The following is a 1104392-nucleotide window of genomic DNA, read 5'->3' on the forward strand; positions in this document are numbered from 1 at the left end:
TGGTGTTAATGAGACTAAGGCAATTTGATAAGAGGGAAATAATATTATGCATGACTTTTTAGTTGTTCATTTAATTGGAAATTCATACTTATGTTCCAAGGAGGACAAATAGAGAACACTTAAACTCTTATAAATGTTAAAATTGAGCTTCAAGATGAGGCTGACATAGGATGTATGGATGAGAGAATACAAACCAGAGGTCCATCAGTACCACTGATCCAGCACAACTATAATAATCCATATAATACAATAATCAACAGTATCCTCTGGATAGTCTCTGATAGCTTTTATGGCTATCTCTGTTAGATCTTATTTGGATGCATATTGTGAATTTTAAAACTATTCCACCCTAATCAGACCATACTTTAGAAGATCTGATTTAGCTATTTCCTGATAAGTAACAATGGAGATACTTGGACTAACAGAATGAGGTCTTGGGAACCCTGAATTTCTCCACCCTCCTTAGTTTAATAAGATTAGGAAGGTCTGAACCAAACTCAAGATTTAATTATCTGAGGAAATGGCCTTCAACAGACATATGCAGAAAAAGTGGACAGACCCCTGGGCTGTCCTAAGTCAAGTTAAGCTATCATTGGTACAGATTAGACACAGTGATGTAAAACCATCTATATAAGGCACATCACTTCCTCTCTCTAGCACTTTCTCTGGAGAGGCGACTCTGGCTTGGCAGCATGTTAGGCGGTCCAACATCTTGGAGTGGTGGCAGTTTTTTGTCTGGGTTTGACAGTGAGTTTTGCTCTTGAGCTGATTCAGGTTTGGGCATCTTAGCTGAGCCCCTTTGGAGGTCAGGCTGATTCTTTCCTCCTTCACACTCAAAACCTTACTTTCTAGATCTCCTAATCTTTCTGCCTGGTTCTAGCCCTTTCCTTACTTCTTCTTAATCTCCTCCACTATATCAATTAAATCACCATAAGATTTTTCCAGATGACTTGGGTGTATCATTAGGATTTTATAAATAAAATCCTTGGCGACCAAAATAATTATTATGTTCAGTATCAACCATAATTTTAACCTTTACAATATCCAAAGATTAACCAGGAGTTCCCTCATTAAATTCCCTCATTAATCTTGTTCAAGGATACATTACTGAGTATTACCATCTATCATCACCTTTTCCCTACCACTTAATTAGATGATTTCTTTCCTGAAAGTTATTGTAGTTCTGTTCTTTATCTTTGTATGACAAGCAGATTTGTACTTCTAGAGGATCCAGTTCTCTCTCTTCTCAAGGAAGAACAAAATTGGTCTTTAAACCATAATTGAATATGCCCCTTCCCTTCCCTTGGTGTAAAAGTCTACCACACTCCATTATTTTGAAAAGACCCAAGTCTCTGTTCTTTCGTCTCATATCCTCATTTTCTCCATTGAAAATCTAAGATGGTAGATTTCCCATTTCCTAATGATAAAGATTTACAACCTTATTTTTGAAAACCACTAGTGATTATTTCAAAACTAAGTTCTTGGTCATTTTTTTAAACTAAAAATTATTACCTTTTAATGACTTGAAAAAGTCACTCAAATTCTTCCTTTATCTCAATAATACCACAGAAAGAGCCACACTGACCTTCCCTTCAACCTTGTACCAATCTTTCCTTCCCAGTCCTACCCATCCATCTACTCTACAAATCTGTGAATTCATTAAATGGTGGATTTACCACATTTTATCATGCTTGAGTCTAATTTTGCAAGCTCTGTTTCCTAATCCTCCTTTGATCTTCCTTAATCTTTCTTAATCCTTTTTAACCACCTTTAATTGTCCTAGATTTGTTCCCTTTGTCACTTGGAAATTGGATCTGGGTCTGAAGATTGCTCTTTAGATTTCCCAGATCTTGCCAATTTTTCCTTCCCAAATTCAACCTCTGATCTTCATTAGTCCAGAATCATTTAAGTCACATAATGTGGTTTTTATTTCAATATTTTACTTAAATATATTTTTCTTCTCCAACTTTTCCTTAGTCTTTCTCTTTCCTTGGGAGTGTCAAATTTATCCCCATTTCATTCTCTGTGATGATTAAAATGGATTATTCTAGGGGCTTAATGGATAAAGCACCAGTTCTGGAGATGGGAATTCCTGGATCCAAATCTGGAATTAGCTAGTAACATAATGGACAGAGCAGTTGACCTGAAGTTGGGAGGTTCAAATATGGCATAAGACACTGCCTAACTGTGAGACTCTGGGTAAGTCATGTAATTGCAGTTGCCTAGCTCTTACTGTTCTTCTCTCTTAGAGAAGATACTTAATATCAGTTCTTTGGAAGGCAAAGGTTTTTAAAAAAATCAAGCACAGAACACTTGACCAGTATCTCAATCCAGAAAGCTATGATGTTGTAATATATTTTATTGTATTTGAGAGTTATTCAGAGTCACAATCAGAATTTTGTGCCTTAAGGCAAGTAGCAGAAAACATTCCCAGAGCGAATTGCCCAAAAAAGTACTTCCCTCATTTTGAAAATGTAAGCACAGCCTGGTGTAGGGAAGTGAATAGACAGATATTATTCCCCCCCAAGACTTTAGCACACATGCCAGACAGCCTGTTGCAGAGATGAGGATAGGGGTGGGTCAGGGAAGATACTTGCAACATGGCTTATAGCTTCTGATCATAACTAATTATTCTTGCTAACTAGGTGCTGTTGTTCCTAGGGAATGGCAAATGTTGCCAGCACTCTCTAAATTTAGTATCCTTTAAATTCAGCACCTGAGGCAAAGTCCTAATTACTCAGCTCTAAAACCAGCTTTGAATGTACTTGTCTTCACACCACCTTGTCTCCTCCATCCTGGCCTGCTGACATCAAACAGATCAGTCATGCTTTTGTGCCCAAGACTTGGGTAGTCTTCCATTTAGACCAGTTAAGATTTGCTGCCCACTAGGGGCTGCTGGTCATTTGTTTCTGTTCAGCCACATGCTACCATTACTTGACCCCCCTGGTAGGGCTTAGACTAGCTTTGTTGGGATTGATTCCTGCCAGCTGGGACTCATAGACAAGTCCAGAAGCAAAGGCAGGGAAGTCTTTGATGACTGATTGGGTTTTTTGCCATGGGTGGGAGCTACTGTACTTCTGCTGTCTGTTGTTTGGTCCCTTCACTTCCTACTGACTCTTCTTCAAATGACGCTTTTGATGCTTACTGCCTAGGTGACCTTGTGACTTTCAGCAAGTTATTTTCTCACTTTGGAACTCAAATTCCTCAGTGGTAAAATGAAGGTGAGCGGACTAGATGGTCCCTGATGTCTCTTACCTCGAAGATCTACGATCCTCCTAGAATCTCTTGGTTTGGATAACCTTAGATCATTTCCCTATAGAATTCTACTGACATGGTTTCATCATAAAGTTGGGATCAGCATTAATATCTATGTTGGGGTGTCTGAATGTGTGTGTGTATGTGTTCTGGCCTGACATTTTATAAATGCAGGGAACTGCTATACTAAAAGAAAGATAGAGAAATGGAAACACAGATAAAGATCATATAGGCCATTTATTGAGTGGTTACTATTTGCCAGTCACTGCTAATAATAATAGTTAGCACTTTGTATTAACTCGTTTTATCCTCACAGTAGTCTTGCAAGCTGGGCATCTGCATTCCCTTTTACAAGTGAGGAAAACAGAGGAAAAAAATTGAAGTGCCTTAATCAAGGTCACATAATTAGTACATATCTGAAGTGGGATTGGAACTCAAGTCTTCTTGATATTAGGTCTAGTTCTTTAATCCACATTATGACTTTCCTTCTGTGCCTTTCAAATAAATGCTAAGTACTAGGATTGGGGGTGGAGGGAACACCAAGTAAGGTAGCCCCTTGTTGTCAAGGAATTTATGTGCTAATCTAAGCATGTCACAAAACTTTGTGTACAGATTTTCAAACTTGGAAGGTAGAATTTAGACTATATTTTCCAGTCAATATTTATTAAACACCTACCAGGTGCCAGGTGGAGAGAACTAGAATTAGGAGGGATTGGGAAAGGCTTCTTGTAGAAGATGGAATTTTTGTTGGAACCTAAAGGAAGCTGAGCCAGTAGGTGGAGATGAGCAGAGAGAGGGGCAGCCAGAGAAAATGCTAAGAGCTGAGAAATGGAGCAGCTGGTTCTTAGAGGAGGCAGGAGGTCAGTACCTCTGGATGAAAGAATGTGTTCTGGGGAGGAAGGTGTAATAAAAGGTAAAAGTTAGGAGGCGATAGCTTAGGAAGGTCTTTGAATGCTAAACAGAAGGGTTTGTCTTTGATTTTAGAGCTGATACAGGCCCCCAGGATTTTATTGAAAAGGATGGGAGAGGGGAGTTGCATGACCATACCTGCATGTTGGGATAATGAATGGATGTAGGATGGAATGTAGTGTAGAGAGACTTAAAGCAGGCTGATCCACTAGCATATTGCATTATTCTGGGCACAAGGTGATGGTGGCCTACACTAGAGGGATGGCAGTGTCTAAGTTGAGAAAAGTGGGTATTGCAAAGGTGAAATCAATGGACCTTGGCAATAGATTGAATATGGAGGGATATGATGGTGAGGCATTAAGGGTAACAACTAAACTCAGAGCTTGAGGATCTGGGACCATTGTATAGTAAAAGGGAAGGTCAAGGAGGGGTAGTGTTTAGGGGAAAATAATGTGCTTTGTTTGTATATTGTGAGTTACTGGACATCAGGCTCAGAATGTCTGAAAGGCAGTTGGAGAAGTGAGATTGGAGAGCCGCAGAGAAAATAGCACAGGATAAGTAGAGTTGAGATCCATCAGCATCAATATGGTAATTAAATCCATAGGAGCTAATGAGTGAAGTAGTATGGCGGGAGAAGATAATAACAGATATACTCACTGATACATAGTGCTAGTCATCTCTGCATTGTAGGGCTCCACTACCTTTTATAGTCAATACTTCCAGGAAGTTACAAAATCTTTTCACTAGGGTTTAATCAGACATTCTTTTGGAGGAAGTTCTCCAGCTACATTCCTTTAATGTGGTCTTTTTAATGCTGCATTATCATTCATCATATGCACAGACTGTAGACATTTCCATGGTTTTCTATTTTATTCCAATCCTACTTTTCCAGGAAGAGAATATATGATTCATGCCAATTTTATGAGCTCTCTGCAAAGGATCTCAAAAGACAAACCTTTAGTGAACCACATTGTGATTGAACTATCTTAAGTATTCAATATATAGATGAATGAATAACTATTTCTTTCTAGGGTCTGAGCAGAATGAATTTAAGAGGTAGATTGGTTGGCCAATTAATAGTGATGGACCAAATTCCAGATTCCTACTAGCTGCCTTAGACACATGAGCTTTTCTTGCTTCAGTTTCCTCATCTGTAAAAAACTGGATAATAATGTGTACTTCACAAGATTATTATGGAGATAAGACATGGCAATATTTATGAAACACATTGCAAACCCCAAGGTGTTATATAAATGCTACCTATATTGTTATTATTACTTTATAATATAATTTATTTATTGGTTATTAATACATGATTTCTGAGTCTCTGAGTTTGAAGGGATCTCAACAGCCATCTAGTCCAATTTTTATTTGAGGAAGATTTTCCATTAAAACATTACAAATAGGAAGTGAAAGGAAAACCCAAAGGCTAGGGTGGGCACAGATTACTCTAGGTATTATAAGATTTTTTTTGAGTTCTATCTAGGTGTTTCGAAAGGGATTTTCCTAGGTGAACTAAAATGAAGACAGGCAGACAAAAAGAATTCAGCTCCATTCTGAACCATTCCATGAACAGCTTGCAGCTGTGACTTGAAGGATGAATGTGAACAGAGGGCAGTGGAAGTGAAGACTGAAACTTGACCAGATGTGAGCAAAGCGCAGCTGGATTGAGCCCAGAACCAAATAATTGAGAATAGATTAGTACAAACAGCAAGCATGAACTCTTTGAAATGCCCAAATCCAAACCATGGAAGTGTTTTCCTTCTCTTCCAGATTGGAAGTGATGGGTCAGATCCAAATACTGATCAGTCTGGAAACTTTAACTTGTTCCATTTTCCTGACCTGGATGGGTTCCTCCTACCTTTGTCAGCTTGGTGTCCTCTGCTCTTGAAGGCTCCATCTATTAGTGACAAAATAATATGCCCACCCAATCAGCTCTAGCCCTGAATGTTTAATTTTCCAGTCTCTGAATTCAATTTCTTGCCTCCCTCAATAGCAGGAATTACACATGTCCTACTGAGTGCTTTGGGCTCTTTAAGATATCTAGTTCCATATAAATTACTTATCTCCATGGGAGGAAGAAAATTCCACACTGTGAACTCTCCACATGGCTAAGATCACAGGTTAACCACCCTCAAAATTTAAATACATTATAATGACCAAGAAGTACATCTCAAGAGACAAGATGATTTCATATTTATATTAACTGCATGAGTTGGAGTTTCAACAAACTGATAATCAAGAGATTTTTCATAATTCACATTTCTCTCTTTGAAATTGATAATACAGAAAACACTCTGTCTTAAGACTCATAGTACTTAATCCACTAGATCCTATACATTTTAAGTCTTTTCAAGATACCAACTAATCGATAAGGGCATGGGTGTAAGTAAAAGAGCATTTTTATAGTAGGAATCCCCTTAATTTCTGTTTCACCCTAAAATGGTTCTGCTATTAGCCCAAAGGATAGCATGTTGAAAGTTAGCTCCTCTCACAAAGTGAAAAGATAATAACCAATTGTACTTCAAGAGTGTGTATGCTTTGGTGCCATGGTGGCCCAAAATCTTCTGAGAGACCTTGTGATAAGTGTGTGTGTTTGTGTTATCTGGGGGACTTCCCCCTTCTTCTGAAGGCAAATAGCCCCTAAAATAGGGGCCTGGGTCTTTGGCCTTTTTAGACATTCTTTCCAGTTTGAGGTACAGTGATGTAGGATAAAGAACAGAAATCTGAAAGTTGACTTTGTAGCTGAGGCAACCCTAAGAATTGGGGCCAACTCTGCATCCCAGTCCAATAATGGGATCACAAGTATCCCTTGTGATCCTCTTTTCATTCTATGACCACAGCTGTATATAAATTTGCAGTCATTTGGTCCAATGCTGCATTTAGATACAAGTTTAGTGGGACCATTGAAATAAAGAAAGGTAATTGGGTTTTGAAGCTATTACCCCAGAAATGGAGCAGGTATTGAGAAGTATGTCAGGGTATGCCCTTGTGGTGCTGAGGGAAATATTGTACATTTGTTCTTGTTATATCTGTGAAATAATCTGATATTGAGTGGTCAAATGTGACCAGGGTATTAGTCACTGGTCCCCTAAAGTGGGGAATGGAACAAATAGACAGAAAATGTTCTTGACCCTCTTAAGGTACTCTAGAACCCTGAGGGTCAAAGCTAGCCAGCCTAGCAGAGAAAAAGGAAGACAGAGATGGAAAGGGAGAGAGAAAGCACACTCATAACAAATGGCATTTAGGATTTCTAGTTTCTTTGTATCTCTTTCTGAATTCTTCCATTTTTTTATTCCTGTTCAGTTTCTATAGGATTTGGATATCCCTCCTTTTGAGAAAGTTAACTTGGTAGTGGCTGGAGTAGTGAATTTTGTTTTTAAAAGAGACAGGTTCAAAGTCCACCTCAGATAATATTGGGTTATGTCTTCCAAGGAAAATTGAGTAACTGCTTTAAATCACAATTGCCTTTAATCTGTAAAATGAGGACAGGAAGATGCGTAGCACTTGCCTCAAGGGATTTTTGTAGGTCAAAAGTGATATAACATATGTAATGTCCTTGAAAACCTTTGAGCTCTACCTAAACACCATTTTTGGAATCAAAATAATGATTAATTTCAAGTAAATTCCTATCAGCTCAACTTTTAACACACATTTATAGACTGTTTACCAGGTTCAAGATACAAACCTTCAAAAGAAATGCTCCCCCATCCAACACCAACCATATCCTCAGTAATTTTCATCCTACTAATAATTTTAAATGTCACAGAAATGTATAATTGTCACTAGTTAAATGTCCTCACCAAGGATTAGCACTTTTACTGGATGAGGTTTCTCACATAACTCCTGAATCATCACAGTTCAAATTTATTCTGCTGCCATTTATGGATCTTGGCTTGGCATTCTACTGCTCAGCTCTTGAAACAGGCCTGTGCTTCTTGCAATAAGTTATTCCTTTTTAAAGAAATGATAATGAGATTGGAAAGCGACTGCTAATTAAGTTAAACACTTTATGTTGAGAAATTCTCCCAGGAAGAGACACATTGGCTATGATGCATACTACCATGGGGATCCACCTCCAACAGTCTGGAATTTGGTTGACAGTTAAATCAAACAAAAAATTCGTATTTTACTTTAAAGGGTGGCCACTCCTCCAATTTGACATCTATTTGAAATCTTCTTCCTTTGGAAGATGGGTCAGTTTCTAAAATTAATAAATGCACTCTATATGCTTCAGCCAAATTAACTTTTCTGTTCCTCACATAAATCAAGACATTAGCAATCCCATTTCTGTGCCTTTGCACTGGCCATCCCACATTCTTGGATTATGTTCACTCCTTAAGTCCACCTCTTAGCATCCTTACTGTTTTCAAAGGTCAGCATAATTACCAACTTCTACATGAAGTCTTCCACCACAAAAAGTTATGTTGCCTTTATTTTGAATCTTTATCAGTATCCATTCTGTTTGTATCATAGAAGGTAAATTCTTTGAGGGTAGAGACTATTCCATTTTTGTTTTCATGTCCGTAGCACAGAGAGTGGAACATAAGAGGTGATTAATAAGTGCTTGTTGGATGCTTGGTTGTTCTCCTGAAATCCTACTATGGTCACTCATCATAGCCCCAGAGCCAATATTTGGTTCTTGCAGAATAGGCCAACCCAGGCATTAACTCTGGAAAGTCCCAATTAGCTGCGAAAGTTCAGATGGGTCCAGAGAAAGGACTTGAGCCTGTGAGCTGAGGACTCGCATGGTTTAGTTCCTGGAGGCTTATCATTATGGCTCCCATTGGGCAATTAGTTTCTCAGCCTTAGCACTTCTTGGAGATCATCTGTGAAACTCTGCAGAAGTTGAGACCTCCACCTCTGCCAGGTGAACTGTTTTATTCACATTCTGAATTTGGCAAGTCAACTTAGCTTGTTGTCTTTCTTTACATAATATGGAGGTTAAATCTTCTACTTCTAATACATCATCATTCTCTCATTGTTTCAGATGTGTATCTCATCTTCCAGATTTGATAAGAGAAAATGGCTTTCATTTCATGTCTCCCAGACATCTTATGGCACATTGTGTACTTAGAAACTGGCAGAAATGAGAGGAGACATAGCATAATGAATAGAGGACTGGATCAAGATTCAGCTAGTTTGGATTTAAATCCTATATTTATTGTGTGTTGACTGTGACTTTTGGTATGACCATTAATCTCAGTCTACTAGCATCCAAGAAGATATATGTCTCACAGAGAAGGTGCCAATATGCGTTGGTAGAGGGAGTTCTTATTTGAAGTTATCTATATCAGCAAAATTACAGGAACAATAAAAAAGTTGTAAAAGAAAAAGAAATGATTAAAAATGGGAATAGAGTCTATAATATGCCATATAAAATGATCTCTAAATACTGAACAGTTAATGATCTCTAATACTATTTAATAAATTGTCAAAAAACCTGAATAAGGAGATCTATATGAGGTAAAATGAGGGCTGTGCTTTGAAAAGATTTTTTTGCCTAAAAAAAATGTGAGGCTAAGTAAAATTATTCCTTGATACTATTAAGTTTTCTTGAAAAATAATTACTGTTACGCTAAAAGGGCTTTAGATTGGGGATATATTTTCCATTTTTATATCTCATTTTAAAGAGGCATCAGGAAAGAACTGGATAACCCACTACTTTCCTGTGTTAGATACTTACAGATTATAAACACCATTCTTTTAATAGGAGTAAACTGAGTTGACTCTAAAGTTAGATTCAGAGAAATTGTCCAATTCATTAATTTTGGGGTAACAAAGATATCCTCTTCAAAATCAGAAGATCTGGATTCTAGTCCCAGTTTGCTATGTGCCCTTGGGCAAGTGTTTTCCTATCACCGTGTTCCAATTCACACATTTAAAAGATAAAAGATTGGATTAGATGATCTCTGATTGATCTTTGCATTAGTCAGGGCTTTTTCTGTGAATTAGTTAGCAGTTTTCTAACATTTAGGTACCTATAGATGAACATTGGCCTTTCAGGCTATGAAGACAACAATTAATATGTCCCTGCTGTGAGTTATCAAATGATCTTTCCTCTTATGAAAATCATAATGCCTTTTGAAATTCATTTTGAGGAAATCTTGTATTTAGGAATTGTTACTTTTATCAAAAGGTAATACCTCTATTCTCATGATCACTAAAATGCCCACGTTGAATTCTTTATTGGTAGGTTCTGGCTAAATTTTAAGTGCAACTATTTTTCTTTTAGTCCTTGCTTATCATAGGCTATAATTACCTTATTATCAAGATCTGGTTGGTTCAATTTTTCTGTTTCTCATTTCTCATTTCATTGAGAAGCATTATGGCATAATGGATAGGGTTTCTGCTTTTGTGTCTTCCTTAATCAAAGTCTTCTTGACTTTGGTTCAAGTTATACTCTCTCTATATATATTAGTTGTGTGACACTTACCTTCTTAGAGCTCGAGGCAACACTCTTAAGACTAGCTAAAACTGAATTTTAAATCAATCTACATCACTGGAGGGTATTAATGATAACTTCCTAAACCAATGATCATAAAATCATAACTCTAGAGTCAGAAGAGATCCCAGAGAGAAAACTGAGAGGGTTTTGCTTAATATACATTAACATCAGGACTTGAACTCATGCTTATAATTTAATGCATTAAATATAAAGATTTATGAATTCCTTTATAAAATATGGGTGTTTTAGAGCAGCAATCATTGGTGATGACACTGGATAATATATATATATGTGTGTGTGTTTGTGTCAATAATATATATTATATATAGTTTATATATAAATATGTACTATATATGCATATATATGTATATGAATTTTATTTATGCGTATATATAAATAATATATATATTATATATATAATATATATATATATATAATATAATATATAATATATATATATATAACCTAGGATTTAAATCCTTAAAAAGTGATGTGAGGAGGAGCCAGGATCTAAAGTAGACAACTCAGGTTTAATACAAAGCCACATAGCAGCCTCACAGGTTTCATCTTTTTTCAATGAAAACATACACCTTGTTCTTTCAGATATTTCAGGTTACATGAGCTAAGTGCCACTAAGTTCTAAGCAGTGAGGGCTGTGGCTAAGTAGTCAAGAGCACCAGATCTGAACCCAGGAAGACCTGAGTCCAGATCTAGCCTCAATTCCTGGCTCTGTGATCTTAGGAATGACACGTAATTTCTGATTTCCTGACGAAAGGATTCACTAGGGAAGAAAATGCCAAACTTTCTATTATCCTTGTAAAAAATAAAACAATCCCCCCCACACCCAACCTATGGATAGCTATGGTCCATGGAGAGTCAGATACAGCTAAACAACATAATAACCAAAGTGGAGAATTAAACAGAAAAAGGTGCTCAGAGTGAGGGATGTTTGAGTTCAAATTCTGAGTCAGCCATTTACTGAGTGGCTCTGGGTGATTTGCTGAATCCTTTCATTGACTTCACAGTTCTTTTTCAACCTTAAAGCACTATGAAAATGTTAACTATTATTAAAATGTAGCAACTGGATCATTTCAGGAATAATCTAGCCTCCTCAGTTTGTATTTCATCTAAAACATGAACATGAACTAAATGTATATTTGTGTCAGAGCCCAGCAGTAGATGAGACATGTGCCACTGAAACTTCTTTTGATATCCTGCCCAGGATGGAGTTGGTTTCAATGCTATCAACTCTTAAAAACTTTAGTAGTCACATCTCCATTGAAGAAACCCCAGGAAATCACTGTAATAGAAGCTTACAAATTTTAATTAATGCTTCAGTTAAGATTTAGGTTTTCAGATAGAATTTTGTGCATGACTGAATTAATAAATGATGTCTTTCTTAATGTCCAGAGAGTTTTACAGAAATCAATCCAAATGGTTTATGAATACTTAAACTTAATGGAAAGTAAAACATTAAATATGACTAACCTTTGCAGTGTTATTTACTTGAAACTCAACATAAATCAGACTTATTGCCTAAAATACAAAATCATTCGCACCTTTTTTGAAGCTGTGGTTAAAATTCAATTACTTCCATTGTGGCAACTAATCAAATGGAAACCTTGACTATAGCAAAAATATCAGCAGCAGGGTTATTCTTGGAGGCTTCTGATTTTTTTTTTTCAGGGACAATATAGCATAGCAAGGGCTATAGGGTAGTATTCCACTCATATCTTTATCATCAGTTGTTTGATGGTGGCTCATCAGTTTATCTCTCCTTCCCAATATTTTAGCTTCCTCATCTTTAAAATGCCCTGCTTATCTAATGGGGTCATTGTGAAGATTGAATAAGGTAATGATATATATATATATATATATATATAAAATTTATTGAGTTATAGTTTTAGGAAAGTCAGTATGGTGCACCACTTAGGAAGCTAGTATTGGAACCAGGAAGACCCGAGTTCAAACCCTACCTCCATTACACATTGGTTTGTTTGACCAAGGGCAAAGTAATCTGATCTCTCAGTGCCTTTGGGCAACCTTCTCAAATCATGTCTGTATTCTGATTTAATGAACTCTGTAATGGAGTTGTGGATAGATTTCAGGAGTTTTCTGTGATTTTGGTTTTTAAAATATTTTGTTAATTATTTCAATATTATTGGTTTCCTTCACAATCCTATTTAAATTATTTTAGGTATTTAAAATATTTTTGTGAAGGGGTCCACAAGCTTTACCATAATGTCACTGGGGTCCATGATGCACAATATATCTTACAGAGTACTGTTTATCTTTCTGTGCAGAGGGAATTTCCATATCCAGAGTTCCCCATAGTAGTTAAATCACAGTCCAAAATAGGGAAGAACAACAACAAAAAAGAGTTCCAGATTGTGTATTTTTGTCTTGATGCCTTCATTTATGTACCACTGTTTTGTTGATTATGGGGTCTGTTTGTAGTTGTTCCAAATTTCTTCAGGTTCAGTGGTTAAAGAATTGTATAGGACAAAAGGTAGGCAAGGAGAGTTGTAAGCGGCTTTATTAGGGGGAACACCTGCATTAAGGAGACTGTAGATCATTTGGCTAATGAAGTGTAACTGTCTTTTATGGGGAATCTCCTGTTCATAACTTAAAAGTTTTTGGTCTTTCTGCTACTTCAGTCTTCTCCACCCACATCATCCATCTCCATGTGGATTGACTAGACTAGAGCCTATATGTGTTCAATGAGTTTTGGAGTGTTTTAAAAACCCAATACTTATGACAAAGACATACTGTTCAAGACTCTATACAAACATACATAGTTATACTAATACATCTGACAAGAACTAAGGATGCATTGTATGGGACAAAATTCACACCAGGAAGCTTTATTAGTAGAATCTAGACTCTAGCTCCAGAAATAAAGGGGGGGGTGAGTTTTTCTCATGTCAATACACAAAATAAACCAAAAACACAGCCAAGTTTACCATGAGATCATTTCAATGTGTTTTCAAATGACCTGATAGGGGAGAGAGGTGATTTACAACACGGGAGACTTTTTTTTTTTTAAACATAGACTTATATGTGTTGGACTGCAAGTCACCTAGACTAGGTTAGCAAGAATGAGCATAGTGGTAGGTCCCAAAAGGCAGCTCCCAAATATCTTCATTTGATGGAGCCTTTGGTAATTGTCTGTGGTATAAAACATCCAACTTCATCATTTTGAATGATCGCTGTGTCCCTTGTATTCTTCACCCTGATGAGTCCATGCTATATTCTTCAATTATTGTGAAGACATTCTAAATCCACAGAACAGCAGACACTTCCATTCTGTAAAACAAAGAGACAAGTTTTATCCTTGCCAGGCACTTAGTACATGTTAGTCCCCTGGAATACTCATATACACGTGTGTATATATATGTGTGTGTGTGTGAATATGTATCTCTAAAATGGCAACTGACAATTTTGAAACCAACTAAATGGGAAGTAATGATTGGACTGGGTCATTTCCTTTACAAAAAGGAAACTTATTTTTAGTACTTTTAGAGGTTATTAATACAAATAAGTGCTGGCCCCTTAAAGGTGGTTTCATTTATTCTAATGTCATTGACACTATTCAGAACATAGGATTTAGAGTTGGAAAAATCTTTAGATATCTTCTAGCCTAGGGCCCTAAAACATTTCCCAAAAAGGAACTCTGAAGCACTGGAATATTAGTTTGGAAGAGGTAGTAATCATTTGGATGTCCCAGTTCTGTTAGTTTTATTTAAAATCAGTTATACTTTATACCATCTTTATTAATAGTTTTAATCTCTGACCTCATAAGTAAATAATAGTTTTTTAGACAGAGTTTGGTCCCTGTATCTGAATCTTAGTAAACTCTGATGTCGAAGGTGCCCCTGGATGTCCATTTTAATACAGAAATTTTAACATATACCATCAATATTAGAGGTTTGGATATAGACCCCTCTATTCTGTTCAGATCTAAAATTAAATATAGAAAAATATGTCATTGGACTTTTTTTCAGATCTAAAGGGATGCTGTTGGAATAATTCCCATGAGACCTGGATCAGAAATAGAATCTGCTATAGCCAAATGTAGGCAGCATGTTAATTTAACCATGGGGAGCTAAAACAAAGTCTTTGCTGCAAAGTGTCTCACCCTGATAATGTAGTTGAGGCTAATTGTTGTCTCATGTGGCTACTAACATTGGTTTTAAAATTCCACTATCACAATCAGTAATCTAAAAACCAGTTAAAAATTATGTAGTATATTTCCCAAAATATGAAGAGAAACTACATAGGATTTGATTAGAGGATGGAGAATAAGAAGTCAATATAAAAAATACATGGAGATGCCTAAAGGGAATAATAGGAAAAGGAATATGAAAAGTAATCAGTGAATTAGAGCCTATGAGCAATGATCATAGATCTCTTGAAATGAAGGTGAAGCAAAGTACCCACTTTATACAGCATTTTATATAATTTTGGCAGTTTCTTGAAGTGCTTTCAAAACTTCGCATGATCAAAGGACACACTTTTTTCTATGCAGGTCAAAGAAGCACAAATAAACATAAGTAAAATTAACATAGATTTTTATAATCCTCTACTTCAAGATAGGAGCATATTCAGTCACTATATCATACTTTACCAGTATACCAATTTTATATTCATTCATTATAACTTTGCTCTGTGTGTGTGTGACAGAGAGAGAGAGATAGTGGAGGAAGAGAAAGAGACACAGACAGAGATTCAAGTGTCCTGTTTAAGCCAATAATCTATACCATGTCTCATGAAGTCATACAGGAACTTTTGGATATGGTCCAGTGGAAATATTTTCCATAGAAAATTGCCTATGACATGGAGATTTATTTCCATGAGTATGCATTAATTAGTTACCTTGCATTTACAGGTCGTGCATGGAGATGCAGCCATGGTCCAGATAGCACCACTAAGTCGTGTCACACCATAGCTATCTAGACAGGTTTTTCTGATGTCATAGGCGATGTTATCTGCCAGGCAGGGGTCACTGACACAACGTGGGCAGCATTCACCTTCAGAGATTGCAGTGTACTCACAGCTCAGGCTGGGGCAAGTGAGTGGCCAACAGTCCACCTCTCCTTCCTGTAGAAGGAGAAATAAAATCCTTGAGACTACCTCATTTTTTTATAATAAAAGCTGGAAAGGGAAGAGAAATACCATTTTTGACTAGTATTATTGAAGACAAGTAAAATAATCATATTTAACATGTATGTAACTAGGTAACATATTTAACACTTTAATGTTGAAGATCACTCTAAAATACATTTATGTGTGCATATATATGATTTCATATATACATATATACATATATATATATATATATATATATATGAAATCTCTTTTGACCTTTAAAACAATGCTATAAGGCAGGCTATTAATGTTATCCGTGTTGTATAGATGTAGTATCTGAGATTTAGGGAGAAGTGATGAATTTAGGGAATCATGGGAAGATTCATAACTGATAGAGAGTGAGATAAGTAGAAACAGGAAAAAATATGCCCATTAAGTGTAACAATGTAAATGGAAAGAAAATAACAGTGAATAAACACTATATAATTAAAGTGACCATGTTTGGTTCTGGTTCCAGGGGGGATTAGAAACGAATTCCTTCCCTTCTTTGTAGAGATAAAGAGCTATGGGTATTACATATTTTTTCATTCTTGGTTGGTAAAGTTCCTACTTCCCTCTCTGTTCCACATTTATTTATTTTTGGTAAAAGATTATGGTGCTCTGAGTAGGGAAATAAGAGGACATTCTAAAAGTCTTACTGTAGTTCTAAGTTCTAAAGATTTTAAACTCTTGTGTATTTGGAAATGAAAGTGATGAAAAAAAATAAAGAATTTCAATAAAAAGTAAACACAAAAAATCCTCAGTGACAGTATCCTTCCCTATTACTACACAATAAGAAAAATTCTTCACATGTATATGGTGTTTTACATGTTTCAGAGCACTTTCATAATAATGGTGGAAAGATTCACATGCCACTTTTTTGAATCTGGAACTATAAACTACAAATATAAAACTATAAATATGAATATATTTATTGTCATTAACATAAAACTCTGAGGTAGGAAGGTTCTATTTTTTTCTTTAAAAATCTGAATTTTTTAAAAGTCTGCAGTGGAAATTAGCATATGTTTAGGAGGGTTTTGAGGTTGGTTTTAATGAAGCTGGAAAGTTGCTATTACTCAGATTCTCACTAGTCTTTGATTTCACCAGTCTGTTATTAAAGACAAACTCTTTCTGACCCTCAAGAAAGGTATTATGTTCCAGCTTTTAGCAAAAATAATTCTGGGAAAACTGGAGGCCAAGGAAAATATGACAATTTGGAAAAAGGAATTGGGAGGTTTACCTTAAATATTATTCATTATTTTACTCAGTAATTTCATGAATTCAAGAATTAAGATGGCTGATCTATTTCTTTAAGTTATAAAGTAAAATGGTATTTATCAAAATCAATTTCCTAAAAATGTATTGTTTATTCTACTTTCCAAGTCCAGTATCATCTGATGAGCATCTATTAAGCACTTGTAATGGGCAAGATACTGTACTATGTGATAGACATAAAATCAACATGAAAAATAGCCCCTGGCCACAAGAACCTCATATATTCCTAAAATGAATTATGTGACTTGAATGAAATTTCAGGCCAAAATTAATAGAATTTTTTAAAGGTTCTACCAAAGTCTTATTTCTCTGATGTCTTATTAGAGTAAAGAGGTGACTCCAACTTCTCAAAGGTTATGTTAGTGAAAATCAAGCTCTGTCAGGACCTAACAAAATTGAATGGCTGCAGTTATGAACCAGGAGAAACAACCTTCTAACTTTAGTCTCATTTCTTATTACTGGAAGGGAAATGATCCTCTTATTTTTCATCATTATTATTGAAAATTTACTCCTAAGTAAGGTGAATATTTCAGGATTGACTTCTTTTAAGGAATGGGTAGATTACATTGATAAAGGAAGGCAGAGAAAGACAATGATTTTTTCCAAGCTGTGTTGTCTGAGAATCAGGAGAGTTAAATTTGTGGAGGCTCATCATTCAAATGGCCTACATAGTGATAAATATATGTTATAGTTACTCTGGAAAACCTTCTCCTTTGGGATCTAATCAACCACATGAGGGATATAATCTATTTAACTGAAGGTATTCATCAGTGTCTTTCAAGTCATAGGTTCAGAATTAAGAATTAAATAAGAATTAAAGGATTGTGCTTAGGAAATGGTTAACAGTTGTGAAAAAACTAATACCAAAAAGGTACATTAATTAATAAAAGCCTGGTGTACATGTCCTCCTATCCTCTATTGATCCCCAAGATTGTTATGCTATACATCATATATTCTTTTACATTCAAATATTAAGTTGCCCAGATGATAAGCCTTTTTTTCTGATTTTGCTGACTGATGATATCATGCATGCCTTTTGTATTATCTTTATGTGTATGTGTGTTATCTTTAAAGCATTTGATTTCCATGAATGATTTTCCTATTCCTCACTCCCCTTTAGAATCAACTCTGATACTAACCTGGCTTAATATCAGAATTGTAACATCATTATAGAAAATGAAAGTCTCTTACAATAAATCCCAGAGAGGAAGTGATTTTTGCTCCCTATAAATTATATTGAGTCTTATAAGCTATTGAAATCTTTCCCTTGCTCTGGGATTTGATTTAGATATGCATTGTCTATAAAAGGCTTTCTCACTGTATAGAAACATGAACTGTCAATTTCCATACCAGGCAACGGCACTGTTGACAGCTATATGTCCAGTTGTCTCCACTTCGATAGAGTTTGTGACCATTTTGGTCTAAACACTGGCTGGTGACTCTAGTGTCACATTCTGGACAGCAGAAGAGGTCAACACTTGGATTCTGACAATCACAAGCGGTCCGTCGGCAGAATATTTTTCCATCCTATTCAGAAGAGAATTTTAGGGTTTCCAACATTAGTGCTAGGATGACAAAAAACAATGTGGATTTTCACAAAATTTTGTAAATGACTTGAGATACCTTCAAGAAAGAAACTGTCTTGACTTAATGCTATGAACCCTCATATCCACCTTATCCTGTTCGTTCTACCTTTGTTGTCTCTTGCCTATAGAAAACTGAAGTAGTTAAAATCTAAAAAAAATGTTTTTCCCCTTCAAACTACTTCTTTATATTTGGATTGTAATTAAGTTATATGGATCTTTTGTTTTTAATTTTTTAATCTCATTGACTGAGTGGTTTTGAGGTAAAGAAAACTTGGGTTTAATTCTTCTCCTCAACATATTTATCATGTAAATCATTTAACCACTTAGGATTTTAGGCTACTATCTTAGACTTAAGACACTGATAAGGTGTCAGTATGCCTTAGACAACAAAGATCTTCATTAGGAGCACCATATACTGATTAAAAGACATATCTAGGGGCAACAATAGCAACACAATAATAATAATAATGGCAGAAAGTTGATGTATACTTCATAAGGAAACTTGGAGTCAGCAACTAAAGCTCTCCAAGTTGGATGGTGCTGGCCATGGTGCTGACACAGTCAGCATTCATTTAAGAAAACTGAACTTCCCTTGTATCTACTGCAACTAATGGCAGGAACTTTATCTTTTGGCAGTAGAAGGTGTGCTATTTAAAACAAAACAAAAAGCAACAGTCAAGGAACTATATTTCTTTTTATTTTCCAAGAGCAGTGCCATTCTTTCCACACACTCTTATTCACCATAAGCCAGTCAGTTCTCAAATATTGTCATTTTTGCTTTCATAAAATTTCTTGTATTGGACTCCATGAATAGTCAAAACTCTATTCCAAGTCTTCATCATCTCTTCTCTGGATTGTAGTAATCATTTCTTAATTATTCTCTCTGTTACAAGTTAATTTCCATTCCAGTCTTTTTCTGTACACAAATGTCAGAGTGGCATTCCTAAAGGTCTGACTATATCATCTCAAAATCCAATGATTCCAGGTTGGTTTTGAAGACATTATATCATGATGGGTTGGCTGATTAACTTTCTGTCGTTATTTCTTAGCCCCATCAACTATGTAGCCGAGAGAGAGAGGGAAAACCCCTGAGTATTATCATTAGATGTAAAGAATTGAGCTTCTTAGAAAATTGGGTCTATATCACAAATACCACAATCTACGTCATGGTTATCTAAATTATAATCAGACAATATTATCTCACCAGCTCTCTCTATCAATATATTATATCTTTTATACATTTTATTGGGTCCATGAGCATCCTAGACCTAACTCATCATTACTTGGTATTCTAGTGATACATCTCTCTAAATGTACACAAGCTGATCTCAAGATAATCTTGAGTCCACAAGTTAACCTTGGTAGCACCTACCAAACATCATATACCTAGGAGAAAATAACTTACAGAGTATTATACTCATAAATCCAGATTATAAAGGGATAGAGAAAGTCCAATAAGCATTATGTTGGGCTTACTTTTACTATCTGTTGAGTGTTTTATGGTTGTTGTTCTCATCATCTATTTCTCACAATCACCTGGTGATATGAGCAGCAACTTCCCCACATTTGCAAACTTTGAGTCAGGCTGGGATGATCAACCACCAAGATTGTTTTAGTTTTACTCTGGCAGCTTTTCAAGACTCCCTATAATTCCAGTTGCTTATGAAACATCCAAACTATGTTCTCATGTACTAGAAGGTTCATCTTGCCTGCTTTCATATCTAACTAAGCAGAAAGTGAATCAAAGGCCTTTTCTCTTCAGTCATAGGAGATATCCAGTTCTTATTGTCAGATTGCATTATTATAGGAAACTCCTACTGAGAAAATTCCTTCTAGTAATGCAGATTAGAACTTATTCTTTAGGGACTTCCAGGTAAACATGGCTGCAATCTAGACGCCACACGCTTCCGCTCCCCGGCACCGAATGAAAGACTACATCAAAGGAGCATAAAAATCACCTTTGGAGGAACAGAAGGACTCCCCAGTACCCCACAGAGAGAGTATGTGGGGTTTGAACATTTCCACACTATAATAAGGAGGAGGGAAAGCTTGCACAGAAATGTGAACTGAGCCGCCCTTCCCCCCCCCCCCCCCAAACAAGAGTGAGCTACTGGAGCACTCACTGGGACAGCGAGTGAGTGGGGAAGGTCTCTGTCTGGGGGGGCACTCCAGGGTCCTTGGGATCTGGGGACTGCCAGGAAACAACATCTCAGGGCAGTTTCACAGGAGAATCCTGCACGGAGTTGTACTCTGGGCGGTTGCACTGAGCATCTGGGCGGAGCTAAACACCAGGGGCAGACCACGCGCTGATTATCTGGGCAGAGCTGATCACCTGGGCTGTTTGGCTGTGATCAGGGGCCCCACAATCTAAGAAACCTTGGAGGCTGGGAAGTACTAGTCTGAGGCAACCTAAATTCACAGAAAACCCACCCATATCACCCAGACGCTAGACCAAAAAGGAAAGGGGGATAAAACCACCACAGGGATGGCTCACATGGCCCAAAATCAAGCCTCCAGGAAGAAAGGGAAAAAGGTGACTATTGAAAACTTTTATGGTGGGAGTACCCAAGGAAAAGAAGAGAATGAGGATGAAATCCAAAAAAAAAAAAATCAGAACATGCCTCCCAAAATGGAAACTATCAACAAGCTCTGGAAGATCTCAAACTGGCGCTTACCAAAAAGATGGAAACCTTCTGGAAAGAAAAATGGGAGAAAGAGATCAGCAGTCTGATAGATAAGACTGCTCAATTGGAGAAAGAGCTGGAAACATCCAATAGAAGGGCAGACAAAGCTGAAAAGCAAAACCAGTCCCTAACGACCAGAATTAAGCAGCTCAAAGAAAGTGAGATCATAAAACAACAAGAATCAAAGCAAACCCAAAAAATTAATGAATTAGAAGAAAACACAAAATATCTCACTGTAAAGGTCACAGACTTGGAAAACAGAGGAAGAAGAGACAACCTCCGAATTATCAGTCTCCCAGAAAAACCAGAGATAAACAATAATCTCGATGTTATTCCACAGGAGATTATAGAAGAAAATTGCCCACACATTCTGGAGCAAGGGGGCAAAATAGAAATAGAAAGGGTTCATAGAACACCCTCTATACTAAATCCCCAAAAGACAACCCCCAGGAATGTAATTGGGAATTGCCAAATTCAAGAGCTTCCAAGAAAAGGAGAAAATCCTACAAGAAGTCAAGAAGAGGAGCTTCAGATATAGGGGGGCTCCCATAAGGTTCACACATGACTTAGCGGCTAATACACTAAGAGACCGCTAAGCATGGAACATGATATTTAGAAAGGCAAGAGAGCTGGGTCTCCAACCAAGAATCAACTAACCAGAAAAACTGACTATATACTTCCAGGGGAAAGTATGGGCATTCAACAAAATAGAAGATTTCCAAGCATTTGCTAAGAAAAGACCAGAACTTAGTGGAAATTTTGATATCCAAGCACAGAAAGCAAGAGAAACATGAAAAGGTAAATATGAAAGAAAAGGAAAAGGAGATAAATCTTACTTTTTCTTTAAGTCAAACTCTCTTCTATAAGGACTACATTTACATCAAATTATATATATCAACACATGGGGAAAATGTTTTATGTAACTCTCAAAAATTGTATGCATCATAAGAGTAGTTAGAAGAAACATGCATAGGGAAAGATTGGGGCATTAAGAAGATTTGGTGAAAGTGCGGGCAAAGAAAGGAAAAGGGAGGGGGGAAACCATTGATAATACTAAGATTTACTTCAAGAAATAGGGGGGACTTAATAGAATAATCTTTCCCATATAAAGATACACATGGGAAGGGGAGGGGAAGAACTCTCATAAGGAGAGAAAGAGAGCATGAAGTAGAATTACTTAAAACTTACTCTCAGTGTAATTAAATCTGAGAGGGAAGAACATCTAGATCCAGTGGGATCCTGAATTCTATCTTATCCAACAGGGCAAGAAAGAAAGCGAAATTAAGGAGGGGGTGGGGAGAGGGAGTATAAAAAGGGAGGGAAGGAGAGGGGGGAGGGGAAGGGAGCATAAAAAGGAGGGGCTAGAAAGGGAAGCATCTCAAGGGAGGGGAATAGGGGGACTGACCCAAAGTAAATCACTGGTTCAAAAGGATATAGCTAAAGAAGAAAGGTCAGAACTAGGGGAAGAGATCAAAATGCCAGCGAATCCACAAGTGACAATCATAACTTTGAATGTGAATGGGATGAACTCACCCATAAAACGTAGACAAATAGCAGATTGGATTAGAACCCCAAACCCTATCATTTGTTATCTTCAAGAAACACATATGAGGTGGGTCAATACTAAGAAGGTTAGAATTAAAGGTTGGAGTAAGACCTTTTGGGCTTCAACTGATAGAAAGAAGGAAGGAGTTGCAATCATGATATCTGACAAAGCCAAAGCAAAAATAGACCTGATCAAAAGGGATAGGGAAGGTAAATATATTCTGTTAAAAGGGAGTATAGACAATGAGGAAATATCACTAATCAACATGTATGCACCAAATAGCATAGCATCCAAATTTTTAATGGAGAAACTAGGAGAATTGAAGGAGGAAATATACAGTAAAACCATATTAGTGGGAGACTTGAACCAACCACTATCAAATTTAGATAAATCAAACCAAAAAATAAACAAGAAAGAGGTAAAAGAGGTGAATGAAATCTTAGAAAAATTAGAGTAAATAGACATATGGAAAAAAAATAAACAGGGACAAAAAGGAATACACCTTCTTTTCAGCACCACATGGCACATTCACGAAAATAGATCATACACTAGGTCACAGAACCAGGGCACTAAAATGCAGAAAAGCAAAAATAATGAATGCAGCCTTTTCAGATTACAAGGCAATAAAAATATTGATCAGTAAGGGTACATGGAGAGCCAAATCAAAAATTAATTGGAAATTAAATAATATTATACTCCAAAATCAGTTAGTTAGAGAAGAAATCATAGAAACAATAATTTTGTTGAGGAAAATGACAACTGCGAGACATCCTTTCAAACCTTATGGGATGCAGCCAAGGCAGTACTTAGAGGAAAATTCATAGCCCTGAGTGCATATATTAACAAATTAGGGAGGACAGAGATCAAGGAATTGGAAATGCAAATCAAAAAACTTGAGAAAGAACAAATTAAAAACTCCCAGAAGAAAACCAAACTAGAGATCCTAAAAATTAAGGGAGAAATTAATAAAATTGAAAGTGATAGAACTATTGAGCTAATAAACAAGACTAGAAGCTGGTACTTTGAAAAAAACAGACAAAATAGACAAAGTACTGGTCAATCTAATTAAAAAAGGAAAGAAGAAAGGCAAATTAACAGCATCAAGGATGAAAAGGGGGATCTCACCTCCAATGAAAAGGAAATTAAGGCAATCATTAAAAACTACTTTGCCCAACTATATGGCAATAAATATACCAACCTAGGTGATATGGATGAATACTTACAAAAATATAAATTGCCTAGACTAACAGAAGAAGAAATAGATTTCTTAAATAATCCCATATCAGAAAAAGAAATCCAACAGGCCATCAAAGAACTTCCTAAGAAAAAATCCCCAGGGCCTGATGGATTCACCAGTGAATTCTATCAAACATTCAAAGAACAGCTAACTCCAATACTATACAAACTACTTGACATAATAAGCAAAGAGGTAGTTCTACCAAATTCCTTTTATGACACAAAAATGGTCCTAATTCCAAAGCCAGGCAGGCCAAAAACAGAGAAAGAAAATTATAGACCAATCTCCCTAATGAATATAGATGCAAAAATCTTAAATAGGATACTAGCATAAAGACTCCAGCAAGTGATCAGAAGAATCATTCACCATTATCAAGTAGGATTCATACTAGGGATGCAGGGCTGGTTCAATATTAGGAAAACCATCCACATAATTGACCACATCAACAAGCAAACCAACAAAAATCACATGATTAATTCAATAGATGCAGAAAAAGCTTTTGATAAAATACAACACCCATTCCTATTAGAAACACTGGAAAGCATAGGAATAGAAGGGCCTTTCATAAAAATAATAAACAATATATATCTAAAACCATCAACTAATATCATCTACAATGGGGATAAACTAAATCCATTCCCATTAAGATCAGGAGTGAAACAAGGATGCGCATTATCACCTCTATTATTTGACATTGTATTAGAAACACTAGCAGTAGCAATTAGAGAAAAAAAAGAAATTGAAGGCATTAAAATAGGCAAGGAGGAGACCAAGTTATCACTCTTTGTGGATGACATGATGGTCTACTTAAAGAATCCTAGAGACTCAACCAAAAAGCTAATTGAAATAATCAACAACTTTAGCAAAGTTGCAGGATACAAAATAAACCCACATAAGTCATCAACATTTCTATATAATTCCAAAACAGCTCAGCAGCAAGAACTAGAAAGAGAAATCCCATTCAAAATTACCTTAGACAAAATAAACTTAGGAATCTATCTCCAGAGACAAACACAGGATCTATATGAACACAACTACAAAACACTCTCCACACAACTAAAACTAGACTTGAACAATTGGAAAAACATTAACTGCTCATAGGTAGGACGAGTCAATATAATAAAAATGACCATCCTACCCAAACTCATCTATTTAGTGCCATACCAATGGAACTTGCAAAAAAAAATTTTACTGACTTAGAAAAAACCATAACAAAGTTCATTGGGAAGAACAAAAGATCAAGGATATCCAGGGAAATAATGAAAAAAAATACAAAGGAAGGGGGCCTTGCAGTCCCAGATCTCAGACTATATTATAAAGAAGCAGTCACCAAAACAATTTGGTACTGGCTAAGAGACAGAAAGGAGGATCAGTGGAATAGACTCGGGATAAGTGACCTCAGCAAGACAGTATATGATAAACCCAAAGATCCCAGCTTTTGGGACAAAAATCCACTATTTCTTAAAAACTGCTGGGAAAATTGGAGGACAGTGTGGGAAAGATTAGGTTTAGAACAACACCTCACACTCTACACCAAGATGAATTCAAATGGGTGAATGACTTGAACATAAAGAAGGAAACTATAAGAAAATTAGGCAAACACAGAATAGTATACATGTCAGACCTTTGGGAAGGGAAAGATTTCAAAACCAAGCAAGACTTAGAAAGATTTACAAAATGCAAAATAAATAATCTGGAGTACATCAAATTAAAAAGTTTTGTACAAACAAAACCAATGTAACTAAAATCAGAAGGGAAGCAACGAATTGGGAAGCAATCTTCATAAAAACCTCTGACAAAGGTTTAATTACTCAAATGTACAAAGAACTAAATCAATTGTACAAAAAATCAAGCCATTCTCCAATTGATAAATGGGCAAGGGACATGAACAGGTAATTCTTAGCCAAAGAAATCAAAACTATTAATAAGCACATGAAAAGGTGTTCTAAATCTCTTATAATCAGAGAGATGCAAATCAAAACAACTCTGAGGTATCACCTCACACCTAGCAGATTGGCTAACATGACAGCTATGGAAAGTAATGAATGCTGGAGGGGATGTGGCAAAGTAGGGACACTAATTCATTGCTGGTGGAGTTGTGAATCGATCCAACCATTCTGGAGGGCAATTTGGAACTATGCCCAAAGGGTGATAAAAGACTGTCTGCCCTTTGATCCAGCTATAGCACTGTTGGGTTTGTACCCCAAAGAGATAATAAGGAAAAAGACTTGTACAAAAATATTCATAGCTGCACTCTTTGTGGTGGCCAAAAATTGGAAAATGCGGTGATGCCCATCAATTGGGGAATGGCTGAACAAATTGTGGTATATGTTGGTGATGGAATACTATTGTGCTAAAAGGAATAATAAAGTATAGGAATTTCATGGAGACTGGAACAATCTCCAAGAAGTGATGCAGACCAAAAGGAACAGAACCAGAAAATCGTTATACACAGAGACTGATACACTGTGGTACAATCGAAGGTAATGGACTTCTCCATTAGTGTCAATGCAATGTCCCTGAACAATCTGAAGGGATCTAAAAAACACTATCCACAAGCAGAGGATAAACTGTGGGAGTAAAAACAACGAGGAAAAGCAACTGCCTGACTATAGGGATGGAGGTAATAGGACTGAGGAGAGATTCTAAATGACATTCTAATATGCAAATACCAACAACATGGAAATGGGTTAGAAACAGGAACAGATGTGATAACCAGTGGAATTGTGTGTCAGCTATGGGAGAGGGAAAGGTGGTGGGATGGGGGGGGGAACAAAATGAACTTTGTTTCCAGTGAATAATGTTTGGAAATGACCAAATAAATAATGTAAAAAAAAAGAACTTATTCTTTAATTTATAGTCTCAGAAATTTGTCTGTGGTTAAATTCTTTGCCTAGTATGACTAGAAAAAGTAAATAGTTTGTCACAGGAGTAAGGGAAGACAGTATGAATCAGTCTGTATCCACAAATGAGTATTTTTTTTTCTTGCCAAACCTCTTTTACTTTTTTTTTAATAACATTTTATTTGATCGTTTTCAAGCATTATTCATTAGGGACAAAGATAATTTTCTTCCCCACCCCCATAGCCGATGCGTGATTCCATTGGGTATCACATGTGTTCTTGATGAGAACCCATTGCCATGTTGTTAGTATTTGCATTAGAGTGTTAGTTTAGAGTCTCTTCTCTGACATGCCCCATCAACCGTTGTCGTCAGGCAGTTGCTTTTCCTCGGTATGTCTACTCCCACAGTTTGTCCTCTGCTTATGGATAGTGTTTTTCTCCTAGATCCCTTTAGATTGTTCAGGGACATTACCTATCCATGTCCATTACCCATTTATCAATTGGAGAATGGCTTGATTATTTGTACAATTGATTTAGCTCTTTATAAATTTGAGTAATTAAACCTTTGTCAGAGGTTTCTATGAAGATTTTTTTTCCCAATTTGTTGTTTCCCTTCTGATTTTAGTTACATTGGTTTTGTTTGTACAAAAGCTTTTTAATTTGATGTAGTCAAAATTATTTATTTTACATTTTGTGATTTTTTCTATGTCTTGCTTGGTTTTAAAGCCTTTCCCCTCCCAAAGGTCTGACATGTATACTATTCTGTGTTTACCCAATTTACTTATGGTTTCCTTCTTTATGTTTAAGTCATTCACCCATTTTGAATTTATCTTGGTGTAGGGTGTGAGGTGTTGATCAATTCCTAATCTCTCCCACACTGTCTTCCAATTTTCCCAGCAGTTTTTATTGAATAGTGGATTTTTGTCCCAAAAGCTGGGATCTTTGTGTTTATCGTATTCTGTCTTGCTGAGGTCGCTTGCCCCCAGTGTATTCCACTGATCCTCCTTTCTGTCTCTTAGCCAGTACCACACAAATGAGTATTATAAGGAGGAAAAGAAGACTTTCACAACTTTTTTAGAACCACTATGGGGAATTTACTCAAGGTTATGGGAAATAGGAGTTTATGGAGTGCACAGGGAGGGGTAGTATCTCTGGTATGGAGGGCTTGTCATGCCCTCCTAGGGCAGCTCTCCAGCCTCTGACCCCCACCTGACACCCAGCTCTCACTTGTGGCTCCTAGTAGCTGCTAGCATGCGGCAGCGGCCACACCCCGGTCAATAGCTTCGACAGGCCGGCTAAACCTTGTGAGGGTAGCCATCGGGTCATTGACCCCTGGGGAACCAGGGCTTTGCTCACCCAGCATGTGAAGACTGCTTCGGCAGAACATGTGGAAGAAACCAATAAGAAGGTTCAACGGCTGAGAGGGCGATGCAGCAAAGCACTGTGGAGTGCTTAGGGCAGTTGGAGCACAAAAGACAACACAGCCATCCAATGCAGCTGAGGAAGTCTCCAGGTGTAACAACTTTTCATGCCACTGGACCCAGGCTTCCAATGCCAAGAGAGTGGGACTGTGTCTGTGCATCAACTTTTCCACTTAAATCTCATTCATGCACAAGTGTCTTTGTGCACACTCATCTATCCTAACCTTGTCCACCTTCTTCAAGACCTACGGCGATGGGGGAGTGGCGACGCAACAGGTGGAGGTGACCACTGACAGTTGTAGTCACGATCCTGTACATAGGCGGCCCACAGACCAGTGGTCGCTCGGCCCTGTAGGGCAGCAGGGACGTTCAGCAGCATCCTGGGCGACTGAGTAGCCCTCTCTAGGACAGCACTGCTCACCCTAATCAAGGGAGGGGACTAGAAAAGGTGTCCCAATCATTGCCTGCCCTACTAATACCTGGTCAGCACACCACAGCTAGAGGGTCATCCCTTTAAGTGGTCGAAATCAAAAGAAACACAATACAAAGAAACTCCTACTAGGAGCATGGAACATCAGGACATTACTTGATAGAGAGAATACCCCAAGACCTGAGAGAAGAACAGCTCTAATCGGTAAAGAACTGGCGCGATATAACATCGGCATCACAGCCTTAAGCGAAACATGTTTACCAGAAGAGGGATCACTCAGCGAACCCACCACTGGATACACCTTCTTCTGGAAAGGTAGAGCCTCAAATGAAGACAGAATCCACGGCGTTGGCCTGGCTATCAAGACCAGTTTGCTCAAACAGCTGCCAGACTTGCCTGTGAGCATCAGCGAGAGGCTCATGAAGATCCGTTTGACTCTCAGCAAAGACCAGTATGCCACAGTCATCAGCGCATATGCCCCAACACTGACCAGCACAGAGGAGACCATCGAGCAGTTCTACTCTGACCTGAGTGCCGTCCTGCACTCAGTGCCCACAAATGACAAGCTGATACTACTGGGAGACTTCAACGCTTGTGTTGGCCAGGACCAGGAGTGCTCGGCAAACACGGCGTGGGCAAAATGAACAACAATGGCCTACTGCTACTCAGCCAATGCTCAGAGTTCCAACTCACCATCACGAATACTGTGTTCAGAATGGCTAACAAATATAAAGCAACATGGATGCACTCACGATCAAAACAGTGACTACATCATTGTACGCCGGCGAGACATCCAGGATGTACAGATCACCAGAGCCATGTGAGGAGCTGAATGCTGGACAGAACACTGATTGGTTAGAGTGACTCTTCAAATGCGCATTGCACCTCGACATCCAAAACCGTGCCCAGACAGTTTGCGCATTTTACAAAGTGAGTCATCTTAGATCCATCTTATTTGCAAACATTCCAGTCCTGCCTGGATGACAAGCTGTCTGCCAAGGGACCACTCACTGGAAGCTCAACTGAGAAATGGAACCAATTCAGAGATGCAGTGAAGGAAACATCAAAGGCAGTCCTAGGCCCAAAACAACGCAACCACCAGGACTGGTTCGACGAGAACAACACCACTATTGAAGGCCTATTGAGCAAAAAGAACAAAGCCTTTATGGAGTGGCAAAATAACCCAAACTCTGCTCCTAAAAAGGACAGATTCAAGTCTCTCCAAACCACGGTGCAGTGGGAGATTAGGAAGATGCAAGACTGATGGTGGGGAAAAAAAGGCAGAAGAAATCCAGGGTTTTGCTGATATGAAAAATTACAAACAATTTTTCAGTGCCCTCAAGACTGTCTATGGGCCATTAAAACTCACCACCACTCCCTTGCTATCCTCTGATGGTGACATTCTCATAAAAGATAAAAAAGGCATCAGCAACAGGTGGAAAGAACACTTCAGTCAGCTTCTCAACCGACCCTCTTCAGTCGACCAAAGAGCCCTTGACCAGATTCCCCAAAACCACACCATTGAACAACTTGACATCCCCTCCTTCAATAGAGGAAGTTCAAAAAGCCATTAAACAAATGAGTGCAGGCAAGGCACCCGGTAAATACAGGATCCCAACCGAGGTGTACAAGGCCTTAAATGGACAGGTGCTCCAGGCATTCCACATAGTGCTGACCAGCATATGGGAAGAGGAAGACGTGCTCCCAGAACTCAGAGATGCCTCCATCGTAGCCCTATATAAGAACAAAGGCTCACGAGCAGCCTGTGACAACTACAGAGGCTTCTCACTACTCTCCACTGCTGGAAAGATCCTCGCCCGTGTTATACTCAACAGACTCCTGTCATCTGTTTCAGAGCAGAACCTGCCTGAATCATAATGCGGCTTCCGACCAGATCGCAGCACCATCAACATGGTGTTCACGGTGAGACAAATGCAGGAAAAATGCCTTGAGCGGAACTTGAGTCTCTACATTGTCTTCATAGACCTGACAAAGGCGTTTGACACAGTGAACAGGGACGCATTGTGGGTGATCCTCAGCAAGCTCAGTTGCCCAGCAAAATTCGTCAAACTGATCCAGTTCTTTCATGTTGACATGACAGGGGAAGTCCTATCTGGTGGAGAGACTTCTGATCGCTTCAACATCTCCAATGGCATGAAACAAGGCTGTGTCCTTGCTCTGGTACTATTCAACCTATCCTTCACCCAAGTATTACGACATGCTGTGATGGATCTAGACCTGGGCGTCTACATCAAATACCTGCTGGATGGCTCACTATTTGACCTTCGCCGCCTGACTGCAAAAACAAAGACAACAGAGAGACTCATCCTGGAAGCTCTCTTTGCAGATGACTGTGCTCTCATGGCCCACCAAGAAAATCACCTTCAAACCATTGTGGACAGGTTCTCCACCGCAACAAAACTGTTTGGCCTGACTATCAGCCTCAGCAAAACAGAGGTGCTATTCCAGCCTGCACCAGGGAGCCCAACGAACCAGCTGTGCATTACAATCGATGGCACACAGCTTTCTAACGTCAACACTTTCAAGTACCTGGGCAGCACCATCACCAGAGATGGGTCCCTAGACCACGAGATTAATGCCAGGATCTAAAAGGCCAGCCAGGCACCCAGGCGGCTGCGCTGCAAAGTCCTCCAACCCAGAGGTGTAAGCACTGCTACGAAGCTCAAAGTGTACAACGCAGTGGTCCTCAGCTCGTTCCTGTACGGTTGCGAGGCATGGACACTGTACTGGAAGCACATGAAGCAGCTGGAGCAATCCCACCAACGCTCCCTCCAGTCAATCATGAGGATCCGATGGCAGGACCAAATCACCAACCAGGAAGTCCTCGACAGAGCCAACTCCACCAGCATCGAAGTCCTGGTCCTCAAAACCCAGCTACAATGGTCTGGACACGTCATCCACATGGACCCACAGCGAATCCCAAGACAGGTATTCTATGGTGAACTGTCAGCTGGACTCAGGAAACAAGGCCGACCAAAGAAAAGATTCAAGGATCAGCTAAAGTCAAACTTGAAGTGGGCTGGCCTTATACCAAAGGAACTAGAACTCGCTGCCTCTGACAGAAGCAGCTGGCAAGCCCACATTATCCATGCCGCCACCCCCTTTGAAGATGAACGACGTCGATGTCTTGCCGTTGCGCATGAACGCAGACACCCGGCCACAACACACCTCCCGTAACAACTGGCGTCCCAGGCCCCATGTGCCACAAACTGTGCGCCTCAGCCTCAAAGCCACATGAGGGTACATCAATAGATGATAATGCACAAAGACAATTGTCATTCTCTGTCACTGAGAGACTACCACTACTACATGGGAAATATCATCCAAGTTATGAAGGAACAGATACTTTCTGTTTCTGCAAGGTGCTTTGTAGAGAAAGTTCCGATATTAATGAGTATACTAAAGCATCAAGTGTAACTACCTATAGGATCAGAGGAAAGCAATTATTCAAATGTTCATGGATGAATAAATCATCTCCATAAGGAAATGGACCATACTTCTTCAACTCATGGAGCCACATAAATTATTAGTATTAAAGTTCTTTGATGATGGCCTATGAGAATTGTTGCTAACTGCATTACAAAAATATAGACCCTTCCAAAGTAGTATCTATCTTCCCATCATCCAGATTTAAAATAAACAAACTGCTAGCCTCCAGGGTTAGTGCAAAATAAAGCTATTTCACATTTCATCAATTATGTGAAAATAAAAAAGTCACCCCCTCTTTTTCTTACATATTTCAAGTAACATTTTTGTCCATATCTTTTGAATTATAGATTAACTGTTAAGAAAACAATTTTTATTAATGGGAACCATGCAGGAGCCTAAAAAAAATAAAATTATAGTGCCTTAGTCATCTAGCAAACCATTAAAAATTGCAAAAGTTTACTCATGCTTGCTTCTCTTCTCTCTCACATTAATTTATTTTTGACCCTGATCTAGATCTTGACCTATTCTCTGGAGCCAGTGAAAACTATATAATCATATCATCTCTATTTCATATACCAAGGATGTACCTGAGCTGGCCTTCTGTTATAACTCTTAAATGTTTATTTAGAGTTTCATGTGGAAAGTTCAACTATAAACTATTAATCAGACTTTCAATATCCAAATTGCTTATGAATTTTTAAAAAGTGAGGACATGAACTTCCCAGAAAAAATATATTTTATTATGCCACTAAAAATTAGAGGTTTTGCTTATAAATTACCCTTTTTATTACTGAATCACCAAGACAATATATACTCCAGACTGCTTAACATCATATTTTATACTGAAGAGTTTAAAAGTTTTTAATCACCGCAAGTAACTTGAATGGAGATGGTTTATGGTATATTGGGAAAATAAGATAAACCATAAAAAATAGGAATTGGTTGCTCAAGACCCATTTTCTTTCTTCCTTGCATCTAAATTCAGGCAGGTCTGTTGAATCATTTATCAAGCTAGAAGAATATTTTAATTGCCTATGTCAAATTATCATTTACAACTTCTATCTGACATGGAACTCCTGAGTAAAGGTATAGATTGGTACTGAAACTTGGAGAAGCCTAGAAAGAAGAAAAAGAAAGATTAAAGTAGAGATGAGAAATCAGAGTTTCTGTCATGGAGAACAGGGTCGCAGCACAAGTTAAAGCAGGGGGAAGAAAAAAGGTTTCTCATATACTTGCAGTTCTAAAGTTCTGTAAAAGACCCTTCTTGCCTTCAGTCAAGGACTGAGTGTTCCTCAACCCTACTCTATTGAATTCCTTTATCTCATAAAGTGAATGTCACAGTATTGTATTGATGAACTTTTCCACAAGATTCTGTTTTTGCTTATCTAGTAATTTCATTTGTGTAACCCAGTTTGGTAATTCCCTCAGCTAATGCAAATCATCAACTTGACTGAAATTTAGAGATTATAGAGTTGTCTGGGACAGTAACAAAAGACCAAAACATTGGTCACATACCTACTGGGTCAGATGCAGGACTTGAACTTCAGGCTACCTGACTTTATGGCTAGAATTCTAGCCCACCACACCATGCTGTTTCTCATGTACTAATAAGCAATAAAAATGATTTTTTAAAAATTTTGGATAAATATATGAATCAGCCAGCCACAGGTGATTTCTTGATAAGAAAGACTATATCAAACTTTTGAAATTGGTGTCAGGGAGGAAAACTGGTACTTTCTCAGTTTCTGTTATTCCCAGAATGCTAATCTCCATGGTCGCTGGGTCCAGTCTAGCCTAAAAATTCCTGTGTTTCCTTAAGACTTTTAACTTCTAGAATCAAATTCTCCAGTTCCTAAGGAACTTAATTAACTTAGCTTTAGTACTGTTGCCCTAGCGATCAACTATCTGGATTGATTGGTGAGTGAGTGTACATTCACCTAACCAATTATATTTTGCCATTCCTAGAAAACAAACATGATTCTCGTCCTATTGAAAAGCCTACCCTGGCTGCCTTACCATCAACCTTACCACCACATTTATTACAATTTCCTGCAATTTCCTTTTGCAGTGTGTACATTAATCAGTTCAATACTCCTGGAAGGGGCATGTCAATAAATCTGTTGGAGCAGCTACTTTCTCAATGGGCTACCACTCTCCTATAATTACTTATTTTGTCCATTGTGTGTAAACTTATTTAGGGACAGAGATTTTTTGTATTTGTATCTCTAGGATTTCATAGTACCTGCTGAATAGCAAGTGTTTAATAAATGTTTTCTTATCCTCATTCTTTTATGTCCTAAAGGCAATCTAAGCCAACCTTAATGAACAAACATATGTTGCCTATATATAATCTAACTTTATAACTAAAGTGCCAGTCAACCTCTGGTTGTACTACTGTCCTTATTCCCTTCTTCCAACTGAGTCATGACAACAGTGCCAAACACAGTAGGAAAAACAAGCCATGAAGTATCTTTTCTGTAAATGAAAAGTATCTTTCATTTTGTTTATATTGATATTAGACATTAACACTGTGATAACTGATATACCTATGGCATTGCCAAGTTATTTCCCCTAACTTTGAATATTACCATCCTAGCCTCATTATTCCAGAGAAAATATTTCTATTCATCACCCCTCCTATCATGTCTCAATTTCAAAATTTTTATCCATAATTGAAAATATGATTTACAAATGGATGTTATGAAAGTGAAAATGGGGAAATCAAAGGATGTATTTCTATCCTGGGAGGATGACCTAAAGAATTGGACCCAAGGCTTCCTTCTGTGTCTAAATTAAGTCATTTTAAAAGCTAGATTAAAAACTGTGTAATAAGAAGCATTTATATGATGGACTGATTTATTAAAAGTCTACTCATCTCTCATATTAATGAGGAGGTTGTCATCTTAACAAAATAATATTTCAAGAAATACTTATCTCCTCAGGCATCCTTAAAATAATTCTCTTAAGACTTTGGGGACACTCTACAAATGATAGCTGAGTAAATCAACTCAGGCTACTTGGGTAATTAATGTAGTCAATTAATAAAGCTCTGGGAATTTTTAATGATTGAGAAGTTCCCTGGCCTTTTCATTGGCTCAAAGAATAATAAAATAAAGGAAAATGTTATTTAGTGCCATTTACTTCTTTAGTAGAGCAAACTCTTAATTTCTGGTCTCCGTAACTTAGAAAGATTTGGATAACTTGAGAAGGGTCTCTGGGTTCAGCAGCTAATATTTTTATCATATTTTTCCAGATTACATGTTGTTATAATTTTTTAAATAATCATTTTCTGACATTTTGCCCATCTATGTTCTAGCAGTAAATATTTTTAAAGAGCTATTAACCAGGGTCTTTTGGGAGATTGATTATAAAAGACTTAGCATATTTTTCTTGCTTTTTTGTGATCTAATCCTTCCATTTGCTTTGAGGATAATTCAAGTGCTACTTTATTTGATTCTATCTTGATTAGATCAGAGAATCAAATATTTGAAAGGGAATATATCAATATTCTGTTCTAGTCCCTTTAATTTACATATTAAGATACTAGATCTAGATCAAGCTTTCTTTCATTTTTTCATGTGACAACACTCCCCAATCCCTTGGCCTAGCTGCTGAAGCTTATAGATTCCTTTTAGAATATTTTAAAATATGTAAAATAAAATATATGGTATTAAAAGAAAGTAATAATTTTGAAAATAAAGATGTAATTAAAAAAAACCAGGTTTGTAGGGCAGCTAGGTGAAAGGATTCAAACTTGGCCTCAGACACTTCCTTGCTAAGTGTCTCTGGACAAATCACTGAATGCCAGTTGCCTAGCTCTTGCACTTCTGTTCTAGAGATGTAACAAGGACAGAAGGAAAGGATTAAGAAAACAAACAAAAAAGTGAGTGTTTTTGAGGCCATGGGTTTCAGGTTAAGAGACCTTGATCTAGAGGAATAAAATAATTTACCCACTGTCTCACAGATAGTAGCATAGCTGGAATTTGAATTAAGGCTATTTGACATGATAGCCAGGGCTCTTTGCATTATACTCTGATGCTCTTCACTTATAACTTCTTAAATTGATAAGTAAAAAAAAAGTTATGTTTTTAAACACTTCCTGCATACTGTCATACAGACTTGGGATATAAATAGAAACAAGAAAAATAGTGTGTACCCTCAAGGAACTTCCAATAGAGACATGAAGAATAAAAAGACGAGATGGAAAAAGAAGTGAGTTGGGAAATAGTTTGAGTTATTCTGGGGAAGACCAAGTAAAAGTCCTTATCATGGTCCAGAGTCCATGGGGCAAGAGGCTGACTTTCTAGGGGACTGAAAGGATGGCTAGCATTGCCTATGGCTTGGAAATGGCTGGACATTTTCTTTGAATTCTTCTTTTATTGATATTTGGTGCTATATCATTTGGTACTTTTTCCTGTAAAAAATACTTTAAAAAATTCTCAATCCTCTTCCCCTTGAAAGTAAGGTTATTATCTTGTGTCCTTTTTAGCTAGGTTTCCATAATGCCTATTTCTAGACTAGATATGGTTCAAGTGGTCCTCTTCTAAGATTGATTGACTTAAAAAAACATAGCCAGTTATTCTTTAGAAGACTATGATTTTCTTCCCATCTTCTTGATCAGTGGTGTGATTCTCCTCATAATCTTTATATCTTGAGGTGTCCCAAACACACACTTCATTTTATTCCTCACCCAGTTTCTGTTCTACCTTTCCATCAGCGTAGGTCTCCATTATCCTCTACATGTTTGAGTTACTCTTTCTGTTTTCTTTTCTTCTATTAATATATAAGTTCTTTGAAAGTAGGCAGCATCTTGTTTTCTTCTTTTTTTGCATTCACAACACATAGTACTGTTTCTGACATAGATTGAGCACTTCATAACTGGTCTATCTATGTCATCTTTAATGATAACAAGAAAGAAGGAATTTAAGTTATAGCACATGAGACTAGGATTGAATATTGAAAAATTGCTCCTTCATACTATGAAAATACATATGCTTAAATACAGAATTTCAGGGTCAGAATGCACTTAGCAGATTATCCATTTCATCCTATGCTTTAATGAATCTGACAATTAATAATTTAGTTTTTGGTTGAAAACCTCTGATTTTGGGGGATATCCACTACCCCAGATGAAATCTATTTGACTTTTGGATTATAATTGTTAACATTTATCCTGAAATTAAGCCCAAAGTGTTGTCTTTTTCTACTTTAATTCTTCTGTGTTCTGCTCTGCATAGCTAAACAGGAAGATAGCTGACATCACTCTTCAAGAGTCTTCTGCTGGTTAAATATTTCCAGATTCTCCCTGAAATAATGTTAAATCTATGATAGTCTGAAAAATTTAAAAACAGGAGAGACTCTCTCTCTCTCTCTGGTGAGTACTAAATATGGCTTGAATGAAGATGAGAGGGAAAGCTTAATGACATCTGTCTCTTTTGACCCCCTTTATCTATGAGGAGAGCAGAAGTCTGCATTCTAGAAGGAAGACCTGAAACACTTTTTTGAAGCAAGTGTCTTTTCCCCCCATGTTAAATGCTCTTATGTCCATAAAGCAGATGGACCCAGCACATATTTAAATATGAATCCAGAGCTGTAGTAACATAAAAGCAAATGGAAATAAATAGGGAAAATGAACAAAAAAATAAAGCAATGCTGAGAAATAAAACACTTTAATAGGCCCATTTTCCAAAACATAAAGCAAAACCAGATGATGACACTATTTATTTTCATAAGCATTAAACTCAATTCAAAGAATTTAGAATAAGAAATAGCCATGTACTGAGAATAATAAATAAGACATCAGTTACCCAGCTACCTAAAAAAATAATATTAATCACTCTTATAAAATGGAAGACCATATGTTTCTAAATACAACAACTCTGAGCTTTAGATTTCAGAATATTTCTTACTAAGTAAATTAGTTTTTTAAAGTAAAATTTTTAAAGCAAAAAGTCATTTTAGTCAGACTGTGGAAGTGTGGAATGAAATCGCATTATTATTTTCATCTAAACACCCTTAACTAATCCTAAAGTTACTCAACAGTAAGAACATTTGCTTTCTCCACCCAGAGCTTATCATTCCCTTTCCAAGAAAACACTTCAGCTTTCACTAAGAGATGAATAGATTCAAAACAGATTTTTCTGTAGCTGAGCACTATCATTAACTTCAGTGCAGTCTAAAATGATACAAGCTTTTTAGAGAATTATGGGAAAGCCACTGAGTCAAGAACATGGGGCATTTAGCAATTTTAATAAAAAACAAACCATAATGATTATATTTAGCTGAACTATGTCTATACTCACCTTGCAGGAGCACACTGAACACCGGTCTTCTTTCAGTGTCCACACTTGTCCATTTCTCTTCAGGCCACCTTCATGGGGACAGTCCCCAGAGCAGGATGGTCCCAAAGGACAAAGGCAGTCAAAACCACCAGCCAGGTTAATGCAGGCAGAATCATTCCAACAGCTGTGAGTCCTTAAGGCACATTCATCGATGTCTACAAGAAAGAGGATACATAACACATCAATATTAAAGTACCACCAAAGGCTCTGATAGGGCTTTTGAGAGAATCAGGACCAGGGACAGCACCTTCATTTTCTATTAACAATTGCGTCTTGAATTAACTCTCTTTTAAATTCACATGTTGGTTGATTAATGCAAAATGTGAGGCTACATTGCCAGGAGAGCTTTATCTCTTGGATATTAATGGATTGCCCACTGCTCAGGAAGAAGTGAACATTTAGAGTGACTATAACTCCATTAAAGTGTACTTGGTTTGTAGCATTAGGATGTAAGAGGAAGATATCATATTCCATATACTCATGACTTGATCAAAGTTTCCTCATGCTAATAATAGTCATCAGCTTCTTCCCATCCTTGTGAACCAAGAAGACTCTAAGTGGAAATTGTTCAGCAGTGTAGTGTATTATTAAATAAACTCTATACAGAGAAACACAAAATTATCAATATAAAGATGCAGTTTTTCCCATAGGTGAGTATGGATACTGTTCCTAAATACAATTAAAAGTTTCCCTTTTCAGTCTCTTTTTAATGAAAGGATCAAATTAAATTTAAATCAATGTGCTTAAATATATATGAAGTATTTCTGGACCTGCAAGAATTTCCAAGGCAAAGGAAAGGCACATGGTATGCATAAGCAAATAGACCATAGCATATTAGTAATGGTGGTATGCAATGAAAAAAATAGCAAAAGCTATTGACCTTCTGATTATTACTGATATTAGTATTGATGAAAAAAGAGGAAGACTAGCGATGCATTGAAAGGATGAGAGATGAACAGATTTTATGGCACAAAGCCACACATGAATTGTGAAAGCACAAATAGAAAGGCCATAAGCAAATTCAGTATAAAATTATCAAGGGTTTGTGGGAAAGTCCAGACAAGAATCATACAATATGAATATGTATGGATACATTCTGATACTACTGAAGAGAGGAAATGGTAGTAATTGAAGTAACAATAATAGTTGTAAGTAAAGTAATATTTATCATTTGTAGAGCATTCCAATGTTTGAAAAGAATTTTACATTTATGATTTCATTTGTTACCACTAATTTTATATATCCTTGTCCATCCTTAGCCATTTAAATATACATATTTTCTTGATGCCTTTCTTAGACTGGTATCATTTCCTACCCTCTTATTATTACTACCTTTTCTTGTATAAATAAGCAGAGTTTTGAAAAAATACATGAATTTGGCTTCATCATTATACATTTTTTCTTTGAATGTGTTTACTTTGATTTGCATCAGTTCATACAAGTATCTCTTAATTTTTTATGTTCATCATTTCTGATGGTACAATAAATGCTACTGCATGATTTTTTCAACAGCTCACCACTTAACAAGTACTCATTTAACTTCCAGATCTTTGCTAGTATGAAAAAAATTCCTTAGAGGTATTGGTGGTGGCAGGAGGTGGTAGGGACTGCAGAGCCAATGGACTATGGTGACTGAGTTAGGAAATATAGGAAAGATCAGGCCAATATAGCAGAGTAAGAAACACTGGAAGCCAACCAAACATTCTCCAAATGACTTCAGAAAAATAAAAACACTTCAGAACAAATATTGGGGTGACAGAACCAACAGAAGAAGGGGTGAAATGACGCTTTGGCCCAGAACAAAATATAGAAACAGTAAGTAGGACTTGTTTCATTGGGGTACAAGGAGAGATGAATGAGTAAGTCTCAGTAGAATTTGGATGTAATATAGTGTAAGTGGCAAGGGAAAGAGTAAAGCTGGCTTGGTCCAGCCTCAGCAGGATAAGAGCAGAAACCAATATAATACAGAAAAGAAAGCACACAACCCTTCAAAGGCAGCAATGGGAGGAACTCAGACCAACAAGATCCACCCCTTGTGGGATTAGACAGAAACCAATTTGAATCAACTGAACATAACAACTTAAAACCTCCACAAAACGGATGACCTAGGCTACCTCTTCAGAGTGCTCAATCTGAGACCAAGACAGCTAAACCCAGGCACAGTGCAAGCTCAGGAGAGTACTCCTTCCATCCCAGGAATAGCAGAGCTAAGCTTCAGCATATTGACAAAATCAAGGGGAAAAATAAACCCCAAATGAGCAAAAGATAGGGTAAAAGTCTGATACAGAAAAAATATTTCAACAAGAGATGATCAAAATTAGAAGCTTAGAAGAGGATAGCAATATAAAAATGAAAATGGATGAAGCCTCAAAGGAAAATATGAAAGGATGTCAAGTTCAAAATGAACCCAAAGAAGAACTCGAAAAAGATAGAAAAGCAAATAAGAAATTTGGAAGAAAAAATAAACTGATAGAAAAAATCAGTTAGTTACAAAAAAATAACTTAAAATATTTCTCTAAAAGGAAATACAGTACCTCAAACAGAAAAATACCTCCCTGAAAAAGGAAGTACAGAGCTTTAAAGAAGAAAATGGCTTCTTAAAAATTAGAATTGGACAAATGGAAACAACAATTTCATGAGATAGCAGGAAACAAAAAACAAAATAAAAAGAATTAAAACTAAATTTATAATCTTTTATTGGAAAAACAACTGACCCAGAAATAGATCCAGGAGAGATAATATAAGAAGTATTGGATGGCCTGAAAAACCATGATCTAAAAAATAACCTGGATACTATATAGAAAGAAATTATCAGGGAAAAATTCCCTGATGTTCTTCAACAAGAAGGGGAAATCAAAATTGAAAGAATTCATTAATCAGTACCTGAAAAAAACTCAAATTTAAAAATACATATGATAGCAAAATTCTAGAATTTCTAAGCCAAGAAGAAAATACTATAAACAACCAGGAAAAATGCAAATATTGTGGACCACAATCAGGATTATATAGGACTTAGAACCTTCTACATTAAAAGATCAAAAGGAGGAATGGAATATGATATTCCATAAGGCAAAGGATCCAGGCATATAAACAAAATTCTACTACTACACAAAACTGATCACAATATGTCAGAGGAAGAAATGGACATTTAATGAAAAAAAGGAACTCCAGGCATTACCAGACAAAACAGCTGAAAAAAAAAATCATTGATCAAATTTAACATTCAAAAGAAGGATAAAAATGTAAACAGAAAAAAAAAACTCGAGGAAATCAGTGAGGCTAAAGTTATCCCTGCATGGTGCTTAATGTTCTTAAAAAATCAAGGGAAAAAAGTATTAAGCTGATTATATTACTAATAAGAACGTGATAGTCAAGGCGTGTAAGATATCTCTGATATTTGAAGAACCTACGATACCAAAAGTACGTAGAATACTTAAAATTCTGAAGATACTTAAGAATTGTGTCAGTGTTTAGGAGCTTTTATACACAGAGCAAGAAGTAAACTGAATATGATGGGATGATAGTGAAAAAATCAAGGGATAAGAAAGGAATATACTGGGAAAAGAGAAAAAGACAAAGTTGGGGTAAATTATTTCATGTGAGGAGGAAGGTCAGAATTAATAGAGAGGAAGGGAAGATGAGTGGGGGCAAGGCAATGCTTAAACTCTACTCTTATTGGAATTGGCACATTCAGGGAATAAGATTCACACTCAATTAGGTATAGAAAGCTATCTTATAACAAACTGTGAAAAATCTTCCTGGCATATTTCTCTGGCAAAGGCTTCATTTCTCAAATGAATAGAGATCAAAGTTGAATTTATAAAAATATAAAGCATTTCTCAAATAAGGAATACTGAAAGGATATGAACATGCAATTCTCAGTTGAAGGAATTAAGACTATTTTTTTATCATATAAAAAATGCTCCAAATCACTATTAGAGAAATGTAAATTAAAACAACTCTTAGCCATCACCTCACACCTATCATACTAACATAATAAAGAAGGAAAATGAAATATTTTGGAGGGGACGTGAAAAAATTGGGACACTAAACTGTCCATACCCTTTGACCCAGCAATACTACAGGTATCCCAGAGAGATTAGAGATAGGGGGAAGAACCTGCCTTTACAGTGATATAGCAGGTCTCTTTGTGATGGCAAAGAGCTGGAAACTGAAGGAATTTCAACAAATTCGGGAATGATTGAAAAAAAATTGTGGTATATGCTTCTGATTGAATATTGTTTGCCATAAGAAATTGCAAACAATATCAAACACACAAACACCCTGGAAAGACTTATATGAAGTGATGCAAAGTGAAAATAGGACCAGTCATGGTATTTCTGGCTAAAATGTAACAGTTTGTTAAAAAATACTTCCAAATTATTTTTTTTCAGACTAGTTGGACCTATAGATATCCACACCAATATTTGTATATACATATAGACACATGCGTATAGTCAGCCTTTACAAAAAATTATTTTCTTTTATTTTTTTTCTTTGCCAATCTTATGGCAGTGGCCCATTTTTTGAGGCTAGGAAAACTATATGTAGTAGCACAACAGTGGGAGTTTTAATCCAATTTTTAATTGCAATCTTAATAATCCTAAGAGATATGAAACAAATATGAAGTGAAAATTTGGGTAGGACTTTTGAATAACTATTAAAATTCAGAAGGTTACAATCACCAGTGAAGGAAAATCTCAATTAAATATCCCCAAAACATCCGGGTATGAATGCAGATTTGCCTGGAAGAAAGCTATTAAATACCAAGAAAACACAATCAGGATCATACATACTTATTATAGAACTATGAATGACAAATAACACAAGAAAACTTGAAATGAATTTTCACAATGCAAAACTGAATAAAATCCCAGGATTCTATCTCCCTCCTTCTAGGCACTCACCCACTCATCCATTAAGAAGGAAAGCAATATACCATAAATTATACATATAAAGCTTATTTTAAAATATTATCAGGCATGTTGTATAATATGAAAACCCAAAAGAATAGAAAAAGAAGGTGAAAAGAAAATGCCTCAGGGTTCATGGGTCTCTTTCTGGAGGGAGATAGCATTTTTCATCAAATTTCCTTTGGAATATTCTTGGATTGTATTGATTTATCTCTTAAGTCTTTCACAGTTGAACATCATTATATCATTTTTACTATGTACAATGTTCTCTTATTTTTGCTAATTTCCCAGGCTTATCTAAAACCATCCTGATCATTATTTCTTACATCAGAATAATATTTTATCATCATGCCGCAACTTATTCAGCTATACTGAATTTAGGGGGATCCCCTCAATTTCCAATTCTTGGCCACCACAAAAAAGAGTTGAAATTAATTAACTAATTTGGGTTGTGCTCATTTTTCCTTGATCTCTTTGGGCCCTAGACCTAGTAGTAATCGTTAGTCAAAGGATATATAAAAGTTTTATAACTCTTTGGACATAATTCCAACCTATTCTCTAGAATGGTGAGAATTGGTGAGAATGGTTCACAACTCCATCAACAATGTACTTGGGTTCCTTCTTTCCTATATCGCCCATAGCATCTTTCATTTTCCCTTTCAGTCACGTTATCAAATATGATAGGTTTGGGCTGACACCTCAGAGTGCACTTAACTTAATGTATATTTCTCTAAATAGTGACATCTAGCATATTCTTACATCTGATTAGTTATACCTTTGATTTCTTCTTCTGAAAATTGCAAGTTAATATCCTTTGACTATCAATTAGGGAATGAGTCTTTTATAAATGTGGCTCAGTTTCTTATTTTCCACTTACTTTTGGCTAAATTTGGTTGTGTTTATGCAAAATCTGTTTTAATATAATCAAAATTATTGACTTAACTCCCCATGATCTCTCTTATTTAGTAATAAATTCTTCCCTCATTCATAAATCAAATAGGTGAACTTTTCTGTACTCTCCCAATTAGCTTAGGATATCACTGTTTATGTCTAAAACATGCATCCATTTGAATTTATCTTGACCTATGGACATATTGGTCTCCATGTCTAGTTTCTGTCAAACTGCTTTCTGATTTTCCCAGTAATTTTGTGTTATGAGTTCTTACCCCCAAAACTTGAATATTTATGTTTATCAAACACTGAATCCCTGTGGTCATTTACTACTGTGTATTGTATACCTAATCTATTCAACTAAATCACCACCATGTTGTTTGATGATTATGATTTGTTAGATATTTTGCAATCTGGGACAGTTAGGTTACCTTTTTTCACACTTTATTTTATTGATTTCTGGGATATTCTTCACCTGGGTAACAGTGGTGATAATGGACATCCTTACTTTATGACTAATGTTACTGGGAAAACTTCTAGTTGATCTTCTTTGGAGATGATGCTTACTCTTGATTTTTTTAATATTTTAGAAGTCTGGTTATTCTTAAACTTTCTATTTTTAAATTTTTTATTAATATATTTAATTCATTAATATATTATTAAGTATTTTAATAACACTAGGACATTGTATTTTTAAAAAGCCTTTTCTGAAAGATCAATTCATGCAGCTTCTAATAATTGAGCCAGTCATTTTTAGAATTCTTTCATTGGCTTTTTAAAAATAATGCCACCATGCCCATAATTAAATTCAGTTCAAGTTCTCCATTTTTACATACTTCCACCTGACTCTTCTATGTTATTAATATAGTTCATGGGTTTGGTCTTTATTTTCCAGAACTTTCTCAAGCATTTTACATTTTCTAAATTTCTGTAGAAGTTATATAGAAAGTCATCCACCTGAGGCAAACCTGACCTCTTGTTTGCTAAGCAAATAGAATGTAATTGTAAAGAAAGATGGTGCTGTTATTAGGCTTGCATGTCAAAATGTATATACCAAGGTCAGGTCTGTCAATAAAACAAAAAAATATATATTTTTTAAAAAATTATGTCTATTGATATAATTATGTAATTTTTGTTTTGTTATTGCTATTGTAAATTATATTTATATTATATATATATATATTAATACTGAGCCAGTCCTGTATTCTTTATATAAATCCCACATGGTCATAGTGTATGATCTTTGTGATTCCCTCCCCTCCCCTGCATTTGTTCCTTCTATGGCAGTGGATATCCTTTTTCATCATGAATCCCTTGAAGTTGTCCTGGATCATTGCCTAGTTAATAATTCACAGTTGATCATCATACATTATTGTTGCTACTGTGTATAACATTCTCCTGGTTTTTCATCCTTCAATTTACATTACTTCATATAAGTCTTTTCAGATATTTTTGTGATCATTTTGAGATTTCTTATGCCACAGAATATCATATTCCAAACCCTATGATCTCTTAATGTGGAAGTTAATAAATTTTTGTGAATGACTGTGACCCCATGAAATTTGAATGGATTTTTTTTCTGGCTGCTTGAAATATTTTGTCTTTGACCTTCAATTCCTGAAATTTGGCTATAATGTCCTTGGGAGTTTTCATTTTGGCATGTCTTTCAGGTGGCAAGTGGTTTATTCTTTCAATTTCAGTTTAACTATCTAGTTCTAGCATATGTGGGAAGTTTTACTAGTTCATTTCTTGAAATGTGATCTGTATGAAGTCTTTTTCTTTGATCATAGCTTTCAGTTAGTTCAGCAATTCTTAAATTATCTCTCCTTTATCTATTTGCCAGAACAGATATTTTTCAGGTTAGATAGTTAACATTTTTTCTATTTTATTTTCATCTTCTGATGTTGTTTTATTGTTTATTGATGCTACATTAAATCATTACCTTCTATCCTAGAAGCAATACTGTGTATTGGTTCCAAGGTAAGAGAACAGTGAGGCTTAGGACAGGGGGTTAAATAACTTGCCCAGGATCACATTGCTAAGAAACATCTCTATGCCTGGCTCTCACTCCATGAAATGCCCCATGTTTAATATATTTTCATGTGTGTTGGGACCTCTGCCTCAGTCATGAAATATTGATGTAATGAGATGCCCATTTCTAAATTTATATGTGTATGTGTATATGTAAATAATAGGAAAATATATAAAAATATAGTAGAATAAACCTGTGTGACTAAAAATTCTGACTCTGAGACAACATAGTGTAGTAGAGTCAGAGTACCTAGGCTACCTTCTATCTTTAAATTCAAAATTTTATGTAATTAAATTCACCATAACACAAAGCCTCTAATTCATTGGAATAAGTAATACCTGGGTTCTATACCTGTCTCATACATTTCCTATTTGTGTTACCCTGAACAAGTGATTTCAATTCTCCAAGCTTAGTTTCCTCATAGTAAAAATGGAGGTAACAATAGGGTCCAGAAATAATGTAAGTGTTAAATACAATAATACCTTATATGAGCCCCTCAACATTGTGCATAGTTTAGTTACTATTATTTTAATATCATCATTATCATTAACCAAATGTCCGTTCTATTTAAAAATATATTATTTAGATATCTATTTGGAAAAGACAATTCAGTGGGAATCATACATACTTCAATGAAAAATTCATTGGAAAAAGAAAGTAAAAGTTTTGTTTAATTTTTATGACATGGTGAAGGACCAAAGGAAGGAAAGACCAATTTATTGGCCAAGAGTTCCAGAAATTTCTAATTTAAGTAGATTCACTTGAATACCTACATGCAGTTGTAGAAAGTACTAATCTTTCTTGATGATGGGCTTTTTTCCTTCCATAAACTGAGGTTTCCTTTGCATTTCCCTCCTTTTGCTAGTTGATTTTACATTGATTGAGATTGAGAATATATTGTCAATATTTCCCTTATCAGATCTACACACTTAGTGGACAGAACAACACTAGTGTCCATCAGAGGAATTGCCACTATGGTCCAAGACTAAAAGAATTTCACAGTGGAATCTAGAGCCATATTGCCTCCAGACTTCCATGTAATTGCTTTACTTATGACATAGAAATCTAATTCTGCTTCTATGCAATTTAACAGATTTATAGAAAGCCAGATGTTAGCAATTATGGAAACTGACATTATTCATATTCTCAGTAATACAGACCTGTTTGCTCTGCACAAAGCCAACTTAATCTATTATGCATATCCCAAGGCCTCTGAAGGGAAGAGGCACCCTATTTACATATTGCAACTGTTGTTCTATGCTGAGCAAACAGAAAGACAGTCACCCAGGAGAGTTCCCCAAATGATCAAACAGGCAGCTGATGACAAAAAGGCAATGAAACAACCAGCAAGCCTTGTATTTTGTACACAAATCCATAACCATTAGTATGTACCCATTTTTTCTTATTATAAATAATATTTTCCAGTGATTTCTTTGCATTTCTTCTTCTGTATTCATTATTTAAATGCTCCATTTAATGATGAGGATTTCTTCAATAAAATTCCTTTGCTTAGCTTGCATTATATCTAATTTTTTCAGATTGGCATTTTCACTGTTTGTGAAGGCGGCTAGTACCACTTTTTTCTGTTTTCTTTTTCCCTTTGAGAAGCAAATGCCTGGCTTGTAATTGGGAAATCTGCTTTTTCTTTTGATTCAAGGTCCTTGGGTTATTTTAGCCTCGAAGAACATATAATTCATAAATGTTTATTTCTGTAGCCATCAGACTCAATCCCATCTTGCCTGAAACTTGTTCTTTTTTTCTGGTTTCTGTGAAAAATTACTGTGCTAAAGTTTTAATAGCATAACAGCACTTTAATACCTGCCTTAGGAGTTTAGGAGTCAACAAGCTCATTTCAGAGAGCAAGGAAAACATTTTCTTGGAAGGCTGGTGTGGGGTAGGACAAAGGAGTCAAGTCTTGTAGTGCCCCATATTTTCCCATCTAAAAATTTTTCCATGGCATATCTAAGTTTCACTTCCCAACATGATCTGGTGATATGTTAGTAAATTTAACCTGAATCTTGCAAAATCCAACTTGGAAATCAATACCAACCATAAGAAACTCTAGAATAAAAACCTGGGTATTTTATTTAGAATAGACTCAATATAGTGCAGATGACTCTTCTGTACTGGTCTTACATTAAGAGATGATAAGTCACTGAGAAAAAAATTGATAACTTAGAATATTTCTTCTTTGAATATCAGCAAACCAAATATCAATCACTATGTATTTATTATGTGCCAATCACTTTACAAAGGGCAAAGGAAAACAGACCCAAACCTAAAAGAATAGTAACAAAACTTACATTTAAATGGGGGGGGGAGAAAAAGTATATAAAGTTTTCATGATATCTAGAGTAGATAGAATGTAAAATGAGGAGATGGGTTTGAAGTGGGACTGAAAGAATCTCTGCCAATGATAGACAATCTAAGGAAGTGAGAAGAAAGACCCCTTAGGATATTTGGAGATATTTCAAAGGCACCAAGAGGTGCTGGAGGTGTTACATTCAGAACTTCAGGCAGGTCAGGGCAGCTGAATCATAGATGTTGTAGGTGCCAACAAAGTGTCAGATGTCAAGCAATGCAAAGCTTCAAATACCACTTATGGTGGCACATGGGGCTAGTACCAAGATTCCTCATGATAGTCCACTGAACCCTGTATAGATAATAATAGTCCAAACCCACCTTAGGTAATATCTATGCAGGGTTATGATATTATAGCAATTCAGTTTTCTTGGACATAGATCCTTGGATCATAAATGACTGAGAAAGCTTTAATTAATCACTGAATATATGGGAAATGCTGCACACACAAATCTAGATCAATAATCATCTCAATACTAGATCTGAAACTAGAATGTTCCTCAAAGACCAACTTGTCCAACAGCTTTTCACAGATAAGGAAACAGAGGTTCATTAATTAATTAAAATTAAATGATTTATCCAAAGACACAGGATTAGTAAAAGCTAAAAGACAAATTTGAACCTAGCCATTCTAACTCTATTTCCAGCTTACCATTTTGTCTTCATATATGGAATTCCTGCTATAGGTAAAACTAGTCCACAGAGCAAAGTATAGTATATAAAGATATATCATAGTACAATTTAAATTGTCGGTCCAACATCACATTTAGGAGAAAGGTTGAGATAATGGGTATTCATTGTGTGAAGTGAGCAGGGAGAATGTAATCTACTGGCTTAGCATTGTGAATAGCACCTATACTGTGTAAAACCATGAAATAATCATTAAGGGATAGTCTTGAACTTGGAGTCAAAAAGAGTTGGAGTTAGTCAGATACCAGACAAGACTGAAAACTAAGTGCACACATCAAATACAGGGTGCCTCCTGGCTATTTCATTCCGGGGGTTCAAATGGGTCTAGGAGCAAGCTTTCTCTCTTAGTCCAACCTCATCCCAGATACTTCCCTGGTATATGAGAGAGAAGAACAAAGACAAAAACAAAAACTGGTACTTTGTTCAATTATGCAAGACCTTTGTGGGTCAGAGCACCAGTCAACTGGCAGTTTATTGTGAATCCCTCTGCATCCATCACCTTCATTCTTTCCTCTTTTGTACCTGTATCAAGGATGGACGGTCCTTTTCCTTGAACTCTCTTCCCCTAGTAGCCCAAACATCATCATTTTCTTCCTTTCTCTCTCTTCTGTTGTACATATCTTTTGGTCTCTCCCTCTTTCTATATTTCTCTTTATCTTCTTTTTCTTTGTTTCTTTTATCTCATCTGCTTTTTCTCTTTTTATCATCTATTTCCTTTTCTGATGCATTCACCCATGCCCAGGTCTCCCCATATTAAAAAAAAGCAAAATCAAAACCAAAAATAGGCCTTCATTGATCTTCATATTCCTCAAACCATATTCCTTTATTTCTTCCCTCTTTGGGAGCCAAATTTCTAGAAAAATCACTTAGTATACTATAAAACTTTTTTACTTAAAAAAGAAATCCCTTCTCTGTATAGATTATGAATATTTGTATGTGTATGCTTACAAATGAAGATAATATACACATTATCTTATCTTAGTTCTTAGAATCTTGTATAAATGGAGATTTTGAACTTTTAGACTTCATCCCCAAGAAGTCCCTTAGTATTTCCCAAAACACCTTTTAATCTCTCCACCATGTAGTATGGTCATATTTGTATAAGTTCTGAGGTGCCGCCTCCCAGTTGCTCTCTTTGACCTATAACCAGGCTGAGTTCAGGCAGCTCTTTTGCCTTAGTTATTATTAATAAAACTTTTAAAATAGGCAGCACTTTTGTCTTAGTTATTATTAATAAAACTTTTAAAATATAAAACTTTAGTTATTGTATATTAATTTTAATCTTTGCAATCTATAGTGGGAAGGAACATTAAAAATTATCTAGTCAAATTCCAGAAAATATAGGTGAGGAAGGTGAGACCCAGAGAAATAAAGTAATTTATCCAGTCATAAATGAAACAGGGAGGTACAGTGAAATTCAAATTTGAATCACATGACTCCGAAGCTAATGGTCACTCAACTACAACAAATTCGCTGTCCCCTGGAGGTATTCACATAACTTCAGAAAGCATAAAGTACTATATAAATAGGAAAATATCTTGTTGAATCAGTGTTCCAAATCTACCACCACAGTCATTATAATTATAGTCATCATAGACCTTGGGTGTGAAAAACTATTTTTATGCATATTATCTCACTATCAGAAAAGGAAGTAGGTAAATAATATGGTTAATAGTATGTCTCCTGAGGATTCGAGGAAAAAAGCCTGAGTATTAGACTGGTAAAAACTAAATATTAAAATAAATAAAACTGATCTATAACAGAAGTTCTTAACCTATGGCCCATTAATTGTTATATTTCAGGGACAGATGTGTATCTTCTTACCTCAAGTATTTCAACATACTTTGACTATTTATGATTGGAAATGGGCCTGTTATGTATTATAAAAGAGTAATATTCCAAATCATTCAAGAGAAGTGAGGTTAGCCAGGGTAGACTCCAGTTACTGAAAGAAGAGAATAAACCTCTAGCGACTAAGGATAGAAGATCTAACACAGCATTAGTAGTAGGTATTATAAATGCTTGCTGAATTTTGTGGGATGGCACCTACATGGGAAAATAACTCCCCACTATCATGAAAAATGAGCCTGGGATTACAGAAGAATAACATTATGTGTCACCCTGATCCCTTTCAGTTAGATACGGACAAATCAATCATGGACTGTGGATATACTCACTTATGCTTCGTAGAATTTATAAACAAACAAAAAAAAGAAATGTCCCCACCTCAATCTCACTTTAAATAAAACAAAACAAAACTAACTTTACCTCCAGAGAATGCCCTTACAACAGGATAAGATCATTGAGGTTATCATTATAAGAGAAATGGAACCAGTTAAGAGACACAGTGAAGGAAACATCAAAGGCAGTCCTAGGCCTGAAACAAAGCAACCACTAGGACTGGTTTGACGAGAACAACACTGCTATTGAAGACCTATTGAGCAAAAAGAACAAAGCCTTTATGGAGTGGCAAAATAACCCAAACTCTGCTCCTAAAAAGGACAGATTCAAGTCTCTCCAAACCACGGTGCAGCGTGAGATCAGGAAGATGCAAGACCGATGGTGGGAAAAAAAGGCAGAGGAAATCCAGCGTTTTGCTGATACGAAAAACTACAAACAATTTTTCAGTGCCATCAAGACTGTCTATGGGCCATTAAAACCCACCACCACTCCCTTGCTATCCTCTGACAGTGACACTCTCATAAAAGATAAAAAAAGGCATCAGCAACAGGTGGAAAGAACACTTCAGTCAGCTTCTCAACGGACCCTCTTCAGTCAACCAAAGTGCCCTTGACCAGATCCCCCAAAACTGCACCATTGAACAACTTGACGTCCCTCCTTCAATAGAGGAAGTTCAAAAAGCCATTAAACAAATGAGTGCAGGGAAAGCACCCGGTAAAGATGGGATCCCACCCAAGGCCTTAAATGGAAAGGCGCTCCAGGCATTCCACATAGTGCTGACCAGCATATGGGAAGAGGAAGACGTGCTCCCAGAACTCAGAGATGCCTCCATTGTAGCCCTATACAAGAACAAAGGTTCACGAGCAGCCTGTGACAACTACAGAGGCTTCTCACTACTTTCCACTGCTGGAAAGATCCTCGCCCGTGTTATACTCAACAGACTCCTGTCATCTGTTTCAGAGCAGAACCTGCCTGAATCACAATGTGGCTTCTGACCAGATCGCAGCACCATTGACATGGTCTTCACGGTGAGGCAAACGCAGGAAAAATGCCTTGAGCAGAACCTGAGTCTCTACATTGTCTTCATAGACCTGACAAAGGCGTTCAACACAGTGAACAGGGACTCATTGTGGGTGATCCTCAGCAAGCTCGGTTGCCCAGCAAAATTCGTCAAACTGATCCAGCTCTTTCATGTTGACATGACAGGGGAAGTCCTATCTGGTGGAGAGAATTCTGATCGCTTCAACATCTCCAATGGCATGAAACAAGGCTGGGTCCTCGCTCTGGTACTATTCAACCTATCCTTCACCCAAGTATTACAACATTCTGTGATGGATCTAGACCTGGGCGTCTACATCAAATACCTGCTGGATGGCTCACTATTTGACCTTCGCCTCCTGACCACAAAAACAAAGACAACAGAGAGACTCATCCTGGAAGCTCTCGTTGCAGATGACTGTGCTCTCATGGCCCACCAAGAAAATCACCTTCAAACCATTGTGGACAGGTTCTCCACCGCAACAAAACTGTTTGGCCTGACTATCAGCCTCAGCAAAACAGAGGTGCTGTTCCAGCCTGCACCAGGGAGGCCAACGAACCAGCCGTGCATTACAATCGACGGCACACAGCTTTCTAACATCAACACTTTCAAGTACCTGGGCAGCACCATCACCAGAGATGGGTCCCTAGACCATGAGATGAATGCCAGGATCCAAAAGGCCAGCCAGACACACGGGCGGCTGAGCTCCAAAGTCCTCCAACACAGAGGTGTAAGCACTGCGACGAAGCTCAAAGTGTATAACGCAGTGGTCCTCAGCTCGCTCCTGTAAGGTTGTGAGACATGGACACTGTACTGGAAGCACATGAAACAGCTGGAGCAATTCCACCAATGCTCCCTCCAGTCAATCATGAGGATCCAATGGCAGGACCAAATCACCAACCAGGAAGTTCTCGACAGAGCCAACTCCACCAGCATCGAAGTCCTGGTCCTCCAAACCCAGCTATGATGGTCTGGACACGTCATCCGCATGGACCCACAGCGAATACCAAGACAGGTATTCTATGGTGAACTGTCAGCTGGACTCAGGAAACAAGGCCGACCAAAGAAAAGATTCAAGGATCAGCTAAAGTCAAACTTGAAGTGGGTTGGCATCACACCAAAGCAACTAGAACGCGCTGCCTCTGACAGAAGCAGCTGGCGAACCCACATTAACCATGCTGCCACCACCTTTGAAGATGAACTATGTCGACGTCTTGCTGCTGTGCGTGAACGCTGACACCAGGCCACAACCGCACCTCCCGTGACACCTGGAGTTCCATGCCCCATGTGCCCCAAACTGTGTGCCTCAGCCTTTGGACTTCAAAGCCACATGAGGGTGAACCGTAGATGAAACTGCACAAAGACAATAGTCATTCTTGGTCACCAAGAGACTACCACTATACTATACCTTTCTAGGAATTACAAATAACTCACTCTTGCTCCCACAACTTCTGTTATTGACCTGGGTGTCTATGCCAGTGACATTAGTTCTGTTAGACTCAGTCTCCTCGACTGTACCACAAAGGAATTCAAGTAGATTAGAAATTTTTCACATTAAAAAAATAATGGACTTTTTTGGACATCTGGTACAGCCTAAGGATACCTTCTCAGAATAATGTTTGTTGCTTCTATTCATAATTAAAGGTAATGGTAAGTTAAAGTTTTGTGGAAATAAAGTGGTTGCTTTTCTCTCCTCCAATCTAAGTTGATGGACATTGTAAACCTTAAAATTTCTTAGACTTATAAATGTTGGAAATTTCACCATTGGGAAATTTCATACTTGAAAAATTTCCTACTCATAGTCTATTGGAATGTCTAATGGATAATGGAATAGTCTAATGGAATAGTCTAATGGATAGTCCCTTGGCATGGGAGGGTCTTTCTCCCCCCTACTTAAGATTACTTTAGGACAGAAACCTTTTGCTAAACAATGGAAAGGGCTTTGACCTATGTTTAAGCATAGAACAGGAAGTTCTTTGAGTCATGATTGATTTTAGAATTGATACAATCTCCACCCTACTCAGTCCTAACAGGATTTAGGAAGGGCTGCATCATGGATCAAAATTTAATTATTTGAGAAAATGACCTTCAACAGACATGTGCAAAGCCGCAGACTTCTGGGTGGTCCTGGGTTAAGCTAGAGCCACCATTGGCACAGGGAAGACATGGACAGTGATTGGTAGATGTGAGAACTGAGGGGAGGTAACTTGGATGGTTTCCTTAAAGATAGTGGGATCTGAGGACTAGGTTGGTTGGAGAGGTTTTGCTCTGAGAGGCTGTGCTCTGAGAAGCTTGCTCTGAAGGAAGCTGGAGGTGGAAGCCCATGAGACTGTTTCTCCATTTTGGTCACGTGAGTGATAGGGACTGATCTCTTTTCTTTGCCTCAGCTATCTAAGGGCTTGGGCCTTTTGGCCCAGCCTAAACAGAGCGGGTATATAAGCCCTATTCCCTTCTCTCTCTCTCTCTAGTACCTTTCTTCCTCCTGTTTGTAATTAAACTCCATAAAAGGTTGACTGCTGACTTGAGTTTTCATTAAGGAATTACATAGCTGAATTCCTTGGTGACCTTAAATTAATATATATCAGTCTTTTAAGTGATTTCCATGTCACAACTTACTGAAATCTCTCATTGAGTTCCTGGTTCACAATACCTGGACTAGATGTCTCTAAAGTCCATTCCAATTTGAAGTTTGCATCTTTCTCTTTCACCTAACTGGATTTTTGACTGTGCAGGTCTACTATTTGAATAATCATGGTGAAAGGTGAAGAACTGCACAGAACAGGGAGGCTGGGAATGGGCAAAGGTATGGTCAGGGCCCCAGAAGAATATATTGATTTCCTGGAATGAAGTAGTTGTCAGAGCCATTCAATATTTATTTGAACATGTTGTCTTTTATAATAATCATTTGCAATCTAGTGCTATTGGGATCTAGTCTTACTTCTGATGTCAGCTTGGGATTGCACCTTCCAATGTTTCTGTTTAATGTTGTAGAAGAGAATCTTCTCTAACAAATATGTTTTGGGCTTCCAGCCAATCCAGTGTCCCTATTTTGACAAATCATTTGCCCCATAAAGTTGTTGGATGAAAAGTAATTTCCTATCTCCTTACTAAAAAAAAAGGAGGGGGGGTTCAGGAATAAATTATTTACAATGAGATTTCTCTTTACACAAGGAATATCTAAACAATCTCCCTAGGAAGTAGAGTACAATGGGACATTTGTCAGAGCTGTGTTCTCCAAATCACATCCATTCCAGTAGCCACAGAATTTAGGTTTTCTCCAATGCTTCTTTGCCAAAACCTTCAAAAATATTTTTTCATATGTTCTTTAATTTTATTCCCCGGTATCCATATGGGAGAGAGATCGCCTCTTTTATATAAAGGTTACCCTATGCCTAGGAAAGATTTTGGTAAACAACACAGTCATGCTAACAGGCTACATTTTTACAATTGACATGACCGTGCCTTATTTAATTGTTAACTGATTAATTATGTTACATTGGGAGTTGAAAAAAAAAAGTTTTACAAGTAGTAGTTGTGGTGCAACAGCTTCCTGGGAAATGTTGGGTAACTCTAGAACTTCACTAGTTCCTACTCTTAAGGGGAAGAATGTATTAAAAAAACCCATTTATCCAGAATTTCTGCTTCTCATTATTATAGTAATAACGGTCTGGTATTGTGGAAAATCTGGAATGGGAGCCAGAGCACATGAGCTGAGCTCTCGGCCCTCCCATCCCTACCCATGTAACACCCTTCCCTCTGAAACTTAATTTCCCTATCTGAAAAAAAAATGATCTTAGACCAGAGGACTTCTGGATTATCTTCCATCTTTCACATCCTATGATTCTACTCTTACTGCAAAGTTGGGCACAGGACTGCATTTGAAGACTGAAGACTGGGACTAAATTCCCAGATTCACCATTTCTCCTGACTTCAGTCTCCTAATATGTAAATAATATCCATTTGGATTAGACAGCCACTATCTTCTGATAAATTTCTAATTTTGCAATTGAGTCCTTGAATCTGCTAGTTCAGTTACCTTCAGTTAACAGCAGATATTTGCTCTTATCTATGGTTCCATCCATTCATGGTAGGTCTTGGAACTTATCCCCCATAGACACAGAGACCCCAATGTACAATTCCATGCCATAGTTAGAGATAGAAGAAATCCTAGAGGTTGTCTAGTTCAACACGCTCATTGTGATCACTGAAAGTAAGACATCAAGTGATTTTCCCAAAGGCACAGAAATAGAATGTAACATAGCTAAAATTTGAGCCTAGGTTTTCTGACTCCAAATTTATTGTTTTTTTCTTCTGCAAAAGATAAGATACATTGAATTTATTAAACTATGAGGGTGGAAAGTATCTCAGGAGTCAGGCAATAGAGTTCAGTAGAAAAAGTATCAACTTCTATCTTCTATGACTACTTTTTATTAGTGTGATCTTAACTCTACACCTTTGTTTCATCATCTTTAAAATGATAGTGTTGGGCTTGTAATATATAACCTCAAGGTTCCTTCTAGCACTAAATCAATAAATAAGCTAACAATTATTTAGATCCTTCCTATTAAGCAAAGTTCGAAGTCACTCTATCATCACAGGTATTTCTTAGATGACAATAACTGACTTGGATCTTCCACCCAGCTCACTTATAAAACTCCCAGATGGCCAAGTCAAGTGGTGGCTCTGTCCAACTCTTCCTCAGCAAAACATATTTCCATTATATAATTCCAACCATATGGAAGGCATACACAGGGTGCCATGTAATTGAAGGAAGGTATTTGGCAACAGGACAGTGTACTGGAGCTACCATCTTTTAAAACTCATCTTAAAAACCATCCTTGATTTCTCCTCATGGTCTTTCCCCTACTAGCATTTCCAGAGCTTTTGTCTTGCATTTCCCTTATGCATTTACTTTATGGATCTGTAATTTTGTAGTATGTGTTCATAACTCTTTTACAACTATGAAGAAGGGCTTTGAAAGTAAGTATGGGCTTCTGAGCTCACAAACGAGACTAAAATGTTATGATCTCTTCTTATCCAACTTGGTTTATCATTTTCTGAATTTATCTGTATTGGTTCTTAGATAACACATTAGGAGTTCCTCGCAGGAATTTACTACTTGAGGATTTCTTAGTTGTCAAGACCTATCATGAGGTAATTTTTTAGATTATCATTACTTTTATGACATAAAAAAGCCTTAGAAGAAGATCCCAACCTGAATTCTTCAATCCTAAATTGAATTCCTCCATACATTATTTTTTTTCAGGTGGAATGTTACATGTTCTTTTTTCAATTTTTTTCTTTTTCTTTTTTTTTCTTTTTTCTTTTTTTACTTCCAAATTTTATAAAACAAAACAAAACAGGCATTACCAGATACAATGAAAAAAGATGATAGTACACAAGTGAAATCATAAATCTCCTATAGATTTAGCTTACTTTTCTTCACTTGTACATACTAAATACCATTAGCAAATGTCCCACCTTCTTCCCAAACTGCCGTCATCATGAGAGATATATCAAGGAAGCCAACATGTACATATAAATTAAGTCTTTGATATTTCATCTTTATACTCACTTTCTGGAGGTAATATTCACAGCTTATTCTTGCAGCATTAGTTCTGTGGCTGTGAGTAAAATTCTCCTGTTTCTACTTATTTCACTGTTTATTCTCTCATATAGTTCTTTCCAAATTTTAAAAAAATCAGTATGTTCATTTTTAATGTCATAGTTGTATTCCATCACAATCATATATCATAATCTCTTCACTTATTCCCTAATTGATGGGCATCTCCTCATATTTCCAATACTTTGCTACCACAAAGAGAGATGCTATAGATATTTTGGAACATATGGATTCTCTCTCTCTAATCTCCTTAGGAAACAGACCAAATAATAGTATTGCCTGCATTATTTCAGATTGGTTATTCCATCTTTATGTCATTATTTCCAAGGTTAGTCAATTTCCATGAGTGGGTAAGGAGAGAAACATTTATAGGATGCCTGTTATGTGCTAGGTATTCTACTAAATATTTTCATAAATAGTTTCTCATTTGAAGATAGAATTGTGCTTTATGTCTCACCTTTGTTTCTTTACCCATCTATGCATGCAATAGGCACTTAATAATCACTCTTTTAACTTGATAGAGAGTTCTCTGTTAGTTTCAGGAAGAAATCTGTGGAGTCTACTAGCCAGGCAATTTCTGTGTTCAAAGAAATGCTCTTACAACTATTTCTTCTGCAATGTTTATCTCATTTCTGGGGAAAGAATAATGGGTTACTCCACCAGAACCTAATCATCCTGGTTCACAGGCCTTTATTGTCCACATATAATACACCTAATCAAGAAACACTAAATTTGAGAGGAAAATTAAACTTTCCTCAAATGAATGCATTTTCATAATGCAAACTTTTTAAGGGTGGCATTTTAAAATGGGAATTTTATGCTGACAGTGTTTTCAAGAGTTCTAAGTATTATAGCTTACATTCTAACCTAGATATTCATAGTTGATTATTTATTACTACTAAAACAATTCCATATCAATTTTAAAGAGGCTTTAGAAGCCAATCTATGAGCTCTGATGTGGATATGATCTTTGCATTCTATGTATTCTTTAAAAAAGTTTCTATAATAAATTGACTCTTCATTGCTAAGCCTCAAGAGGTAGGAAGTGGGCCTCAGTGTGTTCTCAAATACAGAAATCCCTTTGAGACTAAGAAAATAATCTGACAAAGAAAGCTTTCTTTTGAGATGGATGGATAATAGCATCACCAGGGAGTAACCTATAGGGAGGGTAAAGTTAAATTGAGCGATTGTAAACACAAAATTTATAGCCTGGAATTCAAGGTAACAACTCACATATCCAGAAGATAGTAATAATAATAATAATAAACAGTAATAGTGATAAAAACAACTGACATTTATTTTTAAAAAAAAAAAGCTTTAAGAAATAGATGAGAGAACAGTGGATTTGCATTAGGCAAATCTCCATTCAGATCCTGACTGATCATTTGGAGCCTGTGAAGCTGGAGAACTTGCCACACCCTTTTGGACAAGTATTGTTTTATATGGTAAGTCACAGAGGGTTTTCCTTCCACAATGATAAACTTCTCACACTGGCAACCTCCCTTCCCCCTTTGCTGAAGTCGATGATCCTTAGGATTTTCACATATGTGATTTATACTTTAAAATTCTCAATGCGTTTTAAATGCATTATCTCATCTGAGTCTCATAACAACTGTGTTCTAAGGATTATTATTTTCTTTTTATAGGTGAGAGAACCGAGACTCAGACTTACTTATAACCACATATCATTGTCTGACTTCTAACTTAGTATATTATTCACTGGACTGTGTTTATTAACCTGGTTATCTCAATTATTGGGATATATAATCAGAAAATGTACAAAAAAGTCCAAAAAGATCATCTCAGAGAACAAAAGAAAATGTTATTGAGTCTGTGCTAGAAATAGCTCTTAGAAGAGACATAATTCTCTATTTGACAAAGCACAAAGAAGCTTATTATCTAACATTATCCTACCTCATATTAAAAGCACAAACCAGAAGCAAACTAGAGAAACTGACAGGGGTAAAGAGAGATGGTTGAAAGGTTGACAGTGAGAAAAGAGAGAGGGGGAGAAAAAATAAAAGCTTTGCTAGCCTCATGAAAATATCAATGTCTTGTAATCCCATGTCCATAATGATGAACTTCAGTCATCAACAAAAGGCTTATTTATGCCCAGTCTTTTGTTTTAAATGTCAAGAAGTTATCACAATAGTCCAGGCAGACTCATTCATCCCCAAGCCTCCCAGACCCTCATAATAAAGTTATTGCTTGCCTATGGTGCAAATGTGAATGGCCTCGGAAATTTGTGCATGTGGGTAATGGAGAGAAAGCAGTTGGGGAAAATTATTGCCCTGCTGCTCAGTAACAACTGAAGCTTGCTTTGGGGTTCACGCCTAGAGTTGCTGGTACTAAATAGCAATGCATGTTTTTTTCTTGACCTTCTGTCCCATCGGTTATCCAACAATATTTGCCTTTACTTCTTCTTGCATCACAGATTTTCGTCAACAGTGATTTTATTCAAAGCCATGTAGGTCTCAAGACTCTGTCATGAACTTGAGAATAAGGCAATCATAAATTCACAAATTATAGTTCTGGATAGAACTTTAGAGGTCACCAAGTCTGATGCCATATTTTACAGATGTGGAAATGAACATCCCCAAAAATAGACCTGCTTGAAGTCACATTTCTAATAAGTAACTGAGTCAGGGTTTGAATACAGGACTTTTTCTCACTCAAAGACCCTATGATATCTAAAGGAAGAAAGATCCAAGTTCCCATATGGTGGCTGTTTCTATGAATATGGCATTTGTGATACCCACCAATGACTTAAAACAGCACAAAAATATAGATAATGATGATTTACTATGTCTTATAGAGATAAAAGTAGGAATATATTGATAAGATAAAGAATTTTAGAAAGTTGTCTCAGAGGCTCAAAAGTGTGTATCATTATTACAGTCTTGACATCTTATAAATATTAACATAGAAAAAGCTGCACACAACCCCTTTAAACAAAGCTGAGCCAATTTGGTTATGAACAAACCCCAGGAAAGCATCCCCAGTACTGGATAAGCCTGTTTTTCTCTAGAGCCACTACAAATCGAACTGAAAATCAATCTTTAACTCCAAAGTTATGTCTACACACAAAATGAAGTGGATAACTAGGGCAATTATCTCTGAATGCTCTGATAAAGTAAAAACAACCTAAAACACTCAAGCTCAAAACGACTAGTTTTAAATCAATCCATTATTTTCACCTCCCATTTAAAATTGGCAATAGGATCTCACAAGATTCAGTTCCACTCAATTTAACAATCATTGATTAGGATCTACTTTGTCAAGGCAAGAAAAAATTGAAATGCCTTTTTCTGAAGAGACAATGCAGTCAATTTAATCCATTTCTATTCTAATCCAATCAACTCCAATCCAATAAGCAATCATTAAACTACAATTATGTATGAAGCATTGTGCTGGGAAATGGGGAAGGAGGGAAAGGAAGGGAAGATGAAAAATCATGCCCTTTCAGAGATAATTTATATTGAAGATTCTTTGATTTTTTTTTTCAGTGTGGATACTCCTTCCACCAAACTCAAATCCAAAGCCCTTTATACTTCAAGAGTTGCTGTGGCTGAAGTCAAAATTGTGGTGAGTTTCTTTCATCTGACTTGGGCTTGTTTTTAAAAGCAAGGCATATGATCCATCCCTGAGCATATCTCCAACACAGTTCCATTTTTTCAGGGTCTGCAAACACTCATTTATTTCCTCTAGATCTGTCATGGAATACAAAGTCTCTGAAGAGAACATGTTGTGGCTTAATGTCATTCTCCATAGAAATGTTCAAAATTAAAGAGGAGGCTTTTTTATCCTTGCAAAATTGGTATCTTTCCTTTTTCACTTTTGATTCATAGTATTGATAATATTGATTCTAAGGCAGAAGGTCTGTAAGGGCTAGGCAATTGAGATGAAGTTACTTGCCCAGATCCATATAGCTACAAAGTATGTAAGGCCATATTTGAACCTAGGACCTCTCATCTCCAGCTGTGGCTCTCTACAGAGCCACCTGGCTGCCCCTAAATTTAGCATCATTGAAAAATGGCCTTTGGGGGACAATATCATCCCCTATCATTTTTGGAGGAATATAATATTGAATAGCAAAAATTAGACTAGATTTTCCAGGAAGACATAAACTAGTGCCTGGGAAATCATAGTGACCAAATGACCCTCAGCAAGTCAATAAAACACAAAAGAAGCTCAAGTTCACACACCTCTGTAAAATGGAGATAACAATACTAGCATGATCTCACTCAAAGCACCATTGTATAGAAAGCACTTTGTAAACCTTTAAGTACTCTATATTTATTGGTGAAGAAAGTGAATAAGACAAGAAAAAGGAAGGGGAAAGTAAAAGGATGTATGCCAAGTTTAATGACACTGTAGGATATAATTGCACATTGTTTTATTAATGTTTCATCACTTCACAGTTCCAACAATAGTGCATTGGTGTACCTGTACTTACATATCCCTTCCAACAATTACTGTTCTACCCTTCTATCATATATGCCAATGTTATTGATATGAGATGGGAACTAAGAATTGTTTTAATTTTAGTTTTTTATCAATAATGATTTAAGGATTTTTTTAAATTGTTGGTCATTATTTTCACCTCTTTAAATATGAAAGAATCACTCTTTTTCTTATGTATATATACCACCTTTTTGTTTTGTTTTAAGCCTTTACCTTCCATCTAAGGATCAATACTGTGTATTGGTTCCAAGACAGAAGAGCAGCAAGGGTTAGGCAACAGGGGTTAAGAAACTTGCTAGGAAGTGTCTAAGGTCATATTTGAACCCAGGATGGCCCATCTTGAGGTCTGCCTCTCAATCCAATAAGCTACCTACCTACTTTCCTATTTATATTGCATCTTTAAAAGTCCTAGCTAGCAGGTATTTGTCAGAGAAATTTGTAAAGCATATTTTTTCCATTTAATTCCAACTGAATTCATTTAAACAAATAGGGTGGGTTCAGAGAAATGTGGGAATTTGGGTTTTCCCCACAGGCTCTAGAATATATTCAATCTTTCCATTCCTTCTGGTCTTTCCCTCTTATACCCTCCTGATATCATACCGAACTGATCAGTTTTCCTTAAGAATGTCCAAATTGATATTGCCTTGGATGCTTACATTGGGGTGAGTGGCTTGCTCAGAGTCCCACAGCTAGTAATTGCCCAAGACTGGATTTGAAGTGACTCCATGTCCAAGATTTGGTCTCTTTTACCCCAAATGCAAAAAGAAAGGATAATAGAGTAGATTTTGAGAAGGAAAGAGAAGAGGATGTTATTATTTAATCAATAAAGTTACCTTCCAATATGGAAACTCCCTCCATCGATGTAGATTCCCTGATTTTTATAGTTTTAGAGATTTGCCTGGGGCAAAAAGAAATGAATTGACATGTTTATGATCACAGTTCCTACCTAGCAGAGGCATGTCTTCCTGATTGCAAGGCAGCCCTCTATCTACTACATCAAGCTCATAATATTCCAAATATTGACAGTTCTTCAAGGTCTAGCTCAAATTATTCATCATTTATGAAATCTTCATTCATGAAATACTCCATTTCTCATGTGTTTCTCTCCTCTGATCTAAAATATTTATGGTCTGTCTCACATAATTAAGCACTTAATTATATTCTGTCTTTCATTGTTTGCTGTTGCTTCGTGTGTATTAATCACATATCCCCAACTAGGGTTCATGCTTCTCCATTGCAGTGACCACAACTGCCATCTTTATCAACCCCACACACAGTGCAGCAGAATTTTAAGAACATAAGGACTTTTATTCTTTTTAAAAATAGCAAAATTGTTTAGCTGTTTGAGGCTTTTTAGAGTTTTCATCTCTACAGCAATCTTCATCATTAGGCAGGATTCCTATTATTATCTCTGGCTTCCAAATGAGGAAACATGGACAAAGGGAGAAGAAAGTCCAGGCTTTTGTAGAAAGAAAACTCTTATAGAGCTCACTCTCTATCTAAAAAATATTCCTGTGTGGCAGTGGACATAACATCTCTGGGGCACTGTTTCCTTATCTTAATTTTTTTCATAGAAAATTATTTTTATTTCAAACATTACTAGGGAGAGAAAACAGAACAAAATCTGCCCATTTTGACTTTTGAAGTCACTTTGAAACATCTGTTGAAATCAAGCAGTACAAAGAGAGTTTCCTTATCTTTAAATTTGTTTCTATCCCTAAATTTGTTTCTAGTCCTAAATTCCTTTCTGAATGGATACATAGAGGGTTAGTGAGGAGAGTCAGATTAAAGCTAAAATCTCTTGGACCTTAATCCACCCCTAAGCCTCTTTATTCCAATAAATGACTAAATTATTTGTCCCAGAACTATCCACCTGTGATTTCTGATCTTAACAGGTATGACTATTTTCCCCAAAAAGTTGACTGAAAGAAAAGAGATCAACGAGAAAATAGGAAATGCAGGGAGGTATATTTTTATAACACCTTTGTGTTTGCCTTTCCATGACTCTCAGAGAGACTTCCATTCCCTCCTCCCATGCTGCCAAAAAGGGGCAGCCACCAGCAGCAGCTAGTGCTGTCTCTGGGCCCTGGTCTGACTGCATTCAGGACTGATTGCATTAAAGGACAGGTGAAGACAGATCCTAAATAGCCAGAATGACCAGGGAACAAGATAGGACCAGAAGGGTGGAACAGGCATCCAGGAAGCATCTTGACTGTCAGTTACCATGAAATCTCAGTCAATCAGCCAGTTCATGTTTACTCAGCACCTACTATATGCCAGGCACCATACTAAGCCATGCAAATAAAAAAGAAATATAAGAGCCAGACCCTGCTCTCAGTCTAAATGGGGAGACAATATGCAACCAACAATATACAAAATAAATGTGAAATAATGAACAGAGAGAAGGCATTAATTGCAAAATAAGTCACAGTAGGTTCCAAAAGCCAAACTCCTTTCACTAATCATTATACCACCTGGGGGAAATGAGAAGGAGATGAGAAAGCAAAAAAAAAAATGTCTTAGCAGATTACTCCTCTATAGAGTTTGCTGTATTTTTTAAATAGACCATGTAGTCCCAGGAAAGTCTGTCATATGAGTCTTTTGAGTGAGAGTGGCCAATGAAGATTAGGCTATTTTTTCCTAGGAATTGAGTAAAGGGTGAGTAGCAAATTGAAATTTCTATAAACTTAATATTTCAGAGTAATATTCCATATCACTTTTTCATATTACTAGGTCAGTTCTGAATTGGAGACCAGTAGTACCATTGGGTGAGCTATAGAATCTCATGTCATTGGGAAGGAAAATAGTCTAAGAACCTTTAAGCTGAGTGCCCTAAGGTGAGCAGGGAGAATACTACTGCTTTTGAGAAAGCTAACACATATGCACTAATTATACTCTGATGAAGCAGTTTGGCTGGTGGCTCGAGAGTACCATTTGGGATCAAATTATCTATCAGCACCTATTAACAGCCCTCCCCCTCCAAATAGTTCCCACATTAAAAAAAATAATTATGTAGTCAAGCAATACATAGCATCATGATTCAGTGGAAAGAAAAATGTGTCTGAGTCAAAAGACCAGAATTCTAATCTTGTTGGTGATGTTTACTACCTCTATAAACTCAGGCAACTTAATCTAACATTGCTTAACTTTCATCATCTTTTTAAAATGCAGATTTTGGACACCCAATAGCCACTGCACAGGAATCTACAAATGCATCAATCTCATTGTTAAATATTTTACTTATATCACTTTTCTGGCAATGATTCAAAAACAGAGGTATGAAGAAGACACACTATTTCCAAATTTAACAGAAATTTGGTGTCTCAAATCATCATCAAGAGGCAGAATGAATAATATATCCTAGTGTCATAGGTCATGGCTATCATCATTTGTTAATATCAAACATTCATTTTCACTGATAGCATTTTCCTACCAGAAAGGGAAGTGCAAGGATATCAGTCTGATTTACAGTCTGGTTTAAAAACGGGAAAACCTATATATTTTGTTTTCAAGGAAGAAAGGAATTGAATCTTTATCTTTTAGTTGCTTCAGAGTAAAGCCTTTATTAATCATGACATAATTAACTAAAGCCATCATCTAATCAGATTGTGCTATTGTTTTAAAATGAAAAAAATCAGTGTCAAAATGTAATCAAATAGAAAATATGTTTTTGGAAAGCTTTATGGTTTACAAAAAGACTTTTACCCATGGTATAAACATTTTATCTTCACAACTCTGAGAAAGAGGTACACTATATTGTTTTGTTAACCATTTCTTAGTAATGGAGAAACTGAAACACAACTAAAAGAACTAAATTGAACTGGCTAAATTCATGCAGAAAATTGGTGCCAGTACTTAGAAATGAACCTATTTATTCTGCCTTTTAGTATAAATTTGGTAAAAATAAAAACATTCCAGGTTTTGTGTTGAATTCTCTCCTGGAATCCTAAAATCTTAAGCCTTCCCTGGTGATCCTATGTACAGCTAGAAATCTAGAGACCATAAGTCATTAAAAAAATTTATGTTCAGCATTATACCGGTGCAGAAGCAGAAGGTTGAAATAACACATTTAGACCTGATTCAATAATATTTTTGAATTAACTATTTTGATTAATCTGACTGTTCTATTAACTTGCCCATGATGACACAGCTAATGATTCAGTTGAGTCAGGATGGGAACACCCAGGACTCTCCTTAGTTAGTCAGAGACAATGTGGCATATTGCATGGCTTTTTGGACTTGGATTCAGGAAGACCTGGGTTCAATATGTTATTCTGACAGTAGCTAGCTTTGTGACATTAGACAAAACTAAGTCTATATTTGCTTTAAGCAACTTTCTAGGATTTACCTCCCAAGTTACAAAGGGGTTACAGCTCCATTATTAAATAGATCCTACTTCCTCTGCCCCATGCCCTACTCATTTCAAAAACTTAAGAAATGTTTATTACACATGTGAATGGTGTGATTAACAAATGAACCAAAATAATAATTAAAAACCTGATTTTCACACAACTGTGAAAGACAGCATGGCATGCCTAGCTGGAGGGAGCAGCCTTTGGTCTGTTTTTGTTCAATATTGAAAGGATTCATAAATCCATATTGTTTTTCTGCGTAGGGAGTAGGGCGAGAAACATGATGATTAAAGGAAGCAATTAACATTATTAATGCAGTTAAGACTATCTCAAACTCTTGATATTTGTCTGTATCATTATTGGATCACAAGTTGTACTCATGGGTCATGAAATAACTTTCAATCAAGGTTTTCATTAAACTAATTTTTTTGAAAAGTAGTTTGGGGTTCATATAAATTTTGACTTGGGTTACATGGTCAATAAAATGAAAAAAATGACAGTGCTGATGATATTGTATTGAACCTGCCTATATATCTCTTCAAATGAGAAAGTGTTCTTTTGTGGTTTTCTCTGAGACAACCTTTTGTTCTACCCACCTTCCTTATTTTCAGTCTAATAAAGAATATTCCACAGCCCCTAAATTCTATGACCATCTGATGATGATTATAACAGCTCACATAATGTTTTAAGGTCTGCAAAAACTTTCCCTTTAAAAACCCTATTATCTAGACCATATAGACATTATTCTCATGCTAGAGATAAGAGAGCATGGTGGAGTGCCTAGAGTTTAGAGCAAGGAGTCTGAAAAAAAAAAAACTAGATTAAATTCCTGGCTCTAAGACTTAATATAGGGTAAATCTGGGCAAGTCACTTTAGCTTCTGTGTTATGTCTTTAGTCAATTCCTTAGAATCCTAGGACCAGGAATTTAGAACCAAAAGAGAATTTAGAACTCCAACTTTTTCAAATTACAAATGAAAAGAATGACCCCCAAGAGGTTAAGTTGGTTTCCAAAAGCCACACATGATAATTTGCATTTATATTCACATGTAGTTCCTCTGAACCTCCCAGATCCAACATTCTTTCCATTGCACCATGGCTAACTCTAATAGACATATAGTACCAATTATCATTAGCCACTTTTCACCTGAGACTCTAAACTGGGAAGTAATTTGCCCTTGAACACCTAACCAATAAGAGTCTGAGGAAAAGCTTGAACTCAGGTTTCCTGACTCCATATCCAGGGATCCATAGTAAAATGTTTCCTATTATGTAAGTAAATTAAACTTAAGAAATCATGGGCTTATAGATTTAGAATTGTAAGGGATATCAGATATCATTTAGTCCAACCTGCTCATTTCACAGTAGAGGAAATTGAGTTTCAGGGAAGGTAAATGACTTGCCCACATTCACATAGCTGGAAAGCTTCAGAGATGGGATTTGAACCTCCATCCTCTGGCTCAGGCCAGTGCTTTATCTACTTTATTGCTCCATCTCTTTCATAGCTGATTATACTGCAACGTTTTCATTAAATATAGTAGCAGAATCTGATCTGATCTAGGTAAAGAGAAAAAATCCTTGGAGGAAAGGTGCTTACCAATACAGGATTCTCCGGAAAGTGAATAGGTTCCATTGTCATGGAAACCACTTCTGCACTCACAGTGGTACCACCCTGGCAGGTTAACACAGCGGGAATGGTTGTGGCACTCAATGATTCCCTCTGTACATTCATCAATATCTGCCTCAGAGAAAAAAAAAAAACAACCCAGCAAGGGAATTAATTTCCTTTGACACTTAACGTTTCAGCTAATGCTTAAAAAAATTTCTCACATCAGATTATCAATGAAAATGACTTAAGTTGAAAGATATATAAGTACTGTAGGTTCCCATTTACACAAAATCTGGATAAATGGAAGAACAATGTTTTTCATAACTCTGTTCAAAGATAATTAATGTTCATATGGCTCAATTCAATTTTTTTCTCCAAAAAGCCTTTCTTTTGAGAACCCTGCTGCTTTCATACCTCCCAGAAGTGTTTTCTCACTCATGTAATTTAATTGTATTTGTACTCCATTATCTTTATAATCTAACCTGTGAGGTTTTTCAATTTGTTTTTAGTTTGCTTTGGTTTATTTTTTTCTCAGAGTTAGTAATGAAATGTAGATAGGGACTAGTTTTAGAAGCCAGGAATATCTGGGTTCAATCCCTGCTTCTTGACACATTTTTACGCTATGCTCCTGGATGAGGCACTTACCCTAGAAGAACTCCAGGGACACCCATAACCCATCTAACCCAATTGCCTCATTTTAGAGTTAGAGAAGCTAAGATTAAGATAGCATCTCCCAGAGAAGACTTTGATCTGCATTGGTTACTCATAGAGGTTTCCTCAGTTAGGAATTTCATACCTGAATGATTTCACAGATATGGCCATTATAATTGTAAAAATGTGTATTTGTTTTATTTCTCCCACTGGATCTTAACCAACTTAATGAATGGATTGGGTTTTATTCATCTTGTTTCCTTGAGCACAATGTTCTATATTTAATAGGCATACAAGCAGTGAATGAGCTAATGACAATAATAATGAGAATCTATAAGGCTTTTAAGTGATTTATGAGTCAAAAGAAAATCTACTTATATTTGAGGCATTTTTAATAATAGAATATTTGTGGGATTTCATTGGTATAGAAGGCCCCTTTTTTGATATAGATCAACAACTCATATGTAACTTCTAGTCACAGAGAGCTACCTGAACCAATCAGAATTTAAGTATCTTGTATAAAGTCACACAATTAATTTGTACCCAGATAAGCTTTGGTCTTCTTGATGCCAAGGATAGCCCTATGATTTAGGTGCTGTTATTATCCTCATTTTCTAGATAAAAAAACTAAGATAGACAAATGTTAGCAAACAGGAGGTGGCCAAGATTGGATTTGAACTAAGATCTTGATTCCAAAGCCAGCACTCTATCCATTTCTCTAAATAATTATAGACTAGAAAATTAATATGGAATCATGGGAAAAATCCATGAATCAATTTATCCAGAGTTGAATATTTAGAAAACTTTATTCATTAAACATTTTGAAAGAGTGAGAGCATAATACAGATGAGTTTCCAGTAGTTTCCATTTGATGTGCATGTATATTTTTATATATAAACAATTATATTTCATTTTATGCAATTAAAATATTATATGCATGCATATTTATGTCTTATTAGAGGTCAAGATATCAAAAGAGATCATTCTCCTTCCTCTAAATTGATCTATGTTCAAATTCTCTCAAAACGCAAGATCTATTCTTGAATATCTCTAAAGAGGAAACTCTCAGAGCTTCATTTAATAAAGTATGATGAAGACTCAATTATCCCTTTGTAATCTAAAGAGTTAAAAATCAAAATGGAGACAACTAGAAGCATCAAGTGGCAAGAACACCTAACTCAAACTGTCAAGCTTACATTTTTAATCTATTTCAGCCACTAATTATGTCCATTTGAGCATCATTTATTTTTTTAAATGTCCTTTTCCTAATTCTAATAATTTCTTTATCCTATTTATTCCTAAATAATTGATTTGCACTAAATTATTGTTGAGGTTCCTTCTAGTTCAGTGACTCTATTCTCTGTTCTAGGAATGGTTTAAGCACCCTTGAGGCTCGAACATTCTATGCTCTGTTTTAACATTTCATGTTCCAAGACCCCTTTAGGCTTTGACAGTCTATGTTGGAATGTAAGAAATATTAGATAGAGGTTGTCTGGGAGCAAGAATGGGTACCTCCCCTCCACACAATTGTAATTCCCTTTTATATCTATTTCTAAATGGGTCAGGCAATAGAAGGGATAATTAAATTCTTATGTGAAATAAGGAAACAACAGAATTGAGCTGACTATGACAGAAAGGAGACAGAAACAGACTCAATTTTTTTCCCCCCATATTCACATATTCACTGAGAAAAATAGAGGGACAAAGATGAGCACCTTTGTCACTATATAACTGTATGAATGAGAAAAGCAATTTATCCTTCCCCTCTCTATATTTGGCATTCTGAAGAGGAGCTTTTAAATTTCCTGAACATCCCACTTAGCATCTAGGATGACCTTGGCTGATTCCTCCTTGGCACCTGGCTGTTGATTGACTCTGTGGACTCATGCTTTATTTGTGAGTACAATAATTAAAAGTTGGCAAATTAATTTTATGGGTAAGCTTGTTGTGATTAAGAAGGTGCTATATTTTTCATGATATTAATTAAAAAGAGATAGCTACTTCTGTTAGCCCTGTTGACCTGAGAAAGCAACAAGCAACATCAAAACAAAGGAAATATCAACAGCTTCCAGCAGTACTCAAGGATCACTTCAAAATGATAACCAAAGACCTTTTCTTCACCTAAGATAGGTTGTTTTTGTCCTTTTTGGATTCATCCCACGCACTCAGCTGTTTTATAAGAAAGGCAAGGAGAGGAAGGCACAGTGGAAAGAGCAATTATTAGACCTGGTTCAAATCCTGCCTACCTATGTGATTCTGGACAAGTCATCTTCCCTGAGTCTCAGTTTCTTCATCTTTAAAATGAGGGGATTACCTTAGATGGCCTCTGAGACCCCTTCTAAGTCTACAACTATCATTCTGTAACTGACTATACCTTATCTAGCTGCCTCTGTGTTAGTATGTTATGGAGTGGAGATTTCTAAATGAGGATTATCCTCATAATTACACTGACCTTACCTAAGGTTAGTTAAAAAAGGACCTCGAATATAGAAAGTTAGAATATTGAACATAAGATCCTAGAGTAGTTAAGGCCTTAAGAACACAGAATATTTGACCTGGAAAGAAAACAGACCAAATAACATTAGAGCTACAATTCTTTGAGATGTAGTCTGAGCTGTGGCACAGGGGGAGGAAGTAATTTGGCCAAATTCCCAGTGTGTGGTCAAACTAGAATGAAAACTTAAGTCTTTTCACTGCTCATTCTGCTCTAGCTCACTCTTCCTGGCAATAAATTCTAAAGTTTTCTTTAAGAAAAGAGTTGTCTCTTCTTTTTCTTCAGTTATATTGTCATTTAAACTTCTTTTTAAATAATGCAAGGGAACAACCTTAAACCTAGAAACAGAAACCTGAGTTTGCACTCTCTTTAAGTCGAACAATTAGTCTCAGAGGGTAGATAACATCAGGGTTTATTTCAATCTTTATTTATTATTTGTCTCCCAAAGCACACTCAATGGTTATTGCTTTAAACATTGCTTCCCCCATCATTCCTTCTTTCCCTTAGAGTTTTTAAAGAAGTCAATTTCCACATCAAAATGGCACACTAATTGTAGCTGTTGTCAAGAGACCATTTCAACCTACTACTCATGCTCTTCCATTCATTAAAGCAAATGGAATTTTTAATTGTGATTTTTTTTCACATGTCCTGTCTGATGGAACAAACTTAATCTTGTCTTTGAAAGTATGTGATTGCTTCTATAAGCCAGTTGGATGGGGGACTTATCTCAAAGTTTCTTTTTCTTTCTCAGAAACCTAGGCTTGCTTCCTCATTGTCTACACATAAAATTCCGAACCCCTAAACCCAGTTTTCATATTGGTGATTGAAACCATTTTTTTGCCACTTTCCATTCTGCATTTCTAAACTTTTCTTGTAACCCATTCCCCAGCCAGCTCAGATTTCTTGCAACCTATTCTTGCTGCCAACTTCCTTTAACAAGACTATTGTTTTTTGTTTTTTTCAATCACTCTGCCTTGAATCCTGCTCTACTTCCTCCTGGAATGCTCTTTTCCCACAATTTCTGCATGACAAAATCAGACTCTCCTTCATCCAGATCCCATGCCATTTTTTATTCAGTGAAACCATTATGGAAACAGCATTCTTGACTTGACTGTTGCACTTCTACAGTGAGATATTACTACAAAATGCTTTGGTACACTGAAGGACTCTCAGAAATTGTCTTTCCCCTAGTAAATTTTGTTATCTCCATATAAAACATTGGACAACAAGTATTCAAATTCCTGTGTCAAATCCCTATAATGTTATTTTTCTTTGAAATGTTCCAGCTAACCCTTCTACATCTTTACTTGTCTTTTAATTGGTGAGCAAACCCTCACTTGTTTTTTTGCCAACCAAAACTGGTGTGGAAGACCATTATATCTATCTATCTATCCATCTATCCATCTACCCATCTACCCATCTACATATATCTATATCTATCTACCCATCTATTTATCTATTCATCTATCTCTATCTATTCATATCTATTCTTCTATCTATCCATCTATCCATCTACCCATATATCTATCTATCTATCTATTCATCTATCTATCTACCCATCTACCTATCTATTCATCTATCTCTATCTATCTATCTATATCTTCATTGAGCTCAGTCAGACTCAGGTATGGCACTTTCTAATGTGTCAATACTTGAATAATTCCCTGAGAATGCTAACTTATCAATGGCATTGACCTTTGCTTTTTGCTATTTACACAATACCCTACCCCCAACCACCTCACTGCCTTGAACATCTTAGGTTACAATGGTCAATTCAGTGTTGAATTGAATTAGATCTAGAGATTTACTTCTTTTACTTGATCTCCTTCCACACTACATTTTACCTGTCTTTAAACTTTCAGAAACTCAATAGTCTTTCCAAAATATTCTTCAAGCTGAATCTTTTTTCAGAAAACCTGATAGAAGTCAATGGAGATGAATCAGAACTAGCTGACATGCTTTTTTTCTAAATAGCTACTATTGTTTGGTAGTAAACATCAAGCTTTCACTCAAAGATGTTTTTAACAGACAAGTCAAGTGGCTTAACGTGTAGGAGGAAAAATGAGAAATTTATACTATCGACTTATTCAAAGAACATGGGAACTAGAAAGGAAATTCATGACCATCCATTCCAAATTCTGTACTTAACTAAGAAATAATACTAAAGAGGAGAAACTGAATGTTCTAAGTCACAGAGATAACAGAACTCATTTAATCCAGTGTGTTCCCTCCTCCCACATTATAATTTTCACTGAAACTGTTTCTCTTACATCAGTATATCAAGGACATGTGCTTTTGTGGGTGTGGGAAGCCCATTTACATCACAGATTATAACAAGACTATAATTCACTTACTTGATACTATTAGACTTTTAAAATAATATATTATAATTATATTAATTATAACACTATTTACTGGCTCTAATTTTAGTTACTTGAGGTTCCCTATATAGGTTAAGGGGTATGCCTAGAGTTATATAGCTAATAAGTGTAAGAGGCAAGATTTGAACTGGTATCAATCTCACTCCAGTTTCACAGCACATTGTCCTCTATATGCTGCACTGCTTGGTAATCATAGCAATTTATGTTCATTTTAAAAATTAGTTGAATTGAAACCCAATGGCATTGAAAAGTATTAGTCACATTTTAGTGGCTCTGTCTCTGGATAAATCATACCATGTCAGAAGAGAAAAATGATATCCCAAATAAACCAAGTCAGCTTATTGAGTGTCTCAATGTAGGGCAGAGAGCTAGTTTCTGTGGAATAGGAGGAAGAGGAGGAAAATAATTTAGGCAATTATAAGACACTTAAGCAGATCTGATTAATTTTTATCTATTTTTACAAGCTAAGGTTTAGATAATATATCACTGTTGGCAGATTTAGTACAATATAAATAGATTCAATCTGCAATTATATGAACACAATAATGCCTTCTTGATTCTTGAAACTGGTAAAAAACTCATGAAAGATGTTTATATGGATTTTGTAACAATTGCATTATAATAGCATCAGAACTGTCATAGTTTAGTCTGAGTTATAAGGCCATGAGAGCCTTTTTGGGTTCTTCAAACACAGGCTTTTGCATTCCAAGAAGTCAGCTTAGAAGGAGATAATGTTGTGTTTACATTAAGGAAAGCCTTTCTCTTTTTTTTTAAATATTTTGTTCAATGCCAAGAATGCATAAGATGTAAAAAAAAAAAAGCCAGGTATGTTAAAAAGGCTAATGAGGACCCTGGAGCCTTGCCCACACTCAGGCAAAATCCTGATCAGGTTCCACAAAGCTATCTTCTAATCAGCCACCTGCCTGTGAATCCATTAAGTATCTTAATCTTCTTCCTATATGACATTCTGCTTCTGTTATATATTTTGAATATTTATTTTGTAATGACAGAAAATTTGAATAAGGAAAGCACAGTAATAATTAAGTAGATCTGGGAAGGCCTTTCCTAGAAGATGACACATTAACTCAGTTTTAAAACTCAGTTTTTTTAAAGCAAGCTTCATTTACAAAAGCCAATAGGCAATGGATTCCTGGCACAGAGAATATTCTGTGAAAAGATGGAAAAATGGGAGATGTAATTCTGAGTTCACAGAATAACCAGCAGATCAGTTTGACTGGAGTGCAGAATTCTATCTGAAGGGGGGTAATGTTCAGTGAACCTGGAAAGATAACTAAAACCCAACTTAAAGACTTATAAATGTCAATCCAAGAATTTTGTGTTTTACAGTCTGGACAATTGGGATCCAAAGACATTTTTAGAGCAGAATAGTAACATAGTCAACCCTCAGCATGAAGTACTCAAAGACACTGATCAGGATCTCTGTAGTGAAGATGTTTTCTTATTTATTGCTTGAATTATGATTTTAGGAAATTCCTTTTAAAAATGTTCTGGAATCCATGTACAGTTTCTATGGTGCCTAGTTAAATTTCATGACTCCTTTCCTCGTGTTTGGCCACATAAGTTCTGGTGCATTTGTTAAATAGTCAGTTTTATTACATGTGGTAATGTCAGACCTCATAATCTTTACTCTGTTGGCTTTGAGGAAAGCATCATCTCATTCAAAATAAAAGCTCTGTGTAATGCCATTTCCAGAGTTACTGAGGGATAGGAGATAGCCTTTGTTTCACCTTATTCCATTATTTAATTTTAATTGGTCCAGAGTTGTTCATGGATTTAAGAAGCCACTCTCATGGCAGATTTGAAGCAACTACATATTTTTTTGTTCCTTTTGTAAAAGGAATGGGCATGAACTAGTTTTGAATTAGGTACTAAAGAATTCTGAACCTGTCTTTTGTGGACAGGTCTCCACTTTTTCTTGAAGCATCCCTCTTTACTACATTATTCACTGAAGAGAGATATTTGTGAAGACATGAAAAATAGGATAATTTACTTCCAAATAAAAGAAAGATCTCATAACACAGTGAAAAATAGAGAAACTAAGTATATCAATCCTTTAAACTGCTCCTTATATTTCTGTCATTGTGGGAGAACATTCAGAGAAAACGTCCTTTGATGTTAGGTAATAGCAGGTGATCCCAGGTCTTAATGAGACAGAAAACTTTACAGAAACAAAAGCTCTTGCTCATCAAATTCAGAGTATTAAGTTCACATTTTTAAAAGAACCGGAAAAAAAGTGATTTCCTTCTTTTTTAGCAAGTAGTAAGAAATAAGAAGAAAATCAAACATTGTCTTAAAGAGATAGAACCGTGTTGATCTCAAACTGTCAAATGGCATTTGTTTGGTGTGCCTGGATGACGCCAGAGGTACAGCTAGGATCTATTTTGTAAAAGCTAGCTGAGGATGATGCTTCTGATAGATCAGTCTGATAGATTCATCAAGCATACAAAAAAAGTGAATGAAGGAACTGATATTAGAATGGGCTGCTACCATGAAGATCTGAGCCAAGACAAATGAATGACTTGAAACAAAAAGGTAGGATGACCTCCTCCGTAAATGAACTCCTACAGAGATGACATGAGCCATCAGGACCAACTTCTATGTTTTATAGATAATAAAACAGAGTCCAAACATCAGATAATAAGTATTAGAGGTAGGATTTGAACCCAAGAGTTCAGAAATGCCCTCAGAAATATATAATGATTAAGAATCTTAATCTTAAACCTAAATAAGAATTCAGTGACATCTGATCTAATTCTTTTTTCTTTAAATTTTAGTCAATTTAGAACATTATTCCTTGGTTACAAGAAACATATTTCTTTCCCTCCCCTGCCTTCCCCCCCCCCATCCTAACCAGTAGCAGATGTGCAATTACACTGGATTTTACATGTGTCCTTGATCAGAGCCTATTTCCATATTGTTGATATTTACACTAGGATGTTCATTTACAGTCTACATACCCAACCATAATTCCTCGACCCATATAATCAAGCAGTTGTTTTTCTTTGGTGGTTTTACTCCCACAGTTTTTCCTCTGGATTTGGATAGTATTCTCTCTCATAAATCCCTCCAAGTTGTTCAGGATCACTGCATTGCCACTAATGGAGAAAACCATTACATTTGATTGTACCACAGTGTATACGTCTCTGTGTACAATGTTCTCCTGGTTCTGCTCCTTTCGCTCTGCATCACTTCCTGGAGGTTGTTCCAGTTCACTTGGAATTCCTCCAGTTCATTATTCCTTTGAGCACAATAGTATTCCATCACCAACATATACCACAATTTGTTCAGCCATTCCCCAATTGATGGGCATCCCCTCATTTTCCAATTTTTGGCCACCACAAAGAATGCAACTATAAATATTTTTGTACAAGTCTTTTTCCTTATTATCTCTTTGGGGTACAAACCCAGCAGTGCTATGGCTGGATCAAAGGGCAGACAATCTTTTAGCGCCCTTTGGTCATACTTCCAAATTGCCCTCCAGAATGGTTGGATCAATTCACAACCCCACCAGCAATGAATTAATGTCCCCACTTTGCCACATCCCCTCCAGCATTCATTACTTTCCTTTGCTGTCATGTTAGCCAATCAGCTAAGTGATACCTGTGAAGATTGGATTTGGCTCTCCCCTGATTGTAACAATGAAGATACTTAGCTCTTCCTTTCTTTATTGGGAAGATTGAATTGTAATTCCCCTATTTTAAGATTTTAATCCCCAAATGTGTTAACTCAGTATTTGAAGTAGATCTACTCATTTTCACTACAAAAAGGTGCAATATAACTACTAATGGTGCAAACTAAATACTAAAGGTGTGAACAAACTACAAAAGGTGTGATCTAACCAAAAAAGTGTGAACACCCATTTCATTTATTGAGTGGGTAGTCCTGGAGAGGAGCATCTGTTGTGATTGGTAGATGTGAAATTTAGGGGAGGTGACACAAAAGAAAAAGATCTTTAAATAGAGGGCCACAGAGGCCAGAGAGAGATTAAAGAACTCTGACTTGGAGGTGGACTGCAGGATCAGTCTATCAAGCTTGGAGTGAAGAAGAGTCACTCTAAGGAGAGATTGGAAGACAGACACTAAGACATGGCTGTGGAAGTCGACCCTGGAGGAGCTCCTGCAAGAGACCTCAGACTGCTTTTCCCTTTAGATGTTCACTATTTTGATTTTAAAGGATGATTTAGTTTCCCTGCCTTTCTGGAGGTATGAACATTTCAGAAAGGCCCATCATCTTGAAACTCTTTTCCCTAATTAGGGCCTTAGAATTTCTACCTAGCTCAGAGGAAGCCAGTGTTTTCTCTCTTTATCTGATTGCTTAATATCTTCCCTCTATTGTAAGTAAACTGCCAATAATTCCATATACATGATTAATATTTTGGGATTTAGAAATTAAATCCCTGATGACCACCAATTAAATAATATTCAATCCAACCATATAATAAATGTAACATGCCTCCGATTTGTTTTAATTGGCATCTCTCGGATTATAAGAGATTTAGAACATTTTTTCATGTGATTATTAATAATTTTGATTTCTTTAACTGAAAATTGCCTATTCATGTCCCTTGCCCATTTATCAGTTAGAGAATGGCTTGAGTTTTTGTACAATTGATTTAGCTCTTTATAAATTTGAGTAGTCATTTGTCAGAGGTTTTTGTTATAAAGATTGATTCCCAATTTGTTTCTTCCCTTCTAATTTTGGATGCATTGGTGTTGTTTCTACAAAAACTTTTTAATATGATATAATCAAAATTATTTATTTTACATTTTGTGTTTTTATAACTCTTGCTTGGTTTTAAAATCTTTCCTTTCCCAAAGATCTAACATGTATACTATTCTGTGTTCACCTAATTTACTTATACTTTCCTTTTTATTCAAGTCATTCACTCATTCTGAATTTATCTTGGTGTAGTGTATGAGATGTTGATCCAAACCTAATCTATTCCATACTGTCTTCCAATTTTCCCAACAGTTTTTTATCAAATAGTGGATTTTGGTTCCAAAAACTGGGGTCTTTGGACTTATCATAAACAGTTTGCTGAGGTCACTTACCTCAAGTCTATTCCACTGACTGAATGATTTCTTCTTACCAGCTTGTAATATTTTCCCCTTGGTCTGGTAGTTCTTGAATTTGGCTATAACATTCCTGAGTGTTGTCAGTTGGGGATTAAGTACAGGAGGTGATCTGTGGATTCTATCAATCTCTACTTTTCCTTCTTGTTCTACAATGTTGGGACAGTTTTCTTTGATAATTTTCTGTAGGATGATGTCCAGGTTTTTTCTTTTGTCATGGTCTTCTGGTAGAGCAATGATTCTTAAGTTATCTCTCCTGGAATGATTTTCTAAATCTTTTGTTTTGTTGTGTGAATGAGATTTTTCATATTTTCCTCAATTTTTTCATTCTTTTGATTTTGTTTTATAGTTCCCTGCTACCTTGGGAAGTCTCTTTCTTCTAATTATTGTATTCTGCTTTTTAAAGACTGAATTTCATCCCTGGCTTTTTGGTCATCCTCCTTCTGGTCTGATTTTCTTTGGATGTCATCTTTCATTTTCTTTGCCTCATCTTTCATCTCCTTTGCTTCATTTTCAAGCTGATTAATTTTGGCTTTCAAGACACCATTTTCTTGTTTTAGTTCAAGCACTTCTGTTTCCAGATGACTTATCTTGCTTTTAAGTTCCTTTCCCAGTTGTCTTCAGTCTCTCTTAATTGTGCTTTGAATTGTATTTTGACTTCTTCCAAAGCCTATGTCCAATTTGCGGTAGTTTCTGTGTTTTTGCTTGGTGTTCCTTGATCTTCCTTTGTTACATTTGGTTTTTGTTCATTGCCTGTATCAAAGCTGTTGATTGTAATTTCTATTTTCTTTTTCTGTTGTTTGCTCATATTTCCCCTTTCTTTTCTCCCTGTAGTTGCCTGTAGTCTTGCTCCTCTCATTATGTGTTGGATCTGTGGGTTTGGGCTTTTCTGTCAACCTTCACTCTTGGAGCTTAGCAAGGCTCTCAGAGCAGTCTTGGGAGGGGGGTGTTGGAGCCTGAGCTTCCCTGCCCTCTTAAGTCTTGATAAGATTGAGCCCAGCAGGAGTTGAACTTGCAGAGAAGAATGTGCTCTGAGGCCAAAACCTCTAGAAAGGGGGGGAGGGAGGAAATATGGAGTGTCTCAGCTTCTATTGGGCTCCTTTCTTTGAGGTTTTCTTCCAGCTGCCTCCTCACAGTCTGTGATCAGGGCCCTGAGCCTGACTCAGTTTTGCCCTCAAGGTACTCTCTCTAGACTAACACCCTTGCCTGCCCAGAGATTCTAGACACTGCTGGAGGCTCAGTACTGTAGGTGGGGAGGGGTCCTGGGATCTTCCTTCTTCCTTCCTCTTAATCCTGAGTATTCTTGAATTCAGGGTTTTTTGGGGGTGTAACTTTTAAGTTGAGTCCAGCAGGAGTATCCCTTAGCTCTGTCCTGCTGTTAGATTTGGTTTTCAATTCCCTAGAAGCATTTGTTTTTTAATTGGTGAGGAAGGGTTTTTAGGGCTCTGAACTTTCACTGCCTCTATGGAGTCATCTTGACCATGCCTCCCTGGTCCAATTCTTAACTGAAGCATAAATTCCATAAACAAGATTGTATGCAAGTGAAATTTCCCATCAGCTCTTCACAATGGTTTAATCTCTGACCAACTCCATCTTGACAACAGACATGGCACCCCACTCCTCTCCATTGACTCAGAGAGGTGAGATTTTGGTCTTATCTTGCCAGTGTGCACTCTATCCTCTATCCAAATTCCTACCTCTGGGTCACATCATTGCCGTCCCCACTTACACATTTTCCAATTCCCCTTTATAGGTTAACTTCCTCCATTACAATTTACATCCTTCTTGAGAGCAGGGACTGTCTGATTTGCTTATAGTTGCACCTTTAGTGTTTAATGCAATGCCAGACACATAAGTGCTTAATAAATCATGTACATATCTTTCTATATACCTACCCAGATTTCTATATAAATAATTCCAGAGATGGGCAACTCAATAACTTCCCTGATAGTCCAAGACAATAGACAATTGAAAGAGTGGGTTGCCTCAGGTATCATATAAACATTAGATGAAGAGATAATGGGTTTCAATTTATTTCACATTCTTTATTCCTTTCTAGGTATTCAAGTAGAATAACAAATTTATTTGATTATATGTGATGAAAATGGAGGGTCTACGCATGAATAATCTTTTTTTTTTCATTTTTGTCTTTGTATTCCTGGTTTGTAGAATAATTTCATGCATATGATAGGTACCTATTTTTTAATATTGCATTAAAATGAAGAATGACCAAATGCTGCAGGTTTCAATGGCATACATCTGTATACCTATTCTTTCATGATTGTTGGTTACCATACAGTTGAAATGTTCAGTATATATTAAGGTTGTCCTTGGTTATGGCTTCAATTTCCTAATTTTAAAAATTGGGGGGGACCTGGTGACCCACAAGTTATATTCTTGTTCTAAATATATTATCTTAATCTCTGATTATATATGGAAGAATAGTACAATAATACCTCTTTACTGAATCAGGTTAAGCTTCCTGAGGAAAGTAGGGTTTAGAACAATATGACAACATTCTCAGCATAATATCTCCACATGCTCATCCTCTTCCTTATGCTCATGCCAATCTGAAAGGGTTTTCTTGGACCAGTGTTGAATTGGGGTAATGCTTATGAAGATGTCTATTTCCTTCTTTGCCAGAAGCAAGGAAACTCAGGAACACTATGATTTGCCAAATGGCATCCCCACCTTCCACCCACATACCCTCATTCAGACTACTTGCATGAATTGCTTTTGTGCATTAGCCATGGAAACCAGTGTAACTGTAGAAGTTTTAAAAATCAGACATGGTGACTTTAAAGAAGTTGGTTCTTACAGGCAAATTAAAAGATCTCCATGGTGTTTTTCTATGACAAAAATGTGTGGCATATACATTTTGGGATGGAATACCAGATGATGAAGATAAGGTTGATGAGAGGAACAGATTTGGTAACAAAGATGGTAGTGGATGATGGGAATAACTATGACAATGGTCATGTACCTCAAGAGGTAGTAGGAAATAGACAGAATCAATGACCACCATAGGGATTTAAACTGAAGGTTTGATTCCATTTGGTGAAGTTTTACCAAGTTCTTCCCCCAATTCTCAATCCACGTCCACACACTAATACACTATTTTACATGCCTCACTCTTTTATCTCTTCTCATTTTGTTATTTTAAGAAACTTCTCTGTCCTCACTATCTCAACTCTCCATCCATTCCTTTCCTAGATTTTACCAAAGACTAAAAGTATTTCATTAGCCTGAAAGTGTCTGGTAACTGCAGATGCTTTTTATAGCTCATCTGATTTCCATAGGAAAGCTCAGCTCTTAAAACAAAACAAAATAAAACAAAACAACAAAAAAACCCCACTATCAATAAATCTATGATCTCAACTATCAAACCTGTCAATAGCACCTACTGGCAAACCATCTATTTCTTTTTATTTTTAAAATGTATCCTTAAAAATAATAAAAAAAATACATTGGTTTCCAAGCAAAGACTTCTGAGACTGAGTACTGTCCATCAGGGCTGGCATTCAGTAAAACCAGTTTCACTTCTTTGTCTCTAAGTAGAAAGCTCTTACTGTTACTCTTACTATTAAAAGCATTCATATTTACAAACCAGTAACCAGTTTTATCACCAAGTAAGTAGATAAGGTGGATAACTTCTCATTGATAAAACATAATTCATGCTGACTGATTAAAATAGAGCATGTCCTTTTCAATGTGCTCTTAAGAAAATCTTACTTTCCTACTATGAAGACTCTGCCTACTCATCAATGTTCTGTGTTTCAGCATTGGCATGGGTACTTTCCTGATAAATGGTCTTCTCTAATAGAACATTATTTGAACCTTGAGTATGCTTTATTCTAATGATCAAGTATTATTTTCTAATTCATGAGTTGCTGTATCAGTATCTTCACCCTTTTCTCCTCCCCCTGATTCATCACCTTGTGGAGATTCATTTTGGCAATGAGCCACTCTGTAATTAGTTAGATTGGTCTTAGACAAAAACTACATAGTCTGATACCAGATCTTTATTCTACTATGCCAATAAAGTTTGATGGGAGGCACCAGAGCTTGAGTTCCAGTGGCATAACTTTCAAGAGCTCAAGGGCATGGAAATTGTCTTAAGGGACCTCAGAGGTCATATAGCTTGTTTCTCCTGAAAAAATTCCTTCTAGTTATTAGCCTTAGAAAGTCCTCACTTAGCTTTTGCCTTAAGATAACAGATCAGAGAAGAAGCCTTTGCCTCCTAAGGCTGCCCATTTCACATCTGGGTACATTTAATTTTAAAGAGATCATGGCTTATACCAAGCCTAAATAAGCCTCTTCCTACTTTTGTCCTCTGAGATAAACTTAACTAGTTCTTCATGCACATGGCATCCCTTAGAAAATTTGGAAGTTTTTATGTCCACCTTCTTAAGTTTTAAATTTTTTTTTCCTTTGTATCTGCAGTATCTGACACATAGCAGACACTTAATAAATGTTTATTGATTGACTGAGTCTGTATGGCAAACATGTCCAATTCAGGAAATTTATTTTATGTGTCTTCCTAATGTTCTTAGTCTCCCCAAATTTCTTCCTTTGGTTGAGCTTTAGCTTCTCATTCTTATTCCTGAAATGCAGTACCTGAGCTGCAAACTCTGCTCCAGATGTTCTTCATACCATGAGATGTCTAAGAGTAATAACCATGTTTCATGCTTCACAAAACCGTGGTTTTGTGAAAATTGGAACTAAAAACTTCATAGGATAAGAAGGGAATTTCAGAGCACTAGGAGCAGAGTTATCCAGAGCAATAATATTAAGATTAAAAGAACTTTGGCCTCATTTCTTTGATCAAAAAAATGGTGTCAGATGGTCCTAATGACTGAACATCTTGGCACTCTTATGTTTTCAAAGCACCAATTTTGCATACTGATTTCTCTTTCATTTTTTCAATAATACAGCAACAATAATGGCAACAGCATCACAACACCTTTGTATTTAGGGATGGTTGGAGGAAATGCCTTATCACCACCACAGCCAAAGCCATTCAAAATGGCAAAGGGATCTTTTTACATTTTTTTTACATTTCAAGCATCATTAAAAACATGCACACAGTCATACACACAAAACCTCCATTTTGACTTGTTGATGCACATGAGCCTCTTTTAACATATTTTACAAAAGTTTCCCTGGTCCATCAGAAAGAGAGAATGAGCAGTTGGTGCTTTTTCCTCATGACTCAAGCATTATTTCCTGTGCATTAATTTCTCCTGTGGTGTTAAATATAATCTTTTGACAAAAATAGAGCTGCAGGGTACAGAATTACAAAATGGAACAAAACATAACAGCAGGACTGGGCTGACTGGTGTTGGTGAACACGTCTTCTGTAAAAGCATCATCTGGGGCCAGCCTGTGCTCACAGATGCCAGATGATGGTATGCAGGCTTGCTGGATGTGAGACAATTTGTGAGTCCATTCAAGTCAAGGCTGGCTTCATTCAGCTGGACAAAGGTAACCCAGTGTGATAGTGCAACCCAAGTGGATCATTTCAGCTCAAGAGTTCTGAGCTGTATGAGTAAGGCTAAATCCAGTAAGGTGTCTGGAACCAACACGGTGAGATCCTGGGTTGTGGGGCCACCAGGATGCCCCAAAAGGGGAGAAGAGAGCAAGTTAGGTGCTTCTAACCTGAGCAGGTGTCTCTTCCCAAATAAAAAAAAAGCATAGATAAGGGAACAAAAATATAGTTTCCTATTTACTAAATGCTAAAGTTACCAGGGCCTTTTTGTCAATTATTTTTGAGGATGGATTCAGTATTTATGTGCCACTTTCAGCAGCCCCATCAAAGAAATGGTGCTGACAAATGTTATTTCTTTTTTTAAATGAAAATGAATTAATAGTGTCCTTCAATACTTCAAAGAATTGTAGCTTCATCACTTTTATTTCATCTTATACTACAGACTGAGAGAAATGTTGTGGCTGAACTATTTATTATCCTTCAGGGAATATATTGAGAAACTTATCTTAGGTGAAGTTGGGGATCCTTGGACAGCAACCATCCAAGTCATCACAATCAGGGGTCATGCTTAAAGCCTTGGGGTAGAGCCTGCTGGAGTTGGCATCATCTAAAAATGTAACAATGATAATAATAGTAACAATAACAACAATAATAATAAGGATACTGGGGAAATTTAGTGAAAGGATATGCTATGGATATTACTTTTATACTAATGAAAAAAAATATCCATTTGTACTTTTAGGCCCTCAATTCATACTTTCTCATTTAGCTATTTTCTAACGATTGGTCTTTTCTGCCCAGACTGTGGTTATGCTCTGATTTTTGGTCTGTTTGCCCAGATGTCTCTTCCCATTCAAGTATATCCTCCATTGGGTCATCAAAGTGATTTTCTCAGATATGCAAAGGCATTAATTATAACATAGAGGTCCTGGAAGCGACCTAAGGAGCTGCCTTCCTCAACTATCTTATTATTATATTATAGAAGAGGAAAATGAGGCTTATACAAATTAATTGAATGCCCCAGGTCACATGTAGTAAATGAACAAGGCATGATTTGAACCCAGGTGCTGGGACTCTAATGTGTTCTTTTCATCATACCCAGATACCTGGCATTAATGACAATTAGTTTAAAATATTATCCCTGAAATATTTTTTAAAATAATTAATTAATTTAGAATATTTTCCCATGATTCATATTTTTCCTTCCCCTCTTTCTCCCCCCTCCTGCAGTTGATTAGCAATTCCACGTGGTTATACAAGTATCCCCTGGGCTATACAAATATACAAGTATGTTCAAAACTTTTTTTCCATGTCATTCATTTTTGCAATTGAGTGATCTTTTAATGCTAAAACCAAATCATATCCCTATCGAACCACATGATTGATGATATGTTTTTCTTCTGCATTTCTTCTCCCATAGTTCTTTCTCTGGATATAGATATATTCTTTCTCATAAGTTCCTCTGGATTGTCCTGGATCATTGCATTACTGCTGGTAGCAAAGTCAGTTACGTTTGATCATCCCACAGTGTATCAATCTCTGTGTACAATGTTCTCCTGGTTCTACTCCTTTCTCTCTGCATTAATTCCTAGAGATCATTCCAGTTCACATGGAATTCCTCCAGTTAATCATTTCTTTCAGCATAATAGTATTCCATCACCATCAGATACCACAATTTGTTCAGCTATTCCCCAATTGAGGGACACCTCCTTTTCTAATTTTTTGCCACTATAAAAAGCACAGCTATAAATATTTTTGTTCAATTCTCTTCCCTTATCTCTTTGGGGTACAAACCTAGCAGTGTTATAGTTGGATCAAAGGACAGTCTTTTAAAGCCCTTTGGGCATAGCCTTCCAGAATGGTTGGGCTAATTCACAATTCCACCAGCAATGCATTAGTGTCCCAATTTTGCCACATCCCCTCCAACATTTATCACTTTCCTTTGCTGTCAAATTGGTCAGTCTGCTAATTTACCTCCTCTTTACTCCCTGCAGTTGTCTTTGCTCTTGCTCCTCTCATTTTTTTTTTTGGTATTGGGCTTTTCTGTCAGTCTTCCCTCTTGGAGTTTTGTCAGCAAATCTCTCAGTGCAGTCTGTAGGAGGGGTATTGGAACTTGAGCTTCCCTGCCCTCAGAAGACTTTTGATGGGATTAAGTCCATCTGGGTTGGGCTGGATGTGCCCTGAGGTCAAAATCTCCTGGAAGGGGGGAGCAATATGGAGGGTCTCCACTGCTGCAACTAGGCTGCTTGCTCTGCTCTCCTTCTCTAACTCCTTCCCCACCACCTGTGTTCAATGCTCTGAGTCTGGCACAGCTTTGCCCACAAGGTACTCCCTCTAGACCAGTGCCTTTGCCTACCCAGAGGCTCAAGCTGCTGCTGGAAGCTTATTGCTCTAGGTGGGGGAGGGGTCCTGGGACCTTCTTTCTCCCTACCCCTTAAGCTGGAGTGTTCTCGAATTCTGGCTTTTGGGGGACGTACCTTTTAAATTGAGTCCAGTAGGAGGGTTCCTTGGCTCTGGTTTGTTGTTAGGTTTGATTTTCAGTCCCCTAGGAACATTTAGTTTGCAATTGGTCAGGAAGGGTTTTCAGAGGTCTGAATGTTTGCTGCCTCTACATTGCTTCCATGAACTATTTTAAAGTATGATGGTTAGAAAAGTACTTTTTGAAAGAAAGTGTTTTATCATTCGCTAAATTTTGAAGAGTTTCTGCATCTAATTTATATGAAGTAGGTGGTTTTCTGCTCTCTTTGTGGTAACTATTCTTATTAAGGGCTTTATATTTAACCTAAAAGAAACCTGCATTTAAAATTCTGAAAGGAGAAAATTAAACAGTAATGAAGCACCTACTATGTGTCTGATACTGTACTAACTGACTGCTTTACAAATATTATTTGACTTCATATCCTCTCAACAAGCCTGGAAGGTATGTACAGTTTTGAGGACATTGAGGCATAGAGATTAATTGATTTGTCCAGAGTCACATATAATCAAATTGACTTAATCAGAATTTAAGCCTAAATCGCCTTGACTTAAGGCTCAGTCCTTTATCCACTGTGCTACCAGCAGCCACTTGAAAAATTAAAACAAAATACTATTGCATAAATCCTCTCTTCAATATAGTTTAAGTTAAAGGGTTAATGGGGAAATGTGCCAAATCTTAGTTGAAGAAATTCCATTATACCTTTCAAGAGTGTGTGTAGAGCTTCATTGGAATTCCTGTTTTAGGCACCGATGTAGTTATTTATGGTGTTTATCAAATGCAGCTGCTGTTTCCTTGCCTCCCCAAGCATTTACAAATATGATTTTTAAAATGCATCCATTATGGCATATGCTCCATAATTGAAAACAAGATGTGGTCACTCATGCGCTTATGAACATTTCCGATTCTAGTAAAGATTTCTTGCCACAGTCTGAGAGGACTGTGGAGGTTTTGAAATTTAACACCAATATAAAAGGAACTTATTATTATCATTAGATTCCAAAGGATTCTGAATGAGATTTTAAAATTACTTGAGTTCCTTATTGTGCCATATGTGTATTCATCATTACTCCTCAAAGATGAAACTGAGATTAAAAATATCATCTAAGGGATAATTCTCAGCAGTTTGATCTCTGTGACCACCCTTATCTTTGCAGCATTTTGTGTTATCCATGCCCACTCTTGCCAACCCTTCTGAGCGATATGCCTATCATGCACAAAAATGATCATTGAAATTAAATTGAATTAATGTTACAGTTGCTATAACAATCAAATTAAAACCAGATGATACTCTTTAAATGAAGAGAGATGTCTTATTCTTTTGAACAAGCAAGTTTGTGAATCAATGGATGAAAGATTAAGAATTAGAATGAGTATTTCATAGATAAATAAGCATTGTCAGCAACACAAAATGCATAACAAACATGGTTTTGATAATCGAGAATGTTTCCAGACATAGTTACAGTATTAATTTAATTTGTTTGAGTATATTAAGATATGAGGGATAGAGTAATGAATGAGAAAGAGAAGAAGTCTTAATGCCAGGAAATCCTGGATTCAAATCCCACATTTGAAAACACAGTTAGTCCTGGTGGTGGTGACTGAGGATGGAGATGATAACAGACACTGTGTAGCATTTTTCACATAAGAAAAGCTCTTTGGAAAACTCTTATCTCTTTGGAACCTCACAAAATTGGCAACTTTGTAAATAACTCCAATAGAGAGAGAGTCTCAGGGAGTACAGAATTCTCCATCCTAAGAGCCCTGGAGTAAGAGTCTACTGAAGTCATGATCATTTTTCACTTCTGGGTACAAGAAATCAAACTGCCAGGAAGTGCTACAATACTTGGGTGCAATGAAACTTGATTCATGTTTTTAAGGTGCTCTGAGATCTTTAGACAGTGATGGTTATTAAAGAGAACAGAGTTCCTAGGTTATGGATGCCAGAGCCTTTGAGGACCTTTAAGGAGAAATCATAAAAATATCAATGACTCTGCTACAAAAATGATTAAGGCCAGGTGATGGTTGGCTCCTTAGGATCCATGAGAGCCTGTGGGTAGATCCAGATTTCTATTGCAATGTGCCAGCAGCTGCACTGTGATTCTGCCATTGTCGACTGTCATTATCACAATGCTACAGGGTTTTAAATACATCAGATGAAATTATAAATCCATCCAGAGGGAAGACTAATTGGCAGTGCTTTTAGGATAACAACATAGCCTATACTCTTAAAGAATACATTATTTATTAATAGAGAACAGATAATAGGCCAAGGAATACATATGATGGAATGGTCTTGTTCTGGAGTCAAGGAGTCTGGATTCAAATTATGTTGGTGATTTCTATGTGACCTAGGGCTTTATCTCCTTGGGCCTTAGTTTCTTCATCTAACTAATAAAGGAATTTGACTTCCTGGTCTAGTTCTATGATCCCATGATGACCTTTTTATTATACAGTCCACCATGCTGTTATGATGTTCTTATCACTTTAGAGCAGGGGTTGACAAACTACAATGACAGGCCAAATGCCATTTTTGTACTGTCTAGGTCGTTATGCCTATTTTTGCATAGCCTGCAAGCTAAGAATGACTTTTACATTTGTAAATACTTAAACCTTAATTTCCAAATGTTAAAACCATTCTCAGCTCAGTGTAAAAAAAACAAAAACAAAAACAAACAACCAACAAACAAACAAAAAAAAAAAAACAGCTGGATTTGGCCCTCAGGCCACAATTTGCCAATTCTTGCTTTAAAGGATGTCTCATCCCATTAATATATCTCAGTGAAAAATCCCTAGCAAATAAGTGAGTTGAAACCAGACAGATTTTAGGATTATTTGATTTAGAGCTGGTAGGGACCTTATAGAGCTTTTCTGTGGAAATCAGCAGATATCCTCTCCAGTAGATTTCTAAATCATCAGATCCTCCTTCTTCTCTTAGCAAAGCTGTTTGGGTTAATAATAGAGGACTATGGCTGGGCAGGGTAGTACAATAGAATGGTGTTGGACCTGGTTATCTTTGGTTTCATTCATTCTTATCAATCTTACCATTATCACTTATTATCAGTTTGACCTTGAGCAAATCACTTAACTTTTGGGGTGCTCATTTTCCTCGCTTGTAAAATGGTTTTGGGAGGTAGACAGTGTTGGAAGGAAGTCTCTAGGGTCCCTTCTAAATTTCAGTCTATAATATTAGTGTTCCCTTGTCTCCCTGTCTTTGAGAGACCCTTTAACCTCAGCTATAACACCATATTATGTCTGTTGAAATTCCATGCCTTTGAATCAGTTTCCCTTCATGGGTTTTTCACCCTCCACATTTGTCCCAAATGGAGTCTTTGCTGGAGCTCTTATGACACTATATAAAACCCATGTTTCTCCAGTATGGACAGATCTGTTCCAGAGATCCCTGCAACATTGTTTGATCACCCAGTCTGTCTACAGCCTGCAGTATCTCTCATGGGTCTCTCATGTACTTTGTGCCTCATTGCAAATTGTTCAGGTTTTCTTTTTTGCATCTCCCCTTAAATCCCACACCCAAAAGGCTGGGAAAAAAGTATTCACATCTTCATAAGTTTAAATTGGATGAAGCCCAAGCTCATGGGACTAAAACAATCTTCATATGTCACAGTAGAGACCTAAGTGCCTTGAGAATTCAAGGGAGGGGTGTGGAAAGAGCATGAGTGGGTTTCTTAAAAAGCCAGACTTCCCAAAGGCCCTTGGAGCTAAATTCTGGTGAGTCTCCTACTTTATTAAGAGAGCGATTAGAAAGGCATGCTGAGAGTTGATTCAATTATGCTTTTAAAATGGAGTCATAGAGAACATACAACTCTGCTTTAAAAAAATAAAATAAAGTAAAATTCCCAAATGAGAGAAATAACAGAGCAAAATCACTGGGGGTAATCTAAGCTTTGAAAAGAAAAGGCTTTAAATGTTTACTAATCTCTGGGGTGTTTTGCAAATGAGATAAAGACATATTTTTGAGAAGTCAGTAGAAGTTAACTAAGAAAGTCCCTGATAAAACTCAAAATAAGAGCAAAAGAAGAGAGTCTCGACCAGACTTTGAATTAGCATGTCAAGGCTTGCTTGGTTTCATCATTTTGCCCCTGCCACACTAGTAATTGGCATAAGTCCTTAAGCCACCTTCCACTTGTCTTCAGGCTACTTCTATAGGAGAATAAGAATATTAAGCTCTTTGTTTGTTTGTTTTTTATTGTTTGGACCAAACCTATGATTTCTTCACTTTGAAGAAAATTTTCTCAATCATAAGAACATATGAGTGGTTTACAGTATAGAGCACCAGGCCTGCAGTCGGGAAGACTCCTCTTCCTAAGGCCAAATGTAACCTCAGACACTTAGTTGCTGTGTGACCCTGGGCCAATCACTTAACCCTGCTTGCCTCAGTTTCCTTGACTGTCAAATGAGCTGGAGAAGGAACTGGAAAACTGCTCCAGTTTCTTTACCAAGAAAACCCTAATTAGGGTCACAAAGAGGCAGACATAACTTGCTGGAGGTCTGGGAGGGAGAGAGAGAGAGAGAGAGAGAGAGAGAGAGAGAGAGAGAGAGAGAGAGAGAGAGAGAGAGAGAGAGAGAGAGAGAGAGAGAGAGAGAATATCAGAGCTAGGATTTGAACCAAGGTTTTTCTCACTCTGAGGTCAGCTCACAGACACACAGGGTGATAGCACTGTGCCATATTGATTACTGGATAGGAAACTGTCCCAGAATCCAACAGGACCTTGGTTCAGACCCAGACTCTGACACATACTGACTGTGACCCAGTGGGAGTGGGGGTGGGAAAGGCTCTTAAGTAATTCCCTGACACCCTAGACAAATTATAAATTGCAGAGAAGTACCAATCTGCATTGGCAGAAAGACTTGCTATACCTGGAACTTTCCAAGGACCAGCGCAATCATAGATCCAGGTCATATCCCTTCTTTTTCTCAGTCTTTCTCTGTTTTTCTTTCTTTGTCTCTCTATCCATCTCTCCTCATTACAAGACAATCATTCAAAATATGTACCAGAGGCAGAAGAATGGCATATTGGATAGAGGTTAAGTAATTTACTAGAATGATATCATTATCCCATTTGATCCTTACTTATAGCAGCAACCCTGTGAAATAGGTTCTATATTCTCATTTGAAGCTACAACAGAAGTGAGTGAGAAAGTTTAGATATTGGGGGCTTAGGCATTTTGTCCGAGGTGCCCAGCTCATGATGGTAAGAGACAAGATTCAAATCAAAGTCCTCTTGACTCCCAAGTCCAGTAGACATTCTTCCACCACACTTGCCTACAGGTCATCCATTACAGAGTCTCATTATGCTCCTCAGGGCTCTGTTTGTCTGGGCTTAATTTGGAGCCTGTGTTCTGACTATGGCTTTATTAAATACATTTCAGAAATTCATATATTATTAGAGCCTGAAGAGACTTTATAGAGATCATTTATTCTAACATCTTTATTTTATAGATGAGGAAACTAAGCCTCAAACTGAGTTCTTAGACTAGCATTCTTCTTACTATCCTTTGCTTCCTTATCACATCTGTGATTCTGAACTCATCTCTAGAAATTCAGGTTTTCTGTCCTGATCAACAAGTCCATTTGCAAAAGTTCTTACAGAGTCTACATTTCAAATTGACTTCAGATTTCCTGGCCTTTGGGATCTAGTTCCTGCTTTTACTAAGTAATTTATAGTATCATTCAACATAAATCTGGGAAAGATGAACTCTTTTGTGTTACAGAGAGAATAGGCTTCATTGTAGGTCCTTTTGGCTATTAACCTATACTTTCTAGAACATAAAACAGGAAAAAAACCCATGGGCTTAAAAATAGCAACAAAATAAAACCAAAAAACTTAACCCAGCTGTTCTCATGGGGTTTGACCAAATGGCAAAATTAATGGATTTTGCTTTACTTCTTCCTTACCTGTCAAAAATGTGGCTGAGCAGTTATTTGCAAAGCCATCAGGGATATGGGATTCTTTGAACAAATCCTATATCAGAAGTGAGTGAAGGCAAGTCAGTGACAAATGGAGAGAAAAGAAGCCCAAAAGGCACACATGATATTCAAGGTACAATTTTACTCAGTTTCAAGTTAGAAATAGTCACACATTCTGATGAATCAGAAAGACAAAGGCAGAAACAACTCCAACGCATCACTTCCCGAGGGCTATGTGCTAAATTTTGATCATCATCAGCTACATGAATCACAAAAGGACCAAAATGGAGGCAAGGACAAGCCTGAGCCAATAGTCCAACCAAAGGACCATGTGCCAGCCTTTTGTATAATGCTCAGGAGGCTGTGTGTTGTGGATGGGTTTAGAGACAGAGAACATGATCTAAAATCTTGGTACTACTTCTAAAAGTATCATAGAATCATGGGTTTAAGAATTACAAGACACTTCTTAGGTTATAGTCTAATTCTTTCATTTATAAACAAGGAAACTGATGGTCCAAAGAAATGACTTGCCTAAGATCATAAAGAAGTGGAGAATAGCTGGATCTCCATATCCACTTCTTCTATGTAGAAACATGCTTCTACAACATTCCTCATTCTTAGAGGAATCATTTACTTCTCCAAATATCAGTAATTCCACATATAAATAAAACTTTTGGAATGGATATTTGTCTGGACTTTTGCAATGGCTTCTTATCTGGCATTCCCAAGGCAGGTCTCTTCTCCTCTAATCCATCCTTCCCACAGCTGCTACACTGATTTACCTAAAGCCCAGATGTGAAGATGGGATTAACTCTTCCCTGCCTACTTTTAGATTCAATCATCAGAAGCATGCATACTCCATTTATTCTTAAGTATGGGTCAGTCTGTGATCCACATGTGCTATAGTGAGTGATGGATCAGCATCGAATGACTGCCACTGAGGTAGCCCTAAACAAAGCTATTGCAGCAATTGGTTCACGTAAAGTAGAAGAAAGGCACAGGAAGTGACAAAAGGAAGGGTCTTTAAAATTGGCAAGAACTTCCTGTGACCAGGTCTTTCACCTTGGAACTTGGCCTTGAAGGAGCTCTGGCTTGGGACTTCAGACTGCTATTTGATTTTCACTTAGAACAACCTTGTGGGTGAGTGAAAAAGGATGACTCCCTTCCAGAGAAGTCCCTCATCTTGGAGGAGGCCTCCTGGATAGAACTCTTGTTTAATTTACCTCTGGGCCTCTTTTGCTGGGGCCTCTAAAGTCCTGCCTGGTTTGTACCAGGCAGGAATAATTATCTACTCTCTCTCATTTCTTTACTTTCATTCTTTCCCTCTATTTTATAAATTGTTATAGTCACTCTGACTTGAGTAATAATTTCCGCAACTACATTTTTTATACATTTAGAACAATCCTTAATTTTTAACACTTACACAGGTGTCTCTATTTCACTCTTCTATTCAACAAACTCAACTGGGTCCTTTGTTATTTCTAGGATCAAATATGGAATACTCAAATTGGTATTCAAAATTCTTCATGTTGCTTCACGAAGCTTCTTAAGAACAGGTTTTTTTTTTAAATTTTTTCTTCCTATCTCCAGTGCAATAGCATAGTGCCTGCTACATATACTACTAAATACTTAATGCATGTTTATTTATTCAATGCTAGGGAATGTCAAGGGGAGGCACTGCCAGAAGGCACAAATTATCTTTCCATTGAAAGACTCTGTGGACTCTTTCCCCTGATAATGAGTGAGAAATGCCAGAATCTTTGTACTTCAGATATGGAGGTGATCTAGAACAGAGTCCAACAGATTTTAAATAGAAATACCCTCTAAAAGTCCCCAGCAAGTGGTCATCCTTCCTTTTTTTGGAAATATTCATAGCAAAAAGTCACAATGTCTAGAGAGAATCCATTCCCCTTAGGTGCAGATCCCATAGAGGAAGATTTTCCTTTCAAGGGGATGATATTCACTTTATGCAAACTTCCTGAGACTCCTGCATCTCCTTTAGAAAAAAAGAAATAGAAGATATGGGGCCCAGGCCAAACACAGTAGAACTATTGCTGATGAGGGCCGTGCCAAAGGGGACTGGTTTATCTCTAATCATAATGACTTTTCTCTCTATGAATATTTCAAGAAGAGGCCAGATGACTACCTACTGAGGATATTTTATGGGTATTTCTTTTTAGAATGAGTTGGATTCAGAGTTCTCTTAGGTCTTCTCCAAATCTGAAGTTGAGGAATTTCTTGGATTTTTTACCAGCACAGAATAATGAGAACCAGAGTAAAAGTCTACAGAGATTTTGAATGTAAGATAAATTTGTGCATTCCAGAATGATGCTATTTCTGGCTAGAATTGTTTAAAAAAGGATTAATAATCTGAGGCTCTTTTTCTAAAACTGTATCATAGGACTCTAACAATTAGAGCATAGAAAAGGAACCAATCCTATCCTCAGTAATTTACCCATTATTACCCTAGAGTTTATTATGCAGTTCCTTGTCCTGTTCATTTTTAATGACTCAAATAATGGGGTTTCCTACCACTTCATTTGGTTCACATACTAATCATCCTCACTGAGAGGGAAACATGCAGATGACACAAAAAGAATACTTATCAAAATGGCCTCAATAGTAATAAGAGGCAGCAAGTGAAAAAACTGAGAATGAGAAATGCTAATGTTAAAAACTTTCACATAGATTTGGAATTGTGCGATTCATACACTTGTAAATAAATTTAAGGTTAAAACAGAAACCTGCCATTTTCTAAAAGAAACTTTCCCATGGGTACAAAAACAAGATTCCTCAGATGAAAAATAAAAATGTAAAATGAAATAATTTTTATGGCTTCATTGCACCAAAAGCTTTATAATTTACTTGATCCAGAAAGAAAAGAAATAAAGCCACTGTGAAGTGGTTTGCTGTTGTTCAGTTGTTTCAGCTGGGTCTTTGTGACCCCATTTAGGATTTTCTTGGCAAAGATACTAGCGATTTTCTATTTCCTTCTCCAGCTCATTTTATAGATGATGAAACAGAGGCAAACAGGGTTAAATGAATTATCCAGTGTCACACAAGTGGTAAGTGTCTGAAGCCATATTTACAGACTTGGCACTCGACCCACTGCAGCATCATAATAAGTAGCTGCCCTACTTTTGTGAAGTCCTGAGTACTAGTATAATTAGACTCATTTTACAGATGAGGATTAGATACATTAATTGATTTGCCAATATTATTTAATGAGAAAATCAAGAGTAGGTATAGGTCTCACTTTTAGTCTAGTGCTCTTTCCACTAATACTCGTCCTTTCAAAAGAAATACTATTGTATCTGAAACTTTGGCAAAGATTTTTTTCCCCCATAACTAAATTGAAGAAGGGATAAGGAATGGTGAAGGTCACAGAAGAAAAGAGATTTAGGGGTCCTTTTCAAGATGACTATAATTGGAAAGCTTTACTGGTTTGGGAAAACTTATAGCTTTTTCATTCAGAACATTAGGCAATGATGTTCTCAAGCAAACTCTAATATGTTTTTTAAGTATATATTATATTGTTATATTATATTAATGTTATATTATGTTATGTTATTATTTTATAGCATGTTATATCATGCCATATATCATATTACAATCTATTATAATACAAATGCAATATATAACTAGTAGACTCTGAGAAGCTGTCCATTGAGGAGCTTTGGAAAACATAATTCTTATTTCACTTCAACCCCAATGATTTTAGTGGGGGGGGAGGAGCCAGAAAAGTAAAGGCTAATGAGCTTTGTTCCCATTCCTGGCAAAATTCTAGGCTGTTAATTAAAAGAATGGTTAGGGAACATCCAGAAAAAGCAATAATCAGAGAGATGTGATGATCAGGGCAGCCTAAACTCATTTCCTTTTTAGACAGGATTGTTACATTAATAATAATTAGAGTAGTAACAATAATAACAACAAACTATTACTTTTATAGTACTGTGATATGCAAAATGCTTTAATAGATGATTTCTTTTGGAGTGGTAGATAAAGAGATATTGAAATATTTACCTAGATTATAATGACTCATAGTCAAAATATCTCATTATTTTTGTAGACAAGATAAAGCAATGTGGTTTAAGTAAAAGGCCATAAATGGCAAGACCTAAGAAGTCATTGTTGAAGAATCAGCATGAGCTTGGAAGAAAACCTTTAGAGTATATAGGTCTGGGGGAAAGGAGAAGAGAACAGATATGATACTATGTTCCAGGCACTATGCTAATCACTTTTATGAATATTACTCTTTTTATATTTCCAAACCAATCCTGCAGAGTAAATTCTATTATTTTTTCCATTTTGCATTTAATGAAACCAAAGTGAATGGAATTTTAATGACTTGCTCTGGGTCCAGTATCTATGTAGTATCTGTGGTCATACTTGAACTCAGTTCTTTCTATATCCCTGCTATAAGAATTAAATTTTAATGATTTGACTAAAATATATGAAGGTTATAAATAATAGTGGTGGTTGCTGATTCAAAGTAATATTGCACAAAATCAAAATGACTTTAATAGCTTTCATTTTAAAGAGAGGTAGAAAGGGTGAAACAGGGAAATACAAAAAGGTAGAGAAAACATTAGCCTATAAAACAAAATAATGCTATTATATGCTAGACTCAGCCAGGACTTGACCTTCAACCAGAATTTAACTTTCTCCAGAAGACAGGAAGAGAAAGCCAGCTATCCACTAACCTAAGTTCCCTCCAAGAGGCAGGTCAAGACAATGACTCAATCTGAAGGTAACCACTGAGGCTGACTTTCTTCTTTGAGGCGACCTTCTTCAAGTGGACTTCCTTCTTGGAATCTACATTTTTAGCCTTAGAAATTCAGGGCCTTTTATAGTGTCTTATTGTCCCTTCCCCTTTTCACAAGGGCCAATCACAGCATCCAAATTGACCAGCACTGTCTATGAGGCAGTTTTTGGGGGAACCACTTCTCACCTTCTGGGGATGTGAATACTCATCTAAAGAGTTCAAAGATTCCTGGCTGACTGATGTGCGAGTTCTCATTTCCTGGCTTATTGAGTTAAAAGGGTGTAGAGCTCCTCTACCTAGTGCTAAGTAGGGTGTTCAAGTTTGTATTGATTCAATTAAAAAATAGACAAAGGAGAGTTAATCCTGTCTTCACAATCTAGTGAGATAATAAGTAGAGGAATTTAAGTTATTGCTAATCAAGTGTTAACTCAAAATAGAAAAAAGGGAATAAGGGATTCCCTTTTACAAGTGTAAACTCAAGGAGATCAAAGAACTTTCTTTTCACACTGCCTAGCCCTAATGCACCCAGATACCAGCTGACCCTTTCCATTTTAGAATTTTAATTAAGCCATGTAAAGCACACTTATCATCTATTTTCAGATGTACTACCTAATAAGAACTTAGAGCATCATATGGAATCTGCTTTTCCGTTTTTTGTATTTTGAAATGTTTGCTAATTTAATAATAAAAATGATATTCAAAAAATGAAGATCACCCAAAGCTATCACATTTTATGACATATTTAGGAACCAAAAACATTTCAAGAGGCTATAAAGTGAAACCAGATATAAGAAGATAAAATTTAATGAGGAAAAATGACATGTCTTACACTTGAGTTTAAGAAATAAATTTCAGAAATAGAAGATGATGAAGATTATCTATATAGCAAAAGAGAGCCAAAGGTTTTAATGGTGGACTCCAAGTTTCATATAAACTAAAAGTGTGCTTTGGCAGCCAAAACAAACAAACACTAATGAAAACTGCGGCTCCCTTAAAAGAAGTAGTATAATGTCTATAGCAAAAGAGTGCTGGATTTCAGTGTATTTGATAACCAACCATTCTTGTGCACAAGATTAAATCTGTATTCCTGACATATTCCTTCATCAGATATCATCTGGAATGTGTTTTCAATTTTGGGTGCTATACTTTATGAATAACATACATATGCTAAAAAGCATATGGAGGAGGGCATGAAACATAGTGGAGGATCTTAAAATAAAGCCACTAGAGGGACTTGGGAATGTTTAATCATGTCACTAAGGGGATTTTTAATTAGTGTCATTTGATTCATCTACATGTTTTCCTTACTATTAAAGTGATTCTTCAGTAAATGTCCTCAGTAATGTATTTTAATTTAAAATCCAAGATTTTTGATTTTTTGTTTGAGATTGTATTTTTATAGAAATCCAAACTTTTGATTTTGTTCGAGAAAAGATCTTCAAGGAAAAAGCTTGATAACTCCTAAATCCAGAGAATGGCCTATTGCAGAAAGATGCCAGAAAACCCACACTACATCAAGAAGATCCAGAATGAACTTTGGATATGGTTGATTGAACTGAAGTTTGATTGAACATTTATTGTAAATGTACACATTTATGCCAAAAGGGACTGACTGCCCCTAATTTGGCTTTCTGTCATTGTGCCTAGCAAAACATTGGTTTAACTTTCTTTCTTTTCTATTCCTCCCTCACTACTGTAATTTCCTCTTAGAAAATTGAATATTGTATGCATGCATAGTTAGAAGTGCATTTAGTACTACAAGATGATGATGTTAAATGATCAATGGGGAGACTAGTCTCCCAATGATTGTCAGGGGGGATTGTGAATCTTAAAATTTCTCAGACTGTACCTTGGAACATTATCTTAAGGTTAATGGTTAAAGCTATTCCCCATTTAAAAAATGAAGGTACTTGGTCAGGAACATATTGGGAACTTTAAAATTACTCCACACATACTTTAGGGGAAGATAAAGTGTAAAACTCCTTAGTGAACAATGAAGGTACTTAACTCATACCTATAGTGAGGCCCAAAGTCCTTAAGTTAGGTCTATTTTTAGATCTAATACAAAAGGGTGCTAAGTACCTATGAAGGTCAAATTAATCACTAAAAGGTCAGGCAACTTGAAAGGGGCAAAGAGGTGTGAAGGTACTCAGAAGATATAATCTACCCAGAGAAGGTGAGAACTAAAAACTAAGAATGGTCAGTCCTTTGGAAAACATCTATTGTGATTTGTAGATGTGAAAATCTAGGGGAGGTGACATAGGAGAAAATTCTCTTTAAAAGGAGGTCAGAGGCCTCTAGACTGGGTTCAGCTTAGGAAACTGAATTGGAGTCTCTCGGTGGCTAAACTTAGTTGAGCTCAGGATCTGAACAGGAGGGTCTCTCTGAACACTAGAGTTTTGCTTGGAAAAGATCTTGTGAGTAATTAAAGACTGACTTAGTTTTCTCTCTTAAAAGAAAGGCCCTAACCTTCCTATTATTTCCTCTTACTCTGTCTCTCTCCCTTTCTTTAATTCCTTCATTTGTATTAACTAAAATCTTCATAAAACCCAGCTGACTTGGGTATTTCATATTTGGGAATTTTTCCCATGGCGACCACTTATTTTGGATTTAAACCCATATTTTCACAGTTACAGTTTATGGCAACCACTCTTATGTCTGTAGCAGTAACTACAAATCTCTAAGAAAATACTTAGAAGGGGGATTTATAAACCATCTTCACATTTGGGAAGGACTTTCATATAAAGGAGAAATGGGTCTTTCTCTTCTTGACTTCAGGGCTTAGAACTAAAACCAATGCCAGGCTACTGCAAAGAATTAGACTTGGCTCCCTATAAATAAAATAGACTCATGCTAAGTAGAGATATATAAAAGGAGGATTGGCTGCCTTGAAAGTTAATAAATTCTTTTCCACTGGAATTGTTCAAGAAGAAAACATAACAACCTGTCACGTGTTTTAGAGGGGATTAATCATTACATTTGAACTAAATTATGTGACCATTGATGTCCTTTTCAATTGTGAAAAATGTATGATTTCATTTTTGTCATACTCGGTTTTCTTGCCACCAAGATGAGGATGAAGTTGGACAAGATGATTTCTAATGTCCCTTCTGTCTCTAGAATTCTATTTTTTCCCTCCCTTTTTTATTTTTCCATGGTTATTTTTCCATAGTTACATGATTCATGATCTCCCTTCCATTCTTTCTTCTCCCCTTCCAAAGTTGACAAGCAGTTCCACTGTATTATTATTCAAAACATATTTCCATGTTATTCATATTTGCAGTAGAGTGATCTTTTAACATCAGAACCCTAATCATATCCCTGTCGAACCACGTAATCAATCATATGTTTTTCTTCCGCATTAGAATTCTATTTTTTAAACCTTAGTCCATGAGTGTTGTTCTTGGTCTGAGAATAGAAAAGAACACTACCAAAGTTCCCCTGGCTCCATAGATTGGAACACCTTTGTCAGAAGAAGAGCAGAGAGGTAAGTGGTGTTTTTATAAAGTTGTTAGGAAAGGATTATTAAATAGCTATCTGGGGTAACAATCTTTGTCTGGTTTGTTAAATCAGATCAAATCATGTTGGTACTAGGTTTAGTCAGCTACATTTATTGCCTGAACTTTATGGGGGAAAAGTTTTATTTTGACCATATTAAATAGTCTTAAATTTAGTGGAACGACTATCAAATTTACTTTAGGTGTTCAAAGGCTACTTTAACTTACCCACAAATAGTCAGGTATATTCATATGATAATATTTAAAATTCACTTGAGACTATTTTGAAAAGAAAGGAAATAATGAACTATTAAATCATGTAAGTATCAAAGAATTTCTACCCCCAAAATTCTGGGATCTCTAAGAGAGGCCATTGACTGCCCAGCAATCCTCAATTTAAACTGACTTATATAGTCTTCAGCTCTAGACTTTTCTTAGAATCTCAGGATCAAATATTATAACTAGAAGGGAAGCTTAGAAAGCATTTAATTTAATCTAATCATTGAAATAGAGGGTACATATTAAGGTCTAATCAGGGAAAGGGACTTAAGCAAGCTACAAGCTCTTCCACTGATTTGTGCTAACTTAAAATGGAATTTCTCTACTGATCTGGAAGCTGATTATTCAACTCTTACTGAATTCAAATCATATTCACCACAGTGACTGTTCAAGACTTTCTGTTTGCCTATAAAGTATACAATCTCATACTCAACCCACCTTTCTCAGCAAATTATCTTGTGCCCTACTTCTCTGTAAAGATTGAGGCCATCAGTGTTAAGCTCCCTGAAATACTTCTGATAGTGCTATATAAATAACTTTGCATTATCCTTCATCTTCTCTTCCTTCCCTTTGGTCCCAGATCCTTGCAAATGTCAATTTCATCACTTATATACTTGATTCTCAGCTTCTCGATAAACCAAGATCTTGTTCCTTCAACAATAGTTCTCAATTGGCCCCATCTCTTTATAACCATTTTCAAAGTAGACAAAAACACAATCACTTCATTCTGAATTCCTTTAAATTTTCCCACAAAGACAGGTCAAGATGGTGGCATAGAGGCAGCAAATATTCAGACCTCAGAAAACCCTTCTTTACCAATTACAAACTAAATGCTCCTAGGGGAATGAAAATCAAACCTAACAACAAGACAGAGCCAAGGAAACCTCCTGCTGGACTCAACTTAAAAGGTATGCCTCCCAAAAGCTGGAGTTCAAGAACACTTGGGCTTAGGGGGAAGGGAGAAGGAAGGTCCTAGGACCCCACCCACCCACACAAACACCTAGAGTGCTAAGCCTTGTGAATTTTAAAACTATTCCACCCTAATCACACCATTCCTTAGAAGATGTGATTTAGCTATTTCCTGATCAGTAACAATGGAAATACTTGGAATAACAGATTCAGGTCTTGGAAACTCTGCATTCTCCACCCTACTCAGTTTAACAAGATTAGAAGGTCTGTATCAAACTCAAGATTTAATTATCTGAGAAAATGGCCTTCAACAGACATGTGCAAAAAAAGGACAGACATCTGGACTGTCCTAAGTCAAGCTTGAGACACTATTGGCACATGTGAGATGCAGGAAGTGAGGCAGAGAACAGCCTCAGGAGTTCTCGTGACTTCCTGGAGAGAGGGCTAGAGTTCAGTTTGATCCTGGAGCTCGAGATTGGAGGAGCCCCACAGACAGCTTTCCTTCTGATCAGTCAAGTGAGTGATAAGGACTGACTCCCTTCTCTGCCTTGGCTCTCCAGGGCCTTAAACTCCCACTTTGGCTCAGCCTGAGCTGAGTTAAACTCCTTTCCTTCTCTCCCTCTAATATTTTCTTCCTCCTGTTGTAATTAGATCACTATAAAATTTCCAGCTGTGTTTGGGTGTTCCATTAGGATTTAAAAAATAAATTCCTTGGCGACCAAATATAATTATTACATTCAGTCTCAACCATAATTTTAACCCTTACAGCCTCCAGCAACAGCTGGAACCTCTGGGCGGGCAAAGACGCTGGTCTGGAGGGCGTACATTGCGGACAAAGCTTGTCAGGCTCAGGGAGTTGAACACAGGTGGTAGGGAAGGAGTTAGAGAAGGAGCACAGAGCTGGTAGCCTGGACAGAGCTATGAAGACCCTCCATATCATTCCTCACTTCCAGGAGGTTTTGGCCTCAGGGTACATCCAGCCCGAACTAGCTGGACTTAATCCTATCAACAGGCTTCAGAGGGCAGGGAAGCACAAGCTCCAACACCACTCCCCCATAGACTACTGGACTCTAATTCAATCAAAGCCTCTAGAGGGCAAGGAAGCAAAAGCTCCAATACCCCTCCCCAAAGACTGCACTGAGTGAATTGCTGAAAATAATCCAAGTGGGAAGACTGACAGAAAAGACCCCCCCCCCCAAAAAAAAAAAGACGAGAGGAACAAGAGCACAGAAAACTGCAGGGAATAAAGAATGGGTAAATATGAGTGAACAACAGAAAAAGAAAAAAGAAATTACAATAAACAGCTTCTATACAGGCAATGAACAAAGAACAAATGGAACAGAGGGGGATGGAATTCCAAGCAATAAAACAGAAAACCCATCAAATTGGACACAGGTTTTGGAAGAACTCAAAATAGAATTTGAACCACAATTAAGAGAGGCTGAAGACAATTGGTAAAAGAACTTAAAAACTAACATAAGTCATCTGGAAACAGAGGCACTTGAACTAAAGAGAGAAAAATAGTGTCTAGAAAGCCAAAATCAACCAGCTTGAAAATGAGGCAAAGGAGATGAAAGATGAGATAAAGAGGATGAAAGATGACCTCCAAAGAAAATCAGACCAGAAGGAGGATGATGACCAAAAGAATTAAGTGACCTCCCAATGCAGCAGGACACTATAAAACAAAACCAAAAGAATGAAAAAATTGGGGAAAATATGAAGCATCTCATCCACAAAACAGAAGATTTAGAAAATCATTCAAGGAGAGACAATTTAAGAATCATCGGTCTACCAGAAGACCATGACAAAAGAAAAAGCATGGACATCATTAAAGCAGGAAGGCCAACCTGCAGCCTTCCCATGAAAGGAAAGATAGAAAGCTGACTTTGGGGAAGGACTACAGTCAAGGAGATGGACAAGAAGCAGACAGATACACATGTAATATCTGACACTGGAGCTCCACAGAAAAGCCCCCACTACTTAGCTATCACGAGGACATGATACTGCTAAACAGTCCTAAATTAGCAACACGTGGAAATAGGAGTATAGAGATTAGCTGAGAGTAAAAGCCATGATCCCTTGCAGCCTGGGCTGTAGGTATGGATCAGTCCGGCTTGAGGAGAGGAGATCAAGAAAGAAATCACTGGTTCCTTAGAACTGGTACTCTAAGTACGAACCACTTGAGGATAAGAGATTGAGGAGGAAAGGTTTTTCAGGAAGAGAGAGAGAGAGAGAGAGTGAGGAAGTTAAAAATGGCCAAGCTCAAGGAAAGACAGACATAGGTGAGAGGTGATATGGCAAGAGGCCTGGCCTTCTGTGGAGCTCCTATTTATTGCCACTGAGATGCAAATGTGCACAATAAATAGGGATGAGTGCATAGTGTATTATCATTGGTTAACGACAAGGTAGAGGTGTGGTTTGTCTCAGCCAGGTGAGCACAAAGAAACCTGATTTCGCGCCTAATCTGGGGGACACTGGGATCAAGGGTTAAAGGCTTTACTAGCTATGCGCAAGACTGAGCATGCTCTCTTCACATTCTAACTGTTTCCCTTGTCCATAGATAGGTGTGGACTGCTAAAATCACCCCACAGGAAATTATCCAAGAAAATTGCCCTGATATTTTAGAATAAGAGGAAAAAGTGGAGATTGAAAGAATCCACAGATCACCTCCTGTACTTAATCCCCAACTGACAAAACCCAGAAATGTTATAGCAAAATTCAAGAACTATCAGACCAAGGAAAAAAACTATTATAAGCTGCTAAAAAGAAGTCATTCAGACAACATGGAACCACAGTGCAGATAACACATGATCTGGCTGCATCTACCCTAAAGGACTGAAAGGCATGGAATATGATATTCTGGAAAGCAAGGGGACTAGGTCTACAACCAAGAATCAACTACCCAGAAAAACTGACTATATTCTTACGGGAGAAAGTATAGTCATTTAACAAAATAGAAGAATTCCAAACATTTATAAAGAAAAGGCCAGAACTGAACAAAAATTTGATGCCCAAGCACAGAATTCAAGAGAATCATCAAAAGGTAGTTAAAAAAGAGGGAAAAAAGAAAAAAAAGCAAAACAAACCTTTTTTAAAGAGACCCAATAAGTTTAAATGATATGTATCCCTATTAGAAAAGAGGTCATTGGTAACTTTTAAAAATTGTTATTATCACCTGGGCAGCTAGAAGAAGTACACTTCGAGGGAACAGAGACAAACTGTATAGGATGAAATGACAAGACAAAAATATGTATATAGATATATATGTGTATGTGTGTATATATATATACATACAACTAGAGCTAAAAAAGAGGTTAATACTAAAAGAAATGGGAATAGAAAAGGAAGGGGGTAAACTTATATGTCAGAAAGAAGCATATGGTGGGGAAAACATCAATACACTAGAAGGATAAAGAGATTGGAGATAGGAAATAGTCAACTTGTACATGCATTGAAATTGACCCAATGAGGGAAGAACAATCCAATACATTAGGGCAGAGAATTGATTTTTGCCCTATAGGGAAGTAGAAGGATAACAAATGGCTTGGAAAGGAGGTAAGCAGTACAAGGGAGGGAGAAGGTGGGGGGTAGTTTAAAAGGACTGTAAAGAAAATAAGGGGGGAATAAGAAGGGTGGGAGGGTACAAAGGGATGTAAAATAAGGGTGGGAATTAGGGGAACTAATTAAAAAACAAAACATTGGTGTAGAAGGAAATAGTGAAAGAAGAAAAGACATGACCAGGAGTAGGAATAAAAATGCTGGGAAATACACAGCTAATAATCATAACTCTGAATGTGAATGGAATGAACTCACCCATAAAATGCAAGCAAATAGCAGAGTGGATTAGAAACCAAAACCCTACCATATGCTGTCTACAAGAAACACACACGAGAAAGGTAGATATGAATAGGGTGAAAGTAAGAGGATGGAGCCAAATCTATTGGGCATCAACTGATCAAAAGAAGGCAGGAGTTGCAATCATGATATCTGACAAAGCCAAAATAAAAATAAATCTAGTTAAAAGAGATAGGGAAGGTAATTACATCCTGATAAAAGGCAGCATAGACAATGAGGAAATATCAGTACTCAACATGTATGCACCAAATGGCATAGCATCCAAATTTCTAAAGGAGAAACTAGTGGAGCTCAAGGATGAAATATATAGAAAAACTATACTAGTGGGAGACCTGAACCTTCCTCTATCTGACCTAGATAAATCAAATCAAAAAATAAATGAAACATAAGAGAAATAAATGAAATCTTGGAAAAATGAGAGTTAATAGATATGTGGAGAAAAATAAATAGGGACAAAAAGGAATACACCTTCTTTTCAGCAGCACATAGTACATTCACAAAAATTGACCATGTATTAGGGCATAAAAACATTGCACATAAATGCAAAAGAGCAGAAATAACAAATGCAATCTTCTCAGATTACAATGCAAAGGAAATAATAATTAGTAATGGTACATGGAGAGGTAAATCAAAAAGTAATTGGAAAATAAACAGTATGATTCTCCAAAATCAATTAGTTAAAGAAGAAATCGTAGAAATAATACTTTCATTGAAGAAAATGACAATAAAGAGACATCCTTTCAAAACCTATGAGATGCAGCCAAAGAAGTACTCAGGGGGAAATTTATATCCATGAGTTCACATATTAAACTAGATAGGGATGAGGTCAATGAATTGGGCATGCAAATAAAAAAAAAAACTATAATGTGAACAAATTAAAAACCCTCAGATGAAGACTAAATTAGAGATACTAAAAATCAAAGGAGAAATTAATACAATTAAAAGTCAAAGAACTATTGATTTAATAAATAAGACTAGAAGCTGGCACTTTGAAAAAACAAATAAAATAGACAAATACTGGTCAATCTAATTTAAAAAAAGGAAAGAAGGAAACCAAATTGACAGTAACCATGATGAAAAGGGAGACCTCACCTCTAATGAAGAGGAATTTAAGGCAATCATTAAAAACTACTATGCCCAATTATATGGCAATCTAGGTGATATGGATGAATACTTACAAAAATATAAATTGCCTAGACTAAGAGAGGAAGAAATAGATTACCTAAACATACCCATCTCAGAAAAAGTAATTAAACTAGCCATCAATGAACTCCCTAAAAAAATCCCCAGGTCCAGATGGATTCACAAATAAATTCTAACAAACATTCAAAGAACAACTAATCCCAATATTATTCAAACTATTTGACAGAATAAACAAAGAAGGAGTTCTACCAAATTTCATTTTATGACACAAATATGGTACTGATTCCAAAGCCAAGTAGGTCAAAAACAGAGAAAGAAAACTATAGACCAATCTCCATAATGAATATAGATGTAAAATCTTAAATAGGATACTAGCAAAAAGACTCCAGCAAGTGATCATGAGGGTTATTCACTATGACCAGGTAGGATTCATACCAGGAATGCAAGGATGGTTCAATATTAGGAAAACCATCCACATAATTGACCATATTAATAAGCAAACTGACAAAAATCAAATGATTACCTCAATAGATTCGGAAAAAAAAGCCTTTGACAAAATACAGCACCCATTCCTATTGAAAACACTAGAAAACATAGGAATAGAAGGGCCATTCCTACAAATAATAAACCGTATATATCTAAATACATCAACAAACATCATCTGCAATGGGGATAAACTAGAAGCCTTCCCAATAAATCAGGAGTGAAACAAGGATGTCCATTATCACCTATATTATTTAACATTGTACTAGCAGTAGCAATTAGAGATGAAAAAGAAATTGAAGGTATTAAAATTGGCAATGAGGAGACCAAGCTATCACTCTTTGCAGATCATATGATGATCAACTTAAAGAGTCCTAGAGAATCAACCAAAAGCTAGTTGAAATAATCAACAACTTTAGTAAAGTTACAGGATACAAAATAAACCCACATAAGTCATCAGCATTTCTATATATTCCAACCCATTGCAGCAGCAAGGATTAGAAAGAGAAATTCCATTTAAAATCACCCTAAATAATATAAAATACATAGGAATCTATCTGCTGAGACAAACACAGGAACTTTATGAACACAATTATAAAACATTCTCCACACAATTAAAATTAGATCTAAACAACTGGAAAAACATTGATTGCTCATGGGTAGGATGAGCTGACATAATAAAAATGACAATCCTGCCCAAATTAATATACTTATTTAGTGACATACCCATTGAACTACCAAAAAACTTTTTTTTACTTAATTAGAAAAAACCATAACAAAGTTCATTTGGAAGAACAATAGATCAAGGATATCCAGGGAAATAATGAAAAAAAATGGGAAGGAAGAATTGAAGTCCCAGATCTCAAACTATACTATAAAGCAGTGGTCATCAAAACAATTTGGTATTTGTTAAGAGGCAGAGAGGAGGACCAGTGGAATAAACTTGGGGAAAGTGACCTCATCAAGACAGTCTATGATAAACCCAATGATCCCATCTTTTGGGACCAAAATCCAGTATTTGATAAAAACTGCTGGGAAAATTGGAAGACAGTATGGGAGAGAAAAAGTTTGGATCAACATCTCACACCCTACACCAAGATAAACTCAGAATGGGTGAATCACCTGAATATAAAGAAGGATACTATAAGCTAATTGGGTGATCACAGAATAGTATACATGTCAGATCTTTGGGAAAGGAAAGACTTTAAAACCAAGCAAGAGCTAGAAAAAAATCACAAAATGTAAAATAAATAATTTTGATTACATCAGATTAAAAATTTTTTGTACAAAAAAAAAAACAATGCAACCAAAATTAGAAGGGAAGCAACCAATTGGGAAATAATCTTAATGACAAAAACTTCTGAAAATGCTCTACTAACATTTATAAAGACTTAAACCAATTGTACAAAAAATCAAGCTATTCTCCAATTGAAAAATGGGCAAGGGACATGAATAGACAATTTTCAGTTAAAGAAATCAAAACTATTAATAACCACATGAAAAAGTGTTCTAAATCTCTTATAATCAGAGAACTACAAATCAAAACAACTCTGAGGTATTATCTCACACCTAGCAGATAGGCTAACATGACAGCAACAGAAAGTAATGAATGCTGGAGGGCATATGGCAAAGTCAGGACATTAATAAACTGCTGGTGGAGTTGTGAATTGATCCAACCATTCTGGAGGGCAATATGGAACTATGCCCAAAGGACACTAAAAGACTGTCTACCCTTTGACCAGCCATAGCACTGCTGGGTTTGTATCCCAAAGAGATAATAAGGAAAAAGACTTGTACAAGAATATTCATAGCTGCACTCTTTGTGGTGGCCAAACATTGGAAAATGAGGGGATGCCCTTCAATTGGGGAATGGCTGAACAAATTGTGGTATATGTTGGTGATGGAATACTATTTTGCTCAAAGGAATAATAAAGTGGAAGAATTCCATGGGAACTGGACCAACCTCCAGGAATTGATGCAGAGTGAAAGGAGCAGAACAAGGAGAATTTAAACAGAGACCGATACACTGTAGTACAATTGAATGTAATGGACTTCTCCATTAGTGACAATGCAGTGATCTGAACAACTTGGAGTGATTTACGAGAAAAAAACACTATCCACATTCAGAAAAAAAAAAAACTGTGAGAGTAGAAACACAGAAGTAAAACAACTGTTAGATTACATGGGTCAATGGGATATGGTTGGGGATGTAGACTCTAAATGAACATTCTAATGCAAACACCAACAACATGGAAATAGGTTTTGATCAAGGACACATGTAATACCCAATGAAATTGCACATTGGCTGTGGAAGTATGGGGTGAGAGGAGGGAAGGAAATAATATAATTCTTGTAACCAAGGAATAATGTTCTAAATTGACTAAATAGATTAATTTAAATTAGCAAAAAAAAGAAAAGAAAAAAATTTCCCACCAAAATCTTCAAATCTCTTTGGACAAGTTCTAGAAAGAATAATTTATATATATTTTTTACTTTATTTCCTTACAATCTACTCATCTCCCAACTTCTTTCAGTATGACTTCCATTTCTACTATTCTATTAAAATAACCTTCTCTAAGGTTATCAATCCTACCAGCTTTACATGGCTACATGTCTTTTTCAATAATGATCCTTCTCGACTTTCTGCTATATTTGACAACCTTGGCCATTTCCTATTTTCTTGACTTCCATAATATTGGTCTCCCTCTTTTTTATCTTCCCATAGATTTTGCCTGAAGCTACTATTATTGTTCCATTGTGCTGTTTTCTTTTTCTTCTCTATCATGTTAGATGTTGAAGGTATTCTCTTTAGCCATCTTCTCTCTTCCAACGTTCTCTCATTTAAAAGGATCATCTACTCCACATTATTCTCTCCTTTATTCACATCACTTCTAAATTTATATCTCCTGCTCTAAACACTCCTCTGACCTCTAATTCTACATTTTCACCTTGCCTGAAGGATACCTCTGTGTATATCTCTTGTTAATACCTAAAATTCACCGTGTTCAAAATTGAGCTTTCCATTCCTTCTTAGGAACTAGTGGCATTTGAGAGGAAAATATGTTTGCCCCACTTTTTATTAGCAGTAACAAGTCACGTATAAATAATGACCAACTGCTTGCAAGTGAATATCTGGTGCTTCAGAACAGAACTACTTTCTTCACAGCACTAAGTAAGGCACACTTCAGAGAAGTGCATTATCAGGAGTCATAATCATGACACTGTCAATGATTAAACTCAACTTGTCCAAAATTGAACTCATCATATTTCCTTCCAAGCCTATGCCTCTTCCTCATAGTTTATTCATCACTATTGTGATGACATCATCATTTTTCCCATCACCCTGCTTGTAGTCAATACTGAATCTCCCAAAATCCTCATTATAATGGAAACTTAAGTGAATATGGAATCAGAGAACACAACTTGCTGCCAATGCAACTTTGGACACATCATATAAACCTTTGGGACTCATTTTCCTTATATATTAAATGTAGAAGATTGTACTAAATAAAGGTTCTCAAAAACCTCTTACTTTCGGTCACTATGTTATAATTTCCTATTTTCCATCAGTGGACACATCCTGGTGAGACTATCTCTGAAATATTGTGAGCATCTCTCTTTCTACTTTTTCTCCCATCAGCTAAATTCTTTTTATCTCTCTATTATAACATCTTTCACCTCCCTTTTTATTGTCTTCACTTTCCAACCCATCACTTTTTTCATATAGCTGATTAATTTGTTTTCTTAATGGCAGAAGTTATTCCCCTACTCAGAGGATGGTTGTCTTCCACTGCCTACAGGACAAAATATAAGCAATTTTACTTTGTCACTCAAGGCTACACAGAATTTGGCTCCCATTTCTTCATGCACTGCATTATCCAGTCAGAGTTACTCAATATTTTCCAAACATCTCTGTTGGCTTGAAAGTGCTCCTTTCCATGCCTAGAATTAGCTCTATCTTTTCTACTCTATATACCATCAATCTCCATCATTTGAATGCTCATCCTAGATGTCACCTCTTTCATAAAGTCTTCTTTGATTCCTCTAAGTACATTAACATACTTGAACAGTGAATTTTGGCTTCTTTTATATATGTAATCTTTTAACTTGTATAATTGATGTTTGTATAACTGTGTCTTTTCCTTATGATGACTCAAGAGGAGGAAATGCTTTATCTTATTTTTATTACAGCATCCTCACTACTGAGAATAAAATATTGCTCTAAGCCAGCTAAGCTATTTGTTTTACCTTAAATATGATCCTTGCTTTTTTCACTCCTTCACACACACTGTCTTCACACTTGAAAATGTCTCTTTCCCTTCTTTCTTGCCAAATGTTTATATTCTAATATCCTTTGTAGGGTCAGCTCAAATGCTACCTCTTTTAAAAAGCTTTTACTATCCCCTCCCATACCCCTGAATGTGATCCCTCTAATTTGTAGTTATTGTTTTTTATGTTTGCCTTGATACATTAATAGACATGATTTCTTGAATATGAGTATTTCCTCCATGGAAACATGAATAATTCCTCTTGAGCTTCTCATATTGAGCAGTTCTTGCACATTTCCCCCATTAATTTTTCACAAAAGAGTTACTCAATGTGTTTTAAGGATATTTTTTGTTTCCATGGTACCAGTATACCCACAGTATTTTAGAATTTTAGAGTGAAAAGGGACTTCAGTGGCTATGGATTTCAACCTTTACATAAAATAATGTCTACTATAATATAGTCCAAAGGTGGACATCCAGACTTTGCTTAAAGATCTCTGAAGAGAGTAAAGTTGCTGCTAATCAAGGAGCCCCAATTCACTTTAAGAATATTCTACTTTTTAGCAAGTTGGTTTTTTTCTTGTCATCAAGCCAACATTTGCCTCTTTAAGACTTTCACACAATGTTCCCTGTTTGGCCCTCTGGAGCGAAACAAGAAAAGCTGAATCCCTCTAATGCAGGATAGCCTTTTAGATGCTTAAAAATAACTCTCATGTCTCCTTTCAGTCTATTTTTCTTCAGGCTAAATATGCACGTACTTCAACTAGCCTTCATAGTGAAAGGTCTTGAGTTCTTGTCAAATCTTCTGGAAAGTGTCTAACCTATCAATGCTTATAATAAACTATGACATACAGAATTGAACAGGATCTTGTGGATTAAGAACACAGAACACTGGGACTCTCATTTCTGTTTTATCATGTTTAACTCTGAATGAATCTCAAGATTGCATTTTTGGGCTCCCATATTGTTGTCTCATATTGAATTGCAGTCCACTTTTTTCCTAGAACATCTGCTCTCTGTCCATGCCTTTCCCATCTTCTACTTGAGAAGATGATGGTGTTTGTTTTATTTTGTTTTATTTTATATTCAAATGAATAGGGTTTTTTTTTTATTTCATCCATATTGCATATCACCTCCTTATTTTCAGCCTAGTCAATACCCTAGTTTTCCATGGTTCTTTTGGATCTTAACTCTGTTAACCATTGTGTTTGCTATCCCTTCTAGCTTGCCATTTTCTAATTTTATGGACATGACACTTAGGGTTTTATCCAAAGGAGTGATAAAACTGCTATATAACCTAAGGCTAACCCCAAAGCCCTGTGGTATTCCACTGGAAAAGGGCCACATTGGCAGTGAAGCACCAACTACTTTTGCGTCCAAAAATCCAAACTGTGAATTCAGCAATTAAAAAAATGTTTAACCCATAACTCTCTATTTTCCCTACAACATAAATATTTTTATATTAATAATATATAATAATAATAATAATAAATATAATAATAATATATAATATTATAAATAATATTATATATAATATAATAATAAATAATAATAATAAAATAATAATATAAATAATATAATTATAAATAAAATATTATAATAATATATAATATAATAATAAATATAATAAAAATATAATAATAATAATAATAAATATTTTATCAAATTTTTAAAAATAAAATACAAGTAAATTGCCCTTGATCCACCATCTTTTACTCATTATTTTCCCATTATGACTTTCCTTTTTCTAATTCATTTTTTTACTCTATCAATGAATAATATTGACTTGTAGTGAAAATATCTGGTCCAGAGTCCTAGAAACTGCTACTTACTACCTCCCTTCCAGCATCATGGCATAATTTGGGTAATTAAATTTTTATCTAGATTGTTTTTCAAATATGAGTAACTGTACGAATACCCCCTGAGTAGGATATAAGCTTCTTGAAGGTAAGAATTTTAAATTTAGCATCTTTACATTCCTTCCTCTTATCCAGTACTGTGTACAGAAGTAAAGACTTAAAAATATGTTGAATTAAAGTGAGTCCAGGGGCAGCTAGATGGCATAAGGGATAGAAAGGCAGGCATAGATAAAGGAGGTTCTGAGTTCAAATATGGCCCACGAAACTTTCTAGCTGTGTAGCCCTTGAAAAGCCATTTAATCCCAATTGCTTAACCTTACCACTATTCTGCTTTGGAAGCAATACTTAGTATTGATTATAAGACAGAAGGTAAGGATTTAAAATTAAAGTGAATCTCTTTCACAGTATTAGAGCTTGCACTGAAGAGGTTCCACATCATGTGTGTGCTGGATGCAGTACTTATCCAAATAATTGTTAAATTTTCAGAAATTGTTAAAAGCTTTGTCTAATCATGATTCATTATTTTTATTTAATTGTTTATACTTAATAAAATGATAGAGAAAATATTAATTATAATGTAGCTTAAATTTCAGAATATATTGAGCATAATTTAAAAAATTCCCTGAGTCAGATGTTAGAGTTAATAGCACACTCCTGTAATGAATAATTATCACAATGCTACCAGCACATAGGGACTAAACTATACATTATGTCGAACATTTTCTAGGACCCCAATCAATACTGGTGGCAAGCCTGGATCTCCCTTTTGAATATTTTTTCTACTATCAGTACTATGGAGTCTACTGTTCAACCCTTCCTTTATCATTATAGAACTTGGAGGAAGAGAAGGAAATGAGTGATCATCTAGTTCAACTCCCATATGTTACAGAGAAATAAGGAAGCCTTAGGGGGGAAAATGATTTTCAATAATTTTAACCATACTTTCTGCTCTGTCATGGAGCAATTCTTATTGACACCAGTAGAAGGCACCAGTAGTCAGAAGGATAAAATTATGGATCTCTTGAGGCATATAAGTTAGCATAAACCTCTTTAACTGTCCAATCTGGTAACACAGATTGACCTAGATATGAATTGCTTTTTTAAAAGCATAAATCTTTTATAATGTTCAGAGAATATGCTGGCAGAACAGCTGCTTCCATTGTTCTCTAAGAAAGGTGAAGAATGCATGACAATCACTCCCCCAAAGTGGAGAAATCATTGAAGCAGCCCAGCATATGACAAGAACAGATTTCCCTCTATTTTCCTGAAAAATCAATATACGTTTACGACATACACGATAGTAATATATATAATCCATAATATAATAATATCAAGATTAAAATAATATATGGCATATACAATACATAACAATAATTAAAAGCATGTAATATGTACATGCACATAAATGTATGAGCACATAAAATGAAATAATATAAAATAAAATTGGCAAGATATATATTAAATATAATTCATATTATACACACTCGCATTCATTGGCAAGATGGTATACAGATTGGAGAGCTAGAATTAAGATTTTCTAGGTTTAGATCCCTCTTCTGATATATATATATTCTGTGACCCTGGCAAAGGCACTTAACTGTTGATTGTTTCAGCTTTCTAAGAATGTAGGTTGCAGAAAAAGTCATCAATATGCATCAGCAGAGGAAGCTTTCTCACTGGGAGCTCTCTACAAAAGAGAAATCCCAGGTCTGGACCAAAGAAATAAAACAAAAACTCAACTATCTGTATCTGCTTACTTATCTGTGATGAATACCATCTACTTCCCCCCAAATGAAATTCATCCCTTTATTAGAAGGGACTGTGAAAATTTTGTTTTTAGTTTCCTTGCATCTATCATAGTGCCAATTGTTTAGTAGGTGCTTAATAAATGGTCTTTAATGGGTTAATGATTTCCAGATAAGAAATCTGGATTTGGAAGTGTAATTCTCCATAGACTTTCTCTTCCTAAGAACTTAAGCCAAAGGAAGAATGAATGAATGGGAAAGTAATTGATTAGTGCTTCTCCTGTGCCAGGCATACTAAGGGATAAGAAGAGAAATACAAAAGAGATAAAATCTCTCTCATGGAACTTGCATTCTAATAGGAAGAAATAACATATATATAGGGGAATGATGTAAAGGGAAAGGGGATTTTTGTCTTGGAAGTCAAAAGAATGGTGAGTGAAACATGAATCACTTCAGGATAATCACTCAACTACCATTTATTAAGTACTTACTATTGATCAAACTCATGTTACTTCCAAGATTAGAAGGGAAACAACAAACTGGGGGAAACATTTTATACCAAGTGAATCTGACAAAGGCCTCATTTCTCAAATACATAGAGAAATGAATAAAAGGTATAAGATTACAAAGCATTCCCCAAATATCAAGTAGTCAAAGGATATATAAAGACAATTAATGGATGAATAATTTAAAATTATCTTACATCAAATGTAAAGATACTATAAATCACTATTAATTATAGAAATGCAAATTAAAACATCCTTGAGGCACAATCTGACACAGATAAAATGATAAAAAAAAAGGAAATTGATAAAGGTGGGAGGGGATGTAGAACAAAATGGGACACTAGTATACTTCTGGTGGAACTGTAAACTGATATAACCATTCTGGAGGGCATTTTGAAAAGGGCCATAAAACTACACATACTTTTTGACCCAACAGTACCACTACTAGGTCTGTATGCCAAAGAGATCAAAGATAGGGGAAAAGGACCTACTTGTTAAAAAATATTTATAGTGAGTTTTTATGGTGATGAAGAACTGTAAAATGCTGATATCCATCAATTGGAGGATGATTGAGCAAGCTATATTATTTTATGATTATGTTATTGTATTTGTGATATAAATGAAATACTCTTGAGCCATATCAAATGACAAACAAGATGATCATAAGAAAAAAAAACCTGGGAAGAAATATATACAAAGTGATACAAAATGAAGTAAGCAGAACCAGAAGAACATTATACACAGTAACAGCAATAAGTATCATGATCAACTGCAAATGATTTAACTATTATCAACAGTGTAAAGATGGATGCAGGAATATTCCCAAGAATTTATGACTGAAAAGGCTAGCTTGCCTCAAGAAGGAACTAGCAAAAGTTCATTGAATGCATATTAAAACATGCTATTCTTCACTTTATTTCTTCCATGATTTTTTTCTAGTGTAAACAATATGTCTTCTTTCATAACATCATGAATGCAGAAATATGTATTGTATAATAAACCATGTACCACCCAGATTAGTACCTGCCATCCTGAGTAAGAGGAGGGTTGGGAGGGATGGAAAGAACATAGATTGAAACATGTCAGAAAACAATTATTAGAATTGTACCGACGTAATCTGTGAAAAAGCTAAAAAAGCTTAAAAAAAAGAAACACATCATAGAAGCTTATACTATATAAAAAATAACATCCCCTCAAACAAGTATAGAGAAACTATGATCATATTTAATTAAGGGGTTTATAATTGAATGTTAAACAATATAACAATTTTCCCTTCATGGTTTATTTTCAAAGAAGTGCTCTTGCCTATGTAACGTCTTCTGATCCCTCAGTTTTATTTACATTAAATCCAAGAAGAGCTATGACTGAAAAAGTGAGATTATCTTTATGTTAAGGTAGTTCAAAGATGTCCCTAATGCCTCGTTAATATCCTGAAAGCAAAGGTTTTGTTAGTCTAGTTTGCAATGCATTCTGGAAGAAAAGTATTCTGTAATTACAAGATAGCAATATCTTATATCTAAGCTACACCTCAGCTTGAGGAATTTATGAGTAAAAAAATGTGAAAGCTTTTTGCTTGGTTTGATGAAGAAAGCCACAAACAAAGAATAAGAAAAAAATTGCTGTCAAATATATTGACACTACAAGAGGGAATTATTTGAAATAATCTGAGGAGTTATTACTTTCAGATATTTTGGGAGATGTTATCTCCCAACATAAATTATATTTCAAAATGGATTTCAATAGATATACTATCCCCTTCTCAAGTAAATTACATTTCAGTGAATTTTGAGTCTGCTGGGCAGCTAGATATCATAGTAAATAGAGCACCAGGCCTGGAGTCAGAAAGACCAGAGTAAAATCTGGCTTCAGACACTAGCTGTGTTAACTTGGGCAAATCACTTAACCTTATTTGCCTCAGTTTATCCATCTGTAAAATGATATGGGGAGAAAAAAATGGCAAACAACTCCTTTATAAAAAAAACCACAAATAGAGCCCCAAAGGACTAGACGTTCTTTATATGTAATTATCCACATAAATATTAGCCAATAGAATATAAGCTCCTTGAGTTCAAGAACTCTTTTGGCTTTATTAGCTATAATAAACACTATTTGTTGACCCAAATTGAATGCTCTTTGTCATAGAATCTAGCCATCAGCATTTCTTTGGTGATTTTGAGTTTTACTTCTCTGGTCTGAATTTAAAGGCATTTCAATTTGTGCTCTGTTCCAGAGGGATACAACTGGTCACTGGAGAACAGAAAGGTCATCCTTTCCCATGAGTATAAACCTTCATTTAGGGTTTCCTTTACCACCATCTATCATCTCCTAATGGTAATACAGACCTTCACACACTTGAAGAGCATTATTAAGTCATCCTGCAATCTCCACTTTTCCAGTCTAAATAATCCTTTAACCTTTCTTTGAGAAATGATCCTTCTGGTCCTTTAATCATTTTCATTGCTTTTCTTCTGAGCCCTTTTTGGAGCCCAGTAATTCTCATTAACTCTTGAGCAGAGAGAAAAAGAGTAAAACCAAGAACGACTGTTTTATTGAACTCCTATTGGCTTTGCCTTATGCGGGTGAATTGTGTTATGGCTGAACTTTCCAGTTTGATGTTATGTTGGAATGACATGATTTGATTCATGGTATTTATGTGAATCTATATGGAGTAAGCTATGGTCTAATAGTTCCTATGACTTTAGTAGAATGGTGTTTTAACTCCACACTCTCAAACTATAGGAGATGAATATCACCGATAATAGCATCATTACCTTTTATCCCCTGCCATGTCTCAAATCCAGTTCTTTCCCTAAAAGTCAAAAAAGCTTTCCCCAAGATTCGATTGGCTGAGGTGGCTAAGACTTAAGCAGTAGGATTGGTTATCTACCTCAAAGGCTATGCAAGGCTTTCTTATCATTGAGTAACATAAAAATACCTACTGTTGGGGAGTCTAAGACCTTCATGCTTGGTGGTTACCTCAAAACCAGATTAATTACCACTGCTTGCCCTTGTTGAGCTGACATTGTTTTTATAGAAAGATGGAAAGCACTTCTGTTCACCCCGTTGAATGCTATAGCCTAGCTGAAGGATTTTTTCCTATGCCTGTTACTAAAATTTTATTTGGTTGACTATTTGATTCCAGCTTTGTAATTAAACTAACAAGGGAGCAGCCTGAATTAAGTCTTCACTATTCCATGACCCTCTTTTATTTTGAATTTTTAAAAAATAGAATCACAATCCTCTCTACAATTCCAGTGTTAGAGGAGGAGGAATTATATGAAAGCCAAATGAACAAAATTAACAGGGAACATAAGAGCAGGACAACATTTTCAGGGATGCAAAGCCTCCTTTGTTTTTTTTTTCAGGTCACACAGTATATCTGTCCACATGCCACAGTTTCATCCTTGGATCCTGACCAAACTTTCTCCTTCAAGTTGCTTACAGTCTCAGAAAACCTCTAATAAAGTATCCTTTCACATACAGTAATAGCCCCGTTAAGCTACAGGCATCCAGAAAGGTGTAAACGCCTATTTTAGCTAGAAGAGATCCCTAACTGGTGTTTATATCAGAGCATTGTGCCAATTTAGTACATCAGTGACTGTCATTCCTGACTCCCAAAATGGGAGTTTACCATCATGGCAGTCCTGTATACAGAAAAACCTGTTAGGTTGTCTGCCAGCTCATGCAAGTGGAGGTAGCCCAATTGTTCTCTCCTCTGGCTGACCTAGACCACACTAGACCTAGGTCACACTGCTACAATTCCTCACTAAATTGATCTACATTTCTGACTTATGGCTTCCCAAAAGCAATGAAAAGGATAGATAAAGTGATACCTTTTGTTTCATAGTTCTCAAAGACATGATAAAAAAAAAAATTTTAAGTAGCATGATCATAGGGAAGGAAGCTAAAAGGCAGAAAAGTTTCACAGCAATTCTTCAAACTTGCCCAAGAAAAGATCTGAAATGATACCAGAAAGGGAATCAGTCTATGAAGTAATTATTACATTATGTTTTAAAGCTTACATCTCTAGCAACACTTCATGTTGTGGTTGCTTTTTGGTGGGGTGAGGTGCAATAATAATAAGCCATAATGATAAAAGACATTATATAGCTTTATATATTGAAGAAATTTATATCTATTATTAGCTCATTTGATCCTCACAACACCACCATGAAATAAGCATTACTATTCTCATTTTACGTGATGGAGAAACTGAGGGTGAGAAATGTTATTTCACTTGCAGTTAATGTGTCAAAAGCAGATTTAAACACAACTCCTCCTTTCTCCAAGTATTGCAAGTTTATGAATTAGGAAATATTGTTTGTTTGCATCACATAGAATAGTCTTTCAGAAAATGGGCAGGCAGAATGCCATCCATTTAATCTAGTGAGGATGTTTTAATATAAACACATCAGCTCATAGAGTTAGAAATCAAATTTTCACCCTCCATCGCCTTTCCTTTTCCACCCCAAAATATAATAAAACAGCAACCTGAAAAGACTCACTCAGTTGATGGAGCAACCTCTTAAAAGTCTGCCCAAAACTGTTTGCCTCTCTCCTGCCTGGATTCCAGGAGCCCAGGGTCTAGTCTCTGGCCAGGTTCTAGAAATTGATTATTAGATGACTGCTCAGAGGAGAACTCATATGCAGACACAAACCCCAACATCAAGATTCAAAATTCTATCCTACAATCTGGGGAAAGTAGAATCTACAGTATTGATTTATGTTTTTCTGCAGACAGAATCATGTCCCCATAGTCTAATTCCTATCGTACTGAGTCTCTAATCCTACTTAAACATATACAAGCAGTGTGTTCTCAGTATTGTCTTCCAAATCCTCACTGCTATTCTAGTCATGTTATTTTTCAATTGTTTCAATAGTGTCCAACTCCTCATGACTTCATTTTGGATTTTCTTGGCAAAAATATTTGGATAGTTTGCCATTTCCTTTTTGAGCTCATTTTATAGCTGAGGAAACAAAGGCAAACAGGGTAAATTGACTTACTCAGAGTTATCTAGCTTTTAATTATCTGAGATCAAATTTGAACTCATGAAGTCTTCCTGGCTCCAAGCCCAGCACTCTATCTACTGCACAACCTATTTGTCCTTTCTAGTTATATCATCCCTCTTAAAGTATCCCATTCTCTAGAGTAATTTGCATATCATGCATAACATTTGGCTGGACCTTTTCGAAATAATTTTTTTTGTCAACAAACTCCTACGATATTCTGAAAATTTTCAACCCTCAATACTTTCTTCATTTGAATAAAACTTGGTTCTTCTCTAAATTCATCATACCTTTGCATCTTTCTTCCCCAGACATCAATTTTGCCCTTCTTCCCCCAAATTTACAAGGAAAAGAATATCTTTTGTCATTTTAACCTAGACATTTACCACAATGCCTCAGTGTTCTTTACTATTTTGAAGTAGCTAGATTGTACAGTGGACTGAAGGCTAGACTTAGAATTGGGAAGACCTGAGTTGAAATCCTCATCAGCATGAGTGACCCTAGGCAAGTCACTTTATCACTTACTTTCTTCATCTGTATAATGCGGATGATAATAGTGTCAAAACACCAGGATTGTTATTAGAAGAAAAACAGACAAATGTTTGTAAAACAATTTGCAAACATGAAAGCACTATAAAATTAGCTATTAATGTTATTTTGACGTACATAAAAGCAGTTTCCACATCATTCCAATTAATTTGCAAGTAAATTTTAATTATCCTATATTTTTTACTTCATCAGAAATTCTCCAATTCTCCCAATATCCATCCTTCTTTCTCTTTGTCCAGGAGAACTGTCTCATTTAACAACCATTTTTTTTAAATAAAAAGGGGGGAATGGCAAAATTGATCAATATATCAAAAACTCTGAAAATATATGCAATGTGCTATACTCATGGGCCTCCATCCTCTGCAAAGGATCAAGGCTGTAAGTATTTTTAATATCTACTTTTGGGAGACACGTTTGTACATTGTAATTTTGAAGCATTCATGTTTGACTGCTTTGAAATTTCCCCCCTTTTACATTATTTCATTATTCTCTCTCTCTCTCTCTCTCTCTCTCTCTCTCTCTCTCTCTCTCTCTCTCTCTCTCTGTCTCATGGCCATATATATTACATATATAATGCCATTTTCATCACTCATTATTAGATCATATAATTCTTTTCAAGCTTTAATGCATTCATTATTACATAATTTCTAACAACACAGTACTTACATTACCCTAATAATAGCTAAAATTTATCTGGCACTTATGTGACAAGCACGGTGCTAAATACTTTACAATTATTATCTCATTTCATCCCCACATCAACCCTGGAAGGTAGCTGCTATTATCCTCATTTAACAGATGAGGCAAAAGGAGGTTAAGTTACTTGTTCAGGGTCACACAACTCTAACTGACTGAGGTCAGAGTTGAACTCAAGTCTTCCTGACCACAGACCCAGCATTTTATCCACCGCCTCATTAAATCATTCTCCAATTTACTTTGTTTCCAATTCTTTGCCACCTCAAAAAAGAGCTTCTATATTTTAATATCTATAGGGATTCTCTCCTTGTCCATGAGGTTGAGTGGAATTTCATAGTCATGGGCAAGGAGATAAATCCTATTACTTTACAGTTTTTTATAGAACAATTAATTCAGAGACTTTGACCATTTTGTTGAAGGATAGTTTTTCTTATGTTTCTATTTTTATAAATTTAATTCATATACACATATACATATGCATATGCAGAATTGCATACACAGAGATGTCTTTGATAGTTGTCTATATTTTATGAATAAAAACCTTTATTTGAAAAATTTGATACAATATTTTTTATTCAGTTACTTCTTGTCCTAAATGCATTAATTTTGTTAGTGTAGAAATTTTTCAATTTCATATAATCTGTTATCTATTTTTAATAGTCTCTATACCTTACTTAGTAAAGAATATATCTCCTACCCAAAGCTATGTACAATATATTGTCTGTCCCTTTTCTTGTCCTTTTTAACGATAGGATCTTGAATATTAAGGTTAATCATCCATTTTTACTTTATTGCGAAACATGGGATAAATTGTTAGTTTAAGTCTACATTCTGTCATATTGCTTTTCAGTTTCCCTAACAGTTTTTATTAAATAGGACATCATTCCATTTATTTTTTTATGGTTTCATTGTGCTATTCAATTCTGTTAACCAACTTCCTTTAAAAACTAATTCCAAAGACAGTGTGGGAAAGATTAGCAATTGATCAACACCTCACACCCTACACCAAGATAAATTCAAAATGGGTGAATGACTTAAACATAAAGAAGGAAACCATAAGTAAATTGGGTAAACACAGAATAGTATACATGTCAGACCTGTGGGAGGGGAAAGACTTTAAAACCAAGCAAGACATAGAAAGAATCACAAAATGTAAAATAAATAATTTCGACTACATCAAATTAAAAAGCTTTTGTACAAGCAAAACTAATATAACTAAAATCAGAAGGAAAACAACAAATTGGGAAAAAATCTTCATAAAAACCTCTGACAAAGGTTTATTTACTCAAATTTATAAAGAGCTAAATCAATTGTACAAAAAATCAAGCCATTCTCCAATTGATAAATGGGCAAGGGACATGGATAGGTAGTTTTCAGATAAAGAAATCAAAACTATTAATAAGCACATGAAGAAGTGTTCTAAATCTCTTATAATCAGAGAGATGCAAATCAAAACAACTCTGAGCTATCACCTCTTACCTAGCAGATTGGCTAACATGACAGCAAAGGAAAGTAATGAATGCTGGAGGAGATGTGGCAAAGTAGGGACATTAATTCATTGCTGGTGGAGCTGTGAACTGATCCAACCATTCTGGAGGGCAATTTGGAACTATGCACAAAGGGTAATAAAAGAATGTCTACCCTTTGATCCAGCCATAGCACTGCTGGGTCTGTACCCCAAAGAGATAATTGACAAAAAGACTTGTACAAAAATATTCATAGCTGCACTCTTTGTGGTGGCAAAAAACTGGAAAACGAGGGGATGCCCATCAATTGGGGAATGGCTGAACAAACTGTGGTATATGTTGGTGATGGAATACTATTGTGCTAAAAGGAATAATAAAGTGGAGGAGTTCCATGTTGACTGGAACAACCTCCAGGAAGTGATGCAGAGCGAGAGGAGCAGAACCAGGAGAACATTGTACACAGAGACTAATACACTGTGGTATAATCGAATGTAATGGACTTCTCCATTAGTGGTGGTGTAATATCCCTGAACAATCTGCAGGGATCAAGGAGAAAAAACATTATCCATAAGCAGAGGACAAACTGTGGGAGTAGAAACACCGAGGAAAAGCAACTGCCTGACTACAGGGGTTGAGGGGACATGACAGAGGAGAGACTCTAAACAAACACTCTAATGGAAATATTAACAACATGGCAATGGGTTTGAATCAAGAACACATGTGATACCCAGTGGAATCACACATCGGCTACGGGGGGTTGGGGGAGGAAAAGAAAATAATCTTTGTCTTTAATGAATAATGCAATTTAATGAATAATGGAAATGATCAAATAAAATACTATAAAATTAAAAAAAAGTAATTCCAAATGATTTTGATGGCTGTTGCTTTTTGATATAGTTTGCATCTAGTAGTACAATTCCTTATTTGTCTTCTCTACCCTTAAAAAAGTATTTCTTCTGAAAGTCTATCTAGAACTATAGTTTCTCCAAGTTAATTTTGTTATAATTTTATTGAGTCCTATAAAGAGTCATTTTGATAGTCTGATTGATATAGCCTTAAAAATATAAATTAGCTATGGCAATACAATTGTTTTGATTATACATACAACCCACCAAGAAGCAATGAATATCATTAAAGTTCTATAGATCGTTCCTTAAAATAGCACTTTGTATTTGAATTATTGCAAGTATTTTGTGTACTTTTATAGATTTATCTACAAATATATTATGTGTTTTACAGTTATTTGGAATAATATTTCCATTTCTATTATCACAGTTTGGTTTTTTATTACATAACATTGCTGCTGATTTGGGGAGATTTACATTTTAGCCTTAGAATGCTAAAGTTATTGTTTCAAAAAGTATATTTGGTGATAAACTAGGATTTTCTGAAATAAAACAACCAACCAATCATATTATTAGCAAATGGGGATAGCTTTATCTCCTCTTGACTTATCTTTATATCTTCAACTATTTTTTCACTTCTGTAATTGTTATTGATAGCATTTCAAGAATTATATAAATTAATAGTTGTTAGACTGGGCATCTTTGCTTTAATCCTGTATTTATTGGGAAAGTTTCTAGTTTATGTCAGTAGTACATGATGGCTGCTATTTATTTTACATAAATACACATAATATTAAAACTACCCACACTTGCTTTGGTAGAGTTTTTTATCATAAATGAGTGTCATGCTTTATTAAAAGCTTATTCTGCATCTATTGAGATAATGTGATTTTAGATTAAGAAATTAATTTTCTTGATTATTTTCCTAATAATGAATCATCCTACAAACCTGGTATAAATCTATCTTGGTTATAAATACCCTTTACTTTATTAGGAACCCAGAAAATGGTTTCCACATCCCTAAATTACTATAAGATCCTTCATATTGTCTTCTCCATCTTTACTTTCTTCTTAATTCTTCCTTTTCATTATGAGTTTATTTTCATAGATAGATAATGTCAGTTCACTTGTCTGTCTTTAAATCTTCAGTGTTTTTAGTGGCCTGCCAAATAAAATACAGATATCACATTCTGACATTCAAAGTTCTACTCAATGTAGGGCCAATTCTCCTTTGAGACACTATCATATATTATCTTCCTTCACCTAGTTAGTAAGATTGTCTCTTTCTTACTGAACACACCAAGAGAATTCTCACATTTCTCTTCTTTAGATCATGAAAGTCCCTTTGTCTAAATCACCTTTCTTCTCCCATTTTGACTGCTGAATTTTTACCCATTCTTCAGAGTTCAATTTAAATGCCTCATTTTCTAGGAAGCATTTAATGATCATTTTGACCTTTCCCCTCAGATCACATATAGAATTAAGTTTCATAACCCCTTGGTGTTATTATCTTGTAATATAGCCATTTTTCTCATTATCCTTTTCCTTTACTAGACTGGAAACCATTAAAAGAAGAAGTCTCTTAGTGAGTATAGCCTTTATACCAATACATTCCTTTGTACATGATAGGCACTTAATATAAGTTTGTGAGTTTTTGTTTGTTTGTTTTCTTAAAACCATTCTAGTAGAGATATTGAACAGAATAGAACCATCCAAAGGTGCTATTTACTTCAGTCATTATTATTTCCCATTTAACTAGTACTTGGATGCAACTTCATAATTTTTCCACCTAATTAATGATCATATATATAGCTGATTTCAAAGGAATCTGGACAAATTAATTAAATGAAAATTTAATTCAGTAAATATTTACTATGTTAACTATATGCAAGTTGCATTTTGCTGCTTGGGATACAAAAACAGAAATGAAATGTTTGTTCTTTCAAGAAACATGCACATACATAGAAGTATAACATACTACAATCTAATTTCAAGAGGGAGAGAAGACTCTGGAATGACGATGAAAGCTGTCATATAAAAGATCTGTTTTAGCAGAAGGTAGGAGTTCTGAGCAAGAGATATGGGGAGTTTGTGTATTCCAGATGTAAAAGAGCCTATACAGATATATGGCAGTACACAACTAAGAGGAATTAAAAATAATATGAAGAATCATGGTATGATAATTGAAAAATGAAATCTAAAAACTTAACATACTACAAGGAAAAAATTTAAAATATTAGGATAAATATTATTTTCCCCTCACATGTTTAATGTTAAGCTGTTTTGTGTGTTGCTAAAGGCATGGTCTTGGACTCAATACCTGGGTTTAATAGCTTCTGTCCAGAGACGTGTTTGGCATTCAACTATTCTACTCCTGTTTTTTTTTTTTTTGTTTATCTAATTTGCACCTTTTATATCTCATAAGTATATTGCATGAAACAATGATATAATAGATGTGGGGTTCTCTCATGGTAGAAATTTTTAAACTAAGGTTCCTGAATAGATTTCACTAAGTCAGGGAACCTGGATCAGAAAAACTCATCTTTATTACATTTACTAACGTAAATTAACCATTTCCTTCATATATACATATATATTCTCTCTATAATATAAATACATATATTTTCTATATATATATGCACATTTCTATACACATATTTACGTATATATATTACATATATATATTTATGCAATGTATGTGTGTTTGTGTGTGTGTGTGTATGTGTGTGTGTACACGCTAGATTTTGAGTAGTCTATGGCCAGTGATTCTCAGGCAAATCTACTTTTAGTCCCTCCTCTATTAGCAGACAGAAAAGAAAATGAGGGAGAGAAGTCCACTGTCAAACCTGTAGGCAAACTGATCTCTTTCAAACGATGGGCTAATCCTTCTTCAACCCTAATTATAATGAAAGATGCATCATGTAGGCAATGGCTTCATTTTCCATAAGGCATCTTGAAACATGATATCAACAGTTGCATTCAAGACCAGCTGTGGGTAAAGGGCAGAGAGTGATTTATGATACAATAACAATGAATGAGTAATGTGCTTAGTGGCACAAGTTAAAATAATGTTGTAAGACTGGGGATCTTTAAAGTTCAGCAATCAAGGTTAGAGGAAAGGCAGTTGTACTTTATAAGCAGCCTGGATCTAAGCTACCTATGAATACAATCTAAGCAATGATTAACTGAGATGGGAGTAAATGCCTAGCAGTGACAGTAGGCGGGCTGCTGATCAGTGAAGATAGGACACTGAATTTTCCCAGAGATTGCATTATCTGAACCAGGAGGCATTGCTGTGAAGGGAGATTAAAAAAAAAATGCACCAAACCTTCCTTATGACTTTGCTTCTGGGAAGTTTCTATAACTCAAAAACTGCCAAGGGAAAACAAATGCCAGTTCTGTACTCTATGGAAGCCAACACAAAAGGGAGCCAAGGAATTGAACTCAGTTAAATGTGATGGTCTCTAGGAATCAACTAAAAATAACTACTAAACATTGCTTCTTATAATGATTGGTGACTTGGGAGACCATAGTTAAAGCTTTGTTTTAATAGGAGATAAGAAATCTTGATTTTTGTCATCTATTATACTTGCTCTATATGTACTATACAATATTTCGCACATTGTCATTTTATTAAATGTTTGATTTTACTGATTTTTGAATATTTTTTCCTTATATGCATGTCTATAATCAGTAAATTTATATGAAATGCCTATATGTACATTGTGTCAAGGCATTTTGATATATAATATTCATAGATGTCTATATACTTGGAAATATCTGTATGTAGGAACCAGCTAATTGGCTAAGTGGATAGAGCACTGGGTCTGGAATCAGAAAGATCTGAATTCAAATGTGACCATAGATACTTACTAGTTGTGTAACCCTTGGCAATCCACTTTTCTCAACCACTGGAGAAGAAAATGAATGGCAAATTGCTCCATTATCTTTGCCATGAAAACCCCTCTGGATAGTGTGGTCCACAGGATCAAGAAGAGTTGGACAAGATCGAATGACTGATCAACAAATGCATGCGTATATATCACTATATCTATTTAATATATGTGTATATATATATATATATTTACACACATATAAAAATGAACAAAAATTTCACAAAATGAAACGCAATATTTTTTGGCTAAGTGGTGATGGTAGTGGTGTGGAGGGGATGGGAGAAAGGGACAATATTGCTTTTATTAAATTCATTTTCTCACATTTCCAGTTCATCAACTAACAAAGATGAGATTCCAGATGCTGAAGATCAGAGCATGCACACAATGTGAGAAAATGGGGATAATAACTATTTCCATCTGAGTTAAACAATGATCATGTATAACACTAGGAAAAAGTCACAGAAATGAAAAATTTGTCTTCAGTTCAATTTAAATTCATATTTTTACATCTCTTTTCCTGTAACCTAGCACAGCCATTTTCTCTCCTGCGGTCTTTCTCTTCCACACTGATAAATAGACATTTGAAGAAGTCAGAAACAAAGGGAATAGAGTTCAGTAGGAACAATAAGCAGATTTGGGCACAAAAACAAAGTGCACAGCTAGTCTCCAGAATAAAGGCTTGACCAATATAGGCATGAGAGATTGAGCTATGAAAGATGGGAAAATATCTAAGGAAGTTTGGGGACTTTTAGTTGGGGGTAAAGGATGGGTTATTTTAGACTTGGGGGCCCTCCTTTTAGGATGGACATGAATAAGTTGTAGGGCATTCAAGGGAGAGTGACCAAGTTGGTGAAGGACTCCCAAATCATGCCATACAACAATCAATTAGGGAATTGGGCACATTTAACCTAGAAATAAAACTTAGCAGGATATACAGCTGTTATCAAGAGTATGAAGGATTAGGTTGTGGAAGAAATGTTGGACCTCATCTTGTTTGAAAAGAGCATAAAAACACATAATAAGGGAGAAAAAAGATACATAAGCATGATGACCCAAAAACTTTTTATAATTCAAACAAATCCTAAGTGAAACAGACTGCTTTGGGGTCAAATCAAGCCAACAAACATTTATTAAATGACTTATATGCTGGGTTCTGTGTTAATACCTACCCCCAAGGTGTGGATGAGGGGGTGCTTAGATAATGTAAAGAGAGTGCTGGGGCCTGGAAACAGGAAGACTTATCTTATTAATGCATTCAAATTCTTGGCCTTAGACACTTAGTAGCTGTGTGACCCTGGGCAGTTACAACCCCATTTGCCTCAGTTTCCTTATCTGTAGCACAAGATGGAGAAGCAAATGAAAAAAAACTTCAGTATCTTTGTCAAGAAAATCCTAAATGGAGTCATGGAGTATCAGATACAACTGAAATGATTCAACAACAAGTCAGCCCTTCATGAGTAGTGGAAAGGATAAAATAAAAGGAAGGCATCCAGTGCAGGGGCATGAGGAAGAAGTCCAGAAGAGTCCATCGTGGTGGGAAATAAAGAATGGGTTCCCTGGGTTCCCTCTTTAAAAGGAATTTTTGGAAGAAGCTCCCCACTGTACCCTCTATTCAGTGAAGTCACAGGAACAGACAATCTTGTATGTTGATAAAGTAAAGTTGTTTTTAAAGTTGTTAAAGAAAAGCTAAAGTAATAGGAGACATGTGATTAATTTGAATTGTGAGTTTAATGTCAAATACTATTAAAAACCAAGATTTTTTTAATCTTTATCTTGTTTTCTGGTTTGATTTGTGCCTCTATTTCATTATCATTATTTCATCATATAATCTGAAGACAGAAATTCAGTAGCCACCAAGTTAAAACCTTTCATTTTAGAGATGAGTAAAGTGGAGAGGGAAGTGGCTTGGTTGATTAAGATCATTCTACCTGTAATTCTTTAGTTTAATTCTGTAATTCAAGTATTGTTATTCAAAGCTCAGGGCACAATACAGCAGTCATTGTTTAGTACCTACTGTGTGGGGGAATATTCACTGATTTCATAGGTTTTAGTCTTATAATAAGCCTAAAATTCACATGGCAGTGTAATTCTAGAAATGTTGCCAAATAGATGCTCATGGAATAACAGGATTTAGTTGAAAACGATTCCCAGTGGTAAGATCTTCTGGCTGTGGACGCAGACCAACATTACTTCACCTACCTCTGGCTTTAGTCACTCACCTGGTCAGAACTTTTTTTATTATCCTATTTTAATTATAGATCCCTATGCTCTTTTCTCTGCCAATTAGTGTGAGGCATGAATACCCAGCATGCCTGAGGTGCTGGTTGAACCTTTGCTTTCCCCATTTACTTGGAGACCCTCTGTGTGTGTGTGTGTGCCTGTTAATTTACAATATTGCTATCTTTAGCAAGATAGGTTGTGGATTTTTTTTCTCATTGGTTTTATCTATTTGAATGCTAGATGAGTAATTCTCACCACCACCACCCCCCTTAGTTACAATAGAAGCATATGTATGGACGTGTTTTTATCTCTTTGTCTCTCTGGGTGAGCACATTACTATCGCTCCTAATTACATGCTCAGAGAGAGACTCAAGAGACTTGCTGGGCAGAGTGGACCTGGAGAAAGCAGCTAAGATACCTTTCTTCCTTCTTTTTCCTCTAAGGACTGTGCAGTTTTGTGATTAATGAAAATGGCAGATTCACCTGCTTGCACTTACCCTTATATTCACTTCAATTAAAAAACAAAAACATTAATAAACTACCTACTATGTGCAAGACATTTTTTTGTCAGTGACAAGAATATAAAGGCAGAATCCAAATGAAACTGGCCTCTCTTGCACAGTGATGGGGTCTTCTGCAGCCCCCTCTGTTGGGGTTCATGAGCTAAGAGGAAAGAATTAACTTGCAATTGATAATATACATAATGGAGTAGAAAGAGTAATCAAGAAGGGAATAAGAGAGCTTGGCTTTTGTTCACAATACTGTCACCAGTAAGCTGTCAATCCTCCTAGGATATCATACTTTAAGAAACTCAGACTATCAAAGTTGCCATGTCATCTCACCAGGCAAAAAGGTTTTTGAATATTAGAAAATTCACTTGCAATCTGTATCCTTAATTAAATTGTACTGGTTTATTTTATTCAGAGAACCAAGTTCCTGATGCTATTTGGTTCACCTACTTAGTGTTATTTTCTTCAACACATCCCTCTTCCCTTTTATCTCGTATGTCATGGGCTGGTATTCCTGTCATGCTCTTATCTTGTTATTTTGATTCAAGACTTCTTCCCTCCATTTCTTCCTTCTCATCTAGATTCCTCATAAAGATATATATATATATATGTACATATATATGTTTCTCTTTGCTTATTATTTTGAAGAAGACCTCCCCTTTTAAGTGAGAAAATATTAGTAGGTACTCACACCCAGAGAAAGCCAAAGGCTTGTTCTATCAACTCAGTTTTTAGCCACTCCTGCACTTTATCTCTGAGGCATGGAAAGCTACCTGACTTTGGGGAACTATTTTCCCTCCCTTGACTAATTTTCATCTGAGAAATGCAAAGAAGGGATCCTTAAGACCCCTTCTTGGCTCTATGAGAACGTATTCTAGAGGAACATGATTCTGTGAGCTTAATGGTCTCCCAAACTTAGTAGGTTAAAAGAATATCATGATGATATAAGCAAGATCAACTTCTCAGTCAACTGAAGAGAAGCAATACAGATAATTTCCTTAGGCAACTAGCATTTCTTATATATGAGGAAACTACCAGGGAAGTTTTGACCTCTTTCAAGTATATGTCAGCAGGATATTCAAGGGATGGAGGAAAAGATATGAACAATAGCTGTGATAACAATGCTAGAAGGAAGATACATTTTCAATGAATGTTTTGCCTAGATTTTATTGCTAACATCTATGTGTCTCCCCCTCTGCATTTTTAAAAAAAATATAAAGTTTGTGAGAATTCTCAAGACAAACTGAGGCTGAATATCTCATTTTAAAGAAGAGAACAGTGTAATATGAGAGAAATTGGACAGCAGTGACTAATATATTAAATGTTTCTTGGAAGAAAATGAAAATGTCAATAAGTTAATGTTAAAAATAAAGCTTTCTCTTGTATTTAATATTCAGTGTATGCCTGACTTGGCCAATGAGGCACAATTAGAGGTAGCACAGATAATTCATATCTATTAAAAATGTTCAGCTTCACATTGTAATGAGACCTTGGGAAGAACTGATCTGACTGAGATTTAGAAAATGGTAACTCAGACACATTGCTGGTCAGGTCCCCAGAGTCCACTAACCTCCTCTGCTTTGACTAGGGAATCACCAACTCTCCCCCTCCCTCAAACCTCCAACTCTTGCTCAGGTACTGATAATCAAATCAGTATTTTCTTTGCTCTTTTGGAGATCAAAATAATCTATCGCCCTATGACTTTAGAATCCACCTGATTCTGAATCACATTCTGCCTAATATGAAGCTCCTTTTACTGACGACTTGCCCTCTTCTCCTTGTAACCATCTATATTAGTCCAATCTCCCATATACATTCTAATCTGACACTGCTTTTTGGCGTAACAATTCTAGTATTAACTATTTCATGCTGTATCTGTGCTTTGCCCCAGAAATTACTTTGCATATATTTTGCATTTAATGTTCTATGCATATACTGTTTCCCTTCAAAAGAATGCAAGCTTCTTTAGGGCAGTATTTGTTCATATTTTGTTGTTCTATCTCCATTGTGTAGGTTTTTAACAAATTCTGGGTTACTTGAATTGAAATTATTCCAAGCTTCTCTCTCCTCCTACCAAAACCCATCCCTACCTGCTGACTTTAAGCAAGCAATTTGTAAGAACTATGAAGCTATAAAATAGAACAATTTAAGCTTAGCTTCACTTATTTTCATATCCTTCTGGAATAACTGTCTTTGAGCCACAAAATGGATGAAAAGTAGGCAGTTGTGGGAAAGTAGAGAAGCATAGAATATAAATATTTTACTAACTGTGTAACGAATTCCTTGAATAATCAAGAATTTGCCTGATCATGTTGGATCATAGAATCCTAGCATTTAATCTGGAAAGTACCTTAGAGAGTAAGTAATCTATACCTCTCATTTTGTAGATTTAGAAAACAGAGTTTAGAGCAGTGAATAGACTTGCTAATAAAATAGACTTATAATTACTACAGAGGCACCTCTGGAATTCAAATCCAAATCTCCTGATTCCAGATCCAGTGTTCCTTCTGCTATACCAAAATTCCATAATAAGCAAATGAAGAAACAGTATGTGACATTTTAGCAGTTGAGATGGGCTACATTCATAAGTACTCAAAGCTTCTACATTATTTCTTTTCATATAGTGTTCTATGTTTACAAATTCAGAAGAACTAGAGCCTAGAAATGATAAATCCAAGTTATGACCTTTGGAAAGAACTGAAAACCCATTGGTTTTGAAATCCACATCCAATGCTGCAACATTTTCAAATAAAGACAATACTCATTTACCCACTGCCTGCTTATAGAACAAAATAGAATAAAAAATAATGCCATTAGTTAGCCTTTTGTCAGTGTTAAAAAGAGGTCCTCAGACATTTTGGTAATAAGCTCCAGTAATTCTAACTATAGGTTGGAGACTGCAAAAGAGGATGGGAGGATATATGCCCTAAAAACTGTGGAATACCACCAACAAGCCTGTCCTCCTTGTACCATGCCATTTGAAATGCCAGCTCCTTTGATGGGATTAGTTCAATGTCATTTTACATATGGAGCCCAGTAGTTTTCCAAGGCTAACCACTTTGAATGATAGTAAGTGATAAATAGCAGAAATGCTAATGCTTACGAATTTACAACTAATTTGGTTGCATTTAAAAACTGACAATGACAAATCAATTATAGTCAACATGTTGGGACTTTAGGAACTTTCTGTAACTAATGTGTTTCACCATACATAGCAGAATTTATCCACCTAAGTAATCACTTTCACTCAAAATAGACACATTAGGTGGTAGATATTCTAATAGTTTTATTATTGACCAAAAGATTTCTAAAGTCTCTCTTCAAGAATGGTTTTCAGAGACCATTTCACATTTTCTAAAATATTTTCAACATTATTAAATCTTTAACCTTTATAGAATGGTCTTGGTTTTAGGGAAACATTATAATTCACATGTAATTAATTCTGATTGAGTAAAATTGGTGATAAAATTATGTAATACATTTTTGAGTCAAAAATGGTATAACTTTATAAAGAATCTGATTTTCATGTGTCACTCATAACCTGGACCTGAAGATCATTGTTAAATAGAAATGAAAAAGCATTTTGATTACAGCTCTGTTTCATTAAATAATCTTCTCAGGGTCTTGAGTGTGAAAGACAATGTTCATTTTGTATTGGGTGGAATATGCCAGTTCTGGTATATTTCTTTTAAAATTGGTCTCTGAAATAGATGCTCAACAGAGGAAATATAGCATTAATGAACATGACTATCATTCAAACAGTCAATTCAGTTCTCTGGGATGAATATCAAGTACAATACAGGTTCAGGATATCTTGGTTAACAGTATCCTAGGGAGGTATCCTATTATGAAGATAAACCTGGTTTGAAGACTCAGGATTATATTAATTCGTACTCTTAAGCATTTTAATAGAATTCATCTGAAAATATTTTGAGCAGTGGGTAATATGATTTGGTGGTCCCTCAATGATATTCCTAAATTATAATAAGGATGGTAGTTTAGATATATGCTCAAGTCAACTGTTTAAAAAGAATAGATGATCATGATTCAAAATCCTGACAATGTGCCCTAACTGATAAAATGAAGTCCTGAAGAAAAGTTTCCTTTACCAAAATTTAAAATATCATAGCTTCATATCAACCATCAAAGCCCAGGATAACATTCTTCAAATCTGATTTAGATGGTGGTCATGAGCCTGAATTGACTAAATGCAGTTGTTTGGGTGATTGTATTCTTCCAGTGAATAAAACACTGAGGAACAATGCTGTGGAATGCATGTGAAATAACATTTGCAAAGACCTGAAACATTACATACAGTGCCTGAAACATTAAAAATAATATTTCCTCCCCTCCCTCAAGTGATGTTTCACTTCTCTCTCTGCAGGTAGCAGCTTTAACTGTCATCACATAGTTATGCATAGTTACTGCAATTGTTTTCTTCTTCCTCTCTGTCTTTCCTCACCTCTCCTCCTTTGCCTTCTTCTTCTCCTCTCTTGTATTATTATCCCTTCCTCTCTTTCCCTCTTTTCCTTTCTCTCTCTCTTTACCTTTTCCTTTTCCATTATTTCCTTTCTATTTCTTTTCTCATTCTCTTTGTTCCTCCTTGCTGAGAGTTTGTCTTAGAAGACCTCTAAGATGCATAATTGTGAAGACAGTCTTGAAGGATCTGATAGCTCCTAATTTTTTATTGTTGAAGTTGAGTACATAAAGTCTTTTTTTTTCCTTTTTCCAATACATTAAGAATTCCCTAACAGAACTGATGGTTTGTGTAGATGAGTAAGGGATGAGAATTGATAGGAAACAAGCCCTTCTGTGGAACTAATAGACACATTGGTGTCATTAATCTGATCTCAGTTATTCCTTAAATAACTCTGAATTAAAATATTTTTGGATTATACTTTCAGCCATGAGTAGAAAGAATAAAATGGAGGAGAGACATCTGTCATCACCATTGGAATCTATATGGCTACAAAATGTCAAAAAAAAAGCAGAACTTTTGGGAGCAAATCATTCCATAGCCTGCATGTAAATGCGCATGAAAGGACTTTCTGAAACTATATTTCTGCCTAAATTCAGTGAATCATTGTCAAACTTCAATCATTTTTGCCAGCTCATATGCTTTTCAGATTCCAAATAGGCTTAGGCAACTCTCCAAAACCTTAGAGATAATTTTTGGTCTTAAAATAAAATCCATCCATGTTATTCATACTCCTTCTTGTTAAATAAAAAAAGTTGTAAAAAATATTGCTGAAATATACTTTTACACATAGCTGACTCAATGTTGAGCCAAAGGGAAATCTCTGGACATCTGGAGCTATCAGTATTCAGTTAATTGTTGCTCTTAAATGAATTTTTTTCATTTTAAGACAGTGTACCATTTTCTACATCCATTGTGCCTCTTAGGTCCAACCAATCTTCCTTCACATTTGGGATGGTGGTAAAATAGTATATATGTTTTCTGTAAATTTAATTCTTATACTAGGAGCATTTGCATGAGTGATGACATCAGGGCTAAATTTTGCTTAGAGTGCAGTAGTTATCTCCTAAATGATCTTTCTGATTCTCCTCATGTGCAATGCACTGAGAGTATAGCTGTCAAAATAATTTTCTAAAAGAAAGCACATATCTAATCATGTTATTTCCTGGCTCGTTGACTTTCAGAAGTTACCTATTTCCTATGGGACTTGATTTAAAAACATCCTTAAGATGGAATTTAAGAATCTATACAAGCTATCTCCTGCTTGCCTTTTTAGATTTACTTAATATCATACCCTTCAAACATTAGTCAAACTGACATAATAGTCACCTCAACATTCCATCTCCTCCACACATTCATAGAAATTATTCCATAAGCCTTGAGTTCACTCAGTCTTTATCTTTGTCTCCAACAATCTTTGCTTTTCTCAGAAACTCAGTTCATGTATCATATCCTTTATAGAGCCATTCTTCTTTTCCCCAGTTTTGGTGCTCATCTACATATCAATGATTTTCATAAAGTACATGCATACTATATACTGCCATCTAATCTCATAACAAAATAAAATGTCAACCCCTTCAAGTAAAGACTACTAGGTTTTGAGCTTTATGTCTGCAGTTCAGAATCTGTGAGAATTTATTTTTTCATGTACTGTATTAATTTTCTTTTAAGTAGAAAGGCCAAAACCTGTTTCTGTATATATTAGAGAAAATATTCTGTGGACCTCAGGCACCATCCAGTCCAGTGATTTTTACAATCTCTTTGTCCTTAGGAATGTGTTCCTTTCATATATTCAGGCTAACAGGAAAGTTTTACAATGATTCTTTTCTAGCATACATTTCAAACCTTCACTTTTCCACCTTTTGGTGTGGGGAAAGGCTTAGGTTTTGATGGACCATCTCCTAATTATCTATTTACCAAATTGGAGATGTCTTGGGATGTTCAAGGGAGGAGCTGCATAATGAGCTCCTAAAAGTGAATATAGGTATCAGGTCCAGGAATGTCTGGGATCTTTGGAAAATTCTAGAGATTATTAGGATGTCTTGAAAGGTCACTTAAATTATTTTAAAATTAAGAAATATTGCCTTGGGAATTTTAATAATTACACTTCACAGAGTAGATACTTTAAAATACTTGTTAAAATGAGCTAATATTCTCAGTTTGGAAACATCAATCCAAAGATATTTCCTCTATCATCATCATTATAAACAAATGTATAAATATAAATATGTGCCTATATATCTATTTATTCACATATATTCCACACATATTTTTCAAATACATGCATATATTACACACATTAAATAAATACAATTACACTAGAATATTAGCTCCCTGAGTCCACATATTCTTTCCCTTTTGTCTTTTTATCCTCAAAGCCTATCTGAATCAAAGTAGGAACTAAATATTTGTTGGTTGCTTAATAAAGTTCTTTGGGAATTTTGTAATAGAATATTAGTCTTAACAATGGGATGATGAAGATGGTGGTGATGATGATGATAATGATGATGAATGATTAATATTATAAAGGAGATATCATAGAATATTGAATATAAAGATAACTTGTTAGTCAGGAACACAGGTTCAAACATTGCCTTTAACATACATTGATTGAAAATCTAGGTTTAATTTCTTTTTCAGCCTAGCTCAATGATCCTCAGCAAATCATTTAGCCTTTTAGTGCTCTTAGTCTAGATTCAAAAGTAGATCAGACCAGAATTTGCAGAATAGTGGCCAGTCTATGTTGCTAGGAAAAACATTTCCTATACCAATAACATTAAAAGTTTAGACCACTACCTCCTCCTAATATGCTTCAAAAGCTTCCTAAAAAGTTTCCCTTTGTCAAAACAGTCTCCCAGTACAAGAGTAAGATTTGTTGCTTAAGACGTTAAAATACCTCAGAAAGAACAGACAAGCAAATTAAAACAATGAAAACTGCAGGTAACAAAACCTAGAAAAGAGTATAAAGCAGTCTAACTCAGGTAAGGCACAAATGGAATGGAAAGTTCCCAGAGGCTCTCTAATTGAGTGCCCTGGTTCACCCTGCCAAAGAGAGATTCCAAAGTTGAGGGCCATGATATGACTCTATATATAGCTCTTACTCTTCAACATAGGCTTAGGGAAGTCATATGAAGAAATCCATTAGCTGACCTAATCAATCCTAAATGGGATCAGGTAGTGGATATTGGAGATGGATTCACCAAGAGACTGCATTGTCTATATATTTCAAAGGGCTTAGTTCCCAAATTATATTTAGTGACTAAATACTAGTTATCTGTTTAGAAAGGGCAACTACCAACTGCATAATTAGCAATAATGTTAGTCTCTAAATATCCATTTTGTAAACTTTAAAAATGTCAAAAAAAGTCTCCCTTGGAAAGTTTCACATATATTTTTATTGAAATGCTCAAAATATATTCAGTAAGTAATCTGAATATTAACTTCAAATTTCTCTACAAGTCAATAAACCTCCCTTTAAACATTTTTTTCTCATGACTAAAAGGAGAGACTGTTGTAAATGATTATCTCTTAGAGCAACAGTACATATAATCTACCCATTTATTCCAAAGAGAATATTGTATTCTCACATGCATTTTAGGAGTCAACAAGATAAGGAAGACTATAGATGATTAGGATGGCAAGATTAGTCACATGTATCAACAATGCTAATTATAATGACAGAAATACATCACACACTACTGATTTAATTAACATTAAATAATAATTTAATAATTCTACTTTTCTTAATAAACAAAAGTGAAAGCTACATAGTTATGGTGAAATCAAGAAGTGTTGAAAACAATAGAATAAATAAATTGATAGTTAAAAAATGATATTGCAGAGGCTTGTAAAAGAAAGAACTTAGAGAAAAATAGAACCCTTAGAGGAAGAAGATTTGGAAAATATTTAATCATTTATTTTTTAATTCAACAAAATTATAAATTGAATAAAACTATAGTACAAAGTTTGTATCCTATTTTTTATAATAATGGGAGAATGGTTACATTATTTAGGTAACAAACTTTAGAGTTTCTGCAAAATAAGAAAGTAGCAGAGTTGGGTAAGATCCATAATTACAGGATCAAATCATACACAGTGGAACAGTAACTATTAAGAACATTCTATTACCAGCTTATTCAATGATGCTTTGAAGACTTAAACCATCTTTCCTAATGGGACACCACAGACTTGCCATGAATGAAAATACTAATGACCACTCAAAATATAAACCAATTATGAATTAATTTAATTAATTCAAATTACTCAACACTTATATTGCTCAAAAAGTTAATAAGTACTTAGAAATAATACACTAGCTGAACAGCTAAAGTGATGACACAAAAGCCCAGAAGTATAAAGGAAAACTCATCATCAATTTAGTAATTATTTAATAAACTACCCGAAATTATCTTGAGATCACAAAGTTTTTGATGTAGGTCCACACATGAGAGTTATAAAATCTAGATCCAATGATATTAAGAATAGTACAGTATTTGGTGTCCACTTGGGAAACTCTTCTCTGTTTAAAACATGTCTAACATACCAAGACAACAACATAAAAAAGAGGACTTTTTAGGTCCTACCATGCTTTAAAATCAGCATCTACAGTGGTGAATAGAACTGAATGTAGTTTTCTTTAATAGCGAGAGTTGAACCAAATCTGGATAGTAATTACTTGATGTTCATGGATGACAACAAATTATATGCTTTAAGTGAAAAAGACATTAAACATCTACATCATTTGGAAACTTTCTCCAATTATGGGAGATTATCATTTGGATCTGATAAGTGTAAAATTCTTAATGTGAAGGAAGAAAAAAATAGAAATTGAAGGATTTGTGCTTGAATACAAAGATCAAACTGAAATGATGGAGAGAGGCTACACCTACAAACACTTTAGTCTTCTCCAACTAAGGGATTTCAAGAAGAAGGCTTTAAAGGCAAAAAATATGCCTGTCTATGATAAGAGACTAGTTGGAATTCTAAAGTCAAAGAAATGACACATTAAAAGCAATTAACATCTAAGCAATGCAAAATAAAATAGATTTTAGAATACTCACATGGAAAATAACATGTCTCAACGCTACCCAAACAAAAGCCTATGAAATGTTAATAAAATACCAGTCATTTATAGAAAGATGAACATTTCCTGATTAGAAAAAAGTAGAGGAAAAGAATCATATATAGAACATATATGTTTTTAGAGTGATAAACATATTAAAAATGACAAAGGTATCTTTGGAATGAATAGGTCTAATTTCACAAAGTGATTGGTAGAGACTGACAATAGATAAGTAATCATTAGATTTATTGAATATAACCGATCTTCTTTATCTCAGGTGACACCTGCTTCATACCATCTATCCAAGAGAGAATTTTTAAAGGAATTCTATGAGAAACACCCACATAAAGTCAAACAAAAATATGTTGAGAAATGCCAAATAACTGAGTTGCATAGATATGCATGTAGAAACAGGGTTTTTTATTTAGTATCAGGTCATGTCCATGAGAAATTAAGAAGGGTTATGCTTAAAGCAACTATATTGAATAACTAATGCAGATTATTCAAAGGAATGGTTGAAAATGTATAAATACCACTACAGTTTACAAAAATAAATTATTGTCTGAAAGGATAACTTTAAAGATATGATTGGGAGCTAGAATTATACACCAGAAGTTTGGTATGCTTTATAAACTAACAAGATGAGTCAGTTATTGCACTAAAAATGCAAATTTCAAAATATCATTGAGAATGCAGTAGGTAAATTGTAAAATGCCTGGAGAAAAGCACAGATGACTACTGATAACACATGAACAAATACAATATTAATCCATAAAAATATAAGAATATTACTCATATCAAATGCTTGTCATATTAATGTTGAAAAAATTCAAAATAGAGAAATAGAAGAAATTTATAATGTTTGGGGATAAATGAAGATGGTGCTATCCTACTGAACCTCTCTGCTCTTAGAGGTATTCCAAAGATTTTCCTTTTGAACCTACAGATGATGTGCTTATATTTTAATACTTACTAAATTATTTTAACAAGAACACATTCTATGCCATATTGTGTATTTGTCCACAGACTATTATATTGGTGTCAGGATACTGATTTTTCTATCTGAACAGTAGGAAAAAGATGAGAGGAATAAATTGATAAGAAGAGAATATGAGATAACCACCACCAATTTCTCAATTACCAGCAACATATGATCTGTTGTCTAGAATTAAACTGTTATCCAAAATTGCCCTGGATTGATCCCCTCAGAGATAATTAACTACAATTTCCCCAAATTAATAACAACAAAATGTCAGATGCTGCCATGCCAGATACTAATAACCTAATAGCTTATAAAAATTGAAATCCTTTAAAAAATATAGAGCCCTAATAGAAGAAGTTAAAACAATTTGAGAGCAGGATAAGTTACAAATCATTCCTGTCATCTTCTCTCATTCTAGAGGAGTTACTTTGATATTCTCAGTTAACACAGAGAAAATGAGCTTACAAGACAATAATTTTACAGAATTATAAGGGCAATTATTTGATTCACCTGTGTGTAATAGTACCGAGAATATTAAATATTAACGAATAATACAGTAGCTTCTTGTGCCAAGCCCATTCATCTCCTGACTCCAATGAAAAGATAAGACCAATATGAATAATAACCAAACAGAAAACTCTCACACTATAGAGGCCTCTTTACACCCCAGAGAATTCAACAAATTATTGAACTTGGTACAATTGTAATAGGCAAAACCGTGATCCACATCTTCCCATATAACATTGATTCATGAAACAGAAACTAAGGGCATTGTTTTTAATACATATCACCATACTGCTATTTAGTATCAGATCATGTAATATATGGAAATTTAAAAAATGGAAAAGCCTGCAACAGAGATGCAATAGCTAAGAATGCTGACCTGTCATTCAATCAAGAACATTCTGTTTGGAATCTGACCAGGAGAAATGGTTGGAAGAAAAGATCAGACCAACTGAAGTCTGGTTTGGGACTTGGAAGACAGGAAAAAGTCAGGACTCTCTTGGCTTTTGGAGAGTGAAACCTCAAGGTAGTTTCTATGTTCTTGGAGACTGAATCCTGAAGATGGTCTCTTGGTTTTGAAGACAGAAGAAAGAAGAACAAAAGTCCAGCTCTCTCTGACTTGCTCTGTTGTGATACAGTGACTGAACTTCCAAACCTGTCAGCCCATTTTCTCAAATTGAACTATATCCTACCATCCTCCAATCTAAGACTTATTCTAGTATTAGGGAAACCCCAAACCCTCTTTCCATCCATTTCTTATCTTTCCTTTCTTGCCCAATAAAACCCCTTACTTAATTAAGAGGAGAATTTTACTTGAGACATCATAAAACTCACCCTGAGTTGATTTAAAGAAACCAATAGAAGAATCATCAGGAAGGGGGAGGGAAGAAGGGAGGGTGAAGGGAGGAAAGAATGGAGGAAGGGGGAGGAAGAAGGGAGGAAGGGAGGAAGGAAGAAGATTAACAGCCCTGTTTTTTAGTTATCATTTACCATTCAAATAGCCTCTTATTACAATTTGGCACACAGACTGACTGAATTCACAATCCTAAAGACAAAGATGTTTAAGCAAGTAATCTGTGCGGTGGTAGTGATGGAAGCTATTGCAGGATATTGGATTTACAATATCCTGTATAGGACAATGAAAAATATGATTGTTGATTCTGTGGAATATATAACTAACACCATGATGTTCATACTAAATATACCATTTCAAAAAGAGGCAAGACTGGCAAATACTGATACAGATCAACATCATTTCAATGGCTGCAATACAAACTATGACCTACCTTAAAATATTTATAAATGTGTAATCCCTAAAACTACAGCACAGATATGGTAGTGGATACCAATTTGGAGACACTAGTTAAAAACATGTTTGAGGAATTCTTAGAGGCAAAAGGACTAGATCAGATAAAGGATAAGGGAAATAGTCAGGCAGACAATGCACCTGAGGATAAAGAAAGGCCAAGAAAACAAAGTCCAGTGCACAGGGCAATGACAATGACAAGGACACCAAGGCAAATAATGAGGCTGAGAAAATCTTTCCACTTAAGGACATTACCAAGATATCTAATAGAGTTGGTATATTGAACTCAAAGGTCCATAGGCAATTTCCTACTCAGGAATTAGATTCCATGAAGAAAAGGTTTCCAAAATTTATCAATGAGCCCCATAGAACACATAAGGAGCTAAAAAGTGCTTTTTAAATTTTTGAAACCAATTTTGAATATGTGGAATTTCTCCTGGCAGAACTTTTTAGCCATCATGAGCACCACCAGTTCACTGATAATACAAGATCAGAAAGTGCCCTGAAAAGTTGGTTTACAGAGGAGCAAAGAGAGGACTTTGATTTCTCTAATCACACCAGACCGGTTAGCACTGCCCATGGGGCTACTGAATCAGTGGCAAAGGCTCCTGGAGTTCTCAAGCAAAGTCAGAGAGGGGGAATGGATAAGTGCTTAGAGGGAAATTACAGAGGCCCCTTTTCTGGCTCTGGGTGCGAGATTATCATATTGCTCTTACACTGAGTTGTTACAAACCTGAGTGTTGGTCCAAGGGTGAGGAAGAACACTAGCACACACCAGCACTTGTAGCTGTAAGCTATATGGGTATCAGAGGACACTGGTAAAAGTTTGCTATGGAAAAGAGTGCTTGTGGTTGCTCACAAACCAGAACAATATTAAATACACCTCTCCTTAGACCACCGTTTTGGAAGGACTGAAAAGTTATAGATTCCCCAGAGTCAGCTCTAAAGGAAGCTACACAAAGAACTTGGAGCTTGGAAGAGTGTTCTCTTCACCACATTTACAGAACCCAACTTTAAAAGTTAAAAGTTAAGAAAAGTAAAAGTTAAAAGTTAAGTTAAAAGATGAGAGAGAAAAAAAAACAACTGGCAAATAAGCAAAGAGCAAAAAAAATATAAAGAAACCCCACAAAAAAGTTATTTTGGTGACAGAGAAAACCAAAATACTAACTCAGAAGAAAACAATGAAGTCAATATTCCTGCAGCCAAAGCCTTCAAGAAAAATCTGAATTGCTTAAATTGGGAAAAGAAACGAGAATGGAAATCATGGGTGGGGGGGAGCAACACTTTGGTGTAAAGGTGGCACAAAAAATCCAAAGAAAATAATACCTCAAAAAAAGAATAGGTCAGTTGGCAAAAGAGGCATAAAAATCCACTGAAGAAGATAACTTACTAAAAATGCAGAATTGGTTAAACAGAAAAAAAGGTACAAAATTCACTCAAGAGAAAAATTCTTAAAAATCAGAATTGGCCATATGGAAAAGGAGATAAAAAAGCTCACTGAAAAAAATCTTTAAACATTAGAACTGGGCAAATGAAAGGTCATGAATGTGCAAAATATTAAGAAAAAAGAAAGTTAAAAGAATGAAAAAATAGAAGAAAATGTGAAATATCTCATTGTAAAAATGCATGACCTGCAAAATAAATCCAAAGGAGAAAAATCTAAAAAAAAAATAATGACACTAATGCACTGTAGGGGAAGTTGTGAACTAATTTAATCATTCAGGGAAATTATTTGAATCTATCCCTGAAGGGCAATAAAAGAGATTGTACCCTTTGAGCTAGCAATACTATTATTAACTTTGTATCCCAAGGAGATGAAAAACAAAAGAAACAAAACCATTTAACATAGTTCTTTTGGAGGTCACAAAGAATTGTAAAGTGAGGGGATGCTCATCAACTGGGAAATGGGTGAGTAAATTATAGTATATGATTGTAATGGAACACTTTTGTGCTATAAGAAATGAGGAGCTCAGACCTGGAAAGACACAAAGTGATAGAGCAAAGTAGATAAAACCAGGAGAATATTGTATACAGTGACAACAGTATTGTATGATGAATACTTACAAATAACTTAGCTATTCATAGCAATAAAGTATTAAAAATAATCCCATAGGACTCATGATTTTTAAAAATTCCATCTGTTTCCAGAGAAAGAACTGATGGAATCTGAATCCAGAGTAAAGCAAACATTTTTCATTTTTTTTGGTTTTGTTTTCAGTTTAATTTCCCCAAAAGATTACTATAGAAAAATATAATATATATATATACATATATATCTTAACATTTTTATATATACTATCAGACTGCTTACCATCTTAGTGAGGTAGGGTAGCGAGGAAGATAATTTGAGACAATTTTTTTTAACAATCATGTTAAAATTGTTTTTATATGTAATTAGGGTAAAACTAAATATGAAACAAAAATTGTAAAGAATTCCATATGCATTATCTCATTTGAATCTCATAATAACCCTTTGAATTAGATTTTATTAATCCTATTGTATAGATAGGAAAACTGAGACTCAAAGAATTTAATTTATATGCATAAGGCCACATAATCAAGTATATTGGGCAAAAATTAAATTCCAAATTCAGTTCTCTATCTATATCGCCTCTTTGTAAGATGAAAATAGAGGCTATACCATCAAAATTTATTTCTCTTAATATTGATGATTTCAAATCTTAAAGATAATGAACCATATTTATGATATAGTTACTAATTTCTAATAATTCCTTTTCTAAATTAGCCACATATAAATATTCATGTCTAAGCATTGACATTCACTTTCTATTCGCCATCAGTGATATCTAAAATTCCATTTAGTTTAATGTTTTCCAGTCAGTGTGGTTATAGCACTCAGAAATATTCTTTCCCCTGGCCCAGAATTATTGCTGAGAGCTTACTATACACTGTGCTTTCTGCTATTTTAGTATAACAATAGAATGTATATGCCTTAAAAACCTTGCAAGATCTGGAATTTGAAGGCATTTCAATTTTATTTCTGTATCCCCAGCAACAAATTGGAAACATAGTAGGCACTTATTTTTTGATTCATTGGTACCCTGAATTCTCTGGGGGTTTACTCTCCAATATTTACTTTCAATTTACAATTAATTTGGGATTTCTATGACATAGGTATCTCCTTAAAAGTTGTAGATTGTAATTCAACCATTTATTAACATCTTAAGAAATTCCATTTCTTTCTATAAGTTCCCCAGAAGGGATCCATTCATTGTTAAGATTTTCTTTGTGTTTTCTTGACACATTATAAGAATTCCTAAGGAAAACATGAGTGCAGCATGGTATAGTGGAAGGCATAATAGTTTTGGAGACAGAGGACTTGATATTACCACGTACCTCTGAATATGTCCCAGAAAATTTGGGTAAATAATTTACCTCCAATTAGACTTCGTTGTTATCACCTGCAAAATGACTATGCAATGCAAAATAACTAATAGCCTTTGAGGACCTTTTCTTGCACCTTGGACTGGTCCCTCCACATTGCTCTCATGATAGGAAGGAATTTTAGTAATAATACTTTTAGATGAAAAAATTACAATCCTAGTTTATGAAATGAAGTAATATTTTAATGTTATTATCTGATATTTTCCCTTTGTGGATAGCTCAGAAAAAAGTGGATGTCTTTCATTTTTGACAAATTCCAAGTCTTAATGCATCTGAATGTAATTTGTAAAGTATGTGCCCATTCTAGGACTTCAGGAGAATCAATGTATTCATCTAACTTACTTTTTTCTGTAATAAGCAAAGCACTGGATAGTCAAATGGACAAGTTACAGCCTATGGAATTATAATAGTTCAACATTTCATAGAGCACCTGTATGTAGAACAATTTTTGCCTAAGGCTGTATTGAAGAGAGATCCTGTTTCCTGGGGCTGAACAAAACTTTTCATGCTAGAGTGGAATAGAATTGTAGGCTAACAGTGACAGCAACTAAAATTCCAAATTCAAGAAATATTTGGAAATGCACCCACAATTCCCTCTTAAGTTCCTTGCTATACACTCTGGAGTAGCTTTTTCCCTCTTTGGATCTCTCATACCAGATACTGTAGCACTAGACCAATACTTGCTTCTAACTCATGGATTAGGGTAAAAAAATCTTAGATTTAGGGTTATAACAATCTTTAAGAGGTCATTTAATCCAATCTCCACCAATTTATTCATGAGGAAATTAGTGACTAGAGAAATTAAATAACTTGTCCAAAATTGAAAAGGTAGTCAGTGATAAAATTAGTATTTTTGATTAGTATTATTATTCTGCCTTCAAAATTATATTTCATTCCACTATATTACACTACTTCTCGGGATCATGAGGCCATCTATTTAGAACAAGCAGAAAAGGACTTCAGAGAACATCTAATGGTCAGACTAGTTGTCTAAGTCTCCATGTTTTGAATAGAAATTTATTTATTTTCTAAATAAGATCTTTTCATTTCCTCATTTCAAGTGAATTCAGGTGAAGGGGCCAGTTGCTCTGAAAATTGTTTGTTCATTCCATTGTCTAGTCCCTCCCTTCCTCTTTCAATCTGCCTTTCTATCAAAGTTTTTCATTTACTTAAGTACTAATAAGAACTGTAATAATTGATAACCCAGTGGAAGTGCTTTTTGGATTCGGGAGTAGGGAGAATTGAGAGGAGCAAATGAAAATGAAATATGTAAACACGGAAAAAATATTTTTAAATTAAAATGAAAAAAATAATTCTCTTGATGATTATAAACAGCATATATTTTACCCTACAAATTCTTTCCTAAATTTTAAAATATTGGCATAAAACTAGGAACTCAGGAGGCGGAGTCATGATGGCCACATAGAAGGAGCAGAAGTTCAGAACTCTGAAACCGTTCCTTACCGATCACAAACTGAATGCTCCTAGGGGACTGAAAATCAAACCTAACAAGAAGACACTATGAAGCAAAACCAAAAGAATGAAAAAATTGAGGAGAATATAAAGCATCTCATTCACAAAACAGAGGATTTAGAAAATCGTTTGAGGAGAGACAATTTAAGAATCATTAGTCTACCAGAAGACCATGACAAAAGAAAAAGCCTGGACATAATACTACAGGAAATTATTCAAGAAAACTGCCCCAATATTCTGGAACAAGAGGGAAAAGTAGGGATTGAAAGAATGCACAGATCACCTCTTGTTCTTAATCCACAACTGACAACACCCAGAAATGTTATAGCAAAACTCAAGAACTATCAGATCATAGAAAAGATATTACAAGCTCTCAAGAAGAAGTCATTCAGATACCATGGAACCACAGTGAGGATAACATAGGATCTGGCTGCATCCACACTGAAGGATCAAAAGACATGGAATATGATATTCCAGAAATCAAGGGGCCTAGGTCTACAACCAAGAATCAACTACCCAGCAAAAGTGACTATATTCCTACAGTTGAAAGAATGCTCATTCAACAAAATAGAATTTGTAAAGAAAATACCAGACCTGAACAGAAAATTCAATGCCCAAGCAAAGAACTCAAGAGAATCATAAAAAGGTAATTAAAAAAAGAGAGGAAAAATAAAAACAAAACAAAACAAAATGAACAAAAAAACCCCACCTTTTTTTTCTTTTTTAAAGAGATTCAATGAGTTAAATGTTATGTATCCCTATGAGAAAAGATGTCATTGGTAACTCTTAAAAACTGTCATCATCACTTGGGTAGCTAGAAGAATTACACTTAGAGGGAACAGTGACAAACTGTATAGGATGAAAGGACAAGTCATAAATAGGTATATAGATATATGCGTGCATAAATTAATATATATATATATATATATACACACACACAACTAGAGCTAAAAAGGAGGTTAATAATAAAAGAAATGAGAAGAGAAACAAATGGGGGTAATTTATATGTCACAAAGAAGCTCATGGCGTGAGGGGGGAGAACATCAATACATTGGAAGGGTAAAGAGGTCAGAGATAGGTAATATTCAACTCTTACATGTATTGAAATTGACCCAAAGAGGGAAGAACAAGCCAATCCACTGGGGCAGAGAATAGATTTGTGCTTTATAGGGAAGTAGAAGGGTAACAAATGGACTTGTGGGGAGGGAAGCAGTATAAGGGAGGGAGAGGGTGGGAAGGTAGTTTTAAAAAGACTATAGGAATAATAAGGAGGAAATAAGAAGGGAGGGGTATAGAAAGGGAAGTAAAATGATGGTGGGAACTAGGGGGACTGAATAAAAACAAACATTGGTGTAGAAGAAAATAGTGAAAGAAGAAAAGACAGGACTAGGAGTAGAAATTAAATACTGGGAAATACACAGCTGGTAATCATAACTCTGAATGTGAATGGAATGGATTCACCCATAAAAAGCAAGTGGATATCAGAGTGGATTAGAATCCAAATCCCTACCATATACTGTCTGCACAAAACACACATGTGAAATGTAAATATCCATAGGGTGAAAGTAAGAGGATGGAGCCAAATCTATTGTGCATCAACTGATCAAAAGAAGGCAGGAGTAGCAATCATGGTAACTGACAAAGCCAAAGTAAAAATTAATCTAGTTAAAAGAGATAGGGAAGGGAATTGCATCCTGATAAAAGGCTGTATAGACAATGAGGGAATATCAGTACTCAACATGTATGTGCCAAATGACATAGCATCCAAATTTCTAAAGGAAAAACTAGTAGAGCTCAAGGATGCAATAGATAGAAAAACTATACTAGTGGGAGACCAGAACCTCCCTCTATCCAAACTAGATAAATTAAACCAAAAAATAAATAAGAGGTAAGAGAAGTAAATGAAATCTTAGAAAAATTAGAGTTAATAAACATGTGGAGAACAATAAATAGGGACAGAAAAGAATATACCTTTTCAGCAGCACAAGGTACATTCACAATAATTGACCATGTATTAGGGCATAAAAACATTGCAAACAATTGCAAAAGAGAAGAAATAATAAATGCAACCTTCTCAGATTACAATGAAATGAAAATAATAATTAGTAATGGTACATGGAGAGGTAAATCAAAAACTGAATGGAAATTAAACAATATGATTCTCCCAAACTGGCTAGTTAAAGAAGAAATCGTAGAAATAATTAATAATTTCATTGAAGAAAATGACAAGAAAGAGACATCCTTTCAAAACCTATGAGATGCAGCCAAAGCAGTACTCAGGGGGAAATATATATCCTTGAATTAATATATTAACAAATTAAGAAGGGCAGAGGTTAATGAATTGGGCATACAAATTAAAAAAAAAACTAGAAAGTGAACAAATTAAAAATTCTCAGATGAAGACTAAATTAGAGATCCTAAAAATCAAAGGAGAAATTAATACAATTGAAAGTCAAAGAACTATTGATTTAATAAATAAGACTAGAAGGTGTTACTTTGAAAGAACAAATAAGATAGACAAAGTACTGGTCAGTCTAATTACAAAAAGAAAAGAAGAAAATCAAATTGACAGAAAAAAATGCAAAGGAAGGAGGACATGCAGTCCCAGATCTCAAAGCAGTGGTTATCAAAATATTTTGGTATTAGCTAAGAGACAGAAAGGAGAATCAGTGGAATAGACTTTGGGTAAATGACCTCAGCAAGACAGTCTATGATAAGCCCAAAGATCCCAGTTTGTGGGACCGAAACCCACTATTTGATAAAAACTGCTAGAAAAATTGGAAGACAGTATGGGAGAGATTAGGATTAGATCAACATCTCACACCCTAGACCAAGATAAACTAAGAATGGGTGAATGACCTGAATATAAAGAAGGAAACTATAGGCAAATGAAGGTGAATATAGAATAGTATACTTAGATCTTTGGGAAAGGAAAGACTTTAGAATCAAGCAAGAGCTAGAAAAAAACACAACATGTAAAATCAATAATTTTGATTATATCAAATTAAAAAGTTTCTGTACAAACAAAACTAATACATCCAAAATTAGAAGGGAAGCAACAAATTGAGAAACAACCTTCATTACAAAAACCTCTGACAAAGGTCTAATTACTCAAATTTACAAAGAGCTAAACCAATTGTACAAAAAAATCAAGCCATTCTCCAATTGATAAATGAGCAAGGGACATGAATAGACAATTTTCAGTTAAAGAAATCAAAACTATTAATAAGCACATGAAAAACTGTTCTAAATCTCTTATAATCAGAGAGGTGCAAATCAAAACAACTCTAAGGTATCACCTCACACCTAGCAGATTGGATAACATGATAGCAAAGGAAAGTAATGAATGCTGGAGGGGATGTGGCAAAGCGGGGACATTAATTCATTGCTGGTGGAATTGTGAATTGATCTAACCATTCTGGAGGGCAATTTGGAACTACGCCCAAAGGGTGATAAAAGACTGTCTGCCCTTTGTTCCAGCCATAGCACTGCTGGAAAGAGATAATAAGGAAAAAGACTTGTGCAAAAATATTCATAGCTGTGCTCTTTGTGGTGGCCAAACATTGGAAAATGAGGGGATGCCCTTCAATTGGGGAATGGCTGAACAAATTGTGGTATATGTTGGTGATGAAATACTATTGTGTTCAAAGGAATAATAAAGTGGAGGAATTCCATGGGGACTGGAACAACATCCAGGAATTGATGCAGAGTGAGAAGAGCAGAACCAGGAGAAAATTGTACACAGAGACTGATACACTGTGGTACAATTGAATGTAATGAAATTCTCCATTAGTGGCAATGCAATGACCCTGAACAACTTGGAGGAATCTGTGAGAAAAAACACTATCCACATCCATAGGAAACATTGTGGGAGTAAAAACATCGAAGAAAAACAATTGCTTGAATACATAGATCGAAGGGATATGGCTGGGGATGTAGACTCTGAATGAACATCCTAGTGCAAACATCAACAACATGGAAATAGGTTCTGATCAAGGAAACAAATAATACCCAATGAAATTGCGCATTGGATGTGGGAAGAGTGGGTGAAGGGGAGGGAGGGAAATAATGTGATTATACTAACCAAGGAATAATGTTCTAAATTGACTAAATAATCTAATTCAAATGGGAATAAAAAAATAGGAACTCAATTTTCAAGGGGATTTCATCTCTCTATCTTAAAGTCTACGAAATAAAATTTCTTCCAGTTATTTCCATTATCATTTTCCTGTTCTAAATGTGAATAAGTATCAAAAATACCCCCTTAAAACTTGTCCTATATAACTTCAATATATTTAATTTGGTTTTTCTTCCATTTCTCACTTGCAATATCATTTTACTTCAGTTATATTCACTATTTTCCCTTTAATAATACATTATCTCTGTAATTTCATAGATATACAAATTCCTTCCATCTATTTATTCAACTGTTCATACCTTTATTGGCAATCTCTAAGATCTGTTGTGCTCCCAAAATTCATTATCTGATGATTAAACCAGAATGCAGTGATCCAATTCATTACCTTTAGCAAGGCTGGTCAATAAATAACAGATGCTTAATCTCTATTGTTGTTCAGTCATTTCAGTCATCATGACAGAATTTGAGATTTTCTTTGCAAAGATACTGGAGTGGTTTGCCATTTCCTTCTCCAGGTCAATTTCAGATGAAGAAACTGAGACAAAAAAAGTTAAATAATTTTGGCAGGGTCACACAACCAGTAAGGGGCTTAGGCCAGGTTTCAACTCAGGAATATGAGCTTTCCTGACTCCCAGCCAAGCTCTCTATCTACTCTGCCAACTAGTTGCCTCTCATAATCTGTAAACTAAACTCATCTTTTGAGTTTCCTAACTTGGTGGCATCAACTGAAGTTTTTGAATTATTGGCATTGTTTTTCATAATCCAAGGTCAGTTCACATCAATTTAAAACATTTCAATCAGAATTTCATAGCCTTGTGTATGTAGAGCAAGAAGTGACCTTAGAGGTCATCTCATTTTATAGGTAATGAAACTGAGTCCCAGAGAGGTGAAGTTACTTGTTCTGGATCATAAAAGCAGCTAAGTGACAGTGGAAAGGTTTGAACCCAAGTCCTCTGATTCCAAAGACAATGTTACTTTTATTTTACACCACGACCTTTAATTTTAAGTGGAGATTATTTTTCAGTGAGGTTAAAACATACTTATAGTGGTCAATTCTCAAAGGATAATTCTACCACTTTTAATTTCAAAATTTTAACTATTATATCAATAATAATTCACACTATTGGAGTGAATATATAACATTTATGCCAACTAGTGGTCTTATTCAGTAGACATAACTACATTTACAAAATGTCTTAACATTTAAGCATGAATAGATTTTCTGGAAAGAGTCAATATTGTCAGAGTCATATTTTCTTCTTTCATTAAAATTTTACTTTTGAATACTCTGTAGTAAGTTCTTTGAGAATCCTACAGATCAATCCCTAGTTGATCAAATGGAATTATAATAAAAAAAGGAAAGGCAAAGATAAGTGCAGTGCTTTTTTTTTTAGCTGAGCTAACACAACATTAAAGATTAATATTTAATGACCAATATTTTAAAATTGTACTCTCAGGTAACTCAACAACAATCATAATATTCACTGGGGTTCCTTTGTTCTCTAAACTGAATTTTATGGGTGTATCATTGTATGGTATAAAGAAAACTAGACTTGCTGCCAAAAGACTTGGCTTCGAGTCCTAGTTGATACTTATAAGACTATAAAAATATTAATGAAAATTTCATTTTATTAATTCATAAAAAGGTTAGAGAAATATATGAAGTAACTACAAAGAATTGCACTCAGAAAAGTTGTGTGAACTATGATTTCTTCATTGGAGCTATAGATAATGGCCTTTTATCGTTTTGACAGATCTATGATCTCATTTATGTGGGTAAGCCTTCCAATAGTGTTGTTCACAATTTATTCATGCATTCTCATAATATTTAAGTTCTATCCATTTTTTTCATGTTTTTTTTTTCACAAGTAGTCCGGCTTAACCAATGTGTTGGGGGATTTTCATTAGATTTCTTGACATTTTGTGGATTACTAATAGAGCACATTGATTAGCCATCACACTTCAATTGCTGTGCTATCATCATTTTTTTCTGGTATAGCCTGTTGATACCAACCAGAAAATAATCTCCATTTCCTATTCAGGGACCTCAAACTTCAAATATTCAGAGACTTGAAACAGTGTTCCTTGCATCACCACAATATAGAATCAATAGTAACATATTAATACATAAAGTTTGAATTAGGGAGATGACAACATGTATTTAGGACCATCAATTATGAAACTGTCATATAGGGTGAAGCAAATGAATGGTGAAGAAATCTTGGAAAAGTGTGGTAGCCAGATGAAAGAAGGCAAGAGATGTGAAAAATGCTATAAATGAGGAATAGACTTGAATTGGTGATGGAGTAAATGTAGGAGTTAAGGGAGAAGGTAAAGGGCAAAGATAACTCTGATGTTTGAAATTTGAATTATTTAGTAAATTGGAAGGGTGGAGTTCTTATCAATAGAAATAGGGCAGTTGGCAAAAAAGGAGGGTTTGAGGTGAAAATGATGAATTTGAGGTACCAGTGGAAGATGAAATATGGAGTCTAATAGTCAAATAAGGATGGAGGACTAGAGTTTGCTAGAGAGACTAAGACTAGATTTATTACACTCATAAATAATAGGTGTCCATTTAGTTTTTGTGGACCTTGTTGATGCTGGAGTGGGAGACAGGATAGAGATGGAGAAAAGAAGATGGAGATCTATTCTTCTGAATCGAAATAATAATTGAATGCAAAGGAGCAGATGAGGTCAATGAGAAGGGAGGGAAAGAAAGGCCTGAATGTCCCATGAAAAAAGGCACTCTTAAGGGAGTAGAAAGGGCAGCTAGATGGCACACTGAATAGAACACTGGACTTGGAGTCAGGAAGACCTGAGTGCAAATGTGACTCCAGACACTAGCTGTGTGTTCCTGAACAAATCACTTAAGTTTATTTACCTTAGTTTCCTCATTTATAAAATGATCTGGAAAAGGAAATGGCAAACCTTTCAGTATTTTTGTTTAGAATGCCCCGAATGGGGTCACAAAGACTCTGACATAACTGAAACACCTGAAAAATAAAGCATAGAGATTAGGAGGAAGACTAGTAAAAGAGAAAGAGAAGTAATGTTCAGAAATTGTATCAGAATAAGGAGGGAATATTTTGATGGAAACCAACAGAGGAGAGAATATACAGTAGAAAAAGGGTAATTGATAAGTAGAATGGCTGAAGAAATTGGAAACTGAGAAAAGGTCAATGAATTTAGAAATTAAAAGATCTTTGGAGAGCTCTGAGTGAATAGATTCAATTTAGTAGAAAGTTGGATGGATAAAGAATGAATTGATGTGTGACAGAGGCTGGCACAGGAGCCAGTGCTAAAGTTCTATGTTTAGTAGTTTGGATGTGAAAGGACTGAAATATATAGAATTAATGGCATAGAGGGCTTATGAGGACCAAAGGATTTTTTTAAGAATAAGGGAAATCTGATTATATTCAGGGAATAGGGCAAAGGTTAAGATAGAAGAAAAGGGATGGAAAATGAGAACGAAAGATGGAAGAATAGGTAGAGCAGATGGTTGGAAGAAGTGAGAGTTTAGTTGAGGACTGAATTAAAAGGTTAGCCTGGGCAAAAAGAACATCATCCTCTAATTTAGAGAAGAGGATGGCTAAAAATGGGCAGGTTTTACTCCTGGAGAAAGTAATAAAAATAGTGATGGGGCAGGATCCATTACCTTTATTATATGTGTATGTATACACATAACACATAGACAGATGATGTTTGTGTTTTTGTGTATGTTAGATCTTCCTATAATGGCTGTTTTTCCTTCATACTCATATATAATTGAAGTGATATCATGATGTACAGTGTGTGTAATTAAAACTGATCAGCCCATATGAGCTTAGATGGCGCTACAACAGGTTGGGCACATCTTCCTAAAATACCGTGAAAGAGGATACAGCTGCTCTCCATCCTGTGTATTCAACTGAAAATGTGAGAGCAAAATCCTGTTCAGGCTAGAGGACCATGTAGTCCTATCAGAATTACAATGTCATCACTAGCATAAGCTTCATTCTCTGCCCACCTAGAGTTGCTTTCCTATCCTCTTCTGTTTAGTTCTCTTTTGATGAGTTCCATTTAAACAATATTTTTCTTATATCTATCCTCTAGTCATTAATTCCTGTAATTAAAAAAGTCAACATAGATAGTAAATATGTAGCTAATTCTATCTATATTCTTCTGATAAAACTTACATTAGCAATGTTCTCATCAATTCTGATTCTCAGCTTATTTTAGCATTCTTTCAAAGGTACTGTAGGTTTTTATTTAAAGTGACTAAAGTGAGCACAGAAAAATAATATGATTAGCTAGAATACCTGAGGAAAGAGTGTATGAACTCTTTTGATTAACTTAATTTAGTTAACTGATGGCCAATTCTAGAATCATATTTTATAACCCAAATAATATTCATTTTTCATAATATTTTAAAAGCACATTATCCCATTGAGCCTTACTTTATTCTCATAGGATAAATAATAACTCCCCATTTTAGAGATGTGAAAACTGAGGATCAGAGAATTTAAGCAAAGTAGATATAGACTTTCAAATTAGATCTTCTCCCTGCTTTTCCCCTTGGACCATGATGCCTCAAACATTTATTGTTATTACAAATATGAATAAAAGGACATGAAGTAAAATTAAGTCTTTTATGACTTATGGCCTTGCAGGGCCTCATGGTTAAGTAATATGATGACTAAGTCTCTTTTATATATTTATATCCTAATTATTTAGCACAGTGCTTGGAAGGTAGTAAAACCTTAATATATTTATAATTTAATTTATTATCAATACAATATAATATATTAATAAATATAAATATATACATACATATATTTGAATGTATTTCAAAACTAGCTTCCTTTGCTTGGCTTCTAAGGCCTGATATAATCTAGTTAAAACAACCTATGTATCCATTATTATTTTGTATTATTCATAAAGACAGGGGCTCTTAACCTGGGATATGTGAACATGTTCTATTTTTTAATATTTTACTAATTATAGTTAAATATAATTTACATTCTTTATAATCTTATTTTTAAATTGTATTCAGTTACATCATCCCAAGAAGGAATCTATAGTTTTACTAGACTTAAATGTTTCTATGACAAAAAAGTTAAGAATTCTTGATCTAAATACTAAAAAGCACTTGCAAAATTACATCGGATCTCTTTGGAGGATTTACAAAAAGGCATCAATGAAAGATGCATTATTTAAGAAGATAAGGATGGGTTGTAATTTATAGCATTAATGGGATTGCCCACATTATTGGAATTCATTAAAATATGGAAGTCCTTTTGAAACAAGATAACTAAGGACAAGGAGAAGCCTTTGGCCAGGGTCACAGCCAAGCTAGAGTATTAAAGAGGGTACAACAGGCAAACAAAAGTCATGACTCCAGTTACCTAGCACCTTCCTGAATAAAGAAGGTAAAAGAAATATAGTATTTATCTCAAATGCCAGAGAAGCTTCTTTGGCTTCATTGCAACTTAAATAGCAACATTAGATGGAAGAGCAAAATGTAAAACTCCCCATTCAATGTGATAGTAAGAGCTCGCAAGTAAACAGTCTTACTGGACCTAAAGACATGCTATTCTTGTCTCATTGAATCATGAATCACCTGTCCTTCCTTTAGTGGCCTTCCATTTGCTGTATAAATATAAACCTAAATGGGAAAGGTTAAAAGTGGAGTAGACAATATAGAGGCAGCCTCATGCATGGCTAATGAGCCACAGCCAGAAAGAACAAGATGCTGGACTTCAGGAGTGAAGGCGCTAGGGGAAGAACAAAGTTACCTCTCTCATTATGCTTAATTAGATGGGAAATAGGTAAAAGGGAGAAAAAGAGGAACTCATCTAGAGCAGAGATGGAGCAATAAGACAAGACTGAGGGAGAATTTTTTAAGACTTGCAGTTGAATAAAGGCACTGATGAGAAGTCACATATCACCTAGATTCATTAAAAATAACATAAAATGAAAATAAAAAGAGGAGTGCTCCAATCTGTCTCAAGCTTTGTTCTTTCATTACCTGTAATTGAAAAGGTCTGGCTTCCTTTGAATGGCTATGTGATGTAGTTCTCTTTAAAACATGAAGAAGAATAAATGCCAAATCTTTGGAAGAAACATAGAATTGGCTTCTAGTCATAGCTCTGATGTTTTCGAGAAGTTTGTCCTTACCCAAGTCCTCAGTCTCCCCGTGTCCTAGATTCCAAATATTTAATATAGGAAAGGCTAAAAAAATACTTCTACTTCTCCAGCCATGTGGTTGCTTTGTGTTTGAAAAGAATGAATACTATGAATAATTCTGAGTCAGGGACTAGTAAAAATGAAACATTATCCAAACATTACCTATGTCTCTGTGGAAAAATTGGGAGTCAGGGCAGCTAGGTAGCTTAGTAGATTGAGAGCCAGACCTAAAGATGGGTGGTCTTGGGTTCAAATTTGTCCTCTGATGCTTCCTAGCTATGTGGTTCTGTGAGAGCTACATCACATCTCAGAAGAGAAAGGGATTTTGTGGATGATAAATTTAGACCCAAAAGAGATATTAAAGAAATCTTGTTTAATCCCTGCCACATAAATGGTGACTTTTCCATTAGCTTGTAAGCTCCTTAAGGGTAGAGATTTTGTTTTTCATTTACTTTTCTTTATATCACCACAATGTATTCAGAAGCCTTTTTCACAGTAAATATTTACTGACTGATTTACAGATGAAAAGATTAAGACACAGAGAGGGACAAGAGTTTGTGGATTATGCACTAGAATTGATTGTTACTTTAGAAATATCTAGTGAGTCTGTTTCTCCCCTATTCCTTTTGATAGTTAGAAAACTGATGCCCAGAGTGACTTGCTTATGGTCATTCAGAGAATAAGTGACTTGGACAATATTCAAAGCCAGGTCCTCTGACTGATCAGACTTTTTCATGGCAAACCACTGTCTCCTAAGCACAAACCAAAGATGAAATTCCGTTTTGCTAAGTGCGAGTTGTGGAGAGATGGAAAACACTTGGAGTTCCCTTAAGACAACTTTGAAAAAGTGTTGAAACATTTCTTAAAGCTTCCCTATCCTGGAATGAAAATTTGAGGCATTATTCTGTGTCATTATTCATTCGTTGGGAACAGATTGGGAATGCAGAGGCAAGCAGAGAATGCAGAGCTGGTAGAAAAAGAAGATGAAAACATGGTTCCTTAAGGACTCTTTTTTTAAAGACTCTATAGGTATAAAATGTCTAAAGGATATTCACAGACCATGGCAGCAACATCCAGATTAGAAAGAGGAGTAAGAAAATGACATTCTCATTAGACCTCTTTCTCCCTTGAAAAATAAGAAAAATTGATTCATGCACAATATAATATTAGTGGAGGGGGAAACATGTTAAATCTAAATATTTTAAGAGATCTGATTCTGAAAGTCAGGTAAGTATGATGACCAGTTTCCAAAGTGGAGTTTATGATACATTCAGGCTATCTGGTCAACAAGAATGTATTAAGTCCTTACTCTTTGACATGTTTATGATTATGAATAATCATTTTAGTGTTCTAGCCTTTCATTCATTCATTCACATATTTCTGGGCTGTCTCTTGGATCCTTGCCTCATTCATACATAACTATTTCCCATGAGGAACAAATATCACTGAGAGAAGGAGAGCAAGGAGAGAAGGGCTCAAGAAAATGTATGGCTCATTGACTGTGCTGAGTCAAATTGTACATATCCACTCACATCTATTTGGAAATTCCTCTTTTCTTTCCTGATTTTTGGATTGGTTCCTACTCAGCCCATGATAATGCCTTTCTGGAAACCTCTCCTGCTTCAGGATCCTAATAGTTTTGTTTCTCTTGATCACTGACATTTTTATACCCAAAATACCACTTCCTATGCCTCTCATAAAATTACATGACCTGAACGTATCACTAAATCCACTTTGGATATCCATGGATGTCAAGGCACGTAGCCCCACCATCACATTAAACTAGAAGGGTGAAGACATGGAGGAAATAAAAGAAATAGAAAACCTAATTTGGGGGCATGGAGTTGGAAGGATTAAATGTAGAATTCATTCATTTATATCTCTGGAAACCAAGTACAAAATTAATTACTCCAAGTACAATACCAAGAATAAGAGAATGGAGTAAACTTTTTCCTTTACTTTGCAACAAATACGACTCTATCAAGTGGCAAGTCAATAGAAGGCTATTAATTCCCAACCACTGTTGTAGAATATAATGTCCTTAAGCATATGGACTATTTCCTTTTCGGTTTCATATATCTGATACCTACTACATTTTCTTACACAATAGTAAATAATATTTAATATATATTCTTTTATTACTATATCAAATGATTCACTTTTTCAATACAATAAAATTGAAGTACCCCAAAAGATGTGTGAATTTTTTAAACCCTTACCTTCTGACTTAGAATTGGTACTCAGTATCAGTTCCACGTCAGAAGACGAGTAAGAGCTAGCCAGTGGTAGTTAAGTGACTTGCCCAAGGTCAGATTGTCTGAGGCCAAGACATGCATGGGAAAATTGGTAAATGAAAAAAAGAAACACAATTCTTCAACTCTTATTATTTATATAGAGCAAAAATTCTTTAATATTCCTTGCAACTGAATTTAACAGCATTAATATTTTAGCTCAGGCATTTATATCACCTCCTGCCTCCAATTTTCCTTCCAGCTGCTAGTATATTTATTATGCTTTTGAATTATTCTTAATTCTCCCGAAAGGAGAATTTCTTGCAGCATTTTCACAAATTCACTCTCTCCCTTCTATAACAATGGCCTTTATAACTTAGGACAGTCTCTGTTCTCAATGCTTTGTTCATTTTCTATTAAAAGAATAAGGAAAGATGACTTACAGACCTGGCCAAAGCCACTGTTTATTTAACAATGCATATCTGGAGGTGGTCAGAATATGACACTGCTGGGTTTCATCACTAGCAAATAGCCAGAAGAATACTAAAGGACCAAAATTCTGAGCTGTTTTCATGTGACATTCAATTTCATTTATCTTTCAGGAACTCACTCTAGGGAAATCTTGAAAATATTTACTTTCACATATGAATAGCTAAGGGCAATATAGGCAGGCTTTCAATTAGGTGAAGAATCAGTTGATAATAATAGAAAATACCATGCCTAAAAGACCATCAAACTGTGCATACCCTTTGACCCAGCAATACCATTACCTTGTCTGTATCCCAAAGAAATTAAAGATAGGGAAAAAGGACCAACCTGTACAAAAATATTTATAGTGGATCTTTTTTTTAGATGTGGCAAAGAACTGAAAATTGAAGGAGACTTTATCAATCTGGGCTCTACAAGTTGTGGCATATGCTTGTAATGGAATGCCATTGTGCCATAAGAAATACCAACAAGATGATCACAGAAAAACCTGGAAAGACTTACATGAAGTGATGTAAAGTGAATTGAGCAGAATCAGGAAGCTGTTGTACACAGTAATAAAAATTATATTTGGTGATTGACTGTGAATGACTTTATTATTATCAACAAGGCAAGGATTTGCCAAGGGAGTCATTACAGAAAGGGACGTCCACTTCCATAGAAGGATCCAGCTGAGTCTGAATGCAAATTGAAACTTACCATTCTTTTATGAATGTTTTTCTAGTAAGCAATATGTGTCTTCTTTCATAACTTGATGAATGTGGAAATATGTATTACATGACAATTTATGTACAACCTACATTATATTGCTTAGCTTCTTGGGAAGAGGAGAAGAGGTGAAAGAGGGACAGAAAATAGTTGAAAAATGTCATAAAATGGATATTTGAAATCATATTGACATGTTAAAATTAATAATAATAATAACAAACATACTTATCTGCAAATAGATTTGTTTTTCTACTTAATGCTTCCAAAATCTCCGTGCAGTTTTAAGTTATTAATTTGTGTGTATATAAACTATTGATATGTTCTAATCGACATACATATATTCAAAAATATCATGTCACAAAAACTCAGCAGAGTTTTAAACTACAAACAGGTTAATTATTTAAAAATGTGTAGAAAAACCCCATCTTCTTGAGAGAACTAAGGTAATAACAGCTTAAAACAGCACTAAGATTTTTGGGATGTGCTTTTATGCATAAGTATGTATATGTGTATACATATATTGGAAGGAATATTTTAACAGGACTCAGATGACATGAGTTTGAAGCTTGGCTTTCTGAGACTTTCTAATGAAGGAGGCTGGACAAGATAACACCCTTAGGTACCATTCAACTATAAAATCTAGTCTTGAGAGAAGAAGAAGAGAGAGAGAGCAAGAGATTAAGAGACAGAGAGAGAAGAAAGGAAGAGAGAAAGAAAGAGGTAAAGAAAGACAGAGAGACAAGAGTCAAAGACAAAACCAGAGAGAGACTGACAGACAGACAGAGAGCCAGAGTGAGAGCGTGAAAAACAGAGACAGAGAGAGAGAATGAGTGTTGGACTGGTTTTGAGAGTTTCATTTCTGATGGGAATTTCTGTTGAGGGTATTTCCTCCCTTGACATAGATTGACATTACTTTCCAAGTTCCTGTTATAAAGAATAGGAGCATTAAAAGATTTGTTTGTAGTTACTTAGCAAGTATGTTTCCAAGGCAGGACTCGAACCTAGGGCTGGGATTCCTTATTTTCCAAAACAGCAGGGATAGTATTGTACAGTGATTAGAAGCTGACGTTTAGAATATGGAATATATCACTTCAAAGACTGCTTTTGATAGCTCCTATGGGTAAGACCCTAGTCCAATAACTTAACTAATCTCTCTGGGCTTCATTTTCCTCCTTGGTAAAATAATATCTGAAGATTCTAACTCAGAGTTGTGAATTTAAAATGAAAAAAATATATTTACAACACTCAACATCTTTAAACTTTTATGTCAATAAGAATTATTATAACAAAACAAGGAAGAAAAGCTTAGAGATTGTTTTGAGCTATTGAGGGCAAACAGTGATCTAACTCTATGTTCACCATATTACATACAGTATGCTGCCTCTCATATTAATAAGAAAGTTCCTTGAATGGATGGTGGACCATTAAGCATATATGATGTTCTAAACACTGGATAAAAATGTAAAAGGAAAGACAGTCTGTACCCTCATAGAGTTTACATTCTATTAGGGTAATGGTGGCCAGGGAAGGGCTCTTCATTCCTGAACGTTAAAGGGAAGGTGAATACATCCATAAGAGTAGATTTTCACATTCCTTCCAGGATCAGTGGCAGAATGGCTTTGACCATATTTCCAGAACCGCAGAGAAGTGAGCTGCGGTCAGCAATGTACGTTCCTGTCTATGGTCCTAATGGCAAAGCCCCTGTCAGGAAGACTGGGTAGTAAAATTGAGATATGTCTAAAATGTGCAGCTGGGTGGTACAGTGGATAGATTTAGAATCCAGCCTCAGACACCTAATAGCTCTGTGACTCTGGGCAAGTCACTTGGGACAACCCTGTTTGCCTAAATTTCCTCATCTATAAAATGAACTGGAGAAGGAAAATACCTAAAATACTGAGCCAGGTAAAGCAACAAGCAAGACAAGAAGTTTTGCTTGTCTACTTTTCAGATGTCGTCTTTGTCACTCAGAATGGTAGTTCAAGGGCTATTTGCTGCCCCAATCCCACTACTAGTGATTCTGGAGTGCTTTAACCTGTTCCATTTCAACCTGGGCTAGTTCACCCCTCCTCAAGGCAACTGATGGACCCCACCATATTGAGTGCAAACACCTGATTGGCAGAGCACTCTGAATATGACCCTTGAATTAAAGAGATATGCCAGCTTCATCCTCCCCAGGAACTGGGATTACATGTGAGTAATACAACACTGGGGGAGCTTCCTTTGTTTTATAAACCACTTCCCTGATAAAAGTCATATTAAGCAACAGAATAGTATTATCTCCATCTTTTTGATGAGAAACTCAGTTTAAAGAGCCCAAATTATTTTTCCAGAGCCAGAATAAATTATTTCCTGATTCTAAGTCCATTTAATGTCTTTCCAGTATTCTTTTTTTTATATAACACTTTTAGAAATGTAATCACTGAAAAAAAAAACAACCTTATTTTTTCCAACTGTGCCAAAGCCTTAATTAACTCGAATAGTGGTGTTTTGATGAAAATGATGTTCTAGTTAATTGAAGGGTACCCTAAAACACTTATCCTTTCAAGTTGTTGTTGAAAATCTTTTTAAAATGTCTGTGTTCTCCTTTCTTTCTTAATAAAGTGCAGGCTCCTAAACACAAGAAATCTTCCATGGCTAATTAGGAAGCATATAGGGATTCAAGGTTATCATTATAAGCCTCATTTCTTTTTTTCAGTTGAATGCCTACAGATGTCAAAAGTGAGGGGCTTGGCTGAATATGTATTGACACTAGAATATTCTCTGGATGTTGGGTGGGAGTTGTAGTTGTTCAGTCATTTCAGTTGTGTCCATATCTTTGTGACCACAATTAGAGTCTTTTCTTGCAAAGACACTGGAATGGTTTACAATTTTATAGACAAAGAAATTTAGGCAAACAGATTTAAATGACTTGTACAGGGTGTGGAAAGGAAACAAGACCGACCTTTGGGGAAGGGGCAACTAGGAATGGCAGTTGGGTCTTGTGACTAGCACTTCCTTCCTGCCAGGTTTGGGACTTCTTTTCTAGTGTTGGAGGAGAGAGGAGCTTGTTCAGCCCAATCTGGTGTGGTGTGCCTTTTCTTGGTTCAGCCAGAAGACTCAGGCCCAATCACTTGTGAAGGTCAGACCTGTTCTTGTTTGCTTCCTGCCTACTGCTAAGATTCTGAATTAGACAAAGAGAGGATTGATATAGAGTACATGGTAGTGGGAGAAACTCTCTGCCAGCCTTTGGGCCTGGCCTCAACTCTGAAGCTAAGGAAAAAACTCCAATCCCAACTGGTTATTAAACTTTGTATTATTTGAATTCATAGTCAGATAAGTGGACTATCTTTTCTGGTCATAGAGGGAGCTGAACTTCAGTTCAGTCATTTCAAGACAAACAGATCTTATCAGACCCCTGCTGATTCCTCTTAGCAGGAGGCATCTCCTTTGCTTCACCAAGCAATATTTCCTCTCTCCCTTCAACTCCTCCATACCCACATACAAACCTCCCATTTCCCCCCATTTCTCCAATCCTTTATATCCTTTCCCAATAAATATTACAAGGCTCATACAGTTATTAAATATCTGAGAGAAGATTTGAACTCAAGCAGATGATCTCAGCATTCTTATCCTCTTTGCTACCTACTTCTTAGGAGAAGAAGGGAGTTAATTACTAAATCCCCCACATTATTTTTTTGTTTTCTTATCATTTTCTTCATTTTCCTGAACACTGGAATGATAATATAAATATACATCATTCAAGGTCCATGTTATAATATTTCAAGTTTGTAGGCATTTTACTCTATTCTAAGTTGACTTTTGACCCATCTCTGGGAAAATTTTATATCCTCCAATACAGGGAACCATTTTGGATTAGAGTTGTGGGAAGACATTCCAACCAAACAAGGAGATCCAACTGAGTTCTTGTTCTATTTCTGTTGCTTCCTCAGTGACCTACTTTCTCTTAGTCACAATTTCCTCATATTTAATGTGTGGGCTGGGACAGATGGTCTTTTTCAACTGGAACATTCTGATGTTCAAAGTTGTTATATCCAGGGCAGTAACACAGAAGATTGTGTAAGGATATAGATCATATTAGGGTTGAGGAAGTAGATGTTGAAGACTTGCCTACCTTGAAAAGTATGATGCTTCAAGGATCTTCCCTTGGTGAATTATTTGACTTTTGGCTAATGAAGTTATTATACTGTGTTAATATCCATATAATACACAGGAAGCTTATTCTATCAATCTTACAGAAAAGTGACTATCCTACAGGCTGTCTTTTTTTTTGCCCTGCCATATACAAATGGCTTTTTCATCCTGTCAGAAGAGAATAAGAAAAGATTTTACCTTATATTTTACTCCTTAAAAATGATTTCCAAATGATTGGAAATTTGAAATTCAAAGATGATGCAATTTGGAGCTTTGAGGTAGTCCCTGCATGGAATAGCAAGCCATTATAGTCAGAGTATTAACAACCAAGAGAGAATAAAATCTCAGGATTCTTGAGACATCTCTGCTCTATCCTACCTACTATCCTAGCCTAAGGATTTGTTTATTACAAAGCCAGAAATCATCTTGTTATCAACGGTGTAACATATATGTGTCAGGAGTCTAAAGCATTGGCTCTTTTTTCCAAAGAACAAAAGTCTTTGGGGGCAAAAGAATACATTGGCAAGTTTTTTTTTCCCCAGCAGACTATGGGAAATACCATAGGGAAAGCAGGAGATAAAGATGAGTAAGTATTACAGATTTGGGGAGAGTTTCTTTTTATGCCTTATTGTGACTACAAACCTAACAAAAATACTTATTCTGCCTGAAGAGGCAGCTGTAATGAAGCAGAAGAAATCCCAGAAACTCAACTAATCTAGCCATAAGTAGAACAAAAAAGCAAAGGAGAAAAGTTTAATGTTCCTAACATAATTAATGCAACAAATGAGAAGAACTGTACTCACCTGACATGGAGTGTGTACGTAAATCAAATCCACTTTCTCCATGTGTCCAGTCCCCATATCAAGAATGAGAATTTTCTACTTTTTTTACCCTGGAATGGGAGCCACCAGGAGGGAGGTTTCATAGCAATAGGACATAGAATGAGCTAGGACATTTCCCTTTTCAGATATACATTTGTCTCTGCTTATTTGTCTTTACCTTAATTCAATTAAACAGTTTACTAAAAAAAATGATCCTCTTTGCAAAGGTCATTGATTGACAGCTATGAAAGGAATAAAATGCATGACCAATGCATCTAGGCATGTGCTAAATGATATGATTATTAGACACACACACACACACACACACACACACACACACTCGTGAGACCTAGACTGACTATCCTGCTAAACCTCTTAGAGAGCAGAATCAGTAGATGTGTGATAACTGGATGCCTTGAAAATCTCAGATGAAAGGAACAGGAAGCTTTGCAAATACACACAGAGCTCCCTTGAGGCTAAATTTGTAAAGTATGGAAGATCCAGTATTTAGTCCCTTTACCTGAAAATGAGTCACAAAGGAAAAGAAGCTTAAACACTTTTTTTCTCTCCCTCCTCGGAAAAAAAAAAATCAACATTATAGGCTCCTTTAAATAGAACAAGAAGAACTTTGAAATATGTTTGTCTCATTTCAATTTTATCTATAGGAACTTAAGGTACATATGAAAATAGTCAGTGAACAGAGCAGTCACACTAAAAAAACAAAACAGTATTTTTTTTTAATTAAGCCAAAAGAGACGTTGTGGAAACCTGAATATGAAACTCACATTAAGAAACCAGAACCTGCAAAATGCTATTTTAAAAGATGACATTATAGAACTGTCACATTTTAAAAGAACTTTGTAAATTGCACCCCTCCCCCTTTGTAACCCACAATCAGAAAAATATGTAATTTTTCACACTGAAAATTTTGAATGGCAGAGAAAAAAAGAGTTGCTGGTCTAAGACCTTGAATGTCAAGTGAATTTCATATCTGAGTAACAGAGCTGAGAAAATGGAGGCATCTAATGGAAAGAGCTCTGAGACCTGTAGCTATTGTCACACAGAATTACAACATTAGTGGATTTGCAGAGCAAAGGTCTCTCAGTGGAATAGAGTTGATCTGAAGACTGATAGGGTTAAGAAGCTCACGTGATCTTTCTGTCTTTCATACCTCTCAGGGGTCCAAGGTCAGCTGATGGAATCAGTGCCTAGTCTGCCTTTAGGCTATATTTTAATCACTTGAAAATTGAACATATTTTTCTTTTTTCTTTCTTTCTTTTTTCCTGGGTACATTTCCTTCATAGATTACCCAGACTCTTATAAATGGTGACAGATCACCTGTGAAGGGGAGTCATGATGGCTCTTTCAAGAATGTAAAAGGCTTATAACTCATAAGCCCTATAAAAATGAATGCTTTATAGAAGGTTTTTCTTTGGAGCATAGTCTGCTAATCACTACTTTTCACTTGTGAAGAATTCTTTCAGAAACATATTTACATTAAAGGAGGGCTGTCTTACTGAAATTACCATTCATGGACAGGAGCTGGAGAGTTCCTTTTTCCAGCATGGGACCTAAAACACCAAAACAAAACCCAAACGCATATGGCATTTTGTGAATTTACAGTAGGGGCTCAGGTGACTGGAATGTGTAGGGAAGTCTATGTAGTGATTAATTGAATTAATCTGATTCATTTTGGATTTAAAGATCAAACTGGAGAGTGCCTAAAAAAGAGATAATCCAAAGCTTAAAGGTCCTCAAGTCCATAGGAGGATCTTTTAGATTGAATCAGGATTATTTAGAATAAGAGGAGCAGAACTAAGATGGTGAGAATACATAGAACTATCTGATCTTTACCAAGTTACACATCAAACAACTATGATATAATGCCTCCAGACATATTCTGGAGCAGCCTACGCACAACACATACACAAAAAAAGAGTGATATAATTTTTCAGTCCAAAAATAACTTAGAAGGCCAGCAGAAAAGATTTATTGCCTTGGCGAAGAAGTAAGCACAAAGCAGCATGTCAAGAAATGCCCAAGGAGGCAATAGGCCTTGAGGAAAACTGAATGAGCAGCAAAACTTTCAGAGCTCTCAGACATAGAGGTAGAGGTAGTGGTAAGACATCTGTTCAGAAGAAGATTGTAGGCATCCTTTCGCTGGCTTGGGTACAAGACTATTATCACATTGACCATATACAGATGCAGGTCGCATTCCTGTTTTGGGTCTCAGGGTGGGTAAGAGCACTAGCACATACCAGCACTTGTGGCTGCAGAAGAATTGGGGCCCATGTTGACATTTTCAAGGTGGAAAAGAATTAGAGCAAAGGCCAGGAGAGTATTAAATCACTCCTTAATTAAGCATTAAATTTTAATTGTTTTTAAAATTATTTTATAATATAATTATTTTATTAGTAATTATAATAAGTAAATATTATTATTAAGTAAGTATCTCATTAGAATATGCCACATTGGAAAAACTGACAACTTATAGATCTCCAGAGGTAGCTTACACAAAGAACCTGAAGCTTGGAACAGTGCTCTTTCACTACAATTACAGACCCAAATTTGAACATTATTTCAAGTTAAAAGACAAAAAAGGCTGAAAAATGATCAAACAATAAAAATAATTCAGCAAAGAAAGTTATTTTAGTAATAGGGAAAATCAAAACACAAATTCAGAAGACAACAAAGTCAATAACATGGCATTTTATTCAAGAACAATATGAATTTATATCAAACTCAAAATGAATTAATAGAGGAGACCAAAAAGAATTTTAAAAAATCAAATATGGGAGGTAGAAGAAAAATTGGAAAAAAGAAATGAGAATGGAAAATCATGTAAAAAGAATCAACAGTTTGATGTAAAGTAGGCACAAAAATACTGAAGAAAATAGTACCTTAAAAAAAAAGAATAGGCCGTAAAGAAGAGGAACAAAAATCCACTGAAGATAACTCCTTAAAAGATAGAATTGGCCATATGGAAAAGAATGTACCAGAAATCAATGATGAAAATAATTATTTAAAAAGTAAAATTGGTCAAATGGAAAAGGAGGTGCAAAATCTTACTAAACAAAATAATTTCTTAAAAATAGGATTGGGCATGTGAAAGCTAATGATTCTATTAGGCATTAAGAAACAACAAAATAAAGTAAATAAAAATAGAAGAAAATGTGAAGTATCTCATTGGAAAAAACAAATGACCTAGAAAATAGGCGCAGAGCAAACAATCTAAAAATTATTAGGCCACCTGAAAGCCAGGGTCAAAAAAAAAGCACTTAGACATTATATTTCAAAAAATTATCAGGGGAAAATGGCCTTTTCATACCAGAATATGAGGGTAGAATAGAAACTGAATGAATCTACTGACCACTTCCTGAAACATTTCCTATAAGAATAAATCACAGGAATATAAGCCAATTTCCAGAACTCTGAAGCAAAAAGAAAATATTGCAAATATCCAAAATGAAACAATTAAATATTATAGTCATAGTAAGAATAATGCATTATTATATCAGCTTATACCTAAAATGATCAAAGGGCATGAAATATGACATTCCAGAGGGCAAAGGAGCTAAGACTTCTGGCAAGAATCACCTTCATAGCAAAACTAAGTCTAATCCTTCAGGGGAAAAATGGGTATTTCAGTGAAATATAGAATGTTCATACATTCCTGATGAAAAGACAAGAGCTGAATTGAAAATTTGCCTCTCAAATACAAGATTCAGGAGAGACATAAAAAAGGTAAACAGGAAAGATAAACTTTTAAAAATCCAATAAGGTTAAACTATACTATATGTATAGAAATAAACATAGGCAGTAGGCAAGAATGTGAATTGAATATGATAGGATGATAAATAATTAACCAAATTAAAGTGTGAGAAGGAGAAATACGTTGAGAAGGGGTTGGATAGATATAGAAAGGGGTAAATTATCTCACACAAAAGTGGCATGAAAGATCTTTTAGAGTAGAGGAGAAGATGGTGGTCATGACTGTAGTAAGGGATTTCTAGTAGGTCATAAGACAAGCTGACAGCATGGGATGCTGCAAATCAAGATTCCACAGAGCTAGGACTTGGTCAACATTCTAAGCACTGGGCAGCTGAGGGGACAGTTGGAAACTGGGAGGGCCTCTCTGGAAGAAGACAGAAAAAGGTGTGGAGGTGTCTCTTTCTGAAGGAAAACGACTTTGGAGCTGCCAGTGAACTGGACCATCTTCAAGGAGGGGTTGAGTGAGTGATTACTCCACTCTGGCTGTTTGGCCCAAAGGAGGACTATGGTGTCATGAGAATCTTGGACCCTATTGAATTTACAAATCAAAATCCATCTTTATCTTTAATTACTCCATTAATTAGTTAGGTTGAGACAATTTAGAAAGTTTAAGGTTTTAATATCTGGGTGGGGTTAGAAGAAAGTTACTCCCTGATTCCCTTCCCTTCATTTCTCTCTTTAGTTAAATAAACTTTTATTTTATATTTATATATAGTTTGAACCCTTCCTTTAGCCCTCCCCATAACAGTGGGAAAGGAGCCTTTATAACTTATTTTCATCAGAATTGGCTTAAAGAGGGAAGAATATACACAATCAATTGGATATAGAATTCTATCTTTAGTAAACCAGGAGGAGAAGAAGATTAAAGAAGATTGTGGCACTAATAGAAGAGAGGGCAAATTGGGGGATGCAGGGTACAGAAGAGAGGGCAAAATGGTCAGAATCTAAACATTTTTGAGGATGGACTGAATGAAAGGACAGGGAAAAGATAAATAATAGGGAAAAAATAATGTTTCCCTAAGAAAAACCTCATTTATCAAATACATAGAGAAATGAGTTTAATGTATAAAAATACAAGTCATTCCACAGTTGATAAATGGTCAAAGGGTATGAACAGGCAGAGCTCAAAGTAATTAAAGTTCTCTATTGTCATGAAAAATGTTCTATAACTATCAATTATAGAAATGCAAATTAAAAAAAAAACTCTGAGGTATCAGCCCAAACCTAATAAATTGGCTATTGTGATAGAAAATGAATATGACAAAACTTGGAAAGAATGTGGGAAAACTAAGCTATTGTTGGGGGAATTGTGAACTAATTCAAATATTCTTGAGAGAAATTTGGATCTGTGCCCAAAGGGCTAGAAAATAGTATGTATTGTTACTAATTTGGTATCCCAAAGAAATAGAGGAATACTAAAAGAACATTTTTATGGCAAAGAATTGGAAAGTAAGAGGATGCCCATTAATTGGAGAGTGAATTGGTAAGTTATGCTAAATGATTTTAATTGAGCTATGAGAAATTATTAGCCGAAGGAGATCAGAAAAACCTGTAAAGACTTACATAAACTGAAGCAGAGTTAAGTAAGATGAACCAGAACATGGTACAGTGACACCAATACCCTACAATGAACAATTGTGAATAACTTAGCTATTCTCAGCAACAGGATGATCCAAAGCAATCCCAAAGGAGTAATGATTAATTGCCTTCTTTCAGAGAAAGAACTGATGGATTTTGACTCTAGACCAAAGGAAACTTTCACTTTATTAAATTTTTGTTGGAGTCTCTTTTCACAAAAGAATTAACATAGAAGAATGTTTTACCTGATTGTATATGTAAAATCTACATCATATTACTTACCATTCCACTTGGAGGTAGGAGAGGGAAATGGGAGGTAGAGAATATGAAACTCAAAATTATTTTTTTAAATGTTGAAAACCATTTTTGCATGTAAATTGGGAAAATAAAGTAATTAAAAAATAGACAATTGGAGATTTGATAGCTATCATCTGTTGCTTGAAAAGTTGTGACATGGCCCCATAAGAGGCAATAGGGGATGATAATGAAGAATGACAAATCTAGGTTTGACTTAAGAACATTTTCCCTTAATACTTGGGCTATTTTAAAATGGAATGAGAAGCCTTAGAGATAGTGTGATCCCTCTAATTGAAGGTATTCAATCAAAGGCCAACAGACCAGCTGCCAAGAGTGTAGTTGTGGAGATTATTATTATTATTATTATCATTATTCTATGTTTTATCTATGCTGGTGACAGATTTCCTGCAAATCTTAAATTTTAAGCTGGAAATGACCTCACCAGTGATATAGTACAACATGTTTAAATTGTAAATGAAGAAATTAAGGCCCATGGGAGAAAAAATGATTTGTACAATTTAACAGAGGTGGTAAGTGGCAAAACCAATATTTCAACCAAGATACAAGTGTAGCAGGATTTCTGCTGAACTATCATGGCCTCTTGGGAACTCTCAGGAGACTTAAAATCAGCCCATATTATTTAAAAACTTTTATTAAATAAAATGTCTATTATATTCTACCTAATAAAAATTGGATAAAGTTAGTGATTTAAAATCACGTCAGCCTGCAGATTCTTCCTTATCACCATTAACATTATTTTGCAAATGATATGTAAGAAGCAGGCACTTTGGTTCAGTGTTGAGTAACAGTAGACTCTCATAATAATGCCTCATGTTGAGATATAGCACTTGACCTTGCAGAGTATGCTTATAGGGATAGCCATATGATCCTGAGGAATTAAAACTTATAGTTCTGAAGTTCATGCATTATTTTCCCAGTTTGTAGATGAGACTCAGGAAAATCATTTGACTTGGCTAAGGTCATACAAATAGTGTCAGAGCTGGGATGATCATCCAAGTATAAGATCATGGATCATAGATCTGGAGATGGAAGAGGATCTTAGAGACCATTTAAGCCAGCCTCCCTTTTTAAAAAAATAAGGAATCTTCAGGCCAGAGAAGTATGGTTTCTCAGGTCATATAGATATAGATAGCAAAGGAAGGATTTGAGTCTAGGTCTTTTTAAACTATAGGATAATATCAGAATGTACCATAAAAATTGCCCCCTCCTCAATTAATCAGACCACATCTATTATTACTATTAGATAGATAGAAAGACTTACAGATGGACAGATGGATGGATAGATGAATATAGATAGATAGATACAGACAGACAGACAGACAAATTAGGGTGGGGAAGGGTGGATCAGTTGACATTTTGGTAGAAGTTTTTTCACCAACCCTTATGGGGTGGAAATGCCCAAATCCCATGTACCTTCAATGCTGCGCCCTACTGTAGAGTCCCATTCATTCATATGAGTTTGGGTTCTTTCTGTATCAGTAGGTGATAAGGAGAGGAAGAGTCCTGTGCCTAGACTGTCACCATGTTTACCCAGAAGTCCACACTATTATAGTCTTTATACTTAACACAGAACTTTAATAGAGCATTTAATTTAACTCAAAATAATATTGTGAAACAAATATATTTTATATATGTATTTCATTTTATAGCTAAAGTCTGTTGTTTCCGTTGTCTATTTTGTATTAAAAAATAGAACAAAAATCCTGCTTATATATATTTTGCTTTATCATATTTTGATGTATCAGTTCAATTATATTTGAGGGCTATAAATAATTTTGATTATTAAAAGTATTTTAAAATCCTAGATTACCTGTCAATATAATTAATAATTATTCTCTGGCATTTTGCATTCTATTTTCTCTCACTCTTCCTCTCCCCTTATTAAAATATTTTTACAGAAATGAATTAAATATTCTAGACTGTCAAGTTGGAGTGGAAGTATGTGATTTCAAGTTCTGCCTTTGCTACTTACTATAGAATCTGCATGACCTAAATCACTTGAAATCCATAGCAAATGTTGGAAGTTTGGACTGGATAACTACTAAGGTCTCTTCCAGATGTAAATCTGTCAAAGTTCTTGACAATGACATTCAGATTCTGCTGTAACACTTTGGGATTCTTCTCTAGAGGATAGGTACTGATATAACAAGATTAGTTGCTTTAGGTCCGTGTTTGACAAAATTAAAAAAAAAAAGAAATCATGCCCTAGCATAGAGCGGTAAAAGAAACAGGTCTATCTGCTCACTAATTCCTTAAAGCCATGAATGATATTAAAAAGAGGAAACACCAGGCCTTTTCAACTTGGAAATATAATGCAAACTGCTATTCATCAAAGTGGGAAGAATACTTAAATAAAAGGCCAGGTATCCAGATGCCTAGTAAACCATTACATTGCCATGCATTACATAAAACTACATCAAAATCACTCATTATCTAAATGTTTTAATGAACTAGAAGAAGCATAATTATTCCAGACAGTTTAACTCCTTGATAGCTAATGACACCTTAGAAATGGCCTTGTGAATTATAACAAAATTGAACCTGCCCAGCTATGCCACATAATGCTACATTTTATATAAGCCTGCTGAGATTATCACAAAGTAACACAGAGCTTATTTGAAAGGTAATTATTATTGAAAAGAAATAGTCTCATCTTATTTGACAGAATTATTACTATCATTATCATAATCATTATTGCAATGCATTTATATAATTTGTATAGGTTTGTCAAATATACTTCATTTTATGTGCTAAAACAATTTCCTAAAGTTTGTTCCATAGAAGCATTTTCTAATAGAATACATAAAGATATTAAATTTGAAAAATTCAACTATAATGACAATTTCCAGTATATTTATATTAAATTATGTACATAATAAAAATGAAAGGGATTTCAAGTCTATGGATTGTCCAGATGTCTGAGAATCTTTCCACTGACATAAAAAAAAAAAGCTGACTCTGAACATGGGCAATTCATGTAAACTTTCAAAGACTTCAGGCATCTCTGCTTCTATAGGTTACAGAGTAGTTGCCTATCTGCAATAGGAGTGGGGGGAATTCCTCACTGGGAGTTCCCTAGACCAATGAAATCCCAAGTCTTGAGTATCCCTCAAGATAGCAAGTATTAATATACAATAATATTTTGATAAATATAATCTTAAATTCTCCTATTCTGCTACAATATTTCCTTTCCTCTTTTCTCCAAACAGTATTTCATATCCCTGGGCCACATATATGGGTTCTAATAAAATATTTGAAACTAACCTTGTTCTATAGCTAAATTCTTTTGGATAATCCTGTGCCAATATAGTTATGTAAATAATAGAATGATTTGATATAGTGGGAAGGATCTTTGCTAAATAAGAAAAATAGCTAAGCTAAATGATTAGTCAAGCATTATGGACAAACAATGTCCATCAATTAATTTTCAAGCAAAGCTTTCATAATCTGCATCCACTCTGCTTTCAGAAATTGTAAAAAATAAGTAATAAAAAAGAAATATCCATTGAGGACTGACTGGACATTGGAGTCCACTTAGTTCAATCCACCCAAGAACAAGGATTCCGTCTCCCTAAAGTATACTAGCAAAATCTCTGAGACCCTTTTTTATGTTATCAGGTCTCACAAATGGTGATAAATAATATATCTGTATAGTACTGGCAACTCTACGATGAGCTTTGGAATCTGTCATCTATTTTATCTTCACAATGATGCTATGAGGCATATATTATTATCTTTTACAGTTGGAAAAGGACTCAGTGAGTTTGTGTCTCGCATTAGATCAAAGATTTAGTGATAGAACAGAGAAAAATGTAATTATTATTATAATCCAATTCCATGTAATCTCCACTAATGTTAACATCAGTAGCAGGGGAGCTGTTCATTTCTATACTGATGAAATAAATTACTTAGAATCATACATTTATTCTTAGAGATGACTTTGAATGTCTTTGAGTTCAACTCCATAATATTAAAGATGAAGAAACTGAGACCAAGAGAGAAATTAGTGACTTACACAGAATCAAAAAGGAAATAAGCATTTGAGAAAAAAAGATTCAGAACTGGTATTTCCTAATCTGAATTCAGAACTCGATTCATTCCACTGTTCTATTTCTCATTTTTCAGTTGTCTTATTTTGTTTAGGGTAAGGAAGTTTCACCATTATTTTAAGAGGCAGCATGGACTCATGGATAAAGTTACTGGAAATATAATTAGGATCTTGAGTTCAATTATGATGTATGTGACCTTGAACAAGATGCTATCCTCTCAATGACTATTTTCTCATGTGAAAAAAACTCCTACACTTTCTCCCTCAGAGGAGGTTTTTTTTTTAAAGAGAGAACTTTGTAAATTTTATATCATAATATAATTATCAGATTTTAAGATGACTAGATTCCCAAACTCATCATTGATGATCCTCAGACTACATGTTTATTTTCAGGATCAGCTTTATGAATGTGGACACAGAACTGTTCATTAGAGATGAATGGAAAATTAGGCATCACTCTAGAGATCACCCTTACTTTTAAAAATAAATTTTAGTTAATATGCTTTGTTTTTCCATTGTCTAAACTTCCCCTTTTATTCTTCTCCACCCCCAGAGAGTCACTCCTAGAACCAAAAGTGCAATAAAAAATAATAAAGGGGAAAAATAAGAAAACCTAACATACAGATGTTTGAAATTTACAATATATAATTTCCTATGCCTTGATCCTAGCCCTAGCAAAGGAGCAGAATGAGGTATATATTCATAAAACTTTCCTGGGAGATAAAACAGTTTTTATAATTTCTTTTGTTGCATATTTTTATCATAAAACATTTTATTTTTCCCAGATTACATGCCAATATGATTTTTTAAATATTCCTTTTCTGATGTTTTCTAATCTGTGTTCTCTCCCTCCAATCAAGCTTTTTAAAATAATTTCAATAAATTTTGCTTCAGAATTTTAGTGATAGTCCTTATTTCTATTTCCTCATTCCCCTCCTGGGCTTGCTTCTGAAATTGTGGGCTTCAAAACTGACTGACTCCCTTGCTCTCCCATCCTAGAACTTCCCTTATTGCCTGGAGTCTACTCACTCTGAACATTCAACTATCTCTCCATCCTTAACCTCAATTATCTTTCTGCCCACATGACCTCTTTCTCCCATTAGTGAGTTCTTCCTATGGTCTCCATTTTTGCTGAAGGTTCCAGGCTGCCCAGCCTCTATTTTTCTTACATTTCTTTTCTGACTTCTAGACTCTGAATCTATTTCCCTTCCAATTTGGATATTTTTATTATCTCCCTCTTCTCTCAAATTTATAGCTCCCCTTTTGTGAAACATCTGTCTTTATTAGAATATAAGCTATTTGAGGTCAAAAATTATTTTTCTTTTATCTTATTTTCATAGCCCCAGTATTTATCACAGTGTCTGGCACATAGTAGATTCTTATTAAATTATTGCTTCCTTTTTTCTTTCCCTTTACATGATTATAATTGGGTTTATTATTTTCTTAGCTCTGCTTCATTTTTCATTGGGTCATGTAAATCTTTCCATGATTCTTTATAGTAATGATATTCATTATTTCTTATGGTGTAGTAACCTTCTATTACTTTAATGTTCCACAATTTATTTAACCATTCTCCAATCTATGTTCTTTACTACCATAATCCATTTCTTTACTACCACAAAAATATATATTTTGGCATACATGGGACCTTTTTAACTCCAATAAATTCTTTGGGAGTATATGCCTAGCAATAAAATCAGAGCCAAAGAGTATGGTATGGACATTTTGGTCACTTCATTTGTATAATTTCAATTAGTGAAAATTCACAGGTCCATCAAAAATGTATCCTGGGTCTGTCTTTCTACAACCCATCAGCATTCTCTCTTCTTGTTTTTTGTCATCTTTGTCAATTTTCTTGATTTTGGATAAAGGTTTTTCCAGTTGACCACTTTCCTCATCATTGATTTTATTTTATTTTTTAATTTTAATTTTATTTATATTTATTATTATTATTATTATTATTATTAATTTTGTAAAAGGTTACCAGATACATTTAATACAATGTATCTATTTCATTATGTCCTCTCTATTTTGTGTTTGGTTAAGAAATCCATCATCTGCATACAATAGTGAAGAGTATTTGATCTCTTCTAATTCTCCTAAAGATCCTCTTGTTACCACTTATTGAAAAACTGAAATTCCCCCAAAAAAGGTATTTTTCTATAGCCAGTCTTCTCTCCTCATTCATATACATAATCAATGCAATAGATTCTAGTAGCTTCTTATCAAATCATTGTTTCCTTTTTTCTTTCCATTTATAATATTTGAGTTTATTATATTCTTATCTCTACTTCCTTCTCCATACCTCAGTTTCAGGTAAATTGAATTGATGCCTCAACCATAATGATACAAAAGCTCATCTATATATAAAAAAGAAAATAATATAAAATTTGGGTAGAGGACTAAGAGGCTGACTAAATTTTAGGAACCTTCCTAATAGTAGGCTCTGAGGTATTAGAATCCTATGCCTAAATTTTCCTTTAATATAAAGAATATTACAGCAGAAAAGGGAACAATGAGGATGTGAGGAAATATATTACTTCTAGGCTAAAATAATTACAATAGTTTTTTTTAAAGGTCTATCTGGTTAAGTCTTAAGATTAAAAAAAAAAGATGATAGAGAGAAGAGAGAAATAATGGATATTAGCCTGCCAACTGCATCCTCCACAATAACACCTACAATCACTTATGGTATGTAGCCATGGAGATAGGGCTTGTACAAAGACACAGTAATGGAAGACAGAATGTTATATAATGGGCAGTTAAGTAGCACAGTCCTATAGTGCTGGATCTAGCATCAAGAAGCATGATTTTTCTGAATTCAAATACCAGCTATGTGACCCTAGATAAATTACTTAACCTTGTTTGCCTCAGTTTCTTCCTCTGTAAAGTGGCAAACTACTCCAATGTCATGAAGAGTTGGACATGACCTGAATACTATCTCAACAACAATAAATAAGTAGAAGTAATATGGCTGAAAGACAGTGTGCCATGGAGTAGAATAACAAAATCACTCTAGATAGTCTGAAGCAATATTGTGATGGACAACCTTCCAAGTTGAAGAGTTTCTATTTTTATTCTAGAGGCATTAGGGATACACCAAAACTTCCTGAGCTGGGAAATAGAACAGTTGCAACCTTTGAATCAAATTTTGTTATTCAAGCTCAAATAAATTTTTTACTACTTCTCTTTGGAAGAAATACTTCTATACACCATCATGTACGTGTTCATCAATAGAAGTTTTGGATATAGGAAGCCATATCACACAATGGGCAGAATTCCAGACAGAGTAAAAACAAAAAAAAAAAACTGGTTCAGGTTATGCTGTTAGGAATTATTAATTGTGTACAATTTCGGGGAACTCATTAAACATCCTTATGATTAGGATAATAACATTTGTAGGATTTACTTCAGTTTTATTGTGAGAACACAAGGAAGAAAAATATTTTTTAAGTAGTTTTAAGATCTTAAAGGACTGTATAAGTAACTGCAATCATGACATGTTTGTAAATGAGTGATGAGAATAATGGCATTGGAAAGGATTTCAAAGGATTAATGGCTGAAGGAAATATTCCAAAGCATCTTGATCAACACTCATTTTACAGATTATGAAACTGAGACCTTAGTGCAGTGAAATAGATTTATGAGCTGAAAGTAGGAATCTACTGCTGTAGGCAACCAAAATCATTTCTCTCCCTAAGATAGCAGCTCCTCTCTCTCTTTTGAAACCCAACTTAATTGTCTCCTCATTATATAAAAAAAGTGATGGTTGCCTTGACGACTTATGGTCAAACCAGCCAATAGGATTTATTCAATTAAATTCAGCAGCTGCAGGCTTTCCAGAACTGCCTCAGATTAGAATCATTTGGTACTTTGTCATCACTGAAATACATTTCTCTAATCAATACTCTCATTTATGTTTTCATTAAAGTCTTCTCTGACTTATCTGCTTCTCATGTATGTTTCAGGGAAGTGTGAATGGCTCTATCCTTGGTTACTGTAAGAATAGGTAAGACATGACAGGGAAGGTGAGTAAGTAAAAGAAGTGCTATAGCCTATTCAAATGGTACTCCCAAAGGACTAGCACTAATATATGAGCCACTAAACAATCTATAATCAAGGATTTTTGACTTTTTTCTTTCATGGTCCCTTTTGGAATTTTGGTGAAACCAGTCAAAATAGTTATTATTTTAATTGAAATGTATTTATTTTTAAATAATAATATTTTATTTTCTACCTGTCACATTAAAAAACAATTTTTAACATTCATTTTTAAAGTTTTGTGTTCCAAATTCTCTCCCTTATTGTGATCCACCTTCCTGCCCTCTCTCCTTCCTGAGATGCTAAGCAATCTGATGCTGATTTACATATGTAATCATGTAAAACAGTTTTCCATATTCATCATAAAATAGTTTATAAATGCATAAAATGTATATGACTATGAAAGAAATTCTATTCAAATACATGTCATTTTTTAATCCCAGTTTGTGAACCCCAGTTTAACAATTGCAATGGTAAATCAATGCCATTGGATTGGGAATAGATGCCATTGATATGTTTTATGAGAGGTGCCTGTTCTCTACTCTTATTCTCTCCTTTGAGGAAAAAACAATACAAATTTGCAGTTCCTAGGTAAAGAACCCATTCAAAAATATCAATAAATAAATGAGATTAGGCTTTAACCAATAATTTAATTTTAAAAAATAAGAAATTCTAGATCCTATAACAAATACAAGTTAATGAGTAGGTCTTTTATAAAGCCTTGTTGAATGGAAAAGATATATTACTTCTTCTACTCCAAAGAGATTCCTTAGTCCTGTCCCTTCTTCTAAGAAGAGAATACAGTTCATATAAACATACCCAACAAATTCACTTTATATGGCCACTGATTGATTTAAAATACATATATCCAACTCCACCTCCAATTGGTTGGGTCACTTGAACTTTGCAAGAAAGGAGTGTAAGTAAGATAACATCCCTGGTCTAGAAGATTCTTTGTTTTGTTCTTTTTATCTGGGTAACCTATAAATAGGCTGAATTGAGATAGAATATTTCTGAATCCCCCTTCTGGAGAAATCATGTGGAATACCTGACCTCTTTTCTTATCAAGGTTCCTCATATATTTTCAAGTGTCCCAAAAGAAATTCTCCCTTTAACTGAACTTCATGATAAAAGTTCTTGACTGCTGACATTAGACCTTGTTAAAAACTTTATGATATCATGAATTCTTAAGGTAGGAGTGACTAAATTACATCAATCTCTTTGCTACTGAAGTTAAAAAAAAAGTTTATCAATATCCTGTTTTAACAAAGATTACAATCTATTTGGGAAATAAACTCCAAAAATGGATGTTCTGAGAATTCCCAGAAAGGAGAACAGAATATAAATTCCCATTGTAAAGGTTTGTGGAGGTTGTGGGACTTAGGCTGTACCCTAAATATTAGAGAGAATTTGAATTAGAGAGAATTAGAATTAGATAATTTGAGAGGCTCTGTAGAGAGGGAAAAGTTCACCTAGGGAGATCCTCGTGAGCAAAGTCACAGAAAGGGGCACAGCAGTATGTATTCATAAAAAAGAAGTGTGCCCTGACAGGAGCAGGGGAAATAGGGGGCAGATTTTGGAAGGTCTTGCTATTTTTAGTGCCATTTAAACCACAGTAACAAGGATATGGAAAGCTAAGCATCATAGAAGAAAGTTTCAAGGCTAAAGTCAAGGGACTCAATCTTCCTAAAATACAATCTGGCTTCAGACACTTATAACCCTGGGTAAGTTACTTAACCCTGTCTGCCTCAGTTTCCTCATCTGTAAAATTTAACTGGAGAAGGAAATGGCAAACCATTCCAGAGTTTTTACTGTGTGACCCTGGGCAAATCACTTAACCATATTTGTCTCAGTTTCCTCATCTGTAAAATGAGCTAGAGAAGGAAATGACAAACCATTTTTCTGTGTGACCCTGGGCAAGTCACTTAACCATGTTTGCCTCAGTTTCCTCATCTATAAAATGGGCTGGAGAAGGATCTGGCAAAACACTGTGTTATCTCTGCAAAAGAGGTCACAAAGAGTTGGACATGACTGAAAAACTAATGAACAACAACAGCAACAGGGTTGGGAGAATGTGTATGACACAAAAGATTCTATCAATGGGAGATAACTCAGTGGATAGAGATCCAGGTTTGTAGATGGGAGGTCCTGAGTTCAAATGTGACATCAGATACTTCTTAGTGTCTTAATTCCACTTAATCAAATTACCTAGATCTTATCACTCTTCTACCTTAGAACCAATACTTAGAATTGATTCTAAGACAGAAGGTAAGTGCTTTAAAAACAAGATTCAATCATTATTATATGTTACCCTTTGTTCTTATTAATCTTAAGAGGAAAATTATTCAAGATAACACTTTCACTGCCTTCTGCTTTAAATATGAAGGACATATGCCTTCTTCCTATATTCAGAAAAAATAAGAGTTTTATTTCTGTTTCAGACTTTCTTAGTAAAATTATGGAAGTATTAACTGAAGTTTAGAAACATTTTTGATCTATTCAGGCTCATTCATCCCTTTTCAATCATTTGCTCTTGCAGATCACTATTTACTGTTATCAAAGGATACCAGTAGCCCCTGCCATGCCTAGGATTCATATAGTGGGAAAAATCTAGCTGTGAAATTCTGTGCATGCTAGAAGTGCCAAGCTCACACATAAGGAACATTAATCATTCCAGTTCCTTTCCCTCTGACACATGTGCCATTCTGCCCCAATCATACTTTCTCTGCCCACTCCTGCACCTGAGCAAAGCATCTAAGCAAGCCCTAAAGATGGGCAAAAAACAAATAAAACAAACTCAGACTGTAATCTCTTTTTGCCCAAGGATCACAGACACCTTATTCTGGGCTTGATTCTCTCTCTAAAGGAAGGTATTTGCTTTCCACAGTATTTGAGCAGCCAGGACTCCTCAGAGACCAAAACAATGAGTAAGTAGCACAACACCCAAAGGAGCTTAAGTTCCCTCTTAGACACTCAACATCAGGAGATGCCATACAAAGCTGACTGCTCCCTGCACTCTCCCTTCCTCTCCCTTCCCCACCTTGGAGGTGTCTGAGTTAGAACTCATTGAATGTTAAGGAGCACAGAATACAAGCTCCTAGAGGAGCTGGCCCAATTAGTAACTACTGGAGTGGATCCAGCAAGTCCTGATCCCAAAGACACCAGCCTCTGGCACCTACCTCTTGTTTCAAGTGTCAGCATCTGCAAAAGCATGGAAAAGTCACCCAAGTCCATTCCTATTTCTCTACTTCCTCCACCCCCTTTCTTTAGTTAGCCAAAGGGAAGTCAAAGCACCAAGGGATTGATTTAAAAAAAAATAGAATGATTAAGGGCACAGGCATAATAAGCCCCAGGATAGGAGACAGTTTGACTATCTCATACCCTTTGCTTCAAATCACACTCTTATCTCTCAAGTGAAAAAGGGGGAGGAAAATAAAAGAACAAAATCAGAACAAACCCAAGGAGGATAGATCAATAGATGTAGCATTTTTAATCTGGACCCATACTGACTGAGAAGTAGAGAAAGTTGTCAATCAAAGTCCTTAAAACCATACTGCTCAGTGTTATCAGTTACATACTGGGAAATTCAGTTCCTCTTCTTGTCTAGAAAAAAATGGCTGTTTCCTCTCCCTGCCCTGGCTAAATTATTCTTTTTACCCCACAGCAACAGTCTTTAGCTGGGAAAAAAAATAAGACTGCAGATTGTGTTCTCTTGAGCATTGCTGATGAGCTCAAGTGAGTTCTCCTCTTCTCATCTAATGGCTAGAAACTTTTTTTCCATCATCTTGAAGATCAAGGACAATGGGACAGTGGGGTTGGTGGGGGGGGGGTACTGGGTGGGAAGATTCTCAACTTGAACATTCAGGTAGAAAAGCTTCTCAGATGTTAGATTACTCAATTACTCTAACTCAGATGGATCTCAAAATGACTTTATTAAACTCTTGATTTGTGTATCCATAACAGGTTTCTATTATAGGAAAATTAAGGAAATGATCCCAGAAACTTAATTGTTTATTATCTGTTTGGAAGTACTATGCAAATTAATAATAGTATTTGTCCTTGGGGACAGCTAGATTACACAGGGGAGAGAGCACTGAGTCTGGAGTTAGAAAGACCTGAGAACAAATTCCGTTTCAGACACATAATAGTTGAGTGAATTGAGGCAAGTCACTCAACCTATAGAAAACTCAATTTTATCAACCTTAAAAAAGATGAAAGCTCCTTCTCTATAAGCCCATTGTGAAGACAAGACAGTACAACATGTCAAGTGTTTTGTAAATCTTAAAATGCTATAGAAATATTGAAATAATTTTATCATCATCTTTCTGTTGTCTATCAATCTACTTTTTATGAACAGGCATCTCATTTTTATGGGGAAGAGAAAGGAATGGAAAGGAGAAAGGGGAAAGGGAAGGAGGAAATGGTCAGAAAATATCTGATGTGTTGCCTGAAAAAGTTTTGGTGTATTGCTAAAATCACAAAATCACAACAATCAGGACAAAATTTTTAAAGTGTCTCATATGCATTTTTAAAAAAAATTGAACTTCACAATGATGTGGGGAGGTGGTTACTTCAATTATTATTGTCCATATTTTTCAGAAAACAGAATTCAGACACTCAGAAAGGTAAAATTGAATTTGATCTTGCTGACCAAACCACTCCCTATGTAGCATATAACATTAATCATTCCATATCTCTTTTCTTCCTTTTCCTTAATGGCATCCAGAAAATATCTGCTGATATCTCCTAACAAAGTTCAAGTCCAGGATATTATAGACAAAACTTGCACTATACTTCCTCTTTTGAGGAGATAAAGATAAAAAGAAGAGAAAGATCACCCCATCCACAAGAAAAGGTCATATATACAACAGGTCATGTCAAAACATTTAAATATTTCCATTTTCACCTAAATGTTCTTTCCAAAATCAAAGTGTTGTAGATTTCCAGGTAAACATGGCTGCAGTTTAGACACAGGAATCTACCGCTTTTCATTGCCTGCCAATATAGGCTACCTCAAAAGGCCAAAAAGACCAAATTCATATGAATGAAGGGACTCCACAGTAGGGTGCAGCATTGAAGGTATGTGAGATTTGGGCATTTCCACACTATGAGGGGGTAAAATAGCTTCCACCAAAATGCGAGATGATCTACCCTTTCCTACCCCACGGAACCAGTGTGCTAGACTCAGAGTCCATGCCGGCTAGAATCACTGAATGACAAGGGGCAACCCTAGGTCCTTGGAAGCTGACTGACCACCAAAGACCCACCCCTAATAGCAGCTATAATTGAGACCTTAAAAGGCGGAAAAGCACAGACTTGGGCACAGCAATAGCCCAGAGAAGGGTTGCAAACAGTAGAAGCTCCAGAGACTGGAAAGATGGTGTCAGGCAAAAACCTTGCTACTTAGCTTCATACACAGAGAGCCTGCCTTCCTCACTCAGACTTTTGACTGGAAAGGGAAGGAAAAATGGACATAGTGATGGCAAACAATACCCAGGAAAAATACCTTCCCAACACCAAGAAGAACAAGAAGAAGACTTTGACCCTGGATAATTTTTATGGAGGAAAAATCCAGACTACAGAAGACATAGCAGAAGAGGACAAACAAATAAAGGCATCCAAACCTTCCCCCCAAAATGGAAATTGGCCACAAGCTCTTGAAGAATTTAAATCAGAATTTATGAAAAATATGGAAGAATATTGGCAAGAAAAGTGGGAAATAGTTCAAAAAGAAAATAACAGTTTAAATGACAGGAACTCCCAATTGGAGATAGAAGCCCAGAAATCAAATGAAATTATAAACAAACTAGTGACCAAAATTAAAAATCTGGAAGACATTAAAAGCAGGATAGACCAAACTGAAAAGGAAAATCAAAAGATTATAAAGGAAAACCATTCTTTAAAGACCAGGATTGGGTAATTAGAAGCCAATGATCTTACAAAACAATAAGAATCAATAAAGCAAAATCAAAAGATTGACAAAATGGAAGGAAACATGAAATATCTCACTGATATGAGTCACCAAGAAAACAGATCTAAAAGAGAAAATTTGAGAATCAGTGGTCTACCTGAAAACCCAGAAACAAACAGAAACCCTGACATCATTACAAGAATTTATCTAAGAAAACTGCCCTGATGCTCTTTAACAAGAGGAAAAAATAGTCATTAAAAGAGTTTAGAGAACACTCTCTACACTAAATCCTAAAAAAGACAACCCCAAGGAATTTAATTGGCAAATTTAAGAGCTTCCAAGCTAAGGAAAATTTTTTTACAAGAAGCCGAAAAGAGACAATTCAGATATCAAGGAGCACCTATCAGGATCACACAAGATCTGGCAGTTTCCACACTAAAGGACTCCAAGGCTTGGAATATGATATTCAAAAAGGCAAGACAATTGGGTCTTCAACCAAGGATCACCTACCCATCAAAACTGACTATAAACTTCCAGGTGAAATTATGGGCATTCAACAAAATAGAAGATTTTCAAGTATTTGTAAGGAAAAAAACCAGAACTAAGTGGAAAGCTTGATATATAAAAACAAAAATGAAGAGAAACCTGAAAAAGTAAATAAGAATGAGAGAGGAAAGAGGGAGAAGTGTTTTTAATTTAAATTCTCTTCTTTAAGGGCTTCAATAATATCAAATTATTTATATTAATATATGGAAAATGTTATTTGTAACTCTCAAAAATTATATTCACTATTATAGTAATTAGAAGGACCATTCCTAGGTAAAGCCTAGGGAAATAAGTGGTCTGAGATGATATGCAAAAAAAGAAAAAAGGAGGAGAGAATAGAAGATGGCACCAAGAGAAATTTGAAGGAATAAGATAAGTAGGATAATTGATATCAGACAAAGAGGCAAATGGGAAGGGGAGGGAAAGAAAACTATCATAAGGAGAGGAAGAGAGCGCTAATAGGAAATACTTATACCTTACTCTCAGTGAAATGAATTCTGAAAGGGAAGATCATCTAGATTCACTGGGGTATAGAATTTTATCTTACTATATAGGGAAAGTGAGAAGGGAAAAACTAAGGGAGGTAGTGGGGGGGAGTACAAAAAAGAGGGAAAGAAGGGGGGAAGGAACTTAATAGACCCTAAAAAAATTAAGAAGAAAACAAATATGGAGGGGGTAGAAAGGGAAGTATAATAAGCATGGGGATTAGGGGGACTGATTAAAAGCAAACCAATGGTTTAAAAAGATATAGTGAAAGAAGAAAGCACTGAACTAGGAGAGGATATCAAAATGGTGGGAAATGCGGAGGCCATTATCATAACTCTGAATGTAAATGGAATGAACTCATCCATAAAACAAAATCAAAAAGAAGATTGGATTAGAAACCAAAGTCCTACCATATGTTGTCCATAAGAAATACACCTGAGGCAGGTAGACACTCATGGAATAAAGATCAAAGGCTGGAGGAAAATCTTTTGGGCCTCAACTAAGAAAAAGAAGGCAGGCGGTGCAATCATGATATCTGACAAAGCCAAAGTAAAAATACATCTCATTAAAGAGATAGGGAAGGTAATTAATTTCAGATAAAAGGCATTATAGACAGTGAGCAAATCTCAGTAATCAACATTTCTGCACCAAATGGTATAGCATCCAAATTTCTAAAGGAGAAACTAGTGGAGGTGAAGGAGGAAATAGATAGAAATCTATACTAGTGGGAGACCTGAAACTTCCTCTATGAGATCTAGATAAATCAAACCAAAAAAATAAATAAGAAAGAGGTAAGAGATGTGAATAAAATCTTAGAAAAATTAGAGTTAATAGATATGTGAAGAAAAATAAATAGGGACAAAAAAGAATACACCTTCTTTTCAATAGCGCATTGTACATTCACAAAGACTGAACATGTACTAGTGTATGAAAAAATGCCAAACAAGTGCAAAAAAAGCAGAAATAATAAATGCAAACTTTTCAGATCACAATGAAATAAAAATAATAATTAGTAAGGGTACATGGAGAGTCAAATAAAAAATTAATTGGAAATTAAATAACATGATTCTCTAAAACTGGTTAAATAACAAATCAGAGAAACAATAATTTCATTGAAGAAAATGACAATGATGAGACATCCTTTCAAAATCTATGAGATGCAGCCAAAGCAGAACTCAGGGGAAAAAATATATCCTTAAGTTCATATATAACAAATTAGGGAGGGAAGGGGTCAAAGAATTGGACATGTAAATTAAAAAAAAAACTTGAAAAGGAACAAATTTTAAATCCTCAGTTGTAAACTAAATTATAGATCCTAAAAATCAAAGAAGAAATTAATAAAATCTAAGTAAAAGAACTATTGAATTAATAAATAAGATTAGAAGCTGGTGTTTTGAGAAAAAAACAAACAAACTAGAACAAGTACTGGTCAATTTAATGAAAAAGGGAAGAAGAAAACCAAATTAACAGTATCAAAGATGAAAAGGGAGACTTTATCTCTAATGAAGAGAAAATTAAGGCAATCATTAAAAATTATTTTGCCCAATTATATGGCAATAAATATGACAATCTAGGTGATAAGGATGAATATTTACAAAATGTAAATTGCCTCAATTAACAGAAGAAGAAATAGAATGCTTAAATAATCCCATATCAGAAAAAGAAATTGAATAAGCCATCAAAGAACTTCCTAAGAAAAAATGTCCAGAACCTGATGGACTCAAAAGAGAATTCTATCAAAAATTCAAAGAACAAGTAATCCCAAGCCTATACAAACTATTTGACATAATTTGCAAATAGGGAGCTCCACCAAATTCCTTTTATGACACAAATAGGGTACTGATTCCAAAGTCAGGCAGGTCAAAAACAGAGAAAGAAAACTATCAACAAATCTCCTTAATAAACATAGATGCAAAATTTTTAAATATAATACTAGTAAAAAGCCTCCAGCAAGTGATCATGAGAGTCATTCATTATGAGTAGGTGGGATTTATACCAGGAATGCAAGTATGGTTTAATATTAGTAAGACAAGCCACATAATTGACCATATCAACAAGCTAACCAACAAAAATCACATGATTATCTCAATAGATGCAGAAAAAGCCTTTGACAAAATACAGCACTCATTCCTATTGAAAACACTAGAAAGTATAGGAATAGAAGGGCCATTCCTAAGAATAATAAAAAGTATACATCTAAAACCATTGCAAGTATCATCTGCAATGGTGATGAATTAGAAGTATTCCCAATAAGATCAGGAATGAAACAAGGATGCCCATTATCACCTCTATTATTTAACATTGTACTAGACACACTAGCAGTATCAATTAGAGAAGAAAAAATAAATTGAAGGTATTAAAAGAGGTAATGAGGAGACCAAGCTATCACTTTTTGAAGGTGATTTAATGGTCTGCTTAAGGAATCCTAAAGAATCCACCAAAAAGCTTGTGGAAATATTAAACAACTTTAGCAAGGTTACAACAAAAAGATCTGTGGGACTAGAAACACAGAAGAAAGACAACTGCTTGATCACATGGGTCAATTGGGGATATGATTGGGGCTATAAACACTAAATGATCTCCCTAGTGCAAATAGATCTTTAACAATGACACATGTAAAACCTAGTGGAATTGTGTGTCGGCTATGGGATTGGGCTGGGGGGAGGGAGGGAAAGAACATGATTTTTGTAATCCTGGAAAATACTCTAAATTAATCAATTAAATAACATTTTAAAAATCATTGTATATATAGGTAGGTCAATGATGAATGGACGTGATAGTTACAAGGAGAATGGCAATGAGAGCTAGAGGATACAGTTAGAATATAGTTAATCCAAACCCACTAGTAGCATTTATTGGCTATGTGTCTTGGTGATCCTGAATTTCTTCAGGAAACTCTTTCTTTTTACTTTTACCATTTTATTTCTCATTAATCCCCTCCATACACATAGCCTTATTAACATTCTTGATTTCCCTAAAATATAGAAGATCCATAGCAATTCATATGGTAGGCACTTTCAGCTCTACTAATTTGTATTGACTGTTCATTTACCTGAAAATCCCCAGGAAACTCTTGAAGGATACAAATTATAAGCAAGTTTCTCTCTATGAACCTGCATGACTTGAAGGACTTTTCCTTCTGGGAGTTCCATATATCAAATGAAATCCTAAGCTTGAACCACATCATATATATATATATATATATATATATATATATATATATATATTCTTTTCCAAGGTATTCTTATAGATATTGGGGATACAAAAATAGGTGTGACCCAGATCATGCTCATAAGAAGCTATTTAATTATGCATGGAAGAAACATGAACAATAAATATTCATAATGCAAGGACAGTGTTTTAAAAACAAGACAAAATATCAATCTATAAATTCACTAACTGTCAAAAAGAAGGACATTGTAGACACTGTAACTAGAAAAGCCCCATTTTCATGGAGGGTAAGGAGCATATCTGCTGTCCTTAGGAGACAAAGACTTCTAATGAAATGATGAGTTTGCTAGCAGAACCAGGTAAATATTCCAGTGGATTTTATGGCTACAAATGAAAAATATTCAGGCTCAGACTTTTACTTTCACAGGTCTTTGTGTCATTCTAGACTTGGTTCATTTTACTCTCTTCTCTTCCTAAAAAGAGAGAGAGCAATTCAAAGGATCTTTTATTGTTGTTTGTTTCTCAAAGACTGCTTCAAAAACCAAATGACTGGTCTTTCTTCCATTGTCTAATCTCCTTCAAATCTAAGAAGCATGAATCACCTCCTCTATGTTTTCCCATCCTAGGCTGACTTTGTGATGAAGCTTGATCTATTGCTAAGTAGAGAGTTATAAAATTTTTACCACCTTCATGAGTAATACAACATGACTTGATCTTCCTCTTAGGGGAAGCATAAACCAAATTGTTGTTTGCATTCCTCATGAGAACCCCCCCCCCCCCATTGCTTGACAATTGAGATAAATCCCTTCCTTTTCACCTTAGGAGGCTTGAATTCAAAACATGAGAGGTCACAGGAGAAAATGAATGCTACAGCTTTTTTTTTTCTGAATCTCAAAGGAACTTTTCCTCCTTCACACTGACTGTTTCAACATTCAGCTTAATGACTAATAAGTGAAGCTTTTAGACTAAAATGTCACTAGGCAGTGTGAGGTATTTTAGTAAAATAAACAGAAAACTGATATAAATGAAAGGACAGTAAAGGCCAGTTTGATATTCTTTCAACTGTAATTCTGGATAAATGTACCCTTTAAATGCTGCTCATCAGGATGACCTTGGTTTGTTAAAGTTTGTTCTGAATAACCAATGAATTAATTCATTTTTTTCCATCTTGAGTGCTTAGTGTTCCTTATTGTATTCTCATGCTGAGGTAATTGGCAGATCATATATGGAAGAGATTTTTGAATTTTTATTAACAGAGGCATCAAATTAACCCCAGTATCTCATTCCCCTACTATGCCAGACCTGTATTTCCTATCATATTCACTAAGACAGGCCCATATATGGACCACCATGATTCTGTGTTCTAGATGACAGGGATGAGGAAATAGTGGATTCTACATATGAGTCCAGGTAGTATTTTCTAGTTTTCCCATAGTCAAGAGGGGATAGGCAATAAACACAGTCAAAGTGTTACAGAGAACAGTCTCGATATTAAATTTTAAAGTATTAAGTATCTGTGATAAAGAGGCAAAATATCAAGAATGGTCCTTGTAAGTACAGAGGTGGTCATTTCAATGGCTATGGTAATGTTGCTTTGCCTCCTGTTTCTGATTTTAAAGTTTCTTATTTTGTAGGCAGAAAAAGCCTAGTTAGTGTCTAGTATTTGATAAGCCTTTATCTTATTATTATTATAATATGCTGTTCCCCATTTGATAAGGACAACCTTATACTTGATTTTGTATCTTTTAAATGACAATGCCATTTCTTTACCATTATGCCATTGGGGTATTGGTGGAGAAGGATAGCAAAGTTGGAATATTCTGTTTCTTTTTTCTTTTTTTTTTTTTAATTTAATCTTGAGTAGTTAGAGAAAGAGGATAGCAAAATTGGAATATTCTGTTTCTTTTTTTCTTTTGTTTAATTTAAGCTTGAGTTGTTAACAGGAAGTAGGGAGCAGAGATTACTGTTTTGATTTGCTTTTGTTGCATTATCATTCCTTAGGTTCATGAGGAATCAATATAATGGTAGGACTGGGGAGGCTAGAGAAAGATGTTGAGTCAAAGGACCTGGGTTCATGTTTCAGTTTTGTATGACTTCATGGAAGTGTCATAACTTTTCTGTATCTTAGTTTCCTCAGAATGAAAATGAAGGGCTGAAATAGAAGGCCATTTAGCTTGCTGTCTATGATCTGATGATCTTTCTCCAGATACAGAAATGGAGCTGAATCTAAATTAATCTTTAGAAGGCTGCTAATTGGATTGAGAGCCAAACCTAGAGATGGGAGGTCCTCAGAAATGTCATAGCTGTTTGATCCTGGGCAAGTCACTTAAGCTCCATATCCTAGCCCTTATGACTGTTCTGTCTTGGAACCAATACACAGTATTGATTCAAAGATGGAAGGTAAGGGTTTAAAAAACAGAAAGTAATATCTAACTACAAAATAACTTCAAAAATTCCAAAACAAAAACAACTGTGGAATTTTTGAATCTTAGGAAAGATTCAGAAACTTATTAAAAACTATGTAATATACAGAGCAAATATGTTGCTGGGCAAGTAATCTTTCCAATAATTATAACATTTATGAATATGCTATAAGAACAGAGAATGTAATGGATAATAGTTTCTTTTGATGTTTTCTTGAAAACTCTAGGACACACAAATTCAGCTATAAGTAGTTATCACTCACTGCCTTCCACATTATATAGACAAAATCCCAAGATGGAAAAAAAGAGGATGTTGTCTCATTTCTTGTCATTTTAGTGAAAATAAATGAAAATAAAACAACTGGATGGGAAAGCTTCAGGTTCAAAATATAGTCATAGTTATGAATAAAGTTATGTTATATTTTACCTTCAATAGAAATCCTCTAGCTAATACTCAAAATTGAGAAGTGGCATAATAGAGTAGATAGAATTATGTATGGCCTCAACATCAGAAGGACTTCCATCTAAAGTCTAGCTCTGAGTATATGACCTTTGGAAAGCCCCTTAACCTTTTAGTGTTCTAGTAACCTACAATTATATATTGCAGAAGATTACTGCTGATTTGCATTGGTAAATGGAGTTTCCCTAAAGGCAGATCTGTTCCAAAACTGAAACATAAGAAAAGCAAATTCCCACCACAGTTGTTCGAGAATGTTAGAAAATAAATGGGATTTTTACCAAAATGGCAGGTGCTATTGATCATATAGTTGTATGCAAAGAAGTTCATAGTGAATTTGACATGGAGACCAAAAGAGATACCCCAAATAGATAACCTAAAATTATTAGATTATTTCTCCTACAAGAGAGATATACTGAGCAAATATATCTAAAAAATCATCAGGAACACATTGCCACAATGATATACAGTCATTGCCTGAATTAAAGAATTCTCAAGTCACATATGACAAAAGCAAAATCTATAAATGTCAGGAGCAGATATTAAAAACAAAACAAATACAATTGGGAAAAATAATAAAAACAAATAGAATAAAATGAAAATAGAATAAGAGGACATTGATCTATTAGATGAAAGAGAAAAAAACACTTTTCTTGATATTCTATTTTCCATGAATATGACCATAGGGTTCAGGATTCATCCATAAAAACAAAGAAATAAAAGAAATTCTGGGCTTAAAGCAAGCTAATTCCTTTCCCAACTCAATTGCTGTTTATCAACCACTGAGCATCAAGTCCCTAATCCCACAGAAACAACAAACACCATATGCCTTAGCAATTCCACTCCATATAGTGTATGCACCTCGTCAGGCACACTATACCGAGGGGATTTTCTAGTATGCAACCTTGTAGCAAATGTTCTCTCCACTGAGATAAAGAAGACGCAAATCATGTTTGTGATCAAACAGCATGAAACTTTTAAATAGGTAGAGATTACATATTACATCTTATTGTGAGAAATCTCAATAAAGGCTCCATAAACAGAGATCCACACATGTAACAAATCATACTGAACTGTGACCAAGGTTTGATTTATGCTATGTTATAAATTATTGAATGATGTGAATGATTCCTGGAACAGGGCCCAGGATTAGAAATGTTAAAAAGCAAAAAAAAAAAAAATAATTTAATAAATAAAAAAATTTGAGAGAGAGAAGAAATGGTAATTTGTGATTTTTTTTAAAGCAAAATCTGATGGAGCCTGAAATGCATCTTTAGAATTTACTCAAAATATGTTCTCTCGGCTGGCAATGCACTTTTTGTGACAACCAAGGTTTCTCAGTTTATAGTAAAATGAAAATAAAATGAATGATAGAAATCATGAATGCTCCATGAGCTCTCCACATTAATAATGCTGTTCTCCCAAACAGGTGTGTTTATTTGCATCTATATCATGGAACACAGAAAAATGGAGAGCAACTGACATTTCTGCTATATTGGGAATGGGGTGGAAGAAATTTCACATGAGACACAATGATAAAAGGGCTCCCCAAATGGAAATTATCTGAATATTCACTACTCTTGAATTTTTTTCCATTAAAATGATTTGAAAGGGTATGTAACAACTTCTAAAAAAGCTTTTACCACAAATAAAACTCAAGGAAAATATTATTTGTTACTTAATTTTAAAAGAAAAGAAAAAGGATGATTTTTAATGGGAAGTCAACAGAATGCTCCTTTTCAGATATCACAATAGATAGTAGAATACACTGAGGTATAGCAGAAATAACGTTTTCTCAAGGAGATCTTATTTCCCATCCTGTCTTTGATTCTTAGTGCCCTAAAAACACCAAGGAAAGTCATTTAACCTCCACAGACCTCAGTTTCTTCCATTTTAAAATTAGGGAACTGAACTAGATTTCCTCTGAGCTTTTCCCTAGTTCTAGAGCTATGATTCTCTGGTGACAGTCTGGCTACATTTAGTTGATATGGAAAGATCTGCAAAACTTTTTTTTTTTTCTGAAATGAAATGAAGAAGTCATCTCCATCTCTGAGCATTTTTGAAGACTTCTGACTTTTGGTTTAACACCAAAAAACACTTTAGGAGGCATCTATTGTTCAAATTGCTGTTATTAAAATACATCTTCAATGTCTTTTTTTCCTCCCAATGAATAAATATCAGGGCTTTTGAAAAGTCAAAGTTTCTGTTCTAAGTTAAGCTATAAGCTAATTACAAGGAGACTGAAGGACAAACATCAAGATCCTTGAATTTTCAGCATATAATGTAAGTTGATTTGAGGTTGCATTTGGGGGAGAGAATATTTGTTTCTTTGTTTATCTGTATGCTTGACCCAAGCTCTTTTTTCTGTCCAAGAAAAAATATTCTAACATGAATTAAAATGGTTTTCTAAAATGGTTTGAACAAGAACCATAATAATAACTTTAATTTGGTAAGGCAGGACTGAACATGCAAACCTGAACCAGAGGACTTCAAGAAAATAGAAACAACCAGCATTGTCCTTTCTTGGCCACTCTAAGACTGGCTCCAGAAGCCTTGCATTGCTGATTCTCTTCTCTGAACCCTTGTGGCTGTCCTAGAGCTCTAAGGAGATCTAATTTCTCATATTCCAGCCCAATAGAGCCTTTGTTTTAGCCCATTTGAGCTGCCTTCATCCTGGTGCCCTACTCAGATTCCAGTTCTAATCTCCATTTCTTGATTCCTAGATGAAAGAGGAACTTGCCACTTCCTTTTTTAACTTAACCCCTTGTGATTGAGATAACTGACCGTAATGGTAGAGTTCATGGCCAATTACTTTAAATGTTATGATATATCATAAAACCATTATATGATGGCATAGCAAATGAATAATTCCTCTTCTTTTTTTTGCTATCTTTTCTTACTGAATTGAATCTGATTTTGTATTACCTGCAGTGCCAACATTGCTCTTGACCTCAATCTCCTTGGGGCAGGGACATTTTCTCATGTGAGTGCTCTATGCAATTATAACTCTCAATAAATAATGAATGTAACAGACATAGAAAATTACAATCCTCTTTCTTTTTACAATAAAATCAAAACAAGTGAAGGGACTAATAAAATCTAAGGCATTTTTAAGTTCATGAAGAAATTAATGAGCTGAGCCAAGCCTTTATTTTTTAAATCACTGAGTTTCTAGTAAAATCCCTAACAACATTTTTTTGGAAATGGCAGAGATCAATTATTGGATAAATGGATGGAATTGTGGAATTACGATGCAAGTTGGGGGTTGAGGGGAAAAGCATAGGAATAAAATCAGTGGAGCATCTTAGTAAGATAAGATCTTTAGATCTAGAATGAGTTGATCTATTTCAGCTTCACTTGTAGTTCAGTTACTTTGTACATATATAGATTTAGACAAATTTCGTGATCATTTAAGTCATTTTTCTTATCTGAAAAAATAACTGATAGTACTTAAGTACTACCATACATGATTGTTGTGAGAATCAAATGAGCTAATGAATATAAGCCTTTTTTATAAATCATGAAGTACAACAAATAAACATTTACTTTGTCAAAGAAAGTACTAGGTACTGGGGATTAAAAGACAAATATAAAACAGGCTCTGCCCTTGAGAAGCTTCCAATCTAGCTTCAATAAATAATGGGCACATATATAAGTATTTAGGGAAAAAATAAAGAAAAAATAATTGAGAGGAAAGGAAAGCACAGTACTTGATTAAATCAGGAGAGGTTTCCTACAGATGGAGCAAATGTTGGAGGAAATAATAAATTCTGAAAGTGAGGGTTGAATGCTTTGGAACCATGGAGGACAATCAGTGCAAAGATATAGAGATCAGAGGAATAATAAAATGAATAAGGAAGAGTGAAAGCTTAGTTGACTGAACCAGTTTGCAAGAAGTAGGGTAATGTGTAATAAGAGCTAGAGATGTATGTTTGGGTCAGGTTGTGAAGGACCAAGTAGAAGAGTTTTTTAGAAGAGTTTTGTCTATATTAAAGGCAATAAGAGAATCACTGGAATTGCCTGAGTAAAAGAGTGACCAGGTCAGACTTATATTTTAGGACAATTACTCTGGGCAGTTAAATATAGGATAGTCTAGAGTGGGGAGAGATTTAAGTCAAACAAACAAAGTAGGAAGCCTTGGCAATAGCCCAAGAAGGAGTTAATAGTAGCCCGGATGAAAATGGTGAATGATTAAATAGAGAGGACCCTGAAGGCTATAAATCTTAAAATTTCTCAGACTTGTGAATCTTTAAAATTCTCAGACTATATTTCAGAAGATTTGATTAAGCTAAATCCATTTTAAACAATGAAGGTACTCGATCAGGAATGTGGAGACTTCTAACATTACTCCACCCATACTTTAGCATACTTTAGGGGAAGATAAAGTTGTAAAACTCCTTACTGAACAATGAAAGGTACCCAGCCCATACTTAAAGTAAAGTTAAAACCCTTAAGCTGGGTCTATTTTAGATCTAATACAAAAAGGTGTTAAGTACCTATGAAGGTCAAATTAATCACTAAAAGTTCAAGCAAACTTAGCAAGAGGTGTGAGGTTTTAGTCTACCCAGAGAAGGTGATAACAAGATGTGAATTAAGAATGGTCAGTCCTGTGAAAATGTCTACTGTGATTGGTAGATGTGAAAACTTAGGGGAGGCGACATAGGAGAAAATTTTCTTTAAAAGGAAGGAGCTGGAGGGCTCTGGACTTAGTTCAGCTTGCCAAAGCTGAATTGGAAGTCAGCTCAGGAGCAGAGAGCTGGGGTCTCTCTCGGTGGCTGAACTGAGTTCAGCTTCCTACACTAAGCTGGAGGGTCTCTCTGAACACTAGAGTCTTGCTTGGAAGAATCTTGTGGTGAGTGATTAAAGACTGACTTAGTTTCTCTCTTAAAGAGAAAGGCCTAGGCCCTAGCCTTCTTATTATTTCCTCTTACTCTGTCTCTTTCTCTTTTCCTTAATTCCTTAATTTGCATTAATTAAAATCTCCATAAAACCCAATTGACTTGGGTATTTCATATTTGGGAATTTTTCCCATGGCGACCACTTATTTTTTTTAAACTCTTACCTTCCATCTTGGAGTCAATACTGTGTAATGGCTCCAAGGCAAAAGAGTGGTAAGGGCTAGGCAATGGGGGTCAAGTGACTTGCCCAGGGTCAAACAGCTGGGAAGTGTCTGAGGCCAGATTTGAAACTAGGACCTCCCGTCTCTAGGCCTGGCTCTCAATCTACTGAGCCACCCAGCTGCCCCCTGCGACCACTTATTTTTGATATAAAATCAAGACACTAAAAATTATCTTTACAGTTTTGGCAATTCACAGTCTTGAACCCATATTTTTTTCTGTCACAGTTTATGGAAAACACTCTTTTGTCGGTCACAGTTTATGGCAATCCCTCTTTTATCGCTAACAAGGCAGAGATGTTGTAGAGCTAGAAATGACATGATTTGGCTTAGGTATACACAGTAGAGGAGAAAGAGAAGATTTACACCTATTATCAAACTGAGAGGTGGGAAGGATATTGGCATCCTCAAAGAATGTAAGGACATTTGGAAGAGGTATGATTTAGGAAGAATGAGTATGCATTCTATTTTGGGAGTGCTGATTTTTAGATGCTTATGGGATATTGGTTTTGAAATATCCAAATTGCAATTCACACTGTGGGACAGGAAGAAGATACTAGATCATGGAACAAACTAAGAAAACCCATCACTCTCTTACTATTGCATATGGATCTACACACATAAAAACACACAAATAGTTTTTTCATATATATATATATATATACATTTAGATGTATTATATATTCATATGTACTCATATCTATAGCAATATATGTGCACACATACATATTTGTGTATAATGAGAATTTTTAAAAATGTATTAATTCCTATATAAGGACCAGTGAGAATTTCTATGTATTCCTGTGTGCTAAGATTACATTTAATTCTCTCCTGATAATAACTGAAAATATTTAATTCTCCCTGATTGTGAAGATTAAATTATAACTCCTGATTATTTTTAGATTTAACTCCCATAAGTGTAAACTCCCTACTTAAAGTTAAGTATGGAGATCTGCCCATTTTTAGATCTAATCACCAAAAGTGCAAACATCTCACTTAATCATGGGTGGGAAAGGTCTCTAACCTACATGTGTGATAGTGGATGACAAATCAGAATTGACTGACTGCCTTCTGGGCAGGCCTAGAATGGGGCTTCAACTGTGATTGGTAGATGTAGAATTAGGGGAAGACACAGAAAGTGAAGCAAGAGAAAATGTCTTTAAAAAGAGCTATTACTTCCTGTGAGAATTCAATTATTCATGTTTTTGAGTTGAGGCTGGTGAAGAGGGATGGAAAGATCTCCTGACTGGATCTGAGACCCTGTGTTTTCCTGGTGAGGCTGATAAAGATTGTGCTGACTGGACTGACACATAGTGAGTGAAAGGCTGACTCTTAGCTGCTGGTTTTTCTCTGAAGAGACCTGCCTCAGGAAAGACCTACTCTTGAGAGACACTTCCTGGGTCCTCGGCTTTGCTGAGGCCAGCTGAAACTAATTCTCCCTGCCCAGAGGGGCTGGGAGTATATTACTTAGTGTTCAGGCTAGATATCTTACCTTATCCTCTCTCTGATTTCTTGCTTCACTCTTTCTACATTTTTTAAATAAATTGTAAATAAAATCTCTTTGGAATTAATTAAATCCCTGGCAACCACACTCTTAAATAATCAAGTCTAACTCTTTAAAATTAACCTCATTTCCCCTTTACATGTGTATGTGTCTGGGTCTTCTGGGTCTTTGAATTCTGGGTCAGTGAATCCATTCAGTCTACTGCCTTTTGCATTTTTTTGTCCTTAGGAAACCCCCCAAAATAATTTTTTAAACAAAATTTGGTTAATAAAGACACCATGGGAATGGAGAGAGGTAGATAGCTTGATCTACCACTTTCCCATTAGCTATTTACCAGTTAGGGCTGTCTCCGGATATTCAAGGGAAGAACTGAATAATGAGCACCTAATGTGTATGCAGGTCCCTGATTCAAGTCCATTGAAATCTTTGGTCATAGAGAGGGCCAAGGTCCTATGTCAATTTATTGGTTCAGATACTAACCTAATGAATAAACTGGTATTCTTATCCAAAAATCAATCTCTTGAAATAATTTTAATCATAACAATATATTCATAACAATATATTCTCCTTCCTAAATTCATATGGGGTTATCATTCCTATCCTGATGATTCCTAGATTTGTATTAGCATATACACATATCAATATTTTAGTTATATGCACTCATACATGGACACACAAATAGAAGAGCTGCAGAACTGGGGGCTTGCAGCACATGAAAATAATAACTCCATGTGAATTGTTGAGAGAATAGAAACACTATAGAGAATAAGTTTGCTCTGGGCAAACACTGAGGATTAAAGGGTCTAAAATGAATGATGACCCAGAAAATGAGACTGAGAAAAAGCTGTCAGAAATATTAAAGCAGAAAAAAGGAGAACAGGAATCATGAAAATCTAGGTAACATTTATAAGGATATGCTGGTCAACAGGGCTCATACAGATCAAAAAATGAGGACTGGGAAAAGACCATCTGATTTGGCAATTAAATGAGCAATGCCAACTTTGGAGATAGCAGTTAAAGGTAAAAAATCTGGGAAGAAGAGGACTCTAAATGATCCTAGAGTGAGAGGTGAAAAACTGGAGACAATGAGTACAAATGGTTTTCTTATAAGTTTTTATGAAATGGAAAAAGTGATATGGAACAACTTGAGGGAAGGATAGGGTTTAGTAAGGAGTTTCATGAGGTGGACTTCAAGATTGAGGATATCAGGACAGGTTATCAGTAGACATGGAAGACAAAGAGAAATTGAAACATAGGGAGAGAAACGAGATAAGTGAGGAGGCAATCTGCCAGAGTGGAATATCAATGATTCTTGGTGAACAAAAGAACCATCTTTTCATCAGAGATTATAGTAAATTGGGAGAAAATGGTGGATATCAAGGAGCTAGGAGTTATAAAAATTGTTGAGAGGGAGCTTATAGTGAATGGCCTCGATTTTTTAAGTAAAGTATGATGTCAGGTTCTCACTTGTAAAAGAAGTGGGATGAGGAGATATGACAGGTTTGGGAAGAGAAATAGTTTGAAATCATTGAGGTGGGGAATAATGGGATAGAAAATCATTTATGGGGCAAAAGGATTGCTTTGTTTTGTTGGAAGCTTAGCACAGGTTAGATACCACATGTAGAGTAGATCCATTTGGTACAATTGTGTGATTTCTCAAGCTCTGTTTCAGCTGCAGAGGGGGAGAAACAGAGGAATCCATGATGAGAATAATTCAGGGTTAAGGCTTGGTAAGGTAGGAGTGGTGGAACAGGGGGTTCAAGGGTTCAAGATCAGAGGACTGTATTAAACTAAACTGGCAAATAAACAGTCATATGGGGAAGGGAGCAAAGTGAGGAAGGAGTAGAGGTGGTACCCTGATTAGATGGAAGGATTAGAAGTCCTTGGGAAGCCAGATAATATGAATAGGAGTCATAAGGCAAAGGGGAAAGTGAAAATTTATAATTGATAAAGGAATTTCAGAGCTTATTACAGATATAGAATAATTGGAAGTGATGTAAAGATTAGGAATATGACTAGCCCTGTGTATTAGCTGAGATGGAGATGGAGGGATGGTCATGGGATTTGAAACAACAGAGAATACACACACACACACACACACACACACACATATAAGATCCTCGAGTAAAAAGGCAGAAGATGTGAAAAGGAAAACTGTGAACCAGGTCCAGGTAATAGACTACTGTAAAAATAGACTCGAACTCTGGACTTCAATTCCCAGAAGCCCTTGCTCCACTTCCCCAGAATGCTTTGAATTCTCATGTATGCCGAGATCCAGAAGGGATTTAAGCTGATTGCAAAGGCTTTTGGCTTTCTTTTTGGGACTTCCGTTTTGGAGCAGAGGTGTCTCTTCCGTGATGTGAGATTATCTTGTCTAGGCCTCTCTGGCCTGGGCACGTTTTTCTTATCCTGTATTTTCTTTAATCCTTAACTTTTAATAAACCTCTAAAATATAATACTCCTTGCAGTGAGAAACTAATTTCTACCTGCCTCAGTCTCCCCTAAATTTTAATCTTTACACTACTTTAGAAAGGAGGGAAAAAAAAAACATGAGAGCCACTAAATAATAGGTACCAGACCTGAGAGGGGTGATAAATTTGAAAAGAGTGAACCTCAAATAAGGAAAGGTTGCTGAATGGTTTTGTCAGAGGGAGAGGCATGACAATGGGGAAGAAGGACTATTCCAACCATGTCAGCTGTTGCTAATAATGAAGTTAGTAATACATGTCACCAGATACAAGCACCGAAATCTGAAGTCAGGAAGATTCACCTTCCTGATTTAAAATCTGTCTTCAGACACAGTTATGTGACCCTGGATGAGTCACTTAACCATTTTTTGCCTCAGTTTCCTTATCTGTAAGAGTCAGAGGAAGAAATAATAAGCTATTCCAGTAGTTTTGTCAATTAAAACTTAATTGAGGTCATGAAGAGTCAGACACGACTGAAAAACAACTGAACAGCAAGGAGGTATTTGCCAGGATTTCTGGTGAGTATAAAATGAAATAATTAGTGTAAGGAACTTAATAAATCCTAATTTTTAGAATAAATATTACATTAAGTACACAATAGTATTAAGCTTTCCTTCCTGAGTATTCTACAGTGTGCTGTCAAATAAGGCCCCACAATATTGAGGTCCTTGGAGGAAGCTTTAGGACATCAGGATGCTGAAGGACTTGGTCCAAGATACTAGATTTCTAGAAGAGTAGATGATCAGAAATAAACAAAAGGAAGGTTAATTCCATCCATTACCACACATTTATTAATTATTTACTATTCTAAGTATTTACTTATTAATATTTAATTACAATACTTAATACAATAATAATAAACTTGCTTATTAATACTTAATTAATGATAGTATTAATGCTATTGTAAGTATTTACTATTCTAAGCCATTAGGGATAGAAAGGCAAAAAAATGTTCTAACCCTTAAGGAACTTACTGAAAAAAATATTTTTTAGTTATCAGGTTTTTTTCCTCATTACCATTCCCCTGGATGTACAGAAAGAGGCAAAACACTTAACAAGTAAGCACAGTTAAGTAGTTCACATATTGGCCTTGTTAAAAAAAATAAGTATTTGATTTTTTCATTCCCTCCTCATTCAATCATTCTGCATTATCAAATTTGGTCTTATAGTTGATCATTGCATTGATCAATTAAGCCTTTCAAAATTAACAATGTTTTGACATAATATAAAAATAATTTATATAATTTAACTTAATAATTTATGAAATTTAAATAATGGGAAAGGAGCTAACCCAATAATGGTCAATATAACATGCTGTATTTAAGTTTATATAGCAGATATACAGAGTTATTGTGGTCAGCATGGCCTAATAGAGTTATTCTTGTAGTGAGGAATTTCCAAGTTCAAATTCTGCCTCTGACATATAACTTCCTTTGTGACCCACAAAAAGTCATTTATATCTTTATGCTCTTTTTGGTCTACTTTCTAATACTATAAGGTACAGAAAAGATTGTGATGCATTGAAAGAAAGAGTTTCCTTATTCAGAAGTTATCTACAATAAAAACATAAGTCCAGTTTTTATCACAATTAAAATAAATACAACGTGGATTTTTTGGAGGGAAGAGACAGTTGGGAACAGAAAGACTTCAGGTGCATGTTAAGAGCTTGTTAGTAAGTTTGGAAGAAACCAAGAACCATAAACAGTAAATATGAAGGGGGTGAAGGGATTGCTTTCTTCATGCTCTCTAAGTTTTTTCCCCTTTTATGAATTGGAGGATTTCTATCTTATCTACCACCTAAGTACAGGAGTTTTACACGTATTGTATATGGGGTCAAAGAATGAATTATTTCAGAGGCAGCTATGTGGAGTGGTGGTTGGGGTTCTGAAATTATAGTTTGGAAGGCAAGAGTTCTGTTACTGCCTCAGTCCCTTTACTAGCTATATTACTCTATAAACTCATTTAACATTTCTTTTTCTTTAATTTTCTTATCTGTAAAATGGAAATAATAATAGAATCTATATCTGATTTCTTGTGAAAGTCAATTCAGATACTATATGTAAAGCTCTTTGCAGACTCTAAAATGTGATATGAGTAGAGAATATTATTAATTATACCATTCTATTGTTAAAATAAATATTTTTATTTACATGACTTTTAAATGATATATAAAGTATTAAATAGGATAAAATCTTAAACCATGATTTTCTAAGTAATTTCTCAAGAAAATAGCATTAAACTTTTTCAGTGAGAAGGGATTCGAGATCCATAATTCTAAGAGTATTCAGGAGCACTCTGTTGCTTGTCATATCTGTACCCTCATCCACTCATTGACAATAAGTTTAAATAAAATTTATTTTTGAATTATTTAGTCTTCCTTTCTATGCTCTGTGAAATGTACTAAACAGTAACTGATAGAAGTATACCAGAAATTAAGTGGAATCAATCAAGTAATCAAAAAGACCTTTCTGAAAGTTTACAGTGTGTCTAGCAAAAAAAAAACCAACCAACCAACCAACCAACCAACCAAACAAACAAACAAAAAACAATGCAAGCAATAGTGCCCTACATAGGAGGTCAACTTCTTTGTTTCTGCTCCCATCAACATTCTTTCATTTCATGACAATAGAGACACTACTCATTTCTTTAATCATTGGCTACAACAGCTTTCTGAATGCACTGCTCTATTTTGTAAAGGTATCCCTTAGAGAAAAGCCACTCTGGTGGTCCCATCTGCCAGAGATCAGTTTAATTTAGGGGATAAAAGAAATAGGTTTAAAAAGCCCATTGGGTTGCAATAACAGTTAACAAGTTCAACAAACATTTACTTGGTTCTGAATCCATGTAAGTTATGATGGATCCTGTTGCCATATTCATAGAGAGTGAGCTTTAAATCAGAATAATCTCAATCTACATCCTAAATCTATCATATTAGCTAACTCACTGTGGACAAATCATTTAAAGTAATCCAGGAACCCATCTAAGACTCTGAGTTGCAAAGAAATTCCTGAATTTCTTTGGTGGAATGATCCACATTAGGAGTTCTTGAAGTCGATGAAATAACAAATTCAGACAGTAACATATATAATGTCCAAGATGGAATTATTCTAGGCAAGAACATTCCTTGCCTACAGGAGGCTTTTATCCTATCATTTGAGGGATGGGAAGTGGGAAGGCTACCACTTTTTCTCAAAAAATTCAAAGAATATATAGAACTTTACAAACTAATTTCAAGAGGAAGAGATAACTAAAATGGAGGGAGATGACATTGCTGGAAAGTTAATAGGTTTTGGATGTAATAGGAGGACAGTAAAAATTATATTCCTCTGCTCTGGATGACCTTGAAGAGCCACCGGTTGAATGGTATTGGATTATAGATTGAAGGTTAGGTGCAGTTTTTTTACCAAAAGACCTCCTCCCTGGAAGGATAGAGAAGATAGTTTCAGGAGTACAAGCTGTGGGAGGTTTATAAAAAGGAAGCTTTTTCTACTTTCCCTTCTTATTCCTATTTCTTTGACTTAACTAAGAAACTAAGAGGGGGTAGATATAAGAGAAGATTTGCATATAGATAAAGTAATGCATTTTGTATTTCTTATTTAAGCAGTACAAGAAAAAGAAACTTTTTTCATACTGATGTTTCAAATTCTACCATTTGAGAATAATCTAAATTGCTAGTATTTTGATAATGAAGGATTATTTTTAGATTTTTTACCCAAAAGAAGGAATGAGGCAGAGTGAGATGACTGCATACCTGGGATGTGGGGACAGGATACTGAAAGGAGGAAAGAGATTCCAGGAAAAGAGGGTAAGAGAAATGGAAGACAAACCACAATTATCTTGAGATGTTAACATAAGTTACCCCATTTTTTCCTACTCAGAGTTGTCAATAATAATTCAAGTTAAAGAAGGAAGTATTTGAATGACCAAAGTCTTTGACTATGGCTTGGTATATGGATCTACAGGGTCACTCCAGAGGACAAAAATAAATAAATAAATATATCTCTATCTCTATCTCTATCTCTATCTATCTATCTACCTATCTATCAATCAATCAATCAATCATTCTATCTGACTGTCCTCTCTCGGTTTAAAACCTATTTTTTTACTTATACCTAGTATTTGAATATTTAAGGGTAAATATAGTTTCCAAGAGCCCTTTGGGGATTTCAGATATGTTTTCAATTTCAAAGTTTCTTTCCTCTAAATTCAGATTTGCTTTCTAATAATTTAATATCTAATATCAAATTAGATAATCCTATTTGTTTTAAATGTATTTCATAGATACTAAAATCAAGAGACCTAAGTGGTATAACATGACCTTTATTTTCCATCATCAATAAATTAGTTGCCCAAATTCTTTTTCATTGATTTCAACAAAGGACTAATATATCAACTGAAGGTGGCACAGCAGGCCAGTGGTATGATTCTAAAGTTTCTTTCACTACATAATCTCAGAGTTGAAAAAAGATCACAGAGGCTACTTGGTGCAAGCCATACCTATTGAAGAACCTTCATTATACTATCTCCATTTAATTTATCACCAGGTGATGTAGAACTTGTTACCTTTTGAAGATGTCCATTCCACTTTTGGACAGCTATAATTCTGAATGACAACATTTCTTTTTTCATCATTCTAGCACTTACAAATATTTTTTCTAGATTACTATGAACTTTATGGATATTAAACAACACAGGCTATCTGAAAGGGAAAAAAAAAAGAGTTTTGATTCAAAATGCTGATGCAAGTAGACTTCAACATTAGATGCACCCAACCTAATCTGAAAACTCTTGTGCCAAATGGCTTGCTTTATGCTATATTTTGCCAGGTAAGTAATTTACTATTTGGCTATGTAGAGAGAAGTTATTATTTTTTATCCTATCGAGTTAAAAGGTATTTGTTTTGCGTTGTGAATTATATCTTTATTGCACTATTCGACAGATAGCTTCTCTATTTCCTCCTGACTTAAGTTGCCTAGAATACAAAAGTTTCTTGCCAAAAAAACTTTGGCTCAATATTTTCTCTTTTCCAATCGAAAGCCAATAAAATATTTTTACGTTTTCAAAGAGAAGACATTTTGTATGTTCTATTAAGAATCATTTTATGGTATGTGGTATTTCAGCCTTAATAGTCAATGTGGAGCTGGCACCAAGAGAGTCATATAATTTAAAGATGGAAGGAAAGAAAAGAAGACTAAAGAGAGTTTTGCTTTGTCATTTCTTTCTATATCTTTCTGACATTCAAAAGCAAACTGAATTTACTATGACTGTCACAAAAGCTTTGTAAATGGTCTGTCCCTTTCACAGACACAAAGGCACTCTGATGCCCTCTAAGTTTTGTTTTTCTAATTGTATTGTCAAACAGCTTCTGCCCTTTAAATCTGGTGGTGAGCTATGTAGCTGGCTGGCATTGCAGAGTAGAGAAGGAATGAAATTCCACTATGAAATTCAGGAACATTTACCAAGGGGATATTTCCTTAAAGAATGGAATATATCTGCTTTGATGAAAGAGGAAACATTATTAATACTGGGAAACTCAATCTATTCATCAGAAATACAAACCACAAAAAACAAAAGACAGATTTCTTATGAACCTGATGTCTTTTGTGTTGAGGGAAGTGGAGAAAGCTGGAAAACTTTTAGATAAAGTTGATTAATAATAATAATAAAGGAAAAAAAGAAAAGTCTCGACATGACTCTTCGAGGTTCTTTTCCAGGTCTAATATTCTTATAAAAATATTAAATACATTTAACATAAAAAAGAAATGCAAATCATGAAAAAAACATGCACAGTAGGAAAGCAGGCTTTGTTTTAATTCCATCTTATGGACTCTCTTCTTCCCAAGGATGAAACCAGAGAATGTGAAAGTTTTCTAAAACACTAAATTAGATATACATTCTGTTTCTCACTAAACTAACTTTTTTGCCCATCAGCCAAAATAATTTTTGAGAGTTTGTTGGAGAAATCAAAAATTCATTGAAAGAGACTAAAACATATTTGTGGTTCTATTTGGGGGTTTTGGTTACATATGAGTTTGGTCTGATGACTATGACAAATATGTATTGTTTGCATGACAATAAAAATAAAATAAAAAAATAAAGAATCTAGGAAAAGAAATAAAAACTTAAGGCCAATTTATAGAACTTTGGTATCCAATAAACCTTTATATATTTTATATGTGCTTTCATTTAAATAGATTTCAAATACTCTGATCCAGATATCATCTACCCATAAGATAGAGAGTAAGAGATTTTCCCACAGTCCTCCTGGTTCTGTTCACTTCATATCACTTCATATAAGTCTTTTCAGGATTTTTGTTTTTTGTGGTCATATTATTTTTCATTTCTTATGGCACAATAGTATTTCATTATTGTCATAAACCAAAACTTGTTTAGTCATTTCCCAATTGATAGACATTCTTTCAGTTTTCAGTTCTTTGCTAACTACCAGGATTCCTATTTTTGCTTAAGGTGATCAAAAACACATTTGTAACTAATGTATTCATTCCCTTATAATTCCTTCTGAAGGATTTCATGATCATGAATGAATTCAGTTATATTAAAGGTTCAGGCAAAGGAAAGCATTCTTCTACTAAGGAAACTACCATCCAGATTGTATCACTACCAGGTTGCTCTTATATGGATTTTAAAATGCACCTGAGCATGGTTCTGGGTCAGTATGTAAACAGGGAGTGGGAAGAGACAGAAGAAAATACAATTCAAGAACTGTCTCCAATAGGTAATGGTTGTGTAGTCCTGGGCATGTATCTTAACTTTGAAGTCCTCCAGGAATTTTCAAAGACCAGAAGTTGCAAAAAAGATACCAATAAACAAAAGGCAAAAGATTTTCCTCTTGGGCTATGAAATCACAGCTCTGATTCATTTCCCACTCATCCCCATAAAAGGGTTCCTTGTTCTTTCTACCAATGGTCAAAATGCATCAACTTACTGAAGGGATTTGGGTACCTCCCAGACTAAGATCAAATGAGAACTTTGTTTGTTTGTTTGTTTTTTAAACCCTTATTTTCTGTTTTAGAGTCAAGAGTAAGTATTGGTTCCAAGTCAAATAGTAAGGGCTAGGATATTGGGATTAAGTGCTTTGCCCAGGGTCACAAGGCTAGTGTTAGAGGCCACATTGGAACCCAAAACTTCTATCTCTGGATCTGGATATGATCCACTGAACCAGCTACCTGCTCCTCAAATGAAATAACATCTTTGAAAACTGGACACTGGACAATATTACTGTCTTGCCAGCTAAGAATGAACTTCAGGAGTTTTTTTTTTTTTTCAAATCAGTAATTGTTTAGCTGTTGTCCCAAATTAAATTTAACTGCATTTAATCAGTACCAAGTTGATCAATGGTCCTCAGTTCCTTCCTCCCTCACCTGTTTTTTCCAATTTTCCCTTCTAAGGTTTCTTCTAACCCTTAAATCCATGATCATATGAGCTGGAATTCTTTGGACTAAGGCAAATGCTAATTTACCTGACATCTTCAAGAAGGTTTTTTTTTAACTGATCAGTACTGTTCTTTGAAGAAAATGTCTCAAAAATATATTCAATTTTTTAAGTAAATACATCATTAGAGAATTTGAAATATTACTAGCTAATGAGATAATTTTGAAGGAGAGGACAAATTAATAGGCAGGAATTCTCTAATTCCATCTCTTAGGTTGGAGAAGAGTTTCAGTACTGATGAAATCACAAGTCCTGTGGCATTAACTGTTGAACTAAATCATTGCATTATTGACTCACTCATGAGAGATTTAGGGATGTTTTTTACATGATGAATGGGAACTCATACCTGGATACTTTCATATGCTAACTGCCTCTTCCAGGAAATGAAAGAGCATTTTTAAAAAGATTTATTTTGGGGGGGGGGTTGAGAGGAAGACAATTTAGTACTTTTCTAGTTGATCCAATTTAGTGACTTGAATTCAGACTTTCCATTCTTTGAGGCCTACTCTCTACTATTGCCACACTGCTTTGCATGCAAGTTATTTGACATTTCAGTGGGTATTTGTCTTCCAGATGTTACCTATCTACAATATTCATTTCCTGCTTCTAAGATATTGAATAGCTTCTCTCATTTATGAAAAGTTCTCCCTACTCATCTTTGATTCTAAAATTCTAAACCTTTTTCAAAGCACTGCTAAGCTATTACCTCCTAAAACCAATTTTTGTTCATAATTGTTGTATACTCTTGCTCTTTAAATTAATTTTCCTAGTCTAGAGAGGGAAGGGAACCCAGAGGTTATTTATTCCAACTCACTCATTTCAGAGAAGAAGAAATTGGGTTCCAGAAAGGTTAAGTAAATTGATCAAGGACTTAGAGGTAGTAAACAGCAAAGCCACCATTTAAACTCTATTCTCATGACCAAATTACATGCTCTCCCCACTAAATTCTGACTCTTATCTACTTTGCATTTACTAAACTCTAAGTATTATTTTCACCTCAAATGAAAGAACCTCAATATCATGACTGTTCCCTTTTTATCTTTAGTTCATATCATAGAAACCTACACAAATGCTTAAAAGTATTTGCTGAAATAAAGTCAAAGTAGTTTAAATTTTGGAGTTCTATTGAATTTTTCTCCCTTTATCTTCCTTGTGATTTTTATTCAGATGCTGATTGCAAAGAGTCCAATAGAATTCCAACTACTGTCAAAAAGCATAATTACATCCTTAATATTGCATGGTTTTCAGGCTTCATGCACCATGTGAGACTACATATCTACTAATATTTCTGCATAATACTGAATAACGAAAAAATAACGGGAAAATAATAGCAAGAATTTTTCATAAAGGAGAAAATTCTCCTTCAAAATATCTCATTAACATGTTGTCTTTCAGATTTAATAATGATGGATTTACTTTTAAAAGACCTTAAATATACTTTTTTATTGGGTTATGAAACATTTTCTTCAGAGGAACACAGACCATATTTGCAAAAAGCTCTTCTTGAAGGTTTTATATGAATTAGTATTCTCTGTAGTTCAGAGTTTCAGATCATATGATCATAAAAAGAAACTCTAAAAGATAATACTGGATATATGAGGTCAGAGAGGAAAAAACTAATAATTAAACCATTGTTACAAACTGTGGTGACTAGAAAGATGGTGATGTCCTCATGAGGATAGTTTAGAAGAAGGAAAGATTTTGACAAAAGGGATAAGAAATTCTCCTTGGGGCACGTTGAGTTTGAAATGCCTATAGGACTTCCAGGTCCAAATATCTATTAGATCGCTGATAATATAAGATACTTCTCAAGAGAATAACAACAAGGGCTGAGTATTTGAAATATCATCTCCAGAAATTTTTGTCAAAACCATGGGACCTGGTAAATCTCCAAATGAACAAGTATAAAAAAAAGAGAAATAAGTCTAGGAATGAGTCCTAGGAAATATAGACAGTGGGGGATGAGGAGAAGGTATAAGGGAATGATAATCCAATAGATAAGACAATGACAGAGGAGTGAGATAAAAGGAGGAGAACCTAAGAAAGCAGTGTCACAAACCTAGGTCAAGTAATTATCCAACAAAAGAGGGTGACTTCATATCCAATATGTATGTACACATGCTCATGTCTATGTACATACATACAATGAAACACTTCCATTTAGTTATAGTTTCTTTTTGTCTTTTGGTTTTATTTAGGGTGAGAATGTCAAAACTTATGGTACTTGTTTCCTCTAGTAGTACATCCACCTTTCAATCATTGAACAAAGATCTCACTTTTTAAATGCCAACAGCAAAGTTAATATTTATAGCCAACATAATAGATAAATAATTAGCAATCCCTATATTTCATTTGTAACTATACATTATCAAGAGAATAATAGAATGGCTTGAGTATAATTTCTAGAACTCCAGGCTTGTATTCTGGGAATGAAATCAACAATAATTATGAGCTCAAGGGACAAGATGGATAGATAAACATGGATAAAAAGAACTCATATTAATGAGATTATAGATCTAAAGCAGTGTCTCTTCCATCATAGTGTATGGTATATATAAAAATATATATGTCCTTGAAAAAAAAGCCTCATCTAAACCATTATCTTTCATCAGAGGCAGACACAAATACTGTCTAAATTAGTTGGATTTTCTCCCACATTAAACATTTGGGATTTTACTTGTTTTATTAGCACAAGTGTTAGATTGTAATTATCCTTACTAAATTTAAGTGTGCTGCTTTCTGCCCTTAGCTCACAAAGTTTTTGACCTCTGGGTCTTTCTATATTATTGTTTAGTTCTCACTGGTATATGCAATAGCAACTCAGGAGCATCTGTAGATTTAATTAACTTGTTGAATCCCTTTTCTTCCAAGTCATTAATGAAATTGTTAAATAAGCCCCAGCCCAGGGCTCATCTCCATGGCATCTCAATGACTGCTCAACTCCAATTATATGTTATATTTTCCTTTCATTATTTATATTGCTTATCCTTACCATTTTTAAAGTGGCAAATCTCTTATAACCTACTGGCTGTCATTACCCCAATAAATTTTATGTGACATGACTACTTAATGTCAGAAACCTCTCTGACATAGTCTCATGGAAGTAAGGATTTCCTGTTTTACCTTCTCAAACCATCTTGGAATTAATGTTACTTATTGTTGTTCATTTATTTTTCAGTCATTTATGATTCTCCATAATTTCATTTGTGATTTTCTGAAAAAAGATTAAAGATGAGTTTTCTATTTTCTTCTCTGGCTCCTTTTATAGATGAGAAAACTGAGGCCAAAAGGGTAAAGGGACTTGTCCAGGATCACACAGCTAATAAATATCTGAGACCACATTTGAACTCCAGCATTCCATCCACTGTACTACCTACATGCCCATTATTGGATTGAAAAGCCATAAAATAGTAGTCTCCAAGGAAATGAGGTTAAATATTACCCATTGGGGAATGGGAGTAGGCTTAATGGGTAACAGAGGCATGCAAGATCACAAAAAGGTAATTATTTAGAAGTTGTAAAAAAGAACACTATCTTTCAAAAACAAAGAAGAAAAGTTCTTCTGAGAATAAGAAATAACCAATAGGGCTCAAAAATGTTTCACTGGTAATCATCTGATGGAAAAAAGAAAAGATTTAGATCACTGGATATGCACACTGTGGTGAATTTATCAAAGGATAAGGATAGGAGTTACATGGGATGGGCAGATGTGGATAGGTCTGATATAAATATAGATACACACACACACATATATATATATATGCATAACATGTATATATGGAAAGAAGAATTACATCGAGATCACAGTTACATTGACAGATTATTCAAAAAGTTTTAATGATCTTATAAAACAAACACTTCAATTCAGTGAGTTAAGAATAACTATATATTCAGCACTATTATTCTAATTAAATTTCAAAGCCTCCAGTAACATTTCTCACTATTTTCAACTCAATGAACAAATCCCACAGGCATTTAAACTATACGTATTAAAACCTACATATCCTATACCTAATATTAAGCATTGATTCTTTGTGATATAATCCCCTCTGCCAGAGGATCTAGGGTTATGAGAGATAGGCAAAACAAAAATTTTGCCATCATTGAGTTTGCAATCTCTGTTGTACCCCTTTGCTTTTTTGTATTAATGTTCTACTCAAATTTTCTCCAGGATACCCATTAGTTATTAAACATAATGAATCTGATCAGTTTCCTTCAAGAGTTTTACTTTGTAAATTCACCAAATGTGAATCAGTGTCATTTTTAGAAATCAACCAATGCCAAGAAAATTGGAGCTGACTATTAATTTTGCTGTGACATCAGGATTCACTGCGCTGATATTTCTAGCAAACATAAGAGAGATAATATCCTCAACTCCAAACATATTATCAGTTCTAATAAGCTCCATTTGTAAATCCCTTTAATCATCTACTGGCCTGGCTACTGATTAAGTCTTAAAACCAATCCAAATTGTTCCACTTATATATTCTTGAAAACTCTGATGGCCTTCTTGTCCTTTGTCCTGCCTTTTCCCATTTTCCCATTAAGACCTTCATTTTCCTTATTATCGCTCTAGTTACTCTATCTTCCCTATTTTCCTCAATCATTGCTTCAACTGTGGTACAGCTCCAAATACCATTTTTTACATGCACTAAAAGTTATATTTACATGGCCAAAAGCTTCCTTTGCTTTGTACAATGAAAAATTTACTCTAATTTTCAATGTTTGTGGAAAGAATGTTTAAAATGGAATAAAAAGAGACCTGGATTAAAATCTTATTTCCAATACTTCCTAGTTGTGTGACTACAGTCATCAAATTTTGACTCTGAATCTCAATTTACTCATTTGAAAAATGAAGGTATTTGACTAGGTGCTATCTAAGATACCTTCAAATTCTATTACTATGACTTTTTATTTTGTTCTACTGTTTCTTTCATTCACTCTTATGAACATTGACTTTTCTTCTACCCAAAAGTCTTTTAAAGCTTGTTACTAAATTCAACCTCAAATCCTATATCTTTCCAATACCAAGGAAATTTCTGGAATAAACTTGTAGAAATAAATATTTCTACAAGATATTGGATAGTAGGTACAACAAGGTAGAGTGGGAAGATCCAAACAGAATTATAGAAGTATATTCATATGTTTGAATTTTGAAAACTTTCATTGCCTGACCCCTTCTTTTTTTTTGTTTTTTTTAATAGTATTTTATTTGATCATTTCCATGCATTTTTCATTAAAGACAAAGATCATTTTCTTTTCCTCCCTCCCACCCCCCGTGGGCGACGTGTGATTCCACTGGTATCATATGTGTTCTTGACTTGAACCCATTGCCATGTTGTTAGTATTTGCATCAGAGTGTTCTCTCCGAGTCTTTCCTCTGTCATGTCCCCTCAGCCATTGTAGTCAGGCAGTTGCTTTTCCTTGGTGTTTCTATTCCCTCAGTTTGTCCTCTGCTTTTGGATAGTGTTTTTTTCTCCTTGATCCCTGCAGATTGTGCAGGGACATTACACCACCACTAATGGAGAAGTCCATTACGTTCGATGATACCACAGTGTGTTTGTCTCTGTGTACAATGTTCTCCTGGTTCTGCTCCTCTCGCTCTGCATCACTTCCTGGAGGTTGTTCCAGTTCACATGGAAATCCTCCACTTTATTATTCCTTTGAGCACAATAGTATTCCATCACCAACATATACCACAATTTGTTCAGCCATTCCCCAATTGATGGGCATCCCCTCATTTTCCAATTTTTGGCCACCACAAAGAGCGCAGCTATGAATATTTTTGTACAAGTCTTTTTGTCCATTATCTCTTTGGGGTACAGACCCAGCAGTGCTATGGCTGGATCAAAGGGTAGACATTCTTTTATCGCCCTTTGTGCATAGTTCCAAATTGCCCTCCAGAATGGCTGGATCAGTTCACAACTCCACCAGCAATGAATTAATGTCCCTACTTTGCCACATCCCCTCCAGCATTCATTACTTTCCTTTGCTGTTATGTTAGCCAATCTGCTAGGTGTGAGGTGATACCTCAGAGTTGTTTTGATTTGCATCTCTCTGATTATAAGAGATGTGGAGCACTTCTTCATGTGCTTATTAATAGTTTTGATTTCTTTATCTGAAAACTGTCTATCCATGTCCCTTGCCCATTTATCAATTGGGGAATGGCTTGATTTTTTGTACAACTGATTTAGCTCTTTATAAATTTGAGTAATTAAACCTTTGTCAGAGGTTTTTATGAAGATTTTTTCCCAACTTGTTGTTTTCCTTCTGATTTTAGTTACATTGCTTTTGTTTGTACAAAAGCCTTTTAATTTGATGTAGTCGAAATTATTTATTTTACATTTTGTGATTCTCTCTATGTCTTGCTTGGTTTTAAAGTCTTTCCCTTCCCAAAGGTCTGACATGTATACTATTCCTGACCCCTTCTTAAGTGAAAAAAATGTGAAAAAAATGATTTTACACTTTATCCTTCTAGACATATTCTATATTCTAATGACATTGTCATAAGACACTCCATTTCCCTGTGACATTTTCATTGGCTGTCTCCCATTCCTGGTATTTTCTCCATATTCATCTTTATTTTCTGGCTTTTCTAGATTCCTTAAATTCTTAGCCAAAATACTATATCCTAAAAGTGATATTTCCAGGACTTCTTTTATGCTAATGCCTTCCCATTTTACCTTGAATTCATCTTGTAGATATCTGGTTTGCTCAAAGTTGCTTACATGTTGTCTCTACCATTAGATTGTTAGTTCCTTGAATACAAAGCCTGATTTTGTTCTTTTTAACAAAAATATTAATCATTTATCATAATGCCTAGAATATAGTAGGTCCTTAATAAGTACTTTCTGCCTTGACTTGACCCAGAGGTTTTATCATTCTTCTCTGCATATTATGGAACTTTACACACACTAGAAACTAGACTCAATAAATAAGTGTTTATGGAATAAAATTATCTAGGCCTTTAATTTTTTTCCTCTTTATATTATTTCTGGGCTAATTTACTGTTTATTAACATCTCTAGGAAGAAAGAGAAAAAAGCTGAAACTATTATCCTCTCATGAGTTAATTCTGCTACTAGTAGTGAATAGTTCTTCCAAAGGCTGTAGTTGTGGAGAGAGAGGGCAGAGTTTTAAATAAAATGAATTATCTTTCTTCAGAAATACCTTCAGCAGCCGCCCCTTGTCCCCATCAGCCATTTAAACTAATGGAGCACTAAGAAACACAAGGAAGTGCTTTCAGCCCTGATACCTAATATATGGAGGCGTTAGCTATTGTTATCTAACAAAGAGTTCCCCTTTACCAGAACAAAAAACTTCTCTTGAGATGAAAATTGTGTAGGGAACAACTTGGATATGGGGGGAGTGTTCCAAAGTCAAGCACAGATTTGCTTCCAAAGCAGTTCCAATTTACTGGCATAATCCGTATTTGGAAAGACCCGTTCTCGATTATTACTTCATTTTGACATTTCAAATCTAATTTCTCTTGGGATATGCTACCTGCTCTTACATTTGTTTTCCCCTTAAGGCAATGTATAATCATTAATCTCCACAGAAGTAATATAACTATAGAGAAATTCATATTCCTATTTTGTTACAGTCAAGCTGTGACAAAACACTTTGCTCTAGAACCATGATACAAGTCTACCTTATAATAGCATGAGACATCAGAAACAAATGTCCTTGGATATGGTCTAAGATGGATCTATTTTATGTCTGACTCCATTCACAATTAAGTATATCACACTATCACTCAGAAGCTTTAGGTGGCTCCCTATTGTCTTCAAGTTGCACTATGAATTCCCAAGCCTTATACTTAAGATCCTCCCAAAGCCTGGTCTGAATCTCTTTTTCTAGGCTCATTTCATATCCCTTTTTCTGACACTCCACATTCCAGTCATATTGGACTCCTATCTCCTTCTCATCTTTAGCTATCAGCTCTACCACTGCCACCATCACCTCCCCTACCTCCCTGGCAAGAATAGATCATTTTTATTGTTCAGTCTTTCAGTCATGTCCAACTCTTCATGGTCTCATGAACTAACTGTTAATGGGGTTTTCTTGACAAAGAGACTGCAATGGTTTCCCATTTCCTTCTCTAGAGGATCACTTTTTGTCAGTACTCTCTACCATGCCCTGTCTGTCTTAGGTAACCCTTCCACTAATAGTTTCGTTGAGCTATGCAAGTTTCTCAAGGCAGTGATCCAGGAAAAAACAGACAGTACTTATCCTTGAATGACAAGAAGAATGCAGTTCATGAGATGAGGCTTAGACCTGGGACTATTCAAACTAGAATAGCACATATAGACAGATGGATGCATAGACAGACAGGTCGATAAACAGGGACATAATAAAAAAGCATATATGGCATTTAAATTGGAAAAACAGGTGTATGAATGAGTAGTTATCCTTCTCTGAATGCACATTTTAGCAAATGTTATCTCCTCCTCCCTAATCCTTTAAATTGTTATCAATATTTACAACCTCAAATACTTCATATTTGCTTTTATGTTTCTGTGTTTTATTCCCCTTGACTTTACACCTTATCCCTAGTAGAAAAGTAAACTCTTCCTCATACCCAGCACAGTGGCATAAACAAAGTAGGTCTTTAATAAATGTCGGGTAAGTTGCATTGAATTATGTTATAACATTTGGTTATAAATAGAACAAAAGACAACAATTACATGTTTCTTATATGATTTAAATATTCTCCATGTTTTCAACTGTTTCAATTTTAAAATGAAGAAACTGAAGCTGAAGAAAGTAAATGACTTGCCCAAGGTTATGTATTAGAGGGTTTGGTTTGGGTGTTATAGATGAAGGGAGAAAGAATGGAGTCTTCCCCCTTTCAAGTTTAGGACAAGGGATGGAAGGAGTGATGATATATGCCCAGAAGGTAGAAGGAGGGTGAGATGGATTAATCCCCTTTCAGTCCTCTTCAGATATGTCTCCTCACTAAAACTGCCCCTTTCTCCCCTCTATAAACTGGTCATGTAGATGAACTTCTTTCCTTGAGGAAAGAGAAATCAGCTCTCTCCCTCTTCCACTGTGACTATTTTCTTCACTCACAAGGAATTCATATGAGGATGAATGACAATCTTTATTCTAACAACTGTTGTCAGGGGTAAAACAGGGAGATGTCTGAAAGCTTAGGGTCTAGAGGAAAGAGGGGAAAGGAGATCCCTGTCTGTCTAAACTTTCCTTCCCTCCCTCCAAAGTTGAGTGACCCAGGCTTAATAGCCTGGCCTCTGAGAGGCTCAGGTTTGGTGGACCCTGGTCTTTAGTTACAGCAGAGCAATGTGCAGACCCAGGGTGTCAAGGATTCTGTGAGGGACCTTTGAGGTGGAATGGTGGTCAGGTTCAAAGAGAGATTTAGTCTAGTGCTCAGGATCCATTCTCAGACAAGACTTTCCACTCTGCTGGGGATGGGGGGGGGGGGAAGGAGAAGGGCAGGGAGAGGGAGAGGAAGAGGAGAGGAGAGAGAGACAGAGACAGACAGACAGACACACACACACAGAAAGAAAGAGAGAGAGAGAGAGAGGGATGGATTCCACCCTTAGAATGTACTCCTTCCTCCAGTTTTTAATCCTCTTGAGACACTCGTCCATTGTCCATTGTGGATGAGAAGCCTCTACAGCTTTTCAGACTGTCATTCAAGTCCTTAGATTAGACCTCTATCACAGTTATATATGTAGTAAGCAGAAGATCCAGCATTAGACAGTGGAAAGAATGGTTACTATAAAGTCAGATATCAGTTCAAATCCTTTTTTCTAACACTTACTATCTCTATGGCCAAGGGGAAGTCACTAAACCTCCTTTGGCCTCAATTTTTCCATTTGTAAAATTATTTATAAATTACTTTCCTGCTTTGAATAAATTGCCCACAGTCTCTTCTAAGGTTTAATTTCCTGATCTAGTTGGGACTAGATTAGCCTCAAAGGTATCTTCTTTTCTAGATCTATTATCCTGGGATGTTCATTGGTTCCTAAGGTTCTATGGCTTGAAATAAGGTCCTTGACATCCAATATTTGTGCTTTCTAACTTATCAGGAGACATTTATATTTTCATTATCCATACAATACCTTTTGGAATTCATTTTATTGTTTCTGCTCCATAAATTGTTTTTGTTTTCCTCCCGCCCTTCCTTTCTTCCTTCCTTCTTTCCAACTGTCTATTTAGTTCTTCCAGATTGAAGAGTCCAGTCTAGTATCCTACCACAATTCTTTATCATTCAAGCATAGGAATTATCCATTGTTGGCAAGAAGTCTATTCTGCCTGTCTTCTCCTCAAGTGAATTATTTTTGTACTGAAAATTATCCAGATGATGCAATAACTCTTGAACCTCAGGGAAATACTTGCATGGAATAATAAATTCTGATTTTAAAATCATAAGCTTTGGGGTACATATAACCCAGTTACAAAAATTTTGCTTTGTTAGCAACAGTTACAATCACTTCCAAAGATAGTCACTTTATCAGCAATGGTTCACTGATTAGAAAAGTAAGTTCATAAAAACTTTAATAGGTACTATTAAACAATTTTTTCAGATATAATTTAAGTCTCTGGTAACATTCCTTTTTTAGGAATTTTTTTTGTTTGGTTCATATTGTTTGCTAAATCTACTAGACTTAAAATTCTGCCTATTTTCAATGAACTTGAAGTTGATTTTCTACAAATCATGCTTAACTATATTATTAAAAGACATTATTTAGTCCATTTAACAAGATTGCTTTTAAGACAAAAAAAATTAAAATATATTAATTAAAGTTATTGATTAAAAATAATTTTTGTTAAATAGATCATATCCTAGTCCTTAGTGAGCAGTTTAGAGCTACTTTCTTTCTTAACCAGTGGACTCACTGAGATGGGAATGACACTAAAAGTGGAAGCTATGCCCCCCAAATAAGGTTATTTACTTAAATTAGTACTTCTCAGTCCAGTGAAATTGTTACATATATTCCTGGGCAAAAGTCTGGCTTTATGATTGGTTACTAAATCAGGTTCCTAATTCCTATGCTCTCATATTGCTCATATTTAAATAAAACTGGCATCAGTTCTTGCTTAGTTATTTTACAACATTACATTAATTCATGCCTTGCTCTGTTTACCCAAGCTTTTTGGAAAATTTTGCTAGCTAAGCTTCAGCTCTAGAAAGTCTTACTAGTGGATAGAATGTTGATTTACATCCTGTGCACACTTTCTAGATGTATCATCCTGGGCAAGTGACAGCTTATGTGGGTTTCATTTTTCTCATCTACAAAATGAAAGGGTTAGATCTGATCCCAAGGTGCCTTTCAGCTCTATACAAATAAAACTATGAAGTCAAATGGGCTTTGAGGGATGAACTGCCTTGTCTCTGTCATCTCAGAATCAGAGCAGTTAAGTTCAAAGAGACTCATAGCTAGAATGACCATCAACCAATGACTTCTTTTGAGTTTCAAAAACTCAGACTGCTAAGACCATTTGCCAAGATACTGGGGGGTTTGGAATCTATACTGCTACAAATAATCACTTCATGAGTAGACAGCTAAGGGGTACAGTGTATAGGTCACTGAACTTAGAGTCAGAAAAACCTGAGTTTTAATTCTGCCTCAAGCATTGACCCAATTTGGAATCCTGGGCAAATCATTTAAGCTCTATCAATTTCAGTTTTATCATCTATAAAATGGATATGATAGTTGATAATAACAAATAATTCCCCAGATTGTTGTATCACATCATAATGGATGTAAAGCACTTAAAGCACTTTTTGAATGGCTTTACTATTCTTGTAATTATGATTAACACTAAATAAAGGTATTAGTGATGATATTAGTATATTGTTTTTCATTTTTTAACTTAGTGACACTATTATGAATTATTATTTTCTAAAGAGCAATTGGGGGTTTCACAAACTCTGCAATTTTTTAGAGCTCATGCAGAGAGAGCATGGATATAAGAGCATGCACAATTTCATTACCAAGCCATATTTACCTCAATTCCAGGCATAACCCCAAAAGTCTGGTTTTAAGTCTTAAAGACACACCAAATTCATCTATTCTAGTAGTGCTTATCTTAAAATGAATACTCCTTACTCTCTTCAGGTCTCTCCCTATAGAATTCCTTTGCTAAGGAAAAATCCCAAATCAATGAAGCTTGCAAGTGAATTGTTCTCCCAAGGAGGGGCATTTGACTTCATCTTAAGTGAAATGCATGTATGTACAATTAGGTCCTGATTAGTTCAAATAATAAATCCCATTAAGTGGTTGCATTATTTCAATTCTGACTGCATATATTCCTTGATGTGGAACCAATTATCCTGTTTTATGTAGCTATAACTTCCTATAGAGCCCATTCAAATACATGAAACCACTACATGGGATTCATTATCTATACTGTTGTGACCTAGGTGTATATCAATCAAATAGCAGGAGTCCCAATGAAATATGTAGTGAGCTACAGTAGATGTTGCCTTCTAAGAACATTCTATAAGTGATTAGAATAAAATCTATAAAACAGACATTTAAGGGCTTACCTTCCCTTTAAGGGATTAATAACAAGCTAAAGAAGTTTTGAAGATGGCAGTTCCAAAAGTGGAAGAACTACAGATTATACCCTATGAGAAGTCATTGAAAGAACTCAGGATGCCTAACCTGGAGGGAGGGGGAAAAATGCTTAGGTAGGAAAGAATAGCTGCCATTAGATATTTGAAAGTTGTCATATGATAATAAGGATTACATTTATTCTGCTTGTCTCTAAAGAGCAATATTAGGAAGGGATACAATTTGGAGGGAGTCAGAGTTTGAACTGACATAATAAAAAGTGCCCTCATCATTAGTCGTCCAAAAATAAAATGGGCTGCCTTAGGTGATAGTTGTCTGAATCTAGGGCGGTGGTGTACAACTCTGATAGAAAGAGGGGATACTAAACTATTTATAAGAATCCCTGCAGTTGCATATTGACTTAGTTTTAAAATGTAATATTATCTATTTTATTGTATTATATTTATTTTGCTAAATATTGTCCAGATATGTTTTAGTCTCTTTGGAACCACACTTTGGAGGCAATGGTTTGGGCTACATGCAGCCAGTGAGCCATGTGTTGGACACCTGTTCTCTAAAGGTCCTCATTCAGAGGCTGGATATTAACTCACTAACACAGCAGACAGAGCATTTCCCCCATATTGGTCTTATGATCTGTATAGAATACATATTATTTATCCCTATTTTACAGGAAAAGAAACCAAGAATCAACTAAGTTGCTAGCCCATTATTTTATAAAACATGTTGGATTCCAGATTGAATCTAGTTCTCCTGATTCCAATTCTACCATATTTTTCTACTGATTCTCTTTAGATGATCATCTGTTTGGGATCTTACAGAGAAAATCAGACAAGAGTGGGACTTAAAGGACCTTAAAATCTATTTTAACTCTTAGAATTCACTATTGTATAGATATAAATCTTTGGAGCTTATGCCTCTTCTGTTCAAGCAACTATAAATGTTACTGACAACTTTAAAGAAATGTAAGATAATAGGATCATAGATTTGTAGTTAAAAGGGACTTAGATTGTATTACAGTCAACAGAAGCCTGGAAACGTTATTCAACATCATTCAAAATTCAAACTCAGGTCTTCAGATTCCTCTTTCACTGGTATTTCCACAGAGAATTGGCTTTTTATAGTGTCATGGTGTGGACTTTCCTGGTTGATCACAAGAGCTATTTGTCACAAAGACATCAAACATTCAAGAATACATTACCATATGACTAAATATAGCTGGTATTTCCTAATGCCTCATTAGTTTAATGCATGGTGTCAGATTCTTTAGAAGATTTATTCTCCTTCATAAAAAAGTGGCTATAACTTTATTTCTGTATGAGGACATGGTTGCAAAGCTGCTAAACGAACACATATATCCACCTAATGTTTAAATTAATGTCAGATTTACCTGCTTTCTCCACTCAAAAAAAATTACAACATAGAATTTAATTTGGAGCCCTCAAAAATAAGAGGACTAAGTGTTTCTGGAATAAAATAATAGCATTATTTCATACCTTCAAATGTTTAATTGGCTTCTCAATTCACAAAATCAAGATGCAGGAAGGGTTTCCAAATGGGTCCATATTGAAAAAAAGATAATGTTATTTAATTCCATGATATAATTTAGTGGAGAGAATATTGGATTTGGAATCAAAGGATTTGGTTTTGAATCCTGTTTCTCTAATTATTATCTGTACCTTTAGGCAAGTCACTCTATGTCCCTAGCCCTCAATTTCTTTAGTAAGATGAGTTTAGTCAGACAAGTCAATGTATAAAATATCCTATTCAACTCTAAATCTATAATTCTTTGAATAAAATAATTCATGTTTCAGGAACATTGAATGATTTACAAAATGTTTTTTTTCACAAGAAACCTGTGAGGTAGATGATATTAGAGTTGTATTTCCCATTTTAAGGATTCAACCAATGAGCAAAATGGTATAGAAGAATGAGAGATTGGGAATTCAGTGACCTGGGCAAATTCTAGTTCTACCACTGTGACCACCTTTGGCAGCTGATTTCACCTCTATGGAACAGAGATCACTTATCCACCAAATGAGTGTTCCAGGATTATTGTGTATTACTTCTTTTCAATGTCTCTGTGTTTTAGACATTGAAATAACCAAATAATCTTCTGTTCAATTAAGTAATCACGGTGTGCCAAAAACTGTGTGCAATTAAAAAGTTTGGGAGCATGAATTCCTGAGTTGTAAATTTGATACAGTTGCTCCCTAGTTGTATAATTCCAGGCAAGTCATTTTACCTTTCCATGCCTCTATTTACTTACCAATAAACATAATTCTTGCCTTTATGGAGTTTAATTTCAGTGTTCCATATCTTGACTAAAAGTCTTTGAGGGTACCCTCCTCCCTTCAAAAAATTCACACTTGCATTATTTTTATCTCTTGGAATCAGTAGGTTATTTCAAGTTTTAGCTCACATGCTACCTTGTATGGATGGGAAGTTTTCTATGATTCCTCATATTATCATCTATATATTTATCTTATAGATTCTTAGCTGGAGTAGAATAGATCTCAGATACAGTTTATTATAACCTCCCCATTTTAGAGATGTTGAAACCAAGACCCATTAATTCAAAAGTAATTTTCCCAAGGTGTCAGAGATAAAATTTGAATCCAAGGATATGGATTTTAATCACTGCTCTTCCCTTGTATATCACTGTCTTCCTATATAGTATACTGTATCATTCAACAGAATGCTAGTTCTGTTGGTTTATCTATTTATTTATCCATATCCATTGGATTAGATGAGATAAATTTTGACTAGATAATCTCTGAAGGTTTTTCTAATTCTAAATTCCATTATCAGAAGTGGTTAAGAGAGATTAAGTGAGTTTCCCATTGACATACATCTTATAAATGGCAGAACCAGAATGTGGCCCATGTCTCAACTCTAGGTCCAGTTCTCTACCCACTTCGTCATAGCACCTCTTAATAATAAACCAGATTTATTTAGAAGTTAAAGGTTCACAAAATTTATTCCTCTCCATAATCTTGTGAACTAGGTAGGCAAAAGTATTGCTATCCTCATTTTGTACAAGAGAGAACATAGATCAAAAGAGATATGAACAACGAATCTGAGAGCTAGAAGCATCCTTAGTGGTCCTCCTGCATGATAGAATCAGCAATTTTGTTGGCTCAGCATCTCTGAATTCCCTCACTTTCTCTTCCAGACACTAACTGACCCCAGCTTCCTTAATATAGCTTCCAGGCCTGCGGAGTATGAAGAGACTAGTAGATGCTTCATAGACTTTGTGGTAGCCTAAGTTCATGCAAGTCATGTCCTAATGACTGGCCAGATGCACTTCCAAATAGAGAGAAGAGGGCTGCATCTGCTACATTCAGAGAAACTAGCAGTGTATCCTTGTTGTGTGTATATATGAATATATAAAAATATTTATTTATATATTATTAATATATTATTCATTACAAATCATACTTATCATTAATTTAATTTAAAATAAATAATTAAAATATTTAATATATATTTAAAAAAATAAAACTTCTTTGGAAAAACAAGTTGCAAACTACTCCATGATCTTTGCCAAGAAAAGCCCCCAAAAGGGGTCATGAAAAGTCAGAATGACAGAAAAAGACTAAACAAACACCAAAAAACCTCCTTTGTTCAATATTTCATTATTCTCCATGTCACCCCAACATTAAATTTAAACCATCAGGGTGCTGGAAACATAACACACACATTGACAAATTTCCTTATTTTACATATCAGGAAACTTAAGTTCTGAAGGGCTAAATGACTGTCTTGGTTTTATATAGCTAGTAAGCAAAGTGAGAGTTAGAATTTCAGATCTCTATTGTAATTAATGCAATTACATTAATCCTACAGACATATCTAAACTATGATTCCTAACATCTTGGTTTTCAAACACATCAATATAACCAACTAAAACTTCAGAAATTAAATCCAGGAATTTGGTATTTTGCCTTAATAATCCCAAATAATCAGCCCATCTGACTTTTTTTCTACCATGAAATTAAATGGTTATATTGAACTTGATTTATTTGAGAGTAAATTTCCTTTATTCATTAATTATATGTCATTAAAATATATTGCTAATAAAAAGATAGTTTGATTATGTAGTGGGAGAAGTTTCAGGAGAGAATTTGTTAAGCTTTATAAAATGCCCTTCATAACCCAAGAAGTCCCAAATGATAAAATATTCCAGGAATATGACTTGACATAAATGTTAAATAATAATTGAATCTAAGGAAAACAAGTGGTACTTGGAATTATTCTGTTGTTTTTCTCTGAAAGTATGATTATTTATTAAAAATAATAGTATAAAGACTAAATTTTTATATTTATTTTGTCAATAAAAGAAAATGCCTGTTGATACAAAATACAAATAAATACCACAATGAAATGTAGATTGGTGCCTGCTGGCCAATCCTTATCAGTTATTACTTCATTAAATCCTAGCTACAAACTAGTACAACCTTACTTGAATGAGTTAGTTGTTCACCCTACTACATGGCAGGCAGCAGTAATTCTGAGGCTGGTGTGACTCCTGCTTCAACAGTAAATATCCCAGGGATGGTGGCAGGTGCTTTGTAATGACTTTATTGAACTTCTATGAGTAGGGCATCCCTTTTGTCTGATTCTCCTAAAACTCCTTAATAGCCCAGCTTCCTAGCATCTATTTCTGCTCCAAAGCGGGGGGCAAGGGGCAATGCTCCTGTTGCTTAATTCTCTGTCACTCCTTCCATCTCTGAGCAGGGTTTTTTTTTGGGGGGGGTGTCCTATACCTAAAATAATCACGTGACTTTACCCCCCTTCATATTTATTTTCCACTGAGAAGTTTGACCAAGAGACTGATTAGATCCTTGGATCTTATATAGGAATGCATAACGATCTCTATAAAGATGAAATATGGAGCACAGTCATTAATAATATCTCCTTTCCTAAATTATTACCTTAGCCTACAAGTTCATTTTGAGGAAAATAAAGAATAAATCATTATATAGTATTAGTAACAATAGTCCTTTATAAACTATTATGAGTTCAATTCTAGAATGCCAAGAAGTCACTAAAAAAGAAGTCACCCGAATTTTAAACAGAAAATAAGTCAAAGAACAAAATATTTCAGTGGTAATAGCCATTATGTAAATCCTCTGAGCTAATATTAGTCATGGAAGGCAACGTCTTACCCAATAATGCTCTCTTTTGTCAAAAATTCACAATATAACTATTTAGTCATATAGGAAATCTCTAACAATAGTAGAGAGGCTGAATGTGTTCTATATGGCAATTCACTTTGGAAAAATGCACCCTATCTCTCATCAATGTTAGGACCAATCATCTTAGAGACCATGATTTCCACAATTATAGGTTCACTCAACAAGTCAAGCAGCAATAGCCCGTAGTAAACTAGAGGCATTAGCAGTGAGGAATGAAGAAATCTGTTTATTTTCCCCTTTGCTGTAAGAATTGTGCATCCATGCATTTATTGGCATCAGAAGCAAATGAAGATTTGCACAGAAGCTTTATAATTTTCCAGAAAATGATGGAGCTGAAAGGCACCAAATATTAGCAAATGCAAACCTCTCATTTGCTGCAAGTAGAAAGGTGCTCCGGGTGGCGCAGAATGAATTCAAACCAATACTAATTGGCTGACATTATCAGTCCCATGAATGATAATGTCCCTAACAAACTAATATTGGAATAAAGTCGCAAGAAGGCCAATAAAAGTGTCAGTGGTGTTATTTAATGTGCATTTTTAGCAAAGAGCAAGGGCAGCTCATTGGGATTCAGTTGACACAGCAGATTGTTATAATACCAAACAGTCACTTGTGTTGCTACCCAATAGACAATAAGAGGAGCAGGTCAGTTCATCTAGTTTTATCTCTAATTAGTGCTGAAGATGTAAACTGAAAACAGTGGAGGAAGCAGCCTTGACCTTGTTAAATGAGCCACATTTGATAAAGGGCAAAGGGAGTGATATTTTCGAGACAGGAAAGCCCATCTGTGATGTAATCATCCAAAGTTATGCATCTAATGGATACAATCTATATCCCAACAGGGAGGACCCCAAAGTGTCCCTTACAACAAGTGCCAAACACTCTGCCAGGTTCACATGTGGGCTACAACTCTCCTGAGTGGGTCTGAATCTGATTAAATTGTAACAGGTAAATGAAATAAATAACAAAACGAATAAAACATAGATAATGTCAAAATGGGATTTCCTAAGTCAATATGTGCCCTTGGGGATCCTTATGTACCGTTTGCTGGTCCCCGTTTCTATTTGAATTTGACACCACTACATCATAGCACACTCTACAATTCCCATAACCTTCCTCTCTCATGAGCACACACAAATAATTTTCAAAACAGACTTCTCTTACCTTTTTCGCAGTGACTTCCTGTGAATCCAGATGGACAGAGGCATTTGTTAGGGGCCACACATGTCCCTCCATACCGGCATCCTTCTTCACAGAAGGCTTTGGCATCAAACAAACAAACAAACAAACAAAAAAACAATTAAAAATTAGTGAACATCTTTCTTAAAAACTGCCATATAAAAGCATGAAATATCAACTAAACCATTAAATGCAATTTTATTTTTCAAAAATTGCTTTTGTAGTTATAAAAATTTTATAACTTATCATAAGAAAATGAAAGTAAGTGAAGCAGGCTAGTGTAACGTGAAGAGTCCAGACTTGCACTCAGGAAAATCCTTAGTTTAATGAATACACCTAACCTAAAATAGCTGTATGACCATAGGTAAGAAGTTTAGCCTCTCTGAGACTCAGTTTCCTTATTTGTAAAAGTAGTGTAATAATATATAACATATTGACACATAGTAATCCTATGTTACTACTATGTAATATTATAATATATTTCACAAGGTTGTTGTGAGGCTCAAAGGAAATGTTTATTTATATACAAACAGCAATTTGTAAATCTTAAGATACAATTTAATTATTTCATTATTCTTTGTGCTAAGTTTATGTTATAGGGGAAACTCCCCAGAAGGATACTGGAGATTATTGGATCTGTAACATGGGGTTTTAGAGTTGCAGGGGTCTCAAGCAGCCAAATTGCCTGTCCACAGTTACACAAACAGTTTTTTGCACAGGTCGGATTAAAATCTGAGTCTTCTTGACCTCAAGGAAGATTTCTTATCCACTACAACATATTTCACTATATAACAAAATAAGAACTAGAAGGTATCTTGGAAGCTACTTAATCCAACAACTATGTTGGTTCATATACAAGGGAAAAAGTTCTAAAGACGTGAAATGATTATTCAAAGTTATATAAATGATAATATGATATATGAGCCAGGGACCATCTCTCTTGTATAGACAAAACTGGAATGTTATCAACATTTTATAGATATAAAAACTGATGCACATGAAATAAGAAGGTTTGCTTTAGGTTACAGGATGTTGTTTAGCTACTAATTCATGATTCCTAATCCATTTTATTTCATATCACTTTTCTCTTTACTAACTTTCCAGGGAAGGTCATGATTCTATTAATATCTTTGATTATAGATTATAAAAACTGACTAGATAATAAAGTCTAATAACTTATTTAAACTGCCATATTCTCAATTAAAACTTTTTTATTAGTGAGAATGCACACACACACACACACACACACACACACACACACACACACACATCTGCCAACCTCAGTGTGTCGCTCCAAAATGTTTATTGGTTTATACATGGATAAAAAATATAAAAATGGCATATGCCATAAGCTGTGTTATGTGGCATTCTTAGCCAGACTGTTCTATTCCCTGGCATTTTACAGTTCTATTAAACAAAATATTCACAGTAGTTTTTGAAGACCATGTTAAAATCTCATAAAGTTTTAATTGAACAGAAGTTGAAAGAAATGTAAAGAATATCAAGTCTAGCTCTGTCTTGAATCATCTTAACAAGAAACCATCTATATCCCATTTTTTATTTTTCTTTTAAAATATTTTTCTATATTTCCATATTTCATTTTCTTTCCCTCCTCCCTCCCCCCCAGATCCAATAACACCTTCACTGGGTTACACAAATGTTTCTACATTCTATTTGACCATTCCTATGACAAGGAATCTACCAAAGCAATCCATTTGATGATTTGAAAGTTTTACATTTCTACAGAGCTGGCCTCTTTCCATTTGTATCTTAACACATCAAATACTGGGAAAGAGAAATTATGTCTCTACTTAAAAATCATTTACCACCAGTCTAAAGATTTCCAATTCTAATATTAATATATTTTAAGTACCCCTACCATCTTTGTTCCCCATCCTATAGTCTGATTGTAAATGGATAGAATATTCTCCAGTTTTGTTCTAACTGGGGAAGAAAACCAAGATTTTACCTTAATCATTTTAGCTTTCAAACTTGTGTTAATAAGTGTATAATGATACTAGCTTTTTAGACTTCTATAGCACACTGTTGAGTCAGTTTAAACTTGTAGTCAACTGAAACATTCAATATTTTTTCACATAATATTCTATCAATTAAGTGATCAGCAAGGTTTTGCAAAGATCCTATTATGTGCAAGGCATTCTGCCAAAGTGGACATATGGAGGAAAAAAACAAAATGTATAACACATAAACACAGGATATTTTATAGAGGAGAAGTACTAGCAGATGGGTGGATTAAGCAATATTTCAAGTAAACCATCGTGTTTGGAGTAAGCTTTGAGGGGAATTGACGTTTCTGATAGAGAGAAAAAAAGAAACTTTTCTTTTTGTATGGCAGGTAACTAGTACAAAAAGGTATCAGTCCTAACTTTATAGATACATGCCCCCCCACCCATGATGTATTTGGAAGATGATATTTTACATATATGTATATATATGTAGACTTTTGCTCATTACCGTTATCATTTAATTTTTTTCTGTCCTCTTATCCCAGTCTGTTGAAAACTAAAAATCATAATTTTGCTACTTGATATGTTTTCTTTCCCTCTAAATGTTGTGCCACTAAAAATATAATAGATACATATATGTGCGTGTGTGTGTGTGTGTCTGGTTTCATCCATGTCATTGTTAAATGTATTAAGCAGCAAAGGATAGAGAACTGTAGCACCTCACTAAATTACATCCATCCAGTTTCACATCCATCAATATTCTTTAGTTAATCAATATTCTTCGGTATTGATTATTCAAGCAATTCACCTATCCATACTATTAATTTGCCTAACCATCCTCAGATCTCTTTTCTCCCCTTTCCTGTCCACAGTGATTTCATGAAGTGTTTCTAGAAATATGACCTACAGTATTGACACCAAGCTTACTACCATATACTGTGATAATCATGAAAAATGGGATGTCTTTGATTTTTTGTCACTTTTCCTGGTCTTAGAAAGACCTCAAAGTTTACAGAAAGTAGCTGAGCTATCACTTTTCCAATATATTTCTACAAATAGGCAGCAGCCCATAGAGAGTAAATAGTGAACTCATTTAGGATAGGCATATAATTAACAGGGCAGCTAGGTGTTGTAGAAGACAGAGTACTGGCCTGGAAACAGGAAGACCTGAGTTCAAATACAGCTTCAGATACTAGTTGTGTGACCCTGGGCAGATCACTCAGTCTTGTTTGCCTCAGTTTCCTCATTTTTCAACTAAGCTGGAGAAAGAAATGGCAAGCTACTCTAGTGTCTTTGCCAAGAAAACTTCATATGGGGTCACAAAAAGTCAGGTATGACTGAATAACAACAAAAATGTAATTAACAGATTATACAATTACCATCTCAACAATATAATTATCAATAATATAGTATAAATTATTTTAATCATGTTATCTAATTTTGTAAGCAATTATATAATACTAAAAATTTATGTTGAGTTTTAATTCTAATTCATCTATTTTCTGTGTTCTGTCTAAAATTGTTTTGACAAAGAAAACAGTTAAAATAGAAGCGAATCAGGTCTTATTTCTCTATATCATTTTTTATCATCTAATAAAACAGAATCTTATTAACTACTGGGTTGAAGTCATCCTAGGAATGTTCATTGACAAAAATCATAGCAATTCAGATAATAAGCTTTAAAGAAAGATAAACAAAAACAACGAAAAATCATACCTTCTGTTTTGGAATCAATACTGTGTATTGCTTCCAAGCAGAAGTGTCCTAAAGAGTAGGCAATTAGGACTTAGTGACTTTGAACCCACGTCCTCTTGGCTCCAGTTTTGACACTCTATCCACTGAGGCACCTAGCTGCCCCTGAATAAACATTTATTAAGCACCAAAATGTTTCTAAATGTTTAACATTTTAATGCCTTCTTCCTCTGGACTCTAGCCTTCAATGCCCAACTTGTTTGATCATTTATTTATTTATTTTGAAGATTTTTATTTAATTAACTTAGAATATTTTTTCATGGTTCCATGATTCATGTTCTTTCCCTCCCCTCTCCCCAACCTCTCCCATAGCTGATGCACAATTCCACTTTATTTATTTATTTTGAAATTTTTATTTTATTAATTGATTTAGAATATTAACATTTCATTATTAAGAACCTCTAGGAACTCACTATTTTGGTGAAGGATCAAGTCATCCTTTATGATATTTCCTGGCTGCCAGAATCAGAAAACATAATCTGAACACTTACTCATGAATGAAAATCCTTCTACTTTTGATTTGTGAGTAGCTCCCAGGGACCATTATTCCATGCCAGGCAGAAACCAAGTTTTATTGGTTGATTATTTTCTAACTAGATGCCTTGCCACTTTACGTTTTCCCTTTTCCCACTCATAAATCGAGAACCAAACGGAATGAGAATTAAAAACAACAACAACAAACAAACCACATACTGCCATTATTCCTGAAAAGAGTGTCACTAGCCACCAAACATGAAACCAAAATACTCTTTCCTGGCGAGCATGCCCATATGTATCAGAATGTCACCTCCCTAAGGCCAAGAACTATATTCACTTTTGTCTTTGTTTTCCAATTTTTTTGCACTGTGTTTACCCATGGTATGTTCTTGGGTAATATTTTTCCACTTATTCATTCATTCTGTCCTTCATTCCATCCAGTTAAGCAGTAGGCACATATCCTGTGTCCTTTTTCCAAAATATGTGTTGGTATATACCCACAATGAGACATACGGCATACAACAACACTTATAGATATTCATACACATGTGTATATATATATATATATATATATATGTATATATATATATATATATCCATACACACACACACACACATAATTTTTTTTCATTTTTAGCAAAAAGAAGTTGAAACAGTGATAGAAGAAAGAAGTTCTCCAGTGGAGGGGTAATGATGGAGAATTCCAAAGAAGTTCCAAAATAGTGCAACTGATGGCTAATATTGAGAAAAGTTTTGTGGAACCACCTCCTTAAATAGAGACAATGGAGCTCATGGCCCATTTCTCTAGTCAGAGGGTCCAATCAGTGAGGAGAAGGTACCAATGCATAATAGGCTGATTCAGTCTTGAAAAATAATAAAATTTCCCAATGATGAAATTCCTGGGTTGGGAAGGCATGTCACAGAACTCCAAAAAAGTCCAAAAATTAATCCCAAAATAGAACAATGGCAAATATGGTTGCAACAAGATATCTATTAATAGGTGAAACTTTAATGGAATACTTGAGCTTCATGGAGTGATGAAGTGTTTAGCATTTTATTTTTTATTATATCTAAGAAATCTCCATTATAAACAAATGGAATAGAAAACCATAGATAAAAGAGCTGGAAGGGATATTAGCAGTCATCAGTCTCACCCTCTCATTTTGCAGAAAAAAGAATAGGGATCATAGATTTTGTATGATGTGCTCATAAGTAGCAAGTGAATAGTCTGAATTTGAATTCAGGTCCCTTGATTTCACACTGAGCCCACCAGGATCAGAAGCCTACCAAACTGGCTCCATGCAAAGAATGTATTTTATTCTCACCAAGCACCATATGAAGCAAACTGATTCTGGATGTCTTACAGCTATGGCTTCAAAAGTAGCAATACTTATAGAAAGTAGGTGAAAAAATTGTCTCACCTAAGCCTAAGAATATTCTTACATGATTGCCAATTTCTAAATCATTTAGTACCGCTGGACGAGTCAGTATTCTACATTTTCCTCAGCTAATGGAAAGCATCTTTGATCTAAATAGAGGACAGTTTATATTCTAGTATTCAAAATTCATTTCCTATTCTGAGCACCTCAACACTGATGGCCTGTGTAAAAGCCATGCCACAACAGCTGGGTTTTTCAAAAGCAACTGTAACCAAAGTCATAATGTAGACTGTATTCATAAGGATGACTGTTCAGCTTCTATAAGATACATGCTGTTGTTCTTAAGGTACCCAGTGGGCAGCTGTGAGTGAAGTTTGATAAATATTTAAAGAATGTGCTGTGCTGAAGTTAATAACTGAATTACAAAGTGTTTCTGTGAGTTGGAATCATAGATAGTATATTGGCAGAGGGAAGTATCAAACAATAGGAACAGGATCCTGGGGCATTTGAGCAGAAGAAACAATTTAGGCTTATTTTACAAAAGCCGAATCAAGACCAGAAATTGTTTGGGAGTCATCCCAGGGGTGTAGTCCATTTAACAAGTATAATGACCTCATTCAAAAAGACAGAAAACCTCTCAGGGACCCCATCTTATTATTTCTGACACAATAACTAATGAACAGTTTTTAGTCCAGTTCTGAAATGGGCATCAGAGAGCTTATTCTGTTCTAAAATAACAGTGAATATTTGAAGAGTAAAAAATCTAAAAATGAATTAAGAAAGGAACTATGCAGGACTTCAGGCAAGATGGTATTCTGAATTAGAAGCAGATCAACCAGCTCCCACAGACTTACTCTAGCAAAAGCATGAAGTTTCCACCAGATTGAATAATGACACAGAAGTCCAATGAGAAATCACAGTGAGTGACTTTTTCCATTATAGAATTGTGTCAAAATCCAAGATCAATAGGAAAATCCTTTACCGCCATTTCCTAACAGAAGCAGCATAGGGAAATACCCACCTTTACTTGGGTCTTTCAAGAAAATGTGTGCCCTGTAGAGCAAGAGTGGAGGGCACCATGAATAATCTCCAGGGTAATTTGAAAGCTTCTGTCCCCTGTGACAAAGGAACTGGAAGAGAACAGTGATGGCAAAAAACAAAACAAAAAAATACTGTGATAAAACTCAGGCAAGGGCATTCTGAACCTAAGAACTGAAAGATTCCCTAGCATCCTAACCTGAGATAGTGTATGTCTAGCTCTCTGAACATTAAAGATGTAAGTAGATTTGACCCCAGGAGGTAGAATGCCAAGACAAGGACCCAAGAGGAGGCCAAGTGGGGAAGAATACCTTGACCAAAAGTACAACAGGGTAACTGGATCTGATCAATGGTCCTAATTTAAGAACTAAATATGGAGAACACCTTGACAATGGATGTGTATGTGTGTAATAAACACACATATATAGGGCAGTGGGATAGCACAGTGGATGTATCAGTGGGTCTAGAGTCTGGAGGACCTGTTTTCAAATCTGATATCAGACATTTCATAGTTGTGTGATCTTGGGTAAGTCATTTAACTTTGATTGCCTAGCCCTTGATGCTCTTCTGGCCAAGACCTGATACTGAGAAGATAAGGATTTAGAAATAAACACACACATACACAAACAGATAACTAGTTAGGTTTATTAGATCTAAAGATTCCTCAAAAAGGAGACAATAAGCTCTACAAAAATTACAAGAAGAGACTCAATGGCAAGGTAAATTTTCAATGAACTACATGAATGACTAAAAGAAATGAAGCATGAATTTTAAAGATCAAATCAAATAACTCGAAGAAAGAGAAAAATATTAGAAGAGGAAGTAGTGAACATTACCTAAGTAGTTGAGATTATGAAAACTTAAATATATCAAGTAGAAATCAATAACTCCAAGAGACAGCAAAAAGTATTAGAAATCATCAGATAAAGAAAACTCAATTATCTGACGTTAATACAACTGAACTGGAAAACAGATCAAGGAAATATAAATTTAAGGATCATTTCAGACCCTGGAAAATATGATGATTTTAAATACTATTTGAAGAAAGCTGAATTAAAAACTGCTTAAATATAGAAGGGAAATATAGTAAAATAAAGATAGAACCCACCCCCCCCAAAAAAAAAGTTCTAAGGGAAAATTCCCAGCAATGTCATACCCGAAATCCTAAGTTTGGTCAAAGAAAACATAATGCAAAGATCTGGAAAGAAAAAGTATAAGTACTGAGGGATTATAGTCAGAATCACACTAGATCTGGCAGCTTCTAGCAAAGTGAAGAGATTTTAGAATTGGGACACAAATGCATTAACAGTAGAGTTGTGAACTAATCCAGACATTCTGGAGAGCAATTTGGAACTATGCCCAAAGGGCTATAACATTTTGCATTAAATTCACAACTCTACTGATGATGCATTTGAGTCCCAGTTTTGTCACATCCTATGCAACATTTATCACTTTTCTTTATTGTCATATTGGCCAATCTGATAGGTGTGAGGTGGAGCCACAGAGTTGTTTCAGTTGAATTTCTCTAAACAAGAATGATTTAGAACATTTTTCAATCCAATTATTGATAGCTTTGATTTCTTTATCTGAAAACTACTTGCTCATATACTTGGACTATTTGTCAAATGAGGAATGATTTGTAGTCCTATAAATTTGACTGAATTCTCTATTATTTGATAAATCAGACCTTTATCAGAGAGATCAGAGAGTTGCTATACATTTTTCACAGTTTATTTCTGCCTGTCTCTCACTCTCTTTTTCTTTCCTTCCTTCCTTCTTTCCTTTGTTCCTTTTCATTTCCATCCTTCCTTCCTTCAATAGGAAATCAGGAATCTTATATCATTGCTAATCATCATGGAAGCTTTGATTTATTCATTTCTGTACTGTCTTACCCAGCTTCCAGGAACTCACTATATTGGGATTGGATTTAGTATAGCTACCTTAAGTAGGCTTTATCTCTATTACAGACCAGAATGGAGATCTAATCCTGGATATATTATTTTTGTTTGTATAAAAACTTTTAAAATTTAGTATAACCAAAAGTATTCATTTTACATCTTACAATGTTCTTTATCTTTTGTTTGGTTGCTGATCTATATTGATCTATACTTAGTTTCTGCCATTCTGTTTTCCAATTTTCCTTGCAGTTTTTGTCAAATAGTGAGTTCTTAATGCCAGTAATAGCTGGGATCTTTGGGTTGATAAAACACTAGACTTCTAAGGTCATTTGCCCCCATATTTTGTCTGTCTAATCTATTCTGTTGATCCACAATTATATTTCTTAGCCAGTACCATTTTGTTTTCATGATTTATATTACAGTTTGAGATCTGGTAAAGTTAAGTCATCTTTCTTCACAAGATTTTTCCACCAATTCCCTTGATGATCTTGATCTTCTGTTCTTCCAGATGAACTTTGTCATTATTTTTTCTAATTCTCTAAAATTATTTTTAGTAGTTTGATTGGTATGGCACTAAGCAAATTAATTTTGGTAGAAATGATTTTTTGTATTTTGTATTTAGCTTAGCCTACCTCTGAATAATTAATACTACTAATAGTTTTAGACAGAAACTACTCATCATTTTAAGAAATGGTCCATTTTTTCTTATGCTTTCTATTATTTTTAATGAGAATGGGTGTTTTGTTTTCTCTCAACCTTTTTTTTGTATCTATTGAAATAATCATGTGATTTATGTAAGTTAATGACATGGTATAATTTCCTTCCTCTGTTTTTAGATTTCCTGGCTTGGGTATCAGCACTATAGTTGTGTCATAAAAATAATTTTGTAGGATCCTCTATTTACCTGAACAGTTAATACAGTCTTGGGATTAATTTTTCTTCATGTGTTTGATAGAATTTACTTATGAATCCACTTGGCCAGGGATATTTTCCTAAGGAGTTGATTGATGGGATTTCTGAGATGGGATTATTTAAGTATTCTATTTTATCCTTTGTTAATCTAGACAGTTTATATTTTTGTAAATATTCATTTCATTTAGATGATCAGATTTGACTCATGAATGGGCAAAATAGTTCCTAATGATTGTCTTAATTTCTTATTCATTGGTAGTGAATTCACCATTTTCATTTTTGAAACTGGTAATTTGATTTTCTTATTTCCTTTTTAAAATCTAATTAGCCAATAGACTATTTTATTTGTTTTTTTCCCATGAATCAACTGGTATTCTTATTTATTAGTTCAATGGTTTTCTTACTTTCAATTTTGTCAATTTCTCCTTTGATTTTTAAGATTTCCAACAGAGTCTCTAATTAAGGATTTTTAATTTGTTTTTCCCTAGATTGTTAATTGCTTATTCAATTAATTGATCAGTTTTTTCTCTGTTTTATTGATGTAAGCATTTAGAGATAAATTTTCTCCAAAGTACTGCTTTCCCTACTTCCCATAAATTTTGATATGATGTTTTCTCATTGTTATTCCCTTTAATGAAAATATTTCTTATTTTGAAATTTTTATTTAATTAATTTAGAATATTATTCCATGGTTAAAAGATTCATGTTCTTTCCTTCCCTCCCCCCAGCCCCATCCCATAGCTGATGAACAATTCCATTGAGTTTTACATGTGTCACTTAATGAAAAATATTGATTTTTTCTATAAATTGTTCTTTGATCCACCTCTTTTTTAGAGATCAACAATACTTAAAAGAAAAATAACTTTTCAAGAATTAAAAACTCTGTCTCTACAGGACATTGGATGAAGCATGTTCTTTACCTCCTGATAGAAAGGTGAAAGGAATACAGTAAAGAAAAACCCCCCAAACCATATATGTATGAATGCATGTATATACATATATCCATTTTTGTTGTTTGTTTGTTCAGTTGTGTCAAACTCTTTGTGACAACACTTGGGGTTTGTGAATTTTTGACTTACTCCACCCTGCTTAGTCTTTAGAATTCTAGCAACCAGGAATGTATACACCCCCACTTAAGGATTGACTGTGGGAGAGGATGGTCTATGACTGACATGTGTTAGCAAGTGACAAATAAGAAACAACTGACTGACACCCTGGGCTGTCCTAAGCCAAGCTTAAGCTACCATTGGTACATGTGAGATGCAGGAAGTGATATAAAGAACTGTCTATACAATTCACATCACTTCCTCTCCTCTCTCTCTCTCTCTCTGGGTGGCACCTTGACATGCTTGTGGCATTTTTGCTCTGTAGTGCGATTTAGGTGAGGAGTCTTCCCTGAGCGACCTTGGTGAGTGGTTAGACTGATTCCTCCTTTTCCTTAACCTCCTAATGCACTATCCTACAACTAAGACCCCTCATCTCAGTGAAGATCTCATGGCTGGAAGCCAAGCTAGATTTGATCTTTTGAGAAGGTCCCTTGGCTGAGGCCTCTGAACTTCCCTTGGCTTAGGCTAGGCAGGAGAAATCTTATACCCTTTCCTCTCTCTCTTCTCCTTAATTTATTCCCACTTTAGTAATTAAAACACCATAAAAATACCAAACTGACGAGCATTTCATTGGGATTGAATTTAAACCTCTGGCGACCACTAAAATAATATATTCAGTCAAGAACCCTAATTTTTCCCTTAAAAGGTTTTCTTGGTGTAAAAAATAGACTCGAATACAGGACTACAATCCCCATGAGCCTTTGCTCCACTTCCCCAGAATGCCTTGTAATCTCACCTGGGCCGAGATCGAGAAGATATTTAAGCAAAGGCTTTTGAAGGTCTGGGCGCTTTTTGGACTTGCGTTTTGGAGCAGAGGCATCTCTTCCATGATGTGAGGTTATTTTGTCTAGGCCTCTGGCCTAGGCACATGTTTCTTACTTGTATATTCTTAATCTTTAACCTTTAATAAACCTCTAAAAAATATAGTACTCCTTGCAGAGAGAAACTAATTTCTACCTGCCTCAGTCTCCCCATCTCCCCTAAATTTTAATCTTTACAGTTTTGGCTAACCACTACGGGAAAAAGAACTTTCAATCTTCTGATTTCTTTTCTGATCTTAAATTCAGTTTTAATAGCTAGTACCTAGAAATTTTTTTTTGAGCCATATGTTTCTGGCCAAGGTTTTCTACCCTCACAAAGCTGCTACAGGCTCTAGACCTGTTGCCCACCCCACCTGGCTCGGCCCCGCCGCTTCCTGCCTGCAGCCTGCAGCCCTGATCATCCTCACCTGGTACCTGGTCCCGGCCTTGACCACCCCCGCAGCCGCTCCTGCTCCTGGCCTCTCACCGGCCCGCTGCCTGCCCATTTCTGCGCCCCAGACCCACAAGTGTGACCCCAGCCGGCTCATCACCCAGATCCTTGGAGCAGATCGCTCAGGACTCATTGCGACCAGCTGGTAACAGTATTGGCCACGTGGGCGGAGGGGAGAGACCAGAGGGAAAGGAGACCGGGCAATTTTCCCTTAGGCTAAGCCTCCACGTAGCTGGGGATATTGGCCACTGCGGGATCAGAGAGGGGAAAGAGAGAAAAGACTAGAGAGAAGAAACAGACTTTTCAAACAGAAACCTAAAAAGCAATGGGCTGTTTAAAAGGATTTTTGACTCTTCTGGCAGTTTCATTGATTTTACCTGCCTGTCTGGGAGCAGACTCAGCCCAAAGATTCAACTTTAACTTTGGGGAGGAAAATGGGTGGCCCAGCGAACTGGAAGCCAGGCCCAGAGACGTGAGGTCTCTAGTTAAAATCTGGCCTCCGATGCTTCCCAGCTGTGGGGCCCTGGACGGATCCCTTGAACCCCATAGCCTAGCCTTTACTACTCTACCTTCGGACAATAGACATTTAAATGGATAATTAAAAACAAACAAACAAAAAAAAAAAAACAAAAAAAACCCCAAGGAACTTTGAAGAGACTAAAGGCTACATTCTAAGGCATTTCAGACTCCAATGGTTTATAAAAAAAAAAATCTCTGTATTCTATTGCATTGTTTTGTTTAAGGTTTAACTTTGTGATTTTAAGTTCATATATTATTGGATTGAATATTATTCTGTGAACTGAAGGTTGATTGAATTTATTTTGAATGTACTGAGTTTTAAAATTCTGTTGTTTTCCCCCTATAACTGTGTTGAAAAAATATTATTGTGAATAAGCCCATATATGAAAAAAACAGCTTTTTTCTATTTTGCTGAGGATAGATGGACTCCAGAACTGGTTATAATTGTATTAACAACCTTTGGAATTTTAATGTGCTAAATACCTCAAATGATTTGATTTTAAGGGTTTTTTAAATATGATTTTTGTAATTTTTTAACAATCTGGATATTTTTGCCTGCCCCTACCACGAGGTAAGGCCCATTACAGTAGCTGAAGTGAAATGTATTTTATAACCCCCAACCTTCCCACATGTGAATGGAAGTTGGGCAGTTAATCTCAGGGCATTTGTATCCCTATAAGCCTCCAAGAAAAAGGAGCATCCCTTTATTTATACTCTTCAACTCACTACTTTACTTGCACCAGAATGATATATAGATTTCTTGATTATGTTCTTAACCCTAGATGAGTTTTACTTTGTTTAAAAAAAAATATATGTTTATTACCAAGGTTGAAAGATTGCTCTGTTTGTAAAAATTGTGACAAATGTCCATCAATTCATAGGTTTTAAAAATGTCATACAGCAACTTATGTGAAATATGAAAGTGTGTTTGTTTGCTATTGTAATTAATTGGGCTATTGAGAATTTTGGGGATTTTGATATCTACATATTTGTACTACTGTATTTTTAAAGATGAAAAAATTGTTAACCTTGTTCAATTCATTTGCCTTCTACTCACAGTGATCATGGCCAGATACAAAGAGGAAATGGATCTCATTTTTTGGTGAGAAAGCCTTGTATTTTATATTTTCTTAACTGACACAGAGTATCAATGATTATAAGCTATATTTTTGAATTTTTTAAAACTCTTTTATTATATTTTTCTTGCATGTGCAATATACTTTTTCAGTTTTTTTTATTTTTTCTCTCCTTTTTATATTTGAAGCACATGTCACCAGTATTAAGATTTTCTTTAACCTTTTGATTTTTAAGTTTAAGATACATTTGCTAATACATGCCCTAAAAAGCTTGTGACTATAAAAATGATGCCACTAATTATTTAAATAAATTATGGGACTTTGCTTGATGATTCTGTCTGATTCCAGGACAAGAGATACACACAAGAGCCATTTCATAGGGCCAAAGAAAGGCCAATCTAGGATGGATTGATGCACTTCTAAGCCAATACAAAGGTCTTGAACCTAGTGTGAAGAATCAAGGTTACTATGTTTAACATGTGTTAAGACATAGGCTTTCCTTGTATCTACACTCACTCTGAAGATACTCACAGATGAGTATCCCCAAAACCTTGGCTCCTACTTGACTTCTATAATCTGGTCCCTTTCTTTTCTGCCTCTCATAGTGTGGTACCTTTCTGTAGTCCTGGCAATGACTGGGTAAATGCATCATTACTTAGATCATTTTGATTGGGCCCTGATTGAAGGACCTGTTATAGGTTTATTTTTCTTCTACTTGGAATTTTTACACATAAGACTTTGATAGTCTATATTTTCATCCAGAAATTTTTCTTTTGGATTTTCTGATGTCTTTTTAATATCTCTTGCCAATTGATTCATATACCTCATACCTTAGCCATGCATCCCTAACTGATTCTGAATCTTTCAATCACCCACAACACGGGGGAATATAAAAAAAAATCATTATTTAAATTGCAAGTTTAAATTCCTTTTGAGAAGAATTTTAGGTAAAGAAGATGCTACTTCCCTGAATTCAGAAACTGAACTGTTGGAGAAGCCATTATGAAGAAGCCTTCAGACCACGAACTGCACAAAATGAACTTTGGGTGTGGTTAATGAACATTTATTTGCATGCATACTTTCATGCCAAAGGGGACTGCCCCCTAACTGGCTTTCTGTCAATGCGTTCAGAAATTATTGGTTTTATTCTTTTTTCTCTTATCCTCACACTATTGTAATCTTTTAAGTTTATTATGTTTTTATGATCCTTTTGGGGAAAAATTAATTTTTCCACAAATGATCACACGGGGGGATGTAAAAAATAGACTCGAATACAGGACTACAATCCCCATGAGCCTTTGCTCCACTTCCCCAGAATGCCTTGTAATCTCACCTGGGCCGAGATCGAGAAGATATTTAAGCAAAGGCTTTTGAAGGTCTGGGCGCTTTTTGGACTTGCGTTTTGGAGCAGAGGCGTCTCTTCCATGATGTGAGGTTATTTTGTCTAGGCCTCTGGCCTAGGCACATGTTTCTTACTTGTATATTCTTAATCTTTAACCTTTAATAAACCTCTAAAAAATATAGTACTCCTTGCAGAGAGAAACTAATTTCTACCTGCCTCAGTCTCCCCATCTCCCCTAAATTTTAATCTTTACATTGGCAAAGATACTGGAGTGGTTTGTCATTTCCTTCTCCAGCTCATTTTATAGATAAGGAAACTAAGGCAAACAGAGTTAAGTGACTTGTCCATGGTCACACACCTAGAAGGTATCAGCCAGCACTTTATCCACTTAACTGCCTAACTACCTTAAAATATATAAGTTCATATACATATATATGTTTATATATAGATATATTTTTATTATATACATATATATTTTATATAGAGAGATTTCATATTGACTCCATAAAGTCCATATCATTTATATATATATATATATACACATATATTTATGAACACACACCTATATTAATACAGACATAAACAGGGCACATGTGTGTACATGAAGTACAAAATGCTGCTCTAAATATTATATATAAAATAAATTTAATATATAATAAATCAAAATATTTATTGTAGCTTTGTTTTTGTTGGCAAGTTACTAGAATCAAAGTCAAGATGTATCCATCAGGGAATGAAAGAATAGCATTTTAGTTTATGAACACAACAGAATATTATTGTACTATAAGATAGGACAGATATGAGGATTTTAGGGAAATGTATACAAACTCATTTGCACTGACACAGAGTGCAGTAAATGGAACCAGGAGACTATACAAAATAAACATGACAACATAAATGAATGCACTAAAAGACATCAAACTCAGTCCAATTCAATAATTATTTGTATATCCAAAGGACTGAGCATGAAATATATCTCACTTGCACTTGGTAGGTACCAATAAACATTTATTGATTGATTTTTAGAAAGGGGGTGTACTACAATGACTGTAGGTAGTATATGCTGCTAGGAATGAATGATTAGTGAATTTCATTTAATTGATTTGTTTTAGTTAAAAGGCAGATGAAAATCTGTTTTATGCTTGAAATTATTTTGTGTTTAACAACAGGCTTTCTGAAATGCACAATTTTAAACAATTTACATTAAAATAATTTTTACCCAAGACTTTCTTAAATCTAGGCAATTATAAAAAAAATGATTCTTAAAATATTTTCCCATTTCTGATACATAAATTGTCACTCTGAAAAGGTAATGATGTGCTTTCATACTCTAAGTTAAACGATCTCTATAACATCCTTGTATTTGAAATGTATTGGGGAAAGATATCTATTTTTTTCAAGCAACAGTAAAACATTTGTTTCCTAAAATAAATGAGAAATTTCAATTTGATCCAATTTTAATTCATTCATTCAATTCCAAAAGGCATCCAGCCCTAATGTAACAATTCAAGTTTTACACACTCAAGACTTAGTCAAGTTTCCTCTCCTGCCTAGCCTTTCTCACCACAGTCTGTGTAATTTTTATGAAGACATTTAACTGTGGCAATTACTCACATCAACTCCCTCACTCTCAACCAAATTTCTCTCATTTCCTATCCTCATGGCTCACTTAAAAAAAAAAGAAGAAATCTAATCTCATGTATTCAAAATAATTCTGACTTTTTCCTAGGGATGGGAAGTTAAAAGTTAAGAGGAAGTGAATAAATGTATTTAGAAATTACATTCTCTGAGTAATGGAAACAGAATGAAAAGCATATGAAGGAGAGCAATTTAGTAAATGAACCTAGGAAGACCAAGGGAGTGGCAAATGGACACTGCATTAGCTTTGAGAACCTAAAAATCAATGCGACATCATTTGAGGCTCCCAGGCACTCCTTGGAAGTTGCCTGCTTCTGTGATTAAATTTTTTAATAAGTCCACCAGCCTGTGGTTTTCTAGGTGGCTGCTGTGTGTGTGGCCCTTCAGAAGCACAGCGTGTCATGAAATAATGGAGTGCCACAGCTCTCTTCTAAAATATCGAAGTTCCCCTAGCAAGCAGCCATCCACTAATCCCAGACATTTAACAGAAACATGATGAATCTGAATGAGCCTTTCCCAGCTGGAGCTGGAACCTGGAGCCACTTTGAAGAGGTGTGGTTTCTGAAACTGTAAAAAGGTATTGACATCAAATATTGGACATGTGCACGTCTAGATGCTTGTACCTGCTGTCTAGAATTCAGTGGTCCAGTGTTCCATGATGGGCTCAAGATAACACAAAAGACAAGTGGCTCCATCTTGATGACAGAAAAAAGTCACTTCTGATGTTTGATACATCGGAGCGAGCCTGGGATTTAGCAACCCTGGATCCTGGTTCAAATTCAGACTTCAACATTTATTAGCCATGCCTGTAACCTTGGACCAGTTACTGAAGCTTTCTACACTTTGGTTGACTCATCCGTAAAATGAGAGAATTGGACCACAGGACCTCAAAGGACCCTACACTCTAAACTTATTGTCTTGAAAACTATTCAATCTAACAAGAATTAAACAAGCATCTAATATAAGCAAAATATTTTTCTAGAAATTGGGGATTCACAGGTAATTTAAAAGGAGAAGTATCAGAGTGCAGTGGGTAAAAAACAGGTCTTACAGTTGGGAAAGCCTGAGCTGAAAATTTGCCTCCATGGCTTCTTAGCGATGTGACCTTAGGATATTCAGTTAACTTTTCTGTGTCATAATTTTTTCCTCTGTCTAATGAGAGGATTAGATTTGATGGCCTTTACAATACCTTCTATCCCTAAATATAATTCAACTGGAAAAGAAAAACAGCCCCAGTCTTCTACGGTTTTACATTCTATTGGGAGCAGGGGTAAAATTGAGCATATAAATCAATAAGTACATTTTAAAGATAATTATCAAGCTATCCATCTGTATACACAGAATATATGAATGTACACCCAAATATATAAAGGCACACACAAATGGATATAGTCACATTATTGTTGTTCAGACATTTTAATCACATCCAACTCTTTATGATACAATTTGAGGCTTTTTTGGCAAAAATTCTGGAGTGGTTTGCCATTTCCTTTTTCAGCTAATTTTATAGATGAGGAAATGGAGGCAAACATGGTTAGGTGACTTGCCCAGGGTCACACACATTAGGAAGTATCTGAAGCCAGATTTAGGACACGTATGCATATAAACATATGGACCTATGTCTATGGTGTATCCTCAAAAAATTCAGCTGTTTTACTCTATGAAAGCTCAATAACATATGCATGTAAACATACATGTACAACTATTTTCAATTTCATTAGATTCTCTAAATACACATAAATATGTATACACATATGTATTCACATAAATACATTATACATTTCTATATATCCACATACACAGAAAACATTAGTAGTTGCTATAACTCCATCAGGCTCTATCCAATTCTGAAGAACACCACTAAGCCAGAGAGTAGCAGTTCTACTTGGGGAACACAACTAGAAAAAGAAGCACTCAATACACAACAAATCTTGTTGAAGATTCAGCTTAGAGATGCAAATCTTTTCATAGGTGATATTTTTTAGACTGTCTTTCTGGGCACAGAAAATATAAGATGGTAATTTTAATCTTAAGCAAAATCTTTATCTAAATCTCAATGCTATTGATTTCAACTGAATTATCTTCTCTTCAACACTAGAGTAGGTTATCTGAGCTTCAGCATCTTCCTAATCTTTAGTGTTTTCTACTGCTTCATACATTTTAAAGCACTTTTTCATTCATTATCTCAGTTGAGCTTCCCAATAATTTTGTGAATTAGTCAATTATCCTTATTTTATAGATGGTAAATATAAGACGGAGAAGTTAAAGCTTAGCCACGGTTACACAACAATCAATGAGACACCTAAGACTAATACTTGTGTGTCCTGACTGGTATTGCAGTCGTCTTTCAAATGATTATAGATTATAGAATAAAATTGCTGACTTTCCATAGCCTTGAAAATTTTTAGGTAAACAATCAAGCTAAGCATTGGTGATTTAGAGGCAAAAATGAAAGTTCTTGTCCTCAAGAGGCTTATATTACACATAACTAAGTTGTTTATTTTTCTTTTTAAACCCTTACCTTCTTTCTTAGAATCAATACTTAGTATCTGTTCCAAGACAGAAGGGTGGTAACGGTCAGGCAATTGGGGTTAAGTGACTTTCTCAGGGTCACCCAGCTAGGAGACAAATTTAAACCCAGTCTCTAAGCTTGGTTCTCTGTCCACTGAGCCACCTACCTGCCCCAATTAGATAATTTTCACATATAAGCTCATTGACTTTCATAGTAGCATGATGAGATAAGCAAGCCAGAAATTTTGTTCATTTTATAGATGAGAAAACCAAGAAAGTAGAGGTATGTATTTTTTTTAATCTGGTTCGTTTGAAGGAGAGGAGCAAGAATATCATACTTTCATTTATACTGGACTAAGACCTTAATACTTTTACTCTTAAAGGTACATTAAAGCAAACATTTTTTTTCCATTTTAGTTAGTGTTTAATTGATTTAGAAAGGTTCAAAGAAGACTACTAGCCAAAAAGATACAAAAAAAAAATACACAGTTGACCTTTCCTTGCCTACATTCAAAGTCAAAATGTATGATCCTCTTTTGTTGGCATGTCTGATTAATGACTGCTTTCCTTCCAGCATATACCCGCTGGGCTTCTGGTTTCCAATACTTGCCTGTTATCTATCTTTCTGTATTTTTAGCTATATCTCATCTACAACATTGCCTCTCACATTCTTGTGCTAATGTTAGTTTTCAAAGCTATAGGCTCCAATCCCTCAAAAATATGAGCACTTATACCCTTGGAAGCAGTGGCCACAGCATGATGCTTATTTGACAGAAGGAACTTATCTAAGGGGGTTAAACTGGGGACTGGCAGTCAGGAGACCTGGATTGGAGTATTGGTTCAATTCATCTCTTCTCCAGATCTCAATTTCCTTGCCAAACCTGGACACAAAATAAAAGGAGAGAAAATGGAAAACAGCCTGTACCATCAGAAGTCCTAGAAGAATAGAATGATCTAATGCTGACCAAGGGATTTACAAAGCTTCATGAGCCATATATATGACAAATTTAAAGGACAGATGACCTACCTGGACTCAATAAGGCTTGAATTTTGGTTCCAATTCTGAAACCTAATAACTATAACATTTTATATCAAAATCAGCAATGGCCGCATTTGCCCATTGTGTGGCATATTTTATCCACCACCCTCACTTGTTAATTTTTATCTTTATTTTTAATACAGGATTAAGTGAGAGGCAGTATCATATTATGGATAGAGAGGGAGTCGAGAAGTCTATGCAATCATTCCTTTGACATATATTTAATTCCACACCCCTTTCCCTAAGCAATAGTCTAACACCATTATGGACAAATTGCTGAACTGTATTAGATTAAGGAAAGCAAAGAATTTTCATATATATGTAAGGTGGGGTTCTTAAACTGATAAAACCATACACCAGAATCTGTCTCTCTCCCATAATGAAATATTAATAGAATTTGAGAAACCTGATAAATGTCATACAGTGACAACTCAAGGAACATACACCAAATTCTACATCTGTCATTAACCTCCATCAAGATCACCATCCTAAACTGTCAACTCCTTTGATTATACTCTGCTCTTCATTTATTAAATCTTTCCCATCCTTTAGGACCCAGCTCTAAGTTTCACCTTCTCTGAAGCAATTTCTACAAGTATTCTGACCAACACTGATCCCTTTTCCAACTTCAGCCTCCCCTAGTATCCCACATATTTGACATCTTTAGGATAAATCCCATTCTATCCTAGTGGGTAATGACATAAGATTTCAGGAGGGACATTCCATTGGGAAACAATATAGTATCACCTATATTATTCAGAGGTCAGACATTGAGCAACAAACATCACCAAATGTAAAAGGAAATACAAGAAGAGAAATGATTCTTGCAGCGACAAGGTTGCCTCAGATGAGCTTGAACAAAAATACAAATAACCAAGGAAAGCAAAAGATACAAAATTATGAACAATGATCTGATTATCTGATTACTGGATCTTTAATGCTATTGCTATCACTAGCCAACAATAATTTCATCTGAAATCCAAAAAGCCAAGAGAAAATGAATGTTAGATTAAGGTAGTAAGCAATACAATAATAGGGAATAAAAAAGGGTAGAGAAGGAATTATATTAAATGACCAGGGGGATGATATTAATAAAATTATAACCAGTATTTATTTTTTAATTTATTTAAAATTTTTCCATTGTTATATGATTCATGGTTTCTCCCTTCCGTCATCCCTCCCCCATCCCAGAGTTGACAAGCAATCCCACTGGATTATACATAAATATTTTATCGCTCAAAGCTATTTCCATTTCATTCATTTTTATAAAAGATCAAGCTTTTAAAACCAAAACTTCAAATCAGATACTCAAATAAACAAGTGATAAATCATATGTTTTCTTCTGGATTTCTACTCCCACAGTTCATTCTCTAGATATGGATTGAATTCTTTCTCATAAGTCTCTGAGAATTGTCCTGGATCATTGCATTGCTATTAGTAGCAAAGTCTAATACATTTGATTGTCCCACAATGTTACAGTCTCTGTGCATAGTGTTATCCTTATAATCAGTATTTATACAGCTATTTATGGTTTGTAAAACTCTTTACAAATATTTTCTTATTTTATTCTCATCACCACCTAGTGATGGAAGGGCTATTATGTGGAGATGAGGAAAATGAGACTGAAAGTTGTTTAATGACTTCCCTAGGATCACATATCTAGTAAGCATCTAAGATCATATATTAACTCAGATCTAATTGACTATAAATTCAGCATTCTATTTACTATGCCACCTAGCAAAAGACACAATAATAGTGGGAGAGTGGTTAGAAATGTGATCTGAGGGGAAAAAATAAGCCTTCTCTGAACTGTTGAGCAGCAAATATGAGTATGTTTATTCGTTCAAAATCCTTCAGTATTTCCCTCTTAACTTTTAACTCCAAAGGCAGAAAATGGTGTAGTGGATAGAGGATTGGTCTTGGAGTCAGGCACACCCAAGTTCAAATCCAGCCTCAGTTATGTGACATTGGACAAGTCATTTAAAATCTGGTTGCCTCAGTTTTGTTCACTATGAAATGAAGGTAATTATCACATATATCTTGCAAGGTTATTGTGAGGAAGAAATGAGATGTTTGCAAAAATGCTTAGACAGTTCTGCACACATATTAGGCATTATATAAATGTTTAATCTCCTTTAGGATTATAAAACATCCAATCTCCTTTATTTAAACCTTCTGTTACTTGCTTACTATCTATCTTTCCAAACATGTTTCATGTCACTCTTCTTCATATACTATGTACTAGGCAAAGTGAATTTTTGAATTTCCTATTTCGTAATTGTGTTTCTTCTAACTCTGTGGATTTGTCCAAGTTGTCTCCCTTGCTTGAATACATTCTCTCATCATTGCTGCTCTTCAGAGGAGTCATCACTTAGGCAAAAAATGCTCTCATTCTATCGGGTATAATCTTCTATGCTCCATCAAATCATTGTGTACATATTTATCTTTTGTATATGTTGTATTCCCACAGTATAATATAAACTACCTGAGATCTGGACCTGTTTTATTTTATATTTATATCTATAGTACATGCAAAAAGATAAGTATTAGTCAAATTGAATTAGTATGCCAAACTACATGTGAGTCAGTTATAGTTGAGATATACATTAGCAGGTCCAATTAAAGTAACCAAAACAAATTGTAGAATATGATTGTGATGGGATACTACTGTACCATGAGAAATTACAAATTGGTTAATTTATAAAAATAAACATGGAAAGTCCTACATGAATGTATGAAGAGTGGAATGAGCAGAATGAAGAGTATTATACATAACAATGCAAATGAACAATGGAAATTTTCTATGAAGAATGACTGTGTAGAGAAAGAATGGATAAACAGAAATGAGTAAGACACAGTTTTATTAATACACATATCTTTTAGTCAAATCATTTCTTCTTGAATGGAGGAGGGAGGAAGTTAGCTGGATATTTAAATATAACAAATAAATGAATCAAAATTTTTAAACAATTTATTTATTTAAGAACCTTCTCAAAAGTCACGAATAGTCATCCTATCCCAGTGGTCTTTATAGTCTGCATACAAGCAACGCTATTGAAAGGGATATCTCATGTTAGGAAATCTAAAATCTTTCTAGTGCAAGGGTTCTGAAGCTAGATCTATTGACAAATCTACCTATGGACAGATTACAGAGAATCCCTGAATCTGAATGGGAAAAACACATATAGTTTATTTTCACCAACTTCTAAATCAAAGTAATCATTTCCCTCAATTATTTAAAAGCAACAAACTGAGCAATGGTCCATAAATTTCATTAGTCTGCCAGAAGGGGTCCATAGTAACCCAAAATGTAATAATTCCTACAGTAGTGAAACATTTTCAGGCTTTTCCTTTCCTTTACTCTCTACTAATTAAAAAAGAACCAATTTGAAACTGTCTAATCTATGCATATCTTTAGAAGATCTGCTTTGGTGTTTCCCAGCAAGGTAGAGCATAAGATATAAGATAAGTATTTCTTCTCTTCTTCCTACCCCCTGGCAATCTAATTCCAAAACAGAAGCCCAGAGGGAGGCATAACTAGAAGTCAGATAAATAATCCTAGGAAAAAATGTTTGATGTTCATGCCTTTCTTTAATAAATATGCTCTACTGGTACAAAATGTATGGGGTGGGGGCTGGGGATGAAGGTTGCTACTGGCAACCAGGACACAAGCTCCAGTGTCAGTCTCACATGATGAAACTCCTGTCAGCATAGGAGTTCCATGGCAAGGTCCACATTCACAGAAGTGCTAGCCTCTATATTTACCTTTCCTCCCTCTCACCTAGCAAGCCATTTCTGAACACAAAACTCAAACAGCTTTTTATTTACTTTTGATAAAATATCACCTCACACCCAAGTTTTCCTCTCTGAAAACCCCACTGCTCCCTATCTTGCTGCACATGGAATATACTGTCATGGGGCCATGCTCATAATACCAAGCTAGGCTTCAGCTTTTAAAGTACTTTGTAAAATTATCATTTCTTGCTCTCCTGATTATCTATGACTGAAAAATTTGTAAATTAGGAGGAAATTTTCCCAGATTAGGCAATGTTGTCTTCCGGTTTTTCTCTCAGAGCCACACATTTAATTCCCAAACCTGTTCTGCTAAAGAAGAAAGTACCCTACCTCTTCTCATGTGCCAAAAGAAGAATAACCAGGACATGGCATAATTTAGGAGGTAATGTATAGATCTTGGTATCAAAAAGACATGGATAAGATATCATCTTTGGGTATGCAAACAACATAACCATGTGCAATTCACTTAAGCTCCCTAGGTCTTGGGTTCTTCATCTACAAAATGGGGATAGATCTATAGTACCTAGTGCAACACTTTTGTAAAACTCAAAGGAAAACAAAAATATTCTATAAACTTTCAAGTGCCATAAAAATCCAGAAATCATTATTATACTAACTCCCTACCACTGCCAACCTCTTCCACACACACATTGACTATTTTGAGTACCTCTCTTCTGATGTAAAAAAAAAAAAAAAGTTTTTTAAATTATGTGAGCATTTCTATCAAACATTCCAGGTTCTTCTGTAGGTGCCTTCTAATTATTAATGGGCTTTTTTCACTCAGATCCTATTTAAAGATCTCAATCAAGAGCTCCCTCTAACACTCTCACATGGTTAGATGCTGCCAATATTTGTTCATGAAATATTTAGCAAGTACCATAAGTTCTATCACAAACAAACATAGACACTTTAACACCCTGTGACTTATGGAGGATAACCAAATACTATTCAAAGCAAATTTTCCATTCTCCAGGAAAGGGCTTTCCTTTTCTAAGGGCACTACCCAATCAAGTATAGTCATTCTAAACTTCCAAATCATAAAGTCTTTCAATAGATGATCAGTTCACATAATGTGATACTACATGCTAGAGACCAGATAATAATTCCTACAGGAAAAAAGGGATCTCCTTTCACCACTCCTGAAAAAAACAAGAATGAAGGGATATTATATGATGACTGAATTCTTGCAAGCAACTCTTATTAAGGAAGTGTTATCTCCATGGGGAGATCTTAATGAGGCAAAAGGATCACTTAACTTCTACATCACTGACTTTGTTTCCTAAAGGAAAACATCAAAGTGTATATTGTGGGCATTAGTTCCTTATTTAATAATCCTCATATTATCTGGCCACATTTAGAATATACTTGTATTTCAAATATTACTCCTATGTGACAAAACTTCGCTTCCATGCCCTCAAAATGATATTTACTTGAACGTTGGCTAATTCTTGGCATACTGAATTGAAGCAGGTAGGCAGTATATGAGATAGAGCACTTGAGCTGTAGTCAGGAAAACCCAAGTTAAAATGTGACCTCAGATTTAAATATCTGCGCATCTGTGTATGTATGTATTATCCAGCAGATTCCCTTTGAGTAAGCAAATGTTATATATCTATATTATTTGATGTATTGAATTATATTCTAGGAATCCAAAGGAAAAATTACCCTTCCCTTAAAAGCTTTATATTTCATAGGAATGATATAACATGCATTCATAAAACTGATATTTTACTGATGACTGGAGGAAAAGAGAGAAAATACTAGTAATTAGAGGAAATAAAAAAGGTTTTACCCCAAAACAGACTTATTAACTAATCCAGAAGTTGGGAATTCATAGAAGCCAGGAAGTGAGAAACAAATTCATTCCTACCAAAGGAGCAAAGGGGATGGAGATAGGTAATGAAATAATGAATGTATAGAACATTGAAGATGTTAGTCTGGCTAAAACCTAGAACAGATGAAGGGGAAAGGCATTGTCACAGTGTTAATTTCATATGACTAAACACTGTCATAAAAATTAAACCTCTGGTTCTTAGAGAATCTCACTAACTTAGAACTTTCAAAGGTGCCAAACATTTACTTGTTTTCTCAAAGTTAATTTATACAGGGATTTACATTCTCCTTACTTGTATTTATTCTATTTAATAATGAAAGATAATTTTCTAAAATTATGTTAGAATCATGAGAATAACAAACCTATTCTAATGATAAATTAACTGTAGAGATCACTTTAATAAAGCAGGGATATTTTTTGTGGAATGTTGGTCACTTCTCAGACTCTTATTCTTACCTTAATAATTGATTATATATATTGAGGTGTTATTTTGAAAAGGCAAGGCTATTATAGAAGAGATTTTATGGGGAAACCAACATTCCATGCAACAAAATGCCTCACTTTTAATTTCAATATAACATGAAAAGATGCCATGCTTAATGTTATCAACATCTCCAATTCTATTGAATTCTTTAAATTCAACTCATTTCAACCATCATCTATTCAGAACCGTTTGATCATTGGGAAAGTATTGAATATATCCAAAGTACTGAGCTAGATCACAGTTATATAAAGACAAAATGTGATTGAGAGATTGGAGAAAAACTTAGCTTACTAACACCATTTTTTATTCTGTTGATTAAGGATTTGTTGGTCTTCAACAAATTCTATCCATCAAAGGACCTCACAGATATATTTGAAAGTGTGAGAGATGTTCTTTCAAAACCTACCAACAATTTAGCACAATGGAGATTGGAAGCAAGCTGTCAAGGTCATCTTGGTCTGTGGTCCATTGTGTTTAACAGATATAGAAATCTTTACACAAGAGTTTGGAGAAGTCAATAGACACTGAATGCACCACTGAAGCTAATGTGCTACAGCATGAGGAAATTCCCAGAAACATGGCTCTTCATCTTTCAGACTGAAAGCTTATACTGCATAAAGTCAGCCATACTACATGATTTCTGAGGTAATATAGCTAAACAAGAAAATCAATTCAGTCCACAGATCTTAGCATAAGCTGGAGTTCTGCTAGTAGATAGCTAAGTGGCCTTGGGCATGATCATTTCACCTGTTTTGGCCTCCATTTCTTCAAATATAATATGAAAAGAATGGCTAAAAGCTTCTCTAAAACTGAATTCTGCATCTGTATTTCTGTGTTTTAGGAAAATTGTAAATTACTAAAAAGCAGGTTTAGCAGTGATTTTTTCCTTGATTTTAAAAAAATAAAGTAATTCCAGGATATCTTGATTTCAGGGTCTCTTTTACCTTATGTCCTAGAGGGAGACACTGAGTAAAGAGTGGTGTTTTTGGAGTCACAGGAAAAGGGTTCAGATTTCTTCTTTGATGTTACTCTTCTGATGTTCTACTTTGATGTATATCTGTAATCAAATCACTTAATCTCCCTGGGTCTCTGTTTTCTCACCTGTAAAATGAGAGTGTTGTACTAGACCATACTGAGGCACCTTCCTCCTTGAGGGATATAATTTTTTGATCCCCTACAAAATTTTCTAATGCCATAACCAATGTACAAGTGATAATACTGAGATATCAGGAATATTAAGTCACATTTTGTGTACTTTGTTTAGGAAGGCAGGATATCTTCATGAAAAAATTCAATTGAAACCATTAAAATAAAGGCGGTTTTGTCACATGTTAAAATTCATTTATCTGCAAATTCACTTACCTGAAAAAATCCATACTTTATTCTCAGAGATACTAAATAATTAACACACTTGTTAGTGTATTTTTACATTGCGTACAATCCAACAGCAAATTAATTTACATAAGAATGTGCTTAGAAAGTTTTAAAAGATATAAAAATGCCAGTTACCATTACCATCATCATTAGTTTTTAGAAGCAGTCAAGTGGATTGCAATAGCACTGGGCTTAGGGGCAAAAAGATGTAGGTTCAAATCCTCTGTTGTACATATTAACTAAGAACTTGGGCAATTTATTTATTTTCTTTGTGTTTGATGGAACTACGTAGAATTTATCTAAGTCACAGGCAGACTACAATCAGATATCAAAAGAGGGAGTTTCCAAATGAGATGCTCACCTTGAAGACAAAATCCCAGAATCCTTATGTATTCAAGGACTATTAGCATAGATCAAAGCAAAAGTTGAGTTGTCGCATAGGGCAGCTGAGAAAATTAGCTAGGTGACTGAAGGTCCCACTAGTCAAGAAAAGTAGATCCTAAAATATGGCTTAGCTTAGTTCTGTCATTCTTATTGACCCAGATGAGGTACACATCTTGGATACAGGCTTAGAAATAGTTACTTAAAAAAGTGAAAGTGGTATCTCTTACCTAAGTGTAGCTGATGAAAAGCAGAAGTTGAGGATGAACTGAATATAAAATTTTAAAAGCAAGATTATTGGAGGGGAAGGTTGCTTAAGGAAATCCCAAGGATATTCCTTTATCCTACCCTAAAAGGGAGTTGGAAAGGAACAAACATTTATTAAATGTCTACTTTAAGCCAAGTTCTGTCCTAGGCTCTTTACAAGTATTCTCTTGTGGAACTTCAAAAAAACACTATAAGACAGATAATATTATTAGCTAGTCGAAAAAACTGAGCCAGGCAGAGGTCAATTGACTTGGTAAGGGTCATATAGCGAGTAAATATCTAAGGTGGGATTTGAATTTCAGTGTTCCTGAGTTCAGGACAAGTGCTTTATCCATTGAGCCACCCAATTATGTCAATAATGAGAAGGAATGCAGAAGACAAGTTGGGTGAAACCAAAACAAAACATAAGAATGTCTCTCTGTGGGAACTATTTTACCAATAATGACCACCATGATATCTCTTGGTGAGCAATTAAACTAAAACACTGTGGGACTGGTGAAACCCACTTAAGTAGGAAAAAGGAAGAGAACAACAGCATGGTCAGATATAAATACTAAAGAGAATGAATATTTAATTTGTAGCCAATGGAAATGGGTTCAAATCCCACAAATTCAGTTATAAACCACTCATATGACTCAATGCAATCAACATAGTCTGTGTCTCTGAGAGGGTGAAATTAAATGAACTCTAAGGTCTCTTTTATCTCTAGATCTATGTTTCAAGCTTCTAAAAAAATATACTATGTCCAATCTGGAACCCACAAAAAAGCCTTAAAAAAAACTCCAAACATAACTTGAAAATGGACAATTTTTTTTCTCATATCAGTGAACAGTGACTGTAGTAAGAGTGTTAATTTCCACAGGATCCTGGTTGACAAAGTTATGATAGAATCTTTTTTTTTTTTTGCTATTTTACCCAAGATCATTGAACCAAATCACTAATCTTTGAATCTGGGAAATCTACCTAGAAAAAATAAATCTGAAATGACTTCTCCCCTGCCAGAGCTGTGTTCAAGAGATAAGTTGCTCTGTCTGATGCCAAGCATTTCATGAGATGTACCTCCCAGAGCAGGCATAGGTTATAAACAGCCACTGTAGAGGGACTAAGACTGCCTTTCTTGGCTCAGCATTTTACACAGTGTTGTGTGCAATAATTATTCAATAAGTGGTATTTAATGAGAAGGAGGATTTGGTCTGGGGGGGTACTTTCAGTTACTGACCATGAGGACTTGGCTGGAAAAATGCTCTTTCATTACCATGTGGCATCCAGTCACTCCAATGACTAAAATACATCACTGTTACTCTAGACTCCCACAGTCATAAACACTAATTACTTGTCTGAATTACCACCATGGGACCATGATTACAAATGCTTAAGTGACCCATTTGGAATAGTCTGCACAAACCTATTTGAAAAGATCCAAAAATACACACTAAGTACAGTAGCAATGAATATAGTGTAGCTACTTCAGGAGATTGGTGAAGCTTCAGAGATAAAATATACCCCTTTAAGTGTTCATAGAATATTCTGCTATTATTCTAGAAGCACAATTTGCCTCCCTTGACTCTGAATTCTGGTAACATTGATTCCCTTATTTCTTGCACAACAATATTAATAGTAGCTCATATGTATATGGTGGCTTGGATTTGTTGAGTGCCTTTTTTTTTTACAATAACTCGTTTTTATCTTTAAAACATCAACACAAGGTAGGTATCATTATTATCTTTTATAAAAAATTCGTAATATGGTGAATTTGAATCCTTAAGAGATTCCATGATGTACCAGAGGCAGGATTTAAACCTGAATCTGTGGGCACTTCTGTATTAACTGTAGCATGCAACCTATCTTGGGACTCTATACAATCTAGAGCCTAATTATATACTGTGGTGCTTAGCAACTTTGTATCTTGGTCTCATCCAACCAAGGACTGGACTTCTCAATCTTTTATTTTATTTTATTCCTGTTCTTCTTTCCACCCCCCAAATAAATTATTTATTTTTTACATTTGTTTTTTTTTAATTCTGAGTTCCAAACTCTCTCTTTCTCTTGCCCCTCTTCCATCCAATAAGAAGTCAAGAAATGTGATTTCAAGTATACATTTGAAATCATGAAAATTTTTTTTCATATATGCCATTTTTTAAAAATGCAAAAAAAAAGAAAGTGAAAAATTATGCTTCAATCCATACTCAGATTTCACCAATTTTCTCTCTGGAGGTAAATAGCATTTTTCATCATAGGTACTATAGAGTTGTTTTGGATCACTGTATTGTCATTCAAAGTTAATCATTGTACAATTTTGCTCTTGCTGTGTATTATATCTCCTGGTTCTGTTCACTTTATTTTGCATATAAGTCATTCCAGCTTTTTATATTTTTTAAATTTAATTTCCCCCCAAATGCACGTGAAAACAGTTTTCTACATTTTTAAAAGAATATATCGAATCTAGAATTTTTTCCTAACCTCCCTCTTTACCAATCCCTTACCCCCTTTGAGATAATAAGCAATCCCATACAGATTTTGCATGAGCAATCACATAAAACGTCTTTCCTTATTAATCCTTTTGTGGAAGGAAACTCAAATAGGGAAAAAAAAACAAGAAAGTGAAAATAATTTTCAGTCTGAGTTCAGACTCAGTTCTTTTTCTCTGAAAGCAGATAGTATTTTTTTTAACATGAGTCCTTTGTGATAGTTTTGGATCACCAGATAGCTGAAAATATCTGTTATTCATAATTGTTCATTATAAATTATTCCTGACATGTACAATGTTCTCCTGGTTCTGCTTATTTCACTCTGCTTCAGTTTATCTAAGTCATCCAAGGCTTTTTTAAATTCTGCTTGTCATTTATTACAACACAATAATATTCCATAATAATCATATACTATAATTTACTCAGCCATTCCCCAATTGATAGGTATCCCCTCACTTTTCAAATATTTGTCCCCCTAAAAAGAGTTCTATAAATATTTTTTAATATATGGTCCACCCTTTCCCTTTTGTAAAAATCTCTTTGAGATACAAACCTAGGATTGGTATTTCTGGATAAAAGGGTATGTATTGTTTTATAGCCCTTTGGGCATAGGTCCAAATTGCTCTCTTGAATGATTGAATCAGTTCACAACTTCACCAACAGTATATTCATGTCCCAGCCTTCCCATATCCCCTCCAACCTTTGTCATTTTTCTTTTCTTTGGATTTTTATGCCATTTTTACCAATAGGCCTATTCTGTTTTTAAGGTATTACTTTCTTCAGTATTTTATGCTTCCTTTACCATGCTTTTCCTACATCACTCTCATTTTGTTTTCCGGGTTTTCTTCTACCTCTCTTATTTAATTTTTAAAATCCTTTGTGAGCTCCTCCATTAATTATTTTTGGGCTTAAGAACAATTCGCATTTTTTTTTTCTTGGAGGTTTTGGATGCAGCATTGTTGACTTTGTTGTCATCACCTTTCTATGGTGAGGTTTTCTTTTTTATGCTTGTTTTATTTGCTCACTGTCCTGCTTTTTTCTTTTGTTTTAGTTTTAAAAAAACTGCTAAAATTGGTTTTTGTAACTGGCAAAGAGAACACACTTCCAAGTTTAAGGCTATTTCTGCAGCTGCCTTCAGAGATGGCACTGGGGATCTATCTGCTTTCTGTTTTTCCAAAGTGGTACAAAGTAAGGAGATGTATGTTTACTATTTCCCCACCCTATGTTCTGGTCTGGGAGAAACTGCAAATACTCTTTTATTCCTTGAAACTGTGATCAGGGTCCCCTGCTCCCCTGTAGCTGCAAGTGCTGGTGTATGCTGGTGCTTCTTTCACTCTGGGACTATGCTCCAGGACTATGATATATTCTGAGTATAGAAAATGATTTGAGAGTTTTCCACCCAGAGACATCAAAGTGGCCCCTGTAATCTCCTTTTGAGTAGCTGTCCACCTCCCAACCTCCCCTTTACTACCTAAGGCTGAAATTCTCGAAGCTTTGGCTTCTGCTTCAGTTGAACCCAAGGTCTGCCTTGCTGTCATGCATTCCACTTCTGTGCTGGCATTCTAAGTTGTTTTGGGTTGAGAAATTATTTCAGCTGGTCTTTTGTGGGTTAGGCTGCTCCAGAATTCATTTGAGGTGCTATATCATAATTTTTGGTCAATCATTTGGAAGAAATCAAATGAGTCCCTGCACCTTCTCCTTGGCTCTGCTCCTTCTCAGCTCTTTTCTAAAACCATCTAGCTCACCAATTCTTATATTTAGCACAATAGCATCTCATTACAATCTTTTATCATGGCTTGTGCAGCTTTTTCCCAATTGATAGGTATCCCCTCTATTGCCACCAGAAAAAGTAGTGCTACACATTTTTTTAAAGAAACATATTTTTTTCCTTTCCTTTGATCTCTTTTGGATATATATATGATCTAGTATTAATACTATTGAATCAAAGGCTATGCATAATTTTGTAGCTCTTTGGGCATAGTTCCAATGGTTCGCCAGAATAGATGGATCAATTCACAACTCCTCCAGCAATGTATGTATCTCAATTTTTTCTACATCTCCTTCAACATTTGCAATTTTCTTTTTCTGTTGCCTAAGACAATCTGGAGAGTATGAAGTGGTAATCATTTGCATTACACTAATCAGAACTGACTTAGAACATTGATTAATGTAAATATAATAGCTTTGATATTTTTAATTGATTGTTGGGCAGTTAGTCGTAAAAATGGGTGGAATGCTGAACTAGGAGTTAGGAATGCTTGACTTCAAATACTGTGTCAAGTGTTTAGTAGTTGAGTGAACCAGGGCAAATCATTTAAACTGTTTACCTCAGTTTCCTCATTTGTAGAAATAGAGATATTGCTAGCATCACTGTCTCTCTGTCTGAGTTGTTGAAAGAATCAAGTGAGATAATAACTGTAAAGCATTTTGTAAACTTAAAGCACTGTATAAATGCTTACTATTAGAATCATTATTGTCTTTATCATTAATGTTATTACATTGATCACAGGCTAAAATGAGAAAAAAAGACAGAGAAACTTAAGCTCATTTTCCTGAAATTGTAGTCCTCAGGGGCAGCTGGCTTGCTCAGTGGATTGAGCCAGACCTAGAGACAGGAGGTCCTAGGTTCAAATCTGACCCCAGGTGCTTCCTAGCTATGGGACCCTGAGCAAGTCACTTAACCTCCATTGCCTTGCCTATGCCTTGCAACCAATACAGAGTATTGATTCTGAGATGGAAGGAAAGGGTTTTAGAAAAAAAAAACTGAAAGAAATTGTAGTCCTCCAAATCTTCCATTTTTATCTTTCATTCAGAAACAAACTTTCTATTAAAAAGCCATATCATATACCTTGAAATTTGTAGCTGTGTTTAAAGTATCCTTACCAGCTATCATCTCTCTACCTATAGGAAGCCAGGTAGAAATGGAAATATTGGAAATACTGGAAATATTAGGACAATATTGCCTAATAATAACATTGCAAGTTTACATAGTCATGCATTATTTAACAGAATAAGATACTAAATCAAGTTGCTCTTGAAAAATTGGCCTGAAATTTCAAACGAGCATCTCTTCATGTGGCCAAACCTTACCTACCATCTCAACATCTACATGGAGATTTCTAAATGGGCTTCTTTTATTTCCAATGATCTGGAATTTAACATGTTGTTCTCATAGGAAAATTTTAGTAAAATAACTTCATCACAACTAAACTCAAAGGTAATATTATTTGTGGAGTTGCTACAGTTCAGCAGTGAATTCAGAAAATTAAATCAAAAGCAGGAGTTCAATTATTTCTGATTATACATCATTTTATTCTAATTTTTATGTAACTGTCCTCTCTGAAATCACCAACGATTTCTTAATTCACAAATGTGATGATCTTTTCTCATGTTCATCCTCATTGACTTAATTGCACCATGTGACACTCTTGACAATATCATCCTCCTATTTGTTCCATATTCTAAGTATTCCTGTTACATTATTCTCTCCTGTTTCTCCTCTTATTTGTCCTTCTACCTTTCTCTTCCTCTCCTTCCTTTTCTCTATCCTTTCCTTTCCCTCTTTTCTTTTATTTTTTCCCTTATATTTTGTTCCCTCCTAATTCTCCTTTCTCTACCACTTGCTTTCAAGTGAAATGCATTAAAACAGAGATACATGCGAATGTAAGGTTATAAGGGATGCTCCAGCATACAATTCAAATGATAGATAATATATAATGTAGAACAAACTTCTCATAGTATCTAATTAAGAGGTGAATGCCAGAGTTCAAATGGACATTTCTGCACACTATGGATAATACCATATTATGTATCCTGACGCATACAGAACTAGAAAGATATCTTTAGCTCAGTATTTTAAGAAAAAACAGTTTCACGGCTAAGGAGTAGTGTCAGAGGCTCTGTGGTCCCAAGAGATTTTTGGATCAAAGGATCTGTAGAACAAGAAAACTGAGGACATTTTCTTAGAGATCCTTCAGAGGCAGATGGAGACTCAAATCGCATATACTTATAGGACAACCATGATATAAACCATGATGAAGCCATTGGCTAGGTGGAGTGACAAAAATTAATGGAAAATTTGATGACTGTGAGAGAGAGTAACTCACCAGGGGTTTGGCTACAGGCAGGAAAAAAAAGCAAATCAACTGATGACTTCCTATTTTCACTAAGTATTTTTGTTAACTGGGTGTTAAGCTCACATTTTCTTCTTCTTGGAGTATAGGCAGTCAGTGCCTTCTAAATCTGGGCAATCTGGGGCAAAGCTTCAAATGACCCTACCTACTTAGAGTTTTTTGTTGTTTTTGTTTTATTGTTGTTTGGCTTAGATAAATTAATCTTCTTCATTCCTAAAATAGAAATGAAGAGAACTTCATCAGAAATAGCACATATTATTCCTTTATCAACTACAGTCAAGTTGTCTAGTTTATAGCAAGCTATCCTTTTTTAAATTAATTTAGCCAATTTAGAATATAATACTCACATTATTTGGATACAATAATCACATTATTTCCCTCCCTCCCTTCCATCCACCCTTCCTGCAGTTGACACGCAATTTCATTGGGTATTACTTGTGTCCTTGATCAGAACCTATTTCCATGTTGTTGTTTGCACTAGGATGTTCATTTAGAGTCTACATCCCCAACCATATCCCTTCGACCCATGTAGTCAAGCAGTTGCTTTTCATCGGTGTTTTTACTCCCACAGTTTATCCTCTGCTTGTGGATAGTGTTTTTTAGATCCCTGCAGATTGTTCAGGGACATTGCATTGACACTAATGGAGAAGTCCATTACCTTCGATTGTACCACAGTGTATCAGTCTCTGTGTATGATGTTCTCCTGGTTCTGCTCCTTTCACTCTGCATCACTTCCTGGAGGTTGTTCAAGATTCCATGGAATTCCTCCACTTTATTATTCCTTTGAGCACAATAGTATTCCATCACCAACATATACCACAATTTGTTCAGCCATTTCCCAATCAAAGTGTATCCCCTCATTTTCCAATTTTTGCCACCACAAAGAGCGCAGTATAGCAAGCTATTCTTGAAACTCTGAAAACCAAGATTCAGCACTCTAACCTGGATAACTTTTAGTCTCCAAGTGGCAGGAAAGATACAGTCCTGAATGAGGAGAAAGAGATTTCTCAAAAGAAATCACAGGTCCAATATCTCTCCCTATCCTTTTCCACCATCCAGGTGATATAGGACATTAGTCTATTATTAAACATTAACCCAAGGTTGTATCTGGGCTTAATAAAACAAACATGTTCTCTATCAATATTCTGCTATAAGTAACTAGTCCCAGTTCAGCCCCAAATCTGCCCAATGATGGTCAGTTTTATTCAACAAGTAACTGGTAGAGAGTTTATTCAATTTATTCTACTGCTTTCAGGCTAACTTGATCTAATTCATCCAGACAACCTTCAGGATCTCTTGGACAGGCAATTCTATAATCTTTACTGACAGGTAACAAGTCCAAGAGTGGATTTTTCACATCCAGATGAAGGGCTATATTTAATCCAAAGGGACTTCTGGCTTGAGTCATCTGACTATTATGGCATTGTACCCAATCACAGATCTGCTTCCCTTCTAAGGAAATTAGAGTTAAGAAAAAGTTGTTCCACTAAGAGGGTTATTTTTTAAAAAGCAAACATAAAAGAAATATTTTATGAAGCAAACTTGACAACTTTTAGATTTTTCTCTGTTTCACCTTTTGATTTGTCAACAAGTCTTTTTTTTTTATTTACAAAGAAGATTTTATTTCTAAATACTGAAGGTATTTTAGTAATTCAGAGGACAGAACTTTGGGAAGTTTGGGGAGCACATTAAGAAAGTTCTAAGATCATTTTAATTATTTTAAAAGGTGATAAACCTTGGAAGGGGCGCTGGTTTATTATTTTTTTCCCTACAAATGGTATGAATGTGGCCTCTTGATATCATCCAAGGGACAGACTTCATGAATGGGGACTTGCCTGAGATGAATTTTTTTCACTTTGGGGGTACTAGTTTTGTATCCGAAGCACACAGCTTCTCATAGACTCATCCTAAAGAATGTTTTCTCCCCAAAATACATGTAGAAAAACTAATTAGCCATTTTTAGGTTCTTTTTTAAACATCTTCTCGAAGCACCTTTCTCTGTTTGGCTATTTCCCTCAACTTTAATATAATTCCACTATGAGTAAAATGATTTTTAAAAACCCTTTTTAATATTGTTGGTATGCCAAATTACCTGAAAACTGCATGAAATCTAAAAAATATGTATTTTAAAATAAAGAGACCTAGTGAGATAAATCTAAACTATTTGAGTATAGGATAAATTCCTTGTCATTCTGCCTGTTACCATACTCATGCCAATGATCCTTTCTCTGAGCCCCGAAATGACCTTACACTCCAATACATGTATTCAACCTGGAAAAGCAATCACTGTATCCATCTGCACTAGTAAACTTGAAAATCAAAGAACTATAGGTTAATGACTTATTCCTGAACAATATCTATAAGTTCTCCATTGAATTAAAGAGAAGAAAAAGAACAGCAAATAAAACCAGCATATCACACTCTAAAGTTTGCAAATCATCTAATATACTTTCTTTCATTGAAGTCCCAAGACAACTCTGCAAATGTTAGTCCACCCTCAATACTATCACCACCCTGCCATTCTATTGTTAAAGAAAAAAAGACTCAAAAGAGATTAAAGGACTTTTTTATAGTCAAAAAGCTAGTGTCAAAGGTGGGGTTCAAAAGCAGTCAAGTCTTTTCTGATTCCAAATCCACCTACTTTTGGTTCTGTTAATAATATGGTGCTGACTTATTTTTTTTTAACCTTGAAAAACTGGGAATGATTAAAACACAATATTTTTGCTAGTACTGCTTTTAGACTTAGCTGTGTGCTTTAGCTGTCATTCTTAAGGTTTATATTCTATCCACCTCTCTCTCTCTCTCTCTCTCTCTCTCTCTCTCTATATATATATATATATATATATATATATATATATATATATATATATATATATATAAAGTGATAGAGATAGATAGATAGATAGATAGATAGATAGATAGATAGATAGATAGATAGATAGATGGAGAGAGAGATATGTCTGTATAAACATAAATATCCATTTTCTATCTCTCTCTTCCCCTCTCTTTCCCTAGATAGATTGATAGATAGATGGAGAGAGAGAGAGATGTATGTATAAATATACACATCCATCTTCTATCTATCTCTCCCTCTTTATATAGAGGGAAAGATAGAGAAATAGATATAGATAGATATGTGTGTATAAATATAAATATCCATTTTTTATCAATCTCTCACTCTTTCTTTAAATATATAGAGATAGAGATTAGAGAGATAGAGATAGATATGTGTGTATAAATATACACATCCATCTTTCATCTGTCCTTCCCCCCCCCTCTCTCTCTCTCTCTCTCTCTCTCTCTCTATATATATATATATATATATATATATATGTTCAGTCTTCACCACTCACCAGCATGACTATCCAAGTGACAAGTGGAATTAATTAAATGGTTCAATCCCCTACAAAAGCAATATTACTCAGAAGAGACAAGTGTATAGTCTAATTAAAATGTCAAAACCTTTGTAGGCATAAATGGAAACACATATTCCAGAATTAAAAAGACAGCAATATGTTCATTGCTAAAGTCTGAAAGGATTTATCAATGTATGTCCCCAAAGTCTTAGAATATTTTTCAGCTATTATTAAATTTTAACAATATTGTATATCTGTATCTACATGTTGGTATTATATATATATATGTCTGTATGTGTATAGATGTATATTTATGTATATTATGTATATTTATATACATTTTAGAATGTATATTTATATACATTCTATATACATACAATATGCATATTTATGTATATTATGTATATTTATATACATTTTAGAATGTATATTTATATACATTCTATATACATTTATACTAATATATATATATAAATATACATCTATATGTATATTTATATATATTAGTTAGCAGAGGGTGACTGAATACAATTCCTCAGCCAAGAAGCCTTCACTGAGTCCACTATGTTCCATGCATTGTGCAGATCACTGAGGCTATAACAACAAAACTTGAAACAATCTCTACTCTGAAAGAACTGACCTCCTGGGGGAGGGAGCATGCACAGGTATAATCACACACAAAATAAAATAAGGGAAAGTTCAAGAGAAGCCTCTAGCAATTTTGGAGAATTAGGACAGGCTCCTGCAGAAGGTGCTATTTGAGCTGTCTATCCAGGGCAAAAGGATTCTATGAGATTCATGTAAGGAAAGAATGAATTTCAGATCTGTGGCATGGAGAGTGCCAAGACATACATGGAAGGAAAAGATGAATGGGTAGCACACATGAGGAACAGAGGGCCAGTTTGGTGGGAACTTAGCATGTGGGGAGGGGAGTACTGAATAATGCGGCTGTGAGATAGGTTGGACGTATATATGGCGAATTGTTTTAAAAGCCAAACTGAAGAGAATCTATTTTATTCTGGAGTTAAAAATAATCACTAGCTTTTACTAAGTAGGTGTCTTGAATCTGCAGGTAGGTCCAAGAATATAGACTATTGGGAAGAACTGTTTTGCCATTGGGACTCATTAATAATGGTGAGACAGCATAATGGGTTGACATTACTAGCTGAAGCTTCTTCCCCAAATCCTGATGGATGGTACTATACAATGGAATAAAATTGGCTTTGTAGTCAGGGATTCAAATCCTGCCTTCGGTACTTACTATTGGTTGCTAGCTATTTGTTTGACCTCAAAAAAAAAATCCCTCTGGACTCCCTAATATGTGAGTTTAGACCAGATGATCATTGAGTTCCCTTCCAGCTCAGGACTTAAAAATGTATTACATGTTTACATTCCTTAGAATGGCTACTAGATGGTACAGTGGATTGAGGGTCAAGGTTGAAGTCAGGAAGATGAGTGTTACTGAGTTCAAATCAGACTTCAGACACTTAATAGCTGTGTGACCCTAGGCAAGTCACTTAATCGTGTTTGCCTCCATTTTTTATCTGTTAAATGAGCTGGAGAAATAAATGGCAAAGCCATTATGATTGTCTCTGTAACAACGTCCAAAGTGTGGTTATGAAGAGTCAATCATAAGTAAAATGACTAAATAATTCTTCACAGTAGAAAAGAAGGTTTTTTTGAGAGCTAGGATGAATGGTTTTAAAAAACAAGCAATAATAAAAACAATCCCTATATTCCTGCCACCTAGTAAAATGCCTTATAACTAGGAGGTATTTAATTACTATGTATTGAATTGAATTGTTGTAAGAGGTTTTCAGCTCACACAAGTGTGGCATTTTATTTTTGTTAAAAAATAAAGTCATATAAAGAGTTGGAATTTATATATCAAATTTAACACCTATTTCATAATTTTGTTGTTAGATCTCAAATGTGAAAATGGTTCTAGACTCAGAAGCAACATGGTTTTAAATTCTGCCTCAGATACTACCTTTGTGACAAAGAACTTCAGGTCTGTTTAGTCATTTGTGAAATGGGAAAAAAATAATTATTAAATATCTCCTTAACAAAATGGTTCTTAAGAACAAGGCAGGTATGTATGACCATGGGCAAGTCATTTTTCCTTGTCTCCCTAGCCCTTGCCCTTTTGTCTTAGAGTTGTTACTAAGACTGATTAAAACAAACAAATAAACAAAAAGATCAAAACAGATAAGAATTAAAATAGTATTTTTAAACATTAAAGAGACACATTACTGTCAAAAGAGAGTCTAGCACAGAGTGGTAGTCAATATGTCAGTTCCCTAGCTCATTTCTGATTCCTCCCAGATGGGCAACCATGGGCAAGTCAATTATTGTCCAATTTATTCTATTTCTAGATCTCAGGGTAGTTGAGAAGATCAAGTGAAACAAGGCACACAAACTACTTTGCAAACAGCAAAAATGTGATAGGGTTGTCAGCTGTTATTTCCATCTTTTTCTGTAACAAAATGCAAGCTTATAAATAAAAAAAATTGGTGGGAAAAGCTACTAAATAGCATGACAGGTTGCCTCTGTCTTTTAACCACAGAGGAAATAATTATAGAATCCTCAAGATTTAAGATGTATGCAAAGTTGAGCTCATCCTAGAAGCCTACACTTAAGCTCTCCAGGCCTCAGTATACAAATCTGTTAAATTACCATCCTAATAGCCCCAATCAAATAAAAGGCTCTATAATAAAGTAATTTCAGACACTGCAAGAAATTGCAGCACACCTCCACAAAATAGACAAAAGAGGGTTATTATTTTTTTTTCAGTTAACCTCTATACATTATAGAATTGTTCTCTGTCTAGTTTACAGCTGAGTCAAGGAGTTTTCCTTCTGGATGGATCACTTTAGGCTAATCACTTCTTTATATACCCACAATGGGGAGCTTCTCCCCTAATGGGAGTAGTTTTTGAGCCTTTTGTCAGACTACAGACTGTCTCAGGGCACAAGAGACAGAGAGCAGAAAGCAGGGGAGGGAAATGGACTCACTCTTGGGAAGGAAATAGAAATTTCTCTTATTGGACTGTTGGGTAAGTTTTGATTCTTTCATGACCAACAGGGAAAAGGGACTAATGGGAAAACCCTCAAGTAGTCAGAGACTTTTAAAACCTCCTTAGCTGGCCTGAAAGTCATCCTAGACTGCAAAGATGACTCATTTCATATATAAAATGTACAGGCTTGACAAAGGCACATATTCAAAGGTACGATCTTAAATCAATGCCACAAATATACCATTTAAATGACCAAGGAGAAGAATGCTAGCTTTTTGGTCTGAAAACCTACCCATTGAATTGATCACTCCAAATCTACATTTCTAGAACTTCATCTAGGTCACATTCACTAATAATGGCTGCCCCTACACACACATACTTATTCTTTTTCTCCCATTATATTATCTCACTTGGTGTTATTATTTCCTATTGTTTTAATTTTATAAATCTCTCTTTTTCTGATTCCTAGATCTACATATCCAGCTGGGATCTTCTTCCCTAGCTCTAATCTTATATCAGCAACTCTCTTTTGTATATAATTAATTGGATTTCCTGTAGGCATCTCAAACTCAATTTTGCCAAAAAAGGACTTGCATTACTCCTAAAATCTTACTCTCTTTGCAAATGTCCCATTATTCTCACAACTGCCCTCATCCTCTAATCACTCTCAATCCCATTTTTCTACAAGAAGAGAGGTCTTTTTGTTCACCCTCCTTCTACTTTTTCCTTCCCTATGAGATGACCATGTATTTACTCTGCAAATGTCTTGAACATACTAGATTACTTGTCCTTTCCATGGGGATGAGTCCTTCTCTTTGGGAGGAACCATGTTTCTATCTTTTTGATGTCATTTGAACTTAGTAAAATGTCCAAAACATAGTAAGTACTTAATAAATAATCATTTGACTCTCTTGTCATATTTTTCCAGCACCTCATGCTTTTAGGACACAACACTCATACACTCCTGCTAGGATTCTGAGCTCTTACAAGTGAGCTTTCCCATTTTTTCTTGCTTAGAATTGGTTTTCCACATCATTTCTTTACTTCTTCAAAATTGTGTCATTTCTTTCATACCTTTACTTCTAGAGAGGGAGCTAGATGGCAAGGTGGATAAGGCACCAGACCTAGAGTTAAGGAAAATTTAAATTCAAATCCTATCTTTGATGATTACTAATTCTCATTCTCAGCAAGTCACTTCACTTCTGCCTTCAGTTTAATCAATTATTAAATATTGATAATAATATCATCTACATCCCAGAGCTGTTTGTGAGAATAAAATAAGATAATATCTATAAAGCATTCAGCATAGTACCTGGCATAATAAGTACTTAATACATAGTTACTTCAATTCTTCCTTTTAGTTCCCATTTATGTTTTGTCTTCCTCCATTAGTACAGTTCTGGGAGGGGGGCCAGGGATTGCCTGGCTTACTTGTATTGGTATCCTCATAGCATAGCACAATGTTTGGCATGTAGTCATCTCAATAAATTCTTTATCATTTATCATTTATTATAAATATAAGCTTTGGTATCTGCTGGTTGATGGTTAGGTTTCTATCCATCAAGACCCATTCTACTCTTCAGCGTTCAATAATTATGGATTCACATAGAGTTAGAAAGGACCTCATGGACCATCTAGTCCAACCTCTACCTAAACAGAAATTTCATTCAATAGATAGCCAACAACTGATCATTCAGGCTTACCTAGAAGACTTCTTGCAAGATGATTGATTTTGGACAGCTCTAATCCTAAACTAATTATCTCTTACTCAAATCACAGATCTACACCTCTATAACTTCTCCCCATTGCTTCTTGTTCCTCCCCCTGGGGCCAAGCAGAACCAGTTCTGCTCATTGTTGCATATGACAGCCCTTCATAGCACTGAAGTCTTAAGCTTCACTCTATCATACCCTTAAGGCCATCTGTTAGTTCACTTACCCTCCACAGAATTAATGTTCTAGCCTGAGATTGATGACTGCATGTGGTGTGTAAAATTAAGCTCTAAAATGAGCACCTGTCAGATCAGAGTAATTAAAAATCTCCTGAGAGATCACATGCCATTGCTCAGCATATCAAACTGATATTTTATTTTCATGTCCAAGAAATTTTAATCTTGAGAATACATTGTCAGATTTTCACTAAACTAATTTTTCTATGAAATGTTGTTGGATTTGAAATGGATTTGTCAGAACTCATAAAAGCCCATCATTCTGGTTGGGGCTGATAGTGAAGGGGAACATATGGTGGACAAAAGGGGGAGGTCACTTTGGAAAGAAGAGGTTAATAGTAGGAGGCAAAGGAGAGGAGGGATGATGGGAAATAAACAGAAGGGATCTTCGTGGAAAGGTCCTAGGACAATATTTCCATTCTTAAGGTATTATAAGTACTTTGCTCCAAAAAACATGTCAGATATATTATTTTGCTGATTATAATTTAATTCAATAAGGAATTATTTATCATTTCTATATGAAAACACTACACTAAATCTAGGGATATAGAGACAAAAATTAAAATTAGAGTAGCTGAGCTCAAGGACGTTAAATGCTATCCTAAAATCTCTTATTTCCATAGCCATTTAAGGCTTTTAAAGTGTGTCTTACATATTTAAGCTGATTTTCACATAACAGTAAGACAGTGAAGTAGCTGCTATTTTTGTTGCATTCTACAAAGGAGGAAACCATCAAAAGAAATGTGATCCCACATCCACTGTCATAAGCAGGATCAGATCTCAGGACCTTCCTGATTCCAAGAAGTCTACCTCACTACAACATGGCTTCTCTCACCTTTATGCCAGAGGCCTAAAGCAAATCCACTATGTACAAAGCACTGAGGTAAGAATGGAGCTAGAAGGGACAGTTTAGGTGGATGGTAATACAGAAATAAATAAAATATAATCTGCACCTTCAAGAAGTTTACAGCTAAGTAGGGAATACAAGACAAATAAACATATCAAATAACCAACAAAAATCTGACTGGCAAATACATGATAGATACAAACAAAAGGCTAATGAGATCCAAGCAAGGAAAACTAGTGGGGAAATGAATGGAAAAGCTAAGTGGTTGCAAGAGAAAGAGTACTGAATGGAGTCAAAGAATCTACTTCAAACACTAGCTTCCACCACTTAACTTAGGAGACAGCAGGCAAATAAATTCTTTAATTTCTCTAGTAATCAGATTCCTCATTTGTAAACTATAAAATAGATATTATCTCCAAGGTCCCTTTCTCTCTCTTAATCAATCCTGCAACTGAATGCATAAAGATCTTGAACAGAAAAAGCCTACTATTCATCAAAAGCTGTTTTATTACTTATCCCAATATTTTATCACCATCTGGGAGAATCAGTTAGTTCTTCTTGGGAAAAATGATATGAGAGCGACATGGTGTATATATATTATTTAATTTTTTTTCTTCTTCAGTATCTGAGTTTCCTGAAGGGCACACTTTTAGATTTCAAAATGATAAATATTTATTATTACGAATAACTTCAAACATATGAACTAATTTTCAACTGACTGTCTTCATCATAATCCTGAAAATATTCATCAATTTTGCCTGTTTCTTTAAAAAAATTATATCAACAAGTCTGCTGGTATGGAAGGAAACTTAAAAAGCTAGGAGAGAAGATAAGAAGGTGATTCCTCAAAGCTTAGCATTGAAGCTCTTGCTCACTCTTAGTACTTCTAAGGACAGAAGCAATACTGAAAGTCTAGTTGTAGGGCTCTGCCTGGGCAGGCAGATTAAGTCCCTGACTGCCCAAGGATCTAAATTTACCTGCTTCCCTTGATATGGTTATTCAGTCATTTTCAGTCATGTCTGGCTTTTTGTGACCTCATTGAGAATAATCTGTCATTTCCTTCTCCATCTCACTTGACAGATGAGGAAACTGAGGCAAACAGGGTAAGTGACATGCCCAGGGTCACACAGGCAGGTAGTATCTGAGACTAGATATAAACTCAGGAAAACTCATTTTCCTGAGTCAGGGTCAGCTCTCTTTCTACTTTGCCAACTAGCTGCCTGCTAGTTGTCCTATTCCTCATCAAAACTTCCATGTCCTGTATTCTATTAATAATTGTTCATAATTTTAAAGATCCTTGTCGGCTACTTGACTTGCCCAGGGTCACACAATAATATATACTAGAGATTCAATTTTAATATAGGCTTTATTGAGCCCTGCATTCTATTCATGACACCATTCTACCTATATGGATATTTTTCATGTGGAACCATCCAATTCTTTTGCCCAAAAATTAATATTTAGTTCTTATAAGTCTTCTAATCTAACCTTTTCATTTTGCAGGTGTGAAAAATTGAAGCCTGGGGAGGTATACATGACTCTCCTAATGTCAAGGCACCAAACACTGGCCAACCCTCTTCTATTGCCCTAATGCAGCAATACCTTGATGAACATTGGTGAAACTGTAAACAGTTTACAAGCCTATAGTAGTGATATCTGAATTCAGGGTTTCAGGAAATGTCATTGGCCACATGCCATCTTTATTCAGTCTTGCTCCTGCCTAGAAATGCAAAATCCTTGGCTAAATTTGTATATCCCCATCTCACCTCAAATACCTATTTCTGACTGCTCCATTTACAGGTACTAATCTCATGAGTTAATTTATAATTCTACAGGAAACTCTCCTGATAATACACAATGAAGAAAAGGAAACATGGCAGCAATTATTCAAGGACAGAGGAAACAGATATATGTGTGTAGGCTCCAGGGAAAATTTACTTTTTTGTACACTATTGATCAGGGAAAACTGCAATGATTCTTCCAGAGACATTGGTATCTACTAGCAATGAAAGATTTAATTTACCCAAATTTAGAACCCAATTCTAAATCACGGATCTTCATTTCAGAGTTTAAAGTAGCAGATGGATTTTATGTACCAAATAACTGAGGTTTATTTTTTCCCCATTGACTTGACTTATATAAGCATGAAAATATAGGGAAGGAGAGTTCAGAGGGATATTTGAAAGCATTCATTCTAGACTCCTTATTTTGTAAATATACATAAAATGAATCTTGAGTATGGTCACCATTGAAAGAACACATTGAATGAGCACATACAATAGATAAGGCTAGAAAACCTATTAGTATGATTCCTAACCTCAAGGATTTTATAGTCTAGTATTTTCCATGGCAATCGTAGAGCATAAGTATCAGAGCAAAGATGGAGTAGGCTAGAAAATCACTTCACAAAAGAGATAATGTGATATTATTGTTAGAACAGGGGATTAGAAGCCAGGAGATATGGAATCCATTATTCATTATTCATCAATCCATTGGTTCTAACATTAATTGGGATATTGGCATGATGTTGGTCCTGCTATTCAATCTTTCTTGGCTTCTACATCCTGAATTGCCAAATTAGCAGTCTGATCTCTATAAATTATTCCTGCAATGAAATGCTATGATTCAATAACCAAAAATGGCACTAAGAATCAATGGGTTTAAAAGAAAATAAAAAATCTAGATAATAAAATCAAAAGAATTAAGGCTATAGAAGAAACAAAGTTAATGACAGCTGACATGCAGAAACCTCCAACTAAACTCAAGAACACCTGGCCCAAAGCGAAATGATGTAATAATTATATAGTTTATTCTTATATAGCATCATATGCATATTTTCTCATATGATTCTCAAAAAAAATAATCGGGATGTTATTATTTCCATTTGTAGATATAGATAAGATGATTAAAGTTGAGGAGGTAACTGATTTATTCAAAGTCATCCAGTTGATAAGTTTCTGAGGGAATATTTGAATCCACACCTTCCTAATTCAATAACCATTCTCTATCCAATAAGCCACTTCACCTTTCTTATTCCTAAACATTAGTCACAAATAGACTATGAGAAATCAGTAGAGAATAATTGAAAAAAATACAACAATAAAATAAAAATAAAGTCTGAAAGTGACAACATACAACTTAAGAAACAGCTGTAAAAAGCCTATCATCCAAGTAAAACAAAAGTTTAATATTAGACTTTAGATCCTAGAGGACAGACATATCCATCTCACTCTCATGGCCTCTCCATGGCTTTAAAAGAGGTGACTTGGAAGGCATAGAAGGTGCAGTAGAAGGAAGCAGGGAAATTATCATTCATGAACAAACTCCTAAAAAGAAATTCAGAGAAAAGCACCACTACAGTAAGGTAGGTGGCCCAGTGGATTAAGAGCCAGACCTAGAGAAGGGAAATTCTGGGTTCAATCCAGCCATAGCTATTTCCCAGCTGTGAGTCCTTAGAAAAGTCACATAACTCCTTTATACAGTATTGATTCCAAGACAGAAGGCAAGGGCTTAAAAAAAAAAAAGAAAGCACTAGACTCCATTCTAATGGGGAAAATGAGAAAAAGTCACTGAGTCATTTCTCCAACTCAGGTCTGCATAGGGAGAGAGACAGGGAGATCTGTGGACAGTGGACACAGTGTTAGGGCAGGAGAGGAAAAGTATGTCCCAGATCCATTGGTCTGAAGGCACATGTTGATACAGTGATGGTTGTGAATTGGAAGCTTTGTCACCCATGACCAAGTTTCAGATCAAAGAAACCAGGAAGGTACGGAGACCATAAAAAAGGAGATTCACTTATAATCAGAGAAATGCAAATCAAAACAACTCTGAGGTATCACCTCACACCTAGCATATTGGCTAACATGACAGCAAAGAAAAGTAATGAATTCTGGAAGGGATGTGACAAAGTCAGAACATTAATGCATTGCTGGTGGAGTTGTTAATTGACCCAACCATTCTGGAGGGCAATTTGGCCCAAAGGGCAATAAAAGACTGTTTGCCCTTTAATCTAGTCATAGCACTCCTGAGTTTGTACCCCAAAGAGATAATAAGGAAAAAGACTTGTACAAAAATATTTATTGCTGTGCTCTTTGTGGTGGCAAAAATTGGAAAATGAAGGAATGCCCTTCATTTGGGGAATGGCTGAACAAATTGTGGTATATGTTGGTGGTGGAATACTATTGTGCTCAAAGGAATAATGAACTGGAAGAACTTCATGAGAACTGGAATGACCTTCAGTAATTGATGCAACATAAAGGAACAGAACCAGGAGAATATTGTACACAGAGACATATACTGATACAATAGAATATAATGGACTTCTCTTCTAGCAACAATACAATGATCCAGGACAGTTCTGAGGGACTTATGAGAAAGAATGCTATCTACATCCAAAGAAAGAACTGTGGGAGTAGAAACACAGAAGAAAAGCAACTGCTTGATCAGATAGTTTAATGGGGATAGGATTGGGGATATAGACACTAAATGATCACCCTAGTGCAATTATTAATAATGAGGAAATAGGTCTTGATCAATGACACAAGTAAAACCCAGTGGAATTGCTCATTGGCTACAAGAGGTGGGTGGGAGGAGGGGAAGGAAAGAACATGAATGATTGAACCATGGGGAAAATATTCAAATTAATTGTTTTTTAAAAAAACATTTTATTTGGTCATTTTCAAACATTATTCATTTGAAACAAAGATCATTTTCTTTTTCTCCCCCCGCCCCTCCCATGACCCCTCATAATGGCGATGCATGATTCCTCTGGGTTTCACATGTGTCCTCAGTCCGAACTCTTTTCCATGTTGTTGGTATTTTCATTAAGGTGTTCATTTAGAGTCTCTCCTCAACCATATCCCCTCCACCCCTGTAGTCAAGCTGTTGCCTTTCCTCGGTGTTTTTACTCCCCCTGTTTGTCCTCTGCTTCAGGGTAGTGTTTTTTTTTTCTCCTTGATCCCAGCAGATTGTTCAGGGACATTGCATTGCCACTAATGGAGAAGTCCATTACGCTTGATTGTACCACAATGTATCAGTCTCTGTGTACAATGTTCTCCTGGCTCTGCTCCTTTCACTCTGTATCACTTCCTGGAGGTTGTTCCAGTCTCCATGGAATTCCTCCACTTTATTATTCCTTTAAGCAAAATAGTATTCCATTACCAAAATGTACCACAATTTATTCAGCCATTCCCCAATTGAAGGGCATCCCCTCATTTTCCAATTTTTTGCCACCACAAGGAGTGCTGCTATGAATATTCTTGTACAAGTCTTTTTTCCTTATTATCTCCTTGAGGTAAAAATCCAGCAGTGCTATGACTGGATCAAAGGGAATACAGTCTTTTAGCGCCCTTTGGGCATAGTTCCAAATTGCCCTACAGAATAGTTGGATCAAATCACAATTCCACCAGCAATGAATTAATGTCCCAACTTTGCCATATCCCCTCCAAAATCATTACTTTCCTTTGCTGTCAAGTTAGCCAATCTGCTAGGTATGAGGTGATACCTCAGAGTTGTTTTGATTTGAATCTCTGTGATTATAAGAGATTTAAAGCACTTTTTCATGTGCTTATTAATAGCTTTGATTTCGTTGGCTGAAAACTGCCTATTCATGTCCCTTGCCCATTTATCAATTGGTGAATGGCTTGATTTTTTGTACAATTAATTTAGCTCTTTATAAATTTGAGTAATTAGACCTTTGTCAGAGGTTTTTGTTATGATTGTTTCCCAATTTGTTTCTTCTCTTCTAATTTTGGTTACATTGGTTTTGTTTTTACAAATACTTTTCAATTTGATGTAATCAAAATTGTTTATTTTAGATTTTGGACTCTTTCTATGTCTTGCTTGGTTTTAAAGTCTTTCCCTTCCTACAGGTCTGACATGTATACTATTCTGTGTTCACCTAATTTTCTTATAGTTTCCTTCTTTATGTTCAAGTCATTCACCCATTCTGAGTTTATCTTGGTGTAGGGTGTGAGGTGCTGATCCAAGCCTAATCTCTCCCATACTGTCTACCAGTTTTACCAGTAGTTTTTGTCAAATAGTGGATTTTTGTCCCAAAAGCTGGGGCCTTTGGATTTGTCAAGGACTGTCTTGCTGAGGTCACTTATCCCGAGTATATTCCACTGATCCTCCTTTCTGTCTCTTAGCCAGTACCAGATTGTTTTGGTGACAGCTGCTTTATAATATAGTCTGAGATCTGGGACTGCAAGGCCCCCTTCCTTTGTATTTTTTTCCATTATTTCCCTGGATATCCTTGATCCTTTGTTCTTCCAAATGAACTTTGTTATGTTTTTTTCTAATTCAGTAAAAAAAAAAAATTTGAAGTTCAATGGGTATAGCACTAAATAGATAGATAAGTTTCGGTAGGATGGTCATTTTTATTATATTGGCTAGTCCTACCCATGAGCAGTTAATGTTTTTCCAATTGCTCAAGTCTAGTTTTAGTTGTGTGGAGAGTTTGTAATTGTGTTCATATAGTTCCTGTGTTTGTTTCAGGATACAGATTCCTAAGTATTTTATTTTGTTTAAGGAGATTTCTTGAATGGGATTGAATAGGATTTCTCTTTCTAACTCGTGCTGCTGAGTTGTGTTGGAAATATATAGAAATGCTGATGACTTTTGCAGGTTTATTTTATGTCCTGCAACTTTGCTAAAGACTAGCTTTTTGGTTGATTCTCTAGGATTCTTTAAGTAGACCATCATATCATCCGCAAAGAGTGATAACTTGGTCTCCTCATTGTCTATTTTGATATCTTCAATTTCTTTTTCTTCTCTAATTGCTACTGTTAGTGTTTCTAGTACAATGTTAAATAATAGAGGTAATAATGGGCATCTTTGTTTCACTCCTGATCTTATTGGGAATTCATCTAGTTTATCCCCATTATAGATGATGTTAGCTGACGGTTTTAGATACATACTGTTTATTATTTTTAGGAAAGACCCTTTTATTCCTATGCTTTCTAGTGTTTTTAATAGGAATGGGTGTTATATTTTATCAAAGGCTTTTTCTGCATCTGTTGAGATAATCATGGGATTTTTGTTGGTTTGCTTGTTGATATGGTGAATTATGTGGATGGTTTTCTTAATATTAAACCAGCCCTGAATTCCTAGTATAAATCCTACTTGATCATAGTGAATGACCCTCCTGATCACTTGCTGAAGTCTTTTTGCTAGTATCCTGTTAAAGATTTTTACATCTGTGTTCATTAGGGAGATTGGTTTATAGTTTTCTTTCTCCATTTTTGACCTGCCTGTCTTTGGAATCAGTACCATATTTGTGTCATAAAAGGAATTTGGTAGAACTCCCTCTTTGCTTATTATGCTAAATAGTTTGTATAGTATTGGGTTTATCTGCTCTTTGAATGTTTGATAGAATTCACTTGTGAATCCATCAGGCCCTAGGGATTTTTTCTTAGGGAGTTCTTTGATGGCCTGATGGATTTATTTTTCTGATATGGAATTATTTAAGAATTCTATTTCTTTTTCTGTTAGTCTAGGCAATTTGTATTTTTGTAACTATTCATCAATATCACCTAGATTGGCATATTGATTTCCATATAATCATGCAAAGAAGTTTTTAGTGATTGCCTTAATTTCTTCTTCATTGGAGGTAAGATTCCCCTTTTCATCCATGATACTATTAATTTGCTTTTCTTCTCTCCTTTTTTTAATTAAATTGACCAGTACTTTGTCTATTTTGATTGTTTTTTCAAAGTACCAGCTTCTTGTCTTATGTATTAGTTCAATAGTTTGTCTTATGTATTAGTTCAATAGTTATACCACTTTCAATTTTATTAATTTCTCCCTTAATCTTTAGGATTTCTAATTTGGTTTTCTTCTGGAGGTTTTTAATTTGTTTGCTTTCAAGTTTTCTGATTTGCATGTCCAATTCATTGATCTCTGCCCTCCCTAATTTGTTAATATATGCACTCAAGGATATGAATTTTCCTCTGAGTACTGCTTTGGCTGCATCCCATAAGGTTTGAAAGGATGTCTTGCTATTGTCATTTTCTTCAATGAAATTATTAATTGTTTTTATGATTTGTTCTCTACCCAATTTTGGAGCATCATATTATTTATTTTCCAATTGATTTTTTATTTTGCTCTCCATGTACCCTTACTGATCATTATTTTTATTGCCTTATGATCTGAAAAGGTTGCATTAATTATTTCTGCTTTTCTCCATTTGTATGCCATGATTTTATGACCTAGTGTATGGTCAATCTTTGTGAATGTGCCATGTGGTGCTGAGAAGAAAGTGTATTCCTTTTTGTCCCTATTCATTTTTCTCCATATATCTATTAACTCTAATTTTTTGTAGGATTTCATTCACCTCTTTTACCTCTATTTTAATCTATTTTTTATTTGATTGGTCTAAATTTAATAGTGGTTCATTCAGATTTCCCACTAGTATAGTTTTATTATCTATTTCCTCCTTCAATTCTCCTAGTTTCTCCATTAGAAATTTGAGTGCTATACAATTTTGTGCATACATGTTGATTAGTGATATTTCCTTGTTATCTATACTCCCTTTTACCAGGATGTATTTACCTTCCCTATCCCTTTTAATTCAGTCTATTTTTGCTTTGCCTTTGTCAGATATCATGATTGGTAATTCTGCCTTCTTTCTGTCAGTTGAGGCCCAATAGGTCTTACTCAAACCTTTGATTCTGACCTTGTGAGTATCTATCCACCTCATGTGGGTTGAAGACAACATATGGTATGGCTTTGGCTTCTAATCCACTCTGCTATTCGTCTACATTTTATGGTTGAGTTCATCCCATTCACTTTCAATGTTATGATTGTCATTTTTGAATTCCCCAGCATTTTGATAACCTCCCCTAATTCTGACATTTCTTTTTTTGATATAGCCTTTTAAACCAATAGTTTACTTTAAATCAATCCCTCTAGTCCCCTCACTTGTTATGCTTCCCTTTCTGGCCCCTCCTTTTAGTTCCCTTCCCCTCCCCCCTCTCCTTCCCTCCCTTTTTGTGTTCCCTCCCCCCAAATCCCCTTAGTTTTCCCTTCTCCCTTACCCTGTTGGATAAGATAGAATTCACAATCCCAATGGATCTAGATATTCTTCCCTCTGAGAGTTGATTTCACTTAACACTCTTTTCCTCTCCTTCTAATAAGAGAATTCTTCCCCTCCCCTTCCAGTGTTTATCTTTGTGTGATAAAGATTATTCTATTTAATGTATTTCTATTTCTTCAAGTATATCTTAGTACCATCATTTATCCCCCCTCCCATTTTCTTTATTTTTGTTTTTTCCCCTCCAAATCATGTTAATGGCCCGATCTTTCCCTATGAGTGATTCTTCTGATTACTGTATTAATGCATGCCATTTTTGAAAGTTACATATAACATTTCCCACATATGTTAGTATATATGTTTGATCTCATTGTAGCCCTTATAGAAGAGTGTTTGAATAAAAGAAAAAAAAACACTTTTCTCCTTTTCCCTTTCTTTCATATTTACCTTTTCACGTTTCTCTTGCCCTTTGTGTTTGGATGTCAAACTTTCCACTGAGTTCTGGTCATTTCTTTACAAATACTTGGAAATCTTCTATTTTGTTGAATGCTCATACTTTCCCCTGGAAGTATATAGTCAGTTTAGATGGGTAGCTGATTCTTGGTTGAAGACTCAGTTCTCTTGCCTTTCTGAATATCATGTTCCAGGCTTTGCAATCTCTTAGTGTGTTCACTGCTACGTCTTGTGTGACCATTATGGGGGCTTCTCTGTATCTGAAGTTTCTCTTCTTAGCTTCTTGTAAGATTTTCTCCTTAGCTTGGAAGCTCTTTTATTTGGCTATTACATTCCTGGGGGTTGTTTTTTGGGGATTTAGTATAGAGCTTGTTCTATGAACCCTTTCTCTTTCTATTTTGCCCCCTTGCTTGAGAACATCAGGGCAATTTTCTTCAATGATTTCTTGTAGTATGGCATCGATATTTTTGTTTATCTCTGGTGTTTCAGGTAGACCAATGATTCTCAATTTGTCTCTCCTTCCTCTGTTTTCCTCGTCTGTCACCTTGTCAGGGAGATATTATATGTTTTCTTCTAATTCATTAATTTTTTACTTTGATTTATCAATTCTTGCTGAATTGCAAGATCAATATCTTCCAGTTGCTTAATTCTGATTTTTAAGGACTGGTTTTGCTTTTCAGTTTGGTCTGTCCTTCTGTTTGAGGCTTCCAGCTCTCTCTCCAAATTTGAGTTCTTGTCTGTCAGGCTGTTGTCCTCTTTCAGAGTTATTTTCCCATTTTTTTTTGTTTTTGCCAGAAGGTTTCCATCTTTTGGATGAGTTCCATTTTGAGTTCTTCCAGAGTTTGTGGATAATTTCCATTTTGGGGGGCATGTTTTGATTTTGTTTGAATTTCATCCTCTTTTTCCTCTGTAGCTTGGGTTTTCCCTCCATAAAAGTTTTCAATAGTCACTCTTTTCCCTTTCTTCTCGGAGGGTTGGTCTTGGGCACTATTAGCAATGCCTTTGGTGGTTTTCCCTTTCCTTTTTGATCAGGGGTCTGGGTGTTAATGGGCAGGTTTTCTGTGGATTTAAGTGGGGATGTTTTTTATCTCAGGCTGGTTCTTCCCGGACTCCAGTTTGTTAGTGTGCTGGCCAGCCCCCATGCTCTGTGGTCTCTTCTCTCCTGTGCACAGGAGTCTCATGTAATACTGCTCTGATGGGTAGTTCCCTGGTAGCCTCTGTCAGTTTCCAAGGACCCTGGTGTGCCCCCCCCCTTACTACAGCTAGGAGCAGAGCTTTGGCATCAGGCAGTTTCTATAGTTTCTAGGGTCTCCACAGTGTTTGTAGTTTGCAAGGTCCCCCGCAGTCTGTGTGTTCTCCAGTGTGCAGGGTTCTCCAGTGAAACTGCCCTGAGGGGTAGTTCCCTGGCAGTCCTCCCTAGATCCCAAAGACCCTGGTGTGCCCTCCCCCCAGATAGAGACACTCCTCACTCACTCTCTGTCTCTGGTGAGCGCACTGGCCCCTACTCTGGTTCCATGGGAGAGGTGGGGGAGGGCAGCTCAGTTCACATTTTTTTGCACGCTTTTTTGCACGCTTTTTTTTTTTCCTTCTTATAGTGTGGAAATGTTCAAACCCCACATACCTTCATTGCTGTGGCCTTCTGGAGAGTCCCTCCATTCTTTCAAGGATGTTTTTTATGCTCTTTTGAGGTAATCTATTTCACTCGGTGCTGGTGGAGAGGAAGCAATTCCCATCTAGATTGCAGCCATGTTTACCTGGAAGTCCGCCTCAAATTAATTAATTAAATAAATAAATTTAATTTTAAAAGGGGAGATATTCAGAAGCAAACAGAAGTAAGGGATTTGTTCAGATCATAGATTCAATGAAGTGTTTTTGTTTGTAGGAATGAGTCCTAACTACAGGAGAATAATCATGGTAGATATCTCAAACCAAAGAGGACCCAACTCTTCTCTTTCTCTCAAACAAAAGAGGTTTCTAACTAGCAAAGAGTGACTCAGTCCAGCAGAAGTGTATTATTACACAGACTCAAACTCAGAATAGAATTAATAAAGCTGAAACCAGGGGTACAGAAATGAAATTTTGACATTTATCAGGCCACTTTCCCTGGGATCTTGGAACAACAAACACAATATTCAATATTCTAAGAAAGTAGGAATAAAACTGACCCAGACCTAAGCTCCAGAAGTGCAGCAGATCCCAGCTGGAATATTAAGCCTACAGTTAGGAACTACGCTGAGAGAATTGGGAAACAAACACAAATAACCATACCATAGTTAACTAATATGGTATCAGAGGCACTCACAACACAAATAAGGAAAAGGAAGTAATGACTCCAAAATATCTATAATCAATGCCTTGAAGAAAATTACAGTTTAAACATAAACTCAAATAGAATTCCTGGAATAGAAGTAATAATTTTAAAAAGGGTTTTAAGTGTATTTCAAAAAGAGGTGCACATTTTTTAATATATAGAGAGTTTTTGAAGAAATGATTTGAAAAAAAATGAAAGTTATGGAAGAAAAAATGTAAAAGAATATATCCTCTGGCAAAAAGGTACAAAAGATTATCTAAAGAAAGAATTCCTTAAAGGTTAAAATAGATCAAATGGAAAACAGTGACTTCATGAGGCAAGAAGTAACATGAAAACAAAATTTTTAAAAAGCTAGAAACAAAATATAAGGTTTCTCATAGCAAAACATATATTTAGAAAACAAATTAAGGAGAAAAATTGAAAATTAATAGAACATCCGAATTTAAAAAGAGAGTCTATATATCATATTTCAAGCAATTTTTAAAGAAAAACTGCTTAGGTCTTTTAGAAGCAGTGGGCAAAATAGAAAGAATGGGAATTCACCTATTATTTCCTGAAAGAAACCACAAAAGGAAAACTCCCAGGAATATCATAGTGAAAATCGAGAATATTCAGGCCAAAGGAAAAAAAAATAACATAAATAGCCAGAAAGACAGGATTCTAGTATTGAGTAGTCACAGTTACAATCAGTAGCAATTTAGCAGTAACCACTCAGCTTATTGCAAAACAGACATAACGAACTAGAGAAAACCATCGGACCACATACATATTATCTAAGTAACATCCATCATGAATAGAAAGTATAAGTGATGAATATATTTAAGGGATTAGATCTGGATGAGTGCATGTCTAAAGAACAATGGTCAGAATTTTGAAATACTAAACAGGAGAAAGCAATAAAACTTTTTCAAAGAGAAAGAAGCAATAAAGCATAATGACTATCTGATGAGGCTTTACAACTATCTAAGGAAAAGTAGAAGGCTAGGGGAAAGGAAAATGGGAAAGATACAAGCAAATGAAAGCAAAGAAATAGAAGAAAACAATAGAATGGAAAATACAAGAAAATTAGAAAAATCAAGAAAATTAGAGATATAAAATGAATGTGTCATTCATGGGCATAGACTTTTAATGTAATATGTAAGTTCCTGGAATTTTTTCAAGACAAAAGTTTTGGAAAATATTTGAAGTTTAAACACAGAAATGAAGAAAAATATCAAAAGGGAAAACATGAATGTATAATAATAAATGGCTAAACAAGATTAACTAGTTTAAAGTTGTTTTCGGGGAGCTGATATATGTGTCCCCTTTGAACTCCTTTCACCAGGTCCACAGGAGTCTAATTAGACTAAGCTTGAGAATGATCCTGTTATGATGTTAAGGAAAGAACAGAAAGAGAAGAGAAGAAAAAAACACTGGTGGTGGAGAAGGAAAAGAAAAAATAAAATAAAGTATCTCACATAATTAGGGTGAGCAAATAGATATCTACAAACAAGGAGAGGTCTGGGGGAATGGCCAACTCTTAAATCTCATCTTCAACTGAACAAATCTAATTTTTATAAAAAGGAAGAAAATGAAGAATCAGCCCACATAGAATATTGAGACTGGAAATGTATTTCACTCAATAGGGAAATAGGAGGTAAAGGGGAGAATAGGAAAAGGAAAAAAATTGAGGGAGGATAGATTAAGAAAGGGTTTAGTTTTAAGAAAAACAAATTTTAAGGTTTACAAAAATATAGATCTTTTTTTTAGGAGGCAAATAATGAGAATCTGAGTGGGTGCCCACAAATTTGTGAAACAACAAAGTATAGTATATAAAACAAAATTTTGCTGAATTCTTAATGACAAATTAATATTCCAGAGGACTAATAATGAAACATGTTATCCACCTCCTGATAGAGAGGTGAAAGATTCAGAGTCCAGAGTGAAACAAACTCTATTGAATATGGCTAATATGAAAATGTGTTTTGATTGACTATACATGTTTGTAGTCATTTTTGCTTTTCTTGATTTCTTAATTAGAGGGAAAGGGTTACAGTGGGAGGATGAAAAGGCAGACCTTGGCTATTTAAAACAAAGAAAATATATTTTTAAAGGATAAATATTAACCAGAAATGTTGTTATCCATTAAAGATAACCAAGCATACAAACATTTTATTGAAACATGGTATAATGAGTAAGATCTGTATAAATGCCTACTCTCTTCCCTTCTCTTCCTTTTTGCCTCAATACATCAAGAATGTTTGGACAGAGGAAAACGAATACACTGTGTGGCAAGAAGGAAAGGAAGGATAGGAAGATTATCTCATAATCAGGATGGATAAATAGACATCTACACAAACAAGGATGGAGGGATGGGGACAGAGTGGTATATGAAGAGCTCAATGCTGAATCTATGAAGAACTATGTTGCAAAAGAAAACAAACCAATAAGAACATAGAGGAGTTACAAAAAATGACTAAAGGAATAAAGTCTAGGTATGTGAGAAAAACAACAAAATTCAATAAGAAGAGACTAAAGAGTAAGCTCATTAAGGCTATGTCCCTTCTCATTCTATACAAAGAAACACCCTTCTATCAGTAGGTAGACAACATGCTCCATCATAAATCCTATTGTATCTTGCCCTAGTGCTTTCCAAAAATGAGGATTCAGAGCCCAAGAGCACACTTCCATTTTACAACTTCCCAAATCGAAGTGAAGATTTTACTAGGATTACTCTAAGCAAAAATGTCAGCAGCAATATAGCCAAACAAACAGGGTAACACCAAGGTGATCTAGCCACCATTTCTTCCTAATCTGATTTGATATTAAAGCAACTGCTACATAGAAGAATGGGCTGAAGGAATTGTTTGTACTATTGAAAGGTGGGAAAAGGGACAAAGGAGAATGACTGAAAGCTACATAAATGCCTGCTCACTCCATAACCAGGCCAACAGGAACACTGCTGACAAACAAAATATTTGGCTGGGTGCTTGTTTATATAAAGATAATCCAAATGGAATTGTTTTTGAGAATTAGAAGGTGTTAGAGTCTTGATGTGAGACAACTTTACAATATGAACTATTACATAATGAGCCAAATCATTAATGGATTTTGTTAAATCTCCATTTTTAGACATGGAATTTAATAATGGTCAAAAACCATCTGCTCAGGATGGTCCCCATCTGTACCAAGGGAGGATGCAAAATACAGATGTTCATCCCACCTCATTCTCTTTCATGGATTCTACCTTCTAGCTAAATTTGCCTCTATGATGTTTCATGACATCCCAGCTCTCACCACAAGCCTGAAATTCAGTCCCTTTTCTCCTCTGCCTTTTAGGATCCATCACTATCTTCAAATATCAATATGAGTGACATTGTCATCATCACCACAACAAAATTATGGTGATATCTTTTATGATATTCTAAGGTTTGCAAAACACTTAATAGATGCTATCTCATTTAATTCTCACAATTCAGTGAGATAGGTGCTATTATCATAACCATTTTACTAATAAACAAAGGAGTTAAGTCACCTGCCTATGATCACACATTTAGTGTCTGAGGCATCATTTCAATTTAGGATCCCTGAATCTATCCACCATGCTACCTAACACTCTGGAGGAAGTTTATCCTGGTTTCGTCAATTGCTATTGCCCTTCTTTTAGAAAATATCTTGCACATAGTCTGAATATAATTTATATTTTTGCATATATGTGGTTTGTATTCAACAGAAAGAAAGCTTCTTGAAGGTGAAAATTATTTCTATTTGGTATCTGATGGACTTAGTTATGTTATGTAACATTTAGTTGGTGCTCAATTAACGCTTTACAAATAGAATTAAGCTGGAATGACTATAAACTTTGTCCTATGAGATTGTAATTCATCCATAAAGGTTATGTACACATATTTTAATACTTTAATGATCCAAGATTTTGTTAGATGAGTATTGCCTCTATGGAATTCAGTTCAAAAACCCTTCTACAACTAATAAGATGGTCTTTAAATGTTGCTGTCACTCAAAATTCATCATCTTATAATCAACTTTCCATCATCCTTTCCAAAATTACCTAGGCTAACCCATAGACTAAGCCTTTTAAGCTTGGAAGAAGCTATGAAAATTTGCACTCTAATGGCAGACAGAACTTTTGAGTACCCAGGATCAAGTTCACAACACATTAAGGCAAGAGAGGAAAATCATTATGAAAATCATGTATCATGTACAACTTTCCTCCATTTAAAAATGGAAAAAGATGACTCCTTTGATTTGATGCTATATCCTAAAATTCATTCTCACAATAGATCCCTCCTAACAAGTTCTTTTCCTATGGGTATATTCCTTTAAAAAAGTCAGTCCAACCACAAATTTCATTCCAACACTTGTGTAAAAAGTAATTAATAGGATCCTATCAATACATGTCGACTGAATAAACTTCTCAGAGTAATCTATTTCCTATGGATTTATGCTGTCTCTTTGCACCAATATAATTTTATGGCAATTTAGTTTGCAAAAATTGACTAAAGAATTACTTAGTCTATTGCTTTGCAATGCAACATTTAATTTTATGGCATAGATAATGCATTTCTTTTTACAAAATGTATCAGTTTTCAGATAACATCAATAAGCTCCTTTGGAGTCATTAGGCACCATAGGGAAAACTAGAATAGCTACCACTTTTGTTACTGAAACATACAGATTAATTTTCAGCTTATAAAATTATGAAGGTTACTTGTCCAGGTCATCCAGTCTCTCTCTCTCACCCCACCCACACAAACACACCATTATAATGAATGTTCAGTCATTCCTAATAGTGGATCCTTTATGTCGAAATCAGTAGATAAAAACGATGACCTGTTGATGTAGATATATTAAGCACCCAAGAAAGGAACAGTATGTGTGGTATTAACTTAGGATTTTAGTGGCCCGGAGCTTTTTAGGATAGAAAGGAAGAAGAGAGAATTAGGAAGGATTCAAGGTATGGAAGTTATGTCTATTTTCTTCAAATTCCATTCTCTCACCCTCTCCTCTTTTGGCAAAATTAAAATAGGTTTGGAAGATGGTGAACACTATTGGGGAAAGAAGGGATCAACACTCTTACTGCCAGAGGGATCTCAGTGGTGGATTCACATAGAGGACAAGGTAACAGACTTCTCCCTACCATCTTGCTCCAGATAGAGAATGAAGGCAAGCTTCTCCCAGAGTCTCATATATAGCCTTGCAAAGTCTGAAATGCATGGAATTCAAGGGTGCCTCCATTCCACAATGCTGGGGGAAGTGGTTAGCTCCTATATATAACTATTAGTATTATAATGTTATTATCCAATCTAATTGGCATTTATTAAGTGTCCACTAGGTAGAGATATCATACAGTGGAGTGAATATGGCACCAAACTCAAAGTAAGGAAGATCTGATGTTCAATCCTGCTTCAGACACTACTTAGATGACTCTAGGTAAGTCACTTCTATAACTCGCTTTGCCATAGTTTTCATTTCCTATTCGATTGCATCCTTTTTACTTTATTATACTTCCATGCAGAATCTGGGTACCCATCCCACTTATTTTAAAAACTCTTGTCTCCCATCTGATGAAGTAATACTATTTATTGATTCTAAGACAAAAGAGAGGTAAGAACTAGGCAATGGGGGTTAAGTGATTTGCCAAGGGTCAAAAGGCTAGGAAGTGTCTAAGGTCAGATTGGAAACTAAGACCTCCCATGTCTGTGCCTGGGACTCTATCCACTGAGCTCCATTGCTGCCCCCACCAACCCATTTTTATAGCTTCTTTTATCGGGCTGTCTTCTCCCATTAGATTTTTAAGCTCCTCGAAGACCTATGCCTTTTTTTTTCTACCACTGTTCTTTATATTATTTAAGGACTGACTCCTCAATCTGTGCTTCAGTTTTTGCTTAAGAAAAATGAGGGCAGTAAACTCGGTGACTTCTAAGGTTCTTTTCAGTTATAAACCTATGAATCTATTCTAATGACAATCCAAGTTACTAAGGATACAGAGAAAAAAATGAAACCACTTCTTTGCTGTTTAGGAACTTATATCTTTGGTGTAGGGTATAAAATGTAAACAGATAAGCATCTGCATGTTGCTATGAGGAAGAAAAAAACTTAAAAAATTACTCCAATAAGAATTGGTACTCATTTAACAAAACAAATGAAAAGATATTTAAAAAACTAGTATCATACAATAAAAATTGTAAGCTAAAGTTATATATGAAGTAGAATATTTTGGCTCCCTTCTTTAAGTCAGTATTTTGTTCCCATGTTCATTTTGCTTAACCTACTTCAATCTAGGCAATCCTATTCCCAAAAGCTCTCCAGTTCTCTTCAGTTTACCATTTCTGTTTGGCTGTCCATTTCCTATATTCAGGATTGCAGAATTCTTTTTGTCCTTTCACTATTTTCTTATTTTTCATCTTTTCCCACTTTCTTTTTGTTTCCTTCAGTTTTGATTTAATAAAAACATAGCCTTCTCTATTCCAACTCTTAAAATGTGTTAGTTTTTTTGACTATTTTTTGCTTTATTTTTTAAAACTCTTACCTTCTGTCTCACATATAATAGCCCAGTCTACTTAATTATTCTTATTCTTATTTGAGAACCCTCATCTTCCATGTTAGAATCAGTACTATATGTATTGGTTTCAAGGCATAAGAGTGGTAAGAACTAGGCAATGGGGGTCAAGTGACTTGCCCAAGGTCACACATCTAGGATGTGTCTGAGGCCAGATTTGAACATATGACCTACCATCTCTATGCCTGGCTCTCACTCCACTGGGCTACCCAACTTCCCCCAACTATTTTTTCTAAGAAAAAAGAAATCTTGACCCTGCTTTCATTAGTAGTTCTTTCATGTGTCTATTCAACATTACTATTCTTTGATTTATGCTCTTCTTCCCTCTTTAGAGTTCCTGTGTTTGTCATGGAATAAAAAGCTTTTAAAGTAGCAAGTGTGAATTTCCTCTTCTAACCAATTTTTCTCGTATGGCCTTATCCTTATACTTGCCACCTTTCCCTTTTTTTCTGTCATACCTCATTCTTAGAACTGCCCTGGATTCAAACTCTAGGTACCACACTACCTGGGTCTCTATCTCTATCTACTAAGTTATAAATGTCATCTATACTGCTGCATATTAATTTCTACTTGTTTTCATTCTTGTAATAATGGTCATTTTGTCTTGCAACTTCTGGATACAATGCTTTAGATCACAGGAGCAAAACTGCTAAAGTTATATAAGGCAAATAAGTGAAGGAGACATTTTGGAAGTCGGAGGTGTTTTAGTGAAGCTATATTCAAAGTTTCCTATTCTTTATGACCTACTTGTGGGTTACCCCAAAATGAAGAGTTAGTTTAATTTCCCAGTATTTTATAGCTTGCTTGCTCCATCACTCGTCCATTTTTAAATGAAATTCCTATAATGTAATATCAGCCACATGGGAAGATCAAAGGAAACATGCTTGGCACACTGTGTATAAAAGGTTCCAAAAAGAAATTAAACCACTTACTGCGTGTATAATTAGAAATAATGTCAGTGGCTTAGAATGCTATCACAAGATAATGTCAAAAGATAATGGGCTCCTACTGTGAGATAAACTTCAAGGTAAAGTTGAAGAATTGGAAGAAAAATATTGGTGGAAGAAAAGAATGGATCATGAGAGAGAATTCTTTGCATGGTTGTTGCATCTCTAGGAGTAATTCTGGAGATGAAACTACTTTCGCAGGGCACTGAGGACACATAAAAAATTAATCTAAAACAAGAGAAAATTATATTTATTTTTTCCTTTGAGAGATAGTGTTGATTGTACACACCATATTTTCTCAGCCAAATGTCCCACTCGGCCTCCATTTTAACTAGAGAACACATTAAAAAATCTTTCTTTTATCCTTTCTACCTATTCAGAAAAATACTATTATTAATACCAACAAACCTGAACTGAAGGTGAGAAAGACCAGGAGGTCAGAATGCCACAGTACAATTTCTTGCTCTATGGTATATGAAGCTAGCAAAATGTATTCATTTCTCTTATTGACTAAAAGAAATTAAGATCCAGTTTCAATTTGACCACTTGACCTTTTCTGTTTGCTTAATTATAGTATTGGCTTTATGAGGGGCAGCACAATATAGAAGGAAGAGAAACAGATTCACTGTCAGAAATACCTGGCTTTGACTATGCCCTGAATATTATTAACCTGTGCAAACCCTTTGACTAAGCAATACCACTACCAGGTTTATACATGAAAGAGGTTCAAAAAAGGGGGAAAAAAAAGAAATATGTGTTAAAACTACTTCTAGCTGTCTTTATATAGTGAAAAAAAATTGGAAACTAAGGTGGTGCCCATCAATTGAAGATTAACTAAACAAAACAGAGTATACGATATGGAATGTAAACTATTGTGCCTTAACACCAAAAAGGACTGTTTAAGAGACTTTTTTTACCAAGACTTGCATAGACGTACAGACAGATAGGAGATTGACTCAATGCAGAAAGAGACAATACATAAATACATACACACATACATGTATGCATATATATAAATGTACTGAGATATGATAAATGCCCAAACTGTTCTGTTTGAATGTATATATGTATACACACGTATATTATTTAAAAAGGTTTTTATTTTCTCTTTTTCAATGATAAGGAAAGAAAATATATTTTGTCAAAAAATTTAAAAATTCCATTTTTAGAAAGATTTAGATTCAGCCCAGGTTCTGCTCAATGTTTCCTTTGTAACTCTGGATCAATCAGATGATTTGGCTCATATGTGAGGGGAATTCTTTTTTTTTCTGACTTTCTTCTTTTTGTTAAAAAAAGACACTAATGCATTGCAATTCTGCCCCAAAGAGATCATTTTAAAGGGTTGTTCAAAAATATTCACAACTCTGCTCTTTGTGGTGGTAAAAAAAAAAATTGAAAATGAGGGGATGTCCCACGATTGAGGAATGGCTAAACAAATTGTGGTACATGATATTGATGGAATACTATTGTGCTATAAGGAATGATGAACTGCTTGATTTCTATATGAACTGGAAGACCCTCCATGAACTGATGTAGTGTGAAATGAGAAGAACCAGGAGAACATTATACAAAGAAACTGAAACATTGTGGAAGGATATATAATCAACTTTGCTACTAGTAGCAGTGCAATGATAAAAGACAATCTTGCAGGATTTATGGGAAAGATTGCTATCCATATCAAGAGAAAGAACTGTGGAAATAGAAACACAGAAGAAAAACTTATGATTTTTCATTTGTTTGTATGGGTATAAGATCTGGAATTTTGGTTTTAAGATTCCCTTATTAAAAAAATGAATAATGTGTAAACAGATATCAAGTGATAGTATGTGTATAACCCAGTGGAATTGCTTGTCAGATCTGGAAGGGTGAGGGAAGATGGGAGGGAAAGAACATGAATCATATAACTATGGAAAATATTTTAAAATAAATACATTTAATTTTTAAAAGAAAGTTGTAATGGGGCACAGGTACATTTATAAGAAAATGACTGTTGTAAAAATGAAAAAGGTATAAAAATTTTCAAAAATAAAATTTAAATACATTCACTTTGTTTTAGAATGATATGATCAAAGAAAATATGTTCAGGTTCAAAAAAAATTAAGCCACCTCTTAGTTACAAATTAGAATTTAGAAATTCATTAGAAATTAATGCCAGTTATTTCTGTCATTTATTGACATTTAACCTCTTAGTTCCTTAGGCAACTTTCTAAAATTTTCTGAAAAGTTACTTTTATACTTTGGTCAATGGAGTTTCCTCATACTATAGTTCCTTGAACCAATTAAATCAGCAGTGCACATTATAACACCCTAAAACAAAATATTGCTAAACATAAAATTTAGTTCCTGCCTTTTTTTCCTTTACAAGAGTCATTTCATAAGTATGTCTCCCCCAATGAACTCTTCTGTTAAGAAGAAGCCATACAAAATGTTCCTGCATACACCTCACACACATGTATACATACTCATTCACATGGCATATATATCATTCTGTTTACATAGCACCTCTCTCCAAAAAGCAAATAACAAAAATTTGCATTCATTAAGAATCAGTTTTCTGAGACATGAACTCAGTACAATGAATCCCAGGCTTCCTATTATTTCCATTACTGCATTCTTTGAATAAATTATTTTCCTGGCTTTATTTTAGTTTGCATCAGTTCATGGTAATCTTCCAATGTCTCTCTACCTCATATAAAATGTAGTATTCTATTCAATTCAACTGCCACAATTTGTTCAGTCATTCTCAAATTCATTTGCAACCTAATTTGTGGAAAGGAAACTAACTATTGTGGAAAGGAAAACTGAATCAAGCTTTGAGCCTTTCTGCCACTCAGGTGGAACAGACAGCAGTTGGAATGTTGGAGTGAAGCTATTTACAACAATGACAGGGGGAGTGGTGACTTGAGAGCAACAGTTGCTCTGTAGGACTCTCTTTCCTGGCCCTCCAACTGGAAGGAGCACTCTCTCCCTGACTCTAGATAAAAGTTCCTCTATTCCTGGATTTTTTGCAAACTGTGTGCTCTACCTGGATTCCTATGATTGTGCCATTGAACAAAAGGATTTAAGGGGAGCAATTTGAACTGTAAGGCTGGTCTTTAGGGGCATGAGCCCAAAGAGAAAGGCCCAACCAGCTCTGAAAGTTAGAACTTTGTCTTCCTTTTGCTGTCTACTGCTAAGACTTTGAAGTTAAGAAAACTAGCATAGATTAGCATAGACAGGAATAAAAGAAACCCTACACCAGCCTGCAAGGCCTGGCCTCAGCTGAAAAGCTGAGAGAGACTCAAACCCAATCTGAGAAAAAGTATAGGGAAATCCCTCTTCCTTCTACCCTGATACCGTCTGGTTCCAAACTTATTATTAAATTCATCTTTATTTAAATAACTCACAGTCAAATGAGGACTATCATTTCAGAGGGACATAGAAGGAGTAGAACCCAAGGACAGCCATTCAATCATAAATAATCCTTGTTGGATCCCTGTTTACCTGCCCTGGGGTATGTTCAACAGTAATCAATAGAGAAGACAACCCCTCAGGCTATCAGAGCTGGCCTATTTCTCAGGAACCCCATTTTTAAAGAACTTCCTTGTTATATCCCTCCATTCCCTATTACAAAACCTTCCTTATCCACTTTACCTCTTCAGTCCTCTACAGTTCCTTTAACTATTACACTATGTGACATTGAACAAATTGCTTACCCTCTCTGGCTCTCATTTTATTCCTGTCTAAAATGACGTGATTGGAATGGTGACTTGTAAGGCCCATAACAATTCTAAATCTCTCATCTCATGATTCTATCATTATATAATGAGTAGATTAATAAGAAGAGAGTTTGGATGAGGAGAGAGAATGAATTTCTTAAATATCCTAAAAGGTACATTAATGTCATAATAAAGCAGACTTGAAAAAATATTCATATTTGAATTCATGTAAACTTGTTCCATCAAGAATAACAATGACTAATTCAATTTTGGCATGAATTTCAAAAATAAAACAAGTCTTTAGTTTTTTGTTTTTTTTTTTAAGACCCTGGACAGTGTCTTTTTATTTACACACAATATGAATGTTATTCTTGTCTAGAAATTAATGCTTTGTGTCTCTGTTCATTTCATGCTATGCTATGTGGCAATTTTCTGTTTTAGAGTATAAACTGTTCAAGCTCAGGGCTTGAGTCTAATTTAAATGTAAAGAATGTAATAGAACCAAAGGCAAAAAAAAAAGAATAGACAAAATATCAAGTCAAATCAGAACCTTTATATTGATCATTACTACCTATCAGATTTTAATAGATATGGCCCAAGACCAGGTACTCAAGAGTCCTAGAAATAACAAGGTATTCAAACCAGTGACTTCTTTCATCCAAGCACCAATAACTATCATGTAAAGAAGCAACATTTTGGAGATGCACCATGGTACCGTAATTGCAGTTTCTACAGCCCCTCATTCTTCTGTAGTCAGAGCTTCTGAAGAACAATAAAAGAAACTTCCTAACACCAAGATCTTTACAACTGTGTAAGGAATCATGAACAGAAACAGATATAGTTTCTTGATTGCTAAAATATTTGGATAACTAGCTTGTTAATTTATCTTTTCAAGATTTATTTACAATTTTCTTTGTTCTGATAAAATCATGAACAATTACAGAGTGCCTGCCCTCAATGACCATATAATATTGTACGGATATAGGTTGTATACATATATAATTGCATTTTAAGATCCGATGCATGCATTGGATTGATCAGAGAGGCAGGTAAGATTCAGGGGTCTAAGTGTCAAATCAATAGAAGGGAATTAGAAAAGGTCTCGAGAAGAAGCCAAAACCTGAGTGAAGACTTGAAAGAATTCCCTCCCAAAGTACCTTTTATTTAACTACTCTGTTTATATTTGGATTTATTGTATTTGTATTTTCACATATATTCATGTACATTTAACATATATTTATAATATATATCCTCATATATTTATATACGTATTCTATCAGAATAGAAGATATCATATATATATATATATATATATATATATATATATCCACTATTTGCCTGTTGAAGCTTTATCATCTCCTTGCCATATGTTGCCCATCATATATGCTTTGGATTTAATTAATCAATTATTCAAATAATTAATATATATTAAGTGCTTACTCTATACCAGTCACTCTGATAGGTTCTGCAGATACAGGAGACATATACACATATATGGATGTCTCAACATATAGGTGTAGACATATAAATATACGTCTCTATATACACACATAATAACAGATATTTTAAGAGCTAGAAGTAACTTTAGAGTTCATCTTGTCCATTTCTTCATTTGATGGATGAGGAAAATGAGACCCCAGAGAGTTAAATGACTTTTTCATATAATTATTGTCAGAGTAGGAATTAGAACTTAGGTCTTTTCTTGACTCCAAATTCATCACTCTACCCATTGTATACTGAGATATTCTCTGATACCTTAGAAAGGATTAGAAAAGGAGTTATCAGAAAGAGAAATCAAATAAGGACTTTTTTTTCTTTTTTGTTAGAATGATTAAGGTTTAAAATAAGGTGGAGTCAGCAAAAATAAAGGCCAAGGAACAAGTACTATGTAGTTTTAATGAACAGAATTTAGCAATTAGTTAAAGGGGTAAAAAAAGATGACAATAAAATTAATTTCAAGATTTCATGTCTGACAGAAATTATATTTCGTTAGCAAAACTAGAGAAATTAAGATGAAAGAATAGATAAATTCATAGTGATGAATTCTTACGAATATAGGGTCAAAGATTTCAAGATGAAAAATACCTTATAGGATTCTAAATTCAATCTCCTCATTCAATGATGATGAAACTGAGCCTAAATCAAGATAAAAGACATTTCCAGAGACACAAAATTGTTAAATATCTGTTTCAGAATTTGAAATTTTATTTTTCTATTTCCAAATCTAAAATTCATAATATGCTGAGTTTGAGATACTAGTGAGACACCAAGAGGATATTTGTAGCAGGGTAACAGAAATGTGAGTCTGAAGCTTGGGGCTGAAGGTCTGCTTTTAGGTGTGTTCATAAATTTAAACAGCATTCATTAAGTACCTAATGTGTATAAAATATCCTGCTAAGTTTGGAGATGCAAAGACAAAAGTGAAACAGCTCTTGTCTTTAAGGACCATAAAAAGAGCAAGAATTAGGTCAAATCCGCATAACCACAATTTCATAACATGGATTAGAAGTCCCTGGGACATATCTAGATGAGCAATTATATGTCTCTTATTAGGTAAGGGGTGTGTTATGAACTGTTTAGTGATCAAATCTACATTTCTTTCTGATTTAGAGATGTTTATTTTTAAAATGATTTTTTCATTTATTTTTAAATTTATTAGTGACCCTTAAGATGTCTGCATGTGCAATGTTAAAAGGGAGTTATTGAGTAAGCAAATCTAGAGTGCTGGAGTTGGAAGGAACAACAGACACTGGTCAAGTCAATCAGTACTTGAAGGGGGAATGCCTGATACAAAATCTTTCATAAGTAGTTTTATACCAGTCATGATGCATTTGTTGGTGAAATGGATTGAGTTCTGGGTCTGGAGTGAGGAAGACCTGAATTCAAGTTCAACCTCAGACATTTACTAGTTGTATGACATTAAGTAACTTAACCTCTGTTTTCTTCAATTTCCTCAGTTCTACATTGAGGATAATAGTACCAACTTCATAGGGTTGTTGTAAGGCTCAAATGAGATCATGTTTGTAAAAAGCTTAGCATTTACACTGCCATGTAATCAGTGGAATATGATGTGTATGCCATTCCTTTCTATTTGAAGTGGTTACCTGGTATCCATTTGACATGCTTAGGAAATAGAGAATTTATGAAGAGTAGGATTGACAGAGTATTCTTCAAATTACTGATGTCTAGACTCTAAGAAAATGAACTTAAGCTGTAGTTCCATTCAACTTAGATTAACTTACTGTGTAACTGAAAAATCCAAATAGAAGGATAGTCAAGTAATAAATGTTGTTCTGAAAGTAATCTTAAGGGAAGTAGAGTTAAACCACTTTATTTCTTCTCAGTCCAAAGAAATGAAGAAACTCCAAAATTAAAAGACTTACTGTCTCTCTTAGAAAATAAGTGGAAAAGTTGGAATTTGAACAGAGGTCCTCTACCTCTAAACCCAAAACTTTTCTCAGAGCATCCTAATTTAAAGGTAAAATGCCTTTCCAAAATGTTTTTTCCCTCTAGAAATCATTACTAATTAAATTATAAATTCAGACATGAAAGAGCCATGACCAGACTTTCATTTGTGATCCTACATTGACTTGATAGTTTATTTTATTCCATATCTCAGATTAAGGTAATCCATGGTGATGATGTACAGCCTATTCATATCTAAAATAAACACATTTCCATTGTCCTTTGAAAAAATCTTATTGTAGTTTAGAACAATGTTGAAAATCCTTTAAATTCTTTTTCTATTAAGTATAAAGACTTTAGCATAGGATAGCTTCAAATCATATCCCTCCTTGTGTTTCTCACAAGTGTGGTATGGTGGAGAAAATAGTTGGAAATCTATTCATGTAAAAAAAAAAACACCTTGCTATTTCAGTAGAAATCAGCTTAGTAGAAGTCAACAATATGACATGTAGTCTCCTCAAAAAATAGCTAATTAATTTTAGGCTTCAATTAAAAAAAAAACCACAACATAATATCAAGAATAAAGAAGTTGATGACCCAGTGGTATTCTCATTTGGTTATACAATATAAATAATTGGGATGAAATAGTAAATATAGGATAATATAAAGAGAGTATCCAAGAAAGAAGAGCTAAAACAGTGAATGGAATAGAATACCATGTCAAGGAGGAACACTTAGAGGATTTTTACCATAGAAATGAAAGTATGTGAGAGTGTGTGTTATTGGGGAAGGGTCATTACTGCCAGCTTAAATATTTGTCAGAGAAAAGAATGACTTATGTTGCCAGGTTAAAGAGCAAGGAATAATAGATAGAAGTTACAAATTCAGAATTCAGATTGATAAGAAGAAAACTAAAAGCACTTGTACTGAGCTAAATTCTGGGGTTACAAAAAAAAAAGGGCATTTCCTTCCCTAATGTATATTATACTCTAACTTGGAGACACAATATATGTTGGGAGGTTGACTGATAAAGACATTAAGATGTCTAGAGTCGGGGGCAGCTGGGTAGCTCAGTGGATTGAGAACCAAGCCTAGAGACGGGAGGTCCTAGGTTCAAATCTGGCCTCAGCCACTTCCTAGCTGTGTGACCCTGGGCAAGTCACTTGACCCCCATTGCCTAGCCCTTACCACTCTTCTGCCTTGGAGCCAATACACAGTATTGACTCCAAGATGGAAGGTAAGGGTTTAAAAAAAAAAAAGATGTCTAGAGTCACAAGGTAAAAAACAAAACATCATTTCCTTTCCAAAATAATCTTGGTGTTGATTGGATTATTTTCCACTTCTGAATACAGAAGGGGAACATGTTCCCACACTGCCATGTAAGAGTATTGGTGCAGTATGGTTGGATGATTGGGCTTAGTCATAGTGAGCTATCTGTCATCAATCAGGGCAGAATATCTTAGGACAAGAATTGGAAATTCACTAGCTAATCAAGAGTATTATGTAATCTCATGGAAGGTAGTCTTTTTTTCCCCCATCATTGGAGTCTTCAATAAAGGCTCAGATATTTGAAGATTATATGTTGGGATTGTTATGGCCAGAATTTTCAGTTAGATGTGGATTTTCAAGATGACCATACATATTTAAAATCTGATTACTCCTACAGTGAAATAATTCCCACAAAAGACTATTGCCAAACGATTCTATGAATAAATTGTTGTTATATTTTTGTGTTAATGCTTATGTCTAGTTGCTTCCAACTATCTTTTAGAAACCTCTTCATGGCATACAGGCAATGAGGACTCAAGTAATGTATAATTTTGACTTCTTTTATTTCTTAATTCTAAAACATACTGTGCAATTTATTTGACTCTTCCTCCATGGTAGCAACTTTGTGCTAAATTCACTCTCCCCAAAAATTATTTGTGGGATTTGGTCATTTTTTCTACTTTTCCATTCTCAGCAACATATGGTTGTGATAAGCTTCATGTTGTTTTGCTTAAACTTAGACTATCAGAAACTAATATGTCCTCTAAAATTATTTTGCTTTCTTTGCGTACAAGTGAACCCCTATAAGTCCATTCTTAGTCTCAATGATGATGTTTTGTGAACAATCCTTTATTAGGCATATTTTTAGGTCTTAAAGATTAATTTTAAAGAAGGTGCTTAGGTACTATTCTTTGGCATCATTGAGAATATGGGATATATCTTCTATGAAAACATTCTAATTCATAATGATTTTAGTGTTAGTATTGGGATACAAGTAACAAGAGGAATTAACACCTCAAGATGAATGTTAAGATTATTTTGGGGAGCCTATACATCTTGTCTACGGAATATTGTCCAATAATAAGCATGTATATAACTTTAAGTTGTTTCATGCAATATCTCAATTAAATGAAAGAAGTAATAATAGTGTTCTTTAATGGAAAATCTGCACCTGGAACCTCTTGGTATTTTATGTAATATAGTTTGAAAAACTAAGTACTAATATTTTCAAAGAAAGTCTTGAAATAAAAATAGGAATAATAGATTTTTTATTGTTAACAACAATTAACTCAAATATTTGTGCTTCAAGTATTTTTGTTCAGTAATCAACAAATTAATTCACTACTCTAATAATAAGCAAACCATAACTATAATAATAGTCTTGCTACAAATCAAAAGGGAGTGGTTATTTAATGAAAGAGCAAGAACTTGAATGTCAATAATTCTGATTTGAAGTTTAGGATTTTTTCACCTACATTGGACTGATTCTTCTAAGAAAACAGCATAGTTAGTACAATAACTAATCTTGGCGCTGGAAGAGAAATGATAAAGTGGCCTTTTCTCTTTTCATTGGAGAATCTAAGAATTAATGGTATGAAATGTAGTAATACTTTTTGATGTGATAACTGTGTCATTTGGTTTTGTTTAATTGCTGTTATAACAAAGGAAGTCTCACTGACTTAGTGGGAAAAAGTTTAGGAAAAATTCTATAAAACAATGACTTTTATAAAAACTGAATTTCTAACAATACCAGAGAATTCAATTGAACATTGACTAGAACATGATACTTGCTGAAGGCTGCTAAAAAATGTTATTAAACAAATAGGCAATATGATATTTGTGTTAAGGAGCTATTCTTCAAGATTACCAAACTTGACCCTTATGTTAGAATGACTGGAGAAATCCAGGTACCTAAGACAGAAACGTGTTGCTTAATTTGGAGCTTAACATTTTTCACTCAGTCTTCATAGAAAGATAATTCAAGGACCAAAGTTGATGACCCTATTTACCATGATACTCAATATAATAAGACCAAATAATACATTCCTCTTTGAATTTAGATCTTGAAAGAAAAGATGTCTTGGGGATGAATTTATAGGTTTACTTTTTGTCAGAAAAAAACCCAACATTGTATAGCACATATGCAACACATGGTATTTCTTCCCTTAACTGACAAGTTACTTAGAGACGCATTTTGCTTAGAAATGTAATAGTTGATCAATTTGGGTGTCTTGACAAATCTGCTATATGTAATTCTTTTAGCTATCCTATGTTTTACATTCTAATTGTTCTGCTTTATATTATGAAATTTTTGTAAGGAAATTGAGAACCATGGGCACAAAATGTGACCCTAGAGATTTTAAGGATCATGCTACCATTTGGAGTATTTGACTGTTATTAAACCATCAAGAAAATGTGTTCAAAGGAAGTTAGGTGCCAGAATGTGTAGCAAAGTACAGAAAAGAACTGAAGACAGCCTGACCCGTTGGCATCAGTTATTACCACTTACTAATAAAAAAGATTACTGCAATTCTTTATCTCTTAATATTTCTAAAGTATAGTGTCCCGGAGATATTCCAGGTTTAAAAGAAATTCAAAAAATGAGGGAATCTTCGCTATTTTTACATCACAAAATTAAAAAGATAGTATCATTATTTAATATCATTTTATAATTTAATATGACAAACTGACTTTAATGTATTTTTAAAACCATTACCTTCTATCTTAGAATCAATACTGTGTATTGGTTCCAAGACAAAAATGAGGTAAGGGCTAGGCAAAAAGGATTAAGTGATTTGCCCAGGGTCACATAGCTAGAAAGTATGAGACCCCAGATTTGAAACCAGGGCTTCCTGTCTCTAGGACTGCCTCTCAATCCACTGAGCCACCCAGCTGCCCTCAACCAACTGCCATTTTTAAGGAAGACTTTGTGGAGAAAGAGAAAACTTTAGCTTTCTACCTATGGCAGAAGGAATGATGTAAACAAAGACATGGTATAGAAAATTCTATGGTATGTGTGAAGTACAGCAAAGGAACTGAACTAATATGAATAGAAGATTTATAATGGTAATTGGTCTGTGTTTGAATGTCAAAGAGAAGTGTGGATTTGATGCAAAATGGAAGCCATTGTGACTCTTGAGGCATCATGGTGTAGTACATATGGAGTCTTGGGGACTAGGTCCTAATCATCTCAATGATACTATCTATAACACAATGAAAAGCACTTCAGCTCCTGTGCCTCATTCTCCACAAATATAAGGTAAGGTGGTTGGAACAAAATGGCTTTGAGATCCCTTCTACCTCCAATGTATGATCCCATGACATTGGCCAATCCACTCCAACTCTCTGGATTTGTTTCCTTATTATAAAGTAAAGGGCGTGAATAAGTTTATCTCTATTATTTTCAACTGTCATATCATCTATGATCATTATTTTTTCCTATTCTAAGTGTTGCTCTTTAACAATTACATGTGTACACATACAGACATGCACTCACATAACAAAATTAAGGTAGGATAAAAATGACAAGGCAACGGGGGAAGAGAAGAATTTTCCACCAAACTGGGCTGAGACTGCCCCTTCTCTGCTACTTTACTCCATTAATCTAATCTAAATTCATTCCTCTTGTTTCACTTATTCTACAGAGTTGGACTCAAGTTCTGTATTAATATCAGTTTCACTAATTGATCCAAATAGAGAAAGAGTAAATTAATGGGACTAGAAATGTAGGAAAAATTAAACACAGATTTCTTAATAAAGCTGAAAATAGCTTAATAAAACTGAAAATAGGTTCCTGGCAACCTCGGGCGTGTTTATTTCTGTTTAAATAGATGTCTTCCTCTAGACTGTTATCAGCTCAGCAGGAATCCTCTGAGAGAAGCATTTTCCTCCTCCTGTGCATTTTAAGCTCTCTTTCCATGAAGTTCCATCTGAGCCTATAAAAAGCTTCTGCCAATCTGGATAAAAACTATAACTGCGGTCAAGTGATGCTAATATTCTGAGATGCATTGTAGTGAAGTACTCCAAATACAATTCAAATAGCCTCCCATTGGAAAAAAAACCCACAGGAATTTGACAATCTTTTAGACAGAAAGGTGGCTTTTCAGAAAATAGGATAAAAGTGCCATGTGCAATCAGAAAGACATCAATCCTCATTAGAAATGTTATTTTCTTTCTTTTTTTTCGGAAGAAAAAGAGCTTAGGGAAGCTTCTGGCTATTAGGGGGGTCAAGGAAACTATGTTTTCCTACTCTCATTTGAATAATGTAAGTTTCTGAGCAGAATCTTGCCTATCAGGGAATCCTAAAAGCAATCTTAGAAGAGGACAATGCAGGGAGGACCGAAGAGGAGCATGATTGATGTGAATGATGGCTCTAATTGCAATGTGAAAAACAAAACTATTTTAGGAAGGAGTGAGAGATCAAGATGGCGTCAGAGATGCTGGGCACTCAGTCAAGAGTTCTGTACTGGGGAAGAGAAGTTGTGATTTATTTAGCTATTAAAGAGGTTTTGTGAGAGGGATGAAGGAAAGGGGAGGAGAAAAAGGAATCAAGTACTGAAAATGTCTGGCAAAGAAATTGACAGGCAGGGAGAAAAATGAAAAGCAACTGAGTGGTTTAGGGCAGATACTGATAGGATTGATGAGCAGTTGCAGGAAAAGGAATAAATCCATCAAATGACTGGCAAAATAAAATCAGTACAATTAGATAAATCAACACAGTTTAGAATTTTAAACAGATATACATAATTTAGAGATTATTAAAAGGATGTAAATAGGACAGAAGTAGAATATTTGGAACCCCAACTCAAATGGAGATAAAAGTAGATAGATTCTCCTTCAAGTTAAATGTATCCTGAATCAGTCATATGACACATGATGGAAGAAAAATAAGGAAATACTAAGAAATGTCTAAGAATGGACAGGCTGTTTCACTGACAACTGTCTACTGGAATAGCTTCCTATTAAGAAATGGACATAATTGGATTAAATCATTTTAATTCCATCAGCAGTAACTTCAAAATGGGTCATCCCAGAGCCCTTTCTCTTCTGGAGGGAGCAGGTCTCAATTTTTAGATTTGTTCTTACAGCTTCTCTCTTTGAAGCTGGGCGCCCTGTTGTTTGCCATGACATAACTTTCTACAGAAATTACATCCTTAGCAATGTTCTGAAATGAAAATTTGATAAAATACCCTAGGATGTTGGCTGGTCAGGCCTTTAAGTAGCTTTAATATCTTTCCTTTTTTAAAATTTCTATCACATTTCTTTCCATTCTTGCTATAACCAAACCCTGAAATCTTGTTTGCTTATTCTACAGCAGCTGACAAGAGGGAAAGGGTGTTGCAGATTCCTGAACAATAACTCTCAAATCTCCTTTCTTGTCACTTTCTCATAGCACATTCCATTTAGGAGATATTTTCTCTCTCTCCTCAGATGCAACCTTCATTCATTTACATCTATTTTGCATGAACTAAATTTGGCATTAACTGAAGCAGACCAGATGCTAACATGATCTGAGCTCAGACTGTGGTACTCAGTGGTAGTTACCATTCTAATTTGTGCAGTATTGATTTCTAAACATTTGCAAGTTTGATAACCTAAAACCCTAATAATTTTTCTTCATGGACTTTTCTCTCTACTAATAATTGTAGGTTTTTCAATCAACCTCATTCAAACAATGTGCATATCCCCTCTCAACCTAAAGATTTTTAGTAGAATTCTTCATTTTTTATGCTTTCTCATCATCAAACAACTAGCAAATTGGATGCTCATTCATTAAAGCCATTTCCAATGTTTCATTCAAATCAATAGTCATTGATGAATAATGTTTTCAGCGCAAATTGGTTGCTAAAAACACACACACATTGTCTATATCCTTTTAATGACTGCAACTTTATGGTCCTGGTTAAGATCAACTATAGAATTAAGAAGTGGACAACAGCAAAATAGACAGTTGAAAGTAACATGATTCTCAGTTCCTGAAAATGGAAATTAAAGTTTAATATGAGAGAGAGATAGAAAAATCAAGAGGATAAATGAGGTAAAGAGAATTTATCACTCAGACTGGTTAAACTTTGTCTATATATATTTTCCCAACTCCATGAGTTAAAATGAGTCAAATTTACCATTACTCAAAGGATCTACCATTGATATAGTACCAAAATTATTGGTCTTCCAAAGTTTTATTTTACAGCAGATCCACAGACCTAAGCACTATACTGTAAGGTTTCCAGAATCCCTGATTCCTGAGACTTTGGCCAATGATTAGCACTGTTGAAAATATAAGTTGAATTAAGTGGAAATTATTTTATTATCTATATACCTTTGACAGAATGGCCCCTGGGGGAACTACACAAGCCCAAACTGTGCATTTCCTATAAGTCTCCTATGTTTCGAGTGATATCATATAGTGATTGAGGACAACTAAATGGTAGGGGATGAAGAAAAGCCTGCCTTTTAGGAGACTGTGTATAAGCTATGTACGAAAAAGTTTAGAGATTCTAAAACAATAGTATATTTCAAACATGGGGTCTAGGAGCATTCTGCTATCCAAAAGCATAGAAATGGAGGATCATTTCCTCAATATACATATTTAGCTTTCCACTTTTCTTCCAATAAAAATGTATTCAAATTTGTTCCAACAATGCTTTGGTCCAATTTTTTTTTACTTTTTTTTGTAACTCATTATTTCTTACAAGTGGGATTTTGTGATCTTTCTGTGATCTCTTGGTTAATATCCATTATCTGCTCTGATCTACTCAACTTTTATATTTAAAATGAGGTAATTTTTTCCAGATAGTCTGAAGTTCTTGATCTGGCTGAGAAACAGTACAGTGATTCAAAATAGTAGGATATGGAATCAAATGACTACGATTACTTAAGAGTAGGCACTGGGCAAACTATGACCTGAAGGTCATATCTAGTCATAGACATAAAGGAGCTAAGAATATATTTTTACATCATAAAATACAATAAACCTTATGAAAAATGTAAAAGCAGCCCAAGCTTATGAGCCCACATGAACAGGTTTGGGGGGATTTGATCCACAGTCCACAATTCACTAAACCCTGATAGAATAAGTCCATCACTTCCCTTTCCTTGGACTTTTATTCTCTCATTTTTATAATATTGAAGGTCTGACTCAATCAACTCCAAAGGCACTTCAATCTCTAACTCTATGATCTTATGATCTAGGTAATGATTAATTCTGTTCTATTATATCCACCAGCTATTTAGACATTTAAGAATATATGAGATATTTTCCCCTTTCCTGGTTTTGTCTTCTGAATATGATACTTAAGCCTTGGAAAATTTCACTATTGCTAAAGCCACTGCCATTATGTTGGGAAAAATGGAAGCCAAAAGGAGAAGGGGATGATTGAGGATGAGATAGATGAAAATAAACCATGAACTTGGAGAGACTTCAAGAATTATGAAGTTTAGAAAGACTGGAGGGCTATGGCCCATAGGGTCATGAAAAGTCAGATACAACTGAATAAATGAAGAACAAAATAATTTTTTTATCAACTGAAGTTGCTTCTTACATCCAACAAAAACCCTCTTCTCATATTTTTCATCTGATACCTACCCAAGTACTGGCATCCAGTGATTACAGTATAAATCTATTGGTCTATGTTGTTGTCCCTTCTCTTCTTTGATAATCAATAAATATCCAAGATGAATGAACAGAACCTTATACAAGCACAAAGAATACCCAAATCTAAGTCATCCACTCTCAGCAAGCTTTATTATTCTGGTATCAGCAGTGTGTGGTACTGCCAAGATGTTTTACTTGCTTTTGAGGAGAGAATACAGTGCTTTCTTGTCTATAAAAAGCTAGTAAGAGTGGTTTTGAAGATCTAAACTGCACTGTTGTCAAAAGGAAACATGACCAGTTCAGGGATGTAAGAAATAAGTAAAGCTGGAAAGTAGCCTTTAGCCCCGAACAGGAAAAGTTTGTGTAAATGTTTCAAGAAGTAAAGCCAGAAGAAGGGGATCAAAATTAGAGTATGTGTGTAAAACTGTTGCAGGTTTTCAAAATAGTATTAGTCACCTTGAGTTCTAATTGGTGAGCAATGCTTTATTTTGCCAGCCTCAGAATCACCCATTCTCCATACACCTGCAAAAATTTACCGATTCTATCTTTGAAAATAGTAATCAAATAAACATTATCATTTACCTCAAATGCTTGGTATGTGGATAAAATGAGAATTTTGTAAATATTTTTGCATATTTACTGGAAGATGTATCTTCCTGATTCTAAGGTCAGTTCCCTATCTATCTTGCAATAATGCCTCTTAGTGATGCCCACAAAACTCTCTAAGTTTAATGAGTGAAAAAATAATATAGTTCTATGTTTCTATAGGAAGTTTCCTTACTGGGTTTTCCTTATGCCAATAAGGTCATATCAAATATATTCATTAATTTATGAGGTTATTCATATGGGCATATATTCTACTGAATACCTTTTTATATATGATTCATATATATCTATCTGTCTATCTATTTATCTATCTATCTATCTATCTACCTATCTATCTATTTTCCCTTTCATTATTTTGGAAACCCTGCCCCCTTTGAACTATTTTTAAAATCCCTCAATTATACCCAGACAGTTATAAAACCATGTACACCCTTTGATTCAGTAATACCATGACTAGATCTATATTCCAAAGGGATTTAAAACAAAAAAGAATTCGAAAAGCAAAGGATGGTTATCAATTACCTAAGAGCAGGACAAGTTTTAGTATAAGATTGTAATGGGAAATTATTTTGCGATTAGAACTGATGAGTCAGATTATTTCAAGAAAAACTAGAAAGACTTACATGAACTGATGCAAAGTGAAGTGAAAAAAATCAGAAAAACATCGTACATAGTAACATTCAAAGATTCAATGGTAAATTACTTACCTATTCTCAGCAATGGAATGATCTAAGACAGTTCTGAAGTACTTATGATGAAAAATGCTATCCACCTCCAGAGAAAGAACTGATAGATTCTGGATACAAATTGAAGCATACTATTTTTCACTTTTTTTTTCATTTTTTGTTGTCATTGTTATGTGTCTTTTTCCAAATATGATCAATATGGAATATGTTTTGAAAATATCACATGTATAATCCTTATCAAATTGATTAACATCTCAGGAGGGAGAAAAGGAAAGAGGGAAAGATATAATTTAAACCTTAAAAATTTTAGAAAACATGTTAAAAATTATTTTACACGTAAATAAGAAAAACAAAATATTGAAAGATTAAAAAAGAAAACCCTTGCTCTCTTTACAATTATATTGCATTTTCATTAGTTTCAGTTTCTTCTTTTAGAATTTTTCCCATCCTCCAAATACTATTCATGTGTATTATCATGAGAAGGGAAAGAACCTTATTAGCCAAAGGGCATATATTTATACCAACAGAGCACTGAGGAAAACTAGATCTTACCTCTTCACCATCAATTACAACTTACTTCATATGCAAATACAATGCACTTATTAGCAACTATGAATAAAAATGCTAATCTACCACCAGCAAAAATGCTTCTTTCTAAAAAGCACAAAAGGAGTTAAAAAATAGTTTTAGGTGGTTTACAAGTCATTTCTATTCTCTGAAAAGTATCCAAAGCTTCCATTCATATGTGATATTTTGCCCAAATTCAAATCTAGATTTAACATTAAGTATACATATGCACATGAGAACACAAATGTGCATGCTCATATACATACATGCACACACATATATCTTAGTTTCTCCTTTGCAGAAAAAGAATAGTAATGTAGATGTGGTATGATATTAAAAGACCTTACTTTGAGTACTATTTCTACTATTCACCTGTTAATGGACCTGATAAAGTGAAAGTCCTATCACAAAATCATAAATTGGGAGCTAAAAGGGACCACACAGGTTAACTAATTCAACTTGTTCATTTTGCATGTGAAGAAATGGAAGTTCTAAAGACTGAGTAAACTTGTACAAATATACAGGTAATGAATGATCAAGTATTTAAATTCTAGCACCTTGAATCGAATTTCAATAGTTTCCACTACACCATACAGCCTCAGTTCCTCCATCTAAAAAGTAATAGAAGCAACTATCATACTATATAAAAGGTCAAATTTGGAGTTAGAATGACCTGAGTTCAAGTCCTCCTTATTACAATACTGGTTGTACAACAATGAGAAAAGTCATTTAATTTTATCTTGGGTCTCATATATAAAAAAGATTCAGACTCACATGTATGTCAATAAACAAGCATTCAAGTTTTTATTATGTTCCAGGCACTGTGCTAAGTGTTAAGAATACAAATACAATTTAAAAAAGAAAAGTAGTGCCCTCCTGCAAAGAATGTAAATTCTATTGGGGAAGATGGCACCTTCCTTAAAAGGAGGTTCTATCAGGAGACCAGAGGATAACAGATTATTTTTGGTGCGTGAGCTCCAGGGTTGAAGTAATCTTCTAGGATGAAGACAGCATGATGCAGAATTCTGGATAAGTAGATAAGATGGTCTCTGCAGTTTCTTCCAGCTAGATATCTGTTATCCTTTTATCCTAACTTCTCAGTGCCCTTAGGCAACTCTCTAAGGCTATATTTTATAGAGAGATTCCAAATATAACCATTAGAGGAGGGACATCTCAGCCAGGAAGTTTCTCATATTTATAAATCACAGGTCCAGACTAAAGGAAGAAAAATATATTATACATACACTATCAACAGCACACGTGAAATTTAAACATAAGTTGATATTCCATTCCTTTGTTCTTATCCAGGAATGAAAGTCATATCCTTGTTTCATTATTATCCTGCTCTACTGGGACTTAAAAGATTATAAGAACCATGCTCACCTACCTCAGGAAGAAGATGGAAATAAATGCACTCTCTTGGGCTCTTGGATTGATGCCAAGAGAACTATTCAAATAACCATCAAGGGAAGCACTCCCTGTCCCCAACAGCTAAAGCTGTCATCAGAACCATAAGAATTCTTTCCTCAAAGGACTAGCACTACACTGTATCATAGAGAAGTAAAACTAAGAAGTCACAAGACTATGTGATCAGAGTGGCTTCTGAAATGCATGGCATCATGCCTCAAGAATCATGAAATTCATTTGGGGTTAAGTTCAGTGGTCAGTGCTGAAGCTGCTACAAAGAAAACATGAGTTATATCCTTTCTCATAGGAAGCTGATGATAAGCAATTAAGGTAATAAAAGTATAATTAAATGACTAATGGAAAGTGATACAATATTAGTGCTTAAGCCAGGAGTAAGGAAGAATAGAAGGTATCTGACTGGAAACATCATTAGTAACTTGGAAGAGAAGTCATTTGAGCTGAATCTTATGAACCAAGAAGGCTCCATACAAGGCATAGATTATTCTTCCAACATTGGAAAGAAATACTAGATTTAAAGTAAGAAGATATAGGTATGATCAGCCTTCTTTATAGCAATGTTCTCTCACTTAACCTTTTCAGGTTCAAGTTTCATTGCCTGTAAAAAAAAAAAGGTTTTGGACTCAATGAGATCAAATCTACATCAATGATCCCTAAAGAATGGGTAGCATTTTATAAATCAAGTGAAAGAGGGACATCTCAAAGGTCATAAACTCCAACCAGTGGTGTGTAATGATCCACTTTGCAGCACATACAATGAGTAACCATGCAACTTTTCTTTTTCTTTTTCTTTTCTTTATTTAATATTTAATTATAGAGGTATGGTATATGACTATTGGGAAACTAATATTCTCCAGTTTATTCAGCAAATAACAATTTATTATAGGTGTTTACATAAAATAACTAATCAGGAAGAATTTATAATTCAGTGAATCAGTAAGAAAATATTTAAACATGCTGCTAGACTGCTATTCAGTTTAGGATAATATTCCATATAGTAGACTGGATGATGATGTCGGGTGAAGAGATCAATATTCTAAATTGTGTTTTATACATAGATGCACACACACACATAATCTCACTTGATCTATACATCAGCTCTATGTGATCTTTACAATGACCTTTCCAGAAAGATACAATATTCTCATTGTATGACTCAAAGTGGTTAAATAGTTCCTTTCTCTTTTTTTCACTTAATTTTAATTTTATTCATCAATTTAGAGCATTATTCCTTGGTTACAAGAATCATATTCTATTCCTCCCTCCTCTCCTGCCACCTCTCCCACAGCCGACACACAATTTCATTGGGTATTACTTGTGTCCTAGATCAGAACCTATTTCTATGTTGTTGTTTATATTAGGATGTTCATTTAGAGTCTACATTCCCAACCATTTCCTCCTCTACCCATGTAATCAAGCAGTTGTTTTTCTTTGGTGTTTTTACTGTCACATTTTTTTTCCTTTGAATGTGGATAGTGGTCTTTCTTGTAGATCCCTCCTGGTCATTCAGGATCACAGCATTGCCACTAATGGAGAAGTCCATTACATTCAACTCTACCACAATGTATTAGTCTCTGGGTACAATGTTCTCCTGGTTCTGCTCCTTTTGCTCTGCATCACTCTCTGGTGATAGTTCCATTTCCCATGGAATTCCTCCACTTTATTATTCCTTTGAGTACAATAGTATTCCATCACCAACATATACCACAATTTGTTCAGCTATTCCCCAATTGAAGGGCATCCCCTCATTTTCCAATTTTTTGAAACCACAAAGAGCACAGCTATGAATATTCTTGTAGAAGTCTTGTTACTGCTAGGGTTTCTAGTACAATGTTAAATAATAGAGGTGAGAATGGGCATCCTTGTTTCACTCTTGATCTTATTGGGAAGGCTTCTAGTTTATCCCCATTGCAGATGATGTTTGCTGATTTTTTTTGATATATACTCTTTACTATTTTTTAGGAAAAGACCCTTCTATTCCTATATTTTCTAGTGTTTTCAATAGGAATGGGCATTGTATTTTGTCAAAGGCTTTTTCTGCATCTATTGAGATAATCATGTGATTTTTGTTGATTTGCTTGTTGATATGGTCAATTATGTGGATGGTTTTCCTAATATTGAAGCATCCTTGCATTCTTGGTATAAATTCCACCTGATTATAGTGAATAACCCTCATTATCACTTGTGGAAGTCTTTTTGCTAGTATTCTATTTAAGATTTTTGCATCTATGTTCATTAAGGAGATTGGTCTATAGTTTTCTTTCTCTGTTTTTGACCTGCTTGGCTTTGGAATCAGTACCATATTTGTGTCATTAAAGGAATTTTGTAGAACTCCTTCATTTCTTATTATGTCAAATAGTTTGTATAGAATTTGGGATTATCTGCTCTTTCAATGTTTGATAGAATTCACTTGTGAATCCATCAGGTCCTGAGGATTTTTTCTTAGGGAGTTCTTTGATGGCTTGTTCAAATTCTTTTTCTGTTATGGGATTATTTAAGAATTCTATTTCTTCTATTCTTAATTTAGGCAATTTATATTTTTGTAAGTATTCATCCATATCACCTAGATTGCCATATTTGTTGCCATATAATTTGGCAAAATAGTTTTTAATGATTGCCTCAATTTCCTCTTCATTAGAGGTGAGGTCTCCCTTTTCATCTATGATACTGTTAATTTGGTTTTCTTTCCTTTTTTTTATTAGATTGACCAGTACTTTCTCTATTTTGTTTGTTTGTTTTTTCAAAATACCAGCTTCTTTTTTTTTAAACCCTTACCTTCTGTCTGGCTCCAAGGCAGAAGAATGGTGAGGGCTAGGCAATGGGGGTCAAGTGACTTGCCCAGAGTCACACAGCTGGGAAGTGTCTGAGGTCAGATTTTAACTTGGAACCTCCTGTCTCTAGGGCTAGCTCTCAATCCACTGAGCTACCCAGCTGCCCCCCAAAATACCAGCTTCTAGTCTTATTTATTAATTCAATAATTCTTTCACTTTCGATTTTATTAATTTCTCCATTTTAGGATCTCTAATTTAGTTTTCATCTGCGGTTTTTTAATTTGTTTGCTTTCAAGGTTTTTCACTAGTATGTTCAATTCATTGACCTCTGTCCTCCCTAATTTGTTAATATGTGAACTCAAGGATATAAATCCCCCCCCCCCCCAGTACTGCTTTGGCTGCATCTCATAGATTTTGAAAGGATGTCTCATCATTGTCATTTTCTTCAATAAAATTATTAGTTGTTTCTATGATTTGTTCTTTAACTGATTCTGTAGAATCATATTATTTAATTTCCAATTAATTTTTGACTTGGCTCTCCATGTATCCTTACTGATTATTATTTTTATTTTATTATGATATGAAAAGGTTTAATTTATTATTTCTGCTTTTCTGAATTTTTGCCATGTTTTTATGCTTTAGTACATGTTCAATCTTTGTGAATGTACCATGTGCTGCTGAAACATGCAACTTTTCTTTCAAAGTTTCAGGCAATGGATCGGCATCTATTCAGGACTTGCTTTGTACCATATACCATGAGAAGCACTAGAAATAAAAGGAAAAGTGTGAAACTGTCCCTATCTTCAAGGTGCTGACATTCTATTAGGAATCTAGAAAACAACCCATGTACAAGCCTCCTGATGAACTTTCATGGTGAATCCATTCCACTTTTAGAGAAATCTTATGGTTAAGACATTTATTTCTTTTCTTCTATCCAGCCTTAATGGATTTCTTTAAAACTTCCATAACTGATCTTATTGCTGTTCTCTGGGACCAATTATAAGAAACCAAGTTCTTCATCTTGTTCACAGGCCCTTATATATTTAAAATCAGTTATGACATACTGGGTATGTCTTCTTTGTCCAGCCTAAATATCTTGATTTCCTTCAATTGGTTTTCTCATAATATGAACATGAGGTCAGTCTTACTACAGGGCAATAGGATTGGGGAGATATTCCTAGTCTAGAATAAAATATAATTAATATGATGGTAGAAAAGCCACATTTGAAAAAAAGCAAGAATTGGTGAACAAGCATGGGAGAAAGAATGAGATCAATCTGGGGCACAAAGGGTAGAAAAAAGTTTTAAAAGCTCTGCTCCTTACTATCTAATTTATTATTAAACTTACAACATACACTTTGCAACCCAAGTTTACTGTGCTAATTAACTCATTAACAACCTCCAGAGAGGACAAGGGCTTATCAGAAGAATGACTTGCTGAATCTTAATAACTGAGATAAAGAGGAACTCAGTAAAAATGTTCATGGAAATATTGTGAGCATCCAACAAACAGACCAGATTCATTTAATGATACTGTGTTATTTAAAGGAAAGGGGATAATTACAGATGGCAGAGAAGTTTAAACTCCAAAAGAGCCTAACTGAATTTAAAACAGTGCATTTGGCCATTAAAACTGAAAAAAGATCTTATGGCACTGTGGCCAATATGGCCAATATCTTAATTTAATGGAAAGCTATCTAGACTCACATCTTTGTCTTAATATAGTACATGAGAATGTATACTATCTCATTCATAACAAACGTGCCGGGAGCCATCAAAGGCCATGCTGTTTGGCATGGTCTATGTGGAAAATGGGGACTGCAAAGCAGCCCCAAGAAAGGATGGAAATACCTACTGAACTCTCCCCACCAACTGACTTTCATTATTTTTTTATTTTTTTAAATAATATTTTATTTGATCATTTCCAAGCATTATTCATTAAAGACAAAGATCATTTTCTTTTCCTCCCCCACAACCCCCATAGCCGACACGTGATTCCACTGGGTATCACATGTGTTCTTGATTCGAACCCATTGTCATGTTGTTAGTATTTGCATTAGAGTGTTCGTTTAGAGTCTCTCTTCTGCCATGTCCCCTCAACCGCTGTAGTCAGGCAGTTGCTATTCCTTGGCGTTTCTACTCCCACAGTTTGTCCTCTGCTTATGGATAGTGTCTTCATCTCCATTTGCCAAAATCCTACCCAACATGCAGCTAATATCTCAAATATCACCACCTCCATGATACTTTTTACAACCCTACTGCACATCCAAGGTCCAGATCTCAAGTAGAACCGCAGAATAACTGAATTTTAAATGGCCTTGAGGTTTGTCAAATACAATTTTTCCTTGAAAAAAGATTTGTTCTTCAACACATCTGACAAATGGTCATCCCAAGTGAATGAGTTGGGAGAGACTCTACTGTTTAAAGTGGCTCATTCTACTTTTGGACAGATGTTAGCATTGGGGTTATTTCTTACATAAAATTGAAATTTGCAACTTTATAATTTCTTATTGCTCATAATTCTTCCTTTTAGATCCCAGACCAGTTCTAATCCTTTTTTCCAGGTGGATGCTTTTCAACTATTCAAAGCTAGTTATCACCACCATAACCACCACTACCATCACTACCTTGCTACCAAGTCTTTTCTTTTTCTGAATAAACACATAGATAACTCAAGTGATGAAAGGCTCTGAATGCTCTTCATCATTTTAGTCATCTTTCTCTGGGTTCCTTTTAGTTTGTCAATATTTTTAATTTAAATGAATACAGTATTTGAAATGCGGTCTGACCAGGTCATAATAGAGAGGAATTATTAGCTCCCTATATAATTCAATTAACTTTGTATTGATTAAATACATACTACATATAAAATATTCTGCCTAATTGCTAAGGATATAAAGACCAAATGAAATAGGCCCTGCCCTTAAGGAAATAATATTTTACTAGAGAATACAGTATAGCCAAAAACAAGATGATAGAAGATAAGGTAATATAAGATAATAATAATATTAACAATAATATAATCTTATATGTAATTATATAGCCTTGTTTTAAAATGTTATTATATAATAGTATAACATTACAGTATTAATGTAATATAATTTTAAAATTACCATAACAAAATAAGGAAAGGCTCAATGTAAAAGGTATCACCTGAGTTATGACTTAATGAAAATTATTAAAAGCCACAGAAGAGAAGGGAGTGCATTCCAATACTGGAAATAGCCTGGAAATTCTCTTTTTATTAATGAAGCCTGAGATTGCTTTAGTTGTTTAGATTCCTATTGCAATGCTGAATATATGGCGTTGACAGACCACTAAAATATCCAGGTCATTTTCAGGCAAATGACTATTTATTAATTGTTCTTCCATTCCTATTAAATTTTATCCTAGTAAATTCAATTCAATGTACTTCCCTTTTGGGAATATTTCAGATTCTAATTCTGTCAGCCAATGTGTTGGCTATCCCTTTGAGCCTTATGTCATCTGGAAATTTGATAAACAATCCATTTATGCCTGTAATTAAGTAATTGATAAAAATGTTAAATAGCACAGGGCTAATCTAGAAACCTTGAGGAAATTCACCAGAGACTTTACAAATTAACATTAAGCAAAGCCTATTAATTTGGTCCAGCCACTTACTATCCCCACTTTCATCTAACTGTACTACCAATATCCCATCATTTCCACTCTTGGAACTAGTTATTCTTTAGCAGAGAGAATATGATCCTAAACATAAATTCCTATGATTGTTTTCTATACTTTTGGAGTGATAACATTATCATGAAGTCGAAACAATAAATTATGAGTTGCTCTGCTTTGGAGAGAAACAGAAATGTCCATGGATATCTATATAATCTTTACTATGGTATTTCTGGTTTAAAACTTGTGATACATTTCATGAATACCTTATCTATTTCTTCTTTCTTCCTGGATGGTCTCTAATACATAAGCCAGCATGTTTTCTGCCTCCATTTATTGTCACCAATATGCTCTCTACCATGTTTCTCCTTCTGGTTTATGGATTTCTCCATGTAATTATATGGTCTTAATATAGAATGCTATTATACTCTTTCTCAATATACTTTGTCAGTACTATTTAGGGCTGGCATAATTAACCATAACTAACCAGAAATTGAACTTCCTTATGTTTAAGTCAATTTAAGTTACACATTGAAAATCCTGTTCTTAGGTGCCATCTTCTTCATGGCTCATCTCCTTTATCTCCCATTCTCTTCTGAAATCCTTACCTATTATCTGATGAAAAGGATAAAAACAATACTTTCTATTCTTTTCCAAGAGTAGCCCCAAATTTCATCTTCTTTGTTTTCTAGAAATGTTTCAGCAGTGTTATTGTGCCCATGTGATTTCACAGAAAGGATAATCATCTGTTTTAAGAAGTAGTGCCATGTTCTCCCCCACATGTTGGAAATATGCCTTAAGAAGACAGTTGACCTCTCCACAATTGTTATTGGTGAATAGTTGTTTCAGCTCCCCTAAGCAGAGTGTTACCAGTCACCACAGCTTGTCATTACTATTTCTATTCCCTACTCGTCTCTTTCACCTGGCAACATCCCTAGACCTATCATCATTATTTCAAGAAAAAAACAATTACTTTCCTCTTAAATGGCATTGTTCTCTTTTCATCAAAAATCTCAAGTGGTTCAGGGGTCCTCTTTCTTTCCTTTCTCCTATTTGTAACATTCTTTCATCAATTAGTCTTTTGCATAAGTTAGGATCCCTATACTTTCCTTAGTTCATTTTCATCATTATTTGCATATGGAAATGCTTCTTCTGGGCTGTTAGTTACTTTAAATGGAGATTCTTTAGGATTGGAGATTTTCAGGTAGAAGGATCCTTGGAGATCATTTAGTCTAGGGGTCCATGAACTCCTTTAATTTATTTTGATGAATTGTATTACAGTAAAATTGGTTCCCTTAGCAATCCAATGCAATTTGTTCTTCGTATTTAAAAACATTATCCTTAAAAGTGGTTCATAGGAGGAATTCACACATGTTGAACATGTTGAAAACTCAACTGGTCCAACATTTTAATTTTACAAATTGGAAAACTCAATATCAGGTGACTTGTTTGCTTTCAAAAATGCATTAAATTATAGCAGTCAGATCTTAATCTGATTCAAAATCTAGCTTTGCTCCCATTATACCACACACCCTCAGTGAGAATTAAATAGAATGAGAATGAAACTGTAATCTTATTGAAATCTGATTTTCTGAGTCAAATTACTGGTAAACTGAAAGGCCAATACATAACCTTCTACTGTAATGTGGAATAATACATTTGAGCAATTAATAAGCATTTACTAAATGCAATAAGCAAAGTGCCAAATGAAAAGGAAGATTCAAAACCAATCCCTGACCTCAAGGAGTTCACAGTTAAATTTGAGAGACTTCAAGGTATAGATCACCATGTAGGTCAATTCATTTAAATCCCTCATTTTATAGAGGAAGAGCATATGATACAGCAAGACTACTAAAAATTAAAAAAAAAATAGAGCTGAGGAGTGGAGTCTAGTCTCTCACTCCAACGCTACCATTTTTCCCTGTTACACCACACGGTAGCACTTGATTCTCTTTATGATGTCCAGAGTGAAAGGGAAACTTCATCAAAATTCCCTGACCTGCTCGTGTCTCTTGTCTAAGGAGACCAATTTGCCCTTCAAACATAGGTAATAATTCAGCTGGGGTGAATTTTTTAAAAAGATAAACATGGCTTTTGGAGGTTACCATCTCTGTTCACTATAGTTTCTTCTAATTAGAGCCTTTGCCTTTCTTCATTCTCCCTTCCTTTTAATTTTAGATACTCTTAATGTACATTTCTCATTCTAATATTCTATTTGGTATACTAGTTATACCTTTATGTTTCTCATCATCCCACATTCTATTGTTTCTCAAGGTCAGAGAACGTCTAGTATTTGTCTTTGTATTACCCCCTGTTCCCCCCGCCAATGCCCAGCATGATGCATTGCACAAAACCAGCACATAATTGAGTCAGGTGAATGTGAATTATTTTATTCTCTTTCCATTTTTCTTCATCATGCACTTTACATAAGAAACTTTTAAAGAAAGAAATCACCTCTCTAATTCGATGCATCTAATTATTAAGTGAAATACCAACTCTGCAGACATAATTAATGATAATACACTCTTCCAGATCAAAAGCTATAATTAAGACTAGATATCTGCTATTGCTAATCATCACCCAGTCAGCCACTAAAAGCAGTCAAACCCCACATTTCCTAAAGCATTCCACTCTTGGCATTTAATTGCAATTAAATATTTCCTTAAAAGTAAACTGGTTTATTTTTGCTCTTGCTTAAAGTTCTCATTAAGAGAAAGTGTTAATACTGACAATGAAAAGAAACTAATTATCATAAATTTATTTAATCATTCACTTAAAGGATATTTGTAAAATACAGTACACAGAAGAGAGTAGGGGGAGGTTGTTATTTCTTTGTTAATTGAATTTTCATACTAGTATGCTTTAAATAAAGAATATACAGGTTGAAATAAGATTATGGTTTTGATATAGTCATTTTAGTTTCAATACTACAAAAGAAAAACAATAAAATATTGACCATTTCTAATTTAACATTTAGCTAAAATAGCAAGGGAAAATTATTTATTGAAATGAAGTTATCTTTAGCAACTATTCAGGCAATCCCCAAAGTCTTAGTGAAGTTTTAACTTATAAAACATATTTGCATGGACACCCAAATATATTCAGTTATTCAAGAAATACTTATTAAATTACACAGTATAAATAATTTGGTTCATTGCTATGTTTTAGACAAATACTTTGGACCACACTATCAAAGAATCTATGATTAATGCATAGCATGCTGCAGTAGAGTTAGATTTGTAATTTAACAATTTGGCTTCAAATCATGGGTCTACCATCTTGTCTAAGTTACTTTGAATATGTCCTTAACCTTCTTTGATCTCAGGATACTCATATTTAAAATAAGGAGGAGCAGAATTGAACTAAAACAGTTCTAAGGTTCCTTATATCTCTGAATCTACAAAACTGAATTCTCTAGTTATTGTTATAAAGCATCTCAATTGAAAATCACAATACATTTAATTCAATAGTAATTTGCTTTGCCAAAACAGATTCAATCATCCACCTCAATAAAATATTCTATTTGTTCCTAGAAAATTTGAAAAAGGAAAATTGTAAATAATAATTGATACTAGTTGCACATTATGATTTTTTTTTGTTCTCCCATTTGAGGTAATTATTTTTCTATACTACTATATTTGCCAATTTCCATTGCTTAGAGACAGAGCTAGGTACAGAAGAACAAATTTTCCAATTTGTTACTTCCCTTCTAATTTTCATTGCATTGGTTTTATTTATACAAAACCTTTTTAATTTCATGTAATCAAATTTATTCATTTTACATTTTGTAATTTTTTCTAACTCTTGCTTGGTCTTAAAAATCTTTCCTTTCCCAAAGATCTGACAAGTATATTATTCTGTGTTCACATAATTACTTATAGTTTCCTTCCAAATATTCATGTCATTCATCCATTCTGAATTCATCTTGATGTAGGGTGTGAGATATTAATCTAAACCTAATCTCTCCCATATTGCTTTCTAACTTTCCTACCAGTTTTTGTCAAAGAGTGGATTTTTGTCCCAAAAGCTGGGATCTTTGGGTTTATCATATACTGTCTTGCTGAGGTCATTTAACCCAAGTCTATTGTGCTGATCCTTCTTTCTCTCTCTTAACCAGTGCCATATTGTTTTGATGAGCACTGCTTTATAGTACGGTTAGATCTGTCACTATTAGGCCCCACTTCTTCACATTTTTTTCATTATTTCCTTTGATATTCTTTATTTATTTGCTTCCAAATTAACTGTGTTATAGATATTTTTTTTCTAAATCAGTAAAATATGTTTCTTGGTACTTTGATAGGTATGGCACTAAATAAATTAATTTGGGTAGGATTATCATTTTATTATGTTAGCTCATCCTTTGCATGAGCAATTAATGTTTTCCCAAATGTTTAGATCTAGTTTTAATTGTGTGGAAAGTGTTTTGTAGTTGTGTTCATATAATTCCTTTGTTGGTCTTGGCAGATAGATTCCTAAATATTTTATATTGTCTAGGGTGATTTAAAATAGAATTTCTCTTTTTACTTCTTGCTACTGGGATGTATTGGAAAAATATAGAAATGCTGATGATTTATGAGGGTTTATTTTGTAACCTGCAACTTTGCTGTAATAGTTAAAATCGTTGGGTGTCAAACTGTGATGATTAAAATAGTGGAAGATATAAATTGTAGTAGATATAAGAGTGGATGAGTAAATTGTGACAGCAGAAAATATGGTTTCAAGACAGTGTCTTGTTTTAAATAAAATATAAGGTGGTCGCCAGGGAAATATTCCCAATTATGAAATATATCCAAGATAACTGGGTTTTATAGAGAATTTTAATTCATACAATGAGGAATAAAAGAAAGAGAGAAAGAGAGAAAAAGAGGGAATAATGATAAAGGGATAAGCCGGCCCTGGCCAGTCCTGGCCAACCCAGGCCTAAACCCTAAGAGAAAAGATCAGTCAGTCCTTAATCACTCACCACAAGAGCTGTCCAAGGAAGGATTCTAGTGACACCAGGCCAGCGTCATCTCAGCTGCCTCCACCAGCTCAATCCTCCATCTGAATGTCCATCGGAATGAATCTCAGCTCCTATTTAAAGGGCATTTTCTCCTATGTCACCTCCCCTAAGTCTTTATATCTACCCATCACAGTATACATTTTTCAAAGGACAGACCTAATCATTTGAGTAATTCATACCTGGAAAGCTCTGAGTAAGTTTCTCAGCTCTTTGTTCCTTGTAAATTCACAAGTTGCTTGACCTTTATAGGTACTTATCTTAAGAACTTTTTGCTTTATTATAAGTATGGGTTTAAGTACTTTTCATTGTTCAGAAAAGAGTTTACAACTTTATCTTCCCCTAGGGCACACTTAAGTAGGTGAAGTAGAGTTCTCACATTCCTGATCTAAGTAGAGTTCACTACCCAAATGGGAAATGGTCTTAATCCAATCTTATGAAGTAGGGTCTGGGAATTTTTAAGGTTCACATTGCTAAAGTTGTTGATTATTTCTAAGAGCTTTTTAGTTGATTTTCTAGGATCTTTTAAGTAGACCAACATATCATCTGCAAAGAGTGATTGCTTGATCTCCTCATTGCCTATTTTAATATCTTAAAATGCTTTTTTCTTCTCTAATTGCTACTGCTAGTGTTAAATATTAGAGGTGACAGTGGACATCCTTGTTTCACTCCTGATCTTATTGGGAAGGCTTCTAATTTATCCCCATTTCAGATGGTGCTTGCTAATGGTTTTAAAGATATATGTTTTATTATTTTTAGGAAAGGCCCTTTTATTCCTATGCTTCCTAGCGTTTACAATAAGAATGAGTGTTGTATTTCGTCAAAGGTTTTTTCTGTACTTATTGAGAAAATCATGTAATTTTTTTTTTGGTTTCTTTGTTGATATGGTCAATTATGTGGAAGTTTTCCTAATATTGAACCATCCATGCATTCTTGGTATGAATCCCACCTAATTACAATGAATTATTCTTGTGATAACTTGCTAGAGTCTTTTTGCTAATGGTCTATTTAAGATTTTCACCTCTATGTTCAGTAAGGAGCTTGGTCTGTAGTTTGTTTTCTTTCCCTATTTTGAGTCTGTCTGGCTTTGAAATCAGTACCATACTTGTGTCATGAAAGGAATTTGGTAAAACTCCTTCCTTGCTTATTTTGTCAAACAGTTTGTATAATATTGTGATTAGTTTTTCATTAAATGTTAGATAGAATTCATTTGTGAATCCATTTCAACCTGGGGATTTTTTCCTTAGGGAATACTTTGATCTTTGGTGGCTTGTACAATTTCTTTTTTTCTGATATGGATTATTTTAATATTATATCTTCTGTTAATCTAGGCAGTTTATGATTTTTGTAAATATTTATACATATTGTCTAGATTATCATATTCATTGCCTTATAATTGGGAAAATAGTTCTTAATAGTTATCTTAATTTCCTCTTCATTAAAGGTGAGATTTCCCTTTTAATCTTCAATACTATTAATTTGGTTTTCTTCTTTCCTTTTTTATTAGGTTAACCAGATTAGATTAATTAAAATTAATTATTTTGTTTTTTATTTTCAAAGTATCAATTTCTAGTCTTATTTATTAATTCTAGAATTGTTTTACTTTCAATTTTCCCAATTTCTCCTTTAATTTTTAGGATTTCCAATTTAGGTTTCATTTGGAGATTTTTAATTTGTTCTCTTAATTTTTTTAAATTCAAATGCCCAATTAATTACCTCCTCTCTCTGATTTGTTGATTTATAGTCAGGGATATAAATTTTCCCCCTGGATTCTGCTTTGTCAATATCCAAGAGATTTTGATAGGATGTCTCATCATTGTCATTCTTTTAAATGAAATTATTATTTCTATTATTTGTTCTTTTACCAACCAATTTTAGAGAATCATTGATTTTCCAATTAATTTTTATTTGCCTCTCTATGCACCAATATTAATTATTATTTTATTGCATTGTGATCTGAAGAGGTTGCATTTATTATTTCTGCACTTTTGCATTTATTTGCCATGTTTTTATGCCCTAGTACATGGTCAATCTTTGTGAATGTATTATGTGCTGCTGAAAAGAAGGTGTATTGCTTTTTGTCCCTATTTATTTTTCTCCATATATCTATTAATTCTAATTTTTCTAAGATTTCAGTCACATATCTTTCTTATTTTTCATTTGCTTTATGGTTTAATTTATCTAGATCAGATAGAGGCAGGTTCAGGTCTCCCACTAGTATAGTTTTACTATATATTTCCTCCTTAAGCTCCAATAATTTCTCTTTTAAAAATCTGGATCCTATATCATTTGGTGCATACATGTTCAGTATTGATAGTTTCTCATTGTCTATACTGCCTATCATGAAGAAGTAATTAATTTCCCTATCTCTTTTATACAGATGTATTTTTACTTTGGCTTTGTCAGAAATCCTGATTGAGACTCCTGCCTTCTTTTTCTCAAAATCAACAGATTTTGCTCCATCCTCTTACCTTTACCCTGTATGTGCCAACTTGTCTCATGTATGTTTCTTGCAAATAACATATGGTAGGATTTTGGTTTCTAATAAACTCTACTATATGCTTATGTTTTATGGGTGAGTTCATCCCATTCACATTCAGAGTTATGATTACCACCTGTGTATTCCCCATCATTTTGATATCCTCTCCTAGCCTTGCCCTTTCCTCTTTTCTTATTTCCCTACACCACTATTGTAATAATTAAAAGAGTGGGAGCCATAAACTGTTATATTTAAAAGAGTTAAAATAGTGGAAGATATAAATTGTAATAGATAAAAGAGTGGGTGAGTAAATTTTGACCGCAGAAAATATGTTTTCACTACAGTGTCTTGTTTCAAATCAAATATAAGGTGGTCACCAGGGAAATATTTCCAATTATGAATATACCCAAGTCAACTGGGTTTTATAGAGAATTTAATTAATACAAATGAGGAATTTAAAGAAAGAGAGAGAATAAGAAAAAGGAAATAAATGAGAAAAGAATAGGCCAGCCCAGGCAGCCCTGGCCAACCCAGGCCTAAGCCCTAAAAGAAAGATCAGTCAGTCCTTATATCTTAATCACTCACCACAAGTTCTGTCCAAGCAAGGGATTCTAGTGACACCAGGCCAGCTCTATCTCAGCTGAATCCACCAGCTCAATGCCTCCTTCAATTCAGCCTTTCCCAGCTGACTCCTTAGAGCCTGTTTTTTCAGAACCTCTTTAGAGCACTCTCCTTCTAACAGACTCCTTAGACACTATTTCTTTCAACAGACTGTCCTTCTTCTTATATAGGGGGTTTTCTCCTATGTCACCTCCCCTAAGTTCTTCCATCTACCAATCACAGTAGACATTTTCCAAAGGACAGCCCATTCTGAATTCACACCTGAGTAGACTAATCCTTTTAGTAATCCACACCTGAGTAGGCTAGAATCTCTGTGTAAGTTTTTTTTTTCCTCTTTGCTTCTTGTAAGTTCACAAGTTGCCTGACCTTTATAGGTACTTAGCCCCCCATTTTATTAATTCTGAAAATAGGCATGGATTAAGTATGGGTTTAAGTATTTTTCATTGTTCAGCAAGGAGTTTTCTCCCCTAAATCAGGCATAAGTACGGGTGGAGTAAAGATCTCACATTTCTGATCTAAGTAGAGTTCTCACATTTTAGATCTAAGTAGCTTAACTGTTTAAAATAGGGAATAGTCCCAATGGGGAATTTTTTAACATTCACAAGTCTGAGAAATTTCAAGATTCACACTATTCTGCTTTTAACCAGTCCCCCTAATCACCACTCTTATTTTATTTCTCTTCCCACCCCCTCTCTTCTTATTCCCCTTTTATTTTTCTTTAGGTTCTATAAAATGTCCTTCCCCTTTTCTTTCTCTCCCTTTTGGTACTCCCTGCTACACTCCCTGCATTGGTTTTTCCCTCTCAACTTCCCTGTAGTGTAAGATAGAATTCAACACCCCAACTGATCTTTATGCTATTCCCTCTCAGAATTGATTCCACTGAGAATAAGGTTTAAGTATTCCCTATTAGCACTCTATTCCTATCCTTAAAATTGTACTCTTCCCCCCCCCCCCACCTCTCATGTGCATCTTTATGTGGTATAATTTATTCTACATTTCTTATTCCTTCACATTTCTCTTGGTGCAATCTTCTCTCCCCACCCCACTTTTTAAATATATAATCTTAAACCACTTAGCAACTCAACCTATACCTATGAGTAATTCTTCTAACTACCATGATAGTCAATATAGTTTTTGGGACTTACAAATATCATTTTCCATAAAGGAATATAAAGAGTTTGACCTTACTGAAGCTCTTAAAAATTTTTCCCTCTTTCTTGTTTACCTTTTCATGTTTCACTTGAATTTTGTATTTGGACTTTAAAATTTCCATTTAGTTCTGGTCTTTTCTTTATAAATACTTGGAAGTCTTTTATTTTGTTGAATGCCAATACATTCCCCAGGAAGTATATAGTCAATTTTGATGGGTAGGTGATCCTTGGTTGAAGACTCAATTCTCTTGCCTTTCTGAATATCATATTCTAAGCCTTGTCATCCTTTAGTGTGGGATCTGCCAGATCCTGTGTTATCCAGACTGAGGCTCCTTCATATCTGAATTGTTTCTTTTTGGCTCTTTGCCATATTTCCTCCTTGCCTTGGAAGCTCTTGAATTTGGAAATTACATTTCTGGAGGTTGTCTTTTGAGGATTTAATATAGAGGGTAATCTATGGACTCTTTTAATGCCTATTTTGCCCTCTTGTTCAAGAGGGCAACTTAATTGGATAATTTCTTGTAATATGATTTCAAGGTTTCTGTTATTTTCTAGGTTTTCAGGTAGACATATAATTCTCAAATTGTTTCTCCTGGACCTGTTTTCCATGTCTGTCATCTCATAATGAGATATTCCACGTTTCCTTCTATTGTGTCATTCTTTTAACTTTGATTTATTAATTCTTTCTGTCTTGAGAGATCATTAGTTTCTACTTGCCCAATTCTAATCTTTAAAAACTGGTTTTCACCTATGATCTCTTGATTTTCTTTTTTGGTTTTGACTTACCTGCTTTTTATGTGTTCCATGCAGGTGAATTCTCATCTCCAATTTCCTTAATATTTCATGTGATTTTCATGCCTCTTTTTCCAAGTTTGAGATTCTGTCCTTTAAACTGTTATTTTTCTTTTGAATTGCTAGCATTTTTGAGAGGTGGAGTCATGATGGTGACTTAGACTCAGCAAAAGTCCAGACCTCTAAAACCTTTCCCCAACAATCAAAAACAAATTGGTTCAAGGGGAAAGAAAACTAAATCTAACACCAGGCCAGAGCTGGGGGATCCTCCTGCTGGATTCAAGTTAAAATATACACCAAAAGAAGCCTAAATTCTTGAACTGTAAGGTTCAAGGGAAAGGAAGGAGAAAGGTCTCAGGATCCCTCACCCAACTACAGTACTGAGTCTTCAGTAGTGACTAGAATCTCTGGGCTGGCAAGTGTAAAAGGGAGATTTTTGAACCCTAGACTTCAATCCCCAGAAGTCCTTGGTATTTCCCTCATAATTTCACCTGAGTCTTCAGGTTGGCAAGATCACAATTGGTAGTTAACTGGAAGTAATGCCTCCCACATTCTCTCTCTCTCTGCCATTGCAATGATGTAGCAAGTGTAATGGTAAGCTAAGCATGGGGGTTATGAATGGGATAATCAGCCATGGACACGTGTTTTTTTATTTTGTATACTTGATTTCTAATAATCCTTAATAAACCTCTTAAAATATAATATTTTTTATTGGAGACATAATTTAATTTTTACACAAGGGTGCTAGTCCAGAGGGAGTGCCTTACTGACACAGCTGTGCCAGGTTTAGGGCATTGAACACAGGACACAGGGAGGCCCCTGGAGAAAAATCTCAGAAAGGGTAGCCTAGACACAGCCAGAACACTCCATCTTGCCCCACTCCCCTTCTCTTAAGGTTTTGGCCTCAGGGCACATCCAGCAATGGAGATCAACTCTGCCCTTGCTTATTCATATCAATAGGACAGATAAGAAGCTCTTAAAGGGCAGAGAATCTCAACCTCCAATACCTCTCCCCCACTGACTGAGCTGAGAGTAGCTATAAGAAAACAGTTGACCCCAATCCCAGGGCAAAGTTTGTAACCACTGCAGAATACCTTGCTAACAGGACTGGCAGCACAGCCCCCTTCACCTACAACTTCAACTTCAGCTGCCAGATGGGGAAGATCTCACCTCAGGTCTCTTCAATACCACCAGCCTAATCTAGTCAATCAGTAGAGCAGAAAAGTAACCTCCTCAGAAGAGAATAGCCCAAACCTACACACCCAGCAAACAATCAGAGGAGCAATATTACAGCCAATTACAGGGGGGAGGAAGAAGGAAAAAATATGAATAAACAACAGAAAAAAAATTGCAGTCAACAGCTTCTATTCAGGTAATGAACAAAGAGCAAATAGAACAGAAGAGGACCAAGGAACACCAAGCAAAAAACAGAAATTCTAGTGAATTGGTCACAGGCTTTGGAAGAGCTCAAAACACAATTCAAAAAACAATTAAGAGAAGCTGAAGACAATTGGGAAAAGAACTTGAAAAGTAAAATAAATGATTTGGAAACAGAAAATAGTGTCTTGAAGGCCAAAATTAACCAGTTTTAAAATGAGGCAAAGATGAAAGATGACCTACAAAGAAAATCAGACCAGAAAAAGAAAAATGACCAAAAAACCAGGGGTATAATTCAGTCTTTAAAAATTAGGATCCAATAACTAGAAGGAAATGACTTCACAAGGAATCTATAGAACAACATCAAAAGAATGAAAAAAATTGAGGAAAATATAAAACACCTCATTAACAAAATGCCAGTCCTTGAAAAAAGATCCAGGAGAGACAATTTAAGAAATATTGGACTACCAGGAGATCATGACAAAATGAATTACTTGCATTTCTTTCTCTCACTTTTCTTCCCATTGTTCCTCCATCTTTCTTATTTGCCTCTTGAACTCCAATTTGAGTTCCTCAAGAGCTTGTGGTCAATTTCCATTTCTTTTGGAAAATGTGGATGTGTTTGCTTGTTTGTCACTCTTTGCTTAGACCTCTACTCTGTCCTTTTTTCTCCATAGAAGTTATCCAATGTCAGAGGCTTTCTCTGTTGTATCTTATTTTTTTTGGTAGGTGTAGATTGTAGTTCTTGGATGTTGGTAGTCATTGCTGTGTTAGTCAGAAGTCTGAATGAGGAGGGCAGGCAGCACTTTGTATAGGGAGCTCCAGAGTGGTTTTGCCCTGAGGTGATTTTTTTTAGTCTCTATGGACACTGCTATTGGCAGCCTATCTCTGCACTATCTTGCTCCTATGCTCAGCCACTCCCATGTTTTGCCCCCAAAGCTTTGCATTGCCCTCAGTAGTAAGACTGGTGTGCTCAGCCAGCTCCCAAGAATTTAGAGATTGCCCCTGCCTTTGCTCTGACTCTGGCGCAGTAGATGATATGTATAGGTGTAATAAGCTTGTACTTTGGTAGGTATCATTTTATCTCCTTATGGTGTGGAAATGCCCAAACCCTACCTACCTTCAAGGCTATGCCCTACAGTGAAGCCCCTTTCCTTATCTGATCTTTATTTTTGTCTTTTTGAGATGCTTTGTTGTTATCAATAGTAGGAAGAGTCATCAAGTTCCTTCTATATTGCAGCCCTCTTAGCCCAGAACTACACTTAAAAATTTTTAAATATCCTTTCTATATTGAGATGAAATTTTCTTCCTCAAACTTGCTACCTAGTGACCCTACATCTTCCCTCTAGAGTTAAATAGAAAAAGTCTAATAATTCTTCCCTGTGATAAGGTAATTTGAAGCCAGTCATCATGTTTCCAACTGAAATATCCATTATTCATGATTAAACATCATTAGTTTCTTCAAACAATCCTTACTGGGCTGGTCACCATCCTTTGGGTCCTATCCAATTTATCATTATAAATCCTTTCATTTAATTTATAAGGAAACCAATGCACAGAAAACTAATGTGATTTGTCACTCACCATAAGTTTTCTCATATTATTAATGATGGAGAAATGTTTTTATAACCTGATTAAGTTTTCTTTAACTGTAATATTGTTTATATATGTATACAAGATGAAAGCAACTTTTAGCAATGGAGGATGAATATTCTCCACTGTCCTGATTAGTGACTGTCTCATCTGGCCAAATATTTCCAGCAGACCCCATTAATGCTCCCCATCATCTTCTTAATAGTCTTGTTGTTAGATACCTACTATCTATCTAAAACTATGATTAAGTCAATTTTGTCAGTGTTTCTGTCGAGATATCTGTTTACTCGCATATATATATATATATATATTTATATATATATATATATATATATATATATATATTGCCATCCCTGCAACTTTCTTTATTAAAATGTCCTTTACTCCCACTTGTGTACAATCTCCCCCAAAAGAATGTAAGACCTATGAAGGAAAGGACTAATTTTTCATCTGCATACCTAAAACTTCATAAAGTATTTAGATACAGTAATTAAAATATGCTCTCTTCTCTCTCTGCCTCTGTCTCCCTCCCTCTCTGTCTCTCTGTCTCTCTTCCTTATTTCCTTGTTCCCTATATGTCTCTCTGTGTCTCTCTGTGTCTCCCTCTCTGTCTTTCTCTGTTTCTCTGTCTCTGTCTTTGTCTGTCTCTCTGTCTCTGTCTTTGTCTGTCTCTCTGTCTCTGTCTCTCTCTCATTTTACCTTTAACATGAACTCAACGTTAAGGATGTTAAAGAATTATTTTAGATCCTTTGTCTTGACTATAGTGAAAGCTCCATCAGAGAGAGCTCAATAACAGAATTCTCCCATTACTGTTGTGTCTTTTTTCTATGACACATTTTGTAAAGTCTTTAGGTCCTTTGAAACAATTGATTTACAATAGCCTTTACCTAGTGTTCTTGCCATGACAATACAATGCATTCAATCCTGAATCCTTACTATAGAAGGGCTACATTTCTGATGAGAGTGTAAGAAGAGTAAGTTATGTAATATATAAGTAGGAACTGAAACAGTACATCTTTTATACAAAACAGCCTTTCATTAAGAATTTAGGTAGCTACATGTATCACATATAGTAATTTTCTTACTAAAGGGGGAACCCCTATTCATATTTATCAATTCCCAATTATGGTGAATATTTTATCCCCTATCTTACATTTTTGAAATTATAGTGATGTCTTTAAATAATATGATGAAAGCAACATGAAATCTGAAAAAAGGAGAAAGAAGTTATGACTATTGTTGCAGCCTGTGTAATTTCCATATTTTTTCTAAGGAGTTTTATAAGAGGGTACCATCATAGAAAGTGAAAAGGATTAAGAGAAGATCCATTTAACCCTAACCATCTCTCTTTCCAATATTCCAATTCATAATTGGAATGTACCAAAAAGCACAAATGAGTCAATCAACCAAGAATTACTTAAAGCCTCTTTCTAAGTACAAAATCTTTTTGCTATGCAGTGTAAGAGGGTGGGGATAGGTAAAATATGCCAAAAGAGGCAAAGTACATTCTCTCTTTCATCAAGGAAATTAAAATGTAGATAAGGAGAAAGAGATGCATAAATATAAACATAAATTATACAAATAAACACATACAAATGTCAATTCAGAGGTAAAGAAAAATGTTATCAAAACTCAGAAGATGAGGATATGTTTTGGTTTGAGTAGGCAGAAGGCTTTATATAGTGAGAAGTGGCCTTAGAAGAATGACAACAGTTAAGGAAGAAGTGGATGGATAAATTTAAAAGGCAGCAGAAATGTGTAGAATGTCTTCTTTAAAAATCATACAAAAGGAAAGAAAGATAATTAAATTTTAGATCCATCTGAACAAAGCGTTTTCTGCTATGAATTCTGTGCAATCCCCACCTTTCCATAATTTCTAGAAACTGCCATAATTTGTTTGTTTTTTTCTATATTTCAGTCAGCTGTCCCTCAACTGTTAATAACTAGTCCCTCTAGCAATCCTTGCCAGCCATTTCAATCTACCATGTCCCTGTTTAAGTCTCTTATGTCCAACATGGAACTCTATCTCCCACTCATGGACATGCTTCAGATTAGTGAGCATTCTTATTAATTTTGCCTGGACCCAGGAACACCATGCCAATTTCCAACTATATCCACTTCTGTCTCAACTCCTTCATGTCTTATTCTTCCAAATATGTGAATAGGATTTTTTGAAGCCCTACCATTATAGGAAAGGATGCATTAATTAATTATCCTATAATTCCAATTTTAATTCCACTGCCTTCTTTGCCCAGAACACTTCTTCATGGATACAATACTTCAGAGGTATAAAAGTACTGTGTTCAGGAGTAATGGGAAGCAAATGTGACTCTACGCGTCTATGGTTCTCTTATTTTATTCTTGTACTTTAGGTATTCCTGGCATCAGAGAGTAATTACTAAAATTACAAATCCTTTTAATAAGCTCTCTGAATACTGTTTTTGCCTAAAAAAGGGAGTATATCTTTTCTGAACTTCGCAGAGAGGAAAGGGTTAGAAGATGACAGGGAAGAGAAAGGGAGAGGGAAAAGGAGAGGGATTTACATATATATTCACATTATTCATGACATTTCTCCACTGAAATTCCAGATTGAGTCATTTGCCAGTCATTATACAGATCCTTCTACAAAAGAGGACAAGTAAAAACTCCAGATTACCAGTAAATTGGGAAAGGCTTATTTTTATCTGTCTTTCTCTAACTAACCTTTCTCACCATATGAATACTGGTATTAACTTGTACCTTAAGATGCCATTTTAATTATTCCTATCCTGTGTTATAAGATTTTGACCTTATAAATAATATTCATGGATACTAGCATAATAACTCTTTCAAGGGGACTCTTGTTAACCAAACCAAGATGATATTAGAAGGGGAGAATCTTATTACATTGAAATCAGACTTCTTGAAAACGATAGCTATACTTACTTCACCATTGTATAGAATAACAGAAGCTGAAGACAGGGGATCTTGCTAGGCAGTTATTCAAAATGGTCTTACCCTAGTAAAAATTATGAAATAGGTAATACTCATAAAGAGATACAAGCTCTCTTTAATACTCCCTGCCCCACCTCTACCTCCATATTCCCAGCTACCTAGCCTCTAGTATAAATGGTGCTTCAAGTTTCTTCATTCAAAACTGCCTCCAAGAATTAGGAAGGAATTATTTTCTGTGTATCACAGGAGTTTCTGTTATTGAACATCAAAAACTAATACAAAAGTACAAACTATTAATATTGTAATTTCAAGCACAGTAGGTAAAATGTCAGGGTAAGCCTATATAAAGCTTTTCAAATAATATTGATAGGCAGTGTGGTCAAGGGGCTAGAATACTGGGCATTAATTGAGTGAGTATGAGCTAGATTTAACCTTAAATTCAAATTCTTCCTAGCTGAAATATAAATGATGAGTCACGTAATCTATGTGCAGTTTTCACATCTAGATAATGAGCTTAATAATATGTATATTACATAATCCACAAATGGGATTTTTAAAACATTTAGGTGAAATTTTATAAATACATATTTTAATATATATATATATATGTGATCATTCAAAAGTCATAGTATATGATAAATTATTAAAATATGTAACAAAATTAAGATTTGGGACATTTTATATGTGAGATAAATACAGAATTAAAACATTAAGACATTGGGATATCCTTTTTATGTCTGTAAATGTATACACACATATACACATACAAGACAAATGTATAACAATGTTTTATCTATTAGCATGTGTACATATCTAATTTTTAAAAGTGTATACATATATTTTTAGAAAATTGTTCTCTCTATATATATAAATATCTGTAGGTTTAGATAAATGGTAGGTGGCTAAAGATAATGATGATAGATTTTGCAAAATGTAAAGCAAAAAGGGGAATTTTGTTATGATTAATAACAGCAGTGCCAGATATTTACCTATTGATTAAATGCTAACTTTACTCTGATTAAAAATATTTATGTTTCTTTTTATCTTCTATACTATCTTATTATCTATATGTATTCATTGGGCACTTAGAATGGATCCGTGCCAATATTCTTTATTTTTTCCTAAATTTGTTATGGACTTTTTTCATCTATTATATTGCATATTTCTTGAAAGGAACAATCTGACAATTTGGAACTTCTCTTCACATTGTCTAGGAAGTGCTATGTAAGTTTAATTCCTTAAAAAGTTATCATTTATATTTTTAAATTAATCTCTCTTTCATGAAGGTCTACAAAAATAATTATTTAGTTTTTAAAGTCACTAACCTCGAGTGAATATTAAAAGCATGTTTAAATAAATTTTACACTGACCAAGGTACTCTGGGCCAAGTACACTGATAGTAGTCTTCACAGAGAGACTATTTTTTTTAAATGTCTCCTAAAAATAATTCTTCTATCTCTATCCATTATTTCAGCTGTGTGCAACTCTTCATGACCCCTTTAGGGTTTACATAACAAAAACCTAGAGTGGTTTGCCATTCCCTTCTCCAGCTCATTTTATAAATGAGGAAACTGATGCAAACAAGGTAAAGTTACTTGCTCAGGGCCACACAGCTAGGAAGTATCTGAGGACAGATTTCAATGGAGGTCTTTTGATTTCATGTCTTATGCTCTTATGTCACCTATTTGCCTCTCTATCTTTAAATAATTATCCTAGAAACAATAAGGAGCAATTGGAGCTCTTTGAGAAAGGGAATGGACATAGGCTTTAGAATTATCAATTTGATAACTATATGTGAACAGACTGAAGAGGGAAGATGCTGGAAACTGAGAGATCAATAATAATTCAGATAAGTGGTGACACATGGCCATAATTTTGGTGATTTAAAAAATTAGTGTAAGAAAAATGCTAGAAATGCTGTAGAGGTAGAATTGACAAGATAGGGTGACTGAATATGAAGGGTAAGAATGAAGAGTAGAGAGTAACATTAAGGATTTAAAATTAAATAACTTGCTCATTAGTATTCACAATAGAAATAGATTCATTAGTAAAAGGCTTTTGGGTGGTGAGAGGAGAGTCATGAATTCAGTCTTAGACATTTGTAGTTTGAGATGCCTATGGGATACCCAGTTAGGAAAGTCCAATAGGCAGTTGGTACTGAACTAGAATACATAAGAAAGGCTAGGTTTAAGTATATTGATCTTAGAATGACTGCATAAAGATAACTCAAATCCAATTCTAGATTAATAATCAATTCAACAAATATTTAGTAAGTATTTAGTATGAGCTGAAGCATGATTCCAGGATCTGGGAATACTAAAAAGACAAAAAGAATCTCTCCCTCCACTTAATGATTTATATACTATTTGATTCAATTGATATTATTTCATGAATTGAATTGATTCAAATTACAATCACACACATATATACACAATATACATATGTATATGCATTTGTAATACTATTATATATGCTATATTTGTTTCTGTGTATGTATATATATATATATATATACATATAAGAGCATAGGCTTCATAAATTTTTATCCATCCTATGAATGACCTGTCAATCCCAGACATTCCCTTTGAGAAATTACAGACTAGGTATCATTTTATGTCAGACAAATAATTGAAATACACACCACCCTGAAAAACGTAAATAAATCACCAATTCATTCTGTTCTAGAAAGGAAAAAATCAACATAATCAGCCTAGGATTAAAAAGAAATGATAAGAAGAATTATGGGCAGACATGCAGAACATATAATCACAAAAGTATTAATGAACAATCCTGTGATAGCTGAATAAGTTTGATTACTAAACTATGGACTTTTATTGAATGAGATTTATAATTGCTTCTCCAATAATTTCCTCAATTTCACAATATTTACAGCCTCTGAAACTGAAAGAAAAATAACTACCATTCACTACTTAGCATTTTGTTTTGTTTTTCTTACTATGGTGGAAAACATGTCTATCTTCTAGAAGGGAAAGAAAACATAAATCAATGGACATTTAAAATCTTTTCCCTAAGCTCATTTCCACCATAAAGAAATGATCATTTATGGCCCCCTGAAGGTTCCTAAATTCAGTATTTAATAGACACTGCCTAATTCTTTGGAATTTTCAGGGACACTGAAATTATGATTTATATATCAGCACTTTAAAAAAAAACAACCTTGGAAATAACATAAAAATATGTTTTAGTCCTGAAGAACAAATATCTATCATGAGAGGAATATGAGCAACTAGTCATAGAATTAAAAACAATGAATTTATAATTTGTAAATGTTTAATAGGCTACTGAGCAATAAGCTGGATGGCTGAAACAATTTCTCCTCAAATTAAGACTATTTCTCAGCACTGGGCTATAAATTAATTTGGAAAGAATAGATGAGAGAATGCACACCAAAGCAACTTAAGCAAAGATGTATTTCATTCACATCACCTTGAAGTTGCAAATACTAGGGACAGAGAGAGGTCCAAATAAAAGAAACGAGAATGTCCTGAGTAGTATTTGGGCAACCTCTATGTACTTGGCTATCATTCTGCTTGTGGAAGCATCTTGTTACATGAATAGTATACAGGATTTGGAATTTGAAGTCCTGGGTTTGATGTGACTTTCTTTGTCACTGACAGTATGTTCTTAAGCAAATCCTCCTAATCCTATAATCCTTTGATCCAAAGGTTCTTCTCTTCATCTCAGAAAGCCAAAGTGTTCTCCTTCATCTACCTCATACAAGATACACCACCTACCAATTCTTAATATTTTCACCAGTTGTTCTCCATTCCTGGAAGTATCTACCTCCTTATTTTCCACTTCATAGATTTCCTAGTTTATATCCTGCTGCAAGAAATATTTCCTATCCTCCTTAATATAATTTTAGTCCTTTCTTTTTGAGCAGCATCCCCATTTTGTCATGTCTACATACTGTCTTTGCACATTTATTTGCTCGCCCATTATATTTAATACCCTTTGAGGGCAAAAATATCTCTCTGTATCCCTAGCACTGTCTGGCACATAGAAAACATCTAATTGATGCTTGTTGACTTGAGTGTAAAATGAACGAGTTGAACACAGGATAGGTAAAAATGATAAAAGAGACAAAAAAAGGGGGGAAACATGCTGGTGGATGAATGGGAAAGCTATGAATTGATATATTATAATGGAAAACATCTCTATTGGAAAATGACTAAGAATTATTTCAGAAGTATAAATAAACTAATAATCTGTGTACATATGGCAGACAGAAATATAGGGAAAGTCCCATCTATGAAGAATAGTTAATACAGCTTTTTTGTACTAGCCAGAAACTTGGGGGTTAGGAGGTAGTTTTCCATGAATCAAGGAATACCTGAACAATTGTGACATATATATCTGATATATTGTTTTGCGTCAAGAAACATTGACATGAAAAATAAAAGATATATATGAAGACTTCTAGAAACTGATTGTTGAGTAAAATATATAGAACCACGACAACAATTTATGTGAAGACCAAAGCAATGACAAAGAATTCCACAGTGAAAAATTTCAGAATGGTGATCAACGTAATAACCAATTATGACTTTCTAGTTCAGATGGTGAAGCATATTTTCTGTTTCCCATCAAAGAATTCATAGACAATGAGAGGGGAAAAAAAACAATATTCATTGTCAGAGCCAGTCAAGGAGTTTGATTGCCTTCATTTTATTTCTTAGTTATAAGCAAGACTCTGCTCATTTGTTTGCTGTGGGAAGAGTCATTGGAAAGTAATAACTAAGTAAAAAAAATATTTGAAATATAAAACAAAATTAAGTGCCTGAATTCAATGACCTCTGAGTGTCCCTCTGGCTTTATATCCTTCAATCCTGGAAATAGACTGAAAATTGTAGTGATAAATTTGAACATTTTAAGGACACATTGGATAGCTATTGAAGATCCAAGATACTGTGGCAGTATTTGGGATAGTAATATTCTGGGTTCTGGACACAACCTATAATACTGTCAAAACTAATCACCAGGGGACTTCTGGTCAAGATGGCAGCTTAGAGAAAGCTAAAGTTCAGAGCTCCAGAAACCCTTCCTTATGGATCTCAAACTGAATGCTCCTAGGGCACCGAAATTCAAAACAAACAACAGAATAGACCCCGGGAACCCTCCTCCTCCTGGACCTGGACCTGGATCAAAAGGTATAGCCCCCCCAAGAGCCAGAACCTGAGATCACTTGGATCTAAGGGGTAGGCAAAAGGAAGGTCCCAGGACCCATCCCCCCCCAACCCAGAGCACTGAATTCACAGCAGCAGCAGGAACCTCAGGGCAGGCAAAAGGGTCTCGGGAGCCAGCTATTCGGAAGGCCGCTTCCTGAAAACAACCTGACCCAGTCGTGGGGGCACCCAGACATCAGGGAAACAGAGAGAGACTAGGGGAGCCTGTAGCCCCCTGACCAGATGCGTCCATCTGAGTCTCACAGAAGGTCCCTGCCTCAGGGCATACTCAAGTCTGAGAGTAATCCTATCACCAGCCCTTGGAGCTCCGGGAAGCCACTGCCCCTTCCCCTCAGAGTGCAGGCTCCTCTGGCCAGCAAAGGCATTGAAATACATCTGAGAGTGTCAAGCCAGGCACAGAGCATAGAAGTAAGGCAACAGAGAAGCATCAGGAGGGAACTGAGGAGGGTAGTAACACCGAAACACTGAAACACCAGCAATTCCGGGCTTCCTGGGGAAGACAGACAATTTGCCTGGGGATAAAGCCACTGAACACCAGACAGATAACAGAAGAGCCAGCCCCCCTCACTCAGACAGAGATGGCAAATAGCACAGAAGCAAAAAAGCCTCAAAACAACAAGAAAAACAAGAAGGGGGCAACTTTGGACACTTTTATGGAGCAAAAATACAAAATACAGAGGAGATAGAAGAGGAAACACAAGCAAATGCGCCAAAACTTCCAAAGGAAATGGAAACTCTCCACAAACTTTTGAAGAATTTGAATCAAAAATGATCAAAAAGATGGAAGCCTTCTGGCAGGAAAATTTGGAAATAATGCAAAAGAATTTCATGCAACTACAAAACCAGTTAGACCAAACTGAAAAGGAAAACCAGGCTTTAAAGGTCAGAATTAAGCAACTGGAAGACAACAAGCAGGTAAAAGAGCAAGAATCAATAAAGCAAAGCCAAAAGATCAAGAAATTAGAAGAGAACATAAAATATCTCACTGACAAGGTGACAGACTTGGAAAATAGAGGAAGAAGAGATAATTTAAGAATAATTGGACTACCAGAAAATCCAGAAATAAACAGAAAACTCGACATCATAATACAAGATATAATCAAAGAAAATTGTCCGGAGATTCTAGAACAAGGGGGCAATACAGCTATTGAAAGAGCTCACAGAACACCCTCTAAACTAAATCCCCAAAAGACAACTCCCAGGAATGTAATTGCCAAATTCCAATGCTTTCAAGCAAAAGAAAAAATCCTAAAAGAAGCTAGAAAAAGACAATTTAGATATAAAGGAATGCCAATGAGGGTCACACAAGACCTTGCAAGTTCCACTCTGAATGATCGTAAGACAAGGAACATGATTTTCAGAAAGGCAAGAGAGCTGGGTCTTCAACCAAGAATCAGCTATCCATCAAAACTGACTATATACTTCCAAGGGAAAGTATGGGCATTCAACAAAATAGAAGATTTCCAAGTTTTTGCAAAGAAAAGACCAGAGCTCTGTGGAAAGTTCGATATCAAAAAACAAAGAGTATTGAAACTCAAAAGGTAAATATGATGGAAAGGGAAAAGGAGAAAATGGTTATCTTTTCATTTATTCAAACTCTCTTCTATAAGGACTACATTTATATCAATCTATATATATTAATATATGGAAAATGTAATGTGTAAATAGGGGGAAAAGAAAAATCAAATAGAATAATCTTTCTCACCCAAAGATTCACACAGGAAGGGGAGGGGAAGAAAACTCCTATAAGAAGGAGAGGAAGAGAGTTTTTACTTAAACCTTACTCTCAGGAAAATCAACTCTGAGAGGGAAGAACATCCAGATCCATTGGGATCTTGAACTCTATCTTACCCAACAATGGTAGGGAGAAGGGAAAACCAAGGTGGGGAGGGAAAACAAAAGAGGAGGGAAGGAGAGGGGGGAGGGGAAGGGAACAAAAAGGGAGGGGCTAGAAAGGGAAACATATCAAGGGAGGGGACAAGGGGGAATGATTTAAAGTAAATCACTGGATTAAAAGGTTAGAACTAAAGAAGAAAGGTTAGAATTAGGGAAGGATATCAAAATGCCAGAGAATTCAGAAGTCACAATCATAACTTTGAACGTGAATGGGATGAACTCACCCATAAAACTTAGATGAATCCAAGAATGGGTTAGAATCCAAAACCCTACCATATGTTGTCTTCAAGAAACACACATGAGGTGGATAGACACCCACAAGGTCAGAATTAAAGGATGGAGTAAGACCTTCTGGGCCTCAACTGATAGAAAGAAGGCAGGAGTGGCAATCATGATATCTGATAAAGCCAAAGCAAAAATAGACCTGATTAAAAGGGATAGGGAAGGTAATTATATTTTGTTAAAAGGGACTTTAGATAATGAGGAAATATCACTAATCAACATGTATGCACCAAATAATACAGCACCCAAATTTCTAATGGAGAAACTAGGAGAATTGAAGGAAGAAATAGACAGTAAAACAATATTAGTGGGAGATTTGAACCAACCATTATCAAATGTAGATAAATCAAATCAAAAAATAAATAAGAAAGAGGTAAAAGAAGTGAATGAAATCTTAGAAAAATTAGAGTTAATAGATATATGGAGAAAAATAAATAGGGACAAAAAGGAATACACCTTCTTCTCAGCACCACATGGCACATTCACAAAGATTGACCATACACTAGGTCACAGAAACATGGCATACAAATGCAGAAAAGCAGAAATAATAAATGCAGCCTTTTCAGATCACAAGGCTATAAAAATAATGACCAGTAACTCTATGTGGAAAACCAAATAAAAAATTAATTGGAAATTAAAAACATTATGATACTCCAAAATCATTTAGTTAGAGAAGAAATCACAGAAACAATTAATAATTTCATCAAGGAATATGACAATGGTGAGACATCCTTTCAAACCTTTTCAGATGCAGCCAAAGCAATAATCAGAGGTAAATTGATATCCCTGAGTACATATATTAACAAACTAGAGAGAGCAGAAATCAATCAATTAGAAATGCAAATGAAAAACTCAAAAATGATCAAATTAAAACCCCCCAGCAGAAAACCAAACTAGAAATCCTAAAAATTAAGGGAGAAATTAATAAAATAGAAAGTGAAAGAACTATTGATTTAATAAATAAGACTAGAAGCTGGTACTTTGAAAAAACAAACAAAATAGACAAAGTACTGGTCAATCTAATTAAAAAAAGGAAAGAAGAAAAGCAAATTAACAGCATCAAAGATGAAAAGGGGCATATCACCTCCGATGAAGAGGAAATTAAGGCAATCATTAAAAATTACTTTGCCCAATTATATGGCAATAAATACAGCAATCTAGGTGATATGGATGAATATATACAAAAATACAAACTGCCTAGACTAACAGAAGAAGAAATCGAATTCTTAAATAATCCCATATCCGAAAATGAAATCCAACAGGCCATCAAAGAACTCCCTAAGAAAAAATCCCCAGGGCCCGACAGATTCACCAGTGAATTCTATCAAACATTCAGAGAACAGTTAATCCCAATACTATACAAACTATTTGACATAATAAGCAAAGAGGGAATTCTACCAAACTCATTTTATGACACAAACATGGTACTGATTCCAAAACCAGGCAGATCATAAACAGAGAAAGAAAATTATAGACCAAAACCAGGCAGATCAAAAACAGAGAAAGAAAACTATAGACCAATCTCCCTAATGAATATAGATGCAAAAATCTTAAATAGGATACTAGCAAAAAGATTCCAGCAAGTGATCAGAAGGGTCATCCACCATGATCAAGTAGGATTTATACCAGGGATGCAGGGCTGGTTAAATATTAGGAAAACCATCCACATAATCGACCATATCAACAAGCAAACCAACAAAAATCACATGACTATTTCAATAGACGCAGAAAAAGCCTTTGATAAAATACAACATCCATTCCTATTGAAAACACTAGAAAGCATAGGAATAGGAGGGTCGTTCCTAAAAATAAAAAATGGTATGCATCTAAGACCGTCATCCAATACCACCTGCAATGGGGATAAACTAAATGCATTCCCAATAAGATCAGGAGTGAAACAAGGATGCCCATTATCACCTCTACAATTTGACATTGTACTAGAAACACTAGCAGTAGCAATTAGAGAAGAAAAAGAAATTGAAGGCATCAAAATAGGCAAGGAGGAGACTAAGCTATTGCTCTTTGCAGATGACATGATGGTCTACTTAAAGAATCCTAGAGATTCAACCAAAAAGCTAATTGAAATAATCAACAGGGGGCAGCTGGGTAGCTCAGTGGATTGAGAGCCAGGCCTAGAGATGGGAGGTCCTAGGTTCAAATCTGGCCTCAGACACTTCCCAGCTGTGTGACCCTGGGCAAGTCACTTGACCCCCATTGCCTAGCCCTTATCACTCTTCTGCCTTGGAGCCAATACACTGTATTGACTCCAAGACAGAAGGTAAGGGTTAAAAAAAAAGAAATAATCAACAAGTTTAGCAAAGTTGCAGGATACAAAATAAACCCGCATAAGTCATCAGCATTTCTATACATCTCCAACATATTTAAGCAGCAAAAACTAGAAAGAGAAATCCCATTCAAAGTCATCTTAGAACAAATAAAATAACTAGGAATCTATATCCCGAGACAAACACAGGAACTATATGAACACAACTACAAAATGCTCTCCACACAACTAAAACTAGACTTGAGGATTGGAAAAAACATTTACTGCTCATGGGTAGGACAAGCCAATATATTAAAAACTTATCTGTCTATTTAGTGCCATACCCATAGAACTTCCAAAAATTTTCTTTACTGATTTAGAAAAAACCATAACAAAGTTCTTTTGGAATAACAAAGGATCAAGGATATCCAGGGAAATAATGAAATAAAATACAAAGGAAGGGGGCCTTGCAGTCCCAGATCTCAAACTATATTACAAAGCAGCAGTCATCAAAACAATTTGGTACTGGCTAAGAAACAGAAAGGAGGATCTGTGGAATAGACTTGGGGCAAGTGACCTCACCAAGACAATATATGATAAACCCAAAGATCCCAGCTTTTGGGTCAAAAATTCACTATTCGATAAAAACTGCTGGTAAAACTGGAAGACAGTGTGGGAGAGATTAGGATTAGATCAACACCTCACACCCTACACCAAGATAAATTCAAAATGGGTGACTGACATGAACATAAAGAAGGAAACTATAAGTAAATTAGGTAAACACAGAATAGTATACATGTCAGACCTTTGGGAAGCGAAAGACTTTAAAACCAAGCAAGACATAGAAAGAGTCACAAAATGTAAAATAAATAATTTCGACTACATCAAATTAAAAAGCTTTTGTACAAACAAAACCAATATAACTAAAATCAGAAGGAAAGCAACCAATTGGGGAGCAATCTTCATAAAAACCTCTGACAAATGTTTAATTATTCAAATTTACAAAGAGCTAAAACAATTGTACAAAAAAATCAAGCCATTCTCCAATTGATAAATGGGCAAGGGACATGAATAGGCAGTTCTCAGCCAAAGAAATCAAAACTATCAATAAGCACATGAAAAAGTGCTCTACATCCCTTATAATCAGAGAGATGCAAATCAAAACAACTCTCAGGTATCACCTCACACCTAGCAGATTGGCTAACATGACAACTATGGAAAGTAATGAATGCTGGAGGGGATGTGGCAAAGTGGGGACATTAATTCATTGCTTGCGGAGTTGTGAACTGATCCAACCATTCTGGAGGGCAATTTGGAACTATGTCCAAAGGGTGATAAGAGACTGTCTGCCCTTTGATCCACCTATAGCACTGCTGGGCTTGTACCCCAAAGAGATATTAAGGAAAATGACTTGTACAAGAATATTCATAGCTGCACTCTTTCTGGTGGCCAAAAATTGGAAAATGAGGGGATGCCCTTCAATTGGGGAATGGCTGAACAAATTGTGGTATATGTTGGTGATGGAATACTATTGTGCTAAAAGGAATAATAAAGTATAGGAATTTCATGGAGACTGGAACAACCTCCAGGAATTGATGCAGGGCAAAAGGAGCAGAACCAGGAGAACATTGTACACAGAGACTGATACACTGTGGTACAATCGAAGGTAATGGACTCTTCCACTAGGGACAATGCAATGTCCCTGAACAATCTGCAGGGATCTAAAAAACACTACCCACAAGCAGAGGATAAACTGTGGGAGTAAAAACACAGATGAAAAGCAAGTGCTTGACTACAGGAGCTCAGAGGAAATGACTAAGGAGAGACTCTAAATGAACACTCTAGTGCAAATACCAACAACATGGAAATGGGTTCGAACCAAGAACACATGTGAAACCCAGTGGAATTGTGCGCCGGCTATGGGAGAAGTGGTGGGAGGGGGTGCAGGGAGGAAAAGATAATGATCATTGTTTCCAATGAATAATGTTTGTAAATAACCAAATAAAATAATGTTTAAAAAGTCAAAAAAAACTAATCATCAAAAGAAGAAATGATGCTCATTCATGAACATATTACTTTATTGCCATATTTCCAAGGAAAAAAGTCTGTAATATAGGCCTCGGTATCCAAGAATGTGTGAAGTAACTGAGAAACATAGTTCATAGTACTTATCAGAGTTAGTTGTCAGAAGGAATATTGTTATAAGAATTAAATAACTTTATGAATTTAAGTGTAATAGGCTATGCTTTTTCCATTAAATTCAATTATAGTCAATATCATTTCCCCCAAAGATTTGAACATTAGTTGAATGTGCCCATCATGATTTGATATGTTTTTTAAAAGGAGAAAGTTATATATCATATTTTTAAACCTACAGTTAGCCTCTAGGAATTTGTAAAATGGCATCTACATATGTAGGTGAATATGTCACATTTAGAGAAACATTGCTCAGATTTCTAGGTAATATAACCAACAAGATAGAGTATTAGTTTATATGTTTAATATAAATGTATTTATATAAATATAGATATATATTGTATACTAACTTTCAAAAATCTATGATTAGTCATCAGAGTTTTAACAATAATTATCTTTACAAGATAAGAAGCTTAGCAAGCTAATATCCTTAAGATTTAAGATTGGAGAACTTTAATCCATAGTCCTTTTACTCAATATCCACTTTCTAATGCTAGTCTCCAGAAGCATAGCACAACTTAGCCCACTGACTTGTACACTGGAATCTATTCAGCAATTTCCCAGCATTAGTTTTTGCTGGCATGCTCTGCCCCTGCTCTGACCCCCACCTCTATTCTATGGCAGGAACTGGTTCACTTCAACTCTGCCCAGCCACTTGAAGATAGGACTAATGGAGAGCAGTCATGTTCAATCAAAAAAAGGGAAGGGTCTTGGGTAGGCACCAACCTGTGTAGCTGCACAAGACCTGAAAAACAGGGGACTAGCATTCAGCTAGGGTCAAGGTTAGGATTAAGGCCAGGAAAAAGTGAATTTGGCAGAATGGGAAGAAACTGAGGCACCTTTAGTTGGGGATAAAATTATCATTAAAGATAAAGGGATCAGAAATTGAGTGATAGAAGAGGAAAACCATACTAAAACCACCAAAGATCTTAGGAGAAAGATAATTCAAGTAAAAACTAAGACATCAAGCAGATACATGAATAGAGGAGATATTAAAATAGAAAGGAAAATTGATTCCAAAACACTGGAGGAACTTCAAATGTCTACATAAATATTTCAAGACAAAGGACATTGAATGTGTCCTTTAACTTAAGAAATACAGAATTCTGTGTATTTCCAAAATGGAAGAGTAAAGAAAAAAAGATAATAATTCATTGTGTACTAAGCATTATGCTAACTTTTGTTTCATTTTACAAAACTTTCTTCATTTGATTCTCAGAACAACTCTTCAAGATAGGTGCTGGTATTATCCCCATTTTCCAGTTACAGAAATTGAGTCAGGCAACAGTTAAGTAATTTATCCAGGAACACACAGCTAAAGGGTCTAATTTTCAACAAATTATTGAAGAACAATAAAGTTTTCGTTTTATTATCTATTTTATTTTCTTTCATTCTTTTTCTAACAGTTCAGGGGAGAAATCAGAATTTTAAAAGGAACTAACCAGGAAGAAATGGTAGAGTTTTCATTATTATATAGCAAAATAATTAGAGTAGAAAATAAGAATTTATAGTGGTGAGTTTCTTCCAAGATATGAAAAAGGTAACAAATGCTTGGGAATATAAATATGTTAAAGTGAAGGACAATTTGAAATAATATTTTTTAAAATACAAGATTACTTCAGAAGCCAAACATCTTGATCTTGAAGGCAAGATACAGAGAAAATTTAAGGATTATAGACTTAAAGAATAAAACAACAAGTAAAAATACAAGAATACCATACTACAAGAAGATTACACTGAATCTATGAATATGGAAAATGAAGCAAACACGTATATGACCACTTCCAAAAGAAAAGCAAATTGTTCAAACTATAATATAAAAAGTTGTTAAATTGATGAATCCCAATGATAATAAATTTTATATGAAATCAAGAGAAAAATGTTTAAACAAAAAGGAAATTCAACTAGCATAAGACTATTGTGCATTTTCTAGAAACTATATAAGTGAATGGAATATAATTAACTAGAAAACAAAATTTCTCAAGGTACACCCCAAAATGACACATCCTGAACACCTGAGCTGAATCTTTAATGAAAAAAATGGAGATAATAATTAATTTGTATTGCTAAAAAAGTCCATGATAATCATTCAACTTGAGAACTGACAAAACTTTAATACCAGAGACTACTAATAAGAAAAAGAATCTAGAAATATAGATTTAAAAAGAAATAAATAACATCAGAAAGACCACTTGAAATTTCTTAATGAAAGTACATATAATGTTAATGAATAATATAGAATTTAAAGATCTAGAAGTGATGGTGGAGAAATAGACTTCAGACAAGATGAACTAAATCTTATACTCCCTCGACTTTTTCAAGATAATCACAGCAGTTTGTGGAACTAAACTGCAAAATAGGAAAGTATATAGAAAAGAATTAAGGAGGTTGAGTATGGAGGATAATGTATGAATATATTATATATCCTAATCAAAATAACAGTTACAATGAAAAGGGAGCAAAGGTTTTTTGAAAGGTAGGAGACTTTAAAAGAGGGAAGTAAAGAAGGAAATCTTAATGATGGGAGGGTATTACACTAAGGGGAAAAATTCCTTGGTGAAGGAGTCTTCTGCAATAAGAGAAGAGAATTTTATGAAAGCATAATCCACAGAAATCCACTATTTATGGAGACCATTCCTCTGGGTGTATTATCCCTGAATGGACAGCATCTTAGTCAGACAAAGGAAAATCTAAGCTTCTGGAACCAACTGGAATCTCTGAGGGTAGAAAAACATGAAGAGAGAGGAGATTTCATGGGTTGAAGCAGGGGCTAGAACTGGACCACACAATCAAGGGCATGGGATAATTTCTTCCAGGGGGTGGTATTTCTTTCTTTTCACAAGATTTGATGCAGGAATGAGGAACAATAGGAGAAAGAAATGGTTTATAGAAAACCAGTATATAAAAGTAAAACATGAAAATTGTTTAGAATGAGACACTTAAAGTACTTTGCAAATTTTAATTCCATGAAGAACACAAATATATAAAGAATCAATAAGTATAAAGACCATAAATTAAACAACCAAAACTTAAAACAGAGAAACAAAACTGTCATGTTGTCAACTGGGGCAGGAAAGTATAATAGATAGTGATTGCTTTGTAGAATATAGAAGATTAAAATTCTAGCCCTGACACTAACCAATTGTGTGATCCTTGGATAAGTCACACAGCTTCATTGCCTCAGACAACTTCTTGGAGATATCTATTATATAATAGGAAGACTGGAATCTGGGTTCATGATTAAACCCAAAGGTCTTATTGGGCCATTTGGCCAACTTTAAGCCTTGACATCAGAAATCATCTTGGGGAAAAATCTTGAAAAAAAGGTTCCCTGCCATCCTTGAAACTACCAACACCAAGGTAAGCATCAGGAAAGGGTATATAGGTCTAAGAACTCTATGAACAATAAAACTCCCAATTCCCAGACTTTAGCCCTTCTTCAACCCCATCTCCTGCCAAAAGAAATTGAGGAGATGATATCTGGACCCTGTCAGTGTAAATTCTATAGCCCCTGCTGTCAGAATAACTACAGCTATTTAAGACACTAGTAAGACAATTTCACTGCCAAAGTTCTCAACATTATTGGACAGTTCAACATTAAAAAAAGATATGCATTCATCAATAGGAACAATACTCAAAAACTGCATTACCCTTTTGTCTGTCTGTTGCCCCAAAAGGACCACTAAAATTTTTCAGCTGATTTACAGCTGAAGCCTCCTATTTGTTGTCTTCTTTTATTAGAAGGTGAGTTGCTTGAGAGTGGAAATGCTTACATTTCTATTTTTATCCACAGTGAACTCTTAATAAATACATTTTTCTCTCATTCATTTGAATCACTGGAAAGAATTCCCATTCGAGAACTTCCCCTGGCTGATGAAATCACATTGTGTTTTCAACACGTAGAAAATGCTTAGCTCAAACTATAGTTTGTTACCATAAAAACTACAATTGGGACAATAAGGAATCAGTGTAATATAGCCATTGCTTAATAGTGATCACAATGAATATCCCTTCAGTTAGTGTTAGGATCTGCTAGTAACACAGATTGCCACATTTTATTACATCATGACAAAACTAGCTTTTTTTTTATTCCTGCCATCAAAGGAAGAAGTTAAGGAGCCTCCTATGTGGTGCAAGTTTTATATTCATTTCTAAGTTCTCTTGTCTCTGGAAAGCCCTACCTTTTCTTAATCTCCTAATTGCTTGCCAAGCTTTGATTACCTGTGACTATGAATTTACCCCTAGATTTTCTCTTTGTCTTTATGTTGTTTCTCCAATTCAGGTACAAATCTGTTAGGAAATGATGCAGATCCTTCATTAGAAAAATAAATATGCATATCACCAGTGGAGGTGTAATAGGGAATCATAACTTTGGGGTCATTTCAGGACTCAATAGACAAAGAGAAAAATGGAAGATGAGAAATGATGTGACCAAGTCCATATGCCTGAGAAACCACTGGCAATGATAGGATTTCCCACACATTTCCATTTCTATTTGGCTGCTAAATGTTGCCTTCCCATTTTACAATTGCACTGAAGATTTGTTTCCAGATGGCTGCCTTATTACCTAAGGTCTTTTACATTTCCAATTCCAATTCCAAAGCTAATCCAGAAGGACTCCTTAAAATAACCATCCTAAATAAATGTATTTTGTTAAGAAAAGACTGTTTAATTGTTTGTTCTGTTTTAGGAGATCCAGACACTAGAGCCTTGCTGTTGTCAGAGGGGACATCTAGGGGATCATATAGGGGGAGAGTGGTAATGTCTAAAAGATTTTTCTGTTCTCAGATACTAAAAAAAAACTGGGAAAACACTTTTCTTACACTCAGACAGTCAGAAAGGTCACAAGTTATCACCAAACAAAAGACCATGGTTCTCTTTCTCTGACAAACAACCTTCCTGTGTCAGGCACCATAAATGTGAACACCTGTAATTTTGGGGTGCTTGAGTGCCTGCTTGTTCTCATTTCTCCAAATAAGCATATAGCTCCACCAGGGAAAGCACTTTTTTTTCCTTACCTGCATGAAAAATTTGAATGGGGTCCTCAGGAGGGCATCAGGACCAATTTGACTCCTCCTTTCTGTAATTGGGAGATTTACAGTTGCCATTGTTACCTATCATTCAAGTCCTGTACTCCTGTCATTTCAAACCATTATGATTTGCTCTTCTCACTTCCACATCAGACAGATGGAAAAGAATGTGTCCAGAAAATGATTCAATTAATGCTCTTGAGGTAGTTACAAACTGGAGAGGGCTATAAAGACACCACTGGACTTCCTCAAGAACCAAATTGCTGCCATCTATTTCCCCTCCTGTGGATTTCCCAGCAAAGTTAGGCTCTTTCTGAAACAAATATAAAATATACTGGGGGGAGGGAGGAGTTAGTATCCTGTCTTTCCCTCAATGTTTCTGGTGTATCTGCAACCTTTATGACAGTTGAGCCAAGCAAGAGACTAGCTTTTCATTGGTGGGACCAAGTAGATGGTGAGCAAAGATAAATGGCAAAGTCCCACAGCATGACCTGAGCTCCCAAGGGTATGTCTTATCTTTGGTTTTGCTTCCAAGCTCATAAACCCTCTGCTCTCCTAAAACATGTCTTTCCATTTACAATTAGACCAATATTCTGTGTCCCTAATATTGACCTTAGCCAGGATATAGCAACAATTTTTTAAAATTCCATTCCACTGGTACGGTCTTCCCAAGGTAATTTTTTTCCATAGTGCAGAAATGGCTTCTTCCCATGGTTATACTTTTTTTATAAGACAGTTATGATTATCCTATTTAGTCTTACCATTTTCTTATACTTAATGTATGTTTTATGATTTTATTAATTAAAATTAGGAAAGAGAGTTTTAGGAGTAAAATTAAAAAAGAGACAGATTTGGTGTTCAAATTTCACCTCTTTCACTATCACCGTGATCTTTTCAAAAGAACTGAAGTTATTGGGGCCTCAGTTTCCTTGTTTTTAAATATTTAGGGAGCATGAGAAGACATTCAAGACTATGATACAATATGTATAGATGGATATATATATATATATATATATATATATATATATATATATATATATATATAGAAGCCTGAATTTCTGAGGTGGTACCAATGGTGGAACAGACTAAAAGACATGACTGGACTGGAAAAAGATATAAGCTTATTGGCTATAATATAAACTAGAATTTTTGGGGAGGGGTTCTATTCAGGAAGGACTAGAAGAAACAAGGATGAGAAAAATATAAATTCTCATTCTGTTTTGCAGAAACATAGAGAAGACACAAAGTGCAGAGAATCAACAGGTGTCCCTTTCTCCTTCAAATTAAATTCTGATCCTAGAAGAGAAATATGATTTCTCTATTGAGAAGCCATGTGAAAAAATAAACAATTCTGGAGTTCAAATGATGAAGACCTGGATTCAGATTCTATTTGTGACATTTATCTGGGCTATCATGGGAAAGTGCCTAGCCTTTCTGACCATGAGCTTCCTCATCTATAAAATGTAGTTGGCAACATTTGACAGATGTATCCCACAGAGGTGCTGGGAGGCTCAAATATATAATGGTGGGAACACCTGTCAAAATATTAAGTACTACATAAGAATATATGTAAGGGTCTAAATATAGATTATAGATAAATAAATATATAAATATTTTGAGTAAACAATTTTCATTTGTAGAAATGAAACAAATATATCCTCTAAAAGTTAGAAATCTTTATTATTAAAAAATAACCTACATTCTGTCTTAAAATCAACACTATGTGTTGGTTCCAAGGAAGAAGAGCATTAGGGGTTAAGTGGCTTTCCCAGTTAGGAAGTGTCTGAGGCCATATTTGATACTGGGACATCCTATTCCTAGGCCTGGCTCTCAATCCATTGAATGAGGTTCAACTAGATAGAACAATGAAGAGATTTCTGGTCCTGTAATCAAAAAGAACCAAGTTCAAATTCTACTTTAGACATTTTCTAACTTTGTGACTCTAAGCAAAGTATTTAATCTCTATTAGCCTCAGTTTCTTCATCTGTAGAAGAGGGACAATAACTATACCTACCTTACAGGATTGTTGAAAGGATCAAATGACATGATATTTTTAAAAATCATTTAGAGCACTTCTTGGCATATAGTAGATAACTAAATGCTTATTTACTCCCTATCCCACCTTCTTTTCATCCGTTCTTCCTCTTTCCTTCCCTCCCTCCATCCCCTTCCTTCTTTGTCTTTCCTTCTTTCATCCCTCCTTCTCTTCTCCTTTCTTTCCTATCTTCCCTTACTCCCTTTTTCCTTCCTTCTTTCCTTTTGTTTCTTCTTCCATTCCTTCTTTCAGTCCTCCTTTCTTTCCTTCCCTCCCTCCTTCCCTTCTGTTCCTTCCTATTTTGTTTCTTCCTCCCTGCCTCCTTCTTTCTTTCCCTTCCCTCCTTCCTGTCTTCTTTCTTCTTTTCATCCTTCCTTCAGCCCTTAATTTCTCATTCTATCTTTCTTTCTTTATGATATAGAGGTGACCATAAGATGCTTGACAACTATAATTAGAACAGCATGGACACTGGCTTATGCTACCTCTGGCTTAGAAGATTCCTAGTATGCTCCAAATTATACATCATTCCTAATATACAAGCACCATTTAAATTGAGTATTAAAGAATCTCTTAAAAAAACAAATGAACATTTATATAGCATTGTCAGGGTTTCTGAAGTGTTTTTTATTTGTTATTTAATTTGATCCTCACAACAATCCTAAATGGCAGGAAATGTTTTTGTCCTTTTTACATATGAGGAAAGAGAGTCTGAGAGAGGTTAAATAAGTTACCAAGGTCACAAAGCTAGTAAGAATATGAGGCAGAATTTGAGATCAAACTTTTCTGATTCTGCATGTGACACTGTCAACTGCGCTACTCTGCTGATTGGCATGATGCTTTATGTGACAAATATTTTTGGCAAGGAAAGACATGGAAAAGAATAAGTCTAAATGTTCTATAATACTTTGTGACACCTTCATTTTCCAACATAAAGTCACAAATTAACAGAAACATAACATTAGTATTATTCTTGGAGAAGAAAATAAGGGATTGAAAAAGTTTTTTTTTTTTCTCTTTAGTCAAAGTGCAACATGGAGATTGTTTCATGGAATACTAGATTAGCTTGCCTTTTAGTATTCATGATGAGTGTGGGCAATAAGTGTGACATGAAAATAATTGTAGCTTATATGGAAAGATCAATTGCTTAAGATGAAGATGTAGACATAGGAAAACATTTAAAAACAATATAACATTACCCTCAAAACAAAACCAACTTATACATTGAATATCAAAAGTTTGAGTACAATGGTGAATATAAGAGAAGATATGGGAAAATATGATATAAATGTTACTTCCAAAGATCTCAGAAACAGGAAAGTGAAGCAAATATCATAAAAACCATTAGATTTAAAGTCAAGTGACATAGGATCAAATTTTGCCTTTAATATCTAATTACTGTGTATCCCTGGTACAGTAAGTTAACTTCCTTGTTTATTAAGGAAGAAAAAAGACTGCATTTTGATTGACAGAGACTTTTCTCTTCCTTAATACGCTTGGTACTCATTTTTTTTCTGTAATGAGGCCACAAGAATAGATCAGTCTATGATCCTAGAATTCTTAGATCAAACAAATGTGGTTTTACTCTTCCCAGATAAAATTGTAATAATTCTGTTGAAATTTAGTGCACTAAAAAAACTTAGTGAAAAATCAAGCAAAATTAAAGAGATCCATCTAATTATAACTAGTAGAAAAGTGAATGAAACTGAACAAGCTACAATGATATCAAGCACATTTAAATATCTATATATGTGATCTTAGACTCTGGAAATTGATCATCCACAAAAATCAAAAATAAGGAAAGAGTGTATAGGTAGGATCTTAGTTTGTTTCAAACTTGAAAAAAATACAGGACTTTGAAACTATTTGTTATTGCAAATACTCATCTCATTAATGTTAATATTCTCCTGGTGATATTCTTTGGCCACAAATCATGAAGCAACATAATCTCAAAAAATAAATAGACAAATAACCAACAGGCAATAGAAAAATGCATGAAAGTGTACAGAGGTGGAAATACATAAGCAAACTGCCTCAGAAATGAAAAGCAGTACAAAACATATACAGAGGATATGTGTAATAAAAAAGAGAGAGGATAGATCAATCATGAGGCAAAAATAATGACAGGTATTGTAAATTTTCTATGTGACTTATTGGAATCCTTCAGATACTAAAAGGACAAGAATAATACACCAAGGTTTAGAATAGATCTTCTATGGTTGATTTTTAGAAAAAATCAAAAATAATTATTTGGTAAAAAGTATGAAAAGGTCATAATTAGTATTAGTGTAAAGAGTATACATACTGAGGAAATAAAAGAAAATCGACCTAAATATCAATATATGAATACATAGCGATGTTAGACTTATAGATGGATTGAAAAATTAAAGTCTTATGCTAGAGATAAAAAAATCAACAAGATTAACATAGACTAGAGAATCATAAAGAGCCTACAGCTTTACTATTTATGATGAAATAAAAACTCATTATGCCTTGACAATACAACCTATCAGTCAAAAAGAAAAAAAAATAATGTGATTGTGGATACATTGTCAATCCTAAAGTCAAGGAGATACTTATCCTTAAGTTTAAATTCTGCCTCAGAGACTAGCTGCACGATGCTGGGCAAGTCAAGTATCCCTCATTTCCTTCATATATAAAATAAACTGGAAAAAAATGGCAAACCACTCTAGGATCTAACAAGAAAATTCCAAAGGGGGACACAAAGAGTCAGATCTACTGAAAAAAAAAGATGAATAAAGATACAGTAAGAAAGTCACATTGTTTAGGAGGAAGGAGTTATAATCCCACCATAATTTACTCTGAGCTGTCCAAAACATGTAAGATTTGGTGTTATTGCCTTTCTTTTATAAACAGTACATCACCGTATCTGTGTGAGCTAAGTGTTGGGGAAAAAAAAGTTAGATGTTACATTTAGGGTATAGGAATGCAAAACTAGGTAATTTCCAGAGAAAAGTTACCAGACTTCTCTGGGTGGCATGCTAGGAACATCTATGGGATGGAGAGCTTCCATGAGCCACATGATAGTTGTCTTCAGTTACCTGAAGCATTTTAAATTAGAATAGAGATGGGGCTCATTTTTGGCACCTTGGGCCAGGGAAAAAATGAGGATCAAGGGATGGAAGTTACTGATAAGCAAATTTTGAACAACATAAGGAAAATGATATCTCAAGTTGTATTATATGTTCATAGATACAATATATTCACATGTATACATCATGTCTGTTTAGTATAATAATCTTATATGGAGGCATGTATGGATACAGACAATGTCCTAAAATCCTTAGTGCATTTTTAAACTTTAATGGCTTAAATGGTCAAATGATAGTTAAAAGCAGTGCAAAAATAGCTTTTATTTATTAAGAAATTGGAAATACACCAACACAATGAAACAAAAATGTGTCAGATGAATTTTTTGCTTTGGTAGATAGTGAGATGCCCATCTCTGGAAAGGTTTCAGATGTCTATGTGCTGAGAATGCTATAAAGGAGATTCTTCTTTAGAACTAGATTGGACTAGATGATCTTTTAGGCTCCTTCTATCTCAGCTTATTTGATTCTAGATGTTACCATGTCAGACATCTTGAGGAGAGAAGAGAAGTGTTCTTAAAAGGAACTTAAATCAAGGTAGAGAGGCAATACCAATATGCAAGTAGATAGAGACAAATAAGACTTGAAAAAGATATAGCAGCATGCTTATCATCAGTGAAATTAGGTAGTAGAATGATGGGGAGAAAGAGGTGAAAAAGGAGAAAGAACTATTTAATAGCAACAACAATAATAAATATTTCATCAGGCAACAGCATGGCAGACAATGGCAAAACATTTCAAATTTAACCAAACAGATTTTACATCTTTCAAGAGAGCCTAGGAAATAGCAAAGATCCACTGAAGACATAAATACAGATATCGACAATATATGGAAATACATATGTATGCTTATATGTGTGTATATAAGCACATATACACACATTTAGAGGAGAATGGGTACACATATGTAGTTGTACATACATATATTCATGTGTCCAAAAATAAGAAGCTAGTGATGTTTAATGAGCTTACTAAAGTTTTCATTTTGGATCTCCAAACCATTTTTGCTTCATTGTATTGGCATAGTTCCAGTTTTTTTTAATAAATAAAAGCTCTTTATCTGCACTCCCTTTTAACCATCACTTGGCATTTTAAACCATTAAAGCTTAAAGCTGCACTAAGACTTTTAGGATATTATATGCATATATACCTACATATGAAACTATTATACTATATAGACATGATATATGTGAATATATTTTATCTATGAATATGTAATATATAAGTATTTAATATATGTAGGTGACATCTATTATGAATATTTTCATATATTGTGTCCCAAAAGCTTTACTGAAGCTTTAAGTATTAGGAGCTTAAAACAAAGTACTAGTTAAAGAGGATAAAGAGATTTTATTTATTTTTTAAAAGCACTCATATAATTTAGTATATTTACTGAGTACCAAAGTGGTTCTCGTTTAAGCATTTGCAAATATAGAAACAAAAGAAAAAATAGAGTATAAATTATAATAAATATAAAATAATATAACATGATATATTATAAATGGTGATAAAATATAAAAGGGGATACAAAACCTACAATAAGATGACAATGGGTAGAAGAGTGAATTTCTGCTCAGGAAGCTTATCCCAGGACCCCAAGAGAATTTAAATATAACCATAATGGTTTTCCTTGGGGAACATAGATTTGGCTAGTGAGAGAGTAGGTTGGAGTGAGTAAGCCATAGAAGAAAGAGGGAAAGTGTCTACACACTCTTTGCAAGAAATTTCAGGCTTTTAATAACCTTGTGACCACCTTGATATTCCTAGCACAAGACACTCCATCTTCCTATTCTGGATATTTTTCCTGGATGCTTCCCGTGCCTAAAATTCACTTGCCTCCATTTGTTGGCTTCCCTTGCTACTTTCAAGTCCTAGCTAAAATCTGAGTCAACAAGAAGCCTTTCCTATTCCCTATTACTACTGATGCCTTCTCTTTGTGATTATTTCCAATTCATCATATATATATATATATATATATATATATATATATATATATGTGTGTGTGTGTGTGTGTGTGTGTATTTGTTGGTCTGTAGTTGTTTGTACATTGTCTCATTGTCTTGCCTTTAGATTCTGAGTTACCTGAGAGCAGAAACTGCTTTTTTCCCTTAATTTGGATCCTCTGTATTTAGTACAGTGTGTGACAAATAGTAAATATTTAATAACTGCTTTTCTAGACTTGACTTGTTTACTTAAGGAAGTTAATACATGTACTTCGTTCTCACCATTTTAAGGATAAGGAAACTTTGGCTAGGAAAGGCTGAAGCCATTTAGTACTGATATTGCAAATTTAATCTAGGATTCCTGGTTCCTACCCCGTTGTTTTTTTGGGTGCTACCCTACCCCTAGATGATCTTGTTTTCAGTTTTTCCTTCTGGTAAACTCTGTTTAAAAAAAAAGAGAATCCCCAATGTTTGAATATGTCAAAAATCATTATGTTTAACTTTCTGAATATTTTACATTCAACTGTGTATTTAAAAAGCCTGTCCAATTCCTAATATACATCCTTGAACAAAGTAGGAACTAAGAAATGTTTATAGAATTGATGGATGAATTGTTGGATGGATGGATGAATGAATGAATGAATGAATTAGGCTCCAACCAGCAGTGCATTAAATCTTCCAACAATGTGTAGGCTGCCCTCTGGTTAATGGTTGTAACCACTGATTGTAGAACATGTTACTGTTTAAAGTTGATAAATATCATGGTTTTCAGGTAGATTATTATAAAAAGCATTACACTGGTGCTTTTATGAATTGTTTTTAAGATGGAATTGATCTTGAAATGCGGCTGCAGTAAATGTGATGGGATCATTTTTTACTACCTCCCATCTCACTGTAATTTGAGGTTTGATGGATGCTGCTCATTTCTATTCAATATCTGATTTTATAGTAAAATCTCATCCAGAGACAGGAAATGTTATACTGTAAAAGGAATTAGATCTTTCCTGTCTCTTTTCTATGGGTTTCAGCCATCTGTCTGCTTAGTAAAATGTGGCAGCTTTGTATTCAACTGGCAGCCAAGCCTGAGTTGTTCTATATAACAAAAGAAAAAAAAAGGGGGGGTTGTGGGATTTCCTAACTGAAAGGCTCTCTAGACCTCAACTTCAACTTCTCCAGCATATGGCTAAGGGTTGTAGGTTAAAGACAACCCAATGTATTCTTCCAGAGTTTTTTGCCTTGAGGAAAAAAGATAGGGGAACTTCATAGTTTCATCCTAAATGATTAGAAATTCATTACGATGATGGGAAATCATGGTAGGGTAGAAATAATACCAATTACCCAGGTTCAAATCTACCTCTAACACTTGCTCCGCTGGTCACCTGAACAATTCATTTAATCTACTGCATGCCTCTGTTTTCTCAGCTATAATATTAAGGCATTGGTTCTCTTCATGGAGGTTTCTCTGATCCACAAAATCAATAACTGGAGAAATTTTTCTATCAGTGTCTGGTTTCAATAAATTCAGTTCATGGAGCATGGCTCAAAATATCAGGGCTATGATAGGGTCTTTGATCATTGTCAAGGGAACACACCCAAAATATGTGGTTCCTATTTATCTCCCTTGGCCATCAAATATACCCACAGAGCTCAAAGATATAAACAAGCAGGGTAGACTCAACAAAGGGATAGTCTTTGGGATTAGGATGGGGTGAAGTCAAGGTTCTATTTCCCCTTTGTCTTCTTCATAATCATTTACCCTGCATCAGCAGAATTGTGGATCTTAGTTTAAGAAATGTCAGTGCCATTTTATTGCTCCTACACATTCTTTAATGGGTAGCTTGCAGTTTTGGTGATGCCTAAATACAGGTCTAATTCCTAGATAATGGCAGCACTTCCTTCTTTCCCTGACACCTAGTTTCTGCAGCACTTTTCACCTCCTTGCAGTTAATCAAAAAAGCTCTATCTCATAAAATGGGCAGCTTCACTATGAACATGCCTACACTGTTATCTATGCCAAACTTACTTGAATAATTTTAGAAGCATTAACCCTTTCTGAATTAATAAGACTGACTTTAGGCAACACAAATCAATTCCTTCCCTTTCGAGTTCATTACATCTGTTCCCAAGAGACTTCTTTCCAACTAAATATAGTTTTGAAACAGATTTTTCTAAGATTCAGTGCCAATTATTGAACAATTCCAAACTATTTCACATGAGGGATTGCATTGCATTTTCAGAAGAGCCTGAATATTACAGGAAATGAATAATTCAAGCTAAAAAATTCTCTTCCACCTTTTCAGCTACTTTTACAACTAAATTATCCTTTATATGGACTTTTAATGATCTGTGTATAGGAAAATATTTCCTAAACCAATTCATTTTTTCATACTTAGACATATCAGCATTGTCAGAAGCAGTTTCAGATCTATATACTGTTTCTAGATTTTGCATAAAGTCATTTTCTCATTACTCCAAAGTACATAAAATATATTTAAAAATGAGATGACCATCTGCAGCTAAGGGAGAGAATAGGAAAAAAATATGCAGAAAAGTACATACTCATTTTCTACATTTAAAGTATGTAAAGAAGGGTATGGAACAATTTTGGTTGAGATATAATCAATAAATAGGAGAGCAAAGTTATTGTTTTATAGAAAATGTGTCCATTACTTAGTTAGAGAATAATGGATGGATCCCTCTAAGGTTAAACAAACACTTTCTTTAGTGTTTTTTTTAGTATTTAGTATTAGCAATACTACCTCAAATATATCTTCATGATTCTAATCTAATATGGCCTATCTTAGGGTGACCCCCAAAAGTAATGTCTCAATATTCCTTGTAATTGCCAGTATGAAAAGTTTAGCTGAAACTTGTTTTCTATCTAACTATATCTAGACAGAATCAATGATATTCTTTCTTTTTGCAATACTGCTGAGCCTGTCTATATATATGTTGTCTCCCGATAGCAGAGAGTGAGTTCCTTAAGGGCATGGTTTGCCTTTATTTTCCATATGTGATACCAAGAATTGAATATTATCCCCATATCTAGAGGGAATTTAGCTCTCTCAAATGAGGAGATCCATAGTAAACATGAATATTCTTTGATTGTAGATCCAAAGCAGATTTAACTCTACTTGAATGAAATCATAATTTCCCAATCCTTGATGAGATGAAGAAGAGGATGAATGACCTTTTACTTTGAAATTCTGTTTTTGGGAGGATGTCTATACTTGTAACTCTATGATCCCATGATGAATCACTGGGGATCCACTGACACATTCTTCCTTGGAGAAGTTTGATTTGGCATATCTTAAGTTGTACACTGACTCGGGGTCATTGGAGAAAGATGTTTTTATCAATTTAATTAAATTTAGAAAGCATTTTTGAAGTACCTTCTACTTAACAGGCTCTTTTGCTAAGTCCTAAAAGTTCAAAGACAAAAATCAAACAACAACAAGCAATTATTAAGTGCTTCCTCTATGTCAGAGACTGGATTTAAAAGGACAATATATAAAAAGAAAGATAAAAATAGTTCTTGACCTAGAGGTGATTGTATCCTATTGGGAAGATAAGAAGCAAACAATTATGTTTGAAAAATAGATGGAAGATAATCTCAAATTGAAAGCATTTTTAGTAAAAAAGGACTAGAAAAAGACAAGTATTCTCTCAAGAAATGTATATTCTAGGGAACATATACTACTTTAACTTATTTACAAAGTCATACCATTTCAAGTGATAGAGTTTACTAACAACTGGGGAAGAAAGGTATCACATGAATTGCACTTAAAGGAAACTAAGGATTTCAGAGTGCTGAATTGATAAGAGATCAAAAGGGGGCTCTTCCAACAGAATAAAAGTGATGAGTTCTTGAATTAGGGTGATTACTTTAAGAACAGGGGGTAGTGATGAGAGATGTTATGTGGGCATGATCAAAAAATTCTGGTAAATGACCAGCTCTATGGGTTGGAGAGAAAAAGGATGAGAGAAATAGAAGAGTCAATGATGACTTTAAAGATGCAAAGCTATGTGATTAGAAGAATGGTAGTATATCCAATAAAACTAGGAAGTATAAAATACTTTGTTATGTAATGATAATTATTATAAACATTTTAAGGTTTACAAAACACTTTTCAAATATCATTTAATTTTTTCTTTATAATAAGCCTGGGAGGCATTTGCTATATTTTCTCTATATTATAGAAACTGAGGAAGATAGAGCTAACATTAAAGAGTCACAATCTAGTAAGTATCTAGTAAGTATTTCAGACCAACTTTGAATTAAGATCTTCTGACACCAAATCCCACACTCTATCAAATGAGCTGCTAAATTGTATTTTCTTCACTTAGCTCTATTACTTAAACATTTTTTTCACATATATTGTTGACATTAATCTAACATTCCTCTGCTGTAAGTGCTGGAGTTGAAAGGAGATGTATTGTCACTCTCTTCACTGATGCAGAATTCAAGGCACCAAAGAGTTAAATAATTTGGCCACAGAATTGGATATCCTTACTCCTCACTAAAAGTTGTTTTAACTGTTCTATCTTGCTTCCATATCAGAATGGGTTGGCCCCCAGGTGACAAATTCTGTTGGACCCAACAACTCATTAAGTGATCCACTGAGGCATGGAGGAATACCCACACCAACTGATGGAAACATTGATTTTTTGAAACATTGAATAGTTAGCTACTGAGTAAATCTTGAAATTGAACTAAACTTAAAATGCCTTAAGTGTATCTGAGAACAAAGTTTGTCACTCAGAAATGCAGTTGATAGAGAGAAACATTAAAGGCTTGAATCAGGCTAAGAAATCCTACCTCTTCCCTTTTAAACCAATATAATACGAACCAATTTAGTCCAAATCTTGTCACATCAATTCTATGCCCCACCTCACACTCCCAATCCAAAAACCCTGTTAAAATGCAGTTGCCTACAAGTACATACAACTTCAAAGTCTATCCATAGTTCTGTATTAAATTGATGAATACGTTTTTCTCCTTAAAACAAACAATCAATTTCACATTCCACTTCCAGGAATATTTGTGGGGTGAAGTGGAAGAGACATACCCAAAACCATTAAACATGAGAAAATTCTCTAAGTCAAACAATAGTTTTTTATGTTATAATTATATCAGGGATATACAGTGATACAAATTATTTTTCATTACTGTTACTAACACTATTACAATTATCATTATTTTATAATTTCAAGAAAATATGTCTTGGCTAAAAAGTGTCTATTAGGGGGAAAATTTGGCAGGGAGCTGATGCACAGCTATGACTTTGCAATCTTTTAAAGCAGCATCTCACATTTTGCAGTGAACCCCAAACCAAAGTTACTCCTTTTACTTCTTTTCCTAACGATTAATATATATCATGTCATTTTAGACTCACAACTATCCTGCAAGATGGGTGCTACCAATATCTTCATTTTGCAAAAGAAGTTCAGAAGGTTGGCACTATTGAAAGAATATTGACATTCATACCCTTATATGTGTGAACTCTTATATGGCACTTACATATGTAACCTTAGGCAAGTTACTTAGGTTTCTTAGACTTAAGTTGTCTCTTCTATAAGGAGAAGGGTGTTGTTATAGATGGTTTCTGAGTTCCCTTCCAGATCTAGATCTATGATCCTAGGTATGTGACCAGTGTCAAACAGTATGTGACACAGAATTGGAACTCAGGTCGTCCTGACTCCACATTCAACACTCTTATTCATTATTCAGCACTCAATAACATCACAATGCATATGAGATAATTAAAATCAGACGCTGCATTTATATCATGAACTTAATAGTCATTATCACTTTTCAAAGAATATCTGACCAAGACACTTCTTGAACTATCTAATACCACCCACTTAAGGATGAGCACCCTAATCAACACTGCTGTCAAAGATTTCCTCAGCAATCTAATGTTTGATAAACCCAAAGATCCCAGCTTGGGAGATAAGAATTCACCACTTGACAAATCTAAAGGGGAATTTAGTATGACAAAAATTAGAGTTAGATCAATATCTCACACCTTATACCAAGATAAGTTGAAAATGGGCATATGATCTAAACACAAAAGTGATATTAAAAGTAAATCAGGGGAATATAGAATAGTTTCCTTGTCAGATCTATGGAGAAGGGAAGCATTTATGACCAAACAAGGGATAGAGAACATTACAAGATGTAAAATTAATAAATTTCATTATGTTAAATTTAAATGATACTGCACAAACAAAACCAATGCAAACAAGATTAGAAGGGAAACAACAAACTAGGAAGAATTTTATAACAAATTTCTCTGATAAAGGTCTCATTTCTCAAATATGTAAAGAATTAAGTCAAATTTATAAGAATCTAAGTCATTCCCCAATTGATAAATGGTCAAGGGAGATGAATAGGCAGTTTTCAGATGAAAACAAGGCTGTCAATAACCATTAAGAAAAAATGTTCTAAATCACTCTTGATTAGAGAAATGCAAATTAAAACAATACTGAGGTACAACCTCAGACCTGTCAGATTGGTCAATATATCAGTAAAGAAAAGTGATAAATATTGGAGGAAAAATTGGAATACTAATGCATTGATGGTGGAGTTCTGAATTGATTCAGTCATTCTGGAGGGACAATTTAGAATTATGCCCAAAGGACTATTAAAAATGCATACCTTTTGATCCAGTAATACCATTAATATGTTAATATGTATGTATCCCAAAGAGATAAAAAAAATGGGAAAGGACCTGTTTGTACAAAAATATTTACTGCTGCTCTTTTTGTGGTGGCAAAGAATTGGAAACTAAATGGTTGACCCTCAATTGTGTTAAGGCTGAAAAAACTGTGGTATATGATTTTGATAGTATATTTTTGAGCTATAAGGAATGACAAACAGGATGAATTCAGAAAGGTAGAAAAACCTATGTGAATTGATGTAGAGTGAAATAAGCAGCACAATATTTCATGAACTGAAATATTATGGAATGATCAAATGTGATGAGACTTTGCTACTAATAGCAATACAATCATACAGGTCAATTCTGAGGGTCTTATGAAAAAGAATGCTATCTATCTCCAGAGAAATATTGTTGGAATAAAAATGCATTTGAAAACTTTTTTTAATTGGGTATATATTTGGGAGTTTTGGTTTTATAAGATTATTCACTTAAAATTAATAATATGGAAATATATTTTGTGTGATAATGCATGTATAACCCAGATTGAATTGCTTGTCAGTTATGTGAGTGGGAAGGGAGACAATATGGATCATATAACTTAGGAAAACTTGTGAAGAAATTTATTAAAATTAAAATAAAAAATCACTGCTGTCAAATGGTCATCCAGTCTTTAAATGAAGATTTTAAATGAGGAAGAAATGACTATGATTAGAGATCACCATTCCCATTGAACAGTTTTCATTGTGAGGAAGTTTTTCCTTACATTGAGCTAAGTTTGTCCCTGAAACTTTATCCTTTGCTCCTCATTTTTCTTTCCTTCTAGGGTTTAGCAGGACAACTCAAAACATCTCCCACAAAGTGACCTTCAAAATACATTGACCTAAAAGTCTTGGTTTAGCTTTAACCTTTTAAATCTGTGCTTTGACTTTTATAATGCTCTGTCCAAAATCTTTTCTCTTCTGAGGTAGGCATCCCAATTCATTCAACTGATTCTCACTCTATCTGAGATAGTAAAAACATTGCTTTTTTATTTATTTGCTAGGCAACGTGACAATATCATTTTGACTTGGAGTGAATGTTCATCTTCACCTTCTATCACTTAATAGCCAATCATTTCATTTTTCTGTAGTTTCTGCATCTATAAAATGGAGATGATATCTGAAGTATTTCTCTCACTTATCTTCATAATCATCAGTCTGCAAAATAGTTTGTAAGCTTGAAAGTAGTTATGATTGTCAGTTATTTTTTAAATTGTCCCCATTTAAGGTTACTTTTAAACTTACTCTATATGTATTTTGCATATACTTAATTACTCACCTGCTCTCTTCTCCATGAGAATGTTAGTTCCTAGAGGACAGGGACTGCCTTTGATTTTTTTTTATTCCCTGCAGGTAGCAGCATCTGGCATAAAGTAGCCACTTAATAATGTTTCTTTTTTGATTGACCCTTATCATAACCCTTTATGTTGGGTAGCAACTCTTATATATAGATGAATAAACTGAGGTTTATGAAAGTAAGATGACTTACTGCATTTCACAGTTTATTGAGGTCAAAACTCAAACCCAGGTTTTCTGTGACAAGGATCCCAGAGTTCTTTCCAGTCTAGTGCAACTTAAATAGAATAGCATCATAGTGATCCTAAGGACATATTATTTTTTAAAAAGTAGAAACCATGTTACAAGTGAACTTATAAATGCTTCATTCATTTATGTAGTGAAATAAATAGTGAATAGAAGCTGATGTAGTGAAATGAATAGTGAATAGAAGTGAATAGAGCTAAGAAGCACTGAATTCTAATCCTAGATCATATATGTATATGATGGAGAGGATTAGGCCTGCAATAGTAGGAGAGCCCTTATCCCAAAGTTCCCTCTATCAATAAATTTACACATCTTTTTTTCTCAAAAAGAAATTAATACATACCTAACATGATCATTTCCTTATACAATGACAAAGATGACAGATTTCTCTTTATTGATGACTGTTAGGTTCAAAAATAATTTTTAAATTTCTTTATGTGTCAGTCAGTCAATAATATGCCAGACATTGTGACAAACCCTGGGGATGCAGAGAAAGCAAAAGATTGACAGTCCCTTAACTCAAAGAGATCGCAGTCAAATGGAGCAGAAAACATGAAAATGTCTAGATATAAACAAGCAATATACAAGATAAATTGGAGATAATCAACAAAGGGAAGGAACTAGCATTAAGGGGATCAGAAAAGATTTCTTTTAGAAGGTTTTAGCTGGGAACTTAAGAAAACTAGTAAAGGCAAGAGGTAGAGGTGAAGAAGGAGATTATTCCAAGAATTGGGAATTATCTGGAGAAAATACACATACATGTATGAATAAAGACTTTATTTGCACTGTATGATCAGCTAGATATAAAAGTTAGGATGGAAAGGAGGTTTGTTTGATGCTCACTAGCTATTAGGACATTCTTATCACCTACTACCTAGACTGAGACATTGGGCTGGCTTTGAAAAATAATCATACACTTATTTTGATTTTTTTAATGAGACAAATGCAGCCTTTGGATCCTAACATACTGGTGCTGAGAACTAAGATCACTTTAGTATTTTAAAGAACAAAGACAAGGCAGTTTTTTTTCCAAAGAACTTTCTTCACATTGATCAACATGACCTCTAAGATTCCAAATTAAATTACTACAATCCACTGAAAGTATTCTGTAATGGAGGAGAAAGTTGTCAGGATTCTTCAAGAAGAAACACTAACCCCTGAAGTGTATGTATATGTATGTTTGTGGAGAAGGGTAGAAAAATGTATTTCTCAGGGCTAGGCCTCTTAGATTTTCAGATTAGTTCATCAGTTATTTCAAAGCCTCTGGTAAAAAAAAAAAAGGTGACAATTTGCTTCATTCACAAGGGCTAAATGAGTAGTCAATAGTATTTGGTCATGCTAACTCCAAGACCATTTATAGATCCACATTTCTCTCTCCTCTTGTCTAGGGCAGCTTTCTGTCTTTGCTTCTATGCTCCAATGTGCCTCTCTTTCTTTTTCTGTATAGTCCCCTCAAGGCTATTTTTGTTTCCCTCTTATTCCCTCTTTTTGACTTCAGTTTCTCAGTTTATTTATGCTATTCTACTTCCCTGACCAAAACAAAGAAAAAAATGTGTCGTGGCAGAGAAAAACTGCCATTATTGTCATTAAAAATATCTTAGTTTCTACCAAAAACATAGGAATGTGCTCTCAGATTTCTCTTTTCTCATTTTTACACTCATTCTTTTAACATATTTATCTGTTCATAGCTTAACCTACAACCAGAATGAAAATACCTCAAGGTCAAGAATTTAATTGTGTGTGTATGTGAGTTTATTCTTTATCACTTCCTAATACAGAATCTCCCATCCAGTAGGTGTTTTAGAAATGTTTGTTCAAATGAAAGAAAATATCTTAGCTTAATTCTATCTAAAGGTGAGAGCCCCTTATCTTATTAAACAGAAAGAAACATCACCTACTCTCCTGGCCATCTTTAGCGGGTAGCTTTCAAAGATATTGTTGACAAGACATTTTAAAGCTGTGCTATATTTTCATAAGACAAGAAATAAATTTTACCCCTTCTTAGTGACTTACCCTGTGAAATAGAGGAAATTAAGCTGAGAGGTTAAAAAATACATCATGATTTCTCATGTCCTGATGACTCAGGTCATGTTTATACTTCATTAACACAGTCTACAGAAAATATCATTTCGATCTTCCCAAGGCTCTGCCCTATTCTGCCCTGTTGACTACTTTCTCTCAAGGCATAAGGATGAGGCTAGTCCTCTTCTGTCCAAACTAGAATGTCTTGTTTTAGTCCCAGTAGCCATCTACAAGGTATATATGAGAATGAGAAGCAATTTTAAAAAAGGATTTATTCAGTGTTTACTATGCTCCTGATGCTATGATAAACACTAGGGGTACAAAGAAGCAAAAATAGTCCCCGATGTTAAGAAACTTACATTCTAATGAGAGAAAACAACAATTACCCAAACTGGTATACCCAAGATGAATATAGAGTAGTTAGATAGCAGTCTTAGAAGGAAAGACATTAGGAACTGGGGTGAGAATGGCAATGGAAGGTCCTGAAAAGCTGTCTTGCAGAAGATAATTTCTGAGATAGGTATTAAAAGATTTGAGAGATTAAAATATAAGAATGTAATGAAGAAAAATATTCCTAATTTCTTTAGGGTTAGAACTTGTCTCATTCAAAATCTGTATCTCTCACAGAATCTAGCTTAAACCACTTCATGGAACAGTCAATATTTAATTTCTTTTGATTGAGGGGTTGGGGGATAGGAGACTTATCCACCGTACTTCCCCTGTTGAGTAAGGACTTAAGAAGTAATAGAGATGATATATGATATATGAAAATAATTAAGCTTTATAAAACTTTAATCACATTTGGAGTTAAGTTAGAAAAGACAATAGTTAATTATAGACCCCACATTGTAGGAAGAATGATGGCAAACTAGAATACATCCAGAGGATAATTTACAGGATGGTTTTAAGAATGGAATCCTTATTGGTCATAAGAGCATCAGCTGAAGAAGTTGAGGATGATTAATATGAAGAGGTTCCTGATAGTATACTTTAAATATTTTAAGGACTCTCATATGGAATAATATGTAGAGTAGGGGTCTATTCTCTGTGCTTTCAAATGGGTTTACTAGGAGAAAAGGATGGAAGTTACAAATGGGCAAATTTCAGAACAATATAAGAAATAACTTCCTGAAATTGGTCTTCAAGGGAGGGTTGGATAACAGTTTGCTGAGGCAGAAGGCTATTTCTGTTCATGTCCAAAAAAGACAAAGATAATTATTATGAAATGTAAAATAAATAACTTTGATTACATTAAATTTAAAATGGTTTGCATAAATAGAACCAAAGAAGCCACGGTTAGAGGAGAACTAAAAACTGGGCAAAACATTTTAGAGCAAGTATCTTTGACAAAGGCTTCATTTCACAAATATATACAGAACTGAGTCAATTTTATAGGAATACAAAACATTCTACAATTGATAAGTGGCCAAGGGATATGAATAGGCAATCATCATATAAAGAAATTAAAACTATTTTAGTCCTATAAAAATGCTTTGAATCACTATTAATCAAAGAAATGCAAATCAAAACAACTCTGAGGTACCACTTTACACCTATTAGATTAGCTAATATGACAAAAAAAAGTAAAATGCTATATACTGGATGGGGATGTAGAAAAATTAGGACACTGATACACTGTTGTTGGTTGAGCTGTGAATTGTTGTAACTATTCTGGAGACAATTTGTAACCATGCCCAAACCACCATAAAACTATCCATATTCTGTGACTGAGCAATACTACTACTGGGTCTATATCTCAAATGAGATAAAAGATATAGGAAAAGGACATACTTATACAAGAGCATTTATAGCAGCTCTTTTTTGTAGTAGCAAAGAACTAGAAACAGAAGAGAAGTCCATCAATTGGGGAATGGTTGAAGAAGTTGTGGAATATTATTGTAATAGAATACAATTGTGTCATAAGAAATGAAGAACAAGGTGATCACCAAAAACCCAGAAAGATGTATATAAAGTGCGGAAAAGTGAAGAAACCAGAGCCATGCGAATGCTATATACATTAACAGCAATAAAGTATGATGTTCAACTGTGAATGATCTCACTATCAGCAAGGATCAGGGAAATTCCAAGGGACTCATGACGAAAAAGGCTAGCTGTTATTATAGAAGGAACTGATGAAGTGTGAACACAGTTTTAACTTTGCCATTCTTTGTTTCCTCCATGATTTTTTCTCTATTGTAAGTAATATGTGTATTTTTCACAACATGAAGAATATGAAAATATGCATTATATAATAATGTCCAACCTATATAACATTATGTATTGCCTGAGAAAAGGAGAGGTGGGAAAGAGGGAGAGAAAATGGATCATAGAACGTCAGAAAATAATTACTGGATATTGTCCTGGCAAGTAATATAGGAAATTAAAGCTTTCTTAAAAGAAGAATATTTCTGTTCAGGTGCAGTTTGAACAAGATGGCTTCAGACTTTCTTTTCAATATAAAACTGTAAGTCTATTTTTGGTAAATATGCCTTCTTTACTCTATATACTTGGGTACTGTAATTACAAAATAAAAAGAAAATTCTTCTTTTAAATAGTATCAAAAGATAATAGAACAAGAGCTAAAAGAGAGATCAAAGGCTTTCTAGTCCAACTACATCTATTGGCTGCTAAGAAAACTGAATTCCAATGAGACTTGAAAGACCTACATAAGGTCACAAGAGCAGGAAGATGTAGCAGTGACATTTGAATCTCCGTATTTTAACTCTGACTAAACTAGGTGACTAAGAGGATAGAGTGCTGGACCTGGATTTAGGAAGATTTATCTTCCTGAGTTCAATTCTGGGCAGATACTTACTAGCTGTGTGATCCTGACCAAGTCACTTAAGCCTGTTTGCTTCAGTTTTATTATCTGTAAATGATCAGGAGAAGGAAATGTCAGACTACTCTAGTATCTTTGCCAAGAAAACCCCAAATGGGGATGATGAAGAGTTGAACATAACTAAAATGTCCAAACAACAGTAATGCCACTTTGAGTAAAGAGTCAATATTCATAAGACTGACAAAATTCATTTTCTTTAAAAATGACAACAAATCTCTGTCCCCAACTTCCTTATTATTGCAGAGTATTATCATCCTTTGAAAATCTAAGTTTCTATGATATGATCCTCTACTCCTCACTCTCTTTCTAGACATATCATCTTGCTTCTATCTCCATAATATCTCTTCTGTATGTCCTATTTTGCTCTACTTACAAATACATTGACATTTAAGTACATACTATGTACCAGGCATTCTATTAAGTGTTAGACATACAAAGAAAAGCAAAAAGACAGCTCAGACAGTCTGAACTTAAGAGAAATCTGTGAAGCCAGAACACAGAGATGAAGTTTAAGCCATCTTCCCAACTTCTGTAGACTATTGCTTTAATGTCCATAATTAACTTGCCTCAAGTCCTGTTTCATGATTCTAATATATTCCTAAATATTTGTCAAAGCAAAGTCTGACCACCTTAAGGCAAAGCCACAAGATTTCACAAACATTGTTATGAATTAATTACTTTATTAAGCTATGGGAGAAAAAGTAGGAGAAAGAAGAAAAAAACAATCTCTGTCCTCAAGGAGTTTATAATCTAATTGAGGAAGATAATAGAAAATAGAGAAATAAAAAGGTAAAGGTAAAGAAATTACCTTATAGGATAGAAAGATGTAGATTTCAGAAAGTTACAAGCAAAACTAGGTGGGAAATAAAGTTTGGTTTACTTCTTTTCCTTCTTAAAATGGAGGAACTCATCAATGGAAAAATGTGGCTAGTTTGACAGAGGGAAGGATATTCCAGAGTAATGAAGTCTCGGGGAAATAATGGACTTTCAAGGGTGAGAAGGAAACAGGCACTGAAGGAAGTTCAAAGGTAAGCAAGCCTTAACTAGGGAAAGAAGTTCCAGGGTAAGATGGCAACTGAGAACTAGTATAGAAGTTTACAAATTCACAAGCAAAGCAAAAGTCTCAAAAAGAGAAAATTTGGGGAGAGTCGCTAGTGTGTGAGAATTGTCTTCAATTTTTTGAAGGACTGTCATATGGAAAAGAGACTAGAATTGTTCTGTCATTGCATTATGAACAAAACAGCAGAATAAGGAACTATGAATGGAAATTGTAAAGGCAAATTTAGACTCAATAGAACATTTATTAAAATTTTATTATGAGCTAAGCACTTTGAATACTTCTACAAACAAAAAGAAAGACAATGCCAACTCTCAAGGAGATTACTTTGTTTTGGAGGAAAATATATCATAAAAAAGAGCTGAAATTTTCAGGGGATTATTGTGGGGTTGGAAGGGAAGGGATCCACAAAAATAATGGTGGAAAAATAGACTAGAGAGTTAGGATACTTCACTCCAGTGCCTCCCTATCACTTTTAATATTAAATGCAAATTCCTTCATTTGACAGCTCTAAAGCCCTTTACAGGAATGCTTAAGTTTTCCTTTCCAGCTTTATTAAATTTTAGTCTTGTTCACAAACACAACAGTCCAGTCAAATGATCCTTCTTACAATTCTTTATTAACTATACTTCATCTCCTATCTCTATGTACCTTTGCATTTGGTAAACCCCAGGCCTGGAATGTAATTATTCCTCCCCCTTAGCTTCTTAGAAATCTTAATTTTTTTAAGGGCTCAGCCCAAACACTGCCTTCTTCATGAAGTCTTTTTTGAGCTCCACATCTACTAGTCCTCGAATTCCAATATGCACATACAAATTGCTTTCTGAACAAGAGTGCAGACTTGGGAACTATGAATGAAAATTATAAAGGTAAATTTATTTAAACACTAATAAAATATTTAATTAATTAATTAAATTCAATAAAATTTTATGTATACTATTATTAAATACATTGTTTAATTTATTAAAATATTAAATAATTTAACATAAAATATGTGAGCAAATTGAATTAATAAAAATTTAAAGTATTAATAATTATTTTAATAAAACTTATCATTGCCAGGCACTTGGAATACTACTTTATATATTCCTATGCAGGTAAGAGTTGTGTCCTCTCAAAAGAATATAAATTACTAGAGGATAGAAATTATGCTCTTCATTACTAAAAGAAACATCTCCTTCCACTGTATAGCACACCTTCTTGCTTATTGATGAATGTATTGATTAACTACAGGATAGCAATCATCCTAGCTCTGGACAATGAGAGTTTACAGAGACCAACAAAATCCTGTATGCTAGAATCTATAGATTTATAGGAAAAATTCTCTTCTTTCTCAAAGATTACAGGTTTTATAACTTTATAGTCTACTTCCCAACCTGACTCTGTTGAAAAAAATGTTGTAGACAGACCTTATCCCACAAATTATATCAATTGAAATTATTTCCAGTTATTTTCTTGGATATAATCCTATTAGAAGCAACATGTCCCCCTCAAGATCTTTAATACACAGGAAACCCTAAGTAATTCTTGGTTTCTTGAAAAGTTGCTCTTTCATGGACATATTCCCATCCTAGGCTAATTCTAATCTACTTTGCATTCTGACTATATGAATCAAGCAGCTATGATGTACAGCATTAAATTCCACCCTGAAGTCTCAATAAAATACTTTATAACCAGAGTTTCATTCTTACCTACAAATTGGAAGAGATGATGCAGAATTCAAATAAATATGTCATTCCAAAGCCTGCCTTTCCAAAGGCATGCTGCCTTCTTCCTCATTACAGCAAGAAAGTCATTCTTTTTTCTTATCATAGTCACTCCTATTTTCTCCACATTTGAAGGCTGGTCCTCAGGCTTCTTATTTCCTAGACCATGTCTCATTAATGAGTCCCATTTGTGAGTGTTAGTCAACTGGAGCATTCTTAGCACTTTAGCCAACGACTTTTAATTTCCTTCTACACTTGTTGGCAGAGTCCAGGATGAAATTTATCTGATTGTCTACCTGATGGTTTGTCAGTTTTTTTATCTGCTATTGTATACTATTATACAGACTTCATTTCTCCCCACTTCCCTTATTTCCCATTCACTTCTATTTTAAAATAGATTTCAGTCTCTGTGAATAATCCCTTTTACTAACTCAGAATCTCTCTACACCCATGAAGCCCCATTAATCAATTTCCATTCACACTTTGTCCACCTTGACCTTCTCTGCCTACATTTACATCTTCTTTTATGCATAGTAAAAGCTATGTTTTTGGCATTATCTTCAGAAGAGAGATCTCTCTATACCAGGGGGTTTTTAATCTTTTTTATGTAAAAAACTACATCAACATAATTTTTATGTTAAAGATAACCCTTTAGTTATATGATGAAGTCTACATAGTCCTCACAATAACTGTTCTTTTTATTACTATTTAATTGAATTTTATATATGATATAATTAAATATGTAACAGGACAATATATTTGATTTGTTATAAATATGTAACAAATTATAGTAAACATGATTATCCAAGGGAAACAAAAGTTAGCTATTTCCAAAAATCTATGTGTCATTCTTTCATTTCCCCTTCCCAAGGAGGAAGATAATGATGGTTTTAAAATGCCTCAAATAAAGTATATAAGATTAGAAAGAAAACTAATGTCAAAATCAAATATCTATTTATTTTTTTAAAAGATGTTCACAGACTCTAGGTTAAGAACTTCTAAATCAACAATTTTTTCTTTATAAAAAATCAACAATAATTAATGTTTGTAATATTATCTTGAATGGACTACAAGACATTGAGTGTCTTCTTAATCAGATACAGTAATACTTATCTCCATTGTGGTTATTGAGTCCAATGTATTCTACTCTTTTGCTGACCTGAAATCAGTTGTCTTCTTTCTTTTTGAAATTCTGCATTTCAATTTTCTTCAAGATTGTTAGAATTCTCTGGGGGAAGAGATTAATTTTTTTCTCTATGCTCCCAATAGCTAGAAATGTACAGGGCTCATAATAAATGAATCTTCATTAATTAGTCTCATCAGCATGAGACTTACTTCAATGTAAATCTCTGCATATCTATATGTAATTATTTTTGTCCCTTCCCTTCAATATTGACTGCATGACCCTAAGCTAGTCACTGATTTTGTTATGCCTCATGTTAAGTGGTAGAGAAAGAATTAACATTAATTGCTATAGTTTCTTTTGGGACTTTCCCTCGATTAATAAAATCATATTTGGTCTGAAAATAAAAAGGTGAAAATTAACCTCATATCACAATGAGTAGAAACAAGATAATCTATATAACAACAATGTCAATGTCTATACCCTCTTTGGTTCATCTTCTACTCACATGTTAAATTAATTTTCCAAAGTACAGTCCGTCCATGTTACTTTTTCCCCCAATCATAGCCATTCAATAAAATCTTGCATCTCTTTATTACCTCCATGGTGAAATTATATGTTTATTTAAAGGTTATAATAAACTGCTCCCTTACTACCTTCCCAGCATTCTTCAATCTTCTTCCCCTCTACATCCTCCTCTTTCCCATGACATTAATCTCTGTTCCTCACACAAAACATTCTATCTCCTGAATCCAAGAATTTTCACCTGTTATCCTCATGCCTTCAGTTCCACCCTTCTTCATCTTTATTTTAGATTCCTTAATTTAATTCAAATCCTAGCTAAAATTCCACCTTCAGCATGAATCTTTTCCAAAATTCCTTTAATGCTAGAACTATTCTGTTTGTTACCTCCAGTTTGTTTTGTATTTATCCTTTTTGTTAATAATTATCCATGTGTTGTTTCTCCCATTCAACAGGGAGTCTCTTGAGAACAAAAACTGTACTAATTTTTCTACTTTATTTATATCCCCACAATTTAACACCATGCTTGGCACATAGAATTCATTTAATAAATGCTTATTGACGTAACCTGAAAGACTTCATATCTCTGAAATGACCAGGAGGGGAAAAGATGGAACATGCTAACCCATTGCTTGGAAGAGAATTAATAGACTCAGGATGTTGTAAGAGATATAATTTTTAATCAGAACCAATTTCCATGTTGTTGATGTTTGCACTAGGATGTTCATTTAGAGTTTACATGCCCAACCATAGGTTCTGATCAAGGGCACAAGTAATATCCAATGAAATTGCAGCATTGGCTGTGGGAAGGGTGAGTGAGAGGGAGGGAAACAATGTAATTATTGTAACCAATGAATAATGTTCTAAATTGACTAAATAAACTAATTCAAATGGGGAAAAAAGAAATAATTTTGGACATGACCATTCAAATAGTTTATTTTTGTTAGAATGTACATACTTATAATATGACTTTTGTTTCTCTTTTTATTTCCAGTTAGGAAGGGTATGTTTGTGTGCACCTGCACATCCATAGATAAGGATGGGGTGAGGGAGAGAAAATAGATTTTATTTATTTAAAAATATTTAAGATACAACAAATTTTTACCTAGGATATTATGATAGCCTTTAAATTGGTTTCCCTGATTCTCATATTCCTCTTATTTAATCTGTTCTCCTATTGCTGCAAAATTGGCAATCCTGAAGCATAAAAATAGCCATGTCATTCCCTGCTAAAGATGTTTGAGTGGGTCCCTATTTCCTACACAATAAAACACAATTTCCTTCATTTGGCATGTAAAGCCCTTCACTACCTGCCACCAACTTTACTTCCAAATTCATTTCACATTGTTCATCTCGTGCATTTACTCTCCATTCCAGTGAAATGTTTCCATTTGTTGTTCTTTAAGTACATCATACCATACCTTGCCTACATATCTTTGCTCATGAAGTCCTCCAGGCTAAGAATATAATCACACATTTGCACCTCTTATAACAGCTCCCTTCCTGCAAATATTAGTTCACATGCCACATCTCCTTCCCTTGAGACTAGAAACAATTCTATTCCCCAGGTCCCTTCTCCTTCAGGGCTTCCACTTCCCCTTGACTGAAAGTGCTCCTTCCTGCCATTGAGCTATGACCAGAAATGAGGATAGGTAATGGAACTGCCAAAGAGCATCTGATCCTCGGTGGTATGCTAGAACAGGATTTTCCTATATTCCCTTTCTGACCATTTCCCACGTTCCATTATCATCTCTGGCTTGAGAATTACTGAAGCTGCTTTTGTTATCACGGTCATCCACATTCTCCACCAGTGTTTCATCCATGTGGGTTTTGAGCCAATTTCCTTCCTAATATGGCAGATTTCTTTTTCTAATCTATTATACTGCCTTGCACTGGAAAAATGCCTCAATCTGACCTTTTGTTGATTCTGACACTCCAGAATCTGATTTAAAGCAAAATTTAAAAGTTGCTTAGAGGCAAATCTTGTGGGAGGTCAAATGCATATTTTCTCTACCTCTTGGTTCCACCAGCAACAATCAACTGATTCTGGGTTATTGAAGGATGTGCCAGCAGGTGACAACTTTTGGAAGATCCAATTCTGGAATTCTGGAAAGGCTTCATATATAGACCTGCCAGGGGATTTATATTTTTCAAGAATTAGTCATGTTTAAAGATCATCATTATCGAAAAACAGGGCATAAGGTGATGAATGAGTCCTCCACATCAATCCAACAAGTCTCTTTATTAGGGGACAAAGGATTTGCATAGGTGGAAAAAGCCCATGTAGTTTTGGTATAAGGGAACCTAGTGGTGTTGGAGTTATTTATTTTACTTAGCTAGTTCCTTCTTTTATTTTAGATTCTAGTTCCTATAGCAGCTCTGTATAGGTCTGGGATATATTATATGCCCTAAGGTAAGGCTTCTTCCCAGGATCAAAGCTTCTTATACTTCTCTTACATCTGTGACAGATAAAATGCAAGTGTTATCCTATCACCTACCAAAGATCAACAACTTATCTGTTGCCAAATAGAAATGGAAAGGACATGGGGATATAATCCCCAATCTTCATTTTCCCCTATATTATCAAGATATATTGTCCCAATGCCAAAGATCTGTGAAAGAGAATTCTTTCTCTATTGCCTATCCTGAGTTAACACTAACACCTACTTAGTACCTCACTAGACTGAAGAAAGGATTAACTCCCCCCTCTACTTTTGAATTGAATCAACAAATGTATAATTGGAAATCTGTTACCCTAAAAACTACATTTCCCAGGAACCCACTGACTTGCTGTCATTACATACTTCCTGTAGACAGGGATAAATTCAGTGGGTATTCCAGGTCTGACTCTTTACTTCATATAGGCTACTGTGGTGATAAGGGGGGGTTTTGAACAGGCTGATTAGTCATGGGCACATGTTTTTTTTTCTTTTGTTACCTTTTTATCCCTTTGCTTCTAATGACCATTAATTTCTTAAAATAGAATATGTTCATTATTTGAGATTAATTTTAATTTTTACATAAAAAATTAAATACCTTACTTAATACTAGGTCAGAAACTAGCAAAGCACTTAGATAATTCACACCCTTAGAAATTCAATCAGCCAGGAATCTGTGAATCTTTTTGATGAGAACTTAACTTTCAGAAGGTGAGAAGCCTATCCTGCAGACACTGCCCCAGGTAATACTAGACAATTTGGAAACTGTGATTGACCCCTGTGAAGAGGGGAAGAGACACAAAGTCACCAGAAAAAGCAAGCCCCAAACTCCTTCAGAGCATATTGTCTTTGAGAAGATAGTCTGAAGAAATTTTCTTCTGGAGATAGTCTTAGATATTCTTCAAGAGAGCTTCACTGGAGACTACGGCTTGGATCATGGGCTCGGAGCTCAGCTTGTACTTGGACTCTGACTCTTGGATTACTTTGTTGGGTGAGTAAAAAGCGTATTTCCTAGCTTCTGGAGAGACTAGCTTTCATCTTGGAGGAAGCCTCTTGGTTACTCATTACCAGCCTTCCTGGTTGAGAGCTAATTAACCTCTGCCTGGATTAAGCAGACCCAGAGCAAAACATTTAGATTGATAGGATAGATAATTTCTCCATTCCCCTCACATTTCTCTTCTTTATTGTTTCCTCTCTATTTGTAAATAAATTCTTGATTTAAGATATAATAAATGCTGGCAACCCCATCATTTCATATAATCATTGTCCAACCATTAATTTTAATTAACCTTTATGAATTTTACCATAAAAATAAAAATAGTCCTTCATTTGACTCATCAATGGCATGATTTAGATGCCCTTATACCATTTGGATATTCTCCAAATTATAGATAGAGCTATAAAAATTTGATGCATATAACTGAATAATATATTCAAAATGTGATATTACTAGGAACAGTACACCTTCTTATTTTAAAGTTGAGATTGTAGTAACTTGGCTGCCATATCATGTCATGGAGAGACAGTTTAAGAACCTTCCTCCCCCAAAATAGTCATGTATAACTGAATATAAGTATTAAAATCACTAGATTTTAACATTATTTTTTACTATTTTGTTTGACATCTGATAGTTTCTGTAAAATTAGGGGCTTGGAACATAAGATTTCTAAAGTCTCTAATATTCTAACAGTCCTTCCCTAATTTCCCTTTATTCTTACATGGATATGTGTCCTTATCTGGGCATAAGCAACTCAGAAAAATCCATGTGATAGAATTGATCCAAACTATTACTGTTTTCAAAACTGATCCCAAATGTTCTACATGTTTATAACATTCTGAATATTTAATCAAATCATTGCAGGAAGGAACTTAATGTTTTGTCTAGAAATAAGAATTTTTTATAACATCACATTTGGATGGAGAATGAAGGAAAATAATAAAAAAGATAAAAGAAAGAAGAGAAGATATAAAAAGAAGATGAGGAGGAGAAAGTAAAGCAGGAAGGGAAGAAAAAGAAAAGAAAAGCAATGGCAAATACTCAAGTACAACTTGATTGGACAAGAATCCATTTAAGAAAATTCATTCCATCATTCATAAAATTCAAGGCAAAAGTGCTTCCCCTCAGAATCAGAGGACTCCAATACCTTTTTTGACCTACTACATTTCAAAGCTGGGTTTTGAAAATTCAACTGAAATGAAGCTGATACTTATCATTACCACATTGTAGGAAATGGCAAATATAAACTCACCAAACAAGCCAATTAATATTATTTTATATGGAGGCATAATTTCAGAAAATGAATTAAAAGTAAATTCCCTTGCTACGCAATTCAACAGCATTAGCATGCAGCCCTAGTTAGCAAGGCTGCTTCTCTGTGGAAATATATTTCCTTTTCCATTTTCATGAAATACCTATGGCCTGCTTTGAAATGCTAAGCTTCCAGTATCTAAGTGGTTCAACTGATCTCAGACCCTAATAGAATATAGGACTTAGAGCAGCTTTGCTATATAGATTCTCTGTTTATTGTCAAAAAAATGCTACTCATTTACTCCTACGCAGTATTATGTTGAAAAGAAAAACACTGTCATTACATGTTAGATGTAATCACCACAAATTCATTTCAAGGAAAGATGTTAGTGGCATGAGAAAGTTTGGGTGACACCAACTTGGAGTGTATGTGTCCCCTTACAAATGGTATGAAAAGCTCGTCAGATGAAAATGTAAATTTTTTATATATTTTTCAATTAATATAAATTGAGGAAGTTTAAAAATGTTGGAATATCCTTAGAGACATATGTCATATCCTTAAATTTCTTTATTAAAATTAATTTATTTTATTTCTTATGTGAAGAGGCATGGTCAACTATAAAATTTATTTCCTTTCATTTCAAATAGGCAATGAAGAAAGAATTACTGAAAACTAACATAACCTGGAACCAATAAACATTGGGAACCTCTGGGGTAATTGATATAAGACAATTACTGGCATCAAAAAAGACATATTCAAGTTTTACCTGAGATATATACTATCTGTGTACTATGGAAAAATGACTTTGTCTATTCATCACAAAGTTAAACCTCAATGCCCGCTACAAACAGAATGTTGAGTTGCATCATTTTATGTTGTTTCCATATTGGGAATTCCCACACCAATGATATCAAAAGTCTAAGGGTGAGCAGTGAAGCATTTTTCCCAATGGAAAAATGGAAAACAAAGGACCATTGAATCACCCTCATCATTTCTAACCATGGAGCAAGGTTTAAATAAAACGGAAGATAAAGCCCTGAGAGAACCTGGCTACCAGAAATTAAAAGAGCCTAGACATTGAGATCTCTTTTAATCAAAAGTAGCTCAGATAAAGTTGCCCAGATAATGGACCTACCTCTGCAGATGGTTCCATTCCCCACAAATCCAGGCTTGCAGGTGCAGCTATGCCCTCTTACAGTATTAGTGCAGATTGCATTCTCATCACAGGTGTGCTGGCCACTACCACATTCATCATGCTCTAGGAAAAGAGAGGAAAAGAAATAATGGATTGTTTTTTAGACTAAGTAAGCAATGGTCAGGTGAGGTAAAATGAATGAAAAGGAGATCTTTGCCAAAGCAATCTATAAACATTTTGGTTTCAGATTCCAGAACCAACAGCTCCCAAAATGGTATTAATGAAAATATATGCAAAAGTCCTCAATGGAAAGGCTACCCTGCTATTCCAATCAGGTCTACTCACAGAATGAATTATATTGTTTATTGCAGCCATAGAATATAAATGGAAATAGGAGGTCACAGATTGACTACCTACTGCAAAATGTTATTCTCCAAATACTACTGATAGGTCCCTTTTCATATCCCTGGCCATAGGGGATGATAATAAGCACCAGACTGTGACTTAAGGCCTTGGAATGGAATATATTTACAAAACACCACTTTAGAATCCACTCTAATTTTCAATATAATCCATTTTCATAGAGTTTAGAATTCGACCTCTGGGTTGATGCCTGGGAAACAGCAATATACTAACAATCAAACAGTAAATATTTTAATGCTCCATCATTAAAAAAAATCCAGAGTACTGCGAATGGGGTGGGACAGAGCAATTTTTTTAATGCAAAATAAACTTGTAGAATTCAAAGCCTGAAAAATGAAAAAAAGACTAGTTACAGCCCATAGCCCATTGATAATTTGTCTGTTCTTGTCTCTCTCTCTCTCTCTCTCTCTCTCTCTCTCTCTCTCTCTCTCTCTCTCTCTCTCTCTCTCTCTCTCTCTCTATATATATATATATATATATATATATATATATATATATATATATAAAATGAACCCATATACAGGTATTCCATAGCAAAATTTCTTTTTAGACCTTAAAAAATGAAAACAAACATGGTGGTCTACACATAATGCAAATGGGCTAAAATAATTTGCATGTAACTTACACTTAGAACAATAGACCATTTGAAAATGTTATTTATTGGCATTTAAAAAGAAAGGAAATATAGATGAGAGAACCACAACCAGTTAACAGGAAATTGGAGGGAATTTAGCTGAGCAGGTATTGTGGGGTATGAGGTCACACAAGACACTCTTTGGTGTCAGATGGAATCAGTATAGGTAATCCTGCCAGCAAGAACTGGTCCATAGCCCAGGGACTCTGATAGAAGCTATTTAATACAATTCAATGAGTTTTTATCCAGAGAGAACAAGATGTGTGGTAGGCCCTAGGGATAAAGAGACAAAAACAAAGCAGCACCTGCCCTCAAGGAGCTTATATTTTATAAGAATACAAATCATATTCCATAATTCTAGAGGGGTAAGGAAGTACAGCTATGAAGTTGTTATCAGGGAAGCAGCTTTGATATAAGTGCCCTAGGAAAAAGCCCAAGTTAATAATAGCTCTGAGAAGGGGAGAAAAAACCCATATATGCATTGAAACAAAAATTAAAACTCTAGCTAGAATTCCTGTAGCAATTACATTAATTGTAATGGAAATAAAATCTTATCATCATCAATTAGTTAAATGGCCTAAAATCACTTGGAATATCACTCTACTTCATTAATTTTTATTTAACATCCTTTAGGACTAATAGGTAAGGTTAAATCCATTAGACATATTTATTTTGATTATGCAGCATGCAAGTATAATAAAGACAAATTCCACTTCTGCTGATAATTATCAGGGTGGCTCCAGTTATCCTGGACCAATCCAGTAATTAACGAACCACAAAAGGAATCAAGGATATATGATATAGCAACCTAAAGAGCTAATGCTGTGTTAAAAGCTGCATTGAGGGAGGCCTGTTAAGCATAATAAATGAGGTGGCAGATCTAGATGATTCCATTATGATAGTCATATATTTGGAGGGTTATGTGGAATTTGGGGTAAGCATTTTAGGAAAGATGTTAACAAAGGGGAAAAACACTGAGGAGGGATATCAATTTAGTAAGGATATTCAAGACTATAGATCAACATTTGAATCCAGAACCACTTCATTCTATGAACTATATACTATATTCCCTCTCAAATGGAGAAAATAGATTCATTAGGTAGATGGCCACTACTTAGTAAAATGTTCATTATGAACATCTAGTGTGTAGCATTGCAACTAAATATCAAAGGATTGACTCTTTCATTCATTCATCCATTTATTCATTCAGCAAGTTATTTATGAAGGAGTTCTATTCATGATGAAAAGAAGATAACTTAATGGTCAGTCTTGAAACCAGTGAGACCTGAGTTCAAGTCCTAACTCTAAAAAATACTGGGTATATGAATCTGAGCAAGTCATTTAATACTTCAATTCTCCAATGAACTCTCCAAAGTTAGAAGTTGCAGAGCAGGTGATGATTTCTGTGAATCAATAAGAATTTTTAAATGTCCACAGTATATACTAGGCATTGTAATAAGTGCTGTAGATACAAAGGAAAGCAAAAGACAATTCCTGCTCTCAAGGAGCTCATGGGCTAATGCCAGAAACAACATGCAAATGGGAGGCAGGGGTTCCAGAACTGGAGAATAACCAGCTGCCCATAAGAGTGACTTCTGAAATACCTTACCAAATGCAGAGAATCTTTCCATTTAGACCTACACAAAGCATCTACCATGACTGGGAGGACACTTTTGATGGACACTACCTCCTATTTTTATGACATATCAAAGATACTCAATAAGGTTTTAAAACAGAAAAAAATAAAGGATTGGATTTTTTAATAGAATTTTATTCAATTTTTCAATTGGAATTTTCAATTCAATTATTTGACTCAATTGAGTTAAATACGTGAAAAAGATTTGGAGAGAACCTCTGCTCTACTGTCAATCACTTTCCTGTGAGGAACAAACAATAAAAACAGAGTCTTGGATTCCTTTGGACTGTTTCAGAGAGTTGTGTAACTGTCAAGATGTGATTTGCTGTAGAGAATTTTCTTGAGATGCATGTGCTTCTTTATTTTGGGGAAAATTTTCTAGTGTTTCACCAGTATATAAAATTAACATGTAATTCATATAATTCTAACATTTTGATTTTAAATAATTTTAAAAATATTTCTAAGAATGTATTGTATAAATTCAAAGAATTTATTCTGTGAAATGATTTTAGACATGAATGTAATAGTTTATCAAACTTTTATTGAATCTATATCATCTAGATAAATTTTCTTAATATTATAATTATTTTCTTAATATTGAACTATCATTTCACATGTAAATATCACTTGAGCTGATGGAATTTTTAAAAACCAACTGTTACACTGTGTTGCTGTTGGGTTGAGTTTTCTTTCCAGTTTTTTTTTGTCCAGGGTTTAATTTTTATTTAATTAAAATTTAGTTATTAAATTTAATTTGATTTTCTAATCTTAAATTCATTAGTGATGGTGGTCACCAGTTTTCTTTCTTTGCCTAAAAGTTTCCTTGTTTAGTTGTTAGGATTATATTATGATATGTATGTACTATAGACCTTTATATTGAATATTTTATATAGATGAGAAAGAATGCATATAAATTAAAATATGTATGTATATAACCATATAGTCCTTTTGGGGGGTTGGGTCATGCTTTGGATGTATGGAGGTATTAGAAAACAAAGCATGTGATATGCTCAGTGAAATTGCAAGTTACTTTGTAGATGCAAGTTATTTTCCCTGATAAAATATGTTATCGAGATTAGTTACTGTTTCCCTTTTGTCTTTGTCTCCCTAGCACCTGGTGTACTGCTTGGTACAAAACTGGCATTTTGAAAATGATTACTGATCAAGTGGTTTATTATATTGCCCATGATTTTTCCATCTTCCTTTCCCTAAGAGATCTTGTTAAGCAATCCACCCACTCTTCCCCAACTTCTCTCTTCGAATGTCATTTCTCTTTCTTGTCTAGGAAAAAAAAAGTGTTATTGTCCCAAAGTGGAGGTTCATGTCTCTTTGGAGAAAATAAAATCATATATAAAGTGTGACTAATTTATTTGTTGTTTTACATCTTATTGTCTTCTTACTGTTGGGGCCATCTATGAATGCTTTTAGGTCCCACTTTCTCCAGTTGTTTTATGTTTTTGTTAGCACAATACCTCTGTAGTCTTCCTCCATCCTCTTCCAGTGTAAAATAAATTATTTTGTATCACCTTGGCTGACAACTCTCTATCTCTGGCATGGAAATCAGGAATTTGCTGGCTAAAATAATTGATGTGCCTCCTTTTAATAAAAATAGCTAGCATTTAGATAGTGAATGGACACTTTGCTCTGTTTTTTACAAGTATTATCTCATTTGATTTTCACAGTAACTCTGAGAATTAGGTGCTACTATTATCAGTTGAGGAATCAGGCAAACAGAGGTTTAGCGATTTGCCCAATGTCACAAAGCTCATTACTACCTGAGGTTGGATTTGAAACCAGTTTTTCCTGGATTTAAATCTAGCACTCTATCACTCTATCCACAACCATATCTAGCTCCTTTTGTGGTTATACTATCACATTAGTTAATTTTTTACAAAAATTTGTGACAACCAAGTTCACTGTCTATTCCTTTCGGGGTTTTTCACCTTTATGGGTCATTTGAACAGGATAAGTAGAAAGTTTTCAATTAATCACAGTACATGTCTCTTTGGGTTTACCTTTTCTTTAGATTTGATGTTAATTTTAGCCTCAACTCTAAATAGGTTGGGCAAGCTTGGTGACCCACTGGATAGAATGCTGGGTATGGAGTCAGTCCAAATCTGGTCTCAGATACTTACCATCTGTGTGACTCTGGATAAGTCACTTAATTTTATTGACCTCAGTTCCTCAGCTGTAAAAATGAGGTGGAGAAAGAAGTGACAAGCCACTCCTGTATCTTTGCCAAGAAAAACCCCAGCGGGTGTCACTAAGAATCAGACATGACTGAAACAATTGAACAACTAGATTGATGATCTAACTATACATATACAGATGAATCTATTAAACTCATTATGATTCCTACATCAATAATCAATCACTTTCTGTCAAAATAGAGCAAATTTCCTTTTTTTGTGAGTATGATGTTGATGGGAATTCCCAATTTCCTATATCATTTGATTATCTTCCCAAAGAAAGTGTTTATATTATGAAATGATTAAGTTTCTAAGCAAAGTATAAGTCTTTTGGTATCACTGATGTATTTCAACATAATTTCAACATTTTTACTTTTGTCAACTTTGGCATTAGCACAGCCAAGTCTAAATGCATATATAAACTTGATTTGGAAATGACTGTTGATTTCTTTTCAGTTAGTAAGCATATAATTTCTTAATTTATACTGTCATATAAGCTGTGATTATCTTTGGGATGTTTTTCCCCTGATGCTCATCAGAATTACCATATTATAAGCAAATAGTGTCAGTGGATATATTTTGATATACAGCCTAACACTAAAGTAGAATGCCATTATCATTTTGTCTACTTTCACTCATACAATGCACTTAACTTTAATTTCAGTGCTGCATACTAAATGTAAATTTACTGCTAAAGATGTCCACTACACATTAGACACACCATGGTGACTCCCCAGATGATTTTCCAAACCAATAAAATATAGACAAGGAAAGAACCCAGATTGTCTGGACAGCTACAGCCATACTACTCGCCATGCATTGAAACATTACCTATATTTCCCTAAAGAAGAAATGCATCAAAAAGTCAATTAAGTAGAAAATATCAAATATAAGCCTAAATGCCACTCCTTTTTAATATCTTAGCTTAATTCTTCATTATTTATGGAAATGGTGGCATAAACATTTCCTATGTAGCTCCCTCTATCTCCTCTGCCACTCTTGCTTTACTAGGTCCCTGTTTTCCACACAATTATTAAAAAGTATATCTTAACCTTAACCTTAATCTCCCACAATGCCAACACTAAACTAGATGTTCTTTAAAGGCAGCAGCCCTATCTACTGTATTTTTCCATTTTTCTTAGCATCATCACATGGAAAAGGTGGTGATTTTGGGAGGTAGTATAGGAAAAGCCAGTGCAGTACAGAATTTCTGAACTATCAAGAACCTTAAAGATTTAACTTCTTTATATTATAAATGAATAGACTGATCCAAAAGATGATTGATTTGCAAAAGGTCCAATTATTTTTGCCTCTATGCTACAAAATAGAAAGCACTCAATTAGGAATAAATGAATGGACTAATACAAACTCTTGAAAAGATACACTAATGATACCAGTGAAGTACTTCTTCCATTTTGAAAGTTTGGGTTTGTTCAATTTACTTTAGGGCTCTCCTTTGTAGTTCCTGCCAATCAGTCTCAGTGATATGGGAGGGTAAGGAGCAAAATCACCCCAAATAAGCATTTTACTGTTCTGTTTGTATATTCACAAAGCCTGATGAATCCTATTCTAGATTAATTTCTGAATAAGCCAGCATCTTGTTAAAAATGAGCCAATGGGAACCACCAAATATAAAAAATAAGAGTGTATTTTTATAAGATTCCACAACAATACTTTAGGTGCTACACACCTTCTCTGAAAAGATTGACAACATGAAGCTTTTTCAACTGTAGGCAGGCCTAAGCACATCAAAAAAAAATCTATTTTGAAGACTTTCATACATTCTGGTGTAGTGTCCTAGAACTAGTGTAAAAGATAATAATAAGGGGGTATATTTGGTTATTAATTATTTCAATTAATTATTTATTTTTCAATTAATTAATTTATTAATAAGAATTAATTATTTCAGTTATTAACAGATCAGGCAGTTATATTATTTCTTCTGTCTTTCGTTCCTCTCTCTATGCCTCCCCTCCTCCCATTTCTTCCCTCTTCAGCCTCTTCAGCTTCCTTCCCCCTTCTTCTTCTCCTTTCTAAATCACTCAGGGTAAATTAATGATGTTTCAAATGAAATATTCTTTATCTCCTTTTATCTTAAGTAAGGGTTTATTTGGGGAAGACAGGAAAAGATAGAGAATGGAGGTAAGAGGGTTGAAGATTTCCCTAACACTACAGAGAGCCTTAGGTTTGGAGGATATTGGGATAAAGTTCAAATTGAGAGAAATGTCTTTCATCAACAGAGCAACTCAGAGAGATATCTGGACTATTGTCCTTCTATCTTCTGCCTTCAAAGTCACCAGGGACCACCACTCCTTTTTGTCTTCCTCCTTCCCTGATACAAGGCAACAGGAAAAAAAAAACTGAGTTCAGCCAGCCATTGGACTTGCCTTCAACTGTTTTTCCTGGTAACATTCCAAATCAGAACCTCATGTTTGACTGACAGGTCACCACTCAGCCACTGCTTCTGCCTTTTGCATGCTTCCCAATTTCTCTCTTCCACACCTAGTCTAAACACAGCCATGTATAAATGACTCCTTCCTTCCATTTCACTAGTCCTAGGAAAAATGGATCAACCTGTACAACACAGAAGCCAATACTAATTGTCATCATCTCAATAACTTATTATTTTCTCATGTAGTCCATTCAGAACCCTGTAGAGATGACTGAACTGTGACTCACTACCTATAGACACAAAATTCCTGGACTGATATGCTTTAATAATGAATGACTTCTTACATTTTTCCATTCCACATTCCAGTCTTGGAAGTGGTCTTTCTCAACACAGTATTACTATAGTTAACTTTTATAACATTTGTCTGAAGTCAGAAGGTAAGTGGCTTTAATACCCTATTACAAAAAAGTAATATTTGCAAAGCATCATCATTTTGAGTTCTGAAAGGAGGCACAGAGATCACCTACTCAAAGGATTATAGATTTAGATTTGGAATGAACTCTGTAGATAAGTGATGCCAAACTCAAATAAAAACACAGGGCCAATAATCCATACCTAAGTATCCCTTTAGGTCTCATATTGGCTTAGTTTTAAAATGTAATATTAGCTCTGTTGAATTGTATTTTTATTTTTGTTTTATATTTCCCAATCACATTTTAATCTGTTCCAGGTGACACTTGGGAGTGTAGCAGACTGTAAACAGCCCTTGTGTTTGATACTTCTGTTGTAGAATATTTAGTCTGATACCACATTTTTCAGACAAAGAAAGTGAGGAAAGCAAAGATTAAATGACTTACAAAGGTCAATAGAATTCAAACTGTAACTATTTGACAGCCAAGAAAAAGATAAAAAGGGGGATATTATGAATATTATGTTTTAAAAATGCATAAAACTGCCAAATTTCTTATAACCACAGAGAAGGGTAGACACAAGAGAAATATATCAGTTATTCTCTGAAAGAAGTAAAAAAAATAAATTTCCAAGGAATATCTAGAATTTCCAGATTAAAAAAAAAACACTTCAAGGAGTCAAAATGGAAGAATTCAAGGGTCAAAGGATCACACATGATTTAGTAGTCACCTACTAGGTGGAGTGGAGAATATGAAATATGATATTCTAAAAGGTAACGAATTTAGGCTTATATAATACAACAAGAATAACTGAGTTTTACCCAACAAGGGTAAAACTAGACTATTAAAGAAACAGAAGAATTTCAAGCATTCCTGATATAAAGACCACAACTTCATAGACATTTTAAAGTGCAAAGACAGAAGTCAAGAGAAAGAAGAGTTTAAAAAATAATTATGCATAAGGAAATAGCCAAGCAAAAATTACTTATAATCTAAAAAGTGCTCTAAATCTCTTATAATCAGAGAGATGCAAATCAAAACAACTCTGAGGTATCACCGCATACCTAGCAGATTGGCTAACATGACAGCAAAGGAAAGTAATGAATGCTGGAGGGGATGTGACAAAGTCAGGACATTAATTCCTTGCTGGTGGGGTTATGAATTGATCCAACCATTCTGGAGGGCAATTTGGAATTATGCCCAAAGGGCAATAAAAGACTGTCTGCCCTTTGATCCAGCCATAGCACTGCTGGGTTTGTAACCCAAAGAGATAAAGGGGAAAAAGACTTGTACAAGAATATTCATAGCTGCACTCTTTGTGGTGGCCAAAAATTGGAAAATGAGGGGATGCCCTTCAATTGGGGAATGGCTGAGCAAATTGTGGTATATGTTGGTGATGGAATACTATTATGCTAAAAGGAATAATAAAGTGGAGGAATTCCATGGAGACTGGAACAACCTCCAGGAAGTGATGTAGAGCGAAAGGAGGAGAACCAGGAAAACATTGTATGGGGGATATGTTTGGGGATGTAGACTCTAAATGAACATCCTAGTGCAAATACCAACAATATGGAAAGGGTTCGGATCAAGGACACATGTGATACTCAGTGGAATCGTGCATCAGCTATGGGAGAGGTGGTGGGAGGGGAGGGAGGAAAAGAAAATCATTTTCATATTCAATGAATAATGTTTGAAATTGACCAAACAAAATAATGTTTAAAAGTGAAAAAAAATAACTACATCACTTTAAAAAAATTACTCATAATCTAACATGAGGAGATGATACCAGGGTCCTCTCTGAACCCTAAAACAATCAAGGGTCACAGAAATAGTATAAGTAGGAAAGGCTGAGAATGATAATAACATGTCATATCATCTTAAAAGTATTGAAATGGAAGTAAAGATACTGGAGGTGAGGATAAAATGGTTAGGGGAAATGATCTCCCAAAATCAGGGTATGCAAGTAGTTATCAATACCCACAGAGAGGGGTGGGAGGAAAGGTTCACAATATGAATTTCCCATCTGAACTAGTCAAAGGAAGGAAGAAGAATTGGACATAGAAATGCATTTGACTGATTAGAGAAATAGGAAAGAGAAGGGATTTCTTGGGAGAGTAGATTAGAGGGAGGATTTCTCAGGGGAAAAACCCTCTGAGGATGTACAAAATGTATTTTTAGTTATTTGTGTGATGACAAAGAATTAAAAACAGAGAGTATATGTAAACTGTGGAATTACTGAACAAGTATGGCATACAAATATAAATGTGTTTATAAGAAATAGGGAAGAAATTAAGAAAGTTAAATGGGAGAGGAGAAGTAAGGAAACTCAAAACTACATGAGAGTCCTCTCCAACCACTCTTAAAATAACAGCACAAAACAAACACATGAGTGAAAGAAATCAACAAAGAGACTGAGTGAAACAATTTTCATGTAGAGAACAACTTGAAAGGGATGCAGAGAGCATCTGGTTTACTGGGGTAAGAGGGAAACAAAGCCACCTTAGAAGATACAAGGAATACGGAGCAAACCAATAGTAAGCCATAGTAAAATAGTAAATGCAACACACATCTACTGCTCCAGGTTCTTTTCATAAGGACCAAAATCTCAGTTTGAGGCAGTCTGTACAGCACTCCAGCTCAATGTAAACCCAGAGTTATGCCCATGCTTCTTCTGTAAAGGCAGTCTCCAGGGTGCTGCCCTGTGGGTGCCCAGACCTAGCTAGCCCTTACCAAAGTCCAAGGTGGAAGCCTAGGGCAAGGCAGGCCATAGTGTGCCTGACCTGATCAAGCCCAGAGTGAGATCAAAAGTCCCTGCCCAAGGCTGAGACTATAATTTGAGCCATCTCCAGGCTCAAAGTGTGATTGAATTAGTAGTAGAAGATGGATATAAAATTCCCAGCCCTACAGACCATCATACCACCATTGATTAAATGAAACTTTCAGAAACCCAGAAATAAGGTATCAAGGAAAAAAAGAAGTTTAAGAGAGTGCTTTATCTTCCCTGAAAACAGAGCCTACCTTTAAAATAAAAATGAAAAATCAAACACACCCAAAGCTCCAAAGATAAGTAAGAATTGGACTCACATTCTACAAAAGTTCATAAAGGATTTCAAAAATTATTTCAGAGACACAGAGAAAAATGGGGAAGAGAACTGAAAGCAACTAAAAAAGAAATGGGTCAAATGAAAAAGGAGGCTCAAAAGTTCACCAAAGAAAAATATTTCTTAAATATTAGAATTGGTAAACAAAAATCAAACATAACTTCATGAGGCATCAAGAAACAATAAAAACAAAACCAAAGGAATGAAAAAATGCAGAAAAAGTGTGAAATATCTCATTAAAAATAGCCAATCTGGAAAATAAATCCAGGAGAGACAATTTAAGAATTATTTAACTATATGAAATCCATGATAAAAAAAAACCCTGGACATAATAATATAAGAAATTATCAAAAAAAAAAACCTGCCCAGATATTCTTGAACAAGAAAACAAAATAGAAATTGAAATAATTCCATATCATCTCCAGAAAGAAATCTCCAAAAAACAAGTTGCAAGAATATAATTGCTAAATTCAAGTGTTGTCAACCCAAGGAAAAAATACATCAAGCAGGCAAAGAAATAAACAACAACAACAAATACTATGGAGCTAAAGTCAGAATTACATAGGACTTAGAAGCTTCCAAATGAAAGAACAGGAAACTATGGAATATGATATTCCAGAAGGCAAAAGATTTAGGTTTATAGCCCAGAGTCACCTATCCAAAAAAAGTGAGTATATTCTTCAAGGGGAAATAATGGTCATTCAAAAAAAATAGATTTCCAAGTATTCTTGAGGAAAATAGCAAACCAAAACAGAAAAAGTTGATGTTCAAACATAAGATCCAAAACAAGATTAAAAATGAAAATAAAAACAGAAAATTTAAGGACTTTGATAAGGTAAAATTGTATGTATTTCTACCTGGAAAGAGGATATTTGTAATTCTTTAAAAATTATGAATACTAGAACAGTTAAAAGGAGAATATATAGATAGAGGGTGTGGTAGCAATGATTAGGATGATATGATATGCAACCAGAACAAAAAGCAAAACAAGGGATAAAAAAGAGCATTGTACTGAGAGAAAAGGGAAGGGAGAGATGGAAAGGGATAATTTATTTCACCCAAAGAGGCATGAAAAGCAATTATAGTGGATTAGAGGCTGAGGGTTGAAATGGGCAATGCTTAAAATTTATGATAAGAGAAGGGGGTAGTAATAAGAGGGAGAGGGAAGTAGGGGACAGTGATAAAAACCAAAACACCTGTGAGGAGGGATAGAGTGAAAGGAAAAGAGTAAGATCAAAAGGGAAAAATAAGATGGAAGGGAATACACAGTTGGTAATCATAACTGTGAATATAAATGGGATGAACTCATCCAAAAAATGGAAGCAGGTAGTAGAGTATATTAAATACCAGAATCCTTCTATATGTTTTTTAAAAGAAACACATTTGAGACAGGGTAGTACACATTGAGTAAAGTTAAAGAACTAGAGCAGAACTTATTTTTGTATCACTGGAAATAAAAAAAAAATCAGAAATAGCTATCATGTCCTCAGACAAAGCAAAACAAAACCAGATCTCATTAAAAGAGATACAAAACATATATGACCAATAGTATAGCCTTTAATTTTTTAAAGGCAAAATTAAATGAACTTCAGGAGGAAATAGACAGTAATCTCTACATTTGGTAGACTTCAATTTCCCCTATGAGAACTTGACAAATTTAATATAAAATAAGCAAAAAAAAAAAGAAATAAAGTAAGTGAATGAAATCTTAGAAAAGTAAGAATTAATAGATCTCTGGAGAGAATTGAATGGGAATAGAAAGGTTCTTTTCAGAAGTACACAGCTCCTTCAGAAAAGTTGACCATGTATCATGGCATAAAAATTTCACAACCCAATGCAGAAAAGCAGAAATAATAAATGCATTTTTTCTTAGATGATAATGAAATAAAAATTATAATCAATATAGCTCCATGGAAAGACAAATGAAAACTTAATTCCAAACTAAATAATATAATGCTAACAAAAGGGTAGATCAAAGAAAAAATTATAGAAACAATTAATAATATTAATAATGAAAATGACAATGAGGAGACAACATATCAAAAATTATGAAATACAACCAAAGCAATACATAGGGGAAATTTTATATCTCTAGATAAACTAGAGAAAATGGTGATCAATAAATTAGACATGCAACTAAAAATATGAAAAAAAAATTAAAATCTCCATTTAAAGACCAAATTGGAAATCCTAAAAATTAAAGGAAAATTAATAAAATTTAAAGAGAATTATTGAACTAATAAATAAGATTATAAACTAATTTTATGAAAAAAATTAAAAAGACAGAGCATTGGTTAATTGGACTTAAAAAAGGGAAAGAAGAAAATCAAATAATCAGTATGAAAAATATAAAGGGTGAAATCACCACCAATGAAGAGGAAATTAAAGCAATCATTGAGATTCATTTTTCCCAACTAAAAAGTAACAAATCTTACAATCTAACAGAAATGGATGAATATTTACAAAAATCAAAATTGCCCAGATTAGCAAAAAAGGAAATAGAATACATAATCCCATATCAGAAAAAGAAATTACACAAGCTTTCAAATGAACTCCATAAGAAAAAATCGCCTAGGCCTGATGGATTCACAAGGAATGGAAAATGGAGATTTGAACCTTGACTTCAATCCCCAGAAGTCCTTGGTATTTTCCAGAATTCCCTATAATCTCACCTGAATCTCCACCTGGGTAAGATCATAATTAGTATTTACACTGGGTAATGCCTACCTCTCCCTCTTCTATGCTCATCAATACTATCTGCTTGGTCATTAGCAAGATGTATTAAGTAACCTTTGAATGGGCTAATCATCCCTTAGGCACATGGTTTTCTTATTTTGTATTTTCTTTATTCCTTGATTTCTAATGATCCTTAATAAACCTCATTAAATATAATACTTTTAATACTAAAGACTAATTTAATTTTTACAGTAAATAATATTAAATCTTTATAGAATAGTTTAATATTAAACTATTTGAGAAAATAGGCTGAGAATGAATCCTACCAAATTCTTTTTATGAAACAATTTTGGTATTGTTATTTGAGTCAGGGAGAACCAAAAAGAGAAAGAAAATTATAGGCCAATTTCACTAATGAATATAGATGTGAACATTTTAAATAAGACACTACTAAGGAGAATAAAGCAATATATTGCAAGAAATATACATTATGACCAAGTGTGTTATCAGCATAATTGACCTTATCAATAACCAAATTGAACATATCAATAACCAAACTAACATAAATCACATAATTATCTCAATATATTCAGAAAAAGCCTTCTACCAAATAACACCCATTTTTACTAAAACCATTAGAAAGCAAAGGAATACCATAAATCATTCCTTTAAATAATAAGAAGTATATACCTAAAATATTTAGTAATTATCATCTGCAATAGGGATATGTTAGAAGGCTTCCAAATTAGATCAGGAGTGAAGCAAGAATACCCATTATTATTACTATTATTTAATATTGTATTAGAAATGCTAACATTTTCAATTAAGAAAGAAAAAATTGAAGGAATTAACATAGTCAATGAGGAAAATAATCTATTACTATTCACAGATAATATGATAGTATACTTAATCCTAGAAAATCAACTAAAAACTATTCAAAATAATTAATAACTTCAGTAAAGTTGTAGGATTCAAAATAAATCCACATAAATCATCAGCATTTGTATATCTAACCAATAAAGTCCTGCAGCAGGAGTTGTAAAGAGAAATGCCAATTAAAATAATTCTAAACAATATAAAATACCTCAGAATCTACTTGTAAAGGCAAACACAGGAATTATGTGAACACAACTTAGAAACACTTTTCACAGAAACAAATTCAGATCTGAAAAAAATGGAAAAATATTAATTGCTCATAGGTAGACTAAGTGGACATAATAAAAATGACAATTCTATCTAAATTAATTTAGTTATTCAGTGTCATACCAATCAAAATACCAAATAATTATTTTATAGAACTAGAAAAATAATATCAAAATTTATCTGGAAGAACAAAAGTTCAAGAATATCAAGGGAACTAAACCCATAGACACCAGCTTTTGGATTAAGGACTCACTATTTAATAGAAACTCCTGGCAAAACTGGAAAACAGTATGACAGAAGTGAGGTATGAACTAATATCTCACACCCTATACCAAGATAAGGTCAAAGTGGATATATGATTTTGATATAAGGAGTGATATGATATCACTCCTTATTTAGAGGAATTAGAGGAATACAGAATAGTATATTTGTCAGATCTTTGGAAAAGGGAAGTATTTATGGCCAAATGAGAAGGAGTATTATGAGATATAAAATGAGTAATTTTAATTAAAGTAATTTACTTAAATAAAAAGTAATTAAATGTTAAGGATTTTGCACAAAGAAAACTAATGTAATCAAGATTAGAAGGGAAACAACAAACTGGAAAGAAATGTGTAATTTCTCTGATTAATGTCTAATTTCTCAAATTCATAAGTATATAAGCCATTCACCAATTGACAAATGGCCAAAGGATATGAACAAACAATTTTCAGATGAAGAAATCAAAGCCATCAATAATTACATGAAAAATGTTCTAAATCACTCTTGATTACAGAAATGTTAGATGAAATAACGTTGAGGTACCAGCTTACACCTATCAGATTGGCCAATGTGGCAATAAAGGAAAGTTGTAAATGTAGTGGATGTGGAAAAATTGGAACATTAATGTACTGTTGGTGAAGTAGTGAACTTATCCAACTATTCTGGAGGGCAATTTGAAACTACGTTCAAAGGACTATAAAACTGTGCATACCTTTTGATCCATCAATACCACTACAGTGTCTGAATTCCAAAGAGATAACAAAAAGGGAGAAAGGACCCACTAGTACAAAAATATTTATAGCAGTTCTTTTTGTAGTGGCAAAGAACTGGAAAATGAGGGGATGCTCATCAATTGGGGAATGGCTGGACAAAGTGTGGTCCAGTTGGTGATGGAATATTGTGTTATAGAAAATGATAAGGAAGATAATTTCAGAAAACAATCTAGAAAAATCTTTATGAATTGGTACAAAATGAAATAAAGCAGAACTGGAAGAATGTTGTACACAATAGCAGCAATACTATGTAATGATAATCTGTGAAAACTTGGCTATTCTCGTCAATGAAATGATTTGGGACAGTCCTGAAAAACCTACAACTTAGAAATGCTATCCATCTCCAGAGAAAAACAGTTGGAGTTATCTCTCACGTCAGTGTATTTACGATTTTATTTTAGGGTTTTGGTTTTGTATGAGTTTGCTCTTATAACAATGACCAATATAGAAGTTTGTTATGCAAGACAATAAAATTAAAACTAAAAAAATAGTGAGTATATTTCAGAGAAGTCTGAGAATACTTGTATTAAATGAAGCAGAATGAAACAATTAGAACCAGAACAATTGATATAATAAAAACCTTAATGTAAAGATAAACATCTTTGAAAGATTAATAACTGGGCAACATAATAACCATCTATGATTCCAGAGGATGAATGATGAAACATGCTACCTACCTACCAATAGCCAAGTGAAAGTCTCAGAATACAGAATCAGACTTTTTTTTTTTACATAGCCAAGACCAAAATGAGTTTTTCATGACCTTACATATTTGGAATAATGGGTTTTTTTTCTTTCTTGGTTGGGAGCAAGTAAATATTTGTGGGAGATGAGAAAGAAAGTGACTTTTTCTGATTAAAAAATATTTAACAAAAATGAAGAGCTAACTAGATTATTTCTAAAACTTAATATTTTACCCTCAACTGGCCAGTTATTCCATTAAAAATGAGGGCAACCCCTTGAGTTACCAAAGACTCCTCAACAACCTATGTAGGTCAATGAAACCCCATAGTAGTACCCTTTCTCGCAAGTACATGACAAAACAGCCATGCCAAGAGTGAGTGAGGGACAAGTCTCCATCATTTTCAGAAGCAGATGCCTTTAGCTTCTATAGGTTTGCTAGACATTGCTAAAACAATCAGAGTCCAGGCTTGGTGCCAGTACACTGGATAACATCAACTAAATTAAACTACTAGCTATAAAAAGATGTTAAACAACAGTGGGAGGTGTCATCCTTTGTTTTTAGAATGCCTGCTCTTTGGTGCCAATTTTCTAAGCCATATTGAAAAGTAGGACTGCCCTGGTTTTGATCCAGCTATTCAGTCCAGACAGCTGAGGCTGTAGAGAATGCTCTACTGCTCCAACTGCAACCAGATAATCAAAGGAACTACCAAAGTAGATGCAAATCTATCATTCAGTAGTGTACATTGAGAGCATAGGCTGAGTGGGTACCACATCCATGGTACAGACACCATATAGCCATAGAGATGAATCCATTAAAGCAAGAATAAAATATTCAATAGAATGTGAACAGAGGGAATAATAGAGTCAGCATAGCTATCTGGAGCAGAACTAAATCAACTGAGGAAGCAACAAATAGTAAAACACACAGAGGACCTGGGTTCAGAACTCACCTTTAATGCTTATAATGAATGTGACTTTGGACAATTATTTAATCTCCTTGGACCTCGCTTTCCAAATGTATAAAATGAGGAAGCTAGATAGATGATTTATATTGTTGCTTACATGTCTAAATCCACAATCCTTTCAATTGATGGAAACAGAAGCATTTAGACAGGCCTTAGCCAAAATTCCTGCCTCATATTTTAAAAAGAAATGAACTGAAATGTGGTTTCACATTACCTTCCAAAGGCACAGAAGTTTGTAAAGCATGACTGAATCCTAAGGAAATGACCAAAAGGAGAAAAACTGTAGATACAGTTGTATAAATTATAAAGTCAATGAAGCAACTTCTTAAGGATTTAAGTAGCATATTTTTTTCTAAAATTAAAAATAATAAATGCCCTATTATGTTGCATATAAACAGGATGCTATCCAATTGACACATTACCCAATTAAAACTAAAGCCATATTAGTACTGAGTACCTACTGATGGTCCCATGGACCATTAGGCAGCAGCATGGTAGAATGAGCCCTGGTTTTTGGCAACAAATGACCTTTGGCCAAAATCCCAACTTTCAGTCATTAACCATTAAGTGCTTATTAAATGCCAGTTACTGCTACAAGCTGAGGATATAAAGAAAGGTAAAAGATAATCCTTGCTCTCAAGGAGCTCACAGTTTAATGCAAGACACAAGCAACCTTATGCCAAGAAGCTATGTCTCTGAAAAATTGGAAAAAGTTAGTGGAGGAAAAGCACTAGAATTAAGAGGATATCTTGTTTTTTTAATATGTAAATTATTCTGGGCAAATCATTTACCCTCTGTTTTCTTCATTTCATCCCCCAAAATGAAGAGCTGTGTAAAGTACCTGGGCAATTCTTGTTCCCTTCCCTTCTCCCTTTTTGGAGTCCCTTGTCAATCCAGTAAAGCCTATGGACCCCTACTTAGTATATTCTTTTGATATATTTTAATTTATTAATAAAGCAAATATTAATTTCACTTAAAAGTTACTGAAAATAATTATGCATAATTTTTTCTCTTCCAAGCTCAGAGACCCCTAAAAATCTACCATTAAGAATCTCTAAGCTTTATGAAGTCATTTACATCTATAATTTTCTAGATTATTTTAGACATGCTGCTGAAACTGGAAAGACTCTCTCTGAATTTGGTATTCAAGTCTCACTGCTCTGTGCTGTCAAACAGGGAACTAATAAATAAGTCATTGAAAACTATACTAAGAAAGCTAGAATGATCTTAGGAGAGGCAGTACTTTGGTGACAGCATGAAAGGTTATAGAGATTTAGACACTAAAAGGTCAGAGGGACAGTCCTGTTGTCCCTCCTGTCTAGTCATTTATAGGAGGTAGACCAGTGGGGATGGGCATCAGGTTCCGCATCAAAGAGGACTGCAAAGCAAGTTTAAATGCATTTTTCAAGGAACAGGGGTAGAGCTATACACAGCTTCAGGCTACAGGTGACCATCCTTTGTAGCTGGTCACGTAAGAAGATGTCTCTAAGTCATTGCTACGGAGCAAACATTGATTTGTACAATAGGCACCATCTCAAAGGAAATTGTCACTCACCAAATCAACCTCTTGCATTTTTCTTGTCCAGAGTTTATTAACTGGGTTTGCTCCTTGGGGGACTCTAGATCATTAAGAGATTTTTATGTTCTGACCTACCTACTTTGGATTTGGATGAAGGAATTTGGAGTAGTTAAATCAACATTCTGGATGGAAATATAATATTATAAATTTTGAAAGTTTACATTTCAATGAGTCTTTTTCTAAGCCCCCCATCTAAGATTAAGTTGAAGGAAAGGTGCTAATCTGAATTAGTAGAGGGATTTTTCTTATCTGGGAGTCCCCTGCATCAATAAAATCACAATTTCAGTCCAATTGTAAAGTATGCAGAGTACACAGAGCAGAAGGAAAGTTGTGGCTGGAATTATAGCCATATAACATCAGATATTTTCAGCATACAGGTACCCTGCTCTTTTAGGGGTTCTATAAAATGATCACTTATCCTGGCCCTTTCAAAATAAGAGAAATGGTCCCAAATTACACTGAGCAAGTAAAGATCATTTTCCTAGGATATTTTAGTTCCCATCTTGCAAATGTTTATTATACAAAAGGGAATGAAGGTAAGGGAGTACATATTTATTAATGCATATTATAAATATGTACCATAAGTATTCACCCTATGCAAAACATTTTATAAATATTATCTTATATGATCCTAACAACATTAGCAGGTAAGTGCTATTATTATCTCCATTTTATAGTTGATGAAACTAAACCTTTGGGAAGTTAAGGAACTTGGCCCAAGTCACAGAGCTAGAAAGTATCTGAGGTCAAATTTGAACTCAGGTCTTCTTGATTCAAGACTCAGTGCTCTACCCACCAAGTCATCTAGATAACTAAAGCAAGTTGTAACTTGTCAAAAGTCACCCCATTTCATAAGATGGATTATAGATAGCAAGCAAATATGTTTATCAAAGTAGACTACATATCTAAGATTACATGATTAAAAGAATACACAAAAGAAGAGAAGTTCTTTAAGTTCAGAAATCTTGGTTCCATCAAATAAAAAAAGACCTAGCTCAACTAAGAAATCTATTTTTAGTTACCTTTGGGGGAAATGGTGCTGGAAAATGAAGAACTGTATTGCAATGTTGACTTACTACAACATGCCTTTAATTCCTGGGAATTTCTTCCTACACCATTCATAGTTTCTTATCCTATCTTGTTATCTCTAGATTCTTCTCTGTTTCTTTACCAATCAAGGCTCACTTTTCCTTTATATAGCCTTATGTAGCATCAAGACTCAGAGGCCTCTCAGTCATCTAAGTGTCACTCCTCCTTATTTATAAATGTTGTACTGGTACTGTCTTCTAAGGAACCACCGATGCCCTTCTGGGTTGGGGTGTTATATACATACGCCATATTGGCTGAGCCACTGAATTAGACCAAGATGAAAGATATGAGCCATGAGCCTCAAACCTGCACCAGAAAAGATACTAGACAGGAATTCAAAATGGAAGGTGATACTACACCAAGAAAACAGCTTCTTTTTTGTATTTTCCTCTGGGTAAAAACGAAAGTAACAATAGAAGGCTCAGTCCTTGGGAATTCTATCTAATGATCTATCATGGCAGACTCATCCCTAGTATTGTTGATTGGAGAAGTTTGAATGTCTTCAAGAGCCAGCCATAAGCCTGCTTTTCAGTTTCTGTAACAATTTGCCTTTGCTGGTACATCTTCCAAGGACAAATGTGGTGTGGATTTTTTTAAATAATGGGTTTGGCAGAAATGGCAATGTGGGCATAATGGTATGACCTGAACCTATCTCTTTCAAAAAAGAAAACAGTATTGAAAAATAAAATAATGGAACATTTGTAGAAATCAGTCCTTCTAAAAATGCAGACCTGAGAGAATTTCAGATGAGAAGGACAAAAAATTTTTCCAATGTAGGACAGAATCATATGTGTCTAAGCATCAGATGTTTACTTGTCTCTTTGCTCTACAAAAAGCAAATGCAGCAGGCTGAGAGTCCAAAAGCTCTCCTCTATCTCCTCTCAAAAAAAGAAAAATCCCATAAATACATCAAATGAAGTGATTTCTTATCTGTGAAAGCTTCTGGAATTTAGGAACTTTTCAAAAGCTTGACTGAAAGTTACCCAACATGTCAGGGCTACAAGGATTTCAAAAATACTTCCATTTCATATTTATTACAGAAAGATTTTTTCTTCCTTGAAAGACTTTTCTTCTTCTTTTCTTTATTGCCTCTTTACTGCCTGTAAACAGGGAAATTGGTTGACTCCAAAATGCAACCAATTTTTCAAATACTTGCTGATTTGATTTTAAGGACATTTGCAACAGAATATTTTTGTCTTTATACCGTCCCACTCTACATTTCCAGAGCACAGTGCAGGTGAGCCCAATCTCATGCAAATGGTTTACTCTCGAAATTCAGCACAAGCCAATGGTTTATGTGATGATGTCAGATATACTTTATCTAACATGTTAAGAAAAAGTTAATATAGCAGAGGGGTTACAGGCTAGTTGTGGAGGGAGACTCAGATGTATAATTCCCACTCACCTCTAATTAATACTGGCTGTATGACCATAGGCAGACCCCCTTGACTTCTTCATCCCCTAAGCAAGTCTCTAAGACTGTAAAGTCACAGATGAGTTGAAATTGTGTTAGTAAAGTGAGTTTCGATACTGGGAAATCCCCACTTTAATGAAATCACATGAACAGGACAAAATGTGTTTTTTTAATTAATTAAAAAATAAGCATTCAAATTTCATCATCTAATAGGATGTCCTTAGCTGTAAAAGGATGGATTAAATCATGCATTTGTAACCTTTTTTGTGAGTCATTAGACTATCTGATGAAATCTCAGAATATTTTCAATGAAATAAAATACACAGAATTAGAAAAGAAAGAGAAATCAGAAATTGAGATGGGGGGGATGTTTTTATTTATAAAAGTTTAAGAACACCTGAATTATTATATATCGAAGGGCCACTCCAAAACCTTCAACTTTCTGCATGATCTAGCTCTTAACTTCGGATCTACATTCAATTCTTAGCAAGTCCTCATGTTTGGGCTTTGTGTGTCTTTTCCCAGCAGTCTATGGTATTAGTGTATTAAGTGGTGTGAAGGAAGGATCCTGTTGTAACATAAATAGCCATGCCACATTGCACTATTACGTAATTTTCATTTTTCCCCACATACAGTTTATTTAAAACTTATGGTGATTTTTAAATGAGTCAGACATTTTCTTCGAAGACCTGACATTTAGCTTAGCACTGGAAATACTCCACAGGAAACTTATTTTTGAAAAATCAGACACTGCAAAGTCTAGTCTGTTTAACTGGTAGCCTGAGGCAAGTGGGGCTGCTGGGGGAGGAGAATTTTCAAATCTGAAAACAACACCCCTAAAAATGTCAGACACTTAGGGGAAGTCTCCAGTAGCAAATATATAATGTATTTAATTTCATTTCCAAAAAGTGCTTAAAACAGGAAAGATAAAAAAAAAACTGATACCCCCAGTGATCAGAGCCCTCCTCCACCTGTAAGTTCAGAAATTATTTTCTTCTTTCCTTTGTATTCTCAGAGCTTTATCAGAAGAAGCACTTTATTAAAGCTTGTTGAGAGACTGACTTGTCTTTTTTTTGCTTATTCTTGCATGCTTCTGGGACCTAGCATAGAACTGGATAATTATTAACCACCTAATAAAGGCTTGTTGGAGGGCATTGAATGACAAGAATCGAGCTTTCTACTTAAACCATATAATGCTTAAAATGCTTCACATATATTATTGCATTGAAACCTCATAATACTTCTGGGACATAGGTGCCATGAAATTAATTCCATTATACAGAGAAGAAAAATAAGACTTAGAGACTTAAATGACTTGCCTGTCATCACAAATGTAATATTTTATAAGGCTGGATTAGAATTAACATCAAGGCTGTCAGATGGAACCTTGGATAAAGAACTAGGCATGGAATGATGAAGATAACTCTTCATGAGTTCAAATTTGGCCTCAGACACTTAGTAGCTATGTGACCTAGAGAATGTCTGACTCAGTTTCCTCATCTGTAAAAATGATCTGAAAAAGGAAATGACAAACTACTCCATGATCTTTGCAAAAAAAAAAAATTCCCAAATGTGGTCACATAGAATCAGATAATATTGAAATGACTCAAAAAAAAATTTCTAACTGTGGTTACTGAACTCTGTCTACTCTACCATATTGACTCTCATATAAAATTTATTTTTTCTACTTCTCTGTTTTCACATCATATTTTGCCCAAGACTTTCAAAGGATACACACACACACACACACACACACACACACACACACACACACACACACACACACATATATATATATATATATAATCTTATTTTATCCTCAAAACAACATGGTTTGGAGGAAGCTGGGTGACTGCTGAGTGGATAGAGAGCCAGACCTGGAAATAGGATGGTCCTGGGTTCAAATACATCCTCAGTTTAGTATTCAATCTGAGATAGAAGGTAATAGTTTAAAAAAAATAACAGTGAGCTATTATTATCTCCATTTTGCAGTTGAGGAAACTGAGACATAATAGCTGGCATTTATATAGTGCTTTAAAATTCACAGAGCATTCTGTGTGTGTGTGTGTGTGTGTGTTTATAATTCTCATTTGATCAGAGAACAAAGGACCAAGTTCCCACTCAAAGAGAGCAAATGGCAAAAGGCAGGGTTGAACAAAGGTCTGCTGCTACTAAATGTTTAAAATCCCTCTAAAATATTTACAAAAAAAAATTATTAGTATCATGAAATCATTTATTAATCAGCTACTATGTACTATTCACCATTCTCAGGCATTATTGATATGCAGGCAAAAGACAACAGTCCCTGTCTTCAAGCAGCTAATATGAATAAAAGAAAACAATGTATGGATTGATAAGTAAGTACCTAGTTACTGGGGGTAAGAGGTGAATGTAGGAGGGATGGCACAAGATGATATTCTGGAGATCTTCCTTAATGAATTTCCCTCTAAAAGCTCTCAAAATAGACATTAAAGAGGGAAGAGTTATTTACACACACACACACACACACACACACACACACACACACACACACACACACACTGGCCTAATATCCTTTAGTCTCATTCTTCAGCCTCTAGCAAATTAAATAATTATTATTATGTTTCTACTTTCAGGTTTTATGATCAAAGATTATAATTAGGTCATTTATTTTCCCTCTCACATACACCAGAACATACTTTTCCATCTGGGGATAGTAATAAAAGTTCACATTTCTATAGTACCCAATAACTTAAAAAACACTTTACATATGTTATTCAGCCTTTCAACAACTATTTAAATATCTACAATGAGTATTGGGGATACAAAGATTTAGAGGATAATTAATCCCTGCCTTCAAGAATCTTACATTCTATCCAGGACCCACATTCAATTCAATTCAATAAATATTAATTAAGTACCTAATATTTGTCAGGTATTGTTCCAGGGACACACAGATCAGACTTGAGGGACTAGTATGCATTAGAGACACAAGCCCAACTGGCTTCCAGGTCATCTTTCTATCCACAGCACAACACTCTGTTTTATATATAAATAAATATAATATGTAGAGAGAATCAATAATAATGGAGAAGAGCACTAGGAACTCAGTAATGGAAAAAATTAAAATATCTCAAGTAGGAAGTGGCACATATCTCATCCTCAAAATAATTCTGTTAGCTATGCAATGAATAGCATTTTATAGTGGAGAAAATTAAAAATTAGGAATGCAGTGACTTGTTTTCCCAAAGGGCTAGGAAAAAGAAAAAATGAGATTGGAACCTAGGTCTTCTATCTCCTAGTCATTGTTTTTTCTTTGCCTTTTTAAATATTATATAAACTGAAAACTCCTTTAAAACATTAACAAAGAGAAAAACAGTAATAACAAAAAAAAAGCAAAACATAAGCTAAGGGACCATGATCACACTCATTAAAATTACTTAAGTGTGTTTTCTGAGATTTAGCAGAAGGTGGCCAAGTGGATAGAGTACTGGGTCTGGAGTCAGGAAAATCTGTGTTTCAAATCCCGCCTCACATATTTGCTAGCTATGGGGCCCTGGGACAAACAATCCTGTTAGCCTCAATTTCCTTATCTATAAAATGAGTTGGAGAAAGAAATGGCAAACCTCTCCACTAACTGTGCCAAGAAAACCCCAAATGGGGGTCCACTAAGTGTCAGACAGGACAACATGGGCCTCATACTACCTATATCAGTAAATCTCTTTTGCATTTCTATCAATCCTCAAGAATCATCCTTTCAAGGAAATTCTATGTATCTAGTTTCTTTGTGCCAGTTACTCCCCCATTCTCAAGATGTGTGCTCATGCTGATTCCATAGAACTTGGACCTTCAACTTGGAATGGCCCTTAAAGTTTACCTTGTCAACTGTAGCCCCTCATCTTACAGAGGGGGAACTGATGCTGGATATTTGTCAAAGATCACATTTCTAGAAAGTAAAAAGTTTGGATTTGACCTCAAGTCTCCAAAGCCATCATAGTTTCCTAGGAATCATGCTTCCTTCAAAGAAAGCAAGAGGAAGACAAAGGGAGCATCAAGATCATCAAATACCAAAATACTAAAAGGATCTAAGTAAGATGAGAAAATCAACACATCTAGAACCAGGAAAAGAGCCATTAGTCCAGAGTGTAGGAGTTAGGAAGGGTCATACAATATTCTGGGCAACAAACTTGCCTTTGGTAGTTCCTTTAAGAAAGGAATTGGATATAGGAAGCAAAGACCTCTTCCTGTCTTCAATGGAACATCCCATTGGGACTTAGCAATTACACAGAAAAAGGATGCTGTCACCATATTCCAGCATTTTGTACCCAATGGGTAATGGTAATTTCTTGAAAACTACACCATCTTTTAAATTTTTATCAACAAGGAAAAACTGCAGGAGGCTAGAATGTTAAAAATATTTCCATTAACAATAAATGAACCTCAAGGTGTATAGAGTGTTGTCATCAAAGTGAGGTAAATTTCTTCTAGTGTACTATAGCAACTCATAAAGTAAAGGACCTGAGATTATATTGCCTTATTTTTTTGTTCTCTTGAGTTCATTCCTTCAAGAAAACACTTACTTGTGCAAAATCCTCTATTAGACAAAAAATGACAGTGTAGTTGGATGGAGAAATCACCATCCTACAAGTCAAAAGAAATGAACTCAGCTGTAAAGCTAAACTCATTGTCATTGAACAGACCTACTCAGTGGCTTTGAGAAAGTTATTCCCTCTTTTAGTTCTGTTTCATCTCATCTACACTGAGAAGACTATAGTTTATGCTTTCTAAGATAGCTAAGTGATTCATAAATAGAATGCTAGGAATAGAAAGCAGGAAGACAGCAGTTCAAATCCAGCTGCAGACCCTTAATAGATTTATCAACTCTGGACAAGGCATTTAACTTCTGTTTGTTTTAGTTTCCTCTTCTGAAATGTATGATAATGATAGCATCTCCCTCCCAGGATTGTTATGAGGATCAAATCAAATAATAATTATAAAATACTTAGCATGGTGATTGATGCATAATATTCATATATAATTGTGAATTGTTATTAAATTATTATTATTGCTTGTTTATTTATAATAGATAATTATCAAATTATTATTAGAAGTCCCTTCCAGCTATAAATCTACAATAAAAATGCAAAGATGAATAAGACATAGCCTCTACCCTTAAACAAGTATAATAACAGAGGATATAAATATAGACATAACATTTTTGGATGAATTTGTGATTGAATAGAAATTGATTTTTTTTAATTATCAATTACTACCCATTAAACTCTCTAATTCTGTACAATTATTGTCCATGCCAACCCATAAATCATCTGCAAGGATGGGTAAGGAACTTAAAATAATAAAAAGATTCATTCCAATTATCTTGACAATATGGACATATCAATAGAACACTAAAAGACAGTATGGTACATTGGATAAAAAGTTGTCCTCAGTCACTAAGAGCTAGTTTTAAGTCCTATCTCTGATAAATATATTCCAAGTGACCCTGAACAAATCATTTCACCACTCAATGTCCCAGGCCACTGTCTATGAAAGGAAGTTACCAGTGTGTTCTGGGAGGAGTTTCCTACACCCATGAAATCAAAGGTTTTGGAAAAACAAAAAAGGAGCACACCGTCTATCCACTGGTTATCCTTCCCTCTTTTTGCATAACAAACATACTATTTCTGATCATTCCTCTTTTAGTACCATCCTGTATATATTTTTAATATAATTCTTGGTTGGTATATGTCTACTCTATCACAGATCTGCTCTGTCCCTATCCACTGTCCTTTCAGTGACCAACATTTTTAATTCTCCGGCTTCTCTGGCACGCCATGACTCAAAGTCATGAAACAAGAATAAAAGAATAGTTTTGTTTTGTTTCTTAAAGATAGGCATTTATTTTTAAATTTTTCATTTTTAGTTTTTTATTACAAATAGAAACACTTTTTAACAAATGTTCTCTTTCATTTTTCAATCCAGGTTCTTTCCCTCCCTATTTCTCTTCTTTCCTCTCTTCCCAAGACAGCAAATAATCTAATATAGGTTAAACCATTGATGTCAAGCAATACATATTTCCATATTCCTTGTGCATGAAATAAGCATATCATATATACAAGAAAAAGAGAAAATAAAGTGAAAATGGTGTGTTTTTATCTGCATTCAGACTCTACCAGTTCGTTCTATGGCTCTTGATAGTATTTTTTATCATAAATCTCTGAGGATTATTTTAGAACCTTGCTTTGCTGATAAGAATTTTGACCTTTGCAGTGGATCATTATAAAATATTGCTGTTACTATATACATTGTTTTCCTGGTCTGTTCACTTCATTTTAAATCAATTCATATAAGTTTCCAGATTTTTCTAGACTCATCCTATTCTCATTTCTTATTGTGCAAAAGTATTCCAGTCCAAACATATACCTCAACTTTTTTCAGTCATTCCCCAATTAATGGATAATCCCCTCAAGGTTTCAAATTTTGGTCACTAAAAAAAGAGTTGCTATAAATATTTTACTATCAATATATTTGCCCTTTTCCTTTTTCCTTAATCTCTCTCAGATACAGTAATGGCATTACTAGGTTAAAGGGAATGCATAGCTTTATAACCTTTTGGGCATGTTTCCATATTGCTCTCCAAAATGGTTGTATCAATTCACAATTCCAACTACATTGTATATGAGTGTCCTTATTTTCCCCACAATAATTTTTCTTTTTAGTCATATTAGCCAGTCAGATAAGTGTGAGATGGTATTTCAGAGTTGTTTTAGTTTGCATTGCTCTAATTCATAGTGATTTGGAGCATTTTTTCATGTGACTAAAAATAGTTATAATATCTTTGTCTTTTACTATCTTGGTCTTTAGAGCAGAACAAAGCTTGGGGAGACTAAAAAGACCCAATCTCCTCAAAAGCAATCTAGATGGTTATTCTTATGTTCAGTTATTTGCCTCGTTAATAGCAATATTTTAGTTAACATTTATATAGAGAGATTACTATTACGAGATACTGTGCTAAATGCTTTAAAGATATTATCTCATTTAATCCTCACAACAACCCTGGGAAATAGATGCTGTTGGTATCCCCATATTACATATGAGAAATTTGAGGCAGAGATTAAATGACTGATTCAAAGTTACATTAAGTATCTCTCACATTTGAACTCAGATCTTCACAACTCCAGGTTCAGTATTCCATCCATTTCCACCAAGCTGCACCAATAGGTCATTGTTTCCATGTTAACTACATACTTACTGATAGCTCCATTTTATGGGTTGTCCCTATCTAACTGTAAAATATAGGCTATAGAAAAAGCTTGTCTTAGTTATCGACAGAGGAAAAGAAGATGATGAAGTCAAAATTTTTGCAGTGATTTAAGATCTCATTTAGGAATTTCTTCATTTTAGGGTTCAATTCAATTAGCACAACATCTACAAAATAGAAAAAATAGAAGCCTCAAAAGTCAGCGTGGAAGAGTAAACACTTCATTTGGAGTCAAGAAAACCCAGGGTCAAATCTTGCCTCAGACACTTGTGGTAGAGGCATGGAGAGAGAGAGGACTTGTAAGCCAAGATGCAAGAAACAAGATGGGGACCTGACCTGACCTGCCTGTCAATCAAGAAGAAGGTTCCAAATGGAATGTTCCCAGGAGAGGCAGTTTGGGGAACCTGTAATAGTATTTTTAATACTATTATTAGATAGCACTCATTCAGTACCGACTATGTGTCAGGCTTAGTGTTAAGCATCTTACAAATATTAACTCATTTGACCCTTATGACAACTCTATAAAGGAAGTACTATTATTATCTACATTTTAAAGTAGGGGGAAATATGTTGAGTGACTTGTCGAAAGTCACACTGATAACCTATCAAATGTTTGAGACTGGATTTTCACTTTGGTCTTCTTGACTCTAAGCTCTGTGTCAACTCTATTGTTCTATCTACTGGCACTAGGCAAGAAATATAAGCTTTTCATCTTTTACTCTTCTTTATAATATCTTATGAATGAATGCATTTTCTAAACTGGTATTAACCTTGGTTTCCATATGTCTTATCTCCCAAAGGATATGAAATGTTTTCCAACTCAGTCAACTTCAAACTTTTTTTCATCTCCTTGTGGCAAGTAATTTGAATTATTTAAATTTCTAAAAGAACTGGCAACAGTCTCAGGTCAATTTCTGTTCTTTTAGCCATTTCTCATTTTTCTCCATCAATACTTTACTTAAGTAGGTCAGGTTAGAATTGTTTTGACTCCATGTTATCCCCTGATGTTTTCCTTTTTTTCTAAATTAAAATGATATTAATTTTTTTCTTGGCACCAATTATGATTATGACTCTTTAGACAAGCATGCTGAAATTACTTTCACATGAATAATCAGGTACTTCCTAAGTGTTTAAATATAACCAATGTCTTTTTCCATGTTATTGAATGCTCAAGTCATTTAGCATTTCTACAGTCTTTGCTTGAAGAATGTACTCATCAAATAAAGATATGAATGTGCTGAATCCTCCATAGCATCTCTCTAAGTCATGAATCATATTTTCCAACACAGTTGACCATTACACCCAATGAAATGAGACCTGAAGCTATAAAATAAAGTTGATTTAGAGGATAGAATCTACTCTTCCCTCCTACACACACACATTTCCCTATATAGAATTTCTATTTCAAATGTCTCACAACACTGTTTATATGCTGATGTGCTTTCATAATTAATTTGTAATTATTTTATATGTTTCCATAGATTCCTACTGGGAATTCTTATTAAAGCAAGGAGGTCATGCTAAATTCTACAAGATCACTCAACAGAGGGCAATCTCTGTTGATTTCTACCATTCAAGAAACACTTTGAGTACAGGTCTGCAAGAGACCTATTTTTCTAAGCACTAGCTAATAAGTAAACAGGCTTATCACCACTAATTATGGCCAAAAATTAGACCTATAAAACTAAGGAAAACAAAAGATGTCCAGGAGAGGAGAATCAATAAATTTTTAAACTGTCTTATGTTAACTTTGCTAAATAAGTTGGCTGGGATGATAATGATCACTAACCTCTCATCTTGCATATGTCCCTGCTAACTCATATTGAGCTTATAGTTCATATAATCTTAATCAGGAATATAATACTTGTCACACACACACAAACACATATATATATATGTACACACACATATGTATTATATATGAGTGCAAATATATGTGTATATCAATGATCTTCACTGTAGCTTCCAGGTAAAATTTCTTTGAAAATTGAAAAGCCTCAGGACCCTATGAAGTCTTCACACATCTATTGCTGGAAGGAACCATTGTCCCAGAATTGCCAACAAATAAGCGTTCTGTGCCAGCTGAGAATCATCAGGGTATACTTTCAGAGCCATGAATGACAGGCTGGGGTGCAGTTGCCATTAATGGAAATGACAGCCACCTGTCTCCTTCCTTATGTGTCAGACTAAAATTCTTCTATCCTAAACAAACACAATGGCCAGGTAAATGCCTTGCTCCATGACAGTCTTCCTATTACCCCAGACTCCACCCTTAAGAAATTGCTTTCCATTTCTCCCCAAAATAGATACTGATTAACAGAAAAGAATATGGTGAGTAAAGCATGAGAAATAAAAGCAACACTTCATACCCAGGAATGAGCTTAATATTCATCCCTAGTCATCTTGCCTTTAGGCAAACAGAGCTCCACATTTTTAATTTTTATTTATTTTTAGAATATTTTTCCATGGTTACATGATGCATATTTTCTACCTCCCCTCTAATCTCCCCACTCCAGGAGTTGACAAGCAATTCCACTGGTTTATATACATTTATACATTTTTATTACTCAAAACCTATTTCTGTATTAATACCTATAATAGAGTAATTTTTAAAACCACAATGCCAAATCATATACCCATATAACCAAGTGATAAATCATCATTTTTTTTCTCTTGCATTTCTACTCCCATAGTTCTTTCTCTAGATGTGGATAGTATTCTTTTTCATAAATTCCATGGCATCCTTCTTGATCATTGCCTTGCTATTAGCAGCAGAGTGTATTACATTTGATTATCCCAAAATATTTCAGTTTCTGTATACAATGTTCTCATGGTTTTGCTCATTTCACTCTGCATCAGTTCATGAATGCCTTTCAAGTTCATGTAGAAACCAAGTAGTTTATCATTCCTTACAAAACAATAGTATTCCATCACCATCAGATTCCACAATTTGTTCAGTCATACCCCAATCGAGGGACACTCCCCCTTGTTTTCCTTTTTTTTTGCCACCATAAAAATTCCGTTACATTTTTATATGAACTTTTTATTACTTTGGTTTACAAACCTAGTAGTGGTATAGCTGGATCAAAGGGTATGTATTCTTTGAAAGCCCTTTGAACATAATTCCAAGTTGCCTTCCAGAATGGTTAGATCAATTCAAAACTCCACCAGCAATGTATTAGTGTCCCAATTTTGCCACATCCCCTTCAATATTTGTCACTTTCCTTTGCTGCCATATTGGCCAATCTGCTAGGTGTGAGGTGGTAGCTCAGATTTGTTTGATTTGCATTTCTCTAATCAGGAGGGATTTAGAACACTTTTTCATGTGCTTATTGATAGTTTTGCTTTCTTCATTTAAAAGCTGACTATTCATAGCATCCGACCATTGGTACTACTAGGTCCCCATCCTTCACTTTTATTAGTTTCCTTGATACCTTGATCTTTTGTTCTTTTAGATGAACTTTGTTATAATTTTTCTGATTTTACAAAAAAAAGTACTTTGGATAGGTTTTAAGTGAATTTCTCAAATATTAGATCTAGGAGGGCTGTAGGTAAAAGTATATATTGCAAAGTGTTTACTAAATGACATTGTACTATACTTATAGGTTTTTTGATAATAAAAAACATTCAGTGTGAGTTTGGTGAAAGTATGAATAAAAGGATTGCAACTAGTTGAATGGAGGAATACAGAGAGTAGTAGTTAATATCTCTAAATCATCTTAGAAAAGGGTCTTCATAGCAGTGCCTTAGGTATCTATAATGATTTTTTAAAATTTTGTTAAGAACTTGGGTAAAGGCAATGCAGGACATCTTTATCAAATATGTAGATGTCATAAAACCTTAAGGAATAGCTAAAAAAAGAATAAAGCAGAGTAAATCAGAATAAAAAAAGACAGTTATTCTTTAAAAGCAGAGACTGAATTTTGCCAGGCGTTCCATGAAATTGTGGATGTAATATTATTGCAGATAAAAAAGCAGTTATAACAAGTTTTATTTACCCAGGACATACAGTATGGCAAGTATAATGCTTATAAAGTAGACAAAACTTGACTGTTATCTGTATGCGTTAACCAAAAGAAATATCAGACCTTGAAATCACAAAGGACTCCACAAAAGCAGTTGCTTTTATTGAAAAGAAATCTGTGAAAGCGTTTTCCCAATTGTCCCATAATGTTGTCATTTTAAACAGTTAGTATGATTTCTTGTATCAAAATATACTATGCTGTGAGAGAAAAAAATCAGAACTACTGGGCTAGAACAGCAGGTCAAATCTAATAAGATGAAGTACAACAGAAATAAAGAAAAATCTATTTTTGTTGAACAAATCAACTTCAAAAGTTCAAGATACATAGAGAAAAATTACCTAACAATTTATCTTAGAATGATCAGAAAATTTTAGCGAACCAAAAACCATATAGAAATCAGCAGCATGATATAATATTAACAGTAATAATATAAAATTTTGAAGCTTGCAAAGTATTTTTTAAAATATTCTCTTATTTGACTCTCAAAGCCATCCAGTAAGGTAGGTGATATTATTTTCTCTAAGTTCCAGATGAAAAACTGATGTCATGATAGATTAAGTGATCACTGATTTGCTAAGTGTCTGAACATGGGTGGTTTCAAAGTGTAGGTTAATGTTTTATCCAGTATGTCATTTATCAGTAAAAATAAGTTATTGAAAACTTAAGCCACAGGAATGAAGTCGGAGATCAATACTTCCTAAATTGTTTACTTCTTCAATGACATTCCAAACTTCCAAATTATTAATCATAAAACTAGAAAAAAAGTAAAATTCATCTGGAGGAAAAATAGGTCAAGAATCTCAAGGGAAATAAGGAGGGTAGAAGAAAAAGGATGGGGGGACTGAGCAGTTCCAGATTTCAAATTATACTATTAATGGACAATTTTAAACTGACTTTGTACTGGCTATAAATGAAAGAAGTTGTTCAATGGAGTATCTTAGATATGAAACATACTAAAGAAATAATTCCTATTAATCCAGAATTTAATAATCTTAAAGATCTCAGCTACTAAGGCAAAGGTTTACTTTTAACAAAAACTGCTAGGAAAAAAATGGGAAAGTAGGCTAGAAAAAATATGTTTTGACCAATCCACTATACCATATATGAACATAAACTCCAAATGGATATGCAGTTTATATTTTATGGTACCTACATGTATTTTTATGCAGATGGATATTAAAGGTTATATCATAAACACATTAGAGAAAATTGGATGAATTTCCTTAGGATTTAATGGCAGGGAAAAATTCATGACAAAACAAGGAATTGAGAGGATCATAAAATATAAGATGTACAATTTTAAGAATATAAAATTAAAATTTTATTGCACAAACAAAAACAATGAAGCTAAGATTTAAAAAAAGAATTAACTGGGGAAATATTTGTGATATTTCTCTGATAGAAGTCTCATTTATAAGACATAAAAGGAACTAATTCAAAATATAGGAATAATTTCCCAATTGATAAATAGTCAAAGAATAGAAACAGCCAATTTTCAAAGAAAGAAACCCAAGCCATTAACAGCCATAAGAATATAATTCTTCTAAATCATTAATAATTAGAGAAATGAAAATTAAAGTGACTGAGGTTCTCCACTAAAGTGGCAAAATTTAAAGAAGAAATAAGTATTTGAGAGGATGAAGGAAAACAGGCATAGTGATGCACTACTGGTGGGTTGTGAATTCCTGAGGCAATTCTAGAAAGCAATTTGGAAGCATGTCCTCTGTTACCAAACTGAGAATAGCCTTTGAACAAATGATACCACTATTAGCATTATGCCTCTGAAGATATATAAAAGAGGAAAAGGTTTATATTTAACAATTGTATTCATATTGAGTCAGGTTTTTGTTTCTGCTTTATTTTTGTCATGACAATTACCTGAAAACTAAGGACTATCCATCGACTGGGACATGACAGAATGAATGATTGAATATAAAATTAGCATAATTCTATTGTGGTGTTAAAAAATGAAGAAAAAGTAACAAAGAATCATCGGGAGAATTATATTAACTTATTCAGAATAAAATAAGCAGAATCATTTGAACAATTTACTTCACTGATACTATAAAAAAACAAATAATTCTAGATGGTAAGATATAAACTAAGACTCAGTTGAATCAAATATTCCACTCCAAAATTATAAAATAACTCCTCAAACAAATTTTGGAGGATCAGAGCCAAAAAAGGTCAGAAGGAGACATTTATTCCCTCTAGAATAATTTAGGAGGTTTGTAATTATTGTAAGTATTAGCAGTGGTCATGGTGACAGCATCAGTATCAGTACCAGCAGAAGTAGCTTTGGAACCCCTCAGTGTAGAACGTGAACAGGGCAGACAACTGGTTAGGGAAAAAATTAGAGAACTTTTTTCCATCATTGGATGAAGGCTCATGTGCAGTTCTAGGTCACAGATTCAAGGTCTTGAGGAGCATTAGGACATATGGCTACTGGGAACAAAAACCCTTCCAGGGTAAATGCCTAAAAGATCAAAAGATCAGGGACCATACCTCTCCCTAATAACTGCCATGGAAGCACCAAAAACTTTCAGACCACTAGAACTTGTTCTGAAAAGAACAGAACAAAAAAAGCCTGAAATTTGAGATAGTGACTCTTCACATATAAGTAATGAGAAAACAACAACAAACTGAATCACGAAAAATCTATTATAGAGGCAGATATAGAGAGATATAAACTTTAAAAGATATAATCTTAGAAGAACAAAATGGGAAAACAGTTACAAGCAAAGTCTAAAAGAAAAATGGAAATTGAACCCAAAGTCACTTTTTTCCCAGATTTTTTTTCAGTGATAAGACCAGTAAGGGGGAAACTGAGAAAGATCAAAGGATATGAATAGGCAGTTTTCAGATGAAACCAAAGCTATTTGAAGCTGTGTGAGTTAATAGTTCATGTCTATCATGAATGAAAAATGTTAACAAAGGATGAGGGAAAGTTGGTGCATTAAGAAGTAGTGAAGTGGTATAACCATAATGGCGAACAATTTGGAACTATGCCCAAAGGGATAACTTTTCATACCCTTTGATTCAGCAATAACACTGCCAGGTCAAGTCTGCAACTCAAAGAGATTTGAAAAAAATGAAAGGACATATACATATATATGCAAAAATAGTTTTATCAGTTCTTATTGTGACAGCAAATAATTATAAATTTAGTGGAGGCTCATCAGGACGAGTTGTGGCATATGATTGTTAAGGAGCACTATTGTGCTATAAGAAATAATAAAGGGGGTGGATTCAGAAAGACATGAGCAAACTTGTTACAAAATGAAGTGAGAACAACCAAGAAATCACTAGACACAGTAAAAGGAATGTTGTAATGCTAACCAACTGTAGAAGACTTGGCTACTCTGTTCAATGCAATGATCCAAGAAAAATCCAAAGGATTCATGATGAAAAAAATTCTGCCTCCAGAGAAAACTGATAAACTAAGTGCAAAGATAAGTATAATTTTCTTTGCTTTGTTTTGAAATATGATCAATATTACCATATGTTTTGCATGATTTAACATCTAACTGATATCGTATTGTTTCCCATCTCATTGAGTGGTAAAGAGGTAAGAGATGGAAGGAATTTGGAAGTCAAATTTTTAAAAGGAAAGAGTGTTAACAAGAAATAAGCAAGAAATCATTTAATATATAAATAAAAATTAAAAATTTTAATGATTTAAAAAATCTAATTAATGATCCTCTATATTTCCAAAGGGATGATAATGAAGAATGTGAACCACGAGTTGATGAGAGATGACAGACTATATAAATACAGAGTAAGACAAACACTATTGGACATGATCAATACAGTTTTTTGTTTTGTTAATCTATGAATATTTGACTTGCTACTCCCCTCTTCAGGATGCATGGAGGAATGGGGAGAAAAATGATAAATATCTGATAATCAAAAAAATGAATTTTAAAAATAAAGACAGCATTTCCAGGAATAAGGTAATAGTAGAGTCACTTTACCCTATTCTATCAAGCCACTCTAGAGAGCAATATACTTACATTCTAGAATTGAAAAATTTGTCATTAATGTGGCTGATTTTACAGAGTAGGTATGGCAAGTGAAAGATGAAATGACTGAGAAAAACAAAAGTTTACTCTTCTGAGCATAACAATTACCTAATAAATTGGGTGGGGTCCTGGACCCCAAATAGAGGAGGAGACAGATTTTCATGCATTAAAAATAATGACTCAAGCAAGATCAGTTAAATAAAACATTAGGTAATCTGATTTCTAATTGGAGGAAAGATTAGGAGCATTTCGGGTTAGGACAGAGGGAGTAAATGGGTGCAATTCCCTGAATTATGAAAAGCAGTTTTCCTTTCCCCTCTACCACCATGAGTGTCTATAATCAATAGAACACAGAAACAATCTGATTGATTGCTATGGGGTCAGTTTTCAGATAGGACATATGGATTACTTGAGATGTACAATTGAGAGAAAACTCCATTCATCAATCTGTGCATCTGTCTGGGATTCTGATCAGCATAACCTAGTTCCTTAGTTAAATGTCTCTAAGTAGCAGAAAGAGATGATTCAGCTTCCCCATCACACAGAGCTAGGTTCAAACAATGCAGAAAGGTTTTCTACTTTTCACAAATGAACCAAGTTTTCTCAGAAGACAGAATTTGGACTAGAGCCATCATTGAAGGGAAACAGAACTGAGCTACCATCAGAATTAAGTCACAAGATGGAGACAGCATGGTTCAGGTTCACCCAATTCCTACTACCAGAAGGATATACTATCTGGACTTTAAGTCCTTTCAGGATTAATTGGAGGAATTAGTAGTCTTTAAATGAAAATAAGAGAATTCTGGGGATAGAGATGAGGCCAGAAAGAGAATCTCTATCTTTAAATAATTAGAGGACTATCATGTGAAATGGGGATATACAATTTTATTGAGCTCCAGATATGAAAAAATGTTTGAAAGATGAAAAGATGTGAATTGAGATGTGATGTCAAAAGGGAGAAAATCATTTCCTAACAATTAGAACTATCCAAAAGAGGAATAAAAGTATAGAAGATTCCTTTCATAGGATGTCTACAAACAAAGAATAGATTATACTTGACTGGGCATTTGGTAGTTGTCTTTTTTTAACATATGGATTAAAATAGATGGCCACTTTAATTCTTTCTTTCACAAAAATGCTGTGCTTTTTACTAGGGAGAACTGTGATCATGGTGAAACAGATTCAGGCATGGTAGAGTCTTTTATACTTTCCCCAGAAGTTGGTGATAGCACAATGGATAGAGTGGTAGGTCCCCAGTCAAGAAGACAAGTTCACATCTGGTCTCAGACACTAAGAAACTGTGTCATCCTCAGTGAATTACTTAACTTCTTTTTGTCTCATTTCCCTCAAAAGTAAATGGGTTTATAATAGTATATATCTCAATAGGTTGTAGGACCAATTTAGATGTTTGCAAAAAGGGCTTAGCAAAGAGGCTAATGCTTTCTCTTCTCTGGGGCTATTCAAGTTTGAATCAAAGAGAAATGTAATCAGAGGGCAACCAGTAAAAAGAAACTGGTGTTTTTTTGCAGTTGTTATTACACTGAACAAACCTATATGAGGAAAGAAGGTGGCTGGCAATTTAAATTGAGCTGAATATCATTTTCTACATCCAATAGCCCACAGAAATCCTAATGGGAAAATATTCTCTATATGAGACAGTTAACCTGGCAATCATGTCCCCAACAAGGCAGCTGGAAAAAAAAGTATAAATTATTATATTAGTTCTTTGAAATCATTGGAAGATAGATTATAATGAATCAAGCAGTTAAGCATTGTAGAATGGAGGTGGGAGAGGGCATTTATCTATGGAAATGGGAGAAAATGGAGACAATAGAAATAGTCACCTAAGCCAAGACTAGCAAGTTTTCTTTGGAAATAACACATCACTTGGGTTTAAATTGAGAAGTCATTTTGGGGGAAAAGAGAGAACAAGTTTAGCAGATAGTTGCTGGCAAATTATGGAAGTTTTTGAAGGAGACAGAAATGTATTCATTAAAGTAGAGCAAAGGGGAATGAGAAACTATTGAAAATTTTTAAATAAGGAATTAAAAGATCATTCTCATAAAAATATATAGAATAGACTAGATCAGCATGAGACCGGGGATTAGAGGTCAGTTGGTTAGGAGGCAACTCTAATAATCAGGATGTGAAGTATAAAGGTCTAACCAAGGTTTTTTGCCATTATTCCATTTTCTTTATATGAAAATTTTATGTAGCAAAAATTCTTTCTGAAGTCATTACAAGTCATTATAATCCTATCAGCCACACTCTTTTGACTCTGCCACTCATCATATAGTTCTTTAATATTTCCCTTTTCCAAATCTTCCATCCTATCCATTATTCAACCTACAGAGCCAGAGATTAAAGGTAAGAAAGTTTAAGTGATTTACCCAAATGCAGTCAGTAAATATTTCAAACAAACATTTTGTTTTCCTTCTCTTACACCATAATTTCAGAGCTTTGCAGGACCTCAGAGGCTGTCTACTCTAAGGAATACTCTAAGGAATAAGGAAGACTTTACTTGGAAAATGCTAATGCTAGAGTCTACACTAATTCAAAACCATGGGAAAACTAAACTCATACTTTGGCTGCCCATGGCAATCAAACATTAGATACAGAGGTAGAAGGGAACAGACTTCATTCTCTTCCCTTTTCTAAAAATCAGAACATTTGACTTTCAACAATGATATAATACTATCCAATGCTCCATAGTATTTCTAAGATCACTGAAATCAATATCAATTACACTTGATATCTCTTTCCATACTCTCAGTTTCAGATTATCCAGGATTAATGATTTCAAATTCTCAAAGGCAAATTCAGTTTTCTTGCTATATTCCCAGTTAGGTTATCTGTTCCCTATAAGTGATATCTGTTATATCCTTTCCACTTCAACAATAATTTTCCTTGGAAGAAAAACTTGAAGTAATATCATCCAATTCTAAAATGGGTGAGTAGATTGAAAAAGCAGATGTGTCTCAGTGAAGCAAGATATATACTCTTATTTCTTAAGACACAAGGGAACTTGGGACCAAAGGATCACAGATGTTGACACGGAAGGTATCATTTGAAATCATCTATTCCAACTACCTCATTTTATTTCTTTTGTATCTCTTTTTATTCAATATTATTTCTTCAATTATATATAGAAACAATTCTTGACAATTGTTTTCTGGCATTTTGACATTCAAATTCACTCTCTCCCTTTCCCTGAGCCCAAAAGTAAATGGTCTAATATGGGTTATATTAGTGTTTTAATCCATATTATCCATGTTGTAAATGAAGACACATGCCACATATACAATAAAAAAACACATGAAGGAAATAAAGGTGGTTGTGTTTTGATCTACAGTCAGTTTCCCATAGTTCCTTCTTTAAGTGTAGATAGCTCAACAACATCATTTAAGAGATGAAGATACTAAAGTCTATGAAATTTAAGTACCTTGACCAAGATCATGTAGAAAGGTCTAGAAAACCCACATCTCCTTTTCCTGCAGTAAGTGGACTCATTCATGGATCAATGAACCCAAAGAGTAGTCACTTATGGATAGACATGAATTATTTGGATGATTCTTTAATAGAGCACCTCAATGATTTATCTTTAACAATGTAACACTTAAAATTCATCATTGACTTGGATGAAGGCATAGATTTATGAAAAATTGAAAATGAAGATTGTTGGAGAAAAAAATGATTAGAACATACAACTATATCTAAAAATACCATCTAATTAATCATGATTATAAATAATATTTATAGTATTACCATGTTTACGTAAAGCTTTCCCTATAAGTTACTTGTGACTTGATACAGGAATTTCTGCTATTCCTTTTTTGACAGATGAGGAAACTGAGGCTGAGAAAGGTTATATAACATCTCTTTGGGCACACAGCTGGCAATCATAGGAGTTGAGATAAGTGCTCTTTTTTCATACTTTTTATTGGCTTCCCCTACCCTCATTGTTAGCAGTACTTATGAGAATGAAAAAATTGAATTGATTTCACTTTATTGGAGTATTTTTATTCTTATCTGAATGTCAGGCTAAAAGACATATCATTGTATATAAATGTATTCCCACCAAAGTGAGAACATTTAGAAAGGGGAAGTGCAAGTTAATGAATGAGCAAGGTGCCTCTCTTTAGGGAATTATGCCTTTGGTCATATCAATTTGGAAAGAAGGAATGCCACATTTATAAGCGTAATGGAAATTCATCTAGAAGGAATTTAATGATCATGTAACCCATTTTTTTCAGTCATTTTTCAGTCATCTGACTTTTCATGACCTCATTTGAAGTGTTCTTGGCAAACACACTAGAGTATTCTGCCATTTCCTCCTCCAGCTTGTTTTACAAATGAGGAAACTGAGGCAAATGATCTAGAACGTGTCTGAAGCCAGATTTGAACTCCAGTATTTCTGACTTTAAGCCAAGTGCTCTCCTACTTGTGCCACCCAACTGTGCCACATGCAGGTCAGCAGTATTATTTTTCAGATGGAAAAAAAGTGAGGCATAGATGGCTTTAGTGTTTGGTCACTTGCTTTTAATAAGTTAATGGCTCCTTCTCTTGAATACCAGTTCAGTAATTTTCCCAGTCACATTGCAGGACCCTTCCTCCAACCTGGGATATATTTATGGGAAAACAAAGAAAAATTTGATCAACCATTCTTTTTATTTCTTATATAGGAAAAAAAAAGATAAGTAGAAAATATATTCATTGATTTATTTCCTCATGAGACAATGTATCAAAAAAGAAATTGGCTCATCTAAGGTCCCAAAGTAAGTCAGTTATAAAGTTGAACCTAGAATCCCATGTTTGATGAGTTCCAGGTCAATATTTTTAAGTCCACATTTTCTCTGATATTTCTAGATTTCTCAGAGACTCTTGTTCTTTGGTTACTTGCATGGCTTGGATGAGGCAGTTATCTACAGACCTTTATATCTGTCCTGTCTCTATGCCCTACAGTCATTTGGTTTGGGCATAGGACATAATTAGAGACAACTAGTTGGCACAGTAGAGAGAGGCTATGGCTCAGGATCAGAAACACCAAAGTTCAAATCCTGCCTCTAACATTTACCAGGTATGGGACCTTGGTCAAATCACCTAACCCTTGCCTTCCCTATTTCCCTCAACTATAAAAATACATATTAATATAATACTGAATTGGAAATGTTGTAAAGATCAAATCAGATAATATTTAATCTTAATAATTTAATTAATAGCATAAATTTAATAATAATAACTTCTAAGAACTGTGGAACCATAAATGCATTAGAAAAATATATGATTAATCACGTAGTGCAACAGGGATGTAATTATGTTTTTGATGTTAAAGGATCAATCTACTGCAAATAAGAATAACATGGAAATAGGATTTGAACAATGATACATGTATAAACCAGTGGAATTGTTTGACAGCTTTAGGAGGGAATAGAAGATGGGGGGGGGTCATGAATCATGTAACCATGGAAAAATATTCTAAATAAAAAATTAAAAAATAGTAATTTCTAGCATTTAGAGCTTAATAAATATTTAAGTCCTTCATTCCTTCTCTCTTTTTTCCTTCCTTTTAACTTATATAACCTAATTGCCTGGGGCCCTACTACTACACATTTAGGACTTCTGGGTCTTCTCATCAAGCATGCAGCTGAAGTTTATTTTATGTGTTATTTTCTCTAATTCGGGCATGAGCTACTTGAGATCAGGGACTCTCTCCATTTCTCTATTTCCTCAAACCTTGGCATGGAGCTTGGCACATAATATTTTTTCTATTTATTAATTCATTTTTGCATCTCCTTCTCTCTTTCTAATATTTCCTATTTGAATAGGTTTGGATGGTTTTCTCATAACATTGAGCATTGGTACACAAATGTCATGTTCCCAACCACATCATTAGTAGGAAAGTAAAGGTTTGGGGAAGGAGCTGCTCTCACACCTAGCATTGATTAACAAGAGACACTTCAGATCAGTGACCCATGGGCCAACTGGATAACATCCTCAAAAGTGAATGCAAGTCTTATCTGCATTTTTACAAGGAAAGTTTAAGTGGATAACACATCAAATCAAATAGATCAATACTTTAGTTCAACTAATTAATGCTTCTCTGATCAAGGGAGGAAAGTAGAAATTGATTCAGACTATATAAAACATTCCTATAAATATCAGAGCTTTCTGTAGTTCTCTGATGACCTGAAGAATCCTAGACAAAAGGAAAACACCAGCCTTATAAACAAGTTCTCTAAAAAACAGTACAGTGTACACTAGTTGTGTTTTGCTCTAAACCTAATATCTTTGTCCCCATCACCATCAACAATAATCTACCTCCTTAAAATGCAAGACCATCTGTTTAGTCCTAAGGACAGAAAAATATGAAGCTTAAAATCTACTGGGGAAAAAATGTGGCAAAAAGAGATAAAAACACAATGCAAGCTAAGTTTAGATGTTACATATAATAAATGCTTACTTCAGAAGAAAAGACCTCAATTTGCTCAAATGTAAAATAGAGAAAATGATTCTTATCTAACTCACTGCATTTCAAAAGAGTCAACCATGTAAATCCCTTTCAAAATACAAATATTTGATACTAAAATCACCATCCTAAAATGAAGGAACATCTGTGAATATGCTTTGGAAAACCTAAAACAATGTATGCATTTAATAGTTTGATATCATTAGTGTTGATTGTAATAAAAACTGCTGAAATAAGTTATTACTCATAATGAAATGGTGTTTTGTATATATATGAGAATAAGGGATGTCTCCAGACACTACTGAAGAGCATCAAAAAAGATGAGAGGAATGAGATGATAATTATGATAATGAGGACAATGAGTGATGATGACGGTGATGGTGATGATGGTGATGACTGTAAAAAATATAACTGCAACACATAGATTGACATGACTAGGAAAGATTTCCTGGAGAAATATAATTTGAGCTTGATTTTGAATGAAAAGTGAACTCAAGATCACGAAGAAAGGCTTGGTGTTAGCATAACTGTGTAATACTGTGATACAGTAATAAATTTGTTTTTACTGTGAATGACCTAGTTATTCTGAGCAATAAAGTGATCCAAGACAATCCCAAAGACTAATGATGAAAAAAAGCATCTGCCTTCAGAGAAAGAACTGATGGAATTTGAATGCAGATCAAAATATACTGTATTTCATTTTCTTCATTTTTTCATTAGAAATCTCTTCCACGAAATGACTAATATGGAAAAATGTTTTACAGGATTGCACATGTAAAATTTATATCAGATTATTGACCAACTCAAGGTGGAAGAGAGGATGGAGAGAAAATAGGAAAGAAAGGAGAGAGAAAATTTGGAACTCATCTTTTTAAAAAAGAATGTTAAAATTGTTTTATGTGTAATTGAGGAAAAATTATATTATTTTAAAATAATAAATTTCTTAAGCCTGGTGAAATGAGTTAATATCTATATGCTCTCCCAAGACCATGTTATCCCCTCATCTGCTGCTCTAGAAAACTTACTTTAGAATAAATTTAGGAGTACAATTGCTTGGAATCCCTCTTTTAGGAAAACTGACTACTAAGACAGCTCATTCCCTGCCTTAATTTAATTTTTTTTCTCTCAATAGTTCATTTTTATGGTTGAGGAAAATTTCAGGTTAACTAGAAATATTCATGAAAAGAAAATATATAGCACAGAATGTCATCTATTGATAGAAAAGCACCAGAAGAAGGAGGTGGAGAAAAGAACATTCGTTTCATGGATTTTTCCTCAGTCCTTAGGGACATGGGTTATAATACTACAATTGGTGGCATCTACCTACAGCTTCTGTGCCAAGATGGCTATAGAGATGATAGCAAACCCCCTTCCTTCCAACAGCTCTGTTATTTTTATTTTTCTTCTTTGACTGGCTGTCCCAGGCTGCTGATTCTTTCTAGCTCCCTCTGGATGCTCCCACTGATACCACTTCTTTGCCAGTCCCTTGAAATCTCCCCTGTTTCTGAATTCACTTGTGTTTCATACAAACACCTCATAGAGTGACAAATTACACCACTTTATCTTCACAGGATTCCAATCTGATTCAACCCAGGAATGTTAGTACCAGTCAAAGGTAAATCAAGTCAATTAGGGTGTGACAAAGATCAATCAATAGATTTCCTCTCTGACAAATGGAAAACAATGAAGATTTATTTGATTAGGATAGAAGTCTTAGGGGTAAGAAGGAGGGGAAATACAAAATAGGGCTCAAATAGTGGAATGATCTTGAATACCAGGCTCAGGTTGCCTGTGATCAGGACCCTGACCAGCCTTTAAAGGACTCCAACAGTGATAGGAAGGAGTCAAAATTTTTGTATCAGGAGCCTCTATTCTTGTCCAGAATTGGTAACCTTGCCAGATGATGATAACAAAGAAGAATCATGAACAAAAGGAATCAAGGGACATTAAGAAAAGGAATAAAACACACAGGGCATTTTTACTACCATAAGAAATATAATATATGTGCTTAAAAATAAATTTATAAACTCTTTGAGGTCAGGGACAATCCTTTGCTCCTTTCTGTAACTCTAGTAGTTATTGCAGTGCCTGACACTTATTAGGCACTTAATACATTTTATTGAGTATTGCACCAAAAATAATAATAATATACTTACAAGATTATACTAGTTCATATGTAATTCTCTATTTGGTTCTTTGTATTCATATGAATAAATTTTACATTCATATGAAAACTTTTAAAATAATCAAGGATCATTTAAATTTAGGAGGACTGGTCAAGGCAGGCAGGAACTGCTCCAATCCTTCAGAAGTCCTCATACAGCTTCCAGAGAATAGATACTCTGGGCTTCTCAATTCTTTAATTAGATTACATGGACTAGAAATCTACAGTGCATTATCTTGCCCCTCCGGATCATGTCAAGGCTGAGAAGTTTATATGTTTTTCTGTAGACAGTGGGGCATCGCTGAAGACTGGGGCCAGGCTGGCAGAGAAGAGGGAGGAGTGGCAAGTGTCATTTTGGGAAGATTAACCCAGCACATGTGGGTGTGAAGGAAAAGAAACAAAGAGATCCGTTAAGGTGCCCTGGCTATCATTTAAGATGATAAAAACAAGGTTAAGGGTTTTGACAACAGAAAGAGAAAGAAAGATAGTTCATAACAGATATTTTAAAGAAAGAACTAACAATACTTGGTAACTAACTGGGCCAAAGAAGAAAGGGAGGATTAATCAAAGAGTAGCCCATTAAGGAGATATGATTGGGGTTATAAACCCTAAATGATCACCCTAGTGCCTATTTCAATAATATGGAAATAGGTCCTGACCAAACACACATGTAAAATCCAGTGGAATCATGTATTGGATATGGGAAGGGGTTGGGAAAGAGGAGGGAAAGAATATGATTTTTGTAATTGTGGAAAAATGCTCTAAATTAATTAAATAAAATAAAATAACCTGATAATCAAAAAAAAGTGTTCATTGAATTAAAACATTTTAAAGTGCCTAGGCATGCAAGGTAGATAACAGTTAGACTCTTTTTCAGAAGCCTTAATCCAATAGATTCCAAGACTTTAGAGTCAGATAAATAATACAATAGTAATAACAGTAAATATCAGTAAAGAGTAATATTAGTAAAATGTGGCACCAAGGTACCACAGTGGACAGAGAACCATGTCTGGAGTCAAGAAAACTCCTTTTCCTGAGTTCAAACCTGTCCTCAGACATTAACTAGCTCTGTAACCCTGGACAAGTCACTTAACACTTTTTATTACACATCTATAAAATGAACTGGAGAAGGAAATGGCAGATCACTCCAGTATCTTTGAAATGAAAACCCCAAAAGGAGACACAAAAAGTCAGACATGACTGAAAAAAAAGACAGCAAAATGTCAGCAAAAAGAAATGACCAATTCTAGAGAAGATGATTTTTTTTTGCGGGCATGCAGCCTTCAAGTTTTTGAAAATTTGAATTTGAGATGACATTGGCCTATCACCTTGTCCCCTTGGATGGTTCAGTAGTTGGCTATTAAGAACTTGAATTAAGGAGAGGAGGACTAATGACGCACAAGGGGAAATAGTCACTGAAATATGTACATTACTTGGATTTGATTTTACTTTGAATAAGTAACTACTTCTAACCCTAAATTCGCTTCTAACCCTAACCCTAAATTCGCTTCTAACCCTAACCCTAAATTCATTTCTAACCCTAACTCTAAATTCATTTCTAACCCTAACCCTAAATTCATTTCTAACCCTAACCTTAAATTTGTTTCTAACCCTAACCCTAAATTTGTTTCTAACCCTAAACCTAATCAGGCTGTAGGCTTGAGATCTGATAGTTCTCAGACCTGATTGATTGAAACACCACAATCTGACTACTATATTTTATAAAAACAAAGTTTATTTGAATATTTCACCACAGGGAAAGGAAGGGAGCCAAAGGATTTTTCCCTAAACACTATTTCTCTAGTTCTCCTCCCACCAATATAAGAGATCCTCACAAATCTGTCTTCTAGTCTTCCAACTTCTTACCTCTAATCTACCTGCCTTTGAACCCCAAAACCCTATCTAGTTTTCCTGACTATTGACCCCCCAAAATAATGTTGGTAGATGAATTATAGTTGAGGTTGGTTTTATAGGGTGAAGGCGAATGGCAGAGTCACCCTAAAGGGTCCAGCCAAATGGTGGCAGCTTCACTTTGTTGACAGAAAGATCTTCTTGTCTCAGGTTGGCTTCTTCTAAATAAATATAATGTAAAGTAGGCAACTGGAACATGGGAACAAGGTCAGTAGGAACAGATGAAACTCGGGTGGATAAATCTCTATATTGGAGACTGGATAGATGATGGGAGAAGTCTCAGGTTCAGGGTCAACAGCTTCCAACAGAAAGTCCATTATTTCCCCTTGGCAGGAAGTGCTCTCTTCCAGCTCCTCAAGAGTCAAGAACAACTTTCCCCCAAAGAACTCCAGTTGTCTTCTTAAATAGGTTCCTGACACTCTTTAGAACCTTTTCCTTCTATGTTCCATGCATGGGGAAGCCTTGAATTGCAAAACCAAGCCTCTGACTTTTGCAAACCTTCTCCCTTGTTCTCTGCCATTCCTTTATCACCAAAATCAGGAGGAAGAGTATAATAATAATTAATAATAATATTGCACATTAGGGTTTAGGAAGAGATGGCTGAAGTACCAAAAGAAAGGCCATTGGATTCAGAAGTTAAGTCACTAGGGATCTTCCAAATAGAAGTTGGAATATTGAAAAAAGCAATGAGGTGGGAAAGAGTAAAAAAATCCATTTGTCATAAAGAAATAGAGGAAGAAATGTCGAATACACTGAAAATTCAGATTAGATAGAAAAGGGTTGTAAACAAAATATCTCAGAAGGACTAATGCAAAGTTTTTCGAGATGGGGGAGAGCTAAACAGGTTTTAAGAGGTTTTAAGATATGTGGAAAAGAGTGATGAATAGTTTAGTAAGGGGTTAAAGACACAAGTAAGAGAAAGGATGATTCAAGGATCCAGACCCAGGATATTCCATTCTGAGATATGAAGGAGATAAAGAGCACATTGACTGTTATTAGAATGGGAATGAAAGAAGAATGCCTTTTTCTCTGAAATAGGAAGGAAGGAAGAATGATTTCTTATGAATCATCCATGAAGTGAGAAAAAAGGCATAGTTATAAAGATATTTTGGAGCAGGGAGGAGGGCCAACAACAGAGATGTTTTAAACTGTAGAATAAAGAACAGAGGTTGTTTCCAGTAAAAGAATCACAGATTTACAGATGGAGAGGACCTTAGGGGACATCTGGTTCAACTTCTTATCCTCTCTCCAGCCCCTAACCTTTGCTCTCCAGAGGAGGAAAGAGGCTCAAAGAGATTAAAGTGACCTGCTCAAAGTCACTTACATAATAAATGGCAGAGGCTAGATAAAGCAAAGACCCCCAAATTAAAAACCAGAGTCCTTTCTACTTGCCATATGCCTCTTCCTCTCTGCCAAGAAAGTAGGAATGTGGCATTAGGAGTTTTAGGAATACTCATGCTAAGTAGTTCAATAAAATGATATTACAATTTATTCAGTAAAATGTTAGTAGTAATAATAACAAAAATGATCAAATAGAGGGTTCATGCTTACTCTTAGTTGCTCATTGATGGCTGAAATCATTCTTTCCCTGACTTCAAATACAACTTAGTTCACAGAGAGATAATTTCCTGACTAGACTCCCATTTCTCTGAAAGAACATGAGCATGAAGATTAATCCTACAATATATTTTCCTTGTCATAGATCATACTCAGTGAACACGTTTTGACATTTTCCTGGTGTGTAGTATGTGTTGACACCAATAATGGGAAATATGAGTTTAATCCAGAAAAATACCCCCAATGGTCTCTATAGTCTCTTTTCTTTCTTGTCATTCTGGACCTGTGACTAAGTCTATGAGAGTCCACTTAGAACTGATGTCCCAGTATTTTTCAGTCTTTAGGAAGACTAAATTGCATATACTCTGCAAACCATAGCCTTTTCTTTTTACTATCCCAAAAATTCTCATTTTGTTAAGTGAATCATTTGGAAAATTTCTTTACTTTAAGAGTCCACTTTCAATTTTCTAAGCTAGATATTAGGTCATTTTGCCATATTTTAATCAAGGTAAAAAAATCTGCCTTGCTATTACTAACAAGAGTATTAGGCACAATGGTTTGGAACTTATAAAAATAGAAGAAATGGAAATAATTCCTATTCCCAACATTACAGAAACTCAGCTTTCTCATGTCACACAGGAGAAAGCTAAAGAAGGAGAAACAGACTTGCCAGGAACTTTGTCTGAGTCAAAAGATAAACCCAGCCAAATGATACTGAGTGACCAAGGATCAAAAATCTAATCCTAAATCGCTGATTTTAATATTTCAGTGAAATGAAAAGTAATGGGAGTCTCACAATTTTATCTACAAAAATAGAATAAATAACAGGTCTGGAAAAAGGCAGGGTCAATTTGCCATTGAGAGCAATGGACATATGGATAATGTTAGCAACTTCCTTCTACAAATCAATCATTCTCTCTCTCTCTCTCTCTCTCTCTCTCTCTCTCTCTCTCTCTCTCTCTCTCTCTCTCTCCCTCCCTCCCTCCCTCCCTCTTTTTTCTTGCATGTGTGCATATATACCTAACATACATACACATATAAAATGTCAAAAGAATACTGGCATCAAAGAAACAAATAAAGAAAAATGTCAATGGAGAGGAAGATCAATTGCCAGAGTACCTGATATTTCACAAAGAGAAACAAACAAACAAACAAACAAAAAAACCCTACTGTATTAAGCTGACCACACCTCAAGGAATAGTGACAAGAATGGACCAAAAGAAGAATAGGGAAACTCAAGCAAATGAGTAAGAGTAGTTTTTCAAAAGAGAGAACAGCTTTTGAATTCAAGATGTTAAAATGGGAATCTGTAAAAGTGAGCTCCTCTCTGGAGGTTAAAAGGATTTTCAGTCTTGGGGTAGAACAGCAGTTTCCAAAGGCCCAGACTAAAGTCCTAAGCCATTTGGATGAAGGCTATGGCTCCTTGAGAAGGAAAGGAGATAGATCAAATAGCAGTCAGTGAATTTGGATGCGTTGCCTTCACAACCAATGTACCTTGTGATGGGCTAGACAGGAAGGTAATGGGAGAATTAGGCTTCACAGCTAAGGGAGAAAAAAAATCTGAATTCTAGCTACTGTTCTGAATCTTCTCTCAGCTGTAAATAAATGGCTCTGGGTGATTTATTCTTGCTTTATTTGCCAACTCATTTCTCTTGTGCAGAAAGGAAAATGGTCCACTCTTGAGCTTAAAGCACTTTTTGATTGCTTAGAAATCAAGTCAGAAGCCAAAAAAAAAAATCTCATGTAAATGCTGATAAAAATCATGAGGGTTACCAACTCCAAGCAGAACCCAGGCAATTAGTAATTGCGGGTCCCAAAGCATTTCAATCAGAGAAGAATTTGTTTTCCAATTACCACTATCTGATTTGCACAACAAAAAGGAAATGTCTGCTGCAATATGAGATTTGGAAACAGCCACATTTTCATGTCTAGATGACATTAGTAAAAAACTAGAAAAAGTACAATATAGACTCATAATTCACTACATGGTAAACCAAATGGTGTTGCCAAATATATCGTCCAATTTATAGAACATACTTTATTCTCAGGTGTTTCATGCAGTTTTCAAGGCCTGTATTTTTTTTAAGATCATCGCTAAAGAAAGATAGATGGTGTGAGACATCTTTAACTACAACGAAAATATATATCCCTTGGAGGCAAATGAAACTTTGCTTTTCCAAACATCCATTTTAGCACATTTCCATACCAGGTACAATGTGCCTTGGAATGAGAGTGAAAACAAGTGTGGACATTAGATCGATTTACTATTATTAAGGTAAAATAGCAATGATCTCAAGCACATATGGGCTACACATCCCTTTCATCTGAACTACCGAAATTGCCCTCTAAAGTGGTTTCCCTCCCTCAAGGTTCTACCCATTCTAATCCATCCTCCAAACAACAGCCAAAGTGATTTTTGTAAGGAAAAAGAAAAGCTCAGACCATGTCACTCATTTGCTCCATATACTCTAGCTATCTATCCCACATCTTATTATCCTGTCCACTAAGAGAGCACAAGAGAGAGCCTTTGTCAAGAGCTTTGTCAAAACCTGGACAAAATTGATCTATTATCTTGATCTACCAATATAGCAACTCCATCCCCCACAAAAAAAAAATAAGGAAAGAAAATGAAAGTAATCTAGCATGGCCTGACTTGCATGGACCCACGAGGACTCTTTATGATCATTAATCCCTTTTCAAAATGTACAAAAAGAAAAAAAATCATTGGATAATAAATTTCTCTAACTCTTCAAATACACCTTCACTTTTCTGCTTTTGGAAATCTCAATGTATTTAGTCAGTTGTGAAAGCATTTTTATATTTGCACATGTCTAAAAGATTTATGTAGTTTTTCTTGTTTGTAATCATCATTGAGAAGTAATATAATTGGTCTCTGAGGCAAATGTAATTAGTATGCAAGAGCAGAGAGAACACTGTCCATGGAGTGAGAAGACCCAAATTCAAATCCTTCTTCTTTGGCTGATTAACTTTGAACACATCACTTAAATGCCATGGACCTCAGTTATCTCATCTATGAAATGAGTTGACTTCTTGAATTGATTCCAGCTTTAAGTCTATGATCTCTTCTATATAAGACTTAAGTTCAAGGCCAACCTCTGACATCAACTGGCCCTGGGCAAGTCATTTAACCACTGTCAATTCTCTAATATTAGAATACTCAGAAAATCTGTTTGAGAGATTAATTCATGGGGTACTAACAATTACAGTGAAATCAGATTTATTTTTAAAATATAAATTAAATGATTATGGGCATTATAATTCTTAGTCTTTTGCATTACCAATCACTACTCAAAATTTTAAAAATATGATGAAGGCTCAAGAACTTTTTAAACAATTAAATGTGAATTTAATCAATGGGCAGAGGATACATATAGTTAAAAAGATGGTCAAGGCAGACAAAGATGGTGGAATAGAATATCAAGTCTCCTTGGGGGAAAGCTAGATATAATGGGCCATGTAAATTTGCAAGTCGTTTTCTCATCAATCAGAAGAACTTAGCTTCAGGGAGGAACTTATGATGAGACAGAATCTTAGCAGAAATTTTTCTTTAACCAACCACACATACCCCTAAGCCTTATGGGAAATGATGTATCATTTTATCATTCTTCTCCTGGCTGAGGACTTTCTTTAAGCATCAATTGTAGATATTTAATGTCACTATGGGTGAACAGAGAAGAAGTAGATGGTCAGGTCTCTAGAGGCAAAATTTGACAAAAAGATGAAACTATATTGAGCTATTGAAAAATGCAAATATGAGGATTATGGCTACTTTAATTACAGAAAAGACCACTAAACCAATAACTAAGGATTTCTGCTGTCTGCACATCTACTTTAAAAATTGAATTTGATATTATCTACTTTCTCGTCTGCTTTTATTTTTTTTGTTGTTAAATATTTCCCAATTACATTTAAATCTGGTTGGGCCTCACCAATGTGTTTGAAACTTCTGGTCTATAATTAATTTATGAAGCCATCCTGTAATTCTTCTGTTAGATCTTCTGGACCCTTAATATTTTCATCTTTAATGGCCCTAATGAGACCATTAAAAGAGGTCCAATATATATATATATATTGGACCTCTTTTAATAATATATAATATTATATATAATATATATTATATATAATATTATATATTATTAAATAATATATATATATATATTGGGGGTGGGAAATGAAAGGACAATCATTCCATTTGGGAAGTGAGAAAACCAAGAAATTGATGAAAATCAAAGTTACCAAAATATAAAAAAGCAGATACAATTAAGTAGCAAAAACAAAGTAAAGAGAACAAATATGATATTTCTGAAGGCATTAACCTTTCCAGAGACAGCATGGCCAAGTAGACAGAAGGCTGCCCCCAAAACCAGGAAAACATGTTCAAGTCCTATCTCTAACATATACTAGCTCTTTGACCCTGAGCTAGACACTGAACTACTTAGTGCTTGAAATAATTCTCTAAAAACTAGATGGTAGAGTAAACATTGACCTTCATTACTAAAGGGAGCTTCTTCATCACAGGGTTAACTTACTCTGTCAACAAAACCATAGGTTTGGCCCTTCCAAATGGACGGTGCCAAATCATAATTTCAAATCTAGGTCCTATAGTCAGAAAAGTTCAGTGAGATGATAGACAAAATGCATCTGTATTCAAAAACCAAAACTAAAACCCAAGAAAATAATAATGAATCCCTTTCTACTTATATCTAAGACTTTGAACTCTCAATAGCTACTAAATCACTCTCTTTGTATAGAAAGATAATCATAGGGGAGTGATCTCTATTTCATGACCTTTTCTTTACCCTGGAGATAAGACATGTATAAATTCAAAGCCAAGTTGTGACAATAATTATTCAGATGTAATCGTTCTATAGCTTAAATAGAACCAATTAAAGAAATTTTCCACCTGATTAAAATTCAACATGAATCCAAAGTAACAACAAGAAATATTTAAAGTAATTAAGTATTCTTTGCCTGAAATCCTTCTTCACACTACTTCTCATCAGGACAGCTGAAGAAATATAGCACATGCCTATTAAAATACAAAAATGTGCTGCAAACACTGACTCGTAAGTGATAGAGCCAAAGACAGAGAGAGAGAGACAGACATACAGATAGACAGAGAGATTTAAAGCAGGGAGAAATAAAAGCAATGTAAGTGACTTTGGTCAGATTTGTCCTGACACTATTTAAAAGGCATCTTCTTGAGTTCAAATCCAGTACCAGATACTTTGTCGCTGTGTAACCCTGGGCAATTTACTTAATCATATTTGCCTCAGGTTCCTCATCTATAAAATGAGCTAGAGAAGGAAATGACAAACCACTCCAGGAGCTCTATAAATCTTAAATGAGGGAATGAAGAGTTGATCATGACTAGAAAACCACATATCAACAACAGAAATGAAAACCAAGACATCAGGAAAAATATGAAAGTCAAAAGCAGGAAAATATATTGTCTATAGACACTTATGATATACTATATAGGCTCTCACACCTTTTTGTTCAACTGGAATAAAGACAGGCTAAATTTATATGAAATATCCAGAAGAATTGTGATTTTGATTTTGGAAAATGAGATTTATCAAAGAAATCTAAAAGCATATTTTATTGTTGAACCTTCATCATATCAATGCTTACTTAATTAGTGCTTCACCTCCTTTACTAGTTATACTTGTCATGGACCAAAAATGAGCCATAACAATTTTTAGACATTCACCAAATATTAACTATGTAAGGCAAAACTTCAGTTCAATTAATTTAAAACATTCTGACTTCTTCCAGATTCTCATTGTCATCTTATTCCATATTTCCCCATCGTTCCCCCTAAATCCCATATTTTCCCAGATCCTTTTTCTTGTTGAGATAATTATAGGTCTTGGACTCTTACTTTATTAAGCAGGAGCAGCTACTTTCTACCAGAATAGTCAATAGCTTATGCCCTTAAATAGCTAACATTCTTATGGGGGAAACATATACACATCCCAACATATACAAAATAAATTCAAGGTATTTTCCTGATGGATTAAAAATGGGCTCAGAGAGAAGATACTGAGGAGCTGAACTTGAAGGAGGCTAGGAATTCAAAGATGTGGAAGTTTATGGGGGACAGTCTACACAAAGACACAAAAACTGCTGACAGTAAGTCATGGTGAAGAACAGTTAAGGAGGCTAATTTGTCAGCTTTTCAAGAACAAGAAAGAGAGAAAGGTGATAATGAGATTTGAAAACTGGAGCCAGATTATAGACCCTTCTAAAAGCTGGAAAAATTTGTCTTTGACCCCAGAGGCAACAAAAAGCCAATGGAGCTTCTTGAGCAAGGAGAGTTGCTTCTTTAGAATTCTGCTTTAGGGAATATCTTAGCTGTATGTGAACTAAGGAAGAATAGTCAATGGTCAAGCATTTGAAATTACTTGATCAGGTTCCAATCAAGAACACATGTGATAACCAGTGGAATCATGCGTCGGCTATGGCGGGGGGGGGGGGGGGGTGGGAGGGGAAAAGAAAATGATCTTTGTTTCCAATGAATAATGTTTGGAAATGACCAAATAAAATAATGTTTAAAAAAATAAAAATAAAAAGCTTTATAATAATTGACAAACAGTAAAACAAAAAAAAATTACTTGATCAAACCATAATATAATTGAGTTAGAGAAGAATTACCTAGTAAAAACATTCTTTTTCATGTAAACCAAATGCTACGCTTTGATATTATGTTTTTAAAAAAATTTAACTTGACCCATAAAGAGTCAGAATATAGGAAATCCTCCAAGAAGAGATTTTTTCCTACCAATATAATTGCTCTGGAACTGACAGTCTTAAAAGTGTTTCCTGGAGCTCCCTGAGAGTTTATTTTGTTGGTTGTTATTCTTCTTATTCGAGGATCAAAATGGGATCCCTACATTGGAGTCAATGTTCAATGGGCCCCACTATTACTGACAAGACTAATATGAGCTTGAAAGTTCCTACTATAGGTTGGGTACAAAGAGCCCACATGACCATTTGTGATGAAGATGTCTCAATTTGCGGATCTCACATTTCTTTTGAGTTACTGCAATTCTGCTACACTCAACAGAGCACAATGCCTTCTTTGGCAGCCACACCATGAAGGACAGAGTCCTTGCCAGTATTTCTTGTGTCTCACAATCAATAGCAAAATTCTCAAAGACATTGAGAGTGTCCTTGTATTGTTCCTTTTGACCTCCACATGAGTGCTTCCCTTGTGTGAGTCCTCCATAAAATAGTCTTTAAGGCAAATGCCTTTTGTATATTTATATGGGCACTATGTGTCTGAGACACAACTTAAACTCTACTCTTTCTAAATCTGATCATCTGTCCAGCCACTATCTTGTCCCTCCAATAATTTTGTGAATGTCCATTTGAAGTTCTGCCTTATTTGAACACTCTTTGGAGATGAGAGAAACAAACATGGTGTCTGCTCCCAAAGCAATCTATAGTCTAGTTGGGAAAGATGAGAACACATATAAGACAATTGGGAGCAATATGAATGAATTAGGGGATAGAGGGAAAACCTGCTATTTCAATGGGACAGGGAACCTCCCAAGTAAGGAAACTCCATCTAACAAGGCAAGATGGTACCTTCTTTGGAACTTGTCTTGGCAGCCTACAGCATTAAGAGATTAGTAACTTAGCTAGGGTTAGACAACCAGTTTATGGCAAAGGTAAGAATTTCCTGGCTTCAAGGCTGACTCTCTATCAACTCTGCCACTACTTTTAACTTAAGTGCTAAAGCCTTAAATTGTGTGGCAAGCATTTTATACATCATTGATGAAGTGATTAGGGAAGGCTTTATGAAGAAGAGAAGACAAGCTAAAATTAGAATATTTGCAGAGATCTTTCAGAAAAGAATAGTAACATGCAAAAGGTAGGAAGGAAACAAGTATTTATATTGTATGCCAGGCACTATGTTATGGGCTTAGAGTTATCTTTTTTGATCCTCACAACATTGGAATAGGTGATATTGTAATCTGTACTGTATATTTGAGGAAATTGAGAAAGTTAAAGGTTAAGTGACTTGTCCAGGGTCACACAGGGAATAAGTCTTTAAGGCCAGATTTGAGCTCAGGTCTTGCTAATTCTAGATTTAGTGTCCCATTGACTGAGAAAAAGCATGGAAATATGAATAAGAATTGTAATGATTTATCTGGGTTCCTGTCCTGTGCCCTTCTAACTGGTAAGACACTAGACATAGACCTTTCTTTCTAGCATCTTTCCAGGGAACCAATCAAGGAAGTGTTGCATGACTGTGGAAGTGCATATCCATGAAATCCTCTGGTTGCCCCAGTGGAGAATCTTTGCTTTCCAATATAGACAATTCCTGGGTCAAGATGTCCAAAACCCCATAGAAGGGAGGAGTTAGGTGTCTCAGACATAGAGATGAGAAGTCCAGGGTTCAAATATGGTCTCAGGTACTTCCTAGCTTTGTAGCCCTAGACAAGCCATTTAACCCTTATTGCTTAACTTGTATTGCTCTCTACCTTAGAGCCTTAAAACACAGTATTGACTCTAAGATAGAAAATAAGGGTGGAATGTATATAATATAATATAAATTATATAATTTATAAATAAAAGAAGTGTGGACTCTAAGCCTGGGCAGACAGTATCCTAAACAAGTAACTTAGTTCACCCAAAAAGTGGATGAGAATTCAAGGTTTGGGCTTAAGCAGGTCCACCTCTAATTTAACCCTCTGCTAAGTTAGAGTTCCAATCTAGGTAGAATTTAAGAAGAGAAACTCCAAGTAGGAAGTTCAAGGGCTCAATGTTGAGTCCACTTTACTGTTAGCTCCTCTCTTTCTATAAACTTTATTTTTAAGTGGGCTCTGTCTTTATCCCAATCTTAATAATGGTATATCTATCTTGTCTCTTTCTCTTCCCCCATTAGTTAGTCTCTCTTCTTGTTCTCCATCCCAATCTTCTTGGAAACTAGTTCCTGTCATTGGGTCTCTGAAGTCTGTTGTCAACTGTCTCAGAAGCTGATTACCTGCTTGATTATACCTTGACCTAAGGGTTATTGTCAGACTAGGGTCCATAGTGCAGTGTTGCCCTCACTTCCTAGGTCTCTCATCTATTTTGTTCTGAAGTCATTTCAATCACAACTGACTCTTCTTGTACCCATTTGGGATTTTTTTGGAAAAGATATTGGAATGGCTTCCCCATTTCCTTCTACAGCTCATTTTTCAGATGAGAAAACTGAGGTAAGCAGGGTTAACTAGTGAATCTCCCCAAGTGATTTGCATCTTATTTATTCCTTGAATAACTTAGAAAAGATCTGAGTTCCTTAAAATGCTACATAAATCATTGCTGCTATTACTGAGAAAGCTTTCATAGTACAGTGGCCAGTGTACTGAATCTGGAACCTGGGAGATCTGAATTTGAATCCTGAAAAGGACATTTTAGTTATGTGAATCTGGATTAAACAGTAAACCTTTGAGAATTCAGTTCCAGAATCTGAGAAATAGGAATAATAATAGTGTAGTTTTAACAGAATTGTTATACAGTTCAAATGAGATAATAGACATAAATCAATTTTAAACATTAAGTTCTATTTAATATGCATTTTAACACTTTTGTTATTATTATCATTAATAATAATGCTGTTAAATATAATCTCCTAGAAGGCAGAAGCTTTTTTTACTTCTCTGCTGTATGATTAAACCTTAATATACTGCTTGGTATGTAGTAAGACTTATATAAGCATTTATTGTTTATTTCTCTAATTCATATCTTTCTACTAGACTGTGAATTCCATGAGGGCAGGGAACCTATCTTAGCTAGTTTTTGTAGCTCCCCCTCTTTCTAGTAGAATGCTTTTATTTGTATATAAACAGTAGATGTTTAATAACTTTGTTAAATTTGAAGTGGATGGCAAACCTCATTTTACTCAGTATATGCATTCCTTGGAAATTATATATAAATCAAATCACTTTTTATGATTCCTAGGGGAGCTTGCTATCTAAATAAATCCCTGTGTTGAGTTCTTTAGTAAAACAAACAATGCTTCCATGAAGCAAAACACCATCTTTAATCTATCTGAGTTGTAACTCTTAATGTTCGAATCAAATTAATTAAAATTACAATGATGTCATATGTTTATATATCACATTTATTTCTAGAAACACTCCTCCCCTAACCACAAAGTTTTCCTTAGTAACAAATAGCAAAAAAAGAAAAACTTGACCAATCAAGCATGTCTAAGAGCCCACGTGACACTCTATACACTAGACCTCCCAAAGTGTTTTTTCTTTCTCTTCTTCAGAACCAAATGATCATTGGAATGACATAATTTTGGGTATTATACTTTATATTTCCATCATTAAAATTATTATGTGAATTTGTGTTGGTTCTTCTAACTTACTTCTGAAATAGTTTACAAAAATTGAATTCTTCAGCCATCATTTCTGGTAGCACAATTACATCCTGTTACTTTCAGGTAACACAATTTGTTCATCCATTCACCCACTCTATGATTAAGCACTGTTCCTAGTTCTTTGCTACTATAAAAAGTATTGCTATGAATATTTTGGTACTGTTGGCTTTTTTACCCTTTTTTTCTTAACTTGAGGTATTTGGCAGTGATCTCAGAAGCAAATGATACGGACACTCTAACCACCTACTTCCTTTTTCTGCCAACTAAGTACACTCCTCCTACAGTTCCACCTCTACTTTTTCCTATCTCTTGCCATCTTTACTAATTAGTAGGGATCAAGGTAGTAGCTCAGTTGTCCTAATTTACGTTTACATATTTCTTAATGATTTCAAGCAGTCTTTCATATAGTTAATAGTTTTTGATTCTTCTTTTGAAAAATGTTTTTTCATTGCCCTTGATCACATTTCTCTTGGGTAATGTCTCTTGATCTCCTATGTTTGCATCAATTCTCCATATATTCTGAAGGCTAACTTTTTATCAGATAGTTAAAGCAGAGATTTGCTTTCCCAATCAAGGGATTTCATTCTTAACCTAATTGTTTTCATTTTGTTCTCATAAAAGCTTTTTAATTCCATGTAATTGAAATTGTTGATCTTATCTTTTGGGATTTCTTCTATCTGTAGCTTGGTTTAGCATTTTCAACTAGTTATGGTTGTAAATGATTCATTTTTTTCTCTCTGATTATTTAATGAAGTGACCCTTTGAATTTTAGCTCCATGTTCATCTGGAACTTACTGAGGATCCTGATATAAGATGTGGGGCTGACCTACTTTTTGGTGAACTGCTTTGTAGTTTTCTCTGAAGTTTTAACTGAATGGGGAATTTGTCTCCAAGTAGTTTTAGCTCTGAGTTTTATACAGTATTAGGATATTGAAGTAGTTTTTTTAAAGGAAGATAAACATACATTTGGTTACCACGAAGAGTCAAATGATCTCTTATTGTAAAATCTTAACCTCCATGTCACTGTAATGATTCCTCAATTATCTGTGAAATCATGGAGCCATGAACATTCCAATTTCAAAATAAAATAGCTTAAATGTGATTTTTAATGTATTTTTCACTTTAACATGGGATATTAGAAATCATATCAGCCTACTTCTTCATTTGATAAATGAGAACACTAAGGTAAGGCATAATCATTTCCAAGATCATAAAGATTTAGAGACAGAAGGCCAAATGCTAAAATTATAGCCTCATGATTTGTCTTTTTCCCCAATTTTGAAGGCATGAATAATATCCTGCTAGACATTCTAGAATCAGTGTCCTTGGCAGGCCGGTCCCAAATAGCTCTTCTTGATCAAGTGGGATCTTAATAAAATAGTGAGTCTGTATCCTGTCCATTTCATAGGGTTCAAGGAAGTTCAGAAATATATAAATGGGATTTGAATTACAAAAATCATAGAATTATATTTCTGTTCTATATAATAAAAAATGTCACAATAAGAAAAGAACAGCACAAATTCAGTAGTCAAAAATTGTAATATGATTATCTCATTCAGGTAGAAAAATGGGATGTTGAATTAGTGGGCAAAGATTCAAAATAAGAGTTTACCTTATTACGAAGCACTTTTCCTCATAACCCTCCTCCCCCCCCCATGACTCAGATGGAGCAAGACCAATTAGCATCATCAAATGAATGAGAAAACTGAGACCTGGAGAAATAAAATTAACCTGTCTGTGTTTTATCAGTCAGTGAAGCTAGGTCTCCTGAGCCTTGGTCTAGGATCACACCATGCAATCCCTCTCCACATACCCCAAACTTCACTATAATAAGGAGGAACAGCAAAGAGTAATAGGAGGAATATTAGTCTCTTTCAGGGCCTTAGGTGAAGGAGGTTGATAGTAAAAAGAATATAGAGTCAGGGAAGTTTGGGATACAAAACTGGCTCTATTATTTGTGTGACCTTGGGTAAATAATTTCACTCATCCACAAAATGAAGGGTTTAGACCATGATCTGTAAAATCCCTTCCAGCTCATTAATATCATTAACAGAGGGAAACACTGATCTTAAAGGATTCTGTAAATATGAGTTCTGATAAGAATATAGTGTGTCAATCAATATAAGGAAGATCATTTTGGTCTTTGCCCAAAAAGCACCTAATTAGATCACTTACCTATAAATCATTCTGAAGTCACAGGCTTTAGGAATCACATTTTCACAGGTTTCCAGTGGATTTATGTAGTTTACTAATCACATAAGTGGCTAAGAGCTCTAAAGCTTTCAACTTCATACTGGAGATTATAGTAAAGGAAGGGTGAGACTATGTTCTATGACCCTGAGAATAACAAAGATGGAAAGTAGACTTGCAGAAGACTTCAGAGAAAAGGGAAAGAAATACTGGGGCAGTTGTTAATAATCTTTAACACCTGGGAAAAGAAACTGCTCCCTGTGGTTTATAGTGGGGCTTTTGCTGATTGCAGATTTCTCACATCTGGTCAGATTAGGAAAAAAGTCCCAAAGGTTACTCTTAGCCAGAAAGAAGAAAAAAAAAAGGAGTCACAGGGGTCCAGGAACCAAGATAGGGAACAGCCACTAGACAGTTGGGTAGGATGATTAACTGCCAAGAATTTAACTTTATAGGAAAATCTTAAAGAATATAAAATTTAAAATTCAGAATGTCTAGAATTGGGCGGTGGGGTTCTATTCTAGAGGCATCTCAAGGTTGTGCTATGTTTGTATTTCTTTCCAAGACAATAAACAACTAGTCTTTTAACAAGCCTCACCATCTCTACCTGGCCATAGTTCTCCAATCTCTCTTTCCTACCACTGCAAGCTTCCCTGTGAAGTATAGATATGATCAAATGCCATCAAAAGTGCCAGGAACCTCAGAGGTAACCTGATTACCCCAACTACCCCTCATTTTGTAAATAGGAAAATCAAGGTGAATAGTGGTTAAACAACTTGGTATCATTCATTCATTTAATATTCAACACATTATTAACCTGATATTGTTTGCAGAGTCCTAGACTAGGTGCTGAGTAATTAATAGGGGAAAATGGGGGAAGGGGTACAGCATTTAGATTAGTCCTTGCAGAGATTATAGCCAAGTTGGGAGATAATATAAAAATATAAGCAATGACAATACACATTAATACACAACAGAAGTGATTTGCAAATTCCAATGATATGTCCAAAGTGTAAAGTCAAAAAGAGTGAAGGAAGGCTTCAGATAGGGGATAGCATTGGTCTGGTGCTTTAAAGTATGAATAGAAATTCAGCAGATCTATTTGTTAGGGAGGAAGGACATTACAAATGTTGGGAAAGTCATAATATCAATGACTAACACTTTCATGGCACTTTAAAGGGGTATAATGTAGTTCACAGTTTGTTTGTTTTTTTTTTAATTTGATCTTTACAAACATGAAGTAGAGGTATTACCATCTGCATTTTAGAGATGAGGAAACTTCTAGTGATTAAGTCCCTTGTCCACAGTCATACAATTGGAACCCCAAAACTTGATATCTAGAAATAAATTTCAAAAGAAGCAATGGCAGCCTTACCCAAATGGCATTGAAGGCATAAAAGAAGTACTAGGAGCAAACTTCTTGATTTCCTTTGTGGATCATACCAATGAATAGGAAAAATAAGGACATAAGGACCCAGAATCCTCAATAAGAGTCAAACTATTTAAGTCTTGTAGAATCTGATTAACACTGGAATATACAACCCTCAACTGCATTATAAAACTCTCTGTTCCAAATACCTAAAGTGATTAAAACAGAAGAATGGGATGGAAAGTGTAAATAGCAGAAGGTGGAAAGGTGGCAGTCAGACAGAGTCCAATACAATGCAAATAGATTTAAACTTTTTTTTACAAATGGGGAAATGAAGAGGATAATAGCTTTAATGAAGAACCATATTAGGGAACCAAGGGAAAACTCACCAGAAATGAAAAATGAATGGAGCTTAATGGAAACAGCTATTATTGAAGACATTCTAGGAGAAATGCAGGATATTTCTCCATAAATGATGGAACTCTCTTGGGAAAGATTAAGACACAACAGCACAATCATGACCCTAAGCCTAAAAAAGCCAAACAACCAAAGTTTTAGAACCCTTAAATGTTAGACTAGTCCCTGAAGAGGATCTTCACTACTTCATGTTTTAAATCAATCAATTTATTATTGAAAGATTACACTTTTAAAGCCCCTAATTGGTGCCAGGAACTATATTAAACACTGGGAATATGACAAAAGCATGAGTGTTCTTAACCTCAAGAAGCTTCCATTATAATCAGTGATCACAAATTCAGGTAAGGCAGAGTTAAGACTAGAAGCCAGATTACCAAATTCTCCATTCAGTGATCTTTTCACCATGGTGTCTTTTTAGGAAAAGCAAAGCAAATCAAGACTATTTCTTTGGACTTTTACATATGAATGTGGCAAGATATGATAGAATCTGGTGACCACTTGGAGTTGAAATCATTCCTGTTAGGGGCCATTCAAGAGAGAGGTTTTATGGTTTGTGTTCCATGCTGTTATTCCTTTCACAAGCTCCCAAAGATCTAAGATATTAAAGGTCTGTTTATGCTACACACAGCTGAGGACCAGCCAGAAAAGAAGTGAGAATGGGCAGCCAGGAGAGGAGAATGACTGATGTACAGATGACAAAAATGGAAGCCAAGAATGGAGTTAAAAGAGTTTTCGCTCTGCACTAACTCCATGGAAAACCTGGGAAGGAATTTTGTAGTTGTTCAGTTGTTTCAGTCATGTCTGAGTCTTTATGACTCTTTTGAGGTTTTCTTGGTAATGATACCTGGAGTGGTTTGCCATTTTCTTCTCCAGATTATTTTACATATGAGGAAACTGAGGTAAACAAGGTTAAGTGACTTGCCCACAATCAATACCTAATAAGAGTCTGGGGCCAAACATAAATTCACAAAGATGAATCTTTCTGACTCTAAACCCAGTGAACTATTCACTGAGTCACCTAGTTGCCCGATATAAAATATATACAAATTAATTTTGAAGAAAAAAATGCCAGCAAATAGGAATATCAGAAAAGATGCCTTGTAGAAAGCATATCAAGGCTGGTTCTTTATGGAAAACAGGAATTCTGAGAAGCAGAAGTGAGAAGGGAGTGTATCCCAGGTATGGGCCAATGCAAAGGATGGGAGATAAGTGTCCAGAATAAAGAAAAGCCAAATGTCTAATGTATCAAGGGAAGTAATGTAAAGCAAGGCAGATTAAAGTATTGGGCTTTGAACTCCCAATGATGGAAAATGTTATCTTTAATGTGATGCTTGTCCATAATCTTCCCCATTTGATGAAGGGCCTTCATCCATATTATCTAACACTTCTGTTTAGCCCAACAGTGCATAGACTAGGCTCCCATCAGCTCTCATCCTCACTGCTTGACCAGTTCATCTATTGTGATCACCCAATTCCCTGATTTCTTTTTCACCGTTTCTTGCCTAAAAGATAACATGGGTAATATGCCTCTGCCTACTTATACCTGCCAAGCATTTTGTCACTGCCCCTTGGGTCATTCACAATTTGATTCTACAGAGAATATTATGGTCTATTATTCACAATCATAGGATATCAGCAGGAAATTACTGATATTTAAAAAATGGAGGTTTGTGAAAGGGAACAGATCAGAACAGGGAAAATACTTTGCAATTTCCCAAATGCAATTCCGTCCACTTTTCTCTTGCTAGTCAATTTGGTCCCATTAGTCAGTCATACCAAAGCAATATACATGCAGTAAAGGCTAAGACAGTGCTTTACAGTCAAAGAGTATGGCCTTTCTAGAGTCAGACCGAGCTCTTATGATGTACTCTCTACATAACTCTGGCCAAATCATTTAACTTCTCTCTCCCACAGTTTCTTCATCTATAAAATGAAAAGTTTGGACCTAATCATCTCCTTCCTATCACTAGATCCATGAACATAAATATTTCATAACATAAACTGAGTAAAATAGCATGGAGTTTTATTTTACCTGTTTTTACTTTTGCTGATGTCTGTATTGTTTGATTTTTTCTAGAGGCTACGGATCTTACAGAAAAGACAAGTGTTGGTTTCAGGGTCAAGAAGACCTGAGCTCAAATCCTGCCTCTGATACTCACTAGCTGTAGAAGTGGAGATAGTCCCTCTGGACCTTGAGTGCTCTTTCAATAAAATGAGACACTTGGATGAGACATCTTCTGAGGCCTTTTCCAGGTCTAAAGGCTAGGCAAGCTATTATCTACAACAGGGGGAATTGGAAGGCTTCATAGAATTATTTGTTCAACAAATAAATGAAAATGAAAACGTTGGGCAAGTATGTGTATTTCAGTTTTATATATCACCGATTTCCATAAATGGAAGCAAGAGGAATAAGATCTATTCTGGTCAGACAAGAGACAAAGTAGGAGATTCAGTTTGGAGGACTAAATTTTAGGAAACACTTTGACAAGCTGGAATGTACTGACAATGAGTTTACCAGAATATGAGGGGACTGAAGATGATGCCATATATAGATCAGGTAAAAGGATGGGCACGTTTGTACTAGAGATAAGTGTAAGTGGGGTATAAACAGACATCCCAATGCATATCCTCAGATTTCTGAAGGTTCTCTATATAAGTATACACATATCCTACACATATGCATATACACTTAAACATACATGTGTATTGCACACACATGTATCACTCAACCTTCTTTTTGAAAACCAATGACATCACCGATGATGTCTTGACTAGTGCGTGAATTGCATTTAAATGAGGCAGAGTTGTACAGTCATCACCCTCACTCTTTTCCGGAGCCATCAAAGTTCTATGGAAGAACAAAAATCAGGATGATAGACAACGACTTGGGATGCAGTGGATGGCCTTGTTATCTTCGATGCTGACCAAACTCTAAGCACACCATAGTGCCTGCTTCATCCACCTTCATTTTTACTGGAACAAATTGTTCTCATCTGCCCATTCTCCCAGGGGAAGTCTTCATATAGTTGAGGTAAGCATCCCTCTAACTCATGGGTGGATTTGAGACCTGAAGGTTACCCTAAAGCCTGATGAGATGATTTTACTGGGTGTAGTCTCTAGGCATGCTACAACTTCTTGGAACCACAGCTGAGCCTTGGGTGAGAGTAAACAGCAAAAGTGGATGAGCAGCCCTGAAAAAGGGTAAGCACTCACATCAGAGTTGGTCCTCCCTGAATACCCCATTCATCCTTGCACATTTATATAAGCTGTATGCTTATGTATAAATAGACAAATGAATACACAAACATCTGTTTCTACATGAAAACATTCCTGAGTCTCCAATAGTTAGTATCTTTCTTCTCTCCTAAACTAATATTTTACTACTTTGTATTATTTGAATTTACTCCCCTTGGATTTATTCTACATATGCTTACCTCTATAAATGTATTTTGTAAACTGCATATGCATACATAATAAGAAATATATACATCTATTTCATGTACAAGCAGAAAGAAATGGAACCCAAAAGAAACATTGGTTTAGAATATAAACTCATTTGCAAAAAAGGATAGAAGAGAATATTTAAGGACTAATTTTGTACAATATTCACACAAAGTATAGGTGAAGTGATAATGAAGTAACAGACATGAAGCTTCTAAGTAGTCTTCAAGTCATTTCCCTGATTCATTTCTTTATCCAAAACTATTTCTCCAAATCTTTTCACAGTCTTTCCTCTTGACTCCCTTTACATTGAAGCTGCCAGAATCAGTATTTTTATTAATTGGTTACAAAAGACCTCACATTCTTCACAGAATTCCTCTATTTCAACTTCTACTAATGATGTTGGTAAATAAAGTATGCTTATCTTCCCAGAATCCTTTTCTGGTAAAAATTATTTTGATTATTTCAAAATGAGATGATTTATTATTGGGCAACAGGAAGAAATAGAAAAGGAAATCCTATTCAAAATAACTGTGGAAAATATAAACTACTTGGGGGTATACCTACCAAAATAAGCCCAGCAACTCTTTGAATGCAATTACAAAATATCACAAAGCATCGCCCAATTGATGAATGGTCAAATGATATGAACAGGAAGTTCTCAGAGGAAGAAATTAAAACTATCCATAATTACATGAAGAAGAGCTCTAAATCACTCTGGATTAGAGAACTAAAAATAAAAACAACTTTGAGATACCACCTCACATCTTTCAGACTGGCTAATGTGACCAAAAAGAAAAAGATAAATGTTGGAGGGGATGTGGGAAAATTAGGACACCACCCTAAAATTATACATACTTTATGATGTACTACTACAACTGAGTCTGTATCCCAAAGTGATCAGAGAAAAGGGAAAAGGACTTGTACAAATATATTTATAGCAGTTCTTTTGTGTAATGGCAAAGAATTGTAAAATTAGGGGATATTTATCAATTGGAAAACAACTGAACAAATTGTAATATATGGTGGTAATGTAAAGGTTGCACCAAAAAAAATGACAAACAGGATGAGTTCAGAAAACACCTAGAAAAAGATATAAACTGATGCAAAATGCTGAAGAGAGTAGTAGAAATATTTTAAATGATCAGCTACAAAGGACTAAACTATTATTAGCAAAGCAAGATTGCAACATAACTCCAAGAGACTCATGATAAAAAATGGTATCAACAATGAAAGAAGGAATGGTTGAAATTTGGTTGCAGATCAAAACATGCCATCTTTCATTTTATTTTCTTTATGAAATTTTTATGGTATATGTGATAGGTGTTGTCTGTCACATTAAGAGGAACATGGATATATGTACTGTATGACAGTACTGGATAACCTATATTAGAATATTTTGGACCTTGGGGAAGAGGGAGTGGAAGGAAGCAGAAAATCTGAATCAAAAAAATGTCAAATAACAATTGTCAAAAATTGTTTCTAAATGTAATTGAAAAAAATAAATTAAAAGTATTTTTAAAAGAGATGGTTGGAGGAGGAGTCAAGATGGGGGAGTAGAGGCAGCAAAAGTTGACACCTCTGAAAACCCTTCCTTACCGATTAAAAACCAAATGCTCCTAGGGTACTGGAAACTAAACCTAACAACGGGACAGCACCAAGGAACCTGCCTGCTAGACACAATTTAAAAAGGTATGCCCCCTCCCCAAAAGCCTGAATTTGAGAACACTCCAGTTTAAAGGGAAGGAAGAAGGAAGGTCCCAGGATCCCTCCCCACCTACAGTACTGAACCTCCAGCAGTGGCTGGAATCTCTGGATGGGCAAAGGCACTAGTCTAGAGAGAATACCTTGCAGGCTAATCTGTGCCATGCTCAGAGCTCCAAATATGAGTGGCTGGTTGGCAACTCAAGGAGAAGCACAGAGAAGGCAGCCTAGTCTCAACAGCAGAAACACTCCATATTGCTCCTCCCCCTGTCTGACCTTTGATCCATCCACAACACTGCTGGGTTTGTACCCCAAAGAGATAATAAGGAAAAAGACTGGCACAAGAATATTCATAGCTGTGCTCTTTGTGGTGGCCAAAAATTGGAAAATGAGGGGATGCCCATCAATTGGGGAATGGCTGAATAAATTGTGATGGAATATTATTATGCTCAAAGGAATAATAAAGTGGAGGAATTCCATGGAGACTGGAACGACCTCCAGGAAGTGATGCAGAGCGAAAGGAGCAGAACCAGGAGAACATTGTACACAGAGACTGATACACTGTGGTACAATTGAATGTAATGGACTTCTCCATTAGTGGCAATGCAGTGATCCTGAATAAGTTGGAGGGATCTATGGGGAAAAAAAATTATCCACATTCAGAGGAAAAGCTGTGGGAGTAGAAACACAGAAGAAAAACAACTGCTTGACTACATGGGTCGAGGGAGTTATTATTGGAGATGTAGACTCTAAGTGAACATCCTAATGCAAACACCAACAACATGGAAATAGGTTTTGATCAAGGACACATGTAAAACCCAGTGGCATTGTGCTTTGGCTACACGAAGGGTGGAGGGTGGGGAGGGAGGGAAATAATATGATTCTTATAACCAAGAGATAATGTTCTAAATTGACTACATAAAATTTTAAAAAGAGAGATGTTTATTCCCATGAAAATATATTCCTTGTAGCTTTTGTGTACACAATGAAAGTAGCTCTCCTAATTTCTATGTTTCATATTTCAGATTCTGTCTCCTCCTATCTAGACATAATTTCTGTATGTTGTTTATTCTTTTATTTCTATTAAAAATTTCAAAATGGATATGGTTTTATCTCTTCCATACTATATCAACTTAGCCTGTGAGACAACAGGCTATAGGGAGTAGTAAAAAGTCAAGAAATTCTGGGTTCCAATTCTACCTCTGACATTTTCTAGATCCTTCAAAATGCTTAATTTCTCTTAATATTTATTCATATGTGATGTTGGAAAAATGATATCCACAGAAATCATCTAAAAAAGGTTGTTGTGAGGCTTAAGTGAGATTATTTTTTAAAGTGCTTTGTAATTCTTATTCATTCAGGATAATTTTACCTTTGAAGAAAAAACAGTTTAATTAAGGTTTCTAAATGTTATGAAAATGAATTTTGGCACTCTTCTCTACTTCATGATTTTACCACAGTTTTATTTTCCCCCCGTCGCAATGATGTATTTAACCTATAAATGCTTTGGCAGAGGTATGTGATTAGTTGGACATCACAAACTTCCTCTAAGCTTCTTTTCCCTTCGCCTCCACTGCTTGTAGATGTCAGTTATGGCAATACAGTTTGTAATCTGACATTTCTGTATACAATATGTTCAGAAAACCTTGTATTCTAAATCATTGTTTCTTTAGCTTGCCAAATCTTTGTTTTGTGAGAAATTAGGATTACAAGTATAAAATGCAATATACATAGTAAGACACAATTGTCATGCTGAAGTCAATTTTTTGCTGTTATTACCAATAGAGTTCAAAGGGATGGAGTTAAGAGGAATTCATTACAATAAAAATAAAGAGCAAAAAAGTCAAATTATATTTTTTCAAGTGTACATGAAACAAAGATAGATAGTTTTATAGATATAGACCTGTAAGGAACTTTAAAGGTCACCTAATCTAGCCCATCATCTTTTTTTAATAATAAACTGAAGCTAAGAATTTCTGAAATGACTTACCCAAGATGACATAAATCCAGATTGCTAACCTTTATTTATTATGTGCCAGCTCCTGAGTGGCAAAATTAGGTTCAAACATGAGCCATTCATCTCAATCACCTTTCTGTATTTGAATCATTCTCTATATAATCAAGCTAGTCCTCACCCACTAAAGGCAGTGGGTCATACATACTCCATATTGACTAACAAAGTTTATGCTCCATTATCGTGGCCCCCCAAAACCTGGGGTCACTCCTACAGCGTGAAGTGGCAGAACAAGGATAGCACTGGAGGGGGGCATTGATTCCATAATGAAAATTATAATTCCAGAAATTTTTCTTCTATTATTTAAGAAATCACTAATATGAAATATAATCCAAACAACTAAAACAGTACCGTGACATATACTATAGAAGTTGCTTTCCATGAAAGCATGCAATTATCCTCTCCTCTTTGGCACTGAGACAAAGTGGATTGCTCAAAATGTGCTATGATATTCATAAATAAATTGCCCCTTCTGAAAGCTCCATTTGTTTCCTTTAAAAAAATAATAAATACATTGCAAATATTATGATTACTTACAAGTAGATATAAGAGCAAATGAGAGAATAGCAGAAAAATATAATTCACTAATGGCTTGTAGCCAATAGGCCATCTGGGTAGTGCTTGCCTGCCTTTTAACTATGATGCAGGGATGAAAGGGCAAGCAATAAAATTAAAAGGCGGCACTCTGAAAAGAGAATTAAAATAAAACTCATTTTTACTCTGTGAAATTAACCCAGGGAGCTCAATGTCAGATGATATCATTTTAACAAATTGTGTGTTTCTTATAAAAGAAAAAGTGCTCAGGTGCCTGCATGTCTAGCCGAGAAAATATAAACAATAAAAGTCAATTCTCTGATCTGAGGCATTACATTGTCCCCACCTGAGGGCACAAAATATTTCCCCCAATGGTGCAATACAACAACCGCCTTATGACGGTTTTATACTTCCCTCATTTCACAATGAGGAAAAAGTGGCAGCCCTATGTTTTCTTCCAATGGGGAAATCCGTATCCTCCTAATGAAATGCAAAGGGTCTTTCCTCTGGAACCAGAAATAAATTTAGTTGTTCCTTAGAGATCATTTTTGATGAGTATGGGTAGACAATTCATTCTCATTTATTTATAGGTGATTGTTGCTTTCTCTCAATCAAGTCCAAATGAATGCTAGCATTAAAAAAAAAAAAAGCTTACAAAATTTTCCCCTATCCTATCAATTTTTGAAATGTAAGAATGTGACAACATTTACCCAAAACAAAGAGAAATACTTAATGGCTTTTTAAACTCTATGAGTTTTGTGAATTTTCAATAATGCCTTTCTTTGGTTGGACTTCTGTTTAATCAAATTCTTTGAGGAAAAGGAAAATGCCAGTTGAATTTATTGATTAAATTACTGAAAACACTCAGGAAATCTAGGTTCCAGGCTTGTTTTAGGGGGGGAATAAGTTTGTGACCTATGAAAATCATTTAATTCACTTTTTCTTTGGTTTTTAAAAGTATAAAATAATGATAATTTGATTTGCCCTATTCCAGATACATGCTGTAGGGCTGGTAGGGGCAGGGTAAGGAAAGGGGGCTCAGGATAAGAAGAGATAAAGGGGCACATTTGTTATTATTCATTTACCTACCAAAGGATAGTTGAATAACTGTATTTGTAAATTCATTCATAAAATAGAATCTCTGTATCCCTTAACTCCTCATAGCTCCAAAAGTAGAAGTCACCAAGAAACAGCTGATCTACAACGGTAGTTTGCATTTCCACACCAAAAATTCCTGGACCTAAGCAAATCTCAGAACTGGAAAAGCTTACAATGCTTCCCTTCCCTACAGGATACCATGATATCATAGATGCAGAGTTTTAAGGAAACTTAGGACATGAATCCAAAGCCTCATTTTAAGATGGAAATAGTAGAGGTTAAATGAGATACCTGGGGCCAGGCAAAATTAGAAACAATGTGCATTCTATACTTTTTTTTTGGGGGGGGGGTTAAGATATATGCAGGAAATACCTGAAAATAGTCAATGTGAACAACTGAACTGCCATTTTAGCAATGGGTAACAATGACTATCTAAATTTTTCATCTGATCTGGTCAGTTAAATCCAGTGCCATCCATCAAATATTTCTTAAGTACCTAAACTACATGGAAAGACTTGTACCAAGTATCATACAGTGATGGACAAGACATAGTCTCTGATCCAAGGGAATATTAATCTATCAATTTAGATTCAATGTTCACATTTCCTGAAGTGGAAAAGTAATTCCACACAGCTCACTCATTTAATTCATCACTATCAAGTTATTAGAACAGTTGAGTTTTAAGGATGGGTAAAAGGGCTACTGTTCTTTCTCAAAAGAGATGGAAATTTAGGGAATAACTTTCCCAAACTTTGAGTATGTTCTTATTATTGATCTAAGATCAATTCAGCCCTTTCTGAAAAGGCAATAGAAGTCTCCAGTCTATAATTATGGGTAATTTTATGTCATTTCCACAACTCTTTTTCCTTTTTGTCCTCTATATGAAAAAGATAAAAAAGTCACCATAAGCCTGCCTGGCTATTGTCTTGACAATGTACTGCTAGAGAATTTGATTAGCCTACTATTATAGAATAAGGAACAGTAACCTATGTGCCAGTGGTCAAAGTTCCCTTTGATAAAAATCTGATCTACATAAGTAGTTTGTGTTTCCACACAATTTCCATGCAAAAATTCCTAGAAATTAGGAAATTACATCCCTGGACAACTTTGTACTGCTCCTCTCCTTTCAGTATACCAAAATACCATCATATGTGTCTCCCTGTCTTCTTTGCTTTTCCTATTCCTCACATCCTGATGCTCTTAGGCTTTCTTCTGGTCCAATCTGCTTTTCTATACCTATCACACATTTTTCTCTTTCACAAATTCTAAGGTCTGCCTTCTATCTCTCGTATATATTTTGGAAATATCTATATGAGTACAAATTGTCTCTCAGAATGTAGTCTCCTTAAGGGGAAGAAATGATTCACTTTTATTTTGCCAATCAAACACCAAGCAGAGTGTCTGACATATAATATGTGGGTATTTAATAAGGACTTGATGATGGATGGATTCTTGTTGGCCAGATCCTCTCAATTATGATCTCAAGGTCCCCTCAAGGCTGACTTCAATTGAAATACTCTGTAAAATAAAATTCAGCAGCCCCCTAATGAAAATTCTTGATCTCTTTCTATGGTTCATCTTATAGAAAAATAATAATTTTGCATGAAGTAATTCACAGTAAAAAGAGGAAGAATTTTGTATTCCCCAAAATTTTCTTGAGTTCCTGATTGGTAGACCAGGAATGGTATAAAAATAATTTCAAAAAGGCTTTCTTTAGACCTCTTGACCATTCTAGGCAGCTTGTAGACCAACTTCTCTCACCTTTTACCCCTTCTCCTCCCAAGGAAAGATAAAGATTTGATATCTTAATAGTGAGAGATTAATCATTATTTTAGTGTGGGGCCCACCTGGCTCATGAAATAAGTCTCTTTATCTTACTAGCAATTGTATAATCCTAGGATGAAAGCCTTAGAGGTGATTCAGTCGGACTCTGTCCTTTTATAAATAAAGGACCAAGCCTTTGAATGTCCCAGGGCTTGTTTCCTCACCTATAAAATGAAGGGTTTGGACTACATGACCTATGAGACTCCTTCCATTTCTAGGTCTTAGATGGAAGACCAGAAGTCGAGTATCTTTTCCAAGACACAAAAGTGAACAGGATCCAGAACTAGTATTTGGACCAAGTTCCTGAGACTCCAAATCCAGTTCCTTTAACAAATTACCATGATCATTAAAAATATCATCTAAGATCAAGGATCTATGATCTCACTGGTGTTAATCTCCCCTTACACCAGTGCAGACAATAAGATAGAGGGATTTGGGGAATCACAAAGGTATTCTCTCTATGCCTCAGTTTTCTTTTCTGCAGAATGAGGGATTTGACTTGATGATATTTGGCATCCCTTATAGCTCTGAACTGATCATACCATAATCCCTCTTCTGATTAAGGAACTATCAGTAGAGAGTTCTTATGGGCAATATAGCCTATCACTGGTCACAAAATGCTTTGAAATGAATTTGTCTGGCTTTTAGACAATAAAAAATCCATTTCTACGCTCATACTCAAAGCCATGGTAAGATCTACTGAAGTTTTGATGTGGCACATGGCTATAGCCTTTTAAAATGCAAGATTACCTCTCCCCACATCACAATGAACCATCAAAAGAGAGGCCTTCAGGGAAGAATAAATGAATAAATAATGGATAATGAAAAAATAAATAAAATAAATAGTTGAAATGCCTCAAATGTAACTAAAAGCCAAATCTTAGATATAAAATTAACTCATCCAATCCACCTCTTAGATTTACTCTTGAGCCAGAAAAGTGTTTCCATTAAACTTTATTTTTTAAAAGGTTCTAGCCCTGGAACACTGCAATATCCATAAAGGTAGAGGGTAACGGTGGTTAGTTCCACTCTCCTCTTACCTGGGAGCTAGATAGAGTGAACATTCAATATGTCTCTGGCAGGAGCACTGGATTCTGACAATAAAAAATATTCTTTCTGGTACCCCCATTATTTTGAGATTGTTTTTCATATCTTGAATAAAACACTGACATTTGCATCAAAATAAAAGCATTAATAATTCAGATATTTGGCACTCCTAGAGAGGCAGTATAACATCATCATAATACTATATCTATTTCACTTTAAAATTTATAGAGCACTTTACAAATATTTCATTTGACACTCATGATAACCTTACCAGGTAGATACTATTATTATCCTCATTTTATATATGAAGAAATGATATGAATGATGAAGATGCCTAAGTGATTTGCCTACAGATACACAACTATCATCTGAGAGCAGAGTTGAACTCAGCTCTTCCTGACTCCAGATCTAGAACTCCATCTAGTATTCTACCTGACTTGATGTCAGGAAGTCTGAGCTCCAGTCCTGCCTCTGATACCTATTTGTGGTGCAAGGCTGGATAAGTTTCTTACTTCTCAGTTTCCTGGGCATCTTCCTAAGACTATAAAGCAAATAGCAAGTACCTATTCACTTTCAAAGAAATACATCCTCCACTACAAGCTTCCTATATTGATGAAATCATGGGTCCAATAAAAAACAAAAGATGCTCTTAAGGTCCTCGTTTTAAGTGGATACAAGAAAAGATTCACGTGGAAATCAGAGAGGAAACATTCCTATGAGGAGAGCTGTTGTTCAAAGTCTTAGACAGAGGATCTGTGGATGCTAAATCAGTGGTGTCATGTAGAAAACAATTAGGGAAAAGACTCTGGTATAAATGAGCTTTCAAAAATAGAAAAACACACAAGCTTTGATATTCCATAGATGAAATTGTTCTATTTCATGCCTGTTCTTGGGCAAAGGTTATACATTCTTAGTAACTGAACTAAAAGTGGACTTATGTTTTACCATTATCATAAGGAAAATACTCTCAATTAGCAGAAATGCCAGCAAATATGCATAAACACACACATATCTGCAAAATAATAGTGAAATTCTTTCCATAAGATTAAAGTAATGAAAAAATTTTCATTGAAAAGTCAGAAGAATGATAAATCAGTGTTCTAACATGTGTGCCCCCCAATTTTGCCTCTGCCCCCCAACTTCTTACACACAAAATAGAATTCTGGCATTTTGGGCAAATTTATTTCATATGGGCAATGGCAAACAACTTCGAAGGTCTAACTACCTTTGTAGTTTGTTGAGACAGACAGGAACTGAATTAACTGATGTTGAAGAGGTTAAGGAATTAGAAATCTGATGGATTTTAAAATGGTAAGAGAGGAAATCTGTGTGGCTCAGTGGATAGAGAGCCAAGCTTAGAGCTGGGAAGTCCTGGGTTGAAATCTAGCCTTAGATAACTTCCTAACTATGTGCCCCTGGTAAGTAACTTAACCCCAATTGCCTAGCTCTTACTGCTCTTCTGTCTTGGAACCAGTGACTACCATTAATTCCAAGACAGAAGGTAAGGCTTTAAAGTAGGGGGATAGAATAAAGAAGTGAACTTTGAGCCAGCTTCTGAGCTTACTGGAAAGGAGTGAGAAAGACCTAGAAGCCCATAAAAAGGAGCAAGAAATATTCAGACAAAATGAAGTGAACATTAAAGTAAAATAAGTAAGATAAAGTAAGATGTTTCTGAGCAATGGTTCCACAAGGAGTGTCTCAAAGAGACTGAGAAGCAAGGTGAATGCCCATAACCCTCCTTCTGATGCTTTTGTGTTAGAGATAGGTGAGAGGAGGAGCAGCCAGCCAGGGAGAGGGTGTCAAAAGATGAGGCATTTTAATGAAAAAGCTATATTTCAATGAGCTCCACATCATTTTTTAAAAAATCTTATATAGGAAGATGAAGGGAATTTATTAATAGAATGAAGTGTAGAAGACCACAAACTCTAATGAGGAGGACTAGCACTGAATTTGCAAAGGGGAAGATGTTCAGCTGGCATATGATGCAACCTTTTGGACTGATCTCCCCAATTAATCCTATACATCCTATATGGCCAGGGTTGTTTCTGAGCTAGTAGCATTACCATGCAATGGCAAGCATGAGGCTGTAAGGGGTAGCAGCATGGCAACCAAGTAAAGAACAAATTAAACAGTCATCAAATATATATTTTTATATTCTAGGTACTATGATTAATGGTAGGGATATAAAGAAAGCTTCCCCCTCCAAAAAAAGGAACTGTTCTACACCTTAAGGGTAGTTTAAACTCTAATGGGGAAATGCAGACAACAAATAAATAACCAGATATGTCCAAAGTATAATCTTAGAGGGAAATATGGGAGTGGAGAGGAAATACCTTCCCACTAGGAGATGGCACCTGGGACAACACCACAGCCATTGCAACTTGGGTCTTTTCTGCTACCCTACTAATCCTCTCCCCACTCTAACACGAAAACCAAGATGCATCAAATTGTTCAAAACTTTCATCAAATGAGGTTCATTGACTCATCTTCCTTTCCTCTTACTTTTACTAAAGTCTTATTTTTAACAATATAGTCAGGTCTGGATTTGTGCTAATGTGAATTGTATGAAGTTATCTCATGTATGCCAAATGGTACTATTCAAAATTATAATTATATAAAATGTGATCGTTGGTTCCAAGTCAATAGAAATGTGCAGTCTGAATTCGAATAATGAAGTTACTTCTCAAAATTAATTTTTTATCCTAATCAGATTCTAGTAGGAAGTATGGAACTTTAATCACTATTTTTTTAAGTAGCAGTCTGCCAAAAGAGTATTCGGAATGAGAAGGCACAGAGGGCTGGGGAACACACCAGGACAACAGTTTAAAAGGATAAGTTTTCCCCATCACCCTGCTGCCACTACTACTGGACAGCTAATGTTTTATGTAAACAAAGATCCCTTAAACCATCTGTTGCTGGAACACCTACATACTGTGACGAGTTACAGCAGCATATCAGACATTGATTTGCCCATGTCCTTCAAGAGCCATATAAATATATGGATGTGCCAGCCACATTAAATCAATCTCTTAACCTTCAGGGGGCATTAGTTTCCATCCCTCCATATACCTCATAAGCTACTGTGACAGTCACGATTTGGGCTAACAGGCAGTGGACCTATACATGGTCAGGAATAAAAGAACAGAATGCCTGATGAATGGAAAGAGCTTTTAAAATAGAGTAACACCTTATTTAGAGGCTGTGGTGAGAGATGCAGAAGGGGGTGGAAATGACATTTTGTTATAGTCAACTCTGCTGTGCATGTATTTTGTCTTGCAGTGGTTTAGTTTTAAGGACATGATTCGACTTTCAAATAGATTTAATAAAGAGTCTGCAATTAAGATACTCTTTTTTTACTTGAAATTGCTTTGAATTTGGAGTGAGAGGCTGTCGGTTCAAATACTGACTCTGGAACAACTTGCATGCCAAAGGACAAGTCATTTTGCCTCTCATGACTCATTTTCCTCCTCTCTAGAATAAGAGTAAAAAAAAAATGATGTCTAGAATATTTCCCAACTCTACAACTCTGATCCCAAGAATCAAAATTTGGAGGAAAAATTTAAAAAAGGAAAGTGGACAGTGTTTCCAGGGACAGAAGACAACAAGCTGAAAAGAGGAGTTTCTAAAAGTTCTAAATTGGGGAGCAAAATAAAATACACCAGAAAAATGTCTTTCCTGTCTCTAATCCAGTTTATAGGTGCCAAGAAGATGACCAACCCAGTGATTTCCCACAAAGGGCATGGGGAGAGGCATTTGAAACAGAGACAATATTGATATGTAGTTGATATGTCAATCTTGGGGTAGGGAAGACCTGGGGCAAAGGTTTTTACCTCTAATATAAACCCGCTTCAAGACTGTAGTCAAGTCATTTAACCATAAAATGATCCTAGAAAGTACCTCTTTAAGAATATGATTTATAAACAAAATTGCTAATTGATACCAGTGGAACCAGTTTCCATACCAGAAGTTCTATACACCTATAAAATTACAAGCCTGGATGTATGAGATATAGGGAATAGCTGTTTCCTTTTATTAATTTTCAGGGGGAATGACTGTTCTCATTCCGTTTCCTTCATGCAAAAATACCTTTTCCTGACTCCTGCTACCTATATGAATCCTACACAGCTTTCTAAGCTCAGCTTAAATCAAATCTCCTGCATTAACACTTCCAGAATCATATCACACTGTACTTATTTCTTTCTTGCCTTCAAAAGGCATTTCCTGTCTTCATCCTACTTTGGAGCATTTAATCTCATATGTTCAGAAAGGATTGTATTTTCTGATTGTGAAGAACAAGTCCATCTAAACTTGATATAAAGGGGAAAAACAAATTAAACCATCATAAAATTCAATGGGTTTCCTCTGGAAGGTACTGAGTTCCCTCTCATGGGATGTCTTTTAGCCATGACTAGATGATGGATTATTTGTGTGGTTTCTTTTAAATCACTTTTTAGAAGTAATTAGGTGGCACAATGGATAGAAGTTCATGCCTGGAGTCAGGAAGACATGCGTTCAAATCTAGCTTCAGACACTTCCTAGCTATGTGAATGTAGGGAAGTCCCTTAACCCTATTTTTCACAGCTTCTTCATCTATAAAATGAGTTAAAGCAGGAAATGAAAATTACTCCAGGATCTTTGCAAAGAAAAATGGGGTCATGAAGACTCGGATATGACTTCATGACTCAACAACAACAGATTACTTTTGCAAATATGGGTGTCTTCCATCTCTGAGACTCTGTGATTAGTTTGATTTAAAACACTTTTACTTCCCTGGTGGATTTAACTGAAGGCAAAGATGAAATCATTTCATCTCAAGAAATAACTGAGGATTCTATTTAATAACTAACACTAACTAACAAGCATTGAATCTTAATTGAAGGAGACCTCCAAGGTCCTATAATACAACCTGTAAGTGAAGCATGATTATCTAGTATAGTATGTCTAACAAAACTTGAACTAGATTGTAATAAAGGGTTAGATGGGGGGCAGCTGGGTATCTCAGTGGATTGAGAGCCAGGCCTAGAGATAGGAGGTCCTGGGTTCAAATCTGACCTCAGACACTTCCCAGATGTGTGACCCTGGGCAAGTCATTTAACCCCCATTGCCTAGCCCTTACCACTCTTCTGCCTTGGAACCAATACACGGTATTGACTCCACGACGGAAGGTGAGGGTTTAAATAACCAAAATAAAATAAAAAATAAAAGGTTAGATGGACCCTGAGGGACCTTCCATTGCTAAATCTATGATTCTTTGATTCTAAAACATGGTCATCCAGTCTGAAGATTTCAAATGGTGGGAACCATTAATTACTAAAGCAGACCATTCTTCTTTTAGTCAGCTTTAATTCTTAGTAAGATTTTCCTTATACTGAGTCAAATTATCCTTCTCAGTAACTTCTAGCCACTGGACTGAGGTCTTCCCTATAGGCAGAATCCAAATAAGCCTATTACCTCTTCCAAAAGACAACATACCTAAAGGAAGTTAGAATTTTCGAGTTCTTCTAAATACATCACAAGGCTAAACTGGCCATAGTTCTTTAAGCTTATGCTCAGGATAGAATGAACTCAAGGACCTTTATCATCCCAGTCACCTTTTTTGAAGATTCTGATATTATCAATAATCTTCCTAAATTGCTCATTCCAGAAATTACTTTTCTGTGCTTTTAAAACAAGTCTCTTTAATACATACCCCCTCCTAAAAGCTACCCAAGTCTGGCTAATAATCAAAAGGGAACACACAGGATGTAGGCTCATGAACAATATTCCTAGAAACTTCAGCAAAATTTGATGTTTACCTCAAGAATACAGAGAAGAATCAATGCCCCCTGGGATCCACTAAATAAATAGATACAAAATTAAAATAAGGTTTTTAATGCAAAACGGTTAGATATGTAAAAAATTAATATTTGTAAGATCAGAAAAGATTCCATGTAGGAGAATCTTAATTTGATTCTGGAAGAGAGATTCTAGGAATTGTTGGTGATGAAAGAGTATAGCTGAGCACATGGGATAGATGATACAAAGACACATTGATAAGAGATAGAAGGTGGGGAATCATGTCTAAGGAACATGATTTGCTAACAGAGAATCTTTTAATCCTGGCAGTAGCCTTTTAACCAAAGTGATTACCTTGTTTAATTTTATTCCACTTGAGGGTTAAAAAACAAAGGAAAAACAACAATACTGGAAAATGTTTAACTGGCTTTCTAGGGTACAAGAGTAGAATGTATATAGAACACACTTTTAAAATACCATTTATACTATTTACATTTTCACCATTATTTTAGGTCTAAACAATCAACAATATAATAAATTGAGCCCTAATTTGTAGCTTGCCCATTTATGAGATGCAAATGCTCACAATGACAATTTAACAATAGGCTCCCATGAAAACTGATTCAAATTGGCTACAACATGCTCCTGATTCCACCAGAGGAAGAAGGCTAAGAGGGATTGGAAGTGACATCTCACCAGGCCATTCAACCTTAGCTGGGTTCTTTATTTTCATTAACTAAGAATTTGGGGTTTAGTAAGTTTGTTCTCAGGAAGAAATCTCAGGCAGACAAAACCATAAATTCCTTCTGTTAAAAGAGCCTCTAGGGAAATGACTTTAATAACATTTATTAGTGTCTCAGTGTATTAGATTCTTCACATATCAAGAAGTTGGAAATAGCTCTTTCTAGAGGGTTACAAATCTAAAGTTTGCATTCCTTCACCCCCCCCCATTTTTCTTTTTTACTTAAGAGTGAGAAAAAATAAAGAGAAATATTAGAACCAGGGATCTGACTTCATTCCTGCTCAGGAAGAGGATGGATCAGCTTACCGCTAAGATCTTTTTCAGTTCTAAAATTCTGTGGTCAATGCCCCCAACCCTCTTGAAAACCCAAATCAGGAATTACTAAAAAATTAGACCCTTAGCATATGTCACCCTCTTCTTCCTGGTCATGTTTAAGCAAGCAACATAGCATAGAAAGTCATAGCTGCCTTCAAAGTTTGGAAATCAAGTACATACTGTGCAGTTTGGTTTCCTATAACAATACATTATGCATCCGACATCCATTCCCTCCTAAAAATCAACTAAGATAGTTAACTTTCCAATTTTAAGTTCATTCCTTTTCTCCCTGCTTCATCATCATCAACAATATCACTGTTGTACCTACATCTTCAATTTCAAAATTTGATTGGACATCATTGAGGCATCCTCACATAGGCTTATTTATCTGGTACCACAATGCTTAGATTTATCCCTTTATCATTCACCACCATCATCAAATCAGTGTCCTGCCTCTGGAAGATATGTGTTTAAAATATGCAAACTCCTGGTCCTGGGTTTTCCTGTTATTAAGACTGGATTTAGCTATCCCCTGACTATAACAATGAAGATACTTAACTCTTCCTTTATTGTAAAGATAAAATTGTAATCTCCTGATTGTAACAATGAAGGTACTTAGCTCTTCCTCTAGAGTGAAGCTAGAATTCTAATCCACAATCTATTTTTAGATTTTAATCTACAAAAATGTGATAACTCAGTATTTTAAATACATGTATCCATTTTACCACAAAATGGTGTTAAGTAACTACAAAAGATGAAATTACTAAAAAAGGTGTTAAGTAATCCAAAAAGATATAATCTGAGCAAAGGAGGTGAGAACTAAAGAGTGAACAGTCCTAGAGAAAAGCATCTGCTGTGATTGGTAGATGTGAAATTTAGGGGAGTTAAGACAAGGGGAAAAGATTCTTTAAAATGACGACAAAAGGTCAGAAGAGAAAAGATATTTGATTCCAGTTTCAAGTTGGATGGAGGCTTTGACTGAGGAGAGACTGGAAGACAGATCCTTGAGAAGCGACTGGAAGCCAGACCCTTGAGGAGTGACCAGAAGACACTCAGACTTCTTTCCATTTAGACTGTCACCCTGCGTGAGTAAAAGTCTGACTTAGTGACCCTGCTTTTCTCAGAGGTGCAAACCTCTGAGAAAGGCCCATTGTCTTGAGACTCTCTTCCCTTGGCTGGGGCTTAGAAATTTCTAACTGGGTCAGAAGAAGCCAGATTTTGTATTCTTTCTTCCTTCCTTCCTTCCCCTCCCTCCCTCCCTTCCCCCACCCCCTCTCTCTCATATATCTTCCCTCTATTGTAAATAAACTCCTATAAATTTATTTTACTTCAGTAATTCATTTGGGATTTAGAATTTAAATCCCTGGCAACCTCTCTCTCCCTCCCCCTCTCCCTCCCCCTCTCCCTCCATCTCCCTCTCCTCCTCCCTCTCCCTCTCCTCTCCCTCTCCCTCTACCTCTCCCTCTCCCTCTCCCTCTCTCTCTCTCTCTCTCATATATATCTTCCCTCTATTGTAAATAAACTCCTATAAATTTATTTTACTTTAGTAATTCATTTGGGATTTAGAATTTAAATCCCTGGCAACCACCTATTATATATTCAGAGTCTAACCACAAATAAATTTAACACTGTTGCTTTCTAAACTTTCCATGTTTCTCATTAAAAATGATCATTCCTCTTCCCAAATCCCTTCACTACTTTTCTATTGGTTGCAGGATAAAGTATATGCTCTTTCAATGGACTTTGAGGCCTTTCACCTACTCAGATCATAATTTTCTCACTTCCATCACAAATCATTCATTCTCTTAGCTCTGGGTGAGTATTCATTCTGTTCTAAATTAAGTTCTTTATTGTACATATATACTTTCTGTTTTCATCTTGCTAGACCATATTCCTTCTCTCTTTAACATTTGAAACAGTCCCATTTCTTTCAGGAGGCTCACCCTCATTGAAATGTCTTTTCTTCATTACAAGTTCCATTCACTTATTTAAGATATACTTAACATTTTCTCCCTCAATCTCATCAAAATTCTTAACATTGTTTATCTCTAGGCTGAGATCTCGTTCCACAGACACAATCATTTTGTGTGTTACTGCTCAAATATTGGAAATTAAACATTGAATTCTACATTCTGATCACTACTCCCCTCAATTTAGAAAATAAAGTAGAAAAGAAACAGGAGCTAAGAAAAAAATACTCTACACCTGGTAGAAGAGAAAGATTGCTAAATTTGAAGTTATGGGAACTGAGATAAAATATCTCACTTATCTCTTTATGTGGTCTAGGTTATACATGCTAACTGTGAGTTAATTTCATTATCTATAAATGAGGAGTTGGATTGGATGATCGCTATTGTATATTTCTTGGGGCAGCTAGATGGTGCAGTAAACAGTGTGCCTGTCAGAAAGACATCTTCCTAAGGTCAAATGTGACCCTATGCAAGTCACTTGAAGCTATTTGCATCAGTTTCCTCATCTGTAAAATGAGTTGGAGAAGGAAATGGCAAAGTTCTTCACTCTTTTTTGCCAAGAAAATCTCAAATGAACTCACAGAGTTGGAAACAATTGAAAAATGACAGAACAATAAATGTTCTTTCCATTACCCCTTCTATGATTCCAGAATCTCATAGTCAAATCACCACAACTACTATTTAAAATGGAGATTGGTAAGGCTCATTCATTCCAAAAAGCATTCAATATTTTTTTTCTGGCCCTGTTTTTTCCCACTGATTCACTATGTAACATTGGGTGAATCTCAGTTAGTACAAACCATTATCCTTATAACACAGAGAGTCTATGAAGACAAATGGGTATTCCAGTGATGTTTTTAAAATAAGAAATCTATGAAGATTAATTTGTCTGTGAAATATGTAAGCTATATACAGTCCATTGTATGATAATGGTCATCAAAGATAGGATGCACAAAGAACAAGGGCACAGAGAAATAAACTGCCTTGGTAGATTTAATTCATCTACCATGAAAGAATACTGGATCTGGATTCTAAAAACCTTTCCACCTCTGAGATGCTCCAGGTATGTAACCATGGACAAACCATTTCACATGCACCTATCTGATGCTGGGTGGTTAGTAGTATTAATAATGGTGGTGGCATCATCAATTCTATAATTCTCTTCCCTTTAAGGGCATAAGAAGCATCTACCAGAAATCCTGTGCTAGTTATTTGAGATAGAGGCAAGGGAGGTAATCAATTTATTATTCAAGTTCTTACAAATAGTTCCACTTAGAAAATTATTAAGAAACTACAATCAATCAATAAATATTTATTAAACTCATACAATGTACCAGGAATTGAGCTAGGTACTAGGAACCAAAGATAAATATTTTTTAGATCCCATACCCTCAGGAACATTACAGTATTCTTGGGGACAATAAGTACATGTGTGAGTATATACAAATATATTCAAAGTAAATGTTTTAGGGAAGATACTAGCAGCTTGGGGACAAGAAATGTTCTCTTATAGGTAGTTCATTTGTTAGACTTTAAAGGAATCAAGATACTTTAAGAAGATGTTAGAAGGGGGGAGCATCAATAATGACATAAACAGAAATTTTTTATTATTTCCATAATAATGAAAACAAGTCATGTTGGTTTATAAAACATTAAATATATTATTTCATTTGATTATCACATAAACCTGTGATATAAGTAGGAATAATTATATGGAATAATCCCATTTTAGAGATGAAGAAACTGAATCTTTAAAAGGAAATTTAACTTGTCCTACTTCAGACAGCTAGAAAGTTCCAGACATGGAATTCATAGCCAGTTTCTCAGATTTGAAATCCAATGTCCATTTCAAAGAACAATACCATATGGGTTAATGCTGCCCAGGTATCTTCCATCTTCCTGTGCTTCTTCTATCTCTATCCATATGAACTTAAAACACTATTATTCCTTGGGTTGTATACTGCTTGAACATTTACCAGAAATTTCATTATTTTCACAGATTTAAAAATTTCCCTGGAATCCCATTTATCCTTATGGAAACTATGTGGTGGGAATGGTTCCCTGTATTATTTTAGGATTAGAGAATTAAATAGACCCAGAGGAGATTACACAGTAAAAGAGAAGTATGAAACAGAACCAGAAAAATTCAGGGAAAATGACAGCACTTCCAACCCATTTCTGCCAAGTCAAAATACTGTTTTAAAGCCTGCAATGGTGAGTAATAGTGTCTTGGAACAGCAACCAAATATATAGTTAAAATCCACTAAGAGATGGACTGTCAGTTTCCTTCTGACCTTTTAAACATTGTTAAGATCTCAGATGGGAGATTTTTCATGAAAACTTTGTTTAATCAATTGAGCTTATCCAGCTAATTCCTCTTTTTTTAAGTTTGGTAGAATGAATCTACTAGAATGAATTCTAAAAATTATAAATTGACAATTTTTTGAGTGGTGAAAACCAAATCTTGTGAAGCACTTATTATTTCTGCCTCTCCTAGAATAGAAATGAGTTGTTCACCTGTACTTATTAAAATTGCCATTTGTAAATTTTCTGCATATCCAAATGAACAAACTAAAATACATTTTAAAAGACACCTAAATTAGAAGTATAATTCAACTATGTCCCTTCCTTGACTCAGAAACCTCACTATTAGAAAAAAGGAAGAAAAGTACCATATATACCAAAATATTAATAGCATCACTGTTGGTAGAAGACAAAAGGTTGCTGTTCAATCATGTCCAGCTCTTATAATCCCCATTTTCAGTGTTTCCATGGCAAAGATACTGGAGTGATTTGTCATTGCCTTTTCCAGCTCACTTTACAGATGAAGAACTGAGGCAAACAGGTTTAAGTGACTTTCCCAGAATCACATAGTAAGTGTCTGAAACCATGTTTGAACTTAGGAAAATAAGTCTTCCTGATTCAAAATCTAGTGCCCTATGTATTGTGCCACCTAGCTGCCCCAGTGGCAAATGCCAAATGAGAAGCAGAAATAGGCACAAGAAAGATCCCATTAGATGGAATGAGATCACTAGAGCTAAAGTATTCTGGGAAAATTTCAGGGGAGAATTACAATTCAAATTGAATCTTGAAGGAAAGTTAAGATTTGAGGGCATTCCAGGCAGATGCAATATTGATGAGTTCACAAGCTGATTCCTCAATAATTCCAAATATTTAAATCTCAAACTATACTGTAAATAAATAATCATAAAAGCTATTTAGAATCGATTTAAAAAAAATTAAAAGTTGAACAATGGAAAAGATTGGGCACACAACCCCAAGAAACAATTGAATATAGTAGCATAGTATATAACAAACTAAACAGATTTCTGAGAAAACATAACATAGCCTGAGAGGAATTAATTTTAGGCCATTATTTCACACAAGATATCACAAAAGTTCCAAATGGATATGTGACCTAGATGTAAAAATTCATGTTATGTCAGAGCACTGGATTTGGAATTAAGAAGGCTGTTTTCACATAAATTAATAGTTCGAGATTTCTTAACCAAATATAAAATAAAGATAAAAATGGATATTGATTATATAATATTAAAATTTTAATAAGCAAAACAATTTTATAAGAATTAGGAAATAATAATTACTGATATTTTCCCAGCAAAATTCCCATTTACTAATAAATGATATGACATTATGCATGTATATACCTATACATATATATGTATAGGTATATATGTGTGTGTGTGTGTATATATGATAGACTTGCCCCAATAAGAAAATAGTCAAGTAATATGATTATTTCAAAAGAAACAGCAAATCAATAACCACTTCTCAGTAAACTCCATCAAAGGAGGCAATGCGGTAAGGTGGAGAGTAAGTTCTAAAGTAGAAAATACCTGGGTTTAATCTTGCATTTGATACCTCCTGACTATGATCCTAGATAAGTCACCAGCATTTAAGGCAACTCTCAAAAACAATGTTACAAAGAATGTGCCACCCCTGCTTCAGTATAGGGAGTTTCCTAGACTGGAAGTTTGATATACCAGTGAAATCACAGATATAGTCTCTAACACTATCCCTATCCCTATTTTTTTATCTCAAAGTTATTTTGGATCACTATGTATTCATAGTCAATATGTATTTATTAAACCCAATTCAAAATACCGTATATTCATTTTTAATTATTACTCTGGTAGATTCCAAGAAATACTATTGATTTAATATGGATGCCTTCAAAATTAGAATTAAATCCCCATACATCTGAGAGATCAGACTCCATTACTTTTTTCCCTAAAAACATAACACATTTATTCACTTTTTGGCTAACTCCACTGTGATCAGTAGCAATGCCACTATTGTGCTTACATCTTTTATTTCAAATTTTGTTTTGACATCATTTCTTCTTACCACATTGTCCTATTATAGGATCAGAATATCTTAATTTATCATTTTCATGTCCATCACCTCAAAGAACTTATCTTAGCCTTTGAGAAAAATGTGCTTTCTAGAGCTGTGAACTGATTCAACAGTTCTGGAGAATAATTTGTAATCATGCCCAAAAAGCTATAAAACTGTACATACCCTTGACCCAGAAATACCAGTAGTGCACTTTGAATTCCAAAGGGATCAAAGAACAAAGGAAAGGGAAAAATTGTTCAAAAATATTTATAGCAGCTCTTTTTTGCATTGGCAAACATTTAGAAACTGAGAGGATGCCCATCCTTTGAACAATTGCTGAACAAGTGGTTATATGATTGTGATGAAATACTCTTGTTCTATAAGAAAGGATGAACAAATGGTTTCAGAAAAATCTGGGAATATTTATATGGGCAGATGCAAAAATGAAACAAGCAGAACTAGTAGATCATTGTACACAGTAACAGAAATATTGTAACGATAATTAATTGTGAAAGATTTAGCTACTGATCAATACAGTTTCCAAAGGAGTCACGATGAAACATGCTGTCTGCCTTCAGAGAGAAGGACAAGAAGACTTCTTTTTTGCCACAATATAGTTAATGTGGAAATGTTTTGCATGACTTCAAAAATATAATTAATAACATATTCTTGCCTTCTCAGTGAGTGGGAGAAGGATGAAAAAAGGGATAAAATTTGTAATTGAAAAAGAAATTAATTTAAAAAAAGAAAATACATGTTTAGAGAAATGGTCATGTTTAAAGTAATGGTCTTGAGCTCATTATTGTTTTCTCTCCAATGTGTCTCACTTTCCATACTTTCAACAAGACTCTGGACAAGGTCTATCATGTCATCCCTGTTGAAAAAAAATGAGGAGATGGAAAGTGGATGATGGTACAGTTAGATGTATTGAAAACTGATTGAAAGACCAAAGAAAAAGAGTTGTGATTAAAGGATTAATTTTAACCTGGGAAGGCATCTGAATTGGAGTGCTGTCATCCACATTTTTATTAGTGACTTGTGTTCAAATATATTTGGCATCCAATCAGATTTGTGGTTGACATGAAGCTGAGAGAGATAACTACTTAGTTCAGTAAGTGATGGGATATAAAATTATCTCAAAAGACCAGAATGGTAGACTGAATTGAGTAAGATAAACACAAAAGAAATATTACCTTTGCTTGTATTAAAAAAATCAACTACACAAATAATATGAGATAATTTGGCTACAAAGCAGTAGGAGTAAAAGAGAAACTCAGAGATTTTGGTGGACTTCAAGTGCAATATAAGCCACTTTGCAGTCAAAAAAATGTCAATAGAATCTCAGGCTGGATTAATATATTAACTTCAAATCCTGCCCTGCTCAGACCACATGTGGAATATTATGTTCAGGTTTGAGGGTCATATTTTAATTTGGACACTGACAACCCAAAGTGCTTTCATATCTTTCTGTTCTTTATTTGGAGGTCTGGAGAAAGGGAGTCATCAGGTTATGCTTCTTTTTTTCTGTGACTTGGAAAGAGCCTCAAGGCTATCTGACTTGTCTTTCTCTGTGTTTCTACCTCTGTCTATCATTGTCACTGTCACTATCATACACAAATACAGGCTCTAAAATATTCATCATGGAGAATTCTATCCCTCTCTGATAGTTCTCCATCCCTTTCTTAGAGTTAAGGAGCCCTACAATTCTCTTTCTTATTTTGCCCAAGCAGCTTAGTGAGTAAAGAACAAAGTAATGTGTTCTTGTGAATGCACCCTTAACTGCTCTGCACTGGCTTTTTACAGGTCTTTCCCCTAAAAAATGAACATTTCAGTCTCCAATATTCTATCTCTCCACATACATTATCTTTACTTCTCATGAATCTTAGCCATATTCATCTCTACCCTATAATGAGGCAGCATCGTGTAGTTATTAGAGTACTGTACCTGAATTCGAGAACACTTGTGTCCAACCTTCTTTAGAAATTGTCTAGCTACATGACCCTGGGCAAATGACTTCTCTGCTCTAGACTTTGGTTTTCTCATCTGCAAACCGAGGCCATTATAATAAAGTCCCTTCCAGTTCTCTGCCTGAATACAGCGTGAAATAATATTAAAAGTTGTAAAAGCTAAGTTCCTCCATAAATACTGTTCTGAATGAGTGAATTGTGATTTGGATGAATGATGATTAGAGTAATTATCTCTCTCAATATAATTAATACCTATTTTCCTTCTTTGTTCTTCATAAAGGTACCTCTGGGAGAGTTGGGTTGCTAGATGGCTAGAATACTGGCCCTGGAGTCAGGAAGACTCATCCTGAGTTCAAGCCTGGCCTCAGATCCTTCCAAGCTGTGTGACCCTAGGCAAGACATTTATAACCATGTTTGCCTCATTTTCCTCCTCTGTAAAATGAGGTAGAAAAAGGAAACAGCAAATCACTCCAGTGCCTTTGCCAAGAAACCCCTTAACCCACAAAAATGGAATCAAAAAGAGTCAGAAACATATGAAAAAGACTGAACAACAACACATTTTGTCATACACAGATGAGAGAAGAATGAAATTTAAAAAAGGATTTAGATAAAGTAGTACTGGTAGTATTCCATTGAATTTAATATATACTATAAACAGGAAAAACAAAGCAAAATTATACCTAAATAGAGGCACAATCAAGTGCATTTCTCCCTTTTTAATTCTTTCCATCTGTAAAGGTCCATAATTATTCATGCTTGTCAAGTTCATAAGAAAAATGGAGGAAATCACATTTGACTTTTGCAAAAAATACCACTATTATGAAAAATTATAAATTTATTCATGACTATAAATGAAGCAATAATACATAGTAGATGGGCAAATGAAGTCAGGAAGCTGATGCAAATACCTCCTCAGACACTTGCAAGTTGTGTGTTTGGAGGAAAGTCAATAAAAAAGATCATTGTGCCTCAGTTTCCTCATCTATAAAATTAGGAGTTTGGACTCAGTTGCCTCTAAGGTCACGTCTAGTTCTAAATCTCAGACTCACTATAACTGGAGGTATTAAAGAAAAGGTTGGCTAACCACTTCTTTGTTATTGTTCAGTTATTTTATAGTTGTGTCTAACTCTCTGTGACCCCTTTTGGGATTTTCTTGGCAGAAATACTGGAATTGTTTGCCATTTCCTTCTCCAGATCATTTTACAGATAAAATACTGAGGCAAAGTTAAGTTACTTTTTCGGGGTCATATAGCTAGAAGTGTCTAAGGTTAGATTTGAGCTCAGAAAGATGGGTCTTCCTGACTCTAGGTCTGGTGCTTTATCTATTGGGCCACCAAGATGCCCATATAATTAAGAAAATTAACATTCCAGTTAGTGGCTGGACTAGGGTTCTGAGAAATTCACCAGTCTTAGGATTCTATAAGACATTGGCTCTGAAAAGCAAAAACTCAGGGCACTTAACCCAGAAATTTAAACTCTCAGGGTCTCAGTTTCCTCCTCTGAAAAATGATGAAAATGGAATGCAGTCTTAAGGGTTCTTTGTACCAGGAGCATTCAATGCATCATGATTATTTAGCTATAGAAATTAGGCAGTCAGCCCTATATCTCAGACTTCCATTTATGTTCTCTGTGCCTTAGGAAGCTCATTTAAGTCGGTATAATTTATTATTGTTCTCTTTTATTATGATGACCTCCATGTGGTAGATGGGGTAGAATTAGCCAGATTACACTGAAAGAGGGATTTAAGATAAACTACAGATTCTTCAATGTGACATTGAAAGCTCTTCAGTCTGGCTGCAGTCTATCTTTGTAGACTTGTTTGGCTCTAACCTGCCCCTCACCCTGACACTCTATGCTCCATCCAAACTGGTCTGCCTGCTGTTTTCTGAACTCTGCATCCCATTTCATTCCATGTCTTTGTTCTTTATTCTTGAAATACACCAATTTTCCTACCCCTGCCTGTGCCTCCTCCCATGGGGAGCCTTCAATGATTACTATAGTTGACTGAGTAGTGTTCTCTCTATCCTTTCCTTATTTTATATGTACTTTATCAATTAATCAACAAGTAGTTATTAAGTATTTACTCAATGCCAGGCACCGTGGTAAGTGCTGGGGACATAATGAAAGAAAAAAGAGCCCTTCCCATCAAAGAATGCACATTCTAATGGCAGAGACAAACAATGTGTAAATAACATAGTACCCATAGAATATAACAGTGATTGTGGAAGGGAGCCTAATTGAGAAAGGTACTGATATCTGCAGGGCACAAGAAAAGGAAGATAAAATTAGAGCTGAATCTTCAAGGAAGAAGAGGAGATGAGGAGAGAGAGCATCCCAGACAAGAGGAAGAGCTAGTGTAAATTCCATATTGCTCTAGCAGACAATAATCTTCTTGAAGGCAAGTAAACATTTTTATTTTATCTTTGGACTAATTATATCTAGAACATATAGTGGGTGCTTAATACCTGCTGTGAGGATTGAATTTAATTAAAGGCTTCATACCTTCAATACTATAAATTATAAATGTAATCTTGGACAATATTTAGTGATTATTACAAGATATTAGCTTTCACTGAAATAAGTGGATATGGTCATTTCAACCCCTAATGGCCAAGTATGCACATTACAATAATAGCCTAAATGAAGATTTATCAAGAATCAAAAATGGCCAAAGCAATGGACAAAGACGGAATGGCTTGATCACCAGGAAAACCCAACACTGGAAGAACTACTTGGGTAGTGAGGAAAATTAATATTGAATTGAATTTTCATTCATAATATTAGTATTGGAAATCATTCATTTTCCCATAAGTTCTTTGGAATACCCAGGTCAGGCTAAAATAGTCCAGGTCTCAAGGCATCTACCTGGTTGAATCTGTTTATCTTTTGTTAAAGAAACTTACTCCTTCTTCATCTGTAATCAAGAACATTCTCTGAGGTATTTAAAACCATAAGCCCTCTTTGTCCTTCATAAGTATGTCATCTAGATTAGAGGGTGACCAGGTCCCCAACAAGTAAAAGAGCCAGTGAAAAATAATTGACATAACATATTGTTCTAGTCAAAATTGCTAGAAAAAACTGGACTTCAATAGCTCCTGGGCATTCCACTTCTTAACATTTCAGAGGACAGGTAATTCTCATTTCCATCGTTAATTAATTTTCACTGATTTGAAAGTAGGATGGGTTTACATTTTCTTTATTGGGTAAAGAGTTACCTCTCCTGTTATGAAGTAATAAGAGAGGAGTTGAGGTCTCTAGGTCCACTTCCTCTCTCAAAATATCCACCAGTAAGGACTCTGAGGGAAGGTCCAAAGGGAAAACTGTCAGGTCTATCAGAAAGAGAATAATGCATCCCCTTCTAGGATAGAGTCAGGGCTCACAGATGGTCATTCTCTTAGAAGGCAGATGAAGGATGCAGTCTTTGTAAGCAGACCACATGTTACTGTTAGCAAAGAATATTATTCTTGGGGAAATATTCTTTATTGGTTAAAATTCCTGGGTGCTACAGTTTAATGGACTCGTGTAGATTCTAGCCATCTCATACCTTTGTTAAGTAAAGGACATCAGACTATACAACTGCTGCCAAAGCAGTTCCTGCAATTTACCAATCCCATGAACAAATTTTATTATATAACCCAGTCTATTATTCTCTATTGCCATTAGTCTGACAAATCTACTTCAATGAGAAAAGCACTCTATGGGAATAACCATGCTTTGATTCGTTGAATTAATTAAAATAGATACATGTATTCCCTGGGAAATGATGGCCCACTCCTGCCAAACCACAATGAGCCAGTGGTGCTTGTCACAAAGAGCAAAATGAGAGGAGCTTCCTGCTAGTTTATGGCATGAGAAAAATCATTCCTTATTGATTATTCCTGTGGAAAAAGTAATGCAAATGCCAGGAAAATGATCACATTGGCCATGCTATAATTTAAAATAATTAGTATATTGTTTTTAGAGCTTCTGAATGATCCCCCTTTTAGTGGTACTTCATATTTCGATTGGAAGGATCTTGAATAGAGCTGGAACAAAGAGGACACTTGACTTATCTCAGATTTTTTTCTAATTAAACAAACTGTGGAAGGGAGAGTAGACAGGAGCCAAGATAAAAAGGGAAGACCCTAGAATAAGGAGTTAGGAAATGTTGGTTTAATCCTAGTTCTACCCCTATTTTATTTCTCTAATCCTGAGCAAGCCAATTCTCCACTCTTGGAGCCCAATTTGTGTAAAATGAAGAAGTCTGACTACATAATCTCTAAGGCTCCTCCTACCTCTAAATCTATGATTTTTATGATAGTATGGATTTTGAGTCAAGAAGACTCAGGCTCAAATATGGTGTCTGATCCTTACCAGCTCTGTGACCTAGTAGGGCAGGTAGGTGGTATAGCGAGCACCAGCCTGGAGTCAGGAAGGCTTCTCTTCCTGGGTTCAAATCTGACCTCAGATACTTATTGGCTGTGAGACCCTGGACAAGTGACTTAGTCCTGTTTGTCTTAGTTTCCTCAATTATTAAATAAGCTAGAGGGGGAAAAAATGGTAAGCCATGCCAATATCTTTGCCAAGAAAACCCCAAATGGAGGCACGATGAATCAGACATGACTGAAATGACTGAATTGCTCTATGACCTGATAAAGGAATTTAACTAATATTAACTTCCTGGAAATCTTAGAGGTCTTTTCTATTAAAACATCACTGGAGTGAAGGTCCAAGGGTCTGAGTTTGAATCTAGACTATTCCAATTACTATCCAAATTATTGCAGTAACTCACTTTGCTATCTTCCTTAGTTTCCTCATCCTTAAAATGAGGGGCAGGATGAATTAGTGCAGCTTTAAATCTATTTATCTATCTATAAATCTATTTAAATCTTTAAATATATTAGTCCAGTTTTAAATCTATGGTTCAATGAAATTTCATAGATGGACTAACTCTTGCTTTCGTATCTGATGTTTCCATACTAAGTGTTCCCAGATGATAAAATTATAGCTTATAGAGTAAGAAAAGGTACAGATTGATGATTGACCGATTAATTGATTTTAAACCCTTACCTTCTGTCTTAGAATAAATATTAAGTATCTGTTCCAAGGAAGAAGAGCAATAAATTCTAGGCAACTGTGGTCAAGGGCCCCATCCAGGGCCACATAGTTAGGAAGTGTCTGAGGCCATATTTGAACTCAGGACTTCCCATTTCCAAGAGTGACTCTCCAGATATGAGACATCTAGCTTCCCTTTGATTAATTTTTTCAATGTCAGTCATTGGACACAGAAAAGGAGTTAGTTAAGAGGAAGAATGTGTATTCACTTTTCAATTTCTTACTTATTTATCTCATATTAGCAGATTTCCTTCCTGTGCTTTTGGCCAGACAGAGGAATCATCATCTCTTTACAAACTCCAGGCTACTGCCATGGAAATGAACGTGATGTAATAAATTCATCATTATGAGGGCTATCAAATCTAGTAGGTGGGTAATGATACCACTTCACATTTAGAATCCTTCTAATACTTTATAAAACATTAACTCACTAATCCCCTCGATGCCCACAGGGAGAAGCAGGGCAGGCACTGGACCAGTTTTTCATATGGGGAGACTGAGAAAGCAATTAAGAAATTTCCCCCAAGAGTACAGAACGAAACTGGGATTTAATGCTGGGAATGCAGTGCTCTCAGCCTTGTGGCTGTCGGTGAACAATCCCAGGGAACCCCTCTTGTCATACAAAGAAACAATTTCTCAAAAATAACAAGAAAGAACATCTATACTGGACATATGTGATCATTTTCTCCAGGTTCCTGACCTAATACTTATGTTTATATAGAGTGAAATTCTATTCTGTTATTGGCTGAAGAAGTAAAACCTCTGTGTCTTTGAAGGGGGTTCGCCAAGGATACTCTCCCCATCCTAGCTTTGCTTCTTAGAAGTTTTCTTTAAAGATCACTTAAGAGTTTCTCTCAGTGACCCAACACAATCCTCTACCTTTAGATCACTGTCTTGGTAGGGTGGAGTTTGGAGAAGGGAAAAAACATTCAAATATCATAAAAATATTATTAAAATTGTATCTACATGTAATTTGGGAAAATTTTTAAAGAAGGGAAAAAAGATGCTATAAATGAATAGTAATTATTAATAGTAACACATTTATGTGATACTTTGTGGATTATAAAGCACTTCCATCAAAGCAATTTTCAGAGATACATCCTTTGTGTTGTCTCTCTCTCTCTCTCCATGTATATGTATATATATATATATGCATAAAGATATATGTATGCCTATATATATACACATATATATTTACACACATATATATACACACATATATTTATGTATTCAATAGAATGGAACTCCTTGAAGATAGGAACTATTTCATTCTGGAGGTATGTATCCATAATGTCCATCTGCATACTTGTTACATAGTGACTGCTAAACAAATGTTTATTAATTAATTATTGAATAGTATTATTGATATTATTAATCCACTGTTCCATTTCTCAAATTTGATGGATCTTATTTAGGTGAAATTCCAAAGGTACTTATATAAAATATGTGATAAACCTGCTTGTTAAGAAATACATACTGTTTACTATATTCTAAATTATATCATCATATATTAGAAATATTGATATTATTTGGTATTAATGATAGATATTATCATCTCTAAGTTATTATTTGTTAGGAAACTGATGGTCCTACCTATGTTTTCCCAGCACTTAATTATGTGAATGAGGATTCATTTTTATGCCACTCTGATTAAAACATCACTGTAATTCAGTCATAGTTTCTTCATGACCCTATTTGGGGTTTTCTTGGAGAAGTTCATCATTTCCTTCTTTAGCTCATTTTACAGGTGAAGAAAAAATGGGGTTAAATGACTTACCCAAGGTAACACAACTAGTAAGCATCTAAATCTGGATTTGAACTCAGGTCTTCTTGACTCCAGATCTGGTGCTCTATCCACCATGCTACCTACATACTAACTCTCAATAGTTAGCAGCTTCATACTCTGCAAATATATTCCCAAAAAGTGGTGAAGGCAACAGTACTGAATAATTAACTCTTGTTAATAGTTTCAGGAAAACATAAGGGAAGAAATGTAATATTGAGAAGGTTAGAAACAAAGAATAGAAAATAAGAGATACTCGGGGAAAGAGAGAGAATAGAGGCACTAGGAAAAAGAGAAACCAACTCTAAATTTAGTCATGAAAAAGAGGGGAAATGGGATAGTGGATATATGGGACATATTTTGATGAGCAAGGAGATATGAGCAAATATTTAAGAAAGATTCAAGCTCCATAAAATATAATTAAATAATGCAATTGAAGCTTACACTCTTCCCTGGTTAGACCATATGTCAAATAGCATGAATAGTACTGCATATCACATTTTAGGCAGGCTATTGATCTCCTGGAGTGAGTCAGTAGTTCAGCCAAGGTGACAAATGGACAGTACCTATACTATACCCTATAGAGATTTATTGATATAATTACAGATGTTTATGTTATGAAAAAGAAGCTACAATGAAGCTATAGTAGGAAGGGAATAAAGCTATATTGAAATATTTGAAGTTTCTCTTTCAGAGGGATTAGGCTCATTGTGCATAAACTCAGGAGGTAGAATTAGGACCCGTATGTACAATGGGAGGACATTTGAATGTTGTGTGATGAAAAACTTCCTAACAATAAAGCTATCCATAAGTAAAATGAATTATCTTAGTGGATCTTATAGCATTATCTGGATGGTGATTTGTCAGGAATACTGAAGAAAAGAATCATGATTTAGATGTTCTCTGAGCATCCTTCCAAATCCAAGATTTTTATTATTTCCAGATATATTATTTAATAAGCAGATTAATAAAGTACTTTGGGAAGAACTTTGGGGAATTTTACCTAGAAAACAGTCATCAAACTAGAGAATTAATACAGTGGAAACAACACTAAATTAAGCATTAGAGGACTTAGATTCAATAGTTCCCTTCTAAAACAACTGTGTATCCTCCAAGAAGAAGTCATAGATCTAGGAGAAAAAACTAAGAGATCTCAGAGATGCTCAAGTCAGGGTCATTTTTTTTATAGATGAAGAAACTGAGGCTCTGGGAGGAAAAATTATTTTCTCCAGGTCCTGTGACTCCATAGTCAATGTCCATTATCCTGCATGATACTGGGCATCAGTTTTCTTATTTGTGAAATGAGGGAACTGAATTAGATGAATTTTAAATCATCCAGTCTAATGGATTTAGTCATTCTTATTCTAAATAGGCAATCCTAGGTGATTTTTAGAAATTTAATATGAAATAACAATTTTAGACTAGAATTATAATTCTACTGGAACAAAGAACTGTCTCTGAGGAATACCCTTCCTTACCAATGAAGAATGGTATTTGTTTCACAATGTATAGTCTTGTAGAACTGACCAGGGATATTGAAAGTATAAGCAAATTGCCCTGGATTTTAAGGTATTACTGACTCTGAATTAATACACATTTCTGTCTCTCAATAGGAATGATGTTACAGAAAACACAGAAAATCTCTAAAGATTTGTTTGCCATGACTTTTGCTCAATGGGCTTAAAACATGACTATATACTCAGTAATGATTTGAGGAAAGACAAAAACAAACAAAAACTCTTCTCTATTCCCATTTATTCCTGAATTATTTTTAATCACTTTAGATTCCCCAGAATCAAGATTCAACAAACCATAGCTTAAATGCAGAAAGAGAATATTTTCCAACAAGAATTCAAAAGAGTTTTTTTTTCCCCAAAATTAAACCCATGATATACTTCAATGTAAGGATGACTACCTCTCCCTAAACCCACGGCTCAGTTCTTTTCCCACAGAAATCTCCTGATGTTTAGAATAAGGGCTACTAATTCCTTGTTTGAGAGTGCCTCCTTACAAGTCAACAATGGTTCATAAAACAACATGGTGGTCTCTATTGATACAAAGAAGCACCTGAAATATTCAATGGAAAAATCCTTACCAAAGGAAGGTAAGACAGAAGCAAAATGATATTGCCCTATCTTTAGTGGCTATGAAGGGGCCCAATAGAAGAGTATGAAAGACTCTTGGTACTAAGGTCAGAAAGCTAAGGTTTGGAAGATGGCTCTGCCTCTAAATAGCTATTTCCTTTTTATAAGGAATGGGACAGAACTTCACTTTCCTCATCCTCTGAATGGGATTAATCATTCTTATATTCCCTAATATAAGTTGGAGTACTAGGCTTGGACTGAGAAAGAATTAAAACCTAGCCTCAGACTTTTACTTGTGTGATCCTTGGGAAATCAACTACCTGTTTCCATCTATAAAATGGGGCTGCTAGGTGATTAAAGTGCTTTATCTGAAGACAGGAAGACTCTTTTTCCCCAGTTCAAATATTGCTTCAGATATTTACTTGATGTGGCCCTAGACAAGTTACTTAACTCTGGCTGCCTTACTTTCCTCATCTATAAAATGAGCTGGAGAAGGAAATGGTAAACCACTCCAGGATCTTTGCCCCCTCATCCAAAACAAAACAAAAAACAAATCAAGTCATAAAGAATAGGGTATGACTAAAATGACAGAACAGTAAAATGAATATAATAATAGCACCTTCTTCCCAGAATTGCTGTAAGGATCAAATGAGATAATAATTGTAAAGTACTTAGCACAGTATTTCATAAATGTTAGCTATGATTATTATTAATATTATAATTATTGACATGGAAGGGTTGTAGAAGGTGAAATTAAATAACAATGACAAATATTTTGCAGTTGTAAATATAGAAATGCCAGCTATAATTAATACTACAGACAAGAAAAAAGGTAGTGTTTATAAAGCATAGATGTGTAGTTTTTAGGATTAAGTGTTTATATGATTGATCACATTGTTCAATTGGTATAGAATTGGGAATTTTGACATTTAATGATCAAACTATTGCAAATAATAATAATGTGAAATAGGTTTTGAATAATGATACATGAATAACCCAGTAGAACTGCTCATCCGCTATGGTAGGGGGAAGGGAGGAGAGGAGGGAAAGAACAGGAATCATATAACCATGGAAAACTATTCTTAATTAATTAAATGTAAATAAATTTTAAAAATTTAAATAAAAAAGAATAATTGCTTAATGCTTTGCAACAATTAACTGTTAACATTCTGACAGTACAAAGAATCAAAGAAAAATTGAAAAAATATGGAATCTACCACTGTTTATCATCCTTCATGGAATTCATGATGTTTAACTTATTTAAATGTGAAGGTGATTTTTGTTTGTGATTAGGTCATTTAAATAACAATTGAGTTAATAGATGTTAATACTGTTAGTTAAATACATAACTCTTTTTTTTTCAGCTGTGACTTCTCCTGGGATGAACCCCTACAGGTAAAGATCATCACAAAGGAAAGCTTAAAGTCCAGAATATATTACTAGTCTGTTTGTTTACTATCTGCTTTCCTTCTCTTTTTATCTCTCCTCATCATTATCCCCTCCCCTCTTGCTATCTTCCTTAATTTCCCTCTCCTTTCTACCTCTTTCCCCCTTTTTCATCACTCTCATTCTTCTGTACTTTTCTCCTACCCTTCCTTTACTATTCCATTTGTAACTCCTTCCTTTCATCTTCTTCTTATGTTTTTTCCTTAAGCATCTTGAGAGGAGGGACTCTCCCCCCACCTCCTTTCTCTGTATTCTCAGTACTTAGTAAAGTGCCTGGCCTACAGTAGGTTTTTAAATAAATTCTGGTTAACATGACTTTCCCTCATCCCTACCTGCCCCCTTTTTTATTCCTCTTTGCACTACCTTTAGGAGTCAATTGCCAGTGTAGTATGGCCTGGTTACTATGTCCTTGTTATAATACTGAAGTCCATGTCCCTCTTCTTTAGACTTTTAGGCGTCTATCAAGTGGCCTTTTGAAAACTTACAAAAAATGATATGGATGCCCTTCAAACTATATAAGACCGTTTGCTGAGTGACCCTGTCATAGATTGGAATGAATGCCTTTAAATTTTAAAACAATAGTAACTAAGTGGCATTACTCCTCCAAACTGCAAGGAGAAATGCCAAAAATAATTGAAAACAAAAGGACTGTCCATTATTTGGGGATAGATGAATAAGTTGTGCTTTATGGTTGTAATGGAAGACTTATGTGAACTGATGCAAAATGAAGTCAGTAAAACCAGGAGAACAATGTATACAGTAATAGGAATACTATACGATAGACTAAGCCAGTGTGAGCAAGAGCTGATCAGTGAAGGACTAAATCATTATCATCAAAGCAAGGTGACCAGTAGGGGCTCATGATGAAACTTTTATCCACAGCCAAGGAAGAAACTATTAGAGGCTGATTGCAAATCAAAGCATGTCATCTTCCAATTTACTTCCTTCATGAAATTTTTATTGTATTGTGATATGTCTTCTATCATAACAAACAAAATGGAAATGTGGATTGCATGAAAATACTGGTATAACCTATATCAGACTATTAATGTCTCAGGGAGTAGAAAAAGGGGGAAGGGAGAAAAATTTGAATTCTAAAATGTCAGAAACCAATTATCAAAAAGTGTTTTTACATGTATTTGAAAAAATAAATGAATAAAAAAATAAATGACAAAATTTGGCAAAGACCACTCCCACATCAACTGCCAAAAAACAAAGGTACTGACTACTTTGCTAATACCAATGGGTACTTGGGGATTAATTGTTTGATGGCTGCTCTCTCAATTATTTTTCATTAGCAGGACAAATAAAAGCAGCATACATGCAAAATAAAGCAAAATCAGGGTGTTTTCAGATCTGATTGCTTGGAGGTATTTTCTGGCACTGACTCCAGGACCTTCCATATTCTCCTATTTGAGATAGAATTATAAGCCTTGAATGGAACTGGGAACCAAATTCCCTACCTACTGTGCTCAAAAGATACCTTTCTGAACCCTAGTCATCTCACAAGGAAAGATGTTAACCCAATACTGCCAACAACCTCAAAGCAGTCATCACTTTTTAAAAGTACAAATAATAATTCTTCATTGGCACAGCAGTCTCATTTCTCAGACAAATGACCAGCAGGAAAATAGCCATGAACCTACAAAACTAAGTAAAAAGCCCTTGAAAAAGAGAACTGACACAAATCTCATTATTTTTACTCCCATGCAAGCAGGTAAAATTAAGCTGGCTTATTTAAGAAGCTGGGCTATCTGTTTTTTCCCCCTCTCTCTTATTTCAGACAGAAGATTATAAGCCAAAGGTTTAGGATAAATAAGGAATTTGAAGGAATATTAGAAATTGAAAGACTGAAAAATGAGAGCTAATATCAGGAGAAATAGATGACAATGAACAACTATAAGGGAGACTAAATCCAGGGAGGAGGCACAATGTAGAGGAAGGTGATAAACTGAGTCAAAAAAATGTATTGGATTCAAATTTCATTTTGAACATTTAATAGTGGTATGAAGTGATTCAGGACAAATATCTCAGGGCCCCTAAGGGGACTTTCTAAAACTAGAAGTTTTACTAAAGTATCACTCTTTGTGGATGATATGATAGTATACTTAAAGAATCTTAGAAAATCAACTAAAAAAACTAGTGAAATAATTAACAACTTTAGCACAGTTGCAGGATACAAAATGAACCCAAATAAGACATCAGCATTTCTATATATCTCCAACACATTTCAGCAGCAAAAATTAGAAACAGAAATTCCATTTAAAATCACCATAGATAGCATAAAATATTTAGGAATCTATCTGCCAAGACAAACACAAGAAATATATGAACACAACTACAAAAGACATTCCACACAATTAAAACTAGATCTAAACAACTGGAAAAACATTAACTGCTCATGGGTAGGATGAGGTAACATGATAAAAATAACCAACCTATCCAAACTTATTTACTTATTTAGTGCCATACCCATCAAACTACCAAAAAACTTTTTTACTAGATTAGAAAAAAAAACCATAACAAAGTTCATTTGGAAGGACAAAAGATCAAGGATATCTAAGGGAATAATAAAAATTGTAAAGGAAAGGAGTCTAGCAGTACCAGATCTCAAACTACTCTATAAAACAGTGGTCATCAAAATAATATGGTACTGGCTAAGAGACAGAAATGAGGATCAATGTAATAGACTCAAGGTAACTGACCTCAGCAAGACAGTCTAAGATAAACCCAAAGATCCCAGCTTTTGGGACAAAAATCCAGTATTTCATAAAAATTGCTGGGAATATTGGAAGACAGTATGGGAAAGATTGGGACTAGATCAGCATCTCACACCCTACACGAAGATAAACTCAGAATGGGTGAATGACTTGAATATAAAGAAGGAAACTATAAGTAAATTAATTGAACACAGAATAGTAAATATGTCAGATCTTTGGGAAAGGAAAGATTTTAAGACCAAGTAAGAGTTAGAAAAAAATCACAAATTGTAAAATATATAATTTTGATTTCCTGAAATTAAAAGTTTTTTGTACAAACAAAACCAATGCAACCAAAATTAGAAAGGAAACAACAAATTGGGTAAAATCTTCATGACAAAAACCTCTGACAAAGATCTAATTACTCAAATTTATAAAGAGCTAAATCAATTGTAAAAAAAAAATCAAGCCATTCTCCAATTGATAAATGGGCAAGGGACATGAACAGGCAGTTTTCTGCCAAAGAAATCAAAACTATTAATAAGCACATGAAAAAGTGTTCTAAATCTCATATAATCATAGAAATGCAAATCAAAACAACTCTGAGATATCACCTCACACCTAGCAGATTGGCTAACATGACAGCTATGGAAAGTAATGAATGCTGAAGGGGATGTGGCAAAGTTGGGACATTAATTCATTGCTGGTGGAGTTATGAATTGATCCAACCATTCTGGAGGGCAATTTGGAACTATGCCCAAAGGGCACTAAAAGACTGTCTGCCCTTTTAGCACTGCTGGGTTTGTACCCCAAAGAGATAATAAGGAAAAAGACATGTACAAGAATATTCATAGCTGCTCTCTTTGTGGTGGCAAACAAATGGAAAATGAGGGGATGCCCTTCAATTGGGAAATGGCTGAACAAATTGAGGTGTATGTTGGTGATGGAATACTATTGTGCTAAAAAGAATAATAAAGTGGAGGAATTCCATGGAGACTGGAACAATCTCCAAGAATTGATGCAGCATGAGAGGAGCAGAACCAGGAGAATATTGTACACAGAGACTGATACACTGTGGTATAATAGAATGTAATGGACTTCTCCATTAGTGGCAATTCAGTGACCCTGACCAACCTGCAGGGATCTATGAGAAAGAACACAATCCACATCCAGAGGAAAGACAGTTGGAGTAAAAACACCAAAGAAAAACAATTGTTTGAATACATGGGTCGAAGGGACATGGTTGGGAATGTAGACTCGAAATGAGCATCCTAGTGTAAACAACAACATGGAAATAGGTTCCGAACAAGGATACGTTCAATACCCAATGGAATTGTGCATCAGCTATGAAAAGGGTCGGGGATGGGAGTGAAAAAATATGATTCTTGTAACCAAGGAATAATCTTCTAAATTGACTAATTAAATAAAATGTTCACAAAAAGGAGTTAGAAATAGAAACTCCATTTAAAATCACTCTAGACCATATAAAATGTTTGGGCATCTATCTGCCATGAGAAACCCAGGGAATATCTGAAAACAATTACAAAGTACTTTTCACACAAATAAAACTATATTTAAACATTTGGAAAAATATTAACTGTTCATGGGTAGACTGAGCTAATATTAAAAATGCAATCCTACTTAATTTAATTATTCAATGCCATACCTATCAAAATTATGAAAAATTAATTTGTAGAACTAGAAAAAAAATTACAAAATGCATCTGAAAGAACAAAATGTCAAGAATATGAAAGGAAGTAATGAAAAAAGAAATGTGATGGATAGCAGTCTAGCAGTACCAGATCTTAAAATGTATTACAAAGCAGTGATCATCGAAACAATATGGTACTGGCTAAGAGGAAGTAGGGCAGTAAATGACCTCAGCAATCTAGTGTTTGATAAATCCAAAGATTCCAGCTTTTCCATGAAGAATTCATTATGTGAAAAAAATTCTGGGAAAATTTAAAAAGAGTATGGCAAAAATCCGGTTAAAATGAATATCTCACACAGCTGGGAAGTATCTGAGGCCAGATTTGAATCTAGGACCTCCCGTCTCTAAGCCTGGCTCTCAATCCACTGAGCTACCCAGCTGCCCCTAAGATAAGTTCAAAATGAATATACAACTTAAATGTAGTGATATTATAAGTAAATTAGGTGAATGTAGAATAGTTTACCTGTCATATCTACGGAGAAGGGAAGAATTTAAAACTAAATAAGATATAGAAAGTATTACAAATATAAAATGAATAATTTTGATCATATTACATTTAAAAAATTTTTGTACTAACAAAATAAATGCAACAAGACTAGAAGGGAAGCAACAAACTGGGATCATTTTTATAACACATTTCTCTGATGAATTTCTAATTCTTCAAATATATAAAGAACTATTTCAGATTTAGAAGAAACCAAACCATTCCCCAATTGACAAATGATCAAGGAATATAAATAGGTAGTTTTCAGATGAAGAAATCAGAGCTCTGAATAATCATATGAAAAAAATGTTCTAAATCCTTATTGATGAGAGAAATGCAGATAAAAACAACTCTGAGTTACGACCTGACACCTGGCAAATTGATCAATATGACAGTAAATGAAAATAATAAATGATAAAGGGCATGTGGCAAAGTTGGGTCATTAATGCATTGCTGGTGGAGTTGTGAATTGATCCAACCATTCTGGAAGACAATTTGGAATGTATACTTTTTGATCCAGAAATACCACTACTAGGTCTGTATTCCAAAGTGATAAAAATGGGGATGAACCTGTTGGTACAAAAATATTTATAGCTTCTCTATTTGTGGTGGCAAAAAAAATTGGAAACTAAAGGGATGTTCCTCAATTAGGGAATGGCTGAACAAACTGTGGTATATGATGGGGATGGAATACTATTGTGCTATGAGGAATGATGAACTGGATGATTTCAGAGAGAACTGGAAAAACTTCCATGAAGTGATGTGGAGTGAAATAAGTAGAACCAGGAGAACATTATGGACAATAACTGAAATATTGTGGGACAATCAAATGTGATAGACTTTGCTACCAACAGCAACACAATGATCTAGGACAATTCTGAAGGACTTATGAAAAAGAATGCTATTCACATCTAGAGAAAAGCCTGTGAGAGCAGAAGAAAATGTATGGTTTCTTACTTGTTTATTTGCATATATGATTTGGGATTTTGGATTTATAGGATTGCTCTCTTATGAATAGAAAATAATATGGAAATGGTTTTGAGTGATAACACATATATAGCTCAGTGGAATTTTTTATCAACTCCAGGGGTGGGGGGAAGAGAGGAGGGAGACAATATGAATCATGTAACCATGGAAAACTTATGTGTAAATTTGTTACTCAAAATTAAAAATAATTTTAATAAAACTAGAAGATTCAGTGGTGTTGCTGAGATGCAACCAAGCAGATATTTTCACAAATCCAGACTCAATGAACAAATTAAAATCAATTAAATTTAATGAATTTAAAAAATAAAAATTGAAAATGAATTAAAATTAATAAAATTAAAATAACTTAAAAACTCAATAAATATTTTTAAAAAGGAAGGAAGGAAGGAAGGAAGGAAGGAAGGAAGGAAGGAAGGAAGGAAGGAAGGAAGGAAGGAAGGAAGGAAGGAAGGAAGGAAGGAAGGAAGGAAGGAAGGAAGGGAGGGAGGGAGGGAGGGAGGGAGGGAGGGAGGGAGGGAGGGAGGGAGGGAGGAAGGAAGGGAAGGAGGGAAGGAGGGAGGGAGGGAGGGAGGGAGGGAGGGAGGGAGGGAGGGAGGAAGGAAGGGAGGAAGGAAGGAAGGAAGGGAGGAAGGGAGGAAGGAAGGAAGGAAGGAGGGAAGGAGGGAGGGAGGGAGGGAGGGAGGAAGGAAGGGAGGAAGGAAGGAAGGAAGGAAGGAAGCAAGGAAGGAAGGAAGAAGGAAGGAAGGAAGGAAGGAAGGAAGGAAGGAAGGAAGGAAGCAAGGAAGGAAGGAAGGAAGCAAGGAAGGAAGGAAGGAAGGAAGCAAGGAAGGAAGGAAGGAAGCAAGGAAGGAAGGAAGGAAGGAAAGATGCTTTACATTGAGATCCTGTCAACCTTGAGAAGCTAAGGCATCTGAATGAACACATAAAAGCATCTTGAAATTCCTAAGCATGAAGAGAGAGGTTGTGATGGAGAGGAAGTTTGTGGCCTGGGTACCAAAATTCTTTAAAAAGAATAAAGAGTGATTATGATAAGGATTTTGATTTCAAGGTAAAGATGGAGAGAGTGAACAGCAATGGAGGATATTATCTTAAATTATTATGGCAAATAGATGGTCTCAAGGTACAAGTGAGGGGAAAAATACACCTATCACTCCCTTGTTCTGATAAATAGAGGACCATGACCAAAGGATCTCCAGGTTGTGGTAATATTGAAATGTGTTAATTTGACAATAATAAAGCATGGGATTCTTTTTTTTTAATTTTTTTAAATATATTTTATTTGATCATTTCCAAGCATTATTCCTTAAAGACATAGATAATTTTCTTTTCCTCCCCCCCCACCCCCCATAGCCAACGCTTAAGTCCACTGGGCATTAGATGTTTTCTTGATTTGAACCCATTGCTTTGTTGATAGTATTTGCATTAGAGTGTTCATTTAGAGTCCATCCTCTGTCATGTCCCCTCAACCTCTGTATTCAGGCAGTTGCTTTTTCTCGGCGTTTCCACTCCCATAGTTTATCCTTTCCTTATGAATGGTGTTTTTTTCTCCTGGATCCCTGCAAGTTGTTCAGGGACATTACACCGCCACTAATGGAGAAGTCCATTACGTTCGATTATACCACAGTGTATTAGTCTCTGTGTACAATGTTCTCCTGGTTCTGCTCCTCTCGCTCTGCATCACTTCCTGGAGGTTGTTCCAGTCTCCATGGAACTTCTCCACTTTATTATTCCTTTTAGCACAATAGTATTCCATCACCAACATATACCACAGTTTGTTCAGCCATTCCCCAATTGATGGGCATCCCCTCGTTTTCCAGTTTTGGGCCACCACAAAGAGCGCAGCTATGAATATTTTTGTACAAGTCTTTGTGTCCATTATCTCTTTGGGGTACAGACCCAGCAGTGCTATGGCTGGGTCAAAGGGTAGATATTCTTTTGTTGCTCTTTGGGCATAGTTCCAAATTGCCCTCCAGAATGGTTGGATCATTTCACAGCTCCACCAGCAATGAATTAATGTCCCTATTTTGCCACATCCCCTCCAGCATTCATTACTTTCCTTTGCTGTTATGTTAGCCAATCTGCTAGGTGTGAGGTGATACCTCAGAGTTGTTTTGATTTGCATCTCTCTGATTATAAGAGATGTAGAACACTTCTTCATGTGCTTGTTAATAGTTTTGATTTCTTTATCTGAGAACTGCCTATCCATTTCCCTTGCCCATTTATCAATTGGAGAATGGCTTGATTTTTTGTACAATTGATTTAGCTCATTATAAATATGAGTAATTAAACCTTTGTCAGAGGTTTCTATGAAGATTTTTTCCCAATTTGTTGTTTCCCTTCTGATTTTAGTTACATTGGTTTTGTTTGTACAAAAGCTTTTTAGTTTGATGTAGTCAAAATTATTTATTTTACATTTTGTGATTCTTTCTATATCTTGCTTGGTTTTAAAGCCTTTCCCCTCCCATAGGTCTGACATGTATACTATTCTATGTTTACCCAATTTACTTATGGTTTCCTTCTTTATGTTTAAGTCACTCACCCATTTTGAATTTATCTTGGTGTAGGGTGTGAGGTGTTGATCTATTCCTAGTCTCTCCCACACTGTCTTCCAATTTTCCCAGCAGTTTTTATCGAATAGTGGATTTTTGTCCCAAAAGCTGGGATCTTTGGGTTTATCGTATACTGTCTTGCTGAGGTCGCTTTCCCCCAGTCTATTCCACTGATCTTCCTTTCTGTTTCTTAGCCAGTACCAAATTGTTTTGATGACTGCTGCTTTGTAATATAGTTTTAGGTCAGGGACTGCAAGGCCCCCATCATGTGTGTTTTTTTTCATTATTTCCCTGGATATCCTTGATCTTTTGTTCTTCCAAATGAACTTTGTTATAGTTTTTTCTAAATCAGTGAAGAAGTATTTTGGTAGTTCAATGGGTATGGCACTAAATAGATAAATAAGTTTGGGTAGGATGGTCATTTTTATTATATTGGCTCGTCCTATCCATGAGCAGTTAATGTTTTTCCATTTGTTCAAGTCTAGTTTTAGTTGTGTGGCGAGTGTTTTGTAGTTGTGTTCATATAGTTCCTGTGTTTGTCTTGGGAGATAGATTCCTAGGTATTTTATTTTGTCTAAGGTGATTTTGAATGGGATTTCTCTTTCTAGTTCTTGCTGCTGAGCTGTGTTGGAGATATATAGAAAAGCTGATGATTTATGTGGGTTTATTTTGTATCCTGCAACTTTGCTAAAGTTGTTGACTATTTCAATTAGCTTTTTGGTTGAATCTCTAGGATTCTTTAAGTAGACCATCATGTCATCCGCAAAGAGTGATAACTTGGTCTCCTCCTTGCCTATTTTGATGCCTTCAATTCCTTTATCTTCTCTAATTGCTACTGCTAGTGTTTCTAGTACAATGTCAAATAGTAGAGGTGATAATGGGCATCCTTGTTTCACTCCTGATCTTATTGGGAATGCATCTAGTTTATCCCCATTGCAGATGATATTAGCTGTTGGTTTTAGATATATACTGTTTATTATTTTTAGGAATGACCCTTCTATTCCTATGCTTTCTAGTGTTTTTAATAGGAATGGGTGTTGTATTTTATCAAAGGCTTTTTCTGCATCTATTGAGATAATCATGTGGTTCTTGCTAGTTTGCTTGTTGATGTGGTCAATTATGTGGATGGTTTTCCTAATGTTGAACCAGCCCTGCATCCCTGGTATGAATCCTACTTGATCATGGTGAATGATCCTTCTGATCACTTGCTGGAGTCTTTTTGCTAGTATCCTATTTAAGATTTTTGCATCTATATTCATTAGGGAGATTGGCCTATAGTTTTCTTTCTCTGTTTTTGACCTGCCTGGTTTTGGAATCAGTACCATGTTTGTGTTGTAAAAGGAGTTTGGTAGAACTCCCTCTTTGCTTATTATGTCAAATAGTTTGTGTAGTATTGGGATTAACTGTTCTCTGAATGTTTGATAGAATTCACAGGTGAATCCATCAGGCCCTGGGGATTTTTTCTTAGGAAGTTCTTTGATGGCTTGTTGGATTTCAATTTCTGATATGGGATTATTTAGGAATTCTATTTCCTCTTCTGTTAGTCTAGGCAGTTTGTATTTTTGTATATATTCATCCATTTCTCCTAAATTGGTGTATTTATTGCCATATAATTGGGCAAAGTAATTTCTAATGATTGCCTTAATTTCCTCTTCATCAGAGGTGCTGTCCCCCTTTTCATCTTTAATGCTGTGAATTTGCTTTTCTTCCTTCCTTTTTTTAATTAGATTGACCAGTACCTTATCTATTTTGTTTGTTTTTTCAAAGTACCAGCTTCTTGTCTCATTTATTAAATCAATAGTTCTATCACTTTCGATTTTATTAATTTCTCCCTTAATTTTTAGGATTTCTAATTTGGTTTTCTACTGGGGGGTTTTACTTTGATCGCTTTCCAGTTTTTTCATTTGCATTTCCAATTGATTGATCTCTGCTCTCCCTTGTTTGTTAATATAAGCATTCAGGGATATGAATTTACCTCTGATTACTGCTTTGGCTGCATCCCAAAAGGTTTGAAAGGATGTTTCGCCATTGTCATTTTCCTCGATGAAATTATTAATTGTTTCTATGATTTCTTCTTTAACTAAACGGTTTTGGAGTATCATATTGTTTAATTTCCAATTGGTTTTAGATTTGGTTTTCCATGTACCATTACTAATCATTATTTTTATTGCCTTGTGATCTGAGAAGGCTGCATTCATTATTTCTGCTTTTCTGCATTTGTGTGCTATGTTTCTGTGACCTAATGTATGGTCAATTTTTGTGAATGTGCCATGTGGTGCTGAGAAGAAGGTGTATTCCTCTTTATCCCTATTTATTTTTCTCCATATGTCTATTAATTCTAATTTTTCTAAGATTTCATTCACTTCTTTTACCTCTTTCTTATTTATTTTTTGATTTGATTTATCTAAATTTGATAATGGTTGGTTTAAGTCTCCCACTAGTATGGTTTTATTGTCTATTTCTTCCTTCAATTCTCCTAGTTTCTCCATTAGAAATTTGGGTGCTATATTATTTGGTGCATACATATTGATTAATGATATTTCCTCATTGTCTATAGTCCCTTTTAACAAAATATAATTACCTTCCCTATCCCTTTTGATCAGGTCTATTTTTGCATTGGCTTTATCAGATATCATGATTACCACTCCTGCCTTCTTTCTATCAGTTGAGGCCCAGAAGGTCTTACTCCATCCTTTAATTCTGACCTTGTGGGTGTCAACCCCCCTCATGTGTGTTTCTTGAAGACAACATATGGTAGGGTTTTGGATTCTAATCCATTCAGCTATTCGTCTACGTTTTATGGGTGAGTTCATCCCATTCACATTCAAAGTTATGATTGTCATTTGTGGACTCCCTGGCATTTTGATTGCCTTCCCTAATTCTAACCTATTCTTCTTCGGCTCTACCTTTTAGTCCAGTGATTTACTTTGAAACAGTCCCCCTTGTCCCCTCCCTTGATGTTTCCCTTTTTAGTCCCTCCCTTTTTGTTCCCTCCCCTTCCCCCCTCTCTTTCCCTCCCTTTTTGTTCTCCCTCTCCCCCTCCCCCCCTTGGTTTTCCCTTCTCCTTACCCTTGTTGGGTAAGATAGAATTCAAGATCCCAATGGATCTGGATGTTTTTCCCTCTCAGAGTTGATTTCCCTGAGATTGAGGTTTAAGTAAATCCCCCCCCCTCTTCCTCTCCTTCTTATAGGAGTTTTCTTCCCCTCCCCTTCCCATATGAATCTTTGTGTGAGAATGATTATTCTATTTGGTCTTTCTTTACCCCCTATTTATACATTACATTTTCCCCACATATTAGTATACATAGGTTGATATAAATGTAGTCCTTATAGAAGAGAGTTTGAGTAAAAGAAGAAGATAACATTTTCCCCTTTCCTTAATATTTACCTTTTCAGGTATTCCTTGCTCTTTGATTTTCGGTATCAAACTTTCCACAGAGCTCTGGTCTTTTCTTTGCAAAAAGTTGGAAGTCTTCTATTTTGTTGAATGTCCATACTTTCCCTTGGAAGTATATAGTCAGTTTTGCTGGGTAGCTGATTCTTGGTTGGAGACCCAGCTCTCTTGCCTTTCTGAAGATCATGTTCCATGCCTTACGATCATTCAGAGTAGAACTTGCAAGGTCTTGTGTGACCCTGATTGGCATTCCTTTATATCTAAATTGTCTTTTTCTGGCTTCCTGTAGGATTTTTTCTTTTGTTTGATAGCTTTGGAATTTGGCAATTACATTCCTGGGAGTTGTCTTTTGGGGGTTTAGTGTAGAAGGTGTTCTGTGAGCTCTGTCAGTGGCTGTATTGCCCCCTTGTTCTAGAATCTCTGGGCAATTTTCTTTGATTATATCTTGTATCACCATGTCCAGTTTGGTGTTTATTTCTGGCTTTTCTGGGAGTCCAATTATTCTTAAATTATCCCTTCTCCCCCTATTTTCCAGATCTATCACCTTGTCGGTGAGATATTTTATGTTCTCTTCTAATTTCTTGGTATTTTGGCTTTGCTTTATTGATTCTTGCTCTTTTACACGATCGTTGTCTTCCAGCTGCCTGATTCTGGCCTTTAAAGCCTGGTTTTCTTTTACAGTTTGGTCAAACTGGTTTTGTAGATGCATGAATTTCTTTTGCATTATTTCCAACTTTTCCTCCCAGAAGGCTTCCATCTTTTTGGTCATTTCTGATTCAAATTCTTCATAGGTTTGTGGAGAGTTTCCATTTCCTTTGGAAGGTTTTGGAGCATTTTCTTTTATATTATCTTCTATCTGCTCTGTATTTTGTATTTTGGCTCCATAGAATGTGTCCAAAGTCGCCCCTTTCTTCTTATTTTTCTTGGTATTTTGGGGCTTCTGTGGTTCTGTGGAGTTTTCCATCTCTGAATGTGGAGGATTGGCTTTTCTTGTCTCTGTCTGGTGTTCAGAGGCTTTAGTCCTGGGCAGATGGTTCTATGACTTTCCCTGGGTTAAACTGAATATGCCTCACTGGAACTGGAATGGAAGGGTCGGACCACATTGCTTTCAGGAAGTTGCCTTCAGAATCGCTGGCCGTGAGGCTGTTTCGTAGGCCTGCGGGGGGATGGGCTGCAGCTAACCCAAGCTCTGAGAGCAAGGACTTTCACTGAGACTTGGATAGCAGGATCCAGCCCGTGAGGCTGTCTTGCCCGCCCTGAGGGTTGCTGTTGTTTCGACCAGCTCTCTGCAGCGGAAGCCCCAGGCAGTAACTTTCACCGGGACTGTAGAAGGCCCTGAGGGTTCTGCTCTCTGAGCCCAGCCGGCAGGGCTGCGCCTTCCGGGAGCCTTGGACTCTGCGCTCCTACCCCTGAGGTCCGAGGGATCTCGGGTTCTGGCTTTTGAGGGGAGCCGTACCTTTTGAACCGGATCCAGGTCCAGGAGGAGGGTTCCCAGGGTCTGTGCTGTTGATCGTTTTGAATTTCGGTGCCTTAGGAGCTTCTAGTTTGAGATCGGTCGGGAAGGTTTTTCCGGAGATCTGAACTTGAGCTTTCTCTAAGCCGCCATCTTAACCGGAAGATCAAAACATGGGATTCTTAAAGGCAAAGTAAAGAAGAGGAGGGTCTGGACTTAGAAGATGTAGGGCTGAGGTAGGGAAGGATGGTCAGTGATAAGAGATAGAGACTAAGGACTTTCAACCTTAGCATAAACTGACTTGGGATCACAAAGATGAGGGGAGCAGCAACTTTATATTTGCTCCCCATCACCTAGGGAATGATGAGTTAACAGGGGTCCCCATCCTTTAGGACTGATGTCTTAACCAGGAGTATATGAACTCATTTAAAATATTTCAAAAACTGTTTTCAATATAGTTGGTCTATATATTGTTTTGTGTGCATTAACAATGCATTATTGGGGTGTTGCAGAAAGTCACTATCTCAAGGGTTGGTAAAACAGATTAAGAACCCCTGCTGTAGGGTTCATTAGTGATTGATTGTGATTCCACCCAGGTCATTTTGTAGTTCTGAGTACTTCAGTGATGAATAAAGAATAATGTGGCAAAGAAATTTTGTAAAGTAAAACTAAAGGCAATGATTTGTTATTATTATTCAGTTCTTTAAGTTGTGTCTGACTCTTTGTGACCCCATTTGGAGTTTCCCTTGTGAAGTTACTGGAGTGGTTTCGCCATGCCCTTCTCCAGCTTATTTTACAGATGAAGAACTGAGGCTTACATGGTTAAACAACTTGCCCAGGGTCACAGGGATAGTAAGTGCCTGAGGCTAGGTTTGAAGTCTGCCACTCTATCCACTGTGCCACCTAGTTACCCTAAAGGCAATAATACTCATTTATTTTGATGAAGTGAGACCCTAAAGACTAGGCTGAACTTGTGCTTGAACTCACTCCACAGCCTCATTCGAAGGTAATGAGTGCTAAGACACATACTAGAAAGTTTACAGGAATTAAACTGTCAGGACTTGCCAGAAATATGTGCACACACATGTACACAAAAGCACACAAAGCATTAGCACTCCATCTTATCACCAACAGAAGCTTTCATTCTGGTTGGAAACTTGAGATATGTAATTATCTTAGGGGAGATGGTGCAGTGGATGGAGCACTGGGCTTGGAATTAGGAAGACTCATCCTCATGAGTTCAAATCTAGCCTCAGCCACTAGATAGCTGTGTGACCCTGGGCAAGTCACTTGACCCTGTTTGCCTCAGTTTCTTCATTTGTAATATGATGTGGAAAATGAAAGGGCAAACCACTCCAGTATCTTTGCCAAGAAAACCCCCAAATGGAGTAACAGTCAAGCATTCCTGAAATACAACTGATCTTACAGTCCCATCTCTTCCTCCACTGTCTAAAGGTTGAAGCCTGGTAGAGTCCTAGACTTTTTAATTCTGTGAGGCTCTGTACATTAGCAAGGGTGAACCTTGGGCAGGGTGATATTTCAACAGTAAAATTTAATTGAGAAATTAAAATAAAGGGAGATCTTTATGAGCTAAGGAAAAAAAAACAGTAGGGTATATTATGAAGTTGTTAAACCAGTGCTAGAAATAATTTATCATAACAAAGAACTGTAAAGATATAAACATTCTTGTACTGTATAATGAGGCTTTAAGTCAGTCTCATAGGGATGAATCAGTATCAGGCCTTGGAGGTAGGATTCAAAAAAATTGAGAAATATCTAAAGAGGCAAGAGGAAGCCTTCCATTGCAGTAACCTAGATGCAGCAAATCCAAGTGGGACTGCTAGAGTCATTCCAGCAATTTCTTAGGAAATTGTAATGTCCTTAATAAAAGGGTGTTTTTTAAAAAGCTTAATTAAGATTCTAAGCTCATAGCTCCAACAATACTAGCCTATAGAAGCATTAAAATGTTTTGCTTGATGAATTTGGGTCAGGGATAATGTAGGATTAATAGTCTCCCTGCTCCAATACCCTGGGGGCAAACATCATGAATCTTCCTGGTCTTCCATCATACCTACTGTAGTTTAGTTTCTTGCAAATACAGATTAGACTACAATGTATATGTAGATGATCAGAAAGAATCAATAGAGTGTGGAAGCCCTAGATGAAAACTAGGCTTGGAATTTCTTTGGTGAAATAACCCCTAAGTGAGGAAACTTCTTTTACCACTATAGATTGATCCCTGCTTTGCAACTTAAAGACTAAGGTAAACTGAGTCACCAAGAGATTAAGAAACTTGTCCAGGGGCACATAATCCACATCGGTCAGAGATAGGACTGGCTTTCTCTCCACTAAAGCATACTGATTTGTCGCACAGCATGAATTTGGTCAAGATGCTTTCAACATCCTCTGTACTAAATATTTTAGCCCAAAGTAAACTCAGTGCCAACTCAAAACGAATGTGGGTCACCACTGGGGCAAAATATATCTTTTCAGACTTTCTGACATGAGCAGCAGAAAAAAAACGTGCCAAAATGTTCTCTAGAATACTGAGGAACATTTCTCTGATTTGTGAAGTAGCTACAATGCAGTAGAAAATGCATGGAGACTGGAGGCTCAGGTCCTAGGTTTTAATCTGGACTCTGCTACTTCCTAGCTCTCTGACTTTGATTAGTTGGCTTATCTCTGTAGTTCTAATTCCTCATCTTTAAGATGAGAATAATGCCCAGAATTCCATTAAGAGAATCAAATATGAGTGGATATAAAATGTCATATAGATGTCAGCTATTACTAGGAGAATCTCAGATAAATTAATTTTTCTGCCAATGTATCCCTTGAAGACCATGTAAATTATAGTAGGATTGCCATCTGTATTAATCTAAAATGAAGGGTCTGTCCATATTGATGAAAATATAAATCTTTGAAGTATTGAAGCACTGCTATTAACATTATCATCAACATCAAAAGCCCATTATATCACACTTGGTTGTAAATTAACTTGTTTCTTCCAACAGCTATATTAGGAATTAAGTGTAACAGATAGTCTTGGAACTTCATAAAAGAAGCAGAAAAATAATATACAAAAAGATCTAAATACATAAATTTTAAAGTATTTTCCATTGATACTGATGAAAGCCAATCGATGCCTGCCTATCCTCATCAGTTTTCCATAAAAGGATACACTCAATGTGCTGTTGCCCTGACTCACTTTCTCTAGTCACCATAAGGATACAGCTGGAGAGGTTCCTGTAGCATCCTTCTTCTTGCCCTGTAGCCAGTTCACTTTCTTTTTCTATCAGAAATTTTCCCAATAAATTGGTTTTACTTCTTTATTTTTTTATTCAATTGTATTAATATAATTCATTTCCAAGTCACTCAGCCTTTCTCTCCCCTCTCCATACCATAGAAGACATCACTGGGTAAACAGATATGCATATATATAAATATATACATATACACATATATAATGGCTTTTGTGTTTTCTATTTTTCAGTTCATTCTCTGAGGTAAACATCCATAGGTTATTTTTTAAAAATTAAATCTGTGGCTGCATAAGTTTTTTCTTGATTCTATTTGTTTCACTCTTCATTATCTCATGTAGTTCTTTTTTTTTTAAATAATCTGCTCATCATTTCTTAAATTGCAGTAGTATTTCATCACAATCATATACCACAGTTTGTTTAGCTATTTCCCAATTGATGGCTATCTCCTTGATTTCCAGTTCTTTTCCACCACAAAGAGAACTGCTGAAAATATTTTGGAATATATAGGTTCTTTTCATTTTTCCCGTTAACTCTTTGAGAAACAGAGAGTATACAGTTTTATGAGCTCTCGATATCATTCCAAATTGCTCTCCAAAATGGTTGAATGAGTTCACCATTCCACCAACAGCATGTTAGTGTCCCCATTTTCCCACATCCTCTCTTTATATTTTGTTTTAATTTTCTCCTTTGTTATATACTGCAATCTGGTTACATCTACCACAGTTCTTTTTATTGCCTTTTTACAGTGGTAATGTGGAACTAATTTTTAAATCTATGGAGATGGTGGTGTTCCATATTTCATAGCCATTTTGTGATTTAGGTAGAATTCTGACATTAAGTAACAGTTCTTTGTTTCTGGAGGAAGTACCTCCTATTTGTTTCTGGACTGAGTTAATTTACCATTTATGTTATCTGACTCAGACATACATATTAATGTGTCATTACAATGGGCTATCCATCCAGCTAAGTCATATATCCTTTGCATCTGTTGTAACTCATAAAAGAAAGGATACTGAAACAAACCATAAAAATAGTCACTTTTTTATTTTACTAATGCAACTCATTAGTCCGGGAGAGATAGAGAAACCCCATTCAAAATAACTAGAGAATGCATAAAACATTTATAAATTGACTACTTAAGACATACTCAGGACATATGTAACTAAAAACTATGAATTTTTTTTCTAGAAATAAAGAAAATAATTGGAAATCTACTCATTTTTCAAACTAATAGAATAAAAATTATAACAAAACCAAAATTAATTTAGAAATTTAGCATGATGCCCATCAAACCGCCAAGGGGTTTTCCTAAAGAACTATTCAAAATGATAATAAAATTAATTTGGTGGAATAAAAAATAAAATTATATGAGGAAAGTAATGAAAAAGTAGGAATAAAAGAGACTCAGCATTTCTATATCTAAAGCTATTTTTAAAGGAATAATCATCGAAATCTTAGTAGTTAAAAAAATAGACAAGGTGGTCACTGGAATCAGCTAAACAATTGTGAAGCCCTCAAAATAATCAAGCAAATGAGAGAAGCTTTTATCAAACCCAACGAAATTCAATATTAGATTAGGGATTTTCTAACCATGATAATATTCATCTGTCTCGCTTAAACCACACTATTGTTATAAGGACAATTGTCTTGTTATTATAATCAGTAGTAATCACAATAATAAAAATAACTAATATACATTCATTTAACAATTTAAGGTTTACAAAATGCTTTTAATACCCATGAAGTAATGCATATGAAAATGTTTTAAAAACACAAAATTCCATTAAAATATGTTTCTAGAATTACTATTTATTATGCATAGGTTCTTTGATTAAATACCCAATTCAATTTGCTTTGCAAAACATTTAAAAATTCCCAACATCTCATTTCCTTTTCCAGAGAATTTAAATTGCTATCATCTATGTATCTTTTCAATAAAACCAGTACCTTTATCCCAAACTTCTCTTATTAGGCTATTGTTATTTTTTAATGCATGTTTCCTTAGGGTGCATCAAGCACATTTCCTTCAAATTTTCCTCTTAGCCTATACTATATATATTCATGTATATGAAGCATATATATATAATATTAACATATTATATAAAATATGTAGATATATTTGTATGTGATGTAAACTATATGAACATATTTATATTATATATTTTTTTGAAAGAAACTTTTAGCAAGGCAATGAAATAAACACAGAATTTTTGTTAGCTCGCTTGTGCCAGTTATTTCTTACCTTTATGGAAATTTTTTAGCATAAAAATGAATGTTCACCAATTACTGTCAAGTATCTGTTGTATTGCTTTTCATTTTTGCTGTAAATCAAAATTGTGCTTTCTAAACTGTTTTAAATGCCCAAGGATACTTTCTTGCTAGAAGGTTGAACACTTGGGATAAACAGGGGAAAGTATCAAAATCAAAAGCTTACCATGGTGACAGATTAAAAAAAAAAACTAAACTAAAAAACTAAGAGCAAAGTTCTATTCAGAGGAAAAAAAATAAGTCCCCTAAAAAACCAAATCTCTGAGACACCCTCCTGCTTCAAAGTTCATGAAAGATACAGAAGGGAGAAAGCAAGTTAGACATAAAGATGAATAAGGAACCAAAAGTACCCATGAACAACTACAAGTCAATTGCTGTAGATTAGCCTCTCCCAAAGGGCAAGGAGAACATTCCAAAAAGATGTTTTAAGTCTCATAAGATGCGTTGCCATGTCAAGAAAATATATTGTTGCTAAGCAGCCCAAAGGCCAGGGGCTCTCTTATTGGATGCTATTTCTAGATAATTATTCTTTCTATTGAACTCCTTGGAACTTTCTTTCAGAGAAAGAATATTTGATTGCCCTCTGAATTAGGTGAAGCTTTCATGGGTAGGAGACAGGGGAAGAGATTCTGCTATCTTTTTTCCCTCAACCCTCCTTTACCCTCAAAATTACTGAAGCCTTTTAGAAGAGGAAGATATTCAATTAGGAGTTTGAAAGGGTATTTTGGAACTGTTTGCCACTTTTTCAAAACTTGACTATCCAGATGACTATTTTTCTTACTCTAAATACATTCTACTAAGACTTTGTGAATGACTAAATTTGAATTTGAAAATATTATTGGCAAGCAATTTAGATTGTTTCAGAGTAATTGCGTCAGGGCAAGCTTTTGCCCTCACAACTGTAATGTTGTGGAAGAAAGAAAATGGGAAAAGTCTGCAGCAGAGCTGGAGTAGCTGGGACTGCTGAGCTGTCACTCAAAGAGAACATTCTAATTGGAATGGTGACCAGGAAAGACTGTTAAGAAGAATCTGACAAACTGAAAATCTTGGTCTCTTTGCTTTGGCAACAGAAAAGAAGGACAAAAGTCCGGCTCTATGATTTCTATGCTGTAGTACAGTCACTGAATTTCCAGACCTGTTAACCAATTTTTTCCATATCTGAACTATTTTCCACCATCCTCCAACCTAGGAATTATTCTAGCATTAGGGAAAGCCCAAACCCTCTTTCCCTTCATTTTCTTATCTTTCCCTTTCTCCCAATAAACCCCTTACTTAAACTTAGAGAAGAAGAGAAGTGATTTATTTGATACACCATAATAATCACTCTGAGTTGATTTAGAAAGACCAACAGAAGAAGCAACTGGAAGGGGAGGGAGGAAGGGAGGAGATTGGCAGCTCTGATCTTTATCATTTCTACTTAAATAATCCCTATTACAATTTGGCACCCTGAACAGACTGTATTCACAATCCTGAATAGACTGTACTCACATATAATATCTAGGAAGCCAATAAGAAGACAAGATTTTTAAGCAAATTATCTATGGAATGGTAGTATTGGCAACAAATGCAGGATATTGGATATACAATATCCTGTATAGTACCATGACAACTATGATTGTAGATTCTATGGGGTATATAACTAACACCACAATGTTCATATTAAACATGCCATTTCAAAAAGACACCATACTATGTCAAATACTGACACAGGTTTACATTATTGTTATGGCTGCAATAGAAACTATTACCTACCTGAAGAACATTTATAGATGTGTAATTCCAAAGGCAGCACAAATTATGGTAGTTGATACCAATTTGGAAATACTGGTGAAGAACATGTTTGAGGAATTCTTAAGGGCAAAAAGGCTAGATCAGATCAAGGATAAGGGAAATGGTCAGGCAAACAATGTATCACATGATAAAGAAAAGAAGGCCAAGAAAACCAAGTCTGGTACACAGGGAAATGACAATGACAAGGAAACTAAAGCAAAGAAAGAGGATGAAAAAATTCTTCCACTAAAAGATATCACTAAGATCTCTGATTCATCTGGAGGATTTCATTCCAAAGTCCATAAGCAATTTACTACTCAAGATTTAGATTCCATTAAGAAAAGGTTTCCAAAGTTCATATCTGAGCCCCATAGCTCTCATAAAGAATTAAAAAGGGCTTTCCAAATTTTTGAACCCACTTTTGAAGACACAGAGTTCCTTTTTGCAGAACTTTTTAGCCCTCTTGAACATCTCCAATTTATTGATAGAATAAGATCAGAGAGTACCCTGACAAGCTGGCCAACAGAGGAGCAAAGAGAGGACCTTGACTTCTCTAATCCTATTAGCATGACCTATCTGAGGAAATGCAAAGAGGATTTGCTACAAGCTATTAAGCTGTGTTGCTCCAAGCCAAATGCTAACAACATTAACTCTTCACCTAACTGAAGTCAGTTTTTCAGTATTTCTTCCAATTCTTTGACTTCTAAAAAGTTAATATTGCCTATAAACATTGGGCCCCATAAATTCCAGGTGCCAGGTCATCAAGATACCTTGCAACTGACCTTTTTGTTCCACACACATGGCACTCCATCTCCCATTTCCTATTTCTGTACCTTTACACAGGTCAAACCAGTGCCCAAAATGCCCTCATTTCTCATCTCCATAAAATCCCTCACTTCTTATAAAGTTTGCTTTAAAGGTATTTTTGATTCCTCATGTTGTTAAACCCCTCTCTATTTGTCTATGTTTATCTTTCTTTTAATTAAGTGGTATTTATTCTGTATTTGCTTCTCTATATAAATGTACAACTGTAATTCTTTCAAGTGCCATTTTGCATGAGATCATTCCTAGTATCTCCTTCTTACCCTCCTCTGCCCACTACCAGCTGCTAGTGTTTTTCCTCAGTAGGTCCATCTACATTGGGTGTTATATGTTCTTATTTCTGTCCATGCTGTATCTTCCAATACAATGTAAATTCTTTAAAGACATGGACTTTTTAATTCAATTTTTCTTTGTATCTTCAATGTTTATCACAGTGCCTCCTACACCATAACCAATTAATAAATTGCTTAGGGATTAAAAGATTGATGTTGCATGTTGTCTCTCTTGAAAGAACTTAATCGATCAATCAATATTAATTAGGCACTTAATACAAACCAGGCATTGTGATAAGCACTGAGTTTACAAAAATAGACAAAAGGCAGTAATTCCTTAGGACCAAAAATTGTTTTATATTTTTGTCTCTGCATGAGTAACACCTACCACCATGGTTCATATATGTGATTAAAAGGGCAGCTAGATGGCACAGTAGGCTGAGTATGTGGTCTGAAGTCAGAAAGACTCATCTTCCTTAGTTCAAATATGGCCTCAGATGCTTACTCAATATGTGACCCTGGGCAACTCACTTAACCCTGTTTGCCTCAGTTTCCTCATTTGTAAAATGAACTGGGAAAGGAAATAGCCAACTACTCCAATATCTCTGCCAAGAAAATCCCAGATGGGGTTATGAAGAATCAGACATGACTGAAAAATAACCTTAGGGACTCATATTTAGTAGCTACTTAATATATGATTATTAACTGATTAATTTAATCATAGAAGCTTTCATTTTGGTATAATTTTATATGAAACTGTTGCTGGTACGGGAAGAAGTCAGGTCTCGGAAACTATAGTCTCCGGGGTTAGAGGGTGATTGATTATTTCATGGGGACAGAAAAGTGAGGTCTGCATCTGGATGAGCAGAGGCATCACTGGGTCAGAAATACAGAGTTTCCCAGAATACAAAATCCAAGTGAGTGAAATAAAATGTGTATCAGGGCAGTGGTGTGGACAAAGGCTCCAACATGGGGATTTCAAACCAGGGAGGTCACTTCAGATATGAGAGGAATAGGTCTAGGAGTGTCAATGATATTACTGATTGTCTGACACATTGTGCCATCCCTAGAAGCCTTAGTTTCTTAAAGCAGTGTATCACATCCATTCTTCTCTTTTGCTCTGTTCTGAAAAACAACTACGAATATTAACTGAATTCTACTGCCTCAGCCATGCTGGTGATATCTTCAGCTCATATACCAAACCTAGAGAATCTCCCTTGGTTTTCAAGTCTGCCTCTGACTTGGTAGAATTCCCTTAATAAGAGTCCTCTGACCATACCCAAACTCATACAATATCTACTGGTCTCCATGTTCTCTTTTCAGGACAATATCTCTGCCAATCTACTAGGCACAGTAAGTCAAGGCTAACCTAAATAATCCAGTCTACCAACCAACTACCAGTTTCTCAGCCAACCAACAAATAGCAATGATGGTAAAGGATTTTTATTGCATAGTTAGGGACTGACAAGATCCCTTTGTACAAAGACCAGTGGAACACAAGATAAATAGTGAAGAGAGTAATATTCAATAAAAAGCAGTAAGATTTACAATATGTTTGTTGGTTTCTGGAAAGATGCACCTGTGTGAAGGTGTCCAGATGTCCAGGACTGATGCCTTTTGCTCAAGGTCTACCTGAGAATAGTCTATAAACCTTGGTTTGGTCTTTGATCTTGAACAGTATTCTCTGAGATAGTTTTCTTCCTTCCTCTGATCTTCCTTCATAATGAAGTCTCCAAATATAATAAATGCCAACTTAGTATGGAATATCTTACCAAACTTCCTTTTGAATTCTCTATAACATTTTGCTGAATGAGTTAAAATGACTGTCATATATCTTCCATATAAAGATTTTCTTTATATGGAAAAATATATAATTGCTTTATATAATAAAAAAATTGGTCAATAGAGCAGCTGGTACTTTCCACATCTCTTGAATGATAAGCCTCATGACCCACCATTTCAGGTTACCTTCCTCAGGCAGACTTTTTAGAAGGCACCAGACAATTATATCAAATCCTCTTGTTGGAGTCAGGGGTATTGGGCTAGACATGCTAATGAAAAAGGAATCACTGGGATGGAGGTCTAAAACTGAAACCAAATGAGTATAAAACAAAGACCAAAACTGGTCAGGAGCTAAGATTTATTAGAAGCAAAATTTCAAAGGAACTGAGATAGAAACAGGAAAGGTAGATGAAGGAGTCACTGTTTTAAGACTGGAAAAGAAAAAATAAAGTTTAGATTGAAAGGGGGAAACTTTAGGGACACTCAACTAAAGTATCCTTTTTCTTGTATTAAACTTAAAGGCAATGAGTTTCCAACCCTGCTCCTTACTGATATTTGGCATGATCACTGGTCAATTCTACTGCCCCTTCTTGAATCAGCCATACCAATGATGTCATGAACTTAAAGAACTAAAATTTTAATTCATTATTTGAACTTACAAAAATTCCTGCATTCCCTAGAAGTTGAAAGGAAGGAGGCATCAGGCACACGGTTCGATATGGAAAGAATTGCATCCTTACCTGGAGATCCCTTTTTCCTTCTTAGCTACTAAATGAGCTTCCAAAATCAGCTTTACGAGAAAGGAGTATAATGATATGAGTGGAAAAAATGGAAGATTTTGTCCCAGGAATTATGACCAAAATCACTTACTACTTTTATGAGTATTTCTAGGAATTCTCTCTAGAGATGCTTCAATATATCATAATTGATTTCAAATTACATCTCAATCTGGCATTGAGAAAAAAAACCAGTTCTCCCTTAAGGTTTACAGACACTTCACAAATATCTCCCTGCCCTTGAGGGATTCCATGGTGCCTGCACCCTCCAGGGCTCTTTGGCAATAGACTAAGTGGATTCAGAGGACCACTGATATGCAGCTACACACAACAATGTTGCTGCTGCCTCTGCTGTGGCACTTCCAGGACCTGCCAGGAGCAGAAGTCCAAGCTAAGAGTACTGCCTGCCTGGGAAACAATTTTGCTCAATAAAAATTTGAGAAAAAAGAACTGTTCATAAATGGCTTATGGCAATATATAGTAGAACCCCCTTATCCATGGTTTTGCTTTCCACAATTTCAGTTAATCATGATTAGCCAGAAAGCTAGAGAGGTCTGCCTTTGGTTTCAGTTACCCTAACAGGAGGTCATCTTCCAGGCACTAGAGAGGTCCACTAGTGGCAGACTAGCCTCTGCTGTGGTCCCTTTTACTTTCACATTCACTTTTTCTCTTTCATTTTAGGGGTTTTATTTGTTGTTATTGTTATTGTTGGCAGATGAAGTCACAGAGTACCAAGCCAAGAGGCAGGAACAGGAAGAGGAAGACATATATATATGGGGTAAGTAGATATCGTGTACATCTAAGATTTCAGTCATCCATGCTAGCTCTTGAAATATATGCTGCTGATAGAGGAACCTTACTATACTTCCTTACCTAATTTTTTATTTCTTACCTGAAAAATAAAATAAAATTATTAAATTGATAGAAGGGACTCCTACATCCCAAATGACTCTATCATGCCATGGAACAAAAACTTCTTCACCCAGATTGGAATAGAGCGATCTACTATTGAAGAATTTAGATAGAAAGTCCACTGGGTGTTGGCAATAGCCAATTTTGTTCAGAGTTTAGAGAACTTTTTAAGAACACTTTACAGAACTAAGGCCTATAAATAGTGACATGTTGAACATAAGGACATACAAAAGGATAAAGGCTGTCCCTAGAGAGGTTTCCACTATTTGATGCCTGAAGGTTCAAGAAACAACCACTTGGTTAAAACATGCTCCATCACCCTCAGATAACATCTCAAAAGGAGGTTCTAAGAGGGTTTCTGAAGCTCTAAGCACAAAAAGCTCAGTTTCATGGGGGGAAATTCAACTCAAACTGCCACATGTCTTTTTAATAACATCCTATCTCACATTAGTCCTGGCTTGTGATGTGGAGGTACATGTGGGGAAAGGATGGGGATTCTTTTTACAAAGATAAATTTCAACCTCAGTATGGAGAATAATAAATTTGTAATCACAAGACCTAGGTTCAAATTTCATCTTCAATATTTATGACCTATCATTTCAGCTGTTTGTGTCTCATGATGCTTACCTGGAAAAAGGTTTAGACTAGATGAACTCTAAAAACTGTATCTATTATCTAATCCTAATCATCAGTCTATAAAATCTCCAAGGAAGCAGAGACTTTCCAGGCATTAAGAGCCCTCATTTTTTTTTAAACTTAGAGGGATGAGTACTTCCTTTGGACCTCTAGAAGCATTCTGGGTTCTCAAGAATCCCCTGATCTCACTCACTTCTTGATGACAAGAATGATGAAACATTATTTTCAGTCTGATCTTGAACAGGGACTCAAGCTTCATATTTTACATTATTAAGTCAACATTTGCAGATTAGAACAAAATAATATTACCTATGTTATCACCTTCTGTTTAGATGCTTATCCAAATATCTTATAGGAAAGCAAAAGACACTACCACTCCCCAGATGCCTAAATCCAAGATATTTACTCACATAAACCCTACATTCTATTTCCCAAGCATAATAATTATAAAATGAGAAAGTAAGGAAGAAGTCTTATGAATATTTGTAAACACATTTACTATAACCTTGAGAAACTTTAAGTAAATGTAGGGATTCATAGTCAACCCCTCACCATCATTCATTTGCTAAAGGATAGTGATTCAATCTAATTACATAGCAATCAGTTGCAAAATCACCAGGCATCATCTTTCCTAGGAAAGGAAATTCTTTCTTTAGAAAGTCCATGTATTCTTTAAATTATAATTCAGAGTAAAATAAAATCTTTGATGCAAGAATTGTAACAGAATTTTTTATGTAAAGATCCCACTATTGTTATGCTAATAATGTTATTTCAATGAAAGATACATAGACCAAAGAAATGAGTGAAAAGTGATTAAAAGTTTGTATTTCTGCTTTGCATTCAAGTTTCAGTCAGTTAGTACACAAGCATTTGTTAAATTGGAACCATATCCCAGTCACTGTGCTAGATTCTTGGGATACAAGGAATGGAAAAAAAAAAGGTTCACAGTTGGAGCCAGGGATTAGAACACTACTGGTATGTTGAAATCACTTAATAATTGTCTGTTAAGTTAACTTGAGTTTCTCTGGGTTATGGAAGAGATACTACTTCTACTATCCCAAATCCCTGATCATGGCTCTTCTCAAGAGATTAAACAGAAAAAGGACCTTCAAATAAAAGGCAACATAGATCACAAATGGCCTCAATCTGGTATAAAGTAAATTGTCAGCTTATGAGAGAAAAGAGGGAAAGGAAAAAGGAAGAAATGCCAAGGAAAAAATGGTCTCTGTTTCCTGATCCTATCATTTAACTCCTTGATGGTTCTGTCTTCCAACATAAGAAAGTTTTTATTTATTATTATTTCACATTTTTAAAAAAGTGAATCATAAAAGGAAAGTCAACTAAAATCTGTCTGTCTCTGACAACAAAACAAACTAATATTGTAATCCTCTGGACTCATCTGTGGTTAGGCAACTGTGGTTACTATTGAAAAACAACGATAACTATCCTAAAAAGTCAGAATAGAAAGGAGTAAAAGTTGGTTTATTTTGCATGCAAATTGCAAAGAGGAGGAATAAATTCAGGAAGGGAAGGATTCATGTTAATAAGAGAATTTGTAAACCAGGAGAGTATGATAGAGTGAATCAAAGCAGATACTACATATAAGTGGGGATTTAGAGGTAAGTGTAGATAATTGGCCAAATATAACAACCACACCACAGCATTGTTCCATTTTTGCTTAATACTTACCTGTACATGAGAAATCATCCACACGGATATATCCTGGGACACAGTCACAACGATATGATCCTGGCAGGTTAACACATACCGTGTTAGCATGACAATAATGCATCTTAGCAGCACACTCATCAATATCTGAAGGAAAGAAGAACCAGAAAGAGATCTATCAGTAGAGCACCTCAATGCCTATTCAAAGAGCATAATAATTTTGGAATGAAACAGAAGACAAGGACCCTTTAAAACAATGGGTGAAAATATTAAGAGCAAAAGGTAAAGTCAATATTCAACTCATGCATGAGTCTGATTCTCAAGCAAAAAAAAATATTTTTAGAAAACTATGTCAAGACATAACTGTTAACAATTTAAGAAGTAGAGAGACAGAGTCTTGCCTCAGCAATTTTTTTTTTGTCCCTTTGGATGGAGAACTCTTTAAAAACCCAAAGGAAGGAGGGCTGTGTCCATGGTGCTGATATGTGCTAATTAATATTTATCCCATGTCCACCCTCCATAGCATTGTTTTGCTTAGAAAGATCAAGGGAATATAGACAACTGTACTTGTCTTTCTTATTAAGACATGCTTTACTCTACATGCTGCAAAATGCTGTCACAGAGGGGCTCATTTTGCCCACAACAGACTGCTGATATAGCAGCTGTAGCAAGCATGCCCACAGACATGATGCAAATTACTGTATAGTCATTCAGCAATCCTATGACACATCCTAGGGGATATTATGATAGGATGTTCCAGCACAACTCATTATTCTTAGTGGGGGTGGGCACAACCATTTATGTTCCCCTTTCTAACTTTCGTGATGAGAACTGAATTAACTAGCAACTGGGAGTAAGTTGAAATATATTCTGTTTGCAGTCAGATAAGGAATACACTGTTGAAAATTAGTTCATATCTACTCTAGTAGTCAATTTGAAAAACCTATGCTTTGCAAAAGAGGAATGGAATTAATTGATTGATTAGCTATGTACCCCTAAAGATCATCATCATGATACCCTGAAATCATTGCTCTTGGTTGCTGAACATTAAAGCAATAGGCTTATACTTGAGAAACTATTTCCTTTATATCTCTAAAAAGAAGTAGGGATTTTTTTTAATGTCACAATTTTAAAAAAAAACTTCAAGGAGGTAAAAAAGAGGTAAGAAAAATAAATTGGAAAACAGACTAGAAAAAGGAAAGGAAGTAAAAGAGGAGGTCAAAAAGCAATTACATCAGTTCCCTTCCCCAAAGGTTACCAAAGTGAGACACATAAATAGATAAGTTTCCAGAAACCTGATTGTGTGTATGTGACACCCAAACAATTTGTTCTGACCTCTTTCTTTAAATAATAGGCCATTTGCAGGGTCATGTTGACAATGGACTTTGAACAACTATACTTGCTGCCCAATAATAAAGTGTAAAAACATTCTTTCAAACACAAGTTGACATTATATCTTGGTAATCTCTTGTAAAGAGGAAAAATGATCTGTGGAGACTCAGCTAAGAGCTGAACACCAATATAAACTTAAGGAAATTCATAAATGACTACAAATATTTAGCTAGTTTCATGGGTCAAATTAAACAGACAAATTAAATTTATAGCCTAATGATTCACTTTATGAGGTTAGCCCCTCCACCCATGAAGTCTGTAGAATGAGCTTATTGCCTACAGACCCTTCAAGTTAAGGAGTTCGTTACTAGTTTCTATGACTTTGATATGTCATGAAATTAATAACAGTTATAATCTTGATAAGTGGCATATCATGTCTTAAATTTACAAAGCCCTGTATTTCATTATCACTTAGAAGCCCATAAAAACCTTCAGAATTTGGTATTAAATAGTTTATTATATCCATCTAATAGATGAAAAAACTGAGTCTTAGTGAAGTTAGCTGACTTCATATAATGGTGTGTCCAAGGTAAGATTAGAGGATAAGTATCTTCAAGTCTAGCACTATTTTCAGCACACACACACACACACACACACACACACACACACACACACACACATATATATATATATATATATATATATATATATATATATATATATTTGCTGGCTCTTTTTTTTAAAGACAAGCATTGTAATTATATTGCATTTTAAGTCCCTTTCTGATAACAACCATTTGAGGGTAGGCTGTGCAAATATCAATAACCCAGTCAATTTTATTAAGTTCTTACTATGTACCAAGCAATGTACTAAATGCTGCAGACAAAAAGAAATATAGAAACACATTCCCTCTCTCAAGGAACCAACATAATGATAGGAGAGATAACATGTAAAATTTGTGCCTACAAGATATATACAATGCAAATGCAAGATATCAGAAGGTCCAAATCAGAGAGTTGAAGTGATTATTGTACTATATATGGAATGGAAAGGACTCTGACTGAAGTCCACTATTATCACTCTAATATTTCCACTATACCATGTTAGAATCATGAAACTATGCCCTGATCTGAAATTAACTTTGATGTGATCGTCTAAGACTTTAAACACAAAATGGCAGATAAAATGGCAGACTTGAAGTCATAAATACCTGGGCTTTCTCTGACTTATATCCGAAGCATCAAACAAGTAGCCAAAGGGTCTCACAGTACATAAGTGTTTATGAAGCTCCTACTATGTGCTAGTCCCTGTGCTAAATAATAGGGACACAATGAAAAACTAAGAATGTTCCCTGATCTCAAGAAGCTCACACTCTAATAGGGGAAACAGCATGTGAACCGCTAGTTACAAATGAGCTATATAAAATTCACCAGGGAATTATTTTAAACATTTTACAAAACTTCAACTTTGAAATTTTACTTATACTATGTTTTCCTCAGGAATATAATGCCTTCTTTCTTCTAGTCAGCCCACCTATAACTGTTAGAGAACTTCCTTTGTGTCAAACCTTGGACAAGAATGAAAAAAACAACAACTTTGTGATGATTTGAATTACTGGATTTCAGAGTTGAAATGGCATCAGTAGGCATTTAGCCTCCAACCTATACCTGCAAGAAACTCCTTCAATAAAAAATCTGAGGAATAGTTACCCACTGGTTCAATCAATTATTCCATCCAAAGGTAACCCATTCTACTTTCTAATTATCAGAAAGCGTTCACAGACAATAAGCCTTAATTTATATCTTTGCTACTACCACTGCTGGTCCTGATTCTGAATTCTGGAGCAAAACAGGACAAATCTAATCCATTTTCTATATAAAAGCTTTTCACAGACTTGAGGGAAGCTAATGTATTCTATCTAACCTTGTATCTTCTTTTGTTCAGCTTAAATAACCAGCCCCTATAAGATCTGGGCTTATGGTCTTTCACTGTTTTCATTGTCTTTCTCTGGATAGTCTTCAGCTTATCAATGTCCTCCTTAAATTGTGGCAGCCAGAACTAAAATCAGTACATCCTATGTGATCTGACTGGGACACAGTACTGAGAAAGCCCCTCCTTATTCCTGGAAACTATATCTCTATTCATGTAGTCCAAAATTGCATTAGCTGTCTCATCTTCTACATCAACACTATTGGCTTATATGGAATGTGTGCACCACTGACAGCTCTTATGGCAGTTAAATGGTATAGTGGATAGAGAGCTAGTCCTGGAATCAAGAAATTCATTTTCCCCAAGTTTAAGTTTGTCTTCTGATGTTTGATATCCATGTGACCATGTGCAAGCCACTTAATCTGGCTTGCCTCCATTTCCTTATCAGTAAAATTAGTTGGAGAAAGTAATAGCAAACTATTCTAGTATTTTTGACAAGAAAATTCCAAATAGTCATAAAGAGTTGGACATAACTGAAAAACAACTCAAAAAAATTAAAAACAAAAACTAACCATCTTTTTTTTTATTTTCCCAAATAATCTGTTCATTTAATCATGACTTCACCATATAGCATTTGGAAAATGGAATTTTTTTGAAAAGATATGCATGGTGGTTCAGTGGATAGAGAACCGGTCTCAGAGATGGGTGTTCATGGGTTCTAAGGACCTGGCAATTATCTCATTTATGATATAAAATTATAAAATAGTGTTCTTCCTATAAGTTTATGAGAGCCCCTATGCCCTACTGAATAGAAATCATTTTATATTAGCTTTGGAAACTTCTTTAAGTATTAACCTAAAAAGTAGATCTGATATCCTGTCCTATTTGACCCTATCTTACTTTATCTAGAGCACAGGATCTAGTGGATGTGGACCAAGTTTTTTTTTTTTTTTTTATGCTGGAGTCAGTATTGGGATATGTGAAATAAAGGGATGGGAGTTTGCTCTAAGAATTAAGATGGAAACATATGACATAAAGATATGAAGCTATGGGGTAAGAATACCAGATAACATTCTGGCTAGTTGATCCATATAGAAGTCTTTCATGAGTAATTGACTCTCCAAAAGGACTTTAATTTAATTTCCAGGTGTAGACTCATGGAACTGGCTCAAAGGGAGAATTCACAGAATTTAGTTGTTGAGACTATTCTGATGCTTCACTCATTTCTTAAATGCCCAAAGTCACTCCTTTGGGCTGCTGGGTGCCATGCTAGCTCTATCTCTTAGTTTCCTTAATGATCTATGACTGACATCAAAATAAATGAGTGGTAATACATATAAGAAATGAGAATGGAGTCCTATAATATATAAAACATGTAAAAATACCTATACCTCTGTGGAGTTGGTATTATTTCATTAAACAAATTGGAGAGGCCATTATCCCAGAAGATTCATGTACTAAATTCTAGGTTCTTCTTCCCTTAAACATTATAATATCTTTGTTTCAAAATGAGACAGAATAGTATAGCCTAATTAGAATCAAATTTGTAGATAATAGACTTAGTGTCAAATCTAAGCTCTTTTACTCCCTACTTATATGAAATGTGGCAAGACATTATCATCTAGGCTTCAGTCTCCTTAGTTGTAAAGTGAAGGAGGTTAACAGAGTTAGGACCCCAAAAGATCTTGATGGGCCTGAGCTCTCAAATCTTGACTATCTTTTTTTGTTGTTTTAAACCCTTACCTTCTATCTTAGAATCGATACAAATTAATTGTTCCAAGGTAGAAGTGATATAAGGAATAAGCAATTTAAGTAAGTGTCCCTTCACAAAGGGACAAAGAGAATGAAGTTGAGTTTTGTTGATAAAGTCATATATCAAAGTCTTCCCCAGATTTCTCTACACCTTGGACAGTAAGTTTGAAACCAAGGCTCAATTGATCTGCCCCTGCCCAGTAGATACATGAAAAGAAATTAAGGGGTCTATGAACTTAGATAAGAAACAATTCTATATTTATTTTAACTAACTTCTAAGGTAAATTTAACATTTCCTTGATTTGAAAATATCCTAAGGAAAAGTTCAAATATATAAGTAGTTGCAAAAGAGGTCTCCAACACACACACACACACACACACACACACACACACACACACACACACACACACACAAAGATTAACTATCCCTATTCAAGACCATTCTTTAACACTTGGAACTGAAGAGCGATGGCTTGGGTTCAAATTCTATCTTTGCTTTTGTGTCACTTTTGTCACCATTGTCAAGTTAATTAACCTTTCTGTGTCTCAGTTTCTTCATCTATAAAATGAGGGTGATGAAATAAATGACTGTGAAGGTCCCTTTTGACTTGAAATCTATATTTCTAATGATTCATTTAAAAATGAAGAACTCATTCAGGCTTGCCTCAGAGAAGGCTTAATCTTTAGCCAGTTGGCAGCAGTTGCCAGCAAGGTTATCAACATGGATGGCCACTTCTGGACTGAACACACTTGACAACTCATAAACAGACTGAATCCATGGGCTCATTTCCCCCAGGCCATCCAACAGCTGTTCAAAGACCTTGATCTGGCCATATTTGAAGGAGTGACTCATCTGTAACAAGCTTATTTGATTCTGAACCATGTAAGCCATCTCCTTGTTATGTGGGATGGTAAGTCCCTTGAAAATTATATACATATATATATATTTTTTAAAAGCAGATGAGGGGGAAGGTTGAGAAACTCTAGGGAGAATTTGCTACATTTGTTTATCCAATCATTACCCCTCTAAGCCACCTGGGAGACCATGGAGGCACATCAATGCTGCACTGCTGACTGCCCCTTTTTAATAGGTTTTCCAGTTGGTGGCTTTAGCAATTCTGATTCTTGCATAGCTAACAATTTACCGGCATAGATCCAAGCTGAAGAGAGCCTCCAAATAAAGCATATATGTTGACTAATATGTCAGAAAATTAACCTGATAGTTTACACAGTTTTATCACTTGGCTCTTAGAGAAATAACCAATGCATAGACAACTGGAAAGGAATGGAGATAAAATTGGCAAATGGGAAACTTTGGGACAACTAGAAGGAAGAAAATATGGAACTGACAATAAATTCAACTTCCAAATCAGAATATCATCACTGGGAATTTGCTAAAAAATAATTTAAATTGCCCTAAAAGTGTGTGGTGAAAGTTCCTTCCCTGAAAAAAGTTTTAATAAAAATTCTTCAGACAGTTCTAAAACATATTGGATTATGTTGAGAATCACAAAATAATTAACAGCTTAAATAAATGATTTCTTTACAAAATAATCTAGAGAACAACTCTGAACAACTGAGATATTTTAAAAAGTGAAGACCCCAAATGATATGTCATCAATTTATGGGACTCCTGAGGAAAAATCAAAATGGATGTTAAAGTTTTCACAAGTGAGAAAACTGAGTCATGAAGAGGAAAATGTGAATTAATAATATTTAAAGAAGAAAATTATCAACAGTTTAAATGGAAGGTGGAGTTTGTATCCCTGAATTCTCCTTAAATGATGACATTCTTTTCTGAATACTGGAACTTTCCCAAAAAGTCATGTTGCATTTCTTAAGAGTAAAGTATAAGATAGTCTACTCAGGAGAGATGGATCCAATTAGCATTTAAGATTCCAGTAAGAACTCAAAAGTTTTATTTCATTTTTCCCTATCTACTAGGGGGTCACCTCCCTATATTCTAATGTGGAATTGATTTCCTCAAGATTGTTAGTTCCAAGTTCAAGGAAGGGGAATATTACTCAAAATTCAGAAAGGATAGATTATTTCCCAATGAATTAGTTTTCCTTTGCATATCTGAAGAATAGTTACTAGCTCACCAATTTTATTTATATTAAGAACATAAAAATGGGGATGGGATGCCAGCAAACAAACTCAAACTTCTCTACAATTTCTAGTTTCAATAAGTTTTCTAGAGCATTGAAGTTAATGACTTAACTAGTGTCTCAGAGCCAGGACTTGCAGAATTTGTTTGAGAAAGAATTTTAATCAAGATTGTTTTTTGCCCCTAGATTTGAGTACAATCTCCTTTTCATTAAGCCATAAGGCCTCTCACATCTGAAAAAGAAAAACATTCTCTTAAAAGGAATTTCCAGCCTCATGCAGGAGTTGTACTTACAAGCATTTCTGACAGTGACTCGATCAATTACTAGGTGGCATGCCCCTAGCTGGACAAGTCACTTGAAGTCTCTAAATCTACAGAACAAATAGTCCCATGTGAATTAATGAAAGTGAGAAAGGGGAAAAAAAGAAGGGTTTGCTCCCTGCTGATGTCCATCTTATCAATTCCAATATGTCAAGGATGTTATATGGTTGTGAACAGGAGAATGTAATCTAAAGGATTCAAGGTCCAGTAGATTCCAAAAGGCCAGGAGTAAAATAGCCATGCTTTGTCATACTAATCAAAGCTATCCAGCATAGGAAGCATGTTGTAAAGCACATCATTTTTGATGCTTAAACAAGTAAATAGTCGCACAGAGAAAATGAAGAATAACAGAAAGCTCAGTGTTGTAGTGGTATTCAGAAATTTTAAAAAGTAATAATAATTATCAAAGATTGTCCTCTGGTATACTGAGTAGATTCTATAGGAATTATTTATAGAAGAATAGGGATGTGACTCATGCAGGATAAAGAGATAAAAATGGGTTGCTATCCATACCACTGGAGGGAGTACCTATATCATACTCCCATAAATGAAATCACCAAATCTATTGAAATAACCAAGTATTCTTACTTTCACTGCCCCAATACTATAATATTAACAGTACAATCTAGAGTTGGCAATGAAGTCATCAATGAGGGTTAGAGAATTAAATGCAATAAAATTCCCCAAAACCAAAGTACTATAGTTTGAAAATTAGAAGAGAATTCAAAAGCATTCCAGATATATAATCTGTCCTCAGCCTGAAGAGCTTTATTGAAGGGGAGCACATCATCTCTCAAGACAATCCACTCTATCTTAGAATATCTATAATTATTAATTTTATTTTCTCTTCTTCTTTAAACCAAGCCTAAATTTCCTTCTTTTAAACTTCAACCCATAGCTCCTCATTCTTACTTCTGGAACAAAACAAGTTCAATTCTACTTCCATATGAAGTGGCTGTATAGTCATTGCAGTTGTGTCCAAATCTCCAATAACCCCATTTGGGTTTTTGGTGGCTAGTGGAATAGTTTACTACTTCTTTCCCCAGCTCATTTTATATATGAGGAAACTGCAGCACAAATAGGGTCAAGTGATTTGGCCAGAGTCACACAACTAGTAAGTATCTGAGGCCAAATATGAACTCACAAAAACAAATCTTCTTGACTAAAGACCTGGCACTCTACCTACTATACCACCTAGCTGCCCACCAACAGTCAAACACTTGAACATTCCTCTCCTATCCACCTGAATCTTATCTACTCCAACTCTACCATATGTCCTAGATTCAAAGCCTTTCACCATACTGGTTATCCTCCTTTACACACTGTCCAGATTATCTCACATAGGCAGATAGTATTTGAACTCACATCCTTGGGCTACCAAACCACTACAATTCAATGCCTCTCAGTATGTTAATTCATACAGCTTGTTTATGACATGTGACATTCCAGGGATCTTCCTTAGTTGGTCCATATAACAGTCATAAGTGCAAAGCTCGATCCAACAGGTATATATATCTGTGCTGTGTTTCCATCATACCAAGCTATATTCTTAAAGGTAGAATTTTTCAAAGATCAGTTAAATCTATTCAATGGATCCAAATAATTTTCTTTAAGCAAGCATTGACCATCTTCAGGTGGAGGCAGGAAAAATTAATGTGAGGATGGACCAGTACCTGAAAAAAACTGATTTTTCAAAAATATCCAAGTCTGATTTTTCCTTTCTGTCCATACTCCAATTTTTCTGCCCCACATTCATTATCATCAATGACATTTTCCCCAGATGACCTCCTCCTGTAATATAGCCTAGTTTTATGCCCTTTATTACTTCTGTGACCTTTATAAAGCAAAACCTTACATTTGATCACTTTAGGACCTAATTATCCCTAAAAACAAACTGGGCCAACATATCCATTGCTGGCCAGAACCCAAAACCACAGGAGGGGTCTGACTCAACCCTCTTAATACTTCAAAAAGATTCAAGTAAGATTAAGCACCCGAAGAGAAAAAAAACAAAGCTCTGGATTTTTATTTAATGTTGTTAGAGAAACATCTATAAAGCACACGGCAATATATATCAGGTCAGGTACAATGACACTCAGGTGGTGATTCATTCATAGAGACTTTTTGTCGTGTTTGAAATATTCAAGCTTATCTTCCAGTGGTCTTTGGAGATGGTAAAAATATATGATTTATGTTCCTTCCCTGGTTGTTCAAGTGGTTTGTTTTCCTATTTAAAAAGCATACTTATGGGTTTTGAAATGAAACCTGACATGGCATAATGCTATTTCACATATAACCGAGAAATGTACATAAAATCTGGTTCATAGAACCAACAGAGACACATATGGGAGGGGACTTGGAAAGCAGCATCACTCATTATACTACAGAGCACTGAATGGCTGGAATTTGGTAAAACTACCTTCATAGAAACTTAATGAACTGAACTGGCAAGACATGACGTACCATAGTGAATAGAGGAGGAATTGCCTTGGAATCAAGAACTGGTTTCAAACCTTGATTCTAATATATCCTGGCTATGTGATGCTGGACAAGTCATTTAATATCTCAATGCTCCTGACAACTGTTTAAGACTATAAATCACTGGAAACTTACTTCTCTGAATTGTAGGATGGTTTGTCTCCATGCAGAGGATTTCCTAAATTGATAAAGTCATAGGCCTTTATGGGAGCAAAGGTTATTATAAAGAGAAAGAAATGGCATTTTCTACCCTGAATTTTCAAAGAGCTTAGAGTTAGAAAAGGCTTCAAGAAATCATCTAATCCCTTCCCTATACATTTGGAGTAGCTAGAGCACTATGAACATTTTAAAGGTGAGACTACCTGAACCCAGGAAGGTTCATGGTCAGAAGTTTATAGATTTAGAGAGAAAAAAAAGACTGCAGAGGTCACTGAGTTCAACCTCCTTCATTTTACAAATGAGGAAACAGACCCAAGAAGTCTGTGGTTTTCTCAAGGTCACACAGGCCATGTAGGAGGTAAAAGGTGAGTTTTGAACCAAGACCTCTGACTCCCAAGCCAGTACTCTTTTTAAAATGCCATATTGCCACTTAGATAATTAAATTCTATTCCAGAGGAAAAATAATTTCTAAAAGAAATCTTTATTCCCCAACACACAAACATGTAAAGGAAAAAGAACAATTTTTATGGGACCAGGGTTTCTCTTTATTCCCATCTACCTTCTGTCTGTGGAGGCTAATGGGGCTTGTCTGCTCATAATAAAGGTAGATCTTGTTCCCCAAGCTCTAAATTGGCTCCTGTTGTGTTGACCTTCATCACCTTAATCGGAGCTTTTTTTCCAGATTCTCTGACTACCTATTCATTACTACGGTTCATGGAAAATATTTATGAAAACTGGCCCATGTTTTTATACTGTCCCTTGACACTCATGTCAAAAAGACTTGGCATCTTAACCTGACAGAATCTGGAGTTTAGAAGAAGCAGGCTGTTTATTCATATGATAAAGCAGGCTTGGGCAAATCCTTAATGAAATAGGGAGGGAACAACTTTCAGAAGAATCCCCAAACACCTTCACTTCTCATCTTCTCAGAGATTGGAAAATGACAAAGTGAATCCACTAATGATGTCTATGATACCTTGAACATATATTGTACTTAATGGCTTTCAGAGTATTGCCTTATTTGATTCGCTCAGTTCAAGGACAGGGCAGCTAAGTGGTGCAGTAGAGTACTGGGTTTAGAATCGGGAAGACTGATACTTGCTAGCTCTGTGACTCTGGTCAAGTCATTTAACAACCCTGTTTGCCTCAGTCTCCTCATCTCAAAAATGAGCTGGAGGAGGAAATGGCAAACCATTCAAGAATCTTTGCCAAGAAAACTCCAAATGGGATCACAAAGAATCAAATACAACTGAAATGACTGAGTAACAACAACATAAGGAAAGTGAGGATCAGTGATTCCTCCGTTAGTTTTTTACATCATATAAAACATAGCCTAAAGCAGTATTTCAGCCCTTATTATTCATTACTCTATGTCCTATATAGGGGGATTCAACTTGTCCCAAACCTACTTTTTTTTTACAGAGGTCTCAGATCTGAACTTTCCAGAAACTTTTTACTTTCCATCAACAGCTCTGCTTGGTTTCCATTCCGGGGAACATCATGTCCTAGACAGGATCACCAAACATCTCATCATTAAGCTAATTACGACACTCAACATCTTCTCAACTTCCTCAGTTACCTGTTCCATCCAATTAGAGGGCTGGTGTGTAGAGCACAAAATTCATTTGATAGATGAAGAAAGGAAAATAGAAGTTAATTATTATCCCCATTTACAAATGAGAAAAGTGAGGCAAATAGTGGCTAAATGATTTGCCCAGGAGTCAAACAGCTAGGATGAGTCTGAAGGCAGATTGCAACCCAAGTCTTCATGATTCCTGGCATGACAGTCTCTCCACTGTGCCATCTAGCTACCTCATTTTGCATTACCCTGGATGAAAAGAAATATGAAAAAATATTGCTAGCCAAAACCAATTTGTATATTGAAAATGAAAATGATCCTCTAGTCCTTTCATAGATATTAAAAGCAGCCTCTTCTACATTAGCTTAAACTACATCACCTGATGATTCTTAGGGTTGGAAATATATACAAAACTATTTTTCTGCGTTAGACTCCATTTCAGAATAAAACACAGACCTATGCCTATCCTCTTATATTTTGTGATTTAGGTTTATGCTGCACTAAATTTTATCCCAAATTACAAAAATATCATAGATGCTTACTTCATGTCTTATCTCCATAGCTAACATTTCTGAGACCAAAGAATAACCCAGTGATGAAGCCCCTTTAACAGTAAGATGGCAAACATATCAAACATGTTTTGATTCAATGTTAGGTCTAGGAAGAATCTCATCCTTCTAGAATCTGTCCCAGAAACCAGAAGGGAGTTTGGATTCTGCAGTGCTGTTGAGATCAGGAAAGCATTGGGCTTGTCCCCAAATGTTCTTTTCTTTACCCATGAATACATGCTTACTCATAATGAAGAAAACTCAATGGATACTTAAGACAAGAGATTCCCCAAGGGACTTCAACCTTCCCCTCTCAGAACTAAATAAATGTATTTTTGCTTTGGCTTTTTCTGGAAAAAAAAAGACCCTTCCAACTCTAAAATTCTACGTTTCCCAGAATCCTCTATTACTTTTAAAGATTTGCTAGCTGTAGTTGGAAGGACAATTTACTATTTATCAATTGTTAAATAAAAAAGAGAGGGGGGGCAGCTGGGTAGCTCAGTGGATTAAGAGCCAGGCCTAGAGATGGGAGGTCCTAGGTTCAAATCTGACCTCAGACACTTCCCAGCTGTGTGACCCTGGGCAAGTCACTTGAACCCCATTGCCTAGCCCTTACCACTCTTCTGTCTTGGAGCCAAGTATTGGCTCCAAGACAGAAGGTAAGTGTTAGAGAGAGAGAGAGAGAGAGAGAGAGAGAGAGAGAGAGAGAGAGAGAGAGAGAGAGATCCCTCCCGGTCCACAATCTCTCCTCAGGAGAAAAAAAATTAGAATACAACACTGTCATTAGATTTCAATAGCCCCACACTTTTATCACTTTGATGACAACAAGTACTTAGAGAGACAAAGAGAAACCCATTCTCAGAGTTCATTATGGGGACTGGAATGACAATGATTATGTCCATTCCTATTTTTTCTGGATTGTCTCAACTTCTCCCTTAAAAAAAGAATCTCTCACTTACGACATGTAAATAAAATATTATTTTTTTAAGGTTGGGATCAACTTTTATACTACCTGTCCCACTCTCAAACAATCAAAATAAAATACCCAAGTTTTCAACTTTTAATCAAAATCGTAATGATTTCATGTCAGATTTGGATTAGATTCACTATTGCCTCAAATTAACCAGGGGTTTAGATGTTGGTATCTGGATTAAATAAACAAACAGAATTCTAAGGACCTCAGAGTGCATAGTTAATGAGCACAATCTGGAGTCAAGAAAAATCATTCTGTAACTTTGACAACCACTAATAGGATCAATGCTGGAATAGCCAGTTATGTAGGATTGGGGATTTTGGTTCATATAGGCTCTATGAAGAAATCTGTTCAGATAAAATGGTTTTCTTATCTTGAACTAGATTTGACACTGTTCCTCGTTTCAATTAATTTCATGCACAATAAACTGGCATATCCTGATATTACTCAATAATGTGTGGCCTATGGTCCTTGGAAGCTATTTCTTTTGAAAATGTATTTCAGTTAAAAGAATATATTACCCCAATCAGGAGGATAGAGCGGTTGATCTAGAACAATGAAGGAAACATCTGTTACGAATAATCCTGACAAGAGCATTAGCCCTACACTTCTCCTCTCCCTTTTCTCCCTCTTCTCCCATATCCTCTCCAATTTCCAGTAAACAAACTATGTGAAGCAGGGCAAGGAAGTCCTCAGGGTTGGAATTTTGCTCAAATGACATAGATCTGACCATTGTGAAAATGGAAAGTCAGAGAACTAGGTGAGAAGAGATTTTTGTGTGGCAAAGTAGGACAGCTCTGGGGATTTAGACTGGCTGAATGGCTTCTCCTATATACCTGCATTTGATGTCCTTCTGTCACTCTAGGGAGTCTCATGTGGTGGGATGTCTGGCAGGCTGTGGGGGTTCTTAAGTTACTATATATAGTAAAGGACTTAAGCAGTTCTGCAAATGACTACATTCTTAATGATACCTTTTCAGGTCTTGTCTTTTTTCAAAGACATGCCAGTTGTTAGAGAAAATGGGACATAAAAGATATCTTTACTAAAGATCAGAAAGTACACCTGGCCATCATTGTAAAATTACCAGTCCAGGGTAAAAGAAAAAGATAAACTCTAACCAGTAAGTCTAGGTCAAAAAAGGAAAATGATACTACTACTACTACTACTACTACTACTACTACTACTACTACTACTACTACTACTACTACTACTACTACTAATAATAATAATAATAATAATAATGATAATGGTGATTTATCACAATTTAAGACTTCCAAAGTACTATATATGTGTGCGAGGGTTATAAAACTTCTGTATCCCCTGTTCTTCTTATCCACCCATCTTTCTCTATAAATATTACAACACACATAGAATATCATTTGTTCTTAATAACTGTAAAGTGGATGATACTGTTAATAACTACATAAAGTGGATAACACTGTTATTCTCATTTTACAACTTAGGTTAAGTCATTTGCCCACACTTATACAGTTAGCAAGTACCTGGGGCAGGATTCAAATTCTGGTCTTTCTGATTCCAAGTCCAGCCCTCTATCCATTGAACCACTTGGCTATTAAAAAGACAGATAGATAGAAGTCTTGCTACTACTATGTTTAGTGTCTTTTCTAGGATCCGTGGCCAATAAAAGATATAATACAAACACTTTCCAACCTAGTTAAGGAGAATACAGTCTAACTCCTAAAATTCACAAGGTACATAGGCAGTATGTGCTAAGTGTAGAATGAAGGAGATTGGCCAATCATCTCAGAGCTGGAGGAGATCAATGTTTGATTAGGGGAAATTCAAGAAGAAATATTATGGAGTTGGAAGATCAAAGAATAGGACATAGGAACCCAGCTGAATAATCAAGCAAGTGTCACATGGTCTGAAGTCCAAGTATACTCAAGAGAACAGAAAAACTATTTGACTGGTTCTAAACACAATGTGGAAGAATTGAACATGACCATCTATTGGCCAAAGGTAGACTCAGAAGAGGTAAAGCCTGGCAACAGCTACTGCTATAGATCTCCCATCAGCTTTCCTGACTATGGTAACAGTAGCCAAGAGGAATGAAAATGAAGTTTTTACTTACTCTGGACCACCTTCATCCCTGTGTAACAAATTAACATGAGAATGCCATAGTAGCATCAGTTCTGGCTGAAGCCTGGTATTGTAACAGTTAAAATTTAGGGGAGATGGGGAGACTGAGGCAGGTAGAAATTAGTTTCTCTCTGCAAGGAGTATTATATTTTTTAGAGGTTTATTAAAGGTTAAAGATTAAAAAATATACAAGTAAGAAACATGTGCCTAGGCTAGAGGCCTAGACAAAATAACCTCACATCATGGAAGAGACGCCTCTGCTCCAAAACGGAAGTCCAAAAGAGCCGAGAGAGAGCCCTCAAAAGCCTTTGAATCAGCTTAAATACCTTCTTGATCTCGGCCCAGGTGAGATTACAAGGCATTCTGGGGAAGTGGAGCAAAGGCTCATGGGGATTGTAGTCCTGTATTCGAGTCTATTTTTTACAGTATGCAATTTTATTTCTAAAGTAATTACAAAATGTCAGGTTGGTTCAGTGGGTGGAAGAGTTGCTAGATTTGGCATCACAGAACTTGGGGTTGGAACAAAGCTCTACCAATGTGCTGGAAGCCATCAGACCATGACGCCTTGACAGAGTCCTGAGTGGTAGCTGCGGTTTTGCTGGGAATCATGTACCTAAGTAAAATTTAACTCAATATAGTCTTTTGGGATGGTGTTTAAGGGTCTGATCTTTTGGTGATATTTTGGGGAAGTAAGGTACAGGTGTTTTACTCTTGCATTATTTCTTTTGTGACTAGGGGGAATAATAATCATGTCAATTCATAGGTAAGGGGCATTGATAAAAGAGGTCATGTAAAAGGGGGACTGGGTGGGCAATCACATCTCACCAAGGACCACTCTGTGGTCTCCTCAGCTACCACACGTGATTCTGTCAAGGCGTCGTGGTCTGTTGGGACCCAGCACCAATGTGTGACTGAAGCCTTCTGAGTTGTTTATTCATCTTTAAATGATCGGGTAGGACTAGATGATCTCAAAATTTACTTTGAGGGGGCAGCTGGGTGGCTCAGTGGATTGAGAGCCAAGCCTAGAGACGGGAGGTCCTAGGTTCAAATCTGGCCTCAGATACTTCCCAGCTGTGTGACCCTGGGCAAGTCACTTGACCCCCATTGCCTAGCCCTTACCACTCTTCTGCCTTGGAGCCAATACACAGTATTGACTCCAAGACGGAAGGTAAGGGTTTTAAAAAAAATGTACTTTGAGCACTGTTTATATGATTTCTCCTCTTGCAGACATCCTTCTGGAGAAGCCATTGACCAGATTGTGTGATACAATAAAAAGAGGGAGGAGTTCATCAAAAAAAGAAAACTCTTACCTTCTGTCTTGAATCAATATTAAATAGCAATAAGAGTTAGTTAGGCAAAGGGGGTTAAGTGACTTGCCTAGGGTCACACAGCTAGGAAGTGTCTGAGGCCACATTTGAACCCAGAACCACTGATCTCTAGGCTTGGCTCCCTTTCCACTGAGTCACTTACCTGCCACTGTTCAGTTCTTTTAATGATTCTCCAAACTGCTCCATGAAACAAAATAATACTATTTTTCAACTACTTTGTTATTGATGGAAGATAAGGAAAATTAGTAATAGAAGAATTACAAATGAGTATCACCCAAAAGCCAATGGAAACATGCAGAGTGGGTACAAGCAAGAATCAAACCATAACAAATATGGGATTGAAGAGAGGCAAAGTAATGATTTCATATAGGAGGCAGCCAGGTGATTCATTAAATATAGTGCAATGCCAGGGGACAGGAGGTCCTAGGTCCCAATCTGGCCTCAGACACTTCCCAGATATCTAACCCTGGGCAAGTCACTTAAGCCCCATTGCCTAATACTTAATGCTTTTCTGCCTTGGAACCAATATGCTGTATTGGTTTTAAGGTGGAAAGTAAAAAAAAAATTTTAAGAAATATATAAGTAAAAAGGAAAATGGAGTATTCACATAGTGAGAGTAAGAGATAACCTATGGATAATTTTTGTGCTCCAATAAAGTCTTCTAAAGGTCATGAGTAGGTAAGGAAATCCTTCAGCTCTTTGAGGGAGGTTCATTGGGGAGCTGAAGGAGAAATATTGAAAATATTTGAACAAGATGGGCTAGCATAGGTTGATGGTATCATTATCACTCGCTGGAGGAAATGTGAACAATAGATAAGATCATGGATGCATTGGAAAGCCATTTTTATTTTTTTTCTTGAATATGAACTTGAACCTTCCAATTGCGACCCATTCATTTAGCTAAGCCAGCTGAGGACACTTCACAATCTATTTTTCTCCCTCAATTCAAACCTCCTCATGTAGAAATGTCAGGGACATGACTATTCTGTTACCCAAATGGGACTTGCTTTGCCTCCACCTTCAATGAACTGTCACTCTTTCTAGACATGATAATGCATCTTTTTAAGCCTCTGCCTGATAAAAAGCCATGACAGATATACTTGTAACAAGTAATTAAGTCTCTTTAAAAGAAAGAGAAAAAGAGAGAGGACCTTGTAAACAGAGATTCTTATAATAAATACATAATGTTTTGCTAACCATAAGTGCCTGCCTACAACAAGCTTGATGGTTTGATAAATATTTTAATGGAAAACACTCATGGTATGAAAAAATATTATTCTCTTGGCTGGAGGCGTGGGGTTCAGGGAGTGAAGAGGAGACGGCGTTCACTGCTATTAGGAAGAGTCAACGACATATTCATAGGATGGCTTTGTCAGTTATAGGGAAAAAATGTTCTTTTAAAAATATACAGATGAAATTTATAGCCACAGCTTAGCAGGTGTATATTTAAAAAAGAAATACTGAGGGCCTGGGTCTGTGGGGAAGTCTTTCGGAGTAAATTCCAAATAAAATAATAGCTATTTAGACAGAAGTTCACTCACACATGTGCTCACATTTGTACATGCACACATATGCACACACACATACATTCTCATATTACTGCTTCAGTGAAAACACATTATTTATTTAGCAAAGAATTCCTTCAGATCCTTAATGCAGAGTAAGCAACATGGAGACTCCCCATAGTTTTTATGTCCTAGGATGCCATCCCTTTAGCTTTCAGAGGGTCAGGATGAGATGGAGGTTTCAGTGCCTCCTAAGTATGCCTTCAGACTCAAATCTAAGGAGTCAGCCCTATTCTCAGAAGCATTCTATCATCCTAAACTGATCTACTTGTTCTTGTCCTAATTTCATCAGGCGAGAGCTCACCTAAAGGTAAGGAGGAGTATATAAGGACCCTCCCAATGTCTCTGAAGAACTTTAATATGATTGGATGATGCTGACATGGAATGCCTGCCCCAAAGAAGGGGCTGCGCTCCATGAACCCAGAAGAATCACAACAGCACAAAGACAATGTGAGATGATCAAACTGAGAGACCCCCACAGACCAAATGTTCAAATGAAATACTTGTGCCCAGCTCATGGGAGAGCCTTCCAGACACCTCTTGGACTGATCAGCCACAGGTGAAGACATTATTCCTTGATCCCAGCATCAGGATGGCATGGATCCTCACTGGTACTCTTCCAGTACAAAGGGCAATATGAAAGATGGATGCTTGTTTCAGAAGCAATAATGGGCCAGCTGTTCCCTAATGCCTGGAATTAAATCTCTCCTCATCCCTGACTCTTCATTCAAGGTTTGGCTAATGAGCCATGTCCTATAGGAAACTTTTCCTGCCCCTCAAGTCGTAAGTACTCTTTCTATTCAATATCAAGCATATACTACTACCACTGCTACCACTACTACCATTACCACTACTACCACCACCACCACCACCACTACTACTAGCACTACTACTGTTACTACCACTACTAGCACTGTTACTACTATTACTACTACTGTTACTACTACTGCTACTATTACTACTGCTTACTACTCCTACACTAATGCGGATGCTATTACTATTACTACTATTAGTATTACTACTACTATTACTCTTGCTAATAACATTTTAAAGTCTTCTAAATTGCTATTGCATATATCATCTCACTTTATGCTTAAAACAACTCTGTGAAATGGTATAATTATTTCTATTTTTAAAATGAGTTAAACAGAAATAAAATAGCTTGCCTTGGGATTTTAACTCAGGTCTTTTGACTCTAAGATCAGTGATTTATCCACTATGCCACTTAACTGCCCACATACACCTACCAGTTTATATTCTTCCTCACTCTTCCACAAGATTTTAATTTCTTGAGAACAACAACTATTTTTTTTTCAATCACTGGTGCTGATTATAGTCCCTTGAGCACAGTAGAAAATGAATGCTAACTGAACTGGGTTAGAAAGGATAGTTTCTTTTTAACTTGAATCAGCCTTCTAACTCACTAGTATATACTCCAATATCTTCCATTCTTCCTCATTTCTCTGGTTTGGTATAGCTAGAGTAATATAGGCTCAATGTATAATAGTAGGAAATGATTTAATGCCAGGTCTCCAAGTTATTCCTTCTTTGGGAGATGATTAATTTTTTCTTCATTTTGAAAATATCTTATTGATGCTTGTTTTTTGTACACCATTGGCATTTCTAGATATGTTTATCTGTTACCCCATCCTTCCACATACATATATGTGTTCACAGACATACACACCCATTCACACATTCATGCAAAACTTTTGTTGTTACAAAGGGTGAAAATGCAGTGAAACAAAATGTTCCCTAAGTACTTCCTGAGAACTAGTCAATAGTGCTAGATAAACCATATCCTAGGAAGCTAAAGTAATTGGCAGATATTGCTAAGGCATTGTCAGTGATCTTTGGAAATTATGAATAGATTACTTGCCAAATGATTGTACAAGAATGAATGTTATCCTTTTTTCTACATTCTACCCCCAGAGTTCTCTTGAGGATTAAATGATATAATATATGCAAAACATTTGTTATATCTTAACATAACATAAGTACTATTTTTTTTACTGTTGTTGATTTTACATCTCTTATTTTTACATCGTTTGCAAATAAAATAAATGTGCCATCTATGTCTTTATTCAGATCATTGATAGAAAGTAAAATTGTTTAGGGCACAGTAAAATAGGGGATTTTATGAAATTCTTTCAAGCTAAATAGAATTTAGTCAAGTATAAGACTATAAACCTTTGTTTCACTGCAAAAAGCTCGAGGACTTTATTAATCATGATGTTGGTAAATAACAAGAGAAGAAATTAGTAATCACTAACAACCAGCAAGGCTTCATCAAAAATATATCGTTAACTTCATTTTCCTCTTAGAAGGAGCTTCTATACTGGTAATTTGGGGAATACTATACCTTATCTTGATTGTCTCAAAGCATTTAACAAAGACTTGATATTCTCATTAACCATGGATAATTTGAAGGTAGTACGGATAGATTTGGATTCAAAACTGGTTGAAAGGGAAAACCTAAAGAGGAACCATCAAGATTTAATGACAACTTGAAAAAAATCCATAAAATCTCTTAAGGTACTTCACTTGTCCTGATATAATTCCAGATGTATCAATGAGCTGAATAAAGACATAGATGAAACATTTGTCATATTTTCAAATGATACAAAAATAAGAGATATAAAATTCACAATAATAATAAAAATAATATTTACATGGTATATTAATGTTGGCAAAATGCTTTGCATATATTATATCATTTAATCCTCAAGACACTTCTGTGAAGTAAGTGCTATTATCCTTGCCATACAGATGAAGAAACTGAGTTAGACAAAGGTCAAGTAAAAAGAGTCCAAGATCACATGAGTAACAAAGAGAGGGTTCAAAATCAGGTCTTCCTGAATCTCAGTCCAGTGCTCTCTACATGGTGGCACCTACTTGTACTAAAATTCCCCCAAAAATCGGCAGCTGGGTAGCTCAGTGGATTGAGAGTCAGGCCTAGAGATGGGAGGTCCTAGGTTCAAATATGACCTCAAATACTTCCCAGATGTGTTATCCTGGGCAAGTCACTTGACCCCCATTGCCTAGCCCTTACTACTCTTCTGCCTTGGAGCCAATACACAGTATTGACTCTAAGATGGAAGGTAAGGTTTTCTTTTTTTAATTCCCCCAAAAATAATATCGGGTTGAAATATGGAATTGGACCTAAAAAGACAGTATTCTGTAGAGATAAGTAGGAAATGTTATACTCATCTCAAAAATTACCTACCCAAGGACAGGAAAATAGAAGACTTGTTAGATAGTAGTTGGCTTGAAAAAGACCTAGAGGTTTGAGCAAACTGCAAGCTATGTGCACGTCAACAATTCACAAAAGCAGTCAAAAACAAACAATACATTCTTGGGTTGTATTAAGAAAAGTGAATTGTCTAAGAATAAGTAGGTAATTATCTCATTAGACATTGCCATGTTCAGGTAAATCCCAAATTATTGCTTTAAGCTGAATATCACATTTTAGGAAAATTAATGACTACTAGTCAGAAAGCATCCAGTGAAGACAGCCACCAGGACAGTGAAAGAACTTGAAGTCATGTCATATGAGAATTAGCTGAAGGAACTGAAGATATGCAAAATGAGGAAGCTGGGTGGATGGCCTCTGAGGTTCCTCCCCAAAACTGGTTTTATATTTATCCTGAATCATTTTTATAAAGGAACTTTATGAAGATATAATGACTTGCATATGGAAAAAGAATTAGACTGTCTCCTCTTATCTCCAATTAGTAGAGATAGGTGGACAGCAAAGAGCCAAAATAAAGTTTGATAAAATAAAGAAAATGTTCTTGTCAATCCCAAATTTAGAGTAATCCTAAAGTAGAATGAAAGATTTCAAATTTAAAATAGATAACTACTGGTCAGATTTATTATAGAGTATATTTATATCCAACATCCTCTAGGTGGAGGTTGACTAACTACCAAAAAATGAATCCCTGGGAGTTGTTGGTGTTGTTCTCCATTTAGGAAGAATGAGATCAGCCTAGCTACAGTAGTAAAATGTTGTTTTTGTGTACAGGATATAGCAGGAATTGGAAATTCTTGAGGAGAATAGGAAGAGAAAGGATATTCTGAGGTAAAGGGTTGGGGAAAGAGTCAATATGTGTACATGAATATGTCTCTCAATAAGATTTAACTTGATTGAATGTATTAAATTATAAATAAACTTTAGAAATGGTACAAGAGAAATAAACCATCATATAAATATATTCCAATGAACTGGGTCAAAGGAATATACTTGATATACTTTCAGAAATCTAATAAAAACCATAATTTTTAAGGGTGCTAAGCAGAATTTAAACCACATTTATAAATCATAATTACATGTCAAACTCCAATGCCCTCTCACATCTTTTTGTTCCAAGAAAGCTACAAAAAGTGGATTTCTCTTTAGTTATTATTGCTCAGTTTTTGTTTCTGTTTTGTCTTCTTTTGAATGTGCATGGTGTTTTTTTAAACCCTTATCTTGTATTTTAGAATCAGTTTTGTGTATTGGTTCCAAGGCCGAGGAGTGGTAATTATCATATTTGAACCCAAGACCTTCCCATCTTGGGTCCTGGCTCTCTATCCACTGAACCACCTGGCTACCTCCTGCACATGATATTTCTCAATAACTTTTATATTGTTTTTTGGTGTTATAATGCATAATTACAGTCTCTAGGCCTCACTGAAGCTAAATAATTCCAAACCTACAAGGAAAAATGCAACAATATCTGGTACAGAGTTGGTTTGCTAACATCAACAACAATGATAACTACTATCTTGGGGTTTGTGGTTCTTCACAGTTTGGGAAGAAAGGAAAGGACACAATGAGTCCTTGGATGGGAGAGTAGATGCCTTTCATTTAAGGGCATGTCAGGAGTTTAAAGACTAGAAGAGAATGAAAAAGGAAGGAGGGAGAGGGTAAAGTTTGTCCCATGACAATAGCAAGACCAAGGGAGACAATGGCCAAGACTTTGGCAATTGCTTCTTCAACACAATGATAGGTGACTATGATGTGAATAACTAAAGAAGTATGTGACTCTTTGTGTGTGTGTTTAAATTGGGAAAGGAGATTGTTGCTTTAAGGCAGAAGTGTCGAGATTTCACATATGAAGAAACTATATTTTCCCAGTTTGAGACTCTCATATGTACACTTAAATTTAGTTTGTAAAAATTCAATTAAAGACTACATTTACTATTCTCATAAAATTGATCTTGTCCTTACTAAGTCTACATTGGCAAAGACATTGGAAATCTCTGGGATATATAGAAAAGAGAATCACCTTTCCTAGCATAGAGCTGAGAATTAAAGGCCTAGACCAGTGATGGCAAAATGTTTAGGAACCAAGTGCCCAAACTGGACCCTCATGCCTCATGTGAGCTGCCACCTTAACCCAGACAGGAGAGGGAGGAAATGTTCTCATTAGGCTGTTGGGCAGAGGGGCAGATGAAGTACTTAGGCATGATGGCAAGGTGGAAGGGAGCAGCCCTCCTCCAACAGGCGTGCCATAGGTTTGCCAACATGGCCCTAAACCATTGTTTGAGTCTTACTCAGTAACTGAAGCCATTAAGCTGAAGCCATTTCTATGATTCCAAAGGCAAAATTATTGTAAACACAGACCATGTTTTATGAAGCTTCCCTATGCCAATATCTTAAAAGTAGTTGGTTGTTATATCTATCTACGTATCTATGTTTCTATCTATTTATGACATAGACCAGATTGCCTCTGATGTCACTTCCAACTATAAAAACCCTGTCATTATGTAATTGTGTCTATCAATTCATACAATAATTCTTTCACCACTTAGTAGATGACCACATGGTTATTCTAACAAAATATATATATATATATATATGTATATATATATATATATATATATATATATATATACCACCTGTTACCAGTCTTCTGGTAATGAACCTCTTTGTAATTGGCTAGTCTGGTTTTTGCATGAGAACCACATGGGCCATCACTAGACCTTGACTAGAAGAATTTCAAGTTTAGTAGAACTTTCTAGTATGAATAATTTGACAGCAAATCTTCAAGAGCCCAAAATCACTTCCATTCCCAATTAAGCAGTAAATTAGAATGATACAGAATATGATGAATTCAGTTGGGAATCTAAACTCTTGAGTTCCATTGAATCTAATTCAACAAGTATTTTTAAGAACTTATGTTGTACTCAATAAAGAGGGCTTTTGTTTGGTATTATATGGTTGGGATAAGCTATCTTATTGGTATAGAGTGACAAAAGGCAAATTATCACCTCTTTTGCAACTCATATTTTAGAGAGTTTTTGAGGCACTGCATTCAAATGACTTACCCAGGGTCATAAGGTCATTATATTGGAGGGAACAATTGAACCCAGGTCTTCCTGATTGCAGGAAAGTCAGTTATTCAGTGAATTGCAGTACCCTACTAACTGGCACTAGGAATATAGAAAGTAAAAAAAATACCTACTGTCCTGTTCATCTTTGGGAATTGATTGCTTTACACAGGAAATGCCTTATAATAGAAGTTACAATTTAGGAAACATTACTTGGGAAACATTCATACAATCCATAGAAAAACCCATAATTTTGGTTTTCCTTTATCAAAATCATTCATTGTCAAGTAAGACAGCCAAACCTCCATCTAAACAATGAAGTATTCTAACTATCCAAAGCTTTCCAAAGACCATTTTATGTATATTATATATGAATATGATATTATATAATACTATTAAATATAAAACTGTATGGGCAATTAGATGATATAACAGAAAATATTCAACCTGGAGACAAGATTCTGGTCCCACACACTTCCCACTTTTATGGCCCTGGGAAAAGATTTAATTTCTACATGCCTTGGTTTTCTCAACTATAAAATGGGGATAATAATAGCACCTATCTCACAGAGTTGTGAAAAGTAAATGAGATAATATTTGCAAAGCACTTTACACAGTTCTTGGCACATACTAAGTGTTTGATAAATGCTTCTTCCTCATTTTGCCTCTTCCCATATTAGATATTACCTAGATCAAACATCTGTATAGAAACTGATTCATCCAGAAGTATGGGTTATACATACTCCAACAACTTCTATTTTTTTTATTCTTACATAAACCTACATAATGAATTGATTGGAGAAATCAGTCATATGAGTATTTCACAGAAATTTTCAAATGTATTTATCCTTCCATATAAATTTGGGCTTAGTTCTTCCTCTGAAAACATTTGTAAGCCACATACACCTAAAAGTGATCTTAAAGATTATGGTAATGAATTAAAAACAACAAAAAAACAATTATCACACCACATTTTAAGCACTAAACTCATGCCAATCAAAGAGGCAATATTATTTTCCCTATTTATAAGTTTAAAATGAAGACTAAAAGATTTTGACTCGCCCAAGATCATACAATTAAGTTTCAATTCAGAATTTGAATTCCAGTGCTGCTACCTCCAAGTTCAGTGTTCTTTTTTCCTATGTTATCTTGCCTCATCATCTCATGAAAACTTTTCATTTGAAAAATGGAGAAACCAGTTTAAAGAATTAAAGGGATAATCACCTTTCATAGGGCTATTTAGCCAAGGCTAGAATCTGGATAACCTGATTTTTGTCATGTATTCCCCAGTAGGTAATAATTTAATAGTATAAGAAGAAGGAGACTGTCATCTCTTCTCAACATAGATAGACTATCAGATCCTTGAGAACAGAGATTATATTTTTTTGCCATTATATTCTTCATGCCTAACTTAGAGCCTCATATGAAGTAGGTACTTAATAAATGCTATAAGATTGAATTTGGGGACAAGAAGATGGCAAAGTGGATAGAATATTGGATCTAGACTCAGGAAGACCTTAATTCAAATCCAGCATCATACACTTCCTAGCTATAGGACCCTGAGCAAGTCACTATACTCTCTTTGCTTCAGTTTCCTCATCTGTAAAATGATTTGGAGAAGAAAATGGCAAACCACTTCAGTATCTTTACCAAGAAAACCCAAATGGGATAACAAAGAGTCACATGTGACTGAAACAACTGAACAAAAACAGTAGGATTGAATTGGTTGGTTAAGGACTTGATTGTGAGATGGTGAGATCCTATACTCATCCCCAAAAAGAACCAGAAAATATACTAACCTCATCAAAGACAAATGGAGAATGAAATTATATAACAGAGAAGGCTGAGGTCAAAGGGGAAAAGAGAAAGGAGCTGTCAGTTCCTGTAGGAGAACAGTGTCATCTAATACAGTGATCCTCCTCAAAAATAACCAGGATGTTCTACAATGGTACAGATATGTGTGTGTGTGTGTGTGTGTGTGTGTGTGTGTGTGAGTGTGTGTGAGTGAGTATTCATAGAGAAGTTGACTGACCTGTTGGCTTAGGGAAACAAATTAATAAACCACAGTGACAGAGGTGCTGCAGTAAACCATATAGGATATAGAGAGGATACATTGAAAATCTCATATCAGAAAATCAAAATTCAGAGCATAACAAGGTATCATTTGCTCCTACAGATATATTAGCTTCCCTGATAGAGAATCTTTTTTTTTTAAGTTTAAAGCTTACATTAGAAAAACGAGGAAAAAGAAAACTATTTGCCCATTTAAATGGAAAATAGACCTCTCGAGACTACCTCCCATTCCTAGGCCCACTCATATACATTGGCTATAAGTGTTGGAAATAACTCCATTTGTTCATGTAAGTCACTTTTCTAACATAATGGAGTTATTTAAACCAGAGGAACATGAAGGTCAATTTCCAGTAAGTTGGAAATTCCTCCAGGTCCATTTTATAAGTCTAGGGAAAGATTTGAAGGTCTTAGTTCTGAGCTCTTTAAATGATGGAAAAAATCTTCTGGGTAATTGTGATATATTTCCCATCTGAAGAGAAGGCCTTAAAGAAAGGACAGATTGCATAACAGAAGGACTGGTGACTGTGGAAGCCTGAAAATGGGTACCATGAAATAGACTTGCTTCACTTCTTAGGAGAAAGTAGACTTACCAGGTCAAAGCTCCTTTCTAAATAAAGCATCAGACATGAAGATAGCTGACTTCACCTGGGGATCCAAGACCAATCAAATCAATGAAATGGATAGGAAGCTTTAACTTTATACCCTTGCCCAGAGTGACCCCAAACATTTCCCCTTAACAGGTACTTATGAGATCATAGGATCAAAGACTCATAGCTGGAACGGACTTCAGAAGATTAATCTAACCCAAATGTTAAATTTAATTGTGGTTGGACTCTGAATATTTAATAGGTGGTTTTCAGGGAGAGGGAGAGGGAGAGGGAAGGAGGGCTCTGGCTTCCTCTGATACCAGTTAGAAATTCTAAGCCCCAGCCAGGGGAAAAGAGTATCAAGAAGATGGGCCTTTCCTAGAGGCTTCATGCCTCCAGAAAGGTGGGGTCACTAAGTCAGCCTTTCACTTACCAAGGTGACCATCAAAAAGGAAAGTAGTCTGAGGTCTTCTGCAGGAGTTCCTCCAGGGGTCCAGTTCCTCCAGTCCAACTCTGAGTCATAGATCTCTCTCTCCTCAAGCACTTATGGGGTTCTCTCTTTAAAAATATTTTTCTCTTGTGTCACTTCCCCTAAATTTCATGTCTCTGCATCACAGCAGATGCTCTGCTCTAGGACTGCCCAAAAGGCAATGATTTACACCCTTGGTGATCAGATCTAACATGGGCAGATCTTCCCACTCAACTTCAAGTACTGTGCTTACATTTCTGGAGATTAAATCAATAAATAGACAGAGAATTACAATTCAATCTTCACAATCAATGAAGAGCTATGTACCTTCATTGTTACAATCAGGGAAGAGCTAAATTCAATCTTCACACAAATGAGTCATTTTATAGATGAAGAACCTGAACCTCAGTTAGAGACCTTACCAAAATGACTTTCCAAAGGTTATGCAGGTATCAAGTATGAGAAGCAAAATTTGAATCCAGGTTCTATGCTCCAAAGTCAGTGCTTTAACTATGTATTACAGTCCTTTGTTGGAACAAGATCATTTGAATCAAGGAAGTGGTATTTTTTTGCCTTTTTTCTAAGTGTGTGTGATGGCATCCCTTAGCAATCTGATGAATGCAAGGATCACTTCATAAAATAATGTTGTTAAATGTATGAAATAAACAGGGAAACCAAAATCCTGAAACATATATAAATTCATGGACCCCAGATTTTAAACCTCTGTTGTATATTTTTCTTCATTTTTAGTGATTCCTTCATGCCTCCCATGATTTTATCTTATTGTCAAGATCTCCCCAATCCCTTTGGTGGATAAGATGCAACAAAAATAGTATAATGGAAAGAGAACTAATTTGGAATCTAGCTGTCAATCCACAACAAATTCATTTCAAATAAATTCTAAAAAAGGGGCTCTAGATTCTCATCATTTTGGATAATTCAAGTATACAGATGAAACAAGACATTGTCCCTTAAGTAGCTTACCACTGAACAGGATCATAGCACATGTATAAAATACATGTAGGAAATAGCATATCATTCACAAGAGAGAGATCTGACCAAAGTATTTTGAGCAAGAGACACTGAGGGATCACATAAGTGACCTCGATAGAGGAAGTAAAAATGCCAACAAGGAGCTACAGAAACAAAATGTTTCAGGTATGGAGAATGAGGAATAAAGGTTGCTAAGGAAATGGAATGTCAGGGAATACTTTTTTTAATAGGAAAGGGCAGAAAGCACAAAGACTAATAGCAAGTTTAATTAAAGATATTTCTTAGTACAGGGGAGAATTGCCCTGTATTTAGGAAGGAGGGAAAGTCTTCATAGAGAGGTAGGCTGGAAATGCTTTCCTTCAGAATTCTGTCACCTGTAACACCTGAATAAAAAGATTACATCATCTTTCTCTCTCTGCCTTGATTTACAATTAACCAGATTTTCTACAGCAGTGTTCCCTAAAAAGCCCAAGTCTATATATAACATTTTTTTGCAATCTGAAACTGTGATTTCATTGTTATAGACAACTCCCCATAAAGGAAATTCTCTCTTCCAATATGGGTGAATCACTAATTTAGGCTTAGAGAGTTGCCTACGTTTTGAGTGCTTAAGTGGTTTCAACCAAAATGATATAGCCCTTATGTTAGTCTATAGGTGGGAATTAACAAAAACCTTTCTTGTTCTGAGGTCAGCTCTCTAGATACTATGAAACACTACCTCTAATTTTCCTTGTGCCATAAATTTTGTTTTTCATTGTGACTCAGTTATGTTTTTTCATGATATTGTTCTGTCTTCATTTTCCTTCTCCCTTTTTGACCCTTCTCTCTCAGTTTTCTTTATGGGTTCTTCACCCAGACCAGGTCAAAGCTCTGTCCTGCATCTTTTCACATTTTTTATTTCTTCTCTCTTGTTTTGCTGATCTAATCTAAAGGTCAAAACAGATAAATAATAAGAATGACTAGGAACTCTTGCTATCCAATGACCAAGATGAGCAATCCAATAGTATTCAAAAGCCAAGAATTCTGCCATTATTTAAGGAACAAAAATGTAGCAAAAGTCTGGAGGGTAGTGCTTTTTCTAAACTCAATTTCCCATAAATTTATGTCTTTTTAAAGGTCTGCTTATCCCTCCTCTGGAAGTCAGTCAATAAGCATTTATTAAGTTCCTACTTTGTGCCAGGCTCTGTGCTAAGCACTGGAGACACAGAAAGAAACAAATGACAGTTCTTTCCCTCAAAGAGAGAACTTACCATTTATTAACCATTTCTGGGAGACAACAAGAATACAAATACATATAAAAATATGCACCAAAAAAAGCTATAAATAAGATGAATAGAAAATAATTAAAAGAAGGCCACAAAAAGTAGGAGGAGTTGGAAAAGACTTCCTACATGAGATGAAATTTTTTGAATGAACTTAAAGGAAGTCAAGTCAAGGAAGTCAGTAGGTGAAGATGAGGAAGGAGAGAAAATGCCAGGCATGGAAGGCAGTATAGAACAGGATCCTTGAATGAGAGAGAGACAGACAGACAGAGAGAGAGACAGAGAGAGAGACAGAGAGGAGAGAGAGAGAGAGAGAGAGAGAGAGAGAGACAGAGAGAGAGAGAGAGAGACAGAGAGACAGACAGAGACAGAGAGACAGAGACAGAGAGACAGAGAGACAGAGAGAGACACAGAGAGACACAGAGAGACACAGAGAGACAGAGAGAGAGACAGAGAGGAGAGAGAGAGACAGAGAGAGAGACAGAGAGAGAGACAGAGAGAGAGAGAGAGAGAGAGAGAGAGAGAGAGAGAGAGAGAGAGGGAGAGAGGGAGAGAGGGAGAGAGGGAGAGAGAAATATGGATGGATGGATGGATGATGGGTGGATAGATAGATAGATAGATAGATAGATAGATAGATAGATAGTTAGATATCTGTAATTTAATACAATCTGTTTTCTTTGCAATCTTAGGTGTTTTTTTACATTAAAAGGGCATTGAGAAATTACAGAATTTACAAGACTTCAAGAGATCAATAATGGAAAAAGGTATGAACTCCTAGTCAGTATCATACTAAACAGATCTCACCACTTTCTGCTATCTCATCTACCTTCCCCACTGCCAACTCCATCCTATTATCACAATAACAATTGTGAAATAAAGTGCCTTCTAGAGTCAACTAGGTGATTCAGTGGATAGATCTCCGGCCCTGGAGTAAGGTAAATCTGAGTTCAAATCTTACTTCAGGCACTTAATAGTTGTATGATCCTGGACATCACTTAACCTCTCTTTGTCTTAATTCACTGAAAAAGGGAATGGCAAATCATTTCAGTTCCTTTTCAAAGAAAACTCCATGGACATCATGGATCAGAACAACTGAACAATAAAAACAAAATAAGCATAATAGCAGTACCTATCTTATGAATTGCTCAGTGGATACAGCACTGGACCTACAATCAGAATGATTTCAGTTCAAATTTGTCTTCAGACATGCTTACCAGCTATGTGTCTCTGAACAAATCACTTAACCCAGTTTATCTCATCTTCCTCATCTGTAAAATGAACTAGAGAAGAAAAATGCAAACCTTTCAGGATCTTTGCCAGCAAAATTCGGAATGGGATCATGAAGAGCCAGATACAACCAATATAACTAAGCAACTACAATAGACTCAAGCCCCTCCCATCTTTACATGAATGGCTGACGTGGAAAAGTTACAAAGAAAATCAGCAGCCAGCGTTTCTCTTGAGGATGTAGCAATGGGAATACTTTCCAAATCTTGTTAAGATCCAGCTGTTAAGTGAAGGACATTACTGTGAAAATATACCGATTTATTAGATGTCAATTCATGTGTGTCACTCTATCCACATGTGGCTTTATCAATAGAAATTTAATTTGCACTATAAATTGGCTTGCCACAACATTTAGTGCCTGAGCACCCTGAAGGACACAGCTTAAAAAAACAGCTGGATTTAAAGGGAAATAAGCAAGTGTCACACTTGACTATTTCAAGAAACTAAACTGCCTCAACCTTCCCCCCCCCATAATATCCAGATGTTTTAGTAGCAAGTTGCTAATGTTTTCCTGCCCTGTCTGAAGACCAAAGAAGGCAAACTAAGCAATTCATAAAATAGCAAAGCTATATTTATTTAATGACAGAACTTCTAGGCCCCAGGTTAATAATGCAAGGGCTTCTTCTTGAATCTAACTGAACTACAGAATCTCAAAGCTGAAAAGAACCTTAGAATTCCTCTAGGATCTACATTTCACAGATAAGGAAACAAATAGAGTAGGATGACTTTTAGTTAGTTTTGGGGTCCAAATATGAAACCTGATACTGATAAATTTTTCCCTATCAGAATACAAGCCCATTCTTTTCCTTTATGTTTGTCCTTTTTCCCCAGTAAAAACCAAACTTCAGGGGAACGATTGTTTCATTTTTTTATCTATCTCCCCAACAATCAACTCTGAATAAATTCTTGAGTGATTGATTTTCACTAGAGCATAGTCTAATAATTTGTCCTTATGGATGGCTCTCACTGGGGCAGAAAGCCCCCTGATTACCACATTGGATGAGCAATAAATTGAAAATTATGAGATGTGGTGTCAAAGGACCCAATTAGATTCAAATCCATAATTCTGCAACTTATTGTCTTCATGGTCTCAAGAAAGACAATTAAGTTATGTGAGACTCCTTTTCTTTATCAGGAGAATGAAAGACTAGCAATGGATGAGTCTAGCTCTAAGTCCTATCATTTGAGTTCAATGAAATGTTGAAAAATTCCATGCTGTCTCCATTATCTAAGTCCTTGAAAATGCTACCTTTTAATGATATGTGCAAAGGTTGGATACTCCTCCTAGATAACCATTAATTTCTGATTATCACAAACACAAATGATATAACGTATGACAAAGGATCTTTCGATCTCCCAATCCAGAAAAAGGAGATAGACATAAAATAGTTTTCATCATAGCTATTTCTCTTCCTTTGTGATGTATTATATATTCTTTATCACTGTAAATGTCAAATGTGTATCGCGAGCTAACAAAGGAAAAGTGGCTGCCAACATGTGAGTTTATATATCATAAAAGACCCCAATGGTCACCTCTCTATGCCCTATTGGAAAGTATTGTAGACTTCCTGGGACAGGGAGGGGAAAAGAAAGAAAGATACTCTTTTAACACAATTAAACTAATTAATATGCTTGCTCCTCTTTAAATTTTTACCATATTATTTTTGAGTCTCTCCTTCTGGACTTGGAAAAAAAATAATTAAAGAGGGGCTGCCTTTGCACACAGGTAGGCAGACATTCATCCACAAATGATACTCATTTACTTCACTCCAAATCTAACTGTTCATATCATTAAACCTCCTGGACTTGTCTGATCAATTCCAAGATGCATTCCAGTCTGGAGGATATTTGTAGGTGTCATTTAGTCACTTTTCACATCATCATGAAAAGTAAGTTTTATTAAAATCATTAAATATATTTTTATTTAACTAATACATATTTTACCTTTAGAATTTTGTTAGATCTGATTTTCCTAATGGACCCAGATGAGCACTACATTATCATATTCAAAAGAAATAATTCTTTCCCTAACACTACTTATACTCTGAACAATTATGTTAAAATATCTGGCTCTGCCAGCATTATCTTCCTCTGTATCCCTACCCTTTTGAGGGCTTTGGGTTCTATTTCTATTTTTTTAATACTCTTGCCCTGCCTGTGTCCTCCTATCTCTGTTCAGTGATATTGATGAGCTTACTCTCTCAAATCCACATAGATGCTATCTTTAAATAATCAATTGGAGCAAGCTACCCAGATAATTGATCCAGAATCCTTGTGCCCCCAGCAACCTTTTACCCTGTCATTTTGAAGGACTTTAGACCTATTTAGACAATTAAATCCTGATGAAAACTTTAATTTTGTTTTTCTTCTTGATAGACACTATACTTCAGAATGCCTCCAAAATCTAAAGAAATCTTGGGAGGGCATTCTATAATCACTTCTAATATATACCTTTTAAATAGAATAAAACACATGATTCATTAATGGTATCCCAACATTCAAAATTAATACTCTCCCACTCTGCCACTGAAATAATTTATTTATTTGGCCAATCTACACAGCATAAAACAGCATGTTGTTAATGGAAAAATACTGGTTCTTGTAGGTGTGCATTTGCTGGAGCATAGCTATCCTATTTATGACTTCCTCTGAGATTATTTACCCTGCCAGGGTTTTCTCCATGTATCTTTTCAAGCACATATCATGAGTCATTGTCACTTGTAATATCCGTGTGCTTATCTATAAACTCTGGCACTTGGGCATATAAAAGCCACAATGGTGGACTTTATTTGTGCTACAAAAATTAATCACCTACAGCAAATTCCTTCTCCTCTTCCCCTTTACCCATCAGGGAAAAAAGACCTCTTAGGCCATAGAAAATTGGCTATTAGGATAAAGGATTTATATGTATATAAATGCATGTATGTTTTCATACAGATATACATATAGATATACATGTATTTGTATGTACATATGTGTATGATGCATATATATACATATATACCATTCCTTTAAAATTTAAAGAATGGAACCCTAAGAACAACAATTATATGGATGCAATAATATTTTGAATTAGATTTGTTTTAGATTTCACTTTCCTCAACAAGTTCTAACTGACCCTGGGTGTTCAAAGTACCTTCCATATTCAAGCAATTTCACAGAACATCAAGTATGGAACACACATAAATAATATTAAAGTGAGCAAAGGGGTCTACTTTGATCTAAAAATAATATTCCACTCTATCATATCTAATGATAACATTGTCATGATAATTAAAAAAACAGAGAATAGATGTCTATCTTCTATGATTTATTATACTAGTTACTAAAACAATCATTTTTTTTTCGTTTTCCAGATCACACCAGCATTAAATTCTGTAGCTATAACCTAAAGTGAATGAAAAGAGTGATAATTTTTTAAATTTTCCTAAAGTAGACTAAAATAAGCTTCCTTTTCAACCTTGTTCTACTCTGGATGTGTAGTGAAAATTTTAATTCTAATTGCTTGCCTTTGGGCTATGATGCCAAATAAGCAACTTTAATCCTAATGCTTTCAATAACATAGTTGGTATTTTTTTTTTGTTTCTTTAAGATGGAACCATTAGATTAGGGTTCTGTAACTCCAAAATCTTTTTCATCTAGTTCTGAAAATGTTGGGATTTTTACCGTTATTTTCAGAGGACTAATGACATCACAGGGTAATGCCTTGACTTTTGTATGAATTGGATTTTAATGAGGCACAATTAGTTAATTCTGAAAATGTTAAACAATGAGCCAATGATTGCTATGGTTACTAACCTTTGAAGTAACTCTTTAATAAGGACTTTAAAGATCATTTTATCCAAAACATACATAAACAAGAATCTTCCTTGCAAACCATTTCAACAAGTGATCAAGTAGTGCCTTCTTTAAAGTGACTCTAGCTTCGCACTTAACCAGTACTATTCTTAGACAGCTCTAATTGATTTTCCCATTATATAAAACTAGTCTCTACTTATCTACATTTTTACCCATTACTCCTAGCTTTGCTTTCCAAGTTTAGGTGAAAAAAGTCTATTCTTTTCATCATGTGAAAACTCTTCAAGTACAGGTATCTTACTCCCAGCCAATAATTCAGACTAAACAAACAATTCTTTTAACTCATTCATATAACATTGTTTCTGGTCTCAATAAACCAGTATTTTCTTCTACAAAACCCTAAGTTTTAATACTATTCTTCAATTTTGTGCCCAAAGCTAAGCAAAATAATAGTGTTTTTTTTAAAGAAGCATCACTTAAGAAAAGATTTTTAAAAGATTAATGGCTATGCCCAAAGGGCAACAAAAGAATATCTACCCTTTGATACAGCCATAGCACTGCTGGGTCTGTACCCCAAAGAGATAATGGACAAAAAAACTTGTACAAAAATATTCATAGCTGCGCTCTTTGTGGTGGCCAAAAACTGGAAAACGAGGGGATGCCCATCAATTGGGGAATGGCTGAACAAATTGTGGTATATGTTGGTGATGGAATACTATTGTGCTAAAAGGAATAACAAAGTGGAGGAGTTCCATGGAGACTGGAACAACCTCCAGGAGGTGATGCAGAGCGAGAGGAGCAGAACCAGGAGAACATTGTACACAGAGACAAACACACTGTGGTATAATCAAACGTAATGGACTTCTCCTCCATTAGTAGTGGTGTAATGTCCCTGAACAATCTACAGGGATCTAGGAGAAAAAACACTATTCATAAGCAGAGGACAAACTGTGGGAGTAAAAACACCGAGGAAAAGCAACTGCCCAACTACAGTGGTTGAGGGGACATGACAGAGGAGAGACTCTAAACGAACACTCTAATGCAAATATTAACAACATGGCAATGGGTTTGAATCAAGAACACATGTGATACCCAGTGTAATAACGTGTTGGCTATGGGGGGTGGGGGGGAGGAAAAAATAATCTTTGTCTTTAATGAATAATGCTTGGAAATGATCAAATAAAATATTATAAATTTTTTTAAATCCTTTGGTTCTAAAGCAACATGGCATTCACATTAAAAAAAAATCAGATTCTGCTTAATTCCATTTTAAAGGCCTATATATTAAATACATTAAACAGGATTTCTTAATCTAGAATGTGTGAATTTTGTTCTTTTTTGATAATGATATTTCAATATAATTTGCTTTCTTTGTAGTCCTATGTATTTTATTTTATGCATTGAAAAACACTATTCTGTGGAGGAGTCCTATATACTTCACCAGACTTTCAAAGCCACATGCAAAAATGTTTTAAAAAAAAACCCTGACTTAGAGGCAGCTGAAAAAAAAAGAAATTCATATCTCCCTCTCCAATTTCCTACTATATCCTTGGGGATTCATCCTCTCTTGTCTTTGAAATATACATTGAGATTTCCAAAGAGAAAATAACTTCAAAGTGGACAGAAAATCTCTCCTAGGAAGTTGGCAGAGCTTATTATCTGTTACTGTACTACTATGTTACCATGGACAGGTCATAAGCTCTTTGGATTTTAGTTTATACATTAGTTATATGGGCATAATAATGCCTGTCCTGCCCACTTCACCAGATTTAAGTGAGGAAAAGAATTATGAAAACACAATGAGAAGCACAAAGCATTATGTGATTGTAAATACTTCCCTATATAGATAACTAAAGCATGGCTAGAGTAGAAAGCATATGAAGATAAAACATCGTATGAGCAGTTCTTAAGTCCTTTCCAGGCTCAGGAACCTATATAGCCCAGAGTCTTGAAGACCTCCTCCTTAAACCAAGTCACTAAATTACTTTTACAGGATAAATCTATGATGCCAAGAATTATTCATCAAGCAAAACTTAAAGTCAAGCCACTACTCAAGGTGGGGAAGTTTTAATACTAATAGCTCACATTTCTATATTACTCTAAGATTTGAACAAAATCAAACACCTTTCTTTTTTTTTAAATATTATTTTATTTGGTCGTTTTCATACATTATTCACTGGAAACAAAGATCGTTTTCTTTTCCTCCCCTCCTCTTCCCCCCCCCCCCCCCCGCCTTTCCCTCTCCCATAGCCGACGCATGATTCCACTGGTTTTCACATGTGTTCTTGACTCGAACCCATTTCCCTGTTGTTGGAGTTTGCATTATAGTGTTCATTTAGAGTCTCTCCTCAGTCTTATCTCCTCCAACCCTGTAGTCAAGCAGTTGCTTTTCAGCGGTGTTTTTACTCCCACAGTTTATCCTCTGCTTGTGGGTAGTATTTTTTTTTAGATCCCTGCAGATTGTTCAGGGAAATTGCATTGATACTAATGGAGAAGTCCATCACCTTCGATTGTACCACAATGTATCAGTCTCTGTGTATAATGTTTTCCTGGTTCTGCTCCTTTCGCTCTGCATCATTTCCTGGAGGTTGTTCCAGTCTCCATGGAATTCCTCCACTTTATTATTCCTTTTAGCACAATAGTATTCCATCACCAACATATACCACAATTTGTTCAGCCATTCCCCAATTGAAGGGCATCCCCTCATTTTCCAATTTTTGGCCACCACAAAGAGCGCAGCTATGAATATTTTTGTACAAGTCTTTTTCCTTATTATCTCTTTGGGGTACAAGCCCAGCAGTGCTATGGCTGGATCAAAGGGCAGACAGTCTTTTATTGCCCTTTGGGCATAGTTCCAAATTGCCCTCCAGAATGGTTGGATCAATTCACAACTCCACCAGCAATGAATTAATGTCCCCACTTTGCCACATCCCCTCCAGCATTCATTACTTTGCATAGCTGTCATGTTAGCCAATCTGCTAGGTGTGAGATGATACCTCAGAGTTGTTTTGATTTGCATCTCTCTGATTATAAGAGATGTAGAGCACTTTTTCATGTGCTTATTAATAGTTTTGATTTCTTTGGCTGAGAATTGCCTATTCATGTCCCTTGCCCATTTGTCAATTGGAGAATGGCTTGATTTTTTGTACAATTGATTTAGTTCTTTATAAATTTTAGTAATTAAACCTTTGTCAGAGGTTTTTATGAAGATTGTTTCCCAATTTGTTGCTACCCTTCTGATTTTGGTTACATTGGTTTTGTTTGTACAAAAACTTTTTAATTTGATGTAATCCAGATTATTTATTTTGCATTTTGTAACTCTTTCTAATTCTTGCTTGGTTTTGAAGTATTTCCCTTCCCAAAGGTCTGACATGTATACTATTCTGTGTTCGCCTAATTTTCTTATAGTTTCCTTCTTTATATTCAAGTCATTCATCCATTTTGAATTTATCTTGGTGTAGGGTGTGAGGTGTTGATCTAAGCCTAATCTTTCCCATACTGTCCTCCATTTTCCCAACAGTTTTTATGAAATAGTGGATTTTTGTCCCAAAACCTGGGATCTTTGGGTTTGTCATATACTGTCTTGCTGAGGTTGCTTGCCCCCAGTCTATTCCACTGATCCTCCTTTCTGTCTCTTAGCCAGTACCAAATTGTTTTGATGACCGCTGCTTTGTAATATAGTCTGAGATCTGGGACTGCAAGACCCGCTTCCTTTGTATTTTTTTCATTAATTCCCTGGATATCCTTGATCTTTTGTTCTTCCAAATGAACTTTGTTATGTTTTTTTCTAAATCAGTAAAAAAAAATTTTGGAAGTTCCATGGGTATGGCACTAAATAGATAGATGAGTTTGGGTAGGATGGTCATTTTTATTATATTGGCTCGTCCTACCCATGAGCAGTTAATGTTCTTCCAATTGTTCAAGTCTAGTTTTAGTTGTGTGGAAAGTGTTTTGTAGTTGTGTTCATATAGATCCTGTGTTTGTCTCGGGAGATAGATTCCTAAGTATTTTATTTTGTCTTGGGTAATTTTGAATGGGATTTCTCTTTCTAGTTCTTGCTGCTGAGCTGTGTTGGAATTATATAGAAATGCTGATGACTTATGTGGGTTTATTTTGTATCCTGCAACTTTGCTAAAGTTGTTGATTATTTCAATTAGCTTTTTGGTTGAGTCTCTAGGATTCTTTAAGTAGACCATCATGTCATCTGCAAAGAGCGATAATTTGGTCTCCTCCTTGCCTATTTTGATGCCTTCAATTTCTTTTTCTTCTCTAATTGCTACTGCTAGTGTTTCTAATACAATGTCAAATAATAGAGGTGATAATGGGCATCCTTGTTTCACTCCTGATCTTAATGGGAATGGATTTAGTTTATCCCCATTGCAGATGATATTAGCTGATGGTTTTAGATATATGCTTTTTATTATTTTTAGGAAAGACCCTTCTATTCCTATGCTTTCTCGTGTTTTTAGTAAGAAAGGGTGTTGTATTTTATCAAATGCTTTTTCTGCATCTATTGAGATAATCATGTGGTTCTTGTTGGTTTGCTTGTTGATGTGGTCAATTATGTGGATAGTTTTCCTAATGTTGAACCAGTCCTGCATCCCTGATATAAATCCTACTTGATCATGGTGGATGACCCTTCTAATCACTTGCTGGAGTCTTTTTGCTAGTATCCTATTTAAGATTTTTGCATCTATATTCATTAAGGAGATTGGTCTATAGTTTTCTTTCTCTGTTTTTGACCTGCCTGGTTTTGGAATCAGTACCATGCTTGTGTCATAAAAGGAGTTTGGTAGGACTCCCTCTTTGCTTATTATGTCAAATAGTTTGTATAGTATTGGGATTAACTGTTCTCTGAATGTTTGATAGAATTCGCTGGTGAATCCATCAGGCCCTGGGGATTTTTTCTTAGGAAGTTCTGTGATGGCCTGTTGGATTTCTTTTTCTGATATGGGATTATTTAAGAAAACTATTTCTTCTTCTGTTAGTCTAGGCAATTTATATTTTTGTAAATATTCATCCATATCACCTAGGTTGGTATATTTATTGCCATATAGTTGGGCAAAGTAGTTTTTAATGATTGCCTTAATTTCCTCTTCATTGGAGGTGAGATCCCCCTTTTCATCCTTGATGCTATTAATTTGCCTTTCTTCTTTCCTTTTTTTAATTAAATTAACCAGTACTTTGTCTATTTTGTCTGTTTTTTCAAAGTACCAGCTTCTAGTCTTGTTTATTAGCTCAATAGTTCTGTCACTTTCTATTTTATTAATTTCTCCCTTAATTTTTAGGATCTCTAGTATGGTTTTCTTCTGGGGGTTTTTAATTTGTTCATTCTCAAGTTTTTTGATTTGCATTTCCAATTCCTTGGTCTCTGTCCTCCCTAATTTGTTAATATATGCACTCAGGGATATGAATTTTCCTCTAAGTACTGCCTTGGCTGCATCCCATAAGGTTTGAAAGGATGTTTCGCCGTTGTCATTTTCTTCAACGAAATTGTTAATTGTTTCTCAAACACCTTTCATGTCTTTGCACAAGCTGTTCTTCATACCTAGTATGCTTTCTCTCCTGCAGTTGCCTCTTAAAATCACTAGTAAAGGCTCAGTTCAAATGCAACCTCTTATACAAAACCCTTCCCGAGCTTTCTGTTCATTAGTGCTATCTCTTCTCTCTCCAAAGTTACTCAATTTGTATGTGTATATATATATTTAATATGTTTATTTGTGTAGATGTTGTTTCTCCCAGGAGGATATAAATTCATAGAGGGCAGGGATTTTTTTCTGCTTCTTTTTTCTTTATCTCACCAGCATCTAGCACAAAGCCTAGCATAGTAGACATTTAACAAATGTTTGTTGAATTGAATGAAACCACTCCCACTGAAAAATATGCTAAGTTTTAAGGATTCACATGGCTTTCCTATGATAATTCAACTACTAAATATATGCAATAAGATATGAATTTGGAATGCTAGAAGAGGAGGAGGAGAAGATGGAAAAGAAAGAGGAGGAAGAGAAAAAGAAAAAGGAGTCAACTGGAAGAAACTAGTCTTTGAAGAAAAAAAGCAAGAAAACTAATTGTTTGAAAGAAAAGACAAAGAATTCTAGAGAGACGCTCATTGCAAAATGCTTTAGGGGACTATGTGGTTATAGATGAATATAAATAAATATTCAAAGACTCAGGTGAAAACCATATGAAAAGTTTCTCAACACAGAGAGCAAGAAAAGGCTTCAGAGCTATTTTTTGGTTCCTTAAAAATATGAGAGCAATCTTCTCATCCTAGTGATGAAAGGGAGAAAGGAGCAACATTACCACAATTAAGGAGACAAAATATCTTATTTTCATGGCAAAATGTTAGAATATAGTTGTTAGCCCAAAGAAGGAATTAACTTCTTTTCTCATTCTGAAACGATCCATCATGAGTTTATAAAAGCAGAAAGTCAAGATATCTATTTTCTAAATGGTGCCTTCTACTGAAGCATTGACCACATCGATGAGTGACTGTGTACACTGGGAGGGGAGCCAATGTGTCAGGGAAAACTGCTTTGTATATGAGCAGTACAGCTCTAGAAGGTGGAAGGAGAAAGGAGAGGTCTGGTTACGTAAGTGGCTTTTCCTGTTTTGTATGTCCAGGTATGAGATAGCTAGTGGCACAGTTGGATAGTGTCAGAGACCAGAGATCTAAGTTTGAATCTCACCTCCAATAATCACCAGCTATGTGACCCTGGCCATTCTCTGAACTTCTGTTTCCTCATCTATAAAATTATTATAACAATAGTACCCACCTCACTAGGTTGGTGTGAAGATCAAATGATATAATCTATTTAAAGTGATTTGCAGATCTTCAAGAACTATTAAATCAAACTATTATTGCTATAATGCAAGCTTTGGGTAATCGTAAAGTGCAGGCTATATAAAGATTGAGCAGAAACAATATAAATCATTTTCTCTACAATTTAATGTCCTTCCAAGCAGCAACTGCCCTCTTCCCTATGTTTTTGATTGCACATATTAAAAAAAATAACCATAAGATCCTTGTTTAAAAAAACGTGGGTCCTAAATACCTTGTGCCCTCACCTTTATCCACAACATATACTACCTTATTTTCCAATTACAATGGCATAAAGATGTTTTTTTAACTATATGAATGTAGTACAGAGTGATGGAACAAAAGCATCTGCTTGACATGTACAGGATGGCCTCTGAGTGTTAATTTTTAGAAAATTACACAATGATCAAAAACAGACATCAGATAAAATGCTACATTTGCCATTTTTATATGACAATTGTGATATCATAATATTTCTGGCACAGAAAGAATTCCTTCCTCTATCCAAAAATGTGGGCCATTAAGTAATTAAGCATTACTTCCTCTTTGATAAAAAAATATTAAAAATAATGAGAGGCAGTGTGGTATAATAAGAATAACTAGCATTTATACAGCACATTAAGCTTTACAAAACACTTTAGATACATTATCTAAAAGAAAATAAATAAAATAATTTAAAAATAATAAAAAATAAAGGGGTGTATGGGGTGCTCAGGAAGGGGTAGTATCTCTGGTATGGATGGTTTGTTGTGCCCTCCTAAGGTATCTCTCCAGCCTCTGACCCCCACCTGACACCCAGCTCTCACTTGTGGCTCCTAGCAGCTGTTAGCATGCAGCAGTGGCCACACCCCGGGCAATGGCTTCAACAGGCCAGCTAAACCTTGTGAGGGTAGCCATTGGGTGGTAGACCCCTGGTGAACTAAGGCTTTGCTCACCCAGCATGTGAAGACTGCTTCAGCTGAACAGACAGAAGAAACCAATAAGAAGGTTCAATGGCTGAGATGGCGACGCAGCAAAGCACTGTGGAGTGCTTAGGGCGTGTTGGAGCACAACAGACAACACGGCCATCCAATGCAGCTGAGGAAGTCTCCAGGTGTAACAATTTTTTGTGCAATTGGACCCAGGCTTCCAACACCGAGAGAGTGGGACTGTCTCTGTGCATCAACTTTTCCACTTAAATCTCCTTCATGCACAAGTGTCTTTGTGCACACTCATCTATACACCATAGATGAAAAAGTACAAAGACAATCATCATCCTCGGTTACCAAGAGACTACTACTAGTAGATACATTGTCTTATTTGATCCACACAATAATTCTATGAGAAAGGTGCCTTTTTATGCCAGTATCACAGATGAGGAAATTATGATTCTAAGAGGTTAGTAATATGATGCTTAGTGGATAAAGAGCCAATCTTGGAGTCTAACCCTATTCAAGTTTTTCAGTTTCCCATAGGTAATTCTCTAAGAGAAGAAATTACAGAAGAGTTGTAGATATGCTGTGGTAGAGTCAACTGCTCTAGAAGGAAGAAGGAAGGATGGAAGGAAGGAGGGAGGGAGGGAAGGAAGAAGGAAAGAAAGAGGAAGAGGAGGGAGGAAAAAAGGAAGGAAGGAAAAGAAAGAGAAAAAAGATGAAAATCTCAGTAATATCACCAATTTTATGATTTCCAAGCTTTTTCTTTGCTGTAACTCCATGACAAGATATAACCCTGTATCTAGAGTTGCTTCACAGATATTTATGTGGCAACTGTATGACAATGACAGCATTGTCTTCTATCTATTCTGTTTCATTGACAGAATGCCTATTTTATCTGCCAATACTAAAGAGGAAGCCTTCAAGGAGTGTTTCTAAGTGGATTATTTTATTACCAGCTTTTAAAATTAATTTGAGTACTTGAGAGGATAATATTTCTTTTTTATATATGATGCCATGACCCACTCCAAGTCTCTCCGGATCCATTCCATATTTCAAAAATTGTATCATTGGGTTCATGAAATAATAGATATTTCTAAGCATTCTTTTGGAAGATGTACAAGTATACAACAAAGCCAATCTGCTCTGATCCATTGGTTTCAAATTTATTCTAGATTTATTCTGCATTACTTCCATTTATACGTTTAATATTCCAGTCAAAGATATCTATATACTAAGCTCCCAAATTTGGAATGGCATTTCCCATCTCCAAACCTTTACATATGTTGATACCCATTCCTACACTGCACTCTCTCCTCACTTTTATGTCTTAGAATTCTTAACTTCTTTCAAGACTCAGCTCATGTGCTACCTCCAAAGAAGTCATATCTATCTTCCTTAATAAACATATTTTTTCCTTTTTCAAGTTAATTACATTCATTTATACTGTGTACTTGTTTTCATTTTCCCAGTAAAAAAATATAAGGCCTTTGAGATTTAGATTTTTTTTTCATTTCAATCATTATATACCAAATGCATTGCACATGATAGGAAATTAAATAAATACTAGTTGACTTAAATAAAAAGTGAATATTCCAAACTCAAATGATCACCATTTAAAAGAAGTGAGCTGTAGCTTTTCAATACTTCAGCACTAGAAGCAATGTCATACAATGTGTAATAAACACTAGATGGGAAGTCAAAGTACCTGAGTTCAAATTCTATCTCCAATGACTATTACCTATAAGACTTTAGGAAATTTAATAAACTTCCCAGGGTCCAATCTCTAAAGTGAGGACATGGAACTTAATAACTCCTGAAATCCTTGCTAGTCCCAAATCTGGATTCCTCTTGGCAATTCTTCCAAAATATTATATCAACTGAAATCTGAATCACAGTGAAGAAAGATGACCTTTTTCTTTAGCTATTTACAATTCTTCACATGAAAATTTTAATATGTAGAAATTAATTTCATGCTAAATAGAGAATTATCAGATCAATTGAACTAAAAGATTTAATGAAGTCTTGTGAAACTTTTCATCAAGGGTAAAGAATATTGTTTCTAGAGTCTCTATTTCCAGCAAGGCCATTTAAATTATCAGGAGAAAATCAGAATATAACACATATCCAACTCACATTTGCCACTAGTTCCTTTTCTTTCCACATTTGTGCCATTGATGTCACCATTTCTCAAAAATTTAGGATTCTATTTTAAATCTCACAATTCCCACTTAGAAGATAATAATTTTTTTAGCTAGAAGTGTCCTTAAAGGTCATTGAGTTCCACCTAATAATTTTGTATATGAGAAATTAAGTTAGAGACCATATGACATATCTCTTAAGTCATACAGGTTTGGGATATATTATTCGAAGCCAGTTCATTTGATTTCAGCACCAAAAATCTTTCCACTGGTTGATCAAGTAGTAGTAGGCAGAAAGAAAGCTATATTAGGAATTGAGTTTTTTTGCATTAAATCTTAATAGGTAGCTCTTTTTCTATTTCATATTAGATGATTCCTGATTGTATAGTCAAAGACGTTAAACATGAGTAGGAAGGGAGCAGGTTCAATATTCTAAATCAGTACTATCATTCACCATTCTAATCTCCTTAAAATTATATAAATTATCCATATTGCTATCAAGAACATGACCATCTTCCCAAATCCTGTGAATTATCTTCAATTCCATTTAAAGATGCACTTCAAATAGAAGTTTTACTAAAATTGATTTCTATATTTTTAAATAAGGTATGAATGCATTAAGCAATAAAAACCTAAATAAAGGTAACAAAGAAAAGAAAGCACTAAAATCTTCATATATACCTACCTCAATCACAAGCATTTATATCATGATTTCCTCTGGACTGACCCCAGAAGATTGATTAACTATAAAGCACCTTTTCCATTCTAATTCACCCTGTAGTAAGGTTGCCAACTGGTTCATAGATCAGTGGCATGACCAATAATTTTGTCACTGAAACTGGTTCCTTTTTTTCCCAAAAATAATGTCATAGTATGAACACTAATTGTATCTGCTATTTTTGTTTGCTTTTGGTAATCCTATTCTCAACCTAAATGCTTGATAGTTCTTGATCTGGCAACTTCTCTTTATGTTTCTGGCATATTACAAGGAAAAGGTGCTTTTCCTTGTAGTTCAAAAGCATACAATTGTTGTTAGGACATCTGTTCCCCCCTCATGCTCAAAATACCTCTAAAGATAGGAAGATGTCAGATTGTAATAAGATTTAGAAGTCAAACAAAAGGTTCTGCTTGATGTAATTCAATTAAGTACCTACTAAGTGCAAGGTCCTATGACCCACCTCCACCCCCCAATTTATTCCACCCTAAACACACAAAATGTTCCTTGTCAAAAGGAATAAGGGAAGGTTTGTGTGTGTGTGTGTGTGTGTGTGTGTTCTTTTCTCAAAAAAAAAAAAAAAGACCCAGGAGCAATTACATATATTAATTGCCTGCCAGCTCCAACACTAACCTGTTCTCCCTAATGATTCACTTACAAATACTTTGGAGATATTTTAGAATTTGGGGTGTTAATATCTACACGTGAACCACCATGATTACAAATCAGAGACCTGACAAAGTTACAAGAAATCTTAGGCATCTTTGTGAATAGCTTGAAAATCAAGACGATAATGAATAGAGAAGTAAACTAGAAGTCAGGAAGATCTGGGTTCAAATATTGCCTCAGGCATTTACTAGCTTTGTTCCCTGAGAACAGTTTTCTCTTTCTCGACCTCAGTTTCCTCATATGTAAAATGAGCGAGTTGGACTCCATGACATCTTTCTTGCTCTAATTCCATGATTCTATTTTGGATTTTTATTGAAAGGGAAACTAAACAAGACATAAAATTCATATTCTTCTCCTTTTACACTTTCATTTCCTGGTGATTATTCTGAGAGATATCTTAACAGCCATTATATTTCTTCTCCTCTCTTTTTATTTAGAGATCAGTGTCATTTTTTTTAATCTCTGTAAGGACCTGAGGGTCCCAGAAGTTTGATCAGATAGGTAGAAATGAACAAGAATATGTGAGTCACTTGGAAGTAAGACCAACACAGGGATGTCAGGGAAGTTGTGCTTTGAATATACTCTGGGCCAAGAATTGATGTGACCTGCATCTACTGAAATACAAAAATGACTATCAGACTTCCCTGATCATCATGCAAGTAAGCTACTGCTGCCATTGGATTTAGAGTTTGGTGACCAAGACAGCAACAATCCAGGGCTACAAGAAACATTAAAATGCTAGGACAGATATGGAAACAGGAACCATAATGAGAAAGAGTCTTGAGTAACAAGACCATCACCCACCTATATGAATCCCATTGGGATAATGAACCAGAAAAACAAGTTTGAATGGAAAAATTCATTCTAGTTAGTCAAGTAAACAGAAATAGTACACTAGAAGGGTTGTAATACATTTAACTAAATAGTAAACCATGTGAGAAAATATCAATCGATTTGTTTTTTCACCTTAAAAGTTTGAATAAACACCAGGATGTGGATTTATGAAGCAGGAATAAAGTTCAAACATTGATTTCAAATGTTGTCTCCCCTTCTTTACTTTCCCAAAGATCATGACCTTGCAATGGGACCCTAAACATACAAAACGTTTCTCATCAAAAAGAATAAAGGTTTTGTGAGTGTGTGTGTGAGAGTTTGTGTGTGTGTGTGTGTGTGTGTGTGAGAGTGTGTGTGTGTGAGTTCTTTTCTCAATAACCTGGACCATAGCAAGACAAAGCATTTTCTGAACCACCTCAGATAATCTAAAAGGGCCAGGAGGGGGAGGTTTAGGAGATGACTGGAAGTGCATAGCTCTTTATAGAAGACTGATCTATTTCCTTTTATTTTTATTCTGTTTAATAATCATCATTTATTCTGTTCAAAAATAATCATAGGATATGAAGGGACTAGATGGTCTCTGGAATCCCTTCTACAATCCTTCATGTTTGAGTGACTTGGATGTGGCATAAGAGGTCAGAGACACAGAATGGAATTTCCATATAGACACACACAGAGTCACCATTGTTTAAGTGGGATTTCACTTATAATACAAAGGAAATTTAAAATATTGTAAGAAACTGGAATAAATTCAGGAAATTATAATGATTAATGTGTTTCCATTACATTTCAATTAAATTCAATAAGCATTTATTAAGTGCCTCCCACATACCAAATATTTTGCTAGGCCACATGGATACAAAAAAACAAAAATAAAGGGAGTTTAGTAAATTGAAATCAGGTCTAGAAATGGAAGGTCTTGGGTTCAAATATGACCTGAAATACTTCCTACCTGTTCAAGTCACTTAACCCCTATTTCCTATCTCTTAACACTTTTCTGCCTTGAAATCAATAAAATGGAAAGTAAAAGTTTAAAAAGAATCAAAAGGAAAACAGTTCCTGCCCTCATGGAGCTCACAGTCAATTAAAGGGATTGAACTTGTACTTGGATAAATAAATGGACATGTGAGCAAAAACAAATTCAAAATAATATTTAAAGGGAGAAAATATTAGTAATTGGAGGAGATAAAGAAAAGGGAAGTACCAAAGTTGAAACTTCAAGGAAGGTAAAGATTATTCAAGGCAGATATGAGAAGGAAAGTCATTCCAGGCATATGATAGAACAGAGGGAAAGGGGAGAAAATGTTGTATAAGAGGAATAACCAGGAGGTCAATTTGAAAGAAATGGAGAATGTATGAAAATATACAATATCAAATAAAAGGCAAATTAGAACACAAAAATGGAGAGCTCTAATTCTCAGGGTGAGCATTTTACATATTAACTTAGAAGTCATAGTGAGTCATTGAAAATTTTGGAACATAGGAACGACAGATATTATAGCAGAAGAGGAAAAATGAACAGGGAAAACCTTTTTTCATGCTCATCCCTGTTACCCTCAATTTTAAGATTTGCAACTCATTTGGAATTTGCAATGAGGTATCCATTATATGGGCAATGGATAATCCAGAGATGCTAGTCTCATTATCAGTAGAATTAAATATGAAGATTAAGTAAGAAGAGTCTGGTGGATGCCTTTGGATTTATGACTAAATAGCAGGTGGCAGCTAGTTGGCTCAGTGGATAGAAAGCCAGGCTTGTAGACAGAAGGTTCTAGGTGTAAAAACCCTGGAAAGTCACTTAATTCCCATTGCCTACATTACCTCTCCTGTGCCTTAAAACCCATACATAGCCTTGATTCTATGATGGAAAGTAAAAGTTTAAAAAAAAATAACCTAGAAGGAAGACTAGGAAAGAAAGATAATATGGTTTTAGAAGAAAGAGTCCTAGAATGAAAAGCAAGAGAACCAAATTCAAATCCTGGTTAGACTCCTAACTAGATGTGTGACCTTGAGTAAATAATTTCTGCCTGGAACTTACTTTTTTCTTCATTAAAATGACAAGGTTTGATGAGATTGTCCCTAAGGTCCCTTTCAGCTCATAGGATCTTAGGTTTTAGCCTAGAAAAACTTTAGAAATCATTTAGAAAAACCTAGCCCAAACCCTTACACTATAGCTCACTTTCTCCTTGATTAAGCATTTTATGATTTATCTCTGTGTATTATTAGGTGCCTATTATGTGCAAAGTCATGACACTGAGAGGAAAAGTCATCAGAAAAAGTTCACAGAAGGGCTGTTGTATGTGTATTTGAGTGGAAAGCAGAACACTTGTCAATGAAATTCCAAGTCCTGCTGTATTGCTGACTAAAGATGTACACATATGGCTAACGACATATATTCTGAATAATCAACAGAAAAAGCAATGTTCTGCTTCCGAGACAACAAAATTAGGGCCTGTTCTTCCTTGCTGATGTAGCCTGAGGCAGCTTCTTCTCATTATAACTTTAAAGCCTTCAGTTCTACACTTTTTCCTTTGGGCTCCCCTTAACAGATTTCTTTGGCAAGAAAACTGATTCAGTTTCTCCACATAAATAAATCTTGGCCTCACTTTATATTTTGAGTCCTATTACAACTTAACCACCCAACTTTAGACTGCCATTTTAATGTATATATATCTCTGTCCATATAAATAAAGAAGGATTGCTATTATATTATATTAAATTCTTCTAAGAAAACTGAAGATCATTCAGGCCAAAGAAGGCTCTCCCTCGATAAGTAATTGATGTGAGAAATGAAACTACAATTCAAGGCAGAATTTTGCTGCCAAAAAGAAAATACAATACAGCACTATTGCTACAAACTATAAATAAAGCCTGAAGACTACTTGTACAGGGCAGTAATAATAAGAGCCCTGGGACTCGTGTGTTCTAGGGCTTCCTCTAAACCCCGCAGCTCTTTGTTTCAAAGAACAATGGACATAATTTACGTGAAATGTGGTCCCAGTCTAGGCCACCATGTTTGCATTCAATAAATTGATGCAATTATTTGGATGCTGGATGCTACCGGCTATTGGCCCATCATCTAGGGGTTTCCCTGGCACATTCCAGACCCTAATGACTTCAACTCCACAACCAAACAAGTTAATAGACACAAGCTTGATAAAGACACCTTAATTGCCAGTTCAAATGTATTTTCCTGTGCATATAGCAGCAACAAATCCCATGTCATCAGATGATAAAGCAACCCTATTCCCATGGTAATTAGGAGGCTGTCACTTCTAATTTCCTTCATGCCTTGTAATGTGACTGCTTCTTCTTGTAGGGTTACTGGTGGATGGCTTGCTCATCAAAGTAAAGACAAACTGAGCCATCAATATTCCGCAGATTCAGAAGAAATACTTCAGAAGGCTGGATTGACAAGAAATTGACATGTTCATCAAGACAAGAAATACACTTCATGAGGAAGGACTCAAATGTTTTTCCTGACCATTCACCTCTACCAGATCATACTCTATATAGAACTAAAAATATCTTTTCCTCTTCCTAGGGGCATTCTTTGATTTGGCATCTCTTCCTTCCATAAGCCACCAGCTGGGTATTCTATAGCTCGGAAATAAAACACCAAGGGACTGGAGAGCAGAAATTGACTCAGCCCAAAGACACAACTTGATCACACCAAATTCAGAAAAATATAACAACCAGTCACAGTGTGAAGGCAGGAAAATGATTGGACATTGCAGTGAGTTTGCCCCCAAAGGGCACAATTTCAAAGGACATGACCCATGCTCCAACTGGAATCAAGTCTTTATCTCAGCTACTAAGTACTGGTAGGGGAGGTGCCCTCCAACCTCATTTTCCTCAGGTTTTTATTAAGGAAGTGAAATGCCTCAGAATACATCACTCCAGGAGTTAAGGGTCTATACCCTAGGACACCCATGGATCTGTAAGTGATTCTTCTACCAAGTACCCAAAGAGCAAAAAAGATCCATTGTCTACCAGCAAGCATGTTTTATCTCTTTTAGTTATCTGTCTCTAAGAAATAGAAGCCTGGGGGAGAAGCAGATAAAAAAGAGTTATTGATATATAACTTCCTCTTCTTAAGCTTTTTTCTATCCTTTAATTTAACATGAAGAATATTCCTTATTACTGGTTCTTGTGAAGATTGGATTTGGCTCTCCTGATTGTAACAATGAAGGTACTTTGTTCTTCCTTTATTGTGAAGATTAAATTGTAATCCCCTGTCTATTTTTAGATTTTAATCCCCAAAATGTAAACTCAGTACTTAAAGTAGATCTACCCATTTTAACTACAAAAAGGTGTGAACTAACCACAAAAAGGTATGAATACTCATTTCATACATTGAGTGGGAAGTCTGTGACCCACATGTGAAAGAGTGGGCAGTCCTGGAGAGGAGCATCTGCTGTGATTGGTAGACGTAAAATTAAGGGGAGGTGACACAAGAGAAAAATGTCTTTAAATAGTGGAAACAGAAACACACAAAGATCAATCAGTCCCTCTGAGTTGGACTGGAAGACAGGCACTCAGAGTTGGAGTGAAGACAGTCACTTGAGGAGAGACTAGAAGACAGACACTCGGAATTGGAGTGAAGAGGGGCACTTGGCTGTGGAACTGAACCCCTGGAGGAGCTTATGCAGGAGTCCTCAGACTACTTTCCTTTTAGGCGGTCACCATGGTGATTGTAAAGACTGACTTCTTTTCCTTTCCCTTTATGGAGCTGGGAACCTCTGAGAAAGGCCCATCATTTTGAGACTCCTTTCCCCTGACTGGTATTAGCTAACTCTCTCTCTCTCTCTCTTCCCCCTCCCTCCCCCTCTCTCTCTCTTCCCCCCCCTCTCCCTCCCCTTTTCTCTCTTTCTTAAATCTTCCCTCTATTGTAAAATAAACTACTACTAAATTCCATTTACTTGAGTAATTCATTTTGGGATTTAGAAATTAAATCCCTAGTGACTACCAATTAAATAATTCAGATCCAACATACATTTAACATTCTATTAGCCCCTGGGGCTAGGGTTTATATTCCTTGGGTGTCACTTTTCCTACCAATATCGAACCTATCTAGAGTATATGCTTTTATACCATTTCCATTAAATTCAACAAATATTTGTGGGAGGTCTACTACAACATTTTGGATTTCATTAGCCCTTTCAGGTTTTTGGGAAACACTTGGAAATAAGTGGCATTCTCATTTTCTTGGGCAGCTAAAGGACACAGTGGATAGAGCCTATAGGTCAGGAACACTCATCTTCCTGATTTCAGATCTGGCATTAAATATTTACCATGTATGACCATGGGCAAGTCACTTAGCCCTATTTGCCTTAGTTTCCTCATCTGTAAAATGATCTGGAGAAGGAAAAGGCAAACCACTCTAGTATCTTTGCCAAGAAAACTTCAAATGTGGATCACAAAAAGTCAGATATTACTGAAATGACTAAATAATAACTCACTTTATTTTTTTAACCCTTACCTTCCATCTTGCAGTCAATACTGTGTATTGACTCCAAGGCAGAAGAGTGGTAAGGGTTAGTCAATGGGGGTTAAGTGACTTGCCCAAGGTCACACCTTGGGAAGTGTCTGAGGTCAAATTTGCACCCAGGACCTCCCATCTCTAGGCCTGGTTCTCAATCCACTGAGCTACCCAGCTGCTCCCAACAACTCTCTTTATAAAGGAATAACTGTACTTCTAAGACCTAAAAGGTTTTCTTTCTACTTTCAAGACCATGAAAACACAATCTCTTGAAAAAGTTTACAGACAAAATTGTTTTTAAAAATCTTTAAATAAATATGTATCCTGTACTTTTCAATATTATTTCTCTCTAGCTATGAATAGCAATGGTTCAGAAACAATACAGTGCATGGATCCTTAAGAGATATCTAATAAAACCTTTTTAAATTGGATTATGGAATGAGATGTATCAAAAGGAGAAATAACAGGACCATTGATTTAGAGCTAGAGGAGATGTTAGAATCTAAGAAGTCCAACTCCAGAATTTTACATGTGAGGAAACTGAGGCTGAGAAAGATTGAGTGACTTGCCTGGATCCACATAGCTGCTAAATCTCTGAAGTGAGAATTACTTCACTCAAGTCTTTCTGACTCTAAATCCAATACCCTATATGGAGCTTGTTTAATAACCATCACTAGAAACATTCAGGTAGCAATTGAATGATTTATGCAGTAATATATTATATACAGAATATTTGCACTGAGGAGGAGATTGGGCTAGATAACATCTATGTCCTCTTTCCAATAATTCTAGGATTCTATTCTAAGGGCACAAGTTCATAGATCTAGAATAGAAGGGAAATTCCTACTCTAACATTAAATCTGATCTCCTCATTTTACAGATGAACAAACTGAGTCTCAGGGAGGTTAAGGTATTTGCCCAAGATCAGATAGATACTAAGAATCAGAGACTGGATACAAATTAGATTCTATAATTCTAGCATCAACAATCTTTTCCCTGTACCTGTTTAAGAGATTATAATTTCAAAAAGTCAAGGACTCTAAAGGTCTAAAAGGACTCATATCCCCATCTCTTTTGATTCCCACAATATAAAAAATCCAATCCTTATTTAGTTACATATAGACCATGACACAACACCAAAATGGATTAGCTAAAGTGTCTATTTTCATGTCGTTTTATCCAGCCATAAAAAGAGAGGTCATTAAAAAGTGATCTATCATACATTAATTCAGAATGGTTTTCAAAAGTATATTTTAAATTTTCATGAAGAACTATTTGACATTTTTCCCTTTCTATCCAACCTGTGGGTAAAAATGGTAAAAATCCCCCATCATCCATTCTAACACTTGAGATCAGAGTTCAAAGGGCTGCCCATTCTGTGATCTTTAAGAGGAGACACCATTTCTGATGGAATTTACAAAAATGTAAAAATTTTGTAATGGCAAACCAAATGATTCAAAAGAGAAAGTCATTGGTCTTAAATCCCAAAGTCTTTTTTCCCCTTTTGCTAGGAAAATCAACAAAGCTTGTCAGATTTTTACTTCAGGGTTTCATAATCTGATAAAGTTTTCTCCCAAGCATGAAAATGTTTTAATCTGAAATTCAGGAGAAAAATAACAACTCACAATTACATGGTGCTTGATGCTTAATCAAGTATTATCCCTACAAGCACCCTGAGAGGAAGGTAGATGGTTTTCACTGGGTTTGGATCTGGACCTTCAATTTCATCAATGATGAGAAGTCATGAAACACTTTCCCCAGTGCAGATGCAGTGATTTGGGGGAGAGGTTAGAGGGGAAACAGCCTTTGACAGCTCTCTGAGACACTAAAAAATTTAACATTCTACCCAGGTTCTACCCAGGTATACCCAGAGTATAGGGCAGAGTTTAGAATACAGGTCTTGACTACAATATGGGATTAACTATATCACACAGATAGTACAGATATTGATCATTTCATAAGCATTTATTAAAAAACTACTACATTCCAGACACTGGGCAAGACCTGGAAGAGTCAAAAATGAAAACTGTCTGTAACCTCAAAGAATTTACATTAGAATAAGGAGATCAGGAGATAACATACAGGATTTATACAGAGTAAATTCAAGGTGTTTCCAGAGGGAAAGGCTTTATGTAGAAAGTGGGGGTTGAGTAGAAATGTGAAGGAAACAAGGTCAGTTAGGTGGCTCAATGCCAGGTCTGAAGTCAGGAAGACCTGAGTTCAAATATGACCTCAGGGATGTACTAAGTGCATGACAACAGGCAAGTCATTTAACCCTGTTTGCATTGGTTTCCTCATCTATAAAATGAGCTGTAAAAGGAAATCACAAACCACTCTATTATCTCTGAAAAAAAAAAAAACCCAAATGGGTTAATAAAAAATCAGACCCAACTGAAACAACTCAGCAAAAACAATGGGATTCCAGAAGTTGGTGAGTAAAAAAGTATATTTCGGAAATGGAGAACAGAGTCCAGAGTCAAAGAGACAGGTGAAGGGATGTTCATACGTGAGGAGTTGCTTGTTCTAGATCATGTTGTCTTCCTGCCCCTTTTCCTAGGGAATCTAAATTTGTGGTATGAGGATATGCTGGTAATATTTAACAAGTAACTTGAAAAAAATACATGCAGGATAAACTTTTAAAATGAATCTATATTTTACCAAATCAATAAAACAATAAATCACATCCTGACTTGTAGCATTTGCAAATTTTTAAAGTATAAATGCTCAAATTAAAAATTTAACAATCAGCCCTGATGAACAGATTAGACCCTGGTTCCTCTCTTCCAGGCAGTTTGTAGTTCAGACACATCTAAGTAAATTAAACTACTAGATTAAAAGTTACAGATATTTCAATAAGATATATACTTCAGTGTCTGAGAAACCATAATAAAGTAGAAGGAACTCTGAACTAAGCATCAGAAAATCCAGGTTCTTGCCTCTGTAAGATCACTAATTCATTTTAGAGACCTCATTTACTTTTTCTGATTTTCACATCTATGAAACAGAGATAATAAGATTTATTCTATCTACTCCATGGAATGAGAAAGTGTATCAAATGGTCAAACAGAAAACATTTATTAATCATCTACTGGATGCTGGGCATTGTAATAGGCACAAGGGATGTAAGAATAGAATGAAACAATCCTGACTATCAAGGATCTTACACATTGTAGATGGGTGCTCCTTGTAAAATATAAAATATCACTCAGAGACAAATACATCATTCTTCTCATTTACAGTTTCAATTTCAAAAACAGGATTCTTGAACACATTTGTCTTAACTATCATGAATGGATAAATGAATAAAAATAGCATTTTAAGGACTTTTATTATGTGACAATCCCAGCACTAGTCAGCCATCCACTTGGGAGTATCTTGTTCAATGTCATTTAGTTATTGATGATTACTCTTCCAGGATCTAACTACAAAAGGCTTCTTGAAATGAATTGTAAATTAATCAATTTAAGTAAAAGATTCAATAAGTCAAATTCAACAGAGTTCATATAACTGGTTTCAAGAACATTGGTGTCTGGAAAAGTTGAATTGTCCAGATCTTTTGGCTAGGGAGATTAGGTCTTAGTAAATATAGATTTTGACTGATTTTTCCTTTCTTTCTTCTTTCTGTAAATGATCAAAATAGAGGTATTATAGCAATGGCATCTTCCTTATCTTCATGAGTTCAAATATGGACTCAGATACTTACTAGCAAGTGATCCTGGGCAAGTCACTTAATCCTTTTTTCCTTAGTTCCTCATCTGTAAAATGAGCTGGAAATAGCAAACCACTCCAGTATATTTGCCAAGAAACCCAAACTGGGTTCCATGAAGAGTCAGACACAACTGAAAATACTGAACAACACCACATTCTCTTTATTTATAGCTAGTTACCTTCTTGCAGGTTATAAAAATGCTTTGGCTATGTGTGAGGAACTGGGTATATATGTTATGTGTGGCTTCTGGAAGAGGAGATCCATAGCTATTCTGCTAGGTTACAAAACTAGAAAAAAAATGAGAAATCTCCCCTAAATGTGCCAATGAATTTTAATCTTCACTTATAGTCAAGACCTTCTTGAAGAATGACTGCTAGTGACTATGAATTGTGGCCATCTTCATGATTATTCTAGAAGATGGCCAATTTTCATCAACATCTTCCATTAGGATGAAAACTTACTTGAGAAAGAGAAAAAGCAGACTTAGCAGGAAAATTAATAGATCACACATTTTAGAATTATGTTTTATTCAGGTTATAGCTCAAATTTCAAGCTAATACTCCTTTAACTATTTTGCATCTACCCCTTAGGAGTTCCAAAAATGCTTTCTTTATATCTTTTACCCCAGGGGAATGAGCCTTTTAGTGTGTGCCTATGACTGACTTGACTTTTCTTTTCAGTCTTAAGGCTCTCTTCTGTGAATTAGAAGCTGCATTTTCTCCCAGCATATTGATGCTGTCAACACAGTAAGTCCTGCTCCAACTAGAAATAGAGTATTTTTATGCTAGGGAAATGAATACTGCTTTAAAATGCAAGATTTCCTGAAAATCCAATGCCTTCCAATTGAAAATGTTTCAACTCCCCTCCATGGGTAGAAAGTAGGACACCTGAGTTATCTTGATGTCCAGAAACTGCCTTAAACAGTTCGCCTGTTTAAAACTAGATTTGAAAAATAAGAAATGTCATAGCATATGGAATATAATCAAGGGCATATTTCTACTGAGCTGATGTACACTTATATCTTATTAAGAAGGAAAGGCAACAAGAATATCTTAAATAAAGCAAAGAAAGAATACTGACCACCAGCAACTTCTATGCAAACAACTGACAAGGCATAATATGAAGATTCTGAGCTCTTTCCAGCTCAGTCCAAGGTTAAAAAAAATTGGGGTCAATGATTATAACACCTTTTTTTTTTCCTAGAGGTTGGTTAAAATAAAAAATTAGAGTCACAGAGTGAGTGGGAAGAGACTGACAGTCTAAAGATTGGGACAGAAAATGGAAATAATTAGCAAACATTTTTGAAACAAAGAAGAAAGCAAAAAGAGGTCTTGCCCTGCAGGGTTCTTACTTTCTAAGTGAGGATACATACATAGAATGCATAGAAGGGCCAGTAGATGACAAAGTATACAAAGCACTAGACCTGGAGTTAGGAAGTTGTTCAATCATGTTGAATATTTCATGGCCCAATTTAGTTTTTGTGAAAAAGATACTGGAGTGGTTGGTCATGTACTTCTCCAAATGAGGACACTTAGACAAACAGGGTTAAGTGACTTTCCCAATGTCATTCAACTAGTAAACATCTGAGGCTATTTTTGAATTCCAGTCATCTCAATTTTATATCTGACACTCTATCCACTATGCCAATTAGCTCCAGAAGACCTAAGTTCAAATCTAGCCTCACAAATCTAGGCTCACATAGTACAACTTGTGTGACCCTAGACATTACATTTTTTTACTCCTTTTTGAATTTATTTTATTACATGTAGAAACAATTTTTGACAATTGTTTTCTAACATTTTACAATTCAGATTCTCTCTTTCCCTACCCAGGTAGTAGATAATATGATATAGGTTATACCAGTGCTTAATACATATCTCCATATTGCTCATAGAATGACAAAAGACACATCATATATATGATAAAAAAATCCATGAAGGAAAAAAAAGTGGAAAATGGAATACTTTGATCTGCAATCATACTTCAATAATTCCTTCTTTGGCTGTGGATAGCATTTTTCATCATGAATCCCTTGGGGATATCTTGGAAAATTATTTTGGTGATAATAATTTATTTTTCACAGTTGAGCATCATATAATATTTCCCTTACTATATACAGAGTCCTGGTTCTGCTTATTTCAATTTGCATCAGTTGTTATAAGCCTTTCCAGGTTTTTCTACACTCATCTTGTTCATTCCTTAGTAGTATTCCATTATAACCATATACCAGAACTTGATCAGCCATTCCCAAAATGATGGATTCCCAAATTTTTGCCACTACAAAAAGAGCTGCTATAAATATTTATGTATAGGTTGATCGTTTCCCCTTATCTTTGATTCTTTGGGATAAAAACCCAGCATTAGTACTGTTGGATCAAATGGCATGTGCATTTTTATGGTCCTTTGGCCACGATTCCATATTGCTCTCCAGAATAGTTGTATTGGTTCACAGTTCCACTAACAATATTATTAGTATCCTTAGGCAAGTCACTTAACCCTGTTTGCCTCAGTTTCCTCACTTATAAAATGAGCTGGAGAAAGAAATGGAAAACTACACGAGCATATTTGCCAAGAAAACCCCAAAGAGCATCCCAAAGATTCAGACACACCAAAAAATGAACAACAATAATATAGAGAAAGCTAAATGCAAGCTAGAAAGAGACTATGGATACAAGGAAATATGAGAAAGGCAGGCACTAGCAACTTGAGGGGAATAGGCAAAGCCTCCTACAGATGGTGGCATTTGAGATGAATTTTAAAAGAAAACAGGCAAGCTAAAAATTGAAGAGCAAGAACATTCTAGGCATGGGAAACAACTAGTGTGAAGGCAAAAAGGATGGGAGATGAAGAATTATGTCTTAGAAATGGCAAGTGTAGCTGAATGGGAGTAAAATGTAAGAAGATTAGGATAGCATAAAGGAAACAGGTTGTGAAAGGCTCTAATGTTAAATCTAAAAATTTACATTTGAACCTAAAAGTAATAGAAAACTCCTAAAATTTGTTGAATAGAGAAACCATATGGTCAGGATTCTGCTTTGGTGACTGTGTGGAGGATTGGCATTTACTTCATCTCTAATCTTCCACATTGTTGATCGTCTTAACCTCTTTCAAAAAATATCTCCCATATAACACCTCCTATAGAAGAAGCCTTTCCCAGATTCCCCCCAGCTCTCTCCCTCTTGAAATTATTTTTCTTATTTTATATAACTTTCATATTACATATATAATTACCTATATATTATTATTTACTTTTCTCTGTATTAATTATATCACATTCTAATAGATATAATCTGTTGGAGGTCAGGGATTTCTCAGTAGTTAGGAGGCACCATTCTTCCCATTAGTTGGACCATGAAGGGTGTTTGTGGGGTTGAACTGAGTCAATAATAAAGATTAGGAAGTTGTACTATTGATAAAGATTCTGAAACAAAGGCGAACAAATGAATAATTTCATATCAGAGAATGAGAGACTCATTGTTTGTGTAAATCAGAACTAAAAGCAATTTAAAGATCATTTTGTCCAATGCCCTTATTTTAAATATTAGACCAAAATGGCATAGAATTAGTATCACTACTCTGACATCCTACAACTCAGTACAACACTATTCTATTATACCATCCATTGAAAAATAACAGATTCAAGCACAATAGATAGAGTGCCAAGACCTGAGCAGAGAAGACCTTGTTTTAAATCTAGCCTGGAACACTTCCTGCTTTTGTGACTGTGGACAAATCACTTAACTCCAATTGCCTAGCCCTTCCTGTTTTTCTGTCTTAGAACTGATGCTAAGACAAAGGTAAGAGTTTAAAAAACTAAACAGATTCAATTAAACAATCATTAAATAAATACAGGCTAATATGAAAATCTTTAAACAAATATTTGTTGTCCTTGTCATTTTGAAAATGGCTCAGAACATTCTCAATTCTAGAATTATTAGATCAAAAGGTATTATTGTTTTTATAACTTTTATTATAAAATTTCACAGTATTTTGTTATACTAGTTGTCAGTCCACCAATAAAGAATGAGTGGCCATTTCTCTACAACCCCAGCAGCACTGAGTTCCATTGCTTTTCATTATTTTTGCCAATTTGTTGAATATTGCTTTAATTTTCATTTCTTTGCCTTTTGATAAAATTATAGCATTTAATCCTTTTGTTTTAATTTTTTAATTGTCTCCTTTACATGATTTGGTCACATTTTCATTAGAGACCAAGACTGACCTTTATATAGTTTTAACAGTTTCATATATCATTTTTCTTTTGAGGCTGAACTTGCGACTTCTTGATTTTAATTTGTGACTAGTGAAGAATTCTTCTTCCAAAACACATCTGCCCTTCAGGGCAACTTCTGATTTTAGCAAGCTGCCTGGGGTGCTGAGAATTTAAATGAATAACCCAGCTTGACACAATTAGTATATTTCACAGGTTAGACTTGAACTCAAGCCTTCCTGAATCTAAGGCTGGGAAGCCTATACTCACTCTATGATGTTTCCCCTATGAATTTCCAGTAATTTAAATAATTATAAATTATTTACATCATTAAACTAATCAATTACAAATAACAAAAGTAATTGAAAATCAATTTGAACAAGAACCACTGGGAATTTTAATTTAAAATTAAAACATAACTGTTGGGCAATATGGACAATTTTCCCTCTAACTGAACAAATTAAAAAAAAAAACCCACTTCTGGTCAGTGTCACTAGCTGATATGCTGAATAGTGGTATAAAACATATATGTGTATTACTCTATAACCCATTTGTTGATTTTATTTACAAATGCTTTCTCTTTCTTGAAAAGCAGCAGAAATGTCAGAACACTTAATCACAAATAACTATTTTGTTGGATTTTGCAAGTGTCTTTTTTTTTTCAAAATTCAATGTAAGTTCTTCTGTCTGTTTTATTGTGGTTGGAAGTAAATTCTATATTGAAATGCACAGAGTTTTTTTAGGAATATCTTTTACAGAGCTACTGTATAAGGCACAGCATCATAAGCTAAAATGAGGTTTAAGTTGTGCTTTGAATTCAGTCTATGCAATCAAATCTTGGGTTACCAGGAAAATCAAAGAATTGTGAATCTATTTCCTGGGGTCTAAGGAGAAAAAAATCAATAATCTGTATCTTTTTTAACATCTTTGGAAATCTATGAATAATTCTCCCCTCATCCCCAAAAGGATGGGAAAGTCATTCTATAGTGACATGTGCTCAACTCATCACTGCAAATATGAAAGGGTACCACTACAATATTTTCAACTCTTAATAAATGCAAATTGAACATATAAGTGCCTTAGTGGATAGAGTCAGAGCATCATCCTAGACTTACCTTCCTGCATTCAAATCTAGCATCAGACACTTATTAGCTGTGTGACCCTAGGCAAGTCACATAATCCTTTTTGACTCAATTTCCTCATCTGTTAAATGAGATGGAAAAGGAAATGGCAAATCACTTCAGTATCTATGCCAAGAAAACCCCAAAAGGCATCATCAAGAGATGGACATGGCTGAAAAATGACTTAACAACAACAAATATAAGAGACTGTCTAAAGAGATTATTTTTACATTTTATTGACCCAGAAAGTGTTTTCTTAACCAACATATCTGAAAATGTTTTACCCCACTCTTCCCAATAGAATGTAAGTTCCAAAAGGTCAGGGATTATCTCCATTTTGTATTTGTATCCCTAGAGTCTAACAATGCCAATTAGTTAGCAAATAACAAATGTGTGCTGATTGAGTGAAAATTATATGTATACACACATTCACACACGTGCACGCACATGCATGCACACACACACACACACCCCATGTATATTTACACCAAATGGCAATGTTGAAGCTAATGTAAGAGAAGCCTTATAATTACAGAACTGGGCTTAAGTTTTGGCTCTGACACTTACTGCTGGTGAGACACTGCCCTCTTGGTAGCTCAAGGCAATTAGAGTATAAATTACAAGTGTACGTGGATGACGTTTCCATCCACAATCTCCTATATCCATGAGATAAGCATGGCACTTGGTCTCTCAGTCAATCACATTAACAAGGATGTATTAAATACCCACCATGTAATAAGCACTGCATTAGCTATTGATAGAACCAGGGACTGACCCTGTGATTTCATTAAAATTGTGAGTTCCCAAATGAACAAACATTCCCCTCTACATTTGTAATCTGCACATTCTTGGCAATTTATACTCCTGGGAAATTGCTCAGTTTAGCATTTTGCATGGTGCCTAACACACTGTTGTTCAGTCAATGTCTGATTCTTCATGACTCAGTAGACCACAAGAGGCCAACACTGCCCATGGGAATTCCTTGACAAATGATACTGGAATTTTGTCAATTCCTTCTCCAAGGAATGAAGGCAAATAGAGATTATGTGACTTCCCCAGGGTCTCACAGCAAGGAAGTTTTTGAGGTCAAATTTGAACTCAGATATCTTTTGCCCAATGCTCTATCCACTTAGACACCCAGTTGTCTCCAGCTGGCCCTGAGTTGATCCTTATTAAATGTTTATTGAATAATTAAAGCAGTAGGAGATTAAGTGACAAGTTTAGGGTCTCACAAATAGTAGTATCAGAGTCTAAACTTGAGTTCAATATTTTTTAGCTCAAAAACCCAGCTCTCTTTATTTACCTCTCTGGGCTTCTTTTGGGATACAAATACAAAGTGAGAGTTTTTACTCTCAAAGAGATTATATTCTTTTTTGGGGGTGGAGGGTGGGGGATAATATTTTGTTCAAGTGTTTTAGGTACTACATAAATTGACCTGGTAAATATCATTTTAAAGTGGTCTCTATTGGCAGTCCTTTTCATTTATTATTAAGATAGTGAAAATAGAGTATATATAGTAAAAACAAAGGCAACTGGGAAATAATTTCTGTCCTCCAGAAGCTTACAACCTAGCTAGGGGAGATAACGTGTATATCTACAATGATATACTTTGCACAACAGTGTTAAAGTCTTTCATTTGGACATACAAAGAGCATCTTTCCTTGCCACGTGAGAATGTTTGAATCTGTTCAGAATCTGCAGAATCCATTTTATAATTCAAACTCACAACAGACTCTTTTAACTACAGCTCCACCAAGAGCAATTCAGAGTACCTGAGCACATGCTTGTAAACCTTGGGAGCAAGAAGGAAGATGCTGACAGATTGCTTGAGCTCATGAGTTCTGAGCTGTAGTTGGGCTCCAGCCAAGCAGGTGTTTGTATTACATCCAGCATCAATATGGTGAGTCCCAGAAAGCAAGAGCCTAGCAGGCTGCCTATGAAGAAGATAATCAACCCAAGCCCAAAATGATGAAAAGACATACAAGCCAATCAATACTGGGATTGGGCTGTGAGTGGCCACTGTGTTTGCAACCTGAAGGAGAAAGGAAGATCCAATCTCAACACAAACATACTTACATGTTCTGTTATAGGAGATAACTGTCCAGATGTGCATAGATTAAGAATTGGAAAGAACCTCAGAAAATCTCAGGAAGTCTCAATTTACAAATAAAGGAACTGAGGTACATGGGTAAAATGGGTCACCCAGGGAATAAGTGACCAAGCAAGGATAGAAACTGATCCTTTGAGTCCAAGTTCAACATTATTTTTCAAGCCAATAAACATTTTTAAGCACCTACTATGTGCCAAGCACTGTGCTAAGAGCTAAGGAATATAAAAATGGGGCAAAAGATGGTCTCTGTCTTCAAAGTGCTTATCTAATTGGTATAACACAAAAATATATATATAAATATATATATATACACAATATATTTCTATGAAGTATTGCTTTGTAAGTTGTCTCAAGTGGTTCAATTCCATAAGCCATCAGTAGCACATAAGCACATACACATTATTTGTTCTCAGATTGTTATCTCTCTTCCATTTTGATGGCTCATATGGTATTTTGGGATTTTTAGTGTTATTCTATTGCATTCTTAAAGGTTCAATTTTCTAGGAACTGTCTCCCTCAAGTGCCTTCCTTCCTCATTCTTGCAAATGACCCGGGTTCAAGCTAAAGTATGTTTCATTTTAAAGCATAGATAAAGACCCTAGCAGGACCAAAGGCAGGGTTATATTTCTCTGTCTTATTGGAACTAGCCTCCATTAAACAAAGAACTTAGCTGTGTCTGCTGAGGAACATAAAAACAAATCTCTGAGTCATTGGAGTCACACAGTACTTAGGGCAGTGGTCCTAGGTTGCACCTGTTAATTACCAGGAATATATTGATGGGGTCAGCCTTGCACCAGTTAATTGGGAAGCTGAGTTCTAGGACTGAGGGGGCTGCTGGTCCAGGATCTACGATGAGCTGCAATCACTTGCAAAAAGACCGATAATGGGTACTCACTTTGGTGGCACATATACTAAAATTGGAACGGTACAGAGATTAGCTTGGTCCCTGCATAACATGACACAAATTTGTGAAATGTTCCATATTTTTAAAAAGACCTATAGTGGATTCTCATTACCCTGTACCCCTGCAGTAAACCTCATCTCATTCTCTTAAGCCTTTCAAGTAATCATTTTCTCTATATCTTAATTGAATACTAAGCAGAAACAGACTTTTTCCTCAAAGCTTTCACTCATTCAACAAGCATTTTACCAAGCATCTCTGTGCTAGAGCTAGCTGTTAGCGAAAGGAAGACAAAAATAAACTAATGGCTTGACCTCAAGGAGCTTACATTCTATCTGGTGAAATCATATGTACATAAATAAATAAAAATGTAAATAAAATATGTAAATAAAAACATATTCAAAGTAAATACAAAATAAAGGGAGGGAGGGAAAGGATTGGGATGAGGAAAGAATTCCTGTAGGAATAGCACTTAGACCCAACACTGAAGGTTTCTAAGAAGTAAAGAGAATAATTATTCCAAGAATGGCAAGTAGCCTAAACAACCACAGATAAGAGATGGCACATTCTCTGCAAGGAATTGGAAGTCATTCAATTGGATCATAGAGTACCTGATAATTGCATAGTTATATAAAGCTATGTGTATCTATACTCTTTGGTATCTGGGGCTGAGCAAAAATACATAACCACCTTCAAGTCTGTATAAGAAGACTAGGAGTCTTCTTTTCTAAGTTCTTATTCCATGGAATGAGAACTTACTTAAGGTATCCATCTCTGTCCATAAAGATGTTCATTTTAATGTTCCCAATTATCTAAGCAGGGTCTTCAGCAGATATGGCAGCCATGGATTGATTGTGCATGACTTGTCATTTGTCCCCCTGTTTAGAATGACTGTTCCTTAGATTTCCATCACTGCTTCTTTCCTGGTCCCTGATTCAATCAACAAAGGAACAATCCTTGCAGAGAAGTGACCTACTTTCTTCACCAAAATCAAAAGCTGGCCAGCTATTAATTGACAGGCAGGTATACCTAGGAATGCCACTGCCTACTCCCATCACAGTCAATCCATCCTTTTCCAGTCTCCGTAGCCATTATCCAGGGACTTAGCCTCTCTTGATATGTGACTTTGTTTATCCTTCTAAAAATAACGCAGTCCACAATTCCTCAACAACTACATGTTTTGAAGAAGCAGGAAAGAAAATTCTTGACTCAGAAATCCCTGGAATTGCCAAATGGTTCAAAATCATGAATGTGATTTTTATCAATGGAAACAACTTTAAATATATACTTTATCTCTTCACCCTAAGGGTCATGAGACTCTTCTATCTGGTTTGCAGCTAAAATCTTCTATATATGATGTCTCTCTCCTTGGAACATGGACTTCATGAGAGCAGTAACTGTCTGTTTTTATGTTCATATCCCCAGTTCTTAACACTATGTTTTGTTCATAATAAGCATAAAATAAATGATTTTTTATTTGTTTGCTGATTCATTCATTCATTTTTCAGCACAAGATAACAGCCTTCCAAAACATTCCAATGATGTGAACCTAGTTGGTCCAAAATCTAGAAATCATTTTATTCTTAATTGCTAGAACAGGTCCATCTTGAAAAGGGCAGAGTCTTGACAACAGCCAGCTGTATTCTTCTCCTTCTCTACACTTATCGGTTTTCTGTGCTCCAGGAAAGGATCTAGCAATCCTGGGATCTTCTCCATAGCCAAAGCAAATCAGAAGAAGATAAGCCCATTATCAGGTCAACTAAGATAATGAGTTCCAAAATAATCATCTGCCAGCACTAGTAGAAGCAATGCCTTCACTGCACTGATGAAATTACAGATCCAGATACTTCCCCTATGGAAAATCACAATTAAGATAAAAATTATCAGATTCCAAAGCTAGAAAGTTTAATTTAAAACTAAAACTTCACTATGAGCTTACAAAACTGGTTACCAGAACAAAAGCTTCAGAGCTTGAAGAGACCGAAAAGGTCATGTAGACTCCAAATGATCACCTGAGTGCAAATGTCAACAACAGGAAAATAGATTTTGATCAAGGACACATGTAAAACCCAATGGAATTGCATGTCTGCCACGAGAAAGGGTGGGGAGTGGGGAGGGAAAGAATATGATTCTTATAACTAAGTAATAATCTAAACTGACTAATTAAATAAACTTTTTTTTTAAAAAGTCATGTAGTTATTCCCATTATGTTGCAAATGGGGAAACTAAAGCCCCAGATAAACATGTTGACCTAAATTACAAGGGTACTAAATATAAAATCTATGCTCAAATCCAGGTCTTCAAACTTCAAATTAAGTGATCCTTTTCCTACTATACCATTTACATGGACTAAATCAACAGTTATTTATTGTGTACATACTGTGTGCCCAAAACTGTGCTAAGTACTGGGGAAACAAATACAAATTTAAATAAGGCCAATAAATGTGAAGGAAATCTAATCCTTTTCTTAAAATTGTACATTCTGGTCTAAGTACTGAAAACATAATTAACAGAAAGCAATTTGGACATCATGAAAATAAGGGCTAAATTAAGAAGCAAAGATGACCAGTCTCACAAGAGTTTAGAGAAATTATTTATTATGGTAAGAATCAGGATCCCAAATTTGGAAAAAAAAACCATAAAAGTCATCTGGGAAAACCCTTATCAAAAGTAGGAATACTCTTTGTTGCAGCCACCTCCAACAAATGTATTTTATTGCTTTAATCCAACAAAATAAATAGAAGAAAGAACTTGGTTGGAACAAATTCTACTTTGTAAACATAATGATGTCAATAGTAACCCAGGCTTAAGGTAGGATTTTTTGATCTTCATTGTATCTTTTTGTTGTTGTTGTTGTTTGCCAACAAGTTTTATTTCATTTTAAAGGCATAGTAGTGAAAGTTGTCATTTGAGGAAAAGAATAATGATGATTCTTCATTGAATCTTAAAGAACAAAGAGGGTCAGAAAACTACAAATGACACAGAAGAGTTTGTGTTATCCTTAAAAACCTAAACAGAAAAAGTTCAATGTAGGGGCATGGTGGGGTTAACCATATATTTAGAAAAGATTTGTATGTAAAAGTAGATTCATAAAGATTTCAAAAACTCAAAGAAGGAGGAAGAAATTTCAACTTTAACTTGATTCACATAATTTAATGAAAATAGTTTCAGTATCTTTTTAATACAACTGACTCCTGTTTAAATTTAGCCTTTAACTCTTAAGTAAAAAAAGTTACTTTTAATTAGTAAAAATAAATAAATAAAATAGTTCAAGCTAGAGGGTAAATGTTTCATTTTTTTCTATTTTCCCTAAGCAAATTTTAGTTAAACAAGAAAGTGACTTTTGGCACAGATTGTATTTTAAATTCATTAAAATTGTATTTATATCAGGTAAGCAATTAAACAAGTTATGTAGTAGAACTGCCTGGCCCCAAAGATCCAATGTTAAGATTCTATTAAATAGTATTGGGATTTCAACTGAAACACACTCAAAAAAAAAAAAAAAAGCAGAATCAAGAGCCCAACTGATGAAAAAATTGCTGAAAGACAGATGAACTCAGATGAACTAAATGTAAAAGTCACCTTTAGCATCAAAGAACAGCTGATGAAACAAACTTCTTCTTGAGGAGAGAATAGAGGAATACTGGGGTATATCGTATTCATTTTTAGCTAGTTTCACTGAATTATTTTGATTTATTCAATAGGATGATTTATAGGGCACAGGTAGGAGAAAATGATTATGATGTTAAAAAACTCAAAAAGCATTAATAAAACGTATTTCAAAGTTAAATAGTGGAAGCCTTGTAGGGGCTTAAATTGGACAACCTATTGAAGGTGGGGATACAACAAAAATGAAGGAAAAACTATGGCATTAGCACTGGGCACTTTATTCCCATTGCGCTTCTCTACTGGATGAAGTCTTTCTTCTCACAATTCTTAATTTTATTTTTAAAAGTGAACTGAGTACTTTATCTTTCTGTTGCTAGAAGCCAGGTGACTGTGATAATTTAATGTCGTACACTTAATTTCTCTTTTCCTAAACCCTAATAGATAGAGTGGGATAGGGTAGAGAATAAGGAAAGTGACCAGTTATCTTCATTCCCACAGTGAACCACATCAGAACTGGGGGCATACATTCTGCAAATTGCCTGAAGACCTCTGATATCAAGTAATACCCTGGGTAGTCCTTTCTATTTTTTCACAACTCTCTTGGGAATTTGTTCTATTAAATCAACCTCTCTTTGAAACAACCATCCATTGCACTCTGAGCACACAACTAATAGCATAAAGAGTTCAAGAATGCTATTTAAAAGTACTTGTTATAATATACAAATGAGGGATAGAAAATAGGAAAAAAAGAGCTATAGAATAATACCAATGAAAAAGAGAAAGACAGAGACAGACAGAAAGACAGAGATAGAGTCACAACGAGAGAGAGAGAGAGAGAGAGAGAGAGAGAGAGAAATAGAGAGAGAGAGAGAGAGAGAGAGAGAGAGAGAGAGAGAGAGAGAGAGAGAGAGAGAGAGAGAGAGAGAGAGAGAGAGAGAGAGAGAGAAGGGGGAGGAGGAAGGGAATTATTTCAAGGAGACTAAAGTACTGTAATATAAAACAAATTCAGCAGGACCAAATCAAATTCCCACACAAGGACAGCACATTCAACATTAGGAAGACAATTGGTATAATTAATCACTGGGAGCGAATCTGTCATTTCTTTGGTAAGGCAAGGAAACTCTCATTGTCAATGTAGTTTGGCATCTCTTCAGAAACTTATAAGATCAAAGAGTTACCTAAAGCTCAGAACTGAAATGATTTACCCAAGGTCACACAGCCAGTATGAATCAGGCATACATTTTAAAGGATGATCCTCTTGGTTTGGAGGTCAGCTCTCTGCACCATATTACTTCTCATAATTAATCAAAATATATACAAATTTTAAAACTCAATGATCATTTAAATAGTTGCAGAAAATGCTTTTTACACTAATTTTGTTCTAGAATAGGTGTTTTCAGGGAAAGATCCTTATTTAATAGGGTCAAAACTACATGTCTAAAACTAAGAGTCTGGGGAAAACTCTTGATGAAAAATGGTAAAACATATGCATTCTCAGTACAGATATGGCAAAGTAAGGATTCATCCTATCCCGTCTATTTATTAACTATTGCAACAGAGGGAAATTAAGGGAAGAAATATCAGTAAAGAAGGGGGAATGTATTTCTATTTGAAGACAAAATGATGATATACTCAAAAAAAAACCCAGAGAACCATTGAAGAGAATTACAGAGATAATTAATAACTTTGGCTAATAAGATAAACCCACCAAAATAATAATCATTTCTATGCAATACTAAACAAAAGCAGGAAGAAATTGTAAGAGAAAATTCATTCAGAATAATCATAAAATACATGAAATATGTAGAAGATAAATTATGAAAACACACAAAATTTATATAAATACAACTATACAATATGCATCTATTGCAGTGTCTCCAAAAGATCCTAGTAATCCCTTGAACCAGAAGAGACATTGACTAACCAGAGGAAATAGGTCACTTCATCCCCGACTGGATAAACCTAGATCTTGAAAAAAAAAACAAAAAGGATACAAATTGTGGGAACCTGAACTCATATTTAAAATGAGGGGATTGGCCTAGATGGCATCTAAGGTCTCTTTTAGCTCTGAGTCTATGATCCTATGATCTTGGGTCTTCGATCCAAAGAATAGCTGAGGTAGAGAGAATGATCAACAAAAACCTCAAGATTTCATCATTGTGATAAAATCTTTGTTCATAACAATCCATTGAAAAATCTTCTACTTTAAGATAAAGGGAAGAATAATACCTCTCACAAGAGCCATTCCCATGAAAAGAAAGAGACAACTGCCTGCCCTATTGGGTCCAGAGCAAAATTATTCTAAAGTAGCCAATTCCATCAGAAAGGGCCTTTTTGATCCCCAAGGCAAAGGCACACATTGGGCTCTGAATACTGAGGCACCACCACAGATTCATAAACAAATTCCCTTTACTGAGGCAGCTAATGCTGCATATTTTAATTCTCTCATCTTTCTTGAGGCGGCTGCATACCAACCTGCATGTGGCACCTGATTAAATCAACTTTCTCACAAAAACCAATTCAAACGAGACTGTCTCAGAAATTACATTTTTATAATTTATGGGTTTTAAGGAAACACCATTCTGGCTGTCATATTGAAGAATATGATTAAATTATTAGTTTACAAAGAAAGGTTTAAAGTGAGCATCAACCTCTGAAGTTTTTCTTAATTTTTTTTTTGCTTTTTTGTTCTTTCTCTCTACCAATGACATCATAAAGCTAAATAAAACTATATATCATCCCCAATATTTAAAAATCGGGGAGAGAAACAATGATACTGCCAACAATGGCAGAAAACAATTGTTTCTTTTTTATTACTTAAGAAGCTGTGAATGCTTTTAGTGTGCAGCCAGCAAATGCCAAGGGATTGTCATCAATATCTTTGTTTCCTCATGGTCTTGCCAGTTGTCAAGCTAACATTTCATTAAGACTTTTTTTTCCAATTTAAATTTTGAAATCTTGCATACAGTTTCTCAGCAGGTGACTGCCATTAATTTTTGAGATGAATTGGTACTCAAAAGATTTAGCTTAATGTAATATAACAGTGCCCATATATCTTTCTTTAAGCTCTCTTTTATTGGTGGTAGGATAAGAAGAAAGGAAGTAGGTTGCAAAGGGAAGAAACAAATTTGGAGATCTTCTTAGCCTTAGAACTATAAGGGGCTTGATTGACCATTCATTCTAATCCTCTTATTTTTCTCTATTATGTTTGTCCTTAAGAGTTGTTAGCTGTGAAGAGAGAGAAATGGAGGGTGCTGTCAGGTGTTGGTTCATGTGTAGAGGCAGCATGGAATAATGAATAGCCATATCTATAATCTTGGGAAACCTGAGTTATTATTCTGTCTCTCATACATAATAGCTCCACGATAATGACCAAAAAATTTCACTTCTTGATTGCCAAGGTAACACACAAAAACTACAAGTTATGGATGAATTACTGGGCCAAGTGGATGGAAAGAGTTTGAAAGCTAGTAGTATCTTTTACTGGCATGGGAGAGCAGAAAGAAAGAAAGAAGAAGGAAATATCATACATATATTAATTTGGAGAAAAGAAGGAGGGAAGGTTAAGATAGAGAAGAAAACAGAAGACAGAAGATACAAACATCTATGAAAATAAGAAAAAGTCATCAATAGAAGAAAAGGGCAATCTGGAAAGAAAGGGAGGAAAGCTTGGTATAGTGAATTTGTTCCTAGCCTCAAAGTTGGTACAATCTAGATTCAAATCCTGCCTCTAACACTGTGTCCAATTATTAATTCATTTCTCTTAGCCCATATAACTACATCTACTGAGGATGTCGTTTCTGCAAACATCAGGTCAATGTTTGGTACACATCCTAATCACAACGGTATTAATAGTTCTTGTACACAGGTAAGGAAGGGAAATCAATTCCTAAAGATGACAGAGTCTCAGAATTTTTTGTCTCAAGAGAGCCCCAGATGAGTAGAGGGCCCAGTTCCAGCATCAGCAATTTGGAAAAGCTCCAAAAGCTTACCAACATAAATCATAACATAGAACACAATGGTGGGAGGTTGGCTATGGATAATAGGAGGCTTAATTAATTAGCTAATTAATTAAAATATCAGGTGCCACCTTTCAAAGTAACAGCCGCGTCAGGAAAGTGCTACATTTATATATTTTAATTTCAAAGTCCCATCCTACGATTTCCCAACATTTCCCCCCTTGCATTGTCTTTACTAGGTCCCTTGACAGACTGAGTGTATGAGTTTCCAAGCTCAGAAAACCAGACCGTAGATTGCATAGCATGATAAAACTGTTAAGTACTTTAGAGATCACATACTTCAAGAAACTCATTTTTACAAATGAAACAACTAAGGTTCAGCAAGATAAAATAACTTACAGAGTAGTACAATTTCCAGTATTGGCTTCAGAAATACCTATCATTTTTCATCCAGCTGAATGTAAGAACCAAGAGGACAATGACTGACTTTTGCATTTTTATTCTAGGTGCCTGGATCCACATTTGTGATACAGTAGATGATTAATAGTTTTTAAATAAATGCTAATTGATTTATTGCTATTGATTTTGTAACTAGCAATAACATGAACTATATCTTATATTGGTATAGAGCTTTACATTTTTCAGTGTAGTTTACTAATGTTACTTCATTTGGTCCTTACAAATATTCTATGAGGGAAGCAAGGTGGGTAGTATTATTCCTCATTTATAAAGAAGGGGTAAAGAGTAAGACATTTTGCACAACTTCTTCAAATTCACTTTTATATGGATGAATCAAATACATTCATAATTTAAAAGTCCTGTTTGAGTTTTCACTTGATTTATTTCTCCCATAAAATTAAAGTTGCTTGACAATATCATGGATAGAAAATTGGCATTAGAGTCAGGAAGATTTGAACCTAAATCCTACTTCATACACTAACTATATAACCTGGGCAGGTCACTTTCTCTTCACAAATTCAGTTTATTTCATCTGTAAGTTGGGAGAAATAATAACATTTATTTCATAGGACTGCTATGAAGATCAATAAGATAAATTGTGTTTTGTAACCCTTAAATCACTATCTAAATTCATGAAATTATATATTAATCCAGTGAACTCAAACAAAATACATAGCAGGAATATGTGATTCTAATAGGCAACAAGGTCAGATCAGCAGCAAGGGAGCAAGGTGACAGAATCTATTCCTAATTGTACACACATGTTGGAGATAAAAGTCAGAGGTTGGCATTGTGAACCTGTGAGTGAGATGCATTCCAGCTTTAAAGTTAGGAGTAGAACAAATGTTGAATACCAAGTGGCATCCATCCCAAGTTGAAAAAAATCATTTTTGTTGACAAATAACTGTGAAAACATCATATCCCAAATCCTATCCACCCATACAAATTCATTAAAATTTGTGAAAAAATAGAGGAGGAGAAGGGACAAATGTGGTAGAAGGATAGACAAGGGAAGGAGGAAAAAAGAGATCAAATGAGAAAAGCATAGAGAGGGAGAGAGAGAAATATGAGATAGGAAAAGAGGGGGAGAGAGATAAAGAAGGGGGAAGGAGAGAGAAAGGGAGAGGGAGGGAGAGGAAGTGAGAAGAAAAGGGAAAGAAAGAGAGAAAGATAAATAGGAAGAGAGAAGTGAGAGAGAAAAAAAAAGAAGGGAGAAGAAAGAACAGGAAAGCAGGAAAAGAAAACTATTATAGCACTGTGATAAGTAGATGAAAGCAAATGGTAGGAAGATATTGTCTACATTCACCGTGTAATAGGGTCAAGATCACAGATTTATTCCTGGATATCTGAAATGTTAATATTAGGTGAGAAATTACAACGCTGGAATAATATGTAGACAAACAGGTGCCAAGTAGATAGTAACCATATCCATTGTAAAATGGTTAAAATCACAGGTTCAGAAACAAATCTAGTGTAATCCCCTCATTTTTACAGATGAAGAAAGCAAGACTCAAAAAGTTGGAGTTACACAAGATCATATGGAAACTAGGTGGCAGAGACAGGATTCAAATTTAGCACTCTTTCACGGAGTACTGCATAAAACTAGCTCCCATTATTCCCTTCTTCAGTCAAATACACTGAGAAAAGTTTCATGATATTCATTAAAGTTTTGAGTAGCGGACATCTCCATATCTTGGAAAATATATGAGTCTGATATAATCTATCTGAAAAGTATAATTCATATTCTTTTATTTGCCTTTGATATTTGGCCCCAGTACACTGTGGTACACATCCAGAGTTGTACAGCATATCAATCTCAATTCAAAATACAAGCAAAAAGGAAAGACCATTTGCCCCCAGCCTCAAAAATGGACAAGGGAAGGAGGAAAAAAGAGATCAAATGAGAAAAGCATAGAGAGGGAGAGAGAGAAATATGAGATAGGAAAAGAGGGGGAGAGAGATAAAGAAGGGGGAAGGAGAGAGAAAGGGAGAGGGAGGGAGAGGAAGTGAGAAGAAAAGGGAAAGAAAGAGAGAAAGATAAATAGGAAGAGAGAAGTGAGAGAAAAAAAGTGAAAGAATCCCCTCACAATAATCCCAGAGTGTATAAGAAAGAGTGGAAAGCAGGGCTCCATCTAGCTTTTTTCTACCTTTCACCGCAGAGAAAATACAACAACAAAACAACCCCCTCTACAGATTTGTTCCAACACCAACATTAAGAATTCTTGGCCAGTGCAGACAAGCCCCTAGTTTGAGAGAAAAGTGTCCAACAACCTTGACCCACATGTATGAGGTGAGCTGATGCTAATTTCTCTTCCAGGCATCCTGTTTTAAATTCAAAACTGGCTGGAGGTGGGAAACTTATTTAATTGAAAGCACAGAGAATGTTGTTCACAAGTACAGTGGGATCTGATAATGTCCAGAAAAGGAAATTGCCCAGTGCCAGAACAAATAGGCTCACTATGGTAGAGATGGCTCAGGATACTGAATTTAGAACTGAGCATATCCTCCGAGTATCCAGGTGAGGAAAAGCCAGGCGTTTAGAGTTCCAGCCTTTACATGTAAGGATTAAAACAGACTTGGTTTATTCATCCCGGCATATGTGAATCCTTAATATTATATGGAGAATTATAGCACTCAAATAATAAGTAAATTACAGTTGTTTTTCTCAAAAAAAAAAAAACTATAGCTTCCCATCATTTGAAATGTAGAATCTGAGAAATAATAAAAGTCAACATTAGAGTGTTAAAAAAAAAGTACTAGATTTGGGAGTTAGAAGAGTCTCATGTTTGATAACTCTGATCATTAATAATTCTGGCTACTTATAAATGACCAGGGATATGTCACAAAGTCAATTAAAACTCAATTTTGTCTCTCAAACACATTTCCTTCCAAGCTCAATTCAAGCATCACCTTCTAGGTAAGGCTTTTCCTGATACCACCAACCCCAGTTTCTATTTTCTCCTGCCACAAAATACCTTTTATTTATTTCACATAAACAGTAATCATATATACTCTTATGTTCCCATGATGTTTCCCTTAATAGAATGGAAACTCCATAAAAGCAGGGAGTATTTCATTTTGTCATTAGAAAAATACCCTTGGAATACTGTCTGGCATATATTATTGAATCATTTCAGAGTCACGCCTGACTCTTCATGACCCTTTTTGGGGTTTTCTTGGCAAAGATACTACAGTGGTTTGTTGTTTCCTTCTCTAGTTCTTTTTACAAATGCGGAAATTGAGGCAAATCAGGTTAAGTGACTTGCACTGAGTCACCCAGCTAGTATCTGAATATGGAACTAAAGTCAAGTCTCTCTTACTCCAAAAGCAGCATTCTGTCTACTGTACCAACTAGCTACCTGCCTGACTCATTAATATTTAACAAATGCTCATTAAATGACTCCTTGCTTTAGTCCATCTCCACAAAAGTCAGACTTGGAGGTCTCATTTTGGCATTGAGGCAATTTGGAAATCATCAGCATGACAATGGAGCCTGAGATCTGGCTAATCCTATCCATGTTGAAAAGACTTTGCAAATGTATGTTTGCAAAGGGGCACCTAGGTGGCTCAGTAGATAGAGATCTAGACCTGGAGACAGGAAGTCTTGGGTTCAAACGTGATCCCAGACACTTCCTAGCTATGTAACCCTGGACAAGTCACTTAACCTCCATTACCTAGCCCTACCATTTTTCTTTCTGCCTTAGAACCAATACACAGTGTTGATTCTGGGATGGAAAGCAAGGGTTGAGTAGGTTCAATGTTCAAGGAATATCATATCTTTAGTAAGAAGTGGCTCATCATCAGAAGGTTTCCTTCTCAGACAAGAATTATTTGATGAGGAGATTTGGAATGTGAAAGAGCTAATATACTTCAAATATTTATTCTGCCTTCCCACTAGAGAAAAAAACAACAACTACAAGACTTCATCTCTATAAGAGATGCAAGCAAGCCACCAAATACTCAACATCTGTTCAACAATTGAGTGCATATATGAGAGTAGATGGAGTGTCTCACATTCATGTTGACACCTTCAAAACAAATTAAACCTGAAGACTGGAAGAATAGTACATAGGTGTTGTGCAGGGAAGAAAATAAAGAATTTGGCAGAGTTGGCTTCATCATATGTCCAAAATACAAAGAAACATCTTTACATGGAATTATTGGTCATCTTCTTTATAATGTAATGATGACTAGAATCACGCGAGTCAACATGAAAATAAGGCAAGTATATGCATCAAAAATTATTAAAGATGATACAGCTGAAAAATCTGATATACCTACTGACTCAGATGGTTTGGGGAGAGTTAAGTATCTCAAGTAATTTTCATCCCTTCCTTTATAACCTCTCAGGTTAAGTCCTCTAATAATTCCTGCCATGACTATCAGATAGGACCAGTAACCCTTCAACGTTCCTGCTGTCAAACATGCACCCCCCTTTCTGCCTTGCATTCAGTGATTGATAATCAAATCAGCATTATTAATGTTACCAAGAAGGACATGACAATCTAGTGTCCTAAAGCTCCCCTCAGATTTATTGTGATTATTCAGAACCATCTAGCTAGCTAATGCCTTGGTTCTAACATCTGGCCCCTTCTCCCCATTCTTAATAGCAAGTACAGCAGGCTCTGAGTCCAGAATTAAAGGAATAAAATAATAATAAGCTATAAGAATGTGTAACTCTATGTTGCTGAAAGTTTGAAAATGATGACTGGGATCTGAGAACCTGAGAAATGAGATTGTTCACTATCTAGCAACATCATTAAGCAATTCTTTTGCTACCTATGGGACTCCTTAATTCTCCAACAACTGTTCTCAATCATTTTTAATAAACAGATTTTCTTCATACCAATGTACCTTTTTTCACAATTATCAATACTTAGTGAGTAGGCTTCTCTCAGGCTCCTTAGTCATGTTTGACAACTGCTTCAGTGAACTAATTAAGTCTGGTGTCCACAGATGAATTCATTAAATAACAATAGCCATAACAAAGCAGTCATTCAAATTTATATATATATATATATACATATATATATATATATATGTTTGTCGATCCAGTTTCTGAGCATCATATATGTAAAAAATTTGACCCACTGAATAAAAGTTTCCTTGTTCAGGTAATTTATGGTATCATGGCTCCTTAGATGCTACTTCCAATTATTGGTGCCTGGTTCTCTGAGGATGTAATTTATGCCCTGGGAACATCTGAGTCAGGAAAATACCACTGCAAAAGAATTCTGTCTACCATGAACTTACAATCAGCCAGCTGGTCTCAGTATGTGCTTGATGGGATTGACTGCCATCAAGGCAAGAGGAAAATAAAAACAGCCAAGAATGGGGGAGCAAATATTTCCAGTTCAGACTCTTTCCATGTTGCTTGTGTACAGTAGTTCTCCTGTCTGCCATCTACCACCACCATCAAGTGCTATGGTTTAAATGGTTTCAGGATATTTGCTGCCCGATCCTCCAACCACCTGTCTTATTCTTCCCTTTTGGTCCATTGATCTGGTCCATTCAGAGATTTAGAGAGGAAGGAAGGAAGTTATTCCAATTTCCAGTTGCCTATGATATGCCCAGAACCGTTCTACCTTCTGGAATCTGTATGCTTTTTTGACTTCTCACTAATCCACTAATGTTCTGAGCACATAATTCTGCAATGATTTTTTCCTGCTTCCAGTATCCAAATTCTCTATGCCTACCCATCCAGTAGATTCAAATCTGAACAGAAACTTAGAGGCCACCTAATTCAATCCTCTTATCTTACAAATAATGAACTAAAGCCTAAAGGGGGTAAGTGTCCGAGATCACACAAAGAGTGAGGAACTGATTTAAATTCACATGAATAAGAGACATTGTTCAACTGATAAATGGTCTAATGAAAGGTATAGAAAACTCTCAAGGGGGTAAAAATAGACTCCCTATAGACACATTTTAAAAATATATTCCAAATCACTACAAATTAGAGAAATGCAAATAAAAGCAATTACGAGATTTCATCTCAAATCCATCAGAGTGGCAAAGATGGTGGGAAAAAATGATAAATGTTGGGGAAATTAGCACATTAAACATTCTTCTTTTGGGGGGATCTATTAATAAGTAAAACCATTCTGGAAAAACACTTATACACTGGTTGGTAACTATGTGTGTCCAACAACAATAAGCTTTAACATTGAGAATAAGTGGAATCAGAAGATTTATGCTATAACATTAATATTGTTTTAAAATGAAAAATTTTGGAGGCTTTTATGAACTGACAAAAAAATGAAATATCCAAGAGCAGGAGAGCAATTTAATTAATTAAGCAATTAAAAGAGCAACTAAATGGCTTAGTGGATAGTTTTGGGTCTGAATAAAGAAAACTTAATCTCCCAAGTTCAAGACTAGTCTTGGACCCTATCTGTGGCAAATCATTTCCTTCTCCAATTCATTTTACAGATAGGTAAACTGAGGCAAATACAGTAACTTGTCCAGGGTCACACAGCTAGTGAGTGTCTGAAAGATTTGAACACAGGAAGATGAGTCTTCCAGAATCCAGGCCCAGCATTCTGTAATATGGCACCACATATTTGCCACCTGTCCAATCATTTGGCTCAGTACTCAGTTAATGTCCAAAGGTGACATACAGTTATCTTAATAGTAAATATTCATGTTATCTACCTATTGAGATTAAAGTGAAATTCACTACAAACTTTTAGCAAATTCCCAATGACTTCCTTTCTTGGGGAAAGCTAGCTGAATTGGATTCCTTATTTAGTAAGCTCAGTAAGCAAGGTATGTTCCCAAAAAAGGAGGAAGAATAGACTAGTATTGGCCAAGAATATTAATGGAACTACAAGGTCATGGTTTACTGCTTTGGATGATTTCACTTTTTTTCACTTTCTATCATTTCCAACACAGATGTACATTTTTCAAAATTAGTAGTCTATTAATCAACCCATATTACAAAGAGGATTTGTAATGACTTTACATGATATCATAGTTCACAGAGCAGGTTTTTTTTTTTAAACTTGCTGATATGATATGTGAAATTTAATCATTTAAACCTTTACCAAAAATATACATGAAATTCTACTGCTATCTTAGAAAAGAGTTCACCGACCTGCCTACAATTGACAAAGAATTATAACTGAAGATATTTTTGAACACATGTAACTATGTAATAATTTCAGAGACATGGGCTTTTCTATTTTTCTCTTGTTCTTTCCAAGGGAGAAACTCCAGGGTGTTCTAGAAAATTAGTGGGTTAACAATTACCAATTTAGTCCATATAATATAGAAAAGAGAACTGACAGAGCCTAGTCCTCTGTTAATGTCCTGGATCTGCTAGTCAAGGGATTAAAGGCGATAGATTTAGAACCTTTACACATAAGAAAACTGAGGCACAGACACTAAATGACTTGGACATAGTCACAATACCAAAAGATGTTAAAGACTGAACATAAATCTTCTTGAATCCAAGTCTAGAACCCTGTCACTATATGATCATACCTCCATCTATATTCTATAGAAAAAGAGTTAAAATTATGATTATTGTATTATAGTATATCTATTATGAAGAGTTGTAGGAAACTTGGATTTAAGATTTTATAATATGATATTAGGATTGTTTAAAAAATGCTTTTTTAAAATCCCAAGAAAGGAAAATGATAATTCATTTACTTGTAGTGGGGGAAAAAGACCTAATGGAAGTGTTACCATTATGAAAGTAAAAATGAATAAATCAAATGGAAGGATTCCCCCCACCAAGTCACCCTCCTTCCTGTCCCCCACAGCCAGGAGCCTATTCAGTTTGAAAGCATTTTTGTAACAAATTTTCATCCAAAAGAACTCAATGGATTCATTTATTTTCTGCTCAAAGCAAAAGGCCAATTTTCTATTATCAAGCTGCTTATTCAGATGAGACAGTCTATTATGTCTTCTTGGTATTTTCCCAACTATACCCTGGCCCAGGGGAGAGGCCTTTCTCCTACAAAACAGGTGAGGAGGCTTGCAAAAGGTAAAGATACAAATTCCACAAAGAGCCTCCTGTTTTGTGAGTCAGAATCACAAAAGGGTTCATTTGGAGAGCCTGTACTATGCATATGGGGGCAGGGAGAAGGGAAGATTGAAGTATCTGAAAATAGAAGGAAATATTTTTTCTCTCCTTTAAAGCAACTCTGACATGACTGAAGCTAAATCAGATCCAGAACAAAGAAATTGGAATTTGCCCAGTCCAACTCTCCTGAATAAGTAAAATATTTACTGAACATTTAAGCTAAAAGGGACTTAGAAATCATTAAAGGCAGAAGTTAATAACCTGACATCTACAGACCTCCTAATGGGTTTTTGGAATGGATTAAAAGAGGTCTGTGATTTTTGTTAAATATCTGTATAAATGTATTTCAATAAAATTGGTTTCTATCATAATCATCTGTACTTTATTTTATACATTTACACACATTATTCTGAAATGAAGTTCTTCCATAAGTTTCATCAGCCTGACAAAAAGATCCAGACACACAAAAACAGTTGAGAACCTCTGATCTAAAATTATCTCTTTATTTTATAGAAGAAGCAGCTTGGATCTGGATAAGGAAAGCCAATTGCCCAAGGGTCAACCAATTGGTTGGTGGTAGAATTCGGATGAAAACTTGGGATTCTTGTATCTCAGTCTATCATTATTTTTCCTAAAAATAAATTAACTAATCAAAGGACTTGTTATGTGCTAGACTTTGTGCTGAGTACAGGGATACAAGACAAAAAATAGTTAGTCCCTGCCCTAGATAGATAGATAGATAGATAGATAGATAGATAGATAGATAGATAGATAGATAGACAGACAGACAGACAGACAGACAGACAGACAGACAGACAGATAGATAGATAGATAGACAGACAGACAGATAGATATAAATATATACATATAGCTATATTTGTATACATGCATATATGCATATATATGGAAACAACAGGTACCCATATACATATATAAAAATATATAATAAATACAAGATAATTTAGTTTTAAAGGCGAAAGGAAGCACTGATTGTGCATTTAGCATGAAAGATCTCCTAGATGAAGTTCTTGGCATTTGAGCTGAACTGTGAAAGACAGTAGAGATTCTAAGAAGCATAAAGTTAGGACGGATTGCATTCAAGGCATGAAGGAGAGCCGAAGCAATGGTACAGAGATGGGAAATATAATGTCCTATGCAACATAAAATAAGCCAACATACTTTACAGGAATTCATGGTCTGATTTCCTGAAAACAAATAAGCCTCAATGAACCTATCCTAAGTTCACATTTGTAATAATCATAGAGACTGTATCATTCTTATTTCTAAATGTTGTTCAAAATGATCCACATAACCTCTGAGATGGAAAGGACTGAAGAAGTCGTATGTCTTAAGATTTAGTTATCAGTTTGTTCAAAGGTCATCTGGTACAACCTCTTTATTTTTCACTTGAGGAACTTGCAGACTATAGAGGTCATGGAACTCGCCCAAGATCACAGAAGTAGTAAGTGCAATGACTACAAAGACCTTGTTCTTACCATGACGACAAATTGTCTTCCTCAAGCCTGGCACCACAGCAGGCATCCCCTGTATGGTGTCCTTAACAAGAGCTTGTGCTTGAAAATTCTCAGTGATGGAGAAAGAAGTTACTGCCTTTGGAGGCAGCTTATTCCACTGTGGGACAGCTTTGGGGGGGGGGAGGAGGGGGAATGTTTCCTTATAACAAGTGAAAACCTGCCTCTATCTTCTGACCATTGTTCCAAGTTCTCCCCTCTGTGGTCAAAGAGAACAAGAAAAGTTCCTCTACTTCGTGATGCCTTTCAAATAGATAACATGTATATTATGTCTATTCTTCTACATCATTTCAAAAAAATTTTACAGGATATGAGTCTTTTATCTCCCTCACCATCCTGACTGTCCTTATTGGACACAATATAAAAACATTCCTCAAAGCAATATTAAAGGACACTGAAACTGAGTGCAATCAATGAACAAGTAACTGACAAGCATTTGCTAAGAAATAAAGCCACGTATTGAAAAACTTCCTACTAATTACAACCATTTAATGTAGACAAGACTGTCTGTGCTAAGCATATAATGGGTTCATTCCCCCTAGAAAACTTCAAATAAAGGCATTATGAAAGGAATTTGGTAACAGGCTAAATAAATAGATTCCGAGGCCCATTCCAACCATGATTTATGATTTCTTTCAAGGTTAAAGGTTAAGGTCTATTTTGTTTATTTGTGAAAACAAAATCAAAATTCACATGTGTTTTTAAAATGATGTTGAAAGGATATATTATCCCAGCTATATTATTGGAATGTCTATGTCATAGAATCAAAGATGATTTAAATGCTAGCCAGGAGATCTGGCACTGCCATTCATTAACTACATATTCTTGGCAAGACACCTGAGGCTCAGTTCTCTCCTTAGAATTGAGGGGGATGAACTATGATGATTTTAAGGTTTCTTTAAAATAGTAACATTCAATGTCCTGCTAGTCTCTTGATCACTAATGGACACATACAACCCAAATCATCTTCCCCATGAAACCATTTCTCAACCTACTGCCTGTATGTTCAAATCTCATTACTCTCTTCCAGAATTCATTTCTGTTTTGCAAGTGTAATTTGACCTTCACCATATGAACTTCAAGGTAGGATATGAGTAAATGCACCCAGATGGAGGAGGGATAAAGAAAGGGAGAGATGGTGTTCTTCATTTACTCATATGCTGGATATGTTAAATGTTACTACAAATAAGTAAATTTTATTCAGTTGGCAATACACAGTATCACGTTTCATCTATTTTACTAGTAAATTTAATGGACCATGAAAAGAGCCTGATTTATATCCCTATTTCTTTATTTAACCATTCAACAGTTCCAGCAGATATTTCTTGGTGCCCAGAAAGGAGGGTGATTTGTAAAAAGTCCAGTAATATTCTTAATTTCTTTAATTTCAAAAAAAAAAAAACTCTTACTTTCATTCTTAGTATCATCACAAAATATTGGTTCCAAGTCAGAAGAGTGGTAAGGCCTAGTCAATGGGGTTAAGTGATTTGCCCAGGGACAAATCTGAGGCCAGATTTAAACTGAGGACTCCAACCCCATTCTCAATCTACTGAATTATCTTGATGTCCCATCTCATAATTTTCTTTATAATGCCTGATATCTCCAAGAAACCTGAGTGTAAGTAGAGCTTTAGATAAAGAACCAGTCCATGGGAAAGAATTATCTTTTAAAAAGTGCTCTCTTCTACATACAGTTATAAAGTTATAAGCAAAAATTACCTTGATATACTCATTCATTATTTATTAGGTTTCTTCTGTTCACAGGGCTCTTTATAAATTGATTGTTCGAATGTTTAATTGTAGCGTAGAGATGATAATGAAATATTGAACACTATAGTAAAAGAAAAGGCAACAACATGTATTTCCATGTTGCGAAGGTTTCAGGTACAATCTTGTAAACAGATTGTGAGTGCCTTCTAAAGAACAGTACAGGTATGTCCTGACACACTCATTATCAATAGATTAGCTACCATGTGAAGAATGTTTTAGCCATAACCATCCATGAAATAAGGGAAATAGAAAATGGCGCTTGGTCCTCTGTAAGCCACTTTCACTCCTTCAGAGTTGCAAAGTTGTGATAAAGGGTGAGTACAGAGGATATTAACAATCAACATTTCAAACCACTGATAAACATCAATTTAATTGCGAATAATCCAAAAATGAGATGTTTATCTGATGAAAAATGGATGGGCACCCTATTGGATGACTAGAATAATCTCAATCTTGGCATTTTTATTATCAATGAAATGTGAATATTAATTTAATTTGTAGCTACTTTGGCTGAATAAGTTTTGCTACATGTTCAAAGGCACTCTTGCTCACTCACCCTGAAAGTTCATGATAAAATGACTATTTACAAAACAAACAAACAAACAAACCAAGAACATAACTGTAATATCTGATGCAGAAGATGAGGAAGTTGAGAAATTCAATGAATAAATCAATAAAAATCTCCAAATTATTTTAATATTTGTGTATATATCCACACATATATGTATGAATATATATTTGTGTGTATATATACATATATAGCTATATATACAAGCACACATTTATTAGTAATTTCAAAGCAAAGTAAATTTAGGAGATGATATTTTTAAAAAGTTGTACCAAGTAGCTCAGGTCAATGAAGTAAGTGATACTAAAGGCTTTTAAACTACATAGAAGTCTTACATCTAAATGTGATACATACTTTGTTCGAAGAAAAGAGTCAATGGATATAGGCAGCAACCAACAGTATCCCAAAAAGAAAAATTAAATTGACTCTATCAACAGACGAGAAATAGCATATTATCAATGTAAGAGTAATTTTTGAGTTAGCTTCCTATAAATAGTGAGACCATCAAATCCTTAATACAAAGATCAAAATCGATAACAAATTAAAAGAACAAAAATGAGAAGATATAATACATAATTAAAATAGTTCTAACTTGACCTATTTAAGTAAGCTACTAAAAGGAGAAAAATGAGAAACAGATAAAAAGAAATACATTTACACATATCATCATTATTACCTAAGGAAGTTTAACCGTTATAAATCAATTACAACAATGATGAGGTGACGAGACCAGAAAATGCATCAGCCCCCAAAGCCTTGATTTCTTGGCTGAACATAGCTACATCACAGCTAAGGGCAATGAAAATTTCTATTCTAAACTCATGTGTAAAATTCTTATGGAGGAAGATAATGTAACATAAGCAATATTGTCTCTTAAAAGAACAAGAATTTGTAGAAGAAACAAAAAGCACATTTACAAAAAGCTGTCAGAGCCAGTTAATTCAGATTATCCTTAAATATTTTAAGCATAAAGGGAATTTGGTACATGTTCGGATCACCTCAACAATGGGTACACATGTGGAGAATAAAAAGAACCTGCCTCTGAGAGGAGTAGCATGACCCTGGACCATCTTCCCTGGCCTACCATGTGAGTAAGAGCAGCCTTTTTCCATTGGCTATATGGCAGGTTTGGTAAAAAATTTAGGTTTATATGCCAGAAGCCCAGTAACTTTCTTTCCCTCTATCATAGAGGGGAGACGGATTTATTTCCTTATAGTAGGAGAACCATATAGGAAAAAGAACAGGGAAGGGCCACCTTTACCCCCTAGGCTCTAGAGTTGTAAAAATGGGATTGGGGTTTTGGTTTTGATGGTTCCATGAATTGGGCTTTGGGTTTTGGTTTTATTTAATTTGCTCTTTTAGTTTTTCTTGCGGGAATAGTCATAGAAGCAGTATCTTGAAGCATAATTTTTAAAATTTGCCTCCTTGTTCCCAATGACACTGCCACTACTCTGTTGCAGATCTTCAAAACCTCACACCTAGACTATTAGAATAGCTTTCTGTTCAATCTGCCTCTGGTCTCTCTTCACTCCTTTCCATCTTTCATTAAACTTCTAAAGTGATTTTTCTAAAATTCAGGTCCAACCACAATACCTTTCACTAGCTGGATAAACTCTATTGTCTCCCCATCACTTTCAGAATCAAACCCAAAATCCTGTTTGGACTTCAAAGCCCTTCATAACATAGCCCTCTCCTACCCCTCCAAGTTACTTATATCTTATATTATTTAAGGGATTCTTCTTTCCAGTGATGCTAGTCTCCTTGTTATTCCAACTAAGACAGTCCATCTCTCAGCTCCAAGCATTTTCTGTCTATCCCCTCTCCCAAGAATTCTCTCCTCTTCACCTGCTGGATTCTGTGGCTTCTTTTAAATCTATTTTATTAGGTAATTTAAATTACCTAAGGTTAGCTAGCTACTAAGAGACCAAGGTGGCATACGGAGATTATGACTCCTAGGTACTGAGGTGAAATGTTTGTATGACTTTTTTTGCTATATCTTTGATTTCAATATTCTTTTGTAAAATCTAATTTGACTGTTTGGAACTAGAGGGTTTGGATCTTTAAAACTGGGAGAACAAATCAATGGGATCTTAAGACAATAGCAGAGATGAGAAACTCTCTCAAACTTTCTAAAGGTACTAAAGAATTCTAGAGGAGGGGTAAAATGTAAATACACCTAGGATTTAGGCAATAAGGACAAGAATAGTCACTGTGACATGAGGATGAAACTAGAAGGAGAAAATCTAAAAATGAAAGTAATGTAACAAGATTTCTCACCATTTTTTCTCATTTCTATCAATGACAGTAGAGCCACAACTATTGCATTCAAACATGTCAGTACCCAATACACTGATACAAAAGAACCTGAGGGAAAAAAAGTGAGAAGAGTAGCTCAAATAGACAAATTCAACACATATGTCCATGCTGAAGGCATGGTAATTTTCAGGGCTTTGAGAGATTGATTTTCCAAGTATCTGGAAGAGATGATTATATCAAACACTTAAGGAAAGATGCAGGACATCATTATTGTTGAAAAAGGTAGTCAATAAAAGTTTAACAACCAGAGACCATTATTTCTATTTCCCCATCACTACAAAATTTTATGAGAATTATATGGAAATGTGTTATGGACTGTAACAATTAAATTTATGTTTGACTCAATATGAGAGTTAAAAAAATAATGTTGTGGTCGCCATTTATAAAACATTAGCCCCTAAGTCAAAAAGACTGTTAGCAGCTTTTATTTATAGCAATGTAGAGATAGTGAAAGTGAGAAATATAGGGAGGATATGAAGCCTGGTCTAGCCTACCAGCCCTAAGTGCTGCTCCAGTGAAATCTGGTTCATCCCCCAGCAGGGACTTCCCCAAGTCCAAATCTCCTGGATCTACTGGATTTCCCAGTAGTCCTCAGCCAGAATTCCCTGTAGTGTCTTCAGCAAGAGTTCTACCAATGCAGAATGACTACAAGGAAAAGCGTGTCTCTTCAGCTCTACTCATCAATGCAGATTCCAAGGGAAGAGTCTCTCCAAGGAACCAGCTTCTCCAAAATCAAGGAATCCAGACCATATTGGTCACTTCTTTTATACCCCTTTTTTCCACATCATTTCCTCTCTCTACCCCTCTTCACAGAAACCAATTGCAGTATTTCAATTTGCCTAGAACTGTCCAAGGGGGGCAGTGCTTGTGGCCTTTGGGGTGTGAACTGTTGACTTATAAGCTTTCTTACCTAATGGTTAGCTAGCCACTAAGTAGAGGTACTTTAAGTTCTAGATTTGATTAACTAAAAATAGACAAAATGAGAGTTAACTCTATCTTCACAGGATATCCTTAATAAATAAATGAGAGGAGAACAAATATAGTTTCACAAATGGTATTCTATAGGAATTTGGTATATTAGGGTAATTATCTACATCTTTATTAAGAGTGTTCTTGATTAAGATATAAAAGGGGACAGGAATGCTTTCACAAATTATCTTGCATAGACCACCATATCTTTACATTTATGCAGTTACCTACATAGTGTAGAAAATGCAAACAATTTCTCTTTTTTGCTCATTTCTGAACCTCCCACACAAAAGAAATCATTTTATCCAAGAGAAGAAAATGTCATGCCATCAAAGAGCCTTTTATTCATATTAAAATCACTTACAGAATCAAACACAAAATTCTCTGTTTGGACTTCAAAGCCCTTCATAAGCTAGCCCACTCCTACCTCTCCAAGCTACTTATACCTTACTTTATTCAAAAGATTCTTCCATCCAGTGATGCTGGCTTCCTCCAAAACTCCATCAAATATGCATATGAGAAGTTTATTCAGTGACCCTCTGATTATTGCTCTAAGGAGTTGCATAGGATAAAAGCCAAATATGATTTCTAATTTGTACTGCTGGAGGGAGTACCCACACTGATGAGATGACAGCCCAACCAGAGCATAAACAACGTAAGTAGACAGAGCATATAGCATCACCCTAAAGGGTGAGGACAATGCAAAGGTGAGATAAGGCAGTTCCCTATAAATATTTGCCTTCTTTTAGGTCATGGCATGAATATGAACTCTTTTATTTTATTTAAGTGTCTGCTTACAGGTGATTAAATATTCAGAGGAAAGTAGAGAATACTAAGAGAGACAACTCAGAATCCTTAGATTTCAAGCAAAGAAAAAGATGAGCATCACTGAAACAATGACATGGACCATTTTGCTTCTGTGTTCTGTGAAATGAAAGTTGTTTCTTCTGGGTTTATTATGTGCCATTCAGTGTGCTAAGCACTAAGGACACAAATAGAAAAATTGATATGGTCTCTGTTTTCAAGGCTGTTATACTCTTTCTAAGGGATATAAGACATATAGAAGGGTTCAGCTTCAGGGCAAATAGAAATGTTTGATGGTCCTTAAGGTACAGCAGAAAGGTGAAAGACAAAGCCCAGAAATTATTATGGCATGATGGAAGATCAAAAAGAAATGGCAGGAGTCCAGAGAGCATGGGACAGATGGTAAGAACAACTCTAGAGTTAGAGAACCTGTATTCAAATCCAATTTGTGCTCACTACCTCTGTGACTTTAGCCAATCATTTAAAGTCTCTTGGCCTTAGTTTTCTTTTCTAAAAAAGGAGGTATGTGAACTAGATGGTCTCTGTGGCTATTTCCAGCTCCAGATATAGGATGCCTTCATTGATAAATTCCTGAATTACCAATAGAATTAATGATATAAGTCAATTTGTAGAAAGAACTGAAACAAGAAGTTTTCATATACAATGCAAAAAACATCTCAAAAAAATTCAAATTGTCTGAACACAGAAATTCAGTGTGTCTTTCAAAACATGGAAAGGCCAAATCCATAACTAACCTGACCACCCACAGTATTAAAACAGAGTTTTGCAGCAGTTAGATGGCTCTGTGGGTCAAGTATCTGGCCTGGAGACAGGAAGACACCCCTTCCTGAATTCAAATCTGACCTCAGAAACATACTACCTCTATGACCCTAGGCAAGTCATTTAACCCTTTTTGCTTATTCTTCATTTGTAAAATGAGCTATAGAAGGAAATAGCAAACCATTCCAGTATCTTTGCCAAGAAAATTCCAAATGAGATCATGAGGAATCTGATGTAACTGAACAACAATGAATACACTGTAGAAGTTACAAGTCAGGTCCTCATGCCACTTTCTCTGAATAAAAACCAATTTCGCAGATTCTTTTATGCTGAGCCTTAAAGAAATGTCTAATCTAATTTTAAAGTTCAGTTCACAAGCTAAAATCCAAAAGTCCAGATGGCCTCTTCTCCCAAACATGTGGATAACCATCACAATGGATCCAAGATCACTTCATTGAGCTATCTGTTAGCAATTTCTCAAGTTCTTAATCAGCAACTCACTCTAGGTGCCATTGATGATGCAAAAATTTTGTCATCTTCAATCTTGTTTTCAAATATAATGTACCAGCCATTAAAATAAAAGCTACTAATGATATTCCATTTCTATTCAGTAGGAGAAATGAATGAATGGAAAGCTAGCAGCTAACACAGCACCTTTCCCCACTTCTTTAAACCAAGTTGTTTTTTTTTTTTGTCTACTCTCCTTCAACCCTTCTCTTCCTCAAAGGAAAAAATGAATAAGTAATAAGGAACAGAATAGCAAAAGACAAGACATAAATGTGAAATAATCTCCATGTATATAGAGTCAAGATTTGCAAAGCATTTTTCATGTACCAATTCTATGAAGTAGGAAGAATGTTATTATCCTCATTTAAAAGATAAAGAAATTGAGGCAATGATAGCTTCAGCAGCTTCCCCACATATCTATCACAGCTAGAAAGTTTGTGAGACAAAATTCAAATCAAGGCATCTTAGAAGGATCTCTCCAGTTATCTACCATATCACATGCCTTGAAAAGATTAATATTTTGGGTATATTTCTTTTGGTTTGTATTTATACCCTTAATGTTTAGCAAAATGCCTGGCATATCATAAATGCTTAAGAAATGCCTGCTGCCTTGTTTTGCCAAGAGTGGACCACTAAGGTATAATCCAAACTCTGTGCTCAAGTTTGGGCATGTAAATTTCCATATAGACATGTACTTAATAAATGCATTTTGGTAGTGTCATAGAAAACACAGATGATTATAAAACCAGTCCCTTTGAAATACAACAAATTATAAAAAAAAACCCAAAAGAGTAATGAATTACAAAGAAAGAGAAGTTTCAAGCTATAATAATAATGACCATTTACATTTAAATAGTGCTTTGGGATTTTTAAAGTGTTTTAGTAATTTTTGGACCTGAACTATGATTCCATTAGAAAATGGTTCTCACAAGGAGGAAAACTCCATCTACTGGTATATACCTGCTTCTGTTAGGCAAGTCTTAAAAGAGTAGCTTGGTTCACTTGGAGATTAAATGACCAATAACAAGAACAGATATTTAAGATAGGAATCTTGAACACAGGTCCAGGTCTGTGACAATCAAAACTGGCTCTTTATCTGCCAAGCCACTCAAATTATCCACACCATTGTCATTTACTCAATTTAACATACTCTTTCTAAGAAACTTCTAAGTTCAAAGCACCCCTCTAGGTGGAACAGAAGAGGAAGCTGGGAGGAAAAGAAAACAGAGATAAATATGACATTTTTCTATATCCCTTTCAAGAGTTTTCTATCCAACAAGCAGATAAAGCACATATATCAATAGCTACAATGCAAAATGTGTGGTCTAAAGAATGAACATGCCCCAATGGGAGATGCCATAAGAGGTATCTAAGAAAGGGGAAAAAAATTCTTATTTAATACTAGGTGCAAAACACTGTAGGACAAAAGTAGAAAATGCAGAGCCAGTCTTTGCTCTCCCAGAGCCCACATTCTGATGGGGGAGGAAGCCTCATAAAAGGTTTCAGCTTCAAGTGATATGGAAAGGCTCCATTGTCTATAGGGTTCAGTAGCAAAGGATATGGGACATCTTTGTTAATGTCATTTCCTCTGATAAAATGATATCAAATTGTTGAATCAGTTGCAATACTGAGGACTTTGGTGAAGAGAATTTCCTTTTTCCAGGTCTTCAAAAATTGAAGGTTGTTGAGGAGATAGAAGTTACAACCTCTCCTCAAACTCTATTCACAAACTGTTGTCCAGTATCATTTATAAGGTCTTTGTGCTTCCCTGGATGGACGAGAAGTAGGACTCCTGGACAAGAATAACACCATCATTCCCATGGGTTTGGAGCTTTGGTCATTGTTCAATGGTTAGAGTTTATGGTGTCAAAGAAAGTACACTCATTCTCATATGGATTGCTTTGAAAATTGGGTAGGATTTGAACAAATGGAGAAAAGAAGGAGGCATTCTATGTTTAGTTAATAATATGAGAGGTTATGAAGACAGAATGTATTCAAAGAGTTCAATTTGAAGCAGTGTATAGAGTAGGGAAAATATATAAAAAGGCTAAAAAATGAACAATGCTATAAGGGCTATTCTTGTGGTTCAATTAATATAGGAGAGAATTACATGAATGATCTCATTTTTATTGATCACATTATTTAAATCATATATCACTATCACCAATTAAAAATAATAATTAATAATATTTAATACTATTTTCAATTAAAAGAAGGTATAAAAAGTATACTAAGATATTTTAAAAGAAAAATATAAGAGTAAGGGAAGAAAGATCAGCAGAAATAAGAATGTGGCAAAGTCCTAAGCTAAAAGGGTTTGGAATAGGGGTGTTGTGGGAGAATTGAAAAGATATGAAAACATTTGCAAAAGTCATTATGAAGAAAAGGATAGAGCCCTGATTATAGAAGACAATGTTTGCCTTACTGCAGAAAGGGCCTAGTTAAGATTAAGTGACATAAATTTTTTATAGTCCAGTGAACATGGTTTTGTCATTTTTCCCAGAACAATTCAGGAGCATGCACATAAAAGGAAGGAGATAATGGGTATACTCCAGGACTAGAATTTGATACATTATGTTCAGTAGTTGAACAAGGATGTAAGGGATTCAGAAGATGCTATTAGAGAATTGAATCAGTTCACCAACTAGATAGGAAATGAAGGAGAAAATAGTCAGTTTAGGGATATCATTAGAGTAATGGTGGGAATGGAAGACAAGGTAAGGGGGGAAAAGCAGATTGCAAGTAAAAAAAGTACTTTTATAGCTGTTTTTTCTTTATTTTGTGAATTTTAAAATGCTTGTCATATGATTTTTAAATTAAGTGCATAAAACTATTTTAAAATTATTTAATAAATTCATCAATTAAAGCTGCCATTAAATATATCAATTCAAAAAATTTATTAAATGTCAACTATGTGCCAGATACTATATAACAAAAATTAATGATAGGCAGAATGATACAATACATAGAAGATCATCCTAGGTACATCTAGTTTCAAACCCTACATCTGGCACAAAGACTGTCAGATTATAAAAAGTCACTTAATTTCTTGATGTCTCCAGCACTTTTCAAAATCTTTAAAGGGAAGCCAAGTGGTAAAGAGAGTTCCTCACATTATTTAAATCACAGATCATCACCACCATTGCCAACAATAATAACAATAACTAGTAATACAATTTCATACTAAATTCATTTTTTAAAGTACAGGAGGTGTGAAGAATTTTCTTTTTTAGCAGAATAAAAAAGGAAGAAATATCAGAAGATTAAGGAGAGAAAAAAACAGATGGAAAATAAGTTGTAGGAAGGAAGAGTAAGAGAAGAGAAAGACAGACTCAAATAATTACAGAGATAGAGACAAAGATAAAGAGAGACAGAAAGGTAGAATGGGGTTTAGTAGACCTTTAGGTAAATGTGTGATTCAATTTAAACTGCTTTTGTCACACTAATTCACTGGGGCTGCTGTCTTATTTAAAGCTCCTAAACTGATATCACAAAAGGTTTTCTGCCTTAAAGGAGAGAGCTATTCTCTGACTATGGTACTACAACACTCCCCTACTGTTACACTACCCAGAGCATACCCCATTCCTGATGAAGTCAAGCAGAAAGAAGGCTAAATCTGACCCCACCTCAATCACAGCCTCTAAGGAGAAGATTTAGTCATCAGATTTTTTAATTTGGTGGCTTAAAAATGATATGCATCTTCCATGAAGGCATGGTCTGAATCAGATTCCTTCCAAATGTGACCAATGACCAGAAGGAAACTGGTGAGTAAAGTGAGAAGGGACCTCTTAAGACTGGTCTTGGAAAGCATAACCCATTTGGCCCAACCTGGTCCTAAATTCAGAATCTCAGAGCAGCACAAATTAGGAGACCTAATTGCATTTCAAATCAAAGGGAAGAGTGGTCCTGGGAGTCTGTGACCCAGAAAAATTCCAGGGAAGCATGTGACACAAATTGCTACCTTTATTTATGTTCACTTTTCTTCCCTAGATGGTATAGTTAATAGAATATTGGACTTAGGAAGATATGAGTTTGAATCCTGTGTCAGATATGAATTGTGTGAACCCAGTGGAATAAGAACATCATCATAAGGCTGTTATAAAAATCAGATGAAATGATATATGGAAAGCCCTTTGCAAACTGTTAAGCATGATGTAAATGTGATGACAGTGTGTGCAGTTAATGCTTTTAGTATTCTTAGTATCAGAATCACTTCATAAAGTTAACATCTGGAAGGCAAATTTCTGCTTTTGTGATGAGTTCTTGAACATGCCCTACGTGTAGCATATTCCCTAGGAAAGATCAATAAGATGCAAAAATGTATTTTAGCAATCCTAAAGGATCTACTCTGACTGGGAATGTGAGAGGAGAGAAGGAGAATGGAGGAAGGGAAAGAGGAAAGAAAGAAGGGAGGAAAAAAGAAGAAAGGAAGGAAAAGAGGGGGAAAGGGAGGGAAGGATTTAAACACCTATCATATACCAGACACTATGTTGAGTGTAATTTACAAATATTGGATCATTTATTGCTTCCAACAACCTTGGGAGGTACATGCTATTATTTCATTTTACAAATGAGGAAATTGAGGCAGTCAGATATATTAAATGACTTTGCCTATCTAGTATTCATCTTTACAATGAGTAAAGATCTGAAACTGGATTTGAACTTGTCCTGCTTCTAGATACTTCCAAGTCTTCAAGAGAGGAAAAAACCTGGACCTGTGATTTCTTTAGCAGAGAGAACACATGGATGAGGAAACTCCCACAACCAAAGCATGTCTGCACCTTCTCTTTAACTTAAAGTCTTGGAAAGTTTCCTAGAGCACTGAGAGGGTATGGGATTTGCGAAGGGTCACAAGACTACTACATGATTTGTAGAGCAAAGTATGAACCCAAGTTTCCTGGCACTGAGACCAAGTCCACTATATTTTTCTAGTGACTGGTCTGTGTGCTTTCTCCAACCACGAAGGTGTAATTCATTGGCATGCCTTCCTAGCTTTCAGGAATCATTACAATCTCATTCAACTACCTACAATAATCTTAAAACATCAAAAACTTTCTTAACAATTCCTAAAGTGAAATGGACTGCCTTGGGATATAGTAGTGAATTCACTTTCGTTGAGTTCTTCTGGGAGAGGATGAGTGATTATTAGAGATTTTGTAGAGGAGATTTATGCTTTAAGTATAGGTTGGACTATATCACCTCTGAGGTGTCTTTCAACTCTTAAGATTTTATGATTCCATTAAGTAACATTGCAAGGAAAGATATGATTAAGTTTCCCTCAAAAAGTGAAACAGACACAAAATATTTCAAAGGAGAGCAAGGTCAACATGAGTTGGAGCAGTTCTAGAATGCCACTTGAAGGAGGTAGAATCTCAGATCGACCTTGAAGGAGGGGAAGATTTGGAAACAGCGCACCGCTGATGGAAACAACAATACAGTGTGTATTATCTAACAGAAATTAGAAGAAAAAATATAATCCATTGATCTGAGTCCTGGACTCCAGAGGGAAATAGACAGACAGAAAAACCAAGCTCTGAAAAATTGGCTGCTGTCAGAAACAGGGGAAGCCATGGACCTAAACAGAAATGGCAGACATTGGGGCTACTGCTGCTTAAATGGGAATAAAGGCATAATTAGAGTTCAAGTCCATGGGGCAAGAAGCAGCATCTGAGAGATTCTCAAGTATTTTTTTTTGTTAAAAATAATTATTTGGGAGAGAGTCTGAGGAGAAATTTTAGGGAAAAAAAATCAGACCTCGGGGTATAAGATACTACGGAAGGAGAGACACAATACATCCTTATGGGGAGAAGTTAGATTAGATATTAATAAAAAATTCCCAGGAGATCCTAAGGCACCTCAAGGTTGACTAGATTCACAAAGGGGTCCTAGCTGCTTCGGGGAAGAAACACACTGTCTGGTGATTTTCAATTTTAATAAGTGGTTGGTTGAGACATTTCAGTCATGTGCAACTGCTCATAACCCCATTTAGAGTTTTCTTAGCAAAGATATTAAAGTGGTTTGCCATTTCCTTGTCCAGCTCATTTTCCAGATGAGTAAACTAAAGCAAAAACAATTAAATGATTTACTTAGAGTCACATAGCTAATAAGTGTCTAAGATTTGAATTCAGCTCTTCCTGACTCCAGGCCCAGTGCTAATATCCTTTGCACCATCCAGCTCATGTAGAGAATAACTAAGATCAGTGTTAGGAATATATGGGTCCAAATCCTTCCACTGATATATACAGGATGTGTGATCCATAGCAATTCACTCTTTTCTGACTCCAGACCCAATATTCCATCCACAGTGACAGAAAAGTACTAGTCTGGACCAGTTATCTATGGTTGAATAGTGGGTAGCAGTTAAGATTCTCATAAGATATCTGTCAGAAATAAGAGTAGAGGTCAGAAGAAAGGTCCGTGATTCTAGATAACCATTAATAATTCTTGGCCATTAAAGTGTTTGATAGAATTTGGAAATATGATAGTCTGGAAAATGATATTGAGAGAAAAGAGCCAAAAGAATAATTTGAAAAAATGTGTTCCTTAAGAACTGGGAAGAAATTTACAGAATATTGACTTCCTTGACGTAGAAGGAACAGTTAGAGAAGTTGAAGGAAAACAGAGGAAAATACAGTATGACTAAAGATAAAAGAGAACTCTTGAATAGAAGGGTAAGCAATTGTACAGAGAATCAGTAGGATGAAGGCTGAAAATAGACTCTTGCATTTGGGAATCAGATCACACGTGTCTTTAAGAAAGAAGTTTCAAGAGAAGTTTGGGGATAGAAACCTGACTGCTACATAGTGGAGATAGATTGAGTTCTGAGGAAATATAGGCATGAGGGCAAATTCTACCTTTTTCTTTCCTAAAGATTATTCAACAGTGATGAGGAGAAAATGGGATAGAAAACAGCAGGAGACAGAATTGTCAAGTGAAAGGTTATTTAGGATTGTAGAGACCTGAGGATATGTGAAACAGCTGAGAAGTAGACAGTGGAGGGGGTAAAAAAGGAAATTCATGAGAGAAAGGATATAATTGCTTAAATAATACCTTGGAGGAGGCAGGAGGGATTGGGTTCAAAGTGACATATAAAGGATTATCCTTAGTAAGGAGTAAGGGCTATGTCTTCTGTAAATAAAAGAAAGGGAGAGTGATTGTTTTGATAAGTTTTAAGGATTTGGAAAGCAGAGTAAGCAGGAGCTCTTGTCAAATACCATCAATCTTCTCAGTTAAGAAGATTATTGGAAAACTATTAAGAGTAGTAGATAGATTTGCAGTAGGAGGTTTGAAGCAAGAAGAAAAGGTTTAGGGAAGTCAGTATGCAGGATTGATAGGAAAAGAACAGAAAGATCATTGAAAAGCATTAAAGTTTCAGGTAAGGTTATACACCAACAAATTTGTAGTGAAAAAGGAATTAACTTGTCTTGCTTTGGTCAAGAGGGCAGAAATAGAATCAGTAAGCAGAAGTTACACAAAAGTAGGTTTCAGCTCAATATAAGAGAAATCTTCCTAACTGAGATTTGCAAAGTAGACTAGGTTTTCTTGGGAAGTAGTGAGTTCCTCAACTCTATGGGGTTGAATATTCAAATAAAGCCTGAATAACAATCTTAGGGGGATGAGATGTTCATACCCAAGTAGGAGTCATACTGAATTTTCTCTGAAAAGTCTTGCAACTTTGGTATTCCATGAAGTCTATTAGTATATTCCAGTCTTGTCTCTACCCTATCCCCTATCTGTGGATATATCCCAAAGGTTCAGTCATGGACTTTCTTCTCTTTTCTATCTCAGTTCTCAGTAAAATCAAGAGCCCCCAGAGATTCAATTAACATTTCTAGAAAAATGACTCTCAGAGTATCTATCCTTAATCTCTTTCCTAAGCATTAGTCCTACATAACCAATTGCTTATTCAACATCTGGAATTGTATATTCCATAGGAATCTCAAACTCATTATCTTCCAAAAATAAACTAAATAATATTTTTCCAAAACTTGTCCTTCTTTTGAACTTCCCCATTTTTTTAGGGCAATTTCATCCTCATGTTTACCCAGAATCACAAATGATATTCTTCCCCACTCTTTAATCCCTCTCACTCTACACATCAAATTCATTACCTGGACTTGCTGATTATTCTTCCATAATGATTTTCATCTGTCCTTTCCTTTTATTCAGCAAATGCAATTGTAACAATCCCAGTCCTCATAACCTGTCACATAGACTACTACAATAGCTCTCCTTCCTCATCAGTTTCCCCATGTCTAATCTTTTTCCTCTCAATCCATCTCACACCTAACTGAAGAAGTAATATTAAAAGCACAGATCTCACCATGTTATTCCACACTCAATAAACTCCAGTGGTTCTCTATTACCTCTATGATTAAACAGAGACTCCTCTGATTGGCATTTAAAACCCTTCAAGCCCAATGTCCAAGGTATCTGCCCTTTCTTACTCTGCATCAGTGCCCATCATTCATTCTATAATCCAATCAAACTGTCCTTTTTGCTATCACTGATACATTTACTAATATATCTCGCATCTCTATGCTTAACAAACTATCACCCATGCCTGAAATTCCCTCCCTCTTCACTTCTTCCCCTTAGAATTTTTCAAATTTCCTTCAAAGTTTGACTGTAGCATTACACAAGGTCTTTCCTTTATCCCCTAGTTGCTAATGCTAATCTCCAAAAACCATATTGTATTAATTGTATACAATTAATTGTATACAAATTTGTTTACATATTTATATATGTAAATATATATGTGTAAGTTGTCTCTCTCATGTAGAATGTAAACATCTTGAGGTCAGGGACTATTATTCATGCTTTTCTGTCTCTAGAGTCTCAAATCAATTTTGCACATAATAAACACTTGTTGATAAGTAGTTATTTCCCACTATTCTATTTTCCATAACCCATAATCTACACAATTAACTATTCCTTTGCCCTAAATATAACTTATACTTTTCTACCCTCATGCCTTCTTGTTGTGCTGTTTCTTCTGACTAAAATATCACTCACTACACATACATAAAACTAATCACTCTTGGTGAAAATTCTCTTCATCTTTCAAGATGGTACTTATATATTGCTTCCTTAATAGTTCTTCTCCCTATCCCCTCAACCAGAACTATCCATGTCTCCTTTGATCTACCAGAGACCTTCATTTGTACTTCATTTATTGCATTTTACCTTGTACCATAGCATTTTGGTCATCCCTATTACAGTGAATAATCCTTGAGGAAAATAATAATGTCTTAGCTATTGAAGTATGACACAAAATATTAAGCATAGTGCTGATATACTATATAATAAATCATATTTATATTTTATATACATTTATTTCATGAAGTAATGAATAAATTACATATGCACACAAACACAAACAAGATCATTTGCCATTATCTCAACCTTTTAGACTCCTGATATTCCTTCAAGGCTGAGATTCCATGTTGCCCTTAACTCTTACTGGTAGATCTCCCTCATCAAATATTCATGGATTATTTTTTCCTAGATATCTCTCACCAATTCATTGCTCATCATCTCTGACATTTGTATTATCAAACAAGATAACATATGTGGTGTATTTTTCCAAACATAAGATGAGCTATAAATACTAGATAATTCTATTCTTAGATGAGAAACATCATTTAATCACCCTCAACCTCCATTTTCTCATTTGTAAAAATAGGAAGGATAATATTTGCACTGCCTAACCTACAAAGTTGTTAAAATATTTTGTCAAGTACTATATCGATAGAATATTATTATCTGTAAGTGTGCTATACAATAAGAAGAATTTCAAGTATGTTTTATAATCAGGGCACCAAAATAAAAGTGTTCCATCAAATTAATACTGAAATGGCTAACCAAAAGCTCTCAAAGTGGTCACTGAGACAGAATAACAATGACTAGAAACAGACAAGGAATTTTAGGTACAGAAAAGAAGACAAAAGCATAAGCACAATGTTATTAGGCTAGAAAATGGAGATGGGAGGCTTGATCATACTGTATAAGGAAAGAACTTTGAGGCTACTTATATTTTATTCATCCAGAGACCTAGTTGGTCCCAACATCAAAATTTCAAAGAAAAAATAACTTTGAGGGTAACTAGTTACAGGTGGTAGATATCAGAACTCTGTCAAAAATACATCATAATATCTCTCTTGGGAGGGGGAACTGGTATCAGGGATAACAGGGGCTTTAATCCTTTAGATAGTATTTTCTTTAGATAGAATTTTCATATCACACTCATTTTAGCAATTAGGAACTAACTACAATGAGTTGAAAAAGAAAGTATCTAGGTAGTACTTCCTCCCATGAGGAGCTGTACCACTAGTCACTCACTCATCCAGGGCTAGAACATATCTAGATTCTTTGTCTAGCAATAATCTACTCAAAAACAATGGGTCACAATCTGTTTCAGAAATCTCTTTCAAACACTGTCCTCAGATGCCAGAATTGCTATTTATTCTCACTGGACTGAGATGGGAGAACTCTCTTACTCTGTTTAGAAAAGATCTTGTAAGTTTTGCAACTTACACATTAAAAAAAAATAAACACAGCCTCTTTATGAAGCTCTGAATAATTCAGACATATGTATTTATATCCAAAGAACTTACATTATCATATATCAGAACATTTAAAAAATAACATATTTTCCCCCTCTCTAGGAAGAACATTTCTGAGAACTAAAGGGTCAATGTTACCACAAAACAGCTTTACTAGAAATATGCACATGCTTAGATAGATGATTTTCTGTGGATACAATATTGTATTGCCTTGGAGCTAAGATTTCGCATCATCCATCCATGCAAAATTAGAAAGAATAAACCCATAGTGAAGTAAAACTCATTTAAAAAACTGCCAAAGAAGTCATCCCAAAACTCTTTCCCTTCAGTGAGTGACTGGAACCAACAAGACCTACAAAAACTTCAGGGATATAGAGACAATTTTAATCACAGGTCATGATCAGTCATTGACAGAAGGGCAAGAATTTGCTCCAAACGTGATATTTTATAAAGCATTTAGTTGGTGGATAACTAAACTAACATATAAGCAAACTAATACAAATCACACATGTTCATGTTTATATGTGTGTGTATGTCTATATCCTAAAAGAGCAGTTTAAGTAACTAAGGTTTTAAGTGTAGTTTTAAGCTATTAAAACTTAAAAGCATACTAAAGATTTTGTGGCACCCTTTATAAGTTGATTAATGAGTTGGAAGATTTTCATATTTGTCTTTTATCTTGGTAGCTTAGTACAGTGTGTGGTATAGTAACCACTCATTAAATGTGCAACTAGGCAGCACAATGGATAGAGCACTAGGTCTAGTCACAAAAAATTCATCTTCCTAAATTAAAATCTGGTCTCAGATACTTAGTAGCTACATGGCCGTGAGTCTGTCACTTAACCATATTTATCTCAGTTTCCTCAACTAGAAAATAAGTGGAGAAGGAAATGACAAACTCTCCAATTATCATGAAGAGTTGGATACAACTAAAACAACTAAACAACAGCAACACATTCAATGCTTTACTGAATTAAGTTCAATTGAATTGAAAGTATTTGTGATAAAAGTAAATCTTATGAGTATGTTACAATTAAATTAATTCCAATAAACCTTTATTAATCACCTCCTGTTATTGTAGACCCTGTGCTAGACTCTCAAAAAATATAAATGAAATCCACTGACCTCAGGAAAGTTGAATTTTATTAGATTATAAATTTTATGAATGGGTAAGACTTTAGTGGTCATTTTCTCAAAAGCCCTCACTCTACAGATGAGGAAATAGTGAGAAATTAGGTGACCAAGAGAAGATTCAAGCCCAAATTAAATCTTTTTTTTAATTGTTCTCCTGTGGGTAGGTTATAAGTTGACTCCATGACTTGAAAGAGGAAGAATTGGAAAAATTCTCTCTATAAGTGCCAAACTTAAGGTATGAGTTTTAGTCTGAGGATTCTAATTTGAGTGTTCTTTATCCTCTGTCTCAATAGTCTCCAATAGGACCCTACTAGAATATAAGCACTCCTAGTAAGGGTCATAATTTAAGCCAAATATTATTAACCTATGGTGTGTAGACTTTTTAGTTAGGAATATAAACAGTTTATGTTTATGTTGAGTTCCATATGATTACTCTTTTGTGTTTACCATTTTACATATTCCTCTTGTCTTCTTTTTGAAAGTCAATTTTTCTATTAAGCTCTGGTCTTTTCATGAGTATGCCTTTTAATCCTCTATTTTATTAAATATTCACTTTTTTTCTACTGAATGATTATACTCAGTTTTGCTGTGTGTGATTTTTGCTTGTAATCCTAGCTCCTTTGCCTTCTAGAGTATCACATTTCAAAACTCTGCTCTTTTGACATGCAAGCTACTAAATCTTATGTGATCCTGACTATTGCTCCATGATATAAGAAATGTTTTTTTTTCTGGCTGCTTGTAATATTTTCTCATTTACCTGAGAACTCTGGAATTTGGCCATAATATTCCTGGGAGTTTTCATTTTGGAATCTTTCAGGAAGTGATTGGTGGATTTTTTTTCAATTTCTAATTTATTCTCTGAATCTAAGATGTTAGGGTGGTATTACTTTGTAATTTCTTGAAATATTATATATAGGTTATTTTTATCATGGCTTTTTGGTGGCCCAATAATTCTTAATTTCTTTCTCCTGATCTATTTATCATATCAATTATCTTTTCCAATGAGATACTTCACAGTTTGCTCTGTTTTTTTTCTTTTTTTTTTGGTTTCTTTATTATTTCATATAGTCTTATGGAATCATTAGCTTCCACTTACCTAATTTCAATTTTTTTAAAACCCTTACCTTCCATCTTGGAATCAATACTGTATATTGGTTCTAAGGCATTAGAGTGGTAAGGGCTAGGTCATGGGGGTTAAGTGATTTGCCCAGGGTCACACAGCCAGGAAGTGTATGAAGTCAAATTTGAACCTAGGACCTCCCATCTCTAGGTCTGGCTCTCAATCCACTGGACTACTCAGCTGCCTCCTCCAATTTTTAATAAATAACTTTCTTAAGTGAGTTTTTGTATTCCTATTTCCATTTGGTCATTTTCACTTTATGAGTTCTTTTCTTCAGTGAATTTTTGTCTCTCTTATTACAATGAATCCAATTTGGTTTTCTAAGGTGTTATTTTCTTCAGGATTTTTTATGACTCTTTATCAAGTTGTAATTCTCTTTTCATGATTTTATTTTATCATTCTCTTTTTTCTCTTCTCAATTCTTCCTCTACCACTCTTTCTTTAACTCTTCTAGGAATTCTTCCTATAATTGAGTGGAATTAGAATTTTTCTTCTTTTTGTTTTTACATTGAATACTTCTAAATTTATGTTTTGGCCTTTTTTGCCAGCACAATAGTCAAGTTTTTTCCTTGTTTTCTCATTTCCACGATCTATTTCTTCACTTTGAATTTTACATTAAAGTTGGGCTCTGCTTACCTGGGATGAGGGAGAGACACTGTCCCAATCTTTAAGGGATTTTCTACTGCTATTTTTAGAGCTAGTTCTGAAGGTCTTCAAATTTTTTGGTGTTTGTATGGTGGAGTGATTCTGGGAGAGGTATGATAACTGCTCTCCTTATATATGTTCTGTTCTTTACTGAGAAAGAGCTGTGATTCCCCTGCAGCCACAAGTACTAATGTTTCTCTTTGCCCTGGATCTGGAAACTAAAACTGCTTATGGACAAGAGAGCTCCAATTCATCAGCAGCTGCACCCAGTGTCAGCAAAGGGTTTCCTATAATCTCTTTTTGAAGAGTTGTCAGGCCCCCTTACTATCTCTAGGCTGAGAGCAAACAAAACTTCTGCTGCAGTTGCCAGGGATACCTGCAAGTCCATCCAGGGTGCTTCTGCTGGGCTCTGCTCCTAAGTTCACCTTCGTATTATATACCTCTTCTGAGGACCTTCTATGTTGTCTTAGGTAGGATAATTGTCTCCCTTTGGCTTTTGGTTAGTTCTTCTGCTCCAAAATATGTTATTTTAAAGTTATTTGGAGGAGAATGTTGGGTGACTTCAGATGGGTCCCTGGATGTATGTCAACATCTATTCACTGCCCCTCCTTTCTATGGACTTAAAAATTAGGTTGATAACTATATTTCATTAAAGATGTTTTCCTTTGAAGTCCTTTTTATTTTAAGCATTTACAACTATCATTCTAAGAAGAGCTCCAAATGTTTCACTAGACCATAGAAGGGGCTCAAAGCCACAAAAAAAAAAGGCAAAGAACCCCAGCCAGGATCCATTATCCATTGATATATCTCACTGTTTATTACTTGATATGAGCCGTATCAGAAAGATGAAATCATCAAGCATTTACCTAAGAAAAGCATCCAAGAGGGAACAAAAGTTTCCCCAAAAGGTGTCATAGGAGAAATCCAAAAATTAAAAGCCAAAATCATGCCCACAAGTCCTGAATGCCTATCTGATATGCCCCATATTCTGCAAAAGGGCAATAAAGCATAATGTGATCCTTTGATTTTAACATTTTAATTACTGAAATTCAGTATGCAAACAGGCAACAACCCAGAGGCATAGTCTCCCATTTAAGGGACAGAAAGTGATAATCATGAGCATAAAAAATCTAGGGGATGTGTGCAGAATATCATCCAAATCTGTTAGAAGGTAGAATCAGTCTCCCATAATCAAGGCAGGTGCTCTCTGGAAGCACAAAACATAATTAATTATAATAAAATATTTCGATCTGACTTACCTTCCCATCAACATGAGAAAAGAAAATAAGTTTACATTTTCTAGCTCAGTGCTGAGGAAAAAATTCACCATTGGGAGACCTGAAGTTGTTGGGGGGGAAATGGGTAATTACCCAGCAACTGCAGAGGCCATAATTAATTGAGCATTTGCTAATTCTTTTTCACACTCCCAGACCAACATTAGAGTGATATTAAAATTTTAAACTCTCCCTTTCATTTTCCTAAGTATGGCCATCAAGGCCATGCAGAGAGCTTCAGTACTAAAGGTTGCATTCTAAGGATGCTTGAAGACTGGAGAGATTCCCTCCAAATTTAGGCATTTAAACTCAAATTTATCTCAACTCTTAAGGCAAATGTGGCTCATTAAGATGCAGTTGCCAGCAAAACAATCCCCATTTTGTCATAGACAGGGCACTTTGTAGTTAGTTCTGATGTCCTAAACACTCCGGGGAAAAGATTTTTTTGAAGACCTAAATTCCTCTCTGCTCAATCAATTGTCCATAATGCTAGTAAGGCTTGCTTCATAATCATCTCAAGGGTAAACCTGTTACAACAACTCCACAGATCATTGCACCGAAATGCAGGGTCCAGCTGGTCGAATGCATGCGCTCCCCAAATTAATAGCTGGTCGTGTGCTTTCTACATCTGTGCCTCTTGAAATAAGAGAGACAAGAGGCCAGTGACAAGAGACTGCTCAGATGCACAGCTCAAGGAAATGTGCCTCCTGACAGCAGGCAGGAATATTTATCAAGACAAAAACTCCAGGCATGGGTTAAGCATCAACAGTGGCTACCACAGAATTGCTTCCGATCTTAGACCCACTGAGGTGAATTCAAATAAGCAACATAGTGATTAAGGGAATAGCCACCTGGCAGAATTGTGAGTGTCCTTCAAAACACAGCTGAGGTAACATTTTCTAACCCAAAAATATTCTGATCTTTGTGCCCCCCCTCAATTTTATTGTCATTTTGAAATTAGCTTGTAGTGTTTTGTATCAGTGTCTTACTTTATCACTTGTCTATATGCCAAGATGGCGCTAGGTACATAAGGATCTTATCCAAAAAGGCTTGTTAAATGACTGAGTGTTGTTTTCTCTATCAGCACAAGCTCCTTCAGAAAAGAGCCTATTTTATTTCTGTCTTTGAATTCCATGTCTAGCATAATTCCAGATATATGAAGGTACTTGACAAATTATTAAAAAAAAAACTTACTGTTTTAGAATTGATTCTGAGTATTGTTTCCAAGGCAAAAGAAAGGCAAGGGTTATGGGTAATTGGGGCTGTGACTTGCTAGGGGTCACCCAGATAAGAGGTATCTGAGACCAAATATGAACCCAGTCCTTACTCTCTATCCACCAAATCATCTTGCTGCCCTTGATAAATTATCCTTGATTCAAGTTGATACAAAATTAAATTTTATACAGAGGTGGTGTGACATAACAAAAAGAATGATGGATTGGGAGTCAAATTTCCCAAGTTCAAATCCAGGCTCTGCTACTTGCCATCTTGGTGACCTTGATGTTAGTAAATGATTTTAGTTTCCTCTTCTAAAAATAAGGAGAATAGACAAGCTAATCCTTGGGATCCCTTCCTTTGCTAAGTCTGAGATGATAAAAATTGAACCTCCAACTTTAAAATCCTATGGCTCTATGTACAACCACAATTTGTCGACAGGATATAGTCAGAGTTCTCGATTATTCTACAAGATACTCTTTGATGGAGGTCAAAGGGTCAAGACAGATATTTTTGATAAGTTCAGGACAAGGTAAACACATATTAGTTATTATAAGTTTTGCTGTTCTATAGCAAAGAATCTCAAACTACTTTTCCAAGCTTTGCTGGCATTGGCAGATTGTGTCTCTGGAGAAAGGCTACTATATCTTCCTTCAAGACTCTAGGGGAAAACTGGATGTTTTGGGTTATTCCTGTCTGGTATTATCACTCAAGCCAGTATATAGAGAGTCACGGGGAAAACAAGTTCAAACTTAGACAACAAAAATAAAGGGTAACTCACAGTTCCTAATTGAGAAAAATATTTTTTATCCTCTCATGGCACTCAAGAAATTTCCACTAGGCTCTTAGAAATAATCTTTACTCATTGTTTATATTCCATGGTAGCTTTTCTTCACCCACAAAGATATTGCATCAATTTTCCCTGACATGGTACAGATGAGAAGTCTAAAATCCTTTATCACTCAAAAACTCCCCAGGCACCTCTTTTGTCAAGATGTGGAATTGGAAGTGGGAAGTTGGATGAGATCAATAGCAAAAGCTTGTCTGGTATTAGAAGGTATTCTAATTCTTTGGAATCCAAACAGGTCTGTTACTTTATAGAAGATGCATAAGATGTGACCAAGTATCCTTAGCTAATAACAATATGGAGCATCACTGTGAAGCACTCTATTTCATTCATGAGTTTCAAGGAATTCTTACAACCAGTTCAAAGTCTTATTGATTGATTTCTAGGTCTTGTTCACACTTCTGGCTAACTAGATCAATAAAATGTGTTTTTACCTGCTAAATGTAACCAGCCTGAGTGAGGTAGGAAGATTTCAACCTCCAACTTTAGACTACATTAGGTATATGAAGTCTAGATAAGGAACAGACTATCAGACAAGCCTACTAAATTGCTAATTGTGAAATTTTGGGGCTCTCCATTTCTTTATCTATGTCATCTTGGTCATCTCTATATCTGAGGGATGTAGGTAAGACAAGAGATCCCATTAAATTAGAGAGGGGTGGTCCAGGAGAAGGACCTGAAGCACCAGCACATGAACTTCTTCCTGAGTCTAAGCAAGGAGCCTGACTCATTATGACATAGCGGAATAATCCTAGGATTAAGAGAAATAGAACTTGAGTTCAAATCCCAACTTTGGAATTTACTAGCTAAATGCCCTTGGACAAATCATTTACCCTCTGTGTAATTAGAAAATCTTGAACCCTTGGACTTCATCTTCCAAAATCTTTTTCCCTTTGTCCACATAGAATTCTTACCTATTGTTTTATAAATTCTTAAACTCCGCCTTTTTCTTTCTTTTCCCCTGACCTCGGTTGGATGAACTCCCTCTTTGCTCTAGCTTCTTTTCCCCTTTACTTCAAGTTGTTATTAATAAGATCTTATTTAATATAACACTTGGAATATTTAGATATTAGTTTTTAATCTTAACACCTCTTGTCCAGACAACTGATGGTCTGAAGGATTGAGTCACTGGGCCTGAAGTTAGAAAAACCTTAGTTCAGATCCATCCTTAGACATTTATTGACTTTGTTACCTGGGCCAATCACTTAGCCTCTGCCTCAGTTTCCTCAATACACTATACAAAATGAAGATAACAATAACATCGCTTGCAGGGTTGTTGTAAGGATCAAATGAGATAATATTTGTAAAAGTGTCTGATACATCTTAGGCTCTATATAAATATTCTCCCTATCCTTTCCTTATTTCACTAATCTCAATCTTTCTTCACCTATAAAATAAGGGAATTGGTCTCAATAACTCTTAAAAATAAAGGCAAGGGATCAGCTAACTATATCTGAAGCCAAATCTGACCCTTAGAGACCTACAAGCTAAGAAATTTTTAATGATTTTTTTTTTATCTTAACTCATGGCCATACTAAAAGGAGTGGCAAGTCATATTCAGCCCCTAGGCCAAAGTATGTCTATCCTTGGTATTGACTCTAAGGACTTTGACCATTCTTTCTGCTCTAAAATGGCTCCAATGGTCCCCTCCACTCTATCTGTTCAGATTCTATACCCTTCCTTCAAGCCTTGCCTAATCATTTTATTATGTCTCTCTCTTCTAAGCTATTCAAGAAATTATTTTTTTTCATTCATTTTTCAGGTAACCATGCCCCAGAGTATCTAAGCCTATTATTACTGTTTTGAATTATTATTTTCATTCCATAGTGTTTTAGGACATTTTGTCATTACTGTTTATTCTCTTCTCTGCTAGGTTCTATGATCTCGGAGGACAGAATTTGTGGTTTCACTTTCCATCTCAGAGCCAACCACAGTGTCTTGGGCAAAGTAAGATATCGATAAAAGCTTTGGATTTGATTTAACTCAGGGCAAAAAATTCATATCAAAATCTAGACAAAGAGTGACATGGTTTTATTTTGTTGTCCAGACGAGGAGCTCAGAAATCATCTGGTCCCATCAGGACAAAAACAACCCTATATGTAGTGAATCAAGCCTTGGATTTAAGACTGAAAAACTTAAATCTAGACTCAGATGCTTTTTTTTTTAGTTATATGATGTTGGGAAAGCTCTTAAACTACCTTAAATCTTAGCTTACTCATCTCTAAATGGGTGGGGATAGACAAGATGACTTCTAAAGTGACTTCAAAATCTTGTTCTATGATTATCTGATCTTCTACAACATATAAGTTATCATGAAGCCTCTGTACCTAGTTAGTACAGTGGATAGAGTACTAGACCTGGAATCATGAGGCTCTAGTTCAAAGATAGCCTCAAACTAATTATGTGACCCTGCTTGCCTCACTTCATCATCTATAAAATCAGCAGGAAAAAGAAATGGCAAAAGAGAACTCCAAATGGGATTCCATAGAGTTGAACTCATGTGAAAAGACTATATAACTAAATTCTAGACAAGGCATTTAAACTTCATTTTCCTCAGTTTCCTTAAACATAAAATGGGGATGATAATAATAGCATCTACCTCACAGAGTTGTTGTGGGGATCAAATGAAATAATTTTGTAAAGTAAATGAAACCTACTATTGCCAAAAATTTGCCACCCCAATCAGAGGTGTAACTGACCCTATCACCTAGAGAAAATTCAATTTTGGGGTAGAAGTGGCAGCATACAGGAAAGTCCAACCATGGGTGTAGTCTCACCTGGGAGAAAAATGACCTATCTCCCACCATTTGACCCATGATGTTGGGAAAGGGTCCAATGGAAAAGAGCTATTATAGCAATGGGACTTTGTTTGTGGCAAGCATCAATGAGCACAGGACCATAAGAAGTATGATAATGGCAATCATCCTAGGAAGAAAGATGACCCCAGCGTGGAAGTGCCTTGTCCTGTTGTCATTCTGGGGCTATGCCCCAGTCATCTAGTAGTAGTTAAGAGCTGTTTGCTAAAAGCACGCTGTTCCACTTCAGAATGTAATTTATTGTTAAAAAAATGTTTTTCCTATTTTATCCAGTGTAAATCTGCCTTTTTGCAACTGCCATCCATTGCTTCTCATTTTATCCTCTGATGGCATGAAGAACAAAGCTAATCCCACTTCTATGACACAGTCCTTCAAATAATTGTGCACATCCATCATGTCCCCCAAACCCTACAGATCTTCTCTTCTTCAGGCTAAACATGCCCAGCTTTTGTGACAAATACTTATTTCAGAAGTTGAAAAGGGAAGGAAGGCATGAAGTGCTTTGGTACAAAAGAGCATGTTTACAAAAGAAGAAAAGAGGTATTCAAAATGCAAAATATGAAATGTAGGATATTAAAAATAATACTTCCCAAAGCATTGAAATTATTAAATAATACTATCTGGAAAGTGGGAAAATTTCAGTAAAAATAAATGTTTTTGTAAGAAGTATCTAAATGAAGGTAGCCTAAGATTTCCTTGATTGGTATTTCTTAGCAACTATCATTACAGTAACAGCTTTAGTGTAGTTGCCCTATGCTTCCACTATTTGATGAAAAGTAAGATAAAGCCAAATCAGTAGTATTCCATTACCATCTTGATAATAAATTTGAAATTAAGCTATTCTTAAATGAATTGTACATGACCAAAGGTCACCATTTCACAAAGAATCCTCTTTTCTCTTCTTTGTATATTGAAATGTTTGAGTTGACTATTGTTAACTTTATAACAGAAAAGAAAAAACTATAAGTGTCTCACTAATAGAAGTCATTGGGAAACAAAGTGCAGAAAAACCCAGGGCAACCTCCTTTCAGTAGCCTCTAATATTTAAAAGGAAACAAAACCCCAAATTTGAATTGAATGAAATCATAAATGAATGAAAATGTTACCTAACCTCATTCATCCCTAATTTTTGCCATTTGGTCAATCATATCTATTATTACCATTTCTAAGACTAAGCTAAAGAGTATTTTAAAATATGCATGCTTTCTTGCACTGGTTTTTGAGAATGCATTATCATGTAACATATTGTCCTTATCATTTAAAGCAGAAAGGTATCTTCTTTTATACAATGCCATCATCAACTAATGTGCCTGCCACCCTAAAACAGCCAACAATGTGATACAGAAATGCCAGAAAAGGAAGTAATCCCCCTGAGGAATTCAATGTATTTCTAATATTTCATATCAAACACTAGTGTATGACACCACAGTTGCTATAATGGAATTAATATAGCCTGTCCCCCCAGCTATCAGTTTAACAGATCATATTCTTTCTATCCACTGGCCAAAATATATCATACCATTCTACAAAAACAGATACATTTTTATAACAATGACAGTATCAGTTCCCATTGTGCATCTTGAACAACCTAGCTAAATGTCCATCTACCTTATTTATAGGAAATCAAAAAGGAAACATTATATCTAATAAAAAGGATAACAGTCTGGTACATAGTAGGTACTTAATCAAAATTTTTGATAAATGGATTGAAATTTCCATGGGCTTCAATCCCCCCAAAAAAACTATATATGTTAAATACATAATAAATTAAAAATTTATAAAATGAATGGTTTAAATAAGTCTTCATAGTTGTGCTTTCCCAAAATGATCTATAGTATTTGACACTTTTGGAAAGCCCTTCTTACTTTGGAAAACATATTGTTTCTTCCACTTGTTTCTAAGAAACTATTCTCTTCTACTTACCCTCTATTCCTGACCACCTCCTTCTCTGTTTTCTTTGCTAGGTCATGTTCATCTCATCCTCCAATGATTAGTGTCTAAGAAGAGTATGTCCTTGGGACCTCTTTTCTCTCTATATATATATATACCATCTCTCTTGGTAATCCCATTAGCTCCTTTGTATAGATGCCTCCCAAATTTTTAGATCTAGCCTTAAACCTCATCTTAAATTCAATCTTAAATAACCAAAAGTCTGCTGGATAGCTCCACTTTGATGTCGTATAGGCATTGCAAGATCAACATATGAACAAGTCACTATATTTTCCCCTAGACACTGCTCCTCTAACAAATGTTCTTAATTTTGTTAGTGACCACATTCCCTCCCTTCCCCCAGGTATATGATTTTAAATTCATCACTGACTCTTCTTCTGTCACTAGACCCAAATCTAGCCAGTGACCATATTTTATCAATTCTATATCCACAATATATCTCCCAGCTATCCCTTCCTCTCCACATATATAGGTGCCATTCAAAAGACAACTTGGAGTTACTTATAAGAAAAAATGTTGAACCTACAAAAATTCATTTATTTTTTTTCCTTGGACCAAGAAGTCAAGAAGATATCCCTTGGAAACATCAACCAAATTCTTCCAAGCTGTGTAACCCTGGGCAAATCATTTAATAGCCCCAGGTTCCTCAGCTATAATAAAAGGATCATAATAATAACAATAACCTGCTTCACAAAATTATTGAAAGAGTAAAGAGATTATATATATATATGTATGTATATAAAGGATTTTGCTAGTATTAAACCATAATGTAAATTTTACTTATGATTATAATAATAATTATTATTATTATTACATTCAGGCCTTTTTCATCTCTTACCTAACCTACTCCAATAATCTCCTAATTGGTTTCACTGATTTTATTCTCTCAATTCATTAGATTAAAAAATGTAGAGTGGGGAAAAAAAACAATGGAGCTCTCTGATCTAATGCCCTCATTTACAAATGGAGGAACTGAATTTATAAATGAGGCACAAAAATGTTAAAGAACTGGCTCATAGTTTCATGTCTTTTAAGCCAAGTTTCAGGCTCAGAGTCATCTGATTTGAAACCCAAGTTTTTTTTTCTTTTATACTATATTACCTTTCAGAAAGATCACTGAGCAATAGATTTAGAGCTGGATGGGACTTTATAGTCATGGAGGCTAATCCCATTAGATTACAGATGAGAAAATCAAATCCCAAAATGATTAAGAGCCTTAACTAAGGTCATATAGATAGTAAGTGAAGAATCAGGATTTGAATTCTGTTCTTTTGACTCTAAATGCAAAACATGTTCCCCTTTGCCAACCTGCTAATATATTTATCCTAAGACCTGTGGTTAATTACATTACTCATCTAAGAACCTTGCATATCCTTGCAAAATTGGCTTATTTGTGATTGACTAAATCCCTCTGCTGCATCCCTGAATGCATTCACTATCTTTACTTTTTCTTAAAATTCTTAGTTTTTTACAAGGATCAATTCAGTTGCCACTTTCTGAAGGAAGCCTTTCCTGATCTGTTTTAATTAATGTTCTCTCTTCCTTCAAGTTATCTTACTTTGATTTATGTGTAAATACTTTCACCTACCATCCCACCCCAGAATGGAAACTCCTTGGATACAGGGGCTATTTTCCATATTGCTTTTTCAAGTGGAGTATCTGAAATGGAGCCTTGCCCAAGATGGGTGTTTAAATTGATGCTCACTGTATCACAGGATTCACCCAGAATCACAAGGCAGAATTCCAAATAGCAAACAATTGGTTTCTCATTTGCATACTTGATTTTTAATCACTTGCAAGAACCACCAGGCTGAGATTAGACACTCACAAAATTCTACTATCCTTTCAAGAATCAGCAATCAATGGATAATCCACACGAAAATGATGTAAATGAATCTTGATCTGCCATTTATAAAAGAGTCTCAATACCTGTTTTCATTCTTCCCTTTATTTGGGATGTCATTCAATCTGGAGAGAGGCTTGGAAGCCCAGGGAGAAGTGGGACAGATAATGCTAAAATAAGGCCATGTCCAATTTGCATGAAGTCAGTCGGAAACATGTCAGTCTATTCTTTTGCCAGGATAAGCCATGTGAAACAAGAACCTGAAAGCAAAGAGCTTAAAGGCCTACTAGCTTTCTTTTAATTGGACTCCAAGAACCTCTTAGCTACTGTTCTCTAGACCTTGAAATTGTTCAGAACAATTGTCACTTCAGTGGCCAGGGTGAAGCAGTAAAAGGGAGCAATTTGAAAGCTTGCAACTAATCCCTTGATCCCTAGTCTGACTGGGCAAAGAAGAGCTCCAACAACCAAAGACTTCAGGTAGATTTAGCTAGTCTTGAGCAACATTCATTGCCATCATCATCATCATCATCATCATCATCATCACTACCACCATGAACACCATCAAGCCCCACCCCCATTACTTCCTGGCTATATTCATCTGGAACAAGGTTACTGCAGAAAAATGGATAGAAAATGTTCTTGCCTTACAAAAATGGGTAGGTTCAGTTTATTCTATTTCTTTTTAATTACTTTTTTCACTTAATAAGTGAACTAAGTCAAATAAGTCAACTAAAAAAGAAAAAACTCTTGTAACAAATGTGCAGAAGAAATATAGAAAACCAATTACCACATTGGCTATGTCCAAAAAATATAGGTTTCATTCCAAGGCAATAGACTAAATATACTACCTAATTATATTTCACTCAACTCACAGGATCCTAGAGATCCTAGAGACAACTTTAGAGATGAGGGAGCCCTAAGAGGTCATGAAATATTTTACAGATCAAGAATCTGATGCCCCACAGTGATGAAGTGACTTGAGACACACAAGGAGAAAGTGACAGAGTTGTATTTGAACTCAGAACCTCTAACTCCAAATCCAATACTCTTTGCATTGAAATACATTGCCTTACTTTGAATATATTAAGCAGGCAGGAGAATTAATTGTTGCATGGTTCAAGAAATTACAACACAGTTAAAGGTCTGGTTCAAAATTAATTAAATAGAAGAAGTCTGGAAAACCACTCCCATTCCCTAGTTTCTCACATTTACATTTTACTACTAAATATTTCTAACATCTAAGAATGAGTAAGAATTGAACTTATTTATCTGATTTATTTCTCTTTAAAAAAAACTTAATTAGTCTATTTTCAGGGATTGCAAGTTAGAATGTAGATAAGTTAAGCTACAAATGATTTGCAGCAAAAAAGAAGGCATGTAATTACCTTCACCCAGTACTGAATGGTCATTTATGTCCAAACACATAATGGGAGAGGATCGGTTAGACTTCCAATATATTCATTATCTAGGAGCCATTCATTAGTGTCTAATATTGCCAATAGCAAGTGTACTACAACTGAAGGACCACTTTACTGCCTTGTACCTGAGGAAAACAATTGCTTTCTTCTAGCATTTCAAACAAAAATCCAAATGGCATAAGAAGCCCAGAGAGCACTAGTCAGGCAAAAAAAAAAAAGTATTCATTTTCTTCTCATAGACCAAGACTAAGTGGCCTTTTAGGGAACAAAGGAGCCTTTCAGAGACAATGACAGAGCCAGGCAAATTATAGGGATGTTTGTTGGGACTTGGGAGGCAGCATTGTGTTGCCAAACCAGGGGAGGTATGATAAAACAGCAGAGACACCCTGCTTGATTCAAATCTGATGATAACAACTGTACAGAGAAGTCATTAAGGAAAAGCTCAGATGCAATAGAGGACGGAAGCTAAAGCATTGATTCTTGATAAGAAGGGAGGTAGGATTTTAGGGGGGAAATATCCAGAAAATGTGTGTTACCCTCTGCTACAAATGGAAAGCATTAAGGATGCTGCTGCCTTTTCTGACCTTTGCACAGTAGCATCATTGACTGGGCTATTGGGGGCACAAAAGACCACAAAGCAAAGAGAATCACCTCCTAGGTAACAGGTTCAAACAGATTATAAAAGGCAGAAAGAAGAAAGTTTGACCTTCAAAGGTAGATGTGTCAACCCTACACAAATTATGGAAAGTACTTATCACTACCATAATGTTGTTGTTGAGTTGTCTGACTCTATGACTCCATTTGGGATTTTCTTGGCCAAAATACTGGAGTAGTTAGCCATTTTTTCTCCAGCTTATTTTTAATACATCAGAAAACTGAGGCAAATAATTGCCCAGGGTCACAAATTTAATAAGTGTCTGAGGCCAGATTCAAGGATCAGCTGCCTAAAGAGAAAAGATTATCAAAGCAATATATAGTTTTCTAGATTGCAAAGCTCATACTCTGTCTCTCTGTCTGTCTCTCCTCTCTGTCTGTCTCTCTGTCTTTCTTTTTCTTCTCTTTCTATCACTTTCTTCTCTGTCTCTCTCTCTCTTTGTGTCTCTCTCACCTCTCTGTCTCTTTTTCTTCTCTCTCTGTCTGTCTCTTTTCTCTCTGACTCTCCTCTCTTTTATGTCTGTCTCTCTCTGTCTCTCTCAAATCAGGACCTGTAATTTCATGTGTGGGGAGTTTTTCTGGTATAGGAATTTTCATCACTCTATGCTGATCAATAATTGCTCTATAACTTATAGAAATAGAGAATTGTGTCCTTAACTTGGACTCCATGAACTTCTAGATAGATAGATAGACAGACAGACAGACAGACAGACAGACAGACAGACAGACAGATAGATAGATAGATAGATAGATAGATAGATAGATAGATAGATAGATGGATGGATAGATAGATAGATACATTTCAATATAATTGGTTTCCTTTCTAATCTTATGAATTTTATTTTATTTACTTAAAATATTATTCTTAAAAGAAATGATTAGGCTTCCTCAGATTGTCAAAGAGGTCAATGATTTCCAAAAACATTAAAAATTCTGCCTGGCAGAATTGCCTGGGACACTAAAAGGTTAATAGACTTCCCCATTGTCACAAAGATAGTATATTTTGGTGGTTTGATTAGATTTCAGGACTTTTGTACTTCAAGGATAACTCTTGTTTCCGATGTGCTACACAACTGCCTCCCAGAGAACCCCTTTTCCCAGGGGCTGGGTTGGAGGAGGGAAGGTTGCTGAATCTGTAATCTCAATATAGGGAATTACAAATGTGGAAACTTTCTTCACCCAAAGTAGATCTGTGGGTTATCAGTAATTTACAGTTAAATTATTTGCTTATTTTAAGTAATCAGAACATAAATTATAAAAGCAAAGACTGGAATACTCTTTGCATTCCTAGATATCTCAAAGTCAACCTTGTTTCACTGTAAATATCTTTTACTCCATGGGTAAATCACCCCACCTCTCTGGTACAGGTCAGTTTCTCCATCTTTATGCAGCAGTCTTAACCTAAATGATCTCTAAGGTTCCTCTGAAATTTCTATGTATGATCCCATGCTTCTATCAGAAACAATCATCATTCTTCATCCTGACAATGAATCTCTTGATAAAATATTGAGGGAATGGAAGAAAGAGAAACAAATAAAAAGAAAAATGGTGAAAAACAAAATTTACTCTAAGAGAAGAGAGATAGAAAAGAGATAAAAAGATGCTTAAAGACTTAAAGAGTTGCCCAGGATATTGAGACATTCAGTGGTTTGCTCATATTCACAAAGCTGTGGTTTCAGGTTTTTTGTTTTTATTTTCTGATTCCAAGACCAACCTTTTAATGACCACACCATGCTGCCTTTGATGCTTCTTTGCATTTTCTGTTCCAGATTTTGCTACCAACATATGTTTCAGAGTTAGTTATGGTGGTGGTGGTAGTGGTGATAGTGGTAGTGATGGTGATGGTGGTTGGTTGATACTGTTGTGATTTTAACTGTGATAATTTTAACCCTTAACTTTACCAGGGAATCAAACTGTGTGATCCCTATGTTCAAATATATTCCCCATACAAACTCACAACAATCAAAAAAGACTATTTAATTTAAGTAGAAAAAAGAATTTAAATATGTATTTAAATCCATATTAATCATTCCAAGTGAGGAAATTTTCCCTGTTGTTCCAATAATGTATGTATGGAGAGATAAGATAATTCATTGGTACCCAGGACAGTTGACTCCATGTCAGAAAAAAAAATCCCTACTCAGAAGCCAGAAAATTTCTGGATCTGATAGGATGTATCTCATTACCACTAAGTTCTCAACATAGCATTTCCCTAATTAAGACTCTGAATCACTGAACGTATTTAAACTAAATCAATATCTATTGAATTCTCAGTCTAATATTCACAGAAACATGAAATTTCAGAAGAAGGAACGTTAGGATACATCTTGTCCAACCTATTGCCAAAAAGGAATATGTATCATTAACTATTCAATAAATGATCATCCAGCCTTTGAGTGAAGATGTCTAGTGAGTGATGGGGAGGGAAGCCACTATTTCCAAAGAGAGTAACATTTCATTTTTGGCTAGTTGTAATTGTTGGGGAAATTTTTCCTTATATCAATTCTATCTGCAAGTGCTATATAGGACTGCAGTTATATTATTAGTATCATTATTGTCATCATTATTATCATTATTATTACAAGAGATAGTGAGTTCCCCCTAACTAAAAGGGTTCAAAACATAAGCTATATAAACTGAGCACCTGTTTTTGATTGCTATGCAGTAATTTTAGTAATGTCCAATTCTTCATGACCCGGTGAATATCTGTCCATAAGATTTTCTAGGCAAAGACACTGGTATGGTTTACCATTTCCTTCTCTAGTGGCAAATAGAATTTAAAAATTTGCCCAAAGTTATTCAGCTAGGAAGTTTCTGAAGTAAAATTTGAACTCACATCTTCCCAATATCAATCCTAGTGGTCTAGCCATCCTGCCTCCTAAATTCCCCATGCACCTATTAAGAATATTATAATAGTGGTGGCAAAAAATTGTAAATAGAGGGAATGTTCTTCAATTGGGGAATGGCTGAACAAATTGTGGTATCATTTGGTGATGGAATACTGTTGTGCTCAAAGGAATAATAAAGTGGAAGAATTCCATGGGAACTGGAACAACCTCCAGGAATTGATGCAAAGTGAAAGGAGCAGAGCCAGGAGAACACTGTACACAGAGACTGATACACTGTGGTATAATTGAATGTAATGGACTTCTCCATTAGCAGCAATGCAGTGATCATGAACAACCTGGAGGGATCTATGAGAAAGACCACTATCCACATTCGGAGATAGAACTGTGGGAGTAAAAACACCGAAGGAAAACAACTGCTTGATTACATGGGTTGAGGGGGATATGACTGGAAATATAGACTCTAAATGAACATCCTAGTGCAAACATCAACAGCATGGAAATAGGTTCTGATCAAGCTCATATGTAATACCCAATGAAATTGTGTATCGGCTACGGGAAGGGTGGGGGGAGGGGAGGGAAGAATAGAATATGATTTTTTGTAATCAAGTAATAATGTTTGAAATTGACCAAATAAAATTAAATCACACAAAAAAGAATATTATAATAAGGATTATTAGTAAGATGAGATTCATTCTAAATCTAAGGTTCCATCATTTGATATCTAAATGCTGAATTGGCCATATGTTAAATACAATGAGATAACTAGGGGGTTCAATGGATAGACCACTGCACCAGGAGTCAGGGAGACCTCAATTCAAATTATTCTTCAAACTCTGATTAGCTATGTGACCCTGGGCAAGTACTTAACCTTAGTTTGCCTTAATCTACTAGAAAACAAAATGCAAACCACTTTTCTTTGCCAAGAAAACCCTATGTACAATATTGGAATGCAATGATCTACAAAGTCATAAAGAGTCAGGCACAACTGAATGTTGGTACACTAGCAAATATTACAAAATTGATAAAAGAAGGGCAAGGATTGATGGAATCTGAATTGGATAAGTAAGAAAAAATATACAATGACAAATATACAATTGTACAGTAAGTAATCAATGAAAACTGGGTGGTTAAAAACTACAAGATCTATAAAAGGGGGAGATGAATGAATGTTTTGATAGAGTAGCCTTCCAATAGAATATAAGCTTCTTGAGAGCAGGAATTGTCTTTCTTTCTCATCTTTCCATTCCTAGCACCTAACACAGTTGCATTACCTATATATAGCTTTATAAAAGTTTATTGTGTTCAAGAAGGAATAGAGGGTGAAAACATTTGGATATAAAAAATGAGAAAATTTTGGAGATTTAACTATATTTTTTCATGTTTGTTATCTTACAGACATTTTTGGTGAGGACTAGGGGAAGTAATCATAGATAATGGTAGTACATATATTTATAAATTAAATTATATGTTCTAAAAATTAATCTTAAATAAAATCATTTATCTTATAATTGATTATTAGGTAAAGCACCTAAATAAGTTTCAGTTAAATAATAATTTACCATCATACAAAGGCATGTTTGCTCAGAGCAATAATATGAAAGTAGCAGAAAGATCAATGGACTTAAGAGTCAGAAGATGTAGATTTGAGTAGGTTTCAACAATCACTGGCTGGATGCCCATGTAATACCATGTCCTACCACTGTCTCAGGGATGGTAGGAATAAAACATTTTATAAACCCTAAAGCACAATAGAAATGTGAGCTATAACTCCTGCCTCCCCAGTTGCTGTGTTATATAGTATGTAGCTGCTATAAAGTTAGCCTCTCTCACACATTAGAAATATAGCTCTAGGAAGGCCAATGTACCACCCAAGAGGAAAGCCAGGAGGATGTCAAATATGTCCAATATTGATGGGAGGGGCCAAAGCAAAGGTGGGGGACTTAACTGCCTAGCAGGGAGAAAGAGAGAAAGAGAAAAAGAGAGGGAGGGAGGGAGGGAGGAAGGGAAGGAAGGAAGGAAGGAAGGAAGGAAGGAAGGAAGGAAGGAAGGAAGGAAGGAAGGAAGGAAGGAAGGAAGGAAGGAAGGAAGGAAGGAAGGAAGGAAGGAAGGAAGGAAGGAAGGAAGGAAGGAAGGAAGGAAGGAAGGAAGGAAGGAAGGAAGGAAGGAAGGAAGGAAGGAAGGAAGGAAGGAAGGAAGGAAGGAAGGAAGGAAGGAAGGAAGGAAGGAAGGAAGGAAGGAAGGAAGGAAGGAAGGAAGGAAGGAAGGAAGGAAGGAAGGAAGGAAGGAAGGAAGGAAGGAAGGAAGGAAGGAAGGAAGGAAGGAAGGAAGGAAGGAAGGAAGGAAGGGAGAGAACCTCTGGGTTTAGAGTATCCAGAATCATGTCAATATAACACATGGTATTATGTCTTCTGGGAAAATATGTCACTATAAATTGGCACTTGCTATGAGTCTAAAGTCCTTTGTAATTTTAGTAGTGATTCTCCTCTCCTCTCCCACCACCAACTCTCTGGTTTAAAAAGTTAAATACATTCAGATAATCCATAAGGCAAGAAAAGAGAACAGGAGTGGGGGTCAGAGGATGTTTTAAGTGTTATTTCTGCTTTCTATTGTCTGTCTAGCATTGGTGCAGGATGAATTGTCAAGTCCAGAATATACTGCTGTCTAGCCTAAGAGAGAAAGGATGTAAATTACTCCTTTAATAAGCTATGGACCATTCTAAAAACAAATGTCTGGTTCTATACCCCTGGCCCTTGGGGGCATATAAATCTACCCTGCAGGTCTGCTTCTGGGCTGATACATTACAATATCAAGCTAATGAGTATACATACATGTTATATATGTATACTCATCAGCCTGATATATAGATATAGATATAGATATAGATATAGATATAGATATAGATATAGATATAGATATAGATATAGATACACACACACACATATTTGGTAAGTGTGTGTATTGTTCCACTACCCCTTTCCTGAAAAGCTAAAAAGATACAAATTCTGCCAACAGAAAACAGCAAGTGACGTGACTACATAGGTCCCCAGAAAACACCCAGACCCCTTTGAAGGATACTTGGATTTCAAGAAGATAATGTAAGAGCAAAGTACCCATAAAATATAATAATAGTTGTTAGTCTATTATAAACATGCCAGGGTGGCACCCATCAGTTTATTTCTATCTTTAAAGCATCTATCACTGTTAGCTGGTCTCTGCAAATTAAAGTCCTATGAACTATGATGAGTCAACCAAAAGTATACTTATTATATTAAAAATGAAATGTCATTGCAAGTTAATGAGACATCAGGAGTCTTTTCATTTCAGAGCTACAAGATCATACTGTTAATGGAGACATGCATAAATGCCTTCTTCATTGGGAAGATGCTAGCTCAAAAAAAATATGCTACCTATTCATAAAAATGAAGACAAAAGAGAACAAAATGGCAATAGCCTTAGTAAGAGCTTGGTTTGATTTCCTACTTGTGAAAGAAAAGATCAGATTAGACAGTCTTTAAGGAAACTTCCTCCTATAAGACTGCAGTTAGAACCCTGAGGGTTCAAAAGACCAGCAAAGGGTTCTAATTAGTGGGTTTTCTTCCTTGTATCTCCAAATCCATGAGAAATTAATATAAACTCATTGGGCCCTACTGGATTATATTAGATGACCTCTAAGGTACTGTATATCTCTAAATATTTGGTTCTATTATCTTGGTGACCATTGGATTAGGTTGACACTTCCAATCCATCAGCTTCCATGCCTCCTCCAACCTTAAACAGAATCAATGGACATGTCCAGGCAGGACCAAAACTTTCATGCCTGGAAATTCATCATGGGCATAGGCTACATATTGGAGAGGTTTGATGTGATATCTATCCACCAGGTTTACTTCCATCCAGCTCCCTTGAAGCATCTGTCTGGTGACCTCTGGCTTTATTGACAAGGTTTCCTGACCATCTAAAGGAAGAAAATATACACCCACGTAGGGCCCTATAGACTGGTGGATTTCTCAATATTGTGTGAGGCTTCATGTTTACTACACATTAATCCCCCTTCACACTTTCTACCATTTTGTCAAACTGACCCACTTGCCATTCCCTGAAGACAACCCATATTTCATCTTTATGTTTTGCCCAAGCTATGTCCCATACAGAGATTTCCCTCCTTTACCCAAATCCACCTTTTAAAATGTGTAGCTTTTTTCAAAATTTAGCTCAATCCACCTACTAATTGAGGCATTTCCTGACTCTTAAATATTAGTTGATTCCTATTACATACCTAGAAAAAACAAATTACCTTGATTAAATTTATACACTTGTATGTAATTCTTCCCAGGATAATGTAGATAGAAAGGGCTATTTCATTTCTGATTTTGTAATTCCCAAGGTCTAGCAAAGTGTCTTACACAGTAACTGCTAAATAAGTACTTTTGGATGGATTATGAATTATAATCTAAACAAATAACTAGGAAAGACCTTGGCCACTGGTTCAATGTATCTGACCCCTAAAAAAAGACCCTGAAAGCATATAGCAATCACATAAGCTTTTTTCGTGCCTTAGGTTATAGCTCATCTGAGACTGTAGACTTCAACTCATCATGGACAGAAAGAGGTTCTATTATTATATCTCTAATTGGGAATCTCATGAGGTTCAGAGTCACAGATCTTCCTGACTCCAAGTTCCATACTCTATCCATTGTACCACCTAAGTATATACCTTCTTAACATGAGACACCAGACCTACCTTTTTAATCTGATCTTTATTTTTGAACCCTTACACCTTGCATCTTAGAATAAATATTATGTACTGGTTCTAAGGCAAAAGGGCTAGGCGATGGCGATTAAGAAACTGGCCCAGGGTTACATAGCTAGGAAGTGTCTGAGGTCATATTTGAACCTAGAACCTCCATTTCTAGGTCTGGCTCTCAAACCACTGAGCCACCTAGTTGCCCTCATCTAATCATTTTGAATGAAGAACATATGCCTTCCAGATATATAGACTAGTCACAAATCCCATCCCATCAGGTCTCCATAATACTAATAAAGTTGATTCTTTGCATTAGGATTTCTTATTCACCTTTCTTTTTACCCAAACTTCAAATATTTATGGGGAGGTATCTGAGGCCATAGGTTTTGTTGCTGGCTCCTTCCTTGGATTTTGCCTTCTCTGAATTCCTAGAAGTCTCTACTATTATTCTTTCTCCATTGTAGTAACTTCCCACAGTATCTTATCTTACTACATATATATATGCATATATATAAATACATTTCTCTCTTTTCCTTCCTTTTCAAAGGTGTTTTTTATTAGATTTGAAAGATTTACATTAAGGATAAAAGATGATATTTGTAAAGCATATGTCACAATATTCCATCCACAGTAGATGCTAGTATAGTATAAGCAAAGGAGATGCTTATTCTCATTCCTTCTCATCATCATACTGGTTAGATTAAGAGTTTTGAACTTGAACTTGACAGTTTTGGGGTACAGCAGGACTGAAAGTGGGCAGGGACATCAGTCGGTCTAAGGGAAATGAATTAACTCATGTCAGAAATGTAGCAATCCTGAGAGTCCTTCTAAACTTCTAGCCCAAGATTTCATTACGTTCGTCAGTATTTTCTAGTTTTCCCTCTACAGTATTTTTTGTATTTTCATGAGTAACTGAATGGAATAATAATAATAACAACAACTTACACAGTACAGTAAAGTTTCCAAATTGCTTTACAAAGATGTAATTTTATCTTCACAACAATTCTGGGAGATACGTACTATTATTATCTAAATTATACAGATGAAAAAACTGAGCAGACACAAGTTAAGTGACTTGTCTAGGGTTATAAAACTAGTAAATGAGGCAAAATTGGAACACACATCTTTCTGACCCCTACTTTAAGGCTCTGCATGTCATCACCTAGCTTATTCTTGTATAGAAAGAGTATAACCAGTTTTCAGCAAGAAATCGTACAAATTCTCCCATTACAGTTGTAGAGAACTTGAAGAGATTTAGGTCAAACCATGTCGTTCAGTGGGCTCAAAAAATGATTGAATGATCAATCCAGATTTTTTCTTTATCTCAAGGAAGGGCTCTAATATCATGACCTCAAGATCTGACTTTGGCCCTGTTCCATTCAATATTTTTATCAATTACTTGGAAGAAGACAGATTTCATGCTTAATAAATTTGTAGATGAAATGAAACTGGGAGAGTTAGTTAATCCATTGCATAATAGAGTTAGTGCCCCAAAGATGAACTATATCTAATGAGATTAAATCTAACAAGGATAAATATAAAGTGAACATATGATTAGATGAGTACAATTTACATGAAAAGGAACTGAAGATTTTAGTGAACTCCAAGCTTAACATAAGTCAATAATACAATGTAGAAATTTAAAAAGTGTATAGGACACAGTACTTTTAAAAGGGACAAAAGTCATTATAGAACTACAGCAATCAGTTCTGGCCAGACAACACAAAGAATATTTGTTCTTTTCTAAGTTATATTTAGGAAAATCATTAATAGGTCAGAGAACAACCAGATGAGGCTAACCAGGATGAAGAACATATTAAAAAACTTTACAAAGTTGTTTGTTTAAAGGAATTTGGAATCCTTCACATGGAAAGAAAGGAGATGATAAGAATCTCCTAAAATATAAAATCGACAACATACAAAAAATATTTTGTTCAGTTCCAAAGGCCAAATCATATCTAACTCAGCATAAGGAATCAGAGTGTTACAATTAAAATTTTCAAGAGACTGTAACTTAATTTTATAATTATGTATTAAATAGCAAAAAATGAACCAGAAAAAGAAAGATAGAAGCACAAGCCATGTATGGCTGGATAGCTCTCTTAGCCACTTCCTCCTCAAGCAGGCTGAGCCAGTCCAGACCCAGACCCAAAAAACACTTTCCTAAATTTGTGATTTCAGGAAAAGGGAGCCATTTCCTGTCCGCTCCACCAATTTAGGCTCTCTGTGATGTCCTTTACCTGAACCTCTGTGATTGGTAGACTCATATCTCAGTCCAGACAAGAGGCAGATCTTCCACACTCCAGTCATAACCACATGGCTTTTAGAATAGCCTTGTAGGGCAATGAGGTGCTTCCTAGCATGGCATTCAAAATCTAAGAGGCTTGTTTACAGAAAAATAAAGAATTTATCTCCACCCTGCCTCAGGAAATGGGGAGAAGCCAGTTCCTAGCTTTAGTCAAGAACAAGCACATTTTTTTTTTGCTTTAAAATCAAAAGGTTTTAGGGGAGTCAGAAAGGGATACAGAATAATATTAATTTTCTATAACCATAAAGAACAAGGAATGAAATAACAGGCAAACACGTGTCAGGTCCTTTAAGGAAAACATCTTATCAATTAGAGCTGTCAAAAAATGAACACAGCTAGTTTGGGAAAGCATCAACTATCCACATCTAAGAGTCTTCCTTTCACATAGAAGACACTTAATTAATGTATATGGAATTGAATAAAACTGGAGGCTGGAAAAGCATTTGTAGGAAATGTCACAGTGAGGATCTCTGCTTCAAATAGAGGTTCTGCTAAATGCCTCTAACATCCCTTCCAACTACAAATTTCTATGGTTTTAAGGAAGTATATGCAATATAGTCCACTTCTCTGGCAGCAAATCTAGTGTGTGATCTTTATTAAAGGAGTGAGTTATTCATCATTCTGGCCTACAGGAGTACTGATTTACATTTTTTTCCATTTTCTTTAAGTCCTGGCCCTGGATGAATAGCAGATAACTCTGAAGATAAGTACCACTTTAAACAGCAAACTGCCATTTTAGTGGCACTGACTGTCTACCTCCATCATTAACAGTAAGATGGCAGTGGCAGTAATCATACTTGTTTCAGGCTTTCAAATATCAACAAGAATTCCTATCACCATATTTCTAGGGAGGCTGAAAGGGTAATAGTCTAAGTGGGGTGACTCATTATCATGTAAAATTGTCACACTATGAATTATTTATAAAGTAAGTAAAGAAGAAGAAATTCTTTCCCCAATACTATCTTTTTTTTAATAACATATTTGTGAAGGGCTTCAAAAAGCATAAAAACTACCATCTAGTACCAAATTCAGGGAAGAGAGTGTAAGATAATGTGAAAGAGGAAGAGGTATCAAATGGTCAGAGAAATAGTTAGTTGTACTAGAGGAAATCATTGTTGAAAATGAGTCCATTTATTGAAGACAGATTTCTAGAACTAATAAATGCTATTGAAGTGTCACTTCTAAAATATACACTTCCAACATCCTCTAAATGCCCAGTAAATGATCAAAAATAATGACTTAGCCAATAGCCATCTAGCTGCAGGTAACTCAATAAATGATAAAAACCCTAATATTCCACTAAGCTTAAATGTTCTTTCATCATGGTATAATACTAATGATCAAAATAAGTATCATCTAGTGGAACATGCCCCTAACCAGAATAAAAATGCCATTTTCAAAATAAGCTGGGATGATGAATACTTTAAAAATATATATTCTAGTGCTTTACTGAGCAATACAATAGAAGTTTAGTGTTCTAGGACTGGATAAGAATTTTGCAAGCTAAAAACAAAATTGAAAAAATAGTATTCCTTGCCATGCCTTGGCAAACAAAAACATGCTATCAAAATTTTGAAAATATATTTAAACATTTTTAGTTGCATTTAGAGATGGGAGGCCATAAGAAATGATTCGATCATCACATTTTTTTCCTTAAAGTGAAAGTCAAGAAAAGAAAGGCAGATAGAACAGAATTGATCATGAGATTAAATATTGAAATCAGGAAAGTAATAATGGCAGGATGTTCTCAAAATTCTTTACAGTTAAAAAGAAATTATTGCTTAGAAATTTTAATAATAAAACTAGAAATCTGAACACATTGGGCATCTTTCTTAATGAAATTATATTAACTGAGATGCAAGTCAAGTGTAGTAAATAGAAAACTGAACATGGTGTTAGAAAAATCTGGGGTCAAGTCTCCCTTCTGACACATAATGGATAAGTGACACTGACAAGTCATCTAAATTTCCAATTCACTAGGCAATCTCCTAAGATTATATATAGCAGAAAAATACCAATGTATATTAGAAGAGACTATTTCCTCACTGACAAGTTCTTTATAACTTTAAAAGTGAAAATCCAGTCCCTATCCCTATGTTATTAATTAGCAATCACAACACAGTATTAAATGAGATGGTTTTAGAAATTACTTCCACAAGTTTTTTTCCCTAAAATCTACAATGTCTAATTAAATAAAAAAATAATTTAATGGTTTTCATAAAAGTTAAGCCAAAATCATGTCTATAGTTAAGAAAGCAAAAACAAAAAACAAAAAACATTTAGTATCATGATGATTTTTCCCCACTAAGAAAAGAAGACCAAACACATCACATAATGAACAGATAGAATCCTGAATTGGCCTATACCTTAATTTGAGTGTTGGAAAATAGAACCAACTCTGATTATAAGGGAGACCAAAACACAGTTGAACTCTAGGCTACTCTAACTTCAGATTTCCTTCCCTCATTTTCTAAAAGACCAGATTTTTCAGACCAGTCAGATGCAAACATGCATGGAACAATCTCCAAGGATTATAACAACTACCTATGTGAAAATACAGGTTTACTTTCAATTATCACAAATTGATAATTCCACTTAAAGTATTTCCTATTGTATTAGCATAATCCTTGGAAATAAATATAATGGAGGAGATATCTCTTAATATGAATGAAAAGTCTGGACTCAATTATGCAACAGATAATTACTGCATCTTTCTGAGCCTCAGTTTTGTCAGCCATAAAACAGAATATGGATTCAACTCAACAAACATTTTTACTCTAGTTATTTTGTGCCAGGAATTATGCCAAAAACTGGGGATACAGAGACCAAAATGAATTAGACTCCGCCTTCATAGAACTAACTTGGGAGCAAATACAAAGCTCATCAATAAGTGAATGTAAAGTAGTGAAATGAGAAAGGGGAAATCTGGAAATGAATTACTGTGGGAAGGGGGAGGTGTCAATAAAGACTTCATATATGTTGTAAGGGATTTTAGCAGGGCCAATGTTACAAGCAAAAGAGTGGTTGCCATAAACTGTAACCACAAAAATATGGATTTCAAGACTTTGAATTTCCAAAGCCTGTAAAGATAATTTTAGCTTCTTGATTTTATATAAAAAATAACTGGTCGCCATGGGAAAAATTCCGAAATATGAAATACACCAGTCAGCTGGGTTTTATGGAGATTTTAATTAATATAAATCAAGGAACTAAGGAAAGGGAAAGAGACAGAGTAAGAGGAAATAATAGGAAGGCTAGGGCCTAGGCCAATGGCCTAGGCCTTTCTCTTTAAGAGAGAAACTAAGTCAGTCTTTAATCCAATCGCCACAAGATTTTGTCCCAGGCAAAACTCTAGTATTCAGAGAAACCCTCCAATTCAGCTTCCTAAGCTGAACCAATTTGAACTACCTTGAACTGGTTCAGATAGCTCCTTTAAAGAGAATTTTCTCCTACGTCACCTCCCCTAAATTTTCACATCTACCAATCACAGTAGACGTTTTCCAAAGGACTGACCATTCTTAATTCACATTTTGTTAACACCTTCTAATTCACATCTTTTTATCACCTTCTCTAGGTAGACTAAAACTTCTGAGTATTTCACACCTCTTTGCTAAGGTTGTCCTTTGCAAGTTGCCTGACCTTTTAGTGATTAATTTGACCTTCATAAGTACTTAGCACCCTTTTGTATTAGATCTAAAAATAGACCTAGCTTAAGGGCTTTTGCCTCACTATAAGTATGGGTTGGGGACTTTTTCATTGTTCAGTAAGGAGTTTCCAACTTTATCTTCCCTAAAGTATGCCTAAGTGTAGAAAGGAAATTAGACTGACAGTTGGTGGGGGAAGGGGCATCTGGGAGTGGCAGTTGGGTCTTGTGACTAGCACTTCCTTCCTGCCGGGTTTGGGTCTTCTTTCCTGGTGTGGGAGGATAGAGGAACTTGTTCAGCCAGTATGTAGTGGCATGCCTCTTTTTGGTTCAGCCCAAAGATTTTGGCCCAATCACTTCTGAAGGTCAGAAATGTTCTCATTTGCTTTCTGTCTACTGCTAAGATTCTGAATTAGACTAAGCAGAACTGATATAGAGTAGATGGGAGTGGGAGAACCCTCAGCCAGCCTCTGGGGCCTGGCCTCAACTCTGAAGCTGAGAAAAAAATTTCAATCCCAACTGGTTATTAAACTTTATATTACTTGAATTTGCCATCAGATATGTTGACTATCTTTTCTGGTCATAGAGGGAGCTGAACTTCAGTTTAGTCATTCCAGGACAAATAGTCCTTATTGGACCCCTGCTTCTTCCTCTCAGCAGGGGGCATCTCTCTCCTTTGCTTCACTGAGCAAAATTCCCTCTCTCCCCTTAACTCCTCCATACCCATACAAACCTCCCATTATCCCCCATTTTTTCTAATCCACCCATTTCCTTTCCCAATAAATATTACATAAGTATGGGTGGAGTAATTTTAAAGTTCCCAATACATTCCTGATAAAGTACCTCCATTGTTTAAAATAAGGAATAGCTTAATAAAATCTTCTGAAGTAGAGTCTGAGAAATTTTAAGATTCACACCAAGCAAGAAGCAGGAGATCCCACAGGGCAAAGCAGGACCAACATTCCAGAGCTCAGAAGCTGAGAGTGGGAGTTGAGACTGACAGTTGGCTCTCTAGAAAGGAGACAGGGAGTAAGTGGAGTTGGCTCCCTCTCTGAAGAAGGAGACTTTGAAGCTGCCAGGAGACTGGACCTTCCTTCAATCAATCCATCTTGAGGGAGTGGTTGAGTGATTACATTATACCAGTGGATGGTGTGTGTGTTAAATCATCATTCTCCTCCTGCTGATCCCTTGTGGACTTGTAGTGCTACTCTTCCTATTGGGACTTCTTCTAGACCCAAACAGGACTCCAGTTTTGTTAGATTTAATTTGGCCCTTGTTTTTGCTCCTACCAATCCCTCCCTAATCTTAAATAGTAATTAAGAAGTTAGTTCATAATAGTTATAGAAAGTTGTTAGGGGTTTAGTGTCTGATTTGGCTGTAAAAGTAGATATTCCCTGATTCCCTTTCCCTTCTTCCTTTAGTTTAAATAAAACTGCTATTTTGTTATATATTTATAGTTTTGACCCCTTATTCTACATACCTATTTCATATGGAAAATTATATTATAACTGAGCCTTTGAAGAATCCAAATATGTTAAGATATCAAGGCATGGAGGACAATATACACAAAAGTATGAAAGGGTGATGTGGAAAAAAACATACAAGAAATAGAAAATTGGCCAATTTGACTAGAATAAAGAGCTTGTGATGGAGAGTCCCATGAAATCTATCTAGAAAGAAAGGTTAGAATCCATCTTTGAAGAAAATGAAATACCGTACTGATAAATTTATATTTTCTCTTAGATATAATAGGAACCCATTGAAACTCCATGGCAGGGGACTGGTATGGTCAAACCTGTGCTTTAGGAATATATATTTGGAAACTGTAGTAGATTGGACAGAGAAACCATTAGGAGGCTACTCTAATTGTCTGGGAAAGAGATGATGAGGATCTGGTAACTGTGCTACTTTTCTGCTGGTTTTGATGTTCACTTCTCAGATTACATGCAAAAAAAATTGCGTGTTCAACCTATTAAAAACTATATTAATATTGTTTTAATCAATATTATTGTATTAATAATATAAATTAAGAATAGGAGTATGACCAAAAAAAAAGAAGAAAAGAACAAAGTAATTTGGTTAAATTTGGTCAATCAATGGGTTTCTATAAAAGCAAATTTCCTAAATTTCACTCATTCCCATAAAAATACCAGTAGTGTATCTTTATGGCAAAATGATCATTAGATTCAGAAGGTGTCATATAAAAAATGTAAGAATCCAACACTAAATAAGGTAACCAATATCATGGGTCAATATTATGGAGTGTAACTAAGCATACTTCAGGAATATGAAGAGTTAGATTTGTTCCATGTGTGGCACATAGTCAATCCAGTCAGTATAAATGTGGCTTTCTTGAATAATGTGACTATTGAATTTTGAGAAAAGGGAAGATATATTTCAGAATAGTAAGACTGTTAGCATTTTTTCCAAGTTATAGCACCTTCTGAGAAATGTTCACAAACATATTATAGACAATATATTAGAGAATCCAAAAATGATTTCTATAAAAGCCTCCTCCATCAAAAGTATACTTCTAGTCCAAAGTTTTATCCAACAAATAGATTGTCCATTTTTACACACTGGCAACTTAGAAATAGAATATTAATCACAGTCCTAAAATTCTGCTGATCAAGACTGGAAATTGTCTAACTTTTAGCGTTAGGGAGTTGCTTGGGATACCAAGAGTTTAAGTGACTTGCATGGTTACAAAAGCAATGTATCAAAGACAGGACTTCAACTAATGTGTTCCTGACTTTAAGGGTGGCACTCTCTGCATCCCTAGTAATTTAAGGAATAGAGTGTACACAACAACTATTCAGCAAGAATAAATGAAATCACAAGTCCAGAACAAATGGGGGTAAAAAACCAGCATATTACAGCATGCTATATTGAATAGTGAACAGGAATGGAATCTGAAAAACCATGTTCAAAGCCTGGTTCTGCTGATTATAACATGTTTGACCTTGAGCTAGACATCTAAGTTTTTCTGGGTCTCCATCTCTCTGACCTAGTTAGATTAGATTCCATGATACCCAAGATTTACCTTATAGCAAAAGCTCTTTAAGATCCAACAATATAACAGTCTCATAAATACAAGAAGGATTGATTACTGCTCCATTTGGAACATCCTCCACAAGTGTGTAATTCCCCTCATTTATGAATTAATAGATAAGTCCTAGAGAGATGTATAAAAAGTTACATTGGCTAACATAACACAACTAGTAAGTATCAGAAGCTAGATTTGAACCCTAGTTTTCTTGATTCCATGCACTACACTCTAAACACTCTACAATACTTCCTCTATTTATAGACAGTTTTGAGAGCCACAAAAGTAAAAGACACATTTAGGACATGATAGAAGCGTATAACTGAAGAATCTGTTATTCCAATCTTACTTTTTTAAAATGCTGTGGAAGAAACACAGAGTCTGACAATCGGAGTCAATAAAAATATACATCCCCAAGCAACCAAAGCTCATTTTTTATTGGTCAAAGATCATTTTCATACACAGGTAAGAGAAATTTCCTTTTTTTCCCCTCAAAGTTGACATCAAGTGAAATTTTGCAAGAAATCTCATTGGGTTTTGAATTCTTTTCTATTTCTGCACTGACGAATATTGAACTGCAGATACAAAAAAGGAGCTGTAAGCAGTTTAGCTATGAAACATAACACAATTATAATGAAATTTCAGTTTAGAGGCAAAGAGTTTCAAGCGTCAAGTACAACATTAATGTCTCAGGTAGAATCTCAGATGATCCTTGATCTGTGGCTACAGATGCAAGCCTACCCCTCAAGGGGCTGCCAGTCAAACCCAGACACAGCATTATCCATCCTTTTCAACTTTTCTTACAATGAATGCTTACATCATGTGAAAGGAACATCAGCAAGTAGAAAATAACTCACTTGTTTGCAATTATCCAAATGAAGGGGTTCTTAATTTGGGATTCACAAACTTATCTTTTAAACTAATATTTTGATGACTGTTAGAATGAGTTTTCTTTATAATGTTATGTATTTTATTTTATGCATTTAAAAGCATTAGTAGCAGAAGGATTCCATAGGCTTCATCAAACTGCCAAAGTGGTCAAGGGACAGCAAAAAAGGTTAAGAATCACTAACTATATTTTCCAAATTAAAAAATAAAGATAAAGGTTCCATTTTTTTTAAATTATGAATCTCAAATCTCATGCAACTACCAATTCAATGTATTACCTTTACTTGAACACATGAAATTGCATTTAAAGAAATTTCAAATGGAATGAATACACGTGTGCACACACACCAGGTGAAAGAGCACCATGGCACAGTGAATAGGGGGTCAGTTTCAGAGCCAGGAAGAAGGGAGTTCAAGTCCCATCACCAACACATATTGGCTCTATGCCTGTGGACAAGTGAAACTCTCAGTGATTCAGGCAATATTCTTAAACTATTAAGTTATAGATCAGTTGCTGATTAGCATTCATGGAAGGATTTTCCATATGAAGAATTCAAAACATCAATAAAATCACAGATGTGAAACAACAATAATACATATTATGCACATTTCTTTTATTTACATATGTATTGTATTCTTATTGTGTATATATATGCATACTCATCTACAATAAAAATACTAGCTAATACAACATTTGAGTTGTAATTTCATAATTGATCTACTGAATTTCACCATTCATTATCACACAGAAAGCATATTGTTCTACTCTTACTTATTCAAAAAACTAAGATAACACAAGAAGTCTTTATTCTTCAGCCACCTATGTGGATAGAATAGATAGAGTTCCAGATCTGATGTCAGAAATACCCATGTTCAGTTCTAGCCTAAATTACTGATTTTTGTAAACTGGACAAAATACTTAACCTCTGTTTTCCTCAGTTCCCCCACCTATAAAATGGCCCTAATAATAGTATCTGCTTCCCAGAAGGGTGTTGTGAAGATAAAATTAGATAATTATAAATAAAAATAATTGTAAATAGAAAATTGTATTGATACATAGTAAGTAGGATATAAGTGTTTTAATTGTTGTTCAACTGTTTTTCAGCCATATATGACATCTGAGTTCATTTGGAGTTTTCTTATTAGAGATATTGGAATGGTTTGCCATTTCCTTCTCCAACTCATTTTATAGACATAGAAACTGAGGCAAACGGGATTAAGTGACTTGGCAAGAGTCACTGTCTGAGGCCAGGTTTGAACTTGGGAAGATGAATCTCCCAGACTCCAGACCCAGCGCTGCATCCACTGGGTCATCTAGCTTCCCTATATGAATGTTAGCTGCTATTATCATCATTTTGTTTCTCTTTTTTTTTTATGAAGGAGAGGAGTGATGTGGACCTGTGATTTCATTGGTGTAAGGGAATTCTTCATGTTCCTGGTATAAAAACTATCATACAGATCAATAGCTTAGGTGTAGTTCATTGGTGTTAAAAAGTTGACTAGGAAATCAAAAGACTTATTAACTTGTCCACAGATTCCCAACTATGACACATAAGAGCCAGTTCTTGTACAGAAGACTTCTTGACTCCAAGGCTGACTTTCTGTCTACTACTGCACCCGGTCAATCTGGATGATCATTTCAGTTATCAAGATTTTATAATTTCAATAAAGAAAGCAATCTATTTTATGTTATTACCACAAAGCAAAGCAAATTCATACATTTTATTTCTATTTGATATAATAATGATGAAAATCTTCAAGTCTATGCAACAATGTCAAATTCTCCCATTTTCCTATTCACATAATTTTAAAGTTAAAAAGAACCTGAGACATTCTATATATCATCTCATTGATTTTACAGATAAGGAAGCTGAGATCAGAAAGGATCAAGCTTGCCTATAATAAAGAGACTTCTTAAAAGATAGCTATACAATGTATTTAAAATGTCAGAACATTTTAAAAATATTTAATATGTTCTCTGGATCATCCCATGCTGAGCATCTCTGGTCCCATGATCTTCACAACTAACTCTGAAAAGTAAGCATCACTGTCCATTTTTAGATGAGAAAATTAAGTCTTCAGGGCTGATATGTTTTATTTCTCAATTTTAGAAGTATAATGGAAAATATGCACACCCTTATGTTAGAAGCAGAACAAAAAAACTGACAGAATTTTCAAAAAAAGATTTTTTGGTAAAAAAAAATAATTGTCAAAAAAATAAGCACAGAGTCACTGAAACATTATTAGTATTCTTTCAAGTGGAAGCCTCAGCCCCAGAGATCTTTTGTTCAAATATGACAAAATGTATCTGGACTGTGCTTTGATAAAAATCACAAAATAATTTCAGTGTCTATGCTCATATTATATAAATATGAAAAATTGAATATTTTTACAATAATAACTTCCACATCAACTGAGAGAAGCCTACCACATGCATTATTAATAGAACCATTGAAAATGTGTGCTGGACAACAAAACCAGAGTGACATTCTATTGGTGTTAGCCCTTATTTTCCAGAATCTGTGTGCAAGAGAGACATGTAGATCAGGGAAAACTGAATAGGACATAAGGTCAGGGGAGTCCTGGATTCAAATCCCACCTCAGAAATTGACTATAACCACCAACCAGCACTGTAGGTAACAGCAGCACCCCTTCTTCCTCCTTTTCCTTTATCTTTCTTTTTTCTTGACCTTTTTCTACTACTATTACTAATTATGATATATGTGGTGCTTTAAGGTTTACAAAGCACTTTACAAATATTCTCATTTGATCCACATAGCAACCTTGGGAGGTAGGTGCTATTATTATCCCCATTTCACAGATGAGGAAACTGAGGTAGGGAGCAGTTTAGTAAATTATCCAGGGTAACACGATTACTAAAAGTCTGAGGCCAACTTTGATCTCTAGTCTTCCTGACCCTGGAGTCAGTGCTCTATTTATGGCACCTTCTAGCTGTCTCTATGTGATTCTATATAACAAAAGAAAAAATACAATGAATTGTCAAATCTCATCCAGGTCTCCCAAATACCTGTTTTTTGTTCTTCGTGACACATTAAGAAACGGATTCCAATGTCCCTTTGCCATCTGTCCAATTCTTCATCTAACTAATCAGTTTACAACAATCAAGAGACACTTCAAGTTAGAAGAGATATAAAGGCTTTCATCCACATTCTTTAGCAACACAGAAGGAAAAAGGAAAAAAAATATTCAACAGTTTCTCAACCATAGCCTGCTTCAGTTAACTATAATGTACTAAAAACTGCAAGCTGTTCTGCACATAAATATTCTATTTACCTAAAAAAAAATCAGGAAGTCTTCTTTTTTGTTCAAGAATTTGTCGCAGAAAGCTTTCCTAAAAAAGATTTGATCACTTTCCTGCTTCAGTAAATGCAGTCTGAGGAACAGAAGTGAATCTTTTCTTTATAATTAAGAATCTTATAGGACCTCATCCATTCAAACATGAACTCTCATGCTGGAGTGCATTCAAATGAGCATAAGAGTTGAGAAAGGTTCACCAGGGAGATACTGTCGGTAATTATTCCTTTGTGACAACACTTAATGAGACCTAAACGCCAAAATGTTCACTTCTAGGATCTTGATGTCTAAAATTCCCTTCTCTGATCACCATAGTCAATCATTCTACTTCATTTATTGTTCATTCCTCTTGAACCTGATCTTCACTTTCACCTAGACTTCCACCATGAATTCCCTCTATAAGAAGAATCTCTTTAGAAACGAACAAATTGTTCATTCTTTTAAGACCATTATCATTGGTTTTTTTCGCAACTTTTTTTTGGTCTTGAACAAATAAAAAAAGGAAATATTATATTGAAATGTTCGCTAGAGGTTAACAAAAATATTAAGGACATACTTGTAAAATATAATTATATCTTAACATCCCCCAAATTGTATCTTTCCTTAAAGAACCAGAAACTCTACCTAAGCCAATTCAAACTATTACTTGTCAAAGGAAAAGTTTCAAGGTGCTGAGATTAATCAAGTGTGGTTATTGGTAAATTTTAGTAATTGTAAGTAACAATAATTAATCACAGGCAGGAAAGCAATGAGTGCTCATTCATATTGGAAAAGGACCGGCATGTGAAAACTTTGGATATATCATTTATCGCTTTCCAAATAACCACCGAAACCATACTTAGGAATAAGAAGTAAGAGGAAATGAAATGAAAAAGGAAAAATATTGAACTTGAAGATCTAGGTTCAAATGCAGATCGTGCACAAGCAAATTCCCTCAACCCCATTCATCAGTTTCTTTTTTATAAAATGAGGAGGTTGGACTCACTAGTCTCTAAAGACCTTTATAGCTCAATATTTATGATGCCACAATTAGATAATTAAATTTCCTCCCAGGTCTAAATTCTATATCCATGGGATTTTCTGGCAGTCCTAAATTAAATAATGTGCAATCAAATTTTCATTTTACTTCATCTTCCAAGATGGGCTATGGGATGTTAGACTCATTGAGCTACAGTTGGAAATGACCTTAGAAACCATCTGGTCTAATTCCCTAATTTTACAGATGAGAAGACTGGGGCTTCAAATGGTTAAAGATCTTAGCATTGCAGACCTGAAGCCAGAAAGGATTTCAGTGACTAACCCCTTCATTTTGCACATGAGGAAATGGAAAATCAGAATAGCTAAGCAACTCCACCAAGGAAGTTGATTCTCAACTATTAATATAGATCACCTCTGCTGATTTTTTTTCAATTCAAGGAATGTAAATTTCAAGGAAAAGTCATGGCATCTCGGAAAATCAGCCATGGCCAAAACATAAGGTATGCCATTTTCATCATACCTGGCATTACATAGATCATGTTTAATCTAATTTCCCTTTATGCTGAAGCATATACAAGTACCAATTTTCCAGCATGCTCATTAGACTGTGGAGTTAATAATGCTGTCCAGTGAGCGGGGGAGGGGGACAAAAGGCTGATGCCGTCCTACTGGCCAGCATTATTGACCCAACTAAAGCTGCTAAATTAGCTGCTGTTTCTGTTCGATAGCCTGCATGATGCATCTTGTTGGGCACCCACCTAGAGAAAGAAGATTAATTTAGGTAATAATGAACAGAAGGTACAGGAATATGTTGAAGGACAAAGCATGAGCCACTTTATAAAAAATCACTGAAAAATAAAAAGGAGGGTCAAGTACACAGAGGGAGTAATTGAAGCATAAGAATTTTCCTAAAATGATCACACTCAAATCCAAAGGTAACTCCAGTAAATGGAACCTTAAATAAATCACTCAAAACTCCTCAAAGTGACATAAAGAGAATAAATGATCTTTTGGAAGGAGGTTAAAAACATAGGATTATATCCAGATATGATCTCAGAGACCGTCTAGTCCAAAATCTTCATTTTACAAATGGGGAAATTCAGACCAAAGGAGGCAAAGAGATGTGCCCAAGGCCACGTGGAAAACAGTCAGTAGCCATAAAACCTGAATTTAGATCTTGATCTTCTGATTCTAGTCAGTTCTACACACACACACACACACACACACACACACACACACACACACACACACACACACACACCTCCTGTACCACAATTTTCCCAGTATGTTTTCCATCTACATTAAGGAGGGAAGGAATTGCTGATACTTGATTACAAGTCCTCCTGGAATATTCAAGCTATGGCTCCCTCAAATTATTTATATGTACTTAAGTGTTTCTGTTTCATTCCCCCTACACACACCCCAACCACCACCAGTAGCATGTGAAGTCCTTCAGGGTAAGCATTGTTTCTGAGTCTGTCTTTGTACTGTTTCCTTAGCCCCTGGCACAGTGCCTTATAAATAGTAGGCATTTTAAAAAGTCTCATTGGATTGAATCGTGTTGGGTGGCATTAGAATGGATTAGATTGAATTAGATTGGCTGGGATCCAGCTGCTTTTGTACTCTGCATTGCTGGGAACAAGGCTTTGTAACCTAGGGACCAGGCTGGGAATCCTCTGGCATACTAAGCATGAACAGTTACCTCTTCCAGCTTCTCTGAAGGGATGATAATGATGAAAAATGAAATAAAAAGCCAGAACTGGACTTTCTTATGCCAGGAAACCTGGAATGTTTAGCCTTGAAAAGAGAAGATTCAATGCAGACATGAGAGTTATCTTCAAGTATTTGAAGGGCTGGCAGAGGAATTGGATCTGCTTCACAATGCTTCAATATGATGAGATTGAGTTGTACTGATGGGACAGTATCATGGGCAGAGCTTCTAACGTATGAATTATACTCCAATTCCTTAGAACGTCCTGATATATGAAATGCTTATATATGTATCCAGACATGTGGGAGGATGAAGCAGACTACAAAATCATGGCATCAGAAAATATTTGAGGAGACAGAAACAGGATAGATGGTTACAAGAAACAGAAGGTCAAATTTAGAAGTATATCGGGAAAATTTTCAACAACCAATAACAATAAAAAAGTAGCATTTATATAGAGCTTTAAGGTTTGACAATAGTATTATTATTATTTTCTACATGAGAAAACTGAGGCTGGAGAAGGTTAAGTGATTTGCCCAGGATCACACATTTAGTAAATATCTGAAGCAGGATTTGAAGTAGTTCTTTTAGACACTAAGATGACTACTCCATTCATTTAAATGAATGTTTTAAAAGAGAGAGAAAAATAATGAGTTCCATTTCAATATAGATCTTACAAAGATTGGATGACAACCAAAGATGAATTTCTTATTCATGTACAAGTTCAGTTCAGGGATCTCCAAGGTCATTTCAAATTCATTTTCCAAGACATTCACTATGATTTCTTATATAATTTGACTTGGGTAGATGGAGTGTTCTTGTCATTCTATCCAAGATTCATTTACCAAACAGCAACTGTATTTTTTTACATTTTTAAAAAATATTCATTTAATTGATTAATTTGGAATACTTTTCCATGGTTACATAATTTGTATTCTTTTTCTCCCCTCTTCTCCTTGCCCCATAGCCAACGAACAATTCCACTGGGTTTTACATGTATCATTGATCAACACCTATTTCCATGTTATTACTATTTGCAATAGAGTGTCTACAGGCCCAATCATATCCCAATAAAATCATAAACAGCAACTATATTTAAGGCAATATGGTGGCTAGGTGAGGTTTGTGAAATGGTACAGCACAAGCTGAAAGTCTACAACTTTATGGTGTTGGGCAAATGACTTTCCTTCTCCGAGTCTGTTTTCTTGTATATAGAGTGAGATTTGATTAGATGAACTCTAAATATTTTTTTTTCTGTTCAGACATTCTCTGATTTCAAGACTTTTAGTCTGCTTTGCCTTCCCACATGTATGGATACATACATAAGTATTCACTGTGTCAGAAACTTCTAAAGAATTTTAGTATAATTTAGAAGCTCTGCCCATGATATCATCCCATCTGTCAATTTGACATTATCACTGCGAAACAATCCTTTTAATATACAGATACAGAGAAAAAGACAGCATGGTCCAGCCTAGTAGATAGAGGGACAACTTTAGATTCAGGAAAACCTGGGTTCAACTCTCTCCTATCAAAATCTACTGGTTATGTAGCCATGGGCAAGTCAGAGATGAATAAATATGAACACAATTATCATTTATCCCCTAAGTATTATAATATTAGATATAGTATCTTAATATACTCTTTGCTTCCCCACTTATCCAATGAGGCTTTACCCCCTTGCCTGTACAAATCTTCACATCCTAATTCAAATTCCATCTCTTTTATTAAATCATCATTAATTGATCCAAGCAAATGATTTTTCCCTTGTGTCAATTTCTCCCACTCTTAGTCTTTTTATTACCCTCACTTAACACCTGATTATAAACCACTATTTTTGCAGATGTGGTCAGCCTTTTCTCTCCAATTAGACTGTAAATTAATCTAGCAGAAACCACATATCATATGCTGGGATTTGGGGATTCTGCTACACCTATGTCACTGGAAAAGAATAATTGAAAGAGATGAGCTGTAGCTTAAGCCCAACAGAATTTAAGTTGGAATAAAAGGGAAATGTCATATACTTTTAGAGTAAAACTGGTTCTGCCTTGGATTGTTTCATCTGGTGTAAACTTATGACCAGATAACTTAAGGAGCAAAGAAATAAAGAAAGGAATGTGACAGAGGCTGGCACTAAAGAAAAAGTGCCAGGCTGAAGAGTGTGTGAAATTAATCACCCCGATATGGGGGAGGGGTCACAAAAGTTTTGGAATCTTGACAAGGAGAAGACTGTGGTTGGTAGAGGAGTTGGTGTCTCTCAGTCTTGAAAAGCAGAAGGGAGAGGGTGAAAAAAGACTTTCTCCTGAGGATTACCCACTATTCCTGCTGGTGACTAGAAATCTTTCCCCTCAACACTTCCCAATTGAAGGGACTTTCTGAAGAGTAACCTGAGCAAACTTTACCTCAGCTCCTGTTGCCCAGGGGTGAGACAACCTGACTTTCTCTTAGGGGGCTCAGGCTGCCAAGGCCTGAGTTGCCCCCAAATTCGAAGAGAGAGGAAAAGGGTTTTAGATAGAGACAGGGACTCCCTTTTCCCCATATTCCTTTCACATTCTTCCCTACCCGTTATTCCTTTTGTATTAACTGATTGAGTAGACATTAAAAGTTATCTGTTCCCTAAGCTGAGTGTGAGTGAACAGATCAAGGGGAGACGCTTTGGTCTCAGGTAGTGGAGGGGGGACAAGAAGGACAAGAGTGAATTGGGGAGAGCAGCTTTAGCTAAGGAGGGAAGGCAGATGGGGGAAAATCTTCAAACCCCTTCTCCTCTCTTTCAGCCAAACCTAAACATCAGCTGTCTCCCCTGAACCCCACTTTTGAGAAGGGTGTCTCCACTCTTTCTCCCTCTCTATACTAAAAGTCTTAACCCCCTCAAGTACAAACTTCCCTCTTCATTTTTAATACAGGAAGGAATGAGGGAATGAAAGAAGGAACCCTTCTTATTCCAAGTAAAGTATTCTTTAAAAAAAAGTTTATCAATGCCTTTGGGTTTTGTAGTCTTTTCCCCCTTACTCCTGCCTCCTTAATTGTATATCCTTTTATAATAAAGAAAATAAAAAGCAAGGAAGCAAGACCAACCAACACCGGGACTATTACTAACCACTGTACTCTCTTCCATATAGTCCCCAAGTCTGTTGCATCAGTAATTCCTTGGATTCAATACTCATCATAATTTTGGAGCTGCCCTCCCAGTGCCCCAGGTAACTATATGTAGCAGAGTAGGTGCCAATCTGACTCAGAAAAGGGAGGTTCCTTCCCTAGGTACTCCCTATGGTAGAAGAATCACTAGTCCAGACCCATCCCTTCACAATACCTGTACCACCAACTTGAACTGGATTGTTGTAAGGAGCAAATGAAAGAAGATATGTAAGACTTTGAAACAGAAAGTTCTACAGAACTGTCCATTCAAAGGGAGACTATAGAGCTGAAAGAAACCTAAAAGATCATCTTGTCAAAATTAAGTCATTTTTAAAATGAGGAAATGAAGGCAAAGAGATAAATTTGCTCAAGATCTCATAAAATAATAAGTAGCAAAGTCGTGGTTTTAAGTCAAGTCCTGTGATTTCATATTCTCTATTTTCCCCTTATGCCACACTGCCATTATCATAGTAACTATTATTATTAGCAAAACTTGCCAAGTGAGTCAAGAAAAAATAAGTGTCTTCTCAGCGGCACAGCAAAGGTAGACTTTATTGGGCATCCCTTCTCCATCTCAGGTTCTTAGTTATTCACAGTTACTGAAATTAATAATGATTAATCACTGAAAAAAGATAAGCCAAGTTAATTCCTCTGGACAATTCACACAGACTGTACCTCCAACAATCAATTTTCTTTGTAGTAATTAGCAGAAAAAATAACATTAAGACTGCTGGATGTTAGTCTCCTTTGGTGGAACATGAAACTAAAGCAAAAGAACATCATTCAAAAGAGAAATAAGGAGAGAAGGTAAATCCCTTCCATCATAAAATGCCTCTCCATGGTTGTATCAGATTTGAAAGAAGGAAATGGTTATAATACATTCATTTCATGAGTTGTTCAAATAAGAAGTGATGGTTGCAAAGCTGAATTTGTCAGAACTGAAAATTATTGATGACAGTGTGTTCCAACACACTCTAAAGCATATGGTTATCTTATTAGAAATTAAAATTCATTTTCATATAAATCTCAGCATGATACCATACCAAAATAACTGGAGTCACTCCAGGGGACAATGAATAATTTTAGTTCAACTATTCTAGGGTTTGGACCCTGTCATATGAAATTTAAACTAATTCACTTGTAAATACAAAGGCAGATTTGGAAAATTGGAATAAGTCAACCACTGTAAGCATGGACAGAGAAGTTATTACTTCTTTTCACTTTGGGGCTTTGTGGTAGGTGTAATTTAACTATGGATCTTTCATTTGGTTGTTCATTTTCCCCCCCCATTTCCAAATTTTTATGCTCAGTGCCAATGCATCTGTTCAACTTCGACCACTTCAGTTTTTTTATTGTTTTGCTTTCATATGCCCAGCACCTGATGCAGTATTTTGCAAAAATGGGTGCTTCATCAGAGCTGAAAGGATAGTTTTGAATTAGCCTTTAATTTGCAGGTATTTAGGAAGCCTGTCTTTTTTCCTCACTAGCTGTCATATTCACTCAAATAGTCTGATCAGAGAAATTAGATGATGTAGGCAAAGGAATCAACTGTACATAAAATTTATTTTAGCTGCTCTTTTGAGGAATATCAATTGCTTTTCTATGACCCTCATTTCAGAATTGGTCCATTATGCCTCAGTTTGTTTCATTAAACAGGTTCACAAAGCTAGAGAAACAACTTAAAAAGTGGAATGAACAATGATGTGAGTCACAAGATATGGGTTAAAATACAGAACTGCCTCTGACACAATCTGGAAGACAATAAACAAATCATTTCAACTCTATGAAAGTCAGTTTCCTCAACTGTAAAATGAGAGAGTTGGGCTAGATCGCTTCAATATGTCCTCCCATCTTGAAATCAATGAGCTTATTAACTCTATAAGAAAACACCTTAGGAATACTCACAGCTAATATCAGTGATAGATAAAGTAGCCCAGAGCAGATCTATACCTAGAAATTTTTGCCGTGGGACACAGAAATGGCAGATTACATGGAATGTACCACATATGGGAGAATACAATGGAAGACAGTAAAAAGGGCTAAGAGATTTGAGTGTTGCTGAAAAGTAGGCTTCTGATTGGAAGTCAAGGGTAAGGGTGATAAAGGAACTGGGTCACCCAGGAAAAAGATCAGTGTGAACCGCAGCAGGACCAGGCAGAGAGAAGCATATCTTAGGGTGTGACCAGTTTGGAGTAATCATTTCCCACCATATTTAGGGTTAAGTGACTTGCCCATGACAATATAGCTAGTATGGTATATTAAAGTGTTTCTTTGGCAATGGACATCAATGGACATATTCAGGCTCTAGATGGATCCCCTCAATATAAAAGACACAAGCTTAACAGTAGTTCATAAAAGTAAAGGGAAAAAAATTTTGAAAACTCAACTGCCCATGATGAATAACTTCCTAAAACTACTCACAAAACAAAATCAAGAGTCAATTAGATTTTAACTCTTTTTAATTATATGAGTTGGAAAATATCTGTGAACTGTATATATATCAACTTTTCATGTCTCCACACAAATACATCTATTTAAATGTGTATTACATGTGTTTTATTGTGACATCTTTGCCTTCAAATATGTGTGAGATAAGAGAAAAATCACATCTTCTTTTTATTAACAAATAAATTAGGAACTAGCTGCAGGAAATGGCCATGCATGCCATGCACTAGTTTCTATTTTAGAGACAGGACAATAAAGAAATAATCATTAAACATTGAACTCCTGGCCAACCCAATGGACACAAGCCAAAAGTCTTTCATCACTGTTGGTTCAAGTAGACAGTGAAAGTATGTGACCTTAACCAATACTGCATATCTCTCCCCAAAAAGGTTTGGCCTCAGCCATTGCCCAGGGATACTATGTGTACAACCCTTGTGAAGTATGCTTTTTTTAAATAATACCACCTTACATCAAGATAAGTGCCATAGTTTATAGATCATTTTATACACATTATACCGATCGATTCTCTCAACACCCTTAGGAAGGAAATAAAGACTAATGCTTCACATTGTTTCTCATTTGTAACATTCCACCTCTTGGATTGCCCAAGGATTTCTTCCATGTCTTAAATGCTCTACCTACCCAACTTTGCCTTTCAGGACTCCTAGCATTTTGGGAAATGGTCAATTCTAGTACATCTGATAGTTCAGATTCTGAATTGAAACAAAATAAGACATTTATAAATTAACATTGACAAAAAGTGGTATGCTTAACGACATGAAAAAGGTATTCAACATGGATAGAGCATTGATACAGTTGGGGATTCAGTTCCCCTACCTATCAGAGACATGTATCAAGTTTCAAGAACCGCTGATTGCTTATAAGTTGGGTTTCCTATTTGAATCCAAGAAACTATGCCAGCTTTACCAGTCTTTGCCTCTGAAAAGATTTGAGCCTTGAGGACTGAAAACTCTTGAGAATACTATCATTGCCTTTTGAAAGAAAAACTAGCCTAGACTATATGGCAACAGATGTTCCTCATTCTATTAGTTGTCCTCAATACCTAGAATTCTCCATCCTCACCTGTGCCTCCTAACTCTCCTGGATTCTTTCAAGACAGCTTGAAGGTTATCTTCTACATATATATGCAAGGTATTTCTTACAGATTTGGATCCACAGCCCTAAGACTGATCTGAGAACCTGCAATCAATGGGTCTTAGCCTTACTGAGCTAATACTACATAGTCTAGTACTAATGGGAGAAAATATGGTTATTTGAATTGGAGATACTAGCTTGAGAAAGGGAATATAAAATATACCTGACAGCACTGCAAGATATGAAGGATATGAGAACTCAAAGGGATGATATAGAACAGGAGTAACTCTTCATGCACAAATTGTTCTAATCGTTATTTGAATCAGTATTCCTTTTGAACTTCTCACCAAAAGAGAATATTTCATAAAAGTCTTGGATTTAAGGAGGACACCAAAAGTAGCCAGAAGCTACTTCATAAAGTGACATATTAGAGACCTTTTACAAGATATGTGGTATAAGGAACTGCAGCTCTTATATTCACACAGTTAATTATGGGTAAATGAAAGATATGGTACTGAAAAGACAACAAATAAAAGTCAGTCAGAACAGAACTACCATGATTTCTATACCAATCTCTTATCAGCAGAGATAAAAAATGGAGCTACTACCTCTGGATTCTAAGACTTTGGTATTCTAAGTTCTATAGGAAAATGCAGAAATAGAAGTCAAAGAAGGAAAGGTAAAAGAAGAAACAGTGATGGCACTTAAGATACAGAGAAAATCTCTACTGAAACAACATAATCTTAAAAGTGGGTGGTAGGAGATTATTTAGTTATTTCAATAATACTTTTAAAGGAAAATATAGACTATATTATCCTACACATACAAAATAGTGAAAAAATCCACTCTTTAACTATATGCCTACTTTCCCAACTCTTTTAAAGAAAGAATAATGCATGTTGCAAATGTATCAGGAGAGAAGAAAATAACAAATAATCTTTTGTTTTTCTCCTTGTATTGCCAACATCTAGCATAGTCATTTTCCTAAGATGCATTCAATCAATCTTAATTGAATTCAATTTAATTATAGATAATTATAGTCAACCACAATGTCATACTCATAAGGTTGATTGAGAATAGTAGCAAATACAAGATCCCATTTTACTTATTATTGGTTTGATGATTGTGTAGGTGAAAGCATTTAATTACATAAAGAAATATTGCCATTCAAACTCTTCTCTAACAAGATATCTATAACATTTATGAAAAAAACAAACAAGATTCCTAGAAAGATGCCACCATACAGACTTGTTTAATAATGATCTGGTTAGCAATATTAAATGATGTGTAAGACTTAGATGTATGATTATCAAGTATGAATCATCATCATGAAGGAGGTCCTGTGCAAAGTCCAAATGGAAGAGGACACCCTTTGAAATCTCTAAATCTCTAGAAGTAGCTAATTTCATATCCTAACATGCTGATTGCATTGGGCTCCCTCAATCAAATCAATGATTAATTAAAAAGCATTGGTTTAGCAATTTAGAGAGAAAAAATGAGCAATAATAACAACACTGAAAAGAAACAAGTAAAAGTAGAATGTATATTGGCCAGATCCTAACATGGAGTTGAATGGCAAGTCACTGAATTGATCAAGAGATAGAGATAAAGAGAGAACTAGAAATAGAGATAGATGTTTATAGACATATGAATATACATGTATACATGTCTGTGTGTGAAGAGAGAGACAGAGGCAGAGAAAAACTTGAGACAGGTAATGTGCTGAACTCCAAATTCACTAAGAGGTGTCTTAGAATGATAGATTTAGAACTGGCAGGAAATCTAGTCCAACCTCTCTGTTTTAAGGATGAGGAAACTGAGGCTTATAGAAGTAAAGAAAATTATTCAATATAATCCAGGTAGCAGAGCCAACATTCAAACATGGCTTCTTTGACTTAAATTATGGTACCCATCCATTGCATTGGCATACTGTCCAGTGTTTTCAAACATCTCAAGCTGCTCCTGTCTATTGGTGCATTTTTTTAAATACCAACATTCTCCTAGTGATTGTATAGAGATTTGGATCATAGAACATTGTTGTAGTCTTAGACTCTGATTTTTTTTCTTCTCATATTCTCTTTCTAGGTCCGTTTTTTAAATTCCCCACATTGCTCTTACTGTTTTCTTAGGTAGAGACTACTAGAGCCTCAGAACTCTTCTATCCAGAGATAGCCCTTCTAAGAGGGCTCCTTCTCCTCTTTGTTTTTGTGCTATTTCTTGGAGCTGGAATTACCCTAAAGGAAAGACACTGGAATACTACACACTCTCTATTTTCCTGACTAGCAATGCAGGCTGGGGATACCTATGAACAAGTGATGCCTAAACTTGACTCTCCTCAAGCTCCAAGAAATTTGACTACATCCTAGGGACAGATTCAACCCCAGCAGAAATACGTGCATAGAAAGTCTGACAAATCACTTTTACTGACTCACATTCAACTGCCACAGTCAGGTCACTGTCTAATCATATGCTTTCTCTTGTCAGGTTGGTGTTGCTATTCATTCTCTCTGATCCTAGCCATACCTCTGATCCCCACACCTACCACAAGTAAACAGGGACTGTTTTCTGATGTATGCTTCCTCCCTTCAATTATTAGCTTCTGAAGAACATCCTGATAATTCTTCTTTTTTCTAGCCAAGGAGATAACTGACATCTATAGGCTTTGTTTAATGGGATCATATATCTTTCTCCCTTCAGAATCTATCAACTACCTTCACAGAATGATCAAAATCACACGTCCCAAAGGGCAATGACAAGACTAGAATATATATAGCCTGCAGCCCATTACCAATAATGATTTGCATATAAGAAATGGTATAAAAGGTATCATTAAGTAGGTGGAGCAGTTATATAAGGAATAAGATATGGATGGCCAAAATGTCAAACTTGTGTCTATGTAATTTTTTAAATTCTAGAGGAAAGCCTCCAGCATACTAGCTCTCTTCTCTTTGGAAGATTTTAGGATAAAAATTGTATTGTTTAAGAAAGCATGGATGGCAGATAGTGTCACAGTAGATAGAGCTCTGGAGAAAGGAATATATGAGTTCTAAGCCTCAGGAACATACTAGCTATTTAACCTTTTCTTGCCTCAGTTTCCTTATTTGGTAAAAAAAGGGTAATAATTGCACTCATCTACCAGGGTTGTTGTGAAGAATAAATTAGATAATGTTCATGGCATTTGGTAAGTGCTTTATAAACATTATTATTACTGTTCTTAAAGAGGGGGATCCCTCTACTAATGAGATCCTGGATGATCCAAATTGCCAAAATATATTTATAATTATGATATAATAAAATATTTTCATCAAGTTATTATGCAATAAAAATATTGTCATCAGAAAACATTTTTTTTCAAAAAATTTCCTAGTAATCTTCACTGACCAAAGGTAGAAGCCACAGAGCAAAGGCAGCCCTCACTCATTACTTTGTCAGAACAAAGTTGGTCCAAAAGTACCAAGGATACCAAATGGGGAATTCCTTAACCTGCAAGGGAAGAGCCAATAGGGCTTCACCTGTAGAAACAAGCAATTCATATGAACTTGACCCTAATTGAACAAAATGAAGAAGCAAAATATACATTTGAGCATTTGAGAATGTATAATTGAAAATCTGTTACCCTAAAAAAGAACTACATTTCCCAGGAGCCCACTACCTTCTTGTTGTTGCACACTTCCTGTAGACAGAGGATATTAGTGAGTGGGTGGTACTCTTGGGCCTCTTTCTTGGGCTTACAGCCAGCATGGTGGCAGTGGTAAGCTAAGGGCAGGGATTTTAAATGAGTTGATCAGCCATGGGCACGTGGTCCTTATTTTGTGTCTTCTTTATTTCTTGATTGCTAATGATCATTATTAAATTTCCTAAAATATATTATTTTTATTATTGCATATTGATTTTAAATTTCACAAGAATTTGAATCCTGTATCTGGAGCAAACAAGTGATTCAGTGGATTCAGAGCCAGACGCAGAGACTATAGGTCCTGGGTTCAAATTTGTCCTCAGACATTTCCTAGCTATGTGACCCTAGTTCATTTAATTCCCATTGCCTAGCCATTACCCCACTATTACATCTTGGAATCTATAATTAGTATGGATTTTAAAACAGAAAGTGAGAGTTATTAAAATAAATAATAATCAGGTCCAATAGATTCTGAGTTTCCTCATCTGTAAAATTAGGGTTCCTGTTAGAAAATTACTTGGTGAAGATGAAGTATTCTATGCATTCTATTCAAGCAATTATTTATTAATTGACTTCTAGGGGCTACACACTATGAGTACAAAGAAAAAAATGACAAAGTCACTCAAAAAGAAAGTCTTGACTACATACCATGTAACATGCCAAATTCTGGGAACAGACAATAACTCGGCCCCTGCCTACAAGGTGCCCCATTCTAAAGGGGGAGATGACTTGCCAATAATTACATGTAGCAGTGGTGATCCACTAAGCCACAGATAAGGATCCCTGCATACATATCAACATGAAAAATGACATATTAACACCATCTATGTTTTCATTTTATTTTTATTTATTTTGTTAAATATTGCCCAATTACATTTTTAAACCCTTACCTTCTATCTTAGAATAAATATTGATCCTAAGGCAAAAAGATGGTAAAGACTAGGCAATTAGGACAAAGTAGCTTGCCCAGGCTCACTAGGAAGTGTCTGAATTTGGATTTGAACCCAGGTCCTCCTGTCTCCAGACCTGGCACTCTATCCATTGAGCCACCTAACCACCAACCCAATTACATTTTAATCTGGTTCCTTGTAATCAGGAATCTAACTAGCATCATGCATGCTTCTTGTTTGACTTCTAAGATGTTAACCAGGGCAATCTAGTCCAACTCCTTTATTTCACCAAGGATGAAAGCAAAACCTATGAGAAAATGACTCGGTCATAGAGATACTGTTAGTGGCAGAACTTGAACCTAGACTCTTTGATTCCAGTGCAAGTGTTCTTTCTATTATGAAATGCTACCTCCCAAGTTAAAGGAGAACTAGGGCTTGGGACATGGGAGGTATTTAACTAATGTTTGTTGACTTGAATGGGGAAGGGGCACATAGCCTGGGTATTTAGGATACACACTTTTTGGAGGGTGACCAAAAAAGGGATTGGGTACAGAATTAGGATATAAGACAGAGAAAACAACTTCCTCCACAGTGTGAATTATGGAGTGCTCTTTTTTTTCCTTTTTTGAGGAAAAAAACTGGTTGACTTGCCTGAAATTCCACATTAGTGATTCATTCCATTATCCTAAAACACATTGGACCAGAGAGCTCAGAGATTTGCAAAAGGACCTTAGAGATCATCAATTCTAACCTCCTAATTTTACAGATGAAGGCACTAATTCCTGACAAGGAGAAGCAACTGGTCCAAGGTTACATAGTGGGAGAACTGAACTTGAACTTAGATCTCCTGAATCTCACACCAGTGTCCCTTTTAACTTTGCCTGACAGAAGGGCAAATATACCCCTTTACCCAAGAGGAAAAAATAGGGCACCCCAAAACTACAAACTTCACCTTTAATATCATGCCTTTTTTTCTCTCCCCCAATAGAAACCAGCTGGTCTCCTTCCATTTTTAAAGCCTATAATAATTGAGATGGCATTTAAATCAAATTTGTCTACCTTCCATATCTCTACTCATTGCACCAAGGCCCTGGAGACTGAGCCTCCCTGTGCCTGAAGATGCCCCAGGAACTAGTATTTCTTACATATTCAGCAGCCTGTAACTCTGAATTAATGACCTTGTATGTAAATTTCTTTGTCTTCATACAAATGCCATCAAATTAGATAAAAATATGTTCAGCATTCTTTGCCAGGACCTAAATGGGCTTTGAAGGAACAAAGACAAGGAGGGGAACATTGGGTCCATTCTGCACAATACCTGTCACCTTGGGATGGTGAATTTTTTCCCCAAGCACAACACTTCTGGTGGAATAGAAAATAAGACATTGAGTTTAATTTCCTCCTGCCAAATTAACTTCCTCTGAAGCTGGTGGTAATATGCATAATGATGTGCCTGGAGGAAAGGAAAACCATAGATGTCAAGGAGTTTTTATTTCAGAAAGAGGGGCTAAAGTTCAAGTATATTTAATACAGAATTCTGTAGCCCTTACAGACCCCAAGAATTTTTTTCTACTGCCAGTACAAAGGGCATTTGTATGAATTTATGCCAGTGACTACAAATAATAAATATGCCCTACATCCTATGAACACCAGTGTTGACATGTCATCACTGTCAATGACAGAGTTTTATAATCAGGCTTGAAACTACTTCCCCTGACTTAAAATTACTCGTCTTTATGCCCTCTAAGGTCCTTCTCTCCCTCTAAGATCTGACTGTGTATGAAATTCAATATTGCCACCCCACTTCAATGCCTCTGAAAAAACAGTCCTCCATGCCTGGAATACACTCACTCCTTCATACTATTTAGAATCTTGCTTCCATCAAAAATACGTACTGATCTATGTATATTTTGTCTCCCCTAACCTTGAGGGAAAGGACTATTTTCATTGGTCTTTATATGTTATATGCCTAGTACTATGTCTGGCCCATAACCAGTGCTTAATAAATATTTGTTGATCAATAACTCACATTGAATTTAGAACTACCAGAGACCTCAGATATAATATAATCTAATAACCTTCTAATTTTATTCATCAGGAAAATCAGTCTCAAAGGGGTTATGTGATTTGTCTGAAGCCACCTTGTGGCATAAATAATTTTCCCAGAGTCCTACAGTTCGAAATATTAGAACTAGGATTCATTCATAAGTCTTCAAACTCTGAATATAGTGTACTTTTGGAATCATCCTATTCCAAGGTCATTTTTGTTTCTAAAGTTCCAGGAATGGACCTCCCCTTAGATATTCTCAGGCTCTGATTCCCTTGGAGAATTTTCTTTCCACACTACTTACCCTTTTTCTTAGCACTAACCCTATGGTCAAAGAGATTCTACAAAATGCAGTTTTCCTCCCAAAGAAAATAAAGCATGACAGCTCTGCCCATAAATCAATATGGCATCCTGGAAAGTTGATGGGAGTTGATGTGAGAGTCTTGAGTAGAATTCTTGGCTCTATTACTAATTTTCTAGGAGACATTAGATAAGTCATTTGACTTTTCACTACTTCATTTGTAAATGGAAATAATAACAATTCATGTACTGACTAGGAAGCCATAAAGGTTAAATGAGATGAGGTATGTGAAAATGATTTTGAAGAAAAGGGGGAGTATCAAGTCCCATGCCAGTATGAGATATTAATATCTAAAGGGAATAAACAATAATTCTAATGGATCCATAATTGCAAAAGTATCATTCTGGCAATACAACCTGTTCCTGATTCAAGTGGTTAATAATGACTAGAGAAGAAGGAACTTTAGTTGCTAAAATGGGTTCCTTCACTAAGCAGATGAAAACGCAAGGAACAGTAGAGATGTTTGTTTTTAATGGCCAAAGGGATTAGAATTGGTAATGATGAGACCACACTCTCCCAGGCAGTGAGTAAAAAAGCAATACCACTGTATCTATGAGTTATTTAGGGAAACATGGTCCATTATTCAGAGCTCAGCAACAAATCCTTATGCTATGTGATGTCAGGAGAGCATGGCAAACCACTATGCAGAAATCAACAAGCTCTGGACATAGAGTCAAGAAGACCTGCATTCAGAGTTTTTATATCTGTATGACTTTGGGCAAATCATTAATTTCATTCAAATCTTGGTTTCCTCATCTATAAACTGGAGACAATAATACTGATGGAGTTTTTTTCACAGGATTTTCCTAAGGCTATATGTAAAAAGCCTTGAAAACTATGTGGCAGCTAGATAGTGAATCAGTGCATAGAAAGCCAGAATATATTCATTTTCCTGAATTGAAATACAGCATCAGACACTTACTAGCTGTGTGACCCTGAACAAATCACTTAATTGCCTCAGTTTCTTAATCTGTAAAGTGAGCTGGAGAAGGAAATAGCAAACCACTCCAGTGCCTTTGCCAAGAAAACTCTTGAACAGGGTCCCAAAGAATTAGACATAATGGAAATGACTCCAAAAAATATATATATGAAGAAACCTGACATGTATTCTACTCAATTCAATTCAACATACAATTATTTATTTTCTAGTCTCAGAAACCATGCTAGTTTTTTTTTTTTTAATGGCCCCTGTCCTCTAATAGTTTATATCCTTCTGGAGAAAAACAGGATTTACACAGCTAAGTAAACAAAAAATAGAAGCTAGCAAACCTTTGATTTCATTGTGTTTTCCATAAAATGAGATTAATCATACCCACATGCTTGCTAGAATTAACCAAAAGATATACAAAGACTGATCTGAGCTCAGGCCAGCACTATAATCATGGAATCAAAGAATTTCTGATTTGGAGAGGATCTCATTCACAATCCAGAAGAGTCTGCACATGGTACGTGTAGACAGACCTCTCTATGATGCCTCCATCACTATTCTGCCTCTGTCTGAGCATCTCTAGTGAAAAGGTACTTCCAGAGGCTATCCTACTTTGGCACAGCTCTCCTTGATACAAAGATTCTCCTGACATTCACAAAAAATCTGCCGCTCTGCAATTTCAAAGATGTGAATCAATTCAGCAAACATTTCTTAAGCCTCTTCCATGTGCAAAGCAAAAAAAAAAAAAAATCCAAAGACAAAATGGCAAGGTCTCTGAACTCAAGGAGCTAAAGGGAGATGAAACATATTCAGATAAGCACAATGCAAAGCAAGTAGCAATGGTTCCAAAGGAGAGATTTAGGCAAAGTTAACTGTTAGTAGACGAGTTATGAGAAATCTATACAAGTCAAGACAAGCTTCCCTGGTAAAAGGAAAGAAAACAAGATTCTGAAGGACAGATATGAGGAGGGGTACATTCAAGGGTTTTTGTATGAATATACAAGGTTAGTCAAGCTTAGGAGACATTTACTAGGTCAATTTAATCAGAAAATGGAATGCGTGATGGAAATAATGCTAAATTAGAGATAGTTTTGCATGCTAAAGAGTTCCAATTTTATCCAAAAATAATGAACCACTATTTTTTAGTAAAGGGATTGAAATAGAACTTTTTTTTAGTTGGGATCAGATCTCTGATTTTATTGGGAGAGGAAATTCCCAATGAGGAACTTCTCTCTGTCAATCTAAGCCAGCACTTTTTTTTAATGTAATTTAGAGACTTCTGTGGAAACATTTGGTAAGTTAAGGAAGACCATTTGGGCAGCTGTGTCAAGGATGTATTCAATATGGAAGAGATTAAAGACAAAGAAGACAATTATTGGGATATTTTGATGATCCATGTAAAATAACTGTCTAAGCTATGTGATTAGGGAAGAAGTGGATACAAGAAATGTTAGGAAAGGAGAATTGACAGAATTGGCATGTGCTTAGAAGTGAAGGAATGGGAAGAATCAAAAATGACTCCAAGATTTTAAACCCCAGACTAATATAACTAGAAGAATGGCAAGTGTTTTAAAAAGACATAGGTAAAATTGAGAAGGCATGGATTTATGGTTATGAGTCCCACTTTTGACATAATAAATATAAATGGCTGGAAGGATTTCTAGATGGAATATTCATAGAGATAACAATTGAACCCATGGGAGAGGATGAGATGACTCATGGAGAGAAAATAGAGAATAAATTAAAGAGGGCCCATGGCAGAGCCTTAGAGACCCCAAGAGACAGAATAAGTCCAATGCACAGACAAAGGAGACTCAGTTGAAGTGGTCAACCAATTGGGAGAATGAGGAGATATCAACATCACAAAAAACAAAAGAGGAAAGCATATAAGCCAAAGAAAGGGATGATTCACAATATCAGAAGATGTAGAGGAGTTCAAAAGGAAAAGCACTGAGAAAAAGTCACTGGATAAAGAAAGGAAGAGGTCATAATTGAATTTTGAAGCAGCAGCTTTGCTAGGGTTCAGAACAAAAACCGGACTGTTAAGTGAATGAATAGGTAGAAACTGGACATCAGACAGATAAACCACTCTTTCTAAGAATTTAGCAGTGAAAGGGAGAAGAGATAAAGGATGTCAGTTTGATGAAAGATCAAAGTCAAGATATTTTTCAGAGTAGGGGAGACTTCAATATGTTTGTCAACGTGGTACAACTAGGTGGAAAGAGAGTCAGGCATTTAAATGGGAAATCTTGGGTTGAAATCTAATCTCAGACACTTCCTTGCTGTGTGACCCTGAATGAGTCATTTAACCACCATTACCTAGCCCTTAGCATGCTTCTGCCTTGAAACCTATGCATAATAATTATTCTAAGACAAAATGTAAAGGGGTAACTTTTAAGTTTGTAAACAGTAGGAAAGAAATTAGCAAATAAAAAAGGAATGAAGAATGATAAACTGGAAAGTGTCCAAAGAAGGAAAGCAACCATGAAGAACATTGAATCCATGTTATATGAGAATCGTTTTAAAGAATTACACATTTTTAGCCTAGAGAAGAAAAACAAACTCAAGTTGGAGATGTTTAATTTTATTCTATTTTATTTTTTGAAGTGCTATGTTGTACAGAAAAGTGTTAGACTTCTTCTGTGTGTCCTGAAAGGAGTTGATATTACAAAGTGGTCAATTTAGACTTAAAAATTTTTTTGAATAAGCACTATCTAGTAGCAGAATGGTCTCTCTAGAGAAGTAATTGGGTTTGTCTTCCTCAGAAGTCTTCAAACAGAGGCTGGATGATCATTTGTCAAATATGTTATAGTAAGGATTCCTTTCATATATATTTTACCAAATGACTGCTGAATTCCCTTTAAGTTCTTAAAGTCTGCAATTCATTGACAAGAAAGAAAGAGAATGGAACAAGGGTCAGAAAGAGAAGGGAAGGAACAAAATTAAGGGCACAATTAGAAGGAGGAATCTAGGAAATGGAATGATCTACCTTATTCTCTAGGAGCCTGGAAGGGGGGAAAAAAGAGAATGAATTTAGGGGTAGCTAGGTGTCTTGATGGATTGATAGCCACTCCTAGACATGTGAAATGTTGAGTTCAAATCTGTCCTCAGACATTTCCTAACTGTGAAACCTTATATGTATATATATAAAGCTGTTTTGCAGGGTGGAATAGGAAAGATGGGACAATTCTTCAGATGCATGATTTCCTCAGTAAAATGGAAGAGGATGCTATTTGCTGATAGATGATACATTAAAGATGATGCTGAAGACTTTAGAAATGGGTAAAAAGCTTAGGGAAAAAAAACAAGGGAAGACAATCAGGCAAAAATGAATAAAAATTTTCCTTACAGTACTTTTTATTACTCCAACTTCTGCCCTCTAGGACCAAATACAACAAATCTCTTTCCCATAGTATTTTCAAATACTGGAAGTCAACTGTTACCGAATCTACTATGGTTTATTTCTATTACCAGGTTTCCTCTGAGTCTCAATGACAAACTCTCCAAATTTATCATCCTCCTGGGTATTGTCTTCTATACATACAACTGGTTTGGCAATACTCCACTTAATATGTGATAGCTAGACTTAAATGTAGTCTGATTAGATTCTGTAACGATTTTACTAAGTACACAGTATTTATGAAGTGTCCACTTCGTACAAGTTTGGGATACATAGTTCTAGGAATACAAAGACAAAAACCCAACACTATATGCCCTCAAGGAACTTATATTCTACTGGAAGAGATGATATAGATGTAGATAAATAAAATAAAAACATAAACCTAAGTAATTTCAAGAGAAAATGATCACTAACAGTTGGCGATCAGGAAAGGGCTCATGAGGGAGCTATGTTTTGAGGTATTCTAAGCAGAGATGAAGAGATAGAAAATTCTAGACATGAGGAAAAGCAAAATATAGGGGTAAGATGAGCAATTCACTGTACTAGAAACAGCTAACAGGTCACTTTGACTAGGACAGAAAGTGTGAAGGGGAGTGATTCCATTCAAAGAAACTTAACATTACTTTAAGACTAAGTAATTTGTTCTTTTCTCATTCTGAATGAACATTTCACTTCAAGGTTGACCATTAAGGTGTCACCAATTTCTCATGGACCACTGAGAAGATATCAGATGGCAATGGCTCATCACTAATGAAATGAGTCAGCACATAAAATAGAAAACTAGCTAAAATGGTAGAAGGTTATGAAAGCCATTCTTTCCAAAGAAGTTTTAAGAAAACTTTGACATTAATGTTAAGCACTTGTGAAACACAACTAATACTTTAAGATGTTTAAAGCATAGAAAAAATCTGAATGTCCTTCAATAATTTACAAATCCATAGGCAAATAACAATCATATAACAACTCCAATTTCAAACTCCTCCAGCCAATGATAGCAAAAAGTTCGAGGGAAAAGGTATAAAAAGGAAATCAATTAGTGTATCTAATGAATAAGATCTATTCATAGGCTAAAATGCAATTTAGTAGATAAATATACTCTCAATTTAAGAAAGCAGTATCTGAAATCTAGATTTAATTACAAATATGAAGGTAGTGATAATACATGTTACAAAAGAATACTTTGTTATACAAATTTTCAGTATCAAAGATATCTAATGAATTTGTAGTGTTTAATTTATAAAATTTCCATTTAAAGTCTTCAAAAGAAAAATGCACATTATATTCTTATTTTCATTACATGTTTTGAAAATATTTTCATTTCTATTATTTCTGTGTTAGGCTTGGAGTTAGGGTAATTGACTATGAGACTCATTTCTGCAATTACTTAACTAAATGAATATGGCAAGCCTTTTCATTTCTCTGTGATTCATTTTCTTAACTTTGATGAAGAGTTGGGCCAGATGATCACAAAGGTAGTCTGGACAATAACATTCTGTAATCTCAACAAAAGCCCTATGATATGAGTACAGAAGGTGTTATCCTCATTTGGCAGAGGAGACAACCAAGAAAGAGAAAATTTAAGGTTACAAAGATACAATGACATATACCAGGCAAGACCTGCTTCCTCCTTCTCCTAATACTAACCATGGACTACTTCTTCTCCCACCATACTACTTCCCAGGGTCACAATTATGAAATAAAGCAGAGATTTTGACTGGTAACCATTAAATCTTACTCTGTTTTGGTTTTCAGAGGTACCTGTTTTGTCAGGAAACTGTGTTGGTTTTTGATAAACATTCATATTAATTTAATGATTTGGAGAAAAGTTGAAGGTGATTGAGGGAAGCAAGTAATAAACATTCAGGAACTGGCTAAGACTCTATTGGATAAGATGCATTTTGAATGAATGAATGAATGAATGAATGAATGAATGAATGAATGAATGAATGAATGAATGAATGAATGGAGTATAAGGGGCAGTCATGTAGCATAAAACTAGAAAGAAAAGGTTGCTGGTCTGTCATTCAGTCATATCTGACTCAGTGATCCCATGGACCATATCATGCCAGACCTTTCATTCTCCACTACCTCTCGAGATCTGTCCAAGTTCATGTTCATTGTTCCCATGACACTATCCATCTCATCCTCTACCATCCCTTTTTCCTTAACTCTTTCCCAAGATCAGAGTCTCTTCCAATGAATCCTGCCTTCTCATTAGGTGGCCAACATATTTAAGTTTCAGCTTCAGTATTGGACCTTCCAGTGAATAGTGGAAATTAATTTCTTGAAGTAGTGACAGATTGCATCTCCTTGCTGTCTTCAAGTCTTCTCTAGCACCATAATTCTGCATCACTCAGTTTTCCTTATAATCCAACTCTCACAGTCATACATTGCTCCTGGAAAAACCATAGCTTTGACTATAAAGATCATTGTCAGCAAGGTGATAGCTCTGTTTTTTAGTACACTGTCCAGATTTGCCATAGCTTTCCTTCCAACAAGCAAGTATCTTTTAATTTCATGGCTGCAGTCACTGTCTGCAGTGATCTTTGACCACAAAATATAAAAGCTGACACTGCTTCCATTTATTCTCCCTCTATTTGCCAGGAAGTGAGGAAAGTAGTTGTCAAGATCTTAGGGTTGCTTTTGTGTTGGAGGGGTGCTTTATTTTAAACTTCATTCCAACTTTTACATTCTCGTCCTCATCAAGAGGCTCCTTAATTCTTCTTTACTTTGCCATCAAAGTGGTATCATCTGAAGTTGTGGATATTACTCCTAGCAACTTTAATTTTGGTTTCTGATTCTTCCAGCCTGGAATTTCACATGATGGTCTCTGAATTATACAAGTTAAGAAAATAAGGTGCCAGTATAGAGTCTGGCTGTACTCATTTTCCAGTTTTAAACCAGTCAATTGCTCCATGTTCAGTTCTAACTGTTGTTTCTTTGTCCACATACAGGTTCCTCAGGGGATAAGAAAGATGATCTGGTACTCTCATCTCTTTTGAGAACTTACCACATTTTGTTGTGAAAAGGAAAGGAAAGGTAGCACTAAGCTATGAAGGGCTTGGATAGTAGGCTAAAGAATTTGCTCTTTATCTGATAGGCAAAAGGGAACCATTGGATAATCATGATTAAAAGAATGACATAATCAGATCCATGTATTATTCTAGGTAGACAGAGAGAGGAGAGCAATAGTATACAGGCTGAAGAGTGCTTAAAGTATTAAATTTTCTAAGAAGATAAAAAAAATAGCCACACATTTCAGAAAAAAAATTACACTATATTTTGGGGAAAGAAAAAGTTTACTGGGTAGAACCTTCAATTAATTTTTCAAAGTTCAATTAACTGAAATGATATTTGTCATTTCCAGCTAATCAAGATTTCATTTTACTTCCTTCCCAATAGCCAGACAAGATAAAAACAGAAATATTTTCAAAACAAAAAAAATAAAAACAGTTTAATTCTGTAGTGAAATGTAATAAACTACAACATTTACATAAGAGGCAATGCATTTCCAACCAATGTTATAATTTACTGCAATGTGGAAGATGGAAAATATTTTCAAATTCAGGTCTACTTGCAATATCTAATTTTAGATGTCCAGTATCCATTTTTATAGTAATATAGTTTGACTTTGTTTTGCTTTTGTTTCAGAGGGAACAGTATCTTGTGTGTACCTGTCTGGGTTTATGTTGTGTGGTATATTTTTATTCTTCAGAAAACCACACATTAATTACATTCAACTCTTTCCTATGTTAATTAAATGGAGATTTATAAAGCAAATAAGCAGTTGCTTCTTCAGAGTGGTTAAGAATCACAAACTCATTGACCTTTCAAAAAAGAATTTGGTTCAATCAACTAGAAACCACTTACACCTAAAAGGTTTCCAATTAATCCTTTATTGTAAATCATTTGTCTTTCCTTATAAAGTTTTTTTGCTCTGGAAAACAAAAACAAAAAAACACACCTATTTCATTTCATTTGTAGTACTTCTATCCGTGGTAATTCCAAGAAGCATAACCTACTAATGGTCAAGTGAACAAGGAGCAGGACTTGGAACTTGGTTCAACAAGATCTTGGTTCTAGAATTGGCTCTGACTTTAGTCCACTCTGTGATCTGTTCCTCATCTCACTTCAAGTGCAAACTACTGTATGAGATTTGTTTAATTCCTTAATATTTCTCCCCCTTGATATTACTTTGAATTACTTTGTAATGAACACATTGTATTCTCTGTGACCCACTTCATCTCAACTCCAGTAGAATATAAGTTCCTTGAGGACAGGGACATATTTTTTTTTCATTTTATCCTCTTTGCTTAGCTGACCTTTAGAGGACTGGACCAGGAATTTCACTGGTATAAGGAACTCACAGTACAGAAACATTCTTTTCCAATGATGATCCAATTCTTTCTCAGCAAATTAGACTTTTAGAAACTACATTGATGCAGGGTTTCTTTCTAGATAGGCAGATAGAGATAGATGTAGATAGATGGATAGAAATTAATACATAGTTTGATATAGCCAGTGCTTAGAACACAGTAGGCACTTAATAAATGCTTATGGTTTGATTGATTGATGAATCAACAAAATCAATTTCTTTTGTAATACTGTATTTTTTATTTTATGCATTTAAAATATTAATTGAGGCAGGGGTCTATAAATTTCACCAAACACACACACACACACACACACACACACACACACACCACACACACTCACACATAATTAAGTTTGAAAGTTCAAAAAACTCCTAAAAATAGTTTTAAAAAACCACATAAATTAGAAAGTTTAAGTGATATATGTAGGGCTACAAAGCTAATAGGTGTTAAAGGTGGGACTTGAAATTAGTTCTGCCTGATTCTAAGACCAGGTCTCCATCCACTACTGCTATGTTGCCTGGAATTCAACTTGTTAGATTGAATTGTTTTATTTTCCTTATCTGCAAACTGAGGACACAAATTCTTATAAACTTTTCTCATTTGTACTATTGTGAGCAAACTCCTTTGTCAGCCAGAAGGATGTAGAGAATGTAAAACTGTTGCTGTTTTTCTTTTTTAAACAGATCTATGATTTCACTGGTATACAGAGTTCCTCAGAGGGATGACCACTGGCTTTAGACCTTGCAGTCTTAGAGGCGGCTGGCTGTAGCACTGGAAGGTTAAATGCCTTATCTAGGGACACAGTCTGCAGGGCTAGAGGAGATGGGAATTAAATTGAGGTTCAGAGGTAGGTTCTTTATCCACTTCACCAGACTTATCTCTCATGCTCTTACTTTTATCATTACTATTTTTCCAAAGCTAATCATTGTTTAATTTCTTGCAGCTGAGCTGGATCAAATCAAATTATAGCTGACATATTCAAACAATAATGCATAGTAGGTGTGAACAGGCAATGCTGTATTATCAACAGAGATTGAACTTCAAAAAGTGGAATAAAAACATCTGTGGCATTAATGATCAGAATAGGAAGTTGAATAATCATTAAACATTTATTAAGTGCCTACTATGTGCCAAGAACTGTGCTAAATGTTGGGAATACAAAGAAAATGTCCCTCCCTTTAAACTGGATAGGAGCTTGATGAATGAGACATACACAAATGCCTTCACCTTATTCTTTTTATTATAAAAATTCCCTCTACCTTTAGTGTGTTAATTCTGAATTAGATCTTCTGAAATTTGTAAATAATCCCACCTTTCAGCTGAACTTTAGAAACTATATCATAGATGGATTGAGGGGGAATGGGAATGCTTTATTTTACATGGCAAAGAAAGCAGGGGATATAAAGGGAGCTGTTTAACCTAGACAAGAGAAACAACTGTATATAAGCCCTTTAAGAGCATCCATTTACAAAAGAACAATTAAGGTAATGATTACAAATAAATTATGCAGATTCATTCAAGTTGAGACAGGATGACCCTATGTGGAAATACTTGATTAGTGAAACATTAGGCTTTTACAGTTGAGCCTGAGTGTCCCATGATTCTTAGTGGATCAGATTCCAAATTACAGAGCAAAACAACAGATTAGGCTCTTAGTCTGTTAGGGTAGACTGAAATCCCAGGTTCGTGGTAATACTGCCCTTGAAGGCATCATTTTAAAATATATGAATGACTCACAATTAATATCCTCAGAGACAAGAGGAAAAATTGAATGTGGGAAGGGGTCACTTTCTCCAGAACTGTCCCTATACTTTAATTCCACAAACCAATAGATAAAGGAAAATTCACATTCCTGGGTTAAGTGAAACCAGTACCAAAAAAAAAAAAAACAAATTTATAACAGAATAATGGAACAAGCTTGGAAAACGGCACCAGTTACATCCAGCTGACCACCTGGAATGGTTCATTTTATGGCCAGTCACTATTTAATAGATTAGCCTATACCTCTTTATCTTTGAATGGATATCTCCATCTTTGCTTTCTTTTTCTATAGCAGCAGGGGCTGGGGGGAAGAAAACCTACATCTCTGCCTGCTTTTCAAACTGCCATACTAGATCTCACTTCATTTGATCCTCTATACACAGCCCCTCTCTCTACTTTCTATCGATTCTAGAGCTCCTCCTGTTCATCTGGGCTGCTGAAAGAAATGTTACATCCTTTGCCCTACAAAACAGTTCTCTCCTGAGCAATCCTTTTAGTCCTACCACAAACTGATACTGTTTTGCCTCAAAAGATGGGAGGAAAAATAATCCAAATCTCAAGAAACTATTGCATATCCAAGATACCCATTCCTTTCTCAAGAAAGTATTATTACACTAGGATTTAGTTTCAGTTATCAAAGTCACATTTCCTTTTTAAGAAAAATCAAGAATTTAAACATTTACTCATTCAGAGTAGTCTCCCTCCACTTAGTGTGAATTATTGAAGCTTGGCCATATTAGCATTCACTCAATCCACTGTGGCCTATGGATGGGAATCTGAAAAGAATATCCAATTATAATCACAGCCCATCAAAAATAATTAAGGTGAGGCAATTAGGTGGCTCAGTGGATGGAGAGCCAGACCTAGAGATAGGAGGTCCTGGGTCCAAATCAGGCCTCAGACACTTCCTAGATATGTGACCCTGAATTCACTTAGTCCCCATTGCTGACCCCTTACCTCTCTTCTTCCTCCTAACTAATACCAAATATTGATTCTAAGACAGAAGATAATGGTTTTAAAAAAAAGATAATTGAGGATGTAGGCTTAGTAAGTGTAAACATACTGTGAGTCTGAAATAAATGAGAGATACTATATTTTTCTGCTTATTTTTTAAAACCTGAATCAGAATGGTGAAGTACAAATTCATAGAAACTCTTATTCGTGTGTGAAGAATTATCCACTGAAACAAGAATTATAGTGTATTTATTGTCTGACTTTGACAATTCAATAACTCAATTTAATAAACATTTATTATACTCCTACTATGTGTAGTGAGCATTTTGTTAGACACTGGGGGAAGATGAAAAGGTTAGATAACTTAGGAACACTGCCTCCCTTGATCTTAAATTCAGATGGGATAAGATACACACAAATAACTGTCATATAAAATAATAAATGATAAGTGCATAAAGATAAGTGCAAACATCAAATGTAAAGCAACAAGCACTAAGGGACTAATAAGCATATTTTGGAACCACTTTTCTAATCATCTAGTCCCCAGAATTTTGCATGATTCATCTGTCCTAAAATATTATAGGACTGTGATTAATGTTTGTGTCTGATTCCAGGAAAAGGGATAAAAACAAGGAGCACAGACTAAACCTGAATAGTGCCAATAGAGCACACAAGAAATATTAAAGTGAGACTCGAGGTTGCAACACTTAACTTATGTTTAAGTAGTAGGACTTCCTTGTATCTACACTCTTTACGAAGTACTCAAACAAGTACAAAGCTTGACTATCATGCTGGCTCCCTATATCCCTGAAGAAAAAAAAAATCAGACAAGGGAATGGCATTTCCCCATCAAAATAGAATTCTAATTCTTTTCTTCTTATATTATGGCAACTTCCTGTAGTCTTGGCTACAAATGGCTAAGTGAAATATTACTGCATTCTGTCCTACATACTTGTGGGATAGAAATTACTTTAAACTGGACCTATACAAGGCCTATTTTGAATTTTTTCTTATGCTTATGATTATTTTTCTATTCTTTTGATAATTGATGCATACACCCCCATAACTGAACATTGCATTCTGAGCTAATTTAATACTTACTTCAGGGGGGATTGTATTATAATTTAAAATCTAAGAATTTTTTTTATTTTTGAATTTTTTTGTTTAAGATTGTATTTTTATAAAAATCCAAGAATTTTGATTTTTGTTTAAGATTTTACTGTTACAAAAAATCAAAGATTTTGATTCTGTTCGAGAAATTATCTTCAAGAATGAAGCTTGAAACTTTTATATCCAGAGAATGAACTGTTGCAGAAAGATGCCGAAAACCTACACTTCATCAAGAAGATCAAGAATGAACTTTGGATATGATTTGATTGGACTGAACTTTTGATTGAACATTATTGTAATTGTACCCATTTATGCCAAAAGGGACTGCCCCTAATTTGGCTTTCTGTCAATGCGCCTAGCAAAACATTGGTTTTGATTTCCTTTCTTTTCTATTTCCTCTCTCACTATTCTAATTTCTCTTAGAAAATTGAATATTGTGTATATCTATAGTTAGAAGTGCATTTAGAACTACAAAATGATTATGTTAAATGATCAATGGGGAGACTAGTCTCCCAATGATCATCAGGGGAGATTGTAAACCTTAAAATTTCTTAGACTTATAAATGTTGGAAATTTCACCATTGGGAAATTTCATACTTGAAAAATTTCCTACTGACAGTCTATTGGAATGTGAACCCCCTTGGCATGGGAGGGTCCTCCTCCTCCCTTCTTAAGATTACTTTAGGACAGAAACCTTTTGCTGAACAATGGAAAGGGCTTTGACCTATGCTTAAGCATAGAATAGGAAGTTCTTTGAGTCATGATTGATTTTAGAATTGATACAATAGAGATACTTGGAATGACAGAACCAGGTCTTGGAACTTACAATCTCCACCCTACTCAGTCTAACAGGATTTAGGAAGGGCTGCAGCATAGATCAAGATTTAATTATTTGAGAATATGACCTTCAACAGACATGTGCAAAGGGGCAGACCTCTGGGCGGTCCTGGGTTAAGCTAGAGCCACCATTGGCACAGGGAAGACATGGACAGTGATTGGTAGATGTGAGAACTGAGGGGAGGGAACTTAGATGGTTTCCTTAAAGATAGCGGGGTCTGAGGACTGAGGAGGTTTTGCTCTGAGCGAGGTGGCTCTGGAGGTGGATCAAGAGGTTTTGCTCTGAGAAGTTTTGCTCTGAAGGAGGCTGGAGGTGGAGGCCGCTGAGACTGTTTCTCCATTTTGGTCACGTGAGCGATAGGGACTGATCTCTTTTCTTTACCTCAGCTATCTAAGGGCTTGGGCCTTTTGGCCCAGCCTAAACAGAGGGGGTATTTAAGCCCTATTCCCTTTTCTTTCTTTCTCTTTCTCTCTCTCTCTCTCTCTCTCTCTCTCTCTCTCTCTCTCTCTCTCTCTCTCTCTCTCTCTCTCTCTCTCTCTCTCTCTCTCTCTCTCACCTTTCTTCCTCCTGTTTGTAATTAAAACTCCATAAAAGGTTGACTGCTGACTTGCGTTTTCATTTAGGAATTACATAGCTGAATTCCTTGGTGACCTTAAATTAATATATATATCAGTCTTTTAAAGTGATTTCCTTGTCACACCTTCCAAAAATTCCCAATGACTTGGAAATCCAGTATTTCAGCATTATATCAGAACAATGTACTATTTCTCCCTCTATTTCTTCCTTTTTATATTTAAGTGCATCTTATGAAAAATGTCATTTCTCCCTGAAGAAAATGTATTATTCTGCCCACCCTTGAGGGACAACAGTACCAAGACATCTGTGGCTATGATATCCTAAGGTTCCTGCACTGATCAACCTACTATAGCTCTCACAACAGGAGCCTGTGGAATCCACAGCTAACATCAAAAAAAACAACAGTATCCAAAGTAAAACACCTGGGAGGAAATCTCATGGAGCCTCATTCTAAAGTACTAATGTGTAATATCCTACCCAAGGTAGGGGAAATATAGGCAGGCAGTTTCAGGAGCACTTGGACAAGAGAAAGACAGTCTCTGAATGATGAATTGGACAGAAGTCAAGCTCAAATGGTGTCAAGGAATTTTCAGAAAATTTAAATCCAAGAAGCTAAATAGAGTGGGAAAATCAGGAGCAGAGGTTCAACCCAACAAATTATTATTGGAACTAGAAAGCCTGAGATTTAACCAATTGTCTAGCTCAATGCATCTACCCTAAGTATATTAATGATAACTCCTTGTGTTCCATGACTGCCCTGCCTCATTGCTGGCCTGCCAGGATGGTCTTGGAAGGCTCTTCCATGCTGTATAATCATATCATATCATATCAGCCAGGCTATGTGTTTGTATGATTTCCTTAACCTACAAACATTTCTACATTTCTCCAATACTCAGGGTCATTGCTTAGAGGAATAATGTTAATGGAAGAGTTCTACCAAATTTGAAGCATGCAAAGTTTTGCCATCTCCTGTATCTTCCCCTTAAGTCCACATGCCTGCCAGTCTACTAGGTATTGGAGGCAACTCTATCACCTTTGGAAGGAGAAAGGAAGGAAATGTGTTTATTAAGTTCTTGCTATGTAGAAAGCACTGTAGTAAGACCTGGGATTAAAATTATAAGCAAAAAGAAAGTTCTTGCCTTCAACAAGCTTATATTCTCATAGGGAAAAATAACATACCAAAGGGATCTGAAAAGAGTAGGCAGGAACATTTGAGATGGAAGGATACACTGAAGAAGGTAGTCATCTTATTCATCTACAATTACTGGTGGTATATGAGGGCTCTGGGTTGAAATTACCTTGTCACAATAAAGATCTGTGAATATGGAGGGAATAAGAAGATTAACCTCAGCCAATAGGTCAGAGAGTGAATGATGAAGGAAGGGACCAACCCCCATTTTCTCAAATTTCCTTATAAATCAAGTGGTACCAAATTTCTATAAGATAACCACATCTGGTTTTAGGTTGCACATTCAAGACCCATGAGAGTGGATTGGAGGGTTGAAAGGTGGTTGGTTCCTTATTTTATATGTTTCTTTGTCAATGCCTGATGCATAGTAAGTGCTTAATAAATGTTGAATTGAATTTATACTACCAGTCATTCAAGATGGCCCCAAGTCACTTGGACTTTGAGAAGGGCAGTCCCCATGGCAAGGCAGAAAAATCGTGTGTTTAGAAACCATTATTCATATAGTAGGACAGATTTTGAAATGATGAGTGAACCAAGTTGGGTGGCCTGATCATTCTGCCATTTGCCTTTATATCTTTATGTATAATATTTCAGCTCTTGGTTCATGTGCTTTGCCTGCCCATTAGACTAGCATTCCTACTTACTCTCTCTTAGTCAGAGCCAACTCATAAAACTTGAACTAACCAACATAGTTGGAATCCATAATTCCTCCAGACCCAACAGTTAAGTCTCAGGGGTCAAAAATAGGGAGACAATTGGAGATCTGAAGACTGGTTCATCTTAGACTGGAAACAAAAGTAGTACCATCCTCTTCAGCTAAGAACTAAGGAAAGGGGAGGGAATAAGCATTTATATAGAGCCTGAAATGTTCTATGCACTGTGTAAAGTAATTTAAATAAAACAAAATTTTATCTCATTTGATCCTTATAATAACTATTTTAGATAAGTAGTATTATGAGCCATATTTTATAGTAGGGAAAACTGAGGCAAGTAGAGGTTAAATGACTTACCCAGTGTTATATGGCTAATAAGTTTCTGAAGCAATATTTGAGCTTGGGTCTTCCCAACACTAAGGTTACGTACAGCTACTTCTATTTAACCTTTGAGTCTCCTATTAGTAAAGTTTTGCCAGTAGACAATGTCATATTAGCTTACCTCTATCATTATCTCTCTAGGTTCAGTCATCTAGGCTTAGCATCTAAGATACAAGCAATATGCCCATTTTATCAACTCACAAATCCTCTTAATTATACATCAATGGATCCATAATTTCATTGTTGCTTATACTCCCTACACTGAAACAGCTCATAACCCATTCACACCTTCTTATCCTATGTAATTCCTTTCCTTGTTGTTCTATAAATCCTCCCCCAGAAGACATAACAAATAACCTGGAGACTGATCTCAAGATCTTTTAAATACTGTAAATATAAGTATCACATTATCTCTCTTTCTCCCTACATGAAAGACCCGCTTCCTTTCCCAGTTACTCATGTTTTGATGTCTTTTCATATCTCTTCTTGTACATGTCATTGATAATAACAATTTATAATGACCATCAAACTACCCTTCATCTCCCCAGAATTTTCAACTAACATTCCTGAAATCTTCTTTTACTACTTAAAACTGCTTCTGCCCCAATGGTGACTCATTGCTTCTAATCATCTCCACTAAGGTTTCTCTTTCTTCTACTCCCCTTGATTGAAAAGAAGAAAGGTAGGAATATTTTTTTGCTTTATTTCTACTTACCTTGCATTCTTTCAACACCATTTTAAGTGACCTGTCTCCTCTTAAGATGCACGTGTTCTCTTTATATCACTACTCTCCAGTTTTATTGTTTAGAGCACTTTCCTACATTTCTCAGTGACTTGAGGCTCAAGTCTTTCTCTCCAACCCATCTCTTGTCATATCCTCAAGGACCTCAGCATTCATGCTGGTAACCTTTCTAACAGCTTGACCACAAAACTGTTCAACCTCTACACTTTCATTACAAATTCAGCCATAGCAGTATGTCTTTAACCTCACCATCTCTTGGAATTGTACTGGTTAATGACTCAATAGACATTTATTAAGCACATATTATGTGCTTGAAACTGTGATAAGTGCTGGCATACACAGAAAGGCAAAAGGCAATCCTTGACTTTAAGGAGCTCACAATCTAATGGGGCATGCAAACCACAGCAACAATCAAGCTATGTAAAGGATTAATAGAAAATTAGGTACAGAGAGGAGACTCTCAAATTAAGAGGGATTGGGAAAGGCTCACTGTAGAAAGAAGAATTTTAGCTGTGACTTGAAGGCAGATATGGAATGCAAAAGGTAGAGATGAGGAAGAAATTAATTCCAGTGGGGATAGTGAATGAAAATTCCTGTAACCGAAAGAGGGTCTTGCTCAAGAAAAAAGAAAGACATAGGGGGAAAGTGGGGCTCAACAAAGGGGAAATTATTTTTGAGTGCGTGTGTTCTCATAAATGTTCTTCTTTGTGTGTAATAATCTGTCCTATCTTTTACACTTTGTTGACTTGGTGCATTGCAACCTAGGAGACCCATCCAAGAGCTGGGAATGAGTCATATCCTTTGGTCTGAAAAAGTAAGCTCTTAAGGTAGGAGAATAAGACATATAGAATAGACATTACTGGGGAGCAGTTGGGTAGCTCAGTGGATTGAGAGCCAGGCCTAGAGACAGAAGGTCCTAGGTTCAAATCTGGCCTCAGACACTTCCCAGCTGTGTGACCCTGGGCAAGTCACTTAACCCCAATTGCCTAGCCCTTACCACTCTTCTGCCTTGGAGCCAATATACAGTATTGACTCCAAGACAGAAGGTAAGGGTTTAAAAAAAAAAAGAATAGACATTATTGATAAACTCTTCCTTTGGAAGAGCACCCAGATGTCATAAGACAGTTTTATTTGAAAGGGAAAAAAAGAAAAATGAGTTCAGTGCCACTGGTTTGAAGAGTACATGGGAGTTGGGGGTGAATGGGTATGAGACTTTCTGGGACCAGGGAAAATGATTCCAGGACCTAGAATTTTGAAATTCTACTATCTGATCAAATCCCCATATCCTCCTAATAGCTTCCTTATGTTCTCCTTGTGACCACAATTCCCTTCTACTCTTCCAGAACATTGCCACTCTTTTGGCTTCACTTGTAACATCCTGAAAAGCCATTTTAACTTCAGCTACTATCTTAGAACTCCTTAGTTCTTCTAATTTCCAAGCTTTTGAATCCTCATCCCTAGATAACTATCTCCATCTGATTTCCCTAATCCTCCAGGATTACCTCCTCCAGGGATACTTAAAACTGAGGGAGAAAATCATCAAAAAAAATGCTGATTTTACCAACTATAAACATGTAGTACATATCCTTAAATGGGTCCTTTTTGCCACTCAACAATCCTTTCTCTCTACCTTTATGACTTTCTGTCTCATTCTTCCCAACAACCTCAATTTCACAGACAATTAAATGTTGGCTTCCCCAGTGCCCCTTACTGGCAAATGAATGAACTTTTGACTTTACTGAGAAGATTGAGATCATTTGGCATGAGTCCCCTGAATCCCCCACATTCACTCCACAATAGCACTCAGTATCATTATCCTCTATCTCCTTCTTCCCTCTGGTCACAGAAGAAGCCTACCTAAGTCGCATAAATCCCCTTATCTGATTTTTAATTCCAGTCCTTATACTATCTACCAGGATCTTACCCTAGCCACTCCCTCCTCAGAGTTGAGCTTCCCCACTCTACTAATTCCTTTCCATTTTGCTACAAATGTGTTTTAATATCCTAGATGCTTAAAAAGATGGATTTACATTCTTTTCCACATTACCACTATGCCATTTCTATCCCCCATTTCACTGTTAACCCTCTTGAAAAAGTTGTCTACAGAAGATTCAGAGGCTGAATTTCAGATGTTCCAATGAATTATCAAGGAAATACCGCATTAGGTGGCAGAATCAATTTCAGGGATAAAAGCAGACCTAGATGAAAGTAATACATGGTATTTTCATGTGGACACTCCAGGCCCTGAGGATTCCTCTTTTTGAAGGAGTGACTTTTGAACTCAAACTTTCTCTTCCAGGAGAATAGTTAATGGCAGATCTTACATTTCATAACCAAAATTCATCACCAATTTTCTTTCATAATATCAAAATGTATACTTCCCAAACTTTTGGGGAACTATACATTTTGATATTATGAAAGAAAATCAGTCTCCAGCATTACAGAACTATTGTAGAACACTGCTCTCAATCCAAGTTTCATTAAGTGCTCCCAATCCAGATGATCCATTTCCAGATGGTGTAGAAGAGAAGCACAAAAATCCAAGAAGCCCAAGTCATTGTAGAAACCAAAACAATGACTGGCCATGAATGCCAAGAATAGTATTGAAATTCAATCTCATCATGGATGGTAGCTCACTTCTCCTGGTCTTCCAAGACCTCTTCATCCTTTTATTGTTTGTGTCTAGAAGACAGTCTTTTAAATGATTCAGAATAAAAACCTTGACCATCATCAGTCCTTTGGTGATTAAATGCACCTTAGTGAATCTATGTTGTTTTATTGTAGAGGTGTTATTTGGAGTACTATAGAATTTTATTTTGCTTAACTATGCATTAACTAGCCTGGTAAACAATCCTGGTCATTGTTATGACTGTTTTAATTCATAAAGAGAATGGAATATTTTATATATAACACACACATACATATACATATACATATATATGTTATGAAGGTTTCTTCCTATCCCACATGGGATAGAGCTAAGAGGAAGGCAAAAAATTAAGTACTTGTTTATTGAAAAAATAAAATTAGAGAAATATGTGGTGTCATTTCTCTGCTTTTATTTATTGGTTTAAACATAAATACTCTAAATATCTCCATGTTCATAATTTCAGAGTATTTTTAACTCTTCCTTCTCCATCTTTTATTTCCAATCAGTTAACATTAATAATAAATACTATAAATATAATAAATATTAATAAAAACCTATCAATTCCACATCTGTAACATCTCTCCTCTTTGGGTCCTCCTCTCTGTTTCCTCTGTTGTTATCTGAATACAGATATTCAATCCAATTCTCTGGATAACATGTATGACCTCCTAATATGATATTCTGGCTTTACTATATTCTATCATCCAAGAGAGCAAATCTCTTCTCATTGCCACCAGAATGATCTCTATTTTTGGATATTCTAGACATGTCAAACTTAACAGATCCAAAAACAGAGACATTACCATCATTACCAAATGTACATATTGTAGTCCCATTAAAATATAGGCTTCTTGGGGACATAAACTCATTTGCTCTTGTCTTTGTAAACCCAGTGCCCAGAACATAGTAAATGCTTGTTTATGACTGATTTTGAATATATAATCACTTGATTTCTTTGCTCAAATATCTTTAGTAACTTCTCATTACCAGTGCTTAAAAAACTGAATTTCTTTGTTTGGCAATCAAGGACTCCTGTCTTTTTTGACTCGACATTCCTCTCTGGCTATACTTCAGATTATCCCACTCCATGTATATTGTGTTCCAGCCAAACTAGCCTATTTGGTGTAATAATCTCATAGATTTGGTCAGGTCATCCAGTCCAGTCCTCTCACTTTACAGATAAAGAAAATGAGACTCAGACAAATTAAATGACTGCTCTGAGGTCATATAGATCTTAACTGACAGAGCAAGGATTTCATCCCAGGTTTTCTCACACTGTTCTTTGCAACTCTTGATTCTGAAAATATTTCTAATTTTCATGCCCCAATGTCCCTGTTCACATTCTTCCTTATGCCTAGGACAGATTCTTATCCATACACAAAGCTCAGTTCAGAGATCACTTTATCCACAACATCTTCCCTGAATCCTCCAGTTAATAACTTTCATAAGTAGAGAGATCTAGAGTTGGAAAGAACCTATAGGACATCCAGACTAGCCTCATTTCACATAAGAAAAAAGTGAGACCAAGGGCAAAAAAAGGGAACTGTCCAAGGTTATGCATGTGGTAAGTTGCAAAGGTGGTACTGAAACCCTGGTATAATTGACTCCAGATTCAATGTTCTTTCTGCTATACCAGAATACTTTATTTCATACCTCTTCAAAGTCCTTACCAGTGAAATCTGAATTATAAATATCTATGAAGTGTCTTATCCCTCAACTAGAGTTTAAATTCCAAGGGAGCAGGGATAGTAGCTTACCCAAAATTCATATAATGGCTGCCACCATGATGTTTAGCACTTAATGTGTCCAGCATGATTGCAGAATAAAAGTGTGGAAAATATAGAAAAGCAGCTGACAGAGTAAACAGAATGACAATCTCAATCATGAAGACCTGAGTCAGTATAATTATCTATGATTAAAGTTATGACAAACTATTTCAATAGATGTTTTGTCACCAAAATTCCCTTCAATGATGAAATTACAAATTGGTGTGGACATGTGTATGTGTATATGTGTGTATATAAATATGTGTATGTCTATATGTATATACATGTGTTTAAACACAGATTGTGTATATATGTGTACATATATGTATATGCATGCATTTGTGTGCATTTATATGTATATACATATATTTACTCACACTGATGGGTAACTTTGCCAACATTAGCTATTTCCTCAATGAAAAAAAATAAACAGGGCATTTGGGGAGAATACAACAACAACAATAATAACTACTCTTCTGAAACCTATCTGCCAAACTACATTTTCTTAGTGAGACTCCCAGTAGCTCTCAATGAGAGTAATGAGAAACCAGGTATTCAGAGAAGACAAAATTCAGTTTTCAGCAACAACAGGAGCAGGGGAAAGCAATACACACCAGAGATAAATGGGGCAATTCCCTGAGGCTATGGGGTGGTATCTTAGTATAAACTTCTTTCTACAAATCCTTTTAATAACCATGAAAAGAAAAAAGTGATAAATTTCTATAAAGATACACAGGGTGTCATTTGAACGTTGTTAGGAAGGACTTTAAAAAAAAAATATATATATATATATATATTTCAGAATGGCAATATTTTCCTCCTAAAAACTGTTGTTAAAAAGATGCCAAGCTCTCAATGAAATTTTAAAAATTCAACCATCCAGATGTCTCTAAATATCTACCTAGAGGTTTGATGCTATGTATATATAGAATCAAGTAACTGAGTTCTATATAATTTCAAACTGACCTTCAGGATTAGCTCCCATGTCATTTTGACTTTCCCTATTGACCTCTCCCACCATGTTAGACCAGGAACTCATTACCTGATGCCTGAATTATAGAATGTGTCCCTGCCAAAAGTAGCCTTCACTTTGATCTTTTATGCCTTAGGTCTAACCCACACCACCCACCAACAGCAGACTAATCTTCCCAAAATACTCATTAGAGCACCCCAACCCTAGTCCAAGTATGTGGAACTCTCTGCAATATAGTTGTTCCTTCGCTATTAGAAAAAATGCAACATGGTGCTGTAGAAAGATAGGTGGTGGATCCCAAGACATGAGTTCAAATCCTACTATTTGCTACATGTGTAACTTCTGACAAGTCATTTGGCCTTCCTGGGACTCAATTTCCCCATGTATAAAAAGAAAGAAAAGAATTAGCTGACCTCTAAAGTTCCTGCTAGATTTACATGTGTGATCCTATAAACTTTTCTACTCATTTCTACATAGCATAGATTCCCTAAGCAGGACTCCACAGTTTCCTTTGGGAATGACTGCAGTTTACACAACCATGTCTTTGTTTTTGTTTGTCTTCTCCATCTTCCGTATCACTCAGTCTTCAACATTATCTTCCTCCTTGAAGAATTTCCTGATAATTTCATCCAAACTATTGCTCCTTCCTAACATCCCACCATCATTTTCCATAAATTTTGGGCAATTTATTCCTTGAATATACTTTTGTAATTCATATTTTATTGTATGCTATTGTGATGTTTTCTAATTCATTCATTTCTATAAGGTTTGATACTTTATATCCTGGCTTTATATGTGTAAAATGCATTTCTCTTCCCCATCTCTTATCTCTTAGGACAGAAGGGTCAGTGACCCACAAAATATTCCCTAGTATGGCTCATACCAGATTAAAATATAATTAGGAAATGTTTACAAGATAATTAAAAGTACAATAAAACATAGGTAACATTAATATGTGGTTTTCTAAATTAATATGCGGCCCTCACAAATCCTTATGTATGGCTTAGTGACCTCCCTTTCTATTTAAGTTTGACACCAATGAATCAGAATGTCTGATTTCCTTAGAAGGTCTGTCCAGTTCCCACTTTCTACCCAAAACCTTTTCTGATCACCCCAATTACTAGTTCTTCCTCCTTCAAGTTATATTGTATCTATTTTATATTGATTGTTATGCATATATGCTGCTTCCTTCAATAAAATATAAACTCCTTGAGGTCAGGGATTGTTTCATTTGTGACTTTGTAGCACCAGTACATTCATCTAGAATATAGTAAATGCTAAATAAAGCTTCTTGATTGACTGATTCTTTAATATGATTATAAGTTCAGTGGGATAAAGAATCACATAACATATTCTAGAGACAAAAAAAAAAACAGGGGAAAGAACCTACTTGTACAAAAATATTTATAGAAGTTCTTTTTGTGGTAGCAAAGAACTGGAAATTGAGGGGAAGTCCCTCACTTGGGTAATGGCTGAACAAACTGTGGTATGTTATGGTAACAGAATAATATAGTGCTATAAGAAATGAACAGGATGATTTCAGAAAAAGCTGGAAAGACTTACATGAACTGATGAAGAGTGAAGTAAGCAGAACCAGAAGAACATTGTTCACAGGAACACCAATAATATGGGATGATCAACTGTGAAAGACTTATCTGCTCACAGCAATACAATGATCTAGGAAAATTCTGAAGGATTTGCATAAATAATGCTATCTGTTGATAAAGAGCTGTTGGAGTCTGAATATGGACCAAATTATACTATTTTTCACTTTAGTTTATTTGGGTTTTTATTTTATATGATTATTCTCTTACAACAAAGAACAATATGAAAATGGGTTTTGCAAGACAGTATATGTATAACCCGGATCAAATTGTTTATCATCTCTGAGAGAGGAGAGGGAAGGGAGAGAGGGAGATAATTCCTCCTAAAACATAGTGTCTAAAGAAATCCCTTTTAAAATCAATTTTATTAAAGAGGAATAACAAAAGTAACCCAACTAGAAGTTGGAAATTCTAAATTCCTAATTCAAACCCCATCAATGCTTCTTATATGACCTTGGGATTTGTTCCATTGTAAAATGGGGAGGGCGGCAGTATATTAGATGACACTGATAGTATCTTTCCACTCTGGCAGTCCCTAGCTTATGGAATCCAATTTATTAATGACTAATACTTATAAGCATCTACCACCCATGGCTTAACATGTCCTTAGCCACCACCTCCTATACATCCAATCCAATGCACCACCATATGTAAGATTTTTATGGGAAATGTACAACTTTTTTGGAATGGACTGACTTAAATGATAGAATGAGGATGGGGAATACCACAAGAAAGATATTTAAAATTCAACTTTCTCAGATAAAAAATACTAAGTCCAAGAGAATTCAAGTGACTGGCAATGGTAGTATCAGTTTAGAAACCAAAACCAAGGTGGAGTGACTTTTATTCTTATTGCCTTAATTTCATGTGGCCTCTGTGACTTCTTTCCCTTTTTAAGACACATAAAAATGCTAAGTATCACACTTACTGCAAAATGTCTTTCAAGGAGACCCCATAAAGTTCTAAAACACTATGTACCATAAGTCAGAAGAAATATTAATGGGATGTTCTTTTCAAAGGCAAAAGTAGCAAAAGGACATCACTGTCATATCTGGTTACCAAGTACTTTCAGATCATCTTTAGAAAAAAAGCTAAGAGGATGGTGATAACTTGAGTCAGAAGAGACATGAGAGCTGAATGGTAGATTCAGAATCAGGAATCAAAATACCTAAAGGCTATGATCTTAGCTATTCCGACACACTGTCTTCTTATTGCCTTATTGACTGACAGATAATTAATTAAAAGATGGAAAAAAGTAGCATTCTCTTCTTGTTTAACTATTTTGTTGGGAGCTCCATATTGCTTTGTTAGGGACTCTGGCTATTCCAAACATTCCTAAGGCAGAATTATGCAACATTATCTTTATTCACTTTTGTCAAATAACATTCTCTATTTTCCTCATATATAAGCTAATATCAACACCCTTACTCACTTTCTTAAACAAAAATAGAGCCCCATTTTTATTTTTGTTGTTGTATAAATGCAAATGAGATTAATTTTAATAGAGACAAGTGTAAAATCTCACATTTAGTTCCTTTTTTTACTTTCTTCTCTTATTTTAACTTATGTTTTAACATTTGTCCATGTTTACTTGATTCATTTTGTTTCCCTCTCCTCTTCCCTCCCCATTCCCAGAGCCAATAAGCAATTCCACTGGGTTGTACAAATGTTATCACTTGATACCTATTTCCATATTATTGATTTCTACCAAAGAACTGAAACCCCAAACCATATATCCATATAAACAAATGATGTTATAATTCATATGTTTTTTTCTTTTGCATTTCTACTCCCATAGTTCTTTCTCTCAATGTAAATAGTATTCTTTCTCATAAGTCCTCCTGGAATGTCCTGGATTATTGTATTGCTACTAGTAGTAAAGTCTGTTGCATTGGATATGGAACCCTATTTTTAGATGACAACACTTCCCTCAGTCTTCAACCTTGGGAAATTTTCAACTTTAACCATTTTCCAAATCTTTGCACTATACAATGACTAACACATCCATATCTAACATAGCACCTGAAAAATAGTAGAACTTATTTTTATGGGTTGATTAATTAATAGACAAAAAAGGTAATATGGTAAAGAAAGATAGGCTTCTCTATAGATTACCGAAGACTGTCACTTTTAGTTGAGCAGCTGGGCCAAAGATGTCCTTTTAAAGTCCCTAGAAATAGGACCAAAGACCTACTTTTAGAGGGAAATAGCAGAGACAAGAAGAAAAATGGGGGCCATTTCTGGCTTTCTGATTTCCCTCTTGATATCCTTGCTAGAAAATATTGGTAGTGAGGCTGTCTAGACAGAGACTAGAGAGAATCTTAAATACACTGGGGACAGCCAAACAGAATGAGACTGAGGAACTAGTCCTAATTTCTTCCAAATTAAAAGATAATAGAAGCCCTTGAATACCTGTTGGAGCAACTAATAAAGAGGATGTTGTTTGGCTCCAGGGAACAGTCACTGACATTAGCTGATAAAGTCACCAAAGGTGACCTCAAAATCTCAGACTAAAAATAACATTACATTGCCCTTAAACTGCTAAATGGCTTCATGTTATCCCAGGTAGGCCATCTCATCATTCTCTTCTTGCTTTCCTTTGACAGTCACTTTCAGTCATGCCTAATTCTTCATGACCTCATTTGAAGTTTTCTTGACAAAGATACTTAAGTGGTTTGCCATTTCCTTCTCCGGTTCATTTTACAGATGATGAAACTGAGGCAAACAGGGTTAATTGACTTACCTAAGGTAACATATATAGTGCCTAAATCTGGATTTGAACTTGTGTCTTCCTTACTCCAGACCTGATGGTCTATCCAAGCTTAGTGTCCAACACCTCATTTTTCAGATGAGTCACATTGAAACCCACATTCCTATGGCAAAAAACTCATTAACTAAAATCCAATAGTCACAAAAATGAGCCTAGGATTGATCTCATAAAAATGAACCCTCCCTGATTTTAAATCAGTGTAATAGTAATGTTTTTGTATTCCAAGTTAGCAGTCACCAAAACATAATTTGGATCCCAGACTCCAGGGATCCTAACAATACTGTATTTTTGCAATATATGAATGAATAACTAAAACAAAATGGGAATTTTGGATTACCTTTAGCTAACTAGCAATACACTCTCATAGAACATGGAAATTTAGCCTTGGGAAAGACCAAAATGATCTGATCCCATCCCCTACCCTATTTATGAATCTCCTTGGTAACATCCTTCACAACTATAATCCAGTGTCTGCTTACATATTTCTAATGACATGGACCCCATTGTTTCACAAGTCATACCACTCCAATTTGGAACAGCTTTTAATTGTTTGAAGCATTTTCCTTATGCTGTACTCAGCAGAAGTTTTCTTCCCTGTAACATTCAACTATGGATCCTCGTTCTGTTGTCTAGAATTACATGAAAAATCTCATCTCAATTATAAGTCCCTTCAAATATTTGAAAATAACAAACATGACCCTGAGTCTTCAGTTTTTTTCAGGCAAAATTCCAGATTCCTTGTCCCTTCACCATCTCTTATTCTCTCTCCTCTGAGTCTTTCAGCTTGTCAATATTTGATCTCAAATGTGGTACCTAGAACTGGATTTTGTACTCAAGGGTTGTTCTGACAAATTCAGTGTGCAGTGAAATTGCTACTTTTCTTATCCTTTACATTATTTTTAATGAAGTGTAAAACCATAAGACTGTCAAAAGGCACCTCTCTGCTACACCAAAAATTCCATGAAGTTTATTGAAGGTAGTCAAGATGACATCAGGAGTGCTCCTGCTGACAGGAGTTGGAGTGAACCTCCTGCCTCATTGACCTTTTGTAATTTAGCATAGGCAGAGGCAGGTCAAGGTGACTTTTAGATGACAGGAGGAATAGAGAAACTATGTATTTGAGTTTGAAGATTGAAAGATCACATGCTGCCTTTGAACGTGACAGAATCAAGCCATGATCTTTGTCTAACTTGACTCCACACTTATCACCAGGCATTAAACCCTTAAAAACCTATATGCCACCTTTTCCCATTGTAATGTCCCCAGGAGCCTCCCCTCCCCTTTAAATAAATGTATTTCTTTCCTAGGAGTCTTCCTTTTTATTACTATAATGAATCAGCACTGGTTCCCAAGTCCAGGCTCCTTCCTTCCTTCTCCATTTGCCTATTTTTGCTAGACCCATAGAAGCAAACTACCAAAATTCAATATACCTTAGGTTTAGGGTAGAAAGCATTTTGTTCCCTCTAACTCTCCAGAAGGGTGCCCAATTCCAGTTGGGGACCCAGAGGACTCAAACTAGTTCTACCATCTTCCATGAATGCCTAGATAGATGATAGGGAGGGAGGGAAATTTATAAATAGCTAGTTAGTTAGATAGCTAGAAGATATATAGACAGACAGACAAACAGACTAGACAGACAGAATGGATGGATGGATGGATGGATGGATGGATGGATGGATGGATGGATGGATGGATAGAGAGGTAGATATACATGCAGACAGACAAACAGACTAGACAGACAGATAGATATTGATAGATAGATAGATAGATAGATAGATAGATAGATAGATAGATAGATAGGTAGATAGGTAGATAGACAGACAGACAGACAGACAGATGGACAGACAGATGGACAGACCGATCTTATCAATAAACCCGGGTTGGCTTAACTATCTTATTGCGGGGTCTGTATTTCCTTGTTTGAGACTTTGGTTATTTTAAACCTTCCTAAAATCATTATGAAACATTTCTTGATTTACTTGTGCCAAACAACATTCTCTATCCTCCTCAGCTACATGCTAATATCAGCACATTATTCATTTCCTTAAACAAAAATGAAAACCATTTTAGATGCCAACACCTTCCTCCCAGACCTTTAAAAATGTTCAACCTTATACAGCAAATCACATTTTGTCAACTGCTGAGTACTTTACATAAATAGGTCATTTAGAGCAGTAGCAAATACATTGAATTTGACGACAGAAATCCTGAGTTTAAGTCCTGGATATACTAGTTGCTAACTAATATGTAAAATGGGGGTGGTGGTAAATAATATTACCCCTTCCCCATCTCTTAGAATTTTTTAGAAAATTAAATGGAGATAAAGGAGATTTTAAAAAAGCAATCTAAGTTCTAAAGCATCATATAAATATAAGAAATTAAAGACAAAAAGATAAGTTCTACATGTGGTAAAGTATCAATGAAAGTACTTTTTGGTGATAGCAACAATGTAGGAGACTAATGTGGCACATAAAAATAATTACTCCTGTGCCACAAGAAACAACTAATATGGATAATTCAGAGAAACATGTTAAAGACTTCTATGAACTAACACAGAGGGAAGTAAGTAGAACCAGGAATACAGCTTACATGATGATTAAAATAACATGAAAATGACACTAAAATTGTTGTGGTTCACTTGTGTCCAACTCTGTGACCCCATGGGCTGCAGCTATCCATGAAGTTTTCTTGGCAAGGATATTGAAATGGTTTGCTATTTCCTTCCCCAGCAGATACAATGGATTCTTTTTTGGGCAATCAGAACTTAAATGCCTTGCCCAGGATCACACAGGTAGGAAGTGTCTGAGGATGGATTTGAACTTACATATTCCTGATTCTAGTCCCAGTGCTCTTAATCACTGGGCCACTGCTACCTCTAGGCATTTAAAATAGCTAGCATTTATATAGCACTTTAAGGTATGCAAAGCACTTTACAAATGTCATCTCTCTTTATCCTCATGCGAATACTGGGAGGTAAGAGCATATTATCTTCCTGTTTTTCAGAAGATTAACTGAGGTAGTCAAAGATTAAATGACTTGCACAGGGTCCCATAGCCTTTAAGAGTCTGGATCTAGAATTGAATCCAGGTCTTCCTAGGTCCAGATTCAGAGCACTATCCATTATGTCTCCTAGGAGCTTCCTAGATGAACTCGGGAAATAATCACAGATCTTACTACATGAGATTACCATGAGGATAAAATGAGACAAGCTACATGAAAGATTTATTTTCTTTCCTCCTATTCCCCAATAAAATGTAAACTTCTTGAGGGTAAAGTCTTTTTAACTGTTGTGATCAATCTTGATCTCAGAGGATAAATGATGATGTCTAATTTCCTATCATAAAAGTGGAGACTAAAAGATAAGAATGTTGCATACAACTGACAGGTAGTTTTATTTAACTATGTTTCATTGATACAAAGTAGGGTTTAATGTGGGATATAACAGGAAATGACTGATATAAAAAGGTATCAATAAATCTTTTTTAAAGTGAAAAGTAAAAATATGATTTGAGTTATATCAAAAAACCTTTAAAAAGTTTAGTAAGCATAAAAGGGAAATAAAGCTATTGGCCCTTGTTGCAGTTTGGCAAAAATAACTGATTAATGTCATGATGCTTAAAATCCTACTAATTTTTATGCTTTTGGCAAAATGACGGAATACCTGTATCTCATTGGCAGAAATGTAAATTCAAGTTAATAGTCTATTTCTTAAAAGTATTGATATCTGATGCCCCATCAAGAAACCTATGCCAAGTTATGAACTAAGACAATAAGACTTGGAGTAAAGAGGGTCTTCTGACATCTTTACCTAATATCCCCAGGAATTCATTCAAGGTTTAGGACTCAGGCAACTTTGTTCATCACCCACACTTCCCCTCTCTTCTTACCTCTTTGTTTGATTCCAAGGAAGATTAAATATCCTTGGGGAATAACCATGTTCTTGCCCCCTGACATTCTATACAGATTGTAGGCATGATGTATATTGACCATATAATTGTAATACTCCCTACTCAGGGCCCTTTTTGTAGGAAAACTTATTCTTCCCTATGGACTAGTTCCATCTTAAGCCAATGTTGCATGCCCAGAGAAAATATAGAGATCACAAAGTTCCCATAAATCTAAGAAAAACAGAGTGAAAATATAATCATAGATTTTAGATCTGGAAGGGAATTTTGTGATAATTGAGTCCATTTTATAGATGCATGAACTAAAACCAAGAGAGGTTGACTGATTGGCCCAAGGCCGTGATATCAACATTCCTCTCCTTTGCCGAGTTCCTCCTCCTTAATGGCGATAGAAGGCTTAGATCTCATAGCCCATCATAGATACTAGCTTATCCTCAGGAAAATGATCTGGTTTCCCAAAAGTAGTGTCAGTGCTCTGAATGAAGATGCTTACTATGACTTCCACCCCAATCTTGAGAGCCCACCATTTCTATAGAACAATAACTTCCAGGTATAGAAGAGGGTTAAGGACACTTGACCAGGGCAATCTTTCTAATGGCTGGGCACACTAATGTAGACCCTACAGTTGATTATGGAATTTGCTAATGGACCAAGTAGGTGATCTAGAATAGACAGAAACTGAGTCTAATAATCAAGAGCTTCCTCTCTATTTCATACAAATTTTTGAGACCTTTTGTATTCAAGAGATGTTAGAGTACACAATGAAAAATACAGTAACCTGAGAAATCAGTAAACCTGGATTCTAGTCTTGACTTTGCCACTTATTAGTCCTGTAACCTGGGGTAAATTGCAAACTTTCAACGCCTTAATGGTTTCATCTGTGAAATGGGAATCATACAAGTCCCCTTGTATAATTCCACAGGGATATTATAAGGCTAAATTGAGACAACGCATGAAAAAGCTTGTTCTTACAGTAAAATATCTCTACCCCCAGTAAAATTTAAGTTCCTGCAGGTCAGGGATTTGTTTGTTTTTGTCTTTGTATTATCAACACATAGAACAATGGCTGGCATATAAGATTAAAGGATCAAAAATTTAGATCTGGAAGGGACTTATCCAACTTCTCATTTTGCAGGTGAGGAAACTGAGCTTCTGAAAAGTTAAATGACTTACCCAAAGTGATGCAGGTAGTAGCAGAAGTGGAACTAAAACTAAATCACAAGAAAAGAGAGCTAGAGTTACAAGGGAATTCAGAGAACATTTTCTTTCTTAACTCCCTAATTTTACAGATGGGAAAACCAAGACCCAAAGAGTTAAGTGAAAACTGCCCTAACTCACATAGGTAATGCCAGGTGGGATTTGAACCTAGATATTATGACTTCAGAGCCAGAGTTTTCTTCCTTCTACCAAACTGACTTCCATACATTCCATTACTCTTGGAAATCTTCTTCAATGGCTGTAAAAGCAGCGAAACATTGTAAATCTCTGCCTTTTTAAAGATGTTTATCTGAACTCAACATCTAGATGATCAATATTTAAGAAATAACTTTGAGATCAGGATTTAAATTACAATCAATTTAAAGTCTACTTACTTGCAGGATGACCAGTGATATTAGCAGATCAGCTAGGCTGCTAAACTTTCCTGATTTTTACAAATAATGTCTCAGACACTTCTTAAGGTCTGGTCATTGTGGAAAATGTCACAAAGGAAAAGATGCAGGTCCTGCTGCCTCTGGATTCATAAGACACTAAAAAAAACCATCCAAAGCACATTTCAATGCGGGAAATACTCCTGCCTGATTTGGATAAGACAAAATGAAAAGGAGTGCTGTGAATTGTATACAAGCTGACAAAAGGCCTTATTATCCTCTATTGATTAGCTAGGAGCACTGATACTGTATACAGTGGTCTCTCCTACAATTGCAGTGGTATATAAAGAGAGTCTTAATATATCATATCTCAACTGTGACCCTAGGAAGTTAAGGAAAATGAAAAGTCTTTGGTGCCTATTCTTTCCACTAAGAACAGGAAGAGCCTTCAAGAGAGAAAGTTCCAATAGTGCATGTAATATTTTGTTTTAATTGCCAAGCCAGTCTTGTTCATCGGGGAAGTTACAATATAGGTCCATTTTCCTTCTATTTCAGTAGGTTTAAAAATAATCTGTCTATAGGGGCAGTGAGGTGACTCGGTGGATAGAAAGCCAGACCTACAGATGAGAGGTCCTGGATTCAAATCTGGTCTCAGACCTTTCTTGGGCCAACTCACTTAATTCCAATTGTCTAGCCCTTACCATTCATTCTTCTGCCTTGGAACCAAAACTTAGTATTGATTCTAAGATAGAAGGTAAGGATTTTTTTAAATAGTAGTAATAACATATCTCTGGCCCTTCTCTAAAACCTTATTCTTTCTAAGGCAGGCAAACCAATGACATCAAACATAACTCAGACTCCCCAAATTCTTGTTATATTTGGTGTGCTTCTTTGCTACCTCCGGCTTAATCAGACCACCACAGAGAAAGCCTATGGAAATCAAGTCAGAGAAAGAGCCAAAGACTAACAATAGCAATAAAAGAGCCATCAAAGTGGGATGGACTTTAATAGAGACACATAAACTGGGTCATATCCCTGGCACAGGAGTGGAGCCAGAGAGTTCTGAAGAAATAGAAAAACACTGGATTTATAGTCAAGTGAAATGACTCTACTGCTGTTGTTTGTTGTTAGTTGTTGAGTCAATCAGCCAGGTCTGAGTCTTCTGGAGTCCATGGACCATAGCAACTGTCCATGGTTGGCAAAGATCCTAGAGTAGTTTGCCATTTCCTTCTCCAATAGATCACCTTTTGTCAGAACTCTAAAATATGACCTATTCACCTTGGATAACCCTGCTAGGCATACATAGCTCCTAGTTTCATTAAGCTAAGTAATCCCTTCTGCCATGATAAGGTAGTGATTCAGGATAGGTCTGTGGCTGGTATCTCCACCTTAAGCAAGATATTTACCACCTCCAGACCTCAGAGACTATATTATTTGCTACCTGAAAAGAGCAGACTAAATGTTCTTCAATAGTTCTTAATTTTTCTGGGTATGTGTGTATAATTGAAAATATGTTACCCTAAAAAAAAGAACTACATTTCCCAGGAGCCCACTGACTTCCTGCCATTATGTACCTCCTATAGACAGGGGATATTAGTGAGTGGGCGGTCCTCTTGGGTCTTTAACTTGGACTTGCAGCCAGCATGGTGGCAGGGCTAAGGTAAGCATGGGGATTTTTGGAATGGCTAATCAGCCATGGGCACATGGACTTTATTTTGTATCCTCTTTATTCCTTGATTTCTAATGATCATTAATAAATCTCCTAAAATATAACATTTTATTACTGCAATCTAATTTTAATTTTTACATGTGTTTGTGTGTATGTAACTATCAGTCATAGAATCCTCTAGCAATATGATGAAAATTCTTTCCAGAATAATATTTTTAAAAGCATAAAATACAATACTTAATATTAGAAAGGAAATCAATTATACTGAAATAATTCTCAAAAAAAAAAAAGATAAAAACTTTATAGGACCCCAGTCAGAGTCCTGATTTATAAATGTCTTGCCTTCCAAGATAATTTAATTAATTAGATTAAATTTAATAAAAATAAAGAAACTCCCTTTACCAATGCAGCTCTATTCTTATTTGGCAACTTAAAATCTAAGAGAGTTGACTGGGACCCAGATAGGTTAATTGCCTTGCCCAATATCACACAACCAATATGTCAGGGAGAGAACTTGAACTCTGATCTTCTTTGCTGTAAGGGTATTTCTCTATCCACTATACTGCTCTTCCTTTTGTGACAGAGTTGTAAATGTCAAATGGTAAAAATGAACTTGATGACACCATCAAAGAACCCCTTGAATGGAAGTCATTGAGGTTGTAGCCATTCAATGTCAGTCAAAGGCATTTCTTAAGGGACTATCATATGCCAGACACTAAGGAAAAAGAAATAAAAGATAGTCCATGCTCTGATTGAAAATTACAACCTAATGAGACCAACTCTCTATTTTCCATCTCAAGTATTACTTGGTTTGAACTTCAAACATGATGAACATGATTAACTTTGAACCCAGGTTAAACTGATCCTCTGAAATCTCATCATCTTGCTGTTATCTCAGCTTAGATACTCAGCACCCTTCCAAGTGCTTTGGTCTCTTATCTCTTCTTTCTGGAGGGTTAGAAGAGAGCAGCAACTATTCCAAAAGCTTTCTTTGATTAAGGGCTAGAATCTAGATATCTTAACTGACTCTTTGATTTCAATCTGCAGCCCTACTTATTTGAACCCCAGAGGACATGAAGGATCGGGGATCCAGCTCTGGATACTCCCTGGTTATTTCTCATCCATCAGTTATCAAATTTCCTTTTGTTTGAGGATTCATTTTATTACTCACCTCTACGTTTTCCAGTTTGTATGAAGATTAATTTTGTATGTGCCTTAGAGTAGATTTTAAGAATTATTATATTAGATTTATTAGAATAGATTTTAAACTTCCTGAAAGCAGGGACTATATTTGTTATTCTTGTTTGCATCCTCAGAGCATTGCACAGTATGGGCATCAGATAAATGTTAATTAAATTTATGGGTCCTATGGGTTGAACCATGGTCACAGAGTTACTCTTACAGGAAGGTCATTGATTTAAAGGTAAAGAGAACCTCTAGATTCAGCAAATCTAACCTTCTCATTTTATAATTAAGAAAAATACATATGTTTTCCCCTTCATGACCTCAGTTAAGTCACTTAACCTCTTAGACCTCAGCCTAAACATCTGTAAATTGAGAGGGTGTTAGATAGCCTGTGTGGTTCTCTCCATCCCTAGGTCTATAATTCCATGAGCCTCTGAGTACTATAAGCCTTGTGCTTTTTTTGAAGGGTGGAGAGGAGGAGTGGTAGAATGTTCAATATATTCTGTGAGATGAATACCTACACCAAAAATTATAAACCTTTTAAAGTAACTGTTGAATTTTTATAGAAAATACACCCACAAAAGAGCTCCAAAAATAAATGATTTACATTAATGTAAAGAAAATCTAACATTGGAGAAGTAGTAACCATATTTTGAGGTTAAAGGAGCCATGAAGTCTGGGAAACATTTATGTACTTTCAAAAGAAAAGAGTCAGAAAAAAATATTATAAGAACTTAGAAAGTTAATAACTAGCAGACAAAACAGAAACCTGGTGGGATCAATTTGCCAAAAAATGAATTTCTCCAAGCAAGAACAAATCTATAAAACTGAGCTACCAAGAAAACCAAGGGTGAAAGGTGTGAAGATTGGATTTAGCTCACCCCTGATTGTAACAATGAAGATACTTAGCTCTTCCTTTGTTGTAAAGGTTGAATTGCAATCCAGTCTATTTTTAGATTTTAATCCCCAAAAGATGCACACTCAGTATTTGAAGTAAATCTACCCATTTTAACTACAAAAAGGTGTTGGTGAGTGAAAGGCTAACTTAGTAACCCTGCCTTTCTCGGAGGTGTAAACCTCTGAAAAAGGCCCATCATCTTGAGAATTTTTTCCCTTATTAGGGTCTTAGAATTTCTACCTGGCTTAAAGGAAGCCACAGTTTGTGTTTTCTTTCTCTCTTTCTCTCTTTCTTTTCCCTCATTCTCTTCCCTCCCTCTCCCTCTCTCCCTCTCTTCCTCTCTCTGTCTCTGTCTCTCTCTCTGTCTGTCTGTCTGTCTCTCTCTCTGTCTGTGTGTGTGTCTCTCTCTCCCTGTCTCTCTCTCTCTCTCTCACAGATTCCTTAATATCTTCCCTCTATTGTAAATAAAACTACCATAAATTACATTTTACTTTAGTAATTCATTTGGGATTTAGAAATTAAATCCCTAGTGACCACCAAAATAAATATTCACAGCCCAGCCACAAATAAACTCAACAACGGAGTACAACTAAACATCAGTTGCCATTACAATGCCTGGAGTTAGCAGGGAAACTCTTCAGAGAGCAAATAGTAGACCATTACTATAGACCAGGAACTCAACACCAGCTTAAGTAATGAAAGAAAAAAAATAAATTTTCAGAAAAATTTCAAAATAACCATCATGAAGACTATCCAAAGAAAAATCCTCATGGGAGGTGTCAAGTTATTGAAAGAATAATGTCATGGCATTGTAGATTTTGGTCATAATGAGAAAATGGCTAGAAACTCACCACTTTTGCTAACAATAAATATTAAATAAATACCAGAAAAATATTCAATGCTATTGAGAACATTCAAGATATCTTTGCCATTTTTAACCAAAGCAGGAAAAGCATATTTTAATATGGACAACCCATCTATTATATTCATAGTGGTAGAACAGAAATAAAATTGGTTTTGGAACCACAGGAGCAGTTTGTATATCTGAAGTTGAAAAGTAGTACTGAAAGATCCCAGACCTCAAGACCTTTAAGACTATTATTAAGTTTCTCTATTTCAACCATCATGCCCTTAATGAACATCTGTGGTGCCAAAAAAACTGAAACATATACCTACTACTTAGAACATTTTAGCAGGGTCTAAACATTTGGGGGGGTCTAAAAGAGCAAATCCTAGAAGAAAAAAACTGATAATAAATTATGCCCATAAATATGTCAAAAATTTAGGAGACAATAACTATTATGAACACAAAAGGATCCTTCCAAGAATAGGCTGGTTTTAATAGATATTCATCATGGAGCACAAGGGATTTTTCTTTCCAAATACACTGATATTCATTTTTTCTTGATTTAGCTGAGGACAGGCAACAACAGCACACACATACTAATCTATCTGTCCATTCTGTCATTGCTTGAGCTTTTCTCTAATCACCCTCATTTATGTTACATTTGTTTTAAGCAGTCCAGAGTAAGATGGAGCATAACATCCTGGAATATCCCAAGGCATTATTTCCATTTGCTTGGCACCTCAGGTATGCAGAGGTAACCCCAAAGGAAGCTTTATTTGAAACAACATAAAATCTGAGCCCTGTGACAGCTTCTTACCATCAATCTTGTACTTGACATTACATTTCTCAGAGGTTTCACAGAAATGACTCCGTTAAGTATTGTGTTTACCTTCACAGTATGCAGAGTCTCCTTGGATAGAGATATAACCACTCTTGCATTCACAGGTTGCTTTGGTGTTCCAGTTTTTGCACTCAGAATTCTCACCACACTTGGGTCCTTCTGCACAAAAGTTATGGCCTGAAAAAGCATGTAAAAGTCTCATATTAGGACAAAAGAGAGAAAAGAACCTAAGGAATAGAAATGCAAAAGCTTCTACATATATATGTGTGTGTGTGTATATATATACACACACACACATATATATAAAACAGACAGATAAAACTGATGCTATCCTCTACAAAGAGAATTAGAAAATCCTAGCCTTACCTTCAGTACAATATCAAGAAACAAAATAAATCCACAGAAATACACTTTTATTTAATACTACCAAAAATTAGAAAGAATTATAGAAATGTAAATCACATTGAAAATATCTACACAATATATAAAATACCTGGTGGGTAATCAATCACAACACTGAAACCATCAAGATTTAATTACAACTACAAGACACTCCAAAAATAAAGAATTTATTATTATTACTAAATGAGTTGAGGTATATTTTTGCTCATGATTGAGCTGACAAAATAATTCATAGTGATAGAGTAGAAATAATATTGGCTTTGCCTGACAAATGCTGACAAAATAAAGATTATGATAGTTTTATAATTAATGACAGACATAATATTATACCAAAACATAAAATGGTTATTTTGAAAAACCAGAAAAAACTCATAACAAAATTAAATCTAGGATCCTAAAAGTAATAATGAATAAAAAGCAAGAAAGAAAGTGAATTAAAATTAATAGAATTCAAACCTCCCTTAACTCATTATATTCCAAACAGCTTTGTGATTTAAATATATAGTTATATGATTTTAAAAATTAGAGAAAAATAGGAGAGAACTTTCACAAATTTAGATAAAGGATAAATTATTAATTAAACAAGGAATAGATGAGATGATAATAATGGGAAAAATAGTTGTTAGCCTGTATTAAAAGTAAAAGGTGTTTGTACCAATAATATCAATGCAGATAGAAAAAGAGAAATTTTGAGAGAAAAAACTTTGCAATAAATTGACAACTGACAATATTCTTAAACCCAAAAGATATTAAGGATTAACTTCAACATACACAAATATACCTATATATAATCAATACAATACTAGTTAGATTTTACATAGCACTTTAAATCTTACAAAATTCTTAGTTTTATTATTATCTTTATAAACCTTACCTTCCATTTTAGAATAAATATTGTATTTTTGTTCCAAGGTAGAAAACTGGTAAGGGCTAGGCAATGGGGGTTAAGTTACTTGTCTAGGGTCACACAACTAGAGAGTGTCTGTGGCCAGCTTTGAATGCAGGACCTTCTATCTCTGGGCCTGGCTCTTAATCCACTGAGCAACCCAACTACCCTCTATAAAGTACTTTATATGTTATTGCATTTGATACACACATACCCTTTGAGGTAGGTACTATGTTTATCCCATTTTAAAAATGAAAAATCTAAGGCTAGGAGAAGTTGTTACTTTCTCAGGGTCATAGAGGTAGTAAGTGGCTGGGAAAGAATTTTAACTCAGAATTTCTTGGCTCCAAGACAAGTATTTTATCTGCTATTCCAGTCTACCTGCCAAATTATATAAAACCAAGAGCTATTCCCCAAGAGAAAATTGAAGAAATGACATGAATAGCTTTAAAATGCATTGTAAAGTATCAACTTCTATACAAAAATTTTTCAGATCACTAATAAGATAAATGCAAGTTAGAATAACTCTGAAATTTAAGTTCACACCATCCAATTGGCAAAGAGGATAAAAGACAGAAATAGTCAGTGTTTTAAGGGAAAACAGGCACATTAATACATGTTGGAAGAGCTGTGAAATGAACCAACTGCCATCAAAATTAATTTCAAATATTGCTTTTAAAAAGTCACTTATATCCTTTAACCCAACTGTGCATAAGAGGTCAAAGACACAAAGAAAGGCTCATTACATACCAAATTTTTTTTTAAAAAAGTACTTTTAGTAGTTTCCAAAATGACAAATAATGTGGTCATGAATTGGAGAATAATTAGACAATATCGTGGTATATGATTGTGATAGAACATTGTTGCTCTATCAGGAGAAATTCAGAAAAGTATGAGGACTATATAAATTGATACAGAGTTAAGGAGGCAGAACTAGTAAGGCCTTCCACTAATGCTATATCATCAAGTTATAGTCTCAGTTTCTGTAAAGGCACTCTCTAAATTCCATAGTGAGAAGGAGCAAAGGATCTCAATCTCACAGGCTCACCATTTGAGAACTATAATAATGCAAATGAAATGAAAACAAGACAAGAGCAGACAAAACATAATGGATTGAAATGATCAATTCTGGCCCTTGAGAAAAAAATGAAAAGGGATTCATTTCTTTTGGAAAAAATGAGGGAAATAATAGGTATAGAATGTTGAATATGCTGTTATAACAGTCACCATGTTGGTTAGTTTTGCTTATTTTTCTTTATTTTCTTCTACAAATTCCACTAGTAAGAGGGACAGATATCAAGAAAGTCCTATGGAAGCAACAAACTTGGGGGGAGGGGAATTAATAGCAAAAATTTCTGACAAAAGTCTAATTTCTCAAATTTATGGGAAACTAAGTAAATGTGCAAGAGTTCCAGCTATTCCCCAATTGACAAGTGGTCAAGGGAAATGAATAGGCAGTTCACAGGTGAAGAAATCCAAATGATCAATAATGGCATGAAAAAGTGTTATAAATCCCTCCTGATTAGAGAAATACAAAACAAAACAACTCTGGGATACCACATCACACCTAGCAGATTGACCAATAACAGATTGTCAGCAAAGGAAAATCATAAATGTTTGAGGGGATGTAGCAAAATTGGCACACTGATACATTGCTGGTGGACTTGTGAATTGATCCAACCATTCTGGAATACAATTTGGAATTACGTTTAAGGGCTTTAAAAGAATGCCTACCCTTTGATCCAGCCTTTGTACCCAAGGATATAATAAGGGAAGAAAAGACTTGTACAAAAATATTCATAGCCATTTTTGTGGTGGCAAAAAAAAATGGAAAATTATGGGATGCCCTTCAATTGGGGAATGGCTGAACAAATTGTGACAACTGTTGGTGATGGAATATTACTATGCTATAAGGAATGATGAACTATTTGACTTCTATTCCAACTGGAAAGACCTCCATGAACTGGATGTGGAGCAAAATGAGCAGAACAGAACATTGTATAGAGAAATGGCACAATTAAATGTAATTGATTTTGCCACTGCTAACAATGCAATGATTCAAGACAATCCAGAGGGACTTAGGAGAAAGAATGCTAGCCACATCCAGAGAAAAATGTATGGGAGTAGAAATGCAGAAGGAAAACATATGATTTATTATTGTTTACATGGGTATAGGATTTGGGGTTTAGGTATCAAGTGATAACACCTGTATAACCCTTAAGACTTGTTTGTCATCCCCAGGAGTGGGGGGGGGGGAGAGAAGATGAAGAGAAAATCAATCATGTAACCACAGAAAAATATTTAAAAACAATTTTTTTTAAAATGAAGTACTAAAATGTAAAAACAAAAATCATCAATAAAAGTTTAAAATAAAATAAATGCTATTCCTTAAGCCAATGTATATTCCAGAATAAAGAGTGAAAATTATTTCTGTTATTCTAGTTTGCGATTAGGCAAGCCTAAATTTCTCCTTGCTATATCTTAAACAATTTCCTCAGTTTCTGGGATTGTTTTCAATATCCTAAAGTTCTGCATTTTGGGGTTTCTACTTTTACTTAATGATCAATGGGTCTGCCAATGGTAATGATGCTCAGGTTTGAGGAATTATGACACACTATCTAAAAAGGACCGTATAAATCACCTAGATTGTCAAAACCTGCATCCTAAGTTCGATGATGTTAAAAGCAATTGAAAAGGCCTAAAGAAAGAGCCACTTTGTATAAAGTCATCATAATCCAACACATGATTGGAAAATATAAGCCAGAGTTCAAGAGACTACCAGCCCAAAAGGCAAGAAAATTCTTTATAGTAATATTTCAGAGCTTGGAAGTCTTCTAGAATTACAAACAATGATGAAGGCAGTAAGTAATAGCAATATGATGGTGTTTGTCTCATACAGTTTCCCAGACTTAAAGTATAAATGGTGAGAAAATACTAGTCAAGTCCCTTTTTTGCCCTGCTAAGTGTGGAAAAGTGAAATTACCTAATACATGGGGCAAAGTTGCCATGGAATTGACTACCACTCCTCTTTAAAGAATGTCTCTCTGGAACTTGATGCTATAAATTGATAATATAGCATGGGGGAAAGTCTGTACCCTGCCAATGGTAATGATTACCATTACCATTACCATGGGGAGAAGCATATTAACTATAGGCTCCCAAGTACTTTCCTCAGTTCCATAGCCCTGCCAATCTATTGAGTAATAGGGGTAGTGATATGACCTCCATGAACCTAGAATTAAATATGGATTTTGTACTGATTTTCAAAGAAGACAACTGCCCCAATTCCCCTGTGGTGAGTGAATTGCATTCCCCAGGATTCATTTTTCTAAGGCATATCGCTTACCCTCCAGCAGGTTGTAGTAGATAGAGGGGCAAACTATCAGAAAGTCAAAAAGACCCACAGTCAAATCCAGTCTCCAATGCTTACTTTCTGGGTAGTTCTGGGCAAGATTTTTGACTTCTCTGAGCCTCAGTTATTTATTTATAAAATTAAGGTCTTGAAATAGAAAACGCCTAAAGTCCGCTCTGACTCCAAGACTATTGTCCTTATCCAATGTGCAGGCAAAGCATTAGAATCAAACCTTTGAATAGTATCTCAGCTTCAGATGGATTGGACATCTCAGATCTGCTCCTGGCAAGTCAGATTTCTTAGATCCATCTGAAGTTAATTTTTATATTCTGTAGGAAGATCCAAATTCTGGTTTATGTAATAGTGCATTTGCCCACAGATTGAAATATCCTAGAATATGGGTAATGATGAAGTAGAGAGGAGGATGAATAATTCTCAGTGAGTATGGTGTTGGTCAAATCTCCAACGTACTCCATATTTCTATGACCAGAATGGATAATTTTGGAGTGCTATGCTCACTCCACATAGTTGTTTCATACCTCAAATGAATCTCTGGCTGCAGACAGCTCTTCCTACCTTACTCTATTGTTTCTGTGTTTGCCAAGTTGTGGGAGAATTATTTGCAAGGTTTGGATATTGGAAGAATTGGGCAAGCCAATGAGAAAATGAACAACATCATAGTATTGGATGTTTCAGCCTCAGTGTTAATTCAGCTCTAACCCTCCAGAACACTTGCTTAAACTCCTTTAGGGCCATTGGAACACATTGTTCTTGCCTACCCATTTCACTGGGGGACATCTTCCCATACTCAGGTAAGACATTCCCCTAATTCATTGACAGTTTGAATCCTGTCAGTTAGCCTCAAAATGGTTAATCCCATCTGCCAAGATGGTTTTACTAGTTGTGGTTTACAGACCCAGGTGAGAGTTGGATGAAAGGGGGACAACAAGGTAGATGAGCAACCTCGAAAAGGGCTCCTAAGCAAGTCCTTGCACTAAATGTGCAAGTTCTCCCTGGGATGCTAAGGGGTGCCATAGTGCACACAGAACACTGACCTTCCCACCAGAGGTATTAGTCTCTTAAGAGAATCTGGAAAGGACTAATACCTCTGGTTTCAGAACAGGAAGATCTTGGAAATGAATGGAGCAGCATTCCACAAAACCAAGGTCTTTCATCATGCAGGAATTTTCTACTACCACATATCCTCTACCTTCTGAAGACATGAATAGACTCCATGGGTGCTACCCCTCCAAAATTCCCATTTACAGTATCACCAGCTACAAATGAGAAGGGACTTCAGAAATCATCCAAGGCAAAAATTATACCTCAAAAGGAATCTCCCATTCATTATTCCTTCTTGTCATTGCTCCTTTTTGAACTGATACTTCTTCACCTTAGAAAACATCCACTATTGGTTTAAGTGGTAGAAGATGACCTGGACTAACTCTATATGCAATGCAGCATTCCAGAAGTAGATGAGAATGAGAATGAGATAGATGACCACCAAGTCACTCCAGCAAATCTTAAACTACTAAATTCATGAACCTCTGAAAGACTGTATGACATAACAGAAGAGTATAGAACATAACAGAGAATAAAAGACATAATAACCTAGTATGCTTATAGCAGTTCTGGGTCTATAAAGCCATTTTCCTTTCTTCACCTTCAAGTATTTGAGTTCCAATTCAGTTAACAACATTGGCCCTTCCAGATGGTCTATCACAACACACATCCAGGGAAGGGATACTGGTCCAAGATGGTAAAAGAATCACAACTATCCATTCCTCTTTTTAATAAAATGTGCTATGGCTCTGCTGGGGAAGGGAAAGATACAAACCTTCCCATAAAAAGTCTTTTATTATTCATCTGATCAGTAAATCTGGCTGACAACAAGCACTGCTAAGCACTGGTTATGGGTATCATTTGGGGGTAGTCATTCTGCCTCACCAGCAAGATCACCCCAATAATCCTGGTAGAAGGAGAGAACCCAGGCTCAGAGTTTGGCAAAAGACTATGGCTAGGTACATACATCTACTTAGAATAATATGCTATAATCAGAATATAATTGTTCTAAAATCTCAAGCAAACAGGAGGGGTGGGAAGAGGGGATGGAAAGAACATGAATCATGTAACCATGGAAAAATATTCTAAATTTATTTATTAAATAAAATTTTTCAAACAAAAATCTCAAGCAAAATCTAAATTGTATGATGGGTCAATAGATCCCTAGCCCTACAAGAGGTGCAAAACAGGCATGAAACTATACCTTAACAATGTTTCCTCACTTGGATTGTGCAAGACCCTTTCTTATCTAAAAACTATTCCTGCACTGGTAGGGGTTTGGATTTCTACTAAAAGATAAGAAGTGAGGGTTGCAAGTGGTGCACGAGTTTGATAGATTTGGCATGGGACAGATAATATAGTTCCCGGTCACTATGGGAATAAAGCCAATTGGATCCATGAATGAAAGCAATGAGTTGGGGACAAGAGAAGAGTTCTCTAGGAGATGAATGGGATCAAGTCAGAATTCTCCAGAACATCAAAACCAGAGGATAAAGCAAGAAGCAGGAATAGAGTCCATAGCAGTTTCTGGGGCCAGGGTTTGGGAGAGAAGGGAGACACAAGATGAGGATAATTTGGAGTTTAGTAGGTCAGAAATACAACCAAGGTGAGCAGGAGTCATTGGGGGTTTCTTTTTTGTTTTCTTTTGTTTCTTCATTGGATTTCCCTCCTTCAAATAATATTAGTTTTAAGTGGTGGCATGTTAGTGACATCTCTGCCTTCCTCCCTTGTGTTAAGATTTCTAGGAAATTGAACACCATAATTATTTATTCATTTTCACCAGAGACAACTGAGGTCCAGGCACCTTAAGTGACTTTCAAAAGTCACAGAGCCAGCAAACTGGAGCTCAAGGGACCCAATTATTTTTGCTTTAGGGCAATCATTTTCTGTTTAATTTCTTAACATCTCTCCACCTAAAAAGGATTGCATTATCCTTATTTGTTTGTGTAAATTAAAGTGAAATAAAATTAATTTTGTTAAGAGAAATTTTAATTTTCTTGAGATAATTGAATATCTCAATAATAAGAGAATAATTGTATAATTTCTATTTGCATAATGCTTCATAGAGTTTTCATGCAACTTGATTTTTCCCTGTTTCATATTTCAAACAATGAGTCTTAAAGAAACTGTGCCTTGCCCAAGGTGAGAAGTAGCATTGCTGGGACTCAAACTCAAGTCTTAATTCTCAGTCCAGTGTTCAATTCATTATATCACATCGTCTTTCAACTTAAGGGAACTGGGCTATCACTATTTTTCATAACAGTAAGATATAAATGGAAAGAGAAAAGTTCAGTTACCAAAAAATGAATTGGAACCATTTAATTTCAAATATCTAGACATGCAGATGGGAAGAGTCTACGATTCCATCTGCTTAGAGACCTTCAAATGTAGATACTCCTTCCAGTTCATGAGTCTAGGACTTAGCACATAAGTCTTTAAGCACTTGCTAGAGGTATAGAGTGGTTAAATGAGTTCCCCATAGGCATACAGTTAATCTATGTCAGAGGTAGTTTGATCCTTTCCCTACCATATCACACAAGATGATGTTGGATCAAATTGATAGACAGCTATACTGCTGGACTTCCAAATCGACCTTGAAGTGATTTCCCACATCTCAATGTTGCTGATTTTTTTTTGACAATTCAACATTCTATAATTTTAGCAGAAAGAACACTTCCTCATCACGGCGAAAAACAACCTCTCCATGTTTAATGAATCACTATCACTTATTTTTTTATTATTATTAACTGGGGTCAACCATCTGGTAATGAATTTCTGAGCACTTAAGAACAATTTTAAGCATACCATTTTTGACAAATCATATTGGAACCTTTCTATTTTATCATAATTAAATATTTCTCTACTAGATTTTATTTGAATAGTAGAGCTAATTTGGGGAAAGATAGATTGATGCATACACACACATATAAGTATATATATGGATATATATGCATATCATATATACATTCAAACAAAACAATATACAGATTTACAACATCCTTTTCTAAGCAGTTAGAATTAAGATAGAATTGAACCACATGTTCAATCTATTAATGAAATTAATTTTTTTCCTGAATCAGACACCCTCCAGTCAAATAAATCATGCCAAGGAAGAATGGTCCATTTTACTCCTCCAAAGACAAACTCTAACTCACCTAGACTGCATTGTCTCACTCTGACCTTGAGAATATCTTCATTACATTTTGGAATGCTGGTCAGAGCTTAAGTTCTGCTGATGGAATTTTGGGGAATTTAAGACCACTTCCATACAAAAATAAAGCTTCTAAATAAGCGACGTTCTAATTAACATGTTATACTTCTCGATGTAACCATGGACAAAATTATAGATTGAGTTCCAACAACGTTTTGGTGGAAGGTTTTCTGCACCAGGAATTCCTTACTCCAGTGAAATCACACATGTGTGTATATCTGTGTGTGTAGGATCTGTGATGTATATATGTGCTGATGAATGTACTACATATGTTTCATTCTGCATATATCTATATACATTCAAAGAATACATACATGTATATACATATACACATAGCTGTCACAATGGATAGAGTACCAGACCTGGAGCCAGGAAGACTCATCTTCCTGAGTTCAAATCTAGCCTCAGACACTTACTAGCTGGGTGACCTCAGCCAGTCACATTCTTTTTGTTGCCTCAGTTTCCTCATATTTAATATGAGCTGGAGAAGGAAATGGCAAATGATTCCAAAATCTTTGCCAAGAAAACCTCAAATGGGATTTCAAAGAGTGGGATATACATAACTGAACAAAAATATGTGTACATCCATGTGTAGTGTATAATACTTATCTGTGTTGGGTATCTCAACTCTCTATTAAACTGTAAGCCTTATAGGAACAGTGACATATATTCTTATCTAAATAATGTATCTATCCCTTTGAGTGAAAAGCTCTACATGAATTAATTACAATAAGAATTGGCATTTACAAAATTGTTTAAAGGTTGCAAAACACTAAATACAGATTATTTAATTTAAGCCTTACCACAATTCTCTGAGTTAAATAAGCTCTGGATTATTATCACCAGTTAACATATGGGGAAACTGAGGTTCAAAGAAACTTAGGACTTGCCTAAAATCATAATGCTACCCTGTTTCAGAGGAAGGATTTAAACCAGAATTTCCTAACTGCAAAGCCTAGTATTTATTTACTAGCTGTGTGACCATAGAGGAGTCACTTAAACATTGTAAGACTTCATTTACTCATCTGTAAAATAGAGATAACAGAGCCTACCTCAGAAGATAGCTATGAGCATCAAACGAGATAGTGTATATAAAGTGCTTCAGAAAACTTAAAACTTTACAAATGTAAGCTATTATTGGAGTTCTTCTGTTCTCAGCTATTCTTATCACAAATTATGTTGAATTGAAATTGAATTCAGTAGGGGATGTTGTTCTGCCTTCTCTTTCATTTTGATTTTTTTTCCAGAACTCCTTTAAGTAGAGTATGGCCAAATCCAACAATTTAAAGTCAATTAATATATAAGAAAGGCAACATTCTCGTGAGGCAAAAGCTAATGGAAAAAAGAGCTTTTCCTAGCACACACATACAAATAACGTCATTTCCCCACTGTCCTTAGATCCGGCATGCCTGTGGACAGTTGCCATGTGGATATCTAATTAATTTTCCAAACTCTTCACAACCACTCTGAAAGAAGTTGCTATCTAGAGCATGACTCCCATGTCACAAGTTGGGAACTAGAAGCTCCCCTAAAGGTTATTTTATGTGATTTGAATTTCTCCTAGGCTCCTTATCCAACCAAATGGACCGAGCAGAGAAATTTAATTCAATTTAATTCAACAAGTATTTATGACACTTAACAAGTTAGAGTAATTTTCCCAGACTCACACAGGTAATAAATACTTCACCTAAGATTCTAACCCCAAATCTTCCTGTAGAAACCCAGTACCCTTTCTCCTATTGAAAAATGCCTCTACTCGGGGGACAATAAAGAGTCATCAAAGATTTCCTTTAAAACAAAAGTGACAAAGGCATCACACAAGACAAATTGTCCTGAAATGGTATAAAGATTCAATTGAAGGAAAGTATAGAGGGAGAAAGAACTAAAGAGGACTGTTATAAAAGTCCAAGTGGATAGAGACAAAGCACTATGGTGGGCGCGGTGGGTACAGAAAGGGAGGACACAGATGTGAAGGTATTACATAAAAAGAATCAAGAGGACCTGTAAGTTGGTTTCTTTTGAAAGGTTTAAGGCATCTGTCTTCTTTCACAACATGATGAATATGGAAACATATATTGTATCATAGAACATGCATAACCCATATCATATTATCTGCCATCTTAGGGAAATGGGGGGGGGGGGGAAGAGGAGAAGATAGATCACAAAATGTCAGAAAATTATTGCACCTAAATATAATCTGGAAAAGACAAATATTAATTTTTAGGACAGGTTTTCACAAGAGAAGATCAAAGGCATAACAGAAGGAGTAAATAGTGATGCTAAAAGCAGAAATAATGAAGGAAGAAACAGTTTGAGTGAGGAAAGAAATGAGCTTACTGGAGGATTTAATAAGCAAAATATGTTGTAGGGACACCCAGTTAGAGAAGACCTATAAGGAGTTAGAAATGAAGGGCTGGACTTCAGAATAGAGGTCAGGACTAGATATAAATATTTGATGATCAGCTGGTAATTGGTGTGACAGGAATGAATGGGTTTCCCAGTATAGGGCTTATAAAGCAAAAGGAAGATTTAAGTAATTTCATGACAAATGCTTTGTCATTTTTGTCTTTATATTCCCAGTGTATAAAGGGAGTTATTTTTAACCCTTACCTCTTGACTTACTACCAATTTTTTTTTTGCTTTTTGGTACAATGTGGTTAATAGGGAAATGTTTTGCATGATTCTTCAGGCATAATTGAAATCATATTATTTGCCTTCTCTGTGGGTGGAGAAGGGAGATCGGTATAGAATTTGGAATCCTTTTTTAAATGTTAAAAATAAATAAATAAAATATTTTAAACCATGAAAACTGGAGTCTTGAAAGATTACGGCAGAGAGTGTCATGCAGAGAAAGGAAAACTTTAAGCCAGACACTCAACTCATTGAAGGTATTGGTAAAAATACCCTGGAAATCAGTAGATGAAGAAAAGAGATATGAGCTGGCCCTCAGGTCACTTATAATCTAATTGAGAAGACAAGACTTACATACATAATGGCTACAGAACACCACCTACTCAGAATTACAGTGTCATAAAGTAACTAAAATCTTCAGATAACAAGTCAGTTTCTTACAAGTCATAGAATTTGCAATTATTATACTTGAAAAAAATCAAAAGAGCTGTCGCTGAACTTTAAGAATCTCAGCTGAGCCATTAAAAACCCATTTCAGTTATAGGATGAGACTGAAAAAAAAATGTGCTCAGGAATTATAGCTGTCATTTCATATATGTACAATACAATGTAGATGCTAATTTAATAATATAATGTGAATATGTAGTTTGCATTAGTTAGATGGGTTTGGAGTTTTTGGAACAGCCCTATGATTTTATTGGTATAAAGAATTCTTTTTATGGAAATCCCATCTATAGATACAGATTTATACCTGATCTGTAATTTACAGACAGAATAGTACTGTATGGGTTATTGAGAGGAAAAGTTGCTTGCCCAAAATCACAGAGCTAGCAGGCATCAGAGATGGAACTTGAACTCTGGTCTTCCTTACTCTGAGATAGAATCTCTTTCTACTGTGCCACAGCTGCTATGGCAATAATGAGGACTTGAACTCAATAATCTTTGATATTCCTTTTATATGGGTGGTAGGGGATAGCAAGGAACAGCCTTCAAAAGATGAAATTATCTATTCCTGTGCCTGGAACATATCCCAAAAACGATGTCTCAAAAGCAGAGCCAACAGGGAGTATAGATAAGATCAGTCCAAAACCTTAGAAGCCTATCTAACCCATGACCCTCTATCCCAAGTCTCTGACCTACATCTCCTACACGCTTCTCTTCTGAATTCTGTTCTTAACTTCTGATCCCAGTACCCAGTAGCTGTCTACCAAATGAACATATGCCATGTTGCTTATAATCAATCATTCAGTAGTGTGGCAATTTCTCATTTTAGAGAAAGGCAAGAAAGTGAATCTAATTTTATTTAATCATTAATTTATTTAATAAACTCTTTATTGAGGACCTCCTGCAGCACAATCATTTTTTTCCTCCTAAAATGGAGAAGTAAAGCTGGGTTCATCATTGGAGGGGTCAAAATGTTACTGTGTTCTATATATTCTGGGTCTATATTGGTCAACTCAATCAATCAGTTGCTCAACTCAGCCATCCAACTTGGCAATTCAGGCAGTAACTTATGAAAGGGAAGAGAGAAGAAATCAACCTTTTCTCATTGAATGAACCTGTCAAGTCACAGTTCAGTTTTGCTCAGAGCCTTGAGAGTAAGGGTGGTATAATGGAGAGTCAACTACTTCTGAAGTCAAAGGACCTGGATTCAAATCTAACTTCTGATATTTAACAGCTGTAAGATCTTCCAAGATCTTGGTAATCCAATAAATAAAAGGAGAGCATCACACCATATGGTCCTTCCAGCTCTAGATCTGTGATCCTAAGACCTACACCCTAGTTCTAGACCTAGTTCTGCTACTTATCACCTATGACTTTGGGTAAATACTTTCTCTGGGCATCAGTTTCCCCAATTATGAAATAGGAAAGGAAGATAGTCTAAATGATTTTTTAGAATTCCTTTCTAGTTTTCAATCAATGAACCAATATATACCTCCTATGTTTCCTTCCTACTGTACCCCAAGTCTACAACAAGTTCCTGGTTATGATCCCAAAACTAGATCTAGTCATTGCCTTGACAAAACCCAGAAAGAGATCTGAACCTCCTAGAAATCTGAGCACTCTGTATCAGAGAATATATCCATAATGATTCAATAATGCATACAATCATGGTCACAACAAGAATGTCTTCATATTGTTGTTACCAATAGTATTTTAGGTGTCATATCTGCCTTGTCAGGAGACATGACTGAGCTCCATTTCCAATGTCACATTGCTCAATAATTAAGTCATTGGTGTCTTTCATTGTAAGGCTGGACTCAGTGCAATACCTACTTACATCATTAAATTCATCCTCTGCCTATTTTTCCCAGAGTTTTCAAGAAGCTACATCTTTTTTCTGCTGTAAACCTTTGACAGACTTAGACAAAGCCCCTCAAACACTCCAGGCTTTCTTCTTCATTTCTCCATCACATGTGACAATAATTTAGAATACAAAGGAGATGGATAAATTATGCTTTTAAAGCAAGGATGGACTAATACTACTTTATAGATTTAAATACTATATAATGCCTCTCTTTGAGTAATATGTATTAAATCCAGTGAAGCAGAAACTTTCATCCATTAGTCCTTTCAACAACTATTTGCCAAGTGACAATAATCATCATCCTTATCATCTACTCCATCATGGCATGGTGGCAACTGGAGTCTCAAACACTATAGCAATGAAATTCAAGCTCTGTTGGGTCTTTAATTCAAAGCCACAAATTCAGTTGAGTCTGGGAGGACTCATATAATCTTTTCAACTATGAAATTCCATGATCCTATAAGGCTGTAAATGTAGATTGAGATCAAATCATTAAGACCAATCTAAGTCTGAACTTTAATCAGCAGACAATCTAGAACAGTTATCAAATGGACAGAAACCTCTGTGTTAGGGAAGTTATAAAGTCTAATATAATTCCTTGCAATCCCTTAGTTTCCCTATGGGAGTCCCAGACACTGAGCATTCTACATCACAATAGAAAAAAAATGCCCTCTTTTAGAGTGTGAAAGGTGTTCAGGAAATATTTTATGCTTTCTTCCCATTCACAGACTGCACATACAAGGTGCTTTGGATTTTCAAAAACATTTTCCAATGATTTTTGTAATAGCATTCCACTCTGGTCTCTACGAGATCCCCTCTAATATCTTTAAAATCGCATTTTGCTATGTGGTTTGCAGTCACATTATACATCCTCAAAGAGTTTTCAAGATCCCTCTGGGGACTTAGCTTTCCTTGTGTACTCCCCCTGAGATTCAGGCCTTCAAAATCCCTACTCTAAATCTATGGAACAATTTATTTTTTGTTTTTATAGCCTCAATGCCTAGAACAATACCTGGTACATAGGAGATCCATGATAAATTGTTGCAGCTGGAACTATAATCCAACCTGTTTCCCATTTCAGTTATTCTTCTGACATAAGCTCTCTTTTTGATTCTTCTAGTTTATCCTTTATCCTTGGGACTGCACAATTCAAGACATAGAAGTAATATGGAGCCAAGAAAATATTTAGTCCTATTACCTAATTTTAGAGATGATAATAAACTGAAGCCCAGGGGGTTAAATGACTTTCCCAAGGTCAGGATTTGAACTTGGGTCCTCTGAATCCAAATTCAGCACTTTTTAATCTAATCATCAAGACTATAAAATTTGTCATATACCTCAAAATTTAGTGCTTTTTTTGATATCATTTTCCCCAGTGTGAAAATAGGATTGTTGAATGCTGGGAAAGTAGAATTCCCTTAGTGAGTATCCAATGAATTCCATAACTTTGGATGAAGATGGATGGATTCTCAGACATGTTTTAAGTTGGTCAATATAATAAAGTAAGTTAACACTACAACATACTAGAAAGGCTAGTAGTAAGGGCTGGCTTTTTTCCAGTTTTCTGCTTGGCTGCATAGTCCTGAAGTCACCAGAAATTCTTTACCATGTTTCATCATGGAAACTTCCAAAAATCTGGTGAAGCCTATGGACCTCTCCTCAGAATAATATTTCCAAGTGCATAAAATAATATATGTAAGATTGCAAAGGAAACAAATTATATTAAAATACAATTGTGAAATTAATTTTTAATTCACAGATCTCTTAAAATCTATCAACAGAATTAAGAGTCTATAAATCCCAAATGAAAACCCTCCCCATATTAGAAGGAACATATAAAAAAGTAATTCTACTCTGAAGATATGTAACCTATCCTTTATCCTCCCAGTTTTGGTGAAGTAGAATAAGAACTTTTGTATTGGATTTAATCCCATAATTATCTTCTTACCTATTTTTCTAAGGAAATAAGAAATGGTAGATATATCATTTCCCTAATTTTAAGGGCATATGGGATTGTTTCTGCTCTTTCAACAACAAGGAGCATGGAGTCACCAGAAATACATAGGACCTAACTGATTATATCAATGATCCATCTAAATGCTTTCCTCTTAGCCTTTCTATATAAACCTGCATTATAAAGTGAATGGGGAGGTAGAGTTGGGCTATAGAGCAGACTGATGGGTTTCTCTAGAGTGGGTGGTTTCTTCTCTTTGAAGCCTAGAAGCCTATCATAAAGTCCTGACAAAACAGGATAAACATAAGAATATTCCTCCCTATGCTAGTCTGTTGTCTTGGTTTTAAAGTCCTCTGGTGTGTCTGGTCTGATATATCTCTCTTGACAATCACCCTACTTCATCCCATTGTTCTGTGTCCTGTTCATTTTAAGCTTCCATGCATGTCCTGTATTCAAACTAACTCTGTTTGTTCCCACCTATTCTTCCATGACTCACTCAGGACAAGATTCTTGCCCTCTGTCCCCAGTTCACTTGGCCCGCCATGACAGTTTCTCTCAGCACTTGGACAAGTTGCCTGTTTGCAAATAGCCTAGTTTCCAATGATGGGCCATGCTGTACACATTGTTTGAATGCTGCTGCACTCATTTGGCTCTTCTACCTTACAAGCCCTCAGATCCCTTCTCTGAAGCTATTTCAATTGCAATCTACCTAGAATAATGAGGATGACTTAAAAAAGAAACTCTGTAATGCAAAGACTGTTTGGGAGGATTTAATTGAAGTGCATAAAATCTTAAATAGTACAGATAATCTCAACTAATTTCAGTCCAGCACAGATGACAAGGCAAGTGAGCATGAATTAAAATTACAGATAAACACATTCAGAACAGATGTCGGAAAGAACTTTTTTTTCCTCACTGAAAGCCATAAACATGCAACAAAGCCCACCAAAGTCATTCGAGACATTCAAGATACAATTAGAGACAATCATGAAGGGAATAAAATACTGGGGAGAGTGTCAAGAATTTTCAAATTGGCCAAATGGTCTCTGTTATCTCCCACAAGCATTTCTATGAACACTTTGTCAAGGTTGTTGGTTTGTTTTCTGTCACTGAGCATTCTTTGAGGGCTTTTTGGACCCATATTTCCAATAAGGATTTCCTTGCTTCTGCTCCAAGCCAAAAACTGGAAATCAGCCCACTCCCCTTCTTTCTATCAGTTCATTCTTCAAGTGTCTTGGCTCCTTCTATCCCCATCATGGGAAGATAATGAGGAGGATAAACAGATACCGTGCTGTCAGCAGAAACTGTCCAGAGAATCAGAAATTGGAAAATTGATTCAGGATATCACAGGTGGGGCTGCCTATTATTGAGACCATGGGCATTGTTTATCCTCCCAACCCATTTACATCCATCACATCAATTCCATTTTTTCTGTCTTCTTTTAACTATTTTGTGCCTCTGCCTGGAAGTATTTTAGGCTATCCTGTCAGTTCTGTGGGTTTAACTATCTAACCCAGAGACAGATGGTACACTCCATTTCCTATAAAAGACCAGGGAATTACTTACTGTATTGGGCACAATAAAAGGGTATTTCAAGCAAAGGTGGCTGGTCTACTCATGGCTTAATGCCCACTTGTGTTCCTAGGTGTTCTGCCATAGCTCAGTTGTTTGGAACTTGGAACTAGGGAAACCACATTCTGGACTTCAATTTCCATTCAGAACAAGAGAAAATATCTACATCTCTCATTCCAAAGGAAATGATTTTTCTTGAGGATATTTTTGTTTATTTATTTTTCATGTTGTCTCTATTATGCCAGTGTTTGGCATAGTGCCTTAAATACAATATAGTTGCTCAATAAATACTCCACTAAGACACATGTAAAGCCCAGTGCAATTGCACGTTGGCTATGGGAGGTGGATTGGAGGAAGGAAGGAAAAGAACATGAATCATGTAACCATGGAAAATTTTTCTTAATTAATAAAATTAAATTATAATAAGTAAATAAATATTCCATTGAATGAATGAACCAATCAGTCCACAGGGGAACAAAATGAAAGCTTGTGTCTGGTTCACTGGGATGGAAAAAAAAGAAACAAATATTTAATTGCTGCTGGAGGGTAGAGCAAATTTACTGAGAGGCTTGGAACTATTTGCTTCACAAATAAAGGACCATATGGATCAATTCTTGTAGAAGCAAATACCATTCAAAATCAGGTAGTGTCCCAAAGATGAATCACAATCCCATGTGGTATGAAGAAGGACAGTGAATTCATTTCCATTTTCTTATCTTCAGGCACTAAGGCATAAGAGCCCATCCAGTGCGATACCAGCATATTATCCTATTGTATCTTGGTGGTACAAAATCAGGGATTTTTCAAGCTATTATTTAAAGGCATCTGTAGAGGGGCAAAGAACAAAAATATAATCTAGTAGATCTCTCAGAAGACATCCTCAGTTTGTAGCTCTCCACTTCTACAGTTAGAATAGTATAAAATGAAAAGCTCAAATCTCCCCATGCTAGGGATGAGAAGGGTTTGATTTCAGCTTCTGAGGAATAAAACTCTTGTGGCATGGTATGGTTTGGTTTTTTTCTCAGATACAGCCTTGACTTTCACATTGAGACCAGGAAAGATGATAAATATGCTAATTGAAGGGCCTTCCTGGGCAGATATTGAAGAAATCAGAAGCCTCTCTCTTTTTTGTAATCAATATCATTGGGGTGACAGGAGCCATATATTTGTATTATGCTGCCATTCTCTTCAATGAAATACACATTTCAACTCATCAGGCAGAGTCTCCCCTTGCTGGAGTCAGACAGCAGAAGCTCCAAATCCATTTATAGTGCAGTCATACAGTATACAAGAGAAAAATTGCTTTACATAGAAATTGAGTGTTTCTCACCTTTTCATTACTTTGTTTTAGAAAAAGTGAGAAGAGAAGAGAGAAGAATAATTTGGACATTCCGGACCCACCAGACTCCCTATGACTAGTCAGAATTATAATTATTAACCTATTCTGTCTGGGGGCGGGGGCTTTAATGAGAAGTAAAAGATGGGAGGAGGGCAAATAAACAATTAAAAAGAGAAAAGTTCCCATCATATGTTAATAGACTTTTATGTTACATCTAAGAAATAAAGTATGATGAAGAAATATAGAAGAAAGAGAAGAGTTTAAAACATTTTGAGTGGAATCATGCAAACATTTTACCATGTACATAGTAACATTTCTGACTAAATAAGACAATTCTCAGTGAGGTGACTCTCTTTACCAAGGCATATCTCAACCCATCTATGACTTGATATATAAATTTTAATGAGTTTTCTGAGCCACACGAAGATAAAGTAACTTGTCCACGGTCAAACAGATAGTTTCAGAGTTGAGAATTGCAACAGACTCAAACCTCAAGACACTATCTCTGTTCTCTCCTGCCTCTTGACTCAGCATTTTTTAAACTTCAAAATTTAATTAAATTAATTTCTAAATATTTTATTTATTATTTATAATAATTAAATTAAATTTTAATATAAAGTTTATATATATATTTCACCTTTTTCAATATATTTACAACATAATTTGAATATAGAAAATAACTCATTTTCAAAGCTTACCGCCAAAGCTCTAAAAAGAGCCATGAGTTCATTGGTCATGGGATTATAGGTCTAAACTACAAATAATCCAATCCTCTAATTTTATTTTTTTAACACCTACCTTCCATCTTAGAATCAATATTGTGTATTGGGTTCAAGGCATAAGAGTGGTAAGGGCTAGGCAATGGGGGTTAGGTGACTTGCCCAGGATCATAGAGCAAAGAACTGTCTGAGATAAGATTTGAACCCAGGACCTCTGTCTCTAGGCTTGGCTCTCAATTCACTAAGCCAACTCACTACTCCTGAATCCTCTAAATCTATAAATGAAGTAGTATCATAATAAAGATTAAGTGACAACCAGTATCACAGTGATAGTCAGAAGAATAAATAAAATTTGAGCAAATCTTTCTGGCACCAAAGTTAATGTTCTTTCCATTTTGCCATACTGCTTCCTTCTCTCAATACAAATGATAGCCCCTTCCCATCTTCATATGTGCCTTCATTATTTGTTTTAATCAATTCACTTCTTGCTGTGGGTTTCTACATTTATCTATATTATCAATATAGGAATTTGTTCTGCTGAATTGTTTGTATTTATTATGAAATTTACTGCTGTTATTTTTAATGGGAGAGGGGATATTGGGAACAATAGAGAATAAATGTTGGTATAAATAAACATTTTTTAAATGAGAAGAATCATCACCAAATGACCAAGAGGCTAGTAACAAATTTTTCCAACAGCTCATTGTCCAATCTGACTCAAAGTCTTCCAGTAAACCAGAGCTTCTGTTCCACTGGCATAATACGTGAGAAGCCAATGTCACCTCTTTGCCTTGATGGAGTGTCAGAAGGAGACTTTAATGGAGGTCAAGGTTGCATCCTGGGAGCAAAGTATCCTGAATCTAAAGAATTGGGGGTTCCATTAGGAGAGATATAATTTTTATGGTTGCACTGATGTATTTTGCCCTGTTGTTCACATTCTGGAAGACCATGTTCAGAGGAATTTGTGTCTTTGCCAGATACAGGCAAACATGATGGTGAACAGTCTAAAGTACATATATCATTGAAGAAATGGTCAAAGGAACAGAGGATATTTATCACAGAAAGAAGAAGCCTCGGAGAAAATGATGGCTGTCTTCAAATAGATAAGGTCTATCATATGGATGAGGGTTTAGACTTGGCCCCACAGGCTAGAATCAGAGCAATGTTACCAAAGTTGCCCAAAAAACAATTTAAAGGAAATTTAGTCTTGATATCAAGGAGAACTTCCTAACAATGAGAGGTATCCTGAAAGAATGAATGAAAATGTATTTGTTACATACTTACTATATACAAAGCAATGTATTAAGCATTTTGATGTACAAACAGAAAAGTAAGATACTATCTCCTCTCCAAGAGCTGACATTCTAATGTAGGAAATGACACCAAAAGGCTTTAGTTCATGGGTGCAGGGGCCAAGCAAATGGCACTGTGTCTTTTTTACTGCCATTTCTACTGATAAAATCCTATCGTTTCCTAGTGTTCCATAAATAGAACTGGTATAAGTTTTCCCGGTTGGGCATTTTCAAGCAGAGGACAAATAACCACTTATATATTAGGTATTACATATTAGAAGTTCATTTCTACAATTGATTGAATTAAAATCAGATTTAATTAAAATTTAAAAATCAAAATTAAAAAAAATTTAAATCAAAGATCCATTTGGTAATCTGGTGGCACTAAGGAACTTCTCAGAATCAAGTTTTTAAGTTCAAACAACAAAATACAGAGGAAGCCAATTCTATCAAAAGACAACCATCAAAATATTATTTTTAATAAACAAGTTCATGAACCCCAGGTTTAGACATTCTGGTGGATTATTGCTGAATACCCTTCAAAGTTTCAAATCTATGATTCCAGAATAAAATGTCTGTTTCACTAAAATCAAGAGTCTTCCTTAGCCAAGAAAGACACAGATATTATTTGTTCAGTCCCTTTTCAAAAAGGTGGGAGCAAGAGAGTCAGGGTCCATGAAAGTTTGAAAAATGTTAACACACAAAAAAAAGCTCTAGCTGAAAAGATGAGACCTGGTCTATTGCAATAGGTCAGAGCAATGAAAATCTTCCTGCATCTCACTGATCCAATCAATGAATTCATTCCAAGAAAATCCTAAATTGGAGAAATCTTACAGCCTCACTTGGCACCTCAGCAAAATCAGTGATGGATTTTACATTAAATTATGAATTTCACCTAACAACCTTATTGGTTATTAATAATAGCCAACTCCTAAAAAAAAATTCATTGGATCATTTGATGTCTGAAGCTTTCCAGTGAATTTGATTGCAATTTGAAGGATGAATTCAAAAGACCCCAGCATTCTTTTTGATACTCTATTTGATCCCATAGGGCTTAAGAGGTCATTTGGAGGCTGTTTTCCTGAAAGATTTTTACCATCTATTGCCCACTTATGCCAAGCTGAGTGAGAATATTCAATTTAATCTGAAGACAATATATGCCAGAGCAAACTATGGGCATAAAAGGGGGGAAAGAGGGAGGAGGGGGGGTGAGAGAGAGAGAGAGAGAGAGAGAGAGAGAGAGAGAGAGAGAGAGAGAGAGAGAGAGAGAGAGAGAGATGGAGGGATTAAAAATGTGATTCTTTTTGCTCCTTCCTCCATGCCCAAGCTGAGAAGTCGTTTCACAGGGTCTTTACAGATGTAAAGGTAACCCAGACAGATTTCATGAAAACTAAATATCTTCCTTGCCCAAGAAATTGATATTTCAGTACTTTCTTCCCTGAAGAAAGTAAAAGGTATAAAACTAACAGAATAATAATTGTCAAAGAAGAGAGGGAGTGTGGATAGACATCTCCCCTCAGAGTTAAGAAGCCCTGGGTTCAATTCTCACCTCTGATTAAATACCTTAATCTCTTTCTGTCTCAGAGAACTCTCTTAAATTAAATTAAATTTTAAGTTAAGGAAGAAGAGAAAATTTGTATTGATGGAAAGAATATTCTCACTGGGAATTCTCTATATTGATAAAATCACAGGTCAAGTCCAAAATGAAAAAGTGATTATAATAGTAATATTAATACACTATATTGTATTAAGCTATTCACTCTCTAAAAGGTTACCCTTTTCTTATCATATAGAGAGGGTGGTTTATGGGAAAGAATGCTGGACATGAGGCCAAAAGAAAGACAAATTCAGTTCTCCATTTTGATACTTACTGTCTACAAAATCATGGGGAAATTACATAACCTCTCTGAATCTCAGTTTCTTCAGCCATAAAATGGTGATGATAAGAAGAGACAGAGATTTGGATGGAGATAGGGATAGGTACAAGGATAAGAATAGGGATATGAATGGGGGTGGGGAGAGACATAGGGATAAGGAAAGGAAGGAGGATGGGAATCATGTGGAGGTTGTGATGGGGATAAGAATACAGATTAGGACAGAAATAAGGATAAGGATAAAGATGGAAATGAGGATAGGAATAAGAATAAAATAGGGATAGGGATAAGGAGAGTGTCAGTCATGGGTATGTGGAGGAATATGGGGATAGGAATAGGGATGGGATGGCAAAGAGGATAAAGATGGAGATGAGGATGAATATGGGTATGAGAATGAGATAAGGAGGAACATGGCGATAGTGATTTAGATGGGAATTTTGACATTGATGGACATGAGCTGGAGGTGAGGATTATAATAAGGATATGGATGGGGATAGGATAAGTATGGGCATGGGGTTAGGGTTAAGGATAGGGGCTTGGATGGAGATGGAGATGGGAAAGGAGATAGGGACAGGAAGAGGGAATTTTCGATTGACAAGGGTCCTCCCCTTAGCAAACATCTAGAGAGGAAGCAGTTAGGGGCTGTGCTGCCCAATGCTGGTAGCTCCCCATGACAGCATGACAATGCAGGCCACCTCTGGGATATCTGAGAATGCCCTTGAAGGCTGTATTTCCTATATACCTTCCTAGCTAGTTGTACAGCCTCCTAACCGATTCTCTATGTAAAGCGAATATAGCAACTGCTGTGATTCTAAATATCCCATTGCTAGTTGATTTTTTTAAAGTAAATCAAGGACACTAGAATAAAAAAGGAAGCAAGAATCTGACCTGTCTTCCTGATTCCAAGCCAAGTATTTTATCTGTTGGGCCATTCTGTTTCTAATAATACCTGACTCACTAGGATGTTGTGAGGAAAGGGTTTTTATCTGAAGCTTCTGAATCTATCTGAATTCATTGATTTATAAATTTAAACAAGAGTTTTTAAGTACTTACAACATGTAAAGCAAATCAATTCTAGTCATTAGCATTACCTCGTTTCAGCCCTATGTGGTCAATAGAAAATATTATTCCCAACTATAGTTAGGGAAACTGAGACAGAGACATTTTAAGTACTTTGTCCCTGGCTGTACATCTGACCAGTGGCAATAATGCATTTAGATTCTTGGTCTCCTGATTTTCAGCACAGCAATCGTTCCATCCATCTTTCAGAAGAAACTGTATCTCCTTCACCATATCTATACATTGTAGAAAACCATTAAATCCCACATTCTTCCCAAACACCAACCCTCATATGCCAATGTCCCCTAAATTTTGGCTCACCTCTGCAGACACTACAGCACTGGTTCTCTGGAAGAATATGATCTTCTGATGAACAGTTCAAAGGAGGACACACTTCTGTCACTTTTACTAAAACTCCACCCTGGAAATCAAATAAAATGAGAAGATAAAAGAATTTTGATTTAATGAATCATTGATGAAAGTATTCACCCAAAACTTAATTTTTAACAGTGACTCTGATAAGAACCTGTGACAATTCTCCTCTGTCCTCATCCTATCTCACTCTCCCAACCTAGCATCAGTTTTGCTTCTAAATGAGTACATATACCAAACCAGTACCTCCTGGTTCTGCATAAGGTGCGTTCAGTGATATTTAGTCAGCCAATAACTCAGTTCCATTTAGCAAACCTTTAAGTGCCTACTAGATGCAAAGCAATGTGACATAATAGGTAGAAAATAATCTAGGTTTGAAACTAGAAACTTGTAGGTTCATGGAATGCTTCCCTCACATCCTGATTTTGTGATGCTGGACAAATATCAACCTATGTCAGCTTCAGCTTTCTCACCTATAAAACAGGAATTATAACTAGCACCTTTCTCATAGGGTTGTTGCAAGGATCAAATGAAATAAGATATGTAAAGTAACTTTGCCCATCTAAAAAGCCCCATATGTTAAATATTATTATTTAAATCTTCTATAATTTTTATAAATTTAATAAAAGCTATATACTTATATACTTATATGATTTACATTAATTATAAATTAATATATTTACATTAATATAATTTTAATACTCTCTGCTATTATTATTATTAGTTCTCTTGACATTTTATGGATAATAATGAATTATATAAGCTGCCTGTCATCAGTCAGCTATTGCTCTTACCAGGTGACCAGCCTACAATTTTCCCATGTATACATCTCCCTGATGACATTGTTCCTACCCAGTTCCTAATTTATAACAGACTATAGCCTGCTCATGCTCTTTGCAAGCCTGTCCACTGCTCGTGAAGCAAATGTAAATACAAAACAATATTTCAAAGTCAAGTATGATTTACTTTCAAACTAGATATTCTTTTGGATATTATATGCTACTATCTTCTCTCCATCATGTATAATTCATAAAAGCTGTATAAGCTTATTCATGAGGGACAAGGCTTGGACCTGCAATTTCATTAATGGAAGGACCTCCCAAGAGAGGAAAGTCACTGCCAGTATAGACCAGCACCTTCTCTGAAATTAAAAGTTTTAGTGAGCTCCTTAAGCCAATAAAAAATTGAGTGATTTTTCCACATGAGCCCATATGGGCCAATATGAATCAGTCAGTACTTAAACCTAGATTTTATTAACTCTGAAGCTATATCCAATACATCATGGCTCCTCTAAGCTAGAAGAAAATGTAATAATTCTGGATTAGCAAAATACCAACCTCCCACTCCCACCCCCTATAAAACATTATTAGTTAAAAGATAATAAGAAAAAGAAACAGGTGACACAGAGTTAAATGGAACAAGCATTATTTTTAGAATCAGGATAACTAGGTTAGAATCTCAGCTCTACTAATTGTTACCAATGTATGAGCTGGTGGGCAAGACACTTCTGTCTCTTTGTCTCAGTTTCCTCATCTGTAAAACTAGTGGTTAGAAAAGAATTTGTTTAGGTCCCTCCTAATTCTAAAATCTATGATCCTACGGGAAAAGGAAAAAAATCAGCACTGTGAAATAAATTACCTCAGAAGTCAAGGAGGAATTCACTATCAGAAAGCATTGAATGATTAGTTCACCTTTAATATATTTATTATATAATAATTATTTCATCTTAATTTTTTGTTGTTGAATTTGTCAACTTAAATTTTAAAATGTAATATTATCTATGTTTTAGTGTATTTTTCGTTTTAAGTATTTCCCAATTCCATTTTAATCTAGTTTTAAAAAAAGAAGTCAAGAAAGATAAATAATTAATTACATATTACCAAGTGAGAATAAAATTTCAATTAAAATCCCAGACAAACAACCAATCATACCGAGCCCAATTCAAGCTGACTAGCTATTTGCACCTGTTCAGAACAATAGCAATAAGAAAGAATCAGAGGGGACTGGCATGGGGGCAGGGTGGTGGAGGTTGGGGATGAGCAAGGTTGCAAAACAGAAACTCCATAGTAAGGACAAGGAAGGAGAATGTGTGTCTGAACTCGTTGAGACGTGTTCCTCTTTCCTTCTTGCTAAGTTTTGACCTCAAGGTTAAAATAAACAATGCACCAGTAGAGGTGAGACTTTTTACATTTGCTGGGATGCAGCATTCATTTGCCAGGATGTACAGCCACTGAAAAAATAGTGCTAGACATGGCATTCTTCTTTCATTCTCATTTCAGTCTTCTCATGCCTTACGGTCTATTGTAGCCAACATTATAGGCTTCACTCCTACTGCCAAAGAGTAAACTTTTATTAAATCATTCCAACACAGAACACGTCCTCTCTCTCCTTTAATTTGTTCTTCACTTGTGACCTCAGTTTACTAACAACTGACATATGCATATATGTGTATATGTATGTATATATATAAATATACATAAAAGAAAAATTTCCTCTATGTGAACCTCTCAAATATATTAGAAACCCAATGGTACAATAGATAGAGGAATAGGCTTGGATTCAGGAAAAACTGGCTGGGTTGGGGTCATGCAACTTTTGCATACTAGTTGTGGGATCATAGGAAATTCTCTTAACTATTCAATGCTATAGGCAGTTCTCTAAAAATCACGTAGTTGAAGATCTCTATTAATGTAGAGAATTTCCATAATAAGAAATCCCTTCATCAGTGATATGACAGTTCTAGTCTCTGTCAAATATATATATATATATATATATATATATATATATATATATATATATATATATATATAATCCTTATTTTTCAAACTGGAACTCAGATTCAACTGGATTAACTTTTATTCATGACCATATAGTAGCTAGTATCAAAGGTGGAATAGAGGTCCAGATTTTATGTTCCTTTCTCTCCCTGCATCTTAATTTGCATCCTTAATGAGGCTATTTATCCAAGTTTGTAGAATGTTTCTAACAATATTTTTCTCAGCTACTAGTCACCCAAGAGTTCTTGCTGTTATTGTTGTTGTTACTGTCATTGTTATATTAAATCATCTCTGAGATCACTTCAGGGATGGACCATGATACAATGAGTAAATATCATCAAATGGTTATTGAAGAATCTAAATCAATGGCCCTTTTAAAGTGGGTATTCTTAATCTTTTTATAGCATCACATAGGTCTAGTAAAGGCTATTGACTCATTCACAGAATGATGTATTTAAATTCATAAAATCCATTGGATTACAAAGTAAACCAATTATATCCAAATCCAGTTCTCTCTCTTTAAATATATATGTTTAAAAATATGTAATATTAATAATAAAATAAAAATATAATATATATGTAGCTTTTCATTCTCACAGCTCTGTAAGGTAGATATTATTGTCACCATTTTACAGATGAGGAAAATGAGGGAGAGAAGTCAAGTGACTTGCTTAGGGGCTCAGTAAATTCTTGGGGATTTGAACCTGTTTTTCTAATGTAAAGGTTCTAGTCACATACTACCCATCTGAAGCCTATTACCTCCCTCAAATAGCCCCATTAGAGCTTATTCCAAGAAAGAAGGAGATGGTCTCCTGGGGTACATGGCAAACACCTTCATGGAAGGAATGAGTTGCATGTGTTACTTGCTTAGTGACTCTGTTTCCACAAAAACATACGGGTCTACTCTCTGGTCCAAGGTCAGAAATGCCATCCTTATTCAACCTGGATCATCCCAGTTAAGTCAAAAATTCAGACCCATTCTACAAACATTAAATATTATAAATATGGATGATGTCAATATAACCATGTGTTCTACCAGTTACTACTTATCTACAACTGTATCAGTCTTTCAGGGAGTACAGAAAATGGACTCCAGCATTACTCTCTCTAGCCCCCAGAGATTCCCAACCCAAGTTCTGCTGAGATTTTTATATAAAGCATACATGTAAAACCCAAAAAGGTTTAGATTTTGCTGCGTTGCTGTTGGTTTTTTGTCAAAAGAATCTTGATTTGACTGTCTGTTGATGAAAAGAGCCTGGCAGCTTTAATCAACCTTTAACACATTTAATGAATGAGATCAAAATTAACAAATAATGCTTTAAGTAGTGGAAATTACATTTGTAGTAATGTGCAAAGCCTGTGACAGGAATTAAATCAGTGCCACTCCACAAAGGGGGTTCACATAAATTATAAACTTCATCACCTCTTTTCACTTGTTTTTCTGAAACATTTCAATCATGAAAGGAGTTGATGATTCATGTATTTTAACCCTCTTGATTGTGATTTGTTTCCCATGATCTTCAGGTCTCTGTGTTGGTGGAGGAATGAAACTTCCATTATCCCCTACTTACAAAGAGGACCTATATGAAATTGGTTAAATACAAACACTCTTAATTACCATGTTTCAACTTCAATTTCTCACAACTTACAGAACTCAGATTTTCCATTATCAAACTGTTTTACTCACAGAAATGTCAAAGGAGACCAATGATTGCTTAAAATTGAGAAAGCCTATATATGAGGGATGATTTGTTTTGATTTTTCAAACTACCACAGACATCATCCATGGAATTTTTAACACAGATTTTCCCCCACCTTATCTGGTGTTATGATTCCTCTAAAACCATCCTGGGACCATGAACATAGAACTCATGACTGTTGAATAGATTTGAGGATCTGTAACTTCTTCTACATTGAATTACCTCTCTTCTCCCATCTGATATAATATCCATTAAAGTCATATTCTATGACTCCATTATAACCTTCTCTGAACCCTAGTCTATATATTCAGTCTGAATATGTCACAGGATAAACAATAAAGTATTCTGAGACAACACATCAATGATCAATCAACCCTACAATACCAAAGTACACTTTATTTCTGATCAACACATGCTCCCCAAAGAAACAAAGAACGTTATCAATTGAGGTAACAATTTGCTTCCATACAGGGAGAAGATATTCTATAAGAATTTGCTTACTTCTTCCTTCAATTTCAAGCTTAACTATGAATTTTGTTTAAAATGCTAAGTTTGCCAGACCCAAACTACTGTTATAATTCTTCAATGCAGTGCTAGCCAACTTTCTGCCAACTTGTGAAGTTGGCTTACATGGAGTTAGGAACAAACACCCTAGACAATTATCTGCCTTGATAACTCTACTCAGTCCATCATTTCTTCTCTACTAGAGAGCTGGAATTGGACATCCAGGGCCCTTCCAACTCGAGCAATACCTTGCCTGAATGCAAGCCTTCACAGAACTTCATAGCCACATAAAGAACATTTAGAGGCCATCTGCTCCAATGCCTTCACCTTACATATGTAGAATTTAAGGTATAGACAGGTTAAGGCACGTGTCTTTACTCTTTCCATTTCTCTGAAATTTAAGATTCTACATTTATCTCTTTCATCTGCATCCAAAGGGAAGTATTTTGAATTATCTACCTGAGAACCAGGATAACCCATCATTTCCCACATTCTTCTTCCCATGGTTCTGAATCAATCTCTCTCACTAGGAACAACTTCAGAAAGTTTCAAAACCAAGAAAGTAATAATAAGTTCCTTCCACAGTTGGGATGTCCTCCTACTAAAAATAATCATTCCCAAGTTTCTCGAGTTCAATCCTATACCATCCTTAGAATTGTAGACAAAGAACTGAAAAGAATCTTAGAGAATTGAATCTAATTTGCTCATTTTATAGCTGGAAAAACCAAGGCTTTCTTTCTCTATTGATTTACATTATATTTGCTTATAGTTATTTTAGAGTAATACATCTCTCCTGGATAAATAAGAATGTACCATTTCCCATACTTTTAACACAATAATGGCAGAAGTCATGTTATATTGATTGCTGTATCTGCCCAAACACCTCCTTGCACAGAGAATAAGAAGCATTTATTTAATTAAAGAAGAAATGATTGGACATTCTTTGAAGTCCTATCTCTATCTAATCTTTGATCCTATAATTTTGTTCTTATTGTTGCTTCTTATTTTTCAGTTGTGTCCAACTCTCTATGACTCCATTTGGGATTTTCTTGGCAAATAATACTGGAGTGGTTTTCCATTTCCTTCTCCAGCTCATTTTTAAACCTGAGGAAAGTAAGGCAAGTGGGGTTAAGTGACTTGCCCAGGATCACACAGGTAGTAAGTGTCAGAGGCCAGACCTGAATTCAGGAAGATGAGTCTTAATGAATTCCAGTTCAATATTCTATCCACTGTGCCACCTAGCTGCTATATTTCCATAAATAGTCCCCTCTACCCTAATTCCCAACATTGTGGTCTCATGATGCAGTGCTATATAACTCTATTCTATACTCTTTAAATTACTGACCCATAAGTAGTATATGCATTTAAGAAACTGGTCAAGCCAATGCAAAAAAGTTAAGATACCAACTTACTCGACATTCTCGACAGCTCTTGGTTAAAATCCGATGACCTTCTGCAAGAACTTTTCCACCATAGATACATTTTGCTGTAATAAGATGGAAAAATTAGTCAGGATACCAAGGTCTTACTAAAGGAAGAGAGATTCTTTCACCCACAATTAAACAGAGGAAGAGAGTAACAATTTGGGAGAGTAGCTCATTTTGACTCCTATCACTATTAACACTTTAATTTTGGTTGTGGTTTCTGTGAATCATTTATATATTTTTTCTAGATTTCTTTTAGCTTTCTAATTCATAAATGAAGCTAGAGAATGAACCAAGCTGGCTTAAAGTATGATTGCCAATCTATTTTCAAAATATAGAAATTTTCTACCTCTGTCCCCCATGAACTTCCTCATCAACTCCTGAATCTCAGAATCCCTAGTTTCCTTCATAGCTTTGCTCAAGTACTACCACCTATGTTTACCTGATCCTCTTCCTATACCCACTTTTTCTACCTCAAATCATACTGAAGATTATATTCACCAAGGAGAATATGAGTTCTTCAAAGTCATTTTGATTTTGGAGCTCCCATATTTAACAATGTATTATAAAATTGTTATTGTTTTTCAGTTAATCATTGTTATAATATTCTTGCTACTTTGCTGGCTATTTTCTGATTCCAGTCACTTCACTTTGCATCAATTCATATAAGTCTTTCCAGGATTTTCTGAAATCATCCTTTTTGTCATTTCTTATAGTGCCATACACCCTCATATACAATAATTTGTTTAGCTATTCCCAATTGATGAGCATTTGTTCAATTTCCAATCTTTTACCACCTGTAAAAGAACTGCTATAAATATTTTATACATATATGCTCTTTTCTTTTTTCTTTGATCTCTTTTGGATACAAATCATCTAGTGGTATTGACTAGCTATCATGAATAGTAATAATAACCTACAAAGTGAGGGGGTTGCATTGGATTACCTCAAAGCCACTTGCATTTCTAAATCTATAAACTTATTCATCAATAGAGGTGTTTTGGGAATTGTGGCATTATTCATACTTTAAAATAAAAAGAGAGCTATTTAAAAAACAACTTTGCCCCTCAAGTACTGAAAAATTAACCAATGGAGCAACTGATTAGGACTATCAATTAGAAAACTTGTCTTTGGGGGGGCAGCTGGGTGGCTCAGTGGATTGAGAGCCAGGCCTAGAGATGGGAGGTCCTAGGTTCAAATCTGGCCTCAGACACCTCCCAGCTGTGTGACCCTGGGCAAGTCACTTGACCCTCATTGCCTAGCCCTTACCACTCTTCTGCCTTGGAGCCAATACACAGTATTGACTCCAAGACAAAAGGTAAGGGTTATAAAAAAAAAAAAAGAAAACTTGTCTTTGGGAAAAAAAGAGGTTTTACAAAGCTATGAAATGGGGGGAGGGACATTTGAATGTAAGTTCAACAAAAAAACTGAAGAGTCCCTATTATTAAATTCAAATTTCCCTGAAATATAATCCTTGATTTTATCTGGCTGACCCATTTTAAAGTATTACCAAAAATTCCCAAAAAGTATGATGTTCCCCTGACCAAAAAAAAAAAAGACTCCATCAAAATTCCCTTCTACATCAATAGCAGAGAACTCTATGGATTTGCCAACTATGGATTTTGATCAGTAAAGGTGCATGAAATTCTACTACTGAACTCTAAGAAGTAAATATAGAGTATTTGAAGTGAGAAAAGTACAAAGTCTTCTTTTGATATATACTGAAATTCAGGCTGTATCATAAACAATTTAAAATGGGAAATGGCAGTCATCATGCTGATAACTAGACCACACATACATATACACATGCCTACACACAATACCCAAATTATCTGGATAGCACAAACAGACATGACATTTTGGCCAAGATGATGAAATGCCCCATTTCACTCTACATCAATACACTATGCTACTGAAGCCCTGAGATTTCTGTGTTAAAATATCAGATGCTCCCAACTGCAGCTGGAACTGACTCATCCAGGTGGTTCATCCTGCTAAATGCATTGCTGTCAAATTTGCCAGATGCTCCTTTGCCTAGGCTGGGGACCAAAGAATAGTATTTTCCCTGTTTTCCATCGCCACATGCTGACTTGGATATGTAATGTCTCAAGACGTCTGTCTAGTCTGTTTCCTCTCTTCCTGTTTAAAATTAATCACTCCTGGAACACATTATAAATGAGAGAAACTCTTTCCTTTGATTTGCTGAAATTACATATGTGCATGGGTGCAGGGACCCATACGCTCAAATCATTTAAAACTGCTTCTTAATCAAGGGACCACTGGTCAGCCTTATCTCATTCTAATACAGTAGAGTTTTAAGGAAAGACTTTACTTAAAGCATGTATAGGTCCTTTAAATCTTCATTTGGCTGAGTTTAGAGTTGGTGGTTGTTGTCCCTCATATACAAAGAGGACCAAAAGTACATCATTAGTGATGCCTTTTGATTTGCTCATAATTGGATTTAATGAGTCGTTTGCACAATGTCATCAGATCCATTCTCTCTTCCAGAGTCATTGAAGTCTAGTGGTAAAAGAGAAGTCAAGGTGGCTCAGGATGTAGTAGATAAATGTGGCTTCTTCAATATCTAACCAATCTCTAAGAATTCCAATGCACCTGCTTCTGTCACTATCATTTCCATTGGAACAAATTGTTCGCATTTGCCCCTTCTGCCAGAGGAAGTCTTCATGTGTCTGACATAGATAGCCCCTTGACTTATTAATGGATTGGAGACCTGGCAGTTACCCTCATCTTGAATTAACCTGACTGCCAAGACAGTGTACTAGGTGTGGGCACTGTAAAAGCTATAACTTCTTGGAGCCAGAGGTGAGAACTGGGTAGCAGGTGAATACCAAAGAAGAAAAGCTTCCTTGGAAACAATTTGCAAGCCATAGCTTTCCCTACAAACGTTGTACACTCCTGAGCTTATAAGTATGGCACCAAACTACAAAGTGATCATAATTCATTTTTTCAAGATCACAAACATGCCTCCTAATCTCTCAAATGACCAGTCTTTTCTCTGATACCATTACTGTTGCCAAAAATAATTCCTATCTATCCCAATTCTTTAACTCCCTCCACATTTCTCAGAGAAAATAACACAAAAAGCACATCAAACTTTGGTGGCCTTTAGATATGTTTGGGGAAAACAAAAGTTCAAGGTTAAATAGATCCTTTAAACCTTCAGCACTGTACCAATGATGTTTGATTCAGAAAATATAATATGTCCACGAAGAATAGATCAAAAGGGATTAGACTAAGTTGAATTTAGTTTTGCTTTGTAATAACCTAAAAGAGAAACTGGAAAATGTATTTCTTTAGATCTGAAAACTTGGACCTAAGATTTGGGTCTAGAAACCCAATGTTTTCCTAGAAGATAAAGTGGGGCACATTAGACTCCAAGACATTCTTTGTCTATGGAAAGTTCTATGAACTTCAGTCCGGTCCCAACCATTCTTCAGAGTTCACAGAATTGAAATGTGGAGATCAACATTTTATAATCTACTTGAAAAAGAAATGGTAGATCAAAAGGTTTTGGCATTCCACTACCCCAAGTCTCTGTACTTGATCCCATCTGTTCTCTTTCCATACTTCACTCACAATTTCATTTCCTGTTCCAAGACCTACAATTTCCTCTATGGAAAGGATTTTCAAATATCAGATTTGTTGCCAAAAAAGCATTTTGTAAACCTTAAAGCCATTATATAAATAAGCTATTATCCAGAGAAGAAAATTCTGGGGAGAAGGGACCTAAGATCACACCACCATCACTTGCTACCATAAATCTGAGAGCCATAGCAAAACACTGCCTATGCCCATAGTCATCATTCAGAGAAATAACCTACATAGATATACCACCTGGAAATAGCCTCTGTGGCCACAGCATCTGCAGACTCAGCAAAGAAAGTTTTCACTACCAAAGTCATTGGCACTGTCAAATGACTCAGGATGAAAAATTGACAGGGTTTTATTAATGTGAATGCCACTAAAGAAGACATTATCACCTGCATTGCCACTGTGCCCTCAAAACCATGGGACTTTCAATCTGACATGGAACTGAAATGTCCTATATGTCTTATCTCCCTATCTTATCTCTTTTTCTAATAGAATAGAGGGTAAGCTTTTTTCTTTTTTTTTGAGAATAAGATTCTTAGAGAAACAGACTCATATTTTTTTTTATTTGGATTCTCAGTGCTTAGAATAGCACTTTCGAGATAGTAAGAGTTTAATAAATGCTTTTTAATTCATTCATTCCTATGAATGCCAGTTCAATCTCCGGCACTAATTGAGCCACACTCCTATATTCTCAACTGTCTATATTGGTCCATCTTCCCTTGGATGTGCTGCTAGCACATTGAACAGAACAGTCTAAAACAGAACTAAACAAGAGATTCCTCAGGGAGATGTAATAACTCCCTACAAGTATTTGAAAAGCTGTCACCTGAAAGAGGGGCTCGATTTTAGTGCTAGAGGGCAAAATTACCATCAATGGGCAAAAATTGCAAAGGAGTAAATTTAAACTTGATGTAAAATTGTTTCCTTAATAGAGCTGTCCAAAAGTAGCATAAACTGCCTAGACAGGTGGTGGGTGCTTTCTCAGCAGAAGTCTTAAAGAAGAAACTATATGATGCCCACTTGGTTACTAAAGCTCTCTATAATTTTGAGTGAGACAGTTTAGTAGAGAGAGAAGGGTTGGCCTCAGAGTCAGGAAAATCTGGGTTCAAGGCTTACCTCAGTACTGACTTTGAAAAGATGTTATGGTCAGATCTGTACTTTGACAGCTAACATAGGATGGACTGGGGTGGGGAGAGTTCTGAGACAGACAGACAAACCCACCCACAAGCTATTGCAATTGTCCATGTATGAAGCTTGAGATGGTTTGCGCCAGAGTAGTAGTAATATCAAGAAGAGAACTGATATTTATAAAAGTTATAGTAAATACAAGTGGTATATATAAGAGGAAAATATAATCAATTGACCATATTTCCATCATCAAAAAAATAATAACCTGACATTTTGTACACATTATACAGACATTATCTCACTTTATCTTCACAACAATCTGGATATAATTGACATTTTATGAGTAAGGAAAATGAGATTCTAAATGACTTGTCTGTGGCCACTTAAGTGGTATCTGTCCAAGGTATGCAAGTCCACCCTGGTTGCAAATATAATACTCTGCACTACAACATTCTGTTAAACAGAAGTTCAGCATCTAGCAATAGGTTTTCCACAATTAATCATATGTATTAAATACTTATATACCATACATTGTGCTGGAGACACCAAGACAAAAATGAAACTGTGCCTTCAAGGAGCAAATGTTCAATAGAAAGAAATGGCATGCCCACAAGGAAATGTAAACAAAATATAAAGTTAATAAAAGGGGGAAGCTAGTTGACTCCGTGGACTGAGAGCCAGGCTTGGAGATGGGATGTCCAGGGTTCAAATTTGACTTTGAATAATTCCTAGCTGTGTGATCCTGAACAAGTCACTTAACTCTCATCAACTAATCCTCACTGCTCTTCTGCCTTAGATGGAAAGTAAGGGTTTAGATAAAAAGAAGTCAATACAAGGTAACTGGGGGTTGGGAGGAAGGCACAAGTATTTGGGAGAATCAGAAAGGGAGCTGGCAGTTGATGTAAGTTTGAAGAAATCCAAAAGATCCAAAAAGGTAGAAAAGTAAGAAAGGAGCATATTCTGAGCATTAGGGTCAATTTATGCAAAGGTAGGAATTCAGGAGATGGAATGTCATGGCAGAGGAACAGAATGAGGGACAAATTGGCTATACTAAACAATTCTAGTATAGACAAAAAATAAATCTACCTAAAAAAGTTTGGTTCATTTGCTAGACTTAAAATACTAGACATGCCTTGCTGCCAAGATTATCAAAATTACCTCAGAGGAATGTGAGACTACTTTTCTCCTACTGGTGAACAAATTTACATTATTGTCATATGTTTACTTTTATTTAAACTCTTTTTTATCATTTTTTCTGTGCTTATTCAACAAGGCTTTAAAGGCAGGGGTGGGTGGGAGAGGCAGAGCTATCTGTCCATAACTAGAGACATGCAGACGAATCTTAATCCCAGCCTGTACTCACGGCGACATGCTTTACAACACTGGCCTCCAATGTGGACAGGGAGTGAATCAGGAGAGCAATTCAGAGGGGGACAGGACATTCTCCGGCATTCTACTGCTCCACTCTGAGGAAGAAAAAAAAGAATACTTAAATAAGAGAAGACCATGGGAAGGGAACACAAGCAGAATGTACACAATGACTATAATAATACAGGGTATTTCAAAAGTCCGTTTTATACTATTAAAGTGTTAAACTGCATTAAAATTTTGGATTACAAAAGGAAGGAAGGAAAGGAAGGAAAGGAAGGGAAGGGAAGGGGAAGGGAAGGGGAAGGGAAGGGGAAGGGAAGGGGAAGGAAAGGGGAAGGGAAGGGGAAGGGAAGGGGAAGGGAAGGGGAAGGGAAGGGGAAGGGAAGGGGAAGGAAGGGGGGAACGAAGGAAGGAAGGAAGGGAGGGAAGGAGGGAGGGAGGGAGGGAGGGAGAGAGGGAGGAAGGAAGGAAGGAAGGGAGGAAGGGAGGAAGGGAGGAAGGGAGGAAGGGAGGAAGGGAGGAAGGGAGGAAGGGAGGAAGGGAGGAAGGAAGGAAGGAAGGAAGGAAGGAAGGAAGGAAGGAAGGAAGGAAGGAAGGAAGGAAGGAAGGAAGGAAGGAAGGAAGGAAGGAAGGAAGGAAGGAAGGAAGGAAGGAAGGAAGGAAGGAAGGAAGGAAGGAATTCTCTCTCTTCCTCCCTCCCTGACAACCTTCCACCCTCATCTTGAGGTGCTAAGCAATCTCATATGGATCTTACATTTGAAATCATGTAAAACATTTTTCTCTATTAATCCTTTTCTGTGTAAGGTACCACAAATATAAAAAAATAAGAAAGTGAGAAAAGTTTGCTTTGGTCTGGATTCAGACTCAGTTCTTTTTCTCTGGATGTGGAATTTTTTTATCAGGAATACTTTGGGATACTTTGGGATCATTGTATTGCTAAGAATAGCTGCCATTCATACTCTTTCACTGGTACATATTCCTGTCATTATATACAGCATTCTCCTGGTTCTGCTTAGTTCACCCTGCTTCGTTTAGGGTAAGCCTTTCCAGGTTTTGCTGAGCTCCTCCTGTTTGTCATTTCTCACACCAAATAATATTCTATTACAATCATATATTTACTCAGTCATTCCCCAATTGATAGGTATCCCATCACTTTCCAAATCTTTGCCATCCAAAGAGTTGCTTAAAACATTTTTTGTATCTATAGATTCTTCCCATTTTTGTTTTTTTTTTTAATCTTAGGGAAATAAATCTAGTTATGGTATTGTTGGACCAGAGGGTATATAATGTTTTATAATCCTTTGGGCATAAGTTCAAATTGCAATCCTGAATGATTTAATCAGTTTACATCCCCCAACAATGCATTCAAGTCTCAGCTTTCTCATATCCCCTCCAAGTTTTGTCATTTTTCTTTTCTGTCAAAATAGCCCATCTGACAGATGTGGGATGGTACCTCAGAGTTGATTTAATTTGCATTTCTCTATTAATACTGATTTGGAACAATGTTTACATGACCATAGAGAGCTTAACTTACTTTGAGAACTATTTGTTCATATCCTTTGTCCATTTATCAACTATATATATTCTGATATAGTCAACTTATTTTTCTGTGTATTTAAGAAATGAGGCCTTCATTAGAAAGACTTATAAAAATTTTAGCCCCATTATGTTTACCACATATTACTCTCCTTCTGATTTCTCTAGTTTAGTTTCTGACCTCCACCTTCCCCAATTGGCCTTCTTTTTATTAACCTTGTCTTATTCCCTTCCCCTCTTTGTTTAAACATAGTTTTTAACTAAACCAAAAATTCTTAAATTATTTCTCTTGGATTTATTTTTGAAGTAAATTATTTTTCCCATGAGATGTTTTACATGTTCTTCTATTTCTTCACTTTTGACTTTGTTTGACTATTTCATGATGTCTCACAGCAACATCATTAGCTTCCACTTGTCCAGTTCTAATTTCTATGGCATGATTTTCTTGAATGAGTTTTTGTATCTTCTTTTACAATTGGCCAATTCTACTTTGAAAAGAGTTCTTTTCCTCAGTGAATTTTTGTACCTCTTTTTTCAAAGGGTCAATACTGTCATTCAAGAAGTTTTTCTTTTCAGTGTGTTTTTGTAAAATTTTTTTTTCCATTGGCCAGTTCTGATTGTTAAGACCAGCTTTTCTTTGGATTTTTGTATATTTTTTACCAATAGGCCTATTCTGTTTTTAAGGTTTTTGTTTCTTCAGTTTTTTGTGCTCTTATACCAAGCTATTGGCTCTTTTGTTCATGATTTTCCTGTATAGTTCTCATTTCTTTTCCCAATTTTTCTTCTTCCTCTCTAATTTGTTTTTTTAATCCTTTTTGAGCTCCTCAATTAATTCTTTTTAGGCTTGAGAACAATTAATATTTTCCTTGGAGGCTTTAGAAATAGTAGCATTCATTTTGTTATCTTCTAAGTTTGAGTCTACCCTGTAACCAAAATAATTTTCTTTGCTGAGTGTCTTTCTGTTGTTAGCTCATTTTCCTGCCTTTTTTTTTAATTTAAAAAACTGTTAAAGTTGGGCTCTGTAGCTATGATGAAGGGAGCTTTGATCCAAGCTTCAAGTTCTTTGGACAGATGCCTTCAGAATGGGCACTTGGGATCTATCTGTTTTCAGTTCTTCCATGTTAGTATAATATAAGGATAAATGTGTTTAATTCTCTGATATTTAGTATTCTGGTGTGCTGGTATTCCTCCTTACCTTTTGATTGTGTCCCAGGGCTGCAACCTGGTACTATGTATGGATCTCATTTTGGGGTGAGAAGCTTTTGTATTATACCTTTCCCTAGCTGACAGTATGTCAATGATTATAAGCTACATATTTTTTATTTTTAAAACTTTTTACCATTGTTTTGTTTGCATGTGTGATATACAATTTTAGTTTTATTTTTCTCTCCTTTTGTATTTGAAGCACATGTCACCAGTATTGAGAAGATTTTCTTTAACTTTTTTGATTTTGCAGTAATAAGTTTAAAATACATTTGCTATAATATTAATGGATACCCAAAAAGCTTTAGACTATAAAACTGATGCCATTGATTGTTTAAAAATATTAATGGGGACTTTGTTTAATGATTCTGTCTGATACCAAGAGAAGGGAATACAAAGAGAGCCATCACACAGTACCAAAGAAGCACAAAGTCACTTGCATAATGTCAATAAAGCACAAGGTCAAAGAGACCAAAACAATTCTATGTGGATTGATGACATTCTGTGCAAAGAGTGCACGGACTTAATCATGTGTGAGGGTTGAGGTTGTTTAACATGTGTTAAATGTGGGTCTTCCTTGTACCACACATTATATAAAATACATGATATAGATTATTCTGGCTCCATCCTGACTCCCATTTGCTCCTATAATCTAGTCCCTTTTCTCTCTTATAGTATGGCAAATTCCTGTAGTCTTGGTTGCAAATGGGTAAGTTAAATATTACTGCATTTTGACCTATAGACTTATGGGACAGAAATTACTTTAATTGGGCCCTGATTCAAGGACCTGTTATAAATATATCTTTCTTTTACTTAGAATTTTTACACATAAGACTTTTATAATCTATATTTCATCCAAAAGTTAGTTATCTTTTCTCTTATTTGGATTTTTTTATTTTTTTAAATTTTCTCTAGGCAATTGATTCATATAATTCATAACTCAGTCATGCATCCCTAAGTGATCCCTGTGTTTTTAAATCACCCTCTTCAGGGAAGAATGTATAATTATCCCAGAATGTAAAGTTTAATAACTTTTTTAGAATAATTTTTGGATAAGAAACATGCTACCTCTCCAAATCCAGAAAATGAACTATTTGGAGAAGGCATCCTGAAGATACCTCTACAGACCACACACTGCACCAGAAGAGCCAGAGTGAACTTTGGGATGTGGTGATTTGAACTGTATGGGGTTGGATGCATTTGTTTTGTGTATATATACTCTTATGCCAAAGGGAACTTCCTCCCTTATTGGCTTTTTGTCAATGCTCCTAGAAATCATTAGTTTTGTTTTTTTCTCCTTTATCCCCAAATTACTGTAATTTAAAAGTTGATTATGTTAAATAATCAAATTGGGGAGGCTAGCCCCCAAAATAAATAATCATGGAGGAATGTATAATTAAAAATCTGTTACCCTAAAAAAGAACTACATTTACCAGGAGTCCACTAACTTCCTGTCATTACATACTTCCTGTAGACAGGGGATAAATACTGAGTAGGTGGTCCTGCTTTCTCTCTTGGGCATGCAGCAAGCGTGGTGACTGTGGCAAGTGGGGATTTTGAAATGGCTAATCAGCCATGGGTATGTGGTCTTTATTTTGCATCCTCTTTATTCCTTGATTTCTAAAGATCATTAATAAATCTCCTAAAATATAACATTTTTATCATTGAGATCTAAATTTAATTTTTACACTACCTCCACCATGATGAATCAGATCCTTCATGCTGGCATTCTAAGTTGTTTTGGGCTAAAAAATTACTTCACCCTGTCTTTTTGTGGGTTATGCTATTCCAGAATTTATTTGGGGCCTCATATCATTGTTTTATAGAGGGTAACTTAGTAGAAATCAGATGGGGCCCTGTTCCTTCTCCACTATCTTGATTTTACCCTAAAAGACGGATTTTAAAGCATGTCTCTCACCTTTCCACAGAGAAATAGTAGACTTTAGGTGCAGAATCAGATATTCATTTTAAAATAACCAATTCATTGATTTATAGCTAGGTGCTTATCAAAATGTAATGGTCCCCATGAAGTAGTCACATGTGTTTGAAATTACACTATTATATAAAATATGATAACTTGTTCATTTTAGTCATGTTCAATTCTCCATGACTCCATTTGGTATTTTCATGGCAAATGTATTAGAGAAGTGTTCCATTTTTTTCTCCAATTCATTTTACAGATGAGGAAACTGAGGGAAACAGGTTTAAGTGACTTGCCCAGGATCATACAGATAGTAAATTTCTAAGAACATATTTGAACTCAGGAAGAGAAGTCTCCTAACTTCAAGCCCAGGGCTTAATCCACTGCACCACTTAGATGCCCTATCAAAATATGGCAGCAAGTTCCCAACAAATGGAAATATGCAATGCAAATTGGAATAATGTGAAACTTTCACTGGATTAATTATTTACATTAATCAAGATCTAGTTAAATTTCTTTTAAGGAACATCTTCCTTCTAAGGGTGGGTTCTTTTGGGGAGAGAGTAGGTGAAGAGACATCAGAACTGAGATGAGACAGATGTAAAATAAAATAACAGAAATGTGGGAATAAGAAGAGAGAATAGAAGAGAGACATTAGGGGTTTCTTTTTAAAGGTCCAAATTCTGATCTCAGGAACCTCAGAGAAATAAAAGCAATATTTGAAGTTTTAATCTATTTTTAAATCTATTTAAATCTATTCCTGGATCAAAAAGAAAGTCTTTTCTGTAACCTGAATAAACTCAAGCCACCTCTGTTGTTTTCCTGATATACATCATTAACTTTATCCCACATGCCCATCCATGGCAAATAAATTAAATAGAAAACAAAAGTCCATTCTGACAAGAACATAAATAGGACCCTTTGTAGGCTCTGTCAATCACTTCCAAGACACCTACAATCAGTTTTATATTTTCCTGGACAAACAATGGCATTCTACAGATATTTATCAAATAATTTCAGTGGAACAACATTTACATACTAAAACCCCTTCCAATTCCTAAATCCTGACTACAGAAGCCATAGTTGTTAGTATGTAAGATGATGAGACATTTGGGAAGGAAATTAAAGTCATATTTAGCACCCTATATGGGAAAGTAGCTATTAATTAAAATATCATTTCCATAGTACTTTAAGGTTTATAAAGTGTTTTGCACTTATTTTTTTATCCACACAACCATGCTGGGAGATTAGTGAGTCACATAACTCATGTCTATAACAGGATTCAAACCCATTTGCTCCTGGCTTTTAAGAACAATACTCTATAACCATCATCCCAGACTTCCTAATGAATGAAACCAAACATTGAGTCTGAGTTTCAAAGATATATTTCCCTACCTCCCACCATTAAACAATAAGCTTCTCAAGGATATAATTAGGACAAGTGAGAGACTGCTGTCAAGAGGAAATCAATTTTATGTTCTAAAGATTTACATTTGTTTTAATGGCAGATTTCTAGCATTTCTCAACAATCATACAAAATTGCCTGTAGGTGCATACAAAATTAAAAAAAAAAACATAATAATTCTCAGAGTTAACATATGTCTTCAAAAGGCAAGATTATACCATAATTAGTTCTCTACCCGTTAAATATGATTTTTTAAAAAGAGTCTTACTTTACATGTACAATTCCTGCAATGATCATCATCTACCCAAGAGTCTTGGTCTCGATAGATCAGTCCATTTACTTGACAGGTCTTCTCGCAATGGCAGTTTTCCAACTGACTGAGCCTTGTTTCTGCATAATTCAGCTGTAAACCAAAGTTACTAGTTGTAATTTCTATGATTCACTTGCAGAGTTTTTCACAAAGCCAATATGAAAATGGGGAGGGTTAGAGAGGGAGGGAAAGAAGAAGAAAATTCAAACCACTCACCATTCTACAGCAGGATCTAATTTTTGTTACACAAGGTGAAATCAGTCTAAATTGAAGACATATTGGCTTCCATGGTCTAATGAGCACCAAATGAGACATTAAACTGTATCTCAGGGACCTCACGGGTGTTCATAAATTTGTGTACTTTCAGCTCAAACCACACACTGAAGCACTCATAATGAATGTATTCTCGAGTACTCATTAAAATGTTTACAGGAAATATAATCATGAACACTGGTGTACTTCTATTCATCTTCTACCCTTACATCCCTTTTGCAATGAGATATTAGTTGTAAAAAGGCTCTTAGAATCATGCCTAGAACACAGTTTGTACTTAATAAATTCCTAATTTTCCCCTTCTCCCCTCCTTCATTCTTCTCATATTAATCAAGTGGCCATGACTTTTGAGAAATAAAATTAGCTTTTATTCCAATGGTTAAGAATCTGGAAAAAAAACAGTGGGGAAAGAATTTTTAAAAAAACTTTGAAATACCCATTCCCCAAATCTACAAGCCAAGTTTAAGAATTTCTAAACTTATTTTCCCAGAAATATGCTAATTTGTTGAAAAGGAGAGAGGGAGAGGAATGAAACACCAATAAATAAGAGCAGATTTTGTTAAACAGTTCACTGGTGGGTCATTTCTATATTATGTTTAAACACAATCATTTTATCAAGATAAAAATTCATCCCCAGGCTGGTGAGAGGATGACATCCTTTTGTCATTATTGTCCGACTTCCTTTAGTACCAAAAATGAGTCAGCTATGGTTCAGAAGTAATAGTCTTTACTAAAGAGCCATGAAATAATTTCCCTTGGTCTTCTTAATCTTCATGTATTCCTTTATTTCTTGAAAACCTACTCTTAGAGTACTCTAGGAAAGCACTCCATCCTTTGATCAAGGCAAAATATCCCTATCAATTGTCCATCTAGAGGACTTATATCAGGATGATGTTGATTTCCAAGAGAATGTGCTTAAATGAGGTTCTAACCCAGATAGATGGTAGCCTCAATATTGACCCTAATGAGTACACTGACTTTACGAATAATTATATATGTATAATTTTGAATATCATATATTATTTTGAATATAATATATTTATTATATATTATTTTAAATACATATTTTGAATATGTAAAAAAGTAGTACAATAGATAGCTATCCAAGAGGAAGAAAAAAAAGAAATTGTGAGATGGGTTCCAAAAGGTAATGAAATAACCAAAACAAAATTTAACTACAGGAAGAAAATATGAACCTCATTATGCACTCTATTAATCTGTTATCCCTTCCTAAAACAAAATAAAATGACTTGACTCTATCTAAAATATTGAATCTTTTACAACACCTTATAATCAGGCTGAACTTCTATGCTTCCAGCTTTCATTTGAAGCTCTAAGCTAAACTTTCAATGACTTCCATGACCAGTCTTCCATAGTAATTGGCATCATCATTAGTAATCAGTCTTTGATGTTAAGATAAGGGTGAGGAAAAGGAGTCAGACCTTCAAAGTAGGAGATTTGACCATAGCAAGGGAAGGAAGGGAAGTATAAAAGGCATTTAACAAATAGTAATGAGACTACATACAGGAAACTATGAGAATTCTCTGTAATGCAGATGCCATATAATGGAATTTAACTCTGAGCATTCACTGAATATTGGAACCATGAGCTTTTAAAAACAGGCCAGCACCCTGGCTCAGATCTGCCAACCCATCTTAACAAACTAACAAAAGAAGTTAATTTATTCAGATATCTGTAATAGTTTGAGAGGCAGCAAAGTGCAGTAGAGATGTCAAACATTGCTGCCCACATTGTAGCCTGCAACAATTCCCAGAGCAAACAAAACCAGATTAAAATATAATTGAGAAATATTTAACAAAATAAATAAAAATACAATAGAACACATAGGATATAAATATGTGGTTTTTGAAGTCAGCCAATATATAGCCTGCAGGCATTCTTATGTATGGTTTAATGCCCCTGTTTGGATTTGAGTTTGACATCACTGGTAAAAGGGACCCTGGATAAGTCATTTAAAATTCTAATGGCCAGACAAGTCACTAAAACCATGAACTTTAAAGCCAGTAATATGCAATGGCAGATGGCATTTCCTTCCTGGCAATTCAATAAATCACAGGTCCTAGAGATGCATTAGATAGATAGATAGATAGATAGATAGATAGATAGATAGATAGATAGATAGATAGATAGATAGATGGATGACTAGATAGATAATGTATATGTATATATCATATATAGTGTGTATATAATAATTTACTACTCCAAGGGCTTATGATTTCATCAGTCTATGATCTCCAATTCCAGATGCATATGGTAACTCCCTGGAACCTTTGGTGGTGGTACTAGAAAGTTTTCATGGTCAAAGAATTCAGCCCAGTGAAGCTAGACTGGAAAGAAGCATCTTTACACTTAGCTAGCCTGCTCTACTATCAGTAGACATAACTGTCTTCATCCAACCCTCTAATCCTATCCAGTTTGGTACATCCTGCCAATATCTGTGTTTCCCCAGCCCAAGAACCCAGAACCACCAGCATCCTACAATATGGCTCTGGAGCAGAACTTGACCTGAACATCATTAATGTCAGGATATGTCAAATCACCTGTAAACAGACTACCAAGAACTTGTTCTTCAATTCTTAGTTACCAATTATAACTTCATCCAAATAATCCTTCTCCAGGTACCCAAATACTCCAATGAATCTGTGATAACATGAATTTGAATGCTCTCGACAAGCAGATTACAAACCTCTTTGTCTTTCCATATGTGATTCCTGTTCATATCCTCTGGTTGGCTTAACATAAGAGGATCAGTCAGCATGTTTGGGTCTCTATCTCTTTCTCATGATATCTCAAACTTCAGAATCAGTCATAACACTCAGAAAAATTAGAAGAAAAGGAATGAAAAGATAAATATCTTCAAACTCTTTCTGTTTTCTTTTCCTACATATTTAAGCCCAGAAATAATGATTGACCTGTATCCATCTTCATCAAATCAATGGTCCTACTGCCAAATATCTTTCCCCCAGTGATCTCAAGCCATTGAAAGAAAATAAAAACAAAGGAAATGAGCAATAATCTCAGAACTTACAGAAAATAATAATAGGTCAATTCCTTCTCTTGAATAATGAAGGAAATCAATAGTTTTGTATCCCTCTCAAAAACAAGCCTGATTTTCTGAATTAAGCTATCACTTTTAAGAGGAAAATACTTTGTCTCTAAGCTCTGTCTTTCTAGCACTGGAGCACTTGAAAAATATTACTATTTTGGGAACCAAAGTATACAAGAGGTCAAAAATTCATTCTAGTCTCCTAGAGTGACTGGAAATTAGAACTACTCCAAGACGGTTCCTAAGGAAATGTAAAATACTGGCAATATTCAGCAACATCTAACATCCAATGTACAATGTACCAGTTAAGATAGAAATCAAGTGACTTATTCAAAGGCTTAGTATCTTTGGCTTTCAGCATTTTGATTTGGATTTTAATTTAGGCTTTTCTATTAATAGTTAAAATCCAAAATTGCATCCCTGGAACAACAGTGAACCAAGAGACAAGGACTTTTAAAAGATATTTAATTTGTAATCTTGCCGTCCATTATTTTTATTTTTCCAGTTAAATCTCATAAAAGTAATAAAAGAGGAAAGCAAATGTAAGTCAAGGAAAAATTATATGTCCTGTGTCAGGCATTATAACATTGATTTATACAAATTCATTTTAAAAAGGATACTTGTATACCATCTACCTTCCTCTAGCCAAAGAATGGCCAGAGACACAAAACATAGACAAATCTATGTCTACAGGTCTGCACTATCTTTGTTCTTACATTTATCTATGCAACCATAACCTAAATAATTCATCCCTAACTATATGCATTCAAAGACACACAGCAGTGAAGTTTTTTTTTTTTCACAGTGAGAGGTCAATGAATGGATCTGAGCAAAGGAGTTGTGGTGTTGTCCCCCCCCCTTTGAAATGCTATTTACTTGGCATCTGCTGTATGAAAGGGAAGAGAAATCTTCTATTGTGTTAAACCTTTAAGCTTAATTGAAAAATCACTTTTGAGCTCTGCAAAACAATGAAAGCCTCAAAATTAAATGTGTTACAAGCTGAAACGCCACTCTAAGTGCCGCTTGATTTGCATAAATAGATTTGTCAAAGATTTAAACAGAAATAATAAAGAAATTCCCAGGTTCCAAGTTCTTGTTTTCCTGAGCACTAGGCTTAGGAAGGGAGTTTGATAGTGAAAATGGACTGAATGAAAAAAAGAAAAGGATGCTGAGAAGGGGCTGCCAATATCAGGATGTCTGTCCTCAGAAGGTAAGTGAATTCCCATTATTCCTGGCTCAGGATTCCACCTCCAGAGCATACTTGGTGCTATCTCATTTATCAATAGGGGCTGGGTGAAAACCATAAGGGAAGCAAAATCTGAAAATTGTCTACACTGCTCCCTTTTCCCCATGCAGAAAAAGCATTGGTTCTACCTCAGATGCTCTTGAAATTCATCAACCCCGACACTTGTCTCCTAGATAATCCATGCTTGAAAACACCAATCAGTTCATAAAATTTCAGAATTAACAAAAACTACAAAAATGAATTAGCATTGTAATGCATTCAACAATTACTAATCTAGTCTTGGCTTGAAAAATTTCTAATGAGCGAAATTCCCTAGTCAGTAAGGTCATTCCATTATACTTTTAGACAGCTTTAGAAGCCATTTCTTTCAATGAAGTCTAAATACCACTATTTCAAGCCATTGGTCCCAAATCTGCCTTCTAAGGAACCACCTGGGAATAATTCTAAATCCTCCTGTACATAAGTATAGTATTTAAATACTCAAAGAGAACTGGCATAAACCTCCAAATCTTCTGTTCTCCAAGTTCCTTCTACAGATTCTCCCATGGCACACTAGTTGCCCTCCTCTCAGTCAATACTTATTTTTAACATAGCTCACAGTTCTACAGGGCTTTAAAACTCACAAAGCACTTTCCCTGTTAGTGCATCATATATTAGTAGTCTTTTTTATATCTGCAAGAAGCATAAGGTTAAATGAATTGACTGGAGTCATCCCAGCCAGTAGATATTGGAAGTAGGATTTGATCTCTAATGCCGTGGTTCTTGACCTTTTTTTGTACCATGAACCCTTCCGGCAGTCTGGTGAAGCTGACCCATTCTCAGAGTAATGTTTTCAAATAAATAAAATAAAATCTATGTAGTTATAAAAGTCAATGATTATAGTAAAATACATCCAAGAAAATATTTTTAATTAAAATTATAAAGTCCTTCAAATATATCCACAGATTTCCTAAGATCCATGAACTCTGTTCTGGATCACAGCCTTAATATCACCTTGAACCGTGCAACCTCAGACTCTACCCTACTACAGGACTCAATGATAAAAATATTTAGATCAACTGGGCAAATGCTTTTGTTTCCTTTGGCTTAATCTTTTTCACTATGGCCACTGACCTTTTCTAAGTTTAGCAAGCAAGTCTTATCCCTTCCAGAAGAATGCCTTTCATTCTAAGCCACATTTGCTGCAGACTGGCCCATTAAGACCAAGCTTCCTCCCAAGGACACTCCCAAATCCTTTGGCACAGAGAGCTTAATGAAGTGAAGGGACAACATTGATCTGCATATACTTGTCATTGCAGCATGCTGTTCCCTCCTCCTCCACCAGCCAGGATCTTTATTTAGGGTTTGACTCATTTCACATCCCCAATGGGGTGACTCCTCTATTATAGGGGCCAGGAGGTACTAGTGTTCTGCACAGTTCATTAAGCTCCCTTCTACAGAAAGGGATGACTGAGGAGCACTGTCTCATTTCCTTCCCCTTTCTTGTCATCCAAAAAAGCTGCCACTGGCTGAGTTTACATGTGTCTCATTCACTCAGAAAGGCACTGGAAGACTTGTACTTGACAAAAGAATAAAAAATGGAAGCTTTTCTCTCTCCCTCTCTCTCCCTCTCTCTCCCTCTCCTTCTCTCCCTCTCCTTCTCTCCCTCTCCTTCTTTCCCTCTCCCTCTTCCTCCCCCTCCCATCTCTTGTCCTCCCCTTTCCAATTCAATTTTTGTTCCATCTTTCTTTTCACTGGATGAGTTCTCATGATTGACCTTTAAGTACCCATGAATACTCCATTTACCTTCTTCAAGGCTATTGCTGACACAAAAACATATATTTAAAGGGTAAGTGTTCATTTTTTCCTATAATCATGGTGGCAGGTCTGAGCTAACTGAGTTAGAAATATAACAAAATGAGGAGGGGGCTTCAAAAAACTGATTCTCAGCTTGTAAATGCCCCACAATAGGACATGATATTCCCTATAAATGCAGCAGTGCTCTCATTAAGCACAACATGGCATCCAGGGTGTATTGCTAAAATGAGAAAAAAATGGCTTTCTCACCAATACAAAAGAGGCAAAAATAAAAGGGCATCCCCTAAGCTGGGGAACAGGAACTCGGGTATTCATCTGAAGCTGAGTGGCATGTTTCTCATTCCCTAAATGTGGTGGTGAGCAAAAATATAATTAACAGCCTAGAGATCAAGCTGTTCCAGACAATAGGTAATAAGAACCTATGTAGGTGACACATCAGAAAGTAAAGTAATTGCATTTTTTTTACATTTACATGGGCAATATCAGCAAAAAAAACTAATACTAAAAGTCTCAGGCAGTCAGGGCCAGGCCATGTGCCTTTTCCCCCTCTGTACATGTATATATATGGAAATATTCTGTCTTTCTAGAATATAATTGCCCAAACATCCAATATGCCAGCATGGATTACAAAATACAGTTGGTTTTTAAAATAAGATATATTCACTCAGGGAAAATGTTTCATCAACCTATTCAAAAGCTTTAAATTGATTTTGACTTTCACAATACTAACTCTAGCCAAAACACGGTTCTCCAGATGCCACGGGGATGGTGTATGGCAGAGAAGTAGCCATAGCCTGAAGTGAGATGGGACCAACACATTGGTTTTGCCTCTTCAAAACTATTATTTCTTAGGCCCAACTCAATTGTTTTCCAGCTGTTGGCTTTAAGTGAGGTCCACAACTGATTGATAACAACAGTGCTAGGAACATGCTAGATATAACAAATAATTTTCTCCTGATAGCTCTATTACTCTCAGGCTATGTCCCTAAAAATAAAAACATCAGACCTAAGAGGAAGAAAGAACTCCATGGTTGATAAAATATTTGGTATCACATGAGGAGATCCTTAGTTTATTTAGTGACACTCTTGTCCCCTCAAGGACTGGGCAACTGGCTACTAGCATCCATTCTCCAAGGACAATGCCATGAGTCTATTTCAAGAACTCAACAGCAAGATTAGAAGAGGAGTTCTTAACTGGGGACCATGAACTTTTTTTTAGTAGTTTGAAAATGATATTTCACTATAATTTGTTTCCTTTGTATTTTATTTCATTTAAAAATATTCTTCTGAGAAGGGGTCCATAGGATTCAACAGATTGCCAAAGGTGTCTACAACAAGAACTTAGGAATTACATGTCAAAAGTCTCAGACTTGTAAAGAACCCAAGAGTCCAGTCTCCCTTCCAAAACTATCTCAAATATTTCCTTGTCTAATCCACTCACTTCTCCCTCAAGGGTTTAGCTATGCATGTGAACTCAAATAAGTCACTTAACCTCCCAGAACCTGAGTTGATTCACCTGTAAAGTAGGACTAACAAAAGCTAGTTTAAGAAAGTACATCACAGAGTTGTCTGAGGCTCAAATGAGATCATGTATGTAAAATATTTTGCAAAATTGATTCACTTAAGAAGACCAGAATGCTCTGTAAATCAGAAGAATTAATTAATTCTGTTTTGGGATAATTTTCAACAAGAGCTTCAACAAAAAGGAGTCTATTCTTGACCTTTAAATGCACAGTAAGAATACCCTAAACTTTCCCAATTAAGTGAGGTTTTATGGTAAATAGCATGATGCTATATATCAAATTATTTATGGAGCTCTTCTTATGGTCAACAGAAACTCAGAATAAAGGTAGCAGCTGAATAAAATTTGTTAGATGAGCAAAATAGAATGTTATAGTATAGCATAAAATGATGAATAAGGAAGAATCTAAAGAAATTTAAAAGATATGTATAAATTAATTATTTGGCAGGAGAGGGTTTGACCTGTGACTTCAAAGATATAATAAATCCCTCTATATCCCACACTTCGAGTTACTAAAGTAATACATGAGAAAAAAACTGAAAGTATTATGAAAAAACCTGAAAGAAAACAATCAACAAGAAATTTAAATTAAAAAAACAACAATAGTAAATTCTATCAAAATTTAGAACAAGAAAAGGACAATCTTGTTTACAAAGGACTGGAGAGGAGATGAAACATGTTTCACTCTACTCAGAAAAAAAGGCAATAGACTATAGGTGTATACTGAGGTACATTCTTCTAGACATTGTGAATCCATCATTTTGTTTTACGTAACTATAATTCTTTTTTTTTTCAAGAGAGAGTTCCATTGGAGGAGAGTTTTAGCAAATGATAGAAATATTTTCAATAAAAAATTTAAATAAACAAATGAACAATTAAGTAATTGAATGAATGAATAAAAATGAACAAATGAATCATCTAGTTTGATCTCCTTTTATATAAATCATAAAACTGAGGCATCAAGAGATTGTTACTGGGACAACTAGGTGATTTAGTGTATAGAGAGCCAGGCTTTGAAATTGGAGGTCCTAGTTTCAAATCTGGTCTCAGACACTTTCTAGCTAAGTGACCCTGGCCAAGTCACAATCCCAGTTGCCTGCAAATTACTAGGCTTCTGCCTTCAAACCAATAGAAAGCATCAATTCTAAGACAGAAGGTAAGGGTTTGTTTGAAACAAAGGTTGTTACTATCCCAAAGAAGATCACATAGCAACTAAATGACAAAATCAGAATTCAAACTCAGGCGCTGCCACTCTTAAGTTCAGCATCCCTTCTACCATATCATGCTGGATCAATACATTCTTGAAAGGTAATGATTACTCTCCTAAATTTCATGTATTTTTAAAAGGGGTTATATATATGAAATATAATTTTATTGGCTTTTTATATTACTTTAATTTATATATATATATATGTATATATATATATATATATATATATATACATATATATCTTCTTCCTCTACCTATGAGACATTCTCAAAAAAGATGAGAAAGAGCTAAGGGAAAAAAACTTTTCAGCAAAACAATCCAGCAAAATTTATTGAATATGTTTGATTGCATTTAGAATGATCTGTATATATAGTCTACCATGCCACCTCTGAAAAGAATGGTGAGAGGGAACAAATTAGGTTTCTCTGGTGACCTTCTCTGTTTATAAGAATATATCAAAAGGTCATCACACAAGTGTCTGTAGAAAAGGAAGCCTGCTAAGAAAGGGAGACCCTGAAAAGAAAAGGCACAGAAATAGTTGGGAGCATGTGAAGACAAAAATTTGTCCCCTTCACCATTTTACCCATAAACAGTCTTGTTATTAATAATATCCACAGTAGAGGCAAAACACTTTTCCACAGGTCTTTTATGACGTGCACATGAACAATATTTCTTGCCCTTTCTGATTATTTTATAATCAATTTTAGATGCAAAGAGTACATACCTTGTATGTACTGGTAGCTTTGACCACATAGTGCTATACTGGTTTTTACTCATCCTCCTTAATAACCAATTAATCTTATGCTACCTAAAGACCCTCAGATTATAGAAGTAGATATAATATATAGATATATATTACTTGCAAACACTCTGAATAAACACCCTGATAAAACCAAGTAGTATTAGAGAAGTGAATGGTTATGTTTACTACCAGCAGTGCTATTGTAAGTAAAAATAAACCATTTTTATAGTAGCATACAACAAAAGCCAAGGATAAATGTTTCCATTATAGCATATCCATCTAAATTCCAGATAGGAATGGGAAACAGAATGACATATCACAAGTAAAATTCAGGTACCTACTTTTGCAGTCATTTTGGCCAAAAGCTCTTGCAAATCCATTATCCCTTGCACCAGGCTTAAGAAATCACTGCAGGTTGGACAAGCTCAATAAAGAAAACAGAGACATATATGTCAATGCAAAGCCAATATATGGTAAGAAGAAACAGAAAAATAGCTTTGCTTGGTTTCCTACAAACAGGAATGGGTGTGAGAAAGGAAGCAAGGGAAATAGAGACACAGACATAAAGAGAAAGAGTCAGAGATATACAGAGACAAAAATAGAGGTAGAGGCAGAGAGAAAAATTGGGGTGGAATCTCAGGTGATTTCAGATCTGGAACTTTTTTCTTGACAGACAAGACGAAGATTTTTTTAAAAAATAGGTAAACAGAAGGGAAATTGATCCAGTTCCATTCAAAAAATATTTATTTAGCATCTATACTACAAACCAGGCACTATACTAGAAGCTGGGAACCCCTCAAGGAGATCACAAGCATCTGTGAGAACATAATATGTGTGTGGAAAGGATTAATAAATTCTAAATATATGGTAAATAACGTAGAGAGAGATCATATTGGACATTAAAGGAGAGGAATGTCAGGAAGGTACTAGTTATAATGGACTGAAGGAAACTAAGGAATGTATGCCAGATATTTTCTGATATAGCTATGCAATATGTATATGGCAGACTTCTAAAAGACCAGTTTCGTTTGATTGGAGAGATCATGAAGAGAAGAAATATGAAACAAGACTAGAAAGGTAAGTGGGAAACAGATTGTGGGTGGCCTTATATGGCAGAACATTTTATCCTAGAGGCAATAAAGAGACAATGGAGACTTTCAAGTAGGCATGTGACATGTATTTTGGAACAACTAAAGTTGTCACTTTTGAGTGCTAGCAATATGGTAGGCATTAAAACTGAACAAAGCATGTAAAGTAAATATTGTACTCTAAAGGCATGATTTTTATAGTCTTTAATAGTCATTGTAGCCTGGCTCCAGCTGCTGGCCTAAAAACATCATGTTTATACAACCTAGACCATTAATAGAACATTGAAATCTGCTACTTACTGCGATTCAGGTTAGGACATTGTGTTATATATCCATTTGGCATAAAGATTATTTTCACATCTTGAATGATACCCTATAAAACAGAAGAGACAGCTGGTTATATATATATATATGCATAAACATATACATACCCATATATATATGCATATAGTACTCAAAAAATTAAAACCACACATTATTGTAGAATCATAGATCCTAAGTTGGAAGAGATCTTTAGAGGTTATGTCCCAGATTTTTAAGATGAGAAACTGAGGTCAACAGAAGATATGCGACTTTCCCAAAATCAGACAGATCAAAAGTAGATTCAAACTCAAGTCCTTTGAGTAGAATCCAACATGCATTCCATTGTTCCACAGTTATTCACAGACTTTCTGAAGAATCTAATGTGGACAGGAAAAAAACCATTGTTTATAGAAAACCATAATTTATTTATTGAAAAGTTGAGTTGGACATAATTCCTAGGACTCCAAAGTCTGTGTCCCAAACCCTCTTCTTTTTCTAAATGCTTATCTATTCACCAGTGCTTAAGGATACCACTACAAAGTACCACTCAACAGCAAAGGAGTTCTTGGTACCAATATTCCATTGGAAAATTTTGTTAAACTATTTCTCATCAAAAATGATTATTCCTGCACATTAGCTGACACTGACAAGGATTTGGATTATTGCTTATTTAAATGATAGGGAGAGAGGGATGATCATTACATATGAATTTAAAGCATCCAAATTGATAAATTTAACCCAGAAAATAAAATTTTCCATGGAGAGAACCCCATAACAATCTCTTTGCTCCTCAGTTAATCAGGGAGGGTAACTCGGGATTTGCTGATGAATCCTGAGATTTGTTCAATGTCTTGCTGTAAGTGAGAGGCTGCCTATTGCCCTGCCTCCACAACTTGGTCTGGAAAAACGATTCTAATTTGAGGTAAAATTCATCAAGATTGCCATTTTGCAATGAAAATATTGATTTGGATGTTGGGTTTCTTTTTTCCAAGCTGAAATATATGATTTTTTTTCAGATTTGATGGAAGAGATATTACAGAACAGATGGAACACATAGAAGCTGGTTGAGAATATTGAGCTTAACCTATAAATAAAATATTGGCTCAAGATAGTACCACAAGTCCTTCAGAGGGAGTAACATTTAACATTTATGTGCTCATCTCCTAAAACAGCAGAATGTGATCGTTAAAGGCTGCTTCCTGCTTGTTATTTTAAGTTAAAATATTAATTGGAATTATTAATAGAGATAATGAGATCTCAGTGCCCTCTTCATTGAATATATATGTACATATATTAACCTCTTCCTCTAGGATGATGCACTGTTTATGATTATGATGAAATGAAACAGCATAACCATTGTGTAATACCCTCCATAGCACTTCTCAATATTAGTTCATCATTTTGTTATTATCTGGATGTTTTTCCATCATGTCTAACTCTTCTTGACCCCATTTGGGGTTTTCTTGGCAAAGATCCTGGAATGGTTTACCATTTCCTTCTCAGACTCGTTTTACAGATGTAAACAAGGTTAAGTGACTTGCCCAGGTTCACACAGCCAGTAAATAACTGAGATCAAATTTGAACACAGATCTTCCTGACTCCAGGCCCATTACTCTATCCACCGTGCCACCTAGCTACTCTAATTCATCATTGCTGGCTGGTAATTAGGAGGCGGCAATCAACTGGCTTCAATCTAGAGGGTTCTCTTTGAAAAACTGTTTTTGTTTGTTGTTTTTTTCCTCCAAAAGCAAACTAACCCTTTCACAAGGCAAGTATCCTCTTCAGGACATTAGAATGGCATGGTATTATGAAAAGAGCATTGAACTGAAAGTCCAGAGGTCTGTATTTTAATCCTGGTTCTGCCACTAATAATAGTAATTCATAGAATTTGTATTACTTTAAGGTTTAAAAGGCACTTTACAACTATTATTTCATCTTATCCTCACAGTAATCCTGAGATGTAAGTATTATTATTATTGTCATTTTACCCATGAAGAAAATGACTCAGACAGAATTTAAGTAACCTCTTCAGGGTCATAATGTCTGAGACTCTATTTGAATTACATTCTTCTGACTGAAGGCTCAGTGCTGTAGCAAAATACTTTACACCTATTAGATACTTAGGAAATGCTTGTTTCCTTCCCTTCTCCTGTAACTAGGCACTTACTTCCCTTCACTAAATCCCAGTGTTCTTATTTGTTGAATAAGGGAGCTTGATGAAGTGATTTTAAGAACTCCTTAAGCAAATAGCAGGTATAGTGCATTGTCTCTGAAAGAACAAAGTGAGTTCAAATCCTACCTGTGTTACTTCCTACCATTATGACCTTGGTCAAATCACAAACTTCCCGGCTCATAATTTCCTCATCCAAAAATAAGAAGGTTGGACTAAATAACTGTCAAGGTCATTTCCAGCTCAGGATGAATGATTTTCTGATCCTTTTAGCTATTAAAATACAAGTCTATGGACAGATCACCTGAACTGGGGTTCCCACAGTTCTAAGCTTTATAACATAGTAAGCGTCAACTATCCTTTAGGACCAAAATATGAGATGAAGAGGGTGATAGAGATCATCAAGAAAGAGACAATACAAAGAGCTGTCTTTTCAAGGGTTTCTTGGTTGTGGTGTTAATGTTGGACAGCTCCTCGCTTCTGAGCTGTGCTTTCTTTCACTCATAAGGGAGCTCCCCACTCTATCAATGCAGATTAATGCCTAATCTGTCATTTATGGTTTTAGAAAGCTGGCTATGGAAATAAGAGCTTAAGCGACCTGTCCAGTGGCATTTAACCAGCAAGTGTCAAAGCAGCCTTTCCTGACTCTGAGACTGCCTCTTATCAGGCTGTAGGTAGGAAAGTCAAGGACCAGTTGGTATCACTGATTCATCCTGAGATGGGTCACATCCATTATTAACCCAGTTGATAAAAATATCACAGAACTCCACTCCTACACAGAGGAGTCCTATGAAGGTATGCCATGTATTCAGAAACTAAGGGCAGCTAGAAGGACATTAGTGTTTATTGGTTCTCAATGACACCAGTGACTTCATTGCAAATGATGGTGCATTCAGACTGTATTGATGGGATGAATAAGTAAAGGATACCATCTGTCCAGAATCTTTCACCCAGCCATAATAACCCCTATTCTGAGGACCCCATTCTTTTTAAGATGAACTTCTCAAAAACATATATGCACTCACAAGAAAAAAAGATAATACAGTTTGACTTGTCAATGGGAGTCGGGTTTTCTTGAGATACCTAATATTAACTTTGAAATAAAAAGGGAATGGCTCTTACCAACTTCCTCTATTCTGGAAATTTAGGATTTACATAGATTAAATAGATGTGTGAAGCACATCAATTTACTTCATAGGATAACTGAATTTGAAACAGAAAAAATTTCTCTTATTTTCTCCTCATTTAACTTTACCCATAACCTGGAGTGGAGTGTATGGGGTGCTCAGGGAGGAGCAGTATCTCTGGTATGGAGGGCTTGTCATGCCCTCCTAGGGCAGCTCTTCAACCTCTGACCCTCACCTGACACCCAGCTCTCACTTGTGGCTCCTAGTAGCTGCTAGCATGCGACAGCGGCCACACCCCGGGCAACAGCTTCAACAGGCCAGCTAAACCTTGTGAGGGTAGCCATCGGGTCATAGACCCCTGGTGAACCAGGGCTTTGCTCACCCAGCATGTGAAGACTGCTTTGGCCAAACAGACGGAAGAAACCAATAAGAAGGTTCAATGGCTGAGAGGGTGACGCAGCAAAGCGCTGTGGAGTGTTAGGGCATGTTGGAGCACAAAGGACAACATGGCCATCCAATGCAGCTGAGGAAGTCTCCAGGTGTAACGACTTTTCATGCCGCTGGACCCAGGCTTCCAATGCTGAGAGTATGGGACTGTCTCTGTGCATTGACTTTTCCACTTAAATCTTCACGCACAAGTGTTTTTGTGCACACTCATCTACATCACAGATGAAAGCTCACAAAGACAATCGTCATCCTCAGTTACCGAGAGACGACTACTACTATAACCTGGAGTATTGTGGCACTGCATTTGGGATCAGATGTACTAGATTTGAATGATAACTTTATTAATTACTACCTGGAATATCTTGAGAAAGGCTCAAACTTTTTGAACCTTGGTTTCTTTATCTATAAAAGGAAGGTGGTTATATTGGTTGTACTTACCTCACATGGTTGTTACAAAAGTCAAATGAGGTAGTCAACAAAAAATGCTTTATAAACCATAAAGTCCTATTTAATATATCAGTATTATAAATATGTATAAAATGAGTAACTCACTTAAATGATTTTTAAGATTTGGTCCAATTTTAAAAGCTATTGAAACCCTACTCTGCCAGATAACCAAGTCTGGTCCTCTTTCCAAGCTCCTATTCAGATGCTTATGTTATCCCAGCTCATCCACATACCACCCTTGTGCCGATGTCACTGGGCCTTAGTTTCTTCATATGTGAAATGAAGGTATTGGACAAGATAACCTCTGTTTCATTTATTCTATCTCTAGATCTAAGATGCTATGGTCTCTATAAATGCCTTTGACCAATATGCACAGCAAGGTGGCACAGCGAATAGAGTAATGGACCTCAAGTAAAGAAAACTTGAGTAAAAATACAATCTTGGACATAGGCTAGAAGTATGACCCTAGGCCAGTCACTTAACTTCTATCTGACTCTTTTTCCTCATCTGGTCAAAGAGATAATAACAGTATTTAATTCCTAGAATGGTGAGGATAAAATGAGATAATATTTATATAAAGTGCTTTACAAAACTGAAAGCTTTATATAAATGCTAGGTATCAATGTTATTATAATTTTAAGAGCATCTGACCATTAGGATATATCAAGTGATTAGAAAAAACCATCAAAAATCTTGCCAATTCTCTGTGAAAACCCCTAAAATATGGGTCACATTACAATTAATGAAAAGTTCTACATTATGATATTTGTAAAAAAATGAAGTCAGACTTTTTTCAGCGTTCCTAGTGTTACCACCCTCTTGAAAAAGGTGAAAGATTCTAGATTACCTCACAATCAAGGATGGCAATACTTCACCCCATCACCCAACATAACTAATATTAGTTTATAAGGTTTTGACAGACAGCAGTTCAGTTAGACTTGCTTTAATGACTGGATGAAAAGCAACCACAGTTAAAACTACAATTGCTTACAAACAAAAGAAACTGTTAAAAACAGTTATCAAAACATTTAGAAAATGGTCTGGTGAGTGAGTTTGAATGTATGTCTGTTTAAGTGACAGGCTAAAGCTTTCCTTGTAATCTTTTGTCTATTTATCAATTTTTTTAGTAAGACTTTTTTATTCTCCAGTAGAGGTATAATATTTGACTTCAGCCCAGCCTGGCATCTTGAAATGTCACAAATCCTATATGAGGGGTGTCTAAATTACTGAGATTTGGTTGCTAATAAGGTGGCATCATGCCAAGATGATGAAACAGGTTGCTATCTTTTCTTTATTCCATTCACCTGTTGTTTCCTACCACATTTTTCTTTTGGGTAATGGTGCATTGAGAAATTGACTCGGAATAAGTAAGTGTCCCATTATGAGTTTTTAATATTCAAGAAACTCCTGTGTGTGGTTCCAAATATTCCCAGAAATTTTCTCATTTTTCACTAAAAAGAGGAAGATGTAAACACACATAAAATGAGCATGTACATACGGGCACACATGCAATTATCAAATTATGCCATTAGGGCACTCTTATGTATAGAATAACTATGATTAGGCAGGAGCTCATAATAATACCCAAAGCCTTCAGATATAAATGCAAGCACAGCTTTAGTATGAAAAAAATGCTAATTCTTTTTTAACGCTCTTATTTCCCTGCAGATCTCTGTTTACACTGAAGAAAATGCTTCCCTTTTTTGGGGTGCTAAAACACTGAAACAAATTGCCTTGAAAGGGAATAGGGGAGGGGGTTCCCTGCTGGGCATGTAAATATATGGATGAAGATATGTACTGTTTGTAAACTGGCAAAGACCCGAGCTTCTGCATTGAGCAACAAAAAGTAAGAGTTGTGAAATCCACAAGTAGGATCTAAAAAATGCAACCAATTATGTATCTCTGCCCTGAAGACAGTTAATAAAATATTCTGGCATACATAAAAGCCAAGAAAGGCACTTGTCTATTTTCATTATGATCAATAAAAACTGGCAGCTCATTAACATATCATTAGCTACCCTGCTGTTTCCTAAGTGTTAATGCATAGAAATATTAATTTTCAAATGTATAAGATCTCAAGAGTTCTCTGACTTTGGATTTCTGCATAAAAGAATTAAAGATGGGTGAATCCGATAGAGCTTCTTTTCCGATGTGGCTATAAACATATGTTTACCATCTGCAAAATTATGGGAAGCAGCTGAGGTAAAAAACAACAGCTGTAGCAGAAAATAATGCCATTAATTTCACTTCTCAGTGACAGCTCAGCTGTTAGAGGCAACAATGAAGTCCAGGTAAGGGACAGCTTTTGAACTTCAGTTTACCAGAGGTTGCTGCTACCTCCTTTGTTCATCTCTCTGAAAAGACATATCCATAATGTAAAAGGATTTTGGACAGCAACTCTCTTCAACTATCAATGGCTATGACTTTGTCACAATTGCCCTAACAAACCGTATGGCTTCAGAAGGCTTGCTCCAGTCTATAGTGGCCTTTTGCTTTCTCTTTTCCTTCTCTAAAATTTTAACTGCATAATCAGCTTAGGCTATAAATGCAACAAAGGGAAATTGAGTGGGTAGTCAACCATCTTGATAATGGAAAAAACATGGCAATCTTGAAAATGTGAATAAGCCTATCACTATCACCAAGGCTGTTTCTTCAGATGAACGCTGTTTTGATTGGAAGAAATCCCCAGATTGTCTTTGGTTGTCCTAGATAGGAATTTCTTAATATTAAGAGCTTTTCTGTATGGCACTAAACCAGTGATTATGTCCCACGCTCTTCAATCAGTCGCACTTTTTTTTCACTATCCATAAGAATGCATCGGGAAACTAAAATTACATTGGAGTGTAGAGTTTTTTGCTTTAACTTTGCCTATAAAGTGTTGCATTAATATTTAAAATGTAGAATAATGTTATCTTATCCTAAAAACATACCATAAGCACATTTAGATCACAGCAATAAAGTCAAATGCTGTTGTCCTTCAGACCTGAAAAGTATCTGCAATGTTACAAATATTACAACCAGAAGAATGTTCCAACTCTCATCTAGAGAAGGCAGTCAGCCTCAATTTTTTGCAGTGGGTAGAGGTAGATAGTAGTGACCAAATCTTTATAGTATCAATATGATTGAGGAATTGATACAATATTAAAAATAAATATTGTGCAGGGAAGGAGAAAAGACAACAGGTGAGGGTGAGAAACAGAAAGGAGAAAGGAAAAGAAGCAAGATCGTAAGATCATAGATTTAAAGTTATAAAGGTTCTTTGATCTTCTATTCCAACCATCAAATAATAGAAATTAAGAAATGTAAAAAATAGACTAGAATACAGGACTACAATCCCCACAAGCCTTTGCTCCACTTCTCCAAAATGCTTTGTAATCTCACGGGAATTCTGAGGTGGGCTGAGATCCAGGAATGATTTAAGCTGGTGGCAAAGGTTTTTGGGGCTTCTTTTGGACTTCCCTTTTGGAACAGATGCGTCTCTTCCGTGATGTGAGGTTATCTGGCCTAGGCCTCTGGCCTAGGCATGTGTTTTTTCTTATTCTGTACTTTCTTTAATCTTTAACCTTTAATAAACCTCTAAAAAATATAATACTCCTTGCAGAGAGAAACTAATTTCTACCTGCCTCAGTCTCCCCATATTCCTAAATTTTAATCTTTACAGAAATAAGAAATAAAGAGATTACATGACTTATTCAAAGTTACACAGGTAATAAGAGGCAAAGGTAAGATTTGAACCCAGATCCTCTAATTCCATTTTTTCCCACTACACTCAGAAATGCACATGAAAAAGTGTTCTACATCTCTTATAATCAGAGAGATGCAAATCAAAACAACTCTGTAGTATCAGCTCACACCTATCAGATTGGCTAACAGGACAGTAAAGAAAAGTAATGAATGCTGGAGGGGATGTGGCAAAGTAGGGACATTAATGCATTTCTGGTGGAGTTGTGAACTGATCCAACCATTCTGGAGGGCAATTTGGAACTATGCCCAAAGGGCGCTAAAAGCATGTCTGCCCTATGATCCAGCCATAGCACCGCTGGGCTTGTACCCCAAAGAGATAATAAGGAAAAAGACTTGTACAAGAATATTCATAGCTGCTCTCTTTGTGGTGGCCAAAAATTGGAAAATGAGGGGATGCCCTTCAATTGGGGAATGGCTGAACAAATTGTGGTATATGTTGGTGATGGAATACTATTGCGCTAAAAGGAATAATAAAGTGGAGGAATTCCATGGAGACTGGAACAACCTCCAAGAAGTGATGCAGAGCGAGAGGAGCAGAACCAGGAGAACATTATACACAGAGACTGACACATTGTGGTACAAGAGAACGTAATGGACTTCTCCAGTAATGGCTTTACAATGTCCCTGAACAATCTGCAGGGATCTACGAGGAAAAAAACTATCCTCAAGCAGAGGACAAACTGAGGGAGTAAAAACACCGAGGAAAAGCAACTGCTTGACTACAGAGGTTGAGGGGACATGATCGAGGCGAGATGCTAAATGGGTGCCCTAATGCAAATACCAACAACAAGGAAATGGGTTCCGAGCAAGGACACATGTGATACCCAGACAAATCGCGCGTCAGCTAGGGGAAGGGTGGCGGGAGCACGGGGGGGGGGGGGGGGGGGGGGGGAAGAAAATGATCTGTTTCCAATGAATAATGTATGAAAATGACCAAATAAAATAATGTTTAAAAACTAAAAAATGCCTATAATGTACAAGCAAAATATATCACTCCAAATATAAGGCTCTGGTTTATTTTTCTTTCTTATGAACATGAAAAAGTCTCATTATTCATCTAACATTATAAAAAATGACCCATAGTTCTAATTAAGTTGTTCTAATTACGTGACCAGAAAGCCAGGAAAACAAAACAAAAATGGAACTTAAATTGGGCACTTGAAGATCACACAAATGAAGAAATAATCTTAAAAGGACCCCATTGTGGAGACAGTGAGATGCAAGAATTGTTTTCCCAATGGGCCACATACCTGGAATGCTATGCCTCCTAAGGGCAGAAAGAAGCATCTAGTTACCCCCTCTCTTAAAACCATCAGGTTTTTTTTAAAGATTAAGACAGAGGGCACCATGGGGCCCTGGATATATTCTATCTCCTCTACAAAGTCTCCCTAATCCACCACAACCCACAATGATCTCTTCTTCTCTAAATTTATATTGTATATAATGTCTGCATCACTTAGTCCTCCACTTACTCATATGCTGCTTTGTATTCATGAGAAATCATAGACTCTAAAAGCTGGAAGCAACTTTGTTACTTAACTGTTTCAAATGTGCATGTTCTGTCTCCTCTGGCTAGATTACTTGCAAGTTCCCAGAAGGAAAAGCCTCATTCTGCTTTTGCTTCCCTATCAGCATTCTAGCATGGTGCTATAGTGTTTATGCATATCTCAGGCATTCAATAAAGAAATACTGGTTGGGAGGAGGGGAGAGGAGTGGAACCAAGATGGTGAAATAGCAGAAAGATATATAGTGCACTCAAAACTCCTGCAAAGAGATCTAGAAAATACGGCAGATTGAATCCTGGTTGGGAAAACCAATCCTAATGAATCACCTTTCCAAGCTACATCAGCATAGAAAACAGAAAGGTCTTTGGACACTGGAGACAAAGGCTGGCCCAGGAGTCATCCTAGAGTATTCCAGTGCCTCTAGATTTTATGAAAGGTAAAGGTTAGGTTCCCAGACTAAGGTGTGATGCCATCTCACAGCTTTATCACTTCCTATCCAGCTCTAGATCATAAATTCGGGGCAGAATGAGGAAAAGACCAGAACTCAGGAATGGCATTCTAACAAGAGAATCTAGAAAGTAGACCGTATCCTAAACAAGGAGAAAGTTAAGAAACAACCAGCAGCATTGTGACTCAGATGTGAGGAGCAGACTCTCAGTTTCAGTTCTAACCCAATCTGAAGGCTCTTATAGAAGAATAAACAAGTCAGAAATCTAAGATCAAAAGGAAGTCTATAGATATATCATTCTAAACCAAAAGTGCTTGTAAGCTGACTGATAATGCTAGTCTAGCAAGAGGTTATTGGTCTAACAAAAACCCAGGTGAGGAACTTGAAAAGCTCAGTTCAGTGCAGTTTATCAGTGAGATTTTGTCCTGGATCAGAGTACTTGGGGAGTAATGAAAGCCCCAGCAAGGGCTGTCCCTGAGAGTCTGAAAGAGTGTGATACTCAATGTCCCCCCCAAAAAAATCAGCAATAGAACTCATCCAAACCTTTTCTTCAGAAATACATAGAACCTGGCCTTAACATTAATTCTGAAGTCAATAACTAGACAGGAAAAATCAGGGGAGAATAAAAAATCTCATCCCCAAAATGCTATGATAGTAGTTGGAATACTCAAGACACAAGCTCAGGAGACAATGACTCCAAAACTGCTGTAAAGCCTTCTATAAAATCATAGTTTGAGCACAAGTTAAACCAGAATTTCTGCAATGAAGCAAGAAGTTTTTTAAGGTTTAACTTTTTAAAAATAAATGTAATATATTTGATAGTGGAAAAACTGACAAAGAAAGGAAAGCTATGGGAGAAAGAACTAGAAAGAGAATTAACAGCTTAGTATAAGCATTATTAAACCTTACCCCATTGTAAGATCCCTAAAAATTATACTGGAATAAGTAGAAGAAAAATGGCTGTATAAAGGAAACAACAAATATTAAAAACAAAGTCAAGAGCCTAGGGAGGTAGGGAAGAGAAGAAAATTTAAGATATAGCAAAGCAAAGATCTGGAAAACAGATAAAAAAAATAAATGAAGAATTATTGGACTACTAGAAAGTCATGATAAAATAGAAGAATACAGAAATTATATTTCAGGAAATGTTAAAAAGAAAACTGGCAAGATCTCATAGAACCAAAGGGAAAAGTGGAAATAGAAAGAATTCACTTATCAACTTTTGAAAGAAACTCCAGACTCAACCTTCTAAATCAAAGAAGAAAAAAACTATAAGCATTCAGAATGAACTCAAGTACCAAGGAGCTAAGATAAGAATTATACAAGATTTAACAGTCATTTCTATAAAGAAATGGTGAGTTGGAATATAACAGTCTGGAAAGCAAAAGTTATAGTCTTATAGCCATGAATTATTTATCAAGAAAAAGTTAGTGTGATTCTAAGGGAAATGGAGCTTAAATGAAACAGAGGATTTCTAGGAATTCCAGATGAAAAGACCAGAACTGCAAAGAAACCTTGAAGTGTAAATTCAGGAGTCTAGAGAAACCTAAAAAGGAACAACAATGAACAATGACAAATGACTAAATAAGCATAGATTCTTTGTGATATAATATGGAGGAATGATACATATGTTCACTTAGATCCCTTTTCTCATTAGAGATAATAGAGTCTAATTAGACAGAAGGTCTATGAGTGGTTCTGTTATGTCCTGATGATCTTTTTTAAAAGACTGAAAGGAAAAACAAAGAGAAAGTGACTACACAGTGGGGGGGGGGGAAAGCTAGGGGAATTCATTTCAAATAATCAAGGTATGCAAAAATATATCTGAACAAATAAGAAGTGAGGGGTAGGGAGATAGGCTAACATTTAAACCTCATTCTCACCTGAACTATACAAACAAAAGGGAAACACACAGAGTTGTGTACAGAAAAATATTTCACTCAATACGGGAAAAAAGTAAAGGAGAAAAGGGAGAAGGGACAATTGAAGGGAGATCATATTAAGAGAAGGATTCCTTTGGAGCAAAAATAAGATCTAAAAATTTGCTAATATAGGGATAGCACCTTTGAGAGAGAACTAGAATCCGAGGGATATCTTTAAATTTGGAAATGGCTTAATCATGTTATAATAAATAATTGTGATTGAATACTATTTTGTTGTAAAAAATGAGGAATTGAATACTTTCAGAAAATCCTCCCCCAAAAAAACATGTATGAACTAATGCAGAGTGAAGTTATACAATGACAACAATATTATATAGACAATGTTAAAAGACTCAGTGACTTTGATAATCATAATGACCAACTACAGTTCCAGAGGACTAATGATGATATATATCTCTCTTGATAAAGAGGTAAAAGATTTAATGCAGAATCAAATATATGTGTGTGTATGTATAACATATATGTAATTTTCAATAAATATGTTATATATTTATATACTAATTAGTATTATTTTCCATGTTCTTTATATTTTTTCTGTTAGATATGACCATTGTAGAAATTCATTTTTGTTCTCTATAATTGTTTGTAACAAAGAATTTGTTTTTCTTTCATTTTTAGCAGGGGGTAGGGAGAGGACAAATTTTGCTAATTGAATAAAAATGAATTTAATAAAATAAACAATTGCTGAATAACTTCTTTTGTTAATTGTCTACTATATGCCCTATCTCAAATTAGGAAGTTTCCATCTGAGTTGTTTGATATTAGTTTGCAATCCAAAAGAGACATGCCTTATTCCATTTCTAGAGGCAGTATAATGGATAGAGTGCTGAACTTAAAAATGAGAAAGCCTCAAGTTCTAATCCTGCTGCTGACATGTGTTGTATGACCACTGACAATACACTTACCTCTCTAAGTCTCAGTTTACTCATCTATTAAAGTGAATCTAGTGCTTGGAGTAGCTACCTCACAAGATTGTTGCAAGGGTAATATTGCATAATCTTTGCAAGCATTATAAAGCACTTTGCAAACATTAAAATATCCTATAAATGTTAATCATAATTATTGCAGAGAATTGTCAGCTACAGCCTTTTCTTGTTAATCCAATGTATTTCTAGTCTCATTGAGTTGGGGTATTCTCTATACTAGTACAGATTGTTCCCTCCTCATCACAACATAAAATAAACAGAAATAAGTGAAAAGCATGAATGATGAATAACTACGACAATGTAAATGAAAAGTTTTCTCAAAGTAATCTTAAAACTGAGTAATGACTTTGGAAAATGAACAATAAAATGTACATCCCCTTTCTTGGCCAACAGGCAAAGGCTTATAATAGTGGAATGTAGCAAACACATTTCCATTGCTGTTCTTAGATTCAATCAGTACAGAGGATGACTTGAATTCAGTCTATGCTATACCCTAGGATATCCTTGAAGGTTTATAGTCAAAGTCTTCCACAGATGTAGGTCTATTGAAATCAGTTACTCCAGTAAGGGTGAGGACTAAGGAAGGACCAGTTCCTTGTGTACCTCAATATCCCTTAACTAAAGAAGCAATAGAGATTATAAGACCAATCACTAATCCAACATAATACCTTGCTTATCAGAATATAATACACCTATTCTTCCTATCAAAAAGCCAAAGCTAGATCAAAATGGCAAAGTGGTATATAGAATCATACAAGATTTAAGATCAGTAAATGATTATACGATAAAGACACATCCTATTGTACCAAGTCCAGCTGATATAATTTCTTTCATTCCAAGTCAGGCAAGATATTTCACTGTGGTTGATTTATGCTTAGCATTTTTCTCAATTCCAATCCATGAGGATTCTCAAAAGATTTTTGCTTTTATCTGGGAAAAAATCAGAAGACCTGGACTCATCTTCCCCAGGGGTATACCAATTCACAGGGCCAATTTTCACAAATTTTAAATAGAGATCTAAAAACTATAACACTCAAAGAAAGTAAATTCGTGCATTTTGTGGATAATATTATCCTTGCATCCCCAGATGCTAAAGTGTGTTTCAGGGAAGGCAAGATTCTTTTGATACAATTATATAAGTGTGGCCATAAAATCTCCAAAGCAAAATTATAGTGGGTTTTGCCTCGAATGCAATATCTTGGATTTGTGTTATCAGAGGGTTCCAAAAGTATTGCACAGAAAAGAATAGCAGATATCCAGAAACTGAGTGCTCCTAAGACGAAAAAGCAATTCAGAGCTATTCTTGGAACAACTGGTATCTGTAGACAATGGATACCTGGGTATAGTGAATTAACAAAGTGTCTAACAGATTTAACCAGGAATACAGAACCAGAACCTCTGAAACTAAAACCTGAACATCTGTAAGCCTTAAGTAAGTTTAAAGAAGCCATTTTATCTGCTCCTGCTTTGGGTATCCCAGACTATACAAAACCATTTCAACTATTTGTGAATGAAGCTAAAGGTATTGCTTCTGGAGTACTGACACAGACTTTAGGACAAAGTTATCATCCAATTGGATATTACAGTTCAGCTTGATCCAATAGCTGCTGGTACAGTTCTTTGTCTAAGGAGTGCAGCAGATGCAGCTGTGTTAATCCAGAAGAAGACTTAATTTTGGGATGTCCATTGACTGTGTATTGTTTACATCAAATAGAAGTACCAATGAGAAAATTTCGTACTCAACTTATTTTTCCAGATCAATTAATTTCTAAGTATGAAATTATTCTCCTAGGTAGTGATAACATTCAGTTGAGGTGGTGTAGTGCATTAAATACAGCTACACTTCTTCCTGATTTGCCAAAGAACAGTGAACCGTTACATGAGTGTATAGAAGTAGATCTAGTGGATATGCTATAATAAAATTGGATGCTGGTGTGTCAATTGTAATAACTAGATTCTCTGGGGTTGCCTAGTTGTAATAAAAAATGTATACTCATGTCAATTGTAATAAATGGAAACTCTGGAGTGACTAGAGAAATATTAGGGGAAACATAAAAAGTGCTTAGTTGTAATAGAGAGAGTGATACTAAGGGAATACTTGAGGGTGTCTATCAATTCCCTAGGTGGCTAATTGATTACTATTTTCCTACCCTCCTCCTCCCTCAATACCTCCTTTCACCTCCCACTTCTGAAGCCTTTTAGCTTTGCCCCTCCTTCCCATAGTGGACTAAGAGGTTTAGAGAAGATACTCTTTCTCTCTTTCTCAAGTAAGGGGATTTATTGGGAAAAACATGAACAATGATGGAAGATGAGGTGAGAGGGATGGGGTTATCCCTAGTCTATAATGAGGGTTAGGAGGATTTTGGGAAATGTCAGTACTGTCACAGATGTGAAACAAAAGTCTGTCAGGGAGATGGGAGGACAACTGTTTAATATTCTTTCTTCTTCCTTTAAACACAAGTCTCAGAGACACCAATATAATCTTCACCACACTCAGCCACCAGCTAAAAGTTAATTCACAAATTTCTCCCTCAGCTCCAAAGCCACACAGGTCCCTCAGCCTAGGACAGAAGTTAACAGGAGTCCTGTTCAGAGCTTCTCCCCCCCCAGCCTGGCTTGGCTCTCCAAATGTCATTCCTGGGAACATTCTATTTGGAAGATTCTTTTTTGATTGACAGTTGAGGTCCTTTACTTTGTGTTGCATGCTTGTCTTGTGTTGTAAATCCTCTCCTTTACAATGCCTAGGATGGATTTAAAAGACACTTCCATTGAGAATCCAGACTTGGTGTTATTCACTAATGGTTCTTCATATTTGTGTAATGGAATTAGATGTAGAGGTGGTGCAGTTGTCACAGAATTTGAGACACTGTGATATATCTCATTACCTAGTTACCTTAGTGCTCAAGGGGTAGAGTTGGTCTCTTTGAAGCAAGGATGTCTTCTAGCTGAGGGTAAAAGTGCAAATATTTATACGGACTCTTGTCTCTCTGTATTCTCTGTATGTCATGCTACAGGAAAGATCTGGAAACAATGAGTTTTTATTACTGTGTTGGGAAAAGCAATTGCTCATGCAGAAATAATAATTGAGTTGTTGGATGCTATCCAAAACCCTAAATAGCTAGCAGTGATCCATTGTAGAAGCCATACTAATGGCAGAGATTTGGTTTCTTCAAGAAATTATAGAGCTGATATCACTGCAAAATTTGCTGCCAGTAATGTTCCAGTGTATGTAATGAATTTGTCAACTACTGAATCTGATGATCTTGAAAAATCTTATATAGACTCAGAAATTCAAAAGTGGAAGGCGAAATTTGGAGCAAGGAAAGAACATGGAATATGGGTTACAGACACTGAAAAACCATTAACAAAAGATTTGTATACCTTTTTGTGTCAAGCCATTCACACATAAGGTAATTTTGCTACTCAACCTATAGTAGACTCTGTAAAGAGGCAATGGGTAGCACCAGGAATAAGTACTGTAGCTAATAAGATCTATGTTTGCCAAAAATTCAACCAAGAGGCATTCAGACAAAAGATTTATGTGGTAGACCTGTACCATATTGTCCTTTTGAGAGTCTGCAAATTGATTACATCAGCATGCCACACAGTGGAAGATACCAGTTTTATCTGTTAATTGTAAACAGTTTGACAAAGTGGCCTGAAGCATTTCCATCAAATACAGCTAGCTTTCTCATAAAAGTGTTGATTAAGGTAATTATCCCTAGATTTGGTATGCGACTTACCATAGACTCTGACAAAGGATACATTTCACTCAAGATATCCTGAAAAGAGTCTATGAGAATCTAGGAATAACAGCTAAATATCATGTTCTTTATCATCCACAAAGTTCAGGTCAAGTGGAATGTGTAACTAGGGAACTCAAGATTATGGTGGGGAAAATCTGTGCTGAAACTCATTTAAAATGGCCAGATATTCTTCCCCTACCTTTGTTTTACCTACTTACAAGACCAAGAACAGATTTACATGTATCATCATATGAAATGCTCTTTGGATATGCTCCATTACAAGCAAAAACTTGTAAGAGAGTCTATACATTTCTTAGGAGGAGACTGTCAACTTACTTCATACTTAAGTTCTTTACAACAACGTCTTAAAGAACTACATGATATGGGAGTATTGATCCAATATGGTTCATTGAATTATTCTTTCCATAATTTCCAACCAGGAGACATGGTACATGTCAAAAATTTTGCTAAAACATCAGCAACACAAGAGATTTGGGTTGGACCTTATACAATTGTGTTCATTTCTCCATCTTCAGTAAAAGTGTTAGGTAGAGATTCATGGTATCATTGTTCACATATAAAATTTGTACATTATATTAATGATGAAAATGTACAAATTATTGAGGAAGAAAATGAAGAAGATATTGTGGAAAGTTGAGAATCATCAATCAAATTGAGTCTAAAGTCAGAAAGATCAGTAAGGAGAGGACCATTCCAGTGGAAGAGGATATTTGGATGGAAGAGGACAATGCAGATGAAGAGAATAATTCATAAAATTAATGGACATTGTTAAAAGACTAGAAAACTTATAAATGTAAATACTTTGAGGAAATTTGCAATGAAGAGGATCAAGTAATTAGTGGACTAATGGATTAAAATTTTGAGTAGTGTATTATAACACAAATACAACAAAACATATATACAAACAAACATAAATATATTTACTACAAATTATTCATTCAAGATAAGATGAGAAGGAAAATCTGAAGACTGGGTAAATATATTACTTGCAACAGTAACATAACACTAACATAACAGTAACACTGACATAACACTAGCAAAACAACATAACAGCAAAAATAGCAACCTAACAAAAACAAACACAAATACATAAGCATGGTTAGGTTACACTGATTCACTAGTTGAATGAGCAAAACAATGTATAGCGAGGGTACTAACAATGTTATAATTAGCTATAAATTAGTTACTAAAAAAAATAGTTAGATACTTAGTTTAGTATAGGAATATAGGTAGACAGGAGATTTTGCAAATAGGGCTTTAGTTAGATAAGATTAGAATTTAAGATAAATAAGATAAGATACTGAATTGCATTATAAAATGCATTATAACAACATACATTACATAACACAAATGACATATAACATCACATATCACACACAATTGTAAATACATATGTAAATATATGTAAATAGTATATATAAGAGTATTGTAAAATTAATTGCATTATAGTGTGTATATGCATATATGTAACATGTGTAAATATGAAGTGTATATATGTATATGTATAGAATACATGTATATGTTATGTGTGTGCATTATATGTATATGTGTAAATTTCACATAAATAGGTCAGTTGTGTTTAATTTTATCTATTGTTACATGTAATTTGCATAAATGAGTTTGATGTTTTGGCTTGATTTTCTGTGTAAAACTTATGCAATGTTGTGTTTATTGTATTTTTCAAAAGTTTTTTTTCTAAGTTTGATGTTAATGCATTACAATAGTAGTAGAATGTTTTGTATTAGTTGATAAGAATAGTATTTATGAGTTTAATGTTTTGCAAGAATGTTGTATTTATTTTTTGTTTTTCATGTTATTTGCTTTTATGCTTTTACATATGTTTGATCTATGCTTGAAATTTATAAGGGTTCATTATTTAATTCCCTTTTTTCCTTTCCTTGATTAAATCCCTACAATAGGATATTATTAGACAGGTTAAGATAGCTGAGTATAGGTTGTTTGCCATTTTGGGTAGATATTTTAGTTTAAGTAATATGTAAGTAGGTTAGTTAGTGCACAAAGGCCAAAATAGTATTTTCAATATGATTTAGGTTTTGTGCAAAGGGAGGACTGTAGCGAGAGAAGTTACAAAGTGCACAGAAGCTGAAAAGAATTGATTGACAGCCCTCAAGCCTCAGAATTCTCCAAGAGGAGGCTGGGTCAGCGTTCTAAGCTGTTGAAGGGACAGGTTTCCAACTGGCTGTCTAAAACAGAAGGTCAAGTCTGAAGGATGTGGATTTGGACTCTCCCGAGACAACATTATCTTGTAAGCTGACTGCCTTAGAATAAGATCAAAAGGATTGAGAAGAAGATCTCCATACATTCTGGTGGACAGAGTGATTTTTGAGGAGTCTTTCTCTCTCTTTCCTGGAATATCTGAAGACTCAACAGCTGGATTCCTGTTACCTGACCCACCAAGGACTCTGTGTGTGAGATTCTGGGTTCCCTATTAGACTTATCCTTAGTAATCTTTAGTTGAGTTAGTTAGACAAGTTAAGCTTAGGAAATTAACTATAGTGGGTTAAATATCTTGGGGCAAATATTCAGATGCTAACCTTTCCCTTTTTCCTTCCCCATCATCCCTTTCTTTGTTAATAAACTCATTTATTTAAATGTGTTTTTTTCCCTTTGTATAAACCTTTCCCCCTTCTTAAATTCCCCATAACAAGAGTAAGGAAGCTTGTTAAAGGCATCAGGAAAACATTACTTAAATTAATTAAATTAACAGTTCATCATGAATATATATACACAGAGATATTTCTCCTTTTAGCAAAAAAAAAAAATCTGTGCTTACTTTCAGCAAGCCATGTTTTTGGTTGCGCTGCCCAAGCCATAAGTTGCTTCCTGTGGGAAGGTTGGTTTCCGGAGGGTCTATTACTCTCTCATAAATCCTGTAAGTGGAAATATCAGGGTTACTATTAGGATAGCTATAGCCCAAAGGAGAGAAGTAGTAAACACTGCCACCCAGCTCAGAAACATTTAAACTATAATGGTTAGATTTTGTGGAGGGAAAACACAGGTGCTACTTGCTTGAGGTTTTTTTTTAGTGAAAGGCACTAGCAAATAGAAAGATATATTAGAAAGAAATAGTGGCTCTGCCATACATGCATTTTTTACTTCAGTTTCCTTTTTCTCCTTGAGTTCATCCTATTGGCCAACTTTTGATCACTTTCTCCTCCATTAGAAATGGTGCTTGACACTAATAATCCATAAAAAATGGAGGAATAACTGAAGGAGAAGCTGATTGTCTCATTAGAATACTGATATACTGCCCAATGAGCTAAGTGCTTTCTCTAAAAGGAATATAACAGATGGAATGGAAGCAAGGAAATATTTTAGATTGAACTACAGAGCCTTGGAGCAACATCAACAGTTACTTTCAGATCTTTCAGAAACCCCGGGATTAGAGTTATTTGGTGAGTCAACTCCCATTCTGGTCATTTATGTATCATTGAGAATTCTTATAGCCTACCTCAGATGTCCCCTGATGCTTGACAATCTTTACACTATGTTTTGAACATTTTCTTCAATGAAGAGTACTTAACCCACTTCACTAAGACTAAGATAGTTTGATGACAGCTGCTTCTATTACCTTTATCAACTCCTTGAAAATTTTCAGCATTATTTCCCACTCTGTTCCTCCTTTCCTAGCTCAGAGAAATGATATCTCAATGCCTAAAGCAATCGATATTGGAATCCTTGTTTCTGTACCTTCATGTATCATCCAGAATCTTATCTCAGTAATCAACTTCACAGGACTTAATTTCTTCATTCTCTCCTTCTCCATCAGCTATTTCTTCTCTGCCTATGAAAATGTTCAAGTTTTCCAAAATCTAAAAATAAAATCTCTTGATCCTTCTAACTCACTAGCTCATGCAGTCATATTTCCTTGTCCTTGTAAAAAAAAATTTTTTTAAGTTGTCTGCCTCTGAAATCAGCACTTCTTCACATTCCACCACATGCCCTGACCTCTGTCTCAATCATTCTACTGAAATAAATCTTTCCAAATTAGGTGTTGCTGAGAATTAAAGGGGAATGAAGACTGAAGAAATGAAAATGAACTTCACATGAATAGAATCCTCCTTGAGCTCCCAGCAACAACTTACATTGTTAACCTCTGGTTTTTCATGGTACTTTCACCTTTACCTTCCATGGTTTCAATATGACATGTTTCTAGATTTCAAGGTCCCTTAATCATTCTTTCTGAGTCTTCTTCCCTATTTCTTTGTTCATTTTTTTAGGAAATCTCATATGCCTGTCCTTTAGCCGATAGTCTGACATAGTAGGCATTCAATAAATGTTTGGCTATTTATTTATTCGTTCAGGGATTTCAACTATCTCTTCTGAAAAAATGGATCCCCAAAATCTATTATCTCCAGCCTTGACTTCTTTTCTGAATCCCCAAATCAACAAATCTCCACAATAGCAACCTTTCTCTATTTGAATGGCCCCCTGGTCCCTAGTCCCAAATCAAGCTCATTTCTTTTTTTTTTTAATTCCATTCAATGTAGTTTAATTTAATTCAAAACTATTTACTCCTTATAAGTATTGCAGATACAGCAATGCAAGCAAAACAATACTACCTGACCTCATGAGCCATGGTTTGTTCCAGGGAGATATATTTAACATTTAAGAAAATGCAAGGCAATCTGAGGAAGAAAGGAGAATGACCAGATTGCTGGGGGAAAGCATAGATGGGAGAAAGGAAAGGAAAGACTTTGTGCAGCAGTTTGGAGTAGAATTTAACTCAGAGGTAAAATAAATACTATATATCTAAGCTCTAAGCAAAATTAATTCTTCTAAATCTTTCTTCATCCATGCTTTACTTAAATGGTCCCCTATTTTGGAATATCTCCTTCCCTCTGATGTATTGAACTCCTTCCCATCTTGCTATGCTCATTTAGATTTCTCCATCATGCCTGAGAAACTTCTTCATCCTGTAAGATTGCATCATCCCTGATATTCATCTCTAATTGATACCTTCTACTTCCAGGGTCCATCTTATTAAAAGTTATAGAAAGGAGCTACTATCAGAAGTACCATTCTTTTCTTAAGAATGGTTCTGGTTCCCAGGCTACTATCTCAATTTTCCAGCTAGCTACATTCATGTTGAGTTCTCCATCTCCAAGTATTTTCCCTTTGAACTATCTTTCCATCTTTTTGTGTAGTCTTCCCGCATTAGATTGCAAGTTCTTTGAGGGCAGGAACTATCTTTTCATATTTTTATCACCCATACCTAGCACAGTTCCTGGCACATAGTAGATACTTAATAAATGTTTATTCAGATTCCTCCTACTCCAAGAAGAATCTTTTTTTCCAATATTCCTAGTTGGCAACAACCTTCTCCTTCATTCAAGCTTCAAAAAACACTTTTTTTGCACCTTACCTACATATTTATTGGACACTAGGCATATTTATTTAGAAAGCTTTATGAAGTGAGGAACTTTATTATCCAAATTGTGTATTTCACTAGTACCTAGAATAATTCTCTGCATCCAGTGACTGTTTAATATTCCAATAGGCTTTTAGTTTTTAAACTTGAAAGGAACCCTCAGATGCCAAGAAATCCAAACCAACAGCTCCGACCCTTATTTAATGAAGAAACTAAGTCTCTGAAAGGATAACAAATGTTTACTGGATGGGATCACATTCATATTCATAAAGTGTAAAAGTTATTTGTTATAAGAGATTGTTCTCTAGGAGGGAGAGGTAGTGGGAGAAACCTAGGCAATGTAAAAACTAAATAAATCAATAATATTATTTTAAAATATTCCTATGACACTGTGATTATAAAGTGTTTTCATGTAAATTATTTTATTGATTATCCCAAGCAGCTTGCAAGGTAGTTGGTGTGAGTTTTATTCTCTCTCATTTTATAGACAAACTGCTCCTGAGACAGGCTAAGTGACTTGCCCAACTTTATAATGCTAGTATTTTGCAGAGCTGATATTGAAGCCCAGACCTTTTGACTGCTCATCCAGTACCCTCTGACCTCTGGCTGGCAGCAGCCATCTACCTCTTATCTGGCAGGGCTTTATAAATCCTAGTGGAGCCAATTGTGCCTCTTATCAGATAGGAAAATAAGACAAGCAAGAATTCCAAGCCAAAATTATTTCTCTTCTTTAGTCATTCTTATAAAATAATGGGGAAGGGAGGAGGGAGAATCTGGGGGCTCCCTCGTAGGTGGGTCTCAACCTTTTGTTATCCCCCAAAATTTCTGTGAATCAGCTAGAGAGTAAAGTTCTTCCACACAAGGATTCAGCAGCCTAATGTGCTATTTTCCAGGTGGGGAGAGGTGACTATCTGCTGTGAGACAGAAAAATTGTTGATAGGGTGATCTATTCCTCTTCTCATCCTTTGGAGGAAAGTGAAAGTTAAAATCCTGAAAATTTTTCTTATAGTACCAAAGATGGTGATTGTTGAATTACTGTAGTCAAGACCCAACACTCCGCAGCCCTGCATCTTTGCTCTGTATGACTGCTGTTTTATTATTCACCAGTAGTAACAAACGCTCCGTAACAATCCTAACAAAGTATTCAGGTGACAAAGTTCTACGTGTGCCAAATTCATTCTCTTAATCATCTTACCTTTAAAAATTCAAAAAGAAAAGTTTAATTATATATACATATTTACATATATATGTATATGTATATGTATATATGTATATATATTCTTTCCTAAATACCCCAAAATAAAAATGAGATGGCACAGTAGTGTAGCAAACTCCTCCTGTATCTCTGCCCAAAAAGTCTGAAAAGGGGTCACAAAGAATCACACATTACTGAAAATGATTAAGTAACTGCTACCTATTCTTCAATTTCAACCTTTAGGAATAAATATTTTTTAATTTTTTAATTAAAAAATGAGTAATTAGGAACCATTATACCACTAGGATACCATTAGGAACAAAATCATACACTAGGCACCAGTTTTTTTTTAATTTTCTCTGCCTTCAAGAAGCTTATTCTTCTACTATTATAGCTATGCCTAGCTATCAAAACAAAATTGGTCATATAAACCTATTTTACACTAAAAATTGCTTTCTGTCAAATCATCTTTAGAAACACTTGTTTCTTCCATAACAAAAAAGGCTTTTAGTTTAAAAGTTTATAGGCTAACTGGAGATAGAGGCTCCATCCATTCATTCCTTCATTCTATCTTGTACTCAACAAATATTGATTAAGCATGTACTTTGAAGAATACTAAGTGCTAAGAAAATCTAAACTTAAATACCATATTTGGCCTTTTATTGTTTATAGTCTAGAAAGATATGGATCATCTTTTAACACTCCATGTAGTCCCAAAATAAAATAGGTAACAAGTACTGGAAGTCAAACTGTAGGCTCTACTCAAGATCAGCAGCCACCACAATAGATCCCAAAGTGGCCAATAGGTCTGTTTTCAGAGGCACACATCTTGATTAGCTATTATAATCCCCTGTTTTTGTGGGTGCTGGCAGGTACCCCAATTTGTGAGAATCAATACTCTTATCATTCTTAAATGACTGTATTAAATTCTTCCTTCTCCTTTTTCAAATCCTACATACCAGGGGAAAAAAAAGACAGGACAGAATCTAGACATGCCACTTTGGAAAGTAATTCCTGTATAATTTGTATAATTTATCACCATAAAATCATTATGGATACCAATTAGCAAAGTAGTGGTAAGGTATGGGAGCTTTAGCTGATATCAGTTATTCTAGGCTCATGCAATGATAGTATTAATACTTAAGAAACAGAATAGCATCAGAAGTCAAAGCAATATATAAAAACTATGAAAAAAGTTATTAAATTATTTATCAGAGAAACATACATCAAAACAATTCAGTTATCTCACAACTATCAGATTGGCCAAAATAATAAAAAGGGAAAATGACAAATGTTGTATGGGATATGGAAAAATAAGGACACTGATACATTGTTGGTAGAAGTGTGAAATGATCCAACTGTTCTGGAGAGCAATCTGTCATAAAGAGTATGTACATTTTGACTCAATAATACCACTATTAAGTTTATTTCCTAAAGTGATCAAGGAAAAAGGAACAGAAACTGTATTTTCTAAATATTTTTCAGCTCTTTTTATTATGACCCAAAACTGGAAACTGAAGGGATGTCCATCAATTGGGGAATGGCTGAACCAATTGTAGTACATGATTATAACAGAATACTATTGTGCCATAAGAAATTACAAGTAATATGAGCACAAAAAAACTGGTAGACTCTTATGAAGCACAAAGTGAAGTGAGCAGAACAGGGGCATTAGCAGACCCAGGACAACTTCAAGAGACCCGTGATGGAAAAGGACATTCACAATAGAAGAAACAAAGATGGAAGGCAGATTGAAATATACCATTAATCATTTTGTTTCCTTCATTATTCTTCTCTAGTTTAAGCAGTATTTATCTTTTTTCACAACATGGTGAACTGGGATATATGTGATATATGATAATATACATACAACCTATTGATGTTACCTGTCATCTTAATGAGGGGGGAGACATAGAGGGAGAGGAAAAGAAAAAGGATTAGACATATTTTGGGACATAGCTAATATGAGAATTAGTTTCTCTTTAATAACCATTTTATTGTAATTTATTATATATTTACAACAAATTTCACATACTACATTATTATTATGTTATATATATTATATATATATATATATATATCAAAATAAGAAGAAAATAAAGAAGGGTATGGCTAGTACCAAGGTACTAAAAGAATATTGTGTTATTATCCTATAATGCAAGGTTTAAAATAATTTGGAGAAATTTTTAGGATAAGAAATTCTCTAACTCCCCAAAACAAGAAAGTGAACTGTTTGGAGAAGGTGTCATGGAGATGTTTTAAAAAACCACACTCTGCATCAAAAGATCCAGAACGAACTTTGGGATGTAGTGAATTGGAGGGTTGAACACATTTACTCTGAATGTAAACTCTCATGCCAAAGGGAATTGCCCCCAATTGGCTTTTGGTCAATGTACCTACCTAACACTGGTTTTGCTCTCTTCTCTTTTGTTTCCTTCTTATCGTCAAATTATTGTAATTTCCCCTTAGAAGGTGTAATATTATATGTAGCTTTAGTAAGAGATCTTTAGAGATATAAGCTAATTATATGCAATGATTCACTGGGAAGACTAGGCATGTAAATCTTGGAGATTCCAACATGCTCACCTCCCAATGGAATCACAGGGAGGATTGTGTGGATAGAATTTGCTCCCCAGTACTCTCTTACCCAGCATCCCATTTTTGTGCTAATGCTGAATGTGAATACTGCATTTGTACATAGGTTAAAGTTGTGGTGTGACCCCACCTCTCTCTCTCTTTTTCCTGAATGCAGCTATTCAACCTGGCTTTCAGACAGGTAGGAGAATCTACACACATGGTCTTAGTTAGAAAATTAGGCTTTGAACTTCTATTTCTTTTTTTTAACTTCTTCTACTTCAAGTGATTATTAATAAACTTTTTAAAATTACTACTTGGAGTTATTGATATTAAGTTAAGTCTCACAATATTTATTCAGAAAGTAAAAACTATTATTTGCTAAACCAGTGGTTTTAGCTTGTTCTCAGTTTATGTAGATCAACTGCTCTGCAGGGACTGACATTTCATCTTCATCCAAATGCCCATACCTATATCAACTCCTATATAGTGATCTAGCTCATACTCCTGACTTCTACCAATTTCTATACTCTCTGACACAGTGGCTCAATTCCTTTGAATTCCAAGACTAGAAGTACTGCTATGCCTCTCTAGATAGCTCGAGTGCTCTTCTACATTACTATGCAATGCCCAGCCAGCCAATGTGCTATGTATCTGGCTGTCAACCACTGCCTAACTCACTCTCTGATCCAGAAAGGGCAGAGATTTTCAATTGACAAAATGTGGAATGAATTATCTTCTACTACAACTGATATGGGCAAGTACATTGCTAAAGAATTCTAAGGAAGATAGCAAGCAAAAAAAGAAATGAAGGGGTTTCACTGGTGCTGTTTTAATATGGGAGTTTTACTGGTATAGTTTTAAGTTCTATATAAGAAAAAATACATAAAAATAAATCTAAAGCTGGAAGGTTCATTAGAGGTCATCTAGTCCAACTTCATCATTTTACAAATGAGAAAACTGAGAATCAGAGAGGTTAAGTGACTTACTCAACCAAAGTTACAAAGTAAGCAGCAGAACCAGGAATTGAATCCAAATCTATAACTCAAAAGCCAGCATATTTTCCACTTGAAAAGGCTACTTGTGCTAAGAGGATGCCCTTCATTGGATATCTTCCATCAAAAGCTTGGCTTTGTTGGCTATATTTTATAGAGGATTCCTGTACAAGTATGGATCAGACTAGATTAGGGTCTAAGGTTCCTTCCAACTCCAGGACTCTAAGATTCTTTAGCATTTCAAATGAGAAATTAAATAGTTAAATGTACCTCATTATCTCCTACAATCAGTCCTAAGAAAACCTAATTCTGTTCATCTATATGTAGCTACATTTCTAGTAACTGACCCTTTTCCCCTCTCATAAATTACTTCCAAGCCATTCATACAACATATATTCCTCCCACATTTGTGCCTGTGGGGAAATGGAGGCATCCTTGTTAAAATCTGATAACTCAAGAATATTTCAGGAGATTATAATATGAAAACATTTTGTTTTACAAAAACAATGGGCAAAGTAGTTGGCAAATTAAACTGGTGAGATCAAGAGGATTCCTTAAGGGGAACACATTCTTTAATTGCATCATATTTAATGCAATTAAAAACATGTTTATTTCTGATATTTCTAAAGACGCCTGGTACAAATAATTTATTTACTTTAGAGTCATCCAAAACCTCTTTCTGAGATAAAACTAACATCTAATTCTTGGTGTTGAAATATTCCACTTATAAGAACAATAAAACAAAGTGATATCTTTTAGTGCTCTGTTGGTGGAATTGAAGAATTTTGCACATATTAATCGTTTTCAACATTCTAAAGTATAACTACCTCATTTTGAACATAACAGCATGGAAAATTAAACACTAACCACAACACAAAACTCTGCAACAGACAAGAATGAGACAAAGGCAAAAGGGCACGTTCCCTGTGAAAACTATTTGCTGGATTACCAGATCGCATTAAGAATTTTTTTGATGTATATATAAGCTATCTGTATTCATAACTATGGTGAAGACGGTCCTCTCTATTGAGTGTCTCGTCTGCTTAAAAGGCTATTCGATAGTCTATGAAGAACTTGATTTTCCAGAAGCAGATAAAACCTCCACTGCTGAACACAAACAAGGCAGTGGTTCAACAACACTACTTAGGAAAGAATATTGGATTTTTATTTACCTGGATGACTAAAGGCCTCTGAAAGACTCCTTGGGACCTATACCAATTATACTAAGGAATGAATTTCCAATGTAAAGCATGAGGATCAACCTATATTAGGCTTCAGCTCAATAAAACAATATAAAGATGAAACAAGGTACTGAATAAAAAAGGTTATCTTGGACTTTTTGCTGGCAATTGAAAAATAGACTTGTCTCTCTGAAGAAGGAAGCTACGATGACCTTCCCCCTGGATGGAATGTGGTTATTATTTCTCCTCTATGTCAACTAGGTCTTAGGAATACAAATCTAGAAGCCTTTTCAAAAGAAAGAAAGGGATAATACCATTCATTTCCCCCTCCCTCTCTGGATTTCTGGACAAATATTTGGTCATTTCACTGAGCCACTAAAATGGAAGTACTTTGAAGTCATGGATTATTTCATTCTTTGTACTTGTGTCCCCAACTCTAGAATAGTAGCTGGCAAATGATAGGTAGCTATATAACAAGAGTGGTTATACCAAGAGTCTTCCTCTCAGTAAAAGTGGATAGAAAGAGCAATTAATTCACAGACGTGTGAGAATAAAATGAGGCAAAATGTAAAAATGTTTTGCAAACCTTAAAGTGCTACGCAAATATTAGCTATTCAGGATACTATTACACTATTGGTGAAACTATGAACTGATCCAAACATTTGAAGTGCAATCTGTAAATAATTATAAAACTGTGTATACCCTTAAACCCAGTAATGACATTATTGAGTCTATTTTCCAAGGTAATCAGGGAAAAAAGAAAAGAATCTCATAGTACTTATAAATACTTATAGTAGTGTTCTTTGAGGTGGCAAAGAAGTTGTTCATCAACTGGAAAACAGCTATACAAGTTGTGGCATATGATTACTATGGAATATTATTGGACTATAAAAATGTTGAGCAGGTTAATTTTTTTTAAATGGAAAGTCCTACATGAAATTATGAAAAGAAAAACAGGTAAAACTATGAGAAAGTATTTATAGCTATAGAATTAATGTTTGAAAAATAACTTGTGATGTTCACCTCCGAGAAAGAACTGATAAACCAGAAACACAAAAAACTTAATTTAAATAGAATATTTTTGTCAAACCATATTTTCTTTAATGTTGGAAAGGGAGGAAAGGAAGGAGGAACATGGTTCTTTTCATGTAATCAACAATTTGAAAAATGAAAAAGCTATTTTATTAATGACAAAGGATTATTGACTAATTGATTAAATGTCTTCCTTATCTATATCATCTAAAAAGGAATGATAATAGAAAGTTATTTGAGATCCACTCAAGATTTCTACCTTATATATGTTGTTCTTTGCTAAAACTGATGTTCAGTATCCTTTCTATAGTTTTGTAGATTATAGAATAAATCACAAGATCTAGAATTGGAAGAGACTGATCTCTGAAATCATCTGGTCTAACTCCATCATTTTGCAAAACAAAGTCCAGATAAATAAAGCAACACCCAAAGTTACACTAAGTAGTAAAGCTGGGAACAGGACTTTCAATGCCCACTCCAGTGTTCTTTCGAAAAAATGTCAGACAAATAGCTTTTTTCTCTTGGATCAGAGTCTTATCTGTATTGGTATTTAGATGAGCCTGGTTCCATTCTCCCTCAATCCCCACCTTGATGTTACAACATGTAGAGTAATTTTGGTCATTCATTCTCTCCTTGCTCATCAATCTTGCTTTCCTCCAAGTTCTTTGTATCCTGTATCTGCTTAGAACAACCAATCTTCCTCACTATATAAATTCTTATGTGTTTCCTTTGACAAATAAAGGAAGAATAATTTATTAAGTGCTTTTGATTTATATGGTATTTTAGGGGTTGCCAAACATTTTACAAGTATTATATTCATATTTTATCCTCATAATTAACTCATGAGGTAGGTACTACTGGACTATGAGTTCTGTGAGGGAAGAAACTATATTTTTATATTTTTGGAGAATTAAAGAGAACCTATTAAATTATGACAAAAGATAATAGACTTATCACTGGGAATCAGTAAGAGAGTCTATCTTTTACCTCTGTTTGTATTCTCAGTGCTTAGAACAGTGACTGGCACATAGTGACTATTTAATTAATGCTTATTTACTGACTCAGTCTTAGAAAAGTTAAGAGACTTGCCCAGAGCTACACATCTAGTAAATGATTGAAACATAATTTGAATTAAGGTCATCCTGACTCCAAATACAACATTTCATCCATTATGGAATCTATCATCGATAACTCCTGTTTGAACATTCATATGTCATAATAGTTATTATCTTCCTTGTATATTAAAAGGTATATACTAAGAAAGTATGAGAGTAAATTATATAGAGGCAGTTGTTGGTTCAACAGATTGAGAGCCAGGCCTAGAGTTCAAATTTGAGCCCAGATGTTTCCTAGCTGGGTGACCCTGGGAAAGTCTCTTAAACATCAATCACCTAGCCTTTACTGCTCTTCTGCCTTGGAACTGATACTTATTATCACTTATAAGGTGGAAAATAAGATTTATTAAAGGATAAAGGATAACAAGAATTAAATATTATCGAAGAAATATTTGTTTAGAAAAGGAGATGGTTTGGTCAAGTGGCAAGAGGAAGAGAATGATAGTCCAGGGGGGTAGACTTTGCACAACAAATTGTTAGATGACAAAGAACAAAGGTTCTTAATATCATGGACTCCTTTGGCAATCTGGTGTAGCTTTAGGGATCCTTTCTCTGTACAATGTTTTTAGACAAATAAAATTGAATACAAAAGATTGCAAAGGAAACCAATTACATTGAATGACATCAAAATATTTTAAAAGTTAAGTTCATAGATCTCTGGCTAAAAATGCCAATTCATTTGAGTACAAATTGAAGCATAACTTTTTTCACTTTATTTTTCTTGCTTCTTTTTGCAAGATGACTAACATGGCAATATGTTTTGCATTTTAAATGTATAAATGATATTATATCACTCTACTTCTCAGTAGGTAGGAGAGAGGCTAGAGGGAAAGAATTTGAAACTCAAAATTGTAAAAACTGAATGTTAAAAATTAATAAATAATCTTCCACCAAAGAAGAATCCCTTTTTGATGAATAGACTCTATAGAAACTTATGAGAGGGCATGGATAAGAAGCCTCCAGGAAGAGAAAGGGTAGAGAAGATCATGGATTCACTGAAACAGAAGTAATATTGGCTGCCATTATTAACTATATGACTAATCTCCAATATCCTAATATACATCCCTACCATTCCCCACCTAGAACTGGAATAGGGCTTAAAAGGAACTCGGCAGCACTTATTCCCAATCTGTTTTACAAACATTAATCATACCAACAACAAACAGAAAGATAAAAACTTTTCTCTGATTTTAGGGGGGTGGGAAGAAGCTAATTGTGAAGGAGGATCATAAACTTGATTATAGTAGGAATTAAATTTAAGCTCAAAACCGCACATAGCACAGCGAACAATAAAGTATAGCTCAGCAAGTCCAAACTATGGCTTAGCAGCTGATCACAGAGTAAATATTTTGTAGTGTGTGTGTGTGTGTGTGTGTGTGTGTGTGTGTGTGTGTGTGTGTAGGGATAAGGGGAGGAGGAGAGTGGGGTAAAGGGAGAGGGAGAGACAGAGACAAAGAGAAAATTGGGGTATTTTTAAAAATCCCATTGTTACCTATTGCCTTAAATGAGAAGTAATCTGTGAATGAATGAGATTAATAAATGCTGCTATCATAATTCTCAGCCAGAACTTCTACCAAGAATATCCTCCTAACCCAGGATAACACCTGTCATGTGGTCTGCTTCTTCTCCTTGGAAAACCCTTGTACTTCTCTCAAATTTCCTTTCCAAACAGGTTTTTCTCTCTCCTTTTGCTTTCTTTCAGCTGGATCTCCTATAGCACCAAAGCTCCAACCCCTTTGCTATACTATCATATCCCTTGTGATCAAACCCAGCACCAGTCCTTGCCCTTCAAACCTCACTGTCTCCTTTTAAAGAAGTGCCTTGGAATGTAGCCTTCTGAAGACCAGCTGAGACCTCCCCAAAGAGCATCCGCCTTACAGACTGGACTGCACAATTCATGCTATGTGGAGACATTAAAAGCGATGAGAAACAGCAAGGGCTGGAAACTGTCAAAAAAAAAAAAGAAGAAACTGCTGAAAGAAATTGATTCTCAAGATGATAAAAACCTGACAGTCCCTCTCTAGACAAAAGAGGATCAGGTCTGAGAACCAATAGGTACTTTGTTCTAGGTTTCCAATATTTGGCTAGAGATCTTGCCAATATAGGACTGCGTCCAAGAGAAGATCTTTTAAATTTTAGTCCATCCAGAAAATGTCCACAGATTCACAAACACGTCCCTCCTTGATCTATGAGAAACCTGGTCCAAGCTGTTTCATTCACTTCGTTAGAGCAAGGTTGCAAGGCAGTCCTGGTCATCGGAAAAGTAAAGGTAACCTGTGAGACAGTGGGCTTCACACAAGAGAAAATTTTTCAGTAGCACACCTACTTCCTGGTTAATGTTTGTACATTTTACCCTAGCCAGTTGTCTTACAAATACCGTACACACAGAAAGAGCATAGTAAATGTTTATGGACCTGCATTAAACTATAAAATCAGCTATTTAAAACCCAAAAGATATATGTGATCTAGTGAAAATATGTGACATCTTTATAAAACTCCTACACAGTTAAATTTCAAGGAGGAAATAAATATGCGTATATGGAAATTAGTGGTCAAAAACTGGGTACTCAATGATTGTAGGACGCTAAACAAATTATGGTAAATGAATGTAATAGAATATTATTACACTGAAGAAATGATGAGTAAGAGGTATTAAGAAACATGGGGGAGATATTGGCATCAAAAACTGAGCTTGTACCTAGTTTCCTGTGGCCTTAAGGAAAGAATTTCCAACCATAATTCCAGGTACCAGGAAGCAGGGATTCAAGAGTAAGACAAAATCTTCAGAATATGTAGATCACAAAGTGAGAGGAGAGGATATTTGAGCAAGTGTGGGCTAGAACTGAGAGCAGCCAAAATAGCAATTTTTTTGTAAGAGGTGGCAATTTGGGAGAGAGAAGTCCTATCAAATAGCTTCTTTCTTCCCTTTTTTTCCTTACTTCCCTCAGAACACAAGACTAGGGACATTTCTACTCAAGATTTACATCTCAATGAGTTCAGTCATTCATGTATGTCCAACTCTTTCTGACCCTGTAGACCATGGTACACCAGGACCTTCTATCACTCTGCTACCTCCCAAAGTCTATCAAACCTCATTGATTCCATGACACTATTTATCCATTTCAACCTCTGCCATCCACTTCTCCTTTTGCCTTCAGTCTTTCCCAACATCAGAGCCTTTTCTAATGAGTCCTGCCCTTTCATTAAGAAGCCAGAGCTTTAACTTCTGCTTCAATATTTGTTCTTCCTGAATTAATTTTCTACCACCAAAAACAACACAGATCAGGAGGGTAGTAAATAATTAGGTGATTCTGACTATAAACTTCATTTCAGAATTTTAAATTTTTAAATATTAGTTTAATTTTGTTATTGTCAATACATCATATGACAATTAATGGTAATTTTGTCTGAGCCTATAAGTTCATAGTTCAAATTTGAGAGAAAGGAAGGTAGTCCCATGGGAGAAGGGATTTCTCTGATTTTGCTTAGGGTTGGAGATGGGTCAATCAGAGAGAAGAATTCTTCAATGTAGGCAATTTCCAAATATACTTCATCACATCTTGAACCATCTTTGAACTTCAAAAGTAAAAAATGATGAGATAAGCTAGTAGGAAAGTGGTATATTTTGTTATGGTTGTGCCTGAATATTTTTCTCTTCCACTTCCTTCTCCTTTCCCCCCATTCCCCTTCTCTTCTTGCTCCTCTTCCTCCTCCATCATCATTCTCACACTTTCTTTTTCTGATCCTCTTTTACTCTCAATCTCACACTCACTCTCACACTCTCTCTCTCTCTCTCTCTCTCTCACACACACACACACACACACACACACACACACACACACACACACACACACACACCAGAGAGCTCTAATAATGTTAAAAGCCAGTTGGTAAAGGAGTACTAAGATGGCTAGATGGCTTCATGGATTGAGAGCCAGGCCTAGAGATGGTTCAAATATAGCCTTTGACACTCCCTAGTTGTGTAGTCCTGGGAAAGTCACTTAATCCCCATTGCCTGGCCCTTACTACTCATCTGCCTTGGAACCAATACACAATACTGATTCTCTAAGACAGAAGGTAAAGGGTTAAAAAAAACCAACTGGTAAAAGATGGAATCCAATACTCATCTATGTCCTGGAAAGAAATTTATGAAACATATTCATTTCCTTCCTTTCTGTTAAAAGATTATGGTTATGGAATGTTACAAATACTATCATATGACTATTGGTAATTGTCAATCAGTTTTAATATAGTTTTTTTCTTTCTTTCAATGGGAAGTTCTACATATGGATCAAGGAAGAACATATCAGGAAATAATTATGATATAGAATATTTTTAAGAAAGATAACTAGCATTTCCAAAAAGCAATAGCTCTGAACAGGCATTAGAAGCAAACTAATTTGTTTGTTGAGTATGTGATTAAACTGATCAGATCATTATATTTTTTTCTTCCTATCCAATGGGAAACACAAAGGATTAGTCTAGAAGCTTTTATGTTTTTCAGTCATTTCTTTTTTTTATTTTGCTGAAAATTATTAAGTACGCTTTGAAAGCTATCCTAATCAGACCATATTGGAAGCATTGTATTCAATTCTGCAGTTTACATTTTAAGAGACATGGATAACATGAAGACTGTCCAGAGAAAGAAAACCAGGATGAAAAAGGTCCTCAAATTTACATCATGATGGAAGTTTCTCAGTTCTTCTCAATCTTAGTACCTTTCTCCTGAAATGTTCTCCAATTTACTGTATACTTTCTTGTTTGCACATAATGGTTTGTTTGTTTTCTTCCCCATTATATGTGAGCTTCTTGAGAGCAGGAACTTTTTTTTACCTTTCTTTGTATACTCAATCCATAGCATTGTGCCTGGCATACAGTAGTTATTTAATAAATGTATATTGCCTTAGAGAAGAAAATCTCCAGGTAACCCAACTGCCCTCTTCGAATGCCTGAAAGAGGATTATATGGAAGGTGAAATAAATTTGTTCAGCTTAGAAGGAAAAACTCCCTGCAATTAGAGGTATCCAATAATGAAAGGAGTTAGTAGTCTTCCCATCACTGGAAATATTTAAGCTAAGACTGGATGGCCATTTGCCACATATTTAAGAAGGGATTGTTGTTCAGATACAAGCTGGACTCCATATCCCTTTCACCTCTGAGATTCTAGGGTACTGTTGCATATCATCAAGTGCCACAGAACCAGAAAAGATAGAAAATTTAGACCACATGCAATTTCCTGTACCCAGGGAGCCACTGACAAGAGCAGCTGGAGCACTGATAGTACCAGACTTTAGTAGATCATTCAAAATTCTGGCTTACTCTGCAAGAAAAGGAAGTAGATTTCTTTATTTCTTTATTGTGTTTAGGGAGGAAGACCTCAACATCCCTAAAAATATATCTCTCCTACAAATATGTCCAAGTACTTGAAACCCCATCATTGGAATCTGAGTTAACAAGAATATCCTTCAGTAGTAGCAGTAATTGCAGGAATATTACCTAATGTTACTTTTACATTTTTCTTAAACTATGATTTCATCCATGTGGGGAAACTTGCAACAGATATCCTACAATCAGCTGTCTTCCTGATTTCAAGATCAGCCCTTTATTCTTCACACTACCCAGCCTCTCAGCTGACACTTACATCTAACATTTATACAGTGCTTTAAATTTTGCAAATCTCTTTACATGTATTATTTTGTTTGTGCCTATTAAAATTGTGCGAGATAGGTCCTGCAGGTTTTATTATCACTAATTTACAAAAGAAGAAACTGAGGCTTAATGAGGTTAAGTGACTTTGCCCAGGATCACACTAATAGTTAATGTGCCAGAAGCAGAATTTGAATTAAAGTCTTCCTAACTCCTACTCAACATTCCATCTACTCTAGCAAAATACCTCATACTCAAAATATAAATTATGTTAGGAAAAGTAAGATGCCAAAAACCATCTTCTCTAGAAGACTTCTTTCTCTATTTTCTTTTTTTTAATGAACACCTATATAACTAGCATTGTGTTGAGAAGGAAAGAGTTTTTTAAAAGCTATAGGCTGCTTCCCATAAAGAATTTATAATGTCATTTTCACACAGACATAAACACTAACTTCCAGGGCAAAAGGTTGTAGGACAAATACCAAAGAATTCTTAGAATATTTTTCAAGGGGTTGTTACTAGAACCAAGGGAACAATTTGTAAATAATAACCATATTAAAAAAACAAGTAACTTTGCATGTCTTAAGAACTCTGTTCAATAAATCCAACCATGATTCCAGAGGACCTGTAATGACAAATTATTTTACTTATCTGTTGACAGAGAAATGATAGACCCAAAGCATAGTGTAAAATATATATTTTGAGACATGGCCAATAAAAGGATTTGTTTTGCCTGACTATGAATATTTGTTATAATGATTTTTGTTTTCCCCTATATTATTTTTAAAGGAGTAAGAGGTAAGAGGATAGAGAGAAAAATTAGATTTTTGGTCATTAAAATAAGTAAAATTATTTTTTTAAGTGTTACTCTAGTATTCTTTCTCAAAAAAAAAATAAATAAAGAGGTTAGATGACCATTCTTCAGGAAGCCCTGCTTATATTCTTCTTTTCCTAGTTTGTTGCCTATTGCCTCCCCAATAAAAATATGTCAATACCAACAATGTTGTTTTTTAATAGTGTTTACAGAAAGGACAGCTGATGGGACATGACTTCAGCTTTGCAGAAATAGTCCTGAATTATTCATCAAGTCTAGGGATTTCTCTTTATAAAAGAAAAACAAAAAAAGAACAATGTTGAGAGAAATTTTTGATTTTTCACGCCATCAGTTCTGTCATAGATAGGAGTGCACAATCACTGAAGAAGAGCAAAGCAATTTAGATAACATTTCCAGTTCTGAAGAAAGACTTCTGTTATTAAATGTGGCAGCCCACAATAGTCACTGCCAACTGCTTAATCAAAAAGTTATTGTTCAGCTTTAAGGGGTGGGGAAAGGGGAGAAGACAAAATGGGCCTTGCCAACAATGGCTCCAATTGGGGAAAGTGTCTGATCAAGTTTAAAATTCTTTTCAATCTCTGTGTAATCATTTAAACTCTGATGGCACATGTTTGATAAAGCATTTCACAGACTATAATGAGAAAATCACTGAGACAATTCAGTCCCCTACTTTTCTCTTTAATTATCTCTTTTATTCTCCTGTTCAGGTAAGCAAGTATGAATACAAGAGAAAATATTCAAAATTATTTCTCAAATAACTCTATTGTTATTAAGCTCACATGCAAGTGATTTGTGTGTGTGTGTGTCTGTGTCTGTGTGTATTTACCAAATGGCAGAAGAAATTACAGAAAATACTAAGGCTTAGGGGACTAAATGAGGAACTTTGTAGATCCAAAGATTCCAATTAAACTATCATATGTTTTGGAGGCAGAAAATCAATCAGTTTCATAGAACAATAAAATTGGGACATCAAAGTATAATCTAGAGAAAGGAAACTACAACATGACACTGGGAACCCAGATGTTTGTCCAAGCTCTTGTTACTTTCCCCATGTGATCTTCACCAAGTTGCTTCTCCATGGAATTCTATCTTTTCTATCAAGTCAATAAGAGTTTCTTAAGCACTTCCTATGTGCTAAGCAACTGGGAATATATACACAACCAGGGAAAGCTCTTGATCACAAGAAGCTTACGTTCTATTGGGAAGAGAAAATCTATTCAAGAGAGCTGAAAGAGGGTAGGGGAAATAATTGCAGGGCATGGTGACAAAGTCCAGATAATCAAAAGCAGAACTGAAAGATACCTGCCTTTTGTGATAGAGACATGAAGAGAGAGCAGTTTTGCAGGAAAAACCAAGATGCAAGAGTCAAGGATGGGGACCTGTCTGTCAATCAAGAAGAAGGTTCCAAATGGAATGTTTCCAGGAGGAGAGGCAGTTGAGCCGGCCAGGGGGAGAAACTTGTGACTTGGTCTCTATCTATCGGGCTCTGGGCCTGAGATCAGTTGAAGCTGACCAGCAGAGAAACTTTGGACTTTGTTTCCCTCTCTGTAGTTGAGGCTGGCTGAGGACCCTAGTAGGGCAGGTTTGGTTTTGGGGGCTCTCTGACCAAGGGAGAAACCTCTGCTCTCTCAGAGATTAGACAGACCAACAGTTGGAGGAAAGCCAGACTGAAGGAGAGATTTTGAACTTTGTTTCTCTCTGGGGTTAAGGTGAAAGACCTTGCTGATTTTGTGAAGAAGAAGAAAGAAGATTTTAAACAGCTGTTGTCCTCCATCTCTCTAATTGTCTCAGAGTCACAGTTGTGACTGGATTACTTTCTCATACCCTCGAATTCTCCCTTGGTCAGAGAGCCCCAAAAAGCAAACCTGCCCTACTAGGGTCCTCAGCCAGCCTCATCTACAGAGAGGGAAACAAAGTCCAAAGTTTCTCCCCTGGTCAGCTTCAACTGCCCAGAGCCTGAGAGTCAGAGACCAAGTCACAAGTTTCTCCCCCTGGCCAGCTCAACTGCCTCTCCTCCTGGGAACATTCCTTTTGGAATCATCTTCTTGATTGACAGACAGGTCCCCATCCTTGACTCTTGCATCTTGGTTTGTCCTGAAAAACCTCTCTCTCTTCATGTCTCTATCACACTTTATAATGTCACAGGAATGTCAGAACAAATTACTTGATGCATGTTAGAGTTTTTGATTTTATATTAAGTGTTATCCAAATGTGGTCAATGATTATTGATTGAGGAATGGTTGAAAAAGTTGTGGTATATGACTGCAATGAAATATTACTCTGCCATTAAAAATGACAAACAAGTTGATCACAAAAAAACCTGGAAATATTTACATGAAGTGACATGAAGTGAGAAAAACCAGGAGAATCTTGTATACAGTAATGACAATAATGTGTGATGATCAACTGTGAATGACTTTATTATTAACAAGGCAAGGATCCAGGACAATTCCAAGGGACTCATGGCAAAAAAGGATATCTACCAACAGAGGAGTAGATAGAGTCCAAATATAGATTGAAATATATCATTTTTATTTCTTCCATGAATTTTTATTGTGTAAGCAATATGTGTCTTGTTTTACAACATGATGAACAAGGAAATATATGTTATATGATAATATGTACAACCTACATCATTGCCTGATTTCTTGGGGAAGGAGGAGGAGTGGGAGGGAAGGGGAAAAAAGAATAAGACAGATTTTTGGACAGAGTTAGTGTGAGAATTTGTTCCTCTTAGATAAGCATACTTATTATAATTTATTACATTTTGTGACAAATCATATATGTTATAATATTGTGTTATACATAAAAATAAATGGTAAACTTAATTATTATTATAATTTCCCTGGATTTATGTCTCCATGTATTGAAGTTCTCTCCCAATGATACTAATCATAATCCATTCACTCCCATCTCCCACCCCTGGGCAACTCTCATCCACATCCTCCCATTAATGTTCCAATCGATGTGCCGAGGGCCTCCCACAAATTATCATAACATATCATAACATTGTATGAATATAAACAAAGCATACAAGTTATCCATCACTTATCTCTGGCTCTTTCTGCATAACCAGCTTGTCTTTTTTAAGAATGTCTCTTGGCTGACATCCTTAATGCCACTTATTCTCAACAATTCATTGTAATCTGTGGCAGGTGGCTCATAGTCACCAGAAGTTTCTTTCATTGGCTTTTAGGAGATGGGACTTGATTCAATAATTAGTGAAAAGATATTTTAAGCACCTGAATTTTTAGTATTCTATGAATAAGACAGAGTGGAATGCTAGGTGAAAATCTGTCCCTTGAGAAAAGAAGACATAGTTTCAAATCCTTCCTATTATACATATTAGCTGTGTGAACCTAAATAAGTCATTTAACTTCTCAGGGAGTCAGAAAATGTTCTAAGCCTAAAAGATGCAGAGTAGATGCCAATCTGTATTGGGAAAGAAAATTTCCTTATTAAACTAATGGAAGCAGAGGTTCAGCCTGCTAAATAGACTCATATATACATAAGATAGGTAAATGATTAACTATCACAATTTTCATTAAGTTGTGTTAACTAATGCATAATATAGACATAACCTTAAAGAGGAAAATAGAACAGAAAAAAGGGAAATAATTCATTTTTTAAGGCCAGAAAAAGCAAAACGATGGCTGAGGCCAATAGAAAGAAATGAATTTTCCTCAAATGAGGACTAAGAAATACCTGTTACTCTAGAATATCAAGAAAGCCTGAGGGCTCCTTGTGGATGTTGTTGTATAGAATTGCTTACCATATGTTTAGGAGATTATAATGGATAAGATGTCAAATGATTTTAAATTCAAGTATCTTCTAAGGAAATTTTTCAAGTAACTTCTCAGTGCAAACACACAATGAAGTTGTACAAGCTGTATGGTCTACAGTCTCGAAGCACTGCTAGAAGAAGTCAGAAAACTTTAATGCCTGGGTCTACAACAGATTCATGCTTTCCTATTTCAATTGAGTCTTCTTGGTGATATTTTTACTCAATTATAATTTCATTCTTACATTCCCTATTAAGACTATTTTACAAACCTCCAAAGTTGTCTTCACCAATATTCCTTTGCATCCTACCATCCAAGAACAACTTGGTTCAAATTACCTTATTAATCAGATTCCCAAAATCAAGCACCATTTACCACACTTTCAAAAACTCTTTTTTCATCCATTCCCTTTTTTCTGTCTCAGAAGCTAAAGAGGTTCCTGTTCTTGCCAAAACTGGGTGTCTCTACGAGGTTAGATGATGAGTGAACTAGTGACTGTGTGGACCTCTGGAAAATGAAGCACCATTTCTTTCTATTCTGAAAAGAACATAGACTAGGTAAAATATCTGACCCAGAAGTGTGACGATAGTCGTATGATGGAGGGAGAGAGGCAGACAGGGAGAAAGAGAGACACATAGAGCTGAGTACGCATGATTCAAACGGAGTGGGGTTAGGGAGGAGAGAACATTGCAGTCTATAATTCCAGTCTAGGGGCTGGGATGCTAAGCTTTCAGTTAGTAACAAGTTAATCCAAGAAGGGAAGAAACTAATTCCAAATTTATTTTATTTTGTGAAGTTACCTTTCTAATTTCTTATTAAATGATTTCAATTTTTGTTGGCTAGATATAATGCAAACATTCTTTTTTCAATAATTTTTTCCTTTTTCCAGATTACATGTCAATATAATTTTTAAATTACTGGTTTCTGATATTTTTGCAATCCATGTACTCTCTCTCCCTCCTACTTCTCTCCAGTCCCCAAGAAGGGTTATGCAGGCAAAGAACTTGAAACTGAAGGTATGTTCATCAATTGGGGAATGGCTGAATAAGTTGTAGTATATGCTTATAATAGAATACTATCATGCTATAAGAAATGAAACAAAATGATCACAAAAAAGACTGGAAAGACCTGTATGACGTGATGCAAAATAAAGTGAATAGAACCTAGAGAACATTACACACTGTAACAACATAATATATGATGATCAATTTCTTAACTATTATCAACAAGGCAAGGATCCAGGGCAACTCCAAGGGAGTCATGAGATAAAAAAAAGGACATCAACTGCCATAGAAGGAACAGATGGAGTCTGATTGCAAATTGAAACATACCACTCTTTATTTTATTTCCTTCATGAATTTTTCTCCAGTGTAAGCAACATGTGACTTTGTTCACAACATGATGAACATGAAAATATTTATTATATGGTAATATATGTACATCCTATTTTAATTCAATCAGTCTTAACCACTTTTGATCTATGCTTCCTTATTTACCAACCAGAATTGCAAAAGAGAAAATCCAGTAAATGGGTAGGGTAAGGACAGATATAAAAAGAGCCAAGATTTTGAACTTCAGTAAAAAGCACAAGATTCATGAATCAAGCATAAGCATGAATCAAATATTGGACAATCTCCCACTTTTAAGGCATTATTATTTTTAGATATTTGTCAAAACAAAGAAAAAGTGCATCAGGGTAAAATTGTCATTAGGGTCTAGACAAAAGGTTGAATAAATAACAGGTAGACACCTCAAGCAAGTTCATTTCCCCACTGACATTTCTGATAGTTTGTCCTATATGATAAGTTGTGTGGAAGAGGTGATTAGAGAAAAGCCAATCCCTTCTCCAACTTCTTAAGGAGTTAGGGAAGAGAGGTGTCACTCACAGTCCTAATTCAGAACCTAAGTGAGAGAGTGATACTGACCACCCACTGTTACAGTTGGAATGCTCTCCCTCTTCAATTCAACATCTTATAACCATTCCCAAAGTCTACTGTCATGGTCATATTCTCTGACCACCTCCAATACCACCTAAAACTTTGGTTACACTCATGAGCTCTGACAGATGAATTTTTTGCCTTATCCTTTGGAGAACCAGGCCTCTATTCTATTTCCTGCAATATCTGTTTCCTACTTCCCACTTCCATTATTCCAGCACCCCTTTCTATATATTCTCTCATTAGACTATAAGCTACTTAAGTGTAGGGACTGCCTTTCCTCTTCATATTATATCTTTAGCATTTATCATAGTGCCTGACACCTAGAAAAGGCTTAATACTATATTTATCTTAGCATTTCAATTCAGAGAGAACCAGAGAGAGCAAGACTTGCCTGATTTCTATCATTGTTCATGTTCTATCCTTTCCTCCAATCACTTTATATTTATTTATATAAAAGTTTTATCTTCCTTGGAATGTTTATGTTTCTTGAGGGAAAAGTCAGGTTTTTTTTATCCCCAGTACCTAGAAGAGTGTTTTGAATATCATAAGTACTTAAATTGTTATTGAATGAGTAAATAAATGAATAAATATCTAGAAAAAGAATCCTTAACCTTTTTCCCTTGGCAGTTTGCTAAAGCTGATGGACTCCTCTGTCAGCTTAGTAAAGACTATGTACCACTCTTAAAATCTGAAGAAACCTATAGACCCCTTCACAGAATAATATTTTTAAATGTCTAACATAAAACATCTTAAAACACTGGAGAAGACAACTATGGGAAAAATAAAGGTGTGATTTTTCCCATTTACTTCTTTAAATTTATCTATATGATCCAGGTTAAAAATTATTGATCTAGAGGGGAAGCTAGGTGTCTTAGTGGTTAGAGAACCAAGATTGAAGATAGGATTTCCTTGCTTCAAATCTGGCCTCTTACACTTCTGAGCTGTTTGACCCTTGGCAATTCACTTAACCCCATTGCCTAGCATTTGTCACTCTTCTTCTGTGGAACCAATACTTAACACTGATTCTGAGAAAAATGCTCAAAGGATACAAACAAGCAATTCTCAGATGAAGAAAGCAAAGCTATCAATAATCATATGAAAAAGTCACTCTTGATTAGAGAATGTAAATTAAAACAACACTAAGGTACCACCTCATGCCTATCAGATTTGTCAATAAATGTTGGAGGGAATGTGGCAAAATTGGAACACTAATTCATTGTTGGTGAAATTGTGAACTGATTCAACCATTCTAAGAGAGCAATTTGGAACTGTGCCCAAGGGCTATAAAAATCTTTGATCCTAAAATACCACTGCTGGGTCTGTATCCCAAAGAGATCATAAAAAAAAAGAGAAAGGACCTACTTGTACAAAAATATTTATAACAGTTCTTTTTGTGGGGATGTCCATCAACTGAGAAAGGGCTGAACAAATTGTAGTATATGTTTGTGATGGAATGCTATTGTGCTATAATAAATGATAAGCATTATGATTTCAGAAAAAGCTGGAAAGATCTGCATGAACTGATGCAGAACAAAGTAAACAGAACTGGAAAAACATTGTACACAGTAACAGCAAAATTAGAGGATGATTATCTGTGAGAACATGGCTACTCTCAGCAATGCAATGATCTATGACAATCCTGAAAGATTTATGTTGGGGAATGCTATCCACCTCTAGAGAAAGAACTGTTGGAGTCATACTGTCTCTCACACCAGTGTATTTACAGTTTTATTTTGGGGATTTGGTTTTGTAAGAGTGTGCTCTTAATTCCAAATTAATTAAATAAAATGTTTTCAATTTTAAAAAAGGAAAAAAAACAGTAGAATTGCACATAAGCTATGGGGGAGGGAGAGGGAGAAGAGGGAAAGAACATGAACCATGGGAAATATTCTTAATTAAATAATTTTTAATATATAAAAGATAGTGCTCTTACAACAATGATCAATACAGAAATGTTTTTCATAATAATAAAAAGAAAATCTAATTAAATTTTTTAAATAGTGGTTCTGAGTCAGAATATAAGGATTAAGAAAAAAGAACACTTGATCTAGAAGATGAGTTTGGGGAGTAAAGCATGAATTCAAAGTATCGACAAAGAACATTTTTCCCATCAGGTGAGAAATTATCCAAGTAAATCCATTATCATGAATTCAGCCAAAATTTGCATGTGCTTGTGGGCATGCACATACATGTATTCCATACATAGATTCAAATATGCAAGTCTTCCATGATGGATTTATAACCAAGATCTCAGAGTAAGAAGTTGGACCAATATTTTAACATGAATAATTCATGACACCGATTGATTATTTTACATAGCACAGAAATGTTTTCATCGGGTTTTTTTTTTTCTGAATCCCTCCAGCATATATAGTAAGAGCTAAATTAGTGCTTAAAGATATTCTGACTTCCATTACTTTCTAATTTTTCCTATGAGTTAAAACTTTTCTCTCCACCATCTCCAATGGCAATCATGATGGTGTCTCAAATGTCTGTATTTTCACAGCACCCAAAACACATTATACATGAAAAAAGTATTCAATAAATACTTGTTAATTCAGTGAGAAAAATATTAAATTATTGCCTAAGGATATTTAATATTCTTGCCTACAAAATGGTCAAGGTGACTTCCACCAGATAAAAAAACTGAAAAATCTAGATATATTTCCAGAGTTCACATGTTTTCTTCCACCCTGCTGAGATCAGAGAGAAGTGAATGTACATAGAAGTAGAGCAAAAAGCTAGAATGAGCAAAATACACACACATATTCCTCTCTAGTTGTCTGAGAAAGAGATGTTCCAAATGACAATTCAATAACACATGGGAAGAGTGCTCCTGTACCATCTGAGTGACCACAGTCCTTTGGCAGATATCAAATAAGTCTGAATGACACTCCCTGTCACCAACACACTCTCAAAGGAGGAAAAGACCTGGCATGACTGCATGGCAGATTGGCAGATGAAACAATCTTATAAAGATTCTAACAGAAGATCTCCTCCTGGGATGCTGAGATCACCTATCTATATCTTTACATCATACTCATCTTTCTGCATCCTTGAAATCATAACTCTTTACTGCACTATTTCCCAATAGCACATGTATTTCAAGTTCAAAATGTGGACAGGAGTGATAAATGACTCTGTAAATCTTAATGTAACCCTCCTGACACAAGAATACTGGTACCATTTTAGGAGTACCTTTCATAACTATCACTCATGCCCCATTTAGGGAAATTCTAGGTATTTCTATAGATTAAACATCAGACATCCTCAAAATAGACCTTAATTTCCCCTATAAGGTCTGGAGCTAATAAGATTTTAAATATAGGACAGGTTTATTAACACAACAAAAAGGAGGAAATGACTTGTACTCAAGATCATGGATATTTCATTTAACTTCTACTACCTACAGTCAACCTACTATTATTTCACAATCTTCTCAATGAATTGGGTTAATGAGGTCAATCTATTTAATATCTATACCTATATAATTTATTTGACTTCAAAGGGAAAGTTCTAGTTTAATTCATCCACCTTGATGAATAATTATAATATGAATAATGAATAATATGAATAATATGCCTTCTTATTCATTGGTTCTTGCCCTTTCTATGTCTCATTTTTGTGACTCCCTTACATACCAATTATTCTTTAATAATACTTCTCTACCACTTGGGTGTCTCTATCTGATACTGGGTGTTTCTCTCCTAGAGGCCTCATATATCCACTGGCTCCTCTCTTGGTCTGCATACAGTTCAGTATCCCTATCTCATTGTTTCCTTTCATATAGAGCCTTTACAGATGATTCAGCAAGTATGGGTAGAGCTAATAGCTTCTGTCTCTGAGGCCAGCTCTAGGGACCCATATGCATCTCTCTCCAATAGTCTTTCTACAAGTTTGAATATGCTTCAGAGACTCACATGGGATCAGTTTCTGTCTGGGAGCTAAGCAGATTTTGTCCCTATGTTCTGCCCTGGCATAAGTGATGGGGAAAAAATCATCCTGGGATGCTTATCCAGGATGCGACAGAGAGCATCCTAAGCCTTCTCAAACCTGAAGATTCATGCTGGCTTCTACTCATATAGGGACAGAATTATACCTCATAAAAGTATTTTCAGGGATTATGATCCTCTAGGGAAGAAATTAAAGATCTTAAATATAAGCAAAATTTTCATCAGTTTGCTATTTAAAAGAAAGGATTTCAGAAAAGAAAGTTAGATATGAAAAGGGAACAGATAATGATGATTAAGAAGATGGTGTCCGCAAATAGAATATGACTTTTTAAATTCCAGGTTAAAATACAGGAATACTCCTACTCAGGAATAGTGTACCTAATGAGGGACGATTTCTTTTTAAAGTTCCCAGGAAAATGCAACTTTTAGCATTTTAGCATAACCTGAAAATGAAGGCACTTTCATTTCATTTCAGAGGTCAAAACTAATTAATGGGGGTAACAGAAAGGCAAGTTTCAACTTGATGCAAAGAAAAATGTTCTAATAATTATGATTGGCCAAGAACAGGATGAACTCCCTCAGAAGATAATGGCTTTACTATCACTATATCTATTCAAATAGAAGTAACATCTAGGCTATCATGGCAGCGATTTCTGTTTGTTGTACTAAGTTGTATTAGATCTTGATCTGAGGTCCTATTCAATTCCAAAATTCTGTAAAATAGTTCAATTCAATTCAACAAACATTTAACAACCCCCTATTATGTGATAGGAATCATGCCAACTGCTAAATGATCAATGTACAAATTCCTGGCAATCAGGGGCCAATTGCTTCAGAATCCCCACATAACTTGGCATTTTCCCACCAAGCAAACTCTATGTGAAAGGCTGATGGCCATGTTTTGATGGGCTGGATATTAAGATCAGTGTCCCATAGCTTCTCATTAGCTTTGTGGATGGAGCACAAGATGATATGGCTATCTCTCCAATGACCCATAAATTCTGGTCTCCAACTATTTTAGTTTCTACTTCTTCCAATTTGCACAATGCAAAAGGCATACATTTCCATAAATCTGAGGGATTGCTAGTGTTCATGCCCCTTCAGTTTCTCTTTGGAGGGGTGTTTTTTGCTCAGTTTTATTTATTTTCACTTGGAATTAATTGATCATCTTTTCACATCCCACCTAGCAGTGGCATAATGCAGAGCTCCATCGCTTGTTTTGTGTGTTTAATGTCATCATAGATAGCAGTAAGGGTTTCATCAATGTCTTTCTACTCCACTATCCTCATAATTCAGAAAGAAATCCAAAACAAATCATTCAAATACATTATAAATTGTTTTCTTCTTGTGTATCTCAATAGTCATGGGTTGTAGCAGAGGCTGACTAGCCAAAGCAGGAACCACACTTTAAATTCAGAAAGTGAGAAAGGGTATTGTTGACAACAAAAGTCAAGGAAAGTAAAGGACCAGGGCCAGAGTGGTCACTTAAGATAGGGAAGAAGGGGAGAGGTCAGGTACCAGTCAGCACCCAGAAGAACAGAGGACAACAAAAGGCACTTGCTAACAGAATGGTAAATGTTACTATAGTAAAGTTTTATCCACTGTTATAATACTTATCTATAAATATGGACATACAATTGCTCACTGTAACAAGAAACAGATTAGGGATCAATGGGTGAATCCCTGTCTTTTTTGAAGTAGGGACAATAGAATTAGGATTATCAAAAAATGAACAAAATAACATTCATCCTTTCTAGACTTTTTTCCCCAGTGCAGAATAGTGACACATCAAAATTCAGGTTGCTATTTCTATGGAGTGCCTGCTGATTTTAAGACAAAAATAACTTGCTTCCTCTTAATAATGGAACCCAATGGAGTACAGAGTTTGGAATGACTTAGGTCTATGTCAAATCCTATCTAATGGGCTTTTGTTCATGAAAGTAGTAGAGAGGCAATATGGAAGAGAGTAAAAAAAAAGTACTAGACTTCAAGTTGGGAGAGAACTGGATTCTAATGTTTGTTCTGAAATCAGCTGTATTTCAGAACAAGTCACTTAATGTCACTTAGAGTCTCAGTTTCCTCCTTCATGAAGTCAGAATAATGACCAAATTTCGAGTTAGAAGACTCACCTTCCTGAGTTTAAATCTGGCCCTGGACATTTACTAGCTGTGTGAGCCTGGGCAAGTCACTTCACCTTGCTTGCCTCAGTTTCTATATCTGTACAATGAGCTAGAGAAGGAGATGGCAAACCTCTCCAGTATCTCTGCCAAGAAAAACCTAATGGGGTCACAGAGTCTGACATAACTGAAATGACTGAACAGCAAGTACCTGCCTCACATGGCTGTTGTGAAAATCAAATCAAAAATGTCTCCAACCCACATTACAACTTTGTAACATTACATAAATACATGAAAGATCACATTACAATAGGGTCATAGGATCATAAATATAAACTAAAAGAACCTTAGAGGTGATTTTGTCCACCCATTCTCATTTTTCAGATGAGGAAACTGAGGCTGAGAGAGTTTAAGTGTCCAATTCAAGGTCACAAAGCTAGTGAATATGAAGCAGAATTTTGAACCTGCATTCTCTTACTCTGTCCTCAAATACAATGTTATGGTGAAGTGTCTAGGTGCATTAAAAGTACATCTACATCAAAGGATGCTTGACATCTAATATATAAAAAATGATTTTTCCATAGTCATTTTTATCCCAAATCATGATAATCCATCAACTAGCCTTCTGCTCCATGTTTGCATGCACACACAGCTTGCCAGATTTCTTGCTCATGATGCTGGCCATATGTGAATTCAATATAAGCCCACGACCCAATTCTTCTTATTCTGTGACTCATACCAGCCAGTGCCAGATGAAGAATGCAAGCTCCAAGCCCATGTCACAAGAATCATAGCAATGCTATTTCCTCTCCCTCATTTCAGTTCCAAAATCTGAAGTTAAAAAAGGAAGCAGAAGTCCAAACTGCCCTCTTCTTTGTGTTTCTCCCATCCATCATTGCACTTAACTATTAATAAGTTCACTGAGGGGGTAGCTAGGTGACTCAGTGGATAAAGACACAGGACTGGAGAGGGGGGTCCTGGGATCAAATCTGTTTTCAGACATCTCCTAGCTGTTTGACCCTGGGCAAATCATTTAACCCCCATTGTCTATCCCTTGATGCTCTCCTTCCTTGGAAGTAATACATAGTACTGATTTTAAGACAGAAAGTAATGGTTAAAAAATAAGTTCATTGAGATCTTAGAAGCACAAAACTAACTTTTTAAAGTTAAAGAGATAATATTTATACAGCACTTTGGGGCTTACAAAAATTTTACATATTATCTCATTTGTTCCTTTACCACAATCTTGGGGAAATAGGTGTTGTTACTATATCCATTTTATAAATAAAGAAAGTTAATATGAGGGACGTTAAGTGACTTGCCCAGAGTCAATAAGTATTTGAGCCGAAAACTGAACTCAGGTCTTCTTAACTCTAAATTCAGCTAGCTTTTCCTGAGGGCATGATCCCTAACTACTTCAATAGCTCTCTTAATGAAGACAGGTAGAAGATTTATTCTGCTGCTCTTCATAGGGCAGTCCTAAGACTGACAAGTCAAAGTTTCAAGGAGACACATGTTTGATTCAATCCAGAACTTCCTCAACAAACTCCATTGGTTCCTTATTACTTCCAGGGTCAAATAAAAACTCACGTTTGACTTTTAGAGCTCTTCATGATCTATCACCAACCTGTATTTCCAGGTATATCTCATATTATCCCACCTTTGTACACTCTCTTGTCTAGCCCAATTCTCATTCTTACTGTTCCTCTGACACAAGACCACACTTCTCACCTCTGTCCCTTTGCGCAGGCTCTGCCACATCTTCCTTCTCACCTCTGCCACTTAGAATCCCTAGTGTCTATTTTAAAAGCTCAAATCAGGTTTTTCCTAATCCTCTCAACTGCCAAAGATTCCTTTCACCCCCTTGTTTCACAAAGAAATTGATATAAAGTAATATATTTGTTCATTGATATTCATCTTTCTAATCTACAGCTCACATATCTCAGTATAATTAAAAAAACAAATGCTTCTCTAAAATTAAAAAAGCAGAGTTGAAGAAAAAATTAGCTTCCACTTGACTTGTCATTTTTCTTTGAAAATAAAACTTTTTTTTTACACTATGAAAAAAATTTCCAGAGATTTGATGATGATACGTGTGTTATCCACCTCCTGACTAAGAGATGATGGACTTAAAATTAGACATACATTCTTGGATGTGGCCATTTGGGGTTGGGGTGGTGGTGTAGGAAGGGAAGGGAAGGGAATAAACTACGTGCCAGGCACTGTTCTAAGTACTTCAAAAATAAACAAATATTAGATCACTTGTGAGAAATTGTTTTGCTCAATTATGTATATTTGTTCCAAAGATTTTCTTTTTCTTTTAAAAAATAACAATGACCTATTAGTTTAAAAAATAAACTTTTAAAGTTATCACTAGTTATTTGTATACCACAATGGTCATGCCAGAGGAGAGTGTGGGTTTATTATAAACACCCACATGTATATACGTGTGTATGTCCATGCATATATGAATGTTATATTGCAATTATATAAATATATGTGCCCATGCATATATATGCAGTGCATAGAAGTGTATGCATGTGTACATATATGTACATAATATCCATTTATCAATGTATATGTTATCACTTTTCAACCACATGTGAGCTCCTTGAGAAAAGGGACTATTTTACTTTGTCTTTCTATGGCTGGTACAGAGCTCTATGCCCGCCATGTAACAGAAGCTTATTAAGGGCTGATTGATTAATTCCTAATAATCTACACTGACTAAATTAACAGACTTGGTTCCCCGTTCCTGAAGGTTTTCAAAAAGAAGCTGGATGTTCATGTATTGGGCGATTACAGAAAGCCTCACTCTTTAGGTCATGGATGCCAAAGCTGACCTCTTGGGTCCCTTCCAACTATAAAAATCTATCACTCCATGAAAACCTCCTTAGAGACTCTTAAAGGCTCATCATCTTACTAGAGCAAATATCCAAATTTATGCTGGAACTGTGTCAACACCCAATAGATAATGCTAGAGATTAGAGCAATGCATCTATTTCCACATTCTAGGAAATGGCCAAATAGTTCATTTGAAGCCTGCCAGTCATGATTTAAGATTATGCCCACTGCCATTATGTACTCTCCATGAGGTACATGCAGAGCATACAAATGGACTGAATATAACACACTACACTAAGACAGAATACAATATTATTCCTGCTGTACTGAAGTCATGAACATGGCTATCAACATTTCCAATTCCATGAAAATCCCTGCAAACTCATAAATCAAAGAATCCATCATTCTGACTTGCTCTGTACTATTTAAGAAGGCTAGATGGACCTTTAGTACTTGCAGGTAGAATAACTCATGGAGGGAGACTTTGGCTTAACATTAGAAAGATTTTTTCTTAATTTTTTTTTCAAACCCATAAGGGTTAGGCAATAGGAGTTAAGTAACTTGCCCAGGGTCACACAGCTGAGAAGTATCTGAGGCCAGACTTGAACCTAGGACCTTCCATCTCTGAGCCTGGCTCTCAATCCACTCAGATACCCCCCGGGAAGCTTTTTTGAAGTCTGACAGTACAATTACCTCATGAGATAGGGAGCTTCCCTTCACTGAAAGTATTGTAGGAAAGACTAGATGGCCACCTGTTCAGGGATGCTAACAAGAAAAGATTCCTCACTTAGTGAGAAGTTGAACAACATGATCTTGCATGACCTAGTAGAGTCCATCCAATTAAATTTAACTCCACATACAATTCAGTCCCCACCTACTTACTTTGTACAAGGCACTATATGGGCAATGGGAATGCACAGCAAGATCCTAGAGAGCCTGATTTTCAAGCTAAAGGGTTTAGATTTGGCCCATCGTGTAGAAAAGATCCATGAAGGAGAGGAGTCATGCTCAGAGTTCACTACTTTAGAATTACCTGAGTGAAAGTATTCAGGATGAGTAGGAAGAGGACTTACCAGAAGAAGGAAGACCAAGTAGGGAATCATTTTTAATAGTGAAGATTTGAATAAAACCTTTAAGAGCCAGTAGGAAGGAAAGCCTCTGATTCTATCATCTCAAATTTGACTCTGCTATGGGCAGGCTAGGAGAAAAGGCAAACATCTGCCACATGGCAATTGGAAGATCAAGGATTCATTTCTCATCTTAATACTAATTTAAGAGTGATCAAGAAATGAAGTATAGGAAATGGTGAGCCATCAGGATAGAAAAGAATATTCTGTTATTCTCTATTGCCTCCAGAATAAAATCAACACCTCTGTTTTGCATTTAAAGACCTTCATAATTTTTCTCCAGTCTATTTTTGTGGGCTTATTAGACATTACTCCTTTTCATACATTTACTGTTCCAGTCAATTCTCATTCTTACTTTTCCCCACCTACAACACTCACAAACTCATAGGATCATAGAATCATATATTTAGAACTGGAATGGAATTGAGAAATCATTTAATTCAAACTTTTCATTTTCCACATAAGAAAACTGAGACTCGGAGAGATGAAGACTCTTGTCTCAGGTCACACAGCTAAATGATAAGGCTCAATTTGGAATCAAGATCCTTACTCTAAAAAATGCAATCCCTATTCTCTCTCCAATATCAATGCCTTTGAACCAACTGTTTCCCATGCCTAGAATGTACCTCTTCACCTCCTTACCTCTGTCACTTTCTAAATTCAGGAACCATCTCCTATATGAAGTCTGTCTTGACTACCCTAGTTGCTTGTGTTTTCCTTCAAATTCATTTGTATTTTCTTGATTTACATTTTTATTTACTTTTCTGTATAAAAGTTATTGTTCTCCCTCTATCCCAATGGAATGTTAACTCCTTGATATCAGAGACTTCTTCATGTTTGTCTTTTTATTGCCTACACAAATTATAGTGCTTGTCACATAGGTCATTTGACCTTAATTTCAAAGAGGACAAATGATATCATGAGGAAATGTCTTGACTTGTGCATGCATTGCATTGGATTTTAGTGAAGCAGAGATGTACAAGGTCATCAGCCTCACTCTCTTAGAATCAGCAATGTCCAGTGGTAAGACAAAAGTCAGGATGATTGGTGATGGCCCAGGACCCAGGATAAGGGAGATGATCTTGTCATCTCTGACATCTGACCAAGTTCTAAGAGCTCTAAAGTGCCTGCTTTGACCACCTTGCTAGCCATTAGAACAAATTGTTCTCATCTGAGCATTCTTCCAGGAGAAGTCTTTTATGCTTGGAGTAGGCCCCTCCCAAGTCATTGATGGGTTTTGTGACCCCTCAATTACCCTCAACCTGGTTTAGCCTATCTGCCAAAATAGTTTACTGCAGTGTGGTTGCTGTATATGCTATAGCTTCTTAGAGTCACAGCTGAGAGCTGAGTGCCAGGTGGACACCAAAAGTGGATATGGAGCCCTTAAAAGGCCTCAACAAGTTCTCAAGCCATATTTGATAATCCTCCTTGAACAACCATACACTCTGAAGGAACATAGGAGGCACCTAATAAAGGCTTATTGAATTAATGAAAGTTACTCTTGAAAACTATCCCTTTTTTCTTAATGATGTACCACTTATATCATTAAATTTGTATATCCAAGACTTCTAGGAAAGCTACTAGCCTATAGTTCTGACTTATCCAATGTCCTAACTGGAGAATTTCCAAATTCTAGAAGTTCAATAATACTCCAAATTTTCAAGTGTTGACTGTTTGACATATACATTCCATCTTGAGACATTTTTTGGTCTTTTTTACATAGATTGATGGAGTTCTCTCTCATCTATCTCCTTGCTATAGTAATAACCTCCCTACTGGAAACAAGATTATACCCTAAATTCTAGACTCTACTTATGGAGTCTAATGCAGAATTAATCTTCTGTAACTGAAAGGCAACCTAGCAGAGTAAAAACTATATTGAAGTAGGAGCACAACATCAAAGATTAAGAGATAGAAGGAGCCTTAGAAGCATCAAATCCAACACCTCCATTTTACAGGTGACAAAATCAAGGCCCTAAAAAAACAAAGTAGTTTCCCCAATATAATATAAAGAGTAAATAGCTGAGCCAGAACTTGAAGCCAGGTCCTCTAACTCCAAATCAAGTCTAGTTTTCATAAACCCTTAATATCTCAATAACAAATAGAAGAATAAAGGGGAACTTGAATCCTACTTCCAGTGCTATTGCTGACTTTCTGATTCTGATAAGTCATTTAACTTCTTTGCAAATCATCTTTGCTGTAATATGAGAAATAAAATGTGTATCTTGCAGGATTCTTAGGACGAAATCATGTATATTAATACAACAGAAGAATCAGGATATAGGTAAAACACTGATTAGCAAAGAGCCATCAAACAACTTTCCCCATTTTTCAGCCTTGTAATTATTGAGTGGAAAGGGGGAAATGAGGAGAAATGTTTTCAGAATTTTACTATTTTGAATTTCCATAGTCCCTTCTATATAGAGAATGGATGGTACAATCAAAAGGCAAGATTTGAAAGACAGATATTGGTATAAATTCTCTTGGTAGACTCATAATAATCAAAGCTATTATGCAGGTACTAATCATTTCCTGGGGCTATTTACTTCCAGTGAAAATGGAATTCACCTCCAGTTACACAGGTACATGACAAGGTGGAGTGTTGATGAGTCTAACTCTACTACATAGAAGTTAAGGTTCATGTTTGTGAAATAAGCTGTCAGGAAAGTGATACTTTTAGTATAATAAAATCTAATAAGTCTGGATCCTACATGCCATGCCTGAGGATGGCTAGTATCCTTTAAAGAGAACAGAAATAATTTCCACTCTAATTGCTAAGGCAAAACTAATGTGTTGGTACAGAAGCCTTATCTAATGGAGTAGCTATGTTTGACTCCTATATAGGAGAAACAGTCATGAAAACTTAGAAGGAATGTGCTAGGGAGAGAAATCCGAATGAATTTAAGGATTGGAAAAGGTTGGACACAGTCTTTGATTTTCTCTTTCCAAGTCTGTTTTTTCTCTATCCCTTCTCCTTTCTCCTAAGGAAAAAATCAGTACAACAGGTGCAGTTCTGAATCTGTTTTCTTGACACCAGCCCCTCCTGCTGCTATTATTTACAACATAAGTTTAATTAAAGTCACTGGGAAGAAAAATGAATTTGTTTACAAGAGTATAAAATCAGTTCTTTCCGATGACAACTTCTGTACCACTGGTCTTACCAGAAAACAAACATGAGATTCAGAATCTTTTTTTCCAATTAAAAAGTTTGTGTGCCTCATGTATTTTTTATTCCCCATGCTTTCCTCCAACTGGGGAAGCATACAAGGAAAGAGACATCATATTTTTCATACAGGGTTCCATCACTTGTGTTGTGCTGGTTCAAGTTTGTTTTCTCACGTTGTTTTCCTTTTAAAAAATAATAACTATGTAGATCCATCAAACCTACAGAGTATAGTTTTAACCATAAAGTATGCAGACATGGATTCTTCCAACAAGAAATCATTCATTTCTCTTACAATTTATTGATCCCAAATCAGTGGGACAGACACAGAAAACTCAAATTCAAACAAATGTAGAGATACATAGGTGAGGGAAAAATGAACTGGTAGCTCAATTTTCTCCTTTTTTTCTTTCATATTTCATATATATATGGTCCTTGGCACAAACAAAATGTTTTCTTTCTGATAGTCTCAAGGAGTCAAAAAAACCCAGACAACAGGAACATTCTACTTTATTTTTTGTGTATGTTTTAAAATTTGTGTCCTTAATTTTAAAAGCCTTGAAGTGCAAATAGTTAGGAGAAGGCAATAGACCAATTTATTATCCCCAACTTTAGTTAATCTATTTACCTTTTAGCTGTCTTCAGCCAAGGCTGTGATTAGCCAAATCTCATTTAGAACTAGGAAGCAGGAGAAAAAGACAGAATTTAGCTTTTTCAAGAAAAGGAAGAAAGAAAAACTAAATTAGAAATGGGTGTGCTCTTGATTTCATTAGGAGGAAGGGCAAAGAGAAACTTGAGCTAATGAGCCTGGCATGCACCAGCCACAGGGTACACAGCATGGGTGGAAGAGAGAGTGGGATCAATGGGAACAAGACATTCAGCACTATAATGTCTAAAGCTGTCTCAGCAGTTAAGCAAATACACTTTTTATTGTGCCAAAGAATCTGTAACTTGGGATGCTTTACAATGGCACAAAAATCTTTAGATTAATTCTTTTCTCCCATTATTTAAATCTCTTCAACTGTGGCAGAATCAAAGGATTTTTTTCAGCAAGCATAGGAGATGGTGCATTTTCCAAGAGTGTAGCTATCAATCATCTGTTTCCTACAGTACAGTGCTCTATTTGGTAAGCCTCAGTAAACTGACCCTACAGCCAGAAGCTATCGCTATCCCATCAGAAGCCCAATCCTAGGTGCTTGGTTTATATCAAGCATCTGGAATTTTTTTAAAAAGGCATAATCCTGAGAGTGAGATGTCAGAATCTGTCGGTAATTTCTGGTATAGCTCTGGTATCTACTCAACAGAATATAAGGTAAGTGAGAAACAGGTAAAAAGGAGACTATAGAAAAGTAGTTACTAGTGCTTTTTCACCAACAAAATAATAGTCTGTAATACAAAACCAATTAACCATAGATTTACTGACTGTTCATGTTCTATGCAACTGGCCCAAAGAAACATTTAGGAAATTGCTTTCCAAGGTTCTGAACACAGACCCCTGTAGCCCTGAAGTAGAGTCTCTGTAATTATGATCTATGAACCATAACATATTAGAACTTCAAACAAAATTAGGGTCCTTGTCGAACCCATTTAAGCCAACACTGTATGCCTCTTCCTAGCTCTTTTATCATATAACTGACTACTCCTGGCCAAATCTCAGCTTTGGATCACCCTGACCATTCCTTACATTTGCTCCTTACAGACATTTACCCAAAAAAGGTAGAGAAAATCACCCAACCATTCTGACTGGGTCTACTACAAATTAATTTTATAGAATCTCAACTGAGCCCTCACTACTACTACGCAATCCTACTATACCTCCCTTATCAACTCACTATTACACTCTTCAGAGCAATTCTTACAAATCTTTTCATCCCTTCTCAAACCTCCCATGGCTCATCCCAATGCCACTCTCTTAGCTCTCTTGCTTCATATTGTACAAAAAAAAAAGAAATAAAGCCATTTTCTGTGAACTCCATCTTCCCTTCATTTTCTATCACTCATGTCATCTGCCACTTTCTCCTTCATCCCCATATCAAGTAACGAATTAGCCTTACTCTTTACCAAGGCCAATCTCTGACTTATTCCAACAATCCTTATTTTCACTCTTTACCTGTTTTACAATTCATTTCCTACAAGCATGATCATGTCTTCCCTATTCTAGAAAAAAACCCTCACTTGATCCATCTCCACTATCATCCTATGTATTTTCTGCTTTTCATAGCTAAACTCCTCAAAAATGCCATCTACAAGAAATGTCTCCATCTTCTCACTCTCTTCACAATCTGACTTTCAACCATATCATTCCACTAAAATTGCTCTCTACAGAGTTACAATTATCTTTTAAATGCCAAATCCAATAGCCTTTTCAAAACTCAATCTTCATCCTTCCTGACCTCCCCATAGCCTTTGATACTGTTGCTCACTCTCTTCTCCTTTTTTCTTTTTAGGTTTTCAAAACACCATTCTCTCCTGGTTTTCCTCCTACCTATCTGACTGTTTTTTTTCCATATCTTCTTCACAGTATTCTCCTCCAGATAACTTCTTCTTACTATATAAATCCTTTAAAATTCTGTCTTGGAACATCTTCTCCCTCTGCTCCCACTACTTCACTTGGTGATCCCATGGATTTAATTACCATCTTCATGCTGATAATTCTCAAACATAGCCTTCCTCCCCAATCTCTTTCCTGATCTCCAGTCTCCCCCATCTCTAGCTGCCTTTTAGACATCTTGAATTGGATGTCCAATAGACATCTTAAACTCAATATGTCCAAAGCAGAACTCATTATCTTTCTTCCTAATCCTCCCATTGCTCCTACCATCCCTGTTACTGTAGAGGGTAATCCTCTTAGTCTCTCAAGCTCATTACTTAGGAGTCATCCTGGATTCCTCACTATGTCTCATTTTGCCCCCCTCCCCATACCCAATGTGTTGCCAAGGCATGTCAGTTTTACCTATGTAACTTCTCTCAAATATGCCCCCTTCTCCCCTCTAACACTGTCATTACTCACATCTTGATCACTGCAATAGCCTGTTTGTTGGTGGGTCTGCCTGCCTGAAGTCTCTCCTCACTCAAATCCATCCTCCATTCAGTCACTAAAGTGACTTCCTAAAGCATAAATCTTATCATCTCATTCCCCTCCCCCCACTCAATAAACTCCTGTATATTCCTATGACCTCTAGGAGCAAATATAAAATGTTCTGTATGGCATTCAATTCCCTTAATAACTTAATAACCTGCTTTTTCAGTCTTCTTACACTCCCTGATATATACTCTTTGATCTGGTGATACTGGCCTCTTAACTCTTGTTTCACAAACAACACTCCATTTCACAGTTGTAGACTTTCTTCCTGGCTAAAATGGGATGTCTAGAATAACCTCCCTCTTTTGCACCAATTACTGATCTGACATCCGTTAAGTCCCAACTAAAACTATATATCCTATAGGAAAACTTCCCCAATCACTTTTAATTCCAGTGCCTTCCCTCTATTAATTATTTCCTGTTTATCCTATACATATAGCATACTTCATATAGATTAGTTTGTATATTGTCTCCCAATGGATTAGATTAAAAATTAATTGAGAGTAGGAACACTCTTCTGCATCTTTTTTGTATTCCCAGTACTTAGCATAGTGCCTGCATATAGAAGGCACTTAACAAATTTTGATTGATTAATAATTATGCCAATGGTGTCATTTGAACCCAGGTCCTCTCCAGAGCTAGGTGCCCTTCCTACTGTATCAAACCTTTGACATTATCTTATCCAAACCATTGTTTTTCAAAAAAAGTAAAATTAGAAAGTTAAGAGAAATGAAATGACTTATCAAAAGTCATATATTAGTTAGAGTCAGTACCAAGGCTAGGAGCCAACTCTTCTGTTGCCTACTCAGCCCAAGGCTTTCCCACTAAGATTTTCTAATAAATATAGCCTGTTATCTGTACCAAAGGAATCTTTCCAAAACCCAGTTAGTATCTTTCACTCACTAACAATCACTGACTCATTCAAAAAACCCTTGGTATGCTCCTACTCAATCTTTTGGCATTGCTCCATGTATCAGTGGCAAATCTTTAAGCTCCATCTTCTCTCAAAGAGATATAGGAAGAAGATGTGCATAGAGTCAAAGTGCCCTACATTTGTTGGATGAATATCATACATAATCAGAAGTAAAATTGAACTGTCACTTCTGTCCACACACTACCCCACACTCAGCCCTTACCTGAATAGTTTAAAATGACTGCAAAGATACCAATATCATTATCATTAATCTATTTGCATAATATTACGAACATTGTTACTATACAAGAGATCACTTCACACTGAATTCATGGATTTGTTTATTTTTATTTTCTATGCCATTTATCTAGGAATTAGTTATGTATCAAAGTATTTGAATATGACTTGTCTTTATCATTCAATTATACAATTCCTTTAATGTATAGGTCCTTGATAGTGAACCTATGGAACAAGTGCCAAAAAGGGCACAGAGAGCCATCTCTATGGATGTCCCTGCAGTCACCAGCCAGAGTTTCTTACTAGAAAGCCAGAAGGACTCAGGAAAGAGCTGTTCCCCAACCCTTCTCCATGTGCTTGAGGACATTCCTCACTTCCCCATCTCGCTTCCTAGAATTCCAATGGGAGCACTTCCTCCCTCCCCTATGTGGGGTAAGGTGCTGTGGGTAGGGGAGCCTCACATGTTGTTGAGGTTGCAGAACAGATGGCAGCTTGTTGAGTCTCTGGTGAAAGTGATGTCTGTGGTGGGGTTGGAGAGAAGCTAGGTTTGAGGGGAGTCTAGCTCATAGTGTGGCACATAGCTGGAGGGGAGCAGAGCATTGAGACCACTCTCCTCCCCCTCTCCACGTGTACCTCTCATCACTCACCCCTTTGCCCAGCAACCCAACGGGAATGCTTCCTCCCTCCCCTGTCTGAGGAAAAGGGGGGAGTGGGACAAGTTGGTGTGGAGGGAGTAGCTCTCAGTCTGAGGGGGGAGGGCAAGAATAGGGGTGTGACCTGGCACTCTGTCTCTAAAATGTTTGCCACACTGGTATAGGTCATTGATAATATTTCTCTGTAGTTCTACCCAAGCTTAGCTAGCACAGTGTCTTGCATATAGATAGCATTCAATAAGCATCCACTAGTGAGTTGATAGTAAGTTTAAAACATCATGACCTTTATTCAGTGAAGTAAATCCAGGTAATCAGGAATCAGAGACAAGTTGGGTTTACTCTAGAGAGTGAGTAGATATATAAGGGAATTAAAAGATCTACATAAACTGGGCATTATTCAACCTTTTACACTAATGTTAAGTTAATATCTCAAAAAAGTTTTTAACATAAATGAATTGATAAAGTTAACTATGAAAACTACATATTCCTCTAAGCTTCTAAATAGAGATAATTTTACTACTTATACATCTCTAGCATTCAGTTATGCAGAAATGAACAAAGAGTAATGAAAATAGCACAGATCTCTGTGGAAAGCAGAAAGCATAAATCTGTTGACTAAAATAGCACTCACTTTTCCTGTGACAATTTGCACAAATTAAGTCGTCAGGAGTTCTCTTTTTGTCTTTTTTTTTTAAACTGGTTGAAATCCTATGCTACCATATCTCCTTAAAATATGTGCTTACTGTTACAATTTTTCTCATGGTCCTAGCCATATCCCAAGCATCTCTCTTCTAGAAAAGATAAGAATGGCTCTGCTCTTAGTGAGCTCTCAGCAGCAACTTTCTTTGATAAATTCTTCTTTGGAAAGAATGTATGAGCTGAACTTGGACTGATTTGTGATCTTGTCAGTGTGAATGTGCCCTTCAAAAATGAATATCACAATCCGTCCACTCCTGACAATTCTGTGCAACTCTCACATGTCTTCCTGTAAGTATGACATAAGGAGTCAACAAGATATGAGAGGGGTTAGTATAGTGTCAAGACTATGATAAGCAGTGAGATGGACAACCCTAAGAATTCATCCATTAGTTTATATTTTTAAAATATACATCTTTATATATGCATATATACATATTCAAATACACATGCACACTTATAAATTATATCTGTATATATGATTAGAATGTATTATGACATACATGAATAGTTGTTCAGTCATCCAGTCATAACCAACTCTTCATGATCACCCTGAACCACAGCATGTCAATATTATCCATGGAATTGTCTTAGCAAAGATGTTGAAGTGGTTTGTCCTTTCCTTCTCCAATTGACTAAGGTAAACAGAGGTTAAGTAATCTGCTTAACATCACATAGCCAGTAATTGTCTTAGACTAGATTTGATCTCATCTTCCTAAATCCAGGTCCAATGGTTTATCCACTGAGTTGCCTAACTGCTTCCAAGGCAAACAGAAATTAAGTGACTTAGCCAGGGTTACACAGTTAGTATCTGACTCTAGACCTAGTGTTCTATCCACTGAGTTGTCTAGTTGTCTCTTTTATATATGTGTTTGTGTACATATATACATGCATATATACATGTATGTATATATACTTATATACATAAATATAAACATATACACATTTTATGTTATTATTGAGTTATTTCAGCCATGTCTAACTCTTTGTGAGCCTCACCTTTTATGATTTTCTTAGAAAGGACATAATAGTGATTTGCCATTTCTTTCTCCAGCTCATTTTATAGATGAGAAACTGAAGCAAACACAGTTAAGCAATTTGCCAAGGGTCACATAACTAGTAAGGATCTGAGGCCAGTTTTGAACTCAGGAAGATAAAATGTCTTGATTCCAAGCCCAGTGTTCTATCTGCTGTACCACCTAGCCACCCCTAAACTGTTACAGTTAAAAGCGGTTATCATAAACTGTGACCACAAAAAATATGGTTTCAAGACAGTGTCTTGAGTCAAATCAAAAATAAAGTGATCACCATGGAAAAATTCCCAAATATTAAATATACACAGGTCAGCTGGGTTTTATAGAGATTTTAATTAATAAAAATTAAGGAATTAATGAAAGGGAGAGAGAGAGTAAGAGGAAATAATGAGAAAAGGGCTAGGCCAGCCTAGGCTTAAGCCTTAAGAGAGAGATCAGTCAGTCTTTAATCCACTCACCACAAGATTTGTCCCAAGAAAGATTCTAGTGTTCAGAGAGACCCACCAGTTCAGCTCCTCATCTCCACTAAGTTCAGCCACTGAGCCCTTCAATTCAGCTTTGGCAAGCTGAACTTCTCAGAGGCCTTCTGACCTCCTTTTAAAAGAGAATTTTCTTCTATGTCACCTCCCCTAAGTTCTCACATCTACCAATCACAGTAGATATTTTCCAAAGGACTGACCATTCTTAATCCACACCTTCTTTAGTTCTCAACTTCTCTGGGTAGACTAAAACTTCACACCTCTTTTGTTAAGCTTGTCCCTTGCAAGTTTGCAAGTTGCCTGAACCTTTTAGTGATTAATTTGACCTTCATAGGTACTTAGCACCTTTTTGTATTAGATCTAAAAATAGACTTAGCTTAAGGGCTTGGCCTCACTATAAGTATGAGTTAAGTACTTTTTCATTGTTCAGTAGGGAGTTTACAACTTTATCTCCCCCTAAGGCACTGTCCAAGTATGGGTGGAGTAATGTAAACTTCTCACATACATTCCTGACTAAGTCCCTTCATTGTTTAAAATGGGGAATGGTCTTAACCAAATGTTCTAAGGTAGAGTCTGAGAATTTTTAACATTCACAAATCTGAGAAATTTTAAGATTCACAATACATACACATACATATAGATATATACATGTGTTGATTAGGATATACATGTATATACACACAAATTTGTGTGTAGAACACAGAGAAACACACATATACTTCTTAACATATATATAGGCTTATATAAATTAAATTATTTTACTTATATTTTTTCTGATTATTGTTAGTTTCTCTTCCTATTTTGCTCATTACTACACTTGACATGAGATCCCCCCATGTATGATATTCATTTCCTATTTTAACTGTAACTTTTATATTCCCCATCTCCCAAGGATCACTTTAAGAATCACCTCTTGCATAAGTCCTTCCCTGATTCTCTGAATTATTAGTGCTCCCTAAAATTACATTGTATCTTCTATTTTTTAAATGTGTACTTGTATTTCCCAATAAATCATAAGCATCCTGAGGACAGGAACTATTCTGTTTTTGTTCCTATATTCCTAGCACCAAGCACAGTACCCAGAACATTGAAGGAATTAACAAACACTTATTGGATTTAATAGAACTAATAAATGCTATAAACAGGTTATTTTGGACCCATAATTAAATGAGAAAAAGTTAAAAATAAAGATATTCAGGGGCAGCGGAGAGGTATGTGGTGGTTGGAAACCGGCTGTTACACATTACAAGCTATGACCTATGCTGGAGAATTGGAATATCATTATTCAAGCCCTGAATATCCAGTGCCTATCCTGCTTTTCCTGAATTATTTTAATAAGCTTTCACTGCCCTTCATGATCTTTACAATTAAACCTACATCTGGCCCTCTTATCACTCACAGATAATCTTCCATTCCTCATTTCTCATCTCTTTGTCTTTGCACAGGTTCTACTTCATGTCTGGAACACAAACCCATCTCAATTCCACTTCTAGCAATTCCTGGCTTCCTTCAAAGTCATGAACCATCTGATCCCAACAAAAAAAATTGCCAGTCGTAAGGCCTCAAAAAATTAATTCACTGAAAAATGAGCATTTATTAAGTGCTTATAATATTTAGGAATTATGGCTATTGGGCATTAAGACAGCACTTAACATAGTGCCTGGCACATACTAGGCACTTAATAAATTATTTTTTCTGAGTTGGAAATACAAATACAAAAGCAAGATAGTCACTGCCTTCAAACTTACCTCTACTCAACCATATCCAAAAATGGGCAAACATCAAGTCTACGTAGTATCATCATGCATGGTCTAGACAACATACTGTGGAGCACCAAATTAAATCAAAGTGCTCCATCCCTTTTTCAATCCAATTCTTATAGCTCTCATCCTCCTAACATGACTCTAAGGGCCTGAGGATAGAGAGAGGGATAAAATGAAGAAATATCCCAGGGTGCCTTTCCATAGAACAATTGAATGTGATATGGAAGATCCTTCATCAGGATAAAGGCTGGTTACCTATTGGGAAGATTAAATCTAAAAAATGGGCAGGGGAGTTAATTTAATCACCAAAAGTGTAAACATCTGAAATAGAAATGTTAATCTGTGGAAACTGTTACTTATTGAAATAGAATGGTAAATCTGTATGACACTATTACTTGTTGCTGCAGTGACTGGATGCTCTGGCTTATGACTAGAGAGAACTGCTGCTGGTATGTGACACTTGCTACTACACATCCCACTTAATCATTGAGTGGGGGAGGTATGTGACCCATATGTGTGATAGTGGGTGATGAATCAGAATCAAACTAACTGCCCGCTGGGCAGTCCTAAGCAAAGCTTCAACTGTAATTGGTAGACATAAAAGTGGAGGAAAGCACAGGATGTGACACAAAAGAAAGTGTCTTTAAAAGGGAGTTACAACTTCCTGTGGAGACTTTGGACTTCTTCTGGGAGTTTTCAAGTTCTTTGTGCTTGAGACTTCAGAGTTCTCTCATTCTTTGGAGTTCTGAGTTCGAGTTGGAGGCTGATTAAAAATCTGCTGACTGAACCTGAAACCTTTCCTGGTGAGACTGTCCTTTAATCTCTCCCTTTGGACTGACATGTGGTGAGTGAGAAAGGCTGACTCCTGGATTTTTTGAAGAGACTAGCCTCAGAAGAGAATTATACTCTTGATAGAGGCTCCCTGCATTCCTATGTCCTCAACTACAAGGGCTGGGGCCCCTCTGGCTAAGGACTAACTAGCCCTGCCTGTTTTTGAGCCAGGGGTCAGAGCAAAATACTTAGTGCTTAGGCTAGATATCTTACCCTATCCTCTCTCTCATTTTCTTACTTCACTCTTTCTATACTTTGGAAATAAATTGTGAATAAATCTCTTTGAAATTTTATAAAATTCCTGGCAACCTTATTCTTAAATAATCCAGTCCAACCTTTTAAAAAATCTCCTTTTTTATTCATAGCTGCGCTCTTTGTGGTGGCCAAAAACTGGAAAATGAGGGGATGCCCATCAATTGGGGAATGGCTGAACAAACTGTGGTATATGTTGGTGATGGAATACTATTGTGCTGAAAGGAATAATAAAGTGGAGGAGTTCCATGGAGACTGGAACAACCTCCAGGAAGTGATGCAGAGCGAGAGGAGCAGAACCAGGAGAACATTGTACACAGAGACTAATACACTGTGGTATAATCGAACGTAATGGACTTCTCCATAAATGGTGGTGTAATGTCCCTGAACAATTTGCAGGGATCCAGGAGAAAAAAACACCATTCATAAGCAAAGGATAAACTATGGGAGTGGAAACACCGAGAAAAAGCAACTGCCTGAATACAGAGGTTGAGGGGGCATGACAGAGGAGAGACTCTAAATGAACACTCTAATGCAAATACTATCAACAAAGCAATGGGTTCAAATCAAGAAAACATCTAATGCCCAGTGGACTTACGCGTCAGCTATGGGGGGTGGGGGGAGGAAAAGAAAATGATCTATGTCTTTAACGAATAATGCTTGGAAATGATCAAATATATTTTTTAAAAAATCTCCTTTTTACCTCCCTTACATTATCCATATCATGATTTTCCTCAAAAAAGCTCCTTAATTTTTCAGAGACAAATATGTTTTGTTGTTGTTATTCAGTCTTTTTTCAGTCATGTCTGACTCTCTGTGATCCCATTTGGGAATTTCTTGGTAAAGATACTGAAGTAATTTGCCATTTCCTTCTCCAGATCATTTTATAGATGAGGAAATTAAGACAAACAAGGTTAAGTGACTTGCCCAGAGTCATACAGCTAGCAAGCATTTGAGGTCAAATTTGAGCTCAGGAAGATATGTCTTCTTGATTCAAGTAGGGGCCCTCAATGTACTGTGCCACCTAGCTATCCCAAGACAAGGAGGAGTTACTTTCCTTTCCAATGAAGAAGTAGCAATGTTCTATGCAAGTAAGTCAGTCAAGATGACGTTAGATAAAACTGTAGAGTAAATATTCTACAAATTCCTTTCAGTGCCTTCTTTCTTAGATCCACCAGTTTCAAGCACTTGATTCCCCATGGAGTTAGCATATATTCAACTATTTAATGTCCTATAATCCAGGTCATTTCCTTCCCTACATTGCAATGTACCTAACTTCAAACTAATGCAGCATTAGTGGGCTTATGAATCAGCCCAGACATTCTAGAATGGAATTTGGAACTATACCCTACACATTTCCAAGTTGTGTAAATCCTTTGACCCAGAAATACCCTTCATAAAGATAAAAGACAGGGAAAAAGGATCCAAAATGACCAAAATGTTTATATCAGCTCTTCTTTATTGTGATTAAAAAAAAACTAGAAACTAAAGAGGTGCTTACAATTCAGGGAAGGCTGAGCTAATTATAGTATATAAATGTAATTATATATTTTTTCCATAAAAAAAAACCCAAAGGTTAGATTCAGTGAAACCTAGGAAGAGAGGAGATATTAACTGATACAAAATAACAAAAACAATTTCTACAATGATTATAATATTTTAAAGGAAAATAACTTTGAAAAGCAAGGATTGATCAATGTGATGACCAAGCAGTACTCCCAGAAACTACTGAATGAAACATGCTTTGCATCTTTTAGTAAAAAGGTGATGGACTAGAGGTTCAAAAAAGACATACAGCTTCTGACATGGCTAATATGAATGTGTATGGTTTTGATTGGATCTATTTATTTGCTACAAATAAGTGTTTTTGTGTAGGATGGGAGAGTAGGAAGAATGAGAAGGAATGATAGAGATGAAAAAAAATTTAAGAAAATAGTGTCAATTAAACATTTAAAAATACACAGTAGAAAGTGGGAGGAAACTCAAATGTGGACAATGATAAGCAGGAAAATGCTGTAATACTGGCTCTTTCCTAAATAGCTGCTTCTCTTCCCACCCCATCCATTTTCCAGCTCTGGAACTATAATTAAGTCAAAACTATCACTATTACTAAGGCATGTCATCCCACTCTTCTAAGATTCTACTCACTTACCATAAAACTTTCCAAGTAAAAGTATCCTTTCCTGGCCACCATTGCCCTTAATTTGTTATCTTCCTCTATTCCACTGTACTCTCCTTGAAAGAAAGGGGGTTTTCTTAACTTCTGTATTTGTATCCTCAACAATTAACAGAGTCTCAGAACAGAATAATTGCTTAATCACATCTAAAAACCAACTATGTACTACAGATTCAAGGTTCCATATGCAGTTCCCTTGTCATACTCTTCTTTGTATATGGAAACACACATGCTGTTGATGTTTGTCAAATTCATAATAAAAGAGAAAAAGAAAATCACCTAAGCTGGTCCATTGCCTCAGTGTCCTCATTACTTGCTGATTGGATAAATTAATTCAGGTCACCTTTACATAAATTCAATGATGTCACTTTCCTGTATTTCCCCTCTGTGGACTCTGCTTGCATTTTAACAAGGGTTTTCAATGTCTTTAGAGAGTAACTAATGAGTTCAATTTCAGGAACTTAGATCAGGCTGGTGGAAGAGATACTGTGAGTCCCTAAAGACTAAAATATACATGAATTGTCTTCTGTAGCTGAGTCTGGTTATGCCTGGGGACATCTTTTATCAACTGAAAACAATGAGAGTAAGGACTTCCAGATGACTAGCCAAGATGACAGGACCTGTATTTTGTTGTTTACCCAGGAAACCAGATGACCTCAAATGTCAGATGCAATAGAATTTGCATTATAATAATACATTTATCTGTAATTTCCCCCTAAGAGAGTAGGTTCCATGAAAGTAAGACCTTTAATCTGATTTTTAGTTTATTCCACCATGAGGAAAGGATAGTAGTGTACCCAAACTTGTCTTCCCCTCTCAAGATAGAGCATGGGTACACTGTACATCAAATACACTTAATAATAAATGTTGAGTTTTGGTTGAATTCATATGAATTTGAAATATGACACTTCCTGATCTAAAATGCAGTTTGAAACTAAAATGTCCTTGAAATTGCCCTTATCATACCACGGCATGACAAGTTCTGGAAGGAAGACTCTTCATACCATCTCATTGATTCAGGGAATATCTGGTGGAATAATAGCTCTTCTGACAGTATGGTCAGTTTGCACTGTAATCGTAACAGCAGTACATGGACCCTACTAAAGATGTAGTCTATTCCCTGTAATTGAACTCAGATCAAAATGTGTAAGATGCTCGACTGGGTTCTGAGAGATCAAAACACCACCCCTGGGCACTATTACCAAGCTGTCCAGACTTCAACAACTATAATGGGACCAACAGATTTCAAATTCCTTTAGATGATATAAAAACTGCCCCCACTGAAACTTAGTGGGTATGACATCTGACTTTCCCATCCGAAACCAAACCCTCCTTTTGAAACTTTCCAAACCTAACAAATTGCAGTCTTAGCTTTTAAAAGGAAACTGATTTTTAAAAAAAAACTAATACCTCTCAGAGAATGAATGGCATCAACTACAAAAAATTCAAAGAATAGTCCCTTTTAGAAGTTTCCATTTAGGGAAGATATTTAAGCTAAATGGCATTTGATTAAGAGAAATAAAATTAGTGCCTCTAGGATGACATATTCCTCAAGTTTCAGAGTAGGCGTATCAAGACTGCTTCTTGGGCAGAACAGACCACAAAACAATCTGTCACCATGAAATGTAATCACAGCAGAATATAACATCAGCCAGTGCCCAGAGTACACGAAGGTATATTTAATATTCCCCAATCAGCAATCAACTACTGATGCATTCATTCATAATCAGAAGACATGATTTCATTTTAATGGTCTATTTTCCCCAGCATATTATACTTGGTCACTTTAGGATGCATAACAGTCCATTCTAAAAGTTAAGTGGATTGCAAAGTCCTTCAGTTTTTGTTTCCCAGTTGGCCTTCATATAATTGTGTAATTTCAAGGATAAGTGCTCCCTCTATCAAATTCAAGCCCTTACCTGTTGCAGTCCACATGGAGCAGAAGATGAGAAGCACTAACCGACAGTGCAATCTTGTGCCATTGGCCATCTGCCATCCGGTAAGGAAAAGCCTCTGTCCTTGATTTCCCATTAAATCTATAGTGATACCTGATTTCATCTCTCAAGCCGCTGCTCTCCAGTTCAAAATAGCTGTATTGAAAGGACAAAGAGTCAGTCAGTTGGCAACAAGACATCATCACCATCAGTTCCCTCTGGGCACTACCTAATTTCAATAGCTTTTCAGCATTTAAAATTAACTCACCATCACACAAAGGGCCACAACCTGAAATCAATTGTACAGCATAGAAGGCAGCTCACCTTTTATATTAGAGCCCACATTTTCAATGCCCTCAGAGAGGAAATGAAGATCAATTGAGCCACTGTAAGGTAACAGGGCACAAGCTAATTAGTTGAGACTGGTGCATTGTCTTTTAAACACTTAAAAGTGTGGTTCAAATTCCTTTTTCCATTGTCTAAGGAAAGCCATTCAAGTGGAATAGATTTACTGGTGTTTATTTTTAGACCTGTCATATTTTTAAACATTACAGAAAAAGAAAAGTGACCTTAGACATTAGGTCAAGAAGTTGGCAAGAAGAAGAGACTGGTGATTTTAATTTTAATTTATTCTTCCTTGAACAAAACCATAAAAGATAGCAATTCCTCAATAATTAGAGGGACATTCAAGTTTGTTCACATTTAAATCAGTTATTAAGTATATACACCGTCATGAAATCTATGGCTAAGTGTTGTCCCCCACTCCCTTAAGAGCGTTAGGTGGCACAGAGGATATAGGGATGGGTCTTGGAGTGAGAAGTCTGATTTCAAGTCTACTAGCTGTACATCTCTATGTCTTCTTCAGTTTCCTCAACTCTAAATGGGTCTAATAATATCACCTACCTCCCAGGGTTATTGTGAGGATCAAATGAGACAGCATTTGTATAGTACCTGGCAAAATAATAGGTGCTTAATAAATTTTTGTACTCTGGTCCCAGATTTTTAAAGAGAATTATCCAAACACTTGGAAAGTATCAATTTGATTGATACAGTCAAAAATTTGGTCAATAACCATCTTTGCTTTTTATCATACACACAATGCAGGAAGCAATTACCTTTTCCCCACTACTCTTGCATAAGAGTTATACACAGGGAACAGCTCAGTGATTCAATAAATAAAGAGCCAAGCCTGAGATGAGATGTCCCAGGTTCATATCTGGCCTCAGACCCTTTCTAGCTGTGTGACCCTGGACAAGTCAAATTAACCCCAATTGCCCATCCTCGCTGCCCTTGTGCCTTAGAGCCAAGAATTAGTATCAATTCTAAGGCAGAAAGTAAGGAGTTTTGTTATTTAAGAGAGAGATGCATAGTATTTCCCATAGCCTAACCTCTCCCATGAGACAAGTCTATGTCCAGTGAAAATAGCCCACTATCTTCTTCTCTATATATGACATTCCATCCCCTTCCCCCATGCTGTCACACAAGGGCTTCTCCCATACATGGAAAGCCCTCCCTTTTCAACTGCAAAGAATTATAGGCTTCTCTTACAGCACAGCCCATGTGCCATGCCTGCACCTCTCCCAATTTCCCCAGTTAATTCATCTCTCTCTCTTTCTCTCTCTCTCATTAATTAATTTAGAATATTTTTCCATGGTTACATGATTCATGTTCTTTCCCTCCTACGTCCATGAGCTGACAAACAATTCCACTGGGTTATACACGTATCATTGTCCAAAACCTATTTCCATGTTATTCATATTTGCACTATTGATCATTTAAAGTCAACAACCTCAATCATATCCTCATTAAACCACATGATTGATTGTATATTTTTCTTCTGTGTTTCTGCTCCCACGGTTCTCTGCATGTGGATAGCGTTCTTTCTCATAAATTCCTCTGGATTGTCCTGGATTATTGAATTGCTACTAGTAAAGAAGTCTGTTTTTACATTTGATTGTGACACAATGTATTTTCTCTCTCTTCCCCCCCCTTTCTCTTTCCTTCTCCCTCTCCATTTGTCTCTTTATCTATTGATTACTTTATCACTTCATATTTAATTACTTCTATAAATGTTGCAGTACAATACGAGTTCCTTGACAGTAATGACCTCCTTGTTTTTTAAATGATCACCAAGTATTTAAAAGTGCCTATTATGTACCAAACACTGTACTAAGTTTTTGGAATACAAATTTAAAAAATGAAACATTCCCAGCCATCAAGGAGATTAAAGTACAGTATACTAGGATGAGAGGATACAAAATATTCAGGGATATGTAAATACAATCGTATAACTCTAGGCAAATCAATTAACCTCTCAGTGAATTTAGTAAACCTCTAGGACTATAAATTACAAAGATCAGGCTGTTTTATTGTTAGAGAAGTTCCCCACAGACATTTCCCTATACCAGTGAAATCATAAGTTCAGTTTATATCACTAACCCTGCATACAAATATTAATTTGGGGGTGGCAGAATAAGGAGTCAGATAAGGCATCTGAAAAAAAAAAAAGGTTTACTTAAGCTGAACCTTGAAGTGAGCTAGGGATTCTAAGAAGAAAAAGTGAAGATAACTCCATCTTCTAGGTATGGCAACCAGTTGGTATAAAGCCCTGGAAACAGGAAATGTAGATTGCATATGAAGAACTACAAACAGGCACCTGCTTGCTTGGATTATTAGAAAACAGGCATATCTCATTTTATTGCACTTTGAAGATATTGCATTTTCATGTTTTGTTTTTGTTTTTACAAATTGAAGATTTGTGGTGCCCCTGAATTGAGCAAGTCCATTAGCACCATTTTTCCAATAGCGTGTGCTCACTCATGACTATGAGTCACATTTTGGTGATTTTTGCAGTATCTCAAACTCTTTCATGACTTTGTATCTATTATGGTGACGAATAATCTTTGATGTTACTATCATAATTGTTTTGGGGCACCACTAACCATGTCCATTTGACAACAAACTAAATCAATAAATGTTATCTGTGTTCTGACTGCTCCACTGACCTGCCATTCCCCATCTCTCACTCTCTCTCCAGGTATCCCTATTCCCTGAGACACAATATTAAAATTGGGCCAATAAATAACTATAATGGCTTCTAAGTGTTCAAAAGAAAGGAGTAATCAATTGATGTAGAAAACTTCATTGTTGTCTTACTTTAAATAATTGCCACAGGCCCCCCACCATTCATTTCCCTCCCCACAATTTTCAGGAACTACCAGCCTGATTAGTCAACAGCCATCACCAGCAAGACAAGACTCTCCACTAGTAAAAAGATTAAGACTCATTTAAGACTCAGATGCATTTTTTAGCAAAAAAATAATATTTAAGTTATGTACTTTTTTACATAATGTATTGCACACTTATTAAACTACTGTGTAAACCTAAATTTTATATGCACCAGGAAACAAAAAAAAATTCATGTGATTCATTTTGTTGAAGTGGTCTGAAACCAAACCCATAATATTTCCAAGGTGTACCTATATATAATGGAGAAGAGTACTTAATCAGATTGGAAAGTTGATGAGAAATAGAATGGTGAAGGGCAAATTGGCGAGTTAGTGTTTTATCCTAAAAGCAACAGGGAGAAACTGGAGTTTCTTGATCAAGGGATTGGCATAATCAGATCCTTCCTTTAAGAATGTTCTTTGGAAAGACAATGGAGCAGAGAGAAGAGGCTGCATTCAGGAAGACCAATTAGGAGGTGATAGAAATAGTCCAGGCAAGTGATAAAGAGCTACACTAGGATGTTTTTAGGGTGAATATTAAGAACCCATGAATGTAGAGGAGGTGATAGACAGTAGGGACTTTGAGGAGGCAGAATTGACAAGATTTAACAACTCTTTGGATATAGGGCATGAGTTGGGGCATAACATAAAGGATCACCTCCCCCCTAGGTTACCAACTTGGGTTTTTGCCTTTCTATCTACAGTACTTAGCAATTTCTTACTTTATATATATATATATATATATATATATATACATATATATATGTATATATATATATATGTATGTATGTATATATATAATATATGTGCATATATATATTAAATGCTTGTTAAATTGAATTAACCATGTCCAGAAGAAGTCACTGTGATAAAGTAAAGTTCTAGAAATGACATTATCTCCTAACAACATGGACTACAGAGAGGTATCATCTAGCCAGGGGTGCTAAAATAAAACCCTTGAATCACAGGAGATGGCTCTTTTTCTGATCCACTAAGCCAGTTTGCCCCTACTAACCAACATATTTAATAGCAAAGTGTGTCAGATACAAGGACTGAAATGTATATATCATAAACCTAAGCTTCTGTTATACATGGTTTCCCAATCTTATGTCAAGGAACAAATGCCTATTTCTCATGCTTCTGTCTCACATGAGAATACCAAGGAGGAGTATTTAAGAATAATGACCACCTCCTGACCCACTTCAGTGATGCCACTACTAAGAAACAGATGGGAGAACAAAGGATGATGAAGTAAATATAATCTAGCAAGTGGCTTCCAAATCCAAGCACGCTTATGTTAAGACAAACATTAAAAGGCCATGGGAAAATAAATATCTTAATGTGCACAGCTTTCAGTCATAGATTTTTCTGGCTCCTTGAAGCTAAGTTAGCCAAATGTTCTTAATAAAACAAACTAATTTACAAATTTATCTCTTCCTTTAAGTTCATTCTTTTTAAGCCCTTACCTTCCGTCTTGGAGTCAGTACTGTGTATTGGCTCCAAGGCAGAAGAGTGGTAAGGGCTAGGCAATGGGGGTTAAGTGACTTGCCCAGGGTCACACAGCTGGGAAGTGGCTGAGGCCAGATTTTAACCCAGGACCTCCTGTCTCTAGGCCTGGCTCTCAATCCACTAAGTGACCCAGCTGCCCCCTCTTCCTTTAAATTCAAAAGGGAAATATGTATAGCCTGAGTATGGAAAAGGAAATAGATTTTCTAAAATCATTTTTATCTCCTGTATCCATGGAAATTTAGAAGCAATCATTTAATAAGTAATTATTTAATAGTTGTGCTGAATATTATGAGGAAAACGGGAATATCATAGAGTCATAAAATCCAAGCCAGAAAAGGCCTCAGTGATCATCCATTCCACCCCATACCAAAAAAATAAAAATACAGAATTCCTTCTACAATATGACTTGTTATATATCTAGTTCTTATACACAAACTTCCAATTATGGGAACCATCACCTCCTGAGGAAATCCATTCCTTTTTTTGAAAAAGTCTAGGCGCTATGAAGTTTTTCCTTCCATCAAGCTTAAATTTGTTCTTTTGAAACTTCCCTATTGGTCCCTGAATCAAACAAAACAAGTCTAATACGTCTAACAAATACTTGTACACAATTATTTCATTCTCTCTTCTTTAACCCAAGAAGTCCAGTTCTGTTCCCATGATCTTCAAATAGCATAATCTAGAGGCATTTGCCATCCTGGTTCCTCTACTCTGGACTTTGTCCAAGTTGATCATAGTGTTTGCTCAAGTGTAGTGCACAGAACTAAATATGATGTTCTAGATATAATCTAGAAAGAACACAACACAATGGGCCTAGCTATTAATATCTTACATATCTGAGAAGGTCTTGACCTTAAGGAGCTTACTATCTCTTTTTAAAGCTCTTACCTTCCTTCTTAGATTCAATACTAAGTATTGTTTCCAAGACAGAAGAATGGTAAAAGATAGGAAATTGGAGTTAAGTGATTTGCCCAAAATCACACAGCTAGGAAGTGTCTGAGGTCAAATTTGAATCCAAGACTTCCCATCTCCAAGGCCTGATTCTCGGTCCAATGAGCCACCTATCTGTATTTTTTAAAGCTTATTCTTTAAGAAAGGGAGATATGCCTAGTACCAACATCATGATGACAAGGATCCAAAGAAAATGATAGCACTATACCCATCAGTGGAGGCTTGCAAAATCAGGTGAATATGAAAGAATTTTTGCTCTGAATGTATTGACTACCTCCTCTTTTTCTCTTCAGTGAACCATAGCCAGATCCAAGATGTCACACGATGTATTCCTCTCTCTCTATGGGTGATTATAACTCTAACTCATATAAAGGATGCAAAGCCATAGATAAATTGCACTTCACCATCTCAGAGAGTCAATTTGGCTAATTCTCTAAATACTGTCACATAGGAACTAGATATCATCACTCATCATGAATAGAAGGTCAAAAAATTCTAAGGTCAAAGAAAATTCTAATTTACCAGTCTATTGGAAGTTAAAACACAAAAATCCCATTCCTCCTCTGAGAATGATCACTCACAGTACTTTTCACAGAAATGATTACCATTTCCCCAAAATCATACTCATTGCTGATTTATTCCTGAGGAAAACAATTCCTTAATAAAATTCTATTCCATATGCATGCAAATACTTGTTTCTGTATAAAAAGCCTTTGGTCCAAAGAGCTCTGCAGATACAGTGTCTGTTTACAATCAGATGATAGTCTCCCTGAACATCTCCCTGGACAACAATTGCTAGCATGTGCAAGCAGGTGGTATGGTCACAAAAACTGGTTTGGTCAACAAGACCATGCTCCTCCATTAACTAACACACATCAATACCACTTGCAAGTTTCCATTGACAAAGGGAAAGGCTAGCCAGGTTCAAGGTTCTGTTAGCATTAATACCTATTATATAGCCTTAGATGTCTATATACAAAAGATCAAAATAGTTATTATAAGAAGTTATAAATGCATGGGAGAAAATTGGCTCTCAATATCATGGTATTTTTTCTGCTCTGGAACTCTGTGTGAAACACTTTAATATTCCCAAATATAAAAATTCTAATGTGATCTTAGGCTATATTCAGAAAGATGTACCTTCCAGAAATAAGAAAGTGGCAGTCCTCAGGTACTCTGCCCTCCCTGATCAAACCACATCTAGAGTGCTGAGATCAGTTTTGCATACCACATCCTAAGATGGCTCCTAATAAACTGAAATGGCAAAAGGATAAACAGAATGATGAAAGACCTCAAGTTTGTGCCATAGAATGATGGACTAAAGAAATTGGTGAGATATGTACCCTAAAAAGTCTGGGCTTAGTGCTGGGATAAATATGTCATTTTTCTTCAAATTTTTAAAAGTCAAACATGTAGAAAAGGGAATGGGCTTATTTGCTTAGTCTTTGGAAAAAAGAACTAGGAATAACACAGAGAGTCAAACCAATAACTCTGTATTAGTGAAAATTTCAAACCATAATAAAACTATCCAAAAGTAGGATAAGCTGCCTCTGGAGAGATTGAATTCGACATTGAGATCCTCAAGCAAAGGTTAGATAATGGGTTTGGAAGGTATGTTGTAGTAGCAATTCTTATTGAAATATAAATTTGACTAGATGACCAATGAGGTTCCTACCATCACTGAAATTCCACAATTTTGTGTTCTGTGATTTTTGTCACTATAGATTGGTTATTATGACCTCAACATTCCTTCCACCTATGATATTCCAGGATAATGGAGTGATTTTCTCCACTGAAGAGTCTTACCTCCTTTTCTATAATAATTTCCACATTTGTAATAGCTAGGCTCTGAGGTATGCTATCAAACATATAGGACTTAAAGAGTGCCACTACGGATATGGGAAGAGAAGAAAAGACTTTTAATTAAGATTCTGTTATATAATGAAACTAAAGGAGCATCAGACTTTGAATCAGGAGATATGGGTTCAAGTCTTATTTCTGTTACCAATGAGGTTCATTACTTGAGACAATCATTTCAAAACTGGTTCTCAGTAAAATAAGATGATTTGCCTAGATTATGCATAATCTCCCTTCTAGACCTATATGCTTTTATTCATTTTTGCAGAGAGAGCATTACAGTTACTCTTTACAAGAGCCTTAAATATAGCCACCAATTCCGGCTTTTACTTATTACAGGAATAAGATTTTTTTTTCAAGGACTCCTTATGAAAAAGTGGATCTGGAGAGACAGAGAATGGCAACAGGCTAGATGAGGGAGAAGCCTTGAGCAAAAGTATCAGGACAAAAAATAATTCTAGCTGATATTTACATGGTATTTTAAGAGTTGAAAAGTACTTTACATGTTATTTAAAATAATTAAACAAGCATTCATCAGGCACTTGTTATATGTCAAGTGTTAGACACTAGGGACACAAAGACAGAAAGGAAACAGTCCCTGGCCTCAAAAAGCTTAACATTTTAACATAAATACAGTAATTGCCAAAAGGCTTACAGAAGCCTCATCTATAATAAACTAGACTTTGGGGTACAATTTCAGGCATGTGTGACTCAGACAGTACCACTATAGAGAGGGGAAGAGGATAAAAAGGCTTCTAAATATATTATTTCATTTGGCATTGACAAACACCCTATGAAAATCGCACTATTCATATAAGAACCCCCCATTTTAAAGATGGAAAAACAAGTTGAAAGAAATTAAGTGATTTGACCAGGGGTACAATGTCAGATGATTTTTTAATTTTATTTTTATTGTCATGCAAAACACACTTCCCTATTGATCATTGTTTTAAGAACACACTCATACATAACCAAAACCCCAAATGAAAATCATAAATAATGCTAATGTGAGAGATGACTCCCTTTCTCTGATGGTGGAGAATATTCCTCATCATAAGTCTTTCAGAATTGTCCCAGATCACTGAATTGCTGAAAGTAGCCAAGTTTTCACAGATTATCATCAAACAATATTTCTGTTTACTGACTGAATGGTTGGAAGATTCTTGTTGGGGATCAATCAAGATGATTCTGAAGATGTCAGTTGATATAAGACGTCAGAAGACTCTGTACACTAGGACACCATCAGGGTTGGTTTTGTTCCACATGCAGTAGAGCTACTGAACATTTATGAGCAGAGTGAAGTGATGAAAACAAAGTTTTAAGAAAGTTAACTTGTTTGTCATATGCAGGATAGGCAGGAGAGAACAGAAGCTAAAAATTAAATGGAGCTCATCCTTTGAACAATAACAAGAAATATTAGAACCAAATGATGGGTTCACCATAATTCAAAGGCAGCAAGTAAATTTGAAATCATTATTAAAACTTTCTAATGAAAATGTAAAACCCAGTGGAATTGTGCATTGGCTATAGGAAGGGATGGGAGGAAGGGAGGGAAAGAACACAAATCATGTAACCATGGGGAAAATTTTTTTAATCAATTAAATAAATTTTTAAAAATTTTTTAAACTTTCTCTTTACAAAGTAATCTACAAAGTAGGCTTTGCCACCAAGTGATATGGTGGAAAGGATGCTGAATTTGAAATGAGAGGACCTATGGCAACTTGGTGGATCAACAGACAGAGAGCCAAGAGGTCCTGGGTTCAAATGTAACCTCACACACTTTATAGCTCTGTGACCCTAGGCAAGTTACTTAATCCTAATTGCCTAATCATTGCTGCTCTTCTGTCTTGGAACCAATTTAGTGTCTATTCTAAAATAGAAGATAAGGGTTAAAAAAAAGAAATTAAAAGATCTATATTGGAAAACATCTCTGCAACTCACTGCAGGTGTGACTTTGACCACTCTTAACCATTATATACTTCAGATTCTTAATATCTGAAATAAAGGTATTGAACTAGATAAACCCTAAAATCCTTTCAAACTAGTTGTATGATCATTTGTTCTTTTTTGTCATTCAAGGAAACCCCAAAATCTTTCACAATTCCTTTAAAGGTGATAGGGAGACACTAGGGTAGGGATATACATTCTCATGTTTTCAAGATCACCTATTAAGTGACCATAAATTGTCTATAAAGACATCCTGATAAGAGAGGTTCCTTCTATCCTTCTCATGAGAAATCCTGGAAAATCTATACTAATATCTTTAAATTATTTAAAGTAGGGGCTTTATGTTGCTATTTAAAAAACATTTGCCCTACTTACATTCTAGAGAGAGTAAGTTTGCTGCATAAAGGAAATGGTGAGGGGAAGAAGCATAAGAGCATCAAGGTTTGAGTTAAGAATAAAACCTAGAGCAAATGTTCCGCATCCTTGTTTCCATTTCTCATTAATAATGCCTTTGAAGAATATACCCTCACCCACACAACTCCACACTGTGGAAGTTTCTAAGACCTTTAAAAGCATGATTCTGATCACTTAGTGGGTAAAGCCAAGGAAGTAGTTCATATCCCAATGGAAAGGATCATTACCTTTCCTCTTAGTGATGTATCCTAAGGAAGACAAGATAGAAAAGATCCTCAGAATATTTTCCTTAGAAAAGAGGCTTCAAAGAGAGAAGAGTGGTTTTCGTTCAACTAGAATATGGCTCATTAGTCTTCCCTTTTCCCCTCTCAGCACTGACATCTATGCATCCCAAAATGATAAAACCAATTCCATTATAATATTTCCATCCCACCAACCAAAAGACCACTTGTATTGGATATTATATGGAAATAAAAAAGTCGTATTACTAAGAAGGAATTTATTCACACTCGGGCATTTTTGACTAGGTAATAGCTAAACAAAATATGACACATGAACATAATTGAATATTATTTTGACATAAGTTGACCAAACATAAGGAAAAGGAAAATACTAGAGAGGCTATGGGAAAATAAATACATTAATAGGTTCTTTATGAGACTGTGAATTGGTCCAGCCATTCTAGAAAGAAATTTGAGATTAAACCTAGAATCTATACACTGTCTATACTCTTTAATCCCAGTCCCATACTACCACTAGGTCTAGACCTAAAAAAATCAAATAAAAAGACCCAAGTAAAAAATACCTACAGCAGCTCTATCTGTGATGGCAAAGATTAGAAACTGAAAAGATGTTCATCAATTGAGGAATGATTATTTGGATGTGACAGAATATTATTATGCTATAAAACTAAGAAGATGGCTTCAGAGAAACCCAGGAAGATTTGTGTTAACTGAAGCAGAGTAAAGTGAGCAAAACCAGGAAAATTATTTATACAATAATATTATTGTAAAGATTATAGACTTTTAAAGTTTTAGAAACTCTAATAAAAAATTACTAACTATAATGTCAATGCTATCACCTGATATAAAAGCCATGTACTTAGAGTACAGATTGAGATATTTTTTGAACATGTTCGACAATGACATTTGCTTTGCTTAACTATGCATGTTTGCCCAAAGAAAAACTGCCAGAAAAATTGGAAAACAATATGGCAAAAACTAGACATAAATCAACACAACCTCATGCCATATAATAAGGTAAAGTAAAAATGGATACATGATTTAGAAATAAAAAGGGATAGCACAAACAAATTAGAGGAACACAAAATAATTTACTCATAAGACCTATGGGTAAGGAAATAATTTATGTCTAAAAAAGATACAGAGAACACTTTGAGATGTAAGATAAATAAGTATATTAAAATAAAATGGTTTTGTACAAACAAAATGAATTCAATAAAATTATAAGGCAATAACAAACTGGGAGAAAATCTTTATAGTTACTGTCTCTAACAAAGGACTCCTTTCTCAAATATGTGAAGGACTAAGTCAAATTTATAAGAATGCATCATTTCCTAAATGGAAAATGGATAAAGGATAAAAACAGGCAATCTTCAAATAAAGAAATTAAGATTATCTGTGATCAGATGAAAAAATGCTCCAAATTATTATTAATTAGAGCAATGCAAATTAAAACTTGGAGTTACCATCTCATATTTATCAGACTAACTAATATGACAAAAAGGAAAAATAATAAGTGTTGGAGGCATGTGAAAAATTGGGACACTAACACACCATTGGTGGAGTTGTAAACTGATAGAACCATTCTGGAAAGCAATTTTGAACTATGCCTAAGGGGCCATAAAACTATGCATACCCTTTGATCCAGCAATACTACTACTAGGTCTGAATCCCAAAGAGATCAATGATAGGGGAAAAGATATACTTCTACAAATATTAATAACATCACTTTTTGTGGTAGCAAAAAACAAGAAAGTGAAGTGATGTCCATCAATTGGGCTTTGGCTAAACAAGTTGTGGTATATGATCATAATGGAATATTAGCATACTATAAGAAATGACAAGTCAATCATTTTTAAAAGCTTAAAAAGACTTATATGAAGTGATACAAAGTGAAGTGAGGAGAAACAGGAGATTACACAAAACAACAATAGTGTACGATGATCATTTGTGAATGACTCAACTCATCAACAATATAAGGATCCAGGACAAATCCAAGGGACTCATGATGAAAAAAATCTATCAGCTACCATAGAAAGAACATATGGAGTCTGAATGTATATTGAAGCATGCCATTCTTTACTTTATTTCCACCATTAACTTTGCTCTACTGTTAGCAATAATTATTAAAAATTATTATAACATATAATCTGGAAATAATTAATTCTTAAAACTATGTTTGAACAGGGAATTTTGTTTTTCTTTCTCAATAGAAGTAGGAGGAAAGGAATGAGAAAAAGTGGATCTTCATTTGAAGAAATAAAGCTTAATTAGGAGAAAAAAATATTGCTTTACCATATAAGAAATAGCAAATATGAAGAATCCGTGAGACTTATGTGAAACTGATACAGAGTGAAGTAAATGAATATATATATATATATAATTTAATATGTGCCAAGCAATGACCAAAGAAGTTTATGATTATTTTCTCATTTATCCTTACAATGCCCCTGAGAGGTAGGTCCTATTATTATCTTCATTTTGCACATGGGTAAACTAAGTCAAACAAAGGTTAAGTAATTTGTTCACAGTCACCATAGCTAGTGTCTAAGGCTGAATCTTAACTCTTCTGCTTTCAAGACCTGGAACTCTAGAAACCTCCCAAATTTCAAATTTTATAATCCTCATTTTACTTTTGAGTAACCAAGTATCAGAGAAGTTAAGTGACTTTCTCAAGGTCACAAAAACAGTAGGTGAAAGAAACAGTACTCAAAACCATGGCTTCTGCTTCTAAAACAAGTGAAAGAATAGCAGCACATCTAATAAAAGCAGTATCTAGAAGGAAGCAGCCAGCACAGCAATGAACCCCTAGTAAAACCCAAAATAAATAATTACTAGTTTAGTGGTAGATAGAGCTGGTTAGAGAAGCCAAATGGGCAAGTTGATCAATGAGATTATTTTCTCAATGGCTTAATGGTACCCAAACCAAAAACCTTACTTGTTTTCCAGGACTTCTGATGATGGTAATGATGGTGGAAAGCAGAAAACTAGGCATTTGCAACCACACTGAGGATGATCTACAGGGCTCAGAGTATCTGAATATCCTTACCTGGCGAAGGTCTCCAAAAATTCAGTCTTGTGGGATCTACCCACCAGAAAGTGCAACCATTTCAGTGAATCAAAGAATCATTCAGATTATTACTGAATATTAAGGCTGTTCTAAATGTGAGGATGCTATGCAGGAACTCTTTAAGGTCTCCTTGTGCCTACCTACCAAGGAATGTGGGTGGCATTTGGTAAGTGCCTAATATGTGTGTGCCAGGACTCAGGTGCTGGAAATAAAAAGTCACAATTTAAACTATTCTTGTCATCAAGGTCCTTAGAAATCATGCTCCATGAGGGCAAGTGATAGATTGGTTTTCGTTTTTCTCTTGGTTGGGGTTTCAGGGAGATACTGCATTTCTTTATATACCTAAAATGCACCAGAGTGCTTGTTGAGAACAACAAGCATTTAATACTTGTTGACTGACTGGCATTCTGTTGTAGGGAAATACTGCATACATAGAAAAGTAAATTTAAAAGAGGATCCAAGATTTGGTACTGAAAAGACCTTAAACAATATCTCATCCATACCTGTACTTATTTATAATGGTGTGAACTTGAGGTCCATAAAGGTCCAGTATCTTGCCTAATGGTACACAACCAAAGAGTGACAGTTTCAAAATATATACAATATAATTCCCAGAGAGAAAGCAAATTAATATCTGAAAGAGATCCAGGTAGGCTACCTGTAAGAGTTAACATAAGCTGAGTTTTTAAAGGAGCTGATGATAAAAAGCATGGAATGTAGAGAGTCTTCAGGTCTGGGTTTAAATCCCACATAATACCATGAACAAATTGTATTAACTTTCTGGACATCAATTTATTAATCAGGAAAATGAAAGGGTGGGACTAGATGTTCCCTGAGGTCACTTTTTTTCCTAAGTAAATCTAATCAAAAGTTCTTATTGGGTTATTATAGGTACAATGAATTCAACTCCATATTGTCCTCTTTTGAGTCCCTGGCCAACTTATTATATCATTGATTTTGTCCCGTAAAGTCTAAGCCTTAAATCATTCCCACAATATTCTGCCTTCACTCCTACACACAAGTTGCTGAATGAAGCTGGAATAATGACAAAACTGTGTTGAATGAACTAAAAATTTGTGATACATAATCGAAATTGGGGCCTCACTATGGCAAGACAACCCTATAGCACCTTGATTGAGGTCATCTCTCACCCACAACAGTGTCTTTTCCAAACCTTTTCATCACTCTTCTGAACTCCCATGATTCCTCCTCTTCCTACTCTCTCAGCTAAGAACTTTGCCTCATATTTTACTCCACCCACCCCCCAAAGAAAATTGAAGCCATTGCCTGAGAACTCCCTCTTCTCTTCATCTTACATTACCCAGAAGCTTCTGCCACTATCATCTCCTTTACCCCTCTTCCACAAAATGAAGTAATCTTTTTCTTTGTCAAGGCAAAACCTATTCCATCTCATTTTCTCCAGCAAGGTGTCCCTTCTAACATACTTATTCTCTCACTTACTTTCCATCTCTTATTTCCTACAAACATGCTAAAAAAATCTTCATTTTATCTATTCATCCTTTCTAGCTATCATCCCATATCTCTTCTCTTTGAGAACACTCTCTTCAAGGATTCCTCTACATTTTTCCCTTTTAATCTTGTTTCAAGCTTCATAACTCAACTAAGACTTATTTCTCCAAAGATCTAAAGGACTGCTGAATCTGTTGGGTTTCAGGCATTGCTTATGCACTACAAAGAATCTACCAGCTTTAATCTGTCCTAACAATTAAATAAATTCAAATATCCCTTTCTCAAAAGAGGGGTTCATTAGGGGAATAGGACCTCTACCATCTCATAAATCTGCATAAAAATTTTTGCTTTTGTGTTCTTTTTTGCAAACTTTAACTTTTTACTTATGTTAACTTTTTTAAAAATTGAATATATTTTGTTTAAAGATTAATATATTGTTATTATACAATTCTATACACATATATTGTGTATACCTGAGTTGCTAAACTTGTTCTGTGTCATCTTTTGGTCTTTACATGTTCCAGAAAATTCTTCAAAAATTCCCATTTAATTTTTGTCTTTTATGCCAACTCACAACAGATCAGATCCATGATTGGAAATGTTGTGGTGTAGAAGGGATACCATTATTTTCCTAAATACTGATATATGCCCAAATTGGCACTAAGAACTGAGGAGTTTAAAAAGTTGAGATCATTATATCTCTTGAGAAATTTCTACTCCAACTGAGGAGGCAGGGCTTGCATATATGATGTGGTTGTTGTTCTTCATATTCTAAGTAGACCAAAATGGAATCTCTGTCAGAGTCAATATACAGTGTGTCCAAGTGTGATTGATCAGACCAATATAGCAATATAAGATGGAATATGTGTAATATGAAGATCAACTACACTGGACTTGGAATGAGGAAATACTGTAGTATATGAAGTATTGTAGTGACAAGACAAAAATGTTATTTCAGAAACATGAATTTGATGGTATATGCAGGAGACATTTGAGAAGCTATATCATAGAGTCAGAGAAATAAAGTAGGAGATTATTGAAGTAATTTGATTGTGAGATGATGGTGTGGTAACAATAGGAATAGTAGAAAATGGATGACAATTTCTTTAAGATGTTTTATATAATTCACTTTTATGGCACTTACATTTTAAAGTATATCCCTTTTCCCTTTCCCTTCCAAAGAGCAAGATCCTACAATAAAGATTTTTGAAAGAGGGAAAACATTCAGCAAATTGACTAATGTATCAAAGAAATTCAGTGGTATTCAATATTTCATACCATGGTCCCTCATTTTTGCCAAGGAGTTGAGGTGACTTTGTATATCTCTTCATAAACAACTTTTTCTCAATCCTATTCCTTCTAAATCTCTCTGGGGTCTTTGACACTGTTGATGTCTTCTTTTGCTTAATACTCTCTTGAGGTTATTGGAATACTCCTGGTTCTCCTCACAACTATCTGATCACTTCCTCTCAGTCTCCTTTGCTAGATTTTCATCCAGTTAACATCCACTAAGTCTAAGTAGCCCAAAGGGTTCTGTCCAAGGTACTATTCTTTTCTCCTTTGATAGCATTTCACTTGGGGATTTAAATGGCTCCCATGAATTTAATTTTCATCTCCAGGCTAATGATTCTCAGTGTCACCTCTGCAATCAAATAACTTCAGTAATTCTTTATCACCTCCTGAATCAAGTATAAAATCCTCTATTTTGTGTTCAAAGCTCTTTATAACATGCCCCCCCCATACCCTTCCAATCTCCTTATACCTTACACCACCACCTCTCTTCTGTCCATTGACACTGGCCTCCTTTCGTTCCTCAAACCAGACATCACATCACCACATTCTCAGCATTTTTCCCCACTGGCTGTCTCCTGTACTGAGAATGTTCTTTCTGTCTGCATCTCTGCCTTCTGGCTTCTGGCATCAGGTGCTAACTAAAATATCACCTTTTCCATGAAGCATTTCCTAATCCACCTAAATGCTTCTGCCTTTCCTCTGTTGGTTTTCTCCAACTTTTCCATATATAGCTTGCTTATACAAAATGATTTGCCTATTATCCCCATTCTACTGTAAGCTCCTTGAAAGAAGGAATTGTTTTTTTTTCTTTTCTTCTTAATCTCACAGCTTAGCCCAGGCACAAAACAGGTTTTTAACAAATGCTAGTTTGGTTTATTGTAAGAAAAAAAGAAATATGGATGATACATTTTTAATATTTAAACTTTTTTAAGTAAAGAAAAAAGAAGTTAGGCAAGTCATATCTTGGCACTGCTTCCTATCTTGCCAATAAGAATATATGAGATCTCTTGCTCATAATAATTTTGTTTTTGCCCTTGAAGGAGGAGAGAGGGAGGGAGAGATAGGGAAAAGAGGGAAAAGAGGAAAGAGGGAAAGAAAGAAAGAAAAATGCTTAGCATATAGTAGGCACTGAATGTATACCATTTGAAATTAACCCCCTCAGTTTAAAGATCTTCTTTTACCCCATGAAAGCTTTCTTGCCTACCTAGTTTCCAATACTCTGCCTTGCCTTAATTTTCATCTTTTATCTGATCTCTGATCCTGAATGCTCACCTTGTTTCTAACCTTAAGACCTCTCTTAACCTTTAGTTAATAAGCTCTTGTAGGTATAGCTATCATTCTCTTATATGATGTTTCTAGTATCTGTTCCTAGTCTTGCTATATGGCTTGCCACTATCCTCTGCCTGCACACTGCAATGACTAGCTTAAGGGCCCTGATTAATCAATCACTTCTAGTTCTTTGCTTTAAACTCCCTGGAAGAAAGAAAAGAGATAAAGGAAGACTGGACTTATTATTGCTTGCAACACACTAGGAACCAGACAGAGACACACTGCATGTTTCATCTAAGGTACTTAAGAGCTCTCTGATGTCCTGGGTTGGTATTCATTTCTGGGGCAAGCTCAGTGTAGTATGCAAATGAATAAGGATGCTCCCCCCAGCATGCAGATTAAGTAATATGAGACTTGCCACAAAAGACAAGATCAGCCTGTTGGTGTGTAAGTTATTGCTGCCCTTTTTAAAAATTTAATTATAATGTTTGAACATTATCTCATTTTAAAGATCTGGCAGCATAGGTGCGATTAAAATTCCAAATCATCCAAGTGAGAAAAGGCCCCAAATCCACAGAAAACTTCATACTGTGTTTTCTACACATGAAAACAGTTGGACATTTTATAATCATAATAAGTCCTTTTGGAGATGGACATTATTATCCTACAATCAATTCAAGATGTTTTACAATTCCTCTGTCACCATATGAAACCCTAGTGTACCTCACATCAGAGTCTAGTTATGAACAGATAATACTGATCTCTGTGAAATGTATTGCTAGATCATTATCTTCCTGTCTCCCACCCCCAACCCATCATACTCATACTTCAGCTCAATCAGTCACTTGACACATCTCACTTTAGTTTGATATCAGAAAGATGAGAGAGAATGAGATGCTCAATAGAAAGCTATGTCCAAGAAACAATTCTTGTTTTCCCACAAGTGAAGGGAGGAGGGAAAGAAGGAAGGAGGAGGAGGAGGAGAAGGAAAAGGAAAGGAGAGAAAAGAGAAAGGGGATAGAGATAAGGCATAAGGAAAGGCAAAGAAAGAAAGCAAGGATTACTAGGAAGGGGGAGGGAAAAGGAAAAAATGGGGAAGAAGAAATAGAGGGAAAGAAGAATAATGGGAAAAATGAGGAGAAAGTGGGGCGGAGTCAAGATGGCAGCTTAGCAAGCAGCAAAAGTTTAGACCTCGTGGAAGATCCTTCCTTACCGATACAGACTGAATGCTCCTAGGGCACTGATTCAATCTGAACAACAGGACAGAAGTGGGGAACCCTCCTTCTGGACTCAAATCAAAAGGTACACACCCCCCAAAAGCCGGAATCTGAGAATACTCAGGGATAAGGGGAAGGCAGGGCGAAGGTCCCAGGACCCCTCCCCATGTTAGATTTAAAATAGCTTTGAGCGTTAAATAGTTGTAGATAAGAGAGTGGGAGCCATAAAATGTGATAATTAAAATGTTTGGGAGCAAGGGAAATATATAACAATTATGACCGCTGAAATATGTTTTCTACTGTGTCTTGGTTTTATATAAATATAAGATGGTCGCCAGGGAATATATTCCCAATTTATGAATATGCCCAAGCCAACTGGGTTTTATAGAGAAATTTAGTTTATAATACACTGATTAATCAATAGAAAAAGAGAGAAAGTAAGAAAGGAATAAGAATGAAGGGCCTCAAGCCAATAAGGCCAAGACCTCAGTCCTAAGAGATAAATCAGTCAGTTAGTTTTATCACTCACCCAAGATCTCTCTAGGTAAGGCTTCTCATGCCAACCTCAGGCTCCACCTTCAAGACAGCCTCCTTTCAAGCAATGTTTCCAGAGAATTCTCCTCCTGACTCCTCCTGAGTTCTCCTTCCACAGCCTCCTTCAAGACCTCCCCAGGAGCTCTCCCTCCAGGACCTCTCTCCTCTCAGACCTCCTTCAGAGTATAAACCCCCTCTCAGACCTCCTTCAGAGCATAAACCCCCTCTCAGACCTCCTTCAGAGCCAGCCTTCTATCAAACCTCCTTCAGAGCCAGCCTCCTCTCAGACCTCCTTCAGAGCCAGCCTCCTCTCAGACCTCCTTCAGAGCCAGCCTTCCTCTGTCCTAAGACCCTGCTATCTTTAAGGACACCATCTAAGTCCCCTCCCCTCAGTTCTCACATCTACCAATCACTGTCGATGCCTCCCCTGTGCCAATGGTGGCTCTAACTTAACCCAGGACCGCCCAGAGGTCTCTCCCCTTTGCACATGTCTATTGAAGGTCATATTCTCAAATAATTAAATCTTGATCTTTGCTGCAACCCTTCCTAAATCCTGTTACTCTGAGTAGGGTGGAGATTGTAGTTTCCAAGACCTGGTTCTGTCATTCCAAGTATCTCTATTGTATCAATTCTAAAATCAATCATGACTCAAAGAACTTCCTGTTCTATGCTTAAGCATAGGTCAAAGCCCTTTCCATTGTTTAGCAAAAGGTTTCTGTCCTAAAGTAGTCTTAAGTAGGGAGGAGAAGGATCCTCCCATACCAAGGAGTTTCATATTCCAATAGAGTTCTTACTATCAGTAGGAAATTTTTCAAGTATGAAATTTCCCAATGGGGAAATTTCCAACATTCATAAGTCCAAGAAATTTTAAGGTTTACACCCCACAACCCAGAGGGCTGAGCCCCCAGCAACAGCGGGAAACTCTAAGCAGGCAAAGGTGCTGGTTTGCAGGGTCTACCTTGGGAGCAGCGGGGCGTCGGGCTCGGGGCATCCAGCTTGGACAGCAGGGAGGAAGCCAGGGAGAAATTGGCCATGGCTGGGTCCCTCCATAGGGCTCCAGTCTCACCCTTGCCTCGGGCACATCCAGACCAATCCAGTTGAACTAATCCCATCAGAACTCCTCAGAGTTTAGGGAGGTGGACAAAGGCACTTGCAGACAGCAGAGAAGCACCTGGAGAGAACTGGAGAGAGCCTGGGCAGCCCAGCCTTCCGGGAGTCTTCAGAGCCTCAGTGCTTCATACCACATACAGCCCAACCCAATTGAACTCAATCTAATCAAAAGCCTCCAGAGGATAGGGAAGCTAATATTCCTCCCCTAGAGACTGCACCAAGAGATCTGACAAAGCTCCAAGAGGGGAGACTGACAGCCCCAAAATCAAAACAAAATGAGAGGAGCAAGAGCACAGCCAAATACGGGGAGCAAAGAAGGGGTAAACTCGAGCAAACAACAGAAAAAGAAGAAAGAAATTACAATAGACAGCTTCTGCATAGGTAATGAGCAAAGAGCGAATGAAACAGAGGTGGGGGACCCAGCAAAGGAAAAATCAGAAATCCCAGAGAATTGAATACAGGCTTTGGAAGAACTCAAAATGCAATTCAAAACACAATTAAGAGAGGCTGAAGACAATTGGGAAAAGAACTTAAAAACTAAGATAAGTCATCTGGAAACAGAAAATAGTGTCTTGAAAGCCAAAATCAACCAGCTGGAAAATGAGGCAAAGGAGATGAAAAGATGAGGCAAAGCAGATGAAAGATGAGGTGAAGAAGATGAAAGATGACCGCCAAAGAAAATCCTACCAAAAGGAAAAGGACGACCAAAAAATGAAGGATGAAATCCAGTCTTTAAGAACCAGAATACAACTTGAATCGAGCAACCTCACAAGGCAGCAAGACACTATAAAACAAAACCAAAAGAATCAAAAAATTGAGGAAAATATGAAGCATCTCATTCACAAAACAAGAGGATTTAGAAAATCTTTCAAGGAGAGACAATTTAAGAATTATTGGCCTACCAGAAGACCATGACAAAAGAAAAAGCCTGGACATTATATTACAGGAAATTATTAAAGAAAACTGCCCCAAAATCCTTGAACAAGAGGGAAAAGTGGAGATTGATAGGATCCACAGATCACCTCCTGTACTTAATCCCCAACTGACAACACCCAGGAATGTTATAGCAAATTCAAGAACTATCAGACCAAAGAAAAGATATTACAAGCTGCCAAGAAGAAGTCATTCAGATACCAAGGAACCACAGTGAGGACTGGCTGCATCCACACTGAAAAAAAGAAAGGCATGGAATACGATATTCCGGAAAGCAAGGGAACTAGGTCTACAACCAAGAATCAACTACCCAGCAAAACTGACTATATTCTTACAGGGGAAAGTATGGTCATTCAACAAAATAGAAGAATTTCAAGAATTTATAAAGAAAAGACCAGACCTGAACAGAAAATTTGATGTCCAAGCACAGAACTCAAGAGAATCATCAAAAGGTAATTAAAAAAGAAGGGAAAAAAGAAAAACAAAAAAAAGTTTTAAGAGACTCAATAAGTTAAAATGATATGTATCCCTATAAGAAAAGAGGTCATTGGTAACTCTTAAAAACTGTTGTTATTAGCTGGGCAGCAAAAAGAAGTATACTTAGAAGGAACAGCAACAAACTGTATAGGATGAAAGGACAAGACATAAATAGGTATATAGATATATGCATGTAAAAATACATACGCATGAGTATGCATATATATATAATTAGAGCTTAAAAATAGGTTAATATTAAAAGAAATGGGAAAAGAAACAAATGGGGGTAAATTTATATGTCATAAAGAAGCTCATGGTGGGAGGGGGGAGAACATCAATACACTGGAAGGGTAAAGAGGTCAGAGACAGGAAATACTCAACTTTTACATGATTTGAAAGTGACTCAAAGAGGGAAAAACAATCCAATCCATTGGGGGAAGAGAATAGATTTGTACCCTATAGGGGAGTAGAAGGGTAACAAATGGTCTGGTGGGGAGGGAAGCAGTACAAGAGAGGGAGGGAGTGGGGGATTAATTTTAGAAAGACTACAGGGAAAATAAGGGGGGGATAAAAAGGGAGGGGGCAAATTCACAGCATTAAAGATGAAAAGGGGGACAGCACCTCCAATGAGGAGGAAATTAAGGCAATCATTAGAAATTACTTTGCCCAATTATATGGCAATAAATACACCAATTTAGGAGAAATGGATGAATATATACAAAAATACAAACTGCCTAGACTAACAGAAGAGGAAATAGAATTCTTAAATAATCCCATATCAGAAATTGAAATCCATCAAGCCATCAAAGAACTTCCTAAGAAAAAATCCCCAGGGCCTGATGGATTCACCTGTGAATTCTAACAAACATTCAGAGAACAGTTAACCCCAATACTATACAAACTATTTGACATAATAAGCAAAGAGGGAGTTCTACCAAACTCCTTTTACGACACAAACATGGTACTGATTCCAAAACCAGGCAGGTCAAAAACAGAGAAAGAAAACTATAGACCAATCTCCCTAATGAATATAGATGCAAAAATTTTAAATAGGATACTAGCAAAAAGACTCCAGCAAGTGATCAGAAGGATCATTCACCATGATCAAGTAGGATTCATACCAGGGATGCAGGGCTGGTTCAACATTAGGAAAACCATCCACATAATTGACCACATCAACAAGCAAACTAGCAAGAACCACATGATTATCTCAATAGATGCAGAAAAAGCCTTTGATAAAATACAACACCCATTCCTATTAAAAACACTAGAAAGCATAGGAATAGAAGGGTCATTCCTAAAAATAATAAACAGTATATATCTAAAACCAACAGCTAATATCATCTGCAATGGGGATAAACTAGATGCATTCCCAATAAGATCAGGAGTGAAACAAGGATGCCCATTATCACCTCTACTATTTGACATTGTACTAGAAACACTAGCAGTAGCAATTAGAGAAGATAAAGAAATTGAAGGCATCAGAATAGGCAAGGAGGAGACCAAGTTATCACTCTTTGCGGATGACATGATGGTCTACTTAAAGAATCCTAGAGATTCAACCAAAAAGCTAATTGAAATAATCAACAACTTTAGCAAAGTTGCAGGATACAAAATAAACCCACATAAATCATCAGCTTTTCTATATATCTCCAACACAGCTCAGCAGCAAGAACTAGAAAGAGAAATCCCATTCAAAATCACCTTAGACAAAATAAAATACCTAGGAATCTATCTCCCAAGACAAACACAGGAACTATATGAACACAACTACAAAACACTCGCCACACAACTAAAACTAGACTTGAACAATTGGAAAAACATTAACTGCTCATGGATAGGACGAGCCAATATAATAAAAATGACCATCCTACCCAAACTTATTTATCTATTTAGTGCCATACCCATTGAACTACCAAAATACTTCTTCACTGATTTAGAAAAAACCATAACAAAGTTCATTTGGAAGAACAAAAGATCAAGGATATCCAGGGAAATAATGAAAAAAAACACATATGATGGGGGCCTTGCAGTCCCAGACCTCAAACTATATTACAAAGCAGCAGTCATCAAAACAATTTGGTACTAGCTAAGAAACAGAAAGGAAGATCAGTGGAATAGACTGGGGGAAAACGACCTCAGCAAGACAGTATACGATAAACCCAAAGATCCCAGCTTTTGGGACAAAAATCCACTATTCGATAAAAACTGCTGGGAAAATTGGAAGACAGTGTGGGAGAGACTAGGAATAGATCAACACCTCACACCCTACACCAAGATAAATTCAAAATGGGTGAGTGACTTAAACATAAAGAAGGAAACCATAAGTAAATTGGGTAAACACAGAATAGTATACATGTCAGACCTTTGGGAGGGGAAAGGCTTTAAAACCAAGCAAGATATAGAAAGAATCACAAAATGTAAAATAAATAATTTTGACTACATCAAACTAAAAAGCTTTTGTACAAACAAAACCAATATAACTAAAATCAGAAGGGAAACAACAAATTGGGAAAAAATCTTCATAGAAACCTCTGACAAAGGTTTAATTACTCATATTTATAATGAGCTAAATCAATTGTACAAAAAATCAAGCCATTCTCCAATTGATAAATGGGCAAGGGAAATGGATAGGCAGTTCTCAGATAAAGAAATCAAAACTATTAACAAGCACATGAAGAAGTGCTCTACATCTCTTATAATCAGAGAGATGCAAATCAAAACAACTCTGAGGTATCACCTCACACCTAGCAGATTGGCTAACATAACAGCAAAGGAAAGTAATGAATGCTGGAGGGGATGTGGCAAAGTAGGGACATTAATTCATTGCTGGTGGAGCTGTGAACTGATCCAACCATTCTGGAGGGCAATTTGGAACTATGCCCAAAGGGCGGCAAAAGAATATCTACCCTTTGACCCAGCCATAGCACTGCTGGGTCTGTACCCCAAAGAGATAATGGACACAAAGACTTGTACAAAAATATTCATAGCTGCGCTCTTTGTGGTGGCCAAAAACTGGAAAACGAGGGGATGCCCATCAATTGGGGAATGGCTGAACAAACTGTGGTATATGTTGGTGATGGAATACTATTGTGCTCAAAGGAATAATAAAGTGGAGAAGTTCCATGGAGACTGGAACAACCTCCAGGAAGTGATGCAGAGCGAGAGGAGCAGAACCAGGAGAACATTGTACACAGAGACTAATACACTGTGGTATAATCGAACGTAATGGACTTCTCCATAAATGGTGGTGTAATGTCCCTGAACAATTTGCAGGGATCCAGGAGAAAAAAAACACCATTCATAAGCAAAGGATAAACTATGGGAGTGGAAACACCGAGAAAAAGCAACTGCCTGAATACAGAGGTTGAGGGGACATGACAGAGGATAGACTTTAAATGAACACTCTAATGCAAATACTATCAACAAAGCAATGGGTTCAAATCAAGAAAACATCTAATGCCCAGTGGACTTACGCGTCGGCTATGGGGGGTGGGGGGGAGGAAAAGAAAATGATCTATGTCTTTAACGAATAATGCTTGGAAATGATCAAATAAAATATATTAAAATAAAAAAAAGGAAAAAAAAAAGAAAAAAAAGGGAGGGGGGTAGAAAGGGAAGTAAAATAAGGGTGGGAACAAGGAGGACTGTTCAAAAGCAAACATTGGTGTAGAAGGAAATAGTGAAAGAAGAAAAGGCAGGTAAAGGAGCAGAAATCAAAATGCTGGGAAATACACAGCTAGTAATCATAACTCTGAATGTGAATGGAATGAACTCACCCATAAAACGTAAGCGAATAGCAGAGTGGATTAGAGTCCAAAACCCTACCATATGCTGTCTACAAGAAACACATATGAGAAAGGTAGATACACATAGGGTGAAAGTAAGAGGGTGGAGCCAAATCTATTGGGCATCAACTGACAAAAAGAAGGCAGGAGTCACAATCATGATATCCGACAAAACCAAAGTAAAAATAAATCTAGTTTAAAGAGATAGGGAAGGTAATTACATCCTGATAAAAGGCAGTATAGACAGTGAGGAAATATCTGTACTCAACATGTATGCACCAAATGGCATAGCATCCAAATTTCTAAAGGAGAAACTAGAGGAACTCAAGGACGAAATAGATAGAAAAACTATACTAATGGGAGATCTGAGCCTTCCTCTATCGGAACTAGATAAATCAAACCAAAAAATAAATAAGAGGTAAGAGAAGTGAATGAAATCTTAGAAAAATTAGAGTTAGTAGACATGTGGAGAAAAATAAATAGGGACAAAAAGGAATATACCTTCTTTTCTGCAGCACATGGTACATTTACAAAAACTGACCATGTATTAGGGCATAAAAACATTGCAAACAAGTGCAAAAGAGCAGAAATAATAAATGCAACTTTCTCAGATCACAATGCAATGAAAATAATAATTAGTAAGGGAACATGGAGAGGTAAATCAAAAATTAATTGGAAATTAAACAATACGATTCTCCAAAACCAGTTAGTTAAAGAACAAATCATAGAAACAATTAATAACTTCATTGAAGAAAATTACAATGATGAGACATCCTTTCAAAACCTATGGGATGCAGCCAAAGCAGTACTCAGGGGGAAATTTATATCCTTGAGTTCATATATTAACAAATTAAGAAGGGAATAGGTCAATGAATTGGGCATGAAAATTAAAAAATTAGAAAGTGAACAAATTAAAAATCCTCAGATGAAGACTAAATTAGAGATCCTAAAACTCAAAGGAGAAATTAATAAAACTGAAAGTCAAAGAACTATTGATTTAATAAATAAAACTAGAAGCTGGTACTTTGAAAAAACAAATAAAATTGACAAAATATTAGTCAGTCTATTTAAAAAAAGGAAAGAAATAAACCAAATTGACAGTATCCAAGATAAAAAAGACCTCACCTCTAATGAAGAGGAAATTAAGGCAATCATTAAAAATTACTATGCCCAATTATATGGCAACAAATATGGCAATCTAGGTGATATGGATGAATACTTACAAAAATATAAATTGCCTAGACTAAAAGAGGAAGAAATAAATTACCTTAACAACCCCATTTCAGAAAAAGAAATTGAACAGGCCATCAAAGAACTCCCTAAGAAAAAATCCCCAGGTCCAGATGGATTCACAAGTGAATTCTATCAAACATTCAAAGAAAAACTAATCCCAATATTAAACAAACTATTTGACAGAATAGGCCAAGAAGGAGTTCTACCAAATTCATTCTACGACACAAACATGGTACTGCTCCCAAAGCCAGGCAGGTCAAAAATAGAGAAAGAAAACTATAGACCAATCTCCCTAATGAATATAGATGCAAAAATCCTAAATAGGATACTAGCAAAAAGACTCCAGCAAGTCATCACAAGAGTCATCCACTATGACCAGGCAAGATTCATACCAGGAATGCAAGAATGGTTCAATATTAGGAAAACCATCCACATAATTGACCATATTAACAAGCAAACTGACAGAAATCACATGATTATCTCAATAGATGCAGAAAAAGCCTTTGATAAAATACAACACCCATTCCTATTGAAAACACTAGAAAGTATAGGAATAGAAGGGCCTTTCCTAAAAATAATAAAGAGTATATATCTAAAACCATCAGCAAACATCATCTGCAATGGGGATAAACTAGAAGCCTTCCCAATAAGAACAGGAGTGAAACAAGGATGCCCATTATCACCTCTATTATTTAACGTTGTACTAGAAACACTAGCAGTAGCAATTAGAGAAGAAAAAGAAATTGAAGGTATTAAAATTGGCAGCAAGAATTAGAGAGCAAAATACCATTCAAAATCACCCTAGACAATATAAAATACTTAGGAATCTATCTGCTGAGACAAACACAGGAACTATATGAACACAACTACAAAACACTTTCCACACAGCTAAAACTAGATCTAAACAATTGGAAAAACATTGATTGCTCATGGGTGGGATGAGCTAACATAATAAAAATGACAATCCTACCCAAATTAATTTACTTATTTAGTGTCATACCCATTGAACTACCAAAAAACTTCTTTACTGAATTAGAAAAAACCATAACTAAGTTCATTCGGAAGAACAAAAGATCAAGGATATCCAGGGAAATCATGAAAAAATGCAAAGGAAGGAGGACTTGCAGTCCCAGATCTCAAACTATACTATAAAGTGGTGGTTATCAAAACAATTTGGTACTGGCTAAGAGACAGAAAGGAGGATCAGTGGAATAGACTTGGCGTAAATTATCTCAGTAAGACAGTTTATGACAAACCCAAAGACCCCAGCTTTTGGGACAAAAATCCATTATTTGATAAAAACTGCTGGGAAAATTGGAAGACAGTGTGGGAGAGATTAGGTTTGGATCAACACCTCACACCCTACACCAAGATCAATTCAGAATGGGTGAATGACTTGAACATAAAGAAGGAAACTATAAGTAAATTAGGTGAACACAAAATAGTATACCTGTTAGACCTTTGGGAAGGGAAAGGTTTTAAAACCAAGCAAGACTTAGAAGGAGTCACAAAATGTAAAATAAATAATTTTGACTACATCAAATTAAAAATGTTTTGTACAAACAAAACCAATGTAACTAAAATCAGAAGGGTAGCAACAAATTGGGAAACAATCTTCATAAAAACCTCTGACAAAGGTTTAATTACTCAAATTTACAAAGAGCTAAATAAATTGTACAAAAATCAAGCAATTCTCCAATTGGTAAATGGGCAAGGGACATGAACAGGCAGTTCTCAGCCAAAGAAATCAAAACTATTAATAAGCACATGAAAAAGTGTTCTACATCTCTTATAATCAGAGAGATGCAAATCAAAACAACCCTGAGGTATCCCCTCACACCTAGCAGATTAGCTAACATGACAGCTATGGAAAGTAACAAATGCTGGAGGGGATGTGGCAAAGTAGGGACATTAATTCATTGCTGGTGGAGTTGTGAATTGATCCAACCATTCTGGAGGGCAATTTGGAACTATGCCCAACGGGCGATAAAAGACTGTCTGCCCTTTGATCCAGCCATAGCACTACTGGGCTTGTACCCCCAAAGAGATAATAAGGAAAAAGACTTGTACAAGAATATTCATAGCTGCGCTCTTTGTGGTGGCCAAAAATTGGAAAATGAGGGGATGCCCTTCAATTGGGGGATGGCTGAACAAATTGTGGTATATGTTGGTGATGGAATACTATTGTGCTAAAAGGAATAATAAAGTGGAGGAATTCCATGGAGACTGGAACAACCTCCAGGAAGTGATGCAGAGTGAAAGGAGCAAAACCAGGAAAACATTGTACACAGAGACTGATACATTGTGGTACAATTGAAGGTAATGGACTTCTCCATTGGTGTCAATGCAATGTCCCTGAACAATCTGCAGGGATCTAAAAAACACTATCCACAAGCAGGAGATAAACTGTGGGAGTAAAAACACCGATGAAAAGCAACTGCTTGACTACAGGGGTGGAGGGGATATGACTGAGGAGAGACTCTAAATGAACACTCTAATGAAAATACCAGCAACATAGAAATGGGTTTGAATCAAGAACACATGTGATACCCAGTGGAATTGCGCGTTGTCTGTGGGAGAGGTGGTGGGAGGGATGGAGGGAAGAAAAGAAAATGATCTTTGTTTCCAATGAATAATGTTTGGAAATGACCAAATAAAAATTTTAAAAAATTTAAAAAAACGAAGAGAAAAAGAAAAGGAGAGAAAGGGAAAGGAGGCAGAAGAATGAGGAAGAAGAAGGGAATGAATGCAAGAGGACAGAGAAAAGTAATAGGAAGGGAGAAATAAAGGAAAGAGAGAGGGAGAAATGGAAAGGGGAAGAAAGAAATAAGGAAGGGAAAAATAAAAAGTGAAAGTGGTAGAAGGAAGGAAGAGAGAGAGAGAGAAGGAAGGAGGGAAAGAGGGAGCAAGAGAAATGGCTTCCAATAGTAAATAGAAACATTTGTAACAGTTTTTAAAAGTGACAACAGATAATTTGGCCTCTTTTACAAAAGAAAAATCTAATCTAGTGGGTTGCTGATATTTCTGAAAAGTTTTTTTGACGAGTGTTCAAGGGCTCAGGACACATTATCTTCCTCTTAAATCTTTATATGTGTGTATATAAATATATATATATGTGCACACCTACATATATAGTATATATGTGTTTATATTTATAAGTATATTGGGTTGCTTTTGCTTTGTTTTGTCTTAATGTTATTTTACCAGTATAGGGAGCTCCTGGTGAAAATTCCCTCAATCAAAGTAGATATGCTCCTCTGCAAATTCATCATAAAATTGCCTGGAGATCTAAAAATTTACATGATTTGCCCAAATGGCTCACAGAACCAGCATGTGTCATGAACCTAACATAAGTTTAGACCTTCCTCACCCCAGGAAGAGTACTCTACCCACTACATGGAGCTTCCTTTCAGAACTCAACTATACATAAGCATATATTAAAAATAACAGTTGTGCTAGCCTGTTAAGTTGCTTTATTTACCAAATTAGAATTATTTTCCTGGAAAGCCAAAGAAAAGAGGAATGAGATGAACTATCATAAAAAAACTATCACATTCACCTGTCCTGTAGCTCTTCTGTTTGAGTCCAAATCCAAACACACACAAAAATTGAACTAATCCATATATACCAAATAAATCAAAGAAGAAAAGGATTCATGTTTAATTAATTAAAAACTAAAAATATGCCAACCATTTGAGTAATGGATCATCAAATTGTACCTTATAAATATGAGACTATTATTCTGGCTTCTTTAGAAATGACAAAAAAGATGGTTTATATGAACTATGGCATAGTGAGTTGAGAAGAACCTAGAGGACAACTTAAACAATTAAAAACACATAGATACAAAGATAGATTGAGATATAGATAGATAGATAGATAGATAGATAGATAGATAGATAGACAAACAGCTTTGAAAGATAGAACTCTGATCAAGCACCAACCACAATTTCATAGGACTAAACGTAAACCATGTTCCCCACCTCTTGGCAGAGAAGTGATGGACTAGAAGTGCAGAATGAGACATCATACATTTTTAGGCTAGCGTGTGGATTTACTTTTTTATTTTCCTTATTTTTTACAAGCAAGAGTCCTGGATAAAAGACTTTTAGCAGGATATAATAGTGGGGCTAGTAATTGTGATAGCAAAAAATATAAGTTATTGAAAAAGTTTTTAAACCACAGAGAGCAGAAATTCCTAATGGGGAAACAAAGAGAGCAATGTTGAAACTATGTTAAATTTATATACTAAATTGTACTTACTAGAGATTTGGTGTCATATACAATCCTTTTTCTGGTATCTGTATAAGGAAATGTTCATATTTATGGATGCTTATCAAGTTCAGGGTGCTAAGAAAATTTTAAAATATTTTTAAATAGGTCAACTCACTCACTTAACAGAATCCATCTCTCCTTAAAAGAAAGAAACAAAAATCCTATCATTAAATTCCCTACACCTTATTGTTGTTGATATTAGAACTAATGATAAGTATAGCATATTAGAAAGAGCACTCATTTGGAGCTGGACTATCTGGATTTTGATCTGAGCTCTTCTTACCTGGGTAACTTTAAATACCTTGACTAAATTCAACACCTTCATTTTACAGATGAGGAAACTGAGACCCAGGGAGGCCCAAATTCACAGAAGCAATAAACATCTAAGACAAGGCTTGGACCCAGATCTCCCAACTCAAGTCAAAGATATTTTCACAATACCACACTGATAAGGGAGGGAGGGAGAAGGAAAGATAAAGATGGGAGGAGCATAGAGTATGATCATATAATTAAATAAAACTTCTGCTCCTAATCAATATTACCAATTTAATGTTATACCACACAGACATTAAAGATTCAAGCTTAAAAGTCCCTGGATACTTAAGGTAAAGATCAGTCAATGAACTCTGTTGATTGCTCTCAGGCCATTAATATTCCAAGCAAATGCAGTTCATCAGAAACATAAACAAATGAGAAGCAGATTTTCCTTTTGAAGAACTAAAGACTCTGGAGCCTTATTTCCTGTAGATTCACAGGAAAGACAAAAGTTTCAAAATATTCAGACAATCTATCAAAGACTTTCTCTTTAGAATTCACATAAGTCCAACACATAAAATCTATATGTCCATCAGAGAGAGAGAGAGAGAGAGAGAGAGAGAGAGAGAGAGAGAGAGAGAGAGAGAGAGAGAGCTCTTTTCTATGGTTGAATATGTATTCTCCAAATCCCTATATACTCCAATGTGGGAAGTCAAAGGAGATAGCTTTTAAAATTCTCTGGGCGCATTCCATTTGGCTTAAATGATTTGGTGCATTAATATTAATGAAGTTATGACTTTTGGCCTAAAAAGTAAAGGTTAATGGCTACACTCACTGGGTTTTTTTTTTTATTTTTTGCTATTTCTCACATACAATCTGAAATCTAATATGCATATATAAAAGTAGGAACAATCTGACCAAAATGTAGCCCTGATCCTTCATGTTTTCAATTAAGGTCAAAAGTCATCTGAACAATGACTCTCTTAATAGATATTGAAATCTTATTTAGTGTGTTACTTAAAACACTACCTTGACACTAGTTTATTTTTACATAATACTACAGATATGACCATTATCATATTCTCTACACTCTACACTACTCAATACATTTTTCCTGAGTTTCTTAGCTGATATAACTCACACTAAGGAAGAAGTAAGGCAAGTGTCAGTGTGTATTTAGTTCTGGATTTTCCCCATGTGGATTGTCCACAGTAAAAATTTAATCCCAAAACAGCTTCTCTCTACTTTGGATGCCACTTCCCACCTTTCCTCTTTCAGTATAAATGCTGAGAATGCAAACTAATTTAACTACCCTCAGTGATGCGTATAATTAGGAAGAGAAATTTGCTACTAAAAAATGAAAGCATTAGACTGAGCCACTATTTTCTATTTCTTAGGCCAGTATTTTCCAACAGGGTAGAGATTCTACCTGGCAAAGTAGGACTAAGGTTCCATTGAATTACAGAAACTTTTATCTTTCCACTTCTTTTTTTTTTAACCCTTACCTTCCATCTTGGAGTCAATGCTGTGTATTGGCTCCAAGGCAGAAGAGTGGTAAGGGCTAGGCAATGGAGGTCAAGTGACTTGCCCAGGGTCACACAGCTAGGAAGTGGCTGAGGCCAGATTTTGAACCTAGGACCTCCCGTCTCTAGGCCTGGTTCTCAAATCTTTCCACTTCTAAGAGATCTGAGGATGAATGAAAGGATGTTCCAGGAATCTCCAGAACTAGAAAACTCTAGCTCTTTTCCTCTACCTCTCATACTCCTAGCTTTCTCAAGACTCCCCTTCAAATCTTATCTTCAGCAACAGGCCTTTCTTGTTCTCTTCAATCATTTGATGCTGCTCCTCCAATATCTCCTTCCAGTATACTTTATAGATATCATATGTCTGTCTCTTTGTCCAATAAAGCATAGACTCCTTGAGGGCAAGAACTTGTTTTTATTTTTTCTTTTATATCCCCATTGCTTACTACAGAGCCCTTCTAATAAATGCTCATTAATTGGCTGAAGGATAGATTAGAAGGCCAAAATAATTCCTTCTATTAAAAGGAAAACATTGGAGGGAAGAGCATTTACCTTTCTCTTTATCTGTAGTACTTACTCCTTAGGTAGTTCTCCTGGAAAAAGTTTCTTCTTGAAAACTTAACTTCTTCTCTCATAATATTTTGTACTTGGGCCTAATTTTACCCATAATTCAGGAATAAAATTGAAACCCAAAGGATTTATTATTATATCTAGATAGTTGTATATTCTAGCAGACTGTGCAATTAGATTTAATCTATGTTAATTAAGCTTTCCAGTTTAACAAAGCTTCATATTAAAACACATTTGAATCATGACAAATAAACATTAAATCTTCATTGCCATTAAAATATTTCAGCAAGGAAAATCTGTCTTTGATATTCTCCCATTATATTCAGTTGGTACTGAATGCTTTTTTAATCCATCAAATTAACATTGTGGATTAGTACAAATAAAAAAAAAGTATTAACAAGGAACCATTTCATTACATGAAACAGTCAGTTTCAACTACAACAGTCAGGAAAGTTCTCAATAGCCATTATCTCCATGTTCTCCGTTCATCCTCAATATATTCATGAGAACTGAGTTGGTTTAGTCACGTGGGAAACTTCCACAAATAGCTATGTCAATGAGCTCAGTCTATGAATCAAGAGTCAAAGCCTTTCAAATGGACTGCCTCTGGTCATAGTATACATGCTAGGTGAAAGAGAAATGCCTTCTTTTTAATACAAGAAACCTGATTTAACTAAATGGATTCTTCTTCCACTAAGTAGCAAGATACTGCAAGCTTTCCTTGAAGCAACAATAAATAAGTCAGCTTTGGCTACATTCTTCGCAAAAAGGTTGAATAGTTGCTTACCTTCCATGGCATAAATGATGGTAGTCATATTCAAGTCTGAGCCCTCAGTTCATTTAAGCCCTCTTTACCATCATCTTTGATCAGCCAACCACTATTTCGGACTGAAATTCAACATTACTAGAAGGTAAGTGCAATGGGAGTCATTTTCTTTTAAATTTCCACCCAAAGGAAGAAGAATGCTTTCCCAGAACGTAGTTTCCCTATGTCCTAATGGCTCTCACTGTCAAATTTCTTGGCCCAATTCTATCCCACAATTGCAGCACAGCTTCTCTGGTGTCTCAATGTACTCTGCATTCACTTTTGTTCTTTCCATACTCCAGTTAACAATGAAAAACCAAAGAGTTAGTGAGGAAATCCATAGGTACAACCAACAAGAAATTGCAATAATGAACCAAACTTTACAGACCATGATGGCACAAGCATAATATAATGTAACACAGTTAGATAACAGTTTGCCTGAAGAAAGATCTGAGGGAGAAATTTCAAGGTTTCTTGCCTGTGGCTCCATCCAGTTTAAGAAAGGTCAGGAAAACTTGATAATATATTCTTTTCCCTCTTTGACTACTTTGCCCACCTGTTGTTGTTGTTGTTAATGATATAGCCCATAGTATAAGACCCTAAAGATCTGATTGTTATGGGAAAGGAACACAAAAGAGTTTAAATTGTGTATTTAAAGGAATGCACAACAGTTCTTAAAGCACCTCATGTCAAAATATGAGGGAAACAGTCTATCTGGAAGGATGTTGTTTTATTGTTCTTTTTAGCCCAGAAGAAAACATTGTTCAGTATTTAGTAAGATGAAGGTTTGAAGCACTATTCTAAAAAAGAATAAACTTTTATCACTTAGTTGTTGATTTAAACAAAAATAAATTAAATTAAGTTTTAGTTTCTTTTATTTGCTTTGATGAATTAAACTAATATTCTTTATACCTGGTTATTCAATAAACGTTTGCCTTTTTAATTAAAAATAATATTTTCTTGATATACAGCAGAGTAAAATTTGTTGCCCAGGTCTTGGATTCCTAAGGTCCATTTTTAGATCCTTTAATGGGAATGTCAGACAAAAGATTAATTCTCTGCATACCCTTTGATCCAGCAATACCACTACTAGGTTTGTACCTCAAAGAGATAATGAGGAAAAATACTTGTACAAAAAAATATTCATAGTCACACTCTTTGTGGTGGCAAAAAATTGGAAAATGAAGGATTGTCCCTCAATTGGAGAATGGATGAGCAAATCATGGTATATGATGGAGTTGGAATGCTATTATACTGTAAGGATTGATAATCTGGAGAATATCTATGTGAACTGGGAGGACTTCAATGAACTGATACAGAGTAATATGAGCAGAACCAGGAGAATATTATACACATAAAGTAAAACACAATCCAATGTAATGGACTTTGCTACTAATAGCAATGCAACAAGCCAGGACACTCCTAAATGACTTATGGGAAAGAATGCTAACCACATTGAGAGAAAAAAAAATTGGGAGTAGAAATGCAAGAGCAAAACATATGGCATCACTTATCACATGTATATGTGGGTATGTGATTTGGGGTTTAGGCTTTAAAAAGTGATCTATAGCAAAAATAAATGATGTGGAAGTAGGTATCATATGATAACATTTGTACAACCCAGTGGAATTGCTTGTCAGCTCTGGGAGGGGGGAAGAAAGAGGGGAGAGAATGAAAATGAATTATGTAAACATGGAAAAATATTTTAAAATCTTTTTAGAAAAAGGTTAATTCACAGGTACACTCAAGATTCAAGACACACTGGCAACTGAGTAGTAATGAATGCAGAGAAAAATCCAAATGGTAATGAATTGACTGATACCCACCTAGACGGCAGTCTCTTGTGGAATACTAAAAAAGTCTATCTGAAGTCCTCATCTCTTTAAAACTTTTATAAATGACTCAGATGAAGTTAGATGGCATCAACTCAAATTTGTGACTTATATAAAGCCAGAAAAGATTGCTAAAATATTGGATGACTGGATCAGGGCCCACCAAGATCTCATCATACTGGCAAAGCAGGTCATATGCAGTAAGATAAAATTTAATAAGAGTAGATACAAAGTTCCATACTTGAGTTCAAACGCACAAAGGATCTTCAGAGAATGAAATATAACTTGTAAGAACAGATATATTTAAAAGACCTCAGTGTTTCCATGGACTAAGAGCTCAATATGTACCATTAGAATGATAGAAGAGCCAAAGGAAGGTAATGAGATCTTAGGATGCATTAAAATAAATATTGTGTGCCTACAGATCATAGGAGGACTATGGGATACTCTGCAATAGTCAGACCAGATATGGAATACTATGTCTCTTCTTGGGTACTACAATTTAGGAATCACATTGACAGTCTGAAATGTGCCTAAAGAAGTGACCAAGATGCTTAGAGGGTTTATGTCCATGAAAAACATGAATCAGATTAAAAAATGCTTTGATATAGTGAAGAGAAGTTTTAGAAGTGATATAATTGCTACCTTATAACATTTGAAGCATTGTCAAATTAAAGAGCAAACAAAGGGTGATCAATGGGGTGATATTAAGAGATAAACAAATTTCACTTCATTATAAGGAAATTCTTCCTAAATGAAAACTATCCACAAATTAGCTGAATTTCCTTGAAAAGTAGTGAATTCTTGTCAAAAAGATTTTTTTAACCCTTACCTTCCATCTTAGAATCAAAACTATATATTGGTTTCAAGGTGGAAGAGTGGCAAAAGCTAGGCAATAGGGCCTAAATGATTTGTCCAGGTTCATGCAACTAGGAAGTATCTAAGGTCAAACTTGAACCCAAAATTTTTCATCTCCAGACCTGGCTCTCAATCCACTATAGCACCTAGCTGCCCCTATCTATATATAAGGGTTTTCAAGAAAAGTTTGGATGGCCAATTCTTAATGATGCAGTAGAGAGAATACATATTTCAGTTACAGATGGACCAGACTATGGAAAATTATATTTATAACAAATAAATACATTAATTTACATTTTAATAAGATTATTGGTGATAATATCATATATTTTTAAGTGGAAGGCAACTTTTAAGGCTATTAAATCCAACTGTCTCATTTCACAAAGGATAAAACTAAGGTTAAGTGACTTGCCCCAGGTCATATAGCTAGTAGGTGTATGAGACAGGATTTGAACTCATCTTCCTTATTCCTAGTCTAGGACTCTACATACTTTGCCTCCTAAGTGCTTAGGTGTCCTTCAAAAGAATTCGGGTTCTTTCAAAACTTTTTGAACAATGCCAACAATCAAATTTTCATGGACTTTCCCCTTAACATAATTATTAAGAATCATTCTTTTTAAAATTAAAACAGTCTGGAATTCATTTTATGATGATTCTTTAAGATTTAGTACTCTCTTTTCAAAAGTCATTAGTGCAAGCATTTATCAAATGAAGAGAATTAATTTCTGAGTATCTTAACATATTTTCCCATACAAAAGCATGAGATACAGAGAAAATGATTACAATTATATCTGTAGAACTCAAATCATAGAAATCTACCTAACCCTAACTACATCCCAATGGAGGAAGACAAGTGCTTACCTCATTCTACCCATGTAAGAAGCCAAGGAATTGAGTTATTTGCCCAATATCATGCAATAAAAAGCCATAAAGGGAACCTAGGTCCTATCCACCAGGGCAGTTCTTTTCTACCAAATTAATGATAACACCATATCCTTAGTAATCTTAGTTCAGAGAATCCAAATGGACCAACAGGTCTTTCTTTCTTAAGACATTGACTTACACTAGATAGAAAGATAGATAGGTGATATCAATAGAGAGACAGACAGATTATTCCAAAGTCTCAATGCTGTTTTAAACTATTAAAATATGTTTATGCAACTTATAGTTTCTAAGTTCTGCCTTTCTTCATGGTGTTTCCTCTCACTTTGAGGTCTTCCCTGTTCCTCTATCTCTACTAACCCAGATCCTACCCACCCTGCAAAGTTCTGTTCAAGCCTTACCTCCTTTAACAAGTCTTCCCAGATTACTCCTACTCATGGTGATCTCACCTTCTTCTGAACTCACATCACATTGTCTATAGCATACATGTAATCATCCCTGAGATTATATTTGGGTAGGGTTTTTTTTTGTATTATCCTTTAACTTTCTAACTAAGTATCTACATCTTTTCTCCCCAAATAGATTGTAAGTTCCTTTAGGGCAGGGTTTATTTCGTATATATTATGTAATCATAGCCATTGAATTGGAAAGCAACTTAGTCCAATTTTTTTTTATAGATGAGAAAACTGAAATCCAGTGTGTTTAAGGTACTTGTACAAGTTGACACAATCATAAAATAATAGATGTTGGGAAAGACCTTGGAGGTCATCTTGATGAACCCTCTAATTTTACAAATGAAGAAATTAAGGCTAAGAAGGTTAACTGATTTAACTAAGGTCATAGAGGTAGTAAGTATCAGAGATTCTGATTCCAGAGCCTGTGCTTTTCTCACTATCTCACACTATTCTCCTACTCTTTGAATTAGATGACTTTATGGTCCTCTCCAACTCTTAAGAATTAGTGATTTTAGTTTCCCCTTTCTTAGTATCTATACCTTTTACTTAATTTTATTTACATCACTTAACTCCCCCATATCACTTAGAACAGTGCCCAGTAGAAACTGATTTATTGATTGTGAGAAATATAAGAAATTCTTGTAATAAAAAATAATTCTATCCTAGACAATAATCATCACTTTGAATTCCATAACAAAGGAAGTTAATAAAACTGATCATTTAAGGCCCTGGCAGAGAGGAAACTATGATTCTTCATATGCAGTGAATATATATGAGCACATATCAGTCACTTACAAATGGCCCATGGAGAGGTTTTTAATTTTTTTATAATCCCCTATTGTATCTACCCCATAATAATTTACTAAGGTGTAGTTAGTAACAATAGGGACTTAAGTCAGTGAGGTCAATTCTATATCCCTGTAACAGAAACCTATAATGACCATTCAATTAGGATAGTTGGTAGCCTCTCAGAAAAAAGTGAAATCAAAGATCATTTTCTTACCTGTGCTCGAGTTCTCGGATAGACAGAATCACTCCTGAAGTTGATGGCCTCTGCTGTACAGTAGCCAGGAAGGTGAATTCACTTTTATTCCGAAAGAGCTGAATTAACTTCTCAGTCACATGTGGGGCTGCATGGATTTCTCTTTCTACATCTAAGAGTTTATTTGAAGAAAAAAGAGATAGGAAAGAAGGAAGAGCAGAAGAGAGAAATGAAAAGAAGAAGAGAAAAGAGGAAAAAAAGAAGAAAAACACCCTGAGTAAAACTACAGAGACCAAAGGATACAGCTTACATTTTTCATTTTTCTCCCTTGTCGATATTTTTCATTTTCAAGAGTCATCCACTACGCCATACGGCAGCATTCATTCAATACAAAACCTGGAAATACCATCTCTGTCAATGTGCCCACTTGTCACTTTGACAAGTTCACAATTGGCTAGCCACTGATTTTCTGACAGGAATTTTGACGGGACACTGAGCAATCGGGTCCTGCTGCAAGCAGATTAAGTTGCTGTAAATAACATGAGAGGCAGGCAGATAAACGGGGTCCTAAATTCTCAAGGACCTCGGAAATAACAGCACCCAATGCCATGTAACGGGTTTCAATTTCAATTTTAACTTTAGCATGGTTACTATTCCTCCATTGCACAATCAAAGCAATTCATCTGTATGTGGGATAAGACCATCATCACTATGCTAATAAAAGTTGTGTTGGTCTATGCTTAAAGAATAAGCTTATGCTTATTAATAAATTAATATAGAATAAGCTATGCCTATAAACCCCAAATGTATGGATCTTCACTGTGTGTATGGAATCACACTGTATATTTGCAGCTCTCTAAGCCTATAGATTGTGAAAAAAGTTGCCAATATGCAATGGTGAGGTGATTTCCTCACCGAGAATTCCCTAAATATATCTTGGGGGGAGATCATAAAGCATGCAAAATATGATTTTCCTCGTGAAATAGTTATTTAGCTCATAACTTGTCCAGTTAGATTGTAAACCTTAAAATTTCTTAGACGCAACATTTATAAGTCTAAGAAATTTTAAGGTTTACAAGATTCAATATCTTTCAACCCAGACAATCCTACTAGCCAGAGTTTATCTTTCTTCAAACACAAAATGATGATCATCGTTCACTATATATTCAGAATCACCCCCACTTATGATAAAGCCTATAATTACATTATTTCAGGGTAAAACTACTGTGGAATAGGTAGGAAGATGCTGCAGTGGGTAGAGTGCTGGTCCTAGAATCAGGAAAAGCCTTAGTTAAAATACAGTCTCATACAATTACAGTGTGATTAGTAAGTCATTTTAATCCCATTTGCCTCAGTTTCCTCATTTATAAAATTAACTAGAGGAGAAAATAGCAAACTTCTATAGTATCCTTGCCAAGAAAATCCCAAAAGAGGTCACAAAGATTCTGATAAGACTAAAATAGCTAAACAACAAAAAATCTGCTCATATCAGAATCAATCAGAATTAAATCAATTATTGTACATTTAATCAGTAAAACTATGTGCCAGGCACTATACTGAGTTTTTGGGAAACAAACAAAGGCCAAATAACAGTCTCTGCTCAAAAGTCTTCACAGTCTAATGGAAGAAACATGAAAGAATTCAAGAGCTGTTACCCAATATTATATGATGGAAAATCAATGAGTATCACACAAAACCATGCACCATATACTCCTCCACTAGCATGACCACTTTCCCTGAAACTATATGTCAAAGGTCTGTTTGCTTTTTTCATTTTAGTACTCTATGACACACTTTTTAAAAAACGAAGCCTTGGAAGAGTTTCTTAAATGGCATCACAAAGAATCAGAAATTACTGAAAAATATCCAAACAACAACATGTTCAAAGATAATAGATGATAATTTTGTGACATCACTGAAGTCAGGAAAGTTATCAAGTAGGACAGAAAGAAGTGGAGCTGAGATTTAAACAAGTTAATGATTCTAAGAAATGGAAGTAAGGAGGAAATGCATTCCAAACATTGAAGGGTTGGAAGGGGAGCCATCTACAAAGGCATGGAAACAAGCAATTGAAAGAAGCCTATGAGGAAAGGAACTGCAGCGCTATGATTTGACTAGAACAGAGAGAGTTGAGTTAAATAAAAGGCAATAAAGACTAAAAATGTAAGTTGAAGTCAAGCTGTGAAGAACTTTTAATGTTGAGCAGAAGAGTTGCAAAAACTCTAAAAGCAAAAGGAAATCATGGAGGCTTGCTGAGCAAGATTGTGATTTGGCCAGTGCTGTGCTTCAGAAATATTACTGTGGCAGCTATGTGAAGGATGGATAGAGGGAACAGCAACCTCTGCACATTTAATAATACCCTTCTCTTATTTCCCAAAATACTGTCCATTCTCCAAGTCTTCACTCAGGTCTTAACTCCTTACTGAAGTTTTTTTAAGCATCTAGTCAATAGGTGCTTTCCTAGTCAATAGGAGGCAATTTCCTAGTCAATAGAAGAACATTTCTTTCTTATGAATTTCCATAGCATTCATTACAATTTGTCCCTCACTTGGCACTTAAAAGTTGTTCCTTTCCTTTGCCATATCTTTTTTTTAAGTATATAAGTATTTTCACTCCAACTAGATCACAACTTTTTAAAAGAAGTATCCATTGTACTGTCATTAAGTATCCAATGGATTCCAACTTAGGAGAGTTATTAAACTCGTTCTTCCTTTCTCTAAATTTTCCTATTTCCACTGAGAAGTCATTATCTTTCATGTCATCTTCTCTTTATTCATAATGGCATCACCATAGTTCAGGTGTAAAATACAAAGCCGACTATATGACATCTTTTGAAGATGTTTCAATGTCTTTTTATTGCTTCTAGGCTAAAAAACAAAATCCTAAACTTGACATTCCAAGTCTGTATTCCAAATACTCTATATTCCAGGAAAATGGGCTATTTATTATTCTTCAAATTTAACATCTTATCTCTCACTTCTAGATCTTAGCATAGATTGTCCTTCATTCCTGGAATGCCCTCCACTCTTTACTTTTGTCTTTTGGTATCTTAAGCTCTCATCGGGATTGAGCATATGGACCACCTCATACAGATACCTCACCCACACAGATATTAGTTATCACTCTATCATCTCAAATTAATTATCTGTTTCTAGTGGAATATAAGCTCCTTAGGGTGTATGGGGTGCTCAGGGAGGAGGAGTATCTCTGGTATGGAGGGCTTATCGTGCCCTCCTAAGGCAGCTCTCCAAACTCTGACCCTCACCTGACACCCAGCTCTCACTTGTGGCTCCCAGTAGCTGCTAGCATGCGGCAGCGGCCACACCCCAGGCAACAGCTTTGACAGGCCGGCTAAACCTTCTGAGGGTAGCCATCGGGTTGTCAATCCCTGGTGAACCAGGGCTTTGCTCACCCAGCATGTGAAGACTGCTTTGCCGGAACAGGCGGAAGAAACCAATAAGAAGGTTCAACGGTTGAGAGGGCGACGCAGCAAAGCACTGTGGGGTGCTTAGGGCGTGTTGGAGCACAAAGGACAACATGGCCACCCAATGCAGCTGAGGAAGTCTCCAGGTGTAACGACTTTTCGTTCCACTGGACCCAGGCTTCCAAAGCCGAGAGAGTGGGACTGTCTCTGTGCATCGACTTTTCCACTTAAATCTCCTTCACGCACAAGTGTCTTTGTGCACATTCATCTATCATAGATGAAAACGCACAAAGACAACTGTCATCCTCGGTTACTGAGAGACTACTACTATATAGGGTCAAGGATAGCATCTAGCAAAATTCTTTGCACATAGTGGGTAAAAATACAAAATTACTGAATTGAATTGAGTTTGCAGAGAGATAGACTATGTAGGCTTAATAGAAAGGAAAACACCCTAGCAATTAGAGCTCTCCAAAAGCAGAATGGGCTGCCTCAGTAGGTAATATGTTCTCTGTCTTTAAGTGAAGAGTGGATGGCCACTTGTTGTGGCTGCCATAGATGAAATTCTCTGAGAGGCACAGATTAGAAAGAAAAAGAGGAACAAATATTTATTAAGCATGTACTATGGGCCAGACAGTGTGTTAAGAGTTTACAAAAAAATGATTTTTTCTTCACAACAACCATGGGAGGTACTGCTATCAAAACTATTTTCCTCAGTTTTCCCAAATATAAAATGGGGATAAGTGACTTGCCCAGGGTGCCATAACTAGTAAGTATCTGAGGATAGATTTCAGCACATTTTCTTTACTTCAGGCACAGCACTTTATCTATCCACTGTACCAACTAGTTGCCTAGGTGACTTCTATAAAGTCCAATACATCTTAGAGTTTGTGATCCTTCTTCAACCCTGTTCCACCCAAGCCCCTGCACATTTATACATCATGCACCGAGAACTGGATTTTGCATATGGTAGATGTTGACTGACATCCTGAGTACCATCAGAACAATCAAGAGGACCATCCCTTTTTAGAAGTGATACCTCTCTTGCAGGTGAAAAATTTGGAGCAATCTGCTCAGCTGGAAACTCTCAAGAAAACCCAACATCGCTCTGCCCCTCAGTTGCTGACTTAATCTGCCAAGCAATTCCCTTTCTCTCAAAACACTTATTTGATCTTGTTTTACATAACTATAAATGCTAACAGTAAGAAAATTGTCCACTGATTTTTTTTTCCTCCAAAACCAGAAGATATGTTCACACCTCTGAAAGGTCAACTGCTACTAGCTGGAACTAATAAAGCTGGGCTCTTCTTCACCTTTGCCCCCTGCCCTGTCTACCCATTGTGTCTTCATTGGTTCTCCTCACAGGCTTTCCCAGAAGGCAGGAGAACATTTTCAGGTAAGATCTGAAAGATCAGTCCTTCCTTTTACAACTAGTGAATAAATGAGTAGCACACCAGAGTGGAGAACTCTCCCCACTCTGCTTCAACCAGTGTAAAATGCCAAAAATGTCCATTTCAATATAGTAAAAGGTAATGTGTGTTCTCGGTTTCAGTAAAAAGCCTTGTGGAAAATGTTTAACATGATCCCTACCAGCTAGCAGCATGCAGGCAAGAGTACTAAAAGCTTCCATTTCTTCTAGTGATGGAGGGTGTGGGATAAAGGAAGCTGGAGGATTAAGAACTGGCCTTTAATCCAATTCTCTCACTGACTAGAGACAGGACCCAAGCACTATCTTTTGCCTCTCCTGACCCTTCCTCCCACCCACTAAACTACCTGGTATTTAACAATTGTGCATTCATTTGTATGTACTCACTTTATATTTAATCTTCATATACTACACATGCACTTGTCTTTTCCCTTTAGAATAGAAACTACTTGTGAGCTGCAACTGTTTCATTTTTTTTATTTGTATCTCTGGCATAAAGTATAGTGACTAACACATAGTAGGTACTTTACAAACTCTTGCTATTTGACCAATTAGGTAGGTGGTGAACCATCAAAATGTATGTGTCTGTCTGTCTGTCTCTCTTCAATTTCCAGTGAGAATGTTAGGAAAAAATGACCTCTAAAGTCCCTTTACGATTTGAGTGGAATTGATCAGAATTGTAGAATGAGCTTCAAAATCTAGCTATTACCCATCTAAAATCAACTCCACGGGGGAACATAAACAAAAAATTCATTAATTAGCTTAGACCTGCTACTTGTCACCAGCTTTTGTACCATCTGCTGGATTTCCTGGCATCATTGGTGGTTGCGGTGGGGGTAATCAGGGGAGTCTTCCATTCAACTTTAGAGCCAATAGGAAGAGAAGTATTTGTTTGGAACTCTTAGGATCAGCTCCACATAAAAGGTGTCAACATGTTCATTGGCACCTTGTTGACAGGTACCTCTTTTAAGGCAGATCTAAATAGTGAAAAGAACAAACTCTAGGATCAGAGGACTTGGGTTTAATTTTTGATATTTTCTACCTTGATGACCTTGGGCAGGCCAACTTCCCTGTGCCCCTGCTTACTCCTCTGTAAAATGAGACTGATTAAACTATCTGGAACTAGATAGTCTCTGCAGTTTCTTCTAGTTATAGAGATCTAATTTCCTGATCCATCTACTAGGAAGGAGGAAAAGAACTGCATTCTCTAAATCTTGGTCATAGGTTCTTGGTCAATTAAAGATATTTCAATTTTTAAAACAATCTATTATTTCATTGATCAAATACTACAGCCACCCATGCAGACCATGTAAAGAATTTCAAATGTTGCTGTATCTGGAAACAGTTATTATACTACCTATGGGATCTTGGGTAAGTCATTTTAATCCTCAGTTTCTGCAATGGTAAAATGAAGGGATGGAACTAGATAATTACTGAAGTCTCTTTTGGTTCTATGATATTTATGAACATCTGATTATGAGTCTCTCTAGACTTAGCTCTACTGGTCCATGAAGGATGGATGAGCAATCTACACCAGGCTTCTACTAAAAGCCCTTTTAACTGGATTAAGACCTATCAGGTTTGTGCTCACTCCTACTAACATAGTCTTTGAGATCTTACAGTCATCACCACTAGTTCACAAAAGAAAAAGTTATTGCAAATGTACCTATTTTGCAGATTCCCCTCAACTTATTAGAACTTAACAAGAAGAGTGTTTTATTTTCTTCTGTCCTTGGATGAACCTATTGGTTTTCATTTTAAGAGAGATTACAAAAACATGCCAGGGCAATGATTAGCACCAAAGGCAAATAAAAAGAAATGAAGGGAAGAAATTAAATTAAGAAATGAGTTCTCTGTGTCATTCTCTCTTCTTCACAGATATGCATTCTTTCTCTCCTTTTTTCTAAGCCCTTACCTTCAGCCTTAGAATCAATACTGTGTATTGATTCCAAGGCAGAAGAGCAGAAAGGGCTAGGCAATGGGGGTTAAGTGATTTGCCCAAGGTCACACAGCTAGGAAGTGTCCGAGGTCAGATTTGAACCCCTCCAGGACCTCCTGTCTCCAGACTGGGCTCTCAATCCACTGAGCCACGCAGCTTCCCCCTCTTCTTTTCTTGATTAGCAATGTGAATGGGGCATGCTAGCAGTGGATTACATACCCATATCCATTTCTGTGCATATATGCACACACAAACATGAACACATGTGTGCATTCTCAGGGCTACCTATTTAAAGTTCTCAGACTCATTCTAACATTGTCCAGGCTAGTAGAGTAAGAGAAAAATCTCAATTCCCAAGGCTGACTGAAGGACATTGCATTTAGGACAAAAGAAAGCATAAGAATAGATCCTTGCCCACTCCCAGCAGGGAAGGTGTCCGCAAGGGTGAAAGCATCAGCCATGAGTCCTGGGCACCCTCTCCTCTCTGCCCCATGGCAGCTAATCTCAGCCCAAACTGCCTGAAGGAACAGGCTACATTAACTGTAATTACAGGCTGTTTACATTAAGAACCTCAGGGAATGTAGAAAGCTCTAAATATAGCCTACACAGTTTCTGTTTGCCTGAATACCATTGAGCTAATGGTAAGAAAGATTTCCCTCAAAAGGGGAAAATAACATATTGCTAATTTGGAATGGCAGTCCGCACTTAATTTCCAAGTTCAAAGGAAATTGCCAATACAGAACTGACAACCGCTATAAGGCAAGTCACACAAAGGACCCCAAATTTTAAATTGCTCCAAGCAGCTGTCATTCTTTCAGGTCACTGGGGTCTGGTCGCTTAAGCAGCTTGGTACAATGAAAAAGAATGCCAGATTTGGGGCCAGAAGATCTGGGTTAGAATCTTATCTCCAATGTGATCTTCCAACCTTTCAATATTGAACCTTAACTTCTAAAACTTGAGTTAAAACTGTCCAGAGTGAGGTAATCAACATGATAAAGGGCTTTGATTCCATATCATACACAGAAATTGGTTGAAGGAACAGATGATGTTTAGAAAAGAAAGGAGAGAGCTCAGGGAACACAATCTACTCACCTTAGTTATCTGAAACACTCTCATGAAGAAGAGGGACTAGACTTGTTTTTTTAGTCCCCTAGTATAGAATCGGGAGGAACTGGTAGAAATTGCCAAGAGGATGGGAAATTTAGGCTTGCTATCAGGAAAACCTTCCTAATAATGAAACTGTACAGAAGTAGAATGGACCACCTTAGAAATTAATACGTGCCCTCTAATTAAAGGACCAAAAATAGAAACCACTTGTTAGGTGTGTGACTGTGAAGATTATTGCTCAGGTATGGATTGAACCAGATGGCATCTGAGCCTTCGGAAATTGTGTGATTGTGAGATTCTCTCTGGACCTCACAGTTTTCTCAGCCCTAAAATAAGTCAAATTCTCTGACTCTAACTTTTAGAAAAAAGCAAATCCAAATAAAAGAGGCTAGGGGAAAGAAATTAGACAAAATGATGTTACAAGTACCTTGTAACTCTTTATCTATGAAAGAATGATATTATATACACCCAGAAGAGAACAACTCTGAGCTAGTGAATAGTGAATAATTCCAGGTTTTAGCCAAGCTAGACTACTTGGTATTCCCATTAAATGCTATTCCACTTCCCACCTCCATATCTTTAACCAAGCTCTTCCTCATGCCTAGAAGGTTTCCCTCTTAACCTTTGTTTCATAGCCCTTAATTTTCTTCAAAGTTGAGTTCAGGTCCCCCTTCATACAGAAAACTTTTCCTGATCCTCCTACATATTGATGCTCCTCAAATTATCTTGTATTTATTTATCTACTTACATGTTTTCTCCCCTAGTAGAAGGTAAAGACATTGAGGACAGGAGCTATATTTTGAAAGTTTTATTCATATATCCCCAGCACTGTGTCTCATACAGACTAGAAATCAACTAAATGCTCACATTGAATTAAAAAGCCAGTAATAGTAATAATAATCAAGTAAAAGATTTCTAACAAGCTCAACTCAGAACCATCCAATAGAATTTTCCACTATGTTTCTCTACCTTCAGCCACAAGCCTTCTCTGTGACCTTGGAATCCTCCTTCCTCTGTCTAGACATCAGTTCCTTCATTTGTATGATGACTGGATAGAATGAGATCATTCTCAAGGTCTTTTCCAACTCGAATTCTGATTCCAACTTTTAGGAGAAAGAGGTGAATCCAAAAATAAAGGAAGGAAATCAAATTTGCAACAGAGATTTTTTTTAACCTCCTAATTTGTAAGGATGTATTGGGGTCAGAATAGCTTCGTTGCCATTCATTTCTCTCACCCGCTACATGTACAATGCTGAATACTGAGAGCAGATATGACCCTTTGGAATGGACCAAAAACACAGCAGAATTCTGAGACCTTGAAGAGAGACTCAATGTTCACCCTACAACAGCAGAACAAGTCACCATGTTTTGAAGAAACTTGAGAAGACTGACATGAAGACAGAAAGGAAAAGAAGTTAGGAGTCAATTTAATGTACAGTTAACCAGAACATCCCCTCCTCTTGGAATCACAGAATTCCCCAATGGAGAGACCTCCAAGGCAAGTGAGTTTAAACTATATCAGCATAAGTACAGACTCTTCATCTTCCTCAACAAGAGTTCAGCTAGCCTTTGACTGAAGCTTTCTAGTAATGGAGAACCATTCCTCCTGAGGCAGCCCAGGCCAGTTTGGGAGCAGCCCTCATCCTGAGGAAATTCTTCCTTATGTTAAAACTTGCTTTTTTATGCAACTCCTGCCCATTGCTACTAGTTCTGTTCTCTGAGGCCAAGCGAAAAATGAATCTCCCTTCCATAAACAAATAGAACATTTTTATTAAGTACTTACTATGTGCCAGCCATCACGTTAATTTTTAGGAATACAAATACAGTCAAAAAAGGCAGTCCCTACTTCAAGGAGCTTACATTCTAATGGGGCAAGACCACATACAACAGGATCTGGGAGTAGGCAGGGGAAGTTGGTGCTGTTTTTCAGTCGTATGTCCAACTTTTAGTGACCTTGTTTGGGGTTTTCTTGAGAAAGATACTGGAATGGATGGACATATCCTTTTCCAATTCACTTTACAGATGAAGAAACTGATGCAAACAGGGTTAAGTGACTTGTTCATGATCCCATAGTTATTAAGTGTCCTTGGCCAAATTTGAAATCAGGTCTTTCTTATTCCAGGTCTAGTACTCTATCCACCTCTCTGCCCATGAGATAAGTATTGTTTTTATCCCCATTCTGATATCTTTCAGTCATTCAATCACTTCCAACACTTTGAGACCAATTGGATCATGTTGTTCATGGGGGACTGAAGTGGTTTGCCATTTCCGTCTCCAGTTCATTTTACAAATGAGGAAACTGAGGCAAACAGAGGATAATTATCTTGCACCAAGCTAGTAAGAGAGGTTAGATTTGAACTCAGGTCTTCCTAAACCCAGCATTCTATCTACTGTGCCATCTAGCTGCCCTAAGGAGATATTTCCAAGGTAGAAAAATACAGTTTCAGGAAAGGGAGAAAAAATGAGCATGGATATCCTAGATACTTCCTAAAGTGGTTTTCCCAAGTAAAAACTTACCCAGTAGGAAGAGAGGGTTACATGGACCGAGGAATCTAGGTTGAAAACACTGTTGACACATAGGCAGAAAAATTCAGATAATCAGAAGTATGACTGAACCATCTTTCAAATACTTAAAGATCCTTATCACAGGTGAACCTGCTCATCCCTGCCACCACTCTTTCTACCAAGTCTCCTCTTCCTTAGCCTGTCTTTACCCCAAATATTCTGGTTATCCAAGATTTGGCTGTAAACATTTTATTACGTATTCGTGCTTTAATTTACAAAGGCAAAACCACTGGCAGGGATTACAATCTGTACAGAGAGAAATGGATAGAAAGGATGTAGAACAACATTTATTTCTATTGCCATCTTGGGTTTGATCCTACTTTAATTAGTCTTTGCCATTGCTACTTGTCAGCAGAAATTCTAGAGTTTAGATACTATCAGGCTAAAGCTTTACAGCCTAAAGTGCAGCTCAGTTACTTATAGCCACACATCAGACAGGCATGCGAGAGGCTGTGGATTCCTAGATAGGCACATAAAAAATTACAATACTGCTTTATGCTTGTATAGTACATTATGGTTTTCAAATGCACTTGCAGTTTATCTGATTTTATACTCAAAAGAGAAACAAAGAGTATAGATTAGGTGACTTAGAAACAAAAGTCATAAATATGAATCCAGTCATAGATGTTGGCATCTGGCCTCAGCCCCTGTTAAGGTTATTTAATGTTGTATTAGAAGAAGCTAAACAGTGCCAATGATAGAATACCTGATGAGGAATGAAAAAGATGTGAGTTCAAATTTGACCTCAGGCACTTACTAGCTGTGTGACCCTAAGCGAGTCACTTATCCTGTTTGCCTCAGTTTCCTCATCTGTAAAATGAGCTGGAGAAGGAAGTGGCAGACAATTCCAGAGTCTTTGCCAAGAAAACCCCAAATGATGTCATGGGTCAGACACAACTGAAAAAGACTGAACAACAAAAGTGTTGTAGTGGACAAAGTGCTGGACTTGGAGTCAGAGAGCTCTGACTTCAAATCTAGATGCAAACATTTACTAGCTGTAAGACCCTGGCCAAATCATTAAATTTTTCTCACCCTCAATTTTGTCATCTCTAAAATTGAGATAGAAGGAGGGCTATTTCAGTGGGTTGTTGTGAAAGTTAAATGAGATAATATATGGATAGAGAGGTAGAGGTGTAGAGGTGGGGGAGGTGGAGGTGGAGGTGGTAGAGAGAGAGGGAGAGAGGGAGAGAGGGAGAGTGGGAGAGAGGTAGAGAGAGAGAGAGAGAGAGAGAGATAGATATATAAAGCACTTTGCAAATTATGGTGATATATAAATGGTAGTCATTCTTTTTATTAGTATCATGGATGGGCAAAGCATGGTCAGCATATGCATCCAACCGGTCAGAATCAGATGCTAGTTGCTTAGGAAAGACTGAGTGATAAAATGAAAATAGCACTGGATTTGATTTAAAGAAGGATCTCAATCTCTACCCCAGAATTTGCTGGTTACATTAACATAGGTAAGTCATGTAATATTTCTGAGCTTGTAGCCTTTCTAGCATTATATAAATGTGAGTTATTATTTTAAAAGGAAAACAACAACCTTATGAGATAGATTAAGTTTTGCCAGTTGAAGAAGTAAGATGATTTCCTTAAGGTTACATAACTAGTAAGTAGCAATGAGAAAGCCAATATATAGTTTCAATTTTTAATTTTTATTTATTTAATTTTAATCTTTCATATAGGCTTTTTTTTAACGTTATTTTATTTGGTCATTTTCAAACATTAACAATAGTGGTAGTCTCTCGGTGACCGAGAATGACTATTGTCTTTGTGCAGTTTCATCTACGGTTCACCCTCTTGTGGCTTTGGAGTCCAAAGGCTGAGGCGCACAGTTTGTGGCACACGGGGCATGGGACGCCAGTTGTTACGGGAGGTGCGGGTGTGGCCTGGTGTTGGCGTTCACGCGCAACAGCAAGACGTCGACGTTGCTCATCTTCAAAGGTGGCGGCGGCATGATGAATGTGGGTTCGCCAGCTGCTTCTGTCAGAGGCAGCAAGTTCTAGTTGCTTTGGTGTCATGCCGGCCCACTTCAAGTTGGACTTTAGCTGATCCTTGAATCTTTTCTTTGGTCGGCCTTGTTTCCTGAGTCCAGCTGACAGTACACCATAGAATACCTGTCTTGGTATTCACTGTGGGTCCATGCGGATGTCGTGTCCAGACCTTCGTAGCTGGGCTTTGAGGACCAGGACTTCGATGCTGGTGGAGTTGGCTCTGTCGAGGACTTCCTGGTTGGTGATTCGGTCCTGCCATCGGATCCTCATGATTGACTGGAGGGAGCGTTGGTGGAATTGCTCCAGCTGCTTCATGTGCCTCCGGAACAGTGTCCATGTCTCACAACCGTACAGGAGCGAGCTGAGGACCACTGCGTTGTACACTTTGAGCTTCGTCGCAGAGCTTACACTGCTGTGTTGGAGGACTTTGGAGTGCAGCCACCCGAGTGCCTGGCTGGCCTTTTGGATCCTGGCATTGATCTCGTGGTCTAGGGACCCGTCGTTGGCGATGGTGCTGCCCAGGTACTTGAAAGTGTTGACATTAGAAAGCTGCGTGCCGTCGATTGTAATGCACGGCTAGTTCGTTGGCCTCCCTGGTGCAGGTTGGAACAGCACCTCTGTTTTGCTGAGGCTGATAGTCAGGCCAAACAGTTTTGTTGCGGTGGAGAACCTGTCCACAATGGTTTGGAGATGATTTTCTTGGTGGGCCATGAGAGCACAGTCATCTGCGAAGAGAGCTTCCAGGATGAGTCTCTCTGTTGTCTCTGTTTTTGCAGTCAGGCGGCAAAGGTCGAATAGTGAGCCATCCAGTCGGTATTTGATGTAGACGCCCAGGTCTAGATCCATCACAGCATATTGTAATATTTGGGTGAAGTATAGGTTGAATAGCACTGGAGCAAGGACATAGCCTTGTTTCACGCCATTGGAGATGTTGAAGCGATCGGAAGGCTCTCCACCAGATAGGACTTCCCCTGTCATGTCTACATGATCAGTTTGACAAATTTTGCTGAGCAACCGAGCTTGCTGAGGATCACCCACAATGCGTCCCTGTTCACTGTGTCGAACGCCTTTGTCAGGTCTATGAAGACAATGTAGAGACTCAGGTTCTGCTCAAGGCATTTTTCCTGCATTTGCCTCACCGTGAAGACCATGTCGATGGTGCTGCGATCTGGTCGGAAGCCACATTGTGATTCAGGCAGTTTCTGCTCTGAAACAGATGACAGGAGTCTGTTGAGTATAACACGGGCGAGAATCTTTCCAGCAGTGGAGAGTAGTGAGATGCCTCTGTAGTTATCACAGGCTGCTAATGCGCCTTTGTTCTTGTATAGGGCTACAGTGGAGGCATCTCTGAGTTCTGGGGGCATGTCTTCCTCTTCCCAGCACTATGTGGAATGCCTGGAGCACCTTTCCATTTAAGGCCTTGTACACCTCGGTTGGGATCCCGTCTTTACCAGGTGCCTTGCCTGCACTCATTTGTTGAATGGCTTTTTGGACTTCCTCTATTGAAGGAGGGACGTCAAGTTGTTCAATGGTGCGGTTTTGGGGGATCTGGTCAAGGGCACTTTGACTGAAGAGGGTTGGTTGAGAAGCTGACTGAAGTGTTCTTTCCACCTGTTGCTGATGCCTTTTTTATCTTTTATGAGAGTGTCACCATCAGAGGATAGCAAGGGAGTGGTAGTGGGTTCAATGTTTAATGACCCATAGACAGTCTTGAGGGCACTGAAAAATTGTAGTTTTTCATATCAGCAAAACACTGGATTTCTTCTGCCTTTTTTTCCCCACCATCGGTCTTGTATCTTCCTGATCTCACACTGCGCTGTGGCTTGGAGAGACTTGAATCTGTCCTTTTTAGGAGCAGAGTTTGGGTTATTTTGCCACTCCATAAAGGCTTTGTTCTTTTTGCTCAATAGGTCTTCAATAGCAGTGTTGTTCTTGTGGAACCAGTCCTGCTGGTTGCATTGTTTGGGGCCTAGGACTGCCTTTGATGTTTCCTTCACTGCGTCTCTGAAATGGTTCCATTTCTCGGTTGAGCTTCCAGTGAGTGGTCCCTTGGCAGACAGCTTGTCATCCAGGCAGGACTGGAATGTTTGCAAATATGATGGATCTCTAAGACGACTCACGTTGTAAAATACACAAACTGTCTGGGTGCGTTTTGGATGGCGAGGCGCAATGCGCATTTGAAGAGTTGCTCTAACCAATTGGTGGTCTGTCCAGCATTCAGCTCCTCTCATGGCTCTGGTGATCTCTACATCCTGGATGTCTCGCCAGCATACAATGACGTAGTCAATGAGATGCCACTGTTTTGATCGTGGGTGCATCCATGTTGTTTTATATTTGTTCGCCATTCTGAACACAGTATTCATGATGGTGAGTTCGAACTCTGAGCATTTGCTGAGTAGTAGTAGGCCGTTGTTGTTCATTTTGCCCACGCCGTGTTTGCCAAGCACTCCTTTCCATCTTTCATGGTCCTGGCCAACGCGGGCGTTGAAGTCTCCCAGTAGTATCAGCTTGTCATTTGTGGGCACTGAGTGCAGGACGGCACTCAGGTCAGAGTAGAACTGCTCAATGGTCTCCTCTGTGCTGGTCAGTGTAGGGGCATATGCACTGATGATTGTGGCATACTGGTCTTTGCTGAGAAGTAAACGGATCTTCATGAGCTCTCGCTGATGCCCACAGGCAAGTCTGGCAGCTGTTTGAGCAAGCTGGTCTTGATGGCCAGGCCGACACCATGAATTCTGTCTTCATTTGAGACTCTACCTTTCCAGAAGAAGGTGTATCCAGTGGTGGGTTCGCTGAGTGATCCCTCTTCTGGTAAGTGTGTTTCGCTTAAGGCTGTGATGTCGATGTTATATCGCGCCAGTTCTTTACGGATTGGAGCTGTTCTTCTCTCAGGTCTTGGGGTATTCTCTCTGTCAAGCAATGTCCTGATGTTCCATGCTCCTAGTAGGAGTTTCTTTGTATTTTTTCTTTGATTTCGACCGCTTAAAGGGATGACCCGCCAGCTGTGGTGTGCTGACCGGGTGTTTGTAGGGCAGGCAATGTTTGGGAGACCTTTTCTAGTCCTCTCCCTTGATTAGGGTGAGCAGTGCTGTCCTAGAGAGGGCTGCTCAGTCACCCAGGATGCTGCCGAACGTCCCTGATGCCCACAGGGCCAAGCGACCACTGGTCTGTGGGCCGCCTATGTACAGGATCGTAACTACAACTGCCAGTGGTCACCTCCACCTGTTGCGTCGCCACTCCCCCATTGCCGGGTCTTGAAGAGGGTGGACGGGGTTAGGATAGATGAGTGTGCACAAAGATACTTGTGCGTGAAAGAGATTTAAGTGGAAAAGTCGATGCACAGAGATAGTCCCACTCTCTCGGGGTTGGAAGCCTGGGTCCAGTGGCACGAAAAATCATTACACCTGGAGACTTCCTCAGCTGCATTGGATGGCTGTGTTGTCCTTTGTGCTCCAACACGCCCTAAGCACTCCACAGTGCTTTGCTGCGTTGCCCTCTCAGCTGTTGAACCTTCTTATTGGTTTCTTCTGCCTGTTCTGGTGAAGCAGTCTTCACATGCTGGGTGAGCAAAGCCCTGGTTCACCAGGAGTCAATGACCCAATGGCTACCCTCACAAGGTTTAGCCAGCCTGTCGAAGCCGTTGCCCAGGGTGTGGCCACTGTGTATGGGGTGCTCAAGGAGGGGTAGTATTTCTGGTATGGAGGGCTTGTCGTGCCCTCCTAGGGCAGCTCTCCAGCCTCTGACCCCCACCTGACACCCAGCTCTCACTTCAAACATTATTCATTGGAAACAAACATCATTTTCTTTTCCTCCCCCCGCCTCCACCTCTCCCATAGCCGATGCGCGATTCCACTGGGTATCACATGTGTCCTTGGTTCGAACCCATTTCCATGTTGTTGGTATTTGCATTGGAATGTTCATTTAGAGTCTTTCCTCAGTCATATCCCTTCAACCCCTGTAGTCAAGCAGTTGCTTTTCCTCGGTGTTTTTACTCCCACAGTTTATCCTCTGCTTGTGGATAGTGTTTTTTTAGATCCCTGCAGATATTCAGGGACATTGCATTGACACCAATGGAGAAGTCCATTACCTTCGATTGTACCACAATGTGTCAGTCTCTGTGTACAATGTTTTCCTGGTTTTGCTCCTTTCGCTCTGCATCACTTCCTGGAGGTTGTTCCAGTCTCCATGGAATTCCTCCACTTTATTATCCCTTTTAGCACAATAGTATTCCATCACCAATATATACCACAATTTGTTCAGCCATTCCCCAATTGAAGGCATCCCCTCATTTTCCAATTTTTGGCCACCACAAAGAGCGCAGCTATGAATATTCTTGTACAAGTCTTTTTCCTTATTATCTCTTTGGGGTACAAACCCAGCAGTGCTATGGCTGGATCAAAGGGCAGACAGTCTTTTATCGCCCGTTGGGCATAGTTCCAAATTGCCCTCCAGAATGGTTGGATCAATTCACAACTCCACCAGCAATGAATTAATGTCCCTACTTTGCCACATCCCCTCCAGCATTCATTACTTTCCTTTGCTGTCATGTTAGCCAATCTGCTAGGTGTGAGGTGATACCTCAGAGTTGTTTTGATTTGCATCTCTCTGATTATAAGAGATTTAGAGCACTTTTTCATGTGCTTATTAATAGTTTTGATTTCTTTATCTGAGAACTGCCTATCCATGTCCCTTGCCCATTTATCAATTGGAGAATGACTTGATTATTTGTACAATTGATTTAGCTATTTGTAAATTTGAGTAATTAAACCTTTGTCGGAGGTTTTTATGAAGATTGCTTCCCAATTTGTTGCTTCTCTTCTGATTTTAGTTACATTTGTTTTGTTTGTACAAAAACTTTTTAATTTGATGTATTCCAAATTATTTATTTTACATTTTGTGACTCTTTCTAAGTCTTGCTTGGCTTTAAAAATCTTTCCCTTCCCAAAGGTCTGACAAGAATACTATTCTATGTTCGCCTAATTTACTTATAGTTTCCTTCTTTATGTTCAAGTCATTCATCTATTCTGAATTTATCTTGGTTTAGGGTGTGAGGTGTTGATCCAAACCTAATTTCTCCCACACTGTCTTCCAATTTTCCCAGCAGTTTTTATCAAATAGCAGATTTTTGTCCCAAAATCTGGGGTCTTTGGGTTTGTCATAGACTGTCTCACTGAGATCACTTCCACCAAGTCTATTCCACTGATCCTCCTTTCTGTCTCTTAGCCAGTACCAAATTGTTTTGATAACCACTGTTTTATAGTATAGTTTGAGATCCAGAACTGCAAGTCGTCCTTCCTTTGCATTTTTTTTTCATGATTTCCCTGGATATCCTTGATCTTTTGTTCTTCCAAATGAACTTAGTTATGGTTTTTTCTAATTCAGTAAAGAAGTTTTTTGGTAGTTCAATGGGTATGACACTAAATAAGTAAATTAATTTGGGTAGGATTGTCATTTTTATTATGTTAGCTCATCCCACCCATGAGCAAGCAATGTTTTTCCAATTGTTTAGATCTAGTTTTAGCTGTGTGGAGAGTGTTTTGTAGTTGTGTTCATATAGTTACTGTGTTTGTCTCGGCAGATAGATTCCTAAGTATTTTATATTGTCTAGGGTGATTTTGAATGGGATTTCGCTCTCTAATTCTTGCTGCTGAAATGGGTTAGAGATATATAGAAATGCTGATGACTTATGCGGGTTTATTTTGTATCCTGCAACTTTGCTAAAGTTGTTGATTATTTTGAGTAACTTTTTGGTTGATTCTCTAGGATTCCTTAAGTAGACTATCATGTCATCTGCAAAGAGTGATAGCTTGGTCTCCTCATTGCCAATTTTAATACCTTCAATTTCTTTTTCTTCTCTAATTGCTACTGCTAGTGTTTCTAGTACAATGTTAAATAATAGGGGTGATAATGGGGCATCCTTGTTTCACTCCTGATCTTATTGGGAAGGCTTCTAGTTTATCCCTATTGCAGATGATGTTTGCTGATGGTTTTAGATATATACTGTTTATTCTTTTTAGGAAAGGCCCTTCTATTCCTATACTTTCTAGTGTTTTCAATAGGAATGGGTGTTGTATTTTATCAAAGGCTTTTTCTGCATCTATTGAGATAATCGTGATTTTTGTCAGTTTCCTTGTTAATATGGTAAATTATATGGATGGTTTTCCTAATATTGAACCATCCTTGCATTCCTGGTATGAATCCTGCCTGGTCATAGTGAATGACCCTTGTGATGACTTGCTCTTTTATATAGTTTTATGTTTTGCAAAGTGTTTTAAATATATCATCTCATTTCATCCTCACAGAAATCATATCAAGGAGGTGTTATTGTTAACTCCATTTTACAGATGACAAAGTCAAGTGACTTTCCCAGGGTCAAAGAGTTAGGAAGTATCTGAAATAGGATTTGAACTCAGGACATCCTGAATTCAAAATTCAAGGAATCATCCACTACCCTACCAAGCTTCCTCTAAGGTATTCTCTCCAATACCCCCTGATTGCCACATGGCAGACACATGGCTTAAAGACATGTTTCTAACACCTTCCTTATTTTTAGCTAGGTGCAACTGCCATGTTTATAGATCTGTTGAGTTTTATATCCAGCTCTTCTCAAAGTGATTTTGTGAGGAAATTGAAGTTCACAGATACTAAATGCCTAAAACAAGCAAATGCCAAAGCAGAGGACTGAAACCAGATCTATTGGTCATTCCACTATCCACTGATCAATCATTCAATGAGCATTTATTAAGAATATATTATATGCCAGGCATTCTGCTGCTGCTGCTGCTGATGATGACAATGACTGGCATTTATATAGTGCCTGAGGGTTTATAAATATTCTCTCATTTTATTCTCTGGATAACTCCAGGAGATAAGTGCTATTATTATCCCCATTTCATAGGTCAGATAACTGATGTAGACAGAAGTTAAATAACTTGCTTAGAATCACATAGTAAATATCTGAATCTGAATTTGAACTCAGGACTTCCTGAGCAATTCTGTACACTTAGTGATCCAAAAGCAATACATGCCTCAGCTTCTCCTGAGCAAGCAGCACTGGCCTCTGCCAGCTACCAGTCCATACCTACCAGCCATTGTTCATGAAGGAAGTAATAAATAAGGACATGGGATGTGGGGACCCAGTCCTAGAATTGAACCACTTGCCTTTTCCTTCTGCACTAAATTCCAGGAAGCCCTATCACCCAGGTTCCTCTACAGTTGTATTCATGATCCCTGTTGCCTCTCCCTTTTATGCATGGGCTCTAGCCCTTCCAACCCATTCTCCTTGGGAGAGAGCCCTTGCCTCTGTGTCCCTTGGAGCTATAGCATACCATTTCTGATACTTGCTTTCTGATCCCTGGAGCCTCTTGCCCAGCCTTGGGTTTTCACTATCTGCTGGCACCTCCCAACCTGTACCATGCTTGGTTTTGCAATGCAATGAACACTTTCCTTTCAGTAAATTTGCCTTCCTAATTAGGTCTGCCTTAGACTAACAGTCAAAAGACATTGCATTCCTTGAGTTGACAGAAGCTGGCCATGCAGGGAACAGAAGCTAAGATCATGCAAGGTGGCAAGGGAAACCTGGCTAAAGATTAGTAACATTCTTTCTTCCATAATACACAGACAAGGAAATATGCCTTTGACACTTGGGTCACTGAGAATGAATGCGGGAGAGTTCAATTCAAATACAGGTAACCCAAATTCCCTTATGTTCCCTGTCATTGATTTCAAGTAATGAGCAGTGATTCGCCCAAGCAAAGTCTCCTATGTTTTGGGTTGATTTGAACAGTAATGAAAGGTTTCCCATTGTGGGTAAGATTTCTGGTTCACAGGATTTAGCCTGCCTTAAAAAATATCCAGTGTCCTATATAAAATAGAGGAAAACTTCATTCATTCCGACTTTACTAAATCCTAAAGGGGCCGTTCATTCCACCAGGGGTTGAATGAGTTTATTTTTATAATAAAGAACAGGTTTTGTTAATCCTGAATACAGACTGAAGCATATTTTTTATTTTATTTTTCTTGGGTTTGTATTATGTGTTTTCTTTCACAAAATGTCTAATATGAAAGTATATTTTTCATGATTTCACATATATAATCAATATCATATTGGGTACCTCCTCGAGGGGTCAGGGAGGGGTTGGAGGAAGAGAATTTGGAACTCAGTATTTTTTAATGAATTTTTTAAATGTTCATACGCCATTGGGAAATATTTAATGAAATGAATTTAAAAGTTAATTAAAAAGAAAGAACAGGCTTACTAAGCAAATTTAGAATGCAGACAAGATAGCCCAAGGATGCTTAAACTACCTCAGATCACAAAATTACTCCAAGGACATCAGCTCTGTTGGGTTGGGGTTTTGTTTTGTTTTATTTTTGTTTTAATGAAAACATATGTGGTGAATTTTAAATGTCTTATCCACTCTTACCCAAGATATTACCTCGATGACTTCTAAGTCATAGAGGTGATCCTGGGTTCATGAGGGCTATGATAATAAAGAATAAGCTCTAAGCTTGAGTAAGTTGTGTCTTACTATAAAGAGTTTGAGGATGACCCCAGGTAGAGACTGAGACTGCTATCCAAGAACCAGTTCAAAGTAGTAGTAAGGGAAGTCTTAACATCAATAGACTGGCCACTTGGTGACAAATTCTTTGGCCCATGCATTAAAAAAAAATTAATGGTCTTGTTCAGCTCCTTTCTCCTTTTAAGATAATAGAGACAGTGGCAGAAAATAGGTCAGAGGGAACTGAAATACAGTTTTTCAGACAGTCTATAAACTTTAATTTTACTATAGGTGCTCTAAATAAATAATTGGCAATGAAAATGGGAAGTAGAGTCTAGAATGATATAAACAAGAATTACAATAATTTTATATACAGGTTCATCCTCTATAAATATATTACCACAACAGGATAAAATCAAAAGATCCCTGAAAGTCCCCTATTCAACAAAGTCATGACTTAGGGGGCATCATGGTTGTAAAGGACAAAATTTGAAGTCAGAAAGACTTCCAAGTCTATTTAAGACATATAATATCTGTATGACTACAATCACATCACTTAACCCTTCTGAAAAAAATAGGACAATAATATCAATCTCTTTAATTTAAAGATTAAATGAAATAACATATATAAAGTGCTTTGCAAACTATAAAAATACTATGTAAATATTAACTATTATTCTTTAACAAGCAGAGACATGGCAGCTAGAGGTGATACTAATTAGCCATAGTCATCATGACCATTGTCATTCTAGTAGTAGTAGTAGTAGTAGTAGTAGTAGTAGTAATAGTAGTAGTAGTAGTAGTAATAGTAGTGGTAGTAGTGGTAGTAGTAGTGGTAGTAGTAGTAACACAAAGGACCTTAGCATATTAAATTGTCTCAAGAAGAAATGAACAACTCTTCTGATTCCAAAGTCTAGTGGTCTCCATCCACTCACACATATTTGTTCAGTTTCTACTTCTCCCTACATAAGAGAGTGACCTGAATCCTCAAGTAGCCACTCTAGAGTTTGGGTTCTCAATCTGGCTAAAGGAGTTTTCAGGATATGCCCATCACTGCCTGCTGTTGAAGATCTGCTCATTAAGATAAATGATTGTCAGGGCATATGTTGGAACTCTCTAAATATTCTCCACTCTTCTATTACAGGAATAAACCTTAAGGATCCTGTGGCACCCTGTATTAATCAAGTCTTTCATAATTACTCTGCAACTCAATCAAGAGAGATTCCGGAGCCTCCATAATTGTGCTAATTAAATGGCACTGGCAGGTAGCTGAAGCCTTTCCTTAAAATAATCTAAAGAATGAAGGGAAAATAAGGAGACTATCCATCATCCTTTCACAGATTTAACAAACCCTAAGTGCTGCTTTTCTTTGGGGGAGGATCTGCCACTCCTTTTCTCCTCTTTTCCCCATTCCATGGCATCGTGCCACTAGGAACAAATTATATATGTTAATGCATGCATGCTTGTGTGACAGTCTGTGTTGCCTCAGCCTTTAAAATGTAAGCACCTTGAGAGCAGGCACTGCATAGATGTATGTATATGTATCTATGTGTGTGTATTAATATACACATACATGCATGCATGTTCATTTTTTTAATTGAGCATCTAGTCCAATGCCTGAGATATAACAGATGCTTAATAAATTCCTTTTGATTGAATGATCTTATTCTCATGTCATTTCCCAAAAAGCTCTTTCCAGAAACAAAATGTTAATAATGACTTAAATGAGCATAAAAGTCAAGTGTCAACCTGCATTCAAACTGCACTGGATTCTCAATTGAGAAGAAAAGCAGCAGTTGAAGGATAGCAATAGTTGTCTACGGAACATTTATTTTCTCTTTTGTTTTTGTTTTAAAAGATTGCATTTTTAAACACAGAGAAGAGACATAAATAAAATCCTATGAAGAGTTGCCTACCATTAATTTTACTCCACACAAAAATGCACCATCAGTTATTTCCAAAAAGAAAAAAAAAGAAATCCTTGATATTTTCAAGGAGGTTTATGTTATCAAATTATTTCTTAAAAGCCTTTCAGTTGTGTGTTTTTAAGTTTTGAACCTCTCTAATGAGTAGAAGGGGTAGAGAGAGACCCTTGCAGAGTACAGATTTTCCAAGGTGAAACTCCAAAATCTGCCTTCCTTGAAACTTCAGGAAAGAGAACAGCAGTGGGAAGCATGGTGATGGCGGGTTACTGTCCTTCATACTCAAAGAGGACCAAAATGTCATTACTATGTTGAGGGTCAATATATAGTGTTTCTGATTGTGACTGATCAGTTTGGATCAGTGATAAGGTTTGGAAAGCTCTACCACAGTTTGGGGACAAATAGCTTTTATGAACAACAGAGGGAGGTAAAAGTGAAATGCATGGTGATAAAGTAGAATGAACATTGGGATATGGCATTATGAACCCCGTGTGCAAATCCTACCTTTGCAGATTAATACCTGTATAGCATGGAATGATTCATTTAGTTTCTTTGTGTTTCCCCATTTGTAAAATAAGGGAATGGACTAAAGATCTCTAAGGTCCCTGTCAGCTCTAAAGTAATAGTCCTTTCACCTAATTAACTTCAGGAAAACTTCAATGAGACTCAATCTCCCTTAATTAATAGTGAGAGATCTAATTCACTTTCTCCATCCTTTAGTAAGGATATTTCAGTAAAACAATGTGGTTTTTTTACCCTCTATAGCCAGCCCCAGGTTTAGATGTCAAAGAACAGTTTTTGTATAGCAGTTCTGGTTTCTTAGACATCTGAAAAGGGCAAGAAAAAGATATATTGAAAAGAACACTTGATTAGGGGGTCAGAAGTCAGCCTCTGTGACTTTGGATAGGTCACTTAATTCATCTAGTCTCAGTTCCCTGCATCCATAATAGTTGGGCATTTCAGGAAAAAATCAACCAATGATGGCACAAGTGTTAAATGGCCTGAGATCACCCCACTCTCTCACTACTCTGGTCTGGTGGTGTACTCTATGGCTTAGCCATTGAGAGGGTGAATGGACCCAAACTTCTTGGTACCTATGTGCCTAGAGGTCACAGAACCACAGATTTAGATCTAATAGGGACCATAGAGATCATTTAGTTCTTGGATTTTACAGATGAGGACCCAGAAAGGTCAGTGACTTGGCAAGAAATAAGTAACAATAGTCCTATAATATAATAATGTGACCCAGGTCCTCTGGATCAAATCTTGGGCTCATTCTTTTATACTATTGTGTTTTCCTATTTCCTCATCTCCATCTAATGGAAGAGCAAAAAGCAGAAAGGCAAAAGAATAGCTAATGGCCAATCGCTAATGATAGCTCAGATCACTTCTCCTTATCCTACCCAAGATCTTTTCATGTTACAATACTGAGTAGACACACCAGCCATGAAAACTTCAGAATAGTACTGGGGCAGTGACAGATAGCAACACACAGACTCAGGGCTGGGCTCCCTGTACACCAATGAACGTCTCTAAATTACACAGGCAAGATTTGTATTTAGCAGACTAACATGGTGTTTGTTTATACTGTCAGGCATGCCTCTAGGGAAAAAATGGCTAGACTTGGCATTTAAAACCCTTCCCTCCCACTGCTAGATGTCTATCCCAAGGAAGACAAAGAAAAAAAAAGATCCCACAGATACATTAGCAGTTGCGTATAAGTTCAGGGTAGCATCATTTTCTGTGTTATTAAAGAACTATAGACAAAGCAGATGCTCATCATTGTGGAATGATTTTTTTAATCCTATCTGTATGAATGAAATAAAAGATTGCATTTTTAAACAGAGAGGAGACATAAATAAAAGCCTATGAAAAACTCTAAGAAATGATGAATAAGAAAAATTCAAAGGATCACTGAAAGATTTATATGAACTGATGCAGAATGAAGAAAGCAAAATGAGAATAACAATATATAATAATAATATTGTAAATAGAAAGAACAAAAATGTGAAACTGACTACCACTCTTAAAATAACCAAGAAGGATGGCCCCAGAGAAGACAAGAAAGTGCAACACTTTGCCTTATTCTTTCCAAAGGTGGGAGTCTACAAATGTGAAATATTGCCAGTGCTGGCAGATTCAATTGATGTTTTTCTTGGTTATATTAAACTATATTTTTCCTCTTCCTTCTTAAAAAACTCTTTCTTTTAATGAATGGCTCTCAGAGTAAAGGTAAAGACAAGGATATATTCAGCAATGAAGGTGATGTAAAAATAAAAGGTAGCAATAAAAAAATTACATAAAGCCCTTCACAATCTGGCTCCAAATACCTTTCCAGGGTGATTACACATTCCCCTCCTTCACACACTCTAAGTTGCTGCCAAATTTGCCTACCTGATGCCCCCATACATCACAACCCATTTCCTTTATTTGACAGCTTTTGCACAGGCTGTCTGCTATGTTTAGAATGCTTTTCCTCCTCACCTCCACATTTTAGAGTCCCTGGTTTCCTTAAAGCCCAAGTTCAACTGCTTCCTGCTACAAGATTTCCTTTCTGATCCCCCCTACAAAAGTTACTCTTTCTATATTTTGTATTTACTGGTATCTGTGTACATGTTATAATTCCCAGGTGATGATAAGATCCTTGATGATAGGGATCTTTGGTGTTGTCTTTATATCCCCAGAGCTTTAAACAGCGACTGGTACATAGATGGCTCTTAAAGAATGCTTAATGAACTGAATTGAATCCCATTAGTGAATTCCATTTAATTCTATTCCCCTGTGCGACAGATGTGGGTGGATTCCAGAACAACTTTAAAGTGTGGGAAAGCAACTCTGGTTTTGAACATGTAACAAAATGGTAAAGAGTAAAAGTGATAAAATAAAAATATTGGATTTGGAGTCTGAAGGCATCAGACTCCCAGCTCTGCCATTTCTTATCTATATGGCTGGCCAAATTTCTTTACCCCTCAGAGGTTCTGCTTCCTAATCTGTAGAATGAGGCGACTAGATTAGATGGTTGCTTATGATGGTTACAACAATAATGACCATCTTGATGATAATGATGATGATGCTGAGTACTTAAATAATACCTACTATGTACCAGACACTACATAAATATTATCTCATTTGATCTTCATTATAATCCTGCAAGATAGGTATTATTATGATGATGATTTTACAGATAAGGAAATTAAGGCCAAGAGATTTAGTGATTTGTCAAAGGTCTTACATCAAGTGTCTGAGATCAAATTTGAAATCATGTTTTCCTGACTCTAGGCTTGACGCTCTATGCGCCATACAATTTAGACTCTCCAATAATATCCCCTTCATAATAACCATTTTGGAAGACATTGGACATTTATGCTAAATCTTCCCCATTGTTCAAACTTGTCTAGTCTCCTTTTTGGAATTATATTAGGACAACTCATAGTTCTTTCAATAAACTGTGCCTAATAAAAAAGCAAAGGCTTGAGGGGATGTGAGGTGTGATATGAGAACTGTCTTCAAGTATTTGGAGGAGTGTCATTTGGAAGAAGGATTCTGCTTTATACTACTTTGCCTTAAGAGTCAAAAACAGAGAAAAGAGTGAAAATCTACATATATACATACATACACACATACACATGAGAATTTGGCTTGTTTTCTATAGAAAAAGGAAAATTACCTCAAATTAATATTTTAAAAGTGGATGACAGTTCTCAGAGGAAGAAATTAAAACTACAGATGTTTGAAAAAAATTTCTAAACTTCTATTGATTAGAAAAATGTAAATTAAAATTCTGAGATACCTCATACCTATTAGATTGGCTAATGTGACCAAAAGGGAAAATGATAAATGTTTGAGCATATGTGGGAAAATTGGGACACCAATATACTGTTGGTGGAACTATGAACTCATACACCTATTCTGGAGAGCAATATGGAACCATGTTCAAAGGGCCATAAAACTGAACATACCTTCTTGACTCATAATACCACTACTTGGTCTGTATTCCAAAGAGATTAAATAAGAGATAAGGGCCTATCTGTACCAAAATGTTTTTAACAGCTTTTGTTGTAGTGGTAAAGAATTGGAAATGGAGAGATTGTTCATCATTTTGGGAATGGATGAACAAGTTGTGGTATATGGTTATAATTGAATAATACTCTACTATAAGAAAATGACAAACAGGATGAGTTCAGAAAAACCTGGAAAATTTTATGAGAACTGATACAAAGTAAAATGAATTGAATTAAAAGAACAATGAATGTATACAGTAACAGAAATATCATATAATGAAAAACTGTGAAGTACTAAGCCACTATCAGCACAGAAAGTTTTCAAGATATTCACAAGGGAATCATGATGAAAAATGTTATCCAGAGCAGATCAAAGCATACCATCTTCCATTTCTTTTTCTTCATGAGTTTTTTATTATCTATTTTATTTACATATATATTTATATATATATAATATATATCACAACATTAGCAATATGTAAATATGTTTTGAATGAAAGCACCAGTATAATCTACGTCAGACTACCTACCACCTCAGGGAGGGGAGGGAGAAAAAGGGAGAGAAAATCTGAATCTGAAACTGTCAGAAAACAATTGTCAGGGGGCAGCTGGGTAGCTCAGTGGATTGAGAACCAGTCCTAGAGATGGGAGGTCCTAGGTTCAAATCTGGCTTCAGCCACTTCCCAGCTGTGTGACCCTGGGCAAGTCACTTGACCCTCATTGCCTAGCCCTTACCACTCTTCTGCCTTGGAGCCAATACACAGTATTGACTCCAAGATGGAGGGTAAGGGTTTAAAAAAAAAAGAAAAGAAAAGAAAAAAGAAAACAATTGTCAAAAATTGCTTCTGCCTATAACTGAAAATAATTAATTTTTTTAAATACATATCACTGCTTTATAGGATGATGATTTCCATTTCCCTATAAGTATTCAGGAAGAAGCTGATTAGCAACTTGCTAAGGTAGTTGTAGGGAGGCTTCTCTGAATAATTGGTAAGCCAGATGACCCTGTAATTTCCTCCAAATTTTCAGATTCTATCTTTGTAATAGTTAATATTTCACCTGTTCATGGTATGTTTAAGTTGAGAAAATAGCCAAAATTTTTCTGACATCAAGCCTTGGAAATAAAGTCATTAATCTAGCTGGGGATACAAGTTTTGTCCCTAAAGTAATTCAACAAATTTCATATGTGGTTAAGAAACTGGTTTAAGAAAAAACTCTGAAAGAGGAATTGCAAAAAACGGAGGCAAATCAGGGTTAGATGGAAGAAGAGGAGTGTAGAAAGGCAGTACTAAAGTGCAAAAAATTTAATTGAGTTAAAGTAGAAAGTTCATCACAATCAGAAGGAGCTGGGATCAAATAGATTGTCTTTTAATCCACAGTTTTCTTAATGAAGAAGAATGTGTTTCTGGTTTCTACAACAATGAGTACAGTTGCTATACAATGAGAATTTCACCAGTGCCATTAGAGGTCAGTAGCTACTTGATTCTGAGTGGCCAGTTGGCCAGTTGTTAGTAACCATTCAAAAAATGTCATAGTGAGGATCTACAAGGGTCTGGAGAACAGAGAATCATAGAATTAAACCTACAAGGGATATCAGAGATCATCTTGTCCAACCTTGTAACTTCATGGAAAAGTAAACTGAGTCCTAAAGAGGTGATATGACATGCCAAGGTCACGCAGATAGTAAAAAAGAGAGCCAGGATTTGAACTCAGACTCTGTGACACCTAAATTCAGTCCTGTCTTCATTGCATTAGGCTGCTAATAAACCTGAATCATGTATAGCTAAGTCAGGAAGAAGGACCCAAGGAACAAGATGACTAAACTAATAGAGTACATGATAGAAAGCAAATCTGAGAAGAGAGCCCCACCCTTCCCTTTATGACATGGCAACTCTGTTTCCTTTTTTAAAAGTGTAGGAACCTTCTGGATATGGCCCAGTGAAGAACCCTCTTTTGAGAGCTACAATGTCTAACCACAGACTCACAAAATCACCTAATTTCAGACTTGGAGGAGACTTCAAAGGAATCTTGTCCAACCAATATGCAAGAGGAAATCCCTTTATAACATGCCCCATAGTGGATAATCTAATTAATGGTAATCTAGCCTTTGCCTGAAGACCTCAAGGAAGAAGGAAAAATCTACCTCCCAACGTAGCTTCCACAACTCTTGTATAGCTCTAATTGTTAGGGAGGTCATATAACAAAGTTTCTCTCTTTACGACATGCAACTAACTCTTACCTCTGAACTCCAGGCTCAAGTAGAACAAGTTTAATCTTTCTTTCACTTGATATTCCTTCTAATACTGGAAACAAGTTATGTTCCTCTTAATTCTTCTTTTCTCCAAGAAAAAAATACTTCATTCTGTCAGCAAATCCTCATATGACATGGACTCAAACTCCTTTACCATCCTATTCAACTTGCCCTCAATGCTCTCCAGGTTATCATTTCTTGTTAAAATTTGGTTCCCAAGGGGAGGAGAGATAATTGTGAGCAAAGAGATATGGCATACAAATTGAACCATTTCTGAAATGTTTTTAAAATAACTAAAACTCAAAAATGGGAAATGGACAACAGAAGTGACATAATCTAGAATTATGTCCTTAGTAATCTTACAATTATGGCATTAGAAATGACATAATAGAAATGACTTACTGTGATAAACTTATCCATCTTTAACCAATGTAAATTAATTGCCACAACAAGGATACTAAAAAAGCCCAAAAGTTAGCAAATATCTGATTTTCTTGCCAAATGAGGAGAGTTGCCTGCCAAAGGCAACACTATACATAAAATTTAAATTCATTGGTAAAAAATTTTGAAAGAAGATGATAGACAAAATGGGTGGTATCTTCTCATAAAGCTGAGAGAAACAGTGGAAGATAAAGTTACTCTTAAGACATCTTGGCAAGGTATCCAAGTAAGAAAAAGCATCCTAAGGGCATCCAAGGATAAAAATAGAAGGATCATTACAAAAAGAAGAAAAAAGGGGAGAAATCTCAAAAATCATCATCACCAAGTCTTTTCTTCAACAAGAATAGTAGAGTCACCATGCTTAGATTCCAACATCACAGTCCTGGATAGGCTTTAAAAAAAGATAAAAGAAGCAATAACAAGAACAAAAATGGGCAAAGAAGCTGAATCATACAAAGTGTATATAGAGATCTATGCTGAAGGTGGCCCCATAAAAAGCATTTGATTTGGTAGAACAAAACACTACTTACAGGCTTTTGTAAACAAGGTGTCACTTTTCCAAATGTGAAAATCATTCAACATTTCTTGGAATATAAAGCAAAAATAATACTGTTCAACACCTGGTGAGGCATAAAATAGGAGCATGTTTTCACCACTTTGTTGGATGTAATCTAGTATGGAGTTCATATAGTACAATGTAAGGACCAGAATTCTCCAGGTTCCAGAATCTAATATACTTAAGAAAAGCTAGGGAAGATTTTCTGGAAGCAATCAAATCATTCTCTGTGTGTCCCAATGCATGGGGAAAATTTGAAAGAATTAGGCAGGACCACAAAAAGCACCCTTCCAGTTATCTTGGTAGGCTCCTGGAGAGCAGAGTTAATTTTAGGTTACTCCCAGGAGAGTGAACAGGTTATACCTATACCACATGTTAAGAAACAGTTTTTATGGGGATGCAGTAACACACTCAAAATTTTCTATAGACATTACTGCTCACAATTTGAATCACTTTCCTTGAAAGAATTGTGTGATTCTGCAACATACTTGCATGACACACAGAGAGAACAACAAAGGGAGGATGACCAAATCAGGGACTTAAAGCAAAAGTTAGAGGAAGCACAAGAGACATGGAGACAAAAGGAGATAGAAGTCACAAATCTAGCAACAATTAGAACTGTCCCATCTGGAGTGCCACTTGTAATGTAAGGACTGAAGTGAACACAGGGATGATGGAGATAGGGAAAGAATTGAGAGGGTTGAGAGGGTGAGAGATTGTTCTTCCCCTCTCTTTCTTTTCGGGGAAGGTAACCAAGTCTTGTCTCCATGGGAGAGGGAGTATGTCTCCTCAGAGAATGGTTCTGGGAGGAGGACAAAAACTAGAGGGAAAAGCTTTGGTAAGATGACACACTCCCCCCCCCCTTTTGGTCTCAGCTATTCTTGAGAGGCAGGATGAATTCTTCTGCCTCTGGATCCCTCAGGGATGCCAACTGCAGCCCCCTCTCAGGACCTTGGGTTACTCCACAGACCAGGAGAGATGGTTGCTTGTTGGGTCTGGTAGTTTGGATCACTGGGATCCTGGGCTAACTCCCTTTTTTAGAGAGAGGTTTGATCCTCCTCAAATCTTTAGTTCCCTCTCCTAGTACCAGAAACTAACCAGACCTAACTCTAAACTAGTAGATAATTTATTTGGGTTCAAACAAGGAAGGAGAGGTAAAAGTATCAGTCAGGAAGAAGGGGTGAACAGAAAGTCCTATTGACTTGTCCCTTCTGGCAAACTGCCCCCCATGGTCTTGGGGTTCAAGGCTTTCAGCCTTGATCCCTCTTCCAGTCAGCTGCTGGTTGGTCCCTACTCCTAAGGTAACTAGCTTGAATACTAGAGTCCTGGAACAAGTTAGGGAAAGAGATGGAGAATGAGATCTTTGAAAAGGGGATCTCAGTGGACAGTTTTCTTCAAGTCCCAGTCCACAATATTCACTGATGGCTCTGTGCTATTGTTGAGAGCTGAGTGAGAGGTGTCCAGGGGTTCACAGGGAAACAATTGATCTCCAGAGACCCAAGCTTCTTCCTAGCCTTAGAGATCTGCTTCTCTCTGGCTACCAGCTGGAAGTGAGGTGAAGTCTCCAGTTGGAGTGCTCCAAGCTTCAGTTTCCCTCCTGGAACTTTCAGGTTCTTTTTTCTTCTTGCACCTTCCCCACTGTCTCTCTCTCTGCAGCTGATTTCGGCCAGAGATTTCTCCTTGCACAAACTGGATTAACTCCTCTCTTACAATAGAGGAGGAATTCCTTGTAAATTATTAAGTTCTCTAAGTGCTCTTCTTGGGGGATGACATTCTGCTAAATGCATCTATCCTCAGAACATGGCAGTGCCTCTTGTAATAGATTTCAAAGGATTTTTGCTTGTCTACCCACATAGGAAAGACCAAGTGGATAAAGAAAGCCAGTACCTAGATTTTGACATGCCTTTGGATGGATACTCTTTAGACAATATATGTGAACAATCAAATGAGCCCAGAGTTTAACAGAAGGAGAGTCGAGTAAGTTGCCTTCCCTAAAACTGTAAAACACCTTTACTGATCCCAAGCTTACCATGAAAGGAAATACCTAACTTTTCAACATTACTGGTATTACTATATAACATAATGATCTGGACTGCAACTCTCTCTGAACCCTAAAAATCAAAGCCACACAGAGGACAATGAAGAAGCAAATGGTGCAGTTTAGCAGGCTACAATATATAACCAATGAGAAGCTCCAAAGTAAAGGAGGAACAAAGGATGTCTTCAAGAAAATGTATATTAGGAAGAGCTGAGCTGGTCAGATGGCAAGAATGAGAAATGACAGATGGGCAGCCAGTTTTCCACTTGTACTCTAAATGCCAAGAGAAAGCAAAGAAGGTCTCCAGCATCTTGATTGGAGCCCTTATGGAAAACTCATGAGAAGGCATTGATAATTCATTCAAAACAGGCAGGAATAGATAGGTTATGATTTTCATCACCGGAAAGAAGAGCATAGATCAAATTGAATATTTTAATACTAAGTCCTTTGGTACTCTGCCCTACTTAGACCTGTCTAGAATATTGTGTTCAGGTCTGGGTGACATTTTATGAAGGATGTTGATAAACCAAAAATCATCCAGAGGGAAGTTAGCCAGAATGGTGAGTTCGTATCATAAAGGAATCAGCTGAAGTAACTAATCATGTTTAATATTGACAAGGAAGTCTGAAGGGGGAAAATGATAGCTAACTTCAAAACTTGAAAGACAGGCATTTGGTAAAGGAAGTAGACATGTCCTGTTTAGGAAAATCTCTTTAAAAGAGCTATCAAAAAGTGGAACAAGGAGTGTCTGAATTTGGCATTTCATCCTCTATTGGCCGTCTTCAAGCAGAGAATAGGCTACTCGTATACAGAATCTTTGAATAGGGGGTTTTTTGTCTTTTCCAGGTGGGAGGTGGTATAGGTAATGACTAAGATCCCTTCAAGCTCTGAACTTCTGACAGTGATTCTATGATTTGGGTTTTCAAAACGAATATGAGTTCAACAGGTAAAGAAAAAAAGAAGGGGGGTCCTAGGCACAAGGCACAGCCTGAGCAAAGTATCATGAGATCACAGATTTAGAACTAAGAAGGAATATTAGAAGACATTGAATCCACCCCCTTCATTTTACATGAGGACACTGAACTTTTAAAAAGTAAAAATGACCTGCCAGGGCCACAGCAAATTAGTATCTGAAGCAGGATTTAAACTCAGGTTTTTCTGATTTTTAAGTCCTACATTCTAGCAATTGCATCACCTAAGCGCCAATACACCTGCATATATCTTAAGTTTAAGGATGAAGCAAAGAGCCAAGAGTTGCCTATTTTGACAACAATATAAATTATAAAGAATGGATTAATTGGCAGGCATACATAGAATTATAGAATTAAAATATTATTATTAGCTGGAAGTACAAGGAACAAAGAGTCCCCCAAATCTCCAGCCATTCCAAAAAGTTTATTCCATGTCCCTGTGACTTCTTCCTTCAATTAAACAACAATTAACTGCCGCCAATCTCACCACCCCCCAGAGGTCTGAACCTAGCTGTTAGGAGTGGGACTATCTAATCCAAAGATACCAAATTGCTTTAGTATTAACTTTTCAATATGCTTAAAAGTTTGGTACTAAGGACTGACCCAATTATAATTAGCTCTCTTTTGTTCATACTCCTTATTCTCAGCCATGCAAAAAGAGACATCTTAAATGCTTTATTGGCTCCAGCCTTGCCAACTCTGCTCAGATTCCATAGTAAACAGTAGGCCATCATGTTCAACAGCCAAGCTTTCTAATTTACGATTATTCATTATAAATCATTTTTTACAAGTTGCTTCAAACACTGTTTTTCAAGAATAAAAATCTGCCTGCATTGAAATGCACAGTGATTTTAATATGCAAGCCTCCTACGGAGATGATGTCTCATTTTAATTATTGTTTCGGTTTAATGGGTTTTCATTAAATTAGAGGATGGAGCAATTACCAGGGTGAACAGCTAATGTTTCAAAGGTAAGCTCCCATGGCTATGCAGGGAAAAGGCAGTTGTGGCAGAGAAGAGACAAAAACACCACTTTCCCATATAAACTTTCATTATGCCCAATATAAAACTGCACAGACAATTTCTCTTTTTCCTGTTTCAAAACAGAAGCTGCCATCCGGTTGTCTGGATATTGGAATTCTTATAAGCTTCTTTGTGATTCTTTAGATTTTACTTAGATGATCTCCCTTTCGGAAATGAAGCTCCAAAACATCCTTTCTTTGGAAGCCAAGAAAGTCAGATGTTCTCCATTCTTAAAATTCCAAGAACATTCCAACCTTCACTCCCACCCCTCAACTAGTCATTGGGCCATTTTGGAAAATAATCCTGATGGAATTGTATTCTCTCTCTCTCTCTCTCTCTCTCTCTCTCTCTCTCTCTCTCACACACACACACACACACACACACACACACACACACACACACACACACACACACCAGTAATTCGGTTGGTTTAGTGGATTAATATCTGACTTCTCACCCCTGGGAAATTGGTCAACTTGAGCACTGACTGGAATGACCAAAATCATATTAATTAGCAAGCTGTCAGAGGCTCTATAAGAAATGACTCTGGTTGCTTCAGTGATATTTCAGCACAGAAACTACATAAATGTAGCACCTGGGAATGACAGAGAAACAGTACCTCTGACAAGGGCTGGGAAATGAAAAGAAGAAGTAGGGAAATCTCATTTAGCTCCACTACCACAGTCAGGTTCTAGCAGAACACAGGTGAGATTCAACTAAATGCAACAGGAAAAGAAGTTTGTGCTATAAGAGAGAAAGGGATGGCCATATTCTTGGGGATGTAAATCCCTGGGGTCTCTAATGAATTTGTGAACTAACAGAAAGTTCTTTCCTTTCTAGGCATGACGGTCGTAGCAACTTTAATATTGGTTTGGTTTTGAAGACATTGTAAACCCTTAATACAGAGCCTAACTTTGTTAAGGGAAGAAACTGGGGGGCCAAGGAAGGGGGGATTTGAAAGCCCTCTAAGACAGAAAAATCAAGAAGCAACATTAGCCTCAAATGAAACAGCAGGAAACAAGAGTGATTAATGATGTCTCCTCACCCAAGCCTGTTACATTTACCACCTGTTGGAGACTAGATTTGTTCTTCCATACACAGTAGGAGTCAATTTTGCTTATGACAGCTCCAAGGCTCCAGAATATTTCGACTGGGACAATGATTTTATCTTTTCTAAGAAATGCCTTCTTTACAGCTCAGAGGAAATAATACACCAATTGACTCTAGCCAGAAAGGGGGAAAAAGGCATCTTCTGCTCTTAAATCATGTGAGTTAATCAAATTATATGCCTTGTTAGCTAATTAGTTCCAGAGTCACTGATTAGAAGACCTTGCTTGCTGTTTCTCTGCATCGTCCCCAAAGTACTTGAGCTTTGGGCTTCCAGGGTAAAACATTACAGTGAGCAAGAGAGTTCCCGAGAGTTTAAGGTCACCCAAAAGCCATAGCTGCAAATGGAACACCCTGGAGCCCAGCATAGATGTGTCCTGGTTGGATGGGATGGAGCATGATTTGTGAGGCTCATTACAAATTTACTACTTTTCTTTGAAGAATCACTCAGCTTTTTAGGGATCTCATTTAGAGAATGATAAACATTAATGTCACCCTAAATAATGAGTCATTGGAAATTCTGGCCATTTCTTCCTGGGCTCAAAGCCAATGGTTATCCATAGAATCACAGAATTTCAGAGTTACAAGGAACATTAGAGGCCACCTAGTACACTTGAACAAGAATATCCTTTATAACATAACTGACAAATGATCAACCAGTCTTTGCTTGAGGACCACATGCCCTGAAAAGTCTGCTGCATCCTGAAGTAGTCCATTCTCATGGAAGATGTCCGTGTCCTCCTAATCCTCCCTAAAAATATTGTCAGCTTGACTGAAACAAACAATTCCCTTTATGGAAGGGAGATTGAAAAACTCTAAACTTCTCTGTATCTGTTGATGGTACCATCATTCGTCCAGTCACCCTGCTTCTACCAATCAGATAGAACACTGAGCTGGGAATCAGTGAGCTCTGACTTCATTCAAATTCAGTCCAGATACTTACTAGCAGTGGAACCAAGGGCTAATTAACCTCTATCTGCCTCAGTTTCCTTAACCATAAAATGGAAATCATAATAACAGCTTCCTCCAAGAGTTGTTGTGAGGATCTAGTGAGATATTTGTAAAGTGCTTAGCATAGTACTATACAGTTGCTTGTTACCCTCATTAAAAGATCTTGGGGTTTTAATGGACTTCAAACTCAATATGAATCAGAATTATCATGAGACAGCTAAAAAAGCTTCTCATTTCCAGGGTTATAGAAGCCTCCTAATTAGACTCCCAGATTCAAGTTCATTTTCTAGTGAACTACCAAAATAGCTTCCTAAAGCTCACGTCATTGGAATAGTAGATTGAGAACTGAAAGTAGTCTTAGAAGCCACTGAGAATAATCTCCCTATTTTACAAAAATGAGTCCAAGAGAAATGATGACTTACCCAAGTTCACAGTTACTTAGTCTGATAATACTCATTCCCTTACTCAAGAAATCATCCCCCCACTCAAAGTTTCAATGGTTGCTTTTCTTCTACAACAAAAGACAAATTCCTCTGCCTGACATTTAAAGTCCTTCACAATCTGGCTTCATACTACTCTTCTGGGCACCCCTTCAAGCACATCCTGTTCCATTCTATTTGTTCTGCCTATGCAGAAACTATTGAACCAAGCCTGATATGCAATCACACCTCCTACAATGCTGAGCTTTCTTCAAAGCTCAGTTTGTACACCCTGGTATGCTCTATTTCTCCTCCTCAAGGTATCATGTATATATACATGATTCCTTGAGATGTATATAGAGATAGATAGATAGATAGATAGATAGATAGATAGATAGATAGATAGATAGATAGAACCAGTCTCACAGAATATAGTAACTCTCCCTCCAGTGCCTCATAAAGGTAAAAAGCTCAAAGGTTGGCCCTTCTTTTGCCTTTGTAACTCCAGAACTTAGCTCAACATTTCAAGAAAACCCAAAATGGGGTCACAAATAGTTGAACATGGCTGAAAATGACTGAACAATAAGAACAAGATTGAACTAAATATAGGGAAAATTTGATCTCTTGTCATTAATGCTAAGGCAAACAATTATTAAATTACTTTGTCAAGTCACTAAAATCTATCTATACCTTAAAAGGGTTCGAATAGCTTGCAGATTAAAAAATATGTCTAACTTACTGCCCAGTTCTGATTGCCAAGTTAATAATTTTTCTCCAAAACCTGCCCTCTGTACTTTTTGTAACCTATCTTGCCAGACTTACCTGACAATCTACCCTTATTGAACTCTTTTACCCCAATCAGACTACTTCATATTTTCCTGAACAAATCTTCCATAATTGTAGTTTTCCTTTAGCCTGGGATAACCTCTTTTTCCTATATATCCTCTGCCCTACACCTATTCTTCATAACTGCATATTCAGATTTCAAGACCTTTGAATCCTTCTCCCTCCACGAAGCCTTCTAACATTACCCAAACTCAACATAATCACAATATTGCAGAACATCATCACCAAAGGGAATTTCAGAGGTGATATGGTCCAAACTATGTCTGAACAAAACTTTCCTAATAAATGATTCTGTAGCCTTTGCCTGAAGACCTCTAGTGAAGGAGAGAGAAGCTAGGGTTGGAGAAGGACAAAAACAATCCAGTTTTCTGTTAATGCCTCCATTCCGTGAATCCCCAAAACAACATTTGTTTCAATTGTTAAATTAGCATTTATTTATATAATCTTGTTAGCTTTCTCTTTATGATAAGCAAACAACAATCAAAGAAGATTTGAATAGTATCTACTATGTGCTGGGTGATGATAATAAAAAGACAAAATGAAACAATCCCTTCCCACAGGAATCTTGCATTAAATCAGGGAAGTCCCCAGATACTTATGACAGTATATGCAAAATTGGTACAAATTAGAGGAAGACACAAAGCACCCAGAAAGGTCAGGAAAAGCTTCACATAGAAGATACTTAGTCCAGTTACTGGACTAAAATCAGAGTCTAAAGGTCAGAGGTCTCTAATAATATTTGTCTCACCACCTCACTCTAATTCCAGCACTTTACCATAAAAACTTGCTTGTAGTCAGCAATCAATTGATTTGTTGAATTGTGAATTAAGCATTATAATAAACTTTTTTCTTTAAAAAAAAAAAAGAAAACAATCTGTCATTTAGGGAATAAGATCCAAATGGATTAAAGTCTATTCCTCTTATGCTAATGGGGCTCTAGATGTACCTAAGAGATATAGTCATGTCAAATTGACCTTTTAGAAGGTTTGATCTTAACTTAAATTTATAGTGTTTGATTTTTCATCAAAATAAAGGCTAGGGAGATGGAAGATGGTTTAAGGAATAGAGATATGTCAAGTGGTTTAACTAGAGCTGTACCAAGACACAAATTCTATGTTTTCTTCCCAATGTGAAATTGCAAACTCATGATGGAGGGGAGCCTGGAGACAGAGGAAGATTCTAGTGTTGACTATCTCTTCATTCCCCTCATCCACTTCTTCCTACCTCCTTCCTTTAGAATATCCTCCTATGTACATATGAATAAATATGAATAAAAAGAATACAAGTTAAAATTGTGTGACACATTATAGTTTCCAAAGTACTTCTTCAATATAGCACTTGATCTTGACAATAACCCAATAAGGTAGGCCAGACAGATGAGGAGAATGAGGCACTGAGAGCTTAAAAATAACTTGGCCAAGGTAATACAAGCAAGTAAATGGCAGTTGTGGGGCCTGAACTCAGAACTTTTGAAACCCAATCCGTTGATCATTCCATTGATCTTCAGTTCCAAGTTTAAAATTTCACTTTTGCTCCCCTCCTCCTCATAAAAATGAAAACATGTTTCTCCTGCATCAATTCCAAGGACAGTATAGGCCAGTACCTATATAGGACAAAGTACCAAGACTAGAACAGTCCTTCTTGACATCAAATTTGGAGATGCCACCAGCTCATGCTATTAGAGTCAAGATGTTAGAGTAGAAGCAACAATCCATCTGCATTTTCTCAACAGTCCCTTCCAAAGAACTTCAAAATAATGTGTCATATTGAATTCTTGAGCAGCATAGCCAACAAAAGTTGGGGGTGAGATACTTTTCCATCCCAAGACAATTTATGAATTTGAAAGAGAGGTCTGTGACATGGGGCTGGGGATCAGCACAGATTACAAGCAGCAGCAATATCAGCAGTAAGTTTGAGAGATGGTAGCAATAGCAGCAGCAGAACCTTTGGGAACTATCAGGCTAGAGACTCTGGAGAGTAGAGAAAAATGCCAGCACTTGAGGCAGTGTGTCACAATTTAAAGACCAAGGGGAGTGCTAGCACTTGAGGCTTCAGGGGAGCAGAAGACTTTCCTGGGTAAAGACCAGAATACAGAGCAGGACAGCAGTTATCACATCTCTTCAGATCACATCCCCTTGGAAGCACTGAAAACTTAGAGACCTTTACTCCCAGAACTAGCTCTGAAAATAGCAGCTTGAAAAAGACTGAAGCCTGGAGCAAAACTCCCCTCCCTACCAAGTTGAGCAAAGCTCACCATTACCATGAAGTTCAATATCAAAAAAGAGGCTGGAAAAATGAGCAAACAAAAAAAATGATGCTAAAAATCTACTACTGTGATAGGGAAGCTCAGAACACTAACTCAAAACTAGACAAAAATATTAAAAATTATAAACAAAGCCTCAAAGGGGAAAAATGCAAACTGTAAACAAGCCCAACAAGAATTCCTGGAAGAAAAATAAGAATGATGCAAGAAAATCATGAAAAGAGAATTAACAGATCAGTAAAAAAGGCACATGAACTAACTGAAAAGAACTCCTTAATGATAAAAGTGATCAGAAAACAAAAAGGTTAAAAAATTCACTGAAGAACTTCTTAAAATAGAAATGGGTACAATTCCTTACTGAAGAAAATAAATCCTTAAAAATTAGAATTGGACAAATAGAAATCAATGATTCCATGAAACATTGTAGAACAAAAAAACAAAAAAGTATGAAGAAATAAAGCATGAGATATTTCTTTGGAAAAACAACTGACTTGAAAAAAATAGATTGAAGAGAGATAATTTAGAATTACTGAACTCCCTGAAAGTCATAATCAAAGAAAGAGCCTAGACATCAAATTGCCAGAAAATATAAAACAAAACTACCTCAATATATCTTAGAACCAGTGGGTAAAATGTAAATTGAAAAAAATCCACCTATCACTTTCTGAAAAAGATGGCAACATGAAAACTCCCAGGAATATCATAGACAAATTCTAGAGTTTCCAGATCAAGGAGAAAATACCTCAAGAAGGCAGAATGAAAATATTCCTATATCATGGATCTTCAGTCAAGATCACACAAAATTTAGCAATTTCCATGATAAAGAACTGGAGGACTTGGAATATATTTCAGGAGGCAAAGGAGCTATCACTAGTACCAAAAAAAACTACCCAGAAAAATTAAATATTATCCTTCAGGTAAAAAAAAAAGAAAATTAATGAAACAGAGGGCTTTCAAGCATTACTGGTGAAAAAATAAGTGATGAATAGAAAATCTGGCATTCAAACACAAGACTCAAGGGAAGAATAAAAAGGAAAACAAGAAAGAGAAATCAGAAGAGACTTAATAAGATTAAACTATTTATATTCCCATATGGGAAGATGATAGATGTAACTCCTAAGAACTTGATCTTTATTAGGACAGTTATATTTACATTCTACACTGACAGAGGACATGGATGAGAGTCAATTATATTGAGATGATCTCAAAAAATGAAAAAGCAAGGAAGAGGAGAGTACTGGGGCAAAGAGGAAGGGAACAGAAGAAGGGGGAAATTGTTACGCATAAAATAGGGATGCAAGTACATTGGGGGCAGGGGAAGGCATCAATTCTTTTTTTTTTAAACCCTTACCTTCCATCCTAGAGTCAATACTGTGTATTGGCTCCAAGGCAGAAGAGTGGTAAGGGCTAGGTAATGGGGGTCAAGTGACTTGCCCAGGGTCACACAGCTGGGAAGTGTCTGAGGCCAGATTTGAACCTAGGACCTCCCATCTCTAGGGCTAGCTCTCAATCCACTGAGCTACCCAGCTGCCCCTGGAAGGCATCAATTCTTTAACGAATAATACCACTACTGGGTCTGTATCCAAGAGAGATCAGAGAAAAAAAGGCAAAAGACACATATATGCAAAACTGTAGTTTGGGGTGGTAGCAAAGAACTGGAAGTTGAAGGGATACCCACCAATTGGGAAATAGCTAAACAAGCTATGGTATATGATTACCATTAAAATCTATTTTGCTATAATAAATGAAAAGCAAGATGGTTTCAGGAAAAATGTGGAAAGACTCGTGTGAACTGACACAGAATAAAGTGAGAAACACCAGGAGAGCCTTGTACAGAGTAATAGCAATATTGCAATGATGATCAACTCTGAAAGACTTAACTACTCTGATCAATTAAATGATCCAAGACAATTCCAAAGGACTCATAATAAAGAACCAATGCTATCCATTTCCAGAGAGAGAGCTGATTAACTCAGAATACAAACTGAAGTATACTTTTTTCTCTTCATTTTTCTTGCTTTTTTTGCAACATGGCTAATATAGAAATATATTTGAACGATTTCACATTTATAATTATAATTGATATATTTCTTGCCTTCTCAATGTCTTGAAAATGGGCTAGAGGTAGAGAGAAAAATTGGAATTCAAAACTTTTTGAACATTAAAAATAAGCAAATGATATTTTAATGACAATCAATTATGAATCCATCATCTATGGGTTTCTCTAAACCATTTTAGAGTGCCCTGTTCAGATCTCTACTACTGCCTTGTATTTCAAATATTCCCAGATTGGCCCCTTTTGAACTCAGGTACACCAGAATTTAATAAACAAAGCTTCATTAACCCCATCTGTAACAATGTTAGACACTTCACTTTTAACCTTTCACATATATCATTTTTCACGTCTTCATTTGACAATTCCTTTCCTATGTTGATAATTTCAGTTGGACTTCCCTGAAATTTCTCCAGCTTTGTTATAAGATCACAGATTTCAAATGCAAAAAATAAAAGAAAAACTTAGATGCTTCTCATTTTCCAGGTGAGAAAGCTGAGACCTAAAGAAGTGAAGTGATTTGCCCAGAAGCTCCCTTCTAGTAAGTATCTGAGGTAAGATTCAAACTCATCTTCCTGATTCTAATTCAGTACTTTCTTGGCTACATCATGCTGCCTGTTATACAATTTTTTTAGTGTTGTTGAGTAATTTTCAGTCCTGGTCAACTCTCCAGAACCCCATTAGAAGTCTTCTTGATTAAGATACTAGAGAGATTTGCCATTTCCTTCAGATGAGGAACTGAGGCAAACAGGATTAACTGCCTGACCGAGACTCACACAACTAAGATACTGGACTGATTTGCCACTTCCTTCTCCAGCTCATTTTATATATGATGAAAATGAGGCCAACAGGGTTAAGTGATTTGCCCAGGGTCACATAGCTAGTCATTGTCTGAGGCCACATTTGAACTTGGTAAGGATGAATCTTCCCAATTCCAACCTCAGTGTTCCATCTACTGCAACCTAGCTAAGGAGCAGAATTAGGCTTGAAATTCAAGTCCTCTATTTCCAAATTGAGCCCTCTCTGCCCTGAATCACATTGCCTCTACTCTCCCAATACATCCCTTCCTTATGTCCTTACAATCACAGAACTCTAAATTCTGTTGGTCCCCTACTCACTCATCTCTCTCTATCCCCTCCATGCTAACACACACTTCTCTTCCCCTCCCTCCTTATGCTTACCTTCTCAAGATTACAGTTAAGGAGAGAAACAAGGTGAATACATTCAGACATGACAGGAAAAAATCACTTAGAGCCCATAGAATAAAGAGCTTCCATGGAGTGCATCAATCATTTGGCTAGAGGGAGGTTGGAAACACTGAGATGATAAGAGGTTGAAATATGGGCTTCTGAACTAATCAGTTAATAAGTGAAAGAAACGGGTCCCTCCAAGTATAAAATTGGTGGGATTTCATGAGTGATGACCATTGATCTCTTTTTTAAAAATTGAATACCCCCCATCTGCTTGGTTTTTTTTTTAGATGAGACCCAAGATTTCATGAATATTGGGGATGTTTGGTAAGGAAAGGCACTCTATAATAGAGATTAGCATCTGTTCAATAATTTATGACCTTAAAAAGTTTTAGCATTGAGAGGTTAAGTAATTTTAGTTTACTTTTAAACTAGAAAGAGATCAATTCAGCAAGGTGAATTATATTCTAATGTTCCAAATTCTTGGCATAATCTAAGTAGGATTTTGTTTTGCTTTTTATTCTCACCCTAAAAGTTTTGGGCACTAAAAGAAAATAAAAACAGATCTCAGATGTCAAAGAATTGGGGTTGGGGACAGGGGGCAAGGGAATAATCTGGCATGTTTCCTTTGGGATATATCAATCACAGAGTAATGATGTGTGAGTGAAAGATATACAAAAATGCTTTTCAGCTATTCCAGCTATACCTAAGTGCTGCTGTGACCCTCTTTTGGATTATATTCTCATTCAATAGATATGTGTAGTCTTTTATGAGGGATTCTGATTGAACAGGGTCCCAGGGATCCAAACAATCATAAACAGATGAAGAATAGTGAGTCATGGTGTGAAACTTTTTAAATGAATTATTTCAGAGATTTAATTTCCCTCCCCCACAAATGTCACAATAATAACTTTTATCTTTTTACACCATAATTATGATTTGGAGTCTTGCTTTTCTTATTTCATCCAGGCACACCACAACTCATGAATAAAATATGACAAGTTTGATAGCATCCATTGCAGTGGGTTCATCCGTAGCAGCAGACGTGCTCAGGATACAAAAAGCTTTGGGGCTGGATGAGTCTTTGTTTCTCCATGGGGCTTTTATTTCAATAGAACTGCCACATGTGCTTCCAACACTCCTCTCCCCATCCCCCATCACAACCACTCTAAACACCTTCTGCCTTTTTTGGCAAACTGATTTTTTTTAATGAAGACATTTCCAAATTATTAGAAAAATAAAAAAAATATGAAATGATAGGGTTAGCCTATCTGAAAGCCAAAATAAAGATACATTAAGACATTCAAAGACAGAGCTACAGTCGTAGAACAGACTAAGAACATATTCTACATCCTAATATGAAAATGTGCTGCTCCACACCTGATGACTAGTATTAATGAGACTGGAGAGGTCTATTTCTAGAAGCTTCCTTTCCCCCAAAAGCCAAGCTGACCTTTGGAAGTTTAGTCTAAGCACAATTGTAGCAGTGGTTCTTTCTAAGGAAAATCCATGAGAAGCAAGGAAGAGTGATGGGGCTAGGCAAAGCCATTGGCATTTGTCAAACAAACCTAGAGATGTCTGCTGTCAAGTCTCCAGGATCCATTTTAAAAGAAAATCTGTGAGCATCTTGCTCTTACTCAAACTAACCCAGCTGGTGAGTGAGTTTCCTTCCCCCATCTAAATACAGATGTTGTTTTCCCCAGAGTTTGGATTCCAAAACATGTGTGAAAATAAGTGGCAACAGGACAAAAAGAAGTAATTCACTTTTGCTATTTTGGGAGCACAGAACTTGACTGAAAAGCTAAAAGTCCTGGATTTGATCTATCGTGGAGAACACTGCTGGCCTGAGAAATTTGTCAGATTATTCTGATGACTGGTTTCATTACCAGAACATGACAAGGAAGTCAAAGAGCCTGCATGAGATGGAGACATCCAAAGATGTCTAACACTCCTCAAGAGAAAAACGCCCGATATCCTAACATAAGTTGGAATGCAGAAGCCTGAACATATGTCACTGTTTGCTATTGCTGACTGTACAGATGTGCAATTCTCCATTGTTTGGGAAAGTGCAAAGTTGCTTGTGAATTTTTCCACTGCCAACTCTTAAATACGCTGGAAGAGCAATCGACTCCCTCACCTCCTCCAGCCAGTCTACAAACCAGGGGAGTGCCTGACAATCATCTTGTCTGATGCATGGCACTTTGTCACCTTGTCTTACCTTGTGTCATGTTAGATTAAACAACCACATGCCACGATCCAACACAACATGAATCGATGCTACCAAACAGTAGTTATGTTCCAAAAGTGCAAAAGAAAAACTCCTCTTCTCTCTGCCTTTCTTCCCGCTTCCCCCCATCACACACCAGACGTGATAGCAGTTTGGGTGGTGAGATGAGTCTGAATTTTTGGCAGACAAGCAAGACAGCAGCTTGAATACTTGTGAAAAAAAAAAGCTAATTTTCATTCCCTGGGGATGGTGCAAGATAGCAGCTTTTCTCTCTCCAAGAAGCTGCCCATTTGGAGTTGCTACTCAAGGCCTGCTTTCCATCAGTTCAGATTTTCAGAGTGGCAAAGGGGGGGCCATTTAAATTTTTAAAGATGCTGTCAAATCTGACTGAAAACGAAAATGCAGATTGGAAAGGAATGTTAGATTAGAACAAAATGAAAGCCTCTCTAAGCCATCTCCAAATATTCTTTCATTAAGTGGGGGGGGGGGGTCCCAAGGCTGAGAAGATTCTACACTGGTACAGAAATCTTGAAGTTTTATCTGCCCCCCAACCCCACTCTAGAAAGTCTTTCCCCCTAAATTCTTACAGTCCCTACTTTCCTTTGAAGCTCAAGTATTACTTCATACATGAGGTCTTCCTGATTCACCTATCAGAATCCAGAACCTCCCCCCCCCCAAATTAACTTTCATTTCTTTTGCATATACCTGCTTATCTACATGTTCTCTCCCTCACTGAAATGCAAACTCCTTAAGGGCAGGTACTATTTCCCTTTCAGAGGTTATCACAATGTAGCTGCTTTAAAAATTCTTGCTGATGGATTGTTCTCTAAGCAGGCTGCCCCTTCCCTACCTTTCCTTCCTCTGGTGGACTCTCTAAAAGGGACATTATTGTCAACACTGCCCGTCTCTCATTCCCCTAACCCCAACCATCCCAGGCTCCGGTTAACATATTCTAGCTGAAATTGCATTTACACACACACACACACAAACATATACCTGCTCAGTATGTAACTAAAATGTTGTCAAGTAATTCTAATGATCAACAGAGGTTGGTGGTTATCCTTGTTCAGGATGTCTGACTTGTGATGTCATTTGGGGGTTTTCTTGGTAAAGATACTAGAGTGGTTTGCCATTCCCTTCTCTAGATTATTTTACAGATGAGGAAACTGAGGCAAACAGGATAAAGTGACTTGCCCAGGGTCACACAGCTAGTAAGTATCTGAGGCTGAATTTGAATTCATGAAGATGAGTCTTCCTGACTCCAAGTCCAGTGTTTTATCCCCTGCTCCACCTAACTGCCCATAGATAATAGCTAATCAGTTTGACCCAAAGGTCTGGTGGATTTCTAATCAAAATAAATTTATATTACTCTGTGTTTGTGTGTTTAATCCTCTAGCAACTCAGGAAAAGAATGTCATCATTTCTTCATTCAAATGTTGATTCTTTAACTTCCCTTCATATAGACCTTCAGTAGCATTTTTAAAGGTGGACTAAAACTTTCTGGCTGAGCTACAAGCTAGGTCCTTCTCATCCCTCCAAAAACCTTAAGAAGCTGTAACTTCGCTCCCAAACCAATTGTAGCCCCATAGTAGAAAAGTGCCCAACCATCACATTTAATAGGAGGCAGACTTGCAAGTTTGCTCTTGAATGAGAAGTTAGAAAAGCTGAGGAGATTAAAGGAAAAGTGGAGTTTGGGTGTCCCTTCTCCCTCCCATCTCTAATGCTTCAATGAGTTGGAGGGTCTCCTTTCAAAGAGGAGGTGTTTCAAGCAGGAGAAATTATGAGGAATAGTTCCTAGTTTTGAAACTGTCAGTTTTAAGAATTTGAAAAAAATACCATATGTGTTAGAGAGCATTTCATGAGTATTGAATAACTATTACCTCCCATTTTCACTCTATGAGTCTTATAAGCATATAGTTGTTTGCCTGCTGTCTTCTTCATTAGAATATGAGCTCATTGAGGGTAGGCACAGGTTTTTTATTTTTCTTTGCATTCCTGGCATTTAGCACTTGATAAATGCTTTGTCTTTAATGATATCAATTAAGATGATGTTGCCTTCACCAAACAATTTGAAAATTGTAGCTCTTACTTCAGACAAAAGGAAAGCTTAGAAGAAAGAAACAGAGAATGATCTACGAGCTTACTAGAATTAACAGTGTGTGTGGTCGACAGTTTTTTTAAGTTGTATTAAGAAAACCAAGGTGCCCAGAAAGAGAGAGAGAGAGAGAGAGAGAGAAAGAGAGAGAGAGAGAGAGAGAGAGAGAGAGAGAGAGAGAGAGAGAGAGAGAGAGAGAGCAGTTCCAATGTATTCTTCCCTGGTCAAACTGCATCTTGAGGGCTGTCATCAGAAGGCACCCAACAAAGGAAATCTTGGATGATGAGGGCAATGTAGACCATACAAAAATTGACCGAAGAAATGGGAAATTTAATCCAAAGAAGAAGACAGTTAAAGAAGACAGGATGACTACTATAAGCATATTGAGATCAGACAGAGTTTGGATTTCTTTTTCTCTTCTAGAACATTTCTTTTAGCCAGACCTGTGATTTCCTTTGAGTATAGGATTTTCAGTGAAGAAATTCCTAGTTGTACAATTTAGGCTTAAAGAGATGGGTAGGGCACTAGAGGTCTTGACATACCTAGGTTCACATAGTCAATATGTTTCAGAGGTGATATTTTAACTTGAGTTTTTTTCTCATTCCGAAACCATCTCTATTATCAATAGCCAGGCTTCCCCTTGCCTAGCACAACTGTGGTGCTAAATAAATCCTGCTTGAATTAAATTGAATCCAACTGAATAGTTATCATGGAAAAGGAATTGAACTTGTCTTACTTGTCCCCATAAGATAGAATTAGAAGCAATGGGTATGTACAAGCATATATTTCAATGATGTCTCATGAAATAGAATATAACATCTTTAATGAGAGGGAAGCTATTTCTTTTTTTTTTGGCTTTATATCCTTAGTGCCTAGTACCCAGTAGGCAATTAATAAATACTTTTTATTTATTAATAAAAATAAAATATTAATTTCAATTAGTAACACAAAGTATAGCACTAGTTATTTTATCAACATTTTCTAACCACCCACACTTAATACAAGTCATCAAAAGCCCTCTTGATTCCAGGAGAAAGTTTTCTTTGCAACCCAAACTTGTTTATTGAACCAAGGACGATTACCTTTTTAGGGCTGTCAATGCTCTAAGGAAACTTGAAAGTCATTTTTGCACACCAGTGACTTGATTCAAGATTGGGTACATGCTGTCACAAGCTTCTCATTAAGAGCAAAGTGGTAATATGCATCTACATTTGGACTTTCCAGTCATTCTGATAATGTCTAACTGAGCTGGCCCCTCACGTGAAAAGAATGTTGGAAATTATTCTATTAGCAGTCCTCACCTGGTCTTATTCAGAACATGCTAAACATATTTTTGTCCAGATTTGAAGCAATAGAATGGACCTCAGAGATGAAAGGTGGGTTGAATGACTGACAATTTTGAAAGCTCCCCAAATTCATTTCAAGTTATATGAGAACCACCAAAGATCCCATAACTGGGATTACAATTACAAATATGAGATAGTTCTTGCCCTCAAGAAACTTAAATTCCTTTGGGTCGTATTATGCAATATGTTCACAGAGAGTCAAATAGAGTAGAAAGACCAAATAAATACACATTAAATGCACATTGATTGGTGGGGCTGACACTAACCACTGGGAGGGATCAGAAAAGGCTTTTTGAAGGAGGTTGGATTTGACATAAGCCTTGAAGGAAGCCAGGAGTTGCAATAGTCAGAATTGAGAGTAAAGGGCTTTCCAGGAGCATAATGGACCCCTAAAACAAGTGAACCCATTTTTCCACTTCTCCCCCTCCTCATTTTAAATACTAGTAAGGAATTAGAAATGTCTATAAAGTATTCTGACCCAATAAATAAAAAATGCTTTCAACTATTTAATGGTTACACCTCCACACTGCAAAAAGAACAGTGAAGAGAAGCATTCTGAGACTCCACCAATATGCATCCTCCATTCTTCCTTGTAATGCTCTCAAATCTCTTCCAATGCCCCCCATATGAACTTTGTTATATTCAAGATCCACGCCGGACTAGGCTCCATCACATTAGAATCTTATTGCTTAAGATTAACATTAACCACATTTGGAGACTTTTGACTGTTTCTGGGTCACTTTCAAATTTCCCCACATTAAGCAGTCTTGGCTGTTTCTCAACTTTCTTTCCTAAATCTAATCCTCTGTCTATAAATCAAGCAGCCCCTCATGGGAGCACTTTAAAAATTGAGGGGAGGTCAGTTCTCCATTTATGTGTATGGAACGGCTGGGTGGAACTTCCATTAACGTTAATGGCAATTACCAACTAGAATCCCACTGTGTATCGATTGGGCAGAGACCCCATGGCTTTCACTTTCCCCATCTCCTTCAAAGCTTTGTCAAGTGGGATGACAGGAATGTTCAAGGGCTTTTAGCATGCCACAGTTCCACTAGCAGCATTTATAGTCCCACCCTCCACCCATACAAAAAATGTAAATACAGGCAGACAGGCAGTACTGTCATTGTCTGCTGAGAAGGCATAAAAAGCTAATGAACACAGCAGAAAAGAAAGACTCCGAATTCTCATCTAGTCATTTAAAGGCATATTGGGATGGTCAAAAAGCAAAATGACAATATCTTCTGCCCACCCTGGATCTTTCTCTGAAGAGACTGTGGATGAGGGGCAGCTCAGTAGCACAATAAATAGAGCATCAGCTCTGGAATTGGGTTCAAAACTGACCTCAGGCACTTCCCTGGGCAAGTAAGTCACTAAACCCCAACTGCCTAACATTTGCTGATCTTAGAATCCATAGTAAGACTAAGGTATGAGATTTTTAGGGGTGGGGAGGGAAGAGAGAATCTCGATGGTATCCGATAGAGTCCATTCTACCAAAGGGATGTGGTTACCTCCAAGTCCTACCCACTAATACCAGCAAGCCTTGCAAGTGTGTGCCAAGAGGCAAGATACTGGTTTTCTTGAAAAGAGTGCTGGTCTTACCTGACTCTGAAGTGAGGAGATAATAGAACCTACTAAGTGAGAGGACCAGCTTTCCTTTGTGTGGGAAGAACTTCAGGAAGTATGAGAGAAAAGGGAGAATATAAAATCAGTGTACTGGGGTTACAGAGGTAAAATACTTAGTCAGCCTTATAATATGATACAAATGTAAGCTATTATTAAGGATAGAAATAGGATCTGAGCTGTTAGGTTGTTGGTATAGGGAATTTGGAGATGAGAAAACTCCCTCTATTAAAGTAGGTCAGCATTTCGAGGAGACTTGCAGTCTTAAGAGTTGTCTGGAGAATGAAGAAGTTAATTTATTTGCCCAGGAATACACAGTCAATACATATCAGAAGCAGAATTTGAATCCAAGCCTTCATGGCTTTGAGCCTAGTTTCTCTCCATTGAAATCTGCTGCCTTCTCTATGACAATGCTTTAAGAATTTGGAAGCAACAATAATATTCCCTCTTATTCTCTTTTTTGAGGTTGAACAACCCCAACAGTGTAGTAATGTGCTGAACCCAAATTAGGAGGGTTTGAGTTCAAATCTTGCCTTATTCTTACTGGTTGTATGACCCAGATCTAATTAATTAACCTCTCTCTCAATCTCAATTTCATCATATTAAAATGTTAATAAAGATATTATCTACCTCACAAGGTTGTTGTAAGGATCAAATGAGATGCTATATGTAGAGTACTTGACAAACTACAAAGTCCTACATAAAGGTGAATTATTCAACCTACAAAATGTAGGTTTTGTGATTCCAGGATTCTCTGGCTAGTATTTTCTCTTGCCACTCATATCTTTTATTACTAAAGAATTGAGAAGCTAGAGGGAACATATCCAGAGGATGGTAGCCAGGACCACAAAGGGTCTAAAGACCATGTCACATGAGGATTGATTGAAGGAACTGGGCATATTTAGCCTGATAAAGAAATTCAGTGGGGAATGAATGTGATAGCTGAGTTCAAATATTTGAAAGACTTCCATGTGGAAGTCATATTAAATTTATTCTATTTGTCCCCAGAGAGAAAAAAAGGAAAAAGTGGGTGGGTGTTGCAAAGAAGCAAATTTAGACTTGATATGAGGAAAACTTAGTAATGGAGGCTGTCCAAAATTGGAGTGGGCTGCTTTAAGTGGTGCTGGGTCCCCTCTTGTTTGAGATACTTGACAAGAGGCCAAATGACCAAATAAGTTATAGTGAGTTCTTTCAGGTGTGATTCAGAATCAATGGCCCCTGGGGCATCTTCTACCTCTAAATACTGAAATTCTATGAGAAGCAGGCTGAAAACCTAGTAGCATAAGAAACAGTGGAATGGGAGCAGCTAGGTTGCCTAATGGATAGAGCTGGGAGTTCCTGGGTTCAAATCTGACCTGAGACACTTCCTAACTGGGTGACTCTACCCTGGGCAAGTCACTTAACCCCCACTGCCTGGGCCTTACCACTCCTCTGCCTTGGAACCAATGTACACAATTGCTTCTAAGACAGAAAGCAAGAAGGTTTTTTTTTTTTTAAGAATTAATTAAAATAGTAAGAAGTCAATTAATTTCCTAGGGTGCAAATGAGATAGTCTTTCCCAGGGCAAACAATGCTGCAAGAATCATTTTGCCTTAGACAATAAAAAGGTACAAAATTATATAGGTCAATATCATGGAACAAAATAGGATCTAAGGAAACAGTTTTCTGAGTTCAGCCTCCACTGGCATCATGTTTCATTCAATCAGTAACTGCAAAGAACAGGACCTGGCTGAATTCTCAGAATACCAGCCCCAACTCAGTTTGATGAAAGGAAGTTACTATGGCAGGAAGCAACCAGATGCCACACCAGAACACAAAGAGCATAAGATGCCATCAGCTCAGGGTTCTACCCCAACAAGATGGCACCAGTGTAACTCCTCTCCCAGGCGTGACTGTGGCATATAGGCTCCCAGATACTTTCTTCTCATTCTACCAAATACTGCAGGTGTCTCCCTTGCCAACACAGACCAAGGAGAGATTTTGCTGCAAACTCTTCCTTCCCTTCCATAATGCACTGGGATCAGAGAAGAGAGAAGGAATTTATGAACCTAAAACAAGATTTCTTAAACCTTTTGTGTCATGAGCCCTTTTGGCATACTGGTGAAATCTATGACTCTTTTCTCAGAATAATGTTTGTAAGTGTCTCAAAATAAGACATAGTATTACAAAGAAAATCAGTTATATCAAAATTCAGTATTGAATTTTTAAAACTGTTTCTACCTTAACCTAAGTTAAGACCCTGACTTAGATGGTTCAAATCTAACTTAAGATGGACCCATTATGGCAGTCAGGTGTCACTGAAATACCAGGCATATTTGGAATGAATCAAATAACCTTTCACCCTAAACCTTCTCTAAGCCCCTACCGCTACTAATACAATAATAATAACAGTAATAGCTAACATTTATATAGCACCTATTATGTTCTAGGGATCATACTATGCTTTGTTGTTGTTCAGTCACATATGATTCTTTTGTGATGTTTGGTGTTTTCTTGGCAAAGCTACTAGGATGTTTTGCCATTTGCTTCTCCAATTCATTTTACAGATGAGGAAACTAAGACAAGAAAGGTTAAATAACTTGATTTGACCAGGGTCACATAGCTAATAAATGCCTGAAGTCAAATTTGAACTCAGATCCTCCTGACTCCAGTGGCACTCTAACCACCACACTACCTACCTGCCCCATTGTGCTAAGTGCTTTGCAAGTATTAGCTCATTTTATCCTCAAAACAGCCCTAGAAGATAAGTATTTTTATTGCCATTTTACATTAGAGGAAACTGAGGTATATGGCAGTAAAGTGACTTGCCCGGGGTCACACAGCTAGCAAATATATAAGGCTAAATTCGAACTTAAGTATTCCAAACTCCATGACCAGTTCTCTCCATTTCAGCACCTAGGTGCCTAAAATCAGTAAGTCCTTCACTGAAGGGAGAGGCTCACAGATTTTAGGTGGAGGCAGTGTTTCAATCAGTCATTTTCTTCCTCCAAGAACACTGGTCTTTCCTCCTCAAAAAAGCATCTATTATCTTAGCCTTTGCTAAGAGGCATAGACCATACCAGGTCAGAAAGCTGCTGGATTTTTTGAGTAAATCAGCATATTATCCAAATAGAGGGCCACTTTTCATCCAACAAATTAGAAAATGGAACTCATGAACTACTGTAAAACCACTGTGGGATAGAGATGTCCAAACAGCAGATCTTAAAGTAATAGTTACTAATGCATGTCTTCATAGTACGGTGGGAAGTATACTCCTAGGGTCAAAAGATCTCAGCTCAAATTGCATCTCCAATCAATGTTCTCTAAATGTTTATCCTTAGGAAAATCCCTTCAGCTTCCTGGTCTAATAAAATTAGGGAAATGGATTAGAGAGCCTCTGAGATCCTTATGACTCTAACTCAATGGACCTATAATGTTGTAGGACCCTTAGAACTTTAACATGGTTCAGCTGATCTAGAAGTTTTGAAATCAGCAGTAAGGGATACCAATCACATTCATCACACAGCACCAAGTGGCCAATAATCATGCAAAGATCACCTATATCTTCTAGCACAACCTTCTCATTTTACAGATGGGGAAATTGCTGTCCTGAGAGGTTAAGTCATTTACCTAAGACAACACCAAGACTCTTGATGACACAGAGTCAAAAAATAGTGGGTAAAAGATTTCAAACCAGGTGTTCTGATCCCAAATTCAGACTAAGGGAACAGGCTTTTTTAAAACAATAATCAATCATTTCAATTATTTGAAAATGTGAAGTTATGGAAAGTTGGTATTGTTAAATTTATTTGTGGTTGGACTTAATATATTAAAATTGGTGGTCACCATGGATTTAATTTCTAAATCCCAAAATGAATTACTAAAGTAAATGGAATTCATGATAATTTATAATAGAGGGAAGATATTAAGAGAGAGAGAGGGAGAGAGGGAGGGGGGATGGAGGAAAGAAGTCTCAAGACAATGGTTGGAGGTTTACACCTCCAGAAAGGCAGGGAAACTGAGTCAGCCTTTCACTCACCAATGGGGACCATCTAAAAAGAAAGCAGTCTGAGGTCTCCTGCAGGAGCTCCTCCAGGGTCAAGTTCCACAGCCAATTCCAAATGTCTGTCTTCCTGTCTCTCCTCCTAAGTGACTCTTCTTCACTCCAAGCTCAAGAAAATGATCCTCCAGTCCAACTTGGAGTCAGAGGAACCTCAATCTATATATTCTTCTGGCCTCTGTGGTCCTCTATTTAAAGATCTTTTTCTCTTGTGTTACCTCCCCTAAATTTCATGTCTACCAATCACAGCAGACACTCCTCTCCAGGACTTCCCACTCTTTCACAGGTGGGTCACAGACCTCCCACTCAATGCATGAAATGGGTATTCACACCTTTTTTGGTTAGATCACACCTTTAGTAGTTAGTCTACACCTTTTTGTAGTTAAAATGAGTAGATCTACTTCAAATACTGAGTTAACACTTTTGGGGGATTAAAATAAAAAAATAGATAGGGGATTATAATTCAATCTTCCCAATGAAAGAAGAGCTAAATACCTTCATTGTTACAACCAGGAGATAGCCAGATCCAATCCTCACAGTTTACTTGCTCAGACTTTTCAAAGGAAAGATAAACTGAGACTGAAGTTCTTAGTCTAATGTCCTACTAATTAGCAAGATGATAACAATCCAGATCAAGACCAACTTTATGGGAATCTTATGATCTTTGTAAGAAGTAATACCCTCCACTTCCCCCATGCTAAAGATATTACAAAATTATTTACACAAAGGTGAGAGGTTTCCATCAGATTCAGGAGGCAACTGAAAATAGCCTCCTTCAGCATCAGTCAATCACCAAACACTTGTTAAGAGTCTACTATGGGGGGCAGCTGGTAGTTTAGTGGATTGAGATCCAGGCCTAGAGATGGGAGGTCCTAGGTTCAAAATCTGGCCTCAGACACTTCCCAGCTGTGTGACCCTGGGCAAGTCACTTGACCCTCATTGCCTAGCCCTTACCACTCTTCTGCCTTGGAGCCAATACACAGTATTGACTCCAGGATGGAAGGTAAGGGTTTATATAAAAAAAAAGAGTCTACTATGTCCCAGACATTGTGTTGAATGCTAAGGATACAAAGAGAAAAAAGAAATAGTACCTGTCCTCAAGTAGTTTACACTCTATTAGGGAGACAGCATGTACATCAATAGACATATACAAAATAAATGGAGGCTAATTGAGGAACGAAAAACTAACGGAGGGAAGACTCAGAAAAGACCTCATAGAGAAGGTGACATTTGAGTTGAACTTTGAAGGAAGATTCTGAAAAGCATAGGTAAGGAGGGAGTTCATTCCAAGCTCTGAGCAATTTTAATTTCAAAATAGATTGAAAATACCATTATCTTCCACCCCAACCTCCAGGACTCATCTGGACTCTATCCAGTTAATCAATTAACTATGAGAAATGGGAGGTGGCAAGTGCCATCAAAGATAAGCTCAGACCTCAGCATTTTTACTATCATCAATTATACCTGGATTCTTAAAAGATTCTTGCTCCCATTGGGCCAGGCAAGCACAAGCTTCCAAATTCTCCTGGGTCTACACTCTGAATAACCAGTTAGCTGGGAACTCTTGATTAGGAGGGCAGAACAGCTGGGCTATTCCTTCAGGGAGATGCAATAATCCCTCATAGCCCTAGGAACCAGAGTCAGAGTCAAGCTTCACCAGGCTTCTTTAGTACCTGGGGAAAGGGACTGACAGTGGGAGGAGGGATACAATAGAGGACTCTTGGGAAAGATTGTTACCTTCCCAAACAAGAATAGGGTCTGGTGTCACTCTGGTAACACTGCCAAAAAAAAAAATGCAGCAGGCTAGGTCTCATCTATCTGTAATCAATAGCTCTTCCTTAAGGGGATCAGATTTTACAAATTTCATCACAAGTGCTGGTTTCAGTAAAACTAGATAGAGATTTTGGGAAGAATTTGCTGAGACCCCAGGTGACAGAACTGCTTATTTCTAGCCATGATGGGTTATTGTATATGGCTCAGAGTCCCTGTAAGAATACCAAAATCAGAAAACACAATCTAGTACAGTCCTGTCAGTCAGAAAACCAGAAAAGTCATAGGTAAGTCAGTCTCAAACTCTGGCATCTCTGAGACTCCAACAATGTCCCTGGAAGACAGGTAGCCTGCCACAGTCACTCCCCCAATGTATATCTCTTTAACACTGAACCAATTACTAAGAAATGGGTACTTTTTTGTTCTCACATTAGAAGGCAAACTTTTTGAAGGCAAGGCCTGTTTTTGCTTTTCCTTGTCTCACTGAGTATGACTGATAACATTAAATATTATTAACTGACAAGTTTATCATTGACTGACAATCGCTGTTATAGCATTTTCCAATTCTTGGGGTGGGGATGGAGTGAAGTAGCCTGCCCCTGGAATGATGGAGTCTTTGGGGAAGTTTGGCTGAACAGCTTTTATGACCCAGAGTTCTAGACATGGGGTGTGACTGCAGCCATTACTAAAATCACTGGCTCATAGATTTAGAACAAAAGGAGTTTAAAAAGCATTAGAAATTCAACAGGCAGAAGTGGTCTCTCTAGCCATCAAGAACCTTCTCTCTTCTTCAGATCTCACCTTTGATACTGTAATATATAGGGAATGCAACAAACCTGGGCATTTAGGAAACCTGCCTCTTCCACTTATTTATCCCTGTGATCTAGGATAAATCCCCTCACTGGTGAGAGTCAGTTTTCTCAGCTACAGAATGGGAATAATCATATGATTCTTACCAACCCCTCAAAGTTGTATAAGGATAAAATGAGATGTGTATGAAAGCTTTCTGTAGTATGAGAAAAATCAAATACTGATTTAGTATTTTATATTCAATTTTATTTTGTTATTCTCTCCTTCAACTGCCTGAGCCATGTTTATCTCCTAATTAAGTTTAGAAATCCATGTATCCAGAAGCTCAGTTTTCTTCTTAGTTAAATTTCCCCATAAACCCCTTTAATTGAAAGGAAACTTTTCTCTGTACCACCAGCTACCCTTATATGATTAAAAGAAATCTGTTATCCTTAAAGGATGCAGGTAGATTCAGGGGAGTCTGGTCTGTTATCTTTTTCAAGATAGTCTGTGTTTGCTGTGACACAGACTAGCCATGCAGATAGACTCCATCAATAAGCTTTCCACAGCAATAGGATTGAAGGAGACATTGTTGCTAGCCATGAATTCCAAACTTCCAGGTAACAGAATTGCTCTCCACCATATATGGCACTTCAGACTTTGAAACCAATCATATTGCTTCCCATCTGTGATACGTTAATTTCTTTGTTCCGTACTTCACAGGAAAACTATATGAAGGATAATTACCCCTACCTTGTGGTCTCTTGGCTTACTGAGAATCTGAAAAAACAATTTCATTGGTAATTATTAGTCTTATCAATAAATTGATTGTGCTAAAAACTTTATGCCTCAGTCTACCTTAATTCCAATCACCCACCCAGTAGTGTGTAAGCTCTTCCAAGGCAGAGATTGTTTCATTTTTGTCTTTTTAGGTGTGAAGGACTAAATTAATATCAGCAAAACAAGGTCTCAAAATAATCCCAAGGGACTCATGATGAAAAATGCTATCTAAAGCCAAAGAAGGAACTATTAGAATCTGGCTACAGATCAAAACATGCCATCTTTCACTTTTTTCCTCATGAGTTTTTTATTGTATATGCAATATGTGTCTTCTGTTGTGGCATGAGGAATATGGAAATATATATTATATAAAAACATTGTTATAACCAATAACAGACCATTTATAGCCTTGGGGAAGGGGAGGAGGGAGGGAGAGAGAATCTGAATGGCAAAATGTCAGAAAACAATTGTAAAAAATTGTTTCTACATTGATTAAAAAAAAGAAAGTCAAAAATTCCTGGCACATAATATTAAAGTATTAAAGAATCACAGATTTAGAACTAGAAAGAACTTGAAAAAACTTGAAAAAAACTTGAAAGCTTTTGAATACAACCTTTTTTTATAAATAAGGAAACTGAGAAATAAGATTAAGCAACTTGCATGGGGTCACATAGGTATTTTGTGGAAGACAGGGAGGTAGGATTTAAATTCAAGTATTTCTGACTCTGAGTTCAGTTCCCTTCCTACTGTATCAAAATGTCTCCCCCATGGATGGCCTAAGGGCATAGAAAAGTAGCATGGGAAGTGCTTAACATACTATGCTATCTGGTAACATCTTCTTCCCCATCCCAAACCTTATAGGAAGAGGAGAAGTATCTAGAGGATGAAAAAGCTAGCTTCCCTACATGATGGGGTCAGTCTGGATCTAGGGAGAGATGTGTCAATATACAGAGATATGTGACAAATTATGTAGAGAATGACACTGTCCTGAAAAAAAAAAGATGAAGGTTTTTCCATTATAATTAAAGGTTGTCAGATCATAATCACAAAATTAAAGACTTAGAAGGAAAGACAATCAGAACTATCTAGTCCAACCTAATTATCAACAACATTCATGAATGGTCATCTAAGTCTCTAAGTGAAGATTCCAGTGATGGAAGAAATTCCTAAGGAATCCCATTGTACTTTAAGAAAGCTCTCATTGTTATGTTTGGGAGCTTTCCCGTATATGGAGATAGCATCTGCCTGTCTGGACTTCCATCAATTGCTCTTCCTTATCCCATCTAATAATTCTTCTATGTGGTAGGCTTTCACAGACTGAGCACAGCTATGATGCCTCCCCTCTCCTACCAAATCTCCTTTTCTTCAGACTAAGCATCCCCAGTTCCTTTAATAGATCATTCTATGACATGAACTCTCATCCCCCTGCTAGTTTCCTCTCTCTGGATGGATTCCAAATTGACAATATCCTTCCAAAAATCCTTTGCTCAGAACTGAATACAATATTTCCAATGTAGTTTGACCAGCAGAGAGTTCAGCAGGTCTAACACCTCCCTCTCTCTGGACATCATCCCTTTCATGATCATATCAGTTTTCTGTGACTACTATATATCTCATTGTTGCCTCTAATTAGTGGACTGAACTCTGCAGATATTTTTCACATATGACATGTCTAGCAACATTTTAACGATCTTATACTTGTGCAGCTGATGTTTTTAGCCTAAATATGGAGCTTCACCTTTTTCCTGTATATCATCTAATTCAATTCAGTCCATCATTCTAGCCTATCAAGATCTTTGTGGATCTTATCTTATAGGTTAGCTATCTTTAATTCTCAGTTTTCCTTAATTCTAAATTTGATCAGCATGCCATCTCTGCTTTTATCAGAGTCATTTATTTAAGTGTTAAATTTCTCAGCATTTATGACAAGTCGCTGACGAAGTCAACTACATTGTCATTGGTCCATAGTATGTAAATAGTCTTCAGGTTTGGTCATTAAGGTAGTTTTGAATATATGTGTTTCCTATCAATAGATCACTTTTTCCTTGTTTTTAACTATAAAGCCAGGATGAAAGGTTCTATCAAATACTTTCTGGAATGCAATCATACTAAGATGATGAAATTCTTCGATCTAGCAGTCTCATAATGTTTGAGAAGGGCCCAAATTTTAAATATTGGATGCAGGGGATTTTTTAATAAGGCAAAGAAAATAGAATAGAATGAACATTCTTATTTCCAAGTAAAATTACAATAAATTTTTATAGTAATTGATGTACCTGAGTTCCCCAGAGATCCAGGCATCTCAATTTTCAATGAAGTAATTAATATTCACTTTGATCCAGACTAGTGATCCAGAAGACCAAACCCATACAGATTCTAGTAGGAAAACTTTTCAGAGGTACTCAGTGTTAAATATAATCCATTCCTACACATTCTCAGTAATTCTAGAGATCAGTTGGCTGATATTGAATAACCCAGCTTTTGCCTGAAAATTGAAAAGGTCACCTTCTGTTCCCAATACTGCCAGACACCATGCCTAGAACAGAAATATACCCTATGCATCCCCAACCTCAACCAGGCACTGAGCCAAAGCTCTGCTCCCTCCAAAATAGCAGTCTCACTGAGAAATATTTAGCAGGGGCTTTGCTTCCATGTAGCCTTTCTGGTGAGAGGTCAGTCTAGTTCTAGGAGCTCTGATCTTAGTCGGGGGGATCTTCTTATTGACCAGACAAGAGATAAAGGGCTGACTAACTCTAGTTAGTCTGTAGAAAGGATCCATACAATCTTTTCAATTTTCCCATCAAAATCTCAGTGTTATTCATTAAAAATAAAAGTAGTCAACTGCTACAATCATGGATCCTGGTATCACCTAATGGCATCTAACCCACTAGGAATAGTTGGTAGGAATGGTAATAATATTCATCAAATGGATTTTCCAGGAGGTATGCCCTGGTCCAGATGCAGAGAAGGTAAAACCAGAGAATAGAATTCCAAAAGCCATAGTTATTAAAGGTTTAAAACAGCAAATTGGACAACTTGGGCAACAGATGACCAGGTCCAAGGATATAAGTCTTTATATCCTTGTTTTAGAAATAATCTTGCTAAAGTTTCATCATTATTTTTAGTAATATAATATCTCAGTATTTCCTAAATATTTAATAATAAGAATACATTTATTTGGCACTTTACATGTATTATATCATCTGAGCTTCTCTTAACAAACTTAAGCGGCAGGTACTATTATTATTTCTATCTCATAGAGAAGGAAACTCAGACTCACAGAAGGTAAATGATTTTCCAGGGTCAAATAAATGTGAAGCTGATTTTTCTGCCCTCACTACTCTGTCCTTTCAAAGTCTTTCAGAGTTCACTCAGAATATGTGATAGGTCACTCTTCCCCACACCTCACTTTTTAGTCTAGGCTTTCCCCCTGTTCCCTTTTCCAAGAAAATATGTTTACTCCACCCCTTGTACTTGCCCCTATATCCATATCATCTGCAGCTGAAATATTACCATTACCCTGCATGCCTTTGTGGTTTTTCCTTTATAAACCCTGTGTGGGGTTCCAGTTCACAAGTCTCTTGTTCTGTACAAATAAAATGCTTATTCAATTTTTCCTGACTCATTTTCTCTATTTTGACAAAGTAATTAGATGGTAGAGATGATATTTGAACCCAAGGTCTCTCCTCATTCCAACTCCTGTGTTCTTTTATCTAGTATTGTCTTGAAGAATACAGTGAAACACAAAATGGAGAGCCTCATTAGCCCTCAACAAGAATCCCCAGATTGCCATAAAAATGCCAAACTGGTAATTCACCTCAGGAAAACTGGAACATGCAACCCTAGCAAGACCATTGCAAAGAGTCCAGCGATTCCTTATTCCTAAAACTTGTACTGATTAAGTTAATGCATAATATGCTATTGAAAGTCAGAGGATCTACATTTTCATTTCATTTCTGCTACTTTTTACATGTCTTTGGGCAAATATCTTCCCCTCTCTGGGATTCAGTTTTTTGTTTTGGGTTTTTTTTTAATCCTTAAAATGAAAGGATTATATTCTTCCCAGTTCTAAATCCATGAGCATATGATTTTATGTTAACTAGCATTAATGAAGACAAATATCTCTCATCTGCACTGCTGCAGTGACCTCATAATTAGTACTCTCCCTTCTCCGGTCATCCTCCCCATGCCTGCCAAATCAATAGCCTTAAACAATGCTAACCATGGCACTCCCCTCCACTGATAGTTTCAGTGGCTCCCTCTTGCCTCTAGAATAAAATGCAGTCACTTCTTTGGCATTTCACAATGATCTTATCAATTTGTTTTCAGGCTCCCTTTCTAAGTTCATTGAAAGGCTGTTCCCCCTTCAACCCCATAGACTCCTCATTTCAGCCAAATTAGACCACTTTCAGTTCTAATCTATAAACATGCTGTATGCCCTATATAAGTTCTTTGGGGACAAGGGGTTCCATTGTAATATTTCTATCTTTAGGACCTGGCAGAGTATCTGCCCACAAAATAGTATAAGCAGCTAGGTGGCTCAATGGATAGAGTGCCAGGCATGAAAACAGGAGGTCCTGGGTTCAAATTTGATATCAAGCACTTTCTATCTGTGTGATCCTGGGCAAGCCACTAAATCTAATTGCCTAGCTCTTATTGCTCTTCTGCTTGGTACTAATACTTAATGTTGATTCTAAGGCAGAAGATAAGGACTTTAAAAATGTTTGCAGATTTATTGATATCCTGGACCAATTTCTGAGTGATATTCGGGAGAGACAACATAGGAGCAACATCCACAAACCTCATGGGAAATAGAAAGAGGTAATAATGAGCCTCAGTGATTGGAGGTTCTGATTTTCTAGGAATGATGAAAGTTCCCCATTTTATAAGCACTTCTTGCTCATTCCCCAAAGTTTTTAGCCAGAGTAATTTGGATTAATAAAGTAAAACTCAGGATTCTTTGTTATTCTCAGCCCTCAAAAATTATAGCAGAGGAGGTGGTCCAAAGTAATGTAGCACAGTTATTGAAAGTTAAGTTGACCCAATAATCCATTGTTCCCAGCCCCTGCTGGTTAATCATTGTTGGGGTGGGGAGAGGACTCATCACTCAGTCTGCAGTTTAGAATTCCCTGATATTTGTGTTCTGTACTCAAGTCACCCACACACACAGTTGTCATGTAGGCAAGTCAGATGCTCAACCAGGTAGAAATTTTCACTTATAGCCCACCTGGCCCAACTTCTTTTGCTGATGTGAACCTATCTTTATCTCCTTATGAAAGTTGTATTATAAAAAGCTGGCTCACCTTGAAACCTTGCTGATCCTCAGAGATCAGCCCATCAATATATTGCTACCTTGATGTCCTTTTAATAAACTCCTTTTAATTTTCTTTGCCCTAATTTCATTAATCAGAGTAAGGGTCCAAAAGGAAAGAATTTTTCTTTCAACACAGTCTGTATGAATACTGATTGAGTCACAATTTTTGGTTCATGCAACCTCCCTGCATACCTCTGGAGATTTATAAATTCACTGTTTCAAGACTTACACAATCGTTAGATCTGTGCAAAAGTAGAGAAGTTAGCTTTTTGAAAAAGAGAATGAGTTCCCTAGGGGCATAAAAAAGTGGTGGAGAATCCTTGTGGACGTATACAGGGTTGTGGCCAACCTGCAATCAAGTGACCTCTATGTCCACCAAAGCCTTAAAAAGCCCTTCGTTGGTTTTGCAAACTGTAGTGATAATTTTATCCCCAGATTCTCTATCCTGGTAGTTTTTCTCAGATATCTGTTGGAAGCTTTATAGTAGATGGCAGAGGATTAATAATCTGAATGAAAATAATGGAATGACTGACCAATGAAGACCCCTTCCTTAGAGCATGCACAGTATATTCTTACTGGTATTAATCAATATGTAGCTATGGTGAATCTGTTTTCAAAATATGCGATGGAGAAGCCCTTTCTTTCTCTCTCCACTTCCAAGTAGATATTCTATATGACCGGTCGATTTACTAAAGGTGACCAAATGCCTTTTAGTTTACAACTAAGGCAGAATTGGATAGGCATACAAAAAGTTTACTCAGATCTCCTCTTTTCTGGTGGAGAATTCCAAATAACTAAAAGACTCCAAGTTTAGTAAGAATTCAGGAAGAGAAGAGCTACTGAAGGCAAATGTAGCAGCAGCCTACCAACAGCTTACCTTATATACCCACCCAGATGCCATGTGAATATGAACTTTGTATCTTCTGTCTCTACTGTATTTATTCCTTTCCTGACTTTAGGAGAATGAGTACTAGAGACAAAATGGACCACATTACAAATGACTTTGTGAACTTCAAAAGGTCAGAAGAATCATCAAAGTTCTCCTCAGCCACCACAGTTAGTAGCAGCAGTAGCCACATCACGGGACAAGTCAATCCACCCCAGAAATGGCAGCCAAATCACCATGTCCTGTAAGCAAAGGAATGTCCTGTCCAAAGGCTATGGCACAACCAAAAGTAAATTTGGTAGAGGAAATATTTTATAGAAAACTCTATATTTTAGCCAACTATCCCAAGGAATTTAGATGACAGAGAAAAATATACACCTAGTGTATTCACATTTTGAACCTGGATCCCTTACTATTCCTGCTCAGATGTTAATTGGTTTGCTGATATTGAGAAGATGTTAACCAGTTGACTGATTCACAGGAAACACACTAGATGGGGGCTCATGAGCAAGATACTACTAGAAAACAATAATTTAAAAAAGAAAGACCTTTAGGTTACCTCTAGAATTCTAAGGGGAGAGGCTGAAATTGTGCTTCAGGGAACTGACCTGCTAGGCCAAGTGTGGGTTGAGAATGTGAACCACAGTACTCCAAATAGTAATAATAATTAATTATAATAATAGCTCACATTTATATAGCATTTTAAGGTTTACAAAGAACTTTGCCTATATTATTTCTTGCAGTTCTTCTGAACCCCTCTCTTAATATATCCAGATCCTCAAACACCCCATAACTGAGATTGATGAACTCAACATTCTTGAAGAGCCCATCTTCTTGTAGAAGAAAGTTATGCCATCACCCATCCTTGAAGCATGAAGGTACTTCTCACAAACAACAACCAATACAAAAAAGATATAGTTTAGGAAAATTAGTCTAATAGTCAGTCATATTCCAACCTAATCCAAAACAAAAAGTATTAAGAATCTACTAAATATGACACTGTGTTATATTCTAGAAATATAAGGACAAAATGGAAAACATCAATACAGTTAAGGAGCTTGCACTATGCACAAGTATAGCATTTTGGTTTTACCAGACCTCAAATTTGTTTTTGTGAAGGAAACTCCCAGTGAGGAAATTTCTTCCACCAAAGCAGATTAGCACTGGACATCCAATTTATAGCCTTCAAAAATTGTCTAACAGGTAAGCAACTTTCTCAGGGTCAGACAAAATATATGTACCAAAGGCATTTCTTGAACTTAGATCTTGCTGATCCCAAAGATTGCACTTTCTGCTTTGCCATGCTACATTTACAAGTAGAAAGATAAAGATAAGGACTAGACTTGTGATTTAATTGGCAGAGAGGAAAGATTCTTAACCTTGGATCCACAGACCAAGGGTGAATTAAAAGTAGGAAAAATAATACCTGTTATTTGCACTAATTCTAGCTGAAATTTAGCATTTCATTTTATTTTGAAGGTTTAAAAAATTACTGTTTCAAGATTTAATGAACAATAGTCTCCATGATGTATACTGAATGGATCTGAAACATTTTCTAGTACCTACACAAGCTCTCTGTCTAGGTTAAAAAAATTATTTAGTGAAGGAATCCTTAGAGTTTTTTGTTTGTTTGTTTTTTATTTAAACCCTTACCTTCTGTCTTGGAATCAATACTGTGTATTGGTTCCAAGGCAGAAGAGTGGTAAGGGCTAGGCAATGGGGGTCAAGTGACTTACCCAGGGTCACACAGCTGGGAAGTGTCTGACCTGGCTCTCAATCCACTGAGCCACCCAGCTCCCCCCAGGAATCCTTAGAGTTTAACAAAATGCCAGAGGTATCTATGATACAAAAACACTTTAAGACCCCTGATATGGGATTCCTGAATGATTCCCTTTACCTAAGTAGCACCTTCTCTCTAATATATATATGTATGCATATATATATATATATGTTTTATAATATATATTATATATTCTTTTAATATATAATATATATTTTAACCCTTACCTTCTGCCTTAGAATCAATACTAAGTATTGGTACCAAGGAAAAAGAACAGTAAATTCTAGGCAATTGGAGTTGAAGTGAGTATCACACTGATAGGAAGTGCCTGAGATTGGATTTAAACCCAAGACCTTCTGTCTCCATGCCTGGCACTCTATCCACTGAGACATCTAATGACCTTTCAATGAATATGCTTAGAGAACCAACTGAGACGAACAAAAGTGAAGCTAATTTGCCCATGGTTACACAGATTAATATGTGTCAAACATGGGATTTGAACCCAAATTTTCCTGATCCTGAGGCTGGCTCTCAATGTGTTCCAACATATTTTCTTGTCGGTTGTATAAGCATAAAGTAATTGGGTGAGGGAGAAAATTTTACCTAGAAAAATGAGGCTTCCTATAGGAGTTGACACATAAGATGAGGCTTTAAAGAAACCAGAGATTCTAAAAGGCAGAGAGGAAAAGAGAGTGCATTCTAGGCACAGACAAGAAGCTTTCAATGCAGAAGCCCATGGGGAGGAGGAGACAGAAGCCCAGGTTTGGTGAAAAGCAAGTAAGCATTCAAAGCCCTTCGGCACCCTCTCAAGGTAGGGTGGTAAATGTTCCATCACCACCCACAGGGACCTTTATGGCATACAGCACTTTCAGACGGGTGCAGCCTCTGGATCAATGCCATAGCTGCTGAGCATTATTTTTCAGTTGATTTAACTTGACTGTTACCTATGCTTTCAGACATCATAATCCACAGGCAAATTTCTTGTCGAGAAACTGAATTTGGACACCTGATGAATACTTATCCTTGGCAGGCTTCTCTTTAAATTATAAACTTTTGCAGCCTCTAAACTTCAACTAAAGGTCTGTAGAGTTTATTAGTTTATGGAGATAGTATGAGAGAGGACAAAGTAATACAGACTTTGGAGTCAGAAGACTACGATTCCAATCCAGCCTCAGTCACTAAACCACTTGACTATGGACAAGTCCCTTACTCTCTCTAAGCTTCCGGTTCCTAATCTGTAAAAGGTATGGTTAGACTGGAAGGTCTCTGAGGTCCCTCTCCACTCTTTATCTAGGGTCCTAAGTTTACCTCCCAGCAAACATCTTCACATGCCTACTGCCAGATCCAGCTACCTACCCTCCAATTGGGCACAATGCCTGCACCAAGTGGAGATTCCAGTTCTCGATGAGTTTTCTGTGCCTCTGCTCAACTGGACATCCCTCCTAAAAAAGATCTGATGATCTGTGTTTCATTGCAGTCATGAGAATTCAGCATTAGAAAACTGGAGGATTATTCAAGATTTTGCACACAGCCACCCAACAGTTTTGTGGGCTGTGACTATAAGAAGTCAGCTGCTAAAATGACCAGATATGTGAAGATTGAATTTAGCCAGAGTCTAGGCTTGTTGCAATCCTTGCCCATTGCCTCTTCATCCCATCATGGTGCTAATATCAATATCAACATGGATTTATTCCTGCACCAGGGTTTTGATACCATGTTGGGAGTTTATATGTCATAAAATCATATATTTAAACCTGGAAGAGACCTCAGAAGTCAGCCAGAACAACGTAAGGTGATGACACTGAGCTTAGAAGAAGTTACATGACTTGTATAAGGTCATACTGTTGGTGTCAAGAAAAAGAATTAAACCCAAGTCCTATAACTTTAGAGTCAGTGTTCTTTCCACTTGACCACACTGGCTCCCTAGGAGGACATCCTAGTCAACTGGCTCACTTCCTCTCCCATGCCAGACTTCTCAACACTCCCAAGGCTGCCCATTCAGAAAATGCTAGTTGAGTTGAAGTGATGTGGTTAAGTCAAGAAGAATGATAAAACTGGACAGTCCAAGGCAAGAGCAGGAATTATAGCCACCCTGAAAGTCCAAAGATTTGGGGAGACAGTTTGAATCAGAAATACAGTTTCTCAATGCCCCCCAGATCTTGACTCATGAGTATATATATGCATAGCCTGAATCTTGACTCCTGTAATCAGTTTTCTGCTCTATTTCCACATATTGGGTTCCAATATTTCAAAGAGATTGGGCACCCAGCTATTCCTTGAACAAAATTCCATCCCTTGGTTCTGAGCACTCTCTCTGACTGTCTCCTATGCTGGGAATGCTCTCCTTCTACTCCAACTACTAGCCTCCCTGACTTTCTTTTAAGTCCTGATTAAAATCTCATCTTTTACAGGAAGGTTTCCTCAACTCTTACTTTCAGTGCCTTCCTTTTGTAAATTATTCCCTATTCATCTAAGATATGTTTGTTTTGTATTTATTTGTTTGCATATTGTCTTCTCCATTAGATTATAAACTCATGGAGGTTAGGAATAGTATTTTGCCTTTTTTTTTAATCCCCAGGTTTTAGCACAGTGCCTGGCACATAGTAGGCACTTAATAAATGTTGGTTGATTAACTAGTTGATTGGAACAGACTTAACCTAGCTTTCTGAATAATGCTTATTTATATACCAATTTGAGCCCTGCTCCTTTATATTCAGAGGGAGATACTCTTGCCCAGGCCTCTTCATTAGTGATCCATGATGCCTCCTTTACATGGGGCATAATATTCCATTTCTGGATCCCCTTACAAGTGTACTTCTTTGTTATATAATGAAAATATAAGTCCCTTTCCATCTATTTTCTTCCTTTGGACTGTGTACCTTTTCATAATTATATTCAAGTAATAAGTCGCATCCTTCCCACCAAGTCTCAATGTTATTTAGGAGTACAAATGTTATCCCTTTATTTTAAGTCACCTCATTTATCTTATTATTCAACTTCTCCACATGTGTGTAGGCATCTGAGGCTATAGTTTTCATTATTGTTCATATTTTTGAATTCTGTCTCTCATAAAGTCTTCTCCATCAATATTCTTCTTCCTATGTCATACCTGATATGTTCCAGGATATCTGGCTCATATATATATATATATGTGTGTGTGTGTGTGTGTGTGTGTGTGTGAATTGTTTCTTTCAACCACCCCATCCTTTTAAAACGTTTAGCTCTCTTAATCAGCTTCTCAAGCTTCTAAGCAAATACATATTCTTTAGATTTTTGTGGACTATGCTCCAACAACAAATGTTGGGAAGGGGAGTAAGCTATATCCCATTCCAGAAGGTACAAGACAGGATGATAACACAGAGATAACCCAAACAAAACCAAAGGATAAAGCGTACCGAGCCCCACATCCTGCCCACAGCAGTCAGACTTGGCAGTTAAGTATGCTATTCCAATGCCCCAGATGAATGAACCATAGTCTCTGTTTCAGTCTAGAAGAGACAAGGGAGTATTTTCTAAGAAATTATACCACTTTCTATACTTTATTTTCTATCAAAGGGCAGCCCTTTGATAAAACAGTTGAAATATTCCTATTTGCATCTAAGTCTACATTTCTAAGACTCCTGACTACTGCAGTAGAAACATTGATTTTATAAAATCCCCCTAGCATTTCTCTTCAGATACCCATCTAAGCCACCTTTGGCTCAAAAGTCCTTTCCATTCTTATCTCTGATGCTCCCCCTACACAAACACTCTGCTTTACTCAGATAGATGCATTCAAGGATTGATGAAACACCTGACATATTCCTGTTCTATATGTTGTCCATGACAATCCCTCCAATCCTGAAAGCTCCCCCTTTTTCTCTGCCTATCCAAATCATAACTATCCTTCAAAGCCAGCTTAAGTGCCAATTCTTCCATAGGAAGCTTTTTCCAATAATTCCAATCCAGAATGATCTCTCTCGTTTATGAATTTCTAGAATATTTTATACCTATTCTATTCCTTTGACAAATGATAATTCTTTAGACAGGTATTTGAAATCATTTCAACTAGGCAGCTAGGTGGTACAATGGATAGAGCATTATGCCTGGAGTCCAGAAGACCTGAATTCAAATCTGACCTCACTATCTATGTGACTCTGAGCAGGTCACTTAACTGCTGTCTGCCTCAGTTTCCTTATCTGTATAATGAGAAGAATAATAGCACTTGCCTCTTAGGGTTATTGTATCAAACGAGAAAGTTCTTAGTAAGAGCTGACTTAATCTCAGCTATTATTAGACTGAAATCCACTTGATAGCATAGACCGGAGTCCTATTCATTTTCAAATGCATAGCATCTACACTAAATCAATAAATAATCATCAACAGGCATTTATTAAGTGCCACTAGATGCCAAACCCTGTCTTAGACTCCAGGGATATATTCATACTATTAATAATGATAATTACTATTATTATTGTTGCTATAATTAGCATTCATATATCATTTAAAGGTTTGTGATGTGCTTTGCAGGATATCTCATTTGATCCGTACAATATTCCTGGAATATAGGCACTATTATTATCCCCATTTTACAAATGGGAAAACTTGGGCACAGTTTGGGGTCAAGTGACTTTCAGGGTCATATTTCTTATTGTTGAATTGTTTCAGTCCTGTCTGACTCTCATGGTCCCATTTGGGGTGTTCTTATCAAAGGTACTGGAATGGTTTGCCATTTCCTTCTCCAGCTCATTTTACAAATGAGAAAACAGGCAAACAGAGTGAAGCGACTCACCAGGGATCACATAACTAGTAAGTGTCTGAGGCTAAATTTGAACTGTCTTCTTGACTCCAGATCTGCTCTCCAGGGCTGAATAGCTGAGAAGCATCTGAGACAGTTCTTCCTGACTCTAAGTCAAGTGCTTTGTACTATGCACCACCAAGAGAAAGGGAGGGAGGGAAGAAGGAAGGAAGGAAGGAAAGGAGGGAGGGAGGGAGGGAGGGAGGGAGGGAGGGAGGGAGGGAGGGAGTAAGGAAGGAAGGAAGGAAGGAAGGAAGGAAGGAAGGAAGGAAGGAAGTAGGGGGGGAAGGGAGGGAGGGAAGGAGAGAGGGAGGGAAGGAGGGAGGGAAGGAGGAAGGAAGGGAGAGACAGAGAATGAAAGGGAGAGAGAATGAGAGAGAGAGAGAGAGAGAGAGAGAGAGAGAGAGAGAGAGAGAGAGAGAGAGAGAGAGAGAGAGAGAGAGACAAAGAGACAAAGAAACAAAGAAAGGTGATGAGGGACCCAAATACATTAAAAAGTTGATAAAGAATAAATGTAAAGAAACTAAATTTAGAGCTAAAAAATTGAGTGATAAACCATAGAGCAAATGTTCATACTTCAGCCTACATATCTACCTCAAAATATTCTGGGAATTCTTAAATAAACTGGATTTGAGTTGGCCACTTCTTATGGGACAAAGTGCTATCCACAACTGCCCAGGAATAATATTAGCATAAACCTGAAAACATTTTTTCCAGAGATGCCAACAGGGCAAATACTCAGTTTCCAAGCTACCTGGAAGCTTTCAAAATCTAAGGACATTGCTAAGATCAAAGTTGCTTAGGGACAGGACAAGCTACATTATCAACTTTATAGCTTTGTCTACTGCTTGAATTGTACCAAGGAGACTTTCAGTGGTTCTAAAGAGAAAGTCACTGCATACAAACTCTTTTATTCATCTATAAAAATGTGATCCACCTGGACAATGTCCTCAGAACATTAAGTATAAAAGAATAATAGGAGGAGAGTGGACCATTTCTATCTAAACCCCATCAAAAAGATGAGAGGAATAAGTTTAATAATAATAGCAGCAGAAACTGATATTTGTATGTGTGTAGATATAATAGCTAGCATTTATATAGCTGTATATTACTAGGCAAAGAACTTTGCAATTATTATCTCATTTTATCCTAACAACAACCTTGGGTGGTAGGTGCTATTATTCTTTCCATTTTACAGATGAGGAAACTGAGGCAAACAGGTTAAGTGATTTCCCCAGGATCACACAGCTTAAATGACCAAAGCTGAATTTGAATTCTGGTCTTCCTGATTTCAGGTCCAGCACTCTGTGCATTATGGCACCATCTGGCTGCCTATGAAGTACTTAAAAAAATTAATGCTGTAGATACAACCTGTAGTGTTTATCCAACAGAATGTCAATCTGAGACAGCCAGAAATTATGGACACTGAATTGGGCTCAGTCTTGAATAGGAGAAGAGTAGCCTGGATTTCCTTCCAGAAACTGCCAAATTCCTTTAATGATCCCAAGCTTCTCATGACAAGAAATAAAAAATCCAGTATTTTGAGTTGGTTTGTTTTTGTTTTCAATATTACTAGTCCTATTTTTTACTTAATTTAAACCAAAATAACCTCAATGGCATAATATTTAAATTCTCCTTAAGACATCTGAAATATTAGTATCTATAACAACAATTCTGTGATATTTTAACCATCTTATTTAAATAATTCTATTCAATAAGAAATTCTCAATTGCCTCCTTTGTTCAAGGAAGGGGATTTCCTAAATGCTAGGAAGACAGACAAAAACAAAGTAGCAACCACCACCACCACCCACCATCAAGCAACTCAAATAAAAGTTGTATTTATACAGTTCTTCAAATATTCACCTAATATTCAATTCAATATTCAAAAATTCACCTAAAAGCTTTGTCTATAAAATCCTCACCTCTTTTCTTTCTGTCTCTTTTTTCCTTTACAACTATAATTTCTATTTTATATGATGTAACGTTTGATTTAATTCACATAGCAAAACCTTGCCTATCAGCTAAGCTATATCATACAAAGTAAAAGTAAATTGATAAAAATAATTAGTTGACTAATTAATAGATATATAGATGAGTAAATATTGTTCAGACATTTTATAAGCTCACACAGACTAATGAGCTAACTCCCTGAGAGAGTGGGCTATCTGGAAGGGCCACCAGAGTGTGAGTCAAGAAGGGATGAGATCTTGGCATCACACTATGTTTGGGATATGAGAAAAGTGGAGAAAGAACCCATCTGGGAAGCACTTCAGCCCCTGGCCACAAAGCCTAGAAAGCTGTCTGTTTATGAAATGGAAAACAGTTGGGCTTCTCCTAAGGTGGCCTGTGTCATGGTCAACAGTGGGCAAATGGAATTGGAACAACCCAATTAGAGGAAAGACCTGAACAGCCTTCCTTCCTTTCCCCTGTGAAGCAGAGAGGCTTAGAGGCACCTTCTTTCTGCCCTTGCCTTCTGTCTGCTTAGATAGAATTGAACGAAGTAACTGTCTTGTGTTTCTCTACACCACAGCTTGTGGTATTTTATAAGCCTGATTCTTTTTACAAACTCGTTTATTCCCAGTGAGATAAGTGTGCATGGAAGGACAGACCTGCAGGGTTTTACATTTCACAGATTATTCACATCCTAAACAAATTAAAGGAGCAAGGAAAAAATTACTTGTCAGCTCTATGGATAGGAGAAGGGTTCATGAATAAATAAGAGATAGAGAGGATCACACCAAGAAAAAAATGAACAATTTTGATTATATAAAAAAGGTTTTGCACAAACAAATCCAGTATAATAAAAATTAGAAGACATACAAGTAACTGAGGGAAAAATATCTTTGCAAATTTCTGTTTATATCAAAGACATATAAAGAACTGATTAGAATATAAAAGACTAATAGCCATTCCCTAATAAATAAATGGTAAAAGAACATGAGCAGTCTGTTTTTTTAGGAAAGAAATCATATGAAAAATTATGTAAATATAATCATTAGAGCAACATAAGTTGTATCAACTTTGAAGTTCCAAGTCACACCTATTAGACTGACAAAGAAGACAACAGAATTAAATGACAAATGTTGATAAGACTATGGGAAAACAGAAACAGATACACTGTTAGGGGAGCTGTGAATTATTGGGCCAGATATCTAGAATGTGATTTGGAACTATGCCCAGAATGTTATCAAAGGGGAGAAGTCCTTTGGCTCAGATATACCCTTCCTAAGCCTATACCCCCAAAGGAATCTGAGAAAAAGAAAAAAGAATCTACATATATAAAAATATTTACAGCAGCTCTTTACCAAAAAAAGAAAGAAAGAAACTAAGAGAGTGTTCTTCAATTGGGGACTGACTAAATAACTTTTACTTTATGAGGGAATTAGAATATTATTGTACCATAAGAAATGATGAAATGGACTTTCCTGCATGCTATCAAGACATCCCTATGGGCTATCAAGTCAGGGTTTAGCTTTACAAATGATACTATAACAGAATTTTAAGTTTGGGGCACACTTTAATTTCTCCTAGAAGAATGAGTCTTTGGAGGATGAAATCACTGAGAGCATGAACATAGGCTCCCAAAGCTAAATTTCAAGAGAAGCTAAGTTCTCAATTACCCAATTACCCAAAAGGAAATTGAAAAAAGCACAGACTCCCATGCTCCTTAACACCATTTAGTATTATACCAACATTCTACCAGTGCTGCCATATGGCATCAAAAATATAAGGGAATACAAGCATCTAAAGAATGAAAAATGAATATCACATGGAAAGCAATAGAGAAATTCATTGTAAGTGTGAGAAGGCTATAGTATATAACCAATGAGGGATTCTATGGAATAGCAAGAATCAAAGATATTATCAAGGAATTGAATGTTAGGAAAAAAAGAAACACTGGTCCCATAACAAACTGAGGGACTGACCAGTAGACAGCCAAAGGGTTCAATCAGTACTCTCTACATTTCAGAAGAAAGTGAGTGAAGTCATCAGCATATTGGATGAACCCTCTCTAGCAAACTTGTGAAGCTGCCAGGACAAAATGGCCCCAGAAGAGCCAGCATGGACAGATTGCAATCTGCAAGGCTGAAGGGATGTTCTGAGTGGATGAGAGCACAGAACCATGTCAATATTTAGACACATTTCACTTGCACCTGACACCAACCTTATGAAGAAGACACTCTAAAATGTCACCCTCATTTTATGAATAAGGAAAATAAGTCCACAGAAGCTTCTCAAGTAAAAGGGAAGGATAATTGAGAGCAGCTTATAAAAATGCAAAGAAGCCACAGTATCTTCAATTCCCTTTATCATTTGCAAATTAAACAAGCTAGCATTCTGCTTAAAAAAGAAATGACATTTAGGAAAACCTAGTGGCAAAAAGTCTTGGATCTGGAACTTGGAGATGTGTATTTGAGCCTCGGCTTTACTACTTATTAGTTATATAATGTGCAACAATCATTTAGACAGCCTCAAACATTAGTTCTGGGACCCTGGACAAGTTACTTCATCTGTCTGCCTGAATTTCCCACAAATGGGAATAATATGAGGATATTAATAAATAGCCATTTTATTATATAAATGAAATATGATGCTATTAACAAATATATAAATATACATAAATTATATAAAATATATATCACTATTAATAATAAAAACTAATAATAATAAGATGAGGATAATAATAACACCTATCTTCCAGGGTTGTGCAAGGGTATACCCACACATAAAATAATAAAATAATACACATAAAATAATATTTGTAAAAATACTTAGCAAACCTCAAAGCACTATGTAAATATTATTATTATTATTATCTCTCTTCTCTGAACCTTACAATTTTCATAAATAAGATGGAATTTTTTTAAACCTGTCCCATATAACAAATGGGCTAGGGTAAGTATAAGGATAGACAGCTAGGTGGTACAGTGTATACAGTATTGGACCTAGGGAAGCTTCTTTTTCCTGAGTTCAAAAAAGGCTCAGATACTTATTAACTGGCTGACTCTGGACAAGTCAATTAACCCTTTTTGACTCAGTTTCTACATCTATAAGATGAGCTAGAAAAGGACACGGCAAACCCTTCCAGAATCTTTGCCAAGGAAACCCAAATGGGGTCACAAAAATTGGAAATGACTGAAAATGACTAAACAACAAAAAAGTATAAAGATGAAATGAAAGACTGTGTATTTGGAAATGTTTAGTAAAGTAATATATAAATATCAGCAGTTTTACTATTAATATAGGGGAAATAGCTTACAATAGGTTCGTGGTATATTTATGAAGCGGACTTGACCTTAAGGAATAATTCCTAGTGCTTTCTCTCACAAACCTGTTCCATAAGTATAAATATCTCAGAAATATCCCTACAAATGGGCTATGACTCTATTTGGGGTTTTCTTGGCAGAGTTTCAGGAGTGGTTTGCCATTTCTTTCCCCAGCTCATTTTACTTATGAGGAAACTGATGCAAATAGGGTTAAGTGACTTGCCGAAGGTCACCCAGTTTGTAAGGGTCTAAAGCCCAAGATGGGCTTAGAAAGATGAGTTTCCCTAACTCCAAGCCAACAAGCTATCCACTGTGCCACCTAGCTACCCAAGAGCTTACTATGTACCAAGAATTGTGCTAAGAGAAAGGAATACAAGGAGAAAGACAGACTCTGCTCTCAAGGACTTTATGTTCTAACAGAGCGAAGAAAAAAACACATAAAAGTAAGGTGAAAATGGAAGGGAAAATTAGGGCTAAGAGGGGAGAGGGAGAGGAAGGGGGAGGGAGGGAGAGACGGAGAGACAGAGAGAGAGGGAGAGGAGAATGGAGTATGGTAGTGGAAATATTTAATGTAGCCAGGGGAGAAATTGGAATGATTAGGATGGGCACCCTTCTTAAATGGAGGTTCTGGGATGAGCCATCCAATCAGAGGGAGAGACTTCAGGAGAACAGAGAATTTCTGATCTATGAATTCCAGGGCTGATTGGGAGGCTTTAGGATGATAGAGGAAGACCTGAGCACAGCCTGGAGAGATCCTTAAACTCTAACTCCACTGTTCATTCCATTATACCATTGCTGCCTCCCCTCATTCCCTTCCTATTGTCCTTGTCATCACCCCCATAGGGCCCAACATACCACCTTCCTGAACTATTTCTAACTGATTTTCTCCCTCAAATCCATCCTTTACACTGCTGCTGGATTATCTTCCTTATGCATAGATCTATTTCATGCTTTACAGATGCAGGGAAATAGAAATTTAACATGGTGGATAAGTAATCTGCAGCATATTACCAATGATGGCTTACCCATAAGGAATGGAAAAAACTTCATAACAAGGACATATGTGGCCTGAAAAGGAAGTAAGCCTGTCAAATAGGAACAGTGACTTACAACACATGGATAAATCCAGGTGTTATACTGACGTTTGTATATTATTAAAAAGACCAGGAAGTTTTCTACAGAGGACAAGAAAGCAGGGAAGGCAAACTGACGAAGATGGCCAAAATGGAAATATTCAATATCAACCAACAAGCATTTATTAAGTACCCACTCTATGTCAGGCAATTAGCAAAGATGATAAAAATAGGAATATTTTATATCAGTCAACAAACATTTATTAAGTACCTACTATGTATCAGGAAAATTACAAACATGACAAAAATGAAAATATTCAGGATCAGTCAACAAATATGTTTTAAGTTTCAGTTATGTGGCAGGTGCTATGAGAGATACTGGGATACAAAGAACAGTAAAGTCAATCCTTGTTCTCAAGGACCCCAGAGTCTAAAAATAGGAACAATACACATTCAAACAAATGGGTGCAAAAAAGATGTATACAGGATAAATTAGAAATAATTAACAGAGGGAAGGCACTAGCATTGAAGAGAATCAGAAAAGGTTTCCAAGAGAAAGTAGAATTTTAGTTGGAATTTGAAGGAAGTTAGGGAAGCCAGGAGCCAGAGATTAGGGAGATTGTAGTCAGAAAGGAGAAGTTCAGAATTTAGGATGAACTGGAACTGTTCAAAAGTTTGTGCTATCATTCTATCTCTTCTATCATCTTGAACAATCATTTTAATGAGGATTTTTTAAAATTTTCTAAATATTAAAAATAACATCGTTTAGGGCACTGACTCTGAAGTCAGAGGACCCAGGTAAAAATTCCAATTCTGATGGTTTACTACCTGTGTGACCCTTGGCAAGTCAATTAAGTTTCCTGGGCTCCTGTTGGACTGAATGGCCTCTAGGGTCCCTTCTAGCTCTCAAGTTTATAATCCTTTGGTCTTGGGCTGTCAACTTACCAAAGGCATAAAACTTAAAGACGGGTACTTATAACCTTGAAGCACTTGGCAAGTACTCAATAAATGTCTGGCAACAGAACAGCATGGTACAATACAAAGAAGGCCAGGGCGTGTGCTTGAAATAAGGCTTTGCCACTCATTACTTATGTTAACCTCTAAGAGCCTGTTTCCTTATCTATAAAATGGGTATGTCAGGGTAGAGGTTCCAAAGATCTTTTTTCAGCTCTAATCTTTGATCAGATGATCTGTGCTAAGAGAGTGGAGTTGCAGCATGGCTAAACTCAAGGCTCATTTGCATTTGACTTTCCAATTGGACTTCTGTTTTCCAGTAGACTTGGCTTCTCTCTCCACTCTTGCTAATGTTATTAGCTGGCTAAAAGTAGTTTGCATTCTCCGAGAACACACCAACTGGCAACGCCAAGCATAATGCAGTGTACTGGACAGCAGCAGGGAGCCATCTAAAGAGGAATTTTGCTGCAGAGAGCCCAAAGTAGTGTACACACACACACACACACACACACACACACACACACACACACACACACTCACACACTCACACAAAACAGAGAACTATTCCGTTGCTTAAAAAAAGATAGGAACCTGAGATGGATCATACATTACCAGCTCTTTGGTCCATCCAAGCCAGAAGTCTGGCTCTGATGCCATACCAAGCAACTGAAAGAGGAAAATTATCCTATCCTGAAATCAACCCAAAAGGTTTGGTATCTGCATACCATCTGGAGGGAGTGGGGGTGGGGGTGAAGGCAGGCAATACAGAGGGGATTTGAAAATGGGCTCATTCCATGCCACTTCTCACTAAACAAGGATTCTAGTGGAAAACTTTCACTGATGAACCAGACTTTCCACTAAGAATAGCCAGAGGTCATTTTAAATAAAGATGGCGACTGAATGTGTTTGAATTTGTGTTTGAATAGAGGATCCCACCCCAAGACTGGCATCTTCTCTCCAATTCTAGTCTTTGAAATTGAATACTGAGAGGCTAAAGGATTTGCTTAAAGCTGAACAGCCAGTATGTATTGGAGGCAAGATTTGAATCCCAAGTTTTCCTACTATTGAGGTCAAGTTTCCATTCACACTAGGCTACCTTTGTAACTTGGTTCTTTAAGTAAAATAATTAATGAATAACCATCATTGCCATGCATTTGTTGTTCATAAAATTAGCTTTAAGAGCTGAAAAGATCCTTAGATGTTATCATAGGCTTAGAAGCCATCTAGTTCAACTCCCTTGTTTTACAGATGAGGAAAGTGAGGTCCAGGAATATTAAATGACTTACTCAAAATTACCTGAGTGAGCACTTAGTGGCAGAGCCCAGATTTGAACCTTGATTCTCTGGATATTAAATTTGTGTCCTTTGACTATAAAATAAGACAGCAAATAGCATAGTTGATAGATAGCTAGAACTGAAATCAGGAAAACCTGAGTTCAGATCCAGCCTCAGACATTTTCCCCAGCTGTTGGGCAAGTCATTTAACCTCTGTTTGTCTTAGTTTTCTCTGTTGTAAAATAGATAATAATAGCATCTTCCTTCCAGAATTGTTGTGAGGGTCAAATGAGATAATATTTAAGCACTTGTCACAGTGCTTGGTACATAGTAAACATTATATAAATGTTAGTTATAGCTATTATTATTGTTATTATTATGCTAGCCCAATAAACATTTGTTAATAATTCAAAACTATGCCAAGCACTGGGGACACAATTAATAAAAAGAAAAGCAATTCCTGCCCTTGAGGAGCTTACTGTCTAATGGAGGGAAGCACCACACAAAGGGAGGCAGGAAAGGGGTTATGAGGAAAGCACAGGAGACATCTTGTTCCATGGAACAGAAACCAAGAAGAGCGGCGGATACAAAGTGGAATGAGCCCAAAAAACCAGGTTCTGCCCTCTCTAAGGAAAGCTTTGGAATTCCACTCTCTGGCCTTCCAATCAGAGGAGAAAGAAGCTAAGAGAGATGATGTCAGTCAAGGTTTAAACTAGTAGTTTATTGATGAGATTAGGGGTGATGTGCTTAATCTGAGAGGAGCATCTTGTTCTATGAATTTCACTTACCTGCCACCTCTCTACTCAAGAGATCATTGATCTGGAGATAGAAGAGACATCAGAGGCAATCTAACCCTAAATTCCCTCATTTTATAGATGAGCAAATGAAGATCAGGAAAGGTAAGTGATTTGCCTAAGGTCCCACAGGTAGTAGAGGCATCTGGGTGGCACAGATAGAGTGTTTGGCCTGGAGTCAAGAAAATCTTAGTTCAAATCTGACCTCAGACACTTACTAGCTGTGCCACCTTGGGCAAGTCACTCAACCTCTTCTTGATTCAGTTTCCTCAAATGTAAAATGGAGCTAATTAAAGCATCTACCTCCCAGGGTTGTTCAGAGGATTTGTAAAGCATTTAGCAAAGGTCTTGGCACAAAGTAGGTGCTTAAAGTACTGTCTATTTTTATAAGGTATGTCAGAAATGGGACTTGTACCCAGATCTTCGGACTCAAAGTCTAGTAGTCTATCTCCTGAGCCCTCAGACCCATCTTTCAAGGCTCACCTCTAAGCCCATCTCATTTATGAAGCCTTCCTTGATCACCTGAGCCAAAAACATTCTTTTCCCACTCAATGCCAAGAACACTTACTATTTGTATCACTCATTTGTCACTTGGCATTGCTGATTGACAAGGGATAAGAAGGCATGGATCTGTGCCATCAGAGATGGCATATGATCTCATACCTCTATTGAAGAAACAGAATAAATTCTTCCTGACCTGCATTGTTATCCATCTTTATGCACATGTCAACAACACATCAAATATCTATTGAGCACCTATGTGATCTTGCATGTGACTAAATTACAAACCTCTTGAGAGCAAAGGCTGCATCAGGTAATTTTCTACCGACTCTACAGCTCTAGAGAAATAGAAGGGAAGGGTTTCAAAGCTTACTGATGATGCAGAAATTTAGAAAAGGCTTCTGCTGATCTGATTTTCTTGGTCCTCTAACTTTAACAGGTCTTGTCTTCTGAATTCAAATCTGGACTCACACTTACTAACTGGATGATTCCAGACAAGTCACTTAACTCTGTACACCTCAGTTTCCTCATCTGTAAAATGAGCTGAGAAGAAAATAATAACCACTCCAGTATCTTTGCCAAGAAAACCCCATATGGGGTCACAAAGAGTCAAACATGACTGAAAAATGACTGACCAACAACAGTTGCTGCCTTATACTAAATGGTCTATGTGCAAATTTTAGCATTTACTATAAGATATTGAGAGGTACTAAGAGTAACAATTGTTCAATGGAATTCCCGTGGTAGGATAACACAGATGGGAATTTATATAAGAAAAGAAGAATCAGGCATATTTTCCTCTCCTCGTTGGCTCTTTTGTCCTTGACTGCTGGGCTTGTTAAGGAATAATAAGTCTAAGGAGAATTAATGGCTTTACATAGAAGATTATGTTACCTTTCCTAGTCCTTATTAATTTCTCCCATTTTATAATCTTAGACCAGTTCAAAAAGCTACAGCCAGACCTGTGGGGTTGCTAAGTTCAAAGACAAGCCTATTTTTGGACTTCAGGGACCCAAGAAAGGCCAGATTCCATACAAAGCCAAGAGTTATATGTTTTACTATAAGCATTCCAGACCTATTCCACCTTACTGTTGTGCACATGATCACTCAAGCAATGCTAGCAAGTTAGTAATTTTATGTTTAAGGGAGAATGAATCAACACCGAAAAGGAAAAGTGGATGGAAGACTCAATAGAGTGGACCACTGAGCAGCACAAGAAATAGAGATATAGTAGCCAATGACTTTCTGACAGCAGGGATCTGGAAAGGCTTTCTGCTCAGACATTGAAGGAGCCTGGAGTAATCATTACTCTGATGTAGCCCTGTCACCTAAGCTATATTCAATCCACAGAATAGAGACCATTCCTGCTGTTGCTCCACTCCAATCAGTGGCTCCAGTTTCTATGGATTTAAGTGTTGGGAAGGAAACAAAGGTAGGGTTTTTGATGCTGCTCCACAAGTCTGTCTATCTGTCTGTCACTCTCTTTCATCCACTCCTCTCAAACTATTGACCTTTTCCTCATCTAATGCCTCCTTCTTTGAGAACTCTCCATGAACCAATCCCAAACACCTACATATATAGCTTCCCAGAACTTCTCTCCAAAATACCCAATACTGAATATTCTGGGATACCTGCCAAGGCAGGGCTACATAACAATTTTGTTATATGACCAGATACAATTCCACCAGCTCTCATGATTTACTATTGTTTGAACTTTTCATCATGTGCAATACCTTTATTTCATCCTAAAGTCTGTGAAACCATATGTTACTGACATAATCTAACATTACAAATGCAATCTTGACTTTTTTCCCCTTTCTGTTAAATCAGAAGTTCTTAACCTCTTTTGTATTGTGGACTCCTTTGACAATCTGATGACTCCTAAGTCCCTTTCCCAGAATAATATTTTTAAAGAATAAAATAAAAAAATCAAAGGATTATACTTTTTTCTACTGCAATAGGCTGCCTCAAACCCCATTTCCCACAAATGATGATAAAATGGCATGATCTCAAGGCTCTTCACCATCCCAATCACCCTCTTCTGGATACTCTCCAGCTTACCAATGTATTTCCCAAAGTGTGGTATACAACATAATAGATGTGGTCTAATCAGGGCAGAGTTCAGAAGAGTAATAATGGATGTTCAAACAAAAGTGATTCTGTGATTGAATTTATCATGGCATTTAACTAACATATTTGTGGGTGATAACTTGCTAGAATGGACCTTTCAAGTTACACCTCCATTTTAAAGGCAATACAATTATAAAGATATTCAAGGATTGGTTTGTAAAATATTATAGAGATTCCAAAAGCATCAGAAACTTCACATGATTGGGAGGGAGGACTGGAGGGAGGGTGGGAGAGAGAGAAAGAGAGAGAGAGTGGGGGGAGGGAGAGAGGGAAAGGAGAGAGGGAAAGGGGGGAGGGGGAGAGAGATGGAGAGAGACACACACTTTATTATTTTGTACAACATAAGTGTGAACATGGTTGTCCTATCATTTCTGAACTCTGCATTAGTTCATATTTTTATATATTTCTTTGCATTCTTCCTTTCTTAAGATACAAAATCTCTTTAGCCATTCATCAGTCAGACATATGAATTTCCCAGGTTTTCCTAGGACTGATAAAGCTATTGATATGTTTGCATACGTGAATCTTTTCTTCATTTTAACAGGATATACTGATGTGATATTACTTGCCTGTTATTCATACTACTGGAAAAGGCTGAGGCTGGTGGACTGCTTGAGCTCAGGAGTTCTGAGCTTTAGAAAGGCAAAAGCCAATTAGGCATCTGCTCTAAGTCCAATAGCAACAACAGTGTGAACCCCTAGGAGCTAATGACCACCAGCCTGCCTAGGAAGTGGATAACTAGCCCAGTCAGTAAAACAGAATGAGTCAAAACTTCTGTGCTAATCAATATTTGGATCTAGCCCTTAAGTGGACACTGTACCTCTAGCCTGAGCAAAATAGAAGGATCCAGTTTAAAAAAAATAGTAACAAGATATAGTCCTATTAATAAGACCACTGAATTAAAGGGAATATATAGTTTTGAAACAGTTAATATACACTCAATTCAATAATACATTAAACACTTGTTGAAAACCAACTACATGCAATGCACTATGCCAGATGCTAGGGATACAAAGGCAGAAAGGGAAAGAGGAGCTTCAGTACCGCTGAATAAAATATTGCTAGGATAGGTAAATACAAAGTATAATTTCTAGTAATGTAAAGAAATAAAGAGAAGGGGGCAACTAGGTGACTTGGAGATAGATTGTCAGGTCTGGAGTCTAGAGGACCTGGGTTCAAATTTGGTCTCAGACACTCCCTAGCTCTGTGACCCTGGGCAAGTCACTAAACGTCCATTGCCTAGCCTCATGACCCTTCTGCCTTAGAATCAATAGTTGGTATTAATTCTAAAATGGAAGGGAAGAGGAAAGAAAGAGGAAGGGGAAGGGGAAGGGGAAGGGAAGGGAAGGAAGTAGTAGTAGTGGTAGTAGTAAAAAGCACCAACAACTCAGGAAATTAGGAAAGGTTTTGTAAGATGGCAGCCAAGCTGTGTTTTGAAGAAATCTAAGAGGCTACCTGTACAAAGTATACATATTTATGTTATACATTTTGTAATTATATATAATGTATATAACCATATTGTTTTCCAACTAGATTACAATAGCTACACGAGCTATATAGTAAACCAATTTTTCCACAGCCCTGCCTACAATGAATTTTATTGTTTTTATTGAATTTTCTTGAATATATTGTTTTGTCAATTTAATAGATGAAAAGTGATATTCCAGAGTTGTTTTAATTTGCACTTCTTTCCTTACTGGAAGGTTTAAACAATTTTTCAATGTGGTTATTAAATTCTGTTTCTTCTTTTATGGGCTGCTTATGCATTTCTCTGTCCATTTATCGGCTGAAGAATTCACCTCATTCTCATAAATTTCTCTTAATTATACAAATTTATCTTAATTACTTATACATTTGGGGGTGTCTGATTTTTATCAGACATACTAAAGCCTCTTAAGTAACAAAAGCTAAAATAAGACTGCAAATATAGAACCTCAGAGCTAGAAATAACCCCAATAACCTAGTCTAACCCTTATGTAAAGTGTAAATCACCTCTCTTAAAACACTGTCTATCCTCTGCTTGAATGAAGCAGTGCCAGAGGACTCCCTACCTACTCACCTATTCCATTTTTGAAAAGTTTTGATCAATAAAAAAATATTTATTAAGTGCCCAATCATTTGGAAGTTCTTGCCTGGATCAGACTGCAACCTGCTTACCTGCCACAGGCAGTTGTTCAAGTAAAGCAGAGAGAGTGTGATAAAATCATAGACATAGAGTTGTAAGGAACTTCAAGAGGGCATCTGGTCCAACCTCCCTCATTTCATAAGTAGGGAAAATGAGGCTCAGAGGTAAAAGCATTTGCTTATGATCACTCAGATAAATAGCAGACCTAGGATTTGAACCCTCCAACTCCTCTGCCAGTGCTTTTTCCATTCTACCACAAATAATCATCTGAAGATTATTATTATTGCTTGCTGAGGTAGATGGAAGAGAGAGGTTACAAAAATTGAAAAGGCTGATGAACTGGAAAGTCAGTGTGTTTGAGAACACATTAAAATAAATATTGAAGTCACCTATAATCTCTGTAAATCTTATTGTCCCAGAGAAACAATTTCTTCAAACCAAAAAGCCACCCCCATGCAAATGAAGAGCTATGTTTACCTTGAAACAAAAATGCTTTGCTGGTATTGTGAAGTCCTGCCACCTGAGTAACTCCACCAGTCGTGTTCACAAGATCAAGCTCAGTGATAATGTCAAGTTGAAGGTCAGGGTCCATTCCAAAGCCCACCACTGCAAAGAAACAAAGAGACATTCCAGCTTTAAATACAAAACCAGGCTGGCAATATAGAAGACTATGATCAGGTGTGCAGAGAACATAGCTGCCTTTTGAGACAAGTACTTACTTTACCATAATAACACCCCCCCAAAAAAGGAAAAAGAAAAATCTTGATTTCTCCTTATTGCACTCTAGCTTTTTAATTCAGCTTTCTACACCCCCACCCACCCACACACCTACCCATGCTATGGGATTCTGGAAAAGACAAGAGAGCTCCTATGCTCCACCACCATCAGGGATGTCCCCAGAGTGCTCCCAATTAATCAAAACTTAACTGCCTGTAACAAAGGGGATGAAGGAGGCTTTTGCCTGGAGAAAGCAGCAGAAGCGGAACAGAATAATAATAATGACTGCCATTTCTATTGTGCTTTAAAGTTTGCAAAGCGATTTACATACATTATTTCATTTAGGTTTCACCACAACCCAGAGAGGAAGCTGCTATAGATATGATCATCTCCATATTCTAGAGAAGGAAATCCAGCGGCTCACCCATGGTCACACAGCAGGGCAGTCTCAAAGGCTGGATTTCCGCTATCTTCCAGACTTAGTCTGGCACTCTAACCCCAAGTTGTTTCTCTTAGAAGAGAAACAATTTGTGCCTCCTTCAGAAGCTTTCGTCCAGGATGACTTCCAGATGGAATCCTGAGTACACATCCCACCCACCTGGACTGAGGGCACTGGCCTGGGCACCCACCACCCATCAGAAGCTTAAGCCTTCCATTCTCTCAGAGAAAAGTAAGCAACAAAGAAAGCCTGTTTGGAATCAGGAGTTGGGGGGGGGGGAGCAGTGCAAGGTGGAATAACTTGTTCCTGATTGCAAAGTGATTCCCAATTATCAAAGGAAAAAGAAAAAGAAAATCCTAATAATGTCCCCGGCACATTCTACCCAGTTGACTATGCTAAATCATTCATTAAGGCTGGGTCTACACTTAGCATCTCAATAGTGCAATTCTAGTTGCGCTGTTGGAGATGCGTTAATCAGCTGCAGCTGTCAAGTTTTGCCTAATGGTTGTATGGAGGCTCTGGAAGCTTTGTAAATCTCACATTCAATTTGTCCTGTAGAGACCAGGGATGAAGGTCATGTAAGTGAGGTGAACTGTGATTACCATATTTACTTACATATTTTTTTTTCTCTCCTGTACTACAATTTGGAGAAAATATACAAACAAAACACTTGCTGCTAAATAATTCTATTATTTCCCCCTGCCTCAAAGACTTGCTGCCAGCCAAGTCTTCTCTGAAAGAAACCACCTTTTTCCTTGCAATATTCAAATAAAGGGTTAAATTAAAGGCACAGCTGGCCATTGGCTGATCTGGGAATAGGGAAAAGGGTTTGAATAATTACTCCTCTGCCCCTCTCAAGCTGTTTCTAACTCACTTCTCTCCCTGAATCTGTTTGCCTCCTTCTTTTATTAGCTTGGGGGTTGGGGTACAGGGATTTCAGTCCCCAAATATAAAGCTTGTAGTAGCTTTCTGGATGGTCTTCTCCAAGCCCCAATGAGTTAATCCCCACCCCTGAAGGGGACAGAAAATCCTAAACCATTCAATTATTTGCAAATCATCACATTCAGTTTTTTTGTCACGAATGTATATAGGCTTCTTTTATTGCAGTTTTCCTTCTTAGAAAGAGGAAAATGAATAAAAGTAAGGGAGAAATATTGAAAAATCTAGATGCCAATTAAATTTGTTATTCGTTGTTTTATAACCCTGGGTCAGACATTTATTCATGGGAAAGAAAACTAGAAATTTATCCCATAGAGGAGATTTAGTAGATGTAGCTATTTTCCCCCTGGGCACTTTAGTGGAATAATGGAGGTTACCAAGTTGTTATGGGCTCCAAGCAAACAGGTAACTGCCTTTAGCAGAGTGAGGAGGGTGTAAGTAGTACAGTTTCACCACAAACACTGCTATTGCATCTGAATTACCCCTCCATGATCTTGTTGTGTATCAAGATTTCTAACTTGGGACTTATTGTTCTCAGATTCAGGTCACCTCCCTCACAATGCCCAGCACATAGTAGGTACTGAGCCTTGAGCTCCTGGATTTAATCTCAGATCTACCACCCATTTTCTGGATTTGATATTGAAATTACTTATATGCCAAGAATGGGACATTGGGCTGGGACCATATTTCTCTTCCTCCTACTTCTAGACTCATAACCTATCTGTTAATTACCACTAATGCCCTGCAGGACTTTACTGTGTACTGATGTGCCCTTAAATGTTTAACAATCAATTCCCTAGAGGTGGGGGGAGTAGAGATGTATGCAAGACACACTTTTAAATTTAATCAGTTATATTAGCATTTTCTCCAATGTTTAAGTCTAGAAAAGCAACAAAATGATAAATCAAGCATCAATTGGTAGCCACTGCCAATTTTAGAAGTATATATGCTCATATTAATAATTTAACAATCAGTTTTCTCCAGCTGCTCTGAGCTATTTTAGCACATCCCTCAGAGTACTCCTGTTTCCCATCCAATCTCCAACTTTTCTAGTCAAATACCTCATTCCTTCTTCATCCTTGTCTTGTGTGAAAATGTGGTGGGGAGAGGGGTGAAATTCTGTGAGGAAATTGTTAAGGGAGGATTAATTATCTCAGGATTGCTCCAAAAATGTTAATTATACTAGTCAACTTTCCACAATAGTTTAATGTAATATTAATATAAGAAGAAACCTAGAATAACAAATAAAAGCCCAGTCTTGGAGTATGGAAGAGTTGAGTTCAAGTCTTGCTTAGGATATATTTTAGCTGGGTTTCTACAAACAAGTCACTTTATCATTCACCTCATAATGTTCCAGATGGAAAGTGACCTCTGCATTGGTGGGGATATCCACACGTAGAGTTCACTACATTGTTGTCATAGATCTAGATACATCTGCTCCCTCAAAATAGTAGGAATGAAAAATCTTGTGAGGTTATTAAGTTATCCATTTAGAAGATGGCATGATATGCTTTAATGATTAGTTGATGTACAGGGTTAATAAACAGATTCTGAGAAAGGACCTAAAAGAGTCAGAGAAAGATGAGTAGAGAAAGAAACTCCAACATTTCTTCTGTAAGTTGGATCTCTACTCTAAAAAGATTATAATGCTACAACATCTTTTTGAACTCATAAAGGGAAAGAATACAGATGGCAGAGAAGAATTCCACCAATGTGGTCAGCAAGAAAGAATAATTAGCAAAATCATTAGTCAAGATTCTGTTCATAAGACAGGAAATCTAACCTCTATCCTTGCCACCGGATATATAGATGAGTCACAGAAGACCTGACCCTCTGCAGCCCACATCACCATTTCCAGAGAACCTCTAGGCAACCAGCCAAGCCCACAAACTTGCTTCCTAAACCACTAACAAGGATGCTTCTTTGAGTAAGAAAGAATTCTAATCAGAAGAAACAATTCAAGTCAATAAGTGTTTATCAAGAGCCCATTATGTACAACTGATCCAAGGTCAAAAAGTTCTTCCTTAAGACTCTAAATGATCACCCCAGTGCAAATATTAATAATATGGAAATAGGTCTTGATCAAAGACACATGTAAACCCAGTGGAATTGCTCATTGACTACGGGAGGGGATTGGAGGACAGGGGAGGGGAGGGAAAGAGCATGAATCTCATAACCAAGGAAAAATATTCTAAAATCAACTAATTAAATAAAATTTTCAAAATAAAAAGTTCTAAACTTAGTATTTCTTGTGCTTTGACAAGAGTTCATCCAGCTCAGATCCTTGAACCAGTTCCAATCTGCTCCAAAAAGGACAGAACATCTGATCCTTCCAACTTACCCAGAGTGATCTGACAAGTCCTGTCAGCTTATATCTTGTGAATGCAAGGTGCAGTGAAAAGAGGGTCAGAAGCCATGATTTTATTTTCACCTTGAGCAGATAAGGCAAAGAATTAATAGGTGATTTGTCCACTCCCTGTTCATGTTCTGCCATCAAACCAGAAATAAACTCAAAGAATCTTCAAACCAATCTTTTTTTTTTTTTTCCATGAGGAACTTTGGGAAATGTGACCTTAGCTAAAAACAATAGATGTCCCTTCTCCAGATGGAGTGATTTTCTAAAAGTAAGCAAACAGCACATAGTTTCATGTTTTTGGCATCTAAAACAGTTTCCAAAAGCTCAAGACATTGTTGCTTCTTTCCTTTCACTCTATCACCATTGTACAAAAAGTCCATTCTATACTCTCTTCTCTGGAGGCCCCTCAAGAAATGCCCAGATGCCCTCTGAAGAAGTCCTACCATGTCTTTGTTTAATCCTTTAAATTTATTATATGGCTACTCTTCCCATTACCTATTCCTTACTTCTTTTTCTGAGGATAGAAATTTACTTATGATTCAAAGATAATTGAACTGTCCTTTTTTTTTTCAAAAGCACTGTTTCTAGGCACATACCAACAAAGAGATAAAAAAAAAATTATAACAATGAACACAAGAAAGGCATCTAGGTAGTAGGAAGACCAGTTTCAGAACTAGCTTGGTGATCCTGTGTAAGTCCCATAACTTCTGTTTGCCTCAGTTTCCTCAACTGTAAAATGGAGGTAACAATAGCACACTCACCCTCCAGAGTATTTTGTGAGGTTCAAATGAAATAATACTTGTAAAGTGTTTGTCACAGTGCCTGGCCAATATTAGGTGCTTAATAAATGTGTATTTCTTTCCTTCTATCCATATTCCAAAATAGTCATAGCTGCACATTTGTAGCAAAAAAAAAATGGAAACAAAATCAACGTGTAAATTCAATGATATGGACAACTCTGAATGGAGAAAGTTCCACCATCAATGTGGAGTACCTCATTGTCTTAGAGAATTGCCAAGGGCCATGATGGTGAACCTATGCCATACATGTCAGCATTGATACACATAGCCATTTTCCATGACAGTCGCATGCAGGCTTAGTGCACCTAGGGACCCAGGAGCCACCTGGGGTTGCTGTTCCTGCAGCCATGGCCATGTCCATGCCCATGCCTCAGCAGGCTGGGGGGGAGGGAAGGCTACACCACACACTGGTCTGGTCGTGGGGGCAGGGGCAAGTGGCTGGGCACAGGCTAGGTGGCTGGGGAGGAGTGGGGTAGGGAGGGGCAGGGGCAGGGCCAGAAGAAGACTGGGCAGGGCTCTGACCCAAGTGCAAAAGAGGAGTGCCTACAACAGATTACCAGACACTTTTAGCACCCTGAAAAATATAGCAATGACTTTACTCACAATTTTTTCCTCTACATACGTTTGTGAGACTTTATTCTCAGCATTAAATAATATCAAAACCAACAAAAGAAACAGATTGACAGATGAAGTTAGTAGCACTTGCTTGGGCTTGATGTGTACAAAATACCAACCTTCAATTGAAGATTTAGCTAATGAAATTTAGCAACAAAAAAGTCACTAATAGGCAGGTTAGTTGAAGAATTCCCTGTCCCCCTCACTTATCTTAGTTCACAGCCCCCACACAAGTTAAATAATATCAAGACCAACAAAAGAAACCAACAAACAAATGAACAAAGAAATCACTAAGCAGGTAAGTTAAATAATTGGTTTTTGGTTTATTAAATAGTTATATATATTACAAATAGACATTTTTATTATTTAATCATTTAATTAATTAATTAATTAATTGAAAGTTAATTAAATAAATAATTTTTTTATTTGAACTATAAATCTCACAAAATTATATGGTTTTTTTTCTCAAAGTAACACACTACCTGAGTTATGCTCAGTTTTTTGGCAAATTTTGACACACCAAGCTCAAAAGGTTGCCCATCACTGGCTTAGGGACCACTTAATCACTAAGAGGTGAGTAATTTACCCATGGGCACAAAGCCTATCTACTAGGAGATTATTAAATACATGATATATGGTATGTGAATGTAATCGGATGTCACTTTTCTAAAAAAAAAAAGCAATGAATATTGTCTGGAGTTCAAATTTGATCTCAGATACTTCCTAGCTGTGTGACCCTGGGCAAGTGACTTAACTCTACTTACCTAGGTAGTTCTTACCTTACTCTTCTGCCTTAAAAGCAATACTCATTATAAATTTTTTTAATCCTCTCTTTCTATATTAGAATCAATATTGTGTATTGCTTCCAAGACAGAAGAGCAATAAGAGTTAGGCAAAAGGGGTTAAGTGACTTGCCCAAGCCCATACAACTAGCAAATTTCTGAGTCCTGATTTGAACCCCAGGACCTCTCATCTCTAGACCCAGCTTTTAACTCACTGACTCACCCTTTTAGCACTGGTTCTAGAGCAGAAGGTAAGGGTTAAAAAAAAGAAACAATAAATATTAATAATTCAGAGATGCATGAGAAAATTCCTATGAATTGATACAAAGAAAATTAATCAGAGACAGGAAAACAATATACACAATAATTATGGAAATATAAATTAAAAGAAAAGAAATACTATCTAATTATGATGACAAACTTCAGCTCTGAAAAAAAGTTAAGAAAATGCCCCTCCCTGGAGATCTGGAGGACTATCAATGTGCTATATTGTATATATTATGAAACATACTTTTCTCTTTCATTGATAACATTATTATAAAAGCTGACTCACTAGGGAAGTTGGGAGGGATTCAGACATGAATATAATGTAAAAACAAAAGACATCAATAAATATAAAATGTTTAATGAAAATATAAGTGATTTTTGAATATAATATAATATAATATAAAGAAAATATAGCATAGCATAATATCAAATTATTGTATTGGTAACCTCAGGAGACCTGGGTTTGAATCCTGGATGGGCTACTTACCAGCTATATGATTTTGGAAAATCTATACCTGCACTTTAGTTTACTCATCTGTGAAAAAGAAGAAACTAGACAGGGTTACCTCTAAGTCTTTCCCCAAAACCTGAAATCTATGATCTAATGAATTAAGGAGGAAAGAAATCAGTTATGTCCCAGAACACTTTTTTTTTCCTTTTCTCTTCCATTTTTTTAATTGGTCCCCTTCAAGATGAAAATGCCTTGGGCAATAGTAATGTGCAAAAGATATCATTTCACACTTTGCCCAGGGAATCAGGAAACTTATTAATGAGGTAGCATTTGCATGGTCTCCCTTGAACATGGTTCGAGAGAACTGGAAAGAAAAGAGGGGGAAATGGTTCCTGCTCATCTCCTGAACGAGGAGCCTCTGCCCTTTTCAGGAAGCCTAATAAACTCTTAAAGTTTTCCCACTTAGTATATAACTGCTGTACAAATGTCACCAGCTGAGAAATTGGAATTACTCAGAATAAGCAATTTCTAAACAACTTTGAAGAAAAGATTGTAAATATCCCAGAGGTCCTAGGGCCAGTCCCCAGCATCAAAAAGCTCTGCCTTAATTTCCTCTGACACCTGCTGGTGGCCCACCTCTCCTTCACCCTGCCCCACTGGGCTTAGCCATTCCAAAATCCATTTGGTCCATTTGGTCCATGTGGGCTGGAGACTCCCGCCCAAATCAGCGTTGAATTGATTCATCCTCAGATCTAATCTAGTGCCACTGGACTCATGCTTTTCTTAGTCCAAATGGCATAAGACAAAAGTAGGATCGCTATTTTATCTCATCTACCACTTGAACACCTTTTCTGTCAGAAAATGTATTTAATCCACTGAATTCCAACTGTGCTATTTAAGGGGAAATTAACTTTCCTTCTCAGCAACTCCTCTACCCAAGCTATGTTCCTTTAGATGTCTGCTCACAGCAGATGCTCACAACTCTATCGGCTAATAATAAATTAATAACAGGGATGAACAGTGTCTTTTTCATGATTCTCCTCCTCCCTCCCTATCAGGCAGCCCCCTGTCCTGTAAAGCAAGTAGTATCAAATTCAGATAGGAACTGGGGCTGCATCAGAACACCAGCAGGCTACATACTGAATTGGTTTTTAAATGTGATGTTATCTATGTTTACTTGTATTTTTATTTATTTTTAAAAATGTTTCTCAATTACATTTTAATGTCAGACCACATTGAGTCTGCCTTTTTTTTAAATTCTTACCTTCCATTTTGGAATCAAATGCAGAAGAGCAGAAAGGGCTGGGCGAAGGCAGTTAAGTGACTTGCCCAGGATCATACAGCTAGGAAGTTATCTGAGGTCAGATTTGAATGTAGGACTTCTCAGCTCTAGCCCTGGCTCTTTATTCACACTGAGACACTTAGCTGCCTCCTTGCGCCTGTCTTAGATACCTCTGTCCTAGAGTTTTAGAAGGACAGAAGCACAAAAGCAGTGTTCCTGTAGTTCAATAACCTAGACTTCATGTCTTAGTAACCAAGTGACTCTGGGCAAGTCACTGAAACTTTTTGAGACTCAGGTTTGTTTGTTTGTTTGTTTTAATATGGAAGATGAGGTTGAGCGAGTCAGCTGTAGAGTCAAGAGAACCTGGTTTCAAGTCCTGCCTCTGATACAGACTGATTGTATAACCCTGGACAAGTAGTTTAACCTCTTTGACACCTTGTAAGGCTCTAAGTTATAGAGTGGGTGACCACGATGAACTGCATTAGCTGAGGAAGCTTCCTCACTGGCAGTTCCCTATATCAAGGAAATCACAGGTTCCCTCCCCCTCAAAAAAATGAGGATTACAATAATAGAGAGCAATAGAGAGGGATGGTCTCACAGGAAAAGCACTGCATTTAGAAGAGGCAAGAAGTGAAGCTCAAAACCCTTCTCAGGTACTTTACGAGCTGTATGGTCAGCTCAGTTTCCTCATCTATAAAATGGTATCTATCACCCAGAATTGTTATAAGAATCAAATGAAATTATATATATATATATATATATATGTGTGTGTGTGTGTGTGTGTGTGTTTTGCAAACTTTAAAGTGCCACATAAATGTTATTTATGAAATAAACTATTATTTTCATTAATATTGCATGCCTTACCAGGTTTCTGTCAGGATTAGTATAAGTGCTTTGGAGAAAATTGTTTTCTTTTTTGATCTAGACCTGTGATTTCATCAAAGTAAAGAATGCCCTTATTGTCTGAGCTCCTAAAAGAGAAACTGCCTTGGTCACAGCAAATATGTAGCAGAAGAAAAACCAGAACACAGGTCTTCTTTATTCTGTAATAACCCTCAGTCCACTTAGTCTAGCAACTAGTACCAGGTGTGGAGTCAGAAAGATCTGAGTTCAAATTCAGTTTCAGACACTAGCTGGGTGACACTAGGCTAGTCACTTAACCTTGTTTGCATCTGTTTTCTCATGATGAGTTGGAGAAGGAAATGGCAAACCACTCCAATATTTTGCCAAGAATACCTGAAGCCACTCCAATATCTTGCCAAGAAAACTTCAAATGGGGTCATGAAGAGTTGAACCCAACCACACAACAAAAACCCATTTAGCTAAGTGAACTTTCTTCTACAAAATTTAAAGGCTATATAAATGTCGGTTTTAATCATCATCATCTCTAGGCATCCTTACTCTTTCCCCCATTGTCCCTGGAGGAAAACCCCACAAAGTAGAAAGTGAGTGAGTAAATATCCATTGATCCTTATGTCTTCCCATGTTTATGCTTGGAGACCTCAGAAGAAAAATGATAACAAAAGGTGTTATTGCTCTTATTATAGTCTTTTAAAAACCCTACTACAATATTCCAAAGCTCCAATTTCTCTGTGAATTAATCAATATGGACATTTCCTTCAGAGATGCAGATTGTGCCCTAGCCATACCTTCTCATCCTGTCCCTCTTTTGTCCATCTTCACAGTCCTTCACCACATCTGGTCTGCCTAATGAACTAAGGACCTTCTTCAAGGTCCTTTGACCATAAGAATCCCAGAGGAGAACTCAGACTGCCCCCTTGATTCTCACTACAAACTTTCATCATTATCGATGTCACTGGATATCCCCAAATTACTCTTTTTTATTTTCACAAGATTTGCCAGCCTAAAGAACAACAACTCTTTACCTTTACTCCTTTTCTAGTTTTGAAGGGTTGAGTGGGAGCCCTGAGAGGCTAAATGTTTGCCCAGCATCATATAGCCAATATATGTCAGAAGTGAGACTTGATCCAGTGTCTTCCTGACTCTCTGGCCCACTCTCTCCATATGACTGCCTCATGGATTCCACATTATTCTTTGAATAAATGTCATCAGAATTAACAATTCACCCAGCACTTCCACATGGCACCTATCATTAGATCTTTCATATGTAAGTTAAGTAACTACTGCTAGCCTGGCTGCTCTGAGACCCACTTTAATTAAAGTAAGTTTGATAGGATCTATTCATTTCCACTAAAAAGAGGCGATATTTGAGTAGCTCACTAAGCGACTGGCATGTTTGTTTCATCCTTGACTGTTAACAACCCAAAGAAACAATTGTTACACCAGATAAATAAACTTTCCAAGTGAGTGTGCAGTTTCAGATAAACTAATCGCTAAGCAAGCTTTGCTACCTATTGGGAGGACTGACGTGTAACTCTAGGATAATGAGTTCTTTGGACGAATTTTTTAAAAACCTTAACACATTCTAACAAATTCCACATAAGGGAATCTGGTCAGAATCCTCCCCTGCCTCCAACTATCTCCAAGGTCCCTTGTTGATTCTTCTTTAGAAAACCAAGATATGACCCTGTGCAAGTAACATATAAGATTAACATTTTCCCAATTGTATTCCAAAGCATCAAAGCTACAACCAGGATGAAGCATCTAGAACTTCATTGGCAGGTAGAAAATTTAGAGGGTATGGAGATTGTCACATAGTATCACTCACTTGTCCTGCTCATTTGGCACCAGCTTCATCCAAGAGCACTACCTGCCCCACTGTCTCCATTCCAACAAGTTCAGGGACACTAGTTCCAACCTGGATCATTTTCTTCCCTTTTGGCAAGAGAAGACCTTAAACTATCCAGGGTATCTTTCTTCTCCCAGTCACCACCCTTAAGCATGTGAGCCTCTACAAACTGCTACTGACTCCAAGAGTACAAACTGATCGATACATTCCTAATTAATATGATTCCTAAAGTATTTTTACTTTACTCATGTAGATACATTCCCTTCATCAAAGCTGACCCAACCCTTGACTAATAGCTAAAAGTTTTACCAAGCTACATGTACATACTCACATAAGAAAAAAAAAGACTTGTCTCCTCGGTGACCATCCCTTTGATGATGGCTCCCTCAAACTTAGCTAGGCTAGTCTTCAAAATTTAGGCCCCCTAAAAAAGATGTATAGGGACCCAGTTTGCTTAGGAGAAACTAGAACTGTATGCAGCACCTTTAAGAATCCAGGGTTGTCACCCAAATAATAAATAATGAGGCTTTCAGGAAAGAAAATCATACTTCACTTTTTAAGATGGAATTTAATACAAGTAGTGGAAAACATGCTCTTTTCCATAGGGAAGCATATTTAGATGAATATTTAAAGGAAAGGTTCATTCTGGCGATAGTGGTTAAGCTGGACAATCGGTGATCCCTAGGTTCTGCTGCTTGGGAATACTTATTATGCTGGCATCTGAAGAAGTCAATTTAGTTCAACTGAGTTCTCCTTTGGAAGTCTGAAGAAGAGTGTTGTCAAAACCAGAACAAGAGCTCTTGGGCATAGCCCCTCAGTCCAGGTGGGTCTGAGACTTCAAGCTCTAGACCTCGGTGTTGGAAGTTAGATTTTGCAAAGAATAACCCCTCCTCATGGGCAGTGACTCAAGAGACAGCTGAGCAAAGCCAGAATGAGCTTTTCCTTGCCTTTCCATTCAGCCTGGGGGCAGGGCAAAGGTGGGGGGTAGGCAAAATTAAGCAATGGGGAAGAAACTGACTCCTAAAGAGGCTGTCATGGACCTGCTTTGGGAGGGTGGGGAGGAATGTCATTCATTCTTCACCCTTTTCAGAAGCCTGAAGCCATTTCCAGACAAGAGCATCCTTGTTCCTTGAATTTGGCAAAGGGGAAATTGAATCTGGTCCCATACAGTTCCTATCATTGGGGTGGGGAGGAGGGAGAAAGGAAGAGATGGAGATGAGCAAGGAGTGGGTTAGCTGATGAGAGGACAGGACTCTTTTCTCTCTCCAAACCCAACTTAGATTCAGTCATAATGATGGGGGAGAGCTACAGGAACTTTGCTCTCTTAGAAACCTCCCCTGCCCCCTCTTCCACCTTCTTCCTGTACATCTGGATTCCCCAGGTAAGGAAAGGAAGGGAAGGAGGATCGCGGAGGTTCCAAGAAAAAAAGGAACATAATCGCGCTCATAGTTGAGCATCGGGGGTCAGTGTGGGCTAAGGTGGGATGGGGTGAGAGACGCTACCTACAAACCCACCCAAGAAAGGCAGCTGCGCCTCAGAATGGCAGGAACTGAAAAGGGTTCCCTGATCAGGACCACGGGGTCACTTTCCAACTCCCTAGAGATGGTCAAAAACCTAGTTTCTCCCAGCTACTGTCCTCAGTCGTCAAACGAAGAGGAAAGAACGGACTGGGCTCCTTTTCCTCATTGCGCCCCACCCGTCACCAGCCATCAGGATGGCCAGTGAAGGAAAAAAGAGGAGAAGGGATGAGGAGTGAGGGGTGGGATGCAAGAATTTTCCAATAAGTCTGAGACTTCAAAGGCAAAGTGAAGTAGAGAGAGGGGGCCGTTATCCTGAACTAAAAAGAAAAAAGAAAAAAAAAGAAATCTCCTCGAAGTAGGTAAGAGAAGGGAGATAGGGGGCCCCAAGATTAACCTGCTCCAATTCTCCGAGACATTTGCTCAACTCTCCACTTTGCAGGTGGGGCTACTGCCCAAGCTTGGGGCGGGGCGGGGGGGGGGGGCGGAGATGCTGGGTTCTGCCAAGGAGTAGAGATGATTCTTCATCTCCTGCTCTCTAGCATCTCCACTCAGCTGCTGTCGGCCCCAAGCAAAGGTCTGAGCTATGCGTTCAGGGCTCCCTTTAAGACTCTTTGCTGCTCGGCTTCCTCGCCCCGCTGTGCCAGCCACGCTGCTGGTTGGGAGGGCGGTGTCCTAAGACCCTCTCAAGTTTAGGAGCTGGGGGTTGGGGGAAAGGGAGGTCTGCCATCTGGGCTTGACTTCTGCTGCACTCCCAGTCACTGTCCCCTGGATAAAACGCAGGGTACGGGTTCGGCCAGCTAAACTCGCCACCTAGACTCAGGGAGAATCAGTATTGAGGGCACTCCCAAAGAGCATCCGCTCTGCTAGCACCCGCACCTCACAGCTCTAGTGCTGCCTCTCCCTACCCTGAAGTCAGGGGATTCCCTACCCTCTTACCCCAAGGCTGGTGGGTCAAGAAAAGAGCTAGTGCCTCGCAATCTACACCGCCCCCTACCCTCAAGAAGAAGCTCTGAGATGCTGGAGAGCAGTTCGGCTGCCAGTAGCTCCCGCTGCCCCAGCGCTTTGCTCTGATGCTTCCTCTCCCTTCCCAGTTTCCCTTGAATAATACCCACGCATCCCGGGACTCCGCTTACCTGACCTGGTTGCGCTCAGACAAACCCACAGGACCAAAATCACATCCATGGGCACTGACTCCCGGTGGGTCCCCGCGGGAAGGGGCGCACAGGAAAAAGAAGAAATAAAGAAAGCTCTCGGAAATCTTGTGGCCCACACTGCACGGAGCCTTCAAAGTTGATGGCGGGAGGGTGAGGAGTGGGAGACTCGGAGAGGCTGGGGACTGGAAGACCACGCGGAGCCCCGAGCACAACCGCGGGCAAGAGAAGACTCGGTCAGTGAGCAGCAGCTGGTGTGGTGCGGTGCTGCTCTGCGTTCCGGGATCAGTCCATGCGCCTTGCCGGGAGAGGGTGCGCTGTGCCCGGGGAGGCTGCCCCAGCTGCCCTGCCCCGCCCTCCCACCCACCCACCCACCCCACCCCCTGGGCAGCCCAAAAGGCGGCGGCTTTGGTGACTTAGGAGCAGCAGCCCAACCGCTGCGGTTCAGCACCCCTCCAGGTTCCGAGAAGACGTTAGGGGCTTGGCGACTCCGGCAGGTTGCGCTCCCCTCCGGAGCCGCTTGGATCCGCCTTCTTCACCCAGCAGTAGAGGGTGGGGAGAGGGGGTTGGAGGATGAAAGAGGAGGGGGGGAGGAGGAGGAGGAGGAGGAGGAGGAGGAGGAGGAGGAGGAGGAGGAGGAGGAGGAGGAGGAGGAGGAGGAGGAGGAGGAGAGAGGAGGAGGAGGAGGAGGAGGAGGAGGAGGAGGAGGAGGAGGAGGAGGAGGAGGAGGAGGAGGAGGAGGAGGAGGAGGAGGAGGAGGAGGAGGAGGAGGAGGAGGAGGAGGAGGAGGGCGGGCGGCGGGCAAGAGAGGTGCTGCTGCTACTGCTACTGCTTCTTTTTCTGGGTTGCTGCCGCTGCTACGGCCGTTTGTGCTGGACTCATCAAACAACGGGTCCGAGCAGGGTAGAAAATAAATAGATAAAAGCACGCTGTCTCTCCGATGCCGGTTGAGTCCCTTTCCTATTTAAGCTCAGGCGTCCCGAGGTGCCAGATTCGTCCCTGGCACCGCGGAGCTGCTCTGGGGATTGTGGAAGTTGTTACAGACTCATCCTATCGGATTCCAGTAGCCTGCAGAGTACTAGTGTCTGGGTTCATTACACGGAAAGCAGTAATCTAGAACAGTTGCCGAGCCAGCCAGCAGGGCCCCTCCCCAAAGAATACCACTGCCTACACCGGCTTTCTAAAACAGAGTATTCGCCCTGGCAGCTGACTTGGGGTTGGGGGGAGGGGAATGGGAACGCGGCGGGGAAGAGAGACTGCAGGGCACTGATTCTCTGTCCTCCTCCTACCTCTTCCCACCACCTCCTGTCTCCTCCATTCATCTCTAAGTAACTTTCTCAGTTAAATCTCCCTACGACTTAAGTTTGATTAGTTTGGCATTGAGGGAAAGAGATGGAAGGGATATGGAGAGGGTCTCTTCCAGAAAAGATGTCAAGAAGAAGAAAACTCGATAGGCAGTGATCTCATGAGAAGGGTGGGGTACTGGAGTTCGGATCTGAGACATCTGGAAGTCTTTATGAACTCCTTCCTTCCTCCAAGCCAAATGCCACTTACTGTGCCCACTACTTTTTGGTTCTGTCTAAAGTAGAACTGTCAAACATTCAGCCCCAGCACAGGAACACATAACAATCCCCAGTGTGGCCTGAACCACACAAAAATGTAACTGAAAAAATATATAACAAAATAAATAAAAATACAATAAATCATAGGTAACATTACTTTTAAAACTAAGCAAATTTGTAGCCTTCTGGGATCCTTAAGGACAATGTTAAATGCCACCCCTCCCTTTCCTATTTGAGTTTTATATCACTAGTCTAAAGCAATATCTTAAGACTGAAAACTGAAAGAATAACAAAGGGCTATGAAGGTAGACCTAAAGCATATTAAACCAAAAGGACCTGAACAAAAGAAATGGGGTGCTGTGATGATCCAAGAAAAGTGTGTTGTAAGAGAAAAGTGCTCAAGAGCTATTGGGTGGGAATGAGGAATGACTGAGAGAGTATTCTTTTGGTTTCCACATACATTTAAAGGACTCAGAGTAAAGCCTCCAGCACCTTGGAGAGATCCTTGCTCTATAGAAAGCTGTGGGCAAGCACAGTCCAGAATGAGAAGATACAAATGAAATGTGTGAGTATCCATATTAAAGAGATCATAGATCCATCCACATATTGACATTTGTGGAGGTTTTATGAAGAATCCCCAGATCCAGCTCCCTGCCCACATCTCAGAAACTTTATGACTTTTTCTATAGTGGAACAGATTTTCTGAACCCCTTACTGAGAGTCCATGCTTCTCAGAGGAAACAAAAGTATCTTACTCCCCATATAATAATAATATAGCCTCTAACCCTTCTCTATAGAGATCTTTGACCTTTGATATTCCCTTGTGTCTCCTACCTACTGTTTATCTTTATTTTCATTTTCATATATTATTTGACTGGATGCGGAGTCATGAAAACTGAAGCCACAGAAAATGTGATTTACACTAAATTAGTCCCACATGATTTAAAGCTCCTGATGCAGCAGTTTTCCTCATAGCCTTCTCCTTGGAACTCAGAACATGGAAAGTAATGTTTCCCCATAAGCTGTCCCTTATTTCCATCCTTTAACAGCCCTTCTACAGAGACTTCTATCCAAAGTTCCATTCATTACAAAGGATCAACTATTTGAATTTCTTTGTTCTCAATTCCACTTTTCCTTTGTTTCCTTTGTATTCTGAGAAATAGTTTTGTTCCAGGTTGTCAGATTATAAAATCCTTTAAAAACAAGATTTTTTGACTACATTGTTTTTTGTTCCTTGCCCTATTTTCATTGTCATTCTTCCTCCTGGGTCTTTGTTCCACTTTGTGCCCCACATTTGGGTCCCTTGGCAGGCAGAAAGGAGAGTGAGCAAACAGGTTAGCACAGCAGCCTGACAGCACTAGTAAAGGAAAGAAAAGTGAACACACAAATCACAGGACCCAGTGCATTCCAAAAATGAAGTTGGAAGATGAAGAAGTAAACTGATGTCAAGACTCAGGCCTAATCTCATTTCAACCAATTCTCCTTCCATCTCCAAGGGGATTTGACTCTGGCCCCAGGGGAGAGCAGCCTTACTGTTTTTATTACAGAGCTAGGACTTTTTCTTTCTGCCTGGAGGTTGTATTTGTAAGTCTAACATTAAAATAACACCTTGCAGAAACTAAAAAGAAGAATTCCCCAGGTCCAGTTAAGTCTTCTGCAGTAGAACGCTAGACAGTCTATAATATTGTGTGAGCTATGTTTCCTCTCTTCTCAGTACTTTTCAAATAGAACTTGGCAAGGATGGATGCCAACACCTCTAATCATTGCAATGGTCTCTTAGAAAACTTCAAAAGCCCAATGTATCTTGAAATCTGCAATGACAGAGGCAAAGAATCACAGAATTTGAGAGCTGGAAGGGTCCCCCTCAGATACCAGTTAGGTCATCCAGACCAAAGAGAGAAACTCCACTATAACACACACCACAACTGACCTTCCAACTTCTGCTTTAAAACCTGCAAAGAGGGGAAAATCCACTTCTTAAGGCAGCCCATTCCACTATGGAATAGCTTTCAATCTCTATTCATTACTCCCAGTTTTAACTGGGAGCAGCCCCAATTCTCTGCTATCAAACAGAACAAGTCTAATGTGTCCTGCTCAAATCAGCCCCTGTTTTGTTGTTAAATCATTTTTCAGTCATATCTCCATTTCATAACTCCATTTGGTATTTTCTTGGTAAAGATACTGGAGTAGTTTGCTATTTCCTTCTCCAGCTCATTTTGCAGATGAGGAAACAGAGGCAAACAGAGTAGAGTGACTTGCCCAGGATCATATAGCAAGTGGCTGAGGATGGATTTGAACTCAGAAAGAGAAATCTTTCTGATTCCAAGCCTGGCACTCTATTATGCCACCTAATCGGTCAATCATATGGCTAACTATCTTGTCTCCTCTGAGACTTCACTATTCAGGGCCAAACAAAAGGCAAGAACTGGGTGAGACAACTGGGCTGATACATCTTAAAGTCTCTGTAATCAATAATTCATATGAAACTAGGCTTATAGGTTGTTCCACTGAAAACAAAATATCTGTTTTGTCATAACAATGTAGCATTGCATCTTTAATAATAAAAAGTTAATAGGGGCATCTAGGTGGCTCAGTGAATAGAAAAACAGGCTAGAAGATAGGAAGTCATGGGTTCAAATCTAGCCTCAGACACTCCCTAGCAGTGCAATCCTGGGAAAGTCACTTATCGCTCTTCTGCCTTGGAACCCATAGATTCCAAGACAAAATTTAAGGAATTTTTTTCTTTAAATTGGGAATTAATTGGTTATAAATATTTCCTAGATAACTGGGCATTTCATTATTTTTAAAAAGACTGATTCCTGGGGAAAGTTTTTGATTGTAGGTATTTATAAGGGTTGGGCCTCAATGGCACAAACCATGTAAAATTTCCATGAGGCAGTATTCCCTCATTTGTGTGCCCAAAATTGTATGCCAGTTTATATAATGCCATGCTCTTTATTATCTACAACCACATGCACTCTTAGTGTAGGCAACAGGGTTTAGTAGAAGAAATGATGGATTTTTGAGTCAGAATTGGGTTTGAATCCCAGTATTCAGTGGTCTTGGATAAGTCACATTATTTCTCTTTACCTCAGTTTTCTTTCCTATAAAAAGAGGTGTTTAAACTTAACAATCTCTCAGGTTCCTTCCAACATTAAATCCTATTCAATTATGTTATGAGAATTCCAAGGTTCACAGTTTTGAGCCTCTTCTGTTTACTTGTCTCCTCATATTCTCCTGTTGGCCAAACCAGGAAATTATATTTGGTAAAATTCCTACTATTCATTAACATCTTTTGAACCATATCTTCAGATGCTTCTTTCCTATGAACCATCTATAGCAACATTGGCAAAGGTTTTTGAGTCTGAGTGCCCAGAAAGCCCCCCTTCCCCATTACAGGAGAGCACTGAAGGGGGGAATGCTTGCTTTGAGTGGCTGGACAGAGGGGCAGGGCATGCAAAAAAATGTCCTCAGATGCTGGGAAGAGGGGGACCAGAGCAGCTCCCCAACCCATGCCAGGGGTGGCAGGTATGCCAACACCTCACCAATGCTGATCTATAGCATCTCTTTAGTGCCAACTTTGTATAGCCTAGGGATGGAGGAACATGATATCAGAGAAGGATCAATGTGAAGAAGTTTTGGAGGAGGCCAGAGAGAAGAGGATCAAAGACCAAATAGAAGTGTTGGCTTTGTCAAGGAAGGCTACTTTATACTCTGAGACTGAGGCAAAGGAAGAGAGTAAATCAAGAGTTTTTGCTGTATGAAGGAAGGAAATGAGAGAGCACTTATTTGATGATTTCTATTTTGTCAGTGAGGTAGGAATTGAGATCATTTGAGAGGATTAAAGGGAAGTTGAGGTCTTTTTTTGATAAGAGAGATTTGGAACCATGTCAATTGGAAATACAATTGGGATTTAATCAAAGATGATTAAAAGTCTTGCTATGCCATGATGAACACTCAGTTAAGGCTAGATAACAAAGTGAAGTGACTTCTTCCAGCATGAGCCTAAGTATAGATGTAAAGAATGTAAATTGTGGTTGATCTACTGTACATTTCCCTTGTTATCTCTTTTTAGCAACCACATATCTTCTATACAGAGAAGATGATGTAAATCTATGACATGATACAGTATAAGAGAACTGAGTTCAGTTCAATTCAATTTAATAAATATTTCACAGAATCCTAAATATAGAGATAGATAGATAGATAGATAGATAGATAGATAGATAGATAGAGATAAAGACCGTCCAATGACACTAAAATTTTACTGGGTTGTTGAGGTTTTTTTAGTCCAAAACAACACCCTTTATTGGATGGAGGGGTCAAGGATGGTGCTACAAGGAAGGGGGTGCTATATGTCATAGTCTTTTGGGATGGTGGCATGATAATAAATGATTACTCAATGACATTTCTACTAGAAAAATTATCCTCTGTATAGTCTATGCCCAGGGAGCTGAGCAACCAGTCCACCACCTTGTGTTGGGGACTCCACAATAGCTTCAGCAGAGTCCATCTCCTTTTATAGGGGCAGATGCATTGAGTTCACTGAATTCAATTGAGACACTGAGTTCAATCCTCTCATTTTCTAGATGAGGATATTGAAGGCTAGAGAGGGCAAGTGACTTGTCCAGAGTCATACAGTGAGTAAGTGTCCAAAGCAAAATCCAATCTCAGGTGTTAATTCCTTATATATAGCTTGCTTTGAATATATTTGTTTACATATTGTCTCTCCCATTAGATTATAAGCTCTTTGAGGTCAGGAACTGTCTTTTGTCTCCTTTTATATCCCCAGTACTTTGCACAGTGCCTGGAATATTGTAGGTGCTTAATAAATGTGTACTGATTGATTAGTTGGTTGATTCCTAACTCTGGATCCAATGTTCTATCCACTCTTTCACAAAGAAGTGCCAGGCATTATGCTAGACACTGACAAATATAAGGCAAAAATAGAATAATCCCTGCCTTCAATGAGTTTACATTCTACAGAGAGAAAGAAGTGTGTATATAAATAAATATAAAATATATATAAAGTGAATACAAGTAATTATAGAGAAGCATTAAAATGGGAGAATCGGGAAACTCTAGCTGGGTAGGAAGCACTTTGAGCTGAAACTTGAAGGGAACTTAGGGATTCTAAAAGGGTGAGGTGAGAAAGAACATTCTAGTTATAGTAAACAGACTTTACTATTTTCTAGTTCTTTCTCTGCCATTACTAGCTGTATGACATTGGTTTAAACTCTAGGCTTTGGTTTTCTCATATGTAAGAAAGGATTACACTAAATGATCTGAGTCCCCTTCCAACTCAAAAATTCAATGACTCTCCCACCATGATTTCTGGAAACACATCATTGTCACCTTGCTCATTTCTCAAACAGTGGGAAAATGGAGAAAACATTGGTGTACAAGTTTCCAACAATGGTAGATGACTAATTGTCTCTGATTCTTCACAAGTGGAAAAATACAAAAAGAAAATGTTTGCCCCATTTTGACCTTCAGACAAATTGCCAGCTGATTTATCCAGTCCTAGTCTGAGGGAACTGTTTTGATTTGCTGAAATCCATCTGGGGAATAAGCATAAATAATATGTGTTTGAATAGCCTAATTCAGTGACCCATTTGACAGTGATGTGGGCTAACATGTTGGACAAACTCTGCCAAGTAATTGTACATAATCAAAAGAACATGGAAACAATAGCTACTTGATTTGAATAGGGTTATCGTTCATATAAGGTATATGAGTTGCTTGGATTCATAATTATGAGAAAACTCCTCACATCAGTCTTTAGACATAACCTTGGTACTTGGTTGTGAGTCAGTCTCTGGACAGCAAGTACAGGTGGTTCAGTTTCCCAGCCACACAGGACAAGGTTCAAACAATGCTTAATTTCCACACTCGTCTTAGAGTCTGCTCAGAATAATTAGGTCAATTAAAATTGACCTAAGATTGCTCCAGGGTATTTAATATATCATTAGCACCCCATTTATAATAGTGCTAAAGGCAATGAAGTATCCACATTAAGTCTGGTATTGGTTATATGTATCCCTGAGAGTGTGGGACTACCAAATTATCTAGAGTGGCAAATTAGCAGAGTCAGAGACAGAACAAGAGAGATAGGAAGAAGAGGTGAAGATTGGCCTAGGATTGACCTAGATGATCTCTGATCTAAATGATCTCTAAGATTCCTTCCTGCTTTAAAGTTATGATCTGTGGTTACACCAAAATTATTCTCTTTTAGACATAAGATCAAAATAGCTCCACCTTACTTATACCAAGTGCAGTAAATTTCCCTGGTTAACACTTCCCCCCCCCCCAAAAAAAAGGATTATAAAGACTAATTAAATGGAGAGACAGGAGGGCATAATGGATAAAAAGTTATCCTTGGAATCAGGGAGAACTGGCTTCAAGTCCTGGCTCAGACTGTGTGATCCTGGGCAAGACACAACTTCTCAGAGCTTCAGACAACTCTTAGGCAATACTAAATTCTTTAGACAATTCTAAAAGTTGCAAAGTACTGACTTATTGACTTTAACTGGTAGGAATTTCCCCAATTTGGGAATCTTCTATATCAATGATATGACAGATCCAGATCCTATCTTCAGCTCTCATCCATATTTAAAAGGGATTCTAAAATTTTATTTAAATAATTTTATTTAATTTAAATAGATTAATTTAATTAGATTATTTTATTTTTAAAATGTCATCTCTTTTTAAACCAACATTCCTTGCCTCCCAGTGATAGCTTTCTCTACTCATTGGAGGATATTTTACATAGGAAAATAAAGCACCATGCTTAGACTGGAGTTTGCTGAACTAGTCTTCTCTTCCAGAGTCATTGATGCATGCCTTGTTGGTGTATGTGGGTCTAGTCACTAGATGTCATTCCCATGCTCAGTTGGAGTAACAGTGATAACACTTTGTATTTCAGTAGCTGTATTTTAGCACAGACTGATGAGGAGTAGGGGAGGGTTGTTTTCCTACTTTGAGTACATCTGATCACTCTTATTGTCTTAATATTGGAGTCTTGACCAAAAGTCATGGCATTATGGTAGTTTTATTCTAAGATGAATTGGGCTAAATTTTGGTACTCCATTTGAGTACGTCTTACTTCCAGTCCTCCCACCTAAGCCATGAGAAAGACTGGTAAAGTGATAGTTAATCTACTTTTTTTTTACTACTCTTCTCCAATATCCCTACATACACCCACACACACACACACATTGCTCTGAGGGGGTAATTAATAATTTAGCAAGCAACAAAACATTCTGATGGTTAGGACTATAACTGTTTAATTGATATTAGTTTCTACAGTAGGCTGATATTTCCTTTCCTCAGGGGAATAGTTTTCCCTGGCTACTTGGGATTTCCAACAATAAAATGGATCAATCCTGCAGACACCCAAAGGCCATTATTTTAGTAAGAATGATATTGGGTGATGGGTTTCCAGCAAACACAACACAGTAGCCATCATGTTTTAACCACTGACATTTATTTAGTGTTTTTAGAACTCATACATTATAGGATAAATTCTAATTTATAACATTATTATATAATAGGCAAATATATAATACAATAAATTGCATTTGTACACATAAATACAAAATTTGAGGTAGGGCCTCAAGAATAATGACTTTTTAAATGAATGTATATAATATGCACTATATAAGATATATATGATGTATCATTTATAACATAATATATTTTCTCCATGTATAGCTAATGAAAAAATATAACGACCTGATTAGGGAGCATATCTTTATTCACAGGCAATTATTTCCATAAGGAATGCCTGTATTCATGACATTACGTAAGAACGTAATTGCCAATTAACCTATTCGATAATAGGTCTGTAATAAAGTGCCAAAAAATACACAAAGGACACAAGACAATATGCATGAGACAACAGACTCTAGTTCAACACTAATTCTTATCTTAATGATGAAATACACCTATAAGGCAAATGGTAACCTGAAGATGTATTGAAAACATGGCAGGAAAATCAAACTATTGAAGTCATAAGCTTCTGCTTGCTCTCCGGTGACAAGTTAAACCCCAGATCAAAAAATGCACTCTTTCTTTGGTTGCAGGCAGCTTTGAGATGGCAAAGAAAGGGACCATGAGATAGCATGATCCTTCTGTGGACCTTGAGAGCCAAATCTCAGGACAAAAGTTCCAATATTTCATGAGCACCGGATATTCTCTTTGCAAAAATTAGGAATCAAAGCCCAATTTACAAATCTGTTTCTTCCAAGCAGGAAACTCCCCACACAAACTATGATTGGGCAAGTGGAGAAATCCCTTCCTACATGGCTCATCCTATTTGTCATTGCTGGACAATTTACTCTTTAAAGTGCCCTCAAACTTTGTTTTTAGCATTACGCTGCCAAAACATAAGCCCTGAAAAAGGGAGTAACAGGAGGTCAAATCCCCCTCAGCAAATACACCAGGATGATCTTGCTATCCATGTTCATTCAAAGCAATAGGATTCTACAAGTCTCCAGGAAAGGGAAGATGATCAGTGAACAATGAAATGGAGCATAAAGAAAATCCTGACCTTTGGCATGGACAAGTCAAGCTAACTGGCAGATAGATAGAAGGGGACACTGAGCACTGAGGCAACTGTAGATGATCCATGAAGTAGAACCTAATTCAAGGTTAGTTCAACTCAAATGAAACACTGATATAAGGACAGCCCAAGTCTGGTTCAATTAAGAGTCATTTTGTTCAACCCTTCTTTTTGAAGCATAAAGTGCTGTTGTGTCTTGCTGAAACACAAGTTGGATACATTTCTTGCATATTAAAAATACTTGGAAGACCTCAAACTAGTTAAGACCATCCAGGATTTTGCATTGAGTGTAGTTTTCATGCACAAAACAAAAAGCAGGACATCTTAACTGGTCCCAGAATTTTACCACTTTTGAGTACATAAGAATGTGGCAAACACAATTCTGAACAGATTGAAAGCTACTAACTTGCAAGGTTAATATCTGCATAGAAAGCCACAACATCAATACATTAAGAAATATACAATTATTTTCCTTGGAGGACCTTACAGGGTCACTGGTTTTTCACATATGGCTTTTTGTTTTGGGATGGGTTTCTGGCATCTGTTGGTGTTATCAAAAGAATTTCACCAATGGAAAATTACTAAGCTCTTTTGCACAACAATAAATGAACAGTTTTTCCAATGTTCTTTAAACAAATGGGGAATCATCAGGTAGTGGAGGCCCCACATGCAGTTTATGGTAATAATGTTATTTTTTTAATTCACATGTATTTCTTCCTTGAGTTGGGTGCAAGCATTTTAATACCATAGAAATATCTGTCAGAGCTGTGTACATAATTGTTGATATACTACTGACCACGTGCTCAAGATTCACGGGACTGCAGTGCCTGGAAAGAGAACTGTCTTATTTAACATCTCTGAACACAAAAGTCTGAAAGTTGGAAATGAATGTCAAAATGAAAGAAATTAAATTTTAAAATTAGAAATCTTCAGATTTGCATCCCTCAAGAAAAGTTGGGAATCTCTCCCCCTGGCACTTGTCTCTTTAAACAATTTTCACCCAAGATTTCAAAATAGCAAAAAAAACAACAGATGGCCAAAGAATAGATACCTGTGTTTTATCTTCTTGAGTAGATAAATTCTAATTAATAGTAAGGCAGTTACTTCCAACTGCATAGTTTTTAACACTATCCAGCTTTAAAAAAGTTTAACCAGCAATTAGGTTAACTTATAGTTTGGATAAAACAAATCTGGCAACATTAGAAAGACTTTTTCTCTTTTGATCACCAAAAAATCATTAGAAGAGATTACTTGACTTCTAAAATAAAATTAAAATTTTAGTCATAAAGAGGAAGAGAGAGGTGAGGGAAGAAAAGACAGAAAAAGAACCAAGAACAGAGAGAGATAGAAAAAAAAACCAGAAAATAGATGGAGATAGAATAGAAAGAGAAAAGACAAAGACAGAGAGAGACAGAAACAGAGAGAAGAAAGAATCATCATCATCATCTGCTACATGGTGTTAATTAATTTGTGGTCTTTTCTCTGACCATCAAAAAGGAAAGGCTTCTCTGATTTGGAAAGGTAATTCATTCTAACACCAAATAGATTCTCCCACCTGCCCTCCCCTACCACAGTTAACCACTACAGCCATTTGGTAGGGCCCATTCTCTATACCCATTGATCAAATTGCTCTGCCCAACCAGTGATAGCTTCTTATCAATATGGCTTTTTCCAGAAAGTGAGCACACCATGCCCCTATGAAACCCACTGGCATAGGTGAATCAACAGCATAGCTCTGTAAGGCTAAGTTGTGAGTGCTAATTTTGGTAAAGTCTCTGTACAAAGAGCATTATTCAACCTCTGTGATTGACAACAAACTCTACCATAAAGTAGGGGTGGAAGGGACCTTGCAGACTATGGGGGGGAAGGGGAACAAATCTCCCAAACTATTTTCATTTCATTTTTCACACACTGCTTAGGCAGATTTTAAAGTTCCACACCCATGTCAGCAAATGGCAACACTATTTGCCCTAGAAAAGAGAAAGTTCAGCAAAATGAGTCAGTATTTCATACAAAAGAAATAGGTTCTTTTGGAAAATGTGACATTAAGGTCTAGTTTGGGGGTTTGTTGTTTAAAGGAATGAAAGCATCACATCGATAGACATGTGTTTAACTAAATATTTACCTGAGACCCTGTAATGTGAAGACACAGAGACAAATAAAAAATGACTGAAATAGTCCCTCGGAAGGAATAATTTTAGATTTGATGCTATTATCATGGGCCAAAAAAAAAAACACTTCAAACTACACTACTCTAAAATCACCATTTCTACATTATTTCATAAGATATTTATAGGGACAGCACTACTGGTACATACTACATGAACACAGATCATTCTTTTAAAAAGCTCGTCTATGTATGTATAGGATATAAGAAGATAATAAAGGTTACAGTTTTGCTCATCTTGGTAGACATATTTTTCTCTCTCATTATAATGCAATTACAATAAGTGCTATAAATGGGGAATTCTTAAAATTGGATTGGCTAAATGTATTCTTAAAAGCTAGAGTCTTAATTGGCTTGATCACTACTTACCTAAGCTGTATTTATCAGAAAATTCTGTAAACGCAGTGACCTAGAAATGTTCTACCAGTCCAGGGACAGCATGATTGCCTTCTACTAAACTCTCCATTTCTCTATATCTTTATGACCACAGTTGGCAGTTACTGTGAGTGAAAAAAGTTGAGAGTAAAAATTAAGAAGTTATCAGTCTGTCTTTAGGAGTTTATGTCCTATATATATATAAAATATATAGACAGAGTTGGGGTAAGTCTTATTTTCCCAGAGGTCGAAAGAGAACAATATTTCTACAGCTTATAGAAAAGCATTTAGAAGAGAAGAAATAAGAGAGTACTACATTGAACCACACAGCTAAATGTTATGTTGAAACTAGAACACAGATCTACCAGGAGATTACAAAATCAGGCACAAATTATATGATGGCTTCTTGAGAAGGGATTGAAGAAAGAAAGAAAAATTACCCAAAAAGCCACAGATGTGGCTTTAGAAAGAAAGACTTAAGTGGAAGGAATAGAATTCATTTTTCAAGTTCTACATAGAGAATGAAAAATTAGGGGGTGCAGTCTATGAGACCTTTGGTCTAAATAAAAGAGACAAAATTCAAATTATTCATGAAAACTCATGAAATCAACCAACTCAGTGGTTGCCAGATATATTCACCTGGCCCCATGCAGAACATACTTTCTGATCATTGCCATTTCAATTCCCTCTAAATACATTTTGTCTGTACGCTAATTCTTTGGGGGGAAAAAAACCTCACTGAAATCATTCATTCGACTCTCCATGCTAATACCTTCCAAATTATTGGTGGCCTCATGGTTGAGGTCACAACACCTTACCACTCTGCTTCAACTCTACTTAGGCCACTAAAAGGAAACTTGCAGTGACCAAACCATTCCTCCTTGTGGCCCTAATGACTGGTGGAAATCACTTTTCCAATCCACTCCCAAAAGGTGAACAACCGCATGCTACACAAGGGAAAAACCCAATATATAAGACACCACTAACTCAAAGTCAACACTGCTTCAAGTGGTCTGTCTAGCTCTTCACTATAGCATGCGACAAAAAAGCCCTACTTTTCTAACTCTCTCTCATGCACAAAAGTGTAGGGAAATGTGGTAAGTAGGGAGCAAAATAAGGATATGGGAGGGAAATAAGAAAAAAAATCAAAATCAAGGCTGGGTTGTTGCTGCCATAAGACTAGCATTGAGTTCCCAGTTCAAAATCCTTCACTGGCAGCTTCAGTCCCAGGGAGGAAGTTCCCAATGGGTCGATCATGTTCTTATAGCGCTCTCCACGGTGCCGGGCTAAAAATGGTCCCCAGTCTGGCTGTGGAGAACAAACCAACTTGAGCCTCTGCAAGAGAACCAAAGAAAGATACATTGGTCACAGGCCATAGATCCAGGAGCCTAATACTCTTCTCCCATCATTTAAACAGACACAGAAAGGCTTTTACTATTAAACCCACCTAGTTTGTGACTCTCCCTGGGAAAGAGAAATCTCCTACAGCAAGAAGTTGTTCCTCAAGATCAGGACCAGTAATTAACTGGGCCAGAAAAGTTAAGGAGGAGATTTGCTTTGGTTTATTTGAAATTATTTACATCGCTCTGCAAGCAATACTATCATGCAGTGCTACTTAGGGTTTGTTTTGCACACAAATTTGCAAGATTAATAAAGGATAAAGACCACAGATTTTAATTAGATTTTTTTCCTCCAAAGGAAGAAAATTTGTAAAAATTTTCCCAATCACCCAACATGTTCTTCAGAGGACAAATGCTCAATTACTTCAGCTCTGGAGCTTCCACAGTGTGTAGTGGTGGCATCAAAATAAGAATATTTTCTTTAGCATATTTCCCAAAAGTATATAAATGACCAAATAAAAACCCTAATCTAAGCCCAAAAGATATATTGTCAAGAGTGAGCAAAGATGTTAATTATCTCATAAAAAAATTCTTCTCTTTGGCTCAAAAATGTGGGTTCCTGAAGTCAAGCTAAAAATAATGGGAATTATTCTAACTCTATCACCAAAATCTTTATTGAAAACTTAATTTGATTGGAGAATTTTGTATTAAAAAAAGAAAGAAAATATATCTCTGACTATGTAGAGGGAGCAATTATATGTTTATTACCTATTAAAATGAATCCGGCTCCTCTATCAGTTACTTTAATTTCCACTTTAATTATCAGTTTGCAACCTTTATATCCCAAATCAACTGTAATAAATGTATATAGCCTACTCATCAGGTTAGGACATTGCAGGCTAAGATGGAAATACCTATGACTAATACTGTGTTTATTCAAATTGAGCAGGGTTTCAGAGCAATGTGTTAAGGTGATCCACTGGAACAAAATTGCACAGTCACTAGATTTCATTAGGTAACAGTGATCTCAAAACAGGAGGTGAAACATTTCTATTGATGAAAACTGGGTTACTAACTTAGAACAATTCTCCCTCCTATATCTACCAAGGATAACAATCACATTCTAGGAAGATCATTTTAAATTAATGAATTTCAACTTCCATTCCCCTGGTCTTTTGTGCATTTTCTAATATTGTCCTGTGATTAACATTAACTTGTTCTACTTCTTGTATACCAGATCCAAAGGGATTTCTTTATTCCTAGTTCTAGTTGGCTGAAAGGGCAAGGACTCCAAGAATGAAAGCTACTCATTGCCAGTCACTTCCCTGCCCTCTAGTAGCCCATATTCTTCCTTGGGCTCCAAGGACAGTGGCCATCCTCAAAGGTCTTCTAGGTGGCAGCCAGGTTTTTGTCTGACTAGCATAATGCAATATGAATAAATTTTATTCTGACAGTGATTAAATCTAAATTTTACCTTACTAGTGGCTTATAGAAAACAGCACAATTTTTCTTATTCATTCTGAAGAGGTGTTTTTTTCACTGATAAAGGTGAATATGTGCTGCTGAATCATAACATCTTAAAACTTTTGAGTTGGAGTCTAGTCCCCTCCAGTCCTCTCATTTTATAAATGAGGAAATCAAAGCTCGGAGATATAAATTATCACTAAGTCTGAAGGTAGATGGTTTGTAGGCTCATCTGCCTAACCAAAATGATTCATGGATCCAAACAATGCTCAAGAGCCACTACATGGAATACATCCCATGTCAATTTATTGACCAGTGACCCTCATCACTTTCCAACAAGGATAGTGCCAATCTCATCATTGTTAACTTTAGTCAAACAACAGGCAGCAAGAAGAGAGAACCATTGCAAACTAATTATATTAATGTATTTCTAACATCAGAAATGATGGGAGAGTTCAGGGAGAAGGCTGGGGTAGAGAGGGAAAACTAGTGAGAAAAAAAGGAATTTGATGTGTAGTTAAAAACTAAATACTGGGATTTAAAATGCGGATGAAGAAAGAGAAGAAGGAAACTCCAGGGAAAGGAGCAGAAGCTCTGATCATTTATTCAACAGAGCTGTCACCAGGTTGAGGAATAGCATAATAATAGCTCTGCATTTGGATTGGCTGAAAACCTCCATTAGTAGAATAATACATAATAAAAATGGATTTAATAGAAAACGGTGGCAATTGTAATCACTTAATCACCAGGTCTACCTCTTGAATAAGTTTACTGAATCTTTTTTTTTTTCCTGCATAGATTTTCCTGACTTTCCCTTGGGAGGGGATGGCAGGGGAATAGAAATCCATAGAATTACCTCGATAAATTTGCCTGGAGCAAGATGCATTTTTATCACAAACATAATGGGGATCCAAATAACTGAGCAGGCCAGCATCAACCATCCAAGCACCATCGACCAATTGGGGTAACGGTAAGAGCCATAGGTCATGGGCTCCCACTGATAAAAACTGAAGCAAAGAATAAACTGGGAAGTAGGGGAAGAGGAAAAAAAAACAACATATGGTTAATGTAGATTCATAAATAATGACTTTGAGTATGTCATTCCACACATAAATGAATTAAGCTGACCTTCCTTTTGATTTGCCCAGCCCAAACTACTCATTTCAAACAAACAGCTCCTTCCAAATTTAGACCTAGAATGATCCTAGGGAAATGATTTGGCATGAGTACAGCCCTAAAGACTAATTCATCTGTGGTTCTTTCAATAAGCAGGGGCCAAAAAGCCTGTTAGTGTAGTTCTCTGCCTTTACAGTTGGGTGGAGGCAACTTGGTGGGTCACAGAATAAACCAGGAGCTTGGATTTGTAAATCTGGATCTCTCCTTCACTAATTGAGTCCTTCCATATGTCTCAGATCTCTCCTATGTAAAACAGGAATAATTGCTCCCCTAATTACTTTTCAGGAATAATGGTAAGTAATAATAATAATGATCCCCCTCAGAAGTGCAGCAAGAGATCTTCTAAAGATATGATCAGGAAATAACATCAATAATTCTATTTACTGATGAAAATGGGAATAAGGAAATTTAAACAAGTGTATCCTGCCCTCAGAGTCATTTCCCAAAGGCTGTATTATATCTTTAAGAACAGTAGTACAGAGAAGCTTGGTGCCATGATTGGTCTTCCTACTCCTCTGAAATGAATACATGTTCAAAGAGGGTGTGGAAAATAATTGTAATAAATATGGCTTATGAAAGTGCTTTGAAAAACATAAAGGCACATACATGTGTAAGACATCTATATACAATGACACACATAAAACCCAGTGGGATTGCTCACTGGCTACAGGAGGAGGGTGAAAGGAGGGAAGAAAAAAACATGATTCATGTAATCATGGAAAAAATATTCTAAATTAATTAATTAAAAAATTTTAATGAATTTTTAAAAAAAGAATCTATATATCATCTTTATCATCATTTATGTTTTTCTATTCTCATTATCATTACTGGGAGGCACAACCTAGTAGTCCAAACAGTCATTTCTACATAATAAGACTTCAACACAGAAATTCTAAACTACTTTGGCCTGTAAAGAACTATTTTTAATGCTCCTACCAAGAAAGAGCTCTCCTCAAAGTTCCTTTTAAACATTTGCCCCTAGAGTTATAAGCTTTATTACACACTCTATTGGCACTATGGCCTAATGTAATTATGTTAAGTTGCTCCATTTCATTTACTATATAAATAGCAATACATCTGCTTATGTTTGTGCATAATTCAGTAACGTGATCTGACTACGTATACAGTAATTGCATGGAGAATATTTATAGCCCTATAAATCCAAGGAGGCATGTATAAAAGTGATCAATTTTATTTCTTGGGTTGCAAAGTCATTTAAGCCATAATATTAGCCTTTTCTAGCTCACTGCCAACCCCAGATTTGAAGTAGAACTCAAAAACATACAATGTCTGATGGGGTCTTTTTGCTTCTGTATCTAGTTCCACAAATATCACATCACACTAATCAATTTAAGCTTATTCCTCATGCTAAATCCTTTTCTCAGGATTTATTTTTCAATAAAATCTTACCCATTGGCCATCCAGTGACAATGTGGTGCTAAGTGATTGAGTCAGATTCACTCAGCACCGGCCAAGTCTGAATTTGCTTCCCAGAAAATGGCCCATTGGTAAAGACATTTTTGTATTTACTTACACCTTCAGAAATTGTTTCCAAATCGTGGCACCATTTGAGGTCAGAGTCCTCAGAGTTTAAATCTCACTGAAAGGAGATGGTTTGGTTTTTCCTTTGCTTTCATCATTTCTTTCTTTGTTTCTTTTTATGTTCTTTTTGGAATTACACCTGCTTTTCTTTTCTTTTTTAAAATAAATTTAATTTTATCTCTTTCCCACAAGCTACCCTCGATGAAAAATAAAAACAAAACTCTTGTTAACAATTTTTCATCATTAAGCAAAACAAATTCCCTCATTGTCCTCCTCATTTCTTTCAAGGGTGAATTATAGCAGGTTATTCCTTTAACAAAGGGCCAAGTGGCTGATGTGTTACTTATACAAGAAATACATAAAGTCCTTAGAGAGGTTGAGGCTAGAACCCAGCTCCCCTTATTATTCTGTTCTGTAGGCTAGGACCACAAGAAGAAAAAACAGTCCAAAAAAAAAGGGTTTCCCTTTAAAGGAGAGCAATCTGTCATTATTAGCTAATGCCTGAACAATGGTAGATTCTCTTGGGGAAGAAATGGAGAGTTAAGGGGGGAATCTCAGTATCTTTAACTCAGCAGAGCCAAAGATTTATGTCAACGCTAAATGAGAGGTGGGGTAGGAGGTGGCTCAAAGTCTTCATCTGAGCCTATTATTGAGTTCATTTTGCTTTTAAATGCCACCAAAAAGAACTACAAAATCAGGTGAAAATAGAACTATTGTTCATAGTATGTAAAAAGTGGGTGGGGATAAGGAAACAAAAGCAAAAGCTAAATTTCAGTAGCTATGCACAGGCTAAAGGAATCTTCTAATGCCACAATTCTAAAATCTCTTATGAGAATAAGGGAAAAGAAAAAAGAAAATGCAAAAAAAGAAGAAGAAGCAATGTAGTAGTGCTTTTATTTCAACTGTCTATATCTGAAACAGGAGTAATAAAAATAAATCAACAACCTAAATTCAGTTGCACCTAAAAGGGACCCTGAGGGTAGAAGTCAGGGATATAATTGCCCCCAGTGTCAGTCTGGCTGGGAAGCAGAACAATCCTCTTTACTGTACTATCTCTGTATGGGAATGGAAAGCATGCTTTAGAGATGATAGATTAATCAAATATGCCTTTGGCTCTGTGCTTCTCATCAAAGAGATAGGGATCTATAATTTACTTCCATCCCAGAGACTGATATGGCACATGTAAATGTATATACTACACTTCCTCAGAATCCAACAAGCATCTCTCCAGCTCAAATGTCTCCACTATTCCCCTAGGGCAAAAGAGTGAAAGCAGTCAGACAGAATCCCATAAGGATTCCAATTTTTATTTAAGCCAATAAAAAAAAACCACCATTGGCAGCAACTGAGGGGCAAGTTCTCACTCTGTCAATAAAGCTTAGTGAGTCAAAAAAAGAAAAATTAAAAAGTTGGGAGATGGAGAGCCAGAGCCATTTCTGCCCATGGCAGGCAATAGAGGCATTTCCTTCCCATCAAATAGAGAGGTCATTCAGACCTCTATATCGTAGATTGGTTCTGGTTTTAAAAGAAAGCAAACATATCTCATACCCTTTAAAATCTCACACCTAAACCCTTCAAGCAAAAATCCTGGGGCCAGGGGAGGTGGAAGATGCCCACCAAAACCATACTAATCACATTCTATCTAGACTGAGACAAATCCATCTCGTAGGGGTTTTTTTTTCCTTCTCCTTGTTTCAGCCTCTCAAAAAGACTTTGAAATGGTCTGATTATATTCTCCATGACAGCAAAAGAAAATGCAGATTTCCTTCACGATTGTCTTTCCCCAGTCCAATAGCTTTCAAAGTCTTGTACTCAATCTTTGGCTGGGTGATCATTCTTAGTCTGGCTTCTAGCGCCACCTGCTGGGAAATTGGAGTCGGGGAGCAACCACGACTTTCCAGAGAGCATTAAAAACAGGGGTTCATTTATTGAGATGCAGAGATGAATTTAGAGCTGACAGGGACTTCAGAAGAGGAAGCCTGGGACTGGGGAGATTAAATGACCTGGCAAAGATGCACAAGTAGGTAATATTGGCGATGGGATTTTAACCCAGGCTTTTTAACTGCAGAGCCAGTTCTCTTTCCACTGAACCACTACTGTCCTAGAGATCAGGGAGAGGGAGAGAGAACACATCGTGAAACCAGGGGCTTGTCTCTATTTTGGAGTCCTTTAAGGAACACAGCAAACAGCCTTTTGTATAATGAAAGGAGAATGACTCATTCGGTAAGTATGCATATAGTTACCAGGACAAGTATACAAAATGCTCTCATCTTTTAGATTAATCACCCAAAGCCACCATGCTCTGTTTTTTAGGAGAGAAAAAAAATTTTTTAATCATTTTTCTAAATAATGTTTTCCACTTTATCAAACACTTGGTATTTGAGTGCCTCTGGTTTTGTTATCACTTGTCCGTTCTTTTTAATTTATCTCTCTCAATTTTTTAACTAATATCAGAAGTTATGGATAATTGCTGCTTTGTAACATAGTTTGAAGTCTGGAAATACTATTCCTTGTTCATTGATCTTCTTTTCATTGTTTCCCTTGGAATTAAAGATCTTTCATCTTTCAAAAAAATAGAAGATAAAAATATAAACAAATCAAATTTATCCAGAAAAATCTAATTCATGAGTTGGACTGCCCACTGCAAAGTTGGAATCCTTACTGTAAGAATGGTAGGTGTTACAAATGCCCAGCAGACTTTCCAGAAAATGTTTGGCTGGAATCCAATCATCATTTCTATATCTTCACAAAATCTTTGCAGACCTGCAAACAGATGAGCACATACAGTCAGGGCAGCTGGCAATGTAGGAATACTGGGCTTTATCTCAGAGAAAAACTAAAACTCTTTGGCCCAGGATGGCACCTGTCTGATACAAAGGTCATCCCACTTGTGCAGGAGACCATCTGATGCATGAATCTCACTGTCCCGAAGAAAATGACTAATTGAAAATTTACATAATTATCAAGTACCTACAGCAGTGTGGTTCAAGGATTTTATCCTCCGGTGACACCTAAAAGCTCTTCTGGTCACAAGTACCACTTGAACCACATTAAGCCATCTATGGTTGGCTCAGACATGCAACTATGCTTATCTTGTTGTCCTTGACAGCCTCATAAGTTCATAGGATCAGAAACTTGGAGCTGGAAAGGAGAGTAAAGGTCATCTAATCCAGTGCCTTCATTTTATAAATCAAAATGAGTCTCAGAAAGAGGAAATGGTTTGCCCAAGTTCTCCCAAGAAGCAAGTAAGTAGCTGAGACCTACAGATTCCAAATCCTCTTTTAAAAATTCTTTATATCTCCATACCACTCATTGAGCAAAACCTATAAAATGCTCGTCCCCTGGACACAGTAGCCTCACAGACATAGTTCAAAATTCACCCTACTTACTGTGGTTTTCTGCCCTCTCCATTAGTCAAACTGATGAAACTTTTATAGTTCTACATCAAAGATACATTTTTGCTTAGCATATTTGTGGAGCTAGCTGTAGAACTGTCAGAAACAAGCCATCATCCACTGTAAAATCACTGGGTCCTTGTTGGCTTCCCTTCTTGGTGCAGTGAGGTTTATTGTCATTCTGGTCACAGACTCAAATCTAATTGATAGGTTAAAGGAGAAGAAAGGATGGCACAGCAGAACATGTCATGGGACCTACATTTGAATTCTAGTGATAAAGAACACTAGAACCTGGATTCAGGAAGACCTGAGTTCAAATCCAGTGTCAGACTCTTACCTGCATGACCCTGGGAAAGTCACTTAAGATTAGTTTCTTCAGGTATAAATTAGATTAATAATGACATTTACCTCCCAAGGTTATTGCAAGGATCAAATGAGATGATATTTGTAAAGTACTTAGCACAAGTGCCAGGAACATAGCAGGCACTTTATAATTTCATCTTCTTTCCTAACTGTCCTCTCTAGACCTTTGCCTATGCCCAGGTTTCCAGTAATGGTTATCCCATCTGAGTTTTCTAGATCCCCTGAGGCTTTCTAAAATTGAGAAGAAGAGAATGTTTATCCTTAATTTTCCTTTTTAACATTCTCTAGCTCCACTTCAACAAGGGATGTGGAAATCCCCATCCCTGTCTAAGTTCTTCATGCTTCCCATTGATGATCAAGGGTACTTCAGTGAAGCACCCCACCCTACAATGTCTACACCACTTCTTGACTTCTTCCTCAATATAGTCCTCCCCTTCCATCAAATCTCATGGATAAACTGTTGGACTGGGACTCGGGAAGACTTGACTTGAGTTCAAATTCTTCCTTAGGCACTTACTAACTGTGAGATCCTAGACAAATCACTTAGCCTTTTAGCCATAGTTTCCTTATCTTTAAAAACAGAGATAATAACACCACCTACCTCATATGGGTGGTTGTAGGATTGAGAGGGATAATATATGTAAAGTTTTACAAACTTTAAGGTGGTATAAATGTTAGATATCCTTATTGGCATTATCCCTGTATCTTATTGCCTGAGGGACCTACTCTCTGGAACATGGAGATGGATGGCAACAAATTAATTAGATAAATTAGTCACTGCTCATGTATTTATCAGAATTGCCCTATCAGAAACAATACAGTAACTGCTAATGTTTCCCAGCCCTTTAAAGTGGGCAGATCGTTTTACCTACAACCCCACAATAACCCTGTGAGGTATGTGCTTCAGGCATTATTAAACTCCATTTTACAGATGAGGACATTGAGATTCAGAGAAGCAAAGGGACTATTAGCCAATGGTGTCACCACAAGTAAGAACCAGAGGCAGAATTCCCATCCAGTATCTCTGGACTCAAAGCAGTGTCCTTCTCCCTACAGCCTTTCAGTTCTATTGAAATGATTAGCTTTGGCTGAGAAGCCAATGAGAGATTTTTGATTAAAAGGAGGATTTCCAGCATCCTTGTCTTTATATCATGTAAAAAATTGCCTAATTCCCCCAAAAGTATCTATTCCTAGAAGTACAGAGTCAGTCATTCCTTCATTTGTTAATTATCCTGGTAACTCTTACAAGAAAAAGCATCTCCAATTTACCAATTCACTCACATTTCATGGATAGAACCCATATTGTTAAAATCCTACAGGAGTCAACCTGCTGTAACTATGATCTTTCCTGAAGCAAGGGAAGCTTAATACAAAAGTCTAGTAAAACAGCAGCACCTGCAGTTATAACTAGGCATAGTCTGAGAGGTCTAATCATCTCTTGTTATCTATCTCTAAGTTCTAGAGTATTCCTTATAGGACCAAGGAGGCAGGGACATAGCTGGTGAATGTGTCTGCCATAGGTTGGAGAGGCGGGATCTTCAATTCCTTTCTTGTTTTTGCTCTAATAATGGCAATCAAATAATTATTATCTTAAAAGCTGTGTCAATTGCCTTCCATGTGGCCCTGAAAAAACTTTCTTCACTGGCCATCGTGCCCCTCTCTGTATTATATACCCCATCAGAATGCAAGCTCCTTGAAGGCAAGATTAGGCTCTCTTTTGCATTAGTATGGCCAAGGCTGGCATAGAGTAGCTGCTTAAAACTTGCTTATTCATTCATTGAATTACTCTATAAGGAAAGGGCAGAGTTTTGCATGCACGGAAGGGAACAATAAAAATTAATGATGGAATAGTAAGTCAGTGGTAGGTTAATAGAGAGCCTTGAGTGTCAGGAAAAAGTAATTTGTACTTTGCTCATTAGGCAATAAAGTGCTGTTGAAGGTGCTTTTTTTTTTACCAGAGGAATGATATGAATAGATGGATGCATGAAAAAAAAGATTATTCTGACACCAGTATGTGGGATACTGGTTAAATTGAATTGAAGGGAGAAAGAGAATGGAGATAGGAAGACCTGAAAGTAAACTATTATGCCAGGTGGGAGCTTTTCCTAGGGTGGTTGCAGTAGTAATAAAGAAGGGGACAGATGTGAGATGCTTGAGAGATGAAAACTACAAGTTCTGGCCATTGACTAGATATAAAGGTATGAAGGATAAGGGAGAGAGGAGTTAAAGAGAAGCCCAAGGTTCCAAGTATGGTGAAGTGAGTTGCTGGGAATGCCAATGACAAAAAGCAATAAAGTCAGAAAGATGAACAGACTTTGAGAGAAAGATAATAAACTCAATTTTAGAAATGCTGAATTTGAGGTGCCTGTTGGACACATGAATAGAGATATCCCCCAGATTATTGGAGTTTATCTGGAACTCAGAGGGTCAGGACTAGAAAAAAAGATTTGAGAATTACTGACAATAGGAGCATTATTTGAAACAGGAGTGGAGAGATTTCCGATTGAGAGAATATGAAAAGAGGCAAGGACCAAAGACAGACCTTTGGGGAGCACCCATATTTGAGGGCTAGGAAGAAGGGAAGGAGCCAATGGAAGAAACAGAAAAAGAAGCAGCTATAAAAGTAGGAGGAGGAGTGGGTATTTCTAAAGCTGAAGCAAATTTTCTTCAGTATCAAAGGATGTAAAGAGATCATGGGAAGAAAAAAAGTCTGTTAGTCTGGCAACTATGGAGTGATTGCTGACCTTTGAGGGAGCAGTGCCAGTGGAGAAGGGAGAAAAAATACAAGAGTTCAAGAAGAGAGTGGGTAGTAAGCAAATGGAGACATTCATTAGAGACAATCAAGAAGAGAAGACATAGAATGTTAGCTCTATGGGAAAGAAATTCCAAGGGAAGACTTTTCTAGAATTAGAATTGTAGACAGAGGGCAAGAAGCCAGTGGAAAGAGGAGGAAGTAGGAAAAGACAAGCGTTGTTCCAGGCAATAGCATCAGAATTATCTGATAAAGCATCTGTATACTTATGAATTTTCCACTTCTTTCTTGCTTTATCCTATTGTATGCCTCCCTGAAGGTAGGTATTAGTAGTAAACTCTTTTTCAAAAGAAATCAATGAATTGCATGCTGTTTCCAAGGAACAAGATGAGAAAGAAAAAAACCAGGCTCCTTTCCCACTAGCAAATCTGAAAGGCAGGAGCTAAAAACTCACCAAGAGGTAAGGTGGAGGCAGCAGGATCCAAAAGAAGACACCAGTGAACCATGGGCCTAATTCATAATAGAAAAAACTGCTCCCATCACTAAACTGGCCCTTGGCAACCACAGAATATAGGCAGAAATCAAAGAATAGCTTTCAATTTATTTTACACTGTATGATTTTATGACTAGCATTGGATGGCCATGGATTCTTTAAGAAAAACTTTAAAGTCATTCTATTTTTAAATTGTCCAAGTGCTTCTTTGTGGATACACTAAAAATAGCTTGCTTTAGGTCTAATTACATGCTTTGCTGTCCTGAAGTGGAATAACCTGCCTCAAGAGAGAGGGTACCCCCTCTCCTTGGAGGTCTTCAAGCAGAGCTTGAGTGTTACAGTCAGGAGGTGGGGGTCATCTATCATTTGGATGAGATGGCTGGAGGTCCCCTTTTCATTATTCATTCATTGAATAATGAAAAGTGATGCTCTGAGAAGTCTCAATCAATAAACATTTATTAAGCACCAACTATGTGCTGAGTGCTGGGAATACAAAAAGGAGCCAAAAACAGCTTCAAGGAACTTATTATCATGGCAACAAATGTCTATGAAGTGAGCTACATTTAGGATAAATAGGAAAAAATTAACAAAGGGAAGACACCAGAATTGAGAGAGACAAGGAAAGACTTCCTGTAGAAGGTGAGATTTTAGCTGGGACTTAAAAGAAGTCAGAGAGTTCAGTAGTCAGAGTATAGGAAAAAACGAGTTCTAGGCTTGGGGCACAGCCTGAGAAAATGCCCAGAGCTGAGAAATTGAGTGTCTTGTTCACGGAACATCCAGAAGACCAGGATCACTGAATTAAATCTATGAAAGAAGCATAGAAAGGTAGGAAGTTTATGAAGGGTTTTAAATGAGAAACAAAGAGTTTTGTATTTGCATCTGGAGGCAATAGGAAGCCACTGGAGTTTATTGAGTAGAGGAATTACATGATAAGACCTACATTTAGGAAAATCACTTTAGTGGCTGGATGGAGAATGGATTGGAGAACAGACTAGAAATAGGAAGACCCACAAGAAGGCTATCGGTTCTACTGCTGCACTGTTCCCTACACTAACTGGCACAGTGCTGGACTCCTAGGAAGTACTCATCAAAGGCTTTTTTCATTGGTCCAACAATAAATGGAAGACCCCTTTTGCCCTCTGCCCATTGTCCCCCATCAAACAAAGCAAGGAAGATTTGTATGCCACACATAGTTTTATTCTGAAATTTGAGAGTTGAAAGAGCCAAAATATAAATAAAGGCATTGGGTGGGAAGCCAGCAACATCAGGGAGAGAAAAAAAAATAAGTCCAGATTAGAGGGCTTTTTTTTTAATTAAAAATCTTGATGAGCTCAGCAAGCAGAACGAGTAACAAGAGCTGAAGACAGATTTATTCCATCATAAAAGCCACTGCCTGGTGTGGTGCCAACATCCTTATTATGAAAAGTACAAGGATGTGGAAGTCGATGTTCCAGGGGGTGTAAAACAAGCAATTGTTGGAGGTGGAAAATAAATCACACCAATTTAAAGCATTGTGATCTGGGGAAATGTGCAGATTAAATTAAGAATTTCAGCTCTGGTGTGGAACCAATCTATTCTTCCTCTACAAAACTCCATGTCACTTATCTGATCTCCCATTTTTCTAGCCATAAGGTCTGTGTGTTGACTCCTAGTAAAATTCAAAGAAATTTTAAAAGTGATTCTGCTAATTTAGAAAGTGCTTAAAGGCATAATGCCTGAATCAAATTCAAAGAGCCAGGCTTTCCACCCTATACTGTGTTGCTAAAGGACCCAGACCCTTTAGGAATATTGAACCAAAATCAATATTGAAACCAAGCACAGAATTGATCACTCAGTATATTGTGGGGTTTTAAAAATAGAGATAGCATGATATAGCAGATAGAATGCTAGCTTTGAACTAAGAAAACCTATGCCCAAATCATCCCTCTGATCTCTAATATTTGGAGTCCCCGGGAAAATCATTTAACCTTCGTCTCAGATATCTCATAAGGATGCTTGTAGAAGGGAAAGCACTGACTCTGGAGTCAGATGGCCTGGATTCAAATCCACTACTTTTGTGACCTCTTGGAGTATCAGTTTCTTCATTTGTAAAATTTGAAAGTTGAATTAGAGAGCTTCTGAGATCCTAAGTCATAGAGTTTGGCATCAGGATCTGCCTTATTGGCAGAAGTTCCTATGCTCAGAAACTCCAATGTGACTGAAATCAAAGATGCTTCTCACATCCCTGAATATGTTAAAAATCAGTAAAAATGGCATCCCTTCTGTTAAGGAACTACAAATCTCCAATAAGAGATCTCCAATATTATCTAATCCAGTTTTTTCATTCGACAAACGAGGAAGCCTAAACCCAGAGACTTCCCTGAACAAGATATCTTGTAAATAAGAAGTGTGGCAAGGTCAGTACTAGAACCTAGCTCAACTGACTTCTCATCCAGAGTTTTCGCTTCAGCCTGATGCCTTTGGCTTCATTGAGTCACTCAGTATATTTTTTAAAACTATGCAACAAGCAAATCATACTTATTGATGTAATGTCTTTCCTAACGTTTCATTTTTTTCCTGACTTCTGACTTGGCAATTTTATTTGGCTTCATCTTATTGTAATAGAATGCCAAAATGCAATATTTTTCTGCTTGATAAGTATTTTTCATTACTTATTTTTATCATATACTTAGTAACTATCACTAGCAACAAAAATATTTAATTGAACAAATACATTTTTAAATTATGTGCAAACCACAAACTCTACATTGTTTATAATTTGTTTAAAAACAGGTAAATTATGTATGCATGGCAATATAAACATCCTCTGCTTTTGAGTTCCCTTCGGATTTGTTTTACCTGTATACTTTTTTCTCTTAGTTTTATGGCTGTTACTGTTTTTAGTGTAATCACAGTACATATTGTTCTTATTCTCTTTTTGTTCCTTCATATATTTCCCTCATTTTCTTAACATTTTCAATATTTGTCATTTCTAATATCATAATACAATCTTTAATATTCATCTATCACAATCTATTCAGACATTTCTCCTTGATAAGTTTTAAAATACAAGCCCAAACTATAGTGGGATACAGTAGAAAGAATACTGATCTATAATTTGAAGACCTGGGTTCAAATCCTACCCGTGGTGTTTACTGAATGTTTGACTTTAGATAAGTCACTTAACTTCTCTGGGACTCAGTTTTCTCACCTGTAAAATGAGTGGATTTGGCTAGATGTCCTCTGAGATCCATTTTAGCTCTCACTCTATGATCCTGTGATTCTATGAGCTTCATCCAGAAACAATCCTTTCCTAACAGTGGGTTAACAATGTATTTAAAGTTCAATCTAAAATGTGCATCTAAACAAATAGGTAGCTACTACTAGAAGTAGCCTATTGGAGTTATGATCTTTAATTTAGTTATTCTATTCCTGGGAGTTGTCATTTGAAAATTTCTTTCTATAGTTATGAACTTTTCAAAGAGAGCAAGTACCTACCCCCATTAAATCACTGATCTACAAAGATATCTAAGAATTGCAGAGCACTCAGGATACGAGGACCAAAACTTTCTAAATAGAGTTATTCTGGGGCAACTAGGTAGTTCAGTAGATTGAAAGCCATGTCTACAGACAGAAGTTCCTAGGTTCAAACCTGATCACAGACATTTCCTAGCTGTGACTCTGGGCAATTCACTTAACTCCCATTGCTTAACCCTTTCTGCTCTTCTGCTTTGAAATCAGTACTTAAAGAATATTTAGACCAACACTTAGAATGAATACTAAGACAAAAGATTTGGGTTTTAAATTTTTTTTAAAGAGAAATGTGTTCCTTTGGGACATAGGGAATCTACTTTCAGTTTTATATGCAAAAATCTATCTCACATTCTCACTCTTTAAAATTGAAGTGGAAAAAGCTTTTTGTTTAATGATGCTTTTAAGCTCTTAAATAACCCTTTTTTAGCAAAGAGAACTATGTAAATGTGTCTTTTGTGAATATTGTCAATGAGGATACAGATATCGACAGAGGTAAATTAGATCGTTACCTTTCACTGGGTTGGAATATCAAGTAAAGTATTTTACTTGGCCATCCGGTTACTTTGGGAAATGATGTGTTGGATGAAAACACTTCTGAAATTCCCTTTCAGCCTGGAGAGCCTATATAAATTCCCATGGCAAAGAACCAGGAATTCTGATATCTAGGCATAAATTTATAGCTAACTCAGTCTTATAGTTACTTTTGTCATCCTCTGCTCAAAGCAGAAAATGCTTTCTTAGGATTTTGAACATTTCTTCAATTTCAGGATCATTACAGAACCACTCAGCTTTGGTCCTTTCCTTCTGGGGTAGAGCTGACTTGATTGGCAAGTGAGTGAGGGCAAATTCACTTAATGTACTTCATCTGACCAATCTTAGCCACTTCACAGCTCATCCAGTCATCACCTTAAGCCACTTAATGATCCATCCTGACATGCACACAGGTTACTTGCCTTCCTCACTTTCTACCTCTTCTAAGCATGGCACTCATACTATTGTTATAATTCTTTCTGGAGAGTGTAGGTATGCCAAGTGCCCTGTGGACCAATTCACCATCCCTGTAAATGCCCAAAGCAAAATCCTTTTCCCTGGCCATCACTCCTTCATATATGCTATCTCCTCTTATTAAAATATAAACTTCTTGAGGGAAGGCACTGTCTCAGTGTTATGTTTGTATGCCTTTGGTACATAGTAAATGATTAGTAAATGCTTTATCACTCACTCATTCATTTAGACAAAATCAATATGAGACACAACCTAACTTGTTCAAATGCCAGGCCTCCATTCCAACAGAATCTCTATATTCACTTTTTTCAAAGGAGGCAATCTCTCTAAGTGGTCTACATTGTACTCTCTGGCCAGAGAACAAATTTCATTTCCAAAATTCCCAGGAGTCTTAGCCTAGGGCAGGCTTTCCATCATGACTTGGAAACCAACTAATGTCTCCTACTTTTCATGGAGACTGTTTTTTTTTTTCATGTTCGTGTTTTCCATTTCAAGTTACTAAGGCAAAAACAAAAAAGCCCCTGAATAGTGAGCAAGGTGTCTAGAAGAGTGACTCCATGCCACTTCTAGTATAAAAATGCCAGAGTTAGTAGAGATTCCAAGCTTCCATTTATCTCATCTCAAAGAATACCAGCCATGCAGCTGTTCGTGTTAGACAGTCCAATTAAATGCCACCTAAAATGGCATTCCCATTGGAACTTCCAACTACCTACTCCTGAGGATAACCTTAAATCTTCCAAGGCAACATATCTGCTTCCTAGCCTTCCTGTGACCACAGACTATAGATCTCATCAGCTCTGAGATGTTGCTCTCATCACTAGAGGATCTAGACCTGATGCTAGAACAATTTTCAAAGACTATCTAATGTTCATAAATGTTTACCAATCAGCTCTCTGGGGAAAAAAAAGATGCATGTATGATAAACTTTGAAGTTTCATGTGCATTAACGTTTCCTCCATCTTTTTTTTCAAGTTTCAACAATCAACAAAACAATAAATCAAGACATGATTTGCAGTTTTTGCCAATTTCTGGGGTGTAAATGCTCACACTCAAATTTTAATAATTGGATCTTTAGAGATAGTTCAAGCTGACTCCAGCATATCCTTGACCTTCTCTAATGGAATCATTTCATGGTTATTGAAACTAAGATCCCAAGAAGTTAGCCCAAAGTTACAGAGGAACTCGGCATCAGAGGTAGAATTCAAAACTAGGTCCTCTGACTCTAGACTTAGTATTTTCTTTTCACTGGCCCACACTGCCTCTGAGAAGATCTCTCCAAAGATTTTTCCAAAGGGGCAGCTCATCTTATATCCTTCAAAAAATCCAAGATAAGTCAGATTTACAAACTAGTTTCCTTTATCTGTAAAATTAGAAGTTTAGACTAGATGTCCTCTAAGGGCCTTTCATGTCTAGATTTATGAAACTCTAAGATCCCAGTCCCTTCTCTCTTCCCCCATATGCACACCCATTTGCTTACATTTCCCCCTTCTCTTATGCCCCCAAAAGTAACACCTATATCTTCTTGTTCTCTTCTCAGACTTAGGACATAGAGCCATACTCTTGCATCCAAGAAGCCATTCCAAATAATGCTTCATTACTTCTTACCATATACGTAGGAAATTCCAACAAGCTCAAAGATTGCAATGATGACCAATGCATATGAAGCTGCATATGTGTCCACAAGTTGAAACATGTAAATTCCACCCTAATGGAAATGAAGAAAATTCAACAGTTATGTACCCTGTTGATATCATCTCTCTCTTTCCGTGCATCATATACTCTAAGGTTTACTTTGTAGAGATGGCTGAGTTTCAGGTGAGAAGGTATGCTGGATGTCATTCAGTCAAAGAATCATATAATCTCAGGGCTCTGTGGTACCTCAGAATTCCATTAGTTCAATCTTTACCTGAAGAATTCCCTTTGTGAATTCCTAAAAGTGAATATCCAGCTTCTGAAATGACAACTCCCTGCAGCAGCTCATTCCACTTGGGACAGCTCCAATTATTTGTCCCTACATTATCTGAATTAGTATATTTTCAGATGAAGAAACTGAGGCACAGTGAGGTTAAATGAACTTCCCAGAAGCCCCCATGGGTGGTAGGCAGAAGAATTTAAACCCTGATTTATTGACTATAAATCTTGAGATCTTCCTACTAGCATATGTTGCAACTCAATACTGTAGATTCCACAGAAAGGATCAATAACTACTTCAAGTTGGGGATAGCTTGTGACCATTGTGTATACCTCACTTCAATTAAAAAAACAGGGAATCTGGTCACATTATCAGATCTGTCTCAGAAAACATTCTAGACTAATCGACAGAATGAGAACAGAAAAAGGTCTAATCTCTTAAATGGAAAGGATCAAGGTTCAATATGAAGAAAGTCATATTAGTGTTATCAATACTTCTCTTTACAAGTATGTCTCACTTTAAATAATTGATCCTTTGCCCCTTAAGCAAAGACAGTGGGAAAATGTTGATATAAATTGCATTATATTGCATTAATTGCAATATCAATTGCATTAATAAATGCTTGGCATATTATCTTGGCTATTCCATTCACATATGAATTGGATCAGATGGCCAGTGAGGTCCCTTCCAATTTGTAAATTCTGTGATGCTATGAAATAGAATGTCTGGAAATAGAGAGATAATAGTCCCTCTGTCCTCTGACCTGATTATACTATACTTGGAATATTTAACTTAATTCTATGCCACATTTTTGGAGAGACATTGAATAACTAGAGAATATCCATAGCAACATGACGAGTATTTTGAAGGATGCCAAGAGCATTCCATCAGTTGAATCAGTTGAAGAAATTGAGAACATTCAAACTGGAGAAAAGGAAGCTTATGAGTACTATAATAGCTGTCTTCAAGTACTTGAAAGGCTATTGTGTGGGGACAGAGGTCAGAATTGTCCTCACTCACTCAAAAGAAGCTGTGGGTGAAAGTAACTGAGAGATAAATTGTTCCAACTCTTCTGTGTTTGGTAAAGGAAAGCTATCCAATTATTAGAACTACATCCCCAAAGCAAAAAGAACTGATGCAGGAGAGAGTAGGCTTCCCCTCACTAAGATCTTCAAGCATAGACATAGGAGGTAACCTTTAGGGGGAATTTTTTTATTGATTGAACTAGAGTGCTTCTGAGGTCCCCTCCTCCTCTAATATGCCACAATTCTCTAGTTATCACTTAAATCTATACTATTGGCATTTATGTTGGCTCTTCAATTGTCGAATGACTCCTATCTCATGGATATTCATTTTTCCCTCCTAACCCTCAATCTAATGAATTTATATTACTTAGATTCCAATTTATATCTGAAATCTGTCTCAAGACCCCAACTCTGCTATAATTTCCCCAAGGACAAGGGTTTTGTCTCCTTTATGTTTGAATCCTCAAAAATTAACATGGTGTTGTATACATAGTAGATAATTGCTGAATAATTATTGATTTTAATTGTTTAATTCTCTTCCCAAATTTTAAGGCAACAAAAAAATTTTTGACCTATTAAAAAAAAACACTTAAATGTGTTTGAGAAACTTAGACCTCTAAATGAATCTTGTGGTGGATCTTACATTAAAGCAAATAATCATCCAACAACTTCTCTATTTTGCAAATTCAAGTTTCTTTGTTTGGGGTTTTCTTAGTTAGGCACATCCATTATGTGACTGACTATCTGGGCAAAGAAAGATACATCTATTCATTTCTGTTGGCCAAAATGGAGCCAGAATTCATTCTGCCTTGTGAATCCCTAATTAATTTGTATAAACCCTATTTTTGTGGCAGCAACATTTGTTTTTCAAAGTGCCAAGTAAATATTAAGTCCATAACAACAGCATCAATAAATGAATCATGAATGAGGCAATGAACAAATTAAGTAGAAAGAGCCATGTCCTCCTCTTCCTTCCTTTCCCCAGAAGACTCCCAGCAAACAACTTACCTGAGTAATCATAGGAAAGCCCATAATGAAGAAACAAACACAGCATCCAAGAGTAAAGACAGGTTTGTGAGTGCGCAAATACTTTGGAAACTCATCTGAAATGGATGTCACTATAGTCTCAATGGTGGCAAACTGTGAAGGTAAAAGTAAAGGAAAATATTAGTTATGTAGCCTAAATAAACACAACAAAAATGCTATTTTTCATTCTATAAAGGAAAAAAAGAAAAGAAGCTATTTTCTTTAATAACCCAAAAGAACTTACTGGAGTCTCATTACCACTTATGTACTAAGAGAACAATAAGTTTGATTTCTTAGAATTCTCCCTCCCACCTGTCCACACACATTTCATCCATCGGGACATTGGAAACTTTTCTCTGTTTATTAGATACCTAGAGATTCTTTTCTTATCATTCCATTTTCTTTGACTTTCTACATAGGGGAAAAAAGACCTTCTTTATACCCAATTATCTAAAATTGATAAACCTGTTCACATTATTGCTTTTACATTTTAATCCCTACTTTATATCTTAGTAACACCTCTAAGACAGAAGGGTAAAGGCTAAGCAAACAGGGTTAAATGACTTGTCCAGGGCCACAAAGAAAGTATCTGAGGCCAAATTTGAACCCAGGTCCTCTCAACTCTAAGCATGGTACTGAGCTGCCTACCTGCCCCTTATCCATATTATTCATTAAAATAATTTTTCCTAAAAAATTCATCATTTTCTTCTTCCTGAATCAGTTTATTCTTCTCTCCTACCCTCCAGTAATTTTCAGCAAGAAATGATAGTGACAACTGAAAATAAACAGAATAGATACTGGTATGCTTTTTTGAAATACATATTCCCTTCAAAATTTCAGAAATCTCCCCCCACTTCTTCACCTTCCCCAGGAAAAAAATCATAAAGTCCCTAATTGTCTTCATTCTTCTTCAACTGTTTTGATTACTGCCATCACCAGCCCAACTATAAGAAAAGACAGTTGTGTCACACCATTCACCCACACACGCTTTTAGCGATTGTACTTTGGGAGAAGTAAAGGAAACAAAAAAAAATCACCATGGTGTCCAGCCCAAGAGTCAGGAGCATCAAGAAGAAAATTATGGCCCAGAATGGAGAGAGAGGAAGCCTGGTTAAGGCTTCAGGATAAACCACAAAGGCAATACCAGGTCCTGAAAAAGACAAAATATAGGTGATTAAGGACTGACCACCCCTTAGCATGCAGAGCATCCAAGGATAAACCAGGGAACATTTGAGCATCAAACCTAGCCCAAGTGGTAGGCATGACTTTCACGAAGTCTTCTCCAATTATACTATAACCAGCAAACTTCCCCCACAAACATGGCATGGCGCTGATTTATATATCCAGTGCTAAGCACAGTGGTTGGCACTTAATAGGCACTTAATAAATGTGTATTATATTGTACTGTATCATATTAGACCAATAATGTGCCCTGTGTGTGACCATAAGCAAATCAATCATCTTCTCTGGCCCTCAACTCTTTCATTTATAAAATGAGAGGGTTGGACTTGGAGAAGCAATGCAGTATTCGTGGAAAGAATATTGAATTTGGAGTCCCAGAATCTGGGTTCAAATCTTCACTTTTCAACTTTCAGAATGATAATAGAAAGCAGGATGGATTGGCAGTCAGAGAACAGGAGTTTATAACCTTGGCTTTGCCCACTTAATACCTGTGTGACCACAGACAAGACACCAGTGTTCTCTGGACCTTAGTTCCTTCTTCTCTAAAATGGGAAGGTGTCCTATAAAGTCCCTTTTAGGTCTAAATCACTGATTCTATTCAGTTCACTACCTGTGTAATTTATAAGGTCCCTTCCAAGCCTAAATCTCTGAACCTATAATATGATTCTATTCAATTTATTACCTTTATGACCTCAGGGAAGCCACTTAACTAATCAATCTGGCCTTCAATGTCCTTATCTGCAAAATTAGTCTGGGCAGAACAGTGATTCCATTATTCTACTCAGAGAAGCTGCATCCTTGCCAAAAGTAAATCATAGACAACAGCTAAAGAGCTATGGGACTTAGCTTCCTTTTCTTTAAAATAGGAATGACAGATCCAGCCTGATATCCAGCCTTACAACAAGATCTTAAACCACTAAAGAGATGATTCCTGTTAAGGACTTTTCTTTAATAACCCAAAAGAACCTATTGGGTCCTCATGATGTTCAAAGAGAACAATAATAGTTTGATTTCTTAGAACTCTCTCTCCTACCCATCCACACACACATACATGCCCCAATCCTTCATCCATCAGGACATTGGAAACTTTTCTCTGTTTATTAGATACCTATAGATTATTTTCTTATCATTTCCATCTCTTTTGATTTTCTACTTAGAAGGAAAGAAAGATCTCCTTTATGCCCAATTAGCTAAAACTGAGAAACCTATCCATATTATTTGGTTGTTGTTTTTTTAATCCTCACTTTCTTTCTTACTAAAAACTCTAAGACAGAAGGGTAAGGGGTGAATATAGATTTCCTTCTTAAATACTAAAGAATCAGTTCGTTAGAACAGACAGAAACAAGTTAATGTCCTATGCTGGGGGATCTACACTGAAGATTGTGAAATAGGAATCACAGCATCTGGAGTTTATAATTCAAACATAACAGCACTTTTTAAAAATGAAATTTTTCAGGCTGTTGGCTCTTAATGTTGCCTGGGGCCTTGGGGTATTTAAAAAATAAAGACTTGAATGGCTGAGACACTGCCGCTTTATCTATGTATTGAACAGACTATAACCGAACTTTTAAATACTCCCAGTGTGAAACATAAAAGGAAAAGTCTGAATTAAAGTATGGCTCAGAATGCATAAAAACAAGATAGTCATGATTAGAAGGCTGTTCAGTACCCCGAACAGATGAATCTCTAAAGCCAAACTGTACATCTTCCAACATTCACTTCCCAAGGATCTAAGTATAGCAAGTTTTAAGAGAATTATACAATTTGAGCACAACTCGGTTTTCTAAGTTCATGGATATTCAGGGGAAGAGTAAGACTGGGGCAGAATATTTGTTTTTAAAAATTTAAGCACTGTTCATTTTCATTTCCCACCCAGAGAAGGACAGGAACTTGACCTGTGATTTCACTCAAACACTTGGGGTCTTAGAGGGTTGTGTAGAGTAAAAATGAAGCCCAATGCAGCCCTACAGTAACCCTTCCAAATGAGGCCTGAACCAGATTAAAATGTAATTAGAGCAGAAGCTAGGTAGCACCATGGGCAGAGTACCAGGCTTGGGGTCAGGAGGACCTAGGTTCAACTCTAGCCTCAGATACTTCCTACCTGTGTGATCTTGACTTAAATCCATTGCCTAACCCTCACCACTCTTCTTTCTTGAGACTTGTATTTAGTATCAATTTTAAGACAGAAGGGAAAGGGTTTTTTTTTTTTAAAAGTAAGACTTTTGCTGAGAAATCCCAAAGGAAATCAGGGAAGGTAAAAGGAAAGAGAAAATTCAGAGATAGGAGACAGCCGGTGAAAATGTATGCAGTGTGGAGATATAGCATTGTGTAGGCAATATCCAGGAAGTCAGTGTCCCTGGAAGAGGATGAAAATTGAGTTGGAAAAGTCTGGAAAAGTGGGAAGGGGCCAGATTACAAGAGGATTTTTATATTTGATCCTGTGGTACTTGGGAACCACAGAAGTTTATTAAATAAGGGGATTGGGGGCTATGAACAGTCATAATTTAGGAAGATCTTGCTAACAGATAAGTAAAGGAAGGACTATAGTGAGGACAGACTTGAAGCAGGTAGATCAAGGAAAAGCAATAGCAGAGACATGAGGAAATAAGGATCTATAACAAAATGGTAGCAGTGTTGGAGGAGGGAAGGAGCATATATGAGAGATGTTATGATGGTAGAAATAAGATCTGATGAGATATAAGGGGTAAGAGAGAGTATGAATTTGAAGATGACACTTAGGTTTCAAACTTGGATGGAGGATACTCAATATGTATCAGAGGTAGGACACAGACCTGGTTCTGAAGTTGGCTCTCTATCCTCTATACAAAAGCTATCTTTCTTTTAAAAAAAATTCTATTATGGTAAACTTCATTTATCCAAAATTGCTAGAAAAGAAAGCATTCTGATTATAATTAGTCTTGTTAGGTGAGGAATATCCTCCAATAAAATGTCAGCTCTTTGAGGATGATGAATATTTTTCATGTGTCTTTTCATCCCTAAGACCTAGCAGAGTGCTTTGCACATAATAGACATTTAATAAGTACTTAAATGTGAACAGCTGAAGCAAATCTTTGTCCCACAGATATTGACAATGGTTCTAAGATGTAAAATATAATAACATATTCATGTCAGAATAAAAACCATTCATATCCTTAAATGGATCCTTAATCTCATCTGTGGAGGTATTTCCTCCCCCAATCATCCAATGGCACCCTGCTTTCCTAGAAGGTTCTCATACCTTCCTCCAATTCAATAATCACTTAAGTATCTATTATGGGCTAGACTTCGTGCTTGGAACTGAAGTTAAAAATACAAAAATGAGAGTCCCTTATCTCACAGAGATCTACCCAGTATACACTGGGAAGCTTTATCTGGTTCTTTAAATATTCAAGGAAGCCAGCACTCAGATTGCCCACTGTTTACCCTTAAGACTTGTGACAGCCAATCCAACTCCTTTTCTGGTCATTCATGTCTTTGATGTCTTCTTTGCCATCACTTAGACACAAGTATGTTGTAGCTGACCACAAATATGACCACTTCTCTCGGGGTCACCTACCATTTTGTTTCCATTGAAGTAACTGTGCTTCATGATTCTCAGTCCAAAAAATAAATAAACATCACTGAAATGATATTAAGAACTAAAACTATACAAAACATAATTGATTCATTGTTTGATGATAGAAGATATTATGTTGCCCCCAAGTCACAATTTTGAACATCAGATTGACATACAGGAGTGAGGTCATAGAAGGTTATGATCGATGCGTATTGACTCTAGGGCATCTTTCTACTAGTTGTTTTTGAAATAAACCTCTGGCACTTATTTGTTTGTGTCTTATAAAAGAAGGTTGCAAAATTGTAGTAGAGGGAAGAGTAGGGGGGGGAAATCTGTCTATCAGTTTTATTGGTTAAAACTCCAGGAAAATGGAAATTTCAAGGGGCTCTCAATTTTTTTTGACCAGCAATACCTCTTCCCCAAAAGTTTGGATATCATTTAGGATTTGAAACTAAATGGAATTTTACCAAGTCATTCCCAAGGAATCCCCAAATTAATTTAGTCTGTTATCTCAAAATGAATCCTAGATTAATTGACAAAAAAGTATACTGATCCAGGCACTAGGGATGCATCATTAATGATGTGTTTATTTAAAAATATAAGGACTGGACCTATGCTTTCAGTACAAGTCAGCTTTCACTTTTTAAAAAGGGATGAAAAGACTTTGGGAAAGGATGGCCTGGCAAAACTTGAAAAGCCAGAGAAAAACTAGAAAAATGTGCCTTCCTCTCTCCTTTGTAGAGTTGGAGAACTAAAGAGTGAAGCATTAGAAGAAGTGAAGCATTAGGAGATGCAAGATAGCTAGGTAGCTCAGTGGATAGAGTGTTACATTAGTGTGTCAGGAAAACTTAAGTTCCTTTTTGGTTCAAATGCTGCTCACTATATTACCCTGAACATGGCATTTTATCTCTCTATACCTATATCCTCATCTCTAAAATGAGAAGGTTAAATCTGATAGCCTCTTAGTTTCCTTCTAGTTTTAAATCCATAATCCTATGACATTGTAAGTACCCAGCTGAACTGTATTCTAGAAATTTGGGGCACCTTCCACAATCTGCTTTCAACCTACATAGGACAACTAAATAGTATGATGGAGATTATTGTAGTCAAGGAGTCTTGAGTTCAAATCTTGTCAAAGATACCATTGCATCCTGAAGAATCATATATTCCTGCTCTTCTACTTCTTATCCAGATTATCTGGCTAAACCTGTAGGTCCTCAGTTTGCGCATTTGAAAGATGAGGGGATTGAACTAAATGATCATTCTATAGTAACATATTACTCATAATTCTATGATTCCCCCTTCATAGATTATTGATACACTACCATATAGATTTCCTTATTTATAAATAAGCCTCCTATAGATGCAAAATTATTTGAAAGTTATAGGATGATCAAGAAATTTCTTTAAAGGATATGACTAGGGAAAGACTCTGCACTTGGGCTAATGTAACCCTTCTGGCTTGAGAAATTACCTTCTCCCTATATCCCCATCAGCAAACTCATCAGCTTTGAAAAGGTGCTTAAAAAGTAAAGCACTCCCAATTCAACTAAAAAGTAGGTCTCCTCATAAATTTGCCCAGCTACTCTTTTGGGATGAGAAGGTTCATTGGATGGTAAACTCAATCCTGCCCAGTGATTAAATGATTCTTTGGGGATGTTGTGGGTACCAAGAAAGATAAACCCCCCTAGAGGGATACTTAGCTTATCCCTGAGAGTATATGAATTCCCCAAAGAGAGAGGCTCCCTAGAGCCCTTTCTAAATACTATTCTGCTACAACAAAAATGAGCTTCCTTCAGGGCTGAATTTGCTCTCAGGGAGGAATAACTAAGCCCCAAGGACCAATTGGCTCCTTAACACTTTGGAGTTATACAGAGTACCATTAATGCACTAGGGCAGAAATTAATAAACCCTGGGTAGCCTAGAGGAGTTAATTCAGTCCTAGAGGAATCAAATTCCTGAAGTTTGGCTCTCTCACCTAGAAGAATGTCAAACAATATCTGATCCTGACCCCCTTGATAAATGTGTTTGGGTTTTTTGGTCCACTTGAGGGTCCCCACTTTTGTATCCTCCCAAGAGCCTTGCACATAATAGGCACTAAAAATATTTTGTGATGGAAGAATGTGAATAAACTGGACAGTGGTCCTTTTTCCAGGTAATCCTCATTCTGAATCCCTGTAAGATGGAATTTGTATCTTTGGATTGTTTATGGCTCCTTATGGGCAAAGGGAGAAAGCTGAGATGAAAAGGTAGTGCTGTAACCTAAGTTTCTCTCTATACTTGGTTCCCTAGCATTAGCTGTAAATAGTCCTTTATATTATATTCTCCATATGCAGACTGATTCACCAAACTATGCTAAGCACTGCCAGTTCCTGAATGATCCAAGGCATAGTCCATCTATCTCTATATCTATTAGTAAAAAAGATACTTTACTGAACTTCCCAAATATTTGTTCTTGACTTTGACTGGTAAATGGATCTTTTACTGCCTACTTTAGAGAATTAAACTATTAAAATAGTTTGAGGAGTGACTCTTAACTATTCCTTTCTTTGCAATCTCTTGAAAATTTTATGCAGCATCTTCAAAATTGGGTCACCTTTGGCAAAGATTAACTTGGTATCTGGCCAGATGCAGCTGCTCTTACCTATTTCAATTTCTTAAATGCCTTTTCCACTTACTCATACAGCATATTAAGTTCTGAGATTCAAATGTGGTGGTCTTACTTTCATCAAGTATGAAAACAGACTGCTATAAAAACACCAGCAGATCTGTTACAGTTCACATTTATCTGCTCTCTGCCCTCCATGGTCATCTATAAATACTCTCAAGATTATCTAACTTAGTTGACTCTCTTGCTAAGGGAGCCATTCTCCTTTTTACTATTTTTTTCTATTTTCTGGAATTCAAAAAATACCTAATTATTCCACTTTTAGCTGAAATCAGAACATTGCAGAGGACCAAGAGCCATTATGCATCTTAGAAGAATCAAAACTGTAGGCAAGTCATTGGGAAGACAGATATAAGTATACTGCAACATAATTCTAAATATCACTTGAGTATTCCAGATGGGAAAAGATAGGTACCACAGTGGATGGAGTACCCAGCCTGGAGTCAGGAAGATTTATCTCCTGTGTTCAAATCTGACCTCAGATACTTCCTAGCTGTGTTACCCTGGCTAAGTCAGTTGATCTCAGTTTCCTCATCTGTAAAATGATTTGGAGAAGGAAATGGAACACCCCCCCCCAGTATCTTTGCTAAGAAAATTCTCAATGGGGCCACAAAAAAATCAGAAGCAACTGAAAAATGCCTGAAAAACAACTACAAAAGTATGCAGACCATATATGTAGCCTCAAGCTGAGAGAATATACAGACATCCTGTTTAGTGCAATGATACCCACAAAATATTAAAAAACAAAACTCAGAGGTAAGACTTCAGGATATTTGGAAAATACATGAAAGGGCATGGATAAGAATCACAAAACATTAGAAGTCAATTGAAAATTATGATCTGCAAGGGTAAAGGGAATATGCACTCCAATTTGATATCTACAGTAAAATAATCAGAATTTTGGATTTTCAAGTCAGGAGACTTTGTGATGCAATTGCAGCTCTGTTACTCAATGCCCAAGTGACAAGCAAATCATTTAACTTCTCCAGGGCTTACTTCCTCATTTGTAAAAGGAAAGATTATATTACATGGCTTCTTAAGGTCCCTCCGGTTCTAAATCTATGATACTCTCAAAATACGCAAAATATTTTTTCAGTGGTGATATTTATCATCTGCTTTATTTTTTTTTTTAGTCATACCCCTTTACCCAAGGAGAATAGTAAAGACTCCCTGGAAGCACAGATTCAGAAAAGCTATTAATTGACCAACTAAGAATATTGATGAAAGACACAAAATTAAGAAAAATTCTTATAATAGCTGGTTTAAACAGTGGAAACTCTATTCTAGAGTCACAATGGGAAAAATTTGTTCATTTAGCGTTCCACTGTCAGAAATGTGATGACTCAAATGTCACCCAGTCCATCATGAAAGGTCTCCTTTACCCTTTGTTCCAAGTACAAGGAATGGGAAGAATGGCCTAAAGAATGGTGGCTAGGACTAATGCCAATTCTGGAATCTCAGACTTGGAAGGGGTCATCTAGATAATACTTTACCATGAATCCCCTGGACAATATCCCAAACAAATGGTCATTGAAGACCTTCATTGAGAGGTAATCCACTATTTTCTCAAGTCAGTCATCCAATTTTGGGATAGCTCCAATTATTTAGGAAATTCTTCTTTGAAGCCAAAATTTTCCTCTTTCAAACTGTTCCCATGAATTTATTTCATTGGGAACTACCAAGAAAACTTTTATTTCAGGATTATTGTTGGAACATCTTTTTTACAAAGTCTAAAACCTGATAAATTCTGTAGAATTTAGTGATTATAGTTGAATGTTTGATGGTTGAGATTCATATGGTCTCAGGTTTATCATTGTACATGTCCATTCTCAACATTCAGCATAGAAAACACAGTCAGCAAATATTTTTTAAGAAAGCCTGCTATCCAAAACTCTTAAATCACTCACTCATTCTATCTCAATGAGCTCTATTTATACCATTTGGGGGGGGGGGAATAAGAATTTTCAGCATTTCTCTCTTCTCCAGACCCATGGCTTTATTAAAATAGCCCAGTTCTTCAATTTGAAATTTGAAAAAATCATAGCTTTTCCCAAGGAGATGAAAATTTTAAACCATAGTTATGTGTAAGAGAGGAAACATGGCATAGATAATGATAAACTGGTCTTAGAGTTATAGGAAGCCCTATGTTCAATTCTCTCCTCTGAAAAAAAAGACTGACTGTAACTCTCGGGAAGTTCTTTAATCTTTCAGCATTCTAGGCAACTCTCTAAGACTCAAAGATGCAGAGAAGGTGTTGACCTACATTCCTCACCAATTGAAATCACAGATCAAGTCCCTAAACTTATAGATGCGGGAAATGAGTAATAAATGGCCTGAATCACTCAAAATTCTACTCCTTCTCACAGCAATGAAGCAAGGCTACTGAGCTGAGGGAATGAGATCCTAAAAGTTAGGGGTGATCAGACGCCATGTTGTCTATAACCTGAAAATTTATCTACTCTGCTTTGGGCAGGTTAGAATCTGAGATAGTTTAGGAGAAAGAGCACTGGGTCTGAAATCTGAAAAGCTTAGTTCAAATTCTATCACTGATGTCATCTGTGTCACTTGAGAATACCAATTAAACTCCAAGACCTCAGAGGTCTCATTTGTAAAATTAGAGAATTGGATTCCAATCACATTGACCTTTTTGTGCTCCAATTCTGATCTCTGGAAGGCTGTCCCACCTTACCTCTGTCTCTTGACTTCCCTGGATTCCTTCAGCACTTAGCTCAGATTCACCTGAAAAATGCCTTTCTCAGTCCCTACTATTCCTCATGGTTCCTTTCACAATGCATTTCAACAAGTTATTTCCATGTTTTCTCTCTTTCCCACATGAGCTCCTTGGAGACAACTTTCTTTTTCTCCCCAGTACTAAGCACAGTGTCTGGCCCATAATAAGCATTTTCTAAATTAACTTATTGAATGGACTAGAAAGCCTTTGAGGCTCCATCTCAGAGTCCAAACCCTTACAATCCCATGACTTCAGAAGGATCCTTCCAATCTAATCAGGTTAATGCCATCACCATTGCCCTACTAGAATATAAGTTCCTTAAAGGAGATGGTAGATGCTTAATAAATGCATATTTTATCAATAGATGGAATATATGCAATGATTTCATTAGTCCTTTTTTACTTCAAGGAGAAGGAAATAGGATGGTATCCTGTAGAGCACTGATCTGGGAACCAGAAACTTGGGTTCTAGTAACTTAAAGTCCCAACTCAAATCAGTTAAATCAGCAAGGATTTATTAAGGGTCAGACTTGTGCTGGCATTTTGAAGTGAGTGTTTTAACCAATAAGATACTGAGTAAGGTCTAGGACTATCATATTCTTAAATACGAACTTGCTATTTCTCAATTCTTGCCACATCATCTTTGAAATATTTCTTCTCTTCCAGCATGCACTATTGCTCATGCTCAATGAACTGAGAGAGAATTGTTACTGTGATGAAAATTCTGAGGGTGTCATTCACCAGGGCATTGGCCATGAAGTGTCCTGCCATCAACCTGGTTCCAGAAGACTACCTTCTGAACTGGGCTCAGACAAGGCACTCCAGATGAACGAAGCTTGGCAGCAATGCAATCCAGTCAGCATGACCAGATGTATCGCTGATCGTGGCAAAAAATATACCTGCTACTTCCAAAAGGCCTATAAAAATGGCCAAAAATGACTTCTGGCTGTATTTCCCATTGCTTCTTCCCTGGGGAGCCCCAATCAAGAGTTCAATGAGGGAAGGACCCCATACACATGAAGCAAACCCTGTGCCTACAGCTGTCTCACTTTCTCCTTAGAGACTAAAATATCTTGTGCTATGTATGTAGAAAGTACAGACCTGGGAATCAGACTCTCTGGGTTCCATTCCCAATTTTGGCTATTTACTGCTGATCTCTCTAATTATTAAAAGGATGAAAAGCACAGTTTATATCATAGTCTACTGGGCACTTGCTTTCTGGTATAATCCAATGCTGAATTCTTTCCTCCAGGCTGGGTAGCAGCCAAAGCAGCCTAAGCAGATGGCAATTCTATTCTCTTTCTATTCCATTGGTTATCTAGCCCAGGGTTTAATAACATTTTTGCTAAACACCTATTTCTAGCCCAGACTTGTTATATATTTTTGGAAAATAAAGTTTTAATTTCTCTCTTCCTATCTATACTAGAGCCCACAGCATTAACCTAATCTCTCCTCTCCCTATCAGCCAAACAAATCAGATTATAATTAATACCCAAAAAGTCTGGCAGTATCTCCCACAATGCCTGTGATTTTCTAGGTATTAATTAAAATTTCTTAAGCTAGCTATATCTAAGGATTTTTCCAGATGTAACCATTCCCAGTTATCCTTTCTCCCTTTTTCAAAGGAAGTTCCCACATTTTCCCTTCTGCCATTCCCAAGTGTTTCTCCAGGAAAAGACCTTGAAATTTTCAATCCATCTCAAATCTTGTAAGGTAGAGGGTCATTGACACTTGAATCCTTATTAACAGTTAATTTGTTATTACATGGAACCTTCTTATGCTCCTCAGGTTCCTTCCATCTTACAGGTACTCACATTGAAGAATCTATTTATTATCAAATTAGCTGCATTCAAATTCTGGCTTTGCTGACTACTTACTTCCTATGTAACCTTGGGGAAGTCACTGGTTTTGCTGAAGTTTTTCCACATGCAAAATGAAAGAGTTGGGATTAGATAATCTCTAAAGTCCATTTCAGCTCTAAGTCTATTACTCCTGTTTTTATATCACAGACATGGAGTGCACTGGTAAATGTTTAACCGAATCTCTAAGGAGAGAAAAATGTACCTGCTAAACAATTTTAAGTTCGATCTGAATTATTGACATTTTCTCAAGTTTAGATAATAAACAAAATAATAAATCAGAACCTGATTTGTAGTATTTGCTAATTTTTCCAAGGAGCAAGTGTTCACATTGAAACTATAACAATCTGTTTTCCCAAGCTGGTTCACTTCAATAAAGCACACCCCTGGACAAACAACCATTTTAGTGAAGACAGATTTAGGGGAGGGAGTAGGTGCTGGTAGTGGAGGAAAACCAATAACTAATTGCTTCTTTATTGTTATCTGTCAAATTTTCATCTATGGGAAAAACCAACTCCCTGGGTTCATTAGTTTGTTGTTCAGTCGTGTCTGACTCTCAGTGACCCCATTTGAGGTTTTCTTGGCAAGGATGCTGGATTATTTGCAGATTCCTTCTCCAGTTCACTTTATAGGTGAAGAAACTGAAGCAAACAAGGTTATATGGCTTGCTCAGGGTCACATAGCCAATCAGTGTATAAGGAAGAGTCTTCTTGACTTCAGGCCCAGAACTCTATCCACTGCACCACATGGTTGCCCATCATCAATCAGTTACTAACATTGATTAATTGACTGCAAACAGAGAAAGATCTTGGGATAGTAGAAAGAGTACAGGTCCTGGAGTCAGAGAGACCTGGTTTTAAATCCTACATGATTCAAAAACAGGTTATGCGCCCCTGAAAAAAAATTCCTTCTCAGTGTCCCAGGCAACTTTTTAAGACTAAATTATAGATATGCTTCAATAGAGATAGATTAAATCACAGGACTTAAGTATAAACAAACAAATACGCAAGACACTATAGGTACCAGGTATATTGAAGACAACAAAAAAAGGGATAGTTCTCACTGAACTATAATCATAGAATTTGGAGGTCAAAAGACAGCTTAGAGATCACCAGTCCAATTCTTTTATACAAGAAGAAACTGAGACCCAGGGAGATCAAATTATTTTCCCAGTGACCAATAGTGACAGAACTAAAATGTGAACTTGGGTATATGGTTTGGAGCTCTTGTTGTCATACCATCTCTTCTATTTTCCTAATTCTTCCCCCACCCTAAGTAAGAAAAGATTCCATTTCACTGGGTGTAGATTTGAAGTAAAATTCATTAAAAAGTGTGTTGTAAATAAATATAATTTTTAAAAGTAAGATATTTGCATTCATGTTATTATTAGAGTTTCACAAAATTCTCCATAAGTAAGTAATGTCATTACCCAACTGGTAGTGCCTGACATTGCTTTCATGATCATCAATTTAGTCTAATAAATAATTCCCCTTCTATTAAAGTAGATCTCACAACTTATTTGCTCTGCTTTGAAATTAATGAAGAAAAATAATAATGGTGGTAGATAAAAAGGGTATTTTAAAGCATCCCCTTTGCTAGTCTGCAAACCTCTAGTACTAACAAAACACCAAAGAAACCATCTCCACTATCTGATCCATGAGTCTATTCATTGCCTTCTCACCCCTCATTTCGAAGAGGAATCAATCATGTGTTGAGGATCTAAGTGCCAGGCAAGGGCAGAGTAGGGAAATGAGCATGATCCAGTGAGGATGAAATTGCTTTGGAGTGGCCTGGGTGTGTCAGTCTTAAAAAACTATCTAAATGTAGATTGGGTACATACCTTGGTCAGCCACATTCTCGATGTTTACTTTGCGCTCATTTGCCATGAAGCCAATGACAGAAAAGATGACAAAACCTGCAAAGATGCTCGTAGCACTGTTGGTGCAGGTGACGATGAGTGTGTCCCTGGAGAGAAGACACAAGAATCATCATGTTATACTTATCATATGGGTGTAGTCAGTGGTCCATGACCTCAAGGCTACTGCTGAGGCTTGCGAGTAAGGACTCTGCCATTCATTTTACCTTTATCCCCAGTACCTAGCATGATGTCTCACACAGAGTAGCACTTAACAAGTATTTGTTGAATATTGGTCAATTGTTGAACATTAATCCATCCTTATAGCTTAGTTTCTTCTCTATAGCCTACTTATATAAGTAGAGACCATATACAATCTCAGTATGTGATTTGATGGATATGAAAGAACATTCTAACCCAAAAATATGCCCCAGTACCTTTGTGTTAAGACACTGTCTCTGGAAAGTCAGTTCAAATGTAAATGGGTTCCCTGGGATGGATAATAGAGAAATCTTTTATCATCCAGTATGGCATTTGCCAGAATTCATTTATCGGCAGAAATCAGAACAAGACCCTGAGGGGAGGGGATATAGCCTCTTGGGGGAAAGAGGTGGCAGCAAAGGTTTGGAGCATAAGTAGTGCTGGAGATAACAAGTTTGGTTGGGGCACTGCCCTAGGACCTGAATAGCCAACCTCAGCTCAGAGAATCAGGGTATTAAAAAGTAGAAGAACCCAAGAAAGGAGCTAGAAGGAGTTGAAGGGAAATTCTATCTACTGCAGAAACATCATCATCCTTCTAGAACTGTCCATGTTAAAAGTCTTTTCTAAAATGATAGGGACTCTGTATCCCTTTGCATTTTTAATGTGCCTTCAAATTTTCAAACCCTCCATTAACAAGTAATTATAACATTATTCATCCAAACACCTTATCCAGGTATTTAAGGCCTTCTTTAACAAAGCCTCAATTTATTTTTCTAATCTATTTCCTCTTCTCCCCTATAAATACTTCTGCTTCTGTCTGATTGATTCATTTATTGTTTTCCAAATATTTCATAGGCTTTCCTGCCTTGGAATTTTTACTCAAAACATTTTTCCAATTTGAAATATTCTAACCATTCTTTTCAATTCCTAAAATTCTTCCCATCCTTCAAAGTCTAGAAATAATCCCATCTCTTTCAGGAAAACTTTAACAAAGACCTCAGCTCAAAATGATTTTCTTTCTCTGAGCTCACTCTCTATACCACTCATTTGGAGACTTTCACAGATAACAATACTTGGGATTCTCAGATCCTTTTCAGGTAGGCAGATCTTTTCTCCCTTTCTCAGACTATTAACTCTTCATGTACAAAGACCATAAACTAAATTCTTGGTATTTCCCAAAAGTACCTAGCATGGCACTCAACCTATAATAGACTGCCAGTAGATATTGTTGATTGACTTCTCCAAAACCGCTCTTCCTCTTTTGGTTCAAGAGCTGATGGACTATAGATATAGAATAGTGTATACAATCTCACACATAGTCATGTGTGTTAAATTGGCTTAAATATTCTTCTTTCTTACATGTTGGGAGACAGTGGTTATATCTGGTAGTGACATATCAAGGCAGAAAATTATGGCAATAATACAGGTGTAAGGTGATGAAGACCTACATCAGATAATTGTGTGAGTGGAGAGAAAGGAACTTATATAATAAGGAAGCCTCCGGGAACTTACAGTCTAGTAATCCTGACCCACCATTGATTTAGATCCTGGCTCTAGGAAAGCCTCTACCTCTTTAAGCGGGTTAAGAGTCAGGAATAGATTCACAAACCAAGGGCTCCATCCCCTCCACTTCCTCACCTTGCCACCTCAAGCATAGCCAGTTTCCAACCTACCTGTAGCAGTTATTGTGAAATTTGTTGTAAGAGGAAAGAGTAATCAGACCTCCCCAGGCAGCAGATAAAGAGAAGAAAATCTGGGTTGCAGCATCTTTCCATACCTGTGAAGCAAAGGAAAGGCAATGAAAGGTTAACATTAGGAGCAAACTGTGGAATTAATGAAGGAATTTTTTCCAATTTCATATAATCCCAAAAGAATTGTACCCAGTGCCATGCAAAGGTGGGGAAATTCAACATGTACACCATCTCAAAAATAACATGAAGACTCAAATGCATTGGTTTACAACTGAATCCAATGAGACAGAAGTTGATCTGGAAATAACTAAATTCTGTACAGATAATGACTCCCAGTAGACTATAACACATCAGCTGACATCTGATAATAAAGAACTTAAGTTAACTGTCCTTGCCAGTTTTCCCAATATTTGGGGATGAAATATAATTTAGTAAATATATTTATATATGATTATGAGAAATATACAGTCTTCACAAAATCTGTCTATGAATATGTAACCAAATGTAAAGAGAAGTTGTTATTGACCTATAAGGGCAGCTAAGTGGCACAGTGGGTAGAGTGCTGGGCTTGAAGTCAGGAAGACTCATTTCCCTAATTTCAAATCTGGCCTCAGATATTTGCTATTTGCGTGACTCTGACCAAGTCACTTAACCTTATTTGCCTCGGTTTCCTCATCTGTAAAATGATCTGAAAAAGGAAAAAGCAAACCACTCCATAATTTTTACCATGAAAGTCTCAGATGGGATCACAAAAGAGCCAGGCATGACTGGAAACAACTGAAAAACACATTAACACCTAACCAATTTCTCCTGCTTAAAACTTGTTAGAGGATTGGACAAAACCTTCTAAGAGAGCACATACTTCAGCCCACTCTAGGCAATGAACAAAGTTTGATTCCTCAGTTAAACTATAAATAAGCTCCTCATTTTTCTTCTGTGCTACTATCTGGAACTCAGAAATTCATCAAATATACCATATAATAGAGTCCAAAATAGATAAATTCTTTATTTCTTGCATGATTTCCTTTCTACTTAATGGTGTCCTTACAAGAGTTTGGTCAACAGTAACAATTGTTCTTATTTCTGCCTTGCAGAGATTACTGTGTGATGGATAAGACAATGGAGTGGAGTAAAGACCTGAGCCTCAAATAGTGCCTTTGACATATACTAGCTGTGGGACCTAGGGTAAGAACCTCCTAACCATCATGAATGAATGAATGAATGAATGAATGAATGAATGAATGAATGAATGAAAAAGTACTATGCCTCAAACAAATCCCTAAGGCTTACCTACTCAATTATAGACTAGTTGCAAACTATATTAGTAACAGGCGGTATCCATACAAAAGGTTTCCCATATAGTGGATATCACAGATCTTCCCCATATTTGTATAGCTCTACTTAATGACCACTTTGTGCCCTCCATCTCACCATAATGTGGCTAACAAAATCTCTTACCCCCTTAATGTATTCCTTTTAGTCATCCTCATAAAGCATTGGAAGAATAGCAATGACTGAACTCTATAGATGGGCAAAAATATAGGGAGATTTTGCTTTTCAAAAACACATCTTTATAAAGTTGTTATTATTAAGTCATAGCTGTAAGTATACTTCCATGCATACTGTAATCATTATTTTGTTTGTCCATTAACAAGTGAAGATAGGGTCTTAAATTATTTTTCCTTGGCAAAGGTATGCGATCAATGACGGGCAAAATTAAGTTTGGACTAGATGACCTCTAAAGTTGCTTCCAATTTTAAATATAAGATGCTATGATAACAAAGGCACATCAGTCACACCTCTTAAGCTAACAAGATGGCATAACCCACCCTGTTTGGATGATCAGTGAGTCATTCACTTCACTCATTCCTGGAACTGTTCTGCTAAATTAGTGCCTGAAAGATCCCTGACTCTTACCAGCTGCACTCCCACTGAATCCTAAGATCTCCTGGGTCTTTCCACTGACAGTGCAACTGAAGTTTTTTCCCCAATTACAATGTAGTACTCCTTGAGAGCAGAGACTTAACCTTCTTGTTCCGTAGCCTTTAGTAAGGGTTTGGAACATAGTAAATTCTTAATAAATGATTTTCCATTCATTACAAAGAGGTGAAAATTGGGAATAGATTGTCCTGTTCACTCTGAAAACCAATCTCCAGAATTTCAATGAAGTTTGGACTACATATCTATCAGGTTGGGAATGGGACTGGTCCCGTACCTGATCCTTCTTGTTAAATATGACAAGGATATTGACTAGCTATTCCACAATAAAACCCCAAACTCCAGGGACATGGCCAAGATAATCCTGTACTCATTCAATGACTGAACACCCTGATCCTAGGCAGAGTGCCAGAAATTCACAACAAAGGAAGCAGTAGGAAGTAGTCTTATGGGGACAGTGTCCTTTGGATCATGGAGTCATGCTAGACAATAACACTCTATGAAAGCCCATTCATTGTCAATGAGAGCAACCCACCAAGTAGATGCATAATGCCAGCTCATAGTGTATAAATGAAACCTAAGATTAATACTTTTTCCAAAGCAAGGAAACTCCTGCTACTTAAACAATATTGTAAAGCAATATTGTTGGGGGTTTTTGTACACCAGAAGTTCTAAAGGTAGAAACACAGTTATGAAGCATGAGAGATGTTAGGACAGAAAAAAAATGACTGCATTCTGTGCACTGGGAGTAATTAGTGTGTCTTGTCCCTTTGAAAATATAATTGCTTCATGGCTTGCTGAGTGCAGTTAATTTCCAACCTGTGTAGCTTGACTTCATAGACATAATCATTATTACCAGACTGTCATCATGAGATAATCTGAATATTATCAAGGGAATTCTATTTTTCATTTAACACTATCATATGACCACAAATGAAGAATGAGATTTAGACAACTGTTCTAGGAAATCTGGAAAACACTAAATACACACTTCTTTTTTTTTAATTCTTTTGTAAAGTTTCCTAAATCTAAAAGTGCAAGTAATCAACCAACCAACATTAATTAAGCACCCATTGTGTACTAGGCACTATGCTATTCACTAGTTATAATGGCAGGAATGAAACCATCCTTGCTCTCAAGAATGTGTTGTCCACATTCCATCATACACCCAGCAAATCAACCCCAAGAGATTTCCCAAATTGTGATGGGAAAGAAAGTGTTCTTGATGAATTAATGCAAAGTTGGTTCTTCTTACACATCCACCCAATCTATCTTCCATAGGAAATAGATCTGAATAGCTAGATAGAATTTACATGGCTCTTTCAGATTTACAAAGTATTGCACATATTATCTCATTTAATCTTCTCAACAACCCTGGAAGGAAGTGCTATTATTATCATCACTTTTATTGTTGCTTTCTGTTCAGTCATTTTGTAGTTGTGTCCAATTCTTCATGACTTCATTTGGAGTTTTCTTGACAAAGATACTGGAATGGTTTGCCATTTCCTTCTCTAGCTCATTTTATAGATAAAGGAACTGAGGCCAACAGAGTTGAATGACTTGGCCAGAGTCACACAGCTAGAGAGTGCCTGAGGCTGGATTTGAACTCAATAGGAGAAATCTATCTGACTCCAGGTCTGGCATTCTCTTCACTGCCCCACCTCACTGCCCATCAGCATTTAACAATTAAGGAAAGTGGCTTGCCCAAGGTTATATAACTAAGTGTCTGAGGTGGGATTTGAACTCAAATCCTCTTGACTCTAAGTCTAGCACACCTACCCACTGTACCATCTAGCTTATTATTTATCCCTACTAAATTATATCTTCTACCAACAATGATAGGAATTCTTCCACTATAACAACATGAGAGATTAGAATTACTAATTTTCACCTAGAGGTGCCTCAGGATTACATGGCTAGTAAATGGGAAAGTCAGGATCTGAATCCAGCTCTTCCTGAATTCAAGCCCAATATATTATCCACTGCCCCCACAGTGCCTTTAACTAGAACATTGTAAGTGAAATAATGAGCTTACTGTGGCATCAGTAAGTTTCTCCCACTTAGGTGTAATGAAGTACCAAATTCCTGCTCCAGCTCCTGGCAAGGTAACTCCTCGGATGAGTAGGATCACAAGCACAACATAAGGGAATGTAGCAGTAAAGTACACCACCTGGAAAGACCAATAAGCAATCTTATTTGTATGAAATGTGCCCAGCCTTTTATTGCCCATGGGAGCTCATGCTTTGTACAACCGAGAATGGCCTAATGTACCCACAGGTCCCCAAGCTGTCGAAGACCTGGACTGTTCAAAAACTCTGGAAAAGGAGTTCTTAACTTGAAGCTGACCAAACCCAAGGGTATCAATAGGAAAGAATGCAAGGGAGTCAGTGAACTCAGATGGGAATAAAAACACATTAATTTTAACTAACTTTTAGTTTCTTTTTAATCCTTTGCATTTTATTTTGTGGATTTAAAAATGCTATTTTGAGAAGGGGTCCACAGTCTTCAGCAGGCTGTCAAAGGGGTCCATGACACCAAAACATACAAATCCCTGTTTTAGGGAAAAGAATTTTTGCTTATGTTCAAATTAATGAGGATGAGAAGAAACTTATCTTTGTTGTGCATATCCAGTAAAGGGGAATAGACACGCAACCCACAGTCTAGCAGTGATCCTGAAGATATGTAAGAAGTATGAGTAGTATCACCCTAATAACAGTACCTACCAACAATGGGAGGAATTTCCACATGGAGAGAGAGAAGAGCTTCAGACCCATGGCACCTAATGACCTCAGACACCAGCCTACCCTCCAGTAGGCACTCTCCATCCTCATTAATACTCACTTCAACTCTAAATAGCAGCAGGTTTGGGATTCAGAAAGTATATGGTAAAAGGTAATAGAGGCAGGAAACAAGAAAAGAATAAATATGCATTTGGTGTCTGTATTGGCTTTTAGAAAAGGCAGTATAAGTTTGTTAATCACGTTTGTCCCTAAGAGATAAGGACTCTGTGTTTACAACAAAGAACAAAGAATCTTTTTTTTTCTTGAGGTGTTGAAATAAAGAACTTTCTTTGTCAATCTGATTGAAAAGATGATGATGCTTTGAAAACTGAAGAGTCAGTCAATAGTTAACCAGTCTTATTCTGATTTCTTAATAAATATAAACTTGGGAAGAATATCATTATATCCAAGCACAGAAGAAAAAAATAATGTCCAGAAGATGGACCATGAGTCAGCAAAGCAGTAACAGAGCTTTATTTATTGACTTCAGTGAAAACATGTTTTTAGGAAGAATAAATGGGATTAGATCAGGTGGAAATGATTAGATGAACTTCTCAGTATATCCCATCAGCCCTTCACCATTGAATTATATCTGACTCAGGACTGGACAACTTGATAGAAACATGAGGAAGAGAGGGGTCAACAAAACACCAAAAATGATTAAATAGCTAGAAAACAAAAACCTAACAACTGTGATGATCAGGCCTAGAAAAGAGAAGGTTGAGAAGAGATTTCAATAAGACTAACTTTCACTAATAAGACAGGGTAGAAAAGGACCCAGTTTCCAAATGTTCCCTCTAAAGCCTGAAATTCAACCTCTACTGCTTAATCCTTTCAGTTCCTGGTACCTGCTAAAATGCAAATTGTACCACTGACTACTGGAAGAAGTAACTCTTTATGATAGTTCAGTATGAATGGCAAATCAGAGAGCAAATCTGGATAAGGATTGAAAGAGAGACTCTTGGCACATAGCAGTTCTCATGGAGGGGAGAAATGGGAGCAAAAGGGCTAAAACCTGGTTATACCCCAAATAACCTTACTAATTTACTATTTGCCTACAGCCAGAAGAAGCAGTTTGGTATAATGGAAAGAATATTGACTCTGGAGTCAAAGGAGCTTGTTTCAGATTCTTTGCACCACTGACCTTGTGTGATCATGGTCAAGTCCCTTAAAATTAGTTTTCAGTTTCTTCATCTGTAAAATGAGGGAGATGGGCTAGATTAGGTGCCTTCAGAGGCTCCATCAATCTCTAGATTTAGGATCTAGAGTTTTTAGACTGATACAGATTAAAATAAGAAGAATTGGGGAAACAATTCATGGAATGACTTCTATAATGTAAGTAAAAACAAGTTACACATCTCTGATTCTTTGAGATGACCAACTACAAGACTATATGAAGTCTTTCTTCTCCTTTCAGAAGAAAAGTGGACTAGAGTTGTTCTATGTTGCAAAGTGGTTGCTTTATCAGTTGGTTTTAAGATTAGTGATTTAAAGTTAGGATATGAAAGGTCATCTGGTCCAACTCACTCATTTTACAGACAAGAAAACTGAAGTCAAGAGAGGGCATGTAATTTACCGAAGGTCATAGTCAAATTGGTAATAAATAGTAAAGCCAACATTTCAACTAAAGTCCAATGACTCCAAATTCAATACTCTTTTCCTTTCCCCATCTTTTTCTTTGGGGATTAGAAAGAGTTGAAATGTTGGAGGGCATATTAGAGAACAATTTTAAGACCAAAAAGCATCAATAAAAGTTTGAAGTATATATGTGTGTGCATATTTTTTTAATCCAAGTTAGTTATTTTTAATTGTAGAGCTTTTATACAAAGAATAGTATTCAAGTATTCTCATTCTCCTTAAAGACTTTCAGGAGGAAGCAACTCATCTTCAAGAAGAAAAGAAAAAAACAAAACTCAAATGTCTCTATCATTTTGCAATGACATTGTTCATTGAATTTCAATCACCAAACATTCCATCAAAGTTAAGCAGGGCATTCACCTCCACCCCTGGGTACTGTAGCATCATGATTAGGGCTTTTGCAACCCTGGGCAGGATAATGGATGGTGATTTGTCATTTCTTTTAAATATTTCCCATTAAAGTAATTGATCATTGATCCCTATTTGGAAATCCTTCCCAGACAGGCAGAGACACAAGTTAACTGCTCTGAAATAAAACATCTATCTGCACAATTTTGTTTAACTATAGCTCCTGATGAGCTAATCTTAGAAACTACATAAAATTCAAGAGCCCTGACCATTTTCCAGGCTGGTTTGAAGACATGAGTACAACACGATGCTAGATCAAATCATAGGATATCAGAGACAGAGGATCCTTTAACATCATCTAGTCTAACTCCTATATTTTACATATGAACAAACTTGGAACCACAAAGGATTATGGAACTTGGCCATGATCAAACAAGTGGTTAGTGACAGAGCAAGGACAAGAATCTGCATTCTTTTGACTTACAGGCAAATGAGAATTTGGCAAATTTCCATTTTTTTACCCATTTCAAATTTATCCTTTTCCACCACCAAAGCCAGCATTTTCTAGATAAATCAGTGTCTTTTAGTTTATTAATCATTTGGGATATACTAATTATATTTCTACTATCAGTCAAACAATCATGACCTAAAAACGCCTCTCCTATATTTACACCATTCTTAAGCCAACCAGCCTTTCCTCTGTACCATCCATGATGATTCTCACAGTTTTCCTAACTCTTTTTTTTTTAAATAATTACCACTGAACAAAGGCCTCATATGTTTTTGGTGGAAAGTCATTTAGCTAAAAGCCAGGGTCCAGATAGCATTTACTTGAAACTTAGATTCAAAAAGGGAGAGCAGAATCTCTATTGAATCTTTTCTTCTCTATGGGAACTGACTCTAGAGAACAAGACTAAGGGTTCAAATCTTCTCATATACTGTAGCTACCATCTATGCAAAGTACAAAAACAAATTAGGCAAAGGATTGGGAGACCTGGATTCGAGACCTAGCTCTACCAATAACTAACTGGATGACCCAGTATGTTGATTCACTCCTTTGGACCTCAGCTTGCTTATCTGTAAAATGAAGGGACTGAACTGGCAAATCTCTGGGGTTTCTTCTATTTCGAAAAACCTAGGGTAAAGGAGATAAATTCCCTAACACATTGGAAGGTTCATTAAGTCTTTTCAATGGGAGGGAGCCAGAAGTAGACTGGAATGCCCAGGAATACCCTGAGAAAGAAAGTGCAGAAAACAGACCTCACAATTTTGCTTTATTCTTCCTAATAAGGGCTTGTTTGCTTATTTCAATATTTTAAAGCAGAGATACTTAACCTGGTGCCAAGGTCTCCGAAAAGGTTCATGAATAGATTACAGGGGATCTGTGGATTTGGAAAAATCTTTATTTACACTAATCTTCAAATAAAATTTATCAATTCCTTTAGTTGTAAATATAGGCAACAATCATTACTTTGAGGCACCATTGACTTCACAAGACCAAGAGAGAGAACCATGGCATAAAAATATTAAGTACTCCTGCCTTAATAGGCTGCCTTGCATAAGAGGCAAGAATTTAGAAGCAGAAAGTCAAGGCTCTCCATTCAAAATTCAGTACCCTGACATTCAAAATCATTCTATTTATATGTCCTTGTCTCTTAAAGGAATTTTGGTTTCCCCTATTAAACATCATCCCTTTTGAAAGGTCTTGATTCTGATCAGCTAACATGAAAGGTAAGAGTTAAACACTTAGTGAAGAACTGATTAACTAACAAGAAACAGTAGGGAGAGGTGCAACCAAAGGAGTGTTGGGAGGAATGGAAGGACCAGGCCACCTTCTTCACAGCTCTTCACTGGTCTTGTTTCTGGGTGAAAATAGGATCCATTTTGTGCTTCGATGACTTCCAGGTGACCAGTCACATCCCAGGGCACTGCCCTTGGTGACAACTATAGTTTAATGCCTTACCACTAGAAAGTGGGTCAGAAATTTTGCTTTAGTAAATAAAGAGAAACTCTTACTTTGCCTGATGTCTTGATGCCTTTAGCAAGAGATGCATATACAATCACCCAAGCCAGAAAGAGACATACGACTAGTGGCCACCTGATCTCACCAGGATATTCAATTCCTGCAGAAATCTTCAACACAAAATACCTGAGAGTCAAAAAGACAGTGATAGTAACATCAAACTGAAGTCAACCAGCAGATAGAGTTTTTAACACCATTACACAAATCACTCCCTAGTACTTGAACATTCTTTGACAACAGCCTTTAGATTAGATTGAGGGATGATCAGATTCAGTGATCTGAGCCTTTGCTAGGCAGACACATCTCCATGGGCTTGGTTTCACCCATGTTGGAGACAATGAGGACATTTTCACCATCAAATCTAAGAGTAAAACAGTAGGATGTAACACAAAATTACCTGTAGAATGGTAATTCCTTGAAGACAAGAACTTTTTTTCAACTGTTTTTGTATCTGCACTACTTTGGATATGGTAGGTGCTTGACACATGTTTCTTGGGTTAGTTAATATTTTCTTCCTTACCCCTTCCTAGAGCTAAATAAGCTTTTCTTCATCTACATCTATTCAAAATCACTCTAAAATGTACATAATGTCTTCACAAATATAGACTAGAGAGTATCATTTAATTTTTATTTGGTGGTTGAGAAATTAAAATCTGTGAATCTTACTTCATGTTTTCCAGTGACATGAGTGTGTGTAATTGTAGAAAAGTGAAATATGCGGAGACTCCAATACATATGCATGGAGATGTCAATATCTAAGTATATTAGAAATGAAGCTTATCTTCCCATCATTAACCTTTATTTTATGAGACAAAAATTCCAATGAATTGAAAGTTCTGGCTGAGTAAGTTAAGAACTTTCTCTAGTAATAGTATTATCATCACTGTGATTAACAAATAGTAGTGTATTATCAGTACTTGCAGCTATTGGGAGACCAGTAAGGTTTATCATAAGCAGATATGGGATAATAAAGGCAAGAAGTGAGATCAAAGTTTCTAAAGAGGTAGCCAATAGCCAGAGATGTGCTAAAACTGACTAGCTAGAGCCCTATAACTTGAAAATCTGCAAAACTACAAATCAAGGGGGTAGTTGGGTGGTTCAGTGGATTGAGAGCCAGACCTAAAGATGGGAGGTCCTGGGTTCAAATCTGGCCTCAGACACTTCCTAGCTGTGTGACCCTGGGCAAATCACTTCACCCCCATTGCCTAGCCCTTACCACTCTTCTGCCTTAGAACCAATACACAGTATTAACTCCAAAATGGAAGATAAGGGTTTAAAAAGAAAACAACTACAAATCAAGGCTTCATTTATTGCCCTGTTGATTGTTTCTTGACTTAAGAAAGTGTTGGAGAAAATGTCAATGATGCAGGTTAAACTTACTGCATCCTGCCTACGTTTGGAGGGTTAGAGGAAATAGGTTAGTAAACATTTACCAGCACACCACTGCAGATTTTCTCTGGTCCTCCATAATCATTTTATTCCAGTCCCACAATTATGTATTTGTATTTCAACCAGAAGCATTATTTCCACACTCACAAGAAGAACCTTCATCACATGGGCCATATAAAAAATTATTTGGTTTAAGAGGATCCAGACTGGCCATCTGAGATTTGAGGGGAGTTTAAAGGGAATTTTCCAACCCCATATCATATTATTGACTGGAGAGCACCAAAGACAGTAACCTGGGCGAAAGGGTGGACTAAAAAATGGACAGTCCCGACCTGGGGGCTTCTACTGATTTAGAACTGATTCTAGGGCTGAGCTGTGTTAACCATGGCTTGTGTGGTATAAATCTTAAGCTCCATGTAGTAAAGGGAAAATGTATTAGTTGCTGCCACCCAGCAGATGGTAGCAGAGAGCGATTTGGAGAACACTGCAGTCAAACACCAGCAAAGACACCCAGCAGAGTCTACCCACCTCAGCAGCAAGCTATATGGTGATATCACCAATGAACACTATTGCTCTGTAGCATCAGAGATATAAATTGCCTTAGCCACACAGTGTGCCCCCCAAAATGTGTGAGACCCCTTTCCCCATCTTCCTGGGTGTACATACCTCTGCATGCACCCTGTTCTGCATGAATGTACTCCCTACACTGGTAGGAAAGTGGACCTCAGTGAGTATAGAGAGAATATTTTCTTGATATCCAATTTGCTATGTTGTTTGAGTTGTATTTAGCTTTGAATCGATGTGACTTTCCTGGTTGTCTCAGCAAAGATAAATACATCAATAGAAGAAGTTTATGAGCTAAGGTTTGGATTAAGTGTTGAATCACCAAGTACCTTAAATCTAAACTAGATTTCCACGTATAATAGAGGGTTGAGGGAGTGGAGAATACATGGTTTTACTCCTTAATCATCATTCAGTCTGACTCTCCTTTTTCTAATTCCATCGGGCATCTTTAGCAAGGTAGGCTCCAAGCTATATGCCACAGATAAAAAAACAGATTTTTCAACTTCAGAAGGAAGATATGGGAGATGAAACAAATTGGTCCTGCCACCCCAGACTCTGATCTGCAGATTGAGGACCCTGGCTGACTTTGATGTGGAACTGCTACATGTTCACCAATTGATTTCACATACTTTCTTTGGGGAAGGACATTGAGATTCCCTAAAAAACTTCCTCCTTACTTGAAATACTCTTCACTCCCACTGACGAATGTCTTGTTGGCTTGGCTGGTGAAGTTAACCATTGTCAAGTTTGGATAGGCAGTCATACAGAAAGTTGAATTCTTAATTTGTATTTTTGGATGATCACCAACAAAACAGGAATCTGTTTGGGAGATGAAGAAGGAAAATCAATCAACAAACATTTATGAAACACCTGCCATATGCCAAGAATAATACCAGGCACTAAGAATTCAAAACTTAAACATTTAAAGGAAAGAAATCTGTATATCTTCAGGAATTCTAAAAAGGGAAATCATATTGTTCCCAAATACAGTGATTTCAGAAAAATGCTGAGTGATGTTTTCTAGAATTAGATAAGTTAAATCTTTTGAAAGTAACCAAAAAAATTTCAGGACATTGAATTTTGAACCATTGAGAAAAACAATTTAATAAACATTTATTGCCTACCTGCTTTATATAGATCCCTGTGCCCAACACTGAGAGACATAAAAATTATATAAGGCATGGACACCTACACCCAAAATTACAATACATGATATATTAGAAAAGTATGAAGCAAAGTAATATTTCAGAGCCAAAGGTGGTGACTGCTACCAGTAAGAAGGGATATATGCTGGTAAATGTTTAAAAATTTATTAGAGGTGGGGAATGTACTCATAACATTTTTATCTTTAATTCAAATTAACATTTACTCCATCACTTTCTTAAATCTAGACAATCAACAACAAAAAAAAGTCAAGCCCTGATTTGTGATTTTGCAGATTCCCACAATATAAATGTTCACGCTTTTAATTTAACAATTTGCCCTCACCATCTGGTTTAAACTTGTTCTAGCACACCCCTGATGAGGAAAAAATAGGAAAGAATTCATTTATGATATGGCATTTTCTTTGGATTTTAAAGATGACCAGGAATTCCATAAGTAGGAAGAAGACAAGAGAATAGTCTAGGTACAGGAGATGGAATGAGAAAAAAACTTGAAGGCATAAAAAATGTGTTTTGTGGCTAGAAAATGGTTTTAATTTGGCTAGAACATCATGGGTGGAGAGAAGCCATTTCAGATAAGCCTATAAAAATATAGCCATTTCTAGCTCTACAATCTTGAATTTGTCTCTTCCTTTCTACCCATCCAGCTGCTAGTCTAGTTCAGGCCCTTTACCTCTTGCCTATATTATTGCTATAACCTCCCTCATGTCCCTCCACACTCCAGTCCAACCACCACAGTCACTAGTGATTTTCTTCAAGTGCCATTTTAACCATGTCACTTCCTTATTCAATAAATTCTCGTAACTCTCTATTAACTCAAAGACCAAACACAAGCTGTCCTGCCTGGCATTTAAAACTCTTCACAACCTGGCATCACACTCACTTTCCAGCCTCCTTAGACATATTTCCCAGTATAATCTAGCCTCTCCTTCCATACAATCCTCCATTTCTTGTCACCATGCCTTTGTTTTGGTCATCTCATATACCTAGAATTCCCTCTCTCCTTACCTCTGTCTCTTAGAAGCCCTGGATTCTTTCAAGACATAGCCCATAGCTTTTGCAAGAGGCCATTCTGGTCTCTTCATATGCTAACATCTTCCCTTCCAGTGTTCACTTTTATTCTATTATATATACATACACACATATATACTAATTTGTGTGCATATGGTTTCCCCTATTAGATTCTGAGCTCCTTGAGGGCAAGGGCTATTCTGCTTTTGCCTTTGTATCTCCATTTGCTTACTAAGTTCCTAGCACATAGTAGATACTTAAAATTTGCCTACCCAAGGCACTGTATGGTACAGTAAAAAAGAAGACTGATTTTAGTCAGAGGACCAGATTACGAATTCAGTTCTGCTACTTATCTACCTTTGTAGTGTTGGACAAAACATTTACCTCCCGATTCAGCCTCAATTTCTTCATCTATAAAATGGGGGAAGGATATGATTTGGTTTGCTCCCATTTGTATAGTGCTTTAAGATTTTCAGTGTTTTATATGCATAATCTCATTTGTTCCTCACAACAACTGATAGCACCTGGCTGGGTACCAAGAGGACTTTTCTAGCCAGTCATTATGATAAGGGCTATCATTATCCTAATTTTACAACAAATGAAATAGAGGCTCAGAGACTTGCCCAGGGGTCAAAGGAAAGAGTCAAATTAAGATCTTTTTTACTCCAAACCTAATATTAAATCCTCTATGCAACTCTGCCCAGAATGGACAATAACTGAGGTCCTTTCCAGCTCTAAATATATGATCTGAAAGATTACACAAAATATTAGTTGCAGAGCCGAGTCTGAGCCTTGATTCTACTGCTTCTTGATCTGGTACTTACCTCCTACCTTAGTACAGTCTCCTAAAACTGCCATTTTTTCAGCATAAAATGAAAATAAAGCCTGTATTAAACAATTCCCTTCTGGCATGGCTCAATGCCTCCTTTTCTTGCCCTCAATCTCTTCCTAGTTCTACTTTTCAAGCCAAGAATCAAGATTCCCTTATATGGCCCTGTAGTCATTACCTGCTGCTTTCCAGGCAGCAAAGCCAGGGTTCTGCTTAACAGAATGACAAGGAATTCCAGGTGGAACTGAACCATTAGCTATTTACCCAGAAAACATGTATTCACCAGCACCCAGATTTAGAGGCGAACCACTAAGGTCCAACAAGCAGGCATCTCTGTAATCAGCAAGAGTCATTTCTCATTCTATAGCATCTCCTGAGAATGATTCCCTAACGTGGGAGTGTGGGGAATAAGCAAACAGCAAATCCCTTCTATGCTGAAGCAGGAGGGGAAAAGCAGGAGGTGTCGTAGAGCCATGTGACTACAAGTCACTCACTAGATAATATCTCAGAGTGCTAGAGGAAGGCAAGGTCACTGATTCTGCTGCACTGCAGCACTATGCAGTACTGGTCTCTCTCCTTTCTGCAGCATGTCCCTTCTACCACCAGGGGGCAAAAGAGTGCTTTCCAGTCCCTAAACCCAGCCCACCTCCCTACAGAAAAAGAACTTCTCAGATTTGTTTTCTGCAGCTCAGCAGCCCTGAACAAAGGGAAGAAACAATGATCACATTAATTATGAGGATGGAATTATGTTTACTGGGGCAATTTTTAATAAACGAGAGCTTATTCTCTCTTAAGACCAGGGAGGGAAAGAAGCATTTAATTAAAGTTCCAATTAAAAATAAGATCTATATTGAAATGAGGTGGTGTCTCTGTTAATCTTTGGTGGGCAAAGTATTTAGCTCCCATTCCCCCAAAAGGTCAACAGGACTTATATTACAGGAAAATTATCCTTTCTTTCCAATTCAATAAATATTGATGACGCTTCTGTTTTGTGTTGAATACTCCTAGAGAGATGCAGTTTGGAAGCTCCCCAGTCCCAAGATCTCAAGGAGGAATAAGACAGAGAAACTATATAATACATGCTATATATGATGAGTGCATTACTGAAGGGTAAGACCAAGTGCCAGGTCCACTGGGACGGAGATATCAGGAAAGGCTTCCTGGAGGAGATGGCATTTGAATTGAATTTTAAAGGATTGGTCGATATTCAACAGGTGAGGGAAGAAAAGCAATCCAGCCACTGAGAAAAAATTAAACAAAAGCACTCACACATACACACATTTCCACCGAATTCAGGAGATAGAAACTAGACCAGTTAACCTGAAATATCTGATTCATAGAAGAGATTTATATGGGATAAAGCTGCAAAAGTAAGATACCATGAAATTATAAACTTGAAGGACGTTGACTGGCAAACTATCGAGCTTGATTTTTCTTCAGGAGACAAGGGGGAGTCACTGAAGATTTTTGAGCACTGAACAACTTAACTAGACCCTTTATATCAAATATCAAATGTTAGCTAGACCATCCTAGAACAGTTATGCAATACCTGAGTTCTGCTTATCAAAGACCTACTAAGTACTCCAGTGGAGTCTAGACAAATATACATACATGCATATGAAGCTGGGGAAAGAAATAACTCATCAGATTTAGAGTTGAAAAGGGGCTCAAGGAATATCTGGTCCAATCCATTTATTCTACAAATAAGGAAACTGAGACCCAGAGAATTAAAAATTATTTGCCCTCATTAACACAGGTAGTAAGAAACAGAACTAAGATTTGGACCCAGGTCACCTACCTCAAATCCAGCACTTAACACAACACAAGTTTCTGCCTTGGGGGGTTTACAGTCCCCTAAAGATTAAAATTTAGGGGAGACTGAGGCATCTGAAATTAGTTTCTCTCTGCAAGGAGTATTATATTTTTTAGAGGTTTAGTAAGGATTAAAGAAAATACAGGATAAGGAAAACGTGCCTAGGCCAGAGGCCTAGACAAGACCTCACCTACATTATGGAAAGAGCCACGTCTGCTCCAAAACGGAAGTCCAAAAATAGACACAAAAAGCTTTGCCACCAGGTTAAATGCCTTCTCGATCTCAGCCCACCTGAGAATTCCGTGAGATTACAAAGCATTTTGGGGAAGTGGAGCACGGACTTGTGGGGATTGAAGTCCAGAGTTCAAATCTCAATTTTATAGGACATAATCAAAATGAACAGTTTCACCCCCTTTCCCATAATTCATACTCTGAACAGCACAATTTATTTGTCAAAGCAGCTAAATTATTGAGCCTTTAAGGAAGGATCCTTGTGTTTTAAATCACCTTCATATTCCTGTTCCCAACACCATGGACAGTTCTCATCTATAAAAATACCCAAGTGTTGGTTCATGAAATCATAACTTTAAAGCTGGAAGTGACCTTAGAAGCCATAAATCCAATTCCCTCATTTTACAAGGAGGGGAAACTAAAGCCCTATGGGGCTCTGAACTGTTCTCTGATTGTATTGGGTATGTTCTGCTTGTCTTCCCACCTAGACTATAAACTCCTTAAAGGCAAGGATAAGTCCTTATTTCTTTTTGTCTTTTCTCTCTTGCATAGAATCAAAGACTAGGGGAAAGGGGAGTAGGCAAAGCAGGCAGCAGGCTAAGGTGCAATACCCTCAGGAGGTATTTATTTATTTATATATTTATATATTTAAAATATGACTTGTTAGAGATGTTACAGCATTATCACCAGAAAGTCCCACTCTCGATGGCACATAAGTATTTCAAGCCACATATGGTAAAGACTCTACATTTCCATTGGACAGTAAAACACAGGACCCATCATTTTCAAACATTGGCAATATCATCCAAATCCCCCTTTCTCAGCACAGTTAGGGACGTAGTGAGTACATACCAGTATATTTTTTGATCCCAGAATTACAAACATTAAATACAACATCCACCAAGAATAACTTTACTTCATTTTACAAGACTAGACATTCCTGGAACCAACTGCTTCTTTTTGTTTTCTTTTTTGACCCTTACCTTCTGTCTTAGAATTGATATTTGTTATCAGTTCTAAGGCAGAATAGTTGTAAGGGCTAGATAAGTGAGGTTAAGTGACTAGCCCCAAGTCACACAGCTAGGAAGTATCTGGGGCCAAATTTGAACTCAGGAAGATGGGTCTTCCTAATTAAAAGACTGTCGCTTGACCACTGTGCTACCTAGTTGCCCTTCAACTGCTTCTTGATGACCAATAGCTTCCAAGGGGTGGAAGGAGGAAGGTGGCACCATTTTTACCTCCAAACTAAACTATACAGTGAGAATCACATTCTTTCCTAGGAGAAAGTACTCTAAGGACTTTTTATACTAAAAGTACTTGGACTCTGGATTTAGCCTTTAGGTTCACATTGGGTCCCAACACAGCCCAAGTTTTGCAATGTCTAGGAAGAAATCATCCTTCAATTGTTCAATTGCTGAATCAGGAACAAAACTCCCTGCTCCTGGCATTTCCTTGGAAGCCCTCTGGCTGCCAAGGTGTAACCTTGCTTATGAAACAGTCTCAAAAGTCTGCAGGGCAAGATTCCAGGTTAACTGATATTTCCTTTAAATCTGAAGAGGCAAAGTCCATTATTTTGGTTTGATTCCTGCAGCCAACAAATATAAAAAATGAATATCCAGGCTTCCGTGCCAAGGGCAGATGGCATGGTAGAAGTGGAAGAATAACTATAGATCAAGGTGTTTTCTGGCCAGTAGTTATGGCAAGCAGATTTCTCAACTCTGTTACTACACAGAAGACTGAACACAAAATCCGTAAAAGTGCCAAGACCTAATATTAGCTTGAGGGAAGAAGCACAAAAGAAGGTGGCATTTTATAGTAGAAAGAATTCAAGCTCTAGATCCAGATTCAAATGAAACTTCTGATGAACACTATCCACATCATCTAGAACCACTAGACCACCGAACCCCCTTGAGTCTCAGTTTTCTTCTATGTAAAATGAATGAATTGACGTTGATGACTTCTAAATTGCCTTCTAAATCTAGGATTGTAAGCATTTTATTGGGCAATGATGTCTTGAGTTTGACCTCTCTATTTAAACTTTCAAAGTAAAAACTCCCTTGAGAAATGTTTAAAAATGCTGACATTTACATAGTTCTTTCTTCAAACAATTCTAAGTAGGTTTTTCAATTGACATTATCTGTTTCACAGGTGAAAAAATAAAATTTTAAAAGGTTATGTGACTTGCCCAAAGTCACTTAGCTAGTAAATGGCAAAACTAAGAGAAACCCAGATTTCTGGACTATAAACCTAGTGCTCTTTTGGCTAAACCATACTGGTACCAAACTGTTTAATTATGTACCTACATATCAATTGAGAGGACAAGATTCATCTGTCCCTTCCAAATCACTCAAAAGTATAAACAATACCTCAACCCCTAGATGGGGTGGGGAAGAGCAATTTGAAGTGGTCCTCTTGACTTCCTCATCACATATACAGAAGAAGTAGCCTATGAATGATGAGATGGTTGACTATCTAAGAAGTCAGGGAATGTTCATTAAATTGAAAAAATTAAATAAAATTGTTATTGATAGTAATAATTATTCACATTAATAATTATATTCCCATGATGAACATATAACAGTTTACATTTCATTTTAAAAACAATTTTCCTTCCACCGTTTCATATTAAGTTCACAAAACCAAAAGAAATCAGTCACTTGACTAATCTAACATCATATAGTTATTGAGTAGCAATCAGGTATCATGCTAAGAAAAATATGTTGAAAAACATCAGTTGTTAGAAAACCTCTCTCTCTCTCTCTCTCTCTCTCACACACACACACACACACACACACACACACACACACACACATCCACACGCACACACACACACACACACACACACACACCAAAGAATTTAGGACTTAGAGTCAGAAGAAATGGGTTCAAATCCTGACCTTGTGACTTAATATCTATGTAATTTTGGGCAAATCACTTAATTAACCTAAACCTCAGTTTCCTTACCTGTAAAATAAGAATGCTGGACTAAATGAATTCTGTATTTTACAAATGAGGAAACTAAAGTCCCAGGGACTTGAGGCCCAAATGACTTGCCCAAAATCTTTCAAGTAAAAAATCAAAGACAGAAAATGAATCAAGATAATGGCCCCAATTCTTCAGTTTCTAACCCCACACTTTAAAGACAACTCTCTTCCCTTGTCTTCTAACCCTAGACTTTAAAAATATTCTTTTTCTTCATTTTTTAACCACAAATCTTAAATAATGAAAGCTTTCTTCCAGACTCAACTACTTCCTATCCAAAGGAGATTTATTTCCACATGAAGATCTTTTAAAATAGAGGGAAATTAAACACGGCCTGATCCAAACTTACCTAATAAAAGTTTGGTTTTGTCTTTGCAGTCTGGTGTGTTCCATGGGTTGTTGCAAGAGGCCCAGGGTAGCACAGACACAAAGGAGGCAAACAGGTAGAAAAGTGTGTAGCATATAATCACATTATAGTATATGGCTATTAGGACTGAGATGATGAGCATAGCGATGCCACAGCCTAAGGAGGCAAAGAGCATGGGTTAGTGTTCTCAAATACAAAGCCCAGCCCAGCCCACCCAATAGTTTCCACATGAACCATTGGGTTGGGAGGAGAGAAAAGCAAGAAGGGGCATAGGAGAAGGAATCTTTTGCAGCCAGATTGTTAATTGTGGAACAAAGAAAGTCAAACTACTAGATTAGCTAGAATCTCTAGGATGTGGGTTCAAGATTAAATCATCTGCCTTTGAAGATGGGGATTAAGTGAAACTGGAAGTGAGGCAGTCTTTCTTGGGGTTAGTAGCCATGCTGACTTTGGAAGCAGTGGCGCTAGCTGGAAACTGACATGTCACCATGGGCAGGAGTTAGTAGACTGGAGACTGCCTCTCCCCTTCCTGCCACTTGGTATATCAGGGTCACTATTATGTAGTCCCAGATTCCAGAGCTACAATATGTGCCCTACACTGAGTCAGATGCTGACTCTCCCAAAGAAGAAGCTTGGAGGGAGACTGAGAGGTCCTGGGAAGGAGGGAAAAGAAACAAAAGAAAGGCTAATTTTAGGGAGGTGGGCAGAGTAGCTCACCTTGTAAAGCAGGGATCGCTTTCCAGACAGACACAGGGCCCTGGCTAGCAAACTGCCCCAGTGACACTTCCAGAAAAAAGATGGGCAGCCCGGCTAGAGCCAACATCATCAGATAGGGAATGAGAAAAGCACCTTAGGATATTAGAGAGGGAAGAAAAGAGAAGAGAAAATAAGAAAGTGTATCAAGATTAGGGCAGGAGGAAGAAGAGCACCTGCCCATCCTTCACTCTTACACCTTACCTTTGGAGTACCATTCAGAGGGCTTCAGTCAGAGACTCGGCATGAGATAGCAGATCCCTCTTCCATAATATTTAATGCCCCATCCCAACTCTTTCATAAAACATATCTGGCTTGAACTGATTTATTATATGTATCTTTGATTATTTTTAATGAAATTTTACAATATCAAAGGATAATAGATTCCAAACTAGAAGGGGCCTCAAAGGATGCTTAGTCCTACCTCTTTGTTTTATAGTTAATGAATAAAGTCTTGGGAATTTAAATTACTTGCCCAAAGTCACTAATGTAATGTCAGAGGAAAGATTTGAACCCACATGTGCTGGTTTCACAGCCAGCAGTCATTCCACAGTTTCATGCTGCCTGTTGGTTTGGGGGTTTTGCTTTACCTTTCATGAGAACAGTCTTGTTTGGGAGAACAACCTTATTTTTGCAAGGCTGGGTACTTGCTTGCTAAAATTATCCCTTTACCTTCTCTAATCATGCACCTTGCACATTTCTGCAAGAATGAAGAATGAGCAATTAGCCATGAGTATTATGAAGAGGGATTCATTTCAAGTGGGAGGCTATATTGGCTGTTTGGTTGGTTTCCATCCCAAAGCCACTGGTGAGGGCAATACAATTAAGTGACAGAACAAGAACTGCTGTAGGAGTCTGGAGTCAAAGGAAACACCAAAGACAGACTGGCATCTGAAGCCAGATCTTGGCTTTAGGTAGGGCTCCAAGGTGATCTCAAAGGTCCCAGGAGATTTCAGTTTCTCTGGAAAATGAAAGCCAAGTCAAAACTCCTGGCTGCCCCAGCTTTCAGATCATCTTTTTGTTTTTCTTTGAAATTCCAGGCTCCTGCTCTGAGTGGGGCACATATTAAGCATTTATTAATAGACCATGGTCTCTTGTCCAGAGGGCACTGAGATTAGGAGATTGTGGAAGGGAGATTTTTCTCCTCTAACAGGAGCTCCTAGATCCTTGGCTTCTGGGTGGGTAGCCCAGTCACAGATTTGGCTTCTGGGTGGGTAGCCCAGTCACAGATTTGGCTTCTGGGTGGGTAGCCTAGTCACAGATTTGGCTTCTGGGTGGGTAGGCCAGTCACAAATTAGGTTGTCCTATTTTGTCCAGAGAGGGGTGGAGGAAGGGGAGCAGTCGGAAAGGATAACTTGAGCAATCCCAGTTTGAGGGATTCTGCAAATCCTGCAGTGAGCACTAAGTAGAGCGCCTCCATCCCTTTCCCAACTCCAGCCCTGGCTGTGGGGATCTATCCTTTCCCTTTAGCTTTTCTAGAAACACCCCCAAGGTCCGCATCCCTCCCCCTCACCAAACCAAGCTCCAACCAAAGGCGAGCTCAGAACATGGCTTTCAGGAGCCGCAGTGCGGAAAAAAGGCTGAGGTAGCTTTATTCCAGGGGCTTCTTCTCCAGCCCATTCTTGTCCCTGACCCCGCCCCTGCCCTCACCTTGGAAAGACAGCAACTGATTGGTTCAAGCAAGGGCCGCGGGAAAATAGCCAGGACAACTGTCCAGAGTTTTTCAGCTTGGAATTCGCTGTGCTTACTTGCTTCCAGAGGTGTGCTCCTGTGGACTAGGATTTAAATGCCCCCAATTACCTCCAAACAGTGAGAGATGTTCTGTCTGAGGCCACCAGGATTCGACCCACTAGGGTACTGGGCTCCCTGGCAAGGGCAAGACCACAGCAGGGAAAATCTTAGAAGCCTAGATTTGGGCTGGAGGTGATAGAAAAGGGAGGATTGGAAGCACGAAGGGGGAGTTAGTAAAGAAGGGAAGGTGTATTTAAGCAAATCTGCAAGGTACCTGATTTCAGAAACAAGAATGAAATCGTGGCCATCTTCCGGGGAAACCAAGCAAACCGAATAGAAACATAAATATTCAGTCACGACAAAGGACATCTTTTTAGTGTCATAAACTCCTTTGGCAGTTTAATGTAGATCTTTCCTTAGAATAACATTTTAAAATCATTCAAGAAAATTCAGTTAGAGAGTAGTGGGGAGTGTGTGTGTGTGGGGGTGTAATGTTCTTCCTTATCCATGTTCAAAGACCCAAGCCCCAGATCTATAGCATTACCCATAAATTATCCTTAAGGAAAAAAAGAACTTTAGCTATCAACGCCACCGTATTCTTCTAGATACTAGATAGGGGAAATTGTTGTCCTGAGTTCCTTGGGGCGTTATTTATGGGTTGGTTTTTTGTTTTGTTTTGTTTGTTTGTTTGTTTTAACCATCTTAACTTGAGATTTCAATGACATAAAGAATTTCCAGGGTAGAAATTCCTTCAGAAATGAAGATCATAAATCCATAATTCAGTCCTGATTAGGTGCTTAGGGAAATGAGAGGGTAAATGACTCATCAAAGGTCACACAGCTGGTATGTGATGATGGTGATTCCTGAACCCATCTCTTAGGGACTTATTGCACTATGCAGCCACCTCTCTCGAGCTTTTCACAATTCTATCAGGTTCTTGGATTTTTCCAGGCGGGGACACTGGCCTATCAGACCCCAAATTCTATCCTTTTGTTGTCCTAGAGCTCACCTTCATCCTCTGGAGTAATCCAAGAGTCCTTCTTGGTTCCTAGAGTTACGAAACTGAAGCTGAATTTGAAAGTCACTTTTCCCCAATTCAGCACTAAGAGCATTTCTGCTTCCGCAGAGAAGGTGTAGCTGTTCTGGGGACTTGAAATGATTCCTATTAGCCCCAGGACTCGGAAATTAGAATAATCGAAGTCCCAAAGCAAACCATGAAAGCCTGTACTAGAGTCGGAAGGGTGCAGGGTGACCTCTATATTTATCAAATTTTCCAGTAAGCTTGGAAGGAACTAGGAACATCTCATGGGAGGTGGTGGAGGTGAAGGGAGAATTCAAGGGCCAAGAAAGCTATAATGACTATGGGAGGGCACCTACTGCATTTAAAAAAAAAAAAACTTCCCCTTGCAAAAGAGTCCAGAAATAATAAGGAAAATTGCTCAGAGTTCTGTTTAGTACACTGAAAAGTGTGTCCTGCCAATATATGTTTGTGTGTGCAATCACATGTGTTTGGAGATATTACCTACCAGCCTTTGCCCTTTCACCTTCCCATAATTTAATTATTTTTAACAAGTATTAACATCAGATTTTGTAATATAGTACTCACACAAGACAATAAGGAACCAATGATTAAATTCACTGTTAACAACTTTTCTTTGGGAGTGGGGATCTCTGGGTTTTAAAACTTTGGTTTAAGTGTATTCTGGTGAGATTGGTTTATTTAAGAATTTATCTCCTTTTAGATTCAAGCCAACTAAACTAGACTTAGTACAAATGGTTTTTGATTAAGTAAATACACAGTGAAAGAGGTAACCCTTGGCAAGGGTTCAGATTGAAGCAAATGGTCATAACTCAGCCTAACCCCCTCCCTCCCACCTACTTCCCCAGCTTTTGTTTTGTGTTTTTATTTTGTAATGTGGTGGATCTTTCTTGGTTAGGACATCTAAATGGATCCAGCCATTCAGTGTTCTTAAGTTTCCCATTTAAGGAACTAGCAAGAGACAGAATGAAGGTGAGAGCCCACAAGGACTGAGGGAGCAGTCCAAAACACCTTGCCAGGGGGAGTTGCTGTCCCACCCAGCATAACTCAATCAGTAGACCCTCCCAGAAGAAGCAGATCAGAAAATCCTACCTCCCCCATTCTGAAAGGCCAGGTACGGAAACCTCCAGACATTGCCCAGCCCCACTGCGTACCCAACCATGGACAGGATGAAGTCCAGTTTGCTAGACCAGTTCCCTCGAGCTTTATTCTCATCCCCTTCATCGTCCTCCTGAGGGTGGAAAAGCACATTGGTTGGTCCCATAACAGCAAGCAATCTCCCCATAATTCCCCTTTCACCCCTCACCCTCCAAGCCCATTTCTTACCCCACCCCTTCCAATCCCCAACTCTTGACCAAACACTTTACTTTGACACCTGTGCTAAAGCAAAAACTGGAAGAATCCTTCTTTCACGGAACCTCTTCCTCCCAGGTAACCTAGGGACTTTAAATGTACAGCTCCCAGGTGGGGTGTGATGGGGCACCCTTCATGCACTTAGTTAGGAAGAGGCTAGCTTTTGTCAAGAATGGACTGATTGGGGAGAAGGAATAAATTGGGGGTATGGGAAAAGTGAGGGTTTAGAGATTGGGGAAATAGCTTCCAGGGTATTTTCCTGACATGAGAAAAGCAGAGAAGTACAATCACAATTGGGGTCTTTTCAAGGCTTTTCCTTGAATCTGAATCTTTGGAAATGGATATCTGAAAAGAATCCTTTCACTCAAATATCTCACCTCCCATTAGCAACTAAGATAAAGAACAAAAAAGGCTTCAAGGAGGCCTGCCTGACTAATTAAAATTAAAAAAAAAAAAGGCATATCACTAGAGAGAGATTTAAGCCACTCAGGTCATAGCAAATCATTTCCTTCCCCCTTTCAGAACTTTGGTATATCCCAGAAGTCCCCAGCCTTCTGTTCTAAGACCTTTTTGGTGAGTTTATTTGAAGAGAGACCCTGTCAATTGGATCTTCTGCAAATGGATTAATATACAAAGGAAAGTGCTGAGGAAGAAGGAAAGAAGAAATTCAAAGGAGATGAATGGAAGGAAGAGGTGAAGACAAAGGTTGGAAAGAATGGATGAGCAAGGGTGGAGATGTAGAGTTTAAATCAGGCAAAAGTAAAGGCAAAATCTCTCTGGGGTGGAAACAACAAGAAAGGGAGTAGAAGGGAATTGAAGCTCTGCCCTATTCATCTAGCAAAGCAAGGACAATTTAAGAGATAGAAGGCAAGTTTAAAAAAAAAAAAGCAGTCTTTCAGTCCATCTACACTATCTGGGTCCATATTCCAGTTTGGACAGACTACACTGCCCTAGATTCTGCAGTGGGCAGGCCCTAAGATAATCATAAAACATCTTTCTCCCTTAGGAATTTGTTTGTTTGTTTTTTAAAGAGTAAATGTGGCTTCTGTTTTTATTCTCTTTATCTCAGTCCATCCCAGCTCCAATCAGAGAGGTAGAGCCCAGTGATATGTATTTAATTATCTGAATCAGAGATTGGGGAAGAGAGGAGAGGACAAAAGAGCAGGGAGGGAGAGGAAGGAAATGGGATTCTTAATTGAAGGACTAGCAATTCAGGGAAGAAAGGAAATTTAAGAGAATTTTTGATCCTTCAGATAGGATCACTTAACTCCAAGCAGACAGACTAGTTCTACAATTCTCAGTTCCCCAACTCTTAGATCCAAAAGGACACCCCCCACCCCCAGCAGGTTAGTCAATAGCCCTGAGAATCATGACATGTTTAGGGCATAAGCAGATAAGAAGGTCAAGCAATAGACAGAGGAGAAAAGCAATGAGAAGGAAAGAGGAAGAGGAAGGAAAGGAAGAGAAAAGAACTAAATGAAGAAAGAATTTATCTACCATAGGGAAGGGGCAAGGCTCAATCATGTTTCCCAAAATTGTTTCAGGTGCCACTCCTGGCTCTTCAATTTTTATCTACCCTTCTCTAGGAATAGGCATGGGAGGGAAGGAATGCTAGCACTTCACTACCCAGAGATTTTCAATTCATTTAATTAAGTCATAAATAATTCCATAGGTATCAGATCCTGCCTTTTCTTTTGTAGAATCCAGACAATAGTAGTAAAGGAACAAATTAATTACAAATGGGAGGTGCTGTATCTATTAAAGAAAATGGCTCTGCCCTGATTAAAAAAAAAAGCCTATTGGGGCTCCTCTAATATTTTGGGGTCAGCTCTGTCCCCTCCTCCCCCTCCTCCACTGAGCTGGAGGTATGCCTTTGTATAGTAGCAGTTTGGCTATAGCCCTAGCAACATTTCAGCAGAGATACCCCATACACCCATCCTTTGGTCTCTTTCACTGACCTGGAGACCCAACAGCATGAGAAGCCCCCAAACTGCCCCTGGCAGAACCCACCCATTCACCACAGGTCACAACTCTTCTTACTCTGGTATCAGCTTGACATTTGGCAAATATTTATTCCCCTGGCTCTCTGCCCAATTAGCAGAAACGAGGAAATGGGGAGCTGAAGGCAGTGAAGCCTGAAGAAGTCTTGCCAGCCTAAGGGCATTTGGGGAGGGAGATGCAAGAACCAAACTTACCACGGGGGTAGAAGTAGTCGTAACACTGCCTGGCAGAACCGAAGTGATGCCGTCTGTGCCCAGCACCACAGTGCTCTGGCTCATGTTTATCCAACCTGCAGCCTGGGTACTGTTCCTCTCCAGAGTACCCTTACCGGAGCTCCCGCTCTCTTCCTCTCCAACACTGGCACCTCGAAGGGCCGGAATTCTGCAGTGCTGAGCATTGCCTGGGCCCGGTCCTGGGTCCCCAGTAGGGGGAATGGTCTGCAGGGCATGGGCCTCAATCGAATCCTGACGGGAGGCAGCATCTAGTGGTGCCCTAGCACTGCAGATCCCTACTTTGGTCCGCTCTGATTCGTAGCTTTTGGCTTCTTCCGAAAGGAAAGTTTGAATACCGTTGGAAGCTGACTTGGCAATCCTGGGCGGTTGGGAAGGGGTGGCAGAGGAAGGCTCAGGCTCTGGACTGGTCCTTGTCACTGAGGAGCCTTCTGGGTTTCCTGGAGCCTCCAAACTATTTGCAAGTTGCTTGTTCATATCCTTTGGACCTGAGTAATCCTGAGAACACAATGTCACTTTCGAGTAAAAAGAAAATCACAATATTTCTGATCCGTGTATATGTACAAAGATATAAGAATGTTCCAGTAATTTTATAACGGGCTTCAAATTTTCTAGCAAGGTAATTTGGGATGAGAATTTCGTATATATGCCTATTTAGACAAGGGCTTACAAGGCAATATTTTTCAATTAGCCTATCTCTTCAGTGGCTATATCTCATGAATAGACTAATATGTCTTCCTAGTTCAAGGGTGAATTGAGAGAAGCAGAGCCTAAAGGGTGATTTTTTGGGAGAAGGGGGAGAGGGAGGTAGGGGAAGTGAAGAGAGGCCGGAGCAAATATCTCTACAGCTGTGTGCTTCCAGCCTCTTTGGGTTTCACATCACGACTGTAGGGTGCCTGCTACCCCCATCACCAGTGTAGAAAGATTCTTTAATTTTCCGCCCCATTTCCTTTGTCATTCAACAATGCACACTGTCTTTTTTTTTTTCCCTGTATGGACAAGCTGCTGTTTCGTTCGGCTCAAGCAGCAAAGTCTGCAGATCCAGTACTTTAGCTCCAGCCAAAATCCCTCCTACCCAAACCGTTTACTCCATTTTGAGCTCTCAAAAAAAAAACCCAATTAACCATCAAAAAGAGAAGAAGCGAACCCCACGACCAAAGAAAGAGGGTGTTTAAAATGGGGGAGGGGTGACAAGCAGTGATAAAATTCGTGCATTGGTTACTATATACTCGTGTTTGAATTCCTCGAAATCTGTTAGACATCTAGAGGAATTTGCTAAGTTTTTCGAGAACGACTGTTTTCAGAAATCTAATCTCCTTCCAGAGTTAATCTGGTTTGGCGACTTCCAAACAAGTTGTTCATTATAATTTATTTTCCTAGTTGCCTTGCCACCCCCATTCCCTCCCCCCCAAAGGAATGAAAACCACCCCTACCGAATCTTTTTTTTTTTAACTTCCTTTTCATGGCATCTTAAATTTTACCACCAAAAAATAAATCTGTCTCTGAAGAGGCCCCTTCCAACCTTATAAGCATCGATATAAGGTTTCAAGTTATATTAATCTCAAGTACCTGCGATTCTGTCTAGAGTCCCTTCACAGTTGCTTCTATATCCATGGGCTACTCCGCCTTGTATTCAGGAACCTAGCTGTTCAGCACCACGGACAGCGCTCGCAGGCTAGTCTGTTTAAAGAGACCTCCAACCTTGAACAGACCGACATCACCGGGAGCTACCCGGAAATTTACAAATAAAAATACCTGAGGTACTGAGACTCTCCTCCCCCAAATCACCTCCCGAAAATACACCAGTTTTCTTCTGTAAACATTGATTTCTAAAGCGAATCTCTCTCTTTCCTCAGCCCTCTTCATCTCCAGAAGAAATAGAATCAAACACTTACCATTGTTGTCTTAACTAAGCAACAGATTGAACTGTAGAAGACAAGATCCTGCAGTACAAGCTATCTGTGGACTGGATTTTGTTCTGTCCAGAGCAAAGCTTTCTATATCTCCCTGGGAAAGACTGGGTTTGCGTCAGTGCATAGCAAGGTGCCCTTCGTTTGACATTTTCTTGATAATAAGAGTTTGATAAATCATTACCCCTTGGATTCCGATTTTAAAGGGACAACAACAGCCGAGAGTGCGCCGACCGGTTGTCACTCGGGCAGGAGGGGGTTTGCGTGTTCAGCGTGACTCATAGGGGTCTGATTACTAAAGCGAGCCCAGCTAGAGGAGAAGACAGAAGTTTGCTTCCTTCTAATTAAAGGAAACATGTGAGGAACACGTCCCACTGCACCCAAAGCGTAAGGAATCATCGCTCTAGAATGAAGCAGTTGGGCCGATTATTTTTTCGTTGTCATTATTGTTGCTTATGTTCCTTTCTCTTCTTCATCAAGGCCCTTCTGGTATCTTTTTCGGATCTGTAAATTGGGTGTAAAATTTAAAAATTATAATACCCTCATCTTTTTTGAGTACCAGCACTAAATGCTGAGTTATGACTGAAGGTATTTCTCAGGTGTGCATATATGGAGGGCTGTCTATCTATGTATAAAGTCTGAGGGTATACAAAGATCCCTTCACACTTTATTTCTAAATAAAATTCATGGATTCTATTTATATTTACCTTTTTTATGTTAAATTTTCGTTAACACAAGCAAGGACTCTGGGAGAAATGATGATGACCTTCTTTCCTCTCCCTTAATGAGAAACAGGACTAGAGTGCTTTCAACCCCAAGAGCAGGGAAAGCCTAGGATGACTTTCAGTACTATTTGTAGATGGAGGAGGAAGGAAATGCATCACTTCTCTCCTTCTTTGCCCCTTTCATTTAAAAAAAAAAAAACTCCTTAGGATCAGAGAAAGTCATACTTTGTAGTGCTGGGCTACTGCAAGATGGGGGGAGGGGTTGGGGAACAGAGAGGATGAGAATTAAATACGACTCTTATATTTAAAAAAAAAAAAAACTTTTCCCAGGAAAGGTGCCATTGGGAGGACAAGAAAAAGACATGAATTAAGGTATTTATCAGCTGACCTTCTAACCTTGCCAACCTATCTCCAAATGAATGGGTTGGGGGGGGGGAGGGTGGTGAGTGAAGGGAAGGGAATAGGGGAGTTCTGAAGAGAGATTGAAAAAGAGCGATTGTCGTGTGTCCTCATCCAATGTCTCAGGTAGTTCCTGCTCACTCCCTCTATCCAACCCCCATGAGCCAACTCCTTATTTGGGGATCCAAAGCTTCTGTCTCAGTAACTACGCTTCCCGGGGTCCCCCAAGCAGTGGAAGAACAATGCAGAGACTGCCACTAACCCACATAGCGTTGGGTGATCTGTTTGCGCCAATGGAGCCTGGGGGAAGGGCAGACGACCAAAGTCTTCCTGCAGAAGCTATGCAGACTGCGGCTATCCCCCCTCCCACTTCTGCCTCCCTCCCACCTCTCAGCTTCACACAAGTACACGCTGAACTGCATTCTGCCGGGACTGATAAAAAAGCGCAGGTTTTACCGCAGAAAGCCTCTATCTGCAGACTCCCCTCCCCTCTTCTACCTACTAGAGGAGGGAGAACGTAGAAGAGGTTGATTGCCTTTGTCAGTCTAATGTTTTACATTGCAGGGCCAGGAAAGAACTACTATGGGGAGACAATAGTAATAGAGTTCACTCGACCTTTCCGCCTCAGAGGCACGCTGGAAGCCAGAACTCCAAGTTAGCCAGGATGCAGAGAGTGAGAGATGGGAAAGAAAAACATCACGATCATGTTTTCTTCGTGAGGTCCCTGATAAGGGTGATAACTTGAGGTCTGTGTTGGAGAAGAGGCATTTGCAGGCTGAAATGCCAATCCTTCCTTTGGTGAGATTAGCCGCCCTCAGCCTTCTGGGCAGTCCTGTTCTAAAACGTCCGCGGTTTTTAGCACTCTCAAGTATTTATTTAACGTCTATCATGTTCGAGACTACCCAAAATACTCCTTTTATTTTTCAGGTATCAAGGAAAAGCCTCCCCCCCCCCCAAAAAAAAGAGATAGAAACGTTTAAACGACGATTGGTTTAACCTGACTTTCTTTGCTGGGCCACCCTCTTTCTCCCCATCCTAGGGCTAGCATAAGGGTTCTTTTTCTTCTTTATAGAACGTCGGATAAGCCTACAATAATGAGAAAGCAGACTACCCAAGTCTTTCGGATTTTGGTTCCAAACAATAAGAAGAGCATTAGAAGAGAAACGAAATTTAGTTGGGAGGGAGCCTGGAGCCCTAAGAACCACTGGACTTAGAGCTGGAAGGATCTTGGAGATCACCTGGTCCCTCTTCATTATGCAAATGAGGAAACTGAATCTTTAAAGAAGGGAAGGATTTACCCAAGGTCACACAGCTAGGACCCTCTCTGGTTAGAGTCTCGACTCATTTCGAACACCTAGTACCCAAAGCCTTGGGAGACCAAAGGAGCCCACATCGGTTAAATAAACAAACAAACAAAAACCAGGTCGGGATATTTTTTTATTCATGGAGGAATTGAGTGTAATTGCAGCGAACCAAGATGCTGTGACTTCAGAGGCGATGTTTCTACTGGGCCGCTGCCTCAAATATACAACAGGCCCTTGGGCCAGTGTACACTTAAAAGTATCGAAAAGCCCCCCACCCAGAAGGAGAGAATCTTAGCTCACCCTTTCTTCTACACGACAAGGAAGTTTGGTTGTTCTCTTTACAGTCCCTTGATTAGTTCCCCCGTCCTCCTCCCCATACAGTCTAACACCGCCTAGTCTCGACCACACAGGGGCGGCTAGAGTCCAGGCTCGGTTGGCCCACCTTGTCCCAAACACCCCGGGAAGGGAAGAGTTACACACGGATTTTTAAAAATCCCCGTCAGGGATTTTTTTTTTTTGATGGACATTTGAGTGGAATTGCTGAGTGGGCGCCCTGCGTCAAGTCCAGCACCAGTCCCAGCTAATGTTCCTCATAAAGAAGTAAAAATAGCAACACAATCACCCTTCTCACCCTCCTCCTTTCCCCAACCCCAAAGCTAGTCAAACACCATAGTGACGCCAGAGCTACCCATTAGGCCAAAGGGTCTGACGTGGTGCCTCCCTTGTCGCATTCCTCCTCAAATGCGTCCTCGAGTTTCCCGCGTATATTCCCTACGTCAGTCTCCTAAGGAGTTGAGGACTGAGTGCACAGCAAAGGAACAAGTCCGTAGGCTAAGCAACCCTGGGAGCAAAATTTTCCTCCCTCCCCTCTCTCGTCCTAGTTCCTATCACCCCAGCCCACAGCTCACCGTTTCCCTGGAGCCCCATCAATCAGACAGGAAAGAGACAGAAAAAGGCAACCCATATCAAAGATATGAAAGGGAGGCTGGCAGCTCTGGCTTTCTCCCTGGCTTTGTGGGGACCCTAACAGGAGAGAGCAAGAGGTGAAGAGGAGTCTCAGACCTGGGGGAGGGGACGCGACTGAATTTGTCTAACCTTTTTCTCGTGTGGTTGATGTGGCAATGAAGTGAAGCAGGACTTGGGTGGGGGAAGGGAGAGATGGGGAAATCGGGGAGAGACAGACAGGGAGGGATGGAGAGAATGAAAGGGGGAGAGGGAACTGGGGAGGCGTGTGATAAAGAGAATATACTACAAGGGGATTTGGTGCAGGTGGTGTGTAGGCTAGTGTGTGTCATTGATTTAAGGCTATCATCATGCCAGAAAATGTGTGCTTGTATGAAACAGGGAATGGAGTTGGGGGGTAGGGGGGTTTGAGGAGAGAAAGTGACAGAATGAATCTGTGTAGGCTTTAAAAAAGAAAACACGTCTTCCTAGAGAGATTGTTCAGTCTATTGCTGTCTGTTTGGAGTGATAACCGCTTCCCAGCACTGAAGCAGGAGTGAGTAGAAATCTGCATCCATCACTGCAACAACCATTCAGACTGAATTAACAAGTCACTACAGTCTTAATTACTTTGTCAAAGATGAAAAATAGTAATTGATTTTGTCCCTGATCACTTTGTTTTCTAGAGCTCCCTCCATGCTGATAAGCAAATAAAAACTGTTTTTTTTAAACCCATGTCCATTCAGAAGTGTGAGTAAATGAAGCTTTTTTTGAAGTCATAGAGATGGGTTGAGTTTGTATATAGGCCCATGCATTTGAAAGAACATTTCAGAAAGGCTGACACACATCCTTGCCTCCAATATGAAGAGAAGGAAATCTTGAGGGGAAAACATTTTGGGCTTAAGTCATTAACCTAGACTGTGCTGTTTAGAAAAGACAACACATTAATAACTAATATCTCTTTAAGGTGCTTTAAGGTTTATAAAGCATTTAACACACATTATCTCATTTGGGTGAGCATTAGTGTCTCTAACCAAGTGCATGCAGGTGGATATGCACACATCAATTTTATTTTTAGGGAAAAAAATATGTTTATATGCTACCTTGGGCAATAATGGCAATAATACCTCTTAGGACATATGTCAAAGTGATATGGCAGTGTCAGATGGGCCTTCAGTACTTTGTGTCTCAGTTTCTTCATTGTCACCCTTTTTAGTTACTTTGGTTTAGGTGCATAATTCATTTCAGGATCTTTTGAATTCACAAATCAAAACACCTTGTTCCTTGGGCCAAATAAATTTAAAATGGACAAATAACCCAGATAGCACATCATATGTGAGTATGGACACATCTTGGAAGCTCTTGATATTTCTTTCTTTTTCTCCTTGTTCAAAGAGAATGAAAGGAATTTAAAAATACAGTTCAGAGCTTAATTGAAAATTCCCCAAAGATGTCACTAGGCTTTTTCTACATACTGGAGTGAAAGGTCTTCAACCTGTCAAAAGGGAAAAATCAAGATGAAGAGGTGGCTCAAAACTACAACACATTAAGATGATTTGAAGTGTCTAGTGATCATCGGATCATAGATTTAAAATTATAAATATCCTTGAGAATCTACTTATTCTGACTTCTTCATTTTATAGATGAGGAAACAGGCACAGAGAAATTAAATGATGTGGCCAGGATCAAAAAGCTAATGTTCCAGGCCAGAGTTGAAGCCAAGTCTTCCTAACCATGTCCAGTGCCCTATATGCTACTTTGTTTCAGTAGATCATAACAACAATTTATGTTTACATAGCAATTTAAGATTTACTAGGCAATTTCCTTATAAGACTTATTCCTGTTTTACAAATGAGGAAACAGACTCAGAGGGGTTAAATTAGTTCTCATGATAACATGACTCTTGAGTTTCAAAAATCCGATTTGTCCAATGTCCTTTCTGCGATATTAATTTACTTCTCAGAAGAGAAGAAAAACTTAGGGAAGGATGGGCTGCTTGTTTTCAAATAAGAATTTAATGCTGTTGTGCATAAGGATTATCATGTAGAAGGCAAATTAAATTTGTACTGCTTGGTCTCAGAGGTCAAAAGTAGGATCAATCAGACTTTATACATTTCTTTCTTTTTGGTATTTTAAGCTAGAAAATAACTAAACAACATTTCTATACACAAAGGCCAAAAAATGGTAATTGTGTATGAAATGATGAATCCATTACAAACACTTTATTCCTTTTACTATACATTACATTTAACCTTTTAGTGCAAATGTTGCTCTACTTATCTGTTTCCTCATAACCACCCTCTGGCTCCTCTGTGTAATTTCTAAATGTTTTATTAGTGCTCTTTCTTTTCCTCTCTCATCTTTTTAAAATCAGTATCATTAGCCCCATTTCCTACACATAAATGACCTCTTTTGTAATAAATGCACAGTCAAGCAAAAGAAATTTGTGAGAGACATCTGGAAATGTTTCCCATTCTGTCCCTACAGTCTACCATCTCTCTGAAAATAGGTGAGAGGCATAATGCTTCCTCAGCAGTTTACTGGACTTAATGATAGTTCATTGCAGTGATCAGACTTCTTAAGTCTTTCAAAGGTTTTTTCCTTGACAATAATGCCAATCGTTGCATAAATTGTTTTCCTGGTTCTATTCACTTCACTCTGCATCAGTTCACACAATCCTTGCCATATTTATGTGAATTTATTCCTTTTATCATTTCTTAAGTTGCAAAAAAATATCCCATTACAATCATATACCATTCACTTGGTTTCCAATTCTTTGCAATAACAAAAAATGTTGCTGTAAATGTTTCTGAACCTGTAAGTTCTTTCTTTCTTTTTGGATCACTTTAAGATATATATGCCAAGTAGTGACATTTCTAGGTCAAAACTTGTACCCAATTTAGTGACTTTTTAAGTGTTAAATTTATATTATGGTTGGTCTGAATATTTAATTGGTGGTCTCCAGGGATTTAATTTCTAAATCCCAAAATGAATTACTCAAGTAAATGGAATTTATGGTACTTTATTTTTCCATAGAGAGAGTGCTTTGGCTTTCTCAGAGCCAGGTAGAAATACTAAGCCCTAGCCAGGGGAAAGGAGTCTCAGGACCTTGGGCTTTCTCAGAGGTTCACACCTCCAGAAAGGGGAAGAAAAACTAAGTCAGCCTTTTACATTCACCATGGTGACCATCTAAAAGGAAAGCAGTCTGAGGTCTCCTGCATGAGCTCCTCCAGGGGTCCAGTTCCACAGCCAAGTGTCTTCACTCCAAGTCTGAGTGTCTGTCTTCCAGTCTCTCCTCAAGTGTCTGTCTTCCAGTCCAACTCCAAGTGACTCTTCTTCATTCCAATCCAACTCTGAGTAACTGAATGGATGGATGATCCTCATGTGCCTAATTCCTCTATTTAAAGTATTTTTTCTCTTGTGTCACCTCCCCTAAATTTTTATGTCTACCAATCACAGCAGATGCTCGTCTCCAGGACTGCCCACTCTTTCACAGGTGGGTCACAGACCTCCCATTCAATGCATGAAATGGGTCTTCATACCTTTTGTAGTTAGTTCACACCTTTTTATGGTTAAAATGGGTAGATCTACTTTAAGTACTGGGTTTACACTTTGGGGATTAAAATCTAAAAATAGACAGGGGGTTACAATTTAATATTTACAATCAAGGAAGAGCTAAGTACCTTCATTGTTACAATCAGGGGAGAGCCAAATTCAATCTTCACATAAGTATAGTTCTAAAATACTTTCCCAAATTGCTGGACCAACACACAGCTCTGCCAACAGTGTATTTGTGTACATGTTTCCCCACAATTGTCATTTTCTTTATCATTATTGTCATATATGCGATGAATATGAGGTAAAATTTCAGACCTTATATAATCTAATTGTTTTTATTAGTGATTTTGAACATTATTTTTCCATATGGAAGTTCCTTTATCATCCTTTATTATATTGGAAATAGGTACTTGTTCTTATACATTTTCACACATTTCCTAACTATTAGATATCAAATATTTTTCTAGGTAATGGCTTTTCCTTCTAATTCTAACTATAATGCTTTTATTTGTGCAAAAAATTTTTTTCCTAATTTTTATAATAAAAATTATCTTTTTTCCCCTATATAATCCTTTCTAATGCTCATTTGGTCAAGAATTTTTCCTATATCCATAGTCATAATTTGTGACTAATTTGTTTATAATATGACCTTCTAATTCCCCTCTAATTTGTTTATACTTTGATGTTTTATCTACTGTTACAGCAAAGAAGGAAAGACATGGGAGCAATTTGGTGCTCAAGATTGACAAGGTATGGATGATGGAAGAAGGGCAAGGGGTTCAAAGTTGAACTTTGTTAACTTGCCAACTCTATGGACAAGATTATATGTGATGGATTGGGAGAACAGAAAGAAAGGAAGAGGATGAAAGTCCTGGTAAGAATAAAGAGTAAGTCTAGGGGAGAAAAGATAAAGAGCTTGTGATTAAGAAAGTAATTCTTCAACTAAAGATCAAGAAGCACAATAGTTTAGGGTGACAGTGATACCTAATGAGTGATCACCCTTATTAGTGACTGTTCCAGGTCCAGATGGAAACCTTAATAATTAAGGAAGTTCAACTAAGAGCACAAGATGGTCAATGGTACATCAGTGTGATGAGTAAAGTCACAAAAATTGAAACAGGTTGAATAAAGAGGAAGACTCTAAATCAGGTACAGAACGTCTTCAAAAAGGAGAAGTGAAAAGGAGGTTGAGAGATGATAGCAACAATAATCTATATAGGGTGATAAATTGGATGATGTGTATTTCTAATATGAAATAGATGAATTATTGTGGCAAGGATGACTGTTAGAGGCAGCTAGGAGCAAATATTATGTCAACTACTCCTTGTCTAATGTGTCAAGGGATATGAAGAAAAAAAAAGAGGTTAGCCCTAAAGAAGGTAGTGAGAGATGATCCCTTCCAGAAAGAATAGGGTTTCATGAGTGTTAGAAGATGAAAAGTATGAGAGGAAGAGATGTAGGAAAAAAGCAGAACAAACCCATGCTTTCAGATAGATAAAATGAAAGAGACAAGTAAGATAGGAACTGAGGAAAGATAGGGTATGAGAAAGCAGGGAAAGTAAAAGATCAAAAGAGTTTTGTTTTAGGAGATATCAATTTTGAATCACAGAAATATGAAAGCTCTAGGACATGGGATGGACCAAGGAGAGAGAATAAATGACATCAGCACCAAGGTTCTAGTCAGATTGTGAAAAACATGAAGGTATCTCTGTGAATGGTCTTCTAGGGATATCCCACTTAGAGAGGGAGAATAGGGTTTTAGAAGGGCGTTAGTGAACCTATGGCACAAGTTGCTGATGAGGCTGCTCCCTTTTCCTTCTTTACCATACCTGAGGACATTTTTCACATGGCCTGCCCCTCTGCCCAGTAGCCCAATGGGAGTGCTTCCTCCCTCCCCTTTCTGGAGTAAGGGGGTGGCTCACATGTGGTGGGAGGGCTGCAGTTTTGAGACTGAGTCTCTAAAAGGTTCACCATCATTTGTCTAGAATGATTTGGAAGGCCACGTGGTCAAGAAGGCCTAAAGCCCAAGGCAGTACCCAGCAGATATTTTGCTACTTCATCTTTCTAACCCTTTCCTGAATATTCCTTGTATGAGATTAGGGTTGAACTGAGGCCTGAGCTGGATCAGCAATTGTAATGCAAAGGAAAGTTACAATAGGGTCTGTCTGTAGTAATCCCACTTCTCCTCTGCTTAACTTCTACTGATAATTTAATCACTTTTCAAAGAGTATTTGGTTTCAGATGAAACCTCTCACTTGGTTGTGAGACAGAAGGGTCCCTAGAAATGATAGTCAGAAAATGGTGTGGTAAATGAACTTCATAAGTCATCTAGTCTGATTTGAACCCAGTCAGGAATTCGATCTATAATAATGTCAGCAAAAGTCATCCAGTCACCATCTGAACATTTTCTTTTTTTGGATATTGCTATCTCCTTGGATAGACCATTCTACTTCAGGACATATCTGGGGTTATCAATAACTTCTCTGGGATTTATATCTACTAGTGGAATCTCTGAACTGAAGGACATGGGAATGGTGGAATAGTGCATAGAGGATTAGATTTGAGATCAGAAAGACCTGAATTTAAATGCTGTCTCAAATAGCTATAGTTATCTGCCTTGGACTAAGCACTTTACCTCCATTTCTTCATAAAATGGGAATCATAATAGCACCTACCTCCCAGATTAGTAAGGATCAAATGAGACATATATATATAAAGCAGTTTGCAATCTAAAGCACTATGTAAATACTAGGTGTTTACTATTATTATTACTTTATTTGCAATAATCATGATCTGTTGTAGATGGCTCAGTGGGATCTCTGAATGAATTTCAAGATGTTCATTAGAATATCTGGCAAGGTGTGGGATACTTAAAGGAAAGACCTGAAATTATTGGTGGTTAAAACATTTCCAGAAAGACTTAAAAGTACCTATTTAGCCATACAACTAATAGTAAAATACTACTTTCTTTTCCTCTTCCTCCCTCCCCAACTCCAACCTAATGAGAAATACAGTTCCATTTGCTTTCCTAGACAATGGAAACTTTTATGTTGGCATGATGATTAGCATATCTGGAAAAAAATTTCTTAGAGAAAACATAAGAATATAACATTTCAGGACTGGGTGGGATTTTTGAGATCATCCAGTTCAACTTTCTTTTTTTCCTAGAAGGGAAACAGTGGTCAGAGGAATTTAGGTCTCACAACTAGTTAGTAATAAACTCAAGGCTAGTTGTCTTGGCCTTTTCTGAAGAATAGAATAGCTTCCTCCTTAGCAAAATAAGAAAGATTTTTTTAATCAAGGGGATATCACTTGGTTTATCCAAATATCCAAAGTGATGAGTGCATAAATCTTCCAAATTATATAACAAGTAGGTTCAAACAAACCTTTCTGCTAATGGTATTCAGTTAATCAGTCAGAAAAAATGAATAAAAATTATGTTGAAATGAACTGTATTTATGATCAATTAACCCTAGGAACCAGAGAAGAACAATTTAGTGTCCATTCTAGTCTGCTTATTAAGTAGATGATGATATATCTACCCCTAAACACACACATCACTAGTTTAGGAACTACTCGTGACTAAAATGAAAAGCTATTTCCAAACTATTGCAGGGTAAGGGGAGTGGGACGGAGACTGATGGTTACCATAAAAGACGGTTCTTATTGGCTCTTGCACTGGAATAATTTGGTAAGTAATAGTTGTTGCATATGCTCATTTCAAGTGATTTTTTTTTTATCTGAGAGAAATAAAGGATAAAAGTGTAGTACAGTGGAAACGAATTGTCTCTAGTCAGAAGACCTGAATTTAAATATGGCCTCTAACACTGTTTATGTGACCTTGGAAAGTCATTTAACTTCACTGGGTCTTAGTTGCTCATCTATAAAATAGGAGATTATTATTGATGATCTTAAATGAAACTCTATAACTATGATTCTGTGATCTTATATCCCCAAGTGAGAAAGGAAAATGAGTGTAGAACCTCCCCCCCAGGCCTCATTTTAGCCACTAATAGAGCAGGTTTACTAACAGGTGGAATATGTGGTTACTTACACAATTTAAGGAGAGATCTGTTTTCCAAATACACACAGAGAGATAATTTTTTGAATTCTTCCAATTAGAGATTCATTAGGCAATCAACCAAAAGAAGAGTTTGCCATTATTCACACCTTAATGTGAATTATTTTATATGGCTGACTTTTTCCTTAACACCCATCTGAAGTTTGCCTACTTAAGAGATTTGGTATTCTTGGTATTAAAGAGCACTACAGGCTATGGAGAACTTAGAATGTAGAGTAGATAGTGTTCCAAGCCTCGACCCTAAGCAAGCCCCAAGTTCAAGTGTTGTCTCTGGGATATACTAATTGTATGATCACTGCTAAGTCCTTTAACATCTCAATACCTCAAGAAATTATCTAAGATTATAAATTACAATCTGCTGATGTGTCAGTTTCCATACCAGAAATCTTCTAAAATGATGAAACAATAGCTCTTCTTCCTTACCCTACTTTGTATCTGGGAAAGACCAGCTATAAAGAATGCTTTAGAGCCAAATTGTCAGTTATTTACAAATTCTAAAGAAGAAATTGGGCTGGGGGTAGGGATTTCTGAACCTGTTAAGGTCAAGATTTTTTGAGTTCTAGCTCAGGATTCTGACTCTTCCACTCATTTAACATCCAAGCAGAAACACACTCAAAATCATCCCTACTTTAAAGCTCTGGCAATGATTGCATTAATGAAAATACATTTATTAAATGATTACTGTGCTAATCACTAGGGATATAAATAGAGAAATAATAGTTCTTTTTCTGAAGGAGCTCACATTCCAATGTGGAAGACAACCTACATAGTAGCTTTTGGCAGCAAATCAGATAAAAAGGTTCAGGGGTCCTTCGGGTGCAGTGGCAAAGCAGGTGATAATGTTTCTTCTTTATTGTTTCTTCCGTTAATAAAATGACAAAGTGTCAAAGCATTTGTTGATCCCTTAGACTTTGGCAATGGAAATTGCCAGCCTTCAGTAACTGGTTGTGGAGGCAGGAGATACAGACTCTGAAGAAGTAGTTGTTGGGCCAAACCTGCACAAGACTTGCTTCCTTGAACATTGGCTCTAAGGGAGGGCACTATTATTTCTGGGGTTTTAAATAATCCACCATCACTAATATTATGTCTGAATTACTGACTCTTGCATCTACCTTTCAGCTAAATGTTATCCAGGCTAAATGTACATTTTTTTTAGAATTTTGTTTCTGAGGAAAGAATAATAATAAAATATCATCATAGAATTATGAGCATTTATAAAGTGCATATAGTGATATCTAAACAGAGAATGAATGGCTAATCCTGAAGAAGATTTAATTTGGGGGGAAGCTGGGTGGCTCAGTGGATTGAGAGCCAGGCGGTCCAAGGTTCAAATCTGACCTCAGACACTTCCTAATTGTGTGACCCTGGACAAGTCACTTAACCCCCTTTGCCTAGGCCCTACCACTCTTCTGTCTTGGAACCAATACATAATATTGATTTTTCAATATCTGAACCAAAAATGAATCCTTCAGACTCAGAATACCTTTTCACTACACATGGAATGGATCCAGTGGATGGAGCCCATTCACCTATTTTTAAATCCCAGGCTAATCTCTCTGTCTCTATCTGTCTCAGGTAATCATTGATTCTCTAAGCATGGTACCTGAAAATAAAGAAAATAAACAAGAATATTATATCCATTAACCTCCAAACATATATTTTCATTTTCCCAATATTCAAAACATTGTAGGTAAAAATTTTTTTAATAGCAAACCTATTCTTGAGAATATTGGCTATGGTAACAATTAGGGTGGTGTTTCCAGAATACACCAGGGGAATACAGGTCACAAGAGGACACTAAGTGATAGGGGATTACTAGAGATCATAAGCCAGAACCATCCTAAATAAAGACAAACAATTTCATCTAAATTCTAGCTTCAAACTTTACCAGACATACCAATAAAAAAATCAACTCGATCATTTCCAATTTTACCTCCCTTTCCTTACTCTAATGCATGGCACTATTCTGGTCTTCATGTTTCTCAAGGAGCTTCAGCTCTGGACAGCTCCCAGACACTTAGCACTTTTAGCATGGAGAGTATGGGAATATTCTTCCTCTCCTCATCTCAGGACTACTGTGAGGAATAGATTTGGAGAAGTAGTGCCAATGGAATACCTCCAACAAGAGGAGGCATGAAAATAATATATATCTTCCAGATGCTTTCCTTCAGCCCAAATTATTCCCATCCTACAAAGAATATTGGGATATGGCCCCATGGCCCCAATGCCTTTAAAGTTTAAGATTTTTTGACGAAGAAAATCTTCCTACCTTCTCATAAGTATCAGGGCAAGAGAGGAAAGAAGGGAGAGAAGGAGAGAAAATGGTAGGGGGATCCAAGTCCAGATCTATCAAGAGCTGGGTGGGAGACCAGATGCATTTGTAGTGAGACTAAGAGTTCTGGTCAACAGACCATGGGACTTACCATCTGGAGAGTAGGGAAATGACCTATGACTCAGTCTGCTAACATCCTCCAGGGCTTATATGTGGTTTCTGCATGTTGAGCCATACCTGATATGCTCTGAGTAGGGCCCCCACAAGGTTCTATGGTTGTCAACCTTCTGTTTCCATGAGGACATTGACAGCTTGGGATATTCTCTGTAGCTCTGCCTTGGCCACTTCTAGTTCTGCCAGGAAGTCATCTATCATAGTACAATGGTAGAGATTGTGAGTATAGAAAAAGAGCCAAGATGAAAACATAGTTTTCATGTCAAACTTGTTCAACGAAGGGAATGCATACCTTTATCATGGCATATCATCACCTTGGGAAATCATATTCATGACCAAATATGCCACAGTAGAGGTAGCATCACAGTGCTTGGTAAGTTCTTGGCAACTGGCCATCAGATCATTGAAGAAAAGCAGCAAGAGAAATGAATCTTAACCTGAAAGTTAGTGAACAGAGTAAACAAAAAATGAGACACAAATTCAGGGCCCCATTCTGATCTGATCTGTAAAAGGAGGTTGTGTAATTAGGAGACCTCCCTGAGGAACAGTTACAGTGTGTTGGGTGCAGTCAGTTGTTACCAAAATCGAGGAGGCAGAGCTGTTGAGCTGTGAGAGCAAGAAGACGGCAGCTGCTGCCAATGGCCTTAATGAGGGCATCAGCCTTTCTTTTCCTTCAGTGCTAGCTAGAGGCTGAATATAGAAGCAGTTGTTCAGGGCTCTCAGTTTTTCCTCTCTAAATTGGCCCTTATTTGTTGTTCAGTCATTTTTCAGTCACGTCCAACTCTTCATGACCTGATTTGGAGTTTTCCTAGCAAAGATACTGGGGCAGTTTGCTATTTCCTTCTCCAGTTCATTTTATAGATAAGGAAACTAAGGAAAGCAGGGTCAAATGAGCTGCCAAGGATTACACAGCTAATAAGTCTCTGAGGCCAGATTTGAACTCATAAATATAAATATTCCTGACTTCAGGTCTGGCACTCTATCTATTTCGCCACCTAGCTGCCTCCAAAATGCTTTTTATACTGAGGCTATCAAGATGCTTATGTTGTAAAGCATGTGCCAGGAAAGTCAAAACCACCACTGCCACCACCTTTAATCACCTTCTCCTTCCACACCCTGAAGATAACAGGCAACTCTGAACCTAAGACCTTTGGGAATAGCATTGCCCCACAAATCATGAAACCTACTTCCAAGCCCTGCCTCCACTGTCATCATTGAGAGAAAAAATCTTTATAGAGGAAGGGCCTTCTTCATCATTGCTAACAACAACTGCTGGCCAACTGCCACTAATGAATAGATGGCATAGGAGCCCCCTCCGGACCACCAGTTCTTCTTCCAGCCATCAAGAGGAGAAATAACTCCTGTGAAGAAAGGGCCAGCTGTCCTTACTAACAACCAAACAACCATAATACACAGGGCAGGCAAACCACCTTATCTTGAACAGTAGTAAAAACTCCCTGAAAGATAAGAAGAAATACATTCCAGGCAAATCAAACTATGACCAACACCACCTTGACAACCACTTCCACTCAGGCCTTGCTGAGGAAAGCCTGGGACTCTGAACCCAAGCGCCTTGGGAATATCCATGTTTCCAGTCTAGTGTCCTCAGCCATCATCCTAGGAAGCAAGGAGATGCAACCTGGCAGTTGATCTTACTAGACCTACAGCCACAATTACTGAAGACCCAGAAAAGAAATTTGTTGCTCCCAAAGTACTTGCCACTATCAAATGGTTCAACATCAGAAGCAGATATAATTCTGCCAGTCGAGATGACTTAAAGAAAATTAATTGTCATTCATTTTGATGCTGTACCCAAAAGATCATGGGACCATTTCATCTGTTTTGAAGCTAAAGCCTTCTACAGGTGGTATCTCCTTAATTTTAGTGTGAGCTCTTTGAGATTAAAATCTTTTTGATTTGTATGCCTAGTACTTAATATTAGACTTACACAAAGTAAGAAAATACTAAATGCTTTATTCATTCATTCATTTGGAAGGAGCAAGAATAAGGGAAACCATGCAAGACATCATCTAGAGTTTGAATATCTTGATTGGCTTTCCCCATGGGTTTTTTTTAGTTCCTCCCTCTTGTGTGTGAAAGTAGGAAAGGTTTCTTGTACTAGGCTGTGCTTGAGGTCTTAGGGGAGAAAAGGTTGACTCAAGATCTGGGACACAAGGAGTTTTGACACAAAGTCAGTGACAATAGCATCCTTGACAACATTTTCTGTTCTCTCAGATTTAGGCCTATTTCAGAGGTTATAGGTACTTATCAATAACAACACAAAGGATGCTGTTGTATATCTCTCAGGCTCTAACAAGAGTCTGATAAGCCAACTACAAAAAAAATTGGTAGATACTAGTTTAGCTTATGACAGTGGTAGATTTTCTGACTTTAACAGCACCCCTGCCTGGAACACCTTGCTCCTTCCCAAGGCTTTAATTGCTTCTCACTCTCTCAAGAAATACTGGCCTTCCTAGCATAGTGTGAGCTAGTATATAATACCAGGCACAAAACTTATGGACCCAGTTAAAGTTGTCCCTGCAACCATACTTCAAACATGGGTGATTTCTTTAGTGCAAATACTTACTCTACCAACTCATCTGCTCTTTTGTAGATAATTTTCCAGAGCTGTTGTGGCTAAAATATTCAGCTCCCTGTAGCCAGCCTCATGATTACTCTCTCCATACACAAATCAGTCTGGTCTACATAAATTAGAAACAGTACATCACTATACTCAAAGCCTTTCCAAATTTGCAGGAAATGAGAAAACTGGAATTCTCCTTGAAAGAATGAAATTATTATTAGGTGGCATTTATACAGATTTTTAATATTTGCATAGAGATTTACAAATATTATTTCAGCTGATCTTCACAACAATTCCAGGAGGTAAGTGCTATAATAATTCCCATTTTACATATGAAGAAATTGAGGCAAAGGGTAAGTGACTTTCCTAGGGTCACAGAACCAGGAAGTATTAAGAGACTGGATTTTAACTCAGTTCTTCTTGACTCCAGACTCAGAGCTCTACCCTCTGTACCACCTAGATCTCTATAGCTACTAATTGCTCTTAATAGCATAAATAAAGGAAAGTAGCTACTATGTATACCAAATTATATGGAACCAAAGACTGGATTGGTCAGCAGTCAAGAAGCTATTTGATTACTTATATTCATCTCTGGAGATTCTTTGAAATACTTCTGCTGAAATCTCTTTCTTTTAATTTTTTTTTATTTTCCTCCCTTTGTGGTTAATCTTCAGAAGATCATTCACAACTGGTTCTTCTGATTCATTTCTTCTCTCTCTTGTTAACTTCACAAGATGATTTGTGGTCTCATTATTTAATTGAAATTGTTCTCTCCAGTGTTACCAAAGACCTCAATCACCAAATCTAATGTTTTTTTTCTCAATCCTCCCTCATCCTTCTTGACTTCTCTGCAGTCTTTTACACTGTTAATCAACCTCTTTTCTTTGAAATTCTCTTTTCTCTAGGCTTTCATGACAGTAATGCTAGCATTTATATAGAGCTTTAGGGTGTGTGAAAAAATTATCCAGTTTTATCCTCACAATTCTGAGTGTGGGGTGCTATTATTGGTCCCATTTTATAGATGAGCAAATTGAGGCAGAAGTAGGTTAAGTGAATTGCCCAAGGTCACACAGCTAGTAAATGTCCACAGTCATATTTGAACTCAAGTCTTTCTGACTCCAGGTCCAGGGTTCTATCCATTGCATCATCTGGTCGCCTAGTATCTCTCCCAACATTCCTCCTATTGAACAGCTTCTCAGTCTCCTTTGCTGGATCTTTATTTAGCTCATACCCACGAATAATGGGTGACTCTCATGACTATGTCTCTGACCCACTTCTCTTCTCTCTCTATGCTATTTGGATGGTTGACATTATCTGCTACTGTGGATTTAATCATCATCTTTATACAGATAATTCTCAGAACCATTTATTCAACCCTAAACTCTCTCCTAATCTCCAGTCTCCCCTAACCAATATATAAAATGGATGTCCCCATATACTTCTTAGGCTCAACATGCCAAAACTGAACTTATTGTTCCTCCCCCCTCTCCTACTAATTCCTTATTCTAACTTTCCTATTACTGCCATGGTCATCACCTTTTTCCCAGCCACCCAGGCTGGGAAATCTAGATGCCATCATCAACTCTTCACTATCTCAACAACCCCACTCCCCAATAGCCAATCTGTTACCAAGTCTGGTCTATTCTGTCTTTAAAATTCGCTTGTGCTGCATTCTTTTGGTGGCCAAAAAAAAAAAGGAAAATGAGGGGATGCCCTTTGATTAGAGAATGACTGGACACGTTGTGGTATCTGTTGGTGATGAAATACTATTGTGCTAAAAATAATAATAAACTGGAGGAATTCCATGTGAACTGGAATGACCTTCAGGAATTGATTCAGAGTGAAAGGAACAGAACCAGGAGAACATTGTACACAGAGACTGACACACTGTGATACAATCGACTGTAATGGACTTCTCTACTAGAAGGAATGCAATGATCCAGAACAATTCAGAGGAACTTTATGAGAAAGAGCACTATCCACATCCAGAGAAAGAACTGTGGGAGTAGAAACACAGAAGAAAAACAACTGCTTAATCACATGGTTTGATGGGGATATAATCAGGGATGTAGATTCTAAATGATCACTCTAGTGCAAATATTAATATGGAAATAGGTCTTGATCAATGACATGTAAAACCCAGTGGAACTGATCACTGGCTACAGGAGTAGGGTGGGAGGAGGGGAGGGAAAGTACATGAATCATGAAAGCATGGAAAAATATTATAAATAAACAATTAAAAATAACATAAAATAAAATTCTCTTGTATATTCCCCCTTTCTCTTCACTGACAGTACCCTTGTACAGGTCCTTATCAACTCACACTTGGGCTACTACAATAGCCTTTTGGGCCATCCCCTTTCCTCTTTTTCTCTCTCTACTTCAATCCATCCTTCTCTCAGCCACCAAAGTGATTTTCTTATAGCTTAGATCTGACAATGTTACCTACAACACAGTAAATTTCTGTAGTTCCTTACAGAATCAATAGGAAGTCCTCTGTTTAGTTTTTAAAGCCCTTCCTAACCTGGCTTCATCCTTCCGTTCTTTTCTTCATATACCTTCTACACACATGCATGCACATACACACAAACACGCTCTATTATCCATCATGCTGGTCTCCTTACTGTTCTTCAGACAAGATACTCCAGCTCACAACTCTGAACATTTTCATTGACTGTCTACCATTCCTAGAACTGTATCATCTCTGCCTCCTAGCTTCTCTGGCTTTATTCAAGTCCTAGTCAATTCTGCCTCCTACAAGGAGCATCTCCTATTCTCCCTTAAAGCTAGCTCCTTCCTTCTGTTGATTGTTTCCAATTTACCCTGTAGGAATCTTGTTTGTTCATAGCTGTTTGCATGTTGTTTCCCCTATTAAACTGTGAGCTTTTGAGGAGCAGGAGCTATCTTTTACTTTAATTGTGCTTTGCTGCTTAGTATAATGCCTGGAACAAAGTAAATGTTTAATAATTGTTTGTTACTAAACTTGAAATTTTCTTCCTTTTGCCTCTCCCTCCACCCTACCCAAAACATATTTTCTGTATAGCAGCCTGACATTTTACTAGTGGCCTTTTGCATAACAGGAAACAGAAAATGGTAGGTGTAAGGCAACTCTGTCAGAAGAGATGTATCTAAACTGAAATATAATTGAGAGAAGGTTTTGATAGGATATAATAAATAAGAGTCATAAGTAGGCAGCTAGATGGCCCAATGAATAGACCACTGGGTTTGGAGTTAGGATGACCTAAGTTCAAATTGAGCCTTAGATACTAGCCATGTGACCCTGGGTAAGTCATTTTATTTCTATATGCTTTAATCCACTGGAGAAGGAAATGGCAAGCCACTTTAGTATCTTTGCTTTGGGATAAAACAGAACAGGGTACACAGTTGAATGAGCAGAAGTATATGTGGGAAGGAAGAAGATCTGGCAATATTAGAGTCTAGCTATTACTGAGAGAGCCAGGTATGTTGGGGGGGGCAGGGATGGACTCATCTCAGACTACCATTTTATAGCATCCTATTTTAGCAAGTTATCTTGATAAGAGTTTAACCCTAGGTTCTATAATGCTTAAGAACAATGAGTCCTGTTGTCGATCTCTAAATTCAGTAGCCTAGGATGAAACCCCAGTCTCCCCTCTCTTCAATCTTTCCAACCCCTGGCCATGGCAAACATAACCTTTCCCTGGAGGATCTGGGCATCAGAAATGATGGAAGAAGAGCATGTTAGAAAGGCTCTTACAGTGAAAGAGAGAATTTTTGACACTGAAAATGAAAAGGTAAAGTAGAGACCATTAAAAGCCATTTAGTCACTCCCATAAAAGACCTGGAACAGAACTTGAGATAATATCAAGTAAACCTTTTATTTTACAAAAGAAGAAAATGAGGACCAAAGAAGTTAGTAATAGAAGGTACTGGAAATATCAACATCTTCCCCAGTATGAAGCCATTTAAAGCAATGAAGTAGAAAACTAGGGGAAAACCCACACATTTTTAATGGTATCAAACGCTGAAGGGTATATGTTTCCCCATTTTTAAAAAATGATATAGTCAGCTTCCAGGTTCGAAGATGACTATTCAGCCTCAGAACTGCATGAGGCTTTTTACCTTATAAGCCTCATTACCCCTCTTGCAGCCTGTGTCTTTTGGTCCTTTCATTGTTCATTTCCCTCTCATGCTGCTTATGGGCAGGACTGTCATGCTCCAAGCAAATTCATGTTCCCTGGCTTGGGGAGGCAAAAAAGGGACCATAAGGAAAGCACAGACATGCTCCAGCAACATTTGAGAGAGGAAAGAACCAAATAGGAAACTCTTGGGGGATGGGTTACTACGTTGTAAAAGGAAATTGCCTAACTGTGGGGCCAGCTGGACCCTCCTCTGTCTTTAACTAGCAGCTCAGTAAAATGGTTAGTGAGTTTTGCCAGCTGGGCTGTTGCCTTCTCAGGCTCCACTGAGCTGTTCATGAATGTCACCCACTCCCTAAGCCCCATCTTCCATGCCAAGAGTTCCACACTAATCCCCATCAAGGAAGTTTTCCTTATAGTCTTCAAACCAGTAGGGCAGGAGAGGGGTCGCTCAATCTGGTAGCACACTATTGTACTTTAAGTTGAAGAGTTCATGAGAGTATTCTAAGACTCTTTTGATGACCTACCTAATGCTGAGTTGACCAATCGGTGAATTCTAGATGTAGAGAAGCTTGTTGATATGGGAATTACAAAAGAGGGAGGCATACAGATACCTTTGAGACATCCTCCAAGACAGAAGTAACATCATAGAATCAATACTTGCAAGACATGGGTTTTTCCTGATATTGAGCCAAAATCTACTTCCCCATGACTTCAACCCAGTGGTCCTAGTTCTCCAAGTGAATTAAGTCTCTTCCTTTTTTCCCCGCTGACAATAATGAGATCATGTCTTGCCTCAAGTTCTTCCACTCAGCAAGACAAAGAGGAGAATCTGATCCAAGACTTTTCCCCACTAAACTCAGTTTAAAAAGTGGTTTTCCTTATTTGTCTAGAACTGACTCTTTAAGGATAAAAAAAAAATCTTAACAAATCTCAGGCAGTTTCTATGTCAGCAAGCTCAAGGATTGTATGTCACCCTGATTTACTTCAAACCGGAGGAGCCATTTTTCTAGGAAACCATTTCCTCTGCCAGTTATGTACATGGAGGTCACTTGGGAGAAAGAGAACACACTTTGGAGATGCAAGTGAGAAAACAAATCATGATCTTTTTCTTCATTGTGCTCTCATTTCATTCTTTCTATTCAGCCTGACTTTTTTTATACATCCTTTATCCAAGGAGCAAGCAGACTAACTCTCTGAATAATCCTGTCCCTAAATTTTCCTCACTTCAAAAACCTTTAAAGATTCATTTCTTTAGTTCAAGTCCTTGATACTACTGGTGTTATTAATATCCTTAGAATTATGAAAATCTAAAGACAACCTCACATGGGTACCTTCCATTCGGAGGGAAGAGACAGTAGGTGGGAGTTGGTAATAGTTAAAATTCATCTAGGAAGAGGTTTTTATGCTTTTTTGTGTCACAGACCCTTTTGGCAGTCTGGTGAAGTGTATGGGCCCATCCTTAGGATAATACTTTTAAATAATTAAGGAAATGATAATTTTCAGTTAGAATGTAGTGAAAATAAAGATATCTTTTATTCCCTTCTAGGTTTCTGGCCATGTTGAACTCTAACCACTAACACCTTAACATGATTAAGTTTTAGATACTTTATGGAAAGGTTTTTGTTTTGCAAAAGAAAAAAGGATTATAAGAAATCTGGGAACCCAAATGGGGTGAAATAAAACAATGACTAATAGGTGTGAATGGAGACCTCTTTGACTTTCATTCAATAAACATTTATTAAGCACCTGCTATGTACCTAACACTGTGTTAAATTATAGGGATTAAAAAAAAAGAAGCAAAAGATAGTCTCTACTCTCAAGAGGTTTATAATCATTCTCAAACTGACTCCCTTTTCTGCATCCACTAATTTATACTTCTACTGTAGCTTCCTATAGATAAGTTCTACAAGTCAAATTTAATTCTATGAAAATGCTTGACTACAGAGCTGAAAGCAAAGAAGGAATATTCAGACTGGAGACTAGCATTCACATGTCTTATATATAAACAGAAGCCATAAGCAAGAATGAGATTCACATTTAGAGATCTGTATGGGTCAGGGTCATAGCCAAACAAAAAGAAATAAATATGGAGCACAAATCATAGGAGGAAGAGGAAAAGGAGTCTCATAAAATAGGACATATGAACCAATCAAAAAAGTAGAGAAACAAAGGGTATAACTGTGGATACTAACAGGACAGCAACATCTGTCCTTTAAGCTGGTTAAAATACACTCTTGGAATAGGTTTATAAGAAGTGATCTCAATAAAGAAAAAGGAAGATCAGGAGTGAAGAAGGATGCCCTTTATCACCTCTCTTATTTAATATTGTTCTAGAAATGCCAGCAGTAGCAATTAGAGAAGAAAAAGAAACTGAAGGGATTAAAATAGACAATGAAAAAACTAAACTATCACCGGTTGCAGATAAGATGATGGCCTATTTAAAGAATCCTAGAAAATCATCTAAAAGGCTAATGGAAATAATCAACAACTTTAGTAAAGTTGCAGGGTACAAAATAAACTCACACAAATCATCAACATTTCTATATATTTCTAACAAAATTCAGCAGCAGGAGTTAGAAAAAGAAACTCCATTTAAAATCACTCTAGACAATATAAAATATTTAGGAATCTATCTGCCAAGACAGACACAGGAATTATATGAACACAACTACAAAACACTTTTTACACAATTAAAACTGGATCTAAATAATTTGGAAAATATTCATTGCTTATGGGTAGGATGAGCTAATATAATAAAAATGAGAATCCTACCAAAATTAATCTACTTATTCCATGCCATATACGTCAAACTCCCAAAAAAGAATTTTATAGTATTAGAAAAATTATAATGAAGTTCATTTGGAAGAGCAAAAGGTCAAAGATATCCAGGGAAATCATGAAAAAAAATGTGAAGGAAGGTGGCCTTGTAGTCCTAGATCTCAAACTATACTATAAAGCAATGATCATCAAAACAATATGGTACTGGCTAAGAGACAGAAGAGTAGATCAATGTAAATGACCTCAGCAGGATAGTGTTTGATAAACCCAAAGATCTCAGCTTTTGGGCAAGAACTCACTATTTGACAAAAACTGATGGGACAATTGGAAAACACTATGGGAAAAAAATGGGTTTAGATCAACATCTTATACTCTATATCAAGATAAATTCAAAATGCATAAATGACTTAAATATAAAGAGTAAAAGCATAAACAAATTAGGTGAACATAGACTAGTATATCTGTCAGATCTGTGGGAAAGGAAGAAATTTAAGACCAAGAAAGAAATAGAGAACATGACAAAATGTAAAAAGAATAACTCTATATCAAATTAAAAAGGGTTTGTACAAAATTAATGCAACCAAAATTAAAAGTAAAACAACAAACTTGGGAAAAAATTTTATAGCAAAACTCTCTGACAAAGGTTTAATTTCCCGAATATATAAAGAACTAAGTCAAATTGACAAAAAAAAATCAATCCATTCCACAATCAACTAATGGTCAAGGGATAGGAATAGGCAGTTCTCATATAAAGAGATCAGAACTATCAATAATCACATGAAAAAATGTTTTAAATCCCTCCTGATTAGAGAAATGAAAATAAAAACAACTATGAGGTACTACCTTACACCTAGCAGATTGGTCAATGTGGTATCAAAGGAAAGTGATAAATATTGACGGGGATGTGGCAGAATTGGGACACTAGGACTTCTGGGTAAACCTGGTGGCAATATGGACCCAGGACTCTACCTCTCCTCATTGCCTACCAAATAGACTACCTCAAAAGACAAAAAAACCCAAATTCATATGAACAAAGGGACTCTACAGTAGGGCATAGCATTGAAGTTATGTAGAACGTGGGCATCACAACACTATAAGGGGGTGAAATAGCTTCCACCAAAGCATAAGTTGATCAACCCTACCCCAACTCACACACATGGAGCCAGTGTGCTAGAGTCAGAGCCAGAGCGCTAGAATCAGTGAGTGAGCAAGAGGAACCTCTAGACCGATTGAGGAGTACCTCTAGGTTCTTGGCAGCTAAGACCACCAAAGACCTACCCCTGAGAGCAGCTAGACCTGATATCCCAGCAGGTTGAAGAGTGCAGACCTTGGGCATGTGTGGAGATAGTGCAGAGAAGGGCAGCAAACAGTAGAAACTGCAGAGACTCGAGAGGTGGCCTCAGGCAAAAACCATGCTCCTTAGCTCCATACACAGAGAGTCTGCTCCTCACTCAGACTTCTGACTAGAAAGGGAAGGAAAAACCAACATAGTAATGGCAAACAATGCCCAGGAAAAACAACTTCCCAACACCAAGAAGAAGAAGAAGAAGGCATTGACTCTGGATAATTTTTATGGAGGAAAAATCCAGACTACAGAGGAAATTGCAGAAGAGGACATACAAATAAATGCACCCAAACCTTCCAAAAAATGGAAATTGGCCACAAGCTCTTGAAGAATTTAAATCTGAGATTTTTAGAATGATGGGAGTGATTTGGCAAGAAAAGTGGGAAATAGTTCAAAATTAAAATAACAGTCTAAAAGACAGAAACTCCCTATTGGAGAAAGAAACCCAGAAATCAAATGAAATGATAAATAAATTGAGACCAAAATTAAACAACTGGAAGCCATGAAAATCAGGATAGACCAAACTGAAAAGGAAAAATCAAAAAGTTATAGTGGAAAACCAGTCTTTAAAGACCAGAATTAGGCAATCAGAAGCTAATGATCTCACAAAACAAGTATTAATAAAGCAAAGTCAAAAGACTGACAAAATAGAAGAAAACAAAATATCTCACTGACAAGATGATAGACTATAAAAACCAGTCTTGAAGAGAAAATTTGAGAATCATTGGTCTACCCAAAAACCCAGAAATAAACAGAAATCTTGACATCATGCTACAAGAAATTATCCAAGAAAACTTCCCTGATGTTCTTGAATAAGAGGGAAAAATAGACACTGTAAGAATTCATAGAACACCCTCTACACTAAATCTTCAAAAGACAACCCCCAGGAATGTAATTGCCAAATTCAAGAGTTTCCAAGCTAAGGAGAAATTTTTACAAGAAGCCAAAAAGAGACAATTAAGATATTAAGGAGAACCAATCAAGGTTACACACGATCTGGCAGCTTCTACAATAAAGGACCTCAAGGCTTGGAATATTATATTCAGAAAGGCAAGACAATTGGGTCTTCAACTAAGGATCACATACCCATCAAACCTGACTATATACTTCCATGGGAAAGTATGAGGATTCAACAAAATAGAAGATTTCCAAGTATTTTTTTTTAAAAAGACCAGAACTAAGTGGAGTGTTTGATATCCAAACACAAAAATCAAGAGAAACATGAAAAGGTAAATAAGAGAGGAGAAAGGGGGAAATGCTTTGTTATTTAAATTTTCTTCCTTAATGACTTCAATAAGATCAAATAGTTTATATTAATATATGGGACACTGATACACTGCTGGTGGAGTTGTAGATTAATCAAACCATTCTGGAAGGCAATTTGGAATTATGCCCAAAGGGCTTTAAAAGAATGCATGCCTTTTGATCCAGCCATACCACTGCTGAGTTTGTATCCCCAAGGAGATAATAGAGAAAAATACTTATACAAAAATATTCTTAGCCATGCTCTTTGTGGTAGCAAAAAAAAAAATTGGAAAATGATGGAGTGTCCATCAATTGGGGAAATGGCTGAACAAATTGTTGTATCTAATGGTGATAGAATACTATTGTGTTGCTTAAAGGAATGATGAACTGAAAGATTTCTACAGGAATTGGAAAGACCTCCAGCAACTGATGCCTAGTTAAAGGAGCAGAACCAGGAGATTATTATTCACAGAGATGGATACACTGTGGCACAATCAAATGTAATGGACTTCTCTACTAGTAGCAATGCAATGATCCAGGACAATCCAGAGAAATGTATGAGAAAGAACACTATCCAATCCAGAGAAAGAACTGTGGGAACAGAAAGGCAGAAGAAAAACATATGATTGATCACATGTTTTGATGGGGATATGATTAGGGTTTTGATGTTAAAAGATCACTTTATTGCAAATATGAACAACATGGAAATAGGTTTTGAACATTTATACATGTATAATCCAGTGGAATTGCTTGTCAAATCCAGGAGGGTGTGGGAAAAATCATGAATCATGTAACCATGGCAAAAAGTTCTAAATAAATAAATATTTTTTTAAATAAAGAAAAAGGAAACTGTTTAAAGAAACCAGTGTAGTTTCTTTAGTATACTACCTTGTTATCATATTTGATTTTTAAACATACTGTAAATGATGGAAATTTCAACATTTGGTTCAGGGGAGATGCTTAATAATTTTTTATTAGTTCATGAATATATTATTAGGTTTGCATATTTAGATTCTTTGTTGGCTCTGAAGTTTGAAATTTTTAAAGATAGATATTGATATAGACATATTGAAAATTGTGTGGGATGTTGGATGAGTCAAGAAAATCTGGATTCTAATGCTGCCTTACACTTACTATGTGAATCTGGCTAAGTCACTATGCACTCTGTGACTCAGTTATCTCATTTGTAAAGTGAAGGGATTGGACTCAATAGTCTCACAGGCCCATTGTCCCTCTAAATCTTTGGTCTGTGAACTCACTAACCAATTTGGGGTTAATTTGTTTATGGTATAAAAAATTAAAACGACAGGAAACTGAGGATGAATACAAAAGTGGGGCACAGTCATAAAGCTTAGAATGAATTGAAGTTAGTAAGTAATGATAAAGAGAAAAGGCATTTTTAATTGAGTGGGGAAGAGTATGATTACAGAAGACATAATATTACTATGCAGAATTAATCAACAGCTATTGATAGAGAAAACAGAACCATTCTTTTCTTATTTTCCTTCTTTATTTGCCAGAGAAAATGACCTTCTGAGTAGAAAGGATAGAACAAAAATGACAATCTGAGCTAAGATTCAATGCAAGTGAGGAGATAATAAAAGCACCTAGCTGTCCTCCATGCATGTAAGTCATCCAGCCCAGCTGAGCTACCTTGCAGGGTGGTGAAAGAGCTGGTGTATGTTATTGATAGCTACTGTCAGTGATTTTTGAAAAATCAGAAAGAAGTTGGAGAGGTTCCACAAGACTGGGAAGGGCCAAATACTTCACCAATTTTCCAAATCAAAAAAGAGAGAGAAAGAAGAGAGCCTGCAAAATTCAGGAAAGTAAATTTGACTTGGATTTCTGGCAAAATTCTAGAACATGTTATTGGAACAATTAGCAAGCATTTAAAAGAAACTTTTAACCAAGAGCTAGCATGGCTTCATCAAAAATGGGTTATGCCAAATTAATTTCATTTCCTTTTCTGATAGTGTAGGAAACTCATAAGGAGAATGCCTTCAAGAGACTTGTCTGAGGGAGAAGATGGAGAACCGTGGTCTTAATCAGATATTCTCTTCTCCATTCCTAATTCTTTGTCCTTCCTTCTCATTATAGGTTCAAGTAAAACAAGTTTTATTTTGTCATATGCAAGTTTTTCAAATATCTACCAATAGTACTTTCTCCCCCCACCCCCAAATCTGACAACTCCAGGCTAAACATACTCCTTTTATCTGACTCTTGGTGTTCTCTTTCATTTAATTTTTTCCTGACCCCCTTTCTCTGTGCATGCCCTAGAGCCTAGGCTATTAATAGTCTCCCTAAAACATGGCACCCAGAACTTTGACAATACCTCAGATCTGATCTATCTATCTAGAGTACAGCAAGAAAGATATGCAGGAACTGATGCAGAGAGAAAAAAAAATCAGAACTAGGAGAACATCATACACAATAACAGCAACATCATAGGAAGATTATTTGTGAAAATGTGGCTACTCTTGGAAATGCAATGATCTGGCCCAATCCTGAAAGACTATGATAGGAAGTGCTATACAACTCCAGAGAAAGAACTATTGGAGTCATCCTTCACATCAGTATATTTATGGTTTTATTTGGGGATTTGGAGTGTGCATGAATATGCTTTTATAACAATGATCAATATGGAACTATGTTTTGCATAACAATAAAAATAATTTTAAAAAGAGTACAGCAAGATCATTATCTCACTACACATTAAATCTTGTTATACACATGAATACACATGAGCTTCTTTTCCTATTGCTCTTGTATATTGCATTATTTTAGACAAATTGCCATCATTATGCTTTCTCCATATTCTGTCTGTACAAATGAATTTTGTAAATTCAAAGGTAGGACTTTAAGATGAGATTTCACAAGGACAAATGTAGATTTCTTATTATTTTGGCCTCTCAAGATCTTTTTGGATCCCCTTGTCATCTAATATGTTATCCATCCATTCTAGCTTTGTGTTACCTAGAGATCTGAAAAATATTCCCAACTATTCCTTTTTCTAAGCCATCCCTAAGGAATTCCAGTATAACTGGGATGAGGATAGAACCATAGGAATATTCCATTGAGATCTCCTTCCACTTTCATATCAATCCATTAATGACCACTTATTGGCTATATTATAATAGGACATCTCTCAGGGTAGGAGTTGGGTAGATAATTCTAGAACTTCCAGTTCTCAAATTCTGTCATACGGTCTGTCCCTCAGGGTGAGGGTTTTTGTATTTTCATTTTGAACATAAACATCAAAAAGCAAGCATTTCCATACATGTTTTTTGTTGTTGGGTTATTTCTCAGTTGTGTCCAACTCTTCATGATGCTACTTAAGGTTTTCTTGGCAAAAGGTACCGGAGTAGTTTGCCATTTTCTTCTCTGGCTCATTTTACAGAAGAGGAATTAAAGCAAGCCAGGGTCCCACAGCTAAGTATCTGAGGCCAGATTTGAACTCAGGAAGATGAGTTTTCCTGACTTCAGGTCTAGCATTCTATCCACCATGCCATTTAGCTGTCCTTTCTATATGCATAGCAGAATAAAAAAAAAAAGAAAATGCTCTATGAAACATGTTCTTTTAAAAAATCATATAGTATGCTCCACATTACTTTCAAAACCATCCTGTTTGTCTATTTCCTTCTGAATTTTCTTCCATTCTCTTCCGTGAGTTTTTAGAAGTGATAGAATGACCCCCTCTCTGGGAGTATCATCTTTCTTAACTACCCCCTCCTGAATTGACCAAAGGAAAGGGGGTGGGAACTTCAAATGAATAAGCAAATCAAGAAACATGAATCCACACAGTGGCCATGTGCAAAAGTGTATGTCTCTGTACCTTATGTCCATTACCACTCTTTCATAAAGTAGACTGACATGTTTAATAGAGATCTTTTGGAGATGTGATTGGTTGTTAAAAATACTGATAATTGCAATGAAGCAATCATGTCTTCTAGAGAACCTTCACAGGCTAAAATGAATCATAAACGTACTTTACAAACCTTAAAACATTTTATACTAAACGTGAGGTATGGCCAGATGGACAATAATTAGGTTTTTATTAGCATGTGGCCGTCTATGGTTCTGTACCTCTTTTCCCACCCTCTTGCTGTTCAGCAATAGCAGTCATTTGAACAATTAGCACATGGCCCTCAGGGAGATCCAGCTTCTAACATAAATCACATTTGTGAAACCCTTCAGTCTAACTCTGATATAGACGGAGAAATGTTGCTTCAATAATTCCATCTTGAATGATGAGCAGGGTGCTTTTAGAAAAACATGGGAAGATTTACATGAACTCATTTCTGAGAAGTGAAGTGAGCAGAATCAGGAAAACATCTTACCCTGTACCAAAAAATATTGAATGATGACCAACTAAGAATGACTTATTAATCCTCAACAATACAATGATCCAAGGCAATTCCAAAGGATTCATGATGAAAAATGCTGTCCATCTCCAGTGAAAGAACTGATGGAGTCTTGAGTGCAAATTGAATCATATTTTTTACTCTTTTAAAAAAGTTTTGGTCTGCATTTTCTTTTGTGACATGGCTAATATAGAGAAATGTTTGGGGGGGGGGGGCAGCTGGGTGACTCAGTAGATTGAGAGTCAGACCTAGAGATGGGGGTCCTGGGTTCAAATCTGACCTCAGACACTTCCCAGCTGTGTGACCCTGGGCAAGTCACTTAACCCCCATTGTCTTGCCCTTACCACTCTTCTGCTTTGGAGCCAATACACAGTATTGATTCCAAGATGGAAGGTAAGGGTTTAAAAAAAAAAAGAAATGTTTTGCATGACTACACATTTATACTCACTGGGCAGCTACATGATACACCAATTTGACCCAGAGTAAGTCAATTAACCTTGTTTGCCTCATTTTTTCCTCATCTGTAAAATGAGCTAGAGAAGGAAATGGTAAGCCACTCTAGTGTTTTTGCCAAGAAAACCCCAAATGGGGTAAAGAAGAATCAGACATGACTAAAGTCAAATTGAATTCCTTCTCAAGGAGGGGGGAAAGGATGGAAGAAAGGGGATAATTTCGAATTTCAAAAACATTTTTAATGTTAAAAATTATTTTTACAGATAATTGAGGGGCAGCTAGATGGATAGTAGAAAAGCTCTCAGTCCTGGCGTCAAAAGGACTTGAATTCAAATATGGCCTCAGACACTTCCTAGATATGTGGCCTTGGGCAAGTCACTTAATACTATTTGCATAGTCCTCAGCCTTCTGCCCTAGAGTAGTTACTAAGACAGAAAGTAAGGGCTTTAAATTTTTATTTTTACATGTAATTGAGAAAAAAAGAAGAAAATCCCATTTTAGCCCTCCTCCATGGCAATGGGGAGAATTAGCCTGTCTCTATTTTCTTTATTCAGAACATCAAGGTCTCTATTTCTTTGGTGTCTGAAGTCAGAAGTTAAGTGTGCTAGAGCATATACTCTCAAATTTAAGGTAAATTCTCTCCATGCCACTGAAGCTAGTGACTAGCTTAGTGTGACATCTAGGGATAGGCATCCAGTTAATAAAACTGGTGACTTTATGTCTAAGAGATATTTTTCAAGAGGCCAACCTAGGTGGCTCTAATCTTTATTTTCCTGACCTGTGGTTTCACTGATGTAGAGAACACTTGGTTAGGGGACTCCTTTACCAATGCACAGCAGCAACTGCCAAGCAACGTTTTCGCAGTCCTAAGTGTTGTCTGGGGACACTGAGAGGTTGGATGACTTACTTAATGTCATTCACAGACAGTATGTGAGAAGGCCAGGATTTGAACCAGGTCTTCCTGACTCCAAAACTATCTTTCTGTCCACTGTCCATGCTATTTCACTATTTTCCTAGAAGACCAAACTTGTTTCTAGATCAGAAATGCAATGTATGTTACAGAAATTTGTTCTTTCTCCTAGTTTCTCAGAAAGAAAAAAAAGCTCTCTCAGATACAGAAGTCAATATTCCACAGTTGCTAAGATATTGCTAAGAAAAATGCCATTATCTATAAATAGAAGGGATAGGTCTGGGGAAGCTGGGATAGCATAGGGATCAATTGCACAAAACTTTCTGCAGACAGAGTTTCACCTGTCAGACAAGTGGGAAATAAAATTATATACTGTGTTTGAAGCAATGAAATCCAAAAGTACCAGGTACACATGTTTTTCTAAATGTTCCAACACTTCTCAGACTTTATTACTCCTCTGAACTCCCCAAATAAACATTCTTATCTGATGGAAAATGAGGATGAAGGGAAATGATGAGTTATATTAGACCACCAAGTTAGAACTAGAGGGGTGAAAACTAGGAAGCTATTGGAACATGGTTATCTCCTGGAGCTGAGCTCTGATTTATGGCTATTTCCCCTTTACTAGATTTTTTTAGCAACTCCAACAACTGAGAAAAATAAAACAGTGAATTGTCTATACATTACTTCTCTAAGACTGATATTCAAAAGGTCAGATGCTGACTTTGTAAATGGACCAGTTGATGATATTGTTTGAGATTTGGGGCCAGATAATCACCTTAAAGGCAAATGAGTCTTCTAAACATGTATTTTTGGAGTAACAGACTGGATCTAGAATTGAACAAGAGGTGGAGAGAGCCCTGGATTAACTTTTGGGGGGGATACTTCATAGTGTTTTAATGACCCCAATTTCTTTCTGAAACAAAGGTTCATTCTTTTTTTTTAATTGATTTATTTGCTGGCTGCACCAGAATTCCCAGATGCCTTCATCCCTCCCCTCCCTACGAGAGAGAGAGAGAGAGAGAGAGAGAGAGAGAGAGAGAGAGAGAGAGAGAGAGAGAGAGAGAGAGAGAGAGAGAGAGAGAGAGAGAGAGAAAAGGCTTCACTGGAAATTTTTTCATTAATTTGTTTAGGTTCATCATTTTTAATAAAGATATTCTCTTAGTGGTGATCTATGAGAGTGGAAATCTTTGGGAGTCATGGGATACCCTGTAGGCGATAAAGATGAAAAACTGAAAGTCACCAAAGGTACAATGGAGAAATACTTGTCATGAGGAGATTGTAACATATAGCCAACCAAGGATTGGCCAAGACAAGTGACCTGAAATCATGTATTATAAAAATCCTCTACACCCCCCCCAAAAGGCATGTCACATGATGAGACTGAGAGATAAACCAATGTATGGGCTGCATGCTTCAATGGTGTCAGGATGTCAGGAGAACTGAAGGAAGGACTTTAGTCTTTCCAGGCATGTTGAGCCAATTCCTTATGGAGGACAGACAAAAGTTACACAGAGTGAGAGGGAATTAATGGGTTCCTATTTGCACCACCCAAGGTAGTACCCATATTAAAAGCACACATATACCTCCAAGCCTCTACCACCCCAGTGATTTGGGGGTGGAGCAATAAATGTGATTGGTTGATATTTTAATTGCTTAAAGTAGTAATTATCCACTTTGCATCCATTAGACATGCTCTGAGCACTGGGAACATTCAGACAGGAGTTAAGAGTTAAGAAGGTAAGTTGAAAGGATGCTTAAGACATTTCCTAGTGTGTGGCATTGGACACATCACTTAACCTTTCTCATCCCTAATTCTCTCATCTGTATAATGTCCTCTGAGGTCTCTCCCAGCTCTAAACCAATGATCGTATATCCTTATATTTGTAATATAGACTGCTAAGCAAGGACTCCATTGGAGTTTAAAGTTCCTAAAGAAGTATTTTATTTTAAGCTTTTTTTCCCCCCTAGTAGGCAAGCACATCCTAAAAAGAAATTCCTACTGAAGGCAGGTCTCAGGAACTAAGTAATTAGTCTTCATTGTTGGTCATAACAGAGGAGAGATAAATGGAGTAGAATCCATGTCTGTTCTGAAAAGTGATGTTAGTCCTCTTTTATTAATATTCAGAATCTAGACATGACAACATCTAGTAATCAATGTAATATAAAGACAGGGTGGTTGCCACTGCCTGTTGGGCTTTTGGGGGGCATATTTGAAAAAGATTGGTGTTCTTGATGACACTAGCTTCAGAAAGTAATCCAGAGGTGGATGAAGAGTGGAATTGGGAAGTTCTCATTATCATTACTGAGTGTCAAATGGTTAAAATTCCAGACACCACTTAAGGAATACTCCTTCAACTGCCTCTTGCAGTCTATGCAAAGAGAATTGTCTTTGCAAAAAAGTGTACCCCATTGAACTCTATCTGGCATGCCCCACCTCCATGTCCTCTTTTACTCTCAGAAAAAGATTTATTTAGAAGGCAACGTTTTTGGTAATTACATCCATCACATATGGAGTAAAAGAAAACCACCAAGATGCCAGGGAAGCTGCAGAACAGAGAGAAACCTGCTCCTATTTTCAATGCTATTCTGTCCACCCCTAAATGGGGCTCATTACCTAAGGTGCCAGGAGAAAGAAAAAGACAACCTGGTTTGAGAACAGTATATTTTAAAAGAATAGTGGGCAAGTATCTCCTGAGAGAAGAATCTCTCTATGTCCTAGGTGTTAAAAATAAATCCTCAGCAGGGAGAGAGGTGATAAGCATCACTTTTCCCTGACATGATTATCTGGGAGTTGGGGATGCTGCTCATCTCAGATTCTTCAGATCAAGGAGTTCAAAGCCATTTAAGTGTGTATGTATATATACATTACGTTATACAGATATTGCACATATATATATCTCCTTATATGTACATATTGTCTTCCCAATAGAACATAAACTCCTTACAGGTGAGAACAGTTTCATTTTTGCTCCAGGGCATAGGATATAGTAGGTATTCAAAAAATTCTTGATGAACTGAACCTGGGGAGCCCAGGTTTTAAGCTGGGAACCAATCACATTGCAGAGCCAAATATTCCCTTCCCTTTGTCCAGCAAGCCCACAAACTCCATAGTTTTATTTCAATGACTTGCATATTTCTAGTATAACAATATACTTTCCCATAACCCATGAACTGATTCCCATAGCTTAGCTACTAGAGAATTCCATTACATTAGACATCGTTTGCCCCCTGCAATATACATACTTATATATGTATGAAATAATGTTACTGACATATCTTTAATGCTCTAAGTTCTTTCCTCACAACCCCACGAGAAAGATAATGCCAACATTATTGCCTCCAAATTGCAACCTGAGGCTCAGAAACTTATTCTGGGTCAAAGCTGGTATTAGAGTTCAGTTCAAACCCAAGTCTCCTGATTCCAGTCTAGTGTTTTTTCTATTTGGTTATTGTATGTGTGGGCAAAACCAGAGGATCATAATTTTTGAGCTAGAACTGACCTCAGAGATCATCTAATTCAACTTTTTTGTTTTACAAACAAGGAAACTAATGTCTTGAGATCCGAGATCATTTGCCCATGATCATACCACTAAGTAATGGCAGAACCTTGGCCCAGCCCATGTTAGTTGGCTTCCAAGCCACTATGTCAGACTAATATGTTGATAACTCCCCATCAGACATTGTAGAGGTGAAAGAAGGGAAGATATAGAAAAGATAGCGCAATTTTCAAGGTCTCATGGCTTCTGTCTCCCAGACTTCTACAGATGTTACTACAAGGAAGCCCAAAGGACCAGAGAGGATTCAGAAATGGTCAAAGCAGCAACTGTCATCAGGCTGATGACACTGCAGTCCCTTGACCAGTCCTTTGGTTTGCTCTGTTCCTGAGATCTCAGGAAGCTTACAGCATAGCTCTATGTCTGATGCTTTGCCTGAGCCCCACACAATACCAGAGAACAAAAACACACTCACTGTTCCTAGCCACGCAATATTCTGCCATAAAGAGGTCTTACTTGATTCTCTTTCTCTTCTTCTTCTGTTCCAGCCATAATCGAAAAGTCACCAATTCTCTCCTATTGTATACTGCCTACAGATACTCCCAGAACAGGTGTGAGGTTGATGCTTTCATTAAAGCTATCATTAGCAGCTGTGGCCACTCTGTTCCCACAGCTCAGATGTCCTTCCTCCCTCACTGTGCTAATCAATCAATCAGCAAGCATTTATGGACTTTATAAGGAACTGGGGATAACCAATTTCAAAAAATGAGAGTCCTTGCCCTGAAGGAGCTTATGTTCTATCCCTAACAGCACAAGATGCCAGTAATAGAAGTACAGTGTCCAAAAGAAGTAAAAGCTCCACAAGGTTCAACATCATCATACTTTATTCAAAAATGGGCACTCTGGGGGTAAATGGACAAACAGGAGCATTTCTAGAGTAGTGTATTCACAAGGGTTAGGGAGCTAGAAACCCAATTTCTTTATTCAACAACTATTAAGCACCAAGCAAAGCATTATGTTAGCCCCTAGTAGGGGGAGGGTGTCCCTAAAAGATTAAATGTGGTAAGATTCATGAAATCCAGACACAAAGGAATCAGTCAGAGTAGGAAATACAGTAAGGATAAAACAGATTTGAATGAGAGATCTAGAAAATGGAAAGAGGACCATGGATCAAGGAAGCAAGATTTAGTATGTAGGGCAGAGTAGAGAATGCTAGACTCAGACAGGAAGACCTGAATTCAAATATTGTTTCAGATACTTCCTGACTGTGTTCTCATAAACAAGTCATTCTAATTCTCAGTTTCCTCATGAGTAAAATGGGGACAATAATACCACCTACTTCTCAGGCTTATCATAAGGCTCAACTGAGGGAACAAATGCAAAATGCCAGTACCCTTTGAATGCTAGAATCAATGCAGGTTTCAAAATGAAGGGTGTTAGGGTTGATGGCTTAATTCATAAACTCAGCATTTGCATTATCTATGAACTGTTTCTAAAAGGCAACACTATTTCCATTCCCAGTTCTGCAAATCCTCCTCACCTATGGATCCCAAACAGTATAGGATCCCTGCTTGGGGAGGATGAAGCTATGAAGCTATTAAAAGGAAATGGAGAGAAGACAGAGTCATCTTATTTTATTTCAGTTTTCTTTCTTGAGGAGAATTTTCTCTAGGCAGAACAACAACAAAAAAAGTTAACAGGGAATTGGACCTGGATACTCTCAATGGGGTCAACTCATCCAGGCCAGATTAAAGATCACTGAAGGAACTCCAGATGTGATGGCTGAGCCCTGGTTATTTTTGAAAAACCTTGGCAGATGAGGGAGATTCCATAGGACTAGATAAAAATCCAATTTTCAAAAGGGGAATAAGCTAGATTCTTTAAAATATAGACTAGTAACCCGGAGGTAGACTACTAGAAAAATTCTAGGAGGCATTATTTTAGGAACTTCTTATGAGCACTTGGGAAGCAGGGCAAGTCAGTGGTAAAGATTTTTGCTTCTGATCTGTATCTAAGTTAGACAAGATGATCTCTGAGGTTCCTTCTAACTCAGATTCATTGATTCTCCATTGTACAAAAGATTCCTGGATTGGATGCAAAGCTGCACTATTTAACCAACTTGTGTTATAAATTGTAGAAATGTTATAGGGAAGCTAAGTGGCACTGTGGATAACAGAGCAAGATTTGAATGAAGAAGACCTGAGTTCAAATTCTCCCTCTAGCTGTCTGATCTTGGGCAAGTAAGTCACATAACCTTTGTGTCACACTTTCCTCATTTATAAAATGGGAATAAGAATAGCCTCTACTTGTGATGAGGATCAAATGAGATAATAGATAGATTATAGATAATAAATCACAGATTTTAAAAATCATAGATCTATTTAAATCATAGAAATCATAACTGAAAGGAATAATAGAAATCAACTATTCCTCAACAAATGAAAGAATATTTGTAAAGTGCTTAGAGCAATTATCTGGCAGATAGTAGGTAATTTATAAGTGATTATTCCCTTCCCTATTCCTTTCTAAGTGGCAGTCCCTCTTTTTACAGTTGAGGAGACTGATATCTAGATGGTCAAAAATACTGGCCCAAGGATTTGAACCTGGATCATACAATTGTAGATTCAATTCTCTGCAGCCAATATCCCTTCAGTAATATTCCAAGAATGCCATTCCTATCCCATAACTTCAGAAAAGTCCACATTAAAATCCTGTGGTTCTGCTTTTAGGAAGGCTTTAAGGCATAATGAAAGAAAGAGCATTATTTTGTGAATTTTAGCTAGATATATATGAGTTATATCATGCAGCCAGAGCAATCCAGAAGGCTCTGTCCTCTGTGTGTGTGTGTGTGTGTGTGTGTATTTCCCTACATGTCTCCTCTGAATAATGTGCCAGTTCTGAATTGGGTGTTTGCTTTGCTAATTAAAGCAATGGAATTTACCTTGGTTTCTAAACATTTGGATTTCTTCTTCTGAATTTGGATTTCTTTTTCTAACACCAACATGAATGCAATTAGCTCAGTCTCTAAAGAGGCACCAACCCCACAGCCTCCCAGCCCCCACCATCACTACCAAAAAAAACAAACCCAAACCACTGCAGACATTCATTTGAAAATGGACTTTGGTATTCATAGTCCTCCACTGAGCCATGACAAACAACGACAGTCTATGGCCCGAGGAAGGAAGAGAGCTGGCTGTAGCAGAGGAGAGAATGTGGCAGCTGCAAAGCTACAATGTTCCACATCTGGCCTCTCCTGAGACCTGGGCCGCTGTCCCTGCAGAACCCCTCCAGGTGCTGCCACATGCTCCCCCGGCTGCTCCTAGCCTGCTGTGGGAGGGAGGGAAAATTGCGGAAGGAAGTGGGTGTCAAATAAAATATCCCAGAGTTCTGCTTTTTGCTCCTTGTGCCAACATAGTGAGTGACTACCCAGAGTGCAAGAGACCAAGGGATGCAAAGGATAAGAGGTAAACTGTCCAGATAAAGGAGAGAGCACCAGTTTAGGAGTCAGAAGATTTATGTTCTGAACCCTAGTGATTCAACTTGTGAGTGTCAACTTTTTCATCTGGTAAATGGGAATAATAATATTTGAACTTCCTATCTCAGGAGTATAGTGCAATGGGAAGAGAACTAGTTCTAGAGGGGATCAGATAAACCTGATGTTTACAATCTGTGTAACCCTAAATAAATCACCTAATCTAAATCCCAGTTTCTTCACAAAATGTATACTGGTTGCTCCCCCCCCCCCAGATCTATTCTATCTCTCTCTATGATCTTACATTATTGTGAAACATAGTTGGTATTTAAGCCCAGAACTGATGTATCAAATAATTTAATTCAATTTAAAATGATCCTATATTATTCTGAAACAGTGTTCCTATCTAAAAACCCAGGGCTATTGTGAGTATCAAATTTGCTGCTATTGTTCAGTCATTTTTCAGCCATGTATGGTTTATTCATGTCTCCTATTCAGGATTTTTTTGGCAGGGATACTGAAGTGGTTTGTCATTCCTTCTCCAGCTCATTTTACAGGGGAGGAAACTGAGGCCCAGGTCACACAGCTAGCAAGTGTCTGAAATCAGATCTTCCTGACTCCAACCAGAGCTCCAGCACTCTATCTGCTACTCCATCTACTTACCCAAATAATTCAATTCAATTAGACAAGTATTTACCTCCCTAGGTAAGGTTCTAGGTCAGATATTCAGAATACAAACTGAAGTAAGACCCAATCCCAATCCTGGTGCTCAGGAGCATAGAGGGGAGAAGACATGAACACAAATAACCATTAAATACGGTGCATCCACTTTTTTGAACTGTAAATTAGTTCTCTCAAAACTGTGACTCGAGAAGGGAAGGGTTGGAAAAACCTTGGCCTTTTGTAAAAATATTTAACATTGATAGCATCATATATAATACTGAAAGAGACCTGTTGGGTCATTGAATTGTACCTGCTCATTTTACAGATGTGAAGATCTAGACCTATAGAAGTTAAGTGACTCACCCACAGTCACACACAGGTCATCAACAGCAGAACCAAAATGTGTGTGAACCTAATTAAGTCTTATAGCTGAAAGTTAAAAGATCTTTCCACTATTGCACAGTGCCTCTATGTCACATTCAAAAAAGTACATCTCTGCCCAAATTCCACTTTATTTTGGCATAGCCCAGACTTCTTATCCCTGTGCTCCTTTCCCCACTGTTGCTGGGAATTCTAGAGTGCCTAGTCCTGAGTGGAAGAGCTGAGCGCTCACATTAAGACCCTGGTGTACCCTGATGAATGAAGCTCCCATGGCCGGTGCTAGACAATGACATTTTCTAGCCCATTGCCTACTTCTAACTGCTGGGAAACCAAATGATAGCCTTAAGCAGGCACATCATTATCTAACACACTCTGGCCTTTACAGCCCTCCTCCTCATTGGGCCAGGCTCTTTCCCTAGTGGATATCACAAGCCAGTGACAGCTCTCTCACAATAGCCAGGGCGGTAATGAACTGTAACATCACTGTAGGCATCAGGGAAGGGAGAGAGGATGCTCAGAAGGAAGATGAGGACTGCCAGATAGCAAATACCTTAGCAATTAGATATGATGGGAGAGAGGATTCTGGGGCAGAGACAGCAGGCTTAACAGTTTGTTGACTCCAACTGTTTACAACATTCTCAAAGCCATAATCTCCTGTTTATGACAGAGGAAGTGTGGGCAATAGAAATGATTACCGCGTTGCAGACAAAGCCCGACTGCTGGAGGTGAGAGGAAAAGAGAACAGCAGGCGCCCGCTGTGCTTCAGGAGAGTTGTTTTCCCAGGTGCCAGGCATGCAAAGGCATTGAGTGCCTGCTGTGTAGTCTCTGGGTTACAGACTCTGACAAAAGAAAAGGAGGGGAAAAACATGTTAGGATGCTTTAGCCGAAAGCAGTGAATGCAGCTCTGAATCTTCAGGGAAGGGAATTATAATAACTGACATTTGCTTTGTACTCCAAGGTTTGCAAAGCTCATCTGATCCTCATAACAATCCAGTGAGACAAACATTGCAGCAGTTATTATCCCCATTGTACAGATGCCAGTCAGAGGCTTGACCTTGGAGTCAGAAAGCTCCAAGTTCAACTACTGCCTCCTTTGCCTATTTTTCATGACCCTGGACAGCTCCATTTCTTTTCTCTGTACTTTAGGCAATAAGAGGTTCCTAAATTTTTGAGTCATGGACCCTTTGGGCAGTCTAATGAGGCTTGTAGTCCCCTTCTCAGAATCACATTCTAAAAATTCACACAATGAAATACAATTTCAAAGGAGAAAATTATATCAAAATACAAATGTTAATTAAAAAATAAAACAAGTTTATGGCCCCCAATTTAATAACCCCTGATCTAAGACTACCTGTCATATATGCTAACCAACTTTAATTTTGTGGACCTTTCTCTCCCATCCCCCTTTCCTTCTTCCTCTTCCTCCCTCTCTCTTCCTTCCCCACCTCTGCTAGTCTCCCCACCACCACCACCACCACAATTTCCTTACTCTCTCTGTCTCTGTTATAAGGAATGACTCTTTGAGGAGATGAAGGCTACATTTGGAAAGGAAAATGATTTAAAAACAAAAAGGTATTAATATTTTTTCCAAAGATCCTAAGTTGCTGGTGAGGTACTCATTTAGGCATTTTCCACACTTAGCTCTCCATCCTAATGAAATCACAGGTCAAGGCCAAAACCAATCAATAATTACTTACAGATGGAGAAATTGGTGGCCAAAAAAGTCAAATGTCTTTTCTATGGTCAAAATGTTAAACTAGCTCTTTTTCCTCTACACCCAGTAAATTGCATTCATAGTGACCCATATGTAGCTTTGTAGCCATAAAGCAAAACTAGATTCAAAGCTTTAAAAAGATAAAATCTAATTGTTTTAAAATATTTTAGGCAAAATAGTGAAATTGTTTTGACTTACCTTTTAACTTGAATTTTATTTTTGTGACTTTTATTCTTTTTAAAGGCCTAAACCCAGTTTTTTCTTCTGTGTACATCCAATTTAGCACTGTGCAGATTTCATCTCATTTGTGAATTAGACTGTTATTACAAAGGAACTGTATAATATTTGCCACACATATCACCCTGAAGAACTCAACCTGTGAGCAGAAGTAGAAAAAAATAGCTACTAATAGCAGTAATAATACAAAGTAATAAAAAATATAGCACTTTAATGCCAGCAAAGCACTCATTCCTCTCAGCTTTTGTGCAGCCTTTGACACTATGATCACCCTCTCTTCCTTTATATTCTTTTCTAGGATTTTTTGGACACTATTCTTTCCTAGTTCTCTTCCTCTCTGTCTGACCATTCCTTTTCTGTCTCCTTTGCTGAATCCTCATACAGATCATAGCCTCTAACATTTAGTGATTCTCTTCTGGGCTCCCTTCTCCCTTTATTCTATTTCCTTGGGGATCTCCTCCGATCCATTGGACTGAATTATGATTGTTATGTTGATGATTCTCAAATCTACCATTCTTGACTTAACTTCTTGGCTGACCTCCAATCTCTCATCACCAATTGCCTTTTGGGTATCTTGAACTGGATGTCCTGTAGATATCTTAAACTCAATATATCCAAATTTTAACTCATTATCTTTCCCCCTAAACCCACCACATTCCTACCTTCCCTATAACTGTGTCATAGGTAACAACATGTTCTCAGTCCTTCAGGTTCACACCCTAGGAGTCATCTTGAATTCCTCAATCTCTCTCACCCCCCACCCAATATTCACGCTATGCCAAAGCCTAATGATTTTCCCTGCGGCATCTACTGAACATAACCTCTTCTCTTCCCTGATATGATCACCACTCTGATTCAGGCCCTTATCATTTCTGATTGATCTATTATAACTGCTGGGGAGCAGCTAGGTGGTTCAGTGGATTGAGAGCCAAACTTAGAGTTGGAAGGTGCTGGGTTGATATCTAGCCTGAGACATCCTACTTGTGTGACCCTGGGCAACTTAACTCCCATTGCCTACCCCCTCACAGCTCTTCTACCTTGAAACTAATGCACAGTATTGATTCTAAGATGGAAGGAAAGATTTTTAAAAATTAAATAAAAATACCTGCTAGTAGGTTTGCTTGCTTCAAGTCTCTCCCCATTCCAATCCATCTTCTATTCAGTCACCAAATTGATTTTCCTAAAGCAAAGAAAGCCCCACCATATCGTTATCCTACTTACTAAATTACAGTGTTTCCTATTGCCTCTGGGATCAAATATAAAAGCTCCTATTTGGCATTCAAGAACCTTCATAACCCAATTCCTGCCTCCCTTTTCTGTCTTCTTAAACCATGCTCTTCACCATCTTCTCTTTGATCCAGTGAAATTGGCTTCCTTTGTGTTCCAGAAACTAGATACTCCATCTTTTAGCACAGGGAATTTTCTCTGGATTTCTCCCATACCTAGAATGCTCACCCTTTTCTTCTCTACCTACTCACCAAAATCCCATTTTCTTCAAGAAGCTTTTCTCAGCCTCTGAATTCTAATGCCTGCCCTTTGTTAATTATTTCCCTATTCTTCTCCTCTAGAATTTGTTTGTATGTATTTACTTATTGTCCCTCCCTCTCCCCCCCCCATTAAACTGTGAGTTTCTTGAGGACAAGGACTCTGTTTTGCTTCTTTTTGTAGCTTCAGTGCTTAGCACAACACTCAGCAGCACATATTAGGCATTTAGAAACTGTTAATTCACTATTGACTACCTGCATTAACTCATTTGATCCTCAGTTGACAATTCTATGAGAAAGATATTATTATCCCCATTTTATGGTTGAATAAGCTAAAGCTGAGAAAAACTAAAGGATTTGCTCAACCTCACTCAGCTAGCACCTGAGGAATGATTTGAACCATGGAATCATAGGATTTAGAGTTAAAAGAGACCTGAGACAAAGAAACCTAATAATTTCACAGATGAAGAAACTGGGTGAAAATAGTTAAATGACTTGTCTAAGAGTACAATAGCTGTTAAAAAGTCTGTGAAAAGGATTTAATTCAGATCTTCCTGATTCTAGGTCTATCGTTATCCTCTATGTCAGGTTGTCACCTATCTTCCCCCATTGCAATATACATACATGTTATAGAATTTCCAAACTGATAAGCAGGACGCTAAAAGTCATACGGCTCATTGTCCTCACCATGTAGATAGAGAAAATGAGCAAGAAATTTGTTGAGTCATTTATCTAAGGTCATACAGAAAATTATCAAATTCCTTTTTAAAAAAAATAACTCATAAATTTTACAGTGTTTTGTGGTGAACAAAGTACTCTCCCCATTGACAACCTTAATAACAGTGAACCTATGATGATTCTCGTTATACATATGAGGACATTGAGTCTCAGTGAAATTAGGTGACTTGCCCATAACCACACAGCTTGCAAGTAGCAGAGCTGGGACTTAAACATAAATTTTCTGTTCCTAAGTCTGACTTAATTTGTGAAAGACCTGAAATTTTATAATAAAGAAATCAAAGATGACTTCAAATCAGTTATTTTTTCTACTTCTATTTAATTAATTGATTTAGAATTTTTTTCCATGGTTACATGATTCATGTTCTTTCCCTCCCCTTCTCTCTTTCCCCTCCTGGAGCTGACAAGCAATTCCACTGGGTTTTACATGTTTCATTGTTCAAAACCTATTTCCATATTATTGTTATTTGTAATAGAGTGATCATTCAGAGTCTACATCCCCAATCATATCCCCATTGACCCATGTGACCAATCATATGCTTTTCTTCTGTGTTTCTGCTCCCACATTTCTTTCTCTGGTTGTGGATAGCGTTCTTTCTCATAAGTTCCTCTGGATTGTCTTTGCATTGCTGCTGGTAGAGAAGTCCATTATGTTCAATTGTGCCACAGTGTATCAGTCTTCAGATCAGATTTTAAATCAGTTAGAATAGTGGATGTGGGGGTGCTTGGAAGTCAGGCTGGTGGATTACTTGAGTTTGTGAGTTCCAACCTGCAGTGGGGCTAAATGTGATTATGTGTCCCCTAAGTCTGGCACCAATATGGTGAGCCTCCTGTAGAGGGAGAGCCAAAAGGATGTTGAAGGAGGGGTGAACTGACCCATATTAAGACTTCCATACAGATCAGCAATGGGATTGATTGTATGAATGGACATTACTAGCCTGGGTAAGGTAAGAAGAGTCTTTCCCCACATCAAAAATCAGTTAGAATAATATCTAACCTAACACCTTGCCTAGCTTCCTATAAATGACATGTTCTTCCATGAGGATGTTTATTTGAGAATACTGCTAAAATCTCTTGAGATGGTGTTCAGGAGTCCAGTGAAGTACTATTGACAAGGGATCACCTGATAATAACATGAAAGGGAAACACTATTAATATACCCATTATTCTCCCAACCATTTGGTTATGAGGGGAGGAGAGAAGAAGGGTTAATTTATTCATGAGGAAGAGTATCCAGTCCCAACATGATCACGATGCCTGGTTTGCAAGGAACTCCTGATTTTTTTTCCTTTAAATCCAATTTTCCAGTTGGTTTGGCTGGGGCAATAAGGTGTCAAGTGCCATGACAGAGGTCAGTGCTAGAAGGTGTTTGACTTTCTTTACATAATTCATCAGAACATTTCAGGGGTGAAAAATCCATCTTCATTGACATTTGTCCTGGGAAGTGCTCACAAATCAAAGGGAAGTCAGTCTAAGGCTACACTTTTCTTTTCCTACATGAGAAGGCCTCCAAATACTGTTTCAGTTAGCTATGTTTATTTACATTTAGGCACAAAGTCCCTGGAGAAAGCTCAAGAACACAACTTAGGAACGGTACTCACGTGGGAAATGGAATGAGTATATTGGGCTCCTTTTATCTCTGTTTAATTTACCATTGCTGTCATTACAATTATTTTCTTAATCATTTTGACCACAATTCTGGAACCTGCAACAGCGATCATGGCAGCCAAGCAAGGAAGATGTTCACTCCCATCATTTACTTAGCAAAGATCTTCATTCACCTTTTGGAAGAATTTTAGCAACTTGGGGATGTGCTCCCTTCTAACCTCTCCTCTAATCCCTTGTTCCTTTAAAACTGTTCAAATTCCACCTTTTTCAGGAAGTCTTTCCTGATCTTAACAGTTACGGATGCTCTCATTTGAAAAAATTAATTTCTACTGATGTTGTGTATAATTATCTGTTAACATGTTGTCTTTGCCAATAGAATGTAAGCTCCCTGAGTTCCAAGACCATTTCATTTTTGTTTTTGTACCCATAGCTCCTAGCACAAAGCCTGGCACATAATAGGTGCTTAATAGCACAGTGCCTGGCAGGTAGTAAGTGCTTAATAAGCCTTTATTGAATTAATAATGTTATTGATTGGCAAACTGACTTTATTGGTACACATTATTCAGTGTTATCTCTGAATCCTAAAGATATAAAGAATTCCCTGAAACTTAACAAGAGTTGGACAGAGACTTTTATTTTTTTAACTTTAATTTTTTAAATCAACAAGCATTTATTGTCTCTCCCTTCCACTGCCTCCCTCCTCATTAGAAAAAAAAAATCCAAATCCTTCAAACAATATTATGTAGTCAAGCAAAATAAACTCTTATAATGAACATTTCCAAATATAATAATAACATTTTCATAGTACCTATTATGTGTTAGATACTGTGCTGATTACTATTATTATCTCATTTGTTCCTCACAACAACCCTGGAAGATAGGTGCCTTTATTAGCTCCTTTTACAGATGAGGAAACTTAGGCAAACTGAGGTTAAGGTCCTTGTCCAGGATCATACAGCCAATAAGTGTCTGAGGCCAAATTTGAACTCAGGTCTTCCTAATTTTAGGTCTAGCCCTCTATCCACTATCACACACATGTGGGTGTGTGTATGCATTTCATTCTGCATCCTTTGTCCAACACTCCTCTGTTAGGAGATTCGTGGAAAGCTCTTATCCTTCAAAATTGTGCCGAGTTATTCCACTGATCATAGTCTTTCAAAGTTGTTTGTCATCACGACATTGTCGTGACTGCATAAATTGCTTCCCTCTTTCTGCTCACTTGACTCTACATTCACAAAGTTTTCTTAAGCTCATTCCTGCCATCATTTCGAACATAAAGCACAAGAATGCTGTTGCACTCATATGCCAGTTTTGTTGGCAATCCTCCACTGACTGTGCTTAGGTTCTGGTTCTTTGACACTACAAAAAGAGGAGTTGTTACTAAGGGGTTTATATCCAATATGGCTTCTTTTTCTGTTGTCTCTTTAGAGTCTTGGTAAGATGATTTAAGAGTTGTGACTTAAAATCTAGATTTAATTGGTTGCCAGGGGAAATCCCAAAGAAAATATCCAAGTCAGTCTGGTATTTTATGGTAATTTAATTAATATAAAGGGAAGGAATTAAGGAGAGGGAAGGAAAGGGATATAGGATTTCTTCCGCCTGGCCTGTGCCAGGGGGAATTTAAAAATCCCTGCCTCAAGGTCTCTGAAGAAGATTAGAGGCTTCTAAGAGGATAAAGTTAGAAAGTAAAGGAAGAAAACTCAGCCAGAAACTCACCACTGAACCAGAAAATAGCTTGTAGCCACTCTAAGATGCTGAAAGGCTCAGCACGTTCCTCTCATCTAACTATCCACCGCCAATAAGGGAAAGCGAGTGTTTCCAATCAAGATCTTCTCAGAGACAGCAAGGGAGCCAAATATATAGACCTTTCACCCTTGTGTCTCCTCTTCTAAATGCCCATTCCTAGTTCTCATCTTCTTTTGATTAGATTATATCTTTAGAGCTACTTCACACTTCTTTGTTGAGCTCACCTTTTGTTAGTTACTTGACCTTTTTGTGATTAATTTAACCTTTATAGTTACTTAACACCTTTTTGTATTAGGATACTAAAAATAGACAGCTTAAAGTTCTAGCTTCACTATGAGGTGAGAACTAAGTACCTTCATTGTTCAATCAGGAGATAACAACTTTATCTTCCCCTAAAGTATGTCTAAGTAGGGTGGAGTAATTTAGAGTTCCCAAGACATTCCTGATTTTGTTAAACTAAGTATCTTCATTGTTACAACAGGAAATAGCTAAATCCAGTCTTCACAGTTTAAAAGAACCTTTCCATAACATTCAATCTACAATTTTGGTTCATTCTTTTTATTGAGAGGTGAATGACTTGTTATTTCTTTTATATGATGCCTACTATATGCCAGGTATCATTTGATCCTCATAACAACTTTGAGAGATAGGTTCTCTTATTATCTCTATTTTACTGTTAAGGAAACTGAGGCAAATGGAGAATATGTGACTTTCCTAGAGTTACACAGTTAGTATCTGAGGCGAGATTCAAACCTGAGTTTTCCTGACTCCATACGCCAATGTGCCAACAAGTTGCTGGTCTAGTCACCCACTTGCATGTATATCCCCAGCACCTAGAAAAGTACCTGGCAATAGTTGGTGCTTCATAAATGCTTATTGATTTAGAACATAACATTGAGGGGCTTCTTTTACATGTCTGACCACTGTGACTAATTGTAGGAAAGGGGAAAAAGAACTGAGTACTTTAGTTCAATGACTAGCTTTATTTTGTACTACATTTATGACCCTAGGAAGAAAGAGCTCCTACTCTATCTTGGGTGCTGTACCCAAGGCTTTAGTTTCTTACAACAACATGTGAGGCAGGTGCTATTATTATTTGCTTTTTATAGATATGAAGAAACTGAGCTATCCAGAGATTATGTGACTTGACCAAGGTCACACAGCTAGTAAATGTCTCAGGTTAGATTCAAACTCAGGTCTTCCTGACTCCAGGCCTCCCTGGAGGGATGAATGATATTAATGGATAACTCTGGAGGGCATTCAAGAAAAGAAGAAATAGCAAGTTACAACAAATGGAAGGAAAAGAATGGCATCTTCTGAAGTTTTACTTTCATTTGGAGTTCTAAAATCAAGTACAGAGAAGCAATTTAAAATTTCTGAAGTGGCAAACCCTCTGCTTCCATTCATTGTGACAGTTATTTTCTCTCTGCTGCAATCATCTATCTATTAATACCATCTCTCTGCACTCGTATAATTCAGTTTCAATCCCGTCATTGCATTCTTATCTTCACAAGACATCTATTGTAAAATGGACATGATTAATTTTTTCCCCCTCCAAACACTAACCCCTTCTTATTCTATCCCTGGTTAGATCTGGAGGTGACCCGAGCCAGCCTGTGATAACACCTACTTTACATTATTAACACTGCCATATAGCTCTTGGTAGAAATCTAAATTCTCTCCTTTAGTGACTGACCTTTCAATGGCTCCATGGGGAGATTTCAGACATAACTGGAATTGTGGATAAAGCCAATATCTGGGTTCCCTAAAGAGATGCTTTGTGATGAGTATCTCAACATGATAAAAAAAAAAAAAACCCAGCAGCATGATTATACATCCATCATCTCTATCATAGGATAGAAAAAAGAACACTGATCTGGGAGTCAGGGGACGTGGGTTCTAGACTCGACTCTTCCCTAACTAGTTCGGCTGCTTTGAACAAATTACTTTCCCTCTGCAGACTTCACCTATAAATCACTAGGTCATAGAACAAGAGATTTGGAACTGCAAGGGATTGAAGAGGTCATCTAGTCTAATACTAGTACTTTATTTTTCATTCAGTCTCTTTTTTCAATTCATGAACAGGTATTTTCTCTCCCTTTTACCTCTTTCCTTCAACCTCCTACCACCACTCCCACTGGATAAATGACAACATTTGTTATACATAACAAATTTGCATAGTAAAGTCAAACAAATTCCAACATTAACCATGTCCAAAAATGTATTTCTATTAGTGTAAATATTAATAATATGGAAAGAGGTCTGGATCAATGAAACATGTAAAACCCAGTGAAATTGCTCATTGGCTACGGGAGGGGGCTGGAGAGGAGGGAAGGGAAAGAACATGAATCATGGAACCATGGGAAAATATTCTAAATTAATTAAATAAATAAAATTAATTTTAAAAATTTTAAAAAGAGCTAAAAAAAAGAGTTCTCTAAAATGTATTTCTTATTCTGCATGTTTAGTCCCTCACTTCTCTTACAGGAAGTATACAGCATTCTTCCAACATTTTTGTTTTACAGATGAGGAAACTGAGACTCAAATTGATTACTCCAAATCCAGGAGTTTCCCATATATTGTTAACTGTAAGATCCCTTCTAGCTTTGATATTCTGTGATGGTTTATTCAAGGAATGCTCAAATTATAGGAGTATTCAAAATTTTCAATTACAGGGTTTTTTCAGAATAATTTACTTTCAAGTTCTCTTATGTTAAACTGTTTTGTGCCCAACTAGCTTTATGTTCTGAACAAGTTCCCTTCATTCCATCACACTTTTAGAGATCAGATGTTCATTTTCTTATTTCTTTTGTTTTTTAAATAAAACCCTTACCTTCCATCTTGGAGTCAATACTGTGTATTGGCTCCAAGGCAGAAGAGTGGTAAGGGCTAGGCAATGGGGGTCAAGGGACTTGCCCAGGGTCACACAGCTGGGAAGTGTCTGAGGCCAGATTTCAACCTAGGACCTCCCGTCTCTAGGGCTGGCTCTCAATCCACTGAGCTACCCAGCTGCCCCCATTTTCTTATTTCTTAATTGATATTTCAGTTATTTCCTATATCCTGACAGTTATATACCTAAAGGTTCTTGCCATGTAATTCCACTATTACTGTGATTTGTTAGTGATTCTTTCCCATTTAAAAAAAATAAAAAAAGAAAGGTTGAACATATTTAACACAAAACCTGATTTAAAAACACTTGGATGAAAAGATATGAGGAAATGCTTTAACGTTTTCCTGATTTAACTTTGTTGAGTATGGAGAACTGAGGGAGTTGTGAAATAGTTCATTCCCCAGATTTAGCTTTTCTCTGAAAGCACAGACATTAAAAACAGGTTATGTGATATACATGTATGTATGTATACACACATATGTATATACTGTTTGCAAAGCCATCAGCTGAATTTCAATTCTATCCTATACATTAATATTATAAAAATGACAATGAAGAAGACACTAATAAACTGATGATGAACGAATGAGCAAAACCAGAACAATTTCTATAATAATATTGCTCTAAAGATGAACGGTTTTGAAATCCATAAAAACTAGGATCAACACTGTGACCATCAATGATTGCAAAACACCCTCAGTGAAGGATGCTGCCCACTTCCAGTCAGAGAAGTGATAGGTTTAGGGTTCAGAATTATATGTGTGTGTATAGACATATATACATATAAATAAGAAACAATAGAGCAGTATGGGAAAGGTGCTGGAAAAGTAGAATGTTGGATGTACTTTCAGATGAGGTTACTATATTGCAAATATATGTTCTACTTTGTTACAAGCGACCTCTCCCAGAGTGGGGAGAATCAGTGAATATTTGTAATTCAAAACAAAAACAGAAAGAGAAGTGGGGGAGGGAGAGAGGATGGCAGACAGACAGACAAAGATAGAGAGAAAGGGGGGGGGAGAGAGACAGAGAGAGAGAGAGAGAGGGAGGGAGAGAGAGAGAGAGAGAGAGAGAGAGAGAGAGAGAGAGAGAGAGAGGAGAGAGAGAGAGAGGAGAGAGAGAGAGAGAGAGAGAGAGAGGGGAGGGAGGGAGAGAGAGGGAGGGAGGGAGAGAGAGAGAGGGAGGGAGGGAGAGAGAGAGAGAGAGAGAGGGAGAGAGAGAGAGAGAGAGAGGGAGAGAGAGGGAAGGAGGGAGAGAGAGAGAGAGAGAGAGAGAGAGAGAGAGAGAGAGAGAGAGAGAGAGAGAGAGAGAGAGAGAGAGAGAGAGAGAGAGAGAGAGAAGGAAAGAATTTCTCTACTGAAGAAACTCATCTTCCAAGCAGACACACATGGGCTGGATAATGTGTCCTGCGACGAGTCTAAGTAGCCCAGGAATACAAGGAGTCACACTAACCAAGCAGGAAAGGAATCTCTGGGTAGTGGCCACAACCTGGTTACCTTCAAAGTCATTTCAAACTAGAGGAAGCTTAGTGATACAGAATACTGATCTTAGGACAACCTGAGTTCAAATACTGCTTCAGACACTTAGTAGCTATGTGACCATAGACAAGTCATTTAATCTCTTCCAATCTTGGTCTTCTCATCTGTAAAATGGGATAAGAATAGCACTAATCTGACAGCATTATGTTGATGGCAAAATGATATAAAATATGTAAACCATTTTGCACTTTGAATCTTAAAGGATAGCAATTATTAGAACCTCCTTTCAATTCTGAACTGTATTTTCTCTCTCCATTTGCTCTCATACACTTACTTGTTAGCTCCAGAATTTCTGGCTTTCTTCAAGGCTTAACTCAAGTGCCCACTTTTACATGAAGCCTTCCTTCTTTTCTCCCCTGCCCCTCCCAGCTGGGAAGCCCCTCCCAATAAAACTATGCTTCATTTATATAAACTATAAAATCTTTTGAATAGAGATGGTGTCAGTCTCTATATTTGTATCCCAGATACCTAGCAAAATGCCTGGCACAAAGAACATGTTAAATAATGTTTGCTTGCTTGATCACATAATTTCTGCATTATCTTATGGATGCATATGTTATCTCTTCTGATAGAATATATATAAACTTCTTGAAGACAGGGATTATTTCATTTCTGTCTTTGTATTTCCTGTGTTTTTCCTGGCACATAGTAGGCACTTAATATACCTGTCTAACACAGAAAAGCCCCACTTCTGGCTAAGTAGAAGAGCACCAATCAAGCAGTCACCAGCCAAGAGCTCTCTGAGAAAGAATTGATAAAAGAATAGGTCCAGGTAGACTTGGAGTGATGAGGGGCGACACTTAATTGTTCATCCTTCCTCTCTCCTAATCCTGATCATTCTGTACCTTGTTAAATTATGTAGTGAACTGGGCTTCACGTGTCAGTCTATTTACTTTCCTTTTGTCTTTCACTCCATGAGAGTTCATCCAGCTGATGCAAAGTTAATTGCCCAATGAGCCATTCCAAATATAGAAATAAGCTGACATAATGATATATCTTTCATCACCCAGGTTCCCTTACTAAATAACCTTCCATGTTAGAATCAATACTGTGTATTGGTTCCAAGGCAGAAAAGTGGTAAGGGGGAGGGTTAAGTGACTTTCCCAAGGTCACACAGTTAACAGTAACTAACATTTTTAACCTTAAAAATGTGGCAAATAAAAATCATTTTTTCTACTTAGGAAAATTCACTTATGTCCAATCATCTCCCTAAAAATAGGCTTCTCTTTCCCCTAAATTCCTTATCTTTATCACTCCCTTGCTCAAGAAACTTCACTGACTTTTTATTGTTTAATTCTTCATATCTAGTTTTTTTCATGCCATCTTCAAAGGATTAAAAAATTCAAGGTCTCCATAGTCTGGCTCCAACTTCTCATCCAAACATACTTAAGACATACTCCCTGATCACTTCACATAGTAATTGCTGCCTCTCGGTCTCTGTTTATGTTTTTCCCCCTAAGTGGAACTCATCTCTCAAGAAATCTTTTCTAGCTTTCAAGGTTCCCCTCCTCTGAGAAGCTTTTCCCCAACTACAACTGACTTTACCAGGTTATTAGATTATCTGTGACAATTTCGAATGTGTCCTCTCTCAGTCTATTTCCTCATCCATAAAATGGGGCTAATAATAGCACCTACCTCCCAGGGTTAATTGCGAGGATAACATGAGGTAACATTTGTAAAAACCTTTTCCAAACCTAAAAATATAATATAAATTGGTCATTATTACTTAGAATTACTTAGAATCTGCACAATCTTGTACCCAGTTATTTTTCTCTAATTGCTGGGTTAACATCGTCCCAACTGGTCTCTAAATTCTCTGAGAACAAAGACACTGCCTTAAACTTCTTGGGGGGGGGGGGCTAAGTGAAGGGCTGATCAGACAGGAAGTGCTCACTCAATTGAGAATTGCTTGATTGAAAAGCAACATCCTTCCCAAAATCCCAGGATTTCAAAGTTGGAAATCTTGGTGGCTATCTTGTCCCCAAAAGAATCCCTGCTACAACATACTTGACAAATGGCCATCCAATCTTTTCTTGAAGACTTGAATTTCCAGAAGAGAGTTATCTTAAGTCCTCTAAGTCTTCTCTTCTCCATACTAAACATTTCTAATTCCTTCAACTGATGAACTAGAGGGCCTTCATCATTCTGGTTGCTCTCCCCAGGAAGTTTTTTAGTTTCTCAGTGTCTTTCCTAAATTGTCGAGCCCTAGACTGAACACAAAATTCCATCTATAACTAAGGCAGATCTCCCCAGTGCTGGAAGTTCTTTCTTTCTTTCTTTCTTTCTTTCTTTCTTTCTTTCTTTCTTTCTTTCTTTCTTTCTTTCTTTCTTTCTTTCTTTCTTTCTTTCTTTCTTTCTTTCTTTCTTTCTTTCTTTCTTTCTTTCTTTCTTTCTTCTTTCTTTCTTTCTTTCTTTCTTTCTTTCTTTCTTTCTTTCTTTCTTTCTTTCTTTCTTTCTTTCTTTCTTCAGCAAAAGATAATATTAGTGTTTGGGGCTTCTGCTGACTTGTAGTTCACTAACCACTACCATCACCATCCCATAATTAGAAAGACATTTTCTAACTATGCCTCCTCCAACTGGTACAATTAAAAGGAAGTAGTAACATGACTGGGTAACTGGGTGGGACAATGGGCAGAGTGCCAGACCTGGAGTTAGGAAGACATCTTTCTGAGTTCACATCTGACCTCTGATACTAACTGTGTCACCCTGGGCAAGTCATTTAATCTGGTGTGCCTCAACTTCTCATCTGTTAAATGAGCTGGAGAAGGAAATGACCAACCACTGAAGTATCTTTGACAAGAAAACCTCAAATGGCACCACAATGCGAACAACACTAACATCATTAGTGGTTAAAGACAGGTGCAGACTCTTTAAACATGTCTTTTTCATCCATTATACATCTGTAATTGGGACTGGAGAAATAAGGGAAAGGACAGTGCTTATCCTTCCCCAACACCCTAGAGGATCATTCTGGATTGGAGACATGAACAATTGTTAAAAATGCACCCATGTTGACATGCCAAAGATGGAGAATTTTTCAGATAGTAGGATATTGGAAATGGAACTGGCACATGTTCAGAGCACTTCTGATGCTACTCCCCAAAGAAGAAAGACTGGGAGCCTGTTTTCTGAGAGCTGCATGATGATATATACAGTAATAGAAATGCACTAGAGAGACTCAGTGCACATATAGATATTCTATAACTAATTATAGCCTGCATGTAATGGACAGCAGCCTCTTTGACTGGCTGTAGTGAATTGGAACAGAGGATGGAAGTCTAGAAGGGTTTTAGTTGGCCTCGGCCTCATTCTCATTGGCTGCTTGCTTTTGTCAGTTCCCTGTGATCATTTACCTGCAGCATCCAGTGAGAGATGATGCTCTAAGAGGACACACAGGTCTTAGGGCTTTTCTTAATCAGACTAATATGTGGTTCCATGAAATTAGCCTTGGTTCTTGCCTTAAGGCTTTCCATTTAGGTAAAGGAAATTAAGCTAAAGGTTCTAATTCAGTGAGTCTCAAAAGGTTGCAAGAATATTAATGAGTCACCCGTTATTCTAGTGTCGCAGAGTTCTAGTGTTCAGGTTTTGTATCTGCTTCAGCACTGATGCCCCAGAGAACAAGCAGCAACTTTGGGGAGCAATCTTCAGGGCTCATCAGAGATAGCTGTGACGATGATTCATCAAATAGCAATGATGCATTTGGATGTGAACCTGGAAGAGCCAACATCACATAGGAACTGAGCTAAGTTTGAGCCTATTCTTCGAAGATACCACCATGGAATCAGGGGACAGTATGCTCCACACCCTGGATGGTTGTGGGGAAAATGTTTGTACTTTTGCTATTGCTGTATCTTTGAACTAAATCAATTTTTGTAAAAGCTAATTGATTTTAAGTGGTTAAAAGGAAACTGAGTAATAGTGAGTGGTAGAATTAGAGATGCCTCTAACCTTCCAGGGTACCTCTAGAAGCCTGAAGGGCAGATGTAGCCATCATGGCCCTGCATGAGTAACTCAGCATATATTTTCTGTACTTCAGCAATGTAATATTAAAAATTAATATCCAAATACTCCAAATATTATTTTTATATGATTAAATAATAACAACTTGAAGCAAAGGAAAGAATAGCATCAGTAAAGGGAAAGTTTCCCAGACCACACTCTTGGGAGAGAGCGCAGAGCCCCTTATTTCCCCAAACTTCAGGAAGTAACTTAAAAGGATTCTGGGTAAATGTAGTTCAAGTATATCAAATTTCTATTTGCACAGAAACCAATTCCTATTGGTTTCTATCCTCTGCCAGGATTTTGACCCTTTGATTTCTTTTCAACTCAGGTCCTTTTAATATTATATTACCTCAGCAAGGAAAGCACTGTCTTCTTTCCATTATAATCTTCAGTCCCAACTTGTCTGTCCACTCTCTGCTTACCCTTCATGACATTTTCCTCTGAGACCCCTTTCCAATAATCTCCTGTTTCTTCACCTTCCTACTTGGGACACAATATATAGATGGAACCTAAGTAGAAATCTTAAAAGCCTATAACCTGATCCAACAGTTTCTTCTTTTACTTTTTTATCTAGACCTATGATTTCATCTGTATATGGAGCTTCTTATGTGGAAGAATCTTACCAGCAATGAAATTTTCTTAGAGGGTATTCTGGGAGTAATGAAAAATTAAGTGACTTACTTGTCTATTGTAATGATTAAAATTAATATACAATAACTAAATATTATATTTTACAAAGTTTTATTAATAATACTAAAGCAAAAGAACTGCCTGAATTCAGCTGGGTCACAGGTCAAAGAGAGAACATGAAAGGAGCATGCATCCACTTAAATGCCAATAACATGATCTCTGTGATCTTGTCAATGTGGAGACTCAGGAGAGATTATAGGGAATTTTGGGAAATACTAAGGACTTCTGGGAAATGAAGTCAAAGGTTCAAAATCTCCATTTATACACCATGGTCAAAGCCTATATGTGCCATGTTTGACACAGCCTATTATATGTGTCAGAAGACCAAAACCAAAGCCTTCCTGTCTCCAGTGTCACCCCCATATCCATTTAGGCAAGCTGTACCCACACAGTTTATACCTAGAATCCCTAGTGTGATGGAGTCAGCTCATACTATTTTCCCCCATTTCAGGATGAGCATTTTTACATGAAAATCAGCAAAAGCTACAAATCAAGGCTTGATTTATTATTTTACTGATTGTCTATAGCGATGAAGAAAATGTTAATAATGAAGATTAAACTTTAAAATGTACCGTGCATCTATTTCCTGCCCCCCCCAAGCCAACTGATAAACATTTACCAGCATATTACTGCCTCAAAAAATATTATAAGAGATGGAAAGGAAAATGAGCAAATGAGTAAACTGAGATCTAACCTAAAGTTAAGAGGCTTTTAAATGATAACTTGTAGGGAACATGGTAACATGGAAAGAATATAGAACTTGAAATGAAGGATCTACATGTAAATTCTACCTCTATCATTTATTATCCATGTGACTAGACCTAAGTTTCCTCACCTGTAAAGTGATGGTTGACCTTTGTCTCTCAGATTCATGCCCTCTATCATTAGATTCTGAGCAATTCTGAGGTATGTGACTAAGTAACTTCTAAAGTCTCCTTGAAATCTAAAATTCTGATCTGATAATGACATCTTCCATTTATCAATTTCCAAGAATTAGAGTTCCATCAAAGTTACTCATTTAAAAAAAGTCCTACTAGATTCTTGCTGTGCCAAGCTTCCCAAACAATCCCCCTTTACTAAACCAGAACATAATTAGCAAACTTGGAAACCTGCCAAGCCACTGAAGGGATTAATTCCCTCCAGCTTATTCTACCCTCCCTGCCATCCCCACCCAGCCACCATCAAACACCATGAAATTCAGAGTGCTGGGGAAGGTCAGAACTTTTATTGGGTCTCATCTGAAGCATAACTCTTGTGAGCCCATGTGGCGTGCTGACTCAAAAGAAAGACTGTCTTCTTCCCAAATTATTAATATTACTTTCTTAGTGGCAAAGGTAAATCTTACATAACTGCTACTGCTGGACAATGAAATTGCTTTTTGGTAATGGACTTTTAAAAATGAATTCACCTTCCCAGGCACAGAATATGCACACAGAATTGAGTTTATTCCAAAGTCCTTGTAGTGAAAGAACACAATAAAGTATTTGCTTAAAACTCAGGAAGCAGGTGCCAAGGCTTTCCTTAACCCATAACCCTCCATCCCTTTTTCTTCTCTGGCATTTCAGTGGCTGGATTAATTTGAGATGACTGTTTTTCTGGGTGGTTAGGATGTTTGAGATGGGGAAGAGTGAGGGAAGTTGTGGAACGCACAAATTAAAAAGATGTCAGCTACAGTCTGCTGTTTATGCCTTTCCACCATCCTTTGGGTCTCTCTCAATTGTAGTTCTACCAGTCAAGGAGAAAATGAGAAGACAGTATTGTGAAAGTCAAGGGAGAAGAATGCTAGAGGTTTGGCAAAAGACATATAAGGCTGCCATTTGTTACTTGAGCCTTTTCTAGACCTGTTTCAGGAAGAACTCCCGCCACATGGTTGGCATTGGTTGTTTTGAAGACTGAAAAGGTTCCTCTGAAAACAAGATATTTCCAGAGGCTTTCTTAGCTTTCCTTCAAATGCCAGATAATCAGCTAAAATCTTAACTTCCTTAAGAAGCCTCTACTGCCCCCTGAATGCTAGTGTCTTCTCTTTGTTGATTATCCTTAATTCAATCTGTGTATATCTTGTCTGGACATGATTGTTTGCTGGTTGAATGCTGTTTTTCTATCATTAGATTCTAAGCAAAAAGTTTAGTTTTTTGCTTTTTTTTATATTCCCAGAACTTAGCACAAGGAAGAAAGGAAGGATATATTTATTAGGTATCTACTACATCCTAAGCTCTTTTACAAAAGTTCTCTCATTTTAACCTCACCACAACCTTGGGATGGAGGTACTACTTTATCCCCATTTTACAGATGAGAAACCTGAGGCAAACCGAGGTTAAGTGATTTGCCCAGAGTCACACAGTAAGTATCTGAATTCAGATTTAAACTCAGGTCTTTCTGACTTCAGACCTCCATAGCTATCCATATATAGTAGATGCTTAAATATTTGGGGGGGGGGATTTATGAGCTTTTATATTAGTGAAGACAGGCATATGGACCAAGAGCTAGTGCTCTGGTGGAATATTCTTGAATAATTCAAGGAAGAATTTGTGTGGAGTACCTGGGAGTTTGAGTAAGTCTCTAACAGGAGATATGAGACTGGGAGTAAAGGAAAGAGAGAGCAGGAATGAGTTGAAAAGTGAGTATCAGGACTCTGTGGGAATCTGAGTCTTGGGGCTCCTATACAATACATATAACAGCAAGGAAAGCTGGTAATGAGGAGCTGTTTGTCACATTTGGTCTCATACTACTGAATTGAGCTTTTTTTTTTCCAATTCTTCAAGGTTGTTTATTTGGGGGGGGGAGTGTCAAGAGAGGATAGCTTGGGAAAACAGGAACTGAAGGGTCAAAGATCACAAATATCAGCTATAGGAAGAGGCATAGAGAAGGGAGGACACTGTGGTCACAGAGGGAGGCTGCTGATTGATGGTATTGGCAGTGAAATAATTTGGGGCAACGGGGAAATCAGAGCAAACATTAGAACTTTACAGTCTTGATATGTTGCATATAAAACCCAGTGGAATCAGCTATGGGAGGGGGGTGGGGGAAGAGATGGGAAATATAACTGTGAAAAATGTGGTTCGCCAAGACTGTGAATTGCCAAAACTGTAAAGGTTTTGGCCAAACTGTAAAGATAATTTCTAGTGTCTTGATTTAAATAAAAAATAAGTGGTCGCCATGGGAAAATTCACAAATATGAAAAATACCCAAGTCAGCTGGGTTTTATGGAGATTTTAATTAATATAAATGAAGGAATTAAGGGAAGGAGAGAGAGAAAGAGAAAATAGTAGAAAGGGCCTAAGGGGGAGCGAGTCAGTCTTTATCACTCACCACAAGATCGTCTTCAAGCAAGCTCCAAACCTCCGAACTCCAACTCCAACTAACTTCCAATCCAAAAACTCCCATTACCTGAACTGCCTTCTCCTTTTAAAGAAATTTTCTCTTATGTCACCTCCCCTAAATTTTCACATCTACCAATCCCAGTAGATGTTTTTTCACAGGACTGCTCATTCTTAGTTCTCATCTTCTTTTGTTCTCACCTTCTCTGGTTAGATAAAATCCTCTGAGTACTTCACACCTCTTTGTTAAGCTTGCCTTTTGTAAGTTGCTTGACCTTTTAGTGATTAATTTAACCTTTATAGGTACTTAGCACCTTTTTGTATTAGATCTAAAAATAGACCTAGCTTAACGTTTTAGCTTCACTATAAGTATGAGTTAGGGACTTTTCATTGTTCAATCAGGAGTTTTCAACTTTATCTTCCCCTAAGGTACTGTCTGAGTAGGGTGGAGTAATTTTAAAAGTTCTCAATACATTCCTGACCAAGTACCTCCATTGTTAAAAATGGGGAATAGCTTAACCAAATCTTCTGAAGTAGAGTCTGAGCAGTTTTTAAGGTTCACAGAAAGAACATGAATCATGTAACTGTGGGAAAATGTTCTCAATTAATTAATTAAATGAAAATTTCCAAAAATATAAAAAAAGAACTTTACAGTCTTAATATGACGACTATTCCTTTTCCTGAGTTCACATATGACCCCTGATACTTTTTAGCTGTGTAACCCTAGGCAAGTCACTTAATCATGTGTGCCTCAGTTTTCTCATCTGTAAAATGAGTTAGAAGAGGAAATGGCAAACTGCTCCAGAATCTTTGCCAAGAAAACCCAAATGGGGTTAGGAAGAGTCAGACATAACTGAAAAATTACTGAAGAAAATCAAAGAAGTCAAATGAAACTTTATGAATTGTTGAAACAGAGGACAAGAAAACACTAGGATGAGATTCCCTAAATGAGGACAAGGAATCAATAAAGGTATGTGAAACAATGTCCACTTTCCTCTCCACACCAAAATTTATATTCAAATCACCATATACTCCAAAAATTGGGGAGTATGAGATTTTAAAAAGCATTAACTAAAAAAAGGTAATGACTGGAACAGTGAATAGAGTTCTGGGTCTGAAATCAAGATTTGAGTTCAAATCTGATCTCAGATACTTACTTACTGGCTGTATGACCTCAGGAATATCACTTAACCTCTCTTTGCCTCAGTTTCCTGAACTATAAAGTGGGGATAATAATAACTCCTCTCCACTTGGGTTATTGTAAGGATCAAAGAAGAGAATCATTGTAAAAGTGCTTAGGACAGTGTATGGCACATAGTAGATGCTTTAAAAATGATCATTTCCTTCTTTCCTTTTTTATGTTGGCTACAAAAATAAAAATCAGGCACTAGAGTTTTAGTGAACAAAATTAAAGGCATCAAGACAATATTCTTTCTCTGAGATAGACATATATTTACATATTCTTATATGGTTTATAAATATCCATACACATATGTATGCATGATGTTATTTGGGGGAATATATGTGTAGATATATGTATGTTGGGTATATATTGCATAGTAAATGTGTGTGTATATATCAATTTATAAGCATATACATATATGCATATATACATGTAGTCATTATTTATAATATATGCATAGAGTATATGTTTCTAAACATGTGAATATATTTATTTATTTAACTATATGCATTCTTTTGAATATATGTATATACATTATATATATTTATAAATATATACCTGTGTTTATATGTATGTGTGCAAATCTATTCTTTGAAATCGGTATCTATACTACATACACCCATATGTATACCTACATATAGGTACGTATGCACACACCGGCTCCTATCCTTTGCAATTGCTATGGAAAGACTTAGTATATCCTGGTAGCATATTGAAGATCTGATCAAGTCATTTCCCTCTACTCAAAAACTTTTTTTTTGGATAAATAAACCCTTACCTTCTGTCTTGGAATCAGTACTCTGTATTGGTTCCAAGGCAGAAGTGTGGTAAGGGCTAGGCAATGGGGGTTAAGTGACTTGCCCAGGGTCGCACAGCTAGGAAGTGTCTGAGATCAGATTTGAACCTAGGACCTCCTGTCTCTAAGTCTGGCTCTCAATCCACTGAGCTACCCAGCTACCCCCTACTCAAAAACTTTTATTGGTTCTTCCCAGAGATAAAATACAAATGCCTTAATCAACCCTAAAATCTGGCTCCCACCTACCTGTACAGGCTTATTTCTTACCGCCCCCCCCTTCCCGATCTCCATGTTCTAATTGGGTTAATATCTTCCCAAACTTCAGACACTTCCACATCCTGCATTGGTAAAAGGATGAAAATAATCCTTATTCTGGGGATCAGTTTCTTTTTCAATTCTATCTCTTAGGATCTCTTCTTTCCTTCCTTCCTTCCTTCCTGGCTCACCTGAGATGCTGCATTGGTTCTCTAACCTTCTCTCCTTTCCCTAGTTGCAAGTCCTCTAAATTTTGCTTTTGCATTGAAAAAATAAGTGACATTAAAAGGATTTAAGAACTCTGATCAATTCAATGGCCAACCATTATTCCAGGGAACTAATAATGAAGAATCCTACCTATCTCCTGTCAGAGATGTAATGGACTAAGTGTACAGAATGAGATTCACATTGGACAGGGAGGGTCAATAAGAATTTGTTTAGTTTGACAGTATATTGTTATAATTTTTTGTTGTTTTTTTTTCTTTTAGTGGAGAAGAGGAAAAGAGAGAGAAATGCATTTGGTTTAACATTTAAATAAGTGCTAAATAAGAAAAGGATTTAAAATATTTTCCCCACATGTTATTAAAGCCCCTTTTTGTGCCAAGAGAGCATTTCAATGCAGTTCTAGAGATAAGTCTAAGGCTATTTGTCTAGGGGTTACCCTTTTCCTTGCCCATAGGATGGTCCATACACTTATAGAAAACATTCATTTGGAATTCAATACATATCAACATCTCTTTAACAGAAATAAAACCCATTGTGACATTATGGATGTCAAATGAGATTTAAAGAGAATCCGAAATTTCTAAGTATAAAGTTTGCCAGTCTGCCAGGGAGCAGTGAGGAAGGGGAGAAAGTAGAAGGGGGAATACATTTATTAAATCTCAGTATTGCAGTAAATTGTGCCCAGGAAGATCACTCGTTAAACAGGTCAGTGAGCCAGACTGGGCTCTTATTGCTAGTGATTATGATTCAGTATTCAGATTAGGGGAGCAGCACTTTCCTTGTAACTGGTTGACAAGTGGCTGGGTCCTTATCTAACCTCTTCCTCTCCCTGCTAAACAATACTCCCTGGATTCCCCGGTCCCCCGTGGCTTCTATCTCTTTTAGTTTCTTCCCACTTATTGGAAATATTACAATTCCTGTTCCCTAACTAACAAGGGGTTATATTATACTTATTTGAATCTATGTTGTTCCTTCAGTTGACTATAAGCTCCTTGAGGACAGTTACTATTTCATTTTTGTCTTTGTATTACTAATACCTAACTGTCTGGCAGTGTGTTTGTATTTAATGGCAGGCTTGGGGGGGGGGGATGTATCTATAATACACTGTTTAATTTAATATATTATTAACATTTCGTCCATTATTCTCTTAAGTCTAGGTAGTCAGCAAAACAATAAATCAAGCCTTGATTTGTAACATGTGCCTATTTCTTTCTTTTAAACACTTTTCTTACTTTTTAGAATCAACACTAGGTATTGGTTCCAAGGCAGAAGAGTGGTAAGGGCTAGACAATGGAGGTTAAGTGACTTGTCCAAGGTCACACAGCACATGTGCCTATTTCTGAAGTGCAATAACAATTTAATTTGGCAAGGTGATCTTTGCTTCTTCTAACACATCTCTGTGTCCCAAACTTCTGAAACTTGGGATCATTCTGGGGTGGCCAGTATTCCCTGCTGGAGTGGTGGGGGGCAGTATGACTTTCTACCACTAAGATTTCAGAGAACAGTTCGACCCCCTTGGGTTATCCCTGGAGGTAAGGAGTATGGTGAAATGAAAATTCTGCAACAGACCTATTTTCCTGACTCTGGTGCTTTGGAAGAACCAAAGGGTTTGTGCCCCTTATGATTATTTTAATACTTTAAAGATCTGTGATTTTATCATGGAGATACTTCATAGTTGAGGGAAGCAATCCTTCTATGTCTTTTGCAGAGCTGCCATGAAAACAAATTCATTGTTTTGTGGCCATCCAGGTGAAAATCCTCTTCTTTGAAAACCTAGTTAGGTCTTCATGCAATAATCAGACTTGACCCATCACCAGGATCTTACCAGAAGCCTCTTCAGCTTGGGAGAACCTGGCATAACTGTTAAGAATGAAGGTCATCCTTGTACAAAAATATTCATAGCTGCACTCTGTGGTGGAAGGAAGTTGGAAAATGAGGGGATGCCCTTCAATTGGGGAATGGCTGAACAAATTGTGGTATCTGTTGGTGATGGAACACTATTGTGCTCAAAGGAATAATGAACTGGAGGAATTCCATGTGAACTGGAACAACCTCCAGGAAGTGATGCAGAGTGAAAGGAGCAGAACCAGGAGAACATTATACACAGAGACTGATACACTGTGGTACAATTGAATGGAATGAACTTCTCTACTAGCAGCAATGCAATGATTCAGGCCAATTCTGAGGGACTCATGAGAAAGAACACTATCCACATCCAGAGAAAGAACTGTGGGAGCAGAAACACAGAGGAAAAACAACTGCTTGGTCACATGGTTCTATGGGGATATGATTGGGGATGTTGACTCTTAAACGATTACCCTTGGTGCAATTATCAATAATAAGGAAATAGGTCTGGATCAATGATACATGTAAAACCCAGTGGAATTGCAAGTTGGCTTTGGGAGGAGGGGAAGAATATGAATCATGTAACCATGGAAAAATATTCTAAATTAATTAAATAAAAATTTTCAATTAAAAAAAGAATGCAGGCCATCTCTATGCCACAATGAACAGGACAGTAGGATTTTAGTGGGGGAAGCCTTATTTCAGAGGCAAGATTTGAAAATATGTCTCCTTTCCCCAACTTTCCACCTGAGGTTTTAAGCCTTTGCTATAAAATAGGACATCATAAAAAAAAAATCTTCCCCTTATGTCCTTGATACAGAGTGGCATTTTCTGGTTTCTAAACTTAAATGTACACATTTACATTTATAAAGAGTAATATCAAAAGCAATCGTTATTGCCCAGCTCCCACTTTTCTTCATTCTCACTCAGGCAATCTATCCTGAATCCTGAGTGTTGCTTTTATAAGGTACACAAACCACTTTGCAAACCTAAATGTGCTTCATAAAATGGCAGCTATTATTTTGATTGGTCTCAGAACCTGTCTAGGTGTTGAAGGTACGGGCAGAAAAACAGACAGTAAGCCCATTTCCTCTCATAAACCCACCCCCATCCCAAGCCTTTAGATGCCAAGCTGGGTCCTGGTATCATGGTTGATATAGCAGTTGCAATGAACTCTGCATCCTGGAGCAGCTCATTGGCTTTACCTTGCCTTAATGGGCTCTTGCAAGATGCTATTTTCCAACCAAGAGCTGAGTTTTCAGAGGGGAAGTGGGCATTGTGCTCCTGCTGACTGGGCACATTTGGGATCGTCATCAAATATCTTTCACATAAAATGGCAGGAGATAGTCTCTGAGAGATTTGAATTCCCTCGGTAGTCTCTTTTTCTATTTCAGGAGAAGAAATTCTTTTTTTTTCCTCTCCGGATCATCGCAATTGGCTCATTAAACCAAGCACCGCAGAACAGACTAAAGAGAGCAAGGGTAAAGGAAGGTACATGGCGAAGAAATCCTATTAGGGTCCCCAGCAGGGGATTCATTGTAGACACACACACACTAATGAGAGACCTGGAGCTCCATTCATGTTAATGTGATCTTTCAACTCCAGTGTCGACCTGGGGAAGAGGCAAGGAGAGTGGAGCAGGGTAGAATTCAGTTTTGTAGTTTGTTTCCCAAAAAATCACAAAATACCTTTAAGAGGTACTCCTTGGAACATGGCTAAAGATTACTCTTTTTAATATAATCTGGAGAGAAAAAAAGAAATGAGAGAGAAATAATATGCTTTTCTTAGCTATGTTTAATTATGTGACTGTTCTCTTTCCTAGTCAAGACTGCCCAAAACACTGCTATCCATTTAATGGTATTATCAATAGAATTCCAGGATGCCAGAGCTGGGAGGAACTTCAGAGATCGTCCAGTTGCAATCTGAGAATCTGAAGGGTTCTCAGAAGTTATCTAGTTCAACCCAAGGGTTAGGATATATCCTTATCCTTCTTTAAACTGAATCTGGGGTTAGAGATTTCATTATTTCAAATTTTCCCTCAAATTCTGTCAAATAAATCCTTCCTAAATTCAAAGTCTGAACTTTTCTACTAGTTCAAGTCACTCCTAGTCATAGTTCTGATTTTCTTCTTCCAATTCAGTTCAAGACCTCTTCTCATCTCTGGTTCCTTTTCCTACCTTCTCCCAAAGAAATCAGAATTACAGCCGATCCTCACTATTGGCAGATTCCATATTAACTTATCTGCCTCCTCACTAAAGTTTACTTGTAACTCCAAAATCCAAAGTTTATACTTTTACAGACATTCAAAGATGTGCAGAATGGAGAAAATTTGAGTTTTTTGATGCTAAGGTACATTTGTTTCAGCTCCCACATTGTAAATAAGGGTCCTTTTGTGGTCTGTTTGGTGGCATGTGTTTGCATTTTGTGGTTTTTGTTCATGAATTTTGCTATTCAAAAAAGACCTCGAAGTATAGTGCT

The 1104392-nt window shown here is 36.1% G+C and overlaps 2 protein-coding genes and 1 pseudogene across 4 annotated transcripts; 1 reads left to right on the forward strand and 2 right to left on the reverse strand.

The window, feature by feature from the left end:
* Positions 1–13448: 13448 nt before the first annotated feature.
* On the reverse strand, positions 13449–961446 carry NELL1 (neural EGFL like 1). 3 transcript variants are annotated; one of them, XM_007497168.2, is made up of 20 exons: positions 960856–961446; positions 947322–947450; positions 862336–862486; positions 823322–823492; positions 773190–773286; positions 753869–753941; positions 752822–752904; positions 742582–742716; positions 736241–736343; positions 730126–730199; positions 723682–723781; positions 699748–699876; positions 509619–509744; positions 381829–381951; positions 229801–229896; positions 68696–68836; positions 38516–38709; positions 18368–18544; positions 15488–15712; positions 13449–13918 (listed from the first exon to the last, which is right to left on the reverse strand). In XM_007497168.2, exons 1-20 carry the CDS (start codon positions 960902–960904, stop codon positions 13868–13870), a joined length of 2427 nt encoding a protein of 808 aa, XP_007497230.1. In that variant the 5' UTR covers positions 960905–961446; the 3' UTR covers positions 13449–13867. The 3 variants fall into 3 exon arrangements, with proteins under 3 accessions (XP_007497230.1, XP_056658001.1, XP_056658002.1); XM_056802023.1 differs by lacking the exon at positions 68696–68836 and having other exon boundaries at positions 960856–961386; XM_056802024.1 differs by lacking the exons at positions 947322–947450; positions 960856–961446 and adding an exon at positions 916608–916798.
* LOC130455336 (U6 spliceosomal RNA) lies at positions 574165–574265 on the forward strand (annotated as a pseudogene).
* Positions 961447–969902: 8456 nt separating the features above from the next.
* SLC6A5 (solute carrier family 6 member 5) lies at positions 969903–1038609 on the reverse strand. Its single transcript, XM_007497167.3, has 16 exons — positions 1038367–1038609; positions 1036436–1036969; positions 1033980–1034118; positions 1030082–1030213; positions 1029347–1029520; positions 1021646–1021787; positions 1019009–1019141; positions 1014262–1014396; positions 1010271–1010374; positions 1008382–1008506; positions 995584–995696; positions 994529–994660; positions 992189–992288; positions 981725–981825; positions 977201–977368; positions 969903–974875 (listed from the first exon to the last, which is right to left on the reverse strand). Exons 1-16 carry the CDS (start codon positions 1038367–1038369, stop codon positions 974720–974722), a joined length of 2391 nt encoding a protein of 796 aa, XP_007497229.2. The 5' UTR covers positions 1038370–1038609; the 3' UTR covers positions 969903–974719.
* Positions 1038610–1104392: the final 65783 nt, after the last annotated feature.

Source organism: Monodelphis domestica, chromosome 6, assembly GCF_027887165.1.
Source record: "Monodelphis domestica isolate mMonDom1 chromosome 6, mMonDom1.pri, whole genome shotgun sequence".
Lineage (NCBI taxonomy): Eukaryota > Metazoa > Chordata > Mammalia > Didelphimorphia > Didelphidae > Monodelphis > Monodelphis domestica.

Bases quoted from the DNA above. Each gene is read 5' to 3' on its own strand.
- NELL1 (XM_007497168.2), bottom strand. From the start codon at position 960,904: ATGGATGTGATTTTGGTCCTGTGGGTTTGTCTGAGCGCAACCAGGTCA. The intron at 947,451-960,855 runs GTAAGCGGAGTC...GTTTCTTTGCAG, and splicing joins TCTGAGCGCAACCAGGTCAG to TGGTGGGCTTTGGAATGGAC. The intron at 229,897-381,828 runs GTAGGTCCATTA...TTGATGCCAAAG, and splicing joins GAATGGAACCATCTGCAGAG to CCTTCTGTGAAGAAGGATGC.
- SLC6A5 (XM_007497167.3), bottom strand. The intron at 1,034,119-1,036,435 runs GTAAGTTTGGTT...TTCCACCCTCAG, and splicing joins CGACTACTTCTACCCCCGTG to GAGGACGATGAAGGGGATGA. The intron at 992,289-994,528 runs GTAAGTTGTTTG...CATTTCCATTAG, and splicing joins GCTTTCCTATGATTACTCAG to GGTGGAATTTACATGTTTCA.